General features: G+C 42.4%; 22 protein-coding genes, 3 long non-coding RNA genes, 1 other non-coding gene and 3 pseudogenes across 72 annotated transcripts; 16 read left to right on the top strand and 13 right to left on the bottom strand.

The window, feature by feature from the left end:
* Window positions 1-20904: 20904 nt before the first annotated feature.
* Window positions 20905-29105, bottom strand: LOC109278676 (uncharacterized). Of its 3 annotated transcripts, none has more exons than XR_008421312.1 (3): window positions 27642-29105; window positions 23710-25248; window positions 20905-22247 (listed from the first exon to the last, which is right to left on the bottom strand). It is a non-coding gene; the product is annotated as an uncharacterized LOC109278676 (long non-coding RNA). The 3 variants fall into 3 exon arrangements; XR_008421311.1 differs by having other exon boundaries at window positions 25082-25248; XR_008421313.1 differs by having other exon boundaries at window positions 23710-25245.
* A 29136-nt stretch (window positions 29106-58241) lies between these two features.
* LOC109278742 (uncharacterized) lies at window positions 58242-63631 on the top strand. The gene is made up of 6 exons (XM_053899247.1): window positions 58242-59083; window positions 59291-59475; window positions 59670-59795; window positions 59930-60122; window positions 60815-60937; window positions 62919-63631. Exons 1-6 carry the CDS (start codon window positions 59047-59049, stop codon window positions 63167-63169), a joined length of 915 nt encoding a protein of 304 aa, XP_053755222.1. The 5' UTR covers window positions 58242-59046; the 3' UTR covers window positions 63170-63631.
* An 18478-nt stretch (window positions 63632-82109) lies between these two features.
* Window positions 82110-86086, bottom strand: BTG4 (BTG anti-proliferation factor 4). The gene is made up of 4 exons (XM_019469309.2): window positions 85747-86086; window positions 85152-85289; window positions 84133-84331; window positions 82110-82289 (listed from the first exon to the last, which is right to left on the bottom strand). Exons 1-4 carry the CDS (start codon window positions 86004-86006, stop codon window positions 82110-82112), a joined length of 777 nt encoding a protein of 258 aa, XP_019324854.2. The 5' UTR covers window positions 86007-86086.
* A 10808-nt stretch (window positions 86087-96894) lies between these two features.
* On the top strand, window positions 96895-124157 carry HOATZ (HOATZ cilia and flagella associated protein). Of its 5 annotated transcripts, XR_002085785.2 has the most exons (7): window positions 98903-99044; window positions 101144-101616; window positions 102623-102693; window positions 120955-121014; window positions 121600-121652; window positions 123640-123737; window positions 123971-124157. XR_002085785.2 is itself a non-coding variant. In XM_019469214.2 (6 exons), exons 2-6 carry the CDS (start codon window positions 101388-101390, stop codon window positions 124026-124028), a joined length of 471 nt encoding a protein of 156 aa, XP_019324759.1. In that variant the 5' UTR covers window positions 96895-97105; window positions 101144-101387; the 3' UTR covers window positions 124029-124157. The 5 variants fall into 5 exon arrangements, 4 of the variants coding, with proteins under 4 accessions (XP_019324759.1, XP_019324758.1, XP_019324762.1 ...); XM_019469214.2 differs by lacking the exons at window positions 98903-99044; window positions 123640-123737 and adding an exon at window positions 96895-97105; XM_019469213.2 differs by lacking the exon at window positions 123640-123737.
* A 3400-nt stretch (window positions 124158-127557) lies between these two features.
* Window positions 127558-148031, top strand: LAYN (layilin). 2 transcript variants are annotated; one of them, XM_019469212.2, is made up of 8 exons: window positions 127558-127855; window positions 128516-128539; window positions 130840-131137; window positions 137046-137203; window positions 141886-141918; window positions 142537-142620; window positions 144714-144810; window positions 147306-148031. In XM_019469212.2, exons 1-8 carry the CDS (start codon window positions 127771-127773, stop codon window positions 147667-147669), a joined length of 1143 nt encoding a protein of 380 aa, XP_019324757.1. In that variant the 5' UTR covers window positions 127558-127770; the 3' UTR covers window positions 147670-148031. The 2 variants fall into 2 exon arrangements, with proteins under 2 accessions (XP_019324757.1, XP_019324756.1); XM_019469211.2 differs by lacking the exon at window positions 128516-128539 and having other exon boundaries at window positions 127559-127855.
* A 35900-nt stretch (window positions 148032-183931) lies between these two features.
* SIK2 (salt inducible kinase 2) lies at window positions 183932-307052 on the top strand. The gene is given in 16 exon segments (XM_019469204.2): window positions 183932-184206; window positions 202815-202931; window positions 205303-205366; window positions 265684-265845; window positions 279070-279194; window positions 279639-279762; window positions 281122-281342; window positions 283078-283230; window positions 289893-290057; window positions 297455-297683; window positions 298168-298452; window positions 298583-298746; window positions 299728-299838; window positions 300559-300650; window positions 301266-301604; window positions 301606-307052. Coding segments are annotated over 16 exon segments (2769 nt in total). The 5' UTR covers window positions 183932-184071; the 3' UTR covers window positions 301889-307052.
* PPP2R1B (protein phosphatase 2 scaffold subunit Abeta) lies at window positions 304311-337792 on the bottom strand. 4 transcript variants are annotated; one of them, XM_053900516.1, is made up of 17 exons: window positions 337643-337792; window positions 336721-336811; window positions 336229-336329; window positions 332549-332781; window positions 332090-332237; window positions 327250-327405; window positions 326933-327047; window positions 326475-326545; window positions 325737-325871; window positions 324789-324962; window positions 322049-322109; window positions 317651-317805; window positions 317155-317297; window positions 316670-316761; window positions 312249-312370; window positions 305219-305299; window positions 304311-304455 (listed from the first exon to the last, which is right to left on the bottom strand). In XM_053900516.1, exons 1-17 carry the CDS (start codon window positions 337754-337756, stop codon window positions 304363-304365), a joined length of 2085 nt encoding a protein of 694 aa, XP_053756491.1. In that variant the 5' UTR covers window positions 337757-337792; the 3' UTR covers window positions 304311-304362. The 4 variants fall into 4 exon arrangements, with proteins under 4 accessions (XP_053756491.1, XP_053756493.1, XP_053756492.1 ...); XM_053900518.1 differs by having other exon boundaries at window positions 305219-305319; window positions 337643-337791; XM_053900517.1 differs by having other exon boundaries at window positions 304311-305319; window positions 337643-337791.
* Window positions 337793-344456: 6664 nt separating this feature from the next.
* LOC128776300 (U6 spliceosomal RNA) lies at window positions 344457-344564 on the top strand. The gene has a single exon (XR_008421381.1). It is a non-coding gene; the product is annotated as a U6 spliceosomal RNA (small nuclear RNA).
* A 5783-nt stretch (window positions 344565-350347) lies between these two features.
* On the bottom strand, window positions 350348-448400 carry ALG9 (ALG9 alpha-1,2-mannosyltransferase). Of its 4 annotated transcripts, none has more exons than XM_019469193.2 (16): window positions 448033-448400; window positions 447051-447189; window positions 445834-445968; window positions 438754-438824; window positions 433450-433538; window positions 431273-431408; window positions 427369-427456; window positions 427083-427188; window positions 420058-420180; window positions 417002-417156; window positions 414038-414167; window positions 413257-413404; window positions 412003-412132; window positions 381783-381913; window positions 353984-354102; window positions 350348-353697 (listed from the first exon to the last, which is right to left on the bottom strand). In XM_019469193.2, exons 1-16 carry the CDS (start codon window positions 448161-448163, stop codon window positions 353660-353662), a joined length of 1869 nt encoding a protein of 622 aa, XP_019324738.2. In that variant the 5' UTR covers window positions 448164-448400; the 3' UTR covers window positions 350348-353659. The 4 variants fall into 4 exon arrangements, with proteins under 4 accessions (XP_019324738.2, XP_053756489.1, XP_053756490.1 ...); XM_053900514.1 differs by having other exon boundaries at window positions 420058-420126; XM_053900515.1 differs by having other exon boundaries at window positions 448029-448131.
* A 60-nt stretch (window positions 448401-448460) lies between these two features.
* FDXACB1 (ferredoxin-fold anticodon binding domain containing 1) lies at window positions 448461-455774 on the bottom strand. Its single transcript, XM_019469198.2, has 5 exons — window positions 455488-455774; window positions 455132-455288; window positions 453996-454199; window positions 453629-453787; window positions 448461-453251 (listed from the first exon to the last, which is right to left on the bottom strand). Exons 1-5 carry the CDS (start codon window positions 455657-455659, stop codon window positions 452069-452071), a joined length of 1875 nt encoding a protein of 624 aa, XP_019324743.1. The 5' UTR covers window positions 455660-455774; the 3' UTR covers window positions 448461-452068.
* A 30-nt stretch (window positions 455775-455804) lies between these two features.
* CFAP68 (cilia and flagella associated protein 68) lies at window positions 455805-460696 on the top strand. 4 transcript variants are annotated; one of them, XM_019469200.2, is made up of 4 exons: window positions 455814-456158; window positions 458164-458394; window positions 458889-458955; window positions 459210-460696. In XM_019469200.2, the coding sequence occupies exons 1-4, from the start codon at window positions 456117-456119 to the stop codon at window positions 459383-459385; spliced, it is 516 nt and encodes a 171-aa protein (XP_019324745.2). In that variant the 5' UTR covers window positions 455814-456116; the 3' UTR covers window positions 459386-460696. The 4 variants fall into 4 exon arrangements, with proteins under 4 accessions (XP_019324747.2, XP_019324745.2, XP_019324746.2 ...); XM_019469199.2 differs by lacking the exon at window positions 455814-456158 and adding an exon at window positions 457003-457385; XM_019469202.2 differs by lacking the exon at window positions 458889-458955 and having other exon boundaries at window positions 455805-456158.
* Window positions 460697-472976: 12280 nt separating this feature from the next.
* On the bottom strand, window positions 472977-476201 carry CRYAB (crystallin alpha B). Its single transcript, XM_019469186.2, has 3 exons — window positions 475835-476201; window positions 474612-474734; window positions 472977-473324 (listed from the first exon to the last, which is right to left on the bottom strand). Exons 1-3 carry the CDS (start codon window positions 476033-476035, stop codon window positions 473121-473123), a joined length of 528 nt encoding a protein of 175 aa, XP_019324731.1. The 5' UTR covers window positions 476036-476201; the 3' UTR covers window positions 472977-473120.
* Window positions 476202-476972: 771 nt separating this feature from the next.
* HSPB2 (heat shock protein family B (small) member 2) lies at window positions 476973-478379 on the top strand. Its single transcript, XM_019469185.2, has 2 exons — window positions 476973-477224; window positions 477727-478379. The coding sequence occupies exons 1-2, from the start codon at window positions 477131-477133 to the stop codon at window positions 478179-478181; spliced, it is 549 nt and encodes a 182-aa protein (XP_019324730.1). The 5' UTR covers window positions 476973-477130; the 3' UTR covers window positions 478182-478379.
* Window positions 478380-482111: 3732 nt separating this feature from the next.
* CUNH11orf52 (chromosome unknown C11orf52 homolog) lies at window positions 482112-489069 on the top strand. Of its 2 annotated transcripts, XM_019469189.2 has the most exons (4): window positions 482172-482378; window positions 486855-486892; window positions 487879-487934; window positions 488157-489069. In XM_019469189.2, the coding sequence occupies exons 1-4, from the start codon at window positions 482347-482349 to the stop codon at window positions 488403-488405; spliced, it is 375 nt and encodes a 124-aa protein (XP_019324734.2). In that variant the 5' UTR covers window positions 482172-482346; the 3' UTR covers window positions 488406-489069. The 2 variants fall into 2 exon arrangements, with proteins under 2 accessions (XP_019324733.2, XP_019324734.2); XM_019469188.2 differs by lacking the exon at window positions 486855-486892 and having other exon boundaries at window positions 482112-482378.
* LOC109278663 (ATP synthase subunit ATP5MJ, mitochondrial-like) lies at window positions 484456-484917 on the bottom strand (annotated as a pseudogene).
* Window positions 489070-489453: 384 nt separating the features above from the next.
* Window positions 489454-562322, top strand: DIXDC1 (DIX domain containing 1). 16 transcript variants are annotated; one of them, XM_019469149.2, is made up of 21 exons: window positions 489454-489577; window positions 490692-490783; window positions 521471-521600; window positions 524891-525016; window positions 527808-528039; window positions 529318-529425; window positions 534704-534816; window positions 536304-536452; window positions 542258-542347; window positions 543502-543555; window positions 545102-545152; window positions 547957-548061; window positions 548482-548535; window positions 549053-549145; window positions 549225-549296; window positions 550088-550177; window positions 550501-550662; window positions 551156-551243; window positions 556735-556840; window positions 557789-557897; window positions 558993-562322. In XM_019469149.2, the coding sequence occupies exons 2-21, from the start codon at window positions 490727-490729 to the stop codon at window positions 559071-559073; spliced, it is 2070 nt and encodes a 689-aa protein (XP_019324694.1). In that variant the 5' UTR covers window positions 489454-489577; window positions 490692-490726; the 3' UTR covers window positions 559074-562322. The 16 variants fall into 16 exon arrangements, 14 of the variants coding, with proteins under 14 accessions (XP_019324694.1, XP_019324700.1, XP_019324703.1 ...); XM_019469155.2 differs by lacking the exon at window positions 490692-490783 and having other exon boundaries at window positions 489482-489577; XM_019469152.2 differs by lacking the exons at window positions 489454-489577; window positions 490692-490783 and adding an exon at window positions 498032-498358 and having other exon boundaries at window positions 524894-525016.
* Window positions 555445-563996, bottom strand: LOC109278664 (uncharacterized). Of its 2 annotated transcripts, XR_002085782.2 has the most exons (4): window positions 563885-563996; window positions 558912-559042; window positions 556237-556496; window positions 555445-555767 (listed from the first exon to the last, which is right to left on the bottom strand). It is a non-coding gene; the product is annotated as an uncharacterized LOC109278664 (long non-coding RNA). The 2 variants fall into 2 exon arrangements; XR_002085781.2 differs by having other exon boundaries at window positions 555445-556496.
* Window positions 563997-564512: 516 nt separating this feature from the next.
* DLAT (dihydrolipoamide S-acetyltransferase) lies at window positions 564513-593231 on the top strand. Its single transcript, XM_019469164.2, has 14 exons — window positions 564513-564890; window positions 565376-565477; window positions 565809-565933; window positions 566092-566245; window positions 569084-569210; window positions 570969-571156; window positions 572665-572818; window positions 580198-580265; window positions 581556-581648; window positions 582003-582110; window positions 585863-585978; window positions 589875-590037; window positions 590545-590681; window positions 591254-593231. Exons 1-14 carry the CDS (start codon window positions 564612-564614, stop codon window positions 591381-591383), a joined length of 1944 nt encoding a protein of 647 aa, XP_019324709.1. The 5' UTR covers window positions 564513-564611; the 3' UTR covers window positions 591384-593231.
* A 1092-nt stretch (window positions 593232-594323) lies between these two features.
* On the bottom strand, window positions 594324-600300 carry PIH1D2 (PIH1 domain containing 2). Of its 4 annotated transcripts, XM_053900510.1 has the most exons (7): window positions 600189-600300; window positions 599762-600009; window positions 598761-598979; window positions 597526-597649; window positions 596912-597157; window positions 596316-596575; window positions 594324-595317 (listed from the first exon to the last, which is right to left on the bottom strand). In XM_053900510.1, the coding sequence occupies exons 3-7, from the start codon at window positions 598935-598937 to the stop codon at window positions 595183-595185; spliced, it is 942 nt and encodes a 313-aa protein (XP_053756485.1). In that variant the 5' UTR covers window positions 598938-598979; window positions 599762-600009; window positions 600189-600300; the 3' UTR covers window positions 594324-595182. The 4 variants fall into 4 exon arrangements, with proteins under 4 accessions (XP_053756485.1, XP_019324718.1, XP_019324717.1 ...); XM_019469173.2 differs by lacking the exon at window positions 594324-595317 and having other exon boundaries at window positions 595887-596575; XM_019469172.2 differs by lacking the exon at window positions 594324-595317 and having other exon boundaries at window positions 595887-596575; window positions 598761-598963.
* Window positions 597644-598415, top strand: LOC109278658 (60S ribosomal protein L23a-like; annotated as a pseudogene).
* NKAPD1 (NKAP domain containing 1) lies at window positions 600009-609220 on the top strand. 4 transcript variants are annotated; one of them, XM_019469179.2, is made up of 7 exons: window positions 600100-600133; window positions 600662-600691; window positions 601315-601391; window positions 602394-602494; window positions 604069-604218; window positions 605740-605793; window positions 606504-609220. In XM_019469179.2, the coding sequence occupies exons 3-7, from the start codon at window positions 601323-601325 to the stop codon at window positions 607009-607011; spliced, it is 882 nt and encodes a 293-aa protein (XP_019324724.1). In that variant the 5' UTR covers window positions 600100-600133; window positions 600662-600691; window positions 601315-601322; the 3' UTR covers window positions 607012-609220. The 4 variants fall into 4 exon arrangements, with proteins under 4 accessions (XP_019324725.1, XP_019324724.1, XP_019324726.1 ...); XM_019469180.2 differs by lacking the exon at window positions 600662-600691 and having other exon boundaries at window positions 600009-600133; XM_019469181.2 differs by lacking the exon at window positions 600100-600133 and having other exon boundaries at window positions 600433-600691; window positions 606507-609220.
* TIMM8B (translocase of inner mitochondrial membrane 8 homolog B) lies at window positions 609132-611031 on the bottom strand. Its single transcript, XM_019469190.2, has 2 exons — window positions 610904-611031; window positions 609132-609528 (listed from the first exon to the last, which is right to left on the bottom strand). The coding sequence occupies exons 1-2, from the start codon at window positions 610985-610987 to the stop codon at window positions 609361-609363; spliced, it is 252 nt and encodes an 83-aa protein (XP_019324735.2). The 5' UTR covers window positions 610988-611031; the 3' UTR covers window positions 609132-609360.
* Window positions 611032-611102: 71 nt separating this feature from the next.
* SDHD (succinate dehydrogenase complex subunit D) lies at window positions 611103-621958 on the top strand. 2 transcript variants are annotated; one of them, XM_019469187.2, is made up of 4 exons: window positions 611103-611225; window positions 614590-614706; window positions 616114-616258; window positions 620988-621958. In XM_019469187.2, exons 1-4 carry the CDS (start codon window positions 611174-611176, stop codon window positions 621151-621153), a joined length of 480 nt encoding a protein of 159 aa, XP_019324732.2. In that variant the 5' UTR covers window positions 611103-611173; the 3' UTR covers window positions 621154-621958. The 2 variants fall into 2 exon arrangements, with proteins under 2 accessions (XP_019324732.2, XP_053756487.1); XM_053900512.1 differs by lacking the exon at window positions 616114-616258.
* Window positions 621959-622682: 724 nt separating this feature from the next.
* Window positions 622683-730502, top strand: LOC109278650 (carotenoid-cleaving dioxygenase, mitochondrial). 5 transcript variants are annotated; one of them, XM_019469167.2, is made up of 14 exons: window positions 677422-677547; window positions 678350-678428; window positions 683707-683782; window positions 689833-690037; window positions 701560-701771; window positions 701976-702091; window positions 703017-703119; window positions 708640-708768; window positions 709749-709909; window positions 711060-711227; window positions 726887-727024; window positions 727592-727643; window positions 728594-728704; window positions 730235-730346. In XM_019469167.2, the coding sequence occupies exons 2-13, from the start codon at window positions 678366-678368 to the stop codon at window positions 728656-728658; spliced, it is 1488 nt and encodes a 495-aa protein (XP_019324712.2). In that variant the 5' UTR covers window positions 677422-677547; window positions 678350-678365; the 3' UTR covers window positions 728659-728704; window positions 730235-730346. The 5 variants fall into 5 exon arrangements, with proteins under 5 accessions (XP_019324711.2, XP_019324713.1, XP_019324712.2 ...); XM_019469165.2 differs by having other exon boundaries at window positions 677423-677547; window positions 727592-727774; window positions 730235-730502; XM_019469166.2 differs by lacking the exons at window positions 677422-677547; window positions 678350-678428 and adding an exon at window positions 622683-622701 and having other exon boundaries at window positions 727592-727774; window positions 730235-730502.
* IL18 (interleukin 18) lies at window positions 655212-673283 on the bottom strand. 3 transcript variants are annotated; one of them, XM_019469184.2, is made up of 7 exons: window positions 673101-673283; window positions 666914-666931; window positions 663971-664054; window positions 663138-663149; window positions 659590-659724; window positions 658637-658770; window positions 655212-655456 (listed from the first exon to the last, which is right to left on the bottom strand). In XM_019469184.2, the coding sequence occupies exons 3-7, from the start codon at window positions 664044-664046 to the stop codon at window positions 655235-655237; spliced, it is 579 nt and encodes a 192-aa protein (XP_019324729.1). In that variant the 5' UTR covers window positions 664047-664054; window positions 666914-666931; window positions 673101-673283; the 3' UTR covers window positions 655212-655234. The 3 variants fall into 3 exon arrangements, with proteins under 3 accessions (XP_019324729.1, XP_019324728.1, XP_019324727.1); XM_019469183.2 differs by lacking the exon at window positions 666914-666931 and having other exon boundaries at window positions 673101-673282; XM_019469182.2 differs by lacking the exons at window positions 663138-663149; window positions 663971-664054; window positions 666914-666931; window positions 673101-673283 and adding an exon at window positions 662593-663107.
* Window positions 730503-733969: 3467 nt separating the features above from the next.
* Window positions 733970-740274, top strand: PTS (6-pyruvoyltetrahydropterin synthase). Its single transcript, XM_019469147.2, has 6 exons — window positions 733970-734115; window positions 735951-736030; window positions 737223-737245; window positions 737610-737666; window positions 739576-739646; window positions 739840-740274. Exons 1-6 carry the CDS (start codon window positions 734027-734029, stop codon window positions 739961-739963), a joined length of 444 nt encoding a protein of 147 aa, XP_019324692.1. The 5' UTR covers window positions 733970-734026; the 3' UTR covers window positions 739964-740274.
* Window positions 740275-751251: 10977 nt separating this feature from the next.
* On the bottom strand, window positions 751252-763135 carry PLET1 (placenta expressed transcript 1). The gene is made up of 4 exons (XM_019469146.2): window positions 762841-763135; window positions 757401-757602; window positions 754460-754521; window positions 751252-752513 (listed from the first exon to the last, which is right to left on the bottom strand). The coding sequence occupies exons 1-4, from the start codon at window positions 763118-763120 to the stop codon at window positions 752221-752223; spliced, it is 837 nt and encodes a 278-aa protein (XP_019324691.1). The 5' UTR covers window positions 763121-763135; the 3' UTR covers window positions 751252-752220.
* A 32736-nt stretch (window positions 763136-795871) lies between these two features.
* Window positions 795872-811719, top strand: LOC128776220 (uncharacterized). The gene is made up of 3 exons (XR_008421310.1): window positions 795872-795982; window positions 799927-800050; window positions 809636-811719. It is a non-coding gene; the product is annotated as an uncharacterized LOC128776220 (long non-coding RNA).
* An 83314-nt stretch (window positions 811720-895033) lies between these two features.
* LOC128776115 (60S ribosomal protein L23-like) lies at window positions 895034-895461 on the bottom strand (annotated as a pseudogene).
* Window positions 895462-1151289: the final 255828 nt, after the last annotated feature.

Raw genomic sequence — 1151289 nt, 5'->3', positions numbered from 1 at the left:
TTCCATTTACCAAATCATGGAAGTTCCCTTCTATTCTGGTAGAGTGAGAGCGTACATGATCATAGGGTATTGTGTTCTGTCCTATTCTTTTCCTGTCCCTACTGAGATAGTCACACTGTTGCTCTTAATCGGTTAGTATGAATCACATTCATCATTAAAATTAAAACCAAAAAACTAGTTCTGTCTTCTTTCTCAAGATCTCCTTTCCTTTTTATCCTCTTTCAAACTCTTATTCATTGGAATGCCCCTAGAAAGCCCTGATTAAGAAGGAAAACAAAAGTCTCCACCTGAAGTGTAGCATGGATGATCCTTTGTCTAGGGAAGCAAATAAGCATCATTTCCCACGCACGGAGGGGAGCTTGGCCCCACCAAGGAGTAGCGGTCAGGTGACTCTGTGACCTGGCACCCACTTGGCATGCCCATGACTCAGACCACTCAGTCTCACTGCTTTTCCGTTCAGTGTCGAAAGGTCCCCCAAGTGACCAGAGCCCCCCCCAAACAACGGACATCAGGGATGCCCTCGGCCTCTGTTCCCCTAAGCTGAAGGTTCAGAAGAGTAAGGGGAGGGGAGTTTGTCCAGTGATGTTTGCCAGTCATCCTTCCTTCCAAAATGCAACAAAGGATCTCCTCCAAGATCCTCTTCCTGCAACACCAAGCCCTCTGGTGACTCAGGATTTTTACCAGGTGTACAGTTCATGATTTGTGCCCAAACACTGTGGAAATCGGAACTACGGTAAAGCTAAGGCCTGTTTCCCTGTGAATCGAAGGTCTGGTTTACTACAAAAGGGAAAAGGCTGCAGACAAGCCCCGACAAGTCTATTTGCATGCATGCCGTGCTCCCGGGCAGCTGTTGGTCACACGGGGAACTGCCAGGCGGGCGGCTGTAGTTTGGCGGGAGAGCAACTCGAATGAATGAATGAAGAGATGGAGAAGTCGAAAAGGAGACAGAAATAGAAATGCAAGTGGAGAAAGAAGAAAAAGAGGAAAAGGATGAGAAAGAGGGAGAGGGGTGACTCAGAATTGTAGACATCCTAAACGTCCAAGGGGAAAAAAGATCCGCCTCCAAAGACAGAGCTGTTAATTCAATCAGGCAGTAAGTGTGTGGCATACGTGTGGCCCAGTACCACCGGGGAGAGACTAGTGAACCAAGTAAACTAAGCGTGTGCTCAGTGAACCCAGAGGCAAAGTCAGATACTGACAGTCAGTACCTACACGTCATTGACCCTGGCCTGGGCAAGCACTTAGCCACCAAAGTATATGATGCCCAGCATATAATAAGAATCTATAAATGGTGGCCATCATTATTCTTTTTAATATGAAATATTTTAAATAATATGGAAGCTTTTGACTTGAGCCCAATATCTCTGCCATTACCTGTGGGAGCAAATATGGAAAGTGAAAACACAAACAGGGTTAGAAATGTAATAGGCACACAATAAATAGAAATTGATTGGCAAGAGTATATTTAAAAAAATCTTTCTTAGTTAATGTGTTCCACAAATGGGCACAGTCACACCATGAAAAAATAAAATAAAAGCGAGGGGAGGGGCCAGAGATCAAACAGCTCCAGGAGCTCCCTGTGTACCTTCCAGTTTGCAAAGCCAATGACAGCCGAGATTTATGGACATTTACTATATGCCAGGAACTCTTCTCAGTACTCTGCACATATTATTTCATTTAATCCTCATAACAATGCTTTGAAGTACTAGCCTCATTTTACAGGTGAGAAAACAGACAGAATGAGGTTAAGAAACTTGGCTAAAACACACAGCTCATAAGGAGAGCCAGGATCCCACCTGGACACTTGGATTCCACAGCTCTTTTTTTTTTTTTTTTTTTTTTAACTGAGGTAGACTTGACCTATTCATTTCCCATGTACAACACAATGACACAAGTATATACTGCAAAAAAGTCTTGTTAACATCCATCACCACGTATAGTTACACGTTTCTTCTTGGGATGAGAACGGCTCTATCGCCATGTAACACTACCTCACCACGAGAGAGTTAGTTTCCAAACAATCAATCATTCACCTCTCCATTCATTCAGCAAAGAGTCGTTGACGGTCATTCTACTATTATCCAGGCTGTATTTGGCACTGAGGATATATTAGTGAACAAGGAAAGGAAAGTCCCCGACTTCACAGAACTTATATTCTAATGGGGGGGGTGGGGGGTGGAGGGAGGTGGGGGAGGTGGAAGAGGGACAGCCAGCACCAATGTCCTCACACCAGAACAAGGAAAACAGTGGGTCAGAAAGCATCTCCCAAATAAATATCTTGTGTTTCCATAGAAATATGCACATGCAGAAAAGCATTTCTAAGAACCCAGCTAAGGATACAGATAAAAACCATCAGTGATGTTAAACCCAGATACTCTACACTCAGCACACTCAACAAACATCAACTGAGCATCAACTGAGCACGAACCACTCCCTCACCGTGGCAAGGTAGACACTGAGTTCAAGGAGGTCCAAGCTCAGTCATATGGCAGGAGGTGGGGCGAGGGCTCTGGTGGGCTTTCCACTCTTTCACAGATGCCTACAAGGATTTTACCAGGGTATGGATGCCACGCCCAGAAACGGAAAGTCCAGTAAGACCCAAATAGCCTTGTTGCATTCCCTCTTGTTCAGCCTCAGCTGCAACTCGGACCACTTCTATATCTGCAACAAGGTGAGCATTTCGCACCAGGGAGGCGGCCTTCACAGGCAAGAGCACAAACCTTAGAGCAAGTTACAGACAGATTGCTAAGTCCCACATCCATCTCAGCTTGGGTGTAGATTGCCAGACACATTGACGACACCAAGCTGTGGAATGCAGAAGCCTTGGCAAATCGCCTCTTCTGGTCCAAGAAGAGCCAGTTCCTTAAGGAAGCATCTCGGGTTCCTTTTGTATCCAGAAAATTTGACACAACACCAGTTGTAGAGTATATGCTCAGTAAAGTCTCCTGGATGGGTTGATTGCCAGCCATTTATTCTTTTTCAAACAACAGTGGCCACGCCTGAAGTTGGAGAGCAAGCTCCGTAGCCCGTCAAATTCAACTGCGGTCACTAAGCATCAAATTCAACTGCGGTCACTTTACTCAGCATGCTGACTGAGGGGTACAGTGGCTCACAATAGACTCAGGCTCATGCTGTTAAAAGTTTTGCATCTTGAGTCTTGAATAGCCAACACATCTTGGGCAAGTTATCTTCTCTGGGTGCGAGTATTTTAAATTTTGGGGGGAGGATTAGATTAGTTAGTATGTGAAAAACACTGCAAGTGTCTGGCAGATAGTAAGCCTCTAAAAGCGATAGCTATGACTCTTACAATGCTGTGGCGGGGCTCGCGCCCGAGGCCCCAAGACGAGTCGTGTGGTCTTGCCTAGACCACAGAGGGGCATGAGGACATGTAACAGAGTGTGTTAGATTACATGATACAGTCACCTAGATTCACAAACATGCATATCAATGAGTACAAAGATTGCTGGAAGAACAGGGAGATCACTGTGGGCTGATCCTATGTAGATCACTTCAAGGCCTCCTCCAAGTCCACTTGGATGATCATGGAGCTCCCTGCTATTTCTCTGGGTCGAGGAACCAGGTTGCTAAATCAGTTTGTAAATGATGGTGAGTCACAGCATGTAATCTAGGTAGCCCTCTGCTCTCACCTGTCAGAGGATGTGATGACAGCTTGGACTGATTAGATCGGCCAGAGCAAATGGCAGACGTCAAACGTTTGAGCACCTGCCCCTGTCCAGCCCTCTGAATACCCTCAGGCAGCACTGGCAGGTGACTCTGGCTCTCAGTCCCCATGAATGCCTGAGAAGCGCACGCTGAAACCAGGCAGTAACTGAGTGTGGATGCTGGCCACCCAGAGAACTGTATATTTGGAGACTTACTCTAGTTCTAAGTTTCAGTTGCACCCCCTGACCCCTAAGAGAATTTTCTCATTAGCCAAAGATGGAAGGACCACTGGGCAGAGGTTGCAGAAAGAAGTCATGGGGGATGGCTCCCAAATACTAAAGAAAGAACAGAGTGTCTAAAGTGTAGCATGGGAAGGAAACACTCTGGGAAGGAAGGGTGAGTGAGCAAGTGTCATGGCCCCTACCCCAAGACCCACCATACACTGCAACCGTGTCCTCCCTGGGAGCTCTCCCACCTCTCAAAAAGTTCCCTCCAAGCTTAAACTGAACACGCCCCCTTAGTAACCCTCAGCACAGAAGATCGGCCGATATTGTCCAGAGGACTCCACGGCAAAAAGCAGTTAAGAATTTGATCTCTGGAATTAGATAGATCCAGGGTTCAAATTCTGGTTCTACCACTTAAAACTGTAATCTTAAACAGGTCAGTGAATACTCTATCCCTCAATTTCCTTGTCTGTAAAATACAGGTAATACTTCCTTCCCAGGCTATTGAGGATCAAATTGAACACTGCATGAAAAGCCACACCACAATGCCAGTAACCGTGGATGCCCGGTGAAGGTTGGCCATTGCATTACTAACCACTGGGCGAGAGAGCCCACAGTGGGAATGAGCCCCAAGGACGCCAGGCTTGGTGAAGAAGCCAAGCCGACCAAGTGCCACAACCAGCTTATTCCAGTGGCTCATGGTCCTGCCTTTTCCACATGTCATGTTCAAGTTAATGCCACCGTGGGGCTCATCGACGCTGCCCCCTCACTGCTACTGTTTATCTCCATGTGAGCCTGCCCTGACTCCCTCTCCAGATGTTTGTGCACAGCCTGTGCCTGGTCTGAGCAGACCTCCTCGCCAGGTGACTGACACCAGGCACGGTGTCTCTCCTTGTGATACAATTACTCCCACCCACCATGATATAGTTATACCCGTGTCGGCCCAACAGTCTTAACACAGCGGGATAGTAACACACTAGCACGCTCATAGAATCACTTATTTCACAGATGCTGATGAGAGCCTACGAGGTGTCCTGTCCCCATCAGACCCTTCCCTCTTAGAAGCGATTGCATTAGATCTTAGTTCCCTGGCTCAGGGAACATCTCCCAGATGGTGAGCCATGAGGCGGCTACAGGAAAAGGCTGAGCAACCTGGACACAACAGGGAATCCTTTTACCGAGCAGGGTCGGGGAGGGGGACCGTCCTCAAACGCAAGCAGGAAGTGAGAAACGTGGCTGGCCAGGGGGGCTGCCCAGCAACCGCTCCTGCCTTCTTCAAGGTGCCCGGGGCTCCACTGCAGGTGGCATCAGATGTGCCAGGGGAGCCTGGCTCAGTGTGCCTGGTGGCTTCCTGCCTGGACAAACACGCCTCCGCAGCGCCGGTGGACTGTCCCCTCTGCTGAGCCCCTCGGGCGGCGCTCACACTAGCCCATTGTTCCTCCCGCTGGCAGCTCTCTGGCTCTTGCTCCCCGGCCCTGCCTCCAGCGACCCCAGCAGAGCCTTGGCTGGTCTGCACACGCCGAGCAGATCCTCAGGGCTCAGGGCTTCCACCCTGGTGCGCCCCCACGGAGGCGGGGGGCTCAACAAGTGCCTTCCCTGTATTGAGGACATTCCTCCAAACAGGGACCGAAACAGAATGTTGTGGGAAGGCCATCGGACCGACAAAGGTTTTCAACTGATTTCTGTCATCAGAATTCTTTTCTTTTTCATCTCAATTATTAAACAGATCCCCCAAAGTCTAAAACAGAAAGAAGAGGACTAACTCCGGTGAAAACAGAGTGAGGTCGTCGGCTCTTTGGAGTCTCCTACCCCTTTGGCTGCCCTGGCCCTCGGTCAAGCAGTCCACAAGCCATCTCCGGAGAACACACACGGTTGGAAATGTTCTGCCCCGTGACGTTCCCCCTTGAACTCACCTTGCAGACCGATGTCTTCCGGCCAGACTCTGAGACACGTTCCCTGCACCACCCTGACCCTCTGCACGGACCCTCCCCCTGGGCCACAGGACGGTACAGCTATCTCCCGGAGGCAGACCTGTCTGCTCTCAGCCTGGCCACAACCTGCCTCTGCTGCCACAGGGTCTGGTTTCGGCCCCTCTGCTCTTCGGCCTCCTCCCTACTTCCCGCCCAGGGTGGTGGCAGGTGGCCATCGAGTGGCAACTCGCGCCTAGGACTTGAGGGCAACGCAGAGCCAAATCGACCCTTTGGTACAATTGAACTCTGCACAAGAGCAGATTGTGTCAGGATTAAGAAGCAAAGGGTTGGGGTTTCTGGTGGCTGTGACTTTAGAAACGGCCTCTTCTGTTACAGGTAACTTCTAAACTGCCTTGGCGCTAGGTAAGATCCAGAAAAGTAGAGCGTGCTGATCTCTGGGGTGGCAGGTAGAGTCATGGAGGGCCCCTCACCCGCCCTCCCCAGACCTATCCCCAGTCAACCCCACACGCCTTTCCAAGTGTGCCTCAGTTCGAGCAGGGATGGCAGAGAAGTGACCGCTACTCAAGATGGGAACATTTACTACTGCCTTATTCTTTGCCCAAAGCTACTGCACTTTCCTGTCATGTCTCAGGTCCCATCGGCTGTCCCTGAAAATCAAGACAAATTGAAACCACAAGTGTGGATCCAATCACAACGCCCAGTTCCGCCACCTGCACTGTCTTCCCTCAGCTGGTCTCTCTACCCACCCCCAGGAGCCTTCAAAGCCATGTGCAAAGACCAAGACCTACATCTTCCACAAAACTGCTTCCACTACTGCTCCTCTTAGAGCGTCTGTGATTCCATCCTCCCTTTTTGATCATTGATAACACACAGATGGAGTCTTCGATGAAAATTGAAATGTATGTTTTTATTTCCGTAATTCAAACATCAGTTTCTTGTGGTCAAGGACCAAGGCTTCCTGGAATCCCCCATGATATCCGGCACGGTGTTTTACATTGTGATTTGCAAGAGGCTAGTGTCCACTTAGTATTAGCTGTCTTACGCCGCTAACTAGAAACTCCACGTGTCGAATGCACATCCACGCCGAAGATAGATGCCACACGTGTGCTTCATCCAAAGAACAAAACTCGGGCTGAAAAAGAACACAAGAGGCAATACATTTGAATCTCACAACCTCTTAGTCCATTTCATATTTTTCTAAGCAAATATTCCTAAGTTTCATCTGTACAATAGACAGCTCCTGTCTCCCCATACTAGGGCTCATCCCCCTCCCCCGGCCAATGCACTTTCCAAAGTGTTGCCACAGGATTTATTTCTCATGCAAATCTGTCATCTTCTTCCACTGCTTTAAAACCCTCAGTGGTTTCCAGTTGCCTTTAGGCCCCGGTCCAAATCCTTCATGGGACTTCCTAGGCCCTCGGGGATCCGGACTCACTGCCTTTCCAACCTCATCCTTCCATCCCATGGCCTACGCTCTCCAGGGCCTGGTTTATTCAGCTCACGGCTCTTAAAACTTTCACATCAGGCTCTCTCTGGACTCCAGGCCTTCACTCGAGCTCTTCCTCTTTCTAGAATGTTCTTCTCTCCACTCTCTTCTTCCTTCCCCTGCGTCCCTTCACCTGGCTGATTCCTGTTCAACCCTCACTTCCCCAGAGACGATTTACCTGAGCCCCAGAGAGCAGATCAGAGAAAGTACCAGATGCGCACACAGCATCCTTCCTGTGTCCCCTCTTCGGTGGCAGTCATGTTTGTTTCCCCCCCGTAGATCTTGAGGTTAGGGACAGTGTCCCTCCTGCTCATTGACTAGCACCTCTTGTCCACCACCCCAGTACCGAGAATAGTGCTAGTTGAATAGAATCATTGAAACATCCCCACATTTCAGCCAAATGTTGAAGGCATCTTTCCCACATACAGTGCTGTAGGCCATGAAGACATTACCCTTCAAAGTAAACTTTAGGATCACTGTTTTTTGAGATTAAATTTATAATTCAAGAAATAACGTACTGTGAAAAAGAGTTCCCTGACCTCTAATTCAATCCAGTTCAGCCTAAGAAATCAAATTACTTATTTCCCCTACCACAACCTTATTCTCTGCCTCAGCCCTGTCCACCAGCCTCACTTGTGGTCTGTGGCTTGTGGGACACAAGAGGAAGGAAGGGGGGAGTCGTGATCACCAACATAAACAGCGCCAGTTAATTCTATTACCCAGTATACTGTTGCCACTTGAAGCAAAGCTGTCCTTCCTGGAAGAAAAGGTTCTAACACCGCTGATGGTCTGCAAATGTGAGACAGCCTCAGTCGACAGACAAGGAACCAGAGATGGCTTTCTGTGTACATAGACCAGACGACCATTTATGGAATGTGTTTTCCGGGGGAGCCAGTGCCCTCCGTCCGTTGTTCTCCACTCCTGGCTGAAATGTACCGGTTAGACCTCGGTCCTTTTGCTCAAGGCAATGGTTCTCAAACCTTACCATGCATCTGAGTCAGACTTAATAAAACAGATCGTGGGGACACACCCCCAGATTTTCTGATTCAGGAGGTCTGATTCAGGCCCCAAAATTTGCATTCCTAAGTCTGCAGGCGATGCTCATGCTGCTGATTCAGGGACCACACACTAAAAACCTCTGCTTAAACGAGGAATGGTCTCAGCCCTGGTTGTGCATGGCAACACCTGAGGAGGCTTTTGACGTTACGGAGCTTAAGTGAGGCCTGAGCTGTATCACAAATGTGCCACAAGTGATGCCAATGCATGACCAGGACTGAGAACCATATATGTGTTCATCTGCATTGAAAGGTAATGGTCCTTCTAAAGGCTTAACCCTTTGAAGTGGAATCAGTCAGTTACATGCCAGTATGAATGAGTCCCCAAGGTTTCCTGAGATACGATGTCTAAATGAAAAAGGGCATCCTGGGTTGGATCCTGGAAAAGAAAAAAAAAAAATCAATGAAAAACTGGAGAAATTCTAATAAAGTCTGTATAATCTAGTTAATAGTATTATACCAATGTCAATTTCTTAGTTTGGATCCATGTACCACAGTTATAGAAGAGCTTAATTAACATCAGGGTAAGCTGAGTGAAGGGTACCCAGGAGTTCTCTGTCCGTTTTTTCTGCAACCCTTCTATAAAACGAAAATTATCTTAAAAAGCTTTTTTAAAAAAGGCTCTACGTGGTACGTGCCAAGTCATCATTGCTGAAAATGTGTCAACTGGCAATTAATATGGCATTATTCTTTAGATATGAGGTAAATCTTTTCAGATGTAAGATTTAAGAATTGTACATCAGTAAGCCTGGATTAAATGTCAAAAAAAGCATGGCCTCACTATCTTCGTCTCGATATTTGCTAAATTACGCCATAATTTGCGTGAGAGATTTTAGGTCTTGTTCATCACAGTATCGCCATCACCTCCCTCAAAGTAGACGCTCAGAGAGTAAGTGTTGAGTGGATGGATGAAAGAGTAATGAATGATGATATTCTGGATTCTGTACAAAGATAGTTGGATAAGCTCAACCCTTGAATTCTTGGAACATACAATCTAAGAAGGCGTATTTATATATTGTTTTACTTAATGATATGTATATTTACATTTTTATTATGTATTATATATAAATCTGATAAATTTAAGATCTGCATATAAAACCTACAGATATACATACATGTATAAAAAATACAGGTGCCGATAGATAGATACATAGATAGATAGATATAGATAGATATAAAATCAAAGAGAGCAAGATAACAATGTGAAGCCAATCCGAGGAAAAGTGAAATTTGTATCACTAGGGATTTTTGCCTACTTTTGTTCCCTGCTGTATCCTGCACCTAGAATAGGTTTGGCATTAACTCACACTCAATAAATATTTGTTCAGTAGATGAATGGCTCAAGCCTCATGTACCAGCCAAGGGGATGCCTTCCAGTTCCTTTTGGGTGAGCGTGTAGGAAGAGGGGCCGCGGCAGAGAAGCCCTCAGTCTCCTCAGCCTTGAGGCAAGTTGGCGCGTGCTGTGTTTCTGCTAAATGTTCCCCCGAGATACCTCCGAGGTCCTCCCACTCTGCCTTCCACGGCCTTTCAGAATCCGCATTGTGCACAAAGGTCTGACTGTGTTGTTATCCAAAGGCAAAAAAAGAAAGAAAGAAAGAAATACCACATCGGAAATGTCTCCACACGCTCATTTCCACATTGCAACCTGTGTTGACTTGGTGAAGAAATTCAACGGAACTGAACACCCCCTTTGCAGAGTGGAACTTCTCAGCAGAGCCCCCCGCCCCGACCCAAGCCAAAATTTCCCTCAGAATCCCTTTACCCTTGTGAACCGCCAAATAAACATCTCTCCAGAGAAGGGCTTCTCTTATGGGGGTCCCACGTGGTATTTATGTCCATCTTCTTACAACTCTTAATGAGGGCAGGGCTCTGGACACAGCCTGAGTAATTTCTCTACTTCAGAAACCCTCAAAGTATAGCCGCGGGTCACAAAGATGAAACACAATTGTGTACACAGGAATCTGTCTGGGAAGCCGAAGGTAATTAACTCGGCTTTTTAGGCTTCAGAATCCCAACCTCAAACATTTCTGTTGTCCTCCTCCAGGCGCTCCCATTATTAGAGACTAAAATTGAAATGAAGCATCTTCTCTTTCCCATGACATTATAATTAATGGGGAAAAGGGAAATGATTTTAGTGGGCTAAGGTCTCCTTCACTTGCATCGTCGCCGCTGTTATTCATGGGGAAATGAGAAGAACTCAGTGAGAGAATTTTTCTGTGGGACAGACCTAATAGCTGCAGAGGGGGTGATTCGAGGGACATCCAAAAGACCATCCAACTAAAACTAACGCCCTTTCTGCTCGACCACAGGGACTAAAATTGTCAGCATTCATTTCCCGCAAGTCACTTGCTTGCCTCTGAAAACTCGCAGAGATATTACCTGAGCGGGGTGACCAGCCACTGTCACATCAGGAGAACATGATATTTATCAGAGTAGCCAGCCAGTCAGTTAAAAAGGTCCTACAGGATGGGGCACCCGGGTGGTCAGTCAGTTAAGCCTCTGACTCTTGATCCCGGCTCAGGGCATGATCTTACAGTTCGTGAGTTCAAGTCCCATATCGGGCTCTACACTGACAGTATGGAGCCATCTTGGGATTCTCTCTCTCTGCCTCTACCCTGCTCCCAATCTCTCTCTCTCTCTCTCTCTCTCTCTCTCAAAATAAATAGGTAAACTTAAAAAAAAAAAAAAAAGATCCTACAGGAATGAGTCACGGGAGGTCTTGCTTAGATGAAGATGATGATGGCAGTGATAGCGATGATATCGTTAGTGATGACGGTGAAGATTGTGGTGGTGATAGTGATGTGGGGGTATGGGCAGTAGAGCTGATAATGACAGAAAGACACCCCTTTGAAAAACATGTAATGTGCCAGTCACTCTGATGAGCACGCTGCAGTAATTGTTCCATTTCCTCCTCACATTCACTTTTATATATCCATCTTACAGACGAGAAAAACAAAAGCCGAAAGAGATTAAGCAGCTTGCCCAAAGTCGCCCAGCTAAGGGAAGGGGCTGCAGCCCACCAAAGATTCAAGATGGTGCCCTAGATGGGACACCCTACATTCCCAGAGTAGGAAGCTTTCCAAGGTCCCTGCGGAGGTAAGAGCACACCAAGAAAGGAGTAGAGGGCAGGGCATCGACAGACTTAATCCCTTGGCCTCAAGTCCCCTCTGTTCACATCTTTAGGACAGGTATTCTTCAGGGATAACAGTCAAACTGCCTTCTCTAGCACCTCTGTTGAAAAAAATCATAGGAAAGGACAGAGTCACATCTTGATGAACATGGTGTGAGCTGCTGGGTGAAAAATGTTCTTTGCGTGGAATTTTCTTCTCTGAGAAGCAAAGACAGGTTACCCATGCTGGGTACAATGTCCCTAAAAAGCTTAGAACTTTGAGGGAAAAAAAAAAAAAAAGAACTAGGGCATGAAGGTCACACAATTCGTGACATGTTCCATTCACCTCCCACTGTTTTGTTGGCAATACTGAACAATTTTGTGTTACATCACACTGTTACCTAACGGTATTGTTTTGTCATCTTAATCTGTTGTCTCATCTGTCTGATCTTTCCGAACAGACTTCTAACTTTTTGTGAATGGAGACCATAAAGAATCTTGTTTCTTTTATGCATCATGCCCCCTTGTCCCTGCACAGTGTGGGCGTGATGTAGGTGCCTAATGAATTTGGATGATGTGCTTAATTGAGCACCTCCCTTGCTGCCAGAGTCAGCCCCCGGGGACTCTGATGGACGCTGAGGTGTCGGAACAGTGAGAACCCGGACAGTTGGGTGAGATTATCTGGCCTCCCTACAAGAACAAACATGACTCTCTTGACTTTTTTCTGCAAGCACCGGTCAAGCTTTGCCAGGTTTGGTCTCTGAAGAGACTCAAGACAGTTCTCCAAGAAGTAGATTTTGCTCATTGTGAAGAATGGCCCAATCTCCTCTGTGCCCAAGACTTTCTCTGTTCAGGGAGCAGGGAGGATTGCCTGAGATCGTGGATGGAGGCAGGCTTTACCGGTGCACATGCTCCCATTCGCCTTAACCGCTCGGCTGTTAAGAGCACAGATCTGGAGCCGATCTGCATTCAGATGCCAGTTGTGCTCCTTGTTAGCTGTGTGACTTTGGACAACTTCTTTAACTTCTCTGTGCCTCAGTTTTTCATCTTTAAAATGGATACAATACTCCTACTTGTCTCATAAGACTGTTGTGAGCTAAATATATATAAAGCACTTAGGAACGTTCCTGGGGGCACCCTGGTGGCTCACTCAGCTAAGCTCCGACTTCGGCTCCAGTCATGATCTCACGGTTTGTGGGTTCGAGCCGCGCATCGGGCTCCATGCTGACAGCTTAGAGCCTGGAGCCCGCTTTGAGTTCTGTGTCCCCCTCTCTCTGTCCCTCCCCCACTCACATTCAGTCTCTCTGTCTCTCAAAAATAAATAAACATTTTTAAAAATGTAAAAAAAAAAAAAAAAAAAAAGGAGAGTTCCTGGCATATAGCAAGTGCTGTATGTAGGTTAGATGCTATTACTGCTATTATTTTTATTTATTATCATCATTATTAAAGCATTTGCAGATCTAAGGTATCTTCACGACTGTCACAACATATGATGTTTCACTTTCTCCCAACAAACCCATGAGACACATTCTACTGTTATCCTCACTGTAGATAAGAGGAAATTTAAGATCAGAAGATGTAAGTGTTAACCATCTGTGCTCATTTCACTGCACCATTCTTGTCTCTCAACGACGGTGCAGTTAATAACCTTCAGGTGACAATCGGGCCCCATCCTGACTAGAGCGGGGCAGGGGCAGATGGCTCAGAACAGGCTGTTTCCCAAACAGGCTGTGTCCTCGGCTGGCATCCCAAGGATCCTCTCTCTCTATTGTTTGCCCACCACATGATTAAACCCATGCTTGTGCCCAACACCTCACCTCTACTGACTTTTCTAATAGAGTCCCTAACTGCAAAGTGAACATCTACCTTTCTTATTCTAATTGGCTTGGTGGTCATTTTGTCTCATTACACCATGCCTGTATACTCTAAGTGATCTTCCCTGGGGCAGAAAAATCTGCCATCTTTTGCCAGGCTCAGAGAGAGCCTGTTTAGTTGGGCTCCAAATGAGCAGGAGGCTTGGGCTTTGGGCACCTGGGTACCAGGAAGCCAGTGTCCTCCCTTTTGAGCTCTTAGCTACGGAGGGCACATTCGCAGAAGGCCTCTGCTTGTACAGGCACTCCGAGACCACTGCCAAACTGGCGCAAGACGCTGGAAGGTTACAAAAATGCACCTGCCACGGGCAATGGAGACCCAGAGCCCAGGGATGGATACAAAGTGCACGTTGTAATAATATATGGTGTCTGCACATGATGAGGATTTAAGAAGTTAGTTGTTATAATTATTACTATTAATACTATTATTATCATATTATATCATTTATTTGCCTACCATTAAACATATAGTAAATCCATAGTATATACTACATATAGACTAGAGAACATATACTATCTAGTTACACTCCATAAGTATATAACATAAATAGCACATGGCCTACATATAGCATATTATTATATTTACTTCTATTAAAGGAACTAGATATTATTATTATAATATACTATAGTGACACCAAGGAGAAAGTGATTATATCGAGCATAATTTGTTCAGGAAACATGCTTGTAATCCAAAGAACTCGTACATCAAAGCAAATTTCGAAAACCATGGGCTCCGTTGTGATCATGTGACATTCAACAGCATGTAGCACTCATATATTTTTTTTAATGTTTATTTCTTTTTTAGAGCGACGGAGAGAGCACGAGCAGGGGAGGAGCGGAGAGAGAGGGAGACACAGAATCAGAAGCAGGCCCCAGGCTCTAAGCTGTCAGCACAGAGCCCAAGGCGGGGCTTGAACCCAGGAACTGTGAGATCATGACCGGAGCTGAAGCAGGTGCTTAACCGACTAAGCCACCCCAGGCACTCCACGTACTACTCATTTTGCAAGACATTGCTCATTTATCAAGTTAAACTTTATTTTTTTAATGTTTATTTTTGAGAGAGAGAGAGTGAGAGCATGAGGGGATGAGGGACAGAGAGAGGGAGACAGAATCTGAAGCAGGCCCCAGGCTCTAAGCTGTCAGCACAGAGCCCCACACAGGGCTTGAACTCACAAGACGAAAGATCACGACCTGACCTGAAGTCAGACTCTTGACCGACTGAGCCACCCAGGCGCCCCATCAAGTTAAAATTTATTAGAAATGTTTGTTCATCTCGTGGAACACTCACAGAACAAGTTCCTTGCAATCCAAGGTTTTACTGTAGGTATGAAACGGCAGAACAGTCACTATTTTTGAAGTCTCACAATATGCTAGAGCTTTCACAAGCATTATTGCTACAACCGTCATAAAATCCCATGCGTGGAGAATTGCCACATTTTGGATGAGACAACGAGTCCTTTCGGAGAGGGTAAGTGACGTGCACCACAGGTCACGGTGGGACCGAGATTCGTACCAGGGTTGGACTGCCTCCAGAGCACAAGGTCCCCAGTCGGGAGCCTGACAAAGAGCCTGGGAAAAGAATGGCCGGGACAATAGCCCAGAGGCAGCCGCAGGCACCTTCTGAAAGGACAGAGTCCATCCCCAAGGCTGCCGCCAACGGCGGAGGAAGGCTCTGGCAGTGGGAGCAGATGCCAGCAGGTACGATCGGTGTCTGGTAGGAAGATAGAACCAGAGCCTTCCGAGAGCACGGCCCAGGTGGCTCTGAATCCAGTTGAGACAATTAGACAATTAGTCCCTCTGACATCACAGCGGGGCATGTGCGGAGGTGGCCCCGGCCAAGCCTTGCGGCCCTGCTCTGGGACCCCCCACCCCCACCCTCCCCCAGCTCCCCGAGCCGCGGAGCTGTGCTGTCCTGTCCTGTCATTCAGTGAAATGTCAGTGTGGGAGCAAACCGAGAGCAAACGTGTCTTTCATTTGCCAATTAGTCACTTACCACCTGTAACTGTTCTTGGGTGTGATGTGCGGGCACGTGCTGTACATTATGTAACCTCGCCTCGATCTGGACTTGGTGCCCCCGCTCGAGTTTCATTAAGTTCCACGTGGGGCAGGACTGTCTTCTATTTAACTGGATTCCCCGGAGCACGAGGCAGACCCACTCCTGGTGATGGAGGGCCTGCTCCAGAGAAGGGAAGCAGCCCGGCCCCTCCCGGGTCGGTGGAGACGGCACCTGGGGCGGAGGTGACTGGTTCTGATCACGGCCGTGCTTCCCCCACCGGGGCTCAGGGAATCCCTGCCCTGCCTCGCCCTCCCCTTCTGCCTCTGTGAGAAATGGCAGCGGCACCACACGTGGGCGTGGGCGTCTGGTGTGAAGACGTTGGGTGAGTGACTGTTTGCTCTGTTGTTTTCCTGCCCTTTCCTGACGAGATAAGATCTGGACAGGCTTGCGGTTCTCTCCCACCGACCCTCAAAGGCAACACAGAAACCAAGCTCCCATTTCTCAGCCGCCTCCCCCAAATCACACCCCATTTCAATATCTGTAATGAGATCCGGGTCACTTGAAAGCAGCAGCAGAGAAAAACACAGAGCAAGATCAATGCCTCTGCGCTTCCCTTTCTTCTCGGAAGGTCTCCGGGCAAAAGTGATTTGCATGGGCCTGCAGCTCCTCTCCCCTCTGCTCAGCACCTTAGAGGGAGACTCCAACTGGAGGTTGCTAGTGAAGGCCACATTCCCCAGCCCTAAGGGGGGGGGGGGGGGGAGCGGGGGGGGGGGGGGGATATGAGTGCTTAAAGGAGAACTAAGTGTGCAAGTCTTCCAGGAGCCTGGGAAGAGGGAGCAGCCTGCCTTGGAGAGACAGGAGAGTGGAAAGTCACATATCCTCAGAGAAACAGCTGAAGAGCGGAAAGGGCAATGTGCACAAGCCCTGTGTGCCAGCAGGCTCCCAAATGGGATGCCAGTCGCAGGATGCCCTACGTGGGCTGACGCCTCTAGAGCCCCGCCTTGCAGAGCGGAATGCGGAGTTAGCCCCCCTCACTAAAACCCTGTGGCCAGGTTCCTGTGGCCAGGTTGCTGACCCTCCGTGTGTCCTGCCAGCGGGAGAGAACAGAAGCCTTCCCTCCACTCCTCTTCAGACTCCCTTTACTTATAAGCTGGCCGCTGGTCACACCAGTCACTAGGATGCTGAAGTTCACTGAGAAATAAGGGAAAGTGAGCATAAAAAGATAGCACTGCACAGAGAGGGCTCGAAAGGACAGAGGGAGAAAGAATTAGACATCTCTTCTTTGTTTTAAAAAGAATCATGTCCTTCTGGCCTTAGGTCCCAGAGGTCAGAGGGCAGGAGGAGACAGGGAGGTGGGAGGAAAGAAAGAGGTGGGGGGAGACAGAGAGAGAGAGTTTGGGATTCCTTTGGATCTCTGGTGTTCAAAATAGCAGGTATTCGAAAAGGAGGCGAGTATGGCTTAAGGTCCCGTAGGACTTAGCAATGGCCTCTCTGAATGACCAGCCCGACAGACTCCCGAGACACATCCACATTAAACAAGGAAGAAAATCTGGCCTCCAAGATGAAGTCTGGCTGGTTGCAGAGGGGAAGAGGCAGATGTAGCAGTCGCAGGGGGCTGAGGGTAGGGGAAGGGGTAGGGCTGGGGGACACACAGAAGAGCCAGAGGCCCAAAGGTTAAAAATACAGTGGAATGTGGCCGCTCCTTTGATGTTAAGCTTCAGGATACTTTTCATTCTGGGCACCCTAGAATGTCCAGCTGTTAAGAGATGGGCCTGGGGCGCCTGGGTGGCTCAGTCGGTTAAGCGTCCGACTTCGGCTCAGGTCATGATCTCACGGTCTGTGTGTTCGGGCCCCGCGTCAGGCTCTGTGCTGACAGCTCAGAGCCTGGAGCCTGTTTCAGATTCTGTGTCTCCCCCTCTCTCTGCCCCTCCCCTGTTCACACTCTGTCTCTCTCTGTCTCAAAAATAAATAAACGTTAAAAAAAAAAAATTTTTAAAAAGAGATGGGCCTGGAGGGTTTGGGGGAGGGATCGCTGGGGTATTGCTGATGGTGTAGCCTGGTCGGGGGAATGAGGTTGTATAGACCGAGTCTATATGGCTTTCATCGTTCTTTTCCTGGATCCTAGATGGAAAGAACTGAGTCTCTCTCTCTCTTGCCCCGTCTTGGATATATCATTATATTTAATCCTAGATAATATGTGCCCCTTACTTGGGGTCCCCATACATACATACCCCAGGCCTCAGAGGACACTAGCTTCCTGAGGTCAAGTCAGAAGAACAGATTTGAGAAGCTATGAGCCATGCCAGTGCCATGGAATAATTTGGGGCCCTTGCAGTAAATCCAGAGCAAGCCTTGGGCTCTAATTCAGTATCCAAGCCTCCCCCCATGTACAGCCTGGAACCACCAGAAGGGACAGAAGGTACTTCCCCATGGCAGGACAGGATGACCATTAAGAGCACAGGCTTTAGGGTCAGAGCTCCTGGATTTGTATTCTGGCCCCACCATGTACTTGGTGACCTTAAGAAAGCCATTGGACTTCTCTGGGTCTCATTTTCTCAAATGTAGAAAGGGAACAATAATGATCCTTGGTAGGACTACATGAGACATTGTGCCTAGCACAACATCTATCTGAGCAGATAAAATGCTCAATAAATAACAGTCATCCTTATTATTTTTACCATCATTATTATTGTTTCCCCCCAGATGAGTAGCCTCACTGGGCCCACAGTAGCTCTCTCAGAGGAGGCTCTCAGGGAAGCCAGGGCCCCCGCATTTCCCTAGTCCCCGTGAGCTCTTGAAGGGGGCCGGAGTGCCCAGGTTTACCGTATGTTAGCTTAACCCGGAGGGGACTCAAAGCCCGGTGCAGCCCAAGGGTTTGGACAGAGTTTGGTGGCAAACTTGATTGTCGGAGTTGTACTGACTCTGCCTGAAGGGTTAAAAATGATGTTAACCCGCCGTTCTGACTCGCTTTCTGCCAGTCACTGCTTCGCATGGCCGCCTCTGCCTCTCTTCCTCTTCCTCTTCCTGTGCTCTCTTTGCTGATCTGGACTCAGCTTGGTATTCTTGTCACAAGGTCATCTCCCAGGTGAGCTCAGCTCGGGCGGGCGTGAAACAAAACAGCTCATCTGAAGGCAGCGCGCTGTCTGCACAGGGAGGGGGACAGCCCTCCACACTGTCCTGACCTCTCCCAAGGAGGCTCTTTAAGTTCCCTGTTGCAAAGCCGGGCGGAAAGGGTTTTAGCCTAAGCTCTTGAAACCCTCAGACAGGGCGCATGCGCTGCCCCTGATTTGGGTGCTGGGTGGTCCATCCAGGGGTCAACCATCAGCCTTAAAAGATGTCTGGGCCCAATTTGTTTTCAAAAGTCTTGTATGTTTGTTATTTTTTCAACTTCGGTTTTAGATCAGTTTGGGTGTTCTCCAAAGGAGAGCCACGCCGATTTGGCAAGCGACCATTCTCTCTCCCACGCTCTCCTCCCTGCACCCAGGCGTCTCGAATCCCTGCTGCGCCAGCTGCCGCGTCGTGCATCTGAGGCCTTTTCATGTTCGTGGGCCGCGGCTCGTATTTTATAAACACACGGTCAGTTTACACTGCCTGGGAACTTAGGGGCTTTCCTCTCTCCGGGAAACAGCTGTGAGGAGCTTGACCAACCTTGGCTTTGTGGAGAGCGAGGCGTCGCCTCTGATCATGCACGTGGGGCAGGTGCCCTGGCCGGGTTCCCGTTGTTATGCCTGAGGATTCTCCCAGAAATGCTAAGGAGGGGAGTTCATTACGCTCTCCTCGCCCACTTCGAGTCTAATCGTTCATAAGTGACTCTGCATGCTACAAAACCCTGTACGTGTTCATCTTCACTTGTCTGCCAGTAGTACCTTCTAGCATCTGTGACAGGGAGGTCACAGAATCACAGAATCGTAAAGCCGGAAGGGACTATGAGAGTGTCATCCATCCAGGGGACAAGTAAGTAGGTGAGTGCTTACTATGCGCAAAGCACTGTGCCGGTTCCATGGGTGAAGGAAAGTGAGCAAGACCAAGTCTCTGCCTTCCTAGAGCAAGAGGCTTTCTGCTCAGCCGCCACCTCCATGAAGCCTTCCGTCACCTCCCCAGGCCAACTCAGGTTGTCTTACATCCCTCTGCTGACCACCCTCAGGGCACCTGCCACGCTGCAGTCAAATGGCCTTTGTGACTTCCTTCCCCATAGAATGTGCGCTTCTAGTGGACAGGACCTGCCATGCCCGGTGACAATGAGATCCTACAGTTTGTATCACAAGGGAAACAATGGAAGAAGAGACACGCTTCGTGTATTGGCCACCAGTGATGGTAGTTATTTGGCTAACCACCTAAACAAGATGAGGTTAGTGGCTGCCTGAAGAAGGCAGAACTGGAGAAGACAGGGACACCAGCAATCTTTTTTTTTTTTTAATTTTATTTTATTTTTATTTTTTTTAATGTTTGTTTATTTCGAGAGAGCCAGAGAGGGAGAGAGAGAATCCCAACCAGGCTCCCCACTGTCAGCACAGAGCCCAACACAGGGCTCAAACTTGCAAACCAGGAGATCGTGACCTCAGCCGGAATCAAGGGTCAGATGCCTAACCAGTGGAGCCACCCAGGCGCCCCATACCACCAGTAATCTCGAGAGTCCAAGAGACAATGGTCAAAATGGGATCATCTAATCTACTAGTCCCTTGGCCCTTCTGCACACCTTCTCTGTTATTGCTGGAAGAGGCTGTGTTAGTTGGCTAGGGCAGCCGTAACAAAGTCCCACAGACTGTATGGTTTAAACAATGGGAATTTATTTTCCCGCAACACTGGGGGTAGGCATCTAAGAACAGGAATGTCGATAAGATTGGTATCTTCTCAGCGTTGCTCTGCTTGTCTTGCAGACAACCACCTTCTCCTCTGTCTTCATGTGGTCTTTTCTCCATGCCTGTCTGTGTCCACATCTCCACTTATAAGGACACCGGTCATACTGGATTAGGGCTCATCTATATGACCTCATTTTTACCTTAATTACCTTTTAAAAGGCTCAATTTCCAAATACAGAGCTATGCTGAGGTACCGGTAGCTAAGATTTCATATGAATCTGTGGGCGGAGGGTGGGGTGTGATTCAGCCCATAACCAATGTCAACACTGGTGCTCACAGATGTGCCAGAGAGTTCCTGACAAAAGCCATAGCCAATCAGTCCGGGGGCTAAGAAATAAGCCTGTGACTCCCTCCCTCCTTGGGTGACTTTACAACCCTGGGGGCTCAAAGCTTCATCTATCACTTTGACCAGATGTAAACATTTTACCGCCTCCATCTTTAATTTTTTTTTTTAACATTTTTTTTGTTCTTGAGAGACAGGGAGAGTGCAAGTTCGAGTCAGGGAGGGGCAGAGAGAGGGAGACAGAAGATCCAAGGCAGGCTCTGTGCTGCGCGTGCAGAGCCTGATGTGGGGCTCAAACTCACGAACCGCAAGATCATAACCTGAGGTGAAATCAAGAGTCAGATACTTAACCAACGGAGCCACCCAAGTGCCCCATGACCTCTGTCTCTTATATGTGCCCCCCCACCCCTTCCCCTCCCCATGGCATTGGTGCTACCTGAGGCTTCTGTATTTGAGCCAAGGGCAAGAGTAGTGTCAATGTGGAGGAAATAGAGAAACAGATTCCCCCGGGGACTAGGATGGAAAATGACATCAATAGAGTCAATTTCCAAGGGAACCTACTGGCTCGCTTCCCAAGCTCATAAGCAGAATTAGAAAAAAGGTCCAAATGCCCTGGCTAGATGGAGGACAGCCAAGCCACCAACAAGTACCAGCAGCGGATCGCTGACTGCCAGCCGGGGCCATGTGCTGCTAGGCAGGGACCAAGATGGAGTAGAGAGAAAGGCCTGGCAGCGGGGCGACCTTCCCCTCAATGTTGCCCTTGCCCTTGGCTTGTGCAAGGCTGTAAGTCCTCAGCAGCCTCGGTTCCCAGGGTTGTTCTTTACTCTTGGGTGCCAGTTGGCTGGAACATCGCATTGGAAAAGGGTACAGGTTGTGAGCTGCCAGATGAACCGACTCATCGTAACCACACTTGGCTTAGCCGGGCTGCACGATGCCAAGAGAGCAAGGGGGATGCTGCTGATTCAGCACAGGCCCGGCGAGGGAGTGGCTGGGGGCGGAGCATGAGCAGGGCACACAGGTAGAGCGGCCTTGAGGCTCTGTGCGCTCAGCCAGCAAGCTGTTAGTCCCGCTCTCTAGAGAAAGGGGAGTCTCCAGGCCGGCTCCTCGGCTGCCTCTGAGCCAGCTCTCAAGGTACAAAGTTCCGAAGGACTTGCAAAAGCAGAGGTGGACTGCTTCAGGAAGTATTCAGGCTTCTTCTGAAACCATCCCAACCAGTCCAGATGACCTGCTCCTTGATCTCATCATGAAACTGCATCGAGGGCAGGTGGACCATGCTAAGAGACTCTGGCTCTGGAGCAGTAGCTCAGGAGCTAACGGCCCACAACCTTCCCTCCACCATGTAGCTTTCTGGGCTTCACTTGGAGAGAGCCACGTGTTTCACACAAAGACCAGAAGCTAAGAATCTCGAGAAAGAAGACAGTGGGCGTGGTAGGGAATGGACCTTAACTTAGCAGAGAGTCCGGGGGAGATCAAACAAGAGGAGTGAGACCGGTGATCACCTCACGAGAACTCAAAAGTCCCAGGAGCTGCGTGGAGAACTTCAGCCCAGCTGTGGTTCTCCCCTTCAGTCGATGAGAACACAGAGCAGTATCCATACAGTCTGAGACAGCAGTCTGGCCGCTAGAAGGTGGGAGGGATTCCACTGGCAACCTGGTGACCCCATTTATTCTCTCATTCGGCTCTTATTTGTTGAGTATCTACTTTCTGCCAGGGACTCGATGGGTGGTAAATAAGAGAAACTCCCAGCGCTATTCTTATGAAGCTTACATTCTACAAGAGGGAGAAGAAAATAATCAGTCACACGATGCAAAATGTTTATAATTGTAGCAAATGAGACCAAGAGCTTTGAGACTGATCTGGGCAGTCTGGGAAGGCTTCCTTGGAAGCCACACCTAGGCTGGGCTCTGAAGGATGGATGGGAATTGCCTAGATAAAAGGATGGGTTAGGGATAGGGGAGAATATGCCGGTGGGGGTAGGGGGTGGGGGAGGAGTGCAATATATGTAAAGGCCTTGAGATTGGAAAGAGTCCTTAGGCCTCCCCTCTCACCTTTTGTTGACTTGAACTTGTGTTGGGTCCCTCATAATCTGAAAACTCTAATCTGGACAATTCAAGAGGTTACTTGTGCTTCTAGTGAGCAGAGATAGCCGACTGATTTGCAAAGATCAAGTTTAGGTCTGCACCTGTGTGGGCAGAAGGGCGGGACGTCCCTGTGGGCTCCCATGTAGGCCACACATCAAATGGAGCCAGACCACTCAGCTTGCAAAGCTAAGGCGCAGGACCTACAGGGCACAGAAGCGGCTGGGATCAGCCTCTCTCCATCTCTGAAGCTTGGTGGTTCACTGCAAATTTCATCACAAACAGAAAGACAGCCCCTTCTCCATTCACCCAAAGGGAATCTCTGATCCCTCCGTCTGGTAGGATTCCCCCTAAACTGCCCCAAGCCAGAAGATCTGGTCTCTGACCCCAAGGAGGAGGGATACAGAGAAGATCCTTCCAGTACCAGAGACCTTCAGAAAAAAAATACAGCAAATCCTCCCCTACCTCTAAGCCAGCTGTCCTCCCTGACACCCCAATCTCAACCTCGATCTTTTTTTAATTAATTAATTTAATTTTTAATGTTTGAAGGAGAGAGAGAGAGAGAGAGAATGAGTGGGGGGAGGGGCAGAGGAACAGGGAGACAGAATCTGAAGCAGGCTCCAGGCTCTGACATGGGGCTCACACTCATGAACTGTGAGATCGTGACCTGAGCCGAGGTCAGATGCTTAACTGACTGAGCCTCTCAGAGACCCTCAACCTTGATCTTAATGCCGTCACAAAGACGTGTCTCACAAGTTACCACTAAGGGTAGAGCAGTTCTGGATGAGGCCACGCTGCCCCACTTAAGCCGGGCTTCCTCCCCACTTGCCCATGAGAAATGGTTCCCAGCCCCACTCCTGCTCAAACATCTAGACGCATACCACACAGTCTCATCTCACACACGTGCAAGGCTGATGACAAACCTAATGTCCTGTCCTCGGGCTTCCCAGGGTCTCAGCACAGGACAGAGATGGAGAAATGGCTGTAGCCTCCTGCGAGAGGGGCAAGACAAGTCCATCTGAGCGTCAGACCCTCTGAGGGAGGTGGACGTCCCTGCTGTTCACCCCCACCACCTGGAGAGTCCTAGGCACACATCTGTCCCCCTAAGTGCTCCAAGCCACCCCAGGCCCTGGAAGGAAGGAGGCCTCCCTTACCTTATCTTCCCCTCTTCCCAGTCTGAGGCTAGGAGCCTCATTTAGAACCTTCCTGCCTTTGGGTGCAGCTGATAAGCCAGGGCCAGGCCAGCTTCATGAGGGCTGCTCAGTGAGCAGAGAGACCCAGGCACCCACAGAGGGCACGCTCAGGAGCTCCCGGAACCATGTTGGGCCCCCTTGTGGCCGGTCCCCACAGGCGGCCCTGTGGGAGGGAACGGGGAGGGAGGGCAATTCTAGCAGCTTCGGTCTTAGTGAAGCCACACCCTCCAGCCCTTCTTCGTTAAGACACCCTAAGTTGGGATATTTGTGTGTTTTCTTTGTGTGCTTAACCCAAGCACCCTTCTAACCCCTGGGCACCAGGCACAGTGGATTTCCACTTCTTTTTCTGCTGGGGCTCTCGCAGCCCACAACTCTTGACCAAGCTGCTTTTCAGTACCAGTCTACCGAAGACAGCGCCCTTGGCCTCCTCGAGCCCCTCCTCAGACCCCCAGGCAGACCCTCACCCCAGCTGCGGCAAGAGGAGGCACCACAGTGACAGAGCTCCCCCTACTGACAGCTCGCCGCGGTGCCGGGCCCGGGAAGGCTTGATGGGATGGATGCCTCTCTGTCTAGTCACTGTGCTGTGAAATCAGGATCTGGAAATATCTTCCAGCTCCCCCTCCACCTGCCACTCCCAAGTGAGGCGGCTTGATCTGGGAGATCTGGAGAAGCAGAGCCCTTGTATCACTGCCAAGGATCCGCAGACAACACAGAACTTGAAGCAGAACTTGAAATGACATCCAGGACAGGCTGCTAATCCAGCACTGGGCCAGACTGACGGGACATGTTCCAGAGTCCTCTCTGTGCCAGCCTCAGAGAGTCATGTGTGTGCCAGGCGACTCAGTTAAGTGCCCACACTGTCTGCCCCCCAGAGAGCTGGTCAAACCCTTCCCAAAGGAATTCTTAGACACCACTCACCTCTCACAGCACAGGCAGCTGAACAGAAGCCGACAACTTTTGGGACTGTCGATGTCGATGAAGTGAGTGACAGAGTAATACATGGTTCTCGAAGTACCATGACACTCATTATGTCACTTCATCCTCAGCAATGCCACTGCAACACCCCCCTCCCCATAAAGCAGATGCCACCATCCAATGAGGAAATTGAGGCGTAGAGAGATGAGGTGACACGCGGGGGTAAAAGCTCAGCTCCTCCTCTCTGATGTCACTTTCCTGAGGGGGAGGGACACTGGGGACCAGGAACGTTCTCAGGCAGGGGCTCCTTTCCCTCCCCAAGCACTAAGTTCACCATAGCAACCCTCCCCAGATCTTCAAAAAACAGGCAAAGGGAATTCGCACAGGCTCATGGATGTGACGGTTTCTGCTGTCTGACCATCACTAGGAAACGCATCTTTGAAAGGATCCGAGAAAGCAGTCAGCTGAGGAAATGGCGGGAGGTCCTCATGGGTTAAACTTCAGGGCGTCTCCCGTCCACAGCTCAGGTGTCTACACCCCTCTGCTTCAGAGCTTGGCATGGGATTCACCTTGATGTGATTTCTGCTGTAAAACAACAAATGCTAATTTGTGCACATTTATTAGAGTTAATTAACCCCCAGCAGCAGTAGCATAAATGGATGCTAATTGGCCTCCAAGTCATTCCTCGTCATTAAAGCTGTATGTCCATGTGGTTACAAATCAAACAGGCTTGCAGATAAGATATGGATATTCATTTATTAATTCAATACATTTGACTCAGCACATCCAGGAGAAGACACTGTATTAGGTGCTTCAAAAGATGACTAAAAAACGATCCCTGCCCTCAAGTAACTCAAACCTTAGTAAAGAAAGACATGAGAAGTCTTCAAATAAAGGCCAACAATGCCAAGTGCCCCAGGAGAGTAAGAACTGCCATGGCGTCTCTCTGAGGAATCATTGAGGGCTTCCTGAAGGAGGTGAGATTTGGCCTAGGCCTTGGGAAGTGGGTAGGAGTAGAATAAACAGAAATTATGTCGCCTTCATTCCAGGGAGCGTATGTGCAATGGTGAAGGGGGGGATGGGGAAGGAAGGCTGTTCTTTGGGAGCAGTGAGGGTTCCTGGTAGGCAGCAGTATTTTGCGTGTAGGGAAGTAGTTTACAAGCATCGTTGAGGCCTTGCTGCATGCCAGGGCCTATGTGCTATTTGTAGGCTCTGTGCAGACAGAGTACAGGGATACACCAGTAGACAAAACACACAAGGTCCCTGCCCTCGCAGGGCTTAAAGTGCCCCCCCACACAAGAATAAGGCCAAAAATGAAGCCTAGAGAACCCCCAGTGTCACCCTTCTTAACTAGTTCCAGGATTTTCAGGTTGGCACTGGGGAGCTAGTGACAGTGTATAATATTGCAAGTTCATGATAAGAGCCTTTTGGAAGAGCAATCTAGCCCCAGAGTACAAAGCAAATTTAAGAAGAAAGAGGAAAACATTGGAAGTCCAACTGGGTAGCTAGTGCATTAACTTAGATGAGAAATAATGATCGAAACCAGGGCAACAAGAAGCGAAATAAAGGCATGAGTGGAAGCAATACCACCCAGGTAGACTATACTCAGTTTGGAAACCGACTGGATATAGAAAGCGGGGCAAGAAAAGTAGCAAACTGCCAGGGCTGTGCATCCTGGGTGACTTAGAGAATGTTGGTGCCATCATCCAAGACCAGGGGGTCAAGAGGAGAATGTTGGGATGGGAAAGAAAGGATGAGTTACTGTGAGTTACGCCCAGTGTTGCCCACCTATGAGGCGAGGGGTGTTCCATGCAAAGAGAGATGAGAGAAGCCAGGAAGCCAGGAAGGAGGGGTCAGTGGGAAGGAAAAGTAAATGAAAAAATAGCAAAAGAGGGCCAGATATGAGCAGTTACGTCTCTCCAAGACCCTAGCACCCCTTGTTCTCTCTTCATGCCACCAAAGCTCTTTGGAAAGATTCTCTTCTAAAAGCCATAGCCTCTCCTCCAGGAGACCACACAATAGAGAATATACCAGAAATATGTGTGACATATGTGGTGGGGATATCAAAGGGAATTTGAATTCTAGTGGTGATGGGCAAACAAGGGTCTCCATCTTCAATGTCCCTTGTGGCTCTAATACTTTATCTTAGTTTCTTCTTTGACAATGATTCTCCCTCCGTTCTCAGAGACCCTAGCTCCTGGTCTAGAGATCCTGATTCATTGGTTTTCCCATGACCCCAAGAGCCCAGGCTGGCCTGAATACCAGATGATGACCACCACTGGCACCAGAAGGACCAGATCAGAAGTCGCTCTCTTGGCCAGCACCCAGGCTTCCTCACCTACCTCCCCTGTATCACAGTACATCAGAGGCAGGCAGGCCCAGGCAGGTCTGGCACAGAGGCTCCCAGGTTGGGGCGGGAAAGTTGACATCTTCTCAGAGTTTACACAAAGTGCATGTGCCCTCACAGAACATGTCCTCTGGGACCTCACAGGGACTCTGAGTGTCATGATTGGGACATTCCTCGGGCTTGAAGCAGCCAAAGGCAAACATCTTCAGTTCGCAATCCCACCACCAAAGTCTCAAAGACAGAAGGAAAGCCAACTTCCCACAAAGGAGTTGATTTACTTGGGAACCAAGAATTCCCTCAGTGGCAGAGTTTCTCCATGAATGCATAAGCAAAGCCACTGCTGCTTGCATTTTTCCATTGGAACATCTGTTTTCTCTATAACCCCATTAAACAAACCCCAGCAAGTGGAGCTACCAAGTTGAAAGATCATTACCAAATGACTGGTTCCCTACTGGTCTCCAGCCCTGGAGTTTAGAAGAAACATGAGATCCATTCACAAAAAGATTATCCTCTTTCTGGAGAAATCCAGCCACACCACAGACCTCTCTGAGCTGTGAAATTGAGCAGGAGCCTCCAAGAGAGGCCGAGAGAGAGAAAGGGTCCACAGCAGGCAAGAATAATCATCACTCACCTTGGCATTGCCAGTAACCCAGATGGCGAACCTCTGCTCCTCGCTCACAAAAGGGCTGCTCTTATCTCATCCAGGCAATATATGGCTAATTCCACAAAAAGGACAGAAGAATAAAAGGGATTTTTTTTCTAATAAATATTCTTTTGCAGCTAATCCGCCCGCCCTTTGTAACTGTCAGGCTTCGAGGGGCTGGCAGGAAGCCCATCAGATAAGAAATGCAGCTGTGCCCAGGGAAACGTGAGAAGAGGAGCAGGTTAATAAACACGAAAAACATGTTTGGTAACCGTGTCTGAGGGGAGTCCTCAGAGAGAGACCCTGACAGCCCGGGGACCCTGAAACCAGTGCCACCCAGCGACTGTGGCTACCCCATGGGGATAGGGGTCAGACGTGTGAGCCCCGAAGGCCGGCCGCTGAGCCTGCTTTCCTGAGCCTTCCTGAGTCAGCTCAATGGAAAATGGCATCAGAGTGACAGAGTTGCCAATCAGGAGGCACGTGCTTTTGGTGCCCCCCGCCCCCAGCATTAGAGGACACACGAGCCCTGCAGGGAGGCAGCCCCCGTCTGTCGTGTGCTCCCCACCTGCTCTGTGACGGTCCCCTGGCAAGCAGCACCCTCTGAAGATGGAGCCGTAGTGGGAGGGGTTTGGCAGGACGGGTGACCAGGCACACGCGTGGGTAAGATGGGGATATCAGGACAGAAAACGTCTGACTTAGGTTGCCCCAAAAACCCTGGGTCTGGGAGGAACGACACTGTATGCGACGGCAACACCAGTCTTCCGGGCTCGGTGGTATGGTGGGGACCGTTACCCAGATGGAAGAGGAGGAAATTGAAGGAATGGAGTTCTTCGTGTACACCTCCTCACCTTTCTCCGGTCTCTCATCATCATCATCAGTGATTACTCTAAAGGAAGATCTCCCCCAAACCAGCCCTCAGCATTTCTTCAAACCCCACCATGTGGTTCCTGAAGCCTTCCCTTGCATCCCTGTCCCGTGAGCCTACACCGCCTCTGCCAACCTACAGAATGTTCCAGAGCCTCCGACCGGAGGTCCAGCTCCTCTCCCCAGAAGGAGCTGGGGACTGCACGCTTGGGCTCCACAGTCACCACACGGAGGGCAACAGACCAGAGAGGAGACCTGGGGAGAGTAGTCGGGCAAAATTAACCTTCGGTTCAGGGGCCCAGAGCCCTGGGACACAAAGTCTAACGTTACCTCCTTGCTTTTGACTCCCCTCAGCTATGCAGCGGTTGCGGCCTCTTCGGCTACTCCTAGCCCCCCGCCATCAGCTGTCTGGAGAGATTTGGGAGAAGCGGGAGTGCAGGCATTCACTCCACTGCCCGAGAAGCCAGTGAGAGAGAGCCAGCCCGAGACACAGACAGCTCCGAGGCAGCTAGACTCTGACACCCAAGAAGAAGGTGCCAGGGTCCAAGGAAGAGTAGGTCCGGCGACAGACCGCTAAACAACTAAGCAAAACTAGTCACTGTACCAGACCAGTCACCACGTTCCAAGGACTGTTCTCAACCCTTCCTACCGCAGATTTGTCCTGTCTTCACAGAGACCTACTTACTTTTATTGAGGTGAAAGTCACACAACATAAAACCCGCCATTTTAACCACGTTCAAGTGTGCGATTATGTGACTGCCAGTGCATCCACATCTCGCTGTTTAATCCGGAACATGTTTATCACCCAAAAAGAAACCCGGGACCCTTCAAGCCATCACTCACGAGACCATACTTCTGAGGTAGCACCCTCTATTGACGACGTCTAACATCGTGCTCTCAGGAGCGAGACCTGCTTACAGTCCGGCCAGCATTGCAGAGCAGGTACCAGAAGGGGAACTGGTTGCTAAGAGGCACATTACTCCAAGTTTACACGTGAGGAAACAGAGCACGGGAGGTTGAGTAACTTGCTCCGGGCCACGCAGTAGCCCGTGAAGTCCAGCTCCGTGACTCCAAAACGAGGCAGACGCTCTTGTCTGGAGAGTAAAGCCTGGGAAGAAAGGTGCTTCATAGCTTCTCGATGATAAATAGTACAGATAAGTTTCCTCGGAATTTGCCGAACAAGACCTGAATAGGAAAAAGGGACGTTTATGGGGCTTTGAACCAGGAAATGGAATGGAAGCACTCAAGAAGGTAATCAGCCTATGAAGTGCATTAGCCAGAAGAGACACACGCCCACCTACTTAGACCAAGAATTTCAGTAGCAAATAATAAGCATTTGCTGAACCGGGTGCCATGAGAGGCATAATGGAGGGTACAAGGAAGCAACTGTCCAACTCCAACTGTCCTTTGGCTGGTCCCGCTTACTGTGTCATACAGATCACTCTCCTCTGTTTCAATCCTGATGTACATCCCACTGCCCTTAGACATTCCTGAGTCTTTCCTGGCTCTATGCCGTTGTTGTTCTGTGAGTTTTTGTCATTTGTTGTTTGTTTTCCAACTACAGAGCATCCTCCCCTCCCTCTAATTATCTGAGCCTCACCCCTTCTGATTAGCAGAGGCGTCGGTGAGCTCTTTTCTCCCAAAGCAGAAAGCACCTACTAACAACAGTAGCACTTAGGGAGCGATGCTGGGCTATGCTGAGCACTCCTCAGTGCATGCCCTCACTTAATCCTCACCAGAGAACCCAGATGAGGAAACTGAGGTCCAGAGAAGTCAAGTAACTGAGTCCCACAAGCACACAAGCACAAAGTGCCACAAGCACAAGTCCCACAAGCAAAAAGTGACAGACTCAAGATTAGAGGGCCGGTCTTTGTGATTCCAGAACCTAATCTCTTAACCACCCTATTAATGGGCCACTCAACTGGGTGTGCCCATCACAATGCAGCCTTTCGTCATAAGAAGCCAACTTCGTCTCCTACTCACTCCACACATCCTGGCCTTTCCTTCCTACCAGACTGCAAGCATCTTGAGGGCAGGCACTGTGACGTAGCTCCGCACAGTGCCTGAACTAAACGTATAGATTAGTTTCCTTCTTCTCTGTGTTTCCATAGTGTCTGTGTCAGCACTGAAATGGTTCCATATTCAGAAGCAGAAATTAATGGACTTGTCTGAAAGGGGAACCCATCCTTGTACCTTCACCCAGAGAACAGAGGATTATGGGTTTCAGTATTGTATTCAGAGGTGAGGAGAGTTTGGAGAAGTACGAGGCAAGAGCTATATACATATTGCTTAGAGGCTGACCTAGAGCCCAAGTTGAGTGTTAGTGTCAGCCAACTGGTAATAACAACTTCCATTTTGGGGGCCTCCCAATACTTGTCAGTCCCTGCACTGAACCCTGAATTTACAGTATCTCACGAGTCCACATTCCAAGCCTGCAAGGTAGTTACTGCTAGTATCACTGCCTTATCGATGAAGAAATCAAGACTCAGAAAAGGAACTTTCCTAAAGGTTCATAGATGCTAAATGGTAGACTTGGAATTTGAACCCAGGCCTTTCTTATTCCAAAACCAGAACGGAGGGGAGACGCCCCACACCTAGGGAACAGCACCTCTCACCTAACTTCAAACATTCCAGCTTTTCATATTCTCAAATATACACTTTTTATAAACAAATATCAATTGATTTGCATAAGATATGGCCCCTGCTGTCCAGAAGCTAACAATTTAGACAAGATGACAGATGAAGGGAAAGAAGTGGCATGGGGGACAATCACCAGGGCTGGACGACGACGAAATGGGCTGCCTTGTGACAGGAGTAGAGAAGAATCATGCGGAGTTAGGTGAGCATGACTGCCAAGGCTCCTTCCAGCACTCATACTCCATGATCCTGTTCATCAGCCCACCGTCAGCTGGAGATGTAAGAACCTAGCTCCAGCCAAGTTCAGAGCTGAGGACACATACTTGATAGCCATCGGCATGAAAGCACTACATGCTGCCACAAAGAATGCCTGGGATTCCCAATGGAGGACACATAGAGGGATCAGAACAGAAAGCCAGAGAACTGAGCAAAAAGAACCCAGAGTAAGAGCCAAGGAGACTCTGTCAAAGAGGTACCAAGGAAAATGTACCACCAAGTTAGTCAAAGGGATGCGGCGAGACAAAGGATGGCTCAGGGCAAACCAGTAAGCGCTTACGAGTACCCACTATTCATCTGATGTTCTATTCGTTCAACAAATATTCATTGAGTATGACTGGTGCCAGGCACTGTTCCCAGAGTGAGGGAGAGGGCAGTGATCACACAGGTAAATCCTGGCTCTCGGGGCACTGACGCTCTTGGAGAATGCTCATGAGTAAGACACTTCATTGTGTGGTGGCATGAAAGAATGTAAATCATGGCTTCCCTGCCCAAATCACTCATAGCTGGGCTATGGATACTAAACAAACACATGGCAATCTACCTTGCGATCCAATATTTGAGAGTAAGGAAAATAAAAGACATGAGAGAAACTAGCAAGTCAAGTAAAGTTTCGTTCCACCAGGTAGAAGAGAGATGAACACGTTGGGAGCAGGGGAACTTCCTAGCCAAATTTAATTATATATTGCTTCATGCTGTTTAAAAACTTAAACTGGGAGACTCGGTCGGGTGAGCATCTGACTTCGGCTCAGATCGTGATCTCATGGTTTGTGAGTTAGAGCCCCCACGTCGCACTCTGTGCTGACAAGCTCAGAGCCTGGAGCCTGCTTCGGATTCTGTGTCTCCCTCTCTCTCTCTGCACCCCCAGCTGCTCGTGCTCTCTCCCTCTCAAAAATAAACATTAAAAAAACTTATAAATAAATAAATAAATAAATAAATAAATAAATAAATAAATAAATACAAATGTAAACTTTCATATTCCTCAGAAATAGAACCTGATTGCTTCTGCTTCTCAAGTAATACGCCTGTCTCTCCCAGAAGTAGTGGTAGAAGCCCTGTCATCGCAGCTGGGCCAAACCAGGCAGACTCTGCCCAGGAGGGGAGACAGGAAGGAGATGATACCTAGAATTCATTCACAAACCAGCATTTATTGTTGGCAATGGGCCACAGGATATAAAATGGTCATAAAAATGCACATCAAAGACAGAAGGGATTTTAAAGATCATCCAGTCTGAGTTTCTTACTCTACTAGCGAAGAAATTGAGGCATGAGGACATGAAACGGTTCATCTGTGGTGAAAAGTAGCATTGGCACACTCAGATCCAAGCTTCCTAGATCCCTCTTCCTCCAGATCAAAAAGGACCATGCAATCAGGCGGCACGAGGAGGCAGGGAATCTCCGAGGCCCTCCTCAGCCCAAGCCCTGCACACTATCTGTATCCAACCCCCCTCACCTGTCGCTCTCCCTGCCTCGCATTCCAGGGAGAATTCCCTGGAAAGCATTCCATCAGGCATTCCAGCTCTGGCTGCAAAATGAGAGGACCTCACCTGGCAGATCTGTACAGTTCAGACCTCACCTGCTCCTGGGACTCTCCAGGGAGATGCAACTCAGAAAGACTGGTGCACATTTGCCCAGGACTGTCTGGTTCTGACCAGAGCTCAGGACGATAGCAGCACAAGCCTTGGAGGATCCAAAACCCATCTCAGGTCCTCAAAGCACAGACGGGGACACCAGGACACAGACAATGGCAAAAGACCTCTTTGGTTGTTCTCTTTGCTGGAACGTACCAGCACCAGCACCACCCGGTGCCGCGACAGAAACCCATCAACCCAGCAGCCCAGCCCCAGCAGCCTTCACTGGGATAAGGAAAGCGTCGAGCCCTACTCTGCTCTCAAGAGCTCAGACCTGGGATGAGAAAAACATTCAAGGGTCATGTTGGAGAACACAGGGCCTCCTTGGGGGTAGGCGGGACAGGGTGATGGGACTGGACCACCACCGGTGGGATGGGGAAGAAGGGCTCTTATTTCCCTGGAGGCTGCACCCTGCCCTGGGGAGGGCAGCTCCCCAGAAATGACACTTGAGGACCTGGCTTGGGGCCACAAGGGTATACAGCTTGGGGTTTTATTTCCCCTTTATAATGGAGGCAGGCAAGGAAAGGAATTCTTTGGCTGAGTAACATAATACTTCTGGGTCCAGCCCACCAGGCTTGGCCCTGGGAAGAACAAACAAGCTGCCCGCCCTGTCCCAACAGGTTTGTGGACACCGGCCTCAGCTGCCACTCACTGTGCTGAGGTGTGGATGCCAGGGAAAGGGAGGGAACCGATGCCCAGGATAGCAAGGATGTTGGGGAAGATCTGTAGTCCGGTCTCAACCCCTGGCAAGGCCAGGGCCCAACGCTTAATGCCACCAAGCCATCAGATGTGACTCTGTACCCCACCCCCAGCTCACTTCCCACTTTCCTCACTGACCCAGGTCCCCGAACCCAGCCAGTCCACGGCTTCTTCCCCGTGAGCAGAGGGACATCCCAAATACCACCTGCCCCGGGCTAGAGGTCTCCCCCACCGATGTGCATGTGTGCTGTGTGTCACGAGCCAGCAGCCATCACCTGTGGTGCAAATGGTCAGCCAAAGAGGTAACATATGAATAACAACCCATATTCCTTCATATTCAGTACTTTATAAAGTTGCTTTTCACAGATATGATGCCCATTCTCCCAGCAACTTGCTAAGTTAGGTATTTTTATCATCTCCCCATTTTACAGGTAGGAAAGCAAGAGGCTCAGAGACGTATTCATTCAGCAGAGGCAAAGTCGGGCCATGAACCCCCAGGTACTTAATTCTGCATCTCCTGCTGCGAACCTCCAGCCCCCTTCCCCACCCCCACCCCCTCCACCGGGGCAGGTTATATCTAACTCTAGCTTTGCAACACCGCTCTTCGAACCCTGAATGAAGGAGAGAGGCTCTCACCTGGCTGCCTGCTGCCTGCACCGCTGGGCAGAGTCCCCGGCCCGCCCCCCTGCAGGTGCCCTCTCGCCTCTCCCGCCCGCCCTCCCTGCCACCCTCCAGGCGGGCGCCCTCCTCGCGCTGTTTGTTTTGCTGAGCATTTCCGTTGGCGCGAATGTGGGTGTTTGTTGTATTTCTCCCGCAGATGGCAGACAGCGCGCCCTCCCCACCGTCACCCCACCCCAAGGGCTGTGTGGACAGCAGTCCCAGCAGAGCAGAACAAAAGCCTAGCAGGTGAACAGCCCCGTCTGCCGGTGTCTTTTATCCAACCCAAGTCCAGACAATATCTTTACAAAATTCTTTTCAACTCCTCCTTCATCTGGGGGCTCTTCCTGCCTGGCTTCCTGCCTGGCTCCTGCCTGGAGCCCCCCAGTAGTTCCCCCACCCTCGCAGAAACATCTGCTCCTCTGATGGGGCAGAGGACGCACAGTTCCAAAGAGCAATTTGGTTTGAGTTTGGTTCTTTTTGGTGGGGGGACAAAGGGACAGGGGTCTTACATCCTTTACAATCCCTCAGAACCCAAGAACCCCATGCTCTCAGAAACCTCCAACAAAAGGAGAAGACTGTACTTTGTGGAAGGTAGAAGATAATTCTCATCCTCCAGAGCTCAGATCTCCTCTCAGCAGAAGGGCCCAGTGACTCTCAGCTTCTGACTGCTCCTGAGAGGTCCCCCGAGAGGCCGGTGCTCGGATGGGACTGGAGTGGAGGGTGCTGGAAAGGGTTGGGCATCTCTCTTTCCAAAGCTAATATTTCTCATTCCCAAATCTCAGTGCTCCCATCTGGCCCCAAAAGCTGTGCTCCACTGAGGACTGGTTCCTGTCCCTCCAGAAATACCGTAGAGAGAGGCCGGCAAGCCTCTGAATGTCCTCGCTGCCCATAACGAGATTACAGCTCCAATGGCGTGTGCCTGCGGCCATGCCTTGCACCCCTATCCCCACTCAGCAATTCAGAAAAGCAGGCTAGGGGGCACCTGGGTGGCTCAGTCAATGAAGCATCCGACTTCAGCCCAGATCATGATCTCATGGTTAATGACTTCAGGTCCTGCATCGGGCTCTCTGCTGTGAGCACAGAGCCCACTTCAGATCCTCTGTCTCCCCTCTCTCTCTCCCCCTCCCCTGCTGTCTGTCTCTCTAAAACAAATAAACATTTAAAAAGAGAAAGACAAGAAAAGCAGGCTAGGTGCCCCAGCTTTCATCCTGTGGTCTCCTACCTGCTTCTACCATGCTATTCAATTTCTCGATTGACGGCTTGACCACCCAGGCTTCCGGGGTTTGCTTTTCAGCCTCGGTCTTGTTCCTGGGTGACCTCTATCAGCAATGCATCTTGCACGATAAGCCAAGAGCTTACCTCGCTATATCCTCATGCTCAGCTCAGACCTGCAGGACCCCAGCCAGGCCCACAGCCTCTCAGGAGGAGGGTACTGATGACTGTCACCCCTGGCCTCTGCTGGGCAGCATTGTATGCCCACCTGGAATAGACCCTTGGAGACTCCAAGCTGACTGTGCTCTCACGGACCCAGAAGCAGCTGAAGACTTTGCTCAGGAAAAAAGTTAAGGGGGTGCTGCTGTACCCACAGAGCCATCAGCAGGTAGGGCTCAGAAGTCTCTGGGGCCACCCCCTGGTGGTTCCGCAGTTCCACAGATGCTGGCCCAGGGTCCCAGGCTCCCTAGATCTGTCTGTGGGTTAGACTGCTGACTCCAATTTGTGCAGGCCAAATTTTAACACAAAAAGGAACTTGGGCCCAGTGTGCAGAAGCTGGTTTGGCCAGTTCCTAGGGACAAAATGTGACCCCATGCACATCGCCACGCTGTACCCTATGCTTTCCTACGTGGATCCCTTGGCCCGCACAGCCCCCTGCCCCTTGCCTGCCTGGCCTCCAGACCTTCAAGGGCTGGCTCGTGGAATCCCTCCCTGATTCCTTCCTAATTGAGGCCTTTTTTTTTCCAGCACTTTCCAAATTCCCGCAGGTATTTTAGTTATCTGGGTACACATCTTATCTGTAAACTCCTGAACAACACAGCTATCTTACTCATCTCTGTTCTCACCAACCACTACCCTCTCCCCAACCCCAGCACCCAGTCTTGTAACTGGCACAGAGCAAACACGAAACATTTTCTGGATCAATGAATCCAGGATAATCCCAAGTTCTTCCAATTGACCACTAGGGATCCTGGCTAGTGGTTGACACAGGAACACAACGATAGAAGAAAGAAGAAAGAAAGAAAGAAAGAAAGAAAGAAAGAAAGAAAGAAAGAAAGAAAAAGAAAAAGAAACCCAAAATATTTCCCCATCTTCTTGGTAATCATATATATATATATATATATATATATATATATATATATATATATTACTCTGAGTTTCAAAAGAGAAAATACCCAGGTATTATGGTCAGAGGGACCCTGGATATAAGGACATCCCTCATCCAAGGTGCACCTGGTTGGCTCAGTTGGTTGAGCATTTGACTCCTGCTCAGGTCACGATCTCATGGCTCATGAGTTCGAGCCCCATGTCAGACTCTGTGCTGACAGCTCAGAGCCTGGAGTCTGCTTTGGATTCTGTGTCTCCCTCTCTCTGCCCCTCCTCCACTCACTCTCTGTCTGTCTCTGTCTCTCAAAAAAAAAAAAAAAAAAAAAAAAAAAAACCATACCCCATTCTCACTGGATATTGCCCTGAATTTCTAGCATACTTTCCTAGTAGCACTTCTGTTCCTACATGTCTATCCAACCATCAGAAACCCCCGAATGACATAGCAAACACTTGTTCAAAACCCCAAGTTCCTGAGCTTGAGGGAGAATGGGCTTCCCCTGCCTGCAGTGCTGGCTGGGCGCTGTCTGGTCAGCACGTGTGATCGCCCCCTCTCCCACCCGCTCCTGCCCTGGGAGGGCAGCTAAGCCTCTGTGGTCAGGACCCCAGTGAGGCCTCCGGTGATTTGCATAGAATCACACACAATGCCGGGCACAACAAAGCCACTCCACACAGCAGAGCCCGCTCAGCTGAGTTTAAGGTTTAATCTCCTTAATACAAAAGTTTCTGCTTTGCTTCAGACCAGTTCTGGGATTCTTGCTCATGATGCTAAACAAATAATCACCCTTTATGCCCCTCTGGAGGCTCTGCCCTGTGCATTGTGGCCGCACAGACCCCGGTTGTTGTGGTTTACGGGCTAGGCCTGCACCTGCACTGTTGGTGTGAGATCACCAGGCTCCTAGTGGTGCTCTTTAAAGGGAGCCGAGCACAACACCAGGAGGCAGAGCCAGGGAGAGGGCACCAGCCCGGGGGCTGCTTGAACCCCTGGGCCAGACACCGGCTCTAGGCTTCCCATACTGCATGGTCCCCTTTTCTTCCCCTCCCAAGCCAGTTTTCCAACCTACTTCAACACTTCAGCACTAGGGGTATCATACGGCTAGCCCAAGCAGAGAGCCTCCAGGATACCATTTTTCGAAAAGATGCTCAGGACCTTTAGTCTCGGCCATGTCATTTTGAGAATGAACCATGACCCCTGTCTCTTATATTGATGCAGGATTTGGAAGCTGATCATCAGAGAGGTGGCCTAGATGGGGGCACCCTTGGCTGTCTCGGTTCCCTGTTGCTGTGTAACAACCCCAAAGCTGGAAGCATAAAACAACGATCATTTTTATTACGTCTCACAGCGCTGGAGTCTAGAAATTTGCTTCGGGCTCAACTAGGTGATTCTTCTGCCCTATGTGGCATCAGTGGGGGTTATTCTGCAGTACTCAGCTGGAGAATAGGCTGATGGGAGTCAAATGATTCTTCATGTTCAGGTCTTAAGCCTTAGTAGGTGCAGCTGGAAGGCTTGGCTTGGCTGGGACTGGTGACCAAAGGGCCTACTCGTGGCCTCTCCAGCATGGCTGTCTCAACATAGTAAGACTGCTTACATAGCAGAACAAGCCTCCCAGATAGAATGTTCCAAAAGAACTACATGGGAGCTGCAAGGCTTCAAAGGGCTTGGGCTCAGAAATCCCAGCATCTCATTCCTGCCACATCTTATTGGTCGAGCAAATTCAAGAGGAGAGATGATGCAGACATCTTTAACGTCTCCTTGTCAGGAGCTGCCAACCCCACCAGGAACACTGTCCCGGGCACGAAGGCTGCACAGCTTCACCTTGCAAATAGAACTTTACAGTTACCAGGCTGCGCACCCCAGCTGCTGGCATCATTCTCACTCTTTCTCCCAGAGACTCAGGCAAACATCCCACCCCTGGCCCCAGTACAGCGTCCCCAGCTGACCCGCTGCTTAGTCTGTCCTCCACCTGTCTTTTTTTATTTTTAATTTTTCTTAACGTTTATTTATTTTTGAGACAGAGAGAGACAGAGCATGAACGGGGGAGGGTCAGAGAGAGGGAGACACAGAATCTGAAACAGGCTCCAGGCTCTGAGCTGTCAGCACAGAGCCTGACGCGGGGCTCGAACTCACGGAGTGTGAGATCATGACCTGAGCTGAAGTCAGACGCTTAACCGACCAAGCCACCCAGGCGCCCCTGTCCTCCACCTGTCTTGGCTGCTGGTGGAACCTCTGGGGTTTTTTGGCTGCTGCCAGACTTGGAGCTTTTTCCGGTTTTTGTTCGCAGACGGCTTCAGATGGGAGATACGGAAGTGTGAGTCCATGTTTGCTGAGGCAAACATGCTACCACAAGATGGGATGGCAGGGAGGGGGGGTAATGCTCCAGACCTGAAGTCCTGCCTGGCCCTTGAAGAATAGCTCCAGCAGGAAGTCCCTGCTGAGGGAACAGCTTGTCTCTGTGTCACTGCTCTAAGGCTCTCTGGGAGTCGGAGGCGGGCCCCAGGGGTGTGGGGGGCGAGGAGAATGGGGGAAGGGGCAATCTTCTATCTGCCGCACCACCTAGGCACTGAGTCACATCAACACCAAGCAACACCTGGTCAGACAGGCTCCAGCAGACCCATCTGGCCGGAACCAGATGCCCTTTACCCGGCTCCCGGCTGGGAACGGCAGGTGTCTCTGGCAGGTCAGTCTTTGCTCCAGGAGCAAGGGTGTAGGTCACTTAGACTAACACCACACACAGGTCTTTTTCATTTTCCTCATTAATGTGTTGCAAATGCAATTTTGAAACACTGAAGCCACACAAAAAAGAACAAGGAATGCAAAAACAGTCGCGCAAGCGCCCCCAACTTAAGAAATAAAATGTTACCAACACTGTTGAAGTTCTCCACGCCACAGATATTTTCAGGGGGAGAGGAGGGTCCGTGGGCTTAGGGAAACAACCATGGGCACCGCCCACCCCCCCATCCCCCACTCCTGACAGAGTTTATTAAAACATCTGGATGGGTTTTAAAGAGAATGAGTGTGTAACAGTGGACCAACATATTCTTCCTTCTTTGAAACCTGGCAATAAAGAAAAAAAAAACAAAAATAACTTCCCCCACCCCCAAAAAAGGGAAGGGGGAGAAGCACTGATGGAGAAGAAGGAAGGTTGGCATCAGCAATCGCTGCTCTATCCAAACGAGGACCACTCTTTGGAGCCCCAGTCATGGTAGATTTGATAAGAATCTGCAAATAGATTATAGAGAATGTAGACCCTTCCTTCAACCCTGAGCTCAGAGACTTCCCAGATCCCATAGTCCGAATTAGGAACTAGTTCCTTAGGGGTTCCTCAGAAATTGGCTATATGTCTCTATGTCCATCTAGCTCCCACACTTGACCATAAACTCCATGACTGTACATTAACATTTTTCATCTCCCATGAAGTTCTTGTGCAGAGTCAGGACTCTGTTATTGGCTTGAATGTATAATTAATTCTTAGGAAACCTCTGTGGTTGATGGGCAGGGGAAAGGAGACCTAACAGAAAAGGGAAGGAATAGTGGCTGAAAAATAAGAGACTAGAGCGCACCAGGCCTTGGTTTCTATTCTCATTCCTTCCTAAAAGGAACCAGGGCTCCTGGGAGAAATGGCTGATTCTGAGACTGGGGAAGGAAATGTACAAGATGAGCCCCAGGCATCTAATAGTGCTGGAAAATAAGGAAATGCTTTAAAAAAACAAAACCCACAATGATGCATTATGTCAAAGGACTCAGGAGCCAGCTGAAAGAACTCCCAATGGCTAACACTGGGTCGTTTGGAGGAAAAAAAAAAAAAGCTTTCAATACCCACGAGTCCATTCTGACCTAAGTGAACAATTGAATAAATAAGTAGGGGAGAAAAGGCACATCTCCCAGGAAGAAGAATTCCGTATACTTTGTGTAGATGCTCTACCATCAAGGAAGGGGAACATGGTTCTCCGATCCCCTCCAAGGAACATACTAAGGAAAGAAGAAAAATAAGAACAACTTTCCAGTGGAGAAAACCTGACAAACATGCCCTCAGCCAGGTGGCCAAGGTCAACATCAACTGTGATACGTCATGGCCATGGTATGCACTCTTGATGTGAAGTGAAGTACACATCACTCCACCCCTGTGAGCGTCCTCCCTCAAATCCATAATTCCAGCCTAATTATTAGAAAAACATCTGACAAATCCCAATGGAGGGACAATCCACAACGTACCTGATGAGTCCTCAAAACCACCAGGGTCATCAAAAAGCAAGAAAAGTCTGAGAAACAGTCACAACCGAGAGGATCCTAAGGAGACCTGACAAATATAATATGGGACGCTGGAACAGAAAGGGACATTTGGCTACAAACAAACAAACAAACAAACTAAGGAAATCTGAACAAAGTATGGACTTTAGTTAACAATAATGTATTGGTGTATTTGTTCCAACAAATACATCATATTAATGCAAGATGTTAATAATAGGGGAGACTAGGTGTGGGGTATATGAGAACTCTCTACATGTCTTTGCCATTTTCCTCTAAGTCTCAAACTGTTCTAAAAATTTCAGGAAAAATCATCATCTTCCAGGAAACAAACAAACAAACTTGAGTAAAACTGTAAAAACAGAGGGGGAAAAAATAAGAGATAGAAAGGACTTCAGAATCATGAAAGTGAAGAAGTCCCCAACCTGTCAGAACCAGTGAGGAATCAGGTAAAATCTAACTCCAGCTAGATCTAGAGAGATCTAGACCAGCTGAGGGACACTGTGGGGGGGGCCTCAGAGAAGGTAGCTTTAGGAGACAGTGAACAGGGAAGTCGGAGAGTTCAGGGACACAGTACAGGAACCTGAGAGCAACAAATACAGACCAACTATCAAAGAGTGTGGTCTTTAGAGATAGACAAAAACCACAAGATTTGTCATGAGTACCAAGAAGAATGGTGCATATCAAAGCTTCTTACAAACTTTGCTACTTAAAGCGTGGTGACCACCGCCGTATCTTAGCTTATGGGAAATGCAGAATCCTGGGCCACACCCCAGATCACCTATAGTACTGAATCAATCATTCAATACCAAGAAAACACATCATCCAATTTAAGAATGGGCAAAGAACCTGAATGAACATTTCTCAAAAAGAAGACCGGTATGTGAAAGGATGCTCTACATCACTAATCATCAGGGAAATGCAAATCAAAACCACAGTGAGACATCACCTCATACCTGTTACAATGGCTGTCATCAAGAAGACAAAAGATAAGTGTTGGTGAGGATGTGGAGAAAAGCGAACCCTTGTACACTGTTGGTGAAAATGTAAATTGATACGGACATTATGGAAAACAGTATGGAGTTTCCTCAAAAAATTAAAAATAGAACTACCATAGGACCCAGCAATCCTACTTCTGGGTATTCACCCAAAGGAAATGAAGTCAGTACGTTGAAGAGACATCTACACTCCCGTGTTCATTGTAGCTTCATTCACAACAGTCAAGAGCTGGAAACAACCCAAGCATCCTTCAGTGGATGATGAATGGATAAAGAAGATGTGGTAAGTACGTATGATGGAAGATTATTCAGTCGTGAGAAAGAAGGAAATCCTCACAACTGTAACGACATGGGTGAATCTGGAAGACATTTAGCTAAGTGAAAGGAGCTAGAGAGAGGAAGATAAATAGCGTATTATCCCACTTATATATGGAATCTAAAAAAAAAAAAAAAGTTTAACCCATGGAAGCAGAGAGTAGAAGTGTGGTTACGGGAGCAGGAAGGTGGGGGAAATAGGAGGTTTGGGCAAAATGGTAGAAAGTTGCAGTTACATAAGACGAATGAGTCTACAGAGCTAACATACAACATGACGACTATAGCTAACAATACTGTATTAACGACTGCACATATGCTGAGAGAGTTGACTCCAGGTGCTCTCCTCACACACACAAAAAAGAAATTATAACTATGTGAGAAGTGATATGTTAGTTAGCTTGACGGTAGTAATCATGTCACAATACATATGTATATCAAATCATCATGTTTTACGCTGTGAATATATACAGTTTCCATGGTTTAAGTGCATATATAAAAGAGAAAACATGAATGCAAATTAAATTAAAATTAAAAGAATTCCAAGCGACTGGCAGAAACAGCAAAATGTTAGGAGAATGATAACATTACACAGATGTTAATATTAATTTCCGCCAGAATACCTAAGGTACCGATGCTAATTTACACACACGTACACACACGTACACACACACATCCTCCATCGCAGCTACGTTTCCTCTTCTCGCTCCGTTCACCCCACCACTGCCAACACCACCATTTCCTGCAAGGTCACAGTGCCACCTTCTGGAAAGACTAGAGAGGGATGACGGAGCCGCTCAGGAGAACAGGAGCCGATGACAGAGGTGATGTGCAGGGCAGGGGGTTCTCGAGGACCTCGCAGGGAAGGGGCTTTGCCACAAGATGCCACCCCGGGCCGTCCACCATGGCAATCACTGGCCGCGTAGGGCCACTGAGCACTTGAAATGGGGCTAGTCCTAGCTGAGATACGCTGTAAGTATAAAGTGGTTCCAAAGACTTACTATTGAAAAAAAGAATGTAAAATTTCATATTAGGAATTTTTATACTGATTCGGTGTTGAGGTTATATTTTAATACGTTAGGTTAAATAAAATGCATTATTAAAACTAACTTCACTTGTTTCTTCTCAGTTTTATAATGTGGCTACTGGAAAACTTGAGATGACATATGTGACTTGCTTTCTATCTTTATTGGACAGTACGGCTGTAAGCTGTGTTTTACAGAATATAGATTCCCAGGGATCTTCATGTCCTCTGCCTCAGGTACGTCTCTGAGGAGCCTCTGACCCTGCAGCTCGGTAATTCTCCTTCGGACCTCAGCTCCGCAAACGGCATCCGGTTCATGTAGGTATCAGCAGCCCCAGGAAAGAGCCTGGTACAGAGTAAGCGCGCACGAAATCCCTGCAGAACGAGCGAATAAATGCAGAAGTGAGTGAAGTGCCGTCGAGGAGACGGACAGCTTGTCTTGAATGGGTGCATCTCTTTTTAGAGGCAACCAAGTCACAAAGTCATTCAGAGTAAAATTTGGTGAATTAGGTGCGACAAATCAAACCAGATACATATGTATTATTTTCAAAGCCAAAGCCTGATTACAAAGTCATGCGACAAATTTTCTTAAGGCTCTCCCGACCCAGTACTCCTCAAACTTGGAGGCAGAGGTCTTACTTACGAGCTGGGTGGCCTAGGAAGTTCCAGAGTCCCAGGTCCCTTTCTTTTGCAGCCACACCTTAGCCATTAGAATGTGCTTCTGTTACACTTTATAGCTCTCCAAGCACTTCCTCACCTGTTAGCTTGATCGATTTTCAAAGCCAAGCAGTATTATTTATTATCACTTTTTTCCAAGTGATAAGTTAACTGACTATCTAATTTCCGAAGGTAATTAACAACAAGGCCAGGCCTACACCTGGTTCACGGTTGTTCTCAGGGCTCGCTGCCTGTTTTACACTTTCCAGGTATTTTGCATTTGCATATTCTTTTCTTTTAAGTTGATTTAAGTTTATTTATTTATTTTGAGAGAGACAGAGAGAGCATGAGTGGGGGAGGGGTGCAGAGAGAGGGGAGAGGGAGCACAGTTAGTGCGTAGAGCCCGTTGCAGGGCTCGAACCCTCAAAACCGTGAGATCATGACCTGAGCCGAAATCAAGTCAGATGTTTAACCGACTGAGCCGCCCAGGCTCCCCACTGGATGCATATTCTTTAAGAGCTTTTGATGGGATGTGTGAATCTGTTAAAACTTTGCATCTTATTGGCCCCAGTCTTCTTATCTGTAAAGTGAGAGGATAAAATTAAATAATCTCTAAGGTCCTTTCTAACACTAAAATCATGTGGATCTCTGAAACTTGGCTGTACGTGCACCAAAGACAGAAGCCCGTGTCTCATTCGTCTTGCATTTTTCCTGCAGGATTTTACACAGGGAGAGGGCTTAAGTGAGGCTGACTGGCTTTGCCTTGCCCAAGGAGGAAGCTGGAACATCCTTTGCTCTCACTGAGTCCAGTTCTTTTTTTCTTAATTTTTTTCACGTTCATTTATTTAAAGAGACAGAGACAGAGCATGAGCAGGGGTGGAGCATAGAGAGAAGGAGAGAGAATCCCAAGCAGGCTCCGTGCTGTCAGCACAGAGCCCAACACTGGGCTTGATCTCACAAACTGCGAGATGATGACCTGAGCCAACATCAAGAGCTGGATGCTTCAACGACTGAGCTACCCATGTGCCCCTGAGCCCCGTTCTACGCGCGCGCGCGCACACACACACATACACACACACACACACACACACACACACACACACCCCACCAGTTGCCCTAGGAAGGAAAAGGCCTATGGAGAAACAGATAAGAGGATATCTTATATCTGAGCTGTCTGGGCCAAAGGTGCCCAGAGGATCCGTATCTCAGATTTCATCTTCATGAAGTATTTAGCAAGTGCTCCCTGGAGCCTCTGTGAGTGGGGTTTCTCTCTGCAGGCAGATCCCTGTGCCCAGATCTCTCTGTACCTCTCCCATCCCTATCTCGTCCTCTCCCAGTGTTGCTGTCACTGGGTCTTTGCTGTGTCCCACCCAGCACTGGGTCTTCGTCGGTGTCTTTCTCTGTGTGCATCTTCCTCCAACCTGCATGTCTGCCTCTCTCCCTGCCACCATCGCCCCTGCCCAGGAGGTGGGGGTCCTACCCTTTGGCATCCCAGGGACATGGGCCCGCGTGGCTCTCTTCTGCTTTACCTTCCAGAGAGCCATGTGCCTAGGCAGGGAGAATCCTCAGGACTGTGGGAACCAGACGTCCAGTGCAGAAGAGGCGCACCAACCAGGGTGCCCAGAGGGTAGGGTGTGGGGCTGAATTTGCACCGAAAGACTTGGGGATATAGTTAAGGAGTGGGGAAAGAAAAACAGCTATGAGGGGAGATGTTGGCTTACAAAACACCTGGGCCGGGGGGGGGGGGGGGCAGAAGCCCCGAGTGGGGAAAGAGAATAGTCAGGTGTTTACCTGGAGCCTCTGGGGGGATTCACCTGCGGACGGGCAGCTCCTGGAAGGTAAGTCTTAGCGCTGACTGCCGTGCACCCATCCCCCTACAGGTAGGCTCTGCCCTGGCCCACCACCTGCCCCCTGTCCCCCTGGAACTTTCCTCTACAGAGAAGGTCCCCACAACACCCCCCTCTGCCACCTCTGCCCTCGAGGATTCTTCAACCCCTGGCCCGGCCAAGATGCCTGTTTTCCCTGTGGTTCGGAGGCCACCCAGCCGGAGGAGGGCAAGGATACGTGTGTCTGCCTGGGGCCTGGCCGAGTGTTCCAGGTATGTTTTCTGGCGGTGGGACCCAAGAACGCGCTGCATTTCCATGACTGTTTTGGTCAAGTTCAGCTCTGGTGTAACCTGACCAGGGTTAGCTCACATTTCCAAGTGACGTGGGGTAAGATGGCCAGGCAAAATACAGGCTGCCCACCTACACCTGAATTTCAGATAAATTAGATAATTGCTTAGCATAACGTGTCTCAAAAATTGAATGACACATATTTATACTAAAAATGTATTTCTTGTTTATTCGAAATTCAAATTCAATGGGGTGTGCTATATTTTTACTCACTAAATCTGGTAACCCTACTTGGAAGAAAGGGTAGAGTTGTCCTCCATCATGACCACTCCCAAATTACACACCCTGACCCAGATCATTCCCCTCGAACTTTCCCTGTAAGCCAACAAATAACACACATGAATCCTTCCTTTCCTGAAATTCCCAAATCTTTTTGACCGAAGTGTTAGCACCATCTGGACCCTAACCAGCATGAGCCGGTAGCCTTCCCCTGTCACCTGACGCCTCTCCAGCCCTGGTGAACCTTTAATTCCCCTCCCCCGCCTTTATCTTCTGGCCCATCTCAGGCAGTGTCACGGTCAAAGGGGTGGTTCACCACAACCAGGTAGCAACCAGCCATCCCTCCCTCCACAACCCACAGCCCAGCGATGGGCAGTGCCCCTGCCCTCCAGGCTACCAAGATGTTGGAGAGCCAAGGGGCTGTGTCCAGCGGGAGCATAAGAACTGCAAAGATGGGGCCACCTGGAACCAGGAGGGGTTGTGTTTGACCAAGGACCAGTGGAGCCACCACTGTGCCCACGAGGTAGGAGGGGTCTATATATAGCACACCCCCAGCTCTCCTGGCCCTTCAGCCAACAGTTCACGTGCCCAGTCCCCTAGCCTCTGGGCTCATTCCACTCCCCCATCTATGGAAACATGGACACCTGTGCTCTATGCTCTAAAGCTGGAGAGTTGGGGGGACCCTCCCCCAGAGAGGTGTCCCTAAGAAGGTTGAGTCTCTGTGCAGGTGTGTGCCACACCAGGAGATGCCCACGGCTATGACGCAGGCCTGGGGCTCTGTCGGTGCTGGGGACAACACTCAAGTGGAATGTGTGGTGCCCTGTGCCTAGAGGGACAGAGACACGCCCTGCAGCTCAGTTGCTCTGATGGCATCCCGCAGGTCTCCATCACTGAAGGCGCCGGGAGCCAGGTACAGTGCCCGAGGCCCAGCCCCACGCTGAGCAGAGACTCAAGGAGCCAGCGCTCGTGGCCTCTGCTTCCTAAGAAGGGGCGTGTGTGACACGCCTGTGCACGGGGTCCGGGCACCTACTCACTGAACCCCATCATAGGCACAATGTCTAGTGCCAGAGCAAAGGTCCCAGCGTTGATTTAATTTCATCCTGCAAAGCTCCTTGAAAAAGTAATTTGTTCATGAAGGAGGGGGAAACTATCTCGGGAATCTTCCCACGTGGGTGAAGGATAGCATCCAGATGAGACGTTCTCAGATCACTGGCACCGCGTCCTCCCTCCATCCCTATCAGGACGCAGACAGGGTTCGGGGGAGGCCCTGTGCTTGCCCCACCTCCCCGTGGGGCTGCTGTGTCACTCACCAGGTCTTACGGGAAGACCTGACATTAGGCCTCCTCGTTCCCAGGAAGTTTACCTCCTGGACAGGCCTTCCCCACCTCGTGCTGTGGGCCATCCCTGCAACTTGGACCAAAGGCAGAAGCCCGTCCCTCTGTATGTGGTCAGGATGGACGGTAAGACCACTGCACAGGGGAGGCCACAGGCTCAGGACCGCACATGGGCGATCCTCGCCCTTTTCCGTGGCTCCCTCGGGCAGAAGCTGGAGGGTGACACCCCCCAAGGTGATCCGTCGACTTTTAGAAAGTTGAACCCAACCACATTCGAAGCAGGAATGGACAGTTTCTGTTGTATCCATGTGCTAGGCCCTGCGCGTTGAGGGAGATCCCTGCCTTGTTCTAGGGACTGGGTTCCTGGGCCTGATCAGACCAGGTCACGTGCTCCTGCGTTCCCTAGGCCTGCTCGTCAGGGATCCCAGGCCCCCAGGACACGATGCAGGTGAGCAGCGCACCTGACACTTGTTGCGTCTCCTCTCCCGTCTCCACCGGCAAGAATCTGCCTAAACCTGACTGTTATTCTTCACGTTCTGTACCTTGCTTGCCCAGAAAATTCTAGGGAAGGACATCTGACCTCCTCTTGGTCAATGAGCCTCAACTCCACACGCCGTGGGGATCTGCCGCCCCCAGAGCCAGGCATCCGAAACCCCACCGTCTGCCTCCAGATCAATGATACGCTTGCCTTCCTGGTGACCCGTGAGCATTACCCTGAGTATGACCTGTGAGTGTCCAGAGGACACAGCCCTGCCACCATCAAAGTATCGGAGATGAGACGCTCCTATGCCCGTAGCCGCCTCCAAGAGACAACATACCGCCTCCTTTCTCTGTCCCCAGGGGCCACTTCTACAACACACTGGGGGGATTTGACTGGGGGCGCCTCCGGGCCCTCGCTGAGGAGTCCCAGCTCCAAGATCAAGAACCCTACCTCTTTCTACAGCAGTTCCAGGAGCCTGGGGTCTATGTCTTTCGTCTGAGCAGCAACAGGCATCGGAAGATGGTTTGTCTGTGATGGTTTGCCTCATTTAAGACCCTAACCCATCATTTCCCCCTTGCCTTAAAAAATACTGCTCTATAACCATCGCAGACAGATCCCCAAGGAAGGAGATGCCCAGGTTGTCCCTATCAAAGCTTCAGGCTCCCACAGTGCTAACAGATAATTCTGGGGGTGCCAAGCGTTCACTCCAACATGTGACGTATAAGGAGGGGAAGATCGTGAGGATGAAAATAGCCCAGGTGTCCAGACATCTCTCCCAGCCCCCTGCTTCATTTTCCCTCCTCCACTCCCCCACTCTTTCATCCTGAAGGCACATACCCCGAGCCCATCTACATAAGCTTGTACCCATGTGACCTGCATATGAGGCCACCACCGATCCAGGTGCACTGACTTGGTCACACACAGAATTTAGCATCTCATCCTGTCTGCGCAGCTCCTAAGAGGCTGTGCTGACCTTGCCCCAGAACGTGCAGACAGCTGCTCAGTTGCTTCCTGTGGATTCGTGTCCTGGGAAAAACTCAGATTCTGCTCCCCTGAGGTATGCACAAAGATCTGGACTATTTGGTTCGTGCTGACAGGCCCGGGGTCCCACTCCGTCCCCTTGCCAGTCTCTGGCAGACAGTAGGACAAAGGCTGAACAGATTTCTTTCCGCCCAGTACGTCCGCACCCTCCCGCCAGGGGGCCGGTGCTTTGGAGAAGGGCCCTTCGCCTCCACGACTCCTGGGTATCTCATCCAAACTGGCATTGCCAAGATCCCCAGGCCCCCAAAGAGGTCTGACTGGCCGGAAGTCCTGGGGGAGATTGTCCTGCTCCTCGGGTTCTGCCTGCTTCTGTCGGTGAGTAAAATGGACCAGTGACCTCTGAGCCAGTGGGCAAGACTGCCTCTCCAATTCCACAGAAGTGGGTCTTCAGGTGCCCCTTTTGCGGTAGGCATTATAATAGTTGCTAAGATGCAGAAGTGACAAAGGCACAGCCTCAGGCCTCTAGTGATCAAAGTTCCATCAGGAGAACATAGACAAGGAAACAAGTGAATGTCAGGAAACATTAGGGCACTATAATGAAAGCGTGTCCAGGGTGCCCGGCTGCACGAAGGAAGGAGGTGACTGTCCTCCCGTGGGTCAGGATAGACTTGTCAAGAGGTGATTCCTGAAAGAGGCTTGAAACATGAGACGTGGAAGAATGCGGTCCCTGTAGGAGAAAAGGGGTTGGTGAGCTGAGGGCTGGGAGAGTAATGGGCTAGGGAGGAGGGGTAGGGATGAGGGCGGGAGTATTATGTGTGAAGGCGCAGGGGCATGAAACAACATCCACCTGCTCAGGGAGCCAAACACGGGGGTGCAAGCACAGAGATGAGGCTGAAGCTGGGAGAGACCAGAGAGACCGCATGGTCCCATGGGCCCTGCTGGGCAGTGGGGACTCATTAAACCTTTTGAGCAAGAGAAAAACTCTGGCAAGACTTTTATTTTTAGTCTAGCGATGGGGTGAAAGATAGAGATGGATTAGGGAGGAAAACCACAAAGAGAGAGACTGTTGGAACAGTCCAAACAAGAGAAGATGAGGCACTCCCTAAGTGTGGCTGAGCAGGGACCTCGCTCCTCCCAGTCGTCAAAGAACATGCTTCCCCCCGTCCTTCGCATGACCACATTATATACCGTGTAGATTCAGTGTCACCGCCTGAGCTGGGCCAGGAAGGCCACTCCCAGCCCCACCTTCAGGAAGCATCAGCAAGGATACAACCTGGATGCCTACGTTTCCCCAAGACCTGGGATGACATTGGTGAGGAGGGGCCCATCACACCAAGACTCTGATACCCCCAGGGTTGGCGGAGATCACGGTGAGTGACGGAAGTGCCAGAATCCCAGAAGTGTCCCCAAACCCAATTGGCCAGATCCTGCTTCCTTTTTTCATGTTCCTAGGTTACTCAGTGTTCCCTTCTCCTCCATTCATTTATTCATTTGCTCCGTAAATATTTATCGAATGCCTATCGTATGCCAGACACCGCCTGATTCTAGAAGTGCACAGTGTGAAGGGGGGTAAGGACATCCAAATAAAAGCTTTCCAAAAGAAAAGTAACGTAACCACGTACAAAGTGCCCAAGTTAGAAAATTCTACCTAGAGGAGCAAGTTGCTACCTAGAGGCATGGATGCGTCACGCTGAGGTGGTTCACCTTCTACCCTTGCTACTCAAAGTATGGTCCTCAGATAGCAGCCCTGGAATTTGTTCCTCTCCAACTTAAATGTGGTTATGAATTACCTGGGGATCTTCTCCTGCAACGGGTCAGAGATGGAACCTACAATTCTGCTTTGCAGTGTTTTAATTTATTTTGAGAGAGACCGAGAGAGCGCTAGTGGGGGTGGGGCAGAGAGAGAGGGAGAATCTCAAGCCTGCTCCGCGCTGACGCTGTGGGGCTCGAACTCAGGAAACTGTGAGATCATGACCTGAGCCAAAATCAAGAGTCGAATGCTTAACCAACGGAGCCACCCAGGCACCCCCGGAATTCTGCATATTTAACAGGGTCCTCAGTAGAGCTGGAGCTGCTGGTACAAGGACCACACTTTTAGCCGCAAGACTATGTCTAGACCATTGACGGTCGGCAGGAAGAAGACACAGTGGAGATCTGCAGGGAGCCTCATCTTTGCCTTTCAGGCTAATCTTGTTTCCCTTCCCCTGACAGGGGGGCGCTGGGAGGCTGAGGAGCAGGTAGACCTGGAGTGGTTTGACCCAGAACGTTTCTTTGCGATCCTGCTCGGGCAGTCTGTGTCCGTGACAACCAAACTGGGCCAGACCAAGGAAGAGGTAAGTGGGAGCAGCTGGAGAAGTGGGTGGGGCTGGAAACGCATCTCAGAAGGGAGCTAGTTGCAGGGTGTAGAACCTGAAGAAATCTTCCATCTACCCATAAGGAATCAGGAAAAAGAGGAAAGTATAAGGAAAGGGAGGCAGAAGATTTCAGATTGAATTTAGGGCTGATTTTACGAGATCTGGGGGGCCTCAGATCAGTGATAGGGAATCTATTAGGGCCACTTCTGGAGCCTCTCCGATCCCCATCCCAGGTCCTCGGTTGCCCAACTGGCATGAACAAATTCAGGCCGGTGGGTGACCGGCGTTGGGAGCAAAACAGAGCACACTGGTAGTCCAAGCGTCTTAACTGGGCCAGCGGTCTGTGCGCGCCCGGACCTGCCTGGGCCGGTCTTCACCATTCCTTCTGAGGGGCTCCGGGCCGTGGCGCCCCTCCACCAACGGGCAGCAGAGGGCGCTGTGATCAAAGCAATGAAAGCGATCGCGTGGCTTCTGGAGCAAGTTCACAGGTGAACTCCGCCCTCTCGCACAGCTCAAACTCCTGTGCCTCAGACTCCTGAGTGAAGCGCGTTCTCTCCGGCAGCTGTGGGGTGCTGAGCGTCGCATCCCAGCCTCTACTGGCCGGCTTCTGGGGAGCCCCTCGAGCGAGCTGCAGCAGGTTGGGATGCGTTCACACCTTCCCGTCCGGTCCCTGTGCCCAAATGTGACTCCTGGGTCTCCCTGAGCCCCGGCTCTAATCCCCCCTCCCCCCCACACCGCCCCCCCCCACGCCCCCTCCAGCCTACCTTCTCCCCGCCCCGTGACCCCTCTCCAACTGCCCCAGGGCTCTCAGCCCCACCCCACCCCCCACCCCTGGGGCTTTGTCACCCCTTTGCCACTGCTGCAGGGCCTGCCCAGAATGTTCTGGAGCAAGCTGGGTGTCCGACCCCTGGGCTGCTGTCCCTGGCGTCTGCAGCCCTGCGGGCAAGCAGGCAGTGTTGTCTCTGACCCCAGGCTGCTGAGGCTGCTGCCAGGGCCGCGGAGGAGGAGGCGGGGCGCAGGGGGCGCCTAGCGGGCCCGTACGCAGCAAGCCTTAGTCACCAGCTGAGGCTCCTCCGCCAAGACCTCCGTGCCAGGCGGGAGCAGTGGGCCTCCTTCTGCTCGGCGCTGATGGCAGCTCGGCGACTGCTGAAGGCACAGGCGGGCTCCAGGCCCGCCAAGTCCTCCCAGGCTGGGCCCAACCCCGAAGGGTGTGTATCCACTGAGGCTGAGGCAGGCGTGATGAGATCTGGCTTAGGGGAGAAGCGAGGATGGCTTCGCGGTGTCCCGAGCCGGCCACGCCGCCGACGTGTCCTTTCTCCATCCCAAACTGCGCTTCCCCTGATAGACCTCCCCCTGTGCCCCTGCAGGGAAACCCCCCAGCTGGATGCCGTGCTGAGCCGCCTGTCCCAGGCTGTGCTGCAGGAGGGCCACCGCCTGAAGGCCTGGGGCGTCCTGGGCACCGGCACTGGGGCAGAGCTGCTGCGGCCAGGTACGTCCCGCTCGGCCTCTGGCAGGGCCCCCCAGGAAACGTGGCGCTGCGTTCAGGGCGGCAGGCCCTGCAGAAACGTGGTCCCTCCCCTAAGACACCCGGCAAGGGAGGAGGGGAGGAGAAGGGCATAGCAAAGTGGAAACCCCCAAAGTTGGGAGGGACTTCCTGTGCGGTGCCCCGGGCAAACGGCTGTGCTGCAGAAAGAGCCTCAGAAATGGGAAGGACAGAGGAGGAAAACAGCAAAACTACCACAAAGCGTAGCTTTACATCTAAGGGAGCACTTCTTGAGAGCACAAGCCTGACACATGGGTGCAAGAGGCCACATTTGGAAAATGCTGGACTTCTGGAAGTGAAGGGTGGGAAAAGGATCCTCTTGGGCTCTCTGTGGGCACTCCGAGTTCAGGGAGTCCCCAGCCCCATCAGGTCACCCCACAGGCTGTCAAGACCATTTTCCCAGGGTCCTCCCGGGCACTGCCAGCCTGCAATACGATGCTATCACAATGTCACGTCTTCAGTGGGAGAGCATGCCCCGCACTCAGCAAAAGACAAGATCCCCTGCCCTCTGGGAGCACTTGCTGTTGGGCTGTGCATGGGGTTCTTACCAACTCCTTCCAGGCACCAGCCCAGGGAGCCCCCAACCCGCCCCCTTGGCCTCACACCCAGGGCTGAGCGGTTGTTTGACTTCCCGCAGCCTCAGCAGGCCCTCAAGGGGGCGCCGATGACATCCGTGTGAATCCTGTCACCAAGCTGATGGTCCCCAGCCCCAACTGTGCAATGCTTCCGGCCAGTGGCCATGCAGGGTCCATACCTCCTGGCTACTTCGTCCACCCTGACACCGGGAGGGTGCTGCCTGAAGCTGGAAACCTGGGGTACGATCTGCAGGGAGCTACCCTGGTGCCCACCACTGACTTCGGTTCCGGTGAGACCCTGACCATTAAGTAGCACCCGCCTGCCCAGCCCAGGTCTGCTGGTGCCCTCTGGAATGAACCCCCGGGGGCACGGGGCAGGGAGCAGGGCTCTGTCCTTGCACGGTGGGGTGTGATGACGAGCAGAGCAGTAAACGCCTCCTCCCCCTCCTCATTTGAGCACTGTGGCTGCAGAGGGTGCCGGTTGGAGAGGGCAGCTCGGTGAAAGAAGGCTCTGCAGGGCTGGGGCAGGGAGGCTGACATGTCAAGAGGACCAACACCTCCCTGTCTCCCTGTCCAGGTGGCGTCCGAACGTCAGAAGCTGCCATCCTCCCCTATGTGCCCTACCCGACCTGCCCTGCCACAGGCTCCCCTCCAACCGCCTGCCTGCCCGTCCTGCAGCCACGAAGGACGTCACAGATGGGGGCTGTCATGACAGACCCTGCAACTGGCATCGAGGTGCCCGTGCTGGCTGTGACCCTGCACCCTCAGACGAGGCAGTGGCTCGCTCTTGGGGGCACATACTGCAACCCTCTCACCAAGACCTTGGCCCCTCTAGAGCTGGGGGGCCCCATGGAGGATCCAGTCACTGGAGGCATCTCGCCAATCCTGGGAGTCGGGTTGGATGAAGACACAGGTGTCCTGTCAGCCTCAGTGCTGTGCTCCCAGCCTCTCCTGTCCGCCCTTGGCCTCCCGTTCCCCCTGCACCCTCTGTGCTCCGGTCCAGGCTGCAAACTCCACCCCAAACTCCTCTTTCCACCCTTCCTCCTCACTCTGCTCTTACCCCACCTTCGTTCTGCATCCCGGCTTCGCTGGCCCTTCCCCATCTCCAGCACGGTGTCCAGGGGGGAAAGAGAACCGAGCTGGCTCTGCAGTGAAAGTAAGGGGAGGTTTTCAACCAAGAAGGGGCATTTGCTCCTCCCACCACCCCTCTACCCCTCGGCCCTCTCCCCTTCCCCCATCGTCTAGTCCCCCACGCCTGTCGCTTACTGTGTGCAGGCCCTAGCTCTCCTTCATTCCTCATATCCCTGCATCTCTGCTCAGACCCCCTTCTACCTCACCCTCTGGGGTTCCAGGTCAAGTGCTTGCCCTGGGCGGGCTGCGAGACGCCTCGGGGAACCTTATGCTGCCTGGCGACAGCTTTGAGGAGCCACTGAGCAGGAAGACAGTCCGTCTCCAGGGAGCTGCACGACAGGAGGGCCGGACAGTGCCCCACACGGGAGGATCACAGGCCCTGCTGGATGCCAACGTGCTGGTGGCCCAGAGGCGAGTGCTTGCTGTGCTGCGCAGCTACCAGGAGAGGCCAGGGTCGAGGATGCAGGGGCTTCTAGAGGCTGCCATCAAGGACATGAGACAGGCACTGGCCTTGAGTCTGCACCATGTCCTGCAGCAGGCTCGGAGACTGGAGCGGCAGCTGGAGACAGCAGGTGGCATCGCAGCCAGCGGAGGAAGGCTAGGTACCCGTTGACCTAGACCTAGCTCTCAGGCCCAGAAATCCCAGGCCCAGGCTGACCGGGTGCTTGGATACTCTCATCTCATTAGCTCAGGGACGGGACTGCAGCCTCACAGGTCAGGTACACACAGGACCAAGGGAAAAGAGAAGGGATGTGATGACTTCATGTCCGACCCCATGAGTGCTCGGCTTGAAATCTGCCCTCTCTCGCCAACCCTGCTGGGTCTTACGTTATGTTTGTAAAGTGTATATTCTCTCGTTATTTCACAGGGCTCCCAACACCATAATGTGTTATAACACGCACTTTGCACTGAGGAGTCTGGGCGGTTCAGGGAGTTTAGTGACTTGACCAACCAGGGTCCTACAGCTAGTGAGCTTCACAGCCAGGCCTGGGTCCTTGCCTCCCCTATCTCCCTTATTCAACCATAACCTCCAGCCTCCCATTCATCAACTCAGGAAAGGAGTCACCCCTGCCTCCACCTCCCCTCTACCTCTCCTAATACGAGGACGAGGATGGGCAAGGAAAGGAAGTAGGAGGAACATCTTCCTGGAAATTATCTCACTCATTCTTTCTAGAAGCTTCTGCCCATGATGTGACAAAAAAGAACCAGGGTGTGGGGACAGAACTGACTTGAGTTTGAAGCTCTGCCCCACCATTATTAACTCTCTGATTTAGTTTGGGCAAGTTACTAAACCTCACTCTGCTTCTGTTTTAACATCTTTAAAATGAAAATAAAAATAGTATATACTTCAGAGTTAGTTGTACACCCAAACAAAATGTAATATATGTGGACTTCCTAGCTCAGATTTCTGGTATATAGAGAGTGCTCACGAATATTTGTTTTCTTCTTTTATCTTTTTAGTGTGGCCTGGAAATTGTTCTCAGCTTCTCAAAAGTCCTGTCGTCACTCACTTTCTTCATTCTGAATTCAAAATGCTAAGCTGGGCCCCAAAGGAATGCAGTCTTTGTAGGGAAGCCTCTATGGTCAGCGTCAGGGATATAGCTCTTTGAGCCTGGAACTTGACCCTCCACTCCCCTTCTCTGCCCCCTCCCCTTGTCTTAGGAATGATGTGCTATCCAGGGACAGAGCTGTGGGTCCCAGCCCTCTATGGGATGGAGATCCCAGACCCTGAGGGCTCGGGGCTCATGGTGCCCATCCTGGGCATGGAGACTGATAGGAATTCTGGTGACCCCACACCCCTGGCGGGTTCTATGGAAGATGCGGATGGCAAAGGTAGGGGGGAACTGGGGGGGCTGCGAAAGCCCCAGGGGGATCTGGAATGTGACTTAGCCCTGGGAAAGAAAACCCTGGAAAGCTCGGGAGGGGTACCCCCAACCCATTTGCTCAGGAACCACAGAATAGGGCCATTCCAATGCCTCCACTAGGGCTACTGGGACCCAAAATAAAGTGCTCAGAGATTCCAGAACCCTAGGACCACAGGTCATTTATCCCCCACTGAGAAAACTGGGTCCTTTCCAAAACCAGCACTTCAAAAACCTCACCCTCAGGTCTCCAGGAAGCTCTCCAGTCCAGATCAGAACCTCTCAAAGGGCAAAAAGGGTTCTAAGGGCTCCTTTGACTCCATTCCAGCCTTGTCTACCTCTTTCAATGACCACCCCTCCCTTCTTTCCCTCTTTCCCACAGGTCTTGTCCCAATCTCGATTGGGGCTCAAGCCATAGACCCCTTGACTGGGGAACCTGGTCCTGTCATTGGTGCTCAGACAGATCCCTGTTCCGGAGTGGTGGTGCCCATTGTCCAGATGCTGGAGGCCCTACCTCGGGGAGTGAGTGACCCCAGGCTGGTATGTAGGAGCAGTTTATGCTGTAATATGCAGCTGCGTATTAAATACCCTCTATGTTCCAGGAACAGTGTTGGGTGTTGAGATACAAAAATACTAGACAGGGCTCCTACCCTCAGGAAACTGGCCGGCCATGGCTTCCGACCATGATCATGGTTTGTAAGGGTGTTAAGGGAGCATTTAGCAGGGGGCATCTAAATCACATGGAAGGGAGCTCAAGGAAAGCTTCCCTAAAAGGCAACACTTGGGCTGAAACCATGAGTCAGAAATGGCCCCAGCGGCCGGCAAGCCCAAGGGTGGCCAGTGTGAGACCACGACATTTCCAGGAGAGTAAGGGAGGTGTTGGGGCCAAGGCAGCAGGGGAGGCCAGTGAGGAAGGGAGGAAACAAATCACAAATAACCCTGGGTGCCTGGCTGAGGCCCAGAGATACGACTTTATCGTGAAAGCCATGGGGAGCCACTGAAGGATTCTAAGTAGACATGTGATATGATCAGATACGAATATTCTTAAGACTCTTAAATTTGGAAAACTTGGCACGACACAAAAAGAAAATAAATTACTCGTAATCCTACATTTTTTAATGTATGTAAATGAAGAAGCACAAGATCCCTCTTCCTCATTCCTGTTATCCCATCTGCCATCCGTAGCCCCCCACCCAGACACTACTCCCCTCACCCCCGTCTCCCACAAAATGCAGCCACTATTAACAGGTTGGCATACCTCCTTCCAGACATCTTTATGTGTGGGTGTGTGTACATATAGTCAGCATTCTAGAAAGTTCCCTCTGGCAGCAGTGCAGAGGATGGATGGGAACAGGGCCAGGCTAGGGCAGGAACCCCGCCGGGAGGTTATTGCAATAATTCAGCCCTTGGCAGGCCTCCACGAAAATGGAAATAACTTAGGGTCCTCCTGTTATGTTCTCAGCCTAGTGCATTTAAGGAACAGAGATGGATATGCTGTAAAAGATTCTCGCTAGAAGCCAAGACATTTTAATTGTAGCCCCGACTCACAGTTTCCCAGATGAGTATGAAGGGGTGATAGGAGGGGATGAGAATTTCCTGCTGTCATGCACCCACCTGCCCTGGCCTCCCAAGAGGAAGGTGGGAACAGGGGGCCAGGTGGCTCCATAGAATCCAGGCATTAGAAGGAGCGAGAAGGAGACTGGGAACTTGAAGAAGGCACTTGGTTATGATTTTTCCATCTACAACCAAGTCGACCGCCTCGCTAAGCTCAGTCATGGACACCCAGGGGTGATGGAGGCCCGTGTCTGGAGAAGCTCGGGATCATCAGCCAGACCCCAGGCCATGAGGAGAAAACATGTGCGAGCCTAAAACAAGCTGGATGTTGCAGCTGGACGCCCTGGAGAAGGAGCTGAGAGCCCGGGAGCAGTACTGGCACCGCCGGGAGCAAGAAGAGGTGCGTCTAGCGGACCACCTGGGGCTCCTGAGCCAGGAGCTCCTCTCCGTTCCGGGCAAAGATGCCCAGCGACAGGTGAGGCCCAGAGGTGCCACTTCATGGTCCCCACACAGACCTTTACCCAGACGACACAGGTTTCTTTTGTAAGTGTGGAGCCTTTGTCACGCCTGCTGACGGAAAACATGGAACCCATCGCAGGGCAGACAGAGTCCTGGGATCCTTGGCTCCAGGCCCTAGACTCTGGTCACCCCCAAGTGTCTCAGGACAGAGGAGGAGGAGGAGAAGGAAGAAGAGGAGGAGGAAGGGCCAGCATGAGGGGGCCCAGCCCAGAGCTCCTGCCTTCCTCTCCGAGGCCCCTTTCTTTGTGCTTCCTGCCCTGTGTAGCTGAGGGCTGCCGAGGAGGCCTGTGCTGCGCTGGAGTCCTGCCACCTGCAGGAGACTCAGAGGAGAGCCAGAGCCCTGAGCATGCAGAGTGGCCCAGAGCGGGGCCTGCTCTCTCGAGGTGGGACAGCATCCCCTGGGCCCAGATCCCCAGAGCAGAAATCTCGGGAGTGGGGAGCCCCTCCTGCCCTCTGAATGTGCTCACCTCCCAGGCTCCCAGCCAGGCCCTGGCTCGGACCTGGAAGGTGCAGTAAACCACTGTGTCTTTTCTTCTCCCTGTCCCCAGACATGGCTGCCGTTACATGGCTCTTCTCTCTGCCCCTTGCAGCAGACAGAGAGGAGGGGGAGCAGGAGGCACAGGTGGCGCTAGGCATGCAGAGAGTCCTGCAGAGTTTAGGACACGCAGCAGAGAAGCTGGGGCAAGCGGTGGGCCGGCTGCGGGGCCAGGAGGAGGAGACGTGGCTACAGCAGAGTAGGGGTCAGAGCCCCCAGATCTGGAACCGTCTCAGGAAGGTGAGGCTCGGAGGCTGATGAGGGGACCCATGTACAATGCGCGCATCCTCCTATGTCGTGAGATGTGGTTCTTCAGGGCGATGTAATACTCAGGGATGGGGGTGCCCTGAGGAGAAGTGGACGGGCTGGGAGGGGAACAAGAAGAGAGAGAAAAGCTCTATTTTCATTCGGGCATTTCATTTCCTGTGCTCTAGGTGGTTCATCATCTCTCTGATGAGTTTCAGGAGGTGGTAAGGGAGAGACAGAGCTTTCTCGATCGAGCCCTCGGTCACTTACAGTACCAACGGGAGCTTAGCCGCCTCCACCTCTTGCACACCCAGGTACGGACTCTGGACTCGGCCAAGGAGATCTGCATGTCCAATTTGGTGGGGGCTTCAGCGAGAAGCTCCCAAAGCAGCCACATGGGACAGGTGGGAACCATGCACGGAACCAGGTGCTGACTATTTTGTCCTAGATTGTTGCCTCAGGAGCCCCTGCGTGTTTGGAGAATTACCCTGGAGACAGATTCTATGGAACAGTCACGGCTTCTCTAAGGGACCAGGCTGCTGCCTGCCCACTTTTGATCCCCTTCCTGAAGAGCCTCACTGCAACGCTAGTGGGAGCTCAAGGTTATAGTCCAGGACCAGAGGATCAGGGGCCAGGAACAGGTAAGGCTGGTCACTGGCCCAGCATTCATTTCTGCTGCCAATGTTGGCCATGTTTTGATAAGTTCTAATAAACCATTAGGGCTTCTGGCACTGTAAGGGTGTGGTCACAGTACATTCTTCAGGAGGAATATAGAGAAACCCAATGTATTAGTTATATATTGCTGTTACCACAGACTCCCAGAAAATTCTGTGGCTCAAAACCACAAACATTTTTTTATTTCACAGTTACTGTGGGTCACGAATCTGGGTGCAGTTTAGCTGGGGGCCAGTGCCTCAGGGTCTCATACAGGCTACATCAAGGTGTTGGGCCAGAGATGTGGTCATCTCAAGGTTCACCTGGGGAATCAATTCCCTGCCACCTGGACTTCACAGGACAGCTCACAACATGGCAGCTGGCCTCCTTCAGAGCAAGCAAGTGGGAAGGGGCAAAAAAAAAAAAAAAAAAATGGAAGTCACAGCCTTTCCGTATCCTGATCTCATTACTTGAGCCATATTCCATTCATTAGAAATGAATCACTAGGTCCAACCCACACTCAACCAGAGGGGATAACACAAGGGCGTGGATACACATAGGGGAATCGTGGGGGCCATCTTACAGGCCACCTGTCGCTTGTAACACTACATCTGGCTCTTTCTTATTTAGCCCCAATCCTGTGCTCTTACTGCAACAACTACCCCCCGTCTCTGTGCAGATACAGATAAAGTTGACATCGCGTGGACCTCACCAGTCTTTTCTACCCTGAGGAAAGTAGACATCTGGTCCCAAGCCCGCAAGGAGGAAGCTGAACTACAAGCACAACTGCATCACCAACAAGGTAACCTCCTTTCCCTGTAGCCCCTGCTTGGAACTTTCATGGTGCACTGAATGTGTTCGATGGTGTGACCCCAGGGACTGGGAATGTCAGAATCTTGCGTCACCAATTATCCCTTTCCCCTCACCCCCAACCTAAGATTCCTAAGAGATTTTTCTGTATAAGGAATAACAAATAGGAGTCAAAGTTCCACTGTAATACTAATATGGTCAGTTTCAAAAGGGAATTCCTAAAGGCCTTCTATCTTTCCACTAGACACTGAATCTAAATCTTGGGATTTTACCCCATACTGGCCAGCCACATGTTACAAGGAGTTAATGGAAAGTGTGAGACGCAGGGAGATAGGCAGAAGACAAAGAAAAGGAAGACCTTGCACCAAAAAGGGACTCCAGATCACTTTACCAATACCACCCCTTGACATTCGCAGTGAAAAGACAATGGCTGGCCTTGCCTTGAAGAATTAGATCTGTTTCAATCCACTCAGTGACCAAGTGGAAGAGGATTAATTGGAGATACCGTATGCCTTTCAGTTGACCACAATGCAAGCCATTAGTCAACGCAGTTCCATAAACACCCTTGAATTTGACCAGGGATCTGCAAACTATGGCCGGCAGGCCAATTCCAGCCAGCTCTCTGTTTTTGTGTGACCCACAAGCTAAAAATAATTTTACATTTGTGAATGATTGGGGTGGGGGAAGTCAAAAGAAGAATAACATGTGTACGGAGGGCTTTGCAATTTGTCGTGCGCTCTCCTCACTCTTTGGATACGTTAGCTCCTTTAATCTCTACACCAACCCAGTAAAGTAGGTACTTTTACTCATTTCATAGAGAGGGAAGCTGAGGCATCCCAATAGGTCCAGTGAGTTGTCAAAACTCAAGGAGTTCAGCTGGAATTCAGTCCCGCAGCCTGTGCTCTTAACCTCCCTACCCATGTGGACAATTATCCAACGCTACAAAGGCACTGCCAAAAGGGGGTGCAGGCAGTATATGGTGGTGAGTTCCCAGGAGGACACATCACTGAATTTCAGAGAAGGAAGGGAAAGCACCATGGGAGAGGGAGGCCACACTTCCAGCACAACGATGGGAACGCTGAATTTGAACCCCAGGTTTGCCTCTTGGCCAGCAATGCCTAAAATACTTATTTTTTGGACCCTTTACAGAAAATGTTTGCTGACCCACAGCTCAACTAATTAATTAATTCCCCCTCCTTTGGGGGGAAAACTAAGAAGAGTGTGAACAGAGAAGTGGCTTCTCACCCACACTTCAACCTCCATTGTCTTACGATGGTATTGACTTTACGATGTTGAAAGCAATTTTTCATGCATTGTCTTATTTACACCTGGTAACCCAAACTCTAATTCTGTAAGATGGCGAAAGATTATTAACGTACGTTTTATAGATGAAAGAGCTGATGTTCAAAGAAGTTTAGTGTCTTTCCCAGGGTCTTCCAAAACCTGGACCAGAACTCAGGTCTTCTAGCTACTAGCCCAGGATTCTTTGCTATGCCATGCTACCCAAGCTTTTTTCATTGTCTTCTCAAAAATAAAAAGATCATACAAAATGCTTAAATACCCGGGGCCCATTAGAGACAATCTGTGAGGAAGTAAGATTATTTTGTTAATAGAGCTAGCATTTACTGAGTGCTTACTATGTACCAGTCCCAGTTCTGAGCATATTACATTCAGTGCTCCAAACAACCCTATGAAACACGTAGTAGAAAATTGGTTGCCATCCTCTCCAGACCCTCATCTTTTTGTTGTTGTTCTGGGCACCTCTGTTCCTATTGACTGAGGCTCACTTGCTTTTCCATGAAAATGGGCAGGAGGATCCAAGGCACAGTGTACATATCTGGCATGGGTGGATGGACCGATCGATGCAAATACACCTTTTCCTAAGCTGAATTGTGTTGCTGTTGCCCTTACTAAAATCATCACTGTACAGAAAAATCAGTGGAATCGTTACTGTGTTCTCTTTATCTCTGTAGCCCCAGAAAACTGTTTGCAGGATGTCCCGAAACCTCAGATAATGCTGAAGGAAGAGCTTATCGCTGTGCAAGCCACAGACCTTTCTGCCAGGGAGTTTGTGGTTTACCAGTATGGCCTCTCCATCCTGGACCTCCTCACCCCCCAGCTTCAGGTAAATCTGGTTGCCTGCCTGTCTATGGAGCAATCATCATGCAGCCAAGAAGGTCAAGGTGACCAGGAAGGAGGCTTTCAGGTAGTAGATATACCTTAGGATTAAGCAGCTGGAATAGATTACTTAGTAATCTCTCTTTTAAGGGGACTGATAGAAGTCATTTTACCAATCTACAGTCTAATGTCTCAAATGATGGTGAGTAGAATCAATTAAGTACTTTGTACATGCCAGAAAATGTTCTAATAACTTGCGTGAAATAACTCATTCAATCACGAAAACCCTATGCCATACTATTATTTTTTTCTCATGTTTTTGTTCAAGTATAATTAACATACAGTGTTATATTAGTTTCAGGTACACAATGTAGTGATTCAACAATTCTCTACATGACTCAGTGCTCATCATGCTAAGTGTACTCTTAATCCCCTTCACCAATTCTCCCCATCCCCACCACCACCTCCCCTCTGGCAACTACCAGTTTGTTCACTATATTTAAGAATTTGGTTTCTGGGGCGCCTGGGTGGCTCAGTCGGTTAAGCTTCTGACTTCAGGTGATGTCATGATCTCGCAGTTGGATTCAAGCTCAGAGCCTGGAGCCTGCTTCAGATTCTGTGTCTCCCTCTCTCTCTGCCCTCCCCTGCTTGCACTTTGTCTCTCTCTCAAAAATAAATAAACATTAGAAAACTTTAAAAAAAAGAATTTGGTTTTTTTGTCTCCTCATTGTTCATTGTTTTGTTTCTTAAATTCCACATATGAGTTAAATCATATGGTGTTTGTCTGTCTGACTTACTTCACTTAGCATAATGCTCTCTAGGTCCTTCTATGTTGTCACAGCAAGATTTCATTCTTTTTTATGGCTAAGTAATATTCCATGATATAGATATAGATATAGATATAGATATAGATATAGATATAGATATAGATAGATAGATACAGACATAGATATAGGCATCTATCTATATCTATGTCTATATCTACCACATCTCTTTTATCTAGTCATCTGTTGATGGACACTTGGGTTGCTTCAGTATCTTGGCTTATTATAAATAATGTTGCAATAAACATAGGGGTGCGTATATTTTCTCAAATCACTGTTTTCATTTTCTTTGTGTAAAAATCCAGCAGTGGAATTACTGGGTCATATGGTAATTGTATTTTTTTAATGTTTGTTTATTTATTTTGAGAGAGAGCAAGAGAGTGTGTGATCAGGGGAGGGACAGAGAGAGAGGGAGAGGCAGAGAGAGTCCCAAGCAGGCACCACACTCAGTGCAGAGCCTGATGCAGAACTCGATCCCACGCCGCTGTGATCATGACCTGAGCTAAAAGCAAAAGTCAGACGCTTAACCAACTGAGCCACACGGGCACCCTGGTAATTGTATTTTTAATTTTTTGAGGAACCTCCATATTGTTTTCCACAGTGGATGCACCTGTTTGCATTCCCACCAATGGTGCACAAGGATTCCTTTTCTCTGTGTCCTTGTCAACATTTGTTATTTATGTTTTTTTATTTTAGCCATTCTGACAGGTGTGAGGTGGTATCTCATTGTGGTTTTGATTTGCATTTTCTGGAGGATGAATGATGTTGAGCATCTTTTCATGTGCCTCTTTGGCATCTGTATGTCTTCCTTGGAGAAAATGTCTATTCATGTCCTCTACCCATTTTTAATCAGATTGTGTGTGTGTGTGTGTGTGTGTGTGTGTGTGTGTGTGTGTGTGTTTGGTGTTGAGTTGTAATGAGTTCTTTATATATTTTGGATATTAACCCCTTATCAGATATATCATTTGCAAATATCTTGTCCCATTCAGTAGGTTGCCTTTTTGTTTTGTTGATGGCTTCCTTCACCGTGCAAAAGCTTTTTATTTTGGTGTAATCCCAATAGTTTCATTTTACTTTTGTTTCCCTTGCCCTAGGAGACATATGTAGAAAAAGGTTTCTATGGCCAACATCAAGGAAATTACTGCCTATGTTTTCTTCTAGGAGTTTTGTGGTTTCAGGTCTCACATTTCGATCTTTAGCCCATTCTGCGTTTATTTTTGTGTATGGTGTAAGAAAGTGGTCCATTTTCATTCTTCAACATAAGTTGTCCAGTTTTCCAAACACCATTTGTTAAAGAAGCTTTTTCCAATTTTATATTCTTACCTCCTTTGTCATAGATTAATTGACCATAAAAGTATGGGTTTATTTCTGGACTCTCTATTCCATTCCATTGATCTATGTGTCTCTTTTTGTGCCAGTACCGTACTGTTTTGATTACTACAGTTTTGTAGTACGCCTTGAAATCTGGAACTGTGATACTTCCAGCAATGTTTTTCTTTTTCAAAATTGCTTTGGCTATTTGAGGTCTCTTGTGGCTCCATAGACATTTTAGGATTATTCATGCTAGCTCTGTGAAAAATACTATTGGCATTTTGATAGGGATTGCATTAAGTCTGTAGATTGCTTTGGGTAATATGGACATTATAGCAATATTAGTTCTTCTAATCCATAAGCATGGAATATCTTTCCATTTGTTTGTGTCATCTCCAATTTCCTTCATCAGTGTTCTATAGTTATCAGAGTACAGATCTTTCACCTCCTTGGTTAAGTTCATTCCTAAGTATTTTACTGTTTTCAGTGTAATTGTAAATGGGATTGTTTTCTTAATTTCTCTTTACACTACTTCATTATTAGTTATAGAAATGGAACACATTTCTGTATATTAATTTTGTATCCTGTGGCTTTACTGAATTCATGCATCAGTTTTAATGGTTTTTTGGTGGAGTGTTTCGGGTTTTCCATATATAGTATCATGTCACCTGCAAATAGTGAAAGTTTTCCTTCTTCCTTGCCAATTGGGATACATTTATTGCTTTTTCTGGTCTGATTGCTGTGGCTAGGATTTTCAGTGCTATGTGGAATAAAAGTGGTGGGAGTGTATATCCTTGTCTTGTTCCTGATCGTAGAGGAAAAGCTCCCAGTTTTTCACCACTGAGTATGCCATTCGCTGTGAGCTTTTTATATACAGCCTTTATTAAGTTGAGGTATGTTTCCTCTAACCTACTTTGTTGAGGATTTTTATCATGAATGGATGTTGTACTTTGCCAAATGCTTTTTCTGCATCTATTGAGATGATCATATGGTTTTTATCCTTTTTTTGTTCATGTGATATATCACGTTGATTGATTTGTGAATATTGAACCACACTTGGCACCCCTGGAATAAATCTCACTTGGTTGTAGTGAGTGATTTTTTTTAATGTATTGTTGGATTCAGTTTGATAATATTTTCATGAGGATTTTTGCATCTATGTTCATCAGAGATATTGGCATATAGTTTTTTGGGGGGAAGGGTTGTAGAAATTTTTTCTGATATTGGTATCAGGATAAGGCTGGCCTCATAGAATGAATTTGGAAGTTTTCCTTCCTCTTATATCTTTTGGAATAGTGTGAGAATAGGTATTGCCTCTTCTTTAAATGGTAGAATCCATGTGTGAAGCCATCTGGTCTTGGACTTTTGTTGGTTGGAAGTTTGGTTTTTGTTTTTTTTTCATTATTACTGATTCAATTTGATTGCTAGTAATCAGTCTGTTAAAATTTTCTATTTTTCCTGTTGAAGTTTTGGAAGGTTATATGTTTTTAGGAATTTATCCATTCCTTCTAGGTTGTCCAATTTGTGGGCATGTAATTTTTCATAATATTCTCTTATAATCATTTGTATTTCTGTGGTGTAGGTTGTTGTTTCTCCTCCTTTATTTATTTGAGTCATTTCTCCCTCCTTCTCTCCCTCTCCATCTCTGTATATTTTTATGAGCCTGGCTAAAGGTTTATCAATTTTATTGATCTTTTCAAAGAACCAGATCCTTGGTTCATTGATCTGTTCTAATTTTTTAGTCTCTATTTCATTTATTTCTACTCTAACATTTATTATTTCCTTACTTCCACTGGCTTTGGGCTTTGTTTGTTCTTCTTTATAAAGCTCCTTTATTTGTACGGTTAGGTTGTTTGAGATTTTTCTTGGTTCTTGAGTGAGGCCTGTATTGCTATAGTCCTTCCTTTTACAACAGCTTTTGCTGCATTCCAAAGATTTGGGACCATTGTGTTTTCATTTTCATTTGTCTCCGTATTTTTTTAAATTTCTTCTTTTATGTGCTGGTTGACTCATTTATTGTTTAGCAGCATGTTATTTCGCCTCCATATAGTTGTGTTCTTTCTAGATTTTTTCTTGTGATTGACTTCTAGTTTCATACCATCGTGGTCAGAAAATATTCATGCTATGATTTCAGTCTTTTTTAATTTTTTGAGACTTGTTTTGTGGCTTTAACATGTGATCTGTTGGGAAAAATGTTCCATTTGCTCTTGAAAAGAATATTGTGTTGGGATGAAATATTCTGAATGTGTCTGTTAGATCCATCTGGTCCAATGTGTCATGCAAAGCCACTGTATCCTTGTTGATTCTCTGTTTAGGTGATCTATCCATTGATGTGAGTGGGGTAGTAAAGTCCTCTACTACTATTGTATTACTCACTACTGATTTTTTTCCTTTATGTCTGTTAATAGTTGCTTTATGTATTTTGGTGCTTTCATATTGGGTGCATAAAAATTTACAGTTGTTATATATCCTTGTTGGATTATTCCTTTTATCATTAGGTAGTATTCTTCTTTGTCTCATGTTTTAGTTTTTGTTTTAACATCTATTGTGTCCAATAGAAGTACTACTACCTTAGTTTTCTTTTTGCTTCCATTTGCATGATAAATGTTTTTCCATACCTTCACTTTCAATCTATGTCTTTAGGTCAAAGTGAGTCTCTTGTAAGCAGCATATAGATGGGTCTTGCTTTTTATCCATTCAGTCACCCCATGTCTTTTGATTGGTGCAGTTGGTCCATTTACATTCAAACTAATTATTGAGGGTATACAAGTAGCTGTGTTCCCTGCCAGAACGTCCAAAGTAATTATTGATAAGTAGGTACTTTTGCCATTTTGTTACTTGTTTCATGATTGTTGTGTAGTTCTTCTCTGTTCCTTTCTTCTCTTACTCTCTTCCTTTGTGCTTTGATGGCTTTCTTTAGTGATGTGCTTAGACTCCTTCCTCTTCATTTTTTGCCTGTCTATTATAAGTTTTTGATTTGTGAATACTATTAGGCTGATATATAGCATCCTATGTATATAGAAGTCCATATTAGGTTGATGATCACTTAAGTTTGAACCTATTCTAAAAGCACTAACATTTTACCTCCCTCCTTTACATCTTATCTATATGATGCCATACTTTACATCCTTTTACTTTGTGAATACTGTGACTGATTTTTATAGATATAATTGATTTTACTGCTCTTGTGCTTTAACCTCCATACCAGTTTTATAAGTGATTAGCCTATTTTTATTATGTTTGTATTTACCTGTGTCATGTTTTCTTTGCTAATTTTTTTACTCCTGATTGTGGCCTTTTCTTTCCACTCAAAGAATTCCTTTTAATGTTTGTTGTAAGGCTCATTTAGTGGTGATGAACTCCCTTTACTTTTGTCTTTCTGGGAAACTGTTTATCTGTCCTTCTTTATGAATTATAGCATAGCTGGATAGAATATTCTTTGTTGCAGGCTTTTCCTTTTTAGCCCTTTGCATATATCCTGCCACTCCCTTCTGGCCTGCAAAGCTTCTGCTGAAAGATCCACTCATAGCCTTATGGGGTTACCCTTGCTAGGTAATGGTTTTATTTTCTCTTGCTGCTTTTATTTTCTCTTGCTGTTTTCCATCTTAACTAGGATGTGTCTTGGTGTAGACTTCCTTGGACTGATTTCACTGGGGGCTTTCTTTGCCCCCTGGATCTGGATATCTGTGTCCTTTCCCATCTCAGGGACATTTTCAGCTATTATTTCTTCTAATAAGTTTTCTGTCCTCTGCTCTCTGTCTAGTCCTGCATCCTCTGATCTGTTCTTGATTTCTTCTGGTGTATTATTAATTTCAGTTATTGAGTTATTTTTCTATTATTGGTTCTTTTTTTAATTATCTATTTGTTGAAGGTCTCACTGAGATCCTCCACTGTTTTCTCATGTCCAGTAAGTAAGTATCTTTACGACCATTCCTTTGAATTCTCTATCAGGCACATTGCTTATTTTCATTTCATTGGGCTCTTTGCTGTGGTTTTTGTCCTGTTCTTTCATTTGGAATATACTCCTCTGTCTCTTCATTTCGTCTAACTTTGTGTTTTGTTCCTATGTATTAGGAAAGTCAGCTAAGTCTCCTGCTCTTAAAAGTAGGGGCCACATGAAGAAGAGGTCCTCTAGTGCCCTAAAATAAAATGCCCCCTGTTTAGCAGACCAGATGCTTCAGCGGTATCTCCTGTGTATGCGGTGTGCACCCTACTCTTCTGACTGAGACGTGTTTGCCTTCAGTCCATTCAGCTGCAATGACCCACTTTGCCTGTTGTGGACAGGGTTTGGTCCCTGTACTCTTAAGGGGCTAGTCTGGGGCCGCTTTGGGCTTATAGTTGTATCAGACCAGATGCCTGCCCTCAGCTCATTTGCCAAGGCTTTAGTCACACTTAACTGTAGGGTGCGTTCCCTGTGTCGTCCTTGAGAGGCTTTTGTTGGTGAGGCCTGCAGTCAGACCAGGTGTCTGCCCCCCGTCCCTCTGTTAGGGTTGCAGTGACTCTGAACTACAGGGCTCTCTCCTCGTACTGCCCACTGTGAGATTTTTGTTGGTAGGTGGGATTAGCAGTCATTTCAGACGTCTGCTCCCAACCCTTGCTGGGGCTGCAGTTGAACTGGTGTGTGGTTTTCTCCCCGTTTCACCGGGGGTTTCGTTCCCAACCGTGTCCCCACCCCTCCTACCGTTTTTGATATGGCCTCCTCTCTATGACTAACTGTGAAGAGTCTGTTCTACCAGTCTTCATGTCATTTCCTGGGTCAGTTGCATTGATATGGCTATTATCTAAGTGTATCAGTGGGATGAGGTAAGCTTAGGATCCTCCTACTCTGTCATCTTCCCAGGCTCCTATATCTATTTTTTTTTCTCATTTTAAAAATAAGGTGGGAAAATACAAAGTGGTTGAGTTAACTTACCCAACATCACACAACCAAAAGGGTAGAGCCAGGTGAGGACTCAAGCATCATGCTTCACAGCCCCGATGCCTGACTGCCACCCTCGAGTTAGAAAAGTAGTAAGTTAATGCTTATAATTAGCATAAATATCGAACACAGAAATACTCTTTCCACTTTCCTTTAGTGTATACTGAAGCTCCTTATCCTGTTACACTTTAAACTGATGTTCCAATGCATTTACTTCCCATTAATTTGGTTGGTGCTACGGAGCTGAGCTACATGAGAATTTCTTAGCAAGAGGATGGGTTTGGGTTTGGGTTTTATTTGTTTCTTATTCTTTTCAGGCTCCTGAAATCACCCTGCAGATTGCTTCTCATCTGCCTGCCATGGAAGCCTCAGACAATGCCTTCGAAGGCTCCTTCTTCTTTCAGGTGCTGCAAATTCAGCCCCAGAGGCGGGTTTGTAAAATTCCAGGGTCTAAAGAGATAGACAGAAGCAAAAAGAACAAACACTATAAAACATTTTTCTCTCTCGAGTCCTGACATACTTTATCCCTCTTGGTAATACGTCATTTAGTAAGACATAATAAATGTCACCATGTAAAAGCTTTCTCTTAATTAGTGAAATGAGTATGTCCCGGCTTGTGTCCAGAGAGAGAATCATAATGGCTTTGTGCCTGTTGATGAATCTCTGTCATCAAAGTCGGTGGTTCCAGACTGGTGTTTCCCGTCAGAGTCATGGTTCCAGCCTCTACAAATCCTGCACAATCAGCATCTTTCCGCAGAAAGGGATCGAAATTGTTCTTGTGCTTACAGTTCCTCGAATATGTAGGATTGGCAGTGCCTTGGTGGTAGCCCTAAGCCAGTATACACAGACCTGAAACACTGATAACGGTTCATTGGTAAACAGTGATTGTGAGAGGGGGCACTGCTAACCAATGCTAGAGGACTAGGATGTGGTTCACACTTGACCACTCGGTTGTTGGGAAAGTTAATTAAGACCAAAAATAACTCCCACACTGCACCCTCCAGGCATCATTTCACTTGATCCTCAAAGCTATCTATGAAGTAGGCAAGAATTTAATCCCATTTTACTGATGGGGAAACAAACTCGGGATTCACCGACTACTGGAGTACTGTGTGTCCAGCATTTGGCCACGTGCCTTACGTGCATCATCTCATTTACAGCTTACAACAGCCCAACCCTATTGGGCGACTAGTCTTGTGACCTCCATTTTATGAGTTAAGATATTGAGACCCATTGAGGCCAAGTGATTTTCCCAAGCTCACAGTGTTATCAAGAGTTTAAACTCGAGTCCACGTGTATTAGAACACCAAACTCGTTGTTTAACCACTATTCTGAGCTGTCCCCAGAGCTCATTCCAGAACCAGATCTCAAGACTATCTGACTCCAAATTACTTAATGCTTTTTCCAAGCCAACCTATTGCCTGAACAAGGGAGTTATTTCAAGTCAATTAGACAAGAGAGGATATTTGAGAACCTGATTACAATAAAGGCATGAAAGACGAAGTCAGAGAGCCCTGTCAGGCACTGATTCTCAAACTGAGGTCCTTGGACCTCGTGCATCAACCACCTGGGGAGCTGGGTAAAAATGGAGATGCCAAGGTTTTTCCTAAACCAACCAATAGAACCAGACATTCTGGGGTGGGCCCCCAGAATAGTATCACTCCCTTGCGATTCGAACATGATTTATTCCGGGAGTTGAACTAAAGCAATAGTTTTTACCTCATCATCAGTAAATTTCCATTAAGCCTGGGGAGTCTCTGACTTTATGATTCCAAAAGTGAATTTAGACCACATGAAAGTAGGAAAAGAAAGAGGTAGTGGAGATGTTCCCTGAGGTTGATATCTCCGTATTTGGGTATCTCCTCTACTAAGAGCGCTGAAAACATACTGTTTGTTGGGAGAGAGTCTTTGGCATCTGTGGGAAGCTTCATTCTGCTGCTGATCCACTGCCTGGCCCACATCGCTGCCAAGGACTTCCACCAGGACTCAGACCCTGCCTTTCTGAGGTCATTTTACAAGGTATTTCTAAAATGCACAGTTTTCTTTGCTTCTCTCCCAGAATGACGGATTTGTTAAGCTGTGCGACATTTCAAAGCTACTTAGGTCCCATTGTTGGCCTCTGGTTCCTACTGCCTGGCCAGGAGGAAGGTTTTCCTGATCTAATTTCCTGTGGCAGCCTATAACAAAATGCATGTACCACTCTGTAAAAACTCAAAAAGAAGTGGCCTTCCTACGAGAATGGCATCACAGCTTTCTTGGCTATTTCCTTGCCAACACATAAGCCGCACCAGAATTGCAAATGACAATAATAACCCGCGGTAAGGGCAAGTGAAGATGATGGATATCAAACCCCATCTTTCTTTCAGCTATTATTTTGAAGCTGTATAACAGCAATTATCTAGAATGGAACTGATTTGGCCCCCCTCACCTTTTCCTTGACCAGGGCTTGCAGGCTTATTTCAGGGAAGCATTCTCTATGGCGCTGCAAATGTCAGCGGTTTCCTGGGACGGTAAGCTTGACCGAAGCGTAAGTGCTCTTCTGCTAGAAGAGCAGCCCGTCTCTGCGAGAGGAAGAGATCTTCTCTCGAAACTCATTGAAAGGAAGTGTGAGTCTCACTTGGAACCAGAGTCATCAGAAGAGGTAACTAACTTCAACTGGTGTAGCACATGTTGGTTGAAGATTGACTTCTTCATGGACTAAAGGCCTCGGTGTCCGACCTGTTCAGATATTTCTGGCCTCCCCTGGTGGTACACTGCCTTGACACCCAGGCCGCTCCTCAAACCACATACCACAATATATTTTTTAATCCTGTGTCCTGCCAGGCGGACAGTGGGTATCTGGCTGTTTGAGTTCGGGGATTGCCAGTGTGGCCCCATAGTTACTTAACTCATATCCCACTAACCTATTTATCAATTTGCAGGATTCCATCTTTAAAACTACGGTGACTCAGTGACTAAATTTAGATGCCCAGGTGATAGCTTTTTTACCCAACTTGCAGTGTGCTCTTTTCCATGCAAGCCTGATAATGGTATTCTTAATACTGTGTTATTTAAAGTGCTTTTATGAGAATACCATCATATTTAACTATTAAAAATATCACAAAGTTTAAATCTGGGATCTTGAAATTGTTATCCTTCATGAAAGATCAGTTCACTCTTGAGTTGCATCTTTTTTCACATTATTTATATAAACCTTTAGAAATTTCGAAGCATTTTTATGTATATGTTCTCTCATATATTCTCTCTCAGCCAGCAATCCTGCAGAATAGGGAGCAGACATATTTTTAGTCACATTTTGAATTTAGGGAGAGATTAAGCAATTTGCCCCAAATCATGAAGCTGTTAGTAGTGGCAGATCTGAGATCAGATGCTAGATCTCCTGACTCCTAGTAAATGTTCCATATACACCTATCTATGATCAGATCCCCATTAGTTACCAATCAGAGATTTATTTTGTGCTCGTTGATGGTGATGGTGACAGTGGTCATCCAGACTCCAGAATCAATCACACCCTAGCCCCCAGAGACCCCAGAGAATGCTCAGTTCTCTCTCTGCATTCAGCAGCAGCAGCATCTGACCCATCTGATTACTTCCTTGTCCCCAGTACAATCTTGGCTTGGCTCCAGGGACCCCAGAGTCCTCTGGTTTGCCCCTACCTGTGTGGCTGCTCCTTCTCCATCTCCTTTGCTCGTCCTGCCTCTTCTCCCTAGGCTGTTCATGTTGGAGGGCCAGGATTTATTCCTGTCCTCTTCTCTTCTCTGTCTACATTTGCTCCCCTTAGGGATCTCAGCCCATCTTCAAGCTTCAAATCCCAACCATATGTCAAGGAATCTCAAATTTTTATCGCCAGCCCCGCCCAACTCACTAACTCAACTCAACTGCTTATGGGCCGTCTCCACTTCCGGGTCTAAGAAGCATCTCAAATTCATTATGCCCCCAATCTGTCTTCTGTCCAAACCTCCCCTACTAGAAACCTTCCCGATCGCAGTTGGTGGCAACTGTATTCTTCTGGTTTCTTAGGCCAAAGTCTTCCTTGAAACCTCTCTGTTACAAACACCCTGTAACTAATCCATCAGGAAATCCTGTCACTCTACCTTCAGAGTATATTCATAATAAGACCACATCTCATTGCCTACAGTGCTACCAGCGTGGTGCAAGCCCACGTCATCTCACCTGGATTACTATAATACTTACTAACTGGTCCCCCGATTCCGGCCTTGCCTCTCCTCAGTCTACTCTCAGCACATTGGTCAGAGTGATCCTTTTCAAATGAAAATGGATCTGTTTAAAATCCTGCTGTGGCTCCCCATCTCACTTAGAGTCAAAGCCAAGGAAACCAAGTCCCCTTCTCTCTCACGGCCTCACCTGCTACTCTTCCCCTTGGTCACTCACCTCCAAGCTACACTTTCCTCCTTGCTGTTCTTTACTCACACCAGGTGCACTGCCCTCTGCCTGCAGCGGCACTGGTTCTCAACCAGGAGCAGTTTTATACCCCACAGGACATTTGCCAACGTCTGGAGACATTTCTGATTATCATGCTCCAGGAAGGGAGCTACTGCAGTTAACTAGTGGAGAGAGGCCAGGGATGCCACTGAACAGCCTACAATACATAGGACAGTCCCCACCACAAAGTATTATCCATCCCCAAATGTCAGTAGTGCTGAGGTTGAGAGACACTGGTCTAAGGAGTTAGAGCATGCCCAACTCCCTCACCTCTTCCAGGACTTTGTTCAAGTGTCACCTTCTCAATGAGTCCCGCTCTGACCAGCCCATCTTCATTTGCAACCCTCTTTTCTCCTGTTCATCACCTTCTCCCTACTCGGCTGTAATTTCCATTCTCCTGTATCACTTCCTAAACCTACTGTGTAATTTACTTACTTAACCTTGTTTAATACATTTCTTCCCCTAATAGAACATAAGCTCCATGAGGGCAGAGATGTTTGTCTGTTTTGTTTCCTGATATAGCCCACATTCCAGGCTTAGAAGTAGGCTTTTAATATATTTACTATATTAATGAAGGGGTTTGTGTAACCCCTGATGCTATCTACTGAAACATTCCAGTCTCACCAACCTCACCCTGGTAACTCCAGGGCAGGGAACAGCAGACGTTTATTACATACTTGTCACGTGCCAGCTGTTCTGCTGAGAGTTTTACACGCATCTCATCTATGCCCTTATAAGGTAGATGCTACTTTTGTTCCTAACTTACAGGTGAGAAAACTGAGGGTTAGGAGTGGTAAAAACTTGCCCACACCAGAGGTCATTGTGGAGCTGGAATGCTAGTCCTCTGTCAGCCACCATTTAGGGAGAGGTCTTGCTTTTATTTTAAAAGCAGAATTGTATGTACTATGCTCAGATCCAGAGTCTGGCTAAGAATATCCACGAGTACATGGGGCGCCTGGGTGGCGCAGTCGGTTAAGCGTCCGACTTCAGCCAGGTCACAATCTCGCGGTCCGTGAGTTCGAGCCCCGCGTCAGGCTCTGGGCTGATGGCTCGGAGCCTGGAGCCTGTTTCCGATTCTGTGTCTCCCTCTCTCTCTGCCCCTCCCCCGTTCATGCTCTGTCTCTCTCTGTCCCAAAAATATATTTAAAAAAAAAAAAAAAAAAAAAAAAAAGAATATCCACGAGTACTTAAAGGAAATGGGTGCAAAGGCATTAACTCTCTCCTCCACACTCTCCACAGTATATTAAGAAAAACAAGGATCTTCTCCTCTTCACCAATATGGAACATCTTCTAAAAAGCGTCATTGCTGCTGAAAAACAGATACCAAGAAAACGGAGAGATCAGAGTGAGGACGAAGATGAGGTGAGATGGCCTTATGATCTACAGCATTAAGACTGCTTTGCTCTACATCTTGAAACACTTCATCATGTGTTTGGAGCCATATTTGTAAGTGAAAAAGTCAGCAGAATGAAGGATTGGAAATTAATGGTGGTATGAAAGGCTACCTGATCAATCACCCTATTTAAGAGTTTTCCCAGTACCGGGAGATGTGGATCTTAGATCTCAGTTAGAAAGGAGCCAAAAGATTTCACCCTTTGCCTTCAGGTGCATAAAGCCCTGAAGTGGGAACCGAGACGCAGACTTTCCCTGTTCACCCAGCTGGACGAGAGCAGGAAGTAGCTAGAACTGGGTCCATTACCCTCCCATTCAGGGGTTCTCTTGTTATACCTTATGACACCTGCTGCTCTTGTATAAAAGGTGTTTGATCATAAGCATGTAAAATCTTATATCTTTAAAAACCAACAAATATTTTGGTTCCAAATGACCAACACCAATACCTCACTAATACTTCACTAATACAACATTAATATCCATAAGGCATATGGATAATTAGCAAAGAGAAAAGCCCCAAACATCTTCATTTTTTCATGCAGCGTGGTGACCGTATGTGTCAAGATTGAGATCAGAAACTAGCAAGCTGGAAAAATAACTGAACACTGACTCCGGTCCTGGGCCCCAGTCTACTTTATTTAAAGTTATCACCCATGTCTTGGGTAAAAACTACCTTTAAAACTATATTAAAATATAACACAGCTTTTAAAAGTGCATATATCATAAACCCACTCCTCATGAATTGTCCAAAGTGAACATTTCTGTATAAGCAGCATCCACATCAAGAAAGAGAACATCACTAGTTTCTCAGAAGTGTCCCCCATGTCCCTTCCGTCCAGTCATCTGCCCCCCAGGAATTACCACTATCCTGCCTTCAGACACCATAAACTGTTTTTTGCTTATTCATGAATGTCACATAAATAGAATCATAAAATATGGATTACTTTTGCTCAACATCATGTTTGTGAGGTTTATCCATATTGTTGCATGTAGCTGTAGTTTGTTGATTCTCTTTGCTATAAGACCCCCATTGTATGGATTTGTCAAAATTTACTCTTTCCGATACTCATGTGCCTGTAGGTATCTTCCAGTTTGGGGTTATTACAAATAGTCTTGTGTACCTTTTGGTGACTATATGTGACTATACTGAGTCAGGTATTTCATGTTTGTGAGGTTTATCCATATTGTTGCATGTAGCTGTAGTTTGTTGATTCTCTTTGCTATAAGACCCCCATTGTATGGATTTGTCAAAATTTACTCTTTCCGATACTCATGTGCCTGTAGGTATCTTCCAGTTTGGGGTTATTACAAATAGTCTTGTGTACCTTTTGGTGACTATATGTGACTATACTGAGTCAGGTATTACTTAGAACTAGAAATTCTAGGTCTTAGGGTGTGGATATGTTTGACTTTAGTAGAAACTTACAACTGGATGTCCAAAGTGATTGTCTAAATATATACTGCCAGCAGAAGATTATCAGCACTTAGTTTTTTCCATCTTTTTTATTTTATGCATTCTTGCATCCTTCTGGGTATGTGGTATTTTTGTTTTTGTTTTGTTTTTAGAGAGAAAGAGACTGCACAAGCGGGGGAGAGGAACAGAGGGGGAAAGAGAGAGAATCCTAAGCAAGCTCCACACTCAGTATGGAGCCCAGCATGGGGCTAGATCCCATGACCCCAGGATCATGACCTGAGCTGAAATCAAGAGTCAGATGCTCAAATGACTTTGCCACCCAGGCATGTGGTATATGATTTTAATTTGCATTTTTCCGGTAGCCATTAAAACTGAGCACCATTCCTGTATTTATACATCATTTGAATATCTTCTCTTGAGCAGTGCCTATTCAAGTATTTTGCCCATTTTTCACTGTATTTCCCATTTAATTTATTTGTAGGAATTCCTTATTCTGCAACTATTTTTCCTCATTCTGTGGATTGTGTCTTTAGAGAAATAACTACATGTTTCTTTTTCTGTTGTATTTTTAGATCTAGAAAGAGAATGGTGATATATTTCAGTGTGCATGTTTAAAACATGTTAAATATGTAAATATATCTGACAAAGTTATTAAGAGGATTTTTAAAAATACTTATTCATGTGTAAATCACATAATCTTGGGTGGATATATAACATAATAGATGGTAATATCTGGCACAGATGATAACATGCTGACACTTTCAATGTGACTAAAAAACCATTAGACCACATATCTTATTAAAATGTTCATTATTTAAAAATACTGAACCTCTTTCTAGAAATGTCAATTTGTGTATCTGTATATATAAGGCTGACTAACTTATGTAAAATTGTCTGTTACTGAGTCACACAAAGTAGTCAGGTATATTTGTACAATATCGGGGGATCCGGAATGAGAATTTGGAGATCTGGCGATAAGATACAGGCCATGTGGCCCACACAGAAGTCACTTTGGAGACTCTGGCTGGAACACCTCAGAGAGATGAGGAGTCATCTGAAACTGAAGTTCAAGTGCTAATCAGGAGGGACACAACTGTCCCATGAATTCAATGTAAGCCAGAAAATTCTTTTGCAAACACAAACTTCGTATCAAAAGCCAGCTCGGAAGACAAATCCAATGACAGCAGTTCAGGCTGCTCCTCATGTGGATAATTCTCTTTATTGTACTCCCAGATGAGTAGCAAGCGAGGTTTATTTTATGTAACAATTGTTATTGAGTCTTTCAAGCAAAGTGACAAAGGAGCAGGCTAGTCGAGAAAATTTAACAGGGGGCGCCTGGGTGGCTCAGTTGGTTAAGTGTCCAACTCTTGATTTCAGCTCAGGCCATGAGCTCAGGGTTCATGAGATCGAGTCCCACGTTGAGCTCTGCACTGACAGCACAGAGCCTGCTTGGGATTCTCTCCCTCTCTCTCTGCCCCTCCCCCACTCTCTCCCAAAAATAAATGAACATTTAAAAATGAAAAATAAAAAAGGTTTAACAAATTTTAAAAAAGATTTGTAATTAAGGTTTAACAGAGAGTTTTCAGTCCAGCCACAAGGAGAGCATCTCCGAGTCAATTCACTGCACACAGATCTTCAATCTCTGCCGTCTTACACGGACAGTGAGTCCTTATTTCTTTGCTGCTAGCGGCTGGTCACTCAGTCATCTCAAAGACTCATTCAGTTTAAAACATTAGCCATCAGGCAAAGGAAGTACCACATTTGTCAGCCTTAAAACTGTTTCCTAAGTTATTAGCTCAATTAAAAGTATCTACTGCCCTCGTAGCACAGATACCAGTAACATGTAGTTGCCCTAAGATTGGCCTGTGAGGGAACCATTCTCCTGTCTCTTTGATGAACTGGCAATTCATAAACAAAGCACCCCCCCCGCCCCCCGCCTCAAGTCAAAGCATAGTAATTTCATAGGGTTAAAGATTCCTCCAGTACTTTGAGCAGGTAAATCTTACTTTGATAGGATAAATAAGGGGTGCATATTCTCGAGAACTTTATTTAGCTATTTGCATAAGTTATAAACTGCATTTCCCAAAAAAGCAGAGTGAAGATGAATTAAACCAGACGCATAAGACTATATAAAATAGTTAGGCCAAGGGTCCAGGGCCTCTGAGACAGGTGACAAGGAAAAAGTCATGCAGGAATTAAAGAGCTTTCCTCTATATTCCTCATTCTTGGCTGAGTGGGGCACCAGCCAAAACATGATCCTCTTAACTTCCTGGCTGACTTCTCCGGTCTTCCATCTGATTCCACTAATACGCTAACAGCTGCCAGCTTTTTGGTAAGCACCCGATTTTTAATGGAAATGCCACAGATTACAAGACGGGGATCATGATCTCTTTTCTGCCACATTATGTGCACTTACTGCTGTCTCTTTTTAAAAGTTTTCAGTTAGGGGCGCCTGGGTGGCTCAGTCGGTTGGCGTCCGACTTCACCTCAGGTCACGATCTCGCGGTCCGTGAGTTCAAGCCCCGCGTCGGGCTCTGGGCTGATGGCTCAGAGCCTGGAGCCTGCTTCCGATTCTGTGTCTCCCTCTCTCTCTGCCCCTCCCCCGTTCATGCTCTGTCTCTCTCTGTCTCAAAAATAAATAAACGTTAAAAAAAAATTTTTTTTTAAATAAAAGTTTTCAGTTATCTTCAAGGTATAATTTGTGTACACACGCATATACACAGACATACACAGTCTATGTCTGTGTGCTGACAGCTCCGAGCCTGGAGCCTGCGTGGGATTCTGTGTCTCCCTCTTTCTGCCCCTCACCTGCTCATGCTCTCACTTGCTCTTTCTCAAAAATAAGTAAACATTAAAAAACAAAACAAAACAACCTCACTCACTTCAAGAGACACTTTGTTAATAAAATCCTTGTGTAAAGGTTCTTAGAAACCCATTCTTCCTAAGTATTAGGTTGTTTTATGTATAGTAACTATCTTATACAGTTTTCTTTCATTTTCTGGTCAAACTATACATGTGAATAACTCCTACAGAGAAAGTCACTGATTGAAATCTAAAATATCATTATGGAACTAAGAAATAGAAACAAGAAAGACCAGACAGGAGTAAGAATCAAACTGGCACAAGGAAGACTTAAGACAATTGTGGTTTTAAAAAAAAGGAAATAAAGATATTAAAGCAATCAGACCAAAAGTAATGATCCAGCATCAGGAGAGTTGGTATCCCTGAAATGGATGGACAAAGAAAGTATTAATATTGTAGAAGATTGGTCTAGAAAAATTACATCTTCAGATGAGAAAGGGACACAGTATTCTGGGAAAAACTGATGTAAAATGACTGACAGACACTTGGACATAGATTTCTAATATAGAGGAAAAGTTCTCAGACTGGCAGGCAAAGGAAGCCACCGAAAATGTTGATATGAGTGGTGGGGAGTTGGGGAAATCAAACTGGTCTCAGCTTTCTCCACGGTATAGTGCCAAAAACAGTTTCCTGTAAGGTTTATGAAATTATAAGAGAAAGCATAACCCAAGATTTTAATATCTCACAACTTGTCCTTCAGGAAAAAAATTAAGAATGCTTTCTGCAGCTTGATAGCAACAATTAATACTGTATAAAATTGTCAAAGTTTTAAAGATGATTCCAACCTCCTGGTATTTTCTTTTTTTTCCCCATTTTTTTCTGGGTTTTTTTTTTTTTTTTTTTTTTTTTTTTAACTTCGGAGAAAAGTTTTGGAAAATAAAATATATTGTGGTAGAAACTTTCATGAATATTTCACTCTCGGTTTCTCCATTTTGCTGAGATAACTAAAATGAAAAATTAAAATAGGTCCTAAAAATTTAGTAACTCCTATAGCATGGTTTTATTAAATTAATTGTGTATCAGTTCTTATATATGTAGGATGACTGGAAAGATGGTCACCATTTGATGTTAATAATGGTAGTTTCTAGCTGGATGGTAGGGATTTTTTTTTTCTTGGTGCAGTTTGTTTTGTTTTTGTGCTTAGCTTGAATTTTTTTTATCAAGTTTTTTTATTTTAAATTAGCTTGAATCCTTATAATGAGGTGTCACTGTTATCAAAGTCATAATTAAGTCTATTAAGAGTTTTAGAAATGGATGAAAATTTTTGAAAGACACGCAAGCAAGGGAATTTTGTATCTTAAAGAGTAATCTTAAAACAAGCTCCCAATGGCCTTGTGAAATAGAGCAGTGATGGCAGGTAACAAAATGGAACCAGGAGACTGTATCATGAGGCTCACACTTTGCCAAGTGAAGTTCTATTTGTTTTAATGGCTAATGAAGAAACACAAACTTTCGAAGCTTTCTTGCAAAAAAAAAAAAAAAAAAAAAAAAAAAACGCAAAAACAAAAACAAAAAGAAAAAAAAAAATCAAAAACCAAAAACCAAAAATGAACTAGCAAGTTATTAAAAACATAGTACGTTTATTTAAACCGTTACTTTTCATAATTCATTGAATCTCATCACAGGTCACTATCTTCATTCCATTACCTTACTGAGTACATTCATTAGTGTTACATAAAACTTCACATAAAATTAAGAGTTAAAAGTATAGCTAAGAACACTGTTATGATCTGCACTAGAGGATTTGCCATTACGCCACTCTAGTCCCTGAGATGGTTATTTTTTCTGTTTCATGGGCCTCTCAAATTTAGACTCCCTTTTGTTATAGAGAAAATGAAGCCCGCTCCTCTGAGCTCTATCCCACGAGTACCCGACCACTGCATTATCGGTTAGTGTTGACCCAGTGGTACCTGTCTACCCGGTAGATAGCAGCAGGCCTCTGACGCTTATGATTTTTATGCAATGCATAAGCATTTCCTAGGAGGCCCATACGGCCATCTGCCATATTCTTTTTGCGGGAGACATGGAACCAAGATTGAAAGGACTGTTTAAAGTTTTCAACCTGAAAAAAAAAAAAAAAAAAAGTATCAAAGTAGGTATGAAGATCTGTAAATTAAGAAGCTAGACTTAAGTACTAAACACAAACCCATGACTCACAAGGTAAGCCTTTACAAAGCAGAGTACCAATGAATAGAAAACACAGTAGATAATAGCCAGTGGGAGGGGTGGTTATAAAGTCCTATCTTTTAAGAAAATTAAATCTTTAATACAACTAAAATACTTAAAAACACATCTTCAAATTTGTGTATATTCTTGGGTTCTCCTCTACCCCACCCTCCCTCTCTGGCTTAACACCAAACTGTCTAATCATGACCTTTTGGGCTAAGGTCTAGATATATCCATTTTCAACATCCCAAATAACCAATACAGATGTTTTACAGATCACACTCCTAAAGTACGTTGCTCTACAAAGTATATAGCTGACTCCAGATCTGATCCCTAGGTGGAAGGAAATCTTTCTAAGCATAAGAATAGAATTAAGGGCATCTATTTCAATATATGATTTTAAACTTTTACACATATAGAACTATACAATAAACTATAGTTTATAAACTACACAAGCTATAGAAAAATTATTTGCCAGTAATATGAAAAGGGGTTAAAATGTTTCTAACCTTTGAAGAGCCTATAATAATACATTAAGACCTCAAATAATTCGTGAGGAGAAGATTCGTATGCTAATAAGTACCCAAAACATTTGGGCACATGGAGATTTGTTTTTTAATGTTACTTAAAGTAACCGTGTCTAGACCCAGTAGCAACTTTAGTAAATTATTTTTAAGTAAGAATAACCAATTTTAGGAAAAATGATACAAGAGACACTTCCATTACATAGAGCTAGACTACAAATAAACAAAACCTTTAGATGCTACTTTGGCATATATTCCGAACAGGGAAATGTCCGTATGACCCAGTAACTCCGTGTCTGAGAATCAAATCTCCACACTAACTTAAAATACAGTTATCTCTACAAGTTATCAGCTTTTTTTTGCATCATAAAAATGTGGAAATAATCCAGATGAGTGCCAGTAATTGATTGGTTAAATTACAAGGGAAAAAAATGCCAAGATGTTATTTCAATTGTCCTAATGTTACAACAGAAGTGATTAATTTCAGCAAACGTACAAACAAGTATATACATACAGTGTCAGTCAAGATTCTGTCTAGAGTAATGTTTTTCAAATTGTGGGTTGCAACCATTTTTGAGTCATGAAATCAATTTAGGTGATTGAAATCAATTTAGTAGAAAATATTGGGGGCATTATGCCAAGTAAGGGTAAGTATTATTTCTTTAAACCTATTTCCAACATATAAATATGCTTACCTTTCTGTGGGTTGTGGTTAAATATATATATATATATATATATATGTATGTAGTATGTATATATAATATATATAATATGAATATATTTATGTTTAATATATATTTAATTTATTAATCTAATATGTATTTAAATTATGTATTTTTTAGAACAACTGTTCTCATGGTGAGATTATAGACCTTTGACCATTTCTTAATATTCCAAATTTTCTACAAGTGGTAGGTTATTTTCTACTAGCAAGAAAGTCTGCTAATTTTAATATTTAATTATGAAGGAATTTGGATTAAAGGAAACTTCTGTTCAAATAATATGGAGAAACAGTCCTATGTAACTCCTGAGGACTCCACCAAGTAAAGAAACTACACCAAGAAGAAAAAAATTTTCCTAGAATGTTAATAACGTGATTTTAATCTTTATGGTTTTGTTTCTGTTTTCCATTTGTTTCTTTTACAGTGAACAAATTCTTTTCAGAATTAGGACAGAAAAAAAAAAAAAAGCATTGAGAACTGGACCACACTTCACCTGATAAATACTCTTTGGATTGCTGACTTTAGGAATGATCTGCGGTTCTTTGTTACAACTTTCTTCATCAGAGGAAATGCCAGAGGCGTAGTCTAATGTAGCTCGATTAACAGCACAGCTGACCTGTTGGGAAAGCTCCCATTCGTCCCATCTGCCTTTAAAAGAAGCAATTGTAAATGGATGATTTTTCTCACCGTACCTAAGTAGGAAAAGAAAATTTCTTTATTAAGGATTCAAAAATCCAAGTTTTTTTTTCATTTCTAACCTTTTCTACAGACCGCTCAACCAATCTGCAGAAAGTTATTTTAAGAAACAAATTGAAATGGCTTGACAGCAAAGCAAATTGCAAGACACTGTGACCTTCAGCTTCCACGGGGTAGCAATTAGTGAGGGTATTCTGTAAGGGCTAGCTTGGTGAATTTCTCTGACAAAGATAAAAACTAGTCTCTTTTGATTCAACTAATGAACTGAGTTCCAATTCCTCTGCCCCCTTGATATTGCCTGTAATACTTAGGCCTTACAATCTATAGTTGGCAATACAGTGCAGTGATTGAAGTCAAATTTCAAACACAGCAAAACCTTAGTTTGCGAGCATAATTCGTTCCGGAAACACACTTGTAATCCAAAGCACTTGTATAGCAAAGAGAATTTCAAGAACCATTGGCTCAGTTATGATCATGTGACATTAGGCATCACATACTACTCGCATTGCAAGATATCACTCATATCAAGTTAAAATTTATTAGAAATGTTTGCTGGTCTTGGACAACACTCGCAAAACAAGTTACTCGCAATCCAAGGTTTGACTGTACTGTGTAAAGTCTCTGTGCTTCCACTGTGTCCATTCCTACTGGAAGTCTGTGCTAAGAAAGTTTGCATCTGAAACCTTAACCAGCCAGTGCCCTCACCGCTAATGCAGGGCTTTCGTGGATCATCTCTCACAAAGGTGCACAGAGCTGACTCTATAACCCGTGATTCCAGGGATCACAGAGCACACCACCTCCAGTGAGATTACTCACCTACAGCACACTTCAAAGGGATCTACCCATATGGTCATCTCCTTTGGAAGTCCCAGGTGAGAAAAATCCACGTTACTTTCAGCACAAGCCCTTTCTAGAATGGGATCTTTATCCTGACTATTATTTATCCTGATACACCTTTAGAAAGCAAGGAAAGGGAAACAAACACTTGGTGACAGGCGCCTTAGTAGACGGGAATCATGTGGTGGGCCAACTGCTCTCATACCGCTGACCCCCACCCTGTCCCTCCACGGCTTTCCGAGTAGAACCATCAACATCAGCTACTCACAACGTTACATCACTAAGTCACGCAATTGGTTTTGCCGAACGTCCTCTGCCCATCTTTCACGGTAAACACAAGTCAGAGATAGTTTAAACCACCCCACGTAAGGGGGGTTGCACTACAGTTTTCAACGATGTTGAAATTGTATAGTTTTCTCTATGCACTACCACCTGCTGCATTTCTTCCAAGCCCAAGTTCAAATAAATTTGAGGCCGTAAACCTTTTGTTACTCGTAGACTGCCAACAGAATCACTGCCAATGGTTATTGCTTGCTCGTTAGTTCCCCTTGTCATCCTATATGCCAGCTCTCACCTGAACGCTTGCCCTTTAGAAGGGCAGTCGGCATGCCAGTGACTTCTGTAGGTTTCAAACAAGATTGTCGTCAGCTTTTCTGCAAAGTCTTCTATTTTCTGTTTACTCAGTTTATCATGTTTTTTCACCAATCTTGTGACAAAGAAAACGGCTGTTGCAATTTCATCTCTCATGATTCCAGAGAAAGGAGGAGGACTGCAACCATTCAAAGGAAGTGAGAATAAATGAACTAGAAACAGGATCAAGCTTACAATCAACATGTAATTGCCATTTGGAAGTTTTATATACCTGAAACATAGAAATCATTTGCTGGTCCTTCGTCAACTAAATAAGTGTGTCAGTAGGGTCCACTACCGAAACAGCCGTAAACACCAATTCCTCAATGAGCCAGTTTTTAATGTTTTCAAAGAAAAAAAACCCCACTTTTTAAAACTTTAATATACTTAAGAAACAAATAAAACACCAGTATGCAACTTAAGCTAAAAAAAAAAAAAGTCTGGATACGGGACAGTAAATTACACCCGAGCACCACTATTTTAAAAAGGTATTTACAGAAAGCAAAACATTTCAGGGTATAGTAGTTCTAAAATGTGACTCTCAGATTGCATGCTTTAAGTAAAAGTTAAGGTTAATCAAACACACACTGTATTTGCCAGAAAAAGTGCTTTAGCCCCCACAACGACAACAACAAAAATAAAAGTGGGCCAGAGTTAGAAAACACTCTCCCCCACACCTGTTTTGTTAGTTTTAGGCTGAAGTTTATATAAGCCTGGGTCAAAAGCCTGACAGGTGTTTAACCTTACACAGGTGCTTTCCTTTAGGTTAATTAGATAGCTTCTTCCAGGTCCCCCTCAGATTGCTCCCTGGTATATGTAGAATGAGTTCTTTAAAATGGTCAAAGATTTCCACCTGGAGTTGTCTCTTCTGTTTTGCTATTAAAATCTTATCTCTTATGACACAGATTGAGAATCAAGCTTTCCCCTTCCATATCCTAACATCCTACATCCCAATACTTTTGTCTCTAATTGTAACTGTCAACATATTAAAGAATTTCACCTTGGATCTTTTCTGAAACGTAAGACAACTTTCTCTGAACAATCATTATGTTGACTATGCTCATTTTTTTACTAAAATGTTTATTTGTCAAACAAATGGAAGAGATCTTGGAGTTTATCCAGTCTCCCTGGTTCTCAAAGTGTACTTCACTGACCACCTCATTTGGAGCCACTGGGTTGCTTGTTAAAAATGCAGATTTGTGGGCCTTTCCCCAGATCTACTGAATTGATACTTCTGTAGGTGAGGTCTGAGAATCTGTAATTCACAAATGCTTTCAGGTGATTCTTATACCCGCTAAAATTTAAGGACCGCGGCACCGGACATACAGGTCATTCAGGCTCTTCATCAATGACAAAGAATTCGTTCTCTTACAAGGAAGCCCTTTTCATTTCTAGAAACGTGCAAATACCAGGCAGTACCTCCTCCCTTCTAAGGGAAGCCTTAGCTCTTCCCTCTGGAACCACTGACTGTATCTAACTTTCCATCACATGCAGACGCTTCAAACCTTAGCTATTCCATCCCTCCTGAGTCTTCTCTCTTGCACAGCCAACCTCAACTTTTTAACAGTTCTTCCCATAGACACGTTACTCAGACACTTCATGCTCGGCCCTCCCCTGTGGATGAATGAATTTCAGGCATGTCAGTAATGCTCGTTTAGAGTGTGGAGCCTGGAATGACACACAACGGCCCAGGCAAGCTCTGCCATCACAGATTATAGTGGGACTGTCTCCACCCTTACTACAAATACTGTATTTCTAGAACACAGCCTCGGGTGGCATTCACCTTGTTGGCAGCGATATCCCACCACCGCCTCACGCTGAACTTGCAAGTAGTCTTTTTCACTAGTGCTGTTGGGGTTTTTTTTGGTTGGTTTGTTTGATTGTTTGTTTACATCTTTCCCTTTCTGCATAGCATAATGTTTAAGAACGTGGGCTTTGGAGTTAGACCTGGGTGTGAGTTTCAACTTACGACTCACAGTCTGGGTAACCTGGAGGAGCTTGCTTACCTCCTGAACAGTTTCCGATCTACACAATGGGAGGGATAAGAGTGACCCCCCCCGCCCCAGGGTTGTTAACAAGATTACAATCAATAACACGTCAAAGCACCCAGTCCAGAGCCTGCCTAGCACTTGTTACAGGAAGGCAGAGCAGTTAAGATACTAGGGGGACCTGGGTGGCTCAGTGAGTTACGTGTCTGACTTGGGCTCAGGTAATGATCTCTGGTTCATGGGTTAGAGCCCTGCAGGGGACTCTCTGCCGTGAGCACAGAGCTGGCTTCAGATCCTCTGTCCTCTCTCTCTCTCTCTCTCCCCCTCTCTCCCTCCCTCCCTCAAAAATAAACATTAAAAAAAGAAAGAAAGAAAGAAAGAAATCAGCTGTAAAATCAAGCTTTGGGATTGAATCCCAGCCCATCTTTAACCAGAAATTTAGGGAAGTTTCTCAATCTTTCTCCTCTTCAAAATCTCATCTGTGAAAAAGGGGGTAAAAAGTGGACCTAAGGCTTTGGAATCAGGCTTCCAGATCTAGAACACTTTGTAGCATTGTTAGGAGAATTAAGTATAAGATGCCTCAAAGAGCACCAAGTTCTCAGTAAATGGTCTGTAAACGATAGATATTACTACTATTGCCTTATGAGTTCTTGTCAAGATTAAATTATAAAATTATATGAAGTATCCAGCAGAACGCCAGGCTTATAGTAAGTGCTCAAAAGGTGGTAGCCTTTCTTATTAATAAATAATAACTTTATATTTATTTTATTAGAAGTCTTTCCTGGGGCACCTGGGTGGCTCAGTTAAGTGTCCGACTCCAGCTCAAGTCATGATCTCACAATTCATGAGTTCAAGCCCCGACTCGGGCTCTATGCTGACAACTGAGTCTGCAGCCTGCTTTGGATTCTGTGTTTCCCTCTCTCTCTGTCCCTCCCCTACTCGTGCTCTTATCTCTGTTTCTCAAAAGTAAATGAACAATAAAAAAAATTTTTTTAAGTCTTTCCTGATGCTTTACGGATTAAATGACAACTGCATATTGCAGTTTTACCTATCATATTTCATTGTGTTAAATCTAGAACATCACTATAAGGAATCGAGATTATTTGTGACCCTAATTTTGTCATTCAGTGAATTCTCTCATCCTTTTGACTACCTGCTATTTGTCAATTTGACAAGAATGTGTCTTGCTACTAACAAGTTGAATGGAATAAAGATCAAGCAAAGTGCTTTGACAAAATCCAAGCGACTCTAGAACACATTGGAATATATTCTAGAGAGAGCTGGATGGATACACATTTTTTATAGTATTTTTTTAATGTTTATTTATTTTGGAAAGAGAGACAGAGACAGAGACAGAGTGTGAGAGGGGGAGGTGCAGAGAGAAAGGGAGACACAGAATCGGAAGCAGGCTCCAGGCTCTGAGCTGTCAGCACAGAGCCCGACACGGGGCTCAAACCCACGGACCACGAGATCATGACCTGAGCCAAAGTCGGAGGCCCAACTGACTGAGCCACCCAGGCACCCCAGGATATACATTTTTAAATGTCATTCTGTAGCCTGTTTACGGTAATATTAGTATTACTTTTTTGAAATTTTACATAGAAAAAGAATAGAATAGAGACATATAAACATTTACTATTGTTATGAACTAAGATTTTTAACGTAAGGAAAAAGGATAAAAGTGTAAAATCAAGGAAATTAAGAAAAATCCTATGTTACATTTGAAATGGTATTATTAATATAAACTTGAGGGTTTTTCCCCCCCAAAATTTGTATGTTAATTCTGTCCTACTGAAAGGCCTAGAGTCAACAAACAATCCCATGGCTCATTTTGTGGTCTCTAAATACCATTTCTCACTTAAAAAAACAAACGAACAAACCCTTAGCACACCAGCTGATTCCAGTTCGAGTTCAGGAAATCTATTAGATGAGCCTAGAAAGTATTTTACCAGAAAGCAAGAAAGCTACACAAAACTAGTGGGTCATGTCAACAGATACAAGGGTGTACATGAAGGGCTCCCAGTGGCCAAAGAGAAGTCATTCTGGACACTGTAACAGATACCGAGGCCCTTCAACCAGTTCCCCTCTTCAGCGTCAACACCATCCTCTCCCAACTGCTGGAACTATCAGATGCTCATGGCTCATAGCTGTGTCTCTCACTGGAATTTACTCTTGGAAACTACCTCACAGAAAAGATATCCTCCCCTCCTCTGCAAGGGGCCACCTGCAGCCATTGACGGACTAATGTGGGGATACGAAAACCTGGCCCCCTTGCAATTCTGAAGAGCCGTCCCATCTCTAGAGCTCCCCATAAAATAGGCTGAGCCCTCAGTTGCAAGCGTATCACTGGTCCGCCTCTCCCTCTCTCCGTCCTATGTTTCCAACTCCCCTGTGGGTGTATCTCTCAAGAGAACTCCCTAAGAAACCTTCTGCATGTAGTCCCCCCATCTCAGAGTCTGTTTCTAATAGAGGAAGCCAATCTGAGACAGATGTTTTAAGGAAATAGATTCTACAGTAGAATTTTGGAAATGAATTACTCCCCTGTTGGCTGGGGTAAAAACTTCATTGTTAGTGGTAGTGGGCACGCTGGAGAGGTATAACTTAAAACGTTCACCAGTGACGAACTGAGATGAAATATCGATACTATTATTGGAAACACAGATAGCATTGCACTGGCTAGGGTAATATCTTTGATGCTTAGGAGGCATGAGAAATGATAATATAAGGACAATGGAAATGGTCCCTGAGCACCTGCAAGTAATGATGTGATTCAATAAGGCTAGTTCAACTAGCATTTAATTATCTACTCTATGCCCAGAACATGTAAAAATAAAATTAAGTTGCAACCAGGACCTTAATGATCTTTCTTTTTCATAGCATCTTATTGATTTCGGCTTCCCATGGCATATTTCTTATTCCCCTTACTCAGTTGCAGGGTTGGCAAACTGTTGCACTTTGGAATCACCTGAATATCTTTTAAAAATACTGATGCCCGACTCCTCCCCCCAGAGATTCTGATTTAAGGGGGATAGAGAACAACCAGGACATCAGGACTTTTAAAAGCTTCCGCAAATGATTCTTATATGCAGCACAGGTAGAAGCACATTAAGAGAGAGAGCTCCTAGCTATTAAGATTTCCCATTTATTTTATACTCTTGATTGCTTCACAATGCCTTAAGGTTAACACAGATTATTATCACAGTTTTGCATCATTTCTTCTCATCTTTTCTAGGCTTTGCTGGGATTTGCAAAGGTTAATTTTTTTTTTAATTTATGTTAGAAGTAAAAAAAATTGAAAACCGGGACAACTACTCATATTGCTGAAATAAAATTTACGTTAAAACTAAAGGCACAATATGCATTAAGATATCCTCCATTTTTTCCTTTTCAAATGGTTTAGTGTTTGCATTTATAATACTAAAATGGTGCCAGGTGTTTAATCATTCTTTGATTATTTCACCTTCCCGGATGCCACACTGCTGTACTGCATTTTGAGCTGGTGAAACACATTAGCTGATGAGGCTTTGAACCCTCCCTAGCATTATTTTCTGAAACAGGCCCAGGCAGGCCTTAATGTTATGAATAGAACGGCAGAATAACAATGTACTTAGAGTTCAGAAAAAACAAATAGAAACTAAACATCATGCAACACTTCCTTCAGTTACTTGTTTATGATGATTTTAAACACCTTATTTAAATCACCTCCTATACATAATGACATCTATATCTTGTGTTATAATTCATATTCAATCCATGACTATTTACTGACTATCTACTACATATTAGATGCTGCTAAGTGCCATGGGGGTAAAAAAAAAATTCAACGGGGGCGTCTGAGTGACTCAGTCGGTTGAGCATCTGACTTGGGCTCAGGTCATGATGTCACAGTTGGTGGGTTCGAGCCCCGCGTCGGGCTCCGTGCTGACAGCTCAGAGCCTGGAGCCTGCTTCGGATTCGGTGTCTCCCACTCTCTGCCCCTCCCCCACTCACACTCTGTCTCTCAAAAATGAATAAATGTTAAAACAAATTTTTTTTAATTCAATTTTCTTTTCAAGAGGCTTATAATCTGGAGAAGGAAATCAGATATGTACACAAGTGACTATTTGGATGCAACCTTTTGAGAAATGGGATAGTCAAAAATCACTCCAAGTTTCCAGCATTAGTAACCAAGACAATAATGTTATCACTGCAATAACTGAGTTCAGCAGAAGAGCTGGGATCAGAGGAACAGTGCTCGGTTCAGATTGAGTACTCTGTTTTCCATGGCAATTAAACACCCAGGTAGTAATAATGCTCAATGGCAGGATATTAGAATTTTGCAGAAGGTTGAGACTGGGCCAGCCTAAACCAACCTCATATATTTTTTTAATGTTTATTTATTTTTGAGAGAGAGAGAGAAACAGCTTGAGTGGGCAAGGGGCGGAGAGAGAGGGAGACACAGAATCTAAAGAAGGCTCCAGGCTCTGAGTCGTCAGCACAATGACGCAGGGCTCGAACTCACAAACTGAGAGATGGTGCCCTGAGCCAAAGTCGGAGACTTAACTGACTGAGCCACCCAGCCACCCCTAAACCAACCTCATATTTAAGTAGAATAGAAAATGGATGTGGAGGGGCTCAAGTCATGATGTCATGGTTTGGGAGTTCAAGCCCCATGTCGGGTTTTGTGCTGACAGCACAGAGCCTGCTCAGGACTCTCAATCTCCTTCTCTCTCTCAAATTAAATAAACAGACCTAAAAAAAATTTTTTTTTAAGAAAATGGATGCAGAAATTTAAGGACAAAAAATAAAAATAAAACAGCTCTTGTACTGCTTTTATGCCATGTCTACAATTTCCATTATGAAGGGCTCCTAGGTGGCTCAGTCAGTTAACCGTGAGACTCTTGGTTTCAACTCAGGTCACAATCTAATGGTTTCCTGAGTTCAGGCACCGGTTGGGCTCTGGGTTGGCAGCACAGAGCCTGCTTAGGATTCTCTGTCTCCTCCCTCTGCCCCTCCCCACTCATGCTATCTCTGTCTCTCTCAAAATAAATAAAACCTTAAGCAAATTAAAAATAAATAAAAATAAAATAGAATTCCCATTATGAGGTATTTAGTCCCTTGACTAGACGTTGTCTTTCAGGATTTCCTTCTCAAAATGTCAAACGAGTTATCCTCGGTACAAGGAAAGAATCCTGTTCTGTCTGGAGATGTTTTGGAAATAGGGGAGGGAGCCTGAGGGGAAGCACCATGGAAACATGGAAACGGGGCAAACATGAGGTTTCTGACCATGAGGTTTCGAATGTAGATGAAGAACAGAAATAAGGGGAAGTATATCAAAGACCTATTTTACCTTCTGATTAAGACTGTAACAGAGAGTCAAATGGTAGAAAACAGGAAAATGACCAAAATGACCTTGCACAAGTTAGCAGTTTCCAGAACTGCATTTCCTCATTTTAGCATGAGGGAATCTCAGCTGGATCGCTAAGGTACCTTCAAGCCCAAGGTTCATCGATAACAGTAAACCTTGAAAATCTGATTCTGCATTTGTCTTCTTGATCTTAGCTAAACTTCGGTATAAGATGAAAATACTTATGCATTTAATAATTTAAAAATAGGCAAAATAATTTTACAATGTCATCTATGTTGAACATAACACTCACTACATTTTTTGATGTTATAGCCAGTCTTATCATCAGACCGATGTGATTTCATTAGCTTCCCTTACTTAAGTTGCAGATGATGTCCATATGCAAATGCACATCATTGCTAATGAAGAAAAAAATACAGATGTTTTAGCAGAAATCCCACTTCTGACAGAAAGTGTATTTTTTTTTTAATTTTTTTATTCTTTATTTTTGAGAGAGAGACAGAGACAGAGTACGAGCAGGGGAGGAACAGAGAGAGGGAGACACAGAATCTGAAGCGGCTCCAGGCTCTGAGCTGTCAGCATAGAGCCCGACGCGGGGCTCAAACCTACAGACCATGAGTTCATGACCTGAGCAGAAGTCTGACACTTAACCAAATGAGCCACCCAGGAGCCCCAGAAAGTGTATTTTTTAAATAACCTAAGTAAGTAGCACTGTTTTATAAAGTCGTTTTATAAAGCCTCCAGCAGATGCTGGAGGGTCAGTGAAAAATAAGACGTCATACCTGTCTTAGAGATCTCATTTATCCTGGGCACTTTATTGCACCTTTAGAATAACTAAATCTCTCCTTTCCAGAGTTGCAGCCCCAAATATCCACCTTTACCAAGGTCCTTTCATCGCCTAAACATGCCTGGCCGTAAATGCATCCTGATTAGCCTCTGACTACTTTTGCCTCCCAGCGTCTTCATTTGTCATTGGAAACTGGAGGTTCATCTTGGTCTCTCTCCACTTTAGTCACCAGGTCCTGCGCACTTTCCTTCCCCAAGCCCCTCCCATTCATACCAGATTTTCTACATCACTGCATGCCAAGGCCATTAAAATAATTGCCTAAATGAACGTTGAGGCTCCTCAGTCTCTTCCTCTTCTAATCTATGCCACTTTATTAATCTCCATAGAACAACACATCATGTAAGTCATAGCCCCATCAGAAGAATGAGATTAAAACTCTCTGGCCTGACACCTAAAGTCCCCCACGATCTATTTCTTACTTACCCACCTCTCTGATCTTATTTCCCCAAGTGCGGACACACTCATTGCTCTCCCAACTGACCGTGTATGTTACGGTCTCCATGAATTCGATCGTTATGTTTCCTTCATGAGGTGTTCCTGCTACCAGGAACATCCACCTCTGTCTTCTCCCCTTATCTGAGTCCGACTTTTTCTTCTAGACCCAGATTGATCCCTTATTTTCCATATAGCCTTCTCCATGTCCCCACCTTTGGTGATTTGCTTTTTCTTTTTTCCTGAATACTGGCAATAATGACACTTATGTAAATTGTGCAGCCACTATAAAAAACACTGTGCTCAAACAAAATAAAAATATCATATGATTCAGTAATTCCAATTCTGGGTATTTATCCGAAGAAAACAATTAACACTGATCTGAAGAGATAAGTGCACCCCTGTGTTTATGGCAGCATTATTTACAACAGCCAAGATATGGAAGAACCCAAGTGTTTATTAATAGATGACTGAATAAAAAAGATGTGGTGCATCTATAGATATGCCATGGAATATTACTCAGCCATATAAAAAAAGAATGAAATCTTGTCATTTGTGACAATGTGGATGGACCTAGAGGGCATTATACTAAGTGAAATAAGTCAGACCGAAATACAAATACCGTACGATTTCAGTTGTGTGTCAAGATAATTATCTATTATTAATTAAACATTAAAAAATTAAAAATTAATTTTAAAAGAACAATGAAGCTTACATTAGTATTAAGAAGTCTTGAAGCATCTATTAATCTAACCATCTTGGTACTTAAGTAATTATATATAATATAAACATATAAATAATATATGAATAGTATATTGTATATATTAATATTAATATAATTACTAAACCCTTTCTTAATTAGCTGTGTATACAACCTGTCTATCTCTCCAACTAAACCATAAATCGCTGGACTGTGTTCTTTCAAGATGGTTAATAAGAAAAATGTTTGTTTGTACTGTTAAAGCCTTAACAAAGAGCTCAAGCAATTTTAATTACGAAGTCTATTTTTTAGATTGTTTCTGATTTACTAAAAGATAAATTAATTGAACATTTTCATATTGAAAGCAACAGTATTGATTAATCAATAAATATAAATAAGAAGCTAGTGAATCTGGGGCACTCTTACTAATGAGAGCGCAAGGAAATGGAATCCCAAGTATGAAATTATAAAAACTCCTGACAGCTCATTTTAGCTGGAAAGAAAATCTCCTGTCATAATTAAACAGATTCATTAATTTTTAGCTCTTCAAAGGCACTAGGTTGACTTCAATCTAGTCTTGCATCAACATACACACTAGTTCTTAATATAGTAGCGTGAATGGTAATAAGGTAGTCTGACATTTATTGGTCTATATAAAAATCAAAACATGGTGTTATATTTCCTAAGAGAAAATATGCATTTAGAAAGTGGGTTTAGGAGTGCCTGGGTGGGTCAGTCAGTTAAGCATCTGACTTCGGCTCCAGTCCTGATCTCGCGGTTGGTGAGTTCGAGCCCCACATCGGACTTGCTACTCTTAGCACAGAGCCTGCTTTGTATCTTCTGTCCCCCTCTATCTACCCCTCTCCTGCTCATACACTCTCTCTCTCTCTCTCTCTCTCTCTCAAAAATAAATAAACAATTAAAAAATAGGTTTAAAAATAAGCTGCTAAGCAGAGCCTAGGTGGCTCAGCTAGTTAAGCATCCAACTCTTGATTTGGGCTCAGGTCAAGAGCTCATGGTTTGTGGGTTAGAACCTCTGCTGTCAGCACAGAGCCCGCTTCAGATCCTGTCTCTCTCTCTGCTGTTCCCCTGCTTGCCCATAGTCTCTCTCTCTCTCTCAAACAAATGAACATTTGAAAAAAATGAAAAAATTAAAAAAAAATCTTTCTAAAATAAGCTGCTAAACTCCGATAAATTTCTAATCAGTCTGATTTTTCACTTCTTCCTCTCTAACGGCATCCTTCAAAAGCTATGGAACAGAGAATATGTTCAGATGGTGTGTCTGTGTGTGTTAAAAGAAGAAAGTAAGTTTGTCTCCACCTTTTGTAATTCCCAATCCCCATCACTCTAGTCTTTCATCTAGGAGTGGTAAATGTAACCAATGCAAATTCTCCAAAGCTAAAGCAGAAGGTGTATGTTTTCTATACTCTTCTGGGTTTCCTCCTGATCATTAACTCTCATCGCCTCCCCTTAGCACTCCTTCCCCATCATCCTAATCACCAAAAGCTCAGAAATTCAATAAAACAGTAAACACTCTCCCTGAAAGGTACCTTCCTGGTTTTGTCTAAAACAAATGCAATCTTCTGTTTGGTATTTTAAAACACCACAAGCATTCTTACTTAGATTAAATCATGGGTCTCCCTGGTCTCCAGGCATGCCTAGACATGAACCATAAAGGGAATGAGATCCTTGGAGTTTCTCTAGTAACTACAGGCCAAGTCAACAGCAACCCTAAGAACAAGCATTCTTTAAAAAAAAAAAAAAAAAAAAGACACATTTTTTTCTTGTTATTTTACTTTTTTTAGTTGCACTACCTGCAAAATGAACTGCGTTTAAAAAAAAAAATCTATTTCTGGAGACAATGCATCTTGATGACTTTTACCTATGTTTTCTTTATTTTTTTTATCATCCTTGAAGAACAGCTCTAAAAATATAAGTTTCAAGGCATCTACTGCAACCAGTGCTTTGGAGGGCAGCAATCCGACTCAGGTAAGACATGTTAGATGCAACTAATGATCCTAAAACATCAACCAGGAAGAGGTATTTAATATCGTATCGGGTAAATTGGCTCGCACTTTGAAAAAACAGAACTGCTTTTATAATTACGTCCTAACCAAAACTTGTAAGTCTGCATGTTGTTAATGGAATGAAAGCTATTTCGCTCCTGCACTTATTTATGCGTGTATATTTAACTACAAAATACAAAATTGGCTCTATAGTTACCTTTAGAAAGCTCACAGGTTAATAAGCTCCGATTCCAGCATATTGCCCAGTATGGCTTGGTTTACTGTACGTGTTAAAGAAGCGTGAGGGATTTGTGTAATATGTTCCACAACATTGTGCCTCTCCCAACCATAAGATGAATGCAAATTATTGTTAGTTATAAATGACCTGTTTTTTGCAATTTAACTTTATAAGTTGATCTTGACAATTAATGTTTTCTGTACCATACATTTGATACAGTAAAGTTGGTTTCTTACTCTTCACTTTGGTGTTGCCAGAACGAATGATGCGTGTGGCAAAAAATGTGTGTTCATATTGAAAGATAATGCTATAATACTGAAAACTCATCATTGGAAAGTTCTTCTGGTGGCTTAATAGTATGAGTTTAGAATTTGTTTTGAATGATCTAGATGAGTCGCTCCTAATTCACACTATTAGAGGCATCTATGAAACCATTTGCTGGGTTTAGGGAATCAATCTATAGCTGCGAAGTTTTCCTCTGTGGGAAATAATTTAGAACCAAGCATTTGGGGTCAACAGTGAGTGTTCTATACCAGATGCGTGAAGACCATACTGGGGGTGGGGAGTGGGGGGCTACTCCCAACTGAGTTTCACTAAACTGAGGTTATCCTCTCCTGACTTATTCATTGAAGGAAAAGAGCGCATGGAGTAAGTAAGACAAGAAGTATTCCTACAGGTCCCCCAGAAATCCTCTCGAACTGTCCTTTTTGTCCAGTCTACTCCAAATACACACATAAATACATCTACATTATCACATGTGGAGTTGTGAGAATAAGAAAAATGTAACTGGTCACAAGACATTGTTTCTCCCTGAATATCCAGATTTAGTCTTGCTTGGGGGACCTACTCAAGCCTCAGCTCCTCCATGAACCTTCCCTGACAATTACAGTTCTCACTGATACCCAACCTACCCTCTTCTATTTCTGCCCAGTTTTGTAATTTATTATATACTGCCTTGAGGGATAAACAATGTGTTCACTTTGTGTTACCACCTAGATTATACACATGGAGGGTAGAATAAGTGACCTTAGGTGCTGAATATATACCAGGAAATTAAATAAATATGTGAGGCCCAAGCTTTGATCTAACTAACGAGTTGGCTGACTGGCTATTTGACTAGAAGATCCAACCCTCCACCTCATTGCATGGCCCTCCAAGACTGTAAGAGGAGCCCAAGGAGAAGGCAAGGGTGCGGACGGGATTCTCAAAGGCAGTCGTCCCACAAGCCAGAGGCCACCCAGGCCTATCTCCATCTGGAAAATTAGAGCCTACAATTTGGTACGAGGCCAAGTTGTTTTCTCTGACGGAGATGGGCATGAAAACTGGGTGGGCGTGTGGGGCTTCTTGGGGAGGGGTAGGGGAAAAGGAGCTCTTTGTCCCTCCTGCCCTATCAGGAAGAGAAACTTCTCAGGAATCTGTGCCTCGGTCTCCAGGGCTTCTTCCCCGCAAGGACCCGCCCTCGGCCCCTTCTGGCAGCTTCCGCCCCTCCCCCAACCCACCCCCACCTCGCGCGCGCCCCGCCCCCTCCGCCTCGGGGTTCCAAGGGCGGTTGGCCCGCCACGGCCACGGTCACTCGGCCGTTCGGAGCTGCGGGGCGCACGGGGTTGAGAGAGCCGGCTCTAGGGTTCGGGCTGGGGCCTGAAGAAACGTTTTCTGGGGCGCACCGGACCCGGGAGTGAGGGAGGTGGGAGCCGGCCCCAGAAAGCGTACAGAGAAGGAAGGGAACCTGAGGGGGAGGGCCCCGGGAGGCACGGAGGACCGGCGCGGGGCCTCGGCGGAGGCTGGGATGAAGCCACCTAGGGTTGGGGGGGGGGGGGGGTAGGGCGCGGCCCGCAGGTGCAGGTCCTCTCGGAGCGCTGCCCGCTGGCCCTGCCACGCCAAGTGTGCGCGGGGGCCCGGGCAGGGGCCAGCGCATTCCGCGGGCCGGGCGAAGGTACCCGGGGAGTCCGGGACCCCGCGCCCTGGTCCTCGCGTCCGGGCACCGTCGGGCGTCGCCAGAGGGGAAACGAGGCCCGGCCCCCTCTCGGGGCCAAGGCGTGGGCACCGCCGACCTTCCCGGGAGCTGCAGCCCGCGGGCGCCCGGTGCTCGGTTTGTAGGCAGTGTAATTAGCTGATTGTACTCTGGTGCTCACAATCACTAACTCCACTGCCATCAAAACAAGGCACAGCATCACCCGCCGCCCCGCGGGCCGGAGGACGCCAGCCACCCTCGGCGGCAAGCGGCGGATCCCGAGCGTTGGGAGAAAGCTGCGCTTCGAGACTCGATGCGTCAGCATTTGCGGGACACAGCGCTGCTCGCGGAGCACATGGTCGGCTCTCGGGGGAAATGCCTGCACCCCAGGGGGTCGGCCGCTGCTCCGTGCAGTTAAACTGTGAGCTACTCCGGGGCGTCACTGCGAGAGTGGGCAATCTCCTGCAAGCAGGGCGACATCTGGACAGTTGAATGGCATTAATGTAAGCTATAATGACTTCTAGACTCAGGGGACGAGCCCCGAACTTGACGTTTAACGCTGTATGATGTGATCCCTTGTGCCTTTTTTTTTTTTTTTTTCATGAGTAAGGTCATTTTCACCAACCCACCAACTAAAGGGAGCTACAACTGACACCATGATTTGCCTATCACCACGTTTGGGGCACCAACTTGGTCTGCAGTGTGTGATGGAAGTGAACTTTTTTTTTACCCCCTCTGTGAGTCTAGTTACTAGGCAGTGTAGTTAGCTGATTGCTAATAGTACCAATCACTAACCACACGGCCAGGTAAAAAGATTTGTTAATCGTCCAAATGAGCTGCCTATGCACATCAGTGTGTTTGGGGTGGGGGAGGGGGATTGGAATACGCAGATACTCCCCATTGCCTATGAATAGCTTAGCCAAGAGAGAAATCAGTATTTTAGCTGCTAAATATACAATGTATTATATATATATATGTTTTTATAATTTTTCAACTTCCTTGAGGTGCTTAACCCCCCAAAATTTTAGACATATTGGGGAATATAATTTTTTGCTTAGTTGATCTATTGCCATTCTGTAGACTTGTGATTATCAACTTTTGAAACTATCTTTTTGTGAGGCTGTATGAAAATTTTTGAAAGATTAAAAAGTGCCATCAAGTTGTAAGTTGTGGTTATTACCAGGTGTCCCCTTTCCTTTCCTGAGTTGGCTGTAGGCCATCCATGTCAATTCCTGCCATGGTAATCACAACTTTGCTGTTGGCTGAAATAGTGAGATTGTTCCTAGATTAACGAAATCTCCCAGGAAAGTGATTCGCTCACACTTCATAATGGTTTTTTTATAAGAATACATGAACATTTTTCACAGTTTATTTGGACCGAGTCCACACATGAGCCATAGCCCCTTCTTTTAAGTAATCATTTAAGACTCTTGTAGAGCACACAGCTTTTAGCCGGACTGATGAGTAAATGCACTTAGGATCTAAATTCAGCTTCTTCCATTAGATTTCCCTGAAAGGATAGGGCGGAGGGGACTCTTTAACAAAAATTTGCACCTAGGTGCTTATCGCCCCGTTTGGACCTCTGGGCTCCCCTAGGGCTAGGAGGTTGGCCTCCCTGTTGGATTCTCCAACCAATATCCACATAGGGCATGCTGAGCTGTGGCAATCTGGTGTGGAAGGAGGGGGTGGGTTCAGGTGGCAGAGCAAAGAAATTGAAAGCTTTATTTAGATATCTAGATATATTTGGGGGATAGGGAGCTGGGTGGGAGGTGGGTCGAAGTCTGACTGGGGATGTGAGAGCGTTGAAGTGTTGCCCCACTGACTCCCAACAGGACAAGAAACGCCCCCAACTTGATGTTTTGACCCTGCTATCTGGACTCGCAAGGCTTGGACCGACCCTAAAGCTTGTGGCCCTGAAGACGTGGGCTTTCGGATAGCCCATGTGCAGGCGCTGCACCCCAACACCTATCCAGGAAAACTAAGGACTTCTGGCGTGGTTGTTGCCGATCTGACCGTTCTCTACAAGGCGGGGCTGGGAAAGAAGCCGAGGGAGCTTGGAGAAGCTCCTGAGTTGCCATGGAAACAAAGCCCGGCGGCAGAGGTCGCCCTGGCCTAAAGGAGTCCGTTGAAATTTGCCCTCAGGGATTACTGGTGTTCACGGGATCTTCAGAACAGGACTCCAACTTGGCCAAGCAGTTCTGGGTGGCCGCGTCGATGTATCCCACCAACGAATCTCAGTTGGTGCTGTCCAGAGGTAGCAGTCAGCGTCTGCCGGTGGCCAGGGCCTCCAGGGGCGGTGCAACTGGTGAGTGGATGCCTCCTGTCATCATCACCAACCTGGAGGATTGCAGAGCTCCTCCCAGAAGTAACTGCAGAACCGAATTCTAAAATAAGAATCTTTCGTTTCACATGTCTAAAACCCTATACCCACAGCTTCTCCAACTTCTCAGCACTCCTTCCCCAAAAGCACCACTGGTGTATTTATTACACCTAACATCACATCTGAAAGTATCTCTTGAGTTATGGCAGCTCTTTGGCTAAACGGTAGAGAATAATCTGGGGGAACGTTACATGTTGACTGAATGGGGTGTTTACGTAATCAAGTTCACACAGGAAAGCCTCCGAGAAAGTTGAAAGCAGAATCAATATTGGGAGCCAAGTTCCCAGACGTGTAAGACATTAGTAAGCAGATGTGCAAACTGCTATTATGCAATTTTTATAGGTCTAGAGAGCTTAAATACCTTTCATGCCGTCGTCTTTCCAATAATTGCTTTACTTCCCCTTCGTATTTTTTAGAGAAAATTTACTTCCAGCCTTTTTTCGCTGGAAAAAACATTAAGTACCAAGTTTTATGCATTTCAACATCCTGATTCCTAGATTCTTCAGAAACTAGGTACTAGGTATAAGGAGATGACTTTACACTTTGGCATAACTTTCTGAATTGCATACCAAAGCTCTGTCTCAGAGACCACCCTATCTACCCAGAGGAGAATGTCTAAATTCCCTACCACATTGAATAGGAATATAGAAATTGGAAGCTCTGATACTGCAAATATGTTCTCTTTGGAGACCTTCTCTTGTCTCTGGACTCTTGTCTTACCTTCTAAAGACATTAGAGGTTCCCTTTGGCCATAGCCAATTATTCAGTCTCCGATTATTTATGAATCTGGTTTATAAAGTTTCAAGACAGTACATATTTGCGTCTACCTTCCCGCTCTATTACCTTTTAATATTTATCCAGTTTCATATCAACCTTATTATAAAATCAGGATAAAATTATTTCAGGTTGAATTTGACTTTGTTTCTTTTAGAGAGTCCAGACATCACTGCTGACACCCTAAAGACTCAGCAATCTGAGGAGAAAGAAAAGTATCTCCAAAAGGTAGGCCAATATTTCAAGGTCATCTGATTTTCATTAGAAATTCATTATTATTTTCTAAATAAGCCTAGTCATTTGATTCGCCTGGGTGGCTCAGTCGGTTAAGTGCCCAACTTCAGCTCAGGTCATGATCTCACAGTTTGTGAGTTCGAGCCCCACGTCAGGCTCTGTGCTGACAGCTCAGAGCCTAGAGCTTGCTCTGGATTCTGTGTCTTCCTCTGTCTCTGCTCTTCCCCTGCTCATGCTCTGTCTCTCAAAAATAAATTAAAAAACGTTTAAAAAGTACATATATATATATATATATATATATATATATATATATAGTTATTCTTTTCTAAACACAAGTATGTAAAAATTTTCTACTTCTTGTATGCCAGCTTGAACAATTAGAGAACCTTTGTTAGAATTATAATTAAAGATTAAAAACTTCTATTAAGTTTTGGCTATTCTCAGTCTCTGCAAAAGCCCACAGAATCAGAGGGAAATGGGGGAAAATGGCTTCACACATTTGCCATCCAATAAATCCCCAAACCATATACAGTGTTCTAAGAACGTTGTAAGAACTGGAAAAACCTAATAGAAATGGCTATCTTAATAGGTCAGAATTAAATGATCAGAGGGATGAGTCTGTCATCTAGAACCGCAGCGACTAAAGGGTGAAATTGAACACATTAGCACCGTCAAATCCACTGAGCATATCTCTTTTTGGCAACATCCCTCCTTTGCTTAAATGGCACAGGCACAGACTTTAACTCCTCAATTAATATGGTGATTTATAGGAACATTTTGTTTGGTTAATGGATAAATTCCATTCCTGTAACTGCTGCTGCACTATAAAAGCAAAGATAGAAGATTGGTTTGGGCCTAATATCTTTAATCATTGGTGTACTGGCAAACTCTGAAAGACTTATCGGGAATTCTACATAGATTACAGAATAATGCATTTCAGTTTGCTGATTACATTAATTCACTGTATAGATTTTGGGTGATTCTTCCAAACAAATGAGGTGATTATAAATAGTCAGCATTTTCTTCTTTCTTGAGGCTATTAGGTACTGTGTATTTATATCAGGACTTAATGGGTGGGATGGAACCTAATTTTTAGTGAGGTAAAAATCATTCAAGTCAGCTTCCTCAATACTTTTTAATTTCATTTTTGGAAGATATTAAAAATAAAAGATTAAAGACAAACTATTGTCAATTTTTATCACCTTTTGCCAAACAATTAAGATGATGTGAGTTACAGTTGCATGTTCTGCTAATGAATTATTTTTTTTAATGTTTATTCATTTTCAAGAGACGGAGACAGAGAGCACAAGGGAGGGTGGGACAGAGGGAGAGGGCGGCACAGAATCCAAAGCAGGATCCAGACTCTGAGCTGTCAGGACAGAGCCTGATGTGGGGCTTGAACCCACGAACCACAAGATGATGACCTGAACTGAAGTCAGACGCTTAACTGACTGAGCCACCCAGGCACCCCTGCTAATGGACTATTATATCAGTAGTCTTAGAACTGGTTTCCTTGCCTCGGGTTCTACATTAATTACTTAATGCTACAGATATTTATTGAGAAGTACCAAGCGCCAAGTACCATACCAGATGCTGGGAATACAGAGAAAGCTGTGGTCTGTGATCTAAAGGAGCGTACAGTCTGGTGGTAGAGACAGCCAACTAAAGACAAGAATTATGATACATCATCATGATAGTTGTATGCACATAACACTGTGGGAACACATTGAAAGGCATCAAAATGAAGCTTAAGGAATCAAGAAATCTCCCCAAAGGAGCTGAGTTTCAAAGAATGTATCGATTTGACCAAAGAATATGCAGAGCAGTCCTCCACAGTGCACCGGTTGTCTTCCTAAAGCCCAAATCCAGTCACGCTTCTCTCCTTCTGTATCAGCATGCTAGGGTAACAAAATAGCACAGACTAGGTGGCTTAAGCAACAGAATTTTATCTTCTCAAAGTTCTGAAGGCTCAAAGTCTGAGATGAAGGTGCCATCAGAGCTGGCTTCTGATGAAACCTCTCCTCCTGGCCTGTAGATGGCCAGCTTCTCACCGGGTCCTTACATGGCACAGGGAGAGAACCCTGGTGTCTCTTCCTCTTCTTACAAGGACGCCAGTCCGATCATATTAGGGCCCCACCTTTATGACCTCATCTAACCTTAATTACCCCCCCGCAAAGGCCCTCTCTCAGAATACAGTTACACATAGGGTTAAGGCTTCAACATAGGAGTGGGGGCGGGGAGTGGGGAGATGAACGACTCAGTCCATCCACCTACTTCCTTTTTTTCCTTGGCTCTCCATTTCTGCAGGATGAAGACCAAATCCTTCAGTATGTTAAGTTCCTTTTTGATCTGACCATAACCTGACCGACTTGTACCACTCTCCTCCTCCTTCCTGAGCCTTCCCCCACCCCCAGTGTAGCCCACACTGCACAACTGGTTCGCAACCACTAGGCTAGGGCACACTCCATAGCCTCCCCGTAGGTGCTAGCGAAGTGGGGAATGGGTAAAATAATTTTTGTGGAGCCTAAATAGACAGATTATTCTGTGATATCTGCCAAATTGGACATCAGCTCAAGTAGGTCTGCAATGCAGTAAAGAAGATTCTATTTGTTGAGAGCAGAAGAGGCCCAACAAAACAGCAAGCCCGCAGGAAAGAAATAGAATGTCACTGAAGCTATGCCTTGTGAGTACATTGAAGAGCTTAGTCAGTGCAGCATAGTAGAATGCTGTTCAGACAGTGCCCTGGTACAAAAGGCAAAGGAATCCTGCGGTATATTTCAGATACTACTGTGATGTAGTGTCCATAACGGCCAGTTTAGTGAGTAGATACCATGTGCTAGAAACTAAGCTGAGCAGTTCCCTTGTATCAGCTCCTATTGGCCTTACAATAGTCTCATGACGATGATTCCCATTTAATCCAACAAGGCTTAAGTGATCTTCTGGTTCCCACAAGTGGTAAGTGGCAGAGCCTAGATTCAAAGCCTGTATCCTCACTTCAAAGCCCATGAGACTCATTTGTGTGATTATGATTTTGGCCATGGCACCGTTCGGCTCTGCTCCCAAATAAGTTAGAATTCAAAACTGTAGTGTAAATAAAACGTGTGTGAGACACACTGTTTCCAGCCCCGTGAGACTGTAAGCTGTTTCTTCAACCTGCAATGCGCTTTGGTGTCTCTACCTGAAATGCTCTTCCCCATTTACCTCCAAGAACCTAGCTCAAGTGCCAGCTTCTCTGTGCCGGGAGAGGCGACCTAGACGCTGGAAGAATGAACGGCTTCCCCCCGCATGCTCCTATGGCAAGTCACGTACATCTTTCTCACGGCGTTTATCACAGTCTCTGATCCGTGCTATGGGCCTTTGTGTGTGTTCCCGTCTTCCCTGCCAGATTACAGGCACCATGGTGTAGTGGACTTCAGAAACAAAGCCAGTTTGGAAGTCCAACTTTGCCACTTACTATTTGCATGACCTAGAACAACCTATTTAACTGTGAGGCTCAGCGTCCTCAGATAGAAAAAGAGGAATGATAAAGATGGCCACTTCATACACTGATACAAGTCATGTGACGCACCTGGCCGTAGTTTGCCTTCGACAAATGTGAATTCTCCTCTCCTCTGTGAGAATAGAGGTCATTTCATAGTGCCTAAGCCCGATGCCTTTCTGGTTATTGAAACACAATACATATTTGTTGATTGAATAAATAAATGCATAAGTGAATGAATTAATGAGTGAACATATGGTCTATACAATGATGTTTCCAGTTTGTTTAGCCTTTTCCGCGTATATCCATCTGGCAAATTTTTCTAGGCTGATAATTTTTGCAAGAATACTCCCCAAAGCTAATCTGTTTGCAAGTTGGCTTTAGGAGTATGTTAGCACATCACTTCTATTCTCAGTTTTGCTTTTATCTCATGGGTCTCTATGTCATGGGAGAGAATGTGACTCCGTGTAATTATGAAAACATAGAGTCAGTTTTTGGATTCTACCATTTTTCTAAGTCTATTGTGCCCCATTCATGTTGCTGCCATCACCATTCTAGAAATTTTAGCTGGATGACAGAAAAAAAAGTGGCAGTGGGTGGTTCTTTTTAGCTAATAAAAGTTTTACAATGATCTGTTTAATTTCAGAGCATCTTCTACATATCTTGAACATATACATTGATAAGTAAATACCTAGTGTGATTTTCATGTTAAAATAGGGGGAAAGTATTTCCCATCAATTCTCTCAAAGGTTTTTTCTTCTGCTGTTCCTTAAAATTAATGAAAAATCTAAAAATTTCATTTCCATATATCTTAAAAGTACCTTTATAAAAGCTTTTTCTCCCGACTGATATTGATTTTTTTGGTTGTCGAACTTTTTAAAAACTGTAACGTTATCCTCCATTTTGGAATATTCTCCAGGTATGCATTATAAATGCTTTGGTTAGTGGTCAAAATGCTATTAATCACAACTACTGTTTCTTTGATGGATATCCATGGCAGAAAATCAAAAACAGTTGAGTCTGTCAAGATTAAATGGCTTACTCTGTCCATAAAGGAAACCTTATAGCACTATACTGGACCATTATTCTTCCTTTGAGAGTTCTAAAGTAGTCTGCAAACATTATAATAAATGAATAGTCAGCTAATTTTTTGAAGTCATAAAACTAATTTGCTTTTTAGTTTTGCCACCTTTAGGAAAGCTCTTTAGCTGATTATCTCTTTATGAAAAGAATTATAAATAATTCATTTGCTGGGAGAAGGAAGAAGAGATCAGAACAGTATTTTAAGTCATATAAATAGATGACTTATTGGAAATGTCCATCTGAAATCAGAGTTCTGACATGAGTATGTATAAACTGAAGATTTCTACAAGGAAATTATTCATCTACAGAACAACATCCCAGATATACTCTTTATAGGGAATGGGGTTTTAGTCCATCCTATCACATAACCTATGCAGCCAAGACTGACCATAGTGTAAGTCTTCCTCAAAAGTGAGCTTGCATATATATGGCATTTCCATGAACCGGAAGCAAATCATGCCATGAGAACATTCTTAGGAGAAGAATCTAAGAAGCTTCACAATACTTTTATTCACTGAATTATGAAACAGCATGAAAGTGGAAAACCTTAACGGCATTCTCCATTATCCTATATCCTGTATATATATATATCCTATATACTATCCTATACTTCAAAGTAATAAAAGGGATGCTTATCAGTTTCATAGATCCAAACCAAAGATGTAGGAAATTTTCTCAGTGTCCTTACCATGATGCTCACATAAAAAAAAATCCTCTTTGCTGTCAAATTGATCAGAATTGGCTACCCAGACAAACCTAAATTTTCTCAGTAACAGTGTTATCGAGTACTTTTTTAGTTTTGCTATCCTGCTCTAATGTAATATTAACGAAGTTCCTTTTCCTCCATAGAACCTTAGGAAATGGTAGGTTTCTCCTTCACCAACAAGAGATACTTAGTCATTTAAATTCCTGTTGTTCCTGATTTGTCAAAGAATTCAAGTGAAAGAATCATAAAAATAGACTGTGCATTCACAGTAACAAGCAAATATTTTGGTAGCAAATGATAATGAAAAGATTACATAAATATGTATGAATTACTCTTTTATATCATCTATAGAAACACTTTGTTTTCAAACATTATTCAGACTTGGGAAACATTTTCAGCTGACAGATGAGGTTCCCCTGTTCATCTTCTTTGCAACTTCTACAGTCCGTGAAAACATACTTGGAGGAAAAGGGATCAGATAGACGAGATTTGCAATCATTTACACGAATTCATTGCCTGATACAGACACAGCCCCAGAGTTCAACAGGGACATGTCCCAAATGCATGTCCCAAATCTTTTCTTCTTTCTTCCCTAAGATTTACGTACTTTGTCTTCTATATACATTCACCTTAGGAACAGAATAAAAACATTTTAACCCCTAAGATACACCTGGTCAAGAACCCATACTAATTATCTGCTTGTGAAACATGACTAAATGAAACTATTGAGTGTAGGATGAAACACAATGGGATTATGTAGGTTTTAAGATAATTGACAAGGCAATAGTGGAAATACAGTTGATAGGACAAAGTCACAGTAGATGAGCATTGTATGTTTTCCAAAGGAAGTGATACCAGGAAAAGGCAACAGATGGAAATGGAATTAGAATACGGGGTCAAGAGTAGAAAATAAGGCAGGACCACTGTCCTGGAGTATCTGGGGTACTAGACAAGGAAACAAGAAAGAAATTGAACACAGAGAGAAGGCAATATTCATGTACTAGAACTCTGATACAAGAGAAAGCCTTGGCTATAAACAAGAAAGCAGAGTTCTAGAAGCATAAACCCTTCTCCCCAACAATCAACAACGTTAAACATTTGTGTTATTCCCCGCTGCCATACCCAGAAAACTACTTTAAAGCCATCAGTATACAAGATAAACAAATTGACCTATGGCATTTTTCTAAGTTTATTTATTAGCATGTGTGTGCACTGCGTGAGAGTAGGGAAGGGGCAAAGAGAGATGGAGGGAGAATCCCAAGCAGAATCCCACACTGACATGTGGAGCCTGACTTGGGGTTTGATCCCACAAACTGTGAGATCAAGAACCTGAGCTGAAACCAAGTTTGACACTCAACCGCTGAGCCACCCAGGTGCCCTAACCAATGGTAATTTTTTTTAGCCAAGTCAAAAAATGTTCAGAAATCAATTTACAGGGGTGCTTGGGTGGCTCAGTTTGTTAAGTGTCTGACTCTTGATTTCCACTCAGGTCATGATCTCATGGTTTGTTAGATTGAACCCCACGTTGGGCTCTGCACTGGCAATGTGGAGCCTGCTTAGGATTCTCTCTCTCTCCCTCTCTCTCTCTCTCTCTCTCTGCTCCTCCCCTCCCCCCACCTTTCTCTCAAAATAAATAAAAACGATTTTAAAAAATCAACCTACAAACAGTTGTTCTATTATAGAGATAAACACTTAAATAACCTTTTGAGGAAAAAAGACATATTTTCATAGTTACCTTAATTCAGTAACTTATTAGAGAAAACTTAGCTATTATTTAGGACAGTATATCTAAGTCTTGAAACTTTTATTACAAAGGATACATTTTTAGAGCACTGAATAACTAAAAACAGAAAGAAAAAAGATAGTTTTTAATGATGCTTATCATGTTTTATGTATTATCTTTGCATTCTCTGGAGTTTATGACCATAATGCTTCCAGCAGACATAATGTAAATGTTGGTATGGGTACAGACACTCGCCTGTAACGCGAGGTTGAATTCAACATTGTGTAGGGCCCACCCCATACAGGTAAGGCTCTATACTGAAATGGAGAGTCAGGTGGGGCCAAGCTGAACTTTACGTAATGTTCGCCCAAAGCTGCCGAAAACTTGGTAGCCTTAAAAAAAGATGTAAGCAAGTCAACAGTCATAGCTGAAGAGGCAAGGCCAAGCTCAGGGAAGAAGAGGCAAGCAAAGCCATACAGTACAATGAATCATGAGGACAAAACTTAGGAGAATATGTTTTGGAAGAACTGGCCAAGATTCACTCAACAAATATTTTTTGAGTACCTCTGTGTTCCTGGCACCGTGCTGGGCACTGGAGTCCAGTGGTGGAGTCACCAACATGTTGTAAAGATACAAATTCTATCCTTATATGAAAGTTGCAGTCTAATCAGGGAGAGAGATATTTGTGAAAGAGTTCTACGTGATGTTGGGCCGACACTGAATAGGGCAGAGTTGACCCAATCAAGGGAACAGGAAGGATTTCTGCAAAGACTAACCGGAGATTTGAAGGAAGAGTGGGCATTCATTAGGCCAGAAGCAGGGGTGTTGGGAGCTTTGGGGGAGAGCATTGCAGACAGCAGAAGCAGCTTTGCAAAGACCCTGTGCTTCGAAAGGCATAGGGCATTTCAGAAGCTGAATGGCCAGCAATGCAAAGCTTAGGCCACCGTAAGAACAATAAGAAGGCACTGAAGGGTTTTACATCGGGGGGGATGATAATATCGGATTTGTTTGGAAAAGTCAGGAGACTGACTATAATACAGAGAATGGTTTCCATTAAAATACATTTGACAGAACTGAGAATGGATTGGAAGTGGCCAGAGCGGAAGGGGGCGAACCAGAGTGGAAGCCATTGCTATCATCCAGCTGGGAGGTGATGGTAAGCTTGGATTAGGAAAAGTAGGTTTGGAAGAGATTTAGGAAGCAAAATAACCAAGACTTAAGTCCTATACTGGATAGGAAATGTGAGACTGAACAAGTTATCGAAGATAACTCCGAGTTCTCTGGATTGCACAAAAGGTGCCGTTCTCTGAAACAAGGAGCGTCGGATAGATGAAGTTCAGGTGTTGCGTTGGTGTTTTGTTGGAGTGGGGAGGGGTTGAGAATTCAGCTTAGACTGTACAAGTGTGGGGTGCCTTTGAGAGAAGCAGGTGGAGTTGCCAGGCCCGAAACTCAGGGAAGTTAAGGGCCAGGGATGAGATTGGAGAGCCATCCAGTGGGAAGTCCCCCACCCCCTCCTTCTTGCAGCCTAATGGGCAGGACAGGAAAGACACTCCTGAAAGAGGAGGCCAGCACTATGAACACACTCACCTTATCTATACGCATCAATATGATGAAAACCTTAGAGACTCAGTAGTTACTTGTTTGCTGAAGACAAGCCTTAATAATTATCGCAGACTGAGCCATCAATAGTCTATAATTCAATCTCATGTAGAAGTACCCTTAATACATCTATGCTGTAGTGAGTTTTAAAATGCAATGTTCACTTTGTGCTCCTATTTTCCCCAACATTAAAATTCAAATCTCACTTATTGCTTTTTTTAAAAAATAAGTGCCTTTGAAAGCAACATTAAGCAGTTTTAAAAATCACTTGTACTTTCGTGCGTTTGTTTTGCGTGAATGTTTTAAAACAAGAGCTATGCTCTGCAGATAATTAGTACTGATTTCCATTAAAATATGTGTAACAGAACCAAGAAAATATATTTCTTTTTATTCTTCACAATAGATAAGTTAATATTTTATTGGAATCTACATTTAAGAAAAACTGTGTATTGACTGTCTCTTATGTAATGACTGATATGTTTTTCTCATTTTAGTAAGCTGTCATTTTTTAAATGAAAATTATATATGTCAGAGCTTGGAACTGAGCCAGGATCAAGCAATTTCCAGGAGGTATGGAAAGGTGCTTAGATATGCATCTTTTTCCTGCCAGTCAGCGTTCTTCCTCCAGTTAATAGCCCTCTGACATCCTCCATCCACTCTCGTGGATTACTGCTGGTGGGTTTGCCTCCTAAAATTCAGACTGGAGAAAGCCTTTTCCTTGATTATTCACGCTGTCTTTGAAAGTACATAGTAGATCATTTAAGGTCCAACAGTTCAGTATCTTACTACATAGCAGGTATAAATTTACTACACAGAAATTATAGAATCTACAGAGCAGAGTTCAATTCATAGGCACAGGGGATGGTAGTAAATTTATAGAGTAAATTCATAGTTGAAGCATTCTGTTATCAAAATCAACATGCAAGCAGTTACATACCGCCTTTTGGAATCAAGCCGAGATGTGAGACTTTTTACCCATACCTAGTTGTACCTAAAGCCGCTGGTAACTTGCACCTTCCCCAAGTTGGCATGGCACGTGGGAGAGACATGGAACCTACTGAGGACTGCATCTGTAGAACAAGAACTAGAATTCCCTAGTGCTCCTGTCGGACTCCTGATCATAGGCATAGAATTAAAAGTTAAATTTAGGAATCTCAAGAAAAAAGATCAGCTAGTGTCCTTAACTTGTGTTAAACTATAGAGCCTTGGCTGAATATTATAAATTTGGAGTGTGATTCCCATTTAATAGTTAACTTTTAATCAAAAATCCTATCATGAATTTATATTATTTTTATAATATATTATAAAAATATATTTATATTTATATTAAATAGGACCTTAGCTCATCAGTTTAAAAGTACTACTGTAATTCAACCATTCGTTGCCCTTCAACCACTTTTTGCAAAGTGCTACATGGTAGCATAAAATAAATAACTTTGATCAAAGCTGACCTCAAGCTGGGTTAGCTCCCCACTCTGTGTGTTCCCATTTTCTACTAGAATATAAAGTTTTTCTGAGAGCAGACTACATTTGTCTTATTCACCATGGTTAATCCGAATTAATTCTTCATTTTCAAAATGAAGACTGAATGAAGAAGCCATCTGTCACGGGGTGTGTGTGTGTGTGTGTGTGTGTGTGTGTGTGTGTAAGTGTTCCAAAATCTCCAGGATGTGTTCGAAGTACTGTAGCAAAAGAAACAGAGGATATGGAGTCAAACAAACAGTGTTGGGGATGAGTTTGAATCCTTGGTCCTGCCAGTTACTAGTTAGTTACGTGACCCCAAGAAAAGTGGTTAATTTTTATGTGGTTGAGTTCTTTCTAGCTGTAAAGCAGTAATAATAATAATACCCATTTCACTGTGTTATGAGGGTTTAATGAGTAATCCCTTGCACAAGGCCTGTCATCCAGCAGTGACTCAGTGAAAGTCTGTTTTATCTTCTCTGCTCTCCCTTTCTATTTTCTTTTAACCCATAATTGAAAGGTTAGAGTACAGCCAGGTATAAACCAAGCTTTAGGATTAAATGAGATGCTTTGACTAACAGGGTAAAAGGGTGATGGTATAGATTGTCAAATGATGTAGATTGTCATCCAGACATGATGAGTAGATGACGAAAGGTGCCGTCCCCCAGGTACCCATGTCCCGATTAAAAGACACAATCACGATTGGCTTGCCCATACTGTTAAGGAGACTCTCATAATGTTTCCCCATAATCCTATTTTATGTACCACCTGAAAAAAAATTGTCACTGAAAATAAATTTGGAAATATCAACTATGGAAAGTTCAACAAAAACGTGTGGCCAAAGTTAGTTAACCCTTGCAGGTAAATACCGCCTCTCTATGCAAGTATAGATTAAGAGGTGAACATCATGGTGAAGGTCTGGATCAGTGGTTCTCGACCAGAACCCTATCAAAAATCCACTGGGACAGGAATATTTTCAGCTATACAGACCCTTTGCAATAGCTCTTGGAAACCTAGAAAAAGACTCCAGTATAGAAGCTAACTAAGTGAGGCCAACACGCTATTAAAGGTGGTAAATAGCAACGACAATTAGACCCAACTCAAGCCAAGGCAAACCCGACTGATGAGCTAAATGGTGACCAACGTTACAGTCATCATTAAAATTTAAATTACAAATATGACCCTAAACTGAGTGAGTAGTATAGGTTTGGTTTGCTTGTTTATTTTGTTTTTGTGTTCTAGATGGATGAGACTGTTTGTTATTTCTTGGATCTGTTTGCTAAGTTCTTTTTTTTTTTTCCCCTAGGAAATTGTCCATTTCGTCTACATTTGCAAATTTCTTGGTGTAAAGGATTCATAGTGTTTTTTCATCATTTTAAAAAAATTTTTTGTGCTTATTTACTTTTGAGAGCAAGAGAGACAGAGTGGGAGCAGGGGAGGGGCAGAGAGTGGGGGAGACACAGAATCCGAAGCGGGCTCCAGGCTCTGAGCTGTCAGCACAGAGACCGACGCGGGGCTCGAACTCACGAGCTGTGAGATCATGACCTGAGCTGAAGTTGGACGCTCAACTGACTGAGCCACCCAGGCGCCCCTTTAGTCATCTTTTTAATCTCTGCTGTAGATCTAGTTATTGCTTCTATTCATTTGTAATCATTTGTATATTTTTCTCAATGGTTTTTCCAAAAGATTATCTATTTTAATAGTCTTTTTCCAAAAACCAAAATTTGGCTTTACTATTCTCCATCATATTTTTGGCTTCTACCTTACTATTGATTTGTGTCACTTCTTCCTTCAATTTTGGGTTTGTTCTTATTTTCTTTCTACCTTCCTTCTCTTTTCAGTTTGTTTCTTAATTGTCCATTTTATGTCTTTTCTAACATAAGCACAACTATAAATATCCCTCAAAATACTATTTTTGCTTCACCTCACAAGCTGGATAGTATTTTCATTATTATTCCATTTTAAGTATTTCTAAATTTCTATTTTGATTTCTAATTTGTCCCAAGAATTATTTAGAAATATGCTTTTTTAAAAAAATTATGTATTTAAATTCAAGTTAATTAACATACAGTATAATATTGGTTTCAGGAGGAGAACCCAGTGATTCATCACGTACATACAACACTCAGTGCTCATCCCAACAAGTGGCCTCCTCAATGCCCATCCCCCACTTAGCCCATTCCCCCCACCCACCTCCTCTCCAGCAACCCTCAGTTTGTTCTCTGTATTTAAGAGTCTCTTATGGTTTGCGGGGCACCTGGGTGGCTCGGTAGGTTAAGTGTCCTACTCTTGATCTCAGCACAGGTCATGATCTCACAGTTCGTGGGTTTGAGCCCATGTTGGGCTCTGCACTGACAGTGCACAGCCTGCTTAGGATTCTCTCTCCCTCTTTCTCGGCCTCTCTTTCTCTCTGTGTCTCAAATAAACTAAAAAAAAAAAAAAAACAACACATACAAAACTGTTTTTATTTTATTTTTCCTTCCTTTCCCCTATGTTCATCTGTTTTGTTTCTTAAGTTCCACATATGAGTGAAATCATATGATCTGCGTCTTTCTCTGACTGACTTATTTCGCTTAGCATAATATACTCTAGTTCCATCCATGTTGTTGCGAATGGCAAGATTTCATTCTTTTTGATCACTGAGTAATATTCCAGTGTGTGTGTGTGTGTGTGTGTGTGTGTGTGTGTGTATCACATCTAGAAGTATACTTTTTAATTTCCAAATGTTTGAAATATTCTTAAGATATCTCTTTTTATTTTCTAAATTATATTGTGGTCAGAAACATAGTTCCCGTTTTCTACTAAACCAAGCTTAACCAGAGCTGTCTTTATGTCAAGTTCCTCAATATGATGCCATTCAACTATCCTACGCTTTATACTCCTCTTCTCCCAAAACACACATCTTGCCCCAGGAAAGACAGGCTTATCATCATCTTTAAGCATCTTTCAGCTCATTCCTATTTCCACATCTCCATTTATTTTTACTTGGCCTGTTACCTTCGTGCCATTGCTGAGCATGCTTTTTCTACTGTGGTCATTAAGTTACCCCAATGCTCCTCTGGCTGCCTTTCTCCCTTTGATACATAATTTTTTAAATCCTTAGATTGCTTATTTTGGAGCTCCTTTAAGGTTCTCATGAAACTTTCTACATGTTTTAAAATTCTAAACTTATATTAAGATTTTAGATCCAGCAATGGATATGTTCAAATATTATTTTTTATGTACTTTTTTTCATTTTCTGATGTTTGGACCATGAGTTTATATTGCATTTATATTCAATGGAAAGAATTTGTAAAAAATTTAAATTTCCATGCAAATTAATATATTTACTCCAGTATTTTTTAGTCTATTTTCTTCATGTTTTTTTTTTCCTTTCAGAAGGAAAGGAAAATCATTGTATAATATAATACTTTGGGAACTAAAAAAAAGCACATATGCTGTAAATCCTTTATTCACCTCCTTATGTAATCCTCAGAACAACTCCGAGAATTACCACAATTACCCCTATTTTATAGATGAAGAAGCTTAGGCTGAAACATGTAAGTGACTCTTTCAAAGTCACACAGCTAAAATCTAGCAAAGGCAGTTGGAACCCAGGTCTATCTGTCAATGGAACCAAGGTGCTTAACTACTATACCCTACTGGTTCCAAGAGTTTCTAGATTCTCTAAGTATTGGGATGGTTGCCAGGCAACTAGGCAAAGAATTGGTTTTAAAATCAATTCAGTACTCTTCTAAGATCATCTTAAGATTAAATTCAGTAGTTCAGCTTATGCTGTGGTCATCTATATTCTTTTGGTAATATAGATAAGTAATCAGAGAATTACACACGTATGCTATTTCTGATGAATGTTTCAGTCAAAAAATTTCAATCATAATCCAAAGAAGAAATGGATTTTTCCTATGAGAACCAGGTCTTGAGAAGAAAGGACCTTTCTTTCAAAGACTAGTATTTATTAAGAGTTTCTTGTAAAACCGAAGATTAACTAGGGAGAAAGTTTATAATGCACTGGAAATTTTGTGGGCAGAGGAATTTGCACTGCATAATTAAGGGCAAATAATCTCTTCATTGACCCTCCTCATCTTCCCTTTCTTCCATCCAACTCTATCCAGCAGCTCACCCATAGGCCAGAGATGGAATCATCAGTATCCTCCTGTCCACAGAGGATGGGCAATCCATCCTCTTTTTCCCACTTTTCCACATTTTGAAAGCATTGGAAGAAAATATTTCTCTTATAAGAGTAATAATAACGATAATAATGACTACCGCTTATTAAATGTTTACCATATGCCATGCATTCGGTAAAGCAATTTGTATGATCTCCAGTTTTCACAACAACCTTGCTTGGAAATGAGAAATCCGAGACTCAGAAAGTGGCTCTTGGTTTTGCCCAGGATCGCAAACCTCTAACCTGTGGGTTAGTGATTACTGTCAGAGGGAAGAAAGGAGGAACAGGGAGGGCTATTTAAGGTACTACTTGCCATTAATCATACAGCAAAACTGAGATTCCAACCCAAGTGTTTGACTCCATAGTCTGTGGAGCCGCCCATGTTGTTTGGCTCTGAAAAGCCAAAAAGAGAAAACTAAGCCCTTTAATTCTTGAAGTGACACCAAAATGTATTAACCATCTATGAGATATTAACTATCCTAGTTTCCTGGAACCAAGTTTTAGTCCATACTTTATTTTCTTAAGAATAGTATATAAATTAAATGTATAAATATAGAAGAAAATACTATGTTAAAATATTTAAACTTAAATTCTGATCTCCCTATATTATTATTTGAAGAACTAATAAATCATACGGCAAAAATTTCTTATCCCATTAATGAATACGACCAGAACACTGTGAGTAGAAATGATTAGTCTTTTGTTGTTATGAAATTAACAAGTAAATTATTTATCCCTACTAGTAGGTTAAATTGTAGAGATTTTCTCTTACCGCTGAATTTGTTTAATTATCAAGGCAGAGATTTATTAGAATAGTTGGCACTGTTTTTGTTCTGATGACACGGTTGCCTGCGGTAGTTTTTTCTTATTCATTCCCAGGAAGCACATCCAGAAAGCAGAAATCAAATCATATCTGAAAGCTTTGTTTCTGGTGCATTATATTATAAAACTGATCAGGCACTAAAATCCATTATAGTAAAAAAAGGACCTGAAATAAAAGGACAAATCAATTTCTTTTTTAACATAAAATCTATTTGAGTTTTTGTTTTTCTTTTTACCAAGGAAGGCAGGGCCAGGGGATGAGGTGAGCAGGGATTCAAGGAAGGGGGTGCTGGGAGCCACCATATGAGTGAGGTAGAGGCCCCCCTAGCAGGTGCCCAGCTGACCAGCCCAGCCAACTTGCTCCGTCCCTCACTTAAAAAAAAAGTTCTATGATTAGAGCCCTGGGTGATGTTGCACATGCCATGAGAGCACACTCTACACCATGGTGCTGGTGCCTCAGTGCTGGCCAAACTCCAGAGCCAGTGACTCTCCTACCATGAATATGCACCTGGTCTGGACTGATCATAGAATAAACGCATCTCTCTTTTTAAGACAGGTGAATTTTTAATTTTACTATTGTTTTAGATCTTGTAACTAAGTATGTGTCTGTACGTGAGAAGCATTATGTCAATACAACTTGCCTACGGCTACCCCATAGTTACACACAAAATAATCATGTAGTTTTGTCCATAAAGAATCTTCAGAACTATCCATTGTTTAATTTCACTTTCTAAAACATTTTTCTTTTTCTTCCTCTTCTTTTTTTTTTTAAATTTCCCCCTTAGGCCAATAATTGTGTATTAGAGCAATAGTTTCATTCACATGTTGTGACTCAATCAATTCAGCGTAACAAAACTTCATGGAGAATCATCTGCAAGGCACCGCTAGGCTCTAAAGAAGGATAAAAAGAAGGATAATACCCTGAAAGAGTCATGGTAGCAACTATGAGATAAAACAAGGAAAGTAAGATCCATACCTTAATAAAGGTACAAAGTGCTATGTAATCACAGTACGGGAGCCATTAATTCCTAATGGAAAAGTTGGAAAAGAAACCAACACTGAACAGCTACATTAAAAACATCCCCAGTCCTTATCTACAGACATTATTTTATCCAGTCCCTAGCAAGTTTCACAGGTGTTATGAAATTCAGCTTCGTTTTTGCAAGTATCCTGAATTAGTTTTCTTTCAATAACCGTGATGTTATGTGAGACCTAAAATTCAAGTGAAAGATAGAAATCCTGTCCCCAAATAAAAACTTCATAGGCTTATAAGAGGCAAGATTCACATGACGGGAGCAAAACGAGGCAAAGCCAAGCCAGAGGTGGACCTGGCCCAGCTGCTGATTTCTCCTGCCCCCTGGGCTCCTTTCCTCCAGCGTCTCTGTGGAGCTCACCCCGCGGTTGTAGCTTCGCCTGCCAGCGGCGTCCGGGCCGAAGACTCGTCCTGAAGAACTACTGCTTAGCAATGCAGCAGCCTCCAGGGCTTGGCACACCCTGCTTCCTCTGCCTCAAAAGCTTTTATCCCCATCCTGTGTCTGTTGCTTTCTGGTGACCACCGCTTGGAGGAACAAGCTTGTCGCCTCTGGGACATCTTTGAGTCTCCCCTAGAGACACACACCCCCCCGAGTCTGAATTAAGGGTCCCTTGTCAGGTCTCTTGATTGCAGCCTATACAAACGCCTTCATGGCACAGTTGAAAGTATCGTCTGCAATTACCTTGCAAGCAGGAATTGTGCTGTTCAGCCCCTAGCACAGTGATGTTACATCACAGGTGCTCGTCACGGATGGAAATGCGTCTCCCCTGAAAAAAAGATATGTTCGAGTCCTAACCCCCAGTATTCTTCAGAATGTGAAATTATTTGGAAATAGAGTCGCTGTAGATGAAATTACTTAAGGTAAGTTATTACCGGAGTAAAGTGGGGCTTATAAGTGTCCTTCTAAGACGTGAAGACAGAGATACACAGCGAGAAAGCAACATGCCTATGAAGGCAGAGATTGGAGGTCTAGAACTGCAAGCAAGGAGCGCCACAGATGGCCAGCAGCTACCAGAGGCTGGGCAGAGGCCGGGGGGGATCCCCTACATGTCTCAGAGGGAGCTTGGCCCCACCAGCCCCTTGATTTTTGACAGAATTGTGAGACAGCCTCCAGAACTGCGAGACGATAAATATCTGTTGTTCTAAGTCAGCCGGTTCATGGTGCTTCGTTACCCCAGCCCTAGGAAAAGAGTGCCGTGTTCAGTCAATTCGGATGGATGGGTGACTTCCGAGTTTTTACCTGGCTATGACAAATCTGTGTCTGTTCCCAGTTATTTCCTGGTTGTAACCTTGATCTAAACAGAGCTGCTTTCATTTTATTTGGCCACTCAAAGCTACAAATTTTATTTGTCTGATTTTCAGGTTCTTCTTTCGTTCTCAAATACTCTAGATGCAATGTTCTCCCTGGCTGTCTCCAAAACTGAACATAACTGGATTTTATGAAAGAAATTTTGTACCCATACTTGCCCCTTTTTATATAGTCTATATCTTGATAAATCTTCATGCCTACACTAAAGTAGTGTTTTAAGACATAGGAAAACTTACCTGAGGGTGTCCTTGTCTCAGTATCTAAGGCAGAGGAGAGATGAGAGAATGAGGTTCCATTCTATATGCATACTGCTGAGAGCCGTCTTGTCACAGACTTAGGTTGTGGCCTGCTGTCTGAGTTTGCTGATCTTGCGGCTTACTACCATCTGATGGCAATTTAGTGGGGTGGACGATAGCTTGGGCTTTGCTGTCAAATAGAGCTGGGACTGACTCCAGATCTGCCATTTCATGGCTTGGGTAAGTTATTGAACCTTACTAAACCTTGTTACCTCCTTTATCAAGTGGGGTAACAGTAGTGACGAACTTCTGGGTTATTATAAGAAAATAATGGCATAATGTGCATGAAGTTCTCAGCATAGTTTGTGTAGTAAAGTCTTAATAAAGGTTATTATTAGATTATTAGATGGGCACAAAAAAAAACCCTTCCATTTAGTGTGAAAATCATATTATTTTGTAAAGTAGCATCTTCTGGAATAAACTGTGTTACACATGAGAATCTATCATGGAAATTAAATACTTGTAAATTCTTCCAAAGAACACCGGAAGGCAAATGCAATGATATCTACCCTTCACAGACAAAACCTTTATTATTGAGTCAAAGACTCACTCACTTTTTTTTTTTTCCTTTAAACAGGCTAAAAGGAGAGATGAGATTCTCCAACTCTTAAGAAAACAAAGAGAAGAAAGGATCTCGGTGAGATCGATAGGCTTTCAGATACATTGATCTGGAGGGGCGAGTTATGGCACATTCCCAGAGGTTTATAGATTGTCCCCAGATATGTGGATACTCATGGCCCAGAGCCTTCTATCTATTGGAGTGAGGGCAGGATATAGACATCAGGTAGTTTTGCCATCTCCAGAGAACGCAGGTCTGCTGGCATAGAAGCAAGGTGATATGGTCAGTGGGTCTGCCATCACGCGTTATAAGGCTATAGGATATTCCCATGGGCCCCCGCAGTGCTGATCTTTGTTTTCCAGTGATCGGTCTTGCTTAGATCATACCAAAACAAATGCTAAATGAAGAGAAACATAATAAAAATAGGAAAACAATAATAGCACCCCCTAAACTTACAGATGTACAAACACCTGCTCTTGTGAATGAACCCTAACTCTCTTAATCTGGAACATTTCTAACCCCACAGTCTCCAGATTTAAGAAGCTAGTCTGTGTAAACTCCATGGTAATTCTCCCTCAGATTTTTTTTTCAAGTAAGGAAATTTCAGTCAGCGCAAGAATTAAAAATTTTCCTTTCTGAGTTCTGTTTTGTTTTTGTTTTCAGAAAGAGCTGGTTTCCCTTCCTTACAAGCCAAAGGCCAAAGGACACAAAGCAAAGTAAGTTTACTTCTGTCAAAAATATTCTTACCTTTCTAGATTCCCCCCGTAGAGAAGCACTTCTTTTTTCATACTCCCTTTGCCCCCTGCCCTCAAATCTTCTAAAAACCCACCCACTGTATTTACGGGGCCTTGAATAAACCTTCTCCCCCTCCACTTTAAAGCCTGTGTGCCCACTTGCGTATCTGGGCAATATGCCAGCATGAAGTGGTGCAAACAGGACAACAAATGAAGCCTGAATCTCTGTACACATTCCCTTCCCCTCCTTTCTCATTCCGGGCTACAGTACCCACCTGCCACCACGCCCTCTCAGCTCCCCACTCCCTTCCCCACGTGCAGCCCTGTCGTCTTTAACAACTCAGCGGGTCTTTTCGATTACCAGCTCCGATCCCACCAAAGCCACATCTAAGGATGCGAAACCTAGGTTCATGTAATGGGGGCTTTAGCCTCACGGTGAGGGGTTAATAGCCTTATCCCTGCAATCATGTTAGAGCAGGAGGAGACACTTGGTCCCGAAGAGTTTAAAGGAAAAACCCTATTTAAAAAAAGAAGCCCTATTTTAAAAAAACTCTACATTTTTTGTTATTAAGACTGAAAACTAATGTGGCTAACTCAACATTAATTTTATAAATATTTATTTGCATACTGTATTCAGGGAAGAACAGAGAGTAATAGAATTTTGGTTCTTATCCTACTGGTATTAAGGCTAACTCCCTTTAATATTACCAGAGGAATTCTCTTTTAAAAATAAATATGTCTAGGGGCTCCTGGATGGCTCAGTCAGTTAAGTGTCCAACTTCAGCTCAGGTCATGATCTCATAGTCCATGAGTTCGAGCCCCGCGTCAGGCTCTGCGCTGACAGCTCAGAGCCTGGAGCCTGCTTCAGATTCTGTGTCTCCCTCTCTCTCTGCCCCTCCCCTGCTCATCCTGTGTCTCAAAAAATAAATAAAAACATTAAAAAAATTTTTTTTAATAAGTAAATAAATAAATAAAAATATGTCCACACTAGTTTTTTTTTTTTGTTTTTTAAGTTCTGAAAGAAATGAAAAGATCATTTAATCACCTGGCTTTGTTGTCCACATAATACTCAGCAACTTAATTTCTTACTTTTTAGCCAGATGATTTGAATTAGCTTCTAAGGGTGAAGCAAAACTAGTCCAAGGGAAAGATTCATTTATCTGATTCAACTAATGGGTGAAGACTGGTACTTAACTAGCATTGGCTCATGGGTCTGGGCGCTTCAGGTTTCTGTGCATATTTTTACAGGAATGATCAGAACATTCCTGCTACCACCCATGTTGATTCACCTACAACATCATTTCAGGCTTGAGCAGATAATGCTTTACATGCCTGCCTAACTCCTTTTATATATGAGCTTACCCATTTTCCCTCCTCAGCCCTGGAGCCTTAAATGTCATTCTGTTCACGGGGATCTTCCTTTCCCGAGCTTCTTCTGCAGTCATTGTCTGTACCATTCTTTTGGCAAATAACCACACGCTACTTTGCACCCGTGTTTTATAATCAACTCAACTCATTAACTCCTAAATTATTTAACTTTTCACATACTGTGGGCTTGTCTGCCACTGCATTGTAAGCTCAGTGAGAAATTGGGCCACCCAAAGTGCCTGACACACTGGCTGCATGTGGGAATTCAGAAAATATTTGTAACAAAAAATTTTAGCTCAAAAAGAGCATGTAGTTCAGTATTAGCTAATTTAGAAGGTGATGCTTTTATAGTGCACATTGTAAACATTTTAAAATTTTTGAAATATTTTAGATACAATCGTAAAGTACTTAAATTTGCCCTCTTCCTCCTCCCTCCATCCTTTCGTGTCCGCCCAGCCTGCCCCCCCTGCACACACAGATACACCTTCACCATGCTCCTGCAACAGATCTGATGATAATCTAGGTCCTCTTCGGTCAGAAAGAACTAGAAAGTGTGTTCCTGCTAAGGTTTTAGTATCAATATGTTTATTGCCCACCCCAGAAATATTTGCATCTCAAAAGAGGTCTGACTAGAAGAAGCAATGGGTAATCCAAAGAAATCAATAATCAATGATGAAATCTCAGAAGTGTCACTCTCAGGTGAGCAAAATATATTTAGGGTGGGCAGTCTTCTCCCAAGCCCTTCAAATTCCACCTGACTGCATAATGACCCCTCCTCCCACTTGCACGTTGATACTTGGTTGCAAAATCTAATGCATCCCCAGAATCCAAGACAGTTACTGGGGAATCTTTGAAAAGCTGTTTCCATGCTACATTGTGTTTACAACTACAGAGTTCTGTGTATTAAAACTGATTCATGTTACTGCCGACAGGAAAGTGATACCAGAGTCAGACAAGGAAGACCAACAGGAGGTCAAAGCCTTGGACTAACTTGATGGACAAATGGGAGAGGATGGCTCACGTAGATCTTTACTTTTGAAACAACCTTCTAAGTCAGGATCATTCGGATCACCTTGTTAAAATAGACAAAGAAATAAAAGTTAAATACGCAGGCTTCTAGGGATTTTACCAGTTATTGAAAGCTTGTGTCTGTTTTACTTGGTGGCTCCTACTGTGTTTGGCATTACACGATCATCTCTCCCATCTTACACTTCTCTAACTCCCATGTATCTTGTTCTCATCTGAAGGGTATATCCGGAACTGCCAGATTCGATTCTGTATTATGAATATCAGATAAACAAGAAACAGGGGCTTCACATGCCCCAACTTGAGACCATTAGTAAAAACCATAAGGACATGGGGATGAAAGGGCCTTCCTGAAAACCTTAAAGTGTTCTTGCTGTAAAAAATACATATAAATAAAAAGTCTTCTTGCTGTAAAAAATACATATAAATAAAAATAAAATCCATTTTCAAAAATTTAGTTTACTCAGTTTCTGGAACATGTCCGAAGTCAGAAATTAATTATGTCTAGTTCTGTAAATAGCTGGCTTAACACTGAGCGATTTAATACACATGCACGTAATCCCATTGCCAACCTCCCTCACTTTCAAAGGCACATACTGGAAAAGAGAGGGTTAGGTATTTGATTCGTCCCTTCTGTGGTGCCTAACTGGCAGTCTTAACTCAGGGTTGTACGCTGTGCTCCGTGCTCAGCCGAAGCTCCCTGCTCTATTAAGGACCACCACTCACTTCGCTCTTGGCCCCCACCTGCCACTGATGGACATGACCCCCATCAGAGGCGACTCCCACCCAACAGCACCCACAGAAGAGTGGCTGACCCACTGGTCAGAACTCAATCACAGGGACACGCCAAACTGCAAGGGAGACTGGGAAATGGTCTTTAAGTGGGGGACCATCTGCCTCATTAATATTTAGGACTCTCACTAAAAGAAGTGGAAAATGGATACTGGTGGACAACTAGTTGTTTCTGGCACAACACTCTTTGGAGAAAAATGTTTTGAACCAAGGAAGGTAGTCAGGCCTAGAAAAGGGAAATTTAGAAAATGACCAATTGGCAATCCCATCTCAGCACTATCAAGAATAAAAGGTACCCCATCAGGGTGATTGATAGATTTGTCTGCCAGATAGATATATAGCTCTTGTAAAGTTGGACATTGCAAGCTGTCAAAGCCTAAACTTTCAAATCATATAACTAACTCCCTTTGTTGTGATTCCATGCTCGCTGAGAAATCTCTTGCCTGGAGGTAGAGTATGTTCTCAACACACTAATGCCAAGATCGGTTTGCTTGACGATAATATTTCTCAATGTGTGTGTGTGTGTGTGTGTGTATGTATGTATATATATATGGCTAATATATATATATATGTATATGTATATAAGTGTGTATATATATCCATCTGTTAGATTGTGTTTGGGCTTGTCAGTCTAAGGATGGGACCCTGGACCAAGATAATTTCACCAAGAAAAATTCTTGCAAGTGAGCCAGCCAGCCTTCCCCAGTTGGCAGGGCTCTGCATTACCTGGTGTAATGGTTGGTATTTGCTGCAACAATATAGCAAAGTGATCTGCAACATTTATTACTGCTCACACATCAGCAGGGTAGCTGTGGGGGGGGGGCGGGGGCTAACTGATCTAGGCTTGGCCCTGGCGGCTCTACCGGGGAGGTCTGCTTCTCAGGTCTGTTGATTGACTGACGCAGCTTTGTTCCATGGGTCATCTTTGGGATGTACATGGACCAGTGGGATATCTGAGCCAGGTTCCTCTCAGACCGTGGCAGAGAAGCAAAAGAACAAACAAAAACATGCGAGGCCTTTTCCAGTCTAGGCTCAGAAACCTCTGACTTATTCCTTTGGCCAGAGAAGTCACATGTCAAACACAAAGACAAGGGGTAGGGAAATCCACTCAGCCCCTTCAGTAAGAGAAGTGCAAAGTCACACGGTGAAGGGTGTGGACACAGGACCTGTGGAGAATTGGAGTTGCTGTTGTAATCTATCACATTAGGCTGACCACGTGCCTTAACGAAGGCAATGTGAACCAAGGGCCAGAGCATCAAAGGGAGAAGTCAGGGCACAATTTAATTATTTGAGCCAACATAACAGCTCCCCTATGTTGTAACAGATGCTGTAATACTGGAAATAAATCCTTTTCAATGGACATTTAAAAACCTGGTATCTGCACACTTACATGTCTGTTTGCCCCGTCAGACCTTCTCAGAACTTAACGTAACCTTTAGTGACACCAGGAGTTCACTGATACTTAGACAAAGGAATTGCCAAAGGCCACACAGACTTTGAGGAAAAGCAGAATATCAGATGCCACCTCGAGTGTTTCTGTTCACGGTAGCAGTCCCCTCCTCATTTTGAGAACCAGGAATTTCTAGAAAGGATGAAGGTTGGATATGAGATCTAATTCAGACATAAAGACTGCTGTAAGTAAGCTTGCCATGAAAGGCCAGTCCTCCTCCTGCTGACCCTTTTTTCTACAGTGGTAGGGCTTCCTTACATTAGCAGCTGAGACTGAAATAGATTCCCTCCCACCCACACCCACACCCACACCCACCCACCCAGGGGCTATATTCAGTCCTTTTCCTCCAGAATTGCGGTGGCTCCAGCTGAGACCAAAACCCCAAGTCCGCGGCCGACACAGGGCTTCTGCATGGCTCCACAGCTGCACGGGGGAGAAGGCAAAGAAATCCGAAGCACCTTCGGCCACTTAGTAGCACTTTAGTTTCGGTAGGGGAGGCTCGCCTCGTTACTGGAGTACGTTTGGAAACACTGTTTACTCTAAGCAGCAAATGTGAAACACGACTACTGCGCAGTTTAGAAGAGGGAGCACACGCATCGAGGGCGGAGTTGGTGAGGAAATCTTCACAGAGGGATCGCTGTCCTAGGGAGGCTCCTCCCTCTCCTACAATCCGCCCCCACCCTCAACAGGTGCTCTGCAAACAAAGAGTGGTATTTTTTCCGGGCTGGGTTCAGGGACACTCACTGGCTTCAGGTGCAGCGACACTCTTCTCAGCCAGAACTCCAACTTAGCCACCGCCTCTGGACATTATCCACTCTGCCCCGTAACTTGTCCGGCCACTGGCACACTGCCCACTTGAGCATCTGTTCTCTGCACCCACCCTTCCTCTCTCGGGGGTAGCCCTGAGCACCCGGACTGCAGCCTACGCAGCCCCGGGGAGGTTTTCGGTGCCTCGCCTGTCCCTCTGGGCCACACTGCAGAGCCCAGGGCGCTGGGTGAATCTGGCCAAGTCTCCCGGGCGTGGGGTTGAGATGCGGTCGTGATCTTAGCCACAGTGCTCTCTTCATCAGATTTCCGATAAACCAGACTGGGACGGTCCTCGGCCCTGCGCCCTGGGCAAACGCAGGATCTCCGTGGGCAGCGCGGGGCGGGGCCGGCGGGGAGGTGGGGGTGGGAGCGGGGAGCGGTCTCCGCTCCCCGGCTCGCTCCTCTCCGGCCAGCCGGGTCTTTGGCGCTGAGCTCGCCGGAGGAGGCCGTCGGGGGGCGGGCTCGGTGACGTCCCAAGGGGCGGGGGGCGGCGCGCTGGCTCCGCGCCCTCCCCGCCTCCTTCGGGTGCCGGCTCCGTGGGTCCTCGGGAGATGCTGCCGCCGCCGCCGCCTTTGCGGTTGCCGTGCACGCAGCTGCGGGTCCCTCCGCTCCACCGCCGAGGCGCCGCGGCGTCCGAGGGCGCACCCGAGCCGAGCCATGCAGCCGGGAGCCGCGCTGCAAGCCATGCTGTTGGCCGCGCTGCTGGCGGGGCCCCGGGGCGCCACCGGTCGCCTGCTAAGCGGTGAGTGAGCGCGTTGGGGCGGGGGCTGGTTCCAGGTCGGGTTCCGCAGAGACACCGCCTGCACCCCACCTGCTGCTGGCCGTCTTCGAGGCCGCGGCGCCTCTCCTCCGGCCCTCTGCAGGGGCTGGGGGCGTCCCCGCCCCGCTGGTGGACCCAGCCCTCCTGCGCGCCCAGCTTGCTTAGCCCAGCGGCTAAGACCAGCGCGAGTCCCTGGGTATCCTGGAACCCTCAAAGGCCCTTCCCCGCCCTGAGTTCCGGGCGGTGGGGGACATAGGCGGGGGGGGGGGGGGGCGCAAATCTGCCCCAGGAGGTGCCCCCTCGGCCCCCGCTCTGAGTGCAGCGCAATAGTTGCCAGGACCCCGGCCCTGGCCGGGCTCACCAACTCTCCTCCAGCGCACTGGGGAGATCTCTTGCTCCTGGAGACGGCGGGTACAGTGGGGATTCTGGATCGGCTGTGCGCGGGGCACCCAGCCTGGTGAAGAAGAGACCTCTAGTCTCTTCTCGGGGTGATGGGGGGCGCAGTGGGGGGAGGATGGCCAGATCCAGCTCTGGAACCAGAGCGCTTAGAGATCGGGAAAGAACCCTAGTTAGCGCGGGACAAGCCCCGCCTGACTCAGGGGAATGACTGTCTGCTTCCTTCCTCCTGTCGTGCCACTGCAGCCTCGGACTTGGACCTCAGAGGAGGTACAGTGCTCTGGCTTCTAGCCTCTTGCGTTTGTTCTGCATGTCGGGGGGGGGGGGGGGCGGAGAGAATGTCCGTGCCCCTTTCTCAGGTCTCCGGGGCGCCGACAGATTGGCCGTAGAGGATGGCGGAGAATAGCAGCCGCCACTGCGTTATCCCTGCTTGCGGAGCTGATGGAAAGGACCCGCAGTTGGTTTCAGGATGGGGGTGGACTGCCTGGTGGCAGAAGGTGGGGGGTGGGAGTGCATCTGAATAAAGCTGCCTGGGTCAGGGCTGCATAGGCTTTGTCCTAGGTCGTGGGGAACAGAAGCCCTCGCCCTTCCCCTTCCTGCAAAAGAGAAGAGAGAGACACTTCCTGAAGGCAGGGGAACCAGATGCGCCTCAGGCATCCTTCCAGCTCTGGCTCTCTGTCTGGCACTCACCCGCTGACTTGTGCTGAGGAGCCAGGCTGGACCATACAGGAAATTCGTTTAAGGTGTTATTTTTTCCCTTGGTAAACCAAGGGCAGAAAAGTGGGGACTGCCAGTAAATTCAACTCCAGTTTCTGTCATGCTGTGGCCAGGTTGTAGGTCCCTGGGGCTCATTTTCCGTCCCCCCCCCCCCCCCACCACCTCATTTGGAGCCACCTTTAAAGAATCACAAGAGCTGGGCTGGGCCAATATCCTCTCCAGGCAGCATTCCAGCCACAGCCTCTCTGCCCTCACCCTCCCTGGAACACCTTCTTAGTGCGAAATGTCTTGCTTTTGAGGCCTCCTAATTTGCTAATGTGCCAGTCCTGTTAGAGTTCTAGCAATAACAGAAGAATAACAAAGAAAAGGGAGGAGATGCAAAACTCTTATAACTTGTTGCTTATTGAGGATGTCCTTACAAAAGCCGTAAAAGAAGCAATAGAAACAAGAATTCACAGGAGTCTTCTGGGTTATCTGTATGTGCTGCCTTCCCATTTAGCACTGGAAATGCCGTCAAGCGTAGCCTTTGCCCCATATTCTGGACACTATTGGGAATAACGAAAGCTCTCTGTTCGCTGCACGGCTGCAAAACAAATTAGGAAAATGAGAACGTTCCTTGAGGGCTGGGAAGAGGTTCCCAAACCAGAATCCTTCATCCTTCTGTCTGTGGTAGAAATTCACACCCACGGCCCACAGTCTGGCTCTGACATTGCGAGGGACTCCCCTTGTTGAAATGTGGTTTTCACTTGTACGCTTGGGTCCAGAAACATACGCTGTGTGCTTCTGCAGGCTAGGAGCTCGTATTTGTATCTGTATTCCCGGGACCTAGCACAGTGCCAGGCACAGAGTGGACACTCAGTACATGCTGGTCGAACAAAGTTCCAGTGCAGCAAGGCTTCAGGCACCCAGATGCAAGCTAGGGTGGGGTGTTGTTCCTCCTCAGTAGAATCCCACACATTTGTCTGAGGCGGTGCTCAGTCCTTCTGGTGTCGGTCAGATACCACACGTCACATAGGCTCCCAGTGCAGCCTGACACTGCGGTGGCGTGGGAACTGGGCAGCATAGTTCAATGGTTATGGGCTTGACTCCGTAATCAGAATGGCCTTCCGACTCCAGTGAAGATGCTGATAGCTATGTGACTTTAGCCAAATTATTTAATGTCTCTGAGCCTCAGTTTTCCCATCTGTAAAATGGGGCATAAACAAATCTACAGCACAGGATGATCAGGAGAGTTCAGTGAGATAACATATGTAAATGCAAAAGCCCTTAGCGTAGTTCATGCCACACGGTAGGAATTCAGTACAACTTAGCTGTGTCTTGAGGCAAGTTCAACACCAGACAACCCGCACCGACCTGATGCTCTTAGCTTCCACTTACACCACAGACTGGGTGACATCTCAGTCCTACGACCTAGGCAGAGGGTTCCAGGATAGAGGAGCCCACACCCAACTTCAGAATACCTCTCTTACCTGAAGGAAGCACCAAACAGAGGTAGCTCACGCTGAACCACACTATCCCCTGAGACTTCCCGATGATGTGCCAGTGTTAGATGTGTGGCTTGGGGTGAAACCATAAATCTTCATCTACCTGTGTTCTAAAGGATAGTCAACAATGTCTGCTTTTCAAGAATCTGTAATGGAACGAACGAAACGTGGAGTTCTTACGCAATATAAGCGTCAGGGTTTAACATTGCATCTCCATGCCGGAAGGGGTGTTAATTTGCTCTGAGAGGCTAAATGACATTACACAGTCCACCGATGAGTAATCAGAATCCCTGCCCAGGGATAGCTCCATTCCCATGCCCTGGTATACTTCGGGGAGTCCTGAAATAGGTTGCCTTCTATTTTCTCTAGGGCAGCCGGTCTGCCGGGGAGGGACACAGAAGCCTTGCTATAAAGTCATTTACTTCCACGACGCTTCTCGAAGACTGAACTTTGAGGAAGCCAAGGCAGCCTGCAGGAGGGATGGAGGCCAGCTGGTGAGCATCGAGTCCGAGGATGAGCAGAGACTGATAGAAAAGTTCATTGAAAACCTCCTGGCGTCTGACGGCGATTTCTGGATCGGGCTCAGGAGGCGTGAGGAGAAACAGAGCAATGGCACAGCCTGCCAGGACCTTTATGCTTGGACCGATGGCAGCACGTCAACATTCAGGTAAGTGTGTGGAATCCACGGCAGCCAACTCACTTGACGTAACTCAGAAAGGAGTTGGGCTGAATCCATGGTGCCAGGTCAGTGGGGAAGAGGAGAGGACCCAGCCAGGCAGAACCCTGAGGGGACAGCACCAGAACAGCCACTGACCAAAGCGGTGTGGTGAAGGTGGTGGGATCCGTGCCCAACTCATGTCCCAAGAGCTCTGTCCAGGTGGCCGTGGCCCGGAAGCGTTGCTTTAATAGCAGGTGATGCTTGAAGTGAAATGGTTCTGGCTGTCCAGCCTTTTGGATTAGAACCCCAATGAGAAATTGAAGGTCTGTGGAGCTAAGACTCAATATAGGGCTCCCGACCACAGGGCCCGGATGGACCAAGAGGGGACTTGAGGGATCCTGCATTTTGGAGGGCCCTTGTAAACCCACAGCACCAGGACTGAGTGATTTCACACCGCACCCTGGCACCATGGCTTTGCCACGGTCCCTCCCTAAGAAATGCAGTGACATGGATAAACATCAAAAGATAGCAAAGTCAAGAGGCATAGACTGGAAAAGTGTAACAAACTACAGTGTTACTAGATAAAGAGTTTATAGAAGTCATTAACACGCTAAGAGTTTCTGTAAGTCAGTAAAACCCCAAAATATAAAGAGGCCAAGACCTGAGCAGACTGTAGAAAAATAGAAAATCTAACTGGTGAACAGTCACATGGGGGAAAAAAGTTTGAACTCATGATCAGTCAAAAGAATGCGGATTAGGGGAGCCTGGGTGGCTCAGTCGGTTAAGCGTTCGACTCTTGATTTCAGCTCAGGTCATTCATGATCTCATGGAATCGAGCCCCGAGCTGGGCATGGAGCCTGCTTAAGATTCTCTCTCTCCATCTCCCTCTGCCCCCTACCCCCCCACCAAAACAAAGAATGCAGGTTAAAATACATGATTTTACCTGTTACATTTAAGACAGCTGATCATCCTCTGTCAAAGTCTACCCATTGTGCTGACCACATCCATACCTTCCAGGAGTAGGAGTAGCCCCTGCAGGGTTCTGGGCCTCTCTTCCTGGGAGAAACTTGAAAAAGGAAAGTTCTTAGGATGAAATGTACTTCCCATCACTGTCGCTAGTCCCAGGGCCACAGCTGATACTCAGTGACCTCCCTCCTCTACTGCAGCCCAGATTCCCCTCTCTCTCTGCTCAGGGAACCTCCATGGCTTACCTCGTGGCAGGGACCCAGACCCTCAGCCCTGAGGAATGTGAAGCCCCGGTCAATGTGCACTTCTCAGGCTGGAGTGACTGCACTTTTCCATCTGCCATCCAAATTGGGTGTGTGAATACCCACAGGAACCCAAGGAGACAACCTGGATGCCAAACATTTCTCCCTGCCCAGGATAGGTGATAGCATAGCTACATCCTCCTGCAATGGGGGCCCGTTTCCTCCTACAAAGGTAATCACTGCTCCTCTTGCCCACGTGGCAGCCATCACTCCTAGTTTAATAAGACTTTTCCAGGGGTGCCTGGGTGGCTCAGTCGGTTGAGCGTCCACCTTCGGCTCAGGTCATGATCTCACGATTTGTAAGTTCGAGGTCCACATCAGGCTCGCCGCTGTTAGCCTGTCAGCGCAGAGCCTGCTTTAGAGCCTCTGGCCCCTCTCTTTGCCTGTCCCCCCATTGCACTCTCCCAAAAATAAATAAATATTTAAAAAAAAAAAAAAGACTTTTCCTAGATCTCCTGGGGGAAGTATTTCCCCCTTTGGGTCCTGGGACATCTAAAACCCACAGAGCACAGCACTGCAGAGACAAGAAGCACGGATTCCCCAGTGGGTCACTACCAGTGATGGTAAGCAAGCCTCCTCCTGTTTCCACCCCCTGGCTCCCAGATCCATGTGTTCTTGCTCTTGGGGACACGGGATGATACTTGAGCCTTGGAGGATGTTTTGGAGGATGATCCTGCCTCCCTGCAAAAGTATTGCCTCTAAGCTAGTGCTTCAGCTGTGTCGTCCATCATTCTGTCAGGCTGGCAACTTTCAGATGCTGCAACATGTCATATGACTAGTAAATGCCCCAGCAACGAGCCCCTGCCACACCTCCTTTGCTATAAAGTAGGTCCCATGGTCCAATGAGGTGTCATTTGGGATTGTGTCCTGGTAGATCTAATACTACGTAAGCTCTGGATAGCGGTGCTGACTCAGGCCCTGTGGTAGGAAAGGCAAACCCGTACCCAGGTTTTACGTCTATCCCTGTCAAAGTGAATCCTTGCCCCTTTCAGGATGGAAGGAGTCCAGTGCAGTCAACTTGCCACCGAACGCCAGGCCGGTGTTCTAGGATTGGTGTTCCTTTAGGGACTTAGCTGTGGTCTCCGTTGCTGGAAGGGTCAATGTTTGGCAGTAGCTAGATCAGCCTTGGTGAGTGGGAGTGGGTACTGTTGAACCCATGCGTAGCCTCCATCCCTGCCACCACGGCTACTGTAGTGAGTGTCTGTTGTGCCGGCCCCAAGGCAGCTGATACCAGGCTAGCTGACATCAACGGGCCGAGTCGTTTGTCTCCCTGGTCGTTTAGTGCCTCTTCAGTGCTAGAGGCTTTCTGCCGGGTTTTAACGTGTGATAGATCCTCATGCTTCATGCCTCTTCCCGTATGTCTATTCACATCTCCCTAGCCGAGAGTTCCCTATCCCCAAACTTCCCCTCTTTCTCCTTTTAGACTCCTGATCAGCTGGCCAAGTTCTGTGCCTTACCCCTGAGTCCCTATAGATTCTGACCTCCAGTAACTTCTCTTTCTGTGCCAGGTAGTTGACTAAGTATACCATCTAAGCTCTGGCCGATGGGAGGATGTCCCATTACCACTCGGTCTTTCAAGGCCAACTCTGAGTGGGGTTGTAGTGCAGCAGCCGTCCATTTGGAATTGTACTCACATTCTTGGCTGATCTATCCATGGACCGAACTCACGCACCTCTATCAACTAGTCATAAGGGGTTCCCTTATGCAGCTATCGGTGTAAGCTGATGGAGAGTCTTTGGAATGACAGTGCTAGAGGCTATGGCAGCCCGCTCTACCTGCTCATACGGTGCCCTTTGGTCCTGAATATATATTGATTCTGGGCCTTCCCATCCCAGGACTGGGTGTGTCCGATAGTACCTCACTCACAATGGGTAAGTTGAATTGCACGGTCTCTTGGTGCTCCCTGCCTAGTAGCAAGCCAGGAGCTGCTTTGCAAAAGGTGATTATCTCTCCGTTTCAGAAGACATGACCTTGCTATAGAATCCTAGGGGTTTACATTGTGATTCTCGCATTGGGGCTTGTTACAAATTCTGTGTGGCATTATTTTTCCCATCCGGATACCTCTGCTAATAGGATCTGCTAGATAATAAGTCTGCTTGCACTACAGCCTAGACCTGCTTCAGAGTCCTTTTTCTGCTCTTGACCTCTCTCAAAGCTGGCCGTCTTTCGTGTCAGCTGATACATGGGCCAGAGCTGAATGTCCAAATATGTATGTGAAATATGCTGTCTCCAGCACCCAAAGGTGTTACGCTTCCTACTTCACATTATTCTAAGATGCTTCAAGATGCAATATTAGTCCTTTAATATGAAAGGGATGATCTGGAATTCCCTAGATCACTAGAAACCTACACATTTTCATGAAGTGGCAGGCTCTTGAATCTTCATAGTGTTGACATGTAATCCTCTGGAGCACATGAGTCTTCCTAAGCTCTTCTGGTTCAATTAGCATGATGTCAGAAATATAGCAGACCAGTGTGATTTTCTGCAAAATGTGTAGGTAGTCCAAATCTCTTCATACCACATTATGACGGAGGGTTGGAAAATTAATATAGTTCTCAGGCAAGATGATAAATGTGTATTGTTGTCCATTCCAAATGAATGCAAATGGTTTTTTATTCTCTTTCTGATGGAAAATATTGTGTTTACCAGATCTGTAATGTGGGTACCCAAGGGCAAGTTAACCTGCTCTAGCAAAGACACCGTAGATGGCACAGAAGCTGTAATTGAGGCTTCTACTTAGTTGTATTTATGCTGTTCTAGTGTCATCCTTCAGGATCCATCTGGTTTTTGTAGGAGCCGGACTAGTGAATTAAATAAAGGTACGATGGCGAATAACACCCTTGCGTTGTCTAGAATGGTGGTACCATTTTCTGTGATCTTCCCCTCGGTAAGATACTGGTTTTTTTATTTACTGCTTTGGAGATGTTGGGGAAGAGCAAAGTCTCAGAAGCTTCTACTTGACCTTGTCCACTATTACAGCTCTTACCTCACAGGCTAAGGAACCAACGTGGGACTATACCAACTACCAACTATGGCAGTTCAAGTCATATATCTGCAGACTGGTAAATGACTGCTGGGTGGGTCCCACTGTGAGCTGGTTCTGGGCCAGAGCTCTACTCAATACCTGGGCTCAATATGCTCCCACTCTAATGGGTAGTCTTGATGATGTTTCAAGTCTTTGGATATCAATGTCACCTTGCATCCTGTGCCCAACAGTCCTTATGATATTTGGGTATCTCCTTTCCCCCAGTGTATGGTTACTCTACTAAATGGCCATAGGCACCTTTGGGAGAACAGGAAAATTATCCCCATGCGTACCAACCATGGCGTTGCAGGGTCCTTCCTCCTGACGACCTGGCCTCTTCTTCTATCAGTGAATTCCAAGCCTGAGACCTGGCTCAAGTCCACAAACCAGGTGCCAGGCATAAAATTCCACCCATTCCATCATCAGTGAAATGAAATAACATAAAGCCATAAGGCCAGTGGGGAAGAGAACAAGGCAAGTCAAGTTAGGAGGTCCACCAACTGGGTTGGAAAATGGCCTGGAGGTAACTAATGGGGTAGAGCCCAGCCCAAGTCAGGGCCCCCAAGTGCCCAGGCACAATGTCCAAATAGTGCTGCAAGTTCAGTTATTGTCCAGGCAAATTCAACCCCGTAGGCATAGCAAAGGACCTTCCCTTTGGTGGAGGGCAACACAGCCCTCAAGCAGAGCCGTGCTGAGGTGCTGCAAGGAGACCTGTCTCTCAGCTGCCTCTTAAGGAGGGGCTCTGACAAGATCCAGGCAAAGCAGCAGGGCCCAGCTAAATAATCTGAGCATGAGGGTGAGATCGGGGCCTCAGAAGGAAGCAGCTCAGGTGGGTAACCACGCAGACTATAAAACCCAGCCCTGAATCACTGCATGCAGTGAGTGCTCACAGCGTTCAGACTCTCTGTGGAATCCAAGGCCCTAAAATGGGACCCATATACTCAACTGGGTGGCAGCACCATTTAATTCCAAATACCACCGGATAGTGGAGCTCAGGCTGCTAACGGAGCTAGGAAGACAAAGGCAAGAAATGTGGCAGCAGAGGCTGAAGGAGGGGCTCATCCGCCTGATGAAGTGAAAACAAGATAAAAGCTGAAATTAGACTAGGTGGGCCCTCTGCTCTGTCCCTACCCCCTCACCTGCCTTGACAGCCTCTCCATTTTGGAAAGTCTTGCTCAGATGCTTGAATTTTCCCTCTACTTCCTAGGGCTAGAAAGGCAGCTATGACGGTTGAAAAGCATAAAGAGATAGGAGCGAGGCAAGCTCTGGCTGAAATGAGCCATGCCTCTTGTCAGTGCGTCTGATTTCTACAACAAAGAGAAACAAAAGCAGGTTCGCAAAAAGCAAGCAATAAGATCATCCCAGACTGCTTCTCATAATTGCTTTGCAGACATCATATGGTAATATATTCCTCCCCGCAGAGAGCCTGTGGCAAATGTCAGATGATTGGTTGTGATGTCCATCTTAGAAAGCATGTGGTTCTACATACTGGCAACGCTTCAATTCCTCCCTGTGTTACTGTCTCCTGACGCAGAATCCTACGTTCGTGGTTCACTGGAACTCGATGGGAAAAGTCTGGGGCTTCCTTCTCCAATTGTCTCCATTGTTGACCCCTTTCCTGCAGGAACTGGTACGTGGATGAGCCTTCTTGCGGCAGCGAGGTCTGCGTGGTCATGTACCATCAGCCATCGGCACCTGCTGGCATCGGGGGCCGCTACATGTTCCAGTGGAATGACGACCAATGCAACATGAAGAACAATTTCATTTGCAAATATTCTGATGGTAATGAATCCTTCCCCAAGTCATGTGGCTGAATCCCCAGCTGCCTCTCTTAACTTCATAAGCAGCTGCTAGTTCCCGGAATTTGTTATGTGGTCTCTGAGAAAGCTTGTTGGGAATGCCAGCGGTGTTGAACACTGGGGAATGCAGTGACAGTTCCTCGTGGAGGAGTACTTCTAGCAAAGGAGAGGAGTGTCTGATGCTAGGAGAAGGGATGAAGAAAAGAAAGGGTCTAATTTATGTCTGACAAAGCGAGAATCATGACAAGTTCAGGAAACAAAAAGCCCTCTAAGTGGACAAATTCTTATTCTTTCCACATGTGAGGTTGGCTGTAGGAACTTGGAAAAAAAGAAATATGAAAGGAAGCTGGCCATTGTTCCTGCAAGTCTTCTAACAGCCATGTGACATTATTTTCTGGGGCTTTAAGGAAACAGAATAATGACCCGAGGAGGTAGATAATGGAGTACACCGATTTCACTGGCCTTGGATAGATAGCGGTCACCTTGAGGAGCAGGCTTAAACCACCTTGCAGATTCACCTGGCGTTGGCTTCTAGGTCTGTTAAGGTTTTCAAATTGGCTACAAGCCTGCAGTCTCACTCTCCTGGGGTTTCCCAAACTCCCCCATCGTAACTGGCTTAGATCTAAACTTACGTGATTTTTTTTATCTGTCCCTGAAGTTTCTCAGATCCCTAAAGCCAACTGCTGGGTCCCAGTCCTCACCTTTCCTGGTGAGAATAATCCTGTCATTCTAAACTCTTTGAATTGGACTATGCTCTTGCTCTGGTTTTTGCTGCTTAAGGTGTTTTTCCTCTCTCTCCCCCACCTCCACCCCACCCCAGGTGAACTCCTCCCCACAGAGACCTAGCCCTTCCTGCCACACAGAGCTGACTCAGGCAGGGAGGTGGCTGAGACGGGGCTGGCTTAGCAAGTTGCCTCTTTAGAGCAGTAAAAGCAAAACTTCCCATCACTCTGTTAATTATGTCCTATAAGCTCTGTGGTTTAAAATGTCGTAATTTTTAAACATTTTTTGAAGGAAATGTGCGATTTTAAAAGTTCTTTTCATACCTTTTAATTTTTGGACTTTGAACCTAGCGTGTATATATGTGTATATGCGTATATATACATATACATATATATACATATATGTGCATATGCGTGTATATACATATACATACATATATACATATGTGTGCATATATGTACATGTGTGTACATATATGAAATATTCATAATATAATATTCATATATATACACACACTATTCTTTGTTGCTTTTGCTATTACTTGAATGACACCGAGTCCTGACAAGAAAAAGATTAAAAAAAAAGATGTACAGGATTAATGAGGAGAGTGTAATAAAAGGATATTTACAGAAGTGTGGCAAAGAGAAAGAGGCGGTGAGGTGCCCAGGGACTAGCCACAGTAGGATGCTGTTACTACCCCTGAGCCCAAAGGAGCAAGTGGAGAGAATGGTTTTAGCAGAACCCCGAGCTCCCATGAGCTTGGAGTCATGGAATAGGAGCCACCCACCAGAAGCCATAACCATAAAATGCAGCGACTGTCAAACCGCAGTGGTGATGCAGGAAGGGAGCCTGGGGAGTAAAGCCTGGGACCTCTCTCTGCTCTCCTGCCTCTGCCTCCCATCAGCTAAGCCCAGTCAGAAGTGAAAAGGCAAGGGAGTCCCAATAACACAGTGCATAGACGTCAGCCTCCTGGGACACAGAGGAGGGCAGACTGGATCTGGCAGAGGGAGGTGAGCACGTGGAGAAAAACTAACACGTTGTCTTTATGTGGCCACCCATCTCCAGGATGAGTTCACGCACCTTAGCCATACAAGAAGCTGCACGAGCAGCTCTCTTCACCTCCACTCCCCCATTCCCCTGTGCACGTTGTGAAGCTGTCCACCCACCCCCCCCCATTCCCCTCTGCACTCTGTGAAGTTGCCCAAGAGCTCTTGACTGCTGTTCCCTGTGCTTGAAACGCTCCTCCCCTTTCCCAGACAACTCATCCTCACCTTTGGGGTTCACGTTGAACATCACCTCTCAGAACAACTAAGTGCAACAGGTGATCGTGAATTGGATCCTGGAGGATGATGATGGTTTTGTATAAAGCGCAGCTTTAGGACAATTGGCAGAATTTGCATAAGGTGCATAGATTAGGTAATAGACTATCAATGACAATATCTTGGTTCTGATCACTGTTACTGTGGTTATGTAAGAGAACCCCCCCACACATATGCATATGTCCTGTATGTGTTCTTTGTACATACGTGGGTGTATATGTAGGTATAAGTAAGAATACAGATAGACATAGAGAGATACAGAGAGACAGAATAATTAAATAAATGATATGATAAAATTGTAACTTATGGGTGAGGGCTATATGGGTATTCCTTGTAGTATCCTAGCAAATTTTCATAAATCTGCATTTTTTCAAAATAAGAAGTTAAAAAAAATCTCCTCTGGGAAACCTCCCAAGGGCCCCTCAAAACCAAGTTAGGTGTTCCTCCTGGGAGGATCAGAGCACCTCACACACACAGTATTTTAACTGCCTATTTATAAGTTTCTGCCTTTCACTGCCTGGTTGACATGAGGTCTGGAAACATGCACTTCGGAGCAATGAATCCCTGCACCTGATGGGCTAGGGGAAGGTCATCCAGGGCGGTCCCAACAGGAAGGCACACCATCTATTATGCCAGAGTAGCAAGAGACTGGTTGAATGACATCTAAAACTAGACAGCATGACCACGTAGAGCAGGTGGCCCGCTAGCCAGGGCTGAACTCTGGCTCACGTCTGAGGTGTGCGAAAGGCGTAGGTGTATCCAGTGAAAATGAGAGACAAGTCATCTGAGGCGGTGCATTGCAGATACATCGTAGGGAGTGATGGAATGCTGCATTCGTGTTGTGCCATGTTTAATGCAGTTCTGCACCATGGATGGGACCATGGAGGGACAAGAAAACGAATACATCATGTGATGTTCTTGAATACACTATGTATTATAATGTAATGTCACAAATTAGTGTTTGTTAATATCATCCTGTGTTTCCATATGCTATGGCCATCCCAGAGAGCGTAAGGACTCTTCTCGTTTGCTGTTGTGTCTCCAGTACCTAGCTGAGTTTGTCTCCTTGCAATTTTAATTTTCACTTGAGTCGTTTGGGTCAAATCCCAGTTCAGCTACTCAATAGCTATGAGATTCCAACAAGTTATTTACTCTCCCTGTACCTCAGGCACCTCATGTACAAAATCACCGTAGTAAGAGCAACCACCTCATTAGGCTGTTATCAGGGTGAATCATGTTTGTTTTTATAAAACACTTAGAACATGGGGCGCCTGGGTGGCGCAGTCGGTTAAGCGTCCGACTTCAGCCAGGTCACGATCTCGCGGTCCGTGAGTTCGAGCCCCGCGTCGGGCTCTGGGCTGATGGCTCGGAGCCTGGAGCCTGTTTCAGATTCTGTGTCTCCCTCTCTCTCTGCCCCTCCCCCGTTCATGCTCTGTCTCTCTCTGTCCCAAAAATAAATAAAAAACGTTGAAAAAAAAAAAATTTTAAAACACTTAGAACATGATGATGTTTCTATCATATAGCAGGAACTATATATAAGTGGGTTTTTTTTTTTAAATAAATGAATGGATTTGCATTGCACACACACTTACAGGAAGATGATTAAAAGTTTCCTTTCTGAATGAAACTTCAGAATGGCCTTGGCATCCTGGGCTTAGGACTGTGAATTCCAAAATCACACCCTTAAGGGCCCCATCCCTATGAATGCCAGAGCATCTGATTAGCATAAGAGATTTACTACCAGTATCTGAGGGTCACACACTCTCAGCCAAAGGTAAAAGTATTCAGTGTAGATGTTCTGTGCAACCTGATTGTCCTGAGGCTCTTTGCAACATTTTGAATGACTCAGGTTCTGGATCACCAGTGTCTGCCTTGGGGCTGGCAGTGGTCTGCTTACCTACCCCCCTACAACCACTTCCACTGCTTAGACATCGTGTTTGTTACCCTCTAAAACATCCCTAGTGAGAGTTGTTAAAATGTCTTGGATTGCTTTTTCTTTTCTTTGCTTTTCTTCTTCTTTTTTTTAGATTGTTTTAAAATTGAGGCCTGAGTGTAGCTGGGGAGGGATAGGGATTACTGTTGAAACTGGATTAGCCGTATGTTGGGTGATGGTACATAGAAGTTCATTATACCGGCCTTTCTATTCTTGTTTATTTTTGAAAATTCCCATATTTAAAATTTTAAAATACTTTGGGGCTGGGTAGCTCAGTCAGTTAAGCGTCTGACTCTTGATTTCAGCCCAGGTCATAATCTTACGGTCGTGACTGCCTGCATCAGGCTCTGTGCTGACAGCGAAGAGGCTGCTTGGGACTCTCTCTCTCTCTCTTTCTCTCTCTCTCTCTGTCCCTCCTCCCCTCCTCTTCCTCTCTCAAAAATAAACTTAATGAAATAAATAAAATTTTAAAATACTTTTTTAAAAATACCCAAGTAAAGCTGGGGGAAGGCTAGTCTTGGTGAAAAAGTGATTCTTTTGGCCTGCTAACCCAGTTCCTAGCATTGAGTAACACAAAATAAAGTTTATCGGAAGACTGAGTAAATAAGTGGATGCCATGAGTTGGCCAGTTTCATTCAGATGGCATGGAAATTTACTTATTATTTTCATATTTGTTTCTTTCTGCCACAGAGAAGCCAACAGCTCCTTCTACAAAGCCTGGAGGTAAGCTATCATTTGAGTTGGGTTCATTTGGACTGTTTCACAGGCCCCCTTTACGGGTTTAGAACCAAAGGTTCTTTAGACCAGATTTTCCAACAGAAAGAGCACGGGTGTTAAGTCATGCCTTTCGGAGAAGTAGATGCCGCGTGCAGCCCTGTTGAGTAGTTCATTAATCTCTCCCTGGCGTTGCCGATTTCTCCCAAAGCTGAAAAGCAACAACCACAAATTCAGTTTGGGATGTGACTTGTCATTACTGACAATCTGAGAGGAATAATTCCATCTAATGAGAAAAGAAGTGAGCCAAACGGATAATTTATGCTCCTAGAAGTGAGTCATTGGCCCTTCCCTTTGGCACCTCTGTATCTTATGTGCCTTGACGCCAGCTGCCTGCTGTCCGTTTCAGTACATGATTCTTGGCAGCAAAGATCTCCCCAGGAAGATGAAGGCAGTTGAACCTGTAGGCCGGCAAACTCAACCCTTAACTTTTCTATGCTTTTAAATGGCCCGAGTCAAACTGCTCCTCTTTTTTGGGGATCCCACCCACAACCTGGCCACCCTCAGAGACTATCTGGATTATGAGGCCTTTTCTCTGGGGTCTCAAGTCGGTGTGTCTGTCTCCAGGTGAAGGAACAGAGCCAGCAGCACCCATGCTTCCAGAAGACACAAGGAAAGAAGATTCCAGAGAGACTTTTAAAGGAAACAAAGGTATGGACCCAACTCTCCTGGGGGAAATAGATGACGGGACTCTCCTGATCACAGATGACCAAGGTTACACTTTCTACTTTGTTCTTTCCTGTAACCACTTGAAAAATGAACTAGACAGGGCATCTGTGACTTTGCAGAAAGTGCACGAAGTTTTGGGGTTTGTAGTGAAACCACAAGGGGAGAGTAGTCGGCCAGGATGTGAAATGCCTGCCTGAGGATGAGGATAGGGCTGGGGGACGCCCAGCAGTTGTGGGTGGGGGCGGGGTACCGAGAGAAGGGCTGTAGAGGAACAAAGGGGAAAAACCCAGGCCGTGAAGCCAACAGCTCCGACCTTGACATTCACTTGTGAAACAAATAGAGGAAATGGACACAAACATTTCACAACTGGAATCAAGAAGGATCAGAGAAAAGGGGGGTGATAACTGGGAGCGCTGATGGAATTTCCACCTGGGCTCTCACCTGGAGTCTCAAAGAGGGAGATTTGGGTTTATGTGGCTGGGCAACTTTTAAAAACCACTTCATTTCTCTGAGCTTTAGTTTTCATGTTCTGCGTGACGGAAGTAACGCTATGTGTCTCACGTGTCCGAGAGCCTCACTGTGGCCGTCAAATGAAATCGGATATTGTAATACTGCAGTTCAGTTCTGGCATTAGCCACGCCAAGCTAGGACAGAGCCCACAGGTTAAGGGCACAGTCTGCAGCAAGTCACTTCAGACATCAGTCACAAGTTCAGGGGTCCCCAGGCCACCCCCACTTCTGGTCAGTTGGCTACAAATCCAGAGGATGCCCACAACCCCTCAGGTTTGATAGCTCACTAGAACAACTCACAGAATTCAGGAAAATACCAGACGTAGGACTGCATTTTATTGTAAAGGATACAGATCACCACCAGCCAGCTGAAGAAACAGGTAGGGTAAGGTCCGGGAGGGTCCTATGTGGGGAGTTCTGTGTCGTCTCCCTGGGGAATCAGGATGCATAATCACCCTCCTGGCACATCAGTGCGTTCATTACATAGGCATGATTGATTTGGTCATTGGCCATGAAATTGAACTCACTCTTCACGCCCCCTCCTGTCCTGAGACCCCCAAGGAGCCCCCTTCCTGAGACATCTTACCAGCATAAACTCTGATATGGTCGGAGGGGCTCCTGAATAATAAAGTTACTCCTATTACCTGCAAAATTCCAAAGATTTAGGGCCTCTCTTCCAGAAGCAAGGTCAAATTTTATTATTCAACTGATAAAATGTGTTAAAATGCTTTGAAAAAAGTACAAAGGACTCTACAGAGGTGGGTGGCATTTTCAGTGCTCATCGGTTTTATGGCGGCATTTAAAGTGGGTTTTGCTTTGGGCTCTTTGTTTGTGTGGTTGTTAGGTTTGCAGCCTCACAGGAAAACAAAGCAACAGCTTCCAGAAGGTTGGGAACCTTGGACCAGTGGGAGTAAAATAAGGGTCAGGCCCCAGTCCTTGATTCCTCCTCAAGCCGCATGACGGAAAATTCTTTGGTTCTAAGTCTTAAAGGATAGGTCGGGATAACAGACCTCTGAATGTCCTCCACAGTCACTGCTCTTGGTCCCAACTGGATCCAATTAGTCTTAGTCAGATTTGTTGGAAGGTTACAGTCTGATTCATGGGCTTCATGTGACCTTCTCTTTCCTGGTAACAGCGCTGAGACTCAATTCTTCTTCCCTCCCTCTTCCCCACCCCACCTTGGGAACTACCATTTCTGTCCCGAGAGCCAAAGACATCAACACTGCCCAAGCAGCTCCTGCTTTGTTAAGGGACAGGAAGGACAAGAAAAGAGAGTATCTCTTTCCTCTGGGGAAAAAAAAACAAATTTAATTCAAAAAATGCCTCTCTGATATTTTGCAAGAGACTCCAACACTTAAACTTCTTTTCTCTATTACTTAGGATAACAAGATAGGTAGAAAACGCTCACTTATTGAAACTAGAAGACTTTGCCAACTGGGTAACTGTATACCTATTTCCTTCCAGGAATGCGCTCTTTGAAATACTCTATGTTGATTATGCTTTTTTAAGCCTGTTTTGAAGCACGTAAAGACCACTGATGCTGATAATATGCAATTTTCTTTTCAGAAGCTGCCTTAAATCTTGCTTACATTCTAATCCCCAGCATCGTCCTTCTCCTCGTGGTCATCACAGTTATGTGTTGGGTTTGGATCTATAGAAGGAGGCAAGTAAAACTGTCGTTGTGTGAGTCTTTGTATCTTCTGGACTCCTTGAGATTTGGACATTGCTCTGTTTACTTCATTAAAAAGCCATAGCAGCTCCAAGAGAATCACCATTGCAGATTTGAGAGTATATTCTCCGATGGGCTCAGGACATTCAGAAGTACTAAGCATTTGTGCTTAGTTGTGACTAAGAGAGTGATCTTATATTCTTTCATTTTTGTGTAAGGAAGATTTTACATGACTTGAGGGGTGAAACTGTGTTATTTGCCTACTTTGTATACACACATCACTCAGCACAGTACTTCCATGAATGAATACTCTCACTCCAAAAATGTTTGTTAGTTGGGGGAAGGAATAAATAGTGAGCCATTGAAATATGACTGTTCCAGAGCCTTCTGGCAAACATCTGCAATGAAATCACTTTATTAAAAATGAAATAGCTCAGTCTCTTAAATGGACTTTCTTTTAATTCAATATACAATTATAGATTGCTACCAAATAGCTCTACTAAGTAGCCTAGAGGACCTCTATTTATGAATCATGGGCCACCATTTTTGAGGGACCCACAGCTATTCTCAGTTGCTTTTTTATTCCCCATCATCATGCCATACATAGAAGAAGGCCAGTATGCCCATTTTACAACAGAAAAACTAAGGTCCGGTTTAAGATTTGGCTCCTTTTGATGACCATTTTAAGATGAATTAGTAAAATACCAATGCTTAAGATTTGACTTGTGCAAACCTTTGTATTTGCTTTAAGTTTTGACTTGTTTAAGATTTGACTTTTTAAGTTTATAGTCTTGATTGGACTTTAAGATTTGACTCCCTTTGATGACTATTTTAAGGTGAATGAGTAAGATATCAATGCAGAGTTGACCCTACAACAACAAGGGTCTGAACTGTGTGGGTCCACTTATACATGTTGTGGGTTTTTTTCCAGTAAATACAGTATAGTACTGTAAATGTTTTTTTTTCTTCTTTATCACTTTCTTTTTTTTAATGTTTATTTGTTTTTGAGAGAGAGAGAGAGAGAGAGATCACAAGCACAAGCAGGGGAGGAGCACGAAGAGAGGGAGAGAGAGAATCCCAAGTGGGCTCCATGCTGTCATCACAGAGCCCAACATGGGGCTTGAACCCACAAACTATGAGATCATGACCTGAGCTGAAGTTGGACGCTTAATCGACTGAGCCACCCAGGCGCCGTGATTTTCTTAATAACATTTTCTTTTCTCTCCCTTACTTTATTGTAAGGAAACAATATATAATACATATAACATGCAAAATATGTGTTAATCAACTATTTACAGTATCATTAAGGCTTCAGGTCGGCAGTAGGCTATTAGTGGTTCAGTTTGCCGGGAGTCAAAAGTTACATGAAGATTTTCAACTGTGTGGGGGGTTGGCACCCCTAGCCCCTTCATCATTCAAGGGTCAGAAGTAGAACCTGCTTCATTTAATAATAACTTCCTTATAGGATCATTAGAAGGATTAATTCATGCAGAATGGGCTTATAGTAAACAGTCAAAAATATTAGCTCTTACTATGATTATTTTTATTAATTAATTCTCTTTGATCTAAAAAGAGAATTCAGTTAAAAGTTACAAATATATTTTCCAACTGCTTACTCTGCAGTTGTTTTTGTTTGTTTTGTTTTGGTTGGTTGGTTGGTTGGTTGGTTTTAATTTCCCTTCCTTACTCTATCTATTTAACACCTCGCCAGGATTTGGGAATTGTGACTTTGAAGCTGGAGTCTATCTCAGGGGGTTTTACCTTTTTTTTGTGCCACAGACATCTGTAACAGTCAAATGAAGCCTATGGACTCCTTCCCAGAACAATATCTTTAAATATATTACAATAAAATATTAAAATATATTGGATTACAAGGGAAGCCATTATACTGATACCACAGTTTAGCAAAATATTTCCAAAAATGATTGTGATTTGGTAATACATGCATTTCTTTATTAATGCTTCCTTATCTAGTAGTGGATATGATCACCGTAATTTTGAAACAGAGATGAGCGTAAAATACTTTAAGGCCTCTATGGCAACTGTGATGTGATATGAAAATAACCTGTGATTTCTGTTGGTGATCGAGTCAAAGGTATTACTAATCCTACTCTAGTTTGTTGCCTACATTCAGAATTGAAGGACAGGCTCACTTTCACTTGGAGATGGGTTTTTTTTAATGTGATATTTTTCCCCATCCAATTCTATCCATGGACCCTCTGGGAGCTCTGAGGATCCCAGGATAACCACCTCTGTTCTATGCTCTTGCAGCAGTGAATGACAGCTACGCAATCACTTTGAATACAACACTTCCCCGTTTTGTTACCCCACCTCACCCCACCCCAAAGCCCTGACCTGTAAGTTTCGGTAGGTGAGAAGGACAGTGTAGTGATTGCCCAGGCTGGCCTCCTCCTGCCTGAACAGGAGACACGGGGATATTCTCAGTCCCCTTGTCTAAAATACTTGGCCCCGCTTTTCTCTCCTCCTAGGAAAGGGGAGCAGCCAGGCCCCAGCACGAAGGAGCAGCACACCATCTGGCCCTCTCCTCATGCAGGGAACAGCCCAGACCTAGAGGTTTACAACATCATTCGAAAACAAAGTGAAGCCGATTTGGCTGAGACCCGGCCAGACCTGAAGAACATTTCATTCCGAGTGTGTTCGGGAGAAGCCACTCCCGATGACCTGTCTTGTGACTATGACAACATGGCCGTGAACCCATCCGAAAGTGGATTCGTGACTCTGGCGAGCGTGGAGAGTGGCTTTGTGACCAATGACATTTACGAGTTCTCCTCAGACCGAACGGGGAGGAGCAAGGAGTCTGGATGGGTGGAAAATGAAATATATGGTTATTAGGGCACATGAAAAACACTTGAACAAATGGAAATGGGAACGAAAAGGGGAGCAAAACTCTCCTATTTTCTGTGAGGAAAAGAGAATGTGTATGAAAATGCTCAGTTCAGGTCTTGGGGGTAAGCATGTCACCCCCATTAGCCCCTGTTGGATCCCCAAGTTTGGCCAAATCCCCAACCCCAGCTTCTCACCCAGATCAGCCTTACGAGAAAGCACCTTGCCCACGGTCAGGCACATAGTAGAAAATAAATGTCAATCGATTGGTTCTAACTGACTTTCAAGGGAGAGTGACTTCCCTGGCAGGGATAAGTTTGAGGCTGTGGGACTTGGGAAAGCCATCTCTGGGTTCTGGTTTTCTCGCTCTGCTCTGTTTCATATATATATATATATATATATATATATATATATATATATATATATATTATATCTGGGCAGCAGATATAATCACCACGAGACAGAAATTACAGAATCTTTTCAAAGCCCACGTACTGTGGCATCGGGCTGGCCAGTGTACGGACGAATCTTAGATCTGTTTTGTTTTGTTTTTTTTTTTTCAAAGAATCAAATCAAATCAAAAGCAGGAAGCAGAATGTTAGTCTGTCTGTGTCTACAGCCCTTCCTCTGCATGTAACCTCAGGGGACCTCTTTTTCTTTCTCCTCGCATCCAAACTTGGACATATCCAACTTGGAAATACGTTGCAAACTAAAACTGGAATGTGAGTCTCGGCTTCTAGGCTTCTTTTTGTGCTCAGCCCCGGTAGTGCTCTTGTTCTCCTCGTGTGTTTGTTTTACGGCAGCAGCAACATGGTTTGGCTAATGATGATAATGATTCTTCCTTTGTGTTATGGGACTTATCTCAAATAGTTTTGGACTCAAATCCACAGAAAAGTTTCTTGGCCCAACATCAGCTGTTTGCACTTTGAAGGTCTGCAGGCTCTTATCTAATATCATCAGCAAACCCCTTCTAACTTATTATGTTAAATTTTCCAATGCTTATTTATTTTTGAGGGAGAGAGACAGAGTGTGAGTGGGGGAGGGGCAGAGAGAGAGGGAGACACAGACTCCGAAGCAGGCTCCAGGCTCCGAGCTGTCAGCACAGAGCCCGATGCGGGGCTCAAACCCATGAACTGGGAGATCATGACCTGAGCTGAAGTCGGACGGTCAACCGACTGAGCCACCCATGCGCCCCGTAACCTTTGATCATATATCTTACTTTTTTCATAGTTTGTCACTTTGTCTCACACACGGAGCCCCGAACTAGACGGAGTTAGTTGGTCTGGGTCCGAGCAGTATCACGTGCAGTCAGTTGTAATCACCGCCCAATGGCCAGCTACACGGGGGCAGGGAGTAGGGTGGACAACAGAATCATCACTTATGCCTGCTCCCAGGAAGTGTATTTTGTGGACTCACAACATATAAGCAAAATGAGTGACCCCGTGGTCTGAAGGACCGATTCGTTGCTCCAAAACATCAAAGATCCCATTTTGCTTCAGATGTCCTGGGTCTATAATCTATCCCTTTATCCTCCCCTGTGTCACCTACTGGGGCCCCTGTTAGGCTGCACCCCCATCAGGGTGGGGATCCAATCCGCCCTGTCAGCATTGTAACTCCCACACTCCAGACAGCGCCTTGCACAGAGTAGACCATCAATATTTGTTGAATGGATGAGCAATTCATTTTTCAGGCTGATATAGCATAGTCTATATAGGTCAGCTGAAAAGTTTGTAGAACTTAAAAGTTCATACTCCAACTGGGTGGGGGAGGTAACAGTTATTTTAGTTTAAAAAGCATTCCTATTGCCTAGGAAGAAGGAAGTATGGCAACAACAAACAGAAGTTGGTGAATTGTGTCAACAACTTGCTTTAAGTCGCTGAAGCTGGTAACTAAAGGTTCACGGGACTCAAGTGCAGCTGCAGCTTTTTACCCAGGCCCTTTATATTTGCCTTTACATTTCCCTGACTCTCCTTGAAGGAGGTAGATCTGAGGCTTGCCCTCTGGTCTCCTGGTTTGGTCACCTCTCGGAGAAGTCCTTTCGGTGTCGCACACTCGCTGTCTCAGCGATTATCTTAGCTGTGCCTCAGGCGGACGAACTTGGGTTCAGTTACGAATTTGGCAAGCCGTCCAGGAGCTCCTTGCCCACCGTTCATCTGCTCCCAGCCAACAAGGGAAGTCCAGTGAGTCCAAGCAGCTGCTTAGGCTTTTGATCCCAGGGGACTCACCCCAACTGGCGCCCCAAACTTCGGCACCAAATTTAGCTCCTGCAGCAAGGAAATCGTTTTGAGTTTGGGTTGGACGGATGGCTCTTGGTGAGTACTTTGTGTGCAATGGCATGTGACCTTATGTCTTCCTCCCTCTTGGTTCAATCGGTGAAGCTCTGACTTTTGGGGAGGAACCAGTGCTCACAGAGGAACTCTGGGCTTCATTGGGCTTGTGTGTCGTTGCAACTTTTGGTGTCTTTGAATAACGCTAGCCATGTTCTAACTGGGAAATGAGAAATGACCGTTTGATCCCCACATGCTGCCCTTTCGGCTGTATTCTCCAAATTTGGGCAATCTTTTTTTATTTTTTATTTATTTATTTATTTTGCAACACTACTTGGCCACATCATCCGTTAGACTCCTGAGAAAAATGACCAAGTGGTGTGTCTGTAAATTAAAACCCCATCTTGCAATTAGGTTTGGTTTATAAAAGATGATATCTGGAAATTGAGCCTTTAAGATTTTGTTAGCATCTTGTCTGTGTATTTGTATGGGTGTCCGTGTATATTGTAAATGTGAAATGCTTTCTCTACCTCTGGATGGTATTCCTAAATTTAATTTGTAAGAGAGCTCTAGTTGGCTTAAAAGCAAGCGCTTGTAAGAATTGGGCATTCTAAAACTCAGAAAAATGGGAACTGACCCAAACATTTTTCAAGTTTATGTGCTCTGGGAAAATACTTGGTATTAAAGCTAATTTCAGGTTGTTAGTTCTATTAAAATGGACCTGTCTTTAGAGTTGTCAGCATTATATGTAGAACTTCTGTTCTGCCTGTGTTTACTGAAAGCCAAGGAGGTTCATGTTCTTTCTATTACAAAATTTGTTAGAAAAGAAAAAGTGTATGGTATTGGTCTTTCTATCACCATTTTTGTTGTTGTTGTTTTAGTTTTTTTGTTATTTTAGTTTCTATTTTGTTCATTTGGGTTTGTTTGGGGTTTTTTTAGAGAAAAACCTTAGTACTTTGCCTAATGCCTAATGAGGTTTTATGGGTAATCTAAGAACAAATAAACAACCAAATAACTTCAATAAATGTCATTCAGACTACCAGAAATAATAAGGGAAATAACTCTGCAAGCAAAGTGAGACTGGTTGTTTAAAGAGGGAAAACTTAGGACAAATTCTGATGTAAAAAGGAAAGTTGAGAAGATTTGTGAGAAGGGAATCTTTGGAAAGGAATTTTTTGCATGGTTGAGGCTAAGATTATGGAGGCTAATATGTAAAAAAAAAAAAATTGATTTTGGAGTGATCAACACCTGGGGAAGAGAAGGGAGAGTAAGAGATATCCAGCTGTGATACAAGATCAACAGAAGTCTTAACTGATTCTCTGGGGAGTTCTAAAGTAGGCTCACCCTTAGGAACCATCCTAAGTTAGAGCAAAAGTCATGCACTTTTATAATAGTCATGGTATGTGACCAGCTGAGAAGAGGGCATGACCTTGGCAAGGCAGCTGTCTTCAGTCAAGGCAATCCTTGATGATCTCTGAGCGTTGAGGACTGTTGGCTGCCTTTCTCCAGCTGAAAGCCCTACATTCCTGATGGAGATTCTGATCAGAACATCCTATAGCAACACGGAAGATGGCAGGCAGGGAAACAGAGACCACATAAGTTAGCTTAATTCATCTTTTGGAATGCATGAGTTTTAATGTCAGAAGTATACTGGTATAAGATGGTGTTGTAGACTCTGAATCTAAAATTCTCTCTTGTCTAGCAAAACAGTGGGACGCAGGATTGAAAGTGAGAGATGGCTAATGTCCAGGAAGACAAGAGCCCCGAATAAGGGCTCTTGCCCCGCTTTTATTAGGATCAGAAGGCTTACAAACATGGTGATGGATGTGCATAAAGGGACAATGAATCTGTGAATATTAACTTGTGGACGTGAGGGAAAGGGGGTCTTGAAGATACTCGTGGTTTGGGTTAATATAAAACAAAATCCAGGTGCTGGGTAGTCAGGAGGAGGGTTGTTTCCAGCCGACAGGAGGCAGCACCTCTATTTACCTTAGCGAGCCTCGGGGATGAAACAGGGGGAAATAACCTCAGGGTTGACAAGGAACCTTTTCTTTTTTTAACCATCTCGACTCTGGGCTGCTTTGCCTGCAGCGCCAAGGTCCATAGTCCAATTCACCAATTTACCTAACCTGGCCCTATCCTCCTGTGAAAGCAGCTTTCTGCCGTAGTACTAAATTGGGGGTGCTTCCACCCTGAACATCTAATCTTGTTTATTTCATATACCTATGTATTGGGCACCTTTGCACTGTACCTATTTTAGGCCTTTGCCTCTCCCTCTGTATTCTGGGGGCTCTTCACCCCCTATTTCTGGCACATTTGCACCTCCCTATTCTAGGGGTGCCTTTGAACCCCCCTATTCTTGGGGTGCCAATCTGGTTTACCCAGACTCAGGTGTGAGCATTTTATGGCTTTGTATTTCTTTATGCCTTGTTAACCCATTGGTGTAAGCCCAGGGGATTGCTAAACTTATCCCCCACAAGATGGGAGTTTGACTTTTCTCCCTGTTAAAATGAGTTTTCTTGGATTACTGATCTAAGTTATAAACAAAGGTTTTTCTTTATCTTTAATCTGCCTAGAAAAACAAAGTTTCTATTAAAGTTGAATCTTCTCAACATTAAAAGAGCCTAGTTTTGTTGAAAACTATACAACTCTCTGCATTTGCCTCTAGAATCTTATTGCCACCTTGGATAAATAGATAACTACATTTTGTAATGATCTAAATCTTATTTAGGCATGTGCTTTAAAATCTTGTGGATATTTCAGAAATACTTCCCAAATTCAACTTTGTGATCACTCTAGTTATTTCCAGATGAAGATTGGGGTTAAAGGAAGGGAATATTTCTGCACTCATTGAGAAATATTCCTTAGTTCCAGGTTGAAACCCAGCATTCTGCAGTTCCAGGATTTGTGAGTTCTTGTACTGGATTTTATCCAAGGCCTTAGAGGGGATTGGTTGTACCCAAGTAGTACTTAACGATTTCTTGAGATGATCTCTCCTCCAGTAAATAGTACTTTCAGGTCTGTCAGAAGCTTGTTGGTCCAAGCAGTGTTCTTTTTGATGTTCTCCTTGCTAACAGCATGTAGGGAACCTGTGGTTTGTGGTGGGACCACCGAACAGCAGTATGTCACCCATAATGGTGCATTGATGAATATGGTTAATCATTTCTTCCATAAGATACTCTGAGATAAGGGTTTGTTAGATTTGCAGCTGGCTTTAGAGGCAGCGTGGTGTCCATATCCCCATTCTTTAGCTCTTCTGAGGTCCTCTCATCCTCCTTGGAATATTGGGGTTAACATTTAGTTAGAGAGTTTGGGAGTCTTTGTACAGGCTGCCAACTTGGCTTGATCTGCCCAATTGTCCCCTTGGGCAATCATATAGCAGCGGATAATAAATAGCTGCTGGGTCACCACTGCATCTAGCTCTTCATTGTCCTTGATCTGTAAAGCTCTCATCTGTAAACATCTCAAGATCTGGATTTCTGGGTATTAATTTTGTATCCTTTTCTGAATTCATTCATTACTTCTAGTAGTTTTTTGGTGGATTCTTTAGGATTGTTTTATGTACAGTATCATGTTTGCAAATAGTGACAATTTGACTTCTTCTTTACCAATATGGACATCTCTTACTTCTTGTCTTCTTGCTATGTCTAGGACTTCAAGTACTATGTTGAATAAAAGCGACAAGAGAGGAGGCTCCTGGGTGGCTCAGTCAGTCAAGCATCTGACTCTTGATTGTGGCTCAGGTCATGGTCTCACGGTTTATGCGATCGAGCACCACATCAGGCTTTGCATGGGTGGTGCAGAGCCTGCTTGGGATTTTCTCTCTCTGCCTCTCACTGCCCCTTCCCCACTAATGTGCACATTATCCTGTCTCTGTCGGTCGGTGTCTCTGTCGGTCGGTGTCTCTGTCGGTCGGTGTCTCTGTCGGTCGGTGTCTCTGTCGGTCGGTGTCTCTGTCGGTCGGTGTCTCTGTCGGTCGGTGTCTCTGTCGGTCGGTGTCTCTGTCGGTCGGTGTCTCTGTCGGTCGGTGTCTCTGTCGGTCGGTGTCTCTGTCGGTCGGTGTCTCTGTCGGTCGGTGTCTCTGTCGGTCGGTGTCTCTCTGTATCTGTCTCTCTCAAAACAAATAAATTTTAAAAAAAGTGGCAAGAGTGGATATCCTTGTGATGTTCCAGACCTTAGAGGGAATCTACCACATCTTACCTGTGAGATTTTTATATGTGGCCTTTATTATGTTGAGGTACATTACCTTTTTCCCCATTATGTTGAGAGTTGTTTTTGCCATGAATGAATATTAAATCCTGTCAAACGGCTTTTTTTTTTTTTTTGCATATATTGAGATGATCACGATTTTTATCCTTCATTTTGTTGATGCAATGCCAGATGTTGATTGATTTACGAATACAGAAACATACTTGCATCCCAGGAATAAATTCCACCTGATTGAGGTGAATGATCTTTTTTTTAATGTATTGTTGTAGAGAGTTTAATTTTTATTGAGGACTTGTACATCTATGTTCATCAGGGATGTTTGGCCTGTTTTCTTTTTTTGGGGTGTTTTTGTCTGGTTTTGGCATCAAGCTAATGCTGGCCTCCTAGAATATATTTGGAAATTTCTCTTCATCTTCTGTTTTTTGGAATAGTTTGAGGAGAGTGGAATGTTTGATGGAATTAACCTGTGAGTCTGTCTGGTCCCAGACTTTTATTTCTGTGTAGTTGCTGTATTACCAATTGAATTTCTTTTCATATAAATTGTTCAGATTTTCTATTTTTCCCTGGTTCACTTTTGGAAGGTTGCATGTTTCTAGGAATTTATGCACTTATTCTGGATTGTCCAGTTTATTGACATATAATTTTTCATATATTCTTATAAAATCCTTTGTATTTCTGTGGTCTCAGTTGCTCCTTCTTTCTCATTTCTGATTCTATTGATTTGGGTCCTTCCTTGTTTTTTCTTGATGATTCTAGATAAACATGTCAATTTTGTTTGTCTTTTCAAAGAACCAGCTCTTGGTTTCATTGATTTCTTTTTCCTATTACTTTTTTAGTCTCTTATTTCTGCTTTGATCTTTACTTCCTTTCCTCTACTTACCTTGGGCTTTTTTTCTTCCTTTGCTAGTTCCTTTAGGTGTATAAGGGTAGATTTTTTTTCTTGTTTCTTGATGTAGGCCAATATTGCTATACAATTCACTCTTAAGATTATTTTCTCTGTGTCCCAGAGATTGCGGGCCATTATGTTTTCATTTTCATTTGTTCCCATGTATTTTTTTTATTTCCTCCTTGATTACTTCATTTACCTATTGGTTGTGTGTTTGGTCTCCACATGTTCGTGGGTTTTTTTCGTTTTTTTTTTCTTGTGATTGGTTTCTAGTTTAATACTATAGTGGTTGGAAAAGATGCATAGAATGATTTCAATCTTAAATTTATTGAAGCTTGTTCTATGGCCTAATGTGTGATCCATTCTGGAAAATGTTCCATTTGCACTTGTAAAGGTGTATTCTGCTGTTTTGGGATGCAATGTTCTAGATATATGTTGTGTCCATCTGGTCCAATGTGTCATTCAGAGGCATTATTTGCTTACTCATGATCCTTTTGGGTGCTCTATCTGTTGATGTAAGTGGAGTGTTAAAGACCCCTGCTATTATTGTATTACCATCAGTTTCTCCTTTTATGTCTGTTACCATTTGCTTTATGTGTTTAGGTGCTCTAGTGTTAAGTATGTAGATCTTTATAATAATGTTATCTTAGTGTTGGGTTCATACTTTTTTGTCTGTTAGTCTTGGTTTTAAAGTCCATTTTGTCTGATAAAAGCATTGCTACATGAACTTTTTTTTTTTTCTTCATTTGTGTGGTGAATGTTTTTCTATCTTCCCACTTCCAGTCTGTAAGTGTCTTTAGGTCTTGGGTAGATAGCATATAGAAGAGTCTTGCTTTTTTATCCATTCCACCACTGTCTGTTGATTGGAGCATTTAGGCCATTACATTCAAGGCAATTACTGATAGATAGGTGCTTATTGCCATTTTAAATTGGTTTTCTGGTTGTTTTTGTAGTGCTTCTTTGTTTCTTTTGCTCTCTGTGTGATAGATGAGTATCTACAGTGTTTTGTTTGGCTTTCTCTTTATTTTTTGTATATCATAAGATTTGGCTTTGTGGTTACCATGAGGCTCATATATAACATCCAAAGTAAATATCAGTCCATACTAATTAGGTTATTTAAGTTCAAACATTCTAAATAAAGAAAAAGAAAATACCCTTTTTTCCTCTCTCTTTTCCACTCCCTCCTCTACGTTTATGTATAGGTTGTCATATTTTACATCTTTTTATTCATAGCTGTCTTATGTCTAATCGTGGCCATTTATTTTCCACTTTTTTAAACATTTCTTACAAGGCTTATTGGTGATAAACTGCTTTATCTTTGTTTTGTTTTGGTTTTGGTCTGGGAAATTCCTGATCGCTGTTTCAAGTCTGAATAAGAACCTTGCCAGGTAGAGTGTTCTTGGTTGTAGGGTTTTCCTTTCAGCATTTTGACTACACCATGCCACTCCCTTGTGACCTGTAAAGTTTCTGTTGAAAAATCAGCTGATAGCTTTGAGGTTTTCCCTTGTATGTTTTGTTTCTCTTTGGCCATTTTTTAAGATTCTCTCTTTATCTTTAGTCTTTGACGTGTTTTTAATTATGTGCCATGGTGTGGACCTCCTTGGGCTTGTCTTGTTTGGAACTCTGTGCTTCTTGGACTTTGATGTCTATTTCTCTTCCTAGGTTAGAGAAGGTCTCAGTTATTTCTTCAAGTAAGTTTTCCACACACTGGTCTCTTCTTCTTTTTCTGGGACCCCTATAATGTGAATGTTTTGTTCACTTGATGGTATCCAAGAGATCTCTTAATCCTCATTTTTAAGTCTTTTCTCTTTTTGCTATTCAGTTATGTGCTTTCCATTACCTTGTCTTGTAAATTACTGGTAGGTTTTTCTGCATCCACTAGTGTACTGTTGATTGCCTGTAGTGTGTTGATTTCAGTTACTGTATTCTTGAACTCTGGTTGGTTCTTTTTTAATATTTTCTGTCTTTATTGATGGTCTCATTGAGTTCTTCCACTCTTTTTCTAACCGAGTGAGTATCTCTAGGATCATTACTTAAAATTTTTTTATCAGGCATATTGCTTATCTTTGTTTCACTTTTTCTGAGATTTTTTTCTTGTTCATTGTTTTGAAGCATACTCCTATGTCTCCTCACTTTGCTTGACTTTCTGTGTTTGTTTCTATGGATTAGATGAACTGACTACTTCCTCAAAACTTGAAGAAGCAATTCTGTGTATGGTGTCCCCTATGCAGATTCTTTGTGCTTGGCAGCCCAGTACACTTTTGACCTTATTATACTGAGGCAACAAGACCATTTCTACTGCAAGTTAAAGTGCATTTCTGATCTATCATAGATTTAGATCTCCGACCCCTCAACAAATTGTGATATTCTGTGGAGCAACAGCAAACCTCCCAAAAGAGGGAGAGAGATTTCACTGAAATGCAGGAAGACCTCTGCTGACCATGAGCATTATAAGGTCTTCATTCTTTCAAGAGGCTCACAAAAAGGCCACATGACCCCTAGAGGGGGTAGGATTTGGAGCCCCCAGGTGTGATTTTTGAGTCACTAAACCACTTGCTTATAAAGGTGTTAGTTCTTATTACCATAGGTGGCACCCTGCTGGTTGGAAGTTTGGATTTAATAAGCTGTAATCTCCCTTTTCATCCCAGTGCATGAATTTCAGCCATTGCCATTTGACCCCAAAGAAGCTGAAAACGGAAACGGGGCAAAGATGCTTGGTGGTAATTTATTTTTCTTCTAGAATCTCTAACAGCTAATCTTATGAGAGACTGAGTTAATTAGATAGGATTGAAGCTGAGGAACCCCACCCTATGCCACAGATCCTCACAATTTCACCCCCAGGCCTACCTGCAATGAACAAGAATCTTCAATAAACAGTTGGAGTAGGCAGCAATGCATAGTGTGCTACTTGGCAGATAACTCACCTCAAATCACCTCTTGGTAGATTCAAAGAAAAGACTCTGCCCCATTAAGTAGGCTGGAGAGCTATCAGCAGTTTGGGAGATTTAGAGCACCTCTTTTGGTGGATGATAAAGAGAATATAGGAGGGAATTTTACCTGTGAGGGTGGTCCCCAAATGCCCACACCCAGGTCATGGCCACAACTTGCTTCCAGGGCAGATACCACTCAGGTTGGATTGAAATTTAAAAGGAATTACAGATGTAGGGATCTTGTTTGGTTGCTGGTATGGACAAACCAGAAAAGACACCTTGAGACATTTGGAAAAATTTGAACATGGACTGAACATGAGATAAAATTAAAGATTTACCTTGGTTTTATTAGAAGGGAAAATCGCCAGTGGTTTGGTAAAAGATAAGAGTCCTTATTGGTTAAAGAGGTTTATACTAAAATGACCTGATTTCTGAGATTTGTTTCAAAATGTGTTAGCTAGGTAAAAGGTAGAGAGGATGAATAAAAACAAGATAAGCAAGCTGTTGACAATTTCTTAGAGTGAATGAGAGACATAGGGAGGCTCATTGCATTCTCTATTTTTTTATTCTAATGTTAGATATTAAAATAAAAACCATTCAATTCTTTGTTTAAAACTAAAAAATGTTTTTAATGTTTGTTTATTTTTGAGACCGAGAGAGACAGAGCATGAACAGGGGACAGGGAGAGGGAGACACAGAATCCGAAGCAGGCTTCGGCTCTGAGCTGTCAGCAGAGAGCCTCACGCAGGGCTCGAACTCATTGACTGTGAGATCACGACCTGAGCTGAAGTCGGTCGCTCAACCGACTGAGCCACAAAGGCGCCCCATCTTTTTTAAAAATTAAATCCAAGTTATGTAACATAGAGTGCAATAATGATTTCAGGAATAGAATTCAGTGATGCATCTCTTAAATACAACACCCAGTGCTCATCCCCACAGTGCCCTCCTTAATGCTCATCCCTCACCCAATACCCTGCCAGCAACCCTCGGTTTGTTGTCTGTATTTAAGAGTTTCTTATGGTTTGTCTCCTTGTGTTTTTATCACATTTTTGCTTCCCTTCCCCTATGTTCATCTGTTTTTGTTTCTTAAATTCCACATAGGCGTGAAATCATATATTTGTCTTTCTCTGACTAATTTCACTTAGCATAATACCCTCTAGTTCCATCCGTGTTGTTGCAAATGGCAGGATTTCGTTCTTTTTGATCACTGAGTAATCTTCTACTGCATCTATATACCACATCTTTATCCATTCATCAGTCGATGGACATTTGAGCTCTTTCCATACTTTGGCTATTGTCACTAGCACTGCTATAGACATTGGGATGCATGTGCCCCTTCAGCATTCTGTTTTTATATATGATTGAGAGTTTCGAGTGAAAAAATTTTTTATTAAAAAGAAGGGAAAAGGAGGAAGAATCACAGGTCTCCAGTCCCGATGAGGAAGGAAACTCTTTTTGTGATAGAGGGTAAAGGAGAGTGGTGTAGAAACTCCAGAATTTCTCCTTACAGGACCTAATAATCAAATGGCATGAAGAGAACAATGGAACTAGCTTAACATTTAGCTAGCATCTACTATGCACCAATGGCTGGTTTCCTGTTTATCATAATAATCAAGATGTTAACTCAGTACTGAGTGAAAAGTACTTGCCTTAACATGTTCTTTAGTCTTCATAATAATATTGTTAAGCTAGATATTAGGAATCCCCATGCTCACTATTCATGGCTTGTTGTATCTCACCCTCACTGCTGCACAGATGTATTTTCTACCCTGCTCTGCCCTGCTCTGTACCCTACCAAGCTGACCCCTGCTGCAGATTGCATCATCCTACTCCCTCGCCAGCTGATTCCCCATACAATTTGGATAATGGGAAGCTCCAGCTTATCTGTGGGCAGGAGGAAGGAAAGGTCATAGTATGTCTTCCCCACCCGCTTCTGCTGTGATGTCTTATCTATAGCAGTAGTTGTGCCCTGCGCAATTAAAACTCCATAGCAAAGCTGTGAGACAGTAAATCCACTCCTTTTCCTTGTCCCTTCAGCCCTAGGTGGTAACAGCCTCCCCCTGTGGCCAGACTCTTGGTATATTCCCATACCTTGTTAGCTTCTTGAACCCTATCTGTATATCTGCAAGTACCACTCTGCTTGAAATCTCCTCCACTGACACAATCTAACATAAATTGTTTCCTAACAAGACTCTTAATGATACAGTCCCAAAGGCTATGGAGAGACAGTTAAGGGCTGTAACGGTGGCATCACGTGATCAGACTTGTATGTTAGAAAGTCCATCATGTCCATCATGTGAAGAAGAAATTAGAAGAGGACAAAACCAGGGGAGGGTATGACCGCATAGGAGATTATGTCAATAATACAGACAAGAGATAATGAAGAGAATAGGGATTAAAACAAGTATATAAATTCAAAGGACATTAATTAATACTTGGCAGTTGACTGGACCTATAAAAATAAGAATGACCATTACAGTCATTCTGTGCTGGATAGTCAACACAGAAAAGCAGGAAAAAAAGGAGTTACAGAAAAAATACAGTGATTGTGTAACATCTAACGCTACTCAAAGAGATGAGGCCCTCAAATTACGCTAGTCCATTTCTGATGGTGGTTCTATCCATTTTGCAGACATGCATGCATCAGCAATCATAGCCTGGGACCAATGAATCATGCAACTAACCCCCAGTTCTGATGCCAGGACTACAACGCAATCTTAGTAAACATAAACTGCTCACCTAGATCTACTGGCAGGAAAAGAAATACTCAGGTTATGGGCATTCTGGTCTGTATTCTACGTATTTCCTTAAGATGACCGGGTTAGTCTGGTTTATACGTAAGGCCACCATTGTTGCATTCCTGTGGCTCTATCTCCAGACTGAGTCCAGTCTACTCTGAGACCTGAAGGATCAGGTTGCTAGATAAGCAAATAAAGGACCCCTAGCTTTTTTCTATCCCACTCCACTTTGTCTGGCTAACTCGAATCTGTCCTTTTTTATAACTTCTGCTTCCAGGATATTTTCTACACAAGGCCTTGTGTAATCTCTATTTATCAGCAACTAGTTGAATGCCTGGCCCATCACTTGTCTTCATTGTTGGGCCTGAAGTACCTTGAGATCATAATATTTGTCAGATTCGTTCTTAAGTCTTTTCAGAGTGCCAAGAACAACGCCTTGGACACAGACCAATAAATACTTGTTAAATACATTTTGTCATTAATGTAACAAGTTGATTATTTCTTTCTGTATTTCAAATGAAAATACAATAAATAATCATGATACCAAAGCCAAATAAATCCAAAGGAACCTCCAGGAAACAAAAATATGCTAATGCGCCAAGAGGTTTTACAGAATAAGTCCATATGGGATTTTAAAAAACAACACAAGTGTTGTAGGACTTGATTGTGAATTGGATCTGCCAGTATCAATGCTGAAGAAGCCAATCCTGAAGCCAAATACCAGCTTTTGTTTCCCAAACACTGATTTACTGGGGACCGCACTCAGAATCAACACCTGTGGGTAGGCGAGTAGGGGTGACAGAAGTAGAACTGGGCAGAGGAAGGAATTGAACTACAGTGTACCTGTGCCCAATATCCCACAGAATTCTGGGGATGGTTTTGCCCTTCACGTTGTCCTGTTTGAGGCAAGAGAGTCTAATCTCGATAACTTCCATTCACCAGGCATTGGATGTGGGCTGCCCCACTGAGTAACCTTGAATAAAGTGTGTCTCTTAATTTTAAGGCAGTGGTTCTTTACCACAGCAACTTTATACACCACCCTCTACTAGGGGACATTTGCCAGGATCTGGAGATATTTTAGGTTGTCAAAACCAGGAGTGGGTGCTATTGGTATCTAGTGGGTAGAAGCTGGGGATTGTGCTAAACATTTTCTGATACTTAGGGTAGCCCCCAACAAATGTTTATTCAGTCCAAAATGTCAATAGTACTGAGGTTGAGAAACCTTGGTTTAGGGCAATGCTTCGTTATTGACTCAGCTGCGAGCCAACAGCTACCGATGTCCTTATATCAGGAGGAATGACGCCTTTCCCCTTTAAAGGGAGGGTATGGGTGACATACACAGCATCCACTATGTGCCTTCATTACTTTTAAAGAAAACTAACATAGAGAGACCTTACTCTGGGTGCTAAGAGTGCTCACTGCTCCTGGGTTCATCTCTATTTCTAGGTCCTTTTAGGGGACAGAGAGACAGAGACAGCATGAGTGTGAGGGAGGGACAGAGAATTCCAAGCAGGCTCTGCACTGGCAGCGCAGAGCCAGATGTGGGGCTCAAACCCATGAAACCATGAGATCATGACCTGAGCTAAAACCAAGAGTCAGATGCTTAACTGACTGAGCCACCGTGGCACCCCAGAAAGATGATTTTAATACACATCATTCATTCCTCCTGAGAGTTACAATTGAAAATCAGAACTATGGGTATAAATCTTAGATTTTGAGAAGCTTGGAAATGCCTTAATCCTACCAAAGTTCCTAAAAGGTATCTGATTAAGTCTTTTTTGAATCTCATTAAGTTTACTCTTTGAGGGGGTCACGTGAAAGAGAACTTGACAAGAAAGCATTCAAACATAACTTCTGAAGTTCTTTGTAATTCGGATGTTTTGGGTTATCTGGTGACCAAAACTCTGATTTGAAAATGAGGAAAAAGGAGTCTAGCAAAGTTGAGTGAACTTCCTCCAAATTTCATAACTACTTGGTGCCCTGGGCAGAACTCGGACGGGGCCACCTGTGCCCTGACATTGTTTCTTGTTTTCTGACTCTTCTCCCTACTGTCAACACTCTCCTACTGAAGAAATCAGGAAATAGAGCAGAGGGGAGCAAAAAGGAGGATGGCACTCACTTGGGATTTCATGGTGCCTCAGTGGAACGAGAACTCAGAGGGCAGATCTCCATGACCGAAGCGCTCCTCACCCATGAAAAACATGCTTTCAGTTGTTTTCCTAAAACACTGTTGGGTCGGGCCGTGTCTTCCCATTCTTTGCCTCACTTTTGCTAGTGGCCGAAAAGTGATACACCAGCCTGGCCAATGTTGGGCTATATTAGCAAAGTTACAGAATGCAATTAACCAGCCTGCTCAGAAGCAGAATTAATGATGGAGTCTCATTAGTGCCACACACACAAATGAGTTGGCCACAGGGTAGAATGCCTCACTCCTGTTCAAATGAAGGATTTTTAAAGGGTTCTGTCAATCCCTCCTTAGGCCCACTAATCTTTTCCAAGTCAGTTGTTTATTATTTCCGTCAGTGCTTCTGAAATTTTTCCATCGAAGTACTAAGAGAGGAGTGCCGGCTACCTATGTGCACACACACACACACAGTCACCTATGTGTGTAAATGCACAGTCCTGGGATAGTGACCCAACATACTCTAGGTAATAAACATGTCTCTCAGGTCCTGTTTATTTAAAATATTTGTTTAAATCTCATGCTGACTCTGTTGTTCATATATAAATGAAAGCTTAAAAGAGAAAGTTTGTATTTCAGGAGATGCAGTATGTTTAATGAAGACTTGGAGAAATCCCCACCCCCACCAAGTCATGGCACATCTTCTATTCCCCCTTGAGAAACCCAACTTGAGAAACTGATGTTTTACAATTGATTTTTCTGGTTCTGGGGCAGAGTTCGTGCTCTTAAAGGTAGTTTAATATTTTTGTAATTTGCATTTTATCTATTCAACTAATGTTTATAGAGAATCTACTATATTTGCTTTTATTTTAGCAAAATCACTAGCTAAGCTGTGATGATGAAGATGTTTCACATAATTTTTATTTTACCAACAAGGAAGAAAACTAAGTGTATTCAAACTGTATAAAATGTTACTATATTGTCATCAAACATGAAAACTAAAGTAAAACTTAAAGATGTCGATTTTTCACATACAGTCAAACGTCTCTTCTAAAATAATCACCAAGCATCGATTAAAGTTAAAAGGAAAGATAATATAGATATTAAAATAACAGTAAGGGCACCTGGGTGGCTCAGTCGGTTGAGCATCCGGCTTAGGCTCAGGTGGTGATCTCACAGTCCATGAGTTCAAGCCCCACATCGGGCTCTGTGAGGACAGCTCAGAGACTTGAGCCTGCTTCAGATTCTGTGTATGTGTGTGTGTGTGTGTCTCTTCCTGCCCCTCCCCTGCTCTCCCTCTCTCTGTGTCTCAAAAGTAAATAAACATCTAAAAAAAATTTTTAAGATAACAGATCAGAAAGATAATGTCAACATTTTAAACTTTTTAAATCTAATTCTTGAAAATTTAATGTCATTAAATGGCTTATAAAAATAAGATGATTCCTCATTCGAAATTGATTGTCCTTGTAGTTGCCAGTGCAAAGAATTGGTATCATGCTTCATAAATGTTTTAGTTAGACCTTCAAATACACAATATGAGAAGAATATGAATAATTTCGCATTGCAAAGCATGGCTGAGCCACCATATCCAACAGTTGTGAAACCACCCTAAAAGAAGTAAAGCAAATGATACACTCAGCACTATTGAAGAACAATAATTGGATGTAGAAAAGTCTTTTTATTCTTGTTGAAAGAGAAGATTTGAAGAATTGATTAATTTGTCTTGCCTCTTAACTAGGCACTTCCATTATTCAAATGTCCCCAAACAGTGGTTGTTACAAAAGTGGATATATGGGCTTATGACCATACGATGTCTGTGCTGAATGCCCCCATGCGAGGGGGCCCCTGTGCTCTCCAATAGCTGGTGAGTATGAAGGCGGTCAGAAGCACCCAGTGGTGCATGGATGCATCATGGAGTATAAAAAAGTGCATGTGACCTGTTCCCTTTATTCTCCAGAGAGAATGCAGAGTAAGAAGAGCATCTAGGAACAAAAAGTTGACTTACAAGGTGCTTTCCCATACGTTACTTACCCACCAGTGAAGTTAGTCTATAGAGCAGTTAAGATTATTACTGCTTTACAAAGGAGGAAACTGAGGCACAAACTCAACTGAAGCAACTCTCCAGTGACTATCTGGCTACAGTTTGGTGGGCTGAGATCAGAACCTGGGGCTCCTGGCTTCCCGCCTGGAGTCTTGCTGACTCTTGTCCAACTTCTTGATACTCAGAGTTGATCCTATATTTATATTAGGATTTTGTGATAAAATGTTACGTGAGTTGAAAAGAACAGAAGAACCATATTGTTTCGCCCTCTTTAGTGTTTAAGAATTTGGAGGTTCAGGCGTGGAGAAAATGGAAGTCCTTTTAATAGATGTTTTCTGAACTTGACTACTTCAGCCTCTTGGAAACAACATACCTGAAATGTTTCTGATCAAATAGTGATTATGGGCACAACAGTACAATCACTGTACTTAGTCTTCTGGGAAGTGGTCAGCATTTTCTTTCATCCTTTTGATTTAGATTCCCTTGGGCTACTGGATGGGAGGTTTTCTGTTGTTACGTGGCAATTTGAGATGGCTAGCTAAGTAGCATAATTGCTATTTACCATGAGGTATGCACTATTTGGGAGTTGGAGACTGAACCTGACAGAAAATTAAATGTGATTTCTGCCCTCAGAGGTCTTCATTTTACTCTGACGAATAGATTTGACATGTAAACACAGGAAAGAAGAGAAAAACATCAACTTTGGGGGAAATGGGGGAGAGATAAACCCAAAAAGACAGAACTCTGTGAGACTACCTAATAAATTTAACTTGATGAGTTGAAGAAAGTTAAGAGATTGTTTTAGCTGTAAAGTGAAGGCTGCTCAGGCTTCCTCTCAAGCTGATCACATTTCTGATACTTTTCCCCCCAAACTATTTGTACAAGTTATTTGGCATCGGCCCCAAAACAAGTTCTTGGTGACGTCTGTTTCCTTCAGGAAAAAAAAAATATATATTCTCTCCTTTCTCACTGCCAACTCTACCCTCAAAAGAAAAAAAAAATCAGGGCCCTAGAAAAGCTATCAAATCTTTTGATAATGATCAAATTTGGTCTTGGAGATTGATGGATGGATGTCTACTTAGGAAGACATTTACAACAAAATGTGACTGACCAGTAGAGGGGGCCTGAGCTTCGCGTTTGGTGTTCTTCAAAGAATTAAGAAACCAAAAAGAAGAATGAGATCATAAAGCAGAATAAATTAGGCCTAGAGCAAATTTACAGCAGCTAAAAACATTTTGCAAACGTTCCTTATCTTTGCATTCTTGCGTGGGCTTATGACGAGGTAACATTACACATGCTAGAGGAATGAACCCAGTGGTGTGTGACATTTCTTACTTGAACTCTTTTGCCTTCAGATTTCTATTGCTCAGTATGTGAGTTCATTTTAACACAGCTTATCCATGAGGACACAGATGTGCAAGTTTCCTCAATTTGCCGTGGCAAAATACTTAAAAGTTAGGTGACCTCTTACCCTCACATACCTAGAGAATTGTTATCCTCAACAGAACAGTTGATCTTGGTTGATACAGTAGTGCATAAACCAGTCTTAGTGATGGGGAGCCTAACCCAGTCACTTGTTCAAGGCTAGGCCCTGGAATCAAAGAGATGACTCTTCAAAATCTGGATTCTACCACGTGCTAGCTTGGTGACCTTGAGCAAATTACGTTAACTCATTATGATTTGGTCCATGTTTAAGAAGATTATAGAAGAAATCAAAACTAGGATTGTCATATGGATTAATTACAACCTAAAAACAAACCAAAACATGGCAGAGGAGTTGATATTACAGCTGTCTTTTCACTGAAGTGCACAGAATTGGATTATGTTTGATTCATGACACACTCTGATCATTGGCCTAAGCATGACACTCTCTTGTTTTTCTTTATGTATACTATGGACTTATTTGTGTATTTGTTCATTTTTAATAATAAAAATACTTGTTAACCAGCCACCCAATAAAAGAACATTAACACTCCTTTACATCCACCTCTGGGCTTCTCCTCAATCCATTCTTCTATTGCCCCTTCCTTGAATCTTACAGATATTATTATAATTTATTTTTGAAATTACAGCTTCATCACACACTTCTATTTCTAGAGATTGTTCAATTTTCTTTTGTTTTTAACATGACTAAAAGAGTATCAACCTATAAAATCTTTGGGAACTTCCTTTTTTTAAAAAACACATTGCTCAGATTATTCATATTTTTGCTTATAGCTATTTATTTGACTATGTAATATGCCATTGTGTGAAGTCACCACAACTTATTCATTTTCTATCAATAAGTATTTGGTTTCAGGTATTTATCTTACTAAATGTTCCTGCTGCTGTTGGGAATGTTTTTGTTAGTCTCCTATGGCACATAGAATTGTTCTCTGGTGTATACCTAGAAGTAGGATTGCTGAGTTATAGCATAAGGAAATGTTCAATGTTTAGATAAACCCCAAAGTGGTCATCCCCATTTACAATCCTAAGAGTTGATATAAGACACCCTGTCAATTCACACTTGCTGTGATACTTGGCACTCTCATACTTCTTAATTTCGCCACCGAATGGGTATAAACTGGTATGTCATTGTGGTTTAATTTGCCTTCCCCAGTCAATGAAGTTGACCATCTCATGATTTTACTGATCCTATGTATCCTTGCCTCTGAAATTCCTATTTGTATTCCTTGCCCATTTTCTATTGGTTTGTCATTTCCTTATTAATTTGAAGAAACCTTTATAAATTCTTGCTATCAATTCTTGGTTGGCTAGGTTGTAAATACTTTCTTCCAGTTGGTGCCTTCTCTTTTCCTTTTGTAAGATTCTTTTGCTGTTCAGATCTTAATTTTAATATAGTCAGATTTATTGATCTTCTACAGTTAGAGGCTTACCATGCGTCTTTCATAAATGCTTCCCCACCCCAAAGTCAGAAAGATAGTTATCTATATTTTCTAATAAAATTTGACTTTTAGTATTCAAGTCCTTAATTTATCTGGAGTTCATTTTTCACAAATGATATGAGGCATGGATCCATATCAGTTTTTCCATATAGATAGTCATTTTTTACAAATCCATTTATTAGACATTGTATATTCCATATAGATAGACGTTTTTTACAAATCCATTCCCCATTGATCTGCCATACTACATCTATCATATATCAAAGTTCCATAAATGTATGGCTCTGTTTCTGAGTTTTCCATCTGCCCAAAGGTTTATTTTTCTACTTCTAAGCAAATACCATACTATGTTTATACTGCAGCTTCAAAATAAATCCTGTTATTCTAGTAAAGCAAATCTTTCCTCCCCACTCTTGTTCTTTAGAAATGTCTGGACTTCTTGGCCCTTGAATCTCCCACATAAACTTTAGAATAAATGATCAAGTTCCATTAAAATCCTATTGAAATTTGGGGGGATTATATTCAGCCTACAAACCAATGTGAGAATTAAAGTACTTAAAATCTTAAAGTTTTCTCCATTGAAGATACAAGAAATATCCTAGGATTTCTCTTCGTTTACTTAGAACTTCTGTAGAAGTCTCAATAGTTTTACATTTTCTTCATGGAGGTCCTGCACATATTCTTAAAAACTTTTATCTGGCATTTTCTTTTTTTTTTTAATTTTTTTTTTTTAACGTTTATTTTTTGAGACAGAGACAGAGCAGGAATGGGGGAGGGGCAGAGAGAGAGGGAGACACAGAATCGGAAGCAGTCTCCAGGCTCTGAGCCATCAGCCCAGAGCCCAATGCAGCTCGAACTCACAGACCGCAAGATCGTGACCTGAGCTCAAGTCCGACGCTTAACCGACTGAGCCACCCAGGCACCCCTTATCTGACATTTTCAAATGTGTCATATGTGGTGTCTTTTGTTACATTTTATGGTTATTTTGTCATACAGGAGTTAATTGACTTTTCTAAATGCTCTTCTTACTTCTACTTGCTCCAGGAGTCCTTGATTTTTTTTTATTTTTATTTAAAAAATTTATTTTTAATGTTTATTTACTTTTTGACAGACGGAGTATGAGCGGGGGAGGGGCAGACAGGGAGGGAGACCCAGAATCCCAAGCAGGCTCCAAGTCTGAGCTGTCAGCGCAGAGCCCAATGCAGGGCTCCAACTCAGGAACCATGAAATCATGACCTGAGTGGAAGTCGGATGCTCAACAGACTGAGCCACCCAGGCGCCTTGATTGTCTCTGAAGCAATCATGCCATCAGCAAATCATGACAGTCTGTTTTCTTATGAGTGCTTATGCCTCTACCTTCTTTTTCTCGTCTTATTGCACTAGTTAAAACTGATGATACAAGAGTCAAACAGCAGTGTTGATAAACAGCACCCGTCTCATTCCTGATTTTAAATTGAATGCTACGACTGTTCGCCATGAAGTATAATGTGTGCTATAATATAATTATCTCTCATCAGGTTAAGCAAATTTCTGATTTGCTAAGAATTTTTATCATGAATTTATGCTCAATTTCTATGAAATATTTCTCCATATCTTTTAAGATGATTGTGTTATTTTTGTGCTTGAAGCTGTTAATGTTGTAAGTTACACTTACAGATTTTCTATAAATTTATTTGTGTACTTAAGAAAACACTACATGGCATATCTTATTCTATATACTCTGTGGGACTTAGTTTGTAAATGTTTTATTTAGGATTTCTACACTTATATTCCCAAGAAAATAATCTGGAATTTTCCTTTTTCATATTATCCTTGTCTTGCTTGGGGATCAAGACTACATGGCTTCATAAATGAGATAGGGAATATCCCCTCTTTTTCCATTCTCTGTTACACTTTGCAATAAGTTTAGTATGGTATGTCTCATAAAAGTTTAATAGAACTTGCCTATAAAACTACCAGTCTCAATGTTTTGTGATAGGATTTTTAAATTGCTTGGGGCACCTGGGCGTCCCAGTTGGTTAAGCATCCACTTCAGCTCAGGTCATGATCTAGCAGCTTGTGAGATCATCTGTGCTGACAGCTCAGAGCCTGGAGCCTGCTTCAGATTCTTTGTCTCCCTCTCTCTGCCCCTCCCCTGCTCACCACACTCCATGTCTCTCTCTCAAAAATAAATTAAATAATAAATAAATAGCCTTAATTTCTTATTAGTTGTAGCACTATTAAGGACTTAATTCAATTGGTAGATTACATTTTTCTAGGAATCTGTCCATCTATTTCAAAAGTGTAGTGTGGAGATATTATGAACAACACAATGGATACCTTTGCCCTCAATTTCATTTATACTTCAGACTCTTAAAGTTTTAAAGTTGTGATTTGAAGATAACGAGAGGGGCACCTGGGTGACTCAGTTGGTTAAGCATCCAACTCTTGACTTTGGCTCAGGTTGTCTCATGGTTCATGGGATCAAGCCCCGAGCCGGGCTCTGCATTGACAACAGGGAGCCTGCTTGGGATTCATTCTCTCTCTCTCTCTCTCTCTCTCTCTCTCTCTCTCTCTCTCTCTCTCTGTCTCTCTCTCTCTGTCCCTCCCCCACTTATGCTCTTTCAAAATAAATGAATAAAACTTAAAAAAAAAAAAGATGGTAAGAAAATACTAGTCTTTTAATAATTGTTTTTCTTCTTTTTCTTGAGCAGTCTTGCCACAGGCTTGTCTATTTTATTAGTGTTTTTCAAAAAATCAAATTTGGTTCTGTTGATCTTCTGTATTGTATTTTTACTTTCTAATTCATTCATTTTGGCTATTCTTCTCTATTCCCTACTACTTTCTTTAAATTTATTGTTTTACTCACCCTACCTTAAAGAGGTTTAACGTAGTAGTGCCTAGAAGGCTCAGTAAGTTGAGTGTCCGACTTTGGTTCAGGTCATGATCTCATGGTTCAGTTCATGAGCTCGAGCCCCACGTCAGGCTCTGTGCTGACAGCTCAGAGCCTGGAGGCTGTTTCAGATTCTGTGTCTCCCTCTCTTTCTCTCTCTCTGCCCCTTCCCCGCTTGTGCTGTCTCTCAAAAATAAATAAACATGAAAAAATTTTTAAAAAACGTTTAAAGACACTACTTCTTAATAGTGTGTAGAATTTAAGTCTAGGCTATTGTAGACAAACTTTGTTTCCTATTCCTCAGTCTTGGCTAATTTTTGAAAAACAACACCAAATTGGATTTGGGTATTGGATTATCTTTACTCCATGCATCTCTAGCAGCATCTCTTAAATTTGCTTCCTGGGGCACCTGGGTGGCTCAGTTGGTTAATGTCCAACTTTGGCTCAGGTCATGATCTCATGGTTTGTGAGTTTGAGCCCTGCATCAGGCTCTTTGCTGACAGCTCAGAGCCTGGAACCTGCTTTGGATTTTGTGTCTCCCTCTCTCTTTGCCCCTCCCCCACTCAGTCTCCTCCCTCTCCCACTCCCTCTGTCTCCCCCCGCCCCCTAAAATAAACATTACAATTTTACACAAATTGCTTCCTTATTCCAATAGTGTTTTCAATATGGGTCTTTGTATGACAACCCTCCTGAGGCTTTATATACCTGAAAATAATTTTATTATACCCAAATATTTGAATGACAATTTGGCTGGGTATAAATTTAGGCTCAAAACTCTTTTGTCTTTCCAATACTTTAAAAATATTACCATTGTCTTCTTGTTGCTCTCATAAAGTCTGAGATTCTGATGATTCTTGTTCCATTACAGTTGATCTGCTCTCTCTCTGTCTCTCTAGAAACTTTTAGAATTTTATCCTTGCCTGTAAAAGCTTTGATTTTATTATAATAATACCAGGGTAAGTTTCTCCTTATCACTCTTGTTTGGTACTTCATAAATAGAAAGTCTTGAAACTTTAATTCTGGGAAATTTGTTTTCTTCAAATATTTCTTCTCCACTTTTTCTCTCCTTGAAAGAGGACTTCAACTACCTCCATTTTGACCTCAAACTTTACAATTCATTAAGTTCTTCTTTTCAGCTTGTCTCTTAACCCAGAAAGAGACCCTGCAGGTAGAGCATCTCCTGATGGGAACCTCAACCAATAAGGCCCTCCCTGAGCCACCAAGCCCTCCCACTCCTGCGATGATTGATCCCAAGACAATGATCCACCTGACTTTGCCCACTGACATATACTCACCAACTTGTGTTTTCCTTATGTAAACCTTCAAGTGTCTTCAGCACTTGGGAGACAGTCTTTGAGACTAGTTCGCTGTCTTCCTGTTGTTGGCCTCACTGAAATAAAGTCCTTTCTTGTTTCACCGCCTTTGGAGTTTGTCTGTGGAGAATTGTCAAACTTGGTCTGCTTTGTACCCTCAGAATCGGATGTTCTTGCACCCCTGTAACCGGCTACAACCTTTTGACACTCCTCTTATCTGTAAGTTTGAAGTTTGCATTGTAATTCAATCTTCTTTATCTCTTGTGTTTTATATGTTCTTCCCTGCTTCCTTCTAGAAGAGCTTCTTAATCTGATCTTCCAGCTCACTAACTTGTTGTTCAGCCATGTGTATTCTATCTGAAAGGTTATGTTATTTCTCCTATTTTTTTCATGCCTGGTATTTCCTCTTGATTTCAATGATTCTCTTACTGATTATTTATTATGTTTGTTTTATATTTGTCAGGCATTGGATTTAACATATTTGCTTCTGGTGGCATCTGTAATGCAGGCTGTTGTTTTCTTTTGAAGTAGTTATGCTCCTAATGTCTCATTACTTTGGCCTGTGAGCATATATTTCTCTGATGGTATCAGCTACTCTGTCTGAGCATTTGGTGTGGGAAAAGACCAAAGGGCAAATCCCAGTCTGTGTCAACATCCAGTGAGATCAAGGAGAGGGGAAGGGATAACCCCAGGGGAGAGAACTCCAAACACCAGAGTACCATCATTAATTGCTGTGTCTGGGTATCATGCCATCAAGCAACTCTTCAGGTCCCGGTCCTATTTTTAGGCCCACTCTACCCTCCAACCCTCAAGGAGAAGCAGCCTTAAGGGGAGGTACTCTTAGGGGTGCCTGGGTGGCTCAGTTAGTTAAGCGTCTGACTCTTGACTTTGGCTCAGGTTATGATCTCACAGTTTGTGAGTTTGAGCCCTGCATTGGGCTCTGTACTGACAGCTCAGAGCCTAGAGACTGCTTCAGACTCTGTGTCTCCCTCTCTCTATCTACCCCTCCCCTGCTCTCTCGCTCGCTCTCTCTCTCTCTCTCTTGCTCTCTCTGTCAAAAAATAAACATTAAAAACATAAAGGAGAAGGTACCCTTAGATTATAATTCGCCAGCCCTTGGGGACAGAGGAGATTATTCTGGAGTGTTCAGTAAATGCTCAAGGTCAGTCAATCCCCACCAGATTTCCACACTCTGGCTTCTGGTTCTGATGCCACTTAAACCAGCAATCTGAGCCCCTGGTGCTAATTCCACAGAAGGGTCTTGCCCCAAGCTTCAGATGTACACACAGATACATACATGAGTGCACATACATGTGCACACACACACCAGGCTTCTCTGTGCCTGGGGATTTTTTCTGTTTTATCCCCCCATTATTTCCTACTTTCATGATGATTTTCCTCTACAGTTTATGGAGGCTGCTTTTAGACAAACAGGCTTGAGCAATGGAATGCAGAAAGGGCCACATTGACCACCTCACTGAATACAGGCTACCCACCTGGCTGAATCAGACAGCCCAACCAGAAATAGCCATAGGCTCTAAATGACCAATGGGCTACCTAAAACTAGACACAGTTACCAGAGAAGGGAAAATTCCATATGTCACCATTCCTCCTCACTTTCTCTCCTTAAAAGCATCCCCTCCCACTGCCTCATGGCAGACAGCCTCTCCTCTGTTGCCCTTCCTGCAGCTCCCTTGCAGTGTATTCAGTAAATTTCTATCTTCTTGTTCTGCCTCAGGTGAATTCTTTGACCTTCCGTGTCACAGGCTTCCACCTGATTGTTGCCCCACATTTGGGGGCCCGTCAAATGAAGAGATAACCCATTTAAGTACTACACAGTTCCCCCAAGATTGACCTTGGGGTCAGCATCCATCCTATGGTAATTTCTATCTTGGCTAACTTTGAGTTTTATTCAGGTTTATACTATACAAATTGTGAAACAAATATCCTTTGGGACTTTTGCTGCACCAGGACAGCGCAAGATTCAGAATCTCCTTTACAACACTTACCTACGTGAGCTTCTCATCCCCATCATCAGACAGAGGCCTCTGCTATTCCTTGCCTTCTCCTCATTTCATTAACTGATGCTTCTCTTTTCCCTATGCAAATACCTAATTAACCCAATCATGAAACTAATGGAAAAAAATGAGAATAGTGGAGAGGAAGGCCTAGAGACTTTCTCTCCAGGTAACCAAAGTGAATTTTAATAGTGGTTTTGCGAAGGCATTGCATCTGTTTTGTTTAATCCAAAGGTTTCTTCCTTATTGGCTTTACACAAGGGAAGTAGCAGGCTGCTGGAGGAGACATTTTAGGCGAATGTGATCTTCAAATTTGACTGTGTGGAATCACACATCCATGTAATATTATAATTCTTAGAATTTTTATTTTCAAAAGAGAGAGAGAGAGAGAGAGAGAGCAGGGGAGGGGAATAGAGAGAGAGGGAGAGATTGAATCCCAAGCAGGCTCGGTGCTGTCAGTGCAGAGCCCATTGCAGGACTCATTCACATGAACTGGGAGATCATCACCTGAGTCAAAATCCAGAGTCGGACACTTAACCAATTGAGTCACCCAGGTGCCCCTTTAATAATTCATATTTATGCTTATGAGCTAACAATAGTAGTTGTAAGTCAACTTGCACATTTCGAGTCTAATGGGTCAAAACCTACTCCATGATTTAGGATATATAGGATTTCATTTAATATCTCAATCTACACATTCAGCCCATCCCTCTAGCTGCCATTGTAACTATATAGTTGTGACATTTTTAGCTTCTTCCAACCTCAAGATACTCCTAAATCTTTTTGCTTTCACTGGTAAAACTTTCTCCACTTCTCATCCCCTGGCTTCCTCCTACTTATTTTTCAGACCTTACCTTAAATGTCACTTCCTTAGGGAAATTTCTTGACCCCTACACCACCATACTAGATCAGGACCTCATGTTATGCAATCCCATAGCAGGCAGTACTTTTCTTTTAAAACATTTACCGTAATTATAACCAACTAGTGAAATATGTGGGGAAGTGGAAAATTGGTATAACATACTGGAAAGCAGGAAAGAAATCATTTTTATTCTTTTTTTTTTTTTGAGCAAATAAATATTGGAGGCTTATTATGTTCCAGGCATTGTGTTAAGTAACTGGGAATACAGTGGGGAAAGAGGCAGACCACCCCTCTTTAATCACCCATTCTTGAGGATATTCTCTGGATCTTATCACCTAAAACATTATCTAAGTCAAACATACCAGCATAGACATGACTCCTCAAGGTCTTGCATGCCCTCACTCTCATTTCCTTTATCTCCAAACCCTTGAGTCCTCCATTTTCCCACCAGTCTCCCCTCCCTTTCTTACCCTCATGCATTTCTCTATCCAGACTGCATGGTACTTGTTTTCAGTAATTTTCTTGCCTAATTCTCTACTCCTTGACCCTTTGACACCCAGCATATTCTAGCACTGTATCAACTGACATCCAGGCTACCAAACATTGTCAGAGAAAGTCCCAGGGTGCCTGGGTGGCTCAGTCGGTTCAGCAACTGACTCTTGGTTTTGGCTCAGGTCATGATCTCATGGTTTGTGAGTTTGAGCCCCATATTGGGCTCTGTGCTGACAGTGTGGAGCCTGCTTGGGAGTCTCTGTGTTTGCTTCTCCTCTGCTCATGTGTGTGTGCTCTCTATCTCAAAATAAATAAACTTAAAAAAGAAAAAGAAGTCCCATGACCATTTGGATTGGTATTTCTACCAATTCACGGTTCTCCCACCTCACTTGGACCGTCTTGGAGCTTCCTATAGCCCAGCAAGTTTGCGATGTGTCCTAATCAACTTCCCCCCTCATTTTCATAGCAGATTTTGCATACTTCCATGCTTCATCGAAAGTTTCCAATCCTCTACTCTCTCACTCTGTGGATGACCTGCTTCCTACTTTTATAGATGAAACTGATTCCAAGGACAAAGTTCCTGCACTACAAACTACCCACTTACCTGCAGACAAAGCACTGTTGCTTCCTTCCCCACCCACATCATAGTAAAGGAGGCATCTCACCTTCTCACTGAAAAGTGTTCTAGATTTCTTTACCCTTTATAGATGATCTCTCATTACTTTTATTTCAATCTCCCTCTCCTCTTCCAAAAATCCTTAAGTTTCGACCAGTTAAACAAATCAAAAACAGGGGCACCTGGGGGGTTAAGCGTCCAACTTCCTCTCAGGTCATGATCTCAAGGTTCATGGATTCGAGTCCCGCATCGGGCTCTGTGCTGACAGCTCAGAGTCTGGAGCCTGCTTCAGATTCTGTGTCTGCCCCTCCCCTGTTCATGGTCTATCTCTGTCTCTCAAAATAAATAAACATCAAAAAAATTAAAAAACAAAAATAGATAATAAAAAACAAAAAAAAATTCTCTTGATTCTACATCCCTGTCGATCTTTATTCCTTCACAGACCAGTTTCTTGAAAGAACAGTCTATACTCCCTCTTCTTCATCACTTCCCACTCAAGTTTGGCTTCCGCCCTCAGTACTGAAATTCTGTGCAAAAATCATCAATTATTTCTTCATGACTCAACTTAATGAATTCTTTTCATCTTTATCTTGCTTGACATCTTTTCAGTGATTGAAAGTATTACCTCCTTCTTGAATTTCTTCTCCTGTAAGCTCTTTTATCCCTAGATTCTAAAAGTATTTTTCCCATCGCTATCCATTTCCATTTTTATGGCCTCTCCTTGGCAAGGAGGGGATGCTTCTCTTTATTTTCCCACTCTTGTGAGTAAACAAATAAGATTTTGTCTTTTCCTTCACTCTTTTATTTGGAGGGCAGGGGTGGGGTGGGGGTAGTGGGATTTTTTTTCTTTTTTTGCTTGTTCTATGCATTTTATCTTTAAACTAGTGAACTAAACAAATCTATTCCTCAGTCTTGGAGACTAAAAATAGGTGAAAATTTAAAAATAATTGTTGTAGTTACACATACAAGAAATCTAAATAAACACTTAATCTAAAGGGATCTGATAAAAGTAGGCTAAAATTAATAGTCACCAAAATTGGATGGACAATTATATTAAAAAACTGAAATGTACATAGGCTTTGCTCCCAAAATATAAAGCCAAAAAAAACCAACAAAAAATTAATCTACTAGTAAATTAGCTAATAAGATTCCACTTTTTACAATATAACAAACTTCCCAAGACTGAAGATGAGAAAAGAATGACTCTTTACTTACTTGTAAGGTTTCTTGACTTCAGTAATGAGTCATAATGGTAAAAACTCAAAACCAGGCCTCCCATGAATCTGTGGGCGGATCCTTCTGAGCTGTGAGTAACCTGTTCCTAGACCAGCAGAATGCAATAAGTAGCTGCCATGTCTTCTCCTTGACTCTTGATATTCCCATTGCATGATACCCTCCACATCCTTGATTTCATGGTACAATCTCCAAATTTTCCACCTAGCTCTCTAGACTGAGCTCCAGAATTAAATATCCAGAGCATGTAAATGGCATTGCAGAACACATGACTCCTAGCACAACTCATTCTGTTCTAGTACACAGACATTATATATTGGTATCTGCAAATTATTAAATAGTCTTCACAATATCTCTATCTATCTATATATATTTTTTTCGAGAAATAAGGACTAAATATCTGAATGAAATAGATGATATCTCTTTGAGGACTGGGTTCATATTTTATCCACCTTTGTATGTTCAGTGTCCAGCAGAGTAAATAGCACATGGTAAGCTCTCCGAAAACCTGGTAGCAATCTTCAATATCTCTCTTCTTCATCCCTCACAGTTCATCACAGCTACAGTTGGCATCCATTGCTCTAGCAGCTTCCTACCAGTTGCAACTTCAGAATTTCTTTTTGGAAGGGTTTAGGAATAGCAATCTGGAGGGAAGGAGAAGAGGGAGCCCTCCATGACCTGGTCTCCTATCTTTTCGCTTTATCTGTGGACACTCTCATCACTGAGGTTCAAAGTTCACAGTTGATGGCAGTTATCTGAACACATCATGCCTCTTCACACCTTCAGGACCATTGCTCATGATGTTTCTTCTTCATATGCTCACCCAAGCATTTCCCACCTGGCAAAGTCTTACTAAGACTTCACAACTCTGCTCAAGTTTCATCTTTTGGAAGCCTTCCCTGCAAACCGTTAAATTGAGCTAATTGCCTCTCATTTGAGCTGTCTGTACAAACTTCATCTCTCGGCTCTCACCACGTTAAATTTTCGGTATTTTTTTTATGTGTCTACGGTAGGCACCGTTATTAGCATTATTTAACAGATAACAAACTGAGGCAGAGAAAGGTTGAGCAACTTTTGCAAGGTCACCAGCTAGTAAGGAGCAGAGCCATGATTCACACTTAAGCGCTTAGATTTTAGAGCTCCCACTCCAAGGCATAAAATTCCCAAGGATAGGGACAGTGCCTTACTCATGTTTGCATCCGTAGTTTCTGCTATGGTGCCTACCACATGAATGCAATAAATGTCAAACTAAACTGCATTTGTTGAGTTCTGCTTAAGAGTTTAGGAATTTCAAAAATGACTGAGATACTATCCTTCCCCTCAAAGAAGCTCATGCCCTAGTGGGGTTAGGGAAGATTGGTAAAACACTTGACTAACAGCATATAATGAACTAAATAGAAAGTAACTGAGAATTGAGTAGCTTATACTTAGAAACAATGATATTAGAACGTTGACGACCCTCTTTAGCATCTTATCCCAGCAGCATGGACATGGAAACTTCCTGGAACTCATGGTTGTATGAGAAATCAAATAAAATGGATGTTGACCAGTAAACTGTTGGAAGTCAAACTGGAAGATATCAAGTGGTCACCTCTAAGACTCTGGTCCAGGCTGTTCCCTGTTTACTGGTTTACCATACCAGTTATGAACCTACTGTGAGCCACACACTTGTAGTAGGAGTAGCATTGCAAAGAATAATTACTGCAATAAAGATCTAGTAGGCACACTGGTGGAATTGGCAGATGGCTCCAAAAACTAAGATTAGGTAATAGGATAGACATGAGAGTGAAGAATCCAAACGATTCAATTAGCTGGAACAATGGGCAAAACCAACAAGATGACATTTTAACTATAAGATTTTCTATTGATATTTTTGAAAAATCAGTTGTCCGAGAAAATGGTAATAATAATTGTTACTTTAAAAGACCCAGAGGGGCGTCCTGGTGGCTCAGTTGGTTAAACGTCTGACTTTGACTCAGGTTATGATCTCCCAGCTCATGAGTTTGAGCCCCATGTCGGGCTCTGTGCTGACAGCTCAGAGCCTGGAACCTGCTTCAGATTCTGTGTCTCCCTCTCTTTCTCTGTCCCTCCCCACTTATGCTCTGTCTCTGTCTCTAAAAAATAAACATTAAAAAAATTTTTAAAAGACCAAGAAATTTCAGTTGGCCTTAATCTTAACTCTGGGCTGTAGCTGCTAAAAAGAAAAATTGCACTATCTTTGGCTGAACTAGTATGAGTACAGCGTCTGGATCAAAGGAGAGACAGGCCAATATTCTACACTGCTTAGACTATACCTCGGCTACTGTATTCAGTTTGGGGAATAATAGTTTAAGAGACACCGACAAACCAGAGTCCAGAGAAGCACAAGAAGGAAGGGTAGTGGGCTAGAAACATAATTAAGTAGACAGTGAATTTGGGAATGTTTTGCTTGGACCCCTGAAGAAAGAACATGATGGTAGGTGTGTGTCTGCTTGTAAAGTCTTGTACCAGGTAAAAGAACTAAAACTGGATATAAGTCAGAAGCAGCTTTGAAGCTAACATGAGGGCATATTTTCTACAGAAATGAACTGTTGCACATAGATTACATGTGAGACATGTAATGAAGCATGAAGCAGGAAACCATTGGTTGACATCATCTGTCAAGTGTCTAGAGATTTCTGTATCAGAAGGGAAGATAGACTCCCTATGATACTCTGAGATCCCTTTCAAATTTAGGATCCTAAGAAAACCTGTTGTCTGGGAGGAGGTAGAAAAATTTTCAAATTATTTTCAAAGTTTAGGGAGAATCCCATGTTTTTCATTTAGAGAAGATCCATCACAGCTAAAACTAAACTTGAAAAATTGAAGCCACAACATGGCTCCCCATCCTTTAAAAGAACCAAAGAAAGCCTTGTTTAAATAGCGTCCATCCTCTAGTTTTATTTTCATAATCGTTTCTTAAACATAGTGGCACCCACATGTTCATTAACTTGACAGATCGATGCATATTTGGGGAATACCTGTATTTTATAAGCATCAGAAGCTATTTTAATTGGCACAGGTGAGTGATTGGGACTTTCTCATGTACATTCTTCCTTGTGTAATATAAAAAGAAAAGCATTCGTTTTAGCTTTGTAATCTCTTTTTTCTAAGCAAAGTCCTCCAATAAAGTCTCCACCAGGTTTCAGTTTTGAACTAAATCTGAATTCAGTCCTGAGCTGCCTGCTATGTTGACTTTTATTCTGTCCTAAAACAATAAAACAGTAAAAATGCAGATGTTGTTCACGATCAAGGAAACATGGCACATATCTTGTTTTTCAAGTTCATAGACTATCAGTTTCAGCAAAATACGTACAGCACTGTGAACCATGAAGTTTCCCCTCACATTTCAAATCACTCTTGCGTTAACTCTTTGCTAACTCCTCTCCACATTTTTGTTCTAAGTTCAGTATGTTCTAGAATTCATTCTTATCTCAGCTTCTCATCATCTTTCTTAATTGTTTATATATATACATGCTTTTGCCTTTTGGCATGTTATCTTAACATCTGTTTACTAACTCAATGGCAAATATAATGGATTCACAGCATTAACTGGGTATATTGCATTTTAAAGGTCAAGCAAGTAGGAAATCTGGTATCCAGAGTGCTCTCCCTCATTGATAATAAAACTGGAGATGAAAAACTATGGGAATTGTATGAAACCTCTCTTGTCTCCTTTTTTCCCTTTTATCTTACTTTCTTTTTCCTGATTGGTGGTGGTGGTGGTGTGTGTGTTTGGGGAGAAAAAAAGAGGAGAGGGAAAAGGGGGAGAGAGAAAGAGGAGAGGAAAACAAGAGTTGGATAATATTAATAATTTCTAAAACGTATATAGCTGCCATTTGACGCAAAAGCACATAAGAGACACTTAGGGAAAGAACTGCAGAGGGAAAAGTAGATCTCTTGGACTGAGGAAACTGAGCTGAATCACAGATTCCAAGATTGCAATACTCTTAGTCCACATAGTCTGTCCAGGGTTCTATTTACAGCCTACCGTAATTTTCAGTGGTGCACCTGCTGCATTTCCAAGGGGGCAAGGTTTATTTTTGGCACAGCTCCTCCTACTTCTCTCCTATCCATGGCTTCTCTTCCTCTGACCTCCAGACACTCAGCATCCTCGCACTGATCTCTCATTTGCCAAAAACCTGTTGGTACTCCCTGCCATCTCCTCCTCCTCTTTCCAGCCCCAAATCGAGTCCTATTTCCAGACTCTGCAAGGAAGTGGTTGGCCTGGTTATCTGATTAAAATAATCTGATGGAGAAGACTCTTAATTTCTGTTCAAAAGATGTACTTTAAAGGCAGAGGTTGTTAGCTTTAGATGGGTCTCTATTTGCATTTTGGGGTTCTTATGTAAATAGCTTTGCATCAGGTTCCCAAAGGAACCCAACCCCAGAGCATTTATAACACATTACTCTAACTGGCAAAATGTATATAGGAACTCTTTTTGAACCACGGTATGGATGTGGGCTCCTGGTATAGTGATAAAAACCCTCATACTACTCTCCTCAATCCAGAAACCTGTCTGACAACCTTCCTTCTCACTTTTGCAAACAACATAATTCACAGTGGAATAAGGTATTGCATGCACAATACCTTATTGAAGGACAGAAAAACAGCGGGTGGCAGGCCCAAGAACCAACTGATCCTACATGAAGAATATTAATAATATAAAATGTATACATATACACATTAAATTTTCATTTAAAAACTAAAACAGAAGCTGCAAGAACAATACAATATCTACCATAAACCCCTTATCTAGATTTATCAGTTGAACATTTTGCCACGTGATCTATCTTTGCTAAACCATTTGAGAGTAAGTTACAATAGCAAAAATACTCCAGTGTGTGTCTCTTAATAAGGGCACTCTATTTCATAACCACAATTACAAAATTCAAAAGGCTTAATTAACATTTAAACAAAACTATTATCTATTATACAATCCATATTCAAATTTGAACAATTGTCCTGAAAATATTCCTTTATAGCACGTTTCTTACAATTCAAAATTACATGTTGGCTTTAGTGACAAGTCTCTTTACTTAAAACTATAATGGGTTTTCAGCCTTTATCATTCATGACACTGACTTTTTTTTTTTTTTTTTTTTGAGTATAGGCCAATGGATGAGTAGACTATCTCTTAATTTGCATTTTTCTAATTGTTTCATTGTGATTAGATTCAGAACATGGATTTTTGAGTGAGATACTATATAAGAGACACTGTATCCTTGTCAGTATCTCACATCAGAAGGCACATCATGTCATTTTTATCCCGTAAGTGGTGACGTTAACTTTGATTATTAGGGTGTTGTCTATCAGATTTCTCCACTGTAAAGGTGCCATTTTGTCACTTTGTAATGAATAAGAAACCTGAGGATACTTTGAGAGTGTGTAAATATCCTGTCTCAGGGATTTTAACATCTATTTTATAATTTTTAAATCTATTGAGAATTCCGTATCTGAATCAATTATTATTATAATGGTTGCAAAATGGTGATTTCCTACCATTTCTTCCAGTGCATGAACTGTCAAAAAGTTATTTCTTCCCCCACCTTTATATTTATTTAACAGTTTAAGATTAAATATGCACTTGTGTATTCTTTTTTGAATTATGACACAATGAATTTCATTTTTATCATTATTCATTCATGGTGCTCTAATTGTCCCAGTCTTGGTAAGTGGAGTTAGCGTCAAACCGGCTCGTTTCCTTTTGATGTGTGCTCACCATTCTTCGAAAATCTTGCTCCCTGGCACAAGACCTTCAAGGACATTTTATACTTTCCATCTTTCTGACCTCGAATCAGCCATTTCTTCAGAGTCTGGTTCCTTTTCGTAGCGATTGGCATTTAGAAAGCAAGATCTGGCGCCATGTAATATATTTCAAAATATTACAAGAACACTGTTCCTGTTTCCTTGGGCCGCCACATGGAAGACTGGTGTGCGGTGATTTGCAATCCTAATTCTACCATGATCTGCATGACCCTGGCAATTCCCTTCATTCTTTGGGGCTTGATTCATCATCTGAAAAGAAATTGGATTAGACAGGTATTTCTTAACCTTTTCAGGGTCACCAACACGTTTGCGAATCCGACAAAAGCTACGGTCCCATCTCCCCACAGACCATCTCCAGAAAGCAAACATTCGCATACATTTTAGGCGGGCTGAGACTGAAGCCCATGAGAGGCTCCAAATCCCTGGGTTAAGTGATCTCTAGTGTCTTTTCAAACGCTGACATTCTGTGTGTCTGTAAGCGACCCTGCTGCTATCAGAATGATTCCTCAGAGACCTCAAAAGGTGGAGGGATTTCTACAAAAACAGACGAGAAAAGGATACAAAGAAAGGAGCCTGTGAGCAACGCGTCGCTCAGCCACAGTTCTTGCCCGGTGCCAAACGCAGTCACAGGTGAGCGGTTTTGGCGGGAAGCTCCCCAGGTAGGCGGAGAACGCCGAGGCAGGGGAAGGAGACCGCAGACCCGGGCCAGGTCTCTGCACCCCTCCGTTCCGCCCACCAGGGCTCGCTCTTGCCCTTCGTCTGGGTGGCCGAGGAACTGGGCGGGCCAGGCGGCGACCCCGCCCCTGGCAGCCGCGAGGCAGTCGAGAACCCCGGGCACCGGAGTCCGGAAAGAACGCGCCGTCCAGGCCCCGCCCGTCTTCCCTCCCTCCCTCCCCGCCGCCGACGTCGGCGGTGCTCCGGTCGCCATGGTGACCAATCGAGGCCCGGGCCCGCCCCCGCCTCCCAGCCCCGGCCCCCTGACGTCGGCGCACGTCAGCGGCGGCGCGCGCCTGGCTGGGCCCTGCGGAGCGGGAGGGAGTGAGCGAGGGAGCGAGCGGAGCGGCGTCGCCGGAGCCCAGCCGCGCCGCCGGCCCGCCAGCCCGCGCTCCAGTCCGCCGTGTCTAGCAGCGGGGCCCAGCATGGTCATGGCGGATGGCCCGAAGCACTTGCAGCGCGGGCCGGTCCGGGTGGGGTTCTACGACATCGAGGGCACGCTGGGCAAGGGTAACTTCGCTGTGGTGAAGCTGGGGCGGCACCGGATCACCAAGACGGAGGTGCGGCCCGGGGCTCGGCGGGAGCGTCCGAGGCGAGGGTCCGGGAGAGGAGCTGTTGGCCGGGAGGGGCGGCTGCAGCGGGGGGTTGGGGTGGGGGGGGGGGGCTGGGTCTCCAGCTGAGGCGAGGGGCCTGGGACAGTGAGGACCTGGGAGGTTCAGGGGGTCGGTGAGCGCCGAAGGGCTCGGGGCCCGCTCCCCCGGAGTCGAGTGTCGTCCGCTCAGTAACCTGACCAGCCGGGGCTTTGCCTTTTCTACGCCGCCCTCGGTGGCCACACAGAATTTCGCCCAGAGCCTCCCACCCGGGCCGTGACCTGGTCTGTGGCCTCGGCTCCAGAGCCCAAGTTCCGCGTCTTCCCTGCTTTCAGCTGGGGGTGGGGTGGGAGGGGAAGTCTGGGTGCTCCCGGGCTGCGCGGCGAGGGACGGGGCCGCCTGCGCCCGGACTCCCGCGACGGGGCATCGCGCGGCCCCCATGACCGGGGCGCCCCTCCTTGGCCCGGCGAGGACGGGGGGCCCCCGGTGGCCGGGAATGCCCGGCCGGCCATTGTCCATCTCGTCTCCCTGCTTTTGCCCGACAGCGTCTCGGATCTGGTGTCAGCCTCGCTTGATCTCGTGCCTGAGGCATTTCCATCTAATACTCCAGACAATAGAACTGGTGTTAAAATGGTCATCCCTTGCCTTTTGCACAGTCGGTGGCTCGGTCTTTCTTCGCCTAGGTTGTCCCTTTACCAGGTGTGCGTTCTGGCTGCGAAGACGCGTTCCTTAAGCCACATCTGAGGCCGCCTCTCTACTCCTAAAGCCCTCAACTGCTTCCCGACGCCGAATCCTGCATCCCCCCCCCCCCCCTCCGCTGCACATTCTAATGCACCGCACATATCTTCTCACGAGTCTCTGTTCTTACCTAACCCGCCCCCCTTCCTTTCACTGCCTCAAGCTGCTCTCCTCAGGGTCTCTATTTTAAGACGTGCAAATTAAATACTTCAGAAAAACAGTTGAAACAAAACCATTCTTTAGAATAAAACCTTGTGTTTTTGACGTACTGTACCCTGCCTTATTGTAGTTGGTCTGGAGTTTCGTCCTTTTTCAGTATTTTTTTTTTTCTACCCGGTTTTCATCCTATTCAGTTTTTCCCCTTATTAGTGCAAATGCACTACAGCTTGAATATGCAATAACCTAGGACTTTTTTTTTTTTTTTTCCCCCAGAATGGCTATGTAAGGTGAAGGACATTTGAAAACTTGAGTCATTTTTGTTGCTGTTGTTCTTGGAAGTTTTGCTTAATGTGAAGGAGTCCATTTCCAAAAAGTAGGGGCATCTGGCCTTATGTCATCTTCAGTTTTTGTCCTCCCCCCCCCCCCCCCACTAGTCCTGAGGGATTCCGAATCTGACTTATTTTTTTGGTATCAGGACCAAGGTCACAAATTTATCATTGTTAGCAATTATGCTAAGTTTGTAATGATAAATAATGGGACTGTAATGAGATTACTTAATCCTGATCCCAGCATTGCTAAAAATGAAGAAATTGTTGCCATCCCTCTAAAGAACCATGGCCTAATGCCTTGCTCTTTCCCCATAAATTACATTAAAAGAAGGCATTTTTAATTGTATATCTGTATATGAGCCCTTGCTTACGGACTCTAAAAATCGAACCAATTGTGCGTTAAAGAAAACGTCTACAGAACTTCTGAACATTTTTTATGTGGTTCAATTCCAAACCCGTTAGTTCATAATTTTTTTTCTCATCAGCTTTTAACAGTTTAATTAATTCAGCTGTTATTTATTAGGTCGAATTTAGATAATACGGTATCGATTTAAGAACTGTTTATGTGGAGCTGGTGTGAGTGACACTTGAGCTCATTGAGGTTGACAGTTTAAACCGAGTGCCTTTTAAACTGATATATCTGGTGGAGCTAGGGGGCACTGTGGAGCAGTACGGTGGTTTGGCTATCAGATACTGAGATCGATGCCTTTGTAATTGAAGGCACAGGTTGGATCCTGAAAGATCGCTCAGATCCTCGTATACATGTGTAAAATGATTTAATTTAAAAGCTCAATTTCTAGTCCACAGAACCCACCTGTCTCCCTTTGCTTTTCAAAAGAAGGTGGCCTTGGGGCACCTGGGTGGCTCAGTCGGTTAAGCCTTGGACTCGGTTTCAGCTCACATTCTGACCTCATGGTTGGTGGGTTCCAGCCCCTGGTGGGGCTCTGCCCGGACAGTGGGGAGCCTGCTCGGGATCCTGGCTCTTTCCCTCCCTCTCGCTCTCTGCCCCTCCCCCGCTCATGCTCTGTCAGTCTCTCTCTCTCTCAAAAAAAAAATAAATAAATAAACTTAAAAAAAGGTTTTTAAAAAAGGTGCCCTTAACATATAATAAGAAATAATGTGAATTTAAGATGGGTGCATGTTCCTGGTAATTTGGTGTGAGTGGCGATTTTAAAGTTGAGAGGAATGAGGGAAATAGGTAGTGAAGAGAAAAAGTTCTTGTAGATCTGAAGTTTTGGAGAGTTGCTCTGTGAACTTTCTCTGTAATTTGCATTAAGAATTGTTTAGCAACAGCACTGATACAGTCGTTTCTTAAAGTATACTATTAATGAGGATTTTTAAAGCAGTGTTTGTTATCTTCATTCGCTGGATAAGTATTTGTGTCTTCAATCAATACAGCTACCTCAAATACTGTAAATAAGATGGCTAGTGGCACCCTTAACGTTTTATTTATTATTTTAGGTTCTCATTGCTGAATGTATTACAGTAATTACAGTGAGAGAAATTAAAGTGGTGTAAAGAACAATATCAGATAAATACCATGATCGTACTTACGCTTATAGAAATTTCTTCAATATAGTATGTCTTAAAATCAATGTAAGTTTGTGTTTTAAAACTTAGAGGTCTTGTTTTCCAAGTTTGAACCCATGGCAAATTTTAGGACTTAATTTAAATGTCTGTGTGATGAAAAATTGGACCCCGTTATTTTTTTTAATGTTTATTTTTTGAGAGAGAGAAAGAGAGAGGGGCAAGGAGAGAGGGAGAGGGAATCTCAAGCAGGCTCAGCTCTGTGAACGCAGAGCCCAAGGCAGGGCTCGATTCCAGGAACCCTGAGACCGAGACCTGAGCTGAAATGAGTTGTCTGCTTAACCAACTGAGCCACCCAGGCACTCCAGGGACCCTGTTATTTTCACTTGGCACTTCTCTGTCACTCGTTCTGAATCACGGAAGAATGATGTATTTTCTACACAGCTTGGGAGATCCAAGACTGTTTGCCTTTTAGGAAAAGAAAAATCAGTACACAAAAAGAGATCTTCATTTTGGTCTAATCTATCAAATAGCTTAACATTGTTTAAGAAATGTAATTACATTCTCATCTGAAGCAGTATTCTTATGTTAGATCTCTATGTAAATTTTGCACACAAAAGGCAAGGCAGGTGGTGGTAGAATCCAGCTTCCTAATATAATACTTCAAAAAAGCTTTGTAGTGTTGGTTTGTGGTTTATGAATTAGAGTAGCTAATTTTGTAAAATTAGCATAATGGGAAAAGAATAATAGCATTTAGACTGTTAAACTATTTTAGGCAATAGTGGTTGCTAGTTTGCTATGCTGTGTGTGTCCTTGAGTAGTGTTTTATTTTATGAATACTGTGCTAGCAAGGAATTGTTTCCTTCTAATTGTATGGCTAGTTTTTTTTGTTGGTTTTGTCTGTTAAATAAAATTCCAGAAAAGTTGTTTGTGCCGTTAAACTTTTTTTTTTGTTTTGTATTAAAGAAATAGAGTCTTACTATAAAAAATAGAAAGAAGCATATAGTGTACAAAGAGTACATGTGTAATTCCTCCACCAGTGGGAGTAAATCATTCTTTTGACATATTTCCCTCTAGCCTTTAAAATTTTTTTCCATAGATGAGATCATATACTATATACACTTGTATAAATTGTATCCTTTTTTCCATTTATCATTATAGCATATTTTGCTTAATATATCTAACTTCATAAAATATTTTTAATAGCTGCATAGTGTTTCACCTAGTGGATGAATCCTCTTATTTAACAATTTTCTTATTAAACATTACATAATTTTCAGTTTTCACTTAGAGTAAATAATTTGCAGTGAATAATCTTTGTATATGTAACTCTGTGCATTTTTTCCTGGGGGAGGGAGCAGGAGTGGGTAGTGAAATTTGGAGGTGAATTCCTAGAAGGGAAATTACCAAGTGAGAAGATACTATTTTCACATTAAAAAGTAATATGTATTATCAAATCAATCATGTTTATAATTGAAAAATTTTAAAGTATAGATAATGAAAAGAATTACCCATAATATCACCACCCCAAAATAACCATTAGTTATTGTCAGATTTTTTCTGTGACAGATAATTAAATTTCCCTCAATACCGTTCCTCTTGTATTGCTTAGCTAAAGAGCATGTAAGTGTGTGGTTTGTGGAATCTTGAAGCTGTTTCACAGAGGTTCTGAAATTCAGTGTTGGGCTACTTACTTATCCTTAAGAGAACCTGGAATGCAAAACTGATAGCAAGGACAGCCTGAAAACTGGTTTGTTTCTTTGTTTGTTTGTTTGTTTTCACTGAAAAGCTGTCTGTGTGCATTTTGGGGCTTTTAAGTTTAGGCATAATTCTGTACTACCTTAAAATATATTTTTATAGCTTTCCAAATAGTTAAATTATCAAAATTGCATTTTTAGAGCAAGGGTAGAAACGAGAAGATATTATACTCTGATCACAATATTTCTTGAAGAAGAGAACTTAACTTTTTTTTAATACATTTGAATTTTATATTTTGCTTTAAAGTTTTAAGACTCCTCTCAATAGTCTTAGTAATAATCTTGTGCAGTGAAATATTCAATATTTAGCAGCAGTACTATGTACAACAGAAGGACTTGTTTTTACCAAATAGTATTATCACTAGTATTTATATCTGGGCCTATGTATGGTCTTTATAGTGTGTTGAAACGAAAATTACATTTGTCGTGGAATATATATGCTTTATTAGAAACTGTTCTCTAGTTTCTTGGCACCCCAGGCAAGTAATAGTTGGCAAATTATTCTGCTAAATATTGCTCAAAATGATCTGTTCTTTTGAGGGAGTAGTTGGGGACAAACATCCAAAATAGAAATTGTGTAAATTTTTATATTCTGGAGAAATTTTTAACTTTAACAGAGTTTAATGTGTTCTGATTCTAATTCTCCTGGGAAATTCTCTCTCAATATCAGGCAATTAAGAAAACATTTATTTGGAAATGACTGAAACTGGCCTCTCTTCCTGGATTCATATGATGACATATGACTTACGGGCCACTGCTGATGGCAGAGGCAGTTTCCTTGGAGCCAACTGGAGTCCAGAAATTCACTAAGATCATTCTTTGCTATTTAGTGTACCTAGCACTTCTTTCACCTTCTACATCCATATTTTTGAAAAAATGGTTTTTTTAAAATGTATTTATATGCCTTTATACAGAAGGTTTGTGGAGAATGCTTTCTCACCCTTCAAAGAGAAATAGCCAGTACATATCTAGTTTGAGATTTTCAAAAGAATGAAAAGACAATTACTTTTGGGGATTTCATCAGAAGATCATTTTAAAAAACATTTAAAAACACTTTAACAGTTAAAGTGATAAATCTTGGATGAATTAGACTGAAAAATGATGCTAAAATTTAAGTTCTTCTCTAAGATAGGCATAGTATTTATGTGTGTTCCCCAATAACATGAGGAACACATGTTCATTGTAGACATTGTTGAAAAGAGAAGAAAATAAACATCTTTAATGCCACCATCCAGACCAGGACATCACCGCTATTAATATTTGGTTCATATCCTCTTAGATAGGCATAGGATTTATGTGTGTTCCCCAATAACATAAGGAACACATGTTCATTGTAGACATTGTTGAAAAGAGAAGAAAATAAACATCTTTAGTGCCACCATCCAGACCAGGACATCACCGCTATTAGTATTTGGTTCATATCCTCTTAGTTGTTCACATATATTTTATATGTTAGTAATGAAATTGATATTGTCTATACATATGTTTTTTTTTTTTACTTAATGACTTACCATTTCCCCAAGTTAAAAAAAAAAAAAAGTCTAAAGCGTGGCTAATTAGTATCCTTACATATGACTGTATTTTATTTGATCAATTTCCTATTATTGAACATTTAGATTATTTCCCTCTCTTGCTGTTTCACTTTCTAAGATAATGTTTCAGAAAGCATTCCTGTATATTTATATATCTGTATCTATATCTATCTCTGTGTGCTTATCTGATTTTTCCCTCAGAGTAATCCCATGGTAATGTACTTTCCTAGGTCAAGGAGTATGTCCTTACATCTATGTTACGGCATGAGATGCCAAATTACCCTCTAGAAAAGTAGCACCTGTTAAGTTTCACCAGGAAGAAATCATTTGCCAGGAATATTGATTTTTAACATTTTTCTCAGTTGATAGGGGAAAATAATATTTTTTATTCGAATTCACATATCTCATTTAATATTTTTTATTTACTTTGATTATATGGTTTTATTTTATTTTTGATGTTTTATTTATTTTTGAGAGAGAGAGGGAAAGTGAGCAGGTGGGCAGGCAGGGAGGACCAGAGAGAGAGGGAAACACAGAATCCAAAGCAGGCTCCAGGCTTGAAAAAGCTGTCAGCACAGAGCCTGACAGGGGGTCCAACTTAACGAGCCTTAAGATAATGACCTGAGCCGAAGTCAGACAATAACTGACTGAGCCACCCAGGCACCCCAATTACATGGTTTTTATAAGATATGTTGTTTCTTTTGTAAATTGCGTTTTTATCCTTTGGCCCATTTTTTAAAATTGAGTTGTCATTTTTTTGATTTGTTTAAATAATTTTTGAGATAGAATATTTTTAATCATTTCTTTTATAGTCCTGATAATCCTTGGTTCAATTTCTATGGATCTAAAAATGTAGTGACATTTACCTTTTCTCCAATCTGTTTTCCTTACCCACCATTAGAAAAGTCAAATGAAATCTTCATGAGAATTTATTTCATTATATAAATTTTTATACCTTAAAAGTCAAATTTTAAGTTGGAAAAAAGTCTAATTTATTTAAACTTAAAAGGTAGAGAACTCCATGTTTTACTACTGACTTTTACTGCTTTCAGAAACCCTTTCACTGTGGGACCACTCAGTCATGTTGACTTGTCAGCCAAATGTTCTGATTCCACCCATGATTTGATATATAAGCTTGTAAAGTGCATTTAATGTTTAATTTCAAAGATTTATATGGTAAGAATAATGCTCTTTGGTACTTCAGAAGAACTGTATACAATTGGTATATTAGTGGCAAATAGTGCTGAGGCAAATGTTACCTGAGACAGTCAACATAGGTTGATCCCTTCTGATTTGTTACTAGAAGAATAGCTCTTATTGTGTAACTTCCTTGTAAATTCCCCTAAAGTTACTTTTGTATGTGTGGCTTCTTTAAGTGGCTAAGATGAATATTTCTTTAATGAGAAGTGAAAAATAATTTTTGTTAAATTATCAGAAAGACAGGATAACATTACCATTAAATTGCATTTTGAAAAGTGAAAAAATGTCTTTCATCCATCAGCTTAACACTGTTTCCTTTCTGCTCTTGCATTTAATTGCTTATCTTCTGTACAAATTTATATTTTACACGTTATTCCTTATATACACATTGCTTTTACTTTGTTGGAAACATTTTTCTATATATAATCTTTTAATTAATGTTTAAATTTTATGAAATACCCATTTTATACAGAATTTAGAAAATAAAATGACTGATAGTTCACAGATGGGGAAGTTAGCATATGTGATAAAATCATTTCATTTTTTTCTGTTTTTCCTATTAGAAAAGTAATTCATGCTCATTGAAGAAAAATTTTCCAAAAAGTATAAAGCAGAAAAATAAAATAATCCCCAATGTTTTTCACACACTGGTAACATTTTTGTCATATTTGTATCTAATTTTCCCTGGTCTTTTTTTATACATACCTCCTGTTGAGAATTCACTTATATACCAGGTTTTTTTTTTAAACATTTTTTTAAACATTTTTGTTCATTTTTGAGAGACAGAGACAGAGCATGAGTTGGGGAGGGACAGAGAGAGAGAGGGAGACACAGAATCTGAACCAGGCTCTCGGCTCTGAGCTATCAGTACAGAACCTGACATGGGGCTCAAGCCCACTAACCATGAGATCATGATCTGAGCCGAAGTTGGACACTTAACCAACTGAGCCTCCCAGGCACCCCTAAATACTAATCTTTTTAATTTAAAATTTTAGTCTAAGCACTTCTCTATATTTTTAAGAACTATTAATAATAGTTGTGTAACAGTCATAATATAAGCTTACTGTAACTTGAATAATTATTTCCCACTTACTGTTTCTGTTTCTATATTACAAATAGTATTCATTGAACATATTTACAAATAAATCTTTATCATCGTTTTAGATTATTTCCTTCAAATAATTTCTGAGAAGTAGAATCCTTAAGCTAAATGCTGTGTGTGATTTTTTCTTAAGTGTAATTAACATGGTGTTATTACTTTCAGGTGTAGCATTTAATAATGATTCAACAATTCATACATTACTCAGCGTTCATCACAATAAGTGTACTTTTATCTTTTGATTTTAATTTTTTTTTGAGTGTAGTTGATACACAATGCTTCATTACTTTCAAGTGTACAACTTAGTGATTTGACACGTTTACACATTATGCTACATTTATGCTACATATAGCTACCATCTGCCCCGTTACATCATCAATACGGTATCATTAACTGTATTCCTTATACTGTGACTTTTATTTCCATGTTTTATTCATTCCATAGCTGGAAGCCTGTTTCTCCCTCTTTCTTTCACCCATTTTGCCCAATGCCCCACCCTCTTCCCCTCTGGCACCTATCAGTTTGTTCTCTGTAGGTCTGATTTTGCTTTTTGTTCATTTGTTTTTGGTTTTTTTGGATTCCACTTATGAGTGGAGTCGTATCGTATTTGGAGATATGATGGAAGATACGAGGAAGGAGAGAATCCCCAGCAAGCTCTGCCCTGTCAGCGCAGAGCTGGACATGGGCTCGATCCCACGAACCATGAAATCAAGAGCTGAGCCAAAGTCAAGAGTTGGATGCTTAACCCACTGAGCCACCCAAGTGCCCCAATTTCATCCTTTTTTATGGCTGCATAATCCATTTTACATATACACACACATACTACATCTTCTTTAGCCATCTTTTGATGGACACTTACATTGCTTCCATATCTCAGCTATTGTAAATCATGCTGCAATAAACATAGGGTTACATGTATCTTTTCCAATTAGTGTTTTTGTTTTCTTTGGGTAAATGCCCATTAGTGGAATTACTGGATCATATGGTGTTTCTATTTTTAATTTTTGACTAACCTCCATACTGTTTTCCACAGTGGCCTTGCCAGTTTATATTCCCACCAACAGTGCACGAAGTTTCCTTTCTTCTCCAGATCCTCACCGACACTTGTTATTTCTTGTCTTTTTGATTTTAGCTCTTCTGACTGGTGTAAGGTAATAACTCATTTTGATTTTGATTTGCATTTCCCTGATGATGACTGATGTTGAGCATCTTTTCATCTGTCTGTTGGCCATCTGGATGTTGTATTTGGAACAATGTCTATTCAGGTCCTCTGCCCACTTTTTAATTGGTTTGTTTTTTTGGTGTTGAGTTGTATGGGGTTTTTATATAGTTTGGATATTAACCCCTTATCAGATACCTCATTTGCAAGTATCTTCTCCCATTCAGTAGGTGGCCTTTTTGTTTTGTTGATGGTTTCCTTTGCTGTACAAAAGCATTTTATTTGGTATAGTCCTAATAGTTTATTTTTGCTTTTGTTTCCCCTGCCAAAGGAGACCTATCTAGAAAAATGTTTCTATGGCTGATGTCAGAGAAATTACTCCCTGTGTTCTCGTCTAAGATATTTATGGTTTCAGGTCTCACATTTAGGACTTAATCCATTTTGAGTTTTATTTTTGTGTATGATGTTAGAAAGTGATCCAGTTTCATTTTTTTGCATGTAGCTGTCCAGTTTTCCCAGCACCATTTGTTGAAGATTATCTTTTCACCATTGTATATCCTTGCCTCCTTTGTTGTAGAGTTGTTGGGTGTATTTCTAGGCTCTTGTTCTGTTCTGTTGGTGTATGTGTCTGTTTTTGTGCCAGTACCATACTATTTTGATTACTATAGCTTCGTGATATATCTTCAAGTCTGGGATTGTGATACCTCCAGCTTTGTTTTCTCTCTTAAGATTGCTTTGGCTACTTGGGGTCTTCTATGGTTCCATACAAATTCTAGTGTTTTTTGTTCTAGGTCTGTGAAAAATATTACTGGTATTTTGATAGGGATTGCATTAAATTTATAGATTGCTTTGGATAATATAGACAGCTTAATGTTGATTCTTCCCATCTACAAGCGTGGAGTATCTTTCCATTTGTTTGTTGTGTTCAGTTTTTCTTTCATCATTGTTTTATACTTTTTGGAGTACAGGTCTTTCACCTCCATAGTTAAGTTCATTCCTGTGTATCTTATTCTTTTTGGTACAATTGTAAATGGGATTGTTTTCCTAATTTCTCTTTCTGCTATTTCATTATTAGCCATAGAAATTCAGTAGATTTCTGTATATTAATTATATATCCTGTGACTTTCCTGAATCCATGTATCAGTTGTAGTAGTTTTTTGGTGATGCCTTTAGAGTTTTCTATTTCAAGTATGTCATCTGCAAATAAAGTTTTACTCCTTCCTTACGAATTTGGATGCCTTTTATTTCTTGTCTGATTACAGTGAGTAGGATATCCAGTACTATGTTGACTAAAAGTGGTTAAGAGTGGACATGCTTGTCTTGTTCCTGATCTTGGAGGAAAAGCTCCTAGTTTTTCACTACTGAGTATGATGTTAGCTGTGGATTTGTAGTATATGGACTTTGTTATATTGAAGTAGTTCCCTCTAAACCTATTTTGTTGAGAGTTTTTGTCATGAATGAAAGTTGTACTTTGCTAAATGCATTTTTTGCATCTTTTGAGATGATCATATGGTTTTTATCTTTTCTCTTGTTAATGCGATGCATCACCTTGATTGATTTGCAAATATTGAACCACCTTTGCATCCTTAGAATATATCCCACTTAATCATGCTGAATGATTTTTTAAAAATATTTATTTATTTTTGAGAGAGACAATGCAAGCAGGGGAGGGGCGGGGAGGGGGGGGGGAACAGATGATCCGAAGCAGGCTCTGCCCTGACAGCAGTGAAACCCATATAGGGCTCAAACTCACAAACTGTGATATCATGACCTGAACTGAAGTTAGATGCTCAGCCTAGTCAGATGCTCACCTGAGCCACCCAGGTACCCTGGTGAATGATTTTTTTTTTTAATGTATTGTTCAATTTGATTTGCTTATATTTTGAATATTTTTGCATCTGTGTTCATCAGAGATAGTGGTCTATAGTTTTTGTATGTTGGTTTGTTTGTTTTTTGTATTGCGTTTTATCTGGCATTGGTATCAGGGTAATGTGGCCTCTTACAATGAATTTGGAAGTTTTCCTTCCTATTCTCTATTTTTGGAATAGTTTGAGAGGCATAGGTATTATGAACTCTTGTTTACATGTTTGGTAGAATTCACCTGTGAACCCATCTGGTCCTGGACTTTTTTTTTTTTTTGGAGGGGGGGGGAGTTTTGTTGTTGTTGTTGTTGTTGATTTACTGATTGAATTTCATTGCCAGTTATCAGTCTGTTGAATATTCTGTTTCTTCTTGATTCAGTTTTGAAAGGTTATATGTTTGTAGGAATTTATCCATTTCTTCTAGGTTGTCTAATTTGTTGGCATAAAACTTTTATAATCTCTTATAATTCTTTGTGTTTCTCTGATGGTTATTTCTCCTCCTTCAATTCTGATTTTACTTATTTGAGCCTTTTTTTTTTTTTTTTTAAGTCTGGCTAAAAGTTTGTCAGTTTTGTTGATCTTTTCAAAGAAGTGGCTCCTGGTTTCACTTTGATGTAATAGAGTTTTTGTAGTCTCTATTTCATTTATTTCTGCTCTATATTATTTTTTTCACTTCTACTGGCTTTGGGTTTTGTTCTTCTTTTTCTGTCTTCTCTAGGTGTAAGTATAGGTTTTTATTTGAGATTTTTCTTGCTTCTTGAGGTAGACCTGTATTGCTGTAATCCTTCCTCTTAGAATAGCTTTTGTTGCATCTGAAAGATTTTGGACCATCGTGTTTTCATTTTCATTTGTTTCCATGCATTTTTTCATTTCCTGTTTGATGAATTGTTGGACCCATTTACAGTTTAGTAACATGTTCAGCTTCCATATATTTGTGTTCTTTTCAGGTGTGTGTGTGTGTGTGTGTGTGTGTGTGTGTGTGTGTGTGTGAGTGATATCTAGTTTAATACCCCTCTGGTCAGAAAAGATGCATAATATGATTTCATTCTTTTTTAATTTGTTGAGACTTGTTTTGTGGCCTAACATGTTATCTGTTCTGGAGAATGTTCCATGTGCAATTGAAAAGATTGTGTATTCCACTGTTTTTGGATGAAATGTTCTGAATGTATCTGTTAGATCCCTTTGGCCTAGTGTGTCATTCAAAGCCAGTGTTTCCTTGTTGATTTTCTGTTTGGATGATCTGTCCATTGATGTATGTGTTAAAGTCTCTTACTATTAGCGTATTACTATTGATTTTTTCCTTTATGTCAGTTAATAGTTGCTTCGTGTATCTGAGTGCTTTCATGTTGGGTGCTTAAATACTTATTATTGTATCTTATTTTTGGATTGTTCCCTTCATGATTATATACTGTCTTTCTTTGTGTCTTGTTAGTTTGTATTGTAAAGTCTGTTTTGTATGATGTAACTATTGCTACCCCAGCTTTCTTTTTGCTTTCATTTGCATGATAAATGTTTTTTCCATCCCTTCCCTTTCAGTTTGCATGTATCTCTAGGTCTGAAGTGAGTCTCTTGTAAGCAGCATATAGATGGGTCTTGCTTTATCCTTTTAGTCATCCTGTGTCTTTGGATTGGAGAAATAACCCATTTACATTTATAATTATCAATAGGTAGGTACTTACTGCCATTTTGTTACTTGTTTTACGATTATTATTGTAGTTCTTCTCTGTTCCTTCTTGTTTTGCTCTCTTCCCTTGTGGTTTCTTTAGTATTATGCTTGGATTCCTTTCTCTTTATTTTTTTGTCTGTTACAGGTTTTTGATTTATAGTTACCATTAGATTCATAAAAAAACATCTTATACAGATAGCAGTGTATATTAAGTTGATGGTTGCTTAAGTTTGAGCCCATTCTTACAGCACTACATTTTTCTCTCCCCCACCCCTGCCCCCCACACACACACATTTTATGTTTATGATATTCTATTTTACATCCTTTTATTTTGTGAATCCCTTGTCTGATTTTTCTGCCAGTGTTTAGGTGGTTTTCAAAGGTAGTTGCACAGATATGGCTGTTACCTTCGTATGTGTGTGGGACAAGGTGAGCTCAGGATCCTTCACCATCTTTCCAGAACTCCCTCAGGGTGGATAATTTTTAAGGTTCTTGATAAAAAACGTCAAATTGCCTTTCAGAAAAATTATAACCTATTTTATGGTTATACCAGCAATGTATAAAAGTGGCCATCTTATTGAGCCTTAGCTTACAAGAGTGTTTACTTTTTAATTTTTGTAAATATAGGAGGAAATGAGAGGTATTTTTTGAGATATAGTCTACATAACTTATTAGGTATTTTATTGTTTTTAATTCATGTTGTTCCACCTCTGAGGTTGAATATTCAGTGTTATATGTAAGCCCTCCAGAATTGTATAGGAAACCTTCCTTTTGTCTCCTAGCAGAAGGAATATAAATTTTTCTATCTTTATAACTCACTAAAGGTTTATTTATTTATTTTAATGTTTTTTATTTTTCAGAGAGAGAGACAGAGTGCAAACAGGGGAGGGGCAGAGAGAGAGGGAGACACAGAATCTGAAGCAGGCTCCAGGCTCTGAGCTGTCAGCACAGAGCCCGATGCAGGGCTTGAACTCAAAAATGTCGAGATTGTAACCTGAGCCGCAGTCAGTTGCTGAACTGACAGAGCCACCCACGTGCCCCAAGGTTTATTTTTTAAAAAATACATTGATGCATATATAGGATTTGGCTAGTTGAATAACAACAAAAAAGGAATCCCTCAGTTTATAGTCCCTTGCTTGATTTTGTTGTGACCATGCAGATTTTGTCCTTGGTACTTTGTTCAGAGCTAAGTAGAAAAGGGATGCAGACAGTAAGATCCCAGAATTCTAAGTTATTAGTTATCTTTAAAATGAGCTGTTGGCTGGGGTGCCTGGGTGCCTCTGCCAGTTAAGCGTCCGACTTCGGCTCAGGTCATGATCTTGTGGTTCATGAGTTTGAGCCCCGCGTCGGGCTCTGTGCTGACAGCTCAGAGCCTGGAGTCTGCTTCAGATTCTGTGTCTCCTTCTCTCTCTGACCCTCCCCTGTTCACACTTTGTCTCTCTCTGTCTCAAAAATAAATAAACGTTAAAAAAAAATTTTTTTTTTTTTTAAAAATGAGCTGTTGGGACACAACCTTTTTGTATGTTGGAACTTTTATACACATTGGGAAAATCCCCAAGTGCAGATTTTTTTGTTGATAAAATTTGTTTTCCAAAACATGTTCTGTTTGTTCTCACAGGTCTATTAAATTCCTTGAGGGTAGGAATCACATCTCTTTGATTTTTGTATACTAAGCATTATTCCAGGCACACAACAGGTGCTCAGTGAATGTGTGTCTAATAGGCTCTTTAAAAGAGTAAAAAGACTCCGGGCACCTGGGTGGCTCAGTTGGTTAAGCATCCAGCTTCAGCTCAGGTCATGATCTCACAGTCTGTGAGTTTGAGCTCAGAGCCTGGAGTCGGCTTCAGAATCTGTGACTCCCTCTTTCTCTGCCCCTCCCCCGCTTATGCTCCATCTTCCTCTGTCTCTCAAAAAATAAATGAATGTTAAAAAAATGTTTTTTTAATTAAAAAAAAAAAGTAAAAAGACTGAACTTGAAGTTAGAAGGCCTGTGTTTTTTTCCCCATTAATTCACTTGAGCTTTAGGACCTTTGTAGATACGTGACATCTTTTGAACCTCAGTTTCATCTACTCATGGGTGCACTGCTTTTTCCATTTACTTCACAAAGTTGAGAAATAAATGAGATAAAATATGTTAAAGTATCTTGCGAAATTCAAAAGTACTGTACAGTTGTGAAACTCATGATCATTATTATCTGGGAAGTACTTGGTAATGAGTCCCATTGTTAAGAAATTACCTGGAAGGATATGCCAGAGCCTGCTAGCTAGTCACCAAGAATCCAGTGTTTCCTCTTCTTCCTCGACCTATCACTGGACTGTGTCCTGGCCTCTTTTGCATTTAGATACGGTTATGTGACTGAGTTCTCACCAATGGAGTGAATAGAAATAATGTGTGCCACTTCAGGCCCAACCCTTAAAAACCTATCGTGAGGGCTCCCCAAGTTTTTTTCTCCTTCTCTCTCCTTCTGTCTCCAGGTTGGGATGGAGACAGTCCTGGGGTAACTGTGGAAGGCTTTAAGGGTGGTGAAGCCTCCTTTAACCTGCTTGGAGGCATCTGCACCCATCCAGTTGTGCTACATGAGCAAGAAATAAGCCTCTGTTGTATTGGAATCTCTGTACATTTTGCGGTCTACTTGTCGTAGCAGTTAGACTACTCCTAACAATTAAAAGGAGCATGCTGACACATGCTCTACTTTTTCTTTAGTGCTTTATGTTTTCATAATCCTTATAGCAACCTTACAAGCAAGGGATCACAGGTTAAAGCTGTAAGTGTATAGACATGTGGTCCATGTACTTACAAAACAAAATAGAAGAAAGAATAATATTTTTTCATTTAAGAATTTTTTGGTTGAGAAAAGTTAAATAATGAGATTTATGACTTGTTATTATTTTTTTATTTTTTGAATGTTTATTTTTGAGAGATTGAGCATGAGCAGGAGAGGGGCAGAGAGAGAGGGAGACAGAATGCAAAGCAGGCTCCAGGCTCTGAGCTGTCAGCACAGAGCCTAATGGGGGGATTGAACTCAGGATTCGTGAGATCATGACCTGAGCCGAAGTCAGATGTTTAACCGATTGAGCCATGCAGGCACCCCCTGAGATTTATGAATGATTATTAAAGTTTATTTACATACCTTATATATTTTTCAGTTTTTCATTATTGGAGGCCAGGATTTCAAAAGTATGAGGTATCTCTTGGTAATACCTTGCTTTAATTGGAATTTAGTGTCTAAATTTTTTCTTTAACATAATGTTAAAGCTATTATAATCAAGATACTCATTTTCTATTTATTAGCTGGTTCTAACGCATTTCATTATAAAAGTTTTTTGTTGGTGTGGGTACAGGTATCTAGACATCCTCTAGAAATTGGAGGGCAAGACATTTTCCTCAAAAGAAGCATGTGTGAAACTTCATATTACCTTCCTAAGGAATAATATTGGGGAAATTAAAATACATACTTATCCTTTTATGTGGCAGCACTTACCCAAAGTAACTGATAATACTGTATCATAAGATTGAGGAGGGAGGGGGTCGCTTTAAATGTGTTTAGGTTTGAGGTGGTCCAGTAATGTCCCTAATATCAAGTACAATATTGATCAGTCTCCTTCTCTAGCATATTTTAGCATGTTTTACTTGCTAGAATATTTTGATTGTAGAAATAAATAATATACCATCAAACATAAAATAATTATCACAGAATGGACGCACTTTACTGTCTAGAGAGGGACCTGCCCCCTTTCTTCTTCAGCAATAAATTTAATTTGATACATTATATTTAGTAATCTGATTTCCCCTAGGAGGCTTGAGTTCTTCTCTGGGTTACAATTAATTCAAATCAGGAAATAAGCTGTAGACAGCAGATTAGAAATCCAGAAGGGTAAGAAATAAACCTTATAGTAGAGCTTTAAAAGGCAAGAGCAAAGGACAAAGCAGCCATAGGAAAGAAGAAAAAACTAACTGTATAAACAGGAGTTTGAAGGAATTAAGTGAATTGACAAGCTCAGTCCTATTTTCTTGGATACCTTAGGAGTGTTGAACTATTATATCCATACAGTAACTGATATTAATAATTGCCTTGAAAAGTAACATAAAACTGAGTTATGTTCAGAATACATTTTGGTAGAATGTGAGGTACATTTTATTTATTTAATTATTTATTTATTTATTTATTTTTAATGTTTATTTTTGAGAGAGAGCGCACCAGCGAGCAGGGGAGGGGCAGAGAGAAAGGGAGACACCGAATTCAAAGCAGGCTCCAGGCTCTGAGCTGTCAACACAGAGTCCGATGCAGGACTCGAACTCACAAACCGTGAGATCATGACCTGAGCCGAAGTCAGATGCTCAACCGACTGAGCCACCCAGGTGCTCCAAGTGCATTTTAGAGTTTGTTCAGAACTTGTTATAATCAAGTTTTGGGTGGTTCCCACTGATCTGAAAATTTTAGTTAAATCAGGATGGCTTATTTCCTAACCAAATAGCTACTATTTACTTAAAAAAATTAGTTCTTCTTAGGTTGCGTAGAAAAAAGTACATGATTTTTGATTTCTGACTACCTAGTTACTCACCTTCAAATGCAGTTCCTTCAAATTATTAACCTTGGAGTGGTTTGAGTTATTATCCAATTACGCTAGAAAGAGGCTACATTGTTTAAAAATCAGATTCTTTTAAGGAAGTGAAAAGCTAGTGTAATTACTAACAGATGAGTTTTTGGACTTCAATTTTTTTTTTTAAGTTTACTTATTTTGAGAGAGCACAGGGTGGGGAGGGGAGGGGCAGGGAGAGAGAGAATCCTAAGCAGGCCCCACACTGTGAGCAGGATGGGGGAGCGGGGTGGCAATGCAGGGGCTCTAACTCACAAACCGAGAGATCATGACCAGAGCTGAAATTAAGAGTCTGATGTTTAACCGCTTGGGCCACCCAGGCGCCCCTGTGCTTCGATTTTTAAAGTTGAATCCAGTTGGTATCTTTCATATAAATTGATTTTAATACTTTATATTTAGCTCCCCCACCACCGCCCAACCAAAGCTATGTCTACATTCTTTGGAATCTATCACTTTTCTAGAAAAATTGTTTCAATACAGCAGAAATTGCCTTCTACTCGGCTGATCATTTGTTTAGAGGTACTTTGCAGCGAGATAACTGGTTGAAGCTGCTGAGATTTTATTTCTTCAGTTTATAAGTAGAGTAAAACATTACAGTTACACTAAAAGAAATATGTTTTATTAAAGCGACTTTGCAGGGTTATTTGTCATGGCACACTAAAGACACTCCTAAACAAAATCTACCGCAGTGCCTCACATGTGGTAGATGTTTAAGAAACATTTGTTGAATGAGCATTGAATTTAAACTAGTTTTTGTTGTCATAGCAACCTACAGGCAAAGTGTCAGGGGTGCTGTATTTTTTTAAATTTTTTTGTAAATGTTTGTTTATTTTGAAAGGAGGGAGGACAGAGCTTGAGCGGGTGAGGCAGGTGTCCTATATTTAAAAGATTCTTAACTAGAAAATATTAACCATCACATACTAATTGTATTTATTTGTGTCCGGAATGCAGGTGGCGATAAAAATAATAGATAAATCTCAGCTGGATGCAGTGAACCTTGAGAAAATCTACCGAGAAGTACAAATAATGAAGATGTTAGACCACCCTCATATCATCAAACTTTACCAGGTAGGACTTAACCTTATTCTTCTCCATGCTTCTCACAACCCATTCTCTCTTTCACATCATTTTTCTCTTTTGTGTGAGTTTTTTCACTCTATTAAAAAAAAAGATGATTCTATGGTTTCATTAAGCTGGGTACACCCATTTTCTGTATTTTAATAAAAAACTAGGAAGTAAACTAGTAGCTTAATTTTAAGTTGTCTCTCAGACTGTAAGGTATTTAATTCAAAAGTTTGTAGTTTTGCTTTTCTGATACTTAAGCCTGTTGTCTTTTGGTGGTGGAACCATTAATGGGGATATGGCAGTTTTGCTTATTTAAAAAAAAAAACACTTTATGTTTTTTGAAATACAAAGGTTAAAATAGCATATTACCTAGTGGCATACTTGGTAATACTTAGAACCAAGTCGTATATTTTGTTTGGGTTATTTTGTCAGATAAAGTAAATGAGCCATTTTTTTTAAAAAAATCAACTTTATTGAGATATAATTTTGTAAAATAACTATACCCATTTAAAGTATAAGCTGTGTTTTTTAAAAGGAAGATTTTCTCCGATTTTTAAAGAGTAATTCATGTTGAAGAATGACAATGTAATACAAAACATTTTTTTAACATTTCTATTTGTTAATATGTAGAATTTTTATATTGGAAAACTATTTTTAAGCTAAAATGTTACACTATGCTAGCCTATGACTTGTGTCTCCCTGGTGTGATGTGTGCACCCAGTGGTATTGCTGTCCTCAGCCTGTACTGGCTTGTGATATCTATAACATTTTCAGAAGTTTTGTGAGTCAATTAATATCATGTTAGTAGCCCAAAATTGGCAATGGTGGGAGTATTTATACCACAGGAAGCTGTTCACAAGTCAGGGCCATTTTATTTTCCCCCCTACAGAGAGCTAATACTGGCCCACCACTGTGTATACTCACATGGGTTAGCACAAGTGTCCCTGGGGCATAAGAAAATACCAGAACGTCTAACTATGTGTATTTTTTGTATTTATCTTCTTGTGTGCACTTGATCGTGTATATAATGTGTTTATACAATTATACAGCACAAGTATGTAATTTGTGTCTCTTTATGTTCATATAAACATACGCAGGTACGTGTATATATTTACATGTACGTGCCTATGTACATATGTGTCTGGCTAGACAATTGGTTATTGATAGAGATTTGCAATTAAAAAGGTGTGGAGACGTGGAGACCATTAGTGTTACCATTAGAATGACAGACTATGATGTGCCACTCAAAACAATTCCCAAAGTTCTAAAACTGCACATGGCGCCTTAGGTCATATTTACATCACAGTATTTCTCCCTTTAATTTTTTTTTTTTTTTTTAATTCCTAAAGAGAATACTTATAAGAAACTAATCACAGCCTTAGAAGTCTGATGAACCATAAGCTAAACTGAGGCTACAACTACCAAGTTTCACACAATTCCATCTTTATTTGAGCTAAATAATCAGTTAAATTGACTTACTATTTGGCTTATTTAGATGCAAATTGTAGATAGCTCTTTTCTGGCCTGATTGGGAATAGTCCTAAACCTACATGTTAGAGCAAAATTAGTCTTCAGCCTTTGAGTAGATGGCAGTTAAATTTTCACTGTTAGCTTGTGCCAGTACATTAAAAGATAGTGTTACAGAAAATCTAAAATTCACTCATTTTGAACTTATCAATTCATTTCCTTTTGGCTCATTATAGTTTGAAATAGCAAGTCAATGACACTGACACGCTTCCTTTTCCAACCTAGAAAAACTAATTTAAATAAAACTGTACAGCAGTGAAGTTATGAAGAAACTTTTGAACATTGTTTTTAAAATAACAGTAGTTTATAACAGTATGGCACTACAGTAGGAGAAACATCCTATTGTGCCAGATTATTTAGGATATAGGCCAGATAAACTGAGCTCTATTTTATTATTCCTCAATCAGAGTCTACCAGATAGCACAAGGCTAGAAAAGTCTGTGAGGTGATAAAAAATTGATCTTCAAAGCTCCTTCTATCTATATTAATATTTCTTAAACTTGAACGTGTGTAACAATCACATTTTCTGTTTAAAAAATTTGTTAAAATGGGAATTCTGTGTCAGTAGGTCTGGGGTGGGGCCTGAGATGCTGCATTTCTAACAGGTGCCTGGGCAGTGCCGCTTCCTCTGATCCATGGGCCAAACCTGGAAAAGAAAGAACCTAGATTTTTCACAGAAGAGTTAGCATAAAGATACCGTTAGTCATGTAAACTTTGCCACCTCCTGAATTATTCGTAACTTGGGTACTCTTACTAGTAGTTTTATTTAGTAACTCCATAGAATGTTGAATTAGAATAGAATTAAAATCCTTTCCTGTCAGACTAATATGGAATTATTTATCAATAGGTAATGGAGACCAAAAATATGTTGTACCTTGTGACAGAATATGCCAAAAATGGAGAGATTTTTGGTAAGCACTTCACTGTTCTCTAAATTTGTTCTTAATTTGAATATGTCACTAATCTTCACGAATGTAGTATTTTCTGTTAATTTTCCTGCTCGTTTAAGAGTTGGTAACTAGAACCTTTTAAGGATTAGAATACAATAAAATATTCAGTATGACAAAGATATGGAATATAACTTATTCTCTTGTATTCATGATGTTTATTGTTTTAAAGCTGTTGCTTAATTTTGTCATCTGCATGAGAGAGAAGGGAGAATCACAGACAAGAGGAAACTTGGATTCATATTGCAAGGGGGATTTTCTTTCCTTTTATGTTTCCTTTTATCTTCATTTTTTACCTTTCCTTCCAGGGGCAAAATTAGTCAACAAATACTTACTGAGTTCCTACTGCGTCCCAGCATTGTTTTAGGTATAGAGGATATAGTGGTGACCTAAATAACATGGTTCCTGCTGTTGTGGATCATACGGTTTAGAAAGCTCCCAACTGTAGCTCTAAGACCCTGGGCCAGTCACTACACCTCTCTGGGACTTGGTTGCTTTATCTCTGTTAAGAGAGTATTTGATTAATTGTGTTTTATGATCCATTCTAACCCTTGAAAAATTACAAATATTTTTTTTAGTGTTTATTTAGTTTTGAGAGACTGAGTGCAAGCGGGGGAGGAACAGAGATAGAAGGAGGCACAGAATCCGAAGCAGACTCCAGGCTCTGAGCTGTCAGCACAGAGCCCTATGTGGGACTTGAACCCACAAACCATGAGATCATGACCTGAGCCTAAGTCAGATGCTTAACTGACCGAGCCACCCAGGCGCCCCTGACCTGCCCATTTAAATCCAAAATGGTTTTTAAACAGCCTTTGTGAGGAATTATTTACCTACAATAAATTGCATATATTTAACATGTACAATTTAATAAGTTTTCACGCACATAACATACACACACACACACACACACACACACACACATCACCACAGCCAAGATACCCGTAATTCCCTAAGTTCCTTTGTGCCCCTCTATAATTTCTCTTGGCCCACCTCACCACCAAGCAACTGCTGATCTGTTTTGTGTCACTGTATGTTAGTTTCTGTCTTCCTTGAGTTTTATATAAATGTGGCCAATCAGTATACGCTTTTTTGTCTGGCATCTTTCGCTCAGTGTAATTATTTTAAGATTCATCCACTTTGTTGTGTATATCAACATATCATTTCTTTTTATTGCTAAGTAGTTTAGAAATAGCTTTCTATTGTATAAATATATCCCAGTGTATCCATTCATGAGTTAATAGACACGTGGGTTGGTTTCTGGTTTTGGCTGTTAAACATGAATTGCTCTGAACATTTACGTACAAGTCTTTAACTTACAGTCTACCTTCAAGTAATGACTTGCCACCTCACATATGGTATGAGCCTTAATGTACTGTACTTTTATTTTCTATCTCCTGGCCTTATGTTCTTCTCAGACATTTTATTTATCCCTTATTTTATAAAACACAAAATACAGTGTTGTTACTTTTCTTTAAAAAGTCAGTTATGTTTTAAAGAGATTTCGGTATTGTCTTTTAAAATCTTACATATTTCCGGGGCGCCTGGGTGGCTCAGTCGGTTTAGCGTCCAGCTTTGGCTCAGGTCATGATCTTGCAGTTTGTGGGTTCGAGCCCCGCGTCGGGCTCTGTGCTGACAGCTCAGAGCCTGGAGCCTGCTTCGAATTCTGTGTCTCCTTCTCTCTCTGTTCCTCCCCTGCTCACGCTCTGTCTGTCTCTCTCAAAAATGAATAAAGATTTAAAAAAATTTTTTTTGAATCTCACATATTTCCTAGTGGACTCATCATTGCTACATCCCTCTATAGAGATGCACATTTTCATTTTCAATTCTTTGTGTAGATACATACCTTGATCTGGTGTCATTTGTCTTCTGTTGGAAGGATTTTCTTTGGCATTTCTTGTAATGCAGGTCTGTTGCTGATGAAATCTTTGTTTTTGTATGTCTAAAGTCTTTGTCTGTTTTTGCAAGATATTTGTATTGGGTATATATTTCTAGCTTGGGTTTTTCTCTTTCAGTACTTGAAAGATGTTGCTCCACTGTGTTCTCATGTGCATCATTTCTGACAAGAAACCTGCTGTGTCTTTTTCTTTATTCCTCTGTGTGTGATGTGCCTCTGTTCTCTGGCTGCTTTTCCAGTTTTTTCTGTTCATTACAGGTTTCAACAATTTGGTTGTGATATGCCTTTGTGTGGTTTTCTTCATGCTTCTGTTCATTGAACTTCCTGGATCTGTGAATGTACAGCTTTCACCAAATTCAGAAAAGTTTCAGTCATTACATTCTTGACCAGTTTTTCTGAGCCACCTCTGTTTCCTTCTCTTTAGAGACTCCAATTATACATCTGTTAGGCTGTATACAGCCTACAGCTGTAGGCTACAGCTCACTGATGATGTTTTTTCTGTTTTTAAAAAAATTCCTTTGTTTGCCTTTGTTTTGTAAATTCCTTTGTAAAGGCTTTGTAAAAAAAATTTCTTTGTTTCATTTTGGATAGTTGCTCTTTCCGGGTCTTGAAGTCATCGAATCTTCCACGATGTCTAATTTGCCGTCACTCTCATCCATTGTATTTTTCATCTCACACGTGGCAGTTTCCTGCTCTGTAAGCTTGACTAAGGCCTTGTGTTTTTTTTCTTTTTTAGATCTACCATGTCTTTAGTTGTCTTTTTTTAACATCTGGAGTATAGTTTTAGTAACTTGTAATGTCCATGTCTTCTAATTCTCCTGTCTCTGTCAGTGCTGAATCTGTTGTGAATGGTTAATGTTTCTTCCCAGTTTTGATCAGATTTTCCCAGTTCTTTACCTGCCTGGTAGTCTTTGATTATGTCAGACATTGTCACTTTTACCTTACTGGTTGCCATATGTCTTTGTATTCCTATCCCTCTTCTTTAGCTTTGATCTGGGACACAGTTAAGTTACTAGGAAATAATTTATGTCATCTGAATCTTCCTTTTATGATTGGAGCAGTGCTCACTCTAGGCATTGTTATTTCCCACTTTGGAGTCCTCTATCCGATGTCCCATGGACTTGGGGTGTTTTTTTTAGCCTGGTCAGTAGGAATAGGCAGCATTCCTGGTACCAGACACTGTTCTCTCTAATCCTCACAGATGGTTCTTTTTCTGGGTTTTGGTAGTTTTCTCACATGCATGTGCCATGTCTTCTCTCCAGGATGCTCACAGATCAAAGCTGTGGGCTCCTCAGTGTGTGTACTCTCTTCTTTGGTACTCTGTGTTTGGTTACCTCCATTCACCTCGTTCTCCTGAGACTCTCAGGTCTGTCTCCTTGCTCAGGGACTCTGCTGGGTGCTGCCTCAGGTTCTCCTCCCTACCCTGTGGCCTAGACCCTCTTTTAAGCCATAGTTGAGGGTATTTGTAGGTCTCACCTCACTTATTTTCTGCCCCTCAGGGATCACTCTTCTTTGCCTGATGTTTAGTGTGCTATAAACCAGTGTCTCATATATCTTTGTCTTTTATTTGTTGTGGGGATTGTCTCGGTACATCCAGTCCTTGTTCCTCCATCTTGAATGAAAGCAGAAATCTCCAATCCTGTCAAAATTATCTTTAAGTTTAGCTATTTTAAAAGGAAGACAAGTTTCTTCCATTCCTTCTCTTCTTGTTCTTTTCCTTTTTTCTGTCTTCTGTTCTTTTCCTTTTTATTTCTGTCTTACTCTGTCTTATATTGGCTCATCTATTCAGTTTAGTCAGTCTTTCAAGAAATCTTTACCAAAAACCAACCGTGTGTTACATACTGTTCTACCTGGTAGGAATACCACAATGAAGAAAACAGACAAAAATCCCTCTTATGAACTTTACATTCTAGTGTGGGGAGAGATAAATTAAGTAGAATGTATAGCATATTAGATGGTGGTAAGTGTTATGGAAATAGTAAAACAAGGAAAACAAGGAAGGGGCGTTGGGGAGTAGGGAAGTTGATTGCAGTGTTAAATAGAGTGATCAGGGAAGGCCACACTGACATTTGAGCAGAGACCAGAAACTACAGTCAGGTAGATATGGGGAAAGAGTGTGTTCCAGGGAGAGCAGAGACCAAATGCAAGGGTCCTGAGGCAGCAGTGTGCTTGGTATATTCAAGGAATAGTGGGGAGGCCTGTCTGGCTAGAGATAGGCAAGCAAGAGAGAAGAATAAGAGTGAGCAGGGAGGAAGAATAGTAGTAGGAGATGAGATCAGAAGGGCAAATGGGAAGCAGGAGTGGTGCACTATAGGGGCTTTGTAGGCCATTATAAGGACTTTGGCTCTTAACCTTGAAAGAATTAGGGAACCATTAGAGGGGATTGAGCAAAGAAGTGATTGCATCTAATTTTACTTTTTTTTTTCAAGTTTATTTATCTTGAGAGAAAAAAATGTGAGAGGGGGAGGTGCAGAGAGAAAGGAGAGAGCCAGAATCCCACACAGGCTCTGCACTGCCAGTGCAGAGCCCATTGTGGGGCTTGAAGTGACAAATCGCAAGATCATGACCTGAGCTGAAGTTGGACACTTAACCAACTGAGCCATCCAGGCGCTCCTAATTTGACATTTTAAAAGCACCACTCTGGCTGTTGTGCTCGGAATGGATTGTAGTGAGCGAGAGTAGAAACAGACCAGGCTGTTCCAGTAGTCCAAGCGAGAGATGACGATGGCTCAGCAGGGTAGTGGCAATACACGTAGTGCTATGGGTCAGATCCACGGTATGTTTTGCAAGAAGAATCAGTAGGATTTCTTGCTAGGTAGAGACCACCTAAATAGTGACTATGATTGGAGAAACGACCCATGTCATATTCCTAAGGCCCTCAAACATTTAAAGACTGGGAAAATAGGAGGAGCCAGCAAAAGAGACAGGAGAATGCAGTGTCCTGGTTACCAAGGAACCAGGAAGTGAAGGAAGTGTTCTCAGGAGGGTGGTGTGAATGACTGTCTATGTCAGATCAAGAAAGGTGAAGAATGATAGTTGACCATTGTATCTGGCAGTTGGTAAGAGCAGTTTTGGTGGAGTGGGTGGGTCAAAAGCTACATTGCAGGGCTTTAACAGCAAATAGAAGAAAAATGGAGAAACCAGAAGAGATGGCTGTTAGAAAGATTTCTCCTTCAAAAAGGGAGACTAGAAATGAGGAAGTAGTTGAGAAGAGCAGTGGGGTCAAGAGGTTAAGTCTTTACCCAATGGAATAGTTTTAAAGCTTGAAGGTGTAGTTTTATGAGTCAACTAGAAATGGCTATTACACGTCAGATGTCATTTCTGTGAAAAGGGAATATTCTGAATTGTTCTTTCTTGCCAAGACTTTTGATGGTAAAGGTTTGGATCACATTGTTTTTATAGAAATTGAAATGTAATTTTGGGATTGTTCAATGTGTATAGTTTATTTTTAATATAAAATATCTAGGGTAAATGGGGACAAAAAGACAGAGTAAACTGTAGCTTCAGGTAGGTGCAAGCAAAGAAGAGACTGACAGCCAGTTTCGGACATGAAGCCCGTGAGGAAGGAAAACACAAGTGAAAAATGCAGTTCATGGAACGTTAATCAAGTAGTGAAAAATAGGTATAAGATTGTTTTTAATGTTTACTTATTTTGAAAGAGAGAGAGAGCATGCACATGCGAGCAGGGGGAGAGGCAGAGAAAGAGGGAGAGAGAGAATCCCATGCAGGCTCCACCCTGTCAGTGCAGAGCCCGACATGGGCTCAATCTCATGAAACTTTAGTAAGACCATGACCTGAACCGAAATCAAGAGTCAGATGCTTAACCGACTTGCCACTCAGGCTCCCCAAATATGTATAAGATTTTAAGTGAATTCTGAGCCAGAAATGTCTTAAATCAATTGGAGGCTTAGATGAAAAAAAAACCACATAAGTAGTATTAAACTATATATTAAGAACTATACATGAAAGTTTATCTTTAATGTTTACAACCTTGGACATACTCTTTACACTTTATAAGTATTCCTTTAGTGCATACTTTATGTTAGAGGGTGTTGTGTTCCTTTTTTTTTTTTTTTTTTTTTTTTTTTTTTTAATTACCTTAGTTTCGTATTTAGTTGGCCAGCAAATCATACCCTGTGTTCTTGAAAAAGTGACTTGAAATTAAATCCTTCTGTTTCCACAGTCATCACCCTAATCTGGGCTTTCATCACCTCATGTCTCAGTTATGAAGACCTCATGTTTTACCGCTCCCTATTTCTTTTCCAGTCAAGTGCATTTCTGATATAATTCCTGTTTAATCTTCCCTAGATACTGTTCTTATTATATTACCTCTGTGTTCAGTTACCTTCACTTCCCATTGCTTTTTGGATAAAATCCATACTCTTCCATCTACAAATAGGGTATCTGCACTAGGTAAATGGATGTGCCCAACTATTCCTTTCGTAAGTCTATGGATTACCCTTAGTAACTGACACATTATGCTGTCCACTTCAGTTGATAAACAAGTCTTCCTTTGTTTTTGTTTTTGTTTTTCATCTCTCTTGGTCTGTATTTTTCTCTTCCAAATTTTATTTTTTAAAAAGTTAAAAATGTACCCTGTAAGAAGTCAAATAATTCTGCAGCATTTGTTAGAAATAAGATAAGTTCCCCATCCTCCACCCCACCCCCATTTCCCTTCATCAGAGGCAACCACTTTCACTTCTCTTAGCTGATTAGATTTACCTCCTTTTTCCTAAGTAAAATATGTTTATTGCTGCTGCTGACTTTTTCTATTGTAGGCATAATCTTTTGAATACTTTTTGAATTCTTTCCATAGTCCTATATGTAGGAGGTATATCTTTGAGAGGTGTATGTAAAGACCAGTTGTGAGAGACCTTGAGTGTTCAGATAAAGGGTTCAGATTATTTCTTGGAGTGGGCGTCTGAGAACCAAAAGGTGGTGATGTGTGTAAGGACTTTTTTAAGGAAGATAAATCCAGCAAGGATGCATGGTCTGAATTAGAGGAGAAGGAAAGAGACCATTTAATAGACTGTTTTAATTGTCTAGAGGTCAGAGGCTAAATGCTTAGATTAAAATGTTATTTGTTGGGGGGCACCTGGTTGCTCATTCGGTTAAGCATCTCACTCTTGGTTTTGGCTCAGGTCATGATCTCACGGTTTTGTGGGTTTGAGCCCTATGTTGGGCCCTGTGCTAGCAGCATGGAGCCTGTTTGGGATTCTCTCTCTGCCCCTCCCCACTTGCACTGTCTATATCTCTCTCTAAATAAATAAATAAACTTTAATAAATAAAACAAATAAATAAACTTTAAAAAATAAAAGAAAATAAAATGTTATTTGTTGGAATCATGAGATAAGATTTTAAGTAAAAGGCGTTTCTGATTCTGAAAATAACAAGTAGTATTTATTGAGTACTCCCTTTTTGTTGGGTACTATTTAAAGTACTTTATATGATTTATGTATTTAAATATCACAAAAACCTTGGAAGTTAGGCACTGAAAGACTCACAGTCCAAAGTCACACAGCCAGTAAGTGGTGGGGTCTGGATTTGACCCTTGCAATCCCAGAGCCTATATGTTAATAATTTACCACTTCTCGAGAGTTCTTATTGACTGGCTGTCAAGAGGAGAACCTCAAGAGTTAGGATTTAAAGCAAACACAATTGAAGAATATCTGTGATGTGGTTGACAGCAATAGAGAGGTCTGGTTCCCAACTAAAAAATTACAAATTAGACTTTAAAGGTGCTGTTGGAGATAACACCAGGACATTTAGTTTGATGTGACCTTTTGGCCATTGAAGATATGAAAGCAAACCCCATTCAAAAGAGAAGTTAAATTCAACAGTAAAAAAAAAAAAACCAACCACCCAGTTTAACAATTGGCAAAAGACTGGAACCAGACACTTTACAAAAGAAGATATATGAATGGTCAAATAATAAGCACATGAAAAATCATTCAACCTTATTAGTCATCAGAGAAATTAAAGACTATAATGAGATAACATTACATGTCAACTAGAACGGTTAAAATTTAAAAGGCTGATAATACTACTAAATGCCAATAAGGATTTGAAGCAACGAGTATTCGCATATACTGCGGGTGGGAGTGTAACATGGTACAACCATGTTCTTGAGAGAACCGTTTTTCAGTTTCTTATCAAGTTAAATGTACGTCTACCTCTTACCCAGCAATTCCATTCCTAAGTATTTGCCCAAGGAAAATGAAAACAAATGTCTGTAAAATAACTTGTACAAGAATTATCATAGCTACTTTTTCTCAAGTGGGAACAACCCAAATGTCCAGCAGCAGGAGAATGTATCCCAAACAAATTGTGGTAAAGCAATAGAAAGGAAGACAGACAGCGCAGCAGTAGAAAGGAATGAACTACTTTCCACATGCACCAGTGTGAATAAAGTTTACACACATGGTGCTGAGTGGAAGAAGCTAGATGCAAAAGAGCATATCCGTACAGTTGGTTACCTTTACATCAAGCTCTAGAAGAGGCAACACAAATACATAGTAATAGAAATTGGAAGGTGGTGGTCTCTTTACTGTTTATGGGGAAGGGGGGAGAATTGACCAGTGGCAAGAGGGAACTGTCTTGGGTGATGGTAAATTATTGATTTGAGTGGTGGTTATACAGCTTTACTCATCACATTTATGCACATAAATCTCCACCCTATACTCTTACTACTTCTGGTTTGAGAATTATCTGCATAGACATGATTGAGTGAAGCTGTAATTAATAATGAGATCTTAGAAGAAGGCTAAGAATAAGATGTGAGTTTTGATGACGACTTCTTTAAAAGGCAGTTGGGAGAAGTGGGATTGGTGAAGCAGAGGAGCGTCTTGGGAAGTAAGGACAGTTTCTGTCCTGATTAGACAAAGGGGAGAGAGCCTAGAGTGAAGGGGGTGTGTATTTGGTCGTCGTCAGATCACCAGTGACTTGGAAGAGAGTGATTTTCAATAAATGGGGAAATAAAGCCAGATTTCAAGAATTTATAGATGCCTGGATAGTGAGGAGAGGAAGAAAGGTCTAAAAATTTATTTTTGAGGTCTTGAAGGTAGAAGGGAGGAGAGAAGGACAGATTTGAGGGATAATTAGAGTCTATAGAATTCAGTACCATGTCATGGTTTTGTTTGTGGTAGTGGTCTTGGTGTGAAGAAGCTAGAAAAGAATATAGGCAGGAAAGAAGGAATGGTTGGTGGAACAAGACCCCAGGGTAGACAGGAGGTAATGGGATCAGAAGCACAGAGGGAAGGTTAGCTCAGACGAGAGGAATTCCTCCTTCTCTGAGAAAGTAGTGCATAGGTGCAGTCCCAGTGAGAATTAGAGTTTGTGCTGAGGACATGACTGAGGATGTAGCTTTGGGATGAAATAGAAGCAAGAGGAGTTGGTTAATATAGATTGAATTCATTATGTAATGTAGCAGATGAAAAGTCAGGGAAAGAGCAGTATGTCAGACACTGCAGCGTGGGGAAAGGTTTAGAGCAGCTGGTGGTGCTCATATGATATTCAAGGGATGAATAAAAGCATCAGTAATCAGCAGTGAGGGAGTTCACGGTAGACTCACAGTCATCAGTGCTTTCCAACCCAGCAGGAGAAAAAGTAGACAATAAGAAGGAGCCAGGTTAGGGATTGCAATGACAGAAGGTCAAATCCATGTAGGCATTGCTGTGGCCAGAGAGGTCACGGTTGAAATGGCTGACTAGGAGGTCCAAGTTCAGGAGGGAGATAAGTGAAGCAACCAAGGGGTCTCATGAGCTAAGAGAATAGGACAGTGGAACCACCAAAATGAAGAGGGTGAAGTTCTTTTGGGAAAAAACATTCATATGCAAAAACAAAACCTCTAACCTTGAACCAGTACTTAACTTCTCAGCAGCCTGCCACTTTCCAGTTCTCTTCTGCTCTTGGCACTGGTTGCCCCAACTGTGTCCTGCTAATTCCGGAAAGGCCTTAGGTCTTTGCACGCTCCTCATCTGCTCTTTCTTTGCATAGAGAGAGGTTTCCTGTGCCATCTGGTTTTCTTGCTCCATCTGACTAGGTTTACACCAAAAGAGTGATTTAGGTAGCATGCTGGGAATGCCTCATGATTCATGCATCATGAGGTTATGCTGTTTATGCCCTTTGTTTTTGGTTTAATTAATTAGATTGCACCTCATGCTGTAAACAGTTGAAATAGCTTTAAAGGAAAATAATACAAAAACAATCATTCTAAAATATAAACAAGGATAAAGAACTGAAGGGCCCCTGAGTGGCTCAGTTGGTTAAGCGTCCACCTCTTGATTTTGGCTCGGGTCGTGACCTCACAGTCGTGAGATCAAGTCCTCCTTTGGGCTCCGTGCTGAGTGTGGAGCCTGCTTCACATTCTCTCTCTCTCTCTGCCCCTCTCCCCTGCTCATGTCCATGCTCTCTGTCTCTAAATACTAATACTACTACTAATAACGAATCAGAAAATGTTATGTAAGAGTAGAAAGCACTCGTGGGAGGTAGGAGGAGGAAACACAAATATGCAGGCAGTAGGGCCCAAGAACTTCACATTTGGCCCTAAGCTGTCTGGCTCTCAAAGTGAAAGAGAGATACAGTCATTTACAGAAGTTTATCTAAGAGAAAGAAAGATACCTATTCCTCAAAGCAGAACTTTTCTTGGTAGTAAATTCTACAGTACATTTTTCCTTTGGGGTTTCTTATTAGAGATACAAAGTAAGGCATCTTTTTAAAACAAAAATTCAATTAAAACTGTTAAAACTTTGCAGGACTTACATTGTTTTTGGAATAAAGCCCAGGATTCTTATCAAGGCCAGCAAGCGTGATTACACTCCACACACCCTGGCTTTAAAAATCATAAGGATTATCATTTCTTGAACACTTACATGTGCTAGACCTTGTGCTAAGTCCCATACACATTCTGTCGTCATTTCGTCCTCTGAAAACCTTATAAGATAGGGACTGTTGATATCCCTGTTTTACAGTACAGGAGACAGTTGAGCAGTTTGCCTACCTCACAGAGCAAGCAAGAAAAGTGGCATAACCAGAGCTCGAAGCCGAAATCTGAGTTCAGAGCTAGAGCTTTTATCAACTCCTCTGCACTAACTGGTTGTGTGTCCTCTTCAAGTTCTTTGAACTTAAGCTTCTTCTGTCCTAGTGACTTTGCATGTTACTGTTCCTTCTGCCTTAAGGATTCTCTGCCCTCCCTTTATCCCCTTAAGCGTGTCAGTTGATTGAATTGAATTATGATAGATACCATTAAATGTAATGTCATTAAAACTCAAAAACCAGGCAAAGTATGTAATGGTTTTGTCCGCTTTAGTGGATATAACTGTTCTTTTTTATCTATCATGAAAATTGGAAGCCTTTGAGCCCCCATCTCCAGTACTTTGGAAACCATCCAGTGGCCTTCTTACCCAATCTAACCTATTGACCAAAAAATCTATATGGCTGATTTCCATAGTGGTTCTCCAAATAGAAATGTGTAAATTTCCAAATCTACGTTCATGTGGATCTGGAGCCTTAGAAAGCCCTTTGTTCTTTACATATTCAGATTTTGCCTTTTATAAAGGCCTAGCTAAAGTTCCACATCTTCAATAAAGTCTTTCTCAGTTAATTTTGTCTACATTGATTTTCTCTTATGAGACCATTATAGTTCTTTCTCCTGTATAACTCATTTTAGAATTTATATGTTACCTTTCATTATTATTTAAAGTGTGTGTATCTTTTTATCTCTACTAGTTTCAGAGCTGAGTATTCGACACCACATAAACTTAAATACCTGTTGAATGAATGTTGAATGTAACAGTCTACTTTGGCCTTATACACCTTATTTATTCGGTGAAGGCAGGAGAAGCACACTGCCAGGTTAGGCGGTCAGAGGTGCTTCTTTGTTCAGTTTCTGAAAGGAGTTTTCTGTTGGTTTACTCTTCAGGAGATAAACATGAATGAGGAAATACTAACTGAATCAAGGGAGAAAATTGGCTTCCTCTAGTTACCACCCTGCAGTTAACATTCTCTCTTCCAACTCCCACACCTCCCTAAAATAACATTTTCAGAGTTATTTATAATGGTAAATAAGAGCATATAAATTTGTTCTGAGTAATTTTTGTTACCCAGTTCTTCTATAGCAGTTGTGCTCATCTCTGAAGGATACGATTTTCTTGACCTGACAGCATGGAGGATGTAGTGGTAATTGAATTTGCTAAAAAGAGCCTTGAGTTATTTATAAAAAGATTTGACTCTTTAAAAATTTTTCCTTCGGAATCATAGGTGTGATTAATGAAAGTTATTCAAGATTCCTGCGTTCTTTAGAACTATTTCTCATATTTGTCTGGGTGGTCACATGCAGTAAACGGTGCAAAAATCATAGGGTGGTCACCTTGTCAGACAGTTTGGGCACTGTTCAAACAATTAAACCGGTAGTCAGCAGATTCCGGCCTGGTAATTAAATTACCCAGGGCCTTTGTTTTCAGATTTCTGCTCCTTGATACGCTTGCTGTGTCTTTCCAGGCCAAGCATGTGCCTGAGGTTTATTGATTCATTTCCTGTCTTGCCCTTTCAATGGTAACATACTAGGATGCTGGCTGTGGTGACTGAATAGGAGCTTTGTTTTAGGCATAATACCTTTAGACACTTGGTTACTCAGAGAACCTAAGGGACAATTTTTGTGGCTTTCTGTCACTATCTTAACAGCATGAAGGCAATTTTAGAGAAGTTGTTCATTTGCCTTTCTTTATGAGTTTAAATAAGCTTTGAAGGTTTTACCCACTTGATAACGCTAGTATGACTCTAAGTTTTAAAATTATTAGCCTGGGTCCCGGTTGCAGAACTGCCTAAATCTGTCACCACTTCTCCAGTGTCTTCTATTATTGCTTAAGTTTGGATAACTTCTCATAATTTCTCGCTTGAGAAATTGAATGACTTGAATTCACTTGAATTACTTGAGCAGCCTCAGGTCTCTTTGCCTCAAGATTTGTCTTTCTTTTCATCCATCTTGCGTGTTGCTGTCAGAATGGTCTTTTTAAAATGCAGATTTGATCCTTGTAGTTTTCTGCTTAAAATATTCCTGTGGTTCCCCATTGCCTTCAGTATAAAATCAAAAGTTAGCATAGAATGGATGTGGTGATGCAGCCCCTGTCTACCTTTCCAGTCCCATCCTGTGACCTGCTTTATGAGCTCCACTAGGTGAACATAATCTGTGTAGATGTACAGGTGACTGTTGCTTTCACATGTGTGGGGATGGGAGATGTCAATGTAGAAAGAGGTAAATTGGTGTATACTTCAGAAGGGGTATAGAAACATTGAATCATGCCGGTAAAATTAAGCTGTCCTTGGGTATAAAATTTAGGATCTTTCTTTTTGAATTTTTTGTTAGACACATATAGCATAGATACCTTTAAAGAGGTCAGGTCTAAGTGATTATTTGTAAACCTTTCTAGCTCACTTCTAAGGGAGACTAATAACTGCATGAAAGAGCCAGCATGATTCATGATTCAACAAGTTGTCATTGCTCTCCCCCTCAACCTCTGTTTAAATTGGTTCAGACGTTAAAAGAAAAGTCCAGAGTGAGGTCTGTTTGCTAGTCCTTGATCTAACTTTTAGTGTAAACATCCTGGAGCAAACCATATAGCATTTCTAAACCTCGATGTTTTCTGAAAATGAGGGGACTGTTCGAGTTTATTAAGTACTGTGTGCTTGATACTGTGAATAGTGCCGGGGATTTAAAAGAAAGGAAGAAGTGACTTGGCCGCTGCACAACAAGAGTTCACAGTCGATTTTCCAGGTCTGAGAAACTGCTGTCTGTAAATCTCAGGAAACAAAGTTTAGTTTCTGGACATGTGATGAATGAAATGGATTTGTCAGAGATGATTAAATAAATTGTTTTTAGGCTTCGTATGTTTGGAAATATAAGCATAACAGGCCTTAATTGAATAGACAAGTTTCTGAAAAGCAGTCCAGTTTTCCTCTTAACTTCTATTTTAATTTCAGCTATCTCCTGCTGATTATTGGCAGCCTGCCTTTAGTTATGGTTCAAAGCTGACATTCTGTGCTGCGAGCAGCGAGCTTCTCCCATGTCTGGCAGCTGCAGCTAGGCTACAGTGATGGGAGAGAGAGAAGCATCAGCTATTCTGATCTTGGCCATAACCATACCCAGCTGAATTCTATTAATGTGAGGCTTTTGGCAGTCTGTGTTTTCTGTTTCTTTTAGGATGAATTTCTATTAAGAGAATCATTCTATTAAGGAATTTCAATAAGATCGAATTAATTCAGAGAAAGCTATTTCTTTGTTTGTGAAAGGGGAGAACCAGAGGTAGATTTTATCTGCTAATTAAAGTGGTAAGAAAGATTTCCTACTTAGAATAAAATGGGAAAATTATAGTCCACATAGGGAATGGCTTTTTTTTTTCCCATTTTGGACAATATTCTTTTCTGCTTGCAGTAAGAGGTCTCTGGGTGAGACCTCTGAGACCTTGTATTTCTGAAAATGCTTGCATTTTATCTTCATACATGAATAGATAGTCTTTGCTATTACTCCATTGTCTACTTTTGTAAAAAAAAAAAAAAAAAGTTTATTTTTATCGAAGCAATACATTTTTTATTGAGAGTCATTTGTATATGAGACACAGTTCTTGGTGCTCAACACATCAGTAAACGTGTAGTCCTTGCCTTCTTGGAGTTGATACTTAGTAAAAGTGTTTCAGGTTGGGGAGATTAAAACAAAATGTACTACGTCAGTGTTTTAGAGAAGGTGAGGAAGATAGGGAAGCCAGGATGGGGGTGAAGATGAGTTCTTTTTTGAAAAGGTGGCCAGAGAAAGCCTCTGTGATACATGTGTGAGCAGAAACCTGCAAAAAAAGGATGTATTAGAGTAAATTTCTTGAGGCCTGTATGTCTTGAGATCTAGCATGTCTCCAAAATACTTACTAGTTTATCTTGGAATAGGATTTTAAGTTGGAAATAATTTCCCTTCAGAATAACGAAGACATTATGCCATTGTCTTGTAGTTTCCAGGATTGCTTTTGAAAAGCTTCAAGTGATCTGAATCCTGATCCTTTGTTGTAAATTATTGTTTTCTGTCTCCGAGCTTGTACGATCTTCTCTTTGTCCCCAGGGTTCTGAAATTTCACGGTGAAATTTCACACAGAGCCTTGGTGTGGGTCTGCTTTGCTGCATGCTGCTGGGCTATTATTGGTGGGCCCTTTTAATCTGGAAACTCATACCCTTGGGTTCCAGGAAATTGCCTTGAATTACTTAGCTGATGTTCCCCTCTCTAATTTTGTCTTCTTTGTCATGAATGCCTGTTATTCAGATATTGCCTCTCCTGGCCTGGCCCTGTAATTTTTTTTTTCCTCCTCTTCTTTTCCATGTCTTTATATTTTTGCTCTGCTTTCTGGGAGATTTCATAAACTTTTTATTCCAGCTTTTCTTTTGCTATCATATTTTTAATATCTGGGAGTTTATTTTGTTCTCTGCTTGTTCCTTTTAACATAACACCTATTTCGGGATGCCTGGGTGGCTCATTTGGTTAAGGATCCGACTTCAGCTCAGGTCACGATGTGGTTCATGAGTTCGAGCCCTGCTTTGGGCTCTGTGCTGACAACTCAGAGCCTGGAGCCTGCTTTGGATTGTATGTCTCCCTTTCTGTCTGCCCCTCCCCTGCTGGCACTCTGTCTGTCTCTCTCTCTCTCGCTCTCAAAAATAAACAAACATTTAAAAAACTTTTACTAACACCTATTTCTTGATGTTTCTACAATGTCTTAGCTGAGAACAATAACTTCATTATATTTTCTTTATATAGTCTCCTTTTTCTTCCAAGTTGATTTTTTTTTTTTTTCTGTTATGGATGTTTTGAGCTATATGTTTTATGTTAGGAGGTTTTTGTAGATGGCTTCCAGACATAATTTGGTTGTGAGTTTGTAGTTGAGTGAGGAGCTAAGAAGATGACTGGAAACTAAGCCAGTGGGTAGAATGTCAGCTGCGAGTGTTACCATAGGAGTGACCTGACTGTGTTTTTTTACTAGAGATTGTCAATTTTTGTACCTTTATTCTTGACTAGATAGAGTTTTGAGAGAGTATTCTTCCAGTTTTCTACCCAGAAATTAAAGGGGCCAGAGTGCCATATTTTTGGCTTCAGAGGTAAGGAAGGCTGAGGCATGTTGGTATCTAGTACGCATATGTTTACTCAGTCCCCCGGTTTTCAGCGTGGTATCCCTGTTCTCAACAGTGCCTGGTCCTTAAGTTAAGAAACCCTGTATTTCTAGAGAGAAACTGAAATCAAGCCTCGTCAAGAGACTAAGCCTCTAGGTTTCTATTGGAGTAGAAGTCAGGGCCCTCCTCCAGTTACATACAATGAGAGGTGAGATCTGAGGATTGAATTGCTTCTTAAAACACCTTCACCTGATCACCCTTATTTTAGCTTCACGAAACGCCAACTTTCAGAGTTCCTTGTACCATCGGGTCCGAAATTCTTGGTGGATTCTGCTGGGTGAATCATGTTGATTTAAAGTGTTTTCCATTGCCGAGGCTTCAGGCTTCTCAAGTCAAATGAGGTTTGTATTTCAACAGATTTTTTGGTTTTTATGTTCTCTAATCGGTTCTTTCTCCCATTTCCTATTTTTCTTAAATGTGATGTATTCCCTTATTTCTGGGAAGATATTGAACATACACATTTATCTCGATACTTTCTTCTCATCACCATGTTCTTTTTTAAATACTTGAACATAAGCATAATAACTTTTATGTTATTCTCTGCTAATTCCGTCGCTTCTCAATCTGTTTCTATTGTCTGTTTCTCTCCTGTTTAATAGGTTACATTTTCCTGCTTCTTGGTATGCCTAATACTTTTTTTTTGATTGGATCCTGGACACTGTGAACTTTACCTCGTCAAGTCTGGATTTTGTTTTCCTTTCAAGAGTGTTGAGCTTTAGTAGACTGTTAAGTTACTTACAGTTAGGTATTTGATCCTTTCAAGTGTTGTTAGGGTTGGTGTGAGAATATAACCTTTAACACTAGGGATAGGTTAGCCTCACTGCTGAGGTGTGATCCTTCTAAGATCTCTACTGAATGCCTTGAATGATCAGTGAGAACTTTCCACTTTGGCTAGTGGAGATTTGAGTAATTATCAGCCTGTTCTGAGCTCTGGAACCCCTTCAGCTCACAGCACTCCACGCATTCTTTGCCCAACGGTATAGGATTTCATCCTGTGTACATGTCTTAGTATTTACAAAAGATTCAATGGCACGCAGATCTGTAAACTTTTCTTCCTGCGTAGCTCCCTCTCTCCAGAACTTTGCCCCACATCTCAGAAATCTCAGTCTTCCAGTACCTTCTCCTCTACTCAAGATAGCCATACTCTGCATGGTCTCTCTCTGTCCCTGCTGTGAAGTCCAAAATGTGTCTCCAGACAGAACGCCAGGAGATTGTAGGCCTCACCTCGTTAGTTTCCCCTCACTCAGGGATCACAGTCCTATGTTGCCTGTTGTCCAGTGTCTGAACTATTTTGACCAGTTTTTTGGTTGTTTTAAATGAAGGGCAGGGGCACCTGGGTGGCTCAGTCAGTTGACCGTCCAACTTCAGCTCAGGTCATGATCTCACAGTTCGTGAGTTCGGGCCCCGCGTCGGGCTCTGTGCTGACAGCTCAGAGCCTGGAGCCTGCTTCAGATTCTGTGTCTCCCTCTCTCTCTGCCCCTCCCCCCACACGCGCTCTGTCTCTGCCTCTCAAAAATAAAGAAAAACTAATAAAAAAAATTTAAGTGAAGGGTACATCGCATTCTTGTTAACTACACTATGGATAGAAGTGGGAGTCAACATACTTATTTTAAAATCCTATTATGATTGTATTTTAACTCTTTTCTTTGGGTGTGTTCTTCATTTGTTGAGCCTGTATTCTGTCTTAAATGAGATTTACATTCCTCAGGAGTTTGCTCATTCTGTGATTGGATATGTATCTTTATGAACGAAATTCCTTGTTAGACTTTCTCCTGACCCTACCTGGGAAGAGGACTAAGAGCCACCTGCCATGGGAGTTTTCCTTGACCTTCAGTGAAAATAAAGGAGCATGTAGAAAATATTTCTGAGCTAGATACCCTGCTGGCTGATCTGGGAATGGATGCTTCCCTTGTTTCTAGGTGTCACCAGCCACCCAGGACACTACCCTGTCTCTTTAAGATCTTGTACACATTTCTCCCTCCTGGGATCATACTGCCTGTTTCACTGCCAGGGGTGTTGGGCAGGGGGTGAATCCGGGCTGATTTAACTTGGCTGTCCCCGCTGTGGTAGTCCACCTAGTAACACTGTTGATTTTCTCTCGGTCCTTTGCTTTTTCTCTATTCCACCTTGGAGCATGAAACACTGGTAGCTCTGTTGCCCTTTTTTGTGTTTCAGTTCTTCCTTAAGATCCATGTTGATTGTCTCTGACTGTCCTCTTTAATTTGATTTAGTCTGTTGTACATCACAGAATTATTCCGAGGTTCTAGCTCTTCGATTCCTTTTGTCTTGTGTGACCACTAATTAACTTTCTGTCTCTTCCAGGATTAATGTAGGAAGGGAAAACTAGCCAGTTCTCAGTCTACCATCTTGAAATAGGCAGAATGATCTCTTTTGACCCTTTGTGCAACCATTTTGTAGGAGGCTTGCTTTTCATTAAATATCAGGGTGGTTTGTTTGTTTTTTTTAATTAAGTCTAGCTTTACTGTTGGTAAACATGAAGTAGTATAACATTTTCTCTTTGCTTTATCTCCTTGTAGGCCATTTGTTTGGCTCTTAATTCAAGAGATAATTATTGGGTTTCTCTCTAGGTATTTAAGCGGGAGGGTACTCCCTAAAGGGAGAATTAAAGATACAACTATGGTTTAATATGGTGTGTGGTAAGTGCTATTAGAAAGTACAAGAAAAATTCTGTAGAAGGTCAGAAAAAAATAAGCAATCGTTAACAAGCAGAGATAATATTTGCAAAGTGTAAAGTTACAAACTCACAGGCAATATAGCATCTGGTAAAGGTCACCAGTGATCTAGTGGCCAGATCTTCTATTTCTTAGCCCTCATTCTTTATCTTCCCTGCAGGAACTTGGCACTTAGCAAGCACTCTCTTTTTCTTAGAAGTTCTATTCTGTGACAGGTATCTGTTCCTGCTTTTAAGACTTCTCTCTCTCTCTCTCTCTCTCTCTCTCTCTCTCTCTCTCTCTATTTTCCTGTCCCCTGAGAGAAAGAGTTCTGTGCATTCTCCCACTCTGAGCACCTGTATTCCAAAAGCTTTACTGCCTGAGATGATGCTCAAATCTTTGACCTGAGCCTTTACGTTACCTGAACTCCAGGTTCTTACTTCTGCCTTGATATCGGAAAATAAATTACAAAGCTGAGCACATTACCTTCTCTTCTTCTAAATAAGCTCTTCTTGTGTCCAGAGTTCTGTCGCTAGTTTGACATGTTTATCACCGCTGAGTATCTTTGACTCTTCCTTCATGTTTAGATCTAGTTAGTTGCCTAGTCTTACACATTTTTTCTTTGAAATATTTCTCATTTCTGCTCGTTATATTTCCTTTAGTTCCTCCTTAATTCACTTTTAGCTCCTGATTAGCATTCCCAGTGCTCTCTTGCCTCCGGTATCTCCCTTATCCATCTAGCCTGTGTACAGTTGCCAATTTAATCTAAAGCTAATTCATCCACATTCTCATGGTTTTGTCTCTTGTCAAGTACCATTATCAGCTTATGTATCTTTTTCCTCCTCCGCTTTGCATTTCTCAAGGGCACAGTCTGTATCTCACTCAATTTCTATATCCTCATCACCCAGTAAAGTGTCTGCCACATTAACAGGCAGTCAGTAGTTGAGTGAATACGACTTGCCTTGTTTCTAAGGTGTGTTGTATTTTAAAATGTAGAGTGATCAGGCAGTCATTACAATGTGTGAATAGATTTTATTTTTCATTAACAACTTTATGATAATGGACTAGTAATTTTTGAATACTGATTTTACTGATTGACAAAAAGTAGACAAGTACTTTGTAAACCACCCCCCCCAAAAATAAAACCCTGTCAGCATTATAGTAAGACATATATCTAAGACATATTATGTCTGCTGCGGTTTCTAACAGATATAGGAAATACTATTTTCCCAAAAGGAACTGAAGAAGAGGGAAACATTTTTCCTAACATATTGGCCACATGGCATATTTCTCATATTTTAAGTGACTGCTGTCAGCATTTCCCTTGCTGAGAGCAGTTATTATTATCATTGATTTCAGAAAATTCACATTTGTTTGGAATGAGAAAAGCTCTGCTACATGTTCACCTCTTAGTTTATTTCCAAACTTATATCCTAAGTGTACAATATGTCTCATGCTGAAGAATGTGGAGGAATCTGAAGAGGACAGCAAAAAGACTCAGAAACTATCAGTGAGGGTTTGCTTTTCTATGTGGTATGAGGAATTTGACTTACAAATCCAACTCTGCTTTAGTGACTAGCACACTTAAAAGCTTTCTGAGCCTCTCTTGTTTATTTTAATTGGAATACGAATAGCGTGGTTACAAAACAATAGAAATTCACAAAACCTGTTTTCCTTTTTTGTTCCTATCTAGTCATTCTTCACTTACATGGTCTCCTCTTTTTAAAAGTGGAATTTACGTACAAAAAGTGCATACATCTTAAGTTTATACCTTGATACGTTTTCTGGATATATATCCTCTAAGGTAGCTATCTCCTAAGATAAGATAAAAAAACCTTTCCATCACTCTAGAATTTCCTCCCAGTCAGTATGCCCACAAGAATAACCATGAGTCTTATTTCTGTCACCATAGGTTAGTTTTGCCTGTTTTTGAATTTCACATAGAGTAGTACTCTGTGTCCACTTCTTTTTACCCTGCCTTATGTCCAGGAGATTCTTCCATGTTATCGTATGCATCAGTAGTTCCTTCTTTTTCATTGGTATTATGTATTTTTAAGTTTACCTTTTTTTACGAAAGTATTTATTGAAGAAATTTTGGAAAATCTGTAAAAGGTAGGGGTGAAGGTGAGGAGAAGGGAGAAAAATACTTTTTAGTGCCCCAAGACAAATATTCCTAAGTTTTAATTTGTTTCTTTCCACTTTTATTCTTTGTATATGTACATAGTTTTCTGTGGCTGACTCATGATTTTTAAGTAATTGTACATCCATTTTTTATTACATAATATCTAAGCATTTTTGGAGTCACTGAGCGAAGCCATTCGTCCTTGTGCTTCGCTCTGGCCAAAGACACTAATGGGCTGGAGTTTTCATTTATTTGTTTGGTAGTTCAGCAAATACTTGTTCAGCTGCTGTTGTGTCAGGCACTGTTCCAGTCACTGTTGTATATGCTAGGGAGGAGAGCAGTGGACAAGACAGGCCAAGTCCCTGCTCTGATGCAGGCTACAGTCTATGGTGGGAGAAGAGGGATAGTAAACAAGTAAAAGTAACAAATTCTCAGGTAGCAATAAGGGCTGTAAAGGGAATGCATGGATATGGAGCAACAGGACCTCTCATATACTGTTGGTAGTGTGTAAATTAATAAATAAATTCAAAAATAAATATACCCTGGACCTAAAAATTTCACTGTATTTCATGTACATATACCAGGGCACACCTAAAAGAATGTTCACAGCAGTATTGTTGTTATTAGTCCTAAAGCAGAAATACCAAAATGTCCACCAGCAGAATGGACAAATATATTGTGGTATATTCGTACGATAGAATATTCTTCAGCAAAGACTAATGTACTACGCTTTATGAATGACTCTTAAATAAAACATGTTGCTGAGGAAAACACAAAAGAACACATTCTGTTTGTTTAAAAACCCCAAATATGTAAAAAGTAAGCTATATTGTTTGGGGATTCATACTTAGTACAATTAATCTTTTAAAAAAGAAAAAGAAGGGGCACCTGGATGGCTCAGTTGGTTAAGCGTCTGACTCTTCATTTGGGCTCAGGATCCAGTTCACAGGATCATGCCCCACGCTGGGCTCTGCACTGACAGTGTGGCTGCCGCTTGGGGTTCTCTCTCTTACCTGTCTCTCTCTGCCCCTCCCCTGCTCACAAGCATGCTCTCACAATAAATAAATAAAACTTTTTTAAAAAGGAGAAGAAGTAGAAGAAGAAGCGATTACCATAAAAGTCAGGATAGGGTTGCCTCTGAAAGGAGGGAGGGGGCCGTGATGAGGAAGGGGAGAGTGGCGGTGGCACTTGGCATTTCTTGATCTTAGTGGTGGTTCTCTGCGTGATTAGAGTACTTCATTAAACTGCATGCTTATGTTGTAGGGACTTCTGCATTTGGTCTTATATTTCAAACAAAGCAGTGGTATGATAGCATAAGTTTAAGTCCATGTGTGTGTTACTTGACAGCTTTATTGAGGTACAGTTGACATACAGTAAGTTTCCTTATATCCCTTTGTAGTCCTTCCCTCTCACCTGTACCTCTTCATCCCCTCACCCCAGGCAAACACTGGGGTTTATAGACTTGCTGTCTGTCACTATAGATTAGCTTCTAGAATTCTAGAATTGTATATAAATGAATTCTACATGTATTATGTACTCTCATTTTTGTCTGGTTACTTTTACTCGGTATAATTTTGAGATTCATCTGTAGGGTTGCATGTATCAGTAGTTCCTTTTGAAGCTTAGTTGTATTCCCTTGTTTGGATAACAATATATTTACTCATTCACCTGTTGATGGATATTTAGTTTGTTTCCAGTTTCTGGCTATTACAAATAAAATTGCTTTAATCATTAATCTACAAATCTGTGTGTAGATGTATACTTTTCTTTTGGTTGAATACTTGGGAATGAAGTGGTTGGATCAAATGATAGGTGTATATTTAACTTCCTAAGAAATATAAGTATACTTTTGTACACACACCCACCCACCCCACCCCACCCCCCCCCCCCATATCTCAAGAAAATGTTTTTAGGTCAGTAAATATACTTCTATAAAATTATTTTCAGTCACTGTATAGTAATCCGTCAAGCGTAATGTATTTAACCAATTATTTGCGAATGGGCATTTAGATCTTTTCCACTATTATAGACAACATTACCATGAATGTCCTTGAAACTAAATCTTTGAACATGTTTTTAATTATTTCTTGAAGATAAATGACTAGAAATGAAATTTTTGGGCCAAACATTCAAGCTTTTGTTACAGATTGCTTTCTAGACATATGACAGATTAAATCTTTGTCAGATTTTTTCACTTGAATACTAATTTTATGTCAGATACAATTAGTCAGAACTATATGTTAAATAGTCAAAATAGTCCTTTTGTGTAATGAAGCTTGGGGGTGGATTATAAGTGAAAATAAGTCTAGAGTCTTAAAAAAATGGTCTATTCTATTTGTATCATGTAGTAAATGAAATTTCTTTTTCTGAATAAAATGCAGCTGTGAAAGAATTGCCCTTGGAATTAGAGAATCAATAAAGTTAAACGATAAGTTGTTATGAGAAAAATAAATTGAAAAATACTGAGTGTGGTATTGCATTTAGGTTTTCAAATCATTACTATTTAATACTGTTTACTATTTGAAGCAATTTATATAATACATGGTTTATACTGATAATGGCGTATTTATATGACAAAGATATACAAACAATGTTTATATTTCATTATAAATGCATATTTTCAAAGACAGGGAAGAGTTTGGAAAATATGAATTGAGCTGTCCAGTGTACGTCTGAGGAGTGGGATTATAGGGGGGCTGTCATTTGTACTTTGTTTCTGGGTTTGAAGATTTTTTCATAGTGAGTAGGCAAAGATTTTACTATTGGTGAAAATAAGTATATTTTCATGGGGAAAATTATGAGATAGCTCTGCGGTTTAAGTTCAGGAGACAGTTTAGAGTGTAGATCTTTTGGAGAAAGTCCAACTAGACGGGAGGCTGTGACAAGTATATCCTATTGCTGGATATATGTCTTGTTTACCAATTATAATCTCCCTGTCAGTGTTTGTGTTCTTGAATTGGTAGTCAGCAAAATGAATACTTTTTACTCTTCTCTAAGTTCTGTCAGGCTACACATATTGTATAATTGATATGTTATGTAGCTTGTCAGTTCCAGTGTTCTAGCGCCTATTATATTTTAGCATACTGCAACTGGTTAGGGTAGTGTCACGTAGTTCCGTTCTTTTTTCTGCGCATTTGTCTCTCCATCTGTGAGTGCAGCATTTTGTTGATCCTTGCACATACTCCTTGTATCTGTCTATACTGACTTTGAATCTGCTAATCATGTACTATACACTTGAGCTGGTGACCACTGTGTTCTAAAATGACATATACTGTTATTATAAGTATGTAGCAAATTATTTTTTCCCAGGTCAGGTAACATCTACCAAGATAACCACAGGTAACCAAGTGAACGTATTTGAATACTTGAAGTTTATAATACTACAGGGGGAAAGTCCCTTAACTAGATACCAGGAGAGCCATGTAATTATCCTAGCTCCATTATGTACTTAAGTTCTGTCATCTGCTGTATCATCTAATAATACTTGCTTACTGAAGTAACGTAATAGGGAATTAACATACACATTCATTCATGAGGCCTAAGCGATAACAGTGTATGTGAGAGTATTTTATAAATGACAGAGGACAATAGAGATGCAGTTCCAACATCTACGTCTACTTGTGTTGTGCCAATTGGGAGTCCTTGTGATGGTGCAAGTGGTGATAGCGGTGTCATGGTGATGGTGGGAGCAGAGAAGGCTTTTTATGATTTATTTATTTATTTTTTAAATATGTATTTATTTTGAGAGAAAGAGAGCACACATGCATAGGCAGAGAGAGAGGAGAGAATCCCAAGCAGGCTTCCTGATGTGAGTGCAGAGCACAATGCAGGGCTTGTTCTCATGAACTGTGAGATCATGACCAGAGCAGAGACCGAGAGTTGGATGCTTAACCAACTGAGCCACCCAAGCGCCCCCTGCTAGTACTTTTTTAACATCACTTTTTCATAGCTAAGAAGATCTTTTCTCCGGAATAGCTCTTTCATTAAAAAAAAAAATTTTAACTATTCTAGGAACACTTAGAAATCTTTGTACATCCAGAAGTTGATCTAGGGAATGAAGACAGGCAGAAAAATATAATTTACTGATATACTAAAAACACTAACTAATTCAAGGCACTTAGTATCTTCTCAACATTAACTACAAACAGTTGATTTGTCTTGAAAGCTTTATTGCTTGACTGTAGATCCTTTCCCCATAAAACATTGGATTAGTAGATGTACATACCTTATGTCAGTATGCTGATCAGCTATCGCTTAATATCGTTTATTTCGATATATTTTAAATCTTAGTTTCAGCAAACGAGTTATCTTTTTCTCTGGCTTTTCTGGGCAACCAGATTTCAACTCTTGATTTGGTTAAACTATCTCTATTATGAACTTCCTGAACAAGTAGAGGAAAATCTCTGCTCTTTATAGAAACACATGACTATCAGTAGTTATATATTCTACTTGCTGTTATTTAAGATCTTTAAAAAAGTTTTTTACTGTTTATTTTTGAGCAAGAGAAAGAGAGAGCACGTGTGAGCAGGGGAGGGGCACAGAGAGAGGGAGTCAGAGGATCCAAAGCAGGCTTCAGGCTCCGAGCTGTCAGCACAGAGCCCAACCCAGGGCGCGAACCCACGAACTGTGAGATCATGACCGGAGCCAAAGTCAGGCACTTAGCCGACTGAGCCACCCAGGCACCCCATTTTATTGATCTTCTTCAATAAGCATTTTCAACCTCTTCCATTTTTTTCTATTCAGACCTCCAGTGATTCAAACATCAAAATACAAATTATTATTACAGTTATTTTAATTGACCGTGTTGTTTGTTTTTCCCTAGGTTATTATGTTTAAAATAGGAAAACTGCTTACCATAAAATTATATAAGGTAAATGAGAGTAAAAAAAAAAAAAAAAAACACTGCAAGAAAGATTGTATTCAATATAGCTAAAACCAAAGTGAGCTCTACTTTTATGTTTACCTAATACAAATACGTATAGTATATATACAGTACAATACAAGTGGTCTTCGTAGGTGTGAATCTTCTGGAAATAGTAGTGTTTCATTATGAGTTTTGGCATAGAGGAAAAGTTGTGTTTTCTGTCTTTGTATATATAAAAATTGATTTTTATTGCTTTTAGTGCACCTCTTTTGTTAACAGCACTTCTGAGTTCAGAGCTAGATTTATTATATTGTTAAGTTGCCTAAAGCTACATATTCCTCACTAAAACACTTAATATTTCACCTACCACATGCAAGGAAGATTGGTCTTTAATTCACTGAAGTAAAATTAAAGTAATTGAAATTTGAGTTATTCATGTAGAGATCTGCAGGAATTAGATAGGCTTTAACTGAGTTCTAATGGGAAACTCACTTGTTTTTAGTTTCAGGTTTTAAAAATGCATTTAAAAATAATAAAAATAAAAAAAATAATGCACTTATTTCTTTTTAGTCTGGTTGATGTATATAAAGGTAACCACTTAACCGTATATTGATTCAGTCATTCAGCAGATAGGCACTGAACACCTGTAATGTGGCAGACACTTTAGTTTGATTAATTTGATTCAGTATAGTAAGTTGTGATTTTGGCTCTGTCCGTGGCAAGTATGTTACTCTGGCCAGGATGACTTCGCAGGGTCTGTAGCTGCCCTGCCCTATTGTCCCAGCACCATTTTGTTGAAGACTGTCTTTTCCTGCATTGTATATTCGTTACTGCTTTGCTGTAGATTAGTTGACCAATTAAGCGTGGGTTTATTTCTGGGCCCTCTGTTCTGTTTCATTGATCTATGTGTCTATTTTTGTGCCAATACCAAACTGTTTTGAGTATTACAGCTTTGTAGTGTATCTTGAAATCTGGAATTGTGATACCTGAAGCTATGTTCTTCTTTCTCAGGTTTGCTTTGACTATTCCGGGCCTTTTATAGTTCCATACAAATTTTAGGATCATTTGTTCTGGTTATGTGAAAAATGCTGTTGTTGTTTTGATAGGGATTGTGTTGAATCTGTAGATTGCTTTGGGTAATGTGGACATTTTAACAATATTCTTGCAATACGTTAATGTGGAATATCTTTCCATTTGTTTGTGTTATCTTCAATTTCTATCATCACCTCTTTATAGTTTTCAGAGAACAGATCTTTCATTTCTTCAGTTAGATTTATTCCTAGGTATTTTTTCTTTTTGTTGCAATTGTAAACGGTGTTGTTTTCTTAATTTCTCTTTGTACTACTTTATTGTTAGTATATAGAAACACTACCAATTTCTGGATATTAGTTTTATATCTTTCACCTTTATTGACTTGATTTATTCTAATAGTTTTTTGGTGGAGCTTTAGGATTTTCTGTCTGTAGTATCATGTTATCTATATGTAGTGACAGTTTTCATTACCAATATAGGTATCTCTAATTTTTTTTTTTTTCATTTGATTGCTGTAGCTAGGACTTCTAGTACTATGTTGAATAAAAATGGTGAGAATGGACATCTTTGTCCTTTTTCTGATTTTAGAGGAATTGCTCTTTTTCACCATTGAATATGTTAGCTCTGAGTTTTTCGTATTTGGCCTTTATTACGTTGAGGTATATGGACTGGACTGATAATTTTAATGGAAATAATTTGTTACTCCAAAATCATTGTGTAAATGCTACATAAGAGTAATTATTAGCTAAAAAAAAAAAAAAAAAAGCAATTACTAGCTATACCAAGGAGCCAGTATCAGCTTTTCATATTTATGTATCCCAGATAACTTCATGATTGAAGAGGATACAGGTACTTCTAAGATCTCATCTAGGCACTTGCTTTAAAAACATGTCACATGTATTGAGTATATACTGAAAAACATACAGTAATAAAAGGCAACATTTATATATGTGTGTATATACATACATTGTTTTTATATATATAAAACAATGTGTGTGTTTACACACATATAAAGCACTGTAATCAAATCTTGAGTTAACACAGAAGACACATATAACTTTAAATCTTATCATTGGATACACTAAACCTATGGGAAATTGGTGGCTAGGGATCTATGGCCAAAATTAATCCCTTCTGACTTTTTAACATCTTTACAGGCAGTGGGTCACTTTTATGTGAGGGAGATGCAGGAGAGGACAAACGAAAGAAATTGGTAGAGCACCAAAATCAAATCTCCTAGTTTGCAATTTTGCCAGGAATCCTGGTGATAGACAGTATGTCATGAATATGATCTTGGGACTTTGTGCTGCCTTTGGCTCACTGCTCTACTTTTACACAAGTTATCGTGAAAAACATGAACTACTTAGATGTGAATGAGAGCAATTTGGATTTCTGCAACAGAGCATCTAATATAAGTGTTTGGAGAGACAGAACCAGCCAGATTCAGATGGCCTTGATCAGAAAGCTGACTTCTAAATTGTTGTTAATAATGCTAATAACAGTAATATTTATTGAATAATCACCTTGTCCCAGGCCCTCTGCTACCTGTTTGTATTTCTTGTCCCATTTAAGACATACGTAGTTGGATACGTTACCATCATCCTCATATAGAGGAGGAAAGGGAGACTTAGTGGGAAAATAAATTTGCCTGTGATAACATAGTTAATAAATGGAAAAGATAGGATTCAAACTCAAATGAGGCTTGACTAAAAAACCCATGCCCTTAACCATTACAATAGTGTTTCTCAGAGTCCCGTTTCGTAGACCAGACATCAAAATTATATTGGTAACTGTGTAAAAAGATTTCTAGGTCCCATACCAGACCTTGGTGAATTGTATTTCTTGGGTATAGGATCCAAGACTTGGCCTTTTTACCAAGCTTCCCAATGTGATTCTTATGAACCACTAACTAACACGTGAGAACCACTGTACATACTATGTTGCTACATAGTTTGAGTAAAGACAAATAGGAAGGACTAATGGATAGGAGGTGGAAGAATATTCTTGACAATAGGAATGATACATATGAAATCATGGAAGGGTGAACAAGTTCCCTGTGGACTGGCAATATTTGTAATACTGGAAAACATAGGTTGTAATATAGAGTACTTGGAGAACTTTGAAGTCTACATTAAGAATTAGGACAGTGTTTTATTTTATTTTATTTTTTTTTAATTTTTTTTTTCAACGTTTTTTATTTATTTTTAGGACAGAGAGAGACAGAGCATGAACGGGGGAGGGGCAGAGAGAGAGGGAGACACAGAATCGGAAACAGGCTCCAGGCTCCGAGCCATCAGCCCAGAGCCTGACACGGGGCTCGAACTCACGGACCGCGAGATCGTGACCTGGCTGAAGTCGGACGCTTAACCGACTGTGCCACCCAGGCACCCCAGGACAGTGTTTTAGAAAAGAAGGAAGCTCCCAGTAGATTAAAGAGTTAGGTGCTACCTTTTCCTGCTCCATTAAAACTATGCTAACATCTGTATCATAATGCTGAAACATATTTCACCTGTCTCTTTCCTTCATTACACTGTGTTTTTGAAATTAGATACTCTAGATTTTTATTCATTGTTGTGTCCTCATTTCTTAGCCCAGTCTCTAGTACATAGAGATCCTTAATGTCAGATTACCTCACTTTTTTCTTTTAAAACTCTTAGAAGGCTGAAACTTGGTGGGAGTCCTTTCTGGGCCAACTTTCAGCAATTTGAGAGTCTTGAGCATCACCTTCCTGTCTAGACCCACAGATCCAAGGAGGAGCTTCAAGCTGTGATTTGGCTTCCATGAACCAATCACGAAGTTTATTTTAACCCAGCTGAATCCTGAGTCTTTCCAGATGCCCCAAGAAGAAAATTTCCAGGAAGACACAGCAGTCTGTCTTTCCTTCTGCTCAGCAATACTGGTAGAGGGCTCAGTAACTTGAACCTCAACCCTGGGACCGACTACCCTTTCCCTCCACCAGAAAGATGGGCCCCTCCAAGAGCAGAACAGACAGGAAACCATCATCCAACTATACAGGTAATAGGAAAGGACATTGTTATTTCTTTTCTGAAAAGACAGTTTAGTTGGAGATCCTTCAATCATACTGTACATCATAAAAATAACTTCATACTTACATTTGAATGTTGTCATTTTTGGAATCATTCTGGAAACCATAGAGTGAGAAAAGCAGCCTGTCATTTTTCCTCCTTAGCTCAGAAATGCTGAGTAACTTGATCCTCCACCCTGGTACCATCCTTCCTCTGCCCCAGAAGAATTGTTCCAATAGCAGGAGAAAAAAGAAAATCCAACAAGAAGGATATTGGGAAAGATAATTGGCATTTTCAGAGAAGAGGCTCCTAACATTGGTTTAATGGAGGCTTGTTGTCCTCACAGGATGGAGATCAGATTGAACACAGACGTGATTGTGTATTTTGCCTTGCACAGAAACTTTCAAGAACTTAAAGCAGTGAGAAATGGTCACTTGTAGCAACAACTTATGCCAAAGAAAATAGATTTGATCCAATTTCAACGCTGGTACCAGAACGTTCCACCAGTAATTTTAGGACCACTGTGGAACAAGCTGGGAGGTTTCTTTGATGTGAGTTGTCTTTTTTCCTTCTCAGATCTGTCTTTCCTCTCCTTCTAAGTTACTTGCAATTTTTTAAGTCATCTGTATAAACACCTTTCTGATTTCACTTTGCTTTATTCCATTTTTTTTGGTTAGCCATTCTATGGTCACCTGCATGTGTGTTTTAGCATTCTAAAGTTAATTATAAGTTGGGATCCATGGTTAAAAACTTGGAACAAAAAAAACTGTGGGGAAAGCAAATATAGAAATTGTTTCGGTAAAACATGATTATGGTAAAGTTTGTGTTACTAAATATCTGCTCCATAAAATGATCTTATTATTTCCTCTTAGAGGAATTTCTGCTTTGTTATTTCAGTGCTTTTCAGTACAAAATAAACATTTTTAAAGGGGCGAAAAAAACTTTTAGAATCTCTACTGATAGGATGAATTTTTATGGAAAAAAAAAGGAAAAAAAAGAAACTTAGATGTCTGGTTTGGAGTAGCTGATTTCGTTTATTGTGATACACATTTCATTTGCTTGTTGAAATATCTGATGTCTGATCTCCTACGCTGCAGGTTTTTACTGTCTGCGGTAGATACTGCTCCAAGATTTCAGTCATTATTATTCAAACAGTATTTGGCCTGTGTCAGCTTGTTTAGCCAAAATAGGTACTAACCACGTGCCTCTTTTTCTTTACATATTTCTTGACTTCGTTGTTTGATTTTGTCGTTTAGTACCCTGTTTATAGTTCTATCTATGTAAAAACCCAGTTACAAGTTATTTCAAATAAAAGGTAAATTCTTTCATATTATGCTAGTTTAATCGGTATAAAGGAACTTCTTTACACATTGTTTTAGAATTCTAAGACAGGCGTCTCCAGTAGCTTTTAAATTAGTTCCCCACACCTAAATGTAAGTGAGAACTGTACATTTTTCTGCTTGTCATCAACTGCCTCTTCTCCTCAGTCTTAAACCATGTTTCACTAACCATGTCCATCTGTGGCGTCTTATTAAGAATCTGTACACCCATCAGCTTCACATTTTTAGAGTAGAAAAACTTCATGGAGGATCTGACTTTGTGTTTAACGTGAGGTGAAATTTGCCTCCCCAGGTAAGGACTGTTTTTATTTTTCACCATCGATACCCTTTAGAAAATAACTATGAGTATGAAATCTGACTTCAGAATACAAATTCCTTTGAGAGAAAATTTAATCAAAACATTTATAACATTGGGGCACCTGGGTGGCTCAGTCGGTTGAGCATCCGACTTCGACTCAGGTCATGATCTCGCAATTCGTGGGTTCAGGCCCCGCATAGCGTTCTGTGCTAACAGCTCAGACCCTGGACCCTGTTTCAGATTCTGTGTCTCCCTCTTTCTCTGCCCCTCCCCCACTCGTGCTGTTTCTCTCTGTCTCAAAACTAAATAAACATTTAAAAAATTTTTTAAAAAACATTTAAAACGTTATTCTGCAACACAGCAAACTCTTTGTTAATCAGTAAATCTTTCATTCGTATATGTGTGCATGTATATACATATTCACACACACAGACAAATGATACATACATGAGGGACAGGACTTTTAAAGATTTTTTAACTTAAATATTTAAATTTTAAAAAAATGTTTTTCTTGCTTTGGTCACCTCATCTTCCAGTAAAATCTGACATCTTCTTTATATAGCTAAGGGCATATTAGTAATATCTTCATTTCCATTTTTTATATTAACTTTTGCTTAAAGTCTGTGTGAGTAGTCTGTTGCTTACTATCTGGCTGTATATACTGGGGCTTTTGAAGATGATAATGGTAGTGGTGATAGGGGTTACTGAAAGAACAATGGCCTGAAAATCCTCTCTGGACCCCCTTGTGCTAGGTAGGCTGGGAAGAGGTCACTTCTCTGTGGTATCATAAGAGCCTCTGTGTATCTCTCATTGCTGTACTTGCCGTTTAATAATTGTATGCTTCTAGGTCTGTCTCTCCTACTAGATTAAAGTTTTGGAGGGCAATAAATGTTTCTTATTTATGCTTGTATTTCTAGCTCGTGGCAGTCTTTAGCCCACAGTATATTGTAAACACTATGTAAATGTTCATTAAAGAATTTGAAAGAATTGACTATCTAGCATTGATGATTACTGTTTTGAACAAAAATCGTGCTTTTATGGACCAAGACAGTCAGTCCAAAACATACTTATATTGCTTTTATCCATTTCTCTGCTATAAATAGTTTTAGTTATTCATTTATTAGAGAATGTGTTATTTTTCAGTTTACCCAGAAGGCTTATCGACCTGAATGTATTCATATGTAGATAATTTTGTTCAGCATATCAAATGCTGATAGGCCTAACACAAGGGTACCATGTTGTGGCTGTTAGAGGACTTGAAGGTCCTTTGTTGCACATTCCCACCTTCTCCAAAGGTACCACTCACCAGTTTGTTTGTTTGTTTCTTTCTTCATTTTTTGAGAGACAGAGCATGAGCAGGAGAGGGGCAGAGAGAGGGAGACACAGAATCTGAAGCAGGCTCCAGGCTCTGAGCTGTCAGCATAGAGCTGGACGTGGGGCTCCAACTCACAAACCGCGAGACTATGACCTGAACTGAAGTCAGACACTTAACTGACTGAGCCACCAGTCGCCCCCACTCACCAGTTTATAGTTTACCGCTTCATGAAGATAACTGGCATAGCAGTCGTTAGGACTTACTATCTCTTTTTAGAGAAACTCATTCATGGAAAGAAACAGACAGGTTATTCATAAGCAAAGTAACCTATTCGATTTGTTTCTGGTTTGTTACCGCTTTGAAATGCCTGATCTGAAATTTTGTTTTGCATTATGCCTCGCACATAGTACATGACCTTTCTATTAGTGATTTTTGGTATTCCAAAAAAAATAAAATAATCAAGCTATGAAACGCTGACTTGAGTTGCTAGTAAGCTAGTTACCCAATTCAGTTCCCATTCAATTGTCTTAAGTTTTCTCAGAAACTTTGATTCCTCCCTCAATCTACTGCTACACACTGATTGTTTTTACACTCTAAACTAGATGTTTAGCTAACTCAGATTCCCCTTGAGAATAGAAACCCTTTAAAAGGCCTTTCCTTTTATTTTAACCTGAAGATAGAAAAGGAGATCTCGTCGCTTTTATTCTCTAATGTCTTGAGAATAAAATTTATACAGACATTTGCTGAACATCTGTTACTTATAAGTCACTGTTCTTAGTGTTGTGGACTATAGATTGAATAAGATGTGGTTTTCTGCTTTCAGTTCTGCTGGACTAAATGAGACCTATTCATGTAACAATGACAGACCTTAATGGGCAAGGCAGGATTTTTGAATGAGATGGCATTTGAGTTGGAACTTGAAGGACCATTTAAAAGAGCGTGTATCTGACACCTTTGGATAGCATTTGGACTGCTGCTGCCCTTGGAAACTCTCATTCTGACTGCATTCTATCTTTCTATTTTGGATAAGTATTGCTGACTTGTTAGTCCTTAAAGTGATTTCACGTGTATCTGCTCTGATCCATTTATATGCTGATTTTAGTAATTAGAACATGTTGCTATTTCTAAAAATCTGTTACTTCTTTGTGCTGCCTACTAGGGTGGAAGAACATTTAGAGGTAGAAGAGAATTTTGCTTAGGAGCTAAACTTCAGGTAAAAGTAATAGCATGAGCTGAAGTTCAGACTTAGAAAAATTATGAAGTTTACATGGAGAACAAAGCAGTTCAGGTTGGCTGGAGCACACAGGGGAGGAAAGGTGGACAGTGAGATGTTAATATGAAGAGATAGGAAAGGCATAAAAGAAGTGTTAAAACCATGTATCATGGAATTTCTGTATACTACCTAGGATAAGGAGTAATATGGGATAAATTCATGCCATAAACATGGAAGAGGCACTGAGAATGTTTTTTGTTTTTTTTTATTTTTTTTAATGTATGTTTATTTTTGAGAGAGAGACACACACACACACACAGTGTGAGCAGGGGAGGGGCAGAGAGGGAGAAACAATTCAAAGCAGGCTCCAGGCTCTGAGCTGTCAGCACAGAGCCGATGTGGGGCTTGAACCCGCGAGCCGTGAGATCATGACCTGAGCCGAAGTCGGACGCTCAACCGACTTGAGCCACCAGGCACCCCATGAGAATTTTTAAATAGAGGAATGAAATAGAGTTCTGCTTAGAAAGATTAATTTGTATTGGAATTGGGAGATCCCACAACCATGGGGATTACCTTGACAAGTATTGTAGTGACCCAAGTGAAATGTAGTCAGGGCTAATATGGAGTAATAACAGCAAAACTCATTGGTGGGGGTGGGGGGAGGAATGGAGGAAAGAGACACCACATGAGAGAGGTTCCAGAGCAAAAACATCAGTCCCATGCATCCTTTTCCAGAAGCTTAAAAATAAGTAAAAGGGAAAAATGTGTCATGAAAGGATTTGAAAATCAAATGCTGGATCTGGACACCTTTTTGCCATGTGTAGAACATGTTTGATGCATGGCTTAATCTCTCTCAGGGGCCAATTTGTTTGATACTGCGGATGTGATCATTTCGTGCACTTGTCATTTACTTGTACAATCTTGTTAAGTTTTACTGTTGTTGGAGCCATTCTTTCATCCTTCGTCTGTTATTTTCGGCCCCTTTGATTTTGCAGTTTTCGTCTATTTTGACTTTCCCCTTTGCATATATGCTCATATGTCCTAAGACAGGACTCGTTAAGCAGCAGAGAACATACTCCATCTAACTCTGGTGAAAGGAAGTACAGTATAAGGTTACAGAGATGTCTCCTGGTAGTTCATGGTTAAGAAAAGCTTAACTAAGCAGGCTGGGAACTAGAAATCTAAGAGTGTCTTTTTCTTCCAGGAGCTGTGCTGTTCTTCCTAATGGCTTCTCTGCTTCTTGCTATACATGTCTGTATCCCTCTTCTCTCTAGCCTAGCTGGCTTCCTCGGTTTTGTTCCTTTTATAATGCTCCTACGAGTTGCCTGTTTTTATAGACTCTCTCAGTTCAGTTCCTCACAACTAAGTGGCAGCTTCTCTCTTTGTTTCTCAGGCCTTGTATTTCCCAAGAGAGGGAATCTAATTCATTCAACACACTCAGTCCAAGCCACAGTGCCCTTCCTGATCCAGCAATCTTTCAGCTACAAATAGTAAGAACCTGAATCAAATTGGCTAAGAAAGGAGGAAATGTATTATCTCCTCCAGTAGGAAATCTAGAGGAAGGGCAGGTTGAAGAGTTGGTAGGTTGGAGACTCAGTGTCATAAAGAACCCTGTGTTCTCTGCATCCTTTCACGTGACCACCGTCAGGATTGACGGTGACATGGCTACAGCCATTCCAGGCCCCACATCCAGATATAATAACGCCCAGAAAGGAAAGTGGGCATTTCTTCCTGTGGCTTTTTCTTAGGAGAAACTGAGAAAAGTTTTCCTAAAATCTGCTCTGGGAATGAGCAGATGTCCCCTCATGTTTCACTGGCCACATTTGCAATTAGAGATTTGTTTGTGTTAATAATCTCTGTTGGTAAGAAAGAGAAGCCATCAGAATATATCATCCCTAAACCCATCACAGGCAAGGGGGAATGGGATTATCCAGAGACTAATGAGGCCCATCTCTGGAGTTGGGACGGAAGCCTTATATCAGGAAGGTAGAAAGGAATGTCAGTCTTTTGATGAAGGCAAGAAAATCCTTCGGTTCAAAGGTATAAACATTGGTATATAACCTCTTCCTTTAAAATGCAAATTACTGTGGGAATTTTACCTAAAGAAAATTAAAGTGTCAGGATGAAAGTTTATTACAGTTATCTCCCAAAAGGGCATGGTAGGCAGATATCCTGAAATCTATCTGGTGTATATCTCTTTTGGATACATTTTCTGAATTCTTGTAGACACAGTCCTTCCTCAGAGCTTTTCAATAAGTACTACATTGATTTCAGTGAAACAATGTTTCTTACTACTGTAAGAAAAAATACTGAGTCATGGAAAATTTTTGCAAAGTTTGGAATATAATTTGGAGAAAGTCCCTTGTTCACAGTGCGGATGCCATGTAAGATTATAGTACCAATAAAGACATTTTTCCAAAACCTGACCCTGAAAGACTTAATATGCACGCTGTGTTATTTAATATGATTTTTAAGATTAATTTTTAGTAGGAATGTCACATATCCCATGGCCTGTATCTTGCTGAATTTATGCATACTGATTATTAAAATGAATCTAAAAATAAAGTATCTCCTATGATACACTCTTTGATAGAGTATGCAAGCAAAAGATTCAAACTATAACATATGTTCATTGAAGAACAAAATTATGTATGGATCAAAAGGAAAACTAAAGTAGGTTAAAATCCAGAAAGGCCCTTCTTTTCAAAGATAATATGTCATTACATATACCTGCAGTGTGAAGTGGGTTTTCTTTCCCCCGCTTAGTGAGCAATGTTGGTAAGAGACAGAACCCACAGAATATGGGAGCGGGTTGAGATACAACACAGGAATGGTCACAAAGACAACTGTATTCTTGTTGTTTTTACCTACATCCCTTAGGGCCACATTTGAACATGGTATTGGATAATTCTATATGCCACTATTTCCTACAGTGTGGTTCACAAAAGTGTGCTTTCTTGACCTGCTTCTTGAAAAAAGGATTCATTCTGTAGTCACAAGGTAGGAAATATTAAATCTTTCTCCAGAAGATTTACATTACACATTAGTACATTAAAGGTTCTTAGAAGTTCTGTTGTATGCAAACATCTCTAATCATGTATTTTCCAAACTTTCCTACTCACCAAGTCTTTCTTTTCATATAATATCTATTAACACTTTATGGATCATACTGAGGAGCTGCTGAGGTCAGAGAGGAGTGTTCATAAGCAGAGGAATAACCTTATGAAAGCAGTGTTTTTGTAGAAATAATGGAGTTGTATATAAGATAACTTGGAGACGGGAGAGACCGGAAGCATAAAGTCCTGCTTGGAAGCTGCTGGAGTAATTTGGTACGAAGAAGATGATACAGATGGGATAATAATGACTGTTTATTCATGGATTAATTCAACAAGTACTTATTGAGCCATAATTATATACTAAGCATTGTTTTAGATCTAGAGGATATGCGGGGGGAGAAAGTTCAAAATCGTTGGCCTCATGGAGCTTATTTACATCGCAAGAGAAATACAGTAAACAGATACACAAAATGGGAAATGGTGAAGAGCACTAAAAAGAAAACTAAAGCAGAGCATACAGGTAGAGTCGCTGGGCAGTGGCTAAAGGCAGACCGCTGTGTCTTGTGGTTATTCTGCCTTCCACTACCCATCCAGTATGTGCAAAATGCATGAGAAATAAAAATCAGAGTTTGTCTTCTTTAATCTGCTTATCAAGTGTTTGAGCTAGTTCTGCATAACTGTGTCCTTTTCATTATTTTTCTATGAAAACTGTTTTTGAAAGACTTTCAGTTTCTCAGGGAAATCAGGTCTTTTTACTGTTTTTCACCACGGGGGGAAGATTGGGCAGCAGGAACTGGTGCTGGGCAGACTGCAGTGTGGGAGACAGGAGGTAAGATTCCACGTGTTCTTTTGGGGTTACTCCTGACAGTAGAGAAATGAGATAGCACTCAGGAAATCGTCAACTGCCTTTTGTTTCCCTGCTCGCGATGGCCTAACTGCTTTGAGTGATTCTGAGGGGCACAATTGGAACAGGAGAACTCTTGTTTCTTATTCATTATCTTGTCCTTATCTTTTCCTTTTTCCTCCTTGGCCTGGGGCTTCAGAGTGCTTTCTAGGAGCGAAAAAGCTCTTAGGAATTTACACATTTGAAATATTTTTCCAGATTCTGGTCTGGCATGTAAGAGGCTTGGAAGTCATCACTCCATCCTAGCAAGTAAAAGGCTGAACAAACTAAAAATTCAACAGTGCTTCTTTGATTCATCAAAGAAGTGAAGTCACAGGGCAGAGTGCTGCCCTCAAAATTAGACAGACAGGCAAGTGGAGAGAATCCTGTCTTACCAGAGCAGAAGCCCACAAGCAGAAAGCTCTGCAGGAACCAGTTCAGGATGGGAAAAACTGAATGCTGAATTGCTAGAACCTCAGTGTGGACAAGTCTTAGAGTTAAAAAAAACTTGATGGGGCAGGGGGGTGGAGGAGTACATTTCTGCGAGTCTTAGCTCCAGGAGATGTGTCGGGTTCTCATAATGAGGATCAGAAAAAAAAGTCTCCTTCTGCTCCAGGTGGGAGAGGGGAAAAGTAACCGTTTTGTGATGTGTCAGCATATTCTGTTCTTCTTAACAAGGCCTGCCCTCAAGAGAAAAACTATTTTACAGAGCCTAACCTATTGGGATTTTATGGAACCTAACCAACCTGGGAGAAGAGAAACACCCAACTCTAGCCCACTCTAGCCATGCTGTCCCACCTGAGTGGGGGTTGGGGGAGGACCAAGAAGCACATAGGAAAAGACTGAGACTTAATCATACAACTATAGAATGCTTCTCTGTCCCCCATACCTCACTACCACGCTACTAAAGGCTAGTTACCCCAGTTGCTTTACTGAGTAAATGGAGTTCACCACTATTTACCAGAGTTCCTTTTACCCAGTATGTCAAGTCCAGCTTTTTTTTTTTTAATTTTTTTTTAACGTTTATTTATTTTTGAGACAGAGAGAGACAGAGCATGAACAGGGGAGGGGCAGAGAGAGAGGGAGACACAGAATCAGAAGTAGGCTCCAGGCTCTGAGCCATCAGCCCAGAGCCCGACGCGGGGCTCAAACTCACAGACCGTGAGATCGTGACCTGAGCTGAAGTCGGACGCTTAACCGACTGAGCCACCCAGGCGCCCCTCAAGTCCAGCTTTCAACGAAAAATTACAAGGCATACTGAAAGGCAAAAATCACAATTTGAAGAGACATAGCAAGTATCAGAACCAGACTCAAGTATGCGGAGATGTTGGGGTTATCAAACTGGGAATTTAAAACTACTATGCTATACTAAGGATTGTAATAAAAAAGTAAACAACACATAATAAGAGATGAGTAATATAAGCAGAAAGATGGAAATTCTGAGAAAGAATAAAAAATGTTAGGGGGAGAAAAAAGAAATGCTAGAGATCAAAAACATTGTAACAAAAATCAAGAATGTCTGAACTCATTAGACTACATATGGCTAAGGAAAGACTCTCCAAGCTTGAAGATATATTAATAGAAACTTTGAAAATTGAAAAGCAAACAGAAAAAAAGAGTGAAAAAAAATGGAAGTAAATATGTGAAAACTGTGACAACTACAAAATACGTGTAGTGGGGGAAGAGAGAAGAAAGAGAGAAAGGAACAGAAGCAATATTTAAAGCAGTAACTCAGAATTTTGCCCATGTTAATTTCAGACACCAAATCACAGACCCAGGAAACTCAAAGAACACCAAGCTGGATAAATACCAAAAAACCTGTACCTGGGTATATCATATTCAAACAGCAGAAAATCAAAAATAAAGAAGAAATCTTGAAAGAAGCCAGGACAAAAAAAAAATCTTTATCTATAAAGGAGCAAAGATAAGAATTATATCCAGCTTCTCTTCAGAAACCAAGCAAGCAAGAAGGGAGCAGATTGAAATATTTAAAGTGTTGAGAGAAATTTATTTCTTCAGTTACATCAGCTCTAATCTAGCCAAACAGATCAAGATTAAATTAAATCTGACCCTTCACCCACAATCCATTGAACCCTGATTCTAAAATAGCAGACTTGGGAGAATGGTTGGAACAGGAAGAAAGGAATAGATCCAGCTACTCTAAGAATGTGATAGGACTTAATGACGTACCAGTGATGTTCTAAGGCGGGTGTACCTCAGGGATAGGCTTAAATGGTTAGAGTAAGTCCAAAGTGAATGTGAGACTTCGAATCAATATTTAGAAATGGCACAGGACCAATACACCTATGGTTCTGTTTTTTCCTGAACTTTGGTTTTCCAAGTGCTGCTCTCTTATTAGACCACCATGAAGGGTCAGAACCTTGGAGAGTTCCATACAGAGTAGGAGAAGCTTTAAAATATCCATGTAACTACTGCACTGGCATGAAGTAGGCAGGATGAAGGCTCTTACAACTGATGAAGCAAACTTCTTACTTGCTTTCTGTTAAAATCTCCAAGATTTAAAAGGCTGGCCTCTGCCTGCCTACAACCTCGTGGATGAGGCTAGGGATTCCAGTCGACCTTTTGGAACTAGCACAAAGCCATCATAGTTGCAATGGGATTTTTGTTAAATACTGATGTTAGGGTGACATTCAGGTTCCTTTCAGACACTTGTGCCTTCTCCTAAGGATATAGCATTGCTTCTCTGTGTTATTTCCTGGCCTAACATAAAATTAACTGAACTCTTTGGCAGGGTTTGGAAGGTGGATTTGCCTAAAAGTTGTTTTCTGGTAGGCACTTAAGGTTTGTAATTGAGAGGTAAACCAGATACACTGTATGCTAGAGATGGTTTATAAAAGCTGAAGTAGGTTCAGGCTGTGCCAGCTACACCACATTTTTGTAATACAAATTCAGTCTGATTAGCCTCCTTTAATTTTAGTAATCTGGTTTGGTTTTGTTTATTGTTTGTTTTCAGGACTCTAAAAAAATCCAAACACTTTTATTTCTGTGGTTATTCTCTTTCTCTTCAGTTTTAGGGCATGTTCATGGCTTTTGCATCAGATTAATACTTTTTTTTTTTTTTTTAAAGTAGGCTCCACACCAAACACGGGGGCTTGAACTCAAAACCCTGAGATCAAGAGTTAAATGCTCTATCAACTGAGGCACCTGTTTAAAAATCTTTTTTGTTTTAACCAGTCCACATTTATGATACCATATTAGGCTAACAATAGGAACTTGAATGTGAATCTCAGGAAACACCAAATTAGTAAATCCTGGGGGTAATAACAGCAAAGGGCAGAAAATGATATGAAAATAGAACTAATTGCAGAGAATAGTCATGACATACTTATGTCCTATTAGAATTCCAAGATGTATTCATTATCCTTTTCTACTACCTGAGAATAGGAGAGTTAGAGCAAAGTCCCTGAATAGGGAACTGATTTGCAGTGCCAAAGATGAACATAGTCTCTAAAAGTACGTGACGACAAAGCAGTGTCCAGGATGGAATTAGATTCTAACCAGATTTTGGAGATAAGAAAATTTAGTTGTAGCATGAATAACAAAAAGAAGTATTGGTGAGAAAGATACAGGATTGTACCAAAGGTTTGTGCCTCTTTCAGGAGGCATCCCTTAAAATACTTTTAATTTATTAATGATTGATTATCTTAGGAAAAGAATGTCATATTTTTAAATGATGAGGTACACCCACTTTGTGTTTGTGAACAGAGTGGACTGACTTAAACTACTGGCTCACACCACATGAATTAAAACACTGATTTAAAGAAGGTTTTCAGGTGGGCTGAAGAGAGGAGAGGAAGTGTATCCATGGTATGAATTTGCAGACATGAAGTTACAAGTAAAAACTAGAGACTATGTCAGAATAGAGGAGAGCCAGATGGCAAAGATGACTATGAGGGAAATACTGGTGCCATTAATAGGACTGAGGAAATTATGTTGGAAACCAGTAAGTAATGGGTTCCATTTGGAGCGTGTCGAACATGGAGGATTGGGGTGATGTCCAGTTGGAAATACTAGCTGGTTGGAAATCTTACACATTCACCATACTTTTATCAAACCCTGAATGTGTCTTTTTAAACATTTGATGAGACTGAGAGTTGTACAGGTTTCTTTCCTGCTCCCCTAAACCCAATAACGTGCTTATAGCCACAGATGGATTTTCTTAATGAAATATATTAAGCCAATCACATAAGATAAGATGTAGTAATTGTTTTGGGTTTTTTTTTCGTTTTTTAGTGTGTTTTTTTTAACCACCTCTGTGTTACATCTTCTAGTAATCACAAATTGATGGTTTCCAAGCCCAGAGAGTTTTTAGCATTGTTAAAAATAATAATTCTCCCTGTGAATGTACTAGAAAACATTGAACTGTGTGATTTCAGTGGGTAAATTGTTTCTTGTGCTAATTATATCTCAGTAAAGCTATTGAAAAATTACTCTTCACACCTTTCCAGGTAGATGTTAAGATTACTAGGGAAAGACCATATAGTTCTGTATCACTGGTAGTCCTTATGACCTACAAATAAATTACATTGGATCTAAGGAAAGGAGAGAACAGATACCACTTAATTTTTAGAAAGAAGTTTTAGCCTAGTTTTTAGAATATAGAAAATCAGGTATTTTTTTCTTTAATCCAGTCAACAAACATTGAGCACTTGTCCCCTCAGTCAGAAGAGTCAGGAAATGGTTCTTTAAGGAGACAGTACTCTGAGCTGAGTCGTGAGGGGTGTGTAGGACTTCGTACTGTGAGGAGAGTGGAGATACCCAGAGGGAATGGCCTGCATGGCCTGTGTGGAGAATGACCCTCAGTTTGGAATTAGCTAAAGTGAGACACAGGTTGCATGCAGTTTAAGAGAGAGAGAAAGATTCCTCCATGTAAATACATGAAGATTCATCATATTGTTTAACAGCTTTATCATATTCAATAGTATGATTTTGTGCCATAAATTATTTAACCATTCCTCTATTAACAGATGTTTTGACTATTACTTGGTTTAGTCTATTCCAAATAATGTTGCATTGAACATACTTGTACCTGTGTCCTTGCAAACTGTGAATGTAATTCTGTGTCAAAGGCTAGGCCCTGATTTTAATAGTCGAGATTGACAAATTTAAGTAACTTCAGTGTGAGCTATGACTAGTCACATTTCATCATATTGGATAGTGTCTGAGTCCACTGTTTTGATTACATCAAAGACACCTTCAGTTTCAGTTCTTGTGGGCCCTTGTTCGGCTGTGGGAAGGAGTCTGAATGATAAGGGAAGCCATTGGTGGATTCTGGGCAGAGGACTGACAGGATATATAAAAACGTTTAGTATCATTCTGGCTGCCATGTTAAGAACAGACGTTAAGGAGGCAAGGATAGAAATAGGGAAACCAGGTCTGAAGGTACTGTATAGTTCAGGCAGTGGATAGCAATGGCTTGGACTAGGTGGGGAATGATGGAGGGATCCTAGATATTCAGTGAAGTTCCAGTCGACAGGATTCGCTGATAGGTTCGAAGTGAAGAGTCTTAGGATTAACTAAGATCAGAGTGGCCTTTTCCTGAGTTGAGAAGATTGGGGACGGTGCAGGCTCAGGAGAGATTCTCAGAGTTCTGTTCAGGGCATGTTAAGTTTGAAATGCTTATTAGATGTCCATGCGGAGGTGGTGAGTATGCAGATGAGGCTAGAGATCAGGGTGTCTACTATTTTATGAATGAATGAATGAATGATTGGTTGAAAGGCAAATCAGGAAGGAACTTCAGAAAACCAGAAGTTTGAAAGAGAACAAGAATTAGAGTTAACTCCTTTATTATGACTCACATACATGGTCCTTTTCTCTCTGCTTCCAGGTAGGTCTGATGTTAACTGGAGTAGAACTAAACTGGTAAGAGTTTGGAAAGATGAGGGGGAAGTACATTTGTATATGTATATCTGTTTCGCTCAGAGCCTGACTCTTTCTAAGACATGACACTCCTCAGAAAGTGGTTGATCTTAAAACTTCTGCATCGAGATGTTCTAGCTTTGTGGAATTGCTGTGTTTTATCAAAATGATTATAAAGAAAACCTCTTCATTTTGACTTCCATGTAAAATTAGAAATGTTTTCCCACACACCAAAATTTCATAGACCACAGACTACATTTCCAAATCCTTCTCCGTACTGTCAGTTCCCAGAGTGGCTTTTCTACCTTTTATCTGTGTGTTATGGGGATGCCCATATTTGATAGAGCCTCATTCCATTCATGGCACAAACTGCAGCCTGATTATAGTAGTTTAAATTGCTGTGAATTAAGCCTGTCATTTATCCACATGATGAAATTTTCTTTAGGAAACATAAAGCCAGAAACTCCCTGCATGTGAGTGATAAATTCATGCTGGCACTTATTGCTTAATCCTGTTGATTTCATAAGAATCAAATCCAAAGGCATTGACAGATCTCACTGGCTCTTTCCAATTTGTTTGGTTAACAGACATCCTTATTTATAAAGAAGCTTAGTAGTCCACAAATATTTGAGTAGTACATAAGGGATTTTGTTTGAACTGTTGGTAATACTAGAGCATGATGGACTTTAAATTAAAAATAGGGCCACCTCAGAATTTCCCCAGGACTTTAACTTTAGCTCCTCTTGGAGCTCCACCATTCGAAAAGGCCCTCATATTATGAGATATGTTAAGCTCCAATAGAATATTCTTTGTGCCTAGGATGTTTAGTAAACCTTAGAGTAGCTGTTTTTTAAGTGCACAAACTTATAAGGGAATCTATTTTCTTGTTAGCATTCTTGTAATAATTGGCTAAATAGTGGTCAGATTTAGCATTTCTTAACAAATGCCTAGAAAAAAAAAATTTACCGGTAAGTTTTTTTTCCTTCTGCTCAAAGAGGAAGGACACCTTTGGACAACAAACAACACCTATGAGGGATGCAAGGACTTTTAACATCTTTCAAGTCCTAGAGCCGTGTTCTGCCTTTGGTGGATATGCAGATTTGAGATAAGGACGCAGATATTTTCTAAACACTGTAGATGAGACCACTAGGAGTTCAAACGCTGGCTTTAACGAAATTTAGAGATGAGTGAGAAGTGTACCAAACTGTTTCTTAGAGTGTTTTATTTTTTTATTTTTACTTTTTAAAAAAATTAATTTGCGAGAGAGAGAGAGAAAGCAGGAGAAAGAATCTCAAGCAGGCTTTGTGTTGTGAGCCAAAATTAGGAGTCGGACACTTAACTGACTGAGCCACCTGGATGCCCCTAGAGGTTTTGTTTTAAACACGTGTGTGTCAGCAGTACGTGATAATAACCTATTTGGTGTTCCTAAGAGTAATGATTGAAAACCCTTTGTAATCTTTTACCTCATTAACCACACCTGTGATGCAAGACTGTAGAGCCACTTAAACCACCTGGAGACATCATTGAATGTAGGAGTTGAATCTACAAACCTAGCTCTATGAAGCTCTATGAAGCTCGTGTCCTTTGTTGAATACCAGTCTTTGAAAGGCCACAAGAAGAAAACTTTGCTCAAGACTATGCCTGTTCTGATATTCACGTTTATCACCACTATGTTCTTAGCTCCAGCACATTTCAGTATTTACAGGTGTTTGTTGTTAAAAGATGTTAATTTATTAATTGCCTACATGCTTAGAGTCCTTATCATCCATTCTTTCACTTAATTACAATTCTGTCATTCCAAGTACTCTTATTTTGGCCCAATACTACTAGCTTTATGAAATGTCAGATACTGTTTTCTAAAACTATCAGAGGTAGAGATTCAGGCTCCCCTGCCTCTGCCGGTCCTTGAATACTGCCCAAATAGAACCATTTTCCTTTGATCTTTCCAGTGGGCTTCTTGGATCTGTTTTCTTCTGGCTTCTGGCAGTCATTTCCCACCTGGGATTCTGTCCTCTCTGCCTTGCTGCTAAATGAGTAACAGTTTCAGAGCTTCCACTCCAGTACATCTAACTTCTCTCCAGTCCTAAAATAAGTGCCCTAGGGAATTTTGTGCCAGAAATTACAGGGGAAGAGATGAGTCAAAAATAAACCGAGGGGGAACTGTATACTTCAAAATGGTTAAGATGGTAAATTTTATGTGTATTTTACCTCAATAAATTTTTTTAATAAATAAACCAAGGGGAAATTTGAAGTGACATCCAGTGATATTCATTGAAATATTAATACTGAATTAAAATGCAACCTTAGAAGTGATATTAAGTATTTTAAGTTATATTAGGTATATTTAGAAACTGAAGCCTACAAAGATTAAGTGATTTGCATAAGAGCTGAGAATAGAGCCCAGCATTTTCAGCGTTAGTCCGTGTCTTTTCGGAGCTCTCTTCTTTAATTACTCCCTTGACCTAGGAGTTAGCCATAATTAACGCCTGTGTCAATTTTATCTTCCTTGGAACTGAATCATACTTTGTTCTTCAGAACTGTGTCCAACCAGTTGTCCCCCTTTCGCAGTAGTTAACCTTGAAATTGGAGGCAGTGGGTAAGTTTAGGTGCTGGGTAAACTGGCTTAGAAAAAGTGATCAAGTGACCTCCCTCTGAAAAGAAACCAGACTAGTCTTTTTACATCATCCTACATAATAGAGGCAACAATCAATATAGTTTACATGAGCACTTACCCAGTTATTCAAGGCCAATAATAAGGTTGTTTAATACCTGAAGATGTCATCCAGATGTACAAAAATAATAATAAGTGTATGTTTAATAAAGAACACAAAATATCACATAAATTGTTAAAAACATTCAAAAGATTTCTTTGTGAAAGTGCACTTCATTTTATAGCTGAGCAAACCTCTCTTTTCTAATATTGGAAATTTTATCACTCTAATTCTGCTGCAGTAACGTTACATGACAACTCTACAGTTCGGTGTTCTACATCAACAAGTTTTTTTTGTTTTTTTGTTTTTTTGTTTTTTTGTTTTTTTTTTTTAAGTAAACTTCACACCACACTTGGGCTCAAGAGTCACATGCTCTACTGATTGAGCCAGCCAGGCACCCAGCAAATATTTTATTATCTGTGGGTCAACTGGGGTGGCTCTGTTTCAGACTGTAGGTTGAGTTCAGATCTGTTCCACGCGTCTCTCATTCTGGGGCTTGTCATGGGAGATCTCAACAAGAGATCAAGTCAAACTACACATACTCCCCATGAGCAAGACCAAAAACAATAGGGTAAGGATATACCTCAGCTCTGCTACTGGGAGGCATTGCAGAGTCAAACAACAGAGGGTATGGATAGATGATCCTGTTGCGGGGCGGAGGGAGTAAAGGAATGGGAACAAAAAGCTACAGAAACATTTCAACCTTGTAATGTCAGTTACCGAATCAACTGTCCTCTTTGATCTCTGTATAGTTGAACAGACGACTGGGGTCTTACTTTTTTCCAATTAACCCTTCCCTTTGACTGTTACTCTTTCTCCCCTATGACAAGTGACTTCACAGTATCATTATTACTTACTGGGTGGGAGGGACCCCAAGAAACGTCAGTCAAGCCACTGGCTGATAAATTAACAGGCTTTTCCGAACTTGCTTACCCAGGAAACTTGATTTGCTCTTTAACTTAATTGCAAAAGCTTCATTGACATAATTATTCTTACTTTGTATAGCTTAATCTACATTCTTGAGTTCTCTATGCCCATTTTTTTTAACCTCTTGCCTTTTTTTTTTGTATTTGAGTACAATTGACCTACAATGTTACATTAATTTCAGGTGTGCCACAATGATTCAACATGTCTATACACTATATTATGCTCACCATAAATGTAGCTACCATCTGTCACCATGCAGTGCTATTACAATCTCATTGATTATATTCTCTATGCTGTACCTTTTATTCCTTTGACTTATTCCACAACTGGAAGCCTCTATCTCCCACCCGCCTTCACCCATTTTACCTGTCTCCCCACTTCCCTCCCTCTACATCTGTGCCTTTTTCTGAATTAACCAATTCTTCCTAGCTTCATTGTTTTCCACTGTCATTCTTCTGAAGAACTTAATGAAAAGAGAAATATATCTGCTCTTGGATTTATGAATGAATGATGACAATGTCTTAATTCTCAAATGTTTGCTAAAAGTATATCGTTAGAGGGCATATATGTATAGAAATCAAAATATTAAAATTAACAGATATGTTTCCTTCATCATCATGTTATTCTCCAAATTTGGCATTTCATTCCTAATTCCTAAAAATTGTATGGTTTTGTAAATGATGGTATGTTCTTTGAACTGTATTTCTTTCCTTCTTAAGAAATAATTACATATCAAAGTAGCTATCTGGATGTATTTATCTGTGTAAAAAATGTGTTAGAAGTGTGACCAGATTGCATTTATAAATATTATCATAACACTACCATAAATTGAGTAAATAGCACACAACATCAGTAGTTCAGCTTAGAATGACTCATTTATCAGTCCAGTCATCTTCATTACTAAGAAATAATTCACAACAGACTTTGAGGTCTTGTAGAGATGATAAAAATAGGTGGAATGAAAATACCTGTTTAGGGAATTGTCTGGAATGTTGATTGCCATCATATGACATCATCATCTGGTAGTATTAAATTTGACTCTGGCCACTTTTCTAGGCTATTCAGTTGACATAATTTTTTTAAATTACTACCTAAAAAACAGTTCTAGGACAGTTAATGAAATGTTACTGCATACATTGAAATCAGTAAGAAAACCCAGCTATCATTCTGAAATTATATTAACAAGAGTTTATGTTTCAGACAGTATCTCATCTTATGTCTGTAAACCAGTATTGCCTCATGACATCTTCCTATTCTTGTCTTGAAGGGCTGATTAACGTTTTTTAGTATTTAACCTAATTTTCTTACGTGTACTGTGAACCTGTTCACATTAGGGACTGAATTTTATTTTCATGTGGCTGGCGTATCAGCTAGCAATCAGGACCATTCCCATAGCAGTGCTTAAATTTTTTGTGTAAATTTTCGCTCAGTGGAACTTAAAGTTTATTAACATAGAGTTCACAGTTTCCGATTATTTTCCAGTGCTTTTCAAATGTAAATTAGATCGGGTCCCTCACCTACTTAAAATCATTCAGTGGTTTCCCAGTATTGTAAAATAGACTCTTGGTCCTTGGGCTTCTAAATTCTCGCAGAGCATGACTTCCACTTGTCAGTCCACCGTTGGCCTTCCCCCCTTCCTGGCTCTTCTGCTTTAGCCTCATTGGTGGCCTTTTGGCTTCATGGGTGTGCTCCAGCTGTTCTTTGAGTGCTTTTCTCCCCAGTTGAAATAATACCTTCTCATAAAGGCGTCTCCAGGTCACCTGTCTACAGTGGCCTACCCCAGATACTTTCCAGCTGATCACCTTATTTCCCTGCAATGTATTATGCTGTGGAATTATCATTTTTATGTGTCTACTTACTTATTATTGTCTCTTCCCCCCAAACAGAAGTTTCAGGAGGGCAAAGGTTGAGCATAGTGGCTGACACAAAGAAGTCACTCAGATACTTGTTGAATGAATAAGTAAAAGGATGTCTGTTAACACTTGAAACTCACCATAAATATAAGCATTCTTCCTTAATTTGATTAAGGAAGGGAGAGAGAGCGTTGTGTTTCGATGCTGACCTGAAGAGAATCAGTATTGTTGAAGGCCCACATAGTTGTATCCTACTGTGCTCATTATTCTTTTCTAACTAATTTTATTCTGATTCATAACTGAATGATGTGTGTGTATGCTTTTAAAGATCTGTACAGGACTTCAGAAAGTGTACTAAAAATCATGTTCTTTCTACATGCTTATTTCTACAGCTCTTCTTGTTTGATTTGCCCTATTAAATATATGAAAATTGCAAATGCAAGTTTTCTCTAATGCATATTTCATGTTGTAACTACTAGACTTTTATTGGACACTGCAGACAGCATACTTTCATGCCACAGGATAAAGAAATTGCTGTGTGTGGACTGAAGCCAATAGGATAGATGTGGAAAGAAAACATTTCTAACAGGTTTTTTGCCATTAAGTTAGAATTCACGTGTGGAGCAGTTTAAGGTATAAGCTTTCCACAAAGAACAAAACTTGAAGTTTGTTACTAAGAACTCTTGAGTCGCCCAAGGCTTAAATAGTTTGTCTAAGGTCATACAGCGGTTAGAAGTAAACAGCATTCAAAATCAGGCTTCTCTGACTCTAGAACTTATTTCTGGTATTTTTTGCAATCTCTGTAGGTCCAAGGAAACGAGATATTTATTTTATTTATATATTTCATTAAAGGTATGAAAAATTTGTTTAAGTCCTCTGTCTGATATCCATTACTGTCATCAGTATTGCAACCTATTTGGCTTCTCTGTGGGGGTTATAAACGATTTTAGAGAAGTTTGATATATTTGCTTTTAATTTTTGCTGAAAAGTTGAACATGTAGGTACAGAAGTCAATTGTCAGTAATCTTTAAAATTGTAAACTGTGTTTACACAGTTGACTTTTCAGAAGACTGTGGTTTGCTTCAGTAGTTCCACTAGGTTTGAAGAACTGATTCAGTCTAACAGATGCAAACAGTCTAATGTAGGGAAATTGCTGAAAGCACAACTAAATTGCCAGAGTATATATCACAAGCAACAATTTCCTTTAATTTTTGTCAAACACACAATTTGAAATGATTGTGTACTTAAAAAAGCAAACACAAAAGCAAAATGTTTAACAATCTTCAGTTTCGTATTCTATTCATAAGTTGTCTCAAGGTTAAAAGTTTAATGTAATTTTAATATTAGAAGTAATATTGTAATCTAATATTTAACATTAGTATAGCGCATGTCATCCTAATTCAATATAGACCATATACCTAGTCCATTTTCTATCAGTGTTTACAATGTAAGGTGGTACATATGTTAATGTGTTAAAACCTTTTTCAGGTTTTTATTTTATTTTTTGTGTCTTCCTTTCTTAGTTACATTTTATCCAAGAGTTATTGGTTAGAACAAGCACAACCTAAGTTGACAAAGATCAGAGTCCTGATCTCCGGTGAGATAGAGTTTTATTTTACAATGACATTTTGTACTAATTAGAGGCAAGACATGTTAGAGAAAAAGATGAGGATAATTTGGATATGGGGATTGAAAATAATGAATCTTCAAAACATTTTGAAGGAAACAAATAACCAGTTCTGATTATGTTATTGGAGTGTCAGGGTTCATAGTGGTCATATTCCTGAAAACAAGTTTTCTCTTCAAAGTTAGTAAAAAGAAATGTGAATTCTTTGCAGATTTATGGGTTTGAAACCACTGACCAGGATTTAATTATCTGAGGTGGGTTGTTTTTTTAAGGCTAGTTAAACCAAAAATATTAAATTGTCATCAGCCCTTTTACTTCCAGATTATAAATCAGTGAAATTACAAATTAAGTCCTGTTAATATAACATTATATATTTAATTGCATAGCTTATCAATCTTTTTGGACTATTACTCAGATCCAGCTTTAAGGAATCCTAATAATTTCTGACTGAAGAATTTTAAGCTTAAAGGTAGTAATCAAAAGATTCAGACATCCCCGAGATTTAAGGAAACTCAACTGGCTGGGTTTCTTCACCTTGATAAGATGCTGGGAAAGCTACCCCTTGTTCCTGGGGGAAGAGATGGGATGGGATGCCAGTCGGTGGCGGGGGGGGAGGGGGGGGGAGAGTTGGTGGATGGTGGTACTGTTGTGGGGGGTGGTGATAGTTACAGTGACTTAGAAGGGTGGTAATGAAATTCATAAAAAGAAAGATGAGCTCAGTCATAATAACACTGCAGTAACAAAGAAAATCTATGTAGATACACAATTGAGTAATTGTTGAAAGGTCAGATGTGCTTGGCAAATCTGGAGGTGATTTTTATAAAAATTCTAATCGATAAATGAAATCCCCCAAGGCAGAGTTCTTAATCTTAATTAAACTTGAGATTTTATAGACCCCCCCCCTTGAAAATGCATACAGAATTGTATATGTATATTTTATGTCAGTATAATTTTTATTAGTTTCTCAGTAGGATCTATGAGCAGAAGGTCTCATGCCAGAATGTTAAGACATACCTTTGGGGCGCCTGGGTGGCTCAGTTGGTTAAGCGTCCGACTTCAGCTCAGGTCACGATCTCGCGGTCCGTGAGTTCGAGCCCCGCATCGGGCTCTGGGTTGATGGCTCAGAGCCTGGAGCCTGCTTCCGATTCTGTGTCTCCCTCTCTCTCTGCCCCTCCCCTGTTCATGCTCTGTCTCTCTCTGTCTCAAAAATAAATAAACGTTAAAAAAAAAAAATTAAAAAAAAAAAAAAAGACATACCTTTGCTGGAGTGACTAAAGAGGTACCCTTGAGATTGGCACCAAGTGAGAAGAGTGTGAAAGGGAACTAACATTATCCAACTAAAGAATAAGGCAGTTCAAAGGTGATCTGCAAGGAGGGGATAGTTTAGATTAATTCTGTGAGGAACAGTGTACAGAAAAAGGCAAAGGGCCAGAATTAGACTGTGATAGTTATATGTGGTTAGAAGAGAAAAGTCAATTAGCGAAAGAAATGGAGAAAAACTATAAACAGAAAATCAATGTTTATTTTGGAAACCAGTTAAGTGTAAAATATAATTGAAAGGTCATAAAAGATGAGAACTGAGGAAAGGTAATTGGCTTTGGCCTAGAGAAGTTGCTGGTGACTTTAAACCTATGTCAGTAGAGTGGGAAACAAATCCTAATACAAGGGGCTTTCAGGTAGCTAGTAGTTGGGAAAGGAAGGTAGCCTTAGTCAACCCCTGATAACATAACAATACAATAACAACAACAGTAGCAATCATAGCTGATATAATAGCAGCTAACATTATTGAACCTGTGTGTGCCAGGCACCATGAAGAGGGTTTTTTCTTTTTTAAATTGCTTTTTTCATGTAATCTTCACATGACCTTGTGAGGTGTTCTATTCTATTATTGTTATCCCCATTTTGGGATTAGCAAATGGAGGTGGAGGTGGGGAGTTAAGTAACTCAAGGTCACATAGCAAATGTGAAGACAGAATTTGAACTGAAGCAGCCTGACTCATGAGCCTTCATTCTTAGCACTGTATTGGTAAATACTAGAAGTACCTGCATTGATGTAAAAGGAATATGGAAGATGTGTGTACTGCTATAAAAAGAAAAAGGATAAATGTTTTTGTGTAAAAAGTGGGGAGAATATTTGCACATAACAAGTGAAACAGAAAGAGTAAACAAAAATTAATAAAAATAGTTACCTTTAGGCAGAGGAAGGGAGGGAACAGAATGGAAACAAGACTTCTTGGACTGTATCTTATTGTATCATTTTAAATATCAGGTGAGTGTTTTTACATGTTCAAAAATAAACGGAGAAATGTACCACAAAGAGATAGCTTTTCAAATAACTTTAATTTTTTTTTTTTACGTTTATTTATTTTTGAGACAGAGAGAGACAGAGCATGAACGGGGGAGGGGCAGAGAGAGAGGGAGACACAGAATCAGAAGCAGGCTCCAGGCTTTGAGCCATCAGCCCAGAGCCCGACGCGGGGCTCGAACTCACGGACCGTGAGATAGTGACCTGAGCTGAAGTCGGACGCTTAACCGACTGAGCCACCCAGGCGCCCCTCAAATAACTTTAAAACATAGTAGTTGGACTATGCATCCTTAGGACAATATAATCTCAAGATAAAAAGAAATGCAAAGAAATTTGAACGTGTAAATTTTATCCATTAACTTTATTGTTAGTAGCTGTTTTGAGATTATTTCATGTATAATATAGGATAAAACAAGTAATTAATGTTAAGAGACAGGATCTTTTTGGGCACCTGGGTGGCTCAGTTGGTTGAGCGACTGACTCTTGATTTTGGCTCAGATTGTGACCCCAGGATTGTGGGATTGAGCCCTGTGTTGGACTCTGCATTGAGCATGGATCCTGCTTAAGATTTTTTGTCTCTCTCCCTCTGCCTCTCTTGAGCCCTGCTTGTGCTTGCTCTAAAACTTAAAAAAAAAAAAAAAAAAAAAAAAAAAAATCTTATAAAGAAATAGGATCTTTTATATAAGAAAAGAAGAAATATACATATAAAAATCAAAGACAAGTAATTCCTATAATGGTAAATTTGAAATGAAGTCATTTTTTTTTTTTTTTTTATTTAAAAGTGTTTATTTTTAGTTCCGTCCCTGAAAAGTTTTAGAAATGATGCCAACCCTGCCATAAAAAGCATCCTGAGCACCCAGGTACTATTCCCCAGTAAAAAGAACCAAGGCTTCTTGGAAAAATGACTGATTCCAGGTTTGGGGCAGGAACTGTTCCAGTTATGCATGAGATGTTTTTATTATGCCAGAAAGTAACAAAGGCAATGAACATTTCTGTGGTCATGTTAACAAAACAAAACAGCGTTCTCACTAGTCAAAGATGAAAAAATTGAGCATCGAAAAGAATAATACTTGGGGCACCTGGGTTGCTCAGTCGGTTGAGCGTCCCACTTTGGCTCAGGTCAAGATCTTGTGGTTTATGAGTTTGAGCCCCATGTCGGGCTCTGTGCTGACGGCTCGGAGCTTGGAGCCTGCTTCAGATTCTCTGTCTCCTTCTCTCTCTGCCCCTTCCCTGCTCATGCTCTGTCTCTATCTCTAAAAAATAAATAAACATTTTTAAAAAATTAAAAAAAGAATAATACTGTAGTTAATTGAAACAAATTGAGTATATAAAAGTAAAAAAAAAAAAAAGGAATCCATGCACCATTATAATACTTAAGAGAATCATAAAATAGAAGAAGAAAAAATTAAAAACAAACAGACCTACGAATCTTAATAGTTATCATTGGAGGTAGCTAGTGTGCCAACCCCTTACTCTGGAAATTGGTACTTAAGGAGGAAGAATTAAGCATTCATCCCTCCTGACCTATTTTATAGTTCAGGATAACTAAATAGCCCTAGTTGACAACAGAGGAATTTCATTTAATAGATGTGGCAGGAATGAAGTAATTAGAAAAATCACAGTTTTGCAACCCCTAATGAAGTAACTGGTTCAGGTTCAAACACCAGTGAATACTAAAATTAGTTTTGCGGTTCTCAAAGTACAGCCCCCGTTCCGGTATCTTAGGCATCATCTGGTACTTCTGAAAAATACACAAATTCTTGGGCCCTTTCCAGCATCTACTGTATCAGAGACTCTAGAGATAGATCCTAGTGATCTGGCTTAACAAGCCTTCTAAGGGTTCTCACGTACCCTGGAGCTTATGAACCATATTAGGAAAAAGAGGGTTGAGACTCTAATTGAAGGATCAAGCAGCCACTCCCAGAATGCAGCGATCAGGCTTAGCACTCCTAAAAGCAGAATCAGATGTTATATTCCTCCAAGTTGATGCACCTATGACATATTCTTGCCATGCTCCAAAAAAATTAAACCTGAATCTATTCTGTTCTTTGAACTTGAATTCCAAATTATAGGAAATACAGGAGATAGAAGAATAAGTTAAGCAATATCATGAGGAAGCAAAAGACAAATCCAGAATGTAGGATGACTGACCTAGTTTCTTTAGCAAGTGAGTGGCATAGGAAAATGGGGGGTGGGGGTAGGAAGACTGTTCCAGAAAAAAAGGATTCCAAAGACAAAATAAGCAAATGCAGAATGTACATCTTTTTTGGATCCTGATTCCAGTAAGCCAACTGAGGAGATTCAGACTGTGAATTAGATGATATTAAGGATTGTTAATTTTGTTAGGTGTGGTGATAGTATTATGGTTATGTAAGAAAATGTATTTTTTAGAGATACATACAAAAGTATTTAAGGTGAAACAAAATGATGCCAAGATTTGCTTTAGGTTACTATGGGGACAAAAAAAAAAAAAAAAAAGATGAAGCAAGTATGCAAAATGTTGATAACTTATAAGTCTGGGGGATTCATTATACTATTTACTTTCACATATGTTTGAAATTTTCATAATAAAAAATAGAAAATTTAAAAAGAAATCTACAAAAATATTTATTAGGTTCTATTTATTCCTGTGCTAGCCTTTATCACAGTGTATTATAATTGCCTATTTACTTGTCTATACCAATATTTCTCAAACTATCAGTATTGAGAGACCAGTTTTTTAATTATCCAATTTGTCACAGACCATGATTTTTGTAAAATATGATAAAAATCAATTAGCGGGGCCCCTGGGTGGCTCAGTCGGTTAAGCGTCCGACTTCGGCTCAGGTCATGATCTCGCGGTTGGTGAGTTCAAGCCCCGCGTCGGGCTCTGTGCTGACAGTTCAGAGCCTGGAGTCTGTTTCAGACTCTGTGTCTCCCTCTCTCTCTGCCCCTCCCCCGTTCATGCTCTGTCTCTCTCTGTCTCAAAAATAAATAAACGTTAAAAAAAAAATTTTTTTTTAAATCAATTACCATAAAAGCAAAATGGGAGAAAGGATATACAAAATATAACTGTAAAAAGTTTTATTGTTAAAGTCAACATAGAAAGTTAATTTCACTTAATCAGGACAAATGTAAAATAGAAAAAATAATTTTTTAAACTGTGCCCATTTACCAAAAATACACATATAGGCAATTAGTGTGGAGAATTGCTGTTACACTTAAAATTTTGTTGTGTAACTGGGGTGCCTGGATAGCTCTGTCGATGAAGCATCTGACTTCAGCTCAGGTCATGATCTCACAGTTTGTGAGTTCAAGCCCAGGCTCTGTGCTGATAGCTCAGAGCCTGGAGTTCTGTGTCTCCCTCTCTCTCTGCCCCTCCACCGTCCCTGCTTGCTTGCTCACTCGCACTCTCTCTCTCTCAAAAATAAATGAACATTAAAAAATTTTTTTAATTAAAAAAAACAATTTTGTTCTGTAGCCATAATTAGGTATTAAGTTTTTAATGTAAAACATGTTACCTAGAGGACCATGTGTATTAATTTGAGCTTGGATTGATAACAATGCCCCTCACTGAGGAGGATGAGGTATATACCTAAACTAATATTATTTCAGCCACAGGTTTATACCTCTGTTACATCTGTTACTGATTTCTCAGCAGAAGGTACAGTTTTCAGTTTTCACTACAGAAATCATACAGAATAAGGAAGGTCATAGATATGATGTAATACTTGCTGAGATTTTCACTTACAGGGTGAACATACCAACCTCTTTAAACAGGAAGTCTCTTCATCTCTGGAAAATGGGTGTTGTCATTTTTCTCACAGTGTGTTACAGATTTATTGACCTGTGAAGATTCTGGCTTTACATGGTGATTTTAGGTTCAGGTAGACTATACCTGCCCCTCTCCCCCCAGACTGTCCCTTTCCTGCCTGGCTTCAAAGCTTTTCTTCCCCTTTTGGCCATGGTAGTATTAATTTGAACTGATCACTTCTAAAAATAGTCAGTACTCTAGATTTGTGTTTCCCAGGACTCATTTTTTTTTTAATTTTTTTTTAATGTTTATTTATTTTTGAGAGAGACAGAGAAAGAATGTGAGTGGGTTAGGGGCAGAGAGAGAGGGAGACACAGAATCGGAAGCAGGCTCCAGGCTCCGAGCTGTCAGCACAGAGCCCACCGTGGGGCTCGAGCTCACGAGCTGCGAGATCATGACCTGAGCCAAAGTTGGACGCTCAACCGACTGAGCCACCCAGGCACCCCTCCCAGGACTCATTTTGTAATCAATAGTTGGTTGTTGTTATTTTTTCCATACACTTCTCTTTGTTCACATTGGACCTCTTGGGTTTCTCTGTGTTGCCAGAATCACAAACATTTTTTTCCATTAACTCACGTTGACTCAGCATTTTCAACAGAAAGAAATTTTGTCTATCTGAATAAATCATTTATTTATGAAAAAAATTGTCTCTTTAGAGATGCAGTTTAAGTGGCATTTGGTGTGGCATTTCAGGAAAGATAGCGCTAACTAGCCAAAAGATAATCCTACACAGAAGACATGTTGCATTCGCCTCAATCAGTTGTATTTGCCCAAGGGGCCAACCCTTCCTTACGGATTTCCCAGTTCATCCAGCATAGAAATGAGGCTCTGATTTACTCTTATGAGCAGAAAGCACATTGTCCACTTGCCAGTTTACTTAGACATAGTCACTCTGATGACAGTTTGGACATTTTGACTGAAAATTCAACATGTTCTTAAGTGAACCGTTTTTCTCTTTAGAATCACAAACGGCTATTATGCAGGCTCTGTAACGGCAGGAGGGAGATGTGATGAGCTGATCACAGCACATACAGAAGCATGTACGAAATGTCTGTTTCCATTTTTTTTTAAATTTGGGTATAGTTGACACACATTAGTTTCAGGTGTGTAACTTAGTGATTTGACAGGTTTATACATTATGCTGTGTTTACCACAAGTGTAGCTACCGTCTGTCCCATTACATAACTATTTTAGTATCATTGACGGTATTCATTATGCTGTGCCTTTTATTCCTGTGACTTAATCATTCTGCCTATCTTCCTCTCCCCTTCACCCATTCTGCCCAACTCCACACTCCCAACCTCTCTGACAACCATCAGTTTGTTCTCTGCATTTATAGGTCTGATTCTGCTGCCTTTTTTTGGGGGGGGGGGGGGCGGGCTATAGCTGATGTCAGAGAAATTACCGCTTATGCTTACTTTTAGGATTTTTATGGTTTCACGTCTCACATTTAGGTCTGTCTGCTTATATTTAAAGCCTCTAACATGTATAGTACTACGATATTTTTACAACACTAATGATGATGCCACCCATCTATGATCAGACTTTAATCAGCTAAGTATTTTTAAAAACTGTACCTCTGATGTTTTGTGCATAGTATTAAAGCAGTGTGGGGAGTACAGAAGAGAATGATACGGTTCCTACCTCAGAAAGTGTAAATGAAGGTATCTTACTTTCTAACACACAGTGTGTTAGAATTAGGCTGTGTGTGTGTGTGTGTGTGTGTGTGTGTGTGTGTGTGTGTGTATGCACCCAAACATGCACACATGCTGAGATATTTATGGTATATGTGCAGGTAACTAAAGTATGAGACTGTGTTGTAAGTGGTAAGGAGTTCAGACTAGAGGTCATTTCTACTTGAAGTGATGAACTGTTTAAGGGCAAGGTGGCATATGAGCAGGGTTTCGAAAGGATAGTGAGGATTTCATCAGGAGTCTAGTAAAGAAGCTTAATACGGTTTAAAAAAAAAAAAAAAAAAAAAAGAAAGTCAAAGGTTCCAGATCAGCTATTCACTTACCAGTTGTGTGAATTCAGCCAGATTACTTAATCCCTGTGACCTTCAGCTTCCTCACCTATAAGATGAAAATTAGAATAATCCTTATCCTAGAGTGTTTTTAGGAACATTAAGTGACATAAAGTGATATGAACAAGTTTTGTAAACTGTAAAATGCTGTACAAATGTTAGTTTTACAGTAAATATTGAGGATGTCATGACCCAAAGCCATGGAATCTAAGTGTCAGTAAACCACATAGCCTAGAACACAAAATGTATGAAGATGACTGAATGTTGATTTGTCCATATGATTCCTCACTTGGGAAAACAACCTTAAATCTTAGAAAAGCCTTTCAAGATTCATGCTGACCTTCTTCTGCAAAAGTTCATTTTAAAAGACTTAGATTTTCAAGCGAAAATTGAACTAGCTGTAAATGTTTAGTTTTCTTGAGTTAATGTAAACATACGCAGAATTAATTCTCAGGTAAACCGCTTTAGTAGAGATTATAACACTGCACAAATATAGCTAATGTATCTTGCAAAGTGTGTGTGCTTAGAGGACATGGCTATCACGTTTGATTTAGAGGACAAGTCTTGGGTGGATCAGAGGTGCTCCACTGAACAAAACAGGGTGTGAATTATTTAAGCTACTACGTGGGATCCCTGTATCTTATGTTACAGGTGGCTTGTATAGTAACTCCATGAAATGATTATTTAAAAGAAAGATATCCCTTGTCTGATGAGATGTCAGAAAATGGATTCATGGGTGTTTTTTACAGAAATTTCTTTTTTAAATGTGGTTAGGAAAAATATTCAATAAATTTGTAAACAAAGGAGTGGAGGGAGTGCTTAGGGCATAAAACAGCATTGGGAATTATACCGTGAATATCACGTCACTTACATATTGTCTTGTCTTGGGCTCTCTCTCCATTTATATGGATTCCAGTGAAATAAGATTGGAATTACTTTTCTCAAGGCAGAGAACTTGGAAAACAGCATGGTACTTGAACACTCTTACTCATTTGAAAAGCTTTTGAATACATGAAGGGGATTTAAGAGTGCACTTACCTGGATGAGCACTAAGTAATATACGGAATTTTTGAATCACTGTATTGTACACCTGAAACTAATAAAACACTGTATATTAATCACACTGGAATTAAAATAAGTAAAGAGCTGGCTTTTTGAGGAGAAAAAAATCCTAAGTACTGATAGTGGGGATTTTTGTTAGTTTGGTTTTTGGTTTTGGTGACTAATCCTAAAATCTCTGATGTTTTCCAGACTACCTTGCTAATCATGGCCGGTTAAATGAGTCTGAGGCCAGGCGCAAATTCTGGCAAATCCTGTCTGCTGTCGACTATTGTCATGGTCGGAAGATTGTGCACCGTGATCTCAAGGCTGAAAATCTCCTGCTGGATAGCAACATGAACATCAAACTAGCAGGTAGCTGGGATGCAGCTGGCTCAAACGTGACCAGACCCGAGCCACTGCACGTGTGTGTGTGTGTGTGTGTGTGGGTGTGGGTGTGGGTGGGTGTGGGTGCCACAGGCAGAGGTTCAGGAGCATTTCTACCAGTGACATCACGCTTTCTCAAAGTGTGTCTTCCTTATTTCGTTAGTGCTATGTGTAAGGAAAAGTAAGAGAAATATATTCATTATTAATGTACAGAGTGGCAGCACTACACCCAGGGTCTGATTTGTGGCCTTGGTGTGGCCAAGGTCCCTTGGTGTGCTATGCTGGAGGAGGTGCAGGTGTGGGAGTGTGTCAGGGGGCTGCTGGCCTGGCCAGAGAAGCAGTACAGGTTGCCGGTGACGAGCCCGGCTCTCCTGCTTAAGGCTGGTGGCTGCAGAGAGGTCACAGACAGATTAAAGACAGTGATAGGGGTCAAATGCCTTGTTCCAATACAGTAACGTTTTGATTTATAACATGGAGGCTAAGGGTAAAGATTGCCTTACTAGTTTTCCTCCTACCTTTTTCATGATTGTAAAAAGTTTTCTATTTTATAGTCAGGTTTCTTTATCCATCTGGTCAAAAGCTCGGTAAATATTTATGTGTCAAGTACTTTGCTATGCTAGGTCCTGGAATACAAATCCTCTGTTTCTAGAAGTCTAGTGGAGAGAGAAAAATAATTAAAATACAATATGTTGCCCAGAAATATATGTACAAAATGCAGTAGGAATCCAGGTGAAGGAACAGCAGTCTACCTGAGAAGTCAGGGAGGCTTCACAGAGAAGGTGCTATTTGAACTTAGGCTTGAGAGAGGAATTAGAAGCTTGCCAGGAGGATAAACAGGAGTAGGATATTGCACATAGGCAGGCCGACTGTGTAAATACCACAGATAAAAGGAGAGAGAGAGAGATGGAGATTGGTGTGGTGGGGAACTGTGGCTCCATATTGGTGAGACGTGAAATCTGCAGGCCCAGGGGATCGACACAGGGGAACAGTAGGCAAAGAGCAGATATGCAGGGTCTTGGATGCCATGAGAGGTGTCAGAGTTTGTTCTGTTGCCGTTAGGGAGCGTGACCTATCGAAAATTGTAGGCTGGGGTGGGAGTGCAGGTGGGACTGGGGTACTATGATTAGATCTGCGTGTTGAAAGGAGGTCTCTTTCTGGCAGCAGAGTGAAGATGGGTAGGAGGTGTGGGTAAGACTGAAGATAGGAAGATTGGTAAGGAATCTCAGGCAGTGGTCCAATTAAGAGAATGTGGGTCTGGGCTAGAGGTTGTAGGTGTGGGAGGGAGATTTATTTCACTTAGGGTTTTGAAGAAGATAAGGGGCTTGGAACAAAAGCTCAGCAAGGTTGCAGGTAGTGTTTGTTCTAGGATTGTTCTAGGTTTGTTCCAGGATTGTTAAAGAGGGCAGAGGCACATCCAGATGAGAGGAGCTGACCGGGAAGTTACCGGCTGACTTCCTAGGTTGGATACTTGACTCCTAGGCTCAGGGAGAAAACAACAGCCTTGGTTTGTGGCATTGTGGTATAAAATAGAAGTCAAAAGCCTCTGATTTGTGCCCATAACTGGTTCGTTTCTGTGTCGTTTCCCATCAGTTTTTGCCTTGGGCATGTGGGGGAAAGCAAATAATTAATTTTTACTTACTTCATGTTAATTTTAATAATTAATTTTAAATGCCAGTGTTACGTATGGTTCAGGGAGGTAATGGATTTTCCATTCTGCAGGCTATGACTTTTTTTGTAATGGGATTGCCTGAATAAGACAGTGGTTTTTTTTTTTTTTTTTAAGTTAATTTGTTACATTCCCATTGTATATATATAAAGATTTGTCTTGATTTGTCTTTTTTGTTTTGAAAATGCAATCCACAGTATTGGTGTTTCCATCGTTTTTTTTAATGTGCATTCACATCTCCCATTTGTGGTTTTTGTTTTTGTTTTTCTCCTTCTTCTTTTGGCCCTTCCATGCCATTCTTCTATAATGCACTTGACGGGAACGTTTTGTTTACTTCTTGAAAGCATCTCCTGCCCTCAAATTGTCCTCTTCAAACAAGGCTCTTGTTTTTTGAAGTCCTTAACTCTGTAGAAAGAAAGGGGAAACCCCTGCTTCACCATCACATTCCTTTATCACTAAAAGAAAAATTTCACGCACAAAAAAAAATACCTCCAAGGAGTTCTGGGAGTCTTTTTGGGCAGAGAAAGGTTAGTCGTGTGAGTCATATGCTATAGAAATTACAGAGTGCTCTGTCACTAACATCTCAAAAGAAAATGTCAAAGTAGAACACCAAAGAAACTTGCAAACAAAATATACAGAGCACTCCTTTAAGGTCGTAACCAAATTTTGCCGGGCTATAATATGTCTCCTTTAATTCTAGCCTATAATATAGGTAGGTAAACTCAGTATTTCTAATGTCATTCATTATGTGGTATTCACAGCTTGGTCTCTTTGACCTCCGAATCTGTGCTTCCTCCCCTATATCTTGTTATAGTTTCCAAGCATTATTGGTCAGTTTTTCCTCAAGGGGTTCTCGCTGAATTTAGGGTTTTATCATTCAGAATTTATGCATTTAGTGTCATTGATTCCATATCTCGCAAGTGGGGACACATGCATGCTTGCATGCACACACAGTACATCTAGACACTCAAATGTCATCTTGTCCACATTTTTTTCTGTCATTCTTACCACCATTTACCCCAAATTCTAGCAAATCTTTATTAAGCCTCTACTGTGCTTGAATCCTGGAGATTCAGGTATTTCAAGAATACAACAACGACAATGCGGGGAAGTTTAACTCTGCTCTCACCCCAAGGAGTTAACCGAGAACCAAGGCTTATCTAAATATAACACAAGAAGATAATTGTTATACAGGCCCCGAGGCTAGAGGAAAGGCTAACTCTGCCTGAAGAACCAGGGAAATTATTAGCTAAGACTTGATTAAGAAGAAGACCTTTGTGGAGGGACAGGGGGAGAGAGAAGCAAGGGGTAAGGTAGGGATGGCAGCTCCAAGCAGGTAGATCAGCATGTGCAAAGGCAGGCAGGCCAAGGAATTCGAACTGTGTAGGGAAGGTGTAGACAGAACTAGTGGAATCAAAGTGTTGATGACACATGATGGGGAAAGAGTCTGGACAGGTAGGCCGACTCAGATCATGGAGAATTTTACATCCCATCAAAATTTAGATGTGTTTCAGTGCTCTTAAAGAATTTCTCCAGGATGTTTATTTTTATCCATAGATTTTATAACTTTTTTATACTCCTGCTTTCCTTTAAAAACATCATCTTGGGGCGCCTGGGTGGCTCAGTCGGTTAAGCATCCGACCTCAGCTCAGGTCACGATCTCACGGTCCGTGAGTTCGAGCCCCGCGTCGGGCTCTGGGCTGATGGCTCGGAGCCTGGAGCCTGCTTCCCGTTCTGTGTCTCCCTCTCTCTGCCCCTCCTCCGTTCATGCTCTGTCTCTCTCTGTCTCAAAAATAAATAAACGTTAAAAAAAATTTTTTTAATAAATTAAAAAATAAATAAATAAATAAAAACATCATCTTGTGATCTCTGAGGATTCTTCTTGAATTTTAAAGAATTCCGACACATGTAGGAAAGATGGGACTCCATGGAAAAATGCAAAATTATTCCCGCAAATTGTACTTGGTTTATTCTTCTTATGAAAATCTCTTTAATTGCTAAATGGGTTGAATAATTGAACTGTTTTAGCTATCTTCTTTGTTGAAACTGAGAAAGTGCAAATCAAAACTAGTGTAAATGATAATTTTTGTCTCTGTTCATAAGAGATAAAATGCGTAGAAGTATCAGTGTTTCATTGTAATAAATACAGAAACACGGCTTTGAAATCAGTTTCTAATATATGCTCTTCCAATGAGTAAAGACCTCAGCCACTGATGGGCCATGGGTCCATCCATACCGGTGTGTGTTCATTGCCTCGATTATGAGACCTCCAGCCTTTGCAAAACACCAGGCAGAATGCAAAGGAATATTGGCTTTTGTTGTACAGTTGCGGTACTCTTTCCTTTTAGCTGTTCTGGCAAAGACTGTTCAGGCACGAAGTTGACAATAAATAGGTGAAGGACATTTTGTTTTATTCTTCACCTTTCCTAATCTGAAATGTTTATAATAAATACTTAAAGATAAAAATGTATGAATTACTTGGAGGAAGTTTTCAGAAAGTATCACAATTCAAACAAGGCTTCACATAAAGAATGTGGAGTGTGCTATCAGACACGACTGGTGCAAATTCGGGCTGTGCCACTTAGTGGCTGTGTGACCTTGGGCTGATTATTTAACCTCACTGTGCTGTGTTGCCATATATATTAAACAGATTAATCTGTTTCTCAGGAATATTGCGAGAATTAGTGATAATGTTACAGACGAGGGGTAGCAGGTAAGAGTATGGTCTCTAGAACCAGACCACTTGGCTTTGAACCATGGTTCTGCCACTTACTAGATGGGTGACTTTGGACACATTACCTAACGTCTCTGTCCTCAGTTTCCTTATCTTTGAAGAGGGCATGATAGAAGTTCATATCTCATACTGGTTACCAGTTAATATTTGCAAAGTACTTAAAACAGTGCCTGGTACATAGTTAATGCCATTTAAGTATTAAATAAATTGTTAATTAAAGTTCCTGGCACCGTGTAAACACTCACTAAAAGGTAGCTATTACTTGTGTTCAGTATATACCTGATTCCATGTGAAAACAAGTCCTGAAAATTTTCATAGCCTTATAATCGCCCCTACCATGTTTTTTGTTTTTATTTAATCACCAAGGCCTTAAAGCCTTATTAATACAAGTCACAGAGGAATAAGACAAGTTTATCACTTATATTCTAAATTGTCTCTGCTCCATACAAATTAATTATTTTTCTGAGAGCGATCTTAAATGTAATCAGTAATGTGTAATAGCCTGATGGATCTGACCTGTGCATCACAAGTCACTTGTCTCCAGCCCTTGAGGAAGGCTTCCCTTCTGAATAGACCGTGATCCCCGAGTAGCCCTTCACCTCTCATTATTGCTTCTAACAATCTTCCTGTTTACTAGAAGACCTTGGGACAGGGTTTCTGGATATATAATTCCAGTTTTGTGTCCTGAAACCAAAAAAGGGTGGGAGAGACTGAGATAGGTTTTATTAGTAAAATATTTATAAAAAGTCTTCCATTGGTATCCTTCTGCCACTAGTAGGATGTGAAAAAGAGCTTTGCCTCAGCAAACACAGTGATACCTCGTGTTTATCCTTTAAGCCCACTTAGCACTAGCAGCACATTAAGCCGGGACTGTGGAAGACAGCTCAGAGGGTTTTGTTGAGTTTTGTTTTCTTTTGTTTTCCCCCTCCTTTTCTCCCTTCGTGCTCTCCACCCCATTTGGGGCTAAGGAAGACCATCTATTTGCTTCTTAGCCCACTGAACCCTCTCATCGGACAAATGTCTCACACTGGTCAGCAGGATCACATTTCATCTCAACTGTGGTGATCATTCTCTCGGTGCCCTCCTGTCAGGTGGAAAGGGAGTGACTGATGTTTGGAAGTAAGCTGTGCAGCTGGCCTTTTCTTGCAGGGTGGGGGTGGGGGCAGCAAAGCACATGGTGATGTCAGTATCCTGTCAGTATTCCGTTTACCCAATGTGTCAGCTTCGTCCCTACCCCCGTCCCACCTTTCATTTGTCACCTTTCATTTCCTCATAATTGTCTTCTTTGCTCCTATCGTCATAATTACAAAAGAGGTGTATCTCTCCAGCGAGACGGGGTATCTGAATTCTACTGGTAATTTTAGAAACAAGGATAAAATTAACCCTAAAGCCATCTGCTACTCTGTAGGAGAATTTTTTTAATTATAAATTAGACATTATAACACACTGCTGGGGATTAAAAATTGCCTTGGTTGTGTTGATTCCTAGAATTCATTTACTTTTTCTTAGCTTGAAGACTGGTTTTAAATGTTTTGTTTTTTTCCCTTTTCAGAAAAAAATTAATTTACCTAATGACTTCTGTTTAGTCTTTGTGTCATTTACGTAAAAATCCTGAAAGTATTCAATAATTATAATCATTTTGCAACAATAAACAGTGACAGACTGTTTAACATTTTCTATATCTATTTCACAACCTTCATTTTATTCTGTTTCCTGGCTCCTTGAAGAGTGGTCTGGGGACCAGCAGCATGAGCATCACTTTGGAGCTTGTTGGAAATGCAGAATATCAAGCCCAGCCCTAGACCTGCTGAATCAGCACCTGCCCCTCAGCAGGTTTTCCAGGTGGCTCGTATGCCTGCTGACGTTCGATCTGTTTCATGGCCGCAATCAACAGAATTCTCTTGTGCTTGGTTCCCGTCAGACGGCAATTATCAGGATCAGCTTATTTATTCTGTGCAAGGCCTTGTTATTCCTAAAACACTGGCCCTCTGATAATGATATTTGGGCACAGATAACTTATTTAATTTAGTGATGACAGTAATAATAATTGGCATTTGTTGTCAGTAAGATAACAGGTGAATCACTTTGAGAGTATAAAGCAGACAATCATAGCAGTTCTAGTACAGTTTTCAAATATATCCATGGTCTGTTACTGGTTACTTAGATAAGAGGTTGTTAGAGCACTCCACTTTTGAGGCCAAGTTCATTTCCATGAGAGTCCGTCAACAGTAATTGCGTCTGTTCTGTGGTTAAACAGTCTAGTCCAAAACCTCTCTTCTGTAGACATTTCAGGCCTCACAGAAACCAGGTGAGAGAATATGGGTATACTGGGAAATATCAAAGCCATTGTTAAGAGTAAAACCCCTGGAGAACATGGATCTGGGATCTGGGCACATACCATCTCACATGAAAGGGCAAGAGGTCTCTTCAACACGTTGTGCATTCTTAAAAAGAACATGGGTTCCTGGGGTGCCTGGGTGGCTCAGTCGGTTGAGCGTCCGACTTCAGCTCAGGTCGTGGTCTCGCAGTTCATGGGTTCAAGCCCCACATTGGGCTCTCTGCTGTCAGCGAGGAGCCTGCTTTGGATCCTCTGTCCCCTTCTCTCACTACCCCTCCCCTGCTTAGGCGCTCTCACGCTCTCTCGCTCTCTCTCTCTCTTTCAAAAATAAGTAAGCATTAGATAATCTTAAAGAGTATGGATTCCTAAAATGAATGTAAGTATATATTTCTGACATTTACTTTGTAAACATCTTAATTATTTCCATTTACTCATTAAGGATGCTGTTGACATATCAGGTAATATTATAGAGAAGAGAAAGCCCTCAGTTGTCAATTCTGTTGGCAGAGGGATCAATTAGGAAATCTCTCATCTCTACTAATGTAAAGGACTTTTCCTGGGTTTATGACAGCCTTACCTCCCATTGTGAGTTGGATTAAACTTCTCTGACTAGCAAAATTCTTGGAACATCTGTGATTTAGTTTAAAAGAACACCTGGCTTGCAGTTTAAAAAAACCTGTATTTGAATACTGGCTAAGCCAGTCATAGCGACAGGTACTTGGGCAAGTCTTCTAACCACTTGGAGCTTCAGTTTCCTTGTTGGTAAGACAAGGACAGTCACATTTCATAGAACTGTCATCACAATTAAATGAAATAACATGTTACAAAAATACCAAGTGTGTAATGCCTAATCCAGTGTACGTTTGACATAAATGTTTTTTGGATTTGATGATAACTAGACCGTGTTGAAGGACTAGTTGTCGTTTGTTTCTAAAACTTCTAATGATTTCGTACTGAACTTTCTTAAAATTAAGAACCTGAGATTCTTCGAGAAAGATAGGGGTTTTTTTTCCTACTATGTTCAAGAAATGTTGAAAATCATGATTGATCTGACAAATTCAAGGTGTGTTATGAGGGAGAGTTCAGTTACTCCCTACACAAGACAGATTGCTGCAGAGGAAAGAAAGTTTTTATATCTTCAAAATTTTCTAAGAGTTGGTCAATCGTGTATGAATAAAAGTAGTATCAAAATAACACTAGACTGAACCACGGATTGCAGTGAGAAGTATTGGTGTCAATTCATGAGTTGTTGGGTTTTTTTCTTTTAAATACATATACATATAGAAAGGAACAAGAATAGATATGAGGGGTATACATGGCTTTTAGCATTCATACATATACTTCCTAACTCTCTATGCTGACACGGACTAGAAGCAAGTGACATCCCAGCTACAGTGAGTACATGTAGGTCCTAGTCTTGGTTTATTATTTTTTTTAAGTTTTATTGATTGATTTTAAGAGCGAGAGAGAGGGTATCCTAGCAGGGAAGGGACAGAGAACTCCAAGCAGGCTCCGCACTGTCAGTGCAGAAGCTGATGGGGGGCTCGAACCCACAAACCGAACAGTGAGATCATGACCTGAGCCGATATGAAGAGTAATAGTTTCATCCGACTGAGCTACCCAGGCACCCACGTCTTGCTTTCTACATACCATTCCTCTATCAAAGTAACCAGAGCTCCTTGGAAAAGTGGTTGGTTCCAGAGTGGAGGCAGGGAAAATACAAAAGAAGCCTGAAACATCTTCTGGTGCCAGAGATAAGGAAATACTTGAAATAAAATGACATTTTAAAAAGATGGGGACGTGTTGAAAGGATATAGAAACCAACCTGAATTAGTTTCTCATGGCCAAAGCGAGAACTATTTGAGCATCAAAATAAATAACAAGAGTATTATAACACACATACAAAAAATAAATGTTCATGATAAATACAATGATAATATTATAAATAATAAATGATTTAATGAATAAATAAAAGGGGAAGAAGGGACAACTCCTCCTTAAAGAAGAATTGTAATTAATAAGTGTAGAAGAAATGAGGGAAATGAAAACTCACCATTAGAACATTACAGTAGTCATTGCTGCAGTGAAGATCTACCAGGAGGGGCACCTGCGTGGCTCAGTTAAGCTCAGTTTATTAATTATAATGGGGCAAATAGTAACTTTATAACAGGGAAACCCAACAGAAAGCACCCTAAGAGATCAAGGTTAATAATCCCACCACGAATTAGACGTGCTACCATGCATCCCCTGATCCGATGCACTGAGAAGAGCACTCTACCTCTTGAAGTTCTGCCCCAAAATCCATAATCTGAACCCAGTCATGAGAAAACACCAGGCAAACCAGACTGAGGGACAGTCTATAAAATATGTGACCTGTACTGTATTGTTGCATCTTTTCTGAAAATCTAAAATTACTTTAGAGTTGAAAGTTAAATAATATCAATGTGAATCCAGCATTCCACGGCCTAAGTTCTGTGGTGGAGAAACAGGAGTCAGAATGTCTGAAGGAGGGGCCCCTGGGTGGCTCAGTTGGTTGAGCATCCGACTTCAGCTCAGGTCATGATCTCACAGCTTGTGAGTTCAAGCCCCGTGTCGGGCTCTGCATTGACAACTCAGAGCCTGGAGCCTGCTTCGGATTCTGTGCCTCCCTCTCTCTCTGCCCCAACCCACTCACATTCTGTCTCTGTCTCTCTCAAAAATAAATAAACATTTAAAAAAAATTTTTTTAATTAAAAAAATAACTGAAGGACATAGCAGCCATCATTGTTGGTACTAACCTGCAGATCAGAGGTAGAGAGTACACAAAACTAGACAGGTGTTTGCATTCCAGCCAGAGCCACCCCGGATCTGGAGGTAGCATAAAGAGAAGAATGCCCAAGTTACTGTTTTCACAATGGTTTCCAAAAGTCTGACGATAATGTGGGGTCTTTTATTATTCTCTGTTGTCAGGAGTCTCTCTTCAGTGTTTGCACAGCAGTTGACATATAGGCCCTCAAATGTTGAATGAAGGAATGAATCTGGTTACTGTGATGAAACACTGACCCATTCCATTTGAATAAAAGGCAGTAAGCAAATCCTGCACAGCCATGCCATTTTCGTATCTCATCGTTCTCACTCACCCCTCGTTGCACTTAGATGCATTTAGGCAGAAAGCTGCAGACTGTGAATGAAGCAAATTAGGTTCCTGTGAAGAAGTGAAAAGACTTTTATTTTTAAGTGCCTTTCTATTGCCACTTCTTAAACCTGACAATTATTACCTTACTCAAAAATAGCTACATATCACAGTGCCAGGGAGGGACATAAAGGTGGTGGTTAACAGCAAGGGCTCTGTAGTCAGACTTCGTTTCTATTACAGTTTTTCAACGTAAACGCGAGGTAGTTGACTTTCTACCCTCACTTTCTCCTAAAATACAGATGTCTCATAAGATTATTAAGAGGAAACCATCTTCAGGGTGCCTGGGTGGCTCAGTCGGTTGAGCGTCCGACTTTGGCTCAGGTCACGATCTCACGGTTCATGGGTTCAAGCCTCACATTGGACTCTGTGCTGATAGCTCAGAGCCTAGAGCCTCCTTCGGATTCAGTGTCTCCCTCTCTCTCTGCCCCTCACCTCCTCATGCTCTGTTTCTGTCTCTCAAAAATAAATAAAAATGTTAAAAAAGAAAAAAGAAGAAGAAACCATTTTCTGCAGCGCCTTGATGGCCCAGTCAGTTAAGCGTCTGACTCTTGGGTTAAGTAATTTGCCCAACGTCACACAACTCAGTGGACAACCCAGGATTTGATTTGAATCTTCCTGATTCCATAGTCTTTCTGAACCCATACCTCAGATGATTGTAGAAACCATGTTTAAGTGTTTTGACAAGGTTATAGAAGACATCTGCATATGTGCTACGATAATAGCTTTAGTGAACCTGATTGTCTTTAGGCATTGCTTTTAATGTTGCCCCAGGCTCAAGTTTCTATTTTCCTCATTTCTCTACAGGAAATTGAAGTAAACGTCTGTTTAGTGCAACTCTCCTTATAAGTTAACAGACACTTTCTTTGTCCTGAATGTGTAAAGCTGTGGTTGAGCCTGGGCTACCATAGGCACAGTGATGCTTTCCCAGCTCTGGCTCTCGCCTTGCCTATGAAATGTACCAGTGAGAGAGCCTAGGCAGTAAGGAGGCCAGGCCACCAGGCCCCGTCACTCCTCTGAGAGGACACAATCCACCAGGGCCCAGGGAACATCAGATTGAAGTTCTATAGTGACTCTTCGAGATGTTCAAACTTTACAATGCTATTCAAAGGGTATCCTCAACTTACATGAGCCTAAAATTCCTCCTGTGATTAAAGTTTAAAGTACAACAGTTATTGGACCTATTTCAGGATCTCCAGACACACATCCTGGAGCTTCTTGGGCTTTAATACGTGAGTGAAGTTAACATTTTCCTCTTTAAATGTTACTGGAATTTCTAGTCCTTGACTCATTTGAGAGTATAGCTTTTCTGGAAACTTAGAAACCTACATCAATAAGGACATACGGGTTATGATGTGGTATGAGTAGTTAGTCATAGAGGTGGAGTTGAGAAGGTAAGACCTCTCTGACGGTCCTTTGGGAAAGCAGAGTGTAGGACTGAACTGTGGTCCCATGATGAAGGGAGAGGTTCGCCCTGCCTGGTTTGTACTCTTGGATGCCAGTGTTCCACCAGGTCTGGACGGTGCCTGAGGCTCTTCCCCACGTGCACCCTCACTTGTCTTTGGAACCCTCAGAGTCCTCTCCACTTTCCTGTCCTTCCTGTATATTTTCTCAGAACCTTTGTTTCTGAAAGGCAGTAGTTCGTAATGATGGCTTCACGAAAAGAGAAGGGAGCTGACCTTTGACATCTCCCATGCTCTAGGCACTTTACGTGTTTCATCTCATTTAATCCTCACAGCATCCTGTCTGGGTAGGTAGATTATCACTACATTTATAGATGAAGAAATTTAAGTTCAGGGAAGTTGAGTCGTCTACCAAAGGGGCTTGAAGCTAGAAAAGCAGGAAAACCGGAAGTCTGCTCTCATCCTCCTTAACTGGAGAGATTGTGCTCTGCTGTGAAGCTGTGGTGTTGGGGGTTGTGACTGTTGTTGACTGTCACTGCTGCTTGCCACGAGTTTGTATGTCAGTGAGCCAAGGGAACGCTTCGCCTGCAGTTACTCACATATGCCGTAGTCTCCCAAGTGTGAACAGTGTGAGTTGATGTTAAGTCACCGGATCCTCACAAAAACCTGCCAACTACGGATGTTTATTATTTCAACTTTGCAGATGGGGAAACCAAGGCTCACAGAGATTGATACAGAGTCACACAGCCAGTGAGTCTGGAACTGGAGATTTGATCCAGTACTCATGGGGACACCTTTTAAAGCTCACTATCCCTGCAGCACCCTACACCAGCCAGGAGTAGAGCCAGTTTCTGTCACTAAGGCAGTGTTCTCCGGTCAGGAGTCTTACAACATAAGACAGTATTCCTGTAACTTACAAAATAACAGGAATTTGTTTCCTGAAGGCTTAGCAAAAGGGCACAAGCTTGCATTTATACCGAAACTCACTGAAATTGGTCTTTTCGTGCATATTGAAGGCATCTGAGTAGTGTTGCCAAAGTGCCTGCTGTGTAACAAAGCTATAGATTCAGTATGACTAATGTTATTTAAGGGAAGGCCGTTCACTGTTTTGAGGTATAATGCCGCTCATTCTGTAAATGAGTAAGTGATAGGTGTCTTGTGGCTGGCTGGGCCAGAGAGCCATCACATGATAATGAGCTATTCAGATGCACATCTGCTTAAATCAGAATGTATGGGCCAACTCTTAAAGAATTGTGACCTGAGAAACACGGGACTCAGTTGCCTTAAGAGGTTCTAGATCTTGCTACCTTGGGTAACGGAGCCGTCGTGTTTAGGTAAAGATCTTAAATTTTTACTCATTTGTTTCTTTCCTTAAAGACTACAAAAGATAAAGAGCTCATGGGGCCCCTGGCTGGCTCGAGGTTGAGCATGTGACTCTTGATCTCGGGGTCATGAGTTCAAGCCCCATGCTGAGCATGAACTTACTGAAAAAAAACTTTAACTTAAAAAAAAAAAAAAAGAAGAAGATAAAGAGTTCTTAATCATGGAGTAATTGAAATTCTAAGATTTTCTAATTCAAGTTGGTTGTCCACACCAATGGATTTTCTTTCGGCCTTAAAAATACATGACCTAAAGTCTTTTTCCAGCCTCTCACTCATTGTCTTGGAGAAAAAAACTTGATAGATTTATACATTCGTTCATTCCACAAATATTTATTGAATACTTGATATTTGCTAGTCACTGTGCTCCGTGCTGAGGACACATCACAAGATCAATGCTGTTCCTCACAGAGCGAATAGTAGTGCTATCGTTGATACAGCATATTGTAAAATTTGTTACAAGAAACTCAGTATAGTTTGAGAACACAGATGAAAGTAACATTTATTTCCATCCCAATAGATTTCGGTTTTGGAAATTTCTTTAAAAGTGGTGAACTGCTGGCAACATGGTGTGGCAGCCCTCCTTATGCGGCCCCCGAAGTCTTTGAAGGGCAGCAGTATGAAGGACCACAGCTGGATATCTGGGTACTTGTTTGCTTTGCCGTGTTCAGTGCATCTATGACAATGACCCTTGGTACTTAGGCCCATCGCCGAAGCTCTTGGTACCTAACACATAGGCCGTAGTTCATACTTTCCCCGCCCACTGGACTGTAATTTGAGCATCTTGAATTTGATTCTAGGAAAGAATTTCTAGGGGCAGATGTTATTACTTTAATATCAGCAATAATTTTAAGTAGTAATCAAAAGAAATTAAATTCAGATCTTTGAGTATTTGTTTTAGGATATTTTATTGCAGTAGTCCGAGTTTTCGATTTTTTTTTTTTTTTTCTTTTCAAATTCTGAGACAATAGTAAATCCAAACAGGAATTTTTCAGCCCAAATGATCTTAAGGGCCCTGGGGATGTTTAGGAAAACAAAGAGTGTTTAAAGTTCTCAGAGGAAAAGTGACTGCACTGTCTTCTTTCCTAGAGCATGGGAGTGGTTCTTTACGTCCTTGTCTGTGGAGCTCTGCCTTTTGATGGACCAACTCTTCCAATTTTGAGGCAGAGAGTTTTAGAAGGAAGATTCCGGATTCCCTATTTCATGTCTGAAGGTAACAAACTTGTTCCTCTTAGAAATGTGCTCTGCAAACTTTGTGCTCTGAGTGAAATGCCTGGGAAAGGCTTCCCTTGTTCTAAGAGTTTGGTGCCATACGAAGTGACTGAGTCACTTCAGAAGCCATAGAAATAAGCTGCCCCCTCCATGTAGGTGAGCGACGCTCCAGCCTTCCTACTTGTGACTGAAAACGGAAAGTTTTCCAGGTTAAGAACAGCACGTCTTCGCATGTGCTCTGGGTCTATAAATGTCCCAGGTTTATTTTAGACTCAGAGAAGCACTTTGTAGACAGAGTCACAACTATTTCACTCTGAGTATGAAGTACATTTTCCCGTATCTTTCGGTGAAAAGTTGAAAAATTGAGTTTTTTAATTGAATTAAAAACTGGCAAAGCTCTTGAATTGAGAGGAGTTGCCCTGACCCCTCCCCGTCTTGGGCTGGCAGGTTACATGCAGCCGACTGGGTTGTTGCCGCAGTTCCATTTACTCCATAGCTTTGGGTGACCATCCTGAACTCTGTCACTCCTAGTGATGGTAGAAGCTAACCTCCAATACTTAAGAGCACAGACCTTGGAGCCAGACTGCCTGGTTTTAATCCCGAGTCCACCACTCACTGGCGGTCTGACATCGACAAGTGATGTCACCTGTCCGTGCTTCCTCAGTCTTTACAATGGAAATAACAGTGGTTCCTTGTAAGAGCCTTGTGAAGATTAATTGAATTAATCTCTGTAAAGCACCTTGCGGGGTGTCTGGCGCCTAGTGAAGGGTATAAGGCCGGTCACGTGGGCTGGTAGAGAGCATGGTGTCGGCTCTGAGAATTAGCTGCTGCCTGAGTCACAGCAGTGCAGTTTCTGAAATGTAATCACAGGTGAATAACGCTTCCCGTGCGTTTCTCTCAGCTACACCAATGGGGAGAGGAGATCAACAGTCTGCCAGAGAGCTCTCGCCTCACTCACTTACCCTTAATGTATCAGCCTCAGAAGGGGCTCAGGATCCATTTATGTGCTCGTTCTAGGAAGAAGGCTTGTTTTTGTCCTCAGCAGAATCTTAGTCCATGTCTAGATCTTTTCAGTTGAGAAATACGATGGAAGGGTTCATTTAGCACAGAATCGGACAGCCCTACACCCTCCTGTTTTTCTTAAGTATTCATTCACGTGATGGTTACTTTTGTGTCAACACTCACCACGTGAACCTGACAAATACAACTGGCTTTCATGTATTCATTTGAACTTCTGCTTTCCAGTGGGCACTGTGGAGGATACAGAGATTAATGCTGTTGTACAAAGTCACATGACTGAAGCCAATACCCTGAAGTACAAGATGATTTACGTGACTTTTGTAACATTGTGTTTCCATAGATTGTGAGCACCTTATTCGAAGGATGTTGGTCCTAGACCCGTCCAAACGGCTAACCATAGCTCAAATCAAGGAGCATAAATGGATGCTTGTAGAAGTTCCTGTTCAGAGACCTGTTCTCTATCCACAAGGGCAAGAAAATGAGCCATCCATTGGGGAATTTAATGAGCAGGTTCTGCGATTGATGCACAGCCTTGGAATAGATCAGCAGAAAACCATTGAGGTAAAGTGATGAGAGATTTGACTGAAGATATCTTAGGATTCTCCTGTGCTCAGTAACATGAAAGCTTGTGTCCACACCCACCATCCTGGTGTTAGAGCATGACCATTCCCATCACCTCGGCGTGTCCAGCTTCCCCTGAGGATTGAAATCAGGCTATTTCATGTTTGCTTCTTTATTCAGTATATAAATTCTTCCCTTTGCCCCATCTGCCAAAAAATCAAGAGGTAGTTTATGTAGGTTTGAAAAAAGACAAAGATGGGAACTTAACAAAGTAGAAAATTTCTTGTAAGGGGAAGGGTAGAGTTTTATCCAAGTCATAAGCTACTTTCTATGGAGAATAAATATACATACAGATAGGGAACAAGGCTGAGGGCTGAACAGGAAACCACAAGAGTAGGCATCAGGTTCAGGATTTAGGTTGTGAACTGGAGAAACTGAGAAGGCAAAAACAGCTGGATTCCAGAATTGGAAGTTCTTTGGGTCATAGAACCGAGAGAGTCATGAATCTTGGAAGTTCCTCATCCCTTTGATTTCTGCCCTTTGGTAGGTAGCGTATCCATAGGGAAATACGTTTTTATTACCTGCACAACAGGAAAAAACAGTGCTTTTATGGAGGAAGCACAGCGAGAAAGAACACAAAATGCTTCTTAGGAATATCAAGTGCTCCAAACCGTGCTGCCATTAAGCAAAACCAGACTGGCTTTCCTGCCTGGCTCATCATGTGCTCAGCGATGTGTTTGTGTCCTTGTCCATGAGGTAGATTTCGAATGGCAGCTGTAAGTGCAGTCCCACAGGCCTGTGATTTTTGTCAGGGGTGCTCTACGTCCGAGGTGCCCTGCACAGCACCCGCGCTGGCTGTCGGGAGGGGTGAGAAGCAGGGGAGCTGTTGTTCCTCCATCCGTTAGTGTCCTGGGGAAGCTGGCCGGCGAGGGGTGTGAAAAATTGGGAAGCAACTTTATTTTCAAGCTTTCAAGAGGGTGGGACTGCAAAAACAAGGGGAAAAAATTACCTAACAACGGAGACACAGTGTCTCTCAATCTCCCATCCAAATGTTACTCTCCAGCCCAAAATAATCACCAGGAATTTCCCCAAAGACTTTAATCATTCACTTCAGAGTTTGCAATAGTTTGGACTTGTGTTGAAGTTAAGGAATTAGAGTCTCTGAGCTCAGGTTGCTAACTGACTTTACACCATAGTTACAGCTAGGAGACGGAACCTCACAACCCCATTGCAGACTTCCTACATGAGAAAGTGGTGGTATTTTCTTCTGAATGCAGAGAAATAAATGGAGCCTGTGAATGTAGAAGAGGGAGTCACTTAAAAGTATCACCCTTTATGTAATCAATATGAGAAACTCTCTTTCATTTTAATTTTTTTTTAATTTTTATTTATTTTTGAGAGAGAAAGAGAAAGAAAGCATGAGCAGGGGAGGGGCAGAGAGAGAGGGAGACACAGAATCCGAAGCAGGCTCCAGGCTCCGAGCTGTCAGCACAGATCCCAACATGGGGCTGGAACCCACAAACTGCGAGATCGTGACCTGAGCCAAAGTTGGACGCTTAACCAACTGAGCCACCCAGGCACCCCTCATTTTAAATTCTGGAACAGCTTTTATTTTGAGACACACTGTTCATTGTGTTTAAGAACACATGGTTTCTTCCCTCCTTTTTCAGAAAGATGTACATCATTGGATTGGTTTTCATGCTTCTTTGACTTCAGCACTTGCTTTCTCTTTCAGTCTTTACAGAACAAGAGCTATAACCACTTTGCTGCCATTTATTACTTGTTGGTGGAGCGTCTGAAATCACACAGGAGCAGCTTTCCTGTGGAGCAGAGACTGGATGCCCGCCAGCGTCGGCCCAGTACCGTGGCTGAACAAACAGTTGCCAAGGTAACACCATATTAGCCAGTGGTCTCATCTCTCAGGTGCCTATTCATATATTTGACACATTTTTCATCTTGTAGTACAACAAAGGGTTAGGATTTATCCTCTACCCTGTTTTTCTGTAAAGTTTCTGCCTGTCATTATTAGATTCTCAAATGTTTTAACATCTTCCTATTTCTAAGGATTAATTTTATTTCAGTTGGTTTAAGAGACTTCTCATTTTTTTAATCACTGACTTATTGTGAGAATTAATGTAATGGGCCTATATAGTTGATTCCATGTAACAGATCTTTATTGCAGATTCACTGCGTGCAGGCTCCTATTATTAGGTACGATAGGGGATAGGATGTACGAAACCCAGGCATGGCCTCAGAGACCTTACAGTATAAAAGCAAAGTAAGACAACATCATAAATAACCGTCATTCGAAACAGAAAGAGATAAATGCAGGACAAGAACTAAGGGCAGAGGAGAAAGTGACACTTCTGAATGGAAAGGCTTTGTGAGAGAGACAGCATTTTGACGGATCTGGAATCCTCGGGGACGTGGAGGTGGGGGCAGGGGCGGTAGTGATAGTGGGAGGCCTGGTATGGAGGCCGCAGAAGCAGCTCGAGCACAAGTACTCAAGTGTGCAAGGGCAGGGTAGGCTCTGAGTAGCCCACCGGAACCGAAGCATACCAGGGAAATGAAAAAGTTGGAGCCGTGCTGTGAAGGGCTTCCAATGCCAAGGTAAAGAGTTTACTTACAGTTCAGGAAATTAGGAGGAACGGTGGGAGACTTCAGCAGGAAAGTGATAAAATCATATCCCGGCTTTAATCTATTAATCAGTGACATCATTGGGAAGGAAAGATTGGACAGGGAAGAGAAGAACTTTAGAGAGAGCAGTTGGGAGACGAGTAGTAAATACCGCAGGCTTGACCTAAGACCTGCTGGTGGGGGCACTGGACGCCCTCGGCTGTGGTTTGCAGAGGCACCGTAACACGGTGGTTAAAGCAGTCGTTATGGAGCAAGCCCAGACTGGGCCACCTCCTGCTACCTGACCTTCAGAAGGTTTCTCAAGGTCTTTCTGTGCCTTAGTTTCCAAATCTATAAAACGGAGTAATCATAGAATGTTCTGATGTTTAAATTAGTTGATAATTGTGCAACACTTAGAGCGTGTTCCGTAAATGTTTATTTTATAAAGTAATAAATGTTAGGGAGGAAGGAACAGCCATGACTTGGAAATGATCCCTTTCTTAAGCCCGAGGCTGGGAGAGTCAGGGATGGCACGGACTCCGGACTCCATTGCTTGAGAGGAAGAAGAGCTGGATCCCAGGATAGAGGCCGAGGCTAAAGGGAGCTGGGAAATCAGCCACATAGAGGCTGAGGAGAGGAATGGTTCATTCAGATGATCTACCAGGATTCCCGTTGGCTTCTGTGAGTGCCTGCTTTGTTCAGAGGACAAGTAGGAGCAGAAGTTCTGGCCATATATTTCTTGTTTGGCAGTGTAACAAAGTTTACAGAATTTAGTACAATTTTGCATTGGCTTCTACAGAACATGTGAGGCGGGAGGACCTAACAAAACTAAGATCATCTTGATCTTAGTAGGCAAATGGTATATACACTGTTATACATACTTTAGTGAATATTGATACTGATGTCACGTATGGACAGAGTTCCAAATATTGGGTCAGATTCTCTCTGAGCGCTTGGAATCCTTCAAAGTTCCAGAGTTGAATGGTATTGCTTTCAAGACAGGAGGGGGATACAATGAAAATTCTAAGCTGGGGGAGTAACAGTGAGGTGTAGTGGTAACCGCCCCCCTCTGGGAAATGCTGACAGGGAGCAGGGTAGGAAGCAGGAAAGGCCCCCCAAAGCTGTGGCAGGCTTTCCCTCCCAGGTCTCTTCATTCTTGCTCACAGTACACAGGCCAGGGGATGGGGTTATGTAAATGATTGACCCTGAGCACGTGCGTATTACTGCACATGATGGCCTTTCTTACCGAAGCTTAAAGAAGATTCCCTGGGAGAGCTCAAGTTATGTCTGATTTGGCTGAGAGTTCAGATCTATAACGTAGCTTCTTATGTTTTTTTTATTACCAAGCACCACATGAGTTACTTTCATTTTAAGCACTGACCCAAATTGTCATAGAAAGCTACTTACTGAGACTTAAAAATGTGTCTAATTGAAGTAGAAGTCTTCAGTGTTCATTCAGTAGGCTTGTCCAGAGTGCCTTCTGGATGCTAAGCAGCAGGCACTGGGCTCAAGAAGATGCTCCCTTCCCTAGGAGATTTCACATTCTCATGGTTTGTTGAACTTGTTAAAAAAAAAAAATAGATTTCCCTGGGCTCAAAGTTTTAGTGGAGGCTTCTCCCTTTAATTCTTTGTTGTATTGTTTTAAAGAAGTGGCAAATCAGGGCACCTGGGTGGCTCAGATGATTAAGCATCCAACTTGAGCTCAGGTCATGATCTCAAAGCTCATGAGTTCGAGCCCCACTTTGGGCTCTGTGCTGACTGGAGCCTGCTTCGGATTCTGTGTCTCCCTCTCTCTCTGTTCCTCCCCCACTCTTGTCTCTCTCTCTCTCAAAATTTAACATTAAAAAAATTTTTCTTTTTAAAATAAAGAAGTGAGAAATCAGTTATAGTTGGTGAAACGATAAGAAATTAAGGAAACCACATGATCCCATGCAGAGATTGCACGAGCCGTGGAATCACACAGACCTTGGGTTCCATATCCTGCAGTGCCCTGAAATATAAACTGGAAATAGAAGCACCTACTTCATAAGTTTGCTACAAAGATACAATCAGTTAACTTCTACCTGCAGCTCAGTTCAGCAAATAGAGTCCTTCTTCTGTACCAGGAAACAGTCCCTGCCCGTAAAGAATTAATGGTATAGTGATAAAGTACCCATTATTACTACTTGGAAAACAGTGAGATTCCTATCTTATAATGATTTAGAGTACTTATATTTGCCATATACTCTGCAAGAGATGTTAACATCTAGTTGACGACAGGCAACAATTTGGAGACGATACGTGTCCTGCCTTTCTCTCACGAGTCCTAACTACTAGTCCTTTGCTCCAGGTTTCTATCAACTGTAAGTAGACGAGAATGAAACACTCATCCTAGTACTCCTCTGCTTACTGATTAGAGGCTGCCCTCCACAACTGTAAGGAAAGGCGTCCTGTAGTTGGCCAGGGCCACCGTAACAAAGTCCCATAGGCTGAGGGGCTTAAACAGCAAAAATTTATTTTCTCACAGTGCTGGAGGCCGCAAGTCCAAGGTCAAGGTGCCATCAGGGTTGATTTCTGATGAGAACTCTCAGCCGCTTTCTCTGTGTGCCCTCCCTCACACAGCTTATGTTCTGCATATGCAGAGAGAGAGAGAGAGAGAGAGAGAGATCCCTGGTGTCTCCTCCTCATCTTAGAGGGACAGGAGTCCTTTCGGATTCGGAGCCCACCCTTAGGACCTCATGTAACTTTAATTACCTCCTGAAAGGCTCTCTGTCCAAATGCAGTTGTGTTGGGGGTTAGGGCTTTAACATATGGATTTGGGAGGGGGAGGGGGGGAACTGGAGGTGTGGGAGGTGGACAGGACACACAGTCTGTCCATAACTGGCACATTCCTATTGGAGCAGTAAAGATTTTCCCATAGGAGAAAACATGATTTTCATTTTAATGGTCCTAAAAGAGCACAAAATCACGAGAATCAAGACCATAAACATAAGGTCTAAAAAGTCATTACAGTTAGTTGGACATGATCATTGTCTGTTGCCACTCTTGGAGAAACTGGTAACGTCTGCTTCCCTGGGACATTAGTCATCCATCTATTTATTATAATGACACATTCTTTAGTCTACAGTGCCGAGCATGCCATTTGAATAGTTACACCCTACCTTGTTCCAGAAAGATCGATTTAATCCCCTCAATGATTGCAAGAATCCTAAAAAGTAGACCGTTAAAACCTTCCATCCTATTTCCTGTGATTGGTAGTCACACAAAAATGTGTTTTTTGTCTGTCCACACCAAGTCCACAGTAGGCTGCTGGAATCCAGGTTGGACATGAAAGTTGTCCAGGAAAATGTGTTCACTTGGTCTGGTGCAGCATGATCCTGCCATTTAAAAAGGCACAGCTCCTAAGAGGGGTGACTGAGAATGAACAGCACATCCTAGTTATCGTGTTAGTACTCATTTCCAGCACCATATCATTTAGGTAATGCTTTGCCCTAATAGCTTAGACTACTTTCATACACGAGGAGCAACCTAAGAATTTTGGGAAATAGAAATTAACATTCAGCTTTAGCCTTCTATCGAAAAAATGATGAGTAGAGTAAGAAGAGTGCATGAAATATTCTTATTAGGAAGTATACATTTTATATTGTGACATGGGGCTGAAAAAAAAATTAATTTAAAATGACTAATCTTTGAAAGGGAAAAAAACTTGTTTAGCCTCAAGAGTGGCCTGGGATATAAGCATGAGGACTGATGATATTAGAAAAGCTGTTCTCTTTATCATGCTCAGAACAGTTTACACTGTTTTTTGTTTGTTTTTGGGTTTTTTTTTTTCTCTTTTTACCAACACTTTGCTATTGGTATTTTTTTTTAATGTTTATTTTTTGAGATAGAGAGAGACAAGGTGCAAGTGAGAGAGAGGCAGAGACAGAGGGAGACACAGAATCCAAAACAAGCTCTAGGCTCTGAGCTGTCAGCACAGAGCCCGACGTGGGGATTGAACCCACAAGCTGTGAGATCATGACCTGAGCTGAAGTTGGACACTTAACTGACTGAGCCACCCAGGCGTCCCTGCTATTGTTGCTATTGTATTCTTTGTCTCATGCAGCATATCTAATGATGTTAATGTTGGAACGAACCAAATATAAAGCATATTCTAAATACGTTCAAAGTATATTAAGTATAAGGTATATTTCGTCAAAAACCATCAACCTAAAATTTTAACGGAGAAACATTAAATAATATTTGAGAACAAAACGGTATTTATTTGCAGACTAATTGTTGTATTAAATTCTTGTAACCATTTTCCAACTTCAGAAGGAAGGAGGGGCGCCTGGGTGGCTCATTCAGTTAAGCGTCTGACTTCGGCTCAGGTCATGATCTCACAGTTCGTGGGTTTGAGCCCCATGGCAGGCTCTGAGCTATCATTTATGAACTATCAGCTCAGAGCCTGGAGCCTGCTACAGATACTGTGTCTCCCTCCTCTCTGCCCCTCCCCTGCTTGTGCTTTCTCTCTCTCTCTCTCAAGAATAAATAAGCATTTAAAAAGAAAAAAAAAAAAAACTTTCAAAGGAAGGAGAAAGGCAGAATTGACATTACTGACTGAAAGACCTTACATGTTACCTTTTACACTCCTGATGTCACTGTGAAATAGCAATTGTGCCCTCTTATACAGGTGAAGGAAATAGGATTCAGAGAGGGTAGGTAACCTGATAATGTTCACACAGTTAGTGAGGAATGGAGCAAGGAATCAAACCCAGGCCTCTGGAAGAGAGAAGCTAAAATTACACCATGTTGTTCCTTTTTATTTGTTTGAAGTTAAAATTCATCACCCTAAGTCCCTTCAAGTGTATAGCAGAGAAAAAGGTTGTTCCTCTGCCTTTTGGACACTAATATGATGATTGTTTCCTTAACCGTTTGGCAGTGTCTGTTACATTCAAAAGTCTTCAAATAAATTATTCTGCTAATTTTAAAGAGATGGGAGGGTAGGATTATCCAGTAGTTTCATCTTTAAAATCGATTCGTGCCAATTGTCATAAAGAAAGATTCTCTGGGGGCGCCTGGGTTCTCTGGGGGCTCAGTCGGTTCAGAGTCCAACTGTTGATTTCACCTCAGGGTCATGGGATAGAGAGCCCCGTGTCGGGCTCCGTGCTGAGTGTGGAATTTGCCTAAGATTATGTGTGTGTGTCTCTCTCTAAAATAAAAATAAAAATAAAAAAAAGAAGAAGCAAGATTCTCTGTTGTATGACGTTCTGAAAGAAGAGTTCATCATGCTTGTTTACTTAGAGTTCTTAACAGAGGAGACATGAAAATGGGCTTAAAGCCATCCAGAGCTTTCTATAGTAGGTTGACTTTCGGAAGATAAGCTGCTCAGCAAGAAGCATCTCTCCTTCCACTGGGCCAACAGGCTGTGTTCAGGCCGCACATCTCCTTGGAAGGAGGACACTCCTGTCACCACCAAGTAGCTGCCACTTCTCTTTTCTCCCTCTGCACGCATACCCTTGTCAGGAAATACATGACCATCTCACCCCACCAGCGTGTGTGGGTGTGTGGGTGTGCGGGTGTGTGGGTGTGTACCTACCCCTGGTTCGGTTTTGAGCTCCTAGACACAGGGGCTTCTCTCTTTATAATTTTTGCATAGTGATGCATTGAGGACATAGACCACCTATGTTTGCTGAGTTAAGAAACAGAGCCTTCTTAGCTTCTGTACAGAGACCAGCTTCCTTGTCATCTGTGTGATAGGCACCTCCCTGTGGAACAGGAATGAAATGTGTAGAACAATTCCCTGAGACTGCTTCAAATCAGTACCTGTACCACGTACATGTTTCATCAAATTTTTTCTGGGGTTCCAACTACTTATTCTTTCATTGTACCAGGAAGAGTTATGTTATTCCAAGAATCTTGTATATTGGTATAGAAAGTATTAATGTTCCCAAACTGCTCTTGCCATATTTTCAGGCCCAAACTGTGGGGCTCCCGGTGACCGTGCACTCCCCAAACGTGCGGCTGATGCGGTCTGCCCTCCTCCCTCCCGCATCCAACGTGGAGGCCTTTTCATTCCCAGCGTCCAGCTGTCAGGCAGAAGCAGCCTTTATGGAAGAAGAATGTGTTGACACACCAAAGGTACGAACGTGTTTGAGAGACTCTGAGCTCGCAGTTGGACCGGAACTTCAGTTTCATCCCCGAGTGTTGTACTTTGGCTTTGGTGACCTTTGTCATTTCCTCAAGTCACTCAGGAGTGTTGTTTTTTTGCAGAAATGTGAGAAAAATATCTAGGCCGAACTTGGCTCTCATTGCGGTCTTACTGTTATGGCTGTTGCGTAACTTGTCAGACCTTATATGTACTTTCCAAAATCCTTCTTTCTCTTTCCTTAAGCAGTCCCTTCCCTCTTCAGGTTTCTAGATCCCTCATCGGTATGGGATTTTTTTTTTTTTTTTTCAAATTGTAATTCTGAAAACAGAAATATAATTACTGTGTTGAGCTTCCATCTGTGTTATTATTACCTCTTTTCTGCTGCATGCGCTGTAGCTGCAAAATAATGGGCCACCTCTTTTGGACCAGCATTTTCTTTGTCTTGTTTGAATATGTTTAAATGAGGTATGTTTATCCTTGTGTGCTGAATGAAGTTGGCTTTTAATATATAGAAGATGACAGCTTCTGTCATTTGATGGATGCTTACTTAACTTTTTTTTTTTTAAGTTTATGTATTCTAAGAGAGAGAGAACACAGCAGGGGCAGAGAGGGAGAGGAGAGAGAGAATCCCAAGCAGCCTCTACACTGTCAGTGCAGAGCCCAGTGTGGGGCTGGAACTCATTAACCACAAGATCATGACCTGAGCCAAAACCAAGAGTCAGATGCTTAACCAACTGAGCCACCCAGGCGCCCCTTATTTCACTTCTAATACGCGTTTTATATACTGAGCATCAAGTGATGTCCAGAGGATCGTATTAATGGGCAGATCTTGGAACATAGGTGTTGGAGTATGTTCTAAATAGACTCGGTATTTTCCTAGCCGTGTGAACTTGGGCAGGGTGACTAACTTCTTTGAACCTCTGTTCTTCGTAAAATGAGAACACCAATTCTTGTGAGACTCTTGTGAGGATTAATTGAGATAATGTGTATGAGATTGTGAGCGTACTGTAAATACTCGATATTATTTGTTTCCTATCTTTTAAGCCTCTTGAATTAATGAAAAGATAACTCACATGAATTCTGCCTCCATGTTCATAGTCTAGCAGAAGAGACACGATGCATAGCTAAAGACAAGGTACCAGGTGCTGAATACATCGATAAAATGTAATTGTTCCCTTAGATACCTAAATCAAAACGCTGCACAACTGGAAAAAGTTAGGGGGGGTTGCTTTTAGCTAGTTTGACCAGGACAGTCCAGGTTAACTGTCAGAGCTGGGAATTGAGGGATGGGATGGAATAGGGGTGGATGGCATCTGGGTGAAGGGAAGAGTCTGAGCAAGCAAATGTCAGGAAAGCTTAGGTGCATAAAAGAGCAGTAGCTCAGTGTGTGTGTGAGGAAAAGCACATGTGAAGGGGAGTTGTATGAAAATAGGACCAGTAGCTTAGCTTTGAATGTCAAGCCCAAGAATGCAGGCTTTTTCTCTAGGCCAAATCCATATTGTGCTTCAGAAATCATCCTGGAAGGTACATAGCCTGCATTTGATGGGGACAGGGGCAGTGGAAGCTTAGAGCAGGTGTCCAGAGAGGACATGTTGAAGGCCAGGACTGTTAGCGCTCAAGGAACTATAGAAGAGGGGATGGTATGAATGAGATTGTGCAGCTAAAACTGATAGAATATTATGGTCCAGGAAAAAGATGTCCAGACTCATAACAGTGTTTTGAGCCTAGGTGATTGGGAGGGTAAGTGCCATTTTCAGAAACCAGGATCTCTGGAGGTAGAGCCGATTCAGAAGTTAGATCACGTGTCTAGCTAAACCATAGACAAGGCAGCTTGAGGCGAGGCTGCGCGAGCAGGTGTTAGCTGCTGACTGTGAGTTACAGTCCCTGTCTCTGAGGACGAGGCCACTTCCTGCGGACAGTCTATTTTCTCTGCCGGTGATTGCCTAGAATGTCCAATAACCTCATCAGCTTCTGTGTTCTCACCTAGAAATTTAGCCATAAATTGGGACAACATAATTCACTTATTTGTAAGATCTAATTCCCTTGAAAAAATTAAAATGCAGCCTGCTAAAAGCTTATCTGTGAGGGCATCAGGCCTGAAACACAGATTGGGCACTGTCTGCTGTGGTATATAGGGCAAGCTATTTTTAAAGCTTGTGATTGTTCCCGTAACTAGGAAACAGACAGGAAATGAATGATTTTGTGAAAGATAAAGACAGTAGCTAGATGGTGTATTTGCATTTGTAGGAAGAGCAGTGCTACCCTGGCACTTAGCCAGGCCAGAGACATCCCCTGGTCTTCTTTGTGGACCATTTCGTTTATGTCAGCAAAAACGCTTGTGCCCTCTTCCCTCCCTAGGACCTCTTTTTTGGTGGCCCATCAGTAAGAGCGCACACACACAAAGCTGTCAGAGCTGTGGCTCCTTTGTGGTTCCTGTTACTTCCTACTCATTCACTGGGCCGCCCGTTTTTTGTCTTCTAAAAGATGCTTCATAAATGCATGTATTGTTCATTCATTTCTGCTCGCAGTTGCTGGCAGATACTGCCCATCACAGAGATGTCACCTCTCCCTTTCTCCCAGAAGTCTTTAAAAGTGTCAGTAAAATCCCTTAGGGAGTCTGCACTGAAACATTGGTTTGGGGCTCCTGCAAAAAACACCCCCTTTTTGAGACAGTCACCCAACTCCGAGCAGTAGCTGAGAGCCCCAGATGACACAGAGACCATCGAGGGGCAGGTGCACAAACCTTGTGGGGCCATCTTTCTCTTTTAAGGGTTTCTTTGAAAAGAATCCATTTCTTTCCAGTTTTATTGGGAACTAATAGGCCTGCATCACTGTGTAAGCTTAAGGTGTATACACGATGGTTGATTTACATGTGTTGGTAAACGATCGCCGCAGTAGGGTCAGCTGACATCCCTCTTCTCATACAGATGCAACAAAAAGAAAAGAAAAAATAGAAAAAACTCTCCTTTTCATGAGAACTCTTAGGATTTATACTCTCTTAAAACTTTCCTGTCTATCCTACAGCAGTATTAGCTGTGGCCATTGTGCTGTGCAGCACACCTCTGCTACTTACCTTACAGCTGCAAGTTTGTGCCTTTTGACCCGCCTCCTCCAAGCCCCCCTCCCCCCTCCGCCTCTGGTAACCACAAGTCTTATCTCTGTTTCTGTGAGTATGGTTTTGTTCTTTTGGTTTTTTTCAATTCCACATCTAAGTGAGATCATATAGCATTGTCTTGCTCTGACTTATTTCACCTACTATAATGCCTTCAAGGTCCATCCATAGTGTTAAGTGGTAGGGTCTCCTTGGTTTTTCATGGCTGAATGATATTTCATTATTATTATTAGGGGTATATAGATACATACGTATATGACTTCTTTGTCCGTTCATCCGTTGATGGACACTTAGGTTGTTGCCAATCTTGGCTTTGGTGAATAGTGGTTCTGTGAATGCAGGAGTGCAAATACCTTTCTGAGTTAGTGTTTTCATTTCCTTTCTATATGGGAATAGTGAGTTTTACACACACACACACACACACACACACGTGCGCACGTTTTAGTCACTTTTAACATTGTATTAGACATTATAATAAAAGGATTTCCCAGGCTCCGTCATAACTGGGTAGCCACACTTGGAAAATGCAAGTGTCCCAGGTCTGTTTACTCTGTTGAGGTCTGAAAAGGACATGCCTCTAAGGCTCTGTAAGACGATTACCTTTTAAGTTCTGAACTTGAACTTTTGATTTATAAGTGAAAAAATAAAACCAGTCAGAATCATACATGGAAAATTCACAGAGGGATAAAGAAAAAAATTATTCACGATCCCACTACCCAAAGATAGGCCTATTCTAGCATCTTCTCTAAGAGTGGATCCCAGATGGGCGGATGGGTGAGTGGAGGGTGTCTTGGTAGGTAGACTTGTTAAAACAAAATTATATTGTTATATGTAATTTTGTATCTTGTTTTTACATGATATAACATCATGAACATTTTTCCCATATCATGCCGTCTGAAAACATAACACTGGCCTAATAGACTGTATTAGATGTACCCTTATTTACTATTTTTGGACATCAGCTACTTTCATTTGTTTTGTATCCTCAAATGTGCTTCAGGTGAATATCCTTGTGTCTAAATCTTTGCCTATACCTCTGATTATTTCCTTAGGATAAGTTTCTAGAACGGGTTATCCAGCTCTTTCTTCCTCACTTGGTTATTTGTTTAATTTGCTTCAAGATGGTAAAAAATATTTTCAAAGAAAATGGTACAGTTCTGTTCTCATGCTTTTAAAAATTTTATTGTTATAAAGTATTCTCTTTTGGTCGGGAAATCATAACAACAGATAGAATATTTTAGTTCATCCCCCCCCCCCCCCCCAAACAGCCGTCTTACACATGAGAGAAATTGAGCTTTACAGAAGTTGAACAACATGCCAATAAGTGACAGAGCTGAAGTTTGAGCCTGCACCTCAGTATGCGCCCAGCTGTCCTGGCACTGACGATGCACGTGAGACAAGACACATTGTCAGCCTCCAGGTCCACTGGCTACTATTGTGCACTGGTCTCCTGTCTGCCCAGGCCATCATAACAAAATACCCCAGGCCGGGGGTGCTTAGACAACAGAAATATATTTTCGCACAGTTCTGGAGGCTGGAAGTTGAAGACCAAGGTTCTGACCAATTTTATTTCCAGTCTCTTACAGAAGGCCACCTTCTCTCTCTGTCCTCCCATGGCCAGTCCTCTGTGCTCACATGGCGGGGGAGAGAGAGTGTGCAAGCAAGAGCTCGCACATGGGAGCTTTCTGGTATCTTTCCTCATAAGGATGCTAATGCCACCAGGTCAGGGCCCCACCCTTAGGACCGCCCTAGAGACTACACCTGCAGATAGCACCTCAGTGGAGGTCAGGGCTTCCATATGTGAATCTGGCGCACGGGTATGGGGTGGGGGGCAGTTGAGACACAAACATTCAGTACATAACAGTCTACCAGTCTTTTGTGCTAGAATCGTGTGTTGTGCTGGACTTGGGTGTTTCCAGTTAGTGGTAGAGTTTCTGAGAGTGACTCCTACATGAGTACTGCCTGTTGCAGTGTGGTCTCTCACTAGATGTGATCCGTTGTGCTTTAAGGAAAGACAAAAACACTGTATTGAAAAATGTCCATTTCACTCATGTATTTCGGAGTCCTAAAATTTTCCGTTAGCCTAGATTATTTCCTAGAGCAAAAATTCTTACTTCTAGTAGCTTAGGTCACCTAGGTAGATCAGCCCACTATTTCAGTCACAAGGTCCTAGGGCTGAATTTGTTGTATCAGACCCCTGGTAAATTGGCAGGCAAGGATGGTGTGATTATCACCCGTTTCAGGAAATGAACTTCTAGCTGAAGGTGTTTCACACCTAGGAACTATGTATGAGTGCCCTCCCCCCTCTCCTGACAGTGCTTTCTGATTGGTCGTCATCAAACAGCATCTGAAAAATCAGAACCAGGCCATTATTTTCCAGGATGAAATTGAATTAAGGAATGTTTTTAAATGAAAGATATCATTCCTGTTGTAGTCTAGGTAAGGAGATAATTTATAAGCAGACAATTTAAGAAAAGAACCTAAATTTAGGGGAACTGCAAGGTGTTTTGAGTGCTCCTGAAAAGATGACTTTTCTCTCTTAAGGAAAAAAACCAACCTGGTTGCAAGGCTATACTGCAAGAAAGATCTGATAAAATTTTGACAGGTTTCTGTAAGTGTAAAGATGCTCAGTAGATATTTACTTAATAAGTCTTTTCTCTGTTGCTTTCTTCATTTCTAAATCATCCTTGGCTATTTTTAGAAAACTGTATTCGTAGATAGTTAAGGAACGTCGAGGTATGAGTGTAAGTTCCCAAAGAGCCATTCTTTCCTACAAGGAAACTCCTGAGTGTGTCAAAAAAAAAAAGGGAGCACTTACCTAGGGAAGGGCCAAAGGGAGCTTAAAGAGTCACTGGCCAGATGTCAGAGCTTTTTGTTTGCTGGTGCCTTGTGGAGAAGGCTGGTCTTAGTGTAGGAAGAATGCATCTACCACTCTTCCTTTTAAATGACCACTTGTCGCTTTAAAACCCTGTCATGCATTAGCCACCTTGTCCAAGTAACGGCTATGGCCCCAGAGCAGTTTTTGTGGAATAACTGTCCCCTCCCCCAAGCAAACAAAGATCTGAGTCACCCACAGTCTCCCTCTCCAAATAAAGGGCCTTGCAGTGGCTTCAGATTGGTTGCCATAAGAGGAAAGTTTTTCCTGTGTCTGGCACTGGGATGTCCCACGTCACCTCTCACATACATGAGCTGCTCGGGCTTCCAAAGGCAACAATAGCTCTGCCCAGTGTGTTCCAGGTGCAGGCAGCACTTAGAACTCAGCGGCTTGTGACCAGCTGTTCCTGAGCAGCTATTCAGAGGGGAGAACGGATTGATTTCCACAGGGGAGTAGTTACAGTAATGAAGTAAATAATTGCCTCCTCACTGGGGCTTTTACCGCCAGGAAAGCTGGCAACCCCAAGTCCCCTCTGTCTGCTGGTTCCGCCTGCCCTAGGTGGTTTGCCGGGCTGCCGAGGAGGGCCGAGTTCTCACTCGCTCCGGGGCTGTGCCGAGCTCACCCCCGTGGGGTACAAGCTCTAGATGCTGTGTGCATTGCTGGAGGAGAGAGAATTCGCTGCCCTGGTGCTCATTAACCTCTGCTGGAATTTCGGGGCTCTGAGTCATTTGTTGTTCTATAAGGGAAGACTTGGGCTGTTTGCCATTGCACTTTTTTTTCTCGATCCTTTTTGTGGTATCAGTCTGTCTTTAAAGAATTCTTTTTTCCACTCCCCAGGCACAGAGAACCAATTAAAGGCTAAATCAAATGGGCAGGTACTTAAATTATGAACATAAAAGTATATCTAGAACCTTCCAGAATTTTTTGTGGTTGACAATTAAAAGAATGGCAATGACTACTCTTTTTTCTTAGCTATGAGCCATGCAGGTTTCTTGTTTTTTCTCTCTTCCTCCTCCTCCTCGTTTCCCTTATTTAAAATAAAATAATAATAACTGGTAGGCCTCAAGCTAATATACCCGTGCTCATCTGGAAGCCACTAAAAAAACTGTTGATTGTAATAAAGATGACTAACAGAAACCTGGGGGGTAGTGCCGGTTCGGGCCATAAAGGGCTTCTGTCTCTGAGCTCTGCAGCTGACTTGCCCTAACTCCTCACGTACATGTTGTCATGAGCAGCAGATCTGTGCATTTTTAATATTTTACTTAATTTCTAGTGCCCCAAGTCTTGCCATTTTTTTCCTGTGTGGTTCGTTGGGTTTTTTTGTTTTGTTTTTTTGTTTTTTTGTTTTTGACGTCTCAGCAGAGCAGCAACTGATAGTTTCCTGTCACGCCGACACTTAGGTTAATGGCTGCCTGCTGGACCCCGTGCCTCCCGTCCTCGTGAGGAAGGGGTGCCAGTCGTTGCCCAGCAACATGATGGAGACGTCTATCGATGAGGGGCTGGAGACGGAGGGGGAGGCTGAGGAAGACCCCAGCCAGGCCTTCGACGCGTTCCAGTCCACGCGCGGTGGGCAGAGACGGCACACTCTGTCAGAAGTGACCAATCAGCTGGTCGTGGTGCCTGGTTCAGGTAGGCTATCAGTAAGCGCCGGGTGAGTCTTCCCAGCCCGAACCCTGCTCGTCTCCCAAGAAATCGCAGTGACCCCACCACTCAGGATGCTGCCTACGCCTTAGTCCTTTACGGAGCAGGCTCGACGGGCTGTAGGATTAGGCCTGGTCAGCAGCCGCAAAGAGTCAAGTGAAATACGTCTGAGCCGGTCCCCACCTGCCGAGATTCACGTGAGCGCGGTGCGATCCATCAAGGACTCTGGCCTCTCTGGGGTGTCAGAGATCTTACGGGCACACACCCCACTAAATTCGAAGCTGATTAAATTGACATGGAAAGAGTTTCTGGAAGAGTGTTTTGGGTGGAGATTGGAGACTAAGAATGTCAGAGCTGTGCAAACTCAAGCTAGTTGTGCTTTGTATTCCATGTTCAAAGAAGGCGCTGTTTGCTGCTGGCCATATATCTCTCGGTTTGGTCTTTTTTTTTTTTTCTTTTTTTTCTCTTAAAGGGAAAATTTTCTCCATGAGTGACAACCCCTCCCTTGACAGTGTGGACTCTGAGTATGAGATGGGGTCTGTTCAGAGGGACCTGAACTTTCTGGAGGACAACCCTTCCCTTAAGGACATCATGTTAGCCAATCAGCCGTCCCCACGCATGACCTCTCCCTTCATCAGCCTGAGACCTACCAACCCAGCCATGCAGGCTTTGAGCTCCCAGAAGCGAGAGGCTCACAACAGGTCACCAGTGAGCTTCAGAGAGGGCCGCAGGGCGTCGGATACCTCCCTCACCCAAGGTGACTGGGGCTCGTAAAACTCTCCTGTGGCAGGACTTGAGGGGGTTTGTGGCTACGTTGGTTTCACACGTCTCATCACTGGAAGGCCTTGCGTTGTATTCACATGTCTGGTCATCGTTCTTTCTTTCAGGAATTGTGGCATTTAGACAACATCTTCAGAATCTGGCTAGAACCAAAGGAATCCTAGAGTTGAACAAAGTGCAGCTGCTGTATGAACAGCTAGGGCCAGAGGCAGACCAGGACTTGGCCCCAGCGGCACCCCAGCTCCAGGACCTTGCTGGCGCTTGCCCTCAGGTGGGTGCCCCGGGCCCCTCCCATGGGGGCTCTACGAGGATGAGGCAGGAGTGTGTCCTGAAGGGTGTGTCGTTTCATTTAGAAGATCGATTCCAGTCCCGGAGCTAACAGGTCGTTTTGGAGAACTCACAGCCCAGAACCTTTCCTTGTTGCTGCCACCTGCCACTGACAGGCTAGACCCACCCCCGCTGGCCCGGGTGATGACTGCCCTAAGGAGGTGTAGAGAGTCTCAAGCTATGTTTGGTTCATATGGCAGATGTTATATGAACGACTTCTTACAGTGTCCCTTGAGTTCCCCTCCCCCACGCCTACACACAAAAACAGTAACTCACATGAATGTGAAGTTTCTGGCCATTGCTTTTTTTTTTTTAAGTTGATTTATTTTGAGAGAGAGAGAGAGAATGTGTGTGTGAGAGAGCAGGGGAAGGGCAGAGAGAGAGGGAGAGAGAATCCGAAGCAGGCTCTGCACTGTCAGCCCAGAGGCTGATGTGGGGCTCGAACTCATGAACCCTGAGATCATGACCTCAGCCAAAACCAAGAGTCCAACACTTCAACTGACTGAACCACTCAGGCTCCCATGCCATTACTTTTGATTTCACTTCATTAAATATTTTAAGTGGATTATTTATGCTAAAAATACCAAAAAATATTGCTGTTTACCCAATAAATTTTAGTCTGCGCCTATTTTCGGTGCATCACGGGTATTACAGCATTTAATGGCCACATGAATGTACTGGCCTGTTGCTGTCAGGCGCCTTCGCCACAGTACTGACTGGGTAATCGTCTACTACAGATGATACACGGATACCTTTTTTTGCCAAGTGATTAACCTTCAGCCTACTAGTTACATAAAAAGCGTTCGGTATTAAGTCTGACAGAGTTGGAGTTCCTGTCCGACATTTGCCAAGGTGCTTAAACACGGAACTAAAACTTTCTCCCACATGGAGAATTGAAAATATCTCCATCCCCCTTGCTCCTCAGGAGGAAGTTTCTCAGCAGCAGAAAACGGTCTCCACTGTCCCCAGCAGTGTGCGTCCTCAGCTGTCCCCACGGCAAAGCCTGGAGGCCCAGTACCTACAGCACAGACTCCAGGTGCGACGTTCCCCGTGTTACTGCCGCTCACTATGCTCGCCCAGAATCTGCTTTGCAGCACAGCAGAAACCTGTTTTGCTTGGTGACTTTTCAGGGGAGATGCTGTATTCTCTATAGGCTGGTAGATGGACTCTGAATCTGTAGTTTCTAGAAACCTGTTCAGACTTAGCCTCGTGCTTGTATTGGCAGCAGAAAAGGATTTGTCCTCAGGCTCCAGGCAAGAATCAGGCCACCGGTAGGAGTCAGAAACCCGGTTTCTTTGCTCCTAATGTTATGCATTGTAGTGAGTAATAGAAATCTCAAGCCAACAAAATTTTAGTATCAGTTCTGTGCATTAATGCCTGAAAATCTTTAAAATTGATACACAAAGATCCCAGTTTATTCAGCAGGCACTAAGATCTTGGCTGTCAACATTGAACTCAACCTTTTCAGTTTTAAATCTCCACGACCCTTACAGTTCTAGAGGACTCTTAGAAACGGAAAAGCCACACTGGTCAAGCGGACACCACACAGGCCTGCTGGTGCAGGGCCACTGGGCCGCACGGGTCCCTGCCCCGGGTCTCAGGGAGGAAGTGTCTGTGCCTTTATTATCCCGCGCAGATTCTGGAGGACACGGTTGACTTCGTCCTCTGGGCAACTCCGGGCAAGCGGACCGTGTGGTCACTGCATCCTAGGTGACATCATAGTGTCGTGCTCCTAATTCTTTTTCTGCTCTTCCAGAAGCCCAGCCTTCTGGCCAAAGCCCAGAACACCTGTCAGCTTTATTGTAAGGAAGCCCCGCGGAGCCTGGAACAGCAGCTGCAGGAACACAGGTGAGACAGGGAGGTCGCTGGAGGTGTCGTCCGTCCCCGCCCGGGATGGCATTTGCCTCTGCTAAGTAGAAAATAGGTTTCAAGAAGTGATGACTGAGCTAGATGTTCCAGTGTCCCGGGATACTGGCGGCAGGAGACGGCGGCCGAAGTGTGCCGTTTCCTTACCCTTTCGGGTTTGAATAGACCTGAGCTTTCAGAATCTGTGACCTAAAGCAGTTTGAGCGGGTTATACTTCATCGCCCCGGGTGGTAATCCGTGCCCTCAAGCCTGACCAGGAGTCACCCTAATCCGTCAACCTGCAGCTGCCCCCAGAGGCCAGCTGGGTGGGGAACCCCCCACCCCCACTTTGAAACACCCCAGGTGGGAAAGGTGCCTCTTGCTTCACAGGGAGAAAAGCTCAGTCTTAGACAAAAAGTGTGTGCACTGAAGGATCAGGATCGGGGGACAGAAAGTAGGAGGTAGAAGAAACCAAACAGTCGGTTCCTGTCCCGTTTTTTTCCTGCGCGGACAGCAGAAGCGGGAGGGACGGAAGCGAATGACTGATCCTGGATTTATATTAAAATTGCTACCCCTGAGGAAGATTTAAACTTCTTTCTTTTGCTGTTGCCAATTTAGACTCCACCAGAAGCGACTCTTTCTGCAGAAACAGTCTCAGCTGCAGGCCTATTTTAATCAGATGCAGATAGCGGAGAGCCCGTTCCCGCCGCCCCTTCCCCGCCAGGAGGCGGCTGCGCAGGCGCCGCCGCCCCCGCCCTTCGGCCTGGCCCAGCCCCTGAGCCCCGTCCTGGAACCCGCCCCGGAGCAGATGCAGTACAGCCCCTTCCTCGGCCACCAGTACGAGGACCTGCGGCTGCAGCCCCTGCCCTCCTCGCCCGGGCCCCGGGCCCCTGCGCTGCCCGTGCACCTGCAGCAGCAGCAGCAGCAGCCGCCGCCGCCGCCCCCGCCGCCGCCCCCCGCAGGCGGGAGCCGCCCCCGCGCCCCTCCGCTTCCCCTATCAGACTTGCGAGCTGCCGGGGGCGGCGTCCCCTGAGCCGGACTATCCCCCGCCCTGTCAGTACCCCATGGATGGAGCCGCGCAGAGCGGCCTCGCCGCACAGGACTGTCCCAGGAGCTCAGGACTGCAGGAGGCCGCCTCCAGCTACGACCCCCTGGCTCTCGCCGAGTTCCCTGGACTCTTCGATTGTGAGATGCTGGAGGCTGTGGATCCACAGCACGGGGGCTACGTCCTGGTAAATTAACCTCGGCGCAGGAAGTGAGGCGGGTCAAGTGAGGGAAGAATGCGGATTTCTATTTTTTTTCCAGCCTTTTAAGTGTCGAGCTTACTTTCCTGCCCTCTCCCAAAAGGAGAAAACCCACGTTGCCCAACTGGAGTCAAGAGGGCCTGGCCAGGCGCGCAGCGCTTCCTCTGGGCTCTGTCTCACCGCGGTCTTCTGGGCCGAGGGCCTGGAACACGTCGGAGCTGAAGCCCGTGCCCTTAGATCAAGTGGAGAAACGCTGGTGGGAGGCGCTGACAGATGTTGTCGTGAGACATCCAGACCTAGGTTTTCTGTAGACCTACAGCAGTTCGTTACCGGGGGAAACCTTGGTGAACAGCTGTGTGCCATTAGATCTGGGCAAAACGAAACACAAAAAAAATGCAATATATTTTTCACTGAAGCCAAGCGACAGCCCGTCGTGTTCAGGCAGGTCGAGACTACGTAGTGGGATTTGAAGCATAGGAAGGAAAATTGTGCTCGGTCACCGAATCCTAAGTTTGAAGCTGCTGATGCAGGTTGTCCCCAAGGCCACTGCAAAGCAGGGGGACGTGAGCTTTGTTTCAGGGGCTGCTGAGTGACAGCCGGGACTGAGCCTTGATACTGGCAGTCGTCTCCACCTGGAGCAGTGACTTCCCCCCCCCTCCCCTTTTCAGAGGTTTCTGGGGCTCCTACTCTGTTACCTGTAGAACCAAGAGACCCACCGCAGTGGAGACTGGGGAGCACCGGCCCTGGGCCTAGGGGAGGACGGGCTCTTCCCGCAGAGTCTTCTGTGGAGACCGCTGCTCCCGGGCGGTCAGTCTTCAGAGGGCCTTGCGGCGCTTTTAAAATGTAGTCACTACTTTGACTTTATACTCTATGTTGCTAGTAGTTTATGGAGCTTTGTACATTTGGACAGTTTCATGTAGGGCTTAGCAATTCTAAGGACAAGAAAAATGAACTTCGATCTCCCATGTGAAGTGGTAGTGCCGTGCCTTTTTTGCCCAGACCGTGCTTTAATTCTTTCTTTTCTGTAGAAACCAACAGTTTTCCATTTATGTCAAGGCTGAATCCAAAGTCCCTTCGGAGTTTGTTTTCCACCATGTGGGAATCGCGTTCTTCATTTCCTTCAAAGTTTTAACTTGTAATGAAATGTTCAAGTATTACAGCAATATTCGGAACCACAGATGTGTTAACCATCTAGCAGACCATCTGCCAGACACGTTCGAGGACTAGCGAAACGTAACCTTAACCCTTCCAGTTCACTCATCAGAGGAAGTCAAAGCTAGATGCACCAGCTAGTTCATTGTGTACCTAGAAGGAGCGAGTAACCACCCCGCGTTACAAACCCAGTGTTCCTGACAGACGGTCGTTTGTCCTGTAGCCCGGCCTGTCCTAGCAGCAGGTGACTGGGCTGAGCACAAAGCGTCACAAAGCACAAAGAGAGACACTACACTGATGCTGCATCTAGAAACACCTTTAAGTTGCCTTTCCTCTTTGTAGTCTGCCCGAGCAGGTGAGAAGCCCCTAGCCCGGTATCAGGGAGGCGCTCTGCAGGGGGGTGAGGGTCCGGGGTTAGCCAGAGAGGGTGCGGTGGAGGACTGTTGTTTTTTTGATGGCCACAAGTCAGGAAAACCCCGGAGGAATGAATTCTGTTCATTCTGTGGATTATTTATTCCTCCTCGTGCTTCAGATTCATGGTTTCGGAAGATAGAGAACATCGTTTCATTTAAGCGATGCTTGTGTTACCATCTCTAACCTGTTTTCAGTCTGCAAAATAAGCCAGTTATGAAACACGGTTTGATTTTAGACTAAAGGATTTTTTTCCAAAATCTACAGAAGCGCTGTAGTATTTGTGAAATTAAAATGCCTTCCGGCCTGAAACTGGGGTCGCAAGAATGGCACTTAGAGGTGGACACAGAGGCCGTGGGCCACGAGCCTGGGAAACCTCTGAGCTGTGGCTGACAGGTGAGGCCTGCCCGGGGGGACAGTCCCAGCAGCCACCAGGTCTGGGAGGCGCTCCCCCGGTGAACAGCGTGAACCACTCTGCCGGACCCGTGTCGTAAGCTCCTGTTTGCTTTCCTCATTTCAAGCAGCAATCAATAAATTCCACAACGATCGTCTTGACTGAAATGTAGCTGGTGAGCGGAGACTGGTGGTGGTCAAGTGTTTTCCCAGCCCCGTGTGATCTGCCCCCTAACTAGTGACCTCTGTACGCTTCTGAGTTTTCACACACACTAAGATGACACTAAGAAGGCTTCGTGTTGCTCTGTTTATGAGGCTTCTCTGAAATCCTCTGGTCTGTTTCACGTTAGCAGTGTGTGCACTACTGTATAGTAATCATTCGCTTTATTGTCTCGTAAACCAGGCTCCTCTGAAGAGACTTTGGTGAGATGAACGTGAGGTAAAAATGTCATTCGGCAAAAAGTGCAATACGCGTGGTACTTTTATTTTTTATGTTCTTTTTTAATCCAGGGGTATCAGTCTCTGCTTTGGGAGAAATGCACTAGGTCTGCAATTTCCAGCTGGGCAAGTGTGTCTCTGGGATTTACATGCAACTGATATGCTGGTCCCTGTAAGGCAAGTACGCCGTGTTACCACAACAGAAATCCTCCCTTTTAAAGGCCCTGGGGGGCTACACTGCCCCCGCCCCCCCCCCCCCCCCCAGCGGGCACTGCCCTCGCGGTATCTTGAGAACAGGGCAGAAGGTTCTCGGCAGCGCCCCGTCTCCGCTATCCACTTAACGTCTGGGGCCCACGGAGGAGGACTAAGTACCTGGCACCAAGGACCCTGTACCAAACTCTTCCTCCCCCTCGGAAAGAGAAAGTCAGACTCCCTCTGTTCCTCAGAACTCAAGCCCGGCTGGGGACTTAGGCTGTTTCCTGAGTCAGGTGGGACAGGGCGTGTGCCCTTCTGGGGAGGAAACGGGCCACTCTCCCGCCACCCCTGGGCCTCTCCCCCTCTGTCCCCACGCTGTCATTAGCACCTCAGGGGGGGTGCGCGGGGCACCCGGAATCGGGAAGAAGCGGGTGTATGCAGCCAGGGGGTGCCTGGGGGGCCCACCAGAAACCACGGGGAAGGGCCACCAGCTCAGGGACGTGGATACATCAGATGAGTGGTTTCCTGGGCGGGGCCCTCCCCATCTCCATCTCTAGGCCGCAGTACTTAAGTACAGGGGTCGCCGCGCGAGTCCATGGATCACGTTTAAGAGCTTCTGTCAACAGTTACACGTAAGCACCCTTTTGGTTTAAAGGATATCCCACTCCAGATCTCTTTCACGTTCCTCCTCCTCTAGAGACCGTACAGCGTGTCCTCGGACCCGTGTGGGGGGCTTACCTTGGCCACATCTGTACCCCTAAACCGGGCCATCTCTACTGCCTCCTCGGAAGCCGCCCGAGCCGCGCGCTCTCTCTGTACCTAGACATCAAAGGTAAAAACTGGAGAACAGGTAGTGAGTTGGAGTCATTGTAGAGGCAGGAATCTTTGATCACCGTGTTAAGTCTACAAAAACTTCCCGAAACATCTTCAGAAGGGTGAAAGACAAGAGCAGCATCAGCTGTGTTTCTGAACTAGACAAAAACCTTTTTTTCATGGACGTACGCCCTCTGCCAGGTGCAGCAGTGTGGCCCTGCTCGGCCAGTGGCCCGGAAGGGGTGGGGGCGCAGGCAGGTGTCCTACCCCCACACGGAGCCGCCGCTCACCCCCCCACCCCGCAGCCGGGAGCCCCGCCGGTTCCCACCCCAGCCCTCAGCTCCCCCGCGTGAGAACGTGTGTACGTTAATCCACACACATTTCACCAGGGCTCTCCTCCATTTCACAACCAGTCTATCAAGTCAGCTGGACACAGGCTCACCTCCCACAGCTGAGGAAACCAAGGCTCTTCAAAGTCGAGGTGACCTGACTGAGCGAGCAGAGCCCGCGCAGGAGGAGCCAGGACAGGCTCTGGGGTTTTCCAGCTCCTCACGCAGGCTCTGCCCCCACCGCCCCCACCGCGGTAGCATCGGACTCCTAGTGAGCCCACAAACAGAGCCCCATCTTAGCAAAGTAGCAGCTGAAGGGGGCTCTGGCCCTGCAACCAGGTTCTCCCCTTGGCAGCCACCTGGCTTCGGGGAAGAGGCGCCTGCAGGGACAGGCCACGGCCCTGGACCCCGCATCCTTCAAGGGCCCGCTTAACCACCGGAGGTCAGACTCCCAGCCCGCATGTCTGGTTCCTTCTAGTCGCACGACGCTCACTTCCTAGAGGAGTAGGAGGAGTGGATGGATGGTGGCAGCGCCCGCCCTGCCCTGACGGCGGAGCCTCTGCTCACCCCACCCCCCGGGCTCAGCCCCAGGGAGGCCCTTGGAGAACAATCTGGAAAGCTGCCTGGCCTCGAGGAGGGACCTTACCATTTCTTTACAGGGAAGGTCCGTCAGACACAAGTGCTGACTAGACACTTTTAGGGATGAAAAAAGATAACCCACTCTGATTGAACAGAGGCGGGGTGGGTGGGTGGGTAGAGGGGAGCTGTGAAAGAGGAAGTACAAAACAGCACCCTGGAGAAACACGACCCCGGCCTAGAATACGGTCGCATGAGCCAACAGTGAAAACCCGGACGGCTGCTGGCTGGGTGATGTGTGTGCCGGTTCAACATCTCCATCAAGGCCATGCGAGTGGCCATGGCTTCCCACTAGGGGTGAAAAAACCCGCCTTGGCCAAGATCTCCGAAGGGAAAAGAAGCAGAAAGAAAAGGTCCGCTTCTCTTCGGGGACTGCAATTGAAGAAATAAAAGTGATCGAGATATTTGCACTTTGTGGAAAGGGCAAGATTATTTGCTTATTTCTGAGAGGAGGAGGGTTGGTCTTTGGTTTTGTGAAAGAGTTCCTTTTGATTAAAATCTAATTGTAGTTATTTTTTCTGTGTGCTTTTTTTTTAAGTTACTAAGAAAAAATGGTGAGTTCAATAGCTTTGGTATTTTGAGTGCAAATCATAATAGCTCCAATGTGAAAAAAAAAAAAAAAATCAAAATGTAACCTGTCCCTCACTGTTAGAAAATTGCCTAAAATGCAGTTTAATAAATGATCTTTGTTATCAAATGGTAATTTAAAGGGGGTAATTTTCTGCGAAGAAAATGTACTGTTTTTATGTTTCCAACATAAAATTGAACTAAAATAAAAACAACTTGTTTTCTAAGAGCCTGGGTGATCTGAATGTCAGAGGGACGAGATGGGGCCTTTACCTCATCGGGCCTTGACTGGAATTTATTTGAAGTCTGGAAGGTGGCTGTGTTCCCTGAGCTCTGGTGCCCATTTCAGGCTCCAGAAAAGGACAGCGGATAATATGTTCTCATTGACGTCAGCAGGGTAAATAATACCTTGCTCTGAGATCGCCCGAGTCCATGTCAGCCACTGCAGAAGGCTGGCGGGGACAGGCTGACCACAGCCCGCCGCCTGGGCCGCGCTGCCTGGCTCTCCCGGAGCCTCCGAGACGGAGGCCGGCAGAGGAGGGGGGCGGGCGCCTCGGGCTCCCCCAGTTCAAGCTGCAGAGCAACTGGGGGGAGGGGCGGGGTGCCGCAAGCCCCCGCTGCGAGTCCACAGTGGCCCCCTCTCTCGGCCTGAGGAGCCCTCCGCCCGCTGCTGGCGCGCACACCGCCCCGGCGCCCTCCGGTGCCGGAGAATCCCTTTGCGAGGCACCGCGAGTAGACCCGAGTGAAAGAGCGCGAAATCCTGCTTTCCGGCAGCGAGTTCAACGGGGATTTGGTTTCACTCAAACCGTCGCAGCGGAGCCCATGCTGCAGAACTGAGCTCCCACGCGGGGATCGCCTGACGTCCGCAGGGGCGGCCACGCACAGCAAGAGAGCACGGCGCTCCGCGCCCACCTGTTCGGCCCCAGCACCGCATGCAGGTGCTCGGTCCTGACCTTGAGAGCTGTTACCCCTGTCGGGCAACCCAAGAACTTGGTGACCCTGAGGTTCAACTGCCTCTTTTTTTTTTTTTTTTTTTTTTTTTTTAAAGGAAAGCACTCAATTTCAGTAATGGCATTTTGCAAACTATCCCTTTTCCCACCAAATTTCTCCATGATCCTCGTGTTGCCAAAAACAGCCCAGGGGCACAAGCCAAAATAACAGACCTGCTGGCACAGAATGACCGAAACCAGCCAGTCGGGCCCCTGACTTAAACATTCTCCAGGACATCCTTCCCTTCTGCAGCCTTTGCGAGCCAAAGTCTTGGCCCACGTGGAGGAGGGAGAGCCCCCTCGGGAGAGCTGAACCCCAGGCCTGGGGTCTCTGCCAGGCCCGGTGGGGGCTGGGACTCACCAACACTGCCTGCACTTGCAGAGGGACACGGTGTCTGCAGTCCGCTCACCAGCACGCCACCATCGCCACACGTCTGGGCCCTGCCCAGGCACGGAAGGCCTCGCACCCCAAGCCGGTGCTCCTTCACAGACAGAGTCCGGTCAAGCTCCGCATCAGGGAGGCTTTGAGAGTTTCCGACTCAATCTCTCCTTGCTCCTCAAAGAGGAGGAGGAAATAATGAGGCCTGAGATGCTGTAAGGGGACGGGTCTGAGGGTGCCGACCCTCAGGACTGAGTCCGTTACTGTGCCAGGGCCACTGCGCAGCTGCGAGTGAGGCCCAGCTGAATGGAGGCGGAGGCCCCGAGGCCTTTCCTAGAAGCACACCATGCAGGGGACGCTGAAGTCTCAGGCACCTCCTCAGCGTGAGACCCACTGGAGCTGCCCTGGAGTCACCAGAGAGGCCCACATGTTGGGCAGGGTCGTTGTGCCAGCAGAGAGGCCCCAGGGACCGAAGGGCCCGGCCAGGAGAACAGGGCGTCGCTTCCCCAGGCTCACCTGCTGGAGGCCCCACCCCCGCCCAGAAAGGCCCTCCAGGCAGAGCGGCGCCTGCCGGGGATAGGGGACATCGGACAGTGCCAGGGACAGCGTGGGAGGTGGCAAAACACCACTGCCAGCCCCGCCAGGGTGCTGAGCGCATCATGGCAAAGGCTCGTTGTTCCCAGGACTAACTCGGGGACACTCACCAGCTGATTTAACTCCTAGCTTTACTGTGAGGGTCAAGGGGGGCCGGGCCCTCCAAGCAGAAAGCCCCTCAACAGCTCCTCATACAGTCTCCCCTCCAGCCGTCTTGCTCTCGCTGAGCTCCTCACCCCCCAACAGCAGACTCCCACGTGGGCGTGGGACACCTGGGAGACCTCGGCACTGGCCGAGGGTGGCTGCCCAATTCTGAGCACCTGCTCCAGGTTGAGAACCGAGAACTTTGGTTCCTGGATTCCTCCACTCTCGGTCATGAGTTCTGGGCAGCACCAGCCACAGGTCCCACAGCCGGAAGAGCATCCACGAGAAGCCACATCCCACCCAGAAGAAGGCCTGTGTCATCCACCTACAACTTCCAGGCCAAGCCCCTGGACAGAGGGGCAGACGGCCCCAAGCTCCAGCAGTGGGGATGGTGCCAGGAAGAGGCCAGAGCTCCAGTCTCTGCTGTGCGTCCTCCACGCCCAGGCCTCCGGCAACCTCTCCGGGCCTCTTCCCTCCAGGCATCCAGAGCTGAGCTCCTGAGATGGCCCAGGAGGCCCCCAGGCAGCTCTCGGGCGGGGGGGAATGAGGACAGAACAGGCAGGAGGTTGGCCCCAAGAGCCCAGACGACTGAGCTGCCCGGTGGCCCCACCTCAGGCTAGCCGGAGCTGCCCAGTTAGAGCACGGAAGACAGGCCAGAGGCCAGAGGTCCTTGGGGCCCAGATGACGCGAAGTCTGGGGGAAATCAGCAAAGCTGGAAAAACCACAAGTGGAAACAAGAGCGGAAGGAGAAAGGGGTGCAGGAGGAGGGATCTGTGCCGGACGGACTGCTGGACCGAGGGGAGCGGAGGAAGAGGAGGATTCGGCACGTCGGCGCCCGCAACCATTATCTACGGATGCCTCCCTGGATTTGAGTCTCCAAACCCGGCCGCGTGGAGACCGAATGTCCCTCACAGCTGCTCCTTCCTGCAATAACAAGACTGACATCACTGTTGTCAGGGAAATGGTGTTTTGATTAAAATCATGTGACGGCTACTTTGTGATTCAATAAACAAATCCTGTGTTAACCCTCGCCTGACGGAGGGCAGCCCCATCACCACAGGGCAACCGCAGGGCGACCGCAGAGCGTCCTGGAGGGAAGCCCTGCCCGGCAGGAGGGGGACGGCCCGGCCGCCGCCACTGCCACGACGACCAGGCAGCTGAGCGCACCTGGGGTGGGCCGGGAGCTCGAGGCGGCCGCGCTGTTCCCCGGCGGGTCCCGCGCGGAGGGCACGGGTGACGTCCAGCACAGACATCTGCTCTGCAGGCGCGGGGCCGAGCGGGCACCCTGCGACCAGAGGAACCGAAACGGCTCTGGCCTCGGGCTCCCCTCCCCCGGCCCAGGCGGCAGGGATGCCCCACGGCTCCCGCCAGGCCCCAAGGCCGACCCGGGCGGCCAGCGGCACGGACGGCGAGGGAGGGGTTAAGAACAATTTCTGGCTTGCGTTGGATGACTTCCTGGATCACTCACTTGGCTGCCGGCCCCTGACACGCAGGGCTCTGCCTGGCAACACTCAGTTCCTTCCATCTCACCCTCAGGTCATTTTCCTTCAGAGAAACGAAGGCAGGGAAGGCAGGGGGTATTTCTGGGTTCAGTGATCTGCAGCCTCAGCAGCCTCCAATGCCAGGAGACCCCGAAGTAGACAGGACTTGGGGGGAGGCTCACAACCCGCCGACAAACGGAGCCAACGGCACCGCCCGTTTAGGGCCGTGAAGACCAAAGGAGAGTCCGCACAGTTCGCGAGGCCCGAAGTTCAAGGAACGACAGCTAACGCGGCCATCGCGGGGCTGCTGACTTAGCCGAGCAGGTCGGCCACGGCGAGGTCGCCTCCAGCGTCCCACGCTCGGGTCAGACGTGCGCGCTGCATTTATTTAGTGGCACGGCCAGTTGCCCCTGACTTTGTAGGAAAACACCTAACACCTTTCTTCCCAAGCAAGGCTGCGGCGTAGGCCTGAAAATATGTGACTCAGTCCTGCCCCTTCAGTGAAGGCATCTTCCCAAAGTCCAAGTTCCGTGAGAAACAAAGGGCCGAGCATTCAGGCGCGTGTCGGGGCCCCGCGGCCGGCCGCAGCTGTGAGCGACAATGTCCCCCAGCGCAGCCCGGGGTGCAGCCACCAGCACAACAGCTTGGCGGGGCCGGGCTGGGGGGGGGGGGGGGTGCTGCCCGTACCGGGCATGCCTGGCAGCTCCAGCCCACAGGCAATGGAGAACACTCTACGGTGAAGGACCGCAGTTCGGGGCCTGGACAACAGGACCAAATTCTCGTGGCCTCAGTCTACTTAGAACGAGAGAGAAGCCAGGGAGATTCGGAAGGCAAGCTTTCCACGTCAGAACGTTCCCCAAGCAAACCCACCACAGCAGGCATGAGGAGGCCGACGTCTGCCCAATCCACCACACACAGCCCGAGCTCAAGAGCGGGCGGCTGAGGCCTCTGCCCCGACACACGGCCTGGGCACCGCGCGGGTCCACTTACACGCAGGGTTTCCCCTAAATCCGGTGTGAGTGTAGCTCCCTTTCTTAGGGTTTTAATACGCCTTCTCCTCTCTAGCAGACCTGGCTGTAAGAAATAATACACATAACGTACAAAATACGTGTTCGTCGACTGCTGGTGTCGTCGGCAAGGCTTCCGGTCAACAGAAGGCTACCAGTAGCTACGTTTGGGGGGTCCAAAGTTCTATGTGGAGTTTCAACTGTGCAGGGCCGGGGGGGCGGGGTCCGCACCCCAACCCGTGTTGTTCCAAGTCAGCTGCATTTGTGAGCCATACACCACGCTCCCAACAAAAAGCCCCAGGGCAGGCGCTGGCACCAGCTTCGATTAATGAGCAGTTACTCTCAAGTTGAAAATTCCCGTATACCTCCCCTAGACACACATCAAACGGGGCTCGGGGCCCCGACACAGGGCGAGCGACAGAAATGGTGCTTCCCTTGAATGGAGAGAACCGCCTGAGAGGAGCCGTAGCAAGTGAGAATGGCCGCCAGTCTCTGAGGGGAGTGGGAACAACCCGCATCTCCAGAGGCGACTCCACCAACCACCCCGTCCTCTGTGTGAGCCTCGCTGCCCACACAGCGGGGAGGGCGGCCGGGAGGCCTGTGGCCACAGGAGCCCCAGAGCTCTGGAGACCCCACCCCGCCCCTCAGAAGGAAGGACAAGGAGGAGGGCAACAGGCTTTAAAACCACACTCCGTTGGCCTGAAAAATCAGTCTCCTGAAGAGAATTAAAGGTACCACTCTGCTGCAGCAGAGGTCCCCCTGCTGCAGCACCACGCCACGCCGGCCACCCTGCACGCGCACCTGCAGCCCAGGTGTCCGTGGCGCTTACCTTTCTTGGGTCCTCTTCGGGCCCTCTGGCCCTCAGGAAGTGGTTCTTGTCGGCCCCAGGAGCGCTGGGCTCCTCACTGTCCTTCGCAGGGAAATCTGGCTTCCTCAGCCTCTGGGCCACCACTGGAGACACAGACGGCAGTCCCGTAACCGGCCCTGGGCCCCGCCGGCCAGCACCTCCCAGCCAGGACCCCCCCCCACCCCCCCCGCCCCCAGCTGCCCCAGCACTGCTACGACCCCGGGGACCCGGGCCCAGGAAGCACCGCAGAACCTCACTGAAGGTGCCCGTCCCTCAAGGGCCACCGAGCGCCACCCCCACGGGGTCTTAGGGTGCCAGCTGGATGCTTCCCCCACACGGCGGTCACTGCCTGCAGAGCCCCAGCCGGACAGAAAAGACCAGACTCCTCTCAGAACTGGGAGGGTCAGCTTCAGGGACCTGGAGAAGGGAAGGAGTCGGCTTCACTACCCAGCGAGTCAACTCCGTCCTCCAGAAGACTGCCATCTCAACCGAACATTATGTAGTTTCCTGGAATCAGGAGGCTCATGGAGGCGAACGGGAATAGTGGGACCACTGTAGGTATAAAAAGGCCCGGCGCCACAGGAGTGACCGGGAGAGAGGGGCAAGGCCCTAGATGGCGGCGGTGACACAAATCCCAGGGAGACAATCCCACACCGGCGCAGAAGCACTTCATCCTCAAACTGAGGCGGCGGCTCCTGCTCTCTGGGCTCCAGGCAGAGCGGATGGAGGCGGCTTCAAGAGAAGAGCACGGGGCGGGGGACCAGAGCGTCACAAGCTCAGTACAAGGCAAGAAGGCGGGCCGCGCACCCAGCGAGTTTGGCGGCCCTGCCCCGCCGTCCCTGGGGGGCCACCGGCACGTGAGTGCTCCAGGAAAGCATCGACTTTCCACTCCGCGGCCACACGGTGACGGTGACGGGTAATGCCGCACCGAGGACGCACCGCTGCGGCTCCCCTCTGCGTCAGGAATGACACGTCCGTTTCCCCCAAAGGTCTGAGTGAGCATCCCGGAGGCCTGGACCAGACAGCTCAAAGGTCGGGCCGCTGTGCTGATCAGGACGAGCCGTCCAGCAAAGACCCCGGGGCCCCGCAGCCCAGTGGCCAAGCTGTGGCACCTCCATGAGCCAAGGGCCATCACTGCAACGAGCCCTTGTCAAAAACCACACACTGAGCTGTTCGTTCTCATGAAACAGGACGTGTCTTCAGGTTGCTGTCTTCGCAGCAGCGCAGAGAAACAGGATCTGGCCTCTTGATCCTGTGACGGGGAAGCCACACAAACGTGGGAAGAAACACACAGATGAATCCCGTGGTTGAGGGGACGGCTATGCTGGCATAAGCCTGTTCTGTCTCTGCTCCACTCTCCTCCCTGACTGAACGGATGCCAAGGGGGCAGGACAAGAACTACGCTCCTCCCCGGCAACATACACTGGGGGCCATCACGCAAACCCCAGCGGGGCCGCTGCCAAAGCGGGGCCTGAGGAAGGGGGGCCCAACCCTCGCGTAAGAGTGGTACAGTCCTTCCTGGGCCAGCGGGAGGAGACGCAGTCTGGTACCTTCGACAACACGTTCTTCGCAGGCAACACATCAGAGGACAGGTTTTAGAAATTCATTCAACATGTTTTTATTGAGCACCTTCTATGTAGGCCAGACACTGATCTAGGTGCTGGCGATACAGGAGAAGACAAAAAAATAGACAAAAATCCCTGCCTTTCCAGAGCTTCTGGAGCTGACATTCTAATGAAATCAAGATAAGAAAAGTAATCCATGGCCAATATGACCAGTTATGAGCCAGAGAACAGCTCCCCTGAGTAACAGAAGGGATTCCCTATCGCTTAATCAGAAAGTCAATCAAGTCCCTACGGGGTCACCCAAAATGACAGAGCCCTGCTTAGCTCCCAGACCCGTGCTTGAGAAATCAAGGGCTTCTGTCTCCTCTTGACCACAGTCTTGGAGGGAGAGGCCAGTGCTCAGGGCTCCCCAGGAGTACATTTAAAGTCTAAAAGGCATTTAAAAGTCTGTCCCCAAACCAATGGCATTCCCAACCAAAGAGTAAAGCAATAGCTGTGTGACTTTGTTTCAAGAATCAAGAATCGAGACAACAGCCTCTCAAATATGCAATTCACCAAGTGGAACACAGCCTGCAGAGAACAAAAAGAACCATCAAACTAAAATTAAAGTGTTTACAGCATAACAGTAAAGACATTAAAATGAGAATGCAGGAAAATTTTTTGCATAGCAATAGATTTAATCCTTGGCCCAAAAAGTAATAAAACAGAAACTTCCTAGAAGGCAGCTGGCAGTTTCAAATGCAGGCCGATACTGTCTGAGTCAGGTTCTGTTTATCTAACGTGTGACAAACCTGGAAGCATTTGGTCCAACTTGGTTTTTTACATAATAGTTTCATGTGCAGACCTTTATAGTAAGTCTTCACCTTCACGGAGCAGGACAGGGCTCACTGGGTTTACACAAGGTTGTGAGTGAAAGAAAACAATTCAAAAACCCAAACGGAAACAAGCAAACCACACAGCAAGCATACGAGGAGCAAAACATAAGCTACAATGAAGCGTCATTAATTAAAATTATTAGGACAAGGCGAGTTTGAAATCTCAAAGAATAAGTATCAATATTCTCGGTGAAATACATAAATATTTCAGGGACAGAGAGTAAAATGAATACATCTAAAAAAAAGGTGTAACCCGTAACGATCCTCATGGAAGTTTTTTAATAAAGCTGAAGAGTGATCGGTAATTGGCATATCAACTGGATATCAATTGGATAAAGGGGGCTTTTTAAAGAGAGCTTTTTAAAAAGATTTAAGTAGTTCAGATACAATGGGTTTCCTGACATAGTATTAATTTGCTTCAGCAAACCCTTCAGCTTGGCTCATTACCTTAAATTCCAGGAGAAATTAACGAGGTTTTACCGTAAAGTACAAACACAAACATTTCAAACGGTAAGTCTCCAGAGTCACCCACACCAAGACGTTAGGAAGGAAGCCTGTTGGTAGCTACCGGCGGCACAAGGCAGCGGGGACCAGATGTCAGCAGAGCTGAAAGCAGGGCCAGCTAGAGAGCAGGAATCCCTCCCAGAAGCCGACCAGTGGTTTCTCTACTCAGCAGACACACAAAGGGCAATCTTACAACGAAGCAGTAAAACGACTGCTTGTTAGGAGGCACTAAGTTTTAAGCTTCTGGTGGAGAGACCAGGAAAGGAGGTGGGGGGAGGGAGCGAAGGAGCGGTGTTTGCATGCTGTTGCCATGGTGAGCCACTGAAATTCAGTCAGCTTCCAACACCCCGCTAGCAGCAAGTGGCATCTGTGTTTCAGGTTTCCGAAGGACATGATTACAGCAAAAATCAAGCAAATAAACCCCAAGACAACCTCTACGTGAACCCTGAGCTTCCACACTCCCCTTTCACGGGAGACACTAACGCAGACCATCAGTATCCAGGAATATGTGGCTTTCACTAGGTGACATGTCAGTGTAGCTCCCAAACAGAGTGTTTATAAAATAAGGTATTCCAAATCACGTACATTTAACTTTGGAATCATGGAGGGAGACACACACGATACATGTAAACATCAAGAGAATCACTCCACTCCCTGTCTGGGTCCAAACCCATCCAGTCGTGGTTGGAGACAGTAAGTGGCCGGGGCCTGACCAAACAAACAGCAAGTGTGCGGGAGCCCCGACGGTGCCGGATAATCATTAGGAGGCAATCAAGAAATGACCGACCAAGGGTCAGGAACTGGTCACAAACAAGAAGAATGCGTTAAATGTAATTATCCCAAAAGTGAAGAGACAGACAATCCCATTTCGTCTTCAGAAAGAATCAAGTCACTGAAATTTGATCTCTTGTAAGTTGTTGCCATTTGCTTGGATGAAGTCTTGAAGGTTTTCCACTCTGTCTCCACCCAGCATAAGAACACATTGACTAGAAATCTGTGATAAGAATTTAGTAAAGTCTTTTCCCTCCTGTTCCTCATTATGCCAATGCAAGCACTGGAAAATTCCAAACAGAATCAAGTTAGTGGCACAGAAAGTTCATGAACTATCTATGTGAATGTTCACTATGCCAACAATGACCCAAAAGCATGACATGGTTAACTTCTCACCGTGGTCAGTTTCTTTACTCTGCCAGGCTCATCAAGTTAAACTTTAAAACCATTATAATCCAGACAACAAACTGTTCTTACCAGTGAGAATCCTAGTCCGCCCAGCCCGATCCCTGGGACTAAGAAAATGGCCTGCTCAGCAGTGGGCCAAAAAGGTTCTACAGGGGCCAGGGGCCCAGGCGTTGTAGACGCTCTCGGCCCTCCGCTCCCCTTCACCATGGCCTGCCCACCTCGCTCATGCCCACCCCCACAGCCAAAGCCCGAGGTGCAAGACGGAAACAGAAAGGCCTACCACTTATAGCTTCCTGTGCGAAGTACTTGACATCCACGTCTTCATCCTGGCCCAACTTCTGCAGTACTGGCTTCACTTCCTCCCGCAAAGCACTGAAATCCAACAGGATTGTCTGTGAAAGGCAGTCCTCTGAGCCACATAAAGGCTCTAGGATATACACGTTCTATGGTAATTTTGAAAGTTTAAAATTTTTAAAAAGTTAATTCTTTAGGCAATTTCTGGATACTAACTAGGTAATCGCAAAACTCCTCAATAGCTTCAGACAACGATCTGCTGTTGCAATCAATAGCATACAAAATCATACAGTAGCTTCAATGTAGAAGTCGGAGTGAACACTTCAGACACGGTTGTTAAATGATCATCTTTACACAAACCCCTATTTCAGGTAAAGGGAAAATCAGTGACCTTAATTTTTGCTCTAACTCCCCAGAAGAGGGTAAAAATTTAAATCTACTTCTTAAACCAGAGTAATACTCAAGTCTTACTCAGTGTTCAGAACTGGTCCAATTTTCTGAAGAGATTTGGCTACATTGAAACGGACGTTCGCCACTTGGTCTCCTGCCATTTTCAGTACAACGGGCAGCATGTGCTTCGTGGTTATTTCCTGACCGCAGGCTTCAGACAGCGCCTAGAGAAAGAATTAAGAGAGCGCACTTAAAACACTTTCTCATGTATTTAAATATCCCCAAATCTGAGACAACAAATTAACATTTAATGAGAAAGTAACTGACCTGCAGGAAAAGGTTTCTCGTTTGCACCTCTGAATGCGGGATACAAAGGAGCATTGGAAAACTCGGTTAAACCGGAATTCCCGGCTGACCGCACTCCTGCACATTTTACCATGAATTTAAAAACGGATGTTTTCTCTCGTCAACCGTCCAAGTTAATCGGTATAAGAAACAGATTATTCAGAATTCCGAACGACAGCCCCAAAAACCTGCTTACCGCCTTAGCTTAGCAATAATCCTGCGGAAGACTCACGTTAATGCAGAATAAGGTGGTCATCCTGTGCAAGTAATTGGGATCGTTCGCCATGACTAACACTCTGGGAACGATGGTGTTCTGGGCCCACTGTGTTCCGAACTTCTGAACGAGCTTCATGAGGTTGTTGGTGGCGGCTTCGCGGATAGCATACACTGGCAGCAGAGGCGCAGAGCACACGGTCACGAAACTTACATCAGGAGCACAGCCCCGTTCGCTCACATCGTCAGCCAAGGGGACCAAAAACCAAACCCTCCCAACACTCCCGATTTAGTTGTACTACACTGGCAAACATGCTCAGACGTGACTCATGATATACTGACTTGGTCTTATCATAGTTTACAGATGTGCCCTATGTCCAAGACAAAGGAGGTAGGGAGCTCGTTCTAGTGCCTACTATGTGCCAGGTGATCCAGAAAGAAAACAGAGGCTCCCTCCCCTCAAAGATCACGTGCTCTATCAGACACGTAAGCTAACACGGGCCGACAAGTCACGTGGTGGAAGACGGACCCTGACGAAGAATGAAAGTGTGTAGCAAAGGTCCTGAGGGCTGTACCAGAGTGGAGAGAAAAAAGAACAGGGAGGTCTGGGAAGCTTCAGGGAAGAGACGACTTGCTCTGGACCTCAAAGACTGAGGAGGATTTGTGTAAGTAGAGAGAGGAGGGAGGAATTCCTGGTGGGCACAAATGGACCCAGGGTACAAAGGAGGCTAACAGCACTCAGCAAGCCATCAGGTCGAAGAGTCAGGGGGGACCCGGAACACACAGCACCTGGAGAGCTAAATTTAGACCCTGTAAGAAAAACGCTGAGTTTTTAAGGCAAAGTTGTAACCTGATGACCAATGTGGTATTTAAGCAAGATTATTCCAGCAGCGACAACAACAGCTGGGGAGACAAGGCCAGCAAGGAGGTCGCTTAGAGGCCAGTGTGGCCCCCTGCATGACAGCAAATGAAAACCTCCGACGACCTGCCTCTCTGCCCTTAAAATGTTGATGGTGCGACAGCATGTCAACGTCTTCTGTGAATGACCGCCCGCTTTAACGTCTAAGAATTCCCTGTAAGATCATTTATCGAGGACATCGTCAATCTAGATGATCAGGCCTGAGCTACTACCTCCTCAACAACTCGCTGCTGCGCACAGCACTGACCAAAGTCAGGCCTGGTGCGACCGCATTTCGCAGGTCCCGGAGGACGCCACGCTGGGGCTCAGATAACGAGTCCAGGGCAGGGGGCACGCACTCCTTGTTCTACTTCTTTCCCTAGGCAGGCCTAACCCTCCTGGGTAATGGGACAGGCAAGGGTAGCCATCCAAGCCACAGCCCCAGCCCTGGAAGATTTATGTGAGGCTTCTGGACAGAAAACACCCAACTCTTCCCAGTGAGCAGATCCTCAGGCAGTGCCAACTGAGGCCAACAGGAAGGACCGCGCAGCCAAGAAAGTACATAATTTATTACCAATATGAAACCTGACCAAGGTCTATGGGAGAAGCAACCTGTCAGTGACAGCCAGAAGCATTCGTGGAGCGCACTCAAGCCGACTTTTCTACGTGCGCCCCAAGACCCGAATTCCCTCCACATTCAGAGCCTTCGCGTTTCGCACAACCCCCTCCCCATCTCCCCCGCTACGGTGGAACCACCAAGAGCATCTGTGTCTTGTCTGATTCTGTTGTTTAATTTGCTCGACATCCTTCTCGTCATCACGCCATTACCATAGGAAGGGACCCCGCGCCGGAGTAAGCAGAGACGGCGCACACACTCGGCCTGGGCCCTGACCTCAGCTGTACTCAACGGGACCTGGCAGACGCCCGCTATGGTCCTGGCTCCTCTGAATTTTGTGCCAAAAGAACGCAAACCATTCCAGAGTTCTGCCGGTTGGCTCTCCTTGCTTCGTCTCTCTCCCCTTCCCCTCAAGGGTCCCTCTGAATGCCTAACACCCTCCATGTGCTCACTCTGATGCCTGCCCCCTTCTCCTGTAAGAAATCCATTCCCCTTCTAGATCCCTCCCCCTGATCAATACTGTCCACTCAACCTCGGAAAAAGTGATGACCCTTTCTCCTTTATACTACTCTGGACTTTCACAATATTCTTGCAGTAGTTTAGTAAGCAGGAAAAAAGCTTCAAAAATGTAACTGAACAGTGATCACTACATAGCAGTTAGTCTAAAATGCAGAACAAAACCAAACAACAAAATCCCATGTGATTAATTACATACAGAACAACTACAGAGCTGACATTTCATTGATTCAAAGAACGCTTACAATGCCTTAAGTTTAGCATGCTAGCGTGCCGCTGCAGAAAAAAGGGCCAAGGGTCCCTCTTACTCCCCAACTGGGAGGGAAAAAATCTGAGCACTGAGAAAAGAATAACTGACTTGCACAGACAGTACAATCTTACATGGAAAGGATGTCAGGAATTCAATTCTCTGTGGAACATCAGGACTTTAAAAGTTCCTCAGAATTGGGGCACCTGGGTGGCTCAGTCAGTTAAGCATCCGACTTCGGCTCATGTCATGATCTCGCGGTTCGTGGGTTCGAGCCCCGCGTCGGGCTCTGTGCTGACAGCTTAGAGCCTAGAGCCTGCTTCAGATCCTGTCTCTCCCTCTCTCTGCCCCTCCCCTGCTGGCACTGTGTCTCTCTCTCTCCCCCTCTCTCTAAAAAAGAAACAGTAAAAATAATTTAAAAAAAAAAGTTCCTCAGAATTTAGAATGCAAGCTTTCAAAAAAAAGTACCGAATGACCTGCTGGGATGTGTCTTTCCACTAACATTAAATATCTATGAGAAATAAACATTTTCTTTCAAAAAGGAGACAAATTTCTTTCCTACGATTTACCAAGCTTAAGTTTCATTTAAAAAGAAAAAAATAGGGGCGCCTGGGTGGCTCAGTCGGTTAAGCAGCCAACTTCAGCCCAGGTCATGATCTCGCGGTCCGTGAGTTCAAGCCCCGTGTCGGGCTCTGTGCTAACAGCTCAGAGCCTGGAGCCTGGTTCGGATTCTGTGTCTCCCTCTCTCTGACCCTCCCCCGTTCATGCTTTGTCTCTCTCTGTCTCAAAAATCAATAAACGCTAAAAAAACAAATAAATAAAAGAAAAAGAAAAAGAAAAAAATTAATTGGCCATAAAAAGGTAACCTTAGAGGACAAGAAAATAGTCTTCACATTTAGGTTGAAAACGCTAAAATTACTTGTATATGCTTTTACAAGATCTGCACATTTCCTTCACAACCTCCTCTTCACTCTCTTAGCTATTTAACCTCCCACGTGACCGAAACATGCCCTTAGAGCAACCACTTCCACATACAAGCGGACACAAGCTTCCCCCTCCTTCCAAATACCCAGGCAGAAGCACTGCAGATGAGCAGACATCCTGAGTACATACAGGACATATAAGATGCTATGGTACTGAAACAAGATGCCTATCATATCCACCAAAATACGCAACCAAAGTTTCTTATTTTATAAGCCCCCAGGGCCCTCATATGAACAGGTGTCAGGCCACACTGAAGCTGCCAGGCCTGGACATGTGGCCTAGCTGTGAATCTCATGGGTACAGAGGGCACCCCTCCCCCGCATCGCTGCCTAGCAGACCAGAGGAGATACATGCACCTGAGACCTTAGCAAAGAGTCAACGTGTAAGGTGGTTTCACAGAAAACATCCACTGCCTTGATACTTTGATATGCAGCAGCACCAGCTTTCAGTGAGTTTGTGGCGCTGAGAAGAAAAGGATTCTGTGATTGCTGAATGATGTTATAAATACACAGAGAAGATAAGTTATTTCAAAACCTATTCTCTAAAACAGGTGCTCCATCTGACCTGCCTGAGCTCAAGGCATCACCAGCTGCCAGGGAACAATAAGCCTACCTCTCATCAAAAGCAGAAATCCGGGTGCCCCCCCCCCCCCCCTGCCCCAAGTCACAGCTGATGTCTTCCACTCCGAGACCCCGCCCCTGAATACCTCCTTCCCTATGTCACCTCAAAGAAGCCAAGCAGCCACTTCTAGCCCCTGGGCCTTTCATCAGATTCCAATCCCTACCCCACCCGATCTAAAGGAGCCGAAAACTAGAGTACCATGTTCGACCAAAGGCCCCTGGGACAAGGAAGGAGTGTAGGGTTAAAAAAGATAGTTTGAAAATAACATAACAGAATGGCTACGAAACAGGGCAGAGATTGTTTAATGAAGAAAATAAAATTTAAGATAAAAAGAAACTGGCAGAAAATAAAAACGTCAAGCTCGTGTTCAAGGGGAGCTAACTAGACTCTAACTGAAGCCTTTCTTCGTCCCTACAAAGGTAAGGCTAAATGTCTGATCAGATTAGGATTCCTTTCAAAAAAGGAAACCTATGAACAAAATGGATGTACACAAACACACAGGCCTTCCATAGTAATCTGTGTTTAACTTACTCACCATGGTCCACGAGCCAGGCCATACATAAAGAATTCAGCTTTTCGTCAAAGAACTCCACACCCTATAGATACAGAAGATTCCATTAATATGTATCTCCAAAGTTCAGAGATCAAGATGGTCTATTTACATTACATCAAAATGACCCAAAAGCTAAAAAAAAACAAAAAAAACAAAAACAGGTTTCCAAATAAGCTGAATGCATGAACCAGCCAGAAAAAAATAGCATGGAATGTGATTTACAAATTCTGAGACTATCTTATTAGACAACAATCATAAAGAAAGAAACCGTACATGAGATGGCCCAAGCCCTGCTAGGTGGGAGAGAAGAGGGTAGCCAGGAGCCAGACCCGACACTGCAGACGTGCTGGAAAAACGCATCGTGGACGGAGTGCCGAGCAGCATCTAGATCACTTGTGAAAAATGAGCTACCCACGAAAATACCTGTCCATAATAACAGTTCTCATTTTTTTCCTTCCTGGTTGATATAATAAATCCTTAAGGATGAAGAAACTGACATCGACAAATAGAGAGCTTCCCAATTAAAGAAAAAATTTCTGGGATGATGGGAGAAAGCAGAAGAGGGAGAAGGGAGCAGGCACAGGACTCCAGGGGAAGTGGCCCCAGCACAGAGTCACAGGTGGAACCACCCCGGCCGTCCCAATTCTGTTCTCCCTGGCAACGGGCGGTCACTCCAGCACGGGCGGACTGACACACGCCCAGCCCTGTGGGGCTCTGCGGCATGCGTGACAGTGCCAGGTGACATCTGCTTTCCTAGTGCCTCCTTTGTGGGGTCTGCATGTTTACAGATTTTTTAATTTCTCTGGCGGCTAAGAAGTTACTGACCAGTGACTGTGTACTTTAAATAAAGACAGTGAATATAAAATTGCAGTGCTTTGAAAATGGTGACTGAATAAAAGAGCTTTATGATCACAGACTGTGAACAGGTGTTAGCACACACTTCGATTACCATGCCAGCTTTCAAAGACAACCTCTTCACTCCAGATAATGGATTTTTCTTGGATCTTAATTACTGTGGCTTAACTTTACATTCACCATGGTCCACAAGCCAGGCCACATATAAAGTCTTGGAAGAATTTTACAAATTGACTACGTGATATAAAAATCTTTACACGTAAGGTGATAAGTAACAAGGCAACATGATACTAACAAGAAGTTGAAGACGTGGACAGCGCTCCCAACTGCTGCACGTCTCCCCTGCCAGACAGGTATGAGTCCGCCAAACTCACCACCACCCGCCCTGCTTCCAGACTCCTGCACCACAGAGCTACCCACCTTTGCCAGCTGCACAGGTCTGAAGGGAGCAGAGGTTAAAAGAAACATCACCCCCACCCCCCCTTCTGGACAGTACTTTCAGTCTTCAGCAGTTACGCACTGCCGCTTTCTACTCCGGACAGGTGACCCATGACAGTCACCAGTGAAGAAGAGGAGATGACCCTCAGCAGCACGTGGGAGTCACAGGAAAAACAGATGACAACATGACTTCACCTGACCCTATTTAGCTATACACAGATACCTCTGGCATCCATCCTGAAGAACGAGACACTTCAAATTTTTTAAAATATATGATGCCACAGACATGCACAGGGTGCGCTTTGTAAACTAAATATGCCAAAATCAGTAATATACATCTAAGGGTCTAAGAAAAGAGAAATTACATCCCACCTGCTGTGATCTGACAGTAATGGAAGTCTGGGGGAGAGGGGGACACAAAATGCAGCAATGTTAGCTGCAAGTGGACAGGTATTAGTAGCTTTCTCAAAAAACATTCAGGTATTCGTTCGTTCGACATTCTACAAATAGTTACGTGCTTAACTGCTGCCAGATACTGGCGGGCTCTGGAAGAAGAACACTGAACACAGTCGCTGCCCTAAAAGTGATCACTTGTCCATCTCCCCAGCTAAATTTTTTTTAAGAGACAGCAAGTGTGGGGAGGGGGAGGGGGAGGGGGAGGGAGAGGGGGAGGGAGAGGGAGAGGGAGAGGGAGAGGGGGAGGGAGAGTGAGGGGGAGGGAAAGGGGGGGGGGAGGGAATCCCAAGTGGGCTCCACCATCAATGCAGAGCTGGATGCGGGACTCAGTCCTGCAACCCTGCAACCCTCGGATCATGACCTGAGCCGAAATGACGAGTCGGACACTCAACTGACTGAGCCACCCAGGCGCCTCTGAAATTTTAATTACTATGATTATCAGAGTAAAACTACCCATGTAACATAAACAGCGATAATGTGGTCTCTGTCCAAAATACTAACACTATAAACATCATATTCCTTCCCTATATGATGATTCCTCAACTCCCTGTATCCAGAACGTAGGAAAAGTGGTAACCAGGGACATTCTGCTCAGAATATGGGCAAACAGGGAAGCTGCCCAGAGCAAAAATCAAAGCTGACGTATCTTGAAACCACACTCCCTTTTCTTCTCGGTTAAGAATTCCTTCAGACATGGAGACACTAAATACCACGCTCTCTTATACATACCAAAACGACATTCTTCTATGGCTTTGCTATTAGGTGGTGAGGAGGTGAAAGGCGTTTCTGTAATACCTTCTTGTTAGAAGTTAATGCACTACAGAAGATCAAAACCATCCTATGGGCAACCAGGTCAGACTTTCGTGCATCTAAATGAACATTATCAGATAAGCTGTGTGGGGCTCCTATGAGCCACAGCGACTGTGCCCGACGATCTGATGCTACCCATCATTTGGTGAGCCAAGGTACTCACCAGCTGGCCCGCCAGCAGTGGCATATACTCAATGATGGCCAGCCGGACCCTCCACTTGGCATCTTCAGCCAGCTCCACTATGGCAGGAAGGAGGGACTGAGAGAGCTGACGGATCCCAATCACTTCATTTACACAATCCAAGTTAGAGATGATATTCAAACGAACTTCCGGACACTGCAAGAACACATATGAGCATCAAGGTCTCTGCCAACGTTCTCCTACTATCATGATGAGGTTAACAACTGCCAAACATTTTTTTTTAAATAAGAAAGCATTGACTCGGGTGAAAAAAAAGTACAGCCTTAAAACAAATACTCACTACTCAATTCAAAGCACATAAATGTCACTGATATCTACCAGAACTTTCAATGAAAAGTCTATAGGACAGTAAAAAGCATAGGCTCTAGAATCAAATTACACTGATTCCAATCCCAGATTTGCCACTGCCAAGACTTGGGGTGAATTATTTATCTCTCTGGCTCAGTTTCCTCATCTATAAAATGGGGATAATAATGAGATGGGCTTCATAAGATTGTTTTGAGGATTAAACATAACCATACATGCAAAGCATTTATGATCACGCCTAACTGACTGTATTCGTCAATAGATTTTATAGCTATCATTAGAATTTTGATACTATAATATTTAACTTAAAGCATTTAAAATGAAGAAACATTGGCTTTAAAGAGATGACACCAGTGGATATCAGCAGGAATCAGGCAGAGAGGACATAAAAACGTTTTCAGGTCTGTATCAATGGCTCCTTGTGCTCATTTTCTGCAGAATTTGGAACTCCAAACCCAAACAGAGGAATTGTCACTGGTTTAAAATAAGCTACCTTTTTTTATCCCTTCATCCCTGTTTCAGGTTCTATTTTAGTGCAACCCCAAACCAAAACCAAACAAATCACTGACTATCAAAGGCAACAGAGTTTTTAGACGGACTCACCTCATCCTTTAACTGAGCTAAAAAAAGAGGTAGAAGGTGTTCAATGGTATTCTCTTTTCCCAAAATGGTAGACAATCCCATAATTACAGATGCTAGAGCCGATTTGACATGTTGATTTGTATCAGATACTAATTCCTAAAATAAAATCAAAATTAAAAGCCTTCTTTTGTGGCAAGACGACAGAGACTTCCATACCATCTCCCAAGGAATTTAGAGACAGCACTATTTCAATATTCACTGGCTGATACACTTCTTCAGATCATCTGTGTAACAACACAAACCTATGCACCAAAGAGCATTTTACAATTCCCAACATAATAAAGAACAACGTCACATTAACATAACTGTCCCAATTATTCCCTATCCACCTTTACACTCAAAAAAGCTAAATTTAAGGTCTATGTTTTTTTCTTTTTTAATTTATTCATTTATTTTTGAGAGAGAGAGAGAGAGACACAGAGCACACACATGGGTGCACGAGCAGGGGAGGGGCAGAGAGAGAGAGAGAATCCCAAGTAGGCTCTGCACTGTCAGCACAGAGCCCAATGCAGGGCTCAAACTCGTGAACCGTGAGATCATGACCTGAGCTGAAACCAAGAGTCAGCAGTAACTGACTGGACCACCCAGGTGCCCCTCAAAAAGCTTTAAGGTAAAACAAAGAAAGAGAAAAATGGAGGTAAAGTCTGCCTTGTATCATACAGGGCAGAGTGAAACAAAAAATAACCTAGTTAGGTTTACCTTTATATAGGGGAGAATCTGACTCATAATTATGGTCTCTCTACCTTCAGTGGGTAAGTTCTCACAGAGTTCTAAAAGAGATAAATAGAAAACAATAGTGCTTACATACAGCCATTTACAAGATGCCAGGTTCACCAAGAGGTGCAAATTAAATCAAATCATATGTTTAAGCTAATAAGGGAAAAGAGGTCTTATTCTGAGCGTACTTTTTATCAATCTATACGCCAAATACACCAATCCTAAAAAGGCATCTTTTTGACAGGAACAAGATACAATGGTTATTTGGTTTTAAATATAAATAGAGCAGCTCTGTCTCACAGTGTGGCATTTCCACACACCGAAATCATCTCTTACTCAAAGATACATCGCACAATAACAAACATACAAAATTCACTGACATTTAAAAAATACACCAAAAATGAAGGCTATGTCCTGAGACATCAATTGAACGCCTTAACCTTTTACTTTGTGGGCAGCAGCTGCTCGGACTTCAGCTTCACAGTCTTTGAGTAGGTTCTGAAAGGCGGGGATGAGGTCATTTAGGGTGATTTTAGGACCCACAGCTTTCTGGAGCTATAAAAAAAATTGTACATGTTTTAACGCACGCTAACAAGTTTAACATGAACAAAACAAAACCAGTATAATCTTCAAGTATATTCTTGCTACAGGCATTCCCATTCAGAAGAATTCATTCAGAAACTTCTGGTACACAACAAAAAAGAGGTTTTGTTTTTTTTGTCTTAGTACTTAAAAGATGTCACTATAATAACCTTACCTCTGAAAACTTGTCAGCTACCATATAGCGAACCCTCCAAGATTTATCTTCCGCTGCTTGCCGGAGCGTGGGCATCACCAGAGCCTCAAGGTCCTCCTGGGACAGCAACTGGGCGATACTGACACAAGCTTCCACAGCTAAGAGACGCACTGAATCCTAAAGGAATAGAACTTCTTTCCGTTAGTCAGATGGTATCTACCGAGAGCCACAGGGCAGTACGTGTGGTACGAGGCAGTGCTGTGGGGTTCATTTAAAAGAAGAAAAAAAAAAAAAAAGGGCATATGGATGGCTCAGTGAGTTAAGGGGCTGACCTCGGCTCAGGTCATGATCTCACAGTTTGTGAGTTCGAGCCCCCCGTGGGGCTCTGTGTTGACAGTTGGGAGCCTGGAGCCTGCTTCAGATTCTGTGTCTCCCTCTCTTTCTGCCCCTCCTCTGCTCACACTCTGTCTCTCTCCGTCTCTCAAAAATAAATGAACTCTAAAAAAAATGGAATGGAAAGAAAAAAAAAAAAAACCACTGCATACAGCTTCATGTCTTCCTTCCTTCCTTCCTTCCTTCCTTCCTTCCTTCCTTCCTTCCTTCCTTTCATACAGCTGATCCCTTTGCCTGGAACAGTGTATCAAAATCCATAAAGGGAGGGGCGCCTGGGTGGCTCAGTCGGTTAAGCGTCCGACTTCAGCTCAGGTCACGATCTCGCGGTCCGTGAGTTCGAGCCCCGCGTCAGGCTCTGGGCTGATGGCCCAGAGCCTGGAGCCTGCTTCCGATTCTGTGGCTCCCTCTCTCTCTGCTCCTCCCCCGTTCATGCTCTGTCTCTCTCTGTCTCAAAAATAAATAAGCAAAAAAAAAAAAAAAAAGTCCATAAAGGGAGAAACAACCTTGCTCTAGGAGGGCCTGGGTGCCTCAGTCAGTTGAGCTCCTGACTTCATTTGGCTCAGGTCATGATTTCATGGTTCATGAGTTAAAGCCCCACATATGTGGCTCTCTGCTATCAGCACAGAGCCCACTTTGGATCCTCTGTCCCTCTCCCTCTGCCCCTCCCCAGCTCATTCTGTCTCTCAAAAATAAATAAACATTTAAAAACAAAAACAAAAACAAAATACCTTGTTGTAGAATGAACAGTAATTTCCTTGGCTAGAGTGCAGAGCTTTTATTAAGGAAAACAAATGAAAATGTAAAAATTAAATAAAAAAAGAGAACATTATAATGATGTCTTCAAGGCCTCCTCTAATAAGTTGTTGAAGAACAAAAATGAAAGCTACTTGAACAAGCTGTTTAACAGATCAGAACAAAAACAAAAGAATAAGGCTAGGGGAAACACTTAGGAAGCTCAGTTTTTAAAACACTCAGTTTGGGGTGACAGTAATAGTTTGGGCATGAGATGATGACTTGGAAAGAAACACACAAAAAATAAAAGAGTTAGTAATAAAAAACAACAACAACACTGGATTTAAATGTGGAGAATCAGGGGCAGAATAACTTTGAGGTAACCAAGCCTAGAAAAAAGAGGCCAAAAACTTTAGAAAACTGTGAGATTAATGACCTCAGCTCCCCAAATGTAAACTGCCAAATGCCAATGTGATACCTATGTGTCTTTTGACCGAGTGGAAACACGCAATTAGACACATCAATGAGAAATTAGGAATTGAGATTACAGACTTGGAAATCTTAACAAATAGAAACTAAAAATATGTAAAAACATAAGCACCCAGGAGGAACCAAAACTCTGAACACCATGTGTGCATATGCTATTACATATTTCACAAATATTACACATCATACTTTTCAAAATATTACAAATTTTAAAAATCGTCGATGAACAATAATTTACTGTATCCCCAAGATACTCGCTCCTCTACCCACAAGGAAACCAGCTAAAAAAAGGCAGAACTAGGTTCCTGGTAGTGGCTACACAAGGAATTTTGAATCCAAAAACAATGCTCTATCAAGGGACTACTATCATCTCTGGAAATATTTACCAATAAATATTTGTTAAATTCATCAATGACTTTTCTCCCCAATACCTGCTCCTCTTCCCGGCCTCTTCTCTGTCTCAGCAATGACACCACCATCCACCCGGTTTGGGCTAAAGCCAAAGGTCAAGGTCTCCTTGACTGCTCTTTCCCCTCTTCCCATCGTCCCAGTGACTCTGCCTCTAAACCTGTCTCCAGATTCTCTCCACCTTCACTATGCCACCTTAGTTCACCATCCTGCCTTGCCTACCTTACGGCAGACGTCTCCTAACTGGTCTTCCTGCTTCTAAACCCCACCCCCACCCCCTTACAATTCAGCTTTCACCCAGAAGCCAGAATGCCGGGACGTTCTTTTTAAAAGGTACATTACACCAAGTCACACCACCTCTGCTTACAATCTAGGTGTATTCTCACTGCACCTAGGAAAAAACTTCAAACTCCATACCCTGACTTAGAGGGCCTCCATAATCTGGCCTCGGCCTATCTTCTCCGGAAGACCTTACCAGAGTCCCTGTCACCCGCTTTGTTCCAACCTGACGGCCTTTACGCTAGGTGGCTTCTCCCGGTGGAGCTCCGGTACTCCAGGAAAGGGTATGGCTGGCATTTTTCTCTTGTTTCTCAGTTTGTATCACTACTTCAGAGTCCTTCTCTGACTAACCAGTCTAGAGGAATGCCCTATAATCAGTCCCTGTTACATCACCCTACTTTATTTTCATCCTAGCATTTATCATGCTTATTGATCTGTTTATAATGGTTAAACACTGTAGCCCAGCACTGGAACAGTGCCCGATATGTAGCAGGTACTCAATAACTGTTTTTTTCCAAAAATGACTAAGCCAGGAGCCCCAATTCTACCAGGGGTCAGACAGAATACACATATACGTATCATACAATTAAGCACTTATTTTTTTTTCTAACGTATCACAACTAGAAATTATATGCCTCTTAACGAAGTGTACGATCCCACATATAATGTGGTCTTATCACCCCAAAAATATCAAACCTAAATCTCATCAAGCCTCTAGATCATGGATGGGGCAAACACTGGCCGAATGCAAAACTGCAGCTACTTCATGTAAATAAAGTTTTACTGCAACACCACACACATCAGTTTACATATAGAGCTTTTGTGCTACGAAAGCAGAGTTGAGTAGTTACAACAGCCACAAGGCTGAAAATATTTACCATCTGGCCCTTTACAGGCAAAGTTTACAAACCCTCCTCCCCCACACTGCATTCAAGTTGCAGGAAATACCGAGGACAAAAGAAAATGTTAAATTATACCATGGGAAGCGTCATCAATAAAATCCCAAGGAGGATTTGAACCTCTGCTGTCCGATGTAACCACCACCCACATGTGGCTCTTGAGTCCATGAAATACGCTAATGCCCATGTTCATATGGTCACTATTTTGCACGCAGTGTGTTAAATAACATAAACTATTAAAATTAATTTCCCATTTTCTAGTTTTTAAAATGTGACTACTGGAAAACTTAAAAAATTAACAGGTAACTTACACTATATTTGTTGAACAGTGTGGTTTTAAACTATAATGTTCCATAAAAGTACAAAGAGAAGTAAGAGCTGGTAACCACAAAAGTCAAGAGAAAGTGTTATCTGAAGCAGGCAGGGGGTGGGTGTGCGTGGGCGAGAGCTGGGGCGGGCTTCCAGGGTGGTGGCTGTCAAAGTTCTGCCTCCTAACCTTCTTATTATTCAGAGTTGTATCTTTTGTGCTCCCCTCTATATGGTATCTCAGTAAGTTTTTTCAATTATTTTAAGGTAAGATTTACCATCTTTCAATATGAGACTCATCGAGAGGTCCAGGTCCTCCACATGTGAAGTGATTCCAGGAAGACACCAAGCAAATTAAAACCCACACGCATTCTTCTGGGGTCCAGAAACTCTGGGGGTGGATCCTCTAGCCACAAAGAAGGCAGTTCGGCTTAGCCATGAAGGCTCTGGACTCTGAAGCCCAACTGCCTAGACTCTAACCCCATCTACACCACTGCAAACCATGCCATCCTGAAAAAGCTACTTCGACTTTCTGTGTCTGTCATTCCCTAACACGTAACATGGGCTATCTACCTCATGGGGCAACTATTACCCCAGTATTTCTTTTACGTAAAAACCCCTTAGGACAGGCTAAGAAAAATCACACACTTACTGCAGGTGCTCCTTATTGTTATTATTTCTACACCAAAAAGATCCAGATCCTTGGACTTAAAATTGCTATTGTACAAAGTCCCCCTATACAGTCCTCCAGAGAAGGGAGAGGCTCAGGCAGCCTTCCTAACACATTTGTTTATCTGAAAGTCAAAAATCCCAGGCAACATGACCCCGTTGTGACCGGCTGCAATGCGTGAAGGTGTGTTAGCCCTTAAAGCAGCTTTGGTCTTCCCTTCTTAGAGGATTCCCATCTCCTCTCTGACTCTTGTTTTAACCACTGCCAGCACAAGAGAAAATCATGGTCTGGTTAAGACAGAAATGGAAAGGCACCAAGATGGCTCATATTAAATTCTATCTAGGGGCGCCTGGGTGGCTCAGTCGGTTGAGCTTCCGACTTTGGCTCAGGTCATGATCTCATGGTCTGTGAGTTCAAGCCCCGCATCGGGCTCTGTGCTGACAGCTCGGAGCCTGGAGCCTGCTTCTCATTCTGTGTCTCCCTCTCTCTCTCTAACCCTCCCCCACTCATGTTCTGTCTCTCTCTGCCTCAAAAATAAATAAACATTAAAATAAAAAATTATCTAGCCCAAAATTAAGTATTAATTTTGCAAAAAGGATCCTAACATATAACCAAAACTCCCAAAGGAATCCTTAAAACGTTAGAGGAAAGGAAATCTATGTACCTCAGATACTAATCACTAACTTACCTGTTCGTCTGAAGCTAGGTTAGTGAACAGCGGAACAATTTCACTTTTCACACTATCTAATTCCAAAACTTTTGCAAATTCGCCCAGTTTGGAAGCGGCAGCACGTCGTACCATGGGAGTGTCATCTGAGCACAACGAACGGAAGTGCCTAAAGCAAATGATAATGAAGGTATTTCCTGTCAAGTACCACTGAATTAAATGCCCCCAACACACACACACACACACACACACACACACACACACACACACACACGGCCATCTTAGAGGTTTTCTTTTATGAATATCAGTGCTTAGGTAGGCTTCTAATCTAAAAGCACTCGTATATTCAATTGAATGATAAAAAATCATGTTATCACACGTGTCCTGCTATCAGCCACTCACAGGTAACAGGGTATTGTGTAACTGTCAGCCAGAAGTTCCCAAAAACCCCAAATAACTCAAAAAAACAACGTATCTTACTGTCTAATTTCTGCTCTGACAGCATCTGAAGCCCTGGGATAGCAAACACTGAACAAGCCACACGCAGATGTGCGAGAAGTAAACCAGTCTCCACTCGCCAGACGCTTCACCAGAGGTACAAAATGGGCTTCCAGAGCATTAGGAGTGTGCTCCTGGGAGATCTGCCTCAGCGACTCCACAGCCTTGTCTCGAACCACGGTCTCTTCCACAGTTGCCAGACTTTCCAAAGGAGGCTGAATAGGCCAAAAAGGAAAAATCAGAAAAGAAAACTTACTGAATCAGGGTAGATACAGATTACCACCTTTTACAGGGACTCAAGGGAGGTGGTACATGTAACCAGAATGTTCGCTACATCACACCAAATGGTTACTTTCAGTTCACACAGTGATAACATATGGTGTGTCCAACCTGAAGACACGACTTCTGTAGGACGGCCAAGGTCTCATGTCCCAGATGGCAATTCCCAGATGGTGTCTACAAACGACACCGTGGAGACTCGACACAATATTAATATTACTGTGAGCTGAATGACTAGGTTTAAAAGATATGTAGCCAAATTCAGATAAGACCATGTTTTTCCTCAAGAGTAACTGCAAAAACATGAGCAACAGTGGGCAGCACAATTAAAGGATGACATCTCATCAGGCCACTGAGGCCACACAACCTTCGGAGAAGCAGCCCTGTCCACCAGCCCCACACCATCAACTTACCTAACATGTAAGAGGCTGAGTACGAAACCACTTTTTTCAGAAGACACTGCAGACTCTTTGTGAGCCAGACAGAGAGCAGGAGTTGTGGACAGAGCAATGAAGAACACAGAGATGGTAGGAATCCCTGTTTGCAGCTTTAGAAACAGAAGAGACCAAAGGGGTTGGTCTGGAATAGGATCAGAAAGTGAACATGACCCAGCCCAGCGAAAAGCACACGAGGGCTGGTTCTCTGAACCTCTTCCTTTCTGGGTCTGCATTTGGTAGAGGCGTATTCAGCATACGCCATGAGCTGCAAATGTTGAAGATAAAAATCCACAATACAGGACTCACGAAAAGACTGAAACAAAATTATGACTCAAAGAAAACAACTGTGTCTACTAATATTACGTTTCAAAAAATGTTTAATACACAAAAGTAGAAAGTACTTAGCATTCCTAAGAGGTATTCCAGAAGCCCTTTAAAAGGATACTGCTTTCTTACTTGAAAGGCCTTTCACTAGTTACGTCTGCCTCCTCGGAGCTCCTCTCATACAGTATCAGTGGATCATCTCTATCACTACCCTAGGATAAGGCCAAGCTCCTGAGAATCAAAGACGAGCTGTCTCTGGATTTTAACTCTGCCTAAGTCTCCAGGCCCTCTTCTACTGTTCCGCCCACCACTCCTATGTACTCCCGTCACACAACCTGTTTCATACTTCCAAACCCGAGTCAATGATTACTGCTGTATTTTAGCACTGAGGACAGAGAAAAAACAAGGCAGACAGGTTCTTCGCTCTAGTGGACTTTTATTGTAGTGCAGGAAGACAACTAACAAAGAACATAATCTTATGGTGATGAGTACCCTGTAAAGAAACAGAATAGGATGATGTGATAAGGGGTGACTAGGAGGCAATTTCAGGCTGGGTGTTCAGGAAAGGCCTCTTTGAGAAGATGCACTGAGGTTGATATCTGAATGACAAGGACGCAGCCACCAGAAGCTCAAGAGAACATTAGAGGGGACAACATAGGGCAATAATCTTAGGGTAATAATAAGCTTGGTTTATTCAAAGGACAGAAAGAAGATCCCTGTAAACAGAATGAGGTTATCAAGAAGGAACACAGTAGGAGATATATTCAGAGATAGCTTGTAACTTAGCTTACAAAACCTAAGATAGGAATTTGGATTTTCTTTATTTTTAAGTTTATTCATTTATTTTGAGAGAGAGAGAATGAAGAGGGGAGGGGCAGAGAGAGAGGGAAAGAGAATCGCAAGCAGGCTCCGGGCTGTCAGTGCAGAGCCTGATGCGGGGCTCAATCTCATGAACCATGAGACCGTGACCTGAGCCAAAATCAAGAGTTGGTCACTTAAGCGACTGAGCCACACAGGTGCCCTGGAATCTGGATTTTCTAAGAGCTGTGGCAGGAAGTAACCCATGTGCCAGGTGAACAGTGGACTACAGGGAAGGGTGGGAGGCAGGAGTGGAGAACAACTGGTCAGGATGTTACTGCAGTAATCTAGCGGAAAGACTGTGACGTCTGGAAAGATGAGGAGAGATGAGCTAGGTAGTAGTGGGGAAGAAGGAAAGTGAACTGATTTGGAACGCATTTGGAATCTACCGGAATTACTAACAGATCCAATCTGGGAAATGAGTGAAAGAAATTTTCAAGAATGTCTTCTAGGTTTTGGTTTGTGCAAATGGGAGGACAGTGATGCTGTTTACTGAGATGGGACCACTAAATGACAGGCATATTTGGGGGAGAAAATGGAGTTCTGTTTCAGGCATGTTAACATTTTTTTTTTTTTAAGTAGGCTCCATGCCCAGCAGGGAATCCAACTCAGGGCTTGGACTCACGAACCTGAGATTAAGACCTGAGCTACGATCAAGAGTTGGATGCTTAACCAAATGAACCACCCAGGCATGTTAAATCTGAAATGCCTGTTTGATATCCAAGAGGAAAAGCCACAGGCAGATAATGTAGAGAGATACAAGCAGATATCTCTATTGATGTATCTGGAATTCTATGGAAAGGTCAGAGGTAGAAAGAAAAATCACAGATCAACATCATATAGACAGTATTTGAGCCATGAGGCATATATGTCTATCTTGTCCAAATGCAGTCATCCTTCAAAACCTAATTCAGACATCATCCCCCAAGAGGTTTTCTCTCATCACCCTGGATGAATCCCTTTCTCCTTTCTGCTATTCAGGTACCTCTTATGTGCTCCCATTCTTCCATTTAACACTGTACGGTAATTGTCTGTCGGTACCTAAGGCAGAGACCTCATCCCATTCACGCTGGCCTTCTTCACAGCAACACTGTAACTTCAGGGCCTGATATAGCAGGTGGTCAGTAAATGTCAACCAAATTGAGCTGAACTCATCAAATCCACAGAGTAAATCAGAAGCAAACCACAGGCTTACAATCAAAGACAAAAAGCTAATAAACATTTCCAGGGCACCTGACTGGTTCAGTCTATAGAGCATACAGTTCTTGATCTCAGGGCTGTTAAGTTCAAACTCCACCCTGGAAATAGGGATTACTTACAGAAATAAGAGAAAGAAAAGAAAAGAAAAGAAAGAAAAGAAAAGAAAAGAAAAGAAAAGAAAAGAAAAGAAAAGAAAAGAAAAGAAAAAAGAAAAGAAAAGAAAAGAAAAGAAAAGAAAAGAAAAGAAAAAGCTAATAAACATTTCCAAATTCATGACACTGCTAGATGAGAATTAAGATCTCTAATTTCAGGGGGTGGGGAGAAGACCCATAAAAATAATCGAACCCTTTTTCTCCCAACTGGCAAGTTCACACAAAGTTCTGATGCTCGCAGTCAGAAAAAGGGTTGAATCCGAAGCGCCTACATTATCTGTCCTTTCAACAGCCAACACTGAGGCTATCTACAAAAAAAAACCTGCATTAAAAATGTAGTGTTCCTATCGACAAATACTGTATGGTTTATACAGGTTAAGTTATGGAAGAATGGTAGGCAAAATATACTCACCAGCAGACAGTGGGCAAAGTCAGGACCTCCCACCAGGCCAGTGAAATTTCCCAGTTGCTCAGCAAGAGCTAACAGTACCTCATCTTCATCATAAATCGTATCTGGAAATGACAACGACCAGGTACTCATCAACAAAGAGAGCAGGCCCGGAGCTGGACACTCACAGAGAACTAGGAATAGACTCGATATTTAGCTAGAGGGGCCCGTCACAATCCTAACAGCATTCCAGATCTGTATGACACAATGAATTAGAAGTTGGTAACCCCGTATCAATGACTTTCCCATGAGCTCAACAGTTAACTGAATACATCTGGCCCCATGATGCTATGCCCTGTCTCGTTTCCTCAGAGTGCATCAGGCTCAGCTTAGTACTCAATAGTGTGGGTAACACTTTCTAAAAAAAGAGTCAAAGTCTTGAAAGCCACTGGAAAATTTGAAAGCCACGGAAAATGGAAATGGCCATGCCTCTCTTCAAACAAAAAATTCACATACCTGTAAGGAATGGCAGCAGTTCTGTTCGTGTCCTTTCTACTCCAAGTGCCAGAGCAATTGTGGATAACTTCTTAATACTGTTAAGGCGGAGCTTTAAAAATACAAAGTGCAAAGAATAAACAGTTCTGATTTACACCAAAACAAGAATACTACAAACAAGTGAGACAACGACACACACTGAGAAAGAGGCAAACCTTCAACTTGGGTTTGATTCTATGAGGAACCTCAGAAGCAGTGGAACGTGCCTTCATTTTAACCAAACGAAGATTTTTTTAAGAGCCACACTCATAGGGCCCGTTAGAAAAAGAAAATACCACATACAGGAAGGGAGACGATTTCAAAATGAGAGCACATTGGCACTAGTGAAGCAGGTGAAATGGTTGAAGACAACCCTTGCCTCTCCAAAGAAAAGTTACAGCAGAGCTAACGCACCAACTCATCTAGGTAAGCCACCCCACTCTCTCTCTACCCACCAAGCACAGCCAGTTTCCCAGCCTAGAGGAAAGCTTTCATTCACCTGCAGCCCGCTCCAGCCCCCTCGGGCCACGTCGGCCTCCTCCCGGCCCAGGACTGGACGCGAATCCGCCTCCCTGCACCGCCCGGAAGGGGCGCCCAGGCGGGAAGCCGGGGCTGGGAAGCCGGGGCTCCCACAACCGCCGGGACCGGACGCTGGGAGTGGGAGCTCTGCCCGGGTCCAGATAAGGTCCAGTCAAGCCACCACACCCCTCCTGGGACTTTCCCCTCCTCTCAATTAAATTTCTGTTCAGAAGCCGAAGCCGGCTCTTTCAGTCCCCGGGCCTCTCCCACCGCCGAAGCCGGCTCCTTCAGTCCCCGGGCCTCTCCCACCACGGCGCCGGCCTTCCTCCTCCCCTACCACACGCCCGGCCGGGCCCAACTCCATTCCCCGGCCCGATTCCAGTACCTGCACATCCTCGTTGCGGAGCTCGTCGATTAAAACCGCGATCGGGTATAGCGAATCGTCTCCATCTCCTCCCGCTGCCCCTGGGCCGGTCCCGGGCCCCGCTGTGCCCGCCATGTTCTTTCTTCTCCGGCTGGTCGCCGCAGCCAGCCGCGCGCCCAGGCCCCGCCCCGCGCCCAGGCCCCGCCCCGCGCCCAGGCCCCGCCCCGCGCCCAGGCCCCGCCCCGCGCCCAGGCCCCGCCCCGCGCCCAGGCCCCGCCCCGCGCCCAGGCCGGCGGAACTAAGGCCCGTGCTCCTGCTTCGCCGAAGTGGGGGAGTAGAGTCCCCGCCCGGCTGAAGGAGGCCCCCACGTGGACCCCATTGCGGGGGCTGCACGTCTAAACTCCAGAACAAGGGTGGGCTGAGGAAGCGAATGGAGCCCCCACATCCTTTACACAGCCGAAAGAAACAGGGGCAGGAATGCATTCTGCTCATGATGGGCTGAAGGGATCAAGGACCTACCTGAGTGTTGCGAGCCCTGCTCCCAGGACTCAGGCAGACCAAAGAGGATGCCCGAGGGCAGGAGGAAAACAGATTTAGCACCTCCCCCGGCTTCGTCCTGGCCCTGAGCCACCGGGTCTCCAGCCCTAATTTCCCCGCTAGCTTTCACAGAACCCCTCCACCTCTTCCTCTGGCCTGTGAGCCAGAATTGTATCTGGCTCCTGCTTCGTAAGACAAATAACGCGGGCGGCGAGAGAAAATGAACGGGGCTGTCCAAACTCCCCAGTCAATATTTTTTCCGCTTTTTCCATGCAAGCTGTTAAAAACATGCTGCTCTCTTGTTTTTGTGTTTCTTTTCAGTTTGGTACTGGAATGGTGCCTTCTGTTGTTTTTTTTTTCTTCCTCCCTCTTTTAGGTCTTTAGCATGCTAGAAGTACAACAATCACGCAAAACGAGGACAAGCTTTAATCCTTCCAGATTGGGTGGAGTGGCTACTTTGCTCTACGAGAAAGGCTAAAGTGGCGTCCCTAGAACTCCACGAGTCCTCAAAGCCAGCAGGAGGAGGAGGGGAGAGTGCTGGAGTTCTTTCTTAGAAAAGTTAATGGAAAGTTTTCCTTCACCCTTTATCAAGGGCACACAGAACTAGGATGTCCCCCCGTTTTTTGTTTGCTTCCGACTACAATTTAAGCAGCTTAGAATGATAAACTACATACGGTGATCATAAACTCTGAAATGGTAATTCTATGTATCTAATTAATACAAACGTAAAGTTATTAACAAACGTAATTTAGGAGACTTAAAAAACAAAACAAAACAACAACAAAAAAACAGGGTTCTGGGAAGTCGACACAGTAGATGGAGCCTTGATAGCATTAAAGTTTGGGAACCAATGGACCTGAACAGTTATCTCTCAAATTAGGTCTGCGGATGTATTCTGTAGGGTTTCAATTTGGTTTTCATTTTGGTAATATCTTTTAGATTGATGTGAACATATTCTGGATTATCTGGATGGCGGCTTTATAGCCAGTAAGCCACACTATTTCTATCCTTACATTTGCATGTGTGTTTCAGTGCTTTTGCCATTCTAGGTTAATGAGAGAAGAGCAGAGGTGGATTTAAACTGAAAATGGGGTTTTCATGCACTCAGTGAAAGCCAAATGACATCATGGAACTTGACTGTCGCAGCATTTCTAACAGAAAAGTAGAGCAAACAGGTGCCATGGGTCACTTGGTGGCACCTGTACTTTGAACTCAAAAGAAGCTGAGCTCTCACAGGCAAGACAACAGTCACAATACAAGGGATAATTCAGTCTCACTTGGATTTAAATTGTAGAGCTCTCTCAGTTTTTTAGCATATGAGAACTATAAATAAAAGAACATTATATTCCTATTGTATATTTGCAAGTTTAAATAACATTGTAATAAAAATAATTTAAATTGCCTGAGAGTTTTCACGATTTTCTTTTCCTTTAGAAATGGATTCAAATACCACGCAAGGTTGAGGGGAAAAGGGCTAGAAGGTTTTTCGATTTTGCACTTTACCAGTTAGAAGATCAGAGGGGGTTCCTATTGGTATGTGGACGAGAAATCTGCTCCCTTATACTTGCTGTAAAAAGTCTTCAGAAATGGTAGAGGAAGCAAATACAGAAACACATCAAGACCAGTCCCACACATACCATCATCCACATGTTTGCTCAAGCTTAGATGAGCCTCACTGTGCTGAAAAATTAGCACCAATTAATTCTATTTTGTTTAAAGCTCAGATAGGCTTTCCTTACCCAAGCACAATGAATGGCATACCTAAGGAGTAACTATGATTAAATATGAAATTACAAGCTGAAAAAATAGGTCCCAGAAAATTGCCTGGTTTGAGAGTCATCAATTCAGGACTTCAATTCCCACCACCTCTGCCTCTGACTCACTGTGACCTACCTCTTCCTATGCCTCGGTTCCATCTCCCACCCCCTCACCCCCAATAAAATGGAGTTAACTGCGTCTGGTTCCCTCTCTAGTTACTGTGATGATGTGAGAAAGGAACAGGTAGTAAACACGGAGATGCTAATAAATCCTTCAATAAAGAAACCGATTAAAACAGACTACAGCAGAAAAGAAGCTATTCCAGAAACTGGGCCAAATGGAAACTAGAACAAAATCTAAGTCTTTTGGGGAGTGTGGTCCACGGACTATCTAAATCACCTAACGCGTGTTAGAAAAAATGCAGATTCCTGGCCTCCACCCCAGATCAATTGAATCAGAATCCCTGAGAGTGGGGTGGGGCATTTTATTGTGCACACACTAAATTTCAAAGTCATTGATTTAAAAACATCTGCAAAGATAATTTCCATGTCAACAAGCAGCTGCTCAGGACGAGTATGAAGAGAGTCTTTGGAGGCCACAACTTGTCCAGCAAAAGCAAGTGACAGCTAAAACTGCTTATCAAGAAGTAAGTCTGTCCCTATTTGGCTATGGCTTTTGCCAGATTAAACTGATCCCTCTTTTGCTGGGCTCCTGGAATTCAGCTGCACTACCAATACAGCACTGTGGAACTCGGCGGCTTCCACACCCTTTCCTTTCTTGCTCCTCTGGTCTCCTCTCCACACAACCCCCTCACCCCCAAGACACACAAGAAACTAATGACCAGGAAGCACCAGAAGCAATAGCTGAGATTAGGCGGTGGTTAGTTTAAAGCAACACTCAGGAAACAGTGTGACATTCTCAGTACAAAAGCACAGAGTCCTGACACCCACTCATCTAGTCAACCAAGGGAAGACAGGGTCAGACTTGCCCCCATTCCTGTCAAAGCATCAAGAATATGGAGAAACACAAGCAGATGGGATCAACAGACATCAACTCTTGTGCATGTATTAGCTCCCAGTGTCACTACAGAAAAGATCAGTCCCAAAGAAGTCTGAATGATGTCACTGTCATGCTCTGTGGCCTCTTGCCTCAATTTAGTTAATCGCTTCCTCCTCACCATCCACAGGGCTTTACAAAGTAAATGTTCATTCAAGCTTATCGGCTCTAGAGCCACCCCACTCTAGGCCAAGTGCGAGAGACAGACATGTAATGTAGGTGGTCCTCTCAAGGCAGACCCAGAAGCGTCATCCCACTAAAAAGGCCGTCAAGAAAGTGGTAGATGAAAAAAACAATAACCACAATACAAACTGGTAGATGTTCCAGTTCACGCACAGAAAACCTGAGGTACACGCAAGCATTTTCCAACAACCTTCATTTATCAAGATGACCCTGATAAACTGATTCCCAGATATGCACTTAATTCAATGCAAAGCAGTAATTATCACCATAGCATCAAGGATATTGTGAATTTACTTTTATACAAAGATTGTCTTTTTTTAAGTTTATTTTTATTTGGGAGAGAGAGAGCAAACGGGGGAGGGGCAGAGAGAGAGAGGGAGAGACAGAATCCCAAGCAGGCTCCACACCATCAGCACAGAGCCCGACATGGGGCTGGATCCCGTGAACTGTGAGATCACGACGTGAGCCAAAATCATGAGTTGGATGCTTAACCGACTGAGCCACCCAGGCGCCCCTATACAGAGACTGTCTTAATCCTGTGGGACTCAAATATTTTCACCTCACAATCTTAATTCCATTTTTACAAGGCTGGGAATACTTGACAAAGAAGATGAAGCTTTGCCTGGAGTCACACAATGAATCACAATGAACGCAGAAGCTATGACACTAATAATCATGCATTATTACTACTCCTTGCTTCATCCTCTACCTCCATGCCACAGTTTATATCACCAGATATAAAACTGGTATTGGATTTCCGGAGCACAACTTCTCTTGAATTCTTGGGAAGAGCAAATCAAAGACATGGGACAGCCAGTTCTCATTCAGGGCAGAATACAGAATGGTTAAGAGTATTCACTGGAGCCAGGATGACCCGGAAGGACATCCTAGCTTGCCAATTACTAGCTGTGTGACTTTGAGCAAATAAATCACCCTCTCTGAATCTTGGTTTCAGCATGTGTAGAGCTATAAAGCTTACCTCATGTGGTTAAGATTAAATAATTCATATATAGTGCTTCGATTAGTACCTGACTGACATGAGTCAACCCTTAAATATTAGCCATTATAATAGTTATCTACTGAGGAAGTCGAAGCAGGAAGGAAAACATTCCAATCAATTGAGCTTTGGGAACAAAGAGGACCACTATGAAAGGATGAAGAGAGTACGTGATTTAGAGTCAGAACACTTGACTCAAGGTCTTCCAGAAGGCTTTCTCATTGGGAAAATAGAGGCAAATCTTAGCTGATCTCTCCTCCCTCTCTCTCTCTCTTTGTTCTTGTGAGGAATAAGATTCATAACACAAAGTACCTTGTCAATGGAAAATGCTTCACAAATGTAAGAAGTTACTGACCACCAAGGATTCAATAACTGGTTGGTGCCAACACCAAACAAAAGAAGAGAACATCTGGGGACCTACGCTCAAAGTGCGTAAGCCCCTGATTCGCCAAGAACACCAGCCAGAATGAGTACTTCTCCAACCACAAGAGCAGACTTAAGCTACAACAAACCTAGAGATCAGACGGGCACGGCGAGCTTTCTCAAAAGTCTCAGATGTTTGAGTTCTATTGTGGGCTCTAACTTTCTTAGGGCAGACCCCTTGTTATCTTGTCAGATGCTATACACAGCTCATCAAAAACTCTTTGTTACAGTGTTAAATGCAAAAGCAAGGTACACAGTATTATTGAAGATGCAGGGTGTTACTTAACCCAAAAATGTTTGAAAATAATACATTGCTCCTTAACAGGTAGTATTAAAATATTGTATGACTGAGACAAAGAGACAGCAAGTGCCAGAATGGTGTATATAGTATCTTACCATTTGTTTCAAGTAGAATGCACAGATGCGCTTGTGTAAGTATTAAAGATAGAAGGCTCTAGAAGAACACACGACTAATCACATTGGTTGGTGAGTGGGAATAAAACTAGGTACCTGGGGAACAGAATGGAAGGGAGATTTTTCAACGTTCAGTATATCTATCCATTTGTCCTTCTGTTTTTTGTGGGGTTTTTTGTTTGTTTTTACTATATACTATATTCCAGATTTTACATCAATTTCACCCATTTTTCTCCCAGTGTCTCTTATCATTTCAGGACCCAATCTATGATACCAATATCCAAGATATCTAGGCTTTTTCATTTCTGAACGATGAAAAAGATTATGTATTCAAACAAACAAGCCTTTTGGCTCTGGGTTAGTTACCACACTGTAGACTAGACTCTGCCTCTCCCTGGCCGACCTTCCCCATGGCATCCGTAAGTATGTATAATAGCCCTTTCCTGCCAGCTACTCCCGGTCTAGCTCTGCTGTGTCCACAAATTTCACATTTCCTTCTTCTTTATTTTTCTAAGCCTTTATCACCTGTCTTGTACCAGACCCAGCCAACCTAAGTAGTAGTTTTCAGCATCTGGGCACAATGTCCCCAAGTTGCAACGAGACAGAGGTTTGATTTAGCAAAAGCAGAGATTACTTAAAATATTCCTTGTCTCCTGAAAGCTTTACCCTGTAGGTCCCCTGAAGATAGTATTTCTTCCCACATTCTTTTCTGACCTGCCCTGAACTATTAGGAAAAAGGTCACAGGAGTGAGAACAAACCCACGCCAAGACCCCCTGGACACGTCACTCGCCCTCAGCAGAAATTCAGCTGGGACTGTAATCAGAAACCAGAACTCCCACTAACTTCTAGGACTTCAGGAAATCAGCTCCCTGTCTCATCTAGCTGTGATTAAAATTAGCTGGACCACACAGAGCTCTTAACCCCTAGAAAGACCGACTCTGTTATCTGCACACTCAAACTCCAGGCTGTGGTTTCTGAAGGCAGATTAAGCAGGTGGTAAAAAGACTGAAACAGCTTTGACTTATCTCTACCTGTCTAATCATTCTGGGTACCTCAACATAACATCCAAAAAAGGAGCTCGAGGGCTGTTGACTTCCAAGAGGTCTTGAGATAGGGAGTGTGATGTCATGGTTGAGAGAGAGGATCTGGAGTCAGACAGATTGCTTAGGTTTGAATCCCAGGCCTGCTACTTCCCACCTAAGGTGATCTTGGGCAGGCCATGTAATATTAGAAGAATATTAGAAGAATACCTTAAGAAGAGGTATTAACAGTTATCACCCTCATAAGGTTGTTGTAAGGATTATGCAAGAAAAAAGCAACTTGAAATATTCCTGACATACAGTAAGTGCTTAATATGTTAGCTATTATTCATATTATGTCTCTGAAGAGCAAATCTGACAATCTAGAGGGTATAAGAAAGAAAAGTAAAAAGAAAAAAAAACATACTAAAAGACTCCCAAACCCCCATGCTCCTTGCAGCAGCACCTATATTAAAATCAGAACAACACAGAGATTAGCATGGCCCCTGCACATGCAACGATGACTCACAAATTCATGAAGTATTCCCTAATTAAAAAACAAAACAAACAAACAAAAAAAACATTCCCCATCAAGTTTGAGCTCAAGAGAGGGTATCAGCCATCACACGGAAAAAGAAAGAAATCTCCTATTTCAAACAGCTGACCTTGTCTGGTCCCCAAGGCCTATCTGCCTAGGTGGGTACCCTTTACTGTTTTAAATGTCCATGTTCTGCAAATGTTTGCTTTGCATCTAATGACCTGCACAGGAGGAGCAATCAAAGGTATTCTAAGGCCTTTATATGGCTCAGCCTCTGCTACATGCTATTACTTTCCTTTGAGCCACCGCGTGGATAATGTGTCAGCATCTGACGGAGGGGAGCACTGTGCACACTCACATAGGTTTTGGGTTGCCTTTGACAAGGTCAGTAACTGAACAGAGGCAAAGTTAAGACTGTGTGTATGAAGTAGCTTGCTCATGTTTGGAACCCTGACAATGGGCAAATGGCTGGTAATTACACCTCAAAGTAGCTGCTACCCCTTTTCAAGCAAACACATACTTTTTACTACCTATGAATACTACCAAAGTCACGTTAAAGAGTAGTGACATTAACTGTGAAGAATTGACCTGTGGATCATTTCCCAACCCAGGAATCACTTTTGGGGTAGATGATCCATCGCCCATAAATTAAGGGCATGGTTTTCTCCAGGAAATTTTTGCCATTACAGCAATGTAACCATGCATTCGAAAGAGATACAGCTCAGGGGCACCTGGGTAGCTCAGTCAGTTAAGCTTCCAACTTCACCTTAGGTCATGATCTCAGTCCCTGGGTTCGAGCCCCATGTCAGGCACTGTGCTGACCCCTTAGAGTCTGGAGCCTGCTTCAGATTCTGTGTCTCCCTCTCTCTCGCTCTCTGCCCCTCCCCCGCTCGCACTCTGTCTCTCTCAAAAATAAATAAGCGTTTAGAAAATTTTAACTGAAGAAATGTAGCTCAGATATTTCCATTTACACAGGAATTTATACACCAAAGAATACTGCAAATACTGAAACAAATTAGCATCCTGGAAGAAAAGAAATGGTGAAATTTTCAGTGAGAATGGGCTGCCCCCTGCTGGACTTAGGGAAGTCTCTACAAGGGCACTGCATGCAGTCCGGCTGCCTCAGCAAGTTTTCAGAAATAATGATACTTGGAAGTAAAACAAAAACAAAACCGAAAAACAGAAACAAAAACAAAAACAAAACAAAAACAAAACCAAAAAAAAAACATGGCAACAAATTTAAACTTTGGTGTTATTTTTTAGAGTATCTCCAGTAATCACAGACTGTAAAAACACAATTATTGAAAAGGCCCAAGTAGAGGGGAAAGGGCTGAGTTGAAAAAAGCACTTAAGATTCTTTTATAAATGTAGCACTGTAAAACCAGCCTCCTTTTCCTACAGAACTCCACAAATATTTCACAGGCAAGAAAAAAAAATGAGAATATATTCTCGGAAATACCAGGGAAGCTTAAGAGACACGTATTGTCAATTAAGGCAAGAAAAAAGCAAGACCAACTGCTGAATGATATACATGGTGTTTTCTTGTTGATTGAGGGGGCACATTTCAGGTCATTTCTCTCAGAATGAGATTAACCTTTGCTCTCGTGTCTGTGTGTGCATGTGGGGGTGGGGGGAGGGCAGCGGCTCCCGGAACCTTTGCCAAAGACCAGTGCGAGTAACAAAGGGGAAGTCTTCACTGTACATGCCCCAGAGCATAGTATACGAAATCTACAAAGTAGGTTCGCCCAGCGTGCCCTGCGCAGGGCTAACTATCCACCGGCACGTTTTTTCACTCTGCTCACCAGAGCCACAGGTCCTTCTCTGAGTAGGCTGAGCAGTGCCGATCAATAGGGTCTGAACTTACAAGATCTTGAGTCTTCCTCAAGGTTGGATCTGCCTGCTCAAACACTCTCCTCCCCATCCATCAATAAAATGGCACTTGAATGGGTCTGAAATGACCAAAATTAGTCATTGCTCTTTTCCAGATGTGTTCCCATTTAAATGTGCTGAGAGGATCAATGGGAAGAGAACTGCAGTAAATTATGAACATTCATTAGTGTCCATCAGTACCCTATTAGTTACTTGTTTCCCAGAAAGCAGGCCCCAGAGAGAATGGGTAAGAGGGCAGGTAAAGTTTGGAAGTCAGAAAAAATAGAGAAAACATGGGGTTGGGGATAGGAGTGGCAAGAAGTGTACATGGAAGTATGCGTCGCCAGGGGCTGTAAGTGGAAAAGAACAGCAAACATTTTGCCTACTCAATTACCTTTGATCTTTGGTGTGACTGCCTTCCAGCCTCTAATAACAATTGCGGTGGATATTAGAAAACCACATAAAAAGGTTTTTTAAAATAAATGCCAGGGCCCATCTGTAGCTACTAACTCAGAATTCCTTGGGGGACTCAAGAAGATAGGGATGATTTTTTAAATGGTCTCCAGTGAGCCTCTCCTGCAGCTGTGGTTGAGAATCACTGCTCTGTAGGTCACATCTTCTCCAGCACTGAGTGTGATGCTGCGGAAGCAGCTAGTAAGCAGACCAAAAAGCACACCCTTCTCATTTGCCAATTTGAGATTCAAGAATTAAAATGGTCAATACAGGGCAATGTCTCCAGTTCTGCAGGCCAGTCAAGATCAAAGTTATTTTAACTCACACGTCAGAGCCATCAAGAGTCCGTTGTTTTTATTTCTATCCCCAGGCATGTAACAACGGAATAAGCAGCCCAGAAATTGGAAGCAAAAACAAGAACAAAAAGCCCCACCATTCAAAAGTAGTTTAGGAAGATACCTAAGGTTCACTTAAAACATTTAAACGTTCCTACTCAGGTAAAATGCTATTTAATCCAATTGTTAATTTAATCACAAACTATTCTAAGAAGAATAGTCACTTCCATGGAGATGTCAGTCATTACATCTTCCAAATTGTGTCACTACAATTCTGTCATCTCATACCCCTTATCTAAATTTGCTTCATTTTATTCATCAAATCTGTTAGTTATAATTTCTTTCAATGTCAGGTCTAGGTTGAACTGCACAGCTGAAGAGAGCCAAAACAGCCTTCAGTTTAAAAATACAAAAATCACTCACACTGGGCAGTGGCGGGGGGAGGGGGAGGGGGAGGGCCTGGGTGGTTCAGTGCGTTAAGCATCCAACTCTTGATTTCAGCTCAGGTCATCATCTCATGGGTTGCGGAGTTCAAGCCCTGCTTGGGATTCTCTCTCTCCCTCTCCCTCTCTCTCTCTGCCCCTCCTCTACTCACTCGCAAAATAAAATAAACATTTAAAAACAAATAAAATTAAAATTTAAAAATCACTCACTACTTGATATTATTGAATTTTTTTTTTTTTTTTTTTTTTTTTTAGTTTATTTTGAGGGGCACCTGGATGGCTCAGTCCGTTAACAATCAGACTTCAGCTCAGGTCATGATGTCACTGTCCATGAATTTGAGCCCTGAGTCAGGCTCTGTGCTGACAGCTCAGAGCCTGGGGCCTGCTTCAGATTCTATATCTCCCTCTCTCTCTCTGCCTCTCCCCACTCGCACTCTTTCTCTTGCTATCTCAAAAATAAATAAACATTAAAAAAAAAGGTTTTTTTTTTTTTAAATAAATAAAGTTTATTTTGAGAGACAGAGCATGAGTGGGGGGGGGGGGAAGGAGGGGGGAATCCCAACCAGGCTTCACTCAATCCCAAGAGCTCGATGTGGGGCTCAAACCCACAAAACCTAGAGATTGTGACCAGAGCCAAAATCAAGAGTTGGGTGTTAACCTACTGAGACACCCAAGTGCCCCAATATTATTGAATTTAAATGTATCACTACAAAGCCATCCTGCAGTTAAACTTCCTTTTCCTAGCAGGGCTGATAGGAATGGAGCACTTCTTCACACCTGGAGGGGAAGCTTTCTGCCCCAAACTAGTTCAGAAGGTCTCCTGAGCAAAGCCTGACCTTCCAAAATCAAATAGAGATATTCAGTAAAGGTACCAAATCTCCTTTTAGAAAGTACTCTGAGGAATCTGCCTTTGTGTGTGTACTTCAAGAGAATTCCTTAAATATGCACAATATTGAGTCTCATTTACATCTTCCAAATTGCCCTTTGAGTAACAGAGGGCTTATAACTTGCTTTATTTTCAATGGTCTAAAAATCAGCCACATTGAAAGCATAAGTTGTGTATTAGTTGCAAGTGTCTTTTGGCTCTTCCTTCTTGCTTATCAATGAACATGGGTATTACCAAAATGTTCAGGGAACCGTGTTGAACCCTGGGAATAAATGGGAGTGTGATATGGTCTTTGCCGCTTGATGTGCCAACAATATTCTTGAAAGACAGGTTTACAAAGATAACATGTCAAGGTTCCATGCCATTAGTAAAGACACTGGGTACTCATGAAGGGTGAGGAAAGGAAGTAATCCTCAAGCCTAGAACAGCTTCATAGAAAAGGGGGAGACTCAATCTGGCCTGAAAAGATTAACAGAAAGAATGAGGACATTCTAGGCACCCCCGCCCCAAAAAAAGAAAGAAATTAATTAAGGCTGTGGACTTCTCCTGGAATTATATTGGTAGAGCACCCTTCTCTAAAAGGACTTTAAAGAAATGAAACGAACCAAATTTTGTGGGCATTTTGGGTCCTATGGAAAGAAAACAGATAACCTATCATATAAAACCAAATAACTACTAGAAGTTACTAGCTATAGGTGCAAGGCAGGGAAATGATGTTAGGAATGCATTCACAAAAAAGTTTTTACTAATCCTGATGACCTCCAACAAAGGGGGAAATTACCTAAGTGTTAAATACTATCAGATCCAGGATACCTGGGTGGCTCAGTCGGTTAAGCATCTGACTCTGGTTTTTGGCTCAGGTCATGGTCTCACGGTTCATGAGATCACACTTCACACAGGGCTCCATGCCAACAGCACAGAGCCTGCTTGGGATTCTCTCTGCCTCTCCTCCACTCATGCATCCGCTCTCTCAAAATAAACATGAAAAAAATTTTTAAATAAATATTAACCAAAACATTAAAAACAAAGGTGGGGGGGCCCTGGGTGGCTCAGTCAGTTAGTTAAGTGTCCAACTCTGGCTCAGGTCATGATCTCAACAGTTCATGAGTTTGAGCCCCACATCTGGGTCTGTGCTGACAGTGCAGAGCCTGGAGCCTGCTTCAAGTTCTATGTATCCCTCTCTCTCTGCTCCTCCCCTGCTCACACTCTCTCTCTCTCAAAATAGATAAAAATTAAACAGTTACCAAATCCACACTTCTATGAATATTAAGACCATCACAGTCCAGAGCTTTTTAATCGAAAAACCTAAGATGGATCTGGAGATTATTACTTTTTATGCACAACACCGACACATTGAAGTAATTCCCACTATGCTTGGTTTTTCCACAAGTACAATAAAACTAATCCTCACTGACTTTCACAAATAAATGCCTCTTCCTGGAGTTTTCAGAAGAAACATTCTGTGCTATTTGGCCTTTAAGAAGGCAGGGTAGGGGAGATGCTGGGGCTCCTGGGTGCCTCAGTCATTTAAGTGTCTGACTTTGACTCAGGTCATTATCTCACAAGTTCATGGGTTTGAGACCCACATTGGGCTCTGTGCTGACAGCTCAGAGCTTGGAACCTGCTTTGGATTTGGTGTCTCCCTCTCTGCCCCTCCCCTGCTCACACTGTCTCAGTGTCTCAAAAATAAATAAACGTTAAAAAAAAATTTTTTTTTTAAAGAGTAGGGGAGTTGCAAGGAGTTGAGTTTCAACCTCCACCAAAGATTTAAAAGCTAGAAGCAAACGAGAAGATACCAGCCTAAGAAAGGAAAATCAAATTGCCAAGATTTATTTAACTTTTTCTTTTACAGAAAACACACGTACGTGATATAAATAGTGACACGTGGAATAAAGTACAGGGATCAGGAAGACAAATGAACTGGACAAGACTCTTGCATCAACACTGTACTGCTTCCTGATTTCATGTGCAGCATGAATTACATGGTAATGTATGTGCTGGAAAAATTAAAGGTAACATTCATTTAGATTTACCAAAACACCAGAGGGCATCTGAAATCTCATCTTACTGTTGCAAAAGAATAAAGCTGAGCATACGTCCATCTATCCATTTACTCAAGGCATTTAATGTAGTAACATAAGAATGAATTGACACATGAGCTTTAATAGGCTGTGGAGGCAAAGTTTAAATTGTGTCTCTTTTCCCTCCTCGGAAAAAAATAACCAAATTAAAGCAGAGGTGCCTGACACTGGCTAGAAGACAGCATAATCACAGTGAATTCTTATTTCAAATCCCACGAAATGCAAAAACACAATAAAGGATTGCCACTAGTGTTTTGACCCAACAGTCACTCCAGATGTAATAATGCTACAAAACCACATGAGTTTTTAAGGTTCTTTCCCAGAACTCCAAACCAGCAAAAATGTCCCAAGTAAATGGTTGAGATCAAGAACCACCCTGATTTAAAACAATGTTTCTAAACTTGAATTCAATAATAAAGAGTATGGGCTCCCATTTTCTGTGATTATCCCAAGAGATTAAAATGACTAGTCTTCTGTTTTATCAGATGACAGCCCTCAGGTGCCAGGTACACTTTGATAATAGATGCCTACCACACTGTCTGGTTCAGTAATGGGACTCAGTGTTGTAAGATCTGGGGTTCAGATAAGGCTGCTTAAGATCAAGAGGTCGGGGGAGTGCCTGGCTGGCTCAGTGGGAAGACCATGTGACTCTTGGTGCTGGGGCTGGGAGTTCGAGACCCACATACAGATTACTAAAAAATAAATAAATAAAATTTAGAGATCAGAAAGCCCTGAAATGGTCAAGTACACCTACTCCCTCATTTAGCTCCATAATCAAAGTTTATTACGAATAATAAACAAAGTCCTCCATATTTCTCAATACACAACAATCTGTGAAAAGACAAGTACCTCAGATACTTTATCCTTAAAGTGAGCAGAGCAGTTAGCTCATGCTAAACACAGATCCTCTGGAGGAGAAATACTTGTCTGACCAGGTGTTTTGAAACTCTTTTTCCCAGGCAAAGCTGGCTTCCCTGTATTGCTGAGATGGAGACTTTTCAAAAATGTGTTTATATAACATCACATGAAAAATACTCATTTTCAAAATGAACAACATTGGTTTTTACGTCCCTTACCCACAGCATTTGGCACAGTGTTCCACAATGTATTGTGCTCTCACTAAAGATGTACCTAGAACAGAGGAAACCAAAACCAGGTTTTAAAAGGGATAGGAGCAGATATCCCCAAGGAATCCCTTGATCAATCATGACCTTTTTTTGTGCTCTATTACAGTAAGTCCTCACTCAGAAGGATTTTTTTTTTTTTTTAAACATGCAAGGTGAGAAAAGAGACCATCAATGTATCACTTTGATTAGGAAAAAAGCTACTCACCATGGACCTCCATTATGGGACTCCTATTTTCCTGCAAAAAGTAGAAGGCTTTAGCCAGTGTGAAAGACAGCACATGGTTACTGCAGGTGTGGCAAGACATTTCACTGCAAATTCTCTACCCTGTAGTCAGACCACATGTGCCAATATTCGCCTTGGAAAGCAGTAACCAAGTATGGAGAATTAAATACCAGAAATCTTTAAAGCAGCAAGTGGAACCCCAATTTATCTTCACTCTGCAGTTACTGTTCTGTACTGTCTAGACCTATTTCCTCTCCAGCGCTTCAACCTCAGTCTGGAAATTCCATGAGAGGGATCCCGACAAGGAGGAGACTTTTTGTACGTTGACTAGCCATTTCTTTCCCTATGACTTCCTTTCTCTTCTCTTGGGATCAGTTCCTGTTGAAAAGCCCTTCTCTTTGAAGAATGAAAGATGAAAGCTCTGAAAAATCTCTTCATCCTCTCTGCAGATTACTAGATAATTACCTTTACAGAAATAAGGCACCTATAATATGACCCCAGATTGATTATGTAGAAACGAAACTGATAGGAGATTCTGTGTGGCTGCAAAAGAGCAGGACTTCCAAACATGAGCACAACTTTCCAGACACAGGCTGGACCGTACCACGGGGCACTGCTGTGATGGTCTAACCCACAGGCAGAATGGAGGCTCTGAAGAACTCAAAGAAACACAGAGAAAATTCTTCCTTAAAATAGAAAGTTACATTATCAGTCAGGTCTCTAGCCAACACCATCGCTCTGTCTTCCAATGTCTTCAGAGTCAAGAGAGGAAGTATGGAAGAGCTTTAGGTAAGAAGTTCAGGAACCCACGTTCTAGTCCCAGCTCTGTTACTTACTGTGGCCTTGGGCAAGCCACTTGCCCTTCCCCACCACCCCCCAAAGCCTGTTTCATCATCTATAAAATGGGGACCAAACCACTTGTCTTGTCTGCCTCACACTGTGACCGTGAGGACCAAACGAGATCATGTGAAAGTACTTTGTAAACAGTGAAATACTGTATGTAAAGTAACAGTATATACTCATTACACTTTAATTAAGTCCTTATCATTGCCTATTTGACTAGAAGTGCCCCATGCAGAATGTGCTTTGCAATAGATAAGACTCAAAAATACGTGCTGTAAATATACAGTGGCCTTTTCCACTAGGGTTCTTTAAAAAAGGGGGGGGGGTGGGAATTCATCAATAGCCTCAAAATACATTACTTAAAAATGTGAGGTCATCCAAACCTACCTACCAAGTGATCAAATTAATTTTCCCCAAATATGTCCTATACAGTTATGGTCTACTCTGCTGATGCTTTTATACAGAAAAGTCTGGAATTCAAGAAACAGCATGCGAAAACTTAACACAGTTTGTTGTATAGGAAATAAACTGAGAATAAGAGGCATCCTACATAATGAAATTAGGTTACAGTTCCTCAAATGGTTGCCTTTTTCCTGAGATATCTCCAGGACAGGGTCCTCGTCCTGTGAAGTGCTTTAGAGAAGCTTAGTCCTGCACGAGGTGAAAAGGACATGTAGGTTGGCAATTAGGCTGTGCTCATTTTCAGCACTAGGACTTGAGTAAGGTCTGCTAAGAGCTGCCAAACAGCTTTGGTGGAGAAGCCTGTGTGGCCCAAAAGAGGCTTGCTAGTTCTCAGATGCCAGGCCAAAGTATGGAGAGAGAGTTTAATGCAGCCATCCAGTTCAAGGATTTTCAATTCTTCCTGTAAGGTGGCTCTGCTCTTCTCCGGTCTAGTAAATATTGAACAGAAGAAAAACAGTAAGATGTAGAGCAACATACCTACCAGACGTTAAGGCCTTTTCCTGCCTAGCTGCAAAAAGTTCACATGCAGAACAGAGACACAGCAAGACGTGAAGGGGAATTACTTTGACCAGCCCAAAGCACCCAGATTCTAGAATCCTGTGTCAGACAGCCTTTATTACAAACGTTACAAATGATGATGTGGAGGGCGTCCTGTCAGTGCAATCACTAGTTAACAGGATGGTCGTCCTTTGGGGTCACAGGAGTGTTGCTAACCTCCACTTTTCTTCCTGATTTGCTTTGCTTTCCGGGGTTTGAGGATGGTGTAGTTTGCATACGCTGTATACTGATCTGACAGGAAGGGGACATAGAATGCCCGCAGCAACTTTGAAGATCTGAAAAACAAGAAAGAAGAAAAAAGAATTCTATCGTTTGAGATAATTTACTAGCAGTGTTGAAAATGATGAACAGAAGTTAACTAAACAGGGTGGTGAGGATCATATCCTGTATATGTAGCAAAGAAAAACCTGTCCTTTAACTACTAGATCATGAAAATAGACTTAATCAAGACCAAGTACCTTGTTACCAACACTGAAAAGACAGTGCCCCTAATAAGCCACAGAATATCCTTCAGAACAGCCCGAGGCCTTCCCTTTGCAGAGAATACGCCATAGAAAAGCTCCAGGTCAATCAAAGGACTGCTATTACTGGAATAAATTCTTAACACCCAAATGGTTTCTGCCTTCCGCCAAATGCCCAAATGATTCTGATTCCAGTTCTAAGTTTCCCTAGAGAGAGAAAGAAAACTACGTGCTGGGCTTCCTGTGCACAGTGTGCCGGCAATGCCTGAGTCAGAGAGGGAGTGTCCCCACAAGCTCATGTCCCCGGCAGGCTGGAATATGCCCACTTGTGACTAAAACATACAAATAGCTCCAAACCTGAATTTCTCACGAGCTTCTGAAGAATGTGAAAAATGCCTCACATCACTGAGCACTCACTATTGGACAAGCACTGGAAAAAGTGCTCACACTTCTTGAGATATTTAATCCACCCAATTACCCCAGGAAGAAAGTGATATTATCCCTACTTTATAGTGGGCAGCTGAGGCTCAGGCAGACGGATTTGCTCAGGGTCACACCGTAAGTGATGGAGCCCTCACTCAGACCCAGATCTGATTACGGATTATGCACTTTTAACCTGCACCAGGGCATATCCCACATCCCAGAAACGGGCTGACCAAATTCATCACTTCCTAGAAAAAGTGGCAGTGATAGTTTCAAATTCTATATGAAGTCTTACTTCTTGACTATGCTTCTGGAGTCTGAAAATCAAAAGTTGGCCCAGTTACCGCCACCCTAAATGAGGCAGCTGAAGAGTGCTCCGCTGGCAGTCCTCTTCCAGACTCTAAACTTGTAAATGTCATGTCAACGTGGCATTTGTACTGGCAGCCTGCCCCTGGGTTTGGCAGACTCCCGCAGTGCCTGCACACAATGATATCGTGCTTGGCATACACACCTCGTAGATTCTCCCCAAATGGGACGCTGGCAGTGCTCGGTGCTCAACAGAGACGTGCTTGACTTCAACAGCTAACAGTTCGAGGGCTTTGATAGAAAAGAGGCTTAGAAGAGAGACACCCGAGATAAAGCGGGCCTGCTAACAGAACGAACAGGAGTGCGGGGGCACCCACCTCTGTCAGAAAGCAGCTAGTTTATTCTTTCTGCCCATGCTGCACAGATAGGGGGAAGGTCAGAACAGAAAGCCATAAGCCAAAGCAAACTCCTGTGAGCTTAAGTGTAGTAAAGACACGCTAAGACTAATTAAGTGTCATTTCCGTTCCAGTGGACTCTGCACTAAGAGCTCTGTGAGCACAGTCCACGTGTATTTCCGGCCAGCTCAGTCCTTCAGGCTCCAGGAGAACATTAGGGCTGCTGGGCCCACTTTGAGTTTTTCACTTTCTTTTCTGAACAATTCCTTACTACGTGGGAAGGCTGTTATTTCATGATTTTGTTTTAGAGTCTTCCTAAGAACAAAGAGAAATTATACTTATTTTTAAAAATAGAATAAAACTAATTCTACCTTGTAATTACATACGGGTCCACTGCAACCTTTGATAAATTTAAGCTGTATTATAGGATCTCGGTAGGGGTTTTTTTTTTCCCCTCTATCTCATGTTATTTGCAACTTTTTTTTTTTTAAACGAGTAAGACAAAGGAAAATGATGAAATCACCAAAAAGGATGATACAAAAATAATCACTATTGCATCATCCTGCAATTTTCTCACTGCATTACCCAAATTATTGTATCATCTTTCAATGGGGTAGAAAGACCTGAGACGCCATCTTGGTAGTCTGCTTTTAGCTTTCATTGAACACAGATGAGAATTGAGAATCTTAAAATTTTCTGTCCATAAGGGCAATAAGAAGACAACAGACAGAGGGAGACATGTCACAATCATTAGACAAATCAGAAGATGGACACAAAGAGACAAAGGGCAGCAGCACCTGCAATGCTATCGTGGATGGGGACACTGACCCTAAGTAAAACTTGAGTCTCTTGAGTCTTCAGATGACAACATTCTATACAGTATCTAAGGAGGAATCTTCTCAAACTCAAGAACTGATGAGTGAGCAATAGATCTCTCAGAACAAAAAGAAAACAAGGGACTCTCATTCACTTAGTCATTCCACAGGAAGGACTTATTCAATATTTTGCAACGAAAACCTGCTGGACCATCCTGTTATGCTAAAAGGGTGCAGGATGAGATTCTTTCATCTTTTGTGCCGGGGTCCAAATTTTACTTGATACAGCTCATAAATGGACAAATGCCGAAGACAGGTTAGTATACAAAGGTGACTGGAAAGTATAGATGAGAAACAAACATGCAAATTCAATGGATCATTTGACGTTTAATAAATTCAAGAATGAAAATGTCTGAATTATGGAGCCAAGAACATAGCTATACTCTCTTTAACAAAATTATGACCCATTAAAGATTTAAAAAATTCTAGTGTTACGTTTTGATGATGCAAGAGTGAGAAGAACCAGGAGTACTAAGTTAGAACCTACTGGAGGTAGATTTAAAGTCGGGAACCAGTATTTACAAGATGGATATATTCCAGGTTCACGCATGACAAATGCTTTCAAAGACATCCATTTCAGGTGTGTATCTATCTAGGTCCATCTATTCCAAATGAGGAGAACCTGGAACCAAGTGTCAGGGTCGCTACATTTAAATTATTAAGATTTTAAATGAAGAATTTATCTATCCTCTTACTCTTATTTATATAAGCTATTTATAAAATAAACTAAAAAATGTAAAAAATGAAAAGTGTCTATTGAGCCAAGACAGTACACGGTGATGGAGTATTTTTCTTGGTGTGCTGATAGGTCATGCCCAGAAATTCTAAAAGAGATCTTGGGCCATAAGTGGGACATCACCAAAAACACTGACTGCCCTGAAATAGAAGAAGGGCCACTGTACATGACTGTTGAATGCAAAAGGCATTGAGAAAAGGTAAAAAGATAAAGGAGATTGGGACAAAATGTTTGTAATACATCTGAGAGGATTAGTAGCTAGAGTATGTAAAGCATTCCTGCAGTCAAGGATAAATGACTCCGTGAGGAAAAATGACCAAGAATATGAACAAAGAAAAGAAACATAAATGGCTAACTATATATAGAAAGTAATATTCAATTTTACCGGTAATGAGGGAAATGTAAATTTAGGCACAATTTTTCAATAATCAGGTTTGCATGAATCAAAAAGTCTAGTAGCATCAAATAATCAAATACCGGTGAGGATTTAGGAAATAGATACTGTCAAAGTGAAACCTGCAAAGCCACTTGGAAAGGCAATTTTAACCATATTAAAACAAAAAACTATGCAGTCCCTATGAAAAGGGTTTTATCTTATACTTTATGCCATACTGCTTTTTTAACAACCTACTTTGTTTTCCATTTGTTACAACAGAAACTTTACAACATATACAACAGTAGGCGAAACATACTACATATAATAGTTTTTAAAAACCAGTAGACGGATTTTTAAAATAAATATCAAATCCTTAACAAACAAAAAAAATCCTATGTGCTTACTATGTCTAGGGCTTTGGGTACTCTCCCTGAGCACACCAAAGTTTCTGTTCTCAAAGAGCTAGTGATCTACATGGAAGAAACAATATAAATGATACGTAACCATGGCACAGCATTTCCTAAACAAAAAAAGGTGATACCAAAGTTCAAAGTGATAATAGACACAGTGAGAAGCGAGGACAAACACTGAGGATTGCATGGGTATGGATTGCATGGGTATGGATACACACTTACTGTATCTTAATTCATTTCACCCATCCAACATTTCCAAGATATACTAAACAGAAAGGCAACTTGCCCTTTCATAACCAAATCTACAGCTCTTTTAGGTTAAATGCTCTGTCCACTCAGCACCAGCCAGAAAATGGCTTGAATAAAATCCAAACTCTTTCTCATGGTCTACAAAGGCCCAGGAGATCTAGCCCTCACTTACTTGCCCCACCTCACCTTGCACATTTCCCTCCTCACCCACTACACTCCCACCATGCCAGCCGCCTCTCCGTCTCTCCCTACCCTATAGCCTTCACATGCGTTCCTTCCTCTCCCTCGAACACTCTTCCACCCTCTTCTTCTCATGATTAAGTCCAACTCAATTTTCATTCCTCATCTTAGAGGCAACCTTTGAGAGGTCTCTTTTAAATATATATATATATATATATATATATATATATATATATATATATATTTTTTTTTTTTTTTTTTTTTTTTTAATTTACATCAAGTTAGTTAGCATACAGTGCAATAATAATTTCAGGAGAATCCAGTCTTTCACACCTTATGTATAACACTCAGTGCTCATCCCAACCAGTGTCCTCCTTAATGCTCCTTGCCCATTTAGCCCATCTCCCAAACCCACAATCCATCCAGCAATCCTCAGTTTGTTCTCTGTATTTAAGAGTCTCTTATGTTTTGTCACCTCCATGTTTTTATATTATTTTTGCCTCCCTTCCTTTCCGTTCATCTGTTTTCTATCTTAAATTCCACAGGAGTGAAATCATATTTGTCTAACTTCACTTAACACACTCTAGTTCCATCCACGTTGTTGCAAATGGGAAGATTTCATTCTATTTGATTGATGAGTAATACTTCATTGTATATTTATATACACAACATCTTCTTTATCCATTCAATCTGTTGATAGACTTTTGGGCTCTTTCCATACTTTGGTTATTGTCAGTAGCTCTACTATAAACACTGGGGTGCATGGCCCCTTTGAAACAGCACACCTGTACCCTTTGGATAAATACCTAGTAGTGCAATTGCTGGGTCACAGGGTAGTTCTATTTTTAATTTTTTGAGAAATCTCCATACTGCTTTTACAGAGTGGCCACACCAGTTTGCATTCCCACTGGCAAAGCAAAAGGGTGCCTCTTTCTCCGCATCCTCGCCAACATCTTCATTGCCTGAGTTGTTAATTTTAGCCATTATGACTGGTGTGAGGTGGTATCTCATTGTGGTTTTTGATCTGTATTTCTATGATGAGTGATGTTTACCCTTTTTTCATGTGTCTGTTAGCCATCTGGATGTCTTCTTTAGAAAAGTGTCTATTCATGTCTTTTGCCCATTTCTTCACTGGATTACTTGTTTTTTGGGTGTTGAGTTTGATAAGTTCTTTATGTCATTTTCAAATATCTTCTTCCATTCCATTGGTTGCCTTTTAGTTTTGCTGATTGGTTCCTTCACCGTGCAAAAGTTGATCATCTTGATGAGGTCCCAATAGTTCATTTTTGCTTTTGTTTCCCTTGCCTCTGGAGACATGTTGAGTAAGAAGTTGCTGCAGCCAAGGTCAAAGAGGTTTGTGCCTGCTTCCTCCTCTAGAATTTTGATGGCTTCCTGTCTTACATTTAGGTCTTTCATCCATTTTGAGTTTTTGTGTATGGTGTAAGAAAGTTGTCCAGGTTCATTCTTCTGAATGTCGCTGTCCAGTTTTCCCAACACCATTTGCTGAAGAGACTGTCTTCATTTCATTGCATATTATTTCCTTTGTCAAACATTACTTGGCCATACGTTTACATGTCCATTTAAGAGTTCTCTATTCTGGTCCATTGATGTAAGAGTCTGTTTTTATGCCAATACCATACTATCTTGATGACTACAGCTTTGTAGTACATCTTGAAGTCTGGAATTGTGATGCCTCCAACTTTGGTTTCCTTTTTCAGGATTGCTTTGGCTATCTGGGGTCTTTTCTGGTTCCACACAAATTTTAAGATTGTTTGTTCTAGCTCTCTGAAGAATGCTCATGTTATTTTCATAGGGATTGCATTGAATATGTAGAATGCTTTGTGTAGTATCAACATTTTAACAATATTTGTTCTTTCAATCCATGAGCATGGAATGTTTTTCCATTTTGTGTGTGTGTGTGTGTGTGTGTGTTCTTCAATTTCTTTCATAAGCTTTCTATAGTTTTCAGTGTATAGGTTTTTCACCTCTTTGGTTAGGGTTATTCGTAGGTATTTATGGTTTTTGTCACAAATGTAAATGGGATCAATTCCTTGATTTGTTTTTCTGCTGCTTCATTACCGGTGTGTAGACATATAACCGATTTCTGTGCATTGTTTTTATGTCCTGTGACTTTGCTGAATTCATGGATCAGTTCTAGAAGTTTTTTGATGGAATCTTTTGGGGTTTCCATATAGAATATCATGTCACCTGTGAAAAGTGAAAGTTTGACTTCCTCCTTGCCGATTTGGATACTTTTTATTTCTTTGTATTGTCTGATTGCTGAGGCTAGGACTTCCAATACTGTGCTGAGTAACGGTGTCAAGAGTGGACATCCCTGTCGTGTTCCTGACCTTAGGGGGAAAGCTCTCCATTTTTTCCCCATTGAGGATGTTATTAGTGGCAGGTCTTTTTTATCTGGCTTTTATAATCTTGAGGTATGATCCTTCTATCCCTCCTTTCTTGCGGATTTTTGTCAAGAAATGATGCTGTCAAATGCTTTCTCCACATCTATTGAGAGGATCATGTAGTTCTTGTCCTTTCTTTTATTAAAATTTTTTTTAACGTTTACTCATTTTGGAGACAGAGAGAGACAGAGCATGAATGGAGGAAGGTCAGAGAGAGAGGGAGACACACCATCTGAAAGAGGCTCCAGGCTCTGAGCTGTCAGCACAGAGCCTGACGCGGGGGTCGAACCCACGGACCGCGAGATCATGACCTGAGCCGAAGTCAGATGCCCAACCGACTGAGCCACCCAGGCGCCCCGTCCTTTCTTTTATTAATGTGATGTATCACATTGATTGATTTGCGGATATTGAACCAGCCCTGCATTCCAGGTATAAATCCCACTTGATCATGGTGAATAATTCTTTTAATGCATTGTTAAATCCAGTTGGTTAGTATCTCATTGAGAATTTTTACATCCATGTTCATCAGGAAAATTGGGTCTATAGCTCTCCTTTTTAGTGGGGTCTTTGTCTGGTTTTGGAATCAAGGTAATGCAGGTCTCCTAGACAGAGTCTGAAAGTTTTCCTTCCATTTCTATTTTTTGGAACAGCTTCAAAAGAACAGGAGTTAACTCTTGTTTAAATGTTTGGTACAACTCCCCTGGAAAGCCATCTGGCCCTGGACTCTGGTTTTTTGGGGGAGATTTTTTATTACTAATTCAATTTCTTTATTGGTTATGGGTCTGTTCAAATTCTCAACTTCTTCCTGGTTCAGTTTTGGTAGTGTATATGTTTCTAGGCATTTGTCCATTTCTTCCAGATTTCCCAATTTATTGGCATATAATTGCTCATAATATCCTCTTATTATTGTATTTCTGCTGTGTTGGTTGTGCTCTCTCCTCTATTATTATTTATTTGGGTCCTTTTTCTTTCCAAACTGGCTAGGGGGTTATCAATTTTGTTAGTTCTTTCCAAGAACCGGCTCCTGGTTTCACTGATCTGTTCTTTTTTTCCCCCCCAAAGCATTGATTTTTGCCATAATCTTTATTATTGCCAGTCTTCTACTGGTTTAGGGATTTATTTGCTCTTCTTTCTCCAGCTCTTTAAGGTGTAGACCTTTCTTCCTTCTTAAGAAAGACCTGTACAGCTATATACTTCCCTCTTATGACCGCCTTTGCTGGATCCCAGAGGTTTTGGGCTGTTGTGTTACTTTCATTGCCTTCCATATACTTTTTAATTTCCTTTTTAATTTCTTGGTTAACTCATTTTCTTCAGTAGGATTTTTTAACCTCTAGGTATTTGTTGTCTTTCCAAATGTTTTCTTGTGGTTGATTTCGAGTTTCATGACACTGTGGTCTGAAAATATGCCCGGTATGATCCTGATCTTTTTGAATTTGTTGAGACCTGATTTGACCCAGTATGTGATCTATTCTGGAGGATGTTCCATGTGAACTTGAAAAGAATATGTATTCTGTTGCTTTAGGATAAAATATTCTCAATACAACTGTTAAGTCCATCTGGTCCAGTGTGTCATTGAAAGCCACTGTTTCCTTGATTTTCTGTTTAGATGATCTGTCCATTGCTCTAAGTGAGGTGTTAAAGTCCCGTACTATTATGGTATTATTATCATTGAGTTTATGTTTGTGATTGATTTTTATATTTGGGTCTTCCACGTTGGGAGCATAAGTGTTTACAACTGTTAGATCTTCTTGGTGGGTAGACCTCTTAATTATGATATAATGTCCTTCATCTCTTTTAACAGTCTTTATTTTAAAATCTAGTCTGATATCAGTATGGCTACTCTGGCTTTCTTTTGGTGACCATTAGCACGATAGATGGTTCTCCATTCCTTACTTTCAATCTGAACGTGACTCTAGGTCTAAAATGGGTCTCTTCTAAAGAGCAAATAGATCTTGTTTTCTTATCCATTCTGTTAACCTATGTCTTTTGATTGAAGCATTGAGACCATTGACATTTAGAGTGAGTACCAAAAGATCTGAATTTATTGCCATTGTGTTGCCTGTAAAGCTGGAATTTCTGGTGGTGTTCTCTGGTCCTTTCTAGTGTTTGTTGCTTTTAGTCTTTTTTTTGTTTTGTTTTGTCTCATCTTTTCTCCTCTCAGAGAATCCCCTTAAAATTTCTTGCAGGGCTGGTTTAGTCATCACAAATTCCTGTACTTTTTGTTTGTCTAGGAAACTATCTCTCCTTCTATTTTGAATGACGGCCTTGCTGGATAAAGAATAATGGCTGCATATTTTTCCAATTTAGCACATTGAATATATCCTACCACTCCTTTCAGGCCTGCCAAGTTTCTGTGGATAGGTCTCCTGTGAACCTGATCTGTCTTCCCATACAGGTTAAGGACTTTTTTTCCCTTGTTGTGTAATTCTTTGTGTATTTTGTGAATTTGACTAAGATATGCCTTGTTGATTATTGGTTTTTGTTGAATCTAATGGGAGCTCTCTGTGCTTCTTGGATTTTGATGTCTGTGTCTTTCCTCAGGTTAGGAAAGTTTTCTGCTATGATTTGCTCACATAAAAAACCTTCTACCACTTTTTCTCCCCATTTTCTGGGACTCAAATGATTCGGATGTTATTCCTTTTTAGTGAGTCACTGAGTTAATTCTTGTATCGTGCTCTTTTACCTTACTTCCCCTTTTTTTCAGCTTCATTATTCTCCATAACTTTGTCTTCTATTATCACTGACTCACTGCTCTGCTTCATCCATCATTGCTGCTGTGGCATTCCAAGTGCATCTCAGTGATAGCATTTTTTAATTTCGTCCTGACTAGACTTCACCTCTTATCTCTGCAGAAAGGGATTCTATGCTTTTTTCAACCCCAGCTAGGATGCTTACCATCGTGGTTCTAAATTCTAATTCAGACATCTTGCTTCTACTCATGTTAAGTCCCTGGCTGTCATTTCTTTCTGTTCTTTCTTTTGGGGTGAATTCCTTCATTTTGTCATTTTGGAGGAAGAAAAAGCATAAAAATTAAAAAGATTAAAAACACCACCAAAAAATCAAATGAAAGAAACTAGCTCCTAGGTATAGTTTGGTCTGGGTATTGAAAGAAGCTTGATTGCATAGAGGAAAAAAGGAAAGAAAAGAAAAAAAAAGTAAAAATTGTTTAAAAATTAAGAATATGTATACAATAAAATAGAATTAAATGAATTGGAGAAGGTAAAATAGAATAAAAAATAAATCTGCAAAAAATAGTAAAATTTTTTTTAAATTTATATAAAAATGGAAAATAAAAATGTTTTCTCTTTCTGTATCCAAGAACACACACACACACACACACACACACACACACACACACACAACATATGGACCAGTGAAAAGAATGAAATCTGAATGAAATTACATCCAGATTCCCCTAGAAGTCAAACTATGAAGCACTTTATATTCCGTACCCTAAGCAGGCAGAGGGACTTGTGGTGGTCCTCTAGGGCTTGCTTGGTACAGTTGGGCAGGGCTTGGTGTAGTAGCTCCATTCTCCACTAGGTGGTGCTACTTAGCTTACTGGGGTGGCTCAGTGTGGCACATGTGCCCATGTATGCACATGCGTGGGAGAGGTGAAAATGGCATCACCCAGCTTACCAGTCTCTAGCATCAGAACTCTGTGCTCTACCTGGCTAGCAATCAAGCACCCCTCATTTGTCTCCAGCTTCTGGCAACTCCCTGCTTCTATAGTGTCCATGTCCAAGCCATTAGCCTTCCAGGCAGCAGTGCCCTCATGAATTTTATCTCAGATGGGGCTGTTTCCAAACCCCTCACTTCTGAGGGCCCTGCGGCTTAGACCCTCTCCAACCCTCTAGGGGAGAGTCTCACCAAGAAATGGCCAGATGCCAGGTTGCCCCTGGGAACATTCCTACAATCACGCTGCTATAGACACTCAGAGGTTGTGGCTGGATGCTGGTTTGCCCCAGAATAAGTTTGTGCGTAGCAGCAGCATTTCAGGGATTCTGGTAAACACACAACCTGCATCAGGTTTCACCACACCCTTGTGTTTTTTGTTTCAATACCACAATTGTATTCTCTGAGGTCCACTGGGACCTTTGCCTGTGGTGAGACCGTGCCAAATGCCCTCCTTGCAGGGTAGCAGGGGAACCGCTTCCCTCCGTGTGGCTCACAGACCCCTCAGACCTCGCTGCCTGCTCCTGGGGATTTGCTCTTCCCACCAGGGAACAGCCAGGTATTGGGCTGTGGGATTCCCAATGCTGCTCTGTCCTGTATAGAGTCCTAATGATATTGAAACCCTCTCCTTCCTCCTTTCTCCCTTTCTTGTTCAGGCACTTATGGGTGCTTCGACTTTCTCTCCAGCTTTCAGGGGACTGTTTTTCCTGTACTCTCCCCCTTCCCCTTTCTCTGTCCTCTGTCCACAAATACCACTCCCTACCCTCCACGGCTTCTCTCTCACCCTCTCACCTCTCCACACTGCATACCTGCTGAGTTCTTTGGCTCAAGTTATGCAGATTGTTGTTAACCTTCAGATCTATTTTCTAGGTGTGCAAAATGGTTTGATGCTGATCTAGCTGCATTTCAGGGATAAGAAAAGCCAAGAACTTCCATGCTCTTCCGCCAACTTGACACCCTCCTCAACAGGTCTTGAAACCATCCTAGGAAACCCTAGGTTTCCATTTCTATCAGTTAATCTCTTTCAGCGTACCTTATTTATTACACTCCTCACAATTTTTAATTATACATTTATTTGTTGGCTAACTTGTTTATTTTCTATCCTCCACACCCTCCACCAAAGATTTCTGGGACCAAGTCTGTTTTATTTACCAACAGTACAGTGTCTGGCATATAGTAAGTGCTGAAGAAAAAATGTTGAATGGATGGATGAATGGAAAGCAGGGAGGCAGCAAGATAGAAAGAAGAGAGTGACACAGGGATTTTATACAAATGAGACCTGACTTCAGTTCGGTTCAGCCACCAGTGACTGAGCACCATGTCAAACAATGGGTTAGAAAAACAATAGTGGACAAAAGATTGCTACTCTCAACAGGGAATTTAAACTCCAATCATCTGTGTGGTTTGCAATAACCATGTTGCCAAGGCCAAACATGGGTCTGACTTGGAAACATCAAGAGATCCACAAAGCATCTGATTGTGCCATGCTTCATCAGGGTACAATCCTAAGAAATTCAGCATCAAATTCTATCACGTGTTCAAGAAGTAAGAAGGCCTTTCTAGTTAAGCCTGAAACACAAAACTATATAAAAGATGGTGACTCTATATAAGTAGAAGCTAAGAAGAATCTATCATCAGAGATTGGTATTGGGGGAAAAAAAACCTTATTAGAAGATGAATCTTCTTTTCTCCTGCAGAATCTGCTTGTAGTCTTTAAGAGCACTGTCTACCTTTCATATCTACAGCCACTACTATCTTCTAGAAGATGAATAAACAGTCAATCTACACACCTCTGTATGTGTATAATGATTTTTTTTTTTTTACACTCAAAGACAAGTTGGCTTGAATTCTTCACTTCTAACACTATAGCTGCTGTTCTAAATTTCTTACCATCAACAGTTTTAATATGTTAAGCACGACTGGGTCATTTTGAACTGTTTTAGTGTTGCTGGAAAAAGGGAAATCAAATTGGTTATTTGCCTTTGTGAAAGAAAAGAGCAGTTGAGCACTGGAATAATGTGTGCGTGTACACTCACAGACCTGGAAACAAAGATCAGACTGAAATACAAATGAGAACAAAACTAATGTCTATCAAAACTCCTACAACAATGTCTGTAATGATGTGAAACGCCAAAGTATTGCCCTAGGGAAGCACAGGAAGCATAATTTAGGGAGACACAAAATACGTGCCTCAGTCATGGAAGCCGACTTCCCCTCTCCCAGTGAGAAAGTCACTCAACCAATTCAAGGATGAAACAGACGTGGACAAAGCAATTGCCTGAATAGCATAATTAGCTGACAGCTCAGAATGTTTTCTAATTCAATTACCAGCCCTATTTATCAGGGCCAGGCCACGCTCTGCCATGGAGATTTCAATCTGCCCTTGCTGACGTCAATGGAAGACTGCCTGACAGTTCAAAAGGCATAAATGAAATGCTGGGTCAATTTTTCACGTTAAAAACAAAACGTCCTAGTCCTCAGATTTTCTCTTTTATTTTTATCTATCCATCCATCCATCCAAACATCAATATCCCCGTGAACCTATAGTCTAAATACATCACCAGTTCTTTTTTAAAGCTGGCTTCCTCTCTTGGTCTCCATCTCTTGCTCTCCTGCACTCAGTTCATATTTCAGTGACTGATTTTCTGCAGTAGAGTGGGCCGTTCACAGCTATCTCTAGTTCTGAAGAGATCTCAGAATCCCATCAAGGTTTAATTTTAGCCACCCTCAACCTACAGTCCCATATCAAGCAATTTAAGAGCTTATCAAAAAGCTGGTATGCATCAAAAATGTAACAGTTCTGGGGCACCTGGGTGGCTCAGTTGGTTAAGCGTCTGACTTTGGCTCAGGTCATGATCTCACAGTTTGTGAGGTCGAGCCCTGCGTCTGGCTCTGGGCTGACAGCACAGAGCCTGGAGCCTGCTTCAGACTGTCTCCCTGTCTCTCTGCCCGTACCCCACTCACACTCTGTCTGTCTCTCTCAAAAATAAGTATTTTTTTTAAATGTGACAGTTCTTTGATACTCTTAAGTAGGAAATGGGTTGAGGGACACTAATGTTTAGTCAGTACTGCGGAGTAGACATGTATCTCTTTTCCCAATAAGAGAGATGGACACAGGAGTTATGTGCTGGGTGCCATACTCCACTAGAACACCAGTCTCTTGAAGACAGAACTTCATCTAAGTGCTCAGTCTCCAGTTTTTAGGATGGTACCACAGAAAGAACTCAGTAAATCCTCTTCTGTGGGTGAAAGAATGACTATGCCCTGCCTCTTAAATGTGAGCATCTACTCTCACTTCCCTCACTTCAGGAAATATTCATCTTCTAAAAGAAAAAGCAATTATCAAAAGTAATACAAAGCTTTTTTTTTCTCTTCTCTTCCCAAACAATTCAGTCCTAAAGACATCAGATTGGTCTCTACAAAGCAGGAACCTATAGTAGGAGGGTGGGGGAGGGCAGAAGCTATGATGGCCCATGGGATGTTCCAGCACAACTGACATGTAGAGGGCATCCATATTAGCAAAGAAAACATTAATGCAAAAGGTCAAGTAACCTCTCCAGGTCTCTGTTAATGTAAGATTTACTGAATGAAACTTTATTTCCAGCAGGCATGTCCAACAGACCCTTGACACTCAATAAATAGATATATTCCCAGTTGCAACCTCCAAAGATCCCTATCATGATCTGCAAGTTCACTGAGACACAAAGTGTACTCACAGCACTTCAAGACTGGTGTACAACTGATTCATGGCCCTGGTCGGTCACTTGACATAATACCATAACCTCTTGATAGTCACCTTTAAACAAAAATTCAGAATGAGGGGACTGAGAAAGAACTAGTATTAGGCAACTGGCCATTTTCTGACCTTTAGTCCCACCAAGGTGCTGGGAAAATGCTCTACACTCATCTGTTTTCTGTTTGATGGCTACTTAGATATGAAGGCATTATATGCTACACGCACCATTCTTGTGCAGAAGACACTACACAGCGTTCAAAAATGTTTCTGTGTCTCCTCTTTGGACCTCCTTTGGGCTATTTCTACGTGAGAACTAGTAGGTAACATTGGAAGCCACTTTAGGTAGAGGATTATTCCAGGGATGCAAAGATGGTTCAATATTCACAAATCAATCAATGTGATATACCACATCACCAAAATGAAAAAAGCACATGATCATCTCTATAGTTGCTGAGAAAGCAACTGATAAAATTCGACATCCAATCATGATGAAAACTCCCAACAAAGTAGGTTTAGAGATAAAAATCCTTTGTCACAATGAAGGCCATATATGAAGACCCCACTGCAAGGCGGAGGCCCACGTGGGACTGTTGCTCAGCAGGCCCGACCTGGCTTTAGGCCCAGGGCCTCCCAGCCGGGGATTCGGCACCTGCACCCACGCAGCCGCTGCCAGCCCTCGAGGTGCACTGCGGCCCCCACTGCAGCATTCTACCTGGGTGGCTGGGCGGTCCGTGGGCAGCAGCGAGGCCACGCTGACCGACTATGGAGGAGCAGCAGAGCACAATGAGCTGGAGGCTCTCGAGTCCATCCACCCTGACTCCTTTCACAGGCAAGGGTCTCTCAGCTACCCCCTCAAGCCCCAGTTCTGTTCATGTTCTCTCTCACCAGCAGTACAGCTGTGCTGTGAGGACAGGAAGGGGATGAGTGAAGAGCAGCTTGAGAGTGTCATTAACCAGTAGTATCAGAAAATCCACCCAGTTTCACCATTACTCTGACATCTGAGGCCTGAGAAAATGAAGAAACTGTCCAGGCTACTCCTCAAGTTAACATACAGTTAAAAATACCTAGATGAAGCCCCTCTATGAAATAATCTCCCAAGAAAATCTACAAGACAATGATGGCTCAGACATTTTAACACAATTAGCATTACAGGCAGAAGGAAACTATGGTATGGTGATGATCTTTAGGGACAGCTGTGTGAGAAAAACTAAATGAAACAGATCAAATAAAAACCAGAAGAGGGGCGCCAGTGGGGCTCATTTAGTTAAGCATCTGACTCTTGATTTTGGCTCCGGTCATGGTCTCATGGCTCATGGGCTCCAGCCCCGCATTGGGCTCAGTACTGACCATGCAGTGCCTGCTTGGGATATTCTCGCGCTCTCTCTCTCTCTCTGCCCCTGCCCAGTTCACATATGCTCCCTCTCTCAAAATAAATAAACATTTAAAAAGAAACTGGAAGAGAAGAAACAAAACAGAAAAAGAAGCAGACAAAGCTGAAAGGCAATTATTTCATGGCACTCCTGTTACAAATGAGAAGTTGGAAGGCCAAGTTTGATGCAGAACTCTTAGAAATTAAAAAGAAATGAATGCAAGAAGGAGAATGAGCAGGAAAGAATAAATTAAGTGGGAAACAGCTATGTGAAACACTGAAACAGATCATCATCTTGACACATCTGATACCCAGTTTTCAGAAGATGCTGCAAGCAGTAGACGCGGATGAACCTCGCAGGAAATGGAGGACTTGGAGCCAGAGGATGACAAGGATGACTCAGACTACAATCGTGCTGACCCAGAAGACACTGATCTGACAGACGAGTGGACTATCCCTAACTGCAGAGAGCCCAGACTACCACAGCATCTGTGGCTGTGCTGAGGTGTTGATCTTTTACTCTGAGAAAAAATACTTTTCAAGAGAATATTCATCTGATAGCTCTCATCATTCAGCTTAATAAACTGACCTTAAAGTTCAACAAAAAAAAAAGAGAGAGAGAAAGAAGAAAAAAAAAAAAAAACCCCACAGCTAATATCACTCTCAGTGGTGAAAAACAGAGCCTTTCCTCTAAGATCATGAACAAGACAAGAATGTCCACTCTCACCACTTTTATTCAACACAGTACTGGAAGTCCCAGCCACAGCAACCAGACAAGAAAAATAAAAGGCATCCAAATTGGTAAGGAAGAGGTAAAACTTTCACCATTTGCAGGTGACATGATACTGTACACAGAAAATCCTAACAACTCTGCCAAGAAACTACTAGAGTAATAAATAAGTTCAGTAAAGTGGCTGGATATAAAATTAATACCCAGAAATCTATAGCATTGCTATACACTAATAAAAATAGCAGAAAGAGAAATTAAGAAAATAACAGCATTTACAACTGCATCAAAAATAATAAAATACCTAGGAATAAACTTAGTCAAGGAGAAAAAGACTTACATCCAAAAAACTATAAAACCGTGATCAAAGAAACTGAAGAGGATACAAACAAATGGAAATATCTACTAGGTTCATGTATTGGAAGAATTAACACTGTTAAAATGTCCATACTACCCAAAGCAATTTACAGATTCAATGCAATCCCTATCAAAATGCTAACAGCATTTTTCATAGAATTAGAACAAATAATCCTTAAATTTGTATGGAACCACAAATGACCCCAAATAGTCAAAGCAATCTTGATAAAGAAAAACAAAAGTGGAGTAATCAAAATTCCAGACTTCAAGTTACACTACAAAGTTCCAGTAATCAAAACAGTATGGTACTGGCACAAAAACAGACACACAGATCAATGGAACTGAATAGAAAACCCAGAAATAAACCCACGCTTATACAGTCAATCTTTGGCAAAGGAGTCAAGAAAATACAATGGGGAAAAGACAGTCTCTTCAACAAATGATGCTGAGAAAATTGGATACATATATGCAAAAAGAGGAAGCGGGACCACTCTCTCACGTCATACACAAAAATAAACTCACCATGGATTAAATATCTAAATCTGAGACGTGAAACTATGAAAATCCTAGAAGAGAGCACAGGCAGTAATTTCTCTGATATCAGCTGTAGTAACATTTTTCTAGATAGGTCTCCTGAGGCAAGGGAAACAAAAACAAAAATAAACTATCAGGACTACAGTAAAATAAAAAGCTTTTGCACAGCAAAGGAAATCATCAACAAAACAAAAGGGCAACCTATGGAATGGGAGAAGATGTTTGTTAATGATATATCTGATAAGGAGTTAATATCCCAAATATATAAAAAACTCATATAACTAAACATAAAAAAAAAAATTTTTAAAAGGGGCAGAGGACCTGAATAAATATTTTCCAAAGATGACATCCAGATGGCTAAAAGACACAGGAAAATATGCTCAACATCACCCATCATCGGGGAAATGCCTTATCAAACCACAATGACATGTCACCTCACACCAGTCAGAATGGCTAAAATAAAAAACACTAAAAACAAGTGTTGGCAAGGATGTGGAGAAAAAGAGATCATTATGCACTGTTGGTGGGAAAGTAAAGTGGTGCAGCCACTGTGGAAAATAGTATGGAGGTTCCTCAAAAAATTAAAAATAGAAATACCATATGATCCAGTAATTCCACTACTGGGTATTTACCCAAAGAAAACAAAAACACTAATTCAAAAAGACAGATGCACCCCTAAGTTTACTATAGCATGGTTTACAATAGCCAGGATATGCAAGCAGCCCAGGTGTCCATTGACAAATGAATGGATGAAGAACATGTGTTGCATATATACACAAGGGAATATTATTCAGCCATAAAAATGAAATCTTGCCAGGGCACCTGGGTGGCTCAGTTGGTTGAGCATCTGACTCTTGATTTCAGCTCAGGTCATGATCCCAGGGTCATGGGATTGAGTCCCACATCAGGCTCTGAGCGGAGTATAGAGCCTGCTTAAGATTCATTCTCTCTCCTACTTCCCCTCTACCCCATTCACATGCTCTAATTAAAAAAAAAAAAAAAAAAAGTAAACTTCAATGAAATCTTGCCATTTCTGATGACATGAATAGAGCCAGAGGGTATAATGCTAAACAAATAAGTCAGTCAGAGAAAGACAAATACCCCATGATTTCTCTTATGTGGAAGTTCAAAAACAAATGAACAAAGGAAAAGAGAGAGAGACACAACCCAAGAAATAAACTCTTAACACTATCCAGAACACACTGATGGTTACCAGAGGGGAGGTGGGGGATGGGTCAAATAGGTGCTGGGGACTAAGAGCATACTTACTGTGATGAGCAATGAGTCATATATAGAATTACTGAATCACAATCATATTGTGCATTTTTGAAAGTAATCTAACACCATGTGTTAACTATACTGGAATTAAAATTAATTTCATTTTTAAAAAGAGATGTGGATTTACACAATGGACTATGTTACACAGCCACAAAAAAAGGAGGAGACTGTTCCATTTGAGACAACATGGATGGACCCAGGGGGTACTATGCTAAGTGAAGTAAGTCAGAATGAGAAAGACAAATAACATATGATTTCGCTTATATGAGCAATCTAAAAAATAAAACAAATGAATAAACAAAAAGCAGAATCTGACCTATAAATATGGAGAATAAACTGATGGATGCCAGAGGGAAGGTGGGTAAAGGGGATAGGCAAAACGAGTGAAGCTGAGTGGGAGATACAGGATTCCAGTTATGGAATAAACAAGTCACAGGAATAAAAGGCACAATATAAGGATACAGTCAATGACATTGTAATAGTGATGTATGGTGACAGATGGCAGTTTCACCTGTGGTCAAAGTAGAAATAACGTATGACCTTATCCAAGTGTGAACTTGTACACCTGAAAACTAATGTAACATTGTGTGCCAAATCAAACTAAAAAAAAAAGAAAAAGAAAATGAAATTCATCAAATAATGGATAAATATTTTTCTGAGACCTTACTATGTGCTAGGAGTTACAGAGATTCAGTAAGAGTTGTGGTTTCTAACTCTCAAGGAACTCAGAGTTAAGACCTCTGATGAGACCAGCTGCTTGGTCTAAGCCAGTTAAAAGCAGTGGCAGTCCTGAAAGACTGTATATACTTTTCAAATCTGAGAGTCTCTATAGTATGGACTTGGAGCACCGATGGTCTGTACACAGTCTCTTTCTAGAGAACGAATTTCACAACAACGGGAAGCACACTCTCCGACCTTCAGAAATACACACACACACACACACACACACACACACACACACACACACACACAGGTTTGTCCTTCTTAAAATGTCAGCAGATCTCAATGATAAACAGCTCAAGACTACAATGAGGAAAATGCTGCTGTGTTCTGAAACCAAAGCTAGCCTGGAGTAGCTCTGCCAGATCAAAGTCTCAGCTAAGTATCTGGGAGAAGATAACACAAAACCAAACAAAAAGGAAAGGCCAAGAACTGATAAAGAAACAAAAAGTATTGAGAACAATGAACTACCAAGAATCACACAAGTTCAGAAACTCTGATCTCTTCTTCCTTACGATTTCTCAGTATTCTTGACATAGATGAAGGAGCTGGAGGTACGACCATGATTGATGGGTGGGGAAAAGACCAGAGCACTTCAGTTACTGCCTGGGAGGAAGAACTAATTCTACCCCAAGGACTTGAACATCATCTGAAGCATGTCAAAGTGTTGGCCTGAAACCAAATTCTGCCATAGGGTGTAGTCTCCCTTTCCATCTGGGTAACACAAAGCTGCAGATGAACAGCCTGCTGGGCTATTTTGTGCACCACAGGTCTCTTCTACAAGACATCTCCTTTAAAAAGCAAAATTTCAGGGGCGCCTGGGTGGCGCAGTCGGTTAAGCGTCCGACTTCAGCCAGGTCACGATCTCGCGGTCCGTGAGTTCGAGCCCCGCGTCAGGCTCTGAGCCCCGCGTCAGGCGCAGGGCTGATGGCTCGGAGCCTGGAGCCTGTTTCCGATTCTGTGTCTCCCTCTCTCTGCCCCTCCCCCGTTCATGCTCTGTCTCTCTCTGTCCCAAAAATAAATAAAAAACGTTGAAAAAAAAATTTAAAAAAAAAAAAAAAAAAAAAAGCAAAATTTCAAAAACTATTCAATTTGGATGAAGAATGGCATCAAAAGAGCTGTGATGGTTTTAAAACACGTCCATAAATCCTTTGATATTTCTCCCATCAATAGGGAAAGTCTAATTCCTCTCCCCTCAAACTTGGGTTATTGGAATGGCTTGCTGTCTATGAACAGAATGAGACAAGAGTGATACACTGTATGAATTCCAAGACTAGGTCATCAAAAACGTTATATCTCTTGAGATACTAGCTTTTGGAAGCCAGCCACCATGCTGTGAAGAAGCGTGGGCCACATGGTGAAGCCACATGTAGATGTCCTGGCCAACAGCCCAAGCTGAGATCTAGCCAGCATCAACTGCTAGACATGTGAGAAGGCCTTCCCAACGCCTCCATCCAGCCCGAACCACCGTCTGATGGCCAATGCATAAAGAACTCTGAGCAGCTGAAGAACTGTCTGGCTGAGCCCAGTCAACTCCAGAACATGAGAGAAAACAATAATCAGTAAGTGCTATTCTTTCATACTGCTAAGCTTAGGATGATTTGTTACACCACCACAACTAGAACAAGGGCTTCCAACTAATTTGCCCTTTGCAGTGATTCTCTATGATCTCCCAGAAATAAACAGTTCTGCTTATGCTGGGGTTAGGGACAGAGGACACCATGGCTGCCATCAACCAGACTACCACACAGGACCAAAATGGATACAGGTGTCATGGCCTCTTCAGGCCTCAGGGCTGCTGTATTCACTTCTACTTGGAGGCTAAAAGAAGACTCATAGTCTCAGTAAACAATCTCCACAACAGGTAAAGCTCAGTGGCCACTGAGAATCCTGTGCTGGGCATTGAAAGAACACACACAGCAGAGGCTATCAGGACTAGGGAAGGCCCCTCTCCTACCGGGCCCGAGGGGGTTAACTTTCAACTCCCGACTTGCATCTCTTCTTCTAGAACTATACATTCGCAGGGCTTTGAAATCCTGCCCTTTTTAAGTCTCCCCAAATTATCCCAGCCCCTCATCAGGCAAACCTAAAATTCAGTTAGATGAGGCTAACACATCCAAAACAAGGAAGAAGGAAATCTCATAATCCAAAAACCAAAGGTTTCAAGCAAAGCAGCCAGACAAAAGGGACCTATAACAAAGGAGGAAAGTGTGGGTGGAAAGCAGCCGCGTGAAGCAGTGACAGGGCCTCCCAGCTTGTTTCTAAAGCCACACACAGGCAGGCCCTGGTGTGCAGGAGGCCAGCTCCAACATCCTGGAGAGGCACTTCCCACCAGACTCCTACACCACGCTTAGGAGGAACCCACCATTGAGCCGGTAGTTTACAACACTCTCCCTTCACTCCTCTCTGGGGAATCTCAGAGTAGGCATTACATCCACCCACTTGTCGAGCTATTTTATACAAGCAGCAATTATATCATGCTTCAAAGAAGGAAAAAAAATCCTCTCTTATTTTAGCAAGTATGTAATATGAGATGGCCATAGAGTAACAAATGTGTCTGGTTTAAAAAGTGATCTTGTTGACTAGTTTAGATTCCATATCCTAGGAGTCAGAGAAGCCTTATAAAACTAGCCAGACGCAGACATGGCCAACTCAGGGAGAGGAGAGGAAGGCACAGCTTGGTACCAGCTGTAAGCAAGGCGGGGGGACAATAGAAATGGTTAAGATCTTAGGCCTGGGTCCCATCTCAGACTAACAGGTTCTGGGATCTCTAGGCCTCTCATAAAGCAGAGAAGCAGCCTGTTGGTAAAGAATGGACATCTGGACTGGCATTCGCCCAAACGGGCTAAGCACATTTAGTCCTCTTTATGGAGTCATTCTTCACTAGCCCAACAGTAAAGGCCTTACTTCTCTTCCAACAATTTCCATGGAAAACAAGCCCATGTAGTCACAGATACTGAGAATGTCTAAATGTATACCAGTCACCATATCGTTCTAATCATCTTTAAGCTACCTCCCCCTGGAGCTGAGTCTCCACCCAGGAGGGTATTCTGATGTGCCTGTACGGTCTTCAAACTACCCAGGCTGTTTCCCTTGCAGATGGCTGAGACCTAACCTAGGCTACAATACCAAGGAGGGTCAGCAGATTAAGTCAAATAACTTAATTATGGGAAAATCCACAGTAAACATGAATATGGGGCAAAGGAACCATACATGCTCCATTCCTCATCCTGCTTTTTGGGGCAAGCCCTGTATTCCGGTCACACTAAATAAACCGTATGTCTTGATCTGCCCAGGACAGGACACCTTTAATTTTCAAGAGCATTTGGATTTGGATGATCTATTATAGATCACTTTACCTAAAAGCCAATTTAAGCCAGTGAAAGAGGTCAATTAAATTTTTCTTGACTAAACCCTCAGGCGCTTCATCCAAAAGGCTTCTTTTTTATCTTTCCACTTGCGCTTGTGATTTCTTCTCCGTGAATTATGGAAGTGGTGCTGCCCTCTTTACCACTGGTACAAATCCTCCTTTTCCTTTAAGCCTCAGCTCAGGAACCACATCCTCCGGGAAGCTTCTCAGTATACTCCTACCTCCACAGACAGGCCTCTCCTTTCTTAGAAGGTCTAGCGTTACAACCTGGTACCTTTCTATGGTCTTAATACTATTTTCAAGTTGTTTTTGCGTGTATAACTACACAAGTTGTAAGTTATTTAAAGGGCAAAATCTGTGTCTAATTACTTCTTTCACATCCCTTAAAAAATCTAGCTCTGTGACAGAGACATACTGTCTCCTGATTTCCAAACCTGCCTAACCAGCTGGCTCTGAGTCTCCAGGTGCCTCCTTCTGCTGACTCCTTCTCCCATAGTGCCCTGAACTCTCCTTTAAAGCAGCTAACACAGGTTGTAATTATATATTGATCTGGATGGTTTTTTGTTCAATGGTAGCCTCCCTGTTATATTGTAAGGTGTGTGTACTGTTTGTCACTATATACCTAAGATCCATGACAGTGCCTGGCAGTGTTTAAAAAATATCTGATTGGATGCATGTCAGATGACCAGACAGACAGATGGATAACGGAAGAAAGAAACAATTGATCTCAAACTATAAATATAAAGGAAGCAGATTTCAGTTTTAGGGACTTAAACATCTAAGATAATCTTACATTTCTAAAAGATCACCTGGCAGTAGGTCACAGACTTATTAAAACCTCCCTTCCTCAGAAAGAGCTAGAGAACAGTTAGGCCTACAGCCCCATCCAGTCTAGGGTCTAAGACACGAGTGGCCATTTGGTGCAGATGGTACTGTACTTCTCCTTGCTACAGAAATTGCTCCCATACACAAACCACGGTCTCAAGCAGCAGAAGAGGAAATGTAACATCCCCAGTGAACAGGTGGGAAGGCATCCAGGATCAAGGTCCTACAAGCATTTCAGACACCACCTCAGCGCGTTATCTCTGGGGCCCACAGCCTCTGACAGTCCAACTTATTGTCCCAAGTCAGCAACATGAGATGTCATGGTGTTGACAGTTATAAATTGCTGTGGCAAAACTAGGCTGTGGGATCCCACTGTTTTTGCGGTTAGATCAATGTATATTGGGAAGTGCTGTCTAAGAGAGAATAATCAGCATAATTTTGGAACACTATACTGCCTGCTAATTAATGGAAAGGCCTGACATTTACATAATGCTTTAGAATTTACAAATACTTTCATATTTGCGCTCTCAATTGATCCTTACTACACCCCCATAAAGTAGCGGGCAGCCAGGATTAAATGCACCTGTCCTCTGACCCCTTGCTCTTTCACCACACTCTGCACACCTTCAAGTGAACTGTACCTTTTCAGTTCTTAAACCAACAGATTTTCTTCTTTTTCAGCATATCATCATGAAGAGAATGCCAATTTATGGGAAATGAGTACAATTTATGGGAAGTGAAAAACCCCAGAAGGCATTCCCCAGTCAGCCCCCTCCCTCCCCCTGCACTAGCGGTGTGATGGGTGAGCTGGGCAGGCTTGCGGAGGGGAAATGAAGCAGCAGCAGGGACCCACCCACCACCCACCAACAGGAGAAACGAGATGCCCTATCAGCTTAAGGTCTGTCTCTCCAGCAAGTTGTGCTCAAACTTGCAAAACCTTCTGCTCGGGGACCAGCCCAGCCAGAGCAAGCAATCCCCAACAATGACTAGGACTGCGCTTCTAATACAGCAAAGGAAAATGTTAAAAGCTTGATAGAGGCCACTGGGGAAAGCTGCGTGATACTGGGAAAAATTCTGACCTCATCTTCCAGACACTATATATCTCCTGAGTCTATCAGTCCTCGGCAGTCGAGTTCACACCCTCGCTGCCTCTCATCTAGCCAACCAGAATAGTCTCCTATCCTGTTTCTGTGCCTCCAACTTTCCCTCCTTCCAGTCCGCCACCCACACTATCACCAATGCAATCCTCACGTCACCTCCTCTTGGGATCTTCCTCAGCCTCTCCCACCCGAGCCTTTTTGGAATTGCCCATCCCTTCTACGCCTCCATGGCACTTCTCTGGTGTAGTGTTTCTCCCCAGATGTACCAAAGTCCCCAAGGCAGCCGTCTTCTCTGCACACAGTCTCAAATCTAGGATGCACAAGGTGTGTGATAAATGTTTATCAAATTGAACCGATTATGCTTTATTTCTGCCCTTAACATTGAGCTTGTGAGGGAAGCAGAACGCTCAGCGGGGAACAGCAAGCAACGTCTCTGGGAAAGGATGAGGAGGGTGGTGAAGACAGAGGAGCCACAGCACTTGTGTGGCCGTGCAAGTATCTCCAGTCACTGCTCATCACAAGACAGGTGGGGAAGTGACCAACACCTTTTGCTCTTCCCTCAGAAGATTTCAAAGTCTCTAGTGAGAACTGTATGAGCATGGTTTCTTTGCCTTGTCCCGAAGGCTCTCAGTCTATGTGCACCAGCTGCAGGGTGCGTGTGCTATCGAAAGGGGAAATGGGAAAATGGGCACACCTTCTCATGTCAACCCTCAAAACCAAAAGGGAAAAAAAACTTACCTTAAAATACGCCCTTGTCCCATTTGCTACAAACAGAGTTCATTCTGTGGTCAGCGTACTGCTGTCACTATTTGTGAACCACTGAGTGTCCTCTGCTAATGGGAAGGCTGCTGGGAATGCGCTGTCCCCTCCACGCTGGAGATCTTCCCAGGGCCAGATCTCAGGCTGTCACAGTTTTCTCAACTCAAAATAGAAGGCACCACAGCAACCTACCCCAAGTACTGTATCGAATAACAATAACGAAGAACACGTGTGATGCAGAGCGTTCACACCATCACTGCTGCTTCTCCTGCCAGCTCTCTCCCATTACTACTCCAATTCTGACCACATGTGAGTATCAACCCAAGACCCCACCACCTCTCATGGCCCTCCACTCCCTCAGCACCCCCCACCCCTCCTCGCCTAACTTAAGGCCATGACCACTCCCCTACACAAACTCAACTCCCCTGCCCCTTCATGCTTTGCTGAACTTTCTTGGCTAAACTCCAACCCTGCACACAAAAATGTGTGCATAATCATTCACAACAGCATTATTCATGATAGCCAAAAAGTAGAAGCAACCCAAATATCCATCAACTGGGGAAGAGGTAAACAAAATAGTTATATCCATAAATGGAGTAGTATTCAGGCACAAAAAGGGACACCAACTGATGCTTGCTATAACATGAATCAATCTCCAAAACATGCAAAGTCAAAGAAGGCAGATACAGAACCCCACATATTATATAATCCCATTCATATACCCACAACTTGCTAAATTTAGTAATTATTGAGTTGTACACTTAAAGTAGGTGGATTTGATGGTATGTAAATTATCACCAGAGCACCAAAAAGCAACCACAGTGCTTAACTCAGTGCTTAACTCAGGGCTTAACTCAGTGCTTAACTCAGTGCTTAACTCAGTTTAAACTCAGGTGGGTTCTTTACCCCGTCTTCCAATCATACTGTATTTCTCAAGCTCCTTTTGTTTCCTACTCTCAATTATTTCCCTCTCCTCAAATCCTGAACACCTCATCCCCACAAACTCCCTTCTCATCTGATAATCCTACTTCCTATTGCACAGAGAAACCAGAGGCCATCAGAGGAAAGCTGCCAGATACCCATTATCACACCCACCTGCTGCCTATTACTATCCTCTATCTAGCAGCTATGTGTGGCTATTTAAATTAAGATTAAACAAAATTAACAATTCAGTTCCTCATCCACAGTAGTCCCATTTCAAATGCTTAATAGCTGCATATGGCTCGTGGCTCTCATGTTGGCCAGTGTGGATACAGAACATCTCCATCACTGACAGAGACAATCTACCTGCTGCCTGTCTGCTTGAAACATCTTCTCTCACCGGCATCAAGGGCACCTGCTCCACCAATTCCTTCCTTTCTCCTACATGACCAGTTTCCAGGTAAGAGATCATTTCCATCAGTATACAAACATAACTGATTTCCCTCATTTCAAAAAAATAAAAGATGAACAGTTTGGGGTGATGCAAAGGTTTCAAAATAGATAATGGCATTGTCAACAGAAAAGAGAAATAATGACCATGTGACACGATAATGGTGTTAGTTGATGCTACTGCTGTGATCACAGGCCAACACAGAAATGCATCGAACCACCCTTCAATTTACAAAATGTGTAGGTCAATTTTGCAAATATAATTAATACCACTGAATCGTACACTTAAAATGGCAAACTGTAGGGTTTTTGTGTATAATTATGTTACACATATGCCACAATATAAAAAAATCCAAAGGACACAATCCATCATCACTCCCCCTGCAGTGCCCACCACCATTCATAGCCCTATTTCTCTGCTTCCCGTTAGAGCAGAACTCTCCAGAAAACCTCTGTGTTCGCCACCTCCAGGTCTTGTCCTGCTGCTTTTGCTTTGACCCCTAACTTCCAAGTCACCATGCTCTGACCACTCCATCAAAACTGCTTTCATCAGCTGCCGAACCCAACCGACAGTTGTTATTACTCATCTTCATTCATCGGCAGGTTCTGATCACTCTGTCCTCCTAAAAACATCTTCTTCTCTGTTTGAGTCCCAGTCCTGCCTCTCAGGACCTGGTTCTCTACCTTTCACTTTCTGCCTGGGCTCTGCCCACCCCCCCCCCCCCCACCCCAGGGCTCCCTGGACCTCAGCCCACAAACAACCTGACTCCTCCAGCTCAATGCCATGACTCCCTCACCTCAACATTCTGACTCCCCTCTTGTCATTAATTCTCAGGCCCTTCTGAAGAGCCAGACAGGCCCTGTTCTATTTGGTCTCTCTCTTTAAGATCAAGTAAGGCCTGTCCTTTCCTCGACTGAGCCTGGATTGCAAAAACAACAGATATGAACTTCTAGCTCCTTAAAGGACAGAGTCAATCTTCCTAGCAGTGTTATAATACTCAAAGACAGTTGAGGTTGATGGCCAAGAGTAATCCATTGCAAACACTTATTTGCATGGTCTTCAGTGGATGTGTTTTATTTAGATTCTTTTATTTGGATGACACCTGAATAAACTTTGCATGTGGTGCCTAGAAAAAGAGAGCACTGTTTTAGATTTCTCAGGAAACTGGACAAGAATAGATGTGTTTGGGCCCAAATAAAAATAAAATGAAATGATGCCTATTACAGTCAGCCCAAGACTGGAAGTTATTCAATCAAGATTCTAATTTGTACCCTTACTAGTCCTAGTACATCTCTTAGGATTAAAGCCACATACCTAGAAGCATCAAGGAATGGTCTGTAGGCCAAGCTGATCCATTCTTCTCTATTCGATGAGTATTTTGGCTCCCGGGGTGTTTCTCTCATCGTGTCCAAATCCACTAAATAATGGCATTTACTGATGTCAATCTGCAATGAAGAAAGGCCAAGTCTTCATCAGTAATTGCAAAGGTCCTTTCAGGGTAATGGACGTCAATTATAATCCTAAAAATTCCCACAGGGTCTTAGAAGCACAAACATCCAAGTCCTAGGACAATGTTATCTGTGCTGTCTCCACTCAAGATAGGAGTGTTGGGTGCTGGGCTGTTACTGAGGCTTCTAGGGGCAGGAGAGAAATACGCACCCAGACAAATATGTACGTAAGCTTTGGGAGTTCTGACTCTACTTTGGGTGTTAAGTTCCTCTGGCCTCATAGACACTTCTGAAGGCTAGCTTGAGTCCACCACATACTCAAAAAACTCTATTCTTCTGCTATCATTCCCTTCCAATCTATCACCTCTTATCTCAGAGATGGAAAGGCCACCACCTAACCACATATGCTAATATGTGAAACCCTGTCACTGCTGACAGAGACCTGTGAAGTTACCCTACACCTTTTAAGTGGTACAGAAATATCCTATATCATCATCTCCAACATTTCAACACAACTGACAGACATAAGAACTGTCCAGGCAGCAAAAGATCAGTAAAACAATTATCAGAACTGCAAGAGTGGAGAAGATTATGAAAAATACATACTAGTATTAGCCAAACTGCAGTCATCCAGTTGATTACAACTGGATGGATGCTCATAAAAGAATATTAATATATTTCATTTAAAACCATATCAAGGGCAACACCTGGGAGGCTCAGTCAGTTAAGCATCCAACTTCAGAAACTCAGGTCATGATCTCATGGTTCACGAGTTCAAGCCCCACATTGGGCTCTGTGCTGACAGCTAGTAGCCTGGAGCCTGCTTCAGATTCTGTGTGTGTCTCTCTCGCAGCCCCTCCCCTGCTCATACACTGTCTCTCTCTCTCTCAAAAATTAACACTAAAAAATTTTAAATTTTAAAAAGATTTTAAAAAACTGTCTAATGAGTACCAGCTTTCAGTCTGAGATGAATGAAAAAGTCTAGAGAGAGAGTGGAGATGGTCATACAACAATGTGCATGTGCTTAATGCCACTGAATTATATCCTAAAAGTGGTTAAAGTGGTAAATTTTATCACAATAGAAATCTGTTGAAATGATTCATTTCAATCTCAAAAAAATTTTTGACAATACAGCATTAAGCCTTATTCCTAAACACTCACGGCTATAGAGATGTAAAGTCTAAATAAATAATTTATTAATTTGATTAAAATTACTGATATAGTAAATGCAATCTCAAAAATCCCAACAGACTTATTTTGTGAAACTTGACAAGTGGATTCCAAAATGTATAGGGAAATGTACAAGGCAGCCAAGACGCAGTCAGGAAAGAAAAGCAAGGTGGCAGCTTAACTTGCTATACATTTAGAGTAATTAAGACAAGAGGTGTTTAGTGCAGGAATAGATCAACAGACTGATGCAGAAAATAGAGCCTCAAATGGATACAGGCAACATGGACCCTGATTTATGATAGAATGACACCTCAGACCAGTGGGGGAGAGGACAGACTTTTCATTGACTGGTGCTGACACAAATGGACAAACAATGGGGGGAAAAATGCAAATGAACCGTAACTTCACTCCACTCACAAAAATCAATCTCAGATGGATTACAGAACTAAGTAAGGCCAAACTCTAAAGCTCTTGGAAGACAGTATCACAGAATATCTTCAAGAACTTACAGTAAAAGTCTCTTTAGACAAAACCCAAAAAGCATTAATTACCCAAAAAATGGATAAATTTGACTACATTAGAATATCTATTCAAACACACCCTTATGAGAGTGAAGAGATGAGCCAGAAAATGGCAGAAGAAATATGCAACATAAGAAGCCATCAAGGATTCATATCTAGAACATATAAAGAAGACCTGCCAATCAACAAGACAAAGATCACCCAACAGAAAAATGGGCAAATGACTTTAATAGGTACTTCACAGGAAGAAATCTAAATGGCCAAAAACCAATGAACAAGGGCTCAACTTCGTACCAGGAACCAAGGAAATGCAAACCAAAACCACAATGAACAATTACAATACTAAGTGTTGGCCAGAATATGGAGAAATGCTTCATTCTTTGCTGGCAGGAGATCAAGTTGGCACAAGATTTTTAGGAAACTGTTTGGTATAATCTACAAAAATTGAACATATACATTTGCTATGATCCAACATTTGTACACCCAAGTAGTAGACTGAACCATATGAAATCGTTAACATTTCACTATTTAATCCACAAAATTGGTAATTTCACCAGGGTTCAAGCTAACACATTTCCAACAAAAATGCATACATGAAAAGACAATTCAAGAATGCTCAACGTGGCTGTATTTGCAGTTGGCCCAAACTGCAAACAGGCAAACATCCATCAACAGCAAAGTGATAAATTGTAGTATAGTCCTACAATGAAGTACTACAAAGTAATAAAAGAGAACTACAGCTATATGCAACAGCAAGTGTGATTACTAGAAACAAAACATCGAGGGAAAAGATCAAGACACACAAAAAAGGCAGTAGGATTCCAGTATATGATATTGAACAGTCAAAACTTAATCATTTAGGAGTGCGCATACAAAAGTGGTAAATCTAAAGATAAAAACAAGGAAGTTATTACCTTAAAAGTCAGAGAGTCTCTCTGAAGGGGGGTGGGGGTGGGTAGTGATCCAAAGTAATTGCTGGGGGAGGGGAGTTGTGGGTAGGGGCAATGTTCTAGTATTTGACTCTGGTGGAGCTTACATGGGTACCTGGCTCTATTATTATATTACTGATTACTGTACACTTGTGTTTTGTGCACATTTAGGCTCACGGATCATACACAATTGAAGGTTTAAAAAAGTGCTTATAAGAACAACTTGTTCTTCTCTAGAGCCTGCAGTAAACTCTGTCCTTCCCCCACTTCTCACTCACAGTACTGTTCCCTCTCTCCTAGCATTATTTATACGTAAAAGAGACTGCAGTCTCACATCTGTCCCTACATATGCGCTATTCTTCCAGGGGAGAGAAAGCACACTGGGAATTGACGTCAGACCCAATTCCATTCCACACAACTCTAAAAATGATTCTTTGCATAAACACTTCAGGAAGCAGACTTTTTGGTCTCAACACCCACTCTGTAGCTCCCAAGGATTTTAAAAACATGAAACAAGTTTTTAAAAGCTTTGCAAGCACCATGCCTCTGTAATCAAATAGGAGCAGCAAGGGGCAGAGCTCCTAGGGTCTCATGCCAAGACCTCTTTTCGTTAGGGGGTTCTCAGCAGGACATTTCAATACTTGACCTCAGCCTAGCCTTTTCTGGCCAGGCATACTACAGAGGTCTGATTATCTAGATTTGGTTCTGGGTACATGGTCTCGCAGACACCAGGGTAGTAATTAACACCCAACTACACCAGTTAGCTTTACACTCCACTCATCACACAACCCACATGCAAATTACATCTAAAATAAAGTTTTGGGGAAGATACCACTGCAAAATTTTACCAATTGAGGTAACAGTCCATTAAAAAATATGTAGCCTCTTCATCCTTCATGAGAAGCAGCTGCTGAATTTTGTTGTTTTTTTTTCTTGGAAGAAATTAATGAACAACTAATACATATAAGGACAAAGGCTCCCAGCAGAAAATAGATATGATCAAGGGCAAGTTATTAGAGAAGCAATAAGTAATTTAGAAAAGGAGCCCCAACAGACTTCAAACTGTATTACAAAGCTGTAATCATCAAGACAGTATGGTAGTGGCACCAAAACCGACACTCAGATCAACGGAACAGAATAGAGAATCCAATAATGGACCCACAAACATATGGCCAACTAATCTTTGACAAAAGCTGGAAAGAATATCCAATGGAATAAAGACACTCTCTTCACTAAATGGTGCTGGGAAAAATGGACAGCAACATGTAGAAAAATGAACCTGGACCACTTTCTTACCCCATACACAAAAATAAACTCACAAAGGATGAAAGACCTAAAGGTAAGACAGGAAGCCATCAAAATTCTAGAGAAGAAAGCAGGCAAACACCTCTTTGACCTGGGCCACAGCAACTTCTTACTCAACATGTCTCCAGGGGCAAGGGAAAGAAACTAAAGCAAAAATGAACTATTGGGATCTCATCAAAATTAAAAGCTTCTGCACAGCAAAGGAAACGATCAGCAAAACTAAAAGGCAACCGACTGAATGGGAGAAGATATTTACCAATGACATATCAGATAAAGGGTTGGTATCCAAAATCTATAAAGAACTTATCAAACTCAACACCCAAAAGACAAAAAATAATAATAACCCAGTGAAGAAATGGGCAAAAGACATGAACAGACACTTCTCCAAAGAAGATATCTAGATGGCCTACACATGAAAAAATGCTCCACATCACTCATCATCAGAGTAATACAAATCAAAACCACAATGAGATACCACCTCACACCTGTCAGAATGGCTAACATTAACAATTCAGGCAACAACAGATGTTGGCGAGGATGTGGAGAAAGAGGATCTCTTTTGCACTGCTGGTGGGAATGCAAACTGGTGCAGCCACTCTGGAAAACAGTATGGAGGTTCCTCAAAAAACTAAAAATACAACTACCCTATGACCCAGCAATTGCACTACTAGGTATTTATCCAAGGGATACAGGTATGTGGTTTCGAAGGGGCACATGCGCCCCAATGTTTACAGCAGCACTATCGACAATAGCCAAAGTATGGAAAGAACCCAATGTCCATCGGTGGATGAACGGATAAAGAAGATGTGGTGTATATATATATATATATATATATATATATATATATATATATATATACAATGGAGTATTACTTGGCAATCAAAAACAATGAAATCTTGCCATTTGCAACTACGTGGATGGAACTAGAGGGTATTATGCTAAGCGAAATTAGTCAGAGAAAGATAAATATCATATGACTTCACTCATATGAGGACTTTAAGAGACAAAACAGATGAATATAAGAGAAGGGAAGCAAATATAATAAGAAAACAGAGAGGGGGACAAAACCTAAGAGACTCTTAACTATGGAGAACAAACACAGGGTTACTGGAGGGGTTGTGAGATGGGGGATGGGCTAAGCGGGTAAGGGGTATTAAGGAATCTACTCCTGAAATCATTGTTGCACTGTATGCTAACTAACTTGGATATAAGTTTAAAAAATAAGTAAAAATAAAAATTTATTAATTAATAAGGAAGAAAGAAAGAAAGAAAGAAAGAAAGAAAGAAAGAAAGAAAGAAAGAAAGAAAAAGGAACCCTAACAATCAACAAAATAAAAAGGTAACCGATGGAATGGAAAAAAAATATTTGCAAAGCATGTATCTGATAAGGAATTAACACCCAAAACATGTAAAAACTCCTACAACAGCAAAATAACAATTTGATTTTTAAATTAGCAAAAGACCTGAATGGACACTTTTCCAAAGAAGATGTATCAATGTCCAACAGGTATATGAAAAGGTGCTCAATGTTGCCAATCATTAGGAAAATGCAAATTATAACCATGATGAGATACCACCTCACCTCACATCTATTAGAATGGCTATTATCAAAATGATAAGAGATAAAAACTAGTGACCAGGATGTGGAGAAAAAAGAACTCTTGGGTACTGTTGGTGGGAATGTAAATTGGTACAGCCATTATGGAAAACAGTAAGGAGGTTCCTTAAAAACCTAAAAAAACAATCACAATATGATCCAGCAATCCCACTTTTGGGTATGTTCCTGAAGGAAGTGAAGTCACTCTTTGGAAGAGATACCTGCAACTCCCATGATCACTGCAGCATTCTTCATAACCTCTAAGACATGGAAACAATCTAAATGTTCGTCAATGGATGAAACGTGGTTTGTATGTAACACACACGTATAAAAAAAGAAGGAAAACCCTGTTATTTGTGACAACATGGATTAATCTTGAGGGCATCATACTAAATGAAGTATGCTTGATAGAGAAAGACAAATAGTGTATGATCTCACTTATATGTAGAATCTTAAAAAAATCGAACTCATAGAAACAGTATAATGGTGGCTGGGGTAATGGAGAGATGTTAGTTAAAGGGTACAAATTTCAGCTACAGGATGACTAAGTTCAAAGGACCTCAAGTACACCAGGAGGACTACAGTTAACAATACGGCATTGTACACTGGAACTCTAAGCAAGAAGATCTTAAATGTTCTCAACATAGGGGCGCCTGGGTGGCTCAGTCGGTTAAGCCTCCGACTTCAGCTTAGGTCAGGATCTCACACTCCGTGAGTTCGAGCCCCGCGTCGGGCTCTGGGCCGATGGCTCAGAGCCTGGAGCCTGTTTCCGATTCTGTTTCCCTCTCTCTCTGCCCCTCTGCCATTCATGCTCTGTCTCTGTCTCAAAAATAAATAAACGTTAAAAAAAAATTTTTTTTAAATGTTCTCAACATAAAGAACAACGGTTAACCATGTGAGGTGACGGGTGTGCTAACAAACCTTACTGTGGTAATCTGCACAATAGAAACATACATGAAATCGTCACATTGTATACTTTAAACTTACACAGTGTTATGTGTCAATTCTATCTCAGTAAAGCTGGGGAAAAAAGAACTCTCCGTCAGAGACCTAGATTCTGGTCGAGGCTCCACCACAAATTAGATGGGGGACTCATACTCATTCAAGTTTTTTATACCTCAACTTCTTCTTCTGTAAAATAAGGAGATTAGCATTTACCTCAAAGAGTTATAATGAGGATTGAATGAGAGGGTCTATTTAAGTAAAACTTGTAAATTATAGGGGCACCTAGGTGGCTCAGTCAGTTAAGCGTCCAAATTCGGCTCAGGTCATGGTCTCACGGTTTGTGGGTTCAAGCCCCATGTTGGGCTCTGTGCTGACAGGTCAAAGCCTAGAGCCTGCTTTGGATTCTGTCTCCCTCTCTCTGTCTCTTCTCCACTAGCGTTCTGTCCCTCTCAAAACGCACTCTCCCTCTCAAAAATAAATAAAAGCATTAAAAAAATTTTTTTTTCATAAGTAAATACATAAAACTTGTAAACTATAAACAACTACACAAATTGCTATAACGTTAGAAAGAATCCTTGACTAACTCTATGAAATGTGAGAACCTGACAGAAAAGAACCCTGGTGCATTAGGGCCCATTAAAATCATTTTTTTTTAATTTTTTAATATTTATTTTTGAGAGAGAGAGTGCAAGTAGGGGAGGAGCATGGACAGCGGGAGACACTGAATCTGAAGCAGGCTGCAGGCTCTGAGCTGTGAGCACAGAACCCAACAAGGGGCCCACACCCACAGACCACGAGATCATGATCTGAGCCGAAGTCAGACACTTACCCAATGGAGCCACCCAGGAACCCCCAGATTTGTTGTTTTCAATTGAGATTGGTATTTAGTGTCAATTCAAGTTATGCTCAACATATAGGACAGGAGGGTTACAATATTAACTATACAGAGTCCTCAATTAGCAATGAATTAGCAGCATCCACTAAATGATACAAAAATGAATCTTCTAGGCATCATCAAAGCCCTTATGAAGTACCTAGTCGGTGAATCCTCAACTCGGGTATACAAAATTCTTGCAGACATGTTTCTGTTACTAAACTTATAATTGAGGTCAGGAAATGACGTTAGCACATTAAAATACAGAAAGTGAGTATTCTAAGAACAATCAAAGTTCAGAGAGGAAGAAATCACTGGGGGCTGCAGTGGTTGAAAAAATTTCCTGGAGATGGTGGTAAAAGTTAGACCAAAGGAAAAAAGGCAGAAGATCTCAGAAGATCATGGTTTACAGGGGAACCAGGAGAAATATCTCCTTGTCCCTAGAGGTGTGTGTGGAGTAAGTGAAGACAGAGTCTGAGGGCTGATAATGGAGAACCCAAATTAAGAGCATCTGCATTTTGTTCATCAGGAATCTAGTCTTTTCAACCACCAAGTCAAAGGATTAAGAAGTGGGCCTCAGAGAGAGGGAGATCCACACTGGCTGTGCAGAGGTGGGGGCACACGGCAGGGCTGGGGGCACACGAAGGCTGGGAGTGGGCACTGCGATACGGAAGGCAGTGCCATCTGTGAGGAAGCAATGGCACCCAGAGCTGGTGTGGCAGGTGGGACGGAAGAAAGGCAAGTCTCAGGCCTTTTTCAGAGGAAATCAGTGACACCAAGACTTCTAACACAGCCAACAGGAGAAAAGAGGGGGCTGCAGCGAAGAATCAGCCTGGGGGAGATGGACAGAAGTTGCCAACTTGCATTTGACACCTACATTTTACACCTTGGAATTCAAAGAAGGCCCAGTGACTGGAACACCAGGAGTTAACAGCTGTTTTCTGTTCCTACTGCCGGCAACACTCCCCACTCCCACCTCATAAATCCCTCCTAGCCCTTCAGATTCCAGCCCCTAGTTATTTCCTTAGGACAGGTCCTCTAATTCTGTGCTCTCATAAACCAGGACTTCCTCATCCCAACACTTCACAACTGTAACTTGTGAATTAACAGCCAATGCTATAGAAGATGCAGTTTTGTCTGCCTCATTCACTCATCATTCCCAAACCATGCCTCATACGACGTGCATCGGAGGTGCCACAAGCGTGCACAGCGTGCGTGACAAAAGGTGAAAATAAAAGGAGGGAGAGGGAGGCAGCAGGGTAGGAGAAAGGAGAGAAGAACGAAGCCGAGAGGAGCGGAAGAGCACAGGTGAGGTGCGGGAGGACATCTATGGTACTGAGCAGGGGGGGAAGGGGAAGGAAGGCCGGAAGGAGCCATTAGAGAGGTTGTACGAGAATCAAAGTACGGTTTTGAAACTCAGGGAGGGTGGATTTCAGAAGCCACAGAAAGACTGTGAGGCGGCCTTACAACGGAGAGAAGGTACAACAAGAGCAAAGTCAACAGTTGTACTGAAGAATACGTGTATCACGGCTTAAGGGGTCTGTATGGGGACAAGAAAAGAACTTCTAGTCCAGCCTCCTTTTCTCAGTGACCTTCCCCACTGTCCATCCAGCTGCCTGGGCCAAGCCCCACCAGTCCTAAGACAGGAAGGATGTGAACTTGCTTTCAGACATCTATCGGCTGGAAACAACAATGACGCACATAGCTGTAAAAACAGTGATCTCTGGCAAGGGCCAGGGTGAAGTTCAGGAACATCACAGAGAAACCATCTCCATGTTTAAGAGCTCTCATTTCTCGAATGTCACTAAAAATTCTCTGGTAAACAAATGCAGTCAAGAATCCTCTAAGACTTTAAGGAGATAATGGGAACAATCAATCAAAATCAATTATCCTGCAACCTCTAAGTCAACGTGGGAGGGGACTGAAGTTGAGACAACTGTTTGCTGTGCACATGGCTGAGTAAAATTTGTCATAAACTGAGTCTACGGAACAGCAACAATGGCTGACCCAGGTTATGAATTTAATACTTTTAAAGCAGCATGCAGAATGTCTTCTTTCTTTCCAAAACATGCAATAAATTTTGATTCATTCCATTTCCTCATATCCCCCTGTAAGTAACACCAGTGAGGCCCAGGATTTCTTACAGCTGAGCATTCTAAGCTCTGTGAAGACAGAAGCAGAGTCAGTCTTGACCAGCACAGTACCCCTGGTGCCTGCACAGTGGCACACAGCAGGCAGGCCAGAAGTGGTCGCTGAAGACAATCATGGTCAACAGCGACACCCAGGATGCTGGACAAGGTCAAATGCCAAGTGTTAATAAAAACTAAGACTAGCTATCTTTAACTGCCAAGAATTTTTTCTCTTAGCTTCCAGCCCCAGGAAGACAATCTACTTCCTCCAAAATGTCCTACAATGAAGATCAAATAATACTGTAATAAATCTACTAAAAAATCTCTAACTAGCAAAATGAGTTCAAGCTCTAGCAAACTATTTTGAGCAAGGTAAGACCATTCACCATAACAAAAATTTGACTTATTTGGATATTTTATAGAATGAAAGATTAGAGTATGGAAGTTGTCTAGAAAAATCAACTTAAACCATTATTCCTGGATCCCACTACCGTGATGAGAATGTACAACTCCCTTGAGGTCTGCGAGTGTATTCCTGCTACTGGGAACGGATTAGAGAACACACAGAGCACAGAGAATGACAAGAATCACATTTAAAAGCAAACCAAAACTCTACATGGATATTCCTTGCTTCTTCTCAATTCACAGACAAAATGTTCCAGACAATCAAGTTCAGTTCTGCAAGCCTGCATGTACAGAATTTCTCTGAGAATCTCTTTTAAATCCATTTTAGCCACAATTGTTATTATAAAAAATACAATTATAAACAGAAATACTATAGTATATACATACACACACATACAAATCTTCTACTATATTTGGATGTAGATTACAGCAGCAAGCAGCCATAAATCAAACAAGTGTTTAAAACAGCTAACTCCCCTAAAAGACCCCAGCAGCAAAGTGGAATAATACTCTGAACCTCCTGCCCCCAACCAAGCACTCTTGTGTAATATTACCTTTCCCATCAAAAAACGGGAGCCCCAATACTCTGCCTCCACCTCTGACTCTAGCTCTGTAACTAAGACAAGTCACGTAACTCTGTCTCAAAGGTTTTACGAGGTCTCCTTAGGGTTTTGACTGCAAACCACTAAAATCCCTCTCAACCCTAAAAAAAGTCATTGTAGAGAAAATAATTTCATCATGAGTGTAAACACACTGCACATTGCTAATTCTACTCTTCTCAAAACTACTGCTGCTCATTATTAGATACATTTTCATACTGAAAGACAACTCTGCACTGGAAGTAACAAATATGCCAGGATCTGCTTCTGTATTGCCATGGTTTGGGTAATTACAAAGTCTGTCTTCTCGGGGCACCTGGGTGGCTCAGTCGGTTAAGTGTCTGACTTCAGCTCAGGTCATGATCTCGTAGTTCCCGAGTTCAAGCCCCACATCAGGCTCTGCACTGACAGCTCAGAGCTTGGCGCCTGCTTCGGGTTCTTTGCCTCTCTCTCTCTCTCTCTCTCTCTCTCTCTCTTCGGGTTCTTTGCCTCTCTCTCTCTCTCTCTCTCTGCCCCCCTCTCTCTCTCAAAAGTAAATTAACATTAAAAAAAAAAAAAAAAAAGAAAAGCAAGCCGGTCTTCTCATACTGAGCATAGATGAAGGTACATATTGGTCAGAAATGCCAAAGGCAACATAACATCATTCAGTCCTCTGAATTTGCTGATGTGAAGGAGCTATTTAAAGCCAAAATATTAACATTGTTATTCTGACATTGTTAAATATGGAAAGGGTTAGGGAAATTTTGGGGGCTCACGTGCTTCAAAAATGTTAAATTTTTACAGGGTTTAATTCTAAGTACTTTATCAATATAAAACATAGGATTTGGGAATATGGCACATGTCTTACCTAAAGAGCCTAGAATCACCACAGAGACCCATCCTGAAGTTGAGTGATAGCACACACAGAAAACTCATTTATCTTCCTTCTTACTGCTCCTGTTAGACCTCAGTAATCACTTCTGGCACTTTCTCACAGAGCCTCGATACAATCTCCTCATGCTGTTCAACCTGGGGCTCCAGTAAGCCACTAGCAACTGACCAGAAGGGTCAAATGAACAGAAATTGTTTGCCTTCCTTGTTAAATCAATACATGGGGTGAATGCCCAGGATGGTGGTAATACCACCAGGGGAAGCCCAATCCACCTAACACTTAATTCTCAACAACATATCTCAATAACAACACCTGTTCCTTTATACAAAGCCCATCATTTAGAAAACTAAGAAATCATGGGAGAGTGCTTATTACTTTTTACAACAATAAATTCAAGGTTTCTTTTATAAATTTGACTTTTAAAATATCACCTTATATAAAATATTTTAAGAACACATCTGTAATAAATAATGAAATCATGAGGCACCTTGGTAGCTCAGTCAGTTGAGCATCTGACTCTTGATTTTGGCTCAGGTCACAATTTCAAGGTCATGGGATTGAGCCCCATGTCAGGCTTGGCACTGAGCCTGGAGCCTGCTCAAGATACTCCCTCCCCCTCCCTCTCCCTCTGCACTGAGCCTGGAGCCTGCTTAAGATTCTCTCTCTCCCTCTCTCTCTCCTTCTGCCCCTCTTCCCCACTCATGCATGCTCTCTCTAAAATACAACATTTTAAAAAAGAATGCACTAGAAGAGAATAGCATGTATGAGAATGAATTACACTTAGTAAAAATAAGTATTATTTGTGTAATTTTAGCCCCCATTATGTGTGTGTGTGCACACACAGGTATGTCCATTCTGAGTTGTGTTGTAGAAGGTTTTGTTTTTTTTTTTAATATTTTTTATTTTTGAGAGAGAGCTCAGGGGAGGGGCAGAGAGAGAGAGGGAGACATGGAATCTGAGGCAGGCTCTAGGGCTCCAAGCCATCAGCAGAGAGCCCGATGCAGGGCTCGAACCCACAAGCCCTGGTATCATGACCCGGACCGAAGTAAGATGCTTAACCACCCAGGCTTCCCTAGGAGGTATTTCTCATCCTGCGTTGGAGATTAAGAAATAAATTTGGAAGCCACTCTTTTTAAAAAATCCTATTAAACAGCAAATCAGGAAATAAAAGAAAAATAAATCCCACAACTCTCAGAGAATTTCTACTTTAGAGTTAAGTTGAGCCATGCACACAAAAAGCCATATACCATTTCTGTATATTTCCTTTTCTCTTTAAAGGTTTTATATTGTCATTATAATTTTAAAGGACCAGGGGTCCCTGGGTGGTTCAGTCAGTTGAGTGTCTGACTTCAGCTCGGGTCACGATCTCCCGGTTTGTGGGTCTGAGCCCCTCATCGGGCTCTGTCCTGCCGCTCGGAGCCTGGAGCCTGCTTCGATTTTGTGTCTCCATCTCTCTGCCCCTCCCTCACTTGCGCTCTCTTGCTCTCAATAATAAACATTAAAAACACTTTTAAATAAAAAAATAAAATAAAGAGGACAAGATGACATATAGACAGATACCTACCTTTTAGGAGCTTACTACTTAAGATGGACAATACCAAACAAACTTTAAATGGCATTCAGCCAATAGAATAAGGCAATTATGCCAAAATACAAATAAAAACTAACAGGAAATTAATTTTAATCATCCAGAGTTGGCAAAACATGCTCACAAAATCTGCTATTATAATTCTCCCTGTTTAATCAGCCAATTGGCATTATTATTGGTTCCTGGAGTATATTTTGTGATCCAAGAAGAGGGAATGACTTTATAAACTCACACCTTTCAAAGTTATTTTCATCACCCTTCAAAAGGGTGTTAATTCAATAGATGAAGCTCTACCCAGGCTAAGATTTGCATCAACCTATGAAATTATAGGGCTAGTTCCCTACATGGAATATTGGGAAAAGCTAGGTAGGGGAAACAGACTGGTACTGGTGACCATTTTTCTAGTGATTCCTATATTGAGTTTCAATGGGTAACTTTGCTAGTGTATTTGAAATTCTGTGAATTTCCAAAATATTTTTATATTGAAGTGTTAATAGCAAAATATTCAGGAGAGGTTACGTACGTACTATTTCTTCTACTAACATATGTAATTGGGGTATTTGTTGTATGTGTTAAGAGTAAATGGATTTTTTTAAAAGACCAAATCAACACTGAAAGGTAAATAATGCATAATTTCTGGACAATCGGGCAGACTGAATGGCCATGCAAAAACTGTCACAATGATAGAAAGAAGTATCGGTAGCTCTCCTTTGCTTGATCTGCAAAGGAACTTCCATTAAAAAAAAAAAACAAAAAACAAAAAAAAACCACAAGATGTATAGCCTGAAAAGTGGCTTGGTAGACTAGTCAGAAGGAAAGTAGTAGAAAAGAGTAGCATTACAAGAACACCAAACTGCCTCTGTGAAGACACACGGGTGTAAGCAAGCCAGGCACACAGACTAGGTGCAAGAGAGTACATGACACGTGGCAGGCTGTGGCTCCCAGGTTTTGAACTCGAGTTGTTCTGTAAATGACCCTGACTGGGGAGTTCAGAAGCATCCACGTGAAAACAGACCTAATACAGGTTTAAAAAAAAAAAAAAAAAAAAAGGATTTCATCTTCCTGCAAGGTATCAAACAGCTAAGACACGAGTCTGCCAAGCAGTGAGTCCTGACAATTCACATCAGAAACCAAGTACAGAAGAAAGCAAGGCTTTATGTCAAGTGACACTGAGATCACAGGTGCGATACTCAAAGTCTTTGAAGTAAAGAGAGATTTTTCCATTTCTTGTCAAGTTGGCACTTCAGAAGCAAAAGATAAAGGGAAGCACAGGGCAGAATGTAAGTAATGGAGTCAAATCCTAAGACTGTTTTTTAATTGTAGAACTGTTTTTTCTGGATTATAGCCTATAGATTAAGGAGTTCCCAACAAGGGTCAGAATGCAGCTCACCAAGACCAGAGTGAATGTGCTTAGACAAATTTGCAACTGGACACGTGGGTGCCTCAGTCAGGTGAATGTCCAACTTCAGTTCAGGTCATGATATCGTGGTTTTTGAGTCTGAGCCCCACATCAGGCTCGCTGCTGTCAGCGCAGAGCCTGCACAGAGCCTGTTCCCCTCTCTCTCTCTGTCCCTCCCCCACTCACACACACACACTCTAACATAAATAAAACCTTACTTAAAAAAAAAAAAACTTCCAACTAAATCAAGATTTTGAACTAAAACCGCAAAGAGAGGAAAAAAAAAAACCAACCAAATAAAAATCATGAAATCAGAAACTCTAGTACAAAAGATGTAATATTTTAAACCATACACAAGCATTACATAATCCTTAATATCAGGAGAAATATTATCAGGAGAATATCAGAAGCATTTAATCTGCTATGCTAAAAGAAGATGGCAAATAAAAAGCAAGAGCACATACTTTTCCAGACGTACTCCTTCTGCTCAGTCAGTTAAAAACCCTGGATGTGATGAAGCAAACATAAGACAACTCCAAAGGGCAGAGAGAAGGTAGCAGGCCAGCTACCAACCTCAGGACCCCAGGAACAACACTTTCAGACAATAACCACTCTACTTTAACAGTGATGTTTGTTGTTGTTTTTTTTTTTTAATGTTTGTTTACTTTTGAGAGACAGAGACAAAGCCCAAGTGAGGGAGGGGCAGAGAGAGAGAGACAGAGACATGGAATCCAAAGCAGGCTCTAGGTTCCAAGCTGTCAGCAGAGAGCCCAACGTGGGGCTCAAACTCATGAGCTGTGAGATCATGACCTGAGCCAAAGTCGGATGCTCAACCAACTGAGCCACCCAGGCATACTGATGTTTCCACTGAGCTAGGCCACAGTACCCAGATATTTGGTGTAACAGCAGCCCAATTGTTGCTGGGAAGGTAATCTTTTAGCTTAGGTTAACATTACGTCAGTAGACTTTGAGTAAAGCAATTACCCTTCACAATGTGGGGGGGAGCCTTGTCCAATCAGTTGAAGACCATAGGAGAAGAAGAATGAGGATCCCTCAAAGAAAAGAGAATTCTGCCTCCACGCTGCCTCTGGACTCAAGCTACAACATTAATTCTTCCCCAGGTCTTCAGCCTGCCAATCTACCTTGCCGATTTCATACTTACTGCTCCCCACAACTGTGAGTCAATTTCTTAAATTAAGTCACTCTAATACACCCATACTCCCCCGCACACCCACTCTCTATCAGTCTATTCTCTGGAGAACCCTAAAACACTAGCCAAACACCCCCCAAAAGAGTCTCATCCATGTATACCTCTGACGACAAATGTCCAGTGAAAATCCAGACTTCCACCTTCACTAGACTGAAATCAAGGGCCTCTCCTCCTGGCCTGGATGGTATTGGAGAAGAATGAAGAATGGTCAAGACTTACAGACCTACTGGGCAGTAACAAGTCTCCTTTCTCTGCTATCCACCCTGTGGCATCCAGTGGCAACCACACAGGGAGCTTGGACTTCCCTTCTACCTATCAGTAATGAGGCACCTCTCCTCCCACATGCTGAGGTAGTATCAGAGAAGGCCTCGTGGAGTCAGAACTTTCACTGTCCCATGGTAACACCACCCATGGTGTCAATGGAGGCCACATGTAGGCAGTAACAAGGTACCCCTGGGCTCAGTCAAGGTGCTGTCAGTAGAGGCCTAGTAGTGACCCTGAACTGCTGCCACACAGCAGTAACATCTACCCTTGCCCACCCCCAATTATCAATGGAGACCAAGAAGGGAACCTGGATTTCCAACTCCATCTGGCAGTAACAAGGCAACCCCCCTTTCTTCCATTAGTGTTGGGTCAGAGGTCAGCTAAAATGAAAGACTTCAAGAAGAGCCAGAATTTCATAATACCCAAAATGTCCCGGTATCAATGAAAACTCACTCATCACAGTAACAACCAGGATGATCTCAACTCGCGTGACAAATGACACCAGATGCTGACACACAGAGAATAAAGATATTAGCATTATCTAACAAAGATTTTGAAGCATCCATGTTAAAAATGCTTCCATGAGCAATTACAAACATGTTTGAAACAAAACAGAAAGTCCCAGAAAAGAAATAGAAATAAAGAACCAAATGGAAATTTTAGAAATGAAAAGGACAAGAGCTGAAAAAAAAAAGTTCAGAAGATGTGCTCAAAAGCAGAATGGAGAAATCAGAGCAAGGAACCAATGAACTGGAAAAGAGAATAAGGAAATTATACAATCTGAGTAACAGAAAGAAAAAAGGGCAGAAAAATAGAGTTCCAGGGACCTGTGGAGCTATGACAAAAGCTGGAACCTTCATGTCACCGAGTTCCAGAAGGAGAGGATAAAGAGGACAGGGCTGAGAGAACACTAGAAACAATAATGGCTGAAAGCTCCCCAAATCTGGAAAGATGCTCACACTCATGGAATCAAGAAGGTGAATGAATCCCAAACAGGATAAACTCAAAGAACCAGAGAAAAGTGACACCTTGAGTCTAGGGGAAAAATAAGTAGGATGACAGCAGATTTCTCATCAGAAACCATGGAGGCCAGAAAAAGGGGTACCAGATTGTTCGAGTAGTTAAAGAACAAAACTGTCAACCCACAATGCTATATCCGGAGGAAAAACATACCAAAAAATGGCACAAATTCTTAAAATAGAAATTATAAAAGAAGGAACTGTGGAAAATTAGGAAGGAAAAAAGAACAAAAGAATAAGGATATGGAATAAAACAACTGATTTTTCTTCTCAAGTTTTCTAAATTATTGTTTAAAGGTTGAAGCAAAAATTTTAACATGTTTTGATGCGGTTCTCAACATACACAGAAGAAATATTTAAGACAGTTATAAACAGAGGTGGCTAAAGGGACGTAAAGAGACGTAAGATTTCTAACACTTCACCTAAACAGGTACAGCCAGTCAAGAAAATCGTTTGGCGGTTTCTTAACAACTGAAACCTCTATCTACCATATGATCCCAGCAATCACATTACTGGGCATTTATCCCAGAGAAACGAAAACGTATATCCACACAAAAACCTGTGCACAAAGATTCACAAAAGCTTTATTTATTAGAGCCAAACAACCGAAATGACTTATACCAGGTGAGTGGATAAACCAATTGCACTACGTCTATATCATGAAACACAACTCAGAAATGAGGAATGGATACACACAACTTGGATGGATCTCAAGGGCATCACATGCAAAGAAAAAAAAAAGGCAGTCTCAAAGGTTACACGCTACAGAATTGCATTCACGTAAAATTCTCAAAATAGCAAAATCATAGAGATGGAAGACAAAGTCACCGTTGCCAGGGGTCAGGGATAGAGAAGGTAGCATGCAACTCTTATGGAATGGTACAAGAAGACTTTTGCGCCAGTAGAATAGTTCTGCCCCTTGATCCCAGTGGTGGAACATGAATCTATATACAGGTGATAAAGTGGCACAGAATCATACTAATTCCATGGTCTGTGAGTATACTCCACTTACAACGGGAGAAACTCGATAAGGGGCATATGTACCCTTCTCTGTAGGTTCTTTGTAACTTCCTGGGAATCTAAGTATTTCACAATAAGAAGTTTTTTAAATGAAAACAAAAAAAAGCAGTAAGGAGCCTCAATATTTGGCAGGACGGTACAGGTGACTGGAACTGGTTAACTTGTGTCGCTAACAGAAGGGCCTTTCTCCAAACAAACTCAGACAATATGAACTAAAAAGCAAAAACATATAAAATCTTCGTGAAAACCCTTCACCATGAGAGGAGAAATGGAAAGGATGGAAAGCAGTGAGGAGACCTGAAGGAGAACAGAGACAACAGTAACCAGAAGAAGGTATTAATCTTGTTAATCTTGTTTTGTACACAACAAACTGCCAATCAGCCTTAACAGCAAAGGCTATAATATTACGGCAATCAACACGAACCTTTATTGTGGGCTGGCACCTCGGTAGGTAAACCTATTAGTTCTGTTCCTTACTAAGGGCAGGCAGAGAGAGCTATAGACATCCGGGTTTGGGGGCTTTAAGGATCTCATTAAAACAAGCAGCAGCAGAAGAGTTAAGTATTTCTTTCAGTCTGGGATCAGTTAATGAAGACTGACAAGGTTCATCAGGTAACATCTGTGCAGCGTTGGGCCCTGAGGGTGATCTGATAGAAAGGACACGATCCCTGTCCTTCCAGAGCTGGTAACCTAGTATCTTAAGAGGAAGATGCCTACATCTTGAAGAATGATAGTGCCTGAGTCCCAATTAGCCTAAAAGTTTAAATTATTATCAAGGTTTGGGGAGGCCTCCCTTGAAGACAATTCAATGAAGGGTTAAGTACTTTAAAGTTTTTTAAACCATCTGTTGTGTACACACCCTGTGTTCCATACAGTGGAGGTTTCCAACAGTAAAGACAAAGATGCAAACCCTTATCCTTAAATCAATATAGAATTTAACAGAAAACACAGTCATGTAAACATAGGAGAACAAGTGAAACAGGGAAATAAATGAAAAATGCTGTGCCCAATTAACTAAAATCTAGAAACCCCAAACCTCTTATCTTCCCCTAAACAGCCCATGTTCTTTTGTACTTCGACCCTCGCAGATGCTATTCCCCGTGGCTAGAACATTTCCCCTTCCTCTGGCAGCGAGTTCCCAATCGCCTTCTGAGACCCAGCTCTCATAATGCCGCTGATCTGAAGCTGTCCCCAGACAGAGAGGCAGGAAGCCCTTCCTACTTTCTCTGTGTCCCTACTGCATATTATGGCACTCACAACACTGTTGAAAAACGTCTGAGAACAGTCTCTCCTGCTGGACTCTAAATTCACTTGTAGGTTTATCAAAATAATACATGTGCACAGTTCAACACTTACAGAGCACCAGCAGGTCATGAAAAACATCAGAACCCTCCCTGCTCCCTGGTCCCACTTCCCAGAGGCAGCTATGCCCAAGGCCTCCAGTTTTTTCTCCTGGTAGCTTCCCACCCCCCCTCCCCCCCGCCGTTATCAAGTAATAATACACAAGAACTTCTTTCCATACTTGAATACATTTTGGTAAGGGCCATTTCTCATCCATCCTGTCAGGTATACTTCCCCATGTCAGGTATTCTTCACCATGAAGCCAGATGTATCCTTCAGTTCTGGGGAATTTGCTCACCTTCCTTGACAATTTCCTCCATTTCATTTGTTCTCTCTGGACCTCCTATTAGCTAGATGCTGGCTCATCTTTCTCCCCTTTCCTATCATCTCTTTGGGTTTTGTTTTCTCCTATTAGGGTATGGACGACTCCTCCAACTAAATCTCCATTATTGTATTCTCAGCTTCCAGGAGCTCCTATTTATTTTCTGATGGTTCTTCTTTCAAAGAAAATGGTCCCCAAACTTTTCTTTTTACCTATCAGGGAACACTGATTATAGAAGTTTAACATTTTTGTTGTTGTTTCCTACACTGTTTTTCCCAATTCCTCCCTGTCCACCACCACCACAATTTTTTTCTTTTTCCTTGGTGGGGACTTCTCTTAAATGACAGGAGACCATGCTTCTTGTCACCTTTGTATTTTCAACACACAGTCAGGGACAATAAAACATTAAGTGGGCAGATGAACGAACCAATGGAGGAACAGAAGAAGCATCTAAAAATGACTATGAAAAAGATACCAGAAGATTAGAGACTAATATTCTTGCGCTGGTAAGACTAACAGATTGTCGTCGTCTTAGGCCAGGGAGCCCAGGCCTGTGGGGAAGGCCCCCACCAACAGGCAGTATCTGGCACATTTACTGGATGGACAGGGCCTTCTGCACGAGCCTCAACAACAGGCAAACTTTTTAATTTTATTTGAAATTTCATTTAACTCCACACTGAGAGACCACCTCAGACTTGTCAAAGTGGCTAACATTAACAACAGATGTTGAGGATGCAGAGAGAGAGAGGATCTCTTCTGCACTGCTGGTGGAAATGCAAAATGGTGCAGCCACTCTGGAAAACAGCATGGAGGTTCCCCAAAAAACTAAAAATAGAACTGCCCTATGACTCAGCAATTGCACTACTAGGCATTTATCCAAACAGGTGTGCTGTTTCAAAGGGACACGTGCACCCCCACATTTATAGCAGCACTATCGACAAGAGCCAAAGTATGGAAAGAGCCCAAATGTGCATCAATGGATGAATGGTTAAAGATGTAGTATGTATATATACACGATGGAAGACTACTCGGCAATCAAAAAGAATGAAATCTTGCCATTTGCAACTACGTGGATGGAACTAGAGGGTATTATGCTAAGCAAAATTATTCAGAGAAAGACAAACATCATATGACCTCACTCACATGAGGACTTTGAGACAAAACAGATGAACATAAGGGAAGGGAAGCAAAAACAATATGAAAACAGGGAGGGGGATAGAACATAAGAGACTCTTAAATACAGAGAACAGAGGGTTGCTAGAGAGGTTTGTGGAAGGGGGGATGTGTAAATAGGTAAGGGGTTTAAGGAATCTACTCCCGAAATCGTTGTACCATGTGCTAACTAACTTGGATGTAAATTATAAATTATACAAAGGAAAAAAAAAAAAGAATAAAAAGCATAACCACGAACTGCTCAAAAAAAAAAAAGAAAACGAAAAAGAAAAAGAATTATTTAACTCTTTAACTCCCTTTCTGCCTGGAAGAATTTAACGTATTACTTCACAGTCTATTTGCCACAGCAGCATGCTGTCCTAATTCAAGGTTTAAAAAAACTTTTTCCTCACAGCTGATAGGTAAACTGCTTTTATTTATTTTTAAAAAAATGCTTTAATGTTTATTTTTGAGAGACAGAGTGAGGAACAGAGCACAAGTGGATGAAGGACAGAGAGAGAGGGAGACACAGAATCCGAAACAGGCTCCAGGCTCTGAGCTGTCAGCACAGAGCCTGACGTAGGGCTTGAACCCACGGATGGTGAGACCATGACCTGAGGCGAAGTCAGACGCCCAACCGACTGAGCCACCCAGGCGCCCCCACCTTTATTTCTTAAAAGCAATCTAGAACCAATTAGCAGCAGGAAAAGTAAAAGTGGTCTTAGATGTAACGATTGAAATAACTAAGAAGTCAGAAGGCTAAGAGGCAAAAATTACTGAATAGCAAATCTGTTTCCCAATTGACTTGAAGGTTATTCTTGTGCTCAGTTGGGAAACCCGAGGTCAACGGGACAGCATGCAGAGTGTTATCTGGAAAGCACACCAGAGATCTTGGTAGTTCCAAAGATTTGGTATTTATAGCCCCTATTAGGGCCTTTAAAAAAAAAAAATGAAAGTAAACTATGACTCACTATAATATTTTTAAATGCATTTTTTTAGAAGAATTCCCCTATAATCCAACCACGAAAAAAGAAAAAAAAAAAAAACAACCCATCAACCTGTTTATGTCCCAGACCTTCTTTTCTACAGATAAGATTTTTCCTTATAAAATCTGGATCATACTGTATACAGACTGTTTCACTGTGATTATTTTTAGTTTGAGTTTTCTTGGTTGAAATCCCTGGTGACACTGAGTGGCTACTGCCCCTTAGGTCTAAGAGCCAGAATCAGACAGGATGGTTTCTTCTCTCAGTTTTGTCAATATCTCAAACTGCAAAATCTGAGCCCATGCTCCCTAACATCGTCTACAATTCAAAAACCAAGAGACTGGATTTAAATCTGCCTTCAAGTATAACCAAAAAGCTCATTTTTTTTTTGTTTCCTCAGATTTAATCATTCTTTCTTGCATCAAAAATAACAAAATTGTAGGGTGACATTAACACATGATCGTGAAACAAAAATGTGTTTCATTTCATTAGTCACAGGCTACATATCAACCAGCTGTTGAAGCTAAAAATATGCCTTAGTTTAAAATTTTGTAAAATACAGCATTTAAGACTCATTTTGAAAGAAATCTGACTTCTTTCAGTTTCTAAGAACCCACTAGAAGCTTTGGAGAAGAACAAATCAGCACCTCCAAAGCACAAGAAAAAAAAAGGTGTATCGGGAAGGAATCCAAACTGATTTATTGACAATCATTAGCACATAGTTTACATCTTATTAATAAATCTATGTTAAGGATGACAATCCACCTCAGACATAAAAAATATATGTATTCTCAAAGAAAGAAACCGACACAGACGTCACACTGGTAATAAAAGGTGTGCATTTTGCTGGGGTAGGAATGAGCTAAGGGGCACTGGGCACTAATACTCGCAGCTCTTCCTCATTAGTTGTAACAGAGACTCAGCCCAGGATGGGGCTGTGGAGGGATCTTTCCAACTCTCCAAACTCAGCAGAACACTCAGGTGGCATCACACGGCACAGTGTGCCCGTGACACACAGTCCTCCCCTTGGAAGCATTTGCAGACTTCCAGCTCTGCTCATCATCAGGTCCCATGGCCCAGGGATCATGCGTCAAGATTAAGATCTGCCACCATTAAATATTAGACTATCAAACAGGCAATGGCATACTCTGAGGTAGCCACTGGATTTCAGGTGTAGTTACAGCAAATTGGAAACACATGTTCAACTATCCCGGGGGCCTTGGAAAGTTACCAAGTCACTTAAGAAATAAACATATACTAATCGCTTCTCGGCCTTTTGGCTAAGATCAAGTGAAGAAATAAACATATACTTCACTCACTTCCTGAGAAGAAATACAAGCTCTTCTGACTCCCACCCAGGGCTGTTGCCATTAAATCATCTGGCCAGCCATCAATATTCTCCCAGGGTATTTTCTTTTTAATAGGAGCATGGAGGCCTAGGAGGATAGATTTGATAGGAAAAGATGACAGGTATCCTTCTGGCTTTCCATTTCTTCTTTTACAGTAACTCCCCTTCGGTTAAGTAGTTGTCACCTAAAGGCAGAGGCTGTTTTACAGTTTTGTCACCTCCCATCCTTGCTGAATGCATGTTTGACACCTGAAACTTTACGATGAAGAGTGAAAATGTACCGCACTGTAAAAAATGTCAACTTCCAGGTCAAAGTTTTTGTTCATTTAGTCACGAAAAATAGTGTCAAGTTTACTTTTCTAAATGTCAACATAATAGACTAGGGAATTAATTTTCAAGAAGCATTTTGAACAGCTTTCACTTAAATTATTAGTCATACCAACCTCACTCTGCTGCACCTATTAGAGCAATCTGAATTTGCTCTTTCGACACTCAGGCGGGTAACAGTTCACAAGGATATCTATAAGAATTTATTTTCTCCTGCAGTTAAGGACTTCCCATTCTTAGAGCAGGGGGTGGGGACAGGGGCACCTGGGTGGCTCAGTCGGTTAAGCATCTGACTCTTGGTTTCAGCTCAGGCCATGATTTCATGGTGGTTTGTGAGTTTGAGCACAGAGCCTGCTTCAGATTCTCTTTGTCACTCTCTCTCTCTGCCCCTCCCCCACTTATACACTTCTCGTTCTCAAAATAAATAAACTTTAAGGAAAAAAAAAGGAGGAGGAAGGATGAGAAAAAGATGACAGAGAAAAGAAAAGGGAGTGGGGACCCGGATGATATCTATAGATAAATAGAGTAACTGCTACTTAAAACACCCGCTCCAGAAGCTTAAAGTAACTTCTTAAAAAATTCCTGCTCTGCTATTTACAGTCTATTCAATCCTGTTACATGGAAGAATGATCAGCTATTACGTGCAAACATATACTCAAATGATATACCATATGACATAAACCACAAGCGGCTTTGGAAGTAAGAGGACGGGTTCAGAGCATACTGGGGAGTCTTAAGTGTAGCTAGCCTCTTACACTCGGACCAACCTTTGTCAGGTGACAACCCCTCTGAGCACATCACGGACTCTATGGTACATCGAGTTCCCTTCCAAATTCGTAATTCTTTCTACTGGTTAAAGGGAAAAGCAGGGAGTAACAAAATAAGGGAAGCTTTGACTGAATATACAGTCAATTCTGTCGTAACACTTGTTTTGAAAATGCAAATCTGTTCCAACACAACAGATATATTAGGAAACAGTTGGACCATAATTCATTCTTTGCTTTTGCTCATGTGGCATTTCATCTATGAGAAACACGAGGTGAATCCAGAAAACCACAGTCGGCTGAACTAAGGGTAGCAGGAGGATGCCAAGTGCACGCGAGCACACCCCACTGTCCCCCAGCTTCTGGGGTGCACCATACGCTCCAAGCCACATGCACCTGTATCTGGGGTTAGGACTTTCTGTCCTATTGCAGAGCACCCTTTCCCTGCTGCACAAGCAGCAACCCTTCCAGCACCACAGCCACAAGCAAACTTCAGGTCTTTTTCAGGGTCAACTCCCAAATGCCTGTAGTACTTAGGGACCTGTAGCTGCTTAACATATGTGAAACTGTGCTACCATTTTTATACGCTCCGTTCTCTTTTTTTTATGTGTCACAAAGTTTTTGAGTACTGTGTCTCTCTAATCCCAGTTTTCTCATAAGCCTTGTGGGTTTGTTTGTGGGTTTTTTTTTCCTCTTTTTAGCACACAATGATTTTTAGCAACTCTGTGTCATGTTAGAGTCAAACTGACTGTATCACTGTCTGGGGAAAAGTCATCAATGAACACTTGCATTTTTTTTTTTTTTAAGATAACAGATGGACGAGCTTCCTACAAGGCTGCTTATGCATTAAGTTAAAAATCAGCAAAGTCTCAGTTCTCTGCTGTACAGGTGTTGGTTACTCCTGTAGCTCCCACATTAGGTATCAGATTGGTAGTCAGAAGGAAAGCATTCTCCTTGAAATAGCCAACAAAAAACTGGTGTGTAAAGTAATAAAGAGAAGACACTAAAAGAATTTTTTTAATATGAAATTTATTGTCAAATTGGTTTCTATACAACACCCAGTGCTCATCCCAACAGCTGCCCTCCTCAATGCCCATCACCCACTTTCCCCTCCCTCCTACCCCCCATCAACCCTCAGTTTATTCTCAGTTTTTAAGAGTCTCTTATGGTTTGCCTCCCTCCCTTTTATTTTTTCCCCTTCCCCTCCCCCATGGTCTTCTGTTAAGTTTTTCAGGATCCACATAAGAATGAAAACATATGGTATCTTTCTCTGTATGACTTATTTCACTTAGCATAACACTCTCCAGTTCCATCCACGTTGCTACAAAGGGCCATATTTCATTCTTTCTCATTGCCATGTAGTACTCCATTGTGTATATAAACCACAATGTCTTTATCCATTCATCAGTTGATGGACATTTAGGCTCTTTCCATAATTTGGCTACTGGTGAAAGTGCTGCTATAAACATTGGGGTACAAGTGCCTCTATGCATCAGCACTCATGTATCCCTTGGGTAAATACCTAAGAGTGCTATTACTGGGTCATAGGGTAGATCTATTTTTTAATTTTTTGAGCAACCTCCACACTGTTTCCAGAGTGGCTGCACCAGTTTGCATTCCTACTAACAGTGCAAGAAGGTTCTCGTTTCTCCACATCCTCTCCAGCATCTATAGTCTCCTGATTTGTTCATTTTAGCCACTCTGACCGGCATGAGGTGGTATCTGAGTGTGGTTTTGATTTGTATTTCCCTGATGAGGAGCGATGTTGAGCATCTTTTCATGTGCCTGTTGGCCATCTGGATGTCTTCTTTAGAGAAGTGTCTATTCATGTCTTCTGCCCATTTCTTTACTGGATTATTTGTTTTTTGGGTGTGCAATTTGGTGAGCTCTTTATAGATTTTGGATACTGGCCCTTTGTCCAATATGTCATTTGCAAATATCTTTTCCTGTTCCATTGGTTGCCTTTTAGTTTTGTTGATTGTTTCCTTTGCAGTGCAGAAGCTTTTTATCTTCATGAGGTCCCAATAGTTCATTTTGGCTTTTAATTCCCTTGCCTTTGGAGATATGTCAAGTAAGAATTTGCTGCGGCTGAGGTCAGAGAGGTTTTTTCCTGCTTTCTCCTCTAGAGTTTGGATGGTTTCCTGTCTCACATCCAGGTCCTTTATCCATTTTGAGTTTATTTTTGTGAATGGCTTAAGAAAGTGGTCTAGTTTCATTCTTCTGCATGCTGCTGTCCAGTTCTCCCAGCACCATTTGTTAAATAGACTGTCTTTTTCCCATTGGATATTCTTTCCTGCTTTGTCAAAGACTAGTTGGCCATACTTCTGTGGGTCAATTCTGGAGTCTCTATTCTATTCCATTGGTCTATGTGTTCTGTTGTTGTGCCATAAATGTATCTTCTCAATTCAGAGCTTGATTCTGGAAGAAGATGTGGCATGTACCAGTCTAAGAATGCCACCTATTTGATAATGAGATATTCAAAAGCTATTCGATACCTATTATGAAAGAATATGGAGCAAAAAATATTTCTGCAATATAGTTCTAACAGTGTGTTACAAACCACAGAGCCTTGACACTCTTATTCTTGATAAACTCAGAGGTAAAGGAGAATAGCAAACTAAAGGAAGTCATGCATGTTTCCTAGTTTCCATGCAGACTGGAAACAGGAGACAGACCCAATCACTTAGCACTGATGGGGAAGGCTGGATAAAATCTGTCACTCAGAGCCAACAGGCATGCTATTTACCATGCTCAGGAAAGACAGGGACCATAATTATTTTGCCTTCTTCAAAGAACCTTAACTTAAAGCCAGGATTGATAACAGAAGTCACAAAAGTTAACATAGTACAGCACGTGCTTCTTTACACTGGGCCAAGTTATTTGGCCATTGTAGACATGATCCTGGTACCTTTTTTTTTTTTTTTTTATTAATGTGTATTTATTTTTAAGAAAGAGAAAGCATGTGTGCATGCATCTGAGAAGGGGACGGGCAGATGAAGAGACACAGAATCCCAAGCAGGCTCTACACCGTCAGCACAAAGCCCGAGGTGGGGCTCAATCCCACAATAGAACCGTGAGATCATGACCTGGGCCAAATTCAAGAGTCAGACGGTTAACTGACTGAACCAGCCAGGCACTCTCCCTGGCACCATTCTTAAACTACAATATTAACACTTAAAAAAATAATTGACCGGGGCGCCTGGGTGGCGCAGTCGGTTAAGCGTCCGACTTCAGCCAGGTCACGATCTCACGGTCCGTGAGTTCGAGCCCCGCGTCAGGCTCCGGGCTGATGGCTCGGAGCCTGGAGCCTGTTTCCGATTCTGTGTCTCCCTCTCTCTCTGTCCCTCCCCCGTTCATGCTCTGTCTCTCTCTGTCCCAAAAATAAATAAACGTTGAAAAAAAAAAAAAATTTAAAAAAAAAAAAAAATAATAATAATAATAATTGACCTTTTATACACACACACATACACACACCCATATACACAAGGGAAAAAAGTGAAAGGGAAAAAAAGACACCAAAGTGCTAACACTGGTTTAATATTTGGGTAATAAGATTATATAGGACTTTTTTATTCATAGCTTTCATTATTTTATACAACGAACATATTTTACTTTTATCACCAGAGGAAAACCACTACCTTTTTAAATAGCTGACTGGAAGACACAAATCCCTGACCATTGCTGACAAAGATTTCACAGTAGGCCATCCAATGTCTCTTCTACTTTCTACAGGGTGAAAGGTGAGCAGCCCTGGATTTGGAGGCCACTTGCCCTACCATGTAAGAAATGTCCGAAAGAACTTTGCAGAAAACTCTCCAACACAGGAAGGCGGGTGAGCACAATGGAAGACATTACACACTCGTAGATCTGACTTGTTTGTCCCTGTTTTTATCAGACAGTATTTTGGTGACTCCCAAAGGTATTCTGAAAAATCTTTGCTTTTTAGATAAAGCTAACATAGAGCCACTCAACTGAATTTAACAGCGTCTGGTAGCACAGAACACGGAAGTATGACCTAACCAAAGAAACTCAGGGACCAAAGCCCAAGAAGTGTGCAAAAGGCCCCTGCAGATTTTCTAGCCAGCTCTCTCCACATCACTGTCACAGTGATGAGGAATGTTCATTTCTCCACTCGGAAAGCAGGCACAGCACTACCCCAGAGGCTGTGGTGAACACAGAAAAAAACGAGGGCTCTCCTCACAGCATGCACAGGCTGATGGGGAAAGACAGGACACAGATATCAGAAATACGTAAGTAACATAAGACAAAATTAAATGGCTAAATGAATGGTACAGATAAGTATTTAAGGCATTTAAAGGAGCACAGCTCAGCTTCAACAGCTGGGAAAGGCTACCTCCTAAGGCAGAAGGAGGGAGACAAAGGAGGGAGACAAAGGAGGGAGACAAAGGTGGTCCAGGCGTGGTCACCAAAAGAAGCAAAGTCACTGGGATGGAAAAGGTAATGTGAGTGTGAGTGGACAAAAATCAGGTTGGAGAACAAGAGAAGTAAGGATGGACGGAGAGATTGAGGCTGATTATAAAACCTCTTTAGGGCTCCCTTACCTCTAATCCATGTGATATATACCATTATCAGATAAAGAACATTTGTGGGAAATCCCATGTACCAGATACTACGCTAAATATGACAGATATAGTATCTCATTATAATCATCCAAAGTGAGCGTCATTATTCTCATTTTACAGATAGAAACTGGTATTAGTTGAACAGAGAAGTTAACCAATTTGCCCAAGGTCACCAAGGTAAACAGACCTGGGATTTGAACTCAGGCCTACCTGACTCCAAAGTCCATGCTCCTTTTTACTACTAGCTCTGTGTTACTTCTTCCTAAAACATAGCTACGACAACCTCACGCTCAATCTGTATCTTTCTCCCATCATGCTGTACATGCCTAGCCTTCTGACTACCCAGTTTCCTCATGGGGAGTCCCTACACATCAAAGCCTGCTGTCGGGACAGTATGCGCAGCTAAAACAAAAGTGACCAACAACAGTTTACCCCATCCCGGGCTATCTTCAATGCTACAGAAATCAGAGACTCAAGTTATAAAGAAAGCTCTAAAATCAACCACTCAGTGGAATAAAGATCTCACCTTCTGAGAGGGCCAGGCCATTGTATTGTACAACGGCAGCCTCCACAGCTTATGGCTACAAGGCCCACGGTAAGAATCTCATTGCTCGGCCCTGAAGGTCTCTGTCTGGGAGTTGAAAGGCCACAGGAGCACTTCACAATACCACAAGCCCCCATCATTTCACATAATAAGTACATGGGAAAACCTAAACAAAACGTATTTGTCATCTACCATTCAATGTTTCTTTAAAAGACCAATTGCCAAAAAAAAAAAAAAAAAAAAAAAAAGTGTTTTCTAGTAATTCTATAAAATATTCTTCTACTGTCTCTGGGAACCAGGAGCATTACTGCTCTTACCTTTTCTACCATGAACGATTTTACAAGTATCAATGACGCAAGTGTCCTCTTTCAAAGGAGCTGAAATAAAACCACATGGGATATTGGAGTATGTGACGATGAGTGGGGAAAAGGGCACAATCCTGACAGGGAGCGCTCCACGTGCTCACCATGAACACAGCCTGCACTCACGACTACCCATTTGCTAAAACCAGAATGCACTAGCAGTTAGGTCAAAGGTCTACTGAGAATTTGAAAGCTCCCCACCGAATATTTTAATAGGCCAGGGAATGATGAGAGTTTCAGAACGCGTTTCAACATGATGATTCGAATTCAACACAAGAAACTTTCTAGACTGGCTTAGAAAATACACTGCACTACATGTTTCACATAGAAAGCAAAAGGAAATTTTAAAATAAAAGTGCTATTATTCTTTCTCTACAAACCCATTACATCTCTTACCCTGAAGGAATCACTTTCTAAGACATTCCCATTTCATCAATGCTCTAACATGTATGCCAACAGATTTTAGGGGTAGAACTTTGTTCAAAGTAGTAACGGGAGAATGTTGCCCTTACGTATCTGGATGGCTCCTCCAGGTTCTGGTCATTCATGTCAGTAGGAACAATCCGGGTGGCCAGTGGTCCCTCCGCAAAAGGTTTTGGTAACTGGCCCCTGAACTCTGATGGAATGAACTGAAGCTGCCAACTGTCAGAAACACAAATAAGAGAGAGTAAGGAAAACACAGGGGGCCCATATTGCCAAATGTACTTGAAATAAACAAGCCCCCCCCAAAATTCATGTGAAAAACATTTCACTTGGAAAAAATATATTTCTGCTAAAACCTCGATCCACCAGGGAGCAGAGAGGCAGAGGTCGTAACTCAGTCCAACATCGTTGAGAAACTTTCATCGAGAAGTCTCTCGATCAATGTCACCAACTCTTGGCAGTAAAATTTGCAACCAAACGGTCATACCACCAAACATCGGAGAACCATGCCAGTCTGTCGCCAATTACCACATGATCAGAGGCATTTACCAAAATTAAAGCAAATTCATCAAATAGGAAAAGAGTAAGATGTAAGAACACACCATGGGAGACGTACTTTGTTCCTGAGCAACTGTCAAAAGTATCTTTAGTTAGGAAACTATTTCAAATATAAAAGGCAAAGGCTAAAGTTAATACTTAAAACCATTTTCCTTGAATCATTAGTGACGGATACTAGATCTGCACTACACACAAAATACCTCCACCGGCTAAGTTGCATCAGGACTCATCTTAACCTGACTTCCCTTTTCCGTAAATAGAACTTTCTCTGTCCACATGAAGCCAACACAAGGAACTCCACAGTCTATGCTATCATCCAACAACAGCATAAAGGTACAGGTATCTTAACCACAGCTTTCCCCACTGTCCATATTTTGGTAAAGAACTTACACCGTTATTGGATGACCAACATTTCTTCTTCAAAAATATCCTTTTAGCCTGAGTTTCTGGACCACTTTTGGAAATCGATTAATATCAGATGATAGAAATTTAAATATGAATCCTGAGAAAGAGCCACTAGCAGGAGTCTAGGTCCCAGAGTGTTTTTAGAAGTTCCCAGATGTCTATAGTCACAGGTAGTGCAGGGTGCATAGCCGGACACAGTGCTCACTCTACTGGACACAGGAAATGGTCGCACAGTGCAGACCTCACAGCTCGGAAGTGGCCCGTTGTTCAAAAACTTTTTGTGAAAACCCCAAAATGAAAGTAAACTTAGGGAGACTTTGCCACAGAATTGCTATTTTTACTCCTGGATTTAAAACCTTGGGGATTTAGAAACAACTTACTTATCAGGCAGAAGGAAGCTACTGGGAAATCGATACCACTCCTTCCCTACACAGACATTCACAGGCCTGCCTTCTGGGACAGTGTGGATGGTTGGGTCCGTGGCAATTCGGTAAAATTCTGGATACAAATCAAGGGGCCCGTGATACCCTGGAAGGGAGAAAGGTTTGTGAAAGCTGAAGACATGTAAGATGAGAGTCTAACATTTAATCATGATGCATGTTGATGTCCCACTGTAATCCATGTGTAATTTAAGACTGTGAAGGCCCCCAGCAATGGTAGCAAGAAGCCGGCTCCCTTGACACACAGCGTCTCTACAGTTACGAAGATGATCACAGCAGAGACCCTGTTTTACCAAATATAATTTGCTTTCTTGCCCTTCTGTACACCCTTCCGCCTTTTTCACTTCTGTTCTTTGAGCACATTTTAATCTTGTGGACCCAAATAATGACTATAGGAAGAGTATTATCATGGGAATTGAGCCCCAAATTTGCTTCCTATGTTGAAGCCTTCTTTAGTTCATTCCTCAAAATGAAAAAGCATCCTCTAAAAAATAAAATTAAAAAACACAATAGAAAAAAAGCTTTTATAGTTAATCACTGCGAAAGGAATTGTCAATCTTCTCTTTCATCTTAGATAAGTCACAGCCCAATCACAAATGAAGCCCATAGGCTCTCTTTATAGGAAAGTCCTCCTCCCAGCTAACGCTGAAGTGTAATAATCATACACAGAGCAAAACCCAAGGTGAAGTGCCTTGCGAGCATGGGCACTGTGTGCCTCTACCTTTGAACAGTGCCACAGAGCGGGAAAAGGACAGGAGCCCGAACAGGAAGAGCGTTCCTGACGCCAGCCAGTTCGACGTCACAGTGTAATGCTCCAGACGGTATCGCTGAAACACGAAGTGGTAACATTTCTAGAAGGAAAGAAAACTGTATTGAAAAAAAAAAAAAGAACTTGCATAATATACAGAACACTATCATAAAACATCCTAACACCAAGAAGAGAAGAAGCAGCCAAAGAGGTTCCATCAAGGGTCTGAGCATTTGCCAACAGTGAGTGCCCACTCCAAATTCGAAGATGAAAGCAAGCTCTGTTTAAATTATCTACGGGTCAGCCCAACCAGAGGAATTCTCACCAGCTTCACAGGAAAAGTATATAGACATCTCTCTAGTGCTTAGAAAGTCCTAATAATTTGTTTTTTTAATACTTAAATGAAAGTGCTGTTGTGCCTGGCTGGCTCAGTTGGTACAGCATGAAACTTTTGATCCCAGAGTCATGAGGGCAGGTCCACACCGGGTGTGGAGCCGGCTTAAAAAACATTTTTTTTTAAGGTTGATTTATTTTTGAGACAGAGACAAAGAGATAGAGAGAGCGCGTGAGCAGGGAGAAGCAAAGAGAGAGGGAGACACAGAATCGGAAGCAGGCTCCAGGCTCCGAGCTGTCAGCACAGAGCCCAACACGGGGCTCAAACTCACAAACTGTGAGATCATGACCTGAGCTGAAGTCGGACACTCAACCATCGGAGCCACCCAGGCACCCCAAAAGACATTTTTTTTAATAAATAAAAACAAAAGTGCTTTTTAGCAGTTTGCTTTGATATATGCAGTATCTCTATTTTGATGTAACAAGTATTAATCTTTACTCTCCTCCACTGACAAGCTTTCATCAAAGTTTTTGGTATCAAGAAAATGTCTCATGACCAAACAAAAGAATTCCTCTCATAGAACATCAGGAAAATGCTGTTAATTATCTGAACTATTTTACAAACTAGATGAATATTATTACAATATATACATGTATGCATGAGTTCTACAGTCTGTGAGTACCTCCCCATTAGATTTATTGCTTTCTTTCCCTCCTAGACTACAACTACTTTTGGGAAGCAATTTTATAATCTATTACAAATATTGCCATCTATAGCTATTGCCATCAATAAATATATTGCCAATAAATCTATTGCCATCAGTGGGTTTGAACTCCTTTCATATTTTAAAGAATCTGTCCTAAGGAAACAATCCATATACCTCAAGAAAGATATTCATCCTAACATTATTTATAATCCTGAAATAAATAAGCAACTTAAACCTACCATAAATTATATATCTAATCATAGATATAAGTTCAGTAGTTTACATATACAATAATGTTATGTATTATGCCAAATTGAGAACATACTCCTATTCAAATAATGAGTATAGATTTGGCAACACTGAAAATGATATGTAGTTGTATTAAAAGACATATTAAGTTAGAGGTCAGATTATAACCATCATCAAGTCTGGTACATGATAGGCAAATATGCTGGAAGGTGGTTTTGTTATGATAGTAGGGCTAACTTAGACAGTGATTTTAAACAATTAAAACTTTATTATCTGCAATAAAGTGCAATTACATTTATAATTAAAATTCTTTCTTAAAACTATAAACCTAACATGGATGAGCCTTAAAAACATGATGCCGATGGGACGCCCAGGTAGCTCAGTTGGTTAAGTGTCCGACTTCGGCCCAAGGCACGATCTTGCCATTCCCAAGTTGGAGACCCGAATTGGGCTCTATGCTGGCAGCTCAGAGTTTGAAGCCTGCTTCAGATTCTGTGTCTTCCTCTCTCCCTATGCCCCTCCGCCACTTGTGCTCTGTCTACATCTCTCAAAAAATAAACATTTTTTTAAAAATTAAAAAAAAAAAAAAAAAAAAAAAAACATGAGGCTAACTGAAAGCAGCCAGACACGAGGACCATGTATTTTAGGACTCCACGGGCAAATCTTGAGAGACAGAAAGTAGACTAGTGGTTGCTTATAGCTGGGGAGATAGGACAGCTAAGGGGTACAGAGCTTTTGAGATGATAAAAATGCTCTAAAATTGACTGTGGTGATGGTTACACAGACCTGTGACTGTACTAAAAACCATTTAATTCTACGCTTTTTAAATGGGTAAATCATATGGTTTGTGAATTATAGCGCTATTGAAGTGTTAAGGAAAAAAATGCTTCCCTAATTACTCTTTTCTGCCAATTGCAAATGGTAGCAGAGGTCAAAAAGAAGCCTGGAGGGGCGCCTGGGAGGCTCAGTCAGTTAAGCATCTGACTCTGGATTTCGGTTCAGGTCATGATCTCACGGTTCAGTTCCTGGGCTCAAGCCCCGCATCAGGCTCCGCACTAACAGTGGGATCCTCTGTCTCCCTCTCTCTCTGCCCCTCCCTCAGTCATGAAATGAATAAACTTAAAAAAATAAAGAGAGAGAGAGACAGCCTGGAGGCTTCTGAGACCACAAATACAGATACATCCAAGATAAATTCTGAAAAGGAATGGACCTGGACAGGTTTTAAGCCAGGATTACAAAGTGTCCCATATTGCTAACTGCCTGATGTTATCCCAACACTTGAGCAAGTTTTAATCTGATCTCATAGCTAAGGAGCAGACGTTCCATTATTTCTGCCATGGCGCCACCATCTTGTGGTAGGCCTATACAACGATCTAACCAAATTCCTTTAATAGCAAGTGGATTCTGGTTGGCAGTAGAAAGAAATTAACACACCAGTCAACAGTGCAAATATGTAATCAGCGTAAGAGTATGATCAACAGCCAAGCAAGCAATACATAAACAATGGTAGTTACTTTAATATGTGTATCAGGTTTATTGTATGGATAAAGTATCTTGGGGGAAGCATACTGTAATTTGCCTTTAAGCTTTATGACCAATTTAACAAGTGAAACAGAACGAAGCAAATGTACATTTCCCTGAAACTCACCTGAAGTGCAGAAAGGGCCACAGCACCACAGAGACATATAAGTGGATACACAGGGAAAAGAAATCTCTCCTCTTTGTGAGGCTGGATGAAGAAAATTATAAACCAAATATACATTGGAGCCAAGGTAAGCCAATACGGGTGGCCTAAATTCTGAACTGTAAGACACAGAAAAATATCCACCTTTCACCATGTTAGAATAAAACAACATATTTAGTTTCAGTGTTCTCTCGATCTCAGATGGGAATACACCCTATGTGTATGGCACCCCATAAAATGTTTCAGCTTTTATATTCATACTTTCTCTGATGCAATAAACGGGTCCAGTAGAAAAAGGTATATACTCCTGAGCTCCCCCAAGAAAGCCAGCCTCTAATGTGAGTCACAATACTGGACTTGGCTGGAACACAAATCAAAGTCAAGGGACTGGGTAATAAATCTTAATATATTGGATAAAGAAGAAAAGCCTTCTCTCCTCAGTGAGTCCTGCCACTAAGGTAAAGGTTCCTGAGATTAACCAAAAGCATAACATAAACTCATTTCTTGGGTTTTAATTCCTATGCTCTATTTAATAGATTAATCTCCTTTCTTATATACCAGTCTGTTTTAATAGATTTAGACCAAAGGAAAGAAAAAGTTGGATTCTCAAACCCATCGTTTTTTGTCAAGCTACAAATGGCAAAAGAGTCTGTCTCAAAGCAAATATAAAAGCAACTCTTAAAGGAAGTTTACTGGTATTTGTTCTCCTCTCTCACAATACCCATCCACTCTGAATCTTAAAACTGAAACTAACATATACTCAAGGCATGTGAAAGAATTAAAGCCATTTAATGAGCTCTAAGACTCAAGCACCTGCTGGAAAGTTCCTGTGGTTAGGCACATGAACACTGACCGATAAACCTGCAAACCCACGGTGAAGGCATCCCCTACTGTGCTTCTATGAGTGATGATCAGCAGTGCTAGAGATCACTGGCAAAGGGTAGATCGACAGCGCCCCCTGGTGTTATGTCTACAAGGAGCAAGTTTAGAGGAAAAGCTCAGGATTGTCATCACGATCCACTTTGGTGTTTCTAACTTATCAGTATCTTTGTAGAAACTCTTTAGGGATGAAAATTCTTCAAATGCAATACCAGGCTTATCCTTTAAACTTTCTACTCTAAGATCTTACCTTAAGATTTTAGGTGATAATCTATGATTTACATCTTTCCAAGAAGTATTTTAGGTTGGAATTTTCTTGATTACAAAAAAATGAAATCCTTTTCTGTATCTTCAAGGCTAGCAAATATATTTGTAAAATATGGCCTACTGGGGCCCCTGGGTGGCTCTGTCAGTTAAGCATCCGACTGCGGCCCAGGTCATGATCTCACAGGTCCTGAATTCGAGCCCCACAGTGGGCTCTGTGCCGACAGCTCAGAGGCTGGAACTTGCTTTGGATTCTGTCTCCCTCTCTCTCTGCCCCTCCTCCACTCATGCTCCATCTCACTCACTCTCAAAATTACACAAACATTTAAAAAACTTAAAATATGGCGTAACCTGTTTGAATGTACTCTGTAAAATTACAAAATCATAACCACAGTTGTATCACATGATGGGAAAATAGGTAACTTTCCTGCTTCTTTATGTTTTTCTGGGTTTTTTCTCTTTAAAAGAAGATTTTTCTATTATAAAATACACAGAAAGTATAGAGAAAAAACAGCACTCATTTTTTTTTACTAGGTGGACATGTGTGCAAATTACACATTTTTAAAACAAAATTGGATTCGTACTGTAGAGAACAGCTTAATATGCTGTTTTTATACTTACATCACAAGCATGTCCAAATTCTCTACAAGCATAAATTATCTTTACAGTAAAGAAAAAAAAGTTACTTTTCAAAAAAAAAAAAAAAAAAAAAAGAGATAAAGTGATCCTTAGGACATGCAAGGAATGCAGGACTAAGTTAACACCCCAGGTGACAGACAGCTGGATCCAAATGTGGGACATTATGCAAGATGGGTGACCTGATTTCTTTAGAAATCTTCAGGAGGAAAAACAAGAGGGGGGAACCTCGTAAAAAGCTGAAGAAACTTAACATCAAAGTCAGTATATGACCCTTTTTTAGAACCTCTTTTAAACAACTATAAAAAGCTGTTTTTCAGACAGTGTAGGAAACCTGAGTATCAACTGGGGATTAGATATTAAGGAATTGCTGATTTTATTAGGATAATGGCATTATGGTTATGCTAAAACAAAACAAGTGACTGGAGACTGCTTTCGTATTCAAATAGGGTAACACAGTGAACTCTACAAACCATTAATAGCAGAAAAGCAGAATGGGGGGCGGGATGGAGAGATCATATGGCATCCAAATCAGACTGAAATGTCTGAAATTAAATCTCTTCCCAAAGCTCATATGAATTTCTGCTCAAATCTGTCTTCCATAAACGAAACATGGGCACCAGATATCCAAATCTGTGACAACTTGAGAAAACACTGGCTGTGCACTACGGAATCAGAGCAAGCAAAATAAATGACAAACCAAACCTTCCACAATAAGGCAAACACAGAAGCAAAACGGAACAAAGAGAAGCATAATGTTTCTCAGGAAGTCCAAAGCTTCTCTCACTTCAGTATCAAATTTGAGGGAAATCCCTGTATGGTTTAGTTTTCAAATTTTTGGTTAAAGTAATTTCCCAAGGAGTATTTACCTCTACGACTTATTATCTTAAACAATTATCCATATTACTACACATTTCTTTAAAAAACCCAAGACTCAAATACTTTCATCTCCTGAGATTTTATGACTGTTTTTGCCTCCCCATGCGGTTCTGTATGCTATCCTGACTTCCTCACTCGAAGGGATGTAAAATTCCTCCCTTTGTCAGCCTAACTTGCAATTATTAACTGAACCTTCACATAAATTTAAATAATCTACAAACACAGAATGATAATTTGATAAGCCAACCATTGCCATGGGAAGAAAATGGAGAAGAGAATAAGGAGATTCATTTTCACTTCTTGGTATACATTGTTACTTGCTCTTTCCTCCCCAAAAACCTTTCATCCCTTACTCCACTCACCATGAAACCTCTGCAGTAGGTACTCCATCAAAGAAGTCAGTGGTAGGACCAGAAGAGCCAAAGCAAAGGCTACGTTAAAATTAAGAAATCCATTAATTAAATAGAAATACCAGGGTTCTGTACCTGGGGGAAACAAATAAAAGATAATTAGTGGATGCCTTCCATATCTTTTACAATGCTGGATTCAGAATGTTCTTTGTTCAAGCAATGTTGATGGTCTGATGCCTCAAGTGAATGAGTCCACAATGGGAACTCAGTTACTAGGGCTCAGTCACACAGGGGAAGCATAAGAGCAGATGAGGGGAAGAGAATGGGATTTGTTACTTTTCCAGAACAAGCAAATAATTTAAATAGCTTAGTGGTGATAATGTGATTTATAATAAGTAATTTATATTTGGTCTTCATCTCTGTCCCTAGCACAGAGCTCCTAAAACCTTTGGAATTTCCTAAGTGGTGAGAGCGATAGGGTGTCTTCTGGGTCTTCTGTTAATTAGGAGATTTGGGGAAAGCCCTCAGGTGGGGTTGAAGGATGGGGATGGATGGCCAGAACCAATTGTGTGACCTAACTGCCCTGATGGGGCGGTTAGAATTTTCAGTCCCACCCTGCTGACCTCCAGGGAAGGAAGAGGGGCTGGCAAGAGTTCAGTCACACCCACGGCCAATGATTTCAGCAATCATGCCTGTGTAACGAAGCCTCCATAAAAACCCAGAAGGACAGGGTCCAGAGAACTTCAGGTTGATGAACACATAGAAGCGCCAGGAGTGTGTACACCTGGGAAGGATGGGAGTTCTGAGCTCCATCCCATACTCCCTGCCCTATGCATCTCTTCCACCTGGCTATTCATCTGTATCCTTTATAATATCCTGCCCACTAAGCTGGTAAACTTAAGTAAATGTTTCTTTAAGCTCTGTGAGCCACTCCAGCAAATTAAGCGAACCCAAAGAGGGGGTTGCTGGAACTTCCCATCTACAGCTGGTCGGAAGTGACAATCTGGACCGGTTACTGACGTCTCAAGTGTGGCTGTGGCAGGGCCAAGTGGGAGCCGTCTTGTAGGACCCAGCTACTCAGGCCTTTCCCCTTTTATTCTCACCCGTTCATTCCATCTACATCCCAGTGTCTTGGCCCTTGATATGTTTAACCACTATTCTACTGTCATGGGACCCTGTGTTTGGTAAAAAGCAACAATTTGCTTTCCTTAGGAAAATAATGTTCAGAGCCCCAGATCCTGTTTAGAAGTTTTGAGGACTCAGAACGAAACAAAATGAAAACACAAGGCTTACCCACACCAGTTTCGATTCTTTAACTCAAAATCCTTGAACCCAAATGCAGGACCAGCCCCCCATGCACATTTAGCAGGCTCTTTATCTGCTCTTCCCCTCTGTGTGATTACTTCCATCAGGCAGTGAATGACACATGCGGGTTTTAATCACTGCATGTTGTGACACCCGCCTTGCACCACAGCAATTTCCTGCAATCAGCACTGCTTAAAAGGGTAATCAGAAGGCAGAGGAACAGTCAGAAAAACCTGACATTTTTGCAGCTTGCACAGCAAAATAAGATTAGAAACCAAACCCATAACGCTAGAAACATTTAGGGGAAGGGAGGGTGGGGTACCCTAAGTAAAACTCCACTTCAACTGTTGTCACCTTTTGCAAAAGCTCACTCCTTCCTGTCTAAATACATTGATTGCGATGTTCATGAACAGAGCTCCTGTCCCAGGCCAAGTTCAATAGACATTCATAGCCTGTATTCTTTACCAATACCCGTTTGGGTTATAGAAAAGTGATGATTTTCGGGGTGCCTGGGTGGCTCAGTCGGTTGGGCGTCTGACTTCGGCTCAGGTCATGATCTCGCGGTCTGAGTTCGAGCCCCATGTCAGGCTCTGTGCTGACAGCTCAGAGCCTGGAGCCTGCTTCCGATTCTGTGTCTCCCTCTCTCTCTGACCTTCCCCCATTCATGCTCTCTCTCTGTCTCAAAAAATGAATAAACATTTAAAAAAATTTTTTTTTTAATAAAAAAAAGAAAAAAAAAAGAAAAGTGATGATTTTCAAAAAGAAATATCCATCTTCTCTGGATTTTAATATGTAATAACACATTTCTGAAACTGAGTCTCTTAGGAGTCCAGTTCCCAGAAAGGTAGTTTTTTGCATAATCTTCTCCTGACCACCACTGTGGAAGCAGGGCTGTCAACCTTGGCCCTCCTTTTTTCCAACCAAATTCTGGAAATCTGAGCCTGAGAAGAAAAATCACAGTGACTAGGGAGAAAGGAGATCATCTTTTATATCATCTTTAATAGATCTTAAGAAGCATCTATAGAAAAAAAAAAAAAAAGCCTTTCATTGCTCCTTACAAATACTTATTGTTTTTTTCAGGAAAGCACTTTATTGCCAGCAAATATTGGTCTCTACCACAACTGACTATACCCTCCTGCTAGGGCTGACTACCTTTTTACCTAGGTGTACTATACTCTGAAATTCTGAACCCAAAGCATCAATTTGGTAAACTCAACTATGTTTATGTGTTAGGAACTCATAGATCAAGTTCAGAGCTAGGCTGTGAACATTTCATAATAGACTATTGCTTCCTGGAAGAACAAGGCAAAAATTGGAGGATAAGCCAAAGGCAGGGAAGGTTCAAGTCACAACAGTCTTAAAAACAAGGGCAGAAAGAGACAAAAACAGGGAATTCTCTTACCCAGTGTCCTCCCCTACATGATCAGACACCTGCCTTGAAAAAAAGAGTAAAAACTTTCCTCTCTTTCTAGGGAGGTAATTTGATGCCACTTCTCAGAAACTATCAAAGCTCAACTATGCAGGAAAAAAAAATGTGTCAGAATGACAAGCTACGCGTTTAACTGGTGCAAAGTGTGCAGTGAAAGCTGGAAGCAGGGTCTCTGTAGGGAATGATGCACCAATTCCTTTCATTTAAATGAGCTAAAGGGAACCTTCAAAGAGGCCAGAAGAATAAGGGATAATGTTTACTGTTCCACCGATTGAATGAAAGGAAGCTATTTTATAGGCCTATAATTTTATAAAACCTTAAGAACTAAATTGTAGTAAATCATCCTTATAAATGTCAAATTTACAACACCCAGAGCAAAGAGACACCAAGGTCCAACAAAAATGATCAGCAAAACAATGAAAGCCCTAGAACAGATCTTGACACCAGTCAGCTCTTGAGTGACTCCACTGGGGCCTCATCCTCTGCTCCTGCACAAATGGAAAATTTGGGCCTTTAATAAAGGCCATTCGCCTTTGCCTTCTGAAATTTCCTGTCCAGTGATGTGACAGATGTTGATAGAACACATCAACAGGCAGGGATCACGTCCTAAATTGCAAAGTGGCATCGTTGAGCCGACCCACTGTTGTTTTTGAAGGAAGAGCATTTCTCATACCCGCCCTCCCACGCCTTCTCCAGGCCTCAACTCCTCAGAGAGCACCAGTCTTCACTCTCCACATAAAAATACTTATCAACCCCGACATCTGCCAACGCCAAATGTTACAAGGGTAAGAAGCAAAATCAGTGCCATGACCAGTCACTTTGTTTTATGCAACACTAAATTTCACCTCTTGATCTTTGACACCAAAGAGATGCTTTGCCTATGACTTTGCAATTTTATGTCTACACTAAATTTCCTAAATGCCAAGTACTTTTTTCCTTGTCCAAATATTCTTTTTCTTGAACAAGCATGGAGCAACGCTCCCCTGTGAAAGAGAGCCTGCCAGCGTGCATACCACTGTGCCATCGAAGCTCTCTAAGGCTTCCTGATCACCCTCCAAGCCCAGTGTGTGGGCCTTCAGAGGCACAACTTCCTGCCCCTTCTTTAGATCAAATCTTATCTTCCTCTATCTCCAACTCACAATCTGTTTTTGCTTATTCTCTTGTAGAGTCTCAAACGCCAAACTCCAGAGTTTTGCTAAGGCTGTTTTCAGTGGAAAAAACACAGGCTTGGGAGTCAGACAGCCCTGGGCTCTTATCCCATTTCTGCCACCTATTAATTATGTGCAAGCCCCTTGGTTTTATGTGCATTTCCACCTTGGTTTCCATAGCTGGGAATAAGCATAAATAATGCCTCTCTCACAAAGTTTTTGTGAGGAGAAGATGATGTTACATAAAATCTCTTGTATAGAACAGGCATTTGATAAACAGAAGCAATTATAATTTATAGTTGTGAAAAAGTACTTTTTCTTTCTCCTGGCTTCAAAAGAGCCAGCTCAGGTCTGGAATATGTCATTCATAGATGCTCTCTGGCCAAGCAAGTATAGAAAGGTCCCTGTGAAAACCAGGAATAATGGAGTAAATATTTATATTATAATCACAACAGAGAAACTGAATTTATCTTGCTCATGTTTGTAGTTTCTATCTAAAATTAGCTAATGTTGTAAAAAAAAAAAAATTCACAATATTCAATTTTTTAATTTTTTTTTCCTTTTTTTTTTTTTTTGTCTCTGCAGTCCCTACCCTGAACATTGTGTTTGTCTGAAATATGCCCCCTCTAGCATCTACTCACCAAACATCTACTCTTCCTTCCAGGCTTGACTCAAGAAGTCCTTCTGCTACCACCAGATGGACTTCTCCTGTGATTCCCCATCTTTCCACTGTAGTACGTAACACAATTGACTATAATTATCTACTCGTGTGACTGCAGCCGTATGGGACATCAAGTTATGAGGACACAAATGCTCAAAGGCAGCTGAGTCCATGTTTCTTTAACTCAAGTCCATTTAACTAATTGTTTAAGTATTATAGGCTTATTTGCTCTTACATCCAAAAAAACAGCACTAAGACATGAATGTAGAAACTATCAGCATGATGCATTTGTAACTTTCAGAGAAGAAACCTATGCCTACAATAGGTAATGAAGCACTTGGAGCAGTCAAGTCTTACATAATAGTCAAAATGATGCCCAATAGGGCCCAACGTGTATGTAGAGTCAAACAGCTGAAGCTTCCATGACAAAACATATGCTATCTTACTCTCTGATAACTGTACAGCATCTATCAAAAAGTCAATCTTTGACGGGGCGCCTGGGTGGCTCAGTCAGTTAAGCATCCGACTTCTGCTAGGGTCACTATCTCACGGTTCGTGGGTTCAGGCCCCACATTGGGCTCTGTGCTAACAGCTCAGAGCTTGAAGCCTGCTCGGATACTGTGTCTCCCTTGCTCTCTGCCCCTCCCCTGCTTGCTTGCATGTGCGCTCTCTAAAATAACCATTAAAAAAATTATTTTAATACCACTATGTAATAACCTGTTTAGAAAATGAAGCCAAGGGCACCTGGGTGGCTCAGTTGATGGAGTGTCTGACTCTTGATTTTGGCTCAGGTTATGATCCCAGGTTTCTGGGACTGAACCCTGAGATGGGCTCCATGCTGAGCACAGAGTCTGCTTAAGACTCTCTTTTTCCCCCTCTGCCCACCCCTCTCCCCCACTCATGTAGGTGCTCTCTAAAAATAAAAAATAATTAATTTTTAAAAAGTGAAGACAGTCTCCCAAAATTAAACTCAAATTAACATAATTTATTCACCTATACATAATGGGTATTTTGCTTCCATAGATTCCATGTAAATCAGTTTCTAACATGCAATCTGGGTCTAAAAGGAGAGTCTTCCTTCTATGGTCTTACACAATCAAATAAAATGTTACAAGTAACCTAAAACAAGGGGGAATTAAAAACATACAAACTCTCTCCAGCTAAAGGGAGACATCTAGAGGCGAAAGCTTAAAATTGGGGCTTTTCTCACATTTTGGGGATCTTGAAGTCTTAAAGGAGCCTTTTTAAATTCCTTCACTTAGGGAACGCCTGGCTGGCTCAGAGGAGTGTGTGACTCTTGATACCGAGGTTGTGCATTCTGCACCCCACGTTGGGTGCAGAGATTACCTAAATAAACTTTTAAAAACATTAAAATTCCTTCACTTAACAATTATTCTCTAACAAGGCAGTGTGGAAATTCAAGTCACTAGACAAAACACGGTTTACTATGACCTATTACCTACTGCCATCTAAATGACAATATTCCACAAATCCTGACAGGCCCAATTAAATCTTATTTGTATGCTTACTTCAAATCATCAAATCTGTTGGTCCTGTGGACAAAGTGGCACAGGAAAGTGATGGGCATGGCTTAAACTGGTAAGACACAGAGGTAGTATTAACTTGTTTCACAGCAGAGCCCCAGGACAATCACATATTAAAAAATGCTTCAAGACCTTCAGAAAATTAAGGCAGAAGAAACTACACTTATTTTAATGAAAAATGGTTTCAAAAGATGTTTACTGATTTGGCTGATCTGACCAGGAAGATCTCTAGGACAATCCTCCATAGCTGTCACCAACACAAATGCCCTCGGGGGCCAAATAAAACCGGCTCAGTGCTGGCTGAAAGAAGGCATTGGGGTGGGGGGAGGGGGAGGGAGATGGAGGTAAAATGCAGAATATATTCCCCAGATTAAAGGCATCAGCCCTTTAAAGCTGGCCAAACTACTCACCTTTTTCTCATGCTGACTCCACCATTTGCTCTGCTATTTCTATACATTTTCCAAACTTTCTCTCCTAATCCCTGATACTTAATGCAAATTTTAAAAAGAAAAATTAATACCAAATGTGTGTATGTCCATAAGACATCTGGAGGAATAGACTCCAAAGTATTAACAACAGCTATCTGGAGATGACAGGATTATGAATGCTTTTGTTTTCCTATTTTTGTTACCATACTGATTTTCTAATGGAAAGAGTAAAAAGTAGCTTTTCATTTTAAAAAGTAGCATCAAGAACCACGACACACGACACACCGAGAACAACAGACAGGACTAACAGAAATCACATCAATCAAGCAGAAACATTTACTGGTTACTTAATCATCGCTGTGCCATAGCCGAATGTCATTTCTTTTTTTAAAAAGAACACCAGCAAAGAAATGCTGTATTTGCCAAAGAATATCTGATGAAATAAAGAAACCACGTTGAAATGTCAAAGTTCAGGCAAATGAAGCCATCTCCTGCCCTTCCCCAGAGTCCCTAAGGCCTTACCATAAAGATCAGGTCCATGAGGAGTAAAGACATTGTACAAAACAATGTTCAGTGGTGCCACCACCAGCTTCCCGTAGTAGTAGCTGTCAATGACCACCACAGGCACCTGAAACAGAGCAGGAAATAAACAGCAATTGCAGGGGTTTGTTCTGCAAACATTCTCCCAGGGGGAACAGGATAAACTTCAGAACAAATAACAGAATGAACTTCTAATGTTCTCTTTCCTACATCAGAACATCCTTTCATTACAATGTTCAAACAAAACAGGGAAAAAAATAAAACTCACCAGAAAGAGTATTAGGGCCACCAGAGACCAATGAAAGAAACTCTTCCACCTGTGTTTCATGACCAGCAAATCAAAGGCAATGGGTAAACTATTTAACAGAGAAACAAAGTCGGAAATTACTTACAACATAGACTCAAACAAGTCCGATTCACACATACTTCATGCTGAACGCAGGGGGAAAAAAATGTCTCTAGCAGTTATAGTGAGGAAAGAACGCTGGTATATAAGAGGATGTCTTCTCAAAAATACAGTGTTCTGTTCAGAGAGCCCATGATAGTACTTCACACCCCACGATGCACAAGGAACATTAATGCTGAGCTTCTGCAAGGAGCTCCTTATTATACCTATTCATGTGTGACAGACATTTAAAATACATTAATTCTAAGTAACTGTGCCCTGTGGTCCTACACCGACCCTGCCAAATGAATAAATACAAATCTCTTCCATGATTTATAAAAATTTTGCTAACACTACAAACTTTAGTAAGTCAGTTCTGATACACCCCCTTCCAATACCGTTTGCTCTTCTCCCTTTCACTTCAATTCCACAAGCAAGTCGCATATGTACACTGCCTTCTCCACTTCTTCCTGAAGGCCTGGCTTTAACGCAGGGAGAATGACATAAGGTCGACAGGCACCTCCCCTCAGCCAGACCCCGAATCTCTTCACTACCTCCATCTACCTTGGTCTTCCTGTGGCACTTGACACAAAGCATCTGTTCGTCCTCTTTAGGCTTCCTGGCTCCTGCTCTTTTCTGGCCTCTTCCCAAGTGCACCTTTTCCTTTTTGTGCCCTACCATGGTCTATTTCCCAAAAGCAAACTTCTGCTCTTCTTTCTCTACATCATTTTCTCAGGGGGTACCTCCACTCTTACATCATCAACAATCACCTTCATGCCCAGGACCTCCAGATCTGGTACACTAGCCAGAATCTTCACCCATGCTCCCGCCACAAGAAATTCCCTCCCCACACCAATCTGATACGACACAATTTACCCAAAATTCACCACAGGCTCTGCTCTCGACTCCTCTGCGGAACCAATTTCTCCTGTCTCTGAATTGACATAGCATTATCATGTCTATCATTTACTTAGCAATGTCATGTGCTACCACAAGGCATCTCTTCTGTGATAGGAACTTCCATATTCTATTATCTAAGTTTTGCATTAACTTTTTGTGTTTTCATTTTTTTCTGCCCAACCAGTGACATTCCCATGGCATCTGTACTTCTCCTTTGGTAAGTCATCATACTTCTATTTACTTGTTCAAGGTCGGTCTTTCCTACTAAAATGTAAGCTCCCAAAGAGCAGGAACCGTAAGTGTCTTCTTTATCACAGTATCAGCAGCATGTAGCACAAAGTACTCAATAAATGATGGTAGACTGCTGATTGTGATCCTGAAATCACTGATCTCCCCTAAAGGCAGACCAATCAATATGTGCCACCTAAAGGTATTTGAGGAACTCATAAAGTTCAATGTTGATGGGGCAGAGTAAAAGGAATGGAGGAAGTGAAAAAAAAAATACTTTTACTTTCTGGAGAATTAAAAAGGAGGCAGAATTGGGGTTTTTTGAGTCATGTTAGAATCTGGACACCATAGAACAGAGGTTGGCAAGCTTTTTATTGAAAGGACCTGACAGTATGTATTTTAGGCTCTGCAGGCCACATATGGTCTCTGTTTCATGTTCTGTGTCTGTACTGTGTGTGTGTGGGGGGGGGGGGGGGGTTGGGTGTGGGTGTGTTGTTAACAACCCTTTATAATACAACAACTTCCTAGTTCTTGGGCTGCACAAAACAAGACCAGCTGCACTGGGCCCACAGGCCACAGGCTGCCAACTTCTGTGACACAGACCAGTGGGGAAGCTATTACAGAGTTTAAAACAAAACAGGCAGTGATAAAACCCTATTTGCATTTTAGGAAGATAAGTCTAGTTTGATTATAGAAAGCAGATATACAGAGATCAAGCCTAGAGATGGGAAGATCATTTAGGAGTCTGCATAGTAACTCAGGAGCAGAGGTGAAGAAAAGTAGATTCAAGATATTCAGGAGATATAACAAACAGGACATGGGAAAAAGAAAAGAGTCACAGATAATTTTCAGGTTCCTGACTGAGCACTGAGCAGATGATGGTATCATTTACTGGGATAGAAACATAGATAAAAGAACAGATATGGAGGGAAGATAGTGAGCTCAGTTTTGAATTATCAAGATGGTTGAGATAAAAGAAGGCCTCACACAAAATCCTGAGTACAGTATTTTGAGGATAAACAGAATCAAAGATTGGAGGTGGGGAAACCAGCCTTTAAAAGACAAATTAAGGGGATGCCTGGGTGGCTCAGTCGGGTGGGCAACCAACTTCAGCTCTTGTCATGATCTCAAGGTTTGGGAGTTTGAGCCCCTCATTGGGCTCTGTAGTGCCATCTCAGAGCCTGGATCCTGCTTCAAATTCCATGCCTCCCTCTCTCTCTGCCCCTCAGCCGCTCACACTCTGTCTCTCTCAAAAATAAAAGTTAAAAAATAATAAAAATAGAAGACAATTAAGAAAACGTAGAATATTGGTCCTCTTAGTAACCCCCATTCCAGAAATTTACCGTATCAATAAATTTCCATAAATGTATAGACATGTGGACAAAAACATTCACTGAAGCATTGTACATCATAAGAAAATACTGAAAACTAAATCTCTCCCGATAAGACAACGGCCACATCAGGGTCAGAAAGTGGAATGCTGTGCGATCTGTACAAAGACCAATGTAGATACAACAAAAAGTATGTACAGGTACAAGGTAATCCTATTTAATTTCCAGGATGTCCATGTGTGTGCCTTTACACATGAGGACAGTTTCTAGAAAGATATATACGAAAGTATATAAAAGTACCTTTGAAGATGAAGCTACGGGCAAAGTAAATTAGGAATTCTTTCTACCTAAAACAAACTGGCATTTTTTTTTTACAATAGAAATAGACTGGTACAGTTGACTTTTGAACAGCATGGGTTTAAACTGCGTGGGTCCGCATGTATGCCAATTGTTTCTTATAAATACAGTACAGTACTGTGAATAAATCTTCTGTTCTTAGTAACACTTTCTTCTCTGTAGCTTAACTTTATTGTAAGAATACGGTATAGGATACATATAACACACCAAGTACGTGTTAATTAAGTTATCAGTAAGGCTTCTGGTCAACAATAAGCTATTGTAAAGTTTCTGGGGAGTCAAAAGTTACATGCAGATTTTGGGCTGTGCAGGGGGTCAGTGCCCCCACACCCAGGCCGTTCAAGGGTCAGCTGTACTACAATAACCTTAACATCAAACTACAGTATTTTTCCAAATTACCTGCAGTGCAGGTGAGAAGCAAATGCAGCACAGACTAGAGCCAAAGCGGCAAAAACAAGGAACATGAGCAACAAAGCTGCTTGGGGAAAAGTTGCTGAGCTAACACCACGAGCCTGCAGGTAAAGTCCGACTTCAGGCCTGGGAGTGGGGAACGCACGTCACCAAGTGGTGTAGCGTAGAAGAAACATCAGTGATGGGGTCAGGGAGGCCTGGATCCAAAAGCAGTCATCACCTTCAAGGCAAATTTCTCTCCCTCCTGGAGTCTACTTTCTCCCTTCTGAAGCACTACTACTTGGATTTCTCCTGCAAAGCTGTTTTAAGGTTTAGGAATAAAGTTTCTAAGGGGATTCGTGGCACCTAACACACAACAGATGCCTAAGAGTCACTACTGGTATTAGATTTAATCCTAACAATAAACACCAAGAGACAGATTCTTCCAACTCCCAGAATTTTGGTAGGTCTGATTCGTTCCTTTGACTTCAGGTCATAACCAAGGAACACGGAGATAAGCCAACGCTCAGGTTGACTGTGTGTCCAATGATACCAGAAGATGAATTGTGTTGGTTTCTTACCCAAGGGCAGCACTGAATGGCCAGCCCAAGATAGCCCCAGCTGCCACTCCAAGCACAGCAATGGAAGTCTTGTCCAAATACCAGCCAGTCATGGCTACCAGCGTGGTGTACATACAGAAGCTGCTAGGAAGGAGCGCTGCAAGGGTAAAGAAAAGGGGAATAGAAGGGGGGTGGGGAGGACAAAAGTAGGAGACTGATTAGGTATTATCAAAAATCTACCCACATTGCAGGAGGTCAATCACCAGGAACAGGTTTTGAGGAACACTGTAGGAGAAATGTGTAGTAAAGTGATACTCCTTAAATAACAATGAAGTTCAAGGGTATTCTTATTTTCTCACTCCTGTTTTTTAGGTACCAACAACGCTGCCTACTTATACAATATAAACCATGCCATTTTTCTCCTGGCCTGTACTCCAAATCCAGAACTTACAGATTTCCAGTTGTATTTCCAGGCAGAGAATATGCTTCAAGAAACTCAGACCCATTGCTGACTATTTCTGAAGAATTTTATCTTCTGGTAGTCTTCTGAGACTGTCCTGGCACTAACTTTACCCCATAGGAATTCTAAGAAGCCTTCTCAAGGGCCAAATATCACATCCTGCATCCACTGACATGGATAATTTGGCCTTTAGATGTCCCCTAATTACTTTTGTCTAGCATTACTTTGTTACAACAAAGTAACTGTTTACTACAGTAAACAGCAGAGGACGGAGTACTTTCAGGGTCTCTGTTGCAGTAACATTTGATCAGTGTTTCTAACAAGGTGACACAAAAATGCAGATCTGCCTCTCCAGGCTGTACAAGGCCTGCTTCATGTAACACTAGTGAAGAAAAATCAGCATGAGGCAAGGACCACAACGAAGGGCAGTATGATCTCACAAAGTCAGTCAAGGGTTTAGAAGCTGTATGTAAAAGGATGCCTTGAATTTCTCTGTGCCTCAATATCCTCAACTGAGATGACAAAGCTAAAGCCACTCCTCAACACCTCCCACACTTAATCAGTTTTAGGAATAGCAAAATAACTAAAAAAACCTAAGGTACAACTTCACTGATCAATGCTAAGTAATACTGATGCCATCCAAAGCTATCAATTACAGCTGCCAATGTAGAGAACAAAGGGAGCAGAGGAATGAGAGGCCTCTGCCAGCTCAGAGGGAACAGCACAGTCTCGTTTAGAACAGTAACACTCAAAATTATTCACTGTTCGTGGGTTTGAGCCCCGCATCATGCTCTGTGCTCACAGTTCAGAGCCTAGAGCCTGCTTCCGATTCTGGGTCTCCCTCTCTCTCTGCCCCTACCCTGGCTTGTGCTCTGTTTCTGTCTCTCAAAAGTAATAAAAAAAATTTAAAAAAAAATTTTTTTTTTTAAATTATTCAGGTGTGGAATCCTGAGGTCCCTGCAGAACACAGATTTTGATACAGTCAACAAAGTTAAGTACAGACTTTTGTGCTGGATGCTATTTTTGTGTGTATATTTAGTGTATATACTAGATTCTGGTATACACAAGCAGACATTAAAACTGGCATAATTATAACTAGTAGTTTCATTTTTTTTCAGAGCATCAGAAACAGGCTACCTTTTGGCAATAGGCCACTGTGACTCAGCTCAGACAACACAAGTGTTCAATGGAGCACAGTTTGTAAGCCACCAGTCTAATATTGTAATTTCTCTTTAAGTTTACTTAAAAAAAAAAAAAAAAAAAAAAAAAAAGCCCAACAGGGAGGACTATGCCTTTACAGAATACATTGCAAATAAGAAACCGAAAGCAGAACCATAAAGAACAGGGTTTTTACACACAAACAAGAAAAACAAAATTATTTTTCTCCCCCTAACAGCAGGGAAAGGCAACAGGTGTTGGTGTTTTTCAGCCTTGTGAGGAAGTGATAAAAAAAACAAAAAGAAAAACAAAAAATCTACAACCATGTAATAGAAAGCAGTATGGTGAAAATAACTTTTCACCTTTTTAAGTTTCCGAGTCCTCATCTGCACAATGGGAAAATATTTATCATACTAACACAGGACTGCCGTAAAGGATGACGAAGATCATGCAGATAACGGTGCTCTGCAAACTACTGATATGCTGTACAACGTAACCTACACCTACACAAAGTCTTCCTTTCAGCTCAGCTGTGAAAGATCAGTGCACGTGTTACACCTTCCCCTGCCCGTTTACTTACCTGATGATGAGCAAAACATGCCAGTGCTAAGAACCAAGAAGGCTAGCATCATCCGACTCACATGCAGCCCAAACTTCTTGCACACAGCCCTAGGAGAAAGGCAAAGATTATCAGCATGGCAAATCTTAGGGACAGACATTTCAAATCAAAGGACAAAAACATGCCTGCTTCACAGAGAACACTGAAGATTTAAAGTCAAACATAGAACTGCCTGGACAGGTTTGTCAGCAATTGTGTGTGCCTAACAAACCCAAACACTCTTATTCTGTAAGTAGAAGAGAAGCGCTCTACCTAAAAAGAAAAGCATGCTTTCTGGACTCAGAGTAGATAGACGATCAATAGGAAAACAGCACCAAAGTGGAAAAACAATAGGCCTCCCATTCAGAGGGGCACAGGTTCAAATTTGGGCTCCGCCACTTACTAACAGTGGTACCCTGGTCTAGCGACAACACTGTCAGATTCCTTATCTGTAAAGTGAGGGTAATGCTAAGGTCTACTTTGTAAGATTTGTGTGAGGACAATACATGGGAAAGTGCTGGGAGCGCGTGGAACAGAGGTACTCAATACAGGGTAGTTCTCAGAAGAGAAGAGTAGGAGATACACCACGGGGCAGTAAGTCCACATTCCTCAAAATGAAGCAATTACACACTTCCTGTACCTCTTTCGTGGAGGTCTTTAACCCTGTGAACACTATGAGCCATCACTGCTGCTTCATGTGGTCAACATTTGTTCCAACATATGCCTGTGTAAACCATTCTCTTGCTCAGGTCCCTTAGAGAAGCTCAGAGCTTCTTTCTGGATTACCTTGGCTTCCAGCTCAGGCTATCTTTTATAAGTGTCTTTACTGAGGATCTGCTAATGGCAAATTCCCTCTTTTTTGTTTTTTTGGTCCAAAAAAAAAGTCTTATTTAGTGCTTCGTCTTAAAAGAGGATTTAGCTGAGTACACAATTTTAGGATGAAGCCATTTTCTCCAAGCACTTTGAATATATATATATTTTTTTAATGTTCTGGATTTTAAGAAGGCTTCTGTCAGTCTAATATTCCTTTGTAGATATATTCTATTAGTTCTCTGTCAACTTTTAAGATCTTCTTTACCCTTAGTGTTCTATGTAGTTTCACTAATTCCTTTTTATTTACCCAGCTCAGGATAGGTTAGGCTCCCTGAATCTATGAATTAGGATCTTGGGTTTCATGGATTCTGGAAAATTCTTAACCATTATTTCCCCAAATACGGCCTTCTCCCCATTCTATCATCTCCTAGAATCTGATTAGACAAACACCGGATCGGTCAAATCTACCACAGAGGTAGGTGTCTTAATCTCTTCCTATTTTCCTTTTATTTCCTTTTTGTCGTGCTGTACTTCATTCTTACTCATTTCTTCCAATCAATCTAACTTACTCATTAACACGTCTAATTGGCGGTTTCAACTAGCCACTGAACTTTAAATATCAATTGTTCACTTTCACTTCTACAAGTTGTGTTTGGTTCTTTTTTCAAATCTGCTGGGCCATTTTTGTAGTCTCACTCCTTTTTCCTTTTAGCTTTTCTATTTTATCGTGGTAATAACACATGGGAGACGTACCCTCTTAACAGACTCCTAAGTGTAAATTACAGCATTGTTAATAGGCACAATGTTGTACAGTAGCACTCTAGCACTTACCCATCTTGCACAACTGAAATTTTATATGCATTTATCAGCAACTCATTTCCCCCTCTCCCTAACCCCTGGCAACCACAATTCTATTGTTGGATTCCAGGAGTTTGATTACTTTAGAATCCTCACACAAGTCAAATTAGCCAGTGTTTGTCCATCTTTAATTGGTTAGCTCATTTGGCCTATCCTCAAGGCTCATGCATGTTGTCACATTATTACAGGATTTCCTTCTAATACTGAGTATTCCATTCTACGTATATACCACATTTCCCCCCCACCATGTATCAGTCCATGGACACTTAACTTGTTTCCCATCTTGGCTACTGTGAATAGTGCTACAATAAACATGGAAGTACAGATACCTCTTCAAGATCCTGTTTCGGTTCTTTTAGATGAATACCCAGAAGTTGGATTGCTGGATCACATGGTACTTCTACTTTTAGTTTTTTGAGGATCCTCCATACTGTTTTTGCACAGTGGCCGTATCATTTTGCTTTCCCACCTACAGGATCCAAAAGTTCCAAACCTATATTCTTGCCAACACCAGCTGTTTTTTCGTTGGTAATAGCCATTCTAACAAGAATGAGGTCATATGGCTCATTGTGGTTTTGATTTGCATTTACCAGATGATTAGTGACACTGTATCTTTTCATATACCTGTTTGCTAAGCATGCATCTTATTTAGAAAAAGGTCTGTTCAAGTTCTTGGTGCTTTTTTAACCAGTTTGTTATTGAGTTGGACGAGTTTCTTATATATTGTGGAACTGAACCTCTTTTCAGATCATGGTTTTCAAATATTTCCTCCCATTCTCCAAGTTCCTTTTCACTCAATGGATTATTTAGGCTCTTGTTTCTTATTCATGTTTTCAATTCTTTATTTCTTTAAAATTATCATTTATTGGGGCGCCTGGGTGGCTCAGTCGGTTAAGCGTCCGACTTCAGCTCAGGTCATGATCTCGCGGTCCGTGAGTTCGAGCCCCGCGTCGGGCTCTGGGCTGATGGCTCAGAGCCTGGAGCCTGCTTCAGATCCTGTGTCTCCCTCTCTCTCTGACCCTCCCCCATTCATACTCTGTCTCTCTCTGTCCCAAAAATAAAATAAACGTTAAAAAAAAATTTTTTTTTAAATAAAAAAAAAATTATCATTTATTTTATATTCTTATTTTAATAATTCCTAATAAATAAAGTTTTGCAGGTCAGCTTTCTGTTATTTCTGCTGGTTCTCACTTAAGTCTGCTTCTCTTCTGTGCTTTGTGATTTGTTTTTATTATAACTTCTTGTTCAGTAGAACTTTATTTGTCATAGTTCTTTGACACCTGGATTAAAAATTGATTTCTCTGGAGAAATTTTCCATTTGTTTTTGCAAGATGCCTAGGAGTACTACCAACCCATAACAGTTTTAACATAAATTCTCAACTTGGGGTGGAGGGAGGGTTTGAGGGACCACAAAGGTGGTTTGAACTCAATCCTAAACCCATAAGTAGACCACTGTATGGTTACAATCCTCAAAGACAGCACTGGCTTTCTTTCTTCTTCCCTGTGCCACCCCGACTCAACACCAAAGAATTTTATCTGACATTTTTATCTGTTTTGCAGTGGCAAGATTTTTTAAATAATGATTATTAAGTTTAAATACCCCTTCAAGCATTAAGATGTGTTAGGTGTCAAGTAAAAAAAAAAAAAAAAAAAAGTGGCTATTTTTATTACTGCGACACTTAAATGTTTTTTTAAATTTTTTTTAACGTTTATTTATTTTTGAGACAGAAAAAGACAGAGCGCAAGTGGCGGAGGGGCAGAAAGAGAGGGAGACACAGAATCTGAAACAGGCTCCAGGCTCTGAGCTGTCAGCACAGAGCCCGATGCGGGGCTCGAACCCACGAACCATAAGATCGTGACCTGAGCTGAAGTCGGACGCTTAACCGACTGAGCCACCCAGGCGCCCCGACACTTAAATGCTTAATACTTCCACTAACATTCAACCAACCAACAGGTACTTGGGCAAAGACCACGTCCTGAGTACAAATAAGAGCAGTGAGTCCCTGGGGCACCTGGGTAGCTCGGGTGGTTAAGCATCCAACTTCGGCTCAGGTCATGATCCCGCCATTCGTGGGTTTAAGCCCTGAGTCAGGCTCAGGATTAACAGCTCAGAGCCTGAAGCCTGCTTCAGATTCTGTGTCTCCCTGTCCCTCCCCCGCTTGCATTCTCTCTCAAAAATAAACATTAAAAAAAAATTTAAGAGCAGCAAGTCCCACAACAGGAATAATTTCCCATCATCTAAGCTCAAGGCGAAGAGGTAAATCATATTTATCTTGAGACCAAAAATAAGGCTCTACTAAATTCTACCAAATAAAAAACCAGTTAGAGGTGTTTAAACATAATTTCACTTTATATGAAGATATGGAAGGATATCTGTACTCCATTTACTGCAGCACTATTAACAACAGCCAAGACATGGAATCAACCTCAATGTCCATCTATGAATGAATAAAGAAAATGTGGCATATATAACAATGGAATAGGGCACCTGGGTGGCTCAGCTGAGTGCCTGACTTCAGCTCAGGTCATGATCTAACAGTTCATGAGTTCGAGCCCCACATGGGCTTTGTGATGACAGTGCAGAGCCTGCTTCAGATTCCCTCTCTCTCCCTCCCTCCCTCCTTCCTTCCTTCTCTCTCTCTCCCCTTCTCTCTCTCTCTCTTTCTTCCCCCCCCCCCACCCCTCCCCAGTCCCCACTCTGGCTCTCTCAAGGAAATATTTTTAAAAAATAAAACTCTTGGGGCGCCTGGGTGGCTCAGTCGGTTAAGCGTCCGACTTCAACTCAGGTCACGATCTCGCGGTCCGTGAGTTTGAGCCCCGCGTCAGGCTCTGGGCTGATGGCTCAGAGCCTGGAGCCTGCTTCAGATTCTGTGTCTCCCTCTCTCTCTGCCCCTCCCCCGTTCATGCTCTGTCTCTCTCTGTCTCAAAAATAAATAAACATTAAATAAATAAATAAATAAAACTCTTAAAAAAGATATACAATGGAATATTATCATTTAAAAAGGAAATCCTGCCATTTGCAACAGGTGGATGGACCTTCAGGGCATTACTCTAAGTGAAAAGTCAGATACTAAAAGACATAGTGTAATAACTCACACGTGGAATCTAAAAAAGCCAAACTTGCAGAAACAAAGTAAAATGGTGGCTGCCAGGGGCTGGGGAAGCAGGGAGTCGGGGACAGGGAGGATTAGGAGATTTTCGTCAAAAGGTATAAACTTCCAACTATAAGTTCTGGAAGATCGAATATACAGCATGGTGACTATAGCTAACAATACATTATTATATACTTGAAAGGTGCTAGAAGAGTAAGTCTTAAATGTTCTCACCACACATAAAGTTGTACTCATGTCAAGTAAGGTACGTGTTAACCTTACTGTCATATTTCATTACAGATACGTTTATCAATTATCTGTACACCTTAAATTTACACAATGTGCTATTTCAATTGTAGGTCAATAAAGTGAGAAAAAAATTTTAAGTCCTACTTCAAATACATTATTAGGAGCCAGGAGAAAAGTATTTTCTATTATCAATACTGCTTATGCTATCAGAAATGATCTTATGCTGTACTGACCTTTCTCATAGCACTTTCAGAAGCAAAGCTTTCATACTCACTTGTAAAAGTAAAGTTCACAGATACAGCTCACAAAAGCCAGGAGACATCGTAAAAAGTAAAAGACAAGAATCTGAAAGAAACCAAGAAGAAGAAAACAGAAGTCATAGAAACAAGAAAACTCAAGATAAAACCACTTTCATTTGTTATTAGTAACACTATGAACTGGTATAATCTTCCTGAAAGGCAGTATTATCAAGAATCATAAACAATTTCATACCCCTAGATCCACTGTACCTATTTCTAGGAGTCCAGCCCACAGAATTAACTGAAAATATGGAGGGGGGTGGTTAGTTCTACTCATGCAAATGGTCACTGCAGCACTATTAATTTAAGGGGGGAAAAAGAACATTAAAAAAAAAACTACACCATATCCGATTACAGGGAAATCAGTCAATTCTGCTACATACATTTCATGTACTATTACACAGATAAAATTTATGGTTACAGAAACAAAGAATTCACAGGATATAAAACTCCTACATTCAACAAACATTTCCTAAATCATTATATATTGATAATTACCGATAATTACAAAATACCAGGTAAAAATGTAATTATTTACACATCACAATCACAGCTTTGGAAATCAGAAGCATATGAAAAGGCTGAAAAGAAATGTGATAAAATGGTAAAGGTGGCATCAAGGATGGACTCTGGATGACAATGATGTGTTAATACAGGTTCATGGATTGTCACAAGTGTATTACTCTAATAGGGGATGTGGATACGGGGAAGGCTATACATGTGTGGGGGCAGGGTGTATATGGGAAATCTCTGGACCTTCCACTCAATTGTGCGGTGTCCTAAATTGAACTAAAAATAAAGCATATTAGAAAATAAATAAATAAATGATAAATAAATAAATAAATAAATAAAATGGTAAAGGTGGCTAAATCAAGCTGGTAGGAGTTAGGTGCACATTTTCCCTCTTACCTTCCAAATACCTCTAATGTGATTTCATTAATTTTATAATTAAAAACATCGATTTAAAAAATAAACATAATAGGGTTGTATTGAATAGCTTTCATATTATAGCACACTGGTATGTTGTTTTAAGTTTTTTTTTAATGTTTATTTATTTTTGAGAGAGAGAGAGAGAGAGAGAGAGAGAGAGAGAGAGAGAGAGAGAACGAACATGAGCAGGGGAGGGGCAGAGAGGAGGGGAGACACAGACTCTGAAGCAGGCTCCGGGCTCTCAGCTGTCAGCACAGAGCCCTATGCAGGGCTCAAACCCACCAACCACAAGATCATGACCTGAGATGACGTCAGATGCTTAACCGAGTGAGCCACCGAGGCGCCCCACACTGGTATGTTTAAAAGCCTTGAATACCTCAGAATCTAAGTACTACTGAAATAGAGGTTATAATTAATATAACTGTATAATATAACTTAAAAATACTTGCCGTTTTCATCACTGTAACCAAAAAATTCCAGAGTTCAATAAAGTGATCCAATAAATACCAGTTTCATTAACTCAATAAAAACACTCTGAAAACCTAGTAAACACTGACCACTATTTTAGATGCTCCTAGGAATTCAGATAATTTTAGTACCAAGTGTCCACACGCCTAAGGACCCCTCGTCTAATTAGGGAGAGTACAAAACACATTTACAAAGTTAAAAATTAGCCTGAGTTAATATAAGAGTTTTATTTACAAGTATGATAACAATGCCCCCACAACAACATCCAACATATAACTAGAAGTCCTGGTTGCTGCAAAATGACAAGAAATGAGGTATTAGATACGGAATAAAAGAAACTAAACTCTCCACACACAGATGAAAGAGAATCCAAGAGATTCACCTGATACATGAGTGACACTGATAAGGAAATTCAGCAAGATTTAGATTAAGATCAAAAAACAAAAATCAATTGTATTCCTCTGTATCAACAATGACCAACTAAAAAAACATAAGATTCCTTTCACAACAGCAAGATAAAGTATTAAGAATGTAAGCCTTAACCTACCCAAGACTGGCTAAGACTGAAATGGGGACATTTAAAAATTTTACTAGAAGACCTAGAAAACCTAACCAAATGGGTAAATATATCATCTTAAGAATGAAATGACAAACCTATACACATTGATTTTCCTATTAATATATAATTCAGTGCAACTCTAATCAAAACGCAGAATTTGGGGGAGGGGCAAACAAATACTGAAATGATTTTTAAAATACAAATTTTCAAACGGACAAAGTGAGAAATTTATCAACCAGATATTTAACACACACAACAAAACCGTAATAATAAAAATATGGCACTGACAATTTGACCAATGACCTAAAATAAGGAAGCCAAAGCAAAGACCCATACATGTGGGGATAAAGTGTATGATAGATATGCTATCACAAATCAGAGAAAGGATGGATTACTTGACAGATGGTACGGAAAAATTCAGTTCACTCTATCACAAATAATAAAGCTGGATCTTTCTACCATTTATAAAAACTAATGCTCAAATTGAGGTGCCTGCCTGGCTCAGTATGGTGGAGCATGTTACTCTTGATCTTGGGGTTGCAAATTCAAGCCCCACATTGGGTGTAGAGATTATTTTTTTAAGTATCTTTAAAAAAATATCCAAATGGATTAAAGCCTTATGTGTGACAGGCAAAACTATAAAGCTAAGCAAATATGTAAGAATATCTTTGTGAACGGTGGTGAAGAGCGATTTCTTTTGCAAAGACCCAAAACCCACCAACCTTAAGTGAATAACTAATTGGGTTGACTGTATCAATTAAAGATTTCTGTTCAACAAAGTTCCACAGCACAGTTAACACAGAGGGGACAGCCAAAATGATTTCCAGTATCTAAAACCTGTACTTGGTTACTATTGAAAACTTCTACAAATCAGACAAGAAAACCAGAAAACCCAATTGAAAAACAGGCAAAGGATATGAATAGGTAATTCACAGAAAAGGAAAACCAAATGACTATTAAATATTGCACTTCACGTCTAATCGGAGAAATGCAATTAAAATGAGAAACAGCTCACATCCATGAGAAGGGCAAAAATTATCAAGTCAGAAATATCAAGTGCTCAGGAGGTGTGAGGTGGCTGAAAGGTGGAACAGAGTTGTGCAAGTGTGAAGTTGAATAGCCATTCTGGGGGGCAATCTGGCAGTATCCCATGAAATTAATTAGCCTATGGATGTACGTATGGGATCCCACTCCTGAGCAGAGTTCGACAAGACAAAACAAAGGTATTCTTGTTTAGAGTGGCAAGAAGTTGGAAAGGTAACCAACACTAAGGGGTGCCAATTATTACCAGATGGTCTTTCAGCAACAATCTACCCTCTCCACTGTGCATCAGGATGCTGGAGCTGGAACTCTATAAGCTAATTCCCCGTTGCCAAGTGGCTTCCATTGGCAAAACCTAACAGGGAGGAGATTAGAAGAAAGAACAAGAAGGGAAATCTTCATTCCTGTTCTGCTTCCTGCTCGTGTCATTGACCTAAAAGAAAGAGTGATGGATTTGGTTGAACATGTCAAATTGCAAGGGACAGTGGATATACAAGTGGAAATAAAAGCCTTAAGCACTGCATATTGTTATTTCTCTATGAAGACCTCATCCTGTATACGTCTGTTCTGCTGAGTTAAAAAAAAAAAAATGAATTAATAGATAGGGAAGCAAAGGACAGTTTTATCCCTTTCTATAGGTGCTATCTTTCTGATGAGTCTAAAACGCAAATGCCATCTTGTCTCTCCTATAAAGCCTCTGGATGGGTTCAGAATGCCCTGGGGAGCCAGTGGGCATGGGGAGAAATTCCTAATTCCTTATTAGAGCCTACCAGGTGTTGTATAAATCTGGCCTCCTCCTACCGTTCAGTATCATGCAACTCACTCCACCACTCACTCTCTTCCAAGCATCAAGCCTATTTATATAAGGCCATGCTGGCCCTCTTCCCCACCTCATGGCTTTCCTCCCTCATCCCCATTTTCCCTTTACCTAGCTGATTCCTACTGAACGTCTAGTTCTCTAATCAGGGACTTCTGCTTCATACAAGGTGGATTAGTTGTACTTTTCCCTATTCCTCCTACTATGTAAAACCAAAAACTCTGCACATGACAGGTAAAGTACACCTAAGAAGACTCAAGGTAGAGAGAAGATGGCAGACTGCCTAGGGACTTTAGGACCAGAGGAAAAACACAGTGGTAAGTTCCCTAAGTTTTCTTTTTGCCTTACACATTCCAGACTTAGAGCTAAAGAGGGTGGCAGCTAGAAATGCCAATGAGCACAAACTAACACCAACCAAAGCCTGGCTGATCTAGCCAAGACGCCAGGAAAGGGGTAGCCCAACAAGACAGAAAGCCTTTAAACAATAACCACTCTACTCCAGCAAAACACCCCCGGGGGGAGGAGGGGGAAATGTAGCCCAACTCCCATCCATGCCATCAAATATCCAGTAGGAAGCCAGGACTTTGATTCTCGCTGGTGGTAATGAGCTCCCTCTCTGGACACAGTGTCAGTGGTGACCACTTGGGTAAGCCTGGACTTCCACCTCCTCACCCCACCTAGCAGCAGTCAAGTATCCCTTTCCTGGCCACTTGAGCGAAGGTCTAGTGGGGAACCTCAACTTCTACCCCCATCTGGCAATAACAAAGGTGGAGAACTCTCTCCCTTCTCCTGCTAGAGGGTAACAAAAGCAGCCAGACCAAAAAGAAGGCTTAAATAAAACCCAAAAAGGCAGAGGAAGCACTTCAGGCCCAGGAAGAAGATTCAGTCTCAGAATGTAATACCCCAAATGGCCAAGGCTTCAACTGAAAATTAGTTGGAAGATGGCAAACTGAAAATTGTCTATCAATAGATATCAATTAGATAAAGGTCAGAATTACCTGACAAACTCTTAAAGGAGCCAATGTAAAAATGCTTCAGTGAGCAATTAAGAACACACTGGAAACAAACGAAATAGAAATTCTCAGTAAAGCAATGGAACATATAAAGAAAAACCAAATGTAAATTTTAGAACTGAAAAAATACAATCACCAAAATAAAATCTCAAAAGATAGGCTCAACAGCAGAATGGAGAGAAGAGAGGAAAGAATTGATGAACTGGATGATTATAAATTGCTCAATCAACACAGAAAATGGACTAGAAAAAAATTAATAGGGCCTCAGAGACCTAGGGTACTATAATTAAACATCTAACATTGATATCACTGGAATCTTAAGAGTGAACAGAGCAGGGCTGAAGTACTCTGTAAAATAATAGCCAAAATCTTCCCAAATTTAGCAAAAAGATGTAAGCCTAAATATTTAAGAAGGTTAGTAATTCCCGAATAGGACAAACCCAAAGAAATCCATGCCAAGACACATCATAGCAAATTCGTAAAAAGTCATCAGGTTAGGTCTCCATTAACTCCTACTTACTACCCTTCAGCACTCTGTTTAGTCTCCCCTAAGATGCTGTCCCATGGTACTTTGTACTTCTCCACCGTAAGACCCACTGCATTTCTTTCTTTCTTTTCCCTCTTCCCTCCCCCCTCTCCCCATCCTCCATCCCCTCCCCCCATCCTCCCTTCCCCCTCTCCTCCCTCCCTCCCTCCTTCCTTTCTTTTCAAGGGAGAATGCAAGCAGGTAAGGGTTAGAGGGAGAGGGATAGAGGGCATCTTAAGCAGGCTCCACACCCAGCACGGAGCCCAACTCCAGGCTCAACCCCACAACTAGAAGATCATGACCTGAACCAAAATCAAGAGTCAGACACTTAACCAACTGAGCCACCCACATACCTCAACCCACTGCATTTAAAATCCCTTGTTCAATTTCATCTTCCCCCACTAAACTATAAATTCCATGGGGGCAAGGATTTGGTCACTGTTAAACCCACAGCTCTTAACAAAGTACCTACCGGATAAAAAGTTGGTCCACTAGTTAATATCCAAAACATGAGAAAAGCTTATATAACCCAACACACACAAAAACAACACACAAATAATCCAATTTAAAAAGTGGGCAAAGGGGTACCTGGGTGGCTCAGTCAGTTAAGCATCCAACTTCGGCTCAGGTCATGATCTCACAGCTCATGGGTTCGAACCCCACATCGGGCTCTGTGCTGACAGCTCAGAGCCTGGAACCTGCTTCAGATTCTGTGTCTTCCTCTCTCTCTCTCTCTCTCTCTCTCTCTCTCTCTCTCTCTTCCCCTCCCCAGCTTGCACACTGGCCCCTCTCTCTCAAAAATATTTTAAAAAATTTAAAAACAAACAACATCAAAAAAAAAAAAAAAACACACAAGAAGATCTCAACTCACACCTGTCGAAATGGCCAAAATCACAAACACAAGAAACAACAAGTGTTGTTGAGGATGTCGAGTAAAAAGAACTCATGCATTGTTGGTGGAAATGTAAACTGGTACAACCACTGTGGAAAATAGTATCGAGGTTCCTCAAAAAATTAAAAATAGAATTACTGAATGATCCAGTAATTGTACTGCTGTCTATTTACCCAAAGAAAATGAAACACTAATTCAAAAGTATATATGCAACCCTGTATTTATTGCAGCATTATTTACAATATCCAAATTATGGAAGCAGCCCAAGTGTTCCACTGACAGATGAACAGATAAAGCAGACGTGGTATATATACATACAATGGAAGAGTATTCAGCCATAAAAAAGAATGAAATCTTGCCATTTGCAACAACTTGCCGATACCGTATGATTTCACGCATATGTGGAATTTAAGAAACAAAAGAGACAAACCAAAAGAAAAAAAAAACCCTCTTAAATACAGAAAACAAACTGATGGTTACCAGAGGGGAAGGGGGAGAGGAATGGGTCAAATAGGTAATAGGGAATAAGAAAACACTTATCTTGAGGAGCACATAGTAATATGAAACATTGTTGAATCACTGTATTGTACACCTGAAACTAATGTAAAGCTGCAGGTCAACTACTGCGGAATAAAAAATTTTTTAAAGTTGCTCCATTAATACTTAACAATGAATAAATGATTCTTAAAAAAAAAAAAAAAAAAAAAGTCCTTTCCTACCTACCAATCTATTTCTCCCTTTTCTGAAACCTGTTCCAGAGACTCGCCTCTTGTTCAGCTGTAACTGCTTCCAAGTTGGCCTGCCCTTACCTTATTAGTTTGTAGGATTCTTGCATGAAATGCAGCTGGCCAGGCATGAAGCAACAGGTAGGCATAGGAGCGAATTGCATAAACAGGGGAATACTCCCAAGTCTGAAACCCCTTCCCATAGATGAGGTAGTGTGTCTGAAAGTACAAAACAGATAGGTTCCGGGTTAAATTGGCCAGAGATCCTTGCTAGCAGGTTGCAAGTGAAGTTTCTAAGCAAAAACATTAAAGAGACAAAGATACACAAAAAATGCTGACATTCTCAACAAGATTTCCAATAGATAATCAAAATGACCCTATAGTGAACAATCTTAGGACATTTTAAATTCCACAAGACTGTTTGGTCAACGTTAAAAGCTTGAATTTTACCCTCCACTTTTTTTTTTTTTTTTTAGTATTCATTAGTCAAAACAGACAAACTCTAAATCTTACCTTGTCCTTAAGCTACCTACTCTAAACATCCTTTTTCTAAATGTAAAATAGGATTAGAAAATTTCACCTCTAAATTTTCCGTAATAGGAAGTCAGCAGACTTACAAATGTGTAAATTAAGAAATAGCAGAATAAGCATACTACTTAGTAACTTTTTTATTTTGGCAAACATCAGAGTAACTTCAAAAGCTCAAAGCAAGTAGTTCCTTCTAGGGACTGGGATTTGGCTATACGAGCAATGGAACAGAGAGCTACTTTTTTCCCTTTAAGTTTCACAGTTGTTGGTTTTTTAAAAAGTATCTCGAAGTATTATTTTGATTTAAAATAATTTTTAAGAAAATTACAAATTACGTCTTTTTTGCAAGAAGCCCAATTTCCTATGGCCTTCAACAACTGATCAGCTTAGAATACAAAATCATCAGGGGTGCCTGGGTGGCTCAGTCGGTTAAGCAGCTGACTTCGGCTCAGGTCATGATTTCGCGGTCTGGGAGTTCGAGCCCTGTGTCGGGCTCTGTGCTGACAGCTCAGAGCCTGGAGCCTGTTTCAGATTCTGTGTCTCCCTCTCTCTGACCCTCCCCTGTTCATGCTCTGTCTCTCCCTCTCTCAAAAATAAATAAAACGTTAAAAAAAAAATTAAAAAAAAAAAAAGAATACAAAATCATCAGCTTAGAATACAAAAGTGAAAATAAAGTTTACTACCAGTCACACGTGTGTATTACTTGTATCTTGATTGGCAACAAGGCCCCAAGCAGTGAAACCGAGAACAAGAAAACTAAAGAAATCACCTACTGGTTCCCAGTAGTTGAAGGTTTCATCGCAGTCAGAGATGTTGCTTAAGAGAGCAGCACATAACCTTGCTGAGAGCAGACACTTGAAAGCAGTAGATCCCTCAGGTGCCCAGACTTGTCCTGCTTTGTTCCCAGACAACCTGCTCAGAAGTAAAGAAAAGATGCCTCAGCAAGACCCAACAACTAGAAGGCCTAAAACTGGACAGAAACGACAGGAATGGCAATGGTATCAAAGCACACTTAAGTAATTCACCTAACAAGTTAGTTGTTCTGAGTAGAAATAAACAAGGGATGAAGAACTTTATTAATCTTAATTACTCCTTCCAGTTCCTACTTTTAAGGGGTAAGCTCACTCATACGCTTTAATTCATTGTATCCATGACACTCCTTGAAGACCAGAAAGCCCTCATTTTCCTTTTCTTTCTTAACAAGGTCCTTACTTTCCACGGCTTTACTCATCTCCCCCTTGTTCAAATGCACAGAGGCCTAATTTGTGCGAAGCACATAACCTCCTCCGATTCCGTATGTTGGCGGCTCCGTTAATGCAGTCCTAACCCGCAGTGCCCCGGGAGAGTCGGCTGCAGGTGCTGGAGGTTGCGGGGCCCACACTTTTAGAGCAAGGGGTTAGGGCTTTGGGGGCAATGAAGGAGACTGTGAGACACAGCCAACAAAGGTATGCTCTTCGCTCTTGCCAACGTCTCCCACAGAGGCTCTGCCAACTCAAACACCACGACGCCAGCCCACTGTGGGCCTGGGCCAGCAAACAGCCTTGAAGCGGCACTCCAGGCTTTCTTCCCGAGCAAAATGGGACCCATGGTGGGGGACCCGAGGCGGCGCGAACACCAGACGTGACCCGTCCAGGAAGAGCAGAAGGACCTGGGGGAAAAAGCAGCCTGGCCGCACCCGCGCCGCGGGGGGAGACCCTCCCGAGGACAGCCCCGCGCCGCCCTGCCGCCACGCCCCCGCCGCTCCCGCACACCTACTCGGTCCGTGGCTCCGCGCCGCTCGCCTCCCGGCTGCACAGCAGCTCCCGCAGCTTGTCGGCGGCCGAAACCGTGTCCCCGCCGCTGCCCCCGCTCCCCTTCAGGCGCTGACGAGCCCCTCGGCTCGCCATGGCACTGGTGGAAAAGGTAGAATTCGGCTCCCTACCAAAGTGGCGAGCGCGCAGACATAGCTTTGGCTGGCAACGGTGTCCGCCGAGGGACAAAAGTCCTTGACATGCGCAGAAAAGACCTAATTGTAGCGTTACTGGGCCAATTGGGGCAAATCCTAAGTAGAAAAGAAACGAGAACTGCGACTTGACTTTCACAACCGTAGCTATCCCTTCAATATGTTTCTAACTCTGGCTATTCCTCCCCACTCCCCGCCTTCCTTCACTTTTCAGCACAAGTGGAAAGTAACCAAACAACTCTACAGAGCACGCAGAGCTATTTATTCAGTTAAAGATAACAGGGCAGCTGCAGATGAAAGGGGAGGTCCTTAAAAGGTCGCAGACACCTTGCCCTTCTTCTATTTTGGTGACATCGATAGAGACAACCTGTAGCTAATTATCTGCTCCATAGAGACGAAGCCGTAATGGCAGAATGTAAAGAAAAATGAAAGCCCAAAGAAATTCTGTGCCACAAATGCAACGCGACAGGCACTGCCATTGCTACCACAGCAATTCGGTAAGCATTTTACACAACTCATCCATTTCCAATATAATAAAACAATCTTGCTCTTGTCAATAAGTAAATTATAGTAAGTAAATTGACGCCCAAGGTTGCATAGTTAGGAAATGGTGGAACCATATTCCAGCCCACGTCTGCCTTATTACAAAGCCCATACTATTCCCACCAGGATGAAGTGAAAGCTCCTGATGTCAACAGATGATAGCACACCTGTGACTCCCAGGGGTTATTCATCTGTTCCTGATACCCTGCCCACAGAGTTCTATCCCATCCTGTGGACCTCTGTACCAGTAGCAGAAATGGGCCTTACAAGAAATGTTAAAGGGACTTCTGTAAGTGGAGGGTAAAAGCCACTTTTGAAGTATGACAATTATGAAAGGAAAAAATTTCATGAGTAAATGCAAATACAGCAAAGGTAGTAATCACTTATAAAGCTAGTATGAAGGCTGAAAGACTAAAGTAGTAAAGTGAATTATATCTAAAAAAATTAGTTAGGGAGACTCAAGATAAAAGGCTGTAAAATATGCCAGTGTATACATAAAACGTGCAGGGAGGGTAAAAATTAAGCTCTTTTAGGTCTTTAAACTTAAATGACCATCAAGTTAATATACATTGCTGTATACTAAGGATGTTAGATAGAGGGAGTGCTGAACTTGACAGGGTCCCAGGTTATTATTTAATACTAAAATTATTGACAATGGCGATTGATCATAGTGCTCAATTCCCACAGGCAAGTATTAGGTACCAAGTTCTGTCACCGCAGCCTAGTTGTATCTCCTACAGAGACCTCTTCTCATTTCACTCCAGTGCAGGTCCCTCCCTGCCCCTACCTAGGAGTGCTACGATAGCATCCTAACAGGGGTCTCCCATTTCAAATTCATCCTATACAACACTGTCCGGTTAACTTTTTTCAAAGATTTTAATGTTTATTTTTGAGACATAGAGGCAGAGCACAAGCTGGGGAGGGGAAGACAAAGAGGGAGACACAGAATCTGAAGCAGGCTCCTGGCTCTGAGCCATGTGCACAGAACCCGAGATGGGGTTTGAACTCAAGAACCGTGAGATCATGACCTGAGCTCAAGTCAGACGCTTAACCAAATGAGCCACCCAGGCGCCCCTATCCAATTTTCAAATGCACTATTCTGTGTTGCCTCCTTAATCAAAAATTACCAGTTTTCCTATTGCCTGCCAAATGAAGTACACTTTATTCTAGCATTCATTTCTTACATCAACTAAATCTGGCCCTAACCTACTTTCCTAATCTAATCTCCCACTACTTCCCTATACACATTTACATTCCAACTAACTAGCCTGAAAAGTGCCCCAGATGCTTCCTTATCTGTACCTCTGCCTGGAATGCAAGTCCTCTGTGGGGAAATAGGATCTACTTACATAAATAGGTTAGAAAAACGCTTAGGGCATGAAAACCACCACCACGGAGTGAAAACGCCTGAAGATAGCTAGTAAGATATTGTAATGGGATCACGAGTAACTTGTTATATACTTGCAGGAAATTACATACCATCTGACACCAATATACTATTATACTTTGATGACAAACTCCACTTGCCCCCCCAGACCCTTTGCTTCTTACACACACAAGTTAATCATTACTATCTGATTGTTTTCTTCACGTTTACCACATGTGTAAGATCTTGAGCGCTCAATAAATACAGAGATGAAAGGCCTGTTTGGGGATCTTGTCTCCTCCTGGATGTTAGCCTCTCTTGTGTTCAATTCTGCATCCACTCTCTTGCTGGACAAGAGAGAACTCCATAGTCTGTGACAGTCCTCCTTGCCTAACAGTCCTCCTGTCACATCGCTACTCTTGTTTTAAGATCCAGCTCAAATGCTACCTTGTCCATGTACTAGGCACCATTGGGGATAGAAGCAAGCTATAAATCACATTACCTGCCCTCTATTCACTTATAGTGTATGTAGAAAGCTAAGCAATAAATGTATCCATAAGAGATCTTTGTTCTTTACCCCACTCCCCAAACTGTTATGCCAGTTTTCCCATCCCCGTTAATGATACTTCTGTTCTTCCAGATCAAAAACCATAGTCAGTCCTGCTTGATTCCTGTTTCTTCAGCCCCCCACCCTTCACCCATGCACATGTAGTTCATCAGCAAATACTTTTAAATATTACTCAATCCAACAACGTCTTACCATCCTGGTCCAGGTCACCATTATCTCTGGTTGTGTTACTGTAATAACCTCCTAATATGTTTCTTGGCTTCCATTCTTGCCTTCCCACATGTTTTTCTCCAAATACAAGAATAAGACAGTTATTTCCTACTGAGTTTACAATATAAGTCCAATCTGTGGCGACTAACTATTCATTAACAGGAACATCCATTAATTAATATTAGAGTACTCCATCATTCTGTAGAGTCCTGGGCTGAGCCAATGGGCTGAGCCGATCTCCCAGTGTCTCTTAGAGATGCTTGTAACAGAAGCCTCCAAAATATAGGAGGACTAAGCTTACAGTTGAGAGGCTACTAATGAAGAAGACTAGTTTGCAAGAAAGAACAATGGCAGAAGGAAAATGGGCTTTAGAGTCAGACCCAAGTGTGAACTCTAGTTAATCTGACATTAACTAGTTCCATGACTTCAACAGTAGTCAACCATGGAATAAATATTATAATAATACCAATACTAATTATGGAGCCTTTCAACTTACCCAAGCTAATAAATGTTGGTCTGACTCCAAAAACCACTCTAGTAAGTTGATGTAATGATGTAATACAATAGGGTTAAAGGAAGAGGAATTAGCAGTGTGGAAAATATAAGACACTCAAATTCTACTGCATCTTCAGCAACAGAGCATCTAAAGTACAAGACAGTTTTGTTGTATTTGTTTTCCTAGTCATTTTTCAACATCAAAATACTGTAAACTCCAAAGGTCACCAGTCACATTATAGTCTGTTAAGTTTAAGTGACAGAGCCACAAGTTTCTTTTTTACTTTTTAATATTTTTAATTTCTTTTTATTTTAGCGAGACAGAGTGCATGAGCAAGGGAGAGGGGCAGAAGGAGGGAGAGACTCTTAAGCAGGCTCCATGCTCCACGTAGAGCCTGACACAGGGCTCGATCCCATGACCCTGGGATCATGACCTGAGCCAAAATCAAGAGATGGATACTCAACACTCAACCCACTGAGCCACCCAGGTGCCCTGAGCCACAAGTGTCTCTAGAATCAACCAACACTGGCCAAAGTCACAAGGTTAAAGATTCTACAAAAAACACAGTTCAGAAAAGACTACTAGTTATAACTTGGTCTTTTTCATTGGCATCTGCACCCATACCCACAGCCACGGGGATCACTCTGGAAAAATGAATTTACTAAACTACCGAGGTATTACATGTAGTCTTTGCTGAATCTCTTTCCTAAGCTGCGACTGCATTGATGACACCTGTTGCTGGGGGAGGGCTTTGTCACACGTCTGGTAAGTCAATCTATAGCAGAGACTGACCTGTTGAGTCTTTGGATGCTGAAAACGACTGAGGAACTGTATGGATATGACAGTGTCCCGGGACACTGCTCGGGCCACCGTGTGAAATTCTAGTTCATCAAATCCTTTCTTCTCATCTAACCAAAAACTAATATCATGAACATAGCATGGAGGATACAGGGAGTAGCTTTTAAAGGGTTCTATACTCCCAGAGACAAAATTTTTCAGGAAACGGTGATCAAAGGTCCACAGCATCCTCCAGTCAGAGATGCCCCAGACAAGCATGGCTAGTAGGTCCAAGTTCATAGACACAAACATAAAACACTGGTCTTTGTGCATAATGCCTGTAGCAGATGTGACGACAGACCCAATAATCAGAGCCTTGGCACAATCTGGGCCAAAATTAGGACGCTTCACATTAATAATATACTCTTTGCCATTTGGTTGAAAGACAAATTCCACTGAACTGCTCGGCTGAGAGCCCTCCAGCAATGTGTGGGTGAGAAGGCTATCAAGAAAACCCTTCAGGTGCTCCAGCAGTGACTGAAGACAACCATCCTTCAGATTTTTATTAAACCCGATGACAAATAAAGTCTCATGAAATGCTGGCATTGTGAAAGGCAAGATGCGGCACTTCCGAAAGACAGGTCCGCTGAGGATGTGCAGGGAACCTGGGACAAAGTCTGGTGCTTGGATGACAGCCTGAACATGAACTAGGAGAGAAGGCCTAAGGCAGACCGTGGTTCGGCCATAGCTTTCTTCATGAGCTTCTTCCTTACTGTCGCTTCCTGGATCCTTGAGAAGGCTAAGTTCTGAAAACAGCGCCAGAAAGTCCTCCATGTCTTGTGTTGTCCCATCAGTCAGGGACTCAGAATTTGAGTCATCTTCACGGAGACTAATCCAAAAGGCAGCTGACAGAATGTCACAGTTCCAGGAAGTGAGAGCACTAGTGCTTCCCTGTGGCAGCAAAGGGAAGGGACACTTCAGCCTTTTTAGAGGGAAAACTTTGCCCAATTCCGCAATGAGTTTCTCATTAATGGTTCTGACAGGATGACATGAAGGTGCTTCTAGGAAACCTCTGTTTAAGCACACATAAAAATAACTTTTTAAACTTGAAACAATAAAGAGTTAGAATGGATCTAAAATTAAAAGCACAAATAGCACAGAAAAGAATTATCTTTAAGGTGATCCTGAAAGCAAATAAAAAAAACCATCTACCATAATAAATAGAGATATCACGTGCTTCAGACCTCTGACAGCCACGATCCCGATGATATACCACAAAATGTGACAAATTTTCATTCTAAAAAGGTTTGTGTAGGGCCAGACTGACAGGAATTCATAGCATCAACATCATTAACAATTTATATTGCATCCATTCAATATACAGTTGCCATCAAAGCAACGGAGATACAACTAGAGACAGAAGTAACTTCTGGTAAAACAGCAGGTTACCTGTTCAGCTTTCCTACAAGTGCTTCTGGTTCTGGAAAGGAAAACCACCGGCCACCCACTTTGGTCCTGAAGATTCTGGGCTGTGAATCTTCAAAGGGTAAGCTCTGGGTGAAGATATGGTTCAAAGCACCTTCTACATGAAAGGACTTATCTTGACTCCTGGCAAAAACAGTCACCAAGTATGGAGTCAGTGAGTCTTTTCTCTTTCTTTCTCTTCTTTCTTTCTTATTTATTTATTGCCATTTTTTAAAAAGCAAGTATCTCTAGGGACCAAAGCAGGAAATTGGTAGGGGAAAGTCTGCCTATGAGATTTTTTTCATTATTAGTGAAAGAAATGAAAAAGGCTCAGACCTCTGTTATTACTTACCTATATCCAGTGCACTTGTACCCTGGCACAGCCTCACAGCTGAAGGGATGCACGTCACTTAAAATGAATCCCCCCAGAGCTGCCATGGCAACTACTTGCCAACTGTTATGCCATTCTCTTGTGGGCTTATCAGCAGGAGTCCCACCTTGTCCTCTACACAATGCCACATAGACTTCTCCTTCCGGTGCGAGAACATCTTTACAGCTAACGGGGAGGAGGACACCAGCATTTTATCAAAACCAGTTTAAATTACCATAGGAAATAAGCTGTATACACATGCTTTGGCTGTGAAATAATTAAAATCCTATCATATCTATTTACAAAGGTCCACAGACTTCAAACCTGCAAAGGAAGCAGCTGGAAGTAAGAATGTAAAATCACTGTTCAACTCATAACTGATACTCGTGGCTGACCAGGGTATTATCTGGCTTTGTATCCGCAGTGTTCATCATAAACAGGTCATAGAAAGGTCAATATCTGCAAAGTTCCTATACACGATTCATTTCCCAGTTTAGAGAGTTGTTCTTGTAAATTCACTTCCCTTCCTGACTATTAAAATTCTATACTTCAAATACTAACTGAAAATCTTGGCTCTGTGAAAAGTTTCTTGACAACTGTGACCTCCCCCCACCCCCAGAGACCTCCAATAGTATCACATGTTTTGGTAGAATAGTGTAAAGCACAGTTTTTAGTTCACGATAATTTGAGGTAGTTACCATTAATATCCTATCCTGTTGATGGATGAAGAAGCACAAGTATGTAAGGATCAAGTAAGCTTACCCCAAATCACACAATTACTAAGAGGTGGGTGGGGATCTGAATCCAGGCAGTTTGGCTCCTAAACCCATGCTTTTAGCCATTACATTATACTGGCTACCGTTATTTTGCATTATCCAAAATAGGTGATCCTCCCCTTACAGGCCCAACTACTATTTGTACTTTTATGTAACTTTCAGGGTTATATGCCTGCCCTTCCAACTAGATTGTGGATTCCTTTGGAGCTTTATTTTCTCTCTAAACCCATCATAGTAACTTACACACGTATGCCTTATTTCCCAAACTAAAATGTTTCCAGTGCAGTAACTATGTAATGTACATCTTCAACATGTTACTTGTGAGTGCTCTCATTTCCTCACCTCTGGAAAAACTTGGCAAGCAGTTCCCTGTTCTTAGCAACTCCAGCTTTGCGTCCACAGTGAGGAAAATTAAAATAAATCCGATCAAACTCCCTGTGGTGCAGTTCAAAGGCATCTGCCAGCTGGGTGCAGTCCACACCAAAACGCACCTCAGTACCTGGCACAAAATACAGACAGGAAGATGTCTCAAGGCCTGAATCCCTCCCTAACGTGAACCGTACAAAACAACCCAGGTGGAAACCCACAGGCTGCTTTTAGGTAACCGGACGCTCAAATGCAATTAAACGCCCCGCCCATTCCACTTCCGGCCCGGCCGGCAGCGGGGCGGGGCTTCGCGGAGGGGTTTGCTTCGCTACCTCGCTCGCGCAGGCGCTGCAGATTCTCCTGGGCCACCGGATCTCCGGCCAAGTCGGCCGGGCGCTGGAGGCAGGTGGCGGTTACACTGGTGCTGTCTTCCAGGGTCTCGCTCAGTGCCGCGGCGAAGGAGAAATTCCCCTCCCCAACCAACAGGAGGCGCCGAGGGGCCATGGCCTCAACGTGCTCCCCTCTCGCGTCCTCCGAGGCGCCAGTTTCTTACGTCACTTCCTGTGGGGGGGGGGGTGGTCCCCGTCGGGCCGCCTCTTTTTGCGTCGCTGATTGATGATGCGCCGGCAGCGTCTAGTGGTTTTGACAAACTGGTACAGCGACTGGGAGGGAGGGGGATGAAATAGCTTTGAGCGCAAAAGTTAGACACGGACCACCCTGTCTCCTCATTCCGCACACCCTTAGGAGTGTCGCAATAAATGCCTTTTAGCCCGAGGCTGCCCTGAGCGACTTCGTCACATCTGCATGAGGTCACAAGCAATCACTAGCGCAGAGGGGCAGGCCCGGGGCGAGGCGAGTTCGGAGTGAAAGAAGCGCGGCGGGGCTGAGGTCGAGAGGTTGGGCTGTGTCCTGCAGGTTACTGTCAACAGAGGGTTTTATAACAGCCTTCCACTCGTCCGAAATGGCTGCTGCTCACTCTCTCTGCTGCTCGGGATTTCTCCAGGTGCTTCTATCTCCTACCTTTTTTTCATTCAAGAAATACTGAGTGGCTGTTACGTGCCAGACCTTGATGGAGGCTAAACACATGGGTGAATAAGGTGTGGCCTATGATTTCACGGAGCTTGTAGTCTGGCGGAGACTGCACGGCAAAAGAGGCAATTCTGCTACAGCGGGAAGCGATGCTATGAGTGGAGTCACCGAAGGTTTTAGAACCTTACCGAGTTCTGGGATGAAGTGGAAAGATACCCTAAAGGAAGTGAATTTGAGTTGAAAGCTAAGGGGGAAGTGCACCTGACCTGGATAAAGAGAACTGAAGAGACAGAAGGAACAATATATGCAAAAGATAGAGATGTGATAGAGAAACACATTAGTTGAGTTTGGCTGAAATGTAGTTGGAGGGAGAGTGAGTAGCAGGTGAGACTGAAGCGTTAAGCAGGGGCCAGGTCATATAGAACATCGTAAGCCATTTTAACAGCCTGAATCTTATTCCGAAAACAGTGGCCAGCCACTGAAAGATTTTAAATAGGAAGAGGACACAATAAGACTTTCATTTTCACACATTCTTCGTTCCTGTGGAGAAAGGATTGGAGAAGACCAAGGCTGACGGCAAGGACATCAAATAGGCAACTGTAGCAATAATGGTGACAAGAACTGGTAGTGATCTAAACTGGAACTTGGCAGTGGGGATGGAAGTGAACTGATTAAAAAATCAGTTAAGACTTAGGTACTGAGTGGATGTAAGGGCTTGAAAGAGGAATCAGTCAAAGATAAGCCTCAGGTTTGGGGCCTAGACAACTGAGTGGATGGTGATGTCTGTCCTTATGGCCCCAAGGACAGTGTCACCTTGGTCTACAGTCTGAATACTAGGCTTGTCAGACTTTGTGGGACCAACTACTCTTTAGTCACCATGCTGTTTGTTGACATCAGTGCATGCATCTATCTTCACCAAGGCCCGTAGTGTGAGGGCAACTACCTTCAAAGTTGCAGTATTGGCTTTGCCCCTGCGTGTGGAAAAGTGGCTCGGTGGATTGTAACTCCAAAATCATGGCTTCCTGGCCATGGTGATCTGGATGACCTACATTCTTTCGTTGCTTGGAGAATGGGAAGTGCCGGGTTTGGTGATATCTCTTCCTTCAAAAAAATGGAAGAGCTGAATAAGATTTTCTATCACTGTCCTATGAAATCTTCACACAACACAAGCCACTCAACATCAAAATGGTCTTCAGCGAAGGTACTGTCTTGCCCCCAAGTCAAGGGACCACAGTCACCTTTTGGCCCAAAATAAAAATGGCTAGGCTTTTGCTTCCTCACAAAAAACTGAAATTCAGACATTAGTCATCTGATATGTGCAAAGCACTGTTGACTGGGAGGGCAGGTGTGAAGGGAGAGGGTGTGATAATAAGATACAGGTCTTGTCCTCAAGGGATGTACACGGTTTAGCATAGGATATTCAACACAAACTTCAACACACATTTGAAGAACTCTAAAATACGGTAGAAAGTTAAAGATATGAGGATATCATTGTGTGTGAAACAAAGGAGAGAGAAGTTAACTTGAGGAAAGACATCATGGAAGAAGTGGCATTTGGCCTGAGTCCAGAAAGAAGGAAGCTATCACTTATTGAACATTTGTTGTGTTACCTAGTTTTCTAACTCTCACTTCTGCCTGTTCTCTGACTATAGCACTATTCTCTGTCCTTAAACTCTTACATCTCAAAATCTCCTGAACATTTACCTAGTTTTCCATATATATTGGGATACTGAAGGTTTTCCTCTTTTGAGGGTGCCATTCAATATACATAGCCCTCTGTTACTTTTGATTGAAAAGGTAGGTCAACGGATTCATGGACCAGGAAGGAAAGAAACAGAACCACAACTAAATTGGGAGAAGAGCACAGATCCTTAGTAAGGTGTGCTTATGTTATGCTTGGCTGTAGGTGAGAAAGGGATGAATGCCTTTTCTGTGCCCTAGTTTATGCAACTATCTTTTCTGTTTTTGCCTTTTCCCAGAGACAAGCCCTTGCCTATTTCTTTGCAAACCCACACTATGGCAGCATCATTAATGCAGACGGCCATGCTGAAGTGTGGACAGATTGGAATAGTATGTCCAAGTTTTTCCAGTATGGATGGAGATGTACCACTAATGAGAATACCTATTCAAACCGTACCCTGATGGGCAACTGGAACCAGGAAAGATATGACCTAAGGAATATCGTGCAACCCAACCCTTGGCCTTCCCAGGTAATCTAAGCTTCCCCTGTTTCCTTCCGTTAACAAAAGAAATACCAGTGGCCGTTTTAGAGGTAGGAATCTGATAACTTCCTTGCTGAGATCTCTGAGGCTTCTCTGTTCATTGAGGTGGTTGGGAGTGGATAGCAGTCTTCAGCTGGAACTCCTATCATATTTTACTATGAAGTAGAATATTAAAGTAATAAAAGAAGGGGTACTCTTTTTCTCTTGATTCTCTTTGACTTTATTCATCAACATAAATATGTGTCTTCTGACTCAGGCTGTCTACCTGCATTTCATTTATCTGCATCTTGCCCTGGAATCTTTCCTAAACACACAAACACATAAAGGACATGAAAGTTAGTAGAATGTAGACTGACAACGTATAGACCTCTAGTCAATCCAAAATATAACAGACCCCATTAGGATTCATGTCATTGTGTCCTTTATTTCCCAGTATTAGGTGTAGACTCCTGTATTTTTAATTGATTACCTTTTCTTTCCAGTTTGGACACTACTTTGAAACAACATATGATACAAGCTGTAACAACAAAATGCCACTTTCAACACATAGTAGGTGGACTATTCTTTACAATCCTTATATTCTCAGGACCTAACTCAGTGCCTGGAACGTAGAAGAAACTCTGATGAAAGTAAACTGAGTGAGTGAAGAAGTGAATGACTGAGTGAATGATTTCTCTCTTTTGTCAGTTCTGACAGGACTCCCTAGACTTCCTTCTCTCAGAAATAAGAGTGAAGCCAATTACTAAGGCTCCTCGTTGTTGACTGATTCCACTTGACCTTCCTTCTCTTTTCTCTTCCCTCAGGATTTAAGCGAGAGCCTCACTCGTTCCCAGGACATCAACCTGAGCTGGATCCTCCTGGATACAAATGCACAGAAAAGTCAACTTATATGACTAGCTACTCAGACCCTCAAATTGGGCATGACTCTGCATGTGTGTGGGATCCTAATAACTGCCGACTTAAGGAGCCAGGATTCTAAGAAGGAATAAGAGGCTTCATTTTTCCAGAATAGATTGTAGGAGGGAGCATATTCTAAGCACAACTAAGAATCTAGCTGATGAGAGCACAATTTCACAATCTGAATAAAGAAAGCACGGAGAATATTCCCTACCCCCTTTTTTGTTTGTCCTAATCAAGATTTAAATGTCAAATTTAAGTTCGTTGCATCTGCTCTTAGGTCTACATTACGAGGTAGTAGGAGAAGATTCAAAATAAGTATTTCAAATCTGCAACCACTTTGCTCTTCCCTGCCTTCCATTCATGGCAGACCTGCAAAATCCAGCATAAGGTTATGTCTGGCTAGATGCTTCCTGAATGTGAGCCTGGCATTCACAGTCAGTGTAACTTCTTTGTGACCTTAGTGAACATCTCCTCTTAAGAACTAGAAAAGGAAAAACAACTTTTTAAAAATATTATAGTGAATTTAAAACGTGCAAAATTAGAATAGTCTAGTGAACTCCCATCACCCAGTGTGCACAATTTGACCAGTCTTAACTATTCCTATCTACTTTATCTATTTTTTTAAATTAATTTTGGAGCAGATCTCACAAATTATATCATGTTGTCTGTCAAGATTTCAGTATGTATCTCAAAAAGATAAGGACTGTAGGTTTTTTATTCCTTCACAGAGACCATCACAGAAACCTCCTCATCAAACAAAGCTGAGTTTCTAAGCCTGCAGCAAACAAGAGCAAGTTGACAAAATCTTGGAGAGAATTCAAAAGGGGAATGTTGTGAGGGGTAGGGGGTATCTTTAGAGACTTGGGGTTACTTTAAGATGGGTCTTGCAAAGCGGGAACTGGTAGGGATTGAGACAAGATTTGGGACTAGTCCAGGGTTAGTGTGCACAGGGAGGAAAGAGTCTACATTTTAATACAGTTAAACTTACCAATATTTTACTTTTTTATTTTGTTTCCTGTTTATTATGACAATATAACATATGGGAGAGGTCTCCCATATATTTCCTCCCAAACCTTAATTATTTTATGTTACAGACACAGATATGGAATTTACATCATATGTGTATATGTATATAGTTAGGTCGTAACAAAGTTTCATTTTTTTCTATGTGACTGTCCAGTTTTCCCAGCATTAATTATTGAAAAGACCATACTTTCTCCACTGCTCTCCTGTGCCATTTTTATTGTAAATCAACTGTGTATACTTAGACCTCTTGCTGGCTATTACATTCCATTGGCCTGTCATTGCATATGCTAGCTTAGCCACAATGCCTCTCTATCATAATTATGATAATTTTGTAAATCTTAATATCTAATAAATCAGATAATTTCACCTTGTTTTTCTTCAAAAGTGTGTTAGTTATTTTTAACCCTTTGCAGTTCTATACAAATCTTAGGATCAGCTTGTCAAGTTTCACAAAAAGATGCTGGTAAGGTATTGGTGGAAACTGCATTGCATTGTTGAATTTGAGTTATTCTGTCTTATTAATTCTAATAATTCATTGGTATGTGTTCTTGCAATATTAATAATATTTGGCACGTGTTTTTGCACATATATGTGTTATATATTCTATTCTGTTTCCTGTGTATCCAGTATGTTTTTTAATTTGTGGTAAATATATATATAACATAAACTTACCATTTTAACTATTTTTAAGTGTACAATTCAGTGCCATTATGTATATTCACAGTGTTGTACAATTATCACCACTGTCTATTTCCAGAACTTTGTCATTATCCCAAACTGAAGCTCTGGACCAATTGAACATTGACTTCTCATTTCTCCCTTTTCCTAGCCCCTGGTAACTATTGTTGTACTTTCTGTCCCTGAATTTCCACTTATACGTGGAGTTATGTCACATTTGTCCCTTTGTGTCTGGTTTATTTTGTTTAGTATGTTTTCAGGGTTCATCCATATGATAGCATACCTTCCTTTTAAGACTGAATAATATTCCATTATGTATTTACTACATTTTGCTTCTCCATTCATCCGGTAGGGATACTTGGGCTGTTTTCACCTTTTGCCTATTGTGTGTAATACTGTTATGAACATGGGTGTACAAGTATCTGTTTGAGTCCCCACTTTGAATTCTTTTGGGGATACACCCAGAAGTGGAATTGCTAGCTCATATGGTCATTCCATGTTTAACGATTTGGAAATGCCCAACTGTTTTCCACAGTGCCCGCGTTTTTTTTTTCCAGTCCTACTAGCAATGCACAACAATTCTAAGTTTGCCACATCCTTAACAACATGTAGTTTGTTCTTTTGGTTTTTGTTTTTATAATAACCATCCTAGTGGGTGTAGAATGGTCTCTGTTGTGGTTTAGATTTACACTTCCCTAATGGCTAGTGATCTTGAGCATCTTTTCATGTGCATTTAGCTATTTCTTTGGAGAAATGTTTATTCAAGTCCTGTGCCGTGCCCATTTTTGAATTGAGTTGTTGGCCTTTTTGTTGTAGGAGTTCTTTATATACTCTGGATATTAATTCCTAATCAGATATAGGATTTGCAAAAATTTTCTCTACCATTCTGTGGATTGACCTTTCACTCTCTTGATGGTGTCCTTTGATACACGAAAGTTTTCAATTTTGATGAAGTCCAATTTATCTTTTTTTCTTTTGTTGCCTAAACTTTTTGTCATATCCAGAAAATCATCACCAAAGTCAATGTTATGAAGTTTTTTCCATGTTTTCTTCTAAGATTCTACAGTTTTCACTCTTATAATTAGATCTTTGATCCTCTTGGAGTTAACTTTTTTTTTTGAAAGAGAGAGAGAGAGGAAAGGAGGGGTAGAGCTAGAGAGGGAGAGAGAATTCCAGGCAGGCTCCACAGTGTCAGCTAGGAGTCAAATGCCAGGCTGGAACCCATGAACTGTGAGATCATAACATGAGCTGAATCCAAGAGTCAGACACTTAACCAACTGAGCCACCTAGGTACCCTGAGTTAACATTTTTTTTTCTTGAGAGAAAAAGAGGTGGGGGGGGGGGGCGGGTGGTCAGAGAGAGAGGGAGAGAGAATCCCAAACCGGCTCTGCACTATCAGTGCACAGCCCAATATGGTGTTCGATCTCACAAACCATGAGATCATGACCTGAGCCCAAATCAAGAGTCAGATGTTTAATCAACTAGGCCACCCAGGCGCCCGCTGAGTTAACTTTTTCTATGGTAGTAAAAGTCCAACTTCATTCTTTTGCAGGTGGATGTCTAGTTATCTTAGCATCATTTGTTGAAAAGACTGTCTTCTCCTTCCCCTTTGAATGGACGTGGTATCTTTGTCAAAAACCATTTAACCATATACATGACAATTTATGTCTGGCCTCTGTATTCTATTCCATTGGTCTATGTATCTATTTTTGTGGTGATACCACAGTGTTTTTGATTACTGTAGTTTGTAATAAATTATAAAATTGGGAAGTGTGAGTCTTCCAACTTTGTTCTTTTTATTTATTTTTTAATTTTGAAATTTTATTTAAATTTTAAAGAGAGAGCGTGAGCGGGGGAGAGAGGCAGAGGGGGAGAGAGAGAATCCCACCGAGCAGGCTTCACACTTAGCATGGAGCCCGACACAGGGCCTGATCCCATGACCCTGGGATCATGACCTGAGCCAAAATCAAGAATCTGATGGTCAACCAACTGAGCCATCCAGATGCCTTTGTTCTTTTTAAAGATTATTTTGGCTATCCAGGGTCCCTTGATATTCCATATGAATTTTAGGGTAAATTTATCCACTTCTAAAAAATTATTGAAATTTCTGTCGGGATTGAGGTGAATCTGTAGATCAGTTTATCTAGTATTGATATATTAACAATATTAAGTCTTCTAATCCATGAACATGTGATGTCTTTCCATTTATCTGTGTCTTTAATTTCATTCAGCAATGTTTTATTGTTTTCAGTGTGCAAGTCTTTTGCCTTTTTTGTTAAGTTTATTCCACAATATTTATTTTATCGTTTTTTGATGCTATTGTGAATAGAATTGTTTTCTTAATTTCCTTTTTGGATTATTCTTTGCTAGCATATAGTAATGTAGCTGATTTTTGTGTGTCAGTTTTATATCCTGCAACTTTGCTGTATTTGTTTATTAGTTCTAGAGGCTGTGTGTGTGTGTGTGTGTGTGTGTGTGTGTGTGAAATCTTTAGGGTTCTTTACATGTAAGATCATGTCATCTGTAAACAGAGATAATTTTATTTCTTCTTGTCCACTTGCAATGCTTTTCTTTTTCTTGCCTGATTGCTCTGGATAGAACTGCCAATAATATATTGAAAGAAGTGGTGAGAGTGGACCTTCGTGTCTTGATCCTGATGTTAAAGGAGAGACTTTCAGACTTCACCACTGAGTATGATGTTAGCTATGGGTTTTTCATATATGGTCTTTATTTTGTTAATGTAATTTCCTGTTATTCCTAGTTGAGTGGGGTTTTTTTAAGTTTATTTATTTATTTTGAGAGAGACAGAAAGAGTGCGAGCAGGGGAGGGGCAGAGAGAGAGAAACAGAGAGAGAGAGACAGAGAGAGAGAGAGAGAGAGAGAGTGTGTCAAGCAGGCTCCACACTGCCAACACAGAGCCCTATGCAGGGCTCAGTGTCACGAACTTTGAGATCATGACCTGTGCCAAAATCAAAAGTCAGATGCTCAACCGACTGACCACCCAGGTGCCCCCCTAGGTGAATATTTTTATTATGAAAATATATTTAATTCTGTCCAATGTTTTTCTGCATCATTTGAGATTATCATGGGTTCCCCACCCATTCTGTTCATGCGGTATATTACATTTATTTTTATATGTTGAATCAACTTTGCATTCCAGGAATAAATCTCACTTGGTTGTGGTATACAATCCTCTTAATATGTTGCTGAATTCAGTTTGTTAGTACTTTGTTGATTTTTGTATCAATATTCACAAGAGATATTAGTCTGTAATTTTCTTTTCTTTTAATGTCTTTTCTAGCTTTGATATCAGGGTAATACTGGACTCACGGGATGAGTTAAGAAATGTTCCTTCCTCTTCAATTTTTTTGAAAAAGTTTGACAAGGATTGGTTTTAATTATTTGTTTGGTAGTGAACCCATACCATCGGTGAAGCCATCTGGTTCAGGGATTTTCTTTGCTGGGATGTTGTTGTTATTGATTCCATCTCCTCATTAGTTATAGAAATATTCATATTTTCTATTTCCTCATGATTCAATTTTGGTAGATTGCTTCTAACAAATGTATTAATTCTACCTAGATTTTTTCTAGGAATTTATCCATTTAATCTATGTTTTCCAATTTGCTGGCATACTATTGTTCATAGTATTCTTATAATCCTTTTTATTTCTGTAAAATCTGTAATAATGTATGTACTTTTTTTCTGATGTTAGTAATTTGATTTTTCTCTATTTTCTCAGCCAGTCTAGCTAAAGGTTTGTCAATTTTGTTGATCTTTTCACCAGAACCAACTTTGGGTTTCATTGATTTTCTCTATTGTTTTCTATTCATTTTATCTCTGCTCTAATCTTATTTCTGTCCGTCTGCTAGCTTTGGGACAAGTTGGCTAGTTTTTCCTGGTCCCTTGCAAAGTAAAGTTAGGCTATTGATTTGAGATCATTTTTCTTTTTTAATATATGTGTTTACAGCTGTAAATGTCCCTCTTAGCACTACTTTCATTGCATCCCATGAGTTTTAATATAAAATGGGTTTTCTTTCCCATTTATCTCAAGGTACTTTTAGATTTCTTTTATGATTTATTGCTTAATCCAATGGTTGCTTAAGAATGCATTGTTCAGGGGGCGCCTGGGTGGCTCAGTCGGTTAAGCGTCCGACTTCGGCTCAGGTCACGATCTCACGGTCCGTGGGTTCGAGCCCCGTGTCGGGCTCTGGGCTGATGGCTCAGAGCCTGGAGTCTGCTTCCGATTCTGTGTCTCCCTCTCTCTCTGCCCCTCCCCCGTTCATGCTCTGTCTCTGTCTCAAAAAAAAAAAAAAAAAAAAAAAAAAGTTAAAAAAATTAAAAAAAAAAAAAAGAATGCATTGTTCAGGGGTGCTTGGGTGGCTCAGTTGGTTGAACATCTGATTCTGGTTTCAGCCCAGGTCATGATCTCACCGTTGGTGAGTTTGAGCTCTGCGTTAGCTAGGACCTGTCAGTGCAAAACCTGCTTGGGATTCTCTCTCTCTCCCTCTCTCTCTGCCCCTCCCTCTCTCCCTGTCTCTCAAAATAAATAAATAAACTTTAAAAAAAGAATGTGTTGTTCAATTTGTGAATTTTCCATTTTTCCTTCTGTCATTGATTTCTAGTTTCATTTCATTGTGATTAGAAAAGATATTTTGTATGCTTACAATCTTTTAAAATTTATCAAGACTTAGGGAGCCTGAGTGGCTCAGTCAGTTAAGCATCTGACTCTTGATTTCAGCTCAGGTCATGATCTCACCGTTCATGAGATCAAGCCCTACATCAGGCTCCACACTGACAGCAAAGAGCCTGCTTGGGATTCTCTCTCTCCCTCTCTCTATCCATCCCTCCCCTGCTCATGTTCTCTCTCTCTCTCTCTCTCTCAGTCTCTCTCCCAAAAATAAAAAAATAAATAAATAAGAAAATTCTTAAGGCTTGCTTGCAGCCTAATGTATGGTTTTTCTTGCAGAATGTTCCATGTACTGAGAAAAATTGTATAATTCCTTTGTTGTTAGGTGGAGGGTTCTGCCACCCCTTTGTAATTGCCTCTAACTCCCCACTGTCCAGCCAAGCTGCAGAGAACATCCCATACGGCCCTTTATAGATGTGTGCAAATTATCCACATGCTGAATTTCTGGCTAATGAATTAATGGTATATCTAAATTGACTGTTGTCCTCAAGAGTGACTGTGCTGCCCACCCATCCACAAGCAGTGCCTGAGGTTCTATGTTGCCTTATCTCTGCCAATACTTAGCATTAACCAACTTTCTATTTTTTGCGAAGCTGACAGGCATGTAAAGTAGTGGTTCTCAACCGGGAACAATTTTACCCTTCGGGAGACAGTTGGCAATGTCTAGAGACATTTTTGATTGTGACAAAGCTGATATGTCTACTATATCCCCTGAGCAAATGCCAGGGGTGCTACTAAACACCCTACAAGGCACAGAGGAGTTCCCATGACAAAGGATTATCTGGCCCCAAATATCACCAATGCAATATTGAGAAAGCCCATTGTAAAATGATAGCTTATTGTTGCTTTGACTGGCATTGCACTGACTGCCAATGATTTTCAGCATTTCTTTGTATTGCTTATTAGTTCCCACTTCTGTACATTTCCTTTGTACAGTCTTTGTCCACTTTTTTTTTTTTTTTATTGGAGCAGCTGTCCTTTTCTTGGTTTGCAGAGGTCCTTTGTATATTCCTGCTACCAATGCCACTAATCTCTTATGAGTTTTAGAGATTAAATACATTTCCCTTTCTGTCAGCTTCTGTGGAGGATTAAAGATGGCCACAAATTCTTTGACACTCCTCTCATTAAAAGGTGGAAGTCTATGCCCCTTCTTTTTAAACGTAGACAGAATCTGCAACTGCTTTGACCCCCAAAAATATGGCAAAAGTAATACCATGCAGGTTTCTAGGCCCAGGCCTTAAGAAGCTTGCACTTCCTGTCTTGTGGAATACTCCTTCCTGGAGCCCTGAAGTCCAGTCACCTGATGGAAACACCCTATAGAGAGGCCTTCAGACTACAAAGACAGAGAGAGGGGCTCAGCTGAGTCCAGCCTTCTAACCGTCTTTACCAAAGCATCAGGAAAGAGGGTTAAGCCATCTTAAAGCCTAAATACCACCAACTGACCCCAGTCAAGGTCATGAGGAGCTCAAGAATTGCCTAGCTGAGCCCTGTGCTATAAATAGTAAGGTCTAATAAAATGATTGTTAAGCTACTAAGTTTTGGGATAGTTTGATATGCATGAATAGATCACCAGAACAATATTCTATAAATTAAGATTGTAATCTATAAACTTGTGGAACTTTCTTATTGGTTCTAATAGTTTGTCTATTGATTCTGTCGGGGTTGTTTTAGCAGATGATTATATCATTTGCAAATATCTGCCAATATGCCCATTCTCCTGAGTTTTATTTTTTTTATTTAAATAATTTCATATTTATTTTGTCCATATTGTTATTTACTTTTTCTGCTTAAAAAAAAAGAAACAAACAAACAACTACCATCACTATGTAACAAAGAGATTGCACTCTTAGTAACAAAGAGATTGCATCACTATGAACTTACTGTTCTATCTTGTCAGGAAGTATGTCTCTCGTTTACTCTTTGACCTACCACTTTCCTGAAACTGTATAGCAGTGAAAAGTTTTGCTAAATCTAATGGATGCTTCAGCTCATATGTTACTTGACTTTTATGTTCTGTATTTGACAATCCGCCTGACTACTCCCTTCTTCCCTTGGTGTCTATGATATCGTGCTAAATGCTTTTTCTCCTATCTTTCTGAGACACCTCTTTGTCTCTTTTATAGTTCATCTTTCTCTGCCTATCCCTTACATTTGTCTTTCCAATGATTCTGTTGTTGACTTTCCCCACAACTCTTTTTGGCTAACTCTAGATGATACTATCAACACCCAGACCTTCAGCTCTCACCTATGTGCTTCCATATTCCAAAGCTCTGCTTCTATACCAGATGCTCTCCAGAGCTCTGAATATACATACCCAACTACTTACTGAATATCTCCATTCAAACTCCCAAAGGCCCACAAACTCACCATACCTACAACTGGACTCATAATCTTCTGTCTCAAATTTTTTCCCTCCTAATGTATTCCATATCTGGGTGAATTCAATAGCCCTCTTTTATGTATCTTAACCACTCTTTCTTAGTTTTAATATTATATACTATATAATAAGTTTATCCAGTTGTCAAAACCAGAAACCAAGGAGTATTTTGGTTCCTCCTTTCTTAACCCATTCAAACATAGAGAGCCTTGTAAACTCTACCTCCATGTTATGTTTTGATTAAGTCTCCCTTTTTTACCTCTCTGTTGCCTTTTCCATGCTCCAGTTTTCCCTTATTTCTCATCCATTCTGCTGTGAGACCCTTTTGGTTGATAGCTCTAATTTCTATTTCAGTCCCCACATATCAATCTCTATAGTGTTCCCAAAGTGACTCTAAAAAGACAAAGTTGATCACGACACTCGCTTGATTAAAGCCCTTTATTGACTTCTATTTCCCTCAAAATAAATTCCAAAGTCCTTAGCAGAATCCTTTTCTAACTCCCTTGCCTTGTCTCTCACACAGGCCCCCGCCTCATACATCTGATGCCCTAACCAAACCTGAATACATGGGCACTTCATGCTCTTCACTCTTCCTAGATGTATTCCCTTTCCTTTTCACCTTGCGAAGTCGTATAAACCAATGATACTATCAACTTGCTAAGTCTTATAAACCACTAAGAATGCAGTTAGACACCCCCTTGGATGGCTGTAACCAAAAAGATAGATGATAGTAAGTGTCGGTAAGAATACGGAGACATTAGAACCCTCATATACTGCTGGTGGGAATGTGAAATAGTGCGGCTGCTTTAGAAAACAGCCAGGTGGTACCTCAAAAGGTTAAACATTGGGGCGCCTGGCTGGCTCACGTTGGTGGAGCAATCTACTCTTGTTCTCAGGGTCATGAGTTTGAGCCCCATGTTGGGTGTAGAGACTACTTTTAGAAAATAAAAAATAAACATGTACCCTGTAGTGAATTGTAGTAATGTACCATAGGAAGTGTGGATCTAATGGTTTAAAAAAAAAAAAGGTTTGGGGCTCATGGGTGGCTCAGTAAGTTAAGTGGCTGACTCTAGGTTTTGGCTGAGGTCATGATCTCCATCATGAGAGCCCTGAGTCAGGCCCAGAGTCAGACTTTGTGCTTACAGCATGGAGCCTGCTTAAGATTCTCTCTCTCTCTCTCTCTCTCTCTCTCTCTCTCTGCCCCTCCCCTGCTCAAGCACACATGCACATGGGACTTTCCCCCCACAAAAACAAATAAACTTTTAAAAAAGTTTAAACATAGAGTTATCATATAATCCAGCAATGCCACTCCTAGGTATATACTCAAAAGAAATGAAAACATATATGCACACAAAAAACCAGTAGTGTTCATAGCAGCAGCATCAATAATAGTCAAAAAGTGGAAGTAACCCAAATGTCCACCAGCTGATGAATGGGTAAATAAACGATGATATCCGTGCAATGAAATATTATTTGGCATTAAAAAGGAATGAAGTACTGATATATGTAATGACATGGAAGAAACTTGAAAACATTACACTAAGGGAAAGAAGCTCGTCACAATGGAATACATATTGTATGATTCCACTTACATGAAATGTCCTAAATAGACCAATCTATAGAGACAACAAGTAGATTAGTTGTTGCCTAAGGCTGAGGGGTGGGCATTGGAGGATGACGGCTAATGGGGGTAAGGTATCCTCTTGGCTAATGAAATGACCTAAAACTGGTTGTAGTGATGGATGCCCAACTGTGTGAATATATGAAAAGCTATTAAAGTGTACACTTTGAATGGGTTAATAGTGTAGAACAATATCTCAATAAAGCTGTTAAGAAATTTTGATCATGGGTAACCATCTCCAATATTCCTTGCATGTCCAGGAAATATATTCCTTTTAAAGGACCCCATAGCAGACATTTTAAAGAGACATCATAGAATCTTGAAAAGATGTCTTAGAATTGCCCTTTTATTTGCCTGCTGTCCTACTCAATTCTTAATTCCTTTAGAGCAGACATGTCTTATTTTTGTACTTAGCGTATAGTGGGCACTCAAATATTTATTGAATGATTAAGCATTGTCAATTTCCAGAACAAAGATCAGACCCAGTGAAATATTCAAAATAAAACATAAAGTATGAAATAGAATTTTTCTAAACAAGAAAATATGTATTACCTCTAAACCAGTAGTCAAAAACATCCATCTGGTCTTCTAAGTGTTATATCTTACTGAAGTTACATGCATTTATTATACATTATTTCCTAGAATTATTCTATAAAAAAATGATAGTTTAAAAAAAGGTAGGGGTGCCTGGGTGGCTCAGTCAGTTGAATGTTGGACTTTGGCTCAGGTCCTGATCTCACCATACATGGGTTCAAGCCCCATGTCAGGCTCTGTGCTGACAGCTTGGAGCCTGGAGCCTGCTTTGGATTCTGTGTCTCCCTCTCTCTCTGCTCCTCTCCCACTCATGCTCTGTCTGCCTGTCTCTCTCTCTCTCTCAAAAATAAACATTAAAAATTTTTTAATAAATAAATAAATAAATAAATAAAGGTAAAGCACTTAGTACAGTGCCAACCACATAGTAAGTGCTCAATAAATATTAGTTAATATTAAATAAATAAATAAATAAATAAATGCTAGTTAGAATTGCCTCAACAGACCTGTAGCATAATTCAAATATGAATGAAACAGAATTATGGATGAGCTAGCTTGTAAAACTGAGGGAAAAATCCTTAAATATACTGGACTAGAAAAGTCCTACACTAATGACAATGAACAGCCATAGCAAAAGAGGGAATCTGGAAAAGAGGAACAATAAAGAACTAGTCTCACTTGAGTCCAGTTAAATTGCACCAAAAAACTGACCCTACACATTTTGAACAAATTTGTCAAAAACATAAATATCAAGATCTAGTATGCAAAATATGATTTATTTAACACCAAGTCATTAAGATTATGTTTGCTTGAGAAATCTGGTAATCCACTAAAATGATTAAAGTTGACACATGGTTTCCAGGACGTTCTCAGATTTTTACACTATTTAATTCAGCCTCTATCAGTTAAGATTTTTTTGCGTACCAGTAACATAAAAGCATTGTCAAAATAAATTAAACAAAAATAAGGCATAAGACATTCTGAAGTAAGGAAGGTCTAGAGCTGGCCAATTTAGCAATGCAGTGACCCATCAAGAACCTGGAGTCCTGCCACCTTCTTGCTCAGCCATCCTCAGCATATCATGGATGGTCCCTCATGGTTTCAAGATGCTTACAGCAATCTGAGTGCCACACCATCATGCTCCAATACCCGAAAGAAGAAGAAAAAAATATCTCTCCTTCCCACTTTTCTCCCTTTCTCTCTTTTGGTGAGTCTTTTTAAAAACTCAAAACCTCTTCCAGAAGCACCTCCAGCAAACTGCCCTCCTGTCTCATTAGCCATAATTGGGTCATGGCCTTTTCAAGACTAATCTTGACAGAGGGAAGGGAATCTCCATGATTGGCTTGGGCTAATCAAGATAGACCACCTGGGGCACCTCGGTGGCTCAGATGGTTAAGCGTCCAACTCGTGATTTGGGCCCAGGTCATGACCCCACATCATGAGCATGGGGCTTCACACTGGTTTGGAGCCTGCTTAAGATTCTCTCCCTCCGTTCCTCTGCCAGTCCCCCACTCATACTGTCTCTCAAAAAAGGAAAAAGATAAGATCACTTGTGGCTGGAACCGGCTGGAACCAAGCTGGAGCTTGGGTTCACTTTCCTGAAGCACATGGCGAGGAAGTATATGGTGGATACCTAAACCAACTGGGGAGCTGTTGGCAAGACTGAAGGTGATACATAGGTTGGTCAGACCCCCAAGAGTGTCTGCAACACAGCCACAAAAATTAGCTGGCTAGACCATGGCATTTCTGACTATTAGGAAGTTGTTTTTCAGGAGGTAACATTTTGAACCTGTATAGATGTGCAATTTATATCGTCCTAGCTCCACACCCCTGCATCATGAAAAATGTCGGCAACTGTTTTGTGTAGAATATTTTAAAAGTGTGGCCAACCTCCAATCTGTAGGCATTGTGGAGGCAGGAATCTCACTTCACCTCATGGTCAGTCGTTGTGGGAGGTCAGAAATTAGGTAGATGCTGCTACAGTAAAATAGGAGTTGCCTGCAAACATTTATCCCAGATAACCCACACCGGGGCTATTTTTCATTAATTGAGTCAGAAGTTTTGTCTGGAACCACAAGTGGAATGGGGGTGTTTTTGTAGAGTAAACTGTCTTTGTTTAAGCTAAATAATAGAATCACTTACTGATCAATGATTAATTGTAATTCTAAAACTTAATTTTTTATGGTGGGTGGCAGTCATTGAATTGGTTCTCAAAGGAAAATTTATTGCTAAATAATTTAGGGATTACGACTGAAAGGCTTGTTTGGTGATAGTCGCCCAAGTAAGTCCTGGTTATTGCTCTTGTGAATCAGCTGAAGGCAGCAGGAAAATGTCACTATTGGGGGCACTACCTCCTGCCTGGCAACATGATGAATTGCAGACTCACTAAGGCCTTTCATGCATTGTTATCCAGAGTTTGTTCAGATTTATTGTTGGAAATGAGGGCTGAAATCAAGGAAGGAGACAGAGGAACTGATATTCCTTGAACTCTGCCAAGGGTTTTACCTGTTTTCTCCTTAATTTACTCCTCACAACAGTCTACAAATCAGTGCCACATGTTACAAATGTAATACCTAAGGGCTAGAAAGGTTAAGTGACTTGTGAAATTTACACTCTTAGTAAGTAATGGAGACAGTCATTCTGACTATAATATCCCCAGAAGCCCCTAAATCATAATGCGGTGACTAAATGGATCTGCTGTATTTCCACATTAATTTTTTAAAACACAGAATATTCAAACACAAGACAGTTATCTGTTGCTGAATAGTATTTTATTAGCTTAATAATTTGGGCCTGCCCTTAGCATTAATAAGCTTCAGCACTAATCACAAGATTTTCATTCATTGGTGGGGACACTTTCTTGTTTTAAAAAATGCAGTCAGAGAAAGGGCATCTACTTCTTGGGGGCTGCGGTAACAGCAGGCTTCTCTTCACGAGTGATGGGAATGGTGCGCTCAGGGCCAGAGGCCTGCTTCCTTGGTCCATTCACAGTGAGGACCCCATCAGATGACAGGGATGAAGTAATGGCGAGAGGGTCCACATCAGCTGGGATCCGGTATTTCCTGTGGAACTCCCGGGAGATGAAACCATGTTCATCCTAATCCAAGAGAGGAAATGAGGGAATGAGGAAAAAGAGAGGTAAGAACAGGAAGTAGCACCAATTGCTGAGGACTCAGACATCCTTCTTCCCCTTAGGTGTGACCATACGCCTTTGCAACAAGAGAGGAAAACTTAACAGCTGTTCTGGCTGGGGCTGAGATAAAGTTGCCTAGGTGGTCACTCCTACCAAGGAGAGTCTGAGAAGTCAAAGGGCAAAACCTTGAAGGCTCTCCAAATTGAGGCATGGATATTTTTATGGGTATTTCCCAAAGGTTTAGATCAATGTTTGTTGGGCCTACAGGATCTAGAATATCATCCATATCATTGAAGATCTGAGTCCCTAAGGAAGCCCAAAAATTGTCCTGACTCTTCAGGAATGTCCCAGAATGTTCCAGACCAATAGGACTGCCGCTAAAAACAACAACAAGAGCAACAAAACTTCATCCAGGGAGACTATGACCCAAAGTTAAATCCCATAAGCAAAACTGAAACAGCCTGAGGACCTCAAACCTTACTGTCTGATGCACAAGTATCGGAGTTATCAACAATTGGTCAGCAGCTGCCACATTTAAAAACCCTCCCAGAAATTAATGAGAATCTGTTCCATATTCTAGGATTCTGCTAAACACTAGCTGATTCTAATCTTTATACCAGCATGTAGGCAGACAGGCTCTCAATTAAGTGATTTCCACACGGGCTGCAGGGTTTTAGCTGCTGAGTGTAGCTCTGAAACTTAGGCAAAGCAAGTTGTTGAGCATTTAGATGGGCTAAAGATGAGAGGATTCAGGAGCATATGAAAACAACATCCCAAAGTCAAGGGTCTTCAGGGTACCTGCAATTCATATAGTGACGTAAAGCAACCACATGTCCAACAAATGCTATTCCTAAATCAGTGGTCCTCAACTTTGAATGCACGCTAGAATTACCTAGGGAGCTTCCCCCCACCTTGCCCCTTTAAAAAATGTTGATGCCTGGTGCCCACCCCTAAAAATTTTGGTCTGTAATATGCCTAAGCACTGGAACTTTTTCATTCCCCTAGTGATTCTAAGGCGGCCAAAAACTACGGGCTTAAACGGGAAGTAAACATCCCATCTATCCCACCTAAGGCAATCAAATCAGAATGAACAACAAAGATCACTTCTCTGGCCCAAACAGCAACAGCAGGTCTGTCCCTGTCCCAGACCTTTCTGGCTTAAGACTGGAGGTTGCCAGACTCAGAGGCTGATGGCAGCATCTGGCATATAGTTTTCACTGAATGAATGAGAAGAGAAAGCAAGCTATGCACCTGGCGCTCTTCATGTTTGCCGTGCACCTCAATCACGTCTCCCAACACCTTGACCTTCAGTTCCTCTGGAGAGAAGTGCTTCACATCCAGGTTGACAGAGAATCTATCCTTCTCCAGACGCATCTAGAAATAGCAAGGGGGAGAAAAGATGGTAGGAATGTGGATTACACTAGTACGGTCTCATCATTCTGCAGACTTTATCCTCCTTTTTTTTTTTTTTTTTGACTAAAAAAAATCCCATTTTGAATAAACATGGCTCTCTGGTTCAGGGGAGTCACCACAGTGGTACCCAAGGCATAGCACATGGGCATCAGATCCTAACTTTATTTACAGGGACAGGAAAGAAGACAGGCCACCCAGGCCAATCAAAAGGATGGGTCTGGGCAAGGTTTCTGCTGCCTCTCTGACCCTGATGCCCGGCCTTGTCATTTGTCCATGAGACAAAGGCCCCTTCTTCTTGCTCAGACCTCTGCCAAGTTTCCCACCCACTCAATCTGGAATGTTCTCCTAGCCCTGATTGTCCTTCCAAAGCCCTTGCTCACTCAGCTCCTGTTTACTCATACTTGAATATTTTTAAACCAGTGTATTATCTGTGGCAGCTCTGTTAATCTTATCTGTTCACCCCATTCTCCCACCTTCTTAGGACAAGAGAGGAGGGGCCCCAAGAATTGGCCTATATTCTTTTCTCCTTAGGTATGGGCCCAGGTCAGTGCCCTGTCACAGCCCTGAGAAACCTGGGAAATCATAGACAAAGGAATTGAAAGGAAGAAAATAGTGGTTGCTGTCTCCAGCCCCATGCAGTGGAGATGAAACCCTCAGCATGAGGCAGGACTGTTTTCCTGATCTGAAGCTTGAAGTAATAAAATTTATCAGGAGTATGAGGGATTAGAAGAGGTGAGCAAAGGAGTCTGAAGGCAGATCTTTCCCTGGATCTTTATGAATCAAACCAGAAAGGGGCATCCTACTTAGAAGTTAGGGGATAGAGGGTGATTTTCACAGCACATGGAAAAAATGTAGTAAAGTAGGATACAGAAGAGCACCCGATACAAACAGACAACTGGGTGAAAGAACCAGTAACCCAGTCTTTCTTCCCTGGTGGACACACAAGTGACTAAGACACTTAGATGTAGCCAGATGTAGGCAAGGAGAAAAAGGAGAGCAGGTGGATAGGTTTCCAGGAGGTTCCAGGAAGAACTCTCCTGTCCTGGCAGAGGGAAACTTACCTCTGAGAGCCCAGTGTCAATCCAGCTGGGTGCCCGCAGGAATGAGGGTGGCCGGAGGTAGAAGGGGCTCAGGGAAGTAGAAGTTGGGAAGAGATCAGACTCCAACAGGTGCTCCCCGAAGAACTGGTCAAAGAGGCGGCTGGGGGAGTGGAAAGGAAAGAAGGGCCGTCGGATCCAGGGGTGGTGGATGGCGATGTCCATGGTGGCTAGGTGAGTGGAGGGGGTCAGCTGGCTGGTCAGCTCCTTCAGCCGCAGCAACAGCCAGCCCCTTATATACGCAGTCTTGTGAAGCTTCTGGAATGGTGATGTCAGGAGTTTTATTATCCCAGCTCACCGCCCGTTCATGGAGACTTGTGATCGGGGATTTGGCAGTGTGACACATACCCAGTACTCACTGAGCTAAGAAAAGAGAAATACAAACACGTCTGAGCTGGCCAGTGACTTGTGCTGGTCTTGTTTCACTAGCTTTCCGTCCACGCCCAATGGCGCCCCCCCCCCCCCCTTCTCTGGAGTTGGGTTGAAGTCAGGAATCCTAAGCAGGAGGGTGCTGTGCCCCTCCTCCTCCTCTGCAGCCTAGCATGCCAGGGGAATTGGGCCAGCGACTATCTTGGGCCTGGGCAGGAACTGGAATCTTCCTAGGCTGGGCCCCAGGGACATTAACTCTTTGTGGGTCCCTAGAGGAGAGCAGTGATCACCAACAAGTCAGTGCCAGGCATCTGTGTGGTGCCCGGGGTCTACCCGGGTTCAGGAAAGGACTCTGACATTGATCTGGGCAGGGGGACCCTTCCCTCCACCCCAAAGAAAAGGTGGAAAAGTTTCTTGCATCTCTCACCTTCCATAGCACACAGAACATTTAAACCAGGGGAGCTTTATGAAGAAGGGTGCAAGGTGCCTGGGAAGGAGGAGGAGAGGAGGCAATGTGGAAAATGTACAAACTGAGGGTTTCAGCGAGGCCTCTCCAGGGCCTCCCACACCAGCCTCCCCATCCCCAGCTGGCTGCCCAGCCAGAACCCCCAGCTGTCCCTTCGGGCAGCCTGTGACAGCTGAAGGGTGTGAGGCGGGGGGGGGGGGGGGGGGGGGGGGGGGGGGGGGGGGGAGCACGGGGGTCCAGGCGGGGCTGGTCGCACACTTGTCACTGGCGCTCAGGGCCCCGGTTCCCCGCCCCTCCCCCGCCCCAGGCTCGGCACTATTTTGGGTGGTGTAGACCCCGCCCCCACCCCCGACCGAGCCCCGGCTCTCCAGGCAGCTGGAGGGGTCGCTGCACCTCGGACCAGGGCCGCCGACGCCTCTGCAGCCATGTCAGGCCGCTCGGTGCCACATGCCCACCCGGCCACCACCGAGTACGAATTCGCCAACCCCAGCCGTCTGGGCGAGCAGCGCTTCGGAGAAGGTATGGCACAGACGCCACCCCCCTTGCTTCCCACCCCCACCTCCTGAAATTCTGGGCTGACCTCCCAATGGTACTGGCCTCCACCCCACTGCAGGCTTAACTGAACTCCTGGGGCGAGCCATCTCCCACCCCAAACTCCCCCTCCGTCCCCAGCCAAGCAGGGCTCGGTCCCCTTCCTACTGACCTCGGGGCAGACGCGGTGCCCGCAAGGCTCCCATGCCTGTCCCTGACCCCCTCGCTGTGCCTTCTGGTTCCCCTTCTGTCCACCCAGCCCCCTTTTGGTTTGCCCCCCTCCACCCCCCAGTCTCCTTCCCCATCTCAGTCCCCTCTTTCCAGTTGCTAATTCCCCACCCCCCCACCCCCACCCCCCGCCTCATTTTCCTACTTCTCCTGACTCCTCTCCTGCTCTCCCTGGTCCTCATCTCCTGATCTCCCCAGTTCACCCTTGTTCCCACCCCATTCTCCCTCATCCTGCCTCTTGCCTTCTTTCTCTGCCCCTCAGGCCTCCTGCCAGAAGAGATCCTGACCCCCACCCTCTACCACGGCTACTATGTGCGGCCCCGGGCCACCGCAGCTGGGGAGGGCAGCAGGGCAGGGGCCTCGGAGCTCAGGCTCAGTGAGGGTAAATTTCAGGCATTTCTGGATGTGAGCCACTTCACCCCAGATGAGGTGACTGTAAGGACTGTGGACAACCTGCTGGAGGTGTCTGCCAGGCACCCCCAGCGCCTGGACCGCCACGGCTTCGTGTCCCGAGAGTTCTGCCGCACCTATGTCCTGCCTGCTGACGTGGACCCCTGGCGGGTCCGCGCAGCTCTCTCCCACGATGGCATCCTTAACCTGGAGGCACCTCGGGGTGGCCGCCATTTGGACACGGAGGTCAACGAGGTCTACATCTCCCTGCTCCCTGCGCCTCCAGATCCAGAGGAAGAGGAGGAGGCAGGCAGAGTGGAGCCCTGAGTGCCCTGGAGCCAGCACCCAGTGAGCCCCTTTCCACCTCCCGCCGTGATAGGAGCAGCTGCCCACCGCCCCAGAGGTAGCAGCATCCTTGGGGGAAGGGAAAAGTGCATGGCCCACAATGTATGGTTTGGTCCCTTGAGACATGTCAAAGTGTTTGTTTAGTCCTGGGTGGAGCTGAATAAACCCCAATCCCAGGGCCTTGTCTGTGCTTCTCCCTATTCTGTGGCCTGGACGATGGGATGGGCAGGGAGGGAGGAGGTCACAGCCAGCTAGACAAAAAGCTCCTCAGTTAGATGTACCCAACGTCACAGCACCCTGAGCTCACACTTGGATGCTGAGATCATACCCGGAAGCTGACACTGGCTCCAGATCAAATTCCTAGCCATAATTTTCTCACAATGCAACAAAAGAGAGAGTGATCCTGGGAGGGAAAAGGGATATGCCATCCAAACAGCCCAGAGGGCACTGTCTGAGCTGGTGATTAGAGACACAAAAACAAGGGTCTCCAGCCTGTCTGGCCTGTGTTGGGTAGGGGTTGGGGAAATTGTTTGAGGCTGGGGAGCGTTGCCTAAAGCCCTGTTTTCCTGTAGTAAGGTCTGTCGGCTGAAAATGGTGTCTAATTCTGAGCGATGGAGTATGCCTATGCGGGGCACAGACACAGGAGCCTCTGCCACTCTCACCAAACCACAAAGTCTCTCCAACCTCCGCACAGGGGACACCTTTTGTTTCTAGTCTTGGAACATCCTAAAGAGAGGAATCACTGCATCACCCACCCAATCCGAGTCTAAATACAGGGGGTCTAGGATTACTTGTGTGGTGGTGATGGCCAGAGAACCTTCCTTTGGGCGCAGAGTCTTAATACGAGGGATATGCTATGTTCAGGAAAGCGTGCGTGCCTGACTTCTCAATTCCTCCTTGTAGTTCATTGCATGTGTGTGATTTGAGGAGTGTCCAGACGAGCTCTCCTGCCCCCAAAAATATGTTTTACCAGATTGTGGTGGTCACCTCAAATTTTTCCATTGAAGTGGTTGATTCTGAACTTTTTTAGGTTACAGACCCAGGTGAAAAATCTAGCAAAAGCAATAGATCCTGTTATCAGAAAAAATATACGTGCTCTCACATTTGCCCTACAATTTGAATAGGTTCACACAGCTCTTGAGATCCACTCATGTACCCCTTCGTAGGCATCTGTGAATTCCCAAGATAAGAACCCTCACTCAAAGAATTCAATTCTTGGTTAAAAGATTACCATCTATTAAAAATGAAAGCATGCATCAGAGAAAAAACTACTGATATATTCTTTTGTTCATCCATTCATTCAACGAGTATTTATCAACCCCCGGTAACATACTATGGAGGATGTACATTACAAACATAAAATTTAAAAACTATGCTCTTTTATTGTCTACTCTGGGGAAACTTACATCTAGTTGTGAAGAAAAGGAGATTAGAAAGGATTCTAATTGGACTTCAGCCAAAATGACTTTACAATGATCTATTCTGTAATTGTTATTTTTACGGGAGCTTTATTTAAAAGAAAGGCTTCCTGGGACACCTGGGTGGCTCAGTTGGTTGAGCATCCAACTTCGGCTCAGGTCACGATACCAAAGTTCATGAGTTCAAGCACTGCGTTGGGCTCTGTGCTGACAGCTCGGAGGCTGGAGATTGCTTTGGATTCTGTGTCTCCCTCTCTCTCTGCCCCTCCCCGACTCATGCTCTGTTTCTCTCTGTCTCAAAAATAAATAAACATTTAAAAAAATTATCAAAAAAATAAAATAAAAGAGAGGGTTCCTTAGCTAGAAAAAAAATTGAAATCTCTGATTCAGTCCAAATCCCCACACCATTCAAACTCTTTTATGACCATTAGTCAACTTCTTCCCGGACATTAAAAAAAAATTTTTTTTATTCATTTTTGAGACAGAGCATGAGCAGGGCAGGGGCAGAGAGAAAGGGGGGCGGGGCAGAGGATCCTAAGCTGGCTCTGCACTGACAGCAGAGAGTCCAATGTGGGACTTGAACTCATGTACTGAGAGATTGTGAACTGAGCCGAAGTCGGTCACTTAACCAACTAACTGAGTCACCCAGGCACCCCTCTCTGGGCATTTTAAGTGATGGGGAACTTTGTAAGTTCTTTCTCACAGTTCTTCATCAGAACTCTTTGGACATAATTCTAATAAATTCTTCCTTCTATTGGTCCAGAATCTTCATTTCAGTAACTTCTGCTTATTGGTGTGGTTGTGTCCAGAAAATCAATGTAATCCTTCTTTCACTTGGAAAGCCCCTTTCAGATATTTTAAAATAACTATCCCATCCTCTTAAAGTTTCTCTCTCCCAAGTAAACATGCCTAATTCTTTTAACTATATCTTACAAAACTTTTTTAGAAAGTTTATTTTTTTAAAAATGTTTGTTTGTTTGTTTATTTAAACCATCTCTACACCTAACATGGGGCTCAAACTCACAACCCCGAGATCAAGAGTCACGTGCTCCTCTGACTGAGGTGGCCAGGTACCCCTAGAACTTTCCAAACTATTTATCACCTAGACAACTTTCTCTAGAACACATTGCCTTTTGACAGTGTAACTTGGAATTCAACATGTGGATTAAAATTATTATTCTAGTCATGGACTGACTGATACAGACTTCAGTGGAATAATCAATTCCCTTGTTTATCACTGTAGACTTCTATTAATACTGCTTAAGGTAGATCAGGTTTTCTGGGTACCACAATACACTGTTGGTTCCTTTGCAGTTTCTGGTTATAAAATCTCTTTGATGTTCTCCTTAAAATTTTTCCTTTAAATTAGAGAGAGTGGCTGAAAAGGGACCAGGTTGTTGGAGGGCTTTGAGTGCCAGGCTAAGACGTTCAGACATCAGGATGAAAAGAATACTGTTGATGCTGGCGCATAGAAGGGCTTGCTAGGAAGAAGCATAGCCATGAAGTAAAATGCTAGTGCAATGATCCAGCACAAGATGATAAAGTGAGATGCTTTGCCATCTGACAATTAGCTGAGAAGAAGTGATAACAATAGGTAGGACTTACTGAAAGCTTCCCATGTGCCAGGCTGTGGACTAGAACTTTGTATACATTATCTCACGTAATCTTCACCCAATCCTCTAAAACTGTCACTCTCATTATGCTCCTTTCTCACAAGGAAACAGGATGGGGAGGAAGGAAATGCCCAGTGTACTCTCTGTGGAGTGCAGGGTTGAGTGGTGGGTCCTGAACATCCACAAGGGGCATACAAATAACAGGGCATCTGGGCAGTGTGGGGGTGGGAGCTCTGAAGACAAGCCTTATGGGTTTCGCAAATTCTCCCAGAGCCCACATTTTCTATGGAGGAATTTGCTCGACTGTACCCTGCTCTCTGGTGAGTGCAGAATGCTTCTAACTTTGGGTCATTGGAGGGAGAGTCTGAGTTGAGTTGGAAGCAGAGATTCTGTAGTTCTGTACTGAACATGAGGAAGTGAGTGGTCAAGATGTGCTGAGAGGCCATTCCAGTCATAGAACCATGTGATTTCTGACCAGAAAGGGGATTAGGTAATGAGTTTAGTCCTCCTCTCTTTCACCATCGTGGAAAAAAGTGATCTGCTCACATCAATTCCAAAAGCAAGGGAGGATATGAAAGGAACCCATTTCCCTAAATTAAAATTTCCTAGAGACTCCAGTATTCAAACCCAGATTCTGGACAGGGATAATAAGAAATTGATACTGATTACCTTGAAAGTAAAACTCCACTAAACCTGAGTAGTGCCGGGAAACACAAGGTAAGACCCTTGACTCCATTGTAGAGAATGTATTTCAATGACAGTGTGATGTAGTAGAGAAACATTTACTAAGGAAACCCAGAGCCCTTTGCCATCTCAGGTTTCTTTTCACTGAAGCTTGACGCTCAAAGTTATGGCTTCTTCAAAGCAGCTCCAAATCCCGAAGGTGAGATAGCTCTCACCTGGAGCCCACGTGTGTTCCTCTACCACTTGGCTGGTAACAGTCACCTGGGAATCATTCCAGCAGGTGGCTTCCAAAGTCCAACCTGCTAGGTTGAAATCTGACACTGATAGAGACTCCCCGGGAGCTCTTACTGAAAGCTAAACCAGGAACCAGGAAATGCACAAGCCTCTTTATGTAGAAAAACAGCTGGGCTCCCTCCGCGGCAACAGAGCACCATGGGAAACCGGCTTTGCTTCGGGGGACACTGGTGAGTAGGGGCAGGGGGTGGAGGGTAACGTCTCTGTTCGTGGACACGCAGGCCAAGAGAATAAGAGAAAGAGTGCAGCTAGTTCTCTATCAACCTCCCACAGCCACCTCCCTCTGCCTGGCACACCTCCCGGGTGCCAACACCAGAGCATTACCTCTTTCTGTGCTCACATCTTTCAGAGAACACAGCCAAGCCTGCTGACGGTAGAATGGGCCAGAGCAGGATGGGAATGGTGAATTGGCACGGTTTCTCTCTGTCCTTCTCTTCCTCTCCTTTCCTTTCTCTCCCTTCCCTTCTTCCCCAGATGATGATGATAATTAATTATAGCATTGGCGAGCTTGCTATGTTCCAGGCACTTTTCAAACAATCTCGTTTACTCTTCCCCACATTGCTATGAGGGGAGGTGGCCTTACTCCTCCTGTTTTTACAGCTGAGAAGCTGAGGTTCAGAGAAGTTGACTTGTCCCAAGTCACATGGCTAGTGAGCAAATAAATCAACATTCCAATCCAGGTCTGTCTGACTTCAGAGCCCAGACTTTTAACCACTACATAATTCTGCCCTCTCAAATCAAGGAAATCAACTTTGGAGAAATGTTTGTTTAAAGGGGTAGAAGTGGAGAGAAGGAGAATATCCATGAAATATTTGAATATAGCTTTCACACTCGTGTGACTTTCGGCAAATCCTGTAACTTCTCTTTTTCCTCATGTGTACAATATAGATAGCATGACCTATGTTGTTTAGATCATAGGTTTGAAGAGCAGAGGATATGTGAAAGCCTCACAGTAAATTATTCATAGTGTTTTTACTGTTCTTTCCCAGAGTTGTAACCACTCCAAACTCCCGGACCTGGTTTTATCCTGTTCACTGTTTTCTTAGCTATACATTCCAAGCCTGGGTCAGTCTTGAGGATGTCTTGCTTGTGAAAAAAAAAAAATCATCATTATATTTAGAAAAATAGATAAGGCACATTGAAAAGCACATATGATTTGGAATCTGTACATTGGATTCAAGTCCAGTTCTTATTACTCATTCATTTATCAAACAAATATTATATTGAATACCTATATATACCACGTATAATGACAGACGCAGAGGATGTAGCAATAATAGGAAATTTGGCCCCTCCCTCCTTGAGTAAGATACCAAAGTTCTAGGGCCTTAGTTGACCTCTCTGTAAGACGGAAACAATGATAAATTTCCCAGAATTTTATCAGGATTGGGAGGAAAAAATTCACTTTTTAAACTCTCAGATATCCCACAGACACAGGACATTTAGGAACATATAAGATTTTCTACAGAAAAGAGTGTAACAACTTCTTTCACTTCCTTTGTTCCAAGTTTTCATATTCTTCATTTTTGGTTAATTTTTCCTCTGATGGTGGTAATCATAGCAATCAGCTTTCACTGATGCTCATTATATGTCAGGCACTTAGCTGAGTATTTTACATTAATTATTATATGTAATTCTTATGACAATCCATGGGGTTTAGGTTCTGTTATTATCCTTATTAATAAGAAATGAAAGCCTGATTAAGCTAAAAACTTGCTGAAATTCACACAGCTAATCTGATAACATCAGTCTGGCGCTAGAGCCTGGCTAGAAACACTACCCCCCCCCCCCCCGATATTCTAACCAAAATATACTATTTTCCCCTTAAAATATTAGTAGATATTTTAAGTAGATAAATATTAGTAGATATTTTAAGTAGATAAATGTTGTTTCCCTCTGTTTCTCATTATCTCAATAAACTTACAGAAACTGATAGTATGACAACTAAAAAGATTTTTATTTTAAATTTATCATTATTATTATTATTATTATTTTCTGATTACAAAAGTAATACATTCACCACAGAAAATTTGGAAAGTATCAAAGAGCAGGAAATAAGAAGCAACCATAAATATACTAAATATATTTATAGCAATCATAAATGACAGAAACATTTTAGTATATTTCCATGTAATCCTTTTCTTTCTTTCTTTCTTTCTTTCTCTCTCTTTCTTTCTTTCTTTCTTTCTTTCTTTCTTTCTTTATTTCTTTCTTCCTTTTTTTGGTGCACCTCACAGTTACATTTATTCATGCCACAAAGGAAACCACACGTCCACAAGTGTGCAGCAATGCTCCATGTTCCCATCTAACAGTTTGCTGAGATTTACAGCCAGACTGAAGCTCCACCTGACGTGTACTCTAAAGTGGGTTAATGATAACCATGAGCAGGTGCGGGACTGGAAGCTTTCAAAGCTTTACTTCTTTTACCCTGGTCTTATAAACGATGAAGCCTATGCACCCCATTCCTACCCAAATATCCTGGTAAAACTGGGTATAGTAGGGCTTCGTGGGGACCCAAACATTTTTAACAAGAGATGGAAACATCTGGGCACAGGACCCCCTCCCGCTCCCGCTCAGCCCACCCCAACCTGCACAGTGACTCAGAAAGATCACCTCCATGCAATCCTTCTGAAATGTTTATGTGCATAGGTTTAATCCCAAAACATTATTATCTTTTTACTAACTTGACAACAATTAAGATTTTCCATGCTATTGGGTGTTCTTCCAACATCTTTCTTTTTTTTTTTTTTTTTTCAAATTTTTGAGAAAGAGGGAGACAGAGTGTGAGCAGAAGGGTGGGGGATGCAGACACACACACACACACACACACACACACACACACACACACACAGAATCCCAATGAGGGGCTTAAACCCCCAAACCACAAGATCACAACCTGAGCCATAGACACTTAACCAACTGAGTCACCCAGGCGCCCTCTTGCACATCTTTCTTAAGTGGATGTACAATGTTCCATTTATAGAAGATGCCATTTATGTAGTCTTTCCCGATGTTGGACATTTAGGGTATTTCCTATTTTTTGCAATTGTAAATAATGCTACAATGAGCATCCATATTTGCACCTAATTATTTCTTAGGATATGGAATTGCTACATCAGAGGATACACATTTTATGTTTAAGCCTCCTTATACTTCTTGTCAATTGCATTCTTGGAAAATTGAGTCATTTTTTTTCATACTACCAATACAGGAGAGTGCCCATTTAGTTTCCTGAATTCTGAGCTAAAAATAAAATCCTGTCAACTGTGAGTCTAACTGAATATTCCATTTAGGTTGTGTCCAGGCATTATATAGTATCCAAGTTGGGAAAAGGCTCCATTCACTAAAATTGGGTCACCCAAACCTGTGACTTTAAAATTTATATTCTCTTCATCCATTTAAGTAGAAGTAAGTAGGAGAACAGTAGCAACAAGGGGGAAAGAATTATAGGCTAAGATAAGGCTATGACCAGGCAGAGGTAAAAAATAAATTAATAACAAAAATATAAAAAAAAAAAAAAGAGGAAGAGCTGAAGTGGCAGAAGCAGAAAATAGAAGTAGAAAGACCTAGAAGTGGTTTCAGAGTTTTTTAATTCTGAACCACCTGTAAAGTTCAGATGGTGACTCTATCTGCTCTCAACTCAGCAAGCTGCATTAAAACCAAAAGCCACACCAAAACACAAAACTCTGTCAGAAGTGTGGGAAAATCCTGATTTTTCCACAGCAGTAAAATGGACATGATTTAGAAGCTTCCCTCTCTCTCTCTTTTTCTATTTAGTTAGCAAAAGAAGGAAATTTCATTAGGGAGACAGAGGTCAGAACAGATAGGGTTGGCGCTGGTGAGAGTTGGAAATGTACTAGCAAGAAAAAGCATCCGGAGTAAGCTTCAAACTATTCAGCCTATTTCCTCAGACAAGTGTTTTTCTCTGGCCATCAAACAGTTGACAATCACGTAGACACCCTGGCTCCACTAGAGACCCCAGGGGCTCAGAAATGAGGTCTGTCCTGCAGCAAGGGCAGGGGAGCTGAGTCACTCACCAAATTCAGAGCTCCCTGTGCTGTGGATGTTAAAGGTTAAATATCTCTCACTTTCTCTGTTAATTAAAGACAAGGACATGGAAACAGGGAGGGAGATTGCCTGTTAGAAAAGGGCTTGGAGGGGTCCTAACTAGTTAACCCTGGTTGTGGCAGCTTCTGTGACTCCCAGAATGGGAACCCTATGTTAGCAGAGACTGTGGAACAAGAAAAATAATAAAACACTGAGTGCTGTAGCAAGAGGGTCTCTGAATCCAGGAATATCCCATTTTTTGGCAGGTTTCCCTTACCCTCTGCTGGGATTAGCCTGTTAGACAATCCCAGAATAGCCCTCAACCCAGCTATATCCCTGGCGTGTTGTGCCTGATTGCCTGCGGCTGTATTTTGGGTTTGGTTATGTCAGTTGTACCACTCCACCTTCCAGAACCATCCTTGTGGGAGAGATGTGGTACCCTTGATAAACACTTTCTGGCTGGCTCAGGGTGAATCGTTGTTAGAGGGAAGTGAGGGAAGGTCATCCCAAAATGTTAAGGAGGCACAGAACAAATGATAAAGGTGGGAAGAGAGAGGCCAGGACTCTCACACGTGGGTGATCTGTGTTTCACTTCACAGGAGCTGCCCATCAACTTCCCAGAGGAAAAAGAAAATGGGTAACTGGGCTTTGGGGGCGGGGGCTTGGAGTGGTCAAATGAGAGAAGAGAAAGTACTAGAACCAGTGTTTTTGGAAAGGGCATAAGAATGAAAAGGAGGAGTATCCCTTGGAAGGGATAAAGGGAGACAGTACACCAGAGAAAATCTTTTGGTTACTGGGTCCCAGATCAGCGCTGAGATTCTGGGTCTCATTCTTTCTATTATCTTAGAGTGGCAAGCTTGGTTGTTCATTCTTTCATTCACCCAGCAAAAATTAACTGAACACTTACAGTGTATAGGAGGTGCTCTGCTGGGTCCCAAGGAGGCAGAGGAGCACAAGAAGAGCTGAAAATCAAGTCTGAGAGACTTGTTTACACATAAACGAGAACTGCAATGTAGTCTACTAGTGCTGTAACAGACTCATACTCACACCATGGGAGGATGAGGGAAAACACCAATGTCGAAGGAATAATAGCAAATTCTCAGGCTGGAGGAGGAGCAGAGGAAAGGGTATTTCAGGCAGTGCAATCATCTCATGTAGAAGGAAGGTAGGAAGGAAGGAAAGGAGAAGGGGAGGGAGGAAGGAGAAAGAGACTGACTTGATTGAAAGTGACCAACTGTTGGGTGTAGCTGAGCACTCACACTTTGCACTCTAATAGTCTGTGTGATTATCTGTCTCCTCCAGCAGACAGTAAGCTCCCTGAGGCAGAGAAAATAGCCTGCTCCTCCTTCAATGCCCAGAATGGGTCACAGAGCCCAGCATATAACAGGCTCTCAGCATATGTTTGTTGAACTGTGTTAGGGGTGGGTGAAAACTGAGGATGGAAGATATCAGTGGCAGAGTGTGAAAGGAGTTTGGATGTGGGGATGGTAGCAGTGAAAGGGGTGAACCCAGAGGCAGGGGGATTAGTTAGAAGCCCACTGTAATAGTTTAACAGACATTCAAAGAGGGCAAGCTCAGGCAGCTCAAGAGATAATGGATTTAAGGTGGATTTCTGCCTCTCAGAAAGCCAAGCAAGACGGACATTGAAGCAGCAGCAGCAGCAGCAGAATGGCACCAAGGTAATGACAGGCCCCCGTCCCTTCCAGGGGGCTGTTCAGATATAGGATCCGAGGTTCCCGCTTTTTCACCCTGGGATGCATCTGGTCATCTTGAACCAGAACTTGCTGGTTCTGCCCTACAAAGGAGCAGAGCGAGGGGACATCAGTATAGCTGACCCTGCTTTGCAGATGAGGGGCAAAAGCAAGCCAAGTACCTCCCTTAATGCTGTCAATTTCTTGCAGGCCCATGACACAACAGGACGTATGTATGAGCAGGTGTTAGAGAAGCCTGCGTCTCAGGAGAGGAGTCGAGGCCTTAGTGTGAAGGAGAACAGCTTACATTATGCAGACATTCAAGTGTACAGCTGTACCCAGCCACGCTCTGCTCTGGAAGTGAAGCATCTTCAGTCAGAAAATGCTACAGAATACGCAACCCTTCGCTTCCCCCAGGCCACGCCCCGCTACGACAGCAAGAACGGCACCCTGGTGTGAGCCTTGGGGAGGAAGGGCCTGTTTCCGTCATTTCGCCACTACTCCTGTGGGGAGACTCTGCTTTGGGGAATTGGCTGGTGGCCCAGAGATGGCTGCCACGTTTTCAACTTAACTCCAGAACCCCAGTGAGAGTCCCCCATTCTTGCTCTCTCCTCTAGGCCTACCTTTAATTTGCCACCGCGAGCTTGGAGTTGTTTTCGGGCTGGTTAGGGGCGGATGGAGTTCCACAAAAGGAGGGACCAGGAGGAGCATGCCAAAATTTTTTTGACCCCTACCTTTGCTCTTGCTTTCAAGAAAAGTGAAGGAAGAACAGGTTACCTCAGCACTTAAGTTGATTTTGTTAGGCTTAATTTAATGGTGTCTCTTTTATACACCTTAAATCTAAAGCTGAAGAAGAAGTGCTCTGGAAAAGCATTCTGAGTTCTCATACCAGCCCCCAGGGCTGGCTTGGGCAATTCCCTCAATGGTTGGGTCAAAGGTCTCAGAACCTAAAAAAGACAAACGAGGGCAGGGGTGAGGCGTGGAGGAAGCAATTCCCTGACCACCGGTTACACGTGTTTCAAGTCACTGACAGCACTGCATGACCCGGAAACTCCCTTTGGCTGGACCGTAGGCTCTCGCAGGTGCAAAGTCTCTGGGATCAATAAATCGCATAAGGAACATGCCTGGTGCGTGTTGCGGGGTGGGGGTCCGCGGGCTCTACGTAAGTGCAGCAGGTCTCGCTTAGCCTAAGGGCGGCGGGGAAATCCAGACCCTTCGCGCCCTACTCCACAGGCCTTGGCTGAGCCCGAGCTGGGATGAGGTTTGCACGCCCAGGAGGCGGGCTCTCATCTGCGGAAGGGGGGCGCTCCCTGGGCGGGATCCTGGCAGTCAGGAGGCGGGGCTGGTTCGGGCCGCAGGAGGCCGGTCCGGAAGGCAGGGGGCGGGGTCAAGACCCGCCGGGGGTTGTGGTCGGGGACGTTAGGAGGCGGGGCCGGACAGGCAGGGGGCGGGGCCCAGGTAAGCTGGGGCTGGCTCGCGCTGGCCGGTGGTGGGCGGGGCCAGGTCGGGCCCGGCCTCCGCGTCACCATGGCAGCGGGAACGCGGCGGCGGCGGCCCTGCAGCTGCAGGAGGCCGTGCTCAGAAGGGCTGGGGACAGAGATGTTGAACCAGACGGACCGATGAGTTAAGAGGTAGGTGGTAAAAGGTGGGAGGTGCCTGGGAAATAGAATTACCACTGGTTGAGCTTCCAGATCAGAAATGGGGACACACGGAGGCGTGAGATGGAGGCGGCTGGGGGAGGGGGGGGGCGTTGAGGAGAAGGAGGCGGAAGTTTCAGGTTCTGAACAGCTCTAAGCCTTACAGGTTCTTAGGATGCCGTTCCTGATTCAGACTTTCAGAGCTTGGAGACCCGAGTAGTAATGCAAATCCCCTTTCAGTCTGTACGCCATCCTGCCCAAATACCAATGCCCTTCAGTTTATCCCCGAGAGGGATGATTCCTTGAGACTGACACAGTACTGAGAATGGAATCACAGCACGAGAGAGTTGTTAAATAATAGTACCAACTTCGTAGAATGTTTGTAGTTAAAAAGCACTTGGAACAGTACATAGTATGTAATCAAATATCGGCTGCCATTATCATCAGTATCATCATTTTCCCACCCTGTTCTCTGGCACAGACCTAGTGCAAGTGGATTCAGAAGAAGTGACTAGAAAACTCCATCACTAATTGGCAGAGCAACTCCCTAGCCTGCTACTATTAACTGGGGGGCAATAAAGTGAACTTTATTTCCAACGGTAACTTACCATGACGGTCAAATGTGACAATGTAGGTGATAAGACTTTGTAAACTTAAAGTACTACGTAAAACATTTCTGCCTTAAAATATAAATGCGGCCTTTCTACGTTAAAACGGAATTCCTGAGGGTGAATAGAAGTGCATGGCAGAAGCTGAGCTCCCAGTGTTTGTCCTGATTGTCTTCAGAATCCTTCCTATGATCGTTGACTGATAAACATAGGGAGGAGGGAAAATGCATCCTTGCTTGACTGATAGGGAAGCATTGCTCTTTACTTTATTACTAGTAAGCCTAAGTGGGTAGTTTTTAAAATGCCCTTGGGATAGCCCTGTTGTGATTACAGTATCTTTGGCTGGATTTCTTACTAATCAGGGTACTATTTCTGAAACTTCTAGATGGCATATGTTGGTAGATTTGGAGCAGGAGCTTGACCCTAATAGATTGGTTTATCTTTGGAATGTTTTTTTCCTGTTCTGTATTTTTGCACATTCTCCCTCTTCCTATTTTAAGGTGGCCCTGATCCGGCTTTTCTAGGCACTCTGAAGATGGGGACTCAAGTGGTTAGGAGACTCTGTAACTCCCTGCTGCCCACAGAGCCCTCTGTAAGTTTCTGGTGTACTGTTGAAAGGAGTGTGATGACATTAATGGAATTTTAGTACAGTTCTACAACTGGGGTTTCTCCATCAGGACTCAGATCCTGGAACAAAATTGTCATATATTTGCTTTCTTCTCTTGCTACCCCCTTCTTGTGGAAATTCTAGCTCCCTTGATTCATTACTAATAAAATCAGGAAGATTTTATTGAAAATTATAGCAATTAATCAGAATATATGCATTGTTTAAAAGATTTAAATGTTTGTTATAGAAATAATTCATGACAATTATAGAGCATTTAAGAAATATTGCAAACCATGATTTAAAAAAAAAACAATAATGCTTCCATCCAGAAGCCCTCAATGTTAATATTTTAGAATGTAGAATTTTCTTCTAGCCTTTTTATATGTATATTACTTACATATTTAAGATTAAATTATGCACACGCTTTTTGACTTTTGCTTTTTTTAACTTAATGTTTGTTAATATGAAATTGTTAAAATATTTGTTTTAGTAGGTCTACAAATGTTTGGTAAACATTATAATGATTCTAATTTTCTTGACCATTTTTCTGTTTGTTGGACTTTTAGGTTCTCCTCACCCATTGTAAATAATGAATTGATTTCCTCAGTTAAGACTTCTTTTCCTTAGGGATGAGTTCCAGAAGTAGAATCCCTACCTCAAAGAATGTGAACATTTTAAGTAATAAGTTACCTTTTAAAGGAAGAATCCTGGTGTCAAATTATATATACATCCTCCAGAAAGCAGAGGGTCATCAGCTGAGAGATAGAAGGCTTCTTGGTAGAAATCTGGCTACCTCTTGTAATGAGATCTTAGGTCCTGAAGAAAGATGATTTCATCATAGTTATGAACCCTAACATATTATGAATGTCAGTCCAGAGGTATGGGGGCTTGTAGTGTTTACACAGTAGAGAAATTCAAGGATTACTTTCAAAATATCCACCAGATGTCGCTAGTCTTAATCTAATTTTTACCCACAGGATTACTAGCAGATAACTTTTGAAACATGAATTTAAAAAATTCATGTAGAATATATTTGCATGTCTGCTTAAGTACAGTTTATATTAAGCACTAGCATCTGGTGATTACTTTGGCAACATCCTACTCGTCTCTTACCATTCTGTCTCTTTTTTCCTTTTTCTACCCACTCAGTCTGTCACACTCACCCTGTACACTCTGTCCCCACATACTAATATTGGATTCTCAGTTTTAGTAGTCGTCCTTTTACTATTCTTTTTTTCAGTCTTGTTTCTTGCCTCTATGTGTATTCATGTATTTATGTGTAACTGTGAGTTCCTGAATTTTTGTCTAAAAGAATAGAACGTGGCATATAATGACATATAACAGATCCTCAACATATATCTAGTGAATGTTTAATGAAAAAAATGCATTGATGAAGGAGAAGAAAATATAGGAGGATACCAGGAATTATTTATATTTGTCTTGGAAATACACTGAAAGAGACAAAGATTCACACTTATTTTTTTTAAATAAATTTATAAATTTATTTATTTATTTTTGATAGAGAGCTCAAGTGAGCAAGAGGCAGAGAGAGAGAGAATCCCATGAGGTGCAGAGAGAGGGACAGAGAAAGAGTACGAGCCCAGAGTGGGGCCTGATGCTTAATGGACTGAGCCACCCAGGCACCCTAATTCACACTTCTAAATTATAATTAAGTGCTAAGTGCTATAATACAGAACATGCTATTGATGTGATTTGAAGTCTGGGTCCGAGAGCAACGGTTAAGAAAGAATTCTTGAGACATTTTTGGTGCCAAAAATGTGTTTTTATTATAGCACAGGGAGAGGACCCTTGAGCAGAAAGAGCTGCCCCGTAATTGTGAGGTGCGACAGATTATATATTTTTAAGTTTGTGGAGGGAACAGGGGGGAGTATAGATAGCATAGTTTCCAAGGAATTTCTGTATGCTGAAAGCAGGGACTACAGGACCTTGGAGATCTGGCTGTTGTCAAGATGAAGTTGCTTTTAGTCTCTAATAAAATATCAACATTAAGGCAGCCATCAGTTCCTTGATGAATGTCATGCTCTGCATGCCTCAGATATTTATCAGTGGGCTGCAAGTTGTGAGATTTATTTAGTTAAATTTTCTTGCTTTTGTTCTCATCATGATGACTTTTGAATTATATAGACTTTTAAAAAATGCTTATTTATTTTTGAGCGAGAGAGTGTGAGTGGGGTAGGGGCAGTTAGAGAGAGGGACAGAGGATCTAAAGTGGGCTCCACAGTGACAACAGTGATCCCCATGTGGGGCTCAAACACACGAACCATGACATCATGACCAGAGCCGAAGTTGGACACTCAACTGACTGAGCCACCCAGGCACCCATGACCTTTGCATTATAAAAAGAGGAATATTGATTTATTGAGTATCTACTTATGTGCCAGGAAATATTTTTGGTTCTAGAGATAAACCAGTAACAAAACATAACAAAATTCCCTGCTTTCATGGACCTTATATTCTGGGCAGGGAGAGACTGACAATAACCAAATGAGCAAATAAATATAGACTATAGAGGACAGTGATGAATACTAGGAAGAAAAATAAAAATAAATCAGGCAAAAGAGGTTTGGGAGTGCCTGGGTGAGGGAGTGTTGTCATTTTAAATAGAGTGGTCAGAGAAGGCCAAAGAGATAAAGTGATATTTGAGCAGAAACCTGAAAAAAAGAACAAGAATGAACCATGGGTTATCTGGGGCGTGAGGGTTCCAGACTGATTAAAATCAGATCCATCTTGATTAAGAAAAACCAAAGGTAGTCACAGGAGTTTCATGAGGAAGCAGAACTTGAGGTAGGCATAATAAGGATTTGAGTAGCAGAAGCGTGGGACATTCTAGACAGGACAGTCATGAAGGCATGGGAGGCAAAAATGAGCCCTGGAAATGTGGGAGACAGTGAGGAGCCTGCCAACCTGAGCATAGGCAATTTGGGGGACAGCCATAAGAGCAGGGCATGAGGAATTTATATCTGATGGGAAAAGGGATTATTTGAAAACATTTGAGCATTTGAGCAGCAAGATGAATGCATTGTCTAAGGAAGATTAAGGGGTGTAGACTAGCAGAAAAGCCTGGAGACAAAGAGAGCAGTTTAGAAGCCAGGACACGTTTGTAGCCTTTGCCGGTAGATGTGAGCCCTTTTGTGTACATTTATGCTGATGTCTCTGAAGATAAATGCAGTAGAAATTGTAAACATACATTACGAAACCCGCTAATGTATGAAAACAGAAAAAGATTAAGAAATTATTTCAGAGTCATTTAAAATATTTCCATTGACAATTTTAATTATTTGTTTATTCAGACTGCCTTTCTGCTTCTTTATAGTCATTAATGATTGCCTACAATAGATGTATTAAATTTACATAGGTATGAATTTCACACATTTTACTTCTACATAGGCAGAAGTCACGGTATTTTTACCAAATGACAATTCTGTTTAAAGCTCAAAGTCTTACTTAGGCTAACATGTTATTATCTGTATTAATATAAGTGATGAATGAGTTTGCCAGTGTTTCCTCCACTCATTCATTCATTCATTCATTCATCCAACTAAACACATTTACTGAGTACCTTTTTTCTTTAAAGTTTATTTATTTATTTTGAGAGAGAGAGAGAGAGAGAGAAACCCAAGCCAGTTCCATGCTGTCAATGCAGAGCCTGATGCAGGGCTCAATCCCACGAACCATGAGATCATGACCTGAGCTGAGATCAAGAGTCAGTTGCTTAATCCACTGAGCCACGCAGGCGTCCCGACATTTACTGAATACCTTTTGTGTGGAAAGCATCATATAAAAGTATTGCATAATGATTAAGCCAGACTTTGGTTTCACCACTTAGCAGCAATAGGATCTGGAGCAAATTACTTATCCTGTAGAACCTTTCTTCATCTATAAAATGGGGTTAATAAACAATTCCTACTGTTTATGGTAATTGTGACCATCAACTGAGCTAACATATGTAAGCACTTAGTATTGGGCTTGGCACATAATAAAAGTTCAATTTTGCTATTATTATTGTTGTAGATTGATATTTGTGTAGCTTTTAGTTGGTGAGGTAAGTCTCTGCCATTATTGTTAAAATCATATAGGACTGAAGAGGTCTGGTATAATTTCAGAAATCAGGCAGCATGGCAGAGATATGCAGAAAGCAGCTTGCTTGGACCCTTTGCCTCTCCTCCCAGGCAGAGAGAATGACAAGCCAGCAGTGGTGGGAGTGGTTCCAGCTACCTGGACTGGCTTGCAGTTTTCCCCACGCTCCAGCACTATGAGATGCAGATCATTGGCCTAGTTATTCCTGGTTCATTTAGCTAACCCACTTACTCTCTCAGCTCTTATGTTGATATCACAGCAGAGTGAGATGGGGAAGATGGAAGGAATAGTCATTGTGAGTGCTGCTTAGAACAAGCTCAGTTCTTCACCTGGGCTATGTGGTTAGGTAGACCATGATAAATAAGGTGAGCACATCTTCTGAGCAAAAAAACCTTGAGATTACATGCTCTAACAGGAATTTTGTGCTTTTTCCAAGCATGAGAGGCAGACTATTTGTGCAAATATAATTTTTGGAACATCTCATTAGTTGTGTGGGGGAAAACACAGAATATTTTGAAATGGTACTATCTGAATTTAAACGAATTAAAATTAAATGCTATTGAAATTTTAGTTCCACATTTGCAATAGCCACGGTTTTTTTTAATGTTTGGTTTTGAGAGAGAGAGAGAGAGAGAGAAAGAGAGAGAGAGAGAGAGAGAGAGTACTAGCAGAGGAGGGTCAGAGAGACAGGGGGACAGAGGATCCAGAGCTGGTTCTGTGCTGACGGCATCCAGCCCTGATGTGGGGCTTGAATTCACGAACCGTGAGATCATGACCTGAGCCCAAGTCAGATGCTCAACCGACTAGACCACCCAGGCGCCCCACAATAGACACATTTTAAGTGCTCAATAAACACATGTAGCCAGTGTCCACTGGCCACTGGATTGGACGTCACAGATACAGAACATTCCCACCATCACATTGCACGTGACTACTGTAGAGTATGTGGTTGACATAATTACAGACTTCTAGGGAATAGTGTAACTGTGGACCGAGTGCCCTGTAATAAATCTTGTATCTATTCACCACAGTTCCCTCTAATTCCTCCAGTGTACTGGAGGGGGGTGCAGGGCAAATAGCACAGGGCTGAGCATCAGAGGCATTTGGGTTCAGATCTTAGCGCCCATGCTGATTTGCTAAGTGACTGTAAATAACTCCCCTAGGCTTCATTCCTTCATGAGAGTCAAATGAAACTTCATCTTTTTAGCTTTAAAATCCAGTGATCTAATGAGTCTTTTCCCAGGAATATTGAGCTCACAGGTCCTACTTTGAAAAACGACTTGTTCTTTGAGAAACAGTGACCTTTTGGTATAGAACTATCCGCAGGGCCTCCCTCTGAAGTCTCCATATATTCGACTGTGTAAAAGCATGATGGGCTGTCAGAATCTATTTAGGGATCTACTGACTGAGTGTTTTGGTTTTGCATCACTATGCACATAGATGTGTTGCATACAATTTTACGTTGTTGGAAGTTTCATGCTTCTCTTTTAAAGGGGACTTGTTGCAGTAATATGGGTTAGTCACTCACCTGATGATATTACACCGTGGGCTGTGGTCATGGCAAGGGGAATTTTTGGTAGTTAAATTCCCCAGCTAGTTATGAAGGACGGTGGTCTTCTGACTTTTGGGCTGATCAGGTGCAGTTTGATTTGGAGTCATGGCTTTTCCCCAGCCTTTGCAGAATTGAACACACAGCATTCATTCAATCTGCAGCACCCACTTAACACCTCTGCTGGCCTTCTGCTTCCTGCTTGCTGCCATCCTGGAAGAAGTGTGTCTTTCTCAGAAGTATCTTTGTGTTTAGCAGCTTCAGACATTCAGGCAAGATGATTCAGGATGTTTGGGGTACAGATTTTCTTTTTCTCTAGTGACCTGAGGAGGAGGAAGTCTTAGGTTGAAAAGAGCCATTACTGACTTTTCTTGCTAATGTACCAATGGGAATTTGGGGAAGGAATGTGGGCCTTCTGCAAAAGCATGAGGGTAGATCCTAGCTCCTCAAACTGTCTTTGTCGCTGACCAGCTGTGTCCCTGGGCAAGGCCCTGACCTTTTCTGAGCCTTAACATTCTGTAAATCCTTCCCCTCCATCTGGGATCACGAGGTGTAACATAATATGGGGTGTTCTTTCAGCTTCCTGTTTTCCTATAGAAACAAGAATGTGCGCTGAAGAGTACAAAATGACTGGTATTCCTAAAAATAAATAATCAAGGCTGTGACTTGAATAACTAGCAACAGAGGGGAATAGCTCTCTGTTTCATTTGAGCAAGTTTTTACCTAACTCTTTCAAAAGCCCAGGACATTTTTGTAGTGTTTATTTTAATTAAAATCCATTTAATTCATTTAAAGCTCACTAAAGATATGGGCTTTACCTTTTAGCGGCTATTTTTAAAAGAAAAAAAGAGAGGCTTTTTGGAGCATAGCCTTAGTGATACTTGGTTTACCCTCGATGTTTCTGTTGTGATCCTGTGTGATTTGTTAAGTACTACTTCTACTAAATGTTTGCTGATACCATCAGTAACTAAAGTTCTCTCTATCCTCTTTTCCCCCTCTCCTTCTGGCTGGTTTATCTCACTTTTTTTTTTTTTTTCTGTCCCTTCTGCTTCCCCTTCTTTAGCCTAACCTCACTGCCCAGGCCCCTTGTGGAAAAAGGTTGCTGTTTTTAGCTAGTCTGGGGGAAAAAAATCCTGATTCACTCCCCTCCCCACCCATCTTGTGGTGGGGCACTTGGCCTTAAATCAGCAGAAAGAGAGAGAGTGTGTGTGTGTGTGTGTGTGTGTGTGTGTGTGTGTGTGTGTGTGTCCGTGTCCGCGCGCTCACTCCAGCACGCCTGCCTCCAGACCTGGTGGTATGCTAGTGTGTGATTGCAAGCACATGCACACGCCGGCACGCCTGCTGGTGTGTCAACGAGTGTATGTGTGTGCGCTCACGTGTGTGTATGCTCGCAGGGCGCGCACACACCGGCACGCCCGCCTGGAGGCCTGGTGTGTGTCTGCAGCGTAGGCACACACGCCCGCCCCCAGCCTGTTGTGTGTGTATTGTACGTAGTGTGTGTGTGTGTGTGTGTTTGTGTGTTTGTGTGTGTGCGCGCGCGCGCGCGCCCGCGGTGCTCCCCCTTACGCACGCGGGGCGGGGGGCTTCCAGCCAGCGCCCCTCCACCCTTTGCGCGCCCAGCTGTTTCTATAGGAACCGCGACAGCGCCCGGGCCCCTCCGGCAGAGGCCCCGGTGCGAGCATGCCCAGTGGAAGCCGCTAGTTTGGCTCCGGTCTAGGTTTCCAGTAAGTGGCCTGCGGGACTCCGGAGAGATCCCCGTGAGCTGAGCGGAGAGTCTTTGTGTGCAGAGGGAGGAGGCGGTGGCGGCGGCCGCCTGGCCTGGAGACCCCGCCCGGGAGCCCCCGCCAGGAACAATGCTAGCCTGCTTGACCCGGGGGAACTTACTGGACGTCCTGCAGGAGGGCTTCAATGAGGTAACTGTCTGCTCCTCCCACTCCCAGCTCCCCTCCCCCAGCGCCTCCCGCCTAATCTCTAGAAGGGGTTCTCCGTCCCCCCCCCCCCCCCCCCCCCCCCCCCCCGTCCTCAAGGGGATCCCAGATCAGTTCCCCTGCAGAGCCCTAAGGGGCTAAAGTAGTGGGTATGGTGCAGACGAGATGGCTAACGGAGAAATCAGAAGGGCCCCCTACCTACAGCTAAGCTGGGCGATGCCTTTCCCTGGTGGCTCACCTGAGCCCAGCAGACAGGACCACAAACTTAGAGGTCATCTCCTTTCAAGCGAGGTGTTCTCCACCCTTCCCGGGCATTCTCCCCAAGAAAGCCCCCCTTCAGAGGGAAGCCCCTGAATGTATGACAGAAGTACTCATTCTTCAGGAGCTTACTGGGTGGGCCAAGTTAGGGGTGGGGTGGAATTGCATTGGTAGAAAGTTTGAGGGCAGGGTGGTCCACATGAAGTGCCGCCTTCCTGTTTATATCTCTTTCCAATTCCCAGGCTGTAGGTTTCTCCACAATCAAGGGCATGGTTGGCAGAGAGGACCTAAGAGCAGAGAGGTTGCTTGAGTTTCTGGGCCCAGTTCCGGGAAGTGGGAATTCATTCTGTACTGTGTAAGAGTGGGGAACTGGACCGTCAATCTGACAGGCAGTATGTGCTAGGACTCCGGGCGGTGGGGGGGGGGGGGGGGGGGGGGGGGGGAAGGTGCTTTTTCTTTTCACTGTTTTATATCAGAATTCTGTTGTTGTTTCTTCCATGCCCTTTTGTGACCCAGGGAATTCTGGATTAGGATCCTACCCCCTTGTGATTTGCTCCATGTGTCTTCCATTGCTTCTGAGCCCCACCCCTGTGGGTCGCCTTATTCCAGCATCCAGGGAGACCTTTACAAGGAGACCTAGGCTGTTAGTTGTGTCTTTCATCCTTTCTTCCTACCTCTCCCTCACTTCCCTCTATGTCTCTCTTAAATATAAGACTTTTTAAAGATTAGTTTAACACATGAATACATTGTCTTCTTAAATATGAACATTACAGACAAGACTGAGTGCCTTTGGCCACCCCTCCAATCCTGGCCTTTTCCCCAGAGGCTACCCTTCTCATGAATTTGCGCATGAGATTGTCTTTCTCCCTCTGCACTGTAGGCTCTTTCCTCAATTCCTGTTTCTAATTAAGAAGCTCTGCAGCTCACCTGTCTCGGAATCTTACCAGCCCTGGCCCCTGTGCCCCAGCCTTGTTCCTGACACAGAGGAAAACTGTAGAAATGCTGTCCTCACCTCATCAAGGGAGTCGGAATTTTCCTCTGGCTGAGGGATGTCACAACCTTCCCCGAAGGGCGGGGCTTGCATCCTGCCTGCACTGCAGGGCTCCTCATTGTGCACCAGCCCTCCCTGAACGGATTATTAAGAAAGATTATTAAGAAAGCTACACTCTGAGACATGAAACACACACAAGCCAGGAAGCCACCTCTTTGAATGCTACCGGTATTCCGGGTTCCTCTTCTCTCACTCTTGGCCTCTGAGTGTCTCCTGGTCTCAGGCTTCCTATCATTTGACTTATCCACTAATTGTGGCACAAGCTCGTTAGGTCCTTCCATGGCCTCCCCCACTTTTTTTTTTTTTAACTCTGCCCCCCCCAGCCCCACCCCCAGTATCGGGTCCCACTGTCTTATTAGGAGGAGGAAAGCAGCATAGTCAGCCCTAGCCTTTGCCTTCTCATCCTTTTTACCCCTGAACCTTTCAGCTGAAAAGCCGGGTAAACTGAAGAGGCAAAAGGCTTGGCTGCATTTTCATGCTTTAGTGTGCTTCCATAAATATCCTCTGACCTCCCATTCTTGTAAAACGTAAGGAAAAAGGACAGCGGGAGAGTTTTCTGCTTGTGGTGGTAACACAGTCTCTTGGCCAAAACAACACACACCAATTTATAATTAACTCATCTAGAATAATGCAGCAATGCCTCTTGTCCCTCTCTGATATTTGATTTTTCTGCCCATCCTGTCAGTTTCCCTCCACTCCTTTCACAGACTTAGGTACAATCCATCCCTTCTATTTGTAGATTCTTCTGTTTGTAGAATTCTGATAGCCAATAAATACTTATGGTTTCTCTCAGAAATTGACATCATCTAAATAATACTAACAGTGATTTGTTAAATCCCAGTGGCTCCTTAAAGTGTAAATAATTCTTTCACATACATAATAAGTTATATTAATAATTATTTTCGGGGCTCCTGAGTGGCTCAGTCGGTTAAGCGCGGGACTTGGTCTCAGGTCATGATCTCCCAGTTTGTGGGTTCGAGCCCCTCATAGGGCTCTGTGCTGACAGCTCAGAGCCTGGAGCCTGCTGTGTCTCCCTCTCTCTTTCCCCTTCTCCCACTCATGCTCTGTCTCTCTCTTTCAAAAATAAATGTTAAAAATAATTCTTTTCACATAGAGAATCACATTTAGTGGTACAGAATAATGCTACAATTGGTTATTTCAGACTTGATGGAGGCCTGATTGATCTATTGCAGCTTCTAGGGTTGCTTAATAGATCCAGTAATATTCTATCTCTTTTGTTAGAGTCATGTGATAAGGATGTAAATAAGGACTTAAAAGCTGGTGTCAGAATACACTTTGATTCCTCTGGGAAACTCTTCCTACTGAGGCTAAGAATACCACACATGTGTCCAATCATCTCCGGGGAATGATCCAAGCATATCTGAAGCCATTCTTCATCACCCAGATGCTCTATAGATCTGTGTGGTTAGGGCTGTGACCTCATTCTGTGTGGCAGAGAAAACTGCCACAGGAAATGAAGCTTTGGCCTTAATTGGTTAATTACAAGGGAATCCTGCAGCAGAGAAAAACCCTGCCTTCTGAATCAAGGCTTCCCTCCACACATTGTTGGCCTCTGTTCTCAGTCCATTTGCCACCATGCATGACCACTTTCTTCCACATTCCCTGGACAAATCCCTGGCTTCAACACACCGGACAAATTACCCACAGACTTGATCTATGTCAGTGCTGTGAAAGCAGTTCCTTTCATTGACATGGTTAATCTGCATTGTGAATTATCCACAAATTTTGGCTGCTGCCATATTCTGTAGCCTACCCTGGCTGTCATCCCCTTTCTCCTGTGTTCTGGGCCTGGCCAGGCTTTCCATGTTGCACATTTTTCCCATTCTGCATGTGCCTTAAAGCTGTTTTTTTCCTCTGCTACTTGGTGTTGATGTCGTCATATGAGCGTTGTCTTTGGCTGATGTGCCAACATTCGTTTCTGCAAGTGTTTTTCGGGCGGCTGAACTTACTTTTAAAAAGACTTCAGTGATTGTGTTGGAAGATTTTGATAGACCTGAGGCTCTAATATGGTTTGGCTAATAAACATTCACTCATTCAGTTGTCTGGTTCATTTACCGGGCAAAGGGATGGATGAAATAATTGAAGCAGGAACACCTGGTTCTTGCTTCCAAGGAAGTTACAGGGAGTAATTTGTAGGTGTACTGAAAAAAACCGTAATGGGATGCTTAATGTGGTAAGCATCCTAAAAGGGGTAGTGTTCATGGGAGATCATAGGGCTAGCTTCTACTTAATGTTATCCTGAAAAGCACCAACTATTTACCAACCTACCTGCTCGCTGAGACCAGACTTTTTTCCCCGCATGGTAAAAACATGCATGGAAGCACTCACTCAACAGACATTCACTGAATTGCTATGTTTACCAGACACCTTGCCAGGCTCTGGAAATAGAAGTCAAATAACATCTAGTCTGTTCCTTAGTGGAGCTCATAGGTCAGTGAAAATAAAGTAAATATTCAGAGTATCAAACCCGGGGAAACTGTGGTGTTGTAGACATCTTATTTGTCAGGCAGGGTGAACCTGAGCCTGGCTGTTGTGTAAATGGCCTGAGGGGCTGAAAGTTAGGGGGAATGATTTATTAAAGGGTTGGTCAACTGGAAATGACTTGTCTGAGCCTTCATTTTTAAAACGTGTGACCTGGAAGACTTTCCTTACTAGTTTCCCTCCGGGTCGAATAGTAGACATTTGTATTCCCACATGGAAATTCATCCACACGGTGGTCCCTGAGAAATTCAAGAAGAGCCTTTGTCTGGTGTCGTCCCCTAAGAGGGACGTAGAAAGCGTGGAACGCTGCAGCAAACCTCACCCCTCTGCCCCATGCTTCCATGAAGTAGGGTTTGCAACATGGGGCCAACCAGAGGCTTCCAGATATTTCCACAATGAATTCCTCTGTGCTTTGCTGTAGAAATTAAAAGGCCCGTTAAGTCTTCAATGTAACAAAGCACTACACTCCCCAACCACCACCACCTCTTCCTCCTCCTCCTCCTCCTCCCCCTCCTTCTTCTAATCTTGACTGATTTCTCCTCTCCTCACCCAGGCTCATTGGCTTTGTTCCCACAGGAGTCAATGCCAGCTAAACAGATGCTCCCAGGCAGCAAGCTATCAGGCAGCTTTCTGTTCCTCATGGTGAGTGAAGGGCTGGCCAGGCGTGTGGAGCAGTGATAGGGTGCTGTTTGCCAAGTACCACTCCCCTAGGCACTTCAGAGAGACTGGGGAGCACCGCAAATGCTTCACTGGCCATTACTGGCCTTGTGTAGGCTGCAGGGACCAGAGTCTCAAAATGACACTTTACTGAATATATTTCCTTGTATGTTAACCCCCAACCAGGCCCCATTTAAGTGGTAATGAACATGACCTTCAATGGTCAGGGATGGTAAGAGAATAGGGAACCAATCCCAAAGGCTCTAAGAGTCGCTCCATGACCTGTTTCTAGGATAGGCGACACTTGTAGACTTATATAGTGATGTCCCATTCATTCATTCCTTCACATTCACTTATTGAGCACTTACTTTATAACTTGTACTGAAGGAACAAAGTGTTTGTGGAACTTGCAACTAGTGGAAATTTTAAAATAAGGTTAGGAGGGGCACCTGGGTGGCTCAGTCTTTTGAGTGTCTGACTTTAGCTCAGGTTGTGATCTCGTGGTCTGTAGGATAAAGCCCTGAATCAGGCTCTCTGCTGTCAGTGCAGAGCCAGCTTTGGATCCTCTGTCTACTTTTCTCTCTGCCCCTTCTTCATTTGAGTGTGTGTGCTCTCTTTCTCTCTCCCTCTTAAAAATAAATAAACATTTTTTTAAAAAGATGAGGTTAGGAGATGAAATCTTTCAGAAAATCTTTGGTTTTTGGGGCGCCTGGGTGGCTCAGTTGGTTGAGCGTCCAGGTTCAGCTCAGGTCATGATCTCGCGGCTCATGAGTTCAGGCCCTGCATCGGGCTCTGTGCGGACAGCTCAGAGCCTGGAGCCTGCTTCAGATTCTGTGTCTCCCTGTCTCTCTGCCCCTCCCCAACTCACGCTGTGTCTCTCTCTGCCTCTCAAAAATAAAACTAATAAAAAATTTTTTTTTTTTTAAAAAAGAAAATCTTCGGTTTTTCACCTTGTGGAATATTATCCTTTGACCACCAGGCTGAACTCTAATATGAAGAGCGCTGCCTATATGGGAAGAAGAAATTTAATGGTATTTTTACTTGTGATCTTTATTTTTACCTAATTAGCCACCAGGTTCAATGAATAAGTAGCCTTTCCTGGCTCAGTAAAGGCCTGAAAGAGTTAACAGAAAAGCTATACCATATTATGTTCTCTTCCTGGCAGAATTCAGGCCAAGAAGAACTCAAGGTTTCCAAACCTGCCTTCCCCCCAGTTTCTCAGCAGGGTCTCCCCACCCCCTCATCTTCTGTAGTTGGAGGGTCTCAGTTCCACACAGGAATCTGGTTTCACTGTGAAGCTGATTTCCTTCCTGAGCCAGTCAGATCTCCTCCTGAACTCTAGCACACCACCAAAGCCCTGCTGCTTCTTTTTGTTTGCCTTTCTTGCTTCCCAGCAGGGAGCCACAGAGCTCACTTTTGGATGCTTCTACACTAGGAACAGTAAATCATAGACTTTCCTGGTAAAGCCCAGTCAGTGCCTTTTGCAAGTCTAACCAAACAAGTCCCCTGCAGGAAGTCTCTTTGACCTTGAGACTTAGAGGAGACAGAGAGGAGAGGCTGGGTTTGCAAACTTGTTTGGAAGGAGGGGCAGGTCCCAAAGAAAAACAGGAAAGAAAGTCACAGTTAGCACAAGAGTGGTCTCAAGGTCAAGATTCCTATATGAGTGAAGATGGTGAACAGAACTGTCTCTACTTGGAAGAGTTTTAACTTATATTGTAGGGCTATTTGGAGTGTCTTCGAGGGAGCTGATGGAGATTATGGGGTTGCTAAGGGCCGCCCACACCAGCCACTCTTTGGTGCTACCGCTGCTGACACAGCTTTACAGCCGTTCGGTCTCACCAAGCCAAAATCCTGCTCAGACAGCTGAGGAGTGTTGCTGTACCTACTTTTCTTCCCCCTGATGCCCGACTCAAAGGACTGGCACCAAAAGCCTGTCTTTCTAGACTTCTGGATTACACAGGTATCTTTCCAGCTTCCTCAGAACAAGTTAGAGATGTTAAATCTGGACCACGATTAGTTCTGCCACTGGCATGGTGTATTTGATTGTCTTGCTTTTTTTATTAGTTTGATTGCAAGTGCCAAGAACCCAACTTGAGCTAGCAAAATAGAAAGTGGAATTTACTGACTCATGGAATCCAAGGAAAGGCTGAAAAATTAAACCATGGAAAGGCAAGAATGGAGCAGGGTCCCAATGAAAATCAAGAACTCAAACACTGGAGGCCCCCTTTTTCTGCTTTTTGCCACTTCTCTCTGGTTCTTTCTGTGGGTGGCTTTATTCCCTTTCACTCTATATGCCTTTTCTCTCTCAGGTGGGGATCACGGTCTATGGCAACATCTAAGTTTTATGTCTTACAACTTTGTCAAAGAAAGATGGGTGGGGAGAAGGAGACTGATTCTATTCCTGGAGGCCAGATAAAAAATTCCAGAGATTGGTTGGACTTGAACAGTCAACTCAACTGGACCAATCAGCTGTGGCCATTGGAGGAGGTGATGTGATACCAGCCCAGACCTAGGGCCCATCACTGTGTATGCAGATGGTGTGTGTTTCTATAGAAGGGGAATCATTGTGACCTGGGCAGCTACCCCGAGAGCCGTTAGCTCCACCACCGTGTGGGCCTGATTTGAATCTGCTGTCCTGTTGTGATTCTCCACCTGTTGTTTTTGGAAATAGACCAAGAACTAGGGGCACGATCAAGATGTATATCTTCATATTCCAGATATTTTCATTTTGCTGAACCTATTGGCATCTTGTCTTCACGGAATAATTGACTAATAAAATGATAGTGCTAGAAGTAAATGAAATTCCGTGGGTTTTTTTTCCCCCCACCTGTTGCAAGAACCCCTTAAGACATTATCTCATGTGGCTAGGGTAGGGAGTTGGAGGTGGAGAAAAAGAGGGTTGGATGAGCTAGGCTCTGGATCCCTCACCCTGGCCCTAATCAGGGAATCTCTCCTTCTCCCTATTTTACATATCTGGCTTTCACATGGTTTATAATTTGAGAACGATTATGGGACCAAAAAAAGAAGGAAGAGGAGGAGGAGGAGAATAAAACTACTAGTCCAACCCCCAGAGAGTAACAGAGGAGAAGAAGGAGGAAGACAAGGACAAGGATGAGAAGAAAGAGAAAAATAAAACTACCAGTCCAATCCCCAGAGAGTAACAGCCTCTTGCAAAAGCATATGGTATTTCATCTGCTGCAGACGAACTCTAGTAAATTTTAAAGCCAAGCAGCATTGCTACTCAGGGCCTAGGCTTGCAACACAGGCTTCTTTTAAGATAAACATCTTTGTGGGGGAAGTGGGTGGTGTGGCTGGTTCTCCTGGTGTCTACTTTGTCCTTCAAATCCTTTTTTCAGAGCCAGCAGTAGGCATTTATAGCAAGAACAGGGTCTGGCCTTCCCCTTGGGTGTGAGGTACAGATGCCTTCAGATCAAAGAGGAGGTTTGGCTTAGTGCTCAGCTTCCCCGATCTGACTTGCTGGCTAAGCAGAGACCTAAAGCGGGGGCACCCTAACCTGTGGATGAGAGTGGCCCCACTCAGTTGTGATTCTGCAGTCACTTTGTTAGATGCCATTGAGGAGGTCTCTGTCAACATGCAGACATAGTAGTGACATGACATTTTTCAACCAAAAAGATTTTTATCAAGGATTCAACCAATGATGATCAGTGATATTAATGCTTTCATTTTATTAATGATTTCATGCTTCTGAGTTTTTAAAATGACTTGAATCTGGGCAGAATAGGAACTGTGCTCAGCATTTGGATCCCTACCGTTCTCCTGGACTGCCTTCAGGCCCCGAGATGAAGATAGTCTAGCCTCCCCTCCCCACTGCAGTGATTGTCCCTCTGTGCTACCACAGCAAAACCACATCCTGGGACATATTCCACAGGAGGGTCCTACCCTTGACATCCTGAACTCTGAGACTGCGCTCTCCCCTCACAACCCCAATCTCCACACTCCTTCCTTCCCATCAAACCCGTTTTCAATCTCCTCAGCCTTCTCTGTCCTGTCAGGTTCTCAGCGCTCCTTTGACTTCCTGTCCCCGGTGCAGATGCCACCAGCAGTCACTTGAAAGACACTCTCACCACCTCCCGCACTCCCTTTGCTTTGGTTGATTGCTGCCTGTCCTGGATGAGCCCATCCCTGGTTCCCTCCGGCAGGCCTGCCGAGCAGTGTTAGAGGAGATCGTGCAGCTTCGCTGATAGATTCAGTTACAGAATCCTGGTCTGCAGCCCTGGCTGAGTCTTTGGTGTTGCCGGGACATCTTTAGCAGTCACTGTTCTTCCCAGCTTCCCACAGCATCCCTTCCCGAAGCCTCCTTCATTCTGCTCCTCCCTCTCACTCTCCACAGCTAGTGGACCTACTGCATCGTAGACCTGCCTAGACCCACTGATCTTTGTCCCACATTTTTTCCTTGAGTTCTTCTTTCCAGTTTATCTCTTAACTCAGGCTAAAGACCCCATGGGCCTAAACCAAGAAACTACCCCTGAAGCAATACTGCCCAGACCAGTTTGAGCTTAACCCCTGACACCCCTGAGCAGATGGACGGTGGGTTGACCCATGGGATGCCCGACAGTTCCTTCATCTCATTATCATACTAAAATATCTGCCCAAGGAGGAGCACAAGCCTCATTTACATAACATGCAATGCCCGTATAGGCAAGTTACCTGAGGCTGCATGTGTGACCTTATGCCCACATCTACACACCATGACAAAGGCTCCCTCTTCTAAATATTCATCCTAACCCTAAAGGAAAGGAACCCATCCGCCCTTCCTCAGGGAGTTTCAGCTTTGCAAGTTATTCCCTAGATCTCCTTAATTTGCTGCAAATAAAGGTTCTTTTGTGCCACAGCTCCACCTGCTGTGGTTTCTATATGTGACTCACCCATGAGCAAACTCACGTTAGTTACTTAGTCCAATTACACCTCTTCCCCATCTCCTAACTTCCCCACATAGGTACCTGTTCCCGCCTCCTCACAGAGGAGGATGTAGTCCTCTCCTTTGAAACCTTGCCACATCACTCACCCTCCCCTTGAGTCTGTTTCTCCTTCACCAAGCCCTCATCTCTGCCTGCAGTGTCTTCCCATCCCGAGACACCCTTGTTCCCTCACCCCCCTTGCGCTCCAGCTCACACCCTCTCTCCTCCCCCCAATGCTCCTGCTTTCCTACTTCCTGGTGTCTTCTAGGTTCACTGGGTTCACTGCCGTCTGACTTCTCACCTACCACTCTGCAGTATCTGTGCTCAAAAAGGTCACCAGAGCCTGTTAATTATTCAACGCAATGGGCTTTCCGGTCTTTAGCCTGACTTTTTGACAGCATTTGACCTTCCTGACCATCCGTCTTAAAATTCTCTCATTCCTGGATTCCTACATAACACTTTCTCCTGATTTTTTTTCTATTCATTGGATCACTTATTCTAAAATTATTTGTATTTATTTATTTATTTATTTATTTATTTATTTATTTATTTATTTATTTAAAGTAAGCTCTACCCCGAACATGGGGCTTGAACTCATGACCCTGAGATCAAGAGTCTCATGCTCTACTGACGGAGCCAGCCAGGCACTCCAATAATTTCATTTTTGCTCATGTCATTATATTCTTTGGAGTAAGGTGGAGTGGGTTCAAATCCCTTTTTTCATCATTCACCAGTGCTATGGCCTTGAGCAAAGTCTCCTATATAAGAAACGGGGCTAATAACATAGGCTTTAGCGATCGGGTATGGGGATTAAAGGAGATAGTACATAAAAAGTGCTTCATTCAATGACTGACAAGAATTGGCAGTTAGTACACTTTCATTTTCTTCATTCCCTTTGGTGCTCCTTCCACTCCCTTTCTTGCCGAAAAACTTTTTATAGTTCACTTTAATTTTTGGGGTGTTGTAAGATCCCAGGATTTGGAGTCAGCATTGAATTCAAATCCCTTTTCTTCCACTTAGCAGCCCTTTGACCCTGGGCATGTTGTTGCTCTAAACTTTGGTTTCCACATGTGTAAAATGAGGATGATTGTGTGTGTATGCATTGGGGGGGGGGGGATGGTTAATAAATCAATGTTAAATATGTATATTGTTTATGTATATATAAATTAAAATATTTTTATATATTTATTTTTGTAAGTAAATAAAGTGGTAAAGTGCTTAGCACAGTCCTGGTAGGTAGCAAGCACTCAATAGGTCATAGTTCCGGTCTTCCTTGCACCTAGTCTATACCTGTCACACACAGATACCCTCAAACATGCATCTCCCACCCCTCCCCCATCTCTTGTGCTCTAGTACCTGTGTTTTGCCAACTTGCTGTGGAACATCTTTGCCCTATTGCTTCAAATAGCTCAGACTGTTGTCAAAACTGAACTATTTGCTCTTCAGATATTTTCCATCTCAGTTAAAGCATCCCCATCCCTCAGGTATGACTTTTTGGACCTTCTCTTTTTGTCGCTGCTTTTGTCCTGTCAGTCACCTGACTTGTTTCTGGAATTTGTCCTTTCCTAATTATACTGCTTCAGTTCAGGCTCTCATCTTCTCTCACTCGAATTATTGCCTGGTCTTCTCACTGGTTTCTCCACATCCGGGTGCTTCTTATTCTACCCCATGTTCTCCTCTGTGTCCAGAGTAGACCTTTCTAAGTTGCAGGTCTTACTGTTTCAGTCTCCGGTTTCAAAGCTCCACACGTTCCTGTTGAAGGTCTTTGAGCTGAAAGTCTGAGCACAGATAGGTCTTGTGCTGACCTGTTTCTCCATCGTCGTTGCCTGCCTCTGATGGCTCTGCCCACACGCTAATTTGTTAACTGGCTATTCCTCCAGGACACCATATGCCTTCACTGTGCTTTTTCTTTTTTTTAACCACCCCTCTGTAGGATGCCCTTCTCCCCTTCTGTAACTGGCAAACATCCTTAGGGAACCACACAAATGTCTCCTTTCCTCTAGACCCTACCCTCATCCCCACATCCTTCCATCCTGTTGCTCCTTCTGTGCACAGATAGCATTTGTTAGCGTTTCTCCATCGACACTGTAATTACTTTGTATCATAGCCTGTAAGCTGGGCTTGGCACAATTCCTAGCAATGTTGGTTGATTTGAATGAATGAATGAATGCTTGAAATGATCCCATCTAGAAGGATCTTGTGAGATGGAATTTCACGAGTGAAATTTACTATAGGTAAATATGGATCAAGAAGACCAATTTTACAAGAACAAAGATGGAAGAGATTGGTTTAACAGTAGAATGTGTTAAAAATTACGTAGGGGTTTTGGTTGGCAGTACTGTATGAGTCAACAATGTGAGGTGGTAACAAAAAAAGAAAAGACGAGGAGGAAGAGGAAGAGGAGAGATGAAGGAGGAGGAGGAGGATAGAATGTGAGGACAGAATGAGGAAGCTGAGTGTCTGGTTTTACACCCAGAACATTGTGTTTGGTTCTAGGTATCATGGTTTTAGAGGAACTTAATAGCAACAATTCTTGAAACTATTTTATTTTTAAGACTTCTTGAAAAAATCACCAAACTAGACAAACTGCTAGTTAACACAATGAAGAAGAAAAGGGGAGACAGCACAAGTATACGAAGTAAGAAATGACAAGGGAGAAGTAACCATTGAAACAAAAAATCGCAAGAGTCTTTGCAAGTCTGTGTAAAAAACATTTTAAAACTTTGATGAAATGGATAATTTCCTAGGGAAATGCTGATGACCCAAATTGAAAGAGACAGAAAATTTAAACAGACTAATTTCTATGGAAGAAATAGAGAGTCTTATTAAGGAACTGTTCCTCAAAAAAAGTACCAGCTCCAGGTTATTTCATAGAGGAATTCTACCAAACTGCCACGTATCATCAGATAGTCCCAATGCTCTGTATATCATATTCTATATCTATCTATATCGATATTGATATAGATATTGTACTAACATAACACTGTTAAATAAAATCCAATACCACATTAAAAATATAATTCATGGGGCACCTGGGTGCCTCAGTCGGTTAAGCACCCAACTTCAGCTCAGGTCACGATCTCACGGTTCATGGGTTCGAGCCCCCCGGTTGGGCTCTATGCTGACAGGTTAGAGCCTGGAGCCTGCTTCAGATTCTGTGTCTCCTTCTCTCTCTGCCCCTCACCTGCTTGTGCTCACACACTCTCTCTCTCTCTCTCTCTCTCTCTCTCAAAAATAAATAAACATTAAAAAAAATTTTTAATATACAATTCACTATCATCACCTGGGTTTAATTCCAAGAATGCAAGATAGGTTCTTTATTAGGAAATCTGTTAGTATCATATACCATATTAATAGATCTCAAGAAAAATAATTATAGGATTATTACAATGAAGGTTGACAAAACTTTTATCGAAATTCAACATCCGTTCCTCATAAAATGGTCATGAAAATAAGACTTGATTGATATAGTTAACATGATAAAATACATATACCTTAGTCCTAAAACCTGTATCTTCCTAAATTGGGAAACACTGCAAATATTTTTTCTAGGGCTGGAAACATGGGTAGGATACCCATTCTCCACTCTATTCCATTTTTTTTTTTAATGTTTACTTATTTTTGAGAGCGAGAGCGAGCGAGCAGGGAGGGGCTGAGAGAGAGGGGGACAGAGGACCTGAAGCAGTCTCTGTGTGAGCCTCGAGCTCATAACCATGAGATCATGAGCCGAAGTCAGCCGCTGAACCAACGGAGCCACCCAGGCGTCCCACATTCCACTTCGTATCAAAGATATTAACTGGCGCAACTAGGCTAGAGAAGTTGGTTTAGAGGCACAAGGCTTACTAATGAAATAAAACTATTTCTTTTTGCAGATATGATAATCCTGGAAATATTTGAGAGAATTAGTGATAAATCTCAAATAATAAGCGATAAGGTAACAGTATATAAAATTAACATACTGAAATCAATAGTTTTATTTACCCAAAAAGTAGCCAATTAGAGACCATAATGATACAGGAAAGCTCATTTGCAATTGCAACAAGGAAGACTAAGAACCTAATAGAAAGGTAGAAATAGGTAGAAATGAACCTAATAAGAACTGTGTAAAACCTGTAGGAGAAGGAAAACTTTAAAACACTCCTGGAAGAGGCACCTGGGTGGCTTAGTGAGTTAAGTGTCCGGCGTTGGCTCAGGTCATGATCTCATGGTTCGTGGGTTCCAGCCCCACATCGGGCTCTGTGCTGACAGCTCAGAGCCTGGAGCCTGCTCTGGATTCTGTGTCTCCCTCCTGCTTGCGCTCTGTCTCTCTCTCTCTCTCTCTCCAAGAATAAATAAACAATAAAAAATTTTTTCAATGCTACTGGAAGACACATTTGAACCAAAGGAACAACATCACCATTCTTGAGGACTATGATTTAACATTCTAAATATGACAGGTCTTCCTAAATTAATTTATAAATGTAATATACTGCCAATAAAAATTCCAACAGACTTTTTTAGGAAGTTAGGTAAAGATAACAAAATTCATATGGAGAAATAAATATGCAAGAATATTCAAGAAAATACTAAAAAACAGAAATTTTCAGGGGGTGGGGGGACTAGCTTTACTGAGCATTAAAAGGTACTGTAAAGCCTCTATAATTAAAACATGCATGAATCAACAAATATACGAGTTATGTAGGATGCAAAGTCCATAAACAGACCCAAGGACTTCTGGAAATTCGGTATATGATAAAGGTAGCATCTCAGACCATTGGGGTAAAGAGGGACTTTTTAATAAATGGTGCTTTTTGTGAAGGATGAATTGGATTTATTTCTCACATCATGTATAAGAATAGACTCCAAATGGATTAGGGATCTGAATGTAAAAAATAAAACCAGACAAGAACTAGAAAAAAACAGAGGTGGAGTCTTCTTTCACCTCAGTGAAGGGAAAGCCTTTCTAACCATCACTCAGAGTTCAGAAGCAATACAGTAAATGATCAATAAACTTGATTATATAAAAATAACTCATGGCCAAAAAGACAACCTGAGTCAAGTCAAAAGACAACTGAAAAGCTGAGAAGTCTCTGCAACATATGTCAGAGGCAAAAGGGTAACATTCCCAAGATACAAAGAGTTCTTAAAAATGGCAGGACAAAGGACCAGAAACTTTGACAGAAAAACGAGAAAAAGACATGAACAGACCAATCATTTAGATATGAAAAAAGTTATAAAAGGTAAGATATATAAAATGGATTATTAAACCTACAAAAAATTCAAACTCATAATGAATGAAGTGAAAATTAAAACACTGAGGTACAATTTCTCACTTATCACATTGGCAAGAATTAAAAGTATGACAACATATTCTGTAGGCAAGGCTGTGGGAAAGTCGTGCGCTCGTGCATTCCTCATGGGAATGCAAAGAGATACGATCCTTTTGGCAGGGAATTTGGCAATATCTGATAAAATTACATACCTGCGTGCCTCTTGGTCCAGCAATCCCACATCTTGGAATCTACCCTGAAGGCAGACCTGCATCCACGTGAAAATACCCAGGCCTATACGATGTTCACTCATTGCAGCATTGTTGGTAATTGCAAAACATTGGGAAAAACCTAAGTGCCCATACACAGGAGAATGGTTGTATAAATTATGGTATGTCCACATAATGGAGTGCTATGGTCGCTGTAAACATGAATAAAGAAAGTCTCTGAACCAGTGTAGAGTGATTTCCAGACTATGTTAAGCGAAGTGAAGTGCAAAGTCCAAGTACAAAAAGAATATCAGTACTGTGCTAGTTTTCACATAAGAAAGAAAGGGAAATAAGCAAGTATACACGTGTCCTTTTTCTGGATAAACTGGAACTCATGTGGTTGGTTACTATGAGGTGGATGGGAATAGATGGAAAGAACTGAGAGAAGGGAATGGAGTAGAAAGAATGACGTAGCAGTGACACTTTCCTGACTAGATGTTTTTGTACAGCTCTGACTTTTAGGATCATGCTAATCATGCAATCATCCATGCACCTAATCATCCAAAATGTGGAGAGAACCCAAAATGGACTACTGATAGTACAAAACGAACCCCACTGTATTACAAATGAATAACATAACCACACTGAAGGGACTGGAGAAGAAAAGAACTAACCTAAGTCACTTTGCATCAGCATTTTGACTCTAAACTCGAAAAGAACTATGCACAAATATTATATTATGGTTGGTAAATTAATTTTTCACAAGGTATGAGTTAGCAAGTCTGACACTAACTTATGTGTTTCTAGGATCAAGCAAATATTAGTAAATATATGGTGGAGAGTGAGAGTTCTGGTTTCTCACTGGGAGAAAGGAGTTATAATAAAGAAAAGGGACAGGAAGAAGTGAACTCTGTGGGCTTGGTTGGAGGAGGGATCAGTGTAATTTATGCTGTAATTCATCGTATGTCTGTCTCTCAAGGTGTATGTGCATATGTGTGTATACATACATGCATTTTCTTTGTTTTTTTTTAAATGTTTTATTTGTTCTTGAGACAGAGAGAGACAGAGCATGAGCGAGGGAGGGGCAGAGAGAGAGAGCGGGACACAGAATCTGAAGCAGGCTCCAGGCTCTGAGCTGTCAGCACAGAGCCCGACACAGGGCTTGAACCCACAAGTGGTGAGATCATGACCTGAGCTGAAGTCAGACGCTCAACTGACTGAGCCACCCAGGCGCCCCTACATACATGCATTTTCTACTCTACTACTGAGAGGGTCAAAAATGTAACCCCAGTAACAATGAGTACAACTCATGCCCAAATTTTGGTTTCTAAAAACCAAAGAACTAGAGTTCTTTTGAGAAATAACTGATTCCAGAGCTGGGCAGAGAAAGCCTAAGACGAGGAGTGTGGAATATCTCATGACACCAGGAAGTAAGGAAATGTTCAAAGAACATGATCAGGCCATATGAACCAGCAGTCCTACTTCTGGGTCTATATCCAAAAGAAGTGGGATCTTGAAGAGGTATTTGCACACTCATTTTCATAGCAGCATTATTCACAATAGCCAAGAGGTAGAAGCAACCCACATGTCCATCAACAGATGAATGAATAGGCAAAATGTGGTATAAACATACAATTGAATATTATTCACCCTTAAAAAAGAAGGAAAATCTGACACAAGGAACAACATGTATGAACCTTGGGGACATTACACTGAGAGAAGTAAGCCAATCACAAAAAGACAAGTACTGTATGATTCCATTTGTCTGAGTTGTCTAAAATAGTCAAATTTATAGAAACAGAAAGTAGAACAGTGGTTGCCAGGCACTGGGAGGAAGGGAAATGGGATTTATTGTTTAATGAGCGTAGGGTTTCATTTTGCAATATGAAGATATCTGTAGATTCATTGCACAACAGTGTGAATATACTTAACACTACTGAGCTGTACACTTAAAAATACTAGGATGACAAATTTTTTGTGATGTATTTTTTTACCACAATTTTTAAAAAAGTGACTGGAGCATATGAAAAGGATACAGGAGCCAACATTTGTCCCAATTTGAGCAGCACAAGTAAATAATGATAGTAATGGATTAATATAACGAAAGTGAAATAAATACCCACGATCCCATACTGATATAAATAAGTAAATGGGGGAAAAGAAATAGCTTTTCCTCATATTAGGAATTCCAACTAGTAAGTGTAGAAGGAATGATGGAATTAGAAAATCATCATTTGGGAGATGTCATAGTAATCAATCAGGAAAAGAATACTCAATGATTTTTAAGAAAGGAAAAATGGATGTTAAGTAAAGCGATGATAGGGAAAAGGATATTTTCATGGTCTCAAATATTCCCACAAAATACTTATCAATTACAAGGGAAAAATGGCGACTTTACAGTAGAGAAACTTGGCAGACACCTACCTTAACTGTGTAATCACAGTTAATTTCAACAATAATGCGATGTATCAGCATCATGTGTCTTTTGATATGATGCACAGAGAAGGGTATTGTATGTTCCAAACCCATAACCTGAATTTGATCACTAAGAAATTTTAGACAAACCCAAATTGAGGGACAGTGTACAAAATAACTGGGAAGTATTCTTCAAAATTGTCAAGATCAGGAAAGATGGAGAAAGACTTAGCCAGATTGAAAGAGACCAAAGGGACAGGACAACTAAATGTAGTGTGAGATCTTTTGGACCAAAGAAGGACAGTAGGTCAACTGGGGAAATCTGAATAAGGTCTGGAGATTATGTAATAGTACTGTGTCAGTGTTAATGTCCTGTTCTGTTGCTGTTGTGGACGAAGTGAACATTTGGGGAAGCAGTTAGGTAAATGGGTATAGGGGAGCTCTTTGTACCAATTTTGCCACTTTTATGTAAGTCTGAAATTATTTCAAACTGGACAGCTAGTGAAATAAAAAATAATAGGGGTTTTGAATAACCCCCTAGTGTAGGTCAATAATGTGTTCTGGTGGCCAAGGAAGAAAGGAAAGAGAAGAACGAAGAAGGAAAGAAAAGAAAAATATCTTGAATGAGGAATCTTCATGTCTCCTTTAAACTCGGAGTATTGTGTTAGGTTCTAGATGTCTCAGTTTCAGATAGATTTAGACAGAAGATCAGTAATACTTGAAACCATTTTGGGTAAGGAGTGTGAGCTTGGCTTGCAACTCTGGATGTGCATAGAAGAATTTAAGGAATATTGGTATAACTGGGCCCCACCCTCAGAAATTCTAACTATTCTCTAGTGGGCCCCCGACATTAGTATTTTTCCTAAGTTTTTATTTAAATTCTAATTAGTTAAGATATAGTGTAATGTTGATGTCAGGAGTAGAATTTAGTGATTCATCATTTATATATAACACTCAGGGCTCAACACAGGTGCCCTCTTTAATACCCATCAGCCACCCAGCCCATCCTCTGCCCATCTCCCCTCCAGCAACCCTCAGTTTGTTCTCTATATTTAAGAGTCTCAGGGTGCCTGAGTAGCTCAGTCAGCTGAGCGTCTGACTCTTAATTTTGGCTTAGGTCATGATCCAGGGTTGTGGGATTGAGCCCTGAGTAGGGCTCTGTGCTGAGTGTGGAGCCTGCTTAAGATTCTCTCTCTCCCTTTGCCCTTCTTTCCTGCTCGTGTGCACTCCCCCCCACCTCTCAAATTAAAAAATAAAAGAGCCTCTTATGGTTTGCTTCCCTGTCTTCCCCACCGCCATGTTCATCTGTTTTGTTTCTTAAATTCCACATATAGGGGAAATCATATGATATTTGTTTTTATCTGACTTATTTTGCTTAGCCTAATACACTCTAGGTCCATCCACGTCAGAGCAAATGGCAAGATTTCATTCTTTTTGATGGCCACATAATATTCCATTGTATATGTATACCACATCTTTTTAAAAAAAATTTTTTTAATGCCTATTTTATTTTTGAGAGAGAGAGAGACAGAGACAGAGACAGAGACAGAGTGCGAGCAGGGGAGGTGCAGAGGGAGAGGGAGACAGAATCCAAAGCAGGCTCCAGGCTCTGAGCTGTCAGCACAGAGCCCGATGAGGGCTTGAACTCACAGATGGCAAGATCATGACCTGAGCCGAAGTCAGATGCTCAACTGACTGAGCCACCCAGGCACACTTTATATACCACATCTTCTTCATCCATTCATCTATCAGTGGGCATTTGGGCTCTTTCCATAATTTGGCTATTGTAGATAATGCTGCTGTATACATCGGGGTGCATGTGCTCCTTTGAATCAGTATTTTTGTATCCTTTGGGTAAATACCTAGTAGGACAATTGCTGGGCAGATATTAGTATTTTTAAAAAGCTTCTCCAGTGACTCTGATGAGTAATCAGCATGTACAGAACCCCTTGGTTAAGGGAATTGTAATGTTTAGCTAGGAGAAAACTCAGGTTAGCTCTACAAGAATCATATGGGGGAACTTGGGAAAATAAAGCTTTCTGAGTTCTACCCTATGGAGAGAATTTGATGGGGGTAATGTCTACATGTCTTTGTTTTTTTAAAAGCTTTCTTTGTGATCTTGAAGCACAGCAAGGGGTGGGAACAGTAGGCTGGATCAGTGCTTCTCAAACTTTAATGTGCATATGAATCACTGGGAGATCTGTTTAAAGTGTGGGTTCTGATTGAGTAGGGGTGGGGTGGAGTCTGAGAGTCTGCATTTCTGCCAGGCTCCCAGGTAATGCTGATGCTGCTGGCCTGGGGGCCACCCTTGGAATAGTAGATAGCTACTTAGTGTAGATTATTACACAAGAGACCCAAACATTGGATGTGGGGGAGAAAGTGGTGTAGACTAAGGGGACTTCCATTCTGAGAGTTTGAGAAAGGTTCACTGAAACTTCAGGGATGCATTTATTTAGGTGATAGTGTGGTTGAGTGGAAAGAGCATTGGCTTGGGAATTAGAGTTTCATATTCATGCTTTACTGTCTGGTGACCTGGAACAAATGAGTTTACCTATTTTGAGTCTCAGTTTCCAATTAGCAAAATAGATACAGTAAAATCTTCCTGGCAGATTAGCATTAGGGAAAATGTGTTTAAAGGACCTAGCAGAGGGGCACCTGGCCGGCCCAGTTGGTGGAGCATGCGACTCTTGATCTTGGGTCATGGGTTTGAGTCCCATATTGGGCACAGAGTTTACTTAAAAATGAATGAATGAATGAATGAATGAATGAATGAGTGATCTAGCATAACCCTTGACACAGAGTAGGTGTTCAGAACGGTGGTGACTATTATTATCATTTATGCTGTAGAATCCTCTTGTTGGAAACCAGAGGTGAGATTAATGTGCATGAAAAGTACTGTTAGAACCTCTCATCAGTTTTGCATCAGACACAACTTCTATTCAGTAGCCAAAAGAAGGCTGTGGTTACTCAAGTAGAAATGATCTTGGTCTAACATAAACCATTTGTTCTTGTCTGCCCCTGCATTATTAGCTTTTGCAATCATTTTAAGTCTCGGCCTGATGAAATGTGACAAGTGATTCACTGACTCAAACAAATATTTGTTGTGCACCTGCTACCCTAAAGTCCCGTACTTCTGAGTTGTTGTGACTCCCTGCATAGAGCATACTTCAGACCTGAGCTCCTTTGAGCTCACTGTTCCCTTTGCCTCATTTCCTCTTTCAGGAACCACCCCCCCCCCCCCCGACAACCACAAAAGTGTGGGCTCAGTTTGGGCTTATGATCTCAGCACCGTGTGTGACACTGGACATCCTCGGGGAGATCAGAGCTGGGCTGTGGGAGGGTCAGGGAAGGCTTCTTGGAAAAGGTGATGCTTGGGCTCAGCCTTAAGAGGAGACTGCAGGCTCAGGGAGGGAGAGTGGCTGGAAAGTGTGGTGCGTTTGGGGCACTGCACATGGTTTGGACCAACCGAAACGCAGCAGGCAAATGGGAGGGTAGTGAGTAAGCGGAGCAGAGGCAGCGGCCAGCACATGACAGACTAAATGCAGCCAAGATGGTTGGATTCTATCTTGACAGGAGAGGCCAGTGAAGGATCTGAAGCAGGAATGTGTGGAGGGTGGGTTGAGGATGATAGTAGATACAGGGAGACTGGTTAGGAATTTTATTATTTTATATATGTGTGTGTATACATTAGATATATATATAGATATACATTAGATAGATATATATACATATATATGTATACATATATATATATACATATACATATATATATGTGTGTATACACACATGTGTATACACATATATGGGGTTTTTTTTTTTAAGTTTTATTTATTTATTTATTTATTTATTTATTTATTTATTTATTTATTTATTTTGAGGAAGACAGAGACAGCATGAGTAGGGAAGGGGCAGAGAGAAGGAGAGAGAGAATCCCAAGGAGGCTCTGCACTGTCAGCACAGAGCCCCACATGGGGTTCAAACTCATGAAACCGCGAGATGGTGACCTGAGCTGAAACCGAGTCGGATGCTTAACCAACTGAGCCACCCAGGCACCCCTAGGTGTTTTATACCTAAGCCAGGGTCAGATCCCAACTGTTACCCTTAATGCCTTTTTTGGTCCTAACTCCTTTGCTCCAGAGCAGAGTGGTTTACTACAGAGGTACCCTTTGCCTCCCACGGTGCTTGGGCTGTGCGGCAGGAGCAGACCTTGGGCAAGGGTCTGGCCCACATTAGGCAGAAAGTGTGGCCACCCCTATTATACCAAGTGAGTGGGGTAGCACGATGCCCTTGGTCAATGCTTGGACCACAGTTAGGCGTTCCAGTACCAGATCTGCTGTGTCCTGGCTGGGGCCTTGGGGATGTTCCATCACTTCTCTGAACTTGATCCGTAGAATGGAGAGGATACTGACCCTTCAGTGTTTTTGTGAGGATTAATTAGATGGTGATAACGATGAAAATAATAATGACTGTTAAGCAGGCATCAGTTGCGTGGCAGGTCCTGTCCCAGGCACCTTCATTAATACGATAAAACACATATCAAATTCCAGAACTAGTGTTTAGTTCACGTAGACACTCGATTCCTTCCCCTACTGCCTGCTGATATGGCACTTCCTAAGTTTGTCAGCCGCTGATAGATTATTGCCTTAGTACTGTCTTTATAAAGGACTTCATTTATTGCCACAAATCGACCCAGAGAAAATAACGAAGATTTAATTCAAGCTCAGGAAGCAATCAGTGGGTAATTTCCAGCATTTTATTGAAGAAGTACTTGTGGCGTAGAAATCAACTATTCTTCAACCAGCTTGTAATATAATACCGTTAGCCCTTGAACCTAATGTTTAGGGTCAGGGTCTTGGGCTTCTACAGAGACCAGACAGAGCTGCTGATTGTTCTGGGATATTGTTCATGTGCTCTTTTGATATTTAAGTGTCCATCTTCAGAACAAATGCAAAATTAGAATAAACACCTGGATGCAAGCTTTGGTAGGGGACAAAATGGACTATGTAGGGGGATCCGAGGGCTGGGATGAGTTGTGTGTCCCTATCTGGGCCTGACAGGCTTCTGATGATACTGGGTTTAGCTTTGTCTGACAATAAATGAAAGCACTCCCCCCCGCCCGCCCCCCGCGCCACAACCTCTGCCCAAGTCTTCAGGGTACTGCTCACCAAAGCTTTTCTTTTTCCTTCTTTGTGCAGATTTTAGGCAACTAGATCCTCTTTGACAACATAAAGCACGGATTAACACAAACTCTGTAGCAATCCCAGGATTATGGGCTCAGGAGAATAAATCTCGAGTTGACAGTGAGATGATTTCCATTAAGTCTCATTGTGAAGAACATAGTGATGGGAGAGGTTGTTCTGAGCTGGCTTGCTGTTGTTTATTTCTGATTCCCCAAGACCAGCCTTATGAGTATCAGTGTCCATTGTGCATGTGAGAATGAGTGATTGTTCTTGAGAAGCACAATGGGTTACTGGCAGCAGTGATCACACCCAAAAACTGGCTGTGCTTCTCCACTGGCCCCCATCCATGGTCAAGGGAGCAAAACTCAAGGAAAGCAGGAGTCCTACTCACTGAAACACTCATCTGTTTCTCCGTGTCTACACTGCCACCAAGTCAGCGGTTAGCTTTCCCTGAAGACTAGCAACTAGCATAAAATTAGAGATTTTTAGAACAGGCTCCATGTCTCACCATCTTTCTTCTTTATTTCCTTGAAACCTCCTCCTCCCTCTGGATGTGGATTTCCCACCGTAGTCCAGTCTCAAATGTTGCCTCAGAGGGTGCAGGGCAAAGGAGAAGAATCATATTCCTTTCCCTTATTTCCACCTTTGATTTTCCAGCAACAGCTCCAGGCGTATGTGGCCTGGGTGAATGCACAGCTCAAGAAGAGGCCAGCAGTGAAGCCCGTGCAGGACCTGCGACAGGATCTTCGGGATGGGGTGATCCTGGCATATCTCATCGAGATCGTTGGTCAGTGGGCCCTGGACCGATGCCAGCACAAACCAGAACATGCCTTCTTTATCCTCCATGTGCCCTTCCGAGCAGTTTGCTTCTTCTTTATAACACATGGAAATGGAAGTAGAGAAGGTTTAACATTCTTGCCCATCATTAACTCATTTATTTATTAGTCAATAAACAGTGTGCTAGGCACTCTATTAGGCTTTGGGAATGTGATTGTAAGCACAGTCTATGCTCTCAGGAGTCTCCCAATCTAGTTGGAAAGACTGGAAAGTGAACTCATTCCATTAATGTACTTAGGACTCTGATAGAGTAAGGACAGATAGGAGCACCTGGGTGGATGGAGGCGCCGACCCAGTTCTAGGGGCTCGGCGGTGGCTTACCAGAAGCACCGATGTCTAAACTGAGGCTGGAAAAGGAAGTAGGGGTCAGGAAAGAAGAAGGAGGGTTCCCAGCAAAAGGACCCCTTCTGTGAAACTACCATCATGCCTCACAGAAGGGTTTCCATGAAGAGCCCTGGGACTGTTGCCAGTCGCCCTTATTGGATGGTACCATCCCCTTCTTTCTACAGCATTTGTCCGCAGCTCTGTTATTACTATGTGTTCCCACGCACTGAGCGCTGACTGTTTACCTCTCTCTCCCGTATAGACCGAGCTCTTATTTAAGAGCAGGTACAGTGTAACTTTTCTTTCTGTTCCCACACCTCCTACCAAGTGCCTGGCACGGAATAGGTACTCAGACATTACTGTTATATTCATCGGCTGACCTTGCTTAGAATCCTTGAGAGAGTCACTTGCTTCATCCTTACAAGTGGTGCAGAAGGAGCCAGGTTTGCTACAGGCAGCCTCTCCGTGACTGCCTCACCGGGCCAGCTCACGGATTCATCAGGGCATTCGTTTCCAATGAAAATAACGGTGGTAATAGTGATAGCTGCCATCTGTCGGACACTTTTTAATCTCATTTCATTTCATTTCCTTTGATCGTCCAGCCTTGAGAAGCACCTACCATCATCCCTGTTTTCAGGAAGCAAGCTTAAAAGAGAAGACTTATAAACATAAATAAATGAATTCCCTGAGCACTTAGAATAGATGAAGCATTGCGCTAAGCGTGCTACTTTGGATGGTTTATGCTACAGGTGTGATGCAGGTACTGCCATTTTATGCCATCTCTCACGAGGTTGAGAAGGGCTGGGCAATTGTACAAGGCCACATAACTGTACGTGGCAAAAGCTAGACCTGCTTTAATTCCAAAGCTCATTTTAAACATTATTTTTCACTTGCTGGAATAGATTATACTTGAAAATATAATCAGACAGAAAATGCAGAAGCTACAAAAGGGTGTAAAAGCCTTTTTTCCACCCGCACCAACTACGTGTTCTTTCTGGAAGCAAGTAGTGTTAGCAGTTTCTTACATTTCTTTTCAGAGATATTCTATGCATATACAAGCAATATGAATATGTATTCTTTGGTTTCCCGAAACCCAGATTCTTAAGTGCTGCATTTTATTGTGATTTTGCTCTATGGAAAAACTCGCTGAATTCACTGCCTTGTTCCCTGTTCTTTCTTTAACAAACCCTCCCTGGGCTTTTGATCCCACCTCTCCACTTACACTGCTCTCGTCAAGGTCACAACCTTTGCCTTATCCAGCCCAGTGGCTCGGCCTCAGTCCCCATTTTGTTCGACTTAGCAGAACTTGACACGGTCGGTCACTCCCTCCCTCCTTCAAACACTCTCTTTTCTTGGCGTCCAGGACTCTCCTTCCTTACTGGCTCCTCCAGCTTGCTCTGCTGGCTTTTTTCCTCCTTCCTGACCTCTAAATGTTGAGACTCTCCACATTCAGTCCTTATCCCTTGTGTTTTCTCTGTCCCCAAGTGATCTCCTCCCACATCTGCATCTTAAGCTCTAAACTTTTCCTTGAGTTCGAGACATGAATATCAGCTTCCTGCTCAGCATCCCAGCCTGGCTGTCTAAAATGCGACTCTACCTCCACATGCCCTAAGCAGAGCTTTTGATACCCTTCTCTCCACCAACCCCTCTACCCTCCAGATTTCTTCGCTGAAATCACACACGGCGTCTGTTAAAGTAGAACTCTTGGAAGTTGTCCTTGATTATTCTCTTTTCTGCCTGTTTTGTACCCAGTCCTTCACGTGTGCTGTCTGCTTCATATTAAAATTTTACCTGATACCTGGCTTTTCACCTGTCAGCCTTTCCCACTCAAGCCCAAACCATTATCCCTTGCCTTGACAAGTTTCATTTTCTAACTAATCTCCCTGTTTCTGCTTCACATAAATTAAGCCCATATAGAGCCAACTTTTTTTTTTTAAGTTTATTTATTTTTTGAGAGAGAGAACATGTGCATGCATGCATGGGGAGGGAGCAGAAAGAGAGGGAGAGAGAGAATCCCAAGTGGGCTCCGGACTGCACTGTCAGCGCAGAGCCTAACGCAAGGTTCCATCTGTTCATGACCTGAGTCGAAACCAAGAGTCAGACGCTTAACCAACTGAGCCATCCAGGCGCCTGTAGGGTCAACTTTTGAAAGCACAGATCACGTAACTTCCTGGCCTCAAACTCTCCATTGGCTGCCCATTACTCTTAGAATAAAATTCACGTTCTTTACTTTGGTCCACAGAGCCTTAAATGATCTGGCTTTGTTTACCTGTCTAACTTCTCCTAGGACTTGACTCCTCTCTCTCTCCACTCCAGCCATGCTGGGCTTAGAGCTGCTCTTCAGAGAAGCTGAGCCCATTCCCACCCTGGGGTTTGGACTTGTGATTCCTCAGTCCAGAATGCTTCCTCCTTGAATCTTAACATCTCTTACTGTTCAAGTATCTGCTCAAATATAGTAGCACGATCCCACACTTTTTTGTTTTTCCTCGTAGCACGTATCACTACCTGAAATTCTATTAAACACAAACTGGTTAACTTGATCATCTGTTATCCCTAGAGATATAAACTCTGTGATGGAAGGGGCTGTGTCCATCTCGTTTATTGTTGTTTCACTGTTGCCCAGAACGGTACCTGGCGCACAGCAAGATGCTCAATGAATATTTGTTGAGTGAATAAGGGGACACACAGTAACTTCACAGGCCCCTGGATACAGCTTTGAAAATTTGAAGACCCACCGAAAGGACTTTGCTCTCCTATTCCTCCATCCAAATTACAAACACCAAGGCCTAACACACTTGCACATTTATATATAATCTTAGCATTTACATCAAATATTCCTTTTCTCAGTGTCTGGCTATTATGAAACTTTGGTATGGTTCCTCCCTATAACTTCACATATTTTCTCTCTTTGAACAGCAGGAGAAAAGCTGAATGGGGTACAGTTGAGTCCCAGTAACCAACAGGAGATGAAGAACAATGTGGAGAAAGTGCTACAGTTCGTGGCCTCCAAAAAGATTCGTATGCACCAGACTTCGGCTAAAGGTCAGTGCCTCATCACGTCTGGGTCAGCTTTACCCAGTGATTATGAGCCTCAGAAGGACCATCCGTCGTGTAGCCGAGGGTTCTGAGTAGACTGGAATAGGATTAAGTCTGTGGCCTCATATCATTTTTCCATAAAGAGAGTTACCCTCTTGGGATGGGGCGATTCTCAAAATCTGAGTGCTTTTGAAAACCTGGGTGGAGATAGACATTCTCTATTCATTTTAATTGAATAAAGGTTTGCTTGAGTGTGTGTACAAAAATTAATCGAGTAGAAATGACAAGACCGGAGTATTAACTTTAGAATGTCTCATTTAAGGGGCACCTGGGTGGCTCAGTCGGTTGAGTGTCCGACTTCAGCTCGGGTCGCGATCTCATGGTTTGTGGGTTCGAGCCCCATGTTGGGCTCTGTACTGACAACTCGAGTCTGGAGCCTGCTTCAGGTTCTGTGTCTGCCTCTCTCTGCCCCTCCCCTGCTTGTGCTTTGTCTCTCTCTCTCTCTCTCTCTCTCTCTCCCTCTCTCTCAAAAATAAGTAATAAAAACATTTAAAAAAATAAACTCTGGAATATCTCATTTAAGTTATCAAATTGAAGATAGATGATGTTTTCCAAGTTACTTGGGTTTCATGCCCAAGAATTATTTCAAATCATATTAGCTTTATTTTTTTCCATCCAGTTTTCCAGAAGAAAAATATTTATGGCTTTTTTTTTTTTTTTTTTTTTTTTGATAACACAGAATATTTTGGGCAAGAGGAAAGGGGCTCTGGGACCTCTGCACATACCTTCTCTTGTAGCCACACGACCAGAAGAGGACACTGCTCAATTCACTTTGAGCCCAGGCCGCAAGGAAGCAATTGTTTAGGGTGTCTTGAGAGAGCACAGGCTCCCTGGCCCTCCCGCTGTTTCTCTAGAACTGATTGTAGATCTGGTTCTGTTTCAGCTTCAGTTTCTGGGTCTGATGGCCCAGGGCTCTGATGAGAAAGGGGGCCAGAGGGAGCCTTCCTTCTGTGTTGGATTATTGGCGTTCTAGGTGTTGGGGTCATTCAGGTGGGGCCGATTCTTACCATTGAGAGCACCCTGTAGAAGGTATCAATCAATCTTTTTCCAAGCCTTGCATATTTACAATGCTGTGAAACTAAAAACATGAGACTTTTACCCATTCCCTTACGTGAACTTTCACCAGACCTATCACATTGGTTTTTTTTGTGTGCATTCTTCTTTTTTTCTAGGGCAAAATTTAGGGTGTCGTAATGTCCGTGCTCTGGTCCCCATGAGGGGTGGGCTTAGGGATCTGGCCCATTAAAGTTAGCTATTTTGAGGGAACACCGCCGTTGAGGACATCACTGTCTTTTACCTGGAGAAGGGCAGCAGTTTCCTAATTAGTCTCACTGCCTCCCATCCATCCGCTCTCCACACTGTAGCCAGGATGATCTTTCTGCGAAGACATATGCCCCTACCGCTGCTCTGTGTGTGCAGGTCCTTATGGGAGAACCCAAAGTCCTTCCTGGGGCTTGCCCTGCCCTTTCTGACCTCTAATTTCTCCCCTTGTGGCCTCACCCCCTCACCCTCTCCCCTTGCACTTTGGGCCCTAGCTGTGCTGTACTTTTTCCACTTCGTCTGCCACAGTTGCAGGCATAGAAATATAATGCAAGTCACATACGGAAGTTTCTGAGAGCCATATTTTTTTAAAAAAGGAAATAGAAGATAATTTTAATAATATATTTTAACCCCAAATATCCAAAGTATTATCAGTGCAACATGTATTCAGTATAAAAGCTATTAATGAGATATTTTGCATTCTTCTTTTTTTGTACTAAGCTAATGAGATGTGTTTCAATCTGACTTTTTTTGTGCCAAGTACCACCCTTATAGCACATTCAATTCAGACTATATCTTTAAAATTTTTTTTTAATGTTTATTTTTGAGAGAGAGAGAGAGAGAGAGAGAGAGAGAGTGTGTGTGTGTGTGAGCGGGTGAGGGGCAGAGAGAGAGGGATACATAGAATCCAAAGCAAGCTCCAGAGTCTGAGGTGTCAGCACAGAGCCCGATGCAGGGCTCAAACCCACCACCCATGAGATCATGACCTGAGCCCAAGTCGGACGCTTAACCAACTAAGCCACCCAGGTGCCCCCAGACTATATCTTTTAAACGCTCAGTAGCCACATGTGGCTAGTGGCTCCCATATCAGATGGCACAGCTCTCGTAGGTCATGCTCTCTCTCACCTCTAGAGCTTCACGCCTGCTCCATCCTCTTGGAACACTCTTCTCCTCTTCATCTGATGAACCAATCAAGTCTCACTTTAAAACTTATTTCCCCTATACTCTCTCCCTGAGCCCTCTAGACTAGACAAGATGCCTCTACTTTGAGCTCCCAGAGAATCCTGTACTTCTACCGTAACACATTACCATACTTTGTTGTAAATGCTTCTGTTTTATTTTTAATGTTTATTTATTTGAGAGAGAGAGCACACACGAGTGAAAGCAGGGGAAGAGCAAAGAGAGAGGGAGACAGAGGATCTGAAGTGGGCTCTGTGCTGACAGCAGAGATCCCAATTCGGGGCTCGAACCCACGAACTGTGGGATCATGACCTGAGCTGAAGTCGGATGCTCAACCGGCTGAGCTATCCAGGCGCCCCTGTAAATGCTTTTAAACGTTCTGTCTTCCTGTTGAACATGGCTTTGTGAGAACAAAGACCTTGACTGCCTCGCTTACCTGTATCACTAGCAAATATGTGTTCAATGAGTGAACCCTCTGCCTCTGTCTTAGGACCTCTGGGTGTGTTCTGTCCCTCAGATATTGTGGAAGGAAACCTGAAGTCTATCATGAGGCTGGTCCTTGCCTTGGCAGCTCATTTCAAACCTGGCTCCAACAGGACAGTGAGCCAAGGACGGGACTCCAGAACCCCTCTGCAGAGTCACCAACCACACTGTGCCACTGCTGTGGCCCAGGGGGCAGCTGCCGCTCTGGCCGATGTGTGTCATGACATGTCACGGTCGGGACGGGATGTCTTTCGATACAGGCAGAGGTAAGGGTAGAAATCTGGGGGTGGGAACTTGTTCCTCTCTGAATTTCCTCCTTTAAATGATACTGTGCAGTAGACAGAAGGATCACCCAAACAGCCCCACGCTGCAGAAGAGAGCAAGGAGTGTAGGTCAGAGAGGACACTCCACGAGAGAAGAGCCCTTTCATTAATTTATGTTTTATTTTAGAGAGAGAGAGTGCATGCATGTGCACGCAGGGGAGAAGGGCAGAGGGAGAGAGAGAGAGAGATGTTTTTAAATGTTTTTTTATTTGTGAGAGAGAGCGAGAGGGAGAGAGCGAGAATCCCAAGCAGGTTCCTCCACGCTGTCAAGACAGAGCCCGAAACAGGGCTCAAACTCACAAACCGCAAGATCATGACCTGAGCCAAAATCAAGAGTTGGACGCTTAACCAAATGGGCCACACAGACGCCCCGGGAGAGAGAGAATTTTGAGCAAACTCCACACTCAGCGCAGAGCCCAACATGGGACTTGATCCTATGACCCTGGGATCATGATCTGAGCCAAAATCAAGAGTCGAATGCTCAATCGAATGAGCCACCCAGGCACCCTGAGAAAAGCCCTTTAATATTTTTTTAAAATTTTTATATGTTTTTATTTATTTTTGAGAGCGAGTGAGAGAGAGAGAGAGACAGAGCACGAGCTGGGTAGAGGCAGAGAGAGAGGGGGACACAAAATCTGAAGCAGCTCCAGGTTCCGGGCCGTCAGCAGAGTCCAGCGTGGGGCTTGAACTCATGAACTGTGAGATCATACCCTCAGCCGAAGTTGGAGGTTGAAACTCCTGAGTGACCCAGGCACCCTGAGAAAAGCCCTTTTAAAAGAGATGTTTATTTTGCAGTTAGCAGAAAGTAAAGGAATCACATTTGTAATTTTTTGCTCTGATGCCCAGAATTTTAAATATATGCCTTTGGCACGGCGTGTTTTCTACACCGGGAGATATGTGGGAGCAGTGTTCAAGTCATCTGGGGGAGTCTCCCTAGAATGTATGCTAAAGCCAGCCTGTCCTGAAGGAAGTCATGGCAGGAAACATTTTGGGGGTTATATGTCTGCTGGGAGAGAGCAAGACCCTGAGGTGTTGCAGACCCTAGGGAAATCCATCTGTCTGTCTTCCCTGCTGGGTGTCGAGGGTCTTTAAGGCCGGGGCTTGGCCTTACTCCTCCTTCTTCCCCTGGCACTCTCACAGTGGCCAGCTACCGGTTCTCGTTGAGTCGACCCGAACTGAAAGACTGATGCCCTCTCCTTTGCTGGCGTCCTCCGGCTTTAGGAACAACAGCGTGGACGAGGAGATTGAGAACCCGTACTGGAGCGTGCGAGCCCTGGTGCAGCAGTATGAAGGGCAGCAGAGGTCCCCGTCTGAGTCCAGCTGTAACAGGTAAGTGTGGCGCCAACTTCCCACCACTGCCGTCCTGGTTAAAGGTGGAATTCTTGGGGATTCTCAGCCTCAGGTAGCAGCACAACAGGCTTTAAGGCTCCTAAACCTTTTCTCTTTCCCTCAGTTTGTTTGACTTCAAAGGGGGTAGTCTTCGGCACTGCTTTGCGGTTTTGTGCTGGCAGGCAGGCAGGGAGGGTGGGGTGTTGGTAAATTTCCCACACAAGGAAGTTTTTGTGCAGAGCCTCAGTGTCACTGCTTAGGTATGTCCACATGGGGGCCTATGAGGGCCCAGCCCCTGGTTCTGATACTTGCGTATCAGCTGCCCCCGTTTATGACAGCCAGTTCCACAGAATGGCCTTTGCACCTGAGCTTAACTCTAAGCATGGCCTGAGAAGGCTGTCTAACACTTACAACAAGAGAAAAAACTGAGCAGAGTTGTCTGAGAGCATGAGAATGTTCCAAACTTTCATTTATAGGGCTAGGAATTGCAGCAGATTAGTGTGAATTTGAGTGGGCTAAGATGTTTGTGACTCTAGCAGAAAGGCCATCTGTATCTCTTAGAGCCAAGTGCAGAGACCAAAACAGGACACAGTGCTCTAATAAAAGCCTGATCGATGCCAAGTGCAGTGGCAGAAAAAGACTACTTTCCTAGCTCATGTAAATCATGCTCCATAAATACATCCCCAGAACGTGTTAGCTTATTTACTAACTTCATTTCATAGCTGAATCATACTTAATTTATGCTCTTAGGACCTTTTCTTTCCTACCCCAACCCAGCTTAGCCTGTTCTCATTACACCTAAGTGTTCCTTGTCTTACATGTATCTTATGTGCATTTGTCTCCTTCCTATTTCTTTTCCACATCAAATTCTGTCTTAGATTGATAGACCATTTCTTAATTTATTGCAGTCACATGGAATTCTTCCCAGCACTTCACTAAACTGATAATCTTGCTCAACTTTCATTTTCACCTTTAATAGATTGCCTTTTTATTTATAAAATTTACATAACATAAAATTAGCCATTAATCATTTGAAAGTGTACAATTCAGTGGCATTTAGTACCTTCATCATCTTGTGCAGCCATCACCTCTATCCAGTTCAAAGACATTTTCATCACCCCAAAAGGAAACCCTGTACCCATTAAGCAAGGGGTGTGCTAGTAGGGAGAATCTGAGCCATTTCTTCCTTGGCTTGCTCCTTAGACTATCACTTGGTACAGAATCAAAGGACGTTTCATTGTATAATGAGATCTATAGCTTCCTGCATGGCTACAGGCCTTTCACTTTGTTGTGCCTGCCAGTGAGAGAGAGAGAGAGAGAGAGAGAGAGAGAGAGCAAGAGAGCACCAGGGGGGAGAGAGGGAGAGAGAGAAGTCTGCATTTCTTCCAGAGAACACCTGCTTCCTTCCTTTCTGGCAGAACTCAGACTGGGGCTGGGGCTGTGACACAGCTGGAACTAGGGACCCACTGGAAATCGGGCTGTAGTGGGTAGACAGTGACAGTTTTCTGGGAGGGAGTCAGATAATAGTTCGCATTTCCCTTTCACTCCTTCCTGGTTTTTAAATTTTTTTGTAAGCTGACCGCTCACTCACCTCTTTGGGAGGCTGGGTCAGCACCTTGCGTTTTCCTCCATGAGCTCCTGGACCCAGCAGGCTTTGGAACATTCTGCCCTCCCACCCCCTTCCTCAGGGTGAGGCCATCTCATGGCTTAGTGACCCCTGAAGGCCCGAGACCCCGCGATGTAACTCTGAACGGGGAGTGGCTCGGAAGATGGGGAAGGTGGCCCCCTGCTTCTCCAGATTCCCTGGCGGAGCCCTGACCGCCTGTTGCTCCGTAGACCTCGGGCGGGCAGGCCGGCCTCTTACTGTGTCCACGCAAAACGACCTCGGGCTGGGAAAAAAGAACACGCGAAACGCCTTTGGGAAGGTGGGAGATGGGCGTTCGGCGGGTTTCCGGGGGCGACCCCGACTCTACACCCCGCTGGGCGCCCCCTCCCACGAGGAGCCGGTGACACCGGCCCCAGACCTCCGTGACCGCGAAGGGAGGGGTCGCGAGGAAAAGGCGTTTCCAGCCCCGGGGCGCCCGGGGCCCCGCCCTTGCCCCGCGCCGGGCTCGCGCTCGCGCCCCCCCACCCCCCAGCCCGCCCCGCCCCTGCCCGGTCCGAGCCCCGCGCCGCCCGTCGCGCCGCCAGCCTGGAAGCGGGGGCGGAGCGGGGAGGGGCGGGAGGCGGTGCGGAGCCCGGGGCGCCAGCGAGCTAGCCGCTGGGACCCTACCGCGCAGCCGGAGCCGCGGGCGGCGCTGCCCCGCGCCGGCTATGGGGTGAGATGCCCGCGCCCGGGGGCACGCCCGGAGTCGCGCGGCCGCCGCGATGCCGCTGGCAGGGACCCGCAGCCTGCGAGGGGAGGTGGCTTCCGCCCAGGCCGGGCTGCTGCAGCGTTTGAGCGGCCGGGACAGCGCGCCTGAGACCCGGCAGCATCCCCGTCCCCGGGGCCGGGACGCCCGCCTCCCTGCGCTGCCGACTCTCTCCCGCGGTCGCGGCCGGCAGCTCTGGTAGCCGGCCTGCCGGTGGAGTGGTTCCTCGGGCCCCAGCGCGGGGAGACATGCCCGAATTCGGGAGCGCCGGGACTCCCAGCCTCGCGCTTCACCCGGGGAAGCAGGCTCGCTGAAGCCGGAGCCAGGAGGGGGACCATGGGAGGGACGCAAGTCAAATGGTGAGCAGAGGCCACTTTGGCTTTGGAGCTGGGGGGGAGCGGGCGGGCGCAGGGCCGGGACTGGAGGATGCTGTCGGCCTGAGACCGACCGGGATGGGTGGGGGCGCTGTACTGGGAAGGACGGGCTGCTGGTCTGGGATTGTCACTACAAAATACAGTGAGTGGGTGTAGGAAACTGGAGCCGGCATAGGGGCCAGAGGAGTGGCCCTTTACCTTATCCTGTCTTGGCCGTGGGAGGGCACTTGAGGAGTAAACAGGACTCTTTCCCTTTACCCGTTTTCAAAAAATTGATTTTACTCTAATTTGGACCTCGCTGGGGGGTTGTTTGTCTGATGTTAAGATTGGAGAGATGTTAGGCCTGTGGGAATTAAGAAATGTTATCAGTCACACCTGATTTGTAATCGGTTGCCTGATTTGCGGGGATTATGATGGCAGGTAGGGGATTGCTTGTTTACAAAATAGGGGTTTTGAGCTAATCGGGAAGAGCCTAGCATTACAATACTCTTCCTGTGACCTGAAGCAGAAGATTGGAAGCCCCATCTCGACGTGGCCCATCTCTAGCAGCAATCTTGCTGCTCCCACATGTGCCCCAGGATTTTGCTTCCCCGGTCCTTTATTTTTTTGACCTGACCACCTAGTTTCCTGGTCTCCCCTCTCTGTGGCCTCACACACTGGCAGCCTCAAATTCAAGAAAGAGAAATGTTGTTTTTCTTTTGGCCGCACTGCCACTCCCCCAGTGGGGCTGGGTATGCAGACATCCTCCTCCTCCTGCCCTTATAAGGGGGACCGCTCACTTAAGAGGGAGAAGGTGGAGCTGAGCATGCGTCTCTGCTTTGAGGCCAGCAGTTTTTCAGCATCCTTGCTTCACACCCCTCTTCCCACTCTCCCCCCACCCCCGCCCCGCTCCCCCCCCCACCCGCCGCCGCGTCTCACACATACCCACTGTGGTCCAGCCAAATGCAGACAGCGGATCGCGTCAACCATAACACCTTGTCAGCTAAGGAAGTGTTTTTATCGTTTCTCAAAGGAGGGCAGCTGATGCAGGCGTCTTTCTGAGCGTCGATCCCCATTTCTGCAGGGAGGCGAATGCCGCGGCCTGAATGGTCAAAAATCTGTTCTCCTGTTAAATGACATAGTACTCTCAAAAGTATTATATAAAAGCAAAGTACGCTAATGCTTTTCCAGCAGCTAATTCATGTTGGCCTGGAAGTCAGATTACCTAAATGGTGAAAGATGGCTAAGAGAGTTCTATAAAAGCAATTACCTTTACTAAATACCACTTCTTGCCACTCTCTACTTCTCTTGTCTGCTTGGACTATGGATCCGTAGGTAGGGTTCAGCGACGTTCTTTAATTTGAAGAAGGAAAAAACTTTACATTTTTTCTGCGGTTCTAATAAGGATGAGACTGTATTACTGGCTGAGGTCATTCCCACCAAAGCCCTCAAACTCGGGATCAACGAGGAGGACGAGACACCAGTCCTCAGGCTGCTTTCGAGGTTTTGAAATCTCTGACTACATCCGCTTGTGCTCAGCTCTTGCTTTTACTGGTTTCTAGGAAGACAAAATGTTAACTCCTGATCATGGCTGTGAGGATTAGCCTGGGAGACTTCAGGGGCACATTAAGTGGGTCAGCGAGTCCTAGACACTTTCACTGTTGTCTGGGTGATGGATTTGGAAAGAATTCCTGAGAGGGGGCTGGGCCTGGAGACCCCACAGCCCCTGAGATTGTTTCAGAGTTGATGTTCTCAAGGTGCGGTGCAAAGAGAAGAGGCTCTTCAGATTCCTTTCCCCTATCAGATGGAAACATCAGCCTCCCATTCCTATCTTGTCTTGTAGATTTGCTGTTATTCTGTGTGGCTTTAAAATTCATGTTCCCTGACCTTCCCAGCAGTCCCTCCCAAGGCTGCTAGTTGTATCATAATTTAGGAGTTGCTGAGAGGATTCCGATGACAGTTCACAAATGGTGTAGCAGGGATCTACGTAACTCTTTGATGGTGCAATCAAGTAAACCCTTCCCTTTGCCGAGCAAGTCTTTTCCCATTTTCCTTATCATGTCCCATCCTTGTTGATGTATCACTGCCCCTTTGCCCAGCCCCGCACTGTCCACACTCTGGCCTTTTCTCCCCCTGAATCACCCTCAGCATTGCCCCCTCCTTCGGGATCAGCCTAGGGCTGATCTACCATGTCACTCTGCTGGTGATGCTTGTGTCTGTGGGACACCAATGGATTGGAAGTAGATTTTTCCTTCCAGCTCCCAAAACTACTAAGACACATGTTAACTTCAGTCTTTGAACCTGGGCCCAGGGACGGAGGTGATGGTAAGTAACAAAATGGCAAAGACTTCCTAGGACTGGGTCATTCATTCATTCAACATTCATTTCATTCCTTCAGTAAGTTCATCCTGCACTCATTCAACAAATGTCCATTCATACTGTGTGTGGGCTGGGGACTGTGTTAGGCACTAGGAGGAAGATGAGTAAGAACATATCTCTGGGATAAATTATGAAAGTTGGCTTCCAAACCGCTGTTCACAGTAATCATTTGTCTTCGTTTTCCTTCAATCACAGCCTGACTTCACCCAGTCCTATCCACAGCGCAAAGAGCGAGTCCATTATAACCCAGTCGGAGGAGAAGGCAGATTTTGTGATTATTCCCTCTGAAGGGATAGAGAACAGAACAGGTACTGTCTGTCAGCGTGCCTGGGTTGGCTCAAGCCACAGCCCTTGCCTTGAAGGCTTGGGGGATCCTATCTACCTATAAACTTCCTGGCCTTCTCCCTCCCCAAAGTCCATGCATGCTAGGTTAGCTCTAAAGGGCTCTGATGTCTTTGAGCCAGTGAATGTGGTTATCCTCTTGCAGAATGTCACTTCTGATGTCACAGCTGTCCAAAATCTTACAGCAGGAGAGATAGGCCTTTCCTCTGCTGGCTGCCTATGAATTAGGAAACAACTGTGGGGCAGTCTGAAGCCTCATTCAAGTAAACAGTTTTTATTATTCCTGTGTTATGGAAATAATTCCAGTAACCCTTTGACTTAAGTTTGAACCAGGAGTATATAATATGGGCGGAGGTATCTGTGGGAGGCTAAAAAACAGGTCTGCATCCGGCTTTTGGACTATAGAAAGGACCACAAAGGGATCCCTTTGTTTAGACTTCCCCTTATGTCTCAGTTGCTCTCCTTTTTCTTACATAAACATAGAGGGAAGGAAGGAGGCAGCAAAGCATGTGATTTCAATAGAGTTTTATTCATCTTTAAGGGTTGTAATAAAACTGAAGCCCTCAGAAGAAAACGAGTTAAATCCCTCCCACTATCCCTGGCATTAGCACCAAAGAGTCAGTCATGTTTTTGACTCGGAAACTCCTGGGACCTTGGGGAGGGAGAGCATTTACCGAGTGACTGCTCTGGGTCAGGCACCACGGAGTCCTGCACACAAGTTACCTCATTCAATCTTCACAGCAACCCAGAGGAATTACCTAATTACATTCACACCGACAAATGAAGACATTTACTCAGAGTTTATACCCTTCGGTATTCCATAATGCATTTTTAATGGTGTGCACACAATTAGATGGGATGAAACGGAAACCAGCGAAAAGAGACCATAAACATAGGAAAATAAAACAAAACCAGGGAGCAAGATTGAACAGTTTACGCAAGTGTGTTTTCACGGGTTTGTTTCCTGTGTGACTCACACAGTGTTGTTTGTGAAAGGCGCTCAGGTATGAGGGAAGGGTCCAAGGAATATTAAATTGAAGTCTCCCCCCTGAAGCTCCACAACAGCCAACAGGAATTTGGTTTTCCAAAGCTCCTGTCCTTGTACCTGGCAGAATCCAGCTTTGGGATGTCAGTTGTAGAGAATTAAGAGTAGGGTCTCTGTGTCCCATACCAAGACTCCCAAGGAGGGCGTCTTGTGACTTCTTAAAGGTTCTGAAGGGGACCAGTTTCCCCAGCAGAGTAAGTGATGCCTCCAGCCGGCCCAGCCTGGAGTCTGAGGGAACAGTGGGCTCTTCATGTCTCACAACCCCACCTAGCGGAGAGTCCAGTCTGTGCAGTGAGGACAGGTTCAGAAGGCCAGTGACCCAGACCTGTGAGCGCAGAGAGACTGAACGCTTTCTGCCGGCAACTGTTTGCTCCAACATGAACTATACGCCCCCCTCTCATTTTGTAGAGGAGACAGACTCTCCGTTTTCCCGAGACTGGCGACCAGGCAGCCCCGGGACCTGTCTGGAGACCTCATGGGAAGAACAGCTGCTGGAACAACAAGAACATTTAGAAAAAGAAATGGAGGAAGCAAAGAAAATGATATCAGGATTACAGGTAGCTCTTTCCCGCATGGTTTATCCTTGGTGTGACAGTTGATTACTTAAGTCACCAGTGTCCACTGAAAATACAGTGACTCCATTTTGCATGAGGTCAGGGTTGAATGGGGAGTTCAGACAGAGGGAGAAGTACTCAAAGAGCGGAACATTCCTCGGGTATGAGGACTCCTAAATGGGCTGTACGGATGCACGGCTGTTGGGATTTCTGCAGGCATGGGGGCCATCATGGACCCCTACCAAACCCTTTTTCTGGCTTTCTGCTGGCAGGTGGGTTTCTCCCCTGTCCGCAGCTACAGACCTGCAGTTGCCGGCTTCACCCAAGAATGGCACTGTGAACAGTCAGAAATTTTTCCCTAGGAATTCTCCAGCAGGAAGAGTGTAAGCCAGTAATACCACAGGTCTCCCTTTGAGTCTAGCTAAGGGATTTAACTCCCTCCTAAAGCATGTGCAAGTGGGTGCCGAGCCATAATGATCAGGTAACAGAGGTTTTCCTCCAGCAACAAAGCCCTTCAGTCTTTTCTATACCTTCTTGCCAGCTCGGCAGTTCTCTCCCAGAGGCCCACTGACCCACTTGACTTAGTTCCTACCCTGAATGACCCCCGATCCTCTTTCTTTGTGCGTCTGTCCCTGTGTTGGGGAGCCCTTGTAGTGTGCTGGTGACCCTGAAATTGCCTAGGAATATTCCTTTCTGTTTGTGCTGGGAACCGCACCACTTCTGAATTGTCAAATATTTATGGATACGTAAACAAAGGCCACATTATGTGAGTGGCTCTGGCAGCCGGCAGGCGGTGGAGGGCGTGCTCCCAGTAGCCAGCCATGGGGTACAAAGGGTTCCTAAAGAAAAAAGGAGATTGGTGCCCAGTGAAACAGTTTGCATAATGTATGCCCCAGGAGCTGAGGAGGGCTGGAGGAATGCTTCCTGCCTAAACATTCCCAAGGAGAGTTGTTGATTTTTCCCCATTTGCTTTGTTATTTTTTAAATGTTTGCATTTGAGATCCCTTATCTGCCACTCCATTAAGGGCTGGTTTAATTAATGGAATTTTTTTGTGTGTGCTAACTTTGGGATTATGCCCAAGTGGGTCTTTCCCAGGATAATTTGCATGATATGAACATAGATATCCATCAGTTTGGCTTTCAGTTTGGTTTGCATTTTTCAGTCTTGGAGAAATCCGATGGCAGGTTGGACAGAAAAAGAAGAGATTCGACAGGCAGAAAGTCAGCATCCCAATATTCCCTGCAAACAGAGTGGTTTCATTCACAGCCACATGATCACAATGAGAATTCAGTTCCATTAATAGAATACAATGGGGCTCACAGCATCCACTAGGCTTCTTAACTCTTTCATTGATAAGCAAGTTGCATGCTAAGCCACGTCCAGGATTTCTGACTCACTGTGTGCCTCAGTTAGAGCCTGCTGAATACGTGGCCATGAGAGTTAGTATTTCTGTGATGTTGCTCTCCCTTCGCTCCCTGCAGCCCTGTGGCTTCTTAAACTTGTCTTCTTATACCTCCGGCCACGCTCCGGGGGATAACCAAACTCATTTGATTTATTAAATAAAATCTTATTATTAGTTAGTGCTTGGTAGACCAACCGGTGGCTGGATTTCAAACGGTTTTTATATCCCAGCATTTGTGATGCAATTTGTGTTCTGTTTATTGAAACAGGACTTCACCTCTGTAACTCTTTGGATTGAATAGAGACAGAATTGAAATATAAAATGGGGACACATTCTTAAATCTTTCACTAAACTGACAGGTATCAAATTACCTACCTGCATAGGTAGTTACAAGTTCTGTGAGTGCTAAAGAATACAGTTTGGGGGCCTTCTTTAAAAATCAGATTACAGACTATGAGTACAGTTCTCTTTGAACAACTCAGGGGTGGGGCGGAGGGGCACCCATGCCCTGTACAGTCGCAAATCTGCATGTAACTTTTGACTCCCCTAAAACGTAATTACTAATAGCTGACTGTTGATCATAATGATGCATTTTTGGAGTGTGGGGCAGGGGGGAGTCCAGAGCTGATGGCCAAGAATTTTTGAAACATGTTTGGTGCAAAAGGTGATTTTATTAAAGCACGGGGACAGAACCCCTGGGCAGAAAGAGCTGCACTGGGGTTGTGAGGAGTGATTGATTACACACTGGAGTTTAGGGAGGTAAAGGAAAAAGGGTGTGTGCGTGTGCGCGTTGTAGGGAGAGAGAGAGAGAGAGAGAGCGTGCGCACACGTGCACAAGCAGGGGAAGGACAAAGAGAGAGGGAGACACAAAATCTGAAGCAGGCTTCAGGCTCTGAGCTGTCAGCACAGAGCCCAATGCGGGGCTGGAACTCACGAACCGTGAGATCATGACTTGAGCCTAAGTCAGACGCTTAACTGACTGAGCCACCCAGGTTCCCCAAGAAGACTCTTAAGATACTGGAGGCCTAACTATTGTCAAGCTGTCAAGCTAAGGTTGTTTTTCCCTCTACTGAGGCATTAACATTAAGACAGGAGGGAGTGCCTGGAGAAACGTTCTACTCAGCCTATCTCAAGTAGTTGTCACTGGGCTGCAGGTTATAAGGAAACTTAATTTTACCTGCCATTCCCTTCTTGCCTTTGTTCCCCACATCACTGTGTAGGGATGGGTAATGTTGGGGCTCCAGGAAACTGAGTCTATAGGTTTCTGGACATTAGGCTAATGATAAGGTTGCCTTTTCCTTTAAAAAAAATTTTTTTTTTTAAGTTTATTTATTTTGAGAGAGAAAGAGCACAGGAGCAGAGAGGGGGAGAGAGAGAGAGAGAGAGAGAGAGAGAGAGAGAGAGAGAGAGAGAATCCCAAGCAGATTCCGTGCTATTAGCATGGAGCGTGATGTGGGGCTCGAACTCATGAACCGTGAGATCATGACCTGAGCCGAAGTTGGACACTTAATCAACTGAGCCACCCAGGCGCCCCACAATTGCCTTTTTCTTATAATTTTGCTAAGACATTTATAAACTGATGGAGACTCCTGTCCTACACGACTGTGATCTCTATCAGTTATTTGGTTTTTCCTTTCCTTTGTTCTTGGGCACCCAGGAGTGCCTGAGGAATATCACACATGTGCCACCTGGGCGGGGGTTGGGGGTGGGGTCTTTGCGGGGTGTTAGCTTGCGCTTTGCCCTCAGCTTGCCTGTGGCTCCCTCATCACATAAGCTTTACTAATAAATATTTGGTTAGTACATATTTTGAATGTTATCTGTATTATATACTGTGTTCTTATAATAAACTAAGTTAGAGAAAAGAAAATCATGAGGAAAAAAACCAAATAATCAGGTTAAGAAACAGGTGGAAGACATGAATAGATATTTCTCCAAGGAAGACATACATCATAGGTGGCCAACAGACGCATGAATAGATGCTCCCCATCACTCATCACCAGGGAAATACAAATTAAAACCGCAACGAGATACCACCTCATACCTGTCAGAATGGGTAAAATTAGCAACACAGGAAACAACAGGTGTTGGCGAGGATGCAGAGGAAGGGGAACCCTCTTACATTGTTGGTGGGAATGCAAGCTGGTGCAGCCACTCTGGAAAACAGTATGGAGGTTCCTGAAAAAGTTGAAAATAGAACTACCCTATGACCCGGCAATTGTACTACTAGGTATTTATTTACCCAAGTGATACAAAAGTGCTAATTTGAAGGGACACATGCACCCCAACGTTTATAGCAGCATTATCAACAATAGCTAAATTATGACAGTCCAAATATCCATCGACTGATGAACAGGTAAAGAAGATGTGGTATGTATACATGTATATACACACATACAATGGAATATTACTGAGCCATCAAAAAGAATGAAATCTTGGGGCGTCTGGGTGACTCAGTCAGGTAAGCATCTGACTTCGGCTCAGGTACTGATCTCATGGTTTGTGAGTTTGAGCCCCACATCAGGCTTTGTGCTGACAATTCAGAGCCTGGAGCCTGCTTTGGATCCTGTGTCTCCCTGTCTCTGCCCCTCCCCTGCTCACACTTTGTCTCTCTTTCTCTCAAAAATAAATAAACATTAAAAAAAAAAAAAACTAAAAGAAAATGGTCCACATTTGGTTTAACCTTGTCTAATTAAAAAAAAAAAAAAAAGAATGAAATGTTGCCATTTGCAACAACGTGGATGGAGTAGAGTAGATTATGCTACACGAAACAAGTCAGGCAGAGACAAATACCATATGATTTCACTCATAATGTGGAATTTAAAAAATAAAACAGATGAACATAAGGGAAAGGGGGGAAAAGAGAGGTAGGCAAACCAGAAGAGACTTAAATGATGGATACCATATATGGTTGATGGGGGGGGGCGGGTAGGCAATGGGCATTAAGGAGGACACTTGTAATGAGCACTGGATGTTGTATGTAAGTGATGAATCATTAAATTCTACCAGGGGTGCCTGGGTGCCTCAGTCGGTTGGGCGTCCGACTTTGGCTCTGGTCATGATCTCACGGTTTGTGAGTTCGAGCCCTGCATCGGGCTCTGTGCTGACAGCTCAGAGCCTGGAGCCTGCTTTGGATTCTGTGTCTCCCTCTCTCTCTGCCCCTGCCCCACTTGTGCTTTGTCTGTCTGTTTCTCTCTCTCTTAAAAATAAACATTAAAAAAAAAAATTAAATTCTACTTCTGAAACCAATGTTATGCTGTATGTTAACTAACTAGAATTTAAATAAAAACTTTAAAAAAAATCATAAGGTGGAGAAAATATATTTGCAGTACTGTACTATATATATTAAAAAAAAAAATCTGCATATAAGTGGACCCAGGCAGTTGAGACCCTTGTCATTCAAATTCAACTGTACAATATTAAATATAGGGTTTTGGAGGGGCAGTGCATGTGGGGGCGGGGGGCCCTGGGGTTTGAGGTTCCTTAGCTTTAGGGTAAATCTGCCCTTCCTTCACATTCTAATGAAAACAAAGCCTGGTGTGGGGAGTGGAAATGAATGAGGACATCTCTCTGTAAATGATTTCATTTTTGTTCTATACAGGTTGCCCTAGGGAGTAAAAATGCACAATTATTAAAACAAACAAAAAAATCAAACAAACCCAAGTCAGTGCTGTAAATGTTTTATTAAGATTTTTTTTTTTTTCAAGTAATCTCTATACCCAGTGTGGGGCTTGAACGCACAACCTTGACATCAAGAGTCACATACCTAAATGTGTTTTAAGTAATGCATTATAATAAAGTTTTCCTTTTTTTTTAAAGTTTGATTATTTATTTTGAGAGAGAGGGCGGGGAGGGAGAAAACAAGTGGAGAGGGGCAGAAAGAGAGGGAGAGACAGAATCCCAAGCAGGTTCTGTGCTCTCAGCTTAGAGCCCAACGTGGGGCCCAAACTCACGAACCATGAGATCTTGACCAGAGCGGAGATCAAGAGTTGGATGCTTAACTGACTGAGCCACCCAGGTGCCCCTATAATAAACTTTCTAAACTGGGATAATTCAACACTACTTTTAGTTCACTTTCCAGCTGGTAGAATTCAGTTGGAGCAGCTGTGGTTTGAAATGTAACTTCTGAGAGGGAAGTTCTAGATTTTTGAGGATTTACTAGGACCAAGGAGCAGAGGATCCAGGTGCATCCAGAGAGATGAAAGAGGCCTAAGCATGGGACTGACAAAAGGAACTCTCCATAGTTCCAAAATGAGCAATAGGAGGTATCTAAGGACCAAAAATTACCAAGGAGATCACTAGAGGAAGCTCAGTTGTGATTTCAATTTGGGATAAGTTTACCAAGCTCAACCCTGCACTCATTCGTCTGATGCAAGTCCGGTTTCTTTCTACTTTTGTGGTTACTCAGGCCTTACTGCTCAATGGATCCTTACCTGAAGATGAACAGGACAGGCCCTTGGCCCTCTGTGAACCGGGAGTCAATCCTGAGGAACAACTGGTGAGCTCTTTCTCTTGTGACTGGACCACAGATAATCTGCTTTATGCATTTGATTTGCTTTTTGCCTTTGACTCTGTTGTCCACACCATCTTGAAATGCTCTCTTCCCTGACTCCAGCTCTCCTGGTTTTCCTCATAAGTTTCTCGACTACTCTTTGTTCCATCTTTCCTCCATCCCTCGTCCACAAATATTTATTGAGTGCCAGCTACTGTTTTGAGGTGCTAGAGATATGGTGATCTCAAAGCAGACCTAAGACCCTACCCTCACAGCGCTTACATTCAGGTTCCCTTTGAAGCTTCTCTTTCTCTGCCTATGCCTGAAATGTTGGTGCCCCTCAGAGTTCCACTGGTGACCTCCTTCTCTCTTAGACATCGACCTGGGCAGTGTTACCTGCCTCCATGGCTGCACTCACTTCCTGCTTGACTCAGATGTTGCTTCTCAAGTATTTATCTCTGGCTCAGTGCTCTCTACGGAGTTGGGGATTTGTATGTGCAGCATCTAACTACCTGCTGATTATCTCCACTTCTGTGTCCCGTAAGCATTTCAGTTCAGAGTCCTAAATTAAACAGCTTTTCTCTCCCCACCACCAAAACTCCTTGCCCCTTTGGATTCTGTCTATCATTATCCACCCACCCAGATACCCAAAGCAGACATCTCAATATCATCCTTGAATCCTTTTGGCCCTTCTGTCTCTACCTAGTCAGTCACCAGGTTCTGTCAGTTCACTTTCTATATATTTCTGTCTACTTCTCTCCATTATCACAGCCCCTACCTTAACTCAGGCCCCCATCCTGGATTCTAGCAGTGTTCCAGTTGGTTTCCTCATTCCTCTCCTGTGTTCCTCTAATTCATTTTCTGCAAAACAGCAGCCATAGCTTACCTATAAGGCAAACTTCATTTTGTCATACTTTTGCCTTTTCTCCGATGCCCTGTGCCCAGTACACACACACACACGTGTGTAAACTTCACCCATAGTCACTACTTGTACTGCATGTGTACATACTTCCATTAGAGGGGGAGGGACTGCTTCCTGTCCTCTGTGTTCATAGTACTGGGCTAGCACTGGAAAGGTGCTCAGGAAATATCTGTTGAATAAATGACCTCTGAATTTCACAACATAGCTACATAGTCATCTCTTTTTGCCTTCTATTCAGATTATAATCCAAAGTCGTCTGGATCAGAGTATGGAGGAGAATCAGGACCTAAAGGTATGTCAGAACATGTGCATTTTACTCTTTGAAAAAAATTATGGGAATATTATACAGCACTGTTGGAACAGTAATGGGTATAGGGGCAGGGATGCAGACTTGGGACGTCAGCTGTGTCTGTTTTATGTCTTTCATTGAAAGAGAGAGATATGTCCTAAATATGGCAAAAAGGTACTGTCTCTTCAGTGTTGGTGATCATGATAGGTATCTGTGTCATTGGTTCTACTTTTTATGTTTTAAATGCTTCATACTTTTTCTTTTTTAAAAAAAATTTTTTGGGGGGGAGAGAGTAGAGGGTGGAGGGACAGAGAGAGAGGGTGACTGACAATCCCAAGCAGACTCTGTGCTGTCTGCGCAGAGCCCGACTCGAGGCTTGAACTCACAAACCTTCAGATCATGAGTTGAGCCAAAGTCTGATGCTTAACCAGTTGAGCCACCCAAGTGCCCCATAATTTTTCTTTTTTAACTAAAAACGGATCTAATATCAGTACGGTCTTTTTTTTTTTATAGTTGACATACAACATTACATTAGATTCAGGTGTATAACATATTCATTTGATATATGTATATATTATGAAATGATCACCAGTATAAGTCCAGTTAACATCCATCACCACACAGGTGCACATTTTCTTCTTTCAGTGAGAACTTTTAACATTTACTCTCTTAATCAACTTTCAACTACACCATACAGTATTACTAACTATAGTCCAGTATGGTTTTTTTATAATGATTTCTTCCCAGAATGCTTTTAGTTCAGTGGGTTTTTAATTTGTTGGTGTTCTAGGTATATGAGTAAAGCCATGAACCCTCTCCCCAGGAATATGTATGAGTGCATACACACATACTTGCTGACTTGAATTTTTAATAGAGTAACTTTGGAGCCCATCTGTGGAGCACATGTTACGAATCCCCATTTTAGATATGTTAATTCCAAACTCTTGATGTGATGCAATAGGAAAAGAAGAGGGTAGGGTCTCGGTTATGGGTATTCCTCTCCTAAAATCTCTTTCCTAGTGACAATTATGTACATACATCTAATCTATTATAAGGGAGGGATAATTAGTATTTCATCATTGGGCTAAATGTGTTTTTGTTGAGTTTACAAAGAATAATGCCTACTTGGGGAATCAGAAGCACTCTGACCCTTTGCTGAACAAATGACATTGGGGCAGGCATGTTAAGATATGATTGTATATGTCAGTAAGGGGGATTTAGGTTATTATGATGAAGTTTGCCTGACAGTGAAGTGTGCTAACTGTAGCAATGAGAGCCTATGGGAATGGACGGTGTCTTCTTTCTTGGAGGACTCTCCTCTACCTGCATTTGAGCCCGGGTACCTCAGGGAAGAATGGAATAGGTCTCCTTCTTGTCTCTATGAGTCAGCCTTTACTACTGACTGGAGCAGACCTGCTTTCTGCTTCAGTAGAGGCTTAATTTTTTGTGGACTGGTTATCTGAGTTTTGCGTTCTTGCTGACAGAATGAGGTAATGCTTCTGAAGCAACCCAGACGCTACCATCTGATCTAACTATATTTGGTTTGCAGAAGGAGCTGCTGAAATGTAAACAAGAAGCCAGAAACTTACAGGGGATAAAGGTAAAAAGGAAGACATTTCACTCTTTAAATAAACTCTACCTGGTAAAGTTGTCTACTGCTGAGAGTAGGTAGTAGGAGGGTAGTTGGGTCCTATGGCCTTATATACATTTGCTGGAGCCTTTAACGGGCTGTGGGGTATTAGTAAAGCCAAGTGCTTTGTGGATGGGAAGTGAAATGTTGAGGAAAATACCTTTGTTTTGTTGAGGCTTATTTCTGGTAGTCAGGACCCATGGTACTGTGCCACCCTGGTAGTTTTATACGTAAAAACAATCAGTTTTTACAGTTTTCTTCCATTCTAAAGAAAACTGTCTTCTTAAAAATTTAACTTCATTTTTGAATAGTAAATACTATATTTAAAATTTTTTTAATGTTTATTTTTTGATAGAGTGCCCATTCACGAGCAGGGAGGTGCGTGAGCAGGGGAGGGGCAGAAAGGGAGAGAGACACAGAATCCGAAGCAGGTTCCAGGCTCCGAGCTGTCAGCACAGAGCCCAGTGTGGGGCTTGACCACGAACCGTGAGATCATGACCTAAGCGGAGGTCGGACATTTAACCTACTAAAGCTGCCCAGGCACCCCATTGAATAGTTAATACTATGACATGGTTTAAAGTGAGGAAGGTATAAAAGGATAATCCTTGAAAAGTCTGTCTTCCAGCCCTGTCTGCCCCAGTCACCTAGTTCTTTTTCCTGGAGGTAACTTATCAGTTATCAATAAATATGTATGTATATAACCCCCCCCCCCCATAACAGTATACAATACATACATACAGCTTGAAACGTTGCTCTTTTTCCATCTAGCAGCGTATCTTGGAGATCATTCTGTTTTAGTACGTAAAGACCTTCCTAAGTCTTTCATGGCCACTTAGTATGCCAGTGTATGTATATATGATAATTTAGTCAGTTCCTGTTGTTGGTCTTCTAGGTTATTTCCAGTCTTTGGTGATACAAACAGTGCTCTAACTAACAGTCTTGAATAGGTGTTGTTTCACCCCAGTGGGAGTGTGCCTGTTGAAGAAACACCTAGCAGTAGAAAAGGATGTTCTTAAGCTGTTGCTTTTCCCCTCGTCCCTACACTCCCATCCATAGGCTGGACTAGAGTGTAACTCAGCTACGTTTGTCAGAGTATGTTTTGTAGCCTTAGTCCTTTGAGATACTTCAGAAAAATGTGTTCTGTGCTTAAATAAGTTTGAGAAATGCCCTGTAGGCTTGAAGAGTCCCAGTGAATAACAGCCTATTAAAGGACCTGAGAAAATCTGTCATAAAAAGGTTGGCCTAAAAAGAGTTTGGAATTCTTTTTTTTTTTTAAGTTTATTTATTGATTTTGAGAGAGAGAGAGAGAGAGAGAGACAAGCGGGGGAGGGATAGAGAGAGGGAGAGAGAGAATCCCAAGCAGGCTCTGCACTGTCAGTGCAGAGCCCAATGCAGGGCTCATACTCACAAACCATGAGATCATGACCTGAGCCAAAGTTGGATGATTAACCAACTGAGCCACCCAGCTGCCCCAAGAGTTTGGAATTCTTAACCACAGAAGTGCCTTTTCTCCCCTGCAGCATGTACTAACATCCCATAGAGCACACTTTGGGAAATGTTCCTCTGAACTGCTGATGCCCGGGGCATCTGGGACTACCTTTGCCATGTACTTTCATGGCTGACAGCACAGTTAAGGGGCTCTCACGGGGCACCTGGGTGGCTCTGTAGGTTAAGCATCCAACTTGGGCTCAGGTCATGATCTCATGGTTCGTGGATTCAAGCCCCGCGTCAGGCTCTGTGCTGACAGCTCAGAGCCTGGAGCCTGCTTCAGATATTCTCTCTCTCTCTCTCTCTCTCTCTCTCTCTGCCCCTCCCCAGCTCTTTCTCTGTGTGTGTGTGTGTGTGTATGTGTCTGTCTGTCTATCTCAAAAATAAAAAAAAAAAGTTTTAATTTAAAAAAAAAGAAAAAAGAATGGGCTCTCACATTCTCCAGAGCCTGCACCATTTCTTTGCAGTCTGTAAAGAGAGAAAAGTCAGGGTAAATACACTGCAGTCCATTAGTTCCATTTGAAGTCATGATGGTTGGAGAAATGCGTTCTTGCTGACCCTTTTAAGTGTGTACAACCAACCTTTTCTTAGGCTTGGTAGGAAACAAGAGGGTCCAAGTTGAGAGAAAGACACCCTAAAGCTGGTAAGATTGTAGGACACTGGGAAGAGAAACCATCAGTCCCAGTGACAGTTCTGAGCATGGAAATATAATCCCAATCCCAGTCCACACTAGGAATTGGAAGGCAATGGGAGCAGGGCTCTGGAAGGCAAGGTGGGAGTGATTCCAGGGGTTCCATATGAATAGGGTAGGAGGCGGCAATAGGGCCCAGCCCTCTAGGGAATGGCAAGGAAGGAAAAGAGCTCCTTAGTAGTTATGTGCCCAAGATACGGATTTGAAAGCCAGGGTGGAAGGAAGGAGAAGGCATTGTCCATGGTCACTGTCGTGAAGGTGGTGGACTTGAAATTTGAATCTAGATCTATCTGATCCCAGAGGCCACTGATTCTCTAGGACCTCATGCTGTCAGGATTGCAGTGGCGGGTAGAGGTGAGTAATGGGTGGAGGAAAAATCAGGTTTCCGTCAGCTAGGTGAGACAGTGGTTGCTAGCATCCCGGGAGGGGACAGAAAAATTCCTCTTCATCTCCTTGTAGCAAGACCCCTCTTTTTGTCTCCTAGTTTTCCAGAATTAATGCTGGATATGCAGTCAAGGGGTTAAACCTTAGAGTGACAAATGGCTGACTGACTAATTGGGACCACAGTAATAGTGAGTATGCTCTTTTCCCCCAGGATGCCTTGCAGCAGAGGCTGACTCAGCAGGACACATCTGTTCTTCAGCTCAAACAGGAACTGCTGAGGGCAAATATGGACAAAGACGAGCTACACAACCAGAATGTAAATTAAATGAATGAACTCTGACCTCACTGAGCCCCAGTAGCAAAATCGGATGCTGCATGAAGTCTTATTACATCTGCCACCCTAATGTCTCTTATCTTATTTCTGGGATGCCTGCCCTCAGTGTCTGCAATTATTTTTATTTCCTGTCACACTCATCTCTGTTCCTGGCTGAAAGCCCATACTACATCGGCCTTGAGCCTTTCAACTTTGAGGACACTGAGAGGCTAAATTGTGGTTTGAGAGTTTGATTATCTCACTCAAGGCACGGAGAGCAGCTGTGTGTTTTTACCATAACCTTGCCCTCTCTGTGCTGTATACTCTAATTGCCAACATCCACTCTGGTTACTAAGTAGCTGGTTTCCTACTGGGGTTGGTAGACAATATCTCTGTGCCAGTTAATTCTTTTCCTTCTTGTAGGTGGATCTGCAGAGGAAGCTTGATGAGAGGAACCGGCTCTTGGGAGACTATAAAGTAAGAACGTTTATGAGTTTGGAAATGATTTCCATTAGACCTTTTATGAACAGCCTACTGTTGCTGTTGTTCAAAGAGTTCTTAAGTACTGTGTTCTCATTGTTGCTTTTTCGCAAGGAAATCTTCTGTGTTCCTTTGATTCAGTCACCCTGAAGAGTAGATAGCAAGGAAATCTTCTGTGTTCCTTTGATTCAGTCACCCTGAAGAGTAGATAGCATGTCTGAGAGGAGTCCAGAACTAGTTGTCTGCAAACTGCAGTCTTCACCTTTCTGCCTAACTAGCACGGATGGCACGTAGTGGTCCTCCTACAGATGGTAGTTCCCTTCCTCCTTACTTTTCCAAGAAGCCTTTGCACTGGGTAAGATTACTACGGTGTGCGATGTCTTCTGTGTAGCTTGGGGGGAAAGACTCCTCCCCCTGAGGCTCGACTTTGCTCAAGTGAACTTGCGTGGCCCACAGGGAACTGTTGGGCATCCTTGGCTTTGCCACACATCTGCAAGCTCTGTCTCTATTGCAGAAAGAGCTGGGGCAGAAGGAGCGCCTCCTTCAGCAGCACCAGGCTAAATTGGAAGACGCACTCCGGAAACTCTCTGAGGCCAGTTACCAGCAGGTGGGGACACAGTCAGCCACTGGCTTCCTTCCCCTTCTGCCTGAGAAAATCCTTTTCTGATTTAGTTTCTGATTTGCAGGTGGATCTAGAGCGGGAGCTAGAACACAAAGACGTCCTTTTGGCTCACTGTATGAAAAGAGAGGCAGACGAGGTAACCCCCGGCTCGGGGTCCCCCCTCCTGCATCTGCAAGGGCAAAGAGGGAGATACTCTTTCTGACTCAGGGCTGAAACCAAGGCTGCAGGTTGGTTTGTTAGGAGGCTGTTTGTCTGGTGAGAGGGTTAAGAGTGGCAGGTTCCAGAGGCGCCTGGCTGGCTCAGTCGGAAGGGTATGCGACTCTTGATCTCGGGGTCGAGAGTTCGGGCCCCATGTTGGATGTACAGTTTACTTAAATAAACAAAACTGAAAACAAGTAAAAAGAGTGCTGGTTTCAGACTAAGAAAATCTGGTTTCAAATTCCAGCTTTCCACACTTTTTACCGTTGTGTGACCTTGCCTTTGCTTAGCTTCTGAGCCTTAGGAATAAGACGCATCTGGAAAAAGGATAGTCCTGATAGATCCACCTGGCACAAAGTCAGGCTCAAAAAATATTAGTCACTGTTCTTTTTTTTAATCACTAAAGTGAAGTCTGGAGGTGCTGGAGCCCCATTCTCAGGCGTTTCGGTGGCCAGGCTGAGGCTAGCTTGGGGCCCTCCGGGATGAGGTTACCATTTTGCTCATTGTTCGTGCAGCACTGCCTACGAAGTGTCGGGTACCGGGGTTACAGCAGTGAACAGAAGGGGGAAAACGTCTTTGTGCCCATTCCAGGTTTACATTCTGAGAGAGACATGAACAAATATACCACGATACACTGTCAGGAAGTGATCAATGCGAATCAGTATAAGACAGGGCATCTTGGTTTGCAGTGTCCCTTACAGCAAGCATCATGTCTTCTTGCTGCTATAGGTGACCAGCTACAACAGACACAACTCTCAAAGCAATGGTTTTTTCCTTCCAGCGGCAGGAAAAGGAGCTGCTTCCATCACTCACAAAGGGGTAGGTTCTTAGGATTTGAGTGCAGACCTCCACTTCCAGCTAAAACCACAAGAGTAGCCTGGCCATTGCCAGCGCACTAGGCCTTTGGTACCCCAGTTCCCTAAGTCTTGCATCTGTTGGGTGTGTGAAGGTGTGAAGCCCTAATTAAGAATTAGCGGGCAAACTCCGGTGGAGGAACATTTCTTAAATTCACACCTCCTCCCTCGAAAATAAAAGATCTCTCCTGGAAGCCTCTCTCCTCTACCGTCCTAAGCCCGGCGGCTGGGACACGGTTAAGAATACGGCACTGCACCACGTCAGTGTGACCTCCTTTCTGCCCGCAGACCAGCGATCTGCAGCTGGTTCGAGATGCCCTCCGAAGCCTGCGCAATAGCTTCAGTGGCCACGATCCTCAGCACCATACCATTGACAGCTTGGAACAGGGCATCTCCAGCCTTATGGAGCGCCTGCATGCCATGGAGAGCCAGAAGAAACAAGACAGAAGGGTAATCCTCTTTCTGTGGTGTTTCTCTTAGGCAGGCTCCCACAGAACTCAGTTTCATCAGGTTTAATTGAGATAAAGGCAGGGCTAAAGACGCTGATCCTGTCAGAGTTTGTGGCTGCTTTTCTCTTTGGTTTTCCTCTCAGTGGAGTGGACTCTTCGTCATGGTGTGACTCTCCAGGAAGGGAGTTCATGATTACTCTTGCTCCTAGAAATTGCCTAAGTGTCTAAGGAATGGTGGTTCTTGACCCCACAGGGTCTCTCTTTACTGCTTATTCCCCTTCCCCTTTTCCCCTGAATGAGCTCAGCACTGGATGTGGAAATATGTGGGAAAATGCACTGGAACCTAGAAAGCCTGTTACAAATGTACATCATTAATATTAGGCTAAATGTGTCTAATTTGGTATACTGTGGAAGATGTGGTAGGAAAGTATATATTTTAGATGTACTTTTATGATTTAAATTTCTTGGATAAATTCTCCTGCTGATCATTTTAGGATTTTTGTGTGGCTCCTCAGGTTCGGGGCAAGTTACCAAGAACTCAAGCAGGTAGTGAATACCGGGAATCCTGGCCCCCTAATTCAAGTAAGTACACCTTATTGTTCAATAAGGACTCGTAGCATATTAGATCAGAAATTTAGTATTTTTCTCGCTACTAACATGTTGAGAACAGAATTTTTCTTGTAGTACTTCACTCTTATGTTGTTGCTATAGCAATACAGTTGAATCGAGTTACTTCTAGAACTATGGAGACACATACTGTCATCATCACTACCATCACCCCAAGTACCATTTAGCCACGTGCAAGATGCTGCTGACTCAGGCTAAAATCTCTTTGGAAAATATACACGATCAAAACATTTACATTGAACAAAGAAAAACGTAAAACAACAAAAACACACAGTCCCAAATAGCATAGGAAATTTCCAGTTCTTCCTAGAGGCAAGATGTTTAATTTCTTTGGAGATTTTCCTTAACACTAGGTGCCCTGGTCTTTCAGTTTAAGTCCCACGAAGGATTTGCGCCATCTAGTGGCCCTGCCTAAGAAGTAATTTAACCTGCTCTAAGCCCTGTCGTTACATTTCTTTCCCCGTTCATTCAATTATGTTGGTAATCAAACCTGCCTGGTGATTTCTCTTTTATCGTGTATCTTACCTTTTGGTTTAATAAAGCTCACCTTTTATTATCTTTTATAGTGTATTCAGGCCAAATATAAAAGTAAATAATAATCTACAAAAACCAAATAGTGAAAAGCTGACCATAACCAGTCTTGTATGTTACATACATACACACACACACACACACATATATGTATATGTTTTGAAAACCAGATGAATAAACAACACCTAAAGTAAAACACTTAAAGATATTTGCAAAAATATGAAAGGTAAAATATTTTTTGTAGAGTAAATAAAATAACATCTAAGCCTCCAGATATCTAATTATATTAGTACCAAGATTACTTGGTACTAACTTCTTTTCTCTTCAATTTCTGTTTCAATTTCTTTTTCTAGCATTGTTTTGAAACAGTCATTTCTGTTTTCTTGAGAGACTTTTTATTTTATTGTTATCCTCTGCAGTACTTTCTTTAGGCTAATATAAACTCCCAATGTAGACAAGTCTAAATATTTGAAAATTATTTTTTAAGTCTGAAAAATTCCTCCCTTCCTGGAAAAACCCTTTTGTGTATATGCAGTACTTATCCCCTGCAAATAAATCCCCGGCTGCTCGTAAACCAGGGCGTTAATCTAATTTCTGTATTCACAAATAAGCTAAATAGTCTCTTCTCCGAAAATGAGAAGTGAGTGTGTAACTCACAAGCCCTCTAGCTACTGACTTTCTTCTTTTATTCCCCTACATCAAACTTTGAAAGAACAGTCCACACTTGTTCTTTTTGCATCCTTTCTTCCTATTCACTCTCAAGCCATCAGCTGGACTTTTACTCACTTAATCCACTTAATGTTCTTTTTATTGACTCACTGTTGACTTTCTTGTTGCCTCATCAAAGTGGTTACTTTTCAAACCTTATCTTCCACTGACTGCTCAAAAGCATTTGCTATTCTTGAATAGTCTCCTTCTGTAAACATTCTTCCTCTTTAACTTCAGTGCCAACCAATTATGCATTCAACAAATATTTATCGAGCATCCATTGTGTAGCGCCATGTTAGACGTTCGAGGTACAGGAAGAAACAAGATAGACTTGGTACTTGCCCTTTTGGCGTGTGCTGTCTAGTGAACTAGATACGATCTCCTTCTCTTCTCTTCTCTTCTCTTCTCTTCTCTTCTCTTCTCTTCTCTTCTCTGTCGAACTGTTGAATGTTGGTGTGCCCTGGGATCCATAGGAGGTCTAGACCTCGGCTTTTTCATATTTTCTTTTGGTGATCCCTTCCACTACCATGGCTTACATACTCTTATGTGCTGATTATTTTTAAACTTTAGTCTCTAACTCCAGCCCTTTTCTGAACTTCAGAGCTATATTTTTGAATGACAACTAGGTATCTCCCTGTAGGTAGAAGGGCACTTAAAACTCATGTCCAAAACTGGATATAAAACTATAGAGTGGGAAAAATATGGTGTATGAAGTCCAACAGATCTGGGGTGCGGTTTTGGCTCTCAGCAGGGTATGTGACCACAGGCAAGGGTGTTAAATTAACATGACTGCATTTTAGTTTCCTTGTTCATGAATTGGAGAAAATCTTTAAGGATTATGCACTTTAAATGAAATATTGTATGCAAATAATCTGGTGTAGTGTGTGGCATGTGAGAGGTGCAAGGCAAATGTTAATTGTCTCAAAATACCTTCCAGGTATTCCCCTCTGGCTATACCCTGTCTTTCTCCTTTTTTATCACAGCCAAATCTCCTGAAAGAGTAGTCCTCTCTCTGAATTTACTTCTTTTCTGAACTTTCACTCTAAGGGAAAACAATAATAATTATTTCAAACGTAGAGAGTGATACAATAGACTAGTGGAATAGAATTGAGAATTCACATAAAATCTTTAAGTCTGTGGTCATTTGACCAGCAAAGAGTCTCTTCAACAAATGGCGCTAGGACAACTGGGTATCCACATGCAAAAGAACAGAGATGGACCCCTACCTCACACCATGTACATAAAGTACATGTACAAAAAGTAACTACAAATGGATCATTGATACAAATATAAGAGCTAAAGCTATAAACCTCTTAGAAGAAAATATACGGAAAATATTCATGAGCTTGGGTTCTCAGATATCAAAAGCATGAGCAACAAAAGGAAAAATAGGGAAATTAGACTTCATCAAAATTAAAGACTTTTTTGCATCAAAGGACACTATCAAGAAAGTGAAAAGGCAAAGAGAATAGGAGAAAATATTTGAAAATCATGTCTAGGATACAAAATATATAAAAAATTCCTACAACTTAACAACAAAAGACAAATTCAGTAACAAATAAGCAAAGGATTTGAATAGTCACTTCTCTAAAGTCATTTCTCCAAAGCATCCAAAGATGCTTAAAAGGATTAGTCACTGGAGGTTGGGGGGCGGGGGCGGGGTTCCTGGGTGGCTCAGTCGGTTGAGCTTGATTTCAGCTCAGGTCATGATCTCCCGGTTCATGAGTTTGAGCCTTACATCCAGCTCTGTGCTGGGGTGTGCAACCTGCTTGGGATTCTCTCTCTCCCTCTATCTCTGCCCCTACCTGGCTTGGCTGGCGGGTGCGCTCTCTTGCTCTCTCTCTCCCTCTCTCTCTCAAAATAAATAAATAAAAACTTAAAGAAAAACAAAACAAAACCAAAAACCATTAGTCATTAGGGAATGCACATCAAAACTACAGTGAGCTACCACTTCACGCTCACTAGGTGGTTCTAAAGAAATGGAAAATAAGTATTGAGGATGTTGAGAAATTGGAATGCTCATGCATTGCTGGTGGGGATATAAAATGATACAGCTGCTGTGGAAAAGTTTGGTGGTTCCTCAAAAACCTAAATATAGAATTACTATATGAGCCAGCAATTCCATTCCTAGGTGTCAATACTCAAAAGAATTAAAGGCAAGAATTCAAAAAAAAAAAAAAACAAAAAAAAAACAACTTGTACATAGCATTATTCACAATAGCTAAAAGGTAGAAACAACCCAAATGTTCATTACTCAAAGAATGGATCAACAAAGTCTGGCACGTGCAGACAATGGAATATTATCCGTCCACAGAAAGGAATGAAGCACCGATAACATGTTGTAACATGGATAAACCTTGAAAACGTTCTGTTAGGGGTGCCTGGGTGGCGCAGTCGGTTAAGCGTCCGACTTCAGCCAGGTCACGATCTCGCGGTCCGTGAGTTCGAGCCCCGCGTCAGGCTCTGGGCTGATGGCTCGGAGCCTGGAGCCTGTTTCCGATTCTGCGTCTCCCTCTCTCTCTGCCCCTCCCCCGTTCATGCTCTGTCTCTCTCTGTCCCAAAAATAAATTAAAAACGTTGAAAAAAAAAAATTAAAAAAAAGAAAACGTTCTGTTAAGTGAATGATGTCAGACACAAAAGGATAGAAGTTGGATGAATCCTTTTATTTTTATTTATTTTTTAAATCTGGTTGTTTTTTTTTTAATTTTTTTTTTAACGTTTATTTATTTTTGAGACAGAGAGAGACAGAGCATGAACGGGGGAAGGGCAGAGAGAGAGGGAGACACAGAATCGGAAGCAGGCTCCAGGCTCTGGGCCATCAGCCCAGAGCCTGACCCAGGGCTCGAACTCACGGACCGTGAGATCGTGACCTGAGCTGAAGTCGGACGCTTAACCGACTGAGCCACCCAGGCGCCCCTTTAAATCTGTTTTTAAATAAACATAACTCTAGAGGAATTTAAAGATGGTGGTACACCAAAAGTAACCTTAACAAAAATCCCAATCCCAGCTCAGTTCCTGTCTAGATTAACAATCCCTACTAATGGCTGGGGAACAAGCAGTGTGCGCATTTCTAAACAAAAACATTTTGTAAGTCACTCTCTACTGTCTTACATATGATGTCTGACATTCAGTAGTAAATTAGGAGACATCCACAAAAGCAAGAAAGACGCAAGCCACTGTTAAGAGTCCATCAGTGTCTACGCAAGAGTAGATTCAGATATGACAAGGATGTTGAAATGCCTAGAATAAGTTAAGAAAATATGTGTAAGTGGAATTGCAGGAGAGATTTTAGTATTATAACAATTACATTAAGTAGATTATAAGATACAACAATAATTGTTCGTTCTTATGATAAAAGTTTCCTAATTAGTCTTTTCTCCTATTAAAGTCATAATCATAGGTACTTATTAATTAAAAATTTTCCTTAAGTACCTATACAAAGGGTAGAGATAAGATGTGGACCAAGGAATTTGAGTTAAAAACCATGGGACCCACACATATAGATCCTGTGTAGCCAAGAGATAAGGTAGGTCTTGTACCTTTATTTTTATTTTTTTAAGTTTATTTATTTATTTTGAGAGAGAGAGAGCATGCTAGCAGGGGAAGGACAGAGAAAGAGAGGGAGAGAGAGACTCCCACGCAGGCTCTGTGCTGTCAGCACAGGTGGTCACTTAACCAGCTGAGCCACCCAGGCACCCTGGTCTCATACCTTTGGTACAGGAAGCATAAGGCCCCTTGGAATCTCAGTTTCTAACGTTACTGTGCTCCTGTGATTCTCGTCCCTGCTCATTTCTCTGTCCGTGGATTGCATGAGCATTTTCTCCCGCTGTCTGAATGTTGGCTGTGTCTGTAGCTCCTGCTATTGCGTCCATTCTTCCTTTGCTGAAATCTTGCCTGGCTTCTTTGACCTCTTTTGACTCTGAGCAACAATGCCTGTCAGGAAAGTTCCTGTTCCCTGCTAGAAATAACCTGGAACGGGTGAGAAATGGCTTCATGATAGTGTCCATGTCCGAAGCACCTCCTGGCTTTGTGGCCTCAGTGGTGACTTCCTGTGGCTCATGCCCTGTGGACGTGGTGTTTTGCAAGGGTGTGAAAGCTGTGCTGTGACCTCAGGCAGCTTCCTTCTCCTGGGACACTGAATAACTGGAAATGAGGGATGGTTGGGAGCACATTCGGTTCTGACCATAGAGTCTTTCTCTGATTGCAGAGTTGCCTCACTCACAGAGCTCTCCGGCTGTCAGCAGCACCTGCACTAAAGTGCTCTATTTCACTGACCGGTCACTTACACCCTTCATGGTCAATATACCAAAGAGGTGAGATTCTGGGATCGTTATTCCTCTTTTAAAAAGGACAGGAAGCAGAATCAGTAGTTACTGCCCATGCAACCATCTGAGCAGTGTTTGAGAATCAGTACAGTGCAGTAAGAATACAGGATCAGGGTTCTAGTCTCATTGTTACCACTAACCAGCGGCACTACAAGGGACATGTCTTGATCTGCTTCTGGGTACAGACACCGTAATAGCACTTCCAGTCCTGATACACAGATATGTTCCAAGTTAGGAAAAATAATTTTTTTAAGGGCTCATAAAATAGCTCCGCTGATAGCCATAGATCACACACTAGCCCTCCAGGCTGTTCCTCACTGATCTTGGTACTGTCTGATGACTGCATCTGAGCAGTTGAGAATTCACGTTAACAGCCTTCAAACATTCATTTATGCTCCCTTGTAAGGCAAATGGCTTTGAAAGAAAGATTTTTTTTTTTTTTTTTTAACTCTGGAACCAACTACTGAGAGAAGGAGTAGGCTGCCCCTTTCCTAGAGAGTTTGCTTACTTGTTGTGGGCTAGAGGGGAGCTTTCTGAAGCTGGAAGGATGAAGATGGTGAAATGGAACATTGTTGCAGAGAAGGAAATCAGAGAACTTAGACATATTGATGGCTCAGCAAATTAGATCTCCGAGACGGTATGTCTTATTTCCAGAGTAAAACAGGGAAAAGTGATTTGGCTGCTGCTGAAACAATACATCTCTTTTAAATTCCCAGATCACCCCAGATGGAATGCCATTCTCATTCCCTCATGGTGACTGGCTCCCTCAGCTCTGCTCTTGTAGAATTGTCTGGGTTATCAGGGGCAGGGACCTAACAAGGCCATGCTGTTTTTTCCTGGAGAGTCTTTGGCAGGGGCCTGGGTTTAAAGCTAACGTCTCATCTTTCCAGCCTACTGATGAACAGTCTGTTTTAGCGCTCTTGCCTTTTGTTGCAGGTTGGGGGAGGTGACACTAAAGGATTTTAAAGCAGCCATTGACCGGGAGGGGAATCACCGGTATCATTTTAAAGCGCTGGATCCTGAGTTTGGCACTGTCAAAGAGGAGGTACAGAATCCGAGGGGAGTCTGGGTGGTGTGCTGCTGATTCCCAGAGCCACCTCCTCAGGGACTGATACCCAGCAGTACCCGAGTTCCCTAACCAGGTCAGCGGAATTTCCCAGAGCCTCAGACCACAGTCTGATTACCCTAGACCTAGATGGTCAGGGAATTGCACAAGGAGTTGACAGCTTCTTCGCTTCAAGGACTTAACCACTTTGACCAGACTTGGATACAGTTACTGATTTTAAAAAGGAAAGGACCTAAGCTTGAACAAAAGCCTGGTTGGGGGGTCCCTTTTCTATGTGCAGTCAAATCTTAGAAACCTTTCTGCTTCCTACATAGAGTAAAATAGGTATGAATATATGGAACTGTACATTGTGATGGTAGTTTCTCAGATAGTGAAAATGAGGAACTTCTAGAAAATCACCTATGCTTATTCTCAACTCCTTGACTATATTCTTAGCCTACGCCTCTCTTTATAATCCATCTGCCATATACAGGGAAGAGAATTCTGGGTTCTGACATATTACAAGTGGTTGCATTGTGATTAAAGCTGATGTTTTATTTCATAAATATTTCCTCAACATGCTTTAATAGCCCTGTTGTATTGCTGGCTTCAGAAATTCATTGAATGAATGAATAAAAAGAACTGCATGTTCTTTTGGTCTTCTTTCTAACCCTTTCTTTATAATACTTGGGACCGAAATTTTCCCCTTTCTCACTTGTGTAATGCTTATGCTACTGCTTTCTCCCAAGGAGCCCAAAGTGCTTCATGGTTAGTAATATATTAAATCTTATTGATCTCCATGAGCAAAGCAGAGTTAGGGATGCTTTTACCATTTCATAGATGTAGAACTAAGAATATATAGTACATAATAACATATAATAATGTATTGCATGCATTAAAAATATTAAATACATAAATATGTAGTTATAACTTTAGGGACAGAACCAAAGGGACATAGCCTCTAGCTTCAGGCTTTTCTCTATATTTTCTTATCCTTTATGTTTGAGATCTTACTTTTAGCAGCAGCAGTTGTCTAGTGAGAGTCACTGTCTTATCCTGTTATTTTTTCACTGTGGCTTCTTTTTCTTCCTCTAGGTTTTCCACGATGACGATGCCATCCCTGGTTGGGAAGGGAAAATCGTAGCCTGGGTGGAAGAAGACCATGGAGAGAATTAATGCTGAGTATTAGACTGGGGGCTTGTGGAACTTGGCACCCCCTGGCTGTTTCACTCAGGAAAGAGGACTAAAACCAGAATACACTAAGAAGTTTCTAGTTCGTGCTACCAAAACAGAAGCTTCTCCAAGTGTAACAGCCCCAGGCCAGTGCTGTTTCTGTGCCTGGTATATGTAGTACATTTTTTAAAACCCCTGTCAACTGTAGACCATGGGTCCATCTGGAGTTCCTTGTCCGTGGGAACACAGTGTTTTATTCTACTCTGAGGACAACAAACCAAAGGCCTTAACCAATGGGAATGGATGATCCCGCTCCTGTAGGGGCATGGCTGCTATTATCTGGAACCTGGGAATTGGATGCATCACTCCTGTGTGTTACAGTTTTATTTTAATTGGCCTCAATGGTTGCAGCAATCAGAGTCCCAGCATTTGTACTCACAGACAAGGCAAAGGTACCAGCTTTTTTGCTTCTTTGCAGCTATTGCAAACCAAGAATAACTCATGAGGCGGTACCAAAGATGAAAACCCACTCTTCAGGAATTTTTTGGACCGGACATGGATGGTGCTGAACTGTTGACTGGATGGAAAAAGCCCATATTGTGCTATACTTGCTAAAACCGCGATTGAGGAAGACCTTTGGCTGCCTCTTGTGTCTTAACTGGTTCTGCAACTTGTCCTTTAGCCCATGGAGGGCATGTTTCATGTACTGCCAGTTTTCTCTAGGGACTCTGTCACTGTAGAGCCATGTTTTCCCCTTCCAACTGATGAACTTTGTGTTTGAAAGGAAAAAGGAGTTTAAAGTCTCCTTAAAAATCCAGGCGGGTATGGAAAGGTGCTGCTACCCATATTTTCTTGACTTTCTTTCTCTCATGACTTCCTGTAGCTCGTGGCATCTCCTCTGCAGTCAAAAGGAGACAGACCATTAATTTTGGTATTTGTGATTTATGAGTACTGAGCATGAGTCACTGGTCTGCCCCTCCTCATTTCAAGGCCAGAGTTATTTTCTATTATATATTTAGTCTAGGTTGATCCTTTAGGGCACAATAGGAACCATGGGGTATGGAGCATGAGTTGTGAATGGCAGGGTTGATTCTGGGTAAAAAACCTAGAATCCTTTCTCATGTGCAACACTGTCCAGTGTAGAAGCTAAAAGAAGAGTTAAACTTTCAGAGATTACTGAATAACTAGGGTTTTCTCAGTCACTTACCAAACACCATCAACTAATCAGCCATATGTATATATATGTATGTACACACACACACACACACACACACACACATTCATTCCCCAAAGCAGTCAGCCTGTGACCACTGCCAACCAGAAGAGTCAGACATCAGACATGTCAGTTCTGGGTTCTTGATCTGTCTCTATTTCATCTCCCTTTTCCAACTGTTTTAACAAACTACTCACTGGAGCTCTGAAATGACATTTTGTTGTTTTATATAGATGTGTCTTTTAAAAATAGTTCATGTTTGGAGAATTCTTTTGTACTCATTTGCCTTTTGTCTGAGAACCATGTCTATTTTTGTAACTTGAGTGTGAGTTCTGTATCTTCTCACATTCCGTATACTGTATCCATTTTCTAGAGAACCCAGTAGCTTTTATACAGGCTCTTCTCCTAGCCCTTGTGGTTTCAGAACAAGCTTTATTTTGTTACAAGTATGCTGATGACAACTAACTCCTGGTTCTAATTCTACCTGCCATTTTCCTTGTGGAGGTAGTTTCATGTTGTGGAGGTAGTTTTACATAATCTATTTGATTGCTCCTCTAGCAGATGGAAGGAGCTCATAAGATACCTGATATCTTTCAGTAAGTTCGCTTGATCTTCTCCTTTTGAAGAATTTCTCATCAAAAATGACTGGGAAAGTTTGGGACAGTCAGTCAAAAGCAAGAATAATACATTATGAAGCAAACAGAAGAAAACAGTATATTCTGAGTGTTTTTTTCCCCCAGGAAGTCTGGAGTAAAAGTCCTCATGTCACCAATTTCTCTGTTGCATGAATTTTAGTGTTTTGCTATAAGACAGCATGAGAGTTGTCAGGCCAAAATCCGTTACTGTATTTCCAGTACAATTGATCTTGAATGTCTGTTTCTTTAGTTTTTACTTGTCAGTTTTCTTTGAGCAAACGTCCTTACCGTTATGGAGAATTTAACTTTTCAGAGAAAATTGAATGGAAGAAAAATGCCAAAGTCCTTCACCTTATTTGGCTTTTATAGCTCTGTCCTTTGGAAGAGGAGATGCATGGCCTTAGTGCCTCTATAGAAATCTGAAGTTGAAGTCAGGGGAGAAAAGGAGATAATTTTTTCCCCTTTAGCTCATGAATCTCCTATGCCACAGGTAATAACGAAACACCCGGATTACAGGATGTCACTCCAGTAATTCTTGTGTACAGTGTATTGGCAATCCTCATTCCAGTTTCTGAAGACCAGAACCTTGTGAGGAAGTGTTGTGCTTTGGTTCCTTCTGGTTTGAATTGATTCCTGTTTGTTACTCTGGCTGTACTAGAAGCCTCTTGATTTATTCAGAGAACTGTCCCCTAGTGACATTTTTGAGGGATAGTCCATCCTGACACTGCTGAAATTCTCTTTGAAAAAACCAAGGGACTAGAATGTCTTGAGCTTAAATAACCTCTAAATCCTGTTAGATTAAAAAAAAAAAAATGATCCTCTCACAAAAACTAGTTTAGAAGAAAGCTCAGTTCCTCAAAAGTCATCATTTAAAAATTGACAACTATTCTCAGTTCCCTAAATTAGCTGGAATTGAAACACTATATAATTTGTACCTAAAGAATTTGAGTTAAACTCTCCTTATTGGCATTCCTACTTACTACCATTTCAGCTCCTTTTGACCAGGATAGTTGAAAATTAGGGAAAACACATCAAATCCAAGAGGACTCTAATAATTACTGAAAAGCAATTATGGCATAATTATAATTTTCATTTTTTCCATAAAATAAGCATTATGATTGCACACTCCTATTGTCTGAATTTATGTAAGAGGTATAGCTTGCTTAAAATATATATGTAAAATTATATTTTTCTTAGAAACATGGATGTTTGCAAGCATTGCTTTCAAAGAGATTACCACCATGCATTCTCCCTGTTTTGTTTTCATGAAGACTGTGTTATACCAGAGGCTTCTGATTATCAAAGTGATAACCAGTTTTTTAACTGCCTGTATGTACCAGATTTGTGAACTAATTTTTAAAAAAGCAGAAAAAACCATGAATAAAATGGAGTTTGCAAACTAAATACCCTTCATCATTTTCACTTGTGTTTATTGACCGAAATTAATCAGTAAAGCCATTTACATTTAGTGAAAGTCCATTCCCTCAAGTGATCTCCCTGGTAACATGTTTACTCATTACTTGGGGAGCGGAGATAAGGATTACTTCATTGCTATAGACATTTTACCGTTGTTATTTCAAATGTAAGCACAAAACATTATTACTGTCAAAGAAAATTCATTGACTTAGCACTTCTTTTGAAATTATATGTAAATGTGCAAACAAATAAGAACCTGAGCATCAACTATGTAACAAAAGTCTTTTTTTTTTTAAATGTTTATTTTTGAGGGAGAGACAGAGTGTGAGCAGGAAAGGCGCAGAGAGAGAGGGAGACACAGAATCCGAAGCAGGCTCCAGACTGAGCTGTCAGCACAGAGCCCAACGCGGGGCTCAAACCCATGAGCCATGAGATTATGACCAGAGCTGAAGTCGGACACCCAACCGACTGACTGAGCCACCCAGGAGCCCCTGTATGACAAAAGTCTTTAATGCAAAAGAGACATATTTAAAACAACCAGGGGCACCTGGGTGGCTCAGTTGGTTAAGCGTCCAACTTCAGCTCAGGTCTTAATCTTGCAGTTTGGTTCATGGAGTTCAAGCCCGGCGAATGGCTCTGTGCTGACAGCTTAGAGCCTGGAGTCTGCTTCGGATTCTGTGTCTCTCTCTCTCTCTCTCAAAAATAAATAAACATTAAAAAAATAATAAAATAACAAAAGAAAACCAAACTTCATTAAAAAAAAACAACCAACTATTCAGTCCACTCAACAACTGCATCTCTTTCTCTGCCATCTCATTTTTTTACTTTTTACAGTTTCCTATTTGAGTATGAAATAGTACTGTCTTTAATTTTCCAAATGTTTAATTACTAGCAAAGGCTGACATATTTTCAAATGTTGGTTTTTCCTTTTTTTCTTTTTCTTGGTGTTCTATGACCATCTGTACACTGGGGACTTAGAGATCTAAATGCAGCTCAGAAATGAGGTTTTTTTTTTTTTTTTTAATTACAGGATGATAATCCTACAGAAGCGTACCTAACAAATGTTGTAGGTAACTTCATTTATTAATTCAAACCACACGAACTCAACCTCCACTATTTACCAGATACTATACTAAACTCCGGGGATACATCAAAGAACAATATAGACATGCTCCCCGCTCTCACGGGGTTATAGTTTAGTTTCGGTATGAAATACTTCAAGCATAACAGGGGCACCTGGGGGGCTCAGTCGTTTAAGTGTGGGACTGCACCTCAGGTCGTTATCTCACAGAGCGCCTGAGCCCTATAGCTCGGAGCCTAGAGCCTGCTTCAGATTGTCTCCGTCTCTGCCCCTCCCCGTCACGCTCTGGCTCCCAAAATATGAATGAACATTTTAAAAATTAAAAAAAAAAAAAAAGAAATATGTCAAGCATAACGAAGTTTTTTGCGATCTAAAGGGATTCTATAGATTAGAAACGCAAATCTGTTTTGTAACCTTGTATCTTCCTACGCTTAGTCCCGTTACGGCACAGCTGAATGGGGAAACTAACCTTCCGTTTGGCTGCCCTTCATTTGGCTGGAAAACCTGTTCACTGGGATTGCCGGTTATGCTACAAACGCGAAACTAAAGCTTTGTAACCTCCCGCAGACTGCACCGAGTGAGGCCCACACCTGAGCACGGAAGGGTCAGGAAGGGCGGGAGCGGGGGTGGGGGAGGTTACACCACAGAAACGAGCTGACCCGCTCCGCTCGCCAAACCTTCCTCAGCGCCCCAAGACCGCGCCCTTGGCCTCGGGCTCTCAGCATCAGGCGCGTCCTCCCGCTCACCACTCCGCTTTTCTCAAAACTTGGCCACTCCCCTCAGCCCACCTCTCAGACCATTCTGCCTTTAGTAGCCGGCTCTTGCCGCCTTTTTAGGCCCCTCCCTGGCGGCTCCGTCTTACCCTGAGATGCCTTAGGACCCTTCCACCTTCCTACTCCTCCCTGCGTCTCATTTCTCCCAAACTTGCCCCTACGTTGCCTCCGCTGGAACACCCCTGCCCCCGTGGCTCCAAAGTAGTCGCCCCTACCCGCTGTGGGCCACCCGTTACCCTACTACCGGCAGAACAGCTGACGTTCCACCCATTTCTGGTCTGGGGAGGGGTGCCGCCAACCTTTTGGAGCCCATTTTACGACAATGTGCGGCTGCGCGGTGTGGCTGACGGCAACGCCGCACTGCTCTTGGAGAGGTCACTCCGGAGACGGCGTTGGTTTTGGGGTGTGGGGGTCGCTGGCAGTATGTGGCGAGTCTGTGCTCGACGGGCACGGAATGTGGCCCCAAGGGCAGGATTCGGGGCTCGGTGGACCGCCTTGCGGGAGGACCCGGGAGCTCCCTGCGTGACCCCGCGGGCTGGCGCGGCTCCGGCTCGTTGCAGCAGCGGGACCGCGGGGTATGGCAGGGTCCGCGCACTCTGCGGGTGGAGCCCCAGCTCGTGGGCCACACCGAGGAATCGCCTCGCGCTGCAGCTTTTGGGATCGCCTAGCCGCCGCTGTTACAGCCTGCCCCCGCATCAGAAGGTGAGCCCCAGACCTGCCCTTCACGGGAGCCAGTTTGTCCTTCAGGGCAGACTTCTTGGCGTTGGAATCTTCTCTCTGAGTCCTTAGTGATCCTCCACCCCGTTCCTAGTATGTATCATTTGTCCTTTCTCCAATACCCAGCTTTGCTCTGGCTGTTGAGCTTATCTTTCTGATCTGTTTATTCTATTGAAGGGAAAGAATTCCAGGCTTCCCTCTCCTGGTCTAGTCCATTGAAAGGAGGGTTCCAAATCTGAAGCTATTTGTGCAGTGTCTGCTGAATTAGGTGCTCTGTCAGTCCCGCAGGATTGTGGAGCAGGAACCCTGTCACTGGAGAACTGGTGGCAGGAACTCCCTTTCTGTCCCCAGTGCCCGGCATGAGATGAGACTCAGTACACTCTTCGCATTAAGTAAAATTGAATGAAATGTTAAACCAGACTGAGAGATAACATTTTTTTAAATTTATTGTTTCTCCTTTTTTCCTCCAGGTTCCATTGCCCTCTCTTTCCCCCACAATGCAGGCAGGCACCATAGCCCGTTGGGAAAAAAAGGAAGGGGAAAAAATCAATGAGGGTGAACTAATTGCAGAGGTAAGTTGTTTAAAATATGGAAATGAGTCAGAAGGAACTGGCTTAGCTACACTGAGTGTTCGCTTTCCGGATAGGTACTTACTCTTTTTGCTTAAGAAACTTAGATGGTTTTTACAACCTGATATTAGAGAAGGTTGATTAGAGATGCTGTCAGCAACTAGCCAGACTGATTTTTAGCTAAGGTGTTTTTTTTAAATAATTCCTTTCAGATCTATAATAAGAGGCTTTATCTTCACATCTTCACCAGACTGTTGAACTGTGTGATTCTAGGCACAATCTAATAAATTTCATACTGGTAGCACGAGCTTAAGCTCCTGCTTTGTGTTAAAAGGTCGAAACTGATAAGGCCACTGTTGGATTTGAGAGCCTGGAGGAGTGTTACATGGCAAAGATACTTGTGGCTGAAGGTACCAGAGATGTTCCAGTTGGAGCAATCATCTGCATCACAGTTGAGAAGTGAGTAGTACTTTGGTAATTTGTGGAACTTGTATGCTTGGTGGAGTATTTTAACCCAGAATTGAGAAAATAGCAGTTAAAGGTTTCTAAGTCTACTTTTCTAGGAGCTAAATTCGCCTTATAACTCCCTGTATTTACGCATTCCTTCTCTTCCTTAGGCCTGAGGATATTGAGGCCTTTAAAAATTACACACTGGATTCCGCGGCAGCACCTACCCCGCAAGCAGCCGCAGCACCAACCCCCGCTGCCCCTGCTTCACCACCCACACCTTCTGCTCAGGCTCCTGGTAGCTCCTATCCCACTCACATGCAGGTGAGCCTCAGCCTCTGGGTGTTTGCTCTAGAAAATTTATTGTTCATTATTTTTCATCGATGGCTATCCCATCCTGGACACTGGTGTTAAATATGGCTAGCTCTTGTCATTTGGAAGTAAGTTGAGATTGAAACATGAAAATTGAGTTTTACTCCTAGCTGTTATTTCCAGGTATATGAACTAGGACAATTCCTTTAACCTTTCCCAATCTCCACGTGGTAGACAAGATAGTTCTTGGCAGTGTTCGTTCAAGAACATTATAGAGTGTTTAGTAGGCCTCACACGTTACCTGTTGAATAAAAGTCATCAGTTGATGTTTTTCTTTGACATATGGTGTTTTTTTCTAAGAGTGGGTGAAGTAGTCCAGCAATATTAATAAATGAGGAAACTGACAATAAAGAGTCAGTGTAAAATAAACATATATAATAGCATTGCAAAAGAGCTGAAGGGAATAAATAGTAATCACTGTTGGTTCTGTTAAATCTGTTTCTAAGAGACTAAAGCAGTTTATTAGATACTAGGGTTATCCCATGTATATTTGTGTTTTGAATATTGGAAATGGGTAAAAAAGCAGCTGGCCTTTTTCTGAAGGTTTAAAACTAAAACTTTTCTTTCACCTAGTGTATTTGTAGAAATTTCTGTATAGGAATCATTTTCTTTTTTGGGCATGATGTTCTTCTCCGTGGTCTGTTAATAGACGTTTTGTGTGGTGACGTTTTGTGCGATGTTCAGTTCACACATTTATTTCATCCTGTTTAGCAAACTGTCTCTCACTACATAAGACTCACTCATTTTTCTCCATTTTCTGTGTGTAGCTTTGTGTGCAAAGTGTTACAGTTGTGTCTTAATTATCCTTTAAGATACTGTGTAGAGATTATTGGCCTCACTAGTTTTTAAGAAGTAGGTGGAGATGACAACTTCTGAACAGAAAAAAAACATTTAAAAAAGTTTGTAATTAGCATTCTAAGTTTGTGTTTCTTCTTTTTCGTGCCTTCCTGAGGCTTTATTTGAAATGATTTTTCTCTCAGCATAATCCTGGTGTTGAGAGGAAGCAAACAAAACCCATAATAACGGAGTAAAGCGTCTAAATTCAGTGGACACACAAGCCATACGAATGTCAAAGCACTTTTTCATTTAGGTCAGCCAATCTGATGTTTAGATTTTATTGGGGCGGAAGTCACTGTTGTAAGAATAGTTCTTTTGTTTATTTTTCCTGCAAAGGGTGAGAGTTTTACTTGTTCCTTACCAATTTGGATGCCTTTTGTTTCTTTTTCTTGTTTGATTGCTTGTGGCTAGGACCTCCAGTACTATGTTGAATAAAAGTGAGAGTAGACATCCTTGTCTTCTTCTTGATCTTAGAAGGAAAGCTCTCAGTTTTTCACCATTGAAGGTGATAGTAGCTATAGGTTTGTCATATATGGCCTTTACTATGTTGAGGTATGTTCCCTCTAAACCTACTTTGCTGAAGGTTTTTATCATGAATGGGTATTGTACTTTGTCATGTGCTTTTTCTGCATCTGTCAAAATGATCATATGGTTTTTATCCTTTTTGTTATTAATGTGATCTGTCACATTGATTTGTAAATATTGAATCATTCTTGCATCCCTGGAATAAATCTCTTTGATCGTGGTGAATGAATTTTTTTTGAATGTGTTGTTGGATTCAGTTTGCTAATATTTTGTTAAGGAGTTTTGCATCTATGTTTATCAGATATTGGCTGTAGTGATTTTTTTGGGGGGGTTTTTTTTTTGGGTTTTTTTTGGGGTTTTTTTTTTTTTTTTTTTTTTTTTTTTTGGTGGTTTAGGTATCAGGGTAGTGCTGGCCTTGTAGAATGAATTTGGAAGTTTTTCTTCCTCTTTTATTTTTTGGAATAGTTGAGCAGACTAGGTATTAACTCCTCTTTATTTTTTTCAAGTTTACTTATTTTGAGAATGAGAGCATGTGTGTGCACAAGCAGGCAAGGGGCAAGAGGGAGGGTGGGAGAGAGAGGGAGAGGGAATCCCAAGCAGGGTCCACACTGTCAGTGCAGAGCCCGAAATTGGGCTCGATCCCACGAACTGTGAGATCATGACCTGAGCTAAAATCAGGAGTCAGATGCTTAACCAACTAAGCCACCCAGGTGTCCTGGTATTAACTCTTCGTTAAATGTTTGGTAGAATTCATCTGTGAAGCCATCTGTGGACTTTTGTTTGTTGGGAGTTTTGGGTTCAGTTTCGGTGCTAGTGATTGGTCTGTTCAAGTTTTCAGTTTCTTCCCAGTTCAATTTTGGAAAGTTATATGTTTCTAGTAATTTATCCATTTCTTCTCAGTTATTCAATTTGTTGGTATATAATTTTTCATAATGTTCTTTTTTTTTTATCTTGGTAAGGTATCCGGAAGTTTGGGAGAATGAAGTTTCCTCTGAGTAAAAGGATATATGCTCATACAGAGCACAGCAAAATTTTAATGAAATACTCTAGACCAAGGTCATTCTGTGGAAATGAAAAATTCTGGCTTAACCTATGTAATAAAAAAGAAGAAAAGATATTCTGTGTTTAGAGATGTAATTGAATTAATTTTGACTATTTAGGAAGAAATCTTTCATGTATACCCATTGCTTTTAACTTTGGAGGGGGAGGAATCAAAGTATGAGTGATAATGTAAAGCTTGAGATTTGAAGGATGATTTAACTGGTGGGACATTGAGGCGTTGAACTTTTACTTTAGGAAGGCATTAGACAGATGGGAATTTGGATCATCAGAGTCACTATCATTCCATAAAGCTATTGAAGCTTGCTTGAGTGCCATTGTTTCCAAGTCTTCCTCGTATTAAGCAGTAATGTGTGTTTATTTCTGCAGGTGGTTCTTCCTGCCCTCTCTCCCACCATGACCATGGGCACAGTTCAGAGATGGGAAAAAAAAGTGGGTGAGAAGCTAAGTGAAGGAGATTTATTGGCAGAGATAGAGACTGACAAGGCCACTATAGGTGAGATTTCTTCAGCTCTTAATGGTTGAGGCACTGAGTTTTCCAATGAGGGAAGAGGATTGCCGTCCTATCCTATAATGAGTGAGTGATAACATGAAAAATTTTAATTTTGGGGATTCATTTCCTGGAACAGAATATGTCATAACAGAAGTGTATGTAGTGGGATTTGTCAGTTCCACACCACACTCTAAATGAATCAAGGATATGTCAACTTAGACATTATTTTTAGGTTAGAGTTTGCTTCTTAACATTCTTATGTTGCTAAGAAGCTACATCAGAACCGCCATTCTCTAAACTGGGCAAGGGAAAAAAGAAGAAACATGAGAAAAGTACTTCTAAGGCAGGAAAATACCAAAGAATTTAAGATGACTGTGAGGAAAAACTAAAACCAGGGTTTGGATTGGTTTCATAGTTTGAGAACAACTGATAGAGTGTTTATATACCTGTTCGGGTATCATGTCACATTTCCATGTATTCCCTTTCTGATTCATTGTTATGCTCAGAACAAAACCCACCTAGACAACTGTATATTTGTGATGATATTTACAGATAATTAGTAGATGAATCTATTTCCTGTCCAGTCCTCAAAGATGCAGTGGGAGATTCTGGGCATCCTCTGCAATGGTGGTTTTTAGATTGTGTTCTTCCAACCCCCTGAGTCCTTGATGGTACTTTGGGGCAAGGAGACTTCATGACAGGACTTTGTTGTGCCCTGCCCCTTTTCCCAACTTCCACCAGGGCAACCACTTTTTTATCCTTTTGTATATTGTATTCCTCCCAGAAGATTTTATTAGAAGAAAGGATTCTGTTTGTGAAAAAGATATAAACAAACATCTTGGTAACAATAGATGAGCTTTGCATTTTAACTTGAATACCAGTATAGCTATGGAGATAGTATTCTAGAGACTCTAGGCACTGGAGAAGTATTACCTTGGTCCAACTCTATTGTGGCCCTGAAGTCTTTTTTTTTTTTTTAAATCTCTTATTGGATATTAATGCTTAACTGGAGAAGGGAAAGATTCGTCAAAGATGTGTTCATCAGGGAGAGGCACAACACAACAGAAAGCCCAGATCTGCAAGGCAAAAATTGTTCTCTGCGATGGCTTCTTTTAGTTTTACTTTTGAAACACTTCACATTGGAGTTCTTTCCAAGAGCAGTAGCTGAATAAAATGTTAAGTTGTAAATTCCTTAGAAACCCTAGTAATACCATATTCTTTACATTGGAATAGTTGAATACCCAATATAATCTCTTTGAAAAACTCCAAAGGTGCTTTTAGGGGCATAATTTATCCCACATCACTGTCAAACCTAGTAGTTCCCTTAATTTAACATCCATGTGGTTCTTATTTTTAGCAGTACAGCTGATGTCATACTGGTACAGTTGATGCCAGCTTGAGGTCTTATGGGTCTGTGTAGGGGCTTCCCTTAGAGATGTTTTTAGAAAAATATTCATAATTAACTACTGTCTGTAATCTCTCATAGTGTTATTTAACAGCTATTTATTTAGTATTTACTTTGTACCAGGTACTGTTTCTAGGTTCTTGGAAAATATTAATTCTTATAACGTCCCTGTGAGGTAGGTATTATCGTTACCCCCATTTTGTAGTTGAAGGAGCTGTGACATAGAGAGGTAGAGTAGCTCACCAAAGGTTGGGTAGCTAGCTTGAAGGAGAAGAGCTTTTTACTTAAAACTGCTTTGAGTTTGGTGAGATAGTGGAGTCCCTTAAGTCCCATAATGGTTTTTCTTTCTATTCAAGGTTTTGAAGTACAGGAAGAGGGTTACCTGGCAAAAATCCTGATCCCTGAAGGCACAAGAGATGTCCCTCTAGGAACCCCACTCTGTATCATTGTAGAAAAAGAGGAAGATATACCAGCATTTGCTGACTATAGGCCAACTGAAGTAACTGATTTAAAACCACAAGCACCACCATCTCCTCCACCCCCGGTATGTATGCTTCTAGAATTGAGGAAACATTACCTTGTTCATCTCTAAATTAAGGGATTAGACTGGATAATATCCTAGGTTCCTTCCCACCCTAAGACTCTACGAATAAAGAAGGAGATAGTTAGGGGCACCTGGCTGGCTCAGTTGGAGGAGCGCATGAGTTGATCTTGAGATTGTGAATCCAAGCCCCATGTTGGGTATAGAGATTACTTAAAAAAAAAAAAAAAAAAAATCTGAAAAAGAAAAACAAAAAAAGATGGACATAGTGAGCATTTGTGGAGATCTACAGGTATGTGGCACTGCACTGCCCACCTAATAGTTGTTTGACCTGTGTCTGTTTCTTTTTTCCTACTGTCATGAGGTCTGCTGAGAACAAAGCTGAGATGACATGTTCTTTTTATGCTTTAGGTATAGATGTATATATGGAAGTTAATACTTCATTCCCCAGTTTCTGTAGAATTTATTATATATTGTTGACTCATGAACAACACAGGGACTGGGGCACTAACTGCGCCCTTGCAAATCCGTGTATAACTTTGGATTCCCCCCAAATTTAACTGCTAAGCCTGCTATTGACCAGAAGCCTTAACCAACAGCGTAGACAGTCCATTAACATATATTTAGTATATTATATAGATTGTATGCTGTATTCTTAAAGCACACTAGAGAAAGATGATGTTATTAAAATCATAAAGGAGAGAAAACACATTTACAGTCCCATACCATAAAAATCCGTGTGTAAGTGTGCCTGTGTAGTTCAGACACATGTCGTTGGAGGGTCAACTAATCTTTGTTACTGTCAGTACTCTTGGTATTTGCTTATGATAGTGGGTCAGGTTTCTGTTTATAATACATTAGAACCTTGATGTAGCATGGCTTGTTTTGCTTAGAATTTAGTCTTGTTGCTATATGCTCTACATTATATACTATATATCTATTATGTACTTGTGTGAAGTCCAGGCATAGATAACATTATCACCAGCCTTCTGTAGATGTTAGAATCATGTGAGTTTAGATTACGTACAATATTTTTGTCAAAGGAAACTTGATATCTTACTGCCCTACGTTTGTGGGGAGCTGGCAAGTAGTAGTGCTGGTTTATTAAGATATTTTCAACATGGAACCTTCCAGCATAATTTATTACTTTGAAATGACGTTAACTGAAAACAAAAACCATGTTGGTCATGTAAGAAAATGAGAATAAGAAGCAGCAAGAGAGTAAAGTGAAGAAAGCCTATGAAGATATTATATACTGGATAACAGTATTAAATTTCCTGCCTCTCCATGTTATCACAAAGATAACTTGGTACTGTCTTTGACATAAAGTATTGTTGTTCCTCTTCATATTGTTATATTAAGTTGGTTAAGCAGGGGAAATGTGCATTATGATCTTTGAGAGAAAGATGAAAGTTACTTAATATATCTTGACTTCTTAATAAAATGTAAACTCCTTATCTTTCAGACCAGCCTTTGCAGTGGTGAATTAACAATCTAACTTTTTTCAAAAGGTGGCCCCTGTTCCTCCAACTCCCCAACCTGTAGCCCCTACACCTTCAGCCACCCGCCCTACTACTCCTGCTGGACCAAAGGGAAGGTTGTTCGTTAGTCCTCTTGCAAAGAAATTGGCAGCAGAGAAAGGGATTGACCTTACGCAGGTAAAAGGTAAGTCTGTCTCTGTGGAATGGGGTTGTAAAGATAAAACTCACTTGAGTTTCCTTCTTAAGACTAGCAAGTACAACTATACAGTCATCTTACATGGAACAGTAGGGAGAAGGATGAGAGAGTGAAATAATCTCCTTTGTTGCCACCACAGATAGGGAAACTTGTGCTGTATTCAGTCCATTTAGGATCTACCTATATAGTATAGATAGCCTTTTTCTTTCTCGGTTCTTGGGAACTACTTAATTGTTGGTGAAAGTATAATGTGCTTGTGCAGCAAAGTTGAATTTTATGACTTGACCTTGTATTAAGAAGTCTCTGTTAGTGAACAAAACCTAAACCTGGGGTGATTTGAAATGACTTTGAATAATAGAATTCATATAAAACTGAACTAAAGCTCCTTGAGGGCAAAGGGAAATGTCTTACTCCTATCTTTCTCTCCCCAAAGAGAAAGTATAGCTTAGTGGTAAGAGTATGGGGTCTTGAATCAGACCATCTGGGGTTTACTCCTGGCTCTATCATCTTCTGTGTAATATGGCTTTAGGTGAATTACTTGTGTATGTCTATAGATGAATTACTTAAACCATCTGCTCTTCCATCTGTAAAACTGAAATGATGTGTACGTTAAAACAGGCAAAGGGCTTAAGACAATATCTAGAGGATAATAGGTACTCAACAAATGTTAGTTCTGTTCATATTAATATTATTGCCTGGCATTTAAATAAGTATCTTTGAGCTAAAATTAAATGTAAGGTAATTAGTGTACTTACTTGAACAAAGTGGAAATTACTAATCCTGAAGCCTGGTTTGATGGCTTCTGCTATGAGCTAGTCACTGAATTACCGCATTTAGCGCTTCTTTTCTTGAAATAAGAATTCTCATTCACCATTTTTTGGATAAGAAGATACTCTTTTTTTTTTTTTAATTTTTTATTTATTTTTGAAGGAAAGAGAGAGAGAGAGAGAGCATGAACAGGGGAGGGACAGAGAGAGAGGGAGACACAGAATTCAAGGCAGGCTCCAGGATCTGAGCTGTCAGCACTCAGCCCGACGCGGGGCTCGAACTCACGGACTGTGAGATCATGACCTGAGCTGAAGTCAGACGCTTAACTAACTGAGCCACCCAGGTGACCCAAGAAGATACTCTTAAGGGATCTCCCTTTATGTTAAGTAGTAAAGTTGCAATTTGAGTCTAGATACTGGTTATTTCCCCAGTTGTCTGGCTGTGGGCATTCAGTGCTGGTTATCATCTGTCTGCTGGCTTTTGTTTCATGCTTGGAAGCAAGCCAGTCCCCAAAGAATAAGAATAGAATGTTGTAAATTTTTTGGACCTCAGAGGATTTTTGTAATATTTTAAGATGCTTTTTTCCATCTTCGTGTTGTTTCAATGGCATATGGCCATTTTTTTATGTTATTTGGGACTAGAATTAGCAAAGTAAGTTGGGATAGATTTTATCTATGGATTAATAATTATATCTGAAGAATTTAGACAAGTGAAGAAGGACCGTTTATGAGATACTTACCAACATTGGCTGCCATACACAAAATGTGAGTGGGGAAATCCCCATGTTCTTATCAGGCAATTAGAGTTAGGTGATTCATTTACCAGTATTTAAAATTCATCGAGTGTTGTCTGTGCATCTAACACTTGTTCATAAGACAGACAAGATTTCAGTTTCAGATGCCTGTATTACCAACAATAAAGAATTAAATGAACAGAAAGGGAGTGCAGCTTAGTAGTTAGGAGTATGGGCTCCAGAGCTGGAATGCTCAGGTTCGAATCCTGGCTCTGCTGTACTCTAGCTTTATGACCTTTTATGTTTCGGTTTCTTCATTTCTGTATAAAAATAATGGCTTACAGGTTTTGAGGATTAAGTTAACAAAGAGTGCCTGCACATAGACAGCATATAGAGATATTAGCTGTAAAAATGAAAATAACCTGTTATTACATAAGATGAATGCCAAGAAAGAAACCAAGTGATACACTATTGAGTGACAAGCTGTGAGCCAACCATGTGAAGAACTGGGCACAGAGAGACCAGCAGTACACATCTGAAGTGGGAGAGAGCTTGGCACGTCTGAGGAACATAGAGGAGGCCAGTGTTCATGGAACATAGTGAGCAGAGGGTTTAGTGGAAGGAGGTGAGGTTGGAAAGAAGTACAGGGGCGAGAAGCAGGAGCACTTTATGGGTCATTGTATAATTTGAATTTTATTAAAGCATAGTAGGAAGCCACTAAAGGATTAAAATAAGGACAGGTTTTTTGGTTCCTGTGTGTGTATGTGTATTTTAATTTTAGAGAGAGTGGAGCAGGACAGAGGGGCAGAGGGAGAAACAGAAAGAATCCTAAGCAGGCTCCATGCTCAGCACAGAGCCTGACATGGGGCTCGATCCCACAACCTCAGAATCAAGTCCTGAGCTGAAATCAAGAATTGGGCACTCAACCAACTGAGCCACCCAGGCGCTCCAATAGGGAAGTATTTTTAAAAGATCATTTTAGCTGCTTTATGCAGATGGGTCAAGTGAAAGCCAAGGTCCCTGTTAAGAGGCTTTTGCTGGAGCTGACAGTGGTGACTTTTCCAGCATGGTGACAGTGAAAATGGAAAGAAATGGACAGCTTCAAGATACATTTTTGACAGAATCAACAGAACTTAGTCGAGGATGGTACATGGGGACTTGACAACAGTTACTTCAAAAGAAAGGTGTGGTGGAAGTCTGAGTAAGCCGAAAAGTAGAATATGGATGGAGAAGTGGAGATAGCTTTGTAGACAACTCATTTAAGAAGCTTCACTATGAAGGAAGGCATAGAAATAGGACGTAGCTTAGGAGAATATGGGCTCAAGAGAGGGCTTTTGAGAGTGATTGATAGTAGAAGAGGTCTAGTATGGAGTTTCTCAGCTGTGGCAGAGTTGACATTTTTGACCAGATAATTTTTGTTTGGGGGAGGGAGGTGTCTTGTGTTTTGTAGGATGCTCAGTAACATCCTAGGCTTCTACCCACTATGTCATAGTAGCATCACCCACTTGTAACAACTGAAAACAACTTCAAACATTGCCACATGTCCCCCGGGGGGCAAAATTGTGTTGGTGAGAACTAGTGGTCTCATACAAAGGGATAAATAGATGGTGAGGAAAGGGCAGAATAATTTGGCAAGAAACAGTTTTTGAAAATGTAGGAAGGAAAGGATTGGCTTTTGATAGGAAGTAAGAACATTCTGTGTTATTTTTATAGGAGAGAGGAGAATATGGGGTGGATTTATAGGCTTGGTGGTGGAGGACGAGGAGAATGATTGCTGCAGTTTGATCAAGAAAGTCTGAAGTGAAGGTATCAGCTGGAGACTGAGTATGGGGAGGTTTGCAGTTAGAGAATTTGTTAGGTAGTATTCTCAGGGAAAGTGAATTCGAAGGAAATATAACTTAGTTTCTGGGCAGTTTATGTGTCTATTTCAGGTTTGTGGCTCTGAATTTAGAGTATAATCAGTCACCTAAGTGTGTACTTTTTTTGTCTCCAGCAGCGTTAAGCTACTCTGATGCTGGCACTGAGAAGGCAGACCTTTTTTTCAAGTTTTTATTTAAATTCTAGTTAGTTAACATACACGGTAAAGTTGGTTTCAGGTGTAGAACTTAATGATTATGTCACTTACGTATAATACCCGTGCTCACCCCAACAAGTGCTGTCCTTAATACTCATCTTGCATTTAGCCTATCCCATGGCCACCTCTCTCCATCAACCCACAGTTTGTTCTCTATAGTTAAGAGTCTCTTAGGGTTTGCTTTCCTCTTTTTTTTCCCCTTCCTCTGTGTTCATCTGTTTTGTTTCTTAAATTCCACATATGAGTGAAATCATAAGGTATTCGTTTTTCTCTGACTTTTTCTGCTTATCAAAATGCACTGTAGCTCCATCCACGTTGTTGCAAATGGCAAGATTTCATTCTTTTTGATTGCTGAGTGATACGCCATTTATGTATATACTATATCTTCATCAGTCGATGGACATTTGGACTCTTTCCATAGTTTGGCTATTGTCGGTAGCGCTGCTATAAACGTCAGAGGGCATGTGCCCCTTCGAATCAGTATTTTTGTATCCTTTGGGTAAATACCTAGTAGTACAATTGCTGGGTTATAGGGTAGTTCTATTTAACTTTTTCAGGAACCTCCATACTCCTCCAGAGTGGCTACACCAGTTTGCGTTCCCACCAACAGTGTAAGAGGGTTCCCCTTTCTCCACATCCTTGCCAACACCTGTTGTTTCTTTTGTTGTTAATTTTAGCTATTCTGACAGGTGTGAGGTGGTATCTCATTGTCGTTTGGATTTGTATTTTCTTAATGGTGAGTGATGTTGAGCATCGTCTCTGTTGGCCATCTGGATATCTTCCTTGGACAAACGTCGGTTCATGTCTTCTGCCCTTTTCTTTTTTCTTTTTTTTATTTTGAAAGAGAGAGAGCATGAGCCGGGGAAGGTCAGAGAGAGAAAGAGAGAGAGCGCATCCCAAGTAGGCTCCACACTGCCAGCGCAGAGCCCGATGTGGGGCTTAAATCCACGAGCTGTGACATCGTGACTGGATCCGAAACCAAGAGTTGTACACTTAACTGACTGCGCCACCCAGGCTCCTCTCTTCTGCCCATTTCTTAACTGGATTATTTATTTTTTTGAGTGTTGAGTTTGATAACCTCTTTATAGATTTTGGATACTAACCCTTTATCAGATGTCATTGGCAGATGTCTTCTCCCATTCCATACTTGCCTTTTAGTTTTGTTGTTTCTTTTGTTGTGCAGAAGCTTTTTATCTTGATGAGGTCCTAGTAGTTCATATTTGCTTTTGTTTCCCTTGAGCCGGCAGACTTTTTAGATTTTGACCAGGGAGTGACTATAACCGTGATCTACCCATTGGAACCTGGGTGAGGAAGTGTAGGGGATAGGGAGATGGTAGATGATGGGAGCGGTCAAGTCAGTGGAGTGGGGGGTCTTGGTGAGACTGAAGAAATTTTGCAGTAGGAAGGAATGGTCTAGAATAAGCAAGCTGAGAGGATCAGTGATTGCGTGGGGTTTTCTGACACCTCTCTGTCATCAAATGTATGTTTTTTTTCCACACCAACAATCCATTCTCTGCTACCATTTGGGTATCCAACACTTCAATCCTGTTCTGACACTATCCAGAGTTAGCATCGGGCCCCCCAGGCTTGAGGGCTCAGCCCCACTTCTGATGCCAGTTACAGGTCCCAGGGACCACCCATACTTCAGACCCACTGGCTATAAGTCAGGACTTCCCAAGACCCCACTTTAGGTATGAAAATTCACTAGAACGACTCACAGAACTCAGGAAAGCACTGTACTTACTGGTTTACTGTAAAGGATGTGCAGGGGCAGTCAGTAGAAGAGATGCATAGGACGAGGAGTGGTTTGTGGTGGGGGGGTGCAAAGCTTGCATGCCCTCGCTCGGAGGACTGCCCTCCTAGCACATTGATGTGTTCACCAACCCAGAAGCTCCAAATCTTGTTGTTAAGAGTATTTATTTGATAGAGAGTTCAGTAAGAAGGCATGTTTATTTAAATCCTTGGCTGTGAACTGTTGAACTCAACCTCTAGTCCCCCCCCCCCCCCCGCCCCACCTTCTTGGAGGGACAAATGACTTAGCAAATATGACTACTTGTAATCATTTGGGGAGAAACTTCCTTTTTTACGTTTATTTTTATTTGTTTTGAGAGCGAGAGCGTATACATGCTCAGGGGAGGAGTGGAAGGAGAGAGAGTCCCAAGTAGGCTCTGTGCTGAAAGACACCACCCAGGTGTCCCAGACAGAAACTGTTTTAAAGCCTAAACCCTAGTGTCCAAGTTTGATGTGTCTCCCAGGTCCCCATGTTTGTTTTCTATTTCTTTGAGGCAAAGCACTTTCACATCACTATCCCATGTGATCATCAGTGCTCACACATTCCTTCGAGCAGGGGCCGGCATTATAACCTGTGTCCTACAGATGAGACTAAAAAGACCAGCACAGAGGCTGTGTCTAATTTTTATCTGACACAGCCCTGCATTTTTCCTCCTAGCCTGGTGTTCTTCCCTTTATACCATATTGCTTTATGATGGCCTGTTGTGCCTCTGTAGGGAGATGGACAGAAACATTTAAAAGATTTCAGCTGACTCCTAATGGGAATTTCTTGAGGGTGGCTGAAGTCCAACCAAAGGCAGATGATTCTGTAGGTCTCCTCCTCTCAAGGGGCTGTGGTGTCCAGATCAGCCTTGGTGGTAATGGTCGGTTATGGGTTCTGTCTTTTATAAAAGAGGCGAATCTAATAGGGGTACTGCTACCTCTGTTCTAGAGCTCCGGGTGAGGATAAGCACAATCCTAGCCAACTCATTTTTCATAATGAAGGAAAGGAGTTGGGACGAACTGCGTACAACAAGAATCCTTTTAAAAGTCTGCCTTGGGGGAAGATGAATCAATTTGACCAAATTTTTTCTAGAAGTGGGCCAGTTTAAAAGGTATTTTAAATAACTAAATTCTGAATCTCCTTAGAATTAAGGTTCAGGAATCTGTTTGGGTCTAAAGTTAAAGCTGATTGGTTGTGGATGGGCGGAGGAAGGAAATTGAGTGAAAATAAAACTCAGCCTGTTGTGAGAGGATTTTAAAGATTTTTCCCCACGTGTGACATTGCACACACTTCACTCCCAGGCCTCTGACATAGGCCAGGTTAGAGCCTTGGCAGGTGTGACAGAGCTGTGAGTGATGGAGCCCACAGGAGAAAGAAACAATTATAGAGATAAGATCATTGCAGCTGAGAGTTATTCAAGCTATTTTGGGGTGAAAAAATTATCTGAAATAGTTGTCCTGTCGACTCTGTACAAAAGGAATTCTTTACGATCAAACGAATCTAGAACTCAAACGAGATCCATTTCAAGATTCAGAAAGGGTTTTTTTTGGAGCTGCCTAGGAGAAGAGGCAGCTAGACTTTGTTTTGGAGGTATAAATTGTATTCAGCATTAGCCATATGCCAGTATTTCCCAATTTAAAAGTAAAGGACATAAAAAAATGAAGAACAACTGATACAAAACTCTGAAAGAGAAATACTTAACAAAGAGCATTTGCTGCCACAGGGTTTCCGTAGTGTAGCGGTTATCACATTCGCCTAACGGAGCATTTGCTGTAGTAATTAAGAAAAGAACGGCTACAGCTCAAACAAGAGCACTCTGTGAATCAAAATTAATAATTGCATAAAAGCTGCTATTTTTTTTAGAGAGAACTTTAAGGTGCAGGAGTAGAGCAGTGACCACTTCAGAGGGTCTTTGGTAGAGAACCCTTAGGAACTTGCACTTCAGGATCACAGTGTCGATATCCCAGAGGAACCAGTGGTGTGCTGTCACATGTGTGATATTGATGCGTCTCTTCCAGGGACGGGACCAGACGGCAGAATCATCAAGAAGGATATCGACTCTTTTGTGCCTACTAAAGCTGCTCCTGTGAGTTACATTTGGCTTTTTTTTTTTTTGGCACTTTGTTCCTGCAAAATGTTTTGTCCAACCTGTTAGACCCTTTCATACATTATTTATGAATGAAATAGCTTGACCAGAATTGTGTTTTGCCTAATTTCACTGGCTAGCACTATATAGATATGAATGTGCTATCATTCAGCATACACAAGGAAAGATGAGGGGCGCCTGCCTGGGTGGCTCATTCGGTTGAGCGTCCAACTTCAGCTCAGGTATGATCTCACAGTTCACGAGTTCGAGCCCCGCGTCGGGCTCACTGCTTTCACTGCAGAGCCTGCTTCAGATCCTCTGTCCCCTTCTCACTCTGCTCCTCCCCTGATCATGTGCACTCTCTCTCAAAAATAAACAAACATTAAAAAGGAAAAAAAAGGAAAGATGATAATGCTACATTGACACTCATTCCAATTTTTTTTTTCCAGTGGTACTGAATTTTTCCTAACAAACCCTCCTTCTCACTCAGGCCCTATTTTGATTTTTTTTTTTTTTTAACGTTTTATTTATTTTTGAGACAGAGCGAGCGAGCGTGGGGGAGGGGCAGAGAGAGATGGAAACAGAATCTGAAGCAGGTCCAGACTCTGAGCTGTCAGCACAGAGCCCCACACGGGGCTCCAACCCACAAACCGTGAGATCATGACCTGAACTATAGTCGGATGCTTAACTGGCTGAGCCACCCAGGCATCCCTGACTGGCTCTGTTTTTAAAAACATGCTTACAAGTTGGTTGAATAGAGTTTGAATTTTATGTGGTTAATTATTCCACACAGGGATTAAATCCACATAACCAATCAACTAATGTTTAGTTGGTTTAAATTGTTAAGATTATTAGCTAAAAGTAAGGAAAATGATTTAGTTATTTAGATGTTTGTTTTAAAATGAAAGATTTGTCATTGTTTTTTAACACTGTCCAGAAAAATAATTACCTTGTTTATGTTTATGTCTACTTCTTTCAGTTTAAGAATGCTTTGATTGCTTTTCTTGAAGGTAATTTTGCAGATACAAAATTATTTTGACAAAGTAATCATTGAACAAAGAAAAATGATACTTAAGACATGATTACAGAATTCTAAGTATAAAAATTAAAATCAGAACTGTTGTGTAAGCACAGTACAAATAAGAGTCCCTTTTGCTCTCTTGGGATAGAAATAGCTATTTTCTCTAAGCCTTCTAATTTGTACTTTGCCATCTGTAGAGTCACTGACTTGCCCCAGTTGTATATGCCAGGATTGAGTCAGTTACTAAGAGCTTTTTTACTTCCCCATAGGCTCCAGCAGCTGCTGTGCCTGCCCCGGGTCCAGGAGTGGCACCCGTTCCCACAGGTGTCTTCACAGATGTCCCAGTCAGCAACATTCGCCGAGTAAGAATATTACCCTAAATCTGCAACCAGCACCATAGGGGGCGTCTTTACCCTGATTGTTTAATTGCATTCATGGTTTGAAACACTAACAGAGACTTTTTTTAGTTGGGAATCATAGATGACTAGCTTAAGATGTTTGCTTTGGCCAATTAGATACTTGGGAAAAACAAACATTATATTGATTAAACACCACTAGAAGGGGCCCAGGTTACGGTGCAGTCCTCCATATTCCAGTTATAATGCTTGAGGTAAGCATTACCAGGGAGCTAGTAAAGGGGCAAACAGAGTCCTGAATTAGATAATAAAGAAAAGAACCACTTAAGACAAGTGATGTTTTAATGTCTTTGATTCTAGGTTATTGCACAGCGGTTAATGCAGTCTAAGCAAACCATACCTCATTATTACCTTTCCATTGACGTAAATATGGGAGAAGTTTTGTTGGTACGGAAAGAACTTAATAAGGTAAAAGGTCTGGAAATTCCAACTCTGTAAATTCTAAAATGTTTGTATTTCCCCACTAAACATACACATTTTTGCCCATATTTTTTGTTCCAATATGCCAGTTGATGTTGGAAAATGGTGTCTTCATAATTTTAACTTGCCGAGAGAATATCTTGGACAATTTTTATTTTCTAACCCTTGATTAAAGCTTATTATTTAAAGTTGATTTTGCCTTGGATCCATTGTAGCCTACCTCAGTCACTGTGATCCCATGAAGCTAGATAAGATAAGCTAGATAAGAGTATGTTTACTCTGTGTTTGCAGTTAAGTACCAATTACCTATTTAGTGTTCAGTATAAGGCACTTTTGGGAAGATAGAATAAGGTATAGTCCTTCTCCGTGAGTTTCAGTTTATAATCTAATTGAGATAATGCATGTGAAAAACAGAGAAGGCAATTTTTATTAAAGTAAAAATACTTATTTGTACATCAATCTCTTTATGGTAATGTCCTTTGTCTGCTAAATTATGTTGTATGGGTTAAGTGTTCTAGGAATTCAGAGGAGGAACCCAGTAAAAGTAGTTGGGGAATTCACAGTGGTGTAAGAAAAACTTGGTTAAGCCATGTAGAGTAGTATGTGTTTGAATTGCAAAGAAGTTGTAGAAAGTTCATTCTAATGATGGAATACCATAGAGGTAAAATGCTTTTAAGAAAGGAAGTAAATATTGCAGATGTAGAAGAGAGACTACCTTTTTCTAGGGTGGGTATGCAGTTGTTGGTTTAGGGAAGACCTTGTTTACAAGCAGAACAATTTGGACTTGATGAATTAGACATGAAGAAACCAGTAATAGTGACATGATGATAGCAATATTTTAAGTTTAGTCGAAATAGATATATAGTGGCGTGCTTTAATGGCAGAGACTAGTTATGCTTGTCCTGTAAGCATGATAAGGGTCTGGACTAGACGGTTGCATTAAGAATGGAGTAGGAGAGGGATATGAAAGATGTTTTCAAAGAAGTGAAAAGTAAAAGCCAGTGGCACTGAGGGCATTAGAACAGCATTCAGCACCTTACACAGGTTATCTGTAGCCTCTCTGACCTCCTACTACTTTTCCTACTTGTTTACTCTGCTGCAAAAACAATGGTTGCCTTACTGTTCCTTGACATTCCACCTGTGTACTCCTACTTGAGGCCCCTTGCACTTGCTGTTCCCTGTGCATGGAATATTCACCCCCTAGCATCTATCTGGCTTCCTCCTTTACCAGTGAGGATCTGACTCAATATCACCTTCTCTAGTCTTTCCTGGTCACCTTATTCTAAAATTAAGGGAAGAGGATTGGGGTGAGTGGTCACTTCTCCCTCTAGTTCTTTTCCTCTATTTTTTTTCTTTATCATGTGACATTATTTTACATGCTGTATGTTTATTATCTATCCACCCCTTTAGATTGTAAGGTCCCCAGGGCACCTGGGTGGCCCAGTTGGTTAAGCATCTGACTTCAGCTTGGGTCACAAACTCTCAGTTTGACAGTTTGAGCCCCACATTGTGCTCTGTGCTATCAGTGCAGAGCCTGTTTTGGATCCTTTGTCCCCCTCTCTCTCTGCCCTTTTCCCTTTTGTGCATGTGCGTTCTCTCTCAAAAATAAGTAAACATGTAAAAAAAAAAAAAAAAAAAAGTAAGCCTCCGAGAGTAGAATTTTTACCCATTTTTTTCACTGCTTTATATCCAGGGCTTTAGAGCTATATGTCTGAACGGAGTACTCAAATATTAGATGCATGAAAGAATGAAGCAATGAAGCATTAACAGAGCTTTTTAACTGGCACAGAGGTTAAAGATGATTGCTTACTTTCATTGTCAAAATGTTAAAGCTATTTTATAATTTATTTGAAAATCAGGCGTGAAAAATATATGTCCAATGTAATATTTTATTCATTTCTCTTAAACAGCTTTATTTGGATATAATGCACATATAATACCATTCACCCATATAAGGTTTATAATTCAGTGGCTTTTAGTATATTCAGAATTCTGTGACCATCACCACAATAAATTTTGGAGCCTTCTTATCACCCCAAAATGAAACCATTCTCTCCTTAGCCATAGCCCCCACCCCACCTCTCTCATCCTCCCCAACCCTAGACAACTTCTTACCTACTTTCCATCTTAGATTTGCCTGTTTTGGATATTTCCTATAGGGATAGGGACTTCATGGAATCGATAAATCAACTTGGGGAGTATTGCCTTCTTAACAGTGTTCCCACTCCATGAACAGGGGGTGTCTTTGCATTTATTTAGGTCTTTCATTTCTTTCAATCATGTTTATAATTTTTTGAGTGTAAGTTTTTGTACTTCTTTTGTTAAATTTGCTCCTATGTATTTTATTCTTTTTAATACTATTATAAATCTCGTGTTCATTGCTATTGTATAGAAATACCATTGATTTTTGTATATTGATCTTGTATCTTACAACCTTATTTTTTATTTAGTGTGTTCCTTAGGATTTTCTATATACAAGATCATGTCATCTGCAAACATAGTTGTACTTTTTCCTTTCCAATTTGGGTACCTTTTCTTGGGCAACTTCTCTGGCTGGCTTCTCTGGCTAGCAAAATGTTGACTGGAAGTGGTAAAGTGGATGTCTTTGTTTTGTTCTTGATCTTAAGGGGATGTAGGTCTTTTACCACTAAAGTATGATGATGATGACTATGAGCTTTTGTAGATCTGTTTTATCATCAGGTTGGGGAACTTCCTTTCTATTCCTAGTTTTTATGAAGTGGTGGTTGAATTTTGTCTGCTTTTTCTGTGTCTGTTGAGATGGTTGTGTGATTTTTGTCCTACATTCCATTAGGACATTATTAGATAAATTGATTTTCAGATGTTAAACCATCCTTGCATTCCTGGGACAAATCCCATTTGGTCATGGTGAATAATCCTTTTCTTGTATTGCTGGATTTGGTTTGCTAGAGTTATTTTGAGAGTTTTTGTTATCTATATTCATAAATTATACTTGTCTGTAGTTTTGTTTTTTCTGGGTTTTTTTTTTTTATTATTATATCTTCATGTGGTTTTGGTATTGGATTAATATTGACCTCTAGAATGAGTGGGGAAGTGTTCCCTATTTTGGAAGAGTTTGTGAAGAATTGATACTAATTCTTCTTTAAATGTCTGGCAGAATTCACCAGTTGGGGAAGCCGTCTGGATCTAGGCTGTCTTACGTGGGTAGTTTCTAAATTATCATTCAGTCTCTTTATTGTTAGCTCTAGATCTATTCAGAGGTTCTATTTCTTTTTGATTCAGTTTTGGTAGTTTGTGTCTTTCTAGGAATTTTTCTCAGAGTTAGCTAATTGTGGCATATAGGTGTTCATAGTATTACCAGTAATCTTTTTTATTTCTGTAGGACATATAGTAATGTCCTCTACTTCATTTCTGATTTTGGGAATTTGAGTCTTCTTTTTCTCTTTGTCAGTCTGGCTAAACGTTTATCATTTTGTTGATTTTTTCACAGAACCAACTTTTGGTTTTGTTGAGGTAAGTGAAAAAGGCGGCCTTTTTAATATACCGTAACTTATGGGACACAGGTAAAGGAGTGCTTAGCGGGAAACTTATGGCTGAAAAGACCTACGTTAAAAAAGTTGAAACAACCAAATTTAGTTTCATTTCATCCTTTATACCTCAGGACATTTGTGTTTGCCCCTCTCACATCCCCTGCCAGGTGATACAGTTCCAGTCTTCAGGAAGAGAATTGAAGAAAATACAATGGTTTCTTGTCTTTGCAGATGTTAGAAGGGAGAAGCAAAATTTCTGTCAATGACTTCATCATAAAAGCTTCAGCTTTGGCATGTTTAAAAGTTCCTGAAGCCAATTCTTCTTGGCTGGACACAGTTATAAGACAGTAAGTAAGATACTGCTGGGGAAGGTGTATATCCATCAGCAGTTTTCTTGTGGTTTCTCTTGTAGAACTAGGAATGTAGGGGGTGCGGAGAAATGGAATACAGGAGGGAGATGACTTCCATAGGCAAAACAGATTGAAAACAATGTAAAACTGTTGACGAGGTAATGTTCAGTTAGGAAGGACTACAAATTCTTTGAGTGTAGGAAAGGAAGGTAAATTTACAGATATGAATAATTAAAGTTGATAACAAACTTTAGAAAGTAAGGTTGAAATGTTTTTTATTTACCAGTTAATTCTGCTGAACTTTAATGAAGGCAAATTGAAAACAGTACCAAGAAACATATTTGTTAATATTATGTGGGGCTCCTGGGTGGCTCAGTTGGTTAAGCATCTGACTTCGGCTCAGGTCATGATCTCACGGTTCGTGGGTTTGAGCTCTGCGTCTCAGGAAACTAATATTGTTTCCTGAAGTGCAGAGCCTACTTCATATCCTCTGTCTCCCTGTCTCTGCCCCTCCCCTGCTCGTGTGCTCTCTCTCTTAATCTCTCAAAAATAAATAAACATTTAAAAAAAAGTATTTGGTAGCATGTGGCTGGCATGGTGCTGTCTTTCACATGTTGTCTCATTTTAATCCTTATGGCCACCTTATGAATTAGGGACTTTCACTTCCATTTTACAGATGAAGAAACTGAAGCTCAATGAGTTAAATAACTTTCCTTGGATTAATTTGTTAGGAAGTAGCAAAACTGACTGGAACCAGGATTCTGACTCCTGTGCCTAGGCTTGTACTATGTAGATTCTTTTATGTTATTACTATTTAATTTTTATTAAAATAAGAGTGTATACATTAGAATATTGCTCCCTGAGTGGCTCAGTTGGTTAAGCATCTGACTTTGGCTCCGGTCATGATCTCACAGTTTGTGAGTTTGAGCCCCATGCCAGGCTCTGTGCTGACAGCTCAGAACTCTCCCTCTTTCTCTACCGCTCCCCCACTTGTGTGTGTCTCTCTCTCTCAAAATAAAACATTAAAAAAATTTTTTTTTAGAATATTGCTCCCTGGCTTACAGTGACCTACTCAACTTTTTTTTTTTTTTTTTTTTTTTTTAAATCCAAGTTAGTTAACATAATGAAAGAATGGTTTCAGGAGTAGAATTTAGTGATTCATCACTTACATATAACACCCAGTGCTCCAGCTTTGTGTGGTAAAAAAAAAAATTTTTAATTTTTATTTATTTTTGAGAGAGAGTGAGCAGGGGAGGGGCAGAGAGAGGGAGACAGAGGATCCAAAGCAGGCTCTGTGCTGAGACCAGAGAGCCTCATGTGGGGCTTGAACTCACAAGTTGCGAGATGATGACCTGAGTTGAAGTCAGATGCTGAACCAACTGAGCCACCTGGGCGCCCAACGTACTCAACTGTTAATCTGAGGTCTACTCCCAAGAGGCAAATACAACTTTTAAACTGTTTTTTTTTTCCCCTGGTATTTACTTTTGTATTTCTAAAAAATACACACACACACACCATTATCCTATCAAATTGATTACAAATTGATTACAGCACAAATATTGGATAAATCAGTATTCAGTATTCATATTTTTATGCCCATAAAAATATTATTTATGACTAAGAGATGTAGTATGCTGTGAATAGTGACCAGGCTGATCTTAATGGTTCCCTAAGAAGGAGCTAGTTGTCTATGTACTCACCATCAGTTCTTTCTGAAAGTTCCCAGGAGAACTCTAAACCATTTTTCAATCCTGTCAGATGTCACAGTAACCTACTCATGCTTTTTCCTTTGTCATCCCCCTCTGGGAGGACATCTGAGGGTCTTACTATGCCTTATAGACTATATTAGTTTCCTAGGGCTTCTGTTACAAATGACTACAAAATTGGTGGCTTAAAAGAAAAATTTATTCTCTCATAGTTCTGAAGGCCAAAAGTCCAAAAGTAAGGTGTTAGCAAGGCTGCACTCCCTCTGTAGGCTCTCGGGGAGAATCTTCCCTTGTTTTTTCCAGTTTTGGTGGCTCCAGGCATTCCTTGGCTTGTGGCTGCATAACTCTAACCTCTGCCTGCATCCTCACATGGCCTTCTCCTCTGTGTCCATGTCTTCTCTTCTGTCTCTTACAAGGGTACTTGGCATTGGATTTAGGGCCCACCCAGATAATCCAGGATGATTTCATCTCAAGATCCTAATTGAATCTGCAAAGATCTTTTTTACTAAATAAGATCACATTGATAGATTCTGGGATTAAGACAAAGATGTATCTTCTAGAGAGCTGTTAGGAACATATGTGTATAATTCTTTGTGTTGACCTACATTTTTATTTTTCTTGGGTTCATTCCTTGGAGTAGAATTGCCCTTCATCCGTTTGTTTATATAGCCATTGAACAGATATTTATTGAACATGTACTGTTGGCTATATTCATCAGTGAACAAGGTGAGAAACACCATGCTTACTCTCTTAGGAGGACAGGGTAGTTAAGAAAGGAGTGTTCGTTATGTCATACCTTGGCTAGAGCCCAGTTGTGATAGTCACACACTATCATTAGAGCACATCCTTATGTTTACAAGTGACAATCCCACTGCCCTGCTCAGCTTGGGCACTTTGAGGGCTCAGCTTGGGCACTTTGAGGGATTTGATACCATACCATAATATTCTAAAGCTTGTGCCTAGAAATAGCTGGAGTTCTTCCTGTGAAGTTTTAACTTTTTTTCAATTGCAGAATACATCAGCACGGGCCCTTACACAGACCCCAAGGAGGCTGTGGATACAATTTGGGAGTTTGGGAACTTGGCTGAGGGGGAAAAAGTCATTCCTTTCCACTAGCCTCTAACTGAAATTTGGCATTTCCTCTTACCGTAAATGTAGAGAACAAATCAAAGAGGTATTAACAGTACTTGTGCTGGTGACCAGTAAAAATCACCTATTTTCATATCACAGCTTTGTTGCAGGAGTCTTAAAAGTGGTTTTTGCTTATCACTACTTCAGAATTGTAGCAATTATTAGACCTATTGCCTGATCTTATTAATACAGAAGCACATGTGTCACAATTTTTAAAAAAATTTTTAATGTTTATTTATTTTTGAGAGACAGAGTCAGAGCTCAAGTAGGAGAGGGGCAGAGAGGGAGGGAGACAGAATCTGAAGTAGGCTCCAGGCTCTGCACTGACAGGCTGACAGCCGAGAGCCTGAGCTGGGGCTCAAACCCCTAAACCATGATATCATGACCTGAGCCGAAGTCGGAAGCTTAACCGACTGAGCCACCCAGGCACCCGCAGTTTTGTTTTTTGAATAGCTTGGTAATTGAATTTCAGTATAGTTGGGGCTTTTTGTTTGGTTGTGTTTTTTTGTTACTTGTAATTTGAGTATTTTATTTTGTGTGTTAAAAATATATACTCTGAGAAAGGACACAGATGCAAAGGTACCTGTGGCATAATACAGATTGGGAACCCTATTTTTCTGTCCTGAGACACCACCACCCTACATCCTGAGTTTTGATTCTCCCACGGTGCAGTCCACTCCCTCCACTCTTCCTTCCGTCTGCTCAAGCTCTGCCTGGAGGCTCAGCTCCAGCCAGTCCACTGCATCTCAAAATCCAGGGAGTTCTTTGAGTTCTTGTTTAATTCTCACTGAATGCCGGGCCTTTTCCACCTGCCAGTCAAGGCAAGTGGGAGGCAGTTAGAGGTTATGTGTAACCAACCCCATTTCTTGTCCATTTGCAAAAAGTCCAAGTTAGGGAAAGGGCATAGCAAAATGTAAACACCAGAAGAGATATCTCTCTGGCTGAACAGTAGGCCAGACTGAGATAAATATCAATATTCTTGCTTAACATGACACATAAGCTCTTAATATTGTTGATGATTATTGAAGTGTCCTTTTCTTTTTTCTTTTGCAATAGAAATCATGTAGTTGATATCAGTGTTGCAGTCAGCACTCCTGCAGGACTCATTACACCTATTGTATTTAATGCACATATAAAAGGACTGGAAGCCATTGCTAATGATGTTGTTTCTTTAGCAACCAAAGCACGAGAGGGTAAACTCCAGCCTCATGAGTTCCAGGTACAGTATTACTTATTTACCTTCTGAATGTTAAGAATTACGTTATTTTTAAGGGCAGCATAATGCTTTTATTGCATTTTCCACCTTTTGATTATGCCTTGTATTCTCATGGACACAAGGCCCTGAAAATAAAAAGTGAATAACCTATCAGAAGCTGAAAATAAGATATTTTCCAGCAATTTGCAAAAGGCACACAACTGACTTTTGTTCATATTGTAATGCTTGTATATTTTCATTAAAGTGTATTCCATTCAGGCCTTTTTCCCCACTTTCAGCTTTATTGTTGTATTTAAATAGCAAATAAGAATTATATACATTTAGGTTGTACAACTTGATGTTCTGATAGGTGTATTTATGCGCTTACCATTTTCCTTTCCTTTTTTTTTTTTAATAGTTCATAGGCCTTTCTTAAAGATGATCTTAAGGTCTTTTCATGTAACATTTTGTCTTTTTTTTTTATGTTGAGAAGCAATTAACATGATCTATTTTTAATCTCTTTTCTTCTAGGGTGGTACTTTTACAATATCTAATTTAGGGATGTTTGGAATTAAGAACTTCTCTGCTATTATTAACCCACCTCAAGCATGTATTTTGGCGATTGGTGCTTCAGAGGATAGACTGGTTCCAGCAGATAATGAAAAAGGGTAAGTACCAAAATAAAGAGGGAGTTGTAAGCTCATTTTCATTCCATTATACCTGTTTTTGAGTCTCAGTTTTATAATTATTGGCATAGCCTGTTGGAGCTTAAGGTAGAGTCAGATACAAGTCTAGAATGAAGTTTCTCAGAACAGCAACTCTTCTTATACTAAATGCAGTTAATCCTATATGAGATGGGAAGGCTGAGTTATCATAGGTCAGGGATCAGCATACGTTTTTGTGGAGCCGGGTTGTAAATCTTTTAGGTTTTCTGAGTCATATGGTCTCTGTTGCAAATACTCTGACGTGGTAGTGTGAAAGCAGACAGAGGCACTACGTAGTGTAAATGCATTTGGCGGGATTTGGTCTGTGAGCTGTAGTTTGCCAACCTATGCTCCAGATGGCTGTTTGGTCTGTCAAGCTGGAGGTTGAGCTAGAGGTGTATAGTACATAACGAGTAAGTGGAAAATAATAGTATCTGGTTGGAATTACAGGGTAGGAGTTGGCGTTTGGGCTGGTTACTGGCTAAAAATTAGCAATTGCTTTCAGAATACCTAATAATGTTTTTATCTTTTTCTAGATTTGATGTGGCTAGCATGATGTCTGTTACACTCAGTTGTGACCATCGGGTTGTGGATGGAGCAGTTGGAGCCCAGTGGCTTGCTGAGTTTAGAAAGTACCTTGAGAAACCTATCACCATGTTGTTATAATTAACCCAAGAATTTCTAGACTCTCCCAGGTCACAGTGGTTCATTCTTATCAAGATGCAAATACGTTATTATGCAAGTGGTTCTTTTTATTTTGAAGTTAACCAGTTATTTTTGAGTCTGTCCAGATAAGTTATTTGTAATGGGCATTACTGAATTTTTTAAAATGCCAATTACACCTACATATTGTACACATTTAATAAACACCAGATTTTGAGCTGTGTATTCCTAGTCAAGAGAACATGTGGCCTAGCCCTTCGGTGAGAAGTACTTCCATTGGGAAATGCAGAGGTAGAATTGTGGTTCCCTACTGAAACAGATACATAAAAGTAATCTGGATGAAACCTTGAGGTTTTGAAATTTAATTGCCTCATGTTTTGCTTCATTTGAGGGAAAGAGAAGTCAAGGAAAGAGAGAAAGGGTTTGAATTAAACATTGATTTTGGAATTTAACCCTGTTACATGATCTTGGTTTATCATGGATGGGAAGGGTAGAGAACTTTAAGGAAAATAAGTGACATTTTAAAAGTTAACATTTTCTTACACTTCTGCAACTGAGTGTTCTTTGTTTATTTTTCTATGAATTCCAAAATGGTTGTTTTCACCTCTTAAGATGGAATATATAAATATAAACCAGCTACTTGGTATAAATGAGAATTTGTGTGGGTATTTATTTAAGCAACTTACATGTGTAATTCTGAGAGCAGAATTTACAATTAACTCCAAATAAAAGAATATGCTTATAGAATTTAACAGAGAGAAGTTGTGAAAGTAGAATTCTTCCTCCATGATTAACTGGTGGTTACTAACAAATGAACTTAATTGCCAGAATCTGTTACTCAAATAATATTGGAAAATTATATCAAGTAACTATGGAATAGTGTACATATGTAAAATATGGTTTCTAGTGAGATGTGTGCCAAAGTCCATTTATCACCAAGACCTGTCTGAAAGGAAGAGGGAAGAGATATACTGGTAAGCAGTTGGGAGTGCTGAAAGGTTAGAAGCCAAGTGGTCACTTCTACTTGGATAAAGTAAGAAATGTTCAGTGTGTACAAAAAAAAGTGTTCTGTGTTTTTCCACCCAGTGTTGTCTCATGTACAATATGGAAGTCCTAAAATCCTATTGGAGAGAAAAAAAAATTGTTTAGGTTGCTTGCTACCCGATCAGCCTAAACATTTTTTTTTCCATTTTGTTATGATTTGCCTTTCTTCTTGGTGGAGGGGGGAAGAGTAGGAGGTGATATTCAGGATAATAAAAATGAACTGGGAACATTATCACAATTCCAGACTTTCTATTGAATTGATGTGTTTTAATAAATATTTAGAATTGTTTATGATAATTTAAAATCAATCTGATCAGTGTTTTCTTGTGTATATGTGGAACAATCCCCGAAATTTAGGTCTTTCGGTGTTGAATTTATTTCTAAATGTTCTTTGTTACATGGTGCACAAGTAACACTGCATATATTCCAGAAATATTTCCCTTGCTGTATTATTATGAAAACAATTCAATACATTAATCTGATTTTTCAGTAATTAGTAATGTTAGCTTGAATTGAAGATTATGCAGAAGGAACAAGTTTATCACAAGGGACCATCAGTATGAGGCACATCTGGTTCAAATACATGAAACTTCAAAGATAATTCATTCTTGGCAAATGCTTATGGCTCTGTTGTTCCCTTGAAAGAAAAATAAAAGGTTGTCTTCTCATAAGAATTACTGAGTTAAAAATTAATCTGAGCTATAACCTAAATCTGGACTCAGTCTATTTCTCTTACCATTATTGAAAGAAAAAAAGTTAAAAGTTTTGGTTGAAATTATTTAAAAATTAAACTATATGTTTTCGATGCGTCTTGTCTAATTTTTGATCTGTTGGTAATTATTTTTCACATTAAATGATTAAGGCCAGGGATAGCTATGTATGTGTACACTCTTAATAGCAACGCATTTTAAGCATAAAGTATTGGTAAAATAGGACTGAATTTAGCAGAATATAATCTAACACTTCAAGCTCAAGGAGTTCTAAAGCATCTCGTGGTGGGGTGCAGCACATAGCAAGGTGAAAGCATAGTCTGGCCCTGTTAGATAGTTGACACCAATCCTGAGGTTTGTGAGTGAAGTTACAGGAACCCCAGGCCTGGTCTGAAAAAAAAGTTAACCAGCCGGAGAGATGATATGGAAAGGTAAGGTGGGAAGCATTCCAACTTTTTTTGAAGGATGGAAATATACTAGGTGTGTTAACTTTAGGACATCACATTATACAGCTCTAGAAAATTTTCAGAAAGTAAATTATCCTATTGCTGGGAGAATTCAAATCCAACCAGGTTTAGGAGAATTATATTTGTTTTTAAATATCACGGTATCAACTGTTTATATTACATATACTATATTCGTGTTTTTATTATTAAATTTATTTATTTTTGAGAGCGAGCAGGGGAGGGGCAGAAACAGAGGGGACAGAGAGAGACTTCCAAGCAGGCTCTGCACTGTCAGCACAGAGCCCCATATGGGGCTTGAACACACAAACTGAGCTTATGAACTGAGCCAAAACCAAGAGGTGGACACTTAACCTACTGAGCCACCCAGGTGCCCTGACACTTTATTAGTGTGTAAAGTTAAAAAGCTTTAGAGGCGCCTGGCTGGTTCAGTCAGAAGAGCATGTGACTCTTGTTCTTGTGAGTTCAAGCCCCACGTTGGGTGTAGAGATTACTAAGAAAAATACTTAAAAAAAAATAAAAAGCTTTAAAATTAACGAGGACTTTAAAGACCTTATGTTGAACTAGAAACTTACAAGGAAGATGTATTTATACAAGATGATCAAGGATGTTTAAAGTTTGATGTGAACATTGTTGGGCTATAAATTGGAAAGTTGATATCTTTGTGTTGAACAACCATCTGACAACTCAGATGCATGGAAGTTGAGAAACACATCACTTCTGTCTTAAAATCATTTTTTATGTTTATTTGGGGACAAAGGTGCAGAGAGAGGGAGAAAGAGAATCCCAAGCAGGCTCTGCATTATCAGTGCAGATCTGAACCGTGAGATCATGACCTGAGCTGAAATCCAGTCGGATGCTTAACCGGCTGAGCCACCTAGGTGCCGCTTAAAATTATCTTCTTAGGAGAAAGGCACATGTCCCGAAGTCAGCTCCTTTTTCTTAAGGTTAGATTATTTTGCGTCTTAGGTGCAGTAACACCCAGCTACTGTTACTGCATTACTGTATCCAAGACAAGTCCTTTTGATGTTAAAAGGTCTGAGTAGCTTGCACTCCTACCATCAGGGCTATTTTATAGAAGTACAGAGGTTCACAGAAGCATAGGTTTGCATGTTTTTACATTGGCCCTGTATCTTTATAGCTGGAGGAACTGCTTCAGTTCTTGGTAATAAAAAATTTACATAGTCTGGGATTTCTTCCTGATGCAAACATTTACTAGAGACCAGAAAAACAAGTAGACCAGAATTCCAACCAGTAAACCAAGAATTCTCACAATTTACTTGGAAACAGGATTTTCCTAAATGACAAGTTTGTTACTTTTAAGACCATTAGAAATAGCTTCAAAACAAGTATATCATAGCAATAGTGTTTTAATAGTTTCTGCTTCTAGCCAAGTGTGAGGGGAGTTAAAAAAGAAAAAAAGTATAAACATGTTGATGAGAAAATCTCATTTCATTCAAAAGAACTCTTAAGAAACATGAAACCAGTATTGAAGATAAACCACTACCTCTTCACCCATAATGAAGGTCCTATCCTTCACAGGCCTGTAGCACTGAAAACCCAAAAGCAGATGATGCTCTTGACTTATACCACTGGCATTATGATGATTAATGTAGCTTTCTCTTTGATAAATTTTGCTGTAGTCATTTCAGTATCCACAGATTCTGGAAGATTCAGATATAATCTGTACTTCTCAGGGACCTCAATCAATAAGTCATCCTAAGAATAACAAAGATGAAAATAGAAAAGATTTCTTGGTTAAAATATGTGTTACTGGGGATTATTCCCAGTTATTCACACCTTTCCCATAAAATGAGGATCCCATTTACTGCCATGTGACTTGGCAATAAACTGTAAAGTTGCTGTTGTAGCTCCCTGAGGTTTTGGGATTATTTGTTATTGCTCCTCAATACATCAAAAGTTCACTGCTATGGTGCCATAAAACAGCTGTTGCTGTCCCCAGATTATGTGGCATTGACTTTGTGACTGACCAGGAAACAGCAAGGAAAATTTATCAGCGATAGGAAAAACGGTGATCCAGGTTTTAACAGTGATGATAAAGGCCTTAGTAAAACTATCACAATAATTTGAAAGGCAACTAACATGTACCTGGTTTGTGTCTTTAGGTAAAGAAGTGTGAAAATAGAATGTTGGTAGCATGCATTAGTCTTACTGGCTACATTTAATAAGCTACTACAAAAAGAGATGAGCTGAGAAAAGAATTTCCCAGTTTGTAAGTAGGATTAAAAGAGAATATACAGAGCCCAGGAATTCTAAAACGTCAGGACTGAGAAATAGGACTAAGTTTTATTTTCAACCAATTATTTCTCTTGTTAGAGGATTATACATCCTTGCCATTTGAATTCCTGTGAGAATATTCTCACTAGCCCTATTGATGTAGGATTTGGCCTTGTGACCTGAGTTTGGCCAACAGAATGCGGAGTAAAAGTGATATATGCTGTCTGAGAGAAAGTTTTAGGAGCCATTGCATGAGTTACCCATTTGTATTTTCCTTCTTCCATGAGAATGGCATATCTCAGATGGGACCTACCCCTTCACCTGTATCTCGAAATGTGCAAGACCCTGGAGCAGAGGCCTAGGTGACATGTAAGCTGAGTAAACTGCTGTAAACCACTGAGATTGTGCAGTTTGTTACTAGAGTGTATTATAGTAAATGTTGACTGACACAAATTTATAGTATTACCTACTCGACTTACCTCAGAAACACTAAGGTCACAGAGAGATGCGGAATTAATACCAGGTAATTCAACTTTTATTTCAATTTTCAGAGGTTTCTCATTCTGATCAGCCACAATTTTTAATTCATAGGCTGGTTCCTTCATCTCTACCTGGCTCTCTGTACTGGAAATCTCCTCTATCAGACACCTTGTTTTGCTTGAAACTTCATCTTTTGGCAATAAAAGTTGGAAGTCGTCTGGATTGCTCACAGTACTACTTATCTGTTCAAGGGTTAGTTCTTCAGGAAAATAAAAGGGGGGGGGGAGATGAAATTAAAAAAAAATTAATCAACAACATAAAATACTATGAGCTTTAGTGTGTGTGGTGTTAGCCAAAATGACAGATAAAGCTGAAGCTAAATTAGTTTGGGAATCTTAAACCAAAGAACTTAGTTAAAAAGTTTGCAGTACTGAAAAATCTTTAAGGACATGCTAATATTTCTAATGCCCAATCTTTCTATTTTTCTATCTTAAGTTTCTCTTTTAAAATCAAGATTTCTAGTTTGCAAAATGTACACAGGATGCAAAAACAATTTTAAATCAGTTAAATTTTCCACTTACATTTCTTAACTTACCCTTTTTCATTTTCTCTCTTAAATCTGTGGGGTCAGTTTGCATTCTCAACAGATTTTGTTTCATCCTTTGAATGCTTCCTTTTATTCTAAAGTTAGTAATGCTGTAAGAGTGTGAGAGAGTGAATTGGAGTTTTTCCTCAATGCATTTCATGGCCATCTGTATTAATTGATCTTTTTTCACTTGGTCCTTTTCTGCTGCCTGGAGAACATCAGGATTGTAGGCCACATCGATGACTGTATAAACATCTGTGTGTGTAATTCAGAGGGTGTGAAATGCAGACAACTCATTTCACTAATGGTACTGTCAGTTAATTTATTAAGCCATAATCCTGATAAAACTGGAAAGTATAAAGTATTCCTGTATTTTTCAGAGGTAATCACACAGTTGCTGTATACACAAATTTTCAATTAGGGCATTTCTGGGCATTTTATATGGATTATTATTAGAAAAATTGAACCACATTTATATAAATAAAAGTGCTTATTAGTTATTAACTACATTACAACCAAATAAAATATTTTACTTGTACTGCCTTTTACCAAGTAAAATCTGGTACATGCTTATTCCCAAGAAAGTTTTTAAAATATGCTTAATCTCCCATAATTCTATGTACCTGATGTCTCAGACCTATCTTCTGGTCTGCCAATACTTAGAGGTACCGGATGAGTGTTTGACTGGGGAGCTGGGATCCTTTTCCACTGACACAGGTTGATGAAAAGTATTTTTTCCTTTGGTTTCTAAAAAGCAAATAATTTTTCATATCTCAAAACCTAGTTGTTTTTTTAAATCATAGCCTAAAGGTAACTCAGATAATTTTATGCTCTAAAATAGCCATTCTGTGTATTAAAACTGTGTTTGAGCCCTTTCACGAAGATGGCACCTAAGGCGAAGAAGGAAGCCCCTGCCCCTCCCAATGCCGAAGCCAAAGTAAAGGCTTTGAAGGCCAAGAAAGCAGTACGGAAAGGCATCCAGGGGCATGAAAAAAAGGAGATCCGCACATCACCTACATTCCAATGGCTCAAGACACCGTGTCTCCAAAGGCAACCCGAATATCCTCGTTAACAGAGCCCCCAGGAGAAACAAGCTTGACCAGTCTTTCCCCGTGACTACGGAGCCAGCCATGAAGAAAATAGAAAACAACACACTTGTGTTGGTTGGGGATGTCAAGGCCAACAAGCACCAGATCAAACAGGCTGTGAAGAAGCTCTATGACACTGACGTGGCCAAGGTCAACACTCTGATCAGGCCGGATGGAGAAAAGAAAGCATATGTTCGACTGGCTCCTGACTATGATGCTTTGGATGCTGCCAACAAAATTGGGATCATCTAAACTGAGTCCAGCTAGCTAAATCTAAATTTTTCACCATAAAAAAATAAAACAAAACTGTGTCTGAGAAATTGTCCTGTTACCTGATTTCCTCCAAGCTACTGACTTTCCTTCGATATACAGCTGCCACTGCCAGAGGAACTGGGAGGAAGGAGGGGGCACTGATCCAAGCAGCTATTCCAGGTGAATTTGACCTTATTTCACCACTTCCTTACCTCTCAGCCAACTAAGTTCTTTTTAGGTGAAAAACCTCCCACTCTATGATTCTCTGTTAAATCATTTTACTTTTTTTTTATTCTAGTAGAAGATGGCTTATTGTGAGATCTCCAAAATGTATCCAGTGGGAACTTCCCATTCTTACTCCTTCAGCATGATCCTCCACACTGTTTCACTCTCCATTTAGAGTGGTAGTTTCCCTCGAGTTTTCTTAAAGCCGCAGTAGCTAAAGGTAAGTTATTCTCTGATTATTCCAGGATTATTTCAGTCAAGACCTCCCATCCCTGGGAACCAACTCTACATACCAGGATCCTGGTTTGCAGACAGAGCCATGGTTCTGGGGCGGCACAGAGCTGTTCCCCTTCTTTCAGCTGCTGTTGAATAAACTTCTCGTAGCCCTCAGGGTTGCTTTCAGCCAGATCGTCTAGGAGGTTCCAGAACTGAGTAACTTGGGTGAGCAGACCCTTTGAGGAAGACTCCATGATTGAGGTGAATAGGCCTCTTAAGTCTGTGGAAAGATAGGACTTAAGGGGAAAAAGGTCTGTGTAACTAGTGATTCATTTCTTCTTTTGGAGAAGGAAGAACAGGTCTTGTTTGGGTGAAGTCAGCACCTGTGTCTAACAAATTGTGGATCAGCACCACTTTTCTTTTCCTTATTCTCTAATTATCTAGCACCCCTTCTTAAAGTTCTCAGGTTGTCGTCTCAGATATCAAGTTCTTACCTCTGCCTAGACCCTCTCAAGTGCTGAGGGGAGTCATTGAAAGTCTGGATTACGGGTGATTTTCTTGTTCCAATACCTGGGTTTTGGCTGACCGGTGCCTATCCAGTCCTGAAACTGCCAGAGGTGTGTGTGGGGTGAGGGCCACAGGAGACATCCTCATAGCTTCCTCCAGCTTAGGCAAAGCTGGAGCCGGAATGCCTAGATCCCATTTTAGCTTTATCACTTAACTTAGGTGTGTGATCCTGAGCAATTAGGTTATATACATCAGTTGATTCTCAAAATGAAGACGGTAATACCTATGTCATAGGTTATTGTGAGAATTAATTAATATGGAGAAACTGGGACACTTCGTTAACACTGTATGAGAGTAATAATACACCATCTGTGTCTAGAGATAACCTCCCTTGCCCTCCTCCCCCACTGGAGAGGCGTCCCACAGCAGCCACAGAATGAGGCAAAGAGGAGGTTTGGGTTCTCCGAATACTATAGTAGGGTTAAACTATTTTTTTTTCTTTTTTTAGTAGGGTTAAACTAAATGGGAAGCTTAACTAAAGGACAATCACTCCAGAGGTCGGCGAACCCACCTCCTCTCTCGGTTCCTTGACAAACAGCGACACCTGTTACCAGGGTAACCAGACCGGGTCCAACATCTAATTGGGTCCGGAAAGCTCCAGGCAGAAAGGACTTTTATATCTAGTTCCGGAATCTCCTCCTTCTTGCTTTTCAGTTGAGCCTGACCCACTTCTTTTCCAGGAAGGCGCCCGCCTCCCTTCCGCACCTTTCGATCTCTAGAGGATCCTGGAAACTCTCCTTGTGGGAGTCTCCGCGTCTCCTGTTGGTGGGAAGAGTTTCTCAGGAGCACGACTTCCGGCCTGGAAGGGAAGTCCGCTCCCTTGTCTCCCAGACCTCCCCCTCCCCCCTCCCCAAATCCCCGCCACGCGAGGCTGCGGCGCACGGTATGGGTGTGTTTGTGTGTGTCTGTATGGGGAGGGCGTTTGGAGGGAAGGTTACCGGGAGCTCCGTGGCCGCTGGGGGGCAGGGATCCCGGTGACAGAGATGGGGGTATTTTCTCTGACTTCCCTTTGGAAGCTTCAACCCCCCCTTCGGGCACTCTAGGTATTTCTTGGGGCCCAGTCGAGGATTGTACCCGTCCAGAGCCTCCCCATCCTTTCGGGAGAGCGAAGCCCAACCCCCGGGTCCGTCCCAGAGGAGCGTGAGCGGGGAATGCCCCGTCTACCCGGCCCTCCGGATTCCGCGCCGGCGCAGACTCCGGCCTCAGTCCGGAAAGAGATCTTCCTGTCGGTCTGGGCTGGGGGCAAGGCAGCGGTGGCCTGGGCCGCGGGTGAGGGCAGAATAACCGGTGGGAAGGCTGCGTTTTCACGAAGGACTCGGGTGAAGCTGCAGAGCTGCCTTTGAGCCCTGACTCCTTGGCTTCCTGGGTCGGAGGAGATCTTGTAATGGAGTGGTTCTTCGTCTCACACTAGCAAGATGCCTGATTTCCTCAGGATCGAGGGGTGAGTGAGCGGTGGGGTGGTTGCACAAAACCGCTGCTAGCTACACACTGGATACCCTTGTCATCTGTATTTTGGAGGCTTCTGTACAAATTAGAAAGTAAAATTCTCCCGAGTGGAGAAATTTAGGGCCTCTCTGCATTTGATGTCAAATGTTGACATTTGCTGGTCCCTGATAGTCTCAAATCTAGATATTTGCTTGACGAACTGATTTTGGGATTCCAGAGTTGATTTCTAATCTGGACCTGGTTTGCCTTGGGCAGTCTGGCCTGGGGCAAGTTATGGCTTAAGGGAATTTCACCTACAAAATAAGAATGAAGATGTTTGCCTCATATAAAACATGGGATTGTGTTGAAGATTAAATAAAATGGTGCTCTTGAAAGCACTAACTTTGTGCAGTTTGAAAGAACTTCGACGTACATTTATCTCAGTTACATTCATCTTCATATTAGTGTGGTCAGACATTTTTCTTCTTTTAATGGTAAAGGGAAAACTACCCCTTAGGACTTCTGACTTCTTGTTCAGTGATCTTTTCTTTACCTCGTGCTTCCTTATAACATTGTAATAAAAGAGAAGGTAATAAAGGAAATTATTTTTATTAAGTGTTATATCTTGATTAATTTCAGATTGAAGAATGTCCCGGGTTCCATTGGGGAAAGTCCTCCTGAGGAATGTCATCCGGCATACAGATGCTCACAATAAGGTAAGAGGTACAATCTGGTTATTCCTCAACATTTATTGAAGGCATACAGTGTGCCAAGCATTATTTTGGCAGTTTGGAGATACAAAGGTGAATAAAATCGGTAATTATAATCAATTTGATAAGTACTGTAATAGAGACATACACAAAGTGCTTCAGTGCACTGAGGAATGAATAATGAAATCTGCCTTGGGAAATAAGGAAAGGCTTCACAGAATGGGTGGCATTTGAGCTGCTGATGATATTTGAATTAGTTCTCATTTAACAGGTTAAACTTTACCATGTGTAAAAGATCATTCCAGACAGAAGGAACATCATGTACTCACATGGCAACAAAAAGGAGCATGAAGCACTTGGGGCTTGGCAATAAACTGTGCATTCAGAAAGTAGGGAGTGGGGGGGGGGTGGGGCCACTGGGTAGTGAGGGAAGATAAAGCTTGAATGGTAAGTTAGAGTTGGCTTGTGACGCTTTTTCCTCTAAATAATAAAGAAACCATCAAAGTCTTTAATTTGTATTTGTATCTTAGATGATTAGTTAGCTGGGTAGGGGATAGATCAGATGGAGTGAAATAATAGAGACACCAGTTAGTCAATTGCAGTGCTACCGGTGAGAGATGATGAGCGGTTCGCATGAAAACAGTGACTGAAGTGACAGTGAACAGGGATGAAGAGGAATTTAGGAGATAGAATCCCAAGAACTTGGTGACTAATTGAAACAGAAAGGATTATCATTTGATAATTGCAGCATAATTGCAAAATTAGTAAGGTGATAGGTGTGTCTGTGCAGGGTTAAAAAGTTCTCGTGTGGCTGCAGAACATTTGAGATTCACTGGGTCGGATTATTTAGCCACTCTAGAAATCCTGAATTTGTTTCCCAGGTTCCTGGTTATAACCCAATCTGTAATGCAATAATTAGTGCAGAGTGTTTTGTCAGTTACTTTTCTTTGATGTAAAATGTTATTTTTAGTCATTTATTTGTATTTCTTTTCTTTAAAAAAAATGTAGATTCAGGAGGAATCAGATATGTGGAAAATAAGAGAACTGGAGAAACAGATGGAAGATGCCTACCGGGGAACCAAAAGGAAAATGTTACCCAGTAGTTCAAGGTGAAATTGCAGCTCTAAGAACCAAAATAATTCTGATCTTCTTTAGAACCGTTAACTTTCACGTAAAAGCATTTTAGTACGCTAAAGATAGATGAGTTCAGTTCTGTGAATCTTTAAGCCTTCCTTCTTTCATAAATCTAGACCCACGCATAAAGATAGTGGCTATGATACATATGGCTTAATTCTTGGTACTGAATTCCAAAATTCTACCTTGAACAACTTTAAAAGTTAAGGATTTTGTGTATTCTGACCTTGCTTGGTGGCTTTTAAGATTTACTGTTGGTAACTTACAGTCACTTAAGCTATCATTCGCTCCTTTCCTCTGTTAGTCTTAGATTCTCTGTGAGCCTTTTCTTTACCCCATCTCCTTGTTGTGTTCACCAAGTCACACAGCCTTTCACATTACCTTCTAAATAGTTTCACTGTTGAGTATAAAGGATAATACAGGCTTAGTTGTCTTATCTATGGAGGTATAGGAATGTCTGAGTATTGGGAACATCTCTTGGGCTTCATATGCCTGTTAGTGTAGAGCTGTGTATATGAAAAATGACTATACTAATAATGCTAATTTCTAAACCCACCCAGGGAAACAATATATGAGATATTTAAGGAGAGTGAGTGTGCCTGTGGAGTACTCAGGCTTTGGAGTACATACAACTCAGGATTGGCTGTATGTGAAGGGCTTTAAACAAGAAAGTATTTGGGGTCTCCAAGGTAAAGAAGGCATGGTCTCAATATAAAAATAAATATCTTTGCAGATATTTGCAGATAAAATGTTTCCTTTCTAAAGATGGTCCTTTGAGAATTTAGAAGTTAGTGCAGATGATGGTTTGTCTTGTATTGCTTGTTCAATTCTAAGAGGCATTTCCAGGAACAAAATACTATTTTTAGAGTGAATTATTAATACCTGTCATGGTCTAATAAATCTTTAAATCATAATCTCTTTAGGGGCAGGATTCTGATTGTCTCATTTGCTATTACATTCCTAGCAGCTAGAACTGTGCCTAGCATATAGGCGGCCCTTAAACATTTTTGATAATCAGTTAGCTTGCAGAGTGACTTGTTAGTGGACCTTGTAAGCACAGGCTGTGTCAATGGTTCTCAACTGTTTTTCTACCCCAGCATCCTCATGGGTTAGGCCTTGTTCCTACTGTTACTATGACCTCAGTGCAGAAGGTTGCTGGTTTTCGAGGAAGGGAAAACCTTCCCTGGAGATTCCGAAATCTCCAGAGTAGTTGGAAATTGTCACCAGCTGTGATTATTCTCAGCATCCTTCTTTGCATGCCCTCCTACTTGAGAATCAGTGAGCGAGCTACAGCATGCCATAGTCCATAAGTCATTTTTGTCTGTATCCTGCAATAGGATGGGTAGTAATGGTCAGATTTTCCCTGGATAAGTGTACAGACTTAGACAGTAGAACAGATCATGACTTTTTACATTTTTTTTTTTTTAATACTAGTTATCAGGTGGTTGTTTTCCCCTTAGCTTGTTCAGTGGGTTTTGTGTATGACATTCCATAAAGGAACCTTGCAGATTGCTTCCAGATATAAAAGTTCTTCTGTTTTTCCTTATAGCCGGATGCGTAGTGATGGTTTTGATGAAGAAAGTCAAAGAGACTATTGGAGGCCAAAGACTGAAATTTCTGGGGCACTGGAAGATGACTTTCTTAAGGCTAAATCCTGGAATAAGAAGTTATATGATTATGAAGCTAATATGCCAGACAGGTTTGTAACTAAATTCTTGTGACCATTAATGATATCTGACTTGAGAGTATATACTTTTAAAAATTAATTATCCCTACAAAAACTCGCACACAAATGTTCATAGCATAATTATCATAATGGCCCCAAAGTGGAAACCCAAATGTCTGTCAACTGATGAAGGGATAAACAAAATGTGGTACAGTAGTCCCCACCCTTATCCATGAGGATATGTTCTAAGACCCCCAGTGGTTGCCTAAAACCGTGAGTAGTACTGAACCCTATATATACTATGTTTTTTCCTATACATACATACTTATGATAAAGTTAATTTCTTTTTCTAGTTTTTAAATATTTATTTTTGAGAGAGAGAGTGAGCACGAGCAGGGGAGGGGCAGAGAGGCAGGGCAGAGGATCTGAAATGGGCTCTGTGCTGACAGCAGAGAGCCCTACCCCAGGCTCAAACTCACAAACCATGAGATCATGACCTGAGCTGAAGTCGGATGCTTAACCGACTGAGCCACCTAGGTGCCCCTGATGAAGTTTAATTTCTAAATTGGAGACAGTAAGAGCTTTACAATAACTAAAAATAGAACAATTGTAACAATATACTGTAATAAAATTTATGTGAATGTGGTTTCTCAAATATTTTATTAATACTGTATTCATCATTCTTCTTGTGATGATGTGAGATGATAAAATGCCTGTGTGATGAGATGAAGTGAGGGGAATGATGTAGGCATTTTGATATAGCGTTAGGCTGCTGCTGACCTCTGACAATATGACAGAAGGAGGGCGATCTGCTTCCAGAAAGCAAAACCGAAGATAAGGGGGGACTAATGTGATGTTCTTTGACGGTGAAAGGAATAAAGTACTGATATACTGTAACATGGATGAAGCTTGGAAACAGGTGGAAAAAACCAGACACAAAAGGCCACTTATTACATGATTCTATTTATATGGTATGTCCAGAATCGGCAAATCCACAGAGACAGAAAGTAGATTCGTGGTTGCCATGGGCTACAGGAGAGGGAGGAATGGAGAGTCAGTGCTAGAGGATGGAGTTCCTTTTTGGGTGATGAGAGTGTTCTGAAATTAGATAGTGGTGACGGTTGCACAACTCTGAATATACTAAAAGCCACTGAATTGTACACTTCAAAAGAGTGAATTTTATGGTATAGGAATTACATCTTAGTAAAATTGCTCTGTAAAAAACAATTGTCCCAATATAGACAGCATTATGTTAAGAGTTGTTTTTGGAGAAGTATTTCACAGCTAAAGAGCAGAGTAGAAGAGTTCTTGAGAATGGCAAGTTCTCTTACAAATGGACAAAAGAATCCTTTGTGTCTAAAATGATAGTGTGCAGTACAGAAAATGTAGCCAGTTAAGTTACTGAGCTTGAAGATGGGGTTGGCTCTATGGTGTTTTCTTTGTTCTGTATGCCTGTCTGTGTATGCGTGCACTCGTAAGTCCGTCTAATTTTTTTTTAACTTAAATGTATGTATTGCCTTAATAATAACATATAATATCTGTGTCATCTTACAGATGGGGTCACAGCGGTTACAAAGAGTTATACCCTGAAGAATTTGAAACAGACAGGTAAGGCAAATAGGCTTACTGAAAAAAAAGTTAGAAACCAAGTGAACCAATACCAAGTAATACTATTCCAAATCTGAACTATAAATGGGGTTCCTAATTTTATTTATTTATTTATTTATTTATTTATTTATTTATTTATTTATTTATTTTAAAAATGTTTTTTATTTATTTTTGAGACAGAGCATTAGCAGGGGAAGGGTAGAGAGAGAGGGAGACACAGAATCTGAAGCAGGCTCCAGGCTCTGAGCTGTCCGCACAGAGCCCGACTCGGGGCTTGAACTCATGGACTGTGAGATCATGACCTGAACCAAGTCGGATGCTTAACCAGCTGAGCCACCCAGGTGCCGTGGGTTCCTAATTTTATGAAGGAGATAACATTTGCCATTAAAAATGTAACCAGAAAATAATAGGCAATTTAGTTTGGAGATACTTGATATTTTGCCGTTTCCTGATTGATGTTCTGCATATACATAGCATTTAGGTTCTTCTACATAGTATTCCATACAGTAACTCAAGGTGACAGATGAGAGTTTATCTTTAAGAAAACAAAATGAGAAAACAAAAAGAGTGATAGTCTCACAGTAACCCTACGTCAAAGCTCGTATTTAAAATTCAGATGTTAACCCCAACTTTCTATCTAGAGTGTAGAATACTAAAATATTAATAGACTTTTTATTTCCTATAGTAAAGCAGTTTCTCTTTTTTATTAGTAGTGACCAGCAAGATATTACCAATGGAAAAAAAACATCTCCCCAAGTAAAATCATCTACCCACGAGTCTCACAAACACAAGAAGTCAAAGAAATCCCACAAAAAAAAGCAGAAAAAAAAGTCACACAAAAAACAGAAGAAAAGCAAAAAGGAAGCCACAGATGTAACAGCAGATTCCTCAAGCGAGTTTTCAGAAGAAACTGGGGCTTCTAGTACCGGGAAAAGGAAACAGCCACATAAGCGCAAGAAAAAATCCAGGAAAAAGTCGCTCAAGAAACCTGCTTTATTCTTGGATGCAGAAAGTGATACTTCCCAGTCCGATGATTCCGCATCCAGCAGTTCTGAGGAAGGCGAGGAAAGAGACACTAAGAAAACCAAAAGGAAAAAGAGAGAGAAAAAAGTCCATATCCCTGTAGTTAACAATGAAATACAGGAGAGGACAAACAAACGCACAAATTGGAAAGTGGCTACAGATGAAAGGTCTGCAGAGAGTTCAGAGGATGACTAAATGAGAAAGAAACATTCTTCATTTGCCCATCTGACTGGTTACTTGCAGCTCTGTCACCTTGGGGTTTTGCCAGTGACTCTATTGCCCAGCACAGGGGCCCTGAGGTCAGAGCTGTCCTGTGCCATCTATATATGTTCTGACAGACTTGTTTTGTTTTGGCCTGTTAAACTTGATCCTCTTACTGTTAATAGGGAATCTGGTATTTTGTTATGAAGTTTTCTCGAAGAGATTATTTTTTGCAATTAATCACATTTAGGGTAGAGTGCATATACAGCAAATTAAAGGACCCAGAAAGCTGAACCCAATAATGACCTGGGTACACCAATTGGAATGTTGAATCTGGGGAAGGGCAAGGGTTGGGATTGAGAGGTGGATTGGAACCGGTGCTGTGTAGAATGCTGTAAGGGAACATCGTGTTGCTATCTTTATATAGCAGGTGCCAGGACTTAACTTTTTGTGTCTTCAGCCTTGGTGCTTTGATCTTTCTGTGTTTGGCCCCTTAGATATGGTCCAGTTTATTTAATGAGAAAAAGTGTATAAGAACAAGATATTTTTCCTTCATAACATCCATAGACCGCTGTTATGAGACTAGGGTTTTTTGGTCAAATTTCTCTGCTGGACAGGGTCTGTGGCTACACTCAGTATACCCCTAAACATGGTAATTGGATAGTAAATGGTTTTCTACTTCCTTTGTTGTCTATTGCCTAAATGGCCTTGTGTTCAAAATTCTTTCTTCGGTTGTCTTAATCCTCAACCAAATGGGATAAAGTTAGGAATTGGTCATGCTGTTTAATGGTGCTCTGAACAGGATTCAGGGTTGCAACTGCCATTTAAATGTTATCTTCCTTGTTCATTTCTAAATCTATTAATGAACTTTAGATTTTCCCTGAAGTTATGTTGAATCAGTTCCAAAGTGAAACAGGCTTCTCAGGGATGCACCCACTTCTTCCCAGTCAGCCTTCTGATTAAAGCACCAAGCAGAGACCGTATTATTTCCCTTTGCTCTATACTGTGATCCCTACTGTTAATTCTTTAAAAAAAACAAAATATCACTGAAAAAAGGCTGGTAGAACACAGATGAGTTTTTTCATTATCACGGAATGTCGAGTGACATTGTTTTTCCTGGTTGTCACTTCATCGGCTGAGTAGAAAACTTGAAAACCGACTTTTGGTCTTGGTTCTGCCACTAACTAGTTATGAGGTCTGAACAGGTAAGTTAACCTTCCTGGCCTTACCTTCCCCATGTAGAATACAAGAAATACTTCATGGTAGCATGACAGTCTAAGACACCAGCAATAGAATAGAACTATAACAACATTCCATGAGGTGGTAATACTTTGTGGTTCTAACTACTAAATTTGTTCTTTCCAGAACAGATTTCTAATAAAGTGCTTAGTCACAAAATACATGGTTGGCTAGAGGTTCTCATCCCTTGATTATAAGCAGGTGCTACCTTTGAGGATATTTACTTGAAATATTAATACTTTGGTACTCAACTGTCATTGTTCCATGGCGTATATTTTTACCTTTGGGATTAGTGGGGGCCCATGGGTGGGAGGGCAGGACGTCTGTAATTACTACCTCTTAACCTAAAGCAATTGTTTTGTTCTTGAAGTAAGTGAAATCTTTGTTGGAAGGAGTCTTCATGTATTTTTTTGAAGCATTGTTTCTGTGCTGTAAAAGTATTGATTTTAGCACAGACTCAGGAAGATGGGCCAGTGGAACAAGGCATTTCCAGGAAGTTGGTTCTGTTTTGGGCTTGACCTTCCCTTTCTCCCATACTAGCAGGCCTATTTCTATCCCAAGAATACACATCTTGCCTGTTTTGTTTTTTTGGTTGTTTTTTTTTTTTTTTTTTTTGCCATGTTTACCTTTTCTTGGTCATGTATAAGCAATAAAGCTGTTTTCTGTTCTTCACCCTTCTCAACCCCAATTTCTCTTCTATACCTTAGGCTAAGGTTTTGATGGTTCTTCTAGCCCCCTTAATTAGTGGTTTAGGATGGCCCTTCAAAACCCAAGATCTCTCATTTGCACTACTGGTCTTGGAACACTTGTTTCTAGTGTTCCTGCCCATCAGAGATCTCTATATTAAATCCTAGAATGGGGTTAAAAAAAAAGAGTTGGAGAATTCACATTTATTGAGTAATTGTTGTGATACAACATGGAATTTCTGAATTCCAAATAAATAAATTTCACTTTTTGAACATTTGATCTGTGACTTTTTAGCACCAACAGGCTTGGTAACAGCCTCAAGTTCACCTGACAATGGGCTGACGACCTTCCCCCAGTGGCCCATCAATCTGCTCTAACAAGTCCTTTGTTTCTTCTGTCATTCTCCCAAGGGATGGCCTATTGCCCTCCTTTCTGTACAATCTGGGCAAAGCGACTGGTGATAGCAAGAGTAGTGTCAATGAAGCGGTCCACACAGCTGGAGAGGCAGTTTTCAGTGCGAGAGTCTAGGCGATTCCCTGGCTTCTCCACACATTTATCCCAGCATAGCTCCATGAAGTGATGCACCTAAGAAGAAAGAAAATAGCCATTGACGTCTGCATATAGGTCTAACTCTGCCAACTTTATTTCCTTCCCATTCTTCTCATTTTCTATCACCTGATGGAATCATTCAATCAACAAACCATGGGCTCTCCTCTTTCCTCACTTCATAACTTGTCACCAGTATGGCCCAGATCCTTGTCCTTATGTTGCAATAATCCTTTATCCTCCCCATTTCTGTTTTTCTCTTTAGTGATTAAAAATTACTCTCCATCACGTCACCCCTGTGTTTGCTTAATGCATCAGTTCCTCTCAGCCACTCAGGGCACTCCCTTATTTAACCACTAACCTGTTGTGCTTCCATGAAGTACATGCATAGCATACTCGACCCTTAATATTCCTGGAATGCCCTCCCTAAAGATTTTTCCCATTCTTCAACACAGTTCAAATTTTTACCTCCTTGAAGGCCACAGTCTATTTTTTACAACTGTGTTAAGTCCTTAATCAGATTGTAAATTTTCAGGCAGGGTGAGTATCTTTTATCTTCCCAATTAGCTCGAGTATAAGCTGGGAAGGTATGGTACCAATGAATGTCCCCCAAACCACTGCATTCATCTCACTCCAAATCTATCCCTTACAGAGCAGTTCTTTAACCATTTACTGAGGGCGTCCTTTTTGGGATGCTGAGTACTCAGTCAATACTGTCTGCGGTCCTAAAGTGTGACTGTCCTCTCAGTCTGAGACGTGGTTAAGCAACAAGCCATACTGGGAGTGGTCCTGCTGCTAGTAAGCGACCAGGCCGGGTTTCAAACGGTGGCGAAAGGGCTCCAAAACACTTGTTCTAAACTACAGTCCACACGGACTACTTCAGAGTCCACTTTTCTCCATTAATGTCCTACTACTTTGTCGTTTTCAAATACATTATCGTATATGGTCTCTACAATCCAGTGAGACAGCAGGCGACTGACTGCAAAACCAGGACCCATATGGGTGGGTGTCTTGCCTAGAGGTACGTGGCCTGTAAGGGGCAGAGGCAGGATCAGAACCCAGACCTTCCGAATGCCAAGCCCAGAGAGCTCGCCGCCAAACTAGTTTCCGGTGACCTTGGCGTCGCCCGAACCTTTCTCCTCTGCTTTACACTTTCTCTTTCCCCCACGCCGGGTTTGCCGAATAGGCACCCGAGCACTACGGGTCACCAGGGCCTGGAGGGCCATGCTCATTTCTTTTCCGAGAAGAACCGGGCGCAGCAAGAACGAGCATTGGGCAGCCTCCCCGTAGCGAGGTGGCAGAGCTCTGCTAGTTTTTTTCTAGCGGCAGTCACTTCGCGGGCTGAGTAAAGAGCCTGAAAAGTCAACCTGAGCCTCAGCCTCCTTTCTCTCCACCGCGGTCCTTGTCCTCGCACCTGTGCCGTGAACTGCGCTTTCTGTTGTTCGGCTGCCACCAGGCGCTGCAACTCCGCTTCGTCCGCCTCACCCAGCTCCGCCATCGTCCACCTCGAACTCCCGGCCTTCCTACGAGCGTGTGTGCGCATGCGCGGCGGACGCGCGCCAGCTCCCGACTTCCGGTTCACCCGGCATTTTCCTGTTTCTTGTTTTCTTTCGTTGTCGAGGGGTGGGAGTAATCGAGGGACTGCTTCCGGGTTGCTGGGTGACCTTGAACCTTCGGGAGAAAGATGGCGAGTCTCTGGCGGCTGGGTGTCCTGTGTGGTGCGCAAGGAGGCCGAGGTGAGGGGTCCTGGCAGCCGGAGGTTCTTAGTACAGTCTCCAGCCAGGGAAGGGAGTGCGGTGAGGATTTGCCTCCAGGCGACGAGGCCTCTTGAGCAGGGAATCTCTCCATTCCGTTTGCCCATCTGGTTTCTGTCGAAACCATGGCGGTAATCACTGTTGCCTACGCGCCCAGACGTTCTCCCGAGCGCGTTATCACTCCCGCTCAGGGCTGACGTGGGGATGGATAATCTGAAAGAGAGCTCCTGGAAGTTACGGTCCTGCTGAAGCTATTCATAAGAGTTCTGTTTTTTCTCCCCATACAATGTCCGTAGAATGCACCCACCCTGCATTGGAAAAGTGTGTTAGGCTGTAAGTCCCAATGCCTGGTCTTGCCCATTTACCCGGAGTTGGCATAGGGGTCGGGAGATCAACTTGATAATCATTCACCTGGGCATTTGTATTCAACCAGACACTGTAGTAGGATTGGGATACAGATGTGAATAAAACATAGTTCCCGCCCTCGCAGAGTTTTCATTTTTATACGGAAAACACACGTAAGCATAACTTAACATAAAGCACAAACTGTTGTACTGTACATAAATTACTATGGTAGTCCAGAGGAAGAACATATTTAGCTGTATGTTTTGGAAAGGTTACCCTCTCTTGGTTCCTGAAGGAAGTGTGTCCTATTTGAGTCTTGAGGATAAGGAAGGCCACAGGACGAAGGACATTACAGTTGGAACTACTGGAATGAGCTAAAGTAATGATGAAGGTGTAGGAATGTGAAGTAGGAGAGTATATAAACTAGATATTAGTGCATGAAACTGAAGGTGAGGAATGAGAGATGAATCTGGAAATCAAATCATGGAAGAACTTGTCTTGATAAGGAGTGTGCATTTACCTGCTCTGAAGGGGACCATTGAAAGATTTGACATAGAGTTGCAGTTTAAATCGATCGCTTGAGTAACACTGTGGTAGATGGCCATCATAGGAGATGGGACCGGCTAGGACACACGTCAGGGAGATGAGATAGGACACTGTTGGAGTAGTACAAACAAAGAGCAGATTATCTCAAGAAATGTTAAGGAGATACATCAGTATGATTTGGTGATGGACAATTTAGGGAGGGAAATTTTACATGACTTGCAGATTTTTGGTTTAGGTTAAAGAGTGGCTGGGATGTTATTAAATAAAGTGGCGAACAAGCAAATGGAAGCAAATGGTTGAGAAAGTGAGTTGAAGGATGAATGTAATTTTTGGCATGGTGAGTTTGAGGATCATGTAGGATATCTCAGGGGAGAGACCCAGGAGGCACTGACACTTCAGAAACTCTGGAGAGATAGCAGGGTTGCAGATACAGAATTGGGTGTCATCAGCTTATGGGTAGAATAAGCTGAGTGGACAGAACGGCCAAGGGTGGTCTTAAGACATGAGGAGAGCAATGGGCAGATGATAGGAAGTTGGGAAAACATTAAGAGTGAATGTAGGAGGAGTTTGATATAGGATGTCAGACAATCAAAGGGAGGACTAGAAGAGAGTTCATCAGAACAGAAGAGAGGAAAGGTCCAATAGGGTGGAGATTAAAGGGTGTTTGTTGGATGTGATCACATGGAGACCATTGGCAACTTAAAGCAGTTTTAGTAGGGATGACAATAAGTTTCAGAGTTGAAGAATGATAGGGAAGTGAATAAGTGGAGGTGATTTAGCCAACACTTTAAAGAAGCATAATTGGAAGAGCCAAATTATGGGAAGAGCTCAAATGTCCATCAACTGATGAATGGATAAAGAAGCAGTGGCATATATATATACAATGAAATACTACTTGGCAATGAAAAAGAATGAAATTTTGCCATTTGCAACAGTGTGGATGGAACTGGAGGGTATTATGCTAAGTGAAATAAGTCAGTCAGAGAAAGACATATATGTTTTCACTCATATATGGAACTTGAGAAACTTAACAGAGGACCATGGGGGAAGGGAAGGAAAAAAATAGTTACAAACTGAGATACAGTACAGAGAACAAACCGAGGGTTGATGGGGGAGGGGAAAATGTGGGATGGGCATTGAGGAGGGCACTTGTTGGGATGAGCACTGGGTGTTGGATGTAAGCAATGAATCATGAGAATCTACCCTCGAAACCAAGAGTGCGCTGTATACTCTGTATATTATCTAACTTGACAATAAATTATATTTAAAAAAAAATAAAGAAGCATAGTTGGAAATGGCCAGTAGGAAGGAAGGAGAGGTGAAAGACACAGGAGAGAAATTACCTCTTATTGAGTAATTATGACATTCTGGGAATTATGCTAAGCACCTTTCATATATTAATTTTCAGTGGAGTATTATGAAGTAAGTGCTACTATTTTCATTTTACAGATAAGGACATTTAGACTTAGAGAGGCTGTTTAACTTAATTGCTCATCACCTCACAGTTAGTAAGTGGTGGCATTGCATGAACTAGGTCTAGTTTTTAACCAAGAGACAGGATCAAAAAGGGGACAGAACGGGATAGGTTCAAGAGTACAAGTGTAGGGGTGCCTGAGTGGCTCAGTCGGTTAAGCGTCCAACTTAGGCTCAGGTCATGATCTCGTTAGTGAGTTCAGCCCCACATTGAGCTCTTTGCTGAGGGCACAGACCCTGCTTGGGATTCTCTGTCCCCCCTCCTCTCTGCCTCTCTCTCTCTCTTAAAATAAATAAAACATTTTAAAAAATTAGAAAGGAGTACAAGTGGAGAAACTGATCTTGAAAAGGAAGATGGTAATAGATGTACTTCCTAAATTAGACTGAATTCCTTGAGGACAAAGACTGTCTTGTCTCTTGCTCCAATGAAGAGCATGCTTTTACCTGCAGTAAACGTTTGTTGGATGAACAGATGAATAAATGGAAAGAGAAAGGAACTATAATTTACTATTTATTTATTTATTTATTTAAAGTTTATTTTGAGAGAGTGCGCATGCGAGCAGGTGAGGGGGGGTGGAGAGAGAGAGAGAGAGAGAGAGAGAGAGTGCAAGCAAGCAGGCTCCACACTGCTAGAACAGAGCCCCATATGGGGCTTGAACCCATGAATCGTGAGATCATGACCTGAGTCAAAATCAAGAGTCAGACCCTCAACCAACTGAGCCACACAGGTGCCCTATAATTTACTTTATAAAATTGGTAAGAGTGAAGCCCTTTTACATAAGTGGTTCATTGATTTTTCAATCTTTCAATGGCTACTTAGTCTGACTTCATAGTAATCCAGGGAAATATATACTGTCCTCATTTTATAAATGAGTTGTTATCCCCTGTTTGGAGTAAATAGCTTGCTTATGGTCATTTAGAAAGTCTGTTATTCCTGTTAAAGGAGAAATGTTTATGACCTCCCTTATATCTCTTTCCTCAGCTCTGTTTCACCGAATTCCAGTAGTCAGACCTGCTTATGTCTCAGCATTTCTCCAGGACCAACCTACCCCAGGACAGTGTAGAACACAGCACATTCACCTGTCACCCAACCACCATGGTACGTTTTTTTTTTTTTTCTTTCATTGCTGCTGCTTTTTGGGCTCTTTTCATCTTTGTCTTGGGTAATTTTCATGCCTTTGGCAGGACTTGCTATCTGTGGAGTGGAATTCTTATGTCCAACTCTGTCAGATGAAGACCTGTTTAGCCTGCACCTTGGGGCAGACAATGCCACAATGGTTGAAGGATGCCATTTACACTGAAAGAGAACCCTTCTGGTCTAAGTCTATGAAAATTTCAATTTTTTTAAAGGAAATAGTTTTGTAGGAAGAGTCTATAAAATATAGTCACTCTTATTTAGCTGATAGAGAGGAACCATATACAAGTAATTTAGAATAGTAGACAATTTAAAAAGTCATACATATTTATAGCTGTTAACTGAATTATTTTTATTTAGGTTGATACTAAAATCACATGGCATTTTTGGGGTGAATATTATGGAAAACCTGTAAGTGAATAGTAAGTCAACTATTATTTCTAGTTTTAGAGTCTGGAAAGATCTGTATTTTATAGAGATAAAGATTCCTCTTGATTCTTAAGTCAATAACTTATGTACAGTTGCATCTGAATTATGAGAAATTAGGCAAGTATAGTTTTTCTGCTTTTTAGAGTTATTTTGTCTTGGAAAATTCTTTGTTTAGTTCAGTTAAATTTAGCAGAGTGGTTTTAATTTAAAGTGCATGGGACTGAAAGCAAGCCCTTGAAGTTTTAAACATGGTTTTTAATGTATGCGTCCATGTGCATTTTTCTGGGGAATATCTCTGTCCTTTTATTAGATTCCCAAAGAGATCTGTAACCAAAAAAGAGGCTCCCGAAGAAATGTTTAAAGCCCATTTTGTTTTTCACTTATTTAAAAGAAGTTTTCATGTTCATGTTCATACCTGTTTTGGACTATTTATAAGTAATGGGACAGAAGAAGGACCATAATCCTAAAAGTTCACATCAGAACTTTTTGAATTGGCTGGTTTGGTTTTTTTGGGGGGAGGATTTTTAGTATTACCTTCAAATTCTAAAAATTAGAATGTGTAAATAAAAGAGTAATGTTTGAAAGGAATTCCTCTGCTGGTATTAACTTACATTCGTAAAGTATCTGTCCATTACACTAAAGCCCAAGGTTGGTGGTTCTGCAAAGGTAGTTCATCCATCTTCTGGCCTGTCAGCAAATCGGATCAGTCTTCTAATGCATTTAAATAGACACTGTGACACCTCGAGCTAAAGAGCGTCAAAGAAGGGAGATAGCATCTTTCTCATTTACCTTCTTTATCTTACTCTCTTTATGCTCAGTTAAGTCTCATATGCATACTATTTGCCATTCTGTCAGCTGGGTTATTTTGTGGCAAATACTGAATGTGAGATATGTGTGTTTTCCCCTTTCAACTCTTACAAATCTGGTCCCTCCTTTTTATAGCTGGTTCCAAGGCTTCATCTCTCCACTGGACTGGTGAGAGGGTGGTCAGTGTTTTGCTCCTGGGCCTAATTCCAGCTGCTTATTTGAATCCCAGCTCTGCGATGGACTACTCCTTGGCTGCAGCCCTCACGCTCCATAGTCACTGGCAAGTACAGCAGACCCTTCAGTGTTACGTTGCTAAGTTTATTTGCTGTGAGCTTGTCCGTTACTGCAGATGAGGGAGAAGTTGATTGAGATAATCAGACCTGTAGACAACTTTAAAACCTATAAAGTATTTGTATGCCCAGATTTGTGTATCTGCCTGCCTATTTGATGTCTTCTCTTCCATGTCTAATAGGCATTTTGAATATAGCATGTTATAAAACTGAGTTCGTGGACTCCCCAGATCTCTTCCTCTAGCACTCTTGCCGATCTGAATTAATGGCATTTGCACTCTTCTAATTGTTCATGCCTGAAACCTGGTCATCATCTTTGGTTTCAGTAGTGGTCACCTAACTGGTCCTCCTTCTGTCTATTCCCAACACAGCAGTCTCAGTGATCCTTTTAAAATATTAAGTCAGATGAAGACATTCTCCTTCTCAAAACACTTTGCAGTCTTAACCTTCCTCAGACCAAAAGTCAGAATTCTCATGATGGTCTACCGACCCAGTGTAGTCTGGCTCTCTTTCTTCCTGAATTTCCAGCTACTCTCTCTGTCATTCACACCGGCTTTCATGATAATTCTTGGACACTCCAGGGACACTCCAGGCCTCAAGGCTCTACTTTGCTTCTGCCTGACACGCTCTTTCTCTAGTTACATGGCTTATTCCTCATTTCCTTCACATCTGAACTGTCACCTTCTCAATGAAGCCTTCTCTAACCACTTATTCACAATTACAGTGTCCTTCCCAGTATGTCTTATCCCTCTCCCCTGTTTTATTTTTCTCAGTAGTGCTTATTACCTTCTACTATACTGTATCATCTATTTATCGTTTTGTGTATTCCTTGTTTCCCCTCATTAGAATGAAAGCACTGATACAGAAAATTACAAGAATCACATCCATGGCAAAAAAAAAAAGAATCACATCCATGGCTTAATGAATTATTGCAAGGGTAATGCTGCCCAGGTCAAGAAATTGAACGTTGCCACCTACTCCAGAAGCTTCTTCCTTGTGTTCTACCTCAGTCATAACTGTTCAGCATCCTCCCAACCAGGAACCATTATCCTGGTTTTTATAGTAATCACTCCCTTACATTTTAGTGTGGTTTTATCACTCAGTTGTGCGTCCTTAGACACTGTAGTTAAGTGTTGCCCATTTTAAAAAAAGAAAACAGACTTTTGGCTGTTTTTGTTTGTTGTTCTATATATTTAATGCCTAGAGCAGTCCCTGACACGCAGTAAGTAAATATTTATTGAATGAGTGAATTCCCAGCTTCTATTTATTTTATCCAGTGTAGTTTGTTAGACTTTCTAAGTTAATGAACCCTCTGAAAAGTTTGTAAATAACAGTTGGGATCTTTGAGTTCATTTTATGTTGTTTTATAAGGACAACATGATATTGTGGGCAGGGGAAGCATTTTTGGGTTGTTAGAACTGAAAGGACTTGGGAATATCTTAACCAACCCTGTTATTTTACAGATGTGGACACTAAACCCCGGGGAAGGTTAAGTGATCTATCAGAATGATTTTGTAGATTAGTGTTACAAGGGATTTTGCTTACCTAATTTTCTAGGGATGGTCAGGGGAATTACCCTTTAATCTACAGACCTTTCAAAATACAGGATTCCATTGCATATGAAATATTAGATCACAAGTACAGGAATATTTCTCTAATATGTGGTTCTTGGCAGGAGATCCATCTAAATCAACGAAAAGTCAGATTAAGAATTCTAACATAATATATTTATATATATTTTTTATTCTATTCTCCAGTTACCTTACTAATTCTTCCTTCTCTCTCTCTCTCTCTCTCTCTCTCTCTCTCACACACACACACACACACATACACACAGGATGACTTAAAAGAATGTCTATAATTGTGCATTAATTCCTCAGCATCCGTTCTCTTTTAATCCACATTAATTGGGCTTTTATCCTAACTACATGACTGAAGTCATTCTTACCAATATCCCCCAAAACCTTCATTTTTCCAAATCCAGCTGTCTGTTCTCGGTCTTCCTCTTACTTGAACTCTCAGCACTGTTCAACTTAATTGGCCATCCCCTCCTTAAATAATTTTTCTTGGCTCTGTAGACCCTGTGCCCACCATTTTCCTCCACCTCACTAGCTGCACCTTCTCAGTCTCTGATGCCAGCTTCTCCCCTTGTCTGACCTGTGAACGAGAAAGCCCTGAATCCTGGGCTCAGTTTTCCTTTCTTAATTTCTCTAATTTCCTGAGGCGAGCTCAGATCTGACCTCTTCTTGATCTGCAGTCCTGTGATTCCACTTGTCTAACCAGTGGAGTCCATTTGAATGTGTAATAGTCACCTCAAATTTAACATTGCCAAAGCCACTCTTGTCCACCCCAAATCTCTCTTGATTTTCCCTTTAAGCTGCCTCCTTTCCTGTTCTTCCCTAACTCAATTAAATCATAGTTGCTCAAGCCAAAAATCCTAGGAGTTATTGCAGATACTTCTTTTTGTCTTATCCCACATCCAGTCCATCGGATCTTTCTGTTTGTTCCCTCTTTAAAACATAGCCTGTGTGAATTGTCACTTCACACCATCTCCCCCGTCACCAGCCTAGGTTGAGCCAACAATCTTGCCGAGGCTACTTTATTTGCCTCCTAACTGGTTTTCTGTTTCTGTTCTTGCCCTCTCTTCTGCTGCCTGCACTCTCCATTCACCATGCTGCAGCCAAGGTGGTCTTTTTTAAAAGAAAAATTACATCTCTTTATAGGAGATATACAAATGGCTCATAAGCAACATGAAAAAACGCTCAACACCATTTTTTATTAGAGAAATGCAAATCACAACCACAATGAGCTGCCACTTCATACTTAATAGGATGGCTGTAATCAAAAAGATGGGCGATGACAAGTGTTTCAAGGATGTGGAGAAGTTGGGAGTCCTCCTATGTCTGCTGGGAATTTAAGAAGTTGGAGCCGCTTTGGAAAACAGTTTGGCAGTTCTAACAAAAAGTTAGAGTCACCAGATAACTCATCGATTCCACTTTTATGTGTACATCCCTCAAAATTGAAAACATATCCTCACACAAAAACTTGAATAGTAATATTCATACAGTGTAATTTACAATAGCCAAAAAGCAAAAACAATCCAAGTACGTGCCACAATGTTGATGAACCTTGAAAATGTGAAGTGAAAGAAACTTGACACAAAAGGCCACATGTTGTATGATTTCATTTATATAAAATGTACATAATAGGCAAGTCTGTAGAAATAGAAAACAAGTTAGTTGTTGAATAATGAGCTCATGGATGCAGGGTTTCTTTTTGGGGTGATGAGAATTAAATAGTGATGATGTTGCACAACTTTGTGAATACACTACAAACCAGTGAAGTGTACACAAAAAAGGGTTAATTTTATGGGGCGTGCCTGGCTGGGGCAGTGGGTAGAGCCTGGTACCTGATGTCAGGGTCGTGAGTTCAAGCTCCACATTGGGCATAGTGCTTGCTCACTTTAAAAAGTGTTAATTTTATGGTATGTGAATTATATCTCACTAAAGCTGTTATTAAAAAAGTAAAATTAGGGGCATCTGGGTGGCTCAGTCGGTTGAGCGTCCGACTTCGGCTCAGGTCGTGATCTCGCGGTCTGTGAGTTCGAGCCCCGCGTCAGGCTCTGTGCTGACAGCGCAGAGCCTGGAGCCTGTTTCAGATTCTGTGTCTCCCTCTCTCTCTCTGACCCTCCCCCATTCATGCTCTGTCATGTCTCTGTCTCAAAATAAATAAACGTTAAAAAAATAAAATAAAAAATAAATTAAAAAAAAGTAAAATTAGGTCGCTCCTTACTTAGGTTACTCCCTACTTAAAAACACGTCTGTGGTGTCCCATTACATTTCATATGAAATTCAGACTTTTTTTTTTTTTAAGATTTTTATTTTTAAGTAATCCCTGTACCCTATGTGAGGGTCGAACTCACAACCCCGAGATCAAGAGTCATGTGCTCCATGGACTGAGCCAGCCAGTCATCCCTGAAATAATAAACTTTTATTATGACCTTCAGGGCCCTAATGTGATCTGCCTTTCCGTTATGATCTGGTCCTCCAGTCACACTAATCTTTTTACTATTCCTCAAAGATGCCAAGGTCATTGTCACTTCTGTTTGGAACGTTCTTCTCATTCAGGTCATCCTTTCTAAAATATTTTCTCATAGCACATACATATTTATTTTCTCCTTCACTAGAATGTGTTCCATAAAGGCAAGGATGCTGTCTTATTTGCTGTTCTTTCAACATCTATAACAGGTTTTGGCACATAATATCTGCTTCATAAATTTTTTTTAATTAATGAAAAATTCTATAGAGCATTTGTTTTAAAGTTTATTTGTTTGTTTGTTTATTTATTTATTTATTTATTTATTTATTTATTATTAATCTCTACACCCAGTGTGGGACTTGAACTGTGATCAAAGAGTCACACGCTTCTCCGACTGACCTAGGCTGGTGCCCCTGGAGCATTTGTTTTAATTAAACAAACAAATAACAACCAAGATTTTGTATATAGAGTGGCAGTTAACTACTGTCTTTGATAGAAGTAACTCTGGAAAATTGAATCTGAAGAATAGAGATGTCTTTATTATATTACTGGGAAATTCTTGATTCCTTCATTTTGGTTTATGATTCTTTGACCTTGAGTTGTACTTTGAACCTGATAATTATTGTTTTGCAGTCAATTTAGCTGTTTGGCTTTCTTTTGTACTGTTATTTTTTTCTTTAGGGGCCTTGGACAAGTGGTTACTGACTACGTTCATGGAGATGCTTTGCAGAAAACCGCCAAGGCAGGAGTTTTGGCCCTGTCAGCTTTAACCTTTGCTGGGCTGTGTTATTTCAACTATCATGATGTGGGCATCTGCAAAGCTGTTGCCATGCTGTGGAAGCTCTGACCTTTTTGACTTAATACCACGAGAATTGATTGTACACCTCTTTGCCTCTGCTCTGTCATGCCATTGAACTCACAATAAGGAGGAAATAACAGATAAGTCCATTGGTGAGACAAACCTCTTCTCCTAATCGCCTGGTTATTTTTAGAATTTAGTCTTTGAGGAAAAGGTTTGAGAGAAATTGTATCCAAGTAATTTGGGGACTGAGTTCCTTGTTCTGGTGAGTTTATGGGGTTGTCTCCCAGCTTCTCACAAGACTCAGCATAACTAAACATTGCACATGAGCTTTTGCCTGTTAGCTTTTCAAATTCTTAAAGGGAATTCAGCTTTATTACTATCAATACCTGATCAAACGTCTATGTTTGTCCTGGGAATGATGGTGAAAGGGAAAGACTGTTCATTCACAAGTAAAGACTTTGCAGAAAATTAGTCAGTGTTTAATTTTTGAAAACTTCCCTCTCTGTTATACCAGTTATTAATGGTTACATGTCCTAGGGAAATTTTAAAGTTAGGAAATCCTGCTCTTTGACATTACTCATTTCTAAAGCTTGGGAGGAGGAGCCTGGAGAGCTTCTGAGTGTAGAAAAATTCCATGTAGGGAAGAGGTACCCTTATAGATGTATCAAAATATTACAGATTCTGAACTGAGACTTAATCCTCAAATGTGTTTATTTTACTTGTCCTAATGTTCTACAAATATAAAACTGTAAGTAATAAATTGTTATTTTCCCACTGTAGGAATCTCTAATGTGAAAATGTATTCTATGAAATAAAGTTTTTTTAAAAATAAAATGCTATATAATAAAAATGTATTGTAGTCTTTTATGTATTAACTGTCCATAGTTTTATTCAGTAGTACTTGGTGTCTTTTGCATATATAGCACCAAAATAGGACTATTTAAGTTTCCTTCTAGGGCTTAGCAGTGACGTAAATTACAAAGTACTGTGATACAAAAAAGACTCATATGTAAGAGACAGAAATACATTGAGTATGAGTGGTTTGGTATAAGAGGAGTGTTAAATACATTTGACCTTCGAACAGCAGTTGCACGGGTCCAGTTAATATGTGGATTTTTTCAATGTATACAGTATAGTACTGTAAATGTATTTCTTCTTTGGGGTTTTTATATTTTTTTCTAGCTTTATGGTAAATACAGGATATAAATCTTATAACATAAAAAAATACATGTTAATTAACTGTCTAGGTTATCAGTAAGAATTTTGGTCACTGGTAGGCTGTTAGTAGTTCAGTTTTTGGGGAGTCACACAGATTTCTGACTGTGTAAGGTGTCAGTGTCCCTAACCCCCTTGTCACTTAAGGGTCAACTGTAGTAGGATTTAGAATGATGTTCCAGATCATGATGTTCTGCAAATGCCAACCTTCGGTGTTTAAATTATATTCTGTATACAGTTAGTTTGGTCTGAAGGGTGAGTGTAAGGCATGATGGTTTGTTTCTCGTAGCAACATAGTAGAGCTGGCACTGGGCGCATTTCCCTGAGGACCTTACTGCGCAGCTGAGGCAAGCTATGGAAGCGCGGCTGGCTAGAAGGGTAAGTGTGTTCACGAATGTCTGTACTAGGGGTTATAGGTAAGCTCCCCTTAATGTGCTAACAGCCTTGTCAGAGACTCAGATGTATATTAAGGGTTTAGGAAGAGGCGATTAATTCTCTTTTGGGGGTCGCTTAAATGTTTGCAAGGGCACGATGCCTGAATACCAGTGGTTCACCAGGGACTGTTGGTGGAGGACCTATCTGCCTTGGCAGGGAGAAATAAAATATTAGTAATAATATTACTAATGAAATAGTAATAAAGCTTACATTGTTTAGAATTGGTGTTCTTGGGGCACCTGGATGGCTCAGTCGGCTAAGCATTTGACTTTGGCTCAGGTCGTGATCTCACAGTTTGTGCGTTTGAGCCCTGCATCGGGTTCTCTGCTGTCAGCGCGGAGCCCGCTTTGGATCCTCTGTCCCTGTCTCTCTCCGCCCTGCCCCATTCTTACGCGAGCTTTCTCTTTCTCAAAAATAAATAAACATTAAAAAAAAAAAATTGCTGGTTCATGATGATCATAAAAAACAGACTGACCTTTATTCGGTTTTATTGTTGGCCTTAAGTTCTCTGTAGACAATAATTCCCCCTTCGTGTCATTCCTCTCTTCCCCCTCCCCTCGCCCCCGGAACAGTACTGTAAAATAGAGTTTTCCATATAGTTGAAATGGGGAGGGCCGGAATTGGAGAATATCACCAACACCATCACACCACAGTTTGGGTCTGGAGAGGTGTCTAATGCTAATAAGCTTCATTAGATGGTGAGTGAGAAGTCAGAGGGTTAGGCTGGTTGGGTACTGCCTGCCCTAAGGTCCCAGCTGAGCTGTCGCTGTGGCAGATCCTTGGGTTGCTATGAGCTGCTGGCGCAGCAGGTGAAAATGAGGCAGGGCCTGTTGCAGTAGGTTTCTGAGGGTAAGTAGGACCTCGTCACAACTGTGTTTCAGAGAGAACTGGGGTGACGTGAGGAAGGCTGACAAACTAGATGCAGAAGGACGTGTATGAGGATAGAGGAAGAAAGGGCCTGTACTCTGATGGCGGCAGCGGGACATAGGAGTCAGTTGTAAAGGTATTGTAGAAATGAAATACATTTATCTGACAGGTATTAAGTACCTCATGTAATGTGTACCATGGATAAATAGGTGAGTCCTCTGACTTTAAAAGGAGTTCATAGTCTAATCCGGACAACAGATAAGTGATGGCAGTACACTGTGGTAAGTGCAATAACAGTTAAGCACATCAAGCAGTGATATAACAAAGGGCACACTAAGAATTTGCTTGCAAGTTTCCTGGAAGATTCTTGACCTGGTTTCTGAAAGATAAAGAGCTGACAAGTAGCCACGGAAGCTGGGGTGAATTGTGAGGGCCTCTAGAGGGTAGACCAAGCAGAAGTGCACACAAGCTGCGGAGGGGCTAAGAGAGAGAGACAGGGAAGGAGGCAGAGGATCCGAAGTGGGCTCTGTGCAGACAACAGAGAGCCTGATGCGGGTCTCAAACTCGTGAACCATGAGATCATGACCTGAGCTGAAGTTGGATGCTTAACCGACTGAGCCACCTAGGCGCCCCGGTCAGATGTTTATTTTAAATAGGTTTTGCTGGCAGCTATGTGAAGTACACATTTGAGGGAGGTAAGCATGGAAATGTTAATGCTGTTTCAGTGATGCAGAAAAGAAATGATGAAAGTCAGCTGGAATGAAGAAGAGAACACATTTAAAAGGTATTTAGAAGTTAGAACCAATAAGTTCTACTGGGGTGTGGAAGATCAAGAGAAGAGGGAGGGTATGCTCAATTTCTTTGTTGAAAATAGGTGGATGGGAAGTGGTCATTAATTTCTGGAGGAGAATTAGATACGATAGTGGAGGGATAGGTCGCTCCCAAAGTTTTGGTATATCTAGGAAGACTTTATGACCTCTTTTTTTTTTTTAATTTATTTTTTTTTTGGTAATCTGTACGCTCAATGTAGGGCTCGAATTCACGACCCCGAGATGAAGAGTCGAATACTTCTCCAACTTAGCCGGCCAGACACCCCAGAATTTATAGACCTCTATTTTTGGCAATATGGCAGACTAAATTATAGAAATTATTTTGCTAATGCACCTAAGATGCACCTAAGAATGTTAACAATAAGAACACCTTTTAAAACGTGATTCAGCTTGCCAAAGGAAATACTCTCAAGCCAGAACAAAGTCTGCATGCATTTAAAGAGGTGGGCTGAGGGCATCCTGTGCCCCGGGATCATTTAGTAATCTCAGGTGGCCTAGAGCTCTAGGTTTAAGAAGACAACCAAGAGGCCAGGAGCAAAGCTCTGGGCTCAAATTGGAGTTTGATTGGTGATTCCCTAAAACCAGGAACCATGAAGAGTTTTACCCTCAAAGTAAGGGTGAATTAGGAATACAATTTTTACCTCAAAAAGCAGAGAGCATAGAAACTTGTCTGACTTGCCTTGTTCTGATTGGAGGAAAACATATTTCTGAGAGTGTGTGGCCCACGGCCAGTCCTTAGGCCAGTTTGTGGCCTGAGTTTATATGATTTGCACCTTTGAAAAGACTGTATGCTGCTAATATAACATTTACTTGGGTTGGTAGTTCCCCAGATGCCTGGTAGGAAGTAAACAAATTTTCACTGGAGGAAGGTTTCTCCCAACACAAGCCTCAAAAATTCCCAGTAAGTTCTAATGAATGTGAACTTCCAGCTAAAGATCACAATATATACAGGAGACAGCCTGAACAAGAATCAGCACAGATAAAACAGAAACGTAGGCACAAAGAATTCAGACTCTGGCAAAAGTTTTCAGACACAGAATATAAACAAAATGAGATGGAAGTCTGAGTACAAGTCACTTTGGAGAAAGTGGCCCTACCCCTGATGTTCTTGATCCATATAATCTTGAAAAGTAGATGTCTACTTAGGAAAGTCCTCTGTTCCTCTAGAGTCTTTATAGGTGGATGTCAGGGTCAGTCAGTGGGTCTGGATATCCTGGTGATGAGATCCTAAGCACTTGTACACTACAGTGGGGAACATGTATCCATGGCTGTGGGCCTTGAGCTTAAGACCTCTGTGTGAGGTTCAAAGTACCTGAAATGGTCACTTCCAGTGTGGTTCCAAGGCCGACTTTTATGGGTATCTCTTCTAATAAGTCTGGTTTTCTAGCTGTATATCATGCCAGTGGCGGGGGTGGGGGGGGCACAAAGTGTCTGATGATCTGCCTTTCAGAAAAATAGCTTTTATGTTGGGTATACGGACTGCGTATATGAGATTCACTTTTTTAAAAAAGTAACAATTACAACATACCACAAATGGAATCTTTTAGAGGGTGAGTCAAGCCCAACCTCATGGGGTCTTTCTATAACAGTTTCATAGGAGAGTTTATAGAGATTTTAAAATACAAATTGCAGTGTCATTAGACCTAGACATAAAACTTAAAACTGAGGAAAGTTTCAGTCTAATCAGAAAAGTTAGAAACCATTATTTAAAAGTACCCAAAGGATTATGATTTGGTCAGCTGACTTAATCCATTTATAAATGTTCAAGTGGTTTTTAATGTGGCCATTTCTTCATATATTTTCTAGATTATAATTAAAATGGGTAAAATTTTGTCACTTGTTGAGCCTCCTAGGTAAAAATGACTAATATTTTTTTACAGTTTGAAACAATTTTTTCCTGTAATTTGGGTTGTTACTATTATTATTCTCTTCAGCATAAATATTATCAGCCTGGAGGTAGTTTGGGAATTACCAAATGATACAAATAGCCTTGACAAAGCAAATGTCTTTCCCACCCCTCCCCCCCCCGCCATACACACACACACACACACACACACACACACACACACACACACACATACAGTGAGGGCAGTGTTACACTTTAGTCCTTATACAGAAATCGGATTGAACAACTGTCTTTATAATACTCTGGTAATGGATAGAAAGGGATCTTTGCATGGTAGTAAGCTTTATAGTATTAATTTCAGTATGGACTTCATTCATAATAAAGGAAACTTTCTTCAGGTGTCGTCAATAAAAAAATAATTTCAATTTTTGTTTGAATTGTCTGAGGAGGTTAGAAAACTCTTGATTGCACAGTCAGTGCTGAAATTTCCAGCTCTAAATGCTGATCCATAGACAGTATGAACATTAATCCTTAATTTTTCAGCAAGAATGAGATGTTGCTTGCAAAATATTCCAAAACAATATTTTAGAAGTTACAGCATGTTTAGCACAAGGTATATATCTTGATTCTTTGTAAGTTGTGAGTCATCATCAAAGGGCAATATATCAGGGTTGTCCGGAATAACATCAGTCAAATCAGGACTGGGTGTACTTAGAGTTTGACAACTATTGAACAATACTAAAATTACTCTTTATCAGGAAGGGAAAGAAAGACAGCTAGAAGTTGACTGGAGCAGAATTTAATAATTATAAAGGAAGCAGGGGCACCTGGGTGGCCCAGTTGGTTAAGCATCTGACTTTCTCTCTGGTCATGATCTCATGGTTCGTGAATTTGAGCCCCGCATGAGGCTCTGTGCTGACAACTCAGAGCCTGGAGACTGCTTCGGATTCCATGTCTCCCTCTCTGTCTGCCTCTCCCCCACTCACGCTCTCTGTCTCAAAAATAAATAAACATTAAAAAATTTTTAAAAATTTATAAAGGAAGCAGACAACGAAATAATACTATGGAAGGTAATGAACTGATATGATTCCTATTTTGGAGTAAGCATCACTAAAACACAATCCTGTGTTTCATAGTTAGGAAGACCCAAAGTTAGATATTATTATGAGAGGTTATTAAAGAAAGAAAGGAACATCTGATGAACATGTGTATCCCTTGGGTAGAGCTCTGGAACATTTTAAGTTCAGGACATGTAGTGTTTTAGCTGATCAAGATAGGAGGGGCCTCTGGGTGGCTCAGTCGGTTAAGTGTCTGACTCTTGATTTTGGCTCAGGTCATGATCTCATGGTTTGTGAGTTTAAGCCCCGTGTTGGGCTCTGCGCTGACAGCGTGGAGTCTGCTTGGGATTCTGCCTCTCCTCACTGCTCATGGGTACTCTTTCTCTCTCAAAATAAATATAAAAAAAAAAAAGATATGAGGAATACCAAGCATACCTAATTGTTTTTCGTATTTCTCCTTTCATGAAGAAAATTGTAGCCACCTGGGATATTCCCAAGAACATTTACATATAAAGGCTTCTTAATAATTCTGTTATTCTGAATTTAAGCCTTGTGCTTAAGAAATGAAAATTGTTAGAGAAAATTAGTTATTAATAGGCATAACTCATAGATACTTAAATGCAAGGAAACATCTTGCTTTAGAGTGATGATATATACATACAACAGAAAGCTTTCTTAGAAGTGAGGAACTTTTGCTAAGAGTGATTGAAGAGAATGGCAAAGGCACAAAAGCTTTAAAGATCTATCTTATTCTACATATGTCTTCATATGTATATGGTTACACATATGCAAATATACAAATAGGTAATAGATTTAAAGCTTTTGTCTTTAGCTTTAAAATGTAATTAATCTCCTGAAATCATTGTTGCACCATATGCTAACTAACTTGGATGTAAATAAATAATAAGTTAAAAAAGTATTTTTTAAATAAAAAAATAAAATGTAATTAATCTTAGCATGTTAGGTAACCACATATCTTACTGAATTTTCTACCTTTGATACATAGACAAAACATGGCCATTTGTTTTCAAATTTATATATTCTTTTATTGCATCTACTATATCTACTATAGTTTTGATCATCCATATTAGGTTAATCTTTAACCACAGCAATAAGTTTCAATTTCCTTAAAGACAGAAAACTAGAGGACAGGTGACTAAGAGCTGATGTACAGAGTACCTCAGTAAACACTAACATCACCCAAGGGCATAAGGGTATTCTTTTTTTTTAATTTTATTTTATTTTTAAATGTTTCTTTATTTTTGGGAGAAAGAAAGGGCAAGCAGGGGAGGGGCAGAGAGAGAGGGAGACAAAGAATCCAAAGGAGGCTCCAGGCTCTGAGCTGTCAGCACAGACCCTGATGCGGGCCTCAAACCTATGAACCGTGAAATCATGACCTAAGCTGAAGTCTGACGCTTAACCAACTGAGCCACCCAGGTGACCCCACAGAAACTATATTTAAAGATTGATCTTATTCTTTAGTAGTCCCATGCCTTAATGGTTTGGGTTGGTTTTTGGGCTAACACGGTTCATTAAGGAAGTGTGCATAACTCAGTGAAGGTGATAGAGTTGGCATCTGTCTTGATGTAATCCAACAGTCCAAGCAATGTGACTTAAAGGAATAATTTTAGTAGAATGTTCTTTATCGTTTTAAGTCTTCCTCCCAAAGCACAAACATTGTTAAGAACATTTTACCTTAAAGTTAAGATGTATTTCTACATCTTAATTAAAAACAATGGTTTTTTAAACAAGTGGTTTTAAACAAATGGTTTTTTTAAACAAGTGGTTATTACAGTTTGATTCCAATTTTGTTTAGAAAATTGTGTGTGTGTGTGTGTGTGTGTGTGTGCCATACTACTAACAGTAGTTATATATTTTTGTAATGTTTGTTTTTTGACGATGAACATATATTCCAATCAAAAAGATTGATTAACAAATAAAACAACAGTGCGTAGTTTGTATTTTATCATTCTGCTGGTGTTGGCCTCTTCTTGCTCTGCATTCTTTGATGAAATTAGCTGGGTGGGCTTCGGTAGTGAGTAGACATAGGCTGGTGATCTCAAATCTCGTTGTCAGACTGAAGAGTGTTGTTACCTGGAGCCTTCATCCTCATTCTCCAAAAAATGTGTTCACTTCTCCAGTGAACATTTGAGCGCTGGGAATGGACATGGACCCGAGTATGTTGCTACTGTATGAAATTGTAAATGATGATGCAAAAGAGGGGGAAAATGTGTTGTATAACCACAACTGAGAGAATGAGGCCAACGTGCAAAGTCTTCTGATACCATTAGTTACATGAACATTTTGTTGTTGTTCTGAGCATGCATTGGACTGGGAAATGCAGATGTAAGCCCAAGTTTGGGGGCAAAGATTGAGGGGAGCTGAATTGTTCTGCAAAATAGAATTTGAAGTTCCCAGAACTAATCCAGGAAGGGAATTAGGAAAGAGGAGGTATCAGAGGGACAGATGAGAAAAGAGGTGGCAAGATGGAGGGAGACCGGGATCTCTGGGACCAGAGGAATATAGTAGCCAGTGAAAACAGTGCCTGATTTGTGCAGTGACCCCAAAATGGACAAGGGTGTCCATGTACAATTTGAAGATTTTTTTTTTTTTTTGGCATTTTGACACTATAACTCATTCTTTTATCCCTCATGAATTTTCACTAATGCCTACTATATCTTGCAAGAGTGTTGAGTGTTTTGTTTTATTTTAGAAATTGTATCAAGAGTAAATTTCTTTCAGGGTCAAAGCAATAGCCTTATTGGAAAGCACATGGTAGATGCCAAGATGATCCACAGACTGTACCATGTACCAATTCACTGGAGGAAGGAGCTTGGAGCCAGAAGTGACCATAAGAATATACGCCTCCTAGGAATTTCCAGAATCTTTGGGGTAGGGAGTGGGGACTTGGAGTTTCTACATTGCATATAATATTGGAGCTCAAGAAAATCCAGGCTCCACTATGCAAATCTCCTGTCCATTCAGGCGTAGCCTTGTGCATTGAGTTTTTCCCTCACTTACAAGGTGTGATTTGATCTAGCTCCTAGACCTAGCCTACTTACACTTGGTGTTCTCTCCTGTCTGACCTTACCTTACAACTCGATTTACTCTTACCTACAACTCGATTTGCTCTTCTAGTCTAGAGAAAACACATAATGCATTATCTCAGCAAAGTCCTACCTACTGGACAGGATGGTTATAAAGATTTTAAAGGATGTTAAAATACTCAGAACATTTAAAAATCCTGTACCAATATAATCTTCCATTACTGTGTTGCTGTTTTTATTTCTAATGATGATGATAGTAAACAGCAAATGGTACCTGTAATTACATACCAGGGACACTGCTGCTTTTCTCATTTCATACTCATGGCATCTCTGTGTGCATCCCTACGAGAGAGGAAGTATTTTCATCTCCCTTTTAGAGGTGATGACAAATACCCAGAGCTGGGAATTAAACACAGATCCACCTGACTCCAAAACTAGCCTTTTAATAGGTTGAGTGTCATTTTTAATGGATAGTCTTACAGATTAACTAAGTGTTGTCTTAGAAAATGAATCAGTGAGAAATCTATATAAACAACCCTATAGAAAAATGAGCAAGAGTAATAGACACGTGGCTTTTAAGTCCATGGAAATAGCAACATCTTTGCTTATAATAATTAAAACCTCACTTAGGTACCATAGCACTTATGTGATTATTAAAGATGAGAAAGCTTAATAACACAATGGGTGATGTTACTGTGTAGCAGGCAGAAAAGGAGGAACCATGGAGAAAACAAATGGGCTTGCTGAGGATCCCATGAGAAAGAGGAGGTGGAGTCCTTCCCATCCTATCTGGTTCTGCTCCACATTTATGTAAATATTCATGGGAAAGGGAGAATTCCTGCACCCCAGGATTTGAGAGTCTGGTGGGGTGGGGGGACCTTAGGTAAGTGAAAGTCTGTGATTCAAACTGTGAAGGGCTATAATATATGAATAAGTTCACAGGTAAATCCGAGAAGAAAGAATGGAGAAAGGGATTTTCCCACACGGTGTTTTCAAGTTTTAATGCAGAAAAGGATTGGTTAAAAGCAAAAGTCCCAGTCCAGCCCTTTGGAAGATACACTAATAGTTGTAGTGAAAGTGAAGAGAAGCTTCTGGTCAGAAGAAACTGAGTAGTGGTGTGTGGTCGCGAGGTGGATAATCAATCAGAGGCTAAAGTAAAAATGTTATCATACTGATCGAATTGGCTAATACCTCTACTAAATGTTGAGCAGTAGCAGATGTAGCTGACATCTTTGCTTTGCTCCTAACCCTGAGGGAAATGTCACTAGTATCTCTAGAATTTCCCTCATTGAATAATATGGTAGAGGGATTAAGGTGTGCCCTTGTTGTTATGAGCACTGGCTGATGTATGGAATTGTTGAGTCGCTCACTGCATCATGCACCTGAAACCAATATAACACTGTATGTTGACTATATTGGAATTAAGGTGAAATTAAATAAAGTAAAATAAAACAAACAAACAAATAAATAAATGTTACCATACTTCGGCATCTCCTGTCCCTGAGGCTCTGAACGGCCTTCCCTATCTTCTCTGCCAGCTCTTCCTCAGCCTCTTCTTCATGCCTACCTGCTCTAGAACTGGGGACAGAGTCGTCACCAGTGTCTTTTCATCTTTTTTTTCTTTTGCCTTTTTATTTCTTTTATTAACGTATTTATTTAATTGAGTAGAGAGTTTTTTAATATTCCATTTTGATTTAATTTGGTTATATAGTTTTCTTTTATTCACTCAGAAGATACCTACTTATTTAAATAGCTCTTCTCCCTTCTTCTGGAAACATAAGTAAGCTCTTTCACAAATTGGACTTCAGTGTCAGCCTCATGGCTGTGAAACCGCTCTCTGGGAGACCCTTTAGAAGGATGCCAAAGCAAAAGAACGGACTCCCTAAATGAAATTCACATTTATTACAGTTTAGAAATCTTTAGAATCTTTAGAAATCTACAATCCAGACCTGTTTTACTTACCCAGCTGGATTGTGACACTTTTAAGGGCTGGCATCATGTCTCAGCTGTCTTTGTATTCGCACCCCTGGTGCATGCTAAGTAGGCGGGAGAAAAGTTGTTGAATGAACGAAGGACTCATGGCTTCCGTGGCCTCTTTTTCATCAGCAAGTGAGCAAGCGCGCCTGTGTGGAAGGAGGTGTTATACACAGAACAGATGCATGGTGTGGCTAGTGAACCATGTATAGATGCTCAACAAAACTGTGATGCTCTAAATAAATATTTCTTGGCAGGAACAGCTGCTTCTGACAAAACAAAACAAAACAAAACAAAACAAACCAGACATTAAAACAAAACAAAGAAGCTAGACATCATGGCCAAAGAATGCAGAAAGGTGAAATGGTGTGTGCCCAACTCTTAATTTATAAAAATGACGGAGTGGAAATACAGAGAAGTCATTGCCATGGAAAGAAAAGTTGCACTAGAAGGGAAAGACCTGCCATGCCTCGCAGGGCCACAGGGGGAAGCCCCAGTGTTAGTCAGGAGACAGCAGCAAGGGTATGCATAGGGCACAGCCATTGTTACACTTTCTAAGGAAAGGCAGGGCCAGGAAAGGCTAGCAGTTGAATACTGGATAGTTTGAGTAATTCCAGCAGGCCTTGGGGCATAGGGCCCCCTCTGCATGTCTGGTTTCTGGCCCTCGGATGATTCAGGGCAGGGCAAATCTTGGCCTTGTGTGTGAGAGCTAGACCTAACAGGATGTGTTTGGGAACATGGGCTTGGGTTAGGTTGGTTTATATAGGAACAAGAGACTCATCTGAAAGTTGTTCACTGTGTTAGGAATTAGCTAGCCTTGAAAGGCAGTCTCTACTCAGCCAGCAAGGCTCCCCAGGGATGTCAAAACATTGTAAAATATAGAAAATTTAAAAAATAGGATTATTAGGGCACCTGGGAGGCTCATTCTTTTTGACCATCTGGCTTTGGCTGAGGTCATGGTCTCGGGGTTCATGGGTTCAAGCACCACGCTGACAGTAAGGAGCCTACTTGGGATTCTGTCTCTCTGCTCCTCTCCCACCTGCGTGCTCTCTCTCTGTCTCTCTCTCTCTCTCTCTCTCTCTCTCTCTCTCTCTCTCTCTCTCTTTCTCTCTCTCTCAAAATAAATAAATAAACTTAAAAAAATAGGATTAGTACATGAGGCTCAGGAGCTTAAAAGAAATGTGATGGCAAAGAAGTATATGACTGAGAAATTTAATCTATCCCCATTTACACAGTACCACTTTAGGTCTTGTATAAAATCTATGTATTAACTTGGAAAGCATGGCCCTCTTCACTTTATTTTAGACTTGTCTGGCCTCTCTATGTTTTAGGGTTAATAAGTTTTATCATTTTTGTGTGAGTAGCTTTTATTACCTAAATGCGATTATTCCCACTATACTCCTTCTTACTGTTATAAATAGGATTTTTCCAAATTATGTTTTCTTACACAACTCATTTATTGAAGTGAAATTAGTATTTTTGCAGATGTATGCAGTGTGTTGCAGTTTTGCAGAATTCATGATCTTTAACATCTCTAGTTTTAAAAACTTCTGCTATAAAAATTAAAATGTATACAAGTCCCCATCACCCACCTTCTACAATTATCAAAATTTTGCTTATCTTTTGTCTTCTGCTTTTCTACTATACATTCACGTTTTCTTCAGTTTTACATAAAATGCCCATCCATTTCCTACAGTTTTGTTGTTGTTGTTTGTTTTCTCTGAAGCTTCTGAATCTCTGGAATACTTTTTCCTTTCTCTTGCTTTATTGTTTTGGTTTGTTCTAGTAGTTTCCATGCTGCCTTTTTTTTCTCTGTTTTCAACTTTGAACAGAGTGATAATCTGTTTAGATTTAGGTTTGTTTTTTTTTTAGTGTTTGTTACCAAGCAGAGTGAGTGAGGATTTCCTGTGGTTTTGATTTCTGTCCAATGGCTTGATGGTCAGACCCTCCCTTAAAATATGTTACCTGGGGGCACCTGGGTGGCTCAGTCGATTAAGCATCCGACTTCTGGTTTCGGCTCAGGTCCTGATCTCATGACTGAGGCCATCAGTGAGGAGCCTGCTTGGGATTCTCTCCCCCTCTCTTTTTGCCCTCCCCCGCTCATGCTCTTTCTTTCTCTCAAAGTAATTGAAAACAAAAGTGTGATCTGGAGGGCAGACTGGTATGCACGTGTCTGGGCCTCTTTCCCAGTTCCTGACAGCTTTGTCTTTGTGCGCTTCTTGGCCTGCTGACAGTGCATCTCCCTCTTACTGCTGTTGCCGGCTTGTCTGTCAGTCTCAGCTAATCAAAGACATGAGGAATTGTGATTTGTAAAAATATGCTGTCCCAGTAAGGTTTTCTTACTTCCTCCCCTAACTCCAAATCACACCTGCTTCCTCCCCTAACTCCAGGTTATACCAGGGTTATACTCAAGGACTAGTTTCCCCAAACTTTCTACCCAGTTTATCATCATCATCATCATCATCATTTGAGATTCATGTGATTTAAATGCAAATACAACAAAGCAAAAATAAAAAAAAATAGTTACAGGTTTGATTTTTTTTTTTTTTTTTCTCTTTTGGTGGGGGGAGGAGCAACTTTGGGTGGAGGGAGACTGGACCCAGAGGCAAGAACGCTGCTCCTTCCAGCGGGAAGAAAGGGATTTTGTTTCTAAAGGATGTCAGGATTAGCTTATCCAAATCTTTCCTGTGCTATCTCAATATTTTACCATTACAAAGTTGTTATTATTGTTTATAATACCATATACTTTAAAGGAAATTCAGATGCTGTGAATAAAGAAGGAAGTGGCACTTTCTATTACCTACCAATTCTCCTGCTTCAGGTCTGAATATTCTTCCCCTAAAGCAGGTGGATGGGACTAATGGCTGACCCAAAATTAATGGTGCCTCCTGAACTACAACTCAACCGTGTCAGAGGCCCTGTGAGTTTGTGGCCAGGGCACCAGTTCCCCAACCCTAAACTATGACTGTCACTGGCTCCTCTCCCTCAAGGCTGTTACAACAGAATTAGAGGCTTCTTTGTCACTGGTGGATTTCTTCCTATGACTTAGAGACTTGGGGGGATTCAATAACTTTTAATTTAGCTTCTTTGTCTTAGGTAAAGAGTTAGGAATATCCAAACATTCTTCTGGCCAGATCAGGGTCTAACCTCTACTGATTATCTCCCCCTTAGGTGTTCATGTTAACCCAAATATACTCAACATCTCACCTAAACACAATCAATATGATCTCATTTTTTTTTCTGTAAGGCAAGAGGATCCTGACAGTATTGTCCGGAAAATATTTCTTGACTGACCCATATTTTTTGTTCTCCCTCATTCCCACTCCCAGGATAAAAGAAGGGCAAACAAATTTTCAAACAATCTCCTGCAGAGACATTGCCCAGTTGTTTTTCTTTTAATTAGGTATAGAACCTGAGTTTCTAAGTTGGTGAACACATGGTACAGAGATATTAAATTTTAGTTTTTGGTATCCCCTACTTCTCTCTCTTCATATCAATTCATTTTTCATTTTTATATTTTGGTCATCCAAAATGCTTTAGAACCTGATTTTCTGTACTGTGTATCTCTAAGAATGTTACCTAAAACATTAATTGACATGACATTAATCTTGCTTATATTTATTTATTTTTTAAAAGTATTTTTAGGGGCATTTGGGTGGCTCAGTCTGTTAAACGTCCAGCCTCAGCTCAGGTCATGATCTCAGGGTGCATGAGTTCCAGCCCCACATCGGGCTCTCTGCTGTGCGCGTAGAGCCTGCTTCAGATCCTCTGTCCCTCTCTTTCTCTCTGCCCCTCCACTGTTTGTGCACTCTCTCTGTCTCTCAAAAATAAATAAATAAAAGCTTCAAAAATGTATTTTTAGTATTTCTTTTTTTTAAGTTTATTTATTTATTTTGAGAGAGACAGAGACAGTGTGAGTGGGGGAGCGGCAGAGACAGGGAGAGAAAGAATCCCAAGGAGGCTCTGCGCCATTAACACATTCCTTATTCACAATTGTCATTCTTCATTTATGTAGTGCTTTACACTTTGCAAAGAGATTTCACGTACATCATTATTATTCATTCACTCATATATTAAAAAATATCTAAATATTGGGGCACCTGGGTGATTCAGTTGGTTAAATGTCCGACATCAGCTCAGGTCATGCATGATCTCATGGTTCGTGGGTTTGAGCCCTGCATTGGGCTCTCCAGTGACAGCTCAAGAGCCTGGAAACTGCTTCAGATTCTGTGTCTCCCTCTCTCTCTGCCCCCCTCCTGCTTGTGCTCTCTCTCTGTCTCTCAAAAATAAATAAACTTTTAAAAAAATTTAAAACAAAAAAATCTAAATATCTATGTATGTACCAGGCACTGTGGCTGGGCCCTGGGAATATAAAATGAAAAAGACATAGCTCCTGAGCTCCAGGAGTTTATAAGCTCAATGAGGATGCACATAAGACAATAGACAGGATGTGATACTCAAAAGTAAACTTCTAATAATGGTTTGGTTTTTATTTTTATTTATTATTATTTTTTAAAGGTTTATTTATTTTTGAGAGAGACAGAGTGAGCATGTGTGCACGGGAGTGGGGGAGGGACAGAGAGAGAGGGAGAGAGAGAATCCCAAGCAGGCTCTGCACTGTCAGCATGGAGCCCATGTGGGGCTCAAACTCACAAACCATGAGATCGTGACCTGAGCCGGAATCAAGAGTTAGATGCTCAACTGACTTAGTCACCCAGGCACCCTAATAAATGGGTTGGTTTTTAAATAGGTTTTTTTTTTAACTGGGAAGTATATATATTGACTAGTGGACCCCAGAATGTTGACAGTTTTATTGTGTCTCTATGTGTATATGTATGTGAATGTATAAAAACTGAATAAATTAGCATTTTGGTTTATAAATTAGTGTCTTAAAAGCACAGCCAGAACTTAATCTCTACCGGTTAACTGGACAAGTGTAAGGATCTGATCCTGAAACCTGAAGCCCATTTCCACGACCCCATATAATCCTACTAAGGCTCAGACAAACGGAGGAGCCCAGCCTGGTCAGTCAGCTGCCCCCTCTTTATTTCTGAACAATGGTGGTCAAGAATGCCAGACTATTAAAGGATTCCTGTAAAAAGTAAAACTTTTTTTTTCTTTGCTGGCATTCATGTTGTAACACACACATAAGGAATTAAGCTTCTTCCCATGTTGCTTTGTAACTTTGGCATCATTCAAAGTGGAAATGGATTCTGATGGCGTAAGTTATTTCCTGGCTGATAAACATCTTAAATAGAGAAGTGAGTCAGCAGAGCCCATGAAACTTATGAACCAAGGCCAGTCACAGGGGTAAAAGAGCGGCTTAATCTCAATATAATGTTCTCTTCAGGTCATTTCCCGTGAAACTGAGTGGAAATCCCCACACCTCTTGCTCAATTTGGCATCTGCAAGTTAAGGCAATAGTCCACTGGCATTACTGTGGTGATAGCTGTAGCTATTTGAATAATCACAGTACTTAATCCACTTTATTTTTATTTTAAAAAATTTTTTATGTTTATTTATTTTTGAAAGAGAGAGAGTGACAGACTGTGAGCGGGGGAAGGGCTGAGAGAGAGGGAGACACAGAATCTGAAGCAGGTTCCAGGCTCTGAGCTGTCAGCACAGAGCCCGACCCAGGGCTCAAACTCACGAACTGAGCCAAAGTTGGATGCTTAACCGACTGGGCCACCCAGGTGCCCCATTACTTGATCCATTTTAGTTCGAACTTTTCCTTTATATACTTTCAGAAAGTATGAGTTGTTAGGAATATTGTAATATCCCGTTAAAAGGAAAGATGATGAAAAAGACTCAGAGCCATACAAAACTAACTGCACTTTTCATTCTAATTTGGGGTGTTTTGGAATGAAGCAGTCTTATGCTCTCAAAACAAAAAGGGTATGTGTTGGGGGAGACAGTGTGACTGCTTCTGAATGTCAGTAGGACTACTCATTAATCTGATTACCTATCTCACAGTCTATTTCTAAAAGTTACCCCATTTCTTTTCCTCCTTGCAAAGGAAAAGTAAACTTTAATTTCAAACCTGAATTTTTGTATTGAGAGAATACAGCAAAATTATTTCTCCAATTCTAAACCAATTAATTTTAAGTGCAGCTGGATGCCTGGTAAAGGAAAACTTGGAGATTATACTGCTGCTTGACTTGTCAGTGGAGGCTGCAAATCTCTTACAGCAGAAATTACTCAAAGAAACCACTGAATGGGCCTTTGCTGGCTACAGAATTGTGACTTTTTTCTCTGTTGTCTGTGGAAAAGAATGTCACTGTATTCCCTGCCCCCCCCCACCCCACTTTCCAGTTTCATAATGTGCATGGTTCCCAGGAGCAGATAGAAAATCTTGAGCAACTCAGGAACCTCTTCCTTTAGGGGTCCAACCTCTCCCTCCCACATTCAAGGTTAGGAAGTTTAGCAGGAGGGAAATTGCATGGCCCAGTTCAACTTAGTCGCAGGTGAGGCTGAGAGTTCCGGTTCTGTGCTGTAGAATCACCACGACGTGTGGCGAGGTAATCAGGGAGCTGGCCTCTGTGCTGGTAAAGTGAGCAGGAGAAGGGTACAGGTGTCAGTCTGTGAGGTGCCCAATGCTGGAACCTGGCCTCACTCAGTTTTCTCGGGGCAGACTTGCCTCCTGGGAAGTGGCTGCATTAAAGGAATGGCCGTCTTGAGAACTGCTGACGAACTTCACAGGGAGGCATAAGCTTGCCCTCTCTCCAGGATCTCTTTAGTTGAGACTGTAACAGCAAATGGAAAGTCCCTCACCCTCTTCTCAGGACATCTGTGACACCGGCCCCCAGAGTGACCCTTCCAGGAGCAACTAATGCGGTGGTGACAGAGGCATCCTTCAGCCACAAATGTCAAGGGGGCTCGAGCTTCTCTCTCTCTCTCTCTGGACACTGTACTCATGCAGGGTTCCTGTATACTTAAAGGGGAGCAGAGCACCTCAAGGACACTGCGCTGGACTTGTAGTTTGGAGGGCCGAGCATTACATTTTTGGGGGAGTGCATTGTTCACACCTCCAACTGTGCGGTTGAATTAGTGAAGTTACACTGAGAAATGATTTATACATATAAGGGCAAATACACACCTAAAATCAGGCTTATTTCTCCCCGTTAAAAATAAGGGAAGAGACATCCTCCACCCTCCATTTTCTTAGAGCATTTACTTTAGAAAACTTGTAAGATCTTTCTTTGTTTCTTTGAAGCATATGCAAGTTGGTTTAAAAGTGAAGTAAGCCTGGGGCACCTGGGTGGCTCAGTCAGTGGGGCATCAGACTTCGGCTCAGGTCGTGATCTCATGGTTTGTGAGTTCGAGCCCCGCGTCAGGCTCTGTGCTGACAGCTCAGAGCCTGGAGCCTGCTTCGAATTCTGTGTCTCCTTCTCTCTCTGTTCCTCCCCTGCTCATGTTCTCTCTCCCTCTCAAAAATAAAGAAAAAAAATTTTTAAAGTGAAGTAAGCCTTTGGCCAGCTTTATGATCCAGGTAGGTCTTCCTCAAGGGTCTGGGGACCTCTTTGGAATAGTGCCCCTATCTCCCAGTTTCTTTGGGCCAGTAGGAGCCACGCTTCAGTGGCCTCCTGGCTACCGGTTGAAAAACTACCTCCTGTCATAAAAATGGAAGTTTGTTTTTTCTTTGTATAAAACCAATTCACTGACACAGATGGTCACCCCAATTACCAGGTGAGTTTAGGATGAACTATGCGTGGTAAATGGTGTTATCGTGTCCTCTTACATTGAGAACATGTACGTGATGGGCTGTACCTGTGTGGCTATAAAAGGGGGTGGAATTTCTTTATGTTTTTTTTCAATCTCTTAGTGGATTGCCCGGGATGTACATCACATTCTGGTTTAATGCTTATTCAATACCAAATTGTTTTCTTTCTCTTCCAATGCGGAGAGAAGATTTCTGGGTTGGGAGAAGATTTTGTCCTGAATTATATTTTCTCAGCACACAACTCAAGAGAACAATAGATGTGAAAAAAGAAAAGTTTGCATTGGATTGACTCCCTCAGGAGACTGGGCTTCTAATTTATTCCCTCAGACTTTATAAGAGAACTGCCTTATCTTTTAACTTTTGTCTCTTGGTTTCCCCCTGAGTTTCTCCCACCTTCTTATATTGCCTGTCTCCCTTTCATCCTGTTAAAAGATAACTTTCAAAAGAAGATAAAGTGAGGACTCTTTTACAGACATCAAAATAATCACACCTTACAGATTTTATTCTACTCATCAGTGAGGGAACTGGGGAGAGATTTTAGCTGTTCAAAAGAGAATCCAAAGAACAGAACATTTTTAGGTCAAGAATATTGAAATAAATGTGCAACTGGTAGCAAAATTGGTTTTTTCAGAAGGGAGGTGGGAAGTCAGTTTCTTTTCCACTGGACACGACAGAACTTGTGTGTATATAGATATGAATGATTTTGTATTGCTATCAGTTATCTGTACAACTTACAGAATGATAAAATAACTCCCTCGGAATTGGAATCAGATAGCTGGAGCCATCTCTTTAAGACAGTGCAGTTTGATCTGGAAACAACCTAAGCGTCCATCAATAGATGAATGGATAAAGAAAAAGAGGTATGCATATACAAATACTAAGCCATAAGAAAGAATGAAATCTTGCCATTTGCAACAACATGGATGGACGGACCTTGTGGGCATTACGCTAAGTAGAATATGACAGAGAAAGACAGATATGTTTTCACTTATATGTGTAATATGGAAAAACAGCAACAACACCCAAGCTAATAGATACAGTGAACAGACTGGTGGTTGCCAGGGGGGGCAGGAGGTGGGGGTTGGTGGGGGAAATAGGTGAGGGGAGTCAAAAGGTACAAACTTCCAGTTATAAAATAAATAAGTCCTGGGGATATCATATACAACATAGCATGGCCACTACAGTTATGAATTCTGTACTGCATATTTGAAAGTTGCTAAGAGAGTGGATCTTAAAAGTTCTTATTATAAGAAAAAAGTTTCTGTAACCATGTATGGTGACAAATGTTAATTAGATTTATTGTGGTGATCATTTTGCAGTATGCAAATATCAGATCATTGTGTTGTATGCTTTAAAATAATATAATGTTATATATCAGTTACACCTCAATAAAAAAGACAATGCAATTCTCTACCCAACACGGATTTTTCCCTCCAGTCTTATTCTTCTTACTGTAAACAAAACAAAACAAAGCACATGTGATGACACTTTTGAGAAGTCGACAGTATGTAGTAATTGTTTCCTCTTTGTTTCTACCGAAAGAAGTCTCTTACCTTAAGTCTGATTAAAAATCACCATTTCCAGGAAGAGTCCACTGTTTAACCTTAGCTGTCTGGCTCCCCTGTTATTATTACCATTATCATTAAATAAGCATTTTTGTGTTTAATGTGCTGTTGCCTCTCTCCCTTCTGCTAACTCTCCTCCAGCCACAAGAGCCTCTTTCTCAGCCTCACACCCTCCAAGCTCTTTCCAGCCTCAGGGCCTTTACATTAGCTGTTTTCTTTGCTTAGCATGTACTTCCTTCCTCATAATCTTGGCATGGGACACTTTGCGTTGGCCCATTCTTATTTAAATTCCTACCTCTTCATAGAGGTACTTAATTTTCCACATAGCATTTTCCACTATCTGATATTTTGATCTTTTTTTAAAAAAAAAATGTGTCTAGTCTCATTTCCCCTCTGCTAGAATGTTAGCTTCTTGGAAACAGGGACCTGTTTCTCTCATTTGCTGAATCACAGTGCCTGTAGAAGAGCTTGGTTCATAGTAGGCCTTCAATAAATATTTGTCGGATGTATGAAAGATCCTCAAATAATTCTTGTTAGGTTGGTTTGTCTTCCTCTACCTGTGGGGGAAACTCACATGTGAGCCTCAGGGATGCAACACATGGCTTCCAACCTTGATGAGCTGGCTGGAAGGCAGTGAGGTGGAGAGGTGAGGTAGCAGATCAAAGACTGACAGACCACGAAGATGCGAAGGGACCATGAAACCAGGTTCTTATCTTCATGAAGCCACTAACTGACAAGGCTTGTGATTTGGGCAGGCAGCCCAGGCTTAATCACTACTTAGAGGAGCAGGGAAACTACCTTATCCCTACTTCAGGTCGTGATTGCTTCCTCGAGCAGTTTGTGAGCACCTGCCATAGACTATACTAGCTTTTTTTGGAACCTCCACATTAGGAACTCCATTCATAGATAGTAGTAGGAACTCAATTCATGGATATCTGTGTGGTCAAATGAAATAATGTCTGGCACATAATAGGCATTCAGTAGGGAGGGATTCCATTACCTCTTGCCTGGGTATAACCATTCCTGCCAGGGTGCCACGAGGGAAGAGTATAGTCTTTCTGGACATGAGAAGGTGAGTGAGCATATGAGGTGTCAACAAATGGGAAAGGAATGCTGCCCAGCAGGGCCACTGTGTTAGAGTTGTATGTCAATGTACCACCTGCACAGCTCTCCTTAGTGGCCGGGGGTCCAGCAGGTGGTGGTTCTCTCTCTTCTATAGTAAGTATTGAACCATGCAAGATCCTAAGGCTAGTAGCCACTGCTAAATGGTGACTAAAATCAAAAGTCACAGATGTTCCCCTCTGCTCCTCAGCTCAGAGCTGAAGCTATTGACTGGGGTCCTCAAGGCCTCAGAGAACTTGGAAGTTTGTGTATTTTATTAACCAACTTGTTCCATTTGTAAGAAAGTATTAAGCCCCAGAATCCGTATTTTGCCTTTTTCACTTACTCCTTTGTATTCATATATTGAGCCCTTGCTATGTTCTAGGTTTTGCACTAGGTGCTTGGCATACATCAGTGAATAAAACAGACACAGGTCCTTGCTTTTGTGAAGCCAACATTCTGTGGGGAATCTCATAATAAACAATAGCATAGTGATTGTTAATTCTATAGTATATTGAAAGGTGATGGGCCTATAAATTAAAAGCAATGCCAAAAAAAAAAAAAAAAGCAATGCAATGTAAGGGGGATCAGTAGTCCCTGGGGGTGAGTGAGATAGGGTAAGTTATGGTATTAAAAAAATAGTCAGGGGAGCACCTGGTAGCTCAGTCGGTTAAGTGTCTGACTTTGGCTCATGATCATGTCATGATCTCATGGTTTGTGGGTTTGAGTCCCGCATCAGGCTCTGCGCTGATAGTTCAGAGCCTGGAGCCTATTTCTGATTCTGTGTTTCCCTCTCTCTCTACCCCTCCCCTGCTCATGTTCTGACTCCCTCTCTCTTTCTGTCTCAAAAATAAACATAAAAATAATACGACAAGCCTCATTGAAAAAGAGAGATTTCATGAAAGTCTTAAAGGAGGTAGGGAATTAGTCACTGGACCTTTGTGAAGAGAGAGTTCCAGGCAGAGAAAACAAGTAGATCCGAAGGTGCAAGTGCTTGTTTGAGGAGCAGAGTGGCTGATGTGGCTGGAACTGATGGGTATGGAGGAGAGAAGGAGGAGACAAAATCAGAGAGGGGGACCAGATGGCATACGGCCCTGTAAGCTATTACAGTGCAATGAGAGCATTAGCAGGAAGGCAGGGTTTAGTGGTGTCAGAACAGCAGAGATGCCCGAGGGCACCATACAAGGTCTGTTTCTAGGAGGAGTGTTCCTTGACCATGCCCCAGAAGGTGCCTCTCAGGGGCTTCAACCACAAAGCATGGTCTGGAGGACATTAAGGGCTATAGGGCAAATATGAATGGAGGAAACTGATGGGGTTGTTTTCCATTTTAGACTAGTAAAGGGTGAGATGTCTCATAAGCATCCAAGTAGAAATGGTTAGTAGAGAGTTGAATATATGAGTCTGAAGTTCAGGAGAGATGTCTGGGCTTCAAACATAAATTTGAGAGTTAACATTTATGTGATATTTACTTATGATATGGACCTTCCTCTGACCAGGGAGCACTAACCTGTGATGATTCCCCCTTTCCTTTCTGGTTTTTCCTATTATCCTTTGGCCTTCCCTTTCCACCCTGACAACAATTCAGCCAAGAAGAGGAAGAGGACTCAGAGGAGAGACAATTTGGTTTGGAGGTACAGGATAAGTAGGCTACTCTCCTATAACCAGTACCCACTCTCCTTCCCCAAGAAAGGCAGTGGAGGAGATAAAGGTGGGAGGGGAACTAGTGAGATTTTTCTGGTTGAGGAGGTCATGGAAACCTGACTTCCCACCAAGCTGGGTTTTAGGGAGGGGTATAGGTTGATGCTCCCACCCCCAACATACACACAGATTGCTTTATAAGACATGAAATAGAGGGGATCTACTCCTCCTCTTCTGAGTAGAGTCCTAGGAGTCATAATGACAGTAAAAAAGAAATGGTTATATGGTATATCTGGTTAGATAAGACCTGATCAACCTCTCAGAGGTCTTTGAGCCCAGTGGGTCCAGAAAAACCAGAATATTTTCAGTGCACTCAGGAGTGTCACTGAAGTTGCCTGGATTCATTAGAATGCTTTTGAATTTTTTAAAAAAATGTTTATTTTGTGTGTGTGTGTGTGTGTGTATGTGTATGTGTGTGTGTGTGTGTGTGTGTGTGTGTATGTGTGTGTGTGTGTGTGTGTGTGTGTGTGTGTGAGAGAGAGAGAGAGAGAGCGAGCACAAGTGGGGGAAGAGCAGAGAGAGAGAGAGGGAGATACAGAATCCAAAGCAGGCTCAAGGTAGGAGTGATTTGATTAGGCACTGGCTCCATTGCTATTCTCATATGGGTGTTGGCTTTGTCCTCAGGCTGGCTTCCCTCCTAAGAGCAAAATGTGTGTATAAGTTTTAGGCCTCACATCTGCTGGTTCAGAAAGGAAACTTCTCTTCTCCCCATCATGAAAAAATAGTCCTGGACTTCTGTTTGGACCAACCTCAGTCATGTGCTTACCTCTGAAGAAGGATTGTGACTAAGGAATTGCCATCAAGGCAAGAAGGATGAGGTTATGCCTGAGTCAATCAGGATCCACCAATGGAACTTGCTGGGAGGGGTGGCAGTTTATGTCAATCCCACTGAAGTCACCTGTATGCTATGTAATGGAGGGATCACACAGATCCTGGAGAGGAAACCAATAAAGTCACCATGTAGATGGAGAAAGCCATACTCCTAACAGGTTTTGTGGACAGGAGTGAGGGCCTGCTCGGTAGCAACCTATTGACCAAAAGGAGATGATGGACATCTCGGCAGATGTGAGGATCTGTAGATAATGATCAAGGGCTAGATTCCATACCCATCCCCTCGCTGACACCTTGGTATTATTCTCCCTGTGGAACTTAGATACAACTGTGGAGAAAGAGGGGCACCCAGCAATTACTAAAATTAAGTTTCTGCTGCTTCAGCAGAGTGAGAACTTGGGAGAAGTTAAAATAGAAAATAAGGTTGCATTTCTCAGCCATCAAAGTTTATAGTCGCAGACTCCATACCTGCTACAATGATTAGCGCTGTGACCTTCAGAGATAACTTCCAGCAAATCCAGGTTCACAAGTTAGGAGGAAAGGGTTCTTCCTCACATTTGTCTATTGGAATTTTTGTCTTTCAAAGCTTAGCTTAAATTGCACTTGTTCTGTGATGACTTCCCCAACCAGCCAACCACAAGTTCTCTTCTCCTGTGCTTTGTTTCTACCCTTTGTGTTGCAGTGCATCTTTGGAAGTCCCAAGGCTCTGCCTGATGTGTGCCTCTGGTCTTAAAAGGCACTGTGTTCAGGATATGGTATCTGAGAACTTTCTGGAAATAATCTTCCCCTGGTTTTTTGTTTGTTTGTTTTGTTTTGTTTTGTTTGTTTGTTTTGGCCAGTGGCTTAAAAAAAATGAGTTAATGACTCTAAAAATATCTTGAAGACCATCTTGGAGTCTAAGAGGTGGAAACAGAGGTACTTCCTTTGTAGCTCAATTGAGGAGCTCTTTTGAGGTGGATAGAATTTCATGGCATCCTACCCCAAATTTAATGATTTCCTCTACCTTTGACTCTTTTTACTTTCTAGATTCCTGAACTGAGCTCTTTAAGATATACTTAACTTAAGTCCTATCATGGAGGTGAGGGCCTCTCCATGTGCAAACACATGACCACTGGGAGAAAAAAGAAAAAACAAAGACTGCATTTTGAATATGCTTTCAAATGTGAATAGAAGATTTTGTTTTGCTATATGGGTTTTGTCCAGAGACAATCATAAGCAGACTTACCAAACCGCAAACTGTGAATTGCTGTTTTCTGTTGACTAGGTTAAATTGGATTTCTTTTGCGCAACAAAATCAAGGGTTTAAAATTTAGAAAACAAACAAGCAAAATAAAACAGGCTTTTATGACCTGATGTCTTCTCATTCAATTATAAAGCCCATGTGTTGAGAAAAGATAGGGAAAAAGCAACATATGTCTAACAGCCAGAAAGAATTTTAGGAGAAGCAGTGATGTTTTTATTCCTCTAGACTGAGCAATAAGTTTACACACTGCAGGGAAAAAAAAATTACCTAAAGCAGGGTGCGTTTAGTGTTGTAGGAAGAAAGTCCCTACTTCTTCTGACAGATGATGTGTGTGTGCCTCCATGTGACCTTAGTTGGAAGTGGGTGGAGGGTACGTGGAAAATGTAAGAAAGGAGATAATATTTATTAGCTAGTATGTTCCAGGGCCAAATGCCACTGAGATATTTATGTTATGTCATGTAATCTGTACAAATATCCTATCGGGTAGGTATTTCTTTTTATTTCCATTTTATATGTGAGGAAACCGAGCCTCTGAAAGATGTGTCCGGGGCATACATTTCTTTGTGTACTTTGGTTATGGGGAAGGTCTCGGGTTTGGGACAAGATGCAAAACAAGGTCACACATCTCCAAAACCCATTCTCATTCATCCCTTCATACCAGCTTTCTAAATATCCATGTTACATGATCAGAAGTCAAAATATAAGGAAACAAGATCAGGGAGTTTGAACAAAAGGGCACCACACAGGTTGTTAGTTTCTTAAACCTGATGACGCCAGAGACAACTGGTCAGGGGTGATACAACAGAGCTGTTCTCAGATTCATTACTACATACTTTTATTTTTAATGTTTATTTATTTTGAGAGAGAGAGAGACCGAGTGTGCACATGAGCAATCGAGCAGGGGAGGGGCAGAGAGAGAGGGAGAGAGAGAGAATCCCAAGCAGGCTCCACACTGTCAGCACAGAACCATAGATGGGGCTTAATCCTATGAACCATGAGATCATGACCTGAGCAGAGATCAGGAGACGGAGGCTTAAGCAACTGAGCCACCTAAGTGCCCCACTGCACACTTTCTTAATCATTTTTTAAAATTTCATTATAAAAATGTTTAAGAATGTCAACTTTATTGAAATAAAGCTTACAGATAAGATGATGCATGATCAGATTTATTTTTCTATGACTCAAGTCTGTGGCAAACACTGACTTCAGATTCTAGCCAATTAAAAAAGGGACCACACTATGTAAATAAGAGGAAAAGGAAATAAAATGTGTTTAATATGATCCCAGTTTTGTATTTTTTAAAAAACTACTCTCTCTATTAAGATCTGGTTAAGATTGGCTCCTACTCCCATTCAATGAATTGAAGAAAGTCCAGTGTTGTTCTGAAAGTTTCTTCAGATTCCTGACACTCAGGGCCCCCTTTGGCTCTAAGCTCCTGCTTCCTCCAGTGGTGATTATCTTGATATCCATAGCATGTTACTCTTCTGCTCACACTGATTCAGATGTGAAATTCATCCACTCCCTGTAATTTTCACAAAAAAGGGGCTGCACAAAATGCTATGTGTTTAGCAGACTCTGTTAAAGTTATGGTGGTGGAGGCATTTACATTAGAGTAATCCAATAGTTTTAAATTGTGTCTGTACTTCATCAATCCTAAAGTGTGCAACTTTTCACATTGTAGTCTCTCTGAAATAAGAATGTGCTCTACAGGGCACCCAGGTAGTGGCTCAGTAGGTTAAGTGGACTGCAGCTCCAGTCATGATCTTGCGGTTCATAAGTTCAAGCCCCACATTGGGCTCTGTACTGACAGCTTGGAGCCTGGAGCTTGCTTCGGATTCTGTGTCTCCCTCTCTCTCTGTCCCTCCCCCCGCTTATGATCTATCTCTCTCTAAAAAATAAACAAACATTAAAAAAAGTTTTTTTTAAAAAGAATGTGCCTTACAATTGAAGGCATGTCATAATTTAATTGGCAATATCTTTTCTTTCATAGTGGTACATAAAATAATGATGCATTTTATAATCAGTGGCATCTTAGATTCAATGAAACAGGGAATTCTACTTCTCTGTTTTTCTTTTAATGTTTTTTTTCACTTATTTTTGAGAGAGAGACAGAGTATGAGCGGGGAAGGGGCAGAGAGAGAGGGAGACACAGAATCCAAAGCAGGCTCCAGGCTCTGAGCTGTCAGCACAGAGCCTGATGCAGGGCTTGAACTCGTGAACCAAGAGATCATGCCCTAAGCTATAGTCAGAGCTTAACTGACTGAACCACCCAGGTGCCCCTACTTCTCTGTTTTTCAAAACTCCTCTGTTGATTTCTACCATTTGATCTCTACCTTCTTTCCCTGGTGCTTTGATCCAGTCTGGTGCCTCTATCACATTTCTTTAGCCCACTTCTGATTTTGGCAATAACTGCAGCAGATAGTTCCATGCCAGCTCATATTAAAAATATTGCCTTGAGTGTGTTGCATATCTTCCCATTTTCTCCTACAGATAAATCTGCCTAGCCAAGTACAGTTCAGAAGTGTGGGGGTTAACATCCCCAGGGCAACCTTCAACTAGTGGGTGTCGGAAGCTGGTGGGGAAATGCCCCTGCTTCCCTTCCTCCATGGGAATAATAAAGGGAGACATTCTTGCAAGCTTTTCTCTCAAGAGGTTCTGGAAAAATCAGGCCCACAGGGACAACACACCTTACACTAGCTTTTTCACCTCACGTTTCTCACTCCTGCTCCCTGGGATCACCTCTCAAATAAATTACCTGCACAGAAGTCCTTGTTTCTGGCTCTGTATTTGTTTTGTTTTGTTTTGGTGTGGGATGTGGGACTTAAGCTAGGGCCCTCTGTCCTCTCCCTTCCAGAGCTCCCTCTTTCCTTATGCGGAGCAATTCAGCTCTTTCCATTTCTTATATCCAGACCCACCCAGCACACACTCAACTTTTGTATGTCTAAGATTTCACCTGCATCTTTGAAAGGATTGTTGTAAAAGTTTACCAGATTCTGTCCAGGGCAAGGGGTAGGGAGTTGTGTTTTGTTGTTGTTGTTGTTGTTGTTGTTGTTGTTGTTGTTTTAGTTTTCTCAGCTTACATTCCTATAGAAAGAAAAAACTGTAAGGATCTTTACTAAAATGTCAATGGTTATCTGAAGATGGAAGGAGGGGTAGTTTAGTTTTTTTTCTCTTTGTTCCTTAGTATTTTCTAAAATTTCTGTAATGAATGGGTCTTAATTTTATATTACGTTAAAATAAAAATGTGATCAAACTGAATTTTTTTCCTTTTAAAAAATAACATTGTTCAAGTTTATAATTTACATACCATGTATTCACCCATTTTAAGTATACAATTCAATGATTTGTAGTTTTAGATTTAGATTTACCAAGTTGAGTAGGGGCCACGGGCAGGCCACCCCAAAATGTACCACTTTGGCATACAGATTATTTTGACTGAAAACAGTCAAGGCCCAAAAGACTCAGGAAGAAACTTTGAACTTCCTCCAATTGTCTAAAAAGAATTTAGATAGAGGAAGAGAGCTATCACCAAGAAGGGAGCCATCACCATGGATAACTACAGTATAATATGGACTAGGGGTTTTAAACAGGGAGGAATGTAGCAATCTATTTGTTAAAATTCCTCCCTATATCCCGTTGTTTCTGAATGGCCCAGCAAATATTTGTTTACCAAACATGTACTTTTTTCATCTTCCTGTGAATTAATTTTCTTCCCTTTGAAATCCCAGACCCATGGCCCCTTCTCCTTAGTTCAAGATGACATATATACCTCATTTTGCCTGACTGTCTTTGGAATCTCATATCTATGTGGATTCCCTGTACATATGAAATTAAATTTTATTTTCTATTGTTAATCTGTCTCATGTCAGTTTTTTTCTTTTAGAACAAATGGGGGAGGGGCAGATGGAGAGGGAGATAAAATCTTAAGCAGGCTCCATGCCCATCCAAGAGCACAATGAGGGGCTCAGTTTCCTGATTGTGAGATCATGACCTGAGCCAAAATCAAGAATGGTATACTTAACTGAGTGAGGCACCGAGTCACCCATGTCTCATGTCAGCTTAATTCTTAGACCAGCTAGAAGAAATCTGAAGGATAGAGTAAAATTTTTTCCTCCCCAACATGTACAACCATCACCATATCCAGTTTTAGAACATTTCCTTGTCTCTAATAAGATCCTTCATATCTGTTTACAGTTAATCCCTATTCCCACCCTTAACCCTAAGGTAAACATGAATCTACTCTTCAGTCATTATGGATTTGCCTTTTCTGGACATTTCATATAAACAGAAGCATGTAATAGTTTGGCTTCTTTTATTTAGCATAATATTTTTAAAGTTTATCCATGTTGTAGCATGTATCTGTATTTTACTTTTTGCTTATTAGTGGTGGTATTCCATTATGGACATACCACGTTTTGTTTATTCCTTCACCAGTTGATGGATGTCTGAGCTTTTTGACTAATTTTTTTTTTACTATTAAAAATTTTTTTTTAATCTTTAGTTTTGAGAGAGAGACAGAGTGTGAGTGGGGGAGGAACAGAGAGAGAGGGAGACACAGAATCCAAAGCAGGCTCCAGGCTCCAACCTGTTAGCACAGAGCCCAACGCGAGGCTTGAAGTCACAAACCATGAGATCATGACCTGAGCTGAAGTCGGCCGCTTAACCAACCGAGCCACCCAGGTGCCCCTTTTTTTGACTATTATAAATAATGGTGCTACAAATGTGAGTGTACAAATTTTGTGTGAATATGTTTTATTTCTCTAGAGTAGATATACAGGAATGCAATTTCTGGGTCAGTGAAAAATCTATATTTAACTTTAAAAGAGATGCAAAACTATTTTTCAAAGTAGCTGTACTACTTTATTTTTCCATCAGCAATGTATGAGAATTCCTATTTCTTCACATTCTTGCTGATACTTGTTATCTGTCTTCTGATAATAGCCATCCTGGTGGGCAGGAAGTGGTTTCTCATTGTGGTTTTAATGTGCATTTCTCTAATGACTAATGTTATTAAGCATCTTTTCATGTGCTTATGAGCTTTTGTACATCTTCTTTGGAGAAATATCTATTCAAATCTTTTGCCCATTTAAAAATTGGATTGTCGGGGCGCCTGGGTGGCGCAGTCGGTTAAGCGTCCGACTTCAGCCAGGTCACGATCTCGCGGTCCGTGAGTTCGAGCCCCGCGTCAGGCTCTGGGCTGATGGCTCAGAGCCTGGAGCCTGTTTCCGATTCTGTGTCTCCCTCTCTCTCTGTCCCTCCCCCGTTCATGCTCTGTCTCTCTCTGTCCCAAAAATAAATAAATAAATGTTGAAAAAAAAAAAATTAAAAATTGGATTGTCTTCTCATTAAGTTGTAAGAGTTCTTTCTATATTCTGTATATAAATTTTCACCATATGTGTGATTTACAAATTTTCCTACTCTGTGGCTTGTCTTTTCATTTTCTTGTGATGTCTTTTGAGTGCAATTTTTTTTTAAATTTTGAAATAATGTAAGGTTCAGAGGAAGTTGCAAAGATAGTGCAGAGCAGTCCCATTATTCTTCACCCAATTTCACCCCCAAATTTTGAATTTTGATTAAGTCCAATTTACTAATTATTTTTTAATGGATTATGCTTCTTGAATTGTTTAAAATTTTTTTGCAAAAACCAAGGTCTTGACATTTTCTCCAATTTTATTTTTATAAGATTTATAGCTTTAGTTTTTGGTTTTTTCTAAAACGTAATCTCTGTGCCTAATGTGGGGCTTGAGCTTATGACTCTGAGGTCAAGAGTCCCATGTTCTATCAAATGAGCCAGCCATGTGCCCCAGCTTTAGCTCTTACATTGATGTCTCTGATCCATTTTGAATTAATTTTTGTATATAGGGTGAGGTAAGGGCCTACATTCATTATTTTGCATGTGGATATCCAGTTGTCCCAGCAGCATTTGTTGAAGACTCTTTCTATCAAACTGTCTTTATCAAAAATCAATTGGTCGGGTGGTGGGAGGGAGGGGACAGTGGGTGATGGGCATTGAGGAGGGCACCTGTTGGGATGAGCACTGGGTGTTGTATGGAAACCAATTTGACAATAAATTTCATTAAAAAAATAAAATAAAATTAACTACTGCTTGGTGTAGACCAAAAAAATCAATTGATTATAAATATATGAATTTATTTCTGAACTCTCAGGTCTGTTCTATTTATCTATGTTTATCCTTATGTCAGTTATCAAACTGTACTGATAACTGTAGCTTATATTATTTTAAAGATATTTTTTATTTTTTATTTTTTTTAATGTTTATTTATTTTTGAGACAGAGAGAGACAGAGCATGAGCAGGGAAGGGGCAGAGAGAGAGGGAGACACAGAATCTGAAGCAGGCTCCAGGCTCGGGGGTGTCAGCACAGAGCCCAACAAGGGGCTTGAGCTCGTCAACTGCGAGATCATAACCTGAGCCGAAGTCAGAAGCTCAACCGAGCCACCCAGGCGCCCCTTAACAATATTTTTTAAAATGTTTATTAATTTTGACAGAAAGAGTGAGCATGAGCAGAGGAGGGGCAGAGACAGAGAGAGAGAGAGAGAGAGAGAGAAGGAGAGAGAATCCCAGCTAGGCCCCACACTGCCAGCACGGAGCCTAATATGGAGCTCAAACTCATGTACTGTGAGATCATGACGTGAGCTGAAATTAAGAGTCTGATGCTCAACCAACTGAACCCCCCATATGCCCCAATTTATATTAAGTTTTAAGATTAGGAAATGCAAAAGAAGTTCTTTTTCAACATTTTTTGGCTATTCTGTGTGTTCTGGGTTTCCATATACACTTTAGATACAGCTTGTTAATTTCTGCAAAAAAAAAAGGCCTGCTGGAATTTTGATAGACATTGAATTGAATCTATAGATCAATTTCAGGGGAACTGCCATTTTAACAATATTGAGTGTTCCAATCATTGAACATGGAATGTCTCTCCATTTATTAAGATCATATTTCATTTCCTTCAGTATTGTTTTGAAATTTTCATGTACAAGTCATGAACTTCTTTTGCTAATTTATTCATAAATATTTTATTCTTCTTAATATTGTGAATGGAATTGCTTTTCTTATTTTTTTCTGATTGTTCATTTTCATATATAGAAGTAAATTTATTTTCGTTTATTAATATTGTCTGAAACCTTACTCAACTTGCTTAATTAAAAAAAAATTTTTTAAATTTTTATTTATTTTTGAGAGAGAGAAAGAGAGAGCACAAGCAGGGGAGGGGCAGTGAGAGAGGGAGACACAGAATTCGAAGCAGGCTCCAGGCTCTGAGCCATCAGCACAGAGCCCAATGCGGGGCTCGAGCCCACAAACTGTGAGATTATGACCTAAGCCAAAGTTGAACGCTCAACCGACTGAGCCACCCAGGCGCCCCCCCTTATTAATTTTAATAGGGGTTTGTGTGCATGTGTACATATTCCTTAGGATCTTCTGTATAGAAAGTCATGGTTTGTGCACATCTGGACAGTTTTACTTCCTTTTCTTTCTTTTCCCTGTGATTGTACAGGCTAGAATCTTCAGTATGATGTTGAATAGAAGTTGTAAGAGCTGACATTCTTGCATTATTTTTTCACCATTAAGTATGATATTAGCACTAATTCAAAAAGAGATATGCACCTCTATGTTTATTGCAGTATTATTTACAATAGCCAAAATAAGGAAGCAACCCAAGTGTCCACTAACAGATGAATGGATAATGAAGATGTGGGGTTTATATACAATGGAATATTACTCAGCCATAAAAAGAATGAAATCTTGCCATTTGCTACAGCATGGATGGATCAGAGGACATAATGCTAAGTGAAATAAGTCAGTCATAGAAAACTACCATATGCTTTCACTCATATGTGGAATTTAAGAAACAAAACAAATGAACAAAGAGAAAAAAAGAGAAAACAAACAAGCAAACAAACCAAGACTCTTAAATACAGAGAACACAATGGTGGTTACCAAAGGGGAGGTGGAATAGGAGATGGGGATTAAGGGTGCACTTATTGTGAAGGGCACTGAATAATATATGGAAGTGGTGAATCACTAGATTGTATACCTGAAATGAATATAACACTGTTTGTTAATTATATTGGAATTAAAAATTTTTACTGTCTTCTACTGAGATGATTGTGTTGTTTTTATCCTTTATTCTATTAATATGGTATATTATATTAATTCATTTAATAATATTAAACCATCTTTACATTCCTGGGTTGAATGCCACTTGTTTAGAATGTATAATCCTTTGTATATGCTGTTGGATTCAGGATCAATCTGACTTTGAAAGATACCTGACTTTGGAAGAAATGCAGAAATTAGTCAAATCTGTACAAAATCTTGATGGCTTTAATGATATTCTTAAAAAATTAGAAAGTTCAAGTTATCAGTATCTTTCATCTTTAGGACCAGTAACCCAAAAGATTTAAGGCACGTCTACTGAGTATAATCTATGTTCCAATTAACAGTGTAGAATGTGTTTTGAAACTATGCATTTTCTTAATGTTATGCAAATATTTTATTTATCTGGATAAGGAAGAGTCAACTCAATTTTGTGATACCTTATTATTCATTTCTCAGTGGTATCTTTTAAGACCATTATCCATTTTATTTCATTATTACAATTATAGACACCAAGTCTTACAACCTTTCTGAAAGACAAAAACTCAGAAAGTTCACATTATGCAATTTTAATATCTAATTCTTGTTTTGAACAGTGAACATTATGGACTTATCCCCATTTTCATCCTTTTTTTTCAAAATGAGTTTGAAAAGATCTTTCTCTTTTTCACAAGCTAGAAAGTACCCCTTGTACAATGAAGACTCAAATTGTATCTTATCATCATGTCCTGGAACACTTCTCTGAAAGAATATGATGTCATTTCCTTCATCATTGATACTCTCAGGAGGACTCATTTCCTATAGAGGAAAAAAAAATACTTAATTTTTTAAGAACATGAACAATTTGAATATGTGTGGTTTATTTTGAAGTACATTACTGCAAAGAACTAAAGAAGTGCTTATTCTTAGCAATTAAGGAAAAAAAAAAAAAACCCAAACCTCTGAATATAAGAATATTGATTTTCTTTCCTTCCTAATTCCTAATCTGTTCTCCTTGTTTAATCTGCCTTTTCCCACCATTGAATGCACATTCAGGTTTAAGCCTCTAGTTTCTCCCAATTTAACCATCAGGTAGCTTCCTTTTCTCCTCTCCCCTGAGTGGAGTCCATATCTGATCAAGATGAAGCAGAGTTCCAGCACAGACCACAACCTTTTTAGGCTAATGTCAATTCCTGTTTTCTTCAACCATTCACAGCCAAAGACATTGATGACCTCCACCCCTAGGCATAGGCTAGCTCTTGTTTGTGAGCCTAATGTGAGAGAGGCAGAAAGTGCAGGCATCTCAGCTTCGTCCCTCCTTCAGTGGAGCCTAGGACTGAAACTTGCTGTAAATAGACCCACTAATAGAGAGTCAAATCATAAGAGACTCTTAAAAACTGAGAACAAACTGAGGGTTGATGGGAGGGTGGGAGGGAGGGTAGGGTAGGTGATGGGTATTGAAGAGGGCATCTTTTGGGATGAGCACTGGGTGTTGTATGGAAACCAATTTGACAATAAATTTCACATATTAAATAAATAAATAAATAATAAATAGACCCACTACTTGTACTAGGGCTAGGTCCTGGGTTCCAGGATAGCCCTGCTTATTGGCTTAGTCAGCACTTTTTCTCTGCCAAGCACTCCAGTTCCATAGTAGTTCCTGAATTTCTATCCTGAATTTGGCTGGGTCCTACCCTGAAAACCAAATGCTGATTCTTATATCTTTCAGCCACAGAAGAGGGTTTTCTCAAGAATAGCTAGATTATGTGAAACCGTAATCCTGCCGGTCCCCCAACTGAGAGTACTGCCTGCACTTTTCCTATTAGTGCATCATACCTACTTTTCAGAATGGACTAGAAAATGTGAGGACCACCCAAGTTTCTTTCCATATTAATCCTGGAGCCAACAGACATTTTGAACTTAATTTTGACCCCCTGGTACCAAAGATGAGCATTATCCTATCTAAGGATTGTTGGAGAGACCTCCGGACCCAAAATAGTATTCCAGCATCCTCTCAAGAGGCCTGAAAGAACCTGGGAGTACCTCCAAACTTCTCAATCCATTATGGAATTTATAGTCATAACTTTTGACCTTTTTCCTTTATCAACATGTGAGGGTCTTGAATTGATGACAGTATAAACTAGTTCACCCACTGGCACATATTTCTGAGGCTGTCTACGATATACCAGAATGTAGGAAGAGACCCCAACCTAGGGGAGGCAATTTGGGACCAACCTAATATCTAATGTATAAGTGATAAATAATCCTTAGCTAAAACTTCAAAAACTCTAGAAATATTAAAGACAGATAAACCTTTTAGTTCAAACCTAGTGTAGAAAGTTATAGTTGAAGGTGGAAGTGTGGATAGGTAGAATAGGTGATCTCTAACTAGTTCAAGGCCACATTTCAGAACAGAGGCAAGGAATCTTGGGGCAGTAGCTTTCTTTAGTTTTGGTGTTGACTATTCATAGCCCTTATTGGGAAGATGCACAACAAATGGATGTGGAAACAATCCTAGTGACCTTGGGGAACACTCAACTTGGAAAGTCCTACCTGGTGAAACTTGAGTGCTCCAAGGGCCTAAGGTATTCTTTGCATCATTACATCAGGAGGGGTTGAATCTGAACCCAGGGAGAGGCAAGCTTGACCTAACATCTCTTACCTTAAAATTTTTTTTTTAAATGTTTACTTATTTTTGAAAGAGACAGAGAGAGAGAGAGAGAGAAAGAATATGAGCAGGGGAGGGGCAGAGAGAGAGGGAGAGAGACACAGAATCCGAAGCAGGTTCTAGGCTCTGAGCTGTCAGCACAGAGCCTGACATGGGGCTCGAACCCACCAACTGTGAGGTCATGACCTGAGCCAAAATGGGACGTTTAACTGACTGAGCCACCCAGGCACTCCTGACCTAACCTCTCTTATTTTGGTCCTCTCCCAGTTGCTTTAGTAAGTCTGAGAGAATCCTGACCATGCCTGGATGTACATACAAGAAACAGACACTGACAGTAAAGTCTTGAAACAAATCTGTCTTGGTGTCATGAAGGTTCTTGCCCAAAGGAAAACAGGGGTAACCAGAAGCACTAGGACTTTGTAGCTAGTAAGCAACCCAGAAAGGTGAGCACATAATGGCAGCCAGTTGTGCCTTATTATCTAGAACTTAGTCTATATTTATAATCACTGCTAAGATCCTTATTAATGGGTGGAAAATGGGATCAAAGAGCATGACCTAAAACTGGTCCTAACACCTTCCTTTCCCTCTTCCCGCCCCTTGACTGAGTCCTTCCAGAAGCACATTTGCTATGAAGCTTAAATGTCAGAGCCCCTCACTTATACAGGTCTCTTTTAAGTCCCCTTCTTTTTTTAAATAAAGCATCAACTTTATGCCTTTGTTGATTTTATATTCTCTTTCTTTAAAAGGGCTGCCCAAATTGTGTAAACTTCAGCCTCCCCTACACCTGGATTTGCCTAGTTCCATTATTATCAGATAAACAACCATTAACTATAACTACAGAGTGACCCAGAAAACTTTCCTCCCAATGAGAGCAACCTGGAGATGCTCACAAACTGACAATTTCAAAGGTGAATCCCATGTCGTGAACGATTTGCTAAATGGGGATTTGCCAATAAAGAACTGCTATCAAGATCACTTTCTACTGAAAGTTAGGACTATGGCCTTAGTAGACATGCCAAGGGGCAACTTGGGAAGGGGGAAAATGCCACATGAAAATATAATTCTGGGGCACCTGGCTGGCTCAGTCCGTTAAGTGTCCAATTCTTGGTTTCAGCTCAGGTCATGATCTCACGATTTGTGAGATCAAGCCCCGAGCCGGGCTCTGCACTGACAGCGTGGATCCTGCTTGGGATTCTCTCTGCTCCTCCCCCACTCTCTCTCTCTTTCAAAATAAATAAATACACTTGAAAAAAAAAGATTGGACTGAGGATATTTGGGTTTTTAAATTTTGCACGTAAATATGACTAAAACAAATTAAGGCTCAGCCTTACCTTAAAGGAAATAATTTTGTTCTCACAGGAGAGAGTAGACATGGTCTTATAATTCACAGAGATGGTTACTGCCAGACCTCTAGTGAGGCTATCTTTATACATATATATGATAAATTCAGTCCGGGGTGCATTATCTGAAATAAACATTAATAAATAAGAACCCTAGGTAGAAGAATTTTTGCAAATCACCATTTATGGAAATTAGCCTAGGGATAATCCTTAACAAACCCATCACCATTTCTGTACTCTGAGATTCAGCCATTTAGCAGGAGACTTTACATGGGCACGCTCACATTCTTTAAAACACATTCATCATATGTATTATAACACAAATGCAGCAACTTTTTGAGTGTTTTGGAGATACTATGAATTCTAAAAGATTGTTTTTAACCTTTAAATGTTAAATAGAATATTGAAAATCTATCTGTTATGGTAAAAATTTAGTTTTTTTTTTTTTTTCCCAAAGTGCACATTCACTGTTTCAACTCTGCCTAAATTCTGATATTTGGAATTCAAACCTTGGAAGGCACAGTAAACAGATTCCTTTGTAAGGCATTCTAAATTTCTGGTGGAAGACAGACTCACTCCAAACGCTTGTGTATTTATTTTTGATTTTGAGTTTTGAAAATTCCATCAGCAATTTAGCTATAACCAACAGCGATTAAGGTCCATATGGAGATTCTGTAGAGTTAGTGCAATTATAGTGAAGGGATTGGCGACCCTCATATAGGCTCAGAATAGCTTGACCCCTAGCAATATCTCTGTTGCATCAATTTTTCACCCCAACTAAAAAATGTGGACCTTATCAAGTTCTTTGTGTGTGAAATTATTACTACTCCTGTGATTTTTCATCTGAGGATTAGGTCTATCCTAGAAAAACATAGGTAGTTAACTGGAATGGGAAGAAGTAAGCTTGTCATTTTTATGTTACAAATATATATTTAAAAAAATACCTGTACAGTCAGAATCAGGCATATCCTCAAACACAGGTTGATCTCCCTGGTTAATGAAGAGAACTTGGTCGTTCAAGTTTCGTAAGATTGAGAGTTTACGTTCAAGCTTGCCAAAGTAATCTGTTTCCAGGTTTTCTACAATGCACATTAAATCTCATTAAAGAATATGTTTTTCTCTTCCCAAATTACAAATAATCATTCTATATATTTCAGTTTTCAATAACTGCTAATCATAATCTTCTGGTGTAGAAGATGGTAGGACAAAGTTGCACAGTGTTTCTTAACCCACTTCCAAGAGCGCACCCTGATTCTTATTACCACCTTTTTATCACTACTCTACTCATATAGTCTTTTTTTTTTTTAAGTTTATTTATTTTTGAGAGAGAGAGAGACAGAGTGTGAATGGGAAGGGGCAGAGAGAGAGGGAGAGACATAATCTAGAGCAGGCTCCAGACAGAACCCGACGTGGGGCTTGAACTCATGACCCGTGAGATCATGACCTGAGCTGAAGTCGGACTCTTAACCGACTGAGCTACCCAGGCGCCCCTACTTCTATGGTCTTAAATTCAAATACCCTATTTTCAAACCACAATCTCCCATCCTTTTAGCTTTCTTAAGCTTTTCCTCTATGTTTAGAGTCTTCCTGCCTCTTAACATTTTCTGTCTAACCTCTTCCTGTCTTCCCTTTCTTCTCTCTGAAGCCTGGGCCTCACAGCTCATCATTTTATCTATCCTTTGCCAGTGTCTTAAATCCTGAATTTACTTGTCCTTTTACTACAAAACCCCAAGACTGGCTGCTGAGGGTTGCTGCCAAGCAATTATACAAATGTACAAATTGGCACATTCCCAGCTCACCGATTGTCAATACTTCCTTTCTGTTATAGCTCAGCAATCCTCCGTGGTACAGAGCTGTGATTCTAAATCTTCTCCTATCTCCTAAGGATCTCTACATTGTGACCTCTGCTTTCGCTTTCTGCAAATGATTTCCTGCCTCTCCACTTACAAACATAACTGTGGCACCACCGGTTAATTTCCTCTACCCCCCCGCTCTTGTCCCAGGGGGAAAATGTGGAAAAGGTGCTCCTTCTCGTGTCTAGGGCTAACTCCATCTGTGTTTTGCATGTATCTTCTACTGAAACCTTGATTTACCAATCATCCCCTTTTTTCTGTCAACCCAGTCATTCTACTTCCTGGATTAGTTGTATTTATGATCATAGTTCGTGAGTTCAAGCTCTGTCTCAGGCTCTGTGCTCACAGCTGAGAACCTGGAGCCTGCTTCAGATTCTGTGTCTCCCTCTCTCTCCCCCCCTCCCACACTCATGCTCTGTCTCTCTCTGTCTCTCAAAAATGAATAAATGTTAAAAGAATTTATATATCCAGTCCACATTTTCATCCGGATCTAAGAACTTTATGTCCAAGAGTCCACTGGACATTTCCACTAGGATGTCCCAAAGATAAGATCTAAAACTAAATTTATGTCTTCCTCTTTGCTCCACATTCCTCATTACCCTGCTTTTCCTCTTGTGTTTCCTATTTAACTGAACGGTACAAATTGGCTAAGTGCAAAAATGTAGGCATTATTTTTTCGGTCTTTCTTTCCATCCCCTTCGAAATCCAGCCCCAACTGTGTCCTCTTGATTCTTTTAAGTATTTCTAAAATCCATGCACAGCTCTTCATTGGCATCCACTGTGCCTACCTTAATTCATGTCACCATCATTTCTTACAGGGACTGCAGTAATAGCCTCTTAATTGGCATCTCCCTTTTTTTTTTTTTTTTTTTTTTGTCCCCACATCAATTCTTTATACTGAAGCCAGGAGGAATTAAAATTCAATTTTAATTAAAGTTAAAATTCAGAGAGATGATCATGTTATCTCTGATTTTTAATGGGGCACATAGCCACCTAGAATAAAAATTATATTTTCCAGATTCCCTTGCAGTTGGTATTGCCAGGTGACTAAATTCTAATGAATGGAATGAGTGGAGTTGATGTGTACAACTTCCAAGTAGAGACTTTAAAAGGAATGGGGCTGTCTTCCTCTTATTTTGAACCCTTTCTTGCTAGCTGGGATATGGACCTAGGAAGTATGGTAATGATTTTCAAGTATGTGAATGAGTTCAACAACTTAGGGATACTGGAATAGCAGGAGAGAAGAAACTTGAGATCCCACCATCATCACGAACTACCAACTTGGACTTGTATTTTACGGAAGCATTTTCTCTTACTATATTTTTGGGTTTCTTTGTGGCAGCAAATTGATCTGTATCCCAGGTCGTACATATTATGCTTTCTGAATCCCCATTATCCCAAAGATAAGGTCTAAATTCCCTGTCTTAGAATAAAGGAAGCTTCTTTATCTGCACCCTGTTTATCCTTCTTCTTTCTTCATTCTCCTACTCCCATTCTGAATTGCTTTTAATTGCTCAGACATGCCATGCTTTCTTTCATATCTTGGCCTGTGCATGCTGTCTTCTCCCTGCCCACAATACCTTCTCTTCACTAACCCCTATTCACTCTTTAAATCTGTCCCTCCTTCAAAGTGCCCTCCCAGAATCTACTGGACTGAATTAGGTGCCTCTTCCATGTGCTCCCATAGCATCCTGTGTCTTTGTAACACTTAACGTACTATATTCCAATTGTCTTCCTCATGGGCCTGCTTCTCCCTGTAGGAACCATGCTTTGCTCACCACTGTATCCTACTGCTTGACATAGCACCTGGGATACAGATACCAATATTTACTGAATTAAATAAATGGAGAGCAAGGCAATCTTTAAGAAACATGAGGAGTTATAGGTCAATTATATTTCAGTAAAGCTGGGGGAAAAAGACATGTGAAAAATAGTATTTTTTTTTAAAGTTGATACTTTCTATTTCAAGTACAGTAAGGATCACCTTAAGAATGGGAAAAGTGTTACTTTTAAGGAAAAGTATGAGAAACTCATGGCCTCTAATAATCTGGGGTCTTTTAGAGGATCATAGGCCAGACATGGGTATGGTCCTACCTGAATGCCAGAAGGACAAGAACTGGGTACATCCACATCTTAATAAGACATAATGGCTCAGCTTCATAATTCTGCCTGCTCTACCCTCTCCTGTCTCCTCTATTTCCAGAATCCTCTGCCACCTGGGAGCCTCCCAGGCTTCTTCCCAAAACATTTCTGAGAGAGAGGGTTAAAGGAAGGTTTCCTTGATTTTGGACAATTCTCTTGCTTCAACCCCCTTTTCCTCCAGAGAATCCATGACCTCCTCATAATCTTAGAATCTCTGTAATAAGCGAAGTCTATTTTGTAGATTCTAAGAGCTAGAGAAGTTTCTAAGGTGTAGAGAGAAGCATATTTTGCTAGCGGTTCTTCTCTGTATCCCTTATGGTCGTCTTTATTTCAAGGCTGTCCTTTTGAGTCCACATTCCTTTGAGGGAAGATTACCTTCTCAAATGGCCTAGTACCAGTTTCTCTCAGCTGAGAATGGGGATATGGATGTGTCTGAGAGGTGCTTACTCAAGTAGCTACTGATTTTGCAAAGAAAGAGAAATAAATTTATACTTTACCATCACTGTCAGCTAAAGGGGAAAAAAAGAGAAACAAAATATGTTAAACTCTATATTTCAATGCGGAATCTCCTCTTACCCTACCATTTTATAACTCGTCTGTCACTCCCCAGTGTTTAACCACTAACTAACCAGTGATGGCCTTTGTGGGCCTCCATCGGAAATATTATACAATCATGCCAGAGGTCGCATAAAATGGAGCTCATTAGACTTAGTGTGGTCTCAGCTAAATTAGATATAAAACCCAAATCCAGAGTCCACAAATTTAAATTTTTACTTAAAAGGAAATGTTGTAAAGTGATAGATTACTCTTAAGTTTATGGTTTCAATGGAAAGTCACCTAGGGACTTTCTGTGAATCTTTCAAATGAAGCCAAACTTTCAAATGGAGCCAAGCTGCCTACAGAAGATGAATCATTAGAATCTGTTTTTATTTGTCAAGTTTGTTTACATAAACTGGCATAATCTACTCACAGAACTCCAGATTTAAGGTATTTGTTATATGATTTGCCAGTTTGTTGCAGGAAATTATATTCCCTGAGCGTACCCAATTTTGTGAGATTTCCTCATGTGCACCTGCAGCCATCTTATGGGTTGGCTTCTGCTAGCGAAAGTGACAGGACATGTGGTGAGACAAGGTGCTAGGACGTTGGACATATTGTGGTTAATTTCTAGAGGCCCAGTATTTTTTATTCTTTTCCAGAAAAGAGGGTCACCGGTATTACAACAGAATTTGGTGACAAAAAAAGAGGTGCTTAATAGTTATCTCACAACATCTTTTCTAGCTGAATACATTTATCTGAATCCTTATCTGGCCTATTGCTTTAGACTTACCTACAAAGTAAAGTGTATTGTCAATAAATTTCATTCCCACAAAGTTGATGCAATCATCTACTGGTATAGCAGTCATCTTTATTCCTAATGAAAGCAAAGAGTCATTTGTGAAAAGGTAGTGGTTTTTCCATTTCCACCCCAAAAATATTTTTCTACTTACTGCCTTCTATTACCTCCAAACTCAGAAGTCAGTGTATCACCCAGTATGCTGATGAACACTTTGGATATTTAATAAACACTTGGGTCTTCAGCTTATGAATACACGTGTTCAAATGTTCTCTTGTAAACCAACAAATGTTTGGAATCTAGAAAGCATCTTCTCATAAGACAGTATTATAAAGGGTGGATAAGTGGCCCACTAACTGAACTGAAATATTGTCCTAGTATCTTGGAGGAAATGTATCATCAATATACATATACGATGCTTGTCATTTAACTATGGATTGGTTCTATGTCTGTCTTACAACCAATGGGTTCATGTGCATGGGAGACTGAAGCTTTGTGACTTCATTGTGAAAGTGCCAAAAGTGAGGCAATGATGAAAGTAGTGTTTCGGGGCATCTGGGTGGTTCAGTCGGTTAAGCGTCCGACTTCAGCTCAGGTCACGATCTCGCAGTCCGTGAGTTCGAGCCCCGCGTCGGGCTCTGGGCTGATGGCTCAGAGCCTGGAGCCTGCTTCCGATTCTGTGTCTCCCTCTCTCTCTGCCCCTCCCCCGTTCATGGTGTGTCTCTCTCTGTCTCAAAAATGAATAAACGTTAAAAAAAATTAAAAAAAAAAAAAAGTAGTGTTTCTGCCTGGGAGTAAGGGCAGTGTGTGAGGACGCCACAGCGCTCTGGCATCTGATGGCCCTTTTTCTCCTTGAGCAGCCATAGCTTTTGGTCTGGAGTTTGGGTTATACTATGCTTTTTATACAAGTAATACATAAATACAGTGTTTCTGTAAAAATAAAAAAAAAAACCCAAATAATACAGGACTTAAACATGTTAAAACTTCTTCTTTTTGCTTTTCTCCTCTGCCCCACCCTATGCCACCCCACTCCAATATTGTGTGTATCCTTCTAGACCTTTGTCTATGAAGAAGGGTTTCTATACCTGAGAAATTTGTAAACTTAGATAGGAAAAAATTACATATTACAAATAAAAAATTACATTTATTTTCACCAACTTCTAAAAATTTTTTTAAATGTTTATTTATTTTTGTGAGAGAGAAAGAGAGACAGAGTGTGAGCAGGGGAGGGGCAGAGAGAAACAGAGACCCAGAATCTAAAGCAGGCTTCAGGCTCTGAGCTGTCAGCAGAGTCCAACACAGGGCTCAAGCTCATGGACCTCGAGATCATGACCCGAAGTGAAGTCGGACACTTAACCAACTGAGCCAGCTAGGTGCCCCTATTTTCACCAACTTCTAACTGAAATTTAGCAGTTCCTCCCCTTATGGTCGTGTAGGAAACCACAGTATGTATTATTAGCAGTATCTCTGATGTCAGTAATGGAAACACATATTTCCTATTGTGTTATAATTGTTGTAGAGATCTTGAAATAGGGTTTAAACTCCTTACTACTTTGAAATGTACAGAAGTTATTAGTCCCACCAGTAGATTTTGGGTTTGTTTGTTTGCATGTTTGTTTGCAAAAATTTTTTTTAATGTTTATTTTTGAGAGAGAGAGAAAGCGCGTGCACGCGTGTAAGGTGAGGAGGGGCAGAGAAAGAGGGAGAGAGAGGATCCAAAGCAGGCACTGTGCTGACAGCAGAGAAAGAGAGCCCAATGGGGCTTGAACTCCCGAACCGGGAGATCACGACCTGAGCTGAAGCCAATGTTCAAAACTGACTGAGCCACCCAAGTGCCCCAAATTTTGTTATTTATGTCTTGATAAAGAGGCACATACATACTATATCAAAATTTGTTAAAAAACCTTTTTTGATAACCCCAATTTAATGTAATAAGTTTCCTTTATAAGCCTAAGTATTTAAGATAATTTTTTAGATATTTATTTGTTTTTGAGAGAAAGAGAGAGAGACAGAGCATGAGTGAGGGAGGGGCAGAGAGAGAGGGAGACACAGAATCTGAAGCAGCCTCTGAACTGTCAGCACAGAGCCCGACATGGGGCTTCAACTCACTAACCATGAGATCATGACCCGAGCTGAAGTTGAATGCTTAACCTACTGAGCAATTAAGTACTAAATGTTATCCATGTAAACACATTATTTTGTGAAGGGGTCCACAAACTTCACCAGATTGTCTGTGAGGGCCCATGCCACAGAAATGATTAAGAGGCCCTACTCCAGAGTTCAGCAGTACCTTGGGTTCCTGAGGGTAATTATGGTTGGGGCTCTAAGGCATGTGGCTGCTTCACAGTAGTCCTTGGTATATAGAGGAGTATTTAAGTCGAAGCTCATAGGTAGAGAAGTGACTCAAATTTTTTTCTGGCATAGTCTGCTGAGGCCAAACATGTGTGGTAGAAGAAGCCAGAAATGAAAACCCAGTTAAAAACCTTAATCCAAATTAAGGTAACCCAAAACACTTGTGAATTGGTGGCTATTTAACAGTTTTATCTAGGTTCAATTCCTTATACATATACAAATGTGGATAGTTATCAAATTTATATAGATATATAATATACAAGCATATATGTATATATAATTTCGTATATATGAAATAAAGGCTAGGGTGGTCTTCTCTACAAACTTTAATGTTATGTAATGCATTCATATTTTTGTAAAATAATTTACTTGAAAAGCCCTAAATAGTATATTGAGTGGAATTGGATGAAATGACTAGTGTTTACTACAGTGAGTATTTAGTCAATGAGTGAATTAATTTAGAGGACACTACTACCTTAAAAAGAATAATATGACACAATATTTGAAATCATTCATCAGGTAATTACTGAGCATGCACTACGTATCAGGCATGGAGCTAGAAAGCTGACAAAACACAATACTTACCCTGCAATTACTCAGAGTCTAGGGAGAGACAAATATATCAACAATTACAAAATAGTACAATGAACGCTGTGCAGAGCTGGGTTTACAAGAGATCCTCTCTGTCTGCCTGGTGGTGTGTGGAAGAAAACTTCTTAGAGGAAGCGATAATCATGCTGCCTTGAAAGAGAGGCAGGCATTTTCTTTTCTTTTTTATTAATTTTCTTTTTTTAAATTTACATCCAAATTAGTTAGCATATAGCGCAACAATGATTTCAGGAGTAGATTCCTTAATGCCCCTTACCCACGTAGCTCATCCCCCCTCCCACACCTCCTCCAGTAACCCTCTGCTTGTTCTACATATGAGAGGCAGGCATTTACAAGGCCAGGGGAAGAGCTTTCCACAAAGAGGGAACAACGTGAGCAAAAGCCTGGAGCAGGGAATTCTGAGAGAACCTTGCTTGTTTGGAACCTCATCACTTTTCCTGCAGTTAATGCAAATGGAGTCCCATTGTGTAGGAAGAAAGCATTTCTGAAGATCTCAGTTCAAGAGTAACTTTTCCTTGGGAACAAATACAAAAGTAGTAAAGAGATATCCTCAAAGGACATAAATCTACAACAACCGGAGTGTATTCTTGCTTTCTTTCTTTGTTTCAACTTTCTCAGCATTATAGCTGATTCTTTGCATAGTGCTCTCTCTCCACACATTCTATCGTGGTGGTACTTTGGCCTTTTTATCATTGTTTTCTGGCATCTAACTGTTTTTCCAACTTATTTGGAAAATATTTATTTGGAGGTGTTTTTCAGCACAAGCAGTAATAATACCCCTCAGCGCTTTGATGACATTACTATCAGATATAAAAATATTTAAAATTATGATAGTAGTGAATATTTAAAGTTTTAAAAATGTTTATTTATTTTTGAGAGAGAGAGAGAGAGAGAGAGTGCAAGGAGGGGAGGGGCAGAGAGAGAGGAAGACAGAATCCGAAGGAGGCTCCAGACTCTAAGCTGTCAGTACAGAGCCCAAGGCAGGTCTTGAACTCAAGAACTGTGAGATCATGACCTGAGCTGAAGTCGGATGCTCAATCAACTGAGCCACCCAGGCGCCTCAGTAGTGAATATTTTAAAAATAGCATAACAGTAACCTGTATGTCTCAAGAATAGCCTAGCTTACATAATACCAACATGGAAGCAGATAATTGTCAAGTATGAGAGACACTTAAATGTGGGAAGAGTGTTAGCAGCTCACAACTCACTTGCCCTACCAGCTTTGAAATTGTGTCATTCTACATAAACTAATTTGGAGGAGTTCACATATTTCCAATTTGCCTATAAAGTGAGACTATTATGGGGCACCTGGGTGGCTCAGTCAGTTAAGTGTCCGACCCTCAGTTTCAGCTCAGTTCATGATCTCATGGTTTCATGGGTTCAGGCCCTGCATCGGGCTTTGTGCTGGCAGCTTGGAGCCTGCTTGAGAGTCTCTCTCTCCCTCTCTTTCTGCCCCTCCCTGACTTGTGCTGTTTCTGTCTCTCTCAAAATAAAATAAAACTTAAAAAAAAAAACAATTTGAAAAATGAGACTATTATTTCTCTATTCTTGATTCTGTCTAGTTCAATTCACATAAAATGCAACTTGCAAAATAGTTCAGTTTGACATAAACTTGTAAAGGAGAGTCCGATTATAAAGGCCTTGCTTAAGTAGGCTAAAGAGTTTGAACTGTTTTTCTGAAAAAAATACTGAATCTCTTTAAGTAGGAGAAAGACATGGTCAGATTTATGTTTTGAAAAGCTCACCCTGGCAGCTGTGTAGAGGATGGATTTGATGGGGCAAGACTGAACAGAGGCCAGAAAACAACCTCAGAAGTAATTTTAACAGTTAAGGTAACAGTTGATGAAGCTATAAACTAAGTAAGGTAGCGACTGTGGGGACAAAAGCACTGGATGGATTCAAGAGAGATGAAATATCAGGATTGGTTTTTAGCTAATTGGCTGTAGATCAAATGGAAGAAGGAGGAACTGCGGGTGACTTCAAAGTTGCTGGCTTGGGCAACTTGTTGAGTGGTTACCTCATTATAACTAAGAAAAAAGAGAATGGCAGGCCAAGTGGAAAATAATTAGTTCAGTTTTGTAAATCTAAGAGAGAAGTGTCACAGAAGACAAGGGAGAAAGGAGCTTTAAGGAGGAACTGCTTAGGTACAAGCTCAAACTTGTTTATCGAATGTGGCAAGTTAGGAAGGTCTGGTGTCGGTAGAACAGTTTGGGGAATGTGAGGGAACAGAAGCACGTTGACAAAGATCTAGGGCAGAGTAGGGTGGGGAAAAAGTAAGACAGCAAATAGAAACTATTTTTTTAGGGACTCAGGCCATAAAGTGAAGAGAGAGGGTGGTAGTTTCGATAACTTGCAAATTTCAGTTTCTGGTTCCAGCTGTAGGGTATACTAATGAATTACTTTCTAAAACATGCCCAAATAACCTGTCTGAAATGGAAACCCGGGAGTCCTCCACTCCTTTGTCTAACCTGCCTCACAAATACTGTAGGTTATAACTCAGAAATGTCTCTAGAATTTGGCATCTCCTCTCCATCTCCACCAGCATTGTTTTAAGTCCAGCCCTCATCACTTCTGGCATCTTCTCTTTAGAGATTTTCTGGCTTCCAGACTCTCCCCGCTTCATACTGTTGCCAGCGACATTTCCCCTGCCAGGCAGTAACTTCCCTGTTTTCGTTGCCTGCTAGACCCTCGGTTCTTCACCTTTTCAGGCCCAGCTCAAACATTTTCTCTGTGAAGACCTCCCTTACTCCTCCATTCCTACCTAATCATTCTCTCACCAGTGCCCCCCTACACCTACTCCCGCTTATGCTTCTCAAATACATCTTACTGCACTGAATGAGATTATTTTGATTACAAATAGGTCTGCCCAGCTTCAATCTGAGTTTCTTTAAGATGAATTGTCCCTTTCTTCTTGAATCTTCCGCATCTGGAAAGAAGTTTATATACAGCAGGGGCTCAATCAATGTTAAAGGAATAAATGTCTACTATGATACACCTTGTTGCCATGACAACAGTGTGTAAAGGAACTGGTAGAATTTTTTTCTATCTTAAAACCTTCACTCCATCTGAAAGCCAATGAGAAAGAGAAGGAATATTAGGAACACTTGAAACATATTTAAAAAAAAACAGAGTAACTTCTCCAATATTCTCCCTCTTCTTTCCCGCCCCCCCCCCCCCCCCGTGGTTTCTTTTTTACTTCAAGTGCTTATTTTGAATTCTTTATTTTCTTACCACTCTTCTTGTGAGATCTCAGTATATCTACAAATAACCCTTCTATTCCTCCCCTCAACTTCCCTCTTTTCCAGTCTCATCTGTGTCCCTTTACTTTAACTCCAGTATGTGAAAATTATAGTTCCCATTGGATAAATATGCTTTGAATATTTCATCTAAAATTCTCAGATTATTGACTTTTTTTTCATCTAAAGTTACAAACCACCTCAGAACGATCCTCCCAGGAATATGCAAGTGGCAGTTGGTTCTTTCAAACAAAAACAGTTTTTGTTATACAAGCCTTGAAGACTAGCCACAAGCTAGTGAATGGTAGAAAATCATGATGGACATGAGGTCACATGCTTCACAATCTTGTCTGGGGCAAGTCACTTAATTTTGATGGTCTCGGTTTCCTCATTTGGACAAAGAGGAAGTTGAATGGTTAATATTACAGGTGTTATCCAGCTCCAGTATTCTGTAATTCTAGATTTTAGCTAAGGCTGCAAGGAGAGAACCATTTATATGTGGCAAATGCCCTCATAACCACTTCCTCATAACTCTAACATAACACGTATTGATTGAATATGTATTTCAGCCATAGAGGAGTTTAAAAACATACTATTGGAGGAATACTACTTGGCAATGAGAACGAATGAAATCATGCCATTTGCAGCAACGTGGATGGAACTGGAAGGCATCATGCTGAGTGACATAAGTCAGTCTGAGAAGGACAGATATCATATGTTTTCATTCATATGTGGATCTTAGAAACTTAACAGAAGACCATGGGAGCAGGGAAGGGGAAAAAATAGTTACAAACAGAGAGGGAGGGAGGCAAACCATAAGAGAATCTTAAATACAGAGAAAAAATTGAGGGTGGATGGGGGGGGCAGGGAGAGGGGAAAATGAGTGATGGGCATTGAGGAGGGCACTTGTTGGGATGAGCACTGGGTGTTGTATGTAAGTGACGAACCATGGGAATCTACCCCAAAAACCAAGAGCACACTTTACACACGGTATGTTAGCCAACTTGACAATAAATTATATTAAAAAAACCCCCATATTATTAGAATGTTTGAAAAGCAATTTGAATTTGAAAAGCAATCATGTTTATCCTTGCTGTGGATTTCAATTCTGTGGCATAGACAGACACCGGATGAAATGAGGAAGCATATTACCTAATTCCCTAAAATCAGGTACTTAGTCATCTTGGTAGCAGCAAGATGAAAATCTAAGTATTCAGTTCTAGAAATCATTTAGTTCTTGAAAATGTTGCCATTCCATGAATGTCTGTATGTGGATGTGGCAGAGGTGGGATAGAGGAAGACCTAGGTAAAAATTTAGGTAAATAATAGGTGGCTGATAATAGGTGCAATATAATGATAATAGGTGTGTATATAATCAACACCTAAATACAGACTCAAAGGAAAAATCCAGAGTGGAACTGATGTAGTTGGAATGGCCTCGTGTGAAAAGGAGAATCGAATTTAACCTTAAAGAATGCTTACGATTTAAATAGATGGGAAAGGACATGGAAGAGCATTTATATGATCATTAAAACAGTGTTGTGATGGAGGATGGACTTCATGAATAGAGCCATTTTTTTGGACTGTGGTGGAACACTCCTGCTGTCCTGCAGTGAACTCAGGGTAGGGTGGGGTTAGAGAGGGCTTTGGAAGTCACTAGAAGAATGTGATCTTATTTATTTATTTATTTTTAAGTTTATTTATTTTTCTTAGTAATCTCTACACCCAACGTGTGGCTCAAACTCATGACCCCAAGATCAAGAGTTGCATGCTCTTCCTGGTGAGCCAGCCAGGTGCCCCAGAAAAATGTGAATTTAATCTCATAGGCAATAGGAATGCAAGTTACTGAGCCAGCAAGTGCATTTTGAAAAAGATAAGAGACAGGCGCTGGCACTACTCTAAGAATTCATGTACAAATTTGCATAAGAATTCATAATATTCATGTAGGGATATTATGAACAAGCCAGGTTAAAAAAGATACTCTGGAGGAAGATTTAAAAGAACTTGAAATAGCTGGATATAGACAAAAAGAAAAGAGGAGTTTAAGGGAGTCCTAATTTTTCTTATTAGTACTTCAAAATAGAGGTATTAATTTAGCCCTTTCCTTATTGTGAAATAAGATTCTCCTGGGGAATGTTATAATTTCGTCCAACTATAGCCCAGCTAAGGGTGCTGATGCAGATTCTATCAAGAGGATCAACCTTTGGCAAAAATTTTTTGTTTGCTTTTAGAATCATGGATTCAGAGTTGAGACTCCCGTTGAAGAGAAGCTTACTTATTTTATTGTTCTAAAGCAGCAATTCTTAAGGGGCTCTTGAGGTCAAAGCTATTTTCATAATAATAACAAGCTGTAATTTGTCTTTTTCACCCTCATTCTCTCATGTGTATACACTACAGTTTACCAGAGCTTACATTCTGGGCAATATCACATAGATTAAATGCAGAAGCAGATACAAACACAACTGTCTTCCATTAAGCCAGAGATTCATAAAAATGAAAAACAATGTCACTCTTCACAGATTTTAAAAAATGTATGGTTATTTATAATTAAAAATGTTATTTATGCTGGCCTGTGATGTGCTTACTGTTATTTTGAAACAAGTTGAATTTCTAGTACAGTAAATGACAACAATACAGTCAAGTAACCTAGGGAAACAAACATTTTTGAGGGTCCTCCTCAATGATTTTTAGGAATGTAAAGAGGTCACAAGACCAAAAAGTTTGAGAACGTTTGCTCAAAAGTGATACTCTCCAACGTTGGTTAAAAGAAAAAGTTTCCACTCTGACTTTGCTGTGTTCCCTATGTTATTACAGATTGCCCATCATAGTGATGTCAGAGGACCTCAATTCCTCTCAATCACTCTTCTAGTTGATTTACGTTTAAAACCATGTCTCATTTCTAAATAAAAAGGAATGATATTTCTTACCTGTGCTCAATAGTTTCCTAGGAGAGGAAGGGATCTGGAAGGTTTGAGGTCCCTTTCTTTTCCTGAGCTGTGTAGATGGCAGAAGGTGGCAGCAGCCCCTTTAGCAGCTGAAGCTGGCAGCCAGGAATGCAGAAAGCATTGGAAAACAGAGCTTGCTGGTCATCTGATCTATAGCCGTCTGGGGGAGGAGGAGACCAAGCGATTGGGAGAAAGGAGGAAGGAGGTGGAGGGAGGAGACTGTTCTGGCACGCCTTGAACCCGCCTTCAAATGTGGGCTCTTTCCAAGGGCAGTAGAACTGGAAATAAAGTCAGAGAATTTGCGTACTTCTTTTAATGTAAAATCACTATTTTAATGAGATAATTTCTGCTGTAAAAGTTGGAGTTCTGGCCCTTCCAAATCTTGTGCCTTTCTCTCAGAAGTACTGTACTTTCAAGCCCTTTTAAAAAAGCACCTGCTTGGTCAATTAGAAGCATCTTTTCTCACATTAATCTCTCTCTGTTTTGAGATTTTCTATTCACGCTTTAGGTCAAAACTTTTCCCTTATCTTGTGGTGCTGAATAATCAGCCCTATTAGAATAATCCCTATAATGTAATAATAGCACCTGAAATGTAATTTTAAAAAAGCAGCGTAAAATATCACAGCCTTGAAAATAATTAGCAGAAACAAAGTTCCCCGGACAATTTTTTCTTGAACACGTGCCAAATGGTATTACCGTGCTAGCAAGGAAAGTAGCAAAGTGACATTTGGTTTCTGCTTTTTTGGCCAGTATAGAGCCTATATGGAAACAGAGGTGTTCTAGAGTTAGGAATCAAATGCTTCCATAAGCAGCTAGTTGAGTTTGGTTTTTTTTTGGTTTTTTTTTGTTTTTTTTTTGTTTTTTTTAACAAAATAGGGTTTTCATTTTACAATGTTATAAAAACATCATGTCCACCGCAGTGATTACAAAGGAAGTCTGTGGTGAGATGGTCAGAGGTGCTTGGTGCAGAGACTACTAGAAAAAGAAAAATCATGCATTTAGGAAACATATGGTAAGAATACACACATGGTTGAAATTGAAGTAACAGATTTCCATCCTCCAACTGTAGTGTTCCATATAGCTAATTAATACGAAAGCATGAAATAGAGTCAAAGAATGATCAGAAGCAGAGCACCAAACAAGTTAATTTTATTATTTTTATTTTTTATTAGAATTTTTTTTTAATGTTTATTCATTTTTGAGAGACAGAGAGAGACAGAGCATGAGTGGGGGAGCGACAGAGAGGGAGACACAGAATATGAATCAGGCTCCAGGCTCTGAGCTGTCAGCACACAGCCAGAGGCGGGGCTCAAACCCATGAACCGTGAGATCATGACCTGAGGCGAAGTTGGATGCTTAACCGGCTGAGCCACCCGGGCACCCCCGAACAAGTTAACTTTAAATGGCCCATCGCCAATGATTTTTCTCCAACTGTAAAGATGTAAAGTGCACAATTTTCCCTTTTCTTAGTTTTGGGATAAACTTTTTTTTTTTTTTTCTGATACAGAGCAACCCAGATGGCTTCATGTCTTACCTACTTCGTAAGATTATTTGTAAAGATTAAAATGAGATGATGATAGCCCTTTGAAAATTTTACCGTTTTTTTCCCCTTTTATTTTTATTTGAGAGAGAGAGAGTGAGGGAGGGAGGGAGAGAGAGGGAGTGAGGGATGGAGAGAGAGAATCTTAAGCAGGCTCCACACTCAGTACAGAGCCCAATGTGGGGCTCGATCACACAACCCTGGGATCAGGACCTGAGCTGAAATCAAGAGTCGGTCGCTTACCCTACTGAGCCACACAGGCGCCCATAAAGCACTAGACAACTATAAAACTTTCCACACACTCTCATTTCTTACTCATTTAGTTTTTACAACAGAGATAACTATTGTTTTTCTTAGAGAGATAGTGAGTGAGCAGGGGAGAGGGAGAGAGAGAAACCCAAGTAGGCTGCATGCCCAGCCTGGAGCCTGACCTCATGACTGTGAGATCATGACCTGAGCAGAAATCAAGAGTCAGAGGCAAAACTGACTGAGCCACCCAGGCACCCCAATGGAGATAACATTTTAAAAATAAAATAAAATGTCCATGGTGTTCTCTTAATTTGGTGTAAACATTTATGTATTAGGTGGAATTATTTTTCCTGGAGGTACTTTAAGAACTAGATAACTACCTCTTTAGATACCATACAACGTGAAGGCTAGAAGAGGAATTGGATTTAATAGGCTATCAAAAATAATAGTGACAATAATGTTAACAATGCAGAAGAGTGAGCAACTTTATAATTTGCCAAGTAAGGGCATTAAAAATCTTAAAAGTCTTTATATTTTTATTTTATGACAGACCGTTTTAACACCAAAAAAACTAGGACGGACATGTATCAGACTAAAGGACAATTCTTTCAAGTGAATGCTGTGGCTTTATGAAAAACTCATTACTTTCCCCCCCTCATTTTACCACACATGGGGAAAATTTCAACACAGATTGCTATCAGTCCTCAGACGGTGATAGGGATTCCAAAAAGACTGTCAAAAACTGCACCCTAATCATCTAGTCGATTAAGTAACTTCTATTTCACAATATTAGCAAATCAAATTAAACAAACTGAGTACCTATTTTCTGGGAACTTACTTAAAACGAATGGCTTTTTCACAAACAGCCGATAAATTACACACACACACACACACACACACACACACACACAAACTCCCGAGTCAAACACACACACACGCACACAACTCCCGAGTCTTTATGACAATTAACATTTAGGTAAGCCAAACGGAAAAACCATGTTAAGTTAAATATAGTTCGCTAAGGTGTGAGAGTGTGTACCTGGAATTTATTAGGGGTTATTGACCTTTGTTTTATGAGGTCATATTTTTCCCCTTCCACATCAACTAACTGGGCATAACTTTAGAATGTCTATCTTTGAAATTGCAGGTCAAAGTCACCACATGAGAGCACTCATGAGACTAACTTCCAAGTACGTGGGCCACGTATGTTACAAAATTTTTTGAAATCATATTTCAAAATATTGACTAAACCTACTAGCATATCAACAAAGCAATCTTCCAAAAGGGTGTGATTCTGAAAGTGTGGTTGCACCAAAGAAAAGGAAGCGAAGGAACGGAGGGTCTGGGTCTGGAAGTTTCGCTTGAGAGCCTGCGGGAATTCAGCTTTGAACCCCTCCTTCAAACGTGCCACCTGGGACAGGATGTAACTTTTACTTGAAAAGTAGTGTCAGGGGTCCCATGTTCCTTTACTGAGATTCCAAGCAGGTGAGACACACCCCAGCCTCTCTTGGGCAATTCTAAATTCATGTTCTTTCTTGAGAGACTAGACTCAGATTCTTCCCACCTTCCCCAAATACACACGTGGAAGCAAGGGTAGATTTTTATTTCAGAGACTCCAAGTCCAGGGGGACAGCGGGAGAGCAATGGAAGAAAGCCACCCCTTCGTGAAGTGCACGAGGGCTTCCCCCCCGCCCTGTGCCCCCGTCCCCCCCGCCCCCTCGCCCCCCCCCCGTCTCCCCGCCCCCTTGCCCCCTCGCCCCCTCGCCCCCACACCCCCTAGCCAGGCTCGGGGCTGGCCTCCAGGGCGGCTGCGCGGTCCGTCACGTGACCCTTGCGCTGCCCGCTGGGAGGCCGTGGAGTCCGCGCACTCGCATGCGCACTCGCGCGCACTGCGCCTCCTCATTCCCATGCTTTTGCTGAGGAAGAAGGTGCGGACGCCATGTAGTAGCCCAGGCTTGGGGTGGGGCTGGAGGGATGCGTGCCCTTGAGAGTGTGAAACAGCGCAGTAAGAGGATGGGCGCTTCCTCTCGGGGACGTTAATGGGTCTGAAACACAACTAGGGAGGAAAGGCGGCGGGGAGGGAAGTGAGAAAAAAAGGCAGGTGAAAAGGTCTGAGGGGCCCACTGGGCGTTGAGAAGAAAGAGAAGACTAGGAGAAGTTGCGTAAGACACAGGGGTAGTGCCGTGTAATGTCTAGGGCATCAGAGCTTTGGATTGCATCGTGGGGTTTGTCACAGGAGCACTTCCGGCCTCTTGGGGCAGCCCTGTGGAGTCCGCTGGGACCTAGGTTCTGACAGAAAAACGGACTTGTTTTTGCAGAGGCACAGTTACCTAGCTCTAGAAGTTTTCATTTCATCGATATGCACATTCTGTTACTCTGGGAGAGCAGAGAAGAGGTGTAGAAGGAAAAGGGAAGAGAAAAAGGGGAAGGGAAAAGAGAGCGGCTTTCACGTTGGCTTCTCTTTTCGAACTTCTCAAGGCAAAGTGAGCGCTACTGGGCGTGCGTAATATTGTCTGCGTATTATCGTTACAGCTCTTGCCGCCTAAAGGTGCTGGAAGGAGTGTAGGAGCGCTGTAGGGAATTTACCAAAAGGACATCTTTCTCTATTATTTGTTGTTGCTGTCTTTGTGTCTTATTTATGTGAATGTGATATATGACTAATCAAACATTCATTTCAGTTATCCAGGACCAGAGTTTAAAGCAAAGTAAATTGATAGTTGAGTATCATCTCCTGAGACGTAGAGACCCTCCCGTTGTAGTTGTTTACATTTTTCGGTAGTTTAAATGTAATCTTGCAGATTCCTGGAGAAGTGATCTTCAGAATTCATGGGAAAGTAATTTAAAAGGAAAGTTTGATGCTATATTAAGGTAAGATAGGACAGTAGACACTCAGGTACCAAGAGGTCTTGGTTCTAGTCTGGCTCAATTTTACTTGTTTGAACTCGGTCAACGGTCTCTGCTCCTGTTTTCACATCTGTGAAAAATGACATTGGATTAGATGAACTATGAGATATATTTCAATGTTAAGATTTTTTTGAAGGTAGAAGAATCTTAAATTCTGGCAGAAACAAGGCAGAAGTGCCAAAGAGACTAGTTTGGCTGATCCTATGTAGAGGGAGTAGATGAAAATCATGGGAACGATAGATTGGCTGCAGGTGATCTAGGACTTTGGATGCCATTCCATGGAAATTGAATTTGTTCTGGAGCAATGAATAGTGGGAAGGTTTTTGAGTTGAAGAAATACGGTAATCAGAGTTTTGAAAGATGGCCCAAACAGCAGTTGATAGGATGGGATAGGGAAGGGAGAAATTGAGTTGTTCAGATAAGTGACAGATAATGACAGCCTAAATTAAATCAGCAGGACTGGAAAGAAAGGGGAAGATTCAAAAAAGCTGTAGCATGCAGTTTGCACTTACATTTGGCATTCCTCTAAACTTTGCAGCCCTTGCCTCCAGAATATGATGGCGAGTCAAGTTGTAAAACCTGATACTAGAAATTGCAAGAGACCAAGAGAGCTGGAGGTAATCTATATGCTCCTGGAGCCTTAATCTTTGATTTTATTTTTTACACCTCTCAAATATTTTCTAGTTCAGAAAATTCTGTTGATCAATGGAATTTAATGTTTTCATACTCCCAGGACTGGGGTTGTCCCAGCAGGAACTATGTTGACTCTAGCCGCTTTTTCATTAACTAGTATAGGCCTTCAAGAAACTATTGGGAGACTTCTTTGTTATAATTCGTGATGTAGAGACAGAAATGGGTTCATGTTCATGCATATGTGATACTTGGGTTTTAAATAAGTATTTTGCTATAATAAGGATACCTAGGTACTATAGTTGCTGATATTTTAAATTAAGAGCATTGTATCCTGCTCTTCTTCACTACTACCTCCGCCAGTTGATCTGTTTGCATTTGGAACATTATTTGCTTCCTTAAAGATTATGTAATCTTGCATAATTTTGCCAGCATTTGGCTATTGTCTAAGTGAAAGTTTTACTATATTGCTATGGGAATATCTACCGGTGCAAGATACAGGAAACTTTTTCAAGGGATTAAAACCATAATCAAAGTCTAATGTAAAACCAAAGTAAAATTTAGTATGTTGAACAAGGTGCTTGTTAGGCCTAAAAGTTTTCTTGATAATAAAATTTTAAATGGCTGATTAGGACATGAGCACATAGAATTTCTAGCATGTGTGCTTTTTTTTCTGAAAGATGTTTTATTTGCCTTTTGGGACAGCAGAATGCATATGTCCTAAGGATCTTGTTGACTGTTTATCTGTTTTCTTTACTTTCTTCTATTAGCCTCAAATGCCAGATAGTCCACATCTGTCCTCTCTTGGAAAATCAGATTCCTCTTTGTCTGAAAGCTCTGGACTATTTTATAAAGATGAATCCCTGGAGAAAGATTTGAATGGTGATATATAAAATGCTTATATTTCTATACATTGATTTTATAATACAGAAAATTTGTTACAGTTCATAACTTGGTGATTTTTTTTGAACAGACATGAGCAAAGAAATTAATCTAATGTTGTCTGCATATGCAAAGATCTTAAGGCAAGTACTTATAGCATAACCTCATGAATCTTTATCTTAGAAATAATTTTTTCTGGAAACTCTGTAATAGGAAGTTTAATTCAGTGGTTGCAGACCTATCCAGCAATTGTAATTTCAGTTTTTTTATTCTATCTCATTTATAATAGATTAATTGGTTATTTTTGAAGATTAATCCCAACTTTTCCACTAAACATCCTTTGTTTTGTTATTACCAGAGCTAAATATTAGGCTGGATATATTTAGGTCTCTAGTTAGATGATATAACATTTAACATGTTACAAAAAAACTTCTTTGAGAAAAATGTCATTTATTGAAGTTAATGATAATAAGAGTGATATTAAATATAAAATATTTATGAAATATCTAAATATTATGTCTGTATATTTGAGGACTGACTGAATTTAAATATTTTATTGCTCTGAGATTATCAAGCTTATTAGGTATTTGTTTTTTAAACTACTGGACAATCATAGTATTCGGATGATGGTTTGTGTGACTGTTAAAATAATGTATGTAGTTTAATATTAGAATTATAATGTAAGATACATAGTTTGCCCTGTCAGGAGACTTTGAATAGTTAAAAATATTTATGTGACTAATTTAACTTTTACTGAAGTGTTTGTAAATTAATGAAGTTTTTTAATGTGCAAAGCTATTTAAATGAAGTAGCTAACTAGTATAGCCATAATAAAAAACATCACTATGATAGTGTCACTAGATGTTATTACTATTTAGTTTAACGTAAAAACTTTTTTTTTCCTCATTAGTGAGAGAGCAGCAGTAGATGCATCTTATATTGACGAGATAGATGGACTCTTCAAAGAAGCCAATACTATTGAAAACTTTCTAATACAAAAAAGAGAGCTCCTGAGACAGAGATTTACAGTGATTGCAAACACACTGCACAGATAAAATTTGTACTTAAAATAAGCTGAGAATTTAAGCCCATTATTGTTGTATTAAGAGAATGACATTTATGCTCTGACACCTCTCTAGTTATTAAAGAAACTGTGTACCTTAAACATAGAAGGGGAAACTGCTTGAATTTCTTTTCTAGATTTAAAAGGGGCTTTATGCTGGACAATAATATGAAGTATGTACCTTTTTTTTTGAGGCTTAAATATTTGGCATATTTCATAAAAGTGTAAATTATTTAAATTATATGTAGGTTCTTTTTTTTCCCCTTAAACCTCCTAGCATTTCTTAAATTTCTAAAAGAGGACTCAATGAGTTAATTTGGTAATATGTAACAATATTGCACTTTTTCTTTGCAGTACTCTAAGTAGCAGATAGGTAGCTATGGAGATAGTTTTAAAATGTTTTTCATGGTCAACATCATAAAAAAAACGAAACCTAAAGATAATTTGTCCAGTGTCACAATATGTAGTAAGATATAGCTAAGCTATTGCTATTTAATGTTACCATTTGATTATTTTCTCTATTAGTTACAATATATGGCTAATAAAAATTCTTGGTTTAAAATTATTTTCTTGTGGTAAAAGTGATAAAATAAAAACCAGAAATTACTAATCAGAACTTTATATGAGTTGGCTTTTTTACATATCAACCTTATCAGTGGTGTAGTTAATAAATTATACTTAGAAACCTTAGCCATTGTGTGATATGGGATAAAAGTTAGTGATCCACAAGTAAAAATTGGCCAAACAAGAAGACAACCTTGGTAAGTCATTTCAAACCTGTTATGATTCATTAATTGAATTTCAATTAGAGGATCTCTAATACTCATCTAGCTAAAAAAAAAAACAAAAAAAAACAACCTATAAAAAATGTTCAAAGGTATCGCTATGATTTTATTGAAAACTTTTAATATGTTATATAATTATATGTGATAACTATGTTAATCAGGTTTTTAAAAATCACAGCACACATTTTTCAGTCATATAGATCATTCAATCTATTTTATGTCTATTTTACATATATAAGCAATCACAAATTTGTGCATATTTATAAACAGCACCACAGGGAATTTGATATTCTTCTGGTGGACAGCATGTGTGCCTTGCTGCCTTGTAAATGTAAAATCTAATTTGACTGCCAGAACAGCAATCAGATTACTATTTTAAGGCATATATACCACATAACATAAAAGGATTGAAAACCGTAAAATAAAATGTTTACTAAAAATATGGGTTAGGTAGAAAAATTATTAGATTTGTGGAGGGATATGCTAATGACACAGGATAGTTTGGAGGTCAATGAAGTAACTCTTAGAAATGGAATTTTAAAATAACAGTGTAACCAGAAGACTATATTTGAGTGGATATGACATATCACCTGGATTTTGAGTTAGTCTGTTACCTTACAGAATTTTTTAATGTTCTAAAAACAAAGATGTCTCCACTGGCACATCATAACTAAGAAATGTTCCTGAGTTACTGTTTTCTAAACATTAATTACTATTAAGAAAGATAAGGTTAACAGATTGTTTCAGAGTACATTTCATAATATACTTGTTATATCTTGTTAGTGTCACCATTATCAAACATCAGGGTCTTTCCTGTGCAGTTCAGAGAATTGGTCTGATCATTTCATTGGTATGATTAAGACTAGGGTGCCTGGGTGGCTCAGTCGGTTAAGCCTTTAACCGACTTTAATCTTGATCTTGGCTCAGGTCTTGATCTCAGGATTGTGAATTCAAGCCTGGTGTTGGGCTCTGTCTTGAGCATGGAGACTCCTTAAAGGAAAAAACAAAAAACACACCTAGGGAACTGATTTTTAGTCAAAATGTGTTTACTAGGATAAAAGTTCCTAAAAGCCTAAATAAGACGGATTTTTATTAAATTTTGATGTCTTTGGTACCATCCACATAAGCAAGAATAATTCTCTGAATAATTAGCAACTGGAGACAGGCTATTCCAGAAATACCATTGCCTTTTAATTTACACTTCTATCACTCATTTCAATAAAATTCCACGTGTTTGTAAATTACTTGTTACTGGTTACCAATAAAAATGTATATTGAATATCTTTGTACGTCATACTCTGCTAGGCATTGTGGGGAATACAGCATAGTTTAAGATACTTTTTGTTCTCCCTTCTGACATTTGTAACCACTCCTTTCTTGAAATACATTTACATGTCTTTGGTAAGAAAACATAAGTAACTTAAAAAATAGGGGCACCTGTGTGGCTCAGCTGGTTAAGTGTCTGACTTCGGCTCAGGTCATGATCTTACGGTTCGGTTCGTGAGTTTGAGCCCTGCGTCAGGCTCTGTGCTGACAGCTTAGAGCCTGGAGCCTGCTTCGAATTCTGTGTCTCCCTCTCTCTCTGCTCCTCCCCTGCTCATGCTCTGTCTCTCTCCTTCAAAAATAAATAAAAACATTAAAAAAATATATATATATATATATTTCTGTGCAGTACTAGTTAATTCCTTTTAGTTGGAGTTACTAGAAGGCATTTGGCAAAGGGGTCAGAGAAGTAGTAAAATGGGTTTTTGAAAAGAAGGAGGGTATTTCAGGCAGGGGAAAGTTTGTTAAAATGGCACAGAAGAACAAAAACACAAACACATGGTATGTTGGATAGGCTTTTTCCTGAACTGAGAATTCACAGAAGGGAATAGTGTATCATCTAAACCACTAGAGAAGAGGGATTGAATCTTGTTTTCTTATATTCTCAATTTGTAGCACAGTATTTGATACATTGATGCTCAAAGGTGTTTGTTAATCATTATACATTAGGGCATACCTTCACAGGGCCTTATTCATACTAGATTATCAGAATATGTCTTATAAATTAAATAAATGGAAAAGAAAAGGATGATATGGTACAAAGCAGGCAGACAATGGAAAGGTAGGTTGTGGCCTGATTGTAGAGTCTTTTATTGACAGACTACATTTGGACTTTATTCTGTAAGGACAGAGATGTGAACCTTTCAGAGGAGAGGAGCAGCATAATGAAATGGAACCCATGGATCAAGGGGCTTCATTGTAATGTGACAACAAGTTTAAAAGAGGAAAGTTTAGGAAGGGAGACCGCTATTGATGGTCCAATTTCAGAATTTCAAACAACTACTTATCATAGGTTGGGATACTTCTTGTGGAAAGGAGACTAAAAGTTTGCAGGCATCTGGAAGCCCTGCCCCTTTACCACCACCTCCCTGCCTCCTGCCCGCATTCCCTCCTTTCCTGTCAGTGAGCCAAAGACAGACCAGGAAGTGAGTGTGAGGTTTTGGAAATCACGGATCTGTTGCTACTGAATGTAATACCAGAATGTTTTTTCAGATCTTTCTCCATTTTGTCAGCAACCTTTCTACCATTGCAGTGGGTTTCCTTTCTGTGATGGTACGTTGGATCTCAGGTAAGGGATTTGCCCCTTTCTCCTCCCCTTCTTCCTCTTCTGCCTGCTCAGGCTTAGAACTCTGTGCCTCTTTCCTGAAGAATACTGGGGGCTTCTGAACCTTTTCACTCTGTGTGTAGCAGATACAGACAGCAACACCACAGAGCTGGGAGTTACGGAAGGCTGAGTCAGGATTTGTTTACTCGTCAGGGAAACAGCCTTTCGTTTGCATACTTTACATAACATGGGGCAGGATTCACGGTTTAGGGATTCTCTTGTGTATGCACTAGGAAGACTATTCACTATTTAGACCTGTCCCAATTGAAAATCACTGCTACACTTCCTAATATAAATGTTTGGTTCTTTTATTTGCATTCTGGGGGACTGCCTTAAAACCTCTGGTTATTGTTTTGTAGCTTTCTATTATAGCTACTATTGTTATATGATTTTCTTTCTTGAAATTGGCTGATGCTGAGCTAACAGAAATCATACCGATATGCACTAGAAAATTGTTGAACGATTTAGTGGTTGCAGTATGCAAAGCAATGTGTTAGGTACTGGAGTGGGGGTAAAAACAAGTGACTCTGTACTCAAGGAATACCACTAATAAAGTATATTCATCTTTATTGCACAAGACAGAGTAAGGTAAGTGCCCTAACAGAGCTGAAATAGATGCTGTGTGAGTTCAGACTAAGGAGAATTAGTTCTTGCTATAGGAAATGGGAATGTTGTGTTTATGAAGTGGGTGACATGGGTACTGAATCCCGAAGGATGCATAGGGTAAGTGAATTTCACCTGGAGGAGATAGGAAATACCCTAGTTGAAGAGACAGATATAATTTTTTATTTATTCTTGAGAGAGACAGAGTGTGAGCGGGGGAGGGGCAGAGAGAGGGAGACACAGAATTCTGCCCAGGTTCCAGGCTCCAAGCTGTCAGTACAGAGCCTGATGTGGGGTTCAAACTCCCAAACCGCGAGACCATGACCTGAGCTGAAGTCAGATTATTACCTGACTGAGCCACCCAGGTTCCCTGAGAAGGGTATAATTAGGAGGAGGAGAAGAAAATAGGAAGTGTTTTAGTTTGGCTGGAACAGAAGACCTTAGTGCGGGGGCGGGCAGGGGTAGTTCTGGACAGGTAGGTTGGTGTGAGCCTGTGCAGTGCCTTCAGTGGTTGGCCAAGTGGTTTAGACTTTACTTGGTAGACAGTGAGGAGTCATTTCTGAAGCCTTTTGGAGGATTATATGATACAATCAGATCTGTACTTAGATTAATTTAGTAGCAGTGCTTCCCAACCTTTTCCACAGGATACCACGCATAGAAAGTGATAATATTGGGATGCCTGGGTGGCTTAGTTGGTTAAGTATCCAACTCTTGGATTCGGCTCAGGTCATGATCTCATGGTTCATGGATGGAGACCAGCATCAGGCTCTGTGCTGACAGCAAGGAGCCTGCTTGGGATTCTCTCTCTCCCTCTCTCTGCCCTTCCCCCGCTCACGCACGCACACACAAGCTTTCTCTCAAAATAAATAAATAAACTTAAAAAAAAAGAAAATGATAATAACTCTAGCTCACACTGGAGTAAATTGGGATCTGGAGCTCCATGAGCTGTTTAAAACTGGAGGCAATTGGCCTGGAGCCTCTGGCCATCCCACCTGTTCGGAGGCTCTGGCATAGGAGATAGCTTCCCTATCTAATTTCATCTGATTAAGAGGCTGTGATAATATCATCTAAGAGGTTGTGAGGGCCTATATTAGGACAGTAGAAAGAAAGTGACTGATATGGCAAGAGAAGTGGAAGCATCAATGCTGATGAGGACAGGTTTGGTCCAGAAGAAAAATTGGAGGTGCTGCCCAGGTGGGGTGGACAGGTAAAAATCCTTACAAAGGATTTGCCCCCAGAAACCCTTGTAAACTGAGCCCTAGTAATTTACACCTACCCTATATCATCCCCTTAGCATTCTCTTCCTGGCCCTGTCCTGGTATACTCAGCAGAACTTAACCACTTAGTGAATGTGAGGGGACAGTGAAGAAGAGGAATTCAAGGCCCACAGAGATTTTGAAGCTAGGTGATTTAGTATGTGGGAAAAATTGATTTAGAAGGGGGAAAATGAAGAATTCTCTTTTGACATGTTAAGAATCGTCTGCAAGAAGTACTTGGTGAAATTAAGGGACTAGATGAGACTACTGAGGAAGTGTGCTGACATTAAAGAGTAAAGATCCAAGATCAGACTTTAGGAACACACTCCTGAGGTGATAAGGGGAAGAGGGGCTAATGAAGGGAGTTAATGTTTGCAAATGCTCTACTATCGTTATATTTAGTTATGACAACCAACATAAATAGGAAGAATTACCTTTCTTTTATCCCCACGGCACCCCCATTTTATCATTGAAAAACTTGAGGCTCGGGGCGCCTGGGTGGCTTGGTCGGTTAAGCGTCTGACTTCGGCTCAGGTCATGATCTCACGGTCCGTGGGTTCGAGCCCCGCATCGGGCTCTGTGCTAACAGCTCAGAGCCTGGAGCCTGTTTCGGATTCTGTGTCTCCCTCTCTCTCTGCCCCTCCCCTGTTCATGCTCTGTCTCTCTCTGTCTCAAAAATAAATAAACGTTAAAAAAATTAAAAAAAAACCAAAAAACAAAAAACTTGAGGCTCAGAGTGGTTAGTAACTTACCCAAGGCTGTCAGCTAATAAGTGAAGCTAGCAATATGCAAACAAAGAGGGAGCAGGGAAGTTAGAAAAGTGCAGTGTCTCAAGAACCAATAATAGAAAGGGGTTTAAGGAGGTCTAGAACACAATATCCAATGTTGTGAAAAGTCTGAAGAGTATATAATAAACTGCCAATAGTATGCTATGGAGTACAGAATGTATACACACATAAACTTTTTCTAAAATGTAAGATGTTTTAGGGGCGCCTGGGTGGCTTGGTCAGTTGGGTGTCCAACTTCGGCTCAGGTCACGATCTCACAGTCCGTGAGTTCGAGCCCCGCGTTGGGCTCTGTGCTGACAGCTCAGAGCCTGGAGCCTGTTTCAGATTCTGTGTCTCCCTCTCTCTCTGCTCCTCCCCAGTTCATGCTCTATCTCTCTCTGTCTAAAAAATAAATAAAAGTTAAAAAAAAAATTTAAAAAAAAATAAATAAATAAAATGTAAGATGTTTTAAATTATTGAATCTCTATTCAGACCATTGTCCAATCAGGGTATTCAATGTAATTCTACTTAAGTGAGAGGAGTAAAAACTGACCTCAGGATATTTATGTTAATAAAAGAGGAGAGTGAGATGAATATGCAGAATATAAATAAAAGTAGTAAGATAAATAACCAAGGGTTTCCACCTCCCAGGTTTGCAAAACATCCTGTTTATACCTCTACTTCCAATAGTGTGGTTCTCATATTTTAGTGTGCCTAAGAATACTTGCTTGCTATACCCTAGAGATTCTGATTAGGTCCAAGATGAAGTCCTTGAATCTCCATTTCAGCAGTAATATCTATTTCTGTTCCAAGTAGTTCTCAGACTATACTTTGAGAAACAGTGCTCAAAATGTGGATTACAGTATAAATGGTCTGTTTGTTTATTAGGCAGTGAATTCGTTTACATCAGGTTTAAAAAATTTTTTTTAAATGTTTATTCATTTTTGAGAGGGAGACAGCACAAGTAGGGGAGGAGCAGAGAGAGAGGGAGACACAGAATCTGAAGCAGACTCCAGGCTCCAGTTGTCAGCACAGAGCCCAATGAGGTGCTCAGACCCATGAACCATGAGATCATGACCTGAGCCGAAGTCAGACTCTCAACCAACTGAGCCACCCAGGTGCCCACATCAGGTTTTATTTTTTAAGTCTATCCATTTATTTTGAGAGTGTGCATGAGCACATGTGAGCAGGGCAGGGAAAGAAGGAGAGAGAATCCCAAATAGGCTCCATGCTGTCTGCATGGAGCCCAACATTTGGCTGAATCTCACAAACCATTAGATCACGACCTGAGCTGAAATCAAGAGTCAGACTCTCAACTCACTGAACCACCCAGCCATCCCTACATCAGGTTCTAATACTTTTTATCCCTTACCAGTTACCCCTTTGTTGAAGGAATACATAATTCAAAGGAGGATGATATTACATCTTGTTGGATTGATTGTTAAAAGCTATGGAAATAATGATAGCATTTTTTGAGTATTTACTATTTTCTAAAAACTTTACATAACCTAACTCATTTATTATTTATAGCCATATTATTATCCTCATTAGAAAGGTTATTTATTTGGAAAACAGCAGGCCAGGATTTGAACCCTAGCAATCTGCAGCCAGGCAGGACCTGGGCCAATACTCTTCTTAAATATTACAGTATACTTCCTCTTAAAGGAAGTAGCATTTGAGATAGAATTTGAACAATACTAGAATTTCCTTAGGGGTAGATTAGTAGGAAGGGCATTCAGGGTAAGAGTCAATTTTATTTGGGAATTCAGAAAATAGTTGGGTTTGACTGAATTGTTTATTATTGGAAAGTAGAAGGAATCATGTACTCTAAACCAAATTTTATGAAGATTTGAAAGAAATGGGATAATAGATATAACACTGTAAAATATTTGGCTAAAATAATGCAAATCTCACTTCTTGAGAAAAATAGCGTCTCTATGTGTTAGTTTTTCTAGTTTAGACTTCTGTATCACTGTTAAAATTTTAAGTAAAATAAGGCACTAGTTAATTATATATCTGACTATCCCTCTGTGTTAGGCAACACTACCTTGTGAACGAACACGAAATAAATATGAAGAGGGATAATTAAAAAATTTTTTTTAGTATTTATTTTCAAGAGATAGAGTGCAAGCAGAGGAGGGCAGAGAGAGGGAGACACAGAATCTGAAGCAGGCTCCGGGCTCTGAGCTGTCAACACAGAGCCCGATGTGGGATTCAAACTCATGAACCGTGAGATCATGACCTGAGCCAAAGTCAGATGCTTAACTTATTGAGCCACCCAGGTGCCCTTAACAGGGATAATTTTTACCTTCTTATTATATAATAATGATTTGTTCTTCTTGTGGCTTTTGAACTTCAAGTAATTTCAGACCAAGTATCACTGCTTATTTAATTTATGATACCCTTATTTTATTTTATTTTTTTAATTTTTTTAAATTTTTTAATTTATTTTTGGGACAGAGAGAGACAGAGCATGAACAGGGGAGGGACAGAGAAAGAGGGAGACACAGAATCGGAAACAGGCTCCAGGCTCTGAGCCATCAGCCCAGAGCCCGACGCGGGGCTCGAACTCACGGACCGTGAGATCGTGACCTGGCTGAAGTCGGCCGCTCAACCGACTGAGCCACCCAGGCGCCCCTATGATACCCTTCTTTTAGAAAATGCCATGCACATTCAAGTGTATGCCATTAAAATGGAAGAAGCTGAACTACAGACCCTACTAAATTCTTATAAACCGCTGGGAAATCTTTGGGATCCCATTCTGGTGGATCAAAAGTAATTATGATAGTAATGAATACTGGTCATTTTTTTTAAGCTTGCTTGCTTTCTTTCTTTCTTTCTTTCCTTACTTAGAGAGAGTGCACTCGCCTGAGTAGAGGAGGGGCAGAGAGAGAGGGAGAGAGAGAATCCCAAGCAGGCTCTGTGCTGTCAGTGCAGACCCCAACAAGGTGCTGGATCCCATGAACCATGAGATCATGACCTGAGTGGAAATCAAGTCATTCGCTCAACTGACTGAGCCACCCAGGCGCCCCTAGTGGTCATTTTTTAAAAATCCTAGCAATGAGGTTGCTGTTAGCACTTCTTGGGTTAATATGTAGATTCGGTCTTGTGAAAAGAGGAGTATTGTTCAACTATGAGAAATGATAATGATAATTAAGTCCTGAGTGTACTGCAAGAATACAAAGAGGATTGTTGTGCTTCACAAATGGAGATCCAGAGAGTTGATGGTCTGACAATGAGGGAAGAGAGGAATTTGGAGACTATATTTGGACCTATATATAGGTTTATTTTTCCTTTACCAGTAGATAAGAATATTGTCTGAGGGAGAAACAGGCATGTTTATGGAAGATTGGTAAAATTTTTTGTGCTCCTGGTTTCCTCTTCACAGTTTTGAAGAAGTATGTGGAAAGTACTCGTCAGAAGAAGGCAATCTTCAGTAAGCAAGAGAGGCTTCCATGTATTGCACCACTAGTAACCACGGTGGAGGAGACACCACAGATTGTCTCTGCTTGCGTCCGAGGACATTTTCCTCAGTGGCTCCGTGGCTACCTGCTTCGAGTTGGGCCTGGGAAATTTGAATTCGGGAAGGATAAGTAAGTCTTGAATTTGGAAAACCATTTGGATGTTTTAGCATGGCTGGTTCTATGGAATATACATTACGTCTGCTTTCTCTCTGAGGCTAACATTGTCATGCAGTCCCTTTGATTACACATGAGGAAGCTGTAGTCTACGGGAAAAAGAAAAAGAAACTTAATTCTTTTTCTTAAAAAGTCCTGACTTTTCTGCTCTGCAGAATATTCTGAATTTGGAGTTCTCTTTAAGGCTCATGCCAAAAGAGAAGTGTCAGGAACCGTCTGTATGACCACTGAGCTCTGTTTCGCCACAAGTTCCTGAAGGAAGGAGCAACGTCTTCACCTCATACAGCTCCCTCACCCAGTGTCCCCCAGACACAGTGGCTCTTTCGGTTCCTCAAACTGGGCACATTTATTTTTGCTCAGGGTCTTGGCATTGGCTCTCATCTGTCTTTCCAGGTCTGATTCTTATTATTGTATCAGCTCAAGTCTCATGTCCTTTGAGCTTCCCCAATGTCCCAATCTAAAAATGCTATTATTAATTATATTTCCTATTTTAATTCTCTGCACAACACTATCAATGTCTAGTACTTTTTGTTTGTGTTCCTCCACTAGAATAAAAATTCCATGAGAGCAGGGAGTTTTTTCTTGTTCGCCCTGTATCCCCAGTATTTAGGACAGTGCCCTGCTCTTAAATAGCACTCAGTCAATACATGGAAATAAATGAAAAAGACCAATAACTCTTTAGTACATTATTTCTGTGTGTGGTTAGTAGGGACATGAAGTGGTGTAAAGAAACCCTTATGGTAAGGGAGGAATCTTCTTTGCTTTAAACATTTTTAAATAATAGAAACTTTTTTTCACTATAAAACTTTTTACCTGTATAAAACTTTTTGAAATATAGTACAGAGTGGGGCTTGGGTACCCTGGGTGGCTCAGTCAGTTAAGCATCCAACTGTTGATTTCAGCTCAGGCCATGATCTCATGGTTCATGGGTTCCAGCCCCACGTGGGGCTCTGTGCTGCTTGGGATTCTCTGTCTCTTTTTCTCTCTGTCCCCCCCTTGCTCACACTCTCTCACTCTCAAAAATAAACTTAGAAAAAATAATAAAAGAACAGAGTGGGAGAAAATGTGGGTCACATTCTCTGTTAGCACTTTAATGTATCTCCTGCTAGTCTTTGCCCCATTTCTTTTGAACAAGATTTATTTTGAACAGATTTATTTTGATCAATTACACTCATATTGTATGTAGACTTTTTAAAAGTTCATTTATTTATTTTGAGAGAGACAGACATAGTGTGAGTGGGAGAGGAGCAGAGAGAGAGGGAAAGAGAGGATCCCAAGCAGGCTCTGTGCTGTCACCGCAGAGCCCTGTGTGGGACTCAAACTCATGAAACCGTGAGATCATGACCTGAGCTGAAACCAAGAGTCTAATGCTTAACTGACTGAGCCTTCCAGACACCTTGTATGTAAACTTTTTAAAATTGAGGTATAATTGACTTAACATTATATTAGTTTCAGGTGTAAAACATAATGGATAATATTTGTATTGTTGCAAAATGATCACCACAGTAAGTCTAGTTAACATGTGTCACCACACAGTTACAAAACCATTTTTTTTCTTATGATGAGGACTTTTAAGATTTATTCTCTTAGTAGCTTTTAAATATACAATACAGTATTATTGACTATTGTCACCATGTTGTATATTACATTACCATTGCTTAACTTATTTTTGTGCCTTTTAACTTCCTTTGCCCATTTCACCTAACCTTACCCCCTCATCTCTTGAAATCACTGATCTGTTCTGTATGAGTTTGGGGTTTTTGTTTTGTTTTGTTTTAAAGATTCTATATATAAATGAGATCATATGGTATTTTCTTTGTCTTTCTCTGTCTCTTATTTTATTTAGCAAAATGCCCTTAACCATGTTGTCACAAATGGTAAGATATCCTTATTTGTGGCTGAATAATATTCCACTGTATACAGTAAATCCTTGGATTGTGAATAACTTGTTCTGTGAGTGTTCTGGAAAGTGAGCAGACATTACTAATAAATTTTAACTTGATAAACGAGCAATGCCTTGCAATACGAGTAGTACGTGATACCAAACGTCACATGATCACAACTGAGCCATTGGTTCCTCTCTCTCTCTCTCTCTCTCTCTCTCTCTCTCTCTTTGAGGGATTGTGAGTGATTGTGTCCCATGCTTGGATGCTTGGTCTCAGGTTACCGTGTTTGGTAGAAATCAGTGATTTTTTTTAGAACGTTGGAAGGGTCCTACAACTGGCACTAGTGTATTTTTTGTCAGTTCAAAGAACCTATGAGCAGTCCTTTGCTTTTCCATCCAAAGTGAGCTTAGGAATGCTTTGCTTCATTCTAGGTCAGGCTTCCTGCAGATACAGACCCTTTCCTCTGCTGCCTTATTGCCAGTTACATTAAATACAGTATTAAAAAAATAAAATAAATAACAGTATATGACAAGAGTTTATTAATGTTGTACTGTAGTGTACATCTGTGCAAGCATATACAATGGCCCCATGCAGAAAAAGATTCCATTGAGCCAATAGATAGCAGTGATTCCCTTAGTGATAGTGAAAGTCATCCTACACAGTAACCCCCCTTTCTCTTGTCTCCCTGACCCCAGTCATGAAGGTTTTCAAAGAAAGTACAAGTTAGTTTGTTTTTCTTTATATTTTGTATTTTCTTTATTATTTTGTATTATATTAAAGTATTGTAATCATTTCTATATAAATATTTTTAGGTTGTGGAACAAATCATCTGAGTTTCCATTATTTCTTATGGGGAAATTTGCTTACATATACAAGTGCTTTGGATTACAAGCGTGTTTCTGGAATGAATTAAGCTCACAAACCAAGGTTTTACTGTCTACATATACCACATCTTCTTTATCTATTCATCCACTGATGGAAATGTAGGTTGTTGCTGTCTCTTGGCTGTTGTAAATAATGCTACATTGAACATGGAGGTGCAGATATCTTATGGAGTTAGTGTTTTTGTTTTCTTTAGATAAGTACCCAGAAGTAGAATTACTGAATGATATGGTAGTTCTGACAGTGGCTGTGCATATTTACATTCCCACCAACAGTACATACACAAGGGTTCCCTATTCTCTACATCCTCACCAGCGCTTGCTATTTCTTGTCTTTTTGATACTAGCATCCTAACAAGTGTGAGTTGATATCTCATTGTGGTTTTGATTTGCATTTACGTCGTGATTGGTGATACTGAGCATTTTTCCATGTGTCTTTTGACCATCTTCATGTCTTCTTTGGGAAAACATCTATGCAGATCTTCTGCCCTTTTTTTTTTTTAATTTATTTATTTGTTTTGAGAGAGACAGAGAGCATGAGCGCATGTGATGAGTGGGGGAGGGGCAGAGAGAGAGGGAGAGAACCCCAAGCAGGCTCCACATTGTCAGCTCAGAGCCTGACTCGGGGCTCCATCTCATGAACTGCAAGATCATGACCTTAGTCGAAATTAAGAGTTGGATGCTTAACCGACTGAGCCACCCAGGTACCCCCTTCTGCCATTTTTTAATTGGATTATTAGTTTTTTCGGTATTGAGTTGTGTGGGTTCTTTATGTTTTGGATATTAACTGATTTTTTTTTGGCTCTGGTTTAAAAACTTTCACACTATCATAAGCCTTTTATGCATGTTGCTATGAAATCTGAATGACCATTATTTTTAATGGCTGAATGATATTGCAGGAAACATTGCCTTTAAAAAAAGTAGTAAAATACACATAGCATTAAATTTACCCATCCTAATTATTTTTAAGTGTACAGTTGAGTTACATTAAGTACATACACATTATTGTGCTGTCATGACCACCATCCATCCACTTTTCATCTTGCAAACTGAAACTCTGTTCCCATTAAACAGTGACTCCTCTGGGAATGCAAACGGGTGCAGCTACTCTGGAAAACAGTATGGAGGTTCCTCAAAATATTAAAAATAGAACTACCCTGTACCCAGCAATAACACTACTAGGATTTTATCGAAATGATATGGGAGTGCTGATTCATAGGGGCACGTGTACCCCAATGTTCATAACAGCAGTATTGACAATAGCCAAAGTATGGAAAGAGCCCACATGTCCATCAACTGATGAATAGATAAAGAAGATGTGGTGTGTGTATATATATACATGTATACATACATATACATATATATCTACATACACACACACAATGGAATATTACTCAGCAATCAGAATGAAATCTTGCCATTTGCAATAATGTGGATGGAACTAGAATATATTATGCTAAGCGAAATAAGTCAGCCAGAGAAAGACAAATAATCGTATGATTTCACTCAAATGTGGAATTTAAGAAATACAGCAGATGAACATAGGGGAAGGGAAGCAAAAAAAAAAGACGAAAACAGAGAAGGATGGGGCTCCTGGGTGGCTTAGTCAGTTGAGTGTCCAACTTCAGCTCAGATCATGATCTCAAGGTTCATGAGTTTGAGCCCTGCATCAGGGTCTGTGCCGACAGCTGTTAGGCTAGAGCCTGCCTCGGATTCTGTGTCTTCTCTCTCTCTCTCCCTCTCTCTCTCTCTCTCTCTCTCTCTCTCTCTCTCTCTCTCTCTCTCTCTCTTTTTCTCTCTCTCCCCTCCCCTGTTCATGCTGTCTCTCTCTCTTTCTCAAAAATTAACATAAAAAAATTTTTTTTAAAAAACAGAGAGGGAGGGAGGCAAACCATAAGAGACTCTTAAATACAGAGAACAAACAGGTTTGCTGGCAGAGTGTTGGGTGAGGTGATGGGCTAATTGGGCAATGGGCATTAAGGAGAGCACTTGTGGGGATGAGCACTGGGTGTCATATGTAAGTGATGAATCACTAAATTCTATTCCTGACATCATTATTACACTAGATGTTAACTAACTTGGATTTAAATTAAATAAATAAACAAACAAAAAAAGAAAAAAGAAAAATCAACTTTAGGAAAAATAGAAAATGGCATAAGGAAGGAAAAGTAATTATAGTTTTCTACATGATTGTGTTGTGAATGACATCTTTATAGTCAATAATATGAATATTAAGTGTTAATCTAACTAATATTATGATAGTGATATTTAAAATATTGGGAGATTTAAGGGGTGCTCATGCATAGTGGAGATGGGGAGAGAGAGGAGAGCTAAATCCTTATCTTTCCTAGTAGAAAGCCAATAAAAGTCTAATGTGAAAAATAACAAGCATGTTAATTAGCAATATGGAGGTAAAAATCAAGAGTCAGATTAAAGTATTTGAAAGCGTTGGCCTCTAGGGACAGGAAAATGGAGTAAAAGGATTAGAGACTTCAGTTTATCATAGGAAGTTTTTTGGAATTGGTCGATTCTTTAAAACTACATATATGAAATTGAACTATGTGTGTGCATTTAAACTACATAGATGTGCGATTTAAATTAAAATTGCAGGAACTTCCGGTTGCTCAGTGGGTTAAAGGTCAGACTCCTGATTTCAGCTTAGGTCACGGTCTTGCAGTTGGTGAGGTGGGGCTCTGCACTGACAGCAAGGAGCCTGCTTAGGATTCTCTCCCTCGTCTTCTCTCTCCCTCTTTCTCTCTTTTGCTCAAAATAAATAAATAAACTTAAAAAATAAATTAAATTAAAATTGCAGAAGGAAAAAACATGAAGTAATACAATTTAAGGGAAGAGAGGAATCCTCTACATTTTCTTCCAGTCCTCCCCTTGTCCTTGAAGGAGTTTAGGACACGTATTCCAAAATACGCCACTTCGGCATACTGAGCTGAAGGCACTTGAGAAACAGCAGATGCAAGAAGGGCTCCTGACCTCCCCTTTTCTACCTAAAAACAGGCCATAAAATTTCCTACAGGAAGGGAGCCCTCCCTGTACCAGGAGGCTCTTATCACCAGAGCCTGGGAACGGACATTGAAATGGATCTTATGTACAAGCTTATTAAAATAGCCTCATCTTCCGCTAGGTTTGCTTCTCTCATATAGCTCATGTTGCTTCTCCCAGTTTACTGCCCCAGCCCTGACTCCTGGTCTCTCGTTTCCTCACAAACTTATTGTTTCTTGTCTTAAAAAAAAGGTATGAAAGCTTCCTGCTCTAGTCACTTCTCCAGGGCTTCATTATCTTACAAAGGCCCCCACAGACATGTAGAAATTTAATAAAATGTATACTTTTCTCCTGTTAAAAAAATATAAATAAATAGTGACTCCTCATTCTCCCATTCTCTAAGCCCCTCCCCTTCCATTCTACTTTGTGTTAGCTACATTATTCCCTTAGGCCTGGTGAGACTCTGATCATGGTCCAGCTCTTCTTTTCCTAGCTGTTATTGGAAAGAGATAAACTTTAGGAGCAAGATATATTTATTAGTATTTATATATTCAAGATATATTTCTTAATATTCCAGATATTTTAATTTGCTGAACCTGTTGCATCTTGTCTTCACTTGATTTTATAAAATGCTAGTGCTGAGAGGCATTAAAATGCAGTGTGTTCCTCACCCCCAGCTATGTAAAAAGCCCTTAAGAAGTTACTTTAGATGCCTCCGGTGGAGTTGAGGATGAGGGGGCTGGGAGATTGGGAGGTAGTTTGGAGGTAGAGAAAAAGAAGGTAAATGAGCCGGCCTATGGATCCCCCTGGCCCTAATTAGCAAAGGTGTGCTTTTTTTCTGTTTGTATATCTGGATTTCAACAAGTTGTAATCTGAAAAAGGATTAGAAGGCAAACAGAAGCGGGAGAAGGAAGAGAAAAATGAAACTACTAGCCCAATCCCTAGACTGTAACAGCCTCTGAAAGCATATGGTGTTTCATCTGCTGCCCTGGTAAACTTTAGAACCAAGCAGCAGAGCTCCTCAGTGCCTAGGCTTGCGCTACAGGCCTCTTTTCAGATAAATGTCTTTGTGGGGGAGGTGGGTGGTGAATTGGCAGTCAGTACATTTTCATTTTCTTCTTTCCCTTTAGTGCCCTTGTCCCCCCACTCCCTTTCCTGCCAAATTGCTTTTTTTCTAGTTCACCTTACTTTTTGGGATGTTGGAAGATCCCAGGATTTGGAGTCAGCACTGAATTCAAATCTCTTTCCTGCCACTTACCAGCCATGTGACCCTGGCATGTTTTTATTCTGTACCTTGATATTAATATTTATTCACAGGATCAGTCTGTGTGTGATAAATAATTATTAAAATAATATTTTATATTTATATATAAAATAAACTTTTATTTTTTAAATGTTTATTAATTTTTGAGAGAGAGATGGGGCGAGGGGCAGAGAGAGAGGGAAACAGAGGGTCCAAAGCAGGTTCTATGCTGACAGGAGAAAGCCCAATGTAGTGCTCGAATTCACAAACCAGGAGATCATGACCTGAGTCGAAGTCTGACGCCCAAGTGACTAAGCCACCCAGGTGTTCCTATATTTATTTCCTATATTTATTTTTATGTCTACAGGAAAGGATATGGTAAAGTGCTTAGCACAGTCCTATCAGGTAGTTGCTCCTTCTGTCATATATAGTATTTTTTTTAATTACTTCTCTGTTGTCTCAGTAATCACTTTATGATATAGTTATTTATGTGCCTGTAAGCACTGGTCTTGGCACAAGCCTGGCAGATAGCAGGGGCTCAAGAAAAGTTGGCTGGTTTCAGTAAATGAATACATGGAATGTTAGGGTCTAGTCTAGAAGGATCTTATGAAATGGAATCTAACAAGTTGAATATATTATTAGGTAGATGAAAAAATTTTTTATAAGTGCAAGGATGAAAGTGATGTGACTTAACAGCAGAATGTATTAAAAATTACTTAGGGGTTTTAGTTGATAGTTCAGTGTGAGTCAACGATATGAGGTGGTAACCAAAAATAAAGAAAAAAGAAAATAAAAGAACGTGAAGTCTCTTAAATGAGGAAACTGAGTGTCTGGTGTTATACCCAGAGTATTGTGTTTGAGACTATGTATTGTAGTTTTAGAGGTATTTAGATAAGAATAGCAATAATTATTGAAATTATTTTGTTTTTAGTGTTTTTTAAAAAAAATTACCGAAACAGAGAAACTACCAGCTAACATAATCAAGAAGAATAAGGGAGGAAGTACAAATATTCAAAACAGGAAATGGTAGTGGAAAGAAATCCATTGAAATAGATAAAATTTATGAGACTTTCTAGGCCTTTATGCAGATACATTTCAGAACCTTGTGAAATGGATAATTTTCTGGGAAAACACGGATTACCAAAATTCATAGAGATAGCAGGTTTGAACAGAACAGGTTTTATAGAGGAAAAAGGGGTACTTGTTAATTATCTACCTCTCAAAAAAAGCACCAGGCCCAGATTTCTTCATAGAGAAATGCTACCAAACCTTCAAATATCAAATAGTCCTAAAGCTCTGTATATCATTTCAGAGAAAATGAAACAAGTATAATGTTCATTATCTACACATGATGCAGACAGTACAGAAAATTTATTTATTCATATTACTTATGAATATCAATGAAAAAATAAAAAATATATAGTGCTAATACAGTACAAAAATATTTTAATAACAAATAGAATCCAACACTATATAAAAATATAATTCACAATGGATTAATTTCAAGAGTGCAAAGTAGTTTCATTATTTGGAAATCCATTAATATATGCCATATTAATAGGCCTCAGGATAAATAGTCATAGGATTATCTCTATAAATGCTGACAAAACTTTTGTCAGAATTCAACATCCATTCCTCATAAAAATACTCAAGAAAACAGGACTTGATGGATACTTTGTTAATGTGATTTTATATACATACATACACATATATACACATACAGGTAAATATATGTACATCCAGTATATATGTAATAATATATTTATATATAAATATATGTATGTGGATATATATGTATATATACATGTGGATATAAAGGTATAAGTATGTGTATATGTATATATACATATACATATAATACATTTTGTGTGTATGCGTGTATATATATACACATTTATATATTTATATATGTGTGTATATATGTATACATGCATACACAAACATATACATTTTACTCTTAATCTTAAAACCAGTGATATTAAAATGAGAAACACTACAGGTATTTTAAGATAGGAGCAAGGAAAGGATGTCCCCTATTCCACTGCTTTTCAACCAGATGTAACCAATACAGTCTGACTAAAGAAACTGATTAGAGGCCCAAAGATTAGTAGGGTAAGACTCTCTGTTTGCAGATGATATCCTAGTAAATCTGGAAGACCACACAGAATCAATGACAAAACCAATTCAAACAATAAAAGGTAAGGTAACAGGATGTAAAATTAACCTACTGAAATCAATAGCCTTCATATACACAAACGATAACTAGTTAGGGCACATAATGGTAGAAAAAACTTTTACAGTAGCAACAAAGAAGATTAAATATTCAGGAACTTAATAAGAAATGTGCAAACTTTAAAACACTCCTTGGGGTGCCTGGGTGGCTCAGTCTGTTGATGCTTGATTTTGGCTCAGATTGTGATCCTAGGGTCATAGGATAGAGCCCCATGTTGGGCCCTGCACTGAGCATGGAGCCTGCTTGAGATTCTCTGTCTCTGTCTCTCTCCCCCTGCCTTTTTCCCTTACTCTCATTCACTCACTCACTCTCTCTCTAAAATCACAAGACTCCTAAAAGACGCAATCAAGCAAATGAGAAAACATCCTGTGTTCTTGAATAGGATAATTCAACATCATAAAGATGTCAGTATTCCCTAAGTTAATTTTAAAATTTAATACAATCTTTAAAATTCCAACAAGCTTTTAAAGGAAATTAGATCAATACTAAAGTTTATATGGAAAAATAAATATGCAAGTATAGTCAAGAAAACATGAAAAAAAGAAGATTTTTCAGTGAAGGGACTAGCCTTTTCAGACATTAAAAAATACTATAAACACTCTATGATTAAAAAACATTGTGATATCAGTACATAAATAAACAAGTGATATAGAATAGAAAGCCAAGAAATAAACCCAAGAACTAATGGAAATTTAATTTATTATAAGATGGCATCTCAAATCACTGGGCAAAGAGAGTCTTGTTTTACTTTTAATTTTATTTCCTGCATTTTTTTATTGTAGTAAACAACATGTAATGTAAAATTTACTATCTTAGCCATCTTTAGAGGTAAAGGTTAGTGTTTATTCACATTGTTGTGGAACAGATCTTCAGAATTTTTTCAGCCTGCAGAACTGAAACTCTACCTTTTTGTGTGTGTGACTAGATTGTTTTGTTTATAATAATGTCCTCAAAGTTCTTCTGTGTTGTAGCATGTGACAGAATTTCCTTTCCTTCCTTTTTAATGGACACTAGGTTGTCCATTTTTTGATTATCATAAATAATGCTGCTATAAACACAGGTCTACAAATATTTCTTTGATTCCTTGCTTCCAGGGCCATTGCATTTTAACACAATGGTGTTAGCCTTGCTTATCTGTGCTGAAGACATACTAAGCATTCAGCATATTAAGCACATGAAAGAAAAGACTGTATGATGTGAAACTCTTTTAAAAGCAAAGCCACTGGGGCTTCTGGGTGACTCAGTTGGTTGAGTGTCCGACTTTGGCTTCAGGTCATGATCTCACCGTTTGTGAGGTCTAGCCCCACATCAGGCTCTGTGCTGACAGCTCAGAGCCTGGAGCCTGCTTCAGATTCTGTGTCTCCCCCCCTCTCTCTGCCCCTCCCTTGTTCGTGCTCTGTTTCTCTCTCAAAAACAAACAAACATTAAAAAAAAAGAATTGTTTAAAAGCAAAGCTATAAACTTTTCCTTATGGTTTTTTGATGTTCCATTATTTAAAAAAATTTTTTTTAACATACGCATGTTTGAGAGTGAGAGAAACAGAGTATGAGTGGGGGAGGGGCAGAGAGAGTGGGAGACACGGAATCTGAAGCAGGCTCCAGGGTCCGAGCTGTCAGCACAGAGCCCGATGTGGGGCTTGAACTCATGGGCCTCGAGATCATGACCTGAGCTGAAGTCGGACACTTAATTGACTGAGCCACCCAGGTGCCCCTATATTCCATTATTTAAATAGATAATTTCTACTGTAATCATACCTACCAAGATGATTAATAATCTTATTTGTTCTTTAGCATAATTCTGATAAATTTGAAAAATTTAAAGTAAATGGAAAACATAATATATACATAAGATATGAAGATTATTATTTCTTAAAGCTTAGGAACCCATTTTAACTTGGAGAATGTCAAGTATTTCATATCCTCTTATGCTATTTTCCTGGCTATAGGGTAAAAATCAGACTTATTTTAGGAGTCACCAGTTTGGAGTGTTATTTTCAACCTTCTAAGTGTGAGTTTTTTGACAGTTTTTTGACAGGGGAGTAAGGGTCAGAAGAATGTAAGTTCTTCTCCGTTGGATTTCAGGATATACTCAAAAGGTGTCATCTCTTACTCAAGTTTTCAAACTAAACAGGTTGTGCTGGGAACCCATTCCAATTCCTTATCTCTGTATTTGGAGGCATTCATTTGCCCCTGTGTTTTTCTTACTGATATTTGTCTTTCTGTTTTTGCTGCTGTCTGAAGGTACAATCACTGGTTTGATGGGATGGCTTTGCTTCACCAGTTCAGGATGGAGAAGGGCACAGTGACATATAGAAGCAAGTTCCTACAGAGTGATACTTATAAGGCCAATAGTGTTCATGATCGAATTGTGATCTCAGAATTTGGCACGCTGGCTGTCCCTGACCCCTGCAAGAATGTTTTTGAACGTTTCTTATCAAAGTTTGAATTGCCTGGTAAGCAGCCTTTACTGTGCTCAGAATTTCTGGGTGATAGTGATGACTATTTAATTATGATGTATGTCAATCTATATAAATACATATCTTGAAGTAGAATTTTTTTCTTTTTTTTTGGTATAAGAGGATGTTTAAACTGTGTTCTTGCTCTGACTGTGCTACAGTAAGTTGTGGTGTTTAAGTAACTCTGGGATTTGGTTTCAGCAATAACTGACAACACCAATGTCAACTACGTGCAGTATAAGGGTGACTACTACCTTAGTACTGAGACCAACTTTATGAACAAAGTGGACATCAAAACTCTGGAAAAAACCGAAAAGGTAAAATATAGTTCAAGAAAATGAATAAGGACGCCTGGGTGGCTCAGTTGTTTAAGTGTTTGATTGGCTCAGGTCATGATCTCATGGTTTGTGGGTTCGAGCCCTGCCTCAGGCTCCCTGCTGTCAGCATGGAGCCTACTTCAGATCCTTTGTCTCCCTCTCTCTCTGCCCCTCCTCTGCGCTCTCTCTCTCAAAAATAAAAAATAACAAACATTTACAAAAATGAATAAAATAGACCCTAACATTTCATTCCTTTCCGAATACTTTTTAGAGTGGTTGTTATCTGAAGAAGAAATTGGAGCCTTTATGAAACAAAGAAAAAAAAGTTACCCACTGATTCAGGGTATTACTCTGCACCTTCTGTCCTCAGTAGATCTAGGCCTGTGAGGTTGGTTTTCCTTAAAGATAATTCTAGATGTCTTCCTTAGTCCTAATATCTGAAGGCTGTAGTAAAGGAAAAATACAATAGTACAGATTTAAGTTGGCCATTTCATGTTCTTCCTAGCTACAGATAGAACTGGATTAGAGACTGTCTAGGCCCCTCCTGCATTCACCTAACACATTAACAAAAATTAAATTAAATTTGGACCAGAACTTTAATTCTTATTTTTTGAACTTTCCTGCAATCTTGGTGGGGGATGGGGAATCCTTACTGGATAATCATTTTTGTCCATTTGATGGTGGTGGTGGTGGTGGTGGTGGTGGTGGTGGTGGTGGTGGTGGTGGAGTTTTTATTTATTATTTAGTGTCAATTTCTTTAGAAGGAAAAATAATTTTGATTTCTTAGAGGTGAGACATTAGGGCTTAGACTATAGTTGTCATATCTTATTTTTAAGATATCTGACACATTCCTACTGTTGATAAATGTAAGTAGAGATCTTCCCATTTTAACATTTAAAAGTCTCTGATGGTCTTAAATTTGCAGGTAGACTGGAGGAAATTCATTGCTGTGAATGGAGCAACTGCACATCCTCACTATGATGCTGATGGAACAGCTTACAACATGGGGAACTCCTATGGGTCACATGGTAAAGTTGGGAAGGAGGTCTTTTTAAAAATAATTAGGAGTTAACTATCTCCCCAGTGTTCCATTATAGTTAAGGTGTAGACATAGGGAACTTTGTTTAAAAGGGTCAGAAGGAAATCTCCAAAGTTGCATAACTGAGCTGAAGGTACCTAATTTACTGTGTTCTATGGTCCTTTTGCACATATGCTTAGCAACTGATTTGCTATTTGACCTTTTCAGCATGACTTACATTTTTTATGTTCTGTTATGCTTTTTGGCTTACAGGCATTACAGGGATTTTCAGTATGTATTTCTCAAACTTGAATTAAAAAAAAAATCACACTATAAGTACAAGAAATTTAGAATGGTACAGCAAACAGATGTGGGGAAAGTACGTTGTTCATTACATGGGAAAGGATTTATTTTTATTATGGGAAAAATACACTACAAGGTGAGTTAAGGTTATTGTGTGTTTGTATTTCCAGCCATTTACATCACATCTGTTTCCTGGTCATCCACAACTCCTTTTCCAACTGCCTACCAATCTGCTCCAGAAACTTCTAATAGCTAATAATGATAGCTAACATTTATTGAGTGCCTAGTATATCCTGGTGTTAAGCATTTTTCAATGTATTTTTTTAATTTAGTCCTTATAACGACTCTCTGAGAGAGGTACTATTACTGCCCCCCTTTTACAGACAAGGGCAGTGAATCTGGAGGCTGTGTAAGATACTTGGTTAGGCAAGTTTCTAGTGTGTAAGGCCAGTCTTGCCAGCAAGTCTGAATCACACCCAAAGTCACTCTGTTAGACTATCTTCATAATTATTTATTACTGAGTACAGAAGACTCTCAGAGCATGCAAATTCATGTTCCTGTAACCTGAGTGCACGTCTCTCTGAAGAGAAATGGGTAGGTGTTTGATATTTCTGACTATCTGTCTTAACCTGTCCATCAGTCTATCATGTATAACCTGTGAAACCTTTGTATGGTTTAGCTTTTGTGTAGGTTAATGTGTGCCTCTGGTGAGTAATTGGCTTTGCAGGGTGTTTGTGTCTACTTCTCCATATTGACATAGGTGACTGTGTATTAAAATGCATAGTGCAGGTTTGTTTTTTACTGGCTCAAGTAGAGCTAGGTATCCTAAAACCTCATCACCCAGCTCTCTCTCCATATATATATATTTTTTTTTAATGTTTATTTCTTTGGGAGACAGAGAGTGAGAGACAGAGTGTGAGCAGGAGAGGGGCAGAGAGAGAAGGAGACACAGACTCTGAAGGCTCCAGGCTCTTAGCTGTCAGCACAGAGCCTGACGTGGGGCTTGAACTCATGAACCACAAGATCATGACCTGAGCTGAAGTCAAGATGCTTAACTGACTGAGCCACCCAGGCGCTCCTCTATCCTCTTCTTTATTACCTGATCTTGAGTAGGAAATGTGTTCTTCAAGGCTGTTATAGGAAACAGCAAACATCCTTTTAGGTAAAATGTTTCAGGAAATGGGTAAACTAACTCTGCAGTTTTTTGTCCATCCATCTTTTTTGATCATTAAAAAAATTTCATTAAAAATGATATCTATTCTATATATTTCTCTGGTCTGTTTTTTATTCCCTTAACAATGTATTAAAGTATTATAATAATTATTTCTTATGTCAAGAAACATTTCCCAGAATCAGGCTGCATAGAATTCTCCTAAGTAGATGACCTATTTTAAAAACTATTTTCTTGTTAATTAAAATATGGTTGACAAAAAGTACATTTCCTAATAAATTAAGTCTATTAATCAAGTAGATAACTGGGTAACTAGTTCATAATATGATAGATACTGTTTAGCTTTTCTGAATTATATATTCTAAAATAAGTAGTCATTGGATCAGTGGTTCTTAGCCTTTAGTGTGCCTCAGAATGTTCTGGAATGCTTCCTAGCAATGTAGATTACTGGGCTTTATCTTCAGAGAGTTTGGTTCAGTAGACCTGAAAAAGGACCAAGAATCTGCATTTCAATCACCCCATTACCCCTTATCTTGGCACATTTTAACAAGGTCCCCACGTGATTTTGGTGCAAGTGACTCCTGGATCTTTGAGAAACCCTGCCACCAGTCATCAGGGGCTGTGGCTGTTCTTGGTACTTTGCCTCAGTCTATTATACAAAGTCCTGAAGAGTCTCTCAGAGTTAGATGCAGTGTTGGGCAGGTCATTCCTCTGGGCATTCCTTTGTTGGGTGTTTCCTGGGTATGCGTCTGTCTTGCTCATGGCTTCACAACTTGCAGTTAGAACAGTTCATTAATTAATACTGGTTAAATTTAGTGAGTTTTGTCACTTAATCTAACCACTGAGATGAGCAATTCTTTATCTTCTAATCTCAACTGAAACTGAATCTCCTCCCCCTCCCCCTCCCCCCTCTTTCCCCTCCCCTCCTCCTCCTCCCCTCCTCCCCTTCCTCCTCCCTGTCTTCTTCCCCCTCTCCCCCTCCTCCTCCCTCTCTTCCTCCTCCCCCGCCCCCTCTCCTCCTCCTCCTCCTCCTCCTTCTCCTCCTCCTCCTCCCCTTCCTTCTCCTCCTCCTCTTCGTCTTCCTCCTTCCTCGATTGTTCAGTTCAACCGGAGTTTTTGAACTGGAGCTCAAATGTACATGTAGCTGTAGAGAGGTTGTTTTTGGGAGAAATTTAGTGATTCTCATAATAAAGTGCTTGCTGGTAATTTCTGTCTTTAAGAAATAAAAAGCTTTTAACTGTTTAAGCATTTCCCTGCATTTTTAAAGTCTTTAAAAAATGAACAAAAGTCCTCTAAATAATCAATCCAAGTAGTTTTTAGTACTAATGAAATGTATGTAATCTGTTAGATAGTAATATGGTACTTTTGGAACTGTAGAACTGGTCTTTTACCGCTTTTATAACTCATCACTGTCTAAAGCATGATGTTTTATATATGATGGGTGCGCAGAACACATCTATATCCTAACTCAGACCCCTTCAGTATTTTATATCAATTGGATATAAAATTGATATAAAATACTCAGTGTTTTTACTAGGATGTCTAATAGGTGTTACAAAATTAACTTATTTAAAACCAGACTCCTGAACTTTTCCCCTAAATTTTCTCTGCGTAAAAGAGTCCCCATTTAAGCTGATGGTAACTTCATCCTTCCAGTTGCTCAGGATGATAATTTTGGAATCATCCTTCACATCTGTCTCTCACATCCATATCCAGTTGGTCAAAAAGCAATTGCAGCAGTGCCTTCAAAATAAATTTAAAAATCCAACCACCTCATATGACCTCCACTGCTGGCATTCTGGTTTGAGCCCACCATCCTCTCGCATGTGAATTGGTGTAATAGCTTCTTAACTGGTCTCTGGGCATCTACCCTTGCCCCATTTCAGTTTATTGTCAGCATATCAGCCAATTATCTTTTTAGCCCACCCACCTCATCTCAGACTTTTCTTGCTTACTCTGATAGGGCCTCACTGGCCTTCATGCTATTTGGACACTCCAGGCTTACTTTTGCCTGAGAATCTTTGCATTTATTCTTGTCTCTGCCTGGAATGTGTTTCTCCCAGATATCCTCAAGCCTCTCTTCCTCACCTCCTCTTGGTCTTTTCTCAAATGTCACTGTCTTAGTGAAGCCTTCTCAGATCACCCTATCAACAATTGCAAACAGTGGCCCCCATCCATATACACTTATTCTCAGTCCCTATAGGTCTTATCATCATCCGATGCTTTATACTTTTACTTATTGGATGCTTTATTAGAATCTGAGCATTGTAAAAGAAAAGGCTTGTGTACATTTGGACCCTGCTGTGTATAAGTGTCTGGAAGATAAACTTAGGACACTTAGAAGAGTGTTTGGAATATAGTTGACACTCAAGAAGTAATGGCTGAATAAATGAATAGAGAACGGAAGGGTTATCTTGTTCCAAAAGAAGCTGAGTGCTTGCAAAGTTATGTGTTACCCCAGTTTTTCAGGACCAGCATTGGCAATTCTAATACCAGAAATATAATTCAATATGACCTCAGTATTTGTTTATTCACTGAATGATTTAAAACAATTTTTTAATGTTTATCTATTTTTGAGAGGTGGAGGAGGGGCAGAGAGAGAGGGAGACACAGAATCTGAAGGAGGCTCCAGGCTCCAAGCTCCGAGCTGTCAGCACAGAGCCCAATGCAGTGCTCACACTCATGAACTGCGAGCTCATTACCTGAGCCAGAGTTGGATGCTTAACTGATAAGCCACCCTGGTGCCCCTATTCCCTGAATAATTTAACAAACATAAGTTGTTAAGTAATCCATCAATAGCTATTTTTACTGTGCCTACTGAATGCTAAGTTCTTGCTTGGTACTGAGGATACAAAGATGAATCAGACACAATTCCTGCCCTTGAAGAGCTCACCAGTCTATTGGGAAGCAGATAAACAAGCACGAAATTATAGTGCAATAAGATAAGTGTATGACTGTACAGGATATAATCAGGGCATTGAGGAGAGGCACCAAATACCTTTGGGGTGGGGAGGAATCAGGGAGGGCTACTTGAGGAGTGGTTACCTGAGCTGGTTCTTGCAGAAGTAGTAAGATGAATAATTACATGAATGAAGGCAATTGCATGAATGCATTAAGAAAGGATAAGATGGGACTTGGAGTGACCCCAGGGATCCAGAGGACTGGAGAGGAGTTGGGTGTGGGGGTAAATGGAGATTGTAATTGTAGGGATTGGGGAATGGCGAGAGGGACAAGTAGAATTAGAGGATATTCGGGGCGCCTGGGTGGCTCAGTCGGTTGAGTGTTCGACTTCAGCTCAGGTCACGATCTCACGATCTCGCGGTCCGTGAGTTCGAGCCCCGCGTCGGGCTCTGGGCTGATGGCTCAGAGCCTGGAGCCTGCTTCCGATTCTGTGTCTCCCTCTCTCTCTGCTCCTCCCTCGTTCATGCTCTGTCTCTCTCTCTATCTCAAAAATAAATAAACGTTAAAAAAAAAAAAAAAGAATTAGAGGATATTCTTGCCTGCTACCTGATCTTTTCCTATAAAGTAGAGAATGAGTTCATTTTTAGGGAGTGAGAGGGTAGTCTTTTGAGAGCATTAAAATGCAATAAACTTAGCTACTAATCATGAAAAAAAATGCAATAAACCGTTGGTTGATTACTTTGTGTGTATCATTTTAAAACCTTAGCTAATGACTTTCATAAAGTTAATATATATATTTTTTTATCCAAGTCTTTGTTTGAAATAGCCCTTTATGGGCATGCCTGGGTGGCTCAGTTGGTAAGCATCTGACTTCGGCTCAGGTCATGATCTCATGGTTCCTGAGTGAGTTCGAGCCCCACATTGGGATCTTTGCTGGCGGTGCAGAGCATGCTTCAGATCCTGTCTCCCTCTCTCTGCCCCTCCCCCAGTTGTGCCTCACGCTCTCTCTCAAAAATAAATAAACATTAAAAAAAGAAATAACCCTTTATGAAATATGGATGTCATGCATATATTGCATAAATCTCTAATCCATGAGTGCAAGGGTTGTATTTTATTTTAGAATGTGTATAAATAAGACAGGACTTTGTTTTCCAGGTTCTTGCTATAATGTTATTCGAGTTCCTCCAGAGAAGGTGGATCTTGGGGAGACAATCCATGGAGCCCAGGTGATATGTTCTATTGCCTCTGCAGAGGGGATGAGACCTTCTTACTATCATAGCTTTGGTAAGCCCAAAGATAACACACATTACTTTGGGATGTGCCTTAAACGTCGCTGTAGCAGACAAGCTAGTGTTCGCATATACTGTGTTGATACCGCTTATCAAAATATGCTGATGAGACCAAGGTTGCATTTTAATGCCACTTCAGTTTATTTTGTTTAGTGACATACTTTTTATCCTGGCAATTACTAAAAAATTGACAACATCAAAAGTGAACCAGAATGTAAATTATGGACTTTGGGTGCATTTGATGGGTTGTCAGTTTGTCAGCTGTTGCAAATGTACCAACCACTCTAGTGGGGGATGTTGATGATAGGGAGGCTGTGTGCGTGGGGGGACAGGGTATATGGTAAGTCTCTGTGCCTTCCCTTTAATTGTGTTACAAACCTGAAACTGCTCTACAAAAGTAAAGTCTTAATAGAAAAAAATTATTTGACCATAAAAAAAATGGACAGAATTCAAAATTTTAGGTAACTTTAAAGCCATAGGTAATTATTTTCATGAAAAGGTCTTGACTATGTTTTTGGGGGGGGGGGAATTCATATTCTGTTTGATAGCTTCAGCTTTTTCTCAGAATATTTATTTTCTGTATTCTAAACCTTTATAGCCAATCTGTTGCTGAATCTTAACCTTCAGGATAAATAGCAAAAGGATTACAGAAGAAACATCTTGATCACAAATGACACTTTAATATTATGCTTCTTCACTTGGTTCGTAAACTGACCAATTTAAAAAGAAAAATAAGGAAGATAAAAAGCAAGCTGTGAGCATTCAACCCAAGCTGTTCTGAGCAGTTCCCTTTTTTACGTAGGAACAAGAAATATGTAAGGCAAAGCTGGGAAGCAGTGGAGAATTATTTCTGCCTGGCTTTTGTTTAGGTTAGAAGTATTATGTCCTGGCATTCAGATAAATCCCCATAACCGTCACATTTCAGACAATTCTAATTTACTAAATCCCATTTTATTATTTGCTGGAACCTTTCAGGAATGACAAGGAAGTACATAATCTTCATTGAACAGCCTCTAAAGATGAATTTGTGGAAAGTTGTCACTTCTAAAATCCGGGGAAAGTCCTTTGCAGATGGAATAAGCTGGGAACCCCAGTATAATACACGGTTTCATGTGGTGGATAAGCACACTGGACAGGTGGAGTATCTTGACTATGTTTGTTTTGAAAATGGACAAATCTGTATATGGTTGATTTTTTTTCTGTCACTGGGTATTGCTGGTATAAGACATTCGTAATCAAGGATATTACCTTCTTCCGTAGGTGGGGCTAGCTACTTATTAATGAGTACAGTGGGTTTTGCATATTAGAAAATTGTAAGGAATGGTTTTACTTTTAATTGTCTGATTCAACTAAAATAGCATCTAAGAAACCTTAGCATATTAGCATGAATTTTTCCATGTCATAGTATTTGCTAAAGAGAATGTTGTTCACATAGAAGTCTTCTGTAACTTTTGCAATGATAATTTATTTGCTTGGTTCTATGACTTCTTGATATGTAAATATGATAATCCTACCAAAGTCCAAAGTGCGTTTGTTAAATATCTTTCTATACTCCTGTTTAGTAACACTATGGTATTTTGTCTTCTTTTTGCCTTTCTAAAGAGAGGACATCCTAAATTTACTGTACCGTAATTTCATTACAAAAAATCCTATTTTGATAATAAGTACATTTTTCAAATAATCACTTAACTCATCATAAGCTACTTAATGGCAGTATTTTCTCTTTTTTTTTAATAGTTTTTTTAAAGTTTATTTATTTACTTTGAGAGAGAGAGAGAGAGAGCGCACCAGCAAGGGAGGAGCAGAGAGAGAGGGAGCTAGAGAATCCAAAGCAGTCTCTGCACTGTCAGTGCAGAGCCCAAGGGGCTCCATCTCCCAAACCACGAGATCTGACATGAGCCAAAACCAAGAATTGGACGCTTAACTTACTGGGCCACCCAGGTGCCTCAAAAGCAGTATTTTCTATTCAATCATGTAAGATAAAGTCTAGGATTTATTTATACCTCAAAACATTGGGCCCTATTTCATAAGGACTTTTAAGTTAGTTGTGACAGTTGATTGGTTTATATCAAATAGCCCCAGTTCATTGATTAATATGAAATGTGATGACCTAAGCAAGCAATGCTTAAATCAAAGTGTTTGCTTCTATGTTCCACATTCTACCTTTTATACTTACTAGGCCTGTCACTTAAAGGGGAGGAGGGAATCTTTTTAATTTAAACTTTGTGGATCTGTTCCTTGAAGAAAAAAAGAAAATATCTCTTTTTCTTTGTATTTTCCCTGCAGCTTCTTCCAGGGATGTACTACAGTAAACCTTTTGTTACTTTTCATCAAATCAATGCCTTTGAGGACCAGGGCTGTGTTGTAATTGATTTGTGCTGTCAAGATGATGGAAGAAGCCTAGAAGTTTACCAACTACAGAATCTCAGGAAAGTTGGGGAAGGGCTTGATCAGGTAAACATCTCTGATTTGTCAGAAGTTGTCAACATAATTTTGAACTAGCCAGGTTCTGGCTGTTTCTCTTGCTTCTTTGGCAGATAAGGAGGTAGAATGATTTTAAAGCATTGAAGGCACAGCTTTGTCATTTACTTATTTAATACTTAAAAATAATTTGAGTTACTTACTTAATACCTGATAAATTAAAAGCATATTAAAGAAAACAAAGAGATGTGTTTTGGAGCACTGTGTGATTAGTTCCTTATTACACTTGAGAACTAAACATACTTCAGTTTCCTGGAAGGGATGGCAAAATGGACTATAATATCTTAATTCTCTGATAAAAGAAGCTGTTTTGGTTCTTCCAGCTGAGGGCATTCACTTTTTCCCGATACTGAATCCAAGGTAAAAATTTCCTGGATTATGTAATGCAAATTGTTTCAGGCTGTAACTTTACTTAAAAATTTTTTTAAAACATTGATTTAATTTATTTTATCTTTTAAGTTTACTTATTTATTTTGAGAGAGAGAGAGAGAGAGAGAGAGAGAATACATTCAGTCATGAGTTGGGGTGGAGCAGAGAGAATACTGAGCAGGCTCTGTGCTGTCAGCTTGGAGCCTGATGCAGGGCTCGAACTCATAAAGTGTGAGATCATGTCTTGAGCTGAGATCAAGAGTCCGATACTTAACTAGACTGAGCCACCCAGGCACCCCTAAAGTTAACTTTTCTTACAAAGCTTACTTATTATGTCTGATAGGTCTTGATATCTGCAGTATAAGTCCTAGCTCTTTTCTTTAATTTAAAGATTGCCTGGGTTTTTCTTGGCCTTTTTGCATTTCCATAAGTTTAGAGTCAACATGTCAGTTTTTGCAAATTAAGAAAAAACCAAAATCTGATTGGAATCATGTTGCAACTACAGATCAATTTGAGGATAATTGATGTCTCTACAACAGTAAGAAATGTTGAGTCTTCCAATCCATGAACATGGCATATCTTTCCATTTATTTGAGTCTTTTAAAATTTTCTCTCAGTAATGTTTATAAAGTTTTTGGTCAGGATATTGCATATCTTTTGTTAAATTTATCTGTAAGCATTCAGGTTTAGTTTTGAAACTATTATAAATGGTATATTTGATTAATTATTATTATTATTTTTAAAATATTTTATTTTTAAGTAATCTCTACACTCAATATGGGGTGTGAACCTACAATTCCAATATCAAGTGTTGCACACTCCAGTGACTGAGCCAGCAAGGCGTCCCAGTCTTTTCTTTTAATTGTAAGTTTTTTTATTCAAGTGTAGTTGACATACAATATTATATTAGGCACACAACATAGTGATTTAACATTTATATACATTATGAGTTGATCGTCACAATAAATCTAGTATCTTCTGTCACCATAGAAAGTTGTTACATATTATTAACTATACTCTCTATGCTGTACATTGTATCCTCACATCCTATTTATTTTATAACTGGGCTTTTATACTTTTTAATCCCTTCCCCTGTTTTGCCCATCCCTATACTCTCCCCTCTGGCAGACACCAGATTGTTCTCTGTTACCATTTTTAGCATCATGTTTGCTTTAGATTTCCCCTCCTCCTCCCCCTCTTCCTCCTCCTCCTCCCCCTCCTCCTCCTCCTCCTCCCCCTCCTCCTCCTCCTCCTCCTTCTCTCCCCCTCTCCCTCCTCATCCTCGTCCTCGTCCTCGTTCTTCTCCTCCTCCTCCTTCTTTTTCTTTAATTTAAATTCAAGTTAGTTGGGGCGCCTGGGTGGCTCAGTCGGTTCAGCCTCCGACTTCAGCTCAGGTCACGATCTCGCGGTCCGCGGGTTCGAGCCACTCGTCGGGCTCTGGGCTGACGGCTCAGAGCCTGGAGCCTGCTTCCGATTCTGTGTCTCCCTCTCTCTCTGCCCCTCCCCCGTTCGTGCTCTGTCTCTCTCTGTCTCAAAAATAAATAAACGTTAAAAAAAAAATTTTTTTTTAAATAAATAAATAAATAAATAAATTCAAGTTAGTTAACATACAGTGTAGTCTTGGTTTCTGGATTAGAACCCAGGGATTCATCTCTTACCTATGACACCCAGTGGTCATCCCAACAGGTACCCTACTTAATGCCCATCACCCATTTAACCCATCCTCCCACCCACCGCCCCTCCAGCAACGCTCAGCTTTTCTCTGTATTTAAGAATCTCTTATGGTTTGCCTCCCTCTCTGTTTTTATCTTATTTTTACTTCCCTTCCCCTATGTTCATCTGTTGTGTTTCTCAAATCACACATACAAGTATATGAGTGAAATCATATGATGTCTGTTTTTTCTCTGACTTATTTTGCTTAGTTTTTAAGCTTTCATTTTCTGCTTTTGCTGGTATATAGAAATGCAGTTGATTTTGTATATTGATTTCTTATTTAAATATCTTGCTAAATTCACTTATTAGGGTTTGAATAGTTGACTCTAGATTATTTTTGATATTCTATGTATATAATCATGTTATCTGAAAATAATGACAGTTTCATTTCTTTGTTTCCAGTCCTTATATGCCTTTTATTTCTTTTTCATGCCTTATTATATTGGCTAGGACCTCAAATTGAAAAGAAGTAGTTATAGCAGTAATCATTTTCCCCTTTTCATCTGGAAAATGTTTAGTAATTCACCATTAAGTATGAAATTCCTACAGGTATTTTTGCAGATACCTCTATCAGGTTATCTTAATGGTGCTTTTGATGAATAAGCATGTTCCAATCTATCAGTTTTTTTCTTTATGAGTAATACATTGTACATCCTATTTCAGACATCTTCCCATGATAAGGTCATAACAATATTTTCCCATATTACCTCTACAACAGTTTTTAATTCTAAAAATTAAGTACTCATATATGTGTTACTCTGTTTTAGATTTATATTCTGTTCCATTGGTCTACTTAGGTATTCCTGTGCCAATATCTCACTGTGCTGATTAATATCACTGTATGAAAAATCTTGATGTTTAGTAGATAAGGTCCTCCTAATATTTCCTTCTATAATGAGTGTCATGGCCATTCCTGGCCCTCTATAACTTTTTAAATTAAAAAAAATTTTTTTTTTATTTTAGAGAGAGAGAGCAAGCAGGGGAGAGGGGTAGAGGGAGAGAGAGAGAGAATATCCCAAGCAGGCCCCATGCTCAATAAGGAGCCCAACGCAGGGCTTGATCCCATGATCCTGGGATCATGACCTGCCCCGAAATCAAGAGTTGGGTGCTCAACCAACTGAGCAACCCAGGTGTCCCTACATTAAAAAAAAATTTTTTTAATGTTTATTTATTTTTAAGAGAGAGAGAGAGAGACAGAGTATGAGTGGGGGAGGAGCAGAGAGAGAGGGAGGCACAGAATCTGAAATAGGCTCCAGGCTCTGAGCTGTCAGCACAGAGCCTGATGTGGGTCTCAAACCCATGAACTCTGAAACCATGACCTGAGCCGAAGTCAGACACTGAACTGACTGAACCATGTAGGCACCCCCCCCTACGTTTTTATATACATTTTAGAATCAGCTTGTCAGTTTCTACACACACACACACACACACACACACACACACACACAGAACAACAAAAAAACCTGTCAGATTTTAATTGCATTTGCACTGAATCTGCGTATTAATTTGAGAGAAGGTTAATATGTTTACACAATGTTGATTCTTCTAGTACATGAACACAATTTATCTTTCCATTTTATCACTTCTTTAAAGTGTTTTATAGCTATCTGGGTACACATTTTATATGTCTTTTTTATTATAAAGAACATTATTAAATTATTAGATTTACTCCTAGGTATTTACTTTTGCTTTCATTTATGTTAATACTGCTGTATAGCAATATGTTTGGTTTTAGTTTCTTGATCTTGTGCTCAGTTAATGAATACAGTAATTCAGTAATTCTAATAATTTATAGATTCTTTTAGATTTTCTACATCTACAATCATATCTTATACAAGTAATGACAGTTTCCTTTCCAAACTAGTTATTGATTTTCATTTTCTTGCCTTTCTTCATTGGACCTCCAGTACAGTGTTGAATACAAGTGGAGATGGTTGGCATCCTTATCTGGTGCCCAATATGAGAGGAAAAGTCTTCAACATTTTACTGTTAGGTATGCTGTTTGCTATAGATTTAAACAAGCAAACAAACTAATAGACTTTGTTTTTTAGAGAAGAGAAGTTTTAGGTTTAAAGAAAAATCAAGCAGAACCTGGAAAGCACTCCCATGTATATTCCCTTCCCCTAATATCCCCAGATTCCCCTATTGTTGACATCTTGCCTTGGTGTGGTATATTTGTTACCAATGATGAACCAATATTTATATATTATTACTACCTAAAGTCCATAATTTACACTAGGATTCACTCTGTGTTGTACAATTCTATGGGTTTTGACAAATGCATAAAGTCGTGTATCTACCATTATAGTACCATACAGACTAGTTTCCCTACCCTTAAAATACCACATTCCATCTTCTTCCCTCCCCACTTCTCTCAACACCTAGCAACTAGTAATCTTTTTACTGTCCCTATACTTTCTCCTTTTTCAAGATGTCATGTAATTGGAATCCTAGAGTATGTAGCCTTTTCAGACTTGCTTTTTCCTCATAGTAATGTATATTTAAAGTTTCTTCAGGTCTTTTGGTGGCTTGATAGCTCATTTTTTTCATCACTGAATAATATGCTGTTGGATGTATGTACTACGGTTTGTTTATCCATTCATTTATTGGAGGATACCTTGGTTACTTTCAGTTTTTGGCAAATATAAATAAAACTGCTGTTAACATTTGTGGGCAGATTTCGTGTGGACATAAGTTATTGATAGATTTTTTAAAAAATGTTTATTTTTTGAGAGACAGACAGAGCACGAACAGGGGAGGAGCAGACAGAGAGGGAGAAACAGAATCTGAAGCAGGCTCCAGGTTCTGAGCTGTCAATACATAGCCCGACGCTGGGCTCGAACTCAAAAATCATGACTGGAGCTGAAGTTGGATGCTTAACTGACTGAGCCACCCAGGTGCTCCAATAGATTCTTTTTTAAAGATAATTTTTCTCACTTAGGAAAGTTCCCTTTTACTTCTAGTTTACTAAGAACTTTTATTATGGATGGATGTTGGATTTTATCAAGTGTTTTTTCAATAGTTTTGAGATAATCATCTGACTTATCCTTTATGTCATCAATGTGGTAAAGTACATTGATTGATTGAAGAAATCTTTGTAATAACAGCTATTTATTGATTTTTGAATGTGAAGCTTTCCCTTCTATTCCTGAATCAAATCCCAATTGGTTGCTGTGTATTTTTCTTTAAATATTGTTGGACTTACTTTGCTAATACTTTGTTTAGGATTTTGTTGCATGTATTTTATGAATAAAATTGGCCTATAATTTTTCTTTCTTATAATATCTTTGTTAAGTTTTGGTATTAAGGTTTTGCTGATCTCATACAGTGAGTTGGAAATTGTTCTCTTTTCTCTACATGAGAATGTATAAGATTGGCATTATTTCTTAAACGTTTGGAATAATTCAAGAAGTAAGCCATCTGGGCCTGTATATTTCCTTATAGTTAGATCTTAAATTATGAATTGTATTTTAATAATACAATATTATTCTGATTTTCTATTTTTTATTGTGTCAGATTTGGTAAATTGATTTTTTTTAGAAATTTATGTCATCTAAAATTTCAAATTTATTTATCTGATGTCATTTGTGATATCATTCTATGATTTAAAAAAATGTACCTATGGTTAATTGATGCCACCTGGTTTTATCCCTATATGGTAATTTTTCCTTTCTTTTTGTGCATTTGCTTAGGCTTGCCAGGGTCTTATCGATTTAATGAAGCTTTTCAAAAACAACTATCTTTCTGGCTTGGTTGATCCTCTTTAATGTGTGTGTATTTTCCATTTCATCAGTTTCTGTTCTTATTTTTATTATTTCCTTTCCTTCTTTCTTCATACAACACCCAGGGCTCGTCACAAGTGCCCTACTTAATCTCCACCACCCATTTAGCCCATCCCCTGCCCACTTCCCCTCCGGCAACATCTCACTTTGTTCTCTATAGTTAAGAGTCTGTTTTATGGCTTGCCTCTCTCTTTGTTTCTTTCCCCCCATGTTCATTTGTTTTGTTTCTTAAATTCCACATGTGAGTGAAATCATACAGTCTTTCTCTGGCCCTTTCTTTTTCCTTTGTGCCTAATATGACCTCTTTGTAACTAAGGATGTGGTTAGTTTGTTATTTTTCATCCTTTTGCCCACAACATATATCTTTGTGATGATAAATGTCACTCTAGCAGAGTTTTAGCTGCATCCCACAAATTTTTATATGTTTTATTATTACTTCTCAGTTAACGAATTTTCTCTCATTGAGATTTGTTTTTGAAATGTGTTTTTTTTTTTTTTAAATTTTTTTTCAACGTTTTTTATTTATTTTTGGGACAGAGAGAGACAGAGCATGAACGGGGGAGGGGCAGAGAGAGAGGGAGACACAGAATCTGAAACAGGCTCCAGGCTCCGAGCCATCAGCCCAGAGCCTGACGCGGGGCTTGAACTCACAGACCGCGAGATCGTGACCTGGCTGAAGTCGGACGCCTAACCGACTGCGCCACCCAGGCGCCCCTTGAAATGTGTTTTTAAAATTTCAAATATATAGAGATTTTTCTACCATTGATTTCCAGCTTAATTTTACTGTATGATATTGAGATTTGCTTTATGGTCCAGTGTTAGATCATTTTTTAAGTGCTTCATATGTATTTAAAATAATGTATATTCTGAATTTTGAATGTAGTGTTTTACGTATGTCAATTAGGTCATATTTGTTTATACTATCCAAATCGTATCTGTTTTTATTGATCTCTATTACATGACATTATGATATTGCATGAGAGGCATATTAAAATCTCTTACTTGGAATACAGATTTTTCTGTTTCTTTTTATAGTTATGTTAATTTTATTTTATTTTTTATTTTTTTAAAGAAAACTCTGCCCTCAACGTGGGGCTCAAACTCATGACCGCAAGATCAAGAGTCACATGCTCTTATCAACTAAGCCAGACTGGTGCTCCTATAGTTATGTTAATTTTTAGTTTATATATTTTGGTGCTCTGTTATTATGTACATACAAATTTAGAATTGTTTTACCTTGATGATTTTATTGAACATTTATTTCTGAGTAATGTTTTGTTTTGTTTTGTTTTGTTTTTTTTAATATATGAAATTTATTGTCAAATTGGTTTCCATACAACACCCAGTGCTCATCCCAAAAGGTGCCCTCCTCAATACCCATCACCCACCCTCCCCTCCCTCCCACCCCCCATCAACCCTCAGTTTGTTCTCAGTTTTTAACAGTCTCTTATGCTTTGGCTCTCTCCCACTCTAACCTCTTTTTTTTTTTTTTTTTTTTCCCTTCCCCTCCCCCATGGGCTTCTGTTACGTTTCTCAGGATCCACATAAGAGTGAAACCATATGGTATCTGTCTTTCTCTGTATGGCTTATTTCACTTAGCATCACACTCTCCAGTTACATCCACGTTGCTACAAAAGGCCATATTTCATTTTTTCTCATTGCCACGTAGTATTCCATTGTGTATATAAACCACAATTTCTTTATCCATTCATCAGTTGATGGACATTTAGGCTCTTTCCATAATTTGGCTATTGTTGAGAGTGCTGCTATAAACATTGGGGTACAAGTGCCCCTATGCATTAGTACTCCTGTATCCCTTGGATAAATTCCTAGCAGTGCTATTGCTGGGTCATAGGGTAGGTCTATTTTTAATCTTCTGAGGAACCTCCACACTGCTTTCCAGAGCGGCTGCACCAATTTGCATTCCCACCAACAGTGCAAGAGGGTTCCCGTTTCTCCACATCCTCTCCAGCATCTGTAGTCTCCTGATTTCTTCATTTTGGCCACTCTGACTGGCGTGAGGTGATATCTGAGTGTGGTTTTGATTTGTATTTCCCTGATAAGGAGCGACGTTGAACATCTTTTCATGTGCCTGTTGGCCATCCGGATGTCTTCTTTAGAGAAGTGTCTATTCATGTTTTCTGCCCATTTCTTCACTGGGTTATTTGTTTTTCAGGTGTGGAGTTTGGTGAGCTCTTTATAGATTTTGGATACTAGCCCTTTGTCCAATATGTCATTTGCAAATATCTTTTCCCATTCCGTTGGTTGCCTTTTAGTTTTGTTGGTTGTTTCCTTTGCTGTGCAGAAGCTTTTTATCTTCATAAGGTCCCAGTAATTCACTTTTGCTTTTAATTCCCTTGCCTTTGGGGATGTGCCGAGTAAGAGATTGCTACGGCTGAGGTCAGAGAGGTCTTTTCCTGCTTTCTCCTCTAGGGTTTTGATGGTTTCCTGTCTCACATTCAGGTCCTTTATCCATTTTGAGTTTATTTTTGTGAATGGTGTGAGAAAGTGGTCTAGTTTCAACCTTCTGCATGTTGCCGTCCAGTTCTCCCAGCACCATTTGTTAAAGAGACTGTCTTTTTTCCACTGGATGTTCTTTCCTGCTTTGTCAAAGATGAGTTGGCCATACGTTTGTGGGTCTAGTTCTGGGGTTTCTATTCTATTCCATTGGTCTATGTGTCTGTTTTTGTGCCATCTGAGTAATGTTTTTTGCCTTAAAGTCTACTTTTTTGTTTAATGTTTGCATGCTGTAATTTTTCCATTCTTACACTTTTAATCTTTATGAATGTGTATCTTGTAAGCAGCATATATTTTAAAAATCCGTTATGCTAATTCTTGACTTTTAATTGAGCATTTAGTTGGAACAGTCACCAATATATTGAAGTTTAAAAATCCCATCTTGGGGCGCCAGGGTGGCTCAGTTGGTTGTGTCCGACTTTGGCTCAGGTTGTGATCTCGTGATATGTGGGTTTGAGCCCTTCATCAGGCTCTGTGCTGACAGCATGGAGCCTGGAGCCTGCTTGGGATTCTGTGTCTCCCTCTCTCTGACTCTCCTCCACTCATGCTCTGTTTCTATCTCTCAAAAATGAATAAATGTTAAAAAAAAATTTTTTAATAAAAAAAATCCCATCTTACTGTTCACTTCCTATTTGTGTCATTGTTTCTTTCTCTCTCTCCTTTCTTGCCTTCCCTGGATTGGTTAAGTGTATTTTATTATTTGATTTCCATCTCCCCTCCCCAAACCTCATTCCACCTCCTGCCCATTAGCTTGGTAATTAAATATTTTTTTAGTGGTTATTTATTTTACTTCTTTTTTCTTTTTAAAAAAATTTTTTTAATGTTCATTTATTTTTGAGAGAGAAAGAGAGAGAGAGACAGAGCATGAGCAGGGGAGGAGCAGAGAGAGAGGGAGACACAGAATCCGAAACAGGCTCCAGGCTCTAAGCTGTCAGCACAGAGCCAGACGCGGGGCTCAAACTCACAAACCGTGAGATCATGACCTGAGCTGAAGCTGGATGCTCAATTGACTGAGCCATCCAGGCGCCCCAACTTATTTTTTTTTAAGTTTATTTATTTTTCACAGAGAGAGAGAGAGAGAGAGCGAGCACGAACGGGGGAGGGTCAGAGAGAGGGAGACACAGAATCTGAAGCAGGCTCCAGGCTCTGAGCTGTCAGCACAGAGCCTGACATGGGACTTGAACTCACAGACTGCGAGATCATGACCTGAGCCGAAGTCGGACGCTCAACCAACTGAGCCACCCAGGTGCCCCTATTTTTTACTTTTTAATGTTTATTTATTTTTGAGAGAGAGAGAGAGGGAGAGGGAGAGGGAAAGACAGAGCATGAGTGGGGGAGGGGCAGAGTGAGGGAGACACAGAATCTGAAGCAGGCTCCAGGCTCTGAGCTGTCAGCACAGAACCTGACACAGGCCTCGAACCCACGAACCGTGAGGTCATGACTTTAGCTGAAGTCAGAAGCTTAACCAACTGAGCCCCCCATGCGTCCCTGGTGATTATTTTAGAGATTATAATATGCAGCCTTGATTTAACACAATATATTATAAATTGGTTCTTTAATTCCTTGCAGACAGTGCAAGAACTCTGGAACACATTAACTCTACTTACTCTTCTCCTGATTTATACACTACTGTTGTTGTATATTTTAATTTTCTTTCTATATTAAACCCTATAAGACATTATTATTATTGCTTTATGTAACCATAGTTCTCCATACCACCCATGTACCCACATCTGTACCTTTCAATTGCTTTTAATTCCTCCCAGTCTGAGGCTTCCCTGTGGAATCATTTTCTTTCTAACAGAAGAGTATCTTTTGGTATTTCCTTTAGTTCAGATATGCTGGTGATGAAATCTGTTTTTGCTTTTCAGAAAAATGTCTTTATTTTACCTTCTTTCTTGAAGAATGTTTTCATTAGATAAAGAGTTCTAGGTTGTTATTTTTTTTAATACTTTAAAGATGTTTGGTTGTATTCTGATTTCTGTTGAGAAATCAGTAGTCAATCTAAGCCTTGCTCCTTTGAAGTTGCTATTTTTTCCTTCTCTGATTTAAAAGAAAACTTTTTTTAATGCTTTTATTTTAGAGAGATTGAGAGAGAGAGAGAGAGAGAGAGAGAGCAAGGAAGGGGCAGAGAGAGAGGGAGGCAGAGGACCTGAAGGGAAGCTGTGACAGCAGAGAGCCAGTGTGGGGCTCAAACTCATGAACTGTGAGATCATGACCTGAGCTGAAGTTGGATGCTTAACCGACTGAGCCACCCAGGCACCCCATCTCTGATTTTAAAATCTTCTCTTTGATTTTCTGTAGTTAGTCCTAGGATAGCTCTCAGTATGGTTTTCTTTTTATTTATTTTACTTTGGTGTTTTTTAGGGATAACTGAATCTATGGTTTGATGTCTTTCATTAGTTTTGAAAAATGTCACCTATTTCTTCAAATATTGCATCTGGTAAATCCTTTCTCTCCCTTCTCTCTGGGATTGAAGTACATGTGTGTTACTCCTTTTCACTTTATGTTTTTTTCACTTTATGTTTCCTTTTCACTTTTTACTTATGTTCTATTTGGTATTTACCATTCTTGTTTCTCTCTAATAAGCATCTTGTTTTGGATATTTTCTTCTTACCTGTCTTACAGTTAATTTTTTCTTCAACAGTGTCTATTCTGCTGTTAAACCTTGCCACTAAGTTCTTAAACTCATTGCATTTTTCAGTACTTGAATTTTAATTTGGTTCTCTTTTATAATTTCTAGTTCTCTGCTACAATTCTCAGTTTAAAAGAATTTCCTCAACCATATTCAGAAACTTAGAGTCTGGTAGCTTCTATTATCTGGATCCCTTGTGGCTCTGGTTCTGTTGTTATCTTGTTTTGTTTTGTTTTTTTAAACATGCTCTTGTCTTCTCATGTACTGGCTAATTTTTATTGTATACAGAATATTGTGTTTGAAAAATTGTAGAGATATTTTGAGACCCAGGCTGATACTACGTTCCTCCAGAGAAAATTTTATTTACTTTTGGCTGATTGCTTGGGTACATGATCAATTCCAGATATTCTTTTTTTTTTTTTTTACATTGATTTATTTTTGAGAAACAGTGAGACAAAGCGTGAGCGGGGGAGGGGCAGAGAGAGAAGGAGACACAGAATCTGAAGCAGGCTCCAGGCTCTGAGCAAGCAAGCGGTCAGCACAGAGCCTGATGCGGGGCTCGAACTCACAAACTGTGAGATCATGACCTGAGCTGAAGTCGGACGCTCAACTCACTGAGCCACCCAGGCGCCCCAATTCCAGATATTCTTAATCTAGTTCTAGGGCTTGGGATATTTTGAAGCAGCGTACAGTTCCTGAAAGAGCTGGACTACTTCTTGTTCATTCTTACTCCTAGGTGCTGAACGAAGGGGTTTTGATCCAAAGAGCTGGGGGTCTATCAGGGCTTCTCCTTTTTGGCAGTCTTTGAACTCCAGCTTTTATCCCTTTAATTCCTTGAAAATCTCAAAGTCTGTTCACTGGGGTCAAGTGTTAGGGGAGTTGGTGTAGCCATATATTTATAAAAAGGTAGCATGAAGGATCCTTGTGGTGATTTTATATCTTGAGTATGGTGGTGATCACAGGAATTTACACATGAGAAAACTGCATGGAACTAAATACACAGACACACACACACACACACACACACACACACACGTGCATGTTAGCTGGTGAAATCTGAAAAAAGTTGGTGGATTATATCAGTGTAAATTTTCCAGTTGTGATATTGTACTGCAGTTATGCAAGACGCTGTCATTGGTGAAACTGGATGAAGGATACATATGATCTCTCTGTATTATTTTCTTTTTTATGTGATAAAATATACATAACATAAAACTTACATTTTAACCATCTTTAGGTATTCAGTTCAGTAGCATTAAGTACATTAACAGTGTTGTGCAACCATAATCACTGCCCATTTCCACACTTTTTATCATTCCAAGTGGAAACTCTACCCATTAAATAACAGGTCCCTATTATCCTCTCTCTCCACCCTTTGGTAGCCTCTATTCTGCTTTCTGTTTCTATGCATTTGCCTATTCTAGGTACCTCATATGAGTGGAATCAGACAAGATTTATTTTTTTGTGTTTGGCTTATTTTATTTAGCATAACCTTTTTGAGGGTCATCCATGTTGTAACATGTATCAGAATCTCATTCCTGTTAAAGGTTAAATATCCTTGTATGTCTGTACTGCATTTTGTTTATCTGTTCATTTGTTGGGGAACATTTGGGTTGTTTTCACCTTTTGGCTATTGTGAATAGTGCTGTTATGAACATTGGCACACAAGTATACATTTGAGTCCCTGTTTTAAATTCTTTTTGTATATAACTAGAAATAGAATTGCTGGATCCTGTGATAATTGTATCACTAACTGAAGAACCGCCAGAATGTTTTCTACAACAGCTGCACCATTTAACATTCCCACCGGCGATGCACAGGGGTCCGATTCCTTCACCTTTTCAAAGCACTTGTTATTTTCTTGTTTTGATTTTTTTTTTTTTATAATAACCACCCTAGTGGGTATGAAGTAATATCTCCTTGTAATTTTGATTTGCATTTCCCTAATGACTAATGAATGATGCTGAGCATCTTTTCATGTACTTATTGGCCATTTGTATATTTTTGGCAAAATGTTATTTTAGTTTTTTGCCCATTTTTTAATCAATTGTTTATTTTTCTGTATTATTTCATGTGAATCTGCAGTGATCTCAAGATAAAAAAAGTTTAATAAAAAGTTATTTTATTTTCTCAGCCTTTCAGCTGCCTTTTTTCTGGAAGCAGTTGATATCCCTAGGGGACAAGTTGCCCCACCGCCCCTGTATCTTGTTTACCTCTAGGTTTCCGTCTCCCTCCAAATCTCTGCCCTGTTGTTCGTCACTGCCTTTTTAGCTCTCCAATGCCTTCAAACAGGTATTTTATTTTATTTTTATTTTTGGGGGGGGAATTACAAAGCATTTTTTAAATATAATTTATTGTCAAGTTAGCTAAAATACAGCATATACAGTGTGCTCTTGGCTTCAGGAGTAGATTGCCATGATTCATCGCTTACGTACAACACCCAGTGCTCATCCCAACAAGTGCCCTCCTCAATGCCCATTACCCATTTTCCCCTCCCCACCGACCCTCCCATCAGCCCTCAGTTTGTTCTCTGTATTTAAGAGTCTCTTACGGTTTGCCTCCCTTTCTGTAATTTTTTTTTTCCCTTCCTTTCCCCCATGGTCTTCTGTTAAGTTTCTTAAGTTCCACATATGAGTGAAAGCATGATATCTGTCTTTTTCTGACTGATTTATTTCACTTACCGTAATACCCTCCAGTTCCATCCATGTTGTTGCAAATGGCAAGGTTTCATTCTTTCTCATTGCCGAGTAGTATTCCATTGTATATATAAACCACATCTTCTTTATCCATTTGTCAGTTGATGGACATTTGAGCTCTTTCCCTAATTTGGCTATTGTTGAAAGTGCTGCTATAAACATTGGGGTACATGCGCCCCTATGACTCAGCACCCCTGTATCCTTTGCATAAATCCCTAGTAGTGCTGTTGCTGGGTCGTAGGGCAATTCTATTTTTAATTTTTTGAGGAACCTTCACACTGTTTTCCAGAGCAGCTGAACCAGTTTGCATTCCCATCAGCAGTATAAGAGAGTTCCCATTTCTCCACATCCTCACCAACATCTGTTGTTTCCTGAGTTCAAACACCTATTTTAAGCATTTTGTCTAGCTTCTTTAAACTGTTTTCAGTGGAATAGTTGGTCCACTTTACCTAAGCCCCCATTATTGGAAGTGTCTTTTTGTTCAGCTATGGCTTTGCTGAAGGAAAAAAAAAATGTTTACATAAATTTAAAAGTAACTTAAAACATCTAACTCTTAAAAAAAATCTAACTCTGTATGAAGCTTAAAAATAGCACTGAATCTTTTTTCAGTAAAAACATTTCTGTGTGAGATGGAGGTAATGTGGATCCAGGTATATGAGGGGAAATAGCACATTTTCTTCTCCATCCTACAGTAGTTTTTTTTGTTTTTCTTTTTGCATTTGATTATTTTTTAGAGAGAGAGAGAGAGAGAGAGAGAGAGAGAGAATCCCAAGAAGGCCCTTTGTTGACAGGACAGAGCCCAACGCAGGGCTCAAATCCATGAATGGTGAGATCATGACCTGAGCCAAAACCAAGAGTCAGACCCTTAACCGACTGACCCACCCAGGTGCCCCTCTTACAGTATTTCAAGAAAGGAAAATATGCTTAAAGCACTCTTATTGTCAGAAAAAATATACTTATTTTGCTAGGGCCTCCTGCTTCAACATGATCTCTGCAAGGAGGTTGTGTTGGGGATCCTCACTCTTGGTTTGGTGATTCAGTAGGAGGGCTCACAGATCTCAGAAAAGTCAGCAAATGGAAAGGTGCGTGGGATGAAGACTGGAGGAGACCGCCAGGTGCACACTTCCAAGTCTTCTCCCACTGGAGTCACCCAGGACACACCTGATTCCTCTAGCAACTTGTGACAACATGTATGGAATGTTGCATGCCAGGGAAGCTCCCCCAAATTGATCAAGAGTTTTTGTTGGGTATCAGCACGTAGGCATATAGCCCCTACCCAACCTCAGTTAAGCAAAGCTCCGTATGCCCACAGGGAAGCAAATGTTCATTATAAATTGCATTGTTTGCATCAACTGTCTGGGTAGAGTAGTGCAGTGTGGCTCAAGACCTCAGGAATGCGAACCCAGTCTTGTCAGACATAATATTCCCACAGCTCAGTTCTCAGGTGCCAGCCAAGGAACAGCCACGAAAATGGACCTTTCTTGAGAATGTGCCAGCTTTGAGCAACCCAGGCCTACTAAGTTAATGCTTTAATATGCAGAGGCCTATTCTGACCAGACATGAAAAAGGAAGCACCCCTGTTACTCTCTAGTCTCTCACCCTGCAGGATGTTTCTTAATGGCAGTTATCACTATCAAGACCTCATTTGTGTATTTGACACTACTCCAATAACACATTTTAATTCTTTTTCCGCTAGAGTGTGAGTTCCTTGAAGTCCAGAGACTCTGTTCACTGTTGCATCCCCAGTGTCTAAAATAGTGCTTTGCCTAGAGGTACTCAACAGATGTTTGTGGAATAAATGAATGAATGAAAATGATCGTTCATGCAATTACTTAGGAATGTTTGACTGGATATAAATTATTGGGACATGCTGTTATCCTATGAATGACATTTTCTCATCTCTTTCTTTTTCCTGAACAGGTCTATAATTCAGTAGGCAGATCTTTCCCTCGAAGGTTTGTTTTGCCCTTGCATGTCAGTTTGAATGACCCCGAGGGACAGAACCTCAGCCCATTGTCCTATTCTTCAGCCAGTGCTGTGAAACAGGCTGATGGAAAGGTATGCTTTCAAAGGACACTAGACTAAGACTTTGAATTTTAATCGTGGTACTCTATTCATTGGCTGTTTCCCTCAATCTTTGTTGCCCAATAAGTCTGATATCATTCAGCCTAGCAGGGTAAGGTCATGACAGTCGCTTGCACAAGAGCTGCAGGATTCTGAGTGGGAGTGAGCGCTGTGTTTACCTATCCTTTTTGTGTTTTGAAACAGATATGTCAATCTTCTAATGGTTGTGGAACGGCTAAGTATTAGATTGGTATTGATCATCTCCACCTTCTGGAAAGCTTGTGCTTACCACAGCATGTCGTTGTGTAGCTATTAATATCTTAGCTTTGGTAGAATAAGAAGGTCACTGCCACCCCGTATGCCATTTGACAGCTTCGTCACAAAACCCGATGATCTTCACGTATTCATACACGTGATGGAAAGAGGAATAATGGAAAAGATGACCTAGAGTCTCAGTTTCCAAGCCCTATTGCAAACTCTTAGCCCCCTCACTGACCTATACCTCATAAAATAGGTGAGAAAGTAAGCAATCACTGCAAATCCTTTCGGGATCTCTTTTAGATTTGGTGCTCCTATGAAAATCTACATCCTGAGGGTCTAGAGGATGAAGGAGGTATTGAATTTCCCCAGATCAACTATGGCCAATTCAGTGGCAGAAAGTATCGTTTCTTCTATGGCTGTGGCTTTCGGCATTTGGTGGGGGATTCTCTGATCAAGGTGGACGTGGTAAACAAAACACTGACGGTAATGAAAATCTTTTTCCCGTTCTGAACTCTTAAAATACCACTTTTGCCCTTTTAAAGGGCACCCTTAAAAGACCACTTTTTTGAATTAGTTTCTGTTTTGTTAAAGTAGCTCTTGAATTTCTTTTTCTTTTTTTAAAGGAAGGAGTGACTTTTTTTTAAAGGTTTTTCTTTTTAATGTTTTATTTATTTATTTTGAGAGACAGAGAGAAAGAATGAGAGAGAGAGAGTGAGTGAGAGTGCTTGCATGCGTTGGGGAGAGGTAGAGAGAGAATCCCAAGCAGGTGCCAAGCTGTCAGGGCAGAGCCTGCTGCAGGGCTGGATCTCACCAACTGTGAGATCATGACCTGAGCTGAAATGAAGAGTCGGACGCTTAACCAAATGAGCCACCCAGGCACCCCTTGAGCTTCTTTAATATTTAAGCCGCTCAACCATTTACTTTTATTCAGTTTGAGAACCACAGAATCACCTAGGCTAGGGGTATATTCCCTCTGGGGAATCTTACATGAATCCCAAGCCCAGAAAAACAAGTCTCTGTTGGATGTTATTTTTAGAGAAATCATGGGGTTTAGGTTATTGGGACACATAGTTCAGGTCGATGGGAAATTATAACTGCACAGATTGTGTCTGATGATGATGGAGCCTGTAGCTGCAAGCCACCTGCCCCCCTCTATTCAGCTCAGTGAGCCTGGTTCTTTTACTGAATGGATAGTGTACTGACAGCCAGGTGCATGCTGGGAGTGAGAAAAGCTGTTGAAGGCTTCTTGCTCATAACTAGCCTTCTATCAAATACTTTTTTTTGGGGGGGGGGGTCTTACAGATTTGGAGAGAAGATGGCTTCTACCCCTCGGAACCTGTGTTTGTTCCTGCACCAGGAACCAGTGAAGAAGATGGTGGGGTTATTCTCTCTGTGGTGATCACCCCCAAGCAGGTAAATGTATCTCCCCATCACTATTCAGAAAGAGAAGTGGCACTGAGCCTTTTGAGGATTGTATTCAGTGATGCTGTCAGTAGTTTATTCTGATTCCAATACAGTACTTTCTCCCTTTTCTTCCTCTCCTCCTATGTACATACCCTTTTATCACAATCGTGCTTTATTATTATTTTAAAGTTCTATTTATATCGTCATCATAATTTACATTTTGCATATTCATTTACAAAGAATTTTAACACACATCATCTTATTTACTCATCAGAAGAGCTTTGTTGAAACAGAGAGGGAGGCAAACCATAAGAGAATCTTAAATATAGAGAACAAACTGAGCGTTGCTGGAGGGGAGGTGAGTAGGGTATGGGTAAAATGGGTGATGAGCATTAAGGAGGGCACTTTTCAGGATGAGCACTGGGTATCATATGTAAGAGATGAATCCCGGGTTCTATTCCTGAAACCAAGACTACGCTGTATGTTAACTAACTTGAATTTAAATTAAAAAAAAAAAGAAGAAGACCTTTTTTGCATACCATTTTACACACATGGAATTTGTAACTTAGATAAGTTGCAGGAGCTTGCGTCAGATCTCACAGTGGTAAAGCCAGTGTTTAAATCTCTGTCTTCTGACGTCTAGTCTCAGGTTCATGCCATCATCTGTGCTGCCAGTTTCATTGCTCCAAAAATGTAATGTGGTGAGCCCTAGTTCTCAACAATGTTGATGTCATAACTTCTTGTGTAAGGCAGTCTTATGGCAGATAGGTTCACTTTGAGTACAAGCTTTGATCAGTTATTAGTGGCTGCCTGGGGTGTAGGATTCTGAGACTTTTTAAGGGTTTGACGAGGAGAGTGCTGGGATCAATTACTAACATCTGCCACAGGCTTCAGAGGACTTTGTCCTCATTTCATGTAGTTGCCACTCCTGCAATTATACCAGGGCAAGTATCAGTCAGCCTTGTAATGCTGACAAAGTTATTTGTACAGTTCCAAAGTAACTGGAGGCATAGAACTTAGAAAATTTGGAAGAAAAAAATTTCTGTATCCCTTCGGAGATTAAAAAGTCCCAGGTAAAAAGATCCTTAAAGTCAGAGAGATTCTGTGAAAGTAATTGACATAAACAACCTAATTTCTTCACTCTGGGCCTGAACTTCTTCTGCCATAATTTCCTTTTCAAGCTGGTCCAGCAATTCCGCAAACATTCAGTGAATGGATAGCCAAGGCACTGTGCTAGGTGGTGAGGATAGATAGGAAGATGCGTAAGACATGATCAAAAGAATTCTGGGGCACCTGGGTGGCTCAGTTGGTTAAGCATCCGACTTCAACTCAGGTCATGATCTCACAGTTCGTGAGTTCAAGCCCCGCATCAGGCTGTGTGCTGGCAGCTCAGAGCCTGGAGCCTGCTTCGAATTCTGTGTCTCCCTCTCTCTCCGCTCTTCCCCCGCTCATGCTCTGTGTCTCTCTTCTTCGAAAATAATTAAAACATTAAAAAATTAAAAAAGAAAAGAATTTCCAGTATTGTTTTTCCTTTTCTAGAATGAAAACAATTTTCTACTAGTCTTGGATGCCAAGAACTTTGAAGAACTGGGCCGAGCCGAAGTGCCCGTGCAAATGCCTTACGGGTTCCATGGCACCTTTGTCACCATCTAATGGAACAACTCACAAGGCCTAGAAACTAAGTTTACAATGAACATTCTCTGTACAAAAAAAGAGAGCAAAAAAGGCACCTTACCTTCTAAACTGTAGAGATCTGGTTGTAAAATTTCTATTAAAAACCAAATTCTTGGGGCGCCTGGGTGGCTCAGTCAATTGAGTGTCCGACTCTTTATTTTGCCTCTGTGCTGAGTGTGGAGGCTGCATGGGATTCTCTCCCCCGACAGCCCCTCCCCAGCTCTCTGTCTCTCTCAAAATAAATAAACTTTAAAAAAACAAAACAAAACAGAATTCTTGAGATAATCACGGTTTTATGTTTTCTTAGGGCTCTTCCTTGAAAACGTGAAGCAAGTGTTGATACAACCTTTTGAAGAGAGTTTTAAATTTATATTTACTAGATACATCTTTCTCTAGGTAATAAGACTACATGAAAGAAAAAGAGCTGGGTCATCACCACCGTCAGACAGAGTGGTGACAGAGGTCCTTACACTTGGGAGAAAAAATACAAATAATCACAGATTGTAAAATACGAGTACAGCTCTAAAAAAGCACCTTGTTTTTTTCCATCACAGCCTGCCTGTTAGCATGGGCTCTAAGGAGCTTACAGAGGACAGGAAGCCAGCTACGTCATGCTTGGAGGCTTTCTTCCAAAGCACCTGTTTCTCCACTGTCCACGGACGCCACATCAGTTGAGCCACCGACTGCCACCTTCCACCCCACCCCCAGCTCAGCCTTGGGAGGGTGTTGTTTTGAGGGACGTCACTAAGATCACCCATTTCTTCTCATCTCCAGAAATTGAAGAGTGGGTAGTTCTTCATTTGGTTGGGCAACAGGTGGCACTAGAGGCCATCTAATCTCCATGCGTCTAAACCCCACAGCCCGAAGCCTCCTATGTCTGTCACATAAACCACACTCTTGCCAATGCCTTCGAGATCCTTTCTTCCCTTTCCCTTCAGTTATACCTCCTCCCTCCACTTAACTCCAAACCAGGACCAGTTAAACTTTCAGTGCTCCCTCTGCATGTTGAATGCTGCCGGAGAACCCTCCTTGACTTGTAGTTTGGGACAACCGTGAGCTCACTGCAGAGTCAGTTTCTTCCCAGTTTTCCTCAGGAGTTACAGCCAACATCATAAACCCTGTCCTCTGTAGTGAAGTGTTCCCACAGGCACAAAAATGCCACCTGTAAAGGTTTACATTGTGGCAGTAAAGGGAAAGCTCTAAGTTTGGTGTCTGGGTTGATGAAGCACAGAGTAAAAGCAGCAGGTACCAGAATGGCAAGAAGATGGCTGAACAACTCACAGAGATGTGGAGGCTTCGAGGCTGAGGTAAGCATAAGAGAACATAAATCCCCTGATATTTCACAGAAGTCCTCAAAGACAGGAGGATTGTTTTAGATCTTATCTGGATCTAAAGGGTGGAAGAGACTCCAGATGACATCTGGGAAGTATGCCAATCTGATAATGTCTTTCCTCTATAAATCTTTACTCCATCCTAATCACAGGGTGTGAAGTTCAAGCATATAAAGGTTATCAGTACAATCATAAGATTTTGACCCAAGGATGTCTGAATTCTGCCGTGGCTCTGTCATCTATGAGGTTCTTGAAGAAGAAGACAAAAAGGGATCAATGACATTTTATTTGTTTATTTTTTAAAATGACTATTTTGAAAGGTGGGGAGAGGCAGGGAGCGGGAGAGGGAGAATCCCAAGCAGGCTCTGCACCATCTGCACAGAGCCCGACTTAGATGCTCAACCTACTGAGCCACCCAGGCGCTCCACAGTGACATTCTAGAATATGCCTCTATCTATCTATCTATCTATCTATCTATCTATCTATCTATCTATATCTATATATCTATATCTATATATTTATATATTTATATATTTAAATATATCACTCTGATAAAATTGAGTGACCAGATGACTAAGGCTGAAAGCCTAGTTAGGGCCTCTTCCTCTCCCTAAGCCCAACTCCTCACTCACCAGGGTCGAGACTCAAGGAGAGGAGTATGAGGCGCATATGGGAGGGGAAAGGGACTAGAACCCAGCCTAGTGACTTTGTTTTAACTAATTATATCTGCAAAGACCCATTTCCACATAAAGTCATGTTCTGAGGTACTGGGGGCTCAACACACTAATTTTGGGGGGACATGATTCAACCCATAACAGGATCACTGACGGTGAATTTGGTGAATACCCTTAATTTAAAAATGTAGAGCAAAGGCTCTGCAAATGCAATGCCATATTTTATTTAAGTAATTGAGTACAGCAATTTCTCAGAAATTCCTTTTGCTTTGTATTTTGATTCCTAAGACTTCATTCAGAAAGAGTAACCATTGACCATTAATTAGACTGCTTATCTCCAATATGGTCAATGCCTGCCAAGTACTGTTTTACTGTAAGTGATCTTGTATGAGTAATTCACTTATATGGGCCTGTGCTTTCTTTAAATTTTTTTTTAATGTTTATTTTTGAGAGAGAGAAAGCAAACAGGGGAGGAGGAGAGAGGGAGACACAGAATCTGAAGCAGGTTCCAGGCTCTGAGCTGTTAGCACAGAGCCTGATGTGGAGCTTGAACTTGTGAACTGCAAGATCATGACCTGAGCTGAAGTCGGACACTTAACTGACTGAGCCACCCAGGTGCCCCTGGGCCCATGCTTTCTTATCCATGAGAGGACTGGACTAGAGTGTTTATCTCAGAAATATCTGAAGTTTATTCTTTGACGTTTTTACAGCCCACTGGGGGATATAATAAAAATATTTGAAAACATGCTAAAAATGTTTGGCTACATGATAATGCAGAACAAGAGTATGGAGCTGGAGACAGGAGACATTTGAAAGAAATCACGATTTGGGGCCTGTATGCCTGTTACTCTCATGATTTAATCTATCCTTCCTGGAACACTGCCAGCCACATGGTTAGATATTCGATAAATATTTAGCAAAGGAATGAATGGAAGCAAGAGGTGACATAATACTGGGAACTGTTAAGTAGTGTGGATACTCTTTATAAGTAGATGTGGGGAAGCATGATCCGTTTACTCCGGAAGTGTCAACATAGGACAAAGAATTGCTAATGTGTGTGTTCATGACTGCATGTGTTCACACTGTGATAAATGGTTTTATGCATGTGTGTGGATGGTAAGGAAAGCTTGAGAATTTCCCTTAGTAAGAAGAATCTTTACAAACAGTCCAAAGGTAATGTCATTTATGAAAGTCAAGTGCTCCTACATGTGCCCTGAAATTCCCGCTCCCTTTAGGCTATAAGTAGGTTGGCCTTGAGGCCCACCTCTGAGTAACCAGCCAGGGGAGGTTATTATAGCCAGGGCTTTCTAGAAGTGAGTGCGAGGAGCATGTCACAGAGGTCCTTCCAGTATGCAGTGTGGCCAGGCTGACCCTCACGGCCCGAAGTGGCCTGAGGCTGAGCAGACCTTGGAACGAAAGACACTGAGACCTCACCCACGTTTTCTGACTGCTGGTAGGTTTACCTACCTTATCCCGGCTCTTGCTGTCCAAGAGACTGACGGGACGGGACGCTTTACTGCCTCCGGGCCAGCAGAGGGAGCCAGCCGCAGCGCGGAGCCGAGAGCGCGTCCCAGGGCGCCGGCCGCACTGCGCAGCCGCGGAACGCTCGGCCTATCCCCGCCCCGCGGCGAACCGAACCGGGAGGCTACGAGATGAGCGCGGCTGGCGCGGGCGTGGGCGGTCGCCGCTGGGCGCGACTGTCCCGCCTCGTCTCCTTCAGCGCGACCCACCGGCTCCACAGGTGGGGTGTGCCCACAGTGCCCACGCAGGGGGGCGGGGCTCGGGCGCGGGAGCGCAGGTGTGCGAACCGAGGCGCGCTCCCTGCTTCCCTGGCGACCGCGTGACGGTGGCAGCTGGAGTCCAGCGGAGGAGGCCGTGGGCGCGGTGGCACGCGGAGCGGACCGCGCAGGCTTCCTCGCTGGCTCCGAGTCTTGGAGCAACTTCGGGGTTCCTCACATACCCCAGTAGAGCGCGAGGGGTTGCTGCGACAGTCGGAGCAGTGACACAGTGCTCAGGTGACACAGTGCCAGGCACGTGGTGAACATTCCGTAAAAGTGAGCTGCTCCGAGGTGCCAGGAGCGCTAGCCACGTAGCCAGTACAGCTACGACAACGCAAGTTTACCCACTGTTCAGCACGGATGTCGTGAACCCAGGCGATCCCTTTCGTTGAGGCAGCTCTGAGAACAGGGAGCGTGACAGGGATTTGAACCCAGAGCATTCACGACTGCTTGAACGCACCGAGGAGTTGATGTCGAGGCGCGTTTGCCTCTCCTTAGCAAGTCCCGCTCTCAGCATAACGTTTCCCGGTCTGTGAAACGAGGATAATCATTTCTAACAAGGGTCATCCGTTCGTTCGCTGGGCAGGTGTTTGGCCAGCTTGTCAGGTCTTGTGTCAGGTGACAGGTGTTGTGTTAGGCAGCAGCGATCAACACTCACCCGTCCTCGCCTTCTGTCCGGAGCGCGCCATCTGGCCAATCTTGTGGAGGACACAGGGAGGGAATTTTGTGCAAAAGCTTTGTGAACTGTAGCATTCTAAATGTCAGTGGGTGAGCAGGAGGGAATGGGGGAAAATAACAAAGAGGGTCTCAAAAAGGAAGGGGTGGTATAATAGGGCGTTCACATAGGAGGCCTCGTTGAAGATGCATGAACGATTGGACAGGTGGAGTAAAAATTCGTGAAGAAAATTGTTTCCTGGGGGCCCCTGGGTGGCTCAGTGGGTTAAGCATCAGCCCACCGCTCAGGTCTCGATCTCACCGTTGGGATTCCAGTCCCCAGTCCGGCTCTGTGCAGACAGTTCAGAGCCTGGAGCCTGCTTCAGATTCTGTGTCTCCCCCTCTCTCTATCCCTTATCCCACTTGTGTGCGCGCTCTCTCTCTCAAAAATAAATAAACTTGGAAAAAATTTAAGAATGAAAATTGTCTTCTGCCTGGAAGAACAACTGGGTATTGTAATTTTAAAGTTTAAATTTAAAAAATTTTTAAATTTAAATTTCACCTAATCTCACCTAACAACTGGGTATTGTAATTTTAAAGTTTAAATTTAAAAAATTTTTAAATTTAAATTTCACCTAATCTCAATACCCCTCAATGGATTGGTGACATTGTTTGTGGCAGTAGTTAAGTAAGGCGTTATAATGCAAGGGTGTTAAAGAGGAGCCGCAGTAGGTCACATAATTATTTTTAAGGACAAATGAGATTTTAAACCACTTGAGGACAGGCATCTTTTATCATTGTATGTCCTTGCTTCATTCAATCCATGCCTAGAATGTAATAGGTACCCAGTAAATGCTTGGGGAGTTGAAAAATAGAAGGGCCTTGAGCAGATCAGTTGGAATCTTGCTGTGGAATGAGGGTGTGGACTTTGTTTATGCTAATTTATATGGTACAGTAGCCTAATTAAGGGGCATACACTGGTTCCTGACAGCTGAATAATGAAATCAAAATGATTTACGACTCTCCATTTGGTGAGCTGAAGTAATAATAAACTGTGAAGCTTTTCAAAAGCTAGAGCAAATAATGTAGGGAACAGAGAAGGTATCTGAACTTGTGACGTGTTGATTTTTTTCTTTTTTTTCAGCAAATGTCTGAGTAACGAAGAAAACTTGAAACTGTATGGGAAATGCAACAATCCAAATGGCCATGGGCACAATTATAAAGGTGAGGGAAAAGGTGATGAAATTTTAGCCCTTTCAATAAGGATGTAATCAGCAAATATAGTCCTAACGAGTCAGAAACCTTATGGGCAAAGCATGAATACCTTGAGCCTTGAATATGCAGTTACATGGAAGTTCAGAATGAAAAAAATCTGTTGTCTTGGTTGGATGTGTCTTAAATTTTATGTTGTATCTGCTGTGTTAGAGATAATGAATGGTTTAAATAATATTTTTTATCCTTGGCCTTAGTGTACATAATGAGATTTTTTTGGCACCACGTTTCCTCCTAATTAGGTATGGTTGAGGCTAACGTTAAAATTACACCGTATTCTTTGAGTAAATAATGACAGACAAAAGGGAGATATTGGTTAGGAACCTGCTATATGGAAGGAAAATAACTTGGGTCTAAAACTTTGCCAGCAATGTTCCAAGAAAACAATTTATGCTCTAAACAGGTATGAGAGATGCGATTTTTTGAGATAAAGCCGGTATCTCAAAAAACAGCTACGTAAGCCTTTGCATATCATGGCATATAGTATGGTAGAGTAAAAAGATTAGAAAAGGTGTCAGAAGATCAGACTTTCTAGTTTAGTTACTGCCTCTTGATCTATGATATTTGTTATTCTTAGTTTGCTCTCTTATCACGTAATACCTAATGGCGTTTGCACAGAGCTGAAAAAAAAATATATGTTATTAAATTGTAAAACACTCTGAGCATCATTTTTCAAATGCTTCGTTAACTTACAGAGCATTACCGTAAACTGGATATGTTTGTGTAAGTAAAGGCATCAGAATTTTAGGCCCATTAGTGGTTTTGCTTGCTCAGAAAGGTACCACCCAGCATTGGGCCACCTTGGTGTGTAGCCGGACTTCTTTCTGTACATACTCTGCTTTTACAGGCAGTGATCAAGCGGCATCTCCATCCTACCTAGTGGACATTCCTACCCAGTGCATCAACCTCATAAATAGAATTTACACCCTTTCTGCCTTTGGCCAAAGCTCCTGCTAAGCCTCTCTGTCTTGGTTGAGTCTTGCTTTCATTAATAAAGATGTTAACTAAAAGACCAGCTGTCTTAGGGAAAATATAGAGTTTTGTAGGGCAGAGATCTAATACTTAATTTATGTTGCTAACTTGTGCTTGGGTGTTATCTGTTGAAATTCATGTGGTTTTTGGTATTCTGTTTTCTTTCCCATAGTTGTGGTGACAGTTCATGGAGAGGTACGTGCTGAAAATATCTGTGTGCTTTGCGCAGATTGCTGGGCCTTCTCAGCCAACATGATGGATTCTGTGTCGAAAAATTCTGTTCAAATCAATATTGCTTCATTGTTGGCCTTTGTGTATGGTGAGCTGCTGTCATTCCAGACCTTTCCTCTCCCAAAGGGTTATCTTTAATCTGCTATATGTGGACAGATAGAAGATCAGTGGTACCATAAAATGGATACCTGGAGCACCTGGTGATTGTCTCAGAGATGAAGGCAGATGTGGGCGCGATTTCTGCACATTGTACAGCCTTTAATAACTTAGCAGAGGTTTAAATATGAAAAGCATATCATACTAATATTCACCTTTGTTTATTCTTCAGATTGATCCTGTTACAGGCATGGTTATGAATATGACCGACCTCAAAGAGTACATGGAGGTAATGTCATGTTGGGTCCTCTAAGTATATTTGATGGCCCCCCTTTTTACTTTCCCAACTAAGTATCTTCAGAGGTTCCATGACCTTGTGAGCAGAATTGGAGGAGTAGTTGGAGGAACTACTCTCATACTTTTCTAAAGGTGTTTGGGTGATTTAAAGGAAATAAGTCACAGTTGAATTGCAGTGATGGGAATACCTGTAACATGCTCATCTTGTATTCCCTGCTGCCATATCCTGATTTCCTCCAATTAACAGGGATCACATAACAGGGGTTCAATGAAGGACTTGCTGACAGTATCGTTATAGAAGTCCTACAGTGTCAGAAGCCTTAGAGATGATCTCAACCAACTTCTTCATTCTCTGGATTGAGAGAGGCTGAACTTGCTTTAGGTTGTGTGGTTAGTCTTTTACAAAGTTGGGAGTGGACTCCCTTCAACTCAGCTTTGGTTTTGTTATTATACCATGTCACCTGTCTGTTCAGTTCCACTCTTAACCTCTGCTTCTTATTCTTGTTCTGAAATCCGATATCTGTCTTATAAAAATGCTACTAATGATCATCATTTCTTCCATATTACTTATCATTCATATATTCAGCAAGTTTGCCTACTCCGCATAAGTCTTTGAACTAAGCATCAAGGGTACAAAGATGAGTGAGACACAGCCTTTACCCAGAGAATGCTAACATGACTTTTTCTAGGAGACAAAGAATACTAGGTGCTCAGTAAGTTTCAGTTGGATAAAATGATTAAGAGATTCAGTGAATGAACAAACAGCAATGTGTTCTGAGTACATTAGGAAAGCTATAAAGACAGAGTTTTTGCATTTACTGGAGATTTAAAATATATACACAGAGTGTTGTACAATACAAGACAGCAGTATGGGAAATTTGAGGCATCTCATGCATGCGGATGGCCAAATACTGGAAGACAGGTTCTCTATACTCTTCGCCACTTTTGTGTACCCGAGGGACACCGCATAGTCCCCTTAGTAGAAGTAACTCACCATGGCATGTAATAAAGTTAGATGGGGCCTGTGGAAGAAGCTTCAGTGGGAAAGTTGGGACCCGCCCTGGAATTGAATAGGAAACAGTATTTATTTTCTTGATGTCCATGTGGAACTGCCCTTAATTTGATCTGTTTTAAAGGCTATTTGGCTTAAGGCTTAACTCTTTTTCATATGGTTCTGGTTTTGCTCAAAAAATGATTGCTGTTATTATTAATGTACCCTTCTTGGAACCATACCACTGGAAAATTAGATTGTTTCACAAATGTTTACATTTTGTACATTAGCTAAAAGTAAAAAGTTAGAAAGAATAAGGCAATTGCTATTCTTGCCACCAACAAGGGAAAACGTTATGTTAATATATATAAGCATTAGGAAGCAACGGTCTTTATATATTTATATTTTTTCTCCTGTAAGAGTCCAAGATAATTCTTAAATTACTCCTCATAGCAGAAATTTAGAACTACTTACATAATTTCATTCTCAGTCGGCTTTATAAAATGTAACACTCATTGGATCCTTGTCCTGATGACCTTGTGGCATTGTGCTGAAGCTAAGACTATATGGAGAAGTATTTTTGGTAATTTTTAGACAGAATTCACGAAGTGTTAAACTGAATTCTGAATCACTATGGCTGGTTACAAGAAAGCTGCAGTGAATTTTCCTGTACGTTTTGATTTCTTACATCTTTGCATTTAGTAATGAGGAGAACCAGTCATTATGGAGATTTGGGCCTTGCTTCATTTTCCAACTTTAAGCTTTATTTTGTGAGACACAGATGGAGTCCTTACAAGCACCGAGTTAGTGACTAACTGATAAGGTAAGGCTTCTAGAGGCAAAGATAGAACACTTTGGAATTTGAGTCATAAACGGAACCAGTGATATTTTTCCTTTGTTTTATCTACAGGAGGCAATTATGAAGCCCCTTGATCATAAGAATCTGGATCTAGATGTGCCATACTTTGCAGATATTGTAAGGTGAGTGTGACCATCTTGCCTTATGTAAATAGTAGGAAAGAAGAATTGCTGTTAACATTTTATCTGACTGGTAGGTGGTCCTGAAGTTTTATTTTAACATTATTTTTTAAATCCAGAATTTCTATTCTCTGTAAATATCAAACATGAAATTTTGTTCATTTGCCTTTGATCTTCTTTCCTTTTTTTCCTACAGCACGACAGAAAATGTAGCTGTATATATCTGGGAAAACCTCCAGAAATTTCTTCCTATGGGAGTTCTTTATAAAGTAAAAGTATATGAAACTGACAATAATGTTGTCGTCTATAAAGGAGAGTAGCTTTTAGGAGTTCATACTGTAGAAAGATTAATTTCTTTCCACATTTGAAAAAGGTCTTTATCCTCTTGGACTATTAAAAAGTCATCACAGAATTGTTAGAGCTTCACCTTGTGTTCTGGTGCCTCATTTATTGAAATCATTGTGTGTAAGACCTGTTGTGTATTCAAATATATTTTAAAACAAAATTTTGTTAAAGACATTCTGAGTGTCATTTAGAGAATCCTTTATAGATTAAAAATCACTTCATTTTCAGTAAAATGTTATGGTGTGGAATTTAAAAGCAAAATAAATCAATTTTTGTTTTTCCATTATCTCATTTTTTCGTATGCATTTTTTCCTTGGTATAAATATGAATGGCAAAAATGTTTGTAAGACTTACAGTAGGTGAAGCTTAAAAAAAATATATATAGGTGTCCACATAGTCCGGAAACAGACAACATACACTTCTTGATTACTTCTCAGGTGTGCTCAGGGCACAAGATTATTCAGTGAAAATAAGGCATACGATCACTTTAGGTGATGCATTGTAAGTGCATATACAAGGATTGATGGAAATACCAGTTTAGTGCACACTGTTCAAGGCAGTTTTGCACAGCTTGTTGAACTATGAATTGCTAGTGAGGAACAGGACATTCATTGAACATTTATTGGAATATCAGTAAACTATTTATTATGTATAGTTGTCTATGTTTCCAGACCTTATGGCCACCTGAACAATTTTAATTCAGAAACCTGAAGATTAATCATATGTATTAAATCCTATTAAAATAATCAACATGAAAAGGATATCTTACACTGTAACTCATCTCTTACATATAGTTTTTCCTAATGGATCCCATTTTGTTCTTAACATTAAACTTACCTGCTTCAGTTGAACTATATTCTTGGCACCTGGTATCTTTTCTTCATGACTAAATCCGCAAGAAAGGATTTGCTTGCTTCGCACAAAGAAGTGTTCTCATTTGTATTCTAAACTTCTTAAATGTAGGGTTTTATTTCACTCTCCACATAGCAACTAGCACACAATGGATTCTCAGAATGTTGCTACCTGGAAATAGTAGAAAAAAACTTGTGCAGTGACTACTAGAAAAATTTTCAGAGAGGTACCCTTTTGTTTTGGACAGTTAGTAACTAAAGGATATTTTGATAAATTTTGATAGTAATGCCGTGCCCATTTAATGATATTTGAATGTGTTTTAGTTATCAAGCACAATTTTTGTTACTTATACTTGTATATTCTGTATTGATTATTTAAAAGACAGGATTTTAATTTCCACAAATACCATGAAAAGTGGGTATTATTCCCATTTTACAGATGAGAAAATTAAATTTCAGTGAGTTTGCTTGCCTAAGATCACTCAGCAAATAAACAGCAGACTGAATGTCTGACACTCAGGGTCTGTCTGACTCCTGAACACAGACTCTAAAAACAGGGTAATGGAATAATGTATGTATATTTCAAGTTTTTTTTTTTAATAAATCTAATTTTATAGATCTGATATCATATTAGAAAAACATTACTTTTCATAGTAGGGTAGACATGGCAGGGGTTTGTCGTTCATAAGTTGCTTCAAGAGAACCTTTTTTTTTCTACTTACTTTCCTTAGGAAAGCGAGAAGTCTGTCTGTCTGACTGTCTATCACACTGAATGGGTGAGTGAATGAGGGCAGGACCAAAGATAGTATATAGGTGGTTTTCTTCTGTCTCCCTAGAACCTGCTGTCAGAGACCTTATCAAGCTGTTTTGTAATTGTTGCTTTACCTTTTTGCATTTTTCACCGCCCTGAATTCCTTGTGGACAAAGTCTTTATTCGAAGCAGAGTATCTAGTAAATAGCACTCAGTAATTTTTGTTTGATTAAATAAATGAATGGCAGATTGGTAGGAACTGTTGAAATTTTGTAGTACCTTATATATAACGGCCCCTTGGTAAATGTTTCTAGAATTGAATAACATGAGAGTTTTGAGGCTTGAATCCTGGCCCTTGTGCTGCCACTATTCAGCTGTGTCCCTCTCATCTCAGAGCCTCAGATTCTTTGCCCATAACATGAATGATTCGACCTGAGGTTTTCTGAAGTTGCTTCTGCCTGTTCTCAGATTTTATATCTCTGTGATTTTAAATACCAAAGAAGTACATAATAAATTAAGAGAAAGAAGAAGATTATTCTGGGGTGGTGACATTTGGAAAAGCTTAGGGAGGTCAGTCCTGAATGGTAGTGAAAGTGATAGGGTAGGAGGGTGGCCTTTGGAATCCAGAGAAAAGCAGGAACACGTACTGAAGGGATACACATCCACTCGTGGTGGGAATGGACAAAGTGTATTTGGGATGAAGTGAATAGATTGATCTTAAATAGAATAGTAATGAAGTGTGAGTGTGTAATGGGTAGCTAGCTTGGAAATACAGAATGGGGACAGTCTGCGGGCCTTGAATATCCATTTGGTTTCTGTCCTTTGAGCAATAGGGAGCTGTTGAAGTTTCTCTGCTTTTTAAGGAGAATCACCAGCTCGACACAGGGAAGCAAGGGAAACCAGTTGCAGAGCATTTGTGGGGATCCAGACGGGAGGTGATGGTGGCCAGATGCTTGTGGAGCAGGAGGGATGGAGTGACAGGGAGGGAGGGTAGAGCTCAGGTGGTGCACTGCCTCCTGTGGCCTCAGGCATTGTGCTGAACCCTTTCTATTTACCTCACGTTATCTTTGTGACCACCCGGCAGGGGGAGTGGGCTAGTTATCTACTGTAACATAACAGATTACCCCACAGAAGGGTTCAAAACATGATTATCTCACAGTTTGAATGTGCCAGAAATCTGGAGGTGGCTCCCCTGGGACCTCTGGCCCAGGGTCACTCACAGGCTGCAGTCATCTCGGGGATGGATTAGGAAGGGTCGGCTTCTGGCTCACTTGCTCACGCTCACAGGGCTGTTGGTGTGAGGCCTCAGCTCCTTCCTCCCTTGCCTGCCATGGGGGCGCCTGCATAGAGCAGCTTGCTTCCTCAGCACGAGCAGGCCAGAGGGCAGGGAGGGGTGTGCCGCCAGTGAGCACTCTCACCAGCACAGTGGGGGTCCCAGTCTGGTAAGCAAGTCACATTTCTAGATTCTGTTACTTAACAGCAAGTCACTAAATCCACACCACACTGGAGGGAGAGGACTCCATGTACGTTCTAGTGTGTGAAGTATGACGAGGAGGAGAGCAGGAAAGGAGGCTGGGGAGCTAGGCAGGGGCTGTCTGTCATGCTCTTTTTGACGGCAGGGGAATAAAGCACATTTCCTTTTGCAGGAGTGAGTATCAGCAGTGGTTGTTTCCAGTGGAACTCGTGGGTTTTGTGGGTAGATACATATAAATGCCTTTATTTTTTTAATTAAAAAATATTTTTTTCATGTTCATTTATTTTGAGATAGAGATAGAGGGTGTGTGGTGGGAGGGGCAGAGAGAGGGAGACACAGAATCTGTGTGACCATCCTGCAGGGGTAGTGGGCTAGTGACCTATCTGCCTGAAGCAGGCTCCAGGCTCCCAGCTGTCAGCATAGAGCCCCACGTGGGGCTTGAACTCACAAACCGTGAGATCATGACCTGAGCTGAAGTTGGATGCTTAACCAACTGAGTCACCCAGGCACCCCCATATAAAGCTCTTTGAAGCACTTTAAAATTAAAACCAACTCTAAAGTGAGATGTTGAGAAAAGTTACATTGACCATATCGCTATGAACAGAATGACCAGAACTCAGCTATCATTTGTGTTGCCTGAATGGACGCAGTCGCCACCAATGGGTTGTAAAAATGGCCAGAATATGATCAGTTGTGCATATGAGGCCACTAATAGACTAGATCTATGGTAAGTGTCCGTTTTGTTTTTTTAAACTCCAAACTTGTACATTCCTCTTGGAAATAGAATTATTTTAAAGACGGGAAACAGATTGTGCTCATTTTGCTTTTGTTATGTCTGGGATATTTCTAGCCTCCCTTGCACACAGAAAAATCATTGTTAGTTTCACACAATTTAACTTTATAGCAAGATTCTGTCGCAAGACACTTTTGGAGAATGTCCCAGACAAACGCAGTCTCCACATAGCTGCAGAGAGAACTGCTATCACCACAAAAGAAAAGTGAGGGAGTGTGGTTCGTGCATCGCAAGGGTTTTCGGAGCAGCAGTGAGGCTTTCACGCAGCTTGTCAGTTGGTTTGCTTCCTTCAGAAGCCAACCACCTGCCCCCACTGCATTCTGTCACCGTCAAGACGGGAGTATTAACCATTACGAAAAGAATTAGGGGCGCCTGGGAGGCTCACACGGTTAAACATCCGACTCTTGATCTTGGCTCGGGTCATGATCTCACAGTTCGTGGGCTCGAGCCCCACATCGGGCTTTGCTCTGATGGTGTGGTGCCTGCTTGGGATTCTGTCTCTCCTCTGTCTGCCCCTACCCAGCTTGTGTGTGCACACACTCGCGCTTTCTCTCTCAAAATAAATAAACAATAAAAAATAAAAGAAAATAAAGAATTAACATACTGCCCTGTTTTGTCTTCTGGTTGTCGGCTAAAGAAACACCATCCCAGGCTTACATTCTTAAAGATGCCCAAGAAACAAGTTCTCTGTACATCAGCCCAAGGTCAGCTTTGGCTAGCCAGTTTATTAGTGAAAACTCCCAATTTATTATAAGTGAACTCAGTTTAAAAACCTTTTTTCATTTTTCATAAATGTCTTAGTAAATACGAGCCCTGTGACTGATGACAACCTGAAGAAATAGAAGGGCTAGTGTTGTCTTTTACCTTTTGGAGTTTTATTTGCCTGCAGATGGAACCATGGATGGGTGTCTCACGGGCATCTCAAAGTTCACCATTTTCCAAAAGTGAACTTCTGATTCCTCCTTCAGAATTTATTCTTCCACCAGTCTTCCCTAAAAATGCCGATACCATCCATTCATTTTTCAAGCCAGAAATCTGGGAGTTGTCCTGGATTCCTATCTCTTACTTGTAATCTGTCAGAAAGCTCTGTCAGTTCTTCCTCTAAAATGTGCAGTGATTTTGGTCTCTCCATTTCCAGTGCCACTGACCCCAGTCCAAACCGCTGCCATTTCTTGCCTAGATTATTGACTTGGCCTCTTCGCTGGCCTCCTGGTTCCACTTTGGTTCTCTTCCATACTCCTTTATTACTTCTTCCCCTCTCTCGTGTCACCCCTTGAAAGCTTCCTTTTTAATTTTAAAATATAATCCAAACTTTATGCTCCGTATGATGTAGCCACTGCATATCCCCAACCTCCAGCTGTCACATTGTCACATTGGCCTTTTCTCAAGTCCTAAAGCACTCCAGTTTCATTCCAGCCTCCAGATCTTTGTATTTTCTGCCCTTCTGCCTGGAATGCTGCCCCTTACCCCCACCCCCTTACCTCTTCATAAAACCCATCATTCTCCAGACCCCAGCCTAGATGTACCCCCATTTAAAAAAGCCTTCCTTGATTACCCTGTGTAGGCAGAAATCCTCTGCTATTTTCTATTATAATACCTACACACTCCCCTTTCTTGCAGTGTCAAAACTTTTATCTATATTTCCTTTTGTCTCATTTATTTTGCTTACTAGTTTACTGTCTTTCCCAATCACGGGGATGTTGGCTTCATGAAAGCCAGAGTGCCGTTGTGTTATTATTCGTGTTTCCCCAGGACCTAACCTAGTGCCCACTACCCAGCAGGTGCTGAATAATTAGTCGTTGAATGAGTGAACATGCCTGCCATCTCTACAGAAATAGTGGAACCTGGTTTGGTAAAAACTTTGAGATTTAATATCAAACTTTGCGAGTATACTTCAGATAGGTGTTACTCTTTATGTGTTTCATCTCAGAGAACAACCATCACAGAATAAAATCAGATCCCCTAAGTATTTGTCAAAACCTATTTATATGGCAAATTTTATCTTCCTGGAAATTTTCTGTTTCCTTTTGTGGGTCAATTTTGTTTTAGTCCTTGACTACTCTTTTAAGTAAAGACAAGCTAGACCACGCCAATGAAGGATCTTTTAATAAACTGCTGTCTTCACGACCACACCATTGTTGGGTAGCAGCCCTTATACAGGTGTGCACCGACAAGTGCTCCCTTTATAATAAATTCAAGATTGGTGGGTAGTCATTGTCCCAGCTTTTGGAGAGTAGGTTTGCCCCAGGCGGAGAGAGCCTCAGCTGGTATTGCAAAGAATGCCTCTTATCTTTCCATGTGTTTGGCCCCTAAGAACAGGGTTTTTTGTAGAGCACAGAACTTAATAGATCTGTGGCAACACTGAGGCAATTACCTGTTTTTTAGCAAACAAGGGCCCAGTTTTGTTGCCATAATAACTTTGAGTAATTCCCAGAGTACTAGGGAGAAAGTTAAGGCTCCATTCTTTTTTTTCTTTTAAGTTTATTTATTTTGAGAGAGCTAGTGGGGGAGAGGCAGAGAGAGAGAGAGAGAGAGAGGTGGAGAGAGAGAATCCCAAGCAGTCTCTGCACTGTCTGTGCAGAGCCCGATGCTGGGCTCAAACTCATGTAATGTGAGATCATGACCTGAGCAGAAACCAAGGGTCAGACGCTTAACCGACTGAGCCACCCAGGTTTCCCACCATTCTTCTGTTTTTTTTTTTTTTTTAAGTTGATTTATTTATTTTGGGCAGGGGAGGGGCAGAGAGAGAGAATCCCAAGCAGGCTCCGTGCTGTCAGCACAGAGCCCAACGCAGAGCTCTATCTCATAACCCTGAGATCATGATCTGAAGGCTCCATTTTTTTTTTTAATTTTTTTTTTAACGTTTATTTATTATTGAGAGAGAGAGAGACAGAGCTTGAGCAGGGGAGAGGCAGAGAGAGGAGGAGACACAGAATCAGAAGCAGGCTCCAGGCTCCAAGCTGTCAGCACAGAGCCTGATGTGGGGCTCGAACTCACAAACTGTGAGATTATGACCTGAGCCAAAGTCAGACACTTAACTGACTGAGCCACCCAGGCACCCCTGAAGGCTCTATTCTTGAAGGAGAAAACTGTGTTTAGAAGAGGAAACAAATGCAACCTGACCAGATTATGGCATGTAATGTTTTCTACCCTCATTTGAGATTGGGTAGTTAACTAACTTAAGGTTCTTGGCATGTGTTGATTTATTGTGAATTAACATCATGCCTACCTCTATGTGTCCAGCATCTCCATCACTGGTGGCCCTTCGAGGCATGAGTCAGCTCAGCTCCAATTCACTGTGAGAGATCTGGGATCTAAGGAGATTAAGTGACTCTTGTTCAGAGTCACTCATTAAGTGAAGGAGCTAGGATTTGAACCTAGGTTTGTTTGTCTTAAAAAAAACAAAAAAGAAAGAAAAACATAATTAAAATAACTATTCAAAAAATTTCCCAAGGTTTTTAAATGTGCTCTGTCTACATATTTTGTTAATTTAGCCAAATGCTTTTTGAGTTTGTTGGACTCAGCATCTGAGTCTGAAATTATTTTTATATACAGGTTATATGCATATGCATAGATAAATGTGTAGTTTTTGCATATGTTAAATTATTTCCTATTTCTACCAGGTATATATATTTAACCTCATTCTATCTGTATACATAGATACAACTTACATAAAAGCAGGGCTGGGTGCAGGGTGAGTCCATATGTCCCAGTTTCACTGCTGGTCCAAAGTCAAAGAAATATAGCCCAGCTATCAGAAGTAAAATAATTCTAATTTTCACTTTTTTTTCTTTAATGTTTATTTATTTTTGAGAGAGAGACAGACAGACAGAGTGTGAGCAGGGGGAGGGACAGAGAGAGAGGGAGACACAGAATCTGAAGCAGGCTTCAGGCTCCGAGCTGTCAGCACAGAGCCCGACGCGGGGCTCTAACTCGCGGACCGCGAGATCGTGACCTGAGCTGAAGTCAGACGCTTAACCGACTGAGCCACCCAGGTGCCCCTCTAATTTTCATTTGTATCTCTGGAAGGACATTAAGACAGAAATGGTTTGTAACCAAGAGCAGGTGTTGGGAAATCCCTTGGCCTCTCCGTTCAGCCTCCAGAAGCTCCTTTCTGTGCCAATCCTTATGATACTCTTGCTTTTTCTTCTCACTTTCCCTCCTAACTCTTTATTATGTGGAATAATTCAACTCCTCACCCATTGTTTAGTTTCTCTAGAAGAAAGGAGCTGACCCAGTGCGCTAGGAGACATTTCACTTAGAAGCTTGAAGCATGAAGGTGAAGGTGGGGCTGGAGGGAGAAAGATTGTGGGAAGTCAGACATTGGCCATTTCTTATAAGAATTACAAATTAGTACTTTTAGTCCTTGTTATAGGTACCATTTTATTTGTACAAATTTATATTGGAATGATACTTGGCTTTCTTGTACATCAATGTATCATTTGTAATGCTTTTTCTAGGCATTAAATAATTATATAGTGCTTACTTTGTACCAGGTACTGTTCCAAATGCTTTGTATATGTTAACTGATTTAATCTCCACAACAGCTTATGGGTAGCTACTGTATTTCACCCTATTTTAACAGATGAAGAAACTGAGTCACATAGAAGGTGAGTAACTTGTACAGGACCCCACAACTAACAAGGGGTAAAATTAAATGAAATTGAACCCAGGCAGTCTGGTCTCAGAAATTAGGCTTTAAGACAATTGCTGAACTACCTCTCGTGTGAAATAAAAATGTTTCACTTAATTATGAATATTTTAAACATTTATTTGAAAAAGTAACGTGGAGGTTGATAGATAATAAAGTAATATCTCAATGTTCTGCCTGTTCTGAATTTTCTTCCCGCTCTGAATAGTTGCTGTGATACCTGGACCACTGACCAGGCTCGGGACTTTTTCTGGTGTGTGAATGAATGTCTTTGAGGTAATGGGATTTGGAAGATAGCAGTTTTCTCACCTACTTCCTCAGAATGGATGATCACTTCCCTTAAATGGGTAGTCAGTTGCTGCTTCTAACACAGGATAAGAATGCTTTGAGGGGTGCCTAGGTGGCTCAGTCAGTTAAGCATCCGACTTCAACTCAGGTCATGATCTTGAGGTCTGTGAGTTCCAGCCCCGCGTTGGGCTCTGTGCTGACAGCTGGGTGCCTGGAGCCTGCTTCGGGTTCTGTGTCTCCCTCTCTCTTTGCCCCTCCCCTGCCCATACACTCTTTCTCTCTCTCTCTCAAAAATAAATAAGCATTAAAAACAACTTAAAAAAAAAGAATGCATCGAGTTCACAAAACACGAAGCCGCAAACAAGAAAACATAAAAGTGGAAGAACAAGGTTGGGCAAGTGAGTGTGGGAGTGAAAACAGTCGATCTTTTGTTCACCTCTTTATTCTCTGCTTGAGGTGCCACCTGTTGGCTTCCTTGGAGTTGCCTGTATGCCTTTGTTTTCCTTGTGTGAGTCACCTCCCTGGTAGTGACGATCAGAGTTAGCTGTTCCTAGACTGAATGTACGTACCTGATCATCCCTTTACTCTTGTTCTGTAGCCACTCACTGGATTCACTTTAGGGACTAAGGCCGGCAGATACCTGGGTCCCCTGACACTCAGTCCTGCCTCCTGAGCCCAAGGACGATAATACTTGTTGAATACGACACTATTTCTGAGCCTGGCTTTTGCTTCAGAATCCTCCTCAACAGTGCTCCCAGCAGTGTCTGCCAATCAGTCAGACGTGGCATAAAGCATCACTGACTTAGCACCGACTTAACCATCTCCAACTAGACCCTTAGAACTAGGTCTGGATGTGACAGAGAAATCAAAATGGAGACCTGCCTGCAAGAAGGCTCAGATACCACCTGGGCAACCCTGTGTGTAACAGATGCAAACCGAAGCAAACGAGGGTAAAGCCACTTATGTAAGGTCACTTTTTTACTTAGTAGCCGGACTAGAATTTAACAGGCTTCCTGCCTCCGAACCCAGTGCTCTCGCACAGCTACCTCTGTGTTGCGTGTCAGAGTTCAGCTCTTCCCAGACTTCTTCGAGTCTAAAAGTTTTCCAACTCAAGAGAATATTTTTGCTGAGCCTCCAGTTGTTGTCACACCTTCCACACCGAACCTGAGATGAGGCCAGGCTGGCCCACGACAGGTATATATGAAACTTGTTGGGTCTTGGGTCATCGCAGTTTATCTTACAGGTGGCAGCAGAGAGGGGGGTGGAGGACTGTGGGAACACGCAGCCTGCTTGTGTCCCTGAGAGACACACATACCTTCCATACCCTCTTCTTGTCATATGACCCTGGGAGCCAGGTGCCCTGGAGGATGCCAGGGCATGTAGAAGCCGCACAGGGGACCCTTTGAGTGTCCTTGTTAATGGTGCAGGCTCCAAAATGGTAGAAACCAAGCTTCATTACTTATTCAGTGAGTGACTTTGGGCAAATTATTTCTCTCTCTCCGCCCGAGTTTCCTTATCTGTAAAACAGCTCTGTCTCATAGGGTTCTTGTGACGATTAACTGCGATGATGCTTTTAAAGGGCTTTAGCACAGCGCCTGGCGTATACTAATGGTGGCTACCCAGTGATGTCACAGAAAATGGCAGAATGGGGAGCTCCAGGAATTGGGCTGTCCACTGCAGAAACCATTCTGCTGGCAAAAACTGTCAGTGAACTTTCTCTACAAACTCTAGGATCTAATATAAAAAAAACTTCCAGCTATTAGAGGAATGCTTAATGAAGAAAGAGGCTGCTAAATTTTGACATGTAAGAAAATCTATGAGGTCACTAGTTGACTGCTGAGATAATATAGCAGAGATGTCAGTGACCACACTCAACAAAGAGCACAGTCTGCCGGGCGCATGGGTGGCTCAGTCAGTTAGCATCTGACTCTTGACTTTGGCTCAGGTCATGATCTCATAGTTCGTGGGTTCAAGCCTCATGTCGGGCTCTGCACCAACAGCACAGACAGCCTAATAGCCTGCTTGGGATTTCTTTCTCTCCCTCTCTCTCCCTGCCCCTTCCTGGCTTTCTCCCCCTCCCCCCTCTGACTCTCAATAAATAAATAAATAAATAAATAAATAAATAAATAAATAAACATTTAAAAAAATTAAACAAGTAAAAGAGTGGAGTCTGCCCAGAGGAGTTGAGAGATCCCTCAACAGATGGACGGAGGCTCTCAACAAGCAGCAGCATGCCCTGGGAAGGGCAGGGGAGTCTGATTTCCAGAGTCACTGCGTTATAACCTTCACCACGTCCAGATCTCAACAAAAGTTAAAAACCTACAAGTAGGAAAGTATGGCCTATTCTCAGGGAAGAGGAAGAAATTGACAGAAGCTGTCCCCAAGGAAGGCTAGGTGCTGGATGTTGGCATCCTGGAGTTTAGGATAATTATTAAAAGTAAACTCTGTTGCTTATCATCAGGGTACTATGGGAAACCCTATGCTTTCTTTTGGTTTTACATTGTGTTATGAATACTGTAAATATTTTGCCCTTTTCTTAGTGGAAATTACCATTAGGGGAAAAATGACCAGTTTGTAACTTGAGGAAAATAAACTTGGGAAAATTTTACCCTTGGATCTGTCTTTGAAAACATAGACACTCCTACTGTTCTGTTAATTTTTTTTTTTTTAATGTTCACATACATGAGTAAAATCAGATAGTATTTTGTACTTTTAGAGTAACCACTCACTAAAGACTTGTATTTGGATTTAACACATTCATTATTCTTGTTTGAAATATAGCTTATTTGGTATGACAAAAAGATAATGTATTTTATACCATAGTAATTCCCCATTCTAGGTTGCTCAGACTTGGTACATTCCTTTTTTCTAGCCCTTCACATGCTACTGGTGTGGCCAATAGCATCAGGGCTATTCCTTTCTCCTTTCCTTGTTGAGTGACATGAGACATAGAACCTCTGTGTAACCTGAGTGGGTTTGGTCAGAAATCTGAGATCATCTTGAAAGTGAGGAAAGGTTTTTTCCCACAGAGACTGGGGCATGGAGAAATCATTTGGCAGCGAACAAGTTTACATTGGTCATGGAATTGGCTCTCAGCATGTGAAATCGAAAGCCAGAATTCCAGGTTACACCCAGACCAGGTCTAAGTAGTTAACAACAACAACAACCAAAAACCACAAAAAACCCTAATTTGTGTCCTGAGAGATCCAGTTGAACATCTGTGTGCTACACGTCCACCAGTGAGTGAACTAGCTACCCTCCACCAAGTGATCCCAAGTCTCTGTTTTTTTGTCCAAAGCAGTGGCAGTAGAGTTGTCCATTTGAGAATGTAAAGTCTTCATTCGCACACCTGTCAGAGCCCTGGCTTGGAACTCAATGTAGGAGATGCAGAGGAGGCAGGAATAATTATTTTCCTAGCTTCCTTCTAGGAGAGGAGTTTGCTGGTGAGAAAGACTATCAGGATCTGAATGGCACTTGTGATGGGGCAGAGGAAGGTTTTGTTGGCCAAGCTGGTTGTCCTTGGAGTCAGGCGTGGGGTTGTCCTGGTTGTGGAGATATGTCTTGTCATTGGGCTTGGCCTTGGGGTTGTCCTGGTTGTGGAGATGTGTCCTGTCATTGGGTTTGGGCTTGGGGTTGTCCTGGTTGTGGAGATGTGTCCTGTCATTGGGTTTGGGCTTGGGGTTGTCCTGGTTGTGGATATCTGGGAGCTGGTCATCTCTGGAAACAAACAAACAGTAGCATCACAATCTCTTTGTTGGGGGGAGGTGGTGGTGGGCAGTAGAGAAAGGAGGCTAATCTGATGGAACGCTGGAGCAAATTTCAGTAGACCCTTCTCAGTTACCAAGTATTTGTAGAGGATGAGGAAAAAGTAGGGGGTACAGAATGTCAAGGAACAAAATGCAAGTAAGAAAGATTCTCTACCCTTAAGGTCTACACAATCCTAAATGGGAAGGAATTTATACAACTACTGAATTTGTTGTTGGGTGGGTAGTCTGTCCTCCTATGTCTTTATGTCCTTAATGTTATATTAGATCAATCAGTGCAAATATCATCCAGAATGGCATAATTTTCTTTTTTTCCTACTAATTTCAAAGGTTGCATGTAAAGCTTGTAAGAATAGATAATCATTCAGACCTGAGGATGGCTGCCCCTGCCCTAAAGCAAGTGCAAAGAGGCCCTGTACAAACCCCTGAATCTCTTTCTGTGGTTTCAGAGGCACTGGTCATTCTCAGATGTGGGGGTCTGACCATCCATGGGTTCTCTGAGGTTGCCTTGCAGAGAAGCAGAGAGAACCAGGCCCTGGGGGTAGTCCGATCCTGGAAAACCTGGAGTATTATAATGATGCCTCCAGGGGTCTATGGATCAAAGAGGACTATATAGAAGAATAAGAAGGGAAGAATCCTGTGATTTGCTCGGGCCCAAGCACTGTCCCCAGCGGGAGGGTGTCTTCCAGTTAGGAGGCCTTGTCTTATCTCATTTAGTGTTTCTCCAGGGCAAATGTTTCTCTAGTATCCCACTGAGCCACAAAGTCTGAACACAACTACTTGAAGGAATCCTGATTAGAAACACACATTTTTTTCTTTCTTTCTTAGCATTTACATGAGTGTTCATCTTGAAAATACCCTTCAGGAAGAAAATAATACCCTGGTCTTTCCACAGAGGGGGAGCACCAAAGGAAGCCATGAAAGCATTCATGTAATAGTTTCCTTAGGCAGAATCACTTTAAAATCTCTTGCTGAAAACAGATATCCCTTGTGACCACATTTGCAATGTACAGTCAGCAGGAAAATGGGCATCATACTGCATGTTGGGGGGCTCCCAAGGAAGACTTGTTATCTGGACATTGAGAAAGACTAATATTTATTGTTCTTGGTTGAGCTTTGCATTTTAAAACTTCATTAGTAGTAAAGTATTGTCTTTCTAGTTTTAATGTAAGTCTAAGAAGAGTGGAAAAAAGTATAAGATGTGGACTATGAGTCCTAGTTTTGCCATTTGCTTTCTGTGTGGCTTTGGGCAAGTTACCTATCTTTCTTGGACCTCAGTGTCTCGAATTTGTTTTAGCTCCATAGAAGGAGGTAGGAGAGAAGGAAGAGGACAGAGAAGGGAGGAGAAGGACCAGGAGCTCCAGGATGGTTTGAAGTTGGAGACGACAGCCTGTGAAAGGTCAGTGTAAATCTCTGGTGGTAGTGGTGGTGGCCAGAGGCCACTCTGAGAATAAAGGAAAGTATGAGTATTTCTACACTATCAACCCTTCTTTATCCAAATCTCCCCCTCTTCCCTTCAGCCCCTTGGTTAGAGTCTGCTATACGTATGAAGATTTTGTGTGAGTGGGAATTCTTTGTGGAGATTAAAGAAAGAGCTGACTTTCATATCCATCTATGTAGTATTAGATATAATGGCTCCTGAGGAAGCAGTAGTCTGGAGCCACAGGTGACTGAGAGTTAAAGGCCCCTGGGAGTTGGCAGAAATGTTGGGAATGGCTTTTGTTTCCCAGAGGGCATCTGATAAGGGGTTGAGCCGTCTTCTGTAGGTCTCAGGTGTTGGGGGACTCAACTGACATCTGGACAATCATGACCAGAAGACTTTCTAGAACACCCACAAAGTAATTTTCCAGGCTGACTGAATCACTGCCAGATGTGTAAATAGGCCACAGAGGAACTTACCTTTTCTTCTTAGTTGCAGAGAAGAAAATGTAGCCATGTTGTAGAAGTTGATAGCAAAGGCTCTGTGGAGGGCAAATCAATAAGAGATCGTGGTGAGGACCTCAGGTGTGGAATTCATGAGTCCTGCTCCCATTTTTTCCTTCCCAGAGGATCCCGACCTTAGTGTTCTCTACAGCATAATCAGCAGATCGTTAAATACTGATCTGGTCTATATTGTCTTGACTAAGATCCTCTGTGGTCTTGCTCCATCCAAGTTCTTGTCCATCCCCCACCCCACCAATTTCAGCACCCTGAGCTCCTTACCGGCTGGTATGTATCTCTGCTCTTTGTTTGAACCACTCTGAACCTCTACTCTTTGTCCAAGCCAGCCCTGCCTGTGATCTCCGTCCTGGTCCCATCTGCCCATATACTCAATAGTAACCTCTGTGAAGTCATTTCTCCCTGTTGTCGTTAACCCACACAGAGCTCCATTAGAGAGACATGCTCCTCGACTGCATTGCCTTGCTGTGAGCCTCTTCTGCCACAGGAGGGCCAGCTCCATGGGGACAGGTTCTGTTGTCAGCAATGCCTGACACATAGTAGGTGCTCAATGTTCATTAAATGATTTATACAGCTTGGTATGTTGTTCTTTTTTTTTTTTTTAAGCTTATTTATTTATTTTGAGAGAGAGGAAGAGGGGGAGGGAGAGGGAGAATGCAAGCAGGGGAGGGGCAGAGAGAGAGAGAGAGAGGGACAGAGAGAATCCCAAGCAGGCTCCATGCTGACAGCGTGCAGCCCCACACAGGTCTCAAACCCACAAACTGTGAGATCATGACCTGAGCCGAAACCAAGAGTTGGATGCTTAACTGACTGAGCCTCCCAGGTGCCCCCTTGGTATGCTATGCTTATTATAGTGATTTCACTGTCAACCCAGTGTCTCGTTCATACATTCAACAGTTAATGAGTGTGCACCACATGCCGATCACTGTGCTTGGTGCTGAGGGGACAGTGGTGGATGAGACAGACATGGTTCTAATCCTTGTAGCACTTACAGTCTCTTCAGGGAGACAGACTTTAAACAAAACAATCAGGAGCGCCTGGGTGGCTCAGTCGGTTTAGTATCTGACTTTGGCTCAGGTCATGATCTCACAGTCCATGGGTTCGAGCCTCCCATCAGGCTCTTTGCTGACAACTCAGAACCAGGAGCTGCTTCAGATTTTGTGTCTCCCTCTCCCTGCTCCTCCCCAACTCGCATTCTCTTTCTCTCAAAATTAACATTTAAAAAAATTTTTAAAAAGTAAAACAATCAGTGGACGAGTTAAGTAATGGATCCCAGGTGTGCTATGTGTTGTGAAGAAGCAGTGGAAGTTCTGAGGGTGAAAAGCAGGGAGCTGGAACTTGACCTGGGGGTTTAGGGAATGCTTTCTGGAGGAAGTGATGTTCACCCTCTGCAATGATTTCTACAGAGGCCTTGCCTCCCCGGAACTCATTGTGGAGCCCCAGAGGCAGGGGCCTCTTCACATCTCCTTGTGCCCCACCCAGCGCGGTGGAGCTCCCTGCTGTCTGTACCCCCATTATATGTGCTGGTCCCTCCCCTTGTCAGCCGCGTGGGCCAAGGAGGGGTCTGGAGACCATACTGTCTGTGGGGATGTGCTGTTTCTGTGGCAGGTGGTCACCGTTGGGTCTTTCATCTGTTGTTGCATGGAGTGTAGAGGCTTTAATGACATTACGTGTAAGCAGAGTTATCGCCCTGATTAGCTTTGGTTGGCATCTAGGAGACTGCTGTCATCAGGAGGCTGGGATGTAGCAGCTCCCTTGCATTTCCACTCTCAGAAGTCACCGTGGGCAAAACGACTTCTCCAGAGCCAGCCATGTCCCATCAGGCCCCAGGCATGGCAGGAGAAGGCAGGATGGCCCAACAGCATCATCACCATCAGTGTCTGTAGAGACTTGGTGGCTATTGACCGGGTACATGGCTTCATGGTGAGACCTGCCCTTTTGGTACAGAGTGGCAGTCTGAAAGTGTGAGGGCCTCTCAACGTGGGCTCCTAAAGTAACCTGGGTAACATCTCTAGCTGAGAGGAAGGTCGTTTTGTTAAAGTGGAATGTGAGCACCGGCTGGCCTCGCCTCGGAATCTGAGTGTGTCCATTCGGTGTGACACTAGGAAGCCAGTGTTATTACATGATCATCACACTTGCCATTTTCAAAACGAATCTGTTTTAAAAAATGATCCTCTGGAATTTGATGCAAACATGTACCCAGTGGCAAAGATTCTTTGCTTGTCCAAACTTTAGTCAGGCTCCAAACCTTCTCCCAGGCCTATCTGTGCACTTCCTTGTAAAATCTGGTTTCAGCAAGAACACTTCTAAGTCAGTTGAGCAATTACCTCTCACCCTTCACCCCTAACACCTGGTTCTTCCTCCTCTACCACCCCAGATAATATCTGGTCACCTTGGCCTGCCTTCTGCAAGAATCCTGTTAGGTCAGTTTAGCCAGAATCCCCCTTACAGGCCTTGTTGATTCTTCTTAGTGACCCCCCCCCCCAACCCCCCCACCCTGCTTCTTGGCTGTAAATTCCCACTTGCCCACATGGTATTCAGAATTGAGCCTTATTCTATCTTAGGTTCTTCTGTTGCGACAGTCCTGAATAAATTCGGTTTTCATTTGTTTGTTAGCTTGGTTTGCTTTAACCACTGTCTAGCTCTGGATTTCTTCAAAACCAGATCTTTCTGTCTATGTTGAGCCTGCCCTGGGGGGAGGGGGGTGCGTGTGTGTGCGCATGAACTGTAGGTAAAATGTTGGACAGAATGGTGAGGCAGAAAAAGAGCACAGCTACTAAATTCTCCACTTCGTGTCTGGGGTGCATTTTGAGCCATCTCAGGTCAGTGTAAAGCTGCATAAACCCCATCTGCAAAAAGCCCATAAAAGCCCAAAGCAAATCACACGGTGACAGGTTCTTACTGTAGCTCGATTGTGGTTATGTTTTCGGAGTTAGGAGATACCCAGTTTGCTGTGAAGAGCTTGTCATTCAAGTTCTCCAGGTGATACAGGGCGCTGCTGTTGCAAAGCTCATCTGCTTTTTCCCAGAGGCCTAGTGAGGTGTTGTTCTCATCCACTGCTCGCAGGACCACAGAGCTGATATTGGCATTCACAGGAACCCATACTACGAGGGAATGACAAGGAAACAATCAGCCGCCATCTGTGGCATGTGACAGGGGGATGAAGGTCATGAAATCAAAATTTAGTGTGCAAAAAGAAAGTTACAAATAGGATGTGCATATAATACAATCCCATTTTAAAGGAAGTTGATGAAAAAAGTCTGGAAGGAAATATAAGATATTAACTATGGTGCGGGAGTGCAAGCTGGTGCAGCCACTCTGGACAACAGTATGGAGGTTCCTCAAAAAACTAAAAATAGAACTAGCCTACAAGCCAGCAATTGCACTACTAGGCATTTATCCAAGGGATACAAGTGTGCTGTTTTGAAAGGACACATGCACCCCCATGTTTATAGCAGCAGTATCGACAATAGCCAAAGTATGGTAAGAGCCCAAATGTCCATCGATGGATGAATGGATAAAGAAGATGTGGTATGTATATATACAATGGAGTATTACTCAGCAATCAAAAAGAATGAAATCTTGCCATTTGCAACTACGTGGATGGAACTGGAGGGTATTATGCTAAGTGAAAGTATCAGTCAGAGAAAGACAAAAATCATATGACTTCACTCATATGAGGACTTTAAGACACAGAACAGATGAACACAAGGGAAGGGAAAAAAATAATATAAAAACAGGGAGGGGGACAAAACATAAGAGACTCATAAATATGGAGAACAAGCTGAGGGTTACTGGAGGGGTTGTGGGTGGGGGGATGGGCTAAATGGGTAACGGGCATTAAGAAATCTACTCCTGAAATCATTGTTGCACTACATGCTAACTAATTTGGATGTAAATTAAAAAAATAAAATAAAAGATATTAAGTATGATTTCTTGGTAGTGGGATTATAGATTATTTTTATTTTCTTCCTAGTGCATTTTTGTGTTTTCCGAATTTTTTATAGTAAAAGGTAAAAGAAGACCAGTACTCTGGCCCTGGTTTTGCTATATAATAGGGGTGAGCTCGTGGATGGCTCTTAATCTGTGGAGCCAGGTTCCTATCAGCCAGTTGAAGGGGATAGCCTCTTCTCCCCTTCTGTCAGGGTGAGTGGAGAGTGGGGAGAGATGTGGTTGATGCATGAGAAAGGGTCAAGTGGGCCCCCTGGGAAGTCGGTCATGAAATAAGGGCCTGTTAGTGACAAGTCAAAGCAGAGCCCATTTCCTGGTCCTCTTGGTCTCTATTGTCAAGTGTGAGGGAAGGGATGGGGTCTCTGAGCCCCAGTACCTATCACATAACCCTAGGGTTTCTTGACCTTCCCCAATCAGGTGAGTCTTCCGTGTTGATCTAGCCTGGGGTGCACTCACAGGCTAGATTCCAGCATCCTGATGGGTAGTGGAGAGGGAATTTCAAGAGAATGTTTCAGTCTGTCCATTTTCTCCCTCAGAAGATCCCTTCTGAGGCGTGCCTGGGTGGCTCAGTTGGTTAAGTGCCCGACTCTGGATTTTAGCTCAGGTCATGATCTTGCGGTTCGTGAGATCGAGCCCCAAGTCAGGCTCTGTGCTGCAGCAGATTCTCTCTCTCTGCAGATTCTCTCTCTCCCTCTCTCTGCCCCTCCCCAGCTAGCTCTCTCTCTCAAAATAAATATATTAACATTAAAAAAATAACAATAAGATCCCTTCTGAAAGAATTTCTCAATGCCAAAGGGCTGTTCTCCAGGTCCCTGTCAGCCACTCACATTCATTCAAAGACTTCTCCTTACAAAGCATAGAATATCAAGCCTGTAGCACAATAGGGTCAGACAGTCCTAGATGAGAACTGTAGCTCTTACATTTAGGAGCAAGCCATTTCGTCTCTCAGCCTCGGTTTCCTTGTTCATCACTCACTCCACAAATATTTCTTGAATGCCCACTTTGCCCCAGGGCTGGTCCTAGGTCTGGGGATAATGATATTATCCCTCCTTGTTACATGGAGATCAAGATACCTTATCTTACAAGTTTCCTAGGAGTAGCACAGAGAGTAGTGTTAAGACTTTAACACGTGATGGGTGTTGGATGAATGGCCATTGTTATTTATTTATTTATTTAAGCACAAAACATTTCTCTTTGTTTTTGCCAGTCACGGGGGCGGGGGGGGGGGGGGGGGGGGGGGGGTTGGTGGTGGTGATGCACTGAGCCAAACCCCACAGGCCCCGACTTGCCCGGCAAGAACCTGGCTGCTGTTGTAGACATACGCAGGGTGGAGGGCTCTACGATGCTGTCCGGTAGATTTCACCAAGTCTGTCAGTTCTGGGGGCATGCTCTTGCCTGTGCTCTTGCTTCTCCTTGCTCTCTCTCTCTCCCTCTGGCTTCCTGCCTCCTTTCTTCCCTCCCAGGCATCTGTCATCTGGGTTTCTGGCCTCCACCTTCTCTGTTTAGACCGTAGCCAGATCAGATTCCACACACACTTCCTTCTGGATACAGTACTCTCCAAAACCGTCCAAGTGCCCTTCTTTCTAGAGGATCTAAACATTTCTGCTTTTATATTTTCACTTCTCTTGATTATAGGACCCAGCACATGGCTTTCATGGTCCTCCTAGTCTGGCTCACTGTGTTTTCTGCCCTCCTGCCCTCAGGGCAGCCAGCCTTCTTCTGGCTCCGCAGATGCACCCGGCCATCACCTGCCCTGGCCTTTGTTCCTGTCTGACCACCTATCTGGGATTCTGCCTTCTCATCACATATTCCATCCCCGCTTACCCTCCAGGACCCTGCCTATGTCCCACCTCCTGGCCAGTTCAGCCCACTTTCCCTCTCTCTCCTGAAACATTTATGTTTATATTTATGGAATTGAGTCCTTAACTACATCCTGGCTTGTACTAGATACTGTGGTTTCATCCATGTCAGTATCTGGCCCGTCCAGTGCTGGGCACCTGGAGGGTACCAGATAACTACTCACTGATTGATTTAAAAAGTTGTGCACACAAGGTGGTACAGTGCCCTTAAAGATGAAGGGTCAGGAAAAAGGCAAGCAAGTTACATCCCTCTTGCCCACTGAAGGGAAAAATGGAGGCCGATGCTTACACAGCAAAATCTTAATATTGTCACTGCATCACAGGTTTCTTTCCCTGATACCAAGACAAACCTAGGAAACCTCTCCTAAGATAACACCTAGGCTGCCATTGTGCCATGGGACATGCCATGTGGTCTATATATGACCTGCCAATGTTGACACAAACCCTGAAATTAAAAAAATATTCAAAATGAAAATAAGGAGAAGCTGTTGGCCTTTGTGGGTATGTATGTACCCAGTCTCCCCAAAGGTCCCATATCCCAGAGGAGGCCTGCAATGACACCCTTACAAGGAGATCACAGAGCTTGTTGTGTAATCCTAGGTGTGGAGTCTGACACTTCACATCTCCGTGAGCATAGGATTTTGACTCCCAACTTAAATCATTCACACAGTGATTCAGTTTATCATAGAACTTTTAGCACATTTCTGTTCTGAGCTGAAGTCAGACGAAACTTGGAGAAGTGCCCGGCACATAGTAGGTGTTCAGTGAACCGGAGCTCCTCTCCTCCTTCCTCACCCCCCTGCTCTACCCAGCACCTATGTAAATGCCTGATTTCCCTCTCACACAGTGTATTCCCCTGCGAGGGGTCTCATGGATCCTCTCCTGACTGTTCTTTCTCCTACTTCCCTACTTTCAGAAGGCCCCCATGCTACATGTCTCTCCCCCAACATCTTCACAAGATAGATTTCTTTTTCTTTGATTTCAGCAGCAGAATCCCTCACCTTGTGATATGTTATCTTAAGTCCGGGGTCTGTGATCTCTTTTGTAGCTGTTTCTCTGACCTGCCCCAGGTCCTTCTCTGTAGATAAGGTCATACATATGCCTTCCTGTCCTCATCTTGAATTATAAGATTATCTGCCCTGGCTTGGTAGGATAGGACCCACTGTCTGAAGGAGTGGGATACAGTGACCTGAGTCACAACGGAGGCCCTTAGTGACAATCCCGATGGAAAAAAAAAAGGAAAAAGGACAAGACAGGATGAGCATGGGAAGGCAGACCATGGTCATTCTCCTGCCGAAGTCAGGACTCTGTAGTTTATGGGTGTAATATCCACCCTGGTGCTCCCTGAAAAATTGGGGTCGAGTTCTAGGATAGTAGGATGACACAGTAATGAGACAGCAGTCCCCGAAGCTGGACAGCCTGGCTGAATGGAGCTGGACAGATCTCAGCTGTTAACTTGGGTTCAGATATTAACAGTGCTCCTTCCTGTGACCTTGGGTAAAAACTTTAACTCTCCTGTGCCACAGTTCTCATCTGGGAAGACAATAGCATTTACCCTTGGAACAGCACCCAGCACATAATGAGTGGTCTCAGTGCTCAGTACCGTAAGTGAGAGGCGTATGGTGCAGTGGTTAGGGGCCGGGTGTCTCAAGCTAGGCTGCTCGGGTTTCTATCACAGTGCCACCATCTAAGTAGCTCTGTGACCTGAGCAAGTGACTATCACCTCTGCCTCTGTTTTCTCATCTGTGAAATGGGAATGACTGTGGTATGTATCTGCCTCACAGGTTATTGTGAGGAATAAATGCACGAATACCTGTAAACCACCATATTAAGTGTTGTTATTATGAACGTAATTAGAAAGCACCTGCCTTGACTTATAAGGTTTGGCTGATCCAAAATGGGATATTTGGAGAATGTTCCTCGGCACCTCGAAGAGAAGCATCAGATTGGGAAGGAAAGACCAAGATTCAGGAGCCAGACAGTTCTGCCACTTACTTGCTGCAGTGGAACCCTGAGCCATCACCTCACTTCTCTCGGCTTCAGGCTGCTTGTGAACCAGGTGGGAGAGTAACACTGTCCCTGCCTAACTCGCTCGAGTTTCCTCCCACAGACTGAAGGTGAACAGCGCCTCCTCGCATGCAACATGCCATCATCCACAGGGACATTGTTCTCTCAAATGGATGTGAACAGACTACAGACTGTGATGCAGATACTACCCCTGAAAATAATAAAATGCCCATTTTCTTTAAGTCAGAGAATTTGCCTCAGGTGAGCTCTTGCTGGGGCTCAGTTAACCTGGGTGTCGGGACGTCATGGCCCCCTGGTTCAGGTTTGCGCAGAGAACAGGCAGAAACAGCCCCACCCAGCTAACTCTATCACATGTTCTCTTTCTTTCTGTTTCTGCCCCCACTTCCCATTTGGGTCAAAGACACATGTTTTATGTGATTGAGCGCAGGAATGGAGGGGTGTGCTCTGAAGTTCTGATGAACTCCCTATAGAAGGCAAAGGACGACAGAGAGAACGGCTTCTCACCTGTGTAGTTTCTGTTGCTGTCATAGACATCTGAATTGACCATGATGCCTGGGCCAGTGGTGGTGACCTCACTGAAGAACATGCATTTGTCAATTTCACCTGCAGAGCTGGCAGAAGAACACAGCAGTCCGAAGCATAGAAACAGCCCGAGTGGCAGCAGTGTGGAGCCAAGGACTGCCATGGTCTTGACTGGTTTGGAGACGGCTGGGCCAGGTACTAGGAAATACCTGCGACTCACCTCTTTATATGCTCCGGGGTTGGAGCTTCTGCGTGAGGTCATAAATGCAAATCTCCTTCCCACTCCTCCCTAAAATGAACTGGTGTCTGGAAGTCGGCCCAGAATCTCACCACGAATGAATCTCCTGCTATTCGTCAGCATGACCCTTTACCAATTCCAGTTTTGCTCAAGAAGGGGAAGGCACTGATCACGGTTCTGTTCTGCACCTCATTCATCTCGGCGTCTGCTATTTGACACAAGCTGTGGAGAATAGGCTGAGTGCTGGCAAAGTGAAATCCAGAGTGGAGTGATCATCACATACCTGGCCCATTTAGAAGCTCCACTCTTCGGGCGCCTGGGTGGCTCAGTCGGGGAAGTGTCTGACTTTGGCTCAGGTCATGATCCCCCAGTTCGTGGGTTCAAGCCCAGCGTCGGGCTCTATGCTGACAGCTCAGAGCCTGGAGCCTGCTTTGGACTCTGTGTCTCCTTCTCTCTCTGCTCCTCCCCCACTCACGCTCTGTCTCTCTCTCTCTCAAAAATAAATAAACATTAAAAAAAATTAAATAGAAGCTCCACTCTTTTCCCTATAGGGAATCCAGGTGTAAAAGCTCTCTTTTCTTGGAATATTACATATCCTTTTCTAGCTTTCCTTTATCGAACATGTCTCCAATCCCCATCCATTTTGTGACTAGCATAGAATTAGGAAGACCGTGCTTTTGGATTTATATTTATTTTCTGGAAAGAAACAGCTTTGGTCCACCTTGCTCCTGACATGTTCCTCCATAGCACCATAGCACAAGGGAAATACTAAAAAATCAGAAAATATGTTTTCTTATATCTCTCCTCTGATTTTTATGATTTATTTTCTGAAAGAGTACTATGTGAGTAGAAATGAAACCAAAAAATGTAGAATTGAATCAAGGTGATATTTATAAATGTTTCTTTGAGAGAAGCACTTACAGAATGGTAGAGCAAGGACCTCTGAAAAATCTACTCCTCCAGCAAAGCAATGAGAACACCAGCAAAAATGGTCAAAATCAATTTTTTCAGAACTCTAGAAATTGACCAAAGGCTTGCAAAAATCTGAGGAGCATTTGTTTAAGAAAAATGGCAGAATCTCATTAAGCACAGTGAGCACTGTGGCATTTTAGCTTGCCTTATTCCCACCCCTCTCTCCACACCTCTGCAATAGCCTTAGAAACCAACAGCTTTGGGACACCTCGGTGGCTCAGTCAGTTGAGTTTCCAGCTTCAACTCAGGTCATGATCTCACAGTTCATGAGTTCAATCCCTAGGTCAGGCTCTGTGCTGACAGCTCAGAGTCTGGAGTCTGCTTCGGATTCTGTGTCTCCCTCTCTCTCTGCCCATCCCGCATTCATGCTCTGTCTCTGTCTCTCTCTAAGATAAGTAAACATTAAAAAAAAAAACCCAACAGCTTTGCCATTATGGGAGCCATGAAAACCAGCAAACTAGCAGCCAGTGGAAGAGGGCAGAATGGGTTTGGAGTGCTCCAAAAGTCTCATTTCCAGAGAATTGTCACTATGTGACCTATCTGGAAATTGCCTGTAAATCAGAAATCTCAGGTTTCATTAGCTGACCGCCAGGTGAACTGAGCAGAGACTTCAGTGGCCACACATGATAAAGAAGACAGATGGGGCACCTGGGTGGCTCAGTCAGTTGAGCGTTTGACTCTTGATTTTGGCTCAGGTCATGGTCCCAGGATCATGGGCTCTGTAGGGCTGAGCTCCGCTCTGCTGATTGTGGAGCTTACTTGGGATTTTCTCTCTCTCCCTCTGCCCCTCTCCCCCACTTGCTTGCTCACTCTCTCTAAAATAAAAAATAATAATAATAAAAAGAAGATAGACCTCACAGAATTAATTTGTAAAAGTCACTAAACAGACAAAAGTAGCAGTAGCAACAAACAATAATACCAACAGAAACTACAACAAACCCTGGGAGGGAGGGGTATCACATATCCAGAATGACCACATTATATTTTTTAAATGTCCAGTTTTCAACAAAAGATTACAAGACCTACAAAGGAACAAGAAAGTCTGGTCGGTGCACAGAAAAAAAAAAACTGTCCTTAAGGAAGCCTATATATTAGACTTAGTAGACAAAGATGTTATCTCAAGTATTATAAATACGTTCAAAAAGTAAAAGAAACCATGTCTAGAAGGTGAAAGGAAAGTATGAGAATAATGTCTCATCAAATAAATAATATTATTAAAGACATAAAAATGATTTAAAAGAAAACAAATAGAAATTCTGCCATGGAAAAGTATGACTGAAATGAAAATTTCAGTATAAGCACTTAACAATAGATTTTAACTAGAAAGAGAAAGTATCATTTAACTTGGAGATATTCAATTAAAATACTGGAAAATTTAACCAAATAAATGTGAGACTTTTATACTGAAAACTATAACACAGGACCCAGAATAGCCAAAATGATCTTGGAAAAACAACAATAACAACAAAGTTGGACTTAAACTGCCTACAATTTCAAAACTTAGTATTTAAGCTATAGTTATCAAGATAATGTGATAATGGGATAAGGATAGACATATATAAACCAATGGAAAAGAATTGAGAGTCCAGAAATAAACCCATACACTTATAATCAACTGATTTTTGATAAGGGTGCCAAGACAATCTGATGGGGGAAAGAATAGTCTTTTCAACAAATGGAATAACTGGATATCGACATGCAAAAAATGAAACTGAACCCATAACTCATACTATATAAAAAATTAGCTTAAAGTGGGTAAAAAATCTAAATGTAAGTGTTTATACAACCTGCCCCCCCCCAAAAAAAAAACACGTATAACATTTCATGGCCTTGGATTAGGCAACACTTTAATAGATATAATGCCTAAAGCATAAGCAACCAAAGAAAAAATAGGTAAATTGGACTTCATCAAAACTAAAAGCTTTCATTCTACAAAGAACACTATCAAGAAAGTGCAAGGATAATCCAAATAATGGGAGAAAATATTGCAAATCATCTATCTGGTAAGGGCCTAGTATCCAGAGTATATAAAGAACACTTACAACTCAACAATAAAAAGACAAGTATCCCAACTTAAAAATGGGCAATGAGTACTTTCTCCAAAGAATATACACAAAAGTGAAAGAGTATGTTAAAAGATGCTCAGCATCATTAGTTATTAGGAAAATGCAAATAAAACCACAAAGAGATACCACTCCACGGACAGCAGGATGGCTAAATGACATAACGAGTGTCCGCAAGGATATGGAAAATCTGTAACCCTTCTGCATTGCTGATGGGAATGTAGTCAATTTGGAAAAACAGTTTGGCAATTCTTCAAAAAAATTAAACAGAGAGTTACTATTACATGACCCAGCAACTCCACTCATAGTTATGTACTCAAGAGAATTCAGAACATATGTCCACACAAAAACTTGGACGTGAGTGTTCATAGGAGTGTTATTCCTAAAGCCAAAAGGTGGGAAACAACCCAAGTGCCCATTTACTCTTGAATAGATGCAAGAATAAGGTATATCCAACAATGGAATTTTACTCAACTACAAAAGGGAATGAAGTACTGATAAATGCTACAACATGGATGAGCGTTGAAAACATTATGCTAAGTGAAAGAAGCCAGACACAAAAGACCACATATTGTATGATAGCACTTATATGAAATATCCAGGATAGGCAAACTGATAGAGACAAAGTATTTTCCAGGGACAGGGTGGGGGTGGATGGTGGGAGGGGTGGGAGGGAGGAACAGGGAGAATGAGAAGTGACTGCTAATTGGTTTGGGGGTTCTTTTTGGGGTGATGGAAGTACTCTGGAATTAGTTACGATAGTTTCATCATTGTGTGAATATACTAAAATCCAGTGAAATGAATTTTATGGTATGTGATTTAGATTTCAGTGAAAATATTTATTTATATAATATTATGTGTAAGCAAGATAGGGGTAGTAGAAAGAATGCAGCAGAACTTTAGTATTAGATACTGTTTAGGAACCTGGCTTTGGGAGAGTTTTAATCTATCTGAACTTCATTTTCCATTTCTGAAAATTAGGGCATTAATACAAATCTTACATATTTTAATGTATGTTAAATGAGAAATATATGTAAACTGTTTTGGGGGATGGAGGAGTGGGTCTGGTACACAGTAGGTGTATAACACATGTTGATTTGTTCTCTCCCTTCTTTCCGCTCTTTCTTTCTTCCTTCCAGCTTTCCGTCCTTCCTTCCTTCCTGCCTGTCTGCCTACCTGCCTGCCAGATTAAGGTAGTGGGTCAGGAGAAAAGAAAATATAGGAGTTTTGCTGTTGATATGGAGACAGTAGTCTAAACCTCCCTGTGAATTGAGGGCAGACGATTGGGGCAGAGCGGGGAAACTGACAAGCAGAATTGTTCCATTCATTTAGTACATTGTGGCGCTCAGCCCAAGAGAGAGCCTGTATGAAGTCATCAACACTGCCTTTAGAGAGGAGTGAGCTGTTGGCTACAGGGACAGCTGTTGACAAAACAAAATTGATCTTTGATTCCTCCAGAAGGGACTTGAGTTTTCTTGAGGATAGACCACAAGAAAACTTGTTGAAAAAAAAATACATGTATTTGGACTTCCCACTATTCCTTCACCCCTTTCTCTGTAATTTTGGATTCTAGTTCCTGGAAATTCATACTTTTTAAAAAGCTCCATAGATGATTCTAGAACAGTTCTTTTTATCTTGAATGTGCATTCAGATCACACGGAGCATCTTGCTAACATGCAGTTTCTGATTCAGTAGGTCTGGTGAGGGGCCTGGGACTCCTCATTTATAACAGGCTCCCAGGTAATGCCAAGACATTGCTGATCCCTGGAGTTCACCCTACATAGCCAGGGTTTAGAAGCTGATGTAAGTAAACCAGGTTGGAACTGAATGTCAGACTAGTTGTTAAGGTCGGAAAAGCTGTGTTCTGTGACTGTACTGGGTACCCCAAAGTTTCTAGTTGGCCCAGAGCTTATATGCTGATACTTCATGCTATAGAATGTGGTGGGCACTTCCATACCTCATTGGTCTCTTTAGAAAGGAGAGCTTTCAGAGAGCAGAGAGAAGCTAGTCTTCCTAAGGTTAGAGTCTAAAGAGAGCTTCCCTAAAATTCCCCAGGAGCAACCGCACTGGTGAATGCAGGGATCATCAGCCTGAGGCACCTTGGCTGGTTTTGATCTAGTCTCCTGGGTGTGTCAGAGGTGGGAGGGATGCAGCATTCCCACCAAGGAGAATAGAGCAGAGACTTTAGAGTCACAGAGGCCTCCGTTTGAATCCTGCCCCTCACGTTGTAACCTTGGACTGTACTGACCTGTTCTGAAAGTCAATTCTTTAAGTCCTTTTATGGAGTTAATAAAACAAACCTTGCAGGATCACATCAAGGTGTAAGAGAGAATGCAGGTAACATGCCTGCCATAGTCTGCCTTTGGTACATGGTGGTTCTTAGCTACCCATGGAAGGGTAGGGTGCATATTTGAGAGGAAGGGCTACCAGGGAGAGGGAGGGTCCTGGAGAATGTTTATAATACTCTCATTTGTTTACCAACAATGGATGCTTCCGTCAGCACGTTGACTTAGGGATAATTGGGTTGTACCTTTTGGCTTTTTGGATCAGGGTAGTGGGTGTTGTGCTTTTGAGGATCCCCTGGTGTGGTTCCTTATGCCTTAGAGGGTAATCTAGTGGTCAGCTGTTTAGAAGATACAACTCATCCTTCTCATTCCCCGAGGCTTACAAATTCTTAGAGAGAGAACACACTATTGTATATGACATTAAGAATTTTCAAGCTGGGGCACCTGGGTGGCTCAGTCGGTTAAGCGGCCGACTTCGGCTCAGGTCATGATCTCGCGGTCCGTGAGTTCGAGCCCCGCATCGGGCTCTGTGCTGACAGCTCAGAGCCTGGAGCCTGTTTTGGATTCTGTGTCTCCCTCTCTCTGACCCTCCCCGTTCATGCTCTGTCTCTCTCTGTCTCAAAAATAAATAAACGTTAAAAAAAAAAATTAAAAAAAAAAAAAGAATTTTCAAGCTGATCAAGCCCTAAGAGACCATTTTAATCAAATTTCCTCGTTTATGTCTGAGAAAACTGTACACAGAAAGATTAAACTTGCCCAAGGCTATAGCCGTACTTAGTGGCAGTGTCAGGGTTAGGACCACATTGCCTGCCTCCTTCCATCTAGCCAGGTGCTTTCTCCACTGTATAGATTTACCACCCTGTTAATACATGCCTGTTCCTACTTAGCCTTTGAGATTCAGATGGGCCAAAGTCAAGGTCTGGTACCTTTTAGATTTAATATTTAATACATCATTATAATTCAATATACTATATGATTTTAAATTTTTAATTTAATATTTTATTTTAATATGTGTGTATACTTTGTGGTGTATTTGGGTCTCTTGCTAGTCTATTTGCATTTTATAGAACTTGGAGAGAAATGTACTATTGCAATAATTATTATCTTTGCTTAGTACCTTTTGTTGGTCACAACTTTGGCTTCATATAAGCCTAAATTGTGTGTCAGGAGCATAGTTGGTTTGGCACAGTGCTTTACCCACATTGCCTCATTTGCATCTTTGGTCAGTGGACTAGGGTTGCTGGGCATTGAGTCAACTGCTCAAGGTCATACAGCTTTAGGGGAAAATAACTCCTGCCTTACAGTCAATTGTGGTCAGACTCCAGGCTGCCAGCAGTTTGTCTTTGTGGAATAAGAGGAATGAGAACAAAATGATGAGATTTTGAAAGAGAATGTAAAAATTTATTTAACTTAAGGGCTTGCCTTTTATTCGAGCATTACAGCTTTTTGATATTTTCTTATAAAAATGTCTTTCCGGTTGTGAAATTATGGTCATTGTAGCTTGTAGGTAGGAGAGCCTCCTCTTTCATCTTTTCTTCTTCTTTTTTTTTTAATGTCCTTATTTGGCAAAATGAACAATTGGCATCTTTTCTAGGTCCCTGAAGTCCAGAGTCTGGAGACTGGGGATCTATGATGATTTACTTTGTATAGTAACATCTAGAAATGCCTTGTGTTATTGTGGCAAGAAGCAGGGATTGTTGGCATTTAAGTAGGAGCTGGAAAGTTGTTTCGGGAAGTGTTCAAAGACCGCCTTCTCAATAAGTGGGAGATTGAATCCTTTTTTTCCCCCCCTGTTCTCTATATTAGGTTTCCAGAACTTAATCACAGTTGAAAGTTTATGCCCTTTGACGCCATCTTCCTTTAACTTTGAGACCCTGGAAAGCACCATTCTAATCTGTGCTACTATTAATTTAATTTTTATTTTTAGGTTCCACATATAAGTGACATCATGCAGTATTTGTTTTTCTGTGGGTGGCTTATTTCATTTAGCATTACGTCCTCCAGTTTTATTCATGCCACAGATAGTAGGATTTCCTTCTTTTGTAAAGCCTGAATAGTATTTCAGTGTGTGTGTGTGTGTGTGTGTGTGTGTGTGTGTGTGTAATTCATATATATATATATATATATGTATATATTTCACAATTTCTTTATCCGTTCATCTGTCAACAGACACTTTTGTTGTTTCCATGTCTTGGTGACTATGAATAATGAACATGGGAATGCAAATATCTCCTAGAGAAAGTGGTTTTATTTCCTGTGGATATATACCCAGAAGTGGGACTGCTAGATCATATGGCAGCTGTATTTTTAATGTTTTTTCCTCCTTATTGTTTCCCATAATGGTTATGTCAGTTTACCATTAACTTTTAAATGTTGCCAGGAGGTATTTTCTTTTTCCTTTCTTGAATTGAAGTGTAATTAACATGCAATGTTATATTAGTTTCAGGTATACAATATAAAGATTCAGCAATTCTGTACATTACTGAGTGCTCACAGGGAAGTTGAAACTTTTAAGCTCCTGTTTCTAACATTAACATATGTAGTCACCCCAAAATCAGAAGTTGGTTTCATCCATTTTTAGGCAGAAAAAGAAGCATTGGGGGCACTTGGTGTCTGGTCGAAGAGTGGGTTGGTGGGTGAGGAAGTGAAATAAGACAAGAAGAGAAGTTAGGGCTCAGTGCTTCCAAATCCCCAAACAGAAGAGGAAGTAGAAAAGGGATCCCCAGCAGAGGGAGGAAGCAGGTTTGGATGCCCCCTTTCTCTGGCCAGCCAGCGGGAGTTCCTGCCTGGAAAGACAAGGCTGTCTGTGCGCCTGGGAGGAAGTGCACTGCAGGGCGCCCAGGTCCGTTACCCCTGGAGAGAAATGGCTTTCCTTAGTTCTTCTGTGCTACACTTTGGCACATCTCTGGAGGGCACAGCATTTTACCAAGAAATTCAAATGTGTTGTTGTGACTGCATAACTGGACAGTTCAATAGTGAAAACATACAGGACAGTTTCATCAGTGGGCCATGAACCCAACTCTCAAGGTTGGGGGGTGGGCCAGTGTGGAGATCTGACAGAATGTGGTAGAGGCAGCTCTCCAGAGGCAAAGTCAAGGAAACATGCTACTCACGGGAATCCCCTTACATCCAGTTCTTTACAAGTGTGTTGATTTTCTCATATCCTACTTTGTTCCTGTAGGATTTAAGGTAACTTACAGAAATACAAGGTTTAATAAGTAAGGAATAAAAGATATAGGGAAAATAAGGGTAGAAAGAACACGATAATAAGAGGAAGGTGGGGTTCGTTATTTCAGAAATGTTTGCTGGACGTCTCTACAGATGTGGTCCTGTTGTTGGCACGGAGAGAAGACAAGCCTCTGCCTCTGTGGAGTTGTTGATGTGCTGATGTAGCACACAGCAAGGCTACTGACACGCAGCCCTGAATCCAGCCCATAACTTTCCCTTTTCAACATCATTCCATTAGTTGAGTCACGGGAGCATCCTTTAATTCCCTTAGATGCTACTGACTTCTGCCATTAATCATGAACTGTGATTTCTTTTTTCTTCTGGTATTGATTTGATACTATGTATTAGCATTTAAATATCATAACTGTATACTATAGCATCTTATTTTTCTAAAAACAAAGCAAATGGCTCTCCTGATAACAGACTCTATTTCCAGCCTTGTGTACAAATGCAATTTTGTCACTTAAGTAATTTGTTAATATGTTAATTTCAGAGTTCTCTGTAGCTGTTTCCTGAAACTTTGAGAAGCACTATCTTAAGAAATTAAAGTCTTGGGGCACCTGGGTGGCTCGGTTGGTTGAGTGTCTGACTCTTGGTTTCGGCTCAGGTCATGGTCTCGTGGTTCATTGGTTGGAGCCCCGCCTGTAGCACAGAGTCTGATGGGATCCTCTCTCCTCACTCTCTGCCCCTCCCCCCTCACTCTCCCTGTCTCTCTCTCAAAATAAACTTAAAAAAAAAAGAAATTAAAGTCTTGTTCAATGAACATCTTTTTTTTTTTTTTTAACGTTTTTTTATTTTTGAGAGACAGAGGGAGACAGAGCACAAGCAGGGGAGGGTCAGAAAGAGAGAGGAAGACACAAAATCCAAAGCATGCTCCAGGCTCCAAGCTGCCAGCAAAGAGCCTGACGTGGGGCTTGAATGCACGAACCATGAGATCATGACCTAAACCCATGAATCGTGAGATGATGACCTGAGCCAAAGTCAGATGCTCAATCAACTGAGCCACCCAGGCGCCCCAATGAGCATCTTTCAATTGAGAATTATCACTTCAAAGATTTTTAAAATAATATGGGTAAAGGTTATTTTTAAGTGATCATTGAAATTGAAACATAAAATCTAAAAATTCTAATGACACTTGTGGATCCTGAGAATACAATAGATGCCATTTGGAGATGTACTGATTTATTTAAATTATTTGTAATGTATTGATTATTAATGATTAATATATCATATTTTAAGAACTGATATAAATATTATCACTATTTTATTTTTTGGCATCAACACAATTACGTAAGAGGTGATGCATATTACCTTTTCTATGAGTACATTTTTGGATCCTCACAATATATATTCTCAAGCCAGAGATTATAATCTAGTTGGTGCACAGTAGGGCCAGACATCTGCATTTCAAAAGCTCTGTAGTTCTTGTCAGGTGGCCCGGGTTGAGAACTGCTCTGCTAGATGTTGTGGAGAAAACAAATCAGACATCAGGCTCTCAAGAGCCTGGTGACAAGTGGGAGCAGAGAAAGAAGTGACTATTTTTGAGCCCTCTTAAGCAGAACTTTGTGATAGAGTTGCTTTCTAGCTGTTGTATTTAATTCTCACCACAATCCTGAGCAGGGAAACCTTACCTTCATTTTACAGCAACTAAGACCTGGCAGTTGACCAGAAGCTGATACGTAAAGGAGCTAAGATATAAAAATATTTGTTTGGGACTATGAGCAGGGATTTGAACCCAGGCCTTTTTTTTTGGCTGTGGATTCCCTCCAGTGTATGACATCTACTATGAAAGATTCTATAAGCAGAAAGGGATTCTATAAGCAGAAAGAGAGAGAGAGGGGGACAAAGGACTTGAAGCAAGCTCTGTGCTGACAGCAGAGAGCCCGACGTGGAGCTTGAACTTACAAACCATGGGATCATGACCAGAGCCAAAGTCCACTGCTTAACCGACTGAGCCACCCAGGTGCCTCTGTACTATCATTTTTATTTGCTTAGTCTAGAGCAGTGTTTCTCAACTGGGGGTGATTTTGCTGCCCAGGGGCATTTGGTCGTGTGTGGAGGCATTTTTGGTTGTCACAGCTGGTGGTGGTGGGATTGCTCCTGACATCTAGTGAGTAGAAGCGAGAGGTGATATAACACATCCTGTAGTGCACCAGACAGCCCCCACCACAAGGAGATATCCAGCCCCAAATGTCAATAGTGCTGAGGTTGTGAAACCTTGCTTTAGAGGAACGGAAATTACCGGATATGTGGAGTATTAATGGTTTTAATAATAACAAGTAAATGCTATTTATTAAACATCCATGGTGTTCTGAAACCTTTGATTTATGTTCTTGGTATCACTTCCAAAGGAACATTAAAAATGATTTCTAACTTCAGGAAGCTTCCACACCTATGGAAAACCGAGAGAGATCTGGGAATTTGAGCTTCTATCAAAAGGGAAAAATCACAGTCCATACAAGGAGAAGGAGATACGCACAGCAGCAGGGAAGATGGCCCCTTCTGCATGGGTGGGTAAGAGCAGGATATCTCAAGTCGGGAAGAAAAGGTCTGTGTTGTGTACCTACTTCTCCATTGGCTATCCATGTGACCTTGAACCAATATATTGAACTGCTCTATTCTCTGGTTTGTAAAATGGGGATAATGGTAGTACTTATTCATAAGGTTTTTGGGGAGCTTTTAATGAGATGATATGTGTAAGGTGCAATGTCTGGCGTAGAGAGAGCACTCATTAAATTCTTATTTTTCTTGTTATTTATTAGAGAGATTCCACTGAGGTGGTGCCTGGGAGCTGCTCATACCTCCTCCAGAGGGGAATTCCAAGGATCGCAGGCTTCACCCCATCCTTGAGCAATGAAAGGTGAGTCAGGGCTCCAGGACATGGCCTGTCCAGCTGGTAATGAGCCATCTGTCACAGCTGAGTGGCGATGGAGCTGGGCTTGGTTGGCTAAGGGGAAGGCAGAAAGGAGGAGTAACAAATTCTTTTCTCTTGTGAAACTTTGTAAACTGAAGGCCTTTATCTCAGTCCACAGAGGAGCAGCAGAGTAGGGAGCAGGTGTGTGAATCTCTTCATTGGTAAATGAGAACTATGTTTTAGAGCTGAGGCTGCCCTAGCTTCCTTCCCCAGGCAGGAAGTGAGCTCCCTTGTTCCCACAATCCTTTAGGGGAGAGGATAGGTTGGCTTGGCCCTCCAGAGATTAGGGTGAAGACAGAGAACTGGGGGTGTTCTTGCCGTGGACACTTGGCAGATTCTCAGATTCTCTGCTGATGAGGTCATTTCTGCCTCTTCACCTTTGTTTGACATGGGGTTTATCAGAGAAGGGCACCCTATCCTTATCCTTTGTTACACACACCCTTGCTGCCTTTTCCTTTTGTCAACACAGGGTGGTATTTTTAGTTTTCTTTCACTGATATCATTGCAACCTTATGTCCTTGTTCCTTCCTCATCCAGGGCCATATATCTTCTAGACTAGGAGTTCCAGAGGGAGGTGTGTGGGGACGGCCATGTTTGATATGTGCAGGCATGGGGCCATTAGCTGGATCTAACAGCCTCTTCTTTTGCTGTTGTGTGATTTCATGGGTTCCTGGACCTGGGCTTTCCTTGTCTTGTCTTGTGTCTATCTTGACTCCTTTCGTTGGCTGCGTTCTGTTTCAGGTTGTAGGAAAGGCTGTTGGAGGGTGGGTGGCTGAGAATAGGGACCTCCCAGGAGGGGTGAGGGACATGGCAGCTCTTTTCAACACAGATCCCTATTTATTTATCTTTTAACATCCTTTGGATATTCCATGTCTCGATCTATGCCAGGAACTTCCTGGAGGCTTGTTTCCGAGAGAGGGGCTTATTTCTAAGAGGGGACAGAGAAAATGGTTGCTAAGCATGGTTGTGAGTATTTGTGGAAGCATTAGCTACCTCGGGCCCAGCATGTAGAATCTAGTGGGCAGCTCAGTCCTGGCACTGCCAGAAGTTTATAATATCAGGACTCTGCTTGGAACCAGCAATGCTAGGACTTTAAGCCCATATTCTTCTGATCCCCCAAATCTTGCCCACCTTCATTTCCTTAGATTGCTGGTATACACCATCACCCTTAGGTGGTGCACTGATATATCATTCTCATTTCCATTTCTGTGCTTAGCTTACGTTTTCCAAGTTATGTTTCTTCCTTCCTTCCTCCCTCTTTCCCTCCCTCCCTTCCTCCTTTCTTTCTTGCTTTCTTTCTTTCTATTTATATCTTTTAAATTAAAAAATATTTAAGTTTATTTATTGATAAAGGGGCAGAGAGAGAGGGAGACAGAGAATCCCAAGCAGGCTCTGCACTGACAGTGCAGATTTCGAACTGTGAGATCATGACCTGAGCTGAAATTAAGAGTTGGACGCTCAACCGACTGAGCCACCCTGGCGACCCCCAGGTTGTGTTTCAAAGAGCAGAGGCCTTAGAGTTGGTTTAAATTACTGCTCCCCCAACTACTAGTGTGTAACTTGCTTCTTCATTTGTAATAGCTGCCTCATTGCCCTACTGTGGCAATCAATTCAATAATTATTGTGTGAGTCTATGTGTCAGGCGATGTGCTTAGCACTGGGAGCTGGAGGAGGGGGCACAGAGACCAATACCCAGTTACTTGATCCTTATTTTTGAATTTCATTTAATGTTGGGAGGTAGGCCCATAAACAAATAATTTCTTTTTTTAAATATGAATTTATTGTCAATTTGGTTTCTATACAACACCCAGTGCTCATCCCAACAGGTGCCCTCCTCAAAACAGTGGACAAATGCCAAGAGCTAAGCATAGGATGTCTTAGGAATACAAGGGAAAGGCAAGAGTGCTTTATGGAGAAAATGGGGGACAAGCTATTTTGAAGGATGCAGGTCAGTTGGGGGTGGGTGTTATTGGATGAGAGAAGTGTGGGGGTAGGAAACAGTGTGATGAGAGCAGGGCATTACTGAAACATAATGTTTGAGACAAGAAGTGTTTTGGCTGATGCTGAAGAATGAACAGAGGCCAAAATCGCTGAGGCCTTAGAGGTCATGTCAAAAATTTAAGACTCTATCATACAGGCAACGGGGTTTTCAAGCAGGAGGGTGACATGACCAGGTCTGAGTTTAGATCAGTCATTTTAGTGATTATGTGGGGAGTGAATGTGAGATTGAAAAATCTGGAATCAGTCCAACTAGGAGGCTGTTGTAATAGTCCAGGTGAGTGATGATGAGCTATCACAAAATAATCATGAAGTGGAGGCCGTAGAAGGGAGGGGACAGAGTTTAAATATTAAGGCAATATAAAGGGCAGATTTTAGAGATAGATTGCCGGGGAGAGGGTGGAGTTAGGGTGACTCCAGGTGTCTGGCTTTACTGGATGGGAGGATGACGGTACCGTTGACTAAAATGGGGATCACAGAAGAAGCAGTTTTGGGGCAAGGGTGGAGATGGTGAGTTATGTCTCCTTGGAGATGCCTGTGGAGTATCTCAGTGGTGATGTCTAGCATGCAGTTGTATTGATAAACCTGACGTTCAGGAATAAAACCCCAGCTAGGGTAGAGACTTGCGAGTTATCAGGGTATCGGTGATAGGGAAATCCCAACAATGGAAGCTTTTGTCCAGGTGCACTGTGTGGAATGTGAAAAGGAGTAGTTTAAGGACTGATTGGCAGGGAATCCCAATGATTAAATGGTGGGTGGAAGAGGAATCCAAGGTGGAGACCCACGCTGACAGAGAGAGAGTGGCATTGCAGTCGCAGGGGAGTAGACAGTTTCAAGAAAGAGTAAGCACTAGGGTCAAATGCAACAGTAAGAAAAGTATAGAAATTATCCAGTGAATTTGACCATGGGAAGGTATTGATTTTTTACTAAGGGGCAGTGAATAGAGGATCTGAGGCTGCAATGGAATGAGTTGGGAGGGGAAGGGAGATGGTGGGGAGAGCAAGTATAGGTTTTAGTAGAGAAGGAAGGAGGGAGATAAGATGGGGCCAGGAGACCCAGCGGAAGGAAGGTTTTTGTTTGTTTTTAAATGTTGCAAAAGTGGAACATATTTATAGGCTAAGAGGCAGGAAACCCTAGAGAAGGGTGGGAAGGTTGCAAGCTAAGGGGAGAAACTGAGGAGTACAGTTTCTAAGGGTGGGGAACATAGATGGAGGGCTGGCCTAGGGCAAGGAGAAGAACCCTCATCCTGGGAGACTGTAGATAAGGAAAAGGAGGAGCACAGAGATTGATCAGAGAGTAGTGGGGACTGGAAAGTTCAGGCAGCTCTCATTTTATGGCTTCAATATTCTCATAAAGATATGAAGAGACGTGTGGTGCCTGAGTGGCTCAGTGGGTTGAGCATCCAACTCTTGATTTTAGCTCAGGTCATGATCTCACAGTTTGTGGGACTGAGCCCCACATCAGGCTCTGTGCTGACAGTGTGGAGGCTGCTTGGGATTCTCTCTCTCTTTCTCTCTCTCTCTCTGCCCTTCCCCACTTATTCTCTCTCTCAAAATAAATAAATAAATAAACATTAAAAAATATAAGAAGAGATGTTGTCTGTCAAGAACGACGGCCTTTGGGGTTGGGTGGGAGAGATTTGAAGGGGGCTCTAGAGATTGGAACAGTTCCTGACGGTGGGAGAGATAGTCTATAAAGCACATGTTAAAGTATCCTTGATCTGCAGCACTCACAACCCAGTTGAGTTTGGAGACTATGGTGCTGTTGTAGAGTTGTGTGCTTTTCTTCAGCAGCACTTGGCCTGGGCAAGGGAGGGTAGAAGGCAGATCATGGGATTCTTTAGGGTTGGATTTTTTTTTCCATAAAAATGAGATTGAAGGTAGATGCTTGTGAGAGAATGGTTCAGGTGGTCACCTATGTGGTCTAGGCTGAGCAGGCAGCAAATGAAGGACTCAGGGTATCCAGGGTCTCTGTGATACTGAGGGGTAGGCAAGGGCCACACAGGAAATGGATTGCTGTTTGGGGCTGGACTGTTGGAATTTAAGATTTCCAATGAGGGGCAATTCTGACAAGGTTCCTGGATGTGGGGAATCTGAAGGGAATGAAGATGAGGAGGTTCGTGAGCTGTGAGACTACTGTGTTCGGCAAATTATGGACATCCAGCAAGGTGGTAGGGAGAGATGAAAAATCTCAGCCTTCACTGATGAGATTGGAAGCCGATATAACCATGGGGCCAAGTCTCAAAATGGCAGGGACTTTTATAGGAAGATGAAGAGTAAAGGTTTGGAAATGGCACTGGGGAGTTAAGACAGCAACTCCGTTCTTGATCTTGATGCCATTGGGGAGTGGGATGTTGACCAATCTCCATGGAATGTCACAAGGAAGCATTCAGGCTGGACTTGGTGTAGTTTGTGCTAGGTCTGAGGAGGGATGGGGCTGAAATCTGAGCTTTCACCACACTTTGGGTCCTGGAGGGTAACTTTTAACCAATGTGACCTCCATCCCCAGAAAGGCCACTTCTTTTTAATTTGCCCAAGGTGCCATAGAGGCTAGTGGTGACCCTGGGGAGTGGTGTCCTCAGCAAAGTTGGATTTCTTCTGAGATCACAGGGTAAGGTCACAGGAAAAAGGTAAAAAATGTAGGAGAGTTTATTAGGCTTTGGGGGCTTTGAATGACACACAGGAAATGTTGCTGAGAGAGGGAAAGAGAGAGACAGGGAGAGGAAGGGTGGAGGAGCACTGAGGTGTCCTGAGGAGGAGGGGTGACTGGGGGGACTTTCACTGGGGACAGTGACTGGGTCAGCTGCCTCTGAGGCATTAATAGACTGGTGATTCCAAGGATCCAAAGAGACCGGTGATTCCTGGGGCCAGGCTGGAGCTCCACAATGATCCCATCTCGATAGACCACTGTGGTCTGTGGACATCTGCATCATGTCACAGGATACTTATTAAAATGCATGTTCCTGTCTTTTTTCTCAGCCCCAAAGTGATTCTTAAGCACCTTCAAGTTTGAAAACCCTAACTGGGAGTCTTGGTGGTCTTGGGTGCAGAGTGCCTACTGGCATTCAGTGACGACTCATAGGTATGACACCTAATACAGGGCCTGTCTGGTCAATGGTTGTCATACACACTGCGACCCCTTGGTTCTATTGGTGACCTCTGGGAGGGCATGAAGGCACAGCACCTTAGTGGTCTTTATTATTGGCCAATACCCGTGCTAGTACACGTGGGATGGGGGGGGGGGGGGGGCAAATATGGCTTCACTTTTCCCTTCTAGTACCTCAGTCACACTTCTGGGAACCCCCTTTTTTCTCTCATCTCCTCCTTTCCTCTTCCACAAGCCTCTCAGTCTTTCCTGTCTGCCAGGGCCTTGCCATGCGTCCAAGGGCCAGCATTGTCCTGGAGGCCAGTGTGTGGATGATGGGCAGAGGCCAGTGCTGAAGGCCCCCTCTACTTCCTTCAATCTACACCTTTTCTCTCTATTGCCCAAGGCTCCTCAGAAGTGGGTGGAGGGGAAAAGGAAAGAGAGGTGCAGGGGGACCAAGGACCCTGGCCACATAGTCACCTGAGTCTTACACTCCAGGTCCATCCCAGCCCCACTATGGCGGCCATCTCTCTCCAACCCTCCAAACCCTCACTAATCTGAAACACTCCTGAAATTTGAATCAGAATTAAAATTAATTCCATGAAGTAAATGTTTATTTAGCTGAGCCGGCCTTAGATGTTTGGGCAATGCAGATAAAATGCATCAGTGCACAGTAAAGGGGAAACTCAGGGACATGGTGGTATTGTGAGATGTGCCTTAGAGAAAAGAGAAGGGAGACCCAGCATGGGCTTCATGTGCACCTGCAGCAAGTGGAGCCAAGGGGAAGGGGGCCCAGAGGGCCTGGGAATGGGATAGCCTGTGGGAGGGGAAAAGAGAAGGCAAGTGTATGAAAGGAGTCTTGTTCCGCCTCCATGTGGGGGGCCGGTTTCCTGAGCCAGACCCTCAGGTGGGGTGGTAGGAGATGATCATGAGGTTTGCGGGGTCCCGGAAGGGCAGGAAGGGCATGTGAACATCAGTAAGGCATGAGAAAGTGAAAAACAAACAAACCTCAAATGCTTGAACCTCCCTGCATGTTCAGCCATGTGAACGAACTGGCAGATGGAAAGCCTAGGATTCTGACCGTTGAAGGTAGTGAGGTGGTTTATTTACTCAAACCAATAAGTTAATACCATTCATTTAAATTTAATATATAGTCCTATAAGCTTGTATGTGGGTTTCTGTGTTTCTGACGCTGTCAGGCATGCAGTGGACTAATATGGGGGTAGGGGTGGGCAGTGGGTAGAGGACTTGGCGGCCGGCCACTGTTTTACAACACTGGATAATTGTGAAGGAAGTATGAAATCATTCACCGACAAGACGTGACGAGCATATGAGTAATAATACACCATCCCTGCCCTCTGGGGCTCTCAGGTGATCCAGGAAATAAGGCTTGTGGACAACTCACAATAGTTTAAGACTGGCCCAAAAAGCCATAGTGGATGTGGGGAGGCAGTCCCAAGAAAGAACAGGGGAGGGAGGAATTAAATCCAAACATTTTGGGTGTTGGTTTGCTCCCTCCACGACTGGATTGCAAAGTCTCAGAGGGCAAATACTGTACCTTCCTTTTGTGTCTCCCGTGATACTCTGCGTCAGTATCTGTTCAATATCTGTTCGCTCTTCTTCATTTTAACACCTGTAGGGCATACCACGTGCTCTGTGTATGTTAGGTGTGTGGTTTTTGTTAAGTGAGTAAAATTAATTTTTCCTGTCTTTTCTCCCCTTCTTTCACTTCCCTCCCATCTCCCAAGGATTTATATAGTAAATCCTTGTTAAAATGAGTCATGAAGGGTGCCTGGGTGGTTCAGGCTGGTTGAGCATCCAACTCCTGATTTTGGATCAGGTCATGATCTCACAGTTTGTGAGATCGAGCCCCATGTTGGGCTCTGTGCTGATGGTGCAGAGACTGCTTGGGATTCTCTCCCTCTCCCTCTCTCTCTGCCCCTCCCTTGCTCACACATACACACACACTCTCTCTCTCTCTCAGAATAAATAAACAATAAAATAAAATAATATAAAATAAAATGCATCATGAAATTGTCAATGACATTAGAAGTTCAACTTCACTGATAAGAAATTTCATGTATTACATCAGCAGAGATTAATAGAACTAAGATAATTTTCCACATTAATGAGGTTGCAGGTAGACTGAACTTTTATACATGATTAAAGGGAGAACAATTGTTCAGCTTTTTGGGGGAAGGCAACCTGACACTATTTGTCAATAGCTTTAAGAAGGCAGATCTCCTTCCATCTAGGTGTTCAGCCTCTCTGAATTTACCCTAAGGAAATAATTACTGCTGAGGGCAAAGAAGATAATCACAGCATTGTTCCTGAGAGTGAATGCTGAAAACATCTTAGATGCTAACCAATGGGGGACTGTGTGATTAGTGCCTTGAAGCAACTTATAATAACGTGGTAGAAAAGTATTTGAAAAATGAAATGAGAACATGTTAAAGCAGAATTAAGTAAAAAAAAAAAATATTACAAAAAATCCAGGTCAGAAAGCTAGTGTGGTAGGAATTTTGTGTTTTTTCTAGCTATATGGCCTCCAGCAGGTCACTTGACCTCTTTGGGCTTTAGCTTCTTTTCTGTAAAAGGGGGACATTGCTCTCTGCCCTATAAGGTTGCCATGAGGATTGGTGATATGGATGTGGAACACTTGGTCTTAGCCTGCGTATCAATCAGGTGCTCAGTTCGTGATGGATATTATTACTCAATTTTTGTAAAAAAAAAAAAAAAAGTGTATTTGTACAGTAAAAGGAAAACCAGTAGAAGTTATAGTGAAATGTTAGCAGTGTTGTCTCCAGCTGGTGATATTGTAGTGATTTTTTGCTCCTTCTTTAGGCTTTGCCCTTTTCCCAAATTTTCTACAATGAACACTATGGGAATTATATTAATATTATAATTGGAAGCAAAGTACTTAGAAAAGAAATGGTCGTAACCTTGTATTTAAAACATTAGAATTAAAGAGGGGCTCCTGGGTGGCTCAGTCGGTTAAGTGTCTGACTGCAGCTCAGATCATGATGTCAGGGTTAGTGAGTTGGAGCCCGCACCGGGCTCTCAGCTGTCAGCACGGAGCCTGCTTCAGACCTTCCACCTGTCCCCTCCATCTCTCTCTCCCTCCTCTGCTCTCTCTGAAAAATAAATAAACATTTAAAAAAATTAGAGTCAAAGAGATGAATTACTGATCCCATCTATGTTAGAATTATAAGAGACCTAGCAGTTTTTTGTTTAACTTCATTTTACAGTAGAGGAAACTGAGGCATGTCGCGAGGGATTTCACATTTCCTGAGCCAGGGCTTTTTAAACTACACTAGTCTGTCTTTGAGGACATGGGGCTCAAGAGAGGGGCTGCTGTAGGCCTGGCTGTTCCCCCAAACCATTGGTGCCCCCAGTAGAATCCTGCATCTTCCAAATCCCTTCTTGGATCTCCCAGTGAGAGACTTGTGCCTCCTTTCCTCTCCCCAGGCAGTGTACTATCAGACAGAATTCATTACTGCAATCTACTTTTTCCTACCAGACAAGTTTGACCAAGTTGCTTCTCCAAATTTCATTTTTTTTCTCAAGTGGAAACAGCGATGTCACTGGACATCCTTTGGATTGTTTCCAGCCTACACGCCTCTCCTGGGTGCTATTCATTCTCACGTGGATGTCCTACAGGCACTTTCAGCTCCTTGTGCCTAAAACGGAATTACTGTCTTCCTTCCCAAACCCGGTTCTCCTCCCATATTGTGCCATAGAAAAGAGCAGACCCAGAATCCTGGATGACATTCTCTACACCTCCTCCTTCTCACCCCTTATTGATTAGACCCCTTACTGATTAGTTGTTAAGGCTCCCTGATGCAGCCCACATCACTCAATCAGTATTGATTAGCCCGAGGCATGCTCTGTCCAGATAGTGGGTCGGTAGGAGGAAAGACCTATGATGAATCAGACCTGTCCTTAACGAAGCTAATCCTTTGCTTCACCATAAGCAAAGAAGAGATAGTGGGCTTTGAGATAAAGGGGAAGATATTTCTAGGGGTCCTTGGGGGAAGAGAAGAGGAGGCATTTTATCTGGACCTTGAGGCTAGTGTAAGATTTGGACATGTGGAAAAGAGGAAGAGAATTTCAGACAGGAGAGCAGGGAAAAGGCCCAGGAAATGTGCAGGAAGCACTTGAGCTCTCTTGAAGGATGATGTGAAGACAAGAGGAAAGGAGGGCTGGTGTGGGTCTGTGGAAGGACTTGACTTACATATATAGGCTTCTGAACTACAGAGCCCAGGGTCACAGGGGCCAAAGGTCAGAGTAGCCAGCAGAGGACATTCCAAGGACATCCTTTTCACTCCTAGGGGCTGGTGATGCTGTACAGTTGACCCTTGAACAGCATGGGTTTGAACTGTGTGGCTCTACTCATACACAGATTTTTGTTTCTTTTTGATAAACACAGGACTGTATATGTATTTTCTCTTCCTCATGATTTTATTCATAACATTTTCTTTTCTCTTGTTTATTTTTTGTGTGTGTGTGAGAGAGAGAATACAGTATATGATGTATATAACCTACAAAATGTGTTACTCAACTTTATATTATTGGTAAGGCTCTGGTCAACAGTAGGCTCTTAGTTAAGTTTTGGGGGGAGTGAGAAGTTATATGGGGATTTTTGACTGCAGTGGATTGGCACCCCTCCCCACTGACAACTGTACTTGGAATTATCAAGATTTGATTTTTTGCAAATCTGGTGTGAATCATTATCTCATTGTTTCACATATATTTCCTTTATATTGATGAATATAAGCTTTTGATGTGTTCTTTCTCACATTTATAGTGTGGTCATTTTGGCTTTCTGTTCTGTGAAGTGCCTCTTTCTATCCTCTGCTCATTTCTCTGGTTGTTTGTCATTTTCTCATTGATTTGTAGGAGTTTTTTTTTATAGTACTGGACACTGAACATTTATTGGTTGTCTGTGTTATATCTTTCTTCAAAAATGGCTTGTCTTTTACCTTTCATTGTGGTGTGTTTTGCTGAGCATACATCTTTAATTTTAAAATAGTCATATTTGTAATCTTTTCTTTTATGAGCAGGGTTTTTTTTAGTTAGTTTTTTTTTTTTTTTTTAAGAAATCCTCTCCTTTTGTGAGATTTTAAAAAGGTATCCCCTTATATTTTCTTCTAAAGTTTGGAAGTTTTACATGTCACATTTGGTCTTGAATTGACCAGGGATTAATTTTTGTGATTGTGGGAGATAAAAATCCATTTTTTTTTCCACGTATGGATAACCAATTACATCAACACCATTTACTGAAGAGGCCATTCTATCTCCAGGAACCTGTAATGCCAGTTATGGGGATGGGGTGGGGTATTTAGGGAGAAGGCTAGAGAAATTCTCTGATGACCGATGCTTTAGTAGAGAGATGAATGAATGGAGGAGTGAATGAACCATGCAGTTATCTGGGGGATGCTTCCCCTGGGCAGAGGGGAAAGCAAGTGCAAATGCCCTGTGGTGGAGTGCCTTCGGTGTTGGAGGAAAGGAAGGGGGGCCAGTGCAGTGGAAGAGAGCGAGAGTGGAGGCTGGCATGGGAGGTGGCAATGGTGTGCTTGCTGCGACCAGATCAGGAAGGAGCTTGTAGAACATAGTGCTTTGGAGTTTGCTCTAAATGTGATTGGCAGCCACAGGAGGGCTGTGAGCAAGGGATGGCATGACCAGATTTATGTTTTACAGTGATCACATTGGCCCCTGCATGGAGACTCAGCTGTGAGGGGGCTCACGATCAGTTAGATTGGTGGTGGTGGCTTGGATCATGGTGGCAGGGACAGGGAGGGTGGACGCTCAGGTTCAAAGTATTCTTTGAAGTTTGAGCCAAGAGAATCTGCTGATGGATTAGATGTGGGGTGTGAAAGAAAGGAGGGAACAAGGTAAGACTTGCTCATCGTTTCCTTTATTCTCTTCTGAAACTCCTCCTGGGTGTTTGTTAGAGTCTCTTAATCCATCTGCCATCTTAACTCATCGTTCCTATCCTTGGTCTCTTGGTGCTCTGGGTACATTGTGGGTGAATTCTACAGTGCCTTCTTTCAGTTTACTCATTCCCTCTCTGTGCCCAGCACAGGATTTTTGGTGGCTGTTTGAGTTTTAAATTCAATTACTGTGTTTTTTACTTCCGTGATTAAAAATAGTTTTTCATGTCCGCCTGTTTTGGTTTCATATTTTTTTGTTCTTTTTGAAGTAGATATCGAGAGGTAGAGGTGGATGTGTCTCGGGCTGAACCCTAGGGATCTACAGGAATGGCCCAGTGCTTACGTCCGTCAGTCCTGACCACAGCAAGGACTGGGTGCCAGCCCTTTGCCCTCCCTCCCCCATCGTGCCTGGAGAGGGGTGCTGGTGCCTCCCCAACTGTGAATCCCGCCACGGGTTGCTAGGTAGTAGAGCTGCAGCCACCGGGCTCGGACCTCCCACTAAGAACACGGCCCAGGCTCTGCCGCATCGTTCTGCCGTTGAATCCCAGCCTCTCCTCCAGGAAGAGGTGGATGCTTCTCTGGTCGGCAACCTCAAAGCCCCTCAATCTGAGAGTCCAGGTCCTTCTAGAGTCTGATGTCTGGCCTCTGGCCGGGCTAGACCTCCTTGTGCCAGCAGGGGAGAAGAGGGCCATGGGGACCTGCACACACACTCCTGCTCTTCTCTGTGAGTTTTCCCCAGCGAGGGCTGCTCCAGAAGGCCAGCTGCTTGTGCTGCCTGGCCGTTTGCCCTTTCCCGTGGTGGACGTTAACGCCTACGTTCATCTCTCAGCCATCCTCCACATGCTTATGTATGCCTGCTATGCTGTTTCCTAAAACTGATTTCACGTGGCTTGGTTTATGTTCAGGTTGTTGCTGGTTTTGGCTGTTAAGCTTTAGCATTTGATTTCTGCATGTATTTTGTAATTTTGGATTTGCAGGCTCATTTGGAATGGGAAGCTTTCAGATTTTTTTTCTTTCTCTTCCTATGTGTTCTCTAGGCCTAGAAGTGTTGTAGCTTCCTGCTGGCTTCCTGAAACGCTGGTCCAAAAAAATAAAAAAAAAAAATTAAATTAAATTTAAAAAGGCCTCCATGCTGGTAGCAGGTGAATGGGAAAGGTGGGGATGGCACAGGGAGTGGCCCGGCTCAGTTCCTGGAAGGAATGCTTTGTCCTCCAGCTCCCCAGGCCCATGGCTCCCTAGGAAGCTGTCACCCCAGGCAGCCCTCGGCAGCAGTTTTTTGCAGCTTCCTTTTTGATTGGGGGTAACCTCAACCCAAAGTTGACTTGAAGCAGGGGAACACTTGTAGTTCTTCTTCTTTTGTTGTTGTTGTTGTTGTTGTTGTTGACCAAGGCAGGGTAAGAGCCCATTTGGCTCCTGAGAGGATGCTGCCTAAAAGAGGAAGAATGCAAAGTGGTCCTTCCACAAAATCTGGTAAGAATCCCCCCTGGTAGGGGACTGGCTAGGACATGTTTCATAAGGAAGTGTCTCCCTCTAGTGGCCACAAGGGTATATTTCAAGATGCTGTCCTCTGTTCTTTGCTCTTGGGGAGTTTCCTTGAAGCTCTAGAAGATCCACCAACATGGGGGTGGGAGAGCCATAGATTACAAAGCCCTCCATCTGGTCATCTGATTAAAATGAATGGATTCTATCGTCACTGATGAGAGAGAGAGAGCTCCCCATCAGTTTCCATGTTTCTCCTCATTTTTCCAAGCCAAAATTTGCAAATGGTTACACGTATGTTAATTAGTGTTATTCCTGGAAACTCCAGAACAGTTGTCGTCCTTTCCGGTAGCTTCCTTATTAAGTGGTCCCTTTCGTGGTCTTCTCTAAGAGGTTTAGCAGAGCTGTTCTTTCGGTTGTTGTAAACAGGCTACTCCACAGCAGTTGGCGGGAAGTAGGGGAGGAGGAGGTTGACAGGACAGCAGAGCAACAGAGGGAACCTATGTCCCAGAGCCCGCTTTCTGGGTCTAAGCTCACACTGGAGCAATAGTCTGGTTTTTGCCCTGGTTCTACCCAGTAAGGTGGCCTGCCTTCTCTCACTATCTGTTGCTGACCTTGCCCTGAGTTCTGCTCTAGGGCTAGTTCCCCCACCCCATCGTGGTCCCTCTGACATCTCTCCACTCTCTGCACCTTATGGCGTTTCAGTCTTAGCACACACCGCCAGCTAACTTATTCCCTTGGTATTTCCCAGTTCTGTTTCCTGAGACAGAATCCTAATTGATGCCCCCCACCTTTTTTTTGGTGCTTGGGCACATCAAAGGTCTCTGGCCAGCCAGCGAATTGGCCCTTTGGGAGTTTGCTTCCATTGCAATCAGCTGGGCCGGGGAGGGTGTGATACAAAACAGAACTGGCTGGAGTTGACTTTGTAGCCAGGCCGTTTCCTTTAAAAGGGCATGGCTGTGGCAAACCATAGGACTGTCCCATTTGGAAACTCACCTGCGGCTGCAGTGAGTTGGAGCCCCGGTCTGGGAACTGAGTGATTTGGTCTGCCTTGTTGGGGGCTGGGAGCTCCCACCGAATGGAAGCTTCAGGATATCTCTTGGTGGGATTCATCTTCTCCATTTGTCCTGCTCTGTTTCCCGTTCTCATTGTGTGGTCAATGTTAAACAGGGGCACAAAGAATGGCTTGTGTGTCCCTGAGGTGGGCATGATCATGACATACTTTATGGGCAGGGTGATTGGTTGCCTGATGAGGGGCGATGTCACATTGGGGCATAGGGGATAGGGAATGTGGATGGCACTGTGCCATTTGTTCAAACTTAAAGGGCACTTCTTCCCCAAGACACTTCACTGACATCTTCCAGAAAGCTGTTGAAGTAACCAAACCTATGATGAGCACAGGGTGAGAGGGGTCCTCACGAGTTGTGCATTGCAAAACTTGTCGTACTGTTAGTGGCTGCCTTGCTCTGCCCACATTGAGCAGCGTCTACATCTCCCTTGCCTTGCATTTCAGGTATCCTTGCAAAGGTCTCATATGGCTGTGGCACAGGGGCCCCCGTCACTCAGGGGACACAAGGGTATAGGTTTGGGGATGTGGAAAACTTTTGGGGGAAAAGTAGGGGAGAGTTAACATTCATTGAGCACTTCCTACATGCTAGGTGCTATGCTGTATTGTGTCCTTGTTCATACTTTTGTATCATATCTGTGTTGTGGCTCTCATTATTCCTGTTTTACGGCTAAGGAAACTGGGCTCAGAGGTTCAGCCAGAGCTGCTACAAGTTGTATGTTTGCACTGCTCCTGGAGACGCTTTTCACTTTGTACTTAAAGTGGCCACATTGGTTATGGCCAAATTATAGAAAGAGCCCAAATGCCCATCAGCTGATGAATCGATAAAGAAGCTGTGGTATACACACACACACACACACACACACACACACACACACACACACACACACTGGGATACTGCTCGGCCATGAAAAAGAATGCAACATTCTTGCCATTTGCAACAACGTGGATGGAACTGGAGGGTATTATGCTGAGTGAAATAAGTCAGTCAGAGAAAAAGATATCATATGTTCTCGCTCCTATGTGGAATTTGAGAAACTTAACAGAAGATCGTGGGGGGAGGGAAGGAAAAAAATAGTTACAAACTGAGAGAGAGTCAAATGTAAGAGACTCTTAAATACAGAGAACCTACTTGGGGGTTGATGGGGAGGTGGTTGGGGAGGCAGGGAAAATGGGTGATGGACGTTGAGGTTGGTGCTTGTTGGGGTGTTGTACGTAAGTGATGAATCATCAATGAGACACAGAGCCCACTGCAGGCTGTGTTGGGCTGGATCGTGACCAGAACGACATGGCTCTGGGGTGTGATGCAGTCAATCTGAAAACTGGATAGAGTTCTGAGTTAGAGGTTCTGTATCCCACAGAACTTTGGTGTTAATTGGCCTGGCATGGACCTCTGCATCTCAGTTTTTAAAAGCTCCCAGGTGGATTCTAATGAGCAGCCAGGGTTGAGAAGCACCAGTCAAGACTAGTCCTTCATCGTACAGAAGAAGAGGACAGGTGCTCTGGGAAGGCAGGTACTAGCTCACACTGCTCAGCTGAGGGGCAGGGAAAGGGGGAGGCAAAATGAAGGAGGAAAGAGGTGCATGGCCTATTGGATGAAAGGAGGCCATACTTGTCTCTTGGCACAGGTGGTGCAGGGAGGTACTTTGTTATTCACCGGGAGGCTCAGGACTGACTCTTAACCAGTGCGTTCTGTGAGACTGATCCTTAGAGGGTATTGTCACTATTGTGTGAGGAAACCAGATGTGACTCACGCCAGGAAATTGCCTGCTCTTGTTATCGTTAACGGGAAAGGCAAAGCCATTGTAAGAAAAACATCCAGGAATACAGTGTCTTGAAGAATACCGAGGTTTATTTCTCTCACATTTAATAGTCCACGGTGAGTAGATGGGCTCATTTATGCCATCAGAGGATTCAGGAACCCAGCACCACCGCAGGGCTTTAGCACTGCTGACTGAAGCTGGGATGCTGGCTCTTCTGGGTTCCAGAAAGAATGTGGAGGAACCCGTGGAGGTATTTTAAGTGGCAGGTGTCACTTTTGCTCATTTTCCAGTGGTGAGAACTTTGTCTCATGGAAGCAAGGGCATTGGGAAATGTGGTCCCTTCTTGGTAGCCAGCACCCAGCTCTACATCTATTCCTATAAAAGGAGAAGGCAGATTTTGGTGACCAACGAATGTCTCCATGGAAGACCTCAAGGGAATTTATTCCTGGTGCCCTCTTGTAACCACTCTTCCAGGGAGTGGAACTATTTTCTTGCCACGAAATAGTTTCAAGCACCTCCAGTGAATCGGGCAGGTATGGGAGTGGGAACACAGCCCAGGGGGCCCTGGGTTAGATGTTTTCCATCAGGGAACATTCCCCAGAGGCGGCAACATCTGGACTGAGTTTTGAAGATGAGTAGGACACAGTAGGCAGAAGACACAGCCATGAAGAGGGTCAGTGGCCAAGGGGGCAAGGGATGGCTTAAATGTGACAGAGTGGTGGAGGTGGGCTGGAGAGAAGAGCAGAGCTGGACCACACAGACTCTGAGCAAGTGAAATAACACAAACTTTCAGCTGGTGGTTTCGAGGAGAGAATCCGTTGGCATCTCCCTGTGAAAGGGCACTTTGGTGGGATTGGGCCCCCCAGTTTTAACCTTTATTAAAAAGACAGTAAGAAAAATCTTGACTGAGCTTTTTACCTCACCTGAACTGCACTTCTGACTTCCCCCACGTGAGGTTAGTTAAGAACGGATCAGCCAGGCCTTGGGAGATGCACCGTTGTGTGATGTTATGAGATGGTTTTGCTTGAGCCCGTCTGGACTGTGCCGTAGTAGAAGTGGTGTCCTCTGGAAGGGAAGGGTTGTGGAAGGGAGCGATGCACAGCATTGTGGTTATGGGAGGTAGGCCAGGTGAGCTACCATCTCTGACTCAGCCGGGAGCATGTAGGTGCCTGGCACATTCCTGGTGGTGGGAGAGGAGAGGCTCCTGGCCATGAAGGTGGGTGGTGTGACATGGGATGCAGGTGGTGAGGGGCCTTTGGCTGCACTGAGGTCTCTGTAGGTTCCTCTAGTCCTTCAGGAAATTCATGAAATGTAGCTGGTCTCAGACTTGCCATGTGGTATTGGACGAGGGTGGATTCCATAGTTAGGGCTGAGAAGGAAGCATCTGAGGAGGGCCCTTTCTCTGGTGGCCAGAGTGGTAATTATGGTGGTGGCCCTGGTTGGGGGCCGCCGTGCTTTGCAGAGCAATGAGCTCAGGGGCACCATGGTGGAGGCCTGGTAGGGAGGCCAGCCTAGAAGGTCTTCCACTGCAGGGGCCTGTTCTTGAGTTCCCGTGAGGCAGCCCTGGCCCCTCTCAGAGACCCCTGCCGGACGTGCTGACAGGTTGGTTGGTGGGAGCTTAGAACCTAAGCCCCAGGTGGTAACAGTTTGGGGATTGAAAGTAAGTTTGATCTGGCTTTGTAGTTACTGGTGATGAGGTCTAGAATATTCCACTTGTGCTCTTGTTAACCACCACCCCCTCATGCCCTCATGCCCCTCTTGGATTGTAAAAACTCATTCTTCTATAAGTTCTCGCCTTTCTGTTTCTCAACTTTGTGTCTCTTTGTGTCTTCCTCCCTGCTTGTTCTCTCTGTGTCTCTGTTTCTCTCTCATTTCTCCCCATGACATTGCCCGTGGGCAGACAGTCAGTCACCCCATGCTTCCAGTGTTTGTTCTCTCTCCGGCCTCTCCGGCCTCTGCTACAGACAAGGCACCATTTCTCCACAAGCAGCGGGGAGACTGTCTGCCTTTCTTGTGAGCTGCTGCCTCTCACTCTCATTGCTGGCTTCAGGAGGTCTCTGTAGGCCCTCACACCAGACCAGCTTCCGGCTCATGATGAAAAGGGGGGTGCTCTGCTCTTCTGAGATAAAGCGTCAGGGGCAGAGCCTAATGACTAATGCCTGAAGCCCAGGGTCTCTGGTGCTGGCTTCCCAGGGCAGGCAATTGGAAACTTTGCTATTAAGAGCCATCTCCTTTGTTCCTACACGTTGCTGCTTTCTTGTTACCGGGTCCATGTTAATTGCTTTTCTGACGATTTTTCTGGCAAGCTATTTTTGCTGTAAAGGAGTCTGGGGTTGCTGCTGCATGTGGAGGTGGTGTCATAAGCCCCAGAGGGTGCAGTCATGGTGACCTGATGCAGAGCCCGGGAGGCTCCACACAGGATAGAAGATAATGAAGTTGAGTCACGAAGAGTTTGTTTTAAGCCATCAGTGATGTAGGCTCAGAGCCTTAAGCAATGATAGCAGCCTGTAGCCAAGCCTTTCTCAGGGTGTCATTCTCGTGGTGTGTGTGGTTTTAGCAGGCCACTCTTCCAGGGAAGGGGCCTCAGGAGGCAGGTGCCTGTGTGCTGGACTAGATGACTTCTAGGTTTCCCAAGACCCCATGGATACCAGCACAGCACAGAGACTAGCACTGTGGTGTCCCGTCTCCTCAACCCCACATCAGAGTGTGTGGGTGGGGGACTCAGTAACTCGGTGATCACAAATATTAAGCAACATCCTTCTATGTGCCAGGCATGGTGCCGAGGACTGGGGACACCACTGTGGGCAAGTCACAGCTGCCACCTCAGAACAGCCTCCAGTCTGGCTGCAGGGACAGACCCACACACATGCAATTAGAAGGCAGTCTGGTCAGCCCCAGTTACACTGAGCACAGAGGAGAGGTACTTACCCAGTGAGGGCCAGAGCAGGCTTCCTGGAGGAGGAATCAAGGGAACTGAGTCTAGAAGAAAAAGCAGGCATGAGCTAGGCCGGGTAAAAGGGGTTGTAAAGGCAAGGAGAGGAAAGGTGAATTGTTTTCTTGCCTGCACCACCCAGTTTAAGAATAATATGGTAGAAGGCAGCCATAGAAGAAGGGAAAATGACAAAGCGCTGGTCTTTTGACTTTACAGACCAAAGTTTAATCTCCTGTCCTTTGTACAAGGGCCTCAGACTCTGTGTCCAGCTGGCCAGTGTCTGACCTGTGTGTCCCTTTCATAGTTCCTTTCACGTTGTGGCAACCTGAAATTTCTGGCACTGCAGGTGAGCAGGTCCTGATAATCCCTGCCTCACTCAGAGACTGTCTAAAATGTGTGCCCTGTGTTACCCAGTGCAGTGCCCATCAAATCCTTTCCTGCGGCTGTGTGTTAGCCCCCTACCTGTCAGGGTGATCAACGGGAACTTGGCAGAGGCAGCCACCAGTCACACGTGCCATTAAGTTTACAGCAGAACACGGGCCTGGCCACAAGATGAGGCTGCGGGAGGCCTCCCTGTGTCAGCTCCCAGCTGGGGAATCAGAGAGGCATGACCTTCCTGGGGAAGAGGGACATCTCTCCTGGTCTCTCCTGGGGGGAGATGTGTGGGGGGACTGGAACCTCTAGAGGGTGAATTCCACTGTGGGCCACTTTCTCTTCTAAGGACTCTGGGAATTAGCCTTGAGGGTCTGTTTCCTTTGCTGCTGGCCTCAGCTTTTCTGGGCAAATAATGGAAAGTCCATGGGAGGTGGTGTGGTTTTATGAAAAGTCAGCTGGACCTGAATTTGAATCTTAGCTCTGCCATTCAGCTATGCAGCCTTGAACATGTCTCTGAATCTTTTTTTTTTTAATTAAAAAAAAGTTTATTCATTTTGAGAGACAGAGAGAGAGAGACAGAGAGAGAGAGAGAGAGAGACAGAGAGCATGAGCGGGGAAGGGGCAGAGAGAGAGGGAGAGAGAGAGAGAATGCCAAGCAGGCTCTGCACTGTCAGTGGGGAGCCCAGCCAAGGGCTTGAACTCACAAACCACAAGATCATGGCCTGAACTGTAACCAAGAGCCAGACGCTTGACTGAGCCACTCAGGTGCCCCACACTTCTCTGAATCTTGATTTCCTGGGGATTAATCACATCTATTTTTTTTAACGGCTGTTGTGAAGATCAAAGCATAGCACATCTAAAGCACATTCTTCAAACCTTTATCTCCCTGGGCTCAGTGTAGTGGCTGCATTCATTCATTAAACAATTATCGATTGTCTACTTATTGCTACGCATTATTCTAGGTTCTGGGGAAACAGTAATGAACAATATTCCCTGCTTTCATAAAGCTCACTTGATTCTGATAAGGAAGCTAGAAAGTAAATAAACTAATAAATAAACAGGATATCTTCAGCTAGTGATAAGAGCTAGAAAGACAAGGAAACAGGCTGGCAGAGCAGAGAGGGATTTGGTAGGAAGCCTGAGAAGGCTTCAGGGAATGGGTGCTTTTAAACCAAGATATGAAGGCTGAGAAGGAGTCTGCCTCTTGGCAGGATCTGGGGAAGAGTGTTCTGGGCAGATAAAATAGTGAGGAGGAATGTGTGCTGAGAAGGGAAGGTGCCTGGTGTATAACAAGCGTCATGAACTCTGAGGAGCATGGCATGAGATGAGGTGGTGACCTGGAGCTAAGTCCTTGCATGTTTCCAGACTGTGCTGAGATGTCCCGGGGCCCTGCAGTGAATTCAAGGGCTCCACGGGATATGTTAAATGTTTAAGGCGACACTTAACATCTGTTGGATCCCATGTAAACTACCAACTAATCAGGATAATTTGCGGTTTCACCATTAGATTGCTTTACATGCTTTTTGATGGTATCATGTCTTCATGAAGCTGTCTTTTTACTGGTGGCTGTGGTCAAATGCAAGCACCATGCATCTATCAATATAGAATAGGAAATAAGGGTGGCAGTGTCTAATCTGATTCCAAGGTTTGAGGTGCTGTGTAGTACCCAACCAGCACTCACATCCCATTAGTAAGTAGTTGGTTATTTAAGAATGCAATAAAAATAATTTTTTCCAACTTCTATGTATTTTTTCTAATGGCTATTCAGTTATTAGGACATAAAGACTTATTATATTGTTTGGGCTTAACTACTTAAGAACCGACCCTTAGGTATTTCTTTTGGCCTAGGGGGACTGTGAAAATAATTACTGAGCCACTAAGGCCTTAGGAACAGAGAAGTTTGGAAACCCACCCTGGGCTAGGTCAGAGGCACTCTCAGGGAAATCCTTTTCAGGCACTGGGCCTGATATTAGGTGTGTGTCTTTGCACAGACTCAGGAGTGTGTGTTTGTGAGTGTGCAAGCATCTGGAAAAGGTTATGTAAGTTTTCTCACTCTGTGGGTCCCTGGCCTTCCTGTGGGGACCATTAGGATCACCTGGGGAACTCTGCCAAATAACAGTTTACTGTTCTCAGCCCTGGATATTCTAATTCGGTGTGTTTGGCAGAGGGGTCTGAGTTTAGAAACCTGTGCTCTCATTCGCATTCCTTTAGGCAGCCAGGATGGCCCAGATTTGGGGGTCTGGTTGTTATCAGGTGCACCTGCGGGCCAGGCTGTGGTGAGGAGTGGAGGGAACTGTGGGGCCCCGCAGAACCTTAGAGGAGGTCGGCGCTGGCAGCACCCATCCCCATATCCGTCCTATGTGCACAGAGGCAGTGACCCGAAAGGAAGGCGCTTCCTCCGTAGGAAGTTCCAGTGGGGGAAAGTCCTCGCTCTCCCAGGCCCACTGATCACGCACCTCCCCCGGCCGAGCGCCCGCAGACCCAGATGCCTGGGGAGGGTTTTGGGGTAGAGTGGCAGGGGAGAGTCGGGATGGCTGGGTGCGGCTGGGACAGGGCGGCCGAGAGGTGGCAGCAGCCGCCCAGCGGAGCCTCCGGGCCTGGCGTGGACGCGCGGGCGGCTCGGGGACGCGCAAGTGGCTCGGGGACGCCTCTGCTCGGGGACGCGCGGGTGGTTCTGGGAGAGGGCGGCTCCGGGACTCGGGAGAGGAGGAGGCACGGAGCGCTCCGACCGAGTCTGGGTTCTCGGAGTGCGGCGGCCTGTTGACGTCAGAGCCCAGCCTGGTCTCTACACACAGTTTGTGGGGGAACCACACATTGAGTTAGGTAACACGTTCATGAGCCAAGGCCCTCGGTACACAGATGAAGAACCACGGTCTCAATATAGTGTGACGTGAATTTTTTTTTTTTTTTTTTTTTTTTTTTGGCGGCAGTGGTGGGGGGAGGGAGGGAGATTTAAAAATAACTCCATTGCTGGTGTCTAAAATTTTGCTATTACAGGTGCATTCTCATGTCTTAAGTATTGTTCTCTAAGCTATGGGAAGGAGCAGTGCATTAGACCTGACCTCTTTAGGGTCAATCAGTGACTTAATGTAATCTTTCCTGGCAAGAGAAGGGTTACCCCAGAGTACTCAAGAAACAAAGAAGACTGAGGGCTCAAAGGTACTTGCCAGTCAAACCTTGGAGACCAGGGCAGCCTCTGGGAATGTCGCAGCACCTTTTATGTTGGAGAAAGAGCAGCCCCATATCCATTTTGTGAATGTTTTAGGGAGGATTAATGAGGTACTAGCACAGGGTGGTTGGTCCAGTGCACTGCATTATTACTATTATTATTATTATTATTATTATTATTATTATTATTTTGTAAAAGAGAAAGCACCTATACTAATCCTTTATACATTATGAAATCAATCCCTCCACTCCCTTTTTTTCCTTTAAAATATATTTTATTGTCAACTTAGCCGACATACAATGTGGTCTTGGCTCCGGAAGTAGATTCCTGTGATACATCACTTACGTATAACACCCAGTGCTCATCCCAACAAGTGCCCTCCTCCATGCCCATCACCCATTTTTCCTGTACTCCCATCCCCTACCCCCATCAACCCTCAGTTTGTTCTATTTGAGAGTCTCTTGTGGTTTGCCTCCCTCTCAGTGTGTAACTTTTTTCCCCCTTACGACCCCCATGGTCTTCTGTTAAGTTTCTCCAGTTCCACATATGAGTGAGAACATACGATATCTGTCTTTCTCTGAGTTATTTCACTTAGCATAATACCCTCCAGTTCCATCCATATTGCTGCAAATGCCAAGATTTCATTCTTTTTCATTGCCGAGTAGTATTCCATTGTATATATAAACCACAGCTTTTTTATCCATTTATCAGTCACTGGGCTCTTTCCATAATTTGATAGCACTGCTATATACATTGGAGTACATGTGCCCCTATGAGTTAGCACTCCTGTATCCTCTGGATAAATTCCTGGTAGTGCTACTGCTGGGTCATAGTATAATTCTATTTTTAATTTTTTGAGGAACCTCCACACTGTTTTCCAGACCTCCACTCTCTTTCTTTCTATCTTCTCTCTTTGAATTAGGGAAATGGTGTGGTATGGCACAATGAACTTTTAAGCCAGAAGTTCCTGGCTTGGAGACCTCTCTCTGCCACCCCTTCACTGGCTGTGTAATTCTAGAAAACAGTCTTTTAATTCTGGGAAAAAAAGCCTCAGTATTCTCACCTGTAACATTGGAAAAATGGTGCCCGTTGGATGTTTGTCCCGAGCGTCAAGTTAAATAGTGGATGGAGAACACTTGGTGTATGTATTGACCTCAGGCCTAGGTCCTGTGTGTGTAACAATAGTATCTTGGAGAGCTTCCTCTGCTCTGCTCCGCTCCGTCCCGGTTGAATTTTCATGTGTTTCTCAGTGACACCAGCGACTCTGTTGAACAAGGCTGTCTGGCCTGAGGACTCTCCCATCTTACACTGACCTCAGGTATAGAGGGCGCCACCTTGATGCAGAATTCAGTATCTTTTCATGCCAGATTGTAGGAATCTTTTACCAGAAGAAATAGAAAGTATTAGTAGGCAGTAAGATCTAAACATCATTTGAAGCCCGGTTCTCCACAGGGTTCTTCAAGGAATTTAACATTTGTTTATCCTTATAACAAATTAAAATGTTTCCTGTGTGTTGTCCAGAGGTCTTCAAACCAAATATGCAGAAGCTGGGAAGAAGCTTCATTTGTCTTTTTAAGGAAAGTCCCCTACTGTCTTATGTAATGTGTTTCTAAAAATGTATGTGAACACCAATCAATATTTCTCTGATTGTTTAATTGAGAATGAAATGGCACTTGTAGGCTCGCAACTGTGTAGGACAAAGACTTTTGTATATTTTTATTTCTCTCTGTTCCCCCTTCCTACCTGAAAGTTTATTAGTTAAATATGGGTTTGGGATCTGGGTTATTATTAAATATTTGTTGTTGTTGTTGTATGTGTCCTGGCTCTATTTTGACATATATTCTTTCTTGTAACTGTATTTAAACAATCATTTTAGACCCATCTCTATGTTTAATAATTGGTTTCACTGCTCACTGCTAGTCCTTTTATATTCTGATATTTTCATTTTTGAGCTCCTAATGTTAATGCATCACTTGTGCAGTTGTAATATAAAGTGATTGAAAGAGGAATATGTGAGTGGCAGACATTTTGAGCTCTTACCAATGTCTTTCTGTTGTTCCCTCTCAAAAACGAAACTTACCCATGAATAAAATTCATGAGTCTAAGTCTTTTTCTTGTCCAAACTGTAGACATTGCTCTATCATTGTAGAAGAGAAAACCAAGGGCAGCATGGTTTTTATTCCTTTATAGACATTTACCTCTTTTTTTTTTTTTTTTTTGGTGTGGATGTATATGGAAAAATATGTTTTTTATTTGTTTATAATTTTAAAACTTGTCAGAATATTCCTGGATTACTTTTACCTGGATCCTGGTGAGCCCATTTCATCCCGGTCAGCTTCCCCTCTTCCCATTCTTTTTCAGAAAGTTTTCTTTAATTATATCTTGAATGATTGCTTCTCTTTTGATTGTTCTGGATTTTTCTTCAGCAGTACAATTTTTCGGCTGAATCTCTATTCCTGGTCTTCCATGGCAAAGATTTTCTTTTTTAAATTTCTATATATTATTGAATCTAAGATGGTATTGACTATAAGAAGCACTATTTTATGTACAACTAGAGGAAGGAAAAATGCTGCCAATAAGCTATGCCATCATGCCATAATTACAGTCCTGTGAAATCAGTAAATTAATCACACACAAGTCCTTCCTTGTTTTCAAATGTTTCATCTATTTTGGGGGATTTATTAGTTTCTCCTGCCTTCGACTGCATTGTTTGGCATGTCACAGACAGTCCATTTTGCATGCATCTCAGTGACAAAACCTAGTTTGTACTTCAAGAAAACTTCTCTCTTTCTTGGATCCTATCAAGTGCTTGGTTTTTCTTTAAAAACAAAAAAGCAATTGCAGTTATTGCTCCAATAATATACTTGCTTCAGTCATATCAGATTATCTCCTGCTGGTCTAATTCCATGCCTTTCTGCATACACAATAACTTCTTGTTTCAATGCCAAATCATAGTGTAATTCTTTTAGAAGACATTTCAAATGGCAATTAAACTCACATGTAATCACAACAATGTACATAACTCAATTAAAGTGCTTACAACATGAATAGCTGAGACTAAAGTTTGCCCATGGCCAGGACTTGCTAGCCTCACCGTGACAGCTCCCCGGTCCAAATGATTGTAAGATGTCACTGATAGTAAGACTTAACCTGATTTCCAAAGTGTTAACATGTGGGAAAATGGACGTCTTTAGGATCAGTGAAACAGGATAGTTCAATTCTTTGTTCCCTTCTCTGCATTTTGAAAGCATTTCTCGAGTTTGCCATCCATAATACTTACTTGACCTTCTGCCTTGTAAATTCCACTCATTTACTGCTTTATATATGGCTTTTAATTTTTATTCAATACTTTTATTTTATTGGAAAAAAATTTTAAGTCAAAAGCAGCTTCCTTTCCATCTGTCCTTGGCCTCCATCAGTCAAATTCTCCTTTATAAGCCTGAAGCCCCATGATATTTACCAGGCATCTGGGTTCCCCAGTGATGCATGTGATTTATAGGACTTCCTCATAAGAATGTTCAGTGAACTCTCATCCATGCTTTACCCCTTTCCCTACCCCTCCCTTCCAGATAAGTGCCAGGAAATGACAAGGACAACCTTGGAGGCCACATGATGAAGAACTTTTGTTAGCCTGGGTGCCCCTGGGTGGAGAGCTGCTCTTGAAAACTGGGAACATTTGCCTTGGGCTGTTTTGTAAGTAACAGATCAACTTTTATTATATTTCGTCTGGTATACAAATATTGAATGTATGTGTACAGCAGCTGAAGTTACTGTGATAACACATATTCTGAAATCACCAGGTATCTTTTCTAAAAGATTTCTTTAAGAATGGCTCTGAATTTTGCTTTCTTAAAATTTTTTTTTATTGTTGCTGGTAAAAGAAGAGTAATTTTACAGTGAAACTATCTCAAACAAGGTAATGAAGTTATTATTGGATTTTAACACTCCCATCATTTCTGCCAAAAAAAAAAAAAGTTTCAGGATACAGTTTTTCCCCAGTGGGTGTGTGGTGTTCTGATTGGCTCAGACATTTGATAAAAGAGAACTCTCACAAAGGGCTGAAACTTGGATGGATAATAACTGAATATTGTTTTAATATTGTTTTGGATGAACTATTTTAAAAACTCTACTCTTAAAATTTTAAACTAATTTCTACCTCTTGTGTCCTAAAAGTTCTGTCTCATTGTTTATTTTATTTTTATTTTTTATTAAAAAAATTTTTTAATGTTTATTTATATCTTGAGAGAGAGAGAGCAAGACAGAGTGTGAGCAGGGGAGGGGCAGAGAGAGAGGGAGAACAGAAACTGAAGCAGGCTCCAGGCTCCGAGCTGTCAGCACAGAGCTCAATGCAGGGCTTCAACCCACAAACCACTAGATCATGAACTGAGCCGAAGTTGGATGCTTAACCAACTGAGCCACCCAGGTGCCCCTCATTGTTTATTTTAAAAGAATCACAATTAGGCTTAGCATAGCAAAAGAGCCCTACCCTGCCATTGCATTTTTGTAAGAACCTAAAATATCATCTCTCGTAGAAGTCTGTGAAAGTTATCCTCATCTCTCTTTATTTCAGCTTGTTTTCCATATGGTTTTCAGTTTAACTTCACAGGGCCACATTATGTTTTTCATATTATAGATGCCAATTTCCCAAAATTTTCTTCTGGTTTCTATAGCAAATCATCTTCAGAGGTGTGCTCTTTTTCTTAGTCTTCTGGGTGATGCTCTTTTTCTCAAATGTGGCACTGTCCTTCTGTAGACCCCATGCGGATCTCCCCTCGACCCTGACCCCCTTCACTTTACTCACCTTTAAGCAGGTAGTGCTCTATGGAGACTTGGTGCTTGCTAACACAGAGGAAGTGTGGGTTGTCCTTGGCTTTGCTCACTACCCTACTGTAGCTAGAGGGCCAGTTGAGGTGCACAGCTTCCCTGTAGCTCCCAGAACTGATGGGATTCATCTTGATGAATGATGAACTGATGAACTGTTGTGGGATCTCCTCCTACTTCTGCCTGTAACATTCAGAACTGACGGAGTATGCACAAATCTTACTCACCAGCACAGACTGCCTTCATCCTGCCTGCAAAGCATCATATGTGGAATAAATACGTTCCACAATGTGATGGGCCATTGCTAGTCCTCTTCTACTTCTTGCTCCATGCCTTCCTGGGAATTGTATTCTGTGAATGGATGTAGTTATATTGGGCAAGATGCAAAAGTTTGCTGGCCCAGGCCCAAAGTAGCACCCGGAGTAAAAAACCAGATTTTTGGTAGCTTTGGCCCTGGGTCTTTTAGCTGGGGGTGGAAAGTAGGAGAAAGGCAAAGTCTTCCCATAATTTTTTAGGTGGATGAGACTACCCTGTTTATAAGGTGAAACATGGATTGGGGCTCCTGGGTGGCTCAGTCGAGTAAGCGTCTGACTCTTGGTTTCATCTCAGGTTATGATTTTATGGTTTATGGGTTTGAGCCCCACATTGGGCTTTGTGCTGGCAGCCTGGAGCCTGCCTGAGATTCTCTCTCCCTCTCTCTGCACCTCCCCTGCTCTCTTTCTCTCTCAAAATAAATAAACATTAAAAAAAATCAAGTAGAAACATGGATTATTTGTCTCAATGCAGCTCAGCTTCATTAGCTTTATTTAATTAACAGAAACTCCTTCTAGATTCTGGTTAACAGGTTGTTGATTAGTCTTCATTTTCAGTGTTGTGAATTTTGTCTTTTTTCTATGTCATAAGTAATTTAGGGAGAAGTTTAGAGACACATCCTCAGGAGTATCTAGCCAGATGCCATTTTAAGCTCTAAGTGGACCTGGTTTTATTTTATTTTATTTTTTAAGTTAGGTCTAGAGGCTACTTCAGTTTACTTACCATGTTCCGCTTAACTTAAAGCACTTCATGTGGCTTCCAGTGGGTCCAAAGTTGTCTTCAGATACTTTTCTAAATTCTGTTGCAGGGGCCTTTGGAGGAAGCAGGGGTGAACTTCTTTCAGTAGCATGTAGCCATGTCAAACAATCATCAAAGTGGGGATTATTTCTCTGACCTGAGGTCTTTTTCAAAGTTCTTTTGGCTGTTAATAACAGAAACCAACTACAGCCAATTGTAGGATGGTGGGGGACAGGGCAGAAAGAAAGAAAAGAAAAGGGAAAAAACAGAGTATATTGGGACGCAGGAAGATGTTGCAGAATCTAAGGACAGTTGGGCCTCTTAAGAGTTGGGACTAGGAGCTCTGAAGCTGTTAGGGACACAGACCCTTCATTCACTTTCTTCCTCCACTTCCCTCCAAAAGAAACATTAACTGTAAACAAAGTCCTGTTCAGGATGTACCTGTGACTTCACTTCTCTGTATGTGTGGGATGAAATGGATGCCCTATAGCTCCTGAGTTTTCCTTGTCTCCATTCAAGTAACCCAGCTCAGATGGATGGATGCTACTTCCTGGAGCCTACCCTCACTCCAGACTCCAGGGAGAGAGAGAAATTGATGGGGCTGGCCCGGGTCAGGTGACCACTTTGACCACCCAGTCAACAGTGGTTGGGTGTGTGAAGGCACCTGCATATGTATGTGAAGGTACCAGCCTGACTGCTGGCTCCACCTAAGGGTGGGGGGCAGTTCCCAAAGAAAGAGGCCCATTGTGATCTGGGCAGATGCCCGAAAGGTGCCTGCCACTCTCGATGTTTGGAATAAGCCCATTAGGTCCTGTCCTGAGGGGAACTGGGATGGCGGCTGTGATCCTCCTCTCAGGCCTGTGGGTTACTTGGGTGGAAAGGAGCACTGGTCTTCCCACTGAGCTGTGGGTCTTGGGGCTCTCGTGAAGAGTTTGCTCTCGTGAGTAATTTACAAGGCTGCACACCTGCATCTCCAGCTGTCTGCCATTGCGTTCTCCCTGGCATTGTTCCCACCCCCCTCCAGTCAGGAAGATTGTTAATATGAGATCTACATTTTGCAAACTTTCTTTCTAGCAATGACTTTATTTGGAAACTAAATCTTCCTTTGATGCTAAAGCAGGACCAGTCACAACTGGACGTTGCACACCTGCTACCATTTGTTTTTTTCTGTGGAGGTAGAAGTGGAGATACGTTTCTCATGGCTACACTCAGTGGAACTCAGCCACAGTTAGCAGTGTAGGCGAGCATGAGGCTAAGAGCCAGGAGTCATGGATTTTATTCCTGAACACAGCCTTTTACATAAAACTTCAAGACTTTGGGCAATCTTATCAATGGACCCAAATCTCACTTTTTAAAAGTAAAAAAAAAAAAATTTTAATGTTTGTTCTTGAGAGAGAGACAGAGAGACAGAGTGTGAGCAGGCAAGGGCCAGAGAGAGAGGGAGACACTGAATCCAAAGCAGGCTCCAGGCTTCGAGCTGTCAGCACAGAGCCTGACGTGGGGCTCATACTCACAAACTGCAAGATCATGACCTGAGCCAAAGTTGGATGCTCAACTGACTGAGCCATCCAGGCACACCTCACTTTTTAAAAGTTTTTAAATGGAGATAACAATGCTTTGTTTACCACTTAGCAAGTGCTTTAAATAAAGCATAATGCATTTTTTATTAATTGACATCATATGGACCATTCATAACTTTCCAACAACATTCCAGTGGTTAATAGAGATTTGTAGCATGACCTCATGAGGAGAGGTGGGACCTTATAACAGTTAAACAATTCATCTGATGATGTAAGTAAGTTAGAGGTAGAGCTGGAGTGAAGCATAAAATTCTGGACCTGATCCTTCCCCACCTGAAGGCCCGCACTTGAACACAGGTCTTTTCTCCATGTCCCTGTTCTTTCTAGCAGACCCTCCTCATTTAGCCTGCAGTTGACTACCCTGTTGTGACCAGAAGGGAGAGACTCCATGTTGATACTGAGGTAGTCTTCCTGACCCCAGCCCCCAGGACACGTGCATCCTGCATGAGACTTCGGAGCTAAAGGGCCCATGAGTTTATCAGACTGTATGGAGGTCAGACCTGGCTGTCTTCCTTAAGAGTGCACCTATCACAGAGTGTTGTGAGGGAGATGGGGACCGGGGTCGGCAGGGGACCCAGTAAACACTAAGTGAGTCATCCAGTAGGTGATTCTCTCTTTCTGTGTCTTCTAGGGACTTTGTGAGGATGAATTAGGATTAAATGAAACAACAAAACCGAAAGAAAGGAGGCCTCCCTTCCTGTCCTTGGTTTTGTGCTTCAGAAGAAATGCGACATGAAAAGCAAAGGAGTAGATACTACCATTGTAGCACTTTACAGTTTGCAAGGTCATTTGTGATTCCTGGGTCACAGACCCTTACAAGCAGCCCTGTAGGCTGGATATTGTTATTGTCATTGCTATACAATTGAGGACTCTGAAGCTCAGAGATGTGGGGTGCTATGCCCAAGGTGACATGGTTAGTAAATGGAGTCAGAATTTGAATCTGACTCCAGATTTCTTTCTCTTTTTTTAAAAGAATTTTTTAACATTTATTTATTTTTGAGAGACAGAGAGTGAGCGGGAGAGGGGCAGAGAGTGAGTAGGAGACGCAGAATCCGAAGCAGACTCCAGGCTCTGAGCTGTCAGCACAGAGCGTGATGCGGGGCTTGAATTCATGAACTTCGAGATCATGACCTGAGCCAAAGTCAAACGCTCAACCGATTGAGCCATCCAGGCGTCCCCCCATTTCTTCCTCTTAACAAGCAAAATCTCATGCTTACCTGGGGAGTTTTAAAACACTGATACCTGCATCCTGCCACCGCCCCCCCGAATCTGACTTAAGTGATCTGGAGTTGGCCCTGGCTTTGGGATTTTTTAGAAGCTCCTTGGGTGAATGAATGTCCAGTCAAGGTTGAGAACCACCATTGTGTGCTTTCCCCAATTTAGTGACTGAGGACCAGCTACTTTCTGACCCCATGCTTCCCAGACTTTACTGTACGTAAGAAAAACCTGTGACTGTTGTTGCATATCTGACCCAGGAGAGCCTGCGGTTCTGCATTTCTAGCAAGCTCCCAGGTGCTCCTCCTGGTTCCAGAACCACAAGGTAATCTGCCGGGCATACCTCCCTCATACCAACCACAACAGTGCAGTACTCTGATGCATCAGACCCCAGTTCCCAGTACTGCACAGTCAGCCAGGTTGACTTGTTGGCTACCCAGCCCTCCCCTGCCCCCCTCCACCAAGCTGTTATAAGACTCCATCACTTTGATTATACTTGGGGCTATGGTCCTCCTTTCTTTCCACCATGGGGTCTGCTGCTGTGCATCCTTTGGTTCTGGGATCTGGTCTCTCCCAGTTGCCCCTTGTGTTGGTGTCAGCTCAGTCCTGATGTATGACAAAGCGGGGTGGCGGGGGAGGATGCCCATGCTGTGAAGACCAGAAAGCCTTGTATTTGGGATGACAAGGATTGAGTCCTGGCTCTGCCACTTCCTGCCTGTACGACCTTGAGCAAGTTGCTTGACCTGTGTAAGGGCATGAAAAACACTGCCTCATGGGTTTATGACGAGCTCACATGAGATGACGCAGGTGATATGTAGGTCCACACCAGAGACCGGTATGCTCAATCAACAATGACTGTATTATTAAAGTGGTTGGAACTGAACATTCACTGTCTGGCGTGTGCCGTACCCTGCACTAGGTGTTTTGTAGACATCATCTTGTTTGAGCCTCAGAACAACCCTGCAAGGTACATATCGTTTTCTCTATTGTGCAGATGAGGTGATTGAAATCAGAACAGGTAGTGACTCAGCCCAGAATGCACAGCCATTAACTCTAGGACCAGAACTTGCATCTCGATTTGTCTGACATTGAAGACTCTTGCAGATTGCTTTTGACAGTTGTGGCTTATCTGACAGGCAGGAGAGGCTCCACAAACACTTGCTGACTTAGCTGTTTGGGGAGAGGGAGAATGGCACCCAGAGAGCTGGGAAGCAGCCTCCCACCCTCCGTTTGCTCTTGGAGGATGGGCTGGGATAGGAGCAGGGGAGACACGGGCTGGGATAGGAACAGGAGATAAGAGATAGGACGCCTGGGTCAGACAGTGACTTTGATGGGCAGACACTGCCAAATGTTGCCTGGCTGGCCCTTGCCTTGTGAAGGAGGCAGTGCAGGCTCCGGAGGAGCTGTAGGCTTCTGTGCTGTCCTCAAGAATGGAAAGTAAGCTTTCTGCGCTCCAGGAGGTTGAGAATGGGCTGGAGGCAGCAGGTGTGAGTACAGTGGATGGGGAGTGAATGAGATCTCTTCATGGTGGGGGTGGAATGGGGGCTCCCACCCCAGGCTCCATGAAGAAGGGCTTGGTGGGGCCCAAGCCCACCAGTCTCCTTGCCTCATCCCAGGCCCAGGCACCCTCCTGCCTTGAATCTCTGCCTTTGCCACATGATGATGTGAAACGTAACTCGCTCCTTTAACACAGCAGCGTGGAAGTAGGCAGCAGGCTGGTGAGAAGGTAGTATGGACTGGGGAGGCTGCAGGGAGCTGGCCCGAAATCCCAAATGACATGACTTCGGTGATGACATGAGTGTGGGGCTCGTCCCCTCCCTTGCCGAAGACCCTCACCATCCCAGGCCTTGCTCAGCAGGGTGAGGAAACCCTAGAGGAGGCGTGAAGACCGAAGCCAGAGATTTAAATACGGCTGTTCCAGAGTGAGGCTGGCTCCTTTGGCCGCTGTCCCTTCCAGCCAGGTGAGCCACAGTGCGGTGGCCCAGGATGCTCCCAGCTCAGTGGTGGCACTGCCATGCCCTGCACTGCCTGAGAGCAGTGACACTCCGTTTGCACCCTTCTGTCTCTCAGCACGGGCGCTAAGATGGGTCCTTTTTATGGAGGAGGAGATGGAGTCAGCGAAACTCTGCGACACGCCCCATCTCCACGCAGCAGCGCTGGCTGGCTTTGTCTTGCTCTGTAGGAAAACAGCCGTGCTCCTTCACTTCACACTGGCTCTTCTAGCTTCAGAGCCCCGTTGTCCATCTTGATGAAAGATGTGCAGATTTTACACAATTAGAAGAAGGAGGAAACCCATGACATATGCCTCATTGTTTACATAGCCGGTTTCCTATATTTTGGATAGTATTACTATGTTTTCAACAGTTACCAAAACCTTTTCTCTCTTTTTCTCCAAGACAGGGGAAAAGGCCTTTACAGAGCAAGCATTCCTTTGTCCTATCTTTGTAATTGTTTAATTGAGATCCTTTAATTCACTTAAAGTTTTATTTATTTTTAACTTTGATTTTTAATTCATTTTATTTTTTTTAAATTAATTATTTGTTTTTTTTAACGTTTATTTATTTTTGAGACAGAGAGAGACAGAGCATGAACGGGGGAGGGTCAGAGAGAGGGAGACACAGAATCTGAAACAGGCTCCAGGCTCTGAGCTGTCAGCACAGTGCCCGACGCGGGGCTTGAACTCACGGACCGCAAGATCATGACCTGAGCTGAAGTCGGCTGCTTAACCGACCGAGCCACCCAGGCGCCCCTTTAATTCATTTTAGACTTAAGAAAACAAGTTGCAAAAACAGTACAAAGAATTCCTATACACACCCCACCGAGCTTTCCCCAAATACTACCATCACGTATCACCAGGAGTATGATGATCAAAAGCAGGAAGTTGAGGGGCACGTGGGTGGCTCAGCTGGCCAAGCGTTAGACTTCAGCTCAGGTCATGATTTCACAGTTCGTGAGTTTGAGCCCCACGTTGGGCTCTGCCAACAGCTCAGAGCCTGGAGCCTGTTTCGGATTCTGTGTCTCCCTCTCTCTCTGCCCTTCCCCCACTCATGCTCTGTCTTTCCCTCTCTCAAAAATACATATTAAAAAATAAAAAAAAAAGAAGAAAAACAATTTTTAAATAAAAAAATAAAAGTGTAGGAAGCTGATACAATACTGTAATTTACAGATCCAATTCAAATTTTGCCATTTTTCCCACTCAAGACCTCTTTAGTGGCCCAGGACCCAATCTAGGGTCACACACTGCATGTACTGTCCTGCTTCAATCTCCTTTCATCTGGGCCAGTTCTTCAGTTTTGTCCCTCATAACCTTTTCACTGTTTAAAAGTTCTTGCTAGTTATCTTCCAGAATGGTCTTAATTTGGGCTTCTATGATGTTTTCTTGCAATTTAAATCCAGGTTATGCATTTCTGGCAAAAGTATCATGAAAGTGATGTGTCCCCAGAGCATCCTACAGGGAGGCACATGACCTCTCTTTGTTTTCATAACAGTGACATTAACTGTGATCTCTCATTCCTGGTTTCTCCACTGTAAAGTTGCTGTTTTTACCTTTGTAATTAATAAGTATTTTGTGTGGGGAGATTCTTTAAATATCCTGTTTCTCATCATATCTTGCCCACTGATTTGGGGATTTAGCCACGATCCAGCCTGAAACAATTATTGCTGGAGTGTTTAATTCACTTATAAATGTAAAGGCAGTACAATTACAAAGCAAAAAAATAAAAGAGCCTTCTAGGCATATGGGCAGGATTGTATCACTTCTTACACCTCTGTTTGCTTGCCTGTCTTCATAGTTTTGTCTCATCTGGTATAGCTTAGTCAGTTGTTAAGTACATAAACTGTTGAATGTCACATCCACACCACTGTGTTTGCTTTTAGGAGTGACAATATTTCAACAGATGCTTCATCCTTCTATCTGATTCATTCTTGTGTTTCAGAGCAAACAGTCCCTTTGGAGCTCAGAGTTACCTTCTAAATTTGATCTGAACTTAAGCTCCGTCTCCCTCTATTTAGACGGAAGATATGTGGTATTACTCTATGTGCCCCAGTGATTCTAATTTCTACTTAGGACCAGCCTTTTCTTGGTGAATGACTCAGCATTTTACAATCTGACATTTTAAGAGAACCACTTTGCTATTCAACTGAAGCCATATATTAAAGTTAAACCCTGAAGCCAGCACGGGTCCAACAAAGGTTAGACAAAGATAAGACAATTTGTCATACCTACCAGCCTGCGAAGTGCACAGCAGAAATGAAATGAGATTCTAGAACCAGAGCAGACTGGGGCCTTTGACTACAAATTCTAATGGAGAGAAATGTTTCTTGGTGCTGTCTGTGGCACTGGCTTCCAACACAGCATCTCTTGGCTGTGTTGATGGACGACGTGGCAGGATTCTGTGCTCCAGACCCCAGCCCTGAGTTAGGGCAGCGTATGTAAAGGAGGCTTAAAAGTTGAACTTCCAAACTGGGAAAGTTGTACATTTGCAGTGAGTTATTGATTTTTGTTTTGTACCAAAGAAGAATTGACGAAATAGAAAAGAAAGCCTTCCTGTATGAGCATCTAGCAGGCAGGTTGTCAATCGAGTGATTGTACTTCCCTCATCATTTATTTCAGACCGCACAGAAGTGCTGATGCCTTTTCTGCCCACAGAAATACCGGCCAGGAGGGGCGGCTGAATGCAGCTGCAGGAAGATATTAGTGCACGCCCTTTCTGTCTGTGATCGACCTACACAGTAGTAGTGACCCAGCCCGCTTTCCTTGTTAGCCTTGCTATATATCTTGCTCTTCCTGAGGATGGGAGAGGAGGAGGAGGTAAGGAGGTGGAGAAAAGGGAAAAGAGAAGAGAGGGACATGAATGCAGAGAGCAGGAGAGAAGGGCAAGAGAAAGGCAGCTCTTTCTGTCTCTGTCCCTTCCCAGTGGCCTCCCATCTTAATCCCGAGACCTTCTGGCCTGTAATACCAGCAGCGAGGCCCTGGCACCCCTGGAGATTCTTCCCCACCTTGTCTAGCCCACTGCACACTTGTTTGCCCCTTACCAAGCAGTGTTCAAGCTGACTCAACTTCTCTCCCTCAGGGCCCTCTTTTCCACAGGCTTCCAGAGGACCGCACTCTGACTTACAATCTATATCATTCATTCATTCATTCATTCATGCATCCATCAGTCATTTATTGATGCCTAAGCTAAGCTAGGCCAGGAGTTGTGCTAAGTACTGAATATATAAAAATAAACACAGCTCTTACCCTCAGGGAGCTCCTGGTTATTGGGGGAGAGATGTTTTTAAGTAGATAATCATAATGCAGTCATTATATATCATTTACTACAGGCCATGTATCCTTCTAAATACTTTACATGCTCTACTCATTTATCCCTCACAAGAGCCTGATGGAGTAGGGTGTTATTATATCCCTTTTATGGTAGATGAAGCACAGAGAGGTTAAATAATTTCTCTAAGGTCACACGGTTAATAAGTGGCAGAGCTAGGATTTGAATTCAGAAGTGCTGGCTCCAGAGCCAGGGCTTCTGACCAGTACATTTCACTGCCCCACTGTGAGTCAGGTAGGGTAGTGGGTTCTTTTGAGTGTGACAGGCAGGCACACAGGGCAGGGCCTGGTGGAAGTAGCTGGGTTGGAGGGCTGGGACCGGGCTTGGTTTGCTAATGTGTTGGAGGTAGCCTAGTGATCTGGGCAGCCTGACGTTCCTTCCTTCCCTCCTTTTTCCCTGCCTTCCGTATTTAGTGAGCATGTGCTGAGTGCTAGGCCTTGTGCTAGGTACTGGGGGTACAGAAATAGGCCTCGTCTAGCCTGGGATATGCCAGCACACTGTGTGGTTGCCACTCTGTCAGCAGAATGGACATGAGGCTGCGGTGGGAGCAGTGGGGGAAGGCTTCACGGAGGGATGGGGAGCACCTTGTGTGGGCAGAGGGGGCAGGCGGGTCTGGTATGAGCTGCTCAGTGATATGTAAGTACAAGTGTCTAATCATCCCAGTTCTGCTTCTGAGTCCCTGCTAGGCAGGTTGACCAGACATCTGACCTCCAGTCATCGTTTGTGGCAACACTGCCCTTCCAGGACCTCCAGAACTGATGTGGGTCTCAGTGTGTGTTTTCCCCTCTGCAGGGACCGGAGGCTCCTCTCACAGCCCGTCCTCCACCATCAGTCTGGCACTGTCCCAGCTTCCCGTCCTCCACCATCAGTCTGGCACTGTCTCAGCCTCCCACCCTCCACCATCTGTCTGGCACTGTCCCCAGCCTCCTGTCCAGGACAGCCTGCTCCCTTGGGGGATGAGCAGCATTGCAGGTGGCAGCATTCTTGTCACATCACACTGCGGCTCCCAAGGCTGCGGCTTGGTGCCCGAATTTCCCCCTGGCACCATGTGGCCACCAGCTGCCAAATCTCAGCCCTCACCAACAGGCTGCAGCTGAGTGGACCCCTCCTGTTGCCTCCTTTGAACTGAAATAGAAAAGCTTTTTGACTGCCCCCTGGTGGTAGGGGAGCCCTAGACTTTAGGAACAATGGCTTAACTCGCAGAAGGGGAGAATTTCTCTCTTCCTTGATAGTGACTCTGGAGCAGCATGACTATCAAGTAATTTCCCAATAACAGTTAAAGGAGCATTCGAGGCAGGGCAGACGATGTGAGCAAAGACACAGAGATGCCATTGTGTTGGATCTCTTGAGAGTCTGCACCAAGGCTTGGGCTGTCAGGGGGAGACCGGGTGGGGGATGGAGGTTGGGTTAGGTGGTGAGGGGCCGTGAAGACCCAGCTAGCAAGAAAAACCCAGCTTTCACCTGAAGTGAAGTAACAATGTGACCAGGTCTGGAGTTTAGAAAGATCATGGTGGGGGGCGGGGGGTGGCACCCGGGTGGCTCAGTGGTTAAACGTCTGACTCTTAATCTCGGTTTAGGTCCTGGTCTCAGGGATCCTGAGATTGAGGCCGTGTTGGGCTCTGCCCTGACAGCTTGGAACCTGCTTGGGATTCTCTCTCTCCCTCTCTCTGCGCCCCTCCCCTGCTCACATGCGTGCTTTCTCTCTCTCTCTCAAAATAAATAAACTGAAAAAAGAAAGATCATGGTAACTCAGTGCGTGTGCACACATGTGCGTGCGCGGGCAATAAAAGGCTCCTAAGAGCAACTTAACCTACTGCATAATCCTTCCAGGGTGGCTGGGGCTAGTGCTGTCCTGTCCTCTCGCTGGATTATGTGCCCTGTGGGGCGATATCACTCACAGGCACACAGCCGGATGCTTGTCCCATTTCACCTTGCCTCTTTTTTTTTTTTTTTAATTTTTTTTTCAACGTTTTTTATTTATTGTTGGGACAGAGAGAGACAGAGCATGAACGGGGGAGGGGCAGAGAGAGAGGGAGACACAGAATCGGAAACAGGCTCCAGGCTCCGAGCCATCAGCCCAGAGCCTGACGCGGGGCTCGAACTCACGGACCGCGAGATCGTGACCTGGCTGAAGTCGGACGCTTAACCGACTGCACCACCCAGGCGCCCCTCACCTTGCCTCTTAATCCAAGCAAAGTAGGAGCAGGGTGGGGGAGATGATAGCCCATGTCCCATGGGATAACGTGGGTAGTGAACACCAGAGTGGTGACAAAATTAATTTTGTATCCTGTCCCTGGGAAATCAAAGAATGGGCCGTAGAAGACTCTTCTGACCAGATTCATTGGCAGAAGTGAGTGAGAGATTAGACCAAAGGTTTTTCATTTCTTCGTGATCCCAGCCAGATCCAGTTTCAAGGACTCAGAGCTTCCTCTCTGAGCCGAGGAGATGCTCCACTCCCTCTAGTCCTCAAATGACTCCAAAACCAGAGGGACTGCAAGATGACTCTAGCGTCAGAAAACCCGGAGCCAGGTAATGAGGTGCGAGGGAAAAGTGCCTAGCCGTGACATTAAGTGGGATTTATTTTCATCATCTCAGGTTCCCTATTGTATGGCACACTCCTTCCCCACCTGCAAACACAGCCATATTTTAGGATACAACTCGGAGGGTTTCAGGGCTGTCTGAGAAATAATGGCTCTGTGTGCTGTCACTGCATAGATGTGCCCTTTCCAAATATACAAAACAGGAAGGTGACCTCCCGATTCAGTGGAAGGCAATAAACCACACATTCAATTAGAATGACATATATTTAATCACAATTGTCTAATGGTATTTGAGATTTCTTATTTAATCAGTAATGAGACGACCCAGCAATTAATGTTCCTGGAATCACGACCGCCCTTACCAGTGCAGTGTTGATTTTAAACTAATCTTTCTATTTTATATCCTCTTTCTATTTCTGGAGCCAATAAAGGTTGTTCTAATGAGTTGTATTAAAACATCAAGTTCTTCTTTTGTTGCACCCACAAGTTTATAATGATTTTTAATCAAAATACTGAGTTAATTTGCAGGAGGGAGTTTGGGATGTCACGGTTTGCCTGGATGGGGAATCCGCAGTGGGCTTTGCTCATTTCCCTCCGACTGTTGCAGCTGTTTTTGGCCCTCTCTGGAGAGGTGTGAGGACTGGGATAGCTTCATGGGTGTGTGACCTATGTGGTCACACAGGGCCCCCTGCTCAGAAGGGCCCTGTGCTTGGTTTAATGTTATGCTGTCACTGTCTTGAAAATCTTAATACCTTTTGCAAAAGGGGACCTACATTTTCATATTGCACTGGGTCCTGCAAATTATGTCACCAGTCCTGTCTGAGGACCTGTCAGATTAGCCTCTCGTTGGGTTAGTGTTTCAGATTCCAGGCTAGAAAGGGCAATGTGTGGAGTGGGTAAGGATTGAATATGCAGGTGCATTAAAATCTTCCCTTGGGTTTCCCACATGGCTTTTCATGTTACTGAAACTTCCTTCTTCTTGCAGTCCTAAAGCTCAGGCTGTAGGAATATTAGATAAAATCAGGTGTCAATGAAAGATGTATTAATAAAAATTCCTTTTTGGAAGGGAAAATGTATTTTTTTCTGAAACCCATTAAATTTTTTTTAATGTTTATTTTTGAGAGAGAGAGAGAGAGGGGGGCAGAGTGTGAGCAGGGGAGGGGTAGAGAAACAGGGAGACACAGAATTCGAAGCAGGCTCTAGGCTCTGAGCTATCAGCACAGAGCCTGATGTAAGGCTCAAACATGTGAACCATGAGATCATGACCTGAGCCAAAGTCGGATGCTTAACCAACTGAGCCACCCAGGCACCCCTGAAATCCATTTTTTAAAAAATGTAAGATTATATTAGTGGCTTTTGAGTACCCACCAGGTAGTGTTTTAAGCACTTTACGTATGCTATCTCTTTGATAGTCACAACAACCCTGTGAGGCAGGTACTATGATTAATCCCAACTTTAGAAACTGAGGCAAGAGAGGTTAAGCAGATTGCCTAAGTCATATAGTCAATACATGGTGCAGTGGAGCTTAAATCCAAATTTATGTTCTGGCATGGTAGAAAGAGATGGATTTTGGAGAAAGGCAGATCTGGTTCGTTGTTACTTCTGCGATTTGTTAGCTCTGTGAACTTGAATCACTTACCCTCTCTGAGCCTGTTTCCTCATTTGCAAAGTGGGGATAATAGCACCTGCCAGGTAGGGCTGATATGAAGGTTAAACAAAATAACACATGCATAGCATTTAGCCTGGTGCCTGGCACAGTACCTAATTAAATGCAAGGTCATTTCTCTGCTTCCTTACAAATTCCTGTCTAAATTCTCCTGCAGAAAGCCTTTCTTGTCTGCTCTCAACTTACACTCCTCACTCATTTGCTCTATTATATCCTTTAGAATTTTATTCATACCATTGTATGGTATCATACCATTGTATATATATGCTTATTTTATATTAGTTTATTTGTCAGTTATTTGTTGAGCACGTGGTATATTATTAATTTAGCAGCTACTGTGTTCCAACCATGAGCAAGGCACTGTGCTAGGCATTACACTAGGTTTAAGGCATACTGTGTTGTGACTACAAAGTGTACTGGCCACATGAAGGGCATGATTCATGTTGAAGGGACTCATAATCTACTTGGGAGATATAATCCATTGGCAAGTCAGACGTGAAAATAACTAGCAAAACATTCTATGATTGTGTCAAAATGAGTCTACAGAGGAGGATATGAGTGTATAAATTCATTCACTCCTTCATTCATTCATTTAAATATTAAATGTTTGTAGGGGTGCCTGAGTGGCTTAGTCAGTTAAGCATCTGACTTTGGCTCAGGTCATGATCTTGTGCAGTTTGTGAGTTTGAGCCCTGCGTCGAGCCCTGTGTTGGGCTCCGTGCTGACAGCTCAGAGCCTAGAGCCTGCTTCAGATTCTGTGTCTCCCTCTCTCTCTGCCCCTCCCCCACTCGTGCTCTGTCTCTCTCAAAAATAAATAAATGTTAACAAATTTAAATACTAAATATTTGTTTTAGGCACTGTGCCAGGTTCTGGGAGCATAATGATTAATAAAACCAGTAGGATCCCTGTCCTCATGGAGTTTATATTCTAATGAGGATGATAGACAGTGAATAAATAGATACACACATGATTAGTTAAAGTCATAATATGTGATGTGAAAGAGAAGTATGGGGCTGATTAGTGTTCAAAGGAGGGGACCGACAGCTATAGGCTGGGATTGTTAGTAGTGTATGGGAGAGGTCAGAATGAAGAACAGTAGATGTGAGTAGCTGGAGAAGAGAAAGAGGGTCAAAGGTTAGCATGTTGGAACAATCAGTGTTTAGGTAGTAATGGGAATGCTTTACATTTGGATTAAACTTTGAAATTCTGCAGCGCTTTCACATTCATCATGCATTCGTCAGGTAGACTAAGTTGTGCTGCAGTAACAAACAACCCCAACAGACAACGGTTTGTATCTTGCTCACCTTCCTTGTTCAGTATGGGTTGGTAGGGGGCTCTGTTCATCATGGGCACTCAGGGATGAGGTCTGTCTCAACCTGTGCTTTCAGGATCACCGCAGCGTGGAAAGGGAAAGGTTCAGTAGCTCTGTGGTGGTTATGTATTGCTGCATAACAAATTGCCCCAGAACTTAGCAACTTAAAACAACATGCATCTATTATGTTACTGTTTCTGTAGGGCTTAGCTGGATTCTTCGGCTCTGAGTCTCCCATAACACTGCAGCCAAGGTGTCAGGTGGGGAAGCAGTCACCTCCAGGTTTAATAGGCCTGGGATCACTCCAGGCTCACTCACATGGGTTATTCACAGGATTTCTTTACTCAAGGACTGTTGGGCTGAGGGAAAGAGGCCACCTTTAGTTTCTTGCTAGTGGCCTCCTCTATCAGAGCAAGAAAAGAGCCAGGGAGAGGGAGCATGACAGCAAGACAGCAGCTACCGTCTTTTATTACCTAATCTTGGAAGTGACATCCCATTATTTTTGCTATATTCTATTCATTAAAAGCAAGTCATTAGGTCCAGCTCCTACTCAAGGGAGGAGACGACACAAGTGGGTAAATGTCAGGAAGTGAGGGTCATTGAGAGAAATATATATATATATATATATATATATATATATATATATATATATATATATATATATGTTTTTTTGTATCACTTCCTTTATATGAAATGTCCAGAACAGAGAAACACATAGGAATACAAAGTAGAATAGTATTTACATCAGGGACTATGAGGAGGCAGAAATACAGAGTGATTGGTAATGATATAGGGTTCCTTTTGGGGCAATCAAAATGTTCTAAAAGTAGATTATGGTAAGATTCACAACTTTTTGAATATATTAAAAATAATCAAATTGTACATTTAAAAAATTTATTTATTTATTTATTTTTAACTTACATCCAAGTTAGTTAGCATATATATAGTGCCACAATGATTTCAGGAGTAGATTCCTTAATGCCCTTTACCACATACCCCCTCCCACAACCCCTTCAGCAACCCTCTGTTTGTTGTCTAGATTTAAGAGTCTCTTATATTTTGTCCCCTCCCTGTTTTTATATTATTTTTAGAGAGCCATTTTAGTATGTGCCTGCCACAAGCTCATAACTCTTCCACCTTTCACCCCTGCCCATTAGAGGCATGCCACATGACAACCCCTGATTTAGAGGGGGCATGTGCCTGGAAGGGGAACTGGTGTATTTTTGAACAACTCTGTCAGCTAATAGAAAGAAGTGACCCCGTCGTGTGAGAGGCTCAGTCACGAGTGAGAGGTTCTGCAGAAGACTTTATTCCAGGGACGAGTTAGAAAGTGAGGTTGGGGGGCGCCTAAGTGGTGCCGACTGGGTGGCTCAGTCGGTTGAGCGTCCAGCTTCGGCTCAGGTTACGATCTCACGGCTCTTGAGTTCGAGCTCCGCGTCGGTCTCTGTGCTGACAGTTTAGAGTCTGGAGCCTGCTTCCGATTCTGTGTCTCCCTCTCTCTCTGCCCCTAACCTACTCGCATTCTGTCTCTGTCTCTCTCAAAAATAAATAAACATTAAAAAAAATTAAAAAAAAAAAAGAAAGTGAGGTTGAGATTTATGAAATTAACTTGTAGGAAATAGTCAATAAATATTTTTGAGTAGGAGAGTAATCAGTGGTTCTTAAAGTAACTATTAGCTGATTTTTTAAACTGAAAAAAGTAGAAATACATGCACAAAGGTAAAAATTCAGAGTCCAGAGTGATATGTTAAAAAAAAAAGAAGGTTCTTTTCCATCTCCTCTTTCTAGCTCTCCCTCCCTAGAGTGAATCATTTTTTAATATTCCTGTCTATGGTGGGAATGTTTAGGAATATATAAACCACATTTGTACATGTTCCTTCTCTCCTTTTAAATCAATTATACATGTATTATACATGCATTGTTCTGAGTCTTCCCTTTTTTTTTTTTTTTTTTTTTTTTTTTTTTACCTCACTGTGGAGATAATTTCATAGCACCTGCAGGTCTGTCTCACTGAAAGTTTTAGAAGGACTTAAACAGGTGGCCATGTGGAATGGAGCAAAGAGAATGGAAGAAGCTAGATCAATTGAGAGTCTCTTCCAATAATTCTGATTATTTTTATTCATTCATTCATCAAATGCTTATTTTAAGTCTGTGCTGGGCTCTGTGATGTTAAGTCACATTATCCTTGAAATTATCCTTGCCTTCAAAGAGCTCAAGGGAGCTAAGTAAACAAATAAATCATCATGCAATGTGCTGAAATGTTGTAACTGGAGTAAAGTGACAAGTGTCTGGATTGGGATGTCTCCATGAGATAAAAAACATGAGGTGGCTGGAACACTTTTTCTTTAGAAAAAAATGCCAACAGTTACAGTCTGATAAAAGGTAGCTGCAGGCCTTCTTGAAAGGGTAAACTGACACATTTTTCATTTATTTTATACCCTCTTATTCCCCCCCTCCGCCATGCACACACTGACAAGGTGTCTGATGCAGACTAGTGTGAGCTGACGTTCGGAGGACGAGGCTCCGGAGAGGCTCGTGATGGAATCGATGGTTCCTCTTTGTTTCTCAACCTCTGTCGATGGCATCTCCGACTCCTGCCTGGCTCTGGTACAAACAGTGAGCAAATCCTTGATTAAGCAGGAAGATGAGCCTCTGATTCATTTTTGATGTTCAGTGTTATGAGGCAAGCTCCCCGGCCATCTGTTCAAAGGAGGAATGTGTTACATATTTTGATTATTTTATTTTTATCTTAATCAAGTGGCAACTTTCCATCTTGACGCATCTTAACCTGAGCAGTTGTGGCTGGAAGGCAACGGGCTTGAGCAGACTGCTGTGATAGGGCTGAGAAGGATATGCCACCTGGTGTAATGCTGGTGTCAGATGCAGGCCCTTTCACATCCCTAATTAGTGAAGTAATTTCAAGGCCTCCAGGGGGCACCTAAATGCTTAGAGCACCAGCCTCCTGGGGCTCATTACACGAATGGAGGCAGAAGACCAAAATGACCAGGGCCTGTTGGTTACAACGGGGGTGGGGTCGGGGGTGGGGGTGTGCAGGGAATCTGGGCTGGGGACTGGGGGAGGAGGCACAAGCACTTTCCCGCAATGGTTAAAGGCGACTGAGACACAGGGGAGGTGGCTGTGGTTTCCTCATTAGAAACAGCCAAATATCTTGGTCCATTTATTGACATTAAGAGATTTAGGTTTTCCCGGCCATTGGTACTTGCTGGAAATGTGCATCCAGGAGCTGGTTCTAGGACCTCATGGAATGAGTCAGTGACATGGAGCAGAGAGAGGGGATCTAGGCAATTGTCTCAGCTTGGGTTTTCCTGAAAGAGGAGCCTGAAGCGAATATTGGGGAGGAGTTTATTTGTCAGTGATCCAAGGAAAAGGGGTGAGGGAGGCATGGAAGGAGGAAAAGTCGGTAGGGAGCTGGTGGTTACCATGGTGGGCAGCCAGGCTCAATCCTAATGAGAACTTGCTGGAATTTTCCCGCTGATGCACTCATTCAGACTCCCAATTCCACTGACTGAGGGTTGCCCTTGGGAGTGTTAATCCTCTAACTTCAGGCTGCTCTTAACAACTGGAATTTATTTATTTTTTTAAGTTTATTTATTTTGAGAGAGACAGCGCTAGCTGGGAAGGAGCAGAGAGAGAGAGACAGCGACAGAGAGAGAGAGAGAGAGAGAGAGAGAGAGAGAGAATCCCACGCAGGCTCCATGCCATCAGCTCAGAGCCCAAAACAGGGCTCATTCTCATAAACCATGAGATCATGACCTGATCCAAAATCAAGTCAGAAACTTAATCGACTGAGCCACCTAGGTGCCCCCAACTGGGATTCAGAGGGAGAAAGTCCTGAGGCAGACAAGTAGAGAGACAAGGAGGATGCTTGAGTTTGTTCCCTGGACCATGCATGGGAACCCTCTGTCTTTCCCAGGTGGGCTGAAGGGAAGAGCTGTGAGACACAGGTAGGGTCCCCCTCACCTGTAGAGAAAGAGAGTGTGGAAGGGAGGAAGGAGTACAACTTAGTCATTGACAGTGATCAGTGCATGAGTTTTGTTTGCACGGTGGGCACCAAATCTTAGCCCCAAGCTACCCAGCCCCAGTCTTACTCAGATAGGTAGGAAATCTCAAATTCTGTACTTGTCCATAAATTAACCTAATTTTGGGGCGCCTGGGTGGCTCAGTCGGTTAAGCAGCCAACTTCGGCTCAGGTCATGATCTCGCGGTCCGTGAGTTCGAGCCCCGCGTCGGGCTCTGTGCTGACAGCTCAGAGCCTGGAGCCTGTTTCAGATTCTGTGTCTCCCTCTCTCTGACCCTCCCCTGTTCGTGCTCTGTCTCTCTCTGTCTCAAAAATAAATAAACGTTAAAAAAAAATAAAAAAAATTAACCTAATTTTGACTCTGTGTTCTCATCAGACTGTGCCGAGGGGAAATTTAATCTCATTCTGGAACTCTCTTCCCTATGTGCCCACCTCCTTCCCAGCTCCATGTTTGGTTTTGAGTTTCTGGGAGCCATTGGAAGCCTCCAGGCAGGAAGCTTTGTGCTGATACAGGTATCCACAAAGAATAGACTGTAACGCATACATCATGCATAGGGTTTTTGTGTTTTGTGTTGCTTTGTTTTTGTTTTTGTTTTTGGTGGTTGTAACTTTTCTGGTTAACTAGGCAGGTGGGGCTACCCGAACATTTTCTTTCTCTCTTTTGCAAGCTGCTTTATTTTGCACACTTTGGAGGTTTCCTGTGAATCACCGTGTACCATCTCTCTGTAACAAGATGTAATAGCTTTTGTGGCATCGTTACTGTCCTACTGTCCTTCCACCAGTAGCTTGGCCCCCTGTGACCTAAGAGCTCATCTGTGCAGCCATTTACATGTGACATAGTGACCTCTGGGTGTGAATTACAGCACAAGACTGGCATCTGGACGCTGGCAGTCTAGAAACATTCACTGTTAGTTTCTTAATGAACTAGTCTATGGGTCTGTTTATTTTTTAACTGCTTAGAAAAGGCCTTTTAAAATTTAATTTAATTTAAAAGCTATCATTCAGTAAGACTGTTTTTTTTTTTTTAATTTCCATATATAGTTCTGTGAGTTTTAACACATATATAAATTGGTGGAATCACCACCAACACAAACCAGGATACAGAACCGTCCATCACCCTAAAAATCTCCCTCCTCCTGCCCCTAGCAATCACATCCTCTCCCCACCTGTAACCCCTGGCAACCACTGATCTGTTCTCCAGAACAGATTGCTATCGTTTTGTCTTTTTGAGGATAAGATCTTTGTATTTAAAACACTGAAATTCTGTTCAGTATCCAAAGTCATTCTGGTCTTGCATTAGTACACACATGTTGACTTGAGTTCTGGTTTGTTGAAGCAAGGTTTAGACAGCTCTGGCAGTCACGTGTGTCAAGGTGGCTTGCCACGAAGAAGCCGTCAGAAAGATGTTCCTGAAGAGGGTGACCAACTTTGCCCATCTCATCAACCTTGCCAGATTTCAGAGCAACCAGCCTCACCTTCTTTCTCTGATGCTTGTTCTTCCTGGGAGTATGTGCGATGGCTTCTTTCTCTTGGTGGCACCACGAAGTCTCAGCAACGAAAGTGGTGTCTTTTTGAATGCTGTAAAATCAGACATTGGTGCATCTATCTTCCAGTTGCTTTTCCATCAAAAAGAGTCCCTGCTGATTGAGGGGAATCTTGGCTTTCACATTTTTTTTTTTTAATGTACTCATGGGTTCATCTTTGAGAAGATGGTCTTTCCAGTTAGGGCTTTTCACAAAAATCTGCATCTTGGCAGTGGTTCTACCTGAGAGGGTGAATTGAAAAAGAAGAATCACGTCTTTTTTTTTAATGTTAATTTATTTTTGAGGGATTGAGAGAGAGAGACAGAAGGCAAGCAGGGGAGAGGCAGTGAGAAAGGGAGACACAGAATCTGAAGCAGGCTCCAGGCTCTGAGCTGACAGCACAGAGCCCAGTGTGGGGCTCCAACCCATGAACCATGAGATCATGACCTGAGTTGAAGTCAGACACTTAACCAACTGAGCCATCCAGGTGCCCCAAGAAGAATCAGTTCTGATGAAATGTTGCTTAAATTTGCCTTAAGCTGGGTTGAATCTGGGTTGTGGGAGGAAAAAAGAATAAAAAGTCCAGTATCACAATTGGAGTTCTTATCTGAAGACTCAGGGAGCATTGTAATTGGACATCCTGACACAGCCATTTGCATTGTTAAAGGAATTAATTGAGGCGGCTCTGAAATAAAACAAGATAACTCTGAAAAAGCCTCCTTCTTACCTACTGCCCACAGATGCTGCAGCCTAGCCAGTGATCCTAGGGTGGGATGTAGAAAAAGGGAATGGAGTCTCTAGGACTCCATAGGACTACAGGAATGAGATTTCTCTAGGGAAATAGAGGAAGGAGCCCAGGACCCATTTCCGGAACCCTCTTTGATAATCTTATTCTCGGTTCCATGAGGCATGCAATGACTACTGAGCTATTTCAGGACTCTGAAAAGATTTACACACACACACACACACACACACACACACACACACACACACACGATAAAGTTCTTGGATTTTTGTAAGGCAGAAGACCTCAGAAGATTTTCTATCTCTATCAGCCAGGTTTAAGCTTGGCTGCGGGTGATAGAAAATCCAGCACAACAGTGGCTTAAACTTAATCAGAGTTTATTTCTCAAATACATATTGGCTGTCCCGTCCTGGTATTGTGAATCTACAATCATTAGGAACCCAGGATCCTTGTCTCTTGTTCCCCTCCATCTTCAACATGAAGCTTCTACCTTGTGGAAAATCCAAAATTGTCATTCCAGCTCTAGCCATTATGTTCACCTTCCCAACCAGCAGAGAAAAGGAAGAAGGAAGAGTCAGAATCTTTCTCTTTAAGGGTTCTGCCCAGAAATCCCATTTACCATTGCACTTACCATATTCTCTTCCTTTTCTTTGGCCAGGATTTAGTCAGTTGGCCACAGCTGGCAAGGGAGCTTGGGAAGTGTAGTCTTTATCCCACACAGCCATTTGCCTAGCCAAAGATCAGTGAACATGTGTGGTACCAGGGGAAATGTGGCACTCTCTGCTACATCCTGCTAAGGTAACCTCAAAACTTCCAGTAGAGACGAATTATTAAAAAACAATATCCAGATATGAGCATGAAGGGAAAGAACTTGACCCCTTGAAGTTCGCCTCCCGTTCAGTGCTGTCTCACTTAATTCACTTGCCCCACTTGAGGGCGTAGAACTTCCTCTTTGAAATTTAGACCCAGAAGTCATAGACCTCCTTTCCTCCTTTGTCCCTAGCATGAAGGGGGTCTCACAGCAATTTCAAAGATCTTTGAAATGCTCAGGTGTGAAAGAAGAAAATAAACAAAGAGAATGCTGGATGCTTAGAAACTTACAACTTAGAGGTTCGGATCTTAAGGTAACTGCTTTCCATCCCCAAAAGGCAGGCATAAATATGCAAAAATCATGCCTGACTCTGTTCGTTTCAGTTGGTGTCAGGTTTCCGCGTAAAGGAGAATAGCTTTACTTTTTCCTGGAACAAAGCACAAGACTGTTTTCAAACTCTGCCGTCCCCCTGTGCTCAAACATTTAGGTCTGGCTTTCTGCTGAGGGGCGGGCTTTGTCAGTGATATCTTCTGGTGATTGACAGGTAAGCTTCTTCCTGTTTCTGCAGGGTATGAGTTTGTCCCTTTAGGCCCATAGGGCAACTGGACCTTCCCCACACTCTAAACAGTATTCCTTAGAGATCTTTTATATCAACCTGTATGGATCTAGTTCATCTATTTTAACAGTTGCATAGATATTCCATTGTCTGGTTAATGCCCATTTCTTTTTTTTTTTTTTTTTTTAATTTTTTTTTAACAGTTGCATAGATATTCCATTGTCTGGTTAATGCCAATTTCTTTTTTTTTTTTTTTTTAATTTTTTTTTTTTTCAACGTTTATTTATTTTTGGGACAGAGAGAGACAGAGCATGAACGGGGGAGGGGCAGAGAGAGAGGGAGACACAGAATCCGAAACAGGCTCCAGGCTCTGAGCCATCAGCCCAGAGCCTGACGCGGGGCTCGAACTCACAGACTGCGAGATCTTGACCTGGCTGAAGTCAGACGCTTAACTGACTGCGCCACCCAGGCGCCCCAATGCCAATTTCTTTAACCAGATTCCTATAGTTGACTACTTTAGAAATTGGTGTTCTTATAGCAGAATTGCCTTTTTTTTAAATTGGTTGTGGTTTTTTTTTTTTGTTTTTGTTTTTGTTTTTTTGATCAGGGAAACAGCTCGAGTTTAGAAGGGGACTTGGTGGGAAGAGAAGCCACTGGGTTGGTGGGTTAGGAAGACCAACTTCTCCCACTTCACAGTATTTTGAAGGTGGCCTCATTTGAGAAGCTTGATGTTTCAATAACTTATGGACAAGGATCAAAGTCTTCCTAAAACTGCTGGAGGCTGAGAGCAGATCCTTGGGATCAGAGAAAAGCACAGTCATTAACTTAAAGACTGGGACCACTGAAACGGCAGGTGGGCCGGCCCACAAACTTATAAAGTTCATACCTCAAAGCCTAACCTTGACCCTAGCACGTAGGTTGGTGCAAAAAGCAGAGGTGGATGACGGCAAAAAGACGAGACCACTTCAGAAATCCCCACTGCCGAGAGCAACTGGCCGCTCAGAACCTCTAATCCCCATGTGGTGGTTCTTAAACAGAGGAGCCTTGGTGGTGTGCCAAGCAAGCAGCCTTCCATGTGTTTAGGGACCCCAGCCTCCCAAATACATTTGCCTCTCTTCCCCACTCACCCCCTGCAGCCGTTGGCCTTCTCCTGCCCACTGAGAGTTCAGCTGCCTTTCTATTCTTTTACTCTCAAAATCTGCTCTCAAAAAACATATGAGAATAGAGTGCCTGGGTGGCTCAGTCAGTTAAGCCTCTGACTCTTGGTTTCAGCTCAGGTCATGATCTCACTGTCCTGAGATCCAGCCCTAGTGTTGGGCTCCATGCTGGGCTTGGAGTCTGCTTAAGATTCTCTCTCCCTCTCTCAGCCCCTCCCCTGCTTGCTGCTCGCTCAAGTTCTCTCTCTCTTTCTTTCAAAAAAATAAAAGGTTACAAAAAGTTACAAGAAAAGTTACAAAAATCATTTATATTACAATTTAAATTGCTAATAACTGTTTAAAGTGATCCAGTAGGGAGGCACGTTGGCAAGGTATATATAAGTGTGTGTGTGTATACATATTTTTTTTTTCTGGATGACCTTCAACTATTTCACATCTTTTCATTTAACCCACTAATACGGGAAGGAAAGGTATATTTGGTGGGATGCAAACCCCATGGGAAGTCCAGCAGGGCACCAGCTGACTGGGTTGTGAAGGAGCAGGTGCACAGTCAGGATTCATCAGGCAGCCCTTCCGGGTTGCCCAGGAAGCCTGCACCGCTTCACAGGAGGGAGCCGTAGGTCATACCGGGTGCCTCCCTCTTGCTGTCCCTGCCTTCAGCCAAGGGAATGTAACTCTTACTCTAAAATCTTAGGCAATTTACAGCTGGTAGGAGAGAATGTTCTAGAGGGAAGAGGACTTTTCATGCTCCTGTCGCCCCCCCCCCCCCCCCCCCCCCCCCCCCCCCCCCCCGCCCAGGGGTCAGTTCCCGACTTCTCTACCTTCCGCTCTATATTGCTTTTCCAAATGCTTGATGTTGTTTGAGCAGAGCAGGGTGTGAATGTCAGGCAGAACACGAGCCTGGCTGCCAGTGAGTGCCTGTGCCGGGAAACAAAGCCAGGCAGGGCTTCAGGTGACAGCTTGCATGCTGCTGAGCGGGAAGAGGGGGCAGCAGAACTTGCCATTTGGAGGGACTGTGGACTTCGGGCCTCCTGCAGCAGGACCAACAGCTGCCAGTGTTATCCTGCTTCTACTTTCTGCACAAAATGAAGATGTCATGGAGACAGGAGGAGATGCCAGTCATGCCCTTTGATTTGCTAGTTTTCTCCAGCAGCAGCGATTTTGTCTCCAGAACTCTTTGTTGGCAAGCCAGCATGTCCCAGGGACAGCTTTTTTGGCACATGTGAGAAGCCAAGAGGCAGCTCTGTGTATGAGTGGGGTGTATGACGTAGGGGAGTAGGGAGTAGGGCAGGGGGAATGAGGGCGTGTGGCCCTGGGCAAATGCACTGGTCCCTTTAAAAGCTTCTGCCATACACCTGCCTGTGTGGTAGGCTTTAGAAGTGTTCGTAGCATTGGTCGGTCAGTTATTTGAGGAACAGGCGTTCTTGGGGTGAATTTTCTAGCTCTGGTTAGACCAAAGGACATGATGGTTCAGATTCACTGTTGAGCCCAGTGTGACAGCAGAAGCCTAGAGGGGCTGTTCCTGTCTGCGCTGTTCCCTCGGTAGGGGCTCACAGGCTGCGTGAATGGGTGCTGGGCTCAGATGGATTCTGCTGCCACCTCTGTGCTATCCACAGAATATTAAGGGCTTTTAGGAGAGAATCTGGTTGTTTACAGTGAGGTCTGCGGTTGACCACATGGCCTTGTTCAAGTCTGGTGAGCCGTTTTGAGTGCGAAGGGGTCATGAAGCCTATCAGCTCTGGCTTGAGCTAAGCAGAATTGACAAGCTCTATTTCAGTCTTTTCTAAAGTGTGTTCTACTAAGCACTAGCTCAGTAAAATTGTGGTGGGCAGGGCATGTCCAGGTGGGCTAGGGCCAAGAATGGGTGGAAGATTTCCATGATGAAGTAAGTTTTGGAAATTGTGGGTTGAATAGGTCTGTTTGCTGCAGGACTTCTCAGGGCATTTGTTACACTACCATGCACTGTGATTTTCCAAGAAAGGGCTATAACATGCTGTGGATATCATAATCTGGATTTTTCTGCCATGTACTTGGCTCATATTAAAACAGAAAGAGTTTGACATTTATATTGTTATAAGCTCCTCCCAAAGGGTTTTGGGGACTTTAATTGACTTTATATTTCTATTTTATAAAAAAAGGAAGAAGAACTCAACTTTGCATCTGTGTAACCCCCACCTTGGGAACCTGGATACATTCTTACTCTTCCAGCAACCCTTAAGGTAGCGTCCCCATTTTACAGACAGGGTCACTGAGGCTCAGATAGGTTTTAGTCATTGGCTTGTAACAGAGATGCTGACTTAGGTTTGTCTAGCTCCAAAGGCTGTGTTCTTTTCTCTCCAGTGAAGGAGGGGCAGATTTTCTTTATTTGATGTCTGTCTTGCCCACAAGAATTTAAATAATTTCCCTGAGGGTGGGGACTTTGTTTTGTCCACTCCTGAATCTGAGGGCCTAGCACACAGTAGGTGCTTTGTGAATATTTATTGAAAGAAAACATCACTATCTTCTTATCTATGCAATAAATATGTATTAAATGTCTCTTTTAGGTGTCTAAGACGGTAAGTTTGAGAAAATGCAGCTGAAATACAATCTTGGTGAGGCTGGGTCAAATAATAAGGGCAGGGGTATTTTAGGGGACAGAGAAAAAGAAGTTAGCTATGTGGGGGTACTTGAGTGTTGTCTCTGAATCCCAATTTCTTTTAAATTAAAAAAAAAAAGGAATATTACCCACACATGCCCTGGGAAATAGCAATTAAAATAGTCCAGAAGGGTAGGACATGAAAAGTAAGGCTCTCCCTGCACCTCTATTGATGGTCCCGTTCTTCACTTGGCTGTTTTTGGGGGGCCGTGACGGTGGTTTTGTCCATAACTCAAATAAGGTGCTTACATTTCTATTCCTGCAGTCATCAATTTGGTGACTATTGACTCCCCACTGTGATAGATGAGGCACGCACCTTCCCCTAACTTCTTCCTGCCAATTCTTGTTGTATTTTTATTCTTCTATTTATTCCCTCTATGATTTAAAATAAGATACTTAAGCCTCCATTCCTGGACCCACCCACCACGTAACAGAAGGAAGTTAGTTCCTCATTTCCTCCTTCCTCCTCCTCCTCCCAATATTGGTCAGTACTAACTGTACTTTTACTTTGTCAAAGTTTAGAACATTTATATTTCATACAGTAACCATAATTACTCCTTTTATGCTTTGCTTATATATCAGATGATGTTTACCAATGAAAATCAATATACAGCTTTAACAATATTGTGATTTTTGTAAATATTATTCACCGCAGAATCGGTGGAGTGTTTGGATCTCCAGAAGACATGTAATCACTAAATATTGGCTGCTCTGAGGATGTTGTTGAAAGCATCTAGGTCAAATGGATTCCTTCTGTACTCTATCAGTTCTCCAAGATAATAACTTATCTTTTAATCTATTTTGTATGTGGAACATGGCTTTTGTCGTGGAATTTCTGATTGCACGTGCTGCTGCTTCTTCTTCTTCTTCTTCTTCTTCTTCTTCTTCTTCTTCTTCTTCTTCTTCTTTATAGTTTATTTATTTATTTTGAGAGACACAGAGAGAGTAGGGACACAGCTGGGTAGGGACACAGAGAGAGGGAGAATCCCAAGCAGGCTCCATGGGGTCAGTGTACAGAGCCTGATGTGGGGCTCAAATTCATGAAACCATGAGATCATGACCTGAGCCAAAATCAAGAGTTGGATGCTTAACTGACTCAGCCACCCAGGTGTCCCTAATTTCATGGTAACACATACCATCTTCACCCTATTATTAAGAATGTCCAAAATCTTCATCATTCTATTTATAGAATGGTCCGTTTTGGAACAGACTTTTTTCTGTGTCCTAAGTATTTTCAGTGTACTCCTTACTCAGTTCTACTGCTTATTGAATCTCCTACATTCTTTTAGTTTTGAGAGACTGAATATACAAATATATAATGGCCAGATGATCCAAAAAAAACAAAAACAAAACTCTGACCCATGATCTGCAGCAATCAATGTCAGGCACCAACCCATTCTCTGCAGTAACCAGCCCAGGGAGCCAGCCTGCTGTCTCTATGTCAGACTTGTGGGAAGTTCAGACCATTGTCTCTAGCAACCAGCCCAGAAAGCCAAGGCCCCAAATGGGCAGGATTTGATGACTATCGACAGTTTCCCTAATTTTTGCCCTTCTTCCAATTTAAGATGCACCAGGAACAGCCAAATGTGCACTCCTAACCAGTCACATAGGATGTCCTCCTTCTAGTTAGCCCACTCATGGCCTCCCCATGCCAGCAGCTGCCAATCAGGGCACAGGTGAAGTCTTCCTTTTTTCCATGATAGAGCTTTCCAACTCCTCTACCTGCCTTTGAGTCTCTGCCAGAACGTAAGCGATGGCGTCTGTCTCCCTTGTGAGCTCTGCATAAATAACCTTTGCCTGTTCCCATTTGGTTGGTCTTTGTTTATTTCTACAGGTTCCTTTTTGTTTGTTTGCTTTTCTGGAGTATGTCCTCAGGTAATTCTTTTCAAGTAAAATGTCTGGCTTTTTGCAGGTCTGAAAATATCTTTATCTTATCCTCTCACTTGTCTGGCTTCTGGGTTCAAAATAACTTTACTCAAAATTTTGGAGGAGTTACACTACTGTCTTCTATCATTCACACTTGTTGAGAGGATGATCAATCCTTTGTAGATAAACTGTTTCCCAAGTGGTTTTAGAAATTTCTCTTAATCCATGTTCTGAAAGTTCATGAGGATAAATCTAGGAATTGGTCTTTTTAGAATCATCTTGCTTAGTACTTGGTAGACTTTTCAGCAATAAAGACCTCAGAAATATTTATTTGCTTCTCCCCCCCTGCCTTTTTTTTTTTGTTCCCTCTCTGGACTTCAATGAGATGGATATTGGCTGTTATTAATCTTCTACATCTCTCAGTTTTTTCTCTCCTATTGTATCTGTCTCTTTGTCTTTTTGCTTTCCATGTTGGTGTATTTGCTTGTATTTCTGCCTCAACAATTTTATTTTCATCGCACCCTATTCTTTATGGATGTAGTTTCTTCTCAAACCTCCTTAGAGTTACTAAATTAATTTTTTTGAGTTCTGTGTATTTCCTCTATTCAGTTTCTCCAGGGGCCTGTTTGCCCTTCAAGCTGTTTGTTCCTTTTGTTCTCCTACGGGCCTGTTGGTCCTTGATTGTCCCATGCCTATTTATGAACACAGAACCAGGTTGATTATTGTAGGTAACCTATATGTGGACTTCCTTGATATTACCCTTCTGCTGAAGGAGAGGGCTACAAACAGTTGGTGGGCCTTTTGTATGGGCATGCTGCATTTTAGGGTGTGTGAGTGGGGAGCAGTCAGCAAAATCGGCATGGCCCTATTTTATTTATTTACTAAAAAATTTTTTTTAATATGTATTTATTTTTGAGAGAGACAGAGTGCAAGAGGAGAGGAGCAGAGAGAGAGACACACACAGAATCTGAAGCAGGCCCCAGGCTCTGAGCTGTCAGCACAGAGCCCAACACAAGGCTCGAACTCACAAATTGCGAGATCATGACCTGAGCCAAAGTCAGACACTTAACCAACTGAGCCACACAGGTGGCCTGGGATGGTCCTGTTTTAGAATGCCAGTTCCACTTCTTTCTTTCCAGAAAGAACTCCTAGTTTTTTCATATTTTTCAGTTTCACTCCGGGGGCAAAGTGCTGGGGAGACTGATCCCTGAGGACTTCACTTCAGCCAGGGACTTCATGGTGGTCCCTCTCCCACTGCTGATTTTTGGGTGGGAGATGGTGAGGACGGGTCCCTGCCTTGAGGTATGGCTCTTGTCTCAATGGCTCTGTCACTGTTGTTTGCAGTCAGTGGGATTCAATTCACCTTGTGACTTCTGTGGTCCTTTCCCACCCTGTCTTCCGGTCCGAGTACTTTTATGAATTGATTCCCTTTTGTACTTTTTAAATCATCATTTTGGTTGGATCTTGAGGTGGTCTGCTTTTTTGACCACCTTTAAGTGCTTTTTTTTGTTAGGCTTAGGACTGAGGTAGTTAGAACAAAGATTCTGTGACCAAAGGCAAATCAATTCAATTTTACACTTTATTGCCATCACCCCAAAGCTCCCTCCAAAGCCACAAAGAGAGAACTCAGGATAAAGAGGCAGTAAAAAACAGGGGTAGGAGTCCTTTCATTCTTTACCGTTCACCAGGAGTAAACAGCAGAGCCCGTGGGAGCATACCTGTGGCCCCGGGGAGATTTGCTGGGCTCTGTCACATTCTCACCGCTATAAGGACGGTCAAATAATATTGTGCAGAACTGGCAGAATTTGTTCGAAAGGGCATCCAGAATCTATTTCATTCTCTCCTAGATTCTTCCCAGAAGAATCAGAATTATGGTGGAAGTCAGAGTTATGGTAACTTAGCTTTGGAATAATAAGGTGTATATGTTTCCCAGGACAATTCAAAAATACACTCATAAACAACTTTGCAGAGAATGGGAAAAAAAGAACTCTGTGAAAAAGCTGGCTCATATGTTGTACACAAATTCTGAGGAGAGAGCAGAAGTCATTGCCTGGTGTGTAGAGAATGGCTGCCTGGCATCTGCCTAGGATACTCCTCAGATTCGGCCCTGACAGAAGCTGGGGGGCAGGGATCCTAAGATGTCACATAGTGTCAGCAGCTTGTTCCAGCAGAAGCCAGAGGTTCTCACACTGTGACAGAGCATTGATTCTGCCTGGGTACCACATCTTCTCTTGTAGTACGTGCCAAGTACACACCCAGGATCCCACAGCCAGCAAGAGGCAGGGCTGGGATTTGAACCCAGGACTCTCTGACCTCACAGTCTGTATTCTTTCTTCCACAGCATTGCCTTATATCATGTCTCTAAAAAGTTAGCATCAAAGGGCAGGAATGACACCCAGCTCAGCCGTGAACACTGGTGGTAATGCGCTGTAAAGTGCTGTCGTGGTCCAGGGAGGAAGATATCAGGGTGGGGGTGGTGCTGACTGAAGTGTGAGGAGGGCAGGGATGAGCCTGTCCTGCTCACACTCCATCCCAGCCTCTATGAGGCCCAAGGCCCGGCCCAGCACTGATGCTCAGTGAGTATTTGCTGTTGAAGGAGTGACCTGGAGTAGCCAGAAGAGTTTTGTCGGGAAGGCAGGGTTTGAGCCGGGCTTTGGAAAGCATTACATCTGGGAGGGTGGGGACGGCCGAAAGAGCTGTCTGGGTCACGAGACACAGGAGAGAGCGTATCATGCAGGTGGGGGTGTAGAATGAGCATTGAAAACCCGGGGCGGGTCAGCTTGAGGAAGCAGCAAAGCCCATGTTATGGCAAACACTAAACATCAGAAGGAGATGCTGGGGAGCAAAGGATGAAAGAATCGACTCATGTGAAAGTTTTTCATGTGCTGTCTTTAAATATGAGCTGGGATGGAGATACTTTGATTTCTGAGAATCCTGAAGATGAATAAAATCATCTAATTTAATGAATTAATCATAATTGTTATTTTATGGAGTCCTCATCATGAGCCATAGATTTTTCTAAGTGCTTCACACACATCAACTGGGCTAATCTCTATCTAAGTTTGTGAGGTAGATGTCATTATCCTTATTTCTAGAAACAGAGGCTCCAAGAAACTCAGAGAGGTTTAGAAACTTGCCCCAGATCACACAGCTGGGGAGGGCCAGAGCTTGAAGCAAGGCTTGTCTGCCCCTGAGGTTCTCTTAATGGCCAGGTTTTACTGCCTCTCAGAACAGGTGTAGTTGGCTCATGCTGTGACAATGGGAGTCCCTGAGTGAGTCAGAGGTGGGCCTGGCTGCGATGTCATCCCAAGGCAGAACTGGGGGGGGGGGGGGGCTTGTTGGAAATGCAGGCTCGCTTTGCTAAGGGCCAGGCTGACATAGTTTGGCTGCTGATGTGCTATCGCAGGACACTGAACCAGTGCCCTCAAGGTCAATCCCAGCCACGTTTCTCTGTGCTTCTGTTGCTCAAAGACTTGAAAACAACCTTGAAGGAATAAATCAACGAGGGAACAAAGTATATGCTCTCCCCCATTAAGCTTGGCTGGGAGCCTCTCTTCCACACTCCTCACACGCAGAATGCGGTTTGAAGGAACAGATTAACATTTCAAACTGGTTCGTGCAATTAGACCGGAACACCTGGTTTTGCAATAACTCTCATTTTCTGTGCGTGCCAAGGGGGTTCTTGAAATTCCCATGCTTGGTGGATTACCCTAATGACTGGTCACCAGCTGTTATGTTGGCATGTTGTACGACAATTGATTGCAGCTCCCCACTGGCATTTGGCTGCGGCCCCAGCAGAAGCAGGTAGCAGGCTAGTGCTGACACCTTCTCTTCCTCATGTCACGCGGGGCACGGGCTCCTCTTCAGCGATAAGTGGCTCAGGCTTAAGAGAAGAGTGTCAGGCTGGCAAGCACCCTCCTTGTCTCAGCATCTGGACCGATTAATCAAAGCCAAATGTGTGGGCAGGGGGCAGTGTGAGGGGAGGGGGTGAGGAGATGCGGCATCCTGAGTCCGTACGCTGCTTTGTGCAGCCCTGAGGCACATAGAATCATTTTTGGGTTTTATACCAACTTTGCTGACTGATAGAGCAAGTTTTATAATCTCAATTCATATCAACAGCGTATCAACAGCAACTGCGATATAATGTTGTATGAGAAATATGCATTTGATTCAGATGCGTCTGGTCTTTGGGTACATTTGCCGAAAACACTTCAGAGCCATAAAATTGAAAGGGGTGTCTTGTTATACATGCAGGTGACTTTTGGGACCCTACCTGAAGGCAAACCCTGGTTGCCAGGAAGACCAACCATGTGATTAAAGGGTTGCAGCTTTCAGTCCCACCCCTGACCTCTGGGGAGGGGAGAGAGGCTAAAGGTTGAATCAGCCAATGGCCAATGACTTAGTCACTCATGACTATGTAATGAAGCCTCTGTACAAAAAAAAAAAAAAAAAAACACCCTAGAGGACACCTTTTTGGTCCTTTTTGTTGAGCTTCCATTCTTGGGGGACCAGAGTGCTCCCAGGTACCACTGAGACAGGTCTCAAGCTCCATGAGGACAGAAGTTCCTTTATTCAGGAACTTGCCCTATGTATCTCTTTATCTGGCTGTTGATTTATATTCTTTATCATACCTTATAATATTCTGGTAAATATAAAAGTGTTTTCCTGAATTCTGTGAACCTCCTCCAAGGAAGAGGTTATAGGAAGCTCCAGGCTGTAACTGGTGGGTCAGAAGCCCAGGTAATGGCCTAGGGCTTGTGACTGAGGTCTGAAGTAGGGGATGGGGATGGGGGAGTCTTGGACTGAGCCCTTAACTGTGGAATCTGATGCTATCTCTGGGTAGATAGTGTCAGAATTGAGTTGAAGTCTTGGACACCTTGCCAGTGTCTGAGAATTGGTTAGCGTAGTGTGTACGGAAGTCACCCCTATGTTAGAATTGGGTCTGAAAACCCAAAAAGAAGCCTCACCCCCCAAAACAAAAACAAAAATGTGGAGTCTAGACAGAAAGATATAACAGACATTTATCATTTTTCCCAACTGCCTAACATCAAGCTCTCTTCCCCACTGTGTGTAATATTGGTAGGATGAAATTGCCCAGAAAACAACACCTCAGAAAACAACACAGGCAGAGTTTTTCTTCTCTTCAGCTGTGACCACTGCTGGGGAGGAAACAATTTTTATTACCCTTCTAGATTCTTAGACTGGCCTAATGATTAAATTGACATAAGACAGATTAACAGGAGAAAAACTAATTTAATTTTGTATGTACAGGAGCCCCATAAAAATAGGAGGCCCAAAGGCAGTTGAGGCTGAAATGCCACCCTGAGCTAAGGAATAGGATAAGGGGCTTGAGGCTTCAAAGGGGAGGAGGGTAATTCACAGGACAATAGATTAGCTGATGTTTGGTAATTAAATGTTTGCCCTGCTGTACACATAGGCTTCTCAGATAAGTTATCTCTGGTAATGAGTCTGTCTCAGAGTTAGGCCCCCTCTCTAAATTCTTTTAGGTAGTTAAGGGAGAAGTAGAAGTTTTTCTTGAGCCTACTGGGTCTTGATTGCCTTCAGCTCAAAATAATGCACATGCCAAAGTACCAAACTTCAAGGTCACATATTCTGCTCCCTTTCACCACAGAATACAAGTGTGCAACTTGAGCCAATCAGACATTTCCAAGCAGAGCTTTGAATCTGGTGCCAAGTCCTCAAAGATGACAGTAAAAAGGTACAGGAAGGGAAGGTCAGAATCCATCCATCCATCTATGGCCATAATAATTTCCAGTAGCAGCAGTGTCTTGGAAGAGAAGTGGGGTCCTGACAAGAGGTTTTACCAAAATATGTATGTATTTTCTGTTCTTTTTCTTTAAAAAAAACCCTTTTTTTTAATGTTTATTTATTTTTTGAGAGAGAGAGAGACAGTGTGTGAGCGGGGGAGGGGCAGAGAGAGAGAGAGAGAGAGAGAGACAGACAGACAGAATCAGAAGCAGGCTCCAGGCTCTGAGCTGTCAGCACAGGGCCTGACATGGGGCTTGAACCCACAAGCTGTGAGATCATGACCTGAGCCAAAGTCAGATGCTTAACTGACTGAGCCACCCAGGCGCCCCATGTTCTTTTTCTTTTTTTTTTAATTTAAATTCACGTCAGTTAACATACAGCGAAGTCTTGGCTTCAGGAGTGGAATGCAGTGATTCATTTCCTGCCTATGACACTAAGTGCTCATCCCAAAAAGTGCCCTCCTTAATGCCCATCACCCATTTAACTCATCTCCCCACCCACTGCCCTCCAGCAACCCTCAGTTTTTTCTCTGTATCTAAGGGTCTCTTATGGTTTGCCTCCTTCTCTGTTTTTATCTTATTTTTCCTTCCCTTCCCCTATGTTCATCTGTTCAGTTTCTCAGATTCCACATGTGAGTGAAATCGTATGGTATCTGTCTTTCTCTGACTGACTTTTTTCACTTAGCATAATACTTGTGTTTTCTGTTCTTAATTGCTTGGTTCTTGGACACTTGCAAAGAGTAGAGATCAATTTTAGAAGACAGTTGTTGAATCTGAGAGCTCCTTAGAGTCTTCTCATGGGCCAGTGTCAGTCACTATAATTGTGAACTAAAAAAAAAAAAAGGCCAGGCTTAGTAAGTTAAGAAGAGACTTTACTTGAGGTTATTCCAAGGGGTGGGAGAGGAGGGCCTATGCAACTGGGAGAAGCTCTGACCATAATATCTGCAAGTGTCTGAAAAGTTAGGGGGAGGAGTTTTTCTTTTATAGGGCAGAATAAACAATGCTAGAAATAAGCTGGAATGAGGAAGTGGAATGAAGTGATCAGGGCAGTAGAATGGACAGTGGTTTATCCAGAGGCCAGCCGGGCTCAGGCTGAGGGTGGGCCAAAGCTCAGGCAACTGGAGGAACAAGAGAAACTTAACTATTTGCTTGACAAGCATTTTATTTCATTTGTTCCCAGTGAACTATTGGGGACAAAACAGGTCAGCTAATCATCATTTATGAGGCAAAGGAAAGGAACTTGGAGGGTCTATGCCTGGCTTTGTCATAGATAAACAAGGCTGGCTTCCATGAGTTTTACCTGAGTCATATGGGGGAGGGAGGATCTTTGTAGTAAACCATTTCCTGGAACTCAAAAAGATGGGGGGATTTTTAAACCACTCTTTTCAGGAGCATAGGGCTCAGGTAAAATTCAAGACTGTCACCACAGTCCTGGCTGATCAGAGGGGGAACCTGTTTATAGACGTCCACTACTGCCAGGCATTCTTATGTACGGTATCTCAGTTACAGCCTGTAAGGTAGGTTGTGGATATCATCACGACTTTACAGGTAGGTGCAGTGTGGAGCAGAAACAGACATCTTCAAGATATCATATAGAGAAATGGTGCTGGGGCTGAGATTTGAACCCTGGTTCCTTAGGTTCCAGGTCTATACCTGCTCCTTTAGTGACCTAATGCCACAAGCCTGGTTTGTGTTTAAGACGTGAGCACAGTTATTCGACACATAAGTGACCCAGATGTATTTGTGGAATTTTTCATGATGATTATGTTACATCACCATCTAACAGAATATGAAAATGAGGGTCAATTACAATCTCAATATGCTAGCCTGAAATTGTCTTCTATAATTCCTAGGCAGTCATCAGCACTTCCCCCGGTTCACAGGCTTGGCTTTGAATGCAAAAGGACTGCATTAGCACAGCCATCAAACCCTGTCCGCCTCCAGCATTGCAATCAATGCTGCTGCAATCCTTCTTTACTGAAATAACAATTCTTCTTCAAGAGTAAAAAGGAGATGAAAATCTTACATCTTTCCCTTTGTATGTTTTCAGATTCCCTACTAGATAACGCCCAAAACAGCAACAACAACAACAAAAAAGTGGGGAGGAAGTATTTTATACAGCATCAGAATGGAATCGAGAACAGGCTTTGTTTTGGTCCTGAGAAAGTCAGAGCTCTCAGGAGGCTCTGGTCACACAGGAGAGCAATATTCAAGGGGAGTCTTGCAGCTGGAGGGTGGGGCAGACACCTTTTAAGCAGCTGCCCTCTTCATCCTCCTCAGCTCCCTGTTGGCTGCCTAGGGCTGATAGCTGACCACTCTGCCTGCTCTTTGAGGTCCCTTAAGGGGACCCACACCCCAACATCCTGGGCCTAGATTGGGACCTGAGAGCCTAAACCCAGAGCATCTCACGGTGATGGCCTGCTGTGGTCATTGCTGTGGCTCAGGTTCTAGAGGTGGACAGTCATGGATTTTGTTCTGGCTCTTCTCAGCGGAATCTTGCTGAGCAGCTTGGATAAAGAGCTGCAGCCCTCTGTGCCGTAGTGTCCTCATCTGTTAGGTAGAGGTGAGAACATCCATCTCTTTGGGTTGTTGTAAGGGTTAAAAGAGATAATGTAACTGAGTAGGTAGCCTAAAAGAAGCACTCAATAGGTTGGTTAATGGTGATGATGATGATAAGCGATATATGTATATTTTTCGATGTTTATTTATTTTTTAGAGACAGCATGAGCAGGGGAGGGGCAGAGAGAGGGGGAGACAGAATCCAAAGCAGGCTCCAGGCTTTTGAGCTGATAGCACAGAGCCTGTTGCTGGGCTTGAACTCATGAACCATGAGATCGTGACCTGAGCCGAGGTCAGATGCTTAACTGACTGAGCTATCCAGGTGCCCCTTGATAAGCCAAATATATTAATGTGTGATTGTGGGAAAGGAGAAGAGATCTGCTAGACCTTTCTTGCAGGAAACAGATGGTCACTTTCAAAGCTCATTTCTGGAGGTCTATTGTCCACTGTTCTCCATTAATGCCCTGTCTCTGGGTGGGTGTGGGGGTTTCATAAGGGTCACTCAGATCTTACTCTCCCTCAGTGCTCAGTTTGGCCTTCAGTGTGACATTCTTCCCCCTGCTGACCTCCCAGACCCACTAGTGACCCAGAAACACTCAGCTGGGAAAATAGGAGCGATGGTGGCAATTTACCTAATAGAGTTATGGTGTGGTTTAAATGAGATATGAGGTATTCAGTGCCTGGTGTATAGTAAGAGCTCAGGCACCTGGCTGGCTCAGAGCATCCAACTCTTGATCTCAGGGTTGTGAGTTCAAGCCCCACATTGGGCATGGAGCCCACTAAGAGGCAGTCAATGAAGATGCTTTTCAATGGGTTACTCTAAAAAGTCACTTAAGTTGTCTTATTCCCTTTTGTGCAAAGAATAGTTCAGAGTGGTATATAGGATATAAGGTCTGAAATGGGGGAAAGCCCTGAAGTAGCCCATTGCTGATGCTCACAGTGGGCCTTGGATGAGGAGGGCTGTGGCGACAGGTTTTGGGGTTGGGCTGGGGACCCACCGCGTGCTCCTGGAGCTGATCCTGAGGCAACTACCGCCGTGGTCTGGGGATTTGGTTGTGTGCACTCAGGCATTGACAGAGCTCACTTTCCAAGCTCCTACCCTGCAGCCTTCAGCTCTGCCTTCCACCTGATCCCTGCCCCGACCTTTCCGAAGGGCTCAGAGTCATTCGTGTAGGAACACATTTTAATTTTGGGCTTCGAAGTGAGTGGAGAGCCCTGGAGCTCCTGACACCTGCCACTTTCAAGGAGGCAGTTAGAGGCCTACAGGGAGCAAGTTTGGATGCTGGTTTATTACTTTTCCTGTTTTAGTCAGTCAGGCAGTTACATTTATTAAGTGTCTTTGGTGTGGAAAGTGCTGCAGTGGATGCTGTAGGAAGGGGCTGGGGAATCAAAACCGCGCCCAGTCACCTTTGCAGAAGAGCTTGCAGAGCATCAGGAAGTTAGGACACACACCAGAAAGAACCTAACTGAATTTACGTTACTGAGTACATTTTTATGAACTACGTTTCTTATAGGGAAGGGGAAGCTGAGCCAAGGCTGGGGCTGGTGGTGCTGTTTAGAGTTGGATGAGGCTCACCGGAGAGGCTTTCCAGGGAAAATGAATTTGAGCAGGGTTTAGAGCCCCCCAGGAACACAGAATGCTGGAGAGGAGGAGCCTGGGGCATTGTAGAAGGGACAGGGACATTCACAAAGGTGGGGAAGTAGGACCTGAATGACAGATGATGAGCCCATTGATGTGGGAGGCTCAGGTCATCTTCAAGGCAATACAAGAGGTGATGACTGTGAAACCGCTTTGGGAAAGAGTCGTGAGCAGGGGCAGGGAGCTGTGAGAGCAAGTTTAATGATAGGCACACAGAACATTCATGTACATCTGGCAGAAGCAAACCTTTATACAGGCTTGAGATCAAGTATCCTCTGCTCATTGTAAGTTTGTGGGGTGTGTGTGTGTGTGTGTGTGTGTGTTTGGTTTGGTTGGTGAATTACTTAGGACTCTGATTGTGAGTGACAGAAACCAAAATGAGGTACTGAAAGGGTGGGCCTACGCCCCCGACTCCATCTTGTTCTGTGTCCTTCACCTTGACCACGCCTCCTCCGCTTGAGTAACCTCCCGCTCACCTGCCTAACAGGACTCCGACCCTTCCCCAGCCAATCGGCTGAGGCCACAGCCATTACCTCACCAACTGCCCCTAGGCCCCAATAAAGCCTTTGTCCTTTTGAAACTCCTCTCTCTCAGGTATCTCACTGCTGCATCAGTGCAGGTAGGGGATTGAGCTCGAGCTAGCTCGAATTAAGGCTCTTTTGCTTTTGCATCAGACTCGGCTCCCTGGTGGTCTTTGGGGATCATGAATTCTGGGCATAACAGTACCTCAAAACAAAATCTTGTAGGACTAAGAGACTGTTGAAGCTGTTTGCATGGTCAGCCCAGTTTTTACTCAGATTATGTGTTCCTTTGGGGGTGGATTAGGGACACTGATGGGAATAATGGCAGAGATAAAGCTACCAGTCCCTCCCTACCCCATCACCCAAAAAACTCCACCCTTTGACCCGTGTGGGGGCTGGAGCTTCAGGAAGGGCCTAGAACCAGTAACAGACAGCCTTAGGCTCGTTCCCTCTCTCTGTCATCTCTGTTCCTTCCATATGTCTGTGTCACTCAGCAGCCTCCCTCCTTTTCACCTCAAACCACAGGGTAGGTGGGAGCCCACCTTAAGGAGACTAAATCTGACTGAATTAGAATTTCCTTATCCCTAATTCCACATATTTGGAGGAAACAACGTGATTGGCCTGAAAAGTGAGATGGCCATCCCTAATGCAGTGACCTCCTTCCCAGGAGGGGAGTGTGGTCACAGCATGACCACTGGTCTACCTCCATGGTGCCATGGGTGAGGAGAAGGACCCTGTGAACTAGCAGATACCCCAAAGAGCATCTTGGAAAGTGGTTATGAGAGAAAGTAAAAGGGGTTGGGCTGGTGTCGTGGACTTTGCCTTCAGTGCTGTGGGGAGGTGAGGGGCAGATCATTAGGAGGCCTGGGTTCAAGTCCTGACTAATGGCTGTGACCTTGGGCACATGTCCCTCCCACCCGAGCCTTTGTTTTCTTATCTGCCACGTGAAGTGTTGGGTTGACTAATCCCTCACAGCTCTGAAGTGCAGTCCCCTTGACAATGTATGAGATGATGAGGGCCCAGTTTAGGGCGAGGGCAGTGGGAATGAAGTGATATGAGGAAAACCTCACAGGAACAATGGTAGGAGTTGGTACAGGACTGGCTGTGGGGTGTGAAGTGACAAGAGGGTTCAGAAGGATCTGGAAACTGGAGGATGGTGTTGTTCCTCATGGTGACAAGGACAGCAGGAAAGGAGGCCCATCTGCTGAGAGAAAAGAGGAAGAGTCCAGCTTTAGGTGGTGAGGTGTCCAATCTGAGAGACCCGATGATAACCAGGGGTGGCCGCTTACCACTAGCCATGTGGTCAGATTTAGAAATGCAGGCCTGAGAGCCATTTTCATAGGTGTGGTATCTGCAACCAGAGGAGGCACTGATGCTGGAGGGGAGAAGACGGGGGAAGGAGTAGAGATGAAGAGATGACTGAGAAACAAGCAGAGAGCAGCCACAGGAGCTGGTGCAACTGGGGGAGGGGCTCCGGCTGGGCCTGGGTTGAGCTGTGCCCAATGCTGTGCAGATGCCCCATGTGTGAGAAACAAGAGTAGATGGGGCCAGGGCCCTGGTGACCTCTGAGGGCAGCGAGTGTGAGCATCCAAGATGAGGGGCTGAGAAGCGAGAAGCAGCTGAGGCAGAAAAGGTAGCCCAGTTCTGAAACAGTGAACTGGACAATGAAGGCAAGAAAGAGAAAACAGGGTAGAAAACAGGGACCAACAGATCGGGGAATTCAAGAGAATTCTCTGTACCTCCCTCCCTGCCCTTCATCTCTGCCTCTGCTCTAGACTGAATGTGTGTGTCCTTCCAGCATTCAGGTGTTGAAATCCTAATCCCCAATGCGATTGTATTAGGAGGTGGAGATTTGGGGGTGATTAGATCATGAGGGTGCAGCTTCAGAAGTGGGCTTAATGCTCTTATAAAAGAGACCCGAGAGAGCCCCCTGGCCCCTCTGCCATGTGAGGATGCAGAGAGAAGACAGCCATCTATGGTCCAGGAAGAGAGCTCTTATCAGCCCAGCTGTGACCGAAGGAGATCTTGGAAATGCAGAGCCAGGTGGTTCCCTCCGCCCTGCAACCCTTGGTCATCCTGACAATGCAGGGGGTAAGTTTGGGGAGTGGTGGGCCATTCACCTGAAGAATTTTCTCCTACAGCCATTGGCTTCAGATCATTAAGGCTGGGAGGCTGAACAATGTCTGGGAGACTCAGAGGATGTCCCCACTGTCAGTGACTTATTCTCCTGTTTCTTAGGCACTGGCTGCCGAAGTGTCTCCATGGAGGCTGTGGGGCAGTGTCTGCGAGTGTTTGGGGAACAGCGGACAAGAAGGGCCTGCACCATGTGCCCAGACCCTGTGCCAGGCAAGCCAGTGGTCCCCATGGGCCCTCCTGGAGCTCTGTCCCTCGGTACCACCTCTCTCAGGAACAAAGAGCCACTTCTAAACCTGCCTCACTTCAGGGTATGCAAGCCAAAAAGTTAGGGCCCTCAGGTGTTCAGGGATCCGAGTCTTTAAATTCACACCCCCTATGAGCAGTGCTGGCCACTCCTGTGGCCTGTGACCTCATGACTCTTCCAGCTTTCCATGTTGCCACACTCCTCAAGGGCTGCAGGGAGCCTCCCAGGCAGAGCCTGTCATGTCTCCCATTTTGTTCATCTTGCATCTTGTTTGACCTCTTCTCCCTGATCTTTCTCAAACAGTGGTTTTGAAAATACAGGACCTCCTCTGGCCTTCTAAAACATCTCTGCCTTGAACAGAGCCAGGCTCCAGGCCGCCCACCCTTAACCGGCGGCACCTGCCACAGACAGCTGTTAATGGTGTGGCTCCCCTGCTGGGAAGGAGGTCTCGGGGGTTCAGCCGCTGCCTTCGCTCTTGTGTCCTGGAGGGGGTCTCGGTGTAAGCCACCCAGGCCAGACTTGCCCCTTGGGTCCATCCGCCCTTTATGTCCTCTCAGGAATGGGCTCCCGATGGAGTGGATCCTGCATGGAAGTCCTGGGGGAAGGAACTTGCAGGCAGCAGCATCAGGCAGACACCTGCCCACGGCAAGGTGAATGCTCCCGCCTACCAGACACCTGGGCTTGTCCTTGGCCTGTGTTCAAGACTGAGACCGGCTTGTCATTAGCTGGAGCGCTCTGTAGTTCCCTCGCTCAGAATGGACCCAGCCCTGACTTGCAGCCTGGCTGTGCTATGGAGACGGCAGGAGGCCAGCTGGCTTTGAGGTGACCTGAGTCCCTGAGGCGTGTTGAGTCTCCACTGGAAGAGCCGGGGACTCGCAGGTGGATGCGGGTCTTGGAGAATGAGGGCCTGAGCCCAGCCTCCAGGGAGCCGAGAGCCAAGTGCCCTCCAGCACGGAGCACCTCTCCGTTCAGTCACAGACACAGGGACTTTTCAAAAACAACCGTGTTCCTGCCAGTCCTTCATGTTTATCCACTCACAGAATTGATTTTCTAATGAAATCCTCCTACTGCATGATTTAGGTTCATTTATATAAATTATACAGTGATTTATTTAATGACCTACTTGGAGTGCTATAAATTCTACAGCATCCATGCCATTTATTATTTAAACCCCATATAAATCATGCAAGATGAGGAGACAGAATTGTGTGTAAAGATCATGGGCTTGGTTCAAATTGCCTTATGGGAGCCCAGAGTGGGCTTTGTTTTGAGTATGGAAAACAAATAAATACACTAACACATCAGCTCTTTTGTGTGTGTGTGGGGGGGGGATGTGTACCAGCAGCCTTTGTTTCTTTGTTCATAGGGGCGGCCCCCCGTGGGAGCCACTGCTGCTCTGCCCGCAGACTGTAGGATGGCCCGTGTGAAAGCTTGACATGCTGTCAGAAGGGGCCTGTGGGCTCTGTATGGCCAGGGACTTTGCACCCAATACTTTGACATTTCTGAGCTTTGAGAATTGAGCCATGCTTCATGCAGGAGTGACAGAATAGGTCCTCAGGCTCTTGTCTTGAGCCAGAGAGCTCCTTTGCTTAAAAAATATCCTTTCTTGTGTGAAACTACCCACCTCTTCTCTTCCTCAGTTGGTCAATTCCTTCTGCCTCCAGGCAGCAGTGGGAAAAGGGAACCTATGGCTATTTATAAGGAGGGCTGTTCTTTTCTGGCTCTCCCCAGATCTGGAAACAGGATGTGACCTCCCTAAATTCCAGGGTGTGTGTGTGTGTGTGTGTGTGTGTGAGAGTGAGAGAGAGAGAGAGAGAGAGAATATGCATAATGGTTAAAGCACCCTTGAAGTCAGTCAGAGCTGGAGCGGAATGGTCTTAGAATCTGCTTGCCCAGCACAGAGCTAGGGGGCTGTAGGAAAGTTTTAAACCTCCTGCTGGACCCTTAGTTTCCTCAGCTGTAAAACGAGAATAATAGTTCATATTATCAGAGGTGATTGTAAGAGAAATAGGTGTGATAATGCATATAAATCATCAAGAAGGGGCTTGGCAGATAATACATGCTCAAAAATGTTCATTATTATTTGGCAAAAATTCTGCCGTCTCAAACTAAAATATGGAAGATTTGCAAAACTTGTATATAAATAATGATGACATAAGATAGAAAAATATATGTACCATTAAGAAAGGTACAGATGGTGTGCTAAGCTAAGCTTTTCTATCATTTGAATATTTTGTAATAAGTAAACCATACACATGGTGCAAATTCAAAAGGCACAGAAAGAAATACAGTAAAGGGTAATTCTCCCTCCCACAGCTGTCCCCCACAGCACACAGATTCCCTCCCAGGATGCAGCCATTGTTAATAGTCTCTTATGCATCATTCCAGAAAGTCTTCGTACACTGAGCATATGTGCATATGTGCTCTTAGCACACCATCACTGTCCTGGACAGCTTTCTTTTTCTCGCTTGGCAAAGTATGTTGGAGCCCAGTCCGTGTATGGTTCATGTAGACCCACCCTGTCCCAATGTCTTCTGCGGGAGGACATTGCTGGGCTAACCATCTCTGCACTGGTTGGCTTCCGGTTCTTCCATATTTTTCTGTTACAAAAAATGCTGCAGTGAATATTGTTTCTTGTTAAAACATTTCTCCAGGTTAAATAACTGTGTGTGGGATTGTTGGGACAAAGAGTATATGCATATGTAATTTTTACACTTGTTGCCAAATCATGCTTCACAGAGCTTATACCCCCTTCACTGCCACCAGCAATGAATGAGAGTACTGCTTTGCACACCAAGTAAACAGTGTGCTAACAGACTTTGCAACCTTGGAGTATCTTTTCATCTTTAGGAGCTATTCATATTCTTCCAAATGAACTATCTATTTTTTTTTAATTGAAAAGCGGTTTTTTTTTTCACATTGATTCGAGGGAGCTCTTTATATATTAAGGAAATTAGCCCACTGTCAATGGTAAGTCAACAAGAGGGGTCCTTGCCCTGGCCCCATTCTGGCCTCCTATGGGTGTACTTCCCCATAGGGTAAGGAGTCTATAGCGCTAATGGTCTTCTAGACTATTTGATGGGTACACAGGACTCTGGGATTTCTTGTTCAAACAACCCAGAGGTCATTACCAGGCTTCTTTCCGAGGTCTGTCCTCTAGAGAGTAGGGCTGTGCTTTTGGCCTGGATGCCCTGGTGTGTGTGTGTGTGTGTGTGTGTGTGTGTGTACGTGTGTACGTGTGTGTACGTGTATACGCATGCACAGAGCATGCACATGCAGGCTGGGTCATTCACAAGCATGACTGCGAGGTCCCTTGCAGTCTGAGATGAACCCAGGTGTGGGAAGAACTGTGGGAGGCTGGGGTTAGCTCTTCCTCGTGCCATGTTGTGGTGTGAAACTCTGAGCAGTTCAAGAATTCTAAAGTCCAACCTGGCCTTCCAGGTCATTTTGAAAGCATATTTGTCAAGGTAGGAGTGCAAAACATATTATATTAAGCAATTTATTAGCTTGATTTATAACTTGGAAATATTATGACATATGCTATGTGGGGCCCCATTTGTAATCTTGCCCTGGGCCCCGTAAATGTCAGGGCAGGGCCTGACCACATACCCTCAAGTCAGCAGGAGACACGCTGGCATTTATTTCCATATTATTCTGGCATGAAATCATAGGCCTCTAATTTATTATTGGATTTCAGAGCTTGAAGGAAGTACAAGAAAGTCAACCTCACTTTGGACGGTTGATGTCTTATCCCCACTGTACAGACGGGGCAACTGAGGCCCAGTGTTTTGCCCTACGTCAGTCTGCTTCTTCCCTTTTCCAGGCACCACGATACCTTTGCTAAGTGTTTCTGTGGAAACTGTTTGAACATCTAGCTTTTCGTTTTGTAATCAAATCAGATAGTGATAAGTTCTCAAGCAAGAGGGAATAAATAGAGCTTCAAATAGAAGGATCAGACCAGATTTCACACCAGACTGGAACTGTCTGTCTTCAGATGCAGTCTCCTGACTGCATTTCATAACAGAGGATCCCTGTCTTTGATTTCCTCCTGTGTGATCATCTGGAAGCACATGCACCAGATAGCTGGAACGATGCCACGAAAAATATTTATATTGGTGTGGAGTTGTTTGCATCTTAGCCCGTGCACTACTCTGATAGCACCGTGGCAAACATGACATTTTCCCCAAGTAATTATAGAAGCCAGCAGACATTTAGAGGAGGCTGGCTGTTCATTGGCATGGGAAGCACAGCCTCACAGCCCCGGGGGTTCTGGAATCATGGCGGTGTGGCTCTTTAACCCAATTTGTGCACCTTCCTGGTAATGAGCAGAGGCCCTGCAGAGAGCCGTGCACTCACCTCAGGCCTGGGAGCACCCTCGGGTGAGAGACTGTCGTAACTTCACCAGGTGGATCAAGAGGATTGTGCTGCTCAACCCCTCCCACCCCATCCCCTTTGCTGAATGCAGTCTCGAGGCCTGTGTGGGGAGGGGAGGGACAATAGGGGGTCTCATCAGGTGTTGCCCTCCTGCCCAGGGAGATGAGTCACCAAGTCAGAGCCCTAGACCAGGCCTTCTGCAACCTTTGGGTGTCCCTGCTGCCCAGAAAGGCTAAGGACAATGTCCGTGAGGACCCTGGAATGTGGAGAAAAGGAGCAGACAGGAGCAGGTAACTCCACGTGTTGGCTCCTCCATGCCAGTCACTGTCATTTAGGGTGGAGATGGTCTCAGCTGAAGAGCTCCCCACGGGGATACCGAGGTAGGGTTTCTCTCAATGCCCTGTTAGTCTTATGCCTAAGAGGAGACACTGTATGCACCACCCTGGAATCCAGTTACTTTTTGCTGTGGGGTAGTAGAGGGCCTTCAGATTCCAGAGCCAGATACCTGGCTCGAGCCTGGCTCTCCTTCCATTAATCTGTTGTCCTCGCCAGCTAATCACATAACTTCTGTGAGGCTTGGGTTTCTTCTGTGTTAAAGGGAATAACAATACCTATTTCCAAGTGTTAGAAAGTTTTTGTAGAGTTCATTTAATTTTGAGAGAGAGAGAGAACGCCTAAGTGTGGATGGAGAGGAAGAGAGAGAGGAGGAAAGAATCCTAAGCAGAGTCTGTGCTGTTAGCACAGAGCCTGATGTAGGGCTCAATCCCACAAATGCTGAGATCATGACCTGAGTTGAAATCAAGAGTTGGGCACTTAATTGACCGAGCCACCCAGGCACCCCCAACCCTAAGAAGTTTTAAAAGGAGGTGATACAGATGTGCTGATCACAGTTTGCATTGCTGAGGAGCTATTATTTTTGGAACTCTACATGGCTAAAATGTTTTTAACTTTACAAATACTATCACTTTGCTTCTCATTAATCCTCAGGGTGCTGCCATAAGAGAAGAAGGGTTTTATTCCCCTTTTTAGCAGGTGACTGGAGTAAAGCCCAGAGAGGTTTTGCAACCTAACTTAGCAAATATTCTTGATCAGAATACTAAACCTTCAATCTGCAATTCCTGTCCTTGAGAAGTTTAAAAGCTAATGGGCAACACCATCCTGTGCAGTAAGTATGAGCTCAGTGAGGGGAGGAACTCTGGCTATGTTGTTCTCTGCTGCATCCACAGTGCTCCACAAATGTTTACTGATTGAATGAATGACATGATTCTGGTGCAAGACACAGGGAAGGATAATAGCAGATTTACAAAGTCCTCTGGAAAGTCAAAAATGAGAGAGGAGTTCTGGCTGGGAAGCATGAGGAATGCTTCAGGGAAGTGGTCACATTTGGCCCGGGCTTTGAAGAGGCTGTTGGATCCTGACAGGCTGAGATGAGTGGAGAGGATGTTCTCAGAAGCAGGGACAAGGAGCTAAAGCAGTGACTCACATAGAGGCGGTCACATTGAGGAAACATGAGCCATGTGGGTTAGCTGGAGACTGGGGTGTGTGATGCTCAGTTGGGGTCAATAGTTTGGGCAATCGTCCACTCAGGTTTGCCAGAAAAAGTCCCAGTTTATGCCTGTTGTGGATTAATAAACACCTGTTATTTTTGGTGCCCCTTTTCAAAGTAGCCCAGTCTGGAGCATACATCATACACTCACTCTATCCATAGCGAGCGATAAAGTTTCAAGGAAAGCTTAGGGCAGGATTAAGGAAAGGAGGACAAAGAATTTGGACTTCAGTCTCTTGGCTGGGGTTTGCGACTCCAGTGTCTACGGGGCCATGGTGTGGGCTAACACGTGAAGCTGGCAGAGTGGCAGATCCTGTGACCCAGCTCTGGCCAGTAGCTGCCATGTAAATGTGTGTACTTGGGTTGTTGCTCAGGGTTCTCTAGAGAAACAGAACCAGTAGGATGTATGCAGATACAGACAAGAGGGGGTGATAGGAATTGGCTCATTCGTTGTGGAGACCAAGAAGCTCATCATTTGCTGTCTGCAGGCTGGAGAATCAGGAAAGCTGGTGGTATAATTCAGGCTGAGTCTGGAGTCTGGAGCCTGAGGATAGAGGTGGAGGTGGGGCACTGGTGTGTACCCCAGGTTAAGTCTGAACCTCAGAGGGACCAGGAGCATGATGTCTGACTGTGGGAGAAGATGGATGTCTCTTAGGCAGGGAGAACGATTTTGCTTGCCCTCCACCTTTTGTTCTCTCATTCCCTCAACAGATTGGATAGTGCCCACTTAGGTTGGCAAGGGAGACCTTCTTTACTCAGTCTACCAACTCAAATGCTAAACTCTTTTGGAAACACCCTCGCAGACACATCTAGAAATAACATTTAACCAGCTATCTGGGCATCCCTTAGCCCAGTCAACACATAAAATTAACCATCACACTTCAGCTTGCCAGATCTGGTGTTTGAGGCGAGCCAGAAATCTGAATTTTCATGTGCAGCTCCCGAATTTAAAATATTGGTTCAAAATTTTGAAAACACTGTCGGTTGTACAAAACCTGTCTGCACACTGTGACTGGCCTGAGGCCACCAGTCTGCCCCTTCGCTGGGCAGGGGCGGGTTCTGGAGAAGATTTCCGAGGAGGGGGTGGGCTGGTGAGAGCTAGGTCCTGCTTGGAATTCAGCATCATCTTTGATTAGAGAGGAATGTCCAGGGGCTCTGATGTGTAAACACTGGTGGCCAGTCTTCTGAATGGGGAAATAGCCCCTCGGGGGTTGAGTCGGGCTGAGCCTTCTCAAAGAGTGTAACGTGTTTAGGTCCTGGAGAAGTGCACTGACTTCTCAGCCTCTGGTGGTATGTGAGAAACCCATTGTAAGCTTGGTTAACTCATTTGGGGGATGTATGCTAACTCTGTGTCATTACCAGTAGCATTTATGGTTCATAAAAGACTTTTTTTTTTTTTTTTTTAAAGAGCAGGTATTTCAGACAAGCACAAACATAACCATTTCCTCACTGAGCTGTTTCCTGCTTCCAAGATTCTGGAAGCCAAGTGCAATCTGAACTGTTGTAATCAGAGGTAGGCTTCTTATGCTGGGTTGTTAGCTGGGGTGCAGGTCAGCAAAGCCAAAGCCCTATATCGCTGTACAGATTATAACTAAGTCTCACGATGGCCATGTAGGGTGTCTGATACTATCTCCATATGATAAATGAGGAATCTGAGGCTCCCAGAGGACAGGAGAGATACAGCAGCAAAATGGAGAAAAAGGCCAAATCGAGTATCAATCAAATCAAGACTTACTGTGGGCAGGATGCACTTGACCAGTGGACAATACTGTCTGTGAGTACATGGAGAATACTATGGAGAGTAAGGAGGGAGGAAGCAAGATTAGGCAGAGAGAGGCTTTGGGTCGTGACACAGATGGAGAAGGGAAGAAGCCGGTAGGATGTGTCTCCAACTGTAGTGCAATGCTGAATTAAATCTGGGTGAGGCTGGCTAGTCCCCCTCTAGTCCCCAGCTAGTCTCCTAGAAACATTGCTCATTGGAAGAGTCCCCTGGCAGGAATGGCCCCGTTCTAGCACCCTGCTGCACTTGGCCTTGAGTTGGGAGCTGCCCTGGGGAGTATGGCCTTGGTGTAGATGTGGTGGTGGGTCTGTAGGGTAGCAGCTGGGCTGCTCTTCACAGCAGGCTCTCCTGAGGGAGGTGAGAGTGGTGCCCTCCACAGCTGTCACAGGCCCCACCCATGCTCCCCCTCACTCACCCTGCAGAGAGTCCACATGCGGCAGAGCCCAGGTGGGCAGGCGAGAACATTCTAACTTCAAGTTTTAAGTGTTGGTCCTTGCATGAGATTTGACCATTGTAAGTGCTGGATTGGAACTGTTTATTTTTTTATTTTTATTTTAGTTTTTTAATATTTTTATTTTATTTTTGAGAGAGGTAGAGACAGACCGAGTTCAAGCGAGGGAGGGACACAGAGAGAGGGAGATACAGAATCCGAAGCAGGCTCCAGGCTCCGAGCTGTTAGCACCAAGCCCGACGCGGGGCTCGAACTCACGAATCGCAAGATCATGACCTGAGCCGAAGTCGGATGCTCAACCAACTGAGCCACCGAGGCGCCCCTGGATTGGGACTGCTTAAATTTTAAAATGAATGTAGGACTTTTTATTACCTGTGAGCGACCAGAAGAACTATGTAAACCATTTGAGTTCTCGTCCACAAAGGGCCACCCCCACTGAGGAGGTGGAAGTGAACGGTGGGACTCAAAATAAAAATACCTTTATGACACCATTTCCTGAGTCCTGCTGGTTCAATGTCGTGGTTACACTACAAAGTGCTTAGAGCAGTGGCCGGCTATAGTAACCACGAAATAATAGAGGTTAGCTTCAGGCAACCTTGAGGTACTAGAAAGGAGGGATAGGAGACCGGGGACAGGAAAGGAAGGGAGGAAAACAGAAAGGGCAGTGGCAAATGTATCTTTGTGTATGTCCAGCCCTGTTACTAGAAGCTGGGCTCTAGGGGTGCCCTGCCCAAGCATGAGGGCTACAAGGGGCCTGGGGTTGGGAGGGGATCGCTGGACATCCACCTCTGGAATTAATTAGTTTATGAAACCACTGTATTTGGAGGAGGACAAAGAGCCACCTGTCCTACTGGCTGTATTTCCCTGGAGGAGTGGGTATGTCTTTTAGGTTATTCAGAGAATAACTGACAACCTGGCCTTGAAACATCACCCGTCTCTGCTGAACCTCACCAGTATAGCTATGAAGGGATCAGTACAAGCGAGAAAACCCATTCTTGTTCTTAAGATGCTGAAAATAATCGCTGGGGAGAGAAGACATGTGAATAAGAAAGTCTTAATGAAAGCTCAAAGTTGAAGCTCCAGATGATAAGAAAGAGCTGGCATCAGGGTACTGCAGAGGCTTAGCTGCTGGATGAATGCTTCAGGCCAGAATTGCTGTAGGAGTTCAGGGTGGGGAGACCAGTGGACTTGGAATCACACAGATGGGATTAGCATCACATTCCTGCCTTTATCTACTGAGTGACCCTGGACATAGTACGTAACCACTCTGAGCTCAAATTTGCTAACCTGTCATGGGGCACAGGAATGCAGGAGAATAGAATGATATTGTGCTGCTAAAAACACACCATAAGTGTAACCTTTAATTTTTCTTCCTTTCAAATGTCTGGGGTGGAGAGAAAGGTCAGGGCTAATGGGGCTTGAGCAGAGTCTTGCCCTAAGAGGAGAATTTGGTGTGTCACAGATAGATTATAGTACAGAGAAGCCTGAGGAAGGGGAAGTTCAAGGTGCTTTGGTTAACAGTACTTGAGAGAGTGATTGGCATTGGGGTAAGGGACATAAATATTGGTGGGAAGGTAAGATGAGGGTTGAGATATTCGGGTCCTTGAATTCAAGGACCATAGTAGTAGCGATGACCATTTAGCTGGTGTTAAGGACTGAATTGTGTCCCCCTCCCCCCGCAATTTGTATGTTGAAGTCCTAGGACCTTGGAATATGGACTGTGTTTGGACACTGGGTCTTCAAAGAGGTAAATAAGGTAAAATGAGGTTGTTAGGGCAGACCCTAATCCAATATGACTGGTGTCCTTACAAGAAGAGAAGATTTGGACAGAGATACATGCAGAGGAAAGATGATATGAGGATACAGGGAAAGATGGCCATCTACAAGCCAAGAAGAGAGGTCTGGAACAGATTCTCCCTCATGGCCCTTGGAAGGAACCAGCCATGCTGACATCTTGATTTCGGGCTTCCAGACTCCAGAACTGTGAGAAAATAAATTTCTGTTTAAGCCACACAGTCTGTGGTACCTTGTTACAGTAGCCATCCTAGCAAATGAATCCAGCCAGGGTAAGCACTTTATGTGTGGTATCTTGTTGATAGGTGAAGGGAGTATTTTCGCCATGGAGGAGTTACTTAGTTTACTTAGGACCTAAGCAGGATTGAGGCATATGTAGTCTAACGTGTGGTCCCTGGACTTGTTCTCAGGAGGACGTCTCCGAACCCATTACTGGCAACCACCTTTACCCATTTTGCCTGGATCTTGAGCCATAGCTATCTTATAATTTTCCATGAAAGTGTTTTTGTTGCTGGCTAGGTTCTGTCTGTGATGGTTGCACCTTGACAGGCCCTTTATTTAGCTCGCATTCTCTGTTCTCCTGCCCTCAGCTCTTTCCCTCGCTGCCTTGATCAACTTCCTTATGCATAACAAGCTCATGGTCATTGTTATGGGCTCAGTGTTTGTTCCCTCCTCCCCAGCTCACATGTTGAAATCCTAACTCCCAGAGTGATGGTATTAGGAGGTGGGGCCTTTGGGAGGTGATTACGTCACAAGTGTGGAGCCCTCATGAGTGAGGGTAGTATCCTTATAAAGGAGCCCCCAGGGATCTCTCTCACCAGCTTTCCTCCATGTAAGGACACAATCAGAAGCCTGCAGTCTGCACCCGAGAAGAGGGTCCTCACCAGAATCTGGCAGCGCTGGCACCCTGATCTTAGACTTCCAGCCTCCAGAACTGTGAGACATAAAGCTTGTTGTTTAAGCACCCCCCCCCCCCCCCCATCTATGGTAGTTTGTTATAGCAGTCTGAACTAAGGCACCAACTGGGCACCAGTACTTGGTAAAGAACTGAATGTAAGCAGAATATGAAGTTTGAGTAACTTCATTGGCCTTTTTATTTTATTTTATTTTATTTTTTTAATGTTTTTTAAAATTTATTTTGAGAGACAGAGACAGCACAGTGGAGGAGGGACAGAGAGAGAGGTAGCCTGACACGGGGCTCAATCCCACGAACCATGAGATCATGAGCCGAAATCAAGCATTGGACACTCAACCGACTGAGCAACCCAGGTCTCCCTTCATTGGCCTTTTTTTTTTTTTAAAGTGTATCTTATATTTTTCCCCACTTAAAAGTAATCTTTAGTGTAAGAAATTAAAAAAAGATTTGACAGAAGTAAAAAGAGAGAAAAATAATACTCATTCTGATTACATAAGGGTAACAGAGTAACAGGTATAACTGAGCAAATGGTATATGCAAACGACTTTAAAACTATTGTTCAGGCCTATTTAAGCCTGCTCTCTGGCTAGCACTTTTTTGTTCCTTTGATAAAATCTAGGGTAGACTTCATGATTCTCTCTACCACTGCCAAATAATAAAAATTCTCTTGTAATTTTTAATCACAAATCAGACCTTTTCAGTAATCTAAATGTCGATTCTCTGTAATAGCAAAATTCAGGATTTAAAGTTTCTCTGTAACAGAGGCTGGCAGCTGTCCACTCAAATTCATTTCCCCTCATTTTCCATTATACTGTGTTCTGCTCACATGACTGACTAGCTGGACTACATTTCCCAGTCTCCCTTGCAGTCAGGAGTGGTCATAAGACTGGATTCTAGCCAATGGAATGTGAGTAGAAGAGATGCATTTCACTTCCAGGTCTGCCCCTTAAAAGCTTCCCAAATGTGTTGCTCCATACTGTTTTCTCTTTCTAGTTAACTGTGATGGAAATGACCCCAGGGTGGTTTGTTGGAAGCTATGTGTTAAGGATCACTGGCCAGGGTCCCTTAGCCAAGCCTCCTGCCTTTCCTACTACCCCAACCTGGAACTTTCCTATAATGTATTTAAAAAAATTCTTTTTCAAATGTTTATTTATTTTTGAGAGAGAAACACAGAGTGTGAGTGGGGGAGGGGCAGAGAGAGGAGACACAGAATCTGAAGCAGATTCTAGGCTTTGAGCTGTCCACATGTTTGATGCAGGGCTCGAACTCACAAATTGTGAGATCATGACCTGAGCCGAAGTCTGATGTTTGACTGAGCCACCCAGGCGCCCCTCCTATAATGTTTTATGAGCAAGAAATAAACCTCTGTTGTGTTGGATCACTAAATGTTTGGGTCTGTTTGTTACTGCAGTCTAGTCTACTCTAACTAATACATTCTCCATCTCAGGTTCACTTCAGGCTAAAAGCCTGCAGTAGGAAAGGAGCATGGCTAGCTTTCTCTTTTCCTGCTTTGTGCCTTCTTTTCCTGCCCTCAACTCTGTTGACCACCTGTGGTTTCTGTCCCCTCGCTTGGAGCAGGAAAGATCTTATTTGACTGGAACAATCATTAGCTGTTTTTGTGCCCACAAAGTTTTGGCACATATTCAAAATTGATTCTTTCTCTTGTGGATTGCTTCCATGGGGTGTGCTAGATATTTCCTGTTTGTTTCTCCAGACCTAATTTCTTAACCCCCTTTAACCTGCTCTAGCGCCAGTAGGGTGACCTGTGTAGGTGGTCTCAAAGGGCTCCTGTATCTTTTAGCATCTGCTTGAGTTTGGCCAATGGGGAGTACTGTGAGGGGACTAGGGAGAGGCAGGAGAGAGAGGTAGGGGTATTAATTTCCCGGTTCCCTCCTTGTGGAACCATCTGACTGCCTCTCTCTTTTGAAGGTCACAGTTCCTGTCAGTAAGTTCTCTGCACACTCTGTGCTCTGTATGTGGAATCTGGTAACCACTCTTGCCCCTTTGCCTCATCAGGATGGTTAGGGTGCAGGCAGTTCTTAACTCCAGAGCACTGCACTTTTCCCCAAGATCTTCCTCCATGCTGCCCATACCTCCATGCATCAACTCTTTATTAAACTTTCCTCAAATTATCTAATCGGAGTGTCCCCTGTTCTCCTGCTAGACCATGACTAATACAATGCGCTCTTTGTTTTTTGGGGTTTTTTTTCAAAAATTTTTAGTGTTTATTCATTGTTTGAGAGAGAGATGGAGATAGAGCACAAGTAGGGGAGGGGCAGAAAGAGAGGGAGACACAGAATCCGAATCAGGCTCCAGACTCTGAACTGTCAGCACAGAGCCCGACATGGGGCTTGAACCCATGAACTGGGAGATCATGACCTGAGCTGAAATTGGATGCTTAACTGACTGAGCCACCCAGGCACCCCTACAGTGGGCTCTTTGAAGATGCCTCCCCCTGAAGCATCAGACAGTGTGCACTTGCAGTGATGTGGGCAATGCACCTGCCATACTGTTGGCTTATGATTCTGTCCTCAGTGTGTGAGCATCCCTGGTCTGTCCACTCTGTTGGAGGTCACATGGCCTCTCCAAGGGCTTCCCTGGGACAGGAAATTGAAGTTCAGAGATGTTCTGTGACTCACCTGGAGCATCCGGAGCTGTCCAGTGTTGAGCCCACAGTCAAACTCAGCCCCAGTCACTATCAAAGTTGATACTGTCCCCTCTGCCACATGTCTATGTGCATAACCAACCACTTTTTCCAAAGCAGTTCTGCAAACTTGTTCTCCCACCAGTGAACAAATGAAACTATCCTAGTTTGGGTCTGACTAGAATTCTGCATGGATAAAAAAAGTGAGTTGGTGAGCCGGCCTTCGGTGAGCTCATTTTTCTGGCATGAAGACAAATGCCTGACAAGATGATCAAGAAATTACAGGAAGGAGATATAACAAGTAATTTCAGCCTGGATTCTGCTGTGCTTCTGCCAAACCAGATACCCAGTGGCTTAGTGGAAAACAAGGTGCTGGCAAGGGGCCCCCTCGGCAGGAAGGTGTGGGTCAGGTGGCCATGTTTGTGAACATTTCAGTTTGAGCGGAGACCGTCTGTGCTTCCATAAGTTGTCCCCTTCCTGGCTCCCACTGCCCCCAGACCTGAAAACATCTTACAACCCCCAGGGCATCTCTTGGCAAATACAGTACTGACACCACAGCATGTCAGCCTACCTTTGAGTACTGGAAGCAGGGTGGGAATGTGGCTCTTACTCTCTTGCCTCATACTCCTTCGAGGGCAGTTCTCTTGCAAAGTGGCATCAGGAGATGCTCCCCTAGGATGCTTTCCTTGACCCCGCCCATGGGCTGGGTGACTCTCCTAGGTTCTTTCATGATGGCCGGTACTTATAACCTCTGTTAGCTCAGCAGGTGTTCATTCAACACTGACTATGTGGCTAGCCCTGTTCTAGGACCTTGTTCTGAAATCTAGACCCTCAGAGCTCTTGGAGCACTGTTTTGTAACTGTCTACTCCACAGACACCAGGTAGATCACTGACTTTAAGAAGGAAATATTCATATTTTTAGCTTGGTTAGAGTTCTACATGAATTCTGAGAGGCTGCCTCTTATTATTTTAAATTATCATTATTTAAAAAAAATCTTTGAAGCCTCATTCATTGTACATTGCCAGCGAATATTACGTATTCAATATATGATTGCTGAATCACTGAGCAGGTATACTTTGGTATTGACTATTGGAGAAGCTGGGGCTTTGGGTTCCTTGATAGTCTTTTTTTTTTTTTTTTTTTGCAAGGGAGGAAACAAGCCAATGAAGTGCTGTTCAGTGACACCTCCAAGGCCGTGGGCAGAGTCCAGATTGGAACCGAGTCCCGGAGTACCCACACCTCTTTCCTTCATTCTCCTTGCTGTTCCTGTGCTATCTCACCCTGGTGAGGCCAACATAACCACAGGAGGTGGGTATGAATTAAGAGAGTCTGCTTCTCAATTCTGCAAAGCCGAGAAGACTGTGGGGCAATCGCCATTATCTCTGAATGTTCCAGATGAGGACACTGAGATCCGGAGAAGGACTGTGATAGCCCAAGGCCACACACGGTAGCGGTAAGAAACTAAGTCCGTTGCCTTTTGGCCACACAATGCTGTTAAATCGATCGTGTGGTTGAAATTTTTAAAAAAATGTTTATTTTTGAGAGAGAGACAGACAGAGCATGACCAGGGGAGGGGCAGAAAGAGAGGGAGACATAGAATCTGAAGCAGGCTCCAGGCTCTGAGTTGTCAGCACAGAGCCTAACGTGGGGCTTGAATCCACAAACCGCGAGATCATGACCTGAGCTGAAGTCGGATGCTTAACCTTAACCAACTGAGCCACCCAGGCACCCCGTCAGTGGTGTGGTTTAATGGGGTCCAACCCTGGAAGGGTTTGCGGTCTCAGTACCTATAAAGTACTGACATTCATGTGCTAATGGTTGGTGAGCAGACATGCCACACGGATGGGTGTCTGGGAAAGTACTGTGTGTCCTTCCCCTCCTCAGCCCTCCCAGCCCCCTGGCTTAGGCTGGGCCCGTAACAGGGGCTCCATGACTGTGTATGGGCACGAATGATGGTTTGCCTCAGGAATCTTAGAACAATGCAGAACACCATTAACAGTAACGTGTCTAACACTTCAGAGTTCCCTAAGTGCTTCCACTTACATTATCTCATTTCAAGTACCTACCCGCATTTGAAATTGTTACAGGGTGTAAGCATATAATTAAAATATCAATTAAGCCAGGTTCTGAAATACATCAGACTGTGCTAGAACATGAATTAAAAGTAAAAACAAAAACAGAAACAATGACAACTCATCAATCTAGGACTAATTCCCCGGGTGTGACCCACAACTCACCTCCCCTCAACCCCAGTTTTGCTCCAATGTCATCATCGTACTCAGTGGACCTGCCTTGTTGGTTCTCCCTGATTTTGCTCTTATTGCGCCCTCTGTCAGGAATTCTCCTGCCTAATTTGTCTGGGAAACAAAGTCTTCTTTAATCTTTAAAGCCCTAGTTATATATCTCCAATTTTGTTACGGTTTTCTTAACACCTTCTTTTGCCCCCTCCATTCCTAATTACGTTGAATTAGCTGCTTCCACAGACTGTGTTATATCACATCTTATACTGTATTGCAATGATTAACTTTTGTTCCTCCTCCTTCATCAGGCTGAGCATCTTGAGGACAGAGCTGTTTTATTTCCTCTAGTGTCTGGGACCCTATAGGTGTTGGATATATGTCTGTTACGTGAATGAAGAGCTATGCCTGGGGCATTTGGTGGCCAGGTGAAACCCCTGGTGGGTTGGCATTTATTAAGCCTGTTGTTCTCTGCATGCCTTAGACCAACACCAAACAGGTCGGGTTCCCTGGGGGTGAGGCCATCACTGAGGACCGAGTTACTCTTTCAGTGCAGCCCCATTTCTGCAGGAAGCAACTTGCCAGGTAAAGAATAAATCTCAAGTTTTACAACTTGTTTATTTTCTAACCAGACTTCTCATTAAAATGTAACAAAACTAAACGAAACACCCACAACAATCCATTCTCTTTCACAAACAATAAAAAACCCAGGAAGGATTATGGAATATTTGGCTTCTCTGAATGCATCTGGCAATATGTCCTGTGTTGCTTTTCCCAAAAAATAATTGCCTCTGTAGACAGTAGATAAGGCGTGTGTGGTGCGCGTGCATGCATCTAGGAGCACACACACACACACACACACACACACACACACTGATGACATGGTGTAGTTGAAGGTTAAGTAGACTGAGATTCAAATCAAATCCAGCTCAACTGTTCACCAGCTGTGTGATCTAGGGTTTCCGTATAATAGGGACGGCAAGACCTATATTGTAAGGTTGTTGTGAGGGTCCAAAGGGAGCAGAGGAACCAGAGAAGTTCACAACCCTCAGAAACTCTCTCCCAAAGACAAATTGGGGTATGAGATGGCCTGCTAATCCTGGAAAGCTCTCCATCCCCTGGAGCCTTACACACACACATTGTCCCGTAAGCAACCCCTGGAGCCTTATGTACACACATCGTCCCATTTTGGGGGGCATTTGGTAGTATTGCCTATCATCATTTATCTTTTCCTGCACACCCATATATCTCCCTAACTGCACTGGAACCACCTCAAGGGCCAGCTCAAACACTTCTTTCTGTCTGGCAGAAGAGATGCTTCCTAGGTGGGCTGGCCATGTGGGCCATGGTTCCATGGGGAAGACCTGGGGAGATCTGAATCTCCATATGAGTCTTCTCTGCCCTGCTTCTAGGTCTCAGTTCAGACTCACTGCTGGGCTGGTTGAGGGTTCTGACACTGATAGATTATTTCAGAAGCTGCTCTTCAGCCGTTCCTTCTGGTCAGAAGTTTGAGGATGGGGAGCACAATGGGACAGAGATCATGGACTTCATGGTGTGAACTCAACACCAGTGAGCTACAATCCTCTGTGTCCTGTTCATAAAAATAGGAACACTAAAACATCCCTCACAGGCCTGCTTCTAGGATGAAATGATAGGGCAGTGGAACCATTGAGTGCAGGGCCTGGCACACAGTAAGGTTCTCACTAGGGTTTTTCTTGTTAATACCACAATCCTTTACTTTTAAGATACCATTGATTATGAGATGCGCTACAGATAACAGCTTTTCAGGAAAAACTTGAGTGCACATTACCAGTTAAATTCATACATCTCAACCTCAGACACATTAAAAGTGCACAACTGGGACGCCTGGGTGGCTTAGTAGGTTAAGCACCTGAGTTCGGCTCAGATCATAATCTCATAGTTTGTGAACTCGAGCCCTACGTTGGGCTCTGTGCTGACAGCTCTGTCTTCCTCTCTCCCTGCCCCTCCCCTGCTCATGCTCTGTCTCTCTCTGTCTCTCAAAAATACATAAACATTGAAATAAAATTTATTTTAAAAAAGGCGCACAACTGAGCCATGAATTGTCTCTGCACTAGTCACAGGGACGAACAGCTGAGGAAGAGAAGTACATGAGATAAGAAGCAAAAACCACTGATGCAATTAGATGACATCCTCAATGATCAGCCCGATGCAAACATGATGCTGGTAGATCCGAAAGATTGCACTGCAGACTCTCCCAGGCCTGGAACGGAGAGCGTCAGGGACACAGTCCTTGGCTCTCCTTGCGTCGGCATCTCTTAAGCATCTCTTGGGTGGATCCTCTGGGTTCCACATGTGGTTTAGGCTTTCTGGAGCGAAGCCTGATGGAGGCCGGGTGCCGGCCTTGGTATCTGCTCCACCATCAGGTGGGGTCAGCCTTCAGCTGGTATCTGACAGACCAGCCTCCACTGCTTGGCTTTTCCATTGATCTTGGAGCTTCTTTGCTCCCCTCAGAGTTGGGAAGGGTGGGACAGCTTCTGTCAGAGCTCCCCCTTTTCTCTGCATTGGCTTAGTTCATAGGACTATGCTCGTGCTTTATTTCCCTCCCATGTTCATTGTATCCACTAGGACCTAGTCAGAAACCATACTAGGTTTATCAAATGGAGGGGATTTATTGTGGGCTATCGGATGCATAGGTGTTGGGAGGCTGGAGCAACAAAAGTGAGATTGTGAGGTGACTCAGAGCTAATTAACTGCTGGAAGAAGCTACCGCAGCTAGGGCTGGGGGAACAAAGGGGAGGAGGGGGTGTTACCAGGATCTGGGAACACAGAGGAGGGTTTGCAGCCACAGGAGCAGCTGCCACAGAGGAGGGGCTGTTACAGCTAGAGTTGGAATGATGGAAATAACATAGCACTTTAGAGACATCACCAAAAAAAAAAAAAAAAAAAATAGAGGGAGAGAGAGAGGGAGGGAGAGAGAGGGAGGAAGAACAGTGGCTTCTCCTTTCCTCTTGCACCCAATATCTTTTATTGAGAAACTTCTGAGCAAGTCAACTGGCAAAGGCACTAAAGCATTATAGAGGGGTATACAGAGAGTGGGCTTAGAGCGGAGGGACAGAGGCAAACAATGAGCACATTTGGGCAGTTAACAAATATTTTTAAAGTACTTTCCAAATGCTAGGCACAGTTGTGGTGCTGGGGAGCCAGCAGTGGACAAAAGAGAAAAGTCCCTACCCTATTAGAGCTCACATGGCAGTTGAGAAAAACAGTGAATAAACATAAAAAAAAGTAAAGTGTGTAGTATCTCAGATGGTGGTTAAAGTTCTAGAGAACAATTAAACAGGGAAAGGGTAGGGATTGGGGAGAGTGGGTAGGTTGGTAGGAAAAGTTTCACTGGGAAGGGGTATTTCAGTGAAAGAAGTGAGAGAATGAGCCCTGACACTTCTTGAGGGAAGAGCTGTGTAGGCAGCAACACAGTAGATGCAAAGGCCCTGGGGCCTGCCACATTCAAGAAACAATAAAGAGACCAGAGCAGAGTGTGCAAGAGGAAAAGTAATAGGAAATGAAGCTAGGGAGACATGGTTGCTGAAAGCAGTTTGGGCTCCAGAAGGAAGAAATAGAGATTCTTTAGAATAAGCAGGCCACCTAAAAATCTTTACACAGGTTTTTTTTTTTTTTTTTAATTTTTTTTTAACGTTTATTTATTATTGAGAGACAGAGAGACACAGAGTGTGAGTAGGGGAGGGGTAGAGAGAGGGGGAAGACACAGAATCTGAAGCAGGCTCCAGGCTCTGAGCTGTCAGCACAGAGCCCAACATGGGGCTCGAACTCACGAACCGTGAGATCACGACCTGAGCCAAAGTCAGTCGCCTAACCAACTGAGCCACCCAGGCGCCCCTACACAGGTTTTTATCAGACCCTGGTCTCCTTCTGACTTCAGGCCTGGGTTATTTGTACTGGCCTCCCTCCTACCTTTTATAGGCCCTGAAGAGAGATAAAAAGGGTGGGACTTGAGGACAGACCCTGCAGGGCCTGAAAGCCATTGTAGCGGCCTTTATGGTAAGTGATGTAGAAAGCCGTTCTCACCTTCCGCTCTTCTTAGTATCCACTTCTTCCTCCTCACTCCGCATAGGGACTGGAGGTCCACCTTAAGCCCCAGCTCAGTAACTGGGATTCTCTGTCCTCTGATCCCAACTGACACACATTGTCTTCTAGACCGTGGGCTTCCTGTCAGCATAGCCCTGTCTATTTTAAGTATCTCTGTATGTCTAGTAGGGGCTTAGGAAATACCTGTTGGATGAATGAATGGTTAAGAAGATTCTCATATTTCACATTTGTCACAAGCATTGCGACAAGTTGACTCAGTCGACCTAATCAGACCCATTGTGAATTGGGTGCAGAGAATCAGTCCAGCTAGTGAGTTGGAGTCAGCTTGGAATTGGAGTTGCATGATTGAGTTTTTTAACTAGCTGCATGCAGTGTGTGGGTGATAGTCTCAATGTCCACAAAAACTTTGGGGCCAACTTTGGGACACAGGAGGTGTATCTACCTCACTGCTTTCTGGTAATGACAGAGGTTTTTTTCCCCCCTTCTTTTTATTAGTGATAAAGGTTTTGTTGGAGATAATTGTATTTTTAGCAGCACAGTTAATGAACTAGCTAAGCATCAATAGATGGAATCATAAAACCATTAAACACCAAGAGCAATAATGGGAAGCTGTGTCTGGTGGTAATGAAATTAAGTGTCTTTATGAGGTCACTTTATTTCTTTTCTCCTCAGCGCTCTTGCCCTCCTGAGTACATGGTGAGTGCCGCTCCTAATTGCTGTTTCACTAAAATGCACAATGCTATCCATTTTGTGTTTTAATTCAATGTATTTCTAGGGCCTTCAGGATCATTAAACCGTCCACCAAGAGAGTGCAGTAGAAGTGGTTATGAAAGCTTCTGGAAGTGGCCCGGGAGTGTCAGAGAGTAAAGACAGCAGAAAAGGTTGAGAAAGAATAAAAAAGACCTGCTGGACTTAGTACTGAGCCCAAACTGATGATGTCAGTGCTCAAGGTTGAGCTCATTCAGGTCTTTGGTACAACTTCTGCAGACAGGACAGGATTGGGGTCTATGGGTATATTTGTCCTTGAACCACAGTTTTTCAGCTTGGGAATACATTCATATGCATAATTTCCTTTGAGCATCAGGACAACCGCCTATGATAGTTTTTTTTTTTAACATTCATTTATTTTTGAGAGAGAGAGACACACACAGAGCACAAGTGGGGGAGGAGCAGAGAGAGAGAGGGAGACACAGAATCCAAAGCAGGCTGTCAGCACAGAGCCCGAGGTGGGGCTTGAACCCACGAACTGTGAGATCATGACCTGAGCCGAAGTCAGATGCTTAGCTGACTGAGCCACCCAGGTGTCCTGATAAATTTTTATTCCCACTTTTCAGATGAGGAAACTGAGGCTCATGGAGTTTTAAGAGACACGACTCAGGTACCACTGCTAATCAGGGGCAAAAGCTTCTGTTCTCTCTCTTATACCGGGAAACTTCATGGGTGTTGAGCCAAATCACTTCCCAGTGATTTTAAACTTGCCCATCCAAGGTCACGGTATCATTACTTCATTCAATAATTCGAGAAATATTTGTTGATATCTCCCATATGCTGGGAGTGTATAATGAGCAAAGCAGATCCTTCCCCTGTCCTGATAGAACGTAGATGTAGCTGGGAAGGGTTAAGTAAGCAGCATCATGCAGTGGCTGGGTGATATGATAGAGAAAACACCACGATGGGGAGGCTGGCACCACGATGGATGAGAAATCTGCAGGATGAGAAGCCTTCCTGGAGGAAGTGAGGTTTCAATCCGAGGCCTGAAGCATGGAAGTTAGAGAAAGAGATGAAGGGAAGAGTATGCAAAGGTGTGGCTGAAGTGTAGGAGGGAGTGGTGGCTGAATGGCAGTATTTATTGAGGTGATAGCATCAACTGATAGGACCAAGGAACTGATTTCATGTGCAGGCTGAGGGGAAGGAGGAATTAGGAATGCCTTCTATTTACTGAGACAGGGAGCACTGTGTGAGGAGCACAAGAGAGAAGGTGGGATAAGATGGTAATTACTGGGCATGTGCCACTCCTATGAAAACGAGCCCTAAAAGGCCGTTCAGCTGGCCAGGCCTCATGGTATCTCAGGGCTAAGAAGTGAATTAAATCCTTGCTATAGACGTGGTGTTAATTCTTTCCTCGATGCCACCCACAAACCCTGTGTACACTGTTTACACCCTGCTGAGGAGTTGAAAGGACAGAATGAAGCCTCAAAATGGTAAAAACCAGCTGGAATGATAAGACCAAGTTTGCTGGAATTTAATAGGGGCAAACATAAATGACACACCCCTTAGGTTTACAGAATCAATTGTTCATGATAAAAAGAAAAAACAACAAATGGAGTCATTTGTGCTAAGTCCCACATTCGCAAACCAAGGCTTAGCCCCCAGACCAAGTGGAGTTTCAGCATCTCCCAGAAACGTGACCTTTGACCACTCAAGCTGGAATCACCTGGTCAGCACCAGTGAGGTCATTTCCCTGATAACCTCCACCTTTACCCAAAGGAAGGTGACCTTGCCAGAAACAATCCACTCTTCGTCTTGACCCCTTTCTGCCTATGGAAGCCTTTTATTTTAAACAGCTCTTTAGAGCTCTTTCATGCTTCCTAGATGGCATATTCATAAATCATTGAATAAAGGCAATTAGATCTTCAAATTTACTCAGTTGAACTTTGTTTTTTAACAATGTAAAGATTGCCGCTCATGTCAACAGAGCCTAATAGAGTCAGCCGTGGAGTGTGCACAGGCCTACCGTGTCATACAGCTGCCTTTCTCCCGCTTCTAATGCCCGTGAAAGCGGTTATCTGAGCAGAACCGAGAAGAACCTATAAGGACAGAGACCAGTTCAGGGAGATGTCTGACGAGGCCTGAGTTTCAGGGGGCTGCTTAGAGCATGGTCCAGGCATATCTCCAACAAAATGCCTGGAAAAGCCAGAAGCAAGGGACATAATTCTCAACTGACCAGGGAGCCTCTGAGAGAGGGATTTGTCTGGGCTAGAAACAGAAGGAATGGTGGACCAAGGAAATGAAAAAGGGCAGAGGAGCCCAGAAAAGCTGATTGTCATGTTAATTTGTTTCAATCATGTGTGAACTGATTACCTATGTGCTTAGCCCTCTGCTGTGGAAAATGCCGCTAAACAACAGCCACAGTATATTCAGTGCTAATAAGTCTGGCTCAGACGGCAGGTGCCAGGCAGGTGCTAGGCAGAGGACGGTGAGGTCTGTCAGGGCTGGGGGTCAAGGAAGACGTTCTTGGACAGCTGGGGGCCAAGGAGGATGTCACCGGCAAGGCATGAGTTGGGGGAAGTGAGAAAGCTGCTGACTGCAGTCTTGGGAAGCAGGTGGATAGGTAAGGGTGAGGCCAGAGTTTGGCATGTCCCATGGGCCCGACAGACAAGGAGCTGAGATGTGATGGAGCTCAGTGGAGTGAGCTCTTACCTGTAGGGTGCAGGGTTCGTAGAAGAGTGGTCTGGCCTGTGAAGCTGAATTGCAGGAAACCAGAATCTGTGACTTTCTTCCCCATTGCTTCTCTCCTTATAGTGCGTGCCCTAGGTGGCTGACTACCCTGGCTGTGCTGAGCATCTATAGCAGACATGAGTACCCAGACAGCAGTAACCAGGAAAGCTGCAGGGAAAATGTCTGGGAGAGAAACCCCAGTGCCCTTTGATGGGAAATCAAGTAAGTGAAAGTGAGATGCGAAGGAGCTTTGTAGGTTGCAGAGTGTAAGAGATTCCTTTCCTTCCTCCCTTTCTTCCTTCTTCTCTTCCTTGCTCTTCCCTCCCTTCTCCATCTGTTGGGCAGTGGCTTCCTAGAGGCACAGAAAGATGGTCCGAACACAGGTCCTGCTCCCACAATTCATAGTGGAGAGGGGAGGTCAGACACACAAGTAAGTGACATTATTTCTTTGATTTTAAGATGCACTCTCAATACAATAAGACATTTGAGACAAATAAAATCAGAAACTACCACATTAAATGTACACATGGTTTGCATAACATCCTTTTTTTGGAAACACACAGGTGTGGAAAAAAAGGTGTGTTTTAAAATTGAGTGCTGTGGGCAGAGTGGTCATTATCACAATAGGAGTGGGTTCAGTGACCTATCAGAACATAAAACTGCGGGGGCGGGGGAGGGGATGTCTCTGTGTTAGAAGTGGTAGTTAGAGCCGTGTGATCATTGTCATAATGGTGGGGGGAGGCACTAGGCGCCCCTGGAACCCACTGAAGGAAGCTCTTAATGCTGCCCGGGGACACCAGGTAAGGTTTCAGTGGGAGGTGGTGTTGGAAGGCCACCTTCTAGGTGAACGGTGGTGGACAAGCATGGCTAAAGACTCCAGAGGAGGGGGGTCCCTGCGGGGGAGCAGCTCCGGCAGAGGCAGGAGGCAAAGGAGAGTACTGTGCATTCTCAGAGCAACTGCTGGTCATCATGGTGACTGTTATTAGCAATGGAGGAAACGAGGGGGCCTTCAGTCTGGAGGTGGCTGGCCACATCTCATCACAAAGATAACAGGGAAGGAGAGGCAGGCTTTGCAGGGCAACAGAAGGTTCATCTCTGCTGAGCTTGCCCATATCTTGGAAAGTTTCTGTTTCCTATTTACGTAAGTCCTCAATCGATTACCTGATGCAAACATGATGGGTTCTCAAATAGTTAGAAAATACAACAGATTTCAATCAATAGATTCAGAATTCTTCATTGAATCTGCTTGCTTATTCCCTTCAACCTTTTCTCCAGGGGAAGTATGCCCTTTAGAAGTGATTGATTGTGTTGCCCCTGGGCACTTGCACCTCTTACAGGGTTTTTTCTCTCTCTCTCTCTCTCTCTCTCTGTCTCCCTCTCTCTCTGTCTTTCTCTTCTTCCCCATGGTTGTCAAAGCTGCATAAGCTGCAACATCAGGCAGGCATCAAGGAATATATTGTTTGTTCAGATGTGTGTGTGCATGTGAGGCTGTCTCTGAATTGCATCCTCATAGAATAACCTTTGGGTGTTCGCATGATGAGGATGCTATTAGCAGGAAATTCATTTTTTCTTGGTCCCAGGACAGGGAGAAAGCTACCACAGTGTTGAAAGGAAGCCCAGTAAACAGTAAGCAGGAAGGCCTGGTAAAAGAGATGGACAGTACTGGATTAATTAGGACATTCTCCTGGGCTATGTCTCTTTATGCTCCTGGGGGGATGGATATTCTCTTGGGGCAGAGAAGCCCCCCTCTGGTCCTTTCTGCACTCGCTTATTAGCTCAGCCCATCCTGGGCCTGGGGGAGAGAATCTCCTGGCTGCCCCCTCCCCCCCACCCCTCACCCCCTTAATGCTCTTTCTCAGCCCTGGGAGGCCCATGGACTGTCAGAGTAACCACTGGGATGGAAAGGCACCCACCGGGAGCCACCGCCCTGGCTCCTCCTGCTGGTTCTGCCGCTGGAGCCTCTTTGGATCATGTTTGCTCATCTGTGAAATCAGGCCGTTTACTAGTTAATCTCTAAGGTTGTGCCTCAGCTCTATGGCAGTAATTCAGACAAGAATAGACACCGTTGTTGCTGAATGTTTTATACTGTGTGCCAGGCTTTCTGCTGAGAGCTTACCTCATTTAATCTGCATGGCAACTCTGTGTGGTTCATATTCTTATTATCTCATTTTACAAATGAGGAACCGAGGCTCTGAGATATTGGCTGCTTAGTCCTGGGGAATGTAAGTGGAAAGTGGCAGAACCGGAGTGAGCCCATGTCTCTGATTCTGCAACCCACATGTTTGATTCATTTTCTTAGTCAAGCTGCTATAACAAAAGCCACTGACTCCATGGCTTAAACAACAAATATCTATTTCTCTCAGCTGGGAGGCTGGAAGCCCAAGATCAAGATGTCTGCAGATTCCGTGCCTGCTGAGATCTCTCTTCCTGGTTTACAGATGGCTGCCTTCTTGCTGTGTCTTCCCACAGCACACACAGAGAGAGAGGGAGAGAGGGAGGGAGCAAGAGTTCTAGTCTCTTCCTCTTCTTATAAGGACATTAATCCCATGATAAGGATCCTACCCTGATGAACTCCTGTAAACCCAGTCATGTCCCAAGGGCCCCACCTCCTAATACCACTGCCTCGTGAAGTTAGGGCTTCAACATATGGGTTTCATAGGAACACAAACATTCAGCCCATAATAGATGTTATGCATCTTGCCTCCTTCCATGATTTGGAGAGAGTGTGAGTGAGGCTTGAGTCACCCTTAGGAGCAATAGGAGGGCCTCTGCTCCCCACCTCCAGCACGGCACAGAGAGGGAGTAGTCAGGTGTAAAGTTGCTTTGCCTGAGAGCAGGACTCTGGGAGCTGGTGAACAGGGATCCTGCGTAATGTTTATGAAGGCAGACACTCGGAGACAAGCTACTTCCCAGGAGTATCTGTGACCATCTGTGAACATCCATCCATTTGTCCCACAAATATCTTTTGAATACCTACACTCTTTCAGCGACTGGGAATCCAGTGGTGAACAAGGTAAGACAGGGAGCTTACCTTTTAGTAGGGAAAAAAGGCATCCGCTAATAATACAAATGAATAGGTAATTTAAAATCATGTTAAATACTAGGAAAGACTATACAGAGTGCTATGAGGATACTCCTGAGGGCCAGATTTGGTCCTGGTGGAAGATGTGGTCATCACAGTTCTTCCTGAAGAAGTGGTTGCTGAGCAGAGCTCTCGGGGATCTGAAGGCTTTAAGTAGACACAGCAGAGGTGGGGGGTGGGGGTGCTACGTGGCTGCAGCTGTGGGGGACAGGGGTGAGGGGTACAGAGGGCCAATTTCTGTAGGGCTTTGCAGGTAACTTAAATAGTTTGCACTTTATTCCAAGTTCAGTAGAAAAACCATTGCAAGATTTTAAACAAGAAAGTGATGTGAACTGGTCTACATTAAAAGAGTCACTTGGCTGTGTTTCGAAGAGGCCCTGGTGGGAGCAGGAAAACCAGCTGGAGGGCTGTGCCCATCAGTTGTGTAGACTGAACAGCTAGTGGTAGCTGGGCTAGAGTTGGCAGTGGAAATGGAAAGAATGGGGAGTAATGGGAGCTATTTAGGAGGTAAAATCAGCAACATCGTGGGGAGTGGCTTGAGTTAGGGTTGTAGGAGGGATAATTGACATAAACAGGGACAGGTAAGCTTATTTAGTACCCTCATGCACCTTTTTAAGAGGTAATGCCCCTTCTGAAAGCTTCCCAAAGTGTCTCACTGGGTGAGTTAGGATGACTTCGCTTGCATGTTAGAGAAACCTCCCAACTCAGTGGTCATAAATAATTAGGAGCCATGTCACATAGCAAGGAATGCAGCATCGGTAGGGCTTTGGGTGGTGGGATCAGCTCTGTGATATTGAGGGCCCAGGTCCTCTCTGTCTCTTCACTCTGCTTGACTTTATCCTAGGCTGGCTTCCCTCATGGTGGCTGAACAACCTCAGCATTTCCAGACATCAGACACCCAGGCACAATCACATTACTTCAGGTTCAACTGGCTAGAGTGAGTCACATTTCCACCCTGTAAATCAATCTCTTCCTAGGAAGTGGGTCTATCATGATGGCTCAGAGTGCTCAGGATTTCGCTTTGGACTGGGAACAGAGTGGATAAATGGACTAACTTGGGGTTCTGTTCGGTGAGATTTGGAATTGGGGCTCATTGGATTTGTCATGGTGTCCTGGACAAACAAGTCCCAGATTTTGGATTTCTTAGACCAATAAATACAATAAAAGGAATGGGTAAGGGAACTGGAGATAGGATTGCCAACTTTTCCTTTTTACCTGGTAAAGACATTTAAAAAAATGACCATCCACTCTATCATTTCATCAAAAGGGTATTTTAAAAGCAAAGAAAAAAAACCTTCAAAGTTTAAAACATTTAGTGTTATAAAAACTTGCTGTTTTTTTTCTCATTTCTCTTATCTAAAATTTGGGGACCACTCTCTTGGTTCTATGATCAACATAAAACAGAGGTTCTTAACTGGCTCCATTGGCCCATCGGGTCTGTGGAATAGAAGTCGGAGGGGCCATGAATGTAGGTAGGGAAGGATTATAGCTTCATTTTCACTATCCTGTATCAGAAACGTAGCTTCAATTACAAGCGTGACAACCAGCTGGTAGTATGAGCATGACCTGTGATTTTGTCATCAGTGGAAATCACAAATGTTTTCATATCACATTACAGTTGTCATAGGTATCTGAAATGTCATTTACACCCACCACTATTTTGAAATTACAGAAGCTATTAGATGGCATCTGGAAATGTGGGATGGGTCTTCTGGAAGAACTCTTCTCCATTTTAGCCGACCGCTGTCTGGCAACTCTGTGCATGGGTAGGCCAGCCACTGGGCAGTGAGTTTGACTGTTCTCACAGGGACAACCCACACATTCCAACATTCCTTAACTGTAAATGTTTATGGATCAGTGCACAGAAGGAGTTGAATCCTTTTCATAGTTTGCCCAAATTTTGTCAATCTGAATTGCTCTAATGTGAGTTTTTCACTCTCTACTGGTAATGCAGCCTTTGGTGACACAGATGAGTTCAAACATAACCGATGGCTGAGCTGACTGTCGAAGTGTGGTATTTAAAGTAACTTCTGGTGATCACTAACAGATTGCACAGTGACATGGGTTGTGCACAGTGTGGTAAGTTGTATGAACAGTGGAAGTACTTTCTCTGATTTATTTTTCTAGTTTTACTCTCTGTTTTGCACCATGTTTATGTTTTGAAGTAAAGTCTTACATGCACAGTATATTATTCACATGTTGTTGCTGTGCTATTGTTCTGTGAAAATGCCATACATTTAAAAGAATGCCATTGTGGGAAACAGTGACAATATAAGAGATGAGAACCGTTATTTCTAGAAAGTCATGGAGAGTCACATGAAGCAATAGCTAAATTCCACGAACAGGACTCCTGAACAACCGTTTAATCCCCTGGTCTCCACAAAGGTGAAAGATGTTACTAGTGTAAACACTCTGGCTAGTCATAAAAATTGCCTTACTTCACTTAACCTTTCTTAAAATTTAATGAACGTTTTATACTTTACTTAATTAACATAAAAATCATTCCCTTCTGTGTAGATTTATCAAACAGATGACTTAGGAACCATAAGCAAAATATTACACTTCAAGGAAAGTCAAAGAATAAAAAAATATTTTATTTTAGCTTTCTGTATTATTTATTTTTTCAAGACCCAATTTATCTTGAGCTGCCAAAGACAAGGAAGGTGCATACCTGGTTTCTTTACATTAACAAAGCAATGGGACATGAAAGCCACAGTGGCTTCCTTTCTATTGTGGACAAATTCTTGAGAATGGAATCTTGAGGTCAGGAAGACCGAGAGAGCACCTCATGTCTGTCCATCTAGAAAATGCATCCAAGAAAATGAAGGGCTTTGTGTGTATGCGGATGAAGAAATTCTGTTTGAAAAAGCCAAGATGCTTTGAAAATGCAGATTTGCCATTTCATGAAAACTTCTGGAAGCACTTCTGAAGTTTCTTACCAAGTGCCAAACAAAAGAAGGCTCACTTTACTGAAGGAAGTTCACCTACAGCCACACATACTAGGGATGCAGAGAGGCCAGGAAGTGGCTCTCTAGTCAGAGATGCTTCTGTGAAGAACAGTTGACATACTTTGAAGTGGATTATGGAGGAATTGGCAGCCTTGCCACTCCCCTCAGTGAGTCACTCAACGACACTACAGACATTCTTCAACATGGCCGCCTCCTTGTTTTGTTCATGATGACCCCGCTAACATCAACAAAGAGAAATTCTTGTGTTTTCATTTGCTGCATTGAACACAGATGTATTCAAGCTTTCCCAAAAATCCTGAGAGAAGTTTTGTTGGAAGGCATAAAAGTCACCAACTTTATCAAAAGTGGATCTCTGAATCATAGTATTTTTACAGGGTGTGTCAAGAAACAATGGAAAACGAGGGGCTTCTCTACCACAGAGAAGCTCACTGACTTGGAGGAGACAAGTTTCACTTTTTCTAATAGAAAAAGAAAATCCATTCTTGGAGCACTTAGAAACAAAGAATTTTGTCTGTGGGTTGGTTGGCTTCCTTGGCAGATATTTTTAACCATAGGAATGAGATGACTCTTAATTCCCTGATATCACCATTATGGGCACCTCTGAAAACATTGTGAGCTTTCTCGGCTGATATGAGGCTGACGTCTTTGCAAACTTTCAAGTGCTTTACCTCAATGGAGCTGAGTTATAAAGTTCTGTCAATTTACTTGAAAAGAGTAATCTACAAACACCTGGAAACACTTTAGAACTGTTTCAAAAGTTATTTCTGTCTTGATGGTAACAAAATTGAACCCCAGAGTAGTGTTCTTTTTCTTTCTGATATAAATTGCATCAGAGGTGTTGACTTAGCCAAAGATGAATTCATTGATCTTAGGACCAAAACCCCACTCTAGCTAGAGTTTCACTAAAAAGCCTAAGGGAGTTTTGGTGGTCTCCAGAAGACACTTATCTGCTTTGTGAAAGTGCTGTGGAAGCTTTCATTCCATTTTCAATACTGTATCTTTGAGGATTGGATTTTCAACACTGTCACCATAAAAAAAATATCAAAATCAACTGGATTTCTAACAGGACATGTGTACTATCTTGAAAAGAAACAAACCCATTCCATCATTTTTTGTTCTTATTCAAGGTAAGCCAATGCAGTTTTTATATGGGTATGTCTTTAAAAATGAAAATTTAATTTTCACTTGATTGTATTTCAAATGTAATTTGTTAATGCAATACAAAGAAGCAGATTTATTACTATAATAAATAAGCTTTTAAAATACTTTGGTAATTACATTGCAGTATATTTAGTTTTTTTTTCTTTTTCCTTATTTGTTTACTTATTTTTTGTAATCATGTGTATTTTTGTAATCCTGTGTATTTAGCCATTGAAAAACATTATTCTAAGGAATGTCCATAGGTTTCACTGGACCACCCAAGGTGTGGCTGGTGTAAAAACAATAAAAAAAACCCAACCCTGATCTAAGATGACATCATCACTAAACGTGCTTTCAAGTTGCTCAAATGTGGGAAAAGGCAGATTTGATATGTATTCTGGTGCAGACCGGAGAAAGTAAACCACTTCACATAAAGCTAGACTACCCATGAAGTTCCTGTGCGTCCAGGAAAACCCACTGAAGGTGGCAGCTTTGAATGTTCAGCCCCCTCAAGCCCAAGACAAGGGAGAAAGGAGGACGGTAGATAAGATAAGAAGGCACCTCTTCTTTCCTTCCTGTGATAACCAGTTGTAGGAAACTGGCCACTTTTCAACCAATGCCCAAATCTTGAAGTACAATGCATTACCGAGCTCTTCCTGAGTACATGGAGTGTGATGATGGAGGGCTTCAGAGAAGAAGACCATGTGGTTCCTTCCCTCGAGGAATTAATTTATTTGTGGAGACAAAATGAGTCCATAAAACAATTAAGGAGAATTCTGTGCAAGGCTAGGTGGTATCTTGAGAAAAACCTGCCTGTTGGCTTTTTTTATTGCAGCATCCCCAGAGTCTCAAATATTGCTTGGCACATAATGTGTGCTAGAAAAATCAGCTGAATGAAAAAAATTGGTGACAGAATTTCAAAAATATCTATTGTTTTGATAGCAACACATGTTCATTAGCAAAACCTTGAAAATTCAGAAGAATATAAAGAAGTGAAGAAGTAATTGAGAAGGAAAGCAGCCATCATTTTCTAGATTTCTGTTTTTCTAAATACATACGCATGATACGCACATACACGCATACTTTTAAAGAACCGAATAGGGACCTGAGTTTTATAGCCTGATTTTTTTCTCTTAAAATTATATTGTGAACATTTTTCTGTGTCATTAAATATTCTTCAGAACATTATTTTTAATGGCTTCGTCATATAGTATTCTATAAATAAATCATGGTGTAGCCTAACTTATTAATTAGCCACTTGCCTGTTGTTGAATATTACTGTTGGGAGGATTTTTTAATACCAAGAGCTATGTTTATGTGTTGCTTGCTCTGTTACAAGTTTGTGCTGAATTTTTACCCCTTTGTACATAATCTCATTTAATTTCGTTCTTACAATAATCTGATGAAGTGGCATTCATTATACCCATTCTACACAGGGAAAACCTGAAGGTCAGAGGAGTAATGTGTCAAAAGTCATGCCACTAGAAAGTGACAACGCTGGGATTCGAACCCAGATCCTGTTTAATGTCAAAGTCCTGACACTCAAATGTTACTCCAGATGCTCTGCCAGCATGCACTTCATTAGTCAGTAAGGAGGCTGAGAAACCTATCAGAAAGGCAGAAGGAGATTCTGGAGAGATAGGCATGGTGGCAAGCAGAGAGAGATGCTGAGAAGGAGGGAGTGTTTTCAATAGGCACAACTGTGGAGATGTCAAGATGGATAGGACCAAACCAAAAGTCATGGTGTCTGTTTCAAGACAGGCATTTCAAAAGTGACACGAGAGGGAAAGGTGTGTTCCCGGCTCAGTGCTCCCGGCTTCCTGGCAGTGAAGGGATGAAACCACTCTTTCATTTCTTCCTGATACCGAGAATCATCTAACAGCCCTCACACAAGTGGCTGAAGAGAAGGTGACATGGAAAGCCCTAGAGTGCTGCTCTGTTATTAAGTATTCCTGCATCCCTTCACAGGTGAGCAGTATCAGAAAGTAGTTCAGAGGCTTGTAAGGGATGGAGGGCAGGGACGTCCGCTCATAGGGAAGACAGAATTGCAGTGTGATCAAAGTGGCCCTTCGGCTGGGGCAGGTCGGGGACCAGGCTCGGGTGACCACCTGTCCTGGTGAGCTCAGGACCGCAGGGTTTCCCTGGATGCAGGACTTTCAGTGTTAAAGTTGGGGAATCCCCAGGGCTGTCTCTGAGCTGGGGCTCTTCTCGTGGGACAGGTCCATGCAGGTTTCTTGACAGAGTAGTCAGTGGTCCAGGATCCAGTGCCGTGTGCACATGCTTACCTCACTCCTCATCCTTGAAGCCTGTCTCCCGCTTTGTCTCTTCTTTGAAACTACGTCCACAAGTCCGTGATGACTTACGTACTGCCGAATTCGGGGCCCACTTTCGGTCCAACCACTGTATCTCTCACTTGGGCTCCTAACGGTCTTCCTGTTTCCAGCCTTGCCTTACAGTCTGTTCTCAACCCAACAGACATGGGGATTCTTTTTTAATTTTTGTTTTCACTAAGGAATAATGTATATATAGTCAAATTCACCTCTATCAGTATACTATTCTGCGTGTTTTGACAAACAACCTCCAGTGGTTCAACTCAGTGCAATCAAGACAGAGAACGGTTCTTTCACTCAAAAGAACTCACTCCCCTGTACCCACCCCTTCCCTTGCCCCCAGTCCCTGGTAACCTCTGATGTGTTTTCTGTCTCTCAACTTTTGCCTTTCAGAGTGTCATATAAATAGCCAGCCCTTGGGTCTGGCTTCTTTCACTTAGGACAGCACACCTGAGGTTCATCCATGCTGCTGTGCATTAGTAGTTCATTCGTTTTTAAGACTGAGGAGGGTTCTGTTGTCGGGATACTCCACTGTTGTTTATCCACTCTTCAGTTGAGGGACGTCAGGTACTTTCCCGCTTGGGGGAAATATGAATACCATTGTTCTAAAATTTTACATACTTTTTTTGGGCGAGTGTGAGTTTCCATTTCACTTGGGTAAACACCTGGAAGTGGAATTGGTAGGCTGTGTGGGAGGAGTGTGTTTTACTCTAAAAGAGACTGCTGAACTGCTTTTGGAAGTGGCTATAACATTTTGTATTCCCACTAGCAATGGACGAGAGTTCCAGATGCCCTGGGTCCTCACAAGTGCTTGGTGTTACCAATCAAAAAAAAAAAAAAAAATTTACTAGATGTGTGTGGTATCTCATCATGGTTTTATTCTGTATTTCCCTAGTGGCTAATGATGTTGCACATTATATCACATACTTGCTGATGGGCAAAGTGTCTTATTCAGTTCTTTTGCCCCTTTAAAACATTGGTTTGCTTTCTTATTATTGAGTTTTGAGGATCCTTTATATATTCTGTATTAAGTCCTTTATCAGGTATGTAATTTGTAAATATTTTCTCCTAGTCTGTGGCTTGTCTTTTCTTTCTCATAATGGTGTCTTATGACGGGCAGAAGTTCTTAATTTTGATGGTCTTACTTATTAATCCGGTGTCATATCTAAGAAGTATTTGCCTAGCCCCAGCCCACAAAGATTTCCTCCTATGTTTTCATCTAATAGTTTCATGGTTTTATTTAAAATTTTTTTTAATGTTTATTTATTTTTGAGAGACACAGAGAGACAGAGCACGAGCAGGGGAGGGGCAGAGGGAGAGGGAGACACAGAATCCAAAGCAGGCTCCAGGCTCTGAGGTTGTCAGCACAGAACCCAACGCGGGGCTCAAACTCAGAAATCGCAAGATCACGACCTGAGCTGAAGTCGGACGCTCAACCGACTGAGCCACCCAGGCGCCCCTATAGTTTCATGGTTTTAGAATTTATGTCTAGATCTATGATCTATCTTGAGTTAATTTTTATATAAGATGCAAGAAATAGATAGAAGTTTATTTATTTTTGCAAATGGAGGTCCAACTGTTCCAGCAGTGTTTGTGGCAAAGACTATATTTTCTCCATTACATTGCCCTTGTACCTTTGTTGAAAATAAATTGTCCAAATATATGTGGGTCAGCATCTGAATTCTGTGTTCTGTTCCCTTGATCCAGATGTAGAAGTGGGCTGGTAATATTTAAGAACTGGCTCTAGGGCACCTGGGTGGCTCAGTCGATTAAGCGACTGACTTCAGCTCATGTCATGATCTCGCCGCCATCTGTGAGTTTGAGCCCCGTGTTGGGCTCTGTCTTGTCACAACAGCTCAGATCCTGGAGCCTGCTTTGGATTCTGTGTCTCCCTCACTCTCTGCCCCTCTCCCACTCATGCTCTGTCTCTCTCAAAAAATAAACATTTAAAAAAAATTTTAAAAAGAACCTGGGGGGGAAGGGTAGGGAGAGTCCCAATTTGCAGCGCTTGCTGATTTCTGTTTTTAAAATACAGTCGCAATAGACAATTTCATGCAACCAATTTGACATCAATGAACCTGTAAAACTCCTGATAATTTATCATTTGGTTCTCATGAGCTGGTGTGAGTCGGCTTCAACACAGCACTATGTCTATCCTGTTTTGCAACCCCACACTGCCCAGGTCACTGAAGCCTTACAATTAGTCTTAAGATCAGGTAGTGTGACTTCTTACTTTGTACTCCTTCAGAATTGTTTTGTCTATTTTAGTTCCTTTGTCTTTACATAAAAACGTGTAGCATCAGAGTATTGCTTTCCACAAAAGTTCCTACAGAAATTTTCAGTAACATTGCAGCGAATCTGTAGCTTACTCTAGGGAAAACCGGTATCTTAAGTCTTCAACCAAGTCTTAGAGACTGTGAATAATATACTTCTCTATTTACTTATATCTTTTAAGATTTCTTTCAAAAAGTGGTAAAATTTCTTAAAAAAATTTTTTTTAATGTTTATTCATTTTTGAGAGACAGAAAGAGACAGAGCGTGAGTGGGGGAGGGGCAGAGAGGGAGGGAGACACAGAATCTGAAGCAGGCTCCAATCTCTGAGCCGGCAGCACAGAGCCCCAAGCGGGGCTCGAACTCATGAACCGCGAGATCATGACCTGAGCTGAACTCGGCTGCTTAACCGACTGAGCCACCCAGGCGCCCCAAATAAAATTTCTTTGATTAGTGTTTTCCAATTTTCGGTATACCGATCCTGCACATGTTTTCTTAGTCTTTTACTTAAGTGTTTCACAGTTTTGGGGTGCTATTCTAAATGATATTTTTGTAAATTTAAATTTCTAATTATTCATCGACAGTAGATGCAAATGCAATTGCTTTTTAAAAAAATATTGGCTTTGTATCCTGTGATATTGCTTAACTCATTTATATCGATGCTAGTAAGTTTTTTAGATTCTATGGGATTATCTACAGGGACAATCATGTCTACAAATAGAGACAGTTTGTTTTTCCTTTCACATCTTGATTCATCCATTTGTTCATTCATGCATGTCACTGGCTAGGACTTGCTGTGTGATAATAAATAGAAATCGCAAGAGTGGACATCCTTGCTTTGTTCCTTGTCTTAGGGAGAAAGCCCTCAGTCTTTCACAAAGTGAAGTTTGATATTAGCTGGAGGTTTTCTGCAATTGTCCTTTGCCAGGCTGAGAGAAGTTGCTTCTATTTCTAGTTGGCCAAGAGTTTTTATCATGAGTGGGTGTTGAAGTTTTCAAATGCTTTCTCTGCATTCGTTAAGATAATTATATGGTGTTTGTTGTGGATTGAACTGTGTCCTCCCCCCAGAATATATTTTCAGGTCCTCAACCTCGGTTCCTGAGGATGTGACCTTACTGGGAAATTGAAATTGGATCACTTCAGGTGCGATCAATGTCAGATGAGGTCCTGCTAGATTAGGATGGACTCTGAATCCAGTGAGTGGTGTTCTTATGAGGAGAGACAGATTTGAAGACACAAGAAAACCTGTTTCGAAACTGTCTTCTAGCTTCCTGGCTTGTTAATGCATCACTCTAGCCTCTGTCACCGTCTTCAACCAGCCTTCTCTTCTGTGTGTCCATCTCCAGTATATCCCTTTCCTTTTTCTTAAAAGACATCTCAGTCATTAGATTTAAGACTCAGCTAAAGTCCGGGATGGTTTTATCTTGAGATTCTTAACCTAATTACATCTGTGAATACCCAATTTCCAAATAAGATCACATTCATGGTACCAGGAGTTAGGACTTGGACATTTTTTGGGGGGACCTCTAGCCTACTACCTATACCAAATACATTTACTTATTTCTAGTTAAATTCTATCTCTCTCCAAGTAGCATGAAATTCCCACAGGTTAGGGAATTTTCGTGTATTATGTTCATGTCACTGCTCTATCTTCGGTACCTAGAATAGTGCCGAGCATATAGTAGGTGTTCAGTAAATCATTGTTGAATGAATAGGAGAATTCCCTTTCTTCTTGCTTCAGCATCAGACACAATTGTATACCTCTTTTAATCCAAAACTCCTCTTCCTTGTTTTCTAAGATCACCCCTCCCTTCTTTGTTTCTCTTTTGCCTTTTCTGATTGTTCTTTCTGTCTGTTGTTGGAGCCTCTGCCCCTCACCTAGTGTGTCCCTGGTCTTCTCCTCCCCAGGCAGCTCACCCACTTCTGTGGTCCAGCACTTTATGGATGCAGGTGAATCACGTTTCTCTATCTTTAGCCCGGCCATTCTTCTGAGCCATATCTCCACTTTTCCCTTTTATCCAAATCCTTCTTATAATACATGCACCCAACACTCTGACACGTTGTCTTCCTCCTCCAAACCTGTCTTCCCTCCTTCCAGGTTTCAGCATCACCAACCTTCCAGTCACCAAAGCCAGAAGCTGGGATCATCTCTGACTCACCTACATGCTATCATCAGGCCCCCTCAGGTTTGCTTCTTAAACATCTCTTGGATCTGTCCACTTCTCCCCGTCCCCACCGCCACAGTCGGGCTGTGGTCATTCTCTCCTTGTCTATCTGCTTATTTTCAAAATGCAAAATGGCCCTGCTCCTTCTCGTCATAAAGCCCTCTAGGAACTCTGCACTGCCTACAGACAAGACCAATCCTTAACATCCCCAGGCCATCTCTCGAGGTCTGATCCTTGCCTTCTGTGATCCAGCCACACTGAACTTGCAGTTTCCCAAGTTCACCAATGTCATGGGTGAAACCTGAGGGGACTGGGAAGCAGACCGCCACATCAGAGAACTCTCTGGTGTCTCCATCTCCACTTCCCTGTCTGCTCCCCGGTCCCCTGGTCCCTGGAAAAACTGTGTTGAAAATCGTTTGGGCAATGGGTGATGGGATTGAGGAGGGCACTTGTTGGGATGAGCACTCAGTGTTATATGTAAGCAATGAATCATGGAAATCTACCCCCAAAACCAAGAGCATACTGTATACACTGTATGTTAGCCAATTTGACAATAAATTATATTTTAAAAAAGCAAAAAAAATAAATAAATAAATACAATTTTTTCTTTTCATAACGAGAGGAAAAAAAATAGAAAATAGTTTGAGCAGAAAACATTACCCCCCAAAATGTCTTAGCATATGAAGTGGGAGGGGCTGTCTCTAAGAGATATTTTTGGGTTCCATTTTACTCTCAGGCTGTGGCGGTTTCTTGGAGAATTTCCATGCTGTCTGTCCTTTTTGGTGTTAATTGTTGGGATCGATGCTGCAGCAATTATATAATGTTTACTGCAGCCACCACATATCCAAGGGTTGTGTTGCTAAATGTCACTTTCATGCTCCCCAGTGCATGGTGTGTAATTATAACTGGTTCACTACCTTCTTTGTGAAGGAGGCAGATGCTTTTAGGCAGAAAGGAGAATAGAAGTGCATTTCCTCTAGCCTTACAAGAGCGTTCATTTCCGGAGAGATCCTGGAACAGAGGGAGAGGAGCACAGCACAGGCTCTTCATCGTGAACAACGTTACCTTCTGGGAGCTCCGTCAGCATCTCCTAAGATGTGCAGGACCCCTCAACTCCTCCTCTCTGCCAGGCTGCTGGGGGGTGGGCGTGTGGTCTGGGAGCCTGAGATCAAATCCAGAGGCCAAGAGACAGACGGAAGAACTGGGAATCCAAGAGACTTGCAATGCAGCTATGAAACGGGTATCATCAGGTATCGGAAGCTTGACTGGAGGAAAGAGCAGTGGGCTGGAAATCACGTAGCTTTGGGTTTGTAGTTAACTGTGTGACTTCGGATAAGTTGCTTCGACTCTCTGATCTCACTTATGTTGTCTATCAAGTGGCAATAATAAATCTTGTCTGACCTGCCTCGGTTAAGTTGAATCCCAAACTATTTGTTGAGTGCTTGTTTTATTCCAGGCACTACAAGAGGCTACACAGTAATGCACATGTCCCTGCCCTCAGGGAGCTTATGCTCTCGAGCCGGAGTAGGCAGACCATGACCCACACGCCAAATCTGGTCCATGGGCTGTTCTTCTACAGCCTGTCAGCTGAGAATGGATTTCACATTTTCAAAGCATTGTTAAAAAAAAAAAAAAAAAGAAGAAGAAGAAAATAGAAGAAAAGAAAGAAAAAAAAGAATATGCAGCAGGGTGTGAATGTGCCGGTGAGACCCAAGATATTTTTCTGATCCTTTGCAGAAGGATTTTTGTTGACCCCTCATCTAGAGTTGTCACTAGTTGCCAGTCACTATTTAGTAGTCACATGTGGCTATTAAGCTCTGGAAATGCAGCTAGTAAAGTGAGATGTGCCGTAAGTGTAAAAATAGACATTGGATTTCAGAGACTGTATAAAAAATAATGAAAAAATCCCGTTTAAATGTTTCATATTGATTATGTGTTAAAATCATAATACTGGGATGTATTGGGCTAAATAAAGTATATGGTTAAAATGAATGATATGCGTTCCTTCTTAAAGATGTGGCTACGAGAAAACTAAAAACCACCTAAGTAGCTCACATTGTATTTCTGTTGGATAGCGCTGGCCTAGACGGGAATAGATCGTGAGTCTAAAATCAGATTTATTGCTAATTAGTGCGTTATCTGGGCAAATGGTGTGACTGAGCCTCCATTTTTCCTCTCTAAAATCGGAGACGCAGGAATAACAGCTACTTGATAGAGTTGTTTTGAAGCTCCAGTGAAGCAATCCATTGAAAGCTTTTGTGAGGTGTAAGTTGTTAATACAGATATAACTGGTTGTTGTGGTTCAACCTTCTGAGGACACAGGGTATGTTTCGCCCTCTGCCATTGCTACGGATCCTCAGGGGACTTGCGTGGCTCCCAAGGGCTCTCCTCCTGCTGGTCTGCCCCCAGGCACTTTAAGGCATTGGTTTGTAACTTCCGGAGTTTCTCCTTCCTCCTGGAGTACCTGCGTTTTGATCTTGGAAACACAAAGCCCTCAAAATCCTAATCGTGCTGTGGGAGAAAGACATTGTATCAGGATCCAGGAAATTTGGATGCATTGTAATAAAACCACAAAGAGTAGCTAACATTAAGGTATTGCTAAGCATTTCACATGTATTGTTTCATTTACTCAGACAGCCAGGGTGTGACGATCTGAAGTTCTGATTCTACAGAGGAGAACACTGAAGCCCAGAGAGGTAAAGTGACTTTTCCCTGGATCTCTCAGTCGGTAGGTGGCAGAGTCAGAGCCTGAACCCACATCTGGGGCACAGAGCTCATTCAGGGTCCTTTGCCTGTGCTTGCAAGGCCTGATGCCAGTAAGCTTGTGGTGCTATCTGAAGGAGTCATCCTGGGGTGGGGTCCACAGCTCTACCCAGCAGTCAGAAGATGGAGATTCTGGGGCACCCAGGTGGCTCAGTCAGTTGAGCACCCCACTCGATTTCGGCTCGGATCATGATCCCAGTGTTGTGGGATTGAACCCTGTTTGGGCTCTGCACTGACAGTGCCCTGCTTATGTGCCCTCTCTCTCTCCCCTCTGACCCTCTCCCCCATTTGCATGCTCTTTCTCTCTCTCTCTGTCCCCCCCCCCCCCCCCCACACACACACAAAGGATGGAGATTCTGTCCCCAGTGCCACCCCTCATTGCCTGGGTCTGACTACTCCCTTCTCAGACCTTCAAGTCCTCATCTGCAGCTGAGTGGCTCTGTCATTTCACATAGTAGGAGTTAGGATGTAAGGCCAAGAGGAGGGACCCCCAGCATTAGCCCAGGGACCAGCTGCCTCAATGTCACCTGACAAGTGGTTTGAAGATGCTGGTTCCTGGGCCTTGTCTGGAATGTGTCCTTCAGTGCCTGCAGAGTGAGGTTCTAGAGTCTGTGTTTGCTGAGTCTCTGGGTTTATGAGCCACTGAGTTAGAGATTGTGGTTGGCTCTTACTAGAACTTTGGAAATCAGTACTTTCGAAGCAATGGTCTGTAATTGTCTTTTCTTCTCATCTCCCATCTAATTTAATTAAGATACTCGTCTTGTCAACACTCATTTAAAAATATACCCGGGATCCAACCATTTCCCACCACCTCAGTTGGCATCGTCATCGTCCAAGCCGCCGCAGTCTCTCTCCTAGACTACTGCAGAGAGATAGCAGTGCAGGTTGGAGGCAGAGGACCTGGGTTTAGAACCTGGCTCTGTCACTCACTTCACCTCTCTATGCCTCCATCCCTCCACAGTGATAATAAAAGTGCGTTCTGCAAGGATTATATGAGTTAATACATGACACTACATGACATAATAAGCCTTCAGTAAGTATTATTTATGCTGCAGTGGCCTCTAACGGATGTCCCCACATTTCTAGCCTATTATGATCCATTTTCTACCAGCAACTAGAGACATTTGAAAATGTAAATCAGGTTATATCACTGTTTTACTTAAAACCCTCTTTCAGCTTCGAACTCTCTATTATACGCAGGATGAAATCCAAACTCTTCTATGGCTTTTAAGGCTCTGCTGGTCCAGCTTTTGTATACCCCATCACCCATACTCTGTCCTGACATGCTCTGTTCTAGCCATGCTTGCTTTCCTACTGTTTCTCAAACATACCAAGAACATTCTGGCCTCGGAATCTTTGCACTAGTTCCACCTATTTATGGTCTGGTGTCATTTTATATATTTTTAAAAATTGTGTGCCTCCCACACTAGATTAGAAAAACCATGAGGGCAGGGTCTCTCTCTCTCTCTCTCTCTCTCTCTTTCCCTATCTTTCCTCTATCTATCTATTATTAAGTTCCATACCCTCAGTGCCTAGAACAGTGCCTGGCACGTAGTAGGTGCTCATTAAATATTTGATGAAAGAATGAATGAATCAGCGAATGAACCCACAACTTCTTCCTGCTTGATCCTGCTTTCCACCTCATGAGCTCTGGCTTGCTTCTTTTCTGCTTCAACTTCTCCGAGCTCAGATTATTCTGCGGTGGGTGGTCTGTAGTTTATGAAGGCAAAGGAAATTATTCTCTGGGAAATCGTAACTTGAAATACACATTGCTTTTGTACCACGTTGGTGTGTACTAATGAATTACGTGGAGGAATAAATATTTCTGGAGACCCAAGTTACCCAGACGGGCCTTTTATCTTCCTTGTCAGGTGGGGTGGAGGCCATTTATTACCCCCTCACTTCCCTTCTGGAATCACAGGCAGGAGGCTGGCATAGGTGCTAATGCAACTTCTATCATTCATTTGATTTTTCATTTCATCAATAAATCTCTCTCTTACGTGGCCATCTGTATTTAATGTATCCAGGGAGTGGGCTAATTAAACACCTAGTTAGAGGGCCTCTTCGTAGGCAGCTTATGGCCTAGCATTCTCCCTGTGACCCATGGAATTTCTCCCCATAGGAAATAATTCCAAGCTCAGTCCCTTGAGCTGTGAGAGAGCAGATGCCAGCCATTCATTTTCTCGGTTCTCTCCTCAGCTCATGCCAGCTTCTTAGCCCAGTCTCCCATGGCCGCTTCTCTTGGGCAATTGCTTAACCTCCCAAAGCCTGAGTCAGTAAAATCAAGATCAAACTATCCATCTCATGGTTGTGGTCCAGATTCAATATGTCACTTTTGTAAGTCCTTACAGTGCAAGGGGTGATATGCATAGATATTTACCCACTAACGTGGCCCAGCCGGACAAATCGCAACAATGCTGGGGTATTGGAGCATGTCTCAGCCTTGTGGCTGATAGTATGTGAGGGGCCCTAAGCGTTCTTGAAGGAGGGTTAGGTTGGCCAAGGTGATGGGAACCCCTGTGAGGTTCTGGGAACTGGCTGTGTATAGTCAGTATGACATATTTCAGTATTGTAACAACACATATGACTGTGAGGCAGAGACCTGGGTAATGTTTTTGGCTGGCGCCTTCTGATGAGCTCCATGGAGCCGTCCAACTATCCCTGGAACACATACGTCAGACACCAAGGAAGAGAGAGGCCACAGAATACACGTTCCCATTGCATTAGCTCTCTACTTCTCTTTCTTGTTCCCGGTTCTTTCACATCTGACGTGCCTCTTGCCCATCTCACCTCCTCTCCCACTTCTGTTCTCCCTGTGTCATTGGATTTGACACTTGGTACCACTCTCCTGGCCACAGGCCTGTCTTCCCTGGACAAGTGGGTCTGCGGCTAGCCTGTGGAGCCTCAGACTGCCTTGTGCAAATACCCCTGTGTTTTTCCTTGTCTTGATGTTCTCCAATCTCAGCTCTAAATTTCAGGCTCCTCTTGTCTCAGGAACAAACCCATTTAAATCTCATGTGTTCAAGTCAAGATCTGCCTTGAAATTGACTCCTGCAAAATATCTTCTCTGCTATTTGCAGTTGTCTACATGGAAAAATGGAAGATCCTGCTGCCCCCAAATGCTACTCAATCTAAAGCAGGTTGTGACACATGATGGTAGTGACAGGTGCTCTAGGAGCTGAGGACCAGGGAGCAAATGCAGAGGGCTAAGCATTCCTGGGGGTGGGGGGCACATCTTGATTTTGCTCATCTCGATTGTGTCATCTTGGGCAAGTTGAGCTTTGTGAGGGCTATAAATTTCCTTCTCTGAGAAACAAAAGGTCCTTGTGAGGATAAAATCAGATGATGTTTGTAAGATGTGTAGCACAGGGCCTGGCATACAGCAGATGCTCAAAACTGGTACTGGTTGCCCTTTGTCCCATGTCCCATTTCTGTTTCTGCCGTGAGAAGTGGTGTGATGTGGTGGCAAGAGCATGTGCTTTGGAATCCGGACAGGTCTGAGTTCAAGTGCTAATTCATCTGCCAAGTTGCTGTGACATCTGAAGTCACCAATCTTTCTGAGTCTTCTGCTGGTAGGACAGGCCACTCAGGCCTTCCTTGTGGCATTTGTGGGAGTAGTGAAGGAGGCAGATGGTGCTATGTGCCCAGAGAGTGGCTGGTGTCCAGTAGGTGTTCCACGATGTGGTCCCCTGTTTCCTCTTCTCTACTGGTGAGTGATCTGTGGTCACAGTGACTGATGAAGAGACATGGATCCATTTGCTTGCTAAGGGGTAGCTTTCTGTCCTTGTTTGGTTTTTGAACCTGGCATAAAGTAATAGAGGAACTGGGAGTATTGGAGAACCATCTTGTTTTCAGAAACATTAGATAAATTAGGTTACATATTTTATTGTTCCTGCATACTGTGCAATAATTTAGTTCTCTCCTTTGAAGGTTCCTGTTCCAACACCCCAAAGCAATACTTTATTTTGTTCCTGCTTGATGTGATCAGCTCACCTGATTTACGCCTTGTTCAAATGAACTTCCTTTAATACAATTTTAATTGTTTCTAATGCTTTAAATTAATTATAGCCATTTCAGTGGCTCCTCTGTGTCTTTGCTGTTTCTCTGTTTAATCTCCATGGCAACCTTTCTTGCAAAGAGGGAGTGCAGTGTGTGTGTGTGTGTGTGTGTGTATGTTTGTGTGTGTGTGTGTGTGTGTGTGTGTGTGTACATGCATATTGCCTTTTCTGTTCTGGATGTTGACTTCAGTTTGCTTTTAAACTCTGTAATATTTGCTCCTGGGGGAAGGATTCTGGGGTAATATCAAGTGAAAGCTGTTTATAGTTTTCCACTGGAGAGCAATGCCTGGCCTAGAATGTCAGGTGTGAACTCTGCTCCCCTCTCCCTGCCCTGTCTTCTCAGCCTGGAGGCAGCTCAGAAGGAAAATTGTGTGGGGTTAGTGCTGAGATGACTTCGTGCAATGCTCACAATCAATAAATTAATATTCCTGGAGTGCTTTTGTGTGCCAGACGGGGCTCTTGACAAATGTTTGTTGATTTGATCGTTGCAGCCGCCTTGTGAGGCTCGGATTAATATTCTCACTTGAGAGATGAAGAAAAGACACCGTAAGGTTAGGTAACTCGGCCAAAGTTGCTCAGCTAGTGAGTGGTATGTGTAGTCTTGGGTTTTGCTGATGTACAATGGCAGGTTCTCTTTGCTCCATCCCAGCGTCTCGTTCCATCTACTACAAAGGGTGGGCACATTTGCTTTGCCCTTTGGGGCCTCTTCTCAAAGCTTTCCTGAGAAACCAATGAGCCCATGTGTGCCTCCTGTATCCCCTATGGCTCTCTGTTTTCTGAGGTTTGGCCCTTTCTCTATTATCATTTGGATTCATCCCTGGCTGGCTCCTAGAAGCAACTTGAGGTCAGGCTGGTGAGTCTTGTGGTCTCTACTTTCTTTGTACCCGATACCATGCTCCCCACAATAGTAAGTATTGAGCCAATCTGGGGAAAACCACAGACGGAAAGGCACAGGTGTTTTGGACAGTTATCCTATATTGTAAAAAGGAGAGTGGCTATTCCTTCAATCACTGTGTTTTGCTGATCTGTGTACATGCAGGTTCCTTGATCAGGCGTGCTTGGGAGGGCAGGGTAAAATTCAGTCAGGCACTTTGTGAGATTTACTAATTTCCTGCACACGGGGGCCTTGGGGCTTTGCCTTTGAAGTGCCTGAGAAGGTCACCAGCCATTTCATGAGAGCTGGCAAGCCTGGTGTCAGGATGTGGTCTGACTCAGGAAATGGCAGGAGGTCCGGGTCTCTCACGTTTGGCTGCCCAGGCAGGAAGGGAAGTGAGACAGTGATGTGAAAAGCTACCCAAGGTGAGTGGGAGGCATGGATCTGGGTGCTCCCCTCGGAACTCCGTGGGCTCAAGGAATAGGTACCACAGAGGTTCTGAGGGGGAAAAGCAGGAGAATTTTACAGATAAGCAGAGTTACATGAGGAGACAAGGGTGAAATGTGTTTTGCAATATTTCAGCACGTGGATCCCAGTAGACACGTACCCAGTCCCTTCTCTCAGCCTGAGGCCGTGCACTGATTCCAGAAGGACAGCCTCGCTGCGAATGGTACTGAGAGCTTCTCCATGGGAACAGCCTTGAGGCCTGGCTGGTTCATGAACTGTGGAGGCATGGGTGTCACACCTCATACAGCATCTCCACGCCTGGCAGCATACAGGTCATCAGCCACCCTCCACCCCTCCGGAAACCCTCCACTTGCCCACCCACATTTGGCCTGAATGTAACGCACGCCGCTTGACCTCCCCCCAGCCTTTCCTCTGCTGTGGCTTGCAGTGAAGAATTCTTTCGGTTCTTAGCAACAAGGTAGAACTTGGCAGCAATTTTCTCAACTAGTGTCACTGGGACACGTGTGCACTTGGATTTGTGGCTTGAGGTGGCTTCTGCCCCTGGAGGGCTTGTTATTCTTTGCTCTTCTGCATGGGGTGTTCCATTTCCTGGCACAGATAGGCTAGCCTGCCTTTTAGGCTTGACCTTGGGGGAAACAAACTGGCAGAAGTTTTGGGTGCTAACATCGGCTATCTAGCTTTCAGTTCTGTGACCACCCTGACCTGGCCAGCAAATCAGTCTTTCTTGTCAACCTCATGTCAATTGAATATCAGTTCAATTTCCTTAAGGGAACAGCTGACCAGTGTCTCCGCTGGCATCACCCGAAACTTCCTACAGGATTAGTGGCCCGTGGAGCTGCCAGTCCTGGAACCTGGGCATCTGGGTGGGCAGTTGAGGTGGTTGGCCTCAGCAGCTTTGCCTGGAAAGTATGGGAGATCTCACCACCTAAGTAGATGTCTGCACGAGGCAGAGGTGTGGTGCAGACTTCAGGAGTTCTGTCATCTGTCAACCCCCCTTTCAAATATCTGCTCTGCCCAACACCATTGGGGCAATTCCCTGACCAGCCAGTTGTGCCCAGATGTTGCTCCTGGAGCTGTTTAGGTCATCTGTTCAGCCTCAGGGGCCTTTGCACAGTGTTCTTTCCAGAGGGTAGCAGAAGGGAGGGTTTCTGGAAGATCCCCTCTGAGGCTATGCTAAAGAGAGAAGGGGGTTGTCTCGTCAGTGTTTTTGCTCTCCCTGGCTCTATAAGTGCTGCAAGAGAGAGAAAATTCTGCTCCCACTAGGCTGTGTCCTTTCAGCACAAATACAAGCAAGCACACATGCACACGAACACACACACAAGTTCAATGCTTCAGCATCCAGGACTAGGCACCCATCCCCCCTAGGATGACTTTTGAGCTGCTTAAGCTGCCAGTAGGTGATGGACCTATGGCCTCTGGTCTCTCTACTCCCATGAGGATCTAAACCTCTTTTGGCCCAGGGTGATCAGGGAAGAGCTGCTGCCCCAAGCCTTGAATCCAGAGCATGGAGCAAGATATGGATAAGCTTGGGATGGGAAGGGGCTTGATTTGGGTCCCCTCTACCCCCCTTGTCTGCCACTGCCGACTCCCCTTTCAGAACCTTCCTCCCCACCAAATTCTGTTTTGTGCTGGTCACAGGGGGTGGGGGTGGAGGGTGTCACCAAGGGGAATGTTCATAATAGAAACTGATGTCATAGTCGTTTTGTCAAACCAGATTTCAAATGAAAATACCCTTTAAAATCCCCAACAAATATGTATCACCTCTGTGTGACCCTCATCCCTTCCTTAGCCTGGACTTCATCCAGATGTCCCCTCCATCCTGACCCCTTGCCTTTAGGGTGAGGTTTAGGGCATGGGGAGGCTGGAAGAGAGAGTCATGGGTGGGTTGAAAGCTCAAGAGTGGGATGCAAGGGTCTAAGACTAAGACTAGTCACAGTTTACTCATGTTGTCTAAGCTTGTTTTTTTTATTGAGGTATAATTGACATATAACATTGTATTAATTTCAGGTGTACAACATAATGATCTGACATTTGTATATGTTGTTGGCTTAATGATTTACAGCACTCTTGCTCTCAAAAGTATCCTAATTTGGATGAGTTACATGATCACACACTTTACTTGCCATTGATTTGCATAACTTGTTTTCATAGTATCTCAAGAGGTCTCTATCTAACAGGTTGCTTCGGAATACCTCACAGAGCCCAGCTCAGGTAGGGAGGATGGAGGCTGGAGTACAAATGACCTCAAGACAGCCCTGGAGACCACACCTGGCTTTCTAGGAGCTTTCTGTCCATTTTCACGGGAAAGTACTAAAGAACCCTCACCAACTGTCAAGCCTGCTGGTTACTCAGCTGGTGCCAGAGAATGTAGGTTGGCAGTGGGCTATTTGGGGGAGTCTCCTAAAGCCCTGAGGTTCCCCAGGCAGCCAGAAGCTATCTGAGGGCTCTTGGGCCTGTCCTGGCAGCAGACTGCATGTGAGTGCAGGCAGCTGGGGCTCTTGGGAGCTGGGGTTGTGACCTCCGTGGGACACCGGCCCAGCTGGGGCCACCCAGGAGTGCAGCTCTGGGTTTGCTCAGAGAAGACGGTTTTTCTTCAGTAACTCACAGCTTTGTTGCAGCAGGACTGACAGCTCTACCATATTAATAGGAAACAAACACATTGTTTTGTTGTCTTTGATTTCCGTGTTAGGCTAGTGTCTTTGAGGGCTGTTTAAAATTTAATAAGTGAGAATAAAATAAGAAGAAAAAAATTCCTTTGGGGCATCTGGCTGTATGAGACTTGTTAATTCTGGCTCTGCATTTCCAGCAACATATATTTGACCCAGCAGGTATGGAGTGTGCCTGCCCTTGTTCCTCCAGGGCTCAGGGCTGGCTTGACCCTCTATGCTGGGAACAGACCTACCCTTGGGAATAACCACAGTTGTGGCTCAGGAGACAATACCTGCTCTTGCCACCCCTCAACCCCCGGCAGTGAGCAGAAGCCCAGATGGGGAATGACTTCACTGATATCCAACTGATATCAGAGCCTCCCACAGAATGGATTCAGGACTGGGGCACCCCTTACATGTGGAAATGGTGGGATGTCCCCAGAGAGGAGGGATGCTGGATAGTGAGGGCTTCCAGAAGAGAGGGCTGGGGGAGTGAGGGTACAGTTAAGGAAACCTCTTCCAGGTTTATATCTTACACCCCCCTTATCCCAGATGATCTAAGGGGCAAATTAGCCAGATAGTCCCCTCCCCTTATCCTCTGATGCTACCAGGAAACTTTCTGGAGGCCTTCATTAAAGGAGAGCTTGATTCTGTTGGGACAGAGGCTATGCTTTGGTTCTATGAAGATGGCCATAGGGGTCCTCCAGGTGAGAGGCAACACTTCTCTGTATCAGGTGACCAGACAGCACCCTTCCTGTGTGGATGAAGAGCAAGGGTGTGTTCAAGGCCAACTCCTTGGATACCCTCCCCACAGGATGTCTTCAGAGGATGCAAACACACCCAAGAAGCAAAGAAAAGAACCTTCTCCATGTCACTGAAAGGACACTTAGAGAAGTCTCAGTTTCTTTGAGGAGGATGCCTCTAGCAACTTGTGCATGTGTCAGAATAAGGCCATGTTAGACATTTGCAGGTGTCAACCTAAAAAACAAAACAGTCAGTTATTTTATTGGCAAAATAAGCTTATTCAGGAACAGCCATGAAATTGCAATTCAGGACAAGCAAACTATGGAAAAACCATTGACAAGTCTGAAGAGACAAAGGGAAGGCCAGCTTTTATTAGGTTTGAGGAGGGTTATTTTGCACAAAAATTTATTGGAGAAAAACAAAAGTTTGAGGGCATTAAAAAAAAAAAGTTTATTTGTTTATTTTGAGAGAGACAGTGCAAGTCGGAGAGGGACAGAAAGAGAGAATCCCAAGCAAGCTCCATGCTGTCAGTGCAGAGGCGGTCGCAGGGCTGGAACCCACACACCATGAGGTCATGACCTGAGCTGAAATCAAGAGTTAGATCTTAACCAACGGAATGCCCTGGGGCGCCCCTGAGGAGGGTTGTTTTGAGCAAAAGTTCATTGGAGAACAAGAGTTTGCGGGTGTGGCAGTTTGTGTTTTGCTGCAAGTGGTGGTTTGTGAGTTGTCACTAGAGTAGGGAGTGATCATCCTTCTTCCCTGTTGGTTTTGGAGGCTGTATGTAACCAGTGGTGTGTGAGTGCTCCCCCTTCAGGGCTTGCTGACTCCATTTTAAATGAGATTTCTTCTCATTTTCACCAGACCCAGTGCTATTGGAATGAGAGAGGCCAGATCAGAGCTTGGCCCAGCCCAGTGTCTCCACGTGGGCTGCACACACAGGTGCATAAATCCTCTGTGTCTGGACAGATTGGTGGTCTCACCACATTGCATAGCAGCTGCCCCAGAGCCCCGCACAGCATATTTCCGGCAAGGAGTCAAGTCTTCCCGGCAGCCTTATAATTTAAAAACAAATTGATATGCTATAATTGCAAATGTCTGGATTGTTTGGCCCTGACAGGAATCATCTGAAAGGCAAACAGTCTGGTCCAGCTGGAGGAGGTTGTTTCCTGACAAATGCACTCTGCTAATATGAGGATACCTTTGCATCCTCAGTCCTTGCCCATTTTACGGCAGGATGTAAATTCTGCATAGGGGATTTTTTTTTTTTTTTTTTTTTTTATGATTCTTTTTCTTGATGCTTGAATTCTGAATTTCATTTCTCCCTAGAGAGGCACTGGAATCATCTAGCCATCCTCCTCGTCAAAGTTATGGGCAATTTGACCTGCCATTTAGCCATTTCCTGGAGCCGGTTGAGTAGTTCTTTGGGCCATTTCTGCCTTGAAGACAACACAGGGCGTGTTATTGCCCATGCATATGAGGACCCCAGACTGCTGGCTGGCTAAGACTAGTTGCCCTTGCAAATGTTAATTCCCCTCCACCGACTGCTGAAGGTTTTACCAAGTTCATGGACCCTAAGCAGGGGCAGGGGATCTCTTCCCCCAAGTGACCGATTTAGTTGCAAACAGCAAGGGGTTGAATAGGCAAACAAGGGAGAGAACCAACCACAAAAGATATCATGTGACAGAAATTTCCAGAAGTCCGAGTAGGTTCCTCGGATCTCTCCTGAGTCTATATTGATAGGAGAAATGTGAGCCGACCCATACTACCCGTGTAGTATCCTTCTATAATATTGTGATTTATAAGAAATACCTATTTGGTCTTTGTTTCTGGCCCAGAGCTCCTGAAACCCTTGGAATTTCCTAAGTGGTAAGAGAAATGGAGGCAAAAGGAGTCTTGTTATTCCTAACAAGCCCCTTTCAACCACACCTGAGTTTACGTTAAGGAGGTGCTTTTTGCAAAGCCTCTAGATAACCCAAAGTGGAAACCAGTTATGAGGGGAACCAGCTAGGCGATTAGTAGGTTGGAACTTTCAGCCTCCCCCTCCCGGGAGAAGTGGGAGGGGCTAGAGGTGGGCCCCATTGCTATTGGTCAATGATGAAATCAATCTTCCCCAGATACTGAGGGCTTTATAAAAGCCTAGGAGAGCTTCCGGTTGGCGAATGTGGAGGTCCCGGCGGAGGGTGAGGAAGCTGCTTTTCCCACGTGGGGTACCCAAGGTCGCTTCCATCTGGCTGTTCCCGTTTTAGTAGTTGCCCCCTGCCACCGTTACTGGCAGTTTGGCTTTCCACAGCTTCAGTTACTTGGGGTTTACCCAGGAGGTCCCGAAGCCGGACTTCCTCCTCCTGACCAGTCGTCGGCAGGTCCCTGGTGGCCTAACCCCGCCTCACAGTGTCCACGCCATTCACCTCGCGTCATCCTGCCCGCAGGCGGTCTACGCGCGGTTACCTCCCGGGAAGAATGGGGAGTTCTTCACCGCAAGGTATTCTGGGAGAGAAGCACCACATACTTAACTTTTATTACAGCGTGTTGTTTAATTGTATTTTATTACTTGTCATTGCTGTTCATCTGCTCTGCCTAATTTACGTGAAACTTTATCACAAGTGAGGATACATGGAAGAAACCATGTATATCGGGTTCAGGTCTCTCCTCAGGCATCCTTTGCGGGTTCTGGAACGTATCCCCCGTGATTGGCGGGGGGAGGGGGAGAGCAATGCATAGCCTCTCATAGTGATAATAAACTGGGAATAAATACCCTGGTAGCCTGGTCCGCAACTTGCTCGCCTGAGTTCTGCGAGCCGCTTCAGATGAGGCGAATGGAGGCCGAGGGGGGAGCCTCTGATGTGGAGCTCTCTGGTCGGAAGTACAGGTGACAGCTGGGTGCCTGGGTGGCTCAGTCAAGAGTCGCACTTTGGCTCAGGTCACGATCTCAGGGTTGGTGAGTTCCAGCCTCGCCGTCAGGCTCTGTGTTGACCGTGCGGAGCCTGGAGCCTGCAGCCTGCGTCTCCCTCTCTGCGCCACGCCTGCTTGCACGCTCTGTCTTAAACGTTAAAGGGGCGCCTGGGTGGCTCAGTCGGTTAAGCGGCCGACTTCGGCTCAGGTCATGATCTCACGGTCCGTGAGTTCGAGCCCCGCGTCGGGCTCTGTGCTGACAGCTCGGAGCCTGGAGCCTGCTTCCGATTCTGTGTCTCCCTCTCTCTCTGCCCCTCCCCCACTCATGCTCTGTCTCTCTCTGTCTCAGAAATAAATGAACATTAAAAAAAATTCTTGGGGTGCCTGGGTGGCTCAGTCGGTTGAGCGGCCGACTTCGGCTCAGGTCATGATCTCACGGTCCGTGAGTTCGAGCCCCGCGTCGGGCTCTGTGCTGACAGCTCGGAGCCTGGAGCCTGTTTCAGATTCTGTGTCTCCCTCTCTCTGACCCTCCCCCGTTCATGCTCTGTATCTCTCTGTCTCAAAAATAAATAAATGTCAAAAATAAAAAAATAAAAAAAAAAACACGTTAAAAACCACACGTGGCAAGAGTTGGCATCTTAAAGGGGGATGAGGGCTGTCTCGTGGGACTGAGCCCTTAATCTGCGGAGTCTGCCACGCTCTCCAGGTGAATAGCCTTAGAATTGGGTTAAATTATAGGACACCTAGCTGGTGGTGGAGAATTGCTGGGGGAACCCCACACTTCCGGTGGCCAGAAATCCTGAGAGTGTGAAAGTCCAGGACAGAAACTGGTTTTCCACGCTAGCTTCTGTGTTCGTTTGCCAAGCATTCCTGCAGTGCCCGTAGTGTGATCGGCGCTGGAGATGGAGAGGAGGCTTTTCCCCCCACCCCTCCTTGGTTAGTGGTGAAACAGACCTGTTGTTGGATCATTTCAGTCCTTGTGGTTATGCGCTCTGATGTAGGCATAGCTCAGCATTTTTGGGGGGGTGGTGGTTAGTCTTATCAGGGGATGTTTACCGAATTTCTCCCATGCAACAGGTATTCTGCTCACTGCATTCCTCCAAGAGTCACGTGTGATACAACCACCTTATATGGCAGATTTTATTCTGCCCATTTTTCAGAAAACAGAGCCGGAAATTAGGCTAAATAACTGGCTTAGCCACAGAGGTAGTAAGAGGCAGACCTGGAATTCAAAGCCAGCCCTGTGTTCTCTCCTTTTTCGAGCTAATAATTTTTAATTTTTTTTAAACAAAGGCACCAAGGAATCATGCAGTGCTGGCAGCATTGGATGCAGTCTTGGGCCACAAGTCTACAAACTCCTTCGCAACTGGTCCTGTGATAGGAGAACCGTTTTTTTTTTATTCCTGCCGGTATTGTTTACTATGAGCCCCATCACCTTCAAAATAGAGAAACATGCCATCTTTTTCCAGTATGACTTTCGTTGTCGAATTACCACTGCTGGATGTACCTTCTTTCTGAGCTCTGGTTCGCCTTTCTTCACCATGGCCATCACTGTGTCACCCACATCAGCAGTAGGAAGTCTGTTCAGTGGTCCCTTCGTCCCCTTCACAGATATGATAGACAGATTTTCGACTCCTGTGTTGTCAGCACACTTGATCATGGCTGCTATGAGAAGACCCAGGGAAATCTCGAAGGTCAAACCTGAGCACCCACCGCATCCTTGCTTCAACATCTTGAAAGCCAGAAAGGCACGGAAAGCCAGCCCTGTGCACTTAACTACCATGCTGCCTTTCCCACCTCCTTGGCCTGCGAGGGTTTAGAGAAGGCTTTAGGATCCCCCAAGGAGAGCCTTGAAGGCAGGGTAGGACACCCCAGTATTGGTCAGCATAAGTTTGTCTGAGGGATATCTGCTTTGGAGGGGTGGGTTTGAGCCAGACTTGTGCCCCCGCAGCTGCTGTCCACTTCCATGCCAGTCTTCCTGGCTCTTGCATTGAGACAGGCCAGAGGCCCCAATGGGAAGCTGCAAATCGGTGGCAATTGAATTGCGGAGTTGTGCTGAGATTGGAAGCAGCTGGAGACGAGAAAACCAAGAGGGTCTTTGAGCTTGATCTAAATATAGCTTTGCCGATGTGCTTAATTTTTTTCCCCCTCAACATTTCACTGTTGATTTTGAAGGAACTCAGCTCCCCGGAGGAAATGTTTAAGGCTGGAGAAATAGAGTTTTTCTTCAGTTTGGCTTTTGCGTAAATAAGAGGAACACGAAGCACAAATGTTACACTGGTTCTTAATGATTTAAGTCCTAACAAGTTAAACAGTTTTACAGTTGGCCAGCTTAGTGCCTTCGCATGGCAGCTCTGAAGCTAATTGTGGGGAAGGCCATGTGGGAGGTGACGAGACTTCATGCCTTGGGTCCTGGTTCCCCGTGACTGTCCTGTGTCTTTGTCTCTCTGTGTCCTCTTACCTTTTTCTGATTCTTTGTAATGCTGTCTCTTTGTCTTCATCGATGTCTGTTCTTTCATTCTCTTTTAAATCTCCACAAGTTTTTGCCTCTTGTTCTGTTTTCACTTGGGATGCTACAATAAATAGAGCAGACACAGACCCAGACCTCAAGAAATTTACAATATGCTCTTTCCATATTGTTCAGTATCTGTCAGTGGCTGGGTGCAGCTGGTGGCTGTCATATCTGCTTTTGTCGCTGTCACCCTGAGGATTTGAGAAGGAAAGAGAAACTGCTTTTTGTGACCTATGTCCTCAAGAACACATAGCTCACATAGCTGTCTGTGAATCTTCATAGATACTTCATGCTAGGCCAGGGCTTCTCAGTTGGAAGTCTGTGCATGAGCTCAGGGGGATCAGGGAACCTCTGAAATAGTAAGCAGGTTTCTAAATATGTGTCCATGTGCATCTTTGGGGTGGGGAGAGTTTCACAACTTTGATTGTATTCTCAAGATCATGAGCCAGATAATGTCAAGAACAACCACCCTACCAGTGAGGCCCCTGGGTGGGGAGCCCCGTCACTTAGAATTTTTTCAGCTCTTAACAAGGGTTCTTAGTAGTTCTCTCAATCAGGAGCCTTATTTACCTTCTCAGTAAAGAAATAAACCAATAGCCAAATTTGACCTTTCTATCTTAAATCAATCATGTCCTTTGTATTTAGTCTTATTTGTGGGTTGATTTGCAACTGAAATACTAAATTATTGAACTTTGTTATGTGCTTGAAAGAGCAGAATACTTTGATTCTATGAGAAGGATGGAGTTGCTATTGCTTTATTTTTTGCTGTATTCTGAAAATGAATGTATATATACGAATGCTCTGTTCAGTCAACTGTGGCTTTCCATATACCACATACCTGCTACACTCTGGAGATTTGATGATAAAGACAAGCAACACCCTTGTCCTCAAGGAACTTACTATTGGCAATCTGGAAAGACAAACCTGGAAAAAATACAAAGAGTGTAAGAGCAGGGACAGCTCTGAGGCTAATGAAGACCACATGGTTTGTGGGTGGCAGTGGTCCTAGAAGGGTTGCTGGAGCAAGTAGCCTCCAAGCTGAGCTGAAAGAGTGGGAGCCAGCAAGATGAAGAAAGATGTGGTAGAGGGAGCGTCCTAGGTAAAGGGAATGGCATACTTAAGGATCTGAGAATGAAAGAGGAACAAAGCTTACCGTGGAAAGTGAGAGATTAATATGTCTGAAACGCAGAAAGAGAATGAATTGAAGAATGGTTTCTATGGCAACGCACTTCAGTTTTTGACAGCACTGAACCATAAAGTCCTTCCTGACCATTAACCTTTTCACATAAAGACTTTGGATGCTCCCTGGTAGACAAAAATCTTCATGAGATTAAGACAGCCAAAAATTTCCTCTTTCCATTTATTTAATCTGAGCAGAACTTTTAAACAGTTTTTTGCCCTGCTGTACCCTTGCCATGCCCACCACCTGGCGTGTTGTCCTTAACCCCATCCACTCAATTGTAAGGTTACATATATGTTTACCTCCCCCATCAGACTGTGTGCTGTCAAGGGCAGGGATGTGACTAATTTCTCTAGAGTGTTTCGTGCAGAGCTTAGCACACAGCAGGTGCTCAATTAGTGTTTTGTGGCTGACCAATGAATGGATGAATGGCTTAGATGCTAGTCAGTGATAAGTCTTAGGAATAAAAATGAGGATGGACTAGAAACCAGCAGGAAAGCTGGACAAGTCACAGCAGGAGGTGTCATTGTCATCCTAGGAAATGGAAGTTCTTTCTATCCATGGATTTCATGGATGTTCTTCTTATATTTCTCAGCATATATTTATCTCCTCCAGGAACTACTGTTCCCTCAGTTGTACAATACACTAATTTAACATCCTGAAAATGGCTTCCCAATGACCATTGGGAATGACCTCTAAATTAGATTTTAGAGGTCTTGGAAAATTTGCATTACCAACTAACAAAACAGTCCAGTGTGTCAGAACAGCAAAGCCAAAATGTGAAACTGGAAAACTGCCTTGAAGAGCAGGCCTTTACTCTCTGTTCTGTGTTTCTGTTATTCTGTGACTTCTTGCTGTTTTGGCTCAAGTTGTCTTTTATTTGTGATGATTCAACTGTGGTAGATAGCCTTTAAGATGACTCCCAGTGATTCCTATATTTTGGTCTTCATGTTCTTGTGTAATCTTCCCCCCCTTGAGTGTAGACCAAACTTAGGGTCTCAAAACTAACCAACAGAATATGGGAAAATTGATGGCATTAGATTAGGTTATTAAAAAGACTGATTCTACCCTGGGCTTCCCTCTCTCACTGTTACTCATTTCTTCTGGGGAAAGCCAAGTGCTGTGTTGTGAGCTGCTGTATGGAGAGGCAGAGAACCAAGGAAAGCCCCTAAGCAACAGCAAGCAAAGAACTATAGTCCATGAGGAGCTGAATCCTGCCAACAGCATGTGTGAGGGCTTGGAGGTGGGTCCTCCCCCAGTTATATTTTCAGTTAAGACTGTAGTCGCACCTGGCTCCTTGATTGCAGCCTGTGACAGACCTTGATACAGAGGCACCCAGCTGAGCCACATCTGGATTCTAGACCCATAGGGAAGGTGAGATAATAAAAGTTTCAAGCTTATAAGTTTGGGATAATGTATTAGTGAGCAATAGATACCCCATGTAGGTTTTGGTACCATTAGTGGGGTGATACTGTAATAAATACCTAAAAATATGGAGTGGCTACCAACCTGGCCAGTGGATGAAGCCTGGGAAGATTTTTGGTGTGCTTACTAGAGAAAACCTAAGTTAAGTTGATCAGATAATAGAAAACTGAACTTTGATGCTGCTAGTGAGGTCTCAAAGGGAAGTGAGAAACCTATCGTGGGAACTAGAGAGAGAGAGAGAGAGAGAGAGAGAGAGAGAGAGATTGATTGATTGATCTTTGATGTCATGGCAGAAACTTAACCTTCTTGCCTGATCTGATACAGAAGTGGAAGATGAATCTAATGAACTGGATGATTAAGCTAAGGAGGTTTCCAAGCAAAATGTTGAAGGTGCTACTGCCTGGTTTCTTCTTGTTGCTTATAATAAAATGCAGGAGGAATGCATATTATTTTAGACTCTTCAGTAGAGTCTAAAAGTCAGTAAAGTAGCATTCCAAGCATGTTATTTAGGGACATAACTTGTAGCGATAGGTAACTAATGCTATTATTATCTGCAGCTGGAAGAATGTCCATCTCCAACCATATTAAGGTCAGACAGAATCTCTATAACCAACAACATAGGAAGTTGGTAGGGAGATTAGGTAAAAGTTAATATACTGAATGTTGTCGTCCTAAGATATTTCTGGGAAATCTGACTAGTCCAGAAAGAAAGACCTAAAGAGGCTGACATCAGGAGTTCTGCTAGGAGAGTATAGACCTATCCTTTCTTTACCAGCTGTGTAACCAAGGTTGACAGGCCCAAGCCATACACACAGAGCTTTTAATCTGTTAGCATGCCATTCTGAAATGTGAACAGACACACAGATATTTGAGGAAAGCATCTAATATGAAAGACATAAACCAAAACCATCAAAGGCAAATTTAAGGAAATGGACACCGTGGAGGAAGGAAAAAACGTAAAGTCCGTCAAATGCCCAGAGATAAGATAGGATGCCACAAAGAAGGAAAAGATCACAATCAGCTCTTGCAAATTTAAAATTTGGTAGCAGAAACAAAAAAAATCAGTAGTGTATAAGAACTGTATGATTGATGATGACAGGGATTTTTTTTTTCCACAGCAGTATTTCCAGTGACTTGAACATTGCTTTGTACATAGACACTTAGCAAAAATTTGAGAGAATTAATGAGGGTTGAGGAAGTTGAATAAATCTCTCTGTAGTGGAGCAGGAAGCTAGGAAAGCAAAGTAAAGCAGAAGACTTCTGGGAGTCTAACGTCTGAATAATGGATACTCTAGAAGGAATGAATCAGATGGGAAAAAATAATCACCTCCAAAAAACTCAATAAAAATTCCTCAGAATGAATGATCTGTATTTCCGGAATCAGCACAGTGGATAAAAATAGAGCTTCACTAAGGTCCATTATTGTAAAATTTCAGAACATCAAGGACAACCACACTGAAAGCTAAAAGAGAGTGGAGAAATAGTTTCAAAATTTGAGAGTAAAATAATTTCCAATCAAGAATTCTATACTCAATCAGTTAAATATAATGGTAGGACTAAGGATATTTTTAGATATTCAAGACCTCAAAAAATTTGTTTCCTATATACATCCTTTCTTTTCCTATGAAGCCACTAAAGGGTGTGCTGACCAAGACAGGGAAGTAACCCAAGAAAAACAAAGACCTGGGATCTAAGAAATGGGCTCCAACCCAAGACTGAGGGGAAGGAAATACTCAGCATACTGGTGAAAGGGACGGTCCAAGATGACAACTGTGCAGCAGGCCAGAAGGCTCCAGAGAGATTGCATCTTTGGATAGAAGAAAATGACAGAACACCTAAGGTGGCTGAATGTATCTAGGGGATATACACAACTGGGGAAGACTTTGGGGGTGAACTAGTGATAGGTACCTAGAGAACCCACACGACCATTAAGAACAGGGTAAACAGTGTTGTGCAGGAATGGAAGAGCAATAATGGTATACAAATGGCGAGGCTATGAAGAGCATTTGTATTCATGACAGTAATGTAGACACTAAATATTGACCCAGGAAAGTGTACTTCTATCTGCAGGAGGAGAGTGTGGATGGGGAGGTGGAAACGTGTGCACCTATGTGGTGGGTTCTGGAGGAGGGTGAGGAGTTAAATCCTCATCTTTCAGGTGTGTCAGTATAGTCTAAAAGTCAATAAAGTAGCATTCCAAGCATGTTATTTAGGGACATAGAAATAAATTCAAAAGAAAGTCAGGTAAGAGTTGAAAGCGATTGCCTCCAGGGAGTGGGAAATGAAATTGAGATTGTGGTGGAAAGACATGCTGTTTTTTAATAATAAGCCTTATAGAACTATTTCCTCCTTAAACTATGTGTGTGTAATTCTTTGATAAAAAGATAAATTTAATTAATGAAAGTAGTCAGGTGGTAGCAAAAGCATAGGACCAATTTATAAATATCAGAGCACAGATTTAGGATGGAAAATGAAAGTACCAAAAAGCTATGAAGGTAATGAGATGCTTTTCTTCCATTCTCCATGGAATAGATTTTTACTGCCTCAACTGAGAAAATGATATTGGATGCTAGTGAGTTTATAAAAGAACTTATAAAAGTGAACTATCTGTTGTGTTAAAGAAGCATCTTTGACTTGAGCAAAGTATGGAAGACTCTGTAGGACAAAAGACCGCAGGTCAAGGTTGGGTATTCGCAGAATGCTTTTAAGGAGGACTATAAATTTTTCAAAGAACCTTTCAAAATGAATCTTAGGATGCAGAACCAATTTGATATGTTTATTTATTAAGCACCTAATGCATGCCAAACTCTTGTCAAGAGCTTTGACATAACCATGTTACCTATATTCACATCAACATTTAGAGGAGGATATCAAACCCTCAGTATATAAGTGAAGAATTGGAGGCTTAGAGGCTTAGAGGAACTTGCTTGTACCACTTCACTAGACTAATAGATGGTACCAATTGGATTTAAGCCTGGGTTTGTCTGAGTCCAAGGCTAGGGCTGGGGAAAAAGAGGCAGAGATTCTTTCCTGTGACATCTGGGTGTGTGTGCCTGATTCTAGTCCTGTGGATTTAGCAAAGTCTAGGATATCATCTCCTGCCTCCAACATCATGAGTGGCCATGGGTACAGATAAAGGAATAATGGACCAGGGTGGGGGAGATGGGGGTCTAGAGTCTGGGCTCTACCCCTAAGTTGCTGGGTGACCTAGGACAACTTCCTTCATTTCTCTCTGCCTCTAGTCCTTCATATTTAAAATGAAGAGGAAGAACCTTATGATCTTAGTTTTCTCCCCTTTTGAATATTAGGTGATTCTCTACTTCATCCCTGATACATAAGAAATGTGACAGTGACCTAAAGAGGTTCAAGGCAGCGGGCACTAGCTTCTGCACATTCTTCAGTGCTGCCTGGGGTTTGATGCATTTGGCACATCTCGATAGAGGCAGGCAAAGGTTAGGGCAGAACAGCAGTAGGTGGTTTCCTGCTACCATCCTGCTTCTCTGGCATTCCATTTGTTGGTTCAGCTGTTGTCAGTGGGGTGCCTGATTGTTGTGGCAGAAAGACCATGGGTTTTGCACTGGAAGACTTGGGTTTAGTGTCCTGGATCAGTCACTTGATTCATTTTCTTTGATTCAGGGAACATGTGTCAGGCTTTTACTGTGTGTCAGGTACTGCTGGAGGGTGTGGAGATGAAGAAGGTATGACCTGTGCCCCCTGGAAGCTCCTAGGGTAGTACTGGGGAGAGGTTTGTAAACAAATGACTATAAATGTTCAGTGTGTCTGTGAAACGAACCTCTGCAGGCCTTTGGACAGAAGGAGGTGGTCAGAAAAGGTCCTTGAGAAGAGGTGTGAATTACTCTTGACAGAAGGGAGTGACGGTGGCATAGAGTGGCAGAAAGAGCTTTTGAGGCAGGGGGAACAACATGAGCAAAGACAAGAGGGTATGAAGTAGCAGGTCCTGTTCAGAAAACCACCGTGGAAAAAGTGGGTCTCTGCTGCGGAACTGTGGAGGGTCATCTTCCTGGGAGAGAGAAATTCAGATGTCATTAAGGCTAGGTGATGGCGTGCTTTAAGAGAAGGGGAAGAACATAGTGGATATACTTTTACAGTGGAATGAGGGTTCCATCTGTATATAGGTGATGACCCTTTATTCCTTGGAAGGCTGAAAAAAACCCACAGTGTTTGGTGCTAGAATATTATTTGGGGTTAGACCTTGTCACAATACCTTTACTTCTCTCCACCTTGTATCACTTCTCTGCTCCAGAATGTGGATCTCGGCCCTCAAAGGTGGTGTGGCCAAAGTCTCGTGAGGGTGGTACTCTAATAGCAAAGAAAGGAATGGTGTGCTCAATGACTTGAAGGCCTGGAGACTCCTGCTAGACCCTGGTTTTGATGCATCAATTATCTGCTTACTCCAGTTAAAATCACTGGCTTCTAGGGGAAGTTTCTGGGGATGGCCAAGAGGCAGCATTTTCCATTTTAGGCCTCTGTTCAATGCAGAGGTAATTGGTGAAGCTTTACATTGCTGTGGGGCTCCCACAAACTGCTACCAGTTTACAAATATTTATGCAGGTATTACACTCCGGTATGGTATCCCAGGTAGCGTCTCTTCTGATGAATAGTTTAAATACCACTCATTCTCAAACGTGTCTCTTTCTTATACCTTCTCTCTATTCCCCCTGATGGTTCTCCTTGTGTCTTACAATGTTTGCAAGAGAGAGAGACTCATTCCAGCCTTCTCTAGTAAAGGGGATTTTATTCTAAGACTATAAACTAGAATAGAACCTGGAGATCTTTCTAGAACAGAAGCTTTTCTAGTGATTAGTGTTGATTACCAACTTACTCATGGGCTACTGCCTTTCTCTTCTTACTACCCACTGATTCCCTTCCCTACTTTGTATCTTTACCTCAAAGCTGTTGCTTGCTGAGACACTTAATGGCTCTGTTTTACCTTATGGTACTTTTCCACCTTCAGCTCCCACAGCTAACTGGCCCATTCTGTCAGTATTCCTAGGTTGAAATTGTGACAGATGGAATGTGATTGGTCCAGTTCATCAGTTTATACCAGGATCACTGGTTATGCTCACTTCTATCCCATCACCTCTGGTCATGAGGGGCTATGGCTCTTACAACCAAACATCATCATCTGTGTTACAGTGAACTGTGGTGGACAGGTTCTATGTTTGACATCTCCAGTGCAGACAGTCTTTCCTTGAGACAGGAATGTACAAGAACTGCAGTGTCCTTCCAGCCAGAGGACTGATTAAACATCCTTAAAAAATTAAATCAAGACCCACTGGTAGAACTGTAGATAATGGCTTTTGTATTTATCTTGTTTTGGAACATTGGCTCTAGGTTATACTTCTAAATTTTTTAAAGTTTATTTTGAGAGAGACAGAGTGAGCTCTAGTAGGGGAGAGGGGAGAGAATCCCAAGAAAGTTCAGTGCTGTCAATGCAGAGCCTGATGCAGGGCTTGAACTCAAAAACTGTGAGATCAGGCCTTGAGCCAAAACCAAGAGTCGACTGCTTAACCGACTGAGCCACTCAGGCATCCCAGCTCTAGATTATACTTTTGGTTGTAATAATCTCCCAAGTAGTAAGGAATAAAGTATCTTGAAAATCAAGTCAGGGGCGCCTGGGTGGCTCAGTCGGTTAAGCGGCTGACTTCGGCTCAGGTTATGATCTTGCGGTCTGTGAGTTTGAGCCCTGTGTCGGACTCTGTGCTGACAGCTCAGAGCTTGGAGCCTGTTTCCGATTCTGTGTCTCCCTCTCCCTGACCCTCCCCCGTTCATGCTCTGTCTCAAAAATAAATAAACGTTAAAAGAAAAAAAAATTAAAAAAAAAAAGAAAAGTTAGTGACTGTCCTTTCCAAATATGTGCCTAAATTCTCAGAGATTGGCTCTTTTGCTATAGGGCAACTGGCCCAACCTAGATCCTAAGTTCAGACTCAGAAATGGTCATGAGAAAGAAGTTTCTGCTAATTGAAGGAATCCATCAGTTGAATACCCTAAGATACAGAGGTAATTTCTAGCAAAGGTTTTTGTGGCATTAATTTGTTTTACTCTGACAACTTGATTAATCAGTTTTATTGTGACAACTTGTTTTGCTGCAATGCTGCCTAATCACGGAGCTGTCACCAAAATACTTTATGGCTTCCCTGTTTTCCATCACAAATCAAAAACTCTAGCGACAGCTCACCAACATAAGAAGCAGTGATAATTAAAATGCATTTCGACAGAATTAGGAGGCATTCAGTTGGGTGATGTTATTAGGAGAGATTGCACTTGGAGAGAAAGAACAATCAGACTGCATTCTTTCTAAGTAATTACGCAGCTTCCCTGGCGAATCCCAAATGCCACACCTGTGTAAAAGTTCAGGGGGCAAGCTGAGAGTATTGTAGTCACCTCTGCTGGGTGCGTTGGGTTTTTCCTGGTGGATCTGGGAAAAGCAGAGCCTCTCCTCCTCTCTGATCATCAAGAACCAGAGCCATTAGGATTCCACCAACAGCAGGAAATAGAGAAAACTTGTCAGGACTGGAGAGGGTACTGTAAGAAGAGCTCAGGAAACTCATTCCCACCTGTACAATGGGTGCTGTGCAGGAAGCAATGGGAGGATGGTGGAGAAGAGTCGTGAGAAGGGTATGAGGATGTGCATCTTACAGAGGGGGCACAGCAAGTGATCATTTTATTTTATTTTATTTTATTTTTTTCTCAGTTTATTTGGTTTTTACATAGTTGAGACTTTACTATATGAATAGCTTTTTTTTTTAAAATTTTTTTTTAATGTTTATTTATTTTTGAGACAGAGCATGAATGGGGGAGGGTCAGAGAGAGAGGGAGACACAGAATCTGAAACAGGCTCCAGGCTCTGAGCCGTCAGCCCAGAGCCCGACGCGGGGCTCGAACTCACGGAGTCTGAGATCGTGACCTGAGCTGAAGTCGGACGCTTAACCGACTGAGCCACCCAGGCGCCCCAACAAGTGATCATTTTAAAGATCCCAGAAAATTAATTTTCTGCCTTTTGCTTATACCTACAGCAGACGTGGTGACATGATGCCCTGAAAGCATGGTCCCTCAGCAATCTGAAATCCACTAGACTGTTAATATTTATAAAACACAAAACAGCATAGTGCTTACTTGTTCTCAAGCATTGACAGCATACTGGGTACTACATAAGCACCCCTGTACACATTATATTGTTAATCATCATGCTAGCTATATAATAGGCATTATGAGCTCCACTTTCCGGGGAAGGAAACTGAGGTTCAGGGAGGTTACAGAACTTGTTCAAAGCCTTGAAGCAAGTGCCAAAATTCAAATGCAGGTAGATCTGACTCCCAAGCATGTTTTCATTGGGTTTCCTCACATCTCCCCTCACTGTCTCCTGGCCTGGGGCCGTCCCCTTGGCAGCCTGATTGCCTTCTCACAGGGAATGGCACTGCCTGCATGGTATTGTCTGCCATCTGTTAAGAGGCAGGTGGGGAGGCTTCCTGACTCACGTGCAGTCAGGTGGGTGGGTGCAGCAGGTCCAGCCATATGAGCAGAAGTGCAGAGGGCAGGGGAGCCCTGCTCTGTTACATCAGGCAGCCTGTCTCCTTTACCATTCTAAGTTATGAATGGGCGATGTGTGCTCTCCTGGGGAGGGTCCTGATTTGTAAGAGCTATGGAGATGAGTATTATGATAAGCAGGACATTTATGGCCCCAGATGCCACAGGGCACAAAAGTCAATATGTTACATGCTCATTTAGCACGCTTGACTCTAATGGAACAGGTTGGAAATAATTGGCTTTTTAAGAAATGCTGCATTTCATTTCATTTCAGTCAGAAGGCACATACCCGCTGGGTGGTTATAACTCCAGCCTTCACAACTGTACCTCATTCTGAGATTGGCAAGTGGGGGAAATAAGTATATGTGTAGGGGCAAGAGGGCAAAGAAGGTGTCCCTGTAAGACAGATACAAAGATGGATATATTTTCAGGGTTGTGTAGGGTTGCTCAGTTCTTTGGTGGTTGGACATTTTCTAGCCAGTGGTATTTCCTCAGATACACAATTAATTATTTCTCTACTAGCTGAAGGTTTAGTATTCCTGGCCTGAGATGGCTGGAAATAATTTCCCTTCTCCTTTTTCACTGATTCCCAGTTGAAGTCAGTCTGTGAAGTGGTGAATGGCACAGTGCTTGAAAGTGTTAAGTTTTCGAATCAACAAAAGGAGGTCCTTTTGTCAGTCTAGCTGGTAAAGTGGAAACTACATTAGTTATTTCTGTAGGGAGAATTGGATGTGGGGAATTGGTGAAACCACAGAGGACTGAAAAAGCAACAGGGTAACATGGAGCATGAAGCAGCTGCCATCCTAGGCTTGGGGGAACTAAGGGACAAGATTGTTCTTAGAATCCAGAAGCTCTGGGAGGATCCCACATTGTTGGGACTCAGACTTTCGGAGGAAGGCATTCTGCCTGGATGGTGCCAATACCCCAGGAGCTCAGAGCAGGCACCTTAGCCCTCCTCTGGATCTGGGGATCAGATCTCTGGGGAGGAGGCTCTGCCTGGGTGGTACTGGTACCTCTGAATGGTGCAAGGAGTCTGATTCTGGGAGGGTGGAAAGAAGCTGGAAATGAACCAAATCCTGCAATTACTGCTTTGGTGTGAGGCGGGTGGGATATGGCAGTGAAAGGGAGGGAGCACTCCTCTCTCCTCTAACCTAGAGTCCCTCTAGCTCCCCCTACTGGTAGAGCCTAACAAGGGCACCTGCTGGCAAAGCAGAGACGTGGTTTGCAGGTTCCCAGCCCCTCCATAGAGCACACTATGAGAGTGGGTATGAAACGGAGAGACAACAGCTTAATAACAAGTGCAACTATCTGTACAAGACAGCATGGTGGCTAACAGCATGCATGCCAGAAACAAGTTTCTCAAATCTGATACGACCCTAACTTGTGTGTTTAATGTCACTGCCCATTGAGGGCAAAGAAAAGTATGCTGAGGTTTGCTGCCTTTGCTTAGATGGGGGCTCCATGTGGACCCTCTTCTGATAAGATTCTCTATGCTTGGCTAAATACATGGATACTTTTATCTGACTGTGTGTTTTCTTCTTGATGATCTGGAGTCCTCAGAAGTTGTATTTGGTGCCAGAAGTATGATTGGCACCAGTCCACCCTCCCCCCATGTTTAGATTTTTGGAGGTAGTGTCAGGAAAGTGAAGGAGAAAATGGGGTCCTGAAGGTGTTTTAATCAAGGCTATTGCATGTGAGCCACAGGGACCCCTTAAGATAGGGAGGCTGACTTCAAAGAGAAAATTGAAGAACTGGTGTTCTCTTATTACTTTAACATGTGTGAGTTAATCTTTGTTTTTATAGAAAAGTCTTTTGAGAACTACGACCTTGGCTTTCACTGTTCTGTGCAAGCCAAATGAGCTTTTTAAAATGGCTTTCAGAAGATAGAGTCTCAGAAATAATTCTCAGCTTCACAAAGGTGACTTTTAAGTAGAATATTAAAAATACCAAATTGAAGTAGTCTCAAGATAGCTAAGTGTTAGGTAACTAATTTTGGCCATAATTTGGTTTAGGAAAAGCTGTCTGTTTTTGGAATAGAGCTAAGAGAAACAGGAGCAGGTGACCACAAGCCTGGATAATAATTATTATCAGTTCATCTCCAGGATTAGTGGTCTTGGGAAGATCTCATCCTTTCCCACTTTATTTGGGTCACTTTAGAATCTTGACTGAGGCCATGGCTTCTGCAACTTCTGCACTTAGGATGAAAGTTTCTGCCGATTCATACCATGACCCACCTGGCTTCGCTGAAAAAGAGGCAAAGAGATAGATGGTGGAGGAAGCCGATGGAACATGGTGAAGAAACCATGTTCTCCAGCTTTTGAAAAAGAAGTGAGAAAAGGACAATTGTTGGCTTAGATAGAGGGTCTGTTCAGAAAGTTGATCTCCATGACAGAAGGCTGACTGAAGGTAGGGTAAAAGTCAGCTTAGGTCATCATGCCTCTTTTCCTCTGAGAGGTTTGATGGCTTCTAGTGGAAGTGAATGATAGTGTCCTTTGCTTAAGTGCATAAAACCAGTAACCAAGAAAATCTCTTCATTTAGAGAACTTGGATGTGCAAAAAAGGAAACTCTACTATTAGCCTCTAAAGAAGTAGTTTATCTTAAATAAGTTTCTAGGGACCACATAAGTGGAGGTTTCCTCAAAATAAAATGGTGGGCGGGGCATCTGGGTGGCTCAGTTGGTTAAGCATCTGACTCCATTTTGTCTCAGATCATGATCTTGCAGTTCTTGAGAGTGAGCCCTGCATTGGGCTCCCCACTATCAGCACGTAGCCTACTTGGGATTCTCTCTTTTCTCTCTGCCCCTCCCCCTGTTCATGCTTGCTCACTCTCTTAAAATAAATAAATAAACTTAAAAAAAACAAAGTGACTCAGCCCCATTCAGTTCAAAGGTAGTTTAATACCTGATCAATTGGATTTGGATTTGGCAAAACAGTCACACTTATATATCTAGTTGAGTACTACCCATGGAGTTATCCTGAAGAACGTGACTACATTTCTTCTCTTTTCTAGTTGAGCAGTTAGCCCCAAAGGCGGACTTGTCATGGAAATCTTTTTTCCATGTAAGGATGTGGGTTTCTTGCTGTAAAAACAAAAGGGCTAAGACCTATCTTGATTGTTAGTGAAGTCAACACTGGATGGTATGCACATGTAACATGAACCTAATGTTCAGATGGAAGTGTGTTCGCCTTGAATGTCTTTGATTGAGTTGGTGGTTCTGGAGGAGCCCACGCAGTGTTGCACAGATCTTAAGGGGCCTTAAGGAAATTGTTCCACTTGAACTTTGGGGGAAGCTATGGAAATCAGTTATTTTTTAAAATTAAAAAAATTTTTTAATGTGAAATTTATTGTCAAATTGGTTTCCATACAACACCCAGTGCTCATCCCAACAGGTGCCCTCCTCAATGCCCATCACCCACCCTCCCCTCCCTCCCACCCCCCATCAACCTTCAGTTTATTCTCAGTTTTTAAGAGTCTCTTTTGGTTTGCCTCCCTCCCTCTCTATAACTTTTTCCCCCTTTCCCCCTCCCCCATGGTCTTCTGTTAAGTTTCTCAGGATCCACATAAGAGTGAAAACATATGGTATCTGTCTTTCTCTGTATGACCTATTTCACTTAGCATCACACTCTCCAGTTCCATCCACGTTGCTACAAAGGGCCATATTTCATTCTTTTTCATTGCCAAGTAGTATTCCATTATGTATATAAACCACAATTTCTTTATCCATTCGTCAGTTGATGGACATTTAGGCTCTTTCCATAATTTGGCTATTGTTGAAAGTGCTGCTATAAACATTGGGGTTTAAGTGCCCCTGTGCATCGACACTCCTGTATCCCTTGGGTAAATTCCTAAAGGTGCTATTGCTGGGTCATAGGGTAGATCGATTTTTAATTTTTTGAGGAACCTCTGCACTGTTTTCCAGAGCGTCTGCACCAGTTTGCATTCCCACCAACAGTGCAAGAGGGTTCCCGTTTCTCCACTTCCTCTCCAGCATCTATAGTCTCCTGATTTGTTCATTTTAGCCACTCTGACTGGCATGAGGTGATACCTGAGTGTGGTTTTGATTTGTACTTCCCTGATGAGGAGTGACGTTGAGCATCTTTTCATGTGCCTGTTGGCCATCCGGATGTCTTCTTTAGAGAAGTGTCTATTCATGTCTTCTGCCCATTTCTTCACTGGATTATTTGTTTTTCGGGTGTGGAGTTTGGGGAGTTCTTTATAGATTTTGGGTACTAGCCCTTTGTCCGATATGTCATTTGCAACTATCTTTTCCCATTCCATCGGTTGCCTTTTGGTTTGTTGATTGTTTCTTTTGCAGTGCAGAAGCTTTTTATCTTCATGAGGTCCCAATAGTTCATTTCTGCTTTTAATATTCTTGCCTTTGGAGATGTGTCAAGTAAGAAATTGCTGTGGCTGAGGTCAGAGAGGTTTTTTCCAGCTTTCTTCTCTAGGGTTTTGATGGTTTCCTGTCTCACATTCAGGTCCTTCATCCATTTTGAGGTTTTTTAAATTTTTTATTCTTTATTTTTTTTTTAGAGAGGGAGAGTGAGTAGGGGAGAGGGGCAGAGGGGGTGGGAGAGAGAGAATCTGAAACAGTCTTCACACTCAGTGCAGAGCCCAACACGGAGCTCAGTGCCACCACCCTGGGATCATGATCTGAGCCCAAATCCAGAGTTAAATGCTCAACCGACTTAGTAACCCAGTCGGTTACTATTTTAGTTTTTTTGGATAGGAGTTGGATTTTGAAAAGTTGGGCTGGCACAGGGTGAAAACAGTATCATTTTATCCAAAGGAAATTGTAGTTCAAAACTAATGCTCCTTAAGATAAAAATTAAACAGTGACTCTGGTAATACTGAAAATGAAGAATTAGAGAAGTGTTTTTTTTTTTAAATTTTTTAATAAAACTTATGAAGCTAATAGTGGCTGTATTTTGCCTTTCTTTGATACTGTTACTTACTGCAGAGATATTGTTCAGGGACACTTGGCACAGCCTCAGCTTTGTCTCACAAGTTGAACTGTATCCTCAATGACAAAGAGTTTGATTCACTCTGAGATGCCAGGTATTTCAAGCCTGTGTATTTTCTGGAGGGAGGTTGGGATTGCTTTTTTTCCTTTTAGATAGTAGGTACTTGAGTGGTATTGATGAGAGGCGTGGCACATAAACCTGGACACTTTAGAGCTAATTCCAGTACTGGAGCCAGAGGTCAAAAAGGAAATAAAACGAAAGCTTTAAAATTTGAAGGCAGGAGTATAATTTGGACACATGATTTGGTATATGAAAATATGGCATGGACATCAGGCTTAGAGCCAATTAGTAAGAGGCCAATTGAAAATATAGTAGTCCCCATCACCCACCCCTCCTTGTCCACGGTGTCTCTTTCTGTGGTTTCATTTACCTGCAGTTGGTGGTGGTCTGAAAGCAGATGATCCCCCTTCTGACATAATTTCAGAAGACTGATAGTAGCCCAAGGCTACATCATAGTGCCCATGTCATTAACCTCACATCATCACGCTGGCATTTTATCCTCTGACATCCTCATAAAAGGAGGATGGGTAAGTACAGTACAATAAGAAATTTTGAGAAACCATGTTCACAAACTTTTATTATAGTTTGTTATAATTGCTCTGTTGTTAATCCCTTACTGTGCATAATTTAGAAATTAAACTTTATCACAGGCATGTATGTATAGGACAAAACAGTGTACCTACGGGGTTTGATACTATGATTTCAGGCATCCGCTGGGGGTTGTGGAAAGTACCCCTTGTGGATAAGGGGGAGGATACTGTAGCAACATGAACTCCCACATTTTTGGAAAAATAATTTCTTTCCCGATGTCATCAAACCATCTCATGTGCCTCTATGAAACAGTATACTTCGCTAGTAAGCCACATTTGGGTTTTTACTAGTATTTCCACAAAAAGGAGCCAAGTTTCCTTGGAGAAGAGGTGGTTCTGTATTTGGGGCCTGAGAACTGGAGATGTACTGAATTAATAATGTGAGCTTCAAAAAAATAATGACTATGATACATTATAGCAAGTTTATGCAAGACCACAAGTCTACAGTGATGCTCAAATAAGACAAATAATATGAATTGTGCTGATGTGAGGCACTTGTTTGGTGCCAGGTTACAGACATTATAAATGTCCTAACCCATGTGTTGGAAGCATGATAACTTGCAAGGGTCAGAGGGTGGACTGTGGGGAGGTAAATTGGTCATTGGTGGTTCTCAGCACATGCTTATGATCACAATTACCCAGATAAAGGGGTATTAAATCACAGAGCTAGGAGTTCTTGGAGAGAAACAGACTTTTTGGATGCTGGAAAGCTACATAGAGAGCTATTGTTCAGAGACACTTGAAATTGGCCTTAGCTTTCTCCCCTAGTAAAACTGTCCTCGCTGACAAGGAGTTGGACCTGAGAGGTAGGAGGGTCACATACATCTTAAACGTTTCTTGGTAAGAGTCTAACTACTTGTGTAAGTTCTTCCTGAATTTCCTGGTATTTTCAGAAGTTTTCCTTCTGCATCCTCTCTTATATTTTCAATCTCTTCCTCTCCACTGGTTACTTTTCACCCTATAAACATGTTCAAACCTCTGCTCTTTTATAAGCAACAACAAAAAACCAAACCAAGAAAACAAAAAAGAAGTGAAAGAAACATTAATGAAAAGCAAGGTCCCAAACCAAAACCCACAAACCCTCCCTAGATTCCACATCTCCATTTTCTTTTCCCCCAGATCTTTCTTCTCATCTGAATATTTTTGCCTTAAAAAAAAAAAAACTATCAAAATTTTAATTCTGACTTTAATAAAAGCCCCAGAAAACTCCATAGAGACAGTATTTATATTTAACAGAGATGGTATGCTTATGTTGTTTGCTTCCACTTCTGTCATCTCAGATCATATTTTGGGGGTCTTTATTCCTGTTCTTTTAAAGTTTGTGATTTAAAATTTTTAATTGAAAAACACATAAATTTTGCCATCTTAACCATTTAAGTGTAGAGTTCAATAGTGGTAAATACATTTGCAATGTACAACTCATCTCCAAAACTCTTCATCTTTCAAAACTGAAACTCTATACCTATAAAACAATTCCCCATTTTTTTCTTCCCCCTGCCCTTAGCAACCACCATTCTACTTGTCTCTTGGATTTTGACCACTTTAGATACTTTATGTAAGTGGAATCATATAGTATTTGTCTTTTTTGTGACTGGCTTATTTTCCTTAGCACATTGTCCTCAAGTTACTCATCCATGTTACAGCATGTGTCAAAATTTCCTTCTTTTAAAAAGATAAATAATACTCCATTGCATGTCTCTACCACATTTTCCTTACTATTCATCCATTGATGAATAGTTGAGTTTCCACCTCTTAGCTACTGTGAATAATGCTGCATTGAATATGGGTGTACAAATAATCTTTGAGATGGCTACTTTTAATTCCTTTTGGTATATACCTAAGAGTGGAATTACTGGATCATATGGCAGCTCTATTTTTAACTTCTTTTTTAAAAATTAATTTATTTATTAGAGCGAGTGGGGAAGGGGCAGAGAGAGAATCCCAAGCAGGCCCAGTGCCTGATGTGGGGCTTGATCCCATGAACTGTGAGATGATGACCTGAGCGAAAATCAAGAGTTGGGTTCTTAACTGACTGAGCCACCCAGGCACCCCTATTTTTAATTTCAGAGGAACTGCCATACTGTTTTTTATATTGGCTGCATCATTTTACGTTCCCACCAACAATGCATAGGGTTCTGATTTGTCCACAATCTTGCCATTTTTTTTTTAAGTGTTTATTTTTGAGAGAGAGAGCCAGCATGTGTGTGCAGGTGAGTGGGGGAGGGACAGAGGGAGAGGGAGACAGAGGATCCAAAGCAGGCTCTACCCTGACAGGAGAGAGACTGATGCAGGGCTTGAACTCAAGAATCAGGATATCATGACCTGAGCTGAAGTCAGATGCTTAACCAACTGAGCCACCCACGTGTCCCACCTTTTTTTTTTTTTTTTTTAAATAGTAGGCATCTTAATGGTGTGAGATAGTATCTTGTTATGATTTTGATTTTCATTTCCTTAATTATTAGTACTAGTAACCATCTTTTCATGTGCTTATTGACTATTTGTATATCCTCTTTGGAGAAATGTTTATTTGGGCCTTTTGCCATTTTTAAACCATGGGGTGTGTGTGTGTGTGTGTGTGTGTGTGTGTGTGTGTGTGTGTGTGTGTTGTGACTGAGTTGTAGGAGTTATTTATATATTCTGGATGCTAACTCCTTGTCAGATGTGATTTATAAATATTTTCTCCCAGTGTATAGTTGCCTTTCTATTGCTTGTCTTCTTTGCACAGAAGTTTTAAATTTTGATGTAGTCCAATTTATCTATTTTTTTCTTTTGTTGCCTGTGCTTTTGCGGTCCTATTTGAGACATTATTGCCAAATCTAATGCCATTAAACTTCCCCCTATGTTGTCTTCTAAGAATTTTATAGTTTTAGCTCTTAGACTTAAGTCTGTGATCAATTATTACTTAATTTTTGTATACTGTATAAGGCGAGAATTCGGTTTCATTCTTTTGTTCATAGATGTTCAGTTTTGCAACACTTGATGTTGAGAGGCTGTCATTTCCCTTGTTGAATGGTCTTTGAACTCTTGACAGGAATCATCTGACCATGTATGTGAGTGTGTATTTCTGGGGCTGTCTTATTCCATTGGCTTATATATCTGTCTTTATGATAATAATACCACTCTATTTTGATGACTGTAGATTTGCAAGAAGTTTGAAATCATGAAATGAGACACCTAACTGCATTCTTCTCCAGGATTGATTTGGCTGTGTCAGGGTCCGTTGAGATGCCATATAAATTTTAGGATGGATTTTTTTATTTCTGTAAAATACGCCTTTGAGATTTTGATAAGGATTGCATAGAACTTGTAGCTCACTTTGGACAGTACTGATATTTTAACAGTATTAAGTCTTCCATGTACATGAGGTATCTTTTTTTTTTTTTTAACCTTTATTTATTTTTGAGACAGAGAGAGACAGAGCATGAATGGAGGGGGAGGGTCAGAGAGAGGGAGACACAGAATCCGAAATAGGCTTCAGGCTCTGAGCTGTCAGCACAGAGCCCGATACTGGGCTCGAACTCACGGACTGTGAGATCACGACCTGAGCCGAAGTCGGACGCTTAACCGACTGAGCCACCCAGGCGCCTCGAGGTATCTTTTCATTTATTGATCTCTTTTTTAATTTCTTTGAAGAATATCTTACAGGGGCGCCTGGGTGGCTCAGTCGGTTAAGCGTCCGACTTCGGCTCAGGTCACGATCTCGCAGTCCGTGAGTTTGAGCCCCGCGTCAGGCTCTGGGCTGACAGCTCAGAGTCTGGAGCCTGCTTCCGATTCTGTGTCTTCTTCTCTCTCTGCCCCTCCCCCGTTCATGCTCTGTCTCTCTCTGTCTCAAAAATAAATAAACGTTAAAAAAAAAGAATATCTTACAGTTTTCAGTGTACAAGTGTTTTGCCTCCTTGGTTAGGTTTATTCCTAAGCAGTTTATACTTTTTGACACTATTGTAAATGAAATTATTTCCTTTTCAGATTGTTCATTTGTTAGTGTATAAAAATGCAACTTCTTGCTTTTTTTTTTTTTTTAAATCCTGCAACTTTGTTAAATTAGTTTATTCTAACAGTGCATGTGTGTAGTATCTTTAGGATTTTCTATGTATGGTATCATCTGTGAACAGGTATTTACTACTTCCTTTCCAATTTGAAGGTCTTTTGTTGTCTTTTTCTTGTTGTTTTGCTCTGGATACAACTTTTGGTACTATGTTTAATAGAAATGAAAGCAGGCCTCCTTGTTTTCTGTTCTTAGAGGAAATGGTTTCAGGTTTTCACCATTGAGTATGTTAGCTATGAGGTTTCCATATATGGCCTTAATTATGTTGAGGTTGTTCCCTTCTGTTTCTAATTTGTTGAATGTTTTTATCGTGAAAGGGTGTTGAGTTTTGTCAAATGCTTATTCTGTATCAGTTGAGATAACCATGTAGTTTTCTTCATTCTATTAATGTCATATAGTACATTGATAGTTTTTTGAATGTTAAATCACCCTTGCATTTAAGGAATAAATCCTACATGGTCATGATGATCCTTTTAATGTGCTGCTGAATTCTGTTTGCCAGTATTTTCTTTGAGATTTTTGCATCAGTATTCATTAGGGATATTGGTCTGTAGTTGAAGTGTTTTGTCTGACTTTGGTATCAATATAATGCTGTTCTAGAAGAGATTTGGAACTTTTTCTTTAATTTTTTTGGAAGAATTTGACAAGGGTTAGTATTCTTCTTAAATGTTACATAGAATTTACCAGTGAAGGCACGTGTTTCTGGGCTTTTCTTTTGCTGAGGGAGTTAATGACTGATTCAGTCTCTTCATTAGTAATGAGTTTGTTACTATTTTCTATTCATGATAAACTTTTTTTTAATTTTGTTTTTTATTTTTTAAAATTTACATCCAAATTAGTTAGCATATAGTGCAACAATGATTTCAGGAGTAGGTTCCTTAGTGCTCCGTACCCATTTAGCACATCCCCCCTCCCACAACCCCTCCGGTAACCCTCTGTTTGTTCTCCATATTTATGAGTCTCTCATGTTTTGTCCCCCTCCCTGTTTTTATATTATTTTTGTTTCCCTTCCCTTATGTTCATCTGCTTTGTCTCTTAGAGTCCTTACATGAGTGAAGTCATAGGATATTTGTCTTTCTCTGACTAATTTCATTTAGCATAATACCCTCTAGTTCCATCCACGTAGTTGCAAATGGCAAGATTTCATTCTTTTTGATTTCCGAGTAATACTCCATTCTATACATATACCACATCTTCTTTATCCATTCATCCATCAATGGGCATTTGGGCTCTTTCCATACTTTGGCTCTTGTTGATAGTACTGCTGTAAACATGGGGGTGCAAGTGTCCCTTCGAAACAGCACATCCATATCCCGTGGATAAATACCTAGTAGTGCAATTGCTGGGTCGTAGAGTAGTTTTATTTTTAGTTCTTTGAGGAACCTCCATACTGTTTTCCAGAGTGGCTGCACCAGCTTGCATTCCCAATTCATGATAAACTCTTGGAGGTTGTATGTTTCTGGAAATTTGTCCATTTTATCTAGGTTATCCAATTTGTCAGTTTATAATTGTTTATAGTATTCTCTTATAATTGTTTTTATTTCTGTAAAATTGTTTATAATGTCCCTTCTTTCATTTTGATTTTAGTTGTTTGAGTCTTCTTTTCTCAGTTAATCTAGCTAAAGGTTTGTCAGTTTTAGGATTTTTTTTTCCCCCCAAAGAACCAACTCTTGGTTTCATTGATTTTTTTTTTTTTTTTCCCCCTCTACTTTTCTGTTCTCTGTTTTGTTTATCTGCTCTAATCTTTATTTCCTTTTGCTAGCTTCGGGTTTATTTTGTTCTTGTTCTAGTTTCTGAAGGTGTAAAGTTAGTTTGTTGATCTGATACCTTTATTCTTAGTATGAGCTTTTATAAACTAAATTACTTTCTTAGTACTACTTTCACGAGTTTTGGTATGCTGTGTTTTCATCTTCATTTGTCCCAAGACATTTTCTAATTTCCTTTGCAGTTTCTTTCCTTGACACATTAGCTCTTGAAGAGTATTGCATAATTTTCACGTTTGTGGATTATCCAATTTTCCTTTTGCTACTTATTTCTAGTTTCATTCCATTGTGATCAGAGAAGATACTTTGATCTCAGTATTTTCAATTTTATTAAGACTTAATTTTGTGGTCTAATAAAAATTTAAGTTTATTCCAAGTTTCTTTTTAATTTTTTTAATATTTCAAGTTTATTAAGATTTACTTAGTGGTCTATCCAAGAGAATATTTCAGGTATACTCTTGAGAAAAATGTGTTTTCTGTATTTGGATGTTCTGGGTATGTCTATTTGGTCCAATATTCAAGCCTTCTTTTTCCTTATTGATGTTTTTCTGGTTCCCTTTTAACTACTTTAAGTGTATAATCGGTGGAATTAAGTATATACTAGTACCCCCTTATCTACAGTTTCCTTTTTTGTAGTTTCAATTACTTGTGGTCAACCATGTTCTGGAAGCAGATAATCCTTTCCCTGATTAGAAGATCAATAGTGGCCTAACACTAAGTCACAGTGTCACTTACTTCAATTTATCTCGTCACATTGGCATTTTATCATATACCATAACAAGAAGGATGAATAAACCACAATAAGATATTTTGAGAGATCACATTCATATAACTTATTAGTGTATTGTTCAAATTTTACTTTATTATTATTGTTTTACTATACCTAACTTATGAATTAAACTTTATCATGGGTAAGTACGTACAGGAAAAGAAACATAGTATGTAAGAAGTTTGGTACTATCCATGGTTTCAGGCATCCACTGGGGGTCTTGGAATGTATCCCCCATGGATAAGGGGAACTATGGTATTCACGATGTTACACAGTGTTTACCACTACCAATTCCATAACTTAAAAAAAAGTGTTTTTAATGTGTATTTATTTTTGAAGGGGAGAGAGACAGAGCATGAGCAGGGGAGTGGCAGAGAGAGAGGGAGACAGAGAATCTGAAGCAGGCTCCAGGCTCTTGAGCTGTCAGGACAGAGCCCAACTTGGGGCTTGAATCAATGAGCTGTGAGATCATGACCTGAGCCTAATTGGGACACTTAACTGACTGAGCCACCCAGGTGTCCCCATAACTTTTTCATGATCCCTAACAGAAACTGTGTACCCGTTAAACAATAACTCCCTGTTTCTCCCTTTCTCCAGCATTTGGCAATCTCTAGTCTACCTTCTGCCTCTATAAATTTGTCCGTTCTAGGTACTTCATCTATGTGGAATCATAAAATGTTTGTCCTTTTTATTTATGGCTAATTTCACTTAATTTTTCAAGGTTGGTCTATGTTTCAGCATGTTTTGGAATTTTATTTTTAAGACTATAATATTTCATTGTGTGTATATACCACATTTGGTTTATCCATTCTCTTGAACATCTGGATTTTTTCTACTTTTTGGTATTATAAATGCTACTATGAACACTTGTATACAACTAAGTCCCTGCTTTTAATTCTTTTGGGCATCTACCAGGGAGTGGAATTGCTGGAGCATATGGCAGTTCTGTGTCCAACTTTTTGAGGAGTTGCCAAACTGTTTTTCATAGCGGCCAAACCGTTAACATTCCCACTAGCAGTGTACAAGGGGCCCCAACTTTTTCCACATCTATGCCAACACTTATTATTTTTTATTTTTAAAAATAATTGTTAGCTTAATGTGCATGAAGTAGTACCTTGTGCTTTTGATTTGCATTTCTCTAAAGGCTAGTGATGTTGAGCATCTTTTCATATTTAGTCCTTTTTAAAATTGTTATTTTACTTCTACGTGTTGTTTAAACACCATAATACATAATTATTGTTCTTTTTAAAAAAAAATTTTTTTTAATGTTTATTTATTTTTGAGACAGAGAGAGACAGAGCATGAATGGGGGAGGGGCAGAGAGAGAGGGAGACACAGAATCGGAAGCAGGCTCCAGGCTCTGAGCCATCAGCCCAGAGCCCGACGCGGGGCTCGAACTCACGGACCGCGAGATCGTGACCTGAGCTGAAGTCGGACGCTCAACCGACTGAGCCACCCAGGCGCCCCATAATTATTGTTCTTTAAACAACTGATTATCCTTTAAGGAGATGTGAACATTGGAAACATTTTTTAATCTTTCAGATTTAAAATTTCTAGCATCCTTTTTTCATTTTTGTAGATCAAATTGCCATCTGGTATTGCTGTTCTTATAGCTGAAGAACTAACATTTTTTTGGGAAGGTCTCTCAGCTTCTTCTTCTCAGAAAAAGTATAGTTTGCCTTCATTTTTGATATTTTTATTGGGTGTAGAAATGTAGGTTGACAGTTTTCTACTTTAAAGATATCACTCCATTTTCTTGTGGCTTGCATAGCTTCTGACAAGAAGTTTATGAATTGCCTTTTTTTTCATTCTCTGTAATTTTTTTCCTGTTTGTTTTTAAGATTTTCTCTTTATCTCTGGCTTTCAGAAGTTTGATTGCATTGTGCCTTGTTCTGGTTCCTTGTATTTAATTTTGGCTTTTTTGGGCTTCTTGGATCTGTGGATTTATCATTTCTATCAACTGTATAAACATTTTTTCTATTTTATTAAATATCCTTTCTCTTACTCAGACTTACATTACACAAATACTAGACTGCTTAGCATTTTTATCTTTAGCTACCTGCTCTGTTCTTTTTCCCTTTTGCCTTCCATGCTTCATTTTTGGCTGGGATTCCTGTAGTATCTGATCTGTTAATCTGAGCCAGTGGATTTTTCATTTCAGCTATTGTATTTTTGTTTCTAGAAGCTCCATTTGGGTTTTGTGTGTGTGTGTGTGTGTGTGTGTGTGTGTGTGTGTGTGTGTGTGTGTCTCCCATTTGGTTCCTCACATGTTCATGTTTTTCTCTGCATTCTTATATATATTAATTATTCTAGCTGTTCTGATATTCTTGTCCGCTAATTCTATCAATTCTGTAATTTGTTTCTCAAGACTTTTATTTCTTGGTTGTGGGTTATATTTTCCAGATTATCGATATATTTGGCAATTTTGGATTGGACACCAATCCTCATGAATTTTATGCCATTGACTCCTGGATTTTGTTGTAATCCTTTAGAATGTGTTGGACTTTTTTTCATCACATGGTTAAGTTATTTGGAGTTAGCTCAATCTTAAGGCCTAGTTTTATGCTTTATTAGGGTGAGTTCAGAGCAGTCTTCAGGGTTAGTTGGCCTCCATACAAAGGTGATACCTTGCTGAGTATGCTCTCTGCTGCCCCATGTTTTATGAGATCTCCCTACTCTGGTTGGTTATAGTATGAACTATTCCTAACCTAGTGTGAGCTGCAAAAGTTATTTAACTTACTTATTTCCTTGTAGAGTGACAGGTCCTGCAGATTTGGGTAACTATTCAGCCCGAAATTTGAGACACCCCCCCCCCCCCCAAATCTGTAGATTTCTGGCACACTTTCTCTGGGAAGTTACCCCCTCCAGTGTTGCTTTATATAAATTCTAGTTACCTTGGTTTCCCTAAACTCAAGTCTCCCTCTGCTCAACTCAGAATGTTCAGCTCTCTCTGGATTTCCCTTCTCTGCTCTGTGGCCTGGGAGCTGCCACCAGGCAATGACCTGGAACAATCACAGGGCTCACTTCATTGGTTTCTCTTTCTGCATGATCACTGGCTTTTGCTCTTTGTTGTCCAGCATGTGAAAACCATTGTTTCATATACTTGGTCCATTTTTGTAGTTGTTTTAGTAGAGGGTAAATCTTGACCCATTTACTACATTCTGGCTGAAAGTAGTTGTCACCTAAACTTTTACTTTATTTTCTTTTTCAAAATGTTTATTTGAGAGAGAGAGAGAGAGAGAGAGAGAGAGAGAGTGTGTGTGTGTGTGTGTGTGTGTGTGTGTGTGTGTGTGTGTGTGTGTGTGTAAGTGGGGGAGGGCAGAGAGAGAGGGAGAAAAGGAATCCCAAGCAGGCTCTGCGCTGTGAGCACACAACCCCATGCAAGGCTCAATCCCATGTGCCGTGAGATCATGACCTGAACTGAAATCAAGAGTCGGCTGCTTAAACAACTGAGCCACCCAGGTGCCTCATCACCTAAACTTTTGGAACAATATTTTATTGCTTTTTTGGGGAGTAAAATATTCATATTTTTTCTTAGCTGAATTCTACACATGTTTCAAAAAAATTGAGTAAATAAAAAACCTACAAATATAGACCAGTATTACAAATCCCTGTATATACAAGACTAAAACTGAATGTTAATTTGTTTTAAAATCTTCCTCCTTCAAAATTACATTAAATATATAGTATTTATTACAATTTTATGCCTTGTAGCAGGCTTTGTTCTAAATGTTTAACATGTGTTGATTCTTTTAATCCTTACATTTCTATGATTTCATTACAGTGAAGGACACTGTTGTATTAATGAATATTACAAAGTAATATAGTGATTAAGTACTATGCTCAAGATCAGATAACTAGTAAGTGAAGCAGAGATAATAATCCAGAGAATCTGATTATAGAATTTGAACTCATAGCCACTATACTATATTATTGCTCATAATTATTAAAATGCATAAAACCTACAGATCAAGTAGAAATTCTCTATCCTTGGGGTGCTTGGGTGGCTCGGTTAAGTGTCCAACTTGGGCTTAGGTCATGATCTCATGGCTTGTGGGTTTGAGGCCCACATTAAGCTCTGTGCTGTTAGCTCAAAGCCTGGAGCCTGCTTCCGATACTGTGTCTCTTTCTGTGCCTGCTTGCATTCTGTCTCTCTCAGAAATAAACATTAAAAAAAAAAAAAAAAAAGAAAAGAAATAAATTCTTTATCCTTGATCCCTAATCCTATTGTTCTTATCCTTTACTTCTAGGCAAATCAAATGTGAAATTTTGTATCCTACCAGTTCATTTTTAATGCTTTGAACTTCGTTTGTACATGTTAATAGTAGTTTTTTTCTCTAGTTAAATTTATTTATATAAGGATTAGTACAACAGAAGAAGAATATAATTTTAAAATGCATGTGTTAGTGTGTTTAAAAAATGGCTCGTCAATAATATTATGTGATCACAAAAACTTGTTTATATCACTTTTAGTTCTATTTCTTTTTTTTTTCCCCCAAGATTTTATTTAAATTCAATTTAGTTAACATACAGTATAGTATTGGTTTCAGGAGTAGAATTTAGTGATTTATCACTTATATACAATATCCAGTGATCATGACAAGTGCCCTCCTTAATGCCCATCACCCATTTAGCCCACCCCCTACCCACCTCCCTTCATCAACCCTCATAGGTGTTTTGTTTTGTGAACATATTTAAAGTTATCACATTCTACCTGTATTTCTATGACTTAAATATTCTTGAAAATAATTCATGTTGAGACACGTATAATTTTTTAAAAAAATAGCTGCCTATGTTACATAACATCATTCGTTTGACTCAAACACTCCAAAAATTAGTAAAAATCCATTCCAGGTAGAGAAGCACATTAGATAATCTATGCCTGTTGCTTTCTCCCCTTCCCTGGTGACCTTCCTGTCCCCTTCCCCTTTGTATTAGTGGTTCTCCAGCTCTGCTGAGCAGCTGTCCTCCTGATCTTTTGCCTCTCTCCTGTGTAGGATCCTCTGTTTCCTAGATTTTGTGTATTCCTTTTCTGGTTTGCTTCTTTTCAGTACAATCTCAAGTTAGTTCCTAAGGAGGGGAAATTTGCATGGGATTCCATGGCATCCCATGCAAATTTTTTGAAACCATACTTCCTGCAATTATCGGTATTCTACTCTGTATTTCACATTTGATTGATAATTTGAGTATACGTTCTAGCTAAAATGATTTCAGTCTGACTTGTTAAGACAATGTTCTGTTGCATTCTTCCAGTGGGGCGGATTCTAGATAGGCTGTATGTGACCTATTTTTCCCCCCTTTACATAGGTTTTGAGAACAAAATTTTAGCCCTGGTATTTTAAGATTTCAAAATTTATTTGCATTGGTATAGTTTAGACTTTTTTTTAAAACCTTTTAGCCACAAGTTGTTACTTTTTAAACTGGAAATTTCTACATTTGAGGGAATTTAAAAGTATTTTTTAAAATAGCCTTATCACCTCTGCTTCTCTTTCTTTCTGGATATTTTGATGTTGAGCCTCTTGGATTGATTTTATCACTCTTAGTTTTTTCTAAATTTCTTTGTGTTTTTGTTCTGTTTTGGGGGACAAATGCTCAAGTTTAGCTTTCAAATTTTCCATTTTATTTCAGTTACTATATATATATATATAGATAGATAGATAGTTTGTTTTTTTTTTTTAATTTCAAGAGTTTTATTCTGACCCTTTTTATGGCAACCTAGTTTTGCCTGTTGGGTCGTGAATATAATCTTATTTCTCTGAAAATGTTATAGTTTAAAACATTTTCTGTTTTATTTATTTTCTTCCTGATTGATTTGATCTCCTTTTTCATCCTGGAATGTTTCTTCAAAGGTTATGATACTCTTGGTCGACCCATCCTAATTAAGGGTAAGACACTTAGGAAAGCTCCATTATAGGTGTTTCTTGCTGACTGGTTTATGTCACTGTGGGGTGGTCAGGTGAAGTCCTTGCTGCCTTATTTTGAAACTCAGAAATGTCAGTCTCTGTAAGTCTGTTCTCTTGGGATGTTCAGTTTCCCCAGAGAAGAATCCATCAGTTTCCTGTCTGAAATCTATTTACTTAGGTTTATATCTTGGAGGGAAGCAATGAAAGGAGGCTGAGTCTGACTTTGATCAAATCCTGATTTTAATTAGGCATCTGTCCTTCACTGTTTGTTGGCCTTGTCTCCCTGAATAAGGAGCCCATTTGGTTTGGTTTCATCACAAAATGAACCATTTATCTCATTTTGGGTTGGGGAAGGGTTGTTGCTTGGCTTTGTAAGAGGGGAAAAAAGTACACAGAGATCTACTCTTTCACTTTAATTAGTCCATCTTTTTCAGCCCCAGACACCACCCCTGCCTTCCATAACTCTTGTGCTGTAGACCATGGAGAGTTTCCAGTGTTCTGCATCATGGTTTTGACACTGGCATCCTCTGCCCCTGGTATTCAGCTTTCCAGAGTCTGTTAATGCCTTTTCCTCTTTATCACCCGTCATTTGGTGCCATGTCTCATTTTCTACTCTCTTTGTCCTTGTCAGTTTATAGCATTTTAAATTCTATATTATCATTTTATTAGAATATTGGGAAGGAAAGAGATAAATTTATATGTTAAACCATATTTAACTGATAGTTGGCCTATCTTTTTCTTTGCTTTAATTTTCAAACTTTTAGGTTCTCATTACTTACATGAAAAATGTACATGAAAAAGCTCTACATGAGCTTTAAACTACACGAAAAGCTCATTTTGACCACAGTCCAAGCTTCCATTTTTAGTTGGGAATACAGTCCCAGTCCTTGGCTTCATCCAGGGAGACAGACTCCAATATTTTGCCATCTTTTAGCTACACTTGGTTTCCTATTCTATAAGATTAAAACAGCCTCACTGCCTCTTTTTGGTGCTGTTGCCTCGAGGACCCAGTGGCATGACTCTACCCCACCATAGTTTCTGCTCCGATTTCCTAGAGAATTTTAATGTTTAAAATTTAATATTTAATTTGCTTTAAACATACATGTACACATTACACCCCTGGCTTCCAATATGTGGTTTATGGGGGAGGTCTCAAGATACTGGCTCACTCTCTTGAGCACAAGCCCCCTCTGTGATTTTTGACATGAAGTTCCATACGTGTTGCAATTGTAATCTTCCTTACATTCTTATGTCTTATTGAAAGTACTTCTGCTGTAGTTTATAAATCCAAATAACATCTTTAATTGTTAGTAACTTAAATGTTGAATATGACACTTGAGATTGTATCTTCTTTGAAACTGTTGTTTTGGCCTTTGTGTGCCATGTTTTCCCATTCTCCCTCGCTACATCTCTGAGCAATCCCCCTATGAGTCATTGGCAGCCTCCCTTTCTCCATTTGCTGCTGGACTATTGGTGCGCTTTAGGGTTTCAACCCCAGCCCTCTGCATGTTACTCTATACTCTTGCCCTGGTTGATCTCCTCCACACTTGCCATTTTTGATACTAACCATTTGCTGATGAGGATGCAATATCTATGTCTAGCCTAGATGTCCCCTCAAGATTTCAAGTCTAAGACCAATTCTTCTGGGTGCCTCTACCTGAAAGACCCATAGCCCTCTCAAGTTCAGCAGGTCTTGGGATAAACCTACCCTCCTTCTTCATAGCATTGTTCGTTTTCTTGGATTCTCTATTTCATTTGATGCCAACGTTTTCTTGGATTCTCTATTTCGTTTGATGTTGAAGGGAGTTATCCTTGAATCCTTTCTTGTTATTCTTCTTATTCTAGTTATGTCTTTAGGTTGCCAAGGAATGGAGTGAGTCAGGCCTTATAAGAAGTGCAGTGAGTCAGGTCTTATAAGAAGTGCAACTGGACCCAAGGCAGGTCTAGAAACCTCAGGACCTACAGTTTGCAGAACTTCCTGGTCATTGATGTGATCCCAACATCTCTTCTGTATTCACCTCTGACAGTTAACTTCCTTATTCTTCCATTCTGTATCTTTTCATCATAGATTATCCTCAGAAGGTTGGCTTGTATGATCTCCCCTAGTTTCAAACCGACTTTCTCCTTCATATTGCTTCAACTTGATCTCATTTGGGCCTCTGGTCCTATTGTTCATAGCCTGCTCTTTTTCATGTTCAATGTTTCTGATTCATGGAATCAGGAATCAGACTGGCTTGGCTCGTCTTGCTAGGCCTCATTATGGGGCCCTTGTCAGCCTATTGAAAGCCTTCCCTTATGACAGGTGATCATCCTACCCCAAGCACCTGCCACAGGAGGAGCAAGTTACTGTGATATGAAATAGGACCACTTTTCTCCAAATGATGTGAACTGGACAGTTGCTTTCATAAGGGAAGCTGGCGTAGAGACACTGAGTGGCATGGTTAGTATATTTCTTGTTTAATATATTGAGTCCTATCAAAGTTACCTTGTAAACAGTTTTTAAACCTCAATCCTTCTCTCCATTCTTTTTTTTTTTTTTAAAAATTTTTTTTTTTTCAACGTTTTTTATTTATTTTTGGGACAGAGAGAGACAGAGCATGAACGGGGGAGGGGCAGAGAGAGAGGGAGACACAGAATCAGAAACAGGCTCCAGGCTCCGAGCCATCAGCCCAGAGCCTGACGCGGGGCTCGAACTCACAGACCGCGAGATCGTGACCTGGCTGAAGTCGGACGCTTAACCGACTGCGCCACCCAGGCGCCCCTCCTTCTCTCCATTCTTAATCTCAGGGTGTTGGTTAGAGTCTTCCTCTTCCATCTGCCTTATGGCAACAGCTAGGCATTCTCCTTCTCCCTACTCCCAACCCATTGGCTATAATACTGCTTTTAAGTGATGAACAATGACATCTGTTTCTTATCGCTAGGAATAGATGCTGAGCACTTCTATACACTGAATCTTGGCCTTGGAGTCACCAAGGAAAACCCAACACAGTGTGGCATCAGAACTGCATGGAACAATGCTCTGTTTACAGAAAGAAGGGATGGCAAGATCACCTTCAGTATTGGGCTATCAACTCCCCAGTGGCCAACAGGTTCCTCTCAGCAGCCAACACAGGGAGGTGGCCTGCATATACCTATCTTGTGCTGCAATGGACGACCCTGATCCCTCCCCACAAAGGACAAATATCACACTGGGGTTGTGAAGTGCCATATGACACCCATGCTTAGGCAGAACAAAGGAACACATAGTGGGTCTGAAACCAGGTGAGATAATCCCACACAAGGCAATAAGTTCAACACAAACTGTGTGGGCTCTTTATCTCTCGATAAGGAAGTGTTCTAGGCCCGTGGCCCATTCTTATGTCGCTGATAGGTGTTGAAAGAAGAGAGCGTGCATGAGACTGTCTTTCCTAACATTAAGTATACTGAAAATATCTCTGTATTTATTGGATACAGTTTGTTACTTGTTCTTAACTAAAATATTAGATGAATTCAACTTTTTATTTGTTCTTTAAAAGGACTCCAGAGAGGCTAACCAAATTAAGTTGTTTTTTACTTTCACATGATTAATTTTTCCTCCCTGAGGGTCAGTGCTTCATCAGCCATGTCTGGGATGATTGCGGAAGCCTCCTAATTGTCTGCTGGGCCTCACTCTAATCTCAACTCCAATCCATCTTCTAGATTTATTTTTCTAAAATGTATATCTGATCATGCCCCTCGCCAATTTAAAAACCTGAAGACCTATTTTCTGCCACTTCCTCCCTACCCACAATAAATACTCCTCCCTAGACTTTCCCTTAAAGTTTCCCTATTCACATTCCCCGCACTGGACTCGAGCCTGTAAGATAATACTCCTCTTCTGCTCATGGAGAACACCACACTAATTTAAGATTTGGTGCCAGCCTCTATCTGTCCATTTGATGCAACCTAATTATTTGAAAAGTGAAAAATTCAGTTAAAGTAGTGGCTTTGTTGCTGCCACCAAGCTATTTATTTAGCTGTCAGAATGCTAAGCCCAAGCTCTGAGCCACTGTGCTTCATAACCTCTTGGGCAAGATTGTGTTACATTCGTTTTTACTGGTCCCTCCATTGTGCCCCTCTACCCCAGGGCATCTAGCCCTGTGCTATGCCTGGTGGTGCTCAGTATATACTTGTGGGCACAGTGGCAACAGATTTTTTTCTCTAAAGTCCTTGGTTACCAGCTACTTGGGTAAAGGAGTTAACAAATAGTTAAATTAAAAATACTTAGTGTTTATTTAAGTCCGCATCTCTTTAAATTTTTTTTTTTTTCTAAACCATTAATCTAAGGGTGACCTGAGGGTAGTCAGGGTGGAACTTGAAGCACACAATTGGGATTGGTGCCACCTGGTGGCTGGTGGGCACGGTACATGAGGTATTGTATGGGGTCAGTGACTTGAGTCCAGTGGCTTTTCAGGATTAGGCCATCCGTTTCTGGGAGACCGTTTAGATTTTTATAATTTTTTAAAAACTTTTAAAAAATTTATTTATTTAACGTTTATTTATTTTTGACAGAGAAAGAGTCAGAGCATGAGCAGGGGAGGGGCAGAGAGAGAGGGAGACATAGAATCTGAAACAGGCTCCAGGCTCTGAGCTGTCAGCACAGAGCCCGATGTCAGGCTCCAACCCATGAGCTGTGAGATCATGACCTGAGCCGAAGTCAGATGTTCAACAAACTGAGCCACCCAGGTGCCCCAGCAATTTATACTTTTAAACTTGAGGTACAATAAACTGTACATTTCACATATACAATTTGGTAAGTTTGACATGTGTCTATATGTGTGAAAACATCACCATAATCAAGGTAATGAATGTATTCATCATCCCACAGAGTTTCATTGAGCCCTGTTGTAATACCACCCACCTTCCCTCCTTTCCTCCCTGTTGCCTCTCTAGGCAACCAATGATCTGCTTTTCATTGCTGTAGACTAGTGTCCATTCTCCAGAATTTGCTATAAACAGAATATTGTAATATGTAGTCTTTCTTGTGGGGAGTGGTCTGGCTTCTGTCACTCAGTGTAATTACCCTGAGTTTCATCCACATAGTTGCATGTATCTGTAGTGCATTTTCTTGCCGAGCAGTAGTCCCCTGCATGGTTTACCATGAGTTGATGAATCATTCACCTGCTGGTGGACGTTTAGGTTGTTTGCTGTTTGGGGCTGTTTCAAGGAAGACTGCTGTGAGCATCTATGTACATATAACTTTGCATGCTTTAATTTTCCTTTCTCTTAGCTAGAATCTAGGTGTGACCTGGCTATTGTATGAAATGGTTACATGTGGTAGCTGTATGCTTCACTTCCTACATTCCCATCAGCAGTGAGGGCAAGTTGCTCCACATCCCTGCACACTTGTACCATCGGTCTTTATGATTCTAGTCATTCTGATAGGTATGTAGTAAAGCCACTTAGATTTAGAACTTCAACAAAAAATCAGTCTCCTGGGTCCCTTTTCAGGAGTACTACATACTAAGTCTGGGGAGAGGGCTTGGGGTGTTGTGTTTTTAGAAAGAGAACTGATAGCTAGGTTTGGGAATCACCACACTAGAAGACACAGACTCAAGCTTTGAAGGGGCTCAGGTAGGACGCTGACAGAAGTGGTCCAGGAAGGCATGGAATGGAGACAGAAAACCTTTTCTTCATGGTGAAATATGTTTAATTAGCTAAGCTTGTGTTGGATCAATCATTATCTACCAGAGCCACAGTAGTCATCTTGGAAGAGCTCCTAATCAGAAGAGAAAAACTTGGGTCTCCCTTCTCTGGGTGATGTGCTCTTTTGCTTTTGGAGACAGTGATGCCCTCCTGGGTGGTACAGTGTAGCTTAGAGTGACCAACATCGGAGTCTGAAGAAGAGTCAAGATGGTGTTACAGTTATGGGTGGGAATGTAAATTGGTGCAGCCACTATGGAAAACGGTGTGAAGCTTCCTCAGAAAAGTTAAAAAAAAAAAGAACTACCATGTGATGCAGCAATTCCACTTGTGGATATTTATTTGAGGGAAATGAAATCACTATCTTAAAGATATCTGCACCCCCATGTTCACTGCAGCGTTATTTACAATATTGAAAACCTAGAAATACAAGTGTCCATTATCAGATGATTAGATAAGCTGTAGTGTATGTATGTACAGGGGAATATTATGAAGCCATAAAAAAGGAAATCCTGCCATTTGCAGCAACTTGGATGGACCTTAACATTATGCTAAATGAAATAAGTCAGAAAAAGACAAATACAGAATGATCTCATTGTTAGTAGAATCTTAAAAAAACAACCCTGAATTCATAGGTACAGAGAACAAATTGGTGGTCACCAGAGGCAGAGGGTTGGGGGATGGAATGGGTGAAGGTGATCATAAAAGGTACAAACTCCAGTTTCTAAGAGAAATGTCCTGAGAATGTAATGTGTAGTATGGTGACTCTACTTAATATTGTGTATTTGAAAGTTCGTAAGAAAGTAGATCTCAAAAGTTCTTCTCACAAAAAATTATAACCATGTGTGGTGACTGTTAGAAGTTTAGTTAACATTTTTTTATAATATACACGCATATCAAATCATGTTGTACATCTAACACTAACACAGAGTTATATGTCAATTATACCTCAATAAAAACTAAAGATTGTACTGCAAGTCCGTGGCTAGGAGGTGAGCTGCAGCCAAATCCCTCTCTACCTTTCCGAGCAGTAGGTTAAAATAGAAAATGTAAAAGACCTACCAAACTCAACAACAAAATATAACCTACGTGGCTACAAATGGTGCAGAAACACACATAAGACACACGGCCACTCTGTAGGCCTGCTAAGCTCCAGGACTACAAGCAAGTTTAGGTGGCAAGGAGTTCATAACTTAGGTAAAGAGATGTAAAGTGCTCCCACACAGGACAGCGGGCTAGAGTTTGACCTGAAATAAAGAGGGTAGAGTTTCCCTGTGTGGGACAGGAGCTAAAAAGAGCTGTTGAGGTCGTCTCATTGGAATTAAAGCTCATACTTACTGAGCGCTTGCTATGTGTCATGCATTGTTCTAAACTTCTTGTTTGGGTTAATGTATTGTCACAGTCCTATGAAGTAGACCCAATTATTAGGCCCACTTTAGAGATAAGGCAAAGAAAGAGGTTTCTGGTCTTCATCCACACAGCTGGTAATTCAGAGTTAATACGGAGTGTGGCTCCCTAGAATGTGCTCACCCGTAACCCTAGGTTGTCTTAGGGTGTTACAGACCAAGAGAAGTTGAAGGAGGCAGATGCAGTCTTGCAGCCAGACTCTAGGCAGAGCCACATACTGTGACAGGCAGTGATGGGACCTGTGATGATAATATCACGGCAAGGCTGACTGAGGGAAGATGGATTCTATTCTAGGGGCCTCAGGCTGGCTGGAGGCCAATAGAAACCTTTCTGGAGTGGAAGAAAGTAAAAACAAGAGTGAAATAGCAGATGGGAAAAAGAGAAAAAGAAAAAGCTTTTGCTGAAGATGAGCCTGCAGACAAAAATTCTAAAACCATGAGGAAGACTAATATGGAGACCTAGCCAAAAACAAAAACATAGGTTGTATGAGTTCATGTTAGATGAAATGAGAATGGTAGAGCAATGTGTAAATGATTTTAGAATATGTCTATGATCTTTATTTTTTATTTTTATTTTTGAGAGGGAGTGTGAGTAGGGGGGTGGGGTGGAGAGAGAGAATTTTAAGCAGGCTCCACCCTGGGCCCCATTGTGGGGCTTGATCTTACAACCCGGAGATCATGACCTGAGCTGAAATCAAGAGTTGGATGCTAAACTGACTGAGCCAGGCTCCCTATAGAATAGGTGTATGATCTTTAAAGAAAGGATATAATCATTAAAATATATCTTGAAGCAAGAGGCAGAAATGAAAAACAACTATGAACAAGGATGAGGTAGAAGTCCCATGAATCAAAAATATTTTCATTAAAATAACAACATAGTGAGATAAACTCCTGCCTGAATCTCTTGAGGGAATTAGTGAAATGGAAGATCATACTGAGAGATTTACTTAGAATATATATTTTAGGCAACATTGAGACTGGCCCAGTGAAATATTTAGTAGGGGATAGAAACTCTGTCAAATATTAGCTTTCATCCAACATTGAATAGAAAATTATAGAGTTGCTTCTGAGCCAGAAACACTTCGATGCAACTTGATGTAGGGAGAATACTAAATGTGACCTCATGGGACCAGGGTTTGTGGACTGGCTTTGTCATTGCCCTAACTTTTCTGTGCTTTAGTTATGTAATCTGTAAAATAGTTGTAGTGGTCTTTCTGGTAGCATAGGGTTTAAGTAAGAAATTTTAATGGAAATACTTTGCAGCTGTATATACATGTATTTGTGTACATGTACATATGTATTTTAAAACATGTTTAAAATATATTAAAAATATAATTTTAAAAAACAAAACCCTTTTCCAGCAAAGGAGAGAAGATTCTATCTTTATCCATTTTTATTCCAAGTTCTCCAGTTATTAGCTTAGGAATTTTTTCATTGACCAGGTGTGCTGTGTTAACTACCCAAAGTCATTTTTACAGGGTAGTGTGAGGGTTGGTTCAGCCTTTTCTTGGTACACAGTAGTCTTTTTTCCTAATATTTATTATGTATCCAGCTTCTACTCTAATTATAAAAGTTACATGTTCACAACAGAGAATAAAGAAATGTGTACAGATCATCTGTAACTCTATAATACAACAAAATCTACTGGGTTAGGATTTTGCTGCATTTTCTCTAGGCCCTGTTCTATGTTGTCTTAGCTTGGATTACTTTACAAAATATCACCTATTTGATGGTGCAAATGACAGTTTTTTGTTTTTGTTTTTTTCACAGTCTTGGAGGCTGGGAAGTCCAACATCAGGGTTCTTGTAGGATTGGGGTCTGATGAGAGCTGTCCCCTTGGGTTGCAGACCGCCACATTCTCTGTTGTCCTCACGTGGTCTTTCCTTGGTGCCTGACTCTGCGCAGGGATAGGGAAGACAGCAAGAGTAAGCTTTCTCCTGTCTTAGTGTAGACACTGATCCTGTTGGATCAGGGCACCCTTATTATGACCTCACGTAACCTTAATTACTTTCTAGAGGCCCCATCTCCAAATACAGCCACGCTGGGATTTATGGTTTCAACTTAGGAATTCTGCATGATACAGATAGGCAGTTTATATCCTATGTCATACACAAGTATATATACTTGATGTTATCTGTAATTATTATGGTACATAATATGTAAAATTACCATTTTTAACCATTAATATTTTTTCATGCCATTAAAATTCTTTGAAAAACTTCCTATCAACTGCCTAATAGAAGTACCGTAATATTTTTTTCATCATGCCTCTCTTGTTGAGCTTTGAATTCAAATATTGAAGTAATATAAATAGCTTGATACATGTACCTAATTTTGATATTTTTTTCTTTGAGATATTTAATTTAGGAAAGGGTTTTTAAAGTGTTTTTTTTTTCCTAAACACTTTTGTTCTTAATTCCTAGTTTTATGTTGTCAGAGAATGTTGCTAACATGATATATGCATTTAGGGACTTATTGAAGCTTTCCCTGTCAATTTTTATAAATATTTCCTGGGCAGATGAAAAGAAGGTATATTTGGTGATTGTAGGATACATTGTTTGATGTATTTCTATTAATTCCAGCCTATTAATTTTATTCAAATCCTCTGTCTTCACTTATTTTTCCTTCTTAATCTATCAAAGAGTTGTGTAAGTGCTCCACAATTACGCATTTATCAATTTTCCTGTGTTTCCAATAATTTTTGCTTTTTATAGTTTGAAGCCAAATTATTTGATATATAAAAATTAATGACTGTTTTCATTGTGGATTGTAACTTTTATAAATACAAAATGACATTTTATGTTTTGTTGAATGCTTTTTGCTTGGAATAAAACCTTTTCAGAATTTGATATTGCCATATTTGGGCTGCGTTGTTCTGCACTGGCCTGAAAAATCTGTATTCTTCATTATATATATATATATATATATTTTTTTTTTTTTTTTTTTTTTACTGTTTTTTTTTTTTTTTTACTGTTTTGCTTTATGTCTGTTTCTTGCAGGAAGCATATATAAGATGTGAATTTGTAGCACTGTTGGAGAATATTTTTGTTTTAATGGGATAGTTAAACTTATATTTATTTCATGATTTATTTGTTTTTATATTTACCACCTATTTTGTGCTTATTTTTATGCTGCTTGCTTTTTCTTTTCTAAGCTATATGGAATATGTTTTATATCTTTTAATATTCTTCAGTGATTTAGAAAATAGGTCCTATTTTAAATTATATTACTGATTACCTTTGATATTAGAAACATTTAAATGTGTACTTTAAAAAGTTTTTGTGAGGGGTGTCTAGGTGGCTCACTCATCTGGCTTTGGCTTAGGTTATGATCTCATGGTTCGTGGGTTCGAGCCCTGCATAGGTTTCTTTGCTGTCAGTGTGGAGCCCACTTGAGATCCTCTGTCTCCCTCTCTCTCTGCCCATCCCCAGCCTATGTGTGTATAGTCTCTCAAAAACAAAAAAAGTTTTTGTGATATTAGAGAAAAAGCATTAAATACATATGTTTAGTATTGAGTTTAGAGAGTCCCTGGCTTAATGAAGATTGGACTTAAAAATTTTTGACTTTATGATGGTATGAAAGCGATACATATTCAGTAGAAACTGTCCTTTAAACTTTGAATTTTGATTTTCACCTAGGTAGCAATATGTGGCATGGTCCTCTCTCGTGATGTGGGGCAATGCCAGTAAGCTGAAGCTCCCAGTCAGCCATGTGATCACAAGGGTAGACCAATATACTGACGACCGTCTGTACCCATGCAGCCATTCTGTTTGTCACTTTTCAGTACAGTATTCAATAAGTTATATGAGATACTCAACACTCTGTTGTAAAATAGGCTCTGTGTTAGGTGACTTGGCCTAACTGTAGGCTAATGTGTCATGAGTACATCTAAAGTAGGTGAGGCTAAGCTATGATGTTTGATAGGTTAGTTGTGTTAAATGCATTTTTAATTTAACAATATTTTCAACTTAAGATGGGCTTTTTAGGATGTAACCTCATCAAAAGTTATGGAAGACCTGTAGTTTTTAAGCAAATAACCATAGAACCACTATCTGTTACTGCAACTTTGTTGTATCCTTACGGTTTTGATGCGCTTCTTGCGAGAGTGATATTTTTGATAGGTTTTTACTTTTAATCCAGCATGACTATTTTTTATTTAGAGCATTCAGTCCATTTAAATTTAATGTAATTACTAATATGTTTGCATTTAAATCTACCACCTTATTTTGTAGTTTCCATGTATTCAATCTGTTCTATGTTTCTTTACCTTCCTTCCTTTTCGTTTGGATTTATGGAGTATTATAATTTTAAACATGTTTTCTTTCAGCCAGTTTGGAAATACTTAATGTGTTTTTATTCCTTTGGTGGTTACCTAAATACTATTATACTTAATTTGTCAAAGTTTGAAGTTAATTGACATCCTTACCTCCTCCTGATAATGCAAGAAGCTTAGGTTATTATAAGTGTTTTTATCACCTTCCTGGCTTATATGTTATTGGCATAGATTTTAATTTTTAATTTTTAATTTTTTATTCTTTGAAACATTTCAAATTAGTCTTATGTAGTCAATATTTAGATTTACCCACATATTCACTATGTTGTGAATTTTTCATTTCTTTAAAAAGAATTTTTTTTAATATTTATTTTTGAGGGAGAGAGACAGCATGAGCAGTGGAGGGGCAGAGAGAGAAGGAGACACAGAATCTGAAGCAGGCTCCAGGCTCTGAGCTATAGGCACAGAGCCGGATGCAGGGCTCGAACCCAAGAACCACAAGATCATGACCTGAGCTGCAGTTGGACTCTTAACCGACTCAGCCACCCAGGCACCCCATTTCTTCATTTCTTTTTGAATCTCAGTCGTACTATCTGGGTTACCTTCTCTTTGCCTGAAGTACATCCTTTAGAGTTTTCTCTGGTTAAAATGTGACTGGGAGTACTCAGTTATTGTTGGTCTGAAAATGTCTTCATTTCACCCTCGTTTTTGAAAGGTACTTTTTTGTGTGTGTGTGTGTGTGAGGAATAGAATTCTAGATGGGCACTTGCTTCCTTATAGTACACTGAGATAACATTTTGACTTGGTGCCCTTGTTGCTGTCGAGAAGTTGGTTATCAGGGTAACTGTTGTTCCTTAGGTAGAAGTAATGTATCTTTCAGGAAAAAAAATTTTTCTTTTTCTCTGATGTTCTTTAGATTATCTGTGTTGGGATTGGATGTGGCTTTCTTTTTATTCACACTTTATAGGATTTGTTTGGCTTCTTAAATCTGTATATTGGTGTCTTTCATTAATTCTGGAAAATTCTTAGCCATTATCATTTCAAATACTGCCGCTCCCTTATTCTCTCTCCCTTTTCCTGTTGAAACTCTGGTTTATATTCTGAAGCATTTCTTCTGCCCTGTCTGCTTTGCTAATTCTCTAGTAATGTCTGTCAACAGATACAGCTATCCATTGTTTTTATTCCAAGAAGTTCCTAGAGATTCTGTTTATTGAAAAAAAATATATGCTATTGCTTTTTACAGCTTCATTGCAGAGATTAATTGCAGGTATTTTAAAACTGGTATTTTACTTCTTTAAACACAGTGAGGGTAATTGTATTATAATCTAGCCTGATAATTTCAGTATCTGAAGTCATTGTGCATCTGTTTCTGTTCTTATTTCTGCTTCTCATTCCTTTTATTTAATCTGTTATATTATTTTTGACTGGATGAAAGTCATTGTCCTCACAGAAATTATTTTTAGAGATTGTTTGAGGCATAATATGAAGGCGTATTCTTCAGAGAGGATTTATTTTTATTTCTGTTGCATGCACAGGGGAACTACCAGTCGAGAACATTAAATTCATGCTGTAAGGTTTTTTTCTTCTAACCAAGTTATGTGAATTTCATTTACATCTCAAGAGCTGTTTGCATTTGAAACTTCTTAGATAAGTTGTTTTGAAATGAAGTATGGGTAACACACAGTGTTACATTACTGTTCGATATACAACATAGTGATTCCACATCTATGCTTTATGCTGTGCTCCCAAGTGTGCTACCATCTATCACCATGCAACGCTCTTGTAATACCATTGATTATATTCCCTATGCTGTGCCTATCATGCCTGTGACTTAGTTATCCCATAACTGGAAACCTGTATTTCCCACTGCCCTTCACACATTTTGTATATGCCATCCCTCCAGCCATCAGTTTGTTCTTGTATTTATGGGTCTCTTCCTGTTTTTGTTTTATTTTTTAGATTCCACATGTAAGTAAATCACAAGGTATTTATCTTTGTCTGACTTATTTCACTCAGCATAATACCCTTATGTCCATCCATAAGGTTGCAAATAGTAAGATCTCACTTTTTTATGCCTGAGTGGTATTTTGTATGTGTGTACTGTATCTTCTCTATCCATTCATCTATTGATGGACACTTGGATTGCTACCATATCTTGGCTGTTGTAAATCATGCTGCAGTAAACAAAGGGACACACATGTCTTTCTGAATTAGTGTTTTTTGTTTTCTTTGGGTAAATATCCAATAGTAGAACTACTGGATCATATTGTATTTCTATTTTTAATTTTTTGAGGGACTTCCATACTGTTTTCCACAGTGGTTGCACCATTTTATGTTCTCATCAACAGTGCATGAGGGTTCTTTTTTCTCCACATCCTCATCAACACTTGTTTCTTGATTTAGCCATTCTGACAGGTGTGAGGTGGTATCTTCTTGTGGTTTTGACTTACATTTCCCTGATGATGAGTGATGTTGAGCATCTTTTCATGTGTCTCTTGGCCATCTGTATATCTTTGGAACAATGTCTATTTAGGTCCTCTGTTTATTTTTATTTTTTTAATTAAAAATTTTTTTTAATGTTGAGAGAGAGACAGAGTGAGCAGGGGAGGGACAGAGGGAGAGAGGGAGACACAGAATCCGAAGCAGGCTCCAGGCTCCGAGCTTCAGCACAGAACCTGATGCGGCGCTCGAAACCACAAACTGTGAGATCACAACCTGAGCTGAAGTTGTAAGCTCAACCGACTGAGCCACCCAGGCGCCCAAGTCCTCTGTTTATTTTTTAATTGGATTTTTTTGGTGTTGAGTTACATAAGTTCTTATGTATTTTGGATATTAATCCTTTATTGGCTGTATCATTTGCAGATATCTTCTCCCATTCTGTAGTTTGCCTTTTTAATTTTTCTCATCATTTCCTTCACTGTGCAAAAGCTTTTTATTTTGGTGTAGTCCCAATAGTTTTTTTTAAATTATTTTTTTATTTTTTATTTCCCTTGCTTAAGGGGACATGTCTAAAAAATGTTGCTGAGGTTGATGTTAGAGATCGCTGCCCTATGTTTTTGTTTTTGTTTTGGAATTTTATGGCTTCAGGTCACACATTGAGGTTTTTAGTCCACTTTGAGCTTATTTTTGTGATGTGTAAGAAGGTGGTTCAGTTTCATTATTTAGCATGTAGCTGTCCACTTTGCCAGCACCATTTATTGAGGAGACTGTGTTTTCCTTATTGTATGTTATTGCCTCCTTTGTAGTATGTTAATTGACCATACCGTATTTCAGTTGTTACATTGATCTGTGTGTCTGTTTTTGTCTATGTACCATACTGTTTTGATTACTGTAGCTTTGTAGCATGCCTTGAAATCTGGGATTGTGATAGCTTCAGCTTTGTTCTTTCTGAAGATTGCTTTGGCTATTTGGGGTCTTTCGTGATTCCATATAAATTTTAATACTATTTGTTGTAGATCTTTGAAAAATGCTGTTGGTGTTTTGATAGGGATTGCATCGGATCTGTAGATTGCTTTGAGTGATTTGGACATTTTATCAATATTTCATAAGCATGGATTATGTTTCCTTTTGTGTCCTCTTCAATTTCTTTTGTCAATATTTTATAATTTTCAGAGTACAAATCTTTCACCTCCTTGGTTGTTCCTACTATTCTTTGTGGTGCAATTGTAAATGGAATTGTTTTCTTAATTTCCCTTTCTGCTCCTTGGCTATTAGTGTATAGAAACACAACTGATTTCTGAACATTAATTTTGTGTTCTTCACTTTTCCTCAGGTAAGTTTTTGTTTTTACTTTGTCCTTCTTCCTTTAGACTAATGACAAAATAACTTTCCTACTAGTATCCTAGGGTGGTAATGAGGGGTGGTTTACTTCTAGTTCACTTTCACCTTGAAGTTTGCAGTCTTTTGGGATCCCAGCTTTATGTAAGGAGGGCTGCTGGGTAAATGTTGAAGTGACATCTGCCCCTTTTGTCTAGTTCAGGCACTAAAGTTTAATGTCAAAAGCCAAGCTCAAGTTTGCAGAGAGAGAGATACAGACAGACATCCCCAGGACAAAGCCTGCTTTATTGTTTTTTTTCCCCAACTGGGTTTCCATTCCCATACTCTGGCCTGGTGCTTCTTTGTGTGCTGTCAGGTCCTCTTTGCCTTTTTTTGTTTTGTTTTGTTTTGTTTTTTGTTTAATGTTTGTTTATTTTTGAGAGAGAGAAAGAAAGAGCAGGAGCAGGGGAAGGGCAGAGAGAGAGGGAGACAAAGAATCAGAAGCAGGATCCAAGGTCCGCACTGTGAGCACAGAGTCCGATGTGGGGCGTGAACCCATAAGATCATGATCTGAGCCAAAGTCAGACGCTTAACTGACTAAGTCACCCAGGTGCCCCTGGTTCTTTTTGCTTTTAAAGAGAATTGACTAACACCTTTCTGGAATTTTAGTTGTTTGCAGCAGGAGTGTCCAAATTATTAGCCCATGATAATCTCACAAATAGAAGTCAATATATATATGGGGATAAAAATAGCAAATGAGATGTCTTTGACTGTGGACCTATAGGGTAAGGAATTTGATACGCTTTTGACTTTTTTCCCCACCATCACCATTCTCTTCCACTCTTAGATTTGCTCAATTACTCTTTTTATAGTAAGTCTTGGATTTGGGTAGTTCCAGTTCTCCAACTTATTTTCTTCAATATTGTGTTGACTATCCTACATCTTTCTCTTCTCCCTATAAACTGTAGAGTCAAAATAACTTGCTGAGATTTTCATTGGTATGTATTGAATCTACAGAGTAAGTTCTAAAGAACTGACATTGTGATAATAGGGAGTCTTTCTTTCCAGGAACATCTTTGCGTTTATTTGGTTCTTCTTTGATATCTGTCAGCTTTCCTCATATGGCTTTTGTACATATTTTGTTAGATTTACACCTGGGGATTTAATTTTGGGGGAGGGCTAATATAAATGGTATATTTAATTTCAAGTTCCACTTGTTCATTGCTGGTGTATAGGAAAGTAATTGACTTTTGCATATTAATCATGTATTGTGCAACCTTGCTATAATCACTTATCAGGTTCAAAGTGTGGTGGTGTTTTTTTTTCTTTTGGATTTTCTATATACATGATCATGTCATCTGTGAACAAAGGCAGTTTTGTTTCTTCCTTCCCAATTATATGTCTTTTATTTTTTTTGTTACTGCATTAGAGTGGATATTGTATATCCTTGTATGTTTTTTAAATGTTTTTACAAAAGGAAAATATGGGAGTATATTTTAAAAATTCTTGCATATCTTATATTTGTTTCCTTTAAACATTAAAGGACATTTGACTGGGTATTATTATATACAGAATTTTTTCTCCCTTAAGAAATCACATTAAAATGTTTTTGAGTATAGGTATCACACAATGTTACATTAGTTTCAGGTGTACATCATAGCGATTCCACAACTCTGTACCCTCTGCTATGCTCACTACTAGTATAGTCACTATCTGTCATCCTACAATGCTATTAAAATATCTTTGTCTGTATTACCTGTGCTGTGCCTTTTATCCCTGTGAATTACTCATTCTATAACTGGAAGTCTGTATCTCGTACTGTCCTTCACTAATTTTGACCATTTTCTCACCCCTCTTCCCTCTGGCAACCATCAGTCTGTTCTCTGTATTTATAGGTCTGATTCTGCTTTTTTGTTTATTTACGTTTTAGGTTCTACATGAGTGAAATCATGTGGATTTATCTTTGATTTATTTCCCTTAGCCTAATACTTCTAGGTCCATCCACATTGTTGGAAATGGCAAAAAAAAAAAAAAAAAAAAAAAAAAAAAAAAAAAACCAACCAAAAAACCCAAAAAAACCCAAACACCTCATCCTTTGTTATGGCTGTGTAATAGTCCACTGTATGTATATACTACATCTTCTTTATCCATTAATCTTTTGATGGATACTTAGGTTTCTTCCATGTCTTGGCTAGTGTAAATAATGCTGCAATAAGAATAGACATGCCTATTTCTTTTAAATTAATGTTTTCATTAATACTGTTTAGTTTTAAAAATTATATAGTTGTTTATTGACACTCCTCTGTGCAAGAAGTAAAATTAGCACATTAACATTTCAGCCACTTGTCATCTCCATCCTGCTTTGCATTTTTTATTTTATTTTTTTACTGGCAAGAATATTTTTTTAAGATTTCATTTTCTTCTGCCCTTAGAATTAGAATGAAGCCTGATACCAGCTCAGTTTCTATTACTTTGTAGGCAACATTTTCTTTTTTGACTAGATGATCATCTGATTTTTAAATTCATCCTTAGGTAACTACTATGTCCTAGATTCTACTCATTGGTGGGTGTCGACATCTTACATTCATAAGAGCACCCCAAATTTTCAGTACCCCATGCTTCAGCATACTATTGGCAGTAAACTTCCTTCGGAGCCCCCCTTTCACACTGAATCTCCAGGGACCCTTGATATGATCAGCTTCAGTGTCCCACAGGCCCCACTAATTTGAGTCCAAAGTCAGAAATGCTAGGGCTTCCAGATGTTGGTTTCACATTTGATCAGAGCCAATGTCTGCATCCATACTTAGCTTTATTCCACTAACTGCTAATAATCTTCACTGTGCTGCCGACAGCCTCAAACTGCTTATAGCAGTGTGCCCATGGGCACTGCCTGAGGTACTACCACTGACTTCCTCTGGGCTGTAAGGCTCCATGGCCCCTTGTCTTTCTAGCCAATGTGGAGTTCTCTTCCTCTGCTTTTGTCCAGGTCTGTCAGCATGACTTTCCAAAGCACAACTGAGCATTAATGCCCTTGTCTCTCCCACTGGGCTCCGAAATTCTACAGAATTCAAGAGATGTACTTGAGAACTTATTTTAACTGTTCTTAAGTGTTTTGCAACAATCGAGAAACTCTTAGAATGTCCCGTGTCCAGCAGTTAGGAGGCTAGTCTGTCTAGGGGATGCAGACATCTTCTGTAGCATCCAGGGGCGGGTATGTGTCCTAACTTCACATGTCAGCCTAATAGTCTGTTCTGACCCAGCTAAAGTACCCCATTATAGTTGCAGTTAAAAAATATTTTTTTCCTGTGATTTTATATTTTAGGGGCAAATGAGGGAAGGTCTGAGTTAGGACAGCCAGCCAGACAATAGTTTAAATGAGAAACCCTCCTCTTTTCCTTACTCCCTCTTGCAGGGGAGAAAAACTTTCCTTCCTTTCTAGGTTCCTTGGCTGGTCTAATAACTAAATTTACATAAGATGGATTAGCAGGAGAAAAGAACCCAAATTCAATTATATTCATATGGGAACCCCAGAGATATGAGCCTCTATGATAGGCAGTTGAGGCTTATATGCCATCCTGAGCTAAGGAGGAGTTAGGGGTCTGGGCTTCAAAGTAGTGGAAGGCAATTTAAAGGAGATGGGAAGACCAAATATTGGTGAACAAATCTTTGCCATGACAGGCAGGTAAGTCTTTCTGATATAAAAAGTAATCTGGTAAGTATTTATTTATCTGGTAAGTATTTATTCCTGGTACAGACCAGCCTATCTACATACTTTTAGGCCATTCAGGGAGGGGTAAAAAGCTCTTCTGAGTCTGTTGGGCCTTGATTGTCTTCAACTCAGAATAATCCACCTGCTAAAGTGGCCCATTCTGGGGCAGTCTGCCCTGAACCCCATCACTCTTCCTTTAAATCTAACAATAAGTGAGGATGATTTATCATAAAGAGTTGATTACATTTACTCAGGTCTGTATGCACTTAAAGTCCAAAAGAAAAATATCTATCTTATTAAGGCAATACAGTGCTGGGGAAGGAGGCTTGAGGTGATGGGTATTTGGAACTTCACCTCCTGGGTGCATCTCCATTGCAGACTTGTGGGAGAAACCTGCATGGGCAGTGCAGGCAACATTCAGTCTTGACTTACCTCCTCTTTGTAAAGTTTGGTAATCCCGATGCCTGAAAGGCAAAGAGAAAAGGCAAGGGGCAGGCAGTTGCTGGGAGTATGATAGCAGATAGTCAGAGCCCCTGGGGCCTTGGTGAGCAACCTGGTGAAATTGCCTCTCATGGACGTGGGATACTAACCTTCTAGGGTCTTCTATCTTCTGCATCCTAAAGAAGTAAAGCAAACATTGGAAGTGCTCATTTTTTTCCATTTCCAGGAAAAAAAAAAAAGACATTGAGGTGTGTGCGTGTGTGTGTATGCGTGTGCATGTGTGCACGCGCGCTTGTGTGTGTGTGTATGTATGTGACTTCTCCCAGTATGAAGTCAGGGTCTGGGGCTGTGATCTGACCTGTGGCCCCTGCAAGCGAGAATCAAGAGGAGCCAGTGTCTGGGTTTTGTATAATATTGGCCAGCTATGGGTATGGGTGTTAGGTCCACTTCTGAGGGCATGGATATGCCAGGATCAGAGGGAAGTTTGATGCATTGAACCTTGGGGAGCAGCAGAAGCAAGAAAGGGATTCAAATCAAGTGTTGACAGCTGAGAACTGGCAGGTGGAAACCATACACTAAAAACAGTGTGACAAGAGTGTATGGAGGGAGGAGCCTTCAGAGGGGCTGTGTGCTGGAAGGAAACTTGGTATGCCAAGCTGATTTGGACAGGAAGGAAGGCAAGGGAAACTGAACTGGCCCTTGACAAAAGCAGAGGTGGGAAGACAGTAGCAGCATGAGGAAGCACAGGAAAAAAAATGGCATGGTGATTTAAACTGTGTCTGCTGGTGGTAGTGTTTGCCTGAGAAGTGGTTGGGGGGTGGCTATAATTGAAGCTCCAGAAGCATGGAGACATTTAGTGCAAGATTAACTCTGGAGAGCATTTTGTTTGTAGAAGGAACAAGCCTGAGGATGGAGACAGTGATGGGTGCTTCTGGCTCCCCACCTCTGAGTGAGAACCAGGTAGCAGCTCTTGTTTTGTCTTCATAGCACCGGGCTCGGCCTTAACCCCCAAAGACAGACACATTAACACCATGTTCCAGATCACTGGTGAGTAGGGACTTAATCCACCTGGAGAACTGATGTGCCTGATACCTTTTGGAAGTCATCAGTTATGTCCTGGAATGGGGCTGCCTGCTGGTTTCTGTAGCTAAAAAATAACAAATGACTACATGAGTGGATGGATGATTGGAAAGTGCTTATGGAGACCACAGAGGTCACTGTGAGCCTTGGTGGACACTGTCATTGCATGAGCAGCCCCTTCTCTTCTTGATGCTCAGTCTCAGTGTTCAGGCTGTCCAGGAGCCTGCTGGGCAGTCACTCTGTCTTTATCCCTATGTCTGCTTCTTCTGGAGGCTGTCTCTGTTCTGGGGTGGCAGGGAAGGTGATGAGCATCTGGTAAAGTAGGAGGCTGGATTTTGTTTCATTTACAAACCAAGGAAAGCTGATAGAAGTTTGGGGAAGCTGTTGTTTGTGCTTTACCTGCCATATCTGTACCAGGCTTAGGGCTTCTTGTAACAAACCTTGAAATCAACAGGCTTGGTTCCCTGATGGCACAGACTCCCACATCCCCACAGGATTTTCTGATGAGGTGGGAGTTACATGGCACATCCAGAACTCCTTCTGTAGCTGGGTCTTGTGGGAACTTGGGTCTTCCCTCTGCTTCTCCCAGGAGTAGAGAGACATCTGGAGCAGGCTTTCTCTGATAACTTCCTGCCTGGCACTCAGACCAGCCCTAGAGTGGCCTGGGCAGGACTGCCAGTCTGGGCAGAGGTCTCCCATGCCGGTGATGGGAAGGTGCCTCCTTTTCTTTCTCCTTCTGTCCTCGGGGAACTCATTCTCTGGTGCAGAAGAGGAAATTAAGCAAACCCTCTCATAGATTTGTTTTGATTACACGGAAGAATCTCATCTGCATATATTAGAGTAACACAGGCATTAGCCAAGTGCATTATAAGCTTTTTTTCTTAAGATAGCAATCTCCAAGGTTTAAAGAAAGAATTGACATTGGTGCCTCTTGGTCTGTGAGGTATTTGATAATGAGGAGGAGCAGATGGGACCATCCACGTCTGACCTCACAGAGGCCTTGGAAAGGTGCTACCGTTTTTCCAAAGTCTGCTCTGCCTGCCTGCTACAATACTCCTTTGGATGTAAGCATCCATAGCTACTTTTAAAAATGTAAATGTTGTCTGAGAAGGGTAACCTATTAAGCCATAATTTTCTTAGCTTGAATTAATTTATCAGGTTATCTAGTCTCCAACGACTGTTCAGAAGAAGTGGAAATTGGTTTTGATTGGGGCTAGGGAAGGGCGTGGAGGGGGCTAGTTGGGAAGGCAGGGCAAGTGTGGCCCCCAAAGGGGGGTGTGTGTCCAGGGCCCTGGTTGGTTGGCTGGGGGTATGGTGGACACAGAGTGAGGAACAGCGACACTGGACTGGTTTTTAGGGACCATCCTGTCAATCACACACATGCAACCAGTGCTTTATGTGGTTGTCCGCTGATCTCCACACCTGTTTCCCTTTTTCTGGCAAAGCCAAGCCTTAGCTGTCTTTGTACCAGTTCTTCTCTTTCCTTCACACGAATAGGAATCTTTTTAAGCCAAGGTCAAAGTCATTTTTATTAAAGCACAGTGACTGCTTGGTTTTGTTGAGTTCTGCTGAAATTAAAAGGGCAACCCCAGTTTCTGTGAGCTCTACCAGGTACAGGAACAAGTGCTCATTTGTTTTCCCCTAGCTCATGACTCAGTCTGCTCATGTGAGGTCTCTGGCCCATGGCAGTGTGTCACCCAGTGTGACAGAAAGAGGACATGGAGTAGCTCTTGAATACTTGGTGGGGAAGTGGAGATCATCACCAGGGGCTCTGTTTGCTGGGAGGCTGGGGGATAACCCAGCCTTTGTGACTTGGTGATATTTGCCCCTTCCCTCTATTCCTTGCTGGGTAGAGCTGGCCCCTGGGAAAGCAGTGGGTGCTGAGAGGGCTGAGGAGCTTCCTGGGAAAACAGACCTAAACTTCAAGTTTTCCCCTTGAAGTTCAATAGCACAAGGACTTCCCTAAGAGATTGGGATGGTCCTGCACTGAGGAAAGCAAGTCCTGAAGGAGACTCACAAGGAGGGTGGAGGACTAGATATGTGCTCAGCTCAAGGACTTACCTAAGTCTTCATCTGGAGTTCCCTTCCGCCTCACCCTTCACTTAACATCACTAGCTCAGCCCATGAGCAGCGATGTGGCTGGAGAAACCAGCACATAGTAAGTTGATACCGCTGAGCTTAAGTGTGTCCTCTGCTCTGTCTGGTGCTCCTCTGTGTTCTTAATATACTTTTCAAGTCTGTGAGATTCTGCCTACCTTTTGTTTGGTCTCTCCTTAACCTCCAAAGGCCCTTCTTGTCAACTGACAACCCCACCTTTCATTTTTCCAAGAAAAGAGTAGAAGGAATCAGAACAAGAAGTATTTTTCCATCACCAGTTTTGTTAACCTGCTTGTTTCAGCGAGCCTTGTACTCTGCCTGTATGTGTAATGGGTGAGGAGTGTCTGCCCTGTTGAAGGCTAATGCTTTTCCCTGTAACCTAGGTCTTCTCTATTGCCTACCCAGGGATGCTGCCTTCCCATCCATTCCTTTTCTTCTGGATGATTGGTTAGGTCTTCCCTCCTGGCCTACAGATGTGCTGTAATTCTTGGTCAACAACCTAAAACAAGCAAACAAAACCTCCAAACTTCCTTGGTCTCCAGTTTCCCCCAACCTTCTCTTCCAGTTCTGTGTCCCACCTTATAGCAGAATTATTCAAGAGAGCTGTCCATCTCGGTGTTGTCAGTTCCTCAGCTTTTGTTCTCCATTCGCTCTCTGGGGGCTCTTGTCCTCAGTTCTCCTTTGGAACTGTTCATTTCCTGACCACCAGGGAGTGTCCATTTGCCAAGTACAGTGGTTAACTCTCCTGCTTGTCATACTTGAGCTCTTAGCAGCATTGGAATTGTTGGTTACTGCCTTCTTTGCTGTGAACATTTTACAATAAAATGTCATTCCTACAAAAGGTGGAAAAAGGCCAGAATGCTGTCCTGTTTGTGACTGAAAACATTACTGGTACAGTCAAAGCCCTCTCTCTCTTGAATTACCTAACAAAAAAATTTCTGTCCAAGACGCCATACCCAGTTTTGCTTCCACTTGACAGGTACTTCCTTTTCTATATTCTTTGCCTCTTCACCTCTAACTCAACTCAACGTTTGGACTTCTTATTCACCTCATGGCTTTAAGTCTTATATCAACACTGATGACTCCGGGTTTACCTCTGCATGCTGACCCCTCACCACAATTCTAGATGTCTGTCAGCAAGACTAGACCGTCTATCCTGGATCGCAATGTGTCCTCCTAGACCGCTGCCCCAGCAGGTAGTAATGTGCTCCTTGGTTATTCAGGCCAAATCCCAACCCTCATCTTACACACTACACACACACACACACACACACACACACTCCCTCCCTTGCTCTTTTTCTCTCTCCCTCTCTCCCCCTCTCCCCTTGTCTAACCAGCAGCAAGTTCTTTCAGTGCTGTTTTTAAGGTATGTCCAAAGTCTGACATCGTATCCTCTTCCCCACCAGCCCAAGTTATCACTGTCTCTCTTATGCACCTGCTGTTGCCTCCTAAGTGGTCTCCCTGCCAACCCTCTTGATTCCCTGTAGGTGATTTTCTAGAGGAAGACCAGAGTGACTCTAAAAATTTAAGTCAGGGCATGTTACTTCCTTGCTCACATTGCTCTGATGTTTTCCCATCATACTGAAAATAAGACCCAAAGTTTGCTGTGGCTCATGTGGCTTAATGTGATGTGCATCCTACCTGTGTCTCTGACCTTAAAACAGGCCCCTCTAACTTTGTTCCAGCCACCCCTGCCCTTAAACTTGCCAAGTTTGTTGCTACTTGAGAACCTTTGCACTTGCTCTAATCTTTGTCTGAAATACTCTGTCCATGTTTTGCATGGCTCATCCCTCACTTGATTGGGTTGTTAGGTCCCTTCCTTTCTCAGTCTACCTTGGCCACTATGCTACCTTGAGGGTATCCTAGAGTGGGATATTCTTTATTCCTCACACTGCTTCCATGTGTTTGTACCTCTGTTCATTTATTTTCTGTCACTTCTTTCTCTTTGTATGCAAACTCCAAGTACCCCACATGCCAAAAAGAGTGCCTAGCACAAAGTAGATGCTCATTTAATATTTCCTGAGTAAATGATACATCAACACAAGAAAAGCAAAAAACTCAAATTCTGAGTGCACTCTTAACCACAAAGGGATAGTGCAAAATGTTCTGGGATAAAGTGGATGGTGGGATGTCTGTACTTTCAAGACATTAACCACAAGTTAAAAAATAAAGATGATAGGAAGCCAACTGTGCCAACTGTGTTTCATTTCCTCAGTTGTCACCGCACCTAATTTGCAAGAAAACCTAGGTTGCATTCCCTCTTCCCAGTTCTCTGTGTACAGTGGGCAGCTCCTTGGCTACTCACTGCCGTGTGCCTAAGTATTAATAGTGACCAATGTGTAGGTAAGGACCCTATAGTCAGCTTTCCTTGTGATCCCAGAATCTACCTCTATAGCGTTCCAGAACACACCCAGGGAGATAGAGGAAAGTCACTGTAGTGATGCAGGAAGGCATTCCACTGCCGGTAAACTTCCATTGTTAGAAAGCTACTTCTCATATTGAACTTTGTGTAATCAGGCTCGCAAGTCTGCCCTCAAGCACCCACTTATTCCCTCTTAGGTATTTTAGTTTCAATTAGGAGACCTTGGTTATTTTCTTAAGGTCCCAAGAGTTTACTTTCCAAAGACAAAGTTAGCTGAAACTGAAGGATCTTCCTTCAAACAATAGAGCTCTCTATTAAAAACAAAAACACACAATGAAGGAAAGAAAAACCCAAAATATCAAGCAAAGCCCAATCATTGGAGCCTTGAGTATTTTTCAAGTCACCTCAAATTTTCCTATTACACATAAAATCTTTTTTATTGAATTGTAATTGACATAATAGTTTCAGGTATATAACATAGTGATTTGATATGTTTAGACAATACAAAATGATCTCCTTGATACGTCTAGTTACCATCTGTCGCCATACAAAGCTGTTAGACTATTATTTACAATATTCCCTATGCTGAACATTATTTCCTGAGACTTATTTGTAGCTGAAATTTGTACGTCTTAATCTCTTTCACCTATTTTATCCATCCCACTTCCCCCCTTCCCTTTATCAAATACCAGTTTTTTCTATGTATCTGAGTCTATTTTGTTCGTTTTATGTTTCAGATTCCACATATAAGTGAAACCATAGGGTATTTGCCTTTCTCTGAATTACTTCATTTACTGTAGTACCTTTTAAGTCTGTGTTGTTGAAAATGGCAAGATTTTTTTTTTTTATGGATGAGTAATACTGTGTGTGTGTATATAAATAACACACCTTGATCCAGGTATGGTTGGACACTTAAGTTGCTTCCATATTTGGCTATTGTCAACAATGCTTCAGGCACCTGGGTAGCTCAGTCATTAAGCATCTGACCTTTGGCTCAGGTCATAATCTCATGGTTCGCGAGCTAGAGCCCCACTTTGCTGTGAACCCTGCTTCTGTCTTCCTCCCTCCCTGCCCCCCTTCCTCTTGGAATTCAGGATTCTCTCTTTCTCTCTGCCCCTCTCTCACTTGTACCCTCTTTCTTTAAAACAAAACAGTGTTGCGATGAACATAGGGATACGTATATCTTTTTGAATTAGTGTTTTCATTTTCTTTGGGTAAATACCCAGAAGTGGAATTGCTGGATCGTATGGTAGTTCTAGTTATAATTTTTGAGGAGTCTCCATATGGTTTTCCACAGTGGCTGCACCTATTTATGTTTCCACCAGTAGTATATAGGGTTTTTCTTTTCTCCATCCACATCCTTGCTGATACTTGTTATTTCTAGTGTGTGTTGTTGTTTTTTTTTTTTTTAAATAGCCATTCTGACAGGTATGAGGTGCTATCTCATTGTAGTTTTGATTTGAATTTCCTTGTTGATTAGTGATGTTGATTATCTTTTCATGTGACTGTTGACCATCTATATATCATCTTTGGAAAATTGTTTAGGTCCTCTGCCTATTTTTTAAACAGGGTTTTATTGTTATTGAGTTGTGGGCATTCTTTATATATTTTGGATATTAACCCCTTATCAGATAGATTGTTAGAGATACATTCTAAGTCTCTTCCCCCATTCACTGGGTTGCCTTTTCATTCTGTTGATAGTTTACTGTGAAAAAAGTTTTTTTAGTTTGATGTAGTCATATTTTATTTTTGCTATTGTTGCCCTTGCTTGAGGAGACATAGCCAAAAAAACTACTGCTAAGACCTATGTCCTAGAGCTTACTGCCTATCTTCTCTTTTAGGACTTTTATGGTTTCAGGTCTTACCTTTAAGAATTTAATGCATTTCGAGTTTGTTTTTGTAGATGGTGTACTTCTGCATGTATCTGTCTAATCTTGCCAACACCATTTACTGAAGAAATGGTCTTTGCCCCCTTTGTATGTTCTTACCTCTGTTATCATAGATTAGTTTACCATATAAATGTGGATTTATTGGGGCACTGGTTGGCTCTGTCGGTTGAGCATCTGACTTTGGTTCAGGCTGTGATCTCATGATTCGTGAGTTAGAGCCTCATATTGGGCTTGCTCCTGTCAGTGCAGAGCCCATTTTGGATCCTCTGTACCCCTCTCTCTCTGTCCCTCTCCTGCCCATGCTCTCTTTCTCAAAAATAAACTTTTTTTTGTTAAGTGTGGATTTGTTCCTGGACTTTCTATTCTGTTTTACTAATCTGTGTCTATTTTTGTGTTAGTAACATGACATGCTGCTTTGATTATTATAGCTTTGTAGTATATGTTGAAATCGAGGAGTGTGATGCCTCCAGCTTTGTTCTTAAGATTGCTTTGGCTACTTGGGATCTTTTGTGGTTCCATACAAATAGGATTATTCTACTTATGTGAAAAAAGACATTGGTATTTTAATGGGGATTACATTAAATCTGTATGTTGCTCTGGGCAGTAGGGACATTCTAACAATATTCTTCCAATCCATGAGCATAGAATGTCTTTCCATTTATTTGTGTCATCCTCAGTTTCTTTCATCAGTGTCTGGTTTTCAGAGTATAGGTCTTTCACTTCTAGGTTAAATTTATTACATATTTTATTGGTTTTGATGAAAATGTAAGTGGGATTATTTTCTTAATTTCTTTTTCTGATAGATCACTATTATATGCAACAGATTTCTCTATATTAATTTTGTATCCTGCAAGTTTACTGATCTCATTTCCTCTAATAGTTTTTTGATGGAGTCTTTAGGATTTTTTTTTTTATAGATTTATTTTAGAGAGTGTGCATAAGTGGGCAAGGAGCAGAAGGAGAAGAGAACAGAAGATCCAAAAAGCAGGTTCCACGCTGATAGAGTTAGCCTGATGAGGGACTCAAACTCAGGAGCCATGAGAATATGACCTGAGCTAAAATTGGATGCTCAACCGACTGAGCCACCCAGTCACCCCTGCGATTTTCTATGTGTAGTATCATGTCATCAAATAGTGACAGTTTTAGTTATTTCTTTCCAATTTAGATACGGTTTATTTTTCATGTCTGATTGTTCTGGCTAAGACTTCTAGTACAATGTTGCATAAAAAAGGCAAGAATGGACATCCTTGTTTTGTTCCTGATCTTAGGGAAAAGCTTTCAGCTTTTCACTGTTGAGTATGATATCATCTGTGGGCTTGTCCTATATGGCCTTTATTATGTTGAGGTACATTTCCTCTATACTGACTTTGTTGAGAGCTTTTTAAAAATCAAAGTGGATGTTGAATTTTGTCAAATGCTTTTTCTTCATCTGTTGAGGTGATCATACGACTTCTATGCTTTATTTTGTTAATATGTGTATGTTGATTTTCTAGATGTTAAACTATCCTTGCATCCCTGGAGTAAATCCTACTTGGTCACAGTGTATACTCTTTTTAATGTAGTGTAGAATTTGGTTTGCTAAATTTTGTTAAGGATTTTTCCATGTATTTTCATCAGGGAAATTGGCATGCAATAGTTATGTATGTTGTATGTATATACATATACATACATATATATATATGGCATGCAATAGTTGGCATGCATATTGGCATGCAATCTATCTATCTATCTATCTATCTATCTATCTATGGGTGTTGTCTGTTTTCATTATCAGGTAATGCTAGCCTCATGAAATGAGTTTAGGAGTTAATTCCAAATTATTTTGGAATAATTTGAGGAGGGATAGGTATTAACTCTTCTTTAAATGTTTGGTAGAATTTGCCTGTGAAGCCATCTGAAGCTGGACTTAGGTTTGTTGGGACTGTTTTGATTATTGATTTTATTTTTTTATTTCATTACTAGTTATCTATTTCTTCATGATTCAGTCTTGGAATATAGTATGTTTGTAGGAATCTGTTTCTTCTAGGTTGTCGAATTTGTTGAACAACTGCCTGGCTAGCTCAGTTGGTAGAGCATGAGACTCTTAATTTGTTGGTATATAACTGCTTATAGTATTCCCTTATAATCCTTTGCATTTCTTTGATATTTCTAATTTTCCTCTTGCATTTCTGATTTTATTTATTTATCTCACTTTTAGTTGGTTAAGGGTTTGTCAATTCTGTTTATGTTTTCAAAGAATCAGTTCTTAGTTTTCTTTTTTTTTTTTTTTGCCTATAATTTATTTTGATTCTGATCTTTATTATTTTCTTCTTGAAACTTTGGGCTAGAAGGGCTTGGTTTGTTCTTCCTCTACCTCCTTTTGGTATAAGGTTAGGTTTTTGAGATTTTTCTTGTTTCTTGAGGTAGGTCTGTATGGCTATGAACTTCCCTCTTAGGACTGTTTTTGCTGCATCCCAAAGATTTTGGAACATGTGTTTACATTTTCATTTATCTCAAAGTATTTTTTGATTTCCTCTTTGATTTCTTCATTGACCCATTGGTTCTTTAATAGCATGTTGTGTAGCCTTCAATTGTTTGTATTTTATTTTCTAGTTTTCTTGTAATAGATTTCTAGCTTAATACTATTATGGTTATAAAAAATACTGTATATGATTTAAATCTTAAATTTATTGATGCTGTTTTGTGACATAACATATGATCTATCCTGGAGAATGTACCATGTGTACTTCAAAAGAATGTGTATTCAGCTTTTGGATGGGATGTTCTGTGTACATCTATTAGGTCCATCTGCTCTAATGTGGTGTTTAAGGTCGATGTTTCCTTATTGATTTTCTGCTTGGATGATCGATCCATTAAGGTAAGTGGAGTGTTAAAGTTCCCTATTATGATTCTGTTGCTGTCTGTTTGTCCTTTTGTCTCTGTTAATATTTGCTTTATGTATTTAGGTGCCCTTATATTGAGTACATAAATACTTTAAAATATTATATCTTGTCTGTTTGACCCCTTTATCATTTGGTAATGCCTTTTTTTTTTTTGTCTTTTGTGACAGTCTTTGTTTTACAATAGGTTTTGTATGATAAAAATATTGCTGCCTCAGCTTCTTTTCATTTCCATTTGCATGGTTTATCTTTTTTAATCCCTTTGCTTACAGTCTGTATGTGTCTTCAGGTTTGAAGTCTCCTGTAAGCAGCATATAGAAGGTGTGTGTGTGTGTGTGTGTGTGTGTGTGTTATCCATTCAACCACACTCTTTTGATTGGAGCATTTAGTCCATTTACAATTAGAGCAATTATTGATAAGTATGTACTTATTTTATTAATTGTTTTATGGTGATTTTTGTAGTTCATTCTGTTGTTCCTTTTCTTTCATTTTTCTCTTGTGGTTTGTTTTCCTTAGGGTTATGTTCCGATTTCTTTCTCATCATCCTTTGTGTATTTCCTATAAATTCTTTCTTTTTGGTTACTGTGAGGTTCTCCTATAACATCTTCTGTATGTAACCATCTTTTTAAAGGTGATAGTAAGTTATTTTAAATACTTTGCAAAGTTTTATATCTTTATTCCCCCCACTTTATATTTTTGATGACATATTTTACATCTTTTTATTTTATGCATACCTTAACTAATTATTGTTTTTAATTTTTACTATGTTTGCCTTTTACCCTTCATACTTGCTTTATAAGTAGTTGATCCTCTACCTTTATTTACCTCTTCCAGTGAGATTTCTACTTTTGTAGAAAAAAGTACAAGTGTGTTTTCTTATTATTAATTAGTGCCTTTTATTTTTAGCTTAGAGAAGTCCTTTAATATTTCTGGTAAGGCTGGTTTAGTGGTGATGAACTTTTGTAGCTTTTGCTTATCTTGAAAACTTTTAATCTCTCTTTCAATTATGAACGATAACCTTCCCAGGTAGAGAATTAATTGGTTGGCAATTTTTCCCTTTCAGCATTTAATTTAAACATTTTTGGATTGTGAAAATAGCTTTGGAGCTTCTGGCCACTTATTTTCATTTACAGATGGGAAACGTCTGGTCCGGGAGGACTAATCAAATTCAATGTACACAGAAAGTCTTAGCATTAGGATTCAAATCTTCCTTGACTGGGAGACAGAAACCCTTGTGTTTTCTGTCATTCCACCTAAGTGGGGAGCCTCTGACTGGTGAGATACAGTATACGACTGCTTTCTGAAAATGAAAGTGAAAACCTTAGTTGGTTGAGCAATTTTTCTTCTCCTAAAATAGAAGTATACAAATCACTTGTGTTTACAGAATGATAAAACCCTCATTTCCAACTTGTTCAATAAGTTTTCTTGCCACCTGACTTCTTATGACTATTTTTGTTGATGTTTGGTGAAAACTTGCTCTCAACTTAGTCTTTGCCAGAGCTATTTCTTTGAATTTATCTGCCAGAGTCATCATAGGAACCAGCCCTATGCAGTAGTTATAAGGCCTTGGTTTATACTGGACCATCAGTTTCTAGTGGGGCCAAGATCCTTCCAGATCAGCATTTGGACAACACATCTAGACAGATACTAACAAGGCCATCAAGGACCCACTCAATACTAAGTGGGCACTTACCATCTACCAAACATTATACTACCAAGTACATTTCAAATTGTATCTACTTGCAGTGAATATTTTTGGAATGTTTGTGGAGGCATAAACTATACATTATTAGAAGTAAATAAAAAACAGGAGATTTTTAAGATGTAGTTTTGCCAGTTGGTCAAGTCTTTCAGGCCTCATAAGGATCCATTAGTTCTGAAGGTCTCCTCAGTCTCTGGAGATGAGCAGTCCCTGTCTGAACGTCAGTAGCCTGAAAGAACAGGCTCACCATTACTTTTTGAGTTTTATGAGTGTCCATCCTCCTGCATGATGACTTTGAGACCTTGGTCAGGGACCTGTGCTTTTTTGTCAGTGTGCATGATTTTGATACTTTCTAAATAATTTGTGCATATACATAATACTGTCTTTTAAACACCTCCTCACTGCTAGGCACTTGCAACACACACATCTCATTTTTGCACACTCAAGAGCTATATTATCCCCCCTTTTTCGGATAAGGAAACTGAGGCATTAAGGTTAAACAGTTTGCTGATGTCACATGGTAAGTGGCAAGGCTAAATTAACCCCTGTTGGCTTAACTTCCTCCCTCCCTCCCTTCCTCCCTTCCTTCCTTCCTTCCATCCTTCAACCAAATTATCAACTATAAGAGCCCCAGGGGTGTTTGGTTGTTTGTTCTAGACACTTAGACCTCTGTAGTCATCAATAACTTCATCTCTCTTGGGATGTTCTGGTGAAAGTGGTTGCATGGTCTTGTCTCTCCTTATCTGCCTGTCCATGTTGGAGAGGTGGGGTTCAGAGTTTTGCTCTCTCTGGACAGGGACCCCCACAGCTCTGCTGTTAGGGCAGCTCTCCTGGGGGTGGATGTGTGTTTCTTTACTGTAGAAAATGTTGCAAGGTGACTGCAGCCAGCACAGGTGAGTGACCCCCACTAAGAACATGGTCCTGACTTCTTCCCCAGAGAATTAGGATTTGTAGGGAGAGGATGGTGGGTGAGGAGGAGGAGAGGATCATGCTATTTCCTGTGGAGCCCACCACTCTCTCTTGCTTCCTACTGTCTCAGCTGAATGACATTTGTGCCAGCTGCTCCCAAAGGGAGTCACTTTGGTGAAATGTCATCAGCTTCAGCAAGAATGATCGTTCTTCATCCTTCACTTCTCTCCCTACAGCCTCCCTTCCACCCCTCAAGTGACTTTTTTATTTGGAAAGGACACCACCTTGAAATTCAAGTGTGGGGCAGGGGAGGGGGAAAGTAATTACATTTTCTCTTCAGGTTTCCCTCTCGAAAAGCCTCCAAATCATCTCTGGCTGAAACACAGGGATTATTCCAGAGGGAAAATGTTATTAGTTGCAGCTTTGCCTTCTTCCCTCTCTGGTTTTCACCCACCACTTTTCTCCCATGCTAAGGGCAATGATGACAGTGTCATTGATTGCTCTGCTGCTTTGGGAGGGCTGAGGTCCTTCTTCCAGTCAGTGTCACACAAATAGTGAGTGGTGGGCTTACCTGGATTCATGGCGGGGCATGGGGTTCTCTGGCTCCAGAGCCACGCTTGTAATAGTGCTGCTGATTAATTGCAGTGACTATGCTTGCAGAACCAAAAATTGGGAGATACGGTCTGACAAATGATTTGCTTTCCTGACTTACTGTTTTTTCAGATTTTTAATACAAAAAGCCATTTGGGGTTACCAAAGTGAAATCCTATTTTGTTATATATTTAACAAAATCACCATTGGAAAGAATAATTATATATGACTGGAATTATCCCAGGGAACCCAACACACAGAGTTGCTATTTGGTTGCTATTTGGAGGAGCTAAGTGTCTTAATTTGGTCCAGGCTTAGCTTTAACTAGACTGTGTGATCTTGGTCAATTTACTTCACCTCTCTGGGACTTATTTCCTTAGCTGACCAAGTGAGAGAGGCAGGTCAGATGTTGTCTCAGGACCTCTCTAGCACTGCTATTCAGTGACCTTGAAACTCTAGGTGGAGACTTCATTATTTGGACTGTCACCAGTATATAGATGAGATTCTAACTTTAGACATGATTTTGCCTCTCTCCTCCTTTGGACAAATCTTGGCAATATCTCAGTACAGTCCTTTGCCAGTCCTGTACCCTGGGGAGCCTACTTTCTTTTTTGCCAGACTGAACCCTGGAAACTTATTTTTCTGATTTTTTCCTTTAAAATGACTTCTTGGACTTGCCTCCATGCTTGCTCCTTTTGTCTTCCTTCGTGCTTTTGTGTGTAGTGTCCTGCCACACACCCTGCTGCTGGACTCCCGCACAGTGTCCGCTCACCTGCCCTCTGGCATTCCCAGCCCCTCTCGTCCTCCTGCTGCTTTCTCAAGCCTCTCCCTGTCTCTTCCCCTCTCTCTGTCCTATTCAGTCTCTGTGCTGGCTCCTTCCTTTTCACGTAAAATACAGGCTCAGCTCTCCAAGTACTGAAAGGACAAATAAACAAGCATGGGCCATCCCTTACACCAAGGGTAAAATTGTCTCTTCCCTTCCCATCGCTTCTTCTCCTGTCTGCCCCTACCCCATTTAAATTTCCCTGCCCTTTTCCATACTTTGGGATTTTCCCCTTAAAGATGAGCGGAGATAGCCTGTTCTTGAAATCCAATAGCTTTTTCTCCTTGCTTTCCTTGACCTTCCCGCAGTATCTGGCACTGTCACGTCTACCTTTTCTAAAACACCTCGTACTTGGCTTCACTCATCACTCTGCTGTCCAACACGGGAGATTCTAACTTTGACTCATTTTCTACTCTTTCTCAGAGATCACATCTAATCGGATGGTTTCCACTAAATCTCCTTGAGATTTGACACCAAATTTCTAACTGCCTCGGGTATTCCATTGCCACCTCATTCCACGTATTTATGATGGAATTTGCCATTCTTGGCCCAAAGTCTGCTTCCCACCCAGACTTGCCATGGCTGCCCATTTTCTGTCATTCATTTAAGTGTGTTTGAAATCTAGTTAGTGTCCCTCATTCCTCTGTGTCCCATATCCATTCTTCATTCATCAGTCACTAAACTGCTCTATTTGTTCTTCATAAAGTCTCTCAAATGTGTAGCCTCCCTCTGTTCCCACTGCTGCTATGTCAGCTGTGACACACAAATTATCCCTTAACTAGTCTTTAATTTCTTGATCCTCCAACCCATCCTGTGTTCCTCTATGCCACTAATCTTTCTAAAATATTACTTGGCACATTTCACTGTATTTTTCTGCTTCCTGCATTCCCAATCACTAAACAAACCTTCAGAGCATCCCAGAATAACACCCCAAACTCTCAGGTCAGTGTTCAAACACACCCCAAATTTGGCCCTAATCTCTTCCACTTCCCTCCCGTAGGTCCTCTTCTCGTTAGACAAAGGGCACAAGCTTTGTCTGCCTCTTTGTGTATCCAGAACTTGTACCTCCTTGATCCCATGTTCTTGGGCAAGTAAGTGGGTCTCCATGAGACTCCATTTCCTCACCTATGAAATGGTAATAATACCTTCTCTGATTTCCTTAGGGGATTGTGAAGATAAAATTTACTTATTCAATAAATATTTTTTGGAGAGGTACTTGGGATTTTTTAAATATTAATGCGCCAGGTTCTGGGAATCTGCAAAGATAAATAAATGGCAGCCCCTCTCCTGAGTTGCTTTGGTAATTGGGGAAACACGTACTTACGAAACCCACAGCATCAGTTGAGAGGGATGAGCTGGAGTTTGCTGGGCTGGCGAATGCAATGTGAGCCCAACCTGGCCCTGGCCTTCCAACCTGAGACAAGCTCAGGGTTCCTCTGAGTCATTCCTCAGCAGCGTCTACCTGTCCTCCTCCTATTCCCTGAGGGCCCAGCTCTCCCTAATGTGAAAATGAATGATAATGGATGCTAATTCAATGTGTTACTTCTTCCTGGTGACATATTTACATTTTAATAGGAGTCATTCAAGGGAGGATATTTTAAGCCCTGTGGCAGATGGGTGGGGACATATTTTGAGTTAGAGAGGATTTGGGGGGCCTCCAGTCATGCTGAGTAGTCAGCCACTGAATTCTACTCATGGGGTTGGCTCCACTTAAGAGTCCAGAGATGAGGATCCCTCCCCAGGCTATGCTGCCTCCCCATGTTATCCGAGTACTTGGGAGTGTGGGAGTCTCGGTACAGTGACGGATGAGACATCTGTTCCGTGATGGGCTATTACCAACAATTCATTATTGCAAAATGGACTTACCCTCATTAGCCCAGGAGCTCTGAGTTTAATGTGGCATTCTGCAATCTCCCAGATTCTGCTGCACACATTGAAGGCGTGCATCACATTTTATAGAGCCAGGAAACCTGAACTTCAGAAAACAATGGAGATTTAGCATGCCTCTTGAATTAGTTGACATATTTACTCTTCATGAATAAGCCTGTTTTGTAGCAAATACTGTAGCTTACAGCTTCATTATTAGAAATTAGCTTGCCCCACTGCTTCGCTCAAGGACGCAGTTCTCCTTGGGGAACAGTTTTGTCCTTATCATCCGGCTAGTAGCAGTTAGGTGAATGGGTTTCTAAAGTTCTGGCCTGGGAATGTTTCTCTTGGGCCAGTTTTGGGGAAGGTTGCTGGGTCTGTGTCTCCAGCCAGCCCTTCATCTTGACTCACCTGTGAAATCTGCACATCGGGCCATTTTGGGAAGGTTTCTTTGTTCCTTTGTAATACCTTCCAGCAAAACCGTAGTCATAGAGTCACGTTGTTTTGGGGGAGTGAATTATCCAGAACCAGTAATCAGTTCAAATAATGTACAACAGACACGGTGTCTGTTTCCTAAACTTCTGATATTATGGGCTCTGCCCTCAGTGCATGAACTCCTTGCCTGGGCTTAGCTTATCCTCGGGAAATTACACAGCTACTTGTCACACTCCCACAAAATGACAGTTCTTCCACACTTCTTTTTCTTCAATAGCTCAGGGATCTCTAAGGTATCTTCTAAGCTAGAAATTTCTATGTTGCCATTTTTAAACTATCAGTCAAAAATTGGGGGATTCTTTAAAACCTATGTCCCAAATTCCAGATGTCCTCCTTCATTGGTGGGAGTGACAGTAGATGAGAACACTTTGGGACCAAATCATGGTCAATTTATTATTTTTTTTTCCATAGGAGTTAAACTTGGTACTTCATTTTCCTCATTCTGATATATCTCACAGATACACAGTAGCCTGTCTTCCCGACTAAAAGCTACTTACTCACCCATCCATCCCTTTCACAAATAGTTATTGAACATTCATCATGTGCAAAGCGCTGTTAGGTGTTGGGGCCATGCTAGGCATGGGGTTCCCAAGAGACTCTTCAGCTCCAGCACAGACAGAATTCAATTAGATGCATGAAGTACCTGTGGAGTATTTGCAGTGGATCAGGCCCTGGGGTTATAGGAAACCCAGACACCCCGTGATAGATATGCACAGTGTCCCTGAAGGTCAAACTGAGATACATACTTTCATGTGTAGTGTCCTTCTTCCATACAACCTGCTGCTTTCCTGCTCAGCGATGGGGACTTCCACCAGGAGATGACTTTGCTATTAGGATTCTCTTCTTAGATCCTTGAACATTTCCCCTGTGAATTGTATGGAGATGTAGGGAGAATGTCCTTGTGTTTCAGCAGAACCTTCTTACCCATTGCCTTAGTAGCCTAAGCTTCTTTCTCACCACCACCTTCTGTTCATTTCTTCAGTATCAACCTAGTCTTGATAGGAAGTCAAGGGTCCTGTCTACTTTCCCTTTACTCAGAAGAAGAGGCTGTGTGACTTGGGATAAGTTTTGATCCATCCATCAGTTTGAGGCCTTTTGGATTATTTTTACTTGTTGACTATTACAAATAAGGCTGCTAGGAACATTCGTGCAGAAGCTTTTATGAGGACATAGGGTTTTATTTCTCTCAGGTATATATCTAGGCGTGGAAGTGTATACAGTAACTGTCTATCTTTTTGTGGAACTTTCAGACTGTTTTCCAAAGCAGCCATACCATTTCATGTTTCCACCAGCAATGTCTGAGAGCTCTACTTTTTCCACATCCTGGCCAACACTTGTTGTAATTATCTTTTTTCTTATATCTACCCTAGTGTGTATGGAGTGGAATCTCATTGTGGTTCTACTTTGCATTTCCTTGATGACTAATGACATTGAGCATCTTTTTTTTTTTTTTTTTTAATTTATTTATTTTTGAGAGAGAGACAAAGTGTGAGCTGGAGTGGGGGGCAGAGAGAGAGGGAAACACAGAATCAGAAACAGGCTCCAGGTTCTGAGCTGTCAGCACAGAACCTGATGCTGGGCTCAAACTCATGAACTGTGAGATCAGGGCCTGAGCCGAAGTCAGATGCTTAACCAACTGAGCCACCCAGGTGCCCCTACATTAGCATCTTTTATGTTAATACTGACCATTTGTATATCTTCTCTGAAAAAATGTTCAGACCCTTTGCCCACTTTTATTTATTCATTTTTTTTAAGTAGGCTTCACACCCCATGCAGAGCCCTGTGTGGGGATTGAACTTGGAACCTTGAGATCAAGACCTGAGCTGAGATCAAGAGTCAGATGCTCAACCAAATGAACCACCCACCCAGGTGCCCCTAGACCCTTTGCCCATGTTAAAATAGAGTTGTCTTTTTAATTATTGAGTTGTACTGAGTTTATGTATTTTAGATACAGGTTTCTTACCAGATCTGTGATTTGGTATATATTTCCTCCCATTCTATAGTTTGGATAAGTTTTTAAATTCCTCTGAGCTATAGTTTCCTCATTTCAAACTCGAGATAATATGGTATCTACACCTTAGGTTAGGATTAAGTGAAATAGTAGGTTGAAAGAGCTTAACACAGGCCTTGGAATACTAAACCCCAATACACTAGCTGTTTTGTTGTACTTTTTTTCATCCTCCAGACAAGAGCCTTTGTTACATAATCTTACTTTGTCCTGGAGGCCTGTGCCTAGTGATAGAAATGCCTCTGGAACCTTAGTTTCAGACAGAAGATTTCTGGCAAAGGGCAGCATAATAACAAGAACCAGGGTCATAGTGGCTGCCCTTTCTTGGGAATTTCCTATGTGCCAGCCCTGCTTCTGGTGCTGTGCAAGCTGGGGTGTGCTGATGGCTTCAGGAACAGCAGCTGTCCTTGAACCTGTCAGTTGCTTCCTGGGATGCAGCTGGGTCATCCTGGAATTCTGGAACCACAAGGGCTGTGGGTATTTTGTAGCCCCTGTGGAATCAGGCCTTTACATGAGAAAGTCAGAGGCCTGATGCTTGTCTGATGTGTTTTAAAATAGGGCCTGGGATGCCTGGGTGGCTCAGTGAGTTAAACGTCCAAGTTCGGCTCAGGTCATGATCTCATGGTTTGTGAGTTCCGGCCCCTCATCAGGCTCTATGCTGACAGCCTAGAGCCTGGAGCCTGTTTCAGATTTTGTGTCTTGCTGTCTGTCTGCCCCTCCCCCACTCATGCTCTGTCTTTCTCTCTCTCTCAAAAATAACCTTAAAAAAAAATAGAAGGCAGTTCACTTGAGAATTGCTGTCTTCAGTTAATGCTGGGAACTTGAATCAAGGGAAAATCATGTTCCTGGTGAGAGTTTTGCCATCACCATTCGCTGGTAAACCATTGCTCAAAGTGGGCAAGATACTGGCTAGTGACCAGATGCAGTCTGAGAAAAAATTACCCTTTGCCATGAGTATGGTATTAGGGAGACAGTTGCATGCATGATTTCAAGGCAGACAAATGTTAGATGTTTATTTCTAAGATGGTGTTGAACCAAAGCCAGGGCTGCATAGCAGCTTCCTAGCACTATTTCTCCCCATGGATCCCTTAACTACTGGTGTTGAAGTTCCTCACAAACCCTACAAAGTGGGACTGTCCTTCATCCTTGTCAGTCATTTTTTCCCTTCCTTCTAGATCTCTCTCAGCATTAAATACTTAGTTCCCATCTCTGTAAGCCACCACGCATGGTGCTGCGTAAAGGAGGATGAAACGTGGTCTTTGCCTTTAAAAGTATCCTAACTTAGGAACCCCAGAAAGCAGAGCCTGAGGCCAAAGCCTGCTAACGTTTTATTGGTAAGAGAAAACCAAGAAAGTGGGAGCGAGAAAGAAAGGGAGGGGCACAGGCAGGGAAGGAGGAAGAGGAAACACCAGGGGCACATTGTCAGCCTGGCCCCTGTTTGATACACGGCACCAGCAATCACTCAGTCTTGTGACCCCATTTTCAGAGAGCCCATTTGAGCTACTGAATCTCAGGACATTTTTTCAAAGGGACGGGCACATAGAAGAGGTGATTTTCTTTCTCTTGTTGCCTTTTTACCCAAACTTGCCCTGAGGAGTTTCCTAGCTTGCATGGCACAGTCCTTCTGGGGCAACTGTGGGAGCCAGATCACACCCCACGCTGTGGTACGGTGCTCACCTCAATCCGGAAGAGCTGGATGGGCGCTGATTGGTAGAATCCACACAGAGTCAAAAGCTCTTGTGGGGCAAGTGAGCAAGGGCCTTGAGACAGGTGGGGCCAGCAGGGTCTGAGGGCCACGTGGGATATGTGGCTACAGTGCAGGCTGGCCCCACTCAGCTCTGCTAAAGCTCTCCCAGTATATCCAGTCCCACAGGAATAGAAGTCTCCTTTTTTTTTTTTTTTTTTTTTTTTTGGTGAGAACAAGCTACTTTCTTTTTTTCCCTGAAGGAGAAAGACGAATTCTATTAGTCACAAATTCTCTATCAAGGCTGTAACCTGTCACTCTCTCTGAAAAAGAGGGTAAATGAAAAAATCTGTAGTGCCCATCTCTGCCACTGGTTTGAGGACCTAATTAATATTCGTCACCCCCCCCCCCCCCGCCCCCGCCCCCCATCATTACTCCTTCTAGATTTCTCTCCTCTTCAGCTAAAAGTTCTAGGTGGGTTGCCTAGTAGGCTTCTCCATGTTAACAGGTGTTACAAATCACTTGGATGTTAAAATGCAGAATCTGATTCAGAGGTCTGGGGAGGACCTGAGAGTCTGTTGGTCTGATGAGCTCTCTAGTCACACTGATGCTGCTGGTCCCTGAGCACCTGGGATAGCAAAGACTAAGACTCAAGTTACCCTTACTTGCCCTGCTCTTGCCAGATCATGGTTGCTGCAATTGCCCCTTGATAATTTTTACTGGGGGTTTCAAGCACTGAAAAAAGCCCGAGTGAATCTCCTGCCTTATAGTGGTAATCTTCTCTGTGCCCATTGTCTGGCAGCCATTTAGTTCATTCCAGGAATCAGAATTACTAATCCCACCAGTACAGGAATGCCTATCTTGGCCTGTTGGTCCACGGGAATAGGGCTACTGCTTCTGGATGTTGGGGAACACTGTAAGACCAGTGAACCTCATGGTCATGCACCCACTGTGCATCTCATTTACTGGAGCCCCAAAAGCTAGCATGGTGATTGGGTGGTGGTTGAGTGGAGTCCATGCATGGCTAGTCACTGTAGTAACCGTGGGGGTGGATCAGTGGTAAAGGGCCCGAGACAGGTAAGGCAGAGAGGCTCTGAGGAGATGCCTGACAGGGAAGGCTCAAGCTCTGGTTTAGGAAGCAAGATAAAAACACCTACAAACACACCACAGAAGAGAAAGTGGACACTATGGGAGTTTGTATGTGGTTATGGTAGAGGAGATGACTGTGGCCTCATGTAGTTGCGGGGGGGGTTTCAGGAGCAAGTATGACTGGAACTGCTCTCAAGGTCACACAGACATGAGACTAGAGGAGAGGAAGAGGGAAAGTATTCCAGGTGTCAAGACCATTGTAAACAAGGACCCAGATGTGGGAGTGCAGGAGGTTTATTCAGGCGCCAGAACATAGACGAGTTTAAGCTGGTGTGTGTATTGTTGGAGAATTACATTAATAGGTGATCTTTTTTTGAGCGCGTACTGTATGCCAGGCACCATTCTAAACTCTTAGTTTATTACCTTATTTAATGCTTATAACTAGGCAGGCAAGGCCAGGCTGGAGCTAGATTTTGAGATACTTTGAATGACCAACCAAGGAGTTGGGCCTTTACCCTTGCCACACTCACATTGGAATAGATGTGGGCCCCATGAGTGTAGGGCCAACTTCATGTTAACCTTTATATTCTTAATTTGACCTATAGGGCCTGGAACATGGGACGGTTTACATAATTTCACTGAGTATTGAAAACATATCCTAAATAAAGCACTAATTACATTCAGGCACTATTTTAAGTACTTGACATGGAATTGATTATTTAATTGGCACACTATCCTGTGAGTTAGGCAGTTTCCCATTTTACAGATGAAGAAGTTGAGGACAGAGATGTTATTGTTCAGTGTGTTAGAACAAGAAAGGGCCAGAGCTAGGTTTAAACCCAGCATTCTAACTTGAGAGTTCACACATGTAATTCCTATACTATATGGCCTCTCAAAAATCATTAAGGAGAAAGATTTGGAAACTGTATTGGAAATTAGGTGGTGGTGAAGGTTTCAAGAGGGGGTGAGTGGAAAGTCAGGTGAACTGTTTGAATGCAGAAGAGATTGTGCTTCATTGGGTCATACAGGGTCTCTGTCTGCCTCCTCCCAGAGAGAAGGCATATTCTCCAGGCTGCAATGTTAGCAGACATGCAACTCTGAATCAGTAGGTGGTTTGTGTGTATATGTTTTCTTTTCCCCCTACAGTGTATTTACACCCAAGATTGAGATAAACATCCATTTGCTTTAACACACGTGAAAATACCTTAGCAACTTCCTGCAGCTCTGGCCTGTTGCTAAGCAGTGACCCTAGTGTTACCATGGCAACATCATCTGAGACTGCAGAGTGAGGCTGATACCAGTCTGTTGTTCCTGACATGGCTTTGGGAAACAGGGTTAGAGCATATTTGCTCTCAGGGGGCAGCCTTGCTCTGTTTGGCCCTATCAGAAAGCCCTGTTCCTGCCCCGGGGAAGCTGCCTGGGGAGAGGTGTTCACCACGGCCCTGCTGACAAGGCCTCTGGTCCTATCTGCGGTGCTTCACCTTGCTGCTGTCTCTACTGTAGAGCCATGTGGAGTGGGCTGGAGTTCAAGATGGATGCCTGAGAAGGTGGAAGGAGCAATGTCTCCGCTCTCTTACAGGGAAAGGCCCATTTCAGTATGTCTGTCCAGCAGAGAGGAGCCCTGGAACATGTTGGATTGTGGCCTGGCAAGCAGGGGTATCGTTGGGGGTCCCAGCAGGAAACAGAAATCAACAAGTATGACTGGACCTGCTTAGAGGTTTGAGAAACTTCAGTGAAGGGGCCACTCACAGGTGTGGGCAGGACTAGGGGAACAGATAGGGGATCATGATGCACTGGAAATAACAGTGGGAAGTCATTTCCACTCTGAGTGCTGAAAGGACAAGAGGAGGAAATAGTGCTGTAGAAACAATTTTCCAGTTTTAAATCTGGAGCCATGGTAGAGGAGCCACCCAGGGGTAGTGGTAGACAGAGTAGTAGGGTGCATATATTACGAGAGATGTAGCCCTGAGGAGGAAGGAAGAATGTGAAAGAAAGGCCTGGAGCTCCTCTCCTCCCCGTTGATCTCCTGCCAGGGCCTTCCATTACTCAGACTTAACTGGAAATTAAGTAGCAGGTCTTGCAGTCACTGAGGGTATCAGCCTCAGGGGCACAGAGGAAGAATGCATTTGGTGGGTGTGTATAAATGATAAACGGAGGGGCCTGGGTGGGAGGTGGGACTGGGTTAGTGTGACTGGGTTAACTCTAATGGAACCAGGCAGGCTGGGTCGATCAAAAACTCCAACTAGACTACCTGTGGGCTAGGATGTGACCCAGAGAGCCCAGCCTGCTGCAGACACCGGGAGGAAGCATGTTGAACAGGTGGACATGGCATCTGGGATGACAAGCAGTCAACTTTAGGAAGCCCAGCATACTGTCCTAAATGATCCCAACAGCACCCTCCCTGACCTATGGGCAAGCTGGGGGACTTTCATAAAATTTTCCTGCCTCTGAATTGCATGCCCATAGATTATTCCTTCAGGTTCTCCTAAACCTTCTTTCCTAATGCTGCCTCCACCTGGCATTCCCTTGCTCTCAGTCTGGTTGTCTTTTCTCAGGTCAGGTGCTTTAGATTGACGAGGTTTAGACCAGGGCAACATCGGCACCACTTGGGAACTTTTAGAAATGTGTATTTTCAGGCCCCACATCAGACCTCATCAATCAGACATTTGGGGTGGGCCTGGAAATGTGTGTTTTCACAAGCCCTCTAGGTGATCGGTACATGCTGAGGTTTGAGAACCACTGGTTTAGACTTTATGATTAGTTTGCAGCCCTTCCTTTGCTCTGAGAGCTGCTCTTGCTTTCTTCCTTGCTCTGCAGCCTCAGGCCAACTCTGCCTGTTCTCATGTTCTGTCCAAGCTCAGAGAGCTCCTGCCATGGGTTGGAGCCTTGGGGACCCTTTGCCTAGGAAGAAAGTGTGGAGAGAAGTAATCTGGGGGATTGGGGTGATTGGCAGTTCAGGTGGGTGACTCTAGGCAGTTGGCTGGCATTAGGGAAGCAGATTCCACCTGCAGAACTGGTGTTCAGAGGTAGGGCCCTAGCTCTGAGAGAATTAACAAGGGCAAGAGTAGCCCCAGTGGCCATGATCTTAAGGAGATGAGCAAGTCATGGGTTCTAGTCCAGGGTGTTGATAGGAGGCATTTCTCTGTGGGTCTTTTGTATTTCTGCACATGTTGCAGGCAGGGCACTGGACAGTCTTTTCAAGGATGTTTGAATAGCGAACTGCTTGTAAAACAGAGATTGTGTCTCTTTCTGGAGCAAAGAGCAAATTGCCTATTATAAAAGATTAGGGTTTGGTAAACTCAGGCATCCTTATCCTGTAACACTACCCACTTTGTGTGCAGGTGCTCTCTGGTCCTCTTCATGTTGCTCTGTGGATATTGGGGCTTGGGGAAGTGGTGCAAAAATGACACACTGCTGTTGCTGTTAGTGATAGACTATTTCTGGTCTCTGACCAAGGAATAGCATGTCTTCTCCAGCATACGTGAAAATTCAGGCTAACGTCTTACCTTGTAAGTATTGTAAAACCTCAAACTCTACTTTCTTGGCAGGCATAAGGTGGGTTTGAGTCTTGAGAAATAAGGGGCTGGGCTCTGGCTAGACCTGCTGCAAAGGTCGCTGAGCTTGGATTGAAGGACTTGGGCTCAGTCAAGGATGGTCTTAGGGGAGAGGCAGAACTGGGCCTAAAATGTAGTGGTCAAGGCCTCCGTTTGGGGGGAAATGAAGGAAGGAGAGATTAGGAATTAAGACATCACTACAGGCACCAGGTAATTAGTTCTAAAAGAGATACTTGAGGCCTAAGAGGTCATTGCCCCTTGATTCTCAATACTGCCTGCATTATTTTAATCATCTGAAGAGCTTGCAAGAAATACCAGTGCCAGGGCCCCTTCCCCAGTGATTATGATTGCACTGATAACACAATGGGGTTGGTTATCAGCTCATGAGGTTATCTTAATATACAGCTGGATTTGAGAATGATCTATCTTAGCTATCTCTGGCTACTTGTAAGGAAACTGAGGCTCAGAGCATTGAAGTGACTTGGTTGAAGGTCTGTTCACTTTACATTTTACTAGACTACATTCCTGGATCCCCAGGCCTTGTGCCTGATTCATAGCCTCAGAGAGCCATGGATGTTGCTTTATGGGGCTCAGGACCTAAACTAGCTCTGGCCAGAGTCTCACCTGGAGCATGACCAGCAGAGACTCTCTCTCCAGAGTGCACCAACCCTAGGACCAATAGGGAGGGCTTCAGCTTTATCTTTTGAAGTAGGAGTCGGGGTTGCTAAGCAACCAGACTTGCTCAGGCAACATGCTGCTCTGTGGTGGTGCTTTGCATGTTAAAGTTCCTGGGCCAGGGGGTGGTTTCTGGAGAACTTCAAGAATTCTTAGGGACTGAAGACTGGAACTGTGTGTGTGAGGGTGCAGGGGTGTTGCTCGCCCGCCCCTGCCTTGCCTTGCCTGTTGCACATCAGACAAAGATTCTGGTGCCTCACAACATTTGGCATGAAGAGGGCCAGGGCTTTGTTACTTCTGCCTCTTGGCCAGAAGTTTATCTTGAAGGGGATTTATAGCCTAAAGCCCCCTTCAATTTTTTTTTAAATTTGTAAATAATTTCAAGCTTACAGAACATTTGCAAGAATAAGAACAGTAGAAAGATTGTGCCAGATGCCTTCATTTTTTAGCGTTTAATCGGTTTGCTTTATTATCTGTCATCTCTGTGTGTGTATAAAATTTTTCTTAACTATTTGAGAATATGATACATCATAGCCCTTTATCCCCAAATATTTCAGTGTGTATTTCCCCCAAATAGATATTTTTGTTTTCTCATTGTGTTACAGAACCACAGGATCCTTGTCAACTTCAGTAAGTTTAATATTAATACAATAACTTTATCTAATTCATTGCCTGTATTCCAGTTTTGTCACTTAATCCAATGATGACCTTTAGAACATTTTTCTTTCCCTCCAGTGGAGTATCCAATCTAGGATAATGTATTATATTTTATTGTCTTGTCTGTTTAGTCTTCTTTAGTCTGGAACATTTCCATAGCCTTTCTTTGTCTTTTATAACATTGACATTTTTGAATGTAGAACCCCCCTTCTCCCCTTGCTTTATTTTATTTTATTTTTAACGTTTATTTATTTTTGAGACAGAGAGAGACAGAGCATGAACGGGGGAGGGTCAGAGAGAGGGAGACACAGAATCTGAAACAGGCTCCAGGCTCTGAGCTGTCAGCACAGAGCCCGACTTGGGGCTCGAACTCACGGACCGCGAGATCGTGACCTGAGCCGAAGTGGGCCGCTTAACCGACTGAGCCACCCAGGCGCCCCTCCCCTTTAAAGAATGTTTCTCGTATTGGATTTATCTTATGCTTCCTCACCATTAATTTTGCGCCACACATTCTAGGCCACTACACTCCTTCAATGATGCTGTGTCCTTTACAGGGTGTCTCATCTGGTATCATACAATATCAGTCTGTCCCTTCCTAATTTTCATCAACTGATCAAAACATTGTTCATTTTCTCCATTAGAGTTACTGTTTTATCCTTTGCAACTAAGCAATCTGTGGGGAAAATTTTTTTGAGTATAATTGACATACCGTGCATATTAACTTCAGGTGTTAAAAAATGATTTGATACTTGCATACATTGTAAAGTGGTCAGTCTAACTACCATCTGTTCTCATACAAAGTTACAAAAATTTTTTTTCTTCTGAGAACTTTCAAGATCGACACTCCTGGCAACTTGCAGATATGCCATACAATATTATTGATTATAGTTACCATGCTGTATAGTAAATCCCCGTGACTCATTTATTTTATGACTGGAAGTTTGTACCATTTAACTCCCTTCACCCATCAGTCCCCCTTTCCCTGCCCAACCACCAATCTGTTTTCTGTGTCTGTGAATTTTATTTGGTTTTGTTTCTTAGATTCCACATATAAAAAAATCATATGGTATTTTTCTTTCTGTGTCTGACTTATTTCACTTAGCATTATACCCTCAAGGCCCATCCATATTGTTGCAAGTGGCAGGATTTCTTTTTTTTTTTTTTTTTTTTTTTTATGGCGGAGTAGTATTCCTCTGGGTGTGTGTATATGTATCCATACTATCATATCTTCTTTATCCATTCTTTCATTGATGGACATTTAGGTTGTTTCCACCTCTTGGCTATTATAAATAATGTTGCAATGATCGAAGGGGTGCATATATCTTTTCGAGTTAGTGTTTTTATTTTCTTCAGATAAAAATCCAGAAATGGAATTGATGGATAATAGGGTATTTCTATTTTAAGTTCCCCCCCCCCCCCCCCCCAGGAAACTCCATACTGTTTTCCATAGTGGCTCCACCAGTTTACAACAGTGCCCATTCATTCCCTTTTCTCCACATCCTTACCAACACTTGTTTTTTGTCTTTTTGATAATAGCTGTTCCGACAGGTGTGAGATGATATCTCACTGTGGTTTTGATTTGCATTCCCCTGGTGGTGAGTGATGTGGAACATCTTTTCATGTGCTTGTTGGACATCTGTATGTCTTCTTTGGAAAAATGTCCATTCAGATCTTCTGCCCATGAAATTTTTTTTTAATTTTAATTTTTAATTTTATTTTAGAGAGCTTGAGTGGGAGAAAGGGGCAGAGGGAGAGGGAGAATCTTAAGCAGGCTCCACAGTGTTAGTGGAGCCTGATGTGGGGCTTGACCTCACAACCACGAGATCACAGCCTGAGCAGAAATGAAGAGGTGGATGCTCAACCGACTGAGCCACCCAGGCACCCTCTTCTGCCCATTTTAAAGTCAGATTGTTTTCTTTGTTATTGGGTTGCATGAGTTCTTCTTCATGTATCTTGGATATTAACCCCTTAGGAGATATGTGATTTGCAAATATCTTCTCCCATTCAGTAGGTTGTCTTTTTATTTTGTTGATGGTTTCTTTCACTGTGTAGAAGCTTTTTAGTTTGATTTAGTTCCTTTGGTTTATCTTGCTTATATTGCCATTGCCTTTGGAGTCAGCTCCAAAAATATATTGCCACGAGCCATGTCAAAGAGCTTACCACCTATGTTTTCTTTTAAGAGTTTTATGGTTTCTGGTGTTACATTAATGTCTTTAATCTATTTTGAGTTTATTTGTGTTTATAGTGTAAGATACAGTGGTCCAGTTTGATTCTTTTGCATGTTGTGGGAAACATATTAAGTCTATGCAAGCATTAGAATTTTCTCAGATTTAGCATCCTATTGATAATCCTTGCCTGAACCAGTCTTTATTCTGATGGTTTCAAAATGATGATTTTCTAACTTACAGTCCTCTGAGGACTCTTTTTAGAAGATTTAAAAAGGGCTTCCTTGTAAGATTCACTTCTCACTTTGGGAGGCAACTCAAGGCTGCTGAAAAGCTTCCCCTGTTTCTCTCTCTCCAGGATGGGCTGTACTTAATGCGTGTCTCTTTGTGTTTTTCTTCAAAGTGTGCTAAACCTTCCTAGTTTGGGTTTTAAATCTCTGGTGTAGGACCTGTGCTTTAATCTCCATTTTATAAAGAGTTCCAAGAGTTATGCCATCTTGTAATCAGTGGCATTAGCAGAATTTTTCTGGTTTTATAGACCATTATCGGTGTATTTATTCATTCAGACAGTTAACAAGGATTTGAGTGCCTTTAATTATCATGCACTGTACTAGGTACTGGGGGAAGATGAGAAATAAGACAGGCATGGGGCCTACCATTAAGAGGATTAAAGTCTAGTGAGGAAGACTGACATTGTGCAGATAATGAACAGTATGCTAAATTTTACAAAAGAGAGAAGTATAGAGTGCCTTATGAGCATGCATGAGCAGAAGCTAACCTAATCTAGGAGCAGGGGAACTCCTTTCTGAGGAATGAAATAAAAGCTGAGTTCAAATAATCTCAGTGGACAGTAGATGAGGTGGGAGCAGTAGCTGCAAACTCTCAGAAGTGAGAATGCAGGGGTGGCGGCACTCCCATCTACATGGTTGGGTGTAGGGGAGAGGGGCAAGTGGCTCATGATAAGACTGAGAAATAGGTAGGATCCAAATTGTAAAAAGCCTTCTGAACCTTAAAAGGATTTTGTTTTTTATCCTAAGAGCCTAAGGAAGTCTTGGAAGGGTTTTAAATATAAGAGTAATAAAATCATGTTTGTAAATCAAAAAGATCACTCTGGCTGCCATGTGGGAAAGGGATGTGAATGAGTGGAGAAAGAAGGAAGCCAGAGTGGAAGTAGGAAGTTAGGAAGTAGGAAGCAGGAAGTTCCTGGAAGTTCCTCCAGTTAGGAAGCTGGAGGGGAGTCTAGGTGGAAAATGAGGGTGGCCTGACTAGGGTGGCAGCAGAAGGAATGGAGGGAAGGTTTTTGATTCCTCTGATTCCCGTATCTCAGTAGGGATTGTGGGTGTTTAATGAAGCTTAAATTCCAAAGAACCATAGACACTCTGTTTAAACAAAAGACATAAGGTGCCCTTTAGAGGAACCAAGCTCTCTCCCTAGATGGGAGACACATAAGGGTTTCTGAGAAAGAAGTTTCCTGGTATTTACCAGAAGTAGCCAATCATGAACCAGGATCTTGCTTATAGTTAATGAATTAGGTTTGCTGGGTAATTTCTCATTTGCTCCTTTGTATTTTTACAAAAGGAGATGATCCTATTACTATGTATTCCACAGTTTAATTTGATTCGCGTAACCATTTGCACTTAAGAAGTGGTACGGATGTGGCCAATTCTGGCTCACAGACAGTACAGAATTATATTGGAATCTTCTCCCCCAACCCAGCATTCTTTGCTTTGACTGCAGCTTTTATGGCACATGATACTTCCCCATTAAGTTTTATTAGATCCATAATTTTTTTTATTAACATTGAGTAATAACTGTTTTCAGTGGCATCACTGTTCCGAAGAGTCCTCGATTTGTAGTCCATGATAACTGTTGCTAAATTGAAGTTTCTTCTGCCAGCATTTCACCCACAGTAAATCCAACCATTCAACCTCATCTTGCTTAAAAAGCCATGAAATTCCCGGACATTATCAGAAAAATGACCACAGTCAAAGTACTCTAAATGGAGATGGAAATTGAGCTCTGGCCTATTTGAATCAAGATGTTTCTTAGTGATCGGCTGGTAGTGGGGACTTTCAACCCCAAGTTAAAACTCTCCTCTTGGTGAAATTTTTCCTTTTAGGGAGGTTCTTGGTCCATCCACAGTTCCAGACTGGGACTGTGTCTGATGGATGCTAAGGGAATATTTTAACAGTAGCAGCAGAAATTGTTTCTCTTCTTTCACGTTAAGGATAAAATGAGCTTTAGTTGGGGACCTTCCCAGAGCAGAGTGGAAAGGGATATGAGGCGAGCTGCTTTCAGGGATGTACTGTCAAGTTCAACCATCTCCTACCTTGGGTTTCCAGTGAAGTGGCTCTTACTTAAAAGGGTATAGTGTATGTAGTGTCAGTTTATTTCAGTGTTAGCCAATACAATTAGAAGATTCTGGATATTTCTCACGTTGTGTCCAGCTGGTTATCTATATTAGTTAAGCTGCAGCAACAGAAAACTCAAAATTTCTTTCATTTTAAAGAGATCTAGAGAGTCCAGGGCTCATTGTGTAAGCCACAAAGTTGTCAGGCACATAGGCTGATATCTTGTGGCTCCCATATCCTTAGGATGTGGCTTTCAACTCATGGTGCAGTATGGTTCCGAGACTTGGCCATCGTATCTATATTATAGTAGAAAGAGAGAAGAAGGTTCTGTCACCGAAGGATATATCCAGTAAGTTGCTATGACCTTTCCACTTCAATCCCATTCACAGAATTTAGTCATATGATCATCCCTATCTGCAAAGGAGACTGGGAAATGTTATTCCAGGCCTCTTGTGCAGAGCTAAAATTTGGAGGTTTTTACCATTAAGGATGAATGGGACATCTAATAGGCTCTAACTAAAGATATTCAAGATGTCTTTAGATTTCTCTTAAGGGCTCCCCAGTTCTTGAATTATTCAGGAAACAAATATTAAAAACAGATGATACCTATCCTTGGAAAAATGAATTTCAAATTTTCAGAATCAATGACTGGGGCTGAGAGGAGGGAATGCTGTCGATGTTTATGTAGCTGATGACTTTTAGAAATACCCAGATGCTTCAATCATCAGTCCGTCCATCCATCCATCCATCCATCCATCCGTCCGTCCATCCATCTGTCCATCCATGTATTCTGTCAACACATTTGAGTATCTTCTGTGTGCCAGACACTGCTCATAGTTGAGGAAATGTCTGTGAATAAAATAGTCCTCATACTCAAGGAACTCAATGATCTGGTGGAGGAAAATGGCAGGTTAACTAGTAATTTCAAGTGATACATGTTGTAATAGAGGTAATCATTTATTTTTTGTTCAACAAATACTTAATTAAATTCCTACTATGTATTAGGTGTTCTTCTAGACACTGAGGATATAAAAATGAAAAGTCAATTTCTCTACTAGAAAAATTAAAATGCATAGTGATAAGAGTCTAATGGAGGTATGGATAGGTAGAAAGGGATCATATGGAAGAAAGGTTAAGTCTGCCTGGATGAGTCAGAAAATGCTTCCTAGAGTAGAACTTATCCAGTACAGTCTTGAGCCTCCTTCTTCTGCCTGCTAGTTAAGCCTTGAGGGAATTAACCTCATTTCCTTTATGCTTCTATGTAATTCAAGAATTCAATAGATCATGGGTGGCTGGAAATTGCCAACAATCTATACTGAAGATTTTTGAATAATTCTCTCTGCTACCCAATTGGGTACATAAAAGTATTTACTTGGTAATATTTCTTGTATGAGCGGGTAATAGGAGATGTTTACAATTTTCCTTGGTTTTAAGCAGAGCTGGGATGGCAATATTTTAAACACATCTTGGGTTTGGAGGGCCTGACAAATGCATTTCCACCATGGCAAGGAACTGGAAAATGAAAGCGATTGTGTCTCAAATGAAATGAAGACTCTGACAAAATACATCCTATCAGTGGAATGAAATTAGATATCTGTCAAAATGCATTTGTCCTCTAAATAACCATCCATATGTTTTATGTTTTGGTATAAATAGACATTCATCAGTTTATCACAATTGCACTGTCAGAGACCCAGCAGTTTGAAACTGAATTTTAAAGATCCTTTTAGAGCAATAACCAGAAAGACTTTTGGGGGGTTGTTTTTCTTGTTATTTCTTCTTTTGATTTCCTTTGGCTCCCTTCAGAGCCCACAGCTCATTATCAAAGAGAAGTGAAACATCTATTTAAGATCAATCCGATAATACTATGTTCCAAAGCATTAATTCCTGCCTGCAATTGGGTCCTTGCACAGAGTGTTGTTTGGTTCCTCAGCCTGCCTTTTTTCACAGGTGTGGCCTGTGGAGGCGGTGGGAATGCCAGGTTTGTGACCCCTGAGTGTCTGAGGGCTTTCTCTGGCCCTGTGGCCTCTTCACTGCTGAGCAGTGAGGCCTTTGGTCAGGCCCAGGAGGGTGAATGGGTGGGGAGACTCAGTGTGAGCTCTCCAACCCTCATCTAGGTCACTGTGCTTCCTAATTTGTCTGGGTAGTTGGCCACAGGCAGCAAAGGAAGTTCTGAGGAGGAGAGCCAAAGGACTGACAAGTCTGTGAGCCTTAACAGTAGGCATTTCAGTCTATTTGAGTGGGCTGCTAAAATAATTATACTGTCTTGTCAAACATTCTGTCCAATGAAGAAAATTAACATGGTAACTTTGCAGACAAAAGCACATTTTTACCAAGGCCCCAAACTATGCATTTAAATAAACCCTGGAATTAATGCTATGATTAGCATTATTATTTGCCAAGGTCATAAATTCATTATTAAAAAAAAATGGGTTTGAGAATCAAGCCAACCCAACCTGCCCTGGAGGAAGGAAGAACAACGTAGAATTTAAATCAGGTGTTCATGTAATTATAGCCCTGATGCAGGGCAGATGGCCAGCCTCCTCTCAGGAGGTCCCTGAGCTTCTGTTACTTGGTGCTCTAAGAGCTCTGTTCTCAAGCCCTGATGGGGCATAGGTCATGGAAGGAGGCAGCAAGGAAAATCAGGGCTAGAATCTTTAAGAACTCTGGTTCCAGATCTGGGTTCCCAAGGGGGGGGGGGGGAGAGAGAGAGAGAGAGAGAGAAAGAGAGAGAGAAAGAGAGAGAGAAAGAGAGAGAGAAAGAGAGAGAGAAAGAGAAAGAGAAAGAAATGGGCCAGAGAGGAACCAGATAGAGGGAAACATAACTTTAATTGTCCACACAGGACTCCCTGCATCTTGGCTTTATATTCTTCATTCACCTTCAACGTAGTCCCATCCCACACACCTGGTGACATATTAGAACAAAGTTCCCAGAGGGACAGTGCTTCATACTCCATGAACTCACTGTGAAATATTTATTCCTGTTCTTAGGACCAAACGCACAGAATTCCTTTATGGTGTTTGCAGCATATCACCATTAGCATTTACTTATTATAGTATCTTTATTTTGAGGGTACCTGGGTTTCCCATAAGACAAGACAATACAAGACAATTGTTTTTTTTTTCAGGAAAGGAGCTGGTCTGTTCCTCTTTACCACCCAAGGCCCCCCACTATACAATGCCTACTTAGGATATTATGACTCTACTACTTGGACAGCACATGTTATTAGGTGTCACACGATATTTTTTGACACTGTCAAAATGAGGGCTTTTGATATCACTGTGGGATGAGCAGTTTGTGCTTGGCTTTTTCAGTGGATTGGGTAAATGGTATACATCTTTCAAAGTGTTCAGAAGGACGCCAAAGAATTGGCTTCTAAATCTAACAGACTGATCTTGGACCATAGAATGTGCCTGGAATATTTTAGGAAGAATGTTTACAATTTTCTCGTGGATTAGCTATCAAACATTCCAGCCAAGTCATAATATCTGTGGTTGAAATGATTAATACGAAATAAAACTGACAGCAACTACAGCTACCTATGGTTTTTTGGTCGAGATCCACATGGTACATTTAAGATATGCAAAATTGGGTTTAAAAAACTGCCTTGTTCAAAATGGCAAATGAAACTTCCTGATGGCAGAAATAATAACTAATCATTATTTGCTATGGACAAAAGTTGATTAGTGAATACGTTTGTTCAAAATGTTATATGGAAAGAAATCTGCTAAAATTAATTTTGTTAAAAGGAAATAGATAAGGAAAAATGAAAATGGTCTAATAGTGGTAATATATAAAACTGAGAACTTAAAACTCAGTAGAGTTCGTAACTGAAAATACTTGCCCTCTGGAAGGAAGTACATCATTGTTGGTATAATTCTGAGTAAAACATGCATATGCAGATGTCTCTGCAGTAGGGAAAGCTGTAGGTCAAAAGGTAAAAACAGTGAGTTCAGAAATTCTGTCTATTTCTTGGCATGCACTCAGAAGTATACCTAAGCACTCTCCATACTACAAAAAAATATAATTAAAACTCTCTTTTTTGCTTTTTGCTTTTATCTTATTTTCCTTCCTTTCCAAAAACTTGGATAGGTAATAGTACAAAGGTATGTGGGAAAAGATCATTCTCCTTTCCACTTCTGACCCCACCATCTGCAATGTCAGTCTCCAAAGGTCATTTACCATGTTTTTATGTTTCAGAGATAGTTGATTACCAGTGTTTTTCACATATTTTTTGTCTATAACCCAGAGTAAGAAATATATGCCCCATTACAACCTATCAGGCAATTATATAACTGTAACAAAATTACATAAAACAATATTCCCCTTTACCATATATGATAAGGGAAAACATTTGAAAACACATGATTTTATCAATATTTAAATAAAATATAGAATCCCAAGATAAAAAAATACAAGCATTAAAGAATATGTTTTGCAATACACTGAAATGATTTTGCAACCTACAGGTGGTTGCTGCCCAATTTGGAGAACACTGATCCTAATGTACAGATTTATATACTCCTGTTTTTAAAAAACAAAAAATAAAGGGATCTGGGTGGCTCAGTCAATGAAGTGTCTGACTCTTGTTTTTGGCTTAGGTCATCATCTCATCGTCATGAGATCAAGCCCTGTGTTGGGCCCCGCACTGGGCATGAAGCTTGCCTAAGATACTTTCTCCCCCTCTTTGTCCTCTCACCTCTGCTTGCACACTTTCTCTAAAAAAATAAAATTGAAAAGCCCCACAAACTGTGGAATATTATACAAACTGTTGTGCATTCTGCCTTTTGTGTTTAACATTTTGGGAGATGGTTCCTTATTAGTGCTTGCGTATCTGACTATTTTTAGTCACTATATTAGTCTAGGCTATAGTGGCTTAGTGGCTATGTTCCACTGTATGGATATAGTAGAATTTACATAATCGGTTTCTCATTGATGTGCATTTAGATTTTCTTTTTTCTTTTGCTATGGTCAATAGTTCTACAGCAAACATCCTTGTGTATGTTATCAGATAGATTTTTAGAAGTAGAATTTAAAATTATGATAGATATACCAAGTTTTCCTCCAAAGAGGTTGTATTGTTGGGTACTCCCAACAATAATCCATTAGAGTGCCATTTCCCCAATCAGTGCGTTAGCAAACTTAGTGCTCTATGCCAGTCTAACAGTCGAAAAATGATATCTTGTGATTTAAATTTCCATTTTTTAATGTGAATAAAATGTTTTATCTTTTTACATGATTAAAAGCCAGTTGCATTTTTTGTAATGTTTGTCACTAATTTATTTCTGTTGCATTTAAAAACATGTCTCCAATTGATTATTTAGAACTATTTCTGTATATGATGGAAATTCTTTGTCTAATTTTTGCAGTGTTTTTCTTGCTTTTTTGCTTAATGGTATATGAAGACATTTAAAACCTTTTTTTTTTTTGAAGCACACATATTTTTTTTTTTAAGGTTTATTCATTTTTCACAGACTGAGACAGAGTGTGAGTGGGGCAGGGGCATAGAGAGAGAGAGGGGGGAGCATAGAATCTGCAGCAGGCTCCAGGCTTTGAGCTGTCAGCACAGAGCCTGATGTGGGGCTCAAACTCAGACTGCAAGATCATGACCTGAACCAAGTCATAGGCTCAATTGACTGAGCCACCCAGGTGCCCCTATCATTTTTTTTTCATCATCATAAGTGTACTCTTTAATCCCCATCACCAACCTCCCCCACCAACCTCCAATCTGGTAATCACCAGTTTGTTCACAATAATGAAGAGTCTGTTTCTTGGTTTCTCTCTATCTTTGCTTGCTTCTTTTGTTTGTTAAATTCCACATATGAGTGAGATCATATGGTATTTGTCTTTAACTGACTTAGCATTATAGTCTCTAGCTCTATTCATGTTGTTGAAAATGCCAAGATTTCATCCTTTTATGGTTGAATAATATTCCATTGTGTGTGTGAATAATAGTTTGGCTATTACAAATAATGCTGCTGTAAACATAGGGGTGCATGTATCCCTTTGGATTAGTGTTATATTTTTTGGGTAAACACCCAGTAGTGGGATTCCTGGATCATAGGGGTAGTTCTATTTTTAATTTTTGAGGAAGCTCTGTATTATTTTCTCCAGGGGCTACACCAATTTGCATTCTTGGTAATAATGCAAGAGGGTCCCTTTTTCTCCATATCCTCACTAACACTTGTTCCTGTGTTTTTGATTTTAGCCATTCTGACAGGTATGAGGTCACTTTGTGGTTTTGATATGGTTGTCCCTGATCATGAGTGATATTGACCACCTTTTCATGTGTCTTCTGGCCATCTGTATGCCATCTGTGGAGAACTGTCCATGTCTTCTGCCTATTTTTTAATTGGATTATTGGCTTTTTTGGGTATTGAGTTGTATCATTTCTTTATATATTTCAGATGCTAACCCTTTATTGGATATGCCACTTGCAAATATCTTCTCCCATTCACTAAGTTGCCTTTTAATTTTGTTGATTTTTTTCCTTTGCTATGCAGAAAATTTTTATTTTGATGTAGTCCCAAGTTTATTTTTAATTTTGTTTCCCTTGCCTCAGGAGACCTGTCTAGAAGAATATTGCTATGGCTGATGTCAAAGAGATTACTGCCTGTTCTCTCTTCAAGGATTTTTATGGTTTCTGATCTTGCTTTTAGGTCTTTAATCCATTTTTAGTCTATTATTGTGTATGGTGAAAGAAAGTGGTCCAGTTTCTTTTTTTTTTTTTTTGTGCATGTTGCTTTCCAGTTTTCCCAACACCCATTGTTGTAGAGATCATCTTTTTCCCTTTGTATATTCATTTCTTCTTTGTCAAAGATTATTTGGTCATATAATTGTGAGTTTATTTCTGGGTTTTCTATTCTATTCCATTGATGTGTATGTTTGTTTTTATGCCAGTGCCATACTGTTTTAAGTTTATTTGTTTATTTTGAGAGAGAGAGAGCGTACAAGAGAATGAGAATGAATGGGGGAGGAGCAGAGAGAGAGAGGGAAAGAGAGAATTGCAAGCAGGTCTGTGCTGACAGTGCAGAGCCTGACAAGGGACTTGATCCCAAGAACTGTGAGATCATGACCCAAGCTGAAACCAAGAGTTAGACACTAAACCAACTTAGCCATCTAGGTGCTGCCCTCCCCCCCCCCCCCCCCCCCCGCCATACTGTTGTAATTATTACCACTTTGTAATATAATTTGAAATCTGGAATTGTGATATATTCTATATTGTTTTTCCTTTTCAAGATGTTTTGGCTATTCACGGCCTTTTGTGGTTCTATACAAGTTTTAGGATTGTTCTAGTTCTGTGAAAAATGCTATTGGTATTTTGATAGGGATTGCATTAAATGTATAGATTTTTTGGGTAGTATAGACAGTTTAACAGTACTCTCACAATCCATGAGCATGGAATATTTTTCCATTCCTTTGTGTCATCTTGAATTTCTCTCATTATTTTATAATATTCAGAATATAGGTCTTTCACCTCTTTGGTTAAGGTTATCCTTAGATATTTTATTGTTTTTGGTGCAATTGTAAATGGGATTGTTTTCTTCATTTCACTTTCTGCTGCTTCATTATTAGTGTATAGGAATGCAACAGATTTCTGTACATTGACTTTGTATCCTGTGACTTTACTGAATTCATTTATCTTTATTACAGTTTTCTTATGGCACCTTTATGGTCTTCTGTATATAGTATGCTAGAGGTTTATCAATTGTTTGCTTTTTGTTTGTCATCTGCAAGTAGAATTTTACTTCTTTCTTGCCAATTCTGATGGCTTTAATTTCTTGTTTTATTGCTGTGTCTAGGACTTCCAGTACTATGTTGAATAAAAGTGGTGAGAGTGGACATCCTTGTCTTCTTCCTGACCTTAGGGGAAAAGCTCTCATTTTTTTTTCCCCACTGAATGTGATGTTTGCTGTGGGTTTTTCATATGAAACTTGATTATGTTGAGGTATATTCCCTCTATACCTGCTTTGCAAAGCATTTTTATCATGAATGGATGCTGTACTTTGCCAGATGCTTTTTCTTCATCTCTTGAAATGATCATATGGTTTTTATCCTTTGTCTTATTGATGTGACATGTCACATTGATTGTTGATTGTGAATATTGAACCACCCTTGCATCCCAGGAATAAAGATCACTTGATTGTGGTGTATGGTTTTTTAAAAAGTATTGTTGGATTGGGTTTGGTAAAAACTTGTTGAGGAGTTTTGCATCTTTATTCATGAGAGATAGTGGCCTGTAGTTCTTTTTTTTGTTGTTGAGTCCTTATCAGGTTTTGGTATCACGGTGATACTGGTTTCATAGAAAGAATTTGGAAGTTTTCCTGCCCTCCTCTTGTATTTTTTTGAATAGTGTGAGAAGAATGAGGCATTAACTCATCTTTAAATGTTTTGTATAATTTGCCTGTGAAGCTTGACTTTGGTTTTTTTTTTGGAGTTTTTTGATAACTGCTTCAATTTCATTGATGGAATTGTTTTTCTATTTCTTTCTGCTTTAGTTTGGTATATGTTTCTAGGAATGTATCCATTTCTTCTAGGTTTTCCACTTAGTTGGCATATAGGTTTTCATAATACTGTTACAGTTGTTTATATTTCTGTGGTGTTGGTTATTTTTCCTCTTTAGTGATTTTATTTGGGTCCTTTTTACTCTTGTTTGTTTTGTTTTTTGATGAGTCTTGCTAGAGGTTTATCAATTTTGTTGATCTTTTAAAGGAATAAGCTCCTGGTTTCATTGATCTTTTGTTTTTTGTTTGTTTTTTGTTTTTGTTTTTAGTTTCCATATCCTTTATTTCTGCTCTAATCCTTATCTTTCCTTCCTTTTGCTGAGTTTGGGTTTTATTTGTTCTTTTTATAGCTCCTTCAGGTATAAGGTTAGGTTGTTTATTTGAGAGTTTTCTTCTTGAGGTAGGTTAGTATTGCTATAAACTTCCTCTTAGAACAGCTTTTGCTGCATTCCAAAGGTTTTGGACTGTTGTGTTTTCATAATCGTTTGTCTTCATGTTTTTTACAATGTTCTCTTTGAATTCTTGGTTGACTCATTCATCGCTGGGTAGCATGTTATTTAACCTTCATGTATTTGTGTTGTTTCCAGATAATTTCTTGTAGTTGATTTCTAGTTGTATAGTGTTGTAGTCCAACAAGATGGATGGTATGACTTTGATTTTTTTTTTTTAATTTGTTGAGATTTGTTTTGTGGCCTAATTTCCATGTGCACTTGAAAAGAATGCATGTTCTGCTCTTTTAGGCTGGAATGCTCTGGATATGTCCATGAAATCCATCTGGTCCAGTGTGTCATTCAAAGCCATGATTTCCTTGTTGATTTCCTGTTTGGGTGATACATTCATTGATACAAGTGGTGACTTTATTATTTATAATGGATTTTATTATATTTTAATAATGGATTTATTCATTGAGTATGTGGGGTATTAAAGTCCCCTCTTATTACTGTATTACTATTGATTATTTCCTTTATGTTATTAGCTGTTGTATGTATTTGGCTGCTTCCATCTTGGTTACATAAATATTTGCAATTGTTGTATCTTCATGTTGTGTTGTCCCCTCTATTATTAAATAGTGTCTTTATTTATCTGTTGTTACAGTCTTTGTTTGAAAGTATATTTTGTCTAGTATAAGGGTTATTACCCCAGCTTTCTTTTGACATCCGTTGCATGACAAATGTTACTCTATCCCCTTACTTTCAGATGATAGCAGGTGTATTCAAGGTGGTATGGCCATAGAATCCATCCCCTTACTTTAAATCTGCAGGTGTCTTTCAGTCTGAAATGATTGTTTTGTAGGTAGCATACAGATGGGGCTTATTTTTTTTTTATCTGCTCTGTACCCCTGATGTCTTTTGATTAAAGCATTTAGTCCATTTACCTTCAAAGTAATGATTGATGGATATATATTTATTGCCATTTTGTTACTTGTTTTGTGGTTGTTTCTGTAGATTTCCTCTGATCCTTTCTTCTCTTGCTCTCCTCCATGGTTTGTTGGTTTTCTTTAGTGATATACTTGGAATCCTCTCTCTAGTCTTTCCACATCTATTATTGGGTTTTGATATGAGGTTACCATTGGGTTTATATATAATGTGTTCTGCATATAGCAGTCTCTATTAAATTGATGGCCAGTTAAGTTTAAACCCACTCTTTACTCTCCGCACCTGTTTTAGGTATATCATATGATATTTTATATCCTCTTATTTTATGAATACCTTGAGTGATTGTTACAGAAATAATTATTTTTACTGTTTTGTGGTTTATTTTTATTTTATTTTTTTTACTTTTCATACTCTCATTTACAGTCTTTCCTTTCCAGAGTCCCCTTGAATATTTCTTGCAGGGCTGCTTTTGTGGTCATGAACTCCTGTAGCTTTTGTCTGAGAAACTCTCTCCTTCCATTCTAAATGAAGACATTTTAAATTTTATGTAGGCAGCTTTATCCACTTTTTATGTGTTTTGGGTTTAATGTTATGCTTAAAGAAGTCCTTCCCATGAAATTATGTAGAAGAACAACAACTGTCTTGTGTCTAGTACTTTTATGGTTTAGGTTTTTTACATTTAAATATTTTATCTATCTGGAATTTATTTTGATATAAAGAAATGAGGAAGGGATTCATTCTTTTAGGGATGGCCTAGCCAGTTATGTTAAACTATTTTTTTGAATAATACATATGTTCTCCAATGAATTCAAAAACCTGTCTCTACATAAATCTAATTTTAGGTCTACTTCTGATTTTCCTATTCACTTTCATTCATATGGCTATCAATTATTGAGCCAGTACAATAATATTTTAATTACTGTGACTTTATAATAGAGTCTGATATCTGCTAGAGCTAGTACTTTTCCCATACTCTTATTTATACATACTGTGGCTTTTCTTGTGTTTTACTTTTTGGTATAAATTTTATAGTGTATCTGGGGATCCTACTCTCCCTCCAATCCTCCCCAAATTGTTTCATTTTGGTATTGATCATGTTAAATTTATCGGTTTAATACAGGGAAGATAGACATCTTTGTAAGGAGTCTTCCCCTTGAAGAAAAGGGCATATTTTCTTTTTTTTTTTTTTTTTTCAACGTTTTTTATTTATTTCTGGGACAGAGAGAGACAGAGCATGAACGGGGGAGGGGCAGAGAGAGAGGGAGACACAGAATCGGAAACAGGCTCCAGGCTCCGAGCCATCAGCCCAGAGCCTGACGCGGGGCTCGAACTCACGGACCGCGAGATCGTGACCTGGCTGAAGTCGGACGCTTAACCGACTGCGCCACCCAGGCGCCCCGGGCATATTTTCTATTTAAATATTTTATTTTCCAATAGATGGTTGTAGTTACTTCATACAGATATTACATATTGCTTAAGCTTTTTCCAGTTATTTTTTTCTTTTGGATTACAATTTTAAATGGTATCTTTGCTTCCATTCTATTTTCTGGTTGGTTGGTGTTTCTAGAAAAGCTAATATTTTTTACATTAATTTTGTAAACAGTTATCTCAATCTTAGTGTATGGGGTTACTTTTTAAGTTGATTCTCTTTGGTTTTACAGATACACATTCATACTATCTACACAGTCACTTCCCTCCTTCTAATTTTCATCATTTCTTATGATTCTCAAGGGGTATGAAAATTATGGGGTCTTATTATGACCCTAATTTTAGGTATTTTCCCTACCTGATTTGGAGGTCAATCAGGCCCCTCTGCCAGGAGCTTTGACTTCTCAATCTATGGTAACAGGTGGTAGAGTGAAGGAGGCAAGGACTCTGGCCTGAAATTGTTGGATTTATATCTCAGCATCACCATTTATCAGCTGTATGATCTTGGGTAAGTAAATTCTCTGTGTGGCTCACTTTCTCATCTATAAAATCATAGGGTGAGTATGAGGACTAAATGAGTCCATACACATAAAAATGCTTAGTCTTGTCATTGGCATATGGAAAAGTAGAAAGCATTAAGAATTGTCAGTTAATATTGTCATCACAGCCAATAGTCCTGAAGAGTTTTAGCAGGGCTTAACTATAAAAATCTGCAATATATTTACTAGATCTTTACATGTTTAAGAACCAACTTCCAAGCTCTTCAGCTTTTTCCCTTCATTAAAAGTAGTACTCCATAAAGAATCTAAGTCTGATAAATTTATTTACCTTAAAGCGTAGCTGACTGTCAGGTCTTCGAGTAGTTCCTCTTTTCCACGTGGATTTGCCTTTCACTGGAGACAGAACCTGAGGGATTGAAGCAGCCCAGGAGTACGTCTCAGGAAAAAGCAGTTGAGATCAGAGAGTTTGATGGGCGATCTTTAATTCAACACTGCACAAAGATAAACAAGACCATTTCCTGCCATAGAAGAATAAACGGTGCCACATGTGAAATAAATGTTCGCACACATAGCCAGAATTTGTTTTGCAGATATCTCAGTTTGTTGGCACAGTTTTGGAGGACCTGCTGAACAAACCAGTGAGAATCTGTGTGAGGCACTAATGAGCCTGGGGGACTCTCCCTGAGGCAAGAATTGAGGTTTGACAGCTTGATCGCAGGCAGGAAGTGGGGGTAATTTTAGGTGTCCATCACTCAGCAATTGCAGCTGCCATTTACCGAATTCTTGTAATGGCCCAGATACTTTAGATATGTCAGTATTATCTTCTGTAATCCTTTCCACAACTCTCAGAGGAATGCACGATGGGCTGCATTTCACAGATAGGAAAACAAAGGTTCAATGAGATAAAAAACTTGCCCAAAGCAAACCAAGTAGTAAAGGGCATAATTGGGGTTTGAACTGCTGTCTGCTGTCATCTCCGCCATGCTTTATTCTGATGATTCTCTGATTTAGCTCACCTGGGTTTTTGCCAGAGTTCTAGGTGAGGGGCTCTGATAGTGAGGGGGTAAGAACTGTTAAGAGTTCATTGGTTGAAATCTGTGGGATGTTCCTGCTTGACCAAACCTGCTTTGTAACTCATGTTGAGTTAGTTTGTCTAGTATAGTTCCATAGATTCGTTATTATGTAAGAGTACTCAGCTAAGGGGGCAAGAGGAGGTTAAAATCTAGATTGAGCTCCACTTGCCAAGGGCACCTTGGGGAGGGGCTGCATGTGTTAGAAGAATGGGGTGCCTTTTGCCATTTCCTATAGTGGAGACATAATTGCAGCTTTGACACACAGGACAACACAAAAAGGGGTTATTGGTATTTTCCTCATGTGCGATAGCCACTGGAGCACACAAATAACAGTGCCCTGGGCAGTTGACCCAGCAGCTTTTAGGTATGTCTGGGTATATCTCTTCTGCTCCAGGCTTTTTACGAGTTTACTGGTTCATGATACCCTGCTGTGGGCAACCTTACTCCAGATGTGGAATTGCTCTGGTTTGCAATCTATCTGCCCTTCAACTACTCTGCATTTCTCTTTTTCATACTTTCCTTACCTGGAACCAATTCAGGTTTGTGGGACCTGGAGCTTAAGAAATATCAAACTTTGAATACCAAATTAAGTGCAGAGTGTGGGAAGTGCAAGTGAGGAGGCCCTAAAGTGTCCGCTTCATAGCCTCCTGGTAAATCTGCGTCTCTACCACACCCTTGCTTACCCTTTCTCATGGGCCTTGTCTCCTGTCTCTATCCGGCCCTCCTGGATGTACCTGGCTCCAACTTTGGCCTTGACCATTCTGCCAGAAAATGACTTAAAGCCTCTGTGTCCCAAATCCATGCTTAGCCACAGGGAGAAGAAGAGCAGGCCCTCCTTGTGGTGGTCTGCAGCCCTCCCCATCCTGACCTGCCTCCTTGTGGACCCTGTCTGATGAGGAAAGCCACAGGCTGGGCCAGAGAAGTGTGGAAGGACAACAGGTACTAGTGGTTTCATAGAATGTGGGTGGCATTGGTGGGTATGGACACCAAGAGGAGACCTTACCACAATGAGAGCAGGCTGGAGGAAAATGTAAGACACTAGAAGTCAGTCCTGGGAACCTCCACTGCCCCACACTAAACAATCTGTAGTATTGTGTCCCGCCCACTTCTGCCTGTCCACACAAACACCCACACAACTGGTTGGACGTAAACTCAAAGCTCTCATCCTTTGCAGGCACATGGAAAATGAGGTAGAGAAGACTGCTGTGTGGTCTTATTAGGTGGTTGTGGGAGACACACGGGTTAGACACACATCCATGGAATAAACCCGGTGATGTAGGAACCTATTAAGGTACCAGGGCAGTGAAAGCTGCTCAAGGAAGGGGACAGGAGAACTCGGACTTGAAGAATAGAAAGGTACCTTTTGGGCTACAAGTGGGTAATGGCCAGCATCCCAGATAGCAGCAAGAAAAGGAGGGCAGGTGTCAGCTCAGGGTTACCTCATGGGGTGGAGAAAAGGGTCAGCAAACCCAATTCAACTTTTCAAAGAAAGCCCACTGGCAACCCAGTGGTCTCAAACAAATGCATTGTGTGGCCCTGCCCTGGAGCAGTGGCTCTGTGGCCCCCCCCCCCCCCCCCCGGGGACAGCTGGCCCTCCAGATTGTCCTGGAGACCGGCTTTCAGGCCTGGTAATGTTAAGGCCCTGGGAGGTAAATGCGGACGTTGGTACATAGCATGAGATTTCAAAACATTTTCATTCAGGCACCTCAAAGAGGGAGCTAGCAAGGGAGGAGCATTTTTTTAAGTTTAAAGGGGGGAAAAAAAGGTCGGCAAATCAGAAGAACTCTGAGAAGCTATCCAGGGAAGATGCAGTTACAGAGCAATCAGCCTGCGTAAGATTTAAACACAGCCTGTTGTGCGTGTCCTGCTGCTAGGGGAGGACAAAAGGGAGCTGGCACAGCTAGGGATAAAGACAGGCGCCCCTGCCCCTCAAGGGAGGCTGAGGCAGCAGCAGTATGTGCATAGGCAGCCAGTCTCTGGGGTCCTCGAGGGAGTTTCCGGGGGGAAGGTGCTCAGGACCCAACCAAGTCTTCCCAGGCCCTAGGAGAGGTGAATTGCAACCCCTGCACAACGTGGAGGCAGCACAGGTGGCTCCCGGCAGGGGTGTGTGTGTGTGTGTGTGTGTGTGTGTGTGTGTATGTTTGTATGTTTGTATGTATGTATCTATCGGGACACCTTAGCACAGCTGGGTCACAGCTGCAGGGCTGGCCACCTGTTGCAGAAGAGGCAGGACAGTGCCATGTTACCCACCTGGGACTGAGAACTTTTTAGTAACTTTCAAAGCCCTTATGCATTATCTACCACCTCTTTATTTTTTGTCATGGTTATGTAAGAAAACGAACTTTCGGTAGCCCAAGGGAAAAGAAAACCATACAATCTGGAGCCCAACAGACTTGGCTTTCAGGGTCAGCTGGCTAACGCTGTGGCCTTGAGTGGTTGCTCAACTTTTCAGATAGTCAGTTTTCAGATCTTAAGATGAAAAAAAAAAAAACAAACCGCAACCCAGTTTTTTTTGTTTTTTGTTTTTTTTTAAATAAACTTACGTTAGACTAGATTTAGATTCACAGAAAAGTTGCTAAGGTAGCACAGAGAGTTCCTATATTATCTCACATCCAGATTCTCCTGTTATTAATATCTTACACTGTATGGCACGTTTGTCAGCAATGAACCAATAGTGATATATTTATTAGCCATAATCCATACTTTATTTAGATTTCTTTAGTTTTTATCTAAAATCCTTTTTCTGTTACTCTTATTGCTGATCCCATATTTCATTTCGTTTTTCTTCTTGCCTGTTACAGTTGCTCAGGCTTCTTTGTTTTCAGGATGGGTCAGGTGTTTTGTAGAATGTCCTTCAGTTGGGATTTGTCTGGTGTTTTACTCATGATTAGATTCGGGTTATATGTTTTTGGGAGGAAGACCATAGAGCTGAAGAGCCATTTTTATCACATCATATCAAGGGTACACACTGTCACCTGACTGATCACTGTTGAATTTGACCTTGATTACCTGACTGAGGTATTGTTAGGTTACTTCTATGGCAAGTTATATCCCACTCTTAGCCGCCTTTCCATACTCAACTCTTGGGAAGGAAATCACTGTGGATTGTCTTACACGTAGGGATCAGGGAGTTACACTCCACCTCCTCCAGGGCAGAGGATGTACATAAATTATTTGGGATTCTTCTGCATCAGGGATTTCTCTTCTCCCTCATTTAGTCATGTCAGCACAGAGTCATGGATATTTTATACTTTAGGTTATAATCCAATGCTACATTATTTTCCTGCTAATATTATACCAGCTTTGATTATTGGCCTTTTGTTTTAGTTTTAATTAGGTTCTAAAGTTGAGTTTGAAGAGTTGTTTGTGTATTTTGGATACAAGTCATGTATCAGATATGTTTTGCAAATATTTTTTCTAGTATGTGGTATATTTATTCATCCTCTGAACAGTGTCTTTCATAGGGCATAAGTTTTTATTTTAAGGAAGTCCAACTTAACCAGTCTTTTTTTCTTTCATATATTATGCTTTTGATGTGGTATCTAAATACTCATGAAACCCAATGTCATGTAGATTTTCATCTGTGTTTTCTTCCAGAAGTTTTATAGTTTCATATATTCTGTTTTCTATGATTTGTTTTGAGTTAAGTTATGGGTAAGGTGTAAGGTCTGTGTGTGGATTCAAATTTTGCTATTTTTCTCCTATTGAATTCCTTTGGACCTTTTTGAAAAATCAGTTGACTATATTTGTGTGTATTTCTCTGGGCTTTTTGTTCCACTGATAGGTGTCTGTTCTTTCATTAATATCATGTTGTGTTGAGTACTTCAGATTTACAGTAACTCGTAAAATCAGGTAGAGAGAGAACTCCATCTTAGTTCTTCTTCAGGATTGTGTTTGTTATTTTAGGTTTTGGTTTTGCCTTTCCATATGTATTAGTTTGGACTGCCATAACATAATACCATAAACTTGGTGACTCAAACAACAGGAATTTATTTTCTCACAGTTTTGGAGGCTGGCAGTGTGAGATTAGTGTGCCAACACAGTTGTGGTCTGGTGAGAGCCCCATTCCTCTTTTGCAGAATTTTTCTAATATGTGTCCACACTGTGTCCTCAGGTGGCAGAGAGAAAGCAAGTCTCAGTTGTCTCTTCTTATAATGACACTAGTCCTATTTGACCAGGGACCTACTCTTAGGTAAAACCTTATTTAACCTTAATTACTTCCATGAAGGTTCCATCTCCAAATATAGTCACATTGAGGTTAAGGCAGTAATGGATGAATTTTGACAGGGACTCAATATGATTCATGGCATCACATAAACTTTATAGTTTGTTGATACATACAAAACAGCTTGCTGGGATTTTTATTGGATTACACTGAATATGTAGATCAAGTTGGAAAGAACTGAAATCTTGACAATACTGTCTCTCCATTTATTTAAATATTTATTTCACTAGTGTGTTGTAGTTTTCCACATACAGATCCTGTGCATTTATACTTGGGTACTTAATTTTTTGGGATGGTATGATGTAGTCTTTGGAAAAGTTTGAAATTCCAATAGTTCATTGCTAGTGTATAGCAGAGCATGTGAGTTTTGCATATTGAACTTATGTACTGAGACTTTGCTGTACTTGCTTATGAGTTTGAGGAGGGTTTTTTTGTTTCTTTTTTTGTTTGTTTGTTTTTTTTTTTAATTCTTTGGTGTTTACCACATAGACCAGTCATGTCTGTGAATAAAGACAGTTTTCTTTTTTTTCTTCCTTCCTTCCTCCCTCCCATCCATCCATCCATCCATCCATCTATCCATCCACATCCTTTTACCCTATATTTCCTTTTCTTACTGGATTAGCTAGGACTTCTGGTTGAACGGAAAGGGTAGGAGAGGACATCTTTGCCTTGTTTGTATTTTACCATTAAGTATGGTGGTAACTCTAGGTTTTTATAGATGTTCTGTATCAAGTTGAAGAACTGAGTCTTAATTACAATTTGCTAAGAAATTTTTCATTTTTTGGGTGTTGGATTTTATCAAATGCTTTGTCTGCATCAGTTGATGTGATCATATTACTTTTCTTCTTCAGCCTGTTGATACGGTGGTGAATTACCTTGATTGATTTTTAAATGTTGAACCAGTCTTGCATACATGAAACAGATGCTACTTAGTCTGGGAGTATAATTCTTTTTATACACTGTTGGATTCAATTTGCCACTGTAGTTTTTTTAATCAATGTTAGAGACATTGGCCTATAATTTTCTTTTCTTTGGATGTCTTTAAACTGGTTTTAGTATTAGAGTAATGCTGATCTCATAAACCAAGTTGGAAAGTATTCCCTCTGCTTCTATGTGCTGGAAAAGCTAGTGGAGAATTGGTGTTAATTCTTTTTTATTTTATTTTATTTTATTTTATTTTATTTTATTTTATTTTATTTTATTTTATTTTATTTTAATTTATTTTATTTTATTTTATTTATTTTTAAAATTTTTTTTAACATTTATTCCTTTTTGAGAGACAGAGACAGAGCACAAGCTGGGGAGGGGCAGAGAGAGAGGGAGACACAGAATCTGAAGCAGGTTCCAGGCTCTGAGTTGTTAGCACAGAGCTTGATGTGGGCTTGGACCCACAAACGATGAGATCACGACCTGAGCTGAAGTCGGACATTTAACCGACTGAGCCACCCAGGCACCCCTCTTTGTCAAATGTCTGATAGGATTCATTAGTGAAACAATATGGGCCTGGTGCTTTTTAATTCTTTTTGTAAGGTTATTAAATAGTGACTCAATTTCTTTAATAGATACAGGTCTATTTAGGTTATTTATTCTTGTATGAGTTTGGTAGTTTGGGTCTTTTAAGGGATTGATGCATTTCACTCAAATTATTAAATCTGTGGGCATAGAATTACCCTTAGTGGCATCAGTGATAACTCTTATTTCTGATACTGGCAATTTGTGCACTCTTTCCCCCTTCTTGTTAACCTGGCTAGAGGCTTATTGATTTTATAATCTTCTCAAAGAACTACTTTTTTTTTTTTCTAATTTACTTTCCTGTTTTCAATTTTATTGATTTATACTGTAAATTTTATAATTTCTATTCTTCTGCTTGCTTTTAGGCTCCATTTGCTCTATTTTTCTAGTTTCCTAAGGTGGAAGTGTAGGCTGTTTTAGATCTTTCTTCTTTTTTAATATATGCACTTAATGTTTAAATTTTCCTTTAGGTACTGTTTCTGCTGCATCCTATATACTTTGTATTTTCATTTCATGTAGTTCAAAATAATTTGAATTTATATGCAGTATCTTCTATGACATGTAGGTTATTTTAGAAGTATGTTGGTTAATTTCCAAATATTTGGAGATTTTCACTTACCTTTCTGTGATTGCTGTCTAGTATAATTCCACTATAATCTGAGAACATACTTTGTATGATTTCTATTTTAAGTTTGTTAAGGAGTGTTTTATGGCACAAACGTGGCATATCTTGGTGATCTGTGGTCTCTTGATAGCATTCTATAATGTGTGGAATATATAATACAATGTATAAAATAGCATATATTCTATAAGCATCAATTAGATCAAGTTGATGGATACTGCTCTTTAGCTTGTCTATATCTTTACTGATCTTCTGTGTGCTTGATCTGTCAATTACTGATAAGTGTGAAGTCTCTATATTAGGAGCTTTGTCTAGTTCTCTTTTCAATTCTATCAATTTTTGCCTTATGTATTTTGCTATTTTTTGGTTAGATGCATACATGTTTAGGATTGGTGTGTCTTCTTCAAGAATTTACCCCTTTTATCACTCTGTAATGCCCCTCTTTATCCTTGAAACCTTCCTCATTCTGAAACCTGCTTTGTCTGAAATCAATAAAGCTAATCCAGCTTTCTTTTAACTAGAATTAGCATGGTATATTTTTTCCCCAGTCCTTTACTTTTATCTGAGTTTTTATATTTAAAGGAGGTTTCTTCTAGACAACATACAGTTGGATCGTTTTGTTTTTTTTTTTAATTCACTCTGACAGTCTGTCATTTAATTGATGTCTTTTGGTCATTCCAGTGTAAAGTGATTATGATATAGTTAGTTTTCGTTCTACCATGTTTATAAATGTTTTCTATTTGTTGTATTTATTCTTTATAATCCCACCCACACCCTACAATATTTCTGTTTTCTCTGGTTTTAATTGAGTATGTTATAGACTCATATGATTCCACTTACCTCCTCTCAGCATATCAATTCGACTTCTTTTAAAAGTTTCTTCAGCAGTTTCCTCGAATTTGAAATCTACATTTTTAATCCAAATCTACTTCCAAGTAATACAATACCAATTGATGTGAAGTACAGATACATTTAACAGAGCATTTAAATTCTTCCCTTCCATCTCTTCTGACACTGTTAACCTTCGTTTTACTTATGTAAATATGTACCATGTGTCATAATCACCCAATACATGTTACTATTATTGCTTTAAAAACACATTAGTTGTTATCTTTCAGATAAATTAAGAATATGAAAATACAAGATTTTATTTTGTTTTCATTTATTCCTTCTCTGATGCTTTTCTCTTCTTTGTGTAGGTCCAAGTTTTCTGGCCTAGACCATTTTCCTTATGCTTGAAGAACTTTTCAGGTTTCCTGGAGGACAGGTCTAGTGGTGATGAATTTCCTCACTTATTGTTTGACAAAGTAATTCCCCTTTGCTTTTGGAAGATAATTTCACTGGATATGCATTATAAATTAGTGGGTTTTTTTTCTTTCAACACTTTTCCTTTCTTGATAAAGTTTGTTCCTCCTGCCCCTGGCGTTTTTGAAGGTTATTTTGTCTTTGATTTCTGTAGTTTGAGCATGATATGCCTACGTTTTGTTGTTTGTTGGTAATATTTGATTACTTTCTCCCTTTAGACTGAGATTTTTCTTGCCTTTGATATGCCTTACAATCTTTTGTTGAAAATGGCCATGTTGTATTTGGAAGTAGGATCAGAGGTAAATAGGGTTTTAGTATGAAGATTTATATTAATCTAGTTAGGAGTTTGACTTTGTTCAGTGTTTGTTGTAACTATAGATGCCAGAGGCTTTGCATTTGTCTAGTATCCTTGTTTATGTATTCTCTTGGTTTCAGGCGTTCCTAAGTATTCCTCCTCAGAATTTGTGTCTTACAGTTCTTGCAGGTTTAATCCACTGTTATTGTTTTGGAGTTCTGTTGGCATGATGGTAACATGTGGGAAAGTGGGTCGTTGTATAATCTTATGAGAAAACCCCAGTCTTAGTGGGCCTGCATCTCAGGGCTGTGACCTTCACCAGTGTTTTTCTAGTGCTATATAGCTTTGGTCCTTTCTGCTTCCTACTATCTATACATTTTTATGACTAAGTAATATTCCATTGTATGTATATACAAAAACCTTCTTGATCCTTTCATCTATTGGTGGACACTTGTGTTGCTTACATATCTTGGCTACTATAAATAATGCTTCAGTGAACATATGGGTTCCCTTTATCTTCTTGAATTATTGTTTTCATTTTCTTTGGATTAATACCTAGGAGTGGAATTGCTGGATTGCATGGTAGTTCTGTTTTTAATTTTTTCAAAATTTTAATTATTTTGAGAGACATTGTGTGCTTGAGCAGGGGAGGGGCAGAGAGAGAGAGGGGAGAGAATCCCAAGCAGTCCCCCTGCTGTCTGTGTGGAGCCTGATGCGGGGCTTGATCCCACTAACCATGAATTCGTGACCTGAGCTGAACCAAGAGTCAGATGCTTAACTGACTGAGCCACCCATGCACCCCTATTTTTAATTTAAAAAAAAAATTTTTTTTAACGTTTATTTATTTTTGAAACAGAGAGAGACAGAGCATGAACGGGGGAGGGTCAGAGTGAGGGAGACACAGAATCTCAAACAGGCTCCAGGCTCTGAGCTGTCAGCACAGAGCCCGACGCAGGGCTCGAACTCACGGACCGTGAGATCATGACCTGAGCCGAAGTCGGCCGCTTAACCGACTGAGCCACCCAAGCGCCCCCCTATTTTTAATTTTTTGAAGAACTTCCATACTGTTTTCCATAGTGTCTGTACTAATTTGCATTTCCACCAACAGTGCTTGAGGGTATCCTTTTCTCCACATTCTTTCCAACACTTGTTATTTCTTGTCTTTTTGTTAATAGCTGTTCTATTGTGAGGTGATACCTCATTGTGGCTCTGATTTGCATTTCTCTGATGATTAGTCATGTTGAACATATTTTCATGTGCCCATTGACCATCTGCATGTCTTTGAGAAAAGATTTGTTCAGATCCTCTGTCAATTTTTAAATTGTTCCTTTGTAATTGAATTAAATGAATTCTTTATATGTTTTGAGTATTAACTCCGTATTGGATATATCATTTGCAAATATCTCCTCCCATTCAGTAGATTGGCCTTTTGTTAATGGTTCTATTTTCTGGGCAAAAGCTTTTTAGTTTGATGTAGTCCCATCTTTTTTTATTTTTTCTTCTGTTACCCTTGCCTGAGGAGAGAGATAAAAAACAATACTGCTAATATTTGCCAAGGGTTTATTGCCTATGTTTTCTTTTAGGAGTCTTATGATTTTAGGTCTCACATTTAGGTCTTTAATCCATTTTGAGTTTATTTTGTGTGTGGTGTAAGAAAGTGATCCAGTTTCATTCTTTTGCATGTATCTATCCAGCTTTCCTAGCTCCATTTACTGAAGATTCTGTTTTTTCCCCTTTGTATGTTGTTGCCTCCTTCATCTTAGATTAATTGGCCATATAAATGTGGGTTTATCTCTGAGCTCTCTGTTCTTTTGATCTATATGTGTGTTTTTGTACCAGTATACCATACTGTTTTGATTATTGTACCCTTGTAACATACCTTAAAGTCAGGGAATTTGATACCTTCAGTTTTGTTCTTTTTTAGAACTGCTTGGGCTGTTTCGGGTCATTTGTGGTTCCATACAACTTTGAGGATTGTTTAATCTAGTGGTACCTGGGCAGCTCAATCAGTTATGTGTCCCACTCTTGATTTCAGCTCAGGTCATAATCTCACAGTTTGTGAGTTTGAGCCCCATATTGAACTTTGTGCTGACAGTGTGGAACCTGCTTGGGATTCTCTCTCTCACCCTCTCTCTCTGCTCCTCCCCTACTCACGTGCATGCTCTCTCTCTCTCTCTCTCAAAAAAAAAAACCAAACAAACTGTAAAATAAGGATTATTGACTCTAGAGCTGAGAGAAATGATGGTATTTCGATAGGGAGTGCACTGAATCTGTAGATTGCTTTGGGTAGTATGGACATTTTAACAATATTAATTCTTACCTGTGAGCACAGTATATCTTTCCATTTGTGTTTAATTTCTTTCATCAGTATCTTCACATCTTCAGAGTACAGGTCTTTCATCTTCTTGGTACATTTATTCCTAGGTATTTTATTTTGATGTCATTTTGAATGGGATTGTTATATTAATTTCTCTTATAGTTGTTTATTAGGGTGTAGAAACACAACAGATTTATGTCTATTTTTGTATTTTGCAACTTTACAACATTTATCAGTTCTAATAGTTTTTTGGTGGGATCTTTAGGGTTTTTTCTGTGTACTATCAGGTCATCTGCAAATAGTGACAGTTTCACTTATTCCTTTCCAATTTGCATGCCTTTTATTTGTTGTCTGATTGCTGTGGCTAGGACTTTCAGCAGTATGTTGAATAAAAGTGTTGAGAGTAGGTATTGTTGTTTCTGATCTTAGATGAAACATTTTGAGCTTTTTCCCATTGACTATACTGTTGCTTGTGAGTTTTTCATATGTGAACTTTGAGGTGTGCTCCCTCTATATCCACTTTGTTAAGAGTTTTTTTTTTTATATAATGAATGGATGTTGTTCTTTGTAAAATGCTTTTTCTCCATCTTTTGAAATGTTCATATGATTTTTATGCTTCATTTTAATTTGGTGTTTCATGTTGACTTGTGGATTTAAAAGTTTTTTTTAATGGTTATTTTGAGAGAGTAAGTGCCAGTGGGGGAGGGGCAGAGTGAGAGGAAGAGCGAAATTCCTAAGCAGGCTCCACAGGGTCAGTGCAGAGCCCAATGCAGGGCTCAATCTCACTACTGTAAGATGGTGACCAGAACTGAAATCAAGAGTTAGATGCTCAGCCAACTGAGCTGCCCAGGCACCTGATTTGTGGATATTAAGGCATCCTTGCATCCCTGAATAAATCCCACTTGATCATAGTGTTTGAGCCTTTTAATGTATTGTTAAATTTGGTTTGCTAATATTTTGTTGAGGATTTTTCATTTATGTTCATCAGACAATTGGGTTGTAATTTAATTATTTTGTAGTATCTGGTTTTGGTATTAGGGTAATGCTGGCCTCATAGAATAAATTTGAAATTGTTTTTCCTCTTCAATTTTTCTTTTTGCAGAGAATTTTATTTATTTTATTTATATTTTATATTTTATTTTTTATAATTTACATCCAAGTTAATTAGCATACAGTGCAACAATGATTTCAAGAGTAGATTCCTTAGTGCCCCGTACCCATTTAGCCCATCCCCCCTCCCAGTAACCCTCAGTTTGTTCTCCATATTTATGAGTCTCTTCTGTTTTGTCCCCTCCCTGTTTTTATATTATTTTTGTTTCCCTTCCTTCATCTGTTTTGTCTCTTAAAGTCCTCATATGAGTGAAGTCATATGATTTTTGTCTTTCTCTCACTAATTTCACTTAGCATGATACCATTTAGTTCCATCCATGTAGTTGCAAATGGCAAGACTTCATTCTTTTTGATTGCCTAGTAATACTCCATTGTATATATACCACATTTTCTTTATCCATTCATCCATCGATGGACATTTGGACTCTTTCCATACTTTGGCTGTTGTTGATAGTGCTGCTGTAAACATGGGGGTGCATGTGTCCCTTCAAAACAGCACACCTGTATCCCATGGATAAATGCTTAGTAGTGCAACTGCTGTGTTGTAGGGTAGTTCTATTTTTAGTTTTTTGAGGAACCTCCATACTGTTTTCCAGAGTGGCTGTACCAGCTTGCGTTCCCACCAACAATGCAAAAGAGATCCTCTTTCTCTGTATCCTCACCAACATCTGTTGTTGCCTGAGTTGTTCATGTTAGCCATTCTGACAGGTGTAAGGTGGTATCTCATTGTGGTTTTGATTTGTATTTACCTGATGATGAGTGATGTTGAGCATTTTTTCATGTGTCAGTTGGCCATTTGGATGTCTTCTTTGGAGAAGTGTCTATTCATGTCTTTTGCCCATTTCTTCACTGGATGATTTGTTTTTTGGGTGTTGAGTTTGATAAGTTCTTTATAGATTTTGGATACTAACTCTTTATATGATATGTTGTTTGCAAATATCTTCTCCCATTCTGTCGGTTGCCTTTTAGTTTTGCCGATTGTTTTCTTTGCTGTGCAGAAGCTTTTTCTTTTGATGAGGTCCCAGTGGTTCATTTTTGCTTTTGTTTCCCTTGCCTCCAGAGACATGTTGAGTAAGAAGTTGCTGTGGGCAAGATCAAAGAGCTTTTGCCTGCTTTCTCCTCTAGGGTTTTGATGCCTTCCTGTCTTACATTTAGCTCTTTCATCCATTTTGAGTTTATTTTTGTGTATGGTGTAAGAAAGTGGTCCAGGTTCATTCTTCTGCATGTCGCTGTCCAGTGTTCCCAGCACCACTTGCTGAAGAGACTGTCTTTATTCCATTAGATATTCTTTCCTGATTTGTCAAAGATTAGTTGGCCATACATGTGTGGGTCCATTTCTGGGTTCTCTATTCTGTTCCATTGATCTGAGTGTTTGTTCTTGTGCCAGTACCATACTGTCTTGATGATACAGGTTTGTAGTATAGCTTGAAGTCTGGGATTGTGATGCCTCCTGCTTTGATTTTCTTTTTCAAGATTGCTTTGGCTATTCAGGGTCTTTTCTGGTTCCATACAAATTTTAGGATTATTTGTTCTAGTTCTGTGAAGAATGCTGGTGTTATTTTGATAGGGATTGCTTTGAATATGTAGATTGCTTTGGGTAGTATCGACATTTTAACAATATTTGTTCTTCCTCTCCAGGAGCATGGAATCTTTTCCCTTTTTTTTGTGTCTTCTTCAATTTCTTTCATAAGCTTTCTATAGTTTTCAGTGTGTAGATTTTTCATCTCTTTGGTTAGATTTATTCCTAGGTATTTTATGGTTTTTTGTGCAACTGTAAATGGAATTGATTCCTTGATTTTTCTTTCTGTCACTTCATTGTTGGTGTATAGGAATGCAACCGAGTTCTGTGCTTTGATTTTATATCCTGCAACTTTGCTGAATTCATGAATCAATTCTGTCAGCTTTTTGATGGAATCTTTTGGGTTTTCCGTATAGAGTATCATGTCATCTGTGAAGAGTGAAAGTTTGACCTCCTCCTGGCCGATTTGGATGCCTTTTATTTCTTTGCGTTGTCTGATTGCAGAGGCTAAGACTTCTAGTACTATGAATAACATTGGTGAGAGTGGACATCCCTGTCTTGTTCCTGACCTTAGGGAGAAAGCTCTCAGTTTTTCCCCATTGAGGATGATATTAGTGTTGGGTCGTTGATATATGGCTTTTATGATCTCAAGGTATGCTCCTTATATCCCTCCTTTCTTGAGGGTTTTTATCAATAAAGGATGCTCTACTTTGTCAAATGCTTTCTCTGTATCTGTTGAGAGGATCATATGGTTCTTGTCCTTTCTTTTATTGATGTGATGGATCACGTTAATTGTTTTGTGGACAGCCCCGCATCCCAGGTATAAATCCCACTTGGTCATGGTGAATAATTTTGATGTATTGTTGGAGCCGGTTGGTTAATATCTTGTTGAGTATTTTTGCATCCATGTTCATCAAGGAAATTGGTCTATAGTTCTCCTTTTTAGTGGGGTCTCTGGTTTTGGAATCAAGGTAATGCTGGCTTCATAGAAAGAGTTTGGAAGTTTTCCTTCCATTTCTATTTTTTGGAACAGCTTCAAGATTTTAGGTGTTAACTCTTCCTTAAATGTTTGGTAAAATTCCCCTGGAAAGCCATCTGGCCCTGGACTCTTGTTTTTTGGGAGATTTTTTTTTTTTATTACTAACATGATTTCTTTACTGGTTATGGGTCTGTTCAAATTACCTCTTTCTTCCTGTTTCAATTTTGGTAGTGTATATGTTTTGAGGAATTTTTCCATTTCTTCCAGATTTCCCAATTTATTGGCATATAATTGCTCATAATATTCTCTTATTATTGTTTTTATTTCTGCTGTGTTGGTTGTAATCTCTTTCATTCTTGATTTTGTTTATTTGGGTCCTTTTTCTTTTTGATCAAACTGGCAAGTGGTTTACCAATTTTGTTAATTCTTTCAAAGGACCAGCTTCTGATTTCAATGATTTGTTCTACTGTTTTTTTTTTGGTATCGATAGCATTAATTTCTGCTCTAATCTTTATTATTTCCTGTCTTCTTCTGGTTTTGGGTTTTATTTGCTGTTCCTTTTCCAGCTCTTTAGGGCATAAGGTTAGGTTGTGTATCTGAGACCATTCTTCCTTCTTGAGGAAGGCCTGGATTGCTATATACTTTACTCTTATGACTGCCTTTGCTGCATCCCAGAGGTTTTGGGTTGTGGTGTTATCATTTTCATTGACTTCCATATAGTTTTTAATTTCCTCTTTAACTTCTTGGTTATCCCATTAATTCTTTAATAGGATGTTCTTCAGTCTCCAAGTATTTGTTACCTTTCCAAATTTTTTCTTGTGGTTGATTTCGAGTTTCATAGTGTTGTGGTCTGAAAATATGCATGGTATGATCTTAATCTCTTTGTACTTACTTAGGGCTGATTTGTGTCCCAGTATATGGTCTATTCAGTGCACACGGAATGTTCCCAGGAGAATGTATTTTCTGCTGCTTTAGGATGAAATGTTGTGAATATATGTGTTAAGTCTATCTGGTCTAGTGTGTCATTCAAAGCCATTGTTTCCTTGTTGATTTTTTGATTAGATGATCTGTCCATTGTTGTGAGTGGGGTGTTGAAGTCTCCTACTATGATGGTATTACTATCAACGAATTTCTTTATGTTTGTGATTAATTGATTTATATATTTGGGTGCTTTCACATTTGGTGCATAAATGTTTACAACTGTTAGGTCTTCTTGGTGGATAGACACCTTGATTATGATATAATGCTCTTCTGCATCTCTTGATACGGTCTTTGTTTTAAAGTCTATATTGTCTGATATAAGTATGGCTACCCTGACTTTCTTTTGTTGACCATCAGCATGATAAATGGTTCTCCATCCCCTTATTTTCAATCTGAAGGTGTCTTTAGGTCTAAAGTGGGTCTCTTGTAAACAGCATATAGATGGGTCTTGTTGGCTTATTCATTCTGTTACCCTATGTCTTTTTTTTTTTAATTTTTTTTTTAAACGTTTATTTATTTTTGAGACAGAGAGAGACAGAGCATGAACGGGGGAGGGGCAGAGAGAGAGGGAGACACAGAACTGGAAGCAGGCTCCAGGCTCTGAGCCATCAGCCCAGAGCCCGACGCGGGGCTCGAAATCACAGTACGTGAGATGGTGACCTGAGCTGAAGTCGGACGCTCAACTGACTGAGCCACCCAGGCGCCCCCCTATGTCTTTTGATTGGAGCTTTGAGTCCGTTGATGTTTAGAGTGAGTACTGAAAGATACGAATTTATTGCCATTATGATGCTTGTAGAGTTAGAGTTTCTGGTGGTGTTCTCTGGTCCTTTCTAATCTTTGTTGCTTTTGGTATATATGTATGTATTTATTTATTTATTTATTTATATTTTCATCTTATCTCCCCTTGGAGAGTCCCCCTTAAAATTTCTTGCAGGGCTGGTTTAGTGATCACAAACTCCTTCAATTTTTGTTTGGGAAACTTTTTATCTCTGTCTATTTTGAGTGACAGCCTTGCTGGATAAAGAATTCTTGGCTGCATATTTTTCTGATTCAGCACACTGAATATATCCTGCCACTCCTTTCTGGCCTTCCAAGTTTCTATGGATAGGTCTGCTGCAAACGTGATGTGTCTTCCCTTGTAGTTTAGGGACTTTTTTTCCCTTGCTGCTTTCATGATTCTCTTCTCGCCTGAGTATTTTGTGAATTTGACCGTGATATGCCTTGTTGATGGTTGGTTTTTGTTGAATCTAATGGGGTTCCTCTGTGCTTCCTGGATTTTGATGTCTGTGTCTTTCCTCAGGTTAGGAAAGTTTTCTGCTATGATTTGCTTACCTAACCCTTCTACTCCTATTTCTCTCTCTTCCTCTTCTGGGACCCTTATGATTCTGATGTTGTTCCCTTTTAATGAGTCACTGATTTCTCTAATTCTTAAATTGTGCTCTTTTGCCTTAATCTCCCTCTTTTTTTCTTCTAAATTATTCTCTCTAAGTTTGTCCTCTGTATGGCTGATTCTCTGTTCTGCCTCATCCATCCTTGCCACTGCTGCATCCATCCGTGATAGCAGCTCAGTTATAGCATTTTTAATTTCATTCTGGCTATTTTTTACTTCTTTTATCTCTGCAGAAAGGGATTCTAATCTATTTTCAACTCCAGCTAGTATTCTTATTATCATGATTCTAAATTCTGGTTCAGAAATCTTGCTTGTATCTGTGTTGGTTAAATCCCTGGCTGTCATTTCTTCGTGCTCTTTCTCTTGGGGTGAATTCCTTCATTTTTTTTCATTTTGAAGGGAGAAAAGTAATTAATGAGGTGGAAAAATTGAAATTAAAAAAATTACAATTAAAAAATATTAAAAATAAAAAATTAAACACACACACAAAAATGGACTAAATGATGCTAGATCCTAGGTGTGTTTTGGTCTGGGTGTTGAAAGTGGTTTGACAGATTAGAGGAAAAAAAGGGGGGGGGGAAGGAAAAAAAAGGAAATCGTTGGAGAATTTGAAAAAATGAATGCAGTGAAGTAGACTAAGCTGAGATGATGGGAGTAAAATAGAATTTGAAAAAAAAATACACAAAAGTAAAGAATATAGTAGAAAAAATTAAAGAATATTTTTAATAAAAAGGAAAAATAAATATGAATTTTTTCTTTTTCTGTATTCAAGAAAAAGAAAAATGAAAAAGAAAAAAGATTAAAAAAAGGAAAAAGGAAATCATTTGGAAATTTGAAAAAGTGAATACACTGTAGTAGACTAAAATAAAATGATGGAAGTAAAATAGAATTTGAAAAAATTTACACAAAAGCAAAAAATATAGTAAAAAATTAAATAAAAATATTTTAATAGAAATTGAAAATAAAAATGAAGTTTTTCTCTTTGTGTATTCAAGAAAAAGAAAAATAAAAAGAAAAAAGGAAATTGTTTGAAAATTTGAAAAGGTGAATACACTGAAGTACACTAAAATAAAATTATGGAAGTAAAATAGAATTTGAAAAAATTTACACAAAAGTAAAAAGTATAAATATTAAAGAAAAATATTTTTAATAGAAGTTGAAAACACATTTTTTTTTCTTGTTCTGCTGAATTCTGTGGTTCAGGTTGTGCAAATTGTTGTGTTAATCCTCCAATCAGTTTTCTAGGTGTGTAGGATGGTTTAGTGTTGGTCTGGCTGTATTTCATGGACGTGAGACACACAAAAAACTTCCATGCTGTTCCGCCATCTTGGCTCCCCCACCTTCCATTGTTTGAATAATTTGACAGTATAGGCATTAACTCTTAATTAAATGTAGAATTCACTTGTGGATCCATCTGGCCCTGGACTTTTTTGGTGGGGGGAGGAATTGTTTCATTACAGATTTAATTTCATGATTTGTAATTGGTCTGTCCAGCTTTTTTTCCTTTTCTTGATTCAGGCTTTGGAAAATTGTATATTGCTAGGAATTTATCCATTTCTTCTAGGTTGTCAAATTTGTTGGCATATAATTATATTATTATAATTCTTATAATATCTTAGAAGGCTTTGCATTTCTGTGGTGTTGGTTGTAACTTCTTTTTTCTGATTTTATTTATTTAGGTCCTCTCTCTTTTATTCTTGATGAGTCTGGCTAAAGATTTATCAATTTTGTCTTTAAAACAACCAGCTCTTAGTTTTCCTTTTTTTTTTAAGTCTCCATTTCATTTATTTGGGCTCTGATCTTTATTATTTTCTTCTAATTTAGGGCTTTGTTCTTTTTCTAGTTCTTTCAGGTATAAGGTTATAGTTTATTGAAGATTTTTCTTATTTCTTGAGGTACTACTATAAACTTCCCTCTTAGATTTGCTTTTGATACATCCTATAGGTTTTGGAATGTTGTGTTTTCATTTTCATTTGTCTTTGGTTATTTTTAAATTTCTTCTTTGGGGATCGTGGGAAGATGGTGGCACAGGAGGACGCTGGGCTCACCGCGCGTCCTGCTGATCACTTAAATTCCACCTACACCTGCCTAAATAACCCAGAAAACCGCGAGAGGATTAGCAGAACGGAGTCTGCGGAGCCAAGCGCAGACGAGAGGCCCACGGAAGAGGGTAGGAAGGGCGGCGAGGGGGTGCACGCTCCACGAACTGGCGGGAGGGAGCCGGGGCGGAGGGGCGGCCCGCCAGCCAAGCAGAGCCCCGAGTCTGGCTTGCCAAAGCAGAGGGGCTGGACAGAGTGTGTTCCGACAGCAAGCAGGACTTAGCATCTGGGAGGTCATAAGTTAACAGCTCTGCTCGGAAAGCGGGAAGGCTGGAGGACAAAGGGAGGGAGAGTTGCTGAGCCCCTGGACGACAGAGCTCAGTTTGGCGGGGAACAAAGGCGCTAGCCAGCGCCATCTCCCTTGCCCATCCCCCAGCCAAAATCCCAAAGGGAACCGGTTCCTGCTAGGGAACTTGCTCGCTCCACGCAAACACCCAATGCTGTGCTTCTGCGGAGACACCCCTCTGGCAGCAGGTCTGACTCCCTCCCACTGCCACAGGGCCCCTCCTGAAGTGGATCACCTAAGGAGAAGCGAGCTAAACCTGCCCCTTCTGCCCCCCGTGCACCTTGCCTACCCACCCCAGCTAATACGCCAGATCCCCAGCACCACAAGCCTGGCAGTGTGCAAGTAGCCCAGATGGGCCATGCCAACCCACAGGGAATCCCGCCCCTAGGAGAGGGGAAGAGAAGGCACACACCAGTCTGACTGTGGCCCCAGCGGTGGGCTGGGGGCAGACATCAGGTCTGACTGCGGCCCCGCCCACCAACTCCAGTTATACACCACAGCACAGGGGAAGTGCCCTGCAGGTCCTCACCACTCCAGGGACTATCCAAAATGACCAAACGGAAGAATTCCCCTCAGAAGAATCTCCAGGAAATAACAACAGCTAATGAACTGATCAAAAAGGATTTAAATGATATAACAGAAAGTGAATTTAGAATAATAGTCATAAAATTAATCGCTGGCTTGAAAGCAGTATAGAGGACAGCAGAGAATCTCTTGCTACAGAGATCAAGGGACTAAGGAACAGTCAGGAGGAGCTGAAAAACGCTTTAAACGAGATGCAAGATAAAATGGAAACGTCCACGGCTCGGATTGAAGAGGCAGAGGAGAGAATAGGTGAACTAGAAGATAAAGTTATAGAAAAAGAGGAAGCTGAGAGAAAGAGAGATAAAAAAATCCAGGAGTATGAGGGGAAAATTAGAGAACTAAGTGATACCCTAAAAAGAAATAATATACGCATAATTAGTATCCCAGAGGAGGAAGAGAGAGGGAAAGGTGCTGAAGGTGTACTTGAAGAAATAATAGCTGAGAACTTCCCTGAACTGGGGAAGGAAAAAGGCATTGAAATCCAAGAGGCACAGAGAACTCCCTTCAGACGTAACTTGAATCGATCTTCTGCACGACATATCATAGTGAAACTGGCAAAATACAAGGATAAAGAGAAAATTCTGAAAGCAGCAAGGGATAAACGTGCCCTCACATATAAAGGGAGACCTATAAGACTCGTGACTGATCTCTCTTTTGAAACTTGGCAGGCCAGAAAGGATTGGCACGAGATCTTCAATGTGATGAACAGAAAAAAATATGCAGCCTAGAATCCTTTATCCAGCAAGTCTGTCATTTAGAATAGAAGGAGAGATAAAGGTCTTCCCAAACAAACAAAAACTGAAGGAATTTGTCACCACCAAACCAGCCCTACAAGAGATCCTAAGGGGAATCCTGTGAGACAAAGTACCAGAGACATTGCTACAAGCGTAAAACATACAGACATCACAATGACTTTAAACCCGTATCTTTCTATAATAACACTGAATGTAGATGGACTAAATGTGCCAACCAAAAGACATAGGGTATCAGAATGGATAAAAAACAAGACCCATCTATTTTCTACAAAAGACTCATTTTAGACCTGAGGACACCTTTAGATTGAGAGTGAGGGGATGGAGAACTATTTATCATGCTACTGGAAGCCAAAAGAAAGCTGGAGTAGCCATACTTCTATCAGACAAACTAGACTTTAAATTAAAGGCTGTTACAAGAGATGAAGAAGGACATTATATACTAATTACAGGGTCTATCCACCAGGAAGAGCTAACAATTATAAATGTCTATGCGCCGAATACCGGAGCCCCCAAATATATAAAACAGTTACTCATAAACATAAGCAACCTTATTGATAAGAATGTGGTCATTGCAGGGGACTTTAACACCCCACTTACAGAAATGGATAGATCATCTAGACACACGGTCAATAAAGAAACAAGGGCCCTGAATGATACATTGGATCAGATGGACTTGACAGATATATTTAGAACTCTGCATCCCAAAGCAACAGAATATACTTTCTTCTGGAGTGCACATGAAACATTCTCCAAGATAGATCATATACTGGGTCACAAAACAGCCCTTCATAAGTATACAAGAATTGAAATTATACCATGCATACTTTCAGACCACAATGCTATGAAGCTTGAAATCAACCACAGGAAAAAGTCTGGAAAACCTCCAAAAGCATGGAGGTTAAAGAACACCCTACTAACGAATGAGTGGGTCAACCAGGCAATTAGAGAAGAAATCAAAAAATATATGGAAACAAACGAAAATGAAAATACAACAATCCAAACGCTTTGGGACGCAGCGAAGGCAGTCCTGAGAGGAAAATACATTGCAATCCAGGCCTATCTCAAGAAAGAAGAAAAATCCCAAATACAAAATCTAACAGCACACCTAAAGGAAATAGAAGCAGAACAGCAAAGGCAGCCTAAACCCAGCAGAAGAGAAATAATAGAGATCAGAGCAGAAATAAACAATATAGAATCTAAAAAAACTGTAGAGCAGATCAATGAAACCAAGAGTTGGTTTTTTGAAAAAATAAAATTGACAGACCTCTAGCCAGGCTTCTCAAAAAGAAAAGGGAGATGACCCAAATAGATAAAATCATGACTGAAAATGGAATTATTACAACCAATCCCTCAGAGATACAAACAATTATCAGGGAATACTATGAAAAATTGTATGCCAACAAATTGGACAACCTGGAAGAAATGGACAAATTCCTAAACACCCACACTCTTCCAAAACTCAATCAGGAGAAAACAGAAAGCTTGAACAGACCCATAACCAGTAAAGAAATTGAATCGGTTATCAAAATCTCCCAACAAATAAGAGTCCATGACCACATGGCTTCCCAGGGGAGTTCTACCAGACGTTTAAAGCAGAAATAATACCTATCCTTCTCAAGCTATTCCAAGAAATAGAAAGGGAAGGAAAACTTCCAGACTCATTCTATGAAGCCAGTATTACTTTGATTCCTAAACCAGACAGAGACCCAGTAAAAAAAGAGAACTACAGGCCTATATCCCTGATGAATATGGATGCAAAAATTCTCAATAAGATACTAGCAAATCGAATTCAACGGCATATAAAAAGAATTATTCACCATGATCAAGTGGGATTCATTCCTGGGATGCAGGGCTGATTCGACATTCACAAATCAATCAACGTGATACATCACATTAATAAAAGAAAAGATAAGAACCATATGATCCTGTCAATCGATGCAGAAAAGGCCTTTGACAAAATTCAGCACGATTTCTTAATAAAAACCCTTGAGAAAGTCGGGATAGAAGGAACATACTTAAACATCATAAAAGCCATTTATGAAAAGCCCACAGCTAACATCATTCTCAATGGGAAAAAACTGAGAGCTTTTTCCCTGAGATCAGGAATACGACAGGGATGCCCACTCTCACCACTGTTGTTTAACATAGTGTTGGAAGTTCTAGCATCAGCAATCAGACAACAAAAGGAAATCAAAGGCATCAAAATTGGCAAAGATGAAGTCAAGCTTTCGCTTTTTGCAGATGACATGATACTATACATGGAAAATCCGATAGACTCCACCAAAAGTCTGCTAGAACTGATACATGAATTCAGCAAAGTTGCAGGATACAAAATCAATGTACAGAAATCAGTTGCATTCTTATACACTAACAATGAAGCAACAGAAAGACAAATAAACTGATCCCATTCACAATTGCACCAAGAAGCATAAAATACCTAGGAATAAATCTAACCAAAGATGTAAAAGATCTGTATGCTGAAAACTATAGAAAGCTTATGAAGGTAATTGAAGAAGATATAAAGAAATGGAAAGACATTCCCTGCTCATGGATTGGAAGAATAAATATTGTCAAAATGTCAATACTACCCAAAGCTATCTACATATTCAATGCAATCCCAATCAAAATTGCACCAGCATTCTTCTCGAAACTAGAACAAGCAATCCTAAAATTCATATGGAACCACAAAAGGCCCCAAATAGCCAAAGTAATTTTGAAGAAGACCAAAGCAGGAGGCATCACAATCCCAGACTTTAGCCTCTACTACAAAGCTGTCATCATCAAGACAGCATGGTATTGGCACAAAAACAGACACATAGACCAATGGAGTAGAATAGAAACCCCAGAACTAGACCCACAAACGTATGGCCAACTCATCTTTGACAAAGCAGGAAAGAACATCCAATGGAAAAAAGTCTCTTTAACAAATGGTGCTGGGAGAACTGGACAGCAACATGCAGAAGGTTGAAACTAGACCACTTTCTTACACCATTCACAAAAATAAACTCAAAATGGATAAAGGACCTGAATGTGAGACAGGAAACCATCAAAACCCTAGAGGAGAAAGCAGGAAAAGACCTCTCTGACCTCAGCCGTAGCAATCTCTTACTCGACACATCCCCAAAGGCAAGGGAATTAAAAGCAAAAATGAATTACTGGGACCTTATGAAGATAAAAAGCTTCTGCACAGCAAAGGAAACAACCAACAAAACTAAAAGGCAACCAACGGAATGGGAAAAGATATTTGCAAATGACATATCGGACAAAGGGCTAGTATCCAAAATCTATAAAGAGCTCACCAAACTCCACACCCGAAAAACAAATGACCCAGTGAAGAAATGGGCAGAAGACATGAATAGACACTTCTCTAAAGAAGACATCCGGATGGCCAACAGGCACATGAAAAGATGCTCAATGTCGCTTCTCCTCAGGGAAATACAAATCAAAACCACACTCAGATATCACCTCACGCCAGTCAGAGTGGCCAAAATGAAGAAATCAGGAGACTATAGATGCTGGAGAGGATGTGGAGAAACGGGAACCCTCTTGCACTGTTGGTGGGAATGCAAAGTGGTGCAGCCACTCTGGAAAACAGTGTGGAGGTTCCTCAGAAAATTAAAAATAGATCTACCCTATGACCCAGCAATAGCACTGCTAGGAATTTACCCCAGGGATACAGGAGTAGTGATACATAGGGGCACTTGTACCCCAGTGTTTATAGCAGCACTCTCAACAATAGCCAAATTATGGAAAGAGCCTAAATGTCCATCAACTGATGAATGGATAAAGAAATTGTGGTTTATATACACAATGGAGTACTACATGGTAATGAGAAAGAATGAAATATGGCCCTTTGTAGCAACATGGATGGAACTGGAGAGTGTGATGCTAAGTGAAATAAGCCATACAGAGAAAGACAGATACCATATGTTTTCACTCTTATGTGGATCCTGAGAAACTTAACAGAAACCCATGGGGGAGGGGAAGGAAAAAAAAAAAAAAAAGAGGTTAGAGTGGGAGAGAGCCAAAGCATAAGAGACTCTTAAAAACTGAGAACAAACTGAGGGTTGATGGGGGGTGGGAGGGAGGGGAGGTTGGGTGATGGGTATTGAGGAGGGCACCTTTTGGGATGAGCACTGGGTGTTGTATGGAAACCAATTTGACAATAAATTTCATATATTGGAAAAAAAATAAAATAAATTTCTATTTTGATTATTTCATGACCTGCTAGTTGTTTACACTAGCATGTTTTTTGCACGTTAATTAGCCTCCATGTGTTGGTGTTTTTTCCATTTTTTCCCTTGTAATTGATTTCCAGTTTAAGATATTGTGGTTAGAAAACATACTTAACATGAATTTATTCTTCTTAAATTTATTGATACTTGTTCTTGTGGATATTGAGCCATCCTTGCATCCCTGGAATAAATACCATTTGATCAGGATATATAAGTGATCTATCCTCAAGAATGTTCCCTGAGCACTTGAAAAGAATGTGTTTTCTATTGTTAGGTGGATGTTCTGTATATAGCTGTTAAGTCCATCTGGTCTAATGTGTTAAGTCCACTGTTTCCTTACTGATTTTTTTTTCTTTTTTGGTCTGTAAGGTCTACCCATTCATGTTTTAAAGTTTCCTATTATTATTGTATTACTGTCAGTTTCTCCCTTTTTGTGTGTTACTATTTAATTTATATATTTAAGTTCTCCTGTGTTTGATGCATAGATATTTACAACTGTTACATCCTCTTGTTAAAATGATCCCTTTATCATTACATAATACCCTTCTGTGTCTCTATCAATTTATATTTTCCTTATTATTAGTGAAGTTGAGCATGTTTTATAAATTGGTCATTTGAAGATCCTGTTTTGTAAATTGCCTAGGCAAATTTTTTGTCCTTTTTTGAGTTTTTACTTTAAAAATGGTAATTGATTTGTAGATATTGTTACATGAAGTGTAATGAACTTTTATTTTATTTTTTTTAGGTCTTTATTTATTTAAATAATCTCTACACCCAACATGGGGCTCATACTCACTACCCTGAGATGAAGAGTCACATGCTCTTCCAACTAAGCCAGGCACTTCCTGATTTGTAGATATTCTTTAGATACTGAGAGTAAGAGGCCCTTTGAGAGTAACGTGATATTTTCTCTGGCTGGTATTAAGATTTTTATGTTTGTGTGTTTAGTTTTTAGCAGTTTGATAATGGCATACCTACTTATGAGTGTCTTTTCGTTTATCCGTAATGTGAATTTTAAATTCATGATTTGATGTCTGTCTTTAGTTTGGGAAAATTCTGTCATTGTCTTATCAATGACTGCTTATATACTATTTTCTATTTCTTACTTTAGGACTTTAAATTCATGTTAGATTTTCTCATTCTCTATATCTCTTATTCTCTCTTTTGCACTTGTTAACCCTTTGCCTCTGTTCCTTTCTGTAAATTTTCTTCGTTAATATCTTTGCTAATATGCTGTTTAACCCACCTGTTGGGTTTTAACTTTCAATTATTATAGTTTTTACTTTCATAAATTCCATGTTAAATTTCTGGTTCTTTGCCAGTATTTTCAGTCTTCTTTTTTATATTCTTGAACGCAGGAAATGGAGTGGTTTTAAGGTTAAGTGTGATGCAACTATTGTCAGGAGCCCATGTGGGCCTGATTTTATTGCTAGATGTTCTTGCTAGTATTGCCATGTATTTTTATTTCCTCTTGTGCCTGGTTATTTTTGAGTGTGTGCTAGATATGGTATTTGCAAAATTGTTTGTAGGACTTCTTTCAGGTTCAAGATACTGTCTCCTTCCAGAGATGATTTCTATTTGTTTTTGTTAGATGTTTGGGGTTACTAACAATTAGAGATCATTTTAATTAAATTTAACTGTTTGAAATTACTTGACATTGAGCCACATGCCCTCAGATGTCCTGTATACTTCTGAGACCCAACCGAAGACAATTCATTAGGATTTTTCCTCTGTCAGTTTGTGGACTGGTATCTGTCTGTAACTCATCTTTGCCCCACAAGGCTGTTGAAGGCATTCATCAGTTTCTAGGTCACCTCTTCTGGAATTAGAAAACAGTGCCATGGGAAAAGCGGCCCTAAATGCCAGGCTCACTTCCAGGGCCATCATTATTCCCCAGTCGTGGAGCAGTAATTTCACCCTATTTTGGTAGCATTCTGATGTTTCAAGCAGATGTCCTTAAATATTGTCCAGATTTTTAGTACCATGTTTGTTCTAATGATGTAGTTAGCCATTATCACAATCTAAGTTTTCCATCTTCACTGCCCATGTTTAAGTGCACATACCCTTCCCCTTCCCCCTTGTTGACATTGACAAACCTACAGGTTGCTTTAGCACTATGATTGCACCAAGCAAAAATTTTTAAAGGGATGATCTTTATTTTATGGATCTCACTTCTTCAAATTTGGTCTCTCAGCACATTCACTGTTCATCCTTTGATTCAGATGACTCTGCCCCACTCCTAGTGTTGATTTGGGATCCTGACTTTTAATGTCACTCTACCTCTTATTTTTCCTCAAGATAACAAAATCCCTCTTCTTGTCCAGGTGTTTTGATCACTGTAGTTCAACATGACCTTTCCTTCTTTGGAATCCTATCACATTGTGGAAAATACAAGTTTAATTTTTAGCCAGGTATATGTTAACTCATAGCTTAACATGTGTGGGTGTGTTATTACATCCTTGCAGGAAGACACACGTTATCATCTTTATATTCTCTTCAGCTCTTAGCCCTTTACCTTGAACATGATAGGTGTTCAAAATATATAATTGATTGAACATCTCAGGTCTGCTGTATAAAAACTGTACCATACCTGAGCCTCTATGTTACTTCATACCACAACTTCACATCACATCCCTGTATTAGAAAGACTCTTCTGCCTGCCCTTCCCACAGACCTCTGATCTGGACACCCCCACTGAAGGCATGTGCCCAGTCATGAGCCTCATCCTTTATTATAGCTCTCTTAACTGGTGTGTATCCCTGATATAGTCACTAATCATTTCCTTTGTCAAGATTTCTAATTAAGAGATATGGAGCTTGAAATTGAAATGTTTTGATAATATCATGTCTGCAGAAAGGTCAGATAGATTCCACGTAAGAGTCCATGAAGAGGAAGTAAAAGTTATGGAGGTGAAGAAACTATGTAATCAAAGGAAGCTGACCAATAAAGCAGAGATGAGAAAAAAATTGATGCAGAGACTGAAAGAGATGAGAATCGTTGTGGCCTCAGAGGGTCAGCTTTTCTTCCCAGCAATTTCCCAATATCATCACCGACAGGGTTTCAGTCCTTGTGTCTGTGAGTTTAGATCCTATATCTATACCTGGGATGAGTAGTGTGCTTCTGTTTCTGGTAACCAAAGACCATAGACTAGAATAATAATGTATCTCTCCTTAATTGTATTGTTAGAATGTAACTGAAACTAACTCTGGCTATCTAAAGCGAAAAGGGGCATTTTGGAAAGACAAAGGGAGCCCAGAACTTCCAAGGGACTAGAGAATCTGGAATGGAAAACAGGAAGTGAGGAACATTAGAGGACCAAGAAGTAGTATTCAACAACTACTTTTTAGAAGGACTCTGACTAGAACACTTCCACTGTTGCTTGCTGGACCCATTCCCACCACCACTGGACTCTACTGCTAGGTGCTGCTGCTTTGTCAACACAGTTCTTTTGGTTACTTTTTCATGTGTCATTTCTCTAGGACTGAAGCTAGAGTAGTGTCCGATTGTCATGACTTACTGGATGGGTCCCATGTTTTCACAACTGCCAGAAGGCAGAGAGGGAAGAATATGGTTCCTTGGAGTTTTGCAGTGGAAAGCAGGGGGCTGTTCCTAATCAGATGACACGTAATCAGGAGGGTCCTCCAAAAGGAGACTGGATGTTGGACAGCCAACAACAACAAAGGCAACCTTGGTCTCTACAGGGACTTACTGGTTAAGATGAGTATTCTAGAAATTTGAGCCCTTGTATAAGGCAGATGGGATGAGTATGATTTGGTGGGTGGATGTAGGGGGGAGAAACAAAGCAATACATTTGTAACAGCTCCTTAGGGATGGGATATACAGCTGGCAAGTGTGGTTTTTTTGTCCTTTTTCCTCCTTCCTTCTTCCTTAGGGGAGTATGTGTTGGATATATGGTTGAAACTCCAGTAAGCATCTTGGCATCCTGAGAAGGGGAAGCCATGTAATGAAGATGGTTGAGTAGAAAGATAAAAAGATTCTAGGTCTTTGGTAAGGAGGGAGGCATCTTACCAGCTTCCACATTTCTTTTATGTGAGTAAACCCTTGTGTGTCAAGCCACCATGGTCTGGTCTCTATTTTGAGCAGCTGGTAACAATTCCTAATAGATACAGCCATTATTACCATGATTATTGTGTTGGCCACCAGACTGAGTGTAGCAGCATGGCTGTTTTTTGCTGATTTCAGAATTCCTGTCACTCTCTGTTCTCCATAAAAGAACTGAGAGGTGGATATTTTTAACAAAAACATTAATTTGGTATAGATTTTTAAAAAGACTTTTACAGTGCACTTGGAGCAATTAAGAGATTCCCTAATAGATTATTCTGTCCTTGCTATAACAAAGGGCAGCACCATTTTAGAGATACTATATCCCTTCATTAATGATAATGATGTAGGGTGGAGGTAGAAGCTCAAACATGAAAGTCCAAACTAGAATCTTGAAAGTACTTTAGGCTTTTCATTAGTTTCATTTTCGTGTTAACATTTGGAAAATATGTAAAAAAAATTAAGACTTGGTGAGGCCTCAGTTTGGTAGCCAAACATTCCCTTTCTTGGCATACTTCCACCATCACTGCTCAGCTCTTCTTCTGGCATGAGAACAGATGGCCTGGCTCTCTCACGTTAGCCATGTTGTGAACCAGAAAAGGGCTGCCTTCTTGTTGCCATCTTTCTTTTTTCCCTTTTGGTCAGAGGTGAGTGCTGGGGTGGAGGTGACAAAAAAAAAAAAAAAAAAAAAAAAAAAAGAGGTAGAAGAGGGAGGCAGGTATAGGAGAAGTAACTGAAAAACTCTTTAAAGGTAATTAGGTGTTTGTTTTCTTTTTCTCCAACCCTTGCTGGAGCGCAGACTGCATTTCGGAATAAAATTAAACATGTTGATAATATGGCATGTTAAACAAAGGAATTAATTAAGTAGAGGAGGTGATAATAGTAGAACTTTAAACGATGGCTTTGCACAGATTATCCACAAGGAAAATGTTGGAAATCTAGAGTATGCTCCAATGGCAGAATTAGGGTGTTAGGAAGAAAATACGGACAACAGAGGCTCTCCAAGACCAAAGTCTAAACCAAGGGGAATGATACTGTCTCCTCTTTCCCAGGTAAAATGTCATTTTCTCTTTAAAATAAGATTTCAAGCTCCCAGAGGGCAAAGCACCATATGCACACAACTCCCTGTTACAGCACCTAGCAGAGAACTTTAAGAAATGCTTAATGAGTGTTCCATAATAAAGTTTGCAGAGAGCTAGATCTGTCTGAGGAGCCAACTGTTGCTAATTAATTGACTCTAAAGGGCACTAGCTGGTAGTGGAGCCTGGGAGGTCTGGTCTAGGGCCCTACTGGTCCATGAGGAAGGTGGTGTGGAGCAGTCTCACTAGGGCTCACCTGGGTTTTCTGCTGCTCATGCTCATCCCTGTACTTGCCAGTGTTTGGAAGAACATTCCAGCCTGAAAGTGTGTCCATCTCTAGCATTCAGGCATGTCCAGATATTTTGGAAGACAAGGAGAGAGTGGGTCTCTTGAAGGCTATTTTCCTGAATAGCTGAGATGTTTGGGGATACAATGAAGTCAAAGAATACGGGAAGCAGACACAAGTCTTTGGGTAAAAGGAGTAAGCCTTTCTGGGTGGTAAATGATAAAGGTATAATATACTTAGGGTGCCCCAGCTGATAGTTATGTATTGCAAGTGAGGAAGCACAGAAAATGGTACAAGTGGTCGTTCTACAGACTGGGAAGGTTGTCGAGAAGTAGCAGCCACTTTAGTCACTCTTTTTCCTGTGGTTCAGCTTCTGCTTTCTTTTTAACAGCTATTCCTTCAAAGCTTATGATGGCCTTCCCTCCGCTCAGCTCCTTCCCTCCGCTCAGCTCCTTCCCTCCGCTCAGCTCCTTCCCTCCGCTCAGCTCCTTCCCTCCGCTCAGCTCCTTCCCTCCGCTCAGCTCCTTCCCTCCGCTCAGCTCCTTCCCTCCGCTCAGCTCCTTCCCTCCGCTCAGCTCCTTCCCTCCTCTCAGCTCCTTCCCTCCGCTCAGCTCCTTCCCTCCGCTCAGCTCCTTCCCTCTCCTCAGCTCCTTCCCTCTCCTCAGCTCCTTCCCTCTCCTCAGCTCCTTCCCTCTCCTCAGCTCCTCCCCCTCTTAGGGCTGCTTTTCACTCATAACTTCAAACCCCGTGGATAATGCTTTCTACTTTCTGTCTGAGGTTTCTCTGCTTCTGCCTTTTCTACAGCCTATCTCAGAGGAGAGCCCTTGGGCCACCTGAATCAACACATAGGATGGAACCTTCTTTGGACCTAATTTTCCTGCCAACTCATGTGTGTTATGAGTCAGAAATCTGTTTGGGCTTGCAGGTGGGGTTTTGGTGCCTGAATCCAACACATCCATTGCTTCTCTACTCAGGGGTTCCCTGCTGAGAGAATCCACTAGAAGGAAAAAGACTCCAGTGGAACACAAAGCACAATTTTTATTAAGCATCACTTCATCTACAACACAATGGTAAAAAAAAAAATTGCCATGGAAAATGTGGCTTCAGCTGGAATAGTTTAATGAAGTTTCCAACTCCCTTCTCCCTATCCCCCTTCCCCAGTCTATCCTTCCAGTCTCAGGTGGAGGAGGGAGGCTACACCTGACTCTGGGACCTGGACCTCCCAGATAGGAAACATCCAGTATCACCTGAAAGGCCAGACCCCACTCACTGAACCAAACACAGACACGCCTCAGGTATATACTGCAGGTTCTGTTCCAGACCACTGCAATAAAACACATACTTCACAGTGCATATAAAAGTTAGGTTTATACTATAGTCTGTTAAGTCTAAAATAGCATTTCTAAAAAAACCAATGTACATACCTTAATTAAAAAGCACTCTATTGCTAAAAAATGCTAACCATCATCTGAGCTTTCCATGAGTCATACATAATCTTTTGGCTGGTGGAAAGTCTTGCCTCAGTGCTGATGGCTGCTGATCAGAATGGAGGTTGCTGAAGGCTGGGATGGCTGTGGCAATTTCTTAAAATAAGACAGAATGAAGTTTGCTTCATTAATTGAATCTTCCTTTCACAAATGATTTCGCTGTAGCATGTGATGCTGTTTAAGAGCATTTTACCCTGCTTAGAACTTCATTCAGAATTGGAGTCTTCTCAAACCCTGTTACTTTTAGCAACTAAATTTATACAATATTCTAAATTCTTTGTTGTCATTTCAGCTCTTTTCACTGCATCTTTACCAGGAGTAGATGCCATCTCAAGAGACTACCTTCTTTACTTATCCACAAGAAGCAACTCCTCATCCATTCAAGTTCTATCATGAGATTGTAGCTATTCAGTCACATCTTCAGACTCCACTTCTGATTCTGTTTCTCCTCCTATTTCGACCACATCTGCAGATACTTCCCCCACTGAAGTCTTGAACCCCTCAAAGTCACCCATGAGGGTTGGGATCAATTTTTTCCAGACTCCTATTAAAGTTGATATTTGGACATTTTCCCATGAATCACAAATGCTCTTAATGGCATCTAGAATGGTAAATACTTTCCAGAAGGTTTTCAATGTACTTTTCCCAGATCCATCAGAGGAATCACTGTCTGTGGCAGCTACAGCCTTACACAATGTAATTCTTAAACAATAAGTTGGAATTACTTCTTGATTCATGGACTGCAAAATGAATGTTGGGTCAGCAGGCTTGAAAATGAAATTAATCTCACTGTCCATCTCTATCAGAGCTCTTGGATGACCAGGTGCATTGTTACTGAGCATTGATAGTTTCAAAGGAATTTTTTTTGAGCAGTAAGTCTCAACAGTGGGCTTTAAAACATTCAGTAAACTGATGTGCTGACATCATTGGTTTGCTGCTCCATTTATAGAGTACAGGCAGAGTAGATTTAGCATAACTCTGATTCTTAAGGGCCCTACGATTTTTGGAATGGTAAATGAGCATTGGCTTCAACTTAAAGTCACCACCTGCATTAGCCCTTAACAACAGAATCAGCCTATCCTTGGAAGCATTGAAGTTAGTGCTTGACTTGTTCTCTTGAGCTAAGAAAGTCCTAGGTAACATCTTTCAATAAAAGGCTGTTTCATCTACATTGAAAATTAGCATAGCTGCCTGCATTAAATTATCTTAGCTAGATTTTCTCTGTAACTCTGTGCAGCTTCTACATCTGCACAGGCTGCTTCACTTTGTACTTGTATGTTACAGAGAAGGCTGCTTTTCTTAAACTTCATGAACCATTATCTGCTAGCTTCAAACTTGGCTTCAACAGCTTCCTCACCAACCTCAGCTTTCTTAGAGTTAGGGCCCTGTTCTTGATTAGGCTTTGGTTTATGGAAATGTGGTTGATTCAGTTTTCTATCTACACCACTGAACTGCATATTAGCAGTAAGACTATTTTGTTTTCTTATTTGTGTGCTCACTGGAATAGCACTTTTCAGTTACTTCAAGAACTTTTCTTTTGTATTCAGTTTTGGTTAACTGTTGGGTGTGAGAAAGCTAGTTTTCAGCCTATCTCAGCTTTCCACATGGGCTCCTTACTAAGCTTAATCATTTCTACTTTTGATTTAAAGTGAGAGACATGCGACAGTTACTTTCACTTGAACACTTAGAGGCCATTGTAGGGGTTATTAATTGGCCTAATTTCAATATTGTGTATCAAGGAATAGGGAGCCCTGAGAAGAGGGAGAGGGATGGGGAAATGGCTCTTTGGTGGAGTGGTCAGAACACACAGAGCATTTATCTATTAAGTGGGAAGCTTTATTTTTCATTTTAATTCCAGTATAATTAACCTACCGTGTTAGATTAGTTTCAGGTGTACATTATAGTGATTCCAAAAGTCTGTACATGACTCAGTGCTCATTATAAGTGTACTCTTAATCCCCTTCACCTAGTTCCCACCTCCCTTCTGGCAACTATCAGTTCTCTATATTTAAGGGTCTGATTTTTGGTTTATCTTTCTCCTCCTTTGTTCATTTGTTTCTTAAATTCCACATTTGAGTGAAGTCATACAGTATTTGTCTTTCTCTGACTGACTTCACTTAGCATTATATCCTCTAGCTCCATCCATGTTGTTGGAAATGGCAAGATTTCATTCTTTTTGAGAGCTGGGTAATATTCCATTGTATATATGTAACATGTCTTCTTTATCTATTAATCTATTGATGGACGCTTGAGAATAAATTTGGAGGTTTCCTTCTATTTTTTTGAATAGTTTGAGAAGTATTAATTCTTGTTTAAGTGTTAGCATTCACCTGTGAAGCCATCTGGTCCTAGACTTTTGTTATTTCTTTAAAGTTTATTTGGAGAGAGAGAGAGAGAGCACGTACGTGAGTGAGCGAGCAGGGGAGGGGCAGAGAGAGAGGGAGAGAGAGAATCCCAAGCAGGCTCTGCATTGTCAGTGCAGAGCCCAATGTGGGGCTCAATCCCACAAACTATGAGACCATGACCTGAGCCAGGATCAAGAGTCAGATGCTTAACCAACTGAGCCACTCAGGCACCTTTGTTGGGAGTTTTTTTATTATTGATTAAATTTCATTGCTGGTAATTGGTTTGTTCAAATTTTCTATTTCTTCCTGATTCACTTTTGGGAGGTTATATGTTTATAGGAATTTATTGATTTCTTCTAGGTTGTCCAATTTATTGATATTTATTTTTTCATAATATTCTCTTATGACCCTTTGTATTTCTGTGATGTTGGATTTTATTTCTTCTCTTTGACTTATGAGTTTGTTAATATGAGTCTTGGCTCATGCTCGCTCTCTCTCTCCCCCTCTACCCCCCTGCCCACCTCTCTCTCTCTCTCTCTCTCTCTCTCTCTCTCTCTCTCTCTCTCTCTCTCTTTTGCTCTGAGTCTGGCTTAAGTTTTAGCAATTTTGTTGATCTTTTCAAGAAACCAGCTCCTGGTTTTATGGATCTCTTCTTTTTTTTTTTTTTTTTTTTAGTTTCTATTTCATTTATTTCTGGTCTCATCTTCATTTTTCCCTACCTTCTACTGGATTTGGGTTTTGTTTGTTCTTTTTATAGCTCCTTTAGGTTAGGTAAGGTTAGGTTGGTTGGTTGAGTTTTTTCTTTTTTCGCTCTTTGAGGTGGGCCTATATTGCTTTGAACTTCCTTCTTAGAACAACTTTTGCTGCATCCAAAAGATTTTGGACTATTTCCATAATCACTTGTCTTCATGTATTTAAAGCTTTTTCTCTTTGATTTATTGGTTGACCCATTCATTGTTTAGTAGCATCTTATTTAACTCCATGTATTTGTGTTCTTTTTGAATTTTTTCTCATGGTTGATTTCTCATTTCATAGTGTTGTAGTCAGAAAAGATACCTGGTATGACTTAAGTCTTTTTGAGTTGGATGAGACTTGTATTGTGCCCTAACATGTGACCTGTTCTGGAGAATGTCCCGTGTGTACTTTAAAAGTGTGTGTATTCTGTTTTAGGGTGAAATGTTCTGAATATATCTGTTAAATCCATCTGGTCCAATGTGTCATTCAAAGCCAATGTTTCTGTGTTGATTTTCTGTCTAGGTGATCTATCCACTGATGTAAGTGGGGTGTTTAAGTCCATTACTATTATTATATTACTACCAATTGCTTTATGTTTGATATTAGTTGATTTTATATTTGGGTGCTCCCATTTGGTTCATAAATATGTATAATTGTTATCTTGTTGTTGGGTTGTTCCTTTCATGATTATATAGTGTCTTTAGGTCCTAAATGAATCTCTGGTAGGCAACATATAGATGGGTCTTGCTTTTTTATCCATTCTTTCACCCTGTCTCTTTTGGAGTGTTTAGTCCATTTACATTCACAGTACTTATTGACATCTTTGTACTTATTGCCATTTTTTAAAAACGTGTTTAAAGTTGTTTTTGCTGTTCTTTATTCCTTTCTTCTCTTGCTGTCTTCTCTTCAAGTTTTCTGGTTTTCTTTAGTGATATACTTGCATTTATATTTTTTCATATCTGTTACTTGGTTTTGATTTACAGTTACCATTAGGTTTGTGTATAACATCATATGTATGTAGCAGTCTATATTAAGTTGATGGTCTTTTAATCTTGAACCCATTCCTTATTCCTCTGACCACCACGTTTAGGTATAGGGTGTCATAATTTATGTGCTTTCATTTTGTGAATAACTTGACTGATTTTTATAAGTAGATTTAATTTTAATGCTTTTGTGTTTCCTACTTTTCTTACTCCTGTGTATGGTCTTTCCTTTCCACTCAAAGAGGTCTTCTTGATATTTCTTCTAGGGCTTGTTTAGTGGTAATGAATTTGAGTTTTCTTTGTCTGGGAAATGATCTCTGCTTTTCTTATTAATGATAGATATCCTTGTTGGATAGAATATTTTTGGCTGCACGTTTTTTTTTTTTTTTCTTTCAGCACTTTGAATATATTCTGCCACTTGTTTCTGGCTTGCAAAGTTTCTGCTACAAAATCAGCTCATAGCCTTATGGAGTTTCCCTTGTATGTAGCTGCTTTCTTTTCTCTTGCTGCTTTAAAAATTCTCTCTTTATCACTACTTTTTGCCATTTTAATTACCATGTGTCTTGGTGTAGAACTCTTTGGGATAATTTTGTGGGGGGCTCTCTGTACCTCCCGGTTCTGGATTTTTGTTTCCTTTCCTAGATTTGGGATGTTTAGAGCTATTATTTCTTTGAATACATATTCTGCCCCCCTTTCTCTCCTCTTTCTGGGATTCTGGTAATGTGAATGTTACTACATTTGATAGTGTCATTAAGTTTCCTGAGTCTGTTTTCATATTTTATTCTTCTTTCTCTCTCTTGTTCACCTTGTTTTCCATTACTCGTCCTCCAGGTCACTGATCTGTTCTTTTGCTTCCTCTAGTCTTCTGTTTATTCCTTGTAGTGTATTTTTATTTTCAGTTATTGAGTTCTTCATTTCTGACTGGTTCTTGTTTATGTTTGCTATCTATTTGTTGAGGGTCTCACTGACCCTCTTTACTCAAGTCCAATGCATATCTTTTTGACTAGTACTTTAAATTCTTTTTTGGGCACATTACTTCTGTTTCATTTATCTCTCTTACTGTGATTTTTGTCCTTTTATTTCCTTTGGGATATTTTCCTCTGTATCCTCATTTTATCTAACTCTGTGTCTGTTTCTATATGTTAGGTAAATGAGCTCTCTTTGCTGCTCTTGAAAGTGATGGCCTTCTAAAGAGGTTCTGTGGAGCCCTGCAGTGTGGTGTCCCCTGTTCACTAGAACCTGGAACTTCACGTGTTTCCTGTGTTTATTGCACATACATCCTACTATTGTGGCTGGGCCACTTTTTCCTCTAGTCCAGTCATCTGTGATGGCTCTCTCTGCCTGTTGTGGGCAGGGTTTTATCGCTGTGTTGTTAGTGGATCAAGCTGGGGCTGCCTTGGTGTTGAATTGAGTCATATCAGGTGTTTGTCAGAGCTGTAGTAGCTCTGAACTGAAGGACACTCTCCCTGTATCATCTTCTGAGAAGCTTTCATTGGTAGGTGTGGCCTGCAATCACACCAGATGTCTTCCCCAGCCCATTCCTGGGGCCACAGTTGGGCTATTGTGTGTGTTTATCTTCTCTCCCCAAGGCATGAGTCACTTTGGAATGATGTTGGCCTCTGTCAGGGCTGTTTGCACAATGCCAGGCTTATGGTACCACTTTGGATGGGCTTTGGCCAAGGGCATAGTGGAGTTGGGGTCCATAGGGGAACGTGGTGGCAAGACACACAATGTTAGCAAGGTTTGCACAGGTATGTTTTGGGAGAGCACCTGGAGGTACTTTTGAAAAATTTGGAGCAGGATTAGAGGGGGCAAGTCTCTTGGGGTGCACAGGGGTGGCCTGTGTGGTGCCATTTGTTGAGGTATACTGTGTGAGGGGACCTGCAGCCAAGGCCTGGCTGGAGGGGATGTGACCACAGGACAGTGCTGGGGCCAGGCCCATTTTTAGCACGTCAGGTGGAGACTGTTGGTATGGAACTGGTTTCCACAGGTGTCCATTTTTCTAGACTAGGGGATGTGGGAGAGAAATGGTACCTACCAGCTCCTTTGTTTCTGGAGCAGTCTCCTAAAGATCCTGCCCCTCCTCAGATGCTCCGAGATGAGTAAACCCATCTCCCTTCCTTACACCCCAGGACTTTTTTTTAAATGTTGCTTCATCCTGTATCTTGGTGGAGTTGTTTGTTGCAATGTCTCTTTAAGGGTAGGGATTCAGTTTCCTGTAGCTCTCTGGCTCTCAGATCCTAGCTGTTAAGCTGCACTGATGGTAAGAACTCATGAAGTTAGGCTCCCCTGGTGTTCAAAGCCAAATGTTATGGGGATTAATCTTCCCAGTGTGTGTCCCCTGTGCGTTGGGTACCCAGTGTGGGGTCCCCTCTTCTCCACTCTCTATCATCATTGTATCTCTCCCTCCATAAGACAGTCCTGCTGGTCCATTTGTCTCCTGACTGTGTCTCCACCCTCCTTTCCCTTCCTATCCTCTTCAATGTGGCCTCTTCTCCACATTTAGCTGTGGAGAGTCTGTTCTACCAATCTTTATGTCATTTTGTGGGTTATTTATACTGATGTGGGTGTTATCTAGGTGTACCTTTGGGATGAAGTAAGCCTAGGATCCTCCTATCCCTTCACCTTCCTTGCACATTGCAGTTTGCAGTTTCATATGTATGGTTTGTGGTGCCCCCAAATAATTGTGTAGGAGTAACATCAATGATCTTGATCACAGATCACCTTAACAAATACAATAATAAAAAGTTAGAAATACTGTGAGAATTAGCAAAATGTGGTACAGAGACACGAAGTACACAAATTCTGTTGGAAAATGGTGCCAATAGACTTGATCCACACAGGCTTGCCACAAACCTTCAAGGTGTAAAACAAAACAATACAAAACAAAGAAACACAAACAAAACAAAAACAATATGTGAAAAGCAAGTGAAGTATAATAAAAAGAGGTATCCCTGTAGTTGGAATAATAAAAGCAGAAGAAAGGAAGATAAACATTGATGCTGACAGTAAAGGCAGTTACCCACTCACTGTTATGACCCTCTTAATGTCTGATATGGGTGCCAGTAGGTACACGTGGCTGTTGAGCCCTTGAAAACATGACAAGTGCAAAGTGAGATGTCTTACAAGTGTGTAATACAAACCTGGTTCTGAAAACGTAGTATAAAAGAGCATAAAGTACCTGATTCCTAATTTGTATATTGCTTATTTAAATGATATTTTACATATGGGGTAAAGTAACATATATTATTAAAATTAATGTCACCTGTTTTGATTTTTAAACTATAATTACTAGAGAATGTAAAATGACATACATGGCTCTCATGATCAGTGTAGATTGCTAGTTTTAATCAGGAGTCACCAGGGTCACATGGTCGCATGATCCAAAATCTTGCAGCCATTTTAATGAAAGGTATTTTATTTGTTCATCTATTCAGCAGACATTTATTGAATTCCTCTTATGTGATTGCAGTCCTCTAGGCTCTAGGATTATAGTCTTGGTTAAAAACAGAACCTGATCTTAGGGAGTTGATTCTAGTAAGGGGATAAAGACAATATACAAACAAGAAACCCAGCTCACCTACGTCATATGTGAGTGGAGCTAAGAAACAAAACAAGTCAAGGACAAGTTACAGGGGGTACATGGAGAGGTGATGGGTACTATTTTAGATAGTAGTAAGGGAAGGGCTCATTGACACTTCATAGAGACCAGAAGAAGGTGAGGGCAAGAGTCTGAAAGATACCTGGGGAAAGAGAAGACCATAAGGCGGGAGCGTGTATGGCATGTTCAAGGAGGAGGCAGGAAGTCACTGTGGCCAGAACACAGTGAGAGAGGAGAGGTGCAGAGGATGGAGCCCTGGATCATCTCAGATTGATGGGAAGCCAGTGGAGGGATTGGAACAGAGGAATGAAATGATCTAGGTCTTACTGAGAATAAAGTATGCAGACAAGTCTGGCATCAGAGAGCTCAGTTAAGAAGCTACTAGAGTAATCCAGGAGAGAGACAATGTAGCCTTAGACCAGGGGGGCAACAGTGATGGGTATGGCTTGAAGGCAGAGCTAACAGGATTTGCTGATGGATTGCATGTGGGGTATAGAAGAGGGTGGGAGTCCAGGATGACTCAAGGGGTCTTGGCCTGAGCCATTAGAGGGATGCAGCAGCTCTCCACTGAGATGGGAAGATGGGAGATCAGGGTTAGGGAAGATCACGATTCAATTTGGGAGTCATTAAGTGTGAGCTCTCTCTCGTAGACTTCCAAGAGGAGATGGCAAACAGGCAGTTGGATAAATGAACCTGAAATTTTGAGCTCAGGTCAGGGCTTGAGAAATAAATTTTTCAAGGCTCAAGGAACAAATGAGAGTCACAGCATAGAGACAACATCTAAAGCCCCAAGAGACCACCTGGAGGGTGAGTATAGACAAAAAGAGAAGGCTGCATCCTGAGGCCCCTTCTCTGCTTCATGGTGGGGAAGATGAGGAGGAATGAGCACAAAATACCAAACAAAGAATGGCCAGTGAGATAGGAGGGGAGCCAGGGAACTGGTGCCCTGGAGTGCTGGCATTCACAGCGTCTAACCCCGAAGATCACACTCAACTGCCAGACATCTGTTTTAACACTTGATGCAAAGACTTGTTTTGATGTCTGTCTCCCCCTTTGTATCCTCAGGTCTGATACAGATTCTGGCATTTAGGAAACTCAGTAAATGTTTGTTGAAGAAATTAATAAGCATTTAAAGAAGGGGAAAGTGTAGTCTGGCATTATTGTTAGTTTTTTTATGTACTGAAAATGAAATTGTTTATGTGTTTTTTTTAAACACTAATATTCTTTTGGGATAGGAGTAGGGAGCAGGGGAGGGTGAAGGTGACTGGGAATGGAAAAGGGACACCACTGAACACAGCCTTGGTGTATGTTCTCAGGGTCCAATTCTGCCCTGTGCATAGGCAGAAAGTACAAAGACTCCTGCCATCATTGCAAGCTGACAAACCACATGAAGTATAAAATCACTAGCAGGCAACATGGGTATTTCCATTGTACCAGACACATGTGCCTCCATCAAGGGACTCAGCTAGGTTGTCACCAGGCCCAGATCTTAGCCCTGAATCTCCACAAAGCAGAGTGCCCTTGGGAGTCGTCCTCCACATTGGCATCCCTGTGAAAATCAAACTTCATTTTGTGCTCAGCCAAAGTGGCTGGATAGCTATTTTATTATTGATCAAACAGGGCTCTGCTGAGAGCCACCCTGAGATGAGAAAAATCTTAAAAAGCTCTCTCAGCTAACTTAGGCAGCTATGATTCAAGTCAGAGAAACAAGCCCTGTACTTATTTCAGTACCAGAGGCCTGCCTGTGTCAAGACAGAAGCTGAAAAATCTTTTTTCTGTCTGCCCTGGGTCAGGAACTCTGTAGCTACAACCCCAGACTGTAATGCTGCCATTACCATGATCAGAGCAAACCACCCATACGCTGCTTCCCAGACCATGCTTCCTTTATTGGCACTATCTGGGTTAACATGGAAAACCTGAGACATTTGGATAGTTGCAAATATTTAGGTATTTGGTGCCATGTAGCCAGAGTCCTCACTGAGCCAGCATGGGGCTGTTGCTTCCTGCATGTATTTTAAGGACAGTGTCTTCCAACTGCTCAGTATCTGTTCATAAGGAGGATTCTGGTTTCTTTTTTTGAAAGTCCTACTTAGAAAAGTAGAAATAGGGAGAGTGCAATAGGCATTTCCTATTCCTTATTCCATTTACTCTGCACAGATAGTTATGAATTTGCCCCATGTTATAAATGCTCTTAGAACTTATGCAAGGTCACACACTTGTAAGAAGTAGAGGTTGGAATCAGATCCAGGAAAATAGCAAAGGTGAGATTCAAACCCATTACTTTATGTTGCTGGGGTAAGTTGGTGGGGCGTGTAGTTCTAGCAGAACTGGAGATAGACCTGAGGGGTTATTGATGGAATAACAGTAACTGGAAGAAAAGTCTCCAGTATCCTACCTCCAATTCTCTCTCCCCCAGACTGGGAAGAAGAATGGTACCTTAAGAATTTACTTAAGCCCTTGTAAGTGGTAATTTCAAGTCACCAGCAGGGTCTTTATGTAGCTAAAGGAACAGCCATTAAGGAGTGGGAGGTTCAGTAATGGGCCCATTTTTTATTCTCAGTGGCCCAAAGGGGTACAATTTGAAAGCAGTTTGGGGTTTGGGGGAGAGGAATTAAACGAATACTGATTTGCATAGTGATGTAGGCTATTCCATTGTGAGCTAAGATAGACTTGGAAATTATGGAATAGTTAGGTGAGGTGTCTTTTCCTTCTTATTGCTCTGCATTAATGCTCCTCCTCGGGAGGGGTGTGTGTGTGTGTGTGTGTGTGTGTGTGTGTGTGTATGTGTGTGTGTATGTGTGTGAGTGAGTGAGTGACATGTCTTTGAGGCTCTTTGTGTCTGAATAAAAAATTGCTTCTAGACCTAAACTATCTGCTCTAGTAGCCATGGGCCATATATTACTATTTAAATTTAAATTAATTAAAGTTAAAATTAAATACAATTAAAAATTCAGTTTCTTAGTCACATTAGTGACTGACTAGTGGCTATAGTTTTGGACAGCACAGACATGGAACATTTTTCATCATTACAGAAAGTTATATGAGACAGCATGGTTCACGACCCTTGGAAGAACACATAGCAACTCATACTTGGAGGTTGACTTCAGAAGGGACAAATTTGGAATGCTAAGTCATATCTGACTTACACATCTGAGGCATGATTATGGGTTAATTGATTGAACAAATGAATGAATATCTGTGATTACTGGAGGAGATGGTTGTTAGGGTAAAAGGCTGAAGACAGAGGACCGGTATTGGGCTATAAGATTTTTAGATGGGAAGCATGGAGCTAGGGTGTGAAGGGCTGTTATGATCTGGGGGTAAATGGCATAGGCATTAGGAGTTCAAAGTCCTGTGAAACAAGAGTGTATGGTGAGTCACTATGGATGACTTGTGTCTCTTTCCTTCTTTCTCTTGATAGGAAGAAAAGAGATGAGGGCAGAACCAGTCAGTGGTGTCAAAGTTGACCCTTCCTTCATACCCAAGTGTCTTACAAGGTGGTCTAAACTTGTCTCTGCTTTCTCACTGAATTCTCAGTAGGATTGCCTGTGGACCTTGAGGTCTTGTCCCAAGGGTCTATATTAGTTTGCTAAGACTGCTGTAGCAAAGTGCTAAAAATGGGGTGTTTTCGAACAACAGAAAGTTATTCTCTTAGAATTCTGGAGTGTACAAGTCCCAAATCAGGATGCTAATTGGGCCATGCTTCCTCTGAAGACTATAGGTGAGAATCCTTCCTTGCCTCTTCCAGTTTCTGCTGGTGGCTGGCAATCCTAGCATTCCCTGGTGTAGAGGCAGCGCTACAGTCTCTGCCTCCACTTTCACGTGGCCTTTGTACCTGTGTGTCTATGTCCAGATACTCCTTTTTTTAAAAGGACACCAGTCATATTGGTGTTAGGGCCCACTCTCATCCAGTGTGGCTTCATCTCCATTACATCTGTAGAGATCCTATTCACAAGTTCGAGTTGGGCATGAATTTTGTGGGAGGGGGAGACACGTCACTACAGTTCCTGACTTGGTGCCCCTTATCTATTGGTTTAATGCGAGTGGAAATAGAGATCTTATGTTTTCATTTATTCCCTTATTTTATAAAGTTTGTCCACAACTTACCATGTCCAAGCTGTATGTAGTTGGCACTGGGGGGCGCAAAGAAGAATAGACCCAGCCCCTGACCTTAATTAATCTCCCTGCAGTCTCTTGTGTGGTTACATTTGAATTTCAGTTTTTCTTTGGGAAGGAGAACTATCTTGTCTTCCTTATTTATGGAATTCAGATAGGCATATGAGGAAGGAATTCTGAGACCTCAATGGAGCCAAGAAGCTTTGGGGACAAGTCCGTGGTGGCCAGAGCCCCACCTGTAGCAAACCTGTAGTTGGAAGCATGTCTTCATACCCTACATGCCTAAAGGAGCTTTAAAATCTGACCCAGACAAGGTGTTCATAACCTCCAGATTATCCCTGTGCAAATCTCATTTTTGGGTGGTTATATAAATCATATTAATGGAAGTCCCTTTGCAAAGGAAATCTATTTTGATACCATTATAATTTATGGCAATGAACAATTTTAATATACCCAAGAGTTATCTGGATGTATAATGAGCCATCCACACAATGGGATTTAAAAAAATTATCTCTTTATTAGAATTTGATATTGACTCATCATACAATAATGAATTTCCCTCAATCCAGCCCATGGGGTGGGGGTAGGCAGAAGGAAAGAGCTGGGAATTGTTTTTTCAAATAGAATTGATGAGACTTGAATATCCGATTGGATATACTCCCTGTAATCTTCCCCCTGCCTCCCACCTTCCCCCCAGGGCCCATCAGTGCTGCCCTTAGCACATATATGATGCCTCCTGTTCCTTAGGAGGAAACCACTTGGACATAATTTGTATAGGACGAAAAGGCTCTGTTTTGGTGTTCAGTTGACTTTGCATTAATTACTCCCTGATACCGGTCAAAATTTTTTCTTTCTGTGATGTGCTTGAGGTTGGCCCAATTCCCCCTAGGTGGAAGAACGTTCTGCTGGTACCCGATAAATCTGATAAACAACATCACTATTGCCCACACTAGTCTTTTAGAAAGATCTACAGTGGTTTTTGTGTGAAGCTAACGTGAATGTTGAGTGTACCAGGTCTCTCTTTGGGTGACCTCCAATTTCTGTGTCATTATTAATAGAAGCTCTTCTTGTGTTTCCTCTCATTATGAAGCTCAATTACAGAGACTCCCTCTCAACTTTTATGTCCTTTCCATTTGTTTACCACTGGTTGGTGAGCATTTTCAGGTGGGACCGATCCACTGGGTGTTAAGGAGTGTGGCCAGTCCTATGTCTTCTAATCAAAGCGTGTGTCACACTATTATTTTTCAAAACAAGAAAATGGGAGTAGGAACAGAAGAGCACTGATTGTAAGTGAAGTGCTGCTAGAAGCAATTAAAGGGTTCAGAAGGTGAATTTCATTAATGCTGTGTTAGTGGGAGAGCTCAGCCCCTTGCTAAAAACCATCTGGCAAATCTCATTTTCTCTCTTTAATGCTAAAGGTCCAGGGAGGTCTCAGTGAGTCTAATGAGGCCACAGAGAACCTGCGTCCAGAGAAGAGACCAGCATTTGCGTACAGTCCTTCTGACTGCTGTCAGGAATTTCAAACAAGCCTTCCATTTAGGAGAAAGATGACCTCCCTTATGCCCAGACCCTGTATTTCAGGTGTGGAGCTGTAACTGTGATGAGATGAAGTGGGAAAATGAGGCAATTAATTGAATTGAGTGGTGAGGACCTGATATGGAGAGAGAAAACACTGTTTTTTAGCCCTTAATTTTCCAGGTTTATCTTTTAAAATATAGTATTTCACAGTATTCCAACCCTTCAAATAAACCTCACACAAAACCCTTTATTTGACAGAGTCTTAGCTGTCAAAATGTTTCATTACACAGGGAGACATGTGCACTGATAATATTTTCAAAACAGAGTACGTGGTGCAGCAGTCAGGGGACATGCAAACAGATGCCTCGGAGCCACTGGTGAAGTCATGTGTTTCTGAAAGTTCCCACCCATGTCGTCGTCTCAGGGTAGATCCACTCATTAGTGGAGATACATGAATTTTTTCCCAAAACGCTTTGCTTGCTGAGATGGTCAGTCAATGGGAAAGGCAATAAGACTCTAGGGAAATGGTTTAAGAAAGTTGTGTTTCTGTGTCTTGGTGGCCCTTTGGTATCAGGTGTGTCCTACCAGCTCCAGCATCTCGGTCCCAGGGTGCCCTGGGTTCAGCACTCAGGGTGCTGTTTGATGTTCATGAGTCAACGCGCAAGCCTGTCACTGCAGCTTCAACTTTCCTGATGAAATTCATTTTTCCAGCCTTTACTATAATAACCATAATCAATCTCATTGCCAAGCACAGAATCCCTGTACAGCAGTTCCTAGTGATGCGAACTGATATGGCAGTCAGATAAATATTGTGTTAAATTGCACTAAACAACAGTGACAAATGGCACGTATACACACATTGAAATCATGTTTCTTCTTAGATCCATCTTGGAACTCAAGGGCATCAGAGTGAAGTCCATCATCAGATCAGTGAGTGCCAGGGTGTCACATCTTTCAGGGTGTTTTCTGTGTGTATTGCAGAACAAGCCACTGCCAAATTTAATGGCTTTAACAGTGGCAGTGTTTTCTTTTTCATGAGTCTGCACTTGGAGCTCGGTTCAACCAGATGTCTCTTTTGTTCCATGAGTGGCTGCTGGGGCCAGAACATGCAAGATGGAGTCTTCACTCCATGGCTTCTGCCTCAGCTGGGATACCTGGGGCATTCTCTAACTTTCTGTCTTTTCCTTGTGACCTCTCTGGTGTGTTGCTGGGCTTCTCCTCATAGTGGTTCAGGGACCCAACTGAGTGCCTTCCAAGAGGACAAGCCTCAGTGTGCAAGCACTAATCCACTGTGTTTGAGTCATGCTTGCTAATGTCCCGGTGACCAAAGCAGGTCAGTGGCCATGGCCAGAGTCACTGTGGGAGGGCACTATATAAAGAGGGTGTGATTGCAGGGAAGCATGGCTTATTGGTGGCCACCAAAATAATTCTTCTATACTAGGAGTGTTTGTGACCGAGCTTAGGAAATATATAGACACACACACACAGATATGCACTATCAGGAGACCAGAGCATCTTACCCCTGGCACCAGAAAACTATCCTCTGTGGTTCTAAAATATGCCCCTCCTCCTTTCCCTCACAGTTTTCTTGATGTATAATTTACATATCATAAAGCCAACCTATTTAAAATATAAAGTTCAATGGTTCTTAGTTTACAGAGTTTTATAACAGTTACCATAGTCCAATTTTAGAATATTTTATTCCCAAAAGAATACTTGTACCCATTAGAACTTACTCCATGTCTCACCCCCACTCCCCTTGCCCCCATCCATAGGCAATCACTGATCTGTTTTCTTTTTTTATAGATTTGCCTGTGTTGGACAGTTCACATAAATGAAATCATACAATATGTGGCCTTTTGTGACTGACTTCTTTTGTTTAGCATGTTTCCAAGATTTATCCAGGTTACAGCATGTAGGAGTACTTCATTCCTTTTATAGATGAATAATATTCCATTGTTTGGATAGGTATACCACATTTTGTTTATCCATTCATCAGATGATGGATATTTGGGTTGTTTCCATTTTTGGCTGTTATGAGTAATGTTGATATGAACATATGTTATGTCCAAGTTTTTGTGTGACTGTATTTCATTTCTCTTGGGTAGATATCAAGGAGTATAATTGATGGGCCAAAACTCTGTGTTTGTCATTGTGAGGAATTGCCAAAATATTTTCCAAAGTGGCTGCGCCATTTTACATTCCCATGTTTGTTTTTATGCCGGCAGAGGACAGATACTCCTTTGTTTAAGATAGTTTGGTTGAGAGGTAGAGGATAGACAATATGCTATCTCAAAGCCACTTGTGGTCTCCAAACTCCTATCAGTGACCTATTCCCGATGCCAGAGCAAATAGTGGAGTTAACAGTAATATTTGAGTGTTCTGGTATTTTAGATTCCAATCTCCAAGACGCCAAAGAGCACCAGTGGGCGTGGGTAGTGGTCTAGGCTCCCTGCGCAGTACCTCTCTGCATTATGGCTGGACTGGTCCATCTACTGTCTGCATCACCCACATGCGTCCTTCACAAGGTTAAAGGCTGAGGGCTTTCAGAACATTGCTAGGAAGACAAACCAAGGGAGGCTTGAACCACTTTATAAGCGTTTAGTAAACCAAATTCAGTTTCCAGGCATTTCTCATTTTGCTGACTCCCAGCCCTGTATCCCAGCCAGCCAGGGAGCGTGTACCCCAAATTCCTGAGGTAGACCTGAGAAAGAACCAATTTAAAACCCAAAGGGTGTTCAGCATAGAAAAATCCCAGCTATTGTGTTATGTTTCATGGAGCCTAGTGGGATGTTTCTGTGGTAAGAATCCAAGGCTCTGAAGGGCTAGGGACTTCAGCACATAGACTGAGGAGATGCCCTCTTCCTTCTTGACTTGACCAGAGGACCAGGGAGCTATTTTGCCTCACATCTTTCCGACTTCTTCTTATGGAGTTAATCTCCTGAGGTAATAGCTCAGGTTTCTTTTAAATACGAAGAACTGTCTCTTACTCGCTGTATGTGGGGTGGCTGGATCTGAGTGGCAGCCTGGTGTTTCTCATTCCAATAGCCAGACACCCTTGTTCACATTTACTCAGTCCCTTCTGGATTATGGCCTGGAATAGAAAGGCTACACCTAGAACCTTGTACATTAAAACACATCCTGATAAAAATAAAACTAATTTCATTTTAGTGGGTTCTTAAAATGCCCTACAAGGATGGGCTCTTTTCTGTTTGTAACTTCCCAGTATGGAAATTGTCAACATACTATTTCCCACAGAAAATTCTTGGCTGCTGAGGGCAAGTCTGGCTTTCTTTATAGTTGTCTTGCCATGTCCCAGTCCCTGGACATTACAGAGCAGGCTCTTGGTTAGCATTTGGAGAGGGAATGAATACATGAATGAATGAGGACAGTGATATGAAGAAGGCATGTCTTCATGTATCTAATGGGCTCTCACATGACAAGGAGCCAGTTGTGGTCCAGGGATGGGTATAGGCAGATTTGCTCTTGATACAAGGAGATAGGTAGCATTGGAACTGCTGCCTCAGGAAGAGGGGATTTCCTGGTCACTTTGTGTTCAAATGGAAGCGAGACATCCCTCTGGAGAAATAAGTGAGGGGATTCCTACAGAAAGGTTGGATGAAGGCTCTGAGCCCCTTTCCATTCTCACCTTAGTCCGGTTGCAGCTAGAGGCAGCTTCTGTTTTTCTAAACTAATGTTAAGGCAGCCTTAACTCTTCCTCATGAATTTACTCCACAAGGTATTTGGGAAATACAGATTGTACTTAAGATTTTGTACTAGAAACTGGAGAGGGCAGCAGCTGTTCTGTCCCTTAAGCCCTCCTTTGATGTCTCTCCCCGGTCTCCTTCTTGGCCACCAGCATTGGGCCTTTTGTCTGTTTCTCCGTCTCTCTCTCCCCATGTTCTCACTCTGGGATCCTCTCTCCTTTTCTTAGGATATCTCTCCACCCTTTTCCTGTCCTGAGAGGAGCCATGGGACTTTCTGGTTTCTCCAGTCCTAAGCACCTGCACCCTCACCTCTGCTCCCACACACATCCTTAACTGATAAAGATGCCTATAGCCACCAGGACCCATTCACTGGAAGTGTTTGATGACTTAAGTCTCCTTTGGAATCTTTGTGATAATTCAACATTTTTGGATTCAGAACTAGGAGAGACAAAGAAAATGAGTTTACCTTTCTTTTCTATGTAGAAATGCCTAGAGGGGCACATTGGTGGGTCTGTCCATTTGGCCTCTGATTTCAGCTCAGGTCATGACCTCATGGTTCACAGGTTTGAGCCCTGAGTCAGGCTGTGTGCTGACAGGTGGGAGCCTGGAGCCTGCTTTGTATTGTCCCCCACTCACTCTCTGTCTCTCTCTCTTGGAAAAATAGACATCAAAAAAAAAAAAAATAGAAATGCCTAGAGCCTTTTGCACCCACAACCCCCTCTGCACCTGGAAGAAACACACCGGTTCATGTTGGTGAGGTCATGGAGGGCAGAGAACGTGAGGTTAGTACTTCTCAGGACATAGTCAATGTCCTCAGGAAAGCCTTTCCTGAGCCCCAAGATTAGGTGAGCAGCTCCTTGCCCCATAGTCCCATATGCCTCTCTTTATCACATTTAGCACAGTTGTGACTTTATATGTGAGATTGTTATTATTTTGTATTCCCCATGATGTCTTAAGCTCCATAACACCATAGACTATGTTGGTTTGGATTCACCATTGAATCCACACAGGGGCCAGCGAAAATTCTGGACCAAGAGGAAGTGCTCAATTAATACTAAATGAGAAATGGATGGAAATAAAAATGTGAATTTTTTATATGTACATGTTTTAAATAAATACCAGTTTATAATGAATTGCAGAGTAGTCTTTGGAAGAAAATTATCTTCATGGTTGCATTTGATGTCAGCTACCTGAGGAAGAATCAGATAACGTCCACATGAGAGCACCCACCATCACCAGCCTCATTCCCTTACACTTCCAAGGGACCAAAGCTCCCACTTCAGTTTCCCAGTCAAGCCTGCAGGTGCTAGGGCTGGAGCCCAACCCTCCACTTTAGATAGCCTGCCAAACAGAATAGAGAGTGCTTTTGATATGCCTGGTGGCATATCACGGGAAGAGACCCAAGGACAAGGATGACTTTATTTTGTAGGGGGGATGTCTAGTCAAAAGGAAGGGAAGAATGATCAGGAAAATTGGTGCAAAGTAAGGGCTTATAGAGATAAGACTAGGGGAAAAAATTGAAGTAGGAGAGTTCACAGGGTCTCTTCCAGAAAACTGAGCAATCAAATATGATCTTTATGCAGTATGAGGTGATGGGGTGGCCAGACCAGAGGCCAGTACCAGTGAGGAGGAGTTTGCTATTAGTTGGGTAGGCAGAAGGGAAAAGGGATAGGAAGGAGAAAAGAAGAGCTTAAAGTCAGGTGCAGAAGAAAAATTGCAGGCAGGCCAGCTTCACTCATCGGCTTGTTTGCATCTGAGATGGCCCTGGGTGGATGGAAATGAAGCTTGCAATTTTCAGGGTGATTACATCCAACTACCACACTTCCTCCTTCCTCTTCCCAGGTGTGGTCCCAGCATCAACCACATGGTTCCATGTAGACCTTGAAGAATGGTGGGAAAGGTACAGTGGTGCCAATGGAGCCCTAGGAAGGAAATTCAACGAGAAATGATGGTCCAGGAGATGCTGGAGGAGGGTGAGTCTACCCCCATCCCCACCAGCTTGCCTGACTACCGCCAAACTGCCTATTGATATTTATTTGCTTCTTGTTTATTTGACAGGATCACATACATATACATAGCGGCTGGCATACACAATTAATCAGGCGGAGTATTTCTGATTTGTGGTTTAACCCTGCCCTGCACTTAACAAGCCTAGGTCCCAGGGCCCCATGGCTGTCTCACACGGTTCCCTAGCAACCAAATGAGACAGGGAAATCTGCAGTTTCATCACCACAAGATGCTAGGTCAATTAATATTCATTAGCAGTGCCTGTGTTTGGCTGCTAGGAGACATTATGGAGAAAAAAATCTTTGTTGCCTGAGTGTGGGATGGAAGGAGTGTAGGGACCAATGAATATGTATATTATGTACTGAAGATGTGTTTTCTTATACTAGCATGGTCTGTCTGTACATGTGCATACAGATTAAAAAAAATTTCATCCGTATTTATAATTACCCTTCTAAGGTTATTATATAGGAATAGGTTTCAGAAACAAAAGGAAAGTTCTATGGGGTGACTGGGAGGCTCAGTCAGTTAAGTGTCCGACTCTTGAATTTGGCTCAGATCATGATCTCACAGTTCGTGTGTTCAAGTCTCACATCAGGCTCTGTGCTGACAGTGTGAAACCTGGTTGGGATTCTCTCTGATTCCCCCTAAGCCTCAAAAATAAGCAAACATTAAAAAAAAAAAAACTCTTAAAAAAAATAAAAGGAAGGTTCTACTCCAAAATAGTAATCATGGCCTATTCAGGTCACTTGAAATTATATTACTAGTAAGTATTCTTGATTTTTTTTTCAGACTCTATTATATGCTTAATGCCCCTATAATATTTTTTTAGTTTTTTAAAATTAAATTTTTTTTTGAGACAGAGACAGAGGACAAGCTCACTCAGGCTCCGCAGGTTACTTTAAAAGCTTATGGGGCGGGGTGTTTGGGTGGCTCAGTTGGTTGAGCCTCCGACTTTGGCTCAGGTCATGACTTGGCATTCGTGGGTTTGAGCCCCGCATCGGGCTCTGTGCTGACAGCTCAGAGCTTGGAGCCTGCTTTGGATCCTGTGTCTCCTTCTATGCCCCTCCCCCGCTCATGCTCACTGGCGTTCTCCTTCCTCCCCACTCTGACACACACACACACACACACACACACACACACACACACACACACAAACATTAAAACAAAAGTAACCCTAGCAAAGATCACACATTGAGTCCCCAATGTTCAATGTCTGCGTTTTGTCAGAGACTTCTCTACCATACTGAGACAGGAGTTGTGGACCCCTTTGAAGGAGAGTGTACAGAAACCTGGTGATTTTACCTCACCTGGGCCTCATGTTTCTGGGCAGCTCATCCTCCATTGACCCGTAAATGCAGCCTGAAACCAGTTGCACAAATGTCCTTTCTGCCTTGAAGGAATTCTCCATGCTTCTGTCAGTGCTTCATTTTGGGCAGGCTGGCTCTGACCCGGAGGTGGTCCCTACAGCTCTGATTGTAGTGTCAGGACTCTGGTAGCCCTGAGTCCCAGCTCCAAGAGAAAGGAGGGGGGGGCGGCGGCGGTGGTGGTAATCACAAAGAGCCCCTGAATGTAGTGGTGGGCCTGAAGGGCTTGGCCTTAGGGCACAAAAAGGCAGGTCTCAGCCCCCTCGGGAGTCATGGTGAGGGAGACTAGCATTGTATCAGCAAAGGCAGAGGCACTTGTGGATTCAGAGTCCTCTCAGTACTGTTTGAATGTGGCACAGTTTCATATTTACTCCCAGCAAACAGAGCTTCCCCCACCCTCAGGCAAGGTGTGGGACAGGAGGTGGTACAGGGCTGTGGGAACAGGAGGCCTGTTTGGCCCCTTTTCCTGGACTCTGTTTAAAAACTGTTCCTAGTCACGGATGACCAAATAGTACCACCTGAATTTTCCAAATCACTTGGACCAACACAAACACTTGTGCCCACTGGGCGAGATTGGGCAAAGGAGGACAATTAGTGAGCCTTGAATGAGGTCTGATGGCTAGGGACAAGGACAAGTGGTTGGAAATGGGGTAGATTGGAGCAGTGGCTCTCCAAGTATATTCTGTGGATCAGCAGGTTGGCATCTGGGTGCTTATCAGAAATGCAGCTTCTCGGGCTCCACCCAAATCCATTGAATCTGAATCTCTCAGGGAGAGGCCCAGGAATCTGTGTTTCAACTAGTTCTCCAGGCAACCCTTACACGTGCTCAAATCTGAGATGTACTGATAAAACATGGGGATGTAAGTTTTCAGTCCTTTTACCTGTGTTTCAGACTTTACCTGGCACCCCCTGGACACTAGATAAGTTACTTTGTCTCTCCGAGCTTTAAGAAAGGCAAAGTAGGCTCGATGCTTTTTGCCGAAACCCTCTCCTCCTCAGTATATCATCTGAGTGAGGTGTCTGTGTGTGCATATACATGCACGCACGTGTATATGGGCATGGGTGGGTGGCTAGTTGGGTCTGATTTTTCTGTCACCTTGTCTTTCCTCTCCCGTGAGATGATAAAGCTTGTTGGAAACAAAAGGCCCAAGTAAAAACCAACCAGTGATGCTTCCTGCAAAGTCGGAGAAATAGTATCATAAGGTTCTCCCAAGGAGCTGCCTGGCACATCCCAGTGGGTTAGCAGGTTCCCAGGGAGAGGAGGGAGACAGACCTTTACATTTGGGAGCACAAATGGAATACTGGTTTGAATCAAGAGTGATTTGGATTTATGAATTTGTCAGCATTATTACTTCAGAAAATGCTCAGTTCCAGTTTGAACTGCCTAGAAGATGCTTTTTCTCCTAAAATTAATTGGTTGAGCTCATGGTTCAGTAGAAAATAGCTATCTAGGTTTGATTAAAAGTTCAAATTAGTGAGGTCCATTTGTTTGGTGTCCATTTGCCTCCCCTGGAGTCAGTGTGCCTGAGTGTGAATTCAGATGCTAACACTTAGAATGTGTGACCTTGACAAGTCATTTAACATCTCTGTGCCTCGGTTTCTGTATCCTTAAAATGGGGATGATAAGAGTAACTACCATGAAGTATTGTGAGGATTAACAGTGTGGGTTAATGTTCGCCGGGTAATGTTCGCCATGGCCACTTGGTGCATGTTGGTTCTGCTCACTATTCAGGTCAATTCGATTCAGGTCTCCTCTGGGTTCAAATTCAGAATCAAATGGCTTCCATGCAGCTCACCCTCCCTGGGGACAGGGCTGGTATTCACTTTTCCTGTCCTCTCTAAGGCAGGATCCAGCTGCATTTGGAGCTAACTGCGTCTCATTTGTTTATAAGGTAACTGCTTTCTCTCTTTCCATCTCCCTCTCTCTTCCCTCCAATTTCCATTTCTTTTGTGAAATGGTTAAAGTGCTTGACATAATTAGCTGTTAATTGTTAGCAGCTGTACCCATTATCAGCTTAATGCCTAATTAATTGCAACAATTAATGCTGCCTATCCTGTCTTAGGAACTGTTGATGAGGGAAGGCTGGTGTTGTTTAAGTTCTATCTTAATTAATTTACCTCCAATTTTTAGCATTTAACTAAAAATCCCAAATTGGGGGCTGCTTTCTTCATATGAGCAGTGAGCAGAGGGTCAGGGCAATGCGCAGTGCTTGGGTCTGTCCTGTGAAAGTTGGGTGTCTCTTCTCGCAGCTGCCAGCCATCCTCGCACATTGCAGGGCCCTGCACACAAATGCGCTCTTCTCGGGAATTTTTTTCTGTGTTGCCCCGTTTTGAGAAAGTGCCAAGTGGAAAGCTTCAAGAGTAAACGGCTTCCTCCCCTACTACTTTGTTCAAATTGGCAGTGGAGCATTCATGTGAATCAGACAGGGGTGAGGTGGGGGCATGTGAGCTCCTGCAGGGCCGGGCTGTCTGGGTCATGACCACAACTCCATTAGTATCATGTTCAGGTAACTGTTGGAGGGAAAACCAAATGGATGAGGCATAGCCTCAATGTTTTGAGCCTGTCTCAGGAGCTCCAGGCATGGTGCTGTATGCCTTATACACATCTTTGTTGTTGTTTAGTTATGTTGTTTAATTCTCACAGCATAACCCTATAAGGTGTGTATTTGCTTTTCTACCTTGGTGAGGAAAGCAAGAGGTTAAGTACCTGGCAAGCGACAGAATTAGAACTCAAGCCTACATCCTCCCACTTCCAGACTAGGCTTGCCACCCTACGTCTTGCCTTTCTTCAGGTTAACGAGTGAATTTTCCAGCGCTGTGTTCTGAGGTGACTGGTTTACTTTTAGAGCCTTAGGACTGGATCACATCCCTTTGGGCAATCCCACTGTCAATCATCCAAAGAAGAGGCCAGTCCTGGTCCAGGATATGACAGTAGAGCAGGTGGGCTTTGACTTAGCAGTGGGATATAAAAGCAGGTGCCAGAGGCAAGCTCAGGAAACATTCCTCTCTTTGGTCCTAGAGGAGCCGGGAATCTATACCCTGGCTATGACACTCTGCAGGACGGTAAGGTTGTCCTTGCCATGTGGCAGTGGTACACAACACTGTCAGACCACCACTGTGGCCTTGGGCGTTAAGCTCTGAGAGGGGCTATGCTTAATATCTAGGTTCAGAAGGCTAAAATAATGGCCCCCCAAAGATATCCGTGCCCTAATCCCTAGCACCTGTGAGTGTTAATTGGTAGGGCAAAAAATGCCTTTGCCTATGTGATTAAGGATCTTGAGATGAAGAGATTTTCCTGTATTACCTGGGTGAGCCCTATGTGCAGTCATGTATTTCCTGGTAAGAGAAGGGCACAGGGAGATCTGACACAGAAAAGGAGAATGCAGTGTGACCACAGAGGCAGAGATTTGAGTGACATGGCCACAGCCAAGCAATGATGGCAGCCACTAGAAGCTGGGATTTTCCCCTGCAGCCTCAGGATCTCAGCTCAGTGATATAGATTTCAGACTTCTGACCTCCAGAACTGAGAATAAGTTGGTGTTGTTGTAGGAAATTTAAAAAACTGGGTTTAAGGGTTTTCTTCTTTTAATCTCTGTTATTCCTGAGTGTCCAGCAAAGTTTTAAGTGTTAAAAAAAAAAAAAAAAAAAGATAGGGGTGCCTGGGTGGCTCATTCGGTTAAGCATCCAACTTAGGCTCAGGTCATGATCTCACGGTTCGTGAGTTTGAGCCCCGCGTCGGGCTCTGTGCTGACAGCTCGGAGCCTGGAGCCTACTTCGGAGTCTGTGTCTCCCTCTCTCTCTGCCCCTCCCCTGTTCATGCTCTGTCTCTCTCTGTCTCAAAAATAAATAAAAAACATTAAAAAAATTAAAAAAAAAAAAAGATAAAATAGTGGTGCCTAGGTGTCTAAGTCAGTTAAACGTCCAACTCTTGATTTCTGCTCTGGTCATGATCTCACAGTTTTGTGAGTTCGAGCCCCGTGTTGCATTCTGTGCTGCAAGTGTGGAGCCTGCTTGGGATTCTCTCTCCCTCTCTCTCTGCCCCTCCCCTGGTCATGCTTTCTCTGTCTCTTTCAAAGTAAATAAATAAACATAAGGAAAAAAGATAAAATTAAAAAAGAATTAATGATGAGAGCTGAAGTTTACTGTCCACAGAATTATCTAGTTGAGAGGTCCCTTGGGGAAAACATATATGTAACCCATTATAGTGACTTTAATAAAATTAGCATTAAGTCTGAATTAGTATTTAAGTGAATGCTGAAATACTTGAGAGAAGTCTATTATTAAATAAGAGTATATTTCTTGCATAAATCTAGTTAAGCTGTCCCAAACTAGTTGTGGCAGCTGCACGGCATTTTTAAGGCCCAGGCTCCCTCTCATTGCTCCCATGTGAGGTTTCCATCCTCATGGTCGGAGATGACTGCTAGAGTTCCAGAAACAAGAGGGAGAAGAAAGTTAGAAAGAAGGGTTTACCTTCTCCCTCCTGGGGAAGCTTTTAACATAGTTTCTCTCACATTTCTATTTACTTACATCTTTTTTGGTTACAAATTAGTTTCATGGTGACACAGCTTCAGTTTATGATTGGAATTGAAATATTTTAGTTGAGTTACAATATGGTCAGCTAAACAAATGAGGTTTTCTTCTTTTTTAGAGAAGTAAGAGGGACGGATGCCTGGGTGGCTCAGTTAAGCATCTGACTCTTGATTGCCATTCAGGTCATGATCTCAGGATAAGTCCTGAGATGGAGCCCTGCTTCCATCTTCGTGCTGGGCTGGGCATGTATCCTGCTTAAGATCCTCTCCCTCTCCCCCTCTAGTGCGTGTGTGCGTGCATGCTTTCTCTCTCTCTTTCTCTCAAGAAAGAAAAAGAAAGAAGGAAAGAAAAATAAAAAACAGGAGGAAAATATTTGGAGGCTGCCTCACCAAGTATTTAAATTGTAGAGGCCTGCCACTGGTAGGGAAGGAGAAATACCCATTTTAAATAACTGATGTGCATTTTTTTACATATAAATAAAAAAATTAATTCCAGTATAGTTAACATACAGTGTTACATTAGTTTCAAGGGGTACAATATAGTGGCTTCAACAGTTCTATACGTTACCCAGTGTTCATCATGACAAGTGCACTCTTAATCCCCAACACCTAATTTCTTCCATCACCAGCCTCCCCTGTGGTAACAGCTAATTTGTTCTCTGTTAAGAGTCTTTTCTTGGGATATGTGGGTGGCTTAGTTGGTTAAGTGTCCAACTCTTGATTTCAGCTCAGATCATGATCAATCACATGGTTGGTGAGATGGAGCTCTGTCTCAGGAGACATATCTAGAAGTGTATTGTTAAGCTTATATCAAAGAAATTACTGCCTATGCTCTCTTTTAGGATACTTATGGTTCCAGGTCTCACATTTAGGTCTTAAATCCACTTTGAGTTTATTTTTATGTATGAGTTCCAGTTTCATTCTTTTTAAAAAATATATAACTTATTGTCAAATTGGCTAACACACAGTAGGTACAGTGTGCTCTTGGTTTTGGGGGTTCAAAACCTGTGGTTCCTTGCTTACATACAATACCCCATGCTCATCCCAACCAGTGTCCTTTTCAATGCCCATCACCCATTTTCCCCTCTCCCTCTCCCCCCCCATCAACCCTCAGTTTGCTCTCTGTATTTAAGAGTCTCTTATTGTTTGCCTCCCTCCCTCACTCACTGTAACTATTTTGTTCCCCTTCCCTTATGGTCTTGTGTTAAGTTTCTCAAGTTCCACATGTGAGTGAAAACCTATGATATCTGTCTTTCTCTGACTGACTTATTCACTTAGCATAATACCTTCCAGTTCCATCTATGTTGCAGCAGATGACATGATTTCATTCATTCTCATCGCTAAGTAGTATTCCATTGTGTATATAAACCATATCTTCTTGATCCGTTCTTTAGTTGATGGACATTTGGGCTCTTTCCATAACTTGGCTATTGTTGAAAGTGCTGCTGCAAACATTGGGGGTACAAGTGCCCCTATGCATCAGCACTCCTGTATCCTTTGGATAAATTCCTAGTAGTGCTATTGCTGGGTTCTCGGGTAGTACTCTTTTTAATTTTTCGAGTAACCTCCACATTGTTTTCCAGAGTGACTGCACCAGTTTGCATTCCCACCAACAGTGCAAGAGGGTTCCCGTTTCTCCACATCCTTGCCAGCATCTGTTGTTTCCTGTGTTGTTCATTTTAGCCACTCTGACTGGTGGGAGGTGGTATCTCAGTGTGGTTTTGATTTGTGTTTCCCTGATGATGGGTGATGTTGAGCATCTTTTCATGTGTCTGTTGGCCATGTGCATGTCTTCTTGGGAAAATTGTCTGTCCATGTCTTCTGCCCATTTCTTCACTGGATTATTTGTTTTTTGGGTGTTGAGTTTGGTAAATTATTTATAGATCTCAGATACTAACCCTTTATCTGATATGTCATTTGCAAATATCTTTGCCCATTCCGTTGGTTGCCTTTTAGTTTTATTGATTGTTTCCTTGGTTACATACAAGCTTTAGGATGATTGCTTGTTGTAGTTCAGTGAAAAATGTTGTTGGTGTTTTGATAGAGATTGCATTAAATCTGTAGATAGCTTTGGATAGTATGGATATTTTAACAATATTTTTTCTTCCAATCCATGAGCATGGAATATCTTTCCATTTGTTTGTCGTTAATTTCTTTCATCATTGTTTTATAGTTTTCAGAGTACAGGTCTTTTACCTCCTTGGTTAAGATTATTCCTATGTATTTTATTAGTTTTGGTGTAATTGTAAATGGGATTTTTATTAATTTTTCTTCGTATTACTTCATTAGTATATGGAAATTCAATGGATTTCCATATATATACATATATATATTTATTATTATTGTTACTATTTAAATCCTGTGACCTTACTGAACTCATTTATCAGTTCTAGGATTTTTTTTTTTTTGGTGGAATCTTTATTTTTATTTATTTATTTTTTTTACTTATAGGAGCATATAATCCGCAAATAGTGAAAGATTTCCTTCTGCTTACCAATTTGGATGTTCTTTAATTCTTTTTCTTATTGTTGTGGCTAGGACTTCCAGTACTATGTTGAATAAAAGTAGTAAGAGTGGACATCCTTGTCTTATTCCTGACCTTAGGGAAAAAGCTCTCAGTTTTTGACCATTTAGTATGTTAGCTATATGACCATTTAGTATGTTATCATATATGACTTTTATTATGTTGAGGTAGGTTTCCTTTAAACCTACTTTGTTGAAGGCTTTTGTCATGAATGGATGTTTTACTTTGTCACATGCTTTTTCTGCATCTAATGAAATGATCATTGGGTTTTTATCTTTTCTCTTGTTGATGTGATATAGCACATTGATCTGTGAATATTGAACCACCCTTATATCCCAATAATAAATTCCACTTGATCGTGGTGAATGATTTTTTAATGTATTGTTAGATTCTTCCTAATATTTTGTTGAGGATTTTTGCATCTATGTTCATCAGAGGTATTGACCTGTAGTTCTCTTTTTTTGTAGTGTCTTTATCTGGTTTTGATATCAGGGTAGTGCTGGGCCCATATGGAAGCTTTCCTTCATCTTTTTAAAAAAAATAGTTTGAAAAGAGTAAGTATTAATACTTCTTTAAATGTTCGGTAGAAATCACCCATGAAGCTGTCTGCTCCTGGGCTTTTGTTTGTTGGGAGCTTTTGATTATTGATTCATTTTATTACTTGTAATATGTTCAAATTTTCGATTTCTTGATTCAGTTTTGGGAGGTTACATATTTCTAGGGATTTATCCATTTCTTTGAGGTTGTCCCAATTTGCTGGCATATAATTTTTTATGATATTTTCTTACAGTCGTTTGTATTTCTGTGGTGTTGGATTTTTATTTCTCTTCTTTCATTTATGATTTTGTTTGAGTCTTTTTTCTCTATCTGTCTTGATGGGCCTGGCTAGAAGTGTATTAATTTTGTTCAAGAAATCAGCTTCTGGTTTCATGAATCTGTTCTGGTTTTTTTCTAATTCATTTATTTCTGGTCTCATGTTTCTTCTTTCCTTCCTTCTTTGGGTTTTGTTTGTTCTTCTTTTTATACCTTCTTTAAGTGTAAGATTTGGTTGTCTATTTGAGATTTTTCTTCTTGAGGTAGACTCGTATTGCTGTAAACTTCCCTGTTAGAACAGCTTTTGCTGCATCGTGAAGATTTTAGACTATTAGGTTTTTGTTTTCATTTGTCTCCATGTATTTTTTTTCCTGTGTATTTTTTTTTGATTCCTCTTTGATGTGTTGGCTGATCAATTTATTGTTTGGTAACATGTTATTTAACCTCGGTATATTTGTGTCCTTACCAGATTTTTTTTCTTGTGGTTGATTTCTAGTTTCATAGTATTCTGTTGGGAAAGATGCATGATATGACCTCAATCATTTTGGATTTTTGAGACTTGTTTTGTGTCCTAATGTGATCTCTTCTCAAGAATGTTCCATGTACATTTGAAAAGCATGTCTATTTTGCTGTTTCAGGTTGGAGTGTTCTGAGTAGATCTATTAGATCCATGTGGTCCAATGTGTCATTCAAAGCCACTGTTTTCTGTGTTGGTTTTCTGTCTGGATGATCTATCTATTCATGCAAGTGGGTTTTAAAGTCCACTACTATTGTGTTACTATTGATTACTTCTTTATGTTTGCTATTAGCTGCTTTACATTCAGGTGTCTTCATGTTGGGTGCATAAATATTTACAATTGTTATATCTTCTTGTTGGATTGTTCCTTTCATGATTATATAGTGCCTTTTTCTGTCTCTTACTATGGTCTGTGTTTGAAAGTCTCTTTTGGCTGATATAACTATTGCTACTCCAGCTTTGTTTTCACTTTCCTTTGCATGATAAATGCCTGTCCATCCCTTCATTTTTAATGTTCACGTGTCTTTAGGTCTGAAACGAGTCTCTTATAGGTAGTATATAGATGGATCTTGCTTTTTATCCATTCTGCCATCCTATGTCTTTTGACTGGAGCATTTTGTCCATTTATACTCATAGTAATTATTGATAGGTACGTACTTCTTGCCATTTTGTTACTTGTTTTATGGCTGTTTTAGTAGTTCTCTCTTCCTTTTTTCTCTTGCTTTCTTCTCTCACAGTTTTCTGTCTTAGTGATATATTTGGATTTCTATTTTTTTGCATATATATTGCTCTTTGATTTGTGGTTACCATTAGCTTTGTGTGTAACATCTTGTGTACATAAAGCAATCCATATTAAGTTGATGGTCATTTCAGTTTGAACCCATTCCTTACTCCTTCCCCCACCATGTTTTAGATATATGGTGTCATATTTTCATGCTTTTATTTTGCCAATCCCTTGACTGATTTTTTTTTTAATGTTTTATTTACTTTTGAGAGAGACAGAGACAGAGTGTGAGCGGGGGAGGGGCAGAGAGAGAGGGAGACACAGAATCTGAAGCAGGCTCCAGGCTCCAAGCTGTCATCACAGAGCCCGATGCGGGGCTCGAACTCAAGAACTGCGAGATCATGGCCTGAGATGAAGTTGGCCATTCAACTGACTGAGCCACCCAGGTGCCCTGTCTTGACTGATTTTTATAGATAGAATAGTTTTACTGCTTTTATGCTTCCTACTTTTCTTACTCTTGCTTATGGTCTTTCCTTTACATTCAAAGAGTTCCTTTTAATATTTCTTTTAGGGCTGGTTTAGTGGTGATGAATTCCTTTAAGTTTTAGTTGTCAGGGAATCTCTTTATCTCTTCTGTTCCAAATGATAGCCTTACTGGATAGAGTGTTCTTGGGAGCATGTGGGTTTTTTTTTTTTTTTTTTCATTTCAGCACTTTGAATATATCCTGCCACTTCATTCTTACCTACAAACTTGTGTTGAAAAATCAGCTCGTAGCCTTATGGTGATTCACTTGTATGTAATGGTTTTCTTTTCTGTTGCTGCTTTAAAATTTTTCTCTTCAGTACTACTTTTTGTCTTTTCAATTACCTTGTGTCTTGATGTGGAGCGCTTTGGGTTGATTTTGTTGGGGGTTCTCTGGGATTCCTGGATCTAGATTTTTGTTGCCTTTTCCAGGTTTGAGATGTTTTGTGCTATTAATTCTTTGAATACATTTTCTTCGCTATTTTCTCTCGTCTGTCCTTCTGGGATTCCTATGATGCAGATATTATTATGCTTGATGGTGTTGCTGAGTTCTCTAAGTTGAGTTTCATTAATTTTATTTTTTTTCTTTCCTGTTCAACTTGATTGCTTTCCATTACTCTCTCCTCCAGGTCATGGATCCATTCTGCTTCCTCTAGCCTACTATTTATTCACTCTAGTGTATTTTTTTTTCTTTTGAGACAGAGAGAGAGCATGTGTATATGTGTGCGTGAGACAGTGGGGGGAGGGGTAAGGAGCTAGGGAATCTTAATCAGGCTCCACACCCAGTGCAGAGTCTGATGTGGGGCTCTATCTCATGACAATGAGATGACCTGAGCTGAAATCAAGAGTCAGATGCTTAAATGACTGAGTAACCCAGGGGCCTCTTTAGTGTATTTTTAATTTCATTTATTGAGTCTTTCATCTCTGGTCCTTTCTTTCTCTTTCTTTGTTAAGGGTCTCAATGGGGTCATGCGCTGTTTTCTCAAGTCCAGTGAGTATTTTTATGATTACTTTACATTATTTATCAGGCATGTTACTTGCCTCAGTTTCATTTAGTTCTTTTCCTGTGACCTTACCCTGTTCTTTCCTTGGCGATATTTTACTCTGTCTCCTTGTTTTGTCTAACTCTAGAGATCTGTTTTTCTGTGGTAGGAAATCAGCTATATCTCTTGTTCTTGAAAGTAGTGGTATAACTAAAGAAGAGGTCCTTTAGTTCCCTGTAGTGCAATGTCCTCTGTTCTGTAGAAGCTTGTGCTTCAGGGGTGTGTCGTATATGTGTTGTCTGTGCTCTACTCTTGTGGCTGAGCCACTTTTGCCTTCAGTCCAGTCATCTGCAATGGCTATTTTTGCCTGTTATGGGCAGGGTTTTTGTCCCTGTGTTGTGGGCCAGTCTGGGGCTGCCTTGTGGTTTTGAGTCACATCAGGCATTTGCCAGAGATGCAGTAGCAGCAAACTGCAGGGCACTTTGCCTGTGTTGTGCCCTGACAAACTTTCATTGGTGGGTGGGGCCTACAGTCAAACCACTGTTTTCCCAGCCTCACCGCTGGGGCAGCAATCGGACTGGTATGTGGTTATCTTCTTTTCTCCCTCAGGCAACAGTCACCTTGAGGTGGTGCTGGCCCTTGTCAGGGCTGCTTACACACTGCCAGGTTTGTGGCACCATTTTGGATGGGCTCCAGCCAAGGGTGTATTGGAGAGGACATATCTGCAGAACAAGCCTGCAGTGGACTGCATGGACGGGACACACACCTAACCCAGAAAGTTCCTGCCCAGTCTGTGTTTCAAGGTGTGGATCTGCAGAGTTGTGAGGGTGGGGTCTGCAGTGTTAGCAAGATAGGTGGAGAGTGTTGGTGCTGTACCAGTTCTTGCAAATATATATGTCCAGTTGAGGGACGGGAGAAGGAAATGGCACCTGCCTGCTCCTTTGTTTCTGGAGAAATCTCCCAATGGTCCTTGTTCCTCCAGCACATGCTCTGAGACTAGTAAACAGATCTCCCTCCCATATATCCCAGGCGTTTTTCAAGCTGCTGCTCTGTGCTTTATCTCTGATGGGCTAGTGTTGTGCTCTCTTTAAGTCATGAACTGAGTTCCCTCTCACCTACCTCTCCCAGAGCCAAGCTCACTGGTTTTTAAAGTTCTAAGTGTTAAGCCCACTAATTTTAGAAACTTGTAAAATTATGGCCTGTGTAATTTTCAAACTCAAATGATACGGGGATTTGTCTTGACTGGGTGGGTTCCCTGTGCCTGGAGTGTCTGGCATGAGGGTCTCTTTGCCCTCTCTTTGCCCTCATTGTCCTTCCCTCCCCTGGGCAGTCCTTTGGGTCCATTTGACTCCCAACTGCATCCCCACCCTTTGTACCTTCTGTAATGTGGCCTCTTCTCTACATTTAGCTGTAGAAAGTCTGTTCTGCCAGTCTTTGGGTCATTTTCTGGGTTATTTACACAGAAGTGAGTGTTTCGTAGTTGTATCCATGGGATGAGGTGAGCTTTGGATCCTCCTACTCTGCCATCTTTCCTGGAAGTCTGATGTGCATTTTTTTTTAAATGTCTCATCAGGGTAGGTCTTGGTTCTGATGTTACAGTATAAGTGCATTGTTTATATAATGGAAAATATCCGGGCAGGAGCAGATAGAATGACTCTGGGTCTGAGAACCATAAGAATTAGGAGAGGAAATGGGTTGTTTAGCTGGAGGATAATTTTTTTTTTTAAGGATAAAATGATCTGTTTTCAAATAAATTCAAGGCTGTCCTGTAGATACAAGAGTAAATTATATCTATGGTAAGATAAGGAATGGGATAGAAGGGAGGTCAATTTGCGAACAGCTGAAATGCCTGTAATAGCTGCCTCTGGGGAAGTGACTCCCTTACCAGGCTGGTAGCTGTCGGGGTTATGGAGGGTAGGTCCTGTGCAGGAGTTTGGACTGGAGGACCTCTCTTCTGACCCCATGAGTCTGGGGAGACCCTCCAGGGGATTGTCAAAGACCACAGTAGAGGACACAGCCCTGTGGGGGTCGGTGTCTTAAGAGTCAAATGAATTGGGTTGTCAGGGAGAGCGTTTTCCATGCCCCAGGGTAACAAAGCCATGGTTGTTGCTGGGCTGAAGCCTGGAGCTCTGTGCCAGCATCCCAAGGAAAGAACGCAGGGAGTGTAGTTCTAGCTTGGAACTGAGCCCTGAATATGGCCAGTGCAAGGTGGGAGGGGGCCAGGGAAATGTGATGGTGGGGGCCTTGTTTTATTTGACTCCTGTAGTGCTGAACTTGTAAGGGGCAGTCAGCCAATTCCCTGCATCTTCTGAGACTAGTCTGGCATTCTGAGTTTCCCAGGGGCCAGAGGTGAAGAGGAGGCCTGGATCTTTTCTCTAAGTCTATATGGAATGAAGACTCGAGTTTTATTTAGACTTACGCTGAAATTTCTCCAATAGGCTGTGTTAGTCGTGAGTTTAGGCTGATGTTTTTGTAGGTATTCGGATTAAGTTGGCTCTATTTTGAGGTGCCCGTAGGTAAAGCATGAACAAGAGATGCTTCTCTAGCCAGAAGAAATGCAGTACCTTGCCTTCCATGAAATGCTGGTTCATCCCCACTGATACCAGTTTTGATCATATAGAGGACATGAAACATGCATAAGACTCTGTCATAGGAACTTGTGATGGTCTAGCCTGTTTGGGTTGCAAGTGACAGAAACTACTTGAAACTAGCTTGAGCAGAAAAGGACCCATCTTGGCTCCTGAAAAAGAAAAAGGCTTGGCATAGAGGTGCACGGCCTTGCACTTCTCCATCAGGGCTCATCTTTCTCTCTCTGTCTCTCTGTCTGTCTCTCTGTCTCTCTGTCTCTCTCTGTCTCTCTTTTTCACTCTCTTGCGCGCTCTCTCTCTCTCTCTCTCTCCCCCTCTCCCTCTCCCTCTCTCTTTCTCTCTCTCTCTCTCTCTCCCTCTTTCTCTCTTTCTCTCCCTCTTTCTCTCTTTCTTGGCTTGCCTTTGGTTCTTTTTTGTACATTACCCAGACCGTTGCCTGGGAGAGATGGTTCAGGGGTGGGAGGTGCTCCAAACCCACAGCTCACATTCCAGCTGCCCTGTATCTTCATCTCTCCTCTGTTGTTGAGCCTAGAGGCCAGCTCTCTCCTTGACAATTGTCCTGATCTTCAGGAAACAGGAAGACCCTTAGCAGGGAGCTTGTAGACATGTCCCAATATGGTTCTCAGGGGCTGCCATGTCCTTCTTCAGCTACCTAGGAGTCTGAGAAGGTTAATTTGTTTCTGCTCAACCAGGCAGCTTGCCAGCATTTTGGTAGCAATGCCAGGTCTCTTTAAGGGCTGAAAGTGGTGGTTGCTCCCTAGCTCTGGATGGGACGAGTTGCAGCCGAGGAATTGCAAACACATCTTACTGAGCTGGCTCGAGCTTCTCAGTCTGTCCCATCACTCCTCCTGCCTTGCCTTGGCCCGACGTCTCAGACCCCCAAGCTCTGGTCTCATATGCAAGCTTGGTGCCTTTGCTTGGTGTGTGTCAGCTGCCTGGGGGAGGTCTCGAGTCTTTGCCTGCAGCTGTGGCCCCTGGAGCCTACTTTTGGAATCATCCCAACACAGATGGTGTGGCCCTCTGCTCTGGAGGAAGCTGTTTTGGCACATGCTCAGATGCTGTTCATCCCTTCTCAGCCTGTTCTCTTTGCCTGAAATTCATCTGCGTCTAAATTTTCCCTTCAGGGCAGGGGCAGCAGCACAAGGAATTTAAAGGAACTGAACGGATCTATTAAGCAAGAGAGATATCAGATTCGATTTCTAAATTGTCACCATGTGTCCCTGTGATTCTTACCTGTAAGAATCAGGGTTCTTAGCCGTAAGCACTAGAAGCCAATTCTGGCTGATTAAGCAAGAAAGGTTTGGTAAAAGGATGTTGAGTGTCCTAAAAATCAGTGGAGCCTGGAGAACTAGGCTGGAGGCTGCATATCCAGAATGATGTTCCATTACACGTTGCAGAGCGGGCCTAATGAGAAAGCTGCTGTTCACCTCCACTGCTGCCAACTGGAGGCTACAGTTCGCATCACTGCCAGGGACCTGATTATCGCCACCACCGTCTTCAGGGTCAGCGCCACATCTGGCCCAGGAATGGGACCTAGGGCATCCCTGCTGCCTCACAGTCCCCTGCTTGTGTATCAGCTGCAAAAGGAGGCTGGGAAGTGACTGCTCCTGTTTGTATCTTTGGGAGGCGGGATCCACAGGGCAGGGGCTTCCTCAGATGTGAGAAGGGCATTAACGAGGCGCCAGGCTGCCAGAAAACTTGACAAGTGCCCTCTACACCTTGTGTGTGAGGTGTGCTCTCCTACCTCTGTAAGAAAGCCAGTTTTCTTTTTCCTCAAGGGTGTTACCCGAGGGGCTTCAGGGAGTGACCATATCTTCAGGGCAGCAGGAGGTGAGGCCTCAGGGGCCAAGTCATAAGTAGGAATTTGCTCCTGGTGGCAGTGAAAGGAGAGCAGAGGAGTTGTGGTGACATTGGCATCTTTCCTGTCTCCAGACACACATGATGCGGTTCCCTATTGTTCATTCCACAGGGTCCTTTCCCTTCGGCTTTGGGTTGCTAGGCTAGAACAGCCAAATTTCCAGAGTGTGTCCTCTGTAGAGCTGTTTGATATAAAATGCTAGGTGGCCATCTAAGATTCACCTAGAAAAACTTGGAGGAAGGCAATATGGGGAGTCCAGAAGTGGAACTTAATCCATCAATGTCATCTCTTAAAAATACCTTCTTTGTAGCTCTCCCAGCAAGATGTGGCTCCTACCGACTCCTGCTTGGGGACAGTGCTGCCCAGTACCTGAAACAGGTTTCCAAAAATAAAGCTGACATTTATTGAGCGCCACGTGTCAGGCACTGTATGAAGGGCTTTACATAAATTATCTGAGTTAATTCTCATTGAAACACCGTGAAGTATGAGCTATTATTACCCCTATTTTACAGTTGAGGAAACTCAGGCTTACAGAGGATAAATAGCTCAACTGATGGTTAGCCAGTCAGTCAGTAGCAGAGCTGGGATTTGAACTTTAGCAGCCTGATCTCAAAGCCCATGCTGCTAAATTCCCTCTCCAGGATCTTGACCAAGAAAGTACTTGGATTCCCCCCAAACATGAGCCTTGGAGTCTCCTTTTCTTTTCGCTTCTAGTGTTCAGTTTAAGTTAAGATGAGAAAAAGGTCTGCTAGGTAGGGATATCTGTGTTAAGTCTTGCATACATGTAGAAAATCCAGAGTGACAGAGTGGCGTCTCCTTCCCGGGTCACACAGCCCATCATCCTCAGATGCTTAAATCTGGAACTTGAATAAGTCGCTCACCTGTGAGAAAAGGATGACCGATGAGAGTGTAGAGGAGTCGAGGCTGAAGGCAGAACCTCCTGGGAGGAAATTCATGGTTTGAGGCTCTCCCTATGTAGAGGGGAACCAGGAAACTGCCTCCAGGAGTGAGAGGATCCAGGTGTCTGGGGCAGAACGAAAAGAGAGGAATCACCAGAAAGGAGATGAATGGGGAGAAGAGGCTTGGTTGGGGAAAAAATAAAATAAGGATCACCCAGCAAAGTCTTAGGGAAGTGATGGCCCAGGCTATATTAAGCTTTTCCTCTGGACTCCCGACTTTACACATGTTTTCTAATTATGTCTTTAAGTGGTTGTCACCCCTATTAGACTGCAAATTGCTCAAGACAAAGGTCCTGGCATGCCATAAGTGCTCAATACATGTTTGTTTTTTGAGATGAGTAAGTCTTGTCCTAAGGACAGCAAGGATTTGGAGGAACTGGAGGAAGATCCAGCCTGAGAAAGGAAATCCTAAGAAAAAAAAAATCCCCTTTGAAGTTAGGTTCAGCACCTAGTCTGGTGGAGGCAGTCCTGGAGAGGTGAATACCTGGCTGGTGAGTGATCTGCCTGTCGGAGGATGCTTCACCATGCAGCCCTCTCTCATTCCGCTGAGGCTGCTCATGCTGACAGAGCCCCCAGGGTGATAGCCAGGAGCACGGGATGCTTCCATTCTAGCAGTTCCCACAGATGGAGGTGGGTGAGCCTCATGGTCTAGAGGCTGAAAATGGTCAGGAAGAGAGACCTAAGTGGCAACAGGGGTGGAGAATTGTGGAATGTCAAGAGTCAGCATGGTTTCTTGTGATGGGCAAGTTAGAGTCAATCATTCAGAGGATGTTTACTGAGGATTTATTATGTAACAGACAGTATTAACCACAGAGGATTGAGTGATGAGCGAGACACAGTCCCTGCCCTCCTGATGTTTATAACCGGGTGAAGAAGATAGTTATTCCACAACTTGACGTAGTCCGAAAACTCAGGTAGGAGTAGTGCGGGATGCTAAGGGAGACAGTGGAAAGCCATGGAGCCCAGACTTGGGGAGTTGGAAGTGGTATCTAAGGTAAAACCTCGTGTAGGAATTGAGCAGGGGAAGATGATTGTGGGTCCAAGGAGAAAACAAGCTGGTCTGTTAATGCATCTGAAATGAGTTCCACCTGGCTGGATGTGAACTATGACTGGACAGTGTGTCAAATGACCAGGAGAGTCAAGGCATTGTGAGACCTGGTTAGTCATGTTAAGCAGTTTAGACTCGGTCTTGATAACTGAAAACCACCATCCCACATGGCTTAGTGTGTATAAAGTGTTGCATTTTGAGAAGGGCACTCCACAATCAGCAAATAACAATGTAAATCTTAAATCTCTTAAAGAATGTTAAGAGGGATACGTTTTACACCCATAGTAACACTTCTCAGAAGATGCTTGTCCTCCCTGTCTCACCCTCACAGCTGTGTCTGATGCCCCAAATCCCAAAGTGCTCTTCCTGTCCAACTCACTTGGTTTCCTCCTGTCTCTCTTCTTCCTCCTGTCCCCTAGCCTGTGCTGGTCGATCTAGTGAACAGTACACGAAGTCCGCTTAAAACAACATGAATCCAAAGTCTGGTAAACCTTCCTCTCTAATCTTAATCCCTGGTTTTAAGTGTATGCAACCTGCCTCACAGGGTTGGAGTGTCGGGGGCACCTTTGCATTTGGGCTTTCCTCTGGCATACCTTCTTGATGGCTACACTGCAACACAACTTTGGATCCAGGCAGAGTAGAGATGAGGAAAAGTGATCCAAGAAGACCCATCTAAAGGGAAACAAATTAGAGGCAAATTCACCCAGCTGAGGTGTGAAGAAAAGGAGCTGGGAAGGCAACTCCAGATGGAAGGTACTTGGGCAGAAGATAGGAAATTACATGAAAACAAAGTTTTAAGGTGAAAGGTAGAAAGTGGAACCAGAAGCATTTCCCAGAAAGAAGAGGATGGCCTCAGGGTTTTTAGAAGTCACCTGCAGCCACCTCATCTGCAGGTGAAGGAGAGAGGATGGGTCGCGGGAGCCAGCTGGATGCCCCACTGTTTGATATTTTCATTCCTCCAGGCAATGGGCGGGGGGGGAGAGAGAGAAAGATGAAGAACAAGGAAGGGGAAACAGAAAGAAAGGGTGGGAAAGAGGGCAGATGACTTGTCATTCCCTACTCTGTCCCCAGGTCCATCACAGAGGAGTATGCCAGACTTTCTCAAGGTAGGGTCCTGACTCCTGATTTTACCTCTACTAGGTTTTAGTAGGAATGGTTGTGGAGAGTTTTTTTTCCTTTAAAAAAACTAAGCAGTTTCATGCTTCTAATGAGCTTTCTGGTTCCTGGGATTCTGTGTGGAAAAACCATTATCCCAGAAGTCGGCTCTAATGGGAGTGCTTCCTGCTGCAGGACTACCCTGCAGAGAGCCTGGGCTGTGATGGCTTCAGGGATACAAGGAGCAGACAATTCCAGGCCAGCCAACCAGCTCTTTCTGGAGTCAAGTCCTGGGCCCCAGTCCCTGTGATTCTGATTAGTTGGTAAGCCACTGAAGGATCTTACAGATAATGATTGTTCTGGGTGGGAAAGGACACTGTTACTAAGACACTCCCACCCTAATACATCCTCACCTGGAGTTGGCATCTGGCACCCAGCCTGACAATGCAATATGTATGGATGAAGCTAGATGCTGATGTGGACTGTGTTTTTTGGGCAAGCAGTCCAACCTCTCTGCCCTGATCTGTGGGCCCCACTGGTAGACCCGGAAAGAGCTTGGGCCAGCTGGGTGATTTCCTGGACCACAGTCTCTAAAGAGTATGAAAACCAAGAGTATGATCACCAAAAATGTGGTAAGATGGAGAAAACTGCCCTCAATGCAAATATTCCATGAGCTCATCAGGAATGCTTTGATAAACCACTTGGTATAGGGTGAGATGCCAAGGAGCAAGCTGGATCAGCAAGAGGATGCTAAACTGCCTTTTAAGGAGAGCGAGTCCAGTTAACATGGATGGGGCTCTTGTTTTAATGACAAGGGTAGGTGTGTTTGGTGCTACAGCAAGTTGCTCAGGGGGGTTGAGAAATGACAGTATTTTTTCTCCTCTGCCTCTCCCCATCTCAAGCTTAGGTCCTCCCCTAGAGCCTTGGGTTGCTTTGTCCACAGCAATCCTTCTCTAATGGCATTTATAGGAACACTTTGCTTTTATTGAAAAGGGTCACTCCTGTTCTCTTCCACCCATCAAGAGGCTGCTTCTCTGCTGGACCTCAGTGTAGGGCTCATGAAGGCACACTCCCACACTAACCTGTTCTGTGCCCTCCCCTGCCCCCCATCCCTTGCCACTTGTAGGCCACTGCCCAGCTCCTGCCCTCATTTCCATGGGATCAGTCCTGGCTCTGGGCCCTTTACGTTGAGAGCTGGACTTCACCCTCCAGCATTTTGCATTTTGGCGGCCCCTACCCTTCCTGGGGTTTTAAACTTTGGATTCTCTACAGTGTGATGCTGTAACCACTCTTTGGGTTTTGGGGGAGGCTCATGTAACTTCAGATGAGAAGACTCTGTCCTGTCACTCATGGAACCCCTTCTCCATCAGTCTCCTGGACACCCTTGTGCAAACAAGGCAGGGGTTGTGTGGCCAAAGCCTTTAAGCCACAACCCACTCTGGTTCCCTTTGGGCCTTATACTGTATAGAGGGTTATGCAGATCTGAGTATGAGGAAAATGTGGGCTGAGAGGCAAGACATTTTTAACAGGTTGGGAGATCCACTGGCAAGGAATTACCTGTTACTTAAAATAGTTACCTCCATGTTTGAGCCCAGAGACAACCCTGTGAATTTACAATTACTGATTGAACACCTACTACAGTCGATTCTGTTCCTTGTAGGAGCTCTGTAAAGTCTCCGCCAATGCTGGATTATCGAATAATGAACTGTTGCTCCTAAGGGAAATACAGGGTTAGGTTTTTCTAGCCTCTGGTCACAACATTGTTGTCAACCATTCAATATATATCCTTGTTTTATATGTGTTTCTATCTAAAGACACCTTACTTAATATGTATTGTTGATTCACTAACATCAAACTCACGGCTTGCAGCACTATAACTCATGTCTGAATAAAGCTCATTCAACACAAGGGTTTTCTCCATACGTTTGGTCTTCTTGCATGAGGGAACTCTAGACAGCACTGCAGCCTGGGCTTGGCACCCCTTTAAACAGTGAAATCTTGGGGCGCCTGGGTGGCTCAGTCGGTTGAGCGTCCGACTTCAGCTCAGGTCATGATCTCGCGGTCTGTGAGTTCGAGCCCTGCGTCGGGCTCTGTGCTGACAGTTCAGAGCCTGGAGCCTGCTTCCAGTTCTGTGTCTCCCTTTCTCTCTGCCCCTCCCCTGCTCATGCTCCGTCTCTGTCTCAAAAATAAATAAAAACGTTAAAAAAAATTAAAAAAAAAACCAGTGAAATCTCATGCGTACACACACACACACACACACACACACACACACACACACACAGAAATACGACATGTGGCACAGAATAGACCATGAAAAGGTTGCTGTTTACAGCATGGAACCTGAAACAAGAAGGCAGAGTGTGGCCTTGTTCAGTCTCAGCTAGAAACGTGTGCATAGGTCACGGATTTTTCACTGTTCTGTGCGTGTCTGTAAATGACAGTGAAAGCTCATTGATTTGGGGCTCACAAATAAATGTAGCAAGTAGACACATTTGCAAATACTAAATCTGCAAACCAGTGAGGATTGGTTTGATGTGCCAGGCACTGCCCTGGGAGATAAGGATGGGTGTGGCCCGTGTTCTGCACATGTTCTTGGCAGGTCTGCATTTGACCATCATTCTTGGCTCACCAGGATCTTGAGGGAGTTTTCTGGCTGCACAGAGTCTGTGTTCCAAGTGAAACATTTCCTTGGGTTCATCTCCGTAGCAGGTGGAAGAGTGACCTTCAGCGAGGCTCACCTTAATATTTAAGGTGCAGAACATCCGTGGCAGCTCTGTTTGTACTGTACAAAGAACAGCCCCTTGTAATTTGGTTCTTTTTGAACAGTTGCTAATAATTTTGCACTCAATTTCCATTTAAATGGAAACATTAACCTCTGGAGCCTGGAGATGAGTCTAGAAGGGGCTCTTAAGTATGGTTCTTATCTCCCAGGCTCAGAGTGTCCCAGGAGTAATTCCAAACATGCTTCTAAATCACTTTTCTCAGCCGATGAGGGTCTCACTCATGCTTCAAAGGACCCTTCCCCCCTCTCTCAGAAAGTCCACTTTCTCCTTTACTCACCTGCTGCAACGTGGGGAAGTCCTTCCTTAAGTCTAACTTGCATTGTTCCTGCTGGAACACAAGACCTCACTTTCCTCCACCATGTCTGGGGCAGACCCTACAAACCCACTTCCTAAGCTGACAGTGAGGTGTCTAAAAAACTGAGCCAGAGACCCAGGTGGAGGCCAGAAGAAAGCCTAGGAGTCCTCAGAAGCAGCATTTTGTCATCAACAACAAGGAGCCTCATAATGTTATGTGAGTCACAGAACACTTTCACACAGATTCTTTCACTTTATTTGTATAATTCTTTGTGAAAAATGTGTTGCGCTTACCTGATTCTACAGATGAGGAGGCTAAGGAGTAGAGTTAGCCCAAATCAAGTAGTAATTGGCAGGGCTGGGGCCCCAGAGCCCCTGTCCTTCCACACTGCATCGATTAGGAAGTCAAGAAACTGATGATGATGATGGACCCTGGAATTTAGTCACTGGATTTCCCTTCATCCTCCATCTCCCTCCTTTCAGATTTCCTTCGCAGCACTCTCACAGGTGGAGGAGAATCCCATGCTCCTCCCCTCGGAGGCTGTCTCACCCTGACAGCAGGCCCTGAATTATCCTAAGTCCTTGGTTCTTACCTTGTGTTTTGTTTCCTGCATTGGGTTTCCCTTTTTGGCAGATGTTATCCCCCTTAGGGAGAGAACAAGCCTGGGTGTGCAGATATGAAGTGACACCTGACTGCCACATACAGTTGGGCAGGTGGGGCAATGCACAAAAGTACTTGGAGGTGTTGCATCCAACCACAGGGAGTTTTTTTAAATTTATCAATTTGAAGAGGGATATCGCCTTAGGATTTGCTCTCTAGTCTGGAGCTGGCCCTCAGGAACACATTCAAGGGTCACACATCTAGAAAGTCATATTGGTCAGAGTGGAAAGCCAGGTCAGCTTTCATGTTCTGGTCTGGTGTGCTTTTCTCCCTGCCAATGCTTTATTCCTGAGGTGGGGGAAGGGGAAGGAGGGGCAGGGCTGCCTCCCTGCCCCAATTTCCAGTCATCCTCCTTAGCTTCTTTCCTTTCTGTTTCCAGTAACAGAGCAACCTCTTTGATCAGCTTTCCTCTTCTTAGGAGACATGTTCTCTTGTCTGCCATTTACTGTCCAGTTTCTAAGAATAGTAACAATTACAGAAGTCTGCCCATCATTCTATTTTTTTCCCTTGCCTTAATTTAAATTCTGTTGGTTTTATCTCCTGTAATTTTTGACTGAACTGGAGGAGCCTCTGTAGACTGTGAATAAGTGTGGAACATGCACATGTGTGTTTGTGTGCACGTGTGTATGTATCTTTGTGCATGTGGCATGCTTACCTGTGCATGTAGGTGGTTTCAAGAGCAGGAGGAGGCGGAAAGGAATGCAGTTACCTGTTATTATACACTGGTTGCCTCTTGCAGGGTCCCTGACACACAGGGCCTCTCCTGGATGTAGTGACTGGGTTAGATACTCTCTTTCTACTCTGCCAAATTCACTCTCCAGCGCTCTCTGCCCTGCTCTCACCCAGGGGCTGACCTGATGGAATGCATCAGTGTGCTCCTTGTTGTCTGGCTTTCTGTTGAGTGTGGCCAATAGGGAGACCCAGTGGTTGACGGGAGGGAAAGAGAGGGGAAGGTCAGGGCATTTATCCTCTGGCCTCTTTTCTGGAGGGTTGCCATGTTCCTTGACCACTGCTCCTCTCCAGGCTGCCCTCTCCCCTTGCCTTATCCCTCCGTGTTACCGTGTTCTTCCATTTCCCCATGCCCTGCCTACATTTTGTAAAGAGTTTCTTGTTAATCTCTCCTCGAGTCATCCTGATTTGAGTGTGCTTTGTGACTGATAAAGAGACTCTTGCAGTGGTCACTGGCTGGCTTCATTTGTAATTCATATGGTGGTCTCCATCCATCTCTGTCCCTCCTGTCTGTGTTTGGCCCCCACCTCTGCAGAGAGGATAATTGAGTGATGAGCTTTACATTTTCTCCAGCTGAGCCGTTTGCCACATGTTGGCGCTTCTCTCTGTCTAGGGGTGCTGCTGCTCTGCCTGTAAGGAGTGCGGCATCTTTCTTTTGCTTTTTGCAAATATTCCCTCTTCTCTTGTTCCAAGAGTATCACTGCTGGGCCAGAGGGATGATTTAAGCAGATTTTTACTCAGGAAATGGGTGTTACAACCTTTGTTTAGTTGCCCAGCTTCCTTCTTTCCACACTTGGGATGAAGTTTTGCTGCTCAGCACTTGGCTACCACCTTCCATGTGGACATGCCTGGGTTGTGGGTGGACTTCCAGCTTGGACCACAGTGTTCCTCCCTCCTCCTCATTTTCTTTTAATGGTTTTTTTCTCTGGTGTCCTAGCTCCCCCTCTTGTTTCCCTAGACATTTCCCCTTCCTGCAGAAAAGCAAAGCTCATGCAAATTGGGCACCTACTTCCTCTGGCTGGGTCCCAGTCTTGGGTGTCCATGCAGCTTGATAGCTGTTCTCTTTACCTTACTTTCTGCTGGCTCTCTATGGGGAGAGGTAGACAGTTGCCTCAGTGGCTGCTGCCTCCTAGGGGGTTGGGGAGGATGAGAGGGTGAATTCCGGTTCATGAATGGGGGAGGGGGGAAAGTGGTGGTGGCAGGGGTTGGGGGCAAGTCCCATTTAGAGCAATGGCTTATTTTTCCCCTCATGTTCTTAAACATGTCTCCCCACAACAGAGATTGGTTTTCTTTCAACAACACTCATTTCTATTTTAGCATTTTGATTTCATCTCAATTTCTTGTGGGGGAAAAAAAACTCCCCCTCCTATGTGAGACTAAATTACAAAGCTCTTTTATATTTAATGATAATTAAGGGTGTTGTTCCTAAATACCTTCTTCTAAATATTGGGGTGGAGAAGCCCATTTTTACCCCACTATAAGAGTCAAAGTGCAGAGAGGATTTGAGATAGAAACCCTTGTGACAGTTAATTTCATATGTTGAGGGGAGTGAAATACATTACTCTAGAATATGCCACTTTGACATGTGGATTATTTTGAGCAGAAAATGATTAAGACCTAGCAGACTCATGTAAAACTTTTACCTATCCCTTAACTACCTGAAAGAATTTTTTTTAATGTTTTTATTTATTTTTGAGACAGAGACAGAGCATGAGCAGGGGAGGGGCAGAGAGAGAGGGAGACACAGAATCCAAAGCAGGCTCCAGGCCCTGAACTGTCAGCACAGAGCCCGAGGCGGGGCTTGAACTCACACACAGCGAGATCATGACCTGAGCCAAAGTTGGATGCTCAACTGACTGAGCCACCCAGGTGCCCCTACCTGAAAGAATTTAGATGGAGGACTAGTTCAGAGAGAGAGACCTTTAATCAGATACAAGTTATCTGAAAGGTCCATGTGTATGGCAGGGCAAACATCTAATTACCAAACATTTACTCTTCTTATTGTCCTACACTCTTCCCTTTTGAAGCCCAAGGCCCCTTTCCCATTTCTTAGCTCAGGATGGCACAAAAAGCTTCAAATGACTGACTTCTCTTTGGGTCTCTTATGTTTTATGGGGCTTCTGTATGTATATAATTAAATTTGTTTTTCTTCTGTTAATCTGTTTCATGTCAATTTAATTAATAGAGCAGCTAAAAAAAACCTACCAAGGTAGATGAAAAATTTTGCCTCCCCCACAGTGTCACCTTGGCTAGGCTACAGTACTTAGTTGTTAAGTCAATACAAGTTTAGATGTTTCTGTGACAGTAGTTCGAGTGATTAACCTTTAAATCAGTAGATTTTGAGTAAAGCATTATCCCTCCCTAATATGGTTGGGTCTCATCTAATTCACTGAAGGCCTTAAGAGCAAAGACTGAGGTTTTTGGAAATAAAACACTTGGGCCTCTGACTGCAACATAGAAACCCTGCCTAAAATTTCCATCCTGCTGCCCTGAAGAATTTGGACTTGAGCTACAGTATCAGCTTTTACCTAAATCTCTAAGTGGGACCCGCTAGGTTTATACACTTTGGACTTTGCAGCACTCCCCACCAGTCTAGCCAGCCAGTCATGTCCTGTGAGCCAGTTCCTAAAATCTCTCCCTCTCTCTGCCCCTTTCCTATCCCCCAATCCTGCCTGGAGAGAAGGTTGGAGCTCTCTGGGGGAGCTTTCTTCATCTAGAGGGAATCCTCCTTCATGAGTGAGATAGATATGTTGCATCTACTACCATAATGGACAGAAAGTGCCAACCACAGTGTGTAGCACAGAGTGAAAATTCAGTGTAGGTCAGGTCTCTTTCTCACCTCCCCCTCCCCCTTTCCCTCAGCACTCTGTCCTGTTCTTTGTCCTCTCCTCCTCACTGACAGTGATAGAAACAATGCCAGATGGAGCCATATTGGAGCCTGAGGCCAAAGAAAAAAGAACCAGTAATCCTGGTGCTGTCTTTATTCTGCTGTTCACGGATTTCTTGCATTGATTTTGACTTTTAAAATATTATATAAGCATATTCTTTATCTTGATTACTGACTATTTGGTACTCTCTTGGATTTTGTGCCTGAGGCAAGTGCCTCACTCTCTTTACCTGGTACCCTGCTTGTCAGAGGTCGTTGAAGAATAACCTGAGATTTCCTTCCTCAGCAGCAAACCCTTGGATTAAGGTTTCATTTAGTGTGGTTTTGAAAATATTTTTTTTTTCCTGCATATGCTTATATGTACACAGAGTGTCACTGAAAAGTGATCCAAGAAACTAGGGAACGTAGGTTGCTTCCAGTGAGGAGAAATGGGAATGAGAGGGAGGGAAGAAGGGAGATTTACCTTAGAAATTATGTTTTTAAACTTTTAAAGAAAACCATTAAGATAAATATATTTTTTCTTATAAAAGCAATAGTTGTACTCACTGTAGAAAAATTAGAAAATACAGATAAAGCAGGAAAAAAAACATAAACATTGTGAGTCTTACTCCCCAGCAACCTAGCAATAATTCTGTTAATATATTAGTGTTTATCTTATCTATTTATCTATGTAGAGATTACCAAAATGGTACATTTTGTGAATAATAATTTGTGATCTGCTGCTTCCATTTAACATACATAGTGAATCAATTTCTAAATTAGTAAATATTTCCCTTCATCATTATTTCAGTGGTTTCCTAACATTCCATCTTTTGAATGTCAACAATTTATTTGGCCAATCCCCTATTGCTGGATATTTAGTCTATTAACAACTTTTCCACAATTATAAACAGTGCTGAGGTGAACAACCTTGCTATGATTTTTTTTCTCAGATGCCTAATTACTTCCTTAGGATTCTTCAACAACAACAACATAACTCAGTAAATTTAAAGATAAAATAGGCTTTATTCAGCAATTCATGAATCGGCAGCATGCCATCAAGCAGTAGAAAAGAGCTCTGCTGAACTGTAGAAAAGGAAAGCTTTTAAAGGTGTAAAGGGGGTGGAAAGAGGAAATTATTAGAAGGAATGCATTCTTTCAGACAAAGTTGCCCTTTGCTAAGGGAAACAGAAGGGGCCCCTCAGACAGCTTACTTCACTGGCACTGACCAGGTAATTCCAAGTTGCATGGTTAAAGGTGACATTCCTGGGACACGTTGAAACTGCAGGCAGGTGTTAGGTCTGAAAGTCTTGGTTTGCTGATGTGGTGTGTAGCACAAGCAACTCCATTTGGAGCCTGTTGTCTGCTTTCTTAACAGGATGAATTCCTAGAACAGGACTTGATGGTTCCAAGTTACCCTCTAAAAAGCCTGTAGTGGTTTATACTACAATGTGTATTGCTTTTATAATTTAAAACCTGAACCAGCGGTAGTCTGAGCAGAACATGACACGAATACATCTAAACCCATGTAACTTGAATGCGACTGTAGTATTCTCATCTTGTAAAATCAGCCACACCACTAGTGTCCAGCCTGTACTGGCACACCAGAAATGGCATGGAGGGAGAGCTGGGATAAAGCTTGAAGCAAGAAGCCCAGAATCAAGAAATAGACCTGCAAAGGAGAAGTTGATCCCATTTGTCCCCCTTGGTTGGGGCAACAGTGAGTTCTGGTTGACTTGGGCGTGGACAAAGGGCCCTTTTCCCATATATCCCAACTTTGATTACCTTCTGAACTTTTTCTAAATTTCCACCCTTTTCTTGAAGTTTTAGACATTCAGTTTGGCTTCCCCAAGGAGCATTTTAGGCAATGAAAATCATCAAGTGATAATATCTTCTTTTTATGGGACGTTGAGAAAGGCATTTCTTTTCAGATTTACTACCTGCTATTTCCCCAAGTCTCAGATTCATACTTTACACAAATTATCACCCTATTGTCAGGAGAACTTGAAGAAACCTCCTGCTGGTGAAACTATTTCATACTGGTTTCCTTCCCTGTCTTCTCGAAGACTCTAGGATTTGCTAGTTTTCTGTCCCTTTTCATGGCTGTCACAGCCTATTCTCCCTATTGGCATTAATTTTCCTCAGTAGAATAAATCTTTTATAATTCTAATTATTGTTGTGATTATCTTACTTTGGGGGTTAAGAGGTGAAGGAGTTTAATTTCGTGCACTCTGTGCATAGGATCTTCTTGACAGATGTCCCCCCCCTCCACCTCCCGGGAAAAGACAGAAGTCAAGGCCATTCAGTTGTCCAAAATTCAGATAGAAGCTCCAAAGGTATCATAAGCTCAAAACAGTTTTTAGTGGTGTATATGATTCAGTAGAAGAATGTTTCAGTTCATTGAACATCCCCAGAAGTCAAATGATAGCTGGGGTTTGAGAAAGGGGCATAAAGAAGGTGTGGACTCTGGTCATGTCCTTGGGTGCTCTGGGTGGCATTAGATCCATCCTGTCAGGATGGGGACTTGAGATTCACTACTTCTCCTCTGGCTCTCATCAGCCTCTCCCATCAGGTCTGTTGTAAGCCTAGATCTGTGGGAGTGTTTTATTTATTCAGGGGCTCAGAATAGACAAGGGGGGCTGGGAGACTGGTGCCTTTTCTATCTTTTCCTTTTGTTCACACATGCAATAAATAGGCTTCTTTTCTATTTTTAATTGCCTCATATTACAGAGTGTTTGACTCAGATAAGCCATTTGAGTGGACCGAAGAGAATAGAAATAGGCTATAAATGATTGAAGTTAGCCCGATGAAGTCGTTCTCCAGCACCTTCAAAATTATTGCTCTATTTCCTCACTGTTCTGAAGCATATACACAATGTCTGTCACTTTAAGGGATTTTAAACCACTAGTTAATAGAAAAAAAGAAGTTGGGGGATAAAACCAACAAGTGCATGCCAGGTATAAAGATTCAGCCAATTTTCTGAAGACATGTGTTATTCTTTGATTCATATAGAGATATAAATGGGGCTGTCTCTTGTTTTTCAGAACGCCTCCTCAGGCTCCCTCCTTGGAGGACTAAGAGAGAGATGCTCTCATGTCCCTTTATTACTAAGTCCTTGGATGGAGCTTCTCAGCTCTCCTGTACTAGGCCAGGAGTCCCTCCCTTTCCTCTCCAAGCTCTGGAGATCAATTTGGGCAAAGCATCAGGTATATACCATTCTCAAGTTAAAATGAGCAGTGGGGGTGGGTGTCTTTTTGCAGTATTTGGAAAACATTAAGTTAATGGATGGAATTTTCTCCACATTTAATTTCATTCTCTTAAGCTTTTGACAACAGCTACTGCACTTATCTAAACTAGAATCTAGTATTAGATGGTGCCTGATACTGCAAAAAATTTTATGTTGAGCTATTTTAAGTCTATTATGTCCATATTTTATGATTTTCCATAAAGAACACTGAAACTGATGATTGCATAACCATAAAGGGCAAGCTTGATTAACGCTGGAATAGATCATACATATGTTTCTTACCTCAAGTGGGGCATTTACATCTTGGAAAGATGGTGGGTCCATTTCAAGGTTTATATTTCTAAACATCTGTTTGTCTCTACACAAAGCATAAGAAACTTCAGTGGATGGATGAGCGATTCAACACCCTGGTGTCTCTGTTCCTTGACTTTCTCACATCCAGCCACACTTTCTTCTATTCTTCGTTGGCTCCCTCACTCCTATGACCATACTCTGCACCTTGCAATCAACAGAAACTACACAACTTCCCAGATCTCAATTTCAAACATACCATTTTCCAACCCATCTCCTCTTGCTCTACCTTTTTGCACAGGTATATCCTCTGTCACAAATCTGTGACTTCATGGAGACCCTAAATCCCTTCACCCCTTGGTTTCCAATTTTCTATCAGCACCTACCTAGCTTTACTTCCTTCCATGTCCAGCCTAGCATCTATAGTCTGTCATCACACTTCCTTCACAAATACCTCCAGCTCCATCGCTCCTCTCTCCCTCCATTGAACTGGGCTTGCAAAACTCCTCTGTTGGACTTCTAAATACTGCTTTCCTTCTCTGTACCTGCACCGGAGCAATAGCTGGACACTAATGGAGAAAGTCACAAAACAGACTTCTTTAAATTCATGATGATAGATTTCAATAGGGCACTCATCACTGACTGGCAACCCTATGCTGTCCTTCTGGTGGACTTACTGTCCATTTCCCAAGATAATTTCATGCCTTCTTTCTTCAAACTCCACACTCCTTCTCTGCTGATGACCTCCATCTTTACTGAAGAAATAAAAACTATTAGATGCTAACTATCTATTGAACCTTTAAATCCACGTGCATCAGAAACAATTTCTTCCTTTCCTCCTACTCCAATGGAGAAAGTGTCTGTTCCCTATGAAAGGCCAGTTCTTCCTCAGATTCTCTAGTTTTGTCTTCTTTCAGTTTTTCAAAGATTGTATTTCTTTGACTACTCCCCTGTCTCTACTCCATCATTAATTTCTCCTGCTCTACTAAATCATTCACATCATGCAAACATGTTCTCACGTCTCCCAACTTACAGAAACCTCAAAAACAACAATAATCTTCCCTTGATCATACCAATCTATTTATTGGCTTTTGTTTGATTTTTGGGGGAAGTTGTTTAGTCTCACACCTCATATTTACTACTTAGCCCATTCCCATCTGCCTTTTGCTTCCACACTACTGAAACTACTCTTCTTAAGGGCACCAGTGGCTTTCAGGTGGCCAAATTGATCCTCACTGTCACCTCTCAGCAGAATTTGACACTGCAGATTATAACTCCTTCTTGAAACATGCAGCTCTGTGTGGATTCTGTGACTTCTTGGCTCCTAGTTTCCTTCCTACCCCACTGTCCAGTCTTAGATTTCTTTGCTGGATTGTCCCCTTTTGCTGGACTTGTAAATGCTGGAGTTCCTTGAGGCTGGATCACAAGCCCCCTCTTTTCCCTGTCTACATTCTCTTTCTAGATGTTCTCATTCCCATGGAGTTAAAATGCTGTGTATCTTCTGACAATTACCAAGTTTATGTCTCCAGCCTAGCCCTATCTTATGAACTCCAGCTTGTGTATCCAAATACCCACTTCATGTCTCCTCCTGAATGTCCCACTGACACCTCCTAGTTAACATGTCTAAAAGAGAACTCTTTGTGTCCACCTCTTCCCTCACACCTTCCCTCAACCTGTCTACTCCATCTCAGTAAATATCAGGGACACCCACCTAGTTACCTACAGTAGATTTCTAGAAATTGTTCTTGGTTCTTTGCTTTCTTGAATTCCCACCTACCCAATCCACTGTCACATTCTGTCAATATTGCTTCCAAGATATATTCTACATTCAATTACCTCTTTTTGTAAAGAGGTAATTCATTTCCCAATAGAATTATTGAGTTACCCTTCTAACAGGCTTCCTGTTTTAAATTTACCCTCTTTGTTTCCAAACAGCAATAAGGATGACCTTTATAAGGAATATATTAGGTCATGCCATCTACCTGTGTAAAACCCTTCAATGCACTGTGTTTAGTAAGTCCAAACTCTTCCTTGCCAAACACAGCCCTGTGCAATCTGCCCTCTCTCCCCCTTCAGTAGGTACCACACTCCTATTTTGTTCATTCCAGCGAGACTGGCTTCATTTCAACATGCCACAGTGTCTCCCTCCTCTGGTGGGGACAGCTGCCCCAGACTAGAGCCTGAAATGTTCTTCCATGGTCTCTTCACATAGTTGGTTTCTTTTCATCTTTCCAGTGAGACCTCTTCACAGAGGTCTTTTTTAACCCTTGTATTTAAAGAACATACCCACCTTTCTCTTTATTATCTACCTTAGTCCTTTATTTCTTTGTTTAACTGCACTTTAGCATAATGCAGAGGTGCTTTTTAGGTTTATTTTCTATAATCTTTATTAGAATTTAAATTCTGAGAACAGGGACTATGTGTTCTGTGTTTCTCATCATATCCCCTATGCCTGGTACAGTGCCTGGCCTTCAGAAACGTTTCTAGGTCAGATGGCTGAGTAAATGATGAATGTTAAATAAAGATACACACTACATCCAGGCCATTTGGTACGTTTCATGGATCTCAGCTTTCCTTTCTATCTGAGTCTCTTCCTTTCTGGCATAATAGTTGGTGACCCTGAAACTCTCTAAAGTATTTCTCATGGAAGATTAGTGGGGGACCAAAAGTGAACAGTAGGGTTCTTATTTTTTAGAATTTGTCTTGGTGCCTCCAATCCAATAGTTACTAAAGAGTAGGGGACATGGTTTAATAGAGAAAGCAGGACAACGAAGGGAGGAGCTGTTGATTGAATCCCAGCCCAGCCACTCATGAGTTGTATCATCTTGGGTGAGACTGCCCTCTCTGACTCTCCCATTTTCTCATAGTAAAATGCAGGAGAATATCTTTTTTTTTTTAATTTTTTAAATGTTTTTTATTTATTTTTGAAGGAGAGACAGACAAAGCATGAGCAGGGGAGGAACAGAGAGAGAGGGAGATACAGAATTTGAAGCAGGCTCCAGGCTCTAAGCTGTCAGCACAGAGCCCGATACGGGGCTCAAACTCACAAACTGTGAGATCATGACCTGAGCCAAAGTCAGATGCTTAACTGACTGAACCACCCAGGCACCCTAAGAATATCTATTTTTTTAAAGTTTATTTAATTTGAGAGAGCATGTGTGAGCAGGTGGGGAGAGGCAGAAAAAGAGGGAGAGAAGCAATTCCAGGCAGGATCCATGCTGATGGTGCAAGGCATGATGCAAGGCTTGATCTCATGAACTGTGAGATCATGACAGCTGAAATCAAGAGTTGGACACTTAGCCAACTGAGCCACCCAGGTGCCCCCAGAGGAATATCTGTTTAATCTACTTCAAAGGGCTATGGTGGTAGTTAAGTGGGATAACACAAGTGAAAGACCTTTGTAAATTGTAAAGCATTGGACAAATGATTTCCAGGAGTTTCATGGAGCTCTTGTCAGGAAGTACACAGTGACTCTCTAATCCCTCTGAGTACTCTACAGACTGCCTTTCCACAATGATCTCTCCTGGACTGGGGCTTCCATGAAGTCTTATGGTCCCTTACCGCCCCCACTTCCCAGTACCTACTTGCCCCCATTCTCATGGTGAACAAACTTGTCGGTTTGTTTCTTCTCCATAAGGCACAGTTCTTCTCCAGCAAATAGAACATGGGGCTCACTGGCCGTTGGGTCAGAACTGTTCTCTGCAACCAGTGGGTGATATTTTCTCTTTGGATCTGCCAAAGCTGGTAATTTGGAGCAGGCCCACACCTGCTGCTCAGCACACCCCTGCCACCCTCAGCCCTGCTGGAAGGGAGCTGGAGCCAGTCTTGTCCTCCGCGGTGTCTGCACAGCTGCTCCCTTTGGCTTGTGCTATGATCTTAGATCCCATGGGAAGAGAGCCTTAGCCTTTACAGAACACCTGCCCAATGCCCACAGCTCAGAAATGAGCTGGGCATGCTGCTTTAGTCTCCCTAACGTCCCCAGCTTGTGAGCATTTGGCCCCCCATTTGGCTTCTGGTGATCTTACCTGGCCATATCCCCCGTCTTCCCAGGGCTTAGAGCTTGGCTTGCACCATGCCTTTCTGCCTTCTGTGTCACCCACCCCTAGCTCTCTGTCCTCTTTCTAACCTTCTGTCACCCAGAGAGGCAATTTTAATGGATCTCCTTATTGGTGGAGAATCCACATCCTGTCTCGCAGACTATACTGCTGTAGGTGCTCAGTGCAAGTGTTGAGTGTCCAGGAGGCTGTGTCATCCAGGTGGGGCAGGAGCTCTCTGCTCCATACACTGTAATACATTCCTGCTGGAAAGTCCTTCTCCCACAATCCCTGTAGGGTCAATTTTACTTCCTTTACCCCAGCATTCCAGGTCCTTCACAGTGTGGCTCTAAATATTGTTTCTAGGCCTTTTGCCCACTACACTCTAAATCCCTGAGATTTGGCTTCTCTGTTCCCTAAATGTACTTCCTTTCCCTTCCTTACTCTCCCCATCCTTAGGCTTGCTCCAAGAAGCCTTCCTACCTTCATTTGGCCCATGCTACTCTGTCTCCTCTCTCCTGGCATTTATTGTCTGCATGGCACAGCTTTACCTATTCTTTGCTGTGTTGCATCATTATCCCTGTATTCCTTATTTTGGTTGTTTACTCCTCTACCCTGAGTACCTGAATTTGTCCCTAGGTTAGTTCCTTGAAGGGCAAATACTGCATGTTATAATATTACCTGTACAATTCCTGTCTCATAGAAGTGCTCAAAAACATGTATTGAGTAAATGAATAAGTGAATGGGTAGTAAAAGCATCTTTAGTGTGCTTTAGGATTTCCCCATTTCAGTTCTTTTTAATCCTCAGGAAATAGTACCCTGCAATTTTCTCATCCTGTGTTTTCTTTGGGACATTTCTTCCTTGCTCTACCTGGAGAGTCATTCATTCATTCAACAAATACATATTTGTTACTGTTTTTAGCACAGCACTTATTAGACTGACATTTAGACTCTAGTTTGATTTTCCCTTTTCATTAACTTTTATTGTCTTTAGTGGATTTTTAAAAATTTTTTAACTGAGGTATAATTGATGTATAACAGTTACAACTAATTTCAGGTGTACAACATAACGATTTGATATTTGTATATATCCTAGTGTTTCTTGTGTTTAGTTTTTTCTTCCCTACTAGGTTTTAGGTTCCCTGTGGCTGGGATGGTATCTTTGCACAGCGGTTAAACATATTTTGGGATCCAGACAAACTTGAGATCAAACTGCACCTCTGCTACTTACCAGTTACTTTTAGCTAGTTACTTAACCTCCATGGACCACTGTGTTTTCATCTATGAAACGGAGATAATAACAGACCTTATCGGTTAAGGTGGAAACATGAGAAAAGAAGCAATAGTGTATGTACTATGTTTAGCAAAATGCCCAGCATATAATAAATGTTCAGTAAATTATAGTAAGAATTTTTTTAGTACTCTATTCTATGACAAACATGTTAAGAGACAAGTGTATAGTAGACACTTATCGAGTAATTGTAGCTCATCCACAGATGAATTCATAGCAAGAGATTAGAGGTAGAAAGGACAGACCCATGAACAGACTTGCCAAACCTTACACATAGTTGAGCTGGGATCAGTCCCCAGCTCTCCCAAATGCTGGTCTAGGGCTCTTTCCCTCTGCCCGCAATGGTAAGTAGACCAAGGAGGTCCTCCTGGGAGAAGAAAGGGAGGAGGCTATCGTATGATCCCCAAGCAAAGCACATCAAAATAAAAGTGATACTACTTTATTAGCTGTTACTTGGCTGTTGGTATAGGTAAGGAAAGTGTGGAAGCTATAGGGAGATAGATATTTTTTCCTTAATAGAGGGAAAAATGTTTGAAAAGTAAAGCAACCTGAAGACCGCATGGGTTGTTACCCCATAAAGTCTTTAGTTCCCCAGCATTGAAGGCAGCCAAGGAGACCGAATGGCCACTTGCTAAGGAAGCTGTGGACAAAATCTGCCAGCCAGGCAGGTAGTTAGCCAAGTGGTTTCCTCTACCACCTCAGCCATGTTAGTACTGGACACATGGGATGGAGAGCAGTAGCTGTTCCAGAACCTGCCACTGTCTTCCACTCAACACCACACCCCCACACTGTGAAACCAGCCTTTCTCATGTTCAAAGGCCCTGGATGCAAGAGTCCAGGAAGATGGGAGGTACCATAAGATCTTCCAAGTTTTCAAAGATGCTCATGAACTGTGGCGTATGTCACTAATCCTGGCTGGGTCTGGAGGAGACACTGGCATCTCTGCAGACCTCTGGCGTACCTCTCTCTGCCAGGAAGACTCGACTCTCCCAGAATGTATTCTCTGTAACAATGTTATGCCCACACTGTGAGCCTCTAAGATACCAAATCATTAAAAGATACCCTTTGTCTTAGAAACTACCACAGGCTGGGGTCCCTGGACAGTGGAGAGCTGTCCCTTTCCTCACCGCAGAGTGCAGTCTATCCCTGTAAATGGCCTGAAAGCTCCTGGGTCCCTGAGCTCTACTAGCAGCAGCCCCAGTCCCTCTGGACCCAGCTGCAGAGGTGCCCTGGGGTCAGAGCTCTGCTAGGGGTGAGGGGGCAGGGAGCTGTGGAGAGCATAGCTAATGGAGGTGGGGAGGGAGCGGGCAGCCACTCAGAGAGAGTTGGAGCCTGACAAATGGGGAGACTTTGTGTGAGATCAGCAAAAGAGGAGACACAGACACTTGACCTGGTTTGGAATTATTGCAAATCCATCAGGCTCTGTGCAAATTGAGACCATAATTCAGATTGTTCATATCGTCACCAGCATCCCCATTTCCATTAAGCCCTGCTGTCCATCTCCCCTGGGCCTGGCTCTGTCCAGCAGCTAATTGAAGGGGTCAAGCTAGCACTAAATTAACAAGCCGCTCTGGAGGGGTCAGCCCCCACCCCAGTCTTCCAACCTAGAGTCTGTGGTTAACCTTGGACAGATTCCTATCTCCTCCTCCGCCTCAGGTACAGCTTCAACTAGAAGGGTGTGGTAGAGGGGACGTTAGACAGGGGACATACAAAGTGTCTTTGAACCCCAACTCTGCATCTCATTAGCTATAGGACCTCAGAAAATTTATATAAACTATTGAAACCTTGGGTTTCTCATTTGTGAAGACAGGCCTGCTCTATCTGCCTAGCAGTATATCTGGTGTTAAGCTAATGTTGACAACGTAGGCAAAGGTGCTCTGAGTTTTATAATACACTATGCAAATGTGGGTGGTTATGGGTGCTTTCCTGGGCGACTTCCAGAGGCTCTGTGCTGAGCACAGAAAATGTCCAGCATGTATCCAGACTGTATTTTCTCAGGGTTTGGGGCTCTGTCCTGACCCCTGTGGATCATGCCCCCTCAACTGGGGGGCTCAGGCAAAGTACATCAGGTGCCATTAGGGCTGACAGCAAAAGTTCCAAGGTGGGGGTCCCCACCCTCTCTCTGGGCCCCTGCTCAGAGGAAAGGGAAAGTGGACAGAACATTTATCATGCACCTATGTGGCAAGCCCTCCACTGGCTGTTCTCTGTGTACTTGTAAGCTATACTGGTCCTCACAAAACCCCTTTGAAGTGGATATCATTATCCTCATTTTATGAGGAATGAAGGAAGGCATAAAGGAATTAAGCATTTTGCCTGCAGCCCCTCAGCCAGTGAGTGGGGGCCTGGATTTGATTGACTCTGTTCCAAAACCTTTCTTATTTGAGCCTGCCTACTGTCTTTGACCTTTCTGGGCTTTGTCCTGGGGAAGAGCCAGGGGCAAGGACCAAATGGTCATCCCTCAGGAAGTGAGGTTCCTTGTTGAGGGGGATGGGAGTAGGTGGGGGTCTGTAAGCAGCAGCCTAAGAATTTGCCCCTTTTCTGGAGAAGCAAGGCAGAAAGACATCTTTGGGATCACTCTGAGCCTCATGTCTGGAGACCTCTGCTCTCCGTGTTTGGGCAGAGCTCTGGGCTCAGTCCTGCCTTGGGTTATCTCCTAGCCCTGCTTCATTTCATCTGGGCATGTGTCCACCAACCCCCTCAACCCCACCATGCCTGGCTCTGTGCTTGCCATGCTGCCCCTGACCAGTCCCCCGGCCCTACTTCCCCTGCCATGTCCCCTCGTGCCCTCCCTCTCCCCACCTTGGCCTCAGCCCTGTGACCCTGCTGGGGCTGAGGCTTCTCCATCAGGCCTGCGGGTGCGTGCAGGTTGCTGAACTCCAGTCCTTGTTAGTCCTTGTTCCTACTGCCCCCCCCCCCAAATGCTGGGGCTCCTTTCCTGGACCATGAAAATAATTTTCAATTCAATATTGCAAAGGCTTCTTTTCTAAATTAAATTGAATGGGAGAGCAGCCTAGAGGGACAAAAGATCTCTCCTTAACATTGAAATAGAAAATTAGCCAGGAGGGGTGAAATAATGTCAGAAGAGGTCCTCAGGGGGCTATTCTAATCCTGTTTGCCATGTGGAGCCATTTGAAATCTGACTGTGCCTGTCCACCTGCTCTGAGAACATGCAGATCTAAGGGAAAAATTAAGTTAGCTGCCACAGAGGCCTTGACTACCAAATCTCAGGAAACCTTAATTTTCCATGTTTTATTGAAGATATGTTTTCATATATACATGGTGGCCAGGGTCTGGGATCCACAAAAGGATATTATTTCAAGGGCCCCTTTTAACATGTACCCCCTCCCGCCCCCATTGCTGAGGAGGGCCCCTGTGATTCCTCCTCCAGAAGGAAAGGCTCCAAGTCTGCACCTAACGGACTCTGTCCCTTCAGCTGGAAGGGGACTGTTAGTTAGCACCTTGACCTCCTGTGTTTTAATGCTGATTGGGTCACACAGTAGCTGTGGTCTTCCTATCAAAGCCACTTAATCTCTCCAAGCCTCAGGTCCTTCATCTGGAGATGAGAAGACCTACCTCATAGAGAACTTGTAATGATTATATTTGCATAATGCTTATAAGGCTTTTGTTCCAGGGTTAGCGAATATTAAACTTTCAATAACTGTCAGTGCTTTCTTTGTATCCATTTCTTTCTCTGTGAAATGAGCATGATTTTTCTGAGGGCAAGTGAGAAAATGTAGATTAGTGTGCTTTGGAGATGTTTTTTTGTTACTGACTTTATAGGGGGAACAGACAACCTTTTCCCCTCAGTGTGAGTCCATGAACCTTGCCCCCTAGTAGAGTAGCTGTCCCACCTCTGTGTCTGGCTCCGAGTTCCGGCCAGGTAGGTCCTGCCACAGTGCAGTCCCTCATAATTCCCTCCTGAATTGTCCATGAGACTGTCCCCTCAGTGGGCCTCTGACTCCTGAGATGGTATCTTATCGGATAAGTCAAACTGATGAGCCACATCTGAAAGTTATTTATTACCAAAGGTTTGAGATAGCTCTCCGTGCTCCTCTGCACCCTTGTGAGAGGAAAAGAATGAGGACAGATGGTGTTGGGGGAAGGCAGGTCTCCTTCTCTTTCTGTTTCCCAGGAGCCAGCCTGGCTTTGCTTTGGAGAACACTGCCTACTCACCATCACCTTTCCTTTGTGTTGTCAAAGTTTCCCTGCATCCTCCCTCCAAGCATCCATGATAACACCCTATTTTGCTGTCCTTCTTTTTTCACTTCATTTCGTTTGTTTGGTAGCTGTTTTGATTTTTACAGGTCCTACCCAAGTGCATGGTCTATAAAGAAAAGAGCTTAGGATTTAGCATCAGAAAACTCAGTCGCAACACTTACTAGCTGGGAGATTTTGGGAAAACCACTGAACACCTTGGTGCCTCTGTTTTCCTCATTTGGTAAAATGGGAATAATAGTCAAATGAGGTTAATAGGTATAAAACTGCTTTGTAAACACTAAGTGCCATACAAAACTAGTTACAAGCCCACAACCTTGGGACCCCTCTTACTTCTTGGTCCAGGTCCTTGTCTTTGTAGCTACTCAGTAAAAGGAAGGAAGAGAAAAGCTGGTGCTTATTTAGAAAGCACTAAGTGCCAGGTACCTTTACAAATTGTATTCATTTAATAAGTTTTATTGTCTTCATTATGGAGATTATAAAACCTAAGCTTAGTTAAGTGTTATTTCTTCAACATCACACAACAAATCAGAATATTTGAACTGGGATCTGACCCTAGAAGAGGGGTTTTTCTCTTTATGGTAGGCTCAGTAATGGCTCCCAAATATGTCCTCATCACCAGAACCTATGAACATTACCTTGTGTGGCACAAAGGGACTTGGCAGATACGATTAAGTTAAAGATCTTAATGTGGGGAAATGATTCTGAATTATCTGGGTGGGACAGATGTAATCATAGGGTCGTTAGAGACAGAAGGTGATAGGAAGACAGTGGTACAGGGAGATTTGAAGATGCTACACCACCGGCTTTGAGGATGGAGGAAGCAGCTAGGAGCCAAGGAATGCAAGTTTGCAAAGCTAGGACGTGGATTCTCCCCTCAAGCCTCCAGGAGGAGCCAGCCCTGCTGACATCTTGACTGTAGGCCAGTGAAAGTGATTTTTGCCTTCTGATGTCCAGAATTAGAAGAAAATAAATTTGCATTGTTTTGAACTGCCAGGTTTGTTACAGCAGCAGTTATTAGGAAACTAATAAACCACTGTATGTCGTGCCACGTCTTCTGTTAGCCATTTTATATTCTCTTTGTCACCCTGTAGGTCCAAATTAAAGCCTCCCTTAAACTATTCCATGCCCTCAGGGGAGCAGGCAGTCTTTCCTGGTCAAAACATTGGCTGACAAATACTAAACTACACCTAGCAGGAGATGAGCCCCGTGTAAGGCATTGTGAAAGGTGCCACAAAATGGCCCTCAGGGAATTTTTAGTTATTTAAGGTGCAACTCTAAAACTCAGTGGCTCAAAACCGTTTGTGATGGTGGGAATCCAGTTGCAGTTTAGCAAGGAAGTGGTTCTGGCTCAGGGTATCTCACGCTGCAGTGAAGATGTCAGGTTGTCTACAGTTACCTGAAGGCTTAACTGGGGCCAGAGGATCCACTTTCAAGATGTAGAAAAAGTTCACAATTCAGCATCAGAAAACCCAGTTGTGGAATTTCTTTCTTTTTCTAGTCCATTGCCTATGGAGTTGCTGGCAGGCCTGAGTTTCTTGCTGGCTGTTGGTGTGAGGCCTCAGTTCCTCACCACCCGGGCCTCTCCCCAGGGTTGCTTGAGTGTCTTCATGACAAGACAGTTGGCTCCCCCCAGAATAATAAAGGAGAGAGGAAGAAATGAGTGAGAAGGAGGGCAAGAGAGAAAGATGAGAGTATGAATAAAAGTTGGTAAGAACATTTCACTTGGACTTAGGGGTAAAACAGAAAGGCATAGCCCCAGAGTGGTCAGCAGCACAGTAATATTTCTAGAATCTAATGGTTGCTAAGTAAATAGAAAGTGGATGAAAGATAAATTCCTGGATGTAATGAAGCAGTGCTTTCAAAGTCAGCAGAATCCATTGAGCTAAGTGAGGCAAGAGAGAGTGATGCTCTTCATCCATGGTTAGTACCCTGAGATTCTCACCCATTCTAGGGGAATAATTCATGTTACAGGTGGGCCGAATTCCAGAGCTAGACTGACTTGGGGAGGCTCTACTACAGCCTCTCCTTATAGAGATGAAGGAAACAGGACACAGCTGACCATGTATGCTGGTGCTGTGCTCCCTAGGCAGCAGAAGTCGGGGGGGAGGAGCAGGTGAGTGTATTAAATTGCCAGGGCCACCATAATAAAATACTACGGACTGAGGGGCTTAAACAAGAGAAATTTCTCATTCTTCTATAGGCTGTAAGTCCAAGATCAAGGTGCGGGCAGGATTGACTTTAGTTTCTGGTGAGATCCTCTCCTTCACTTGCACATGGCTGCCTTCTTTGTGTCTTTTCTGTGTCACATGTCCTTTTCTCTGTGTGTATGCATTCTTTGTGTCTTTTCTTTTTTTTTTTTTTTTTTTAAATTTTTTTTTTTTTAATTTTTTAATATATGAAATTTACTGTCAAATTGGTTTCCATACAACACCCAGTGCTCATCCCAAAAGGTGCCCTCCTCAATACCCATCACCCACCCTGCCCTCCCTCCCACCCCCCATCAACCCTCAGTTTGTTCTCAGTTTTTAACAGTCTCTAATGCTTTGGCTCTCTCCCACTCTAACCTCTTTTTTTTTTTTTTTTTTTTTTTCCTTCCCATCCCCCATGGGTTTCTGTTATGTTTCTCAGGATCCACATAAGAGTGAAACCATATGGTATCTGTCTTTCTCTGTATGGCTTATTTCACTTAGCATCACACTCTCCAGTTCCATCCATGTTGCTACAAAAGGCCATATTTCATTTTTTCTCATTGCCACGTAGTATTCCATTGTGTATATAAACCACAGTTTCTTTATCCATTCATCAGTTGATGGACATTTAGGCTCTTTCCATAATTTGGCTATTGTTGAGAGTGCCGCTATAAACATTGGGGTACAGGTGCCCCTATGCATCAGTACTCCTGTATCCCTTGGATAAATTCCTAGCAGTGCTATTGCTGGGTCATAGGGTAGGTCTATTTTTAATTTTCTGAGGAACCTCCACACTGCTTTCCAGAGCGGCTGCACCAATTTGCATTCCCACCAACAGTGCAAGAGGGTTCCCGTTTCTCCACATCCTCTCCAGCATCTATAGTCTCCTGATTTCTTCATTTTGGCCACTCTGACTGGCGTGAGGTGGTATCTGAGTGTGGTTTTGATTTGTATTTCCCTGATAAGGAGCGACATTGAACATCTTTTCATGTGCCTGTTGGCCATCCGGATGTCTTCTTTAGAGAAGTGTCTATTCATGTTTTCTGCCCATTTCTTCACTGGGTTATTTGTTTTTCGGGTGTGGAGTTTGATGAGCTCTTTATAGATTTTGGATACTAGCCCTCTGTCCGATGTGTCATTTGCAAATATCTTTTCCCATTCCGTTGGTTGCCTTTTAGTTTTGTTGGTTGTTTCCTTTGCTGTGCAGAAGCTTTTTATCTTCATAAGGTCCCAGTAATTCACTTTTGCTTTTAATTCCCTTGCCTTTGGGGATGTGCCGAGTAAGAGATTGCTACGGCTGAGGTCAGAGAGGTCTTTTCCTGCTTTCTCCTCTAAGGTTTTGATGGTTTCCTGTCTCACATTCAGGTCCTTTATCCATTTTGAGTTTATTTTTGTGAATGGTGTGAGAAAGTGGTCTAGTTTCAACCTTCTGCATGTTGCTGTCCAGTTCTCCCAGCACCATTTGTTAAAGAGACTGTCTTTTTTCCATTGGATGTTCTTTCCTGCTTTGTCAAAGATGAGTTGGCCATACGTTTGTGGGTCTAGTTCTGGGGTTTCTATTCTATTCCATTGGTCTATGTGTCTGTTTTTATGCCAATACCATGCTGTCTTGATGATGACAGCTTTGTAGTAGAGGCTAAAGTCTGGGATTGTGATGCCTCCTGCTTTGGTCTTCTTCTTCAAAATTACTTTGGCTATTCGGGGCCTTTTGTGGTTCCATATGAATTTTAGGATTGCTTGTTCTAGTTTCGAGAAGAATGCTGGTGCAATTTTGATTGGGATTGCATTGAATGTGTAGATAGCTTTGGGTAGTATTGACATTTTGACAATATTTATTCTTCCAATCCATGAGCAGGGAATGTCTTTCCATTTCTTTATATCTTCTTCAATTACCTGCATGAGCTTTCTATAGTTTTCAGCATACAGATCTTTTACATCTTTGGTTAGATTTATTCCTAGGTATTTTATGCTTCTTGGTGCAATTGTGAATGGGATCAGTTTCTTCATTTGTCTTTCTGTTGCTTCATTGTTAGTGTATAAGAATGCAACTGATTTCTGCACATTGATTTTGTATCCTGCAACTTTGCTGAATTCATGTATCAGTTCTAGCAGACTTTTGGTGGAGTCTATCGGATTTTCCATGTATAATATCATGTCATCTGCAAAAAGCGAAAGCTTGACTTCATCTTTGCCAATTTTGATGCCTTTGATTTCCTTTTGTTGTCTGATTGCTGATGCTAGAACTTCCAGCACTATATTAAACAGCAGCGGTGACAGTGGGCATCCCTGTCGTGTTCCTGATCTCAGGGAAAAAGCTCTCAGTTTTTCCCCGTTGAGGATGATGTTAGCTGTGGGCTTTTCATAAATGGCCTTTATGATCTTTAAGTATGTTCCTTCTATCCCGATTTTCTCAAGGGTTTTTATTAAGAAAGGGTGCTGGATTTTGTCAAAGGCCTTTTCTGCATCGATTGACAGGATCATATGGTTCTTCTCTTTTTTTTTGTTAATGTGATGTATCACGTTGATCGATTTGCGAATGTTGAACCAGCCCTGCATCCCAGGAATGAATCCCACTTGATCATGGTGAATAATTCTTTTTATATGCTGTTGAATTCGATTTGCTAGTATCTTATTAAGAATTTTTGCATCCATATTCATCAGGGATATTGGCCTGTAGTTCTCTTTTTTTACTGGGTCTCTGTCTGGTTTAGGAATCAAAGTAATACTGGCTTCATAGAATGAGTCTGGAAGTTTTCCTTCCCTTTCGATTTCTTGGAATAGCTTGAGAAGGATAGGTATTATCTCTGCTTTAAATGTCTGGTAGAACTCCCCTGGGAAGCCATCTGGTCCTGGACTCTTATTTGTTGGGAGATTTTTGATAACCGATTCAATTTCTTCGCTGGTTATGGGTCTGTTCAAGCTTTCTATTTCCTCCTGATTGAGTTTTGGAAGAGTGTGGGTGTTTAGAAATTTGTCCATTTCTTCCAGGTTGTCCAATTTGCTGGCATATAATTTTTCATAGTATTCCCTGATAATTGTTTGTATCTCTGAGGGATTGGTTGTAATCATTCCATTTTCATTCATGATTTTATCTATTTGGGTCATCTCCCTTTTCTTTTTGAGAAGCCTGGCTAGAGGTTTGTCAATTTTGTTTATTTTTTCAAAAAACCAACTCTTGGTTTCGTTGATCTGCTCTACAGTTTTTTTAGATTCTATATTGTTTATTTCTGCTCTGATCTTTATTATTTCTCTTCTTCTGCTGGGTTTAGGCTGCCTTTGCTGTTCTGCTTCTATTTCCTTTAGGTGTGCTGTTAGATTTCGTATTTGGGATTTTTCTTGTTTCTTGAGATAGGCCTGGATTGCAATGTATTTTCCTCTCAGGACTGCCTTCGCTGCATCCCAAAGCGTTTGGATTGTTGTATTTTCATTTTCGTTTGTTTCCATATATGTTTTAATTTCTTCTCTAATTGCCTGGTTGACCCACTCATTCGTTAGTAGGGTGTTCTTTAACCTCCATGCTTTTGGAGGTTTTCCAGACTTTTTCCTGTGGTTGATTTCAAGCTTCATAGCATTGTGGTCTGCAAGTATGCATGGTATAATTTCAATTCTTGTAAACTTATGAAGGGCTGTTTTGTGACCCAGTATATGATCTATCTTGGAGAATGTTCCATGTGCACTCGAGAAGAAAGTATATTCTGTTGCTTTGGGATGCAGAGTTCTAAATATATCTGTCAAGTCCATCTGATCCAATGTATCATTCAGGGCCCTTGTTTCTTTATTGACTGTGTGTCTAGATGATCTATCCATTTCTGTAAGTGGGGTGTTAAAGTCCCCTGCAATGACCACATTCTTATCAATAAGGTTGCTTATGTTTATGAGTAGTTGTTTTATATATCTGGGGGCTCGGGTATTTGGCGCATAGACATTTATAATAGTTAGCTCTTCCTGGTGGATAGACCCTGTGATTATTATATAATGCCCTTCTTCATCTCTTGTTACAGCCTTTAATTTAAAGTCTAGTTTGTCTGATATAAGTATGGCTACTCCAGCTTTCTTTTGGCTTCCAGGAGCATGATAAATAGTTCTCCATCCCCTCACTCTCAATCTAAAGGTGTCCTCAGATCTAAAATGAGTCTCTTGTAGACAGCAAATAGATGGGTCTTGTTTTTTTATCCATTCTGATACCCTATGTCTTTTAGTTGGCGCATTTAATCCATTTACATTCAGTGTTATTATAGAAAGATATGGGTTTAGAGTCATTGTGATGTCTGTATGTTTTATGCTTGTAGTGATGTCTCTGGTACTTTGTCTCACAGGATCCCCCTTAGGATCTCTTGTAGGGCTGGTTTCGTGGTGACAAATTCCTTCAGTTTTTGTTTGTTTGGGAAGACCTTTATCTCTCCTTCTATTCTAAATGACAGACTTGCTGGATAAAGGATTCTCGGCTGCATATTTTTTCTGTTTAGCACACTGTAGATATCGTGCCAAGCCTTTCTGGCCTGCCAAGTTTCAAAGGAGAGATCAGTCACGAGTCTTATAGGTCTCCCTTTATATGTGAGGGCACGTTTATCCCTTGCTGCTTTCAGAATTTTCTCTTTATCCTTGTATTTTGCCAGTTTCACTATGATATGTCGTGCAGAAGATCGATTCAAGTTACGTCTGAAGGGAGTTCTCTGTGCCTCTTGGATTTCAATGCCTTTTTCCTTCCCCAGTTCAGGGAAGTTCTCAGCTATAATTTGTTCAAGTACCCCTTCAGCACCCTTCCCTCTCTCTTCCTCCTCTGGGATACCAATTATGCGTATATTATTTTTTTTTAGTGTATCACTTAGTTCTCTAATTTTCCCCTCATACTCCTGGATTTTTTTATCTCTCTTTCTTTCAGCTTCCTCTTTCTCCATAACTTTATCTTCTAGTTCACCTATTCTCTCCTCTGCCTCTTCAAGCCGAGCCATCGTGGATTCCATTTTGTTTTGCAATTCGTTTAAAGCGTTTTTCAACTCCTCGTGACTGTTCCTTAGTCCCTCGATCTTTGTGGCAAGAGATTCTCTGCTGTCCTGTATACTGTTTTCAAGCCCAGCGATTAATTTTATGACTATTATTCTAAATTCACTTTCTGTTATATTATTTAAATCCTTTTTGATCAGTTCATTAGCTGTTGTTATTTCCTGGAGATTCTTCTGAGGGGAATTCTTCCGTTTGGTCATTTTGGAGAGTCCCTGGCGTGGTGAGGACCTGCAGTGCACTTCCCCTGTGCTGTGGTGTATAACTGGAGTTAGTGGGCGGGGCCGCAGTCCGACCCGATGTCTGCCCCCAGCCCACTGCTGGGGCCACAGTCGGACTGGTGTGTGCCTTCTCTTCCCCTCTTCTAGGGGCGGGATTCACTGTGGGGTGGCGTGTCCCGTCTGGGCTACTTGCACACTGCCAGGCTTGTGTTGCTGGGGATCTGGCGTATTAGCTGGGGTGGGTAGGCAAGGTGCACGGGGGGTGGAGGGGCAGGCTTAGCTCGCTTCTCCTTAGGTGATCCACTTCAGGAGGAGCCCTGTGGCAGCGGGAGGGAGTCAGATCCGCTGCCGGAGGTTTGGCTCCGCAGAAGCACAGAGTTGGGTGTTTGCGCGGAGCGAGCAAGTTCTCTGGCAGGAACTGGTTCCCTTTGGGATTTTGGCTGGGGGATGGGCGGGGGAGATGGCGCTGGCGCCTTTGTTCCCCGCCAAGCTGAGCTCTGCCGTCGGGGGGCTCAGCAGCTCTCCCTCCCTTTGTCCTCCAGCCTTCCCGCTTTCCGAGCAGAGCTGTTAACTTATGACCTCCCAGACGCTAAGTCGCGCTTGCTGTCGGAACACAGTCCGTCCGGCCCCTCGGCTTTTGCCAGCCAGACTCGGGGGCTCTGCTTGGCCGGCGAGCCGCCCCTCCGCCCCGGCTCCCTCCCGCCAGTCCGTGGAGCGCGCACCGCCTCGCTGCCCTTCCTACCCTCTTCCGTGGGCCTCTAGTCTGCGCTTGACTCCGGAGACTCCCTTCTGCTAATCCTCTGGCGGTTTTCTGGGTTCTTTAGGCAGGTGTAGGTGGAATCTAAGTGATCGGCAGGACGCGCTGTGAGCCCCGCGTCCTCCTACGCCGCCATCTTCCGCACTCCCAATAGTTTCTCTTTGTGTCTTTTCTTGAAAGGATGTGAGTCCTACTGGATTAGGGCCCACACTTACGACCTCGCTTGATCTTAATTGCCTTCTTTAAGGCCCTGTCTCCATTATAGTCCTATTGTCTGAGGTACTAGGGTTTAGGACTTCAACATAAGAATTTTGGGGAGGCGCAGGTCAATCCATAACAGGGAGAGAAACAAGACAAGAGGAAAGTAGCCAACATGAGAATCTTAAAGAAGTGGTGTTGGAGGTGAGAAGTCCTCAGTCCTTGGGTGGTGCAGGACAAAGTTAAGGAGAGGAGCTATACTATATATGGAGAGACCCTTCCAAGTGGAAGTTTCCCAGTAGCAGAGCAGAGAAGCCAACGGATATATAGAATTGCCCTTAGCATGGGCTTTTCAGGTTCTCACCTGTCCCCAGTGTCAGCATTCTTTTCTCTTATCCCCTAATTCATCCTCCCCTAATCTTGAGTCACTCCTCAGACAGTGGGTATCCCTTCACTTGATTGTTCATCTGGGAAATGGGGAGGATATAGTTGAAAAGCAATTAAGTTGGTTGTGTGACCCACCTAGTTTGAACTTCGTCTTCACTCCTTACTTGACCTCATGTGTATTCATGTTTAAAGATAAACATTTTAAAAACTGCATGTAGTACGTTTCATTGTAGAGGCTGGGTCATTCTCAGCTCAGACTTCTCTTTGTCTTTATTAAAGAATCTGTGGGAAATTTGAGGTGGAGGGATTGGCATCATTTCAAATTCTGGTATCTAAAGTGAGTAGCCCTGTAAACAGTTTGACTGACAGCATCGTGACTGAGAGCACGGCTTTGATGAAGTTTAATTCCTACTTCTGTATCTGTAAGGGGCATCTCTGAGTTTTGCATATCTAGTAAACTCCCCTTGAATCACTTTCTCTTTAGAAGACAATTTTGCATGGTTTTGAACACAAAGTCCAAGTCTTGATCTGCACTTGTTATCCTAATGGGCAGATCTGATTATAAACCACCTCCTCTAATCCTCTAAGCCTTAATTACTTTTAAGACTATAATTAACATTTAACTTTACTGCAATCTTTTCATTGTGTCTGCACCAAACTTTAGAAATGTGGCCGCATGATCATTTTCTTGACCTTAGACTGTAGAAATGTCTGCATTTTCTATTTTAGAGAATAAATGGAAATTCAGACCAAGAGGTGGGTGGAACCAGGAGTGAGGTCTACATGGCTGTGTTCAGGGTGGGATCTTGTGAGGAGACCTCGCCAAAGGGAATATGGGCTGCAGATACGCTGAGGGGGCATCCCCCTACCACCCACCCACACACCTGGGCTTGACCCTGTGTATGTGGAGTCATGAGCCACTGGCAAGGCTTCTGTTTAGAAGACCCTCTGGCAGGGTGACAGCGTGACATTGCCTTCATCCATGGCTTTGGGAATAAGGAGAGGTGAAAAAGAGCCTAGAGTCTTCTTCCTTCCCCCTCCACTCTCCCTCTCCCTGCTCTACTCTCATCTGCCTTTCCTCCCGCTCTCTCTTTTTAGGAGAGGAACTTGGTCTAGAGTACTTCCATCCTGTACGTTTCGTGATGCTACTTTAAAGTCATACTGGGTATCTCGTGGATGTCTCTTGTAGTGTTTCTGTCCTCCTTAGCTTAGAAATATGGAAGTAATCATCTATTAGGCATTCCAGAGTGTTGAGCTTTTCAAAAGCTTTTACTGGGTTTTGTAGCACATGTTGTCAGTGCTCCATCCAGGCCTCCTGACCCTCACCTGCATTCTGGCCAGACTTCTACTGCCAGCACTTATGATACTTGGCCTGCAGGCTTTCTCTGGCCACCAGAGCCTACTCTGCCTGCCATCCCAGCTGTTTGGGAGTGAGCACAGACACCACCTTCCTCACCCCTCACATGGGACCACTCTGAGACACATGCTCTACACTGATTCCAGAGGTTCCCAGCAGGACCGAGCCCTGAGTGCTGTAATTGTAGCCTATATATCACTTTACCCTTAGTTGCTTTCTTACCTCCCCTATTTCCCTTCTCTCCTTCCCTACCAATGTTTCTTAGGATCACTTCTAAAGAAAAGCCATTTCTCCATTCTCAACACTTTAGACACCAAATATGTGGGAGAGTTATTCCCCTATCAACCAGTTTTCCAACACTCTGGACCCCCAACTGGGTATCCTGTGATTGAATTCTATTCTGACACTAACTGGAGTGTCAGACTCTACAGGTTAAGAGCTTAGTCTCATGAAACTGCCCTCACTTCAGATGCTAGTTGCAAATAATGGTTCCCCAGGGTACCCACACTTGTGATGGGGCTATGAAGTTAGATGCCCCACCCCCAGTTTAATAACTTGCTGGAATGGCTCACAAAACTCATGGAAACGTTTATCCATTTCGTATAACGTGCACAAGGAAGGATAAAGGTGAACAGCCAGATGAAGATGTACACATGGCAAAGTCCAGAAGTGTTCCGAGCACAGGAGCTTCTTCCCCATGGAGTTGGGTATGCCATCCTCCTGGCACATGAATGTATTCACCAGATTGGGAGCTCCCTGAACCCTATAGCTGAGGGATTTTTATGGAAACTTGATTATGTAGGCAAGATAGATTTTTAACTCAATCTCCAGCCCCTTTCCCCTCCCCAGAAAGGTGGAGCTGTAAGCTCTAAACTTGTAATCATGGCTTGGTCTTTGTGGAGACCAGCCCCTATCCTGAGGCTACCCAAGAGCCTACAAGAGTCACCTTATTAGAGCAAAAGATGCTCCTATTATCCAGGAAATTCAAAGGGATTTAGGAGCTCTCTCTGTAAGATTCTCCTATTACCCCCATTACTCAGGAAATTACAAGGGCTTAGGAGCTCTTTGTCAAGAACTGAGGACAGAGACGGTATATATATTTCTATTATATCACAGTCTCTCAAGTAAATGCTTGTTGGAGTAATCTAAACCAGGATAGACTCCCATGACTGACTGCCAGACACTGTGGGAGGCACCTTTCCCACTACCTGTGTCCTGGGGTCAAGGTCATAGCCTCAAGGTCACCATGTAGTAGTTGTGTGTCCTTAGGCAAGTTATGTAACACTCTGTCTTTCCTCATTTATAAAATAAATTAACAGTCCCATCTTAGGGGGTTGTTATGAGTATTATATGAAATATCCCGTGAAAAACACAGACGTCTGGCGCATAGTAAGCTGCTAATATCATTACCATTATTGTTATCTCAACCAACAGCACTACCCTTCCCATAGCTCCAGTTCAGAAATCTCGAAGTTGCTCTTAATGCCTCTCTGTCCTCCTGAAAGCCTCCTAACTGTGTCTGGTCAATCCTGTCCTCTCTGTAGTTCTCAAGTTTGTCCAGTGCTTTGCATACTGGGCCACTACCTGAGCTCCCTGCTGGATTACTGTGACAGTCGCTTCCTTGGCCTCTTCACCTCTAGGAGTGTCCTCTAATTGTCTGTTTGCCACATTGCAGCCCAGGTGAGCTTTCTGAAGAGCAGATGTCTTTAAATACTCTGTGTGCCTATCTAATCCTGCTCAGAGTCTCCCTGTTTTCCTCCAGAGAAAATCCAAGTTCCTGCCCTGAGCACGAAGGACCCCACAAAACCCCTCCATGACCTGACCCCTGCCAGTCCCTCAGGCTGGCCTCTACTTGTTCCACCTTGGTTAATACATCTAGTTCCATTAAACTGCTTCTGGTTTTCTGCACACGCCACATGGTTTCATACATTTGTGCCTTTTTTTCATGTTGGTTGTGCTTCCAGGAATACCTTTTCCATCTTTCTTCATCTGGATACAATTTATTTTATTTTCTGAACTCAGTTCAGAGGTCTCCTCCTCCAGGGAGCCTTCCTGGCTACCCAGGCTCAGCCTCGTGATCCTCCTCTCTGTTCCTGTGGTACCATGTATGCTTCAAAATCACCACATTCTTCTCTACAGAAATATTAACTCTTAGTGTGTTTAGTTTGGTGGCAAACTCTGTTACGACAGAATCTGAATTGAATTCATCTGTCTCCAGAATCCAGCACGGTACTTGTCACACAGTCTGTGCTTAATATATTTGTGCTGAGGTGAACTGATACGCAAGGGAGACAGGGAAGCTTGCAGAGGAGGCAGTATATAGACAGGGATTTAAAAGTGGCTGTTGAAATAAACAGACCAAGCCTCCCTGTCCAGTGCACTGAGATCAAATACAAGTATTTATTCTCTCCTCTAGCAGCCCTGCCATCCCCCCCCAACCCCCACCAGGGTTCCAATTTGGCCCAAAACAGTCTCTGGCTTAGTGTCCTTCTGTTGTTCTCTGTGCTGCAGAGATATTTACTGTCACTTGTTGTCAGGCCCAGAAATCTCTGCCTCTTGGAGGTCAGTGACAGCTAAGGGACCTGCCGTAGACAAACAGACTGTCTGTGGGCTGGGGCTTGCAGGAGAGCATTTGGAGAGAAACATGAGAAACCCAGATCAGGCTTGTCTCTCTCCCTGCTGAGCTCAGTGTTGATTGTTCTAGCCTCAGTATTTGGAAATGTCAAGCTCAGGCCGACTTTTCACTCCTCTGGCTTCGCCACAGGGTTCAGAAAGGCGCTGTGCCCAGGGTTCGGAAAGGAGGAGGTTTGGGAAGAACCTCCCCTCTCTGGCTGTCTCTGCAGTTTGGGGATGCCACAAGTCATTTGTATTTCTGATTTCTGAATGTTTCCACAGGGGCCATTGGGAGGGGAAGTTCAGTATGTGATTGATGAGGCTGCTGGGGCAGAAGGAGGGTTGTGAGTGCCCTGCATGCCCTGGCAGCATCTGGGCTGGCTGGCTAGCCAGTCCACTAGAGGGAACAGGCTTGCCCTCTGTCAAGGGTAGCTGTGGCCTTTTGTTTTGGCATTTCCCCCATCTAGGGCCCTTTCTTGATTTGGGGCTTTAGATCAGAACCTTGAGTTTTGGTGCTGTGGTCTCTTACTGATTTTTTCCCCCCAAGAATGTTGTATTGGGAGTCCATGTGTGTCAGGTAATGGAGAGATAAACAAAGTATGGTTCTTTCCCTCATGAATTTATAGTTTAGTTGGAAAGAGAAATTAAAAAATCATGAGAGATCAGTGCCCTCACAGAGCCAGTTCAGGTTTGCTTGGGAGCATAGAGGAGAGAGTGATGGACTCTGCTTGTCAAGAGAGGTGGGTGACCTTGACCACATCCTCAGGTAGAAGCAGGAATTCACCAGGTGACCATACCCTGTCTGGTACTGAGCACCCAGCTCATTATTAATGCCCAGTAGGAAGCATTTCTACACTCCTACCACTTCTAAACCCAAGTAACACTCAGCAGTACTCATGGGGTGGGGACTTACCTATTATTTCTTCATCTGTAACTCACAGCATTCCTCACCGAATTCTTGCCTTTCTTTTTACTATGTCACCCTCACAGAATATTCCAGACCAGATCAGAGTTCAAGTTGGTCCTTAGCTTTAAACGTACCAGACTTATCCTCAGTAAAGACCGGGACATTAGCCAGAGCTACCAGGACCAATAGTCTCTGATACAAAAGCTATATTTACTCCTCTTGACCCCCAAAGGTCAAGAATGTCAGCAGGGCTGGATATAAAGGGAGCCTGACATCTTTAAACCCCTTGCAGCACAGTGGAGCTGCTCTGTATACGGTGAGATGCACACACTCAAAGAGTTGAAGCTGTGGCTGCACGGAGGCTCTGTCAGAAGGAGCTGGAGAAGCCAGCCAGGGCTGTAATTAACAGGACCTGTAATTGTGGCATAAATAAGCACCCAGGCGCTGACAACTATTGTTATTGAAATGTCATGTTTTGAATGCAGAAATACAGTTAAAATGTAGAGAAGCTGGGTGATATTAATGTATGCAAATATGCTTTAATTAAGGCTCAGCTTAAAGTAAAGGACTTGATTTAAATACTCTAGCAAATATTATAATGGCTCCCGTGACAGGTGACAAAAATGGTAAATGACACTGCAAACACTACCAGGAAATACACACTCCCAGACCTCCCTGTGTGTATGATGTTGACTGAAGAAAACCAGAAGTCCCCAGCATGGAGATTCTCCAAACTGGTCTCTGGGCCATCTAGGGTTTGAAGGAACCTGGTCACTGGGTATCAAGGCCTTCAGAAGGCAGGTCCCGGGGGATAAGAATGAGGCATTGGCCATGTTTGCTGTCTCCCCCAGCAGATCTGTAGCCATCTGAAGGTAGCAGTCATGCTGACTCACCTCACTGATGAATCTCTATTCCTGGCCCCTGGCTCTGTGCCCTGCACATGGTAGCAGTCAGTATGTAGCTGTTGAGATGAAATTCTCTGTATTTTTACTCCTGGAAGATTGACAGCCACTGATGGATCTCAAGGCCCATGCTCTCTTTGGCACCCTAACAACTCTGGCTTCTTAAATGTACAGCCAGTCTCAATGTCCCTGTCTCTTCTCTGGCTGGAATCCCAGGAGTCTACATTCTCAGTAAGGAGAATGCATCAGTGCTCTGCCTTCCTATGGAGGATGTGGGCACATTAGGGGATGCTTCAATGATAGAAATTAGTAAAAGAAGATCTTGAGAGGCCTGGGCCCTTAGTATGATATTCAGTATTGTAAAATTAAAAGATAGTTACAGGAATGAAAATTACTACTTTTTGGTGAGCAGGAATTATTTCAATGAGGACAGAAGAGGTTAGTTCACATACATAAATGTTTAGAGTCCATAGAAGATTTAAAAATAGGGCCTCAATCTATAAAATTTACTAATTCATAGTGCCAAAGGTATTGTAAGTATGCAGTGATACTATATGAAAAAATGTATAGCAATTTTGTGTCAGATTCAGAGGAGAATGAAAGAAACTATCTTTTATTGGGCAAGCTACATCCTTAATCTTTTGTGGTCGTAGCTTTGTGTTGGTGCTGTTGTCAAAGAAAAGACAATATAGGGCTAAATGAATAGTGATCTTGAACCACTGTTAATGAATTTAGTTGTTGTTAGTGGTCACTTTTAATGGTCATTAGTAGACAGTTGATATTTTTTGTTGGGTACTTATTATTCACTAGGCATTTAACACCACCACCTCATTTTATCTGCATAGTAGCCTGTACGTGGTAGATATTATTCTCCTGTAAGTGATAAAGAAATTATGGATCATAAAATTGAGTGACTTTCCAAATTGTATAGTTAGTAAGTAGTAAAAATGGGTTAAAAAATCCAACTTGACAGTCTTTGCCTTTTAACTGGTATGTTTAGATTAGTTATACTTAATACAATTGTTGATATGATTGGATTTAGGTCTACTGTTTATTATAATTTTTTTTCTGTCCCTTCTATTTTTGGTTCCGTTGTTTGGGTCCCTGTTTAATTACTTATGGATTATTTGATTTTTTTCTTTTTTAGTATTCCATTTCAACTTATCAGCTTTTTGACTATTCTCTGTATATTATTTTTTAGTAGTTGCTCTAAGGATTACATTATATGTACTTAACTATTCACAATCTAGTTGATGTTAATATTTTACCACTTTAAATAAAATGGAGAAACACTAGAATCATATGGGTCTCTTTATCCTCCCTCAGACTATGATGACATAGTCTGTCATAGTTGTGTGTGTGTGTGTATATATATATATATCATCTCTACATACATTGAAAACTCCAGCAAACAGTGTTAAAATTTTATTTTCAACTGGCAAACCTCTTTTAAAGGCCTAAAGAGGGGAAAAAACAGTTTTTGGTATTTATCCAGATATTTACCATTTCAGTTGCTTTTCCTTGTTTCCTGAAGATCCAAGGTTTTCTCTGTTAACATTTCCTTTTAGAACTTCCTTAACATTTCTTTGATAGCAGGTCTGCTGGTTACGAATTTTCTCAGTTTTCTTCACCTGCAAATATTTTTATTTTATTTTCATTTATAAAGAATATTTTTTACTGGATATAGACTTGCTGAACTTGTTGCATCTGTAAATTTATGTCTTTCATCAAATTTGGAAAGTTTTTAGTCATATTTCTTTAAAGACTAGTCCTCTTCTCCTGGGACATAAATGACCTTTTCATGTCCTTCCATAAGTTCCCAAGGCTCTATTTGCTGGTTTGTTTTCATTTTTCTTTCTGTTTCTTAGATTGCAAAATTTCTATTGATTTACCTTCAAGTTCTATTGAGGCCTTCCAGTAAACGTTTTTTAAAATTTCAGATGTATTATTTTTGAGACATAAAATTTCCAGTTGGTCCTTTTTTTTTTTTTTTAATTTTTAAATAATTTCATTTTCTCTGCTGAGAACTTTCTTTCCACTCTTTTTGGTGTGTTTACCTTTATCTCTGCCTCATGCAAGAGAGTTATAATAGCTGCTTTAAAGTCTTTAAAGTATCTGATAATTGCAACATCTGGATCAGCTCTGGGTCAGCATCTGATAATTATCTTTTCCCTTGAAGTTTGGTCCCATTTTCCTGCTTCTTTGTCTATCAAGTGATTTTAGATTGTGTCCTTGGTTGTATAAATGCTACATTGTGTCCAGCCTGGATCCTTTTAAAATCCTCTAGAGACTGTTGATTTATTTTTTAATTTTGTTTTCATCTGATTTAGTCAGGATCAGACTATAAATTTTGTCTTCTTTTCCATGGTTGGTAGTTCATGGCTCATTTCCCAGAGCCCTTGCTATACTGCCCCATGCATGCACAGCTTAGGGGTGACCCTGGGACAAGTATAGGTTGACACACAGAACTAAGAGATTTTCTTCTCCGGCTCTCTCTTGCTTGTTATTTCCCTTACCCTCTCCACCTCCAAGACCCCCTTTTTCCCAATTCCAATGGCCAGAAGAATTGTTTCAATCAGAGTTTTAGCTGTAAGTGCCAGCACTGGGGTGCAGTTCTATATGTGGGGCCATTCCCAGGAGGGCAATGCTGTGTGAAAAAGGGGAAAGAAAATTCCTAGAATTCATCCCATATTGTTTGCATTTCCAGGTGTTAATTCCTCTTCATAGTCTGCTTACTTTTGTTTCCTTTCCCAGGCCTCAGAGAGTTGCTTTTTATATTCTGTCCAGAGCTGTTAGCTGTAATTAGTGAGAGAGAAAGAGAGGGAGGAGGGGGAGGCTTTACTGGACTTGGAATGTCCTTACAGTAGAGGAAGGATTTTAATGCAGAAGTGGCCACAGAGCTTCCATTTTTCCATGTACTATACCATCTCTGATTCTTATGCTTGTATAAATATATGACAATCAAATTGGTCAGAAAGTTATTCACCTTTGCACACCATGTTTCTGATTCAGGTAAGGAAGCAGAACCAAGCAAAGGCCAACAGCTAGTTTATCTTTACAATAGAGACAAATTAACTACATGATTTGCTCACTTACCCAACAATTGGCTTCTTCTATTGATGACAATCCCTTCTCCTCCCCCACCCCTCACTCACCCTTCCCCTCACCCAAGGTGCACAAAATTGTTCTGAAAATCATTGATGTGCTTATGTTTTATGGCTATGGCCGGAGGCTGGAAGAACCTGAGGAGAAAAAAAAAAAAAAAGAAAAAAGAGGGAGTGGAGTTAACTGCAGAACCAAGTGCAAACAAAACTTTGTTTTTACATTTCATTCTGTGAGAGAAGCACAAGAAATGCAAACAAGTGAAATAAATCCCCCCCTCAGGGGAAATGGATTTAATTCTAGAACAATCCTGCCAAAAAAAAAAAAATCTGAAAAATAATTAATACCAGCACACTGAGCTTCAAACACACACACACACACACACACACACACACACACACACACACACACACAGAGTAAGGGGTCAAGGAAGATAGATGACAGAGCAAGGAGGAGGAGAAGAGGGTCCTGCATGTTTATGATTCATAGTTTCAGGGGCAGTGCTCCATTTTGTGTGAATGTGTGTTGGGGGGGTCAGGTTTTTCCTCTTAAAATTCTACACAGAATAGCTCTGAGCTGCACATATTTTACTGTTTCAATTAGCAAAGATTACTATTTGTTTTTCTTTCTTTCTCAGCACTGAGGCAGTAATTATGCCTGCGATGAGAGAGTTTTTGTAGGCCGCTTTCTCATTTTGTGGGCACTCCCTGAATAAAATACAATAATAAACCATAATGAAATAAAGTTGGTTCATTGGAGAAGACTGGCCTCTCCTAACAGACAGACCATTAAAGGTGGATTGGGGAAGAAGATCAGCAAGCAGCCATCATAAATGTATCATCAGGCAAATTAGCAAAGCATTTACTACTCAATGGTGGGAGAAAGTCCTTTCCAATAACTTTCTCTAATGCTACCATAATTGGGGAAATATCTGATCCGCACAGCTGTGCGGCTCATTATCCGAATGGGCATTCAGCTCTGCTGTCTGGGACTGGGTGCTTTCTGTAGACAAGATTTCCAAAGAGTTCAGAGGCCCTGATTAGGTGTGAGCATCCCATGGCTCTCTGGGAACTACTGGAATTTATAGTAGAAACTTGGAAAGGGTTGTGGTTAAGAGTATGTCCCCCAGGGCTATGTTTGTAGAGCTTTCAGAAGCCAGCTTACTTGGTTTTGAGATCTGGATAACATGGGGGAACATTACCACCACTCCAGCTTATCCTTTGGGAGTGAGGTTTGGGGCACGATTTTTTTTTAACCTGTAGATGATGATAATCATCATCTCCCTTTACAGTTTGTAAAATGTTTCCACAGGCGTCAATTCATTTGATCTTCACAACAACTTTGGGATAGATGATTATTATACTCATTTTATAGCCTGACAAACTGAAGTTCCCAGAGGAATAAGAAACTCAGCCAAGATCAAACAGTGACTTAAATGGAAGAGTCTGGGATTTTAACTCTGCTTTTCCTATAATTGAAAACACACCTCTTAGCAGTGTCTCATCCATTGCTCAGCCTGTCTTGCAGAATGAAGACTTGTGTAGGTCACGTGCCCTCCACAGACTGCAGGCTCCAGCTAGTCAGGGACTGAATCAAGCACATCTTCCTTCTGGCACCACACCCCAGCACCTGCCCTGGTCCTTGTGTTCCAAGTAGGGCATCCTTCATGAATCTGGGTTGATTGAAGACTGGTATGTAGGATGGAAGTCGGGGGCCTCCAGCATTTAGTATAGTTGCCAGTATATATATATACATGGTAGGTGCTCTATGTTTGAGGAATGAATGAACAAACGTTAAGAAGCAGCCATGTGGGGCAAGTATGAAGTGTGGGCAGAGATAGTGGGGGGAGTCAGAATAAAGGTCATCACTAGCAAGGGGTCATGCAACATGGACAGCAAGAACCTTTGAGAGGAAGGCATAGAGGCATTGGAAGAGTTCATGCTTTAGCCTCTCCAAACAGCTAAACAGGGAAAATTGGGCAGTGACTAATTCCTTTGGTCAAAAGAAGGTTGTCTGGGGACAGTCTCTCCATGGCCTGGCATGACCACCTGGAGCTCCGTGTGTTTTGAACCTAGAGGTCTTTGAGGTGATCTCAGATCAACTACCTCTTAAGTCCCCTTCCTCTGTCTCCTCTATCTTGATATCCTGAGTGCTCACATTGTCTGTTGGTATAGTGACAGATTGAAAAACAAAGACCCTGAGAAATATGGGCCAGAGAGACTCCAGTAGGAGGCACCAGGGATTCACTTCATCCTTTCCCTTTTCTGTGGGGAGAAGTCAAAGGCATGTTCCCCCCAATACTTCAGGCTTCTTCATTTATGTAGGGGAAGCCTTAAATCTCCAAGCTACCCTGAGCTTTGGTAATTCTACTGGGAGTGTGATATTCAGAGGCCCAGAAATCCTTTCTACAGGCGCTTATTGTAGAGTTCTCATTAAAAAAAAAAAGAAAATTGAGGAACTTCTTAGCCACGTATTATCAAACTAATGAACAGTACCAGCTTCATCAGGCTTCTTGTTGAAATACTTGGGACTTCAGCCTGTGTAGGTCCATGATCCAGAGCAGTCAATCCAACCATGACCCCTTGTTCCTCTGTCTCCCCCCACCCCCCACCCCCAACTGTCCTTCATTTATTGTCTCATGCCTGCTGTCCAAACTCTGTTCTATATTATACTCTTGATCTCTTGCCTACTCTTTTCATTGTTCTCTCTGAAACTGTTGTTCAGCTCCCTACATTTCCGGACTCCTCCCTGTAAATTCAAGTCTTAATAAAAACTTGGATTTTCCCTAAGGATGCTGCTTCCTTTCTGCCGATGGGCCCAGAGGAGGTATTGGTGCTCTCTCAGCTTCATTGTGGCCATTTACACACTCTTACCTCAAGGCAAAGTCTCTGTCCCCTGTGGTTTGAGTTTGTAGGATGAAGTCACCTTCTATTCCTCCCAGTTGTTTTCACTACAAAGTGCCCCATCACATGCTGTATTGTCTATATTTTCTGACATTCTGTATTCTTAAGACTCTGGCATTTGGGAACTTGATTGTGGGAAGATTATCCATCCAATTATTCTAATTTCACAAATGAGGAGACTTAGGAGATAATGTAGCTTGTCCTTAACTGATGGTAGGTAGTAGAAGTAGGATTTAGGTACAGGTCTGTTTAACCATAGCACGTATGCTACATTACATGCAATTATGGGTAATGAGAAACATTGTTGGTTCTTGAGTGGGTCCATCAGGATAAGCGATATTTTGCTGCTCAAATAAAGTATCCCCAATTACCAGGGCCTCAAAAAACAAATGTTACTTTCTTGCTCTATGTCCATGGTTGGTTAACAGGGGTGTCTGCTCATCCTGGTCACTCAGGGACCCAGGCTAGTCTCAAATGGTGGCAGTCACTGTGCCATAGAGAAAGAGACCTGGAACATTACACATTAGCAGTGAAATGCTCAAGCCCAAAAGCAACATCCATCACTTCTCCCAATTTTCTGAATAGAACTAATCACCTACTTACTATTATATGCCCATAAAAGGAGAATCAGAAATATTGATAAACAGCCTTAGTGACAGTCACACGGGAGTAAGATGGAAGTGTTAATCTCAGAAAGCAAGCCCGGAAGTGATATGCATGGCTAATGTGTGGAGACAGGAGGCAGCACACTGGGTAGGTGGTCCTTGGTATCGCCAAAGGAGAGGCAGTGAGGTCTTGCACTGGTTGGTGTCAATAGTGAGAATGGAGAGGACAGTCACTCAGCCAGAGCTGACACAAGGCTTAATATGAGCTGGTGTTGGATTGGAGGAGGCCAGAGATTCGAACATGACTTTGAGGCAAGACCAACAGGCAAAATAATCAAGAGGCTACACTTCAGGCTCTACTCACTACCTCCTCCTTCTTTTTCACCTCCTGAATTAGGCCCTCCTCACCTGTATGCTTTCCTCTTGAGCATCATTCTGGAAAGAATCTCTGCTCTATAATGTCATGGCAGAGGCTCCTGTCCTCAAAATTTATTAGCTGAGAACTATTATTAAGACTTAAAGTGCTATTCTAGGGATGTTTGCATTTTAATAACTTTGAAGCCTTTGAAAACTAAGTTAATAAATCTCCAAGAATAGGGCTTTAGGCCACAGGTGAAGAAACAGTTATTTAATGAGAAGTAGCTATGGACCTATTGGTATTTTCTGGACTGGGACTGTGGCAGTGAACAACAAAGTCCTTGCCCTCATGGAGCTAATGTTTCCTGGTTGGGGGAGACAGAAAATATACAAATAGATGACTCCAAAAAATTTGTGCTATGGGAAAAATAAAGCAGGATAGAGGGTTAGGAAGTGCTGATGCATATGAGAGTGTGTGGGGGAAGGGGCAGGGGTTTACATGAAGTGTTGGTGTGTGTCATTTTACAGTGATCCTGCCATTGCCAAAAGTATTAAATTCCCTTTTGGGAATTCCTTTCAAAGCCCAATCTTGCATGGATGAAAGTGTAGAGATTTTCCTGTATTTCTCTCTGGTGTTTCTAGAAGCAAATCACATAAGTCACCTGACTGATCAAGTTGGAGAATTCCAGTCCAGGCTCAGGAGCCGCTCGGGAGGTGCCCACAGGGCCACTGGCCAGGAACACACTGAGGTTATGGAGTCACATTCTGCTCAGATGCCCACACCATTTGCCTGTCTTCCCCCTGTGTAACTTCTGCCCATGAGGACACAGCATGCCGCTCAGTCTGATGGGACAGTTTTAAAACAAGGGCCTCACATCATCTCTCAACAGTCTGGACAGGCTCTCAGAGTGACTCGCTTAGAGAAATAAAAGATGACAACTGAACTGTCAGCATCCCATGGCCCAACATTTGCAGAAGTCCTGGCCTCAGGACCTGCCGACTGGTTTCCACTTCAGCCTCAAATGGGAGCCAGATAAATAAGCCAAAGCTCACATTTATTGGTATCTCAGAGAAGGCCATTTCCCCATAGAGCCAATGGTCTTATCACAGGCCTCTGAATCCCTATATTTTATTTGTAAAAAGCAGCATCACCATCTGAACTAGGTCATGCGTCTTCCCTGAATGCTGAACAAAGGCAGTGAGGCGCTTTCCCTCTCTGCCTCTGCTTATCATTCTCCTGGGTTAGTGGCAAGCTCCACTGCTCAAACAGTTAATACTTTCCTGACACAGCAATGACTCTGTTTGGAATTCCAAATGTAAAGGCTGTCGGGCTCCACGTTTCAGAGGGAGACTTGGGAGATCAGCCGGGTCATTCATCTGCCAGGTTCTGTGCTTGCAATAACAGAGTAGGGAGGAAGGGAGAAGGCAGAAGAAGAGAAACTTTCTGGGACAAAATCCACCAAGGAAGAAAGCCAACGCAGCATGGTCTCTTGGCAAGAACAGTGAATGAGACTCAGGAGTCCTGACTTCTCCCCAGCCCTGCTGTGAACAAGCTGGGTAACTTTCGGCTGGTCACCACTGCTGTTTCTGTTGCTTCATTTCATTATCCTTAGCTGTTTAGTCATGGTCTTATGTGTAGGTTAGATGTGAGTTTCAGATGTGATAATGTAAAAGTTCTCCTAGCAGATTAGAAGGGGAAGTGTGTTACTGATAAAAGGCATCATCATTACTGTTTTTGTGGAGTCTTACCATTTGAGCATTAGGGGCCTGCGTTTCTAAGGTTTAAATCTGAGGAAAGTCTGTGGATTAGATGAGTAAATTCTTTGCAGATAGAGATTATGATTTACATAGAATCACAGAATAATAGGAGTGAAGAGACTTTGGAGGTCATCCCATCCCACCTCCCACCCAAGCGCAAAATCGCTCCTACAGAACCCTCTGGGCTCCCACAGCAGCTGATAACTTCATGCACAGAGTAGTTTAATTTGTTGAGCACCTTAGATTCAGAGGCTATCTTTTTTTTCTTTTTTTCCCCTTTTTGAAAATGTTTGTTTATTTTTGAGAGAGAGAGCGTGATCAGGGGAGAGGCGGGGGGGGAGGGGGGGGGGGCGGGGACAGAGGATCCGAAGCAGGCTCTGCGCTGACAGCAGTGAGCCCAACACAGGGCTTGAACTCACGAACTATGAGATCATGACCTAAGCCTAGGTCAGCCACTCAACCGATTGAGCCACCCAAGTACACCCCCACCGACTGCCCTTTTTCCTTTTTAATCCAAAGTTCCCTAGAACAAGATGGGAGCACATAGTAGGCACTCAAGAAATATTCTCTTAAATAAATGCCTATATGAACAGCCATGGCAGATGTTTCTCTAGGCTCTGCTTTAAAAGTCCCAGCAATGAGATGCTCCTTGCTTGATGAGGCAGCTCACTATATTCTTGGCAGCAGTAGCTGTCGGAACATTCTTCCATACCCAGAATCCAACTCTCTAATTCCTCCCCTTGTGGGGCTGCCTCTTGGGGCTCTGTGGGATAAGGCAGCTTCCTTTCACTGAGGAAGGCTCTTAAATCATCTTTACCTCCTTGGCCCCTCAGTCTGTTCTGCTTCCTGACCCTCTCTTCATTTTGGCCTCTTTGAACAGATGGTGATTTGTAAATGCCTTTCTTTAGAATGTGACACGTGGAATAATCCAAATACAATCTCTCTGGACATGAGTCAGAGGCACAATGGATACTACAGTTTATTCTTACTAGGTCCTATCTACCTTTGCAGACTTTATGTCTGTTAGCCCATTCCATTTCGTTAAATTTACCCAACAGCCCTGCGAGATGAGGATCACCATCCCTAGTTTATTTATGAAGAAACTAAGGTTCACTGACTTGATTGACCTTGCCCACGGTCTCCCTCCTGGAAAGTTGCAGAGTTGGGACTTATCTTCAGATGTGCCAGCCAGTCTGCTTTCTCATCCCTCCATCAATTACTTATTAAGTATCTACTATATGCCAGACTCTGCATTTGGCCCTGGTGTGAAATGACGTCAACGCTGATTCCCTTAAAACAGCAAACTGCCTCCTGTAGCCCAGCAATACACTTGTTGCCTGGGGGAAGCCAGTGTTAACACAGAACTTTGCAACTACCATCATTTTAGCACTTTTAGCATTGTAGTGTGTGTTTGTGCGTTTCCACTGTTTCTGTGTTTACCTTGCTCTTCATCCCACCCCTAGCACTAGAAGAGCTATTCAGTATAGTGCATACATATGACAGGTGCTAAATAAATATTCATTGAATGCATGAAATGCTTACTGGCTAAATCAAAAGTTAGGCCCTCTGTGCCTAAAGGTAGAGCTTCAGGAAGGAAAATCAGACAGAAATGGGAGGAGGATGCCTTTCTAGGTGGCCAGAAAATTAAATTATCCTTGGTCATTCCTGGGGTTGATAGAAGTGCCTGAATCAACTTTATGTACAGTGGGACTATGACTTTCTCTGATCTGGAATGTAATTGCTACGAAAGTGGACTTTCAAATTTTATCACATCCCTGGGCGGTTCTATCACCCTTCTGATTCGCACTGAGCTTGAGGCCTCTCTGAAATCCCAAGGTGTTTTCTACCTTAAACTGTTATCAAGGCAGACGACTGTAACAACCTGAGCTGCTTCAGGGCATAAATTCAGGTTTTGTGATTAGCCGTGTTAAATGCACTCTGTTACTTTAGCCTGTTACTCTGAGCGTGGGTTTGCATTTGTTTTAGTTCATGGTCCCAGCATTGTGTCACCCACAAACTTGATTAGCATGCTTTCTCATTTTTTTTTATTCAAGTAATTGATAAAACTGTCAGGGGAGAGCCAAGGCCAGAGTCCTGAGGCACCTTGCCAGAGGTAGGCCTTCAGGGTGACCTTAATCAACATTTTCTAGGTAGCAATCTAAATAACTAAGATTTGACTTAACTGTATTAATAGATTTCTAGCTTGAGTATAAGAGCATTGTAGGAGTCATTGTGAAATTTTTTTTTTTTAATATTTATTGACAGAGAGTGTGTGTGTACAGGTGTAGGGGAGGGGCAGAAAGAGAGGGGGAGAGAGAGAATACCAAGCAGGCTCCTTGCCTTCATCATAGAGCCTGACACGGGGCTCAGTCTCACAAACCTGTGAGATCGTTACCTGAGCCGAAATCAAGAGTCAGAGGCTTAACTGAGCCAGTCAGGCACCCCTCTTTGTCAAATTTCTTACTGAAATCTACAGACTTCCCAAAAGGAAACAAGTTAAATATGGCTTGGGCACTTTGAATGGACCTATGAAAGATGGGATCACTACTTTGTAAGGATCCAGAAATCCTCTCCTTAGCAATCAGTCTGGACTTGGGAATTCAACCTTGAGCTTTCATCTGGAGTTCCCTTTTACCCTTTTTGTGGAAGTCCAGAATACTATTCCCCTGTTTCAGTTCTTGGCCTGTGGACAACCTGATGAAACTGTGGACCCTACATACAACATTCTGCTTATACTTTCAGGAACCCCAGACCCCAAACCCTTCATTAATCTCTTCAAAGAGAATGATTCCTAAATTGGAAAAGATAAACACTTTCGATGAAAATCGGAAGCCTCAAGCAGCACCTCATTGCTTGAGAACTTAAAACTGTAACCTAAGTATTGCCATTGGGATACTTCTAGAGACCCAGAGTATGAATCAAAATACCAGCTCTGAGCACTAGTCCTACTTATTCCTTGATCTGCTTGCCCCAGAAGTAAATACAAGCAAGCAATAACAACAACATAACAGTTTCATTGTACAATCACCTCTTTTTTTTGTGAAAGCCTTACTTTTGGGGTTCAGATGAGGCTCCTTTTGTACTGAATCACAATGAGGCAATGCCATAAAGTGGATTATTATGCAGAGGTATTCAGTCTTCACCACCACCTCAGTGATGATGGAATATTTTCCTACTCCTTAGATTTTGGACTTGTCTGGGTGCTTGCTTTGGCCTCACAGTAGGTAGAGAATACCTTCTGGCCCTTTAACCTGGGGCTTGGCCATGTGTCTGCTTTGGCCAATGGAATATTAGTAGATATGACAAAACAGAGATTTGCATCATTGGGCTTGGGCTTTTCCCTCTGCCAAGGCCATGGAGAGGAACATGACTGTGGTGGCTGTTGGGTCCACAAAAGTGAGAGACATACAAAGCATTGTCTCCAGCTGACTCATAGACCTGTAGCCAAGCTCAATTTAGTCCACCAGATGAGTGAGAAAGAAATCTTTTGCGTGAGAGAGAAACCTTAGGTATAGTGCTTTTAGTGGTGTTATGCAGAATTAATGTAGCAACACAGGGCTATTCATCATACATTCTGCCCCAGTGCTGGGCACTTAGTAGATGCTGGATGAAAACCTGTTGAAGGGAACTGAATTGGGCCATCTCTGTGGCAGCTTCAGAGCAAGGCTGTCAGTGAAGGGCCCCAACTGTAACATAATCTTCCAAGCACATGTCCATAGTTCTGAATCTCAGTTCTTCTGAGGTGGTTAAATATTTACATATACACATGCCCACACACATCTATTAACTGTCCATCAGGATCTAGCCTACAGCTTCCTATGCCTGGAAGGGTTGAGCTATTTTGAAACCAAACCAATTAACAGCAGCAAGGCCCAGAGGCTGAGGGAAGACCCAGCAACCACAGATCCTTAAAATGTACAATCCTGGGACCCACTGACACATGTGGGCAAGATCTGAGCTCATGATTTGGAAAAAGCAGTTCATGGGTCTCATGTGGAAGTGTGTATCTGGCATGATCTTATGTGAGAAGGCGTTTGGGTCTTACTGATAGAGATTGTAGTTGGAGCATAGGGATGGGGCGGGGCCTGAGATCGCCCCCTGTGTGCTGGCCACTGTCCTGTTATCAGTCCACTAGTATATAATAACAACAGAACCTGGTAATATACTAACACCTAACATGTATCAAGCACTTGTATGCCAAGCCCATGTGTACATCATCCCATTCCATCCTCATAACTGAATGAAAAGGTTATTGAACCCTCTGAAATAGGCCCAGTAATTGCCTCTATTTTATGGGTGAGAAAACTGAGGCCAAAGTGGCACTACCCAAGGTAACACTGCCATGTTTGTGAAGGAGCCAGGGTTGGAATCTAAGACCAGGTGGACAAGGATGAATAATGCACGATTCTTTGCATGGAAATGGAAATCACATTTTATTCGGTAGATTAACTCCTAAATTAAAACAGAAGGTTTGTTTTTTTTTTTTTTTTTTTTACTTACCAATATTAGTTTGGGGGTAGGGCATGGAAGCAGGTAGTAAAGCCGGGGAACAATACGTCCTAGCAGCTGAAGCTTGGCTGGGCTGTGATGGAGGCGAGTTTGCAGGTTTGGGGTAGGAAGTGGGTCAGCTGGGGTCATCAGATGGGTGTGTGAGGAGGGGACATCATGAGGCAAGGGTTTCTGCTGCAGGAGGCTGGGCCAGGAACAGGGGCACGGCTGTGCCGTTAGTGGAGCACATCATTTGCGGGGAGAACACAGTGTGTCAGGCAGAGTGGTGAGACGTGTGCCACAGAGTCAGACGCACAGCTGCGTCTTCCCCGTGTGGTTCTCTGTGCAGTCCACAAAAGAGCCGCACGATGCTGAGTGTGACTGATTATTTATGAGAAACAGTGAAGGAGCTGAGGTCATACCCAAGAGTGGTACCCACAGAATCAGAGCAGGGCTGCTGGGGGTTCATCAGTGTCTCTGGGCTCTGCAGGAAAGGCGCCCCTGGGCGGACTCAACCAGGGCAGGGCTTAGGCAGCTGCTGGCTGAGCCTTTGTAGAAAGAAAAAGGCTCCCTTCATGCTGGCAGATTTAGCCACAGGCCAGGGATCACGGCTTGGCAAATGGAGTGAGGGCTGGACTTCTGCCCCCACTCGCCCCCTCTGCTGGTTGTCTTCAGGCAGGTACAAACCACACTGAGGTCTGCAGGGGCCCAGATACTTGTCTGGCGCAGGAGTGAGACAGCAGGCATCTGAGTTACAAGGTGGTGGTGCTGCTGTGTTGTGTGGACTGTGTAGAGGTGTGGACAGGGAGTGGTCTGGCCTTGCCAGAGGACACCCAGGTTGGAAAGATCTTACATTTAAGCTGAACCCTAGGGCATGAGCAGAATCTCACCAGACAGATCATGGAGCACAGGACCTTCCTGCTCCTGGGAAAGGCACAGAAGTCCGAATTTTGGACACTTTCAGTGGCTTATAGCGCTGTGAACTGCACACGTAAGCTCCCCACACAACTTATCCATGAGAGGCCCCCCTCAACCCTCCTAAATAAGCCAAGACCATGAGGGAAGCCTCTGTGCTTGTCAGGTGCTGCGGCTTCAGAGCAAGTCCTCTAGTTCTCCTTTCCAAATAGCCTGAAGCCTCTGCACAGAAGATGCCACTGAAACAATAGGTGACAAAATTACAGGACATCTGTGCTGTGTGTGAAAGGGTTGGGTAGGAGGGGCTGCAGCCTGCACATGTGGCTGGGGAGGAACTCTGACGGATGGAAGGGAGTCATAAAGAGAAGGATTCGAGGTTCGTGTTACAGGATTACTGCTACAGGATTAATCATGTCAGCATTAGCTATCAAATCATCCATCTGATGAGCTGCCCTTTCTCCCAGCAAAGCACTCATAGAGCAGGACACGGGACAGATGAACTAGATGGTAGGGAGAGGGGTTTAGAGAGCCACCTCTTCTTCAGTAGCAGGACTAGGGTGGGGTGGCAGAGGGAAGTCCGGAATTGTCATGGGGCAGGAGCCAGATAGCAAAGGGGCACAGGAGGGGAAGAGAAACTTAATCCGTGCATTCTCTTCTTCAAATACGGTATGGTAAAGAGCTCTAATGTGCTGGCTGTGGTGCCAGGCATCAGAGCGCACATGCAACCAGTTGTTTTCCTCCTCTGCCTGCTTCAGGGTCTTTTTTGGATCTGGGCCTGGGGGTCCACACCCATCGCCTTGCCCATCTTAACTGCATCAGGATTCATGGTTTCAGAATTCAGATCTTGACATGCTAGAAAGTCTCCTAACACTGGCGGTTTGGAAGAGGAGAGTTTCTGCAGGAAGCCTGACCATCAATGGGCAAGGAGAAACGGGCCAGGCTGAAGGGAGTGGTGTCTAGTCAACCAGGCAGAACAATGGAAGTTGGTGATTGATAGCTGTGCATTAGCTCTGAATTCTTGGGGAAAACGCAGCCTACAGGGGAGCTATAATAGCATATATCATCTCTTTCCTGGGAAGGAGAAACAGTTGCACCTTCCTACCTATTAATCAAATCTTCCATTAATCAGAATAACTCACCATAATTGTGATTACAGTTGGGAATCAATTAATGTTCACCTTAAAGTGTAGAGAGGAAAGCAATTAACGTAATAGAGTTAGAGCATCAAAATGACACAAATGTTATTGACAATTACGAATCACATCTTGCAGTTTTCTGGTTCTCTGCTCTTTCATGGAGAGGTTTATGGTGGAGGAGGGGGAGCAATCTTTGATCTTCCAGGTAAAAAGGTGAGTTCCAGCTCTCCTCCTCACCATCCACTGAAAGCAATATGCCAGTGTGTCCCAGGCCATCTTCTTTGTCCACAGTCTTGATCTAGTTCCAGCAACTTGGGTCCAGGGACTAGAAGGAATAGGTCTGAAGAAAGGCCAGAGTTTTCCTGTTGGGTAGAGGGACTGATTTATCTCTTATCCTTGCCTTTTTTTTTTTTTTTTTCTCAAAAGCAAAGTCTGATTTTTCAGACATGGATGTTTGGCTGTTTGTTTAATGGGTATCCTCTGGAAGACATTTATAATATTAAATAGACTGAACCTAACCTAAACAGAAAAATGACATTTAAAATTCATATTGAGCTTTTTAAGGAAGCACATTTCACATCTGTTTCTGCCTTTTTTTTGTTTGTTTCCTCTCAACAATCCTGAGTGTGAGATGGGAAAAGGCGGTCATTATTTTTATTTTTTAGATGTGGAAAGCCAAGTCTAAGTGAGTGAATGACTTCCCAAGGTCACACAGTGTGTTAGAAGCAGGCTGGAACCCTGCTGTCTTCACATTAGGGCTGTTCTACAAAAATAGTCTGATCACACCCACCCTATGGTTGCTCAAGTTCATATTCTGGCCCAAATAGCCTCTTGTTCTAGATGAACACTCCTTGGGAGACTTTCCAGGTGATAGTAAAAAGATCCCTAGTTCAGTCTGCCCCAGACCTTGAGTACATTCGAGGTGAAATTCGAGGAAACTGTGCAAAGTAAAATTTAGACTTGAAGAACTCAAATTCATATGGGAAAGAACTGAGGTCTAATCAAACCCACCCCTTCATTTTCCAGATGAGGAAACTTAAGCCTTGGGTTGGGGGGTGGCGTGGAGAGTGATTTGGGTTCCTTCTCATCTTTGGACAGAAACCTCATAGCCTCACAGGGCAGGGGAGGAGGGTTAGGCTGTAACCTAGGAGAACGTGAACCTACAATAACTGAAAAAGAAATCTTTGCAGATCTCATCCAAATGCTTTGTGCAGTTTGCTATGCATCCTTATGTGGTTGTTGAGGCAGACAGAGATGCAAATGTTTTGAGTCATACCAGGTTTCTTATCCATTTTGAAGACAAACTCATGCACATTTGATGTTTCCTTATGTAGTTCATCTGATTCCTTTCTTAAGCTCCCTGAAAATTCCAGGTCATTGGTTCCCTGATCTGCTCTGTCCCTGAACATCTAGGTGTCTGTCCTGAGAACAACCACTCCAGGTAAACAGAAGGAAGTTCTGGGAGCCAGGCCTTGCCCCCTTTTCCTTATTTCCTCACTTAGGGTGTACCCATTACCTGGTGGCTGAGCCCAGGGGGCTACCTGAACAGGAGAGCCCATTCCTACCAGAGAGTAGCTGTAGGGACCCAGATTTCTATTTCTGACAAAGGAATTCCTCCCATCACCCTTGCCATGCTCATGGTCCAGTCTGGCCACTGCAGCTGCGTGGAGGGCTCAGAATAGAGTAGTGAGATGGTTACCCACAGCCTTAGCAATGATCTTTGTAAGGCTGTGAAGGGCAATTTTGATTCTATTGCCAAATGAAACTCTAGAACATTGATGACCCATAGGCACTAAATTTTTTTAACTTTTTCTTTTCTCTTTTAACCTGTGTCAAAGAGGAGAAACTGTATATGGGGATCTCCCAGAGTGACTGACGCATAATCCTACCTACAGGCCACCCTAAGATCTGCTGCTCTAATTAAGCATAGCTTCTCTCAAGATCAATGCCCAACACATCCATTAGGAGCTGGATCAAAGGCCTCCAAATCCACTAGATGGCAGTAGTCAGTTAATCATGTAGAGAGAGCTAGCCTAGAGAAGCAAGATCCCCACAGAGCAGCCAAGCTCTAGGATTTATAATCAAGTCCAGAATATCTAAATATAAGGCACCCTCTCCCCGCCTCTATTCCCTGAAGATTACTCTCACTCTTTTTAATTATTATTTAAAATAACAGCTACTCCGGTAGTCCAGAGTAGCTATTTATGATACATGCAGGACTATGGCAGAATAGAGGCCACTCCCCAAAGCTATAGCTGGGAGAAGCAGTTTTTAAATTGCCCCTTGCTGAGTCCAGATGAACTGGATTCAGCTGTTGGCTCCTACTGCAAGGAAAAGATTTCCCCTTTGCTCCTTTCAAGCCACAGCTCTCCAGGCATTGAGGCCTTCCATCAGGGACCTCTGCCAGACCATGAACCCCAAACCACAGCTTACCACACAACTGTGCTGAGCTCTGAACCAAGCCCTAATATTAATTTATGGAACCACAAAGCGATTACAAAGTTGTGTTCTATTTTTCCTCTGAAAACCCCCTGTTGAAGAACGAGTTTGAACTGGAACCAAGCCTACATATTTCCTAGAACTACTGAACGGGGACTTCAGAATGTTCTCTGAACCTGAGCTGAACTAAACCTATATTTCATAGACCTGGTCCCCAGGTTGAGAAAGTTCTTTAAAAGAACCTTTATTTTAGCTGAAGCTGCCTTCAGCCGTGTTCTGGCTCCCCATTTTGGAAAGCCTAACATCAGGATTTCCTGGTCAGTACCCCCAAGGCAGTCTTTCATATGGAGATACACCCCAATTTCTGCAGCAAACTCCTTATTAGGCCATTTTCTAGTTGGTCACTTCTGTAGCAGCCGGAGTCTGGTGGTTGGGTAGGAGATTTATATAGGACACTTGGCTAAAATATAAACAGTGGTTTAGAGCAAGGGAATCTGCCTTGTGTCAACAGTAATACGAGTCTGGGGGCCTCCAGCAAGCTGCACTGGATGTTTACCCACTGAATCAAGTCACTACATCATCTGGCCCTGTCTGGCCAGAGGGGCCCTGGCTGGAGAGCGGTAGGATCTCCGCCAGCTCTAACAGTATGTTTCCTCAACCTGGGGGAGGTCTCTTGGCTGCCTTCCTCCTCCTCCTGTGCCTCACCTGGGTAGAAGGGTGCTAAGCAGGGGCCTCAGCATCAGACTTAATAAGTATTTATTTCCAATTTTTGGTGAGCCAATCGCTTTTTCTGTGGCCACTTCATTTAACAGCTCTCGGATGTCTTCAGGGGTAGAGCCAGGTTTTGTGAGATCTGAAGTACAATCTAGGGGGAGGGGGCCTTAATAAAAGAATACAAATATAAAATTAGGTATAAAAGTGAATATTAATTTATTAACAGAATGAATCATCCACACACAAAATGACTATAGATTTGGAAATCTAGGTCTCTTTATTCTGAGATCTCTTTAGGCAATTTATCAGAAATGCTGAGGTATGAATGCCTCCCTTGGCCAACCGGGCTTCTCCCTTCCCCCAGAAACACGCTGCACTCAGGTTGGGAGGAGACATAAAGGGCAGGGGGCCAGGCGCTTAGCTTTACCAGCTCCCAGGTGGGGCTGCTCTGCAAGTATGTGAGGATCCCTACTTTAATGGCTCTAACCGCGAGTTACATGACTTGTGCCAGGGTGTAGCTCTAATAAGGTGTGAGGCTGAAATCTGCAGTCCCAGCTTCTGACTCCAAACCTGATGTGTTTTTCATCACTCTTTGCTGCTTCCCTCCAAGGCTGCCAGACTGTTTTCGGACTCTGGTGGTATAGCTAGAAACCTTCTCAAGGGCTGCTTTTGGTCTGAGCCACAAATCCCACAATCCTCTTCCATGTCCTAAGGAGAGGAGGAGGTGATGGCCAAAAAGTGGGCCATTTCAACTCACTGCAACTCCTTTCCATAGGACACTAGGCAGCTGTTGACTCCTGCTATCTTGAGGACTGCCCATCTTCATCTTCTGGGAGGGGAGGGGCCTGTGTGTGTGTGGGGCCCTGTGGGGGAGCTGTGTGAGGAGGGGGCTGTGGGGGGATGCTGTGTAGGAGGAGCCCTGTGAGGGAGGGGTCTGTGTGAACGAGGGGCCTGTGTGTGTGTGTGTGTGTGTGTGTGCGCGCGCACGCGTGTGGAGGGGGGCTCTGCAGGAGGAACTGTGTGAAGGAGGCGGGCTTGTATGGGGGGGGGTCCATATAGGAGGAGCTGTCCAAGGGACAGCCTGTGTGTGAGGGAGGGGCTCTGTGAGGGAGGAGGGCTGTGTGTTAGGGGACTGTGTAGGAGGAGTTGTCTGAGGGAGGGGCCTGCGTGAGGGAGGGGCCTGGGGGGACGGTGTGAGGAGGGGACTGTGGTGTGGGCTGTGTAGGAGGAGCCCTCTGAGGAAGGGGCCATCAGGGATGGAGGGGATGTCTGAGGGCAGGGTTGTTGAGGGAGTGGCTCTCTGGCCCTGGCCTTTCTGGACAGATTCACAGCAATAAATGTGTCTTTGTTATGGCTTGTATCCAGGCTGTCTTTCTGGGCCTTTCTCTTCTGTCTCACCTCTGAGTGCCCTTTCTCTGTACCCTGCCTGCTTACTCCCTCCTCTCTCTCCCCATAAAATCTTCCTTTCTGTGCAAGGATCTATTGTTAGTCATTTGTGTCTTTGGGTGAATTTAAGTCATTTGGTTTCTTCCTCCAGGATGAGTTGTAACTCTCTATTAAGGAACAAAAGCTCTAACCCTTCAAAGGAATGGGAAGCAGGGAGGGGAGGGGAGGGATGTAATTGGAGTTGGTGGTGAGGATGGAGAGATTTCCCACATTTTTGAAATGATACCACAGCAGTGGCTGTTACACTGGGTTCTGTTTGTTTGTTTGTTTTGCTTTTGGAGGGAAAGGAAGACAAATTTAAAAGTGGTTGACTGTCTACTGTGTGCCAAGCCCTGTGCTTGGTGCTTTCAGAAATGTTACCTTAGTCCTCACGGTAACCGTGGAGGGCAGGTGTTTTGATAGCCTTTTAAAGGATGACAAAGCTGAGGTTAGCCACAGGTACAGTCACAAAGGCAGAAGGAACTGTTTTTTGGTGAGTATCTACTTTGTGTCTCTGCATTCTCATAAATGTCTCTTACTCTGAGAGTACTGCCCACTATATAGCATTAGCTGTATAGAAAACTGAGTCTCAGGGTGGTAAAGTGACTTTCCCAAGATCCCTGTTACATGGGAAATTACTTTGAAGCACTGGTGGTCTCTGAGTACTCAATCGGAAAGTTACTTGAGAGATCTCAGAACAGAAAGCCTCACAGACCCAAGTAAGGTCTCAAAACACAGCTTACTAAATCTGTTTAAAATGCTGGAAGCAAGTGGAGAGGGACAGGATGGGTTAATTCACCTAGGTTGGGGCACCTAGGTAGAAGGACTGTTCTCCCTATTTCCTGGGTTAGGAAATGCCCTCTGCTGCATCAGCCTTCCCTTCTGATGGCATGGTTATGAGCATTGGAATTGAGATTTGAGTAAGAAGGCCCCACAGAAGGTCCCTTGGGCCAAAGCTTGCGTGTGCGCTCTGATGAGAGGAATACAGGGGCAAGAACAAGTGTGCCTGCCCACAGCTATTGCTTGCCAGTTAACCTTCCGAACAGCCAAGAATGTTATTTGCATTTCTTGCACAGAGCACATGGGGCCAAAATGAGACCATACAGATGTCAGCCAATGGGTTGCTGACTTAAGGGTGACAAAACTGGCAGCCCAGAGGGGGCACGATCATGACTTATTCTTTCTGTCACTTGCTGTCTATAAGTAACATCCTTGTTTGTTTCATCCTACATTCCACTTACTCTGTACATCTTGAGCATATCTTACAGGTTACTACTTCATTATCTATAATTAGTACATCTTACGAATTCTGCGTATGTCTCATAAGCTCACAAGCTACTTGCTTGCTTTCTATCTATGCTAGCTTTAGTTAACTATTGCGGTGCAGCAAATTACCCTAAAATTTAGAAGCTTGAAACAATAATACAACTTTTTTTTTAATCCTTCACAGTTTTTGTGGGTTAGGATTTTGGGAGCAGCTTAGCTGGATGGTTCTGGCTCAAGGTGTTTCATGAGGTTACAGTCAAAATACTAGCTAGGTACTACCGACCTGTTGTCCATATGGGACTCTTTACTTTTGGTCTGGGCAAAAAATTTACACTGACTACGGGGAACTCTGACTCTGGGTTTGACATTTCTTTCTGACTTGTTTGTTTGTTAACATAGCTCACTCTGCCTTAGAGATACGGAATTTCACATCTTGGCACCTCATAGTGCCCCTTTTCCACCTTCAGTGACCAGAGCGTTCATTCACCTGATGCTTCTGCCCAATCTTGAGTACAAAAGAAAGACATTAGGTAGACTTTTTGTCTAGCTTACTACCTTCAAGCAGTCAGCATCATTGAACTGTAGGCTGGCCTTTCAAGAGCCAACTGCCACTCTCCCAGTTCCCTGTCTTTCTCTCTCTGTATGTCCTATCTTGTCCTTGCAGGAGAAGTCCTGAATGAGCACCTCCTTAATGGCTTAGTTTCTTCAGCCATTCATAGGAGCCATTAATATTTTTGGGTCAAAGAGCAAAAGATTAAACTTGTGTTTTTGTGATCTGCTCCTTCACATGCGTCGGTATCTGTAGCTGTGAAATACCAATTGTCTGTTGGTAGGAATCCTGAGCTTCTAAATGATAGAAATGCAACACATGTTTCCTGCCATGGAACATGGATTGAGCTAAAGAGTTTTTCTTCCTTTTGAGGGATGTCTTTCCATTTTCTACTCTATTGAGAGTTCTGTTTCTTGCTTTCAACATGAAATTTGTATATTTTTTTCCAATTTTTTTCCTTTTTTTTTTTTTTTACATTTCCTACTATTTCCAAGAGTTCAGTGAAAGGAAAGATCTTATCCTGTGCTCAATCTGCCACCATGCATTGACAGGAAGCCTGATTCCCTTTTTCAAACTTAATTCTCTTCTCTTTATTGTGTAGATCAACTTACCTACCCATCCCCTGCTCAGCTCTGAACCCCTGTTTATATATGCAAAGACTCACTGATGTGCTCTACTAAACAATATATTATGTATTCTTAGTCTCCTCTTTGGCGGCTTGGAATAATTGGCAGAAGCTTTGAAATTTTTTCTGTCTTTGCCTTCATCCTCCTCCATTAATCTCAGCCAAGAGAAGGGAGCTATATAGAGATTTATATCTTCTCTGACATGAACTGTGTCGTCTTCTGTAAAAGACAGATGTGATTGTTTTAAGTAATAATTTTTCTCTATTACAATTAGAAGTAACATTTATGGAGTACTTAGGTAGCAAGAATTGTATTAAGTAAATCACCAATTAATTCACTTAATTGTTACAATATCCTTTATGCAGGTGTTTCATCTACATGTACTGGTGAGAAAACCAGGACTAAGGTTTAATAGTTGTATATAGCATATGGTTTCATGGCTACTGAAGGTCAGAAATGGGATTCACACTCATGTCTGTATGGCTTTAAAGTAAACTTTTTAAAATAAAGACCCTGGTAGTAAAGATTTTCGGTTTTGCAGGCCATTTGTGGTCTCTCTCTCTCTCTCTCTCTCTCTCTCTCTCACACACACACACACACACACACACACACACACACACACACACACACGATGCTTCCTTAAAAATGTAAAAACCATCCTTAACTGGTGGGCTGTCAATAAAAGGGCATGGGCACATTGGAACTGCAGGCCTTAGATTGCCAATCCCAGCTTTAGAGCATCTGTCTCCAACCACCATAGCTGGGAGTGGGTGGACATATGGGGCACATTTCCATCTTGCTTGTGCCTGCACAAGCACCATGAATGCCAGGCATACTGCAGCAAGCACGATTTAGAGGAAGGCAAAGCCTGTACTCTTCAAATAGCTAGAATGTTCCAGCTGGGTTTTTGCCCCTACTTTCTGAAATGGGAAATAGGACATCAGACATTAGGATTGAGTTTTTTATTTTTTAATCTCTTTGTCCCATTGGTCACACTGAGCATTTAGGGCGCCAAGTGAAGAGGCAATGAATTCTATGGCACTTTTCTCTTCCAGAATTTTAGGCAGTGGCTTTGCTGTTCTTTTGTTCTGAGAGACATTTATTGTAAGGCTGTTTGGGGAGAAGAAAGAGGTAGAAAGGGCAATAATTAGTCCTGATTGCCCTCCATAAATTGATAACTATTTAACATTTATTAGGGAACATCAGGGAGACATTTGGTAGGCAGGGAATAGTTCAGAGCTTAGAGATGGTGAATGCCTGATGTAAGAGAGATCAGTGATGGGATGACTTCCTTAGACCTTAAAGGTTTGGTGTAGGATATGAAAAACAGGCAAGAACCTTGGCTGGTTCTGAGAGGGTCAGCCTGGGTGACTGAAGGGTGATGATGCCACTAAGGAAATAGGAAACACAACAGGAGAATTGGGTTTGGAAGGGGGAGTGTCCAACTCTGAACTGGGTGAGTTTAAGTTTGAGATTACTAGAATTTTCACATGGAGATGTCAGGCCAGCAATTTGAAACACACGTTCAGAACTAATGAAACTGCCATTCTGAAGAGTTTTGAATTTAGCCCCAGGATAACTTAGACCTATTGGAAAAATTTGTGCAGAAGTATATTTACAAAATACTTTACAAAGGCTCTGTTTAGAAAAATTATTTTGGGAGGGAGCAGAAGTCTTGTGAGGTAACATATCCAGTGATCCTGGCTGTAATTTGATGAGGGTGGGGGCAGTAAGATGAGAAAGTGACAGACACAAAAGGTACTGTGCAAAAAAATTACAAATTTTTCCTTGTAAAATAGCATTTCCAAAATATCTTATTTTGAAAAATTCTAAATCACTTATTGGAAAAAGTAGTACAATAAATATCCATGTTCTCTTCATAGATTGTCCAGTTACTATTAATAGTTATTATTGCCGTATTAATAACAATAATAATTACTGCCATCTTTGCTTTCTTTTTTCAGAAAAAGGACATTGTTCTGTATAACCACATTATAATGATTATATGCAGGACATTTAACAAAGATACCATACTATTATCTAGTATGTAACCTATGTTCAAATTTCCATGATTGTCCTAACAGTGTTCTTTATAGCTATTTATTTTTCAGTATGCAGTCAGTAGTCCAGCATTGCATTTAGTTTACTACGTCTTTTTAATCTTTTTTAATTTAGAACATTTTTGCTTCCTCTTGTGCTCTTTTATGATGTTGACCTTTTGAATAATTTGGACTTCTGGCTTTGAAGAATGTCCGATGATTTGGATTTGTCTGAATGCTTCCTCATGATTAGATTTAGGATAGCAGTTTTGGGCTGACATAGTACATAGGTCGTCTGCATCCTGATCAGAGCATGTCAGAAGATGCATGAAGTCAGTTTGTCCCATTATCACCATTAGGGGTGATCTCTTGGTTAAGTTGGTGTCTGCCAGATTTCTTCATTGCAAAGGCACCTTTCCCCTTACCTGTGGGGTGATACTTTGAGACTATTTGATTATTCTGATCTCTAAAATCATTCACTTTACATTTTAGCATCCATTGATTATCTTTGCATGAAGCAATTATTACATTGGTGGTTGAAATTCTACATTTGCTAGCTGGCATCCTTTTGTATAAAAGAGCTTTCCTTCCCCAAACTTCTGTTTTCAATATCATTTTGGACACAGATATTTTTAAGAAATTTTAAGCTCAATATGTTATAATCTTTTATTATAATTAATTTTAAAAATTGGTGTATAATTTGCATACAGTGCAATGTACAGATCTTAAATATACAGTTAGATGAATTTTGACAAGCATATACACTCCTATAACTCATTCCTGTATTAAGATAAAGAACATTTCGATCACCACAGAAAGTTTTCCCTTTCTAGTTAATGTCTCTTTCTAGTTAATTCCTCTAATCATTCTACACAATCACTTTTCCTTATTCTTTTTAATACTCAAATTACTCCAAATTTGGCTTATTAGAACCTCTTTAAACTGGTTCTTTTTATTATACTCCCATCAGTGTTGGTTGAGTACATCCTTGTGCCAGATCCTTTCTGGCACAATAAGATGCCGCAGACCTTTTTGTGTCAAATGGTATTTAGAAACCAAGATTTGGTGGCTGCATGCATTAGTTTCCTAAGGCTGCTATAGCAAAGTGCCACAAGTTGGGTGGCCTAAAACAACGGAAGTTTATTGTCTCATTGTTCTGGAGGCTAGAAGTCTGAGATCAGTGTAGGCAGAGGCTCTAAGGAGGAATCCTTCCCTGCCTCTTCCTAGCTCCTGCTAGTTGGCAGCAATAATTTGGGTATTCCTTGGCTTGTTGTAGCCACCTCACTTCAATATGTGCCTCTGCCACTGTTAAAAACTGAGAACAAACTGAGGGTTGATGGGGGGTGGGAGGGAGGGGAGGGTGGGTGATGGGTATTGAGGAGGGCACCTTTTGGGATGAGCACTGGGTGTTGTATGGAAACCAATTTGACAATAAATTTCATATATTAAAAAAAAACCATAAAAGAAAAAATAAATAAAATCTTAAAGAAAATTTTTATTCTTTACAGGACTAGAGAGAAATGAATGACCAAAAAAGTACAAAACCTCTATTATTTCTTTTGTCAGAAATTATTAACCTAATAAAATATAAAATGTTCAAAAAAAAAAAATATGTGCCTCTGCCTTCACCTGATAGTTTTTCCTCCGTGTATTTTCACGTGGCTATCTTCTCAAAAGGACACCAGTCATTGGATTTAGGACTCATGCTAATCCAGTGTGATCTCATCTAACTTGATTATTTCTGCAAAGGCCCCATTTCCAAATTAGGTCACATGCACAAGTATTAGGGTTAGGACTTTAACATAGCTTTGTCGGGGACACAATTCAACTGACAATACTGCAACTAAAATGTCCTTGTTTTTCTGGGCCATTTCGGTGAGCAGATATAGGATAAAAAAAAATATATATCTTATACAAAATCACAAATTTATATTGGTATACTGAATTCCAATTCCATTGAACTCTGGCAGGTAGGATTTGCCTCCTCCAATACAAACAAAATTGTATCAGAATTCAACATAACACCACCAAAACCAACAAATTAAAGTTGAAGATTTTTTGCAGATCCTTTTATCCTTAGAATGTATTCCACAGCCGAAGTACTGTGTTCAAAAGTTAGTTGAATTACTTCTTTTTTTTTTTTCTACATGGTTGTATTGTCACTTTGATATACAATTAGGGCTCTTTGTTGTTGTTTTTGTTGTTTTTTGGTATTCAGTGGTAGATACCTTGTTGACTTAGCTTATGTTTTGAATATGTAAATTGTTGGTTTGGTGATTTAACATATTTTTTTAAAAATGTAAAATGTGGGGTGCCTGGGTGGCTCAGTCGGTTGAGTGTCCGACTTCGGCTCAGGTCATGATCTCACCGTTTGTGGGTTCAAGCCCCGCATCAGGCTCTGTGCTGACTGCTTGCTCAAGAGCCTGGAGCCTGCTTCAGATTCTGTCTCCTTCTCTCTCTGCCCCTCCCCTGCTCACGCTTTGTCTCACTCTGTTTCTCAAAAATAAATAAAATGTAAAAAAAAAAAATTAAAAAAAATAAAAATGTAAAATGTATTCACAGAATTCTCTCTCCCTTTCCTAATACTTTTTACTTTATGCCAACTCACCCCATGAAGTGTAACCAATTTCATTATTTTCTGGCTCATCTTCCTTTGTTTGGTATAAATAAACAAATACACACACACACACACACACACACACACACACACACACACACACACATTTTTTCTTACCTTGCCTTATTTCTTACACAAAAGCCAGTGTATTATAAAAGTGTTGTGCATCTTGCTATTTTATTGAGTTTCCAGTACATCAGTCATTCAATATCTGTTCATGGACATCCTCCTCCCTCTTATCACTGTATAGACCTCCATCATGTGGTTGTATTATCAATTATTTTTTTTAAATTTTTTTTTTTAAAGTTTATTTATTTTTGAGACAGAGAGAGACAGAGCATGAACAGGGGAGGGGCAGAGAGAGAGGGAGACACAGAATCTGAAACAGGCTCCAGGCTCTGAGCGGTCGGCACAGAGCCCGATGCGGGGCTCGAACTCACAGACTGTGAGATCATGACCTGAGCCGAAGTCGACGCTTAACCGACCAAGCCACCCAGGCGCCCCTGTATTAGCAATTATTTAATCAAACTTTTGTGGATGAGTATTTAGATCATTTCCAATGATTTTTTATTGCAAATAATGCAACAAAGAAAAACCTCATGATTTCATTTTGTAATTGTTGAAGGGGTATCTTCAAGGTAAACTTTGAAAATGAGGCTGTGAGTCAAAGGGCAAATGTGTTGCTAGCTGTATTTGATACTGTCCTATTCACTTCATAGGAGTGATATCTTTCATTTTCACCATCAGTGTATGAGAGTAACTTTTCCCCTACTTCTCCAGCAACAGAGTGGCTGTCAAGCTTTTGAAATTTTTGCTGATTTCTTAGGTGAGAAAATAGCCTAGTTTAAATTTGTATTTCTTTATTTTGAGTGAAATTGAACATCTTTTATTATCTTTGAGGGACATTGTATATTTTTTTGGTGAACTATTTATAGCTATTTATATTTTTTTCTATCAGGTTTTAAAATATTCTCAACATTAACATATCAGGGATATCTGCTTTTTATCTGTTACACATGTTGTACTTTTTGTCTCCCAGCTTATTACTTGTCTTTAAACTTCACTTATGGAGTGTTTTTTTTTTTCTTTATTGGCCATATGAGAAAAATATTTTTAAATTTAATTCATTAGTTTACTTTTTTACTATTGCTGGATCTCTAATTATAGTTAAAAGCCTCTCCCCATATCTCGTACTTGCGTGGTTTCATCTTTTACATTAAGGTCTTCTGTGCATTTGGAGTTTTATTCTGCTAATGATATGAAGAAAGCAGCCAATTTTATTTTTTTCAAAGTTAATTCAGTTCTAATTCCATTTGTTAAAAAGTCCACCTTTTTTCATTGATTTCAGACAGTAGCTTTATAATACAATAAACCTCTATATGTACTCGTGCTATCTCTGCACTCTATACTCCAGACCACCAGTCTGAATTTTATTTTGTCTGATTTTGGAATTGTAACCTTTCTTATTGTTTCCATTTGCCTGAAATAACTTGCCCGTCAGTTTATTTTTAGAATCCCTTCATTTCTTGACATGTCTTTTGTATTCACTTCATTTTAGGTGTGTCTTTTGTATTCACCCTAGAATTGGGTTTTGATCTTTGAGCCAGCTTGAAAATTTCCTTATTTTGGGGCATCTGTGTGCCTCAGTTTGTTGAGCTTTGACTCTTGATTTTGACTCAGGTTATGATCCCATGTTTTGTGGCTCCTGCTTGGGATTCTCTTTCCCTCTCTCTCTGCCCCTTCCCCACTTGTGCTCTCATTTTCCCTCTCAAAATAAAGAAAATGTACTTATTTTACTAAATTAGGTATATTTACATTTATTAATGTGACTAATATGTTTGGTACCAAGTTGTCATATCTTCATGTTATATTTATTGTAAGCATTGTTGTATTTTCTGTGCTCTTTTTTTAATATTTATTTATTTTGGGGAGAGTGAAAGCAGGGGAGGGGCAGAGAGAGGGGGACAGAGGATCCCAAGTGGGCTCTGTGCTCTCAGGCTGACAGCAGCAAGCCTGATGTGAAGGCTCAAACTCACAAACTGCAAGATCATGACCTGAGCCAAAGTTGGCCACTCACCCTTCTGAGCCACCCAGGTACTCCTCCAGTGCTCTTTTCTATTGTCTGTTCTTTTCTTTTTCTTTTTCTTTTTCTTTTTCTTTTTCTTTTTCTTTTTCTTTTTCTTTTTCTTTTTCTCTTTCTCTTTCTCTTTCTCTTTCTTTCTTTCTTTCTTTCTTTCTTTCTTTCTTTCTTTCTTTCTTTCTTTCTTTCTTTAACTCTTTCAGAATTTAAGAGAGTATATGGTTGTTCCAGTACTTTATACTTTTTATGACACCCACAGTCCCCCTTTTTTCCCTATTTAGGCATTTACTATTTTGTTGTCAAGTTTGTTTGTTCATACATTCATTCATTCATTCATTCACTCACTTTGGTTGTTAAGTTTAAATGTAACCTTTGACTCCTCCCTACTACCTGTGTGACAATGAGTTTATTCTACTTTCTTGTTTCTCTCTCACTTCCCACTCAACTTCATGTTGTATTTACTTTTATACCATGTTTAGCATTTACATTATGGTCTTCCACCCTTGACTCATATTGGTCTTAGTCTTAGAGCAACAATTAAACACATTTGGTACTTGCTCTGACTCCTTTTTTTTAATGTTATTTATTTATTTATTTATTTATTTATTTATTTATATTTTTTAACATTTTTATTTAGACAGAGTGCGAGCAAGGGAAGGGCAGAGAGAAAGGGAGACACAGAATCCGAAGCAGGCTCCAGACTCTAAGTTATCGGCACAGAGCCCAACACGGGGCTCGAACACACAAACCATGCGATCATGACCTGAGCCAAAGTTGGATGCTTAAGCGACTAAGCCACCCAGGCACCCCTTTGTATGTTTTGTAGACATCTGGTTACGTGAAGTTCGACTGCTAAAGTTGCTCAGAAAAGGTTTCTGACTACAGATTAACCACCATCCTTGCATGTTTACAACTCTTTCTTCTAGCCCTGCTATTTGATGGACAGCTTGATTAGATATAAAATCTTTTGTTAACACTCTTCTCCTGAGTTTCTTGAAAATACTATTCCATTGTTGGCAGAAGTTGAAAAGGCTCACCTTGAGTCTTTGCTTCAAATAACAAGGCCAGGGGAAAGTTGTAAGTTTGATGAAGATGGGTCTTAGATGAAAGCGTTCCAGTCAGTTGTCCCAGGTACATGGTGGGGCATTTCAATATGCAGTTTCTGGTTGTCTTTCATTTCTGCAAAGTTTTCTTGGATGATGGGTTTAAATATTATTTTTGTTTTATTTTTTTCTTCTTCAGAGACTCCAATTATGTATGTTGTATTATCTTTTTTATCTTCAATATTGATCACATTTTATCTGATTTGTTTTTTAAATACCTTCTTTGTGTCATTTTTAGTTTCATGACTGTCTTTCCTTAATGTCTCTTATTGTATTTTTGGTTAAATATATTCTCCCTTGGGTACTTTGTAATTTAGTTTTCATTTCTAACATGATTTTGCCTTTTCAAATAGGAGTTTGGTCAACTCCTATTTCACATATTTATATTTTTTATGCTTTCTGTTTTCAGTTTTTGAATATTTAGTTTCAATTGTTTTCATATGGGAAAATGTCTGTTTAAGGATATTTAATCCAGGTTGAGGTGTTGTGGTGCGGTTTTGTTCGGCTTCATGGTTGAATTTGGGGGAGAATTTTCACCAACTGAAATAATTAAAAAATTTTGACCTTTTACAGTAACTTTGTGTAAATAGTCTCAGTCACTTTCTGTTTGTTTAAAATACTTATTTTCCTAGCCTAGAAGTAACAGTTATATGTAGACAGGGATGGAGGAGGCTTACCAGAATTCTGTTAGTTTAAGAATTACCCTCTTGTTGAGATATGAAATGGCAGCTTCTTGACTGCACGGAGCCTGAGACAGGAGAGGGCTTGGAGTGCCTTCTGAGTTGGTGATTCTCTTTTGGGGGACCATTAATTTCCACCTCCTCTTGCTTCTTTCCTTTCGCCACTAAGTCTCAAAATGATGCTCCTTTATAGTCGTGTTTCTCTCCCTCAAAAGTAGCCCCAACTCAAGACTGCCACCTTTGACCCCTTGCACCGCCAAGTCTTTTCCAATTGATTCCCCAGTGGCCAGCGCTCACATCCACCAAGTTTCTGACAGATTCTCATAATTTCCACACTCTGGATGCTTCTTTCTCTTCCTGATCCTTGTGCCCCCCTCCCTTCCCAATCCACCATTCTGTCTTCTCTTTGGCATGCATCCTCCAGATAACTCGGCTGGTTAGGTTTATTTCTTGTGCACAATTTTGATTTCGTACTATTCTTGGCTCCTTACTTGTGCTATAGTCTTGGGTTATGAGTGGTTTTATTTACTCTTGAGTTGATTTTTTTTTTTCCTGAGGATGTATGAATTTATTTGGATTTAAGAAGTTGCTATTAACCTACTGGAACTTGGAGTCCTCACAGGCTTTTGAATTTGAAATAAGTGTTAGAGGTTATTTAGTCCAAACTTCTATATTTACAAATGAGAAACAGTCCTGGTGACAGCAAACACTTTGCCCCAGGTTATACAGGAGCAGGCTCCAGACTGCTACTATAGTAATCTTTCTGTCCTTTAACACAAAATACTCTTTCAAAGCACAGATAAATTACACTATGGGGTGAAATCCCCAAAGTCAGAAGTCTCAGTCATTCCCACACACTTATTTGTATCCTGAGAGGCTATAGAGAATAATAGCAGGTGTTCTCTTGAGTTGCTTGAAATTCCAAAGAAGTCCGGAGAAACATCTCTGGTCGTAGAGGAATTTGTTCCATCTTATTATCTATGGTTGTGCGGTAGAAATAGTAGAGATTCTTAGGGGTCTGATCTAAGCTACGGTTTTGTTTGCACATAAGAAATTAAGAGAGGAGAAGAAAGAGGAGTTAGAAGAAAAGAAAGAATGTAGAATTTTCTCCTCTCCTTTTCCCCAGAATCCTTAGGGATTGTTTTATCACCAACTTTTGATTTGCTATTTCACTAGCAAAGAAACCATGGGAAGAGAACCCTGGAGTCAAGGCCCAAAGTGCCAGCTAGGGCTCACTCATTGAGGCAAGCAGCACAAGTGGTGAACCTATGTACAATGTGCTAGACACTCGGCTGGGCCTCAGGTGAAATGGTGAGAAATAAAGCAAAATCACTTTCCACAGAGTTCATTGTCTCACAGAATGAGTTTGCACACATTATATAACCAGTGTGTGGCGAGTGCTACAAGATATAAGGACAACTAACAGTGGGAGCACAGAGGCAGAAACAAGGATTTTGCCTTGCTAATGAGGTTGGAATTTGAGTTGAGTTTTAAAGAATGAATAGGAGTTTGCTGGACTGAAAATTCAGGAAAGGGTATTTCATATTTAGTGAACTGGAAGCAAATGGGGAATGGCTGGAAGATTAGACTTGGCTATGTACCAGAGGCTAGATCTTAAAAGTCCCAGTATATCTCAACCTTTAATTTGAAAGCAATAGGAAGTGGTAAAGTGTCTTAAGTAGGTCAGTGACAGGATGAATTTTGTGTTTTAAAATGTAAGGTAGATTGCAAGGGGCATGTCTGGAGGCAGGGAGATGAATTAACGAGGCTACTGTCATATAACTGAGAGACAGTGAAGGCCTGTACCTTGATGATTTCCCAGTCTCCATCTTCTCTCTCATGTACAGCCGCTTCCTGCTAGAAGTCAATCACACAACTTTGATTCAACTCATTCAAACCTGAACTCATCATTTCTTCCCTTCTTCCTTAACATGTATTCCCTACTTAAGTTGTTGAGAATAGTCACTCAAGCTAGCTACCAAGGGTCTTCTTTTCCTTCACTCCATACATCCAGTGGCCACCTAGCCTTAAAAATTCAAATACTTAAATATCCTCTTACTCCTAATTGACATTACCTTGGTGAAGATATGAGGGGAATAATGCAAAGTAAAAAAAACCCAAAACAGTGGTGGGGTCCATGAATTAGTGATCCCAACAAGGTCATAAAAATTCTGGAATGGGAGTACTAGAGTGTGTTGGAAAGACAAGAGATTGTGGTCAGCAAGTGTAATGTTTGAAGCTGAGATTTCAAAGGTGGTGCAGTTTTTGTTGATGTTAAGATCTTGGTGTGGCTGTGTGGGTAGGACATTATTATTAAAGAGGTTAACAGAGTGAGAGGTTAGAGTAGTAGAGGAATCATCAACATGGATACTGAAGTCCCCAAGAATAATAGTAGTAGCATTAGTCATAGTCATAGTATTAGAGAGGTACTGAGGTATTGAAGTCATCAATAAATGATAGGAAATGAGGCAGTAGGAGGTCATGTTCATCCCTAGATGCAAGTTAAAGAAATATACATACATATCATAACTAAAGGGGGACCCCTGATGTCCTGATCAGGCACTGGGCCACAAAAAACACTTGAGGTTTGTGAATTAATCTTGCCCCTCTTGACTTTATTATTATTCTGAACCTTCTACTCCCATCCTTCTCTAGGAACCAAGACCCAAGTTTCATTTTTGTAACCGAAACTTCTAAGTGAGGGGGAACAGTCAACAAAATATGGTGGAAATAAAGGGTCCCATTGTGGGTTTAAATGGTATATTTTGGGTAATCTGAGAATATCCCTCAGCCAGATCCATCCTCCTTGTCTCTTCTTCCAAGAGCCTGGACAGCAGTTTGGAGGTCCCAAGGGTCAGTAGGATGTTTTTTTCTCCTTCCCACTCTTTGGTGGTCACTGAATCATAGGAAAATATTCTGGGACTTTGTTTATTGCTTGGTGGCCTTTCCATTTCTTTATTTTCTAACTCACCCTTCATTGTTTGTGGTCTGCTCCTGTTCTCCTTCTTCTGATCCTAGAAGACAGAGGCAAGCCCTAGTACTTCAGAATGTGGATGCATCATCACATGTAGGAGTATGTGCCTGCATTTGTGTATGTCTGGCAGTAGGGGTGATGGCTAGTGATGGGTTTGGGCTGGGTAGGCAGGAGACCAGGAAACGGAAAAGAACTTAGAGGTTAATGTAGGCAGGCCACCAGCTGGCATTACAAGTTGACTGGAGATGGGGGTGGGAGTGGAGAATGGCATACTACAAAATAATAAACCGTTCACCCAGACACTCAATTAGTTCAGTGTGGCTTGATAGACATTCCATTGGGAACAATTACTGAAACTGAATGTGGACATTTGTGAAGAAGAGAGTGCAGGTAGAGATGGAAGAGCTAAGCGCTGAGGTCCAAACCTTGACGAACTCTCACATTTAGGGGTGAGGAGGAGGAGGGGCATTGGTCAGAGTGTGAAGGACAACCAGGATATTGGTTCTGAGGTCAGTGAAGAGAAGAATTTCAAAAAGCAAAGGTAGTGTCTATAGCACTGAATGATGCTGAAAGGCCTTAGAACTTTGTGCCTGGAAGTGACTGGTGGCCTGGGGAAGAACTGCTCAATCAGAATTGATACTTAGCAGTAGGGATCCAGATAGTAAGTGGATGGAGCAGACCTAGGGTCAGTAATTATACACAGAGAGTTGAGGAACTCAACTCTGTGTAAAGGAAAAATGAGGTAATGCTAAAGAGACACATTTATCTAACGAAGAAGGTTTTTGTTGCTTTTTGTTTTGTTTAAATTAAAGCTAAGGGAAATGTGTGCCTATTTGTGCTCCATTCTCTCTCTCTCTGGGGGAGGAGCTGAGAAACCATCAGTGTGTTCACCCTGACTCCTCCATATCCTTGGTAAATAAGGATGTGAGGACTCAGAAAGTTAAGCCTGTGATCACTGGTTCAAGCTTTCCAGCAGCTATATCACTTGGGAAGAAACAAACCCCAACTTTCTAAAATTAACTGTTGAAATCTTGTCGTCTTGGCTAATTTTAAACTTTGGAATTTCATAGGCAATGAAATTGTTATGGACTGCATGTTTTTGTCTACCCCCCACCCCCAAATTTCTGTGTTGAAACCTAATCCCCAATGTGATGACGTTTGGAAATGGGGACTTTGGCAGGTGATTACGTCATGAGGGTGGAGCGTCTCTAATGGGATTAGTACCCTTAGAAGAAGAGACTCAAGAAAGCTAACTAGTCTTTTCTTCCCTGTGAGGACACAGTGAGAAGGTGACCATCTACAAGCCAGGAAGAGCGCCCTCATCCAGAACTGAATCTGCCAGCACCATGATCTTAGACTGCAGCATCCCGAACTATGAGAACTAAGTGTTTCTTGTCTAAGCCACCCAATCTTTGGTACTCTTTTATAGCAGCCAAATGGACTAAGGTGGAAATCTAGATTCTACCTATTCTGCAGCCCCAAACACAAATGCTGCTGTCTCTCCACCTCTCTTAAATGTGAGTCTTTAAACTGTCTGTCCCGGTGTTCCCAGATGATGATCGGCTTTTTGTTGACAGGCAGCACTGAGCATTGGCTCATTCGTGGGGTAGACGGTTGTTTCCTGTTCTCCAGCCATGACAAATTGCTGACTGTTGGCATCACTGATGAAATAAGTAAGGCCTCTGCCACCCCAGCTTCTATTACTTTTTAATATGAGTTACTTTAATAGAAAGACTTAAATGCTTCTTTCTATTGCTTTGCCTCAGCACTTCTGGGGTCATAAATTCTTTTCCCTCTTGTCTGCTATTACTGGCATATCAATCCTTTCTAGTTCTGTGAGCACTAAAATTGAAAGAAAACAAGGTTGTGGCTTTATGCATTTTTAATTTAACAAAATCCCAGCTTTGAAGTTGAGGAAAACAATGCTCGTGGCAGTTCAAGGGGGCTACCAGGAAAGCCTTTAGAGAGGTGGGATCAATGGAAGCTTCACAGGGAATCATCCCCATCCTTCATCTATGGGGGGCTCCCAGCTGACTTTGTATTTCTTACGAATTGCAATTGGGTTGTAAATCTTCGGTACTACCCCTCTTGTTCTGTCTCCCCCTTGACTACATACCAAAACTGACTGTGATGGGAGAGCTCACACTCTCAGCCTTGGAGAAGAATCTATGCATCATTTGGTTCATCCCCAGGGCTCCCGGGTGAAGTGTTCAGCTGGTTGGATGACAATGAAAGGAAAAGAGTATCTCCGTTCTTAAAACTATCTCTTAAAGGTAATTCTCATCGGCACTTAGTTCCAGAGTCTCAAAAGTCTGTTAGTCGGGAAGTCCTTCCTCACCTCTAGCTCACACTCCATCCTCATGGAGAGAGTCTATTCCCTAGAGGTGGAAAAAAATGCAAGTTGGCATAAAGCCCAAGAAAGAATGAAATAAAATGTCCCTTTAGGCATGGCCCAGAGGCATGATTAACACCATTGCTCATCAGCATAAAATATATTCAATTATGAGGGATTAAGAGGCTTGGGAAAGCAAAATGCTAAAGCAGATGAAATATGAGCATATTAGTGGAAAACAGTGCTACAGGACAGCAGAGGCTGAGGCTGCCTCCAGGGTAGAAGTGCCTGTCAGATGATGCTAAGGAAGTGGAGCCAGCCACGCACGCTACTGAGGGGGACTGCTTCCTGAATTCTGAGTTCTTGAGAGGTTCTTTACTGTTAAGAGGAGGTGGTGCTGGAGAGGTAAATTCTGCCTAACCTGGCCACCACATTTACTCTGAAAAAGAAAGTGCTTTGCAAAATCCTTCATTTCCTTTATAGGAGCAATTGCTGGAACTAAATCAGTCAAAGGGGCTTCAATATGGGCTGACCCTTGAAATGCCCCACAAAGGGGAACCACTTGGACGACTCTCCCAGATTCTCTCCCGGTAGATTTACATAGCTTAGGCAGAGAGGAGAATGGGTGAAGCATCATTGCCTGTGCAGTGGCAGGTGGGGGGCAAGGCACTGGATGGGTCGATGACAGCCTTCCAAGCAAAAGGCAGAGGAGCAGAAGAGCAAGAGCCACCCTTTAGGATACACAGTAGTGACCTCCCAACTAGAACCAGAATGCCACTGATCGATGAGGCGAGCAAGTTACTTGTGGCATCTTCTATTTGCCTGCTGCTGTTACTTGCCATGTCTCGAGAGATGCAGAGATGAGCTAGCCTGAGCACACAGCTGTCCTGGGCACTGTGGGAATTGGTAGAGGGCTAGTGCTAGAGAAGCAGTGATGGACACTCTTACTAGGTGATAATGGAGTGGAATTCTGAGAGCTAGAACAGGGTGCTCCAAGATCAGAGCAGATTGTTGGAGAACAGTGTTGTGAGGAGAATGACCTCTAGAGTCAGGAGGACTTGACTCTGAACTCTGAGTCTTAGACCCACCAGCTATGTGACTTGATTAAGTTGTTTAACCTGCCTCTGTTTCTTTGCCTTCATGCACAGAATGGGAATCATATCTGCCCCAACTCTTAAAGCTCTGGTGAGAGAGATGTTCCATAATGTGTGTGAAGCTCCTAACACAGTGTCTGGCACATAGTAAGCCCTAAGTGCATTTTTGATAACTATTATCATCATCAGAGACAGAGCTGAGAAATGTGAGTGGAGAATACAAGAAATGGATAGTGAGTAGGTGACAGAAGCAAATACAGGGGATTTGACAACCTTTCAGGCACATTGGATGTCACATATGCCATGCTGTAGGGGTCTTTAAGGGACTGCATGGTCTTGACAGCCTAGGTAGAGAAGCCAAACAAGAATAGAAATACAGGAGTTCAGAAACCCAATCTGAGTGCCTCACCATATGGGTTGGGATGGGTTGGGATGGGTTGAGTTGGATTCATGATCACTGAGTAGGGTGTGTGATCATGTCCAGAGACTGTGACTTAAGTAACATTGGCAGATCTCTGTTACTTGTACCCATGGTGGTGTGGAAAAGGTGAGTCCGTTGACAGACACTGAATTGGCCTTTCTGTTCCTTAGATAAAAGTATCCTATTTGCGTTGGTTTACAGAAGAAGGGCTTAAAGATCTTTGCAAATAAAGCTCAAATGTATCTGCCTTCCCTCCTCGCTTAGAAAGACTCAGAATGCAAAATGAAAGTTATTCTCATTGATTCCAGGAGAATGGAAGGGTGGCATCTTACTTGTTTGCAGATCTGGCCTCTCAACTTCTTGGAAACAAAACCACTGTGAGGGTGTGATTTGTATCCCTTTTTGTAATATGTTTGTTTCTTTACTCATTTGTCGAATACGTATTGAGCTCCTTTTACATGAAAAGCACCGTGCTAGACCTCAAGAATGAACAAAGCAGCCCTCAAGGAGCTCATAAGAGAACAAGTCAGATTAACATATACCTGTAATCAAATGAGGAGAGAGCAATAATGAAAGTAGATCAAGAGCAGACCCCCATCTATCTCTGAGATGTATAGTCAACATACAGAGTGCAGGGGTTGAGAAAAGGCATTGTGAGATTTTACATGGTATGCCCACAAGACGACTAATAGGAAGTAGGATAAAAGGCATGGCAGAGAGATCTTTGGGAAAATTAATATACAGCATCTCTCTTGGTTCCCGAGTCTCCAGATCATTTGAGCCTCCAGCTGTGAAACCAGAATTCAGAATAGTTGCTTTCCAGGTGCGCATCACTGGAACCAAGGAAAATGAGAGACAGGTGCCCAAACCCGTCCATCTGCTGAGCCACATCCACCAAGTTTGAAGCCCCTCAGCACCTGGCTCACTGGAGGCAAGGCCTTTTCTTGAAAACCAGTTGGCCCAATAAAACAGAAGGCAAGCTTGAGAGTGGGGAGGTCTGTCCTAGGAGCTGAGAAATGGCAGTAGTGGAATTCTTTCATATCCATCGAACAGAAGGGGAAATTACTCATACCTTTTAAGGCTGTGCTACCCTGTATTATGGGGACTATGGAGGAAACTAACATAGGCAACAATATAGCTCAGGCCAGAAAGTTGGAATAGATATCTTGCTCCTAATAGGGGTCTGTAAATATCTGTTGAATGGATGAATGAATTGCATACACATGCACCATATTATTCTAGCCTCAAGTTTTGATTTGGTTTCCATGGCTTGAGGCCAGATGCCTACTGGGAACTCTTCCAAGTCACCAGTCTTGATCTTTTCTTAACTGCTCTCAGGGGATCCAGAGAGTGCTTCTGGTGTCTGGCATGAGCAGCGTGGCCCTGTGCCCTGAGAGAGCCAGTGCGCTACTCATATTGGCCTTAAGTCTAGTCACCCGCTGTGTAGAGCCTACCACCCAGATGGTATAGACTCAGATTCCAGTCCACTTGGAAAGGCTAGGTCCTGCCAACTCCATCTCCAAGGGGGCAGTCTGTATAGAAGCCACGTGCCAAACTACCCAGGACTTTGCCAACCAGAAGATGGTGAGTGGTCCTGTCCTGTAAGTCCACCTAAAACAGGCAGCAGATGGGAAACTGGAACAGGGTGGAGAACAGCTGGATGACATTTGCTGCATAATAGCTCTTGAGGGATTCGAAAATCATTGTTTAATTTCCCTTCCTGCTTTCTCATGTAAATAAATGTCCTATGTCAGGGATGTGGAAGTCAGAAATTTTGTTTGTTGAAACTCAGCCTCACAGCTCTCCAGCCTTCTTCTTACTGATTGCTGACACACATGTCCAAGCACCTGCACACATGCACGCAGACGTTCAAGTGCACAAAGACATACACATGCACATGTAAGCATTCACCTCCACCAATAGGGCAATGCTGCTAACTGTGAACCTAAGGCCTTATTTTGTTTATTGTGCATCTAAGGGCCTTGCCAGGGGCCTGGGTTTCCTCTCTGAAGTCTCTTTTAAAAATTAAATCTGGATCTTTGGGGCTGCAACAGGAAAACTGAATTTGAGATACAGTAATTCTAGATATTTATATCCTTCCGTCATTTGCTCAGTTGGTCTTCTTGCAGCTGTGGTTCGTTAGGGATTATGACACCAAAAGGAATAGCAGAAATACACATATTTAATAAGAATTTTTTTTTCTTCATTTCTTTCCCTGGCTCTAAATAGCCAGTTGGAGGGAGGGGAGCTCTGCCTTAGGAGAGGATCTCAGGGGCCAGGAACAGTTGCCCTGGAGTTGGGGGGCCAGGCTTGCCTGGAGAGAGGACTGAGACGGAAGCCTGGAAAAGCTGGAGCTGGATTCTGGTCCCCAAGTTTCCTGCAGAGGAGAGGAGAGTGGCTCTGCAGGTGCCCATCTACAGAAGAATTTAAAGCCCAGTTTTGCTTTCTTGAGTGCCTAGTTTGAAGGCCAGGTGTTCTGTGGTCTGGGTAATCCATTAGCTACACTCTTCATTGCTTTTGTGGATATGCCCTTGGGCCCCAAAAGGAAGCTGGAGACATTGGAAGACTCCTGACTCAGGGAGCATCCTTCTTAGTGACAGGAGTGGCAGGTAGTCACCTGGGTGTGGGCCAAGACCCCCGAAGGGTCCCGGGGCCCACAAACAGCCTTGGTTTCAGTTCTAAGTCACTTTGAGGTACACAAATGCTCAGAGGCTATGTTTCCATTTGCCTTCTGACTCCAGATAGTGTCTGGATCCTGGACCCCAGGATCTTTGGCTGGGGGTGTTTCACAAGTGTTTCTTGATTCTCTCGTGTAATAATCCATCAGTGCAAGTAGGGGGTTATTCTTCATTACCAGAGAAAAAAGAGAAGGAAAAAGGACAAGACTTTTCTTGTCTTTAAAAGCTGTGCCCTTTCAACTGAGAGCCACTCACCCCAGCTCTCTGCAATGTGGTGAAATTTCCCCAAGCTAGCCCATCGGGTTCTGGGAGCTCAGCATAAAAATTACAGCTGCCTTTGAGACCGCCTGACCCTGATGCATCAAGCCCTGGAGTGAGGCCAAACCACCACTTAAAATGACAATTCTGTACAAAGTGGCACAATGACATGTTAAAAATATATAGATGGATATAGATGTAATATGAAAATATATATTTTTCCTGCTCTCACCATCAGAAGCAGGCATGTTAAAGGTATTAACAACTGGTGTTCCTCTCTGGAGGGATCCTCTAGTTATGGGCTTTGGAACCTAGACAGGAAATGTGAATCATGCAGCAATGCAAAATTAATTCAGACGGAAAGAAAGGATGTAGCCCAGGTAACTGGGGTGGAGAGGCCCATGGGGGGCTGGAGGTGTCTAACCTGCCTCCTGCCCTTGTCCTCCCCAGCTCTCTGTGGCAGAAGAGAGGCCTTCTTTGAAGAGGATGGCTGCTGTGGGACCTGGAAGCTACCAAAGGTAGAGTGAGTTGACACACCCTTTCATTTTAAGGCGAAAACCTAAGGAGGAAATCTCTGCGCAATGGCCAAGCCTCCACATGGCTGTCTCTGACTTTCTAGGGCACCTGGAAATCCGTGGAAAGCTTGTTGTGCATATATTGAAGGCACAGATGTGGTTTTTACCCTTCTATCCCCTTGAGGCTGGCTCCAGACAGGCAGAGGTGGAGGTGACTCAGACGGAGACCTGAGGCCATCTGTACCTGTGCCCAGCAGCATTTGCCCCTCCCCTGCTAGGGGGATGGAAATTTCCCAGACTAGATTTCCTCCTCAGGGGTGGGAAAGACAGAAACAGCTTTACCTTTGTTTCCAGATTTCAATTTCCTGGAATCTGTCCCAAGCGTTATTTCTAAGTTGTTGTGGTGTTGTTGTTGATGTTTCCAAAATAACCTCTCAGTTCAGACAGGAGAGATAACCTTTTGGCCCCTTCCTGTTTAAAAACCAAAGATGATTTTTCTATTCTTAAACTACAGCACCTTTCCATTGCAAACTACTTGCTCTGGCTCTTTGTAACGCGATGTGAAATTCATGGTACTGACAGACTTGTGGATCAAATTTCCGGAGTAAAAGAATAATTTGGTAACAAGCTCAGTGTTTTCCAGCTCCTTCTGGGCTTGCTGGCAACCAGACTACAGCTTTCTCTATCAGCTCCTGCATTTACTGATCTCTCCATATACTTTTTATTTTTATTTTTGATTTCGGCATTCTGATGTCTGCCTTATTTTAAACTTTGAAATTGAGATATAACAGTCAGGTACACACTAATGTTATCCATACAGCTCAGTGAAGGGTTACATCTGAATACGCCCACATAACCCCCATCCAGATCATGTTACAGGACCCGTCGAGCACTCCCATCCGCCAGTCCACACCAGCCCCTCCTTGCCCAGGCGTAATCCCATCTTTCACATCTATCACTGTAGGCGAGATTTGTCTGTTCTAGAGTTTCACCTGAATGGAATCATCCATTCTGTACTCTTTTGTGCCTGGTTCTTTCATTGAACAGTATGTTTTTAAGATTCATCCATGTTGTTGCATGTCAGTAGATTTCTATAGTACTCCATTATATGAATGTTTGATAAATAGTTATATTGATGAATAGTTGGGTTGTTTGTAGATTGGGCTAAAATGGATAAAGCTACTCTGACATTCTTTTACGTGGTTTTCTTTTTTCTTTTTGGCAAACATATACTCCCATTTCTTCTGGATATCTAAGACTGGAGTTACTGAGTCATAGGTTATGCATACGTTTAGCTTTAGCAGATGCTTCCAAATGTGTTTCAAAGTGGTTGTAAGAAGTGGCAATTCTCCCTCAGTACCCTGTCCAGCACTGGGTTTTGTCTGTCTGTACAGTTGTTTATACAGGTAGTTGTTGCATGTGTTTTCTCCAGGGGCCCCTTCTGCCTTAACCACACCTTAAATTTCTCAGAACATACCATGGAAGGGGTAGGGTAGCCCCTCCCGGGGGCTGTACTAATGTGAAAACCATAAGTCCCATGTCTCGGGAGCCCTCTTACTTCCTGGCAAACTGGGGTGGTGGGTCACCCTAAATGGAGGATGGAAAGAAAAGAGGCTTTGGCAAGGAGCTGAATGGTTTGAATCCTACTTCACCCACTAACAGTGTGAAATCAGTCAAGGGAAAGAGTAACTGACAGACAGATAAATATGTAGCAGAGCAAATACAGTAAAATGTTAATGGCACAATCTAGGTTGGTGGGTACACAGGTGTTAATTGCAAAATTCTTTCAACTTTGCTGTATGTTTGGAAATACAGATAATGAAGTGTTGGGGGAAAAACAGTAGGGATAACGTTGCTTGCTGTAAGGGCTCTATTTCTTTCAGGTCGTGGAGCAGCTAAGAACAAACGCCCTCATCGTTCAGGTCTTCACATCTCAGCTGCCCCACCCAGTTCCTTTATTTCCTAAAAAGCCTTTCAGGGGGTGCCTGGGTGGCCCAGTCGGTTAAGGGTCTGACTTCGGCTCAGGTCATGATCTCACGGTCCGTGAGATCGAACCCTGCGTTGGGCTCTGTGCGCTCAGAGCCTGGAGCCTGCTTCAGATTCTGTGTCTCCCTCTCTCTCTGACCCTCCCCCGTTCATGCTCTGTCTCTCTCTGTCTCAAAAATAAGTAAACATTAAAAAAAAAAAAGCCTTTCAGAAGAAGAGAGACAAAGGAGTAAATAGCAAATAAGAGCAAATGAAGAGAGCTTGTCTTTAAATTCCAACAGTCATGTTGCTTTGCTCAGTCTTCTTGTAAAAGAGCCGGAAGCTTAGAGTCAAATCTCCCACCTCCCTGTCCCCCGGCCCTGCCCCTGGCCCCCCCACATTGACCTCCCACCAGCCTCAGGTAGAATAGGGCTGGACTATTACACGTGACCTGATGCCTTCTTGAGCCATATTCTCCAGCCTCTCTGCTTCTAACTTTGCTGTCATTGCTTGTAAAGCTGACTTACTTTTATCCTCTTTCAAAGCCGTCTCTTGTTCCCATGGCAACTTACTGGGGGTCTTCTATCACCATGGGAACATGGCTGCTGGGTTTAAATACACCTTATCACCACAGCATTAAAAAATATGGGGAGAGAGGGAGACGGGTTGTCAAGGAAACAGAATTCAGGTCTTCTCCATGAGAGATAGGCTGGGGAAGAGGAAGTGCTGTTGGGAGTTTCGAACCAGCACCACACCCAGTCGTGCTTCTGTTGGGATAACCGTGCATTCTTTGTGCAGATTCTGTGCATGTGCCCATGTGTGTGATTGTCTGTCAACCTTGGCCATCTGATGAGCTTGATAGCAAAGCATCTGGGAGATTTCAAGGGTCTCAGAGGAAGCTCTGCAGACTCAGCTTGAGACTATAGGAATGGCATGGTATCTCTCTGTCTCACACACAGACACACAGTGAACAGGTCCCTATAGGGCTCCTTGTCATCCTTGTCACCAAGAGGGCAGCACTTCCATGGTGAGCAGCCCAGGAAAACCAAACCAAAACAGAGACCTGAGGCATAGAACAAAAGGGCACAAAAAGGGTCTAAATGATGGGAAATGTGAATCTCATCCATGACATGGGTAAAAAGAGTGTACCTGAAAAAAGCCAGTACTGTTTCTTCTGGGTCATCTATTATTTCTAGAGGCAAATGGGACACTTGGTCAGTCTCCTACCTTGTCAGAGGGATAGTTGATGAGTATTGAGGGCACCCACCTTTCTAATAACAGTGGACAGCAAAGGAAGGTGCTTGGCCCCTCCCTGGTGGAGAAGAAAGAAGACACATGGCAGACTCCCACTCACAGGCTTCTAAGGACCCAGTGCAGGTATCCCCTGCTTTCCAAAAGCGTTTGTTAGGCCACTTCACCTTGATGAAAGGCCTACATCAGTACCTGCTTTTGCTAACCAAAAGAAATCCAAAGAGGATTTCCATTTTTAGGGGAAAAAAAGCCATTGCCATACTAATGTAGGTCTTTTGTAAAAGCAAAGTGGCCTAATGGGAACTTGCAGAAAGTGGGGGATACTTTTTGCTGTATGTCATTTTGGCCTAAAAGGTTTCTTAAGAACACTCTATGTTCAGAGAGTGGCAGAAACCTGTGTATTGTGTGCAATATTGTGTATAGTGGAGCTCAGTCAGGGTCATTGCACATATATTCAAAGATTCAAAAAAAATACTACCTCATTAACCTCTATGTCATTACTACTAAGGTACCTGAGCCTTTTATTCCCATCCTGGAATTTTATCTTCCAGGAAGAAATAGGAACAAACATGTCCCAGGCCCAGGTGATGGTTCTTCTCCCTTTTTAGTGACTTCTAGGGTCCTCAGACTGTCATGTGATTGCTCAGAGCCACCCATTGCAATGTTCTGCCCAGCTGACCCTCCTTTTCAGTCCCAGCCCAACAGCCCCTGCCCTCTCATGACCTCAGACTTAGCCTCTCCTCCACAGGCATGAACAGAGGAAAGAGGAAGGGCACTTGTCTTAGGAAAGTCTGGGTTTGAATTGCATGCCCACCACTACCTAGATTGGTGAACTTGGAGGAATCTCTTACTTAAGTTTCTATTTCTGAAATAAATTCACAGGAAGATTCTAAGGATTAAGTGAGATAACGTAAAATTGTACGGCAAACTCTGGGCACTATGCACTGACAAGGACTGAAGATTGTACCTTTCATGTAGCCCTGAGCAAACAGGGAGACTTGGACCATAGAAGTGATTCTGAGGCGGCCTCGTCAGAGATGGGATGTGGGTCTTTCTGGCTGTGAGCTTCTGAGAGCAGGAGCCATGCCCACAGGCCCCAGTCCTGTGCTGGGTTCCTAATAAGCTCAACAACAGCTGCTGATTCACAGGTGTGGTCTTATTGACTGGGACATCCAGGGCCCTCCACAGGCTCTACACAGTGGGTGGCAGCATGTCCATACATGGGCTAAGTGGGAATCAAAACCTGCAGGTCCAGACAAAGCTGAGCCAGCCCCATGGAGCCACTGCAGAAGGAGGGCAGGAGGGCTATGAATTTTGAGTGTCTCTAGGAAGGACATGATTCATAGTCTGCTGCCAGGAGGGGACCTCTCTGCAGGTCTTGACTCCATTTTTTGGAGCTTACTCCCCACCCTGGCCACTGTCCCATATTCTCCTCTTAACACTTGTCTGCTTGGCAGGCCAGCCTGGTAATAGCTCCAAGAGAGAGAGATTATTAGTCCTTCTCCAGAAAGAACCAATTATTCAATAGCCTCACCTACAGTTTTCTGAAAGCAAAAATGGCAGGAAGAGTGCTACCTCCTGCTGCCACCTGGGATGCTTATTCTGACAGCAGAACCTAGGCTTGCGGTGGGCTAGATCCGAGTGAGGGGTCTGACACGGATGCAGTGCCAGTGAGGTGGAAGGAAGGTGGATGGAGGATATGTGCAACAGCATACAGGAGTGGGATCAGGAAATCACCCAGTGCCAGGCTCCCAAACAAGACTGAATGTACCACCAGAGGCATGTGGCATTGTGCCTGGAGTAAAACCACGAGGTCTGCACATAGTGTACTCTCTAATAAGTAATCTAAAACATCACTTAATATTAACACAGTGAACAAGGATCTATTTCAATACAAGGTGTCATTTTTGCATGAATTGCATCACTTGTGACTTCCAATTTTTTTTTTCTGCTTTTTATTTTTCTTGCTGCTCAGTCCTCAGGTTATACTTCTTTCTAGAGCCCTGCAGGTATGACTTTGCTGTCTTCTGCGACCAGGGTATTTCATTCAATCATCCATTCATTCAGTTATCAAATATTGAGTGGTAACAATGAGTTAGGCACAAGAAATCCAGCAAGGAGCAAACCACACATGAACCTGGAGTTCATGGAGCTTCCTCTCTGGGGAAATCTTTGAAAATGTTGATGAACCAAAATGGTCTCCTTTGTGTTTGAAGATCGTCCATGGGGCATGGTGAACTTTCTTTTCTCTCACCAGATCTGCACATAGAGATTAGATAAGTAACAGTTGCTTGTTGAACGAGTGAGTGAATAACGAATAGCTTTCTCCATTGGATGAGAAGGCTGACTGGCTGACTCCCAAAGTGCTTTCCAACCTCTGACTCTATGCTTCTCTCTTCCCTGTGCTGCACAGACACTGGCAGAGGTGCTCTTGGCCCAGGCCCAGGAGGGGTTTCTGGAGCTCCTTTCCATTTGTCTCCTTTAGAGTCTTGTGCTTTGATCTCTTGAAGACAAAGTCAGCTTCCTCCAGGAGGCTGGGCAGTCCACGAGTCTCCAAGTCTTTTTTTTCAGTCTTCTCTTCCTTGACTAGTCAGGCAATGGAAGGAACCCATTGGGGCCTAGAATCTTTTTTTGTTTTGCGTTGTTTCAAATTTTTATTTAAAGTCTAGTTGGCTAACATATAGTGTAATATTGGTTTTAGGAGTAGAATTTAGTGATTCATCCCTTACATATAACACCCAGTACTCATCATAACAAGTACCTTCCTTGGTACACATCACCCATTTAGCCAACTCCCCACCCCCTCCCTCCATCAACCCTCAGTTTTTCCTCTATAGTTAAGAGTCTCTTATGGTTTGCTTCCCTGTCTCTTTTCTCTTCTCATATATTCATCTGTTTTGTTTCTTAGATTCTACATTTAAGTAAATTTATATGGTATTTATCTTTCTTTGACTTGTTTCACTTAGCATAATACACTCTAACTTCATCTACATTGTTGCAGATGGCAAGATTTCATTCTTTTTGAGGGCTGAGTAATATTCCATTGTATGTATGTATATACACACCCCATCTTCTTTATCCATTCATCAGTTGATAGACATTTGGGCTCTTTCCATAGTTTGGCAATTGTTGGTAATGCTGCTATAAACATTGGGGTTCATGTGCCCCTTGGAGTCAGCATTTTTGTATCCTTTGGGTAAATATCTAGTAGTGCAATTCCTGGGTCATGGGGTAGTTCTATTTTTAACCTTTTGAGGAACCTCCATAGTCTTCTCCAGAGTGGCTGTACCAGTTCGCATTCTCACCAACTGTGTAAGAAGGTTTCCCTTTCTCCACCTCCTCGTGAACATCTGTTGTTTCTTGTGTTGTAATTTTAGCCATTCTGACAGGTGTGAGGTGGTATCTCATTGTGGTTTTGATTTGTATTTCCCTGATGATGAGTTGTGTGGAGCATCTTTTCATGTGTCTGTTGGCCATCTGGATGTCTTCTTCGGAAAAATGTCTATTCATGTCTTCGGGCCTAGAATCTTAAAAAAAAAGGCTCTCAATTGATAGGGGCTGGAGACAAAAAGAGAAAATTAAATACTTCTCTCCCACCTCTGTTTTGGGCAGGGAATGCGTTTGCTTCAAATATGGTGGAAGCCTAGCAAAGGCGGGGTGGTTCCTAATTGGAGATGTATAAACTTCACCTCTGAAAGGCACCATCCAAAATGGCCCAGCCCAGAAACAAAGAGGTAGGGTATATACACCTGCAAAGTCTTGTGTCACAGTGACCATGCACATGGGCACAGGAAGTAGAAGGGACAAGAAGGTCCTGGACATCTGGGAAATTGGGTTGGGCATGAGAGTGGAAGGCTCCAGCTGGGCCACATCCCTGTGGTGTGACTGTCCCCATTGTTTCCCTTGGAAGGGTGTGTGTGTGTGTGTGTGTGTGTGTGTGTGTGTGTGTGTGCGCGTGTGTTTGGGCGGTGGTGGGTAGGTGCGTGTAGCATTCACAGAGCTCCTGTCATGTGCATTTTGGGCATATCACACATTTAACCCTCACAACAATTTAGTCAGAGGATGTGGCACTGTTACCATTTGAGAATCAATAAAACTGATTTTCAGAGGGTTTAAGCGGTTCTGTGGCTCGAGGTCTAGGGCATCATGACGCCTCTCCCCTTTAGCTTCCACACAGCATGGGCTTTAAAGACAGAGTAATTAAAATTCCCAACTCCTTCCATGTAGGACTGGTACTTTGATCTAAGAAGACCCATCTGTGAGAGAGACTAACCATCAGGCCCACTGGAAGCAGCTGTGGGCCCTTAAGTGCTCAAGAAATTGCTGGTTCTGGGGGCGCCTGGGTGGCTCAGTCAGTTAAGTGTCCAACTTCAGCTCAGGTCATGATCTAGCAGTTCATGAGTTCAAGTCCTACGTCTGGCTCTGTGCTGACAGCTCAGAACCTGGAGCCTGCTTCAGATTCTGTCTCCCTCTGCCTGCCCCCCACTCATGCTCGCTTTCTTGCTCTCTCTCAAAAATTAATAAACATTTAAAAAAATGAAAACAAAGAAATTGCTGGTTCTGGTAAAGGAGACAAGTTGGTCCTATACTTTTATAAGAGCTCCTACACTGAAGGTAATGCCCCCACCCACGGCCTGCTGAGCGCCTTCACATGCAGCCCTTGAACCAGTGCCAGTGTCCCAGGCTGCTACGTGAACATGTCCCACATTAAGTGATCAGGCTGGCCAGAGCTTACTCCCCCAGCAATGACTTAGCAGGGACTCACCCTCCTCCCAGCAACCAGCATCACTGGCATTGGAGCCTCACTTCAGCACCAGGGAGATATTATTCCTCACTCTTCCCCTTTCCAGGTAATTTATCACCCAGAAACAGGGTTATGGAGAGATGTTTAACGCAGAAATGACTCTTGTGGGGAGCTGGAAGAATAAACCTGTCCCTAAGGTGCCGTGTCTCATTCTGGCTGCAGGGGAGGGGCAAGGAGGGGAGAGAAGCAGGCTGGAGGTGAGGCAGGAAGAACACTGAGTGAATGCAAGAGGCCCTGCAGAGAAATTGGCAGTGCACGCTTACTAGATGAGGCGCCGGGGCCTGGGAAGATGTGTCAACTCTCTCTTGCTTGGGAGTTGAACAGTCCTTAGACGTTTCTGCTGCAATCCCTGCCACTCAGTTATTTATGTTTTAGAAGCCCTGGCCCTACCTGGGATGTGTTGAAGACAGAGAAAAAAGATCTCATAGCACCAGGAGCCCTGGGTTTCAGCATGACCCTTTTGAGCTGAGGCTGGGCAGAAATGCAGTGATGTTTGCATTCCGTGGATTAGCTTTGAGGCCATAGGAGAAGAGGAGAGGGTGGTTGTCTGGGACAGAGACAAAGCAATCCTTGTTATGAGGAATAGGGATGGAAAAGGTTGATGTATCCCCTTTAGGTTTCCAGAACCCAATTTTGTTTTTAATTGAAGTACAGTTGATATACAATGTTGCATTAGTTTCAGGGGTACAGCATAGTGGTTCGACAAGTCCATACTAGGCTGTACTCACAAGTGCTGCTACCGTCTGTCACTATATAATGTTATACAATATCATTGACTGTATTCCCTATGCTCTACTTTTTATCTCAGTCACTTATTCATTCCATAACTAGAAGTCTGTATCTTTACCTCCCCTTCACCCATTTTACCCATCCCCCCTTTCCCTTCCCTCGCCTCCCCTAGGGCAACCATCAGTTCTTTGTATTTACTGTTTGTTTCTGTTTTGATCATTTGTTTTCTTTTTCAAATTTCACATAATGGTGAAATTATATGGTATTTGTCATTATATAGCTGACTTAATTCACTTAGCGTAATAACTTGTACGTCTACTCATGTTGTCACAAATGGCAAGAGCTCGTTCTTTTTTATGGCTGTGTAATATTCCATTGCATATATGCTTATATAACCTATATATACATATATGTGTATAAAAAACACCACATCTTCTTTATTCATCTGTAGATGGACAGTTGGGTTGCTTCCATAATGTGGCTATTGTAAATAATACTACAGTGAACATAGGGGTACGTATGTCATTTTGAATTCATGTTTTCATTTTCTTTTGATAAATACCCAGTAGTGGAATTACTGGATTACATTTCTATTTTTAATTTTTTGAGGAATCTCCGTAGTGTTTTCCACAGCCGCTGCATCAGTTTACATTTCCACCAACATTGCAGGAGTGTTCTCCTTTCTCCACATCCTTGCCAACACTTGCTATTTTTGTCTTTTTGATACTAGCCATTCTGACAGGTGGTATTTCATTGTAGTTTTGAGTTGTATTTCTCTGATGATTAGTGACGTTGAATATCTTCATGTGTCGGCCATCTGGATGTCTTTGGAAACATATTTATTCAGGTCCTCTGCCCATTTTTTAAGTGGATTATTTGTTTTTTGGTTGTTGAGTTGTATAAGTCTTTTATATACATATTTTGGATATTAACCTCTTAGCAGATGTATCATTTGCAAATACCTTTTCTCATTCATTAGGTTTCCTTTCTGTTTTGTTGTTGATTTCCTTCACGGTATAAAAGCTTTTTATTTTGATATCACCCCAATGGTTTATTCTTGCTTTTGTTACCCTTACCTGAGGAGACATGTCTAGGAAAGTGTTGCTAAGGCTGATGTGAAAGAGATTACTGCCACATTTTCTTGTAGGAGTTTTATGGTTTTAGGTTTCACCTTTAGGTCTTTAATCCATTTTGAGTTTATTTTTGTGTATAGGGTGAGAAAATGGTCCAGTTTCCTTCTTTTGCATCTAGCTGTCTAATTTTCTAACACCACTTATTGAAGAGATTATCTTTTCCCCAGTGTATATTTTTGCCTCCTTTACCATAGATTAATTGACCATTAATTGTGGGTTTATTTTGGGGCTCTCTCTCTGTTTTGTTCCATTGATTGATCTAGGAGTCTGTTTTGGTGTCAGTACCATACTGTTTTGATTACTATAGCTTTGTAGTATATTTTAAAATCTGGGATTGTGATACCTCCAGCTTTGTTCTTCTTCAGATTGCTTTGGTTCTTCTGGGTCTTTTGTACTTTAGTATATATTTTATGAGTTTTTTGTTCTAGTTCTGTTAAAATACTATTAGTATTTTGATAGGGATTGCATTGAATCTAGATTGCTTTGGATAGTATGGAGATTTTAACAATATTAATTCATCCATTCCATGAACATGGTATGTACAGGACCCAATTCTTGCCTCAGTTTCCTTTATTCCATTTCTATCCAGTTTTATTGCAGAGAATCTTGTCATTCTGCTGCTTTTCATAATAAAGAGAATCACTCAGTCTCTCCTGATAAAGTAGCCTGCTTCATTTTCTGTTCCTTTTCAGTGTTACTAGGGCGAGGTGATATTTTTTGCCTGTAGCATGAAATATAAGGGGCACCAAAAGACTCAGCCACCAAGGTAAATGATATTTTGATACAGGATTTATAAAATCAAAATCAATGCCAAAAATCTCAATGAACAAAATACCCAAAATTTAAATGAATATGTGAACACTACTGATTTCTCTTTTCACCTCAGGTTCCAATATGACTTAGCACAGCGAAGCATATAGATAGCACTCAATGCGCTTGGCACCAAGAGGTCCAGTGGAAAGCAGGACAAACATACCCCCAACCCCTTGTTAGTGAAACTTCCAATCCTAGTGGAACAGAGAAACGGATGAGAAAACATCAAAGACTGACAGCTGTGATCAGTGAGACCAGCAGGGTTTGGTAGCGGAGAAGGTTTGGACAAGATAGAGGAGCTTATCTGGGGATGTGATGTTCTCCTACATCTTGAAGGATGGGAAAGCCAGCTGTTGTGGATTGGATTGCATCCCTTCAAGATTAATATCTTGAGGCCCTAACCTCCAGTACCTTAGAATGTGACCTTATTTGGAAATAGGGTTGTTGAAAATTAGTTAATTAGTAATTAGTAATTAATAATTAGTAATTAGTTAATTGCTATTAGTAATTAGTAATTAGTTAAGACATGCTTGTACTGGAACAGAGTAGCCCCTTAATCCAGTATGACTAACATCCTTACAAAGGAGGGAAATTTGAATTCAGACCATGCACACAGTGAGAATGCCCTCTGAAAATGAATACAGACTGCTTCTCCAGGCTAAGAAACACCAGAAATAGCAGGCAGACCACCAAAGATAAGAGAGAAGCCTGGTACAGATTCTCCCCTCAGGAGAACCAGTCCTGCTGGCACTTAGATCTTGGACTTCCAGACTCCGGACCTTTGAGGCAGTAAATTTCTGTTGTTTAAGCCACCCAGTTGGTGGTATTTTACTATGTCAGCCACAGTAAGCCAATATACTTACTAGCCATGCAAATAGCAATGATAATACATGTCCAGGGAAAGTGAATAGTGTGGAAAGGCCCTTACTCAGCAATCTTTGTCATTGGCAGGGAGGTGACACTGATCAAGTATGATTCTAATGTCCAATTTAAGCTTATTTTTATTTGTCGTCTATTATACCTGCATCACCTCTCAAACAGATTCTTTCTCATCATTAACAAAACTGTAGGAGCCTGGAGAAGACATCAAGGGTGATTATTCATGCCTAAGCTGGTCTCTGTTAACCACAGGGACTCTGCTGGTAGATGGGTAGTGAGTGGCCAGAAGTTAGAGGTCAGAGGTCAGCATCAGGGGTCCCTGGGGCTGGGAGGAACCATGAGAAGGATCTTCTCTTCCAGTCCCCAAAGTGAAGTATGTGGAGTAGCATCACAGACAGCAGGATTTGGACCTGAAATTACTCCACAGGGCTCAGGGAGGAGTTTTGGCAAGACACTGCACATCTTCAGAGCAGGTGGTCTCTTCTGTCTCTACAATCAAACACATTTTTTTTTTCTCTTCTGCAACAGACTGTTGCCTGGGCTCCTAGAACCACGGTGTTTTTTATCTTTCTCTTCTCAGCATGGACTGCAGATCCCCAGCCTGGAAGCCCTACCCTGTCTGTCTCTGAACACTGGGGGTCCAAGGAGGCTGCACCCACCCTTGGGGAGCTCCCAGAACTGCTGGATATGTGTGTGCACAGCAGTGTGTGAAGAGAAGCAGCCTCTTCTGATCTTGAGGGGGACACGAGATAATCTATTTAAAGCCTTGGGGGAGATTACCTCGTCTGTTGACTAGTAAACAGGTGAAAGAGGAAAAGAACTATAGATTTTCCTTAAGAAACAACTATTGTCTCCTCTTGCCTTTCTCCTCCAGTACACAGTACCTCCAAATTGGAAGCATCAGGCATAAATGTCCCACTTTAAATGTTTCTTGCAACAATGAATATTGTATGTGAATCAGATTCCATTATATTAAACTCCACTTGGACTCCAAATTCTTTTACAACAGTGGAATTTCGCATTGTTACAAATCACATTTCCAGATCCCAGACTGGAATTTGCATTTGGTTTTCAGCTCTACAGCTAACCAATGTGATCGCAGGCAAGTCATTAAAAATTCTTTGACCCTGAGTTCCATCTGTCATAACTAGGGGGTATGAGGTATAGCTGTCCTAATTCCTTGAAGTTTGTTGGAAACTGGTAAGATTATTTTGTAAAAGTATAATTTTTTTAGATGGGGTTTTTATAAACCCCATCTAATGTTAACTTATTCATGATGGAACATTGATTATAACTGGAGAAGCTATTTGGGCTCTCTGCTTATGTGGGGTGGTGGTTTGAAGTCCAATCTGCTTTGGCTAACTCATCTTCTTTATTTTCCAGGATCAGATAATCCACTTTTTCTCTGTAACCTTACATTTCCATACTGGGAAGCCTGTTGTGCTGGCCTACCCTTCCTTTGACCTTTTCATCATTTTGCTTTTGCCTTTCCCCAGATAAATCTGGGAGCATATAATGGAGAACATATAATTTTGGTGGTCATCTAGTTTATTGTTGCTGGGTGAAAAGGAGGACTCAAGCAATATACTTAGTGCCAAGTTAGAAGTTGAGGGAAGTTTGCTTTTATTAGAAAACTTCTCATTCAGTGCTCATTAGTGGTCTACGTGCATCTGAAAATCTGAGAGCTCAGAAGAAGGGAGCAATGAGGTAGGTAGGACTAAGCTGGAGGCAAAAGTTCCATCAGTAGTCTTCTGTTCATTCCTTTATATCCTGAGACTTATTATGGGATGTGTTTAGTGATGGTAAAGGAGCGGGCACTGCACTGGGGCGGGGGGGGGGGGACATGCAAAACGTTGTAACGGGAGCAGAAACTGAACATATAACTCTAAGTAAAAGATAGTTTTAGTCAAGGTTGGAGACACCCAGAGGCTGCTCCTATGATGCCAGAATACTGGCCATGAATCTTTAAGTTAAACTTTTAACCTTCATGTACCTCTAGTGGGAGTGGACTTGTGGAGGCATTCTGGAGAGCAATCAGGCATGGCTTCATCAAATTAAGTATACTCATACCCTATGACCCATTCATTCCAGTGCAAGAGATATATTGCAAAGGGGACATGTTTGCTCACAGCAGAGTTATTTGTTGTGATGGTGAGGAGTTAAATGCATCTTGGGCATCCATTCCTGAGAGAATGGGAAGGTAACATGTGGTGCATATATACCATGGAAGCCTCTGCAGCAGTTAGCAGCCATTGATTAGATGTAAATATAACAACATAGATGAATTTTGTTCATCTATGAGCAACATAGGTGAATGAATTAAAAACAGAGCTTGTGAAAAAAGTAGGACATAGAATGAGATGTATAACACAACATTTACACAAATTAAAAATGCATGCATACAAAACAGTACCCATTTGCATTAATACATATAAGTAAACAGATATAGATTGAGCCATTAGGATGACTAACTGTAGGGATGGGAGTGGGGAGGTGAATATGTGAATAAAGGAGAATAAATGCATAAGATAGTGGTTAGAATGGAAAATATAAGAAGTATGACTTAATCCTCTGCACCTGAGGTCCAAAATAAATTAATAAAAATGTGAAATCTCCTAAGTTTCTGAGTTAGTCTGGGCTCTGCAGTTTGTACAGTCCTCAGTGACCCTAGGAGACCTCCACTGAAAGGGGAGGAGGGTGTTTTGCTGTTTTAAGTAAAACAAAAAAGAACAATCTATTCCATATTGATTTCTCAATGGAGTCTTACACAAATTCCTGTTGGTCCCCATGGTCCTCAACCGTTCTTAGATTTTCCTTTTGGATACCCCCTCGTATCCCCCATGGTGAGCTTTCTTAAACTTAACAGCTCTGACCTCAGTTCTGTCGTCTCCCTTACTGTCACATGAGCTCATTTATACCTTCCTGGAGGCCGTAATCTGTTCCATTTAGCTTTTGATCACAAACAATGGAAAGTAGCCTTGTTGCTTTGAGCAAGACAAGAGGTTTATAAGGATGTGGAGACCAACAGAATTCATAAGAGGCTGGAGGAGCAAGCTGGGGAAGTAAGCAAAACTCACAGATGGTCTGGAGGCTGGGCTGCAGGAGTATGACTACATCCTCCCGTGGCTGCTGTTTGTGGCACTGCTGCAACCACTGTAGGACACTCGTGCTGGACAGCCAGTGACCATGAGGGACTATGGTAGCCAGCTTCAGAAATGACCCTTGATGATCTTCACCTCTGGTTCTCACACCCCTGGCAATCCTGCCTACACTGGATAGGGCTCTCCTGTGTCTCCAATGGGATATAGTGGAAATGACAGTGTATGTCTTCCTGGGGACATAATGGTTTTTGCCTTTCTTTTGGATCATTTGTTCTGGGGAAAACCAACTGCCATGCCATAAGGTCACTCAAAAAGCCCTATGGAGTGGTCCTTATGGAGAGGAAAGGAGGCCTCCTACAAACAGCCAATGAAGAACTGTGGCCCTTGATAATAGTCATGTGAGTCCACCATCTTGGAAGTAGGTCATTAACCTGAGTCAAGCCTTCAGGTGACTGCAGGCCCAGCCAAAATCTTGACTGAAATCTCATGGGAGATCTTGAGCCAGAGCCACCCAGCTAAGCCCCTTCTGAATTCCTGACCAACAGAAACAGAGAATAAATATTTGTTGTTTTAAGCCACTAAATTTTGGGGTAATTTGTTACGCAGCTATAGGTAACTAATATGTCTCCCCTTCACTTTTAGGTCACACTCACCTCATTGAAAGATCGAGGAGGAGCTTCTGATTGAACATATGTCATGGGTCATACCCTGGCTTTCAGGAACTAGTGGAATAGGGTGAGGTGATGTGAGGCTATTTCCCCTCTTCCTCTTCAGTGGCAGAGGGGCAGGCATTGCCTCAGTTACCACTACACACAAACGGAAGCCCACTAACTGGAAAGATTGTTGGACTTTTTGTACAACCAAAATTCAGCAGTGTCCACTACCCCTTTGTATCTGAATTCCTGCAATGTGTATTCTTCCAATCAGAATCTGTTAGGGTGGTAGGGCCATCCTTCTCTGTCTTCCTTTTATTTTTTTGGTCCCTAGAGGAGACGAATCCCTCCTTCTCTCCAAAGTTACCCTCAGATTCTGGTTGGATCTGGAATCTGTCCCCCACATGCCTCAGATTTTCCACTCAGTAGTTACCTCCTTTCTGGCTCACATTTTAAAATGTTTGCTCTCTGTGAAAACACACTAATTTTAATGTCTCCTTTGTGTGTAAACATTCTGTTTAGGATTACTTTTCCTTATCTTTCCTCCCCCAGGAAAAGATAGTCTCAGTTTAGCTCCAGGGCTTTGTACACACCTTTTTCATAGTGTTTCATAGTTAACCCCTCCGGGCAGCACATCCTCCGTGGGTAGGAGGGCCTGGGGTGGGTAGTGGGTCATTCCTGAATGACCACAAAGCCAATGTGCATATGCTCCAGTGAATGGAAACTGGTCATGGTCGACTGACTGCACACCTCTCACAGGTGCACTTCTCACCCCCCATCATTCAAAGCAACTTTGTAGAGAAAGGCGTTTGAAGCATGGATGGGGCTACTATAGTCTTCCTATTCTTAGAAGATTCTGGAACATCACTAGATGGAGAAACTTCTTGAAGTTTTTTTCATGAAACTTTCTTGAAGAAATGTGTCTCGTTGCCATTATGTCCCAGTGTCTAGCACAATGCCTCAAATGGAGAACATTCTCAACAAATTGAGTGAATAATTGAGTGAACAAATTGATGTATGGAATATATGGAACGTAGAGTTACTCTGACCCTCATGTATGTATGATTGTGATGCTTTTCCCTGAACAGGCCCTTGAGAGAGGATCAAATAAAACTTGGTACTGGGCAAGGGAAATGCTCTGACATCAGAGTGTATTTGGAGAAAGAGTGAGGAGGCGCAGTTCAAGGGCTAGAAGTCCACTGGTATGGGGGGCTTCTGACCTGTCCTTGGGTAAAATCATAACCCTTTCACAGCAGTCCAAGAATTGACACAAGACCCTTTACTAGAGCCTCCCTGCATAGCTGAGACAGGTGGGGGAACAAAGGAGAGACAGAGAATGAAGACCATGAGATGATCTGCTGTCGAGATACAGTGAATTCACCTTCGTATCTGGCTCACTGCCCTGTGCAGCAGAGGCCATCTGTAGTCAGTACCTGTCAGGAGCACAGGTGTGATTCAGGCAGGTGCTCCTGCCGCTGGAGACTAGATCTTGGGGGCTGAGTCTCAGACCGAAGTTCCTTCTCGAGTCCTACCTGTGTGAGTGCTGGTTCTTGCCTGTGGTTGACCCCAGGATCCTCATCTTTAAGGGAGACATTTCTACCCACAGGGCGGTGGTCTTTCAAGCGCTGACACACAAGAAGGCAGCCCTACTTGTGACAGTCCTGAGAGAGTGAGAGGCATTTTGGAACTATGGGTCTTTTTGTGACGAAGAATAGTAGCGGGGCCAGAAAGAGCGTGAGCCTGGAGGTGGGGGACTGAACAGAGAGCATGGTCTGCTTCTCTCCCTTTAATTGTTTTATTAAATTTTTTTGATTTTAGTTTTTAAATTTATCTAAAAATTTTTGTCTTTGGCTATTCTTTTCCCCCTCATCTTTTTTATTGGAAGTGGGAACACATTTCACATGTACGAAAACTGTTAGGCTGGGGACTCTACCAAGTATATCAGACTGAGGCAGGTGTGGTGCTGGTAGTGCTTGGAGGGAATCTCTTTCTAACAAAATAGTAAAACCTGTGATGACACTCTTACTCTTTCTCCCTTTGTTCCACACATTACCTCTGCTTCCTCACTACCCATCTCTTTGGGCTCCATCCTTACCACCTCCACTAACATCATCAGAAACCTACCCTGCCTGCTGAATGTCTTTCCTCACCTCTCTCTGTAGTGGTGTTGTTGTGGATCTTGGTCTCCACTGGTTTCCATGACCGTGTCTTCTCCTCCAGTGTTTTTGACCACCCTCAGGGCTTGCTTCAACTTCTCTTTTTGTCTTTGTGCTCCTTAAATGCAGACATTCCCTGAAGTTTATTTTGCAGACATCTCATCCTCTGTTTGAAGTCCATCCACACTATGTATCATTCCATGTAGCTGATTCCTGAATCTTTCTAGCCTAGAATTCCCTTCCCAAAGCTAGACTTACATTTCTCATTATCCAATGGGCATCACCACATGGGTATGTTTGTGAAACACCAAGTCATTCAGTGTGGCTGGAACAGGGAGGAGGAGAGGGGGGAGGAAGGGTCAGAGAATAAGAAGTAGACAGCAAGAGGCTATGAAGGGCCAAGTGTATCCGTCGGAGCTCACATACCAATAATGGAATCTTCTCTATTTAGTGCAAGCAGGAAGGATTTTAATACAGGAGGTTAGGTGCTACAAAATTATTGCAAGGAATAATGGTCAAGTCTTAGAAGCACTCAGCTGCTGGCATGATCAGGAAAACTGCCTCCCCAGTTCAGAAAGCTGTTGAGTTAGGAAGCACCTCCCAAATTAAGAAGCTACTGACTGTA

This window comes from Panthera pardus, unplaced genomic scaffold (assembly GCF_024362965.1).
Source record: "Panthera pardus isolate Hobbes unplaced genomic scaffold, ASM2436296v1 HiC_scaffold_12, whole genome shotgun sequence".
Lineage (NCBI taxonomy): Eukaryota > Metazoa > Chordata > Mammalia > Carnivora > Felidae > Panthera > Panthera pardus.
This window is presented reverse-complemented; position numbering and strand designations above follow the sequence as displayed.

Coding starts and splice junctions, on each gene's coding strand:
- PPP2R1B (XM_053900516.1), bottom strand. CDS start 337,756: ATGGCGGGCACAGCGGGGCCCGGGACCGGCCCAGGGGCAGCGGGAGGA. Junction 322,110..324,788: donor CACTGCTGGCGGGCCAGCTG/GTGAGTACCTTG, acceptor CTGTATCTATAG/GGTGTGGAGTTCTTTGACGA. Junction 316,762..317,154: donor GGACCAGTTCTGAACACTGA/GTAAGACTTGAG, acceptor GTTGGATTTCAG/TGCTTTGCGGGAGGAAGTGA.
- LOC109278650 (XM_019469165.2), top strand. CDS start 678,366: ATGATGGCGAGTCAAGTTGTAAAACCTGATACTAGAAATTGCAAGAGA. Junction 701,772..701,975: donor ATCAAAGTTTGAATTGCCTG/GTAAGCAGCCTT, acceptor ATTTGGTTTCAG/CAATAACTGACAACACCAAT. Junction 708,769..709,748: donor TTCTTACTATCATAGCTTTG/GTAAGCCCAAAG, acceptor GGAACCTTTCAG/GAATGACAAGGAAGTACATA.
- BTG4 (XM_019469309.2), bottom strand. CDS start 86,006: ATGTTGATTGTAAGCTTGATCCTGTTTCTAGTTCATTTATTCTCACTT. Junction 84,332..85,151: donor CCCTTTGAAGTGTGCTGTAG/GTGAGTAATCTC, acceptor TTTCCTACTTAG/GTACGGTGAGAAAAATCATC. Junction 82,290..84,132: donor ATCCAAAGAGTATTTATCAG/GTGAAGTGTGGT, acceptor TTTTTTTTTCAG/GTTGAAAACTTTAAACAGTC.
- FDXACB1 (XM_019469198.2), bottom strand. CDS start 455,659: ATGGCCCCTCGGCGCCTCCTGTTGGTTGGGGAGGGGAATTTCTCCTTC. Junction 454,200..455,131: donor CTTGCCAAGTTTTTCCAGAG/GTGAGGAAATGA, acceptor CCTCCCCGTTAG/CTGTAAAGATGTTCTCGCAC. Junction 453,788..453,995: donor TACAAGTGCACTGGATATAG/GTAAGTAATAAC, acceptor TGTTTTTGCCAG/GAGTCAAGATAAGTCCTTTC.
- NKAPD1 (XM_019469180.2), top strand. CDS start 601,323: ATGTCCCGGGTTCCATTGGGGAAAGTCCTCCTGAGGAATGTCATCCGG. Junction 601,392..602,393: donor ATACAGATGCTCACAATAAG/GTAAGAGGTACA, acceptor AAAAAAATGTAG/ATTCAGGAGGAATCAGATAT. Junction 602,495..604,068: donor ATGTTACCCAGTAGTTCAAG/GTGAAATTGCAG, acceptor TTTTCCTTATAG/CCGGATGCGTAGTGATGGTT.
- CFAP68 (XM_019469199.2), top strand. CDS start 457,254: ATGGGAAGTGCCGGGTTTGGTGATATCTCTTCCTTCAAAAAAATGGAA. Junction 458,395..458,888: donor CCAACCCTTGGCCTTCCCAG/GTAATCTAAGCT, acceptor TTTTCTTTCCAG/TTTGGACACTACTTTGAAAC. Junction 458,956..459,209: donor AATGCCACTTTCAACACATA/GTAGGTGGACTA, acceptor CTCTTCCCTCAG/GATTTAAGCGAGAGCCTCAC.
- HOATZ (XM_019469214.2), top strand. CDS start 101,388: ATGGAAACAAAGCCCGGCGGCAGAGGTCGCCCTGGCCTAAAGGAGTCC. Junction 102,694..120,954: donor AAGAAAAGTATCTCCAAAAG/GTAGGCCAATAT, acceptor TCCTTTAAACAG/GCTAAAAGGAGAGATGAGAT. Junction 121,653..123,970: donor GCCAAAGGACACAAAGCAAA/GTAAGTTTACTT, acceptor TACTGCCGACAG/GAAAGTGATACCAGAGTCAG.
- LAYN (XM_019469212.2), top strand. CDS start 127,771: ATGCAGCCGGGAGCCGCGCTGCAAGCCATGCTGTTGGCCGCGCTGCTG. Junction 131,138..137,045: donor GGCAGCACGTCAACATTCAG/GTAAGTGTGTGG, acceptor CCTTTCCTGCAG/GAACTGGTACGTGGATGAGC. Junction 137,204..141,885: donor CATTTGCAAATATTCTGATG/GTAATGAATCCT, acceptor TTTCTGCCACAG/AGAAGCCAACAGCTCCTTCT.
- PIH1D2 (XM_019469173.2), bottom strand. CDS start 598,937: ATGGAGTCTTCCTCAAAGGGTCTGCTCACCCAAGTTACTCAGTTCTGG. Junction 597,650..598,760: donor GTCTGCAAACCAGGATCCTG/GTATGTAGAGTT, acceptor TTTGCTTTTTAG/AAACCAAAGGAAAAAATACT. Junction 596,576..596,911: donor AAGAGAGAAAATGAAAAAGG/GTAAGTTAAGAA, acceptor ATTTTCCTGAAG/AACTAACCCTTGAACAGATA.
- TIMM8B (XM_019469190.2), bottom strand. CDS start 610,987: ATGGCGGAGCTGGGTGAGGCGGACGAAGCGGAGTTGCAGCGCCTGGTG. Junction 609,529..610,903: donor AAGCGCAGTTCACGGCACAG/GTGCGAGGACAA, acceptor CTTTCTTCTTAG/GTGCATCACTTCATGGAGCT.
- SDHD (XM_019469187.2), top strand. CDS start 611,174: ATGGCGAGTCTCTGGCGGCTGGGTGTCCTGTGTGGTGCGCAAGGAGGC. Junction 611,226..614,589: donor TGGTGCGCAAGGAGGCCGAG/GTGAGGGGTCCT, acceptor CTCTTTCCTCAG/CTCTGTTTCACCGAATTCCA. Junction 616,259..620,987: donor CTCACGCTCCATAGTCACTG/GCAAGTACAGCA, acceptor TTTTTTCTTTAG/GGGCCTTGGACAAGTGGTTA.
- DIXDC1 (XM_019469148.2), top strand. CDS start 498,299: ATGCTAGCCTGCTTGACCCGGGGGAACTTACTGGACGTCCTGCAGGAG. Junction 548,062..548,481: donor ACGAGCTACACAACCAGAAT/GTAAATTAAATG, acceptor TCCTTCTTGTAG/GTGGATCTGCAGAGGAAGCT. Junction 549,146..549,224: donor CTGAGGCCAGTTACCAGCAG/GTGGGGACACAG, acceptor TCTGATTTGCAG/GTGGATCTAGAGCGGGAGCT.
- HSPB2 (XM_019469185.2), top strand. CDS start 477,131: ATGTCAGGCCGCTCGGTGCCACATGCCCACCCGGCCACCACCGAGTAC. Junction 477,225..477,726: donor CGAGCAGCGCTTCGGAGAAG/GTATGGCACAGA, acceptor TCTGCCCCTCAG/GCCTCCTGCCAGAAGAGATC.
- DLAT (XM_019469164.2), top strand. CDS start 564,612: ATGTGGCGAGTCTGTGCTCGACGGGCACGGAATGTGGCCCCAAGGGCA. Junction 565,478..565,808: donor AGGGTGAACTAATTGCAGAG/GTAAGTTGTTTA, acceptor TTGTGTTAAAAG/GTCGAAACTGATAAGGCCAC. Junction 569,211..570,968: donor GACTGACAAGGCCACTATAG/GTGAGATTTCTT, acceptor TTTCTATTCAAG/GTTTTGAAGTACAGGAAGAG.
- PTS (XM_019469147.2), top strand. CDS start 734,027: ATGAGCGCGGCTGGCGCGGGCGTGGGCGGTCGCCGCTGGGCGCGACTG. Junction 737,667..739,575: donor ACCTCAAAGAGTACATGGAG/GTAATGTCATGT, acceptor TTTTATCTACAG/GAGGCAATTATGAAGCCCCT. Junction 739,647..739,839: donor TACTTTGCAGATATTGTAAG/GTGAGTGTGACC, acceptor TTTTTCCTACAG/CACGACAGAAAATGTAGCTG.
- IL18 (XM_019469182.2), bottom strand. CDS start 662,746: ATGTTTTGGGAAGAAGCCTGGGAGGCTCCCAGGTGGCAGAGGATTCTG. Junction 659,725..662,592: donor CTTGTCCTTCTGGCATTCAG/GTAGGACCATAC, acceptor TGTGCATTGTAG/AAAACCTGGAAACAGATTAC. Junction 655,457..658,636: donor ACAAAATTATTTCCTTTAAG/GTAAGGCTGAGC, acceptor TTTCCTCTATAG/GAAATGAGTCCTCCTGAGAG.
- LOC109278742 (XM_053899247.1), top strand. CDS start 59,047: ATGCAGAGTGGCCCAGAGCGGGGCCTGCTCTCTCGAG. Junction 59,084..59,290: donor GCGGGGCCTGCTCTCTCGAG/GTGGGACAGCAT, acceptor TGCCCCTTGCAG/CAGACAGAGAGGAGGGGGAG. Junction 59,796..59,929: donor TCCACCTCTTGCACACCCAG/GTACGGACTCTG, acceptor ATTTTGTCCTAG/ATTGTTGCCTCAGGAGCCCC.
- CUNH11orf52 (XM_019469188.2), top strand. CDS start 482,288: ATGCACAAGCCTCTTTATGTAGAAAAACAGCTGGGCTCCCTCCGCGGC. Junction 482,379..487,878: donor CTTTGCTTCGGGGGACACTG/GTGAGTAGGGGC, acceptor TCTGCCTCTCAG/AAAGCCAAGCAAGACGGACA. Junction 487,935..488,156: donor AGCAGCAGAATGGCACCAAG/GTAATGACAGGC, acceptor AATTTCTTGCAG/GCCCATGACACAACAGGACG.
- CRYAB (XM_019469186.2), bottom strand. CDS start 476,035: ATGGACATCGCCATCCACCACCCCTGGATCCGACGGCCCTTCTTTCCT. Junction 474,735..475,834: donor TTGACACTGGGCTCTCAGAG/GTAAGTTTCCCT, acceptor TGCTATTTCTAG/ATGCGTCTGGAGAAGGATAG. Junction 473,325..474,611: donor GCAAACATGAAGAGCGCCAG/GTGCATAGCTTG, acceptor CTCTTGGATTAG/GATGAACATGGTTTCATCTC.
- PLET1 (XM_019469146.2), bottom strand. CDS start 763,120: ATGACCTCACGCAGAAGCTCCAACCCCGGAGCATATAAAGAGGTGAGT. Junction 757,603..762,840: donor CAGCAACAGAAACTACACAG/GTGAGAAGCCGT, acceptor ATTCCCTCGTAG/TATGGGTTCCTGTGAATGCC. Junction 754,522..757,400: donor ATAACCACAATCGAGCTACA/GTAAGAACCTGT, acceptor TGCCCTCCACAG/AGCCTTTGCTATCAACTTCT.
- ALG9 (XM_019469193.2), bottom strand. CDS start 448,163: ATGGCGAGCCGAGGGGCTCGTCAGCGCCTGAAGGGGAGCGGGGGCAGC. Junction 420,181..427,082: donor TCATGGACCTGATCTTTATG/GTAAGGCCTTAG, acceptor TGTTTCCCCCAG/GTACAGAACCCTGGTATTTC. Junction 381,914..412,002: donor TGGAGGAGCCATCCAGATAC/GTAAGGGCAACA, acceptor TCTTCATTGCAG/ATTGACATCAGTAAATGCCA.